The sequence below is a fragment of the Podarcis muralis genome, chromosome 5 (genome assembly GCF_964188315.1).
Source record: "Podarcis muralis chromosome 5, rPodMur119.hap1.1, whole genome shotgun sequence".
Classification (NCBI taxonomy): Eukaryota; Metazoa; Chordata; class Lepidosauria; order Squamata; family Lacertidae; genus Podarcis; species Podarcis muralis.
The window spans coordinates 3,297,824-4,403,311 of record NC_135659.1 but is presented as its reverse complement, the minus strand read 5'-3'; the positions used below and the strand labels follow the sequence as shown (position 1 = coordinate 4,403,311).

Here is a 1,105,488-nt window from a genome sequence, read left to right as displayed (position 1 = left end):
CCGAATATGCCCCCTCCCCCCTGAACTTCCGGAAAACATCCCCCTCAGAACTTGTCCCACCCCTCTGCTCCCTCTCCCTTCAGCCCACCCCCGAATATGCCCCTTCCCCTGAACTTCCCGAAAACATCCCCCCGTCCCCGTCAGAACTTGTCCCACTCCTCTGCTCCCTCTCCCATCAGCTCACCTCCGAATATCCCCCCTCCCCCCTAAACTTCTGGAAAACATCCCCCTCAGAACTTGTCCCACTCCGCTGCTCCCTCTCCCTTCAGCTCACCCCCGAATATGTCCCCCTCCCCCTGAACTTCCGGAAAACATCCCCCTCAGAACTTGTCCCACTCCTCTGCTCCCTCTCCCTTCAGCCCACCCCCGAATATACCCCCTCTCCCCTGAACATCCGGAAAACATCCCCCTCAGAACTTGTCCCACTCCTCTGCTCCCTCTCCCTTCAGCCCACCCCCGAATATGTCCCCTCCCCTGAACTTCCCGAAAACATCCCCCAGTCCCCGTCAGAACTTGTCCCACTCCTCTGCTCCCTCTCCCTTCAGCCCACCCCCGAATATGCCCCCTTCCCCCTGAACTTCCGGAAAACATCCCCCTCAGAACTTGTCCCACTCCTCTGCTCCCTCTCCCTTCAGCTCACCCCGAATATGTCCCCCTCCCCTGAACTTCCCAAAAACATCCCCCGGTCCCCATCAGAACTTGTCCCACTCCGCTGCTCCCTCTCCCTTCAGCCCACCCCTGAATATGCCCCCTCCCCTGAACTTCCCGAAAACATCCCCCGGTCCCCATCAGAACTTGTCCCACTCCGCTGCTCCCTCTCCCTTCAGCCCACTCCCGAATATGCCCCCTCCCCTGAACTTCCCAAAAACATCCCCCCGTCCCCGTCAGAACTTGTCCCACTCCTCTGCTCCCTCTCCCTGACCCCCCCAAATATGCCCACCTGCCCCCTGAACTTCCTGAAAACATCCCCCCGTCCCCGTCAGAACTTGTCCCACTCCTCTGCTCCCTCTCCCTTCAGCTCACCCCCGAATATGCCCCCTCCCCCCTGAACTTCCGGAAAACATCCCCCTCAGAACTTGTCCCACTCCTCTGCTCCCTCTCCTTTCAGCCCACCCCCGAATATGCCCCCTCCCCTGAACTGCCCGAAAACATCCACCCGTCCCCGTCAGAACTTGTCCCACTCCTCTGCTCCCTCTCCCTTCAGCTCACCCCCGAATATGTCCCCCTCCCCCTGAACTTCCGGAAAACATCCCCCTCAGAACTTGTCCCACTCCTCTGCTCCCTCTCCCTTCAGCCCACCCCCGAATATGCCCACCTGCCCCCTGAACTTCCTGACAACAACCCCCTCCCCGAGTCCCCTTCAGAACTTGTCCCACTCCTCTGCTCCCTCTCCCTTCAGCCCACCCCCGAATATACCCCCTCCCCCCTGAACTTCCAGAAAACATCCCCCTCAGAACTTGTCCCACTCCTCTTCTCCCTCTCCCTTCAGCTCACCCCCGAATATGCCCCCTCCCCCCTGAACTTCCGGAAAACATCCCCCTCAGAACTTGTCCCACTCCGCTGCTCCCTCTCCCTTCAGCTCACCCCCGAATATGCCGCCTCCCCCCTGAACTTCCCGAAAACATCCCCCCGTCCCCGTCAGAACTTGTCCCATTCCTCTGCTCCCTCTCCCTTCAGCCCACCCCCGAATATGCCCCCTTCCCCTGAACTTCCTGACAACAACCCCCTCCCCCAAGTCCCCGTCAGAACTTGTCCCACTCCTCTGCTCCCTCTCCCTTCAGCCCACCCCCGAATATGCCCCCTCCCCCCTGAACTTCCAGAAAACATCCCCCTCAGAACTTGTCCCACTCCTCTGCTCCCTCTCCCTTCAGCCCACCCCCGAATATACCCCCTCCCCCCTGAACCTCCGGAAAACATCCCCCTCAGAACTTGTCCCACTCCTCTGCTCCCTCTCCCTTCAGCTCACCCCCGAATATGTCCCGCTCCCCCCTGAACTTCCGGAAAACATCCCCCTCAGAACTTGTCCCACTCCTCTGCTCCCTCTCCCTTCAGCCCACCCCCAAATATGCCCACCTGCCCCCTGAACTTCCTGACAACAACCCCCTCCCCCAAGTCCCCGTCAGAACTTGTCCCACTCCTCTGCTCCCTCTCCCTTCAGCCCACCCCCGAATATGCCCCCTCCCCCCTGAACTTCCAGAAAACATCCCCCTCAGAACTTGTCCCACTCCTCTGCTCCCTCTCCCTTCAGCCCACCCCCGAATATACCCCCTCCCCCCTGAACTTCCGGAAAACATCCCCCTCAGAACTTGTCCCACTCCTCTGCTCCCTCTCCCTTCAGCCCACCCCCGAATATGCCCCCTCCCCAGAACTTCCCAGAAACATCCCCCCATCCCCGTCAGAACTTGTCCCACTCCGCTGCTCCCTCTCCCTTCAGCTCACCCCCGAATATGTCCCCCTCCCCCTGAACTTCCGGAAAAAATCCCCCTCAGAACTTGTCCCACTCCTCTGCTCCCTCTCCCTTCAGCCCACCCCCGAATATGCCCCCTTCCCCCTGAACTTCCGGAAAACATCCCCCTCAGAACTTGTCCCACTCCTCTGCTCCCTCTCCCTTCAGCTCACCCCCGAATATGTCCCCATCCCCCTGAACTTCTCGAAAACATCCCCCGGTCCCCGTCAGAACTTGTCCCACTCCGCTGCTCCCTCTCCCTTCAGCTCACCCCCGAATATGTCCCCCTCCCCCTGAACTTCCGGAAAAAATCCCCCTCAGAACTTGTCCCACTCCTCTGCTCCCTCTCCCTTCAGCCCACCCCCGAATATGCCCCCTCCCCTGAACTTCCCGAAAACATCCCCCTCAGAACTTGTCCCACTCCTCTGCTCCCTCTCCCTTCAGCCCACCCCCGAATATGCCCCCTCCCCCCTGAACCTCCGGAAAACATCCCCCTCAGAACTTGTCCCACTCCTCTGCTCCCTCTCCCTTCAGCCCACCCCCGAATATGCGCACCTGCCCCCTGAACTTCCTGACAACAACCCCCTCCCCCGAGTCCCCTTCAGAACTTGTCCCACTCCTCTGCTCCCTCTCCCTTCAGCCCACCCCCGAATATGCCCCCTCCCCCCTGAACTTCCGGAAAACATCCCCCCGTCCCCGTCAGAAGTTGTCCCACTCCTCTGCTCCCTCTCCCTTCAGCCCACCCCCGAATATGCCCCCTCCCCCCTGAACTTCCGGAAAATATCCCCCTCAGAACTTGTCCCACTCCTCTGCTCCCTCTCCCTTCAGCTCACCCCCGAATATGCCCCCTTCCCCCCTGAACCTCCGGAAAACATCCCCCTCAGAACTTGTCCCACTCCTCTGCTCCCTCTCCCTTCAGCCCACCCCCGAATATGCCCCCTCTCCCCTGAACTTCCGGAAAACATCCCCCCGTCCCCGTCAGAACTTGTCCCACTCCTCTGCTCCCTCTCCCTTCAGCCCACCCCCGAATATGCCCCCTCCCCCCTGAACTTCCGGAAACCATCCCCCTCAGAACTTGTCCCACTCCTCTGCTCCCTCTCCCTTCAGCCCACCCCCGAATATGCCCCCTCCCCTGAACTTCCGGAAAACATCCCCCTCAGAACTTGTCCCACTCCTCTGCTCCCTCTCCCTTCAGCCCACCCCCGAATATGCCCCCTCCCCTGAACTTCCGGAAAACATCCCCCTCAGAACTTGTCCCACTCCTCTGCTCCCTCTCCCTTCAGCCCACCCCCAAATATGCCCCCTCCCCTGAACTTCGGGAAAACATCCAGCTCAGAACTTGTCCCACTCCTCTGCTCCCTCTCCCTTCAGCTCACTACCAAATATGTCCCCCTCCCCCTGAACTTCCGGAAAACATCCCCCTCAGAACCTGTCCCACTCCTCTGCTCCCTCTCCCTTCAGCCCACCCCCGAATATGCCCCTTCCGCTGAACTTCCCGAAAACATCCCCCCGTCCCCGTCAGAACTTGTCCCACTCCTCTGCTCCCTCTCCCTTCAGCCCACCCCCGAATATGCCCACCTGCCCCCTGAACTTCAGGAAAACATCCCCCTCAGAACTTGTCCCACTCCTCTGCTCCCTCTCCCTTCAGCTCACCCCCGAATATGCCCCCTCCCCCCTAAACTTCCGGAAAACATCCCCCTCAGAACTTGTCCCACTCCGCTGCTCCCTCCCCCTTCAGCTCACCCCCGAATATGTCCCCCTCCCCCTGAACTTCCGGAAAACATCCCCCTCGGAACTTGTCCCACTCCTCTGCTCCCTCTCCCTTCAGCCCACCCCCGAATATGCCCCCTCCCCTGAACTTCCTGAAAACATCCCCCCGTCCCCGTCAGAACTTGTCCCACTCCTCTGCTCCCTCTCCCTTCAGCCCACCCCCGAATATGCCCCCTCCACCCTGAACTTCCGGAAAATATCCCCCTCAGAACTTGTCCTACTCCTCTGCTCCCTCTCCCTTCAACTCACCCCCGAATATGCCCCCCCCCTGACCTTCCGGAAAACATCCCCCTCAGAACTTGTCCCACTCCTCTGCTCCCTCTCCCTTCAGCCCACCCCCGAATATGCCCCCTCCCCCCTGAACCTCTGGAAAATATCCCCCTCAGAACTTGTCCCACTCCTCTGCTCCCTCTCCCTTCAGCCCACCCCCGAATATGCCCCCTCCCCCCTGAACCTCTGGAAAATATCCCCCTCAGAACTTGTCCCACTCCTCTGCTCCCTCTCCCTTCAGCCCACCCCCAAATATACCCCCTCCCCCCTGAACTTCCAGAAAACATCCCCCTCAGAACTTGTCCCACTCCTCTGCTCACTCTCCCTTCAGCCAACCCCCGAATATGCCCCTTCCCCTGAACTTCCCGAAAACATCCCCCCGTCCCCGTCAGAACTTGTCCCACTCCTCTGCTCCCTCTCCCTTCAGCCCACCCCCGAATATGCCCACCTGTCCCCTGAACTTCCGGAAAACATCCCCCTCAGAACTTGTCCCACTCCTCTGCTCCCTCTCCCTTCAGCCCACCCCCAAATATGCCCCCTCCCCTGAACTTCCGGAAAACATCCCCCTCAGAACTTGTCACACTCCTCTGCTCCCTCTCCCTTCAGCTCACCCCCAAATATGTCCCCCTCCCCCTGAACTTCCGGAAAACATCCCCCTCAGAACTTGTCCCACTCCTCTGCTCCCTCTCCCTTCAGCCCACCCCCGAATATGCCCCTTCCCCTGAACTTCCCGAAAACATCCCCCCATCCCCGTCAGAACTTGTCCCACTCCGCTGCTCCCTCTCCCTTCAGCCCACCCCCGAATATGCCCCTTCCCCTGAACTTCCCGAAAACATCCCCCCGTCCCCGTCAGAACTTGTCCCACTCCGCTGCTCCCTCTCCCTTCAGCTCACCCCCGAATATGTACCCCTCCCCCTGAACTTCCGGAAAACGTCCCCCTCAGAACTTGTCCCACTCCTCTGCTCCCTCTCCCTTCAGCTCACCCCCGAATATGTCCCGCTCCCCCCTGAACTTCCGGAAAACATCCCCCTCAGAACTTGTCCCACTCCTCTGCTCCCTCTCCCTTCAGCCCACCCCCGAATATGCCCACCTGCCCCCTGAACTTCCTGACAACAACCCCCTCCCCCAAGTCCCCTTCAGAACTTGTCCCACTCCTCTGCTCCCTCTCCCTTCAGCCCACCCCTGAATATGCCCCCTCCCCCCTGAACTTCCGGAAAACATCCCCCCGTCCCCGTCACAACTTGTCCCACTCCTCTGTTCCCTCTCCCTTCAGCCCACCCCCGAATATGCCCCCTCCCCCCTGAACTTCCGGAAAATATCCCCCTCAGAACTTGTCCCACTCCTCTGCTCCCTTTCCCTTCAGCTCACCCCCGAATATGCCCCCTCCCCCCTGAACTTCCGGAAAACATCCCCCTCAGAACTTGTCCCACTCCTCTGCTCCCTCTCCCTTCAGCCCACCCCCGAATATGCCCCCTCCCCCCTGAACCTCCGGAAAACATCCCCCTCAGAACTTGTCCCACTCCTCTGCTCCCTCTCCCTTCAGCTCACCCCCGAATATGTCCCGCTCCCCCCTGAACTTCCGGAAAACATCCCCCTCAGAACTTGTCCCACTCCTCTGCTCCCTCTCCCTTCAGCCCACCCCCAAATATGCCCACCTGCCCCCTGAACTTCCTGACAACAACCCCCTCCCCCAAGTCCCCGTCAGAACTTGTCCCACTCCTCTGCTCCCTCTCCCTTCAGCCCACCCCCGAATATGCCCCCTCCCCCCTGAACTTCCAGAAAACATCCCCCTCAGAACTTGTCCCACTCCTCTGCTCCCTCTCCCTTCAGCCCACCCCCGAATATGCCCACCTGCCCCCTGAACTTCCGGAAAACATCCCCCTCAGAACTTGTCCCACTCCTCTTCTCCCTCTCCCTTCAGCTCACCCCCGAATATGCCCCCTCCCCCCTGAACTTCCTGAAAACATCCCCCTCAGAACTTGTCCCACTCCTCCGCTCCCTCTCCCTTCAGCCCACCCCCGAATATACCCCGTCCCCCCTGAACTTCCGGAAAACATCCCCCCGTCCCCGTCAGAACTTGTCCCACTCCTCTGCTCCCTCTCCCTTCAGCCCACCCCCGAATATGCCCCCTCCCCCCTGAACTTCCGGAAAACATTCCCCTCAGAACTTGTCCCACTCCTCTGCTCCCTCTCCCTTCAGCCCACCCCCGAATATACCCCCTCCCCCCTGAACTTCCGGAAAACATCCCCCTCAGAACTTGTCCCACTCCTCTGCTCCCTCTCCCTTCAGCCCACCCCCGAATATGCCCCCTCCCCAGAACTTCCCAGAAACATCCCCCCATCCCCGTCAGAACTTGTCCCACTCCTCTGCTCCCTCTCCCTTCAGACCACCCCCGAATATGCCCCCTCACCCCTGAACTTCCGGAAAACATCCCCCTCAGAACTTGTCCCACTCCTCTGCTCCCTCTCCCTTCAGCCCACCCCCGAATATGCCCCCTCCCCTGAACTTCCCGAAAACATCCCCCCGTCTCCGTTAGAACTTGTCACACTCCTCTGCTCCCTCTCCCTTCAGCCCACCCCCGAATATGCCCCCTCCCCCCTGAACTTCCGGAAAACATCCCCCTCAGAACTTGTCCCACTCCTCTGCTCCCTCTCCCTTCAGCCCACCCCCGAATATGCCCCCTCCCCTGAACTTCCGGAAAACATCCCCCTCAGAACTTGTCCCACTCCTCTGCTCCCTCTCCCTTCAGCTCACCCCCGAATATGTCCCCCTCCCCCTGAACTTCCGGAAAACATCCCCCTCGGAACTTGTCCCACTCCTCTGCTCCCTCTCCCTTCAGCCCACCCCCGAATATGCCCACCTGCCCCCTGAACTTCCGGAAAACATCCCCCTCAGAACTTGTCCCACTCCTCTGCTCCCTCTCCCTTCAGCCCACCCCCGAATATGCCCACCTGCCCCCTGAACTTCCGGAAAACATCCCCCTCAGAACTTGTCCCACTCCTCTGCTCCCTCTCCCTTCAGCCCACCCCCGAATATGCCCCCTCCACCCTGAACTTCCGGAAAATATCCCCCTCAGAACTTGTCCTACTCCTCTGCTCCCTCTCCCTTCAACTCACCCCCGAATATGCCCCCCCCTGACCTTCCGGAAAACATCCCCCTCAGAACTTGTCCCACTCCTCTGCTCCCTCTCCCTTCAGCCCACCCCCGAATATGCCCCCTCCCCCCTGAACCTCTGGAAAATATCCCCCTCAGAACTTGTCCCACTCCTCTGCTCCCTCTCCCTTCAGCCCACCCCCAAATATACCCCCTCCCCCCTGAACTTCCAGAAAACATCCCCCTCAGAACTTGTCCCACTCCTCTGCTCACTCTCCCTTCAGCCAACCCCCGAATATGCCCCTTCCCCTGAACTTCCCGAAAACATCCCCCCGTCCCCGTCAGAACTTGTCCCACTCCTCTGCTCCCTCTCCCTTCAGCCCACCCCCGAATATGCCCACCTGTCCCCTGAACTTCCGGAAAACATCCCCCTCAGAACTTGTCCCACTCCTCTGCTCCCTCTCCCTTCAGCCCACCCCCAAATATGCCCCCTCCCCTGAACTTCCGGAAAACATCCCCCTCAGAACTTGTCACACTCCTCTGCTCCCTCTCCCTTCAGCTCACCCCCAAATATGTCCCCCTCCCCCTGAACTTCCGGAAAACATCCCCCTCAGAACTTGTCCCACTCCTCTGCTCCCTCTCCCTTCAGCCCACCCCCGAATATGCCCCTTCCCCTGAACTTCACGAAAACATCCCCCCATCCCCGTCAGAACTTGTCCCACTCCGCTGCTCCCTCTCCCTTCAGCCCACCCCCGAATATGCCCCTTCCCCTGAACTTCCCGAAAACATCCCCCCGTCCCCGTCAGAACTTGTCCCACTCCGCTGCTCCCTCTCCCTTCAGCTCACCCCCGAATATGTACCCCTCCCCCTGAACTTCCGGAAAACGTCCCCCTCAGAACTTGTCCCACTCCTCTGCTCCCTCTCCCTTCAGCTCACCCCCGAATATGTCCCGCTCCCCCCTGAACTTCCGGAAAACATCCCCCTCAGAACTTGTCCCACTCCTCTGCTCCCTCTCCCTTCAGCCCACCCCCGAATATGCCCACCTGCCCCCTGAACTTCCTGACAACAACCCCCTCCCCCAAGTCCCCTTCAGAACTTGTCCCACTCCTCTGCTCCCTCTCCCTTCAGCCCACCCCCGAATATGCCCCCTCCCCCCTGAACTTCCGGAAAACATCCCCCCGTCCCCGTCACAACTTGTCCCACTCCTCTGTTCCCTCTCCCTTCAGCCCACCCCCGAATATGCCCCCTCCCCCCTGAACTTCCGGAAAATATCCCCCTCAGAACTTGTCCCACTCCTCTGCTCCCTTTCCCTTCAGCTCACCCCCGAATATGCCCCCTCCCCCCTGAACTTCCGGAAAACATCCCCCTCAGAACTTGTCCCACTCCTCTGCTCCCTCTCCCTTCAGCCCACCCCCGAATATGCCCCCTCCCCCCTGAACCTCCGGAAAACATCCCCCTCAGAACTTGTCCCACTCCTCTGCTCCCTCTCCCTTCAGCCCACCCCCGAATATGCCCCCTCCCCTGAACTTCCGGAAAACATCCCCCTCAGAACTTGTCCCACTCCTCTGCTCCCTCTCCCTTCAGCTCACCCCCGAATATGTCCCCCTCCCCCTGAACTTCCGGAAAACATCCCCCTCAGAACTTGTCCCACTCCTCTGCTCCCTCTCCCTTCAGCCCACCCCCGAATATGCCCACCTGCCCCCTGAACTTCCGGAAAACATCCCCCTCAGAACTTGTCCCACTCCTCTGCTCCCTCTCCCTTCAGCCCACCCCCGAATATGCCCCCTCCACCCTGAACTTCCGGAAAATATCCCCCTCAGAACTTGTCCTACTCCTCTGCTCCCTCTCCCTTCAACTCACCCCCGAATATGCCCCCCCCCTGACCTTCCGGAAAACATCCCCCTCAGAACTTGTCCCACTCCTCTGCTCCCTCTCCCTTCAGCCCACCCCCGAATATGCCCCCTCCCCCCTGAACCTCTGGAAAATATCCCCCTCAGAACTTGTCCCACTCCTCTGCTCCCTCTCCCTTCAGCCCACCCCCGAATATGCCCCCTCCCCCCTGAACCTCTGGAAAATATCCCCCTCAGAACTTGTCCCACTCCTCTGCTCCCTCTCCCTTCAGCCCACCCCCAAATATACCCCCTCCCCCCTGAACTTCCAGAAAACATCCCCCTCAGAACTTGTCCCACTCCTCTGCTCACTCTCCCTTCAGCCAACCCCCGAATATGCCCCTTCCCCTGAACTTCCCGAAAACATCCCCCCGTCCCCGTCAGAACTTGTCCCACTCCTCTGCTCCCTCTCCCTTCAGCCCACCCCCGAATATGCCCACCTGTCCCCTGAACTTCCGGAAAACATCCCCCTCAGAACTTGTCCCACTCCTCTGCTCCCTCTCCCTTCAGCCCACCCCCAAATATGCCCCCTCCCCTGAACTTCCAGAAAACATCCCCCTCAGAACTTGTCCCACTCCTCTGCTCACTCTCCCTTCAGCCAACCCCCGAATATGCCCCTTCCCCTGAACTTCCCGAAAACATCCCCCCATCCCCGTCAGAACTTGTCCCACTCCGCTGCTCCCTCTCCCTTCAGCCCACCCCCGAATATGCCCCTTCCCCTGAACTTCCCGAAAACATCCCCCCGTCCCCGTCAGAACTTGTCCCACTCCGCTGCTCCCTCTCCCTTCAGCTCACCCCCGAATATGTACCCCTCCCCCTGAACTTCCCGAAAACGTCCCCCTCAGAACTTGTCCCACTCCTCTGCTCCCTCTCCCTTCAGCTCACCCCCGAATATGTCCCGCTCCCCCCTGAACTTCCGGAAAACATCCCCCTCAGAACTTGTCCCACTCCTCTGCTCCCTCTCCCTTCAGCCCACCCCCGAATATGCCCACCTGCCCCCTGAACTTCCTGACAACAACCCCCTCCCCCAAGTCCCCTTCAGAACTTGTCCCACTCCTCTGCTCCCTCTCCCTTCAGCCCACCCCCGAATATGCCCCCTCCCCCCTGAACTTCCGGAAAACATCCCCCCGTCCCCGTCACAACTTCTCCCACTCCTCTGTTCCCTCTCCCTTCAGCCCACCCCCGAATATGCCCCCTCCCCCCTGAACTTCCGGAAAATATCCCCCTCAGAACTTGTCCCACTCCTCTGCTCCCTTTCCCTTCAGCTCACCCCCGAATATGCCCCCTCCCCCCTGAACTTCCCGAAAACATCCCCCTCAGAACTTGTCCCACTCCTCTGCTCCCTCTCCCTTCAGCCCACCCCCGAATATGCCCCCTCCCCCCTAAACCTCCGGAAAACATCCCCCTCAGAACTTGTCCCACTCCTCTGCTCCCTCTCCCTTCAGCTCACCCCCGAATATGTCCCGCTCCCCCCTGAACTTCCGGAAAACATCCCCCTCAGAACTTGTCCCACTCCTCTGCTCCCTCTCCCTTCAGCCCACCCCCAAATATGCCCACCTGCCCCCTGAACTTCCTGACAACAACCCCCTCCCCCAAGTCCCCGTCAGAACTTGTCCCACTCCTCTGCTCCCTCTCCCTTCAGCCCACCCCCGAATATGCCCCCTCCCCCCTGAACTTCCAGAAAACATCCCCCTCAGAACTTGTCCCACTCCTCTGCTCCCTCTCCCTTCAGCCCACCCCCGAATATGCCCACCTGCCCCCTGAACTTCCGGAAAACATCCCCCTCAGAACTTGTCCCACTCCTCTTCTCCCTCTCCCTTCAGCTCACCCCCGAATATGCCCCCTCCCCCCTGAACTTCTGGAAAACATCCCCCTCAGAACTTGTCCCACTCCGCTGCTCCCTCTCCTTTCAGCTCACCCCCGAATATGCCCCCTCCCCCCTGAACTTCCGGAAAACATCCCCCTCAGAACTTGTCCCACTCCGCTGCTCCCTCTCCCTTCAGCTCACCCCCGAATATGCCCCCTCCCCCCTGAACTTCCTGAAAACATCCCCCTCAGAACTTGTCCTACTCCTCCGCTCCCTCTCCCTTCAGCCCACCCCCGAATATACCCCCTCCCCCGTGAACTTCCGGAAAACATCCCCCTCAGAACTTGTCCCACTCCTCTGCTCCCTCTCCCTTCAGCCCACCCCCGAATATGCCCCCTCCCCAGAACTTCCCAGAAACATCCCCCCATCCCCGTCAGAACTTGTCCCACTCCTCTGCTCCCTCTCCCTTCAGCCCACCCCCGAATATGCCCCCTCACCCCTGAACTTCCGGAAAACATCCCCCTCAGAACTTGTCCCACTCCTCTGCTCCCTCTCCCTTCAGCCCACCCCCGAATATGCCCCCTCCCCTGAACTTCCCGAAAACATCCCCCCGTCTCCGTTAGAACTTGTCACACTCCTCTGCTCCCTCTCCCTTCAGCCCACCCCCGAATATGCCCCCTCCCCCCTGAACTTCCGGAAAACATCCCCCTCAGAACTTGTCCCACTCCTCTGCTCCCTCTCCCTTCAGCCCACCCCCGAATATGCCCCCTCCCCTGAACTTCCGGAAAACATCCCCCTCAGAACTTGTCCCACTCCTCTGCTCCCTCTCCCTTCAGCTCACTCCCAAATATGTCCCCCTCCCCCTGAACTTCCGGAAAACATCCCCCTCAGAACCTGTCCCACTCCTCTGCTCCCTCTCCCTTCAGCCCACCCCCGAATATGCCCACCTGCCCCCTGAACTTCCTGACAACAACCCCCTCCCCCAAGTCCCCGTCAGAACTTGTCCCACTCCTCTGCTCCCTCTCCCTTCAGCCCACCCCCGAATATGCCCCCTCCCCCCTGAACTTCCGGAAAATATCCCCCTCAGAACTTGTCCCACTCCTCTGCTCCCTCTCCCTTCAGCTCACCCCCGAATATGCCCCCTCACCCCTGAACTTCCGGAAAACATCCCCCTCAGAACTTGTCCCACTCCTCTGCTCCCTCTCCCTTCAGCCCACCCCCGAATATGCCCCTTCCCCTGAACTTCCCGAAAACATCCCCCCGTCCCCGTCAGAACATGTCCCACTCCTCTGCTCCCTCTCCCTTCAGCCCACCCCCGAATATGCCCACCTGCCCCCTGAACTTCAGGAAAACATCCCCCTCAGAACTTGTCCCACTCCTCTGCTCCCTCTCCCTTCAGCTCACCCCCGAATGTGCCCCCTCCCCCCTGAACTTCAGGAAAACATCCCCCTCAGAACTTGTCCCACTCCGCTGCTCCCTCTCCCTTCAGCTCACCCCCGAATATGTCCCCCTCCCCCTGAACGTCCGGAAAACATCCCCCTCGGAACTTGTCCCACTCCTCTGCTCCCTCTCCCTTCAGCCCACCCCCGAATATGCCCCCTCCCCTGAACTTCCGGAAAACATCCCCCTCAGAACTTGTCCCACTCCTCTGCTCCCTCTCCCTTCAGCTCACTCCCAAATATGTCCCCCTCCCCCTGAACTTCCGGAAAACATCCCCCTCAGAACCTGTCCCACTCCTCTGCTCCCTCTCCCTTCAGCCCACCCCCGAATATGCCCCTTCCCCTGAACTTCCCGAAAACATCCCCCCGTCCCCGTCAGAACATGTCCCACTCCTCTGCTCCCTCTCCCTTCAGCCCACCCCCGAATATGCCCCCTCCCCCCTGAACTTCCGGAAAACATCCCCTCAGAACTTGTCCCACTCCGCTGCTCCCTCTCCCTTCAGCCCACCCCCGAATATGCCCACCTGCCCCCTGAACTTCCTGACAACAACCCCCTCCCCCGAGTCCCCTTCAGAACTTGTCCCACTCCTCTGCTCCCTCTCCCTTCAGCCCACCCCCGAATATGCCCCCTCCCCCCTGAACTTCCGGAAAATATCCCCCCGTCAGAACTTGTCCCACTCCTCTGCTCCCTCTCCCTTCAGCCCACCCCCGAATATACCCCCTCCCCCCTGAACTTCCGGAAAACATCCCCCTCAGAACTTGTCGACTCCTCTGCTCCCTCTCCCTTCAGCCCACCCCCGAATATGCCCCCTCCCCTGAACTTCCCAAAAACATCCCCCCGTCCCCGTCAGAACTTGTCCCACTCCTCTGCTCCCTCTCCCTTCAGCCCACCCCCGAATATGCCCCCTCCCCCCTGAACTTCTGGAAAACATCCCCCTCAGAACTTGTCCCACTCCTCTGCTCCCTCTCCCTTCAGCCCACCCCCGAATATGCCCCCTCCCCTGAACTTCCCGAAAACATCAACCCGTCCCCGTCAGAACTTGTCCCACTCCTCTGCTCCCTCTCCCTTCAGCCCACCACCGAATATGCCCCCTCCCCCCTGAACTTCCGGAAAACATCCCCCTCAGAACTTGTCACACTCCTCTGCTCCCTCTCCCTTCAGCTCACCCCCAAATATGTCCCCCTCCCCCTGAACTTCCGGAAAACATCCCCCTCAGAACTTGTCCCACTCCTCTGTTCCCTCTCCCTTCACCCCACCCCCGAATATGCCCCTTCCCCTGAACTTCCCGAAAACATCCCCCTGTCCCCGTCAGAACTTGTCCCACTCCGCTGCTCCCTCTCCCTTCAGCCCACCCCCGAATATGCCCACCTGCCCCCTGAACTTCCGGAAAACAACCCCCTCCCCCAAGTCCCCTTCAGAACTTGTCCCACTCCTCTGCTCCCTCTCCCTTCAGCTCACCCCCGAATATGTCCCGCTCCCCCCTGAACTTCCGGAAAACATCCCCCTCAGAACTTGTCCCACTCCTCTGCTCCCTCTCCCTTCAGCCCACCCCCGAATATGCCCACCTGCCCCCTGAACTTCCTGACAACAACCCCCTCCCCCAAGTCCCCGTCAGAACTTGTCCCACTCCTCTGCTCCCTCTCCCTTCAGCCCACCCCCGAATATGCCCCCTCCCCCCTGAACTTCCTGAAAACATCCCCCTCAGAACTTGTCCCACTCCTCCGCTCCCTCTCCCTTCAGCCCACCCCCGAATATGCCCCCTCCCCCCTGAACTTCCGGAAAACATTCCCCTCAGAACTTGTCCCACTCCTCTGCTCCCTCTCCCTTCAGCCCACCCCCGAATATACCCCCTCCCCCTGAACTTCAGGAAAACATCCCCCTCAGAACTTGTCCCACTCCTCTGCTCCCTCTCCCTTCAGCCCACCCCCGAATATGCCCCCTCACCCCTGAACTTCCGGAAAACATCCCCCTCAGAACTTGTCCCACTCCTCTGCTCCCTCTCCCTTCAGCCCACCCCCGAATATGCCCCCTCCCCTGAACTTCCCGAAAACATCCCCCCGTCTCCGTTAGAACTTGTCACACTCCTCTGCTCCCTCTCCCTTCAGCCCACCCCCGAATATGCCCCCTCCCCCCTGAACTTCCGGAAAACATCCCCCTCAGAACTTGTCCCACTCCTCTGCTCCCTCTCCCTTCAGCCCACCCCCGAATATGCCCCCTCCCCTGAACTTCCGGAAAACATCCCCCTCAGAACTTGTCCCACTCCTCTGCTCCCTCTCCCTTCAGCTCACTCCCAAATATGTCCCCCTCCCCCTGAACTTCCGGAAAACATCCCCCTCAGAACCTGTCCCACTCCTCTGCTCCCTCTCCCTTCAGCCCACCCCCGAATATGCCCCTTCCCCTGAACTTCCCGAAAACATCCCCCCGTCCCCGTCAGAACATGTCCCACTCCTCTGCTCCCTCTCCCTTCAGCCCACCCCCGAATATGCCCACCTGCCCCCTGAACTTCAGGAAAACATCCCCCTCAGAACTTTTCCCACTCCTCTGCTCCCTCTCCCTTCAGCTCACCCCCGAATGTGCCCCCTCCCCCCTGAACTTCAGGAAAACATCCCCCTCAGAACTTGTCCCACTCCGCTGCTCCCTCTCCCTTCAGCTCACCCCCGAATATGTCCCCCTCCCCCTGAACGTCCGGAAAACATCCCCCTCGGAACTTGTCCCACTCCTCTGCTCCCTCTCCCTTCAGCTCACCCCCGAATATGCCCCCTCCCCCCTGAACTTCCGGAAAACATCCCCCTCAGAACTTGTCCCACTCCGCTGCTCCCTCTCCCTTCAGCCCACCCCCGAATATGCCCACCTGCCCCCTGAACTTCCTGACAACAACCCCCTCCCCCGAGTCCCCTTCAGAACTTGTCCCACTCCTCTGCTCCCTCTCCCTTCAGCCCACCCCCGAATATGCCCCCTCCCCCCTGAACTTCCGGAAAATATCCCCCCGTCAGAACTTGTCCCACTCCTCCGCTCCCTCTCCCTTCAGCCCACCCCCGAATATGCCCCCTCCCCCCTGAACTTCCGGAAAACATTCCCCTCAGAACTTGTCCCACTCCTCTGCTCCCTCTCCCTTCAGCCCACCCCCGAATATACCCCCTCCCCCTGAACTTCAGGAAAACATCCCCCTCAGAACTTGTCCCACTCCTCTGCTCCCTCTCCCTTCAGCCCACCCCCGAATATGCCCCCTCACCCCTGAACTTCCGGAAAACATCCCCCTCAGAACTTGTCCCACTCCTCTGCTCCCTCTCCCTTCAGCCCACCCCCGAATATGCCCCCTCCCCTGAACTTCCCGAAAACATCCCCCCGTCTCCGTTAGAACTTGTCACACTCCTCTGCTCCCTCTCCCTTCAGCCCACCCCCGAATATGCCCCCTCCCCCCTGAACTTCCGGAAAACATCCCCCTCAGAACTTGTCCCACTCCTCTGCTCCCTCTCCCTTCAGCCCACCCCCGAATATGCCCCCTCCCCTGAACTTCCGGAAAACATCCCCCTCAGAACTTGTCCCACTCCTCTGCTCCCTCTCCCTTCAGCTCACTCCCAAATATGTCCCCCTCCCCCTGAACTTCCGGAAAACATCCCCCTCAGAACCTGTCCCACTCCTCTGCTCCCTCTCCCTTCAGCCCACCCCCGAATATGCCCCTTCCCCTGAACTTCCCGAAAACATCCCCCCGTCCCCGTCAGAACATGTCCCACTCCTCTGCTCCCTCTCCCTTCAGCCCACCCCCGAATATGCCCACCTGCCCCCTGAACTTCAGGAAAACATCCCCCTCAGAACTTTTCCCACTCCTCTGCTCCCTCTCCCTTCAGCTCACCCCCGAATGTGCCCCCTCCCCCCTGAACTTCAGGAAAACATCCCCCTCAGAACTTGTCCCACTCCGCTGCTCCCTCTCCCTTCAGCTCACCCCCGAATATGTCCCCCTCCCCCTGAACGTCCGGAAAACATCCCCCTCGGAACTTGTCCCACTCCTCTGCTCCCTCTCCCTTCAGCTCACCCCCGAATATGCCCCCTCCCCCCTGAACTTCCGGAAAACATCCCCCTCAGAACTTGTCCCACTCCGCTGCTCCCTCTCCCTTCAGCCCACCCCCGAATATGCCCACCTGCCCCCTGAACTTCCTGACAACAACCCCCTCCCCCGAGTCCCCTTCAGAACTTGTCCCACTCCTCTGCTCCCTCTCCCTTCAGCCCACCCCCGAATATGCCCCCTCCCCCCTGAACTTCCGGAAAATATCCCCCCGTCAGAACTTGTCCCACTCCTCTGCTCCCTCTCCCTTCAGCCCACCCCCGAATATACCCCCTCCCCCCTGAACTTCCGGAAAACATCCCCCTCAGAACTTGTCGACTCCTCTGCTCCCTCTCCCTTCAGCCCACCCCCGAATATGCCCCCTCCCCTGAACTTCCCGAAAACATCCCCCCGTCCCCGTCAGAACTTGTCCCACTCCTCTGCTCCCTCTCCCTTCAGCCCACCCCCGAATATGCCCCCTCCCCCCTGAACTTCTGGAAAACATCCCCCTCAGAACTTGTCCCACTCCTCTGCTCCCTCTCCCTTCAGCCCACCACCGAATATGCCCCCTCCCCCCTGAACTTCCGGAAAACATCCCCCTCAGAACTTGTCACACTCCTCTGCTCCCTCTCCCTTCAGCTCACCCCCAAATATGTCCCCCTCCCCCTGAACTTCCGGAAAACATCCCCCTCAGAACTTGTCCCACTCCTCTGTTCCCTCTCCCTTCACCCCACCCCCGAATATGCCCCTTCCCCTGAACTTCCCGAAAACATCCCCCTGTCCCCGTCAGAACTTGTCCCACTCCGCTGCTCCCTCTCCCTTCAGCCCACCCCCGAATATGCCCACCTGCCCCCTGAACTTCCGGAAAACAACCCCCTCCCCCAAGTCCCCTTCAGAACTTGTCCCACTCCTCTGCTCCCTCTCCCTTCAGCTCACCCCCGAATATGTCCCGCTCCCCCCTGAACTTCCGGAAAACATCCCCCTCAGAACTTGTCCCACTCCTCTGCTCCCTCTCCCTTCAGCCCACCCCCGAATATGCCCACCTGCCCCCTGAACTTCCTGACAACAACCCCCTCCCCCAAGTCCCCGTCAGAACTTGTCCCACTCCTCTGCTCCCTCTCCCTTCAGCCCACCCCCGAATATGCCCCCTCCCCCCTGAACTTCCGGAAAATATCCCCCTCAGAACTTGTCCCACTCCTCTGCTCCCTCTCCCTTCAGCTCACCCCCGAATATGCCCCCTCCCCCCTAAACTTCCGGAAAACATCCCCCTCAGAACTTGTCCCACTCCTCTGCTCCCTCTCCCTTCAGCCCACCCCCGAATATGCCCCTTCCCCCCTGAACTTCCGGAAAACATCCCCCTCAGAACTTGTCCCACTCCTCTGCTCCCTCTCCCTTCAGCTCACCCCCGAATATGTCCCGCTCCCCCCTGAACTTCCGGAAAACATCCCCCTCAGAACTTGTCCCACTCCTCTGCTCCCTCTCCCTTCAGCCCACCCCCGAATATGCCCACCTGCCCCCTGAACTTCCTGACAACAACCCCCTCCCCCAAGTCCCCGTCAGAACTTGTCCCACTCCTCTGCTCCCTCTCCCTTCAGCCCACCCCCGAATATGCCCCCTCCCCCCTGAACTTCCGGAAAATATCCCCCTCAGAACTTGTCCCACTCCTCTGCTCCCTCTCCCTTCAGCTCACCCCCGAATATGCCCCCTCCCCCCTAAACTTCCGGAAAACATCCCCCTCAGAACTTGTCCCACTCCTCTGCTCCCTCTCCCTTCAGCCCACCCCCGAATATGCCCCTTCCCCCCTGAACTTCCGGAAAACATCCCCCTCAGAACTTGTCCCACTCCTCTGCTCCCTCTCCCTTCAGTTCAGCCCCGAATATGTCCCGCTCCCCCCTGAACATCCGGAAAACATCCCCCTCAGAACTTGTCCCACTCCTCTGCTCCCTCTCCCTTCAGCCCACCCCCGAATATGCCCACCTGCCCCCTGAACTTCCTGACAACAACCCCCTCCCCCAAGTCCCCGTCAGAACTTGTCCCACTCCTCTGCTCCCTCTCCCTTCAGCCCACCCCCGAATATGCCCACCTGCCCCCTGAACTTCCGGAAAACATCCCCCTCAGAACTTGTCCCACTCCTCTTCTCCCTCTCCCTTCAGCTCACCCCTGAATATGCCCCCTCCCCCCTGAACTTCTGGAAAACATCCCCCTCAGAACTTGTCCCACTCCGCTGCTCCCTCTCCCTTCAGCTCACCCCCGAATATGCCCCCTCCCCCCTGAACTTCCGGAAAACATCCCCCTCAGAACTTGTCCCACTCCGCTGCTCCCTCTCCCTTCAGCTCACCCCCGAATATGCCCCCTCCCCCCTGAACTTCCGGAAAACATCCCCCTCAGAACTTGTCCCACTCCTCTGCTCCCTCTCCCTTCAGCTCACCCCCGAATATGCCCCCTCTCCCCTGAACTTCCGGAAAACATCCCCCTCAGAACTTGTCCCACTCCTCTGTTCCCTCTCCCTTCAGCCCACCCCCGAATATGCCCCCTCCCCCCTGAACTTCCGGAAAACATCCCCCCGTCCCCGTCAGAACTTGTCCCACTCCTCTGTTCCCTCTCCCTTCAGCCCACCCCCGAATATGCCCCCTCCCCCCTGAACTTCCGGAAAACATCCCCCTCAGAACTTGTCCCACTCCTCTGCTCCCTCTCCCTTCAGCTCACCCCCGAATATGTCCCCCTCCCCGTGAACTTCCCGAAAACATCCCCCGGTCCCCGTCAGAACTTGTCCCACTCCTCTGCTCCCTCTCCCTTCAGCCCACCCCCGAATATGCCCCCTCCCCCCTGAACTTCCCGAAAACATCCCCCTCAGAACTTGTCCCACTCCTCTGCTCCCTCTCCCTTCAGCCCACCCCCGAATATGCCCACCTGCCCCCTGAACTTCCTGACAACAACCCCCTCCCCCGAGTCCCCCTCAGAACTTGTCCCACTCCTCTGCTCCCTCTCCCTTCAGCCCACCCCCGAATATGCCCCTTCCCCTGAACTTCCCGAAAACATCCCCCCGTCCCCGTCAGAACTTGTCCCACTCCTCTGCTCCCTCTCCCTTCAGCCCACCCCCGAATATGCCCCCTCCCCCCTGAACTTCCGGAAAACATCCCCCTCAGAACTTGTCCCACTCCTCTGCTCCCTCTCCCTTCAGCCCACCCCCGAATATGCCCCCTCCCCCCTGAACTTCCGGAAAACATCCCCCTCAGAACTTGTCCCACTCCTCTGCTCCCTCTCCCTACAGCCCACCCCCGAATATGCCCCCTCCCCCCTGAACTTCCGGAAAATATCCCCCTCAGAACTTGTCCCACTCCTCTGCTCCCTCTCCCCTCAGCCCACCCCCGAATATGCCCCCTCCCCCCTGAACATCCGGAAAACATCCCCCTCAGAACTTGTCCCACTCCTCTGCTCCCTCTCCCTTCAGCCCACCTCCGAATATGCCCCCTCCCCCCTGAACTTCCGGAAAACATCCCCCGGTCCCCATCAGAACTTGTCCCACTCCTCTGCTCCCTCTCCCTTCAGCCCACCCCTGAATATGCCCCCTCCCCTGAACTTCCCGAAAACATCCCCCGGTCCCCATCAGAACTTGTCCCACTCCTCTGCTCCCTCTCCCTTCAGCCCACCCCCGAATATCAGCAGTATAGTGTACCATGTTTTCCGGAAGAGACTTCACAGCTGGCGTGGCCAGGATTAGTGGTGCACTGAAGCAACCGAACTGGCCTGTTACAAGACATAAGAAATACACTAGCAATTTCATTTGTATTTATTGGCTGTTTTTGTCAAAGACAGTGTTGAAGAGCGCAGGTGCCATTTAATAAAATAATTACTTAAATAATCTCCGATATCCCTCTCTTTCTGTCTTCACAACATGAGGGCTATTTCCATTGTTTCATATAACAGAATAAACGAGGGGTTGGCAAACTATGGCCCCCGGTCGTCTCACGGACTATTGACCCGTCCACCACTAATCCGCTGCCACCAACCAGGTCTTCCCCAGTAAAATCACTTCAGCTTCAGTCAGGTTGTCAATTAATAAAGAAGAGTGTTTCAGACATAAACTAACTTTTCTGGCATTCCAAACGTTACTCTTTACTTTCTTAGTCTTATTTTCCCCTCTCTATCTCTTCTACCTCCCCTCACTCAAGAACCCACTGCCCTAACTGTCTCTCCAACTGCCTACCAACTGCTTCTCCAACTGCCTTTCCCAACCAGCCAACCCACTAAAACCAACCAACTGCCCACCAAGAACTCTAACAAACGTCGGGCCAAGCCCTTTTATACACATGTAGGCTCCGCCTCCAGCTTTCCTATTGGTCTATATTTTTAACCCTATCTCTCCCCCCTGTTCAAACATCTTCTAAATGAACAGGCAAACAGCACGGCCTGCTTCTTGGGAGAAAAGCAATGACAAACCTGGACAGCATCTTAAAAAGCAGAGACATCACCTTGCCAACAAAGGTCCGTATAGTTAAAGCTATGGTTTTCCCAGTAGTGATGTATGGAAGTGAGAGCTGGACCATAAAGAAGGCTGATCGCCAAAGAATGGATGCTTTTGAATTCTGGTGCTGGAGGAGACTCTTGAGAGTCCCATGGACTGCATGAAGATCCAACCTCTCCATTCTGAAGGAAATCAGCCCTGAGTGCTCCCTGGAAGGACAGATCGTGAAGCTGAGGCTCCAAGACTTTGGCCACCTCATGAGAAGAGAAGACTCCCTGGAAAAGACCCTGATGTTGGGAAAGATGGAGGGCACAAGGAGAAGGGGACAACAGAGGACGAGATGGTGGGACAGTGTTCTCGAAGCTAACATGAGTTTGACCAATCTGCGGGAGGCAGTGGAAGACAGGAGTGCCTGGTGTGCTCTGGTCCATGGGGTCAAGAAGAGGTGGACATGACTAAACAACAACAAAAGGTGCTGGAAGTTTGAGCTCTGTGAGGTTAATGCTGTGAACAAACAATAGTTCCCAGGACTCTTTGGGAGAGACGCTGGTGATATGGATCAGATAATAACAACAACAACAACACGCTGAATTAATACGCCCCATCGTTCTGCCCAGACACTGAGGTCGAGCTCTGAGGGCTTTCTGGTGGTTCCCTTGCTGTGAGAAGTGAAGTTACAGGGGACCAGGCAGAGGGCCTTCTCGGTGGTAGCATCCGCCCTGTGGAACGCCCTCCCATCAGATGTCAAGGAAATAAGCAGCTATCCTACTTTTAAAAGAAGGCAGCCCTGTTTAGGGAAGCTTTTAATGCTTAATCCTGTATTGTGTTTTTAATATTTGATTGGGAGCTGCCCAGAGTGGCTGGGGAAACCCAGCCAGATGGGCAGGGTATGAATAATAAATTATTACTATTCATCATCATCATCATCATTATTATTATTTATTTTTATTATTATCTGATCTGTAAGTTCAGTTCTGTGTTGCATGGATGAAGGGTGGCATATATTCATAAAATTTTACACCACTTAGTGGTAAAATACCCCCCTCAAAATGGTTTATGAAAAGATAAAGCGAGGGAAAAAAATCACAACCATTCTTTAAAACATATTTAAGTTAAAACACTAAAACAGATTAAAATTACCTCAAAATATGAAGTCCCTCGGCTGAAATGCTGAGCTGGCCAGCTTTGATATTTTTAGGGTCAGCTCTAATCTGCTTCAGGGGCTGGAAATGTGTTTTGCCCAACCAGAGGTGCTCAGGTTGTAGGGAATTGTTGGCACCACCTAAAGGGAAGAGCTTTTTGCATATGGCGCACATGCACTCGGGCCGCTTGGGGCACATCACAAAGAGCAATGTGACATTGAAGTGTTGAGTGTGTCTTATCTCTTAAAAATCATAAAGATGTTTCTTTGGAGTTTGAATGTTTTCTGCCACATTTTGATTAAAAGCCGTCTGCCAGTTGCTAGATAAAATTACTTTGTGGCCACTTGGCTGTCTCTGCAATATGAGCTGAGTTTTGCCCTTCTACCTATTAGCAGGTGTGACTTAAGAACATATTCCGGTGAATTGAGATGGCTACATCCAAGAACAGCAGCACCCAACCCTGGTTTGGGTTTTCCTCAGCACCCAACTTCCCTCCACTTTATGACTCCAGCCGCCTCCTAGGAAGGTGGGAAACTCTCCTGTGGAGGTTCATTAAGCAGATATGGAGGCTTGAGTTGAGCTTCCTGCATGGCGGGGGGTTGGACTAGATGACCCTCGAGTCCCTCCCAGCTCTACGATTCTCTGATTCTCTACTAGTCAGTAACTCAGGCTGCGCGAGAGGAGCGGAGGAATTACGGCCGGGAGCTGCGAAACCAAAAAGCAAAACGAATCCGTCAAGGATCGTCTCTGAGGTTGGCGCGCCGGGGCCGGCCGGCCAAAGCGGAGCGGGCGGGCGGCGCCCGGAGCCATGGCGACCTACGTGAGCGAGCTGGAGGCGGCCAAGAAGAACCTGAGCGAGGCTTTGGGCGAGAACGTCAAGCAGTGAGTGAGGAGCGGGGCCCTTTCCCCTTCTGTCTTTCGGCTCCTCCGGCCGCTTAGCCGCCGCGCCCTGCGCGAGGGGCCTAGTAGGCCGTGCCCGAGCGCCGGCCTCGATTTGTCCCTCGCACCCGCAGGGCGGGCGTTGCCGGGGCGGCTCACAAATGGGTGGGGGGCTGGGTGGACGGGCGACCCCACTTCGCTTCGGGGCGCGCCTCCCCGCATTCTCATTTCTTTGCTCCGGCTCGCCGAAATCTCGCTCCAGAAACGCCCTTCGTTGCTGCCGGCATCAAAGTGGCGTCGAGCGGAAAGAGCGGCCGTCCTTCGTTTTATGTTCTCGTTTTATTTATTTCATAACATTTATATACCGCTCCACCGTACAAAAAGCAAACAAGCCGAGCCTCCCGGAAAGGAGAATGAAATCGAGGGAAATTCACAACCCGACTTACTTAAAAGTGAAAATACCAGCAGAATGGATCAAAATTCACTTCGTTTGGGTCTAAGCTTGCCCAAACAGGTGTGTGTTGAGCAGGTGCAGAAGAGCGCAGGTCTCCCGAGGCAGGGAGTTCCAAAGGGTCGCCATCGGGGTCCCACACCTGCGGAATGGGCCTTATGGGCACCTGCAGTCGTGCCCATTCCACCAGCTGAAGTGGGCAAGCAGGTGCACGCGGAGGGACCTCTCAAGGGGGTTTAACAAAACAATAAAACAATAAAACAATTTTTATTGAAAACAATAAAAATCAGCACTTACTTTTTGTTACAACCCTAATTAAAAACACACCCAGAGAGAGAGAGAGAGAGGCAGAGAACCAAAATGGAATAGACTGTGAAACTCACACAAACTTTCTAAACATCTGGGTAAAGGTAAAGGGGCCCCTGATCATTAGGTCCAGTCGTGGGCGACTCTGGAGTTGCAGCGCTCATCTCACTATTGGCCGAGGGAGCCGGTGTACAGCTTCCGGGTCATGTGGCAAGCATGACTAAGCCGCTTCTGGCGAACCAGAGCAGCGCACGGAAACGCCATTTACCTTCCCGCTGGAGTGGTACCTATTTATCTACTTGCACTTTGACGTGCTTTCGAACTGCTAGGTTGGCAGGAGCAGGGGCTGAGCAACGGGAGCTCACCCCGTCCAGGGGATTCGAACCGCCGACCTTCAGATTGGCAAGCCGTAGACTCATTGGTTTAACCCACAGCGCCACCTGCATCCCTAAACATCTGGGTAGGCTTGTCTAATAGAATAGGAATATCTAAATAAGAGCACAGTGCCCTGTTCTGGAGAGAATATAAACCTTGCAGGGCCGACCCACCCATGAGGCAAGGTGAGGTGACCACCTTGGGTGGCAGGATCCGCAAGGGTAGCAGATGTGGCCTCCAAGGAATGCATTGCCCACTGCCACAGTGGCAGAGATGGCTGCATCTACAGAGGAGCATTTTGTAGTTCACCTCAGGTGCACCTCAGGTGCTCAAGGACCACTCTTCTCTTCTTTTTAAAATAGAATGGGGAAATTAATGAACTATTTGAAGACACACTGTAAACAAATTAAACCATTAGTGGGACTGATATAGAAACGTGCAGTAAGAGACAATTAAGGGGAAGATAAGGGAAAATTTGTAAATATATTTTAATTGGATATGCAGTAATAAAAATATACGAAATAAATAACCTCAGAAAGGAGGGAAGGGAAGTCGAGGGGGAAGTAAATTAAATTTGTAAAGATTCGGTTTTTCTTGTCAAAATATTTGTAAAAGCTGAAAATAAAATTATAAATAATTTTATTGGACTGGCCCGGAAGCCCTGGGATAAGCTTGTTTGAGTTGCCTCAATATTTCAAAGAACACATGGTATATAGGGGAAAGGGGTAGGTGGGAAAGGTGAAGCTAGTTTCTACTTTCAGTAATAGGTAATTCTGTGATGCCCAATGTAACATTTGTAAGCTTCTTTATGTAATATTTTGTGTTTCAGCTAATATTGTTTAATGCCAATTTAAACTGGTTGTTGCCTTGATATTCCTGCTGGCATTCGTCCGTAGACAGATTTTCTTGTTGCAGCTTAATATATATTTAAAACAAAACAGACAAGAATTACTAGGGCAGAGATCTACCAGCCCTTCACTGAATTGAAATGCCCAGAATTATTATTTTTTAGGGGGGCAGTACATGACGGTGGGGTGGGGGAGAAGCAGTTGTGACAAAGTCGGCTATGGCTTGTAATGTAGACCAGTTGTTGAAAGACCACCTACCTGTTTTATTTTTCTCCCATGGCGGTGGGGCGAGCAGGCGAAGAAGAGACATCCTCCCCCTGAAAAATGGCCAACAAGTTCCAGTACCTCTTTTTCTTAAAAAAGAAAGAAAGCCCTTAATATAACCATGGTTTAATTGCAAAGAACACAATTTTAAATTACCCCAGGGGAAGCATTGAAAAAAGCCAGCATAAACTGAATCACTTCCATGGCAATTTCCAGCTGCTTTCTTTGAATTGTGTAATTAGTACACGTAGGATTATGCTGGAGCCAGGCACTTGAGGTGTAAAATTCGACTTTATTATTTTCAGATTGAGTATTGCAGTTACATAATTTTCCATAGTGCTATGTTCTGTTTCCAGGCTCTGATATTCAACAGAGAGTCCTGATGGTCAAATTGTTCCTTAAATTTATTAACTCTGATTGAAGTTCTGCTCGTCTTTGGACTAGATAACCCCTGAGGTTCCTCTAATGCAGTGGTGGCCAAACTTGGCCCTCCAGCTGTTTTTGGACTACAACTCCCATCATCCCTAGCTAACAAGACCAGTGGTCAGGGATGAAGGGAATTGTAGTCCCCAAACAGCTGGAGGGCCAAGTTTGGCCATCACTGCTCTCATGTATGAAACTGCATGATAGCCTCTCCTAAAGGGTTGAAGAGGGAAAGAGTAGATTGTTTAGAAGCGAAGGCTAGGATTGAGGGTACATAATTTATATATTTCACAGATACTGGGCTAATTTGAAGCTGTGGTTTAAGCAAAAGATCAGCAAAGAAGAGTTTGACCTAGAAGCGCGGAGGCTCCTCACACAAGACAATGGTAAGAAAACTATATGTGAGTTGCTCTATGTGGCTTCCATGAACCTCATGCTGAACTTGGGGGTTAGCTGCAATACTGTACAGTAATGACATGATTCAGCTATGAGCAGGCCATGGGGTGGCTTGAACTATAGGGCACTGAAATGGCACCATGATCAATGAAGACAATGTTTAGCCACCCCTTTGGTTTCTGAGATTGCATCAGGCATTGCTCAAGCACCTCTAGTTCTGTATCAGTTCTGTACTTGCTGTGTAGACTCAAGGGGCATCTTCCATGCCACTATATGATGCTGAAGCAAGTGCAATGTTTTCTTGTAAGATGGCTTGCTGACATCTTTATGTGGACTTCTTTTCTTTTGGCAGTCCATTCTCACAATGACTTCCTGTTGGCTATTCTCACACGATGCCAGATCTTGGTTTCTGCACCTGGTAAGTCGACTGTAAAAACGGTCATGTACCTGGACTTTAGGAGAAAGAGCTGTAGTGTGTTTACTTCAGCAGCAATTCTAATATTCATTTTAGTATGGTTAGATGCATGCTGAGTCTGTTTTACCATATTGGCCAGAATATAAGCCTCACTTGTTTCCAAAATTCTTACCGTGAAAAGTTAAAGTGCGGCTTATATTTGCAACCTTGTGGTATGCAGCCAGGAACGCAGGGCAAACAGCGCCAGGAGCATGGCAAAGTGGTGCCCGCCCCACATGCAGTCCCCCATCCTCTCCCCCAAGGTCGGGAAGGGAGAGAGCGAGGAAGGGGAAACCAGGAGCAGCAATGAATGGAGCGGCTTATATTTGGGTATATTTTCTTTTTTTCTTTCCCTCCCTCCAATTTTAAAGGTGCGGTTTATATTCAGGTGCTGCTTGTATTCGAGCCAATACAGTACTTCTCAGAAACAAATAGAGCTGCTTCCTTCCCAAAATAGCTTTCTTTGAAACCTGGAAATATATATAAGGTAAAGGTAAAGGTAAAGGTACCCCTGCCCGTACGGGCCAGTCTTGACAGACTCTGGGGTTGTGCGCCCATCTCACTCTATAGGCCGGGGGCCAGCGCTGTCCGGAGACACTTCCGGGTCACGTGGCCAGCGTGACAAGCTGCATCTGGCGAGCCAGTGCAGCACACGGAAACGCAGTTTACCTTCCCGCCAGTAAGCGGTCCCTATTTATCTACTTGCACCTGGAGGTGCTTTCGAACTGCTAGGTTGGCAGGCGCTGGGACTGAAGGACGGGAGCGCACCCCGCCGCGGGGATTCGAACCGCCGACCTTTCGATCCACAAGCCCTAGGCGCTGAGGCTTTTACCCACAGCGCCACCCGCGTCCCTGGAAATATATATATCTTTCATTATTGTAAATGACATTGGCAGGGATCTTAAGGATGCTATTGATAAGTAACTTCAGTTGCAGATGTGTACTGCAGAATGAATAGACCCAGGAAAGTGGGGCACATATGAATAGAGGAGGGACCCTGAAGTTTTCATATTAAGCCTTGGCACGGGAGTTGGAATGAAGCACACAGAAGCAGCATTCATTTTCTCTCTGTGGTTTTTTAAATAGGACGTTGTTGTTGTTTAGTCGTTTAGTCGTTTCCGACTCTTCATGACCCCCTGGACCAGAGCACGCCAGGCACTCCTGCCTTCCACTGCCTCCCGCAGTTTGGTCAGACTCATGTTTGTAGCTTCGAGAACACTGTCCCACCATCTCGTCCTCTGTCGTCCCCTTCTCCTTGTGCCCTCCATCTTTCCCAACATCAGGGTCTTTTCCAGGGAGTCTTCTCTTTTAAATAGGACAGTTGTAGCTATTCCTAGAATGCTTCCTTAGGCTGCCTCACCATAAAGGTAAAGGTACCCCTGCCCGTACGGGCCAGTCTTGACAGACTCTAGGGTTGTGCGCCCATCTCACTCAAGAGGCCGGGGGCCAGCGCTGTCCGGAGACACTTCCGGGTCACGTGGCCAGCGTGACAAAGCTACATCTGGCGAGCCAGAGCCACACACGGAAACGCTGTTTACCTTCCCGCCAGTAAGCGGTCCCAATTTATCTACTTGCACCCGGGGGTGCTTTCGAACTGCTAGGTTGGCAGGCGCTGGGACCGAACAACGGGAGCGCACCCCGTCGCAGGGATTCGAACCACCAACCTTTCAATCGGCAAGCCCTAGGCGCTGAGGCTTTTACCCACAGCGCCACCCGCGTCCCTTGCCTCACCATAAATATCTGCAAATAGGCAAAGGTGATATCAAATTTGATTGACTGGTTGGAAGGCCAACAGTTCCCCCTCTACCCACGATTGCAGCTGTGATCATTGCACTGTGATCATACCCTCAGATCTTTGGGTACCTGTACTTTTTCCTGCCTTTCTCTCAGGCCTCCTCACCTGGGGATGCAGGTAGATTGCTCACCAAATCTCTTTATCCTCCTCCTCCTCCCTTTCTATGACTCAGGCTTAAAAGCCCGCAGAAGAAACTGGAGACTTTCATCCTCTCATCAGCCCCACACATGACAAGTGCAAACCATCTGGGTTGATTTCTCTTTGAGCTAATTGTGAGCAGTCTGCCAGCTTCATCTTAACCCTGTACAGTGGTACTAATAGGTCTGAGCAGCATACCTAGTTTGTAGGAACAGGTTGAAATGCCCATATTTTGCTTGTTTTAAGATTAAATAAACCTTATATTGAGCATAACTTACACAGTAAAGTTAGGATAGTGGAAGCAACGCACTCATAAGCACATTTGCTTGAAATGAAAGTAACTGTGCTTGAGACTGCAGTGTTAAATGTTTTTCAGAATTCTGTTTCAGAAGTACAAGTCTGATCCCGAATGTGTTGGGAAATAAGACTTGCCTTGATTCTGTCTAATTGGGTAGATTTGTGAGCTGCCACACACAGAACATTCTCCAGAAGTCCTTCAGGGAGTAAGGTAGAAGACCTATTGCGAAAGTGATTAAAATACAGTTTGGAGCTTGCAAGAGAAGATGACAATTTGCTCTTCTTTGACTCACGACAGATTATCCTAAGTCAAGGGGGTCTATTTTTATCTCTCTTCAAAAATGCTTTTGTTATGCCCTGAAGCAGCACACTCTTATTTATCAACTGAGATTCATGTTCTTTCTCTGTGTAATCATTGCTCTTCCATGTCCATGGAGTTTTTGCCACAATATGGTGCTTAAGGGAGCCCTGGTGGTCTTGTGCTCCCCCTGCTTCTCCTCATTCCAGCTTTCTAGCAGTTGCACTCTCATCAGGGTAACCCTGCTGTGTTCCTCATTTTGCCAAACTTTGTGATGGACTTCAAACTTTATGCTGCAAAGTGTTGTTTTAAAGTATGCATCACAACCAGTTAAGTGCCCCACTGATGTAAGTAATGTATAAACACATAATAAAAAGGAGTCCTTTTGCTCCAGAGAGTACACTATAAAATATATTGACTGTGGTTCAGAGACGTGAGTGTGATGCTGGGTGTGAGTAGCAGAAAATAGCTCAGCCCAGAAAAGTGGGAACTGTGGTTTGGGAAGATGAGGTTGCTGGAGTAGAGCATAAGCAACCTCTGGCACTTGTGATAGACCAGGATATTTAAATTGGACAGGGTGCAATGGAGGTTTAGATCCTTGCCAGATCTAAGACTTACTGTTTTCTTTTTTTCCATTTCCAGAGGGTGCTGGCTCTCTGCCATGGACAGGAGGTTCTGCAACAAAACCAGGGAAGCCCAAGGGGAAGAAAAAGTTTTCCTCCGTTCGGCAGAAGTTTGATGTAAGTTTGTCCATTCTTACATGCATTAGAAAGAGGAAAACGAAGCCTAGATGTTGGAAACCAACATGATAAGAAATACAGAGCTGCTATCATAAATAGCAGCCCCAGCTCAAGTTCCCGACACGCTCTCCAAAACCTTTAGTACAGTTCACCAGGCGCATCCCTACGCTGTGCATTTCCACACCTCCACCAGTGGCAGCCACTGAGGTGGTTTAGCAGTGTGGAAATGTTTCAGATAATGATGTTGGGAGAGCAGAAGGGAAGAACTCGACCTGGGACTGGAATTTTGGCCAACAGTTACTTGGCAGACTTCTTAGAATTTTTTTTAGAAAATATGAATACCCCACTTTTTGCCATTCCCAAAGGAGTTGCTCAAAGTGGCATACAAATGAAATGCAAACACAAAAGCAACAATGACCCAACTATTTGAATACAAATTATGAAGCCAGAAACAGCAGCTGAAAGCAAACACCAAAAGAGCAGCACCAGCAACTGATACAGTTGAGTAGCAATAAAATCAAAAGTGGAACAGGCCCTGGCATAGGTGCCACTTAATAACCATTCTGCATTTGTAAGAACTCAGTCTTTTAGTGTGGCAGCACCTGCTCTCTGGAACTCCCTGCCTATTGATATCAGGCAGGTGCTTTCACTGCACTCTTTTGGGTACTTGTTAAAACATTTTTTTTAGACAATCCTATCCAGATGCTTAGAAAATTGATGTGAGTTTTAATCTGTTTTTAGTATATTGTTATTTTAAAAGCTTAGGAAAGTCTTAAATAATTGTTGTTAACTTTTCTTATTGATTTATCTTTTTTGTAAACCATTTTGAGATTATTTTACAATCAAGTGGTGTATAAATTGTATGAAATAAAATAAATAAAAGCTCGTTTTAAAAGGAAAGTTTTCAGTTGCTGGCAGAACACAAATAAAGGGGAAGATAACCTCTTGGGGCAGGGAGTTCTACATATGAGGTGCCACAGCAGCAGAAGCCCTCAGAAGGCCGTCCGTGGCACACACAAGAGAAATGCAACAGCCAACCTTAAAGGACAGGCAGATTTGCATAACGTAAATTCAAAGGCTTTTGCATGAGCTTGGATGGAGGAGGAAAAGGGAAGGAGAAGAGCAGAATAGCTTAGGGAGCCAGTAGATGTCATTATTAGCAGCAGTTCTAAAGATGTATGGGTATTAAGGACGCACCTTCCAACATGCCAAGTCATGCTTTGCCCCTTCTGGTTTTTGAGGTGTCTTCTGATACAGTTTTAATATTATCAATCTCTTCTCCACAAGCATGAAGATAGGGACTCTCAAAAGTGCAAGTGAGATTAATGAGAAACAATATTCTCTGCTTTTGGTGCAAAGAATGTGCTCTCAACTATGGCGGCTATGTGAAGGGAATTATGTTCAATTCCAAAGTAGAAACATTACAATATTTTTTGTTTTATTAATTCCTTTTTTAAAAACAAACACTAAAAGTACCCTACAAATTGCTTACAAAATCAGCATAACCATCCATATGGTTAAAATTGGTAGAGTTCTATCTTATAAAATAAATGGAAAAAAATGCTCAAGAGGCCTCCTCCTGTCTTTCACAACTTGCAACTAAGAAGTTTATTTAATGTGCAAATATATAAAAGAGGCTTAGACAGAAGATTGTTTTGAGAATTAGTTACACAATAGACTGAATAGCTGAATAGACTAAACTCATGTACAGTGGTACCTCTGGTTGCGAATGGGATCTGTTCCGGAGGCCTGTTTGCAACATGAAAAGAGCGCAACCCGCAGTGGCGCGTCTGTGCATGCGCAGGTTGCGATTCGTCGCTTATGCGCATGACGTCATTCTGTGCGTCTGCGCATACGCGAGCGCAAAACCCAGAAGAAACCCTTTCCGGTAATTCCGGGTCGCCGTGGGACATAACCTGAAAGAACGTAACATGAAGCAGACGTAACATGAGGTATGACTGTATAAACGTACATGCTACTGATAAAATTGCAAAAACATGATAAGAATGCATACATAAATAAACTGGGTAGGAATAATTGTGAAATGCCCAGTAAGAAGTTGGATACCACACCGTTTTTGTGTATTTCTGTGGAGCTGCAGATGTGATCTATATTCTTAAGAGTTCAATCCTATATGCACTTATCCCAGAGTGTGTACTGTTGAACTCTGTAGGGCTTTCTTCATGTATAGGATTGCAGTTTGGGGGCTGCTATGATGAAATAATGTGTTTAATTTCTCTTATCTCTCTGAAGTCTTAAGAAAGTGGCAGGTTATGTGTCCAAATGGAGCATTATTTAATCTCGCTCAGTGTTCTAGCTTCGACAGCTGAAATGTATTGTTCTACTTAACAGCACCGATTCCAGCCTCAGAACCCATTATCTGGAGCTCAGCAGTTTGTGGTGAAGGACCCCCAAGAAGATGATGATCTGAAGCTCTGTTCACATACAATGATGCTTCCCACTTGGGGCCAGCTGGAGGGAAGGATGATTGTCACTGCTTATGAGCACGGACTGGATAATGTCACTGAAGAGGCAGTGACAGTTGTTGTCTATGCTGTGGAGGTGAGATAACACAGAAGGACAAATGCGGTCTTGGTTTTGCTGCAGGCAGAAGACATCTTATTTTGGGTATGGTATGGAATTAAAACCAGCTATCACTATAGAAATAAGCAAAACAGATACCCACAAAACCAAACCAGCCTTTGCAAGCATATATGATAGCACTTTTGGTGTTATTTCTCAGAGTATGAGTAAGGCAGGCTGAGCTTTTTCTGTAACTCTGCTGGCATACAAACTTGGACTTTATAAAGCATTTAATACTGGCTTAAGTGCTGAATGAAAGAAAACAAAGCCATATCTGGTTCTGATGAAAATCTGACTCCCTGCCTTGGATTTCTAAGCATCTCAACCTTTTTGCTTTCTCTCTCTCTCTCTCTTTTAGCTGTTAGTTGTACATATGTGCATTGGCCATGATCCAAAGATCAACCAGGCTCTACCACACTCACAAGTACAGGGACTGGCTTGCCTTCTGCTTTTCTGTGATGATTCAGTATGAATACAGAGAAGAGGCAGCACGTATGTGAGCATTAGGCCTGTGATTTGCAAAAAGTGTCTGCAGAATTCAGGACCTTATGCTTGTTTCTCACATGCCTACCCCATTCAGATATAAAACAGAATGAAGGGGCTTGCCTCCTGCATCAGACTGTGGGTGAGGGTAATTGAACCCTTCTCCACCTGAGGTTCCCATTCTCTTTGCTTCAGGCACCTCTGGAAGCAGGCTGGGCTGGAGGATAAAGGAGTGTGGGTAACAGATTGTGAGGGAGTGAAGTTGGGGAAGTAAAGATGGGGATACATCTCCCCTAGTCTATTATCTGCTTTTGATGTTAACCTTGGGGCCACTATTTCTTCTGCTCCTCCCTGCCTTTATAGTGGAACATGGCAAACATGAATTAGCAAAAGTTCCTAAGAGCCCTTAATCTAAAGGGCTTATGTCAGTTTCCAGCAACTCTAGTTCCAGTGCCGCCAGTCCAATAACTCTGGCCATCCCTCCTCATTTCAGTTATGAGTCAGAGTCCCTGTTGCTGCTTAGAGTGGGGTCCTGACACTAAGTCTGCCAGGGTCATCTTCTTGGGAGATAAGTTGTGTAGATTTGGATCAGGCTGATGTGTGGCTATGCTAATGAGATGCACTGATTTCCTGGGTTGCTTCTGGGTAACAATTCAGTCTGCAATTTCTTTGGTAGACTTGACAGTGCAGGGCATAAAGCTCTGCAGCCTGACCAGTGGGTGTTCTGGTTTCAGGCCTGGGTGTCTTACGAAGTATTTACAATGTAATAATCACAGGACGGGAACTGGAAGTTGTTCTTGGTACTCATCATGAGCAGTAAATATGAGTTCTGTCTCTGCAGAAGCATCTTAAGGATATCCTTGCATCTATAATATCAAGGAGAAAGGCCTACCGTCTCAGAGATGGTCACTTCAAGTATGCCTTTGGAAGCAATGTGAACCCACAGCCTTATCTGAAGAATAGTGTTATTGCTTACAACAACTTAACTGAGTGGTAAGAAAGTACCTGTTTTAATGTGGTGCAGGACAGAACTTTAGAATACGAAACTAGTGTTTTTCATTCATTCCTTTTTCCCTCCCTATTTCTCTTTTTCTAGCCCTCCCACATGCTTAGCTCCCCCTCCTGGTCAAAACCTTGCTTCCCACCCACCTCCTGATGATGCTGAGCAGCAAGCAGCTCTACTCCTAGCATGTTCTGGGGACACCTCTCCAGCCACTCTGCCACCAGTCAACATGTATGACCTCTTCGAAGCTCTGCAGGTAACTTCCTTATTCTGCTAGTTGACTTGGCTTGGAGAGAGTGTTTGCTGGCAAAACCCCAACATAAGTAACCTTGGGACTGTAGGAAGGAAATGCTCTTTTCTGTATAAGTGCATATGCACTACATAAACTTCCAGGTTGTATCTGGCTGTTAACCCAGCAACTGTTTTAGATTTTCCAGTGAACTAAATTTAATTTCCTACTGAAGCTCCCAAAATTTAGGCAAACAGGCCCAGTCCCCACTCTATGTACTTCTGATCTTACATACACTTATCAAGCCATCTTTCTATGAATCACAAACATTATCGGACAGGGCAACAACTCACTTTTTAGCTATGCATGTTGTCTAACACGTGGCCATATTCACCTTACCGTTCTTGGTACAGTAATTCCCAAACTGTATGCTAGGAACATAGGAAGCCGCCCTATTCTGAGTCAGACTAACATTCCATCTAACTCAGTGCTGTCTACAGTGACTGACAGCAGAAGTCCAGGATTTCTGACAGGGGCCCCTCGCAGCCCTAACTGTAGGTGCTGGGGACTGAACACGAGACCTTCTGTGTGCAGAGCACACATTCTGCCCTTCCCTAAAAGAAGGATGTATATCTTGAAAAATTAATTAGCACATGCATCAAACACTTTGTCCCTTGAACTGGGGATCTTGAAAGACCTACATTGGCTCCCAGTACGTTTCTGAGCACAATTCAAAGTGTTGGTGTTGACCTTTAAAGCCCTAAACGGCCTCAAAGCCCCAGTAGACCTGAAGGAGCGTCTCCACCCCCATTGTTCTGCCCGGACGCTGAGGTCCAGCACCGAGGGCCTTCTGGCGGTTACCTCATTGCGAGAAGCAAAGCTACAGGGAACCAGGCAGAGGGCCTTCTTGGTAGTGGCACCCGCCCTGTGGAACACCCTCCCACCAGATGTCAAAGCGATAAACAACTACCTGACATTCAGAAGACATCTTAAGGCTCAGGGAAGTTTTTAATGTGTGACATTTTAGTGTATTTTGGGTCTCTGAGGAAGCCACCCAGAGTGGCTGGGGAGACCCAGCCAGATGGGCGGGGTACAAATAAATGATGATGATGATGTAGTGTATGAAGCACTAAGAATAAGAAACACACAATTAGTTCCAGTTGGACATTTTAGGCCTTTTAAGCTGAGAATATGTTGCTAACAAAATTTCCTCATATGTAACCTGTAGGTCCACCGAGAAGTGGTTCCTGCACACACAGTCTATGCCCTCAATATTGAAAGGATCATCTTGAAGCTCTGGCACCCAAACCACGAGGAGCTGCAGCAGGACAAGATCCATCGGCAGCGGCTGGCTGCAAAGGAAGGACTCCTGACATGCTGAGGCAGAAGCAGTGGCCAGTGCTAACGATCGGCTGGGCTGGTATCTCCTGGACCTGCCAGTTGGGCATTTTGACTTTGGGATCACAGGACTTGCATTATTGTGCCAGCTTTCCCAAGTGGAAATGTGGACTTCTTTCCTATGGAAATATTACTTGAGAAACCAGAGTGCTTTGTGCTTGCTTCTAGAAAGGATAAAAGAGCAGTGCCTCAGCAATGCGTATGCTTTGCCTAGGCACCCTCTTTTAATCACAGTGCACGGCAGTCATTCCAAAAATAGTTTTGTGTCACTGTGGAAAAGGAAAGTGACATGGTTTGCTGTGGAGAACCTGTTCCTGTTATTATTCCCTTCATGGAATGAAGGATTGTGGCCAGAGATTGACAGAGGCTGGTTCTTAGAGTTGCCAAGTTTTAGGGCTGCAGTTTGAGCCGCTGCCCTGGGCTGCTTTTGCAACTATAGCAAAGAGCTTTGTACATAGCAAAGAGCTTTTGTGTTGGGTTTATATAATGTATGACAAAAGGGAAAAATATTGATCCACATTAATAAAATCGGCTGTAAGACAATTCTCATAAAAGAGAATCTTTTTATCTCATTTTTTTTGTTTCAAATTTGAGTTTTGTTCACATAAAACATCAACAGCCAGTCTCCCAGCTACTGTCAGAGTGGCAAATCACCAATGCATTCCCTTGAACATGAATTTTTCATTACAGTGTTGCTGAAAAGTAATTTAAGCATAGAGAGTTCATAAAACCAAATGTACTAGACTGCCCCAAATTAGCCATGTTGCCTTTCAGCACTATTGTTAGATTTATTTGCAAGCAAGTCTCACTGATTCCAATGGAACATGCTTCCATCAGCCTTTCAGCCCAAACCTTGTGTATGTTAGCTCAGCAGTAAGTGCCACTAAGTTCAGTGTGGCTTAATTCTCAGTACACATGCATAGAATCAAAAGTTTTGCTCTTGATCCCCATTAAACAGGTGGGAATTTGAAGCTTGGTAATAGTGACTTGTTGAAATCCATTTGCACTGGTGTCATGTAGTAGCTAATAGACTTAACCTGGGATAGCTCAGTCAGTAGAGCATGAGACTCTTAATCTCAGGGTCATGGGTTTGAGTCCCACATTGGGCAAAAGATTCCTGCACTGCAGAGGGTTGGACTAGATGACCCTCAGGGTCCCTTCCAACTCTACAATTCTGTGATTCTGTGACTGAGTTACAAATGAAAATGTTCCTGGTACAAATCCCACCTCAGCAATGAATACTCCGGGTGGCCTGAGGCAAGCTACACACTGAACCCTCTATTTGCAATATGGGGATGTTAACCAACTTGCCTTTCAGGCTGTTGGAAGGATTACCCGCTAACATGCATGAAGCTCTTTGAACAAGCCCCCTACACAGGCTTTGTTTGATAGCATGGCTAAACTGGAGTTTGAACCGAGACCTGAGCCATGCTAGATCTCCAGTGCTACTTTGAAGTCTATGTCCAGTAAGACTAGTATAAATTTTATTTCTTCTGATGTGAAAAGGAGGACACAAAAACGATGTATCCTAGACTCAGGGTCTGCTAGGAGGCTGCACCCCTCTCTCCTGGGAAAAACACACTACTGTATGGGAACCCAAGTGTTTTTTCTCTCGTGACTGAGCACTCTTCTGCTGTTGTGGGTGGTGGGTCTGTTCTGTGGTCATCTTCTGAAATGGTGAGTGTGTCTCAAGCACTTGACAGAGTTGCTCCTAAATGCTCCCACTTGGCAGTGCCTCGGTTTGCTGAGGGGATAGATGGGGCAACAGCTGGCATGAAGTATTCCTCACTTCTTGAGACAGTGCATGATCAGAGGGCAGGATCATGCCAAACTAGCTCCCTGTCACACTCTCATCCTGTGACATCAAGTACTGATTATTTATTCTATTTATTTATTTATTCGCCACTCTCCCGCACTCAAAGCAACTTACAAAAAATAAATGGCATTTCCGTGCGCCCTGGTTTCTGTCACGGTGTCCCGTTGTGCCGGAAGCGGTTTAGTCATGCTGACCACATGATCTGGAAAGCTGTCTGCAGACAAATGCCAGGTCCCTCGGCCTGAAGCGAGATGAGCACCACCACATAGTCGCCTTTGACAACTCAGATCTCTATCTATCATCTAGCTAGCTAGCTAGCTATCATCTATCTATCTATATCTATATCATCTATCATCATCATCTCAGATCCACTTCTGTCCCACCCCACTAAAAGATAAGGTCTGGATGAATAAGAATGTTTTTAACTAGCACCTAAAGACTATAGTGATGGCACCATGTGTGTCTCCCTGGAGAGAGCACTCTAGAAACAGGGAGTCACCACAGAGAAGGTCCATTCTTGTGTTGTCACCCTTTGTACCTCCCTTGGAGGGGGCACACAAATAAGGGCCTCAAATGATGGGTGGCATGCCAGGGCGGAGAAGGGAACTGCTTGGTGTGCATTGGCTCTCGGATATTGCCGGAGTGGTGTTCTGCTTTACCACATCTGGCACCAGCTAAGGCTGCACACCTTTCGTGCTGAAGGGGCCAGCGGTCATGCAGTTGTGCCTGCACTACCATCCCTGGGTTTGATTCTATGCCCCCTAGCAGCAGAACACAAGAGAACAACAGGAATGCAAAATGGTTGTCATTACTAGTGGTAGCTGTCAATGTTTGCATGTCTAGGTTTATTAAGAACATTCAAATGGATGTAAAAACACGAGTGGTTTCACTGGAATGCCCTCAGTTTTGTAACTTTAAAGATGTGTAGAAGAAAGAAGAAAGCTAAGCAGGGGTGCCAGGTAAGCCCCACGCCACATAACTGATCACAAGACACAACACATCCTCCCCCCCCCCATTTGAATAGCAATGCCCATCAACTTGGGGGGGGGGGCGAAGGGACCTCAGCCCCCTAGGAGTTTGGCAATGGCAGTCACCCCTTCTCCTCTGCCCCTAGGCAGCCCCTGGGACAGAGAACCACCTTACTTCAGCCCTTCTCTGGGGCCTGCCATAGTGAGAAAGAAGGGAGCTCTCTATGCCACTGCTTCCCCCGACCCCTTCCCTCCCTTGCTAGAGAAGGGAACGGCAGGGGTCTGGCCTTGCAAGCTGAGCTGAAAGAGGCCTGCACCTTAGAAATGGGCCGTGGGGTACATGGGCTTGTCAGGGTGCCAGCTGCTCATGGCGTGGATTGTTTCACAAACTATTTCAGGGTTTTTTCCATCGTAAGCCAGTTCACATGATGCAGATTTTAAAGAAATACTTCATAAAACACCACACGCCTAAAAGAAAAGCAAATACAGATGCTCTACAACAATCAATGGTTCTGGGGCACTAATTGCTCTACTTGGAAGGCATAAATTACAGCAACAGTGAAATTTAGAACAAAGGTCCCAGATCATGCACGTTTTATCAATCCGATTTATAAAACCTTGTTTATATTGCCTTTATCTGCCTCCCTGTCCAGTTCTCTTCCCCTTTCCTGTTCCCCTTTTATTTGATTATTAGCATATTTATGCTAGTAAGTACTGTGAACACTGCTATAGAACTTTAAAATGCTATATGTGTGTGTGTGTGTGTGTGTGTGTGACTAATGGAAAGCTATTATTATATTGAAACTGTAAATAAATCCTTCAGGATTTTACTGACTTTGCCCCACAGATTTGGAGAAGGACTGGGTTGTCCATAATTTGCCAGGCTAAATGCTGTCCATGCTTGCTTAAGCAGTCTTGAGTCAACAGCAGCTAACTTGGGAAATGCAAAAAGGAAGGTCTCCTCTTTGCCTCCTCTTTGAGGTCTGTGCCTGTCCGGCTAATGCTCCTTCGCTCAGAATCACCACATGGGCCGTGATTGGCCAAAGGGGCTGGCTGGGAGTCAAGGCAGCCGCTATATATTTCTGAAAGGAAGCCGGCTGCTGCGTTCCAGACGGAGTCTCAGCCTCCTCACACACAATCTTCTTGGCATCAAGGACACAATAACCACACGGCAAGATGTGCAAAGGACTAGCTGCCTTGCCCCACACATGTCTGGAGAGGTGAGAGAACCAGTTTGTCTCTTTAAGCAGGAAAATTAATGGGTTGATGGGCTGAAAAGGAACACAGCAGCCTTTTCTCAGAAGGAGAGTTAGTGTACATTGAAGACAGAAAATATATCCCTAGCATGTTAGGATGTTCTCCTGCTCTCATTCATTTTAGTGCAGATTGTGCAGGAGAAGTGCCAGGTGGTGTCAGGATGGTATAAAATGAGTTTCATCAACACAGTAAAGAAATAATGTGGCTTAACAGAACAGAAAAGTATAATTAACAGAGTTAATTTGTTTTCTATTATGCATGTATGGAACCAGAAAGCTAATTAAATTTTGGGTTTATAGAGGTGAACTCTTATTTTGAAGAATGCCATAGAAGGTTCTGTTAAGGCAAAGCAAGAATGTGAAGAGTGAGCTGAGTTCTCCGCCGTCTCTGCTTCCCCACCCAAACTACCTTTTAAAAACTTGTTTTTATCCCAGTAGGATTTATTTCCATTTTTAAACCCATACTGGGAGGAAAAAAATGTCTTAATAGGAGTTTTCTTGAGAGGGACTGTGGGTTGGGGAAAAGCTTAGCTCTTACTCTGTTCATCTTTAATGCATTTTAATTCTCCTTTGCACACACAAACACATTCTACTTTATATGGATTTGATACAGGTCCCATTCTGCACATGGCCTGCTTTTAGTTTAGCCCTAAGGCATGAGCTGAATGATAATGGCCTTTGGAAATATACTGTGCTCCTTTAAGCCTCAGTTGGCCATCTGAAATATCAGGATAACAATACTGAAATAAATATATTAGGATTTCCATTAAACCAAATAACAGATGAGATAACAGTATAAACATTTATTTTATAAGCAGCAGATAATAACCGTAGAGATCCCAACTGAAAACAAAAGCAAAGAAGCGTCTTTGTCTCTTGATGAAACACATCGGAGGCCTGAATGTTTCCAGATTTGCTGCTTGCTTACAAGGTTTCATTTTCCAAGAGTTTACCCCTCTGGGTGAATCCAAACCATCGAGCCCAGCAAAACGGATAATTTCTGAACAGGAATTGTACCTGCAGTCATCCTGATATTGCTTGCACAGGTCATCACAAAGATTAGTGAAATTATGAATGAAGTTCTTTCAGTATTCTAAGTGCTAAGGATTCTATATGTTCATAGCTAAAGCTGCAGTCAACCTCACTTACCTGGGAGTGAGCCCCATCAAATTAATGGGACTTAGTTCTGAGTAGACATGGTAGAATTGCAGCACAAGTATAGCCTTATGTAGCCAAAATGGCACCATCCCTACACAAGGGAGAAGTTATCTGAGGGCTGGGGTTTTTTGTTTTTTTGCAGAAGCAGGACACCTAATGAAGCAAAACAACAAAACCAAACCCTAAACAACCCTGCTAGGTGTCTGTTGGTGGGAGTGGAAAGAGAAATCTCTCTCTCCTCCTTCTGAGAGCGCGTGGAATGGAGTATTTTGAAAAAAGGATGGAAAGCTGACATGCTGACTGCCTGGAGGGCTGAGCAGAGAGTGCACACCACACTGCAACATTTTGTTGCAGGTCTTTTTATTTAGTAGTGAATCTCTTGTTTCTAGCTTGTCACCACAAGCAAGGCTACTGGTCATTCTTTAAACCCAGGATTTCCGTGTTTTTTATTACTCAGGAGTGGGGTCAAGCTATATTTGGATTGTAGGGGGAGAGCAATCACTAAGCATGCCGTGTGCAGCCCCTTCTTGGGTTTGTCATGTACTGCTGGTGCTAGCTTGGATTTCTTGCTAAAAGTGCATACCTTTCAGGATTTGGTGGGTGTCAATGGGTTTTTAAAAAGAAGGTACTACAATGGAAAGCAGCTCTACATAATACGGAAGACAGTAAACTAATTCTGTAGCTTTTTCTTAAGACTTTGGACGCCTTAGCAATCATTCCTAGCAAAACACAGCTTTTGACTTTTCAACAGCACTTATTTACACACATCCCCTATGACAAATTCTTCATGGCAATGCTGGCCCTTTCTTGTATTGCACTGGGCCTGGGGTGCATCAGACAGGAGGGGACGCCCAGCCAGAGAAACAAAGGAGAGAAAGTGGTGAGAAACAAAGATGGCGGAAAAAACACGGACGACAACATGGGGGGGGGAGTGAAAGGAGGAGGCAGAAGCTGCATTCCCATGCACCCCCTTTTCTCCAGTTTGCCATTCTTTCACTTTTTATAGAGAATTCAGATTACATTACAATCTTGCATTTCAGCATTTTCTGTGTTATCTTTCTACCTCTATTTCATATGTGATTGTTGAGCAGACGATGGAGGTTGTCTGAAAACAATTGCAGCACTAACTTCTGAAGTGTGGCCAGGCAAAGGGGCATTGAGAGTTTCCAGGGCTCCTGGGTCTTTAATTAAAAGCATCCTGTTAGCTAGTTCAGCCTGTTTTCTGTAGAACATGACTGGGGGTGGGTGGGCTACTGATTATATTTGCCTTTTTTTTTTTTTTTACTGTTTGAACAACTTTTCAGTAACGGCCACAGAGTGATCATTTATTTTCCTTGGTAGTGGAGAATTATTTATCTTCCGTTTATTTTTAAATTTTTATTTTTTATATAGCATTAGTGTTAATTCACTGTGAGAAAATGAAAAGATTAAAGAGGAGGAAATCAGCAATGAAAAGTCCTCCACCACCCCAGCTGCTTCTACAATTCACAGGAGCTCAGAAGTGACAATATGGCAATTTAGAAATGGTCTTCAATCAGCAATAAAAAACTTTTAATCAGTCATCCCTGAGCCTTGCTCAATAGGAAGAAATGAAATGAACTGGATCAGCAAACAGCATGTTTTTAATTAACATTAACATCAATCTTGGCTAAACGGGACTGACTTCTCCTCGTAGTAATAGTTATTAAATTTGTTTGTCACTTTATCTTGCCCAAGGCAACTCAAAACAATTTGTAACCAACCAACTAAAACAAACAAGCAAGCAAAACCCATTTAGATGCATTAAAACTAAGCGGGGCAGGAAAAATCCCAGTACCTAAGAAACATCCCACCCACTTCTGAAAGGCCGTAGATACGGTAGTTAAAGGTCAAAGGCCTGGTTGAAGAGGAACGTTTTTGCCTGGCACCTAAAGATGTAGAATGAAGGTGCCAGGCGAGCCTCTCTGGGAGAGCGTAAGTGGGGAGCCACCACAAAGAAGGCCCATTCTCATGTTGCCGCCCTTTGGACCTCTCATGGAGGAGGCACACGAAGAAGGGCCTCAGGTGATGGTCTCAGTTCATATGGGAAGAGACAGTATTGCGGTCCTGAGTCGCTGAAGGCTTCATAAGGCATGTTATGTGCTGTGTTTAACTACTGTTTTGATATTGCTAAAGGGCTGGCAGAGACATGGACTTCAGAAAGAAGAGTATAAATGTGTGAGTGAGATAAGCTGGAAGATTGGGGCAGCAGCGGACGGGGGACGGGACAGGTTGCATGAGGAGAACAATTCCTTCCGGCGGGTAGCAGCAAACCCAGCATTTCTCTGATGAATTGTGATAAACATAATGTGCTCATGCACATGTAACTTATTCTTCCTTTGAAAAAGAAAAGAAAAGCAGAGGAACAGGCGATGATTGCTGCTAGTTGATCAGCTGCCAGAGGAGAAAGATTCTGGCTTGGGCTCTGGGAGAATGCAGTACTAAAATGTGGCAACCCTAACCGGCAGTGTGAAGTCACAGAGCCCAAAACCCAGTTTGCCATGTCAGTGAGCTGCCCTTATGGCCAAATGTTCCCGTTGCTTGAGCCAAATCCTGGCTTCTCTCCTGTGCCCGTCCCACACCTGCTCTGCGTCAACACCTGCTGCTTTGCTGTGTCCGCCATCCTCCAATTCCAGCTTTGCTTGACAGCATCTCTGGGCGCAATGCTTTGGTGTGCCTGGTGATGTGATGAAAGAAAACAAATGGGTGCTGTCCATGAGTTTTATTAGCCAAAGGCCGTGACAACAGAGGCATCGTGATCAAAGAATAAAACAACAAGGGCAGGGGCTCAAATCTGTGTGGAAAGACACAAGACAAGAACTATCCATCAAAGAAAAAGCCTGGTTTTCATCTGATGAAACAGAATAGCAAGCCAAAGATAATATGAGAACATGAAGACTTAACCAATGAAAAACCACAGAGGTCCCAACTTAAAAGGGGGGAAAAAACCTCTTGATTTTTTATTTTATTTTTTGTGGGGACAGTCTAAATGACTTGGGATTTGCTGCTTGTACATATATGTCTCCTTTCTACAGTTTTAAAGTGGCTCCTCGGGTTAAGAACTTAATTCATTCCGGAGGTCCGTGCTTAACCTGAAACTGTTCTTAACCTGAAGCACCACTTTAGCTAATGGGGCCTCCCGCTGCTGCCGTGCGATTTCTGTTCTCATCCTGAAGTAAAGTTCTTAACCCGAGGTAATATTTCTGGGTTAGTGGAGTCTGTAACCTGAAGCGTCTGTAACCCGAGGTACCACTGTACTAGTCACTCAAATCCCTGTCAGGAGAAAGATAATTTCACAAAGCCTACAAGTATTAGTAGTTGTGGCATGTGCTATTTTTCTAGAAAAAGACCTACCTGAACTCACCATGAACACCTCCCTTGTTCTCTTAGAATGGCAATGGTGCCCACCTGAGAGGAGTCGGAACTGAGTTCCGGTGAGTTCTGGCTGAAAAAAGCCCTGGCCATAGGCAATTTCAACACCAGTGGAAAGGGAATGGCACCAGCGCTTCCTATAATATGTCCCAGGAAACCAGCTGGTGCAAATGCAACCTCAAAATGGCGAATAAGCCAACAATTCCCTTTATTGTGAATGCCATTTTATTTTGCAGAGCCAAACAAACACACCTCCTTTTGGATCTCTTCCTGATCATGGGATGGGATTAATTGATTTCTTTTTATGTTTTAATGGATTTTTTCCATAGTTGCTTTTGGAAAAACTGGACCCTTGGTAATACAATAGATGTGATTTGTTTTGACAACCACATTTTCTTATCTTCTTTGACCGTTTGGTTTTTGTCTGGACACTTAATAGTTATTTCATCTTGTGTGCAGCAGCACCAATTTAGCAGTGCTGATTTACAATAAACTGTTAATCTTATTTCTGTGACTGAGCTGGATGGTGTGAGAAAGGGGGCATGCAAGACTCAGGCTCTCACGGGTTGCCAGCTTCGGCCATTGTTACTTGTTCCACAGGCTGTGTACCAAAATAAGGTCCGAGTTCCTCCCCTGGGGTAAATGCATTGTGACATGCCACCCCAGGCACACTGACACAGGGTTCATGTTTCCTTTTGGGAATGGGCACAATGGAGACAGTGGTGTCTTTATCACATATGGTTGATTTACACATATATACAACCTGAACCTACGATGGAGGGGTTCTCCCATAGCTTCTCCCATAGCTGCAGCCTTGGATCCAGGCAGACCTCCACCACGGCTCTCAAACATTGCTCTGCCTCTCCGATTCGCTGCTTTGTTTCTTGGTCACAAAACTCTTATCCAGCGGCGTAGCGTGGGTTGTCAGCACCCGGGGCAAGGCAAGTAATTTGCGACCCCTAACCCGGGGCAAGGCAAGTAATTTGCGCCTCCTAACCCGTGGATTTGCGCCCCCTAACCCTACAAATCTATGCCTATGAATGATGGTCTCCCTCTCTCTCTCTCTTTCTCATATTCCAATTGATTCCCATTTCCGCCGATCGATCCCCGAAGCTCTCACCCAGCGAAATTCGTGCGTAATTACGCTTCACCATCCCTAATCCTGCCGCTTCCACCGGGAAATCATGACGGTGCGTTTCTCCTCTCCAAACTTTCCCCGGCCCTTTGCCGGCCGGCGCAGGCCTTTTGGCTACGAGCTCCCCTCCTTCTCTGCCCGCTTCCGACCCCACTTCCCCGTCCAGCCTCCCTACCTCCTGAAAAAAGGCGCCGGCGCCGAGCAGGACACCCCCGCGGCCATCGGAGAGAGGCGGGGCCGAGGGAGGCAAGCCAATGGGCGAGGCGGGGGTAGGTGGCCACAGGGGCGGGCGCTGCCGCAGTCCTCGGGTGGGCAAGGTAGGAGCAGGCGGAGGCTGGCCGTCCGCTCTGACAATAGGGGCAAGCCGAGGGCACAACAGGGCTGGGCCCTCTGGACTCGCGCCCCCCCCAGATGTTGCGCCCGGTGCGGCCAGCACCCCTGGCACCCCCCACGCTACGCCACTGCTCCTATCTCTAGCTCACATAGCTCCCCACTCTCCAAACCCTGGCTTTATCTGTGGAGGGAGGGGCCCCACCTATTTGCTGTCCCACGCAAAGTCTCTTTGTGCTTTGTCTTAATGGCTTGTCAACCTGCAGGCTAGCCTGGCTTAATTAACACTTTTAACACTTGCTAAATTGAGGGATTAATGCAGTATCACCCAGTTTGACACCCAAGGGTTTGATTAGGTTTTAACACTTTGCTGAATCCGGGGCTTATAGTGGTCTAGCAATTTCCTGGAATTAGAAGCCTTTGATTACATTCTAACACTTACTGGTTCCAGGAATTTAGAAGTGTCTAGCACACACAGAATTAATTGCAGGGCCACAGTGCCAAATAATGACAAGACACTGAGAGATGCTTGTTTTTAAGTTAAATGCAGCTGGGAAAGAAGGATCATAAGCTACTCAGATAACTTTTGTTATTGGGCGCAGCATAAATATTGAACATAGATGAAAACATGGCTTACAGCTTGGGAGGGGACATGATCCATTACTGCCTCCTGCTGATAAGGCTAATAGTTGCTTCATCAGGACTGTGGCGGCTGAAACGGCCGAACCCTCCTCCACATCCACCAGAATCCTAATCCTGCTTCTACCAGGTCACAGCAGTCACTTAAACTTTGTGTGTATGTTTACTGCATTCTTGCAATTAACCTCATGTTTAGTTTGGCCTTCTCCTGGGAATTGGGCCTAGTCCCATTGCATTGAGGCAGCCACATCTCTACCTGCCCCACACCTGATGTAGGGTTGGGGCAGGAGGGCATGCTTTGGGTAAAAGACTTCGTGGGCCAAATTTGAACCCCTGGCAGGCCAGGTTTGGCCCACAGGCTGGAGTTTCCCCACCCCTGTCCTCATGAGAAGACATTGCTGGACTGAGCATCTGCTCACAGTCCTTCTGTACAGGGGTTACTGTGTCTAGAAACTGCTTGCTTGCTTGCTTGAACTAATAATGCTCCTTGCCTCTCGCTCCCATCCTGTCTCGCTTGCTCCCACATGACTTTTGGGCTTTGGTCCTGTTGCCACCTGAGATGCTGATTGCCAGTGAGTTCTGATTTAAGCAGAAATTCAGCAGGTGCAGCCTTTCCTGGCATAGAGATAAGAAATACTTATTTATAAAATAGTTATTTATAAAACTGACTGAGCAACTGCTGTGCAGATAGAACAGGGCGCAAACTGGGTGCAATCTCCTTGGCTAACTTTCTGGGGATGGGCCAGCAGGAAATGTACCCCTCTGAGTCCATGCTTCATTGTACACTCAGTTGTGTGCGGTATCAGTAGATGTCAGAAGCACAGGAAGGCAACATCCCTAAGCTCTGTCGTTTCAAAGAAGTTTTCAGAGCTTCTCCTGCTTATGGTTTTTAATCAGCATTAATTGCAGAGGAGTTCTGCTTATCCAAGATTGCTTTGATATAGGAGATTCATTTGATAACCTGAGGATAAGCAAATAATATTGCTTAAGAAACTTTGGTGAAAGGGAAAACCACTTCTGGTGAAATTTGTCCAGAACTGAAACAGGCTTTAGTTACCCATTGGAAGATTCAAAGTACTTTCCCCTTTGAGAGGATGAGCCTGCAAGAACCTCCCTTAGTCTGGCACAACCATAAAATACGGTGTATCCAAATAAAGGCAGAAGAAACTGCTATTCTTGCATGCTAAAACCTTGCATACCAAAAAGTATATTTTCTTCGAAATTTCTAAAGCAACTAGTGTGCTTGGGTTTATTTCTAGGCTCAGGGACTCCCAGAATACAGAGTATTTTTTCTCATATTGGGGGTGGGGTGTTCCGCTTGCATCCACTCTCAGTCTGCATTTCTAATGAGAGTATCCTTACTCAAGAGACACCTCGGTCAAAAGAGAGCATGGGGACTTGGCCACCCTTTGGCCTGTGAAAAAGGCTTTTCCCAGGTCAAGTGAATACATTTCTTGGAACTACTGATTATGGAAATAGCCTTAGCATCTGTTGACGTCCTCCAAAGAGACGGATGAGTAAGATTTTGACTCCAGGGTCCAAAAAGCCAAGAACATCACGGTCAGTCTTCAGAACTCTTGAGATTTCCTGCCTGTGGAGAAAGGAAAAGAAAGAGAAAAACGGGAAGAAAGGAAAAGGAAAGGAAAGAACACTGTGCAGGGACAGCCTTTTAATAAGGCAATAGAAAGCAGACCACTTTGGGCTTTGTGGATTGTGAACAACATAGCCATTGCCACTGGAGCAGTGAGGAGAAGTGATGTGGTGGCTTTCAGTGAGATATCGCAAGAGCCCTGCAAAATCTCCTGGACTGCTCACGAGGTCTCACCCAAAGCCACAGCCATGTGAAACAAGGCGTGGAGGTGGGGGCCGGGCACACATGGTGGCACTTTCATATTTTGCATCAGGTGGCAAATCAGGCCAGGCAGCCCCTGACACTGTGTCATTTGATATACTTTTAAATTAATGAAGCTTTCAAATTACTTGAGCCACCAATACAGGATATAGCTGCTTATACCCCCTTCCTCATTCTCCCACTGGTTCCCTTGCCCACCCTCATCCATTGCCTGAGCTCTATAGATCGCAGAATCACTGTGGTGCCGTGTCTAGTGTGCTTTTCACAAACCAGGGAGATATGGGTTTCATTCCTGCTTTCTATGGAGCTCACTGGGGAAGTTTAGCTCAGTCATAGCGTCTCTCCACTTGCTGCATAGGGCTGTTGTGAGGATAAATAGGGTAGCCTCCATGGGCATCCTGCACTCCTTGTAGGAATAAAAGAAGAGCCCAGCCCAGTGGTACCAAAAGCCCATCTCACTGAAAGCAGCCCTGTTTATGGAAGCTTTTAATGTTTAACAGACCACTGTATTTTAACATTTTGTTGGAAGCCGCCCAGAGTGGCTGGGGAAACCAAGCCAGATGGGTGGGTATAAATAATAATAATAATAACAATAATAATTGTTAATATAGTATCTTGTATCCTGCAGTGACCAACCAGATGCCTTTGGGAAGCCTGCAAGCATGACATGGGGTGCTCAGGCTCCCCAGGAACTGGCATTCAGAGATAGCCACCATGATTACAGTAGTTGCTATAACTATCAATAGCCTTTGTTGTTGTTGCTGCTGCTGCTCCTCCAGGAATCTATCTAATCCCCTTTTAAAGCTGTTGACATTGGCGGCCATCATTACATCTTGCTGTAGCGAGTGGCATTGTTTACTTACAGTATGTGCTGTGAGAAGAAATTTCTTTCTTTTGTTGTCCTGAATCGCCCAACATTCAGCTTTAATGGTGATATATATATATATATATATGATTGCAAAAAATACATTGTGGAAAATAACTTCCTACTGCCACAAGTAGTAATTGTTGGCACCTGTCCATCTCGAGAGACAATGATGGAGGGCACCTCCAGGAGTGAGGTCAAACCGCTGCATTAGCAGCAGTGGCGTAGCGTGGGTTGTCAGCACCCGGGGCAAGGCAAGTAATTTGCGTCCCCTAACCCGTGGATTTGCGCCCCCTAACCCGTGGATTTGCGCCCCCTAACCTGTGGATTTGCCCTAACCCCAGATGTTGCGCCCGGTGCGGCCGGCCCCCCCTGCACCCCCCACGCTACGCCACTGATTAGCAGCACCCAAGTGGCCTCTGCAGGGCACAAGCCTGAGCAGTGTGTATGGGGGTCCTAGGCTGCCCAGACAATAAGAGCCCCCTCTCAGGCTTGCCGATGTGGCTGAAAGGAAAGCAGAGCAATATATTTGGCACCAGCTTAGCTGCAGGAGTTGCTGGAAGGAGGCGTACAAGGTGTCATCCACCGGCCTTAGGGACTCCACTATGAATTTGTGTAGGGTTTACTCCTTAGCCTTTTTTTTCTCATGTAGATACTCCGCAAGGCAGTGGAGGTTTAGGATCAGAGTATTCCTTCTCCTAGATGGGCTGCCTTCCCAAGTGGACCCACCTGCCCCTCACTTCCCTCTACAGCATGTGCAGAAACCGCCTTCTACTTCTAGGTCGTGGTAGGAGGGAAATGTGCTGAGAGTAGTTAGGAGACCCCTCTCACCATGCTACAATTTCCAGCACCCTTACAAAACTACACTTCCCAGGTCTCTTTGAGAGCCAGCGTGGTGTAGTGGTTAAGAGCGGTAGTCTCGTAATCTGGTGAACCGGGTTTGCGTCTCCGCTCCTCCACCTGCAGCTGCTGGGTGACCTTGGGCCAGCCACACTTCTTTGCAGTCTCTCAGCCCCACTCACCTCACAGAGTGTTTGTTGGGGGGGAGGAAGGGAAAGGAGATTGTGAGCCGCTTTGAGACTCCTTAGGGTAGTGATAAAGCAGGATATCAAATCCAAACTCTTCTTCTTCCAAAACTTTTCTTTGGGAGAAGATACAACTCTTAAAATGGAATAAGAGTCTTTTAAGGGCATGGTGTGAATGTGGCCAGTAGACTGGATGATACCCAGGATAAAAGGGGAGATGTCTATGCAATCAGAATAAGGTGAGGAGGAATGGTTTGAAGTCACTTCAACCGAGGGCTCGTCCACACTTCCCCTTGCCCCATGCCTAGACAGCACGGATCCAAGAGATTTCCTGCTTGTCCTGTGCTTTCTAGGCACAAGTCAGAGTGGTTTTCCATTTGCCCTGTCACTTTCCCTGGGGAAATCTGCTCTTTGCCACTGAATCGAACAAATGTAGAAGCAACTTGAAGAACTACCTCTCATAAGTTACGACAAATGTATTCAACTGTCTCAGACTAGCATTTATTGAATACAATGTCAGCTGCACTTTCATATATATTTTTTTCTTATATCTCTCCCTCCAGAGCCAAGGAGATCAAGACGAAGTTGGGCACACTGCTCCAGAAGCCTGACTCGGCTATTGACTTGATTATCCCTTACCCAGAGAAGCCGGAAAAGCCAGCAAAGGTCCAGAAGTAAGGATATAATAATTGTTCCACTCTGTGACCCTGTTTTCTGCTGTTTTCGTTTTTCCATTTTGCTGAAGGCCATTTTCTAGCAATGTTACATTTGAAAGTGTGGTTGGGTGAACTTCTGCAATACATTTGAAGCTTATTACTCATTATAATACCCTTGTCAGCCTCTTTGAACTCTCAGGTAGGTGGGGCCAAAGTCATGAGGTAGTGGGAAAGTCAGAGGGTAGTGCCTAGGAAGTCAGAGGAAAGTGTATAGCCCTTCTTTGTATCATGTTTAGTCTGCTTGCAGAGCATTCCCCTCTTTCTACCCTTCTTCCAAAGAACAGACCACACAGTGTTAAGTAAATTTTAAAAGTTTTACTTACAGAATGTTCCAAAGGTCAGATTCATGCATTTATCCAAGCAGCAGCAAGGAGAACACAGGCAGAATACTCTCGGAAAATATAGAATGATAGCTTCAAACACATGCTCTAAGCTTGGAGCAAAGCTTAGACATGTCTTCCTTGGTTAGTTACATATGGCAGAAAGGGAACAGAAACAGAAGGCTTCACTTCCTCCCTCTTCAGCAAAGAGGATGTATGATCTAGCTGAGTCTAGGAATCTAACTCTGTGGTGTTAACCCCTTCATGTACTAACTAGAACTCATGTATAGCTATGTTTGACTGCAATTTCCCAAAACGTGCCTAATTTCATGAGGATGAGTGCAGCCTGAAGGGATAGGTGGAGGCCAGGAGAGGGAAAAACGGGGGGTAGCCCAAATTGACAAAGTGATGGAACAGGTAGCAAGCCTGGGGAGAAGCTCTCTAGAAGCTTCTGGCACCAGTGAATTGGTCTTTGCCAGCATGCTGATGAACAAGGAGGGAAAGAGAGAGAAAGAAAAGTGGGTGGCAGAAAGACGAGGGAGAAACGGAGAAAGAGAAAAGGCTACTTTGGTCTCTTTGCTACCCAGCACTGGCTTCCTACCCTTTCTATAGAGCCAGGCCCTGGGCATTAGATCCAAGCCAGTGGGACAAATCCAGTTGAAGCTCAGGACCAGCAAGGATTTGAATCTGGAGTTTTCTGGTCTAAATCCACCATTTCAGCCATAATGCTACACTGACTCTTACCTCCATCTCACTACCAGATATAGTGGGAAAGGCAGTTCAGGAAGTAACAACACACGTTTTCACTTCACTTACGACAGTGGGTTTGTCTGTCTCTTTAAAGCAGTTATAGGCCACCTTTCCAAAGTTCTCTCAAGGTCGAGTTCAGCTGAAACAATATAATGTTAAACTTTTAAAATGACAAAATCCAAAGGTAAGCAACATTTTAAAATAAAACGAGTCAACATCAAATAGCACAAACCACAACAGCCAGTTAGCAGTGCATCCAGTGAAATCACATGACTTAAAAGTCACTTGGAGCAAATAGATCTTCAAAGCATTTTGCAACAACAAGACTGAAGGTGTCAAGCCAACTATATACCCCTTGAGAGGGAATTCCAGAGTCGAGCTACCACTGAAAAGTCCCTGTCCTTCAATCTTAGGCAGGCCAACAGTCTGGGTCTCCCGTGCCGAACTGAAGGCACAGGCAGGTTTGTACAGGTGTAAAGCTGTAAACGTGGTCTTTCAGAACACAACTCCATCCAGGATCAACTGAAGACTTAGTACCTCTTTCTTCATCTTAGTTGCCCTTCCATCCCAAAACGTCCTCGTCTAGACACCTGTCCGGGAGTTCCACAGCCTTCCTGGGATTTATAGCTGGAAAACAGAGGTAGAGCTGTCTGTCACCAGAATCCTGATGACACTGCACATTAATACAGGCATTAACAGGGCTTAGAAATAAGTGTTTAAACAGGAAATTAAATGCCCCTGTGATATATGAGGGAATTAAACTTCATTTTACAAAAGGGGAAATAAAATCAGCTTGAAAGTTGATCCCATGGCTTTCACAGCTTGTCAAAGGACTGTGAGTCGATATATTGATCCCCTGTCAGTTACTAAAACTTCAGATGTATATTAGCAGGTTTAGAAGAATAAGAGTTTTATAGGAAGTGTGCAAACAATAGTTAATGGTATCAACTGCTGGGAGGCATCTTGGTGGTGGAGGGCTCCATTTATGCTGGCCTTGGAGCCCTGGTGGCACTGCTGCCTGCTGCATTAATCACTGTCAGTTTTATCTGAAGGAAAACAGTCTCCCATCTGTACTGAAGATAAATCAGTTCCAGGAATTGGAACAAAATGAACCCCAGTAGCATCTGCTTTTGTTAAGGAGAAGGGTGGCCTCAGTGGGAGAAGGGAAACTACTGTATATTGGCTTTTTGGCCCTGAATCTGTTTCCAATTACTTCTAACGAAGGTTCTGCAGATAGACTGATCTGAAGATTGCATTGTGATCTGCCTGGCTGTTATTGGCCTAGTTTGAACAATCATTAGAGACAGAAATTAGATAGATTGTGCACTTTTCCTTTTCAAAGTCATTAAGAACAAATTAGGCGATGTGCTTCATCTTGTTCTGATAATGGAAACAGCAGTCTCATCTTGTCAGCCAGCGGCTCCTCTGAGTTTCTGGAAGGAGCAAAGCGTTCTGTTTTCTATTATTCCTACTGGAATAAAAGTTTGCTTATTTTTGCTATTTTTAATTTCTGATTTTGTGAATCACCCTCATTAATTACTGACAGAGTAGATGCATGCTTAAATACACAGACACAGGCAGGCAGCTGCAGATCTTGTTTTTCTTTAGCTGTCCGGGGAGCCCGATTCTCACTGTGAAGGCAGCAGCGCATGGGAAGCAGAAGCTTCTCTCTTCAGATCAGAAGGGAGCCTTAGGGTGCTTCCAGATGGAGGTCTGTTGTGGAATCAGTACTGCCCCTATGCAGCATTCAGGCAACATCAAAATGTCAACTTATACTTTTTTTTACATTTTATTTGGATTTCTTCTTACTGTGAAAAACCAGTTAGGTAAAAATCACCCATCATTTCTCTGCTAATGTGTGGAAGCTGCATTTTGGGGGGTTGGCAATTTGGGGTGTGTGTGTGAGAGAGAGAGAGAGAGGGGGGGGGGGAGATTTATCAGTGGATGGTCCCTGCATCTGGCAGCTGGTGCCCATGGACCCTGGCAGGGGTGCTAGGAAGTCTTGCCCAGTTGTTCTGGTTTTCTTCCCAGCCTCCTTGCTTGCAAAGACGTGGTGAATACTTCAGCACTGCAGTTGTCCTAAGACTAGGGCTCAGCCACACTTACCTTTCGCTCTTCTCTTTCCAGGCAGAGCTCCGCTCTTTAGAGCTCCGTGTCTGAGCATGGGGGTTTTTTGTTTGTTTTTGTTTGCCCCGGAGCTTTCCTCTTTAAAACCAGCTCTTTCGCACTGAATTGGAGCAAATGTTAATCAAGTTTTCTGCAGATTGATGTTGATTCTGATTTATCATCAAAGAGTGGGTTTTCCAGGGAAAAGCAGCAGGGGCATAAAGTGTGGGTGAACCCACAGTTGCTTTTCTGCTGGGAAAATAGTTGTGTACATCTGTCTTTCCTCATACTCTCCCTATGCAATTTTTTTTTGAAGTTTTATTAATATGTAACACCTAACCCTAAGTTCCGTGGCTCAGAATTGCTGTCATAATTTCTAGTGTGGGTTCATGCCAAAGAACCCACATTACTCAGAAGTAAGACCCACTGAATTCTACTGGGATTGCCCTCAGACAAGTATTATATAGGATTGCAGTCTGAATTGGTAAGTCTTAACCAGCAGTCCCACAGGGCTGTTTCCAAGGGCCCTCATGACTTCACACTGCAGTCAAATAAACAGTTAAGACCAGGATTTCACCATCTCAAGCCTTGGGGGAAGCATGTGCTTTCTGAAGGAAAAATCAAAAGGCACATTCACCTGAATCATCTTTGGGGTTGGGTGGATGGAGTGCTTCACTTCATACAATCTCCATGTCACCCACACACAGGGTCCTTCAACCAGCTCTTGTCTCCACCAGTTGGCATGCAATGCCCAACTGCCTTCTCAAGCTGAATGTGAAGGGTGTTCTGCATAAAAGCTACCTGCCGTTTTCTTTGGATGCTGCCTTAACTCCTGAATGTGTCCTTCAGTGTGAGTGGGGGCTGCAGTGGTCTCCACAGGCCCAACAAATGCTTCCCTCTTTTCCCAATTTTCCCAGTGGGATGTTGACAACCCCAGTGGGCTGCCCTGCTTGAAGTCTGGGTGAGTTCTGTGGATGGATATGAGTGAAATTTGCAAACTCTCTTGCTCTGGAGAGACATCTGTACAAACAGGAGTTGTGTTCCCTCTCCCTCCCATTTCTTCCACTCCTGAAATTAGGCTACTTTCGCTCCAAATAGCCATGATTTCCTCTGCCCTCCTCCACACACCGGACAATGCTCTTTATCTTTTTTTAAGAAATATTTTTTCAAGCATCTTACAAGTTTATGTATCTTGGTGTTTCTTTCCTACCTTTATATAGAAAAAATACACACTTCATTTTTTTAAAAAACCTGAAAAGTGAATGTGAGGAGGTGTCTTTATGAGCTCAGTCCTACAAGGAAATTTGTGTATCTGACACAACCAGGGAGAATGCAGCTTGATTACATCTGTGTACACCCTGGTGGGAGGCCTAACAGTATTTACCTTTATACAATTAAGAGTGCTTTACAAGTATACTACTATGCTGACTATAAGGTGCTTGCCAACATTTTAATTTTACATATGGGGAACTGAAGCTGAGAGAAACAGGAAGAAGCGGGGAGGAGAGAGAATGTAACTGACTGACTTATTTGCCCAGGCTACACATTTAATCCATGGCAGAAGTGGCAACCCAGAACTCATATTTATTTGGTCTGGGATTCCCAGATCCATGTCCAGCCTCCAGCTCTCCATTCATGGACCAACCACACTGGTGGCTGTTTGCCTTGAAATAGATATGCACCACCTCTCAGAACCAGGCAGGTTTATGCCACAGTGGCCTCGCTTCTCTTCTTCTCCCTCCCTCTTGAGTGATCTTGCCAGCTTGCATCCACCCACCCCCCACCCCATACATGGCCGATGTGGCTTTTGTCTTAAACTAATCACTGAGGGCTTGTCCACACTTCCGCTTGTCCGGTGCCCAGAAAGCACAGATTTGATCGGTTTTCCCTTTGCCGGGGAAAACCTGCTCTTTAGCTTTAAATCAGAATAAACACAATATTTGCTCCAATTGAGTGCTAAAGTGTGGTTTCCTCCAGGGGAAAGCAGTGAGACAATAATAAGTGACAATAAACTCTTGATTTCAAGCCCTGAAGGGTAAAATCAGATCATTATTATCCATGAAGAGTAAAATCAGATCATTATTATCCATTTCATTGCTGTGAGAACCCTCTGGCATGTCTTGCCTGAGACAAAGGGGGTCATTGACTACATCCCTTAGGAGGGCGTGGGAACTGATGTTGGATCTCTGGGAGGGACAGAAGCAGACCCCAAAGCCACAGCCAGAGCAGGGGAAAGAGTTCAGCCTTCAGAGAACTTTTGAGAATGAATGAATGAATACTCAAGGGATACGGATGGAGATGGATCATTCCCCACTCTGCTCCAGACTGTTTCTGCCTAGTTCCACACAAAATAAACTGGGGATGTTAAAAATGGAACATTGGAAGCAATGTAGGAGCCCCTACATGGTACTTCAGGGAAGAACTGTGTGTTATACTCAAGACAGGACTATGGCCCAATACTGCTACCCCATGTAGAATTCCTTCTCCCTCGCTCATAGAATGTGGGATCATAAAGTGCCTTTCCCCAAGCCTCACTCCAGCACACTGTCTGCCACAAGAGGGAAAATGTAGGGTGTGATTGTCATGGTTTTCTCCATAACGATCCAGAGCAAGTCACAACAAATAGTTAGCAGAGTAAGAATGTTTAAACTCGATGTCGGGTTCCAAAAAAGATTCAGACACAATCAGCTTCATCCAGTATTATTTGCTGAAGGCAAATGAGCATAACATTCACAGATCAAGTTGCAGCAAAACCTTAACTTACAATAAGCATAGCTGTCAACGTTTCCCATTTTTTAAGGGAAATTCCCTTATTCCTAATAGGATTCCTCACAAGAGAAGGGAAAAGTTGACAGCTATGACAATAACACTAAAACCTTAGCACTTAAATATACTATATACAGATTACCACCAAGGAACGAAGTAGAGAGAACCAAGAAGGAAAAAGAGAAAGTGAAACCAGGCTCATTTGTTCTTATAGGCAGAATGACCTTGGGAGAGAAAGATAACAGGACCAGTTTAAAGCAGCTTAATTTATGGTTGCCATATTTCAAACTGTGAAAATCTGGGCGGAAAGTTAAGCTTTGTTTTTGGTTGTTGAGCTTTTCGGGCAAATTCACAAAAAAAGAAGTTTCTGAGCTATTTTTAAGGAAGATCGCCAAAAACACTGCTGACATGCCATACGTCCGGATTTTCCTGGACCTTTTAGCGATTTCTGCCTGGAATACTGGAATACTGCTTCTGACTGCAGTATTCCAGATATGTCCAGGAAAGTCAGGATGTATAGCTGCCAGTGGTGGGGAATCTGTAGGACTCCATTGTCCCTGTTGGCCATGCTGGCTGAGATGGATGGGAGTTGGTACCTCAAGTTTGCAGCATCACTCAAACCTGGAGCCTGAGGAAGTATGGAGTCTGTGCACCCATAGGTTTTACCTAATTCCAAATCTGGTTCCCTAGGTCTGTTTTTTACATACGTAAACAAACAAACAAGAGAACGGAGATGTTAGCCTAGATCTCCATTGCCTCATCTAGTTGAGCCATGAGCTAAAAACAAATAAGTCCTTAGTTTGACTCTCCCTTCTGGCATAAACTCAGTTGCTGAACTTACGTGAGTCACTACTTGTCTGCGCATCAGTCTGCTCATATGTCGTATAGGGAGGATAACATCAATCTTCCTTCCAGGGCTGTAGTTAAAAATTATGTGTGTGAAGTGCTTTGAACAAGAATAAAGTCAAAATGCTAAGTGATTATTCTCAATCCTTCTCCACTGTGATGCCTTCAAACACCAACAATTCTTTCTGCTATATTTTACCAGTGACTGTTTTCACTGACTTTAATGGGTGTGCCCAAATATCTCCCCCTCTCATCTTTTCAGACCATCACCAGAGGAGGCTTGGCTGTGGCGCAACTCTCTGGAGAAACTCCTGCAAAATCCATGTGAGTTTGCTGTGGGATCTCCCACTACTGGGAACAACGTTAGAGTCCTTGCAGGTTGTGGTGTGAGCAGGTTAAATCATTCCTTGGGAATGACAAGGTAGAAGTGCAATCATAAGTATTTAATAATAATGACACTACACAAGGGCTTTGGATGAAAACTGAATGGTACTGTGCCACAAACTAGAGACATGGAGGAATCCAGATATACAGGTGTTGGTAGTAAGGCAATATGACAGAGGGGAAAACCCAGTATTCATAGGCATGTGACATGTGCAGAAGTTGAATTGCAGCCACAAGTTAGTTAGAGCAATTAGACTCTTAAGGACATAGTGATTTAAATGCCATTGTCTCCATTCATAAGGAGCACAACAAATTCCTCCCTCTCCCATATAGCTAGCCTTCATGTGAACTGGGGCTTCTGTGACTAATAGTCCCTTAGTATGGCTTGCTAGAATCCTGCTACATTATCCTCCGCCAAAGACTACTTACTATTATGTGATAGATTCAAACAAGAGAAAATGGAACTGGAATAAGAAGTTGGGGTAGAAATACATCGTTCTGATATAATTTGTATGTACGATGGAAGAAAAGCGATACAGATGTTGAATAGAGGAATCTGCATTTTCCATCTCGGAAGCCAATGTTCTCTCTTATTTGAAAGGATTATGATGAATCCATTATTTTAAATGATGACCTTCCCCCAATTTTTCTCTGTGCAGACGGGCTTGCTAGCTTCAGGACCTTCCTCCAATCCGAGTTCAGCGAGGAGAACATTGAGTTCTGGATTGCTTGTGAAGACTATAAGAAAATCAAGGTGCCTGCTAAAATGGCTGAAAAGGCCAAGAAGATCTATGAGGAATTTATCCAAAGTGAGGCTCCCAAAGAGGTCAGTTATTTGCACTGAAAGGAGTTCATAAATTTGCTGTATGCTAAGAGTTGTCTCTGGTGGAATGATCTCACGATATCACCCCCCAAATCACGAGACAATTCTCTAAACTATCCCCTGACTGTATATCATAATGATTTGCTGTTGCAGTGACAGTTACAGCATTGCTTCCCGGTCATCATGCAATATACTTGGGAACTCTACTTTTACACCTTTAATTTTTTAAAAAATTGAATATCTACCGTAAATTAAAGTTGTAGTAGAACTTTGCTCTAATTCAAAGCCTGCTAATTTCAACAGGCTCTGCCAACATTTTCAAATTAAAATTTGTATCCTTTGAAATTTTACATCTGCCACATACAGCCCACAACCAAGACTCATGTACTTATTCTAGGGAAGAGCCAAGAGCTCAATGCTCAGGTTCAATTCCTGGCATCCCCTGCTAAAAGGATCTCATGTGGCAGGGTTCAGAAAATGCTCCACCTGAAAGTCCAAAAGACTGACTCAGAATGAGGTAGCTTCATAACTGGTATTTGTAGCAAAAATTCACAATCTACAATGCAAATAAATTCAAATATTTAATTATTTTTGCATTTGTGTTCTAGATGTTCACTGCATTACAGCCCAGATTAATTTCTGATATTCCTGGTTTCATGTTTGCCATTGTTACAAACTATTATTGTTATTATTTGTTTGTTTGTTTGTTTGTTTATATTTAATTTGCACCCCACCCATCTGACTAGTTTGCATGGGAGAGGCATGTTGGCAATTCTGCCATAAATCCAAGTGCAAAACATATTTTTAGTAGCTCCCTTGCTTTAAATAACACTGTGAAGGAACAGGCTTGGTTCGATTTCCACAGATAATCACTTCCCCCCTCCTTCTTACCTAGGTGAACATTGACCATTTCACCAAATCTGTGACCATGAAGAACCTGGTGGAGCCATCTGTGAGCACTTTTGACCTGGCCCAGAAGAGAATCTTCATGCTGATGGAGAAGGATTCTCTGCCCAGATTTGTGCGTTCCAATATATATCAGGAATTAGTAAAGTAGCAACGTGGCAGAGCTGTGCGGGGAACTGCTACTCCCACCCCAAGCAGCGCTGTAACTTCCTTACTCCAGTTATCAGTAGCCAGCGTTTGCTAGTCATCTGCGTAGTTGTTTTGCTTTATATATACAGTATATATATATATATTTCAAGCTTCTAGAGTTCAAAGGCTGTGTTGTTAAAAGTCTTGCCCACACTGTTTTGGTCTCTCTGCTGTTCCAGATGATTTCATATTACAATTTCTGAAATTTCTGTTCTTCTCCATGAATATCACTGTTACAAAAAAAAGAAAGTAAAAGTAATTAGACGGGCACACCTACCTAAAATACAACAGATGTCAACTGTTGAAACCTATGCTACTTGTATTTATTATCCCATCACCTATCCATCGCATGTCTGTGTCTAATCAAAGATAAGGAGGTTGTGGGGTCTTGAACTGGTGCATTGGGACCCACTGGTGACTTGCGGCTGGACCTATTGGTTGGTAGCAGCAGCAATACCACCATTCAAATATATGGTGTGACAATAAAAAGTGGGTCTCCAGTTGCCTGCTTGGGCTAAGGGTGGGTCCCTGGTCTGAAAAGGTTGAGGACTATTACTATAGAAAACAGGTTTTGACCTGCATAGGTCATCCTGTCATTTGTAGTAGCCATGAGGATACAGCATGGCTCAGCTATATAAGGAAGATAAGAAAGGAAAAGGCCCACGAAAATAACATTCGCTCTCTTGTGCCTTTTTACTTAATTCTTTCACTGAGATCATATTCACATACTCCCACGTCAAAAGTTTGTTATCCACTAGGTCATTTTATTACTGCAATTTCATCCAGGGAATGTTATTCAGATATATTCTTACCGGGTGAGAGCAGGCACTTAGCATGCCTCAGTAAACCAAACAAGGAATGTGACAGAAAATCACAGCTCTTTGCCAATTAAGGGAGCATTCAAACACACATTTGCCACATGAAACTGATGGTATGAAAACTCAGCTTGCAATAATGATCTCTATGTTGACATGGGGATGTGGGAATTAGGCAGGAAAGCCAAGAGGTTTGTCAAGCTTCTTGTGGGTTACATGCAGCTTGGTGGATCATAAGTTACACCAAAGCCTGCTCTGTTGTGAAGAAGGCTGAAGAGAAAGTGATAGTTTTTTGGTCAGCAACTGGTGTCACTCCAGCATGTTCTGCTGGAGTTGAGGGAAGGGATGTGCAATTATATAATTTTCAAAATACCCACCCCAAGTAGCAGTTACTAAAACACACTAAAACTCTTGGAAATGGAGACAAAGAGGTAAATAAATCTCACCATTCCAGCCTAAACAGTGTGGCTTGTTTTTAGCAACCCAGGCCTCTTATTTACTTCCATTTCTAAGTTAGCTTTAGTGAGGTTATAATAACTGTAATGGACCTACATAATTCCCAGTGCCAGTGCGCAGCCCCTGCGCAGGAGCATATGTAATGTTCCAGAAGTATTCTTTTCTGAATTGTGATGAAAATACCTGTAGCAAAGTCTTGTCTTTTCATTCTCTCGGGGGCAGGCTTGCCAAAGCGGTATTTCAGCCTAAACATTTAGCCTCAAAATTAGTGTTACTTGTATTCTAATTATAAGCTATCTAGATTTTTGCTTTCTGTGAACTGCATGGAAATAGAAATGCATCTGAACCCAAATGAAGAGAAAAGGTAGCAGTGCTAAGCACCATCTTGCAATCCCAGCCTGTGGATGCATAGCTGGGGACATACCCTGAATGAGTCAGCTATACAGCATGCGAGAACTACCCTACTGTTAATCCAGACTCACCTTTTCCCACAGAAAACCCATTTAAAAAAAAATAAAAATAAAACCCCTTCTGCCATTGACCAGTTCATGATATCTAAATAACTCATTTGCCCCTTATTTTTGAAAAGTCTGCGATCTGGGCAATTATCAAGATGGGGGAATTAATCCTAAATGCGAAAAAGAAAAAAGAAGGCACAATAAAAAGCAGGCTGCCAAACCCTTTTAAGTTCAAGATGAAAAGAAAATATAAAATTTAGACAGCTCTAGCAGGAGGATAGATTGCTTTTCTGTGTAAAGATTTGGTTCATTACATTATTGTTGGTCAGACTCCACAGGACAGACCTAATTGGGTCACTAATATTCTATTTCAAGGTAAGGTTAGAACCATTTCCCACTGAATGTACATGGCCACTCCACTACTTAAACCAGCCTTGGCCAAAGAAAATATCTCATTACAGCTTGCCTGTCATGAAGAAAGTCTTTGGTCTCACTCCAGTTTCAAGATGTGCTGACATCCTGTGAACAGATGCTCATTTCTAGCCAGCCCTAACTCCGTCTTTTTCCTGGTAGCAGTAAGTCATTAGTTGTGTCCCTTTACAGACAGGGTAGAACGTCCTGTGGGATTAGGCACCAATCCAATCCTATTATTTCTATATGGATACAGAAGGGGGAAGCAAAGTAATGACTGCAATGTATGAAGTGTGTATAAGCAACCTTAATAAACAGAGTTATCCTTTCTAAGGGCCATATGCATCAGGCTCCAGGCACAGCCAGTCTCCACCTGCTGCCTCACCAAGAGCAGTCATTTAACTTCATCTGGCACCACTAGGCTTTGTGGCCACCATGTTCTTTTCCTCTGACCTGCCAACTACTACTTATGTCTGGAGTGTAACTGTCTGAGTGTCGGGGCTGCCTGACCATCAAGCCCAGCAAGGATGGCTAACGGCCAGAGGTGGTAGAGGTTGTAGTTCAGCAACTTCTGGAGGGCCAAAGGTTTCCACACACCAGCTTCACAAGGTACTTCATTATAATGCAGTTAAATAGCTTTACATATACTACGAATAAGTGCTGGACTAGAACCATCATTCCCAGTTTTCTTAAATTTCTCAATAAACAAATTATTTTCTTCCAAATAATAAATACATACAGTGCAGTCTTTAAAGAAAAAAAGTCATCATGAAAGGAAATTCCAGGCAATAACTAATCTAAGTTGGTTAAATAATCTTATTTTCCTGGGAAATGATATGACAATGAGTGATTGATCAACCTGGGTTTTAGCCCATGCTTTGATGCGATCCATCAGTGGCGATCCCTGATGTTACATGCACTTGTTTGTGGGGAACTATGTGGGAAAGGCTGACTAATCCCCAGGGACCATTTTTGGGAACACACATTTCCTTGAGATGCTGATAACAGAACAAGCTGTCAAGATTCCTCTCCCCCTAGAGGCAGATTTTCCAGCCCATGATGTATGAGGCAGCCTGCATGGTTACAGCTTAGGCTGAACCTGTTCTGTTTCTCTCCCTCTGAAATTATAAAGAGCTTGTCAACATGTTTAAACTAGCAGCCTCCTCTCTTGGGTCCTGGAAAGAGAGCTTAACAAGACAGCATGTGACATACCATGAAATAAACAAAGGCTTGACAAACCTGTTTTCAGAAGAGTAAGAAAAATAACTTCTAAAAATTGTTTCCATGCTGAAAATATAAAAATATAGCACATGGCTGAAGGGTCAGGCTTCCCAGGAGAAAGAAAACAAATCAATTTGTTTTTATTGTTTAGCCTCAGGCAAACATCTAAAGAACCATTACAGCGTGAGAATGGGGATCTTATGCCCCCCCCCCCCCCCGATTTCTCAGTATAGACCTGGTTCACACATCAATTTAAGCCATAGTTAAAAACAAATTATGGTCTGTGAACAAGCAGCATGCTTGCACACACTACTGAAAACTTCTTATTGTACTCCTCTGCTTCTCTCTCCTTGCTGGGAAAGAAGCAAGAGACTAAGTTGTCATGTTTCTCTTGCAACAAACCATGTACATTAGCCAAGGTTTGCTCTTGGCTTACTGCCCATGGTTTGTTTGGATGAAACAAACCATAAGCATTCTGGTTAGGGAGCAATTTTATCAGGATTGCAGTGCATTCTGGGTGACTTGGAGAATACCTGAATCAGTTGTGGTATGGCGGATTCTGTGCAGAAACGCTTAGAATTTGGACAGTGTGACAGTACTGTCACACTGTCCAAATTCTAAGCATTTCTTACCAATATTTTAAAGCAGGTTTCAACTGGGGTTTTTTTGCTGCCTATTGTTGAAGAAAGAGAGTAAGAGAGAAACAGGGGCTATGACAATGACAATGACAACAACAACAACAACAACAACAACAACAACAAAACAACAACAACAACACAAGTTCCCACACCCCTGTCACTTTCCCGTCCCAAGCAGAAAACAGTGATTTCAGGATTGAATCAGGGATGGTTGAGCCCAGTAGCTTCATCAAAGGAAGAATTTAGTCAGTCTGTGATAGAGAAGCAATAAGAGCCCAATGGTTGCTCAAGGCAAGTGCTTCTCAACACCATCAAAACGTGTCTTGGAAGATGCCTCTAAATCAGTGTTTCCCAACCTTGGGCCTCCAGCTGTTTTTGGACTACAACTCCCATCATCCCCAGCTAGCAAGACCAGTGGTCAGGGATGATGGGAATTGTAGTTCAAAAACAGCTGGAGGCCCAAGGTTGGGAAACACTGCTCTAAATGATCCAATATTTTAAAAAATTATTATGACATCTTCATCCTGTCCCTCTTTGAGTCCATATTACCCTCCCAAATAAGTGTTGTCTCCCAAATATTTGTGGGGCAGATTAGGCTGAAAAAGAGTTTCTGGTCCAAGGCTGCCAGGTGAGTTCACTGGTTGACTGGTTTCCAGAATCCACAGCCCAATAAGGAATGTGACAAGAAAATGCCTTGGAAAGCATGAGAGAACAATTGCTTGACAAAACATTGTATAACCTTCGCACGAGCAAATCAAAATGAATGTTCAGAAAACAGATTGTGTCATCTAACCTCCCTACAAACTTTATTCAAACAAATCAGGTTGAATGCTCAGGTAGTCTGGAAAGCGACCTCAGATTCAAGGCCTCAGACCTGAACCGATAATCCTGTGAAACCAATGAAGTCCCTCAAGATCCTTTGTTTGTGAAATGGCAGGCCATCTGTTTCTCTAAACATCTATAGGTGTTAAATGTAAAGAAAAACATTTGCCTTATGATCAGTTATGTAGAATGTCACCAGGTGGTCCATTCTCTTTCTAGCACCTGGGTTTCCCATATTCAATACCAACCATGCTTTAGTTTTAGCTTTTAAAAACAAACCAACAAAATCACCAACTTTTGGGGAGCCTACTACAGAGATGTTTGGGTTGTGATAGCTTTATTTTCAGTTAAGTTAGATTTTTATCCTACTTTTGTCATTTAATAATGCACATGTTATTGGTGATATCATTATATTTCTCCATTATTATCTACAGGCTTATACAATATATAAAAATTATGGGCAAATTCCACTTAGAACTTCTCCTCATTGGAATGAATGTGATTTACAGTCTCCTGAGACTTGTTTTCATTTCACTGGGAGATGTTCCCATTGGGTTTTTCATATTCATATATTCACATATATATTTCTAGAATGCTGTAATTTGTGTTTTGGGTTGTGTTTTGGATTGCACATAGACTGAACGACTGCAAATATAAAGATGACTAGTTAAAACTATTTACTCAGCTTTTTATCCAGTATGAAATAAAGTGTCCCTGAGTGTTCTCTGTGACCTTCCTTCTTTTGCGCAGTTCTGTTAGGCAAATGCCTTTTGGGATGTTAGCACCTGCACCACCCACAGAACACTTCTCTGGTATATGGTGACTCTTTGCAAGATCACGGGACTCAAGACTTCGCTTTCTCCCGAGCCTCCAAGTTTCAGATTTGTGGCAAGGGTCACAATGTATAAATCACTCACCTCTATAAACAGGGTTTTTTTGTGACTTTCCCATTTCTCTTCTTGTGGCTATGATTGTGCTAGATTATCACACAGGATCATGCTCAGTTTAGTGAAGGGCTGTGGCACTCCAGATACAGGTAAGGCTACAACTCCCATCATTTTTACCATTACCCATGCTAATTGGGACTGATGGGAGTTGTAGTCCAACACATCTGGAAGGTCACGGGTTTCTCATCCTTGGCTTAGTGCAAGATTTCAGACTCACAAATTTATTTTTTTATGCTGCTTACACTACTTATCATAAATATAGTCCCTGGTCTTTGGGTTTAGTCTCTTTGTTACAATTCTGCTATCTTGAAGGGGTGGGAATATGTACACAGACAGATGGTGGCAAATAAAGAAACTGTAATCAGAAATTTTAACAATTGCTGCCTTTGGTGTCCCTGAGTACATCCCACTGTTTTGGTTGGCCAGATAAAATGGTCCAGAAACAGAGAATAGTGTTATATTTCCTCCCAGAGAGCAGGAGGCACTTCGAAAATGATCACTCTTCTGGTGGGTACACTCACCCCACTCTGCCATCTCTACCTTATTTCCAGAAGTGTAAGTGGGACAAAATAAATATGTATGTGTACACCTTGGGAAGGAATGCCTTTCTCCTTCTGCTCTCACCATTCTTAAAAACTATTGTCTTTATCCAGCTACGAATGGCGGCTATTTCTGGGGGCAGAGTATTAAGTTAGGCTACACTGAGGGAGCGTGTTGAGATGAGAGCAAACCCTGCCCTTGAAACAAGGTTGCTCAGCATCCGATGAGGAGGACCCCATGGAATTTCAGTCTGTCTGTGTCGGTGGCCATCACAATGACAGGCATGTTCCTTGTTTCTAATACTGGGCAAACAGCAAACAGTGGTATTCAATGGTAATCCTGCTGAGAGTAGACCCATTAAAATTAATGCACATAACTCAAAACAAAAAAAAATTCCTTCCAGTAGCACCTTAAAGACCAACTAAGTTAGTTCAAGAACTAACTTAGTTGGTCTTTAAGGTGCTACTGGAAGGAATTTTTTTTGTTTTGACTATGGCAGACCAACACGGCTACCTATCTGTAACTGCACATAACTCAGTTAGGTTCGTTAATTTTAATATATCTCCTCTGAGTAAGGCATCATTGAATATCACCATTGAGTATGGGGGGAGGGGCTATACTGTGGTGTGAAACTGCCTAGATGTAACTCTATCCACCCATTCATTGGTCAGGTATGCCTAAAGGTCAAACCTATGGTTTTTTTTAAAAAAAACATTAAAAATGCTAAAAAGAGACCACAGCCTCCAGAGGAAGGGAATTAAACCCTTTATCTGTGTCATGTTATTGATTAAAATTGCTGCTCAAAGGCGCTCTTTGACAAAATAGGAGGAAACTTAATAGATGTCACATAGACACCTAATCTAATTCCACAATGCAAAGAGCAGCTTTGCAGGGTGATTTTAATCAGGAAAGCAGTGCAAGAGAAAAGGTTAAAACAACCATCACCACCAAGTGCTGAGACATACACCACGGAGGGGTGTGGATGTGTGTATGTTTGTGTATTGCAGGGAATCCTGCTCATGTTTCCTGCCTCATCAGATCTAACGGGACCTTAGCCTGCTGTCTCCTTCAGCCATTGAAAAAATAAGGATGTCCCTCCCAAAGGCCTCTCAACAGCACTTCTCCCTGGAGAGCCACATCAGTTTATTGGACTTCGTGGGAAAATGAATGTACAAAGAAGTCTTTTTTTAAAAAAGATGTTTATTGCTACTATTCACATTAACAAACCATACAGAAAAAGAAAATAAACTTCCATTACCACCAATGGAAAGAAAGAATTAATACCTCAACTAATATCCTTCAAGACATAAAACAAAAGTGGTCTTTTTCTATCTACCTGACTTCCCGTCTATTCCTTATTACAGATTCTGTATTAATTGTTCGCTGCCATTGCATAACGAGTTTTGTTCAATTTCAATATCCCTTAATCCATTCATTGGTTTTATCACATTTTTAACATTACTACTGAAATTATTCGAACGCTGCGTATGACCTTAGACTACTAATATTATTTTTCACATATATTTTAAACACTTCCCATTTTGAGATAAATACCTGCTTTGGTTTATTTTTTATCTTTTCTGACATGCTATCTAATTCTGTGTATTCTGCCAATTTTTGAATCCATTCTCGACGGGGCTTTATCACTTTTCCAATTTGCTGCAATGAGAACTCTTGCTGCGACCGTAGCATATAAGAAGATCTCTTTAGCCTTTTTAGGAATATCCGAGTCTGTGGTTCCCAAAAGGAAAGCTTCCAGTTTCCTATTAAAATATATTTTTAACATTTTTTCCAATTCTGTGTGGATATCCTCCCAAAACACCTTGATTTCTGAACGACCAAAGAAGTCTTAAAGGGATTTAAGGCAAGAGACCCTTGAGTCTGCCTGTTCTGCACCAGCAACATAACCTCAGGCTTGAACGTTTGCCAGCTGTCATAGGAAGTCTGGCTGAGGAAATTGTCTGTATTACAAACCACAGCTGTTCTCTGCAGTGAAGAGCTGGGATGCTCAAACAATTCGACAGCAACGCTCTTCCAGATATACACAGGGATACTTATTGTTATGGTGGCTATTTTTGCATTCCCCTCCCCAGAAAGATGAAACATTTCACACCAAACTAGAAGACATAAATGAGGTTTATATTTGCATATGGTAATTTATATGTATAGATGCAAATTTAGAAATGACTGCTATAGTTTACCTAGAAAAGCAATACATGTGAGCCTGCTCAGTTTGCTGTCCAGGTGTGAATTGTTGGTGGTAGACTTCAAGGCCCTCTCCCCGCACTCCTGGACAGCCTTTCAGATACTGTAAACAGCACCTTCAAATACAGTGATACCTCAGGTTACATACGCTTCAGGTTACACACGCTTTAGGTTACAGACTCTGCTAACCCAGAAATATTACCTCGGGTTAAGAACTTTGCTTCAGAATGAGAACAGAAATTGTGTTCTGGCGGTGCAGCAGCAGCAGGAGGCCCCATTAGCTAAAGTGGTGCTTCAGGTTAAGAACAGTTTCAAGTTAAGAATGGACCTCCGGAACGAATTAAGTTCTTAACCTGAGGTACCACTGTAGAGAACTCTGACAGCCCTTCAAATTAGAGGACTGAATGTCCTCTGTAAAGTAGGACACACAGACACCTTACTCAGTCATAATACAAAGCAAATAATTTGGGGGCAATAAGCACTTTAAAATCTAGCTGGTTTATTGTGCGCTCATTTTGGGGGGTTGGAGGGGTACAACTAGAGGCCTTTTTGCCAGACCCATGAAGTACTACTCTCAAGTGGGGAAGAAGGGCAAGAATTGTCAATGGTGGGATGAAAGGGCCGTTGGGTCTCTGATGTTTCTCTGCAGAGCCCAAACCTCAGCAAATCTGTTCATCTTTGAAATGCCAAAATACATTGTTGATTATCTACCGTGGACAGAAGTCTAAGCCACATGTAATGTGGGAGCTCTCCCTTGGGGTTTTTAAAACAATAATATAAACTTTTGATTGTAACCCTTGCAACATGCTGGCCAAACATGGGGATGGTAGGACCGTAGCGGTCAGGCACGCCAGTGTGGTGGGACAAGGCTAGCCGGCTGGGCTCCACGATGCCCTTCAGGGGGGACGTTTTTCAACACATAGCAGGGGCCCTTTTCTTTTCCCCCATCCCCCCTTCATGATAGAGTCTAATAACACCAGGGGCTCCTTCATCTGCTCATCTTCTGGCCTGCTATCCTCTGACAACAATGCTCTTCGGTTGGCTAATAATTGGGTTTTTTGTTTTGTTTTATGGCATTTATATCCCATCTTCCCCTGCCCCAGGAGCTCAAGGTGGCGTACGTGGTGTTTCTCCTCTTCATTTAATCTGCACAACAACCCTGTGAAGGTGGTTCGGCTGAGAGGCAGTGACTGCCCCAAGGTCACCCAGTGAGCTTCATGGTTGAGTGGGGTTCAAAGCCTGGTCTCACAGAATCGCAGAACTGCAGAGTTGGAAGGGGCCATGAGGGTCATTTAGTCCAACCCCTTGCAATGCAAGAACCTTTTGCCCAGTGTGGGGCTCAAACTTACGACCCTGAGATTAAGAGTCTCATGCTCTACTGACTGAGCTATTCTCGGGGACTCCAGGTCCTTAGTCCAACACTTTAACCACTGCTCCACATTGGCTCTCAATAAATCACAATTAGTGCCTTTAGTGTGTTTGATGTGATGCATGTAATATTGTACTGTCGTAATCTTTACGGCAACTGTGGTATAAGGCATCATTATTATCTCCCTATTGCAAGTGTGTGTGAGAGAGATAGAAAGTAGATGATGACTCGGGTGTTTTGGTTACTGACATTTCAAGGCAGCATCTATCTTTAAACTACTAAGCTAAGCTAATATCCTATTTTTCCTATATAAAAACATGTAGGTGAAAGAGTGTAAAGAGTACAGAAGGATAACAAATGTTGCCCATGGCTGGTGGCATTTATAATTTATAAAAGGATGTTGTTGCATTGCCTTAGCTGCATCATTCAACTTAGTATTAGAAACTGCTTTTGTTGCAGTTTCATATTATGGTTTCGTATTATGGCTCTGTTAATACAGGATGTTCCATATAAGTTACAATGGTTATTTACAAAGCCAAAGTGGATATGCTACACAAACATGCTGGCAGATACAGCAATAAAGGAAAAACACACAGTGATTGTCCAACCCTTTCTGTAAATGTGTGGCTTGACCTGGCTATGTGGCTATTATACAAGTCTACACAGACATTAGTCTCTCTTGAGTTCCATATTTGTCTCAGGTAAGTGGATATAGGATTGCACCCTAAGCTTACTTCCTTGAGACATCTGTTCTGGAGCCACTTATTTGCACATTAGATAAACGGACAACAGCTCTCGTACTGAGCTGCACTGCTTACTCTGGACAGGCACCAGATCTTCTGATCTGAAGAGATGGGAAAATCCAGTGAAAATATGAAAATAGAGGCTTTGATCTCCCCCCACCCTCACCCCACTCCCCTAGAATGTTTAAAACAAGCTTTTAATCCCTATAGAACTTTTCATCAGGTTTTAGCACTCCAGTAAAAATAAAATAAAACCAGCAACTCATGGCTTGGCTGATGTTTACCCAGACATGCCTGTTGCCTATCAGAACAAAGAAGCAGGAGGTTAATCAGCCCCCATTGCTAATTAGATTACAAATCATTAGGCCTTGCTGTTTGGATTCAAGTTCTGCAAGTCCCTTCAGGGGGAAAGTGGCTAATATAATAAAACTAAAGAGGCAAGTTATATTTGCATTCACCAGCCTACCATTACGAACCCTTGAAGTCAAAGCGCAAGTACACTCACTGGATTTCTTTTTCCATCTAGTGGTGGTCAAGAACTGCATTTCCAGTCCATCTCTTCAAAGATTTGCTGCATTCACCTGCAAAGTGATGCTACTCCCGCATCTAGACAAGGCTTTAAAGGTTAGTGGCCATGTGGACGGGTCCATTTGGGTGAGCTCAGTGTGCTTTGCCATCCACACCAGGGGGTGCAGCTTGACAGAATGGGCTCTGCTTTTCAATCCTTTCCCCTGCCCTCCACCAACCTATTTCATTCTGGGCATGTGCACAGGTGTTCATCTTCCTGCATTTCTATACCTCTTCACTATTCCTGGACCTGTGTCTGCAAGAGCAAACATTACCAGTCTTATCCTTTCACGTGGGCCAAATGGAAGCATCCGCTTTTTTGCTTTGGGGGGACATAACCATTTTCTCTTGTTTTTTTCTGTTAAGTAAACATAGAGGAGTAGCACAAGAGCAATCAATAAATCTTGCTCAAGAACTCTGTATAATGCTTATTTGTTTATTTTAAAGCTTGATGTATGTTCTGCGATGACAACCTTCTGGGGAATCCCTCACATCTACCATTCAGAGGTGTTTGAAATAATATCTCATCCAAACCAAGTGTGTGGCAATAAGTGAAAATAGGTCTTTCTTTGGTATTTCTGGGAAGTGGGCACTGGAAACAAAATGGGTAGCTTGTGCTCTGGCAAGTAGTGAACAGAAGTGGGGGCCTGGCAATAGAGACCACCCACCAAAACATCATCAAACAAATGGCAAACTGCCCCCAAATGCTAACAAGCTCCCACACCATTTGTGACTGCATTTTCACCTGTTGAATCATAGAATTGAATAGTTGGAAGGGGCCCTGAGAGGCATCTAGTCCAACCCACTGAAATGCAAGAATCTCAACTATATCACACATATAGAATCACAGAATATTGGATAAGGGGAAATCTGGGTTAAGAAAGTATTGGCTGGCATTTTGATGACGACAATGTCTTGTGGATGCCAGAGAACAATTGTGGACATGAGCAAGCAGTGCCAATTCCACAAATTACTCCTGTCCATAGGCGCCGACTCCATGGGGCTTGAGGGGGCCCGAGCCCCCTCAAAAATTCGTTTGGGGGGGCTCCGCCCCCCCAATAATCTCCGGCGCCCCTCCCCCAGCCCAAAATGCACAGGGAGGGGCGGGCTGCATGCCTCCTGCCCTCCCTCCCGAGCAAAAGCTCCACCCAATTTCCTTTGGAGCTGATTAATAGGCGCAGCACGCTCTCCCCTATTCGCTCACGAGGAGGCGGCGCCACTTTATTTGCATATTCATGAGCTTATTTATTATTCATGAGCTTTCCCGGGCCCCCCCAATGTTTTTTATAGCTGCTACTTCTTTCATGGAGGCAGGGGAGGGGTGGGGTGGGGTGGGGGCCTGCCTCAGTTCACCTCATGGGTGAACCGGCCCTAGTGAGAACTAAGCCTTCATTATTTAAATGTCCTGACCTGTACTATGCATGCTCCTGGACTTCATTCACGATCAGAGGTATATCATTAACAGATACTTTGGAGAAAAGAATTACAGAGTGTGTGCAGAATAAATCCCACAGTTTGACTGGCAGTGAACAAATGGACAGGGAGGAGAGGAAGTCATGCTTCTTAGGAATTCTCCCCTCCAGCACATCTCCCACTGGGACAACTGACTGCTCTCAGCTAGAAATTAAGAAAAATGGCCCCATTGTACTGAATGGTGGGAGCTTCCCTTGCCTGCCTGACCTGCGGCTCAAGGGCCCGGGGCCAAAGGGGCCAGGAGCAGCTCTCCAGGGGCCCTGCTGTCTCAACTGCTATCCAACGTATGCTCTGATATTCTCTGAGAACGATGGAAACAGCACATTTCTGGCACCAAGTCTACAAGGAAAACAAGAACAGTGCTTTGCTGCCAAGCTACTGCCGGTCGGCACTTTGAACAGAGACATGGCGCAGGCACAAAGGACCTGTAAATGCAATGGGGTCAGATCCATATTCATTCCTGGTGCCACAGGGGAGACCGGAGGCACCTGGGGGAAAGTCTAGTCAAATTTCTTGAAACAAATTACATTGACACAAATTACATTGGCACCTGAGACTTGTGTGATGAATTGTTTATTGCCTCAAAAAATATTGTCATAACCTAAAAAAAAGTATGGGAAAGAATTGGGTTAGAGTATAGTTTTAGTACTAGAGGTACTTAAGTACTTAGGGATATTTTTTTTAAAGCTTGGTTAGACAAGCTCTGGCTTTGCATGGCCTTTCCCCTCCATGTTTTGGGAGCATCAATAATTTTGTCTGCTGTTTTCTAGAAATAAAAATCCCTTTGGTTTTGGTGTCCAGAGCTTGGACAAAAAAATATGATTCTTAAATGTGCCTTTACAATTGTTTATACAAAAGGGATTCTTTTTCCTCTTTGTTTAAAGTTTGGCCTGTGTGATTCTTTGCAGGGGTAGTCAGCTAAACAAGCAACCTAAATTTCACTTTCAGAAATGACTAGTTTCCCACATCACTGATGCCCACATGACCACTGACTCATCCCCAGCCCCATCTACCCAGCTATCTAGATGATGCACAACATCTGCAGTCTTTGTACCAGGCAGCCAAGTCACCAGGCAGTCTGCGTGCCAATGCCCCCTAGCAATGCAATCCTGCACTACCAGGATCCCTCCATATCCTTGGCATGAGACGGTAACTGCTTGTCCCCCAAGAAAGGTGTCCCTTCTAAGACATCATATTTCCCATTCATTTCCCATTCATTTCCCACAGACTGATGCCCTCTTTCCCCGAGTCTCTCCTTCTCCACAAAAGCAGAGCAGCTGCCACCTTGGGGCTCCAGACACAGCTATCACATCCCTGAAGGCTCTGTCCATCTGCTTCTCTCTGCTTCTCCAGGTCATCCACCATAGTCTCAAGGGAACGAACTCATTCCCTGAGGGTAAAGAACTAATTGCATCAAGTAAACACCCACAACTTCTGTACAGGAGGCAGATGAAACATGAAACATTACGTGCAATTCACTGGCTAGCCCCACTCCAGCTGGCTGAATGATGCTGCCATTGTTTATTGGGTCGATTTACTTAGGAGATTTGAGATTTGTTAGGTCACCAAGAGCAGCCTGGCCTGGTGTCTTCCTTCTGCTGCCAAACCTACTTGCCGCCTTAATGTTTTTTCACTCGGGCTGAGACTTTTCATCAGCTGGGGCTCCCCTCTTGCTCGTGAAAACAACCTTGCAATAGCCTAAGTTGTTATAGAAGCGGGGAGCACAAGATATGGGAAAGTGGAGAGCAAAGCTGAATCCTTCACCATGTTTGTTTTGTGCACTCCCTTCCTCCTTCCTCTCAGCTCCCTGTATCAATATACTGTAAATGTAGACAGGTGATGCAGATCTGATAACTAGCGGGTAGCACACACATGGAGGCAGCCTAGCTCCTTTCGGAGGACAGGGCCAATGGCTTGGGATGTTGATCAGGTACATCAGTCCATGCTCAGTACATTCTAGGCATTTTTTTTTTGGTGAAGAGGGTCCTAAAGGGAAGGCTGAACATCAGTGCAGAACCTAAGCCTTGCAACTTGGAATAAGCCAGAAGAAGATGCCCCAACCCGGGCTCTCCTGAGGTTTTGCACTACAACTCCCATCAGTACCACAATATTTAGGGGTGATGGGAATTAGGGGTTTCCAGTTTCACTGCTTGAGGCGGAATGGGAAATGCTCTGCCGACACTCCCGCTGCCACTCCATACCTGTTCGCTGCCACCGCACACCCTGCTGCATTGGCCGTGGCTGGAGGAGTCAATTTCAGGCAAGATGGTGCCCATTTGGGGTGAGGTCTTACCTCAAATGGACGTGATCTCACTCAAAATCTGTGCCAATGTTGGTGCCATTTCTTCACCACTGGTAGAGGCTGTGGGGCAGGCAAGGCACCCGTGGGGGGCTGCCTTGGGGGCTTCTGCCACCTGAGGCAGTGGCCTCACCTTTTCTAATGGCAGAGTAGGCCCTAGTGGGAGTTGAGGTCAAAAGAGTGCAGGTTAGGGAAGATTACGAATCTCTTACTCGTGGGAGATCAGGCACACCAAGCTTCCAAGAAGGGCGCATTCCATCCACTCAGCTAACAACACAGGGACATAAACATGCTCCCTCTGTCAAGAACCAAGTGGGAAAAGAAACAGCGGTGTCCCATACAAGCAAAACACCCATCCATTCTCCGATGTCTGAAACGAAATAATCCCACCACCACTGCAAAGCGTCACACAGCTCTTTGGCTCACCTCACATAAACAACCATATTGTTGCTTCAATTTTCTAAGAGGAAATAAGTCATATGAGAGTGGTCATAAAAAGTGACATTTTTATTCAAGGCTGCAGCGAGAGGTGGGGTGAAGAAGTGGCTTCTAGAACCAGTTAGGGATTTGGGGGCTCGTGTGTATCCAATGGCCGGGTTAATAGACCTGGCTCAAGATCTGGCCTGGTCTGGAGTTAAAGGAACTGGTGGGAATCAAGTGGAGATCAAGTCAGCAACCAACCAAGACACACCTCTATTGTGGTGGTTTTCAAACAGGGCTCCAGAGCAGTGTCCAAATGTGCCTGCTATGGTGACTCTTCAATTTGTTGTCACATGAATTTTGGCTCTTAGGTCTTTGGTGGCCGTTGGTTTCATGCATTTTAACTATTTATTTTATAAGCATTACTTGAGGCATCCAAGCAAAAATTTACTTAACACCCCAATTAATGTGGAACCTGTTGAAATATTTATAGAGTTGAGAGAAGTTTTTACAAGGGCAACCAAAATATTCAAGGGGATAAAGCAACCTTGATCAGCTGACCACCAGGAATTGCAAAGCACCAAACATGGAACTGCTGAAGTCCTGTTGATTCTTGGTGCTTGGAAAGCACTCTGCACAGGGCTTTGTTGGTGCCCCCCGTTGGCTACAACCCCCCTTTGGGCCAGCTTCATCTTTACCTGCCCCACACCTGAGGTCAGGTATTGTGTCAGGCATAGGGCATGTGAGCCATGGCTTGGCCAAGATGGCTCCACAAGCCAATGATCATAGGCCCATGGGAGGGAGGTTCCCCGTCCCTGCTGTAATCAATGGGAAAAATAATTCCTCATCAGTGACTGAGGTCCTGTGCATTAAACACATATTGTTATGCATTTCCTATCAGATTTCTGTGAACAGGACAATCACTGTGGATTGCCTGCTTCTAGACCACGTAAGAATCCTGGAGTTCTAGGGGGAAAACAAAGGAGAGATCCCACATGATCTGTCAATCCCTGTTTCAGAATATCCCTTTCTGTGAGTCACGCCTTTCCATGGAAATTTTGACCTCAGAAGCCTTCGCCATCCTTCTTAAGCCAAGAGATGCAAATCTGCAGCCTTGCTCCAACTGCCTGGGTTGAAAGAAATGAAGAAACCAAGGTGATAAGGTGGGGTGCCACTCCTGACAAAATTCCTGTATCTGTATTTATTTTCTCCTTACATGGTCTGGTGAAAGTAGAACAATGTGCCAGCCAAAATATGTGACCTTGTAAGGAAAGTGGCTTGCAACAATACGTAAAAAACATCAAAATCTAGCCACTGGGTTTCCTGCAGTTACTGTGTAATGGAAATTCTCCACTCCAACAATTAGTTATTCTCCTTTGTAAACAGTCCCACAACATTGAGAAATGGGAGATATTTGGCTGCAGAAAATAGCTTGGATACATAGAAGCGTCTTTGTATATGTAATTATAAGACCCAACTCAACCATGTTTCACTCAGAGTAGAAGCATTGAAATTTATGGACCTAACTTAGTCATGCTCATTAACTTCAATGGGTCTACTCTGAGTAAAAATGAATTGGATACAACCTGCTACTTTCTCAATCTTTCTTCCCAGACATCTCTGGTTCTTTTCCTGAAAATCGTGGGCACAGTTTTACTGGAAGTTCGCTTCCGTTGAAATGACTGGGAGCTTGAAAGGCTCTGCCAACATGGCTGGGGTTACAGTCCCCATGGAACTCAACACAGGTGGGGCGTGGCTTAATTCTCTTTGCTTTGACTACATTGCCACTGCAGGCTCCTTCAAATCTGATTGGAGCAGTGGGATGAAGAGTGGTTAACCCTTTCCCCACGGGCAAGAGCAGTACATCCCTTTTTGCTGCTTGAGGCAAAACGTGAAGTGCCACCTTGCCCTGTGCTGCTGCCACTGCCACTATATCTGCTGCCACCAGCGCAGGTTCTTCACCCACCATCCTGTGTCTGCCACTGGCAAAGAAGTGGTGCCAGCATCAGCCCGAATTCTGGGTGAGATCACGTGAGATCTTGCATAATTTCAGCTGGTGCTGGTGGCGCTTCTCCACCAGAGGCGACGGGATGCCCAAAGGGCTGCTGCCTTGAGGGCTTCTCCACCCCTGAGTCTGCCTAATGGCTGAGCCAGCACTGCCCACAGGCCATTTGTACTAGTAAATATTATCCTTCCTGACCTGCTTTCCTCAATGCATGGGGTAAGATTGGTGGGACCAATATCTTTTCTTCCAGATGTGTTGATTGAGGAAAGGGTTAAGCATCACAGATCCAATCAGTTCAGAATCTTCTACACCAGGAAAAACAAAGTTATGGAGATATTCCATGTGTCTTTTTTGGCCATCAGGCCTGTAACTTGCTGGGTGATCTTCAACAAATGGCTCACTCTCAGCTCAACCTGCCTTACAGTTCCATCTCTCTTTGTTTCTCTTAAACAGTCTGCAGTCTGAATCTCTCCATCTTCAAGCTGCCATATTGCTTCTTGGTGTAAGACATCTGGTGCCAGAGATCATGGCTCAAAACCTGCTGGTGATTTAATACACTCCCCTTTCATTTTTTTTTGCTGCTTTCAGTGGATGGTAGCTGCATTGAAACATAGAATCATAGAGTTGGAAGAGACCACAAGGGCCATCGAGTCCAACCCCCTGCCAAGCAGGAAACACCATCAGAGCACTCCTGACATATGGTTGTCAAGCCTCTGCTTAAAGACCTCCAAAGACGGAGACTCCACCACACTCCTTGGCAGCAAATTCCACTGTCGAACAGCTCTTACTGTCAGGAAGTTCTTCCTAATGTTTAGGTGGAATCTTCTTTCTTGTAGTTTGGTTCCATTGCTCCGTGTCCGCTTCTCTGGAGCAGCAGAAAACAACCTTTCTCCCTCCTCTATATGACATCCTTTTATATATTTGAACATGGCTATCATATCACCCCTTAACCTCCTCTTCTCCAGGCTAAACATGCCCAGCTCCCTTTACATTTCTCCCTGTTAAAGTTCATCGTGTTTGTTTTGGCCCAGTTCTCTAATCTGTCAAGGTCGTTTTGAAGTGTGATCCTGTCCTCTGGGGTGTTAGCCACCCCCCCACCCCCCAGTTTGGTGTCATCTGCAAATTTGATCAGGATGCCCTTGAGTCCATCATCCAAGTCGTTGATAAAGATGTTGAATAAGACCAGGCCCAAGACAGAACCCTGTGGCACCCCAATGGTAGCTGCATTGAAACATAGTGGTTTGTTTGTTTAATTAATTTACGAGTAACGTCTTACAAATAAAGAAGTATTGAAGAGATTTACAACCACTATAAAAAAACCAATACAACATATCAGTTAAAATACCAAACCTCAGGAGCTGCATCCGACTGGGACCTTCACTCCACTTTGGAAATATCTCCTTTGTGATATTAATCAACACTTCGAATCACAGAGTTTGAACGGACGCTGAGGGCCATCTGGTCCAACCCCCCCTGCAATGCAAGAATCCTGCCCACAGCTGTCCCTTGTGGCCTTGAACCGCCAGCATTCTGATTACTGTATTTTTTGCTCTATAGGACGCACCGGACAGTAGGACGCACCTTGTTTTAGAGGGGGGGAGAACAAGAAAAAAAAATTCTCCCCCTCTCTGCCCAGCGCCCCTTCAGCGAAGCAGCAGGAGGTGCTGCACAGAGAGGGGGAGAATTTCCCCCCTCTTGTTTCCCCCCTCTAAAACAAGGTGCCCTTCAGGCGGTTACCTTGGAAGCCTGGAGAGCGAGAGGGGTCAGTGCGCACCGACCCCTCTCGCTCTCCAGGCTGCAAGTTCCTTTTGACCTGCTCTTTGGGGCTGGCGGGGGGAAGCCCCCCACCAGCCCCAAAGAGCAGGTCGGGGAGCAGCGGAAAGGCGTGCAGCGGAGAGGCTGCTGCCATAGCCGCGTGTCACCTCTCCAGCCGGGAGAGGGTCGCGGGGCTATGGCTTCTTCGCTCCATAGGATGCACACACATTTCCCCTTCATTTTGGAAGGGGAAAAAGTGTGTCCTATAGAGCGAAAAATATGGTAACAGCTAGATGCACTGACCTTGTGCCACTGGAAACCCACTTCTTTCGATGTGGATGAGCATCCCATTCTGGGGCCACATAATGAAGCCTACATTGAAGTGTGACTGCCTTTTTTATTTTTATATTACATTATTTTTTTATACTATGGGATGAACTCAGAAGCAACTGGTGAATAAAAGATAGGTAGGTTAACTCCTTCCCTCTGCACACCCCCATACATTATCTGACTGCCTCTTTCTTCCCTTAATTATTAGCAATTGCTTTATATCCTCAAGATTTAAAAGGCTGGCTAAGAGGAAAATTATTTCCCCTGAAGCAGGGCTTTAATGTGTTTTTAACAAGCAGAAAATTGTTTATATGAGAAAGAGTGTACATGGGGGAGGGAGGGGGGCCATGCTGGCCCTCGCTTGGTACACGCCCTCCCACTGGGAAGAGCAAGCCCAGAAGGGCTCTGTGTTCATCTGTGGGGGGGGGGGAGATGTAAACCAACAAACAAACCCTCCCACCCCCCACCATGGTCCCAATCCAGCGTGGCTCCCTTCCTCACGCCAGCTATTTGCGTTAAAGCAAAAACAAAAAAACAGCTACCCAAGGCAAACCGCATAACAAAATCCATCATATCCTCACCCCATCCTGGAAAATATTTATAGGAGTTCTGGGAGGGAAGCAAGGAGCTGTGTCCAAATGCCAAGCTTCTCTTAGCCACTAGATGGCGACACTTAAACACCACAGCCCTTATTTCCCTTTCCCTTGCTGGAGGTTCATTTCACCTAAAAAGCTGGTGTGAACTGGGCTTTGTCCTGGCATTGTAACCTAAAAGATATAAATACATACCAGTGGATTGAATGCTGGTTCTGCCTTCAGTTTTGCCAGCCTCCCCGAGGGAGAGAAATTACAGATATTAGGGATCAGTCTGTGCCACTTAGACATGTTTGGATGGACAGTAGAGGAGGCAAGACATTTGCTGGAAATGACCAATAAATCTCCTGTGAAAACAAAGAAAAACTCACTGTAAAATACTAAATGTTTATGTGTGAGAGAGAGACACACACAGAGAGAGAGCATCCTGTCCTCTGCCTGGCATCTCCCTTGTGCTTCTTCCTCTCTGCTTTCCCAGTTTTTTCTTCCTGTAAATGTTTCCCTCCCATTGTGTGTGAATTCACCAGACCAGCTCAAGGACTGGAGGAGAAAAGGTGGAAGAAGACGAGGACCCCACACTAAACCCTGGATGTGGCGACCTTGGTGGATGATGAGAACCCAAGGCACAGTCCTGCTTGAATGGCTTATTCCGCCTGGGGCAGCCGCTGGGTTTTCTCCCTGGTTTGGGGGCATGGCAGGGAGCTGGGGGCCATGAGATCCACGCCTCCTTCCAGCCCAGGCTGCGCATGTCCTGAATATGCCCAGGCACACCAGCTTTTCAGTCCTACCCAACTTGGCATACAGATATCCATGAAATTCTAGGCTGTCCTGTTTCCACATGGGTCAGGGCCAGACTCCATCTCATCCTGTTTCTGTGAAGAAATCTGGAAAAATCCTTTTTAAAACATCCATATGAGGAAGCAAACTTCAGAAAGGAACTTTGAGGTTGCTTGAGGGCTGTGGCACCTGCTGGGCATGCCATGTAAAGAATGCAGCAGATTCTCCTGGGGTTGATGGCATTGAAGAATACATGGTCCCTTTGCACTGAAGAAACATGGCCGCCCACAGGGCTCCATCTGGGCTGTGGGTTCTGTAGGGAACTTGGGTTCCAATCTGTACATGGGTCTGGCCAGAGCAGGTCCAGCAAATCCACTTGGCAGAACCCATCTCCATTACCAACACCAGTAGGACAGGGGCCGCAGAAGTTTCCCTGGTGGCAGGGAGAAGGTATCTGACGCTGGACTCCCAGGCTGGATGGCTCTCTGCCCCACTGACTCCACATTAGTGTTGCAAAGAGGACTGGTCTCAGGAAGCCCATTGTTCCCTTGTTACACCAACATGAACCAAGGAAGGCAAATTTTTGAAATCCCATCCCTTGAAATGTGTGCAGTTCCCCACATGTTGCATGTGCTCAAATACTGCAGTTTCAATTCCTCAAAGTTCCAGGACAACTGCTACTTTGTTCCCAGGAGAACAATGTGATTCAGGAAGGTAAACTGGCTTCTCCCATGCCTTAGTGCTTAAGGTAAACCTTTGTCTTCCAGCTGAGTTCCCTTTGGGATTGGATGGGGACGTGGGGCAGCTGTGCTGATGGCAGGGGAAGGGGCTCCAAATTCAGGATAGGAAATGTGATTTGTGTGGTGCAGCAGGACAGGATGTAACAGAGTATTGCAAACCACACAGGAAGCCAGTCAGTGTAGCGATGATTCTGCAAACCTTGCAGTACAATGATAACAAACTTTGTTCCCATGACCTTGAAATCCAGATCCATTCTACTCTTTTCTATTATATACTAGTTTATTGCAAGGCCAGACCATGTCAGGGCTGAACATGTTTGCTTCCATATTGTAACCCAGTGCAAGCTGTAGACTCTTGAAAAAGGAGAAACATTCTAATTATCATAGTTGCAGCGACAAAATGCTTAACAGAGAAGGCAATATAAGGGCATTTTCAGAAGAGACACTTCATATTTCTCCATTGAAAATAGGGACACCCTAAGGAAAAGTGTGACCCCCTGGACCAGAGCACGCCAGGCACTCCTGTCTTCCACTGTCTCCCGCAGTTTGGTCAAACTCATGCTGGTAGCTTCGAGAACACTGTCCCACCATCTCGTCCTCTGTCATCCCCTTCTCCTTGTGCCCTCCTTCTTTCCCAACATCAGGGTCTTTTCCAGGGAGTCTTCTCGTGAGGTGGTCAAAGTAAACAACAACAACAAAGGAAAAGCGGGACATTCCAGGATCAAATCAGAAACCAGGACGGCTTCTCTAAATCAGGGACGTCTCTGGAAAATAGGGCTGAGGAGATCCAGAATTGGGCATGAAGCTTACTTAGTGACCCTGAGCCAGTCACTATCTCCTCTCAGGCTCAGTCACTTCACAGGGTTGCAGAGAGGACATAGGAGCCAATTCCTAGGGGCTGGGGTCCCTTCAGCCCCCCCAAAACTGTTTGAGGGGCCATGGGCCCTTACAAAATTGATGGCTATTGCCATTCAAATGGTGCATGTGTGCCACATCTTGTGATTATGTGGGGCAGGGCTTAGCTGGACTCCCCCCTGCCCCTGCAACCCTTATGTATGCGCACTGCTGATGGAATAGAGGAAAAGGGTGGGGCTGGCTTGAGCTGCCCCAGTGGAACTTACTTTTAAGCAAACACGCATGGTTCAAACTGTGGATGGTTCAGATTGTAAGCTCCACCAGTTTCAAATACAAGTGTGCTCAATCTGAATTCTTATACACATGCTGTCCCATTCAAGTCAGTGAGAGCACACAAAGGGATCACTGCAACCCTTTTAAACTGTTAAAAGTGGGAATTTAAATCCCATAGGCTTCCAAGACAGAGCTCAGTTTCATCCACATACTTATACTTGTCCTTTACAAGATGGCAGTGAATTATGTGCTTTGTTTGAGCACAGGAGCATGGTCAAGCATGGTGCCCCATGCCTGTAATATTGTGATGTGGTTTTTTTTTAGGGGGGGGGGGTGCTGTATGCCTGAGTCCCTTCTAATTTCTGGATCCAGCAAAGGTTAAAATCTAATGGAGAATTCAATTGTTGGACAAGCCATGCCAGCTTCATGGTGGGTTAATGACCCCTAAGTCTTGGTTCTTAAGGTAAGTGGCTTTGTGCCAGAGGGCAAGTGGGTGGGTGGGCTTCCTCCCTCACCTGGCTGGTAGTGAGAAGCACAATGAGCAGAGCTGTGTGTGTTTGAGCTGGGCCAGAAGCAAGCAGAAGCCAGAGTGAAGACCATGCTTTTGGAATCCAAGGATGTGGCTATGGGAGAAGCAAAGGTGTCCCTAGGCTCCCTAGCCAGTCTGGGAAGAAGCAAGTCCTTATGTAGGCTCAGGGTGTATATATGTGTAAATAAACCATATATCCTAAAGACACCACAGTCTCCACTTTCTCTGCTTCTGAGGAGACCAAACTGTCTTCTGGGTAAGTGCCTACAATGCTTGGAATCTTGCACCACTCAGATACTGGGGTGGGGGGTGTGGGTGGCATGTAGCAATACGAAGAAAAGAACAAGGAACTGGAAGTGTGCACCGTAAAATGAGCACTGGGCTATCAAAAGTAAAATGCAGCTTCCCCACAGTGTCCACTATGGTCCAGTGTTTGCTTTGGGTTCAACATGCTGCAAATCAGGAATAGGGAACCTTTTTCAGCCCAAAGGTCACATCCCATTATAGGTAGCCTTCTGGGGCTGCATGCCACTGGTGGGTGTTATTGGCATACGCCCACACCCTTGGCAGTGTCTTCTGTCCAAAGTGCTCAGCCATTTACAATTCACTGCCATCTTGTAGCGGATACTCTCCTGGAAATACAGTATTTTGTTTTATTTTTATTTTTTTACGTTTTGGCCACTGTTGCCATTATTATATTACAACAATAAACTATAATGGATGGAATTCACCTTCACAGTGGTTGGAGGATGGATGGAGGCAAATGGATTGAAGTTGTATCCTGACAAGACAGAAGTACTGTTTTGGGGGGACAGGAGGCAGGCAGGTGTGGAGGACTCCTTGGTCCTGAATGGAGTAACTGTGCCCTTGAAGGACCAGGTGCGCAGCCTGGGAGTCATTCTGGACTCACAGCTGTCCATGGAGGTGCAGGTTAATTCTCTGTCCAGGGCAGCTGTCTACCAGCTCCATCTGGTACGCAGGCTGAGACCCTATCTGCCTGTGGATTGCCTCGCCAGAGTGGTGCATGCTCTGGTTATCTCCCGCTTGGACTACTGCAATGCAATCTATGTGGGGCTACCTTTCAAAGTGACTCGGAAACTACAACTAATTCAGAATGCGGCTGCCAGAATGGTAACTGGGAGCGGCCACCAGGACCATGTAAGACCGATCCTAAATAATAATAATAATAATAATAATAATAATAATAATAATAATTTATTATTTATACCCTGCCAATCTGGCTGGGTTTCCCCAGCCACTCTGGGTGGCTTCCAATAAAACACTAAAATACAATAACCTATTAAACATTAAAAGCTTCCCTAAATAGGGCTGCCTTCAGATGTCTTCTAAAAGTTTGGTAGTTATTTTTCTCTTTGACATCTGGTGGGAGGGCGTTCCACAGGGCGGGCCACTAGAAGGCCCTCGGCACTGGACCTCAGTGTCCAGGCTGAATGATGGGGGTGGAGATGCTCCTTCAGGTACACTGGCTCCAGGTATGTTTCTGAGCACAATTCAAAGTGTTGGTGCTGATCTTTAACGCCCTAAATGGCTCCAGCCCTGTATCCCTGAAGGAGTGTCTCCACCTCCATCGTCCAACACCGACACTGAGATCCAGCTCCAAGGTCCTTCTGGTGGTTCCCTTATTGTGAGAGGTGAGGCTATAGGGAACCGAGCAGCAGGCCTTTTGGGGATTACCTTTTTGGTAATCCCAGCAGAATTCAACTGGACAGTTTGTGATTTTTAACAGACATCTGAAGGCAGCCCTGTTCAGGAAAGTTTTTAGTGTGTGATGTTGAATTGTGTTTTTACTATTTTTTTGTTGGGAGCCAGCCAGAGTGGGTAGGGCAACCCAGTCAGATGAGTGGCATAACAACAACAACAAACAACAACAACAATAAATGCCATGACTTCTGCTTGTGTCCCCCTCTCCTCCCCCCTGCACCCCCAAATGGATCTGGGGCAATCAGGAGAACCCCCAGAATGGATCTTGGGGCAAGACCAGGGGTATCACTCTATCTGGCGAGCTGGAAGGCTTGCACAGATATAAGAGTGCAATGTTGAATTTACCTCGTGTTTGTACTGTTTTATTGTTGTTAGCCGCCCTGAGCCCGGCTTCGGCTGGGGAGGGCGGGATATAAATAAAATTTATTATTATTATTATTACTAGTGTTTATTTAAAAAACTTACACCCCAAAGATATATGTTAAACCATAAGTTCCATGGTTCACAAAATTGTATTCTCCAGTAGGAGGGGGGCTGGTGACCATTTTGGAAAATGGTGTTGGCAAACTTACACCCCCCTATGCAGGATCCACTCTTTTATAAAATTATTAAATTATGTCACCAATATTGTTTTCAGCAATGACTTACCTATTAAAGTCTGTTACAGGGACTAGAGGACTACAGTTCCCAGACCTCCATCAGCCATTCTCCCCAAAAGTTTCCATTTGAAATTCCAGCAGCCATTAATAAATGAATAATCATATCCGTTTGGGGAATTTCAGCCTTCACATATCCAAATAAAGTAACAAGCAGGTCATAGGTTAAATTATATCCCGTCATTTCATTAATATTTTCCAAAACACTTTCCCAGAAAACGTGTGCTATATCTGTCTTCACATATCTGAACTTCCAAAATCTGTATTCTGCTCCTGGATAGAATTATATACAACGTAATCTTTTATGTGTCAAATACTACCTAATTTTTTTCTTAGTGGTAGTATTCACTTATTAGTGAGTTAATAGCATGCCTCATCTAAAAATAAAGTAATATATATTCATCCACTAATATACACTATTAAATGCTTTCAACATTGCTGGCTTCTTTCCATATCTAGTATAGTTTGAGTTACTTGAAAGTCTACTTGATCCCATACAAAACTGCCCAGGAATTAAGATGTGCCTCAGAGGCCTTGCTTTCTATCAACTTGTGAAATCAACCCAGCTGGTGAGCATGATAGATAGGGCCTTTTATGTGGCGGCTCCCAGATTGTGGAATTCTGTTTAGCTGTTTTATTAGGGAGAAATTCAGTGACAGATTGCTCTGTCAAGACAGGTATTTCTGCTTGTCTGATAGAATGATCTGCACTCCCCTCCCCTCGGCCTTGCTGTTCCAAGGGTTCACCCAGCCTCTTCCTTGAACCAGTTTGGAGGGCATGGGAGGAGTAGAGTTGGGAAAGGCTTGTATAATAGCATCAGTAGAGGATGGGTGATCCCAGAGTCACGAAGGAAAGCAAAAATAAAAAAAGTGTTGGACCCCATGGGAAGCAGATATTAAATGCACAATAGAAGCCAACAACTGGAAGAGAGTCTTTGGCAGAAGACAACCTTGGCAAAAGTAAAGAGCCACATTTAAATTAGTGCACCATTTGTACTATAAATCCCAGAGATTTCACAGGATGAACTAGCAATAGTCTTCCCAATGTTGGCATGACTAGAATCCTATTACTTTTGTGATCAGAATGCCCCAAAGTCCAGAGTTTCTGGACAGAGGATTTGGGGATAATTTCAGGCACTGTTTCTACTATTATTGCCCTGACCCAGTTCCAGCACTTTTGCCTAGTATGGAATGGGCAAGGCCATGGGGCCTTAAGAATGTCAGAGGCCATAAAGAGGCCCAAAGCTTCTTGTAGGTTGCAAACTGAGTCAGCAGAGCATGGGGAATTGTTTTATTGCAGAAGTAGACACACCACAATAGACTGGTTACCAAAAGTGAGTACAGTACTTATCTGAAAATGTGAGCATTATTTGTGTTTATCAGCAAATGAGCACTCACCCTCAGACCCCTGAAATAATGCAACCACAGGTTTTTATTGTTTAAATAAGGTTTGTAAAGAGAGAGAAAGAAAGAGAAGAGATTAAACGAAGAATCTGCTAAAATGGGGAGCCCTGAAATAGCCGGCCATCAGTTCAGGTGAAGAGGCACAACTTGTAGTACTGCTAAGGTAACTAGTTATATGGGAACATGTTTGTGCTGTTTTCTGGTTGGTTTTAATGCCGCTGCTGGTCCTTATTGGAGCTTACTTGGAAACATGCAGTAACCATTATATATTTTCTCTCTTAATTTGCTTGGATTCAATCTGGCACAAGGCCTACTTACATTTCTGGACTGCTGGATTGAAAAGGAGCTTCCTCCTTTTGTTTGCTGTTGGACCTATCTATGGCGGGACGAGTGTTTTGGAAACGAGAGCTGAAGTGTGTGTTTCTTTTGTTGTCATTGGAACGAGCGGCGTAAATTTGGGGGGAGTGGATTAAATCAAAGACACATATAGGAAAAGCCATCCAAGTAAAAAGAAAAGCCAGGAAGACTCATGTTTCATTCTCACTGCTGTTGTAAACCTGAGTGTAGATGACAGCAGAGCTCAGATGACCAAATACTTCTCCACAGAAAAAAGTTCCCTCCACCTTGAGAGCAAATGCATCAGAGAAATATATGACTCTCCAAATATGCAGTGGACTCCTCTGCCCCTCCCCAAAATTGTTTAGGGCATGCATCTCCACGTTAATAAATGTGCCATGCTAAATATCCATGCAACCCAGCTGCTGTGTATAAATGTGGTGTGTTTTGCTTTAGACTCGGTTTAATACAGCCACATATTTGGTGTCCAGGCTGGAGAGACTCCAGGAGGTGGGTTCCTTGGGCCTTCTTTTGTAGCATATGACATCATACCCTCCAAGTGTCATGACTCTCCAGGGAAAAGTCCTGGAATTAAAAAAGCCACCCTGGCTTCTGAATTGTTCCCAGAATGTCCCCATTTCCCCTGCAAGTGCTGCCACCACTGAGCTCAGGGAAGAGGGTGAGCTGGTGCTGGTCCCAAGTGGCAGCGGTGGTGGCAGCTGCTGCGAGGGAGCACCCCGTTGCCTCGCCACGCTCTCTCCACAGCTGCTGTTGCTGAGCAGCTCATAGTAGCCGCTGGAGGGCAGCAGGTGAGGAGGAGGCCCCAGGCAGAGGGCAGGAAGAAAAGGAGAGAGCAAGGAGGCTTGATTTCTTTCTTTTTTAATGCTTTATGCCTCCATGTCTAACATTTCCCCTTTCAAAAATTTATTTATTGGTGTGTTTTTTTCCTTTTTATAAGTCTACCAAAGAATAAAATAAAAATGGAATTAAGAGGTTTTCTCAGGACACTGGTGTAGTGCTGGTGGCACTCACCCTCCTGTGGGACCAGTATTAAGGTGGCAGAAAAGATACAGGTTGCAGCACAAAAGGGAGCAGACAAAATTGTCTGACGCAATGCAGGCACATGTATCTTTGCATGCTCCATTTAAAGCAGTGCTTTTTTTTTGAGGCGGTACGCACTAGTACGCTGCACCGCCATCTCCCCCCCCCCCATCTTGCCACCACTGTCTCAACCCTAGAGTCGTTTGCTACTGGACTTAATTATCAGGGGTCCCTTTACCTTTTTACCCACCAGAACAGAGGCACTTTGGCATGACCTATTTACAATTATCAGGCAGCTTCCTGGAAGGCGATATGGCGATTGTAAAAACGGTCACAACAAAGCACCTCTGGGAGGCCACGCCTATAGCCACAAGAAGCAGCAGCAATGATGGAGGAAGCAGCAAAAGTGTGAGTGGACGGGTGGGCAAGTGGCAGTGGGGTGGTGGTAGAGGCATGGTTGTGTAGCAGCACCTATTTTTCTTGGGGGCACCTATTTCAACACATATATTTCACCCCACATCTGATTTTGGATGGTGCCCACTCTGCTAGCAAGTACATTTGCTTTTTTGGGGGGGGGGGAGATTCCATCTTGCCACCTGAAATAGCTGATGCCCCTGATTACTTCCAGTTTCTTGCTGCTTCTGCTGCGGCGCTACTGTTTTTGTTGCCGTATCCCAGCATCCAAGAAGGGCACTGCTACATGCCCAAACCAACAGCTGACAAGGAGTTAACGCATGTGGTTGTGACAGGACAGCACAGTGAAAGCGGGCAATAGGAAAAGGATGCAATCAGCTTCAGTCTGCTTTAGAGGAAGTGTTTGCCTGGCACAAGAAGGCTGCGGGGAGGAAGGAGGTGTTTAATACTCATGCCTATCCACATATGAAGCAGCACAGAAAGGAGAAATCAGAAGGGTCAGCATTAAACGTGGTAGGTGCAGTTTCTTCATGGATATGGGGCAAATCCATAGAATTGAGGAATAAGGGACAGTTGAGTATGCTCTGAGCTTCCTCTGTAGATCACCTCTATCTTTGGTGTAGTAATGGAACACAAAAGTGTTGGGGAGAGTGGCTTCTCCACTGGTGACCATGACCTCAAGGCAAAAGGAAAAAGCAATATGCAATAATGGTCTGAGGTCAAATCCAAGGCAATCAAAAAAGCCAGCCCCCCCCCCCGAAGCGTGCCTACAACCAGTCTCTTATAGGCAGGGTGATTGGGTGCAGAAGTGAATGTGAAAAACTCGGAAACTGTGAATGGGGCTGGGGAGCTGTGAAGCCCCCAAGTCCAAACAAGGAAAATTGGGGGAAGGTTGGGGGTGGGGGGGTGGGGAATTGAATGAACAGTGAATGAACATTGTTCACAATAATAATGTTACTTCGGCATGCCAAAGCCCTCGGAGCAGAAATTGTGGGACTATGATTTAGAAGTCTAGTGCTGTACATACAATTCAGGGATCACGTCCACAAATGAAGAACCCGATGGGGAAGTTGCAAAAGTTGTAATTCAGTTTACTAAATCAAATGATTTGCTTGGCATAATTACGGCAAGGTAAACTCCTTATTATTTTATTTAGCATATACTGTATTCCTTTTTTGTTATTCCTTATACGTACTTTATTTCAATGGATTTAATCTGTTTTTTACTTTTTTGATGGCCTGTTGCCATGTATGCCAGTTTTCTCCTGTATTGAAAATTCCAGTAAAAATATAGTGTGGGTTTTTTTAATACAAAGGTTGTTCTTCAGAAAAACTGCATTCAAATAATACACTACTACAGTATAAAGGTCACAGCTAAATTGCTTTAAAAGGAGTTGGCCAGCTTATTTATGCCTAATTTGGGTGTCATGGATTTTAATAGGACAGCCTGATTTTTACTGGATTAAGTGCCTAGAGTATACAGTTTGTGGAAATGACATGCCAGAATCAATTCTGATTTAAGTTAAACAGGGAAAAACCTATTGAGATTTTATTAGCAACAATTAAAATTACATGCAAATGGCTAATTTTGTCTATGTTTTAGTATGCAGTTGCAGCTGAAGCCATCATCTAAAAATCTTTCATTATAATTTGTATGAATAAAAGAAATTATGTACGGTATATTACTTCATATAGTAAAGGTAATGGGACCCTTGACCATTAGGTCCAGTCATGGCCAACTCTGGGGTTGTGGTGCTCATCTCACTTTATTGGCCAAGGGAGCCGGCGTACAGCTTCCTGGTCATGTGGCCAGCATGACTAAGCCGCTTCTGGCGAACCAGAGCAGCGCATGGAAATGCCATTTACCTTCCCGCTGGAGTGGTACCTATTTATCTACTTGCACTTTGACGTGCTTTCGAACTGCTAGGTTGGCAGGAGCAGGGACCGAGCAACGGCGGCTCACCCCGCCGCAGGGATTTGACCCGTCGACCTTCTGATCGGCAAGCCCTAGGCTCTGTGGTTTAACCCACAGCGTCCCTATTCACTTCATATTCATATATATAATAAATATTTCTTGGGCATGAGCTGATGGGAAAGTCCCCTTCATAAGTCCCACTGAAACACATAGAAACCCTGCTCATACATTTCCCATTGAATTGGACAGTAACCAAGTTGTATATAGCAGCCCTGCTTCAGATAGTACATTAATTAATTAATTAATTAATTAATTAATTAATTAGTTAATTAGTCGCTTTGTCTTGCCCAGGGCAACCCAAAGTGACTTACAACCAAGCCAGCAGTTCCAAATCCACACACACAGGCAACCCGAAAGGCCAGGTGAGGTCACAGTCCAAAAAGGCAGGTTCCAGGAACAGTCTAAAGGCAACACAAGAGACAAGATGCAATAATGGTCTGAGGTCAAATCCAAGGCAATCAAAGCACCAACTAACCAACATAGCGGTTGGCTGGTACAAGAAAAGGAACTGAAGGCTTTTAGCCATGTGCCCCAGAGCCTCACCCTGACCACAGCTGGAGGCCATCTGGGCTGCCTAAGCTTGGTCTACTTGTGTGGAGTAGCACAAGGGACCTTGGTCTTCAAGCAGGCACTCTGGCATCTGACTGCTTCTGTGCCTTTACGAGTGAATGTTCTCTTAGGTTTGGGGGAAGCTCAATCCTGGCCTCGGTATCTGAGCCAGAGCCTGCTGTGTCTTGGGGAAGGGGCTGAAACACCCTGAAGGGTCTGGCATGTCTCCCTGTCCCCCTGCAATGTTGGCCTTGGGGTGCTCTGAAGGAGACTCCTCCAGCAGGGTCATGACTCGTGGCTTAGGAAGGTGGCGGCAGCAGCGGCAGACATATGCTTAGAATTAAGGAGCAGGGCAACTCAAAGTGCACCTTAGCACTGGAATCTTTTTTCAGTACAAGAACTGATATGTGGGGGGGGATCTGTTCCAGGTTTCCTCCAACCTTCCTTTATTTCAGCAGCCTGATTTTCGGGTGTGTATGTGAGCAAAAGCTGTTGTTGCTACTGTTAAGCAACTGGAAAGCATAAATCCCTGGAGGTGGTTTGCTGAATATTCCCTAGAGATCTACCAGTAGATGCTGAGCTACCTTCCACCCACCCCCAGTATAGACTGCAGCCCCATCTGCACTCTGCAGTTAAACCTGTGTCATACCACTTTAAACAGTCATGCTTTCCCTCAAGAAAACTTGGGAGCTATAGTTTGTTGAGGGTGCTGAGAGCAGCAGCTATCACTATTCCCCTCACAGAGCTACAGTCCTCAGAGTAGTTTAACAAAAAAATCCCTCTTCCCAAGTGTGGAGTCAGGACTGTTTAAAGTGGCATAAGACTGTTTAAAATGTGTTGGATGGAACTGCATCCATTAAAAAATATAGGCAGTCTTATTATTTATAAATGGCTAGTCTTAGAGTCTGCTGTAGATGTTTCAACCTCTTCCTAAATTTCTGGAGAGAAAATTTATGTTGCTGGGAAGAAAGATACAGCGTGAGGTATTCTGGGGGCCTGGTTGAGTGAAGTTTTAGAACGTCAGAACCTAAAAGGAGTCTCCAGGATCAGGCCAGGGCCCCATCCAGCCCAGCATTGCTGTTGTGCTGCAAGACATCCCTCCTGCCCTGAGGACTGCCTAAATTCCAAGAATAAAAGGAATGACAACTAGCGTTTGGGTAAAATCAGGTCACAGCTTTGTTGACTACAGATGTAAGAGGTTTGAGAGAAGGATTTGCATTTGGGGTCAACCAGAAGTGAAGGAGTAGCTCCCCCGATGGATTGTACCTGGAGAGAGCTGTGGCCCCTCGCCCCCGCCTGGGCGTCCAGACAGAGGCTGGATATAGACACCTCAAAGAAGCGTTTCGGCTTAAAGCGTTGTAAATTTAACCAGGGAAAACGGATAGAGAAAAACGGAACTCCACATCAACTTCTGGTGGCACAATGTTATATCACATATACAGCGCATATAAATTGCTTTTTCTGTACCAGTCTAGCTGAGTCCAGAAGCATCTTTCCTGGCCCTCCATTTTCAGAGGGGCAGGCAGGGGCTACAACCTCCCCTCTCTCCTCTGTCCAAGACTACGCCTACCCATTGCCTATACCACCAAAGTTGTGATGGTTGCTGTGAGGGTGGCAAAAACCAGAAGGGAGGAGCCATTTTGCCAGCTGGGAAAATTCCAGCCTGGCCCCAAATACAGCATCTGACAATGCTATAGGAAGGTCCAGCAGAACAACATGTAGCAACAATATAGGGAGCGAGGGAAACAAGTTTTTAAAATACCTGGTTCTATTGCTGTGAGGGATAACCGAAGATCACCTCTGTCCTTATGTTAAGGCGATTCCGCTTTAGGCTGAGTAAATAATCAACACGACTGAAACCTGATTGTACCAAATACAAAGTAGGAAATACCATGAAATACAATTTTACTTTATCCCAAAGCTGTGGAAATTTTTTAGATACAGTGGTACCTCAGGTTACATACGCTTCAGGTACATACCGTATGCTTCAGGTTACAGGCTCCGCTAACCCAGAAATAGTACCTCAGGTTAAGAACTTTGCTTCAGGATGAGAACAGAAATCGTGCTCTGGCGGCACGGCAGCAGCAGGAGGCCCCATTAGCTAAAGTGGTGCTTCAGGTTAAGAACAGTTTCAGGTTAAGAATGGACCTCCAGAACGAATTAAGTACTTAACCCGAAGTACCACTGTATTGTACTCTTTGTCCAAAAATGGCGTTTTTCTTGACAGAAAGTTACTTTGGCTGCTTTGTTGCTCTGTAGCAGCCAAATGATCGCTCCTTGCAAAGAAACATCAGCGCCAGCAGCATTCACAGGACTTGTTTCTGGTCATCAGGCACAGGGGCAACATTGAGAGAGAAACACATAAAAGCATAAATTTTTATGTTATTGTATGTTGTATAAATTATAAAAAATTTAAATAAAACATGTTCTATTTACATATGGAACATTTACGGTAAATAGCCTCTGTTGACGGGGGGGGGGGGGGGCAGGAAGGGGCCGGAGTTGGAAAAAGGTTGAGGAGAACTGCCTTAATCCTTTGCACCAGCAAAGCCCTCCTGAGCCACAGTAGCGCCTCACAGACTTTCAAAAGCATCTGCACAGCACAGTTGCTAATTGTGTGGATGTTGCTACATATAGTTTGACCCTTGAAAGGCAATTTTGGCTGGATTGTATAAGGAGGCTTATGAATTTGCATTTAAAATTGTATGCACGTTTTGAATTTGCATTTAAAATTGTATGCACGTTGTCACTTTAACAGCAAATCTGTATCCTCAAACAGGGTGTAACCAGCAGAAGATTGTGGTCTACAGGAACAGATGACCACATGCTGCTGTTTACTATCATTAGTTGTGGTAAGTATTTATGAAATTTACTGGAAAAAAATGTCATTTTTGCTATTACTTTGACCTTGCCAAGGAAGGATATGAAGCAACCCTGGGGATGGGAAGAGTTGTGCAAGCAGAAATATGTTTGAGGCTGCCTGGCTTCTGCTGTTCTCACCATTCCAAATGGAAACTAGAATGCTTCATTGGCAATCCCATTAAAACAAGTGCCCTGTAAGACCACGCCAAGAAGAATCTCCTGGTATAGTCACAATAGGAAAATATTGCAGGTGGCACAAAACCGTAAAAAGTTCCAATCTAGCCCTTCTTTTGAAGAAAATACTTATTGACTAATGTAATTTTGCTAAGTTCTTTGTCCAAAGCAGTCCTTAATGTGGTTTCCAGGAGAAAAGATTAACAATTCCCTCCACCAGTAGAAGGTCCTTGCTACACTCCAAATATGCCTCTCCTACTAGGCTAGCTGCTCCCTCCTTCAACTGCACCTCTTTAATTTCTGTTTGATTTTCAACTGTTAGGGTCAGTTCAAAAGTGCCACCTCTTCCTTTTGAGCATGGAGTCTGTTCTGCAGAATGCCTTGTCCTCTGTGGCTGCTAGTTTTAAGTTATCTAGTGCTTCTAATAAGAACAGGCCAGCTGTATTCATCACCATTTGTGTACTCAGGATGCTTGTCTGCAATTGCAGCCTTTCCCTAATTATCCTTCTTGCTCTGGCAGGGATATTTTCTTCTGTGGGGGCCTGGACTTACCACTATGGGCAGACGCCCCCGAGCAACTGGGACATGGCAAGGAGATTTTGCCAGCAGCACTATACTGACCTAGTAGCAATCCAAAACAAAGAAGAAATTGCCTATCTCAATGCTACCATTCCATACTACCGCACGTACTACTGGATTGGGATCCGGAAGATTAAGAATGTTTGGACCTGGGTTGGAACGGGCAAGATCCTGACAAAGGAAGCAGAAAACTGGGCGTCTCGGGAACCCAACAACAGGCGGTCTGGAGAGGACTGTGTTGAGATATACATTAAAAGGCCTGTGGAATCTGGAAAATGGAATGATGAACGTTGTACTAACAAGAAACGGCCACTGTGCTACCAAGGTAATGAAAGCACCCCGTATTGTGTCATAGCTGTGGAATACCAACAGCTAGGAATGGAAGGGAATGATCAGTTTTGGTTCTCTTAGGACTCAGCTAGATTGGTAAAGAAAAAGCGATTTATATGCACTGTGGAGTCCTGTTTTTCCCTTCCAGATTTCCCTGTTTAAATTTACAATGCGTTTAACTGAAACTCTTATATGATGTGTCTAGATCCAGCCTTAGTTTCTTATTTTTCCAATATAATATTCAGTTCTCCACATTTTGCAGCAATTTGTGAATTTTATTCTTGAAGACTCCTCATGAAAATTCACCAGCATTTCAGTGAGAATTTCTCATAATACTGTAAACACATTTTTATATGCAGTTTTAACATATGTACACATTTCTGCATATAACATATGTACACATTATATTTCCTGGTATAATGTGTTTCTGTATGTTTGTTTCACTCCTATCTTCACTTGTATGCACGCTTTCCCCTCTCAACATTGTTTCGTTGCAGAATGGCACTATAATGGCCAGGCCACCTTGCCGCCTCTTCTGCTTGAACTTTTTCTGTTCTGCACTGTAAACAGCAGCCTGAGATCTGGAAATTAAGCAAGCACAGCTTATTCTGAGTCCGCATATGGAGATATTCTTTCCTGTGCAGTATAAGGTGCAGGACCCTGATATATTTGCAGCACATCTTGGAACCATAGAAATGTAGGGCTGGAAGGGTCACCAAGGGCCATTTAGTCCAACCCCCTGCATTGTATGAACCACAGCTAAAGAATCCCTGATGGATGGCTAGCCAACCTCTCTTGGGAAACCTCCAATGATGGTTTCACCACCTTCCGAGAGAGTCTGCTCCACCATTGAACAGATTTTACCCCCTGAAAGTTATTCTTAATGTTTAGCTGGAATCTCCTTTAGGAACAAAGCTGAATTTGGATGTGAAAATATGTGACCCGATTTCTGGCATGACTTTTGGTACTGCTTTAGAGGTGTGGATCAATCTATCATTTTCTTTTTCCTTTTCAGATATTGCTAAGTGAAAATGGACAAACATGAACCCTGTATTGGCAAAAACAGGCATCTATAAGTGCGACCGTTTGTTCAAAAGCAAGCTAGTGTATTTGACGAGAGATTAGAGCAGATCCACACCATAAATTTAAAGTATATTCAATGCAGTTTTAAAGCATATGACTTCCCCTCAAGGAATCCTAGGAACGGTAGCTTGTTGAGGGTGCTGGGATTTGTAGCTTTGTGAGGGGGGAACTACAGTTCCCAGGGTTCTTTGGGGAAAGTTGCATGATTTAAAAGTGTGGTGTGGAACAGCCTGTAGACTTTGATTTTGTCCAGACTTGGAGCTCTTTAGTAGAACATGAAGCAGAATCAGCCCTGAGTACTGAACTCTGCAGAATGGGTCCACAGCTCCCTTCTGTTAAGAGTAGCTTGATGCCAAAGATGCTTGTATCTTTGAAGAGCTGGTTAGAGGAGGAAATTTTTAATATGCATAGCTTTGTTCACACTACAAGGCTGACCTGCTCTTGCCTGTTCTGTGCAGTTATTAAAGTCCTTCTTGGGCTTTAGCTAGTCTGCCATTAGTTTTTCATTTTTACTTGAATAAAATATGGGGGGAGGCAGTTAAGCCCCGCCCTACGTAACTGATCACAAGATGCAGAGTGCACACACCATTTGAATGGCAGTGGCTATCAAATATTTTATTGGGGGTCCAAAAGGGACCCCAACCCCTAGGAGTTGACTCCTATGTTTGCAGGGAATGGCTGCAACTGGACTAAACACAGGAGAAACTGGCCTCCATTTTCTCACATCGACACTACAGAATGAAATAGGCTGCTAACTCTCTTCTCCAAAGAGATCCTGGCAACTGCAGTTCTGTGTTCCCTTGGGAGTAGAGCTTAAGTTTCAAGAGATGGCGCAACTCTAACCCACTTCTCTCTTCTGTGCAGCTTCCTGCCAGCCTTCCTCCTGCAGTCAGCATGGGGAGTGTGTGGAGACCATTGGGAATTATACCTGCCAATGTTATCCTGGCTTCTATGGGCCAGAGTGTGAATATGGTGAGTCTTCTAACAACCCAAGGACCAGAACCATGGCTGGGGGGTGGATACTTGTTACGTGCTGACAAAACATATAAGAATAATTAGCGCTTGAGTTAAATGTTCTGACAGGCCCTCCAAGTGCCCCTATTTTCCAGGGATGTCCCTGATTTGGAGAAGCCGTCCCAGTTTCTGATTTGATCCTGGAATGTCCCACTTTTCCTTAGGATGTCCCTATTTTCAGTGGAGAAATGCTGGAGGGTATGTTGTTATCTGACCCCTGAACCATCTGAAGGCAATCCTGTATAGGAAAGTTTTTTTTAATGTTTTATGTTTTATTACGTTTTAATATATGTTGGAAGCTGCCCGGAGTGGCTGGGGCAACCCAGTAAGATGTGTGGGGTATAAATAGTAAAGTTATCATAATGGAATGGGATGTCCCTATTTTCATTGGAAAAATGTTGGAGGGTATGGTCCTGAGTGCTTCACGTACGCTTTCCTGTAAGGAAGGCCAGTGTGATCCCCATTTGAGAGCAAGGGGGGCTTCCTTCAGGGCCTTCTAGTGAATTAATGGCTAAGCTGAATTTTGAACCTGGGACTATCTGATTTTCCACTTAGTCTCTTGATCACCACAAAATACAAAATTTACATTTATTTCTCTTGTATATCTTTTAAGAGGTTTTCCCGTGAATAACTTTTTGCTGAGCAAGAGAAACTGCTCCTCTTCAAGGCTTCTTTCCAGTTCTTGGCTTTTCTTGAGGTTTGAACTGGTGCTACCTTCTTTACTTAAAGGACATTCAGAGGGCTTTGTCCATTCACAGTATGAAGCTTATGTGATGAAACCAGGAGCATCTTTTGCAAAGCCTCCTATTTTGTCAGCTTTCTTCCTGTGCAGATTATTGTTCTATGCTGCTAACTTATAGTGTGTGTGTGTGTGTGTGTTTTTAAAAGAAGCTAAAGTGTTTTGGCTTTCCCCCCAGTATCCTGAGAATTGTACTTTGAGGCTGCTGACATCTCCGCCCCCCCCCCGCCCCCCTTCATGAAACTAGAGTAGCCAGAATTCTCTGGAAAGAGGAAATCATTTTTAAAACTAGTTTACATTTGTAGTGTAGCTCTGCCCCCAAAGGAAGCACACCGGAATGTGATAACAAAGATTGCTCTGTGAGAAATGTTTAGCCCTGTTGTGTTGACTGACATGCATCACAAATAACATTACTGCCCAGCTCAATATAATTTTCCTTTGAAACATCTATGTTGGAAGCCATGCCAGGGCTTTTAAGTCTAGCAACAAAATGTACAATTTCTCCTCAGCCACTCTTGGCCCTGGTTTGGGGGAATCAAAAGGGTAAGTTTGGCCTGTTTCCATGAGGAGAAAACTCACCTCTGAATTGTACTTTATATTGTGAATGGAGGCTCACATGGATGGTGGCTCTTCCACACAAAATATATAGAACTAGATATTGGATTCTAGTTGAGTCTTTTCCCTGATGTGCCAGTTTTCTATAATAGCGAGGGTTTTTAAAAATATATATCAGCCATGCAAGTCTTAACCTGTAGTTTGAAGTGGTCTTGCTCAAAGATGCAGGTTTACTGTCTCAGTGAAAGGTGTGCCTCAGTTGTGTGAATAAGCCTGTGTACCCAACGTGCCTTTAAAGCACATCTGAAGCACACTCCCCACCCTCAACAAAATATAATTCTGGGCACCGTAGTTTGTTAAGAGTTGCTGGAATTGTAACTCTGTGTAACTGCACTGTCTAGAATTCTTCGAGCGAAAGGATGTACTTTGAATGTATTTTAAAGGTATTGTGTGTATGCAGCCTGAGAGCTAAACCAGAGGAATCAAGGTATCCAAATAGGAGCAGGGATAATCTCGAGTGGAGAAGCCTTAGGAAGGGGAGATGGTGCTTTAACTCTTCCCCCATCCACCCTTTCCTACCCACTGCTCTGGCAGACACACATATGAGAAATCCAGCTTTCTAGACCTCAGGATTTCCAGCTTACTACTGATTTTGCTCTACTGAGTTTAGCTGTAGCCTGATATGCTGAAAACAACAAAGCTTTTTTCCCAGAAAGCTGTTCTAGAGACACTGAATCTGGTGGGGGGAAGTAGCTTCCATCCTAAGTTTCTGCATGAAACTTTGAAGTGGATGTACTAATAAGTGATGGATATAGCAAAAGCATGTCTCCCCTCCTCATTTGCCCCAAGGTGGCTGCCTTGCACCTAGTAGAAATGGGCAGAGCCTAAATTATAACCTTCTTGCTTAGGCTCTATATAGACATTCCAGAAAGATAGCATGCTGTCAGCAACACTGAGATGCAAAGTGCATATTTGAAATTAAAAGGAGACTTAGAAATGGATGGGTGAAAATGCTGACCTAAATACTCAGGAGCCAACTCCACAGCTCACTGGAGCCATTCTTTTCCTTATCCACTTTCCCAGGGTAAGCGCCACTGAACTGAATGCAGGTTGCTTCTTGCAAATGTGTCTTGTAATATATCCAGTGAAATATATCTGTCTTTTAAATATACGGTAACTTTTATTTGAGTTTTAGGGGTGTGGTTTGAGGGGAAAGGGGTCAACCCCCCCCCATACACTGTTGTTCATGTCCCCAGAAAAACTTGTCTGGTCCTGCACCTAAGGCAGAATAGGGCCACCATGATAAATTCCTGATGGTTGAGTTAGTCACTCATCTTTACCACCACTAAGTGGTACTTTAACTCAAGTTGGCCAGACCATGCTTTGGGAGAGAATTAAATTCTGGTTGCTGTGTTGGCTTCAAAGAAACACAAGGTCTGAAAGGATTGGTCTTATAAGTGAGTGAGGAAGGGTTCGGGCAACAAATGTTTCAGCTCCACAATCTCTTTCAAAGGAGAGGTTAGAAACACATTTGCTGATGGTAGTGTTGGCATAACCTGGTATTTTCAATGTCTCCATTTAGTTGTGAAATGCAAGGACTTGGATGCTGCACTTAGACCACTGCGCATGAACTGCAGTCATCCTCTGGGGAACTTCAGTTATAACTCCAGCTGTGGCTTCAGTTGTGATGAAGGATTTGAAATGAATGGCCTGGCCACTTTGCAGTGCTTGCCGTCTGGGAGCTGGTCAGCAGAGATACCGCAGTGTGTAGGTATGTGCTGTTATGGTGGGTGCCAGGTGTTTTTTTTTTCCCCCATGTAGATATTTATTGATTTTACAAGAAAAAGAACACGTGAAGAATCAAGAAAAAAGAACATAACTGTATACAAAATACGGTAAAACGAAAAAAAAAAGAAAAAGACAACAAAAAAGAATAATAAAAAAAAAGAATATGCACAATAAAGGAAATTTTTCAGCTATAATTTTACATTATCATCTCTTTTTGTGGACTTCCTTCAGCTCGTCCGTAAATCTTCCATAATCAAAATCAACATTACGCATTCCCTGATCTGCATTGCCATTGTACATTTCTCTTCATCCCTTTTCATTAGACAATAACTCTTAGTCTTTCACAGTGCTTCTCTGAATCCCCTTAACGTTATTTGCCCTTTACTGATATATTCCAGGTAATCTACATACTTTCCCCAATCCTTGATGAACTTTTGGTCTCTTAGGTGTCTAATCTTTCCCGTCAGCCTATCCAAGTCCGCGTAGTCTAATAACTTTGACCTCCACTCCTCTATTGTTGGCATTTCCTGTTTTTTCCAATCTTTAGCTAAGGTTATCCTTGCTGCTGTGACTGCGTAGTATACAAATTTATGATCTTTCTTTTTTATTTCATTCCCTAATATCCCTAGCAGGAAGATTTCCGGTTTTTTTGTAAATGTATATTTTAGAACCTTCTTTAACTCCGTGTATATTTTTTCCCAGAATTCTCTCACTTTCCCACACTCCCACCACATGTGGTAAAAGGAGCCCTCTCTCTCTTGGCATTTCCAGCATTTGCTGTCTACTTTGTATATTTTCGATAGTTTCGCAGGTGTTATATACCACCTGTAGAACATCTTCATGACATTCTCTTTCACCGTTATACACGCCGTAAAGTCCAGACCCTCTTTCCATAAGTTCTCCCAGTCCTCAAATTGTATGTTGTGACCCACATCTTTAGCCTCCAGGTGTTAACGCAAGTGTGGCAGTTGCCAAGGTCCAGAAACTGGCAAGAGGCCCACTGAGCCAAGCACTGTTGTAATAATTCCACACACCCCACCAGCCCACGCACTTTGCCCAGAAAACAAACATCCATTTTTGCATGGATCAAAACTGAAAAGCAGTAAGCATAAACAGGATGGTAGAAAAACTCACCATTTATTATAAATTTATAATTTATTATAATAAGTAATGCAGCAATGTCGCTACAAATATATATGCTCCAGAGTCTCATTTTAGCATTCACAAATACAAGTGAAGTCCACTTTGGGTTACATTAATAAATATCATATGCCCACATTAAGACGTAAGACAGTGACTGTGCTTTCTGTATGCATTTGGCTGAAGTTGGGTGGGGGGAATGAGAGAAAGGTTAACATTAAAACAATAAATGTGAATGGGGGTTAATGGCTAACATAATCACCTCAACTGTGAATAAATGAGACAGAAGTTAATGTGAATGTACATTTCAGCAGACAGTTAAGATTAAATGTTGGTGATGGCAGCAGCTGACTAAACTGTACGGGAATAAATGTCATCATATTTTTAAAAAATCTGGTTTTTAATTGGAAAATGAATAAAAATTATTTACAAAAAAATAAATAAATTCTACCTGCCCCCTAAAATAAAAAAAAGCAGTACTGGAGGAATCTTCAGAAAGTCGCTGCAAGCAAGACCACTTCACAAAAGAGAGTGGACAAGCAGGTTACAGGCCAGTTCAGTGCTCAGGCCGCTTGTAGTGCATTTCACAACCATCCCTAGTTGCAGGAGATATTCCTAGTGGAATTGTTGTTGTTGTTGTTGTTCCCCTCCTTTTCCCCTGACAAAACTCAAGGCAGCTCACAGATAAACAGGTGCATGCAGTAGGGTGTGCCTGTTTCATGTGTGCAAGCTGTGTGGCGTGCACATGACACATCAACAACATGTGGCATGCTGACATCGCCCAGCCCCCTAAATTGTGGGGGCAAGGGGGCGCACTTGCAGATAAAACGAGCAATAAGTAAGTAGTCCATCTTCAGTCCATGTCCTTCATAACCAGAGTCCTGATCTTCTAGTTTTCAATGTTTGATATGTTATTGTGTTTTTAAAATTATGTTGGGAGTTGCCCAGAGTGGCTGGGGAAACCCAACCAAATGGGTGGCATTAATAATAATAATAATAATAATAATAATAATAATAGCCAATTCCCATCATGCATAGCGCACATGTGCCTGATTGAATCCTCCCTTCTCTGTTCCTTAGCTGTCCAGTGCTGGCCATTAAGAACCCCTGTTCATGGAGACCTCATCTGCTCTCACAGGAAATTTCAGTACCAGACTAGCTGCAACTTTAGCTGTGCAGAGGGCTTTCTGCTAAGTGGAGTGGAGACCACTAGATGTGAAGCATCTGGAGTATGGAGTTCCCTGGAGCCAATATGTCAAGGTTCAGTTTTCTTCTAAATCCCATTCTGATATTATTGTCTCAGAACTCTGTAGTACTTAGAGGGTGTACGATGAATATATTTGGAGATCCAGCTGTTGGCTATCAAATGCCAAGACCAGAAGTATATGTTGACCTGGAAAACCAATTTAGATGCATGGAATAAACATTTTGTACATCGCTTTCATAAACCTGGAGATACCAAATTACTGTTGGTGGTCATATTGCATTTAGGGTTGTTAACTCCTCCCCCCCCCCCTCTTTCTTTTTGCTAATCCTGCCCTGTGCCGTTTGCAGCAGCCTGACTTGAAAGCAGGAATGTTTCCTGGTTTAGAGATATGGAAAGTTTCAATTCCTTGTTTTCTGCATATCAGGCTGCTGTTTTAAGGCACAAAACAAGTAAAAAGTGAGAGCCTTAACTTATCTGATTCTAAAAATCAATCTATATACTGTATCTATATCTTCAAAAACAAAGGGATTATGTGGTAGGATTTGGCAGAGGCTGGCTGAGCTACCCTGAGCTGGAGCTTCCTGCCTGGTATGGGATCAGCTGTTGTGCCAACATTTGCTTACTTATTTGGGAGTATTTTTACCCTGCCTATTAACCCGAGATCACTGTCTTGAGCTGCACAAATCCTGCAAAGGTTCGGAGAACGCATGGCCTAGGCAAGGAAGGACAGAGGAAGCAGAAGCCTTGGAAAAGAGAAGGTGGGGCAGTAGGCCACAAAAACCTAGAGAGGGAAGGGGCAGGTGACTGATCTGATCTGTGGCTGGCCGTATCTTTGGCGCTGGGTCTCAATTCTGAAGCTGCTGCTCTCAAATGTAAAAATAAAAAAATGCACTTGAAAAACCAGAGTTGAATAACATTTTTTTTATAAAATTAATTTTTATTCAATTTCCAATATACATTCCATCCATATTTAACACCCATTTCTAACATATACGGTACATCTTTTAGACTTCCCTCAGCCTATCTGGCAATTTTCCATATTATCACAATTACTCACATTTCTTAAATTTATATTGCGCTTTAACAATCTTAATCTTATCATATCTATTAAGCAACTTTTCTACCAATCATTTTCACAGAGCTTCTTGAAAGCCAACAAGCATTAATGAGTTGAATAACATTTTAAGCAGAGGCTGGATGGCCACCTGCTTAAGATGAGATTCTTGCATTGCAGGGAGTTGGACTAGATGACCCTTGGGGGTCCCTTCCAACTCTACAATTCTGCGATTCTAAGAACATAAATGTATTTGTTTCTAATTGTTTTAGCTGATTTGTGGCTAATTCTAGACTATCTCTGCACCCGTGAAGGCTACAAATCCATGGGAGAATAGCAATCCGATTTAATGTTACTGTTGGAGATTGGCAGAGGGTCCCCCAGTCAAATGGGGAATGGGTCTGCTTAAGTCAGTCATCCATCTGTGTCTAGCAAGACTTACTAAAGCAGAGCTGGGAGGAGGGGTGCCTGTGGTGTTGGTGAGGAGATAGGCTGGCATCATGCAAAATGAAGTAGGTGAGGCTCATGGTTTATAAACTCCATATACTAAATAAATCTAGTGCAATCAGACCCCTTGCATCATGTTTTGGAGATTTCTATTTCATTCTAGTTTACCCCTTTTTCTTTCTTTAGTTAAGCAATGTCCAGAAATCGAGTTACCCACAAGAGGAACCATGGACTGTGTAAATCCAGTGGGCGACTTCGCTTACAACTCCACCTGTGATTTTGGTTGTGAAGTTGGCTTTCAGCTCAGTGGTCCCAAGACGTTGCACTGCAGTGCATCTGGCCAGTGGACATCCTCTGTACCTGTTTGTCACGGTATGGCATCCGTATGGACTTTTGTGGGCCTCTAGAGGAATTTAGTGTCTCAGTTTGCTGTTACTGGTCTGCTGCAGCTACCTTGTACAGTTGCAGCGTTGAATAGTCCACTTAACCCTGCTGTGTAGTGATTGGAGGACTGGGCAGGACCCAAGGCCAAGAACTTAGTCAGTGAGCCCAGAGAGATACTATGTTTTACAGAATGTTGCTGTCCAGAATTTGTCAATACACAATCATACACAATACACAACATGATAGCGTTCCAAGGGCTTGATAACTGAGGGCATCTACAGACTGTCGTGGGGGTTTTTTTGTGGGATTGATTCACATGTCAGCAATTTCAGATTGCACAATTATTAATTTTTTGTTTTTCTTAATTCTCATTTAAAAACCATTTAACATGGTTTCATTGAGCTACCTGTTTGTTTTCAATAGAGCATATGGCATGCAGCAATTCTTGACATTAAAAAATAAAATAATAATATACCATCAGATAATTTTTTGACTATATCAACAAAGTTGATATAGTCAAGTATATATGCCAAAATTATTAAAGATATGAAGTGATGTATAGTAATGTATGTTGCCTGATTAGAGACCACAAGTAAAAGGTATTTTGTATCAATAACTTCAGGTTACATACGCTTCAGGTTACATACGCTTCAAGTTACACACTCCGCTAACCCAGAAATAGTGCTTCAGGTTAAGAACTTTGCTTCAGGATGAGAACAGAAATCGTGCTCCGGCGGTGTGGCGGCAGCAGGAGGCCCCATTAGCTAAGTGGTGCTTCAGGTTAAGAACAGTTTCAGGTTAAGAACGGACCTCCGGAACGAATTAAGTACTTAACCTGAGGTACGACTGTATTAGAATTTATAAAATTAAAAGGAGAAAAGTAGAGAAGGAAAGGGGGAAAGAGGGAAAGAAAGAATTACAATATGTACGTCATGCATACCAGACTGTGCTGTAAATTGGGTAATATTGGGTAATATTCTACCTCGTTATTGGGTAATTTTCTATGCCTTGTAATTTGTATAATCAAGAAAGTCACTCAGGTTGCACAAAGGAAAATGCACTGGAAAGTGTGCAATAACACTTGCCTTGACACACTCGGCCCCTCCAGACATCTTTTTTCATGGTGCATTCATGACTATTTGTGCTCATGATGCTATCAATGCAGTCACACACATTCCATTATTCAATACGGTTTGCATCTGCAAAAGTTATGGGGCAGTTGCACTGCTTCATTTCCAATTAGTGCATATCCTGTAACTTCCTGCTGAAGCCCCATAACTTTTTTGTGCCACAAATGTTCTGGTTTTTGTTCCACTTTTATTGTCCCATAGCCCCTCCTGTCAACAATAATGTGACAGCATTGGGAAAGCATTACAGAACACATGGAAGCAGAATAAACCCACCACTAATGTGCTACTCGTGTCTCAAGAACATGTTGTAGAACACATCTGCAATATAAGACCAGGCTGGAGGGGCCCACCACCATCTAACCTCCTTGCAAACAAATCATGATGAATGCTCAATAAACAGGTCACCTGGCAGGTCATCATGTCCCGAGAATCAGGCTAGACCCGATGATGGTAGTCCCTAACTGGTTCCTGCCAAATGTACATAAAGTCCATGTGGGGTGCTTGACTGGAAGCAGTTGAACCCTTTCTTATTTTCACTTCCACACTTGCTATGGACTTGATGCCAGATCCACTTTTAATACAGAAGTGTTGCACTATTGCATGAATCTTAGAATCATAGAATTGTAGAATTGGAAGGGACTCTGATGGTGTTTGATGTTTTATCGTGTTTTTAATATTCTGTTGGGAGCTGCCCAGAGTGACTGGGGAAACCCAGCCAGATGGGTGGGGTAGAAATAATAAATTCCTGCAATGCAGGAATATGCAGCTGTCCCAGACAGGGATTGAACCTGCAACCTTGGCAGTATCAGCACTGTGCTCTAACCAACTGAGCTATGTAGTTTCACCCTGAGACTGAACGCGGACGCTGTATGCTTTCACCTCTGCTAAACTGCAGGCAGGACATGAGAAGCAATCGCACCCTTGAACCAGTTCCAGCTCTTAACTGTTGCCTCTCGCCTGATTTGCACATCTGCTTTCCGTAGCTGTTCAGTGCCAGCTCCTGCAGCCTCCTGCTTATGGTAACAGCACCTGCTTCGATTTTCATGGGAAATTTCAGTACCAGTCTCTCTGCACCTTCCACTGCGCTGAAGGGTTCCAGTTACTTGGAGAAAAGGTGACGGAGTGCACAGCATCTGGAGAATGGACAGCGGCAGTCCCAGCTTGCCAAGGTGAGGCTGCTGGAGGAACCACCATTCTTCTTTGGGTATGAGGTGGTGGAATAAGGATAAAATGACATCTTTCCTGACTTCCTCCAGAAGCCATAGTTCCTAGAGAAACGCATCACCTGAATATACTAACTTTTAATTCGCAGTTTTCTTAACAATTGATGCGTTCCACACCTTGGCCTCCTGGCCACCAACACATTTGCAGTATACAAGACATTTACACATACCTGGATAAACACCAATATGTGCAAGGGGTAGAGGTTGGGTCAAAGGAATAATACTCTGCAACAGCCTCCCCCCCCCTTCTCCCTCCTGGCTCCCCCCGCCCTTTGCCCACTTGTGTCTCTTCTTCTTCTGTATCCCATTGTTGTTGTTGTTTCCCTGTATCTTTGTTGGAAGCTGCCCAGACCGGCTGGGGCAACCCAGTCAGATGGGAAGGGTATAAGAAATTGTGATTATTACCATCATCACCCTTGTCATCTTCAGCCATGCAGTGCCACAGTCTGGAGACCCCCAAGCAAGGGAGGATGAGCTGCTTTCACCCAAATGGAGAGTTTGCATTCCAATCTACCTGTGAGTTTGCCTGCGAGACTGGATTTACCTTGGCTGGAAGAAATTCAACCCGCTGCTTAGCAACTGGGAACTGGACTGCTCCATTGCCAACATGTCAGGGTAACTAAGGTCTTTTCACTGCCTGTTTTTGTGATGAAACTCTGATCTGTCTGGTCAGGGTCTTTCAAGGCTGAGCACCTCCACCCTGGCTACCTTATAGTGACCTGGGTTACTTCCAGATGGCCCTTTCTTATAGCATTTCCCTCAGACTTCATATGGGAGCATGCATATCACAACAGCATCATTGTTTTGAAATTATCTTCCTTTCATCAATTTCTCCCCTTCTAATTTCTTAATGATAGGAAAGATATAGAACAGCAGTGCAAAGAGGTCTTCGGTGTGGGTGTGTTTGTGCTGCTTTGCACTTTTACCACTGGGACTTTGGGGACTGTGGTTTTTGACACAGGAAGTGTCATGTGCCACAAATTTGGCTTTTGCTGCCTGTATTGTAATACTGTTTTTCATGGGTTGGGGAAGGTTTTCACGAGAAGAAAATGAAAACCTTAACATAATGTTAAGTGCATGTGATGCCTTTTTTCTTGAGCATGAGAAAGCAGAATTTGAGGAAGTCTTGATGAGAAGAGACAAAACACAGGGCTGTTTTTCAAAATGGCAAAAGTATGGAAAACATATTTTTTAAATGTGCCTGTGGTTTTCAATTGCCACCTTGCAGTGGTAAGCGACAAGGGGGATTGATAGGTTAATCTCTACATTCGTCAAGGAGACTTTTGCATTTTTTTAATTTCACACTTGTGGCGGGATTGGTTTATTTTTTAAAAAACAAAATAAGGAACCCATGCAGATATATGAACCACCTGCATGCATGCACATGTTTCTGTGAGAGGAATGAGTTAAATACTCATTCCAGACACATCCTATCATGATCCATCCACTGGTGCAGATGAGAAATGGTGGGGTCAAGCCAAATAGTTAAATGTAAAAAGAATGGTGGGGTAGAGGTTTGTTGAGCAGCTCCTACCTTATATGCAAGGGAGAACTTATATCTGGAAGCACCCCTGAAATAACTGCCTTCATCCCCCCCCCCCCCCCGAAGAATAGGTCTCATTTCATGCCTGGACTTGCCTCTTCCTGTGGCTGGGAGAATCTGGGCTGAATAGTTCCTCCTTTCACCAGCACTGAGCCTTCTCTTTCATTCTAGTTATTGAGTGCCCCAAACTGGATGTCCCCAAGAATGGAGAATTTGACTGCTCTCATCCACATGGAGACTTTGCATACAGCTCCAGCTGCACTTTCTCCTGCAATACAGGGTTTGTGCAAGTTGGAGCAGAGCAACTTCAGTGCACAGCTCTGGGAATGTGGACGGAGAAACCACCCTTATGTGAAGGTCAGTGCTGAGTATACTCTTGGGAATCAGCTGGGAAATGGATGGTAGCTGAGTATATAAAATTGAGATGTTGCATTTGCTAAATTGAAAAACAAACTGGATCTTCTGGTGTCATACTTCCACTGATAGCAGTGGCAACAGCAATTTTTGATTTTTCTTCAGTTTCATGCAAGATCTTGCTCTGAAACTTGGGAATCTAAACAAAACTGACTGGGTGCCCTGGAAGATTATCCTTTGCTACTTGCAAAGGAACAGGACACAGACTGAATACCAAGAACTGGGTACTTAATCTGGAGTGATCACAGGGGCAACCTTCCTTAACGAGGTCACAGACTGATGTGGAAATAAGCGCACTAATCCATAGTGTCTAAAGGTGACTTACTGTAGCACACCCTCCTCCTGAAAAGTATGAAACCTGAACTTTGGGTATGTAGAACAACAGCACAGGCTTTGGGTGATGGTGACTGCACTGTCTCTGGGGTCCATTCACTGTAGCAACATTTTTAGTGCCATCTGCTTGGCAGTTCCTCCATATGTGTTCTACATACAGTATGTCCTATGTTCTGCCTCAGATGACACAACCTTGAGGGCAGAAAGTGAGGAGGAATTAAAGAACCTTTTATTGAGGGTGAAAGAGGAGAGCGAAAAATATGGTCTGAAGCTCAACATCAAAAAAACGAAGATCATGGCCACTGGGCCCATCACCTCCTGGCAAATAGAAGGGGAAGAAATGGAGGCAGTGAGAGATTTTACTTTCTTGGGCTCCATGATCACTGCAGATGGTGACAGCAGCCACAAAATTAAAGGACGCCTGCTCCTTGGGAGAAAGGCGATGGCAAATCTAGACAGCATCTTAAAAAGCAGAGACATCACCTTGCCAACAAAGGTCCGTATAGTTAAAGCCATGGTTTTCCTAGTAGTAATGTATGAAAGTGAAAGCTGGACCATAAAGAAAGCTGATCGCCGAAGAATTGATGCTTTTGAACTATGGTGCTGGAGGAGACTCCTGAGAGTCCCATGGACTGCAAGAAGATCAAACCTCTCCATTCTTAAGGAAATCAGCCCTGAGTGCTCACTGGAAGGACAGATCGTGAAGCTGAGGCTCCAAGACTTTGGCCACCTCATGAGAAGAGAAGACTCCCTGGAAAAGACCCTGATGTTGGGAAAGATGGAGGGCACAAGGAGAAGGGGACGGCAGAGGACGAGATGGTGGGACAGTGTTCTTGAAGCTACCAGCATGAGTTTGACCAAACTGCGGGAGGCAGTGGAAGACAGGAGTGCCTGGCGTGCTCTGGTCCAGGGCGTCACAAAGAGTCGGACACGACTAAACGACTAAACAACAACAAATGTTCTGCCTCCACTGTCAGAAGCAGTATGCTGGGAATCACAAGTGGGGAGAGCTTGGGCCCCATAGTCATCATGTCGGTCACCGTGAGAGCAAGATGTAGGACTAGATGGGCCGTTAGCTTGATCCAGCAGAGCTATATCATCTGTATCACTCTCCAAAATGCTGAGAAGAGGTGCAGAACACATTCACTCCAGACATGCAGACAGCACAGCCCCAGATGCACAGTCCATTTATTTTTAGCGCACCCAATGGAGATATAATTGCCTTTGACTAAATACAATTTAGGATATAAGTAAATTAAATTGACATAATTTTATTGGCCATTTAAGGCACATCTCTGTATGGATCTGTGTTTCTCTGGTGCTTTTTTATGCTTAGAGTAAGATGTAGAGCTGGTTGGCAATTTACTTGCCGTTGTGTGTATATCAAGAGGGCAGACTCTTGATGTGAGTAGGAGAGGCCATAGCTCAGCGGTTAAGATCACATGCTTTGCATTTTTCCATTTCTGGCATCTCCCGATTAAAAGGATCTCAAGCAGCAGCTGCAGAGAATAGGACTTGGCTTGAAATTAACTTTGGACTGCTGCCAGTTGGAGTACAGCATTAGAGAGCTCAGTCAATGGACATGCTGCAAGGCAGGTTCATACGGGAAAACTGGATCTCATAGATAATAGTTTATTATTTATATGCCTCCTGACTAGGTTTCCCCTGCCACTCTGGGCAGCTTCCAACAAATTAAAACACAGTGGGATATCAAACACTGGAAACTTCCCTATACAGGGCTGCCTTCAGACGTCTTCTAAAAGTCAGATAGTTGTTTATTTCCTTGTTAATTTCCAGATTTCTTTAGCACTGATGTCCTGGGTGTCAAAGCTTCAAAATGTGCTCAGTTGCTGTAGCAGCATTTCAGGAGGTGCCACTTCACCACACGAGCATGTGGTTCATCAGGGGGTGGGGTGGGGGGAGGTGGAATTAACCGCCATCTATCTGCAGGCTGGCTCCAATCCCAAAGTTTCATTTGATATCATACAACGCAAGCTGAATTTGAGGTGACATATTTATTTGGGGTGTATATTGATAAATCTGTATTTCCAATTCCAGCTGTCCAGTGCCCATCCCTGCAAACTCCAGACAATGGCAAGGGAAACTGCTCTCATCCATACGACCGCTTTGCCTATCACTCCAGCTGCATCTTCTCCTGCAACTCTGGCTTTGAGCTGGTTGGGTCAGAGGAGCTTGACTGCACGGATCAGGGAAACTGGAGCAGAGATGTGCCCATTTGTGAAGGTAGCCTTGGACCCTCGTCAACTGTTCCTTGTACCCTTTTAAAAACTATTTTAGTTGTTTTTATGAAACATTTGTAAATTGCCTTGACAAAAATGTGAAAGGCAAGACATAGATTAATAAAACAAAAGCAACAAATAGTAATAGATATTTCATCTGCATTAAGCTCTCCTGTGGCATAAATATTCCCTTCATGGAGGCAATGCCTTTGCAACACATTTTGCTATATAAATAATAAATGCTTTATTAGTAATAATAATATGCTCATCAATGGATTTCCTTCAGTTTACCATATCTATAACTTTGGCTTTGTTGCTTACTTGTCCTTTCTGCTTCAGCTGTTAAGTGCCCAGGTCTACCTAAGCCCGACAATGGCCATTTAAATTGCACCCACCCTCTTGGGCACTTTGCATATGGCTCCAGCTGCAACGTTTCCTGCAGTGCTGGGTTTCAGCTGCTTGGACAAGAGATCCTTGACTGCACAGCTCAAGGCCGCTGGACTGAACAACTGCCGCAGTGCCAAGGTCAGTGCCAGCAAAACAGGCACAGCCCTGTTAAGGGAAGTTTTTAATGTGTGACATTTTAATGTATTTTTAATCTTTGTTGGAAGCCGCCCAGAGTGGTTGGGGAAACCCAGCCAGATGAGCAGGGTACAAATAATATAGTAGTAGTAGTAGTAGTAGTAGTAGTAGTAGTAGTAGTAGTATGTGACGTAAACATTAGGAAGAACTTCCTGACAGTAAGAGCTGTTTGACAGTGGAATTTGCTGCCAAGGAGTGTGGTGGAGTCTCCTTCTTTGGAGGTCTTTAAGCAGAGGCTTGACAACCATATGTCAGGAGTGCTCTGATGGTGTTTCCTGCTTGGCAGGGGGTTGGACTCGATGGCCCTTGTGGTCTCTTCCAACTCTAGGATTCTATGATTCTATGATTCTATGATTCTATGACGCGATTATTGTGATTATGTGACGTGATTATTGTGACGCGGCAGCTAAAAAAGCCAATGCAATTCTGGGCTGCATCAATAGGAGTATAGCATCTAGATCAAGGGAAGTAATAGTGCCACTGTATTCTGCTCTGGTCAGACCTCACCTGGAGTACTCTGTCCAGTTCTGGGCACCACAGTTCAAGAAGGACACTGACAAACTGGAACGTGTCCAGAGGAGGGCAACCAAAATGGTCAAAGGCCTGGAAACGATGCCTTATGAGGAACGGCTAAGGGAGCTGGGCATGTTTAGCCTGGAGAAGAGGAGGTTAAGGGGTGATATGATAGCCATGTTCAAATATATAAAAGGATGTCATATAGAGGAGGGAGAAAGGTTGTTTTCTGCTGCTCCAGAGAAGCGGACACGGAGCAATGGATCCAAACTACAAGAAAGAAGATTCCACCTAAACATTAGGAAGAACTTCCTGACAGTCAGAGCTGTTCGACAGTGGAATTTGCTGCCAAGGAGTGTGGTGGAGTCTCCTTCTTTGGAGGTCTTTAAGCAGAGGCTTGACAACCATATGTCAGGAGTGCTCTGATGGTGTTTCCTGCTTGGCAGGGGGTTGGACTCGATGGCCCTTGTGGTCTATTCCAACTCTATGATTCTATGATTCTATGATTCTATTATGGTGCCCTCCAGAGGTGACTGAACTCCAACTCCCATCCCCCCAGCCAACATCTGGAGAGTGCCATGTTGACTGACACCTGCAGTAACTGCATTTCCCATAACTCCTCAGAGTTCAATGCGTATGACTGGAAATTAAAGTATACGACAAAAATGCCACAGGTCTCCTATTCCTTGTAAGGAAACTGACCCCATAAAATGCTCTTTCAGAAGCTTTCTGCATTGAAAGAAGACCAGAACATAAAATCATATAGTTGCATTTTGATATCTTGGATACTTGAAATATGGTCACCAGCCAGGGGAAAAGAAACACTTTATAATTTGAATATGCATCTGCTGCAGTGTATTGTGACTCATCCAATATTCCTGTACATTAAATAATCTGCCCATTCCTATTCCAGCTGTCCAGTGCCCATCCCTGCAAACTCCAGACAATGGCAAGGGAAACTGCTCTCATCCTTACGGCCGCTTTGCCTATCACTCCAGCTGCATCTTTTCCTGCAACTCTGGCTTTGAGCTGGTTGGGTCAGAGGAGCTTGACTGCACGGATCAGGAAAACTGGAGCAGAGATGTGCCCATTTGTGAAGGTAGGGCTTCCAGATAACCTTGGTTCCTTCTGGGACAGGCTTGGGCAAACAGTGGGTGCTGCTTGTCGTAATTTGCTCCCCAGAATTGGATTAGGGCTTCTTTCCAAGGGTGTGTTGTGTGTTGTGTATCATAGTGGCTTCAGAGGCCAAAATCTGTATCTTATTCAACACTGGAAGAGTGATACAAAACGCTGTAGGCCAGTGATGGCCAAACTTGGCCCCCCAGCTGTTTTTGGACTACAACTCCCATCATCCCTAGCTAACGGGACCAGTTGTCAGGGATGATGGGAAGGGCCAAGTTTGGCCATCACTTCTGTAGGCCTACCCCACTGACAAGCTCCTTGCATGTCTTACCACGCTTTCAGTTTGTGCCTTGGAGTTTGTATGGGAAATTGCAGTCAAATTTAGGGCTAGTTAGCAAGTATAGGGCTAGTTAATGCATTAAGGGATTAAGACCAAATAATAATAATAATAATAATAATAATAATAATAATAATTTATTTTTTATACCCCACCCATCCAGCTGGGGTATTGCTGGACTCAGGTCATGCTCTCTCATCTCCTGTGAAGGAGGAAGTGAAGCTTCTTTCTTCATTCTTTTCCACCATGTGAAGCTTTAAGCCCAGAGTGCGTGCTCAGAAATATTTTTCTGTGTTTTGTAAACCCAGTATTTCTACCTGTGTTCTTCTTGCTGCTGCATGGAATAATGCATGAATCTGACATTTGGAGTTTGTAAGTAAAGCATTTAAACTTACTAATAGTGTGGTCTGTTCATTGCAAGAGGGGTAGAGGAGGAAGCACTGAAAGCAGACTAGAATGTAATGTTTAAAAGGTCTAACAGCCTATTATTTCCATGCTTTACTGTGCAGCATGATTCTGTTATTTCAATACTCTCCTGGGGGCTCACTCTTGCTGGAGAGTGTGTTTAGCCCCAAACTTTGGAGTTAGAGATCTAGCCAAGTCTTTAATTATTACCCCACATGGGTGAACTTGAACTAGATTTTTTCTACCCCCCAGTTTCACTTCTTATTTCACTGCACAACATCAGGGTATTCCATTTGGTCTCCCCACTTAGCAGCCAAATATTATGTCCAGCCTAGTGTTTGACAGTAACATCCTTGGTTTTGTGTTATTTTTTTGATTGTTTTATATGATTATTAATAATAATAATAATAATAATAATAATAATAATAATAATAATAATAATTTCTATACCACTTTATATTTTTAAGAAAAAATTCTCAAAGTGGCTCACAAGCTACATTAAAACATCAAATTAAACAATCCAGAATAAAACATTGCTGAAGAAAGTATATAAAATATAAAGCATATATTCAAAGCAACATATTTAACAGTAAACTGAAATATTACATTACAAAGGAGGTCAACAACAGAATACACATTTAACACAGCATAATTAGCAAGAGAATAAAGTATTATTTCAAGCACAGAACATATCTGCCGCTGTTGCTGCCAATCCTGCCGATTGTGGTTGCTGGAGAGTGGCAGCTGTGGAAGCTCAGGCTCAGTTATCTGGGTCTGCACTAAGAGACAGCCAAGACATATCACATAAATACAGCTGCCTCTGTCATTTGTCAGCTTTTATTAAGCTGTTTGTCTAATTCTTACAATGCTATATTTAGAAATAGCATAACATTCCTTTAATCCAATGTGTAAAGCAAGTTTGTGGTTCATATTTTCTTCCCATCCCCCCAACAGCGATAAAGTGTCCCCACCTGAATGCTCTGGGGAAGATGAAGATGAATTGCTCTGGTCCCTGGGACTCCTTCAGATACGGGTCGACATGCCTCTTCCAGTGTGCTGAGGGCTACAACCTCAATGGAACAAGCAGCATCCAGTGCCAGGCCGATGGCCAGTGGTCTTCCGAGATGCCTGTTTGCCAAGGTACCTGTAGCCCCTTTTCAAGGGGGCTCCCAGATGGGTGGCTTCTAGCCCTATGTAATTCTTCTTCTTCCACTGTAAACTATAATTACCGATTGGCTTTCCACACAACTGTAAAGACTGTGATTTTCCTGTGAATAGTTTCTGCTAAAATGCTTAGCATAGAAGCACCCTTATTTTTTTAAAAAGAAAATAATTCCCCCAAAAGTTGCGGAACTGTCCTGGGGCTCAGGATGAAGGAAATATTCTGCTGGCACCATGGATGGTAGCCAGTTGGTTTGCTGTACATTTGCAGAACTATTGCAGTTGGTGGCACTGCAGACATGTGAAACATTCTTGTTGGAAGTAAGACCTGCACTGATAGTTGAGGAGCGTTCTTGGATGGAAGGGTTTTATAAAGTCTGGGGCAGGTGGCTTGTGGGGTCAACTGATGGTGTCCAGGCTGGTCTTGGCTGGTAAAGCTAAATCCACCTGGATAGCTGGGGGAGCAAAGTGCTGCTGGCACAGCAGAGGTACCATCTTCTGAGGAACATTGAGGGGGGTTCTGTGTTTGGCCTCAGCAATGGAGGCAGCCGCCCCCTTTATAAAAAAAAGATTGAGGGGGCCCACAGAACCTCGGCCCCCTTGGAGCCAATGCCCACATTGTACAGGAAGGAAGGGACTCTGAGAAGACAGAACATCATACAGGTGACTATATTGCCATGAAGTCTCTCTGTCTTGATCGCAGTCTGCAGCACTTGGATTTGTCATGCTGAAGGTGCCAGACCATAGAACTGGAAATGAAGAGCTTAGGTGACTCAGTCTCTAACTGTTAGGTTTGTTATTCATTCCAGAAAATGTTGCCCCTTATTACACAAAAGCTCTGCTTTATACTGGTGGAGCCACAGTGTTGGCTGTTGCCCTCGTGCTTTCTGGGAGTCTGATCGCTCTGGCTATCAGACGCTTCAGGAAAAAAGGTAAGAAAACCCAGGTGCCCCAACTTATTTACTTCCCCCAACCAGGTCATGTTTTCAAGTTTTTATTTTGATTAACATCTTCTTGAGGAGCTAGAAATGCAGAAAGTGCTGGTAAAGTTATGTTCCATAGCACTTCAGGCTGTGTGTGTGTGTGTGTGTGTTCTCCCAGGGTGACTCTCTTATGTAAAAACAATCCTTCTCTCGTGTTGTAAATTTGAGAGATGTTTTGTGGTAGGCTTATTTCTGACATGTTTGACATGCAGGCAGCTTTTTACATGGCGGGGCTGGGGATTTAAAAATGTCTCCCCGCTTACATTGGGAAGTGGCGCAGTGGTGCAGTGGCTTTCTGCTACCACAGTTCATTCTGTGCCACAAGCAACACCTGCAGCTTATGCACCTTGTGATATATGGGTGCTTTCAAATGGGGCCTAATATCAAATAAGTCATTTAGTTTCCCTACCATGGAAATTAGATTTTTCTCTGTGTCTGCATTAGTTTCCACACGTACCCTTTTTTCAGTCATGGATATTCATTGCTATTTCACTGTGTGAACAGAGCTTAGCAAAATGTCTCTGGGTTGTTGTTGGTTGTCTCCTGTCCCCCCCTCCTGTCCCCCCCCCTGTCCCCCCTCCCATCCCCTCCTCCTCCACTACCTCTATTTTTGTTGTTGTTCTGGACATGCATGCAGGTATTTCTATACTGATGCATCTGAACGCAAGAGTGCAAGGCCAAATGTCACCTGCCTTAGTTATCATGTTTCACAATGGGGAAAAATATAGTATTGTGGGGAGTTTTTTGGGGTGAGGCTGCAGTATCCATTTTCATTTAAGAAATGTTTTAATACTGAGGTCTGGGAATCATATAACCAGTTGACTTGTTGCAAGTTTGTTAGCCAAGGATCTTTTATAGTCAGGATGGCCAGAGCATTGTTTGCTGTCAGGGAACTGCCATCAGTGCCAGAGGGAGAGAGAGAGCTCCAGAGGGATCCCAGAGAGTGTCCCGGGATTGGGAGAGGCAGCCCATCTTCTGGGGAAGGGAATCAGCTCAGCTCCAGTGGAGAAGGGGGGCAGATGGGGGAATCTGAGAGGGAGTCACATGACTCCTTGCCGGGAACCAGCGGGGGGAGGAAGGGTCCTCCGCTGCCTACGCCTTCCTTGCGCAGAAGGCTTCCGCGCAGGGAGAGTAGGAGGAGACTGGGTGTGAAAGAATTTCTATGTTGGAAGAAGTTTAAGAAACGCCCACTGACGGATTCTGCCAGCGATTGAGACAGCCATGGGTGAGTGGCTGTCCGGACAGGAAAGGTTCACTCAGGCAACCCAGCCAGGTGTTGCCACCGGCTTACGCACGAGCAACCTCTAGAACCATTACATTTGCTGTACATATTTCTGTGTCTGGAACTAGGGCGAAACTCAATGGGGAATTTTGTGCCAGGAATTTTCTGTCTAACCAGTCTCTCAGGATTGTTGTATGAAGAAAAACCCATCTGACTCCCTCTGCTTTTGGGTGGAGTGTCGGAATGCAAATGGAATTATTTCATCTATCACTACTTTGTATTTGAGAACAAATCACTTCTATATTATCTGCTGCTTACATAAATAAATGACAGTAACTGAATTTCTCTCTCTCTTTTTCTCAAATTCTCTGCACCATCCAATGGCAACTTTGACTCTGTCAGGGGAAAAGAAAAGGCTCCTTGACCATACCAGGTACTATGAATTACTACATGAAATTAGACCAACTTCTTTTTTCTAGTATTCTAAAACAATGGCTAATAATTTAATGAGGCATAAGATTTAATGTACCAGAGTCCATTCTGACAGATTCGCAAGCTGTTTTGAAAAGAGAGGTAAAGATTAACACAGAGAGAGTAGATCTGTCATTCATATCTGGTCAAACAATTTTAATTAACAAGATGTGTAGCATGATCCTAAGCATATTTACTTGGGAGTAAGTCCCATTGAGACAAATGGGGCTTCCTTCCTTCCTTGTATGTGCATGGATTGCATCCTCAGTCATTCAGCATCTGAAAGCTCAGGTACTGCTGTTTCCTGGCACCCTCAAGCCTTGCTGGAAGAAAAATACTGTACTCTACTTCCCATGATATGGCCAACCAAGATTCTGACTCAAGCCAAAGTGAACGGTTGTCCAAATGACCTCTGTCATCAGTCTTGTTCCTCTATCCAACCCCAAGGCTTCTTTTGTTTCAGTACAATGACCGTTCTTCATAGCTGAAATTACAGTTAGGAAAGGCTGAACTTCTGGGGCTTTTCTCACCAACTCTTGTTACTCAGAAACATAACTTTAGGCAACAGCATTTGAAAAGATGAACACTTCTGAAAGTCAGTACCATGAGGGCCACATTGCTGCAAGGGCAGGCAAATTACAGGCTGGGCTGATCCAGATGGTCTTTTTAATGTGTTTTCATGATTATTATTTGCAGACAGTCACATGTCAGCAGCAGCAATCAGTGTATGGTCTATAGCTTCTTGCTGACTTTTGTTTTCATATTTTTATAAATTTTGGTCCTACTTCTTGTGCTATTTTGCTAGGCCTGGCACTATGCCAAATAGAATTTGCTTAGGTATACTTCTTGTTGATATTGGATACTGGCTTTCTTCTTCTTCTGGAAAACAAAAATGGGGTGGGGGAGAGAGAAACTTGAGCTAGGGCATCCTGGTAATTTGCTGAGTTAAAATTACTTCCTGCGGGAACAGAAATGGAGCAAAAGTGCCTTCCGAGCATTGGGCCCTTTGTTCTCCAGGCTACACCAGCTCTAGAAAAACAACCCTCTGTTTGTATTGCCTTTACAGTGATTTGGGAGCACCTGGTGTATTCTCCAACGCAGGCTTCAGCTCTGCTTTTTAAGGTAAGCCTGCCATTGTGTTGCTTTGATATGTTTCAGACCCACTAGCCCAGTTCTCCTTTCTGAAACTGAGCATCTTGTGCTACACTCCTTACAGAACACCTTTTAATTCACTGTATTGCATTAATGTGATGCTTAGGATGCCAGTACTTTTATGCCCTCTTGTGGCTGGTTTATGTGTGTCAACTAACTGAACTGGGTTGCTTCTGTCCCGGGGCTCTTTCATGCTGCTAAAGCATTGCTCTTCTTACACTGTTAGGTGGAAGTGCGATTATTACTGTGGTTCCACATTGCATGCTTAATCCTCTATGTGGTGTTGTGCTCAAAAATTACTCAGAAACTTCAACTGGGCCAAAATGCAGCAGCTAGATTGCTGACTGGGGTTCCACTTAGTTCTCATATAACTTCTGCTTTCAGATAGATGCATTGGTTGCTGGTTTGTTTTATGGCCCAGTTCAAGGTGCTCGTGTTAATGTTTAAAGCCCTAAATGGCTCAGGCCCCAAATACCTGAAACACCACCTCTTTCCTTACAGACTGTCTCAGAGACAACTTTACAGTGGCTTTTGACACTTGAGATGTACATTTTTAGAACCTACCTTATTTCTGTGATTGTAAGATGTATTCCTACATTTCATTTGTATCCACACAGAACTCATCTGGATCATGTCCATGGAAGAAAAGTGCTGATGCAATGGGACTTTCTTGCAACCTCATTAATCTGTGCCACCACTGTCAGTGAGAGCTTCTGCTGCCTGGTTGCTGGAGATGGAATAAATTCATGCTTCAGAATACCATGGGCTGGCAGGGAAGTGTTCTTGTCCTCAGGTCCTGCTTGCAGGCTTTCTGCAGGCATCTGCTCTGCCACTGTGAGAACAGGATTCTGGACTAGTTGGGTCACTGGCCTGATCCAGCAAGCCCTGCTTACATTCGTGCCTCCAGTCATCATCCGCACTGTGGTGTTTAATGGATTTCAAATTGTCTCAGCGTTTGCCTTCATCACCTGTCTATCTTAGATGACCTGCATTCTTCTTATGCTGTCAGACTCCTGCCAACTCTCAACATTAAGAACCATTATCATTAAAAGGTCTTGCAAAGATGCTGTTGATGAAAAACTTTGTCAAAAGCTGCTGTAAAATATTTCTGGACATACTGATTTCTCTTTCTTCACCCAGACTTGGTTTCAGATCCTGTTGTAAGGCTGCCTTTAAAAAAATAATAATACCCAAACATTAAAACAAACGTGGGGATCACTGCCAAGATATTACTAGATCATGTAATATGCACATACCGTGCTAGTAAAACCTACCTTTGCCTTGCTGTCCAGACTAGGAAAACATTGTTAATTTGTGGGCACAAACTATACTATGGAGAATGCCAACTGCCACTCAGAACAGGAACGTCTTTTTTTAAAAGCAAATGAAAGAGAACATGCTCAAAAGCTGAATTCTGCAGTCAGCACCACATTCTGCACTTGTAAATTTTAAATTGACTGCCTATGAGGCTTCAGTCAAATATTTCTAGTGTGCCATTGAATACATCGCAGCTTAAAAAAACTTTTCGTGTACATTGTTAGCACAGGCAAACCTAGCAGCTTAGCAAATTTTCCACTGGCTACCAGCTATATCCACAGGTAGAATAGAAACACAAGAAGCAAATGTCACTGCTTGGGTTCAAATCCTCATTCAGCTCTGAAGCTCATTAGGTGAAGTTGGCCTGTTACACTTAGCGTAACCTACCTCACAGGCTTGTTGCTGGGATAAAATGGGAACTAGGTACGGTTCCCCTAGCTTCTCGGTGGAATGGCAGAATAAAAATGTAGTAATGTCTGCGGACTGTCGCCAGCTCCCCCAGCCTGTAAAGCGAGATGAGCACCGCAACCCCAGAGTCATCTGCGACTGGACTTAACTGTCAGGGGTCCCTTTACCTTTACCTTGAATGTTTCTCCCCCTCAACATTCTTGGGATTTTTCCAATAGATACTGTGCTCTGATACTAGAGCACAATAGATTAATAGATCTTAAATATATCAGTAGGCATAGTAGCACATCTAATAAGAGACATGATTAAAACAAACAATTGTGCCAAAGCTATTTTAATATTTGGCATAGATACAGAAGAATATTGAGCTCAGAATTCTCAACACTGCCAGCTATATGTTATAATGAGAAGTCAAAAGACAAATGTATGCTAAGTGATGTGCAGTTACGGAGAGAAAGTGAATTGATTTAGTGGATAAAGTTATTTAAAGATAGAATTTTGAAGTCTTATGATTACTGAACTGAGACAACTCCCTCATTTCTTTCAGTATTTGCAAACAACATATTATTAACTGTCTAGTATTAAATAAATCTGACCCTCTCAGAGAGAGAACAGTTCAAAGAACTGATATCAGAAGACCATACACAGCACCTGGTTAAGTACATTTTGCAGTATAATAATACTGCAAATAGATGAATCCAAAAATACCCATCAACAGAGCTGGGAGAGGAAAGTGAGAGACATGATCCGTAGGTGTGTGGAGCTAGCAGGAGAGACAAAGGGCGGTGTCGCCCTGATTCTGAACCCTTACATTACTTGTTTATTGAGAAAGGGACCATGTGGGTTTTATGCATTGGTGCACCAAGGCACTGGAAAACAGCATCTTTCCCCCTCTTTTTTTGCATTTTCAAAAACAGGAACAGAGAGCATATTTAACCCCCTTCCCCTTCCTCGTCCCACTTACAACTTCGTACCAAATACAGCATATATACATAGACCATATGACTTCCCTTCCTCACTTTTCCTGGTTCCTTTGCTTTTTTACTACTCCGCATTTTAAATCATCCAATTTGTTATCTATTAAATAATCCATCTATTTCAACTCTGCTGGATTTACTTGAGACCTGCTAAGCTATGTATCTGTCTATACTGGTTCTTGAAATAGTCAATAAACATTCCTCTTTATATTTCTTATCTTCATTTTCTCTTATCCTGTTCGTCAGACCAGCCAGTTCAGCATATTCGAACATTTTACACTGTCATTCTTCCTTACTGGGGACTATGCTTGTTCTCCACCTTTGTGCCAATAAGGTTCTAAATGTGGCAGTGGCGTATAGTAATAAACTCTTTTTTTTGGGGGGGGGGGGGACGTCCATTGTTACCATCCCCAAGAGGAAAATCTCAGGTGTTTAGGGGAAAGTTTTTTAAGTATCTTTTCAAATTCATTATGTATAGTTTCCCAATATTCCTTAATTATTTTACAGGACCACCACATATTAATAAAAGATCCCACAATTTAATTACACTCCCCATATATACCTTTTTCTTTTTTAGACATTTTTGCCAATCTGATGGGTGTTAAATACCATTTGTGGGCCATTTTCATCATATTTTCTTTTGTCGCATAACATGCTGTAAAATTCATATTTCATAATCAATACAGTGACCCACATCTTTTGCCCGCTAAGTCATGCTCAGTTTCACAAATTCCCCTTTAGTTTGCCACTCCAACAGCAGTTTGTACATTTTTGATTATACTTTTATATTTGTATCTAATAAGTCTTTGGTAAACTGAGACTTTTGTTCTGCAAAGCCATTTTTCCTATCTATCTTAAACAGTTCATTAATCTGATGTACCTGTGGCCTGTAGCCAATTTGTAACCAGATTTCTTAATTCATCGAGATTTCTGAGTCTTGGTTCCTGTACTGTAAGATCTAAAATTTCACTGCGCTGCCCTGACGGGGAGCTCGTTTAAGGCCCTGCTGGGGATTCACCAAGCTTTGTGTGTCGAGGTCCCCAAGCCACCCCCCAAATAACTCACAACGCACACTTAATTTTTTTTAAAGGTTTTTGGCATAATTTTGGCCACAACTTTATTTAAATACAAAACTGTGAGTGGTTGTTTAGGCATTGGTTAAGACTATCTGTCCCCCCGCCTGGGGACAGAACTGACTTCCGGGCACCACCGAAAGATAGTGCGGGGGAAAGCAAGTCGGGGAGAAATGGAGCTGAGTCACAGACCCTCAATTCTCATCCGCATGCTCCCCGAAGGCTTGCCGGCCCTAGTCCCATTCCAGGGATTGGACGAAAAGATGGCAAGCCCCAGGATTCCTTTAACGGAATTCCCTTTCCGCAGCAACCATGGAGGGGCAGGCCCAGCCTATCCTAACCCCTCCTCCACCAATTTATAACCAATGCCTAACCGCAACCTTACAAGTTGTGACGATTTGCTACGCAGTAGGCAAAAACCAAGTGGCCCAGCCAATCAGCCAGATGGACAAAATTCCTACCAGGCCCCTGCCCCAAAGCAGACGACCCCATGACAGGCATAGCAAGGTCAATGCAACAACCCCTTACTCAAGTGCGGGTGGGCGGGTGATCCGTTGCACGCAGCAAAGAGAAAGCTCCAGGCTGCGTGCAGAGTATTTAAACATTTTACCCCTCCCACCAAAATTGCAACATAACTTTTATGCTAAAGAAAGAGGGGGGTTTGCCCTGCCAGACTTAAGGTTGTATTATGAAGCAGCAGCGTTTTGCTGGCTGAAAGACTGGCTACTTCTTGAAAACACTGATGTCCTAGATTTGGAAGGCTTTAACAATGCTTTTGGATGACATGCATATTTGTGGTGTGACAAGGTTAAAAGCCACAAGGTGTTTAAGAACCATATTGTTAGGAAAGCACTGTTTAATGTTTGGATAAAATATAAAGACCTACTAGAGAATAAGACCCCAAGGTGGCTGTCACCAATGGAAGCCAAGGCCCAGAAAAGACTCAATATGGAGGCCAAGTGGCCGAAATATTGGGAAATACTAGAAAAAGATGGAGATCGTTGGAAACTGCAGAGTGTGGAAAAATTAAAAGATAAAGTGAGAGATTGGCTGCATTACGCTCAGATTAAAGAGGTTTTTAATCTGGATAAAAAGATAGGATTCCAGGTGGAAAAGTCAAAGCTAGAAACAGAACTGTTAGAACCCAAAACTAAGGTTCTTTCAAAAATGTACAACTTGCTGCTAAAATGGAATACACAAGATGAAACGGTCAAATCAGCTATGATAAAATGGGCACAGGACATTGGGTATAACATTATGTTTGCTGACTGGGAAAGGTTATGGACCACCGGTGTGAAGTTCACGGCATGCAATGCCTTAAAAGAAAATATTATGAAAATGATATACAGGTGGTACATGACCCCAGTCAAGCTTGCAAAAATATACCACTTGCCTGATAACAAATGTTGGAAATGTAAAGAAACTGAAGGAACGTTCTTTCACCTCTGGTGGACTTGCCCTAAGGTCAAGGCTTTCTGGGAAATGATATACAATGAGTTGAAAAAGGTATTTAAGTATACCTTCCCTAAGAAACCAGAGGCCTTGCTTTTGGGCATTGTCGGCCAGAGGGTGTTAAAGAAGGATCGTACATTTTTTATGTATGCAACAACAGCAGCAAGGATACTGATAGCTAAACATTGGAAAACTCAAGACTTGCCCACGCTGGAAGAATGGCAGATGCAACTGATAGACTATATGGAATTAGCAGAAATGACTGGCAGAATCTGCGACCTGGGAGAAGAAGCAGTGGAAGAGGATTGGAAGAAATTTAAGGACTATCTACAAAAACATTGTAAACTGCATGAATGTTAAGACGATGCAAGAGTAAGAATAAATGTGGCATCAGTAAATTAGTTGATAGAGTTTGAGAATAGATGAATTTTGAGTAAAAGTTAATCTTTTGGTTAATATTATGCCTATCTAAGTATTTAAGATTTTGGAAAATAAACTTAAATTTGGAGACATAATATGGGAAAAATATAAATAAGAAATTGAAACAAGGCCATAATTTGCTGTCTAGAACTTTATGATTTTGGAAAACAGAAGCGAAAGATGTGAGGAAGTCCAAAAGCGAGGAAAGTAAGAATCTGACTTTGATGTTATATTTTGTTTTTTTCTCTTTTTTGTATGTTTTTTATTATTTTTTCTTTTTTGTCTGTTTATTGTATGCTTAAACTTTGAATAAAAATTTTTAAAAAACAAAAAAACAAAATTGCAACATAACTTTTACCCCAGCAACCCAGTGAACCAATCACTGCCCCAGGCCATCTTTAGAGACCCTGCCTGGTAACAGAGGGGTGGCTCAGCAGACCCCACCGCAACACGTGCTCTCCATGAAGGAGAACACGCTTTCCCGGCCTCACCCTGGGATTTTAGGAGGTCACTTCGCCAAGGCGGCTCTCCTCTGCTCAGATAGTTGGCATTGCGGTGTGCTCCTGCACATCTCTCCACCCTCTTCCCTACACGACAAAAAATGGAAGTGGAAAACAGCATCATTGAGAACACCGTAAATATCTAGGGAAGGAATCTGATTTGTTATTATATATGATCTTGCTTGTTGTATATGAATATAGGATGGATTATTTCTCTCTTCCTATTTTTTACCTTGCTTTCTTTATGGATTGCATGAAATTTCGATGTATTTCTACAAAGCCATCCTCTGTGGTGAGGAAGCTGGGATTCTGTTTCTCTAGTGATTGGTTGGGTTTTCCTGCAGGGGCAAAACTAGGCTTTATTTCACCAGGGTCAAAGACCCAGTTTGGCACCCACCCCCCGTGCATATTTGCACACACACACACAGGCTGGGCACCACAATGGTGCCCCTTTGGAGGCAACCCTCCCCCTCCCCCGGCTAGCCCCTCCATAGCTATGGCTCTGTTTACTGCATCTCTTTCAACATCTGTTTTCAGTTTAATCAAATTGACACAGATGCAAATGTTTCCACTTGGTTGAAAGGATAACCACCGGAGCATGCCGATTTGTGGGCTCATCACATTGCATTCAGTTGTATACCTTGAGATGTCACTAGGGTACCTGAGAGAGGAGAGGTATAGCGACAAGCACCGCTGAAAAAGACAGCCCCGATGAAGTAGCAGGGAATAGCAGAAAATAACAATTGATCCACCCACCCCAAACAAACCCCAAAGAAACCATCTGCAACCCTGAGACCAGTTTCTCATTTCTCAGATTATTTCTAAATCGGGTGAATCAAAATTTACAGAGAGAAAGAACCAAGATTGGTGTTACTTGAAAGTAACGTCATGTGGACTATACAAATTAAATGGGAATGCAAAGTGCTACAAATAGTAAACTCTGGTGTGGATAAATCTGTAGTCTCTCTCTACCACCCCCACAGCCCCACGCTGTACACTTCCCGCTTTCCCTTGGGGTTATAGTGAAACACTGGATGCGCTGTCCCTGCTTGTTCTGTTCCACCCATCAAGGCTGTGATCCTCAAGGTAAAAATGTCCATGCTTAGTGTGTTCATTATATAGATTATGAAATGTTTGACTTCAGGGGACAGAGAATTTTGAAGATATTTTCAGTAAACTCTCACTAAAGCTTCTGGAGCTCGTTCTGGTCTCGTGTACCATGATTTTGGGAAGAACAGTCCAGTCTCATTAGGAAACATTATATCTTTGGGAGCTGAAAAGGCTAAGGAGTAAACCCTACACAAATCTGGAGTGGAGTTCCTCAGGCGGTTGTGTGGCGCCGTTTACAACCCCTTCTGACAACTCCTGCAGCCCAACTGGTGCCTAACTCTGCTTTCCTTGGAGACACATCTGCAAGGCCAAGAGAGGGAGTCTTGTCATCTGGGAAGCCCAGGACCTCCAGACACACTGCCCAGTCTTGCTCCCTGGAGAGGTCCCTTTGGGACTGCTGACACTGTTGCTTGACTTTTGACCTCACCCCTGGAGGCGCACTCCATTGCTTCTCAAGACAGACAAATGCCAGCATTAAAAAACTATTTGAAAGAATTTTATTTCATTCACAAAAGACAATCTGATTATGATAAATGTTTTCAGACAATGTGTGACACGTTTATTGATCTAATTTTAACATTATTTGTCCACTTTAATGTATTATTATATATAGTATATATAGTTTATAGTAATCAATAAGGGGGTGAGGTGGGAATCAGCTTTGATTGTGGAACTAATGGGTGGGTGCCATGAATATGGATCAATTTACACAGGTTTCCGGAATCTTGTGCATGTGGCAATAAAGAATAGGGGTGATGGAGAATAATGCCGAGACTGACCTTGTTTTTCTGACAGAGGGCGATGATGGCCCTGCCTCTAACCCATCACAAAAGCCACCTACAAGACAAAAGGGTAACCTTTTGATGTCACACTGGGAAAAAGTTATCCTCTTCCACAGAGTGTTATGGGAACAAGGAAGCGGAAATGAGAAGAGCTCCGCACGGGGGCTGAAGGTCAGAACCACCTTGGCAGTTTGGCCAAAGGAAGGCTGGGACAGAGGCACAGAGATGTCTTGGAGTCCAGGGCTGCTTTGCTTTCAGGAACCAGCCCCTTGTGAGATGTAATGCTGCGCACCTCTCCATCCCAGAGCCAAGCTCTGTATGTGCGAAAAACCATACATCCCAAAGACACTGCCGTGTCTCTGGTGCCTCATTCCAAGGATGCACAAAGCCTAGTTAATTGCCAAGACTCCTAGAACTTTGCACCCCTCAACAGACATTGGCGTGATTTATCACAATATCGTTCCAGAATGTGCTTATAGGTTCACTTTAAAACCCACAAACTGGATGGAATTTCTCCCCTGCCCTCCCCGGTCTCTGTCTTGCCTTCACACATCCACACTTCCATCTAGGAGCAACAACAAGGGAAGGAGCCAAACTGTCGACTCCTGTAGCGAGACCCCGGATTCCCACCCAGGCCCACAACTCACAACTGTTGGACAAAAACACCCCCAAGCATAAAAGGATGGTCAAAGACTAGCATGTTTGTAATACAACCTTCATTAGAATAAAATAAAAATTATTTATCTATTTAATTATTTGTCTATTTGGGTTTGTGAGGAAAGGGGAACTGGGCCTGGGGGGGGGGGAGCTCTGCTGGAGCTGCTGGTCTCACTGCTGTGGCTGCCTGGAAGAGAAAAGAAGAGAAAAGATTCTTAATTTTTTCAATTTTTTATTACGTTGATATCTCATCTTTCCTGCAAGGATCTGAAGGTGGCCCACGTTATTCTCCCTTCCTCATCCCATCCCTGAACTCTTCTTGAATCAGGGAACTGCCTCCCCTGCCCTTCCGCCAAGGCAGATTCTCTCTGGCCTCCCTGTTCCTCATGAACAAAGAGTATCAGGTGGCGTCCATCCCCTGGTCGCTTGGTCAAACATAAATTGTTTTTGGCCTTCTCATCTTTCATAACGTTCACTTCATCATCCCATTTCTCTTCCAATTTCTCTTCCTCCTCCTCCTTGCAGACCAGGGGATGGATTTGGGGGGCATGTGTAAAAGGTGTGTCACCAACGTGTAAAGTTTGAAAAGCCCTGGGTTAGAGTGTTGGACTAAGACCTGGGAAACCAGGGTGCAAATCATCGGGTGGCCTTGTTTTCTTCTGCCCTGGACGCTTGGACCCAAATCCATGGAAACAAGTTACAAGAAAAGAGAATCCGGCTAAACATCAGGAAGAACTTTCTCATGGCAAGAGCCCGTCAACCGCGGAGCAGTCTCCCTTGGACTCTCCTTCCTTGGAGGTTTTTAAGCAGAGATTGGATGGCCATCTGCCATGGATACGTTAGCTGAGATTCCTGTGTTGCAGGGATCTGGACTACCAGATGATCCTTGGGGTCCCTTTCAGATCTACGATTTCAGGAATATAATGAGCCGTTACCAGACGTCCCTCATTGCCGGGGACAGTCCCAGGACAAAATCTGTCCCCGGATTCTAATTAATGTCCCCTGATTTGTTCCCAAAGAGTGGTGGCTGTTACGGCGTCGGCAGCTTTGACAATGTTTGTGCGCGCAAGGCGAGCCCCAGGCAGTGAGCAGCACACACCCAAACGCTGATCACTCCCTATCCCCTTGTCACTCATAGCCTCCTGGAGCAGCTGACAGGAGCTTGGGCTGAACCTCGGCAGGCCTGGCTGCGGCCTCTCCACTCATCCGCTCCTCTGACCTCGTGGTGGGCTGCGGGGCCTGTCAATCACGCCCCATGCTCCCTTAGAATCATAGAATCATAGAGTTGGAATAGACCACAAGGGCCATCGAGTCCAACCCCCTGCCAAGCAGGACTTCTCCCCGGACTCCAATGTTTGCCCCTGAACTTATGCAGCCAAGTGCAGCAGAGCCCGTTGGAGCGCCCCACCCTGCCCTCTCAGGTAGCCCGGAAGATGGCAGCGGCGAGAGGTGCTGTTGCCACTGCTGTTGCCGGTGCGGACGGCTGGGCTGCGTTAGGCGAGCAGGAACATTTTCCCCCACTCCCACCCTCCTCCTCCTGCTGCTTCCGCTTCTTTACTGCTGTTTCAGCGGGAACCGATGCCGGGACCGGCCTTGCCGTGAGGGCTGAGGGGAGACGCAGAGGGCACATGGTTTATGACGCTCCTTCTCAAATGTCTGAATTTGAGAGGGGTGCGGACACAAGGAAAGGATCGCTGATGGCGGCCATAAAGGCTGGGCGCATTTATTGCCCGACCAAAGGAGACGAACCCCCTCCCGCCTCCTCGCTTGTAAATAAAAAATAAAGAATACTCCGCCACATGGCTCCACCCCTCCCCCATGTTCTCCCTATTGCGTTTTTCTCTGCCTGAAGAGTCGGACAGAAAATAGGGGAGGTTCATATTAAAATACAGTGGGACCTCGGGTTAAAAACAATTCGTTCCGGAGGTCCATGCTTAACCTGAAACTGTTCTTAACCAGAAGCACCACTTTAGCTAATGGGGCCTCCTGCTGCTGTGCCGCCAGAGCACGATTTCTGTTCTCATCCTGAAGCAAAGTTCTTAACCTGAAGCACTATTTCTGGGTTAGTGGTGTGTGTAACCTGAAGTGTATGTAACCAGAAGTGTATGTAACCCGAGGTACCACTGTAGCTTTGGTTATCTATCCGTTTCTATTCCTCATGTGCCTTTTTCTGGGACAACATGACTCTCTGTCCTCTCCCTACCCCTCCTTTTTTCCTTCCTTCCTTCCTTCCTTCCTTCCTTCCTTCCTTCCTTCCTTCCTTTTCGGTGACGCTATCTGAATGGTTTCACAGTCATCTCATCTGTGCTGCGCCAGCATGGGATCTTGAGGTGCTGCCCTTGACTCCGCTGGCTGGGCCTGGGTGCGGGGTGCCCCTCGAGAGAATTCCCCTCCCACTTGGGAGGCTTCCGCTGGCAAGGTGGGTGTGCAGGTGAATGCTGACAGGAATCTCTCACTGCCCTGCCCTTCTCTTCTTTATGATTTTCAGTTTGATACATTCCAATAATTTTACCAACATTTTTACATTTCAAAACTCGACTTCCTTCCCCCTTTCTGCTGTTCCTTAATATTTTTTAAAATGTTTTCTGCATAGCCAAATGAATTAATTTGTTCATCTATTCAAGTACTTTAAATATATACAGTGGTACCTCGGGTTAAGAACTTAATTTGTTCTGGAGGTCTGTTCTTAACCTGAAACTGTTCTTAACCTGAAGCACCACTTTAGCTAATGGGGCCTCCTGCTGCCGTTGCGCCGCCGGAGCACGATTTCTGTTCTCACCCTGAAGCAAAGTTCTTAACCCGAGGTAATATTTCTGGGTTAGCGGAGTCTGTAACCTGAAGCGTATGTAACCTGAAGCGTATGTAACCCAAGGTACCACTGTATACTCTTATAAAACTGCAGGTTATTACAATGTTTTTATCTGTTTACAGTTTACAGTATTTGTAAATCTCCAATAAACCATTTCCATTCTTTTATAAACAGTTGGTTATCTTGCTTTCTTATTTTTCCGATAAGTTTCGCCATTTGGTCATATTCCATAACTTTTTGTATCCATTCTTCTTTTGCTGGGATGTATTCTTCTTCTTTCCATTTTTGGGCAAGTAACTTTCTTGCCCATCCTCACAACTGTTGGGAAAATGAACCCCGGGGGATAAAAACATGATCAAAGACAAGTACATTTGTATCTAAACTTTATTTAAATCCATACAAAAATTATTTATATATTTCTTTATTTATATATTTGGAATTGTGGGGAGGGGGGAACTGGGCGTGGGGGTAAGAGCTCCGCTCGAGCTGCTGGTCTCACTGCTGCCGTTGCCTGGAAGAGAAAAGAAGAGAAAGGATTCTTAATATTTTAATTGATTCTTATGCTGATAACCCATCTTTCTGCTCCCTCCGCCCCACTGCCAGATTTTCTCTGGCCTCCCTATTCCTGAGGAAGAAAGATCAACACTCACCATCCACGTTGTTATCGGTGGACTCCACCCCCTGGTCGCATGGTCTCACAAATATTGATCTGATCTTAACCTTCTCCTCCTTTCCGTCCTTCATGATGTTTACCTCCTCCTTCCACACATCTCCTTCCTCCTCCTGGCAGACCAGGGGATGTATCTTGGGCAACCGGCAGCAGGAGACCAGCAGCCCGCGGATCCTCCTCAGACTTCGGAACCTAGGGAAGAAGAGGAAACAGTGAGGAAATGGGTTCTAGAGATCTCTGTGCTGGATTTGGGGCACCTGGCAGCTAAACCTCCCCTACGTTTCAGAAAGGAGGAGAAATCCTACTTACACTTGACATGAAGAGAGTCTCTGAAATCTCTCCCACATCTTGCTTTGCTTTCCCTCACTTCCTATCCTCAAATGGTTGCTCTTACCAAAGTGCTCAGCCAAGTCACTCAAGCAGGGGGACGTGTCACAATGGAGGACATGACCCCGTTACTTTAGCTATCTTGCTTAATAAGGGGCATTGTTCCCCTTCACAGTCACTTTTCAAATCTATCTATCAGTGGCTTAAGCGGTTTTATTCCATTTATTTAGAAAAGATCTTGAGCTGGCTTCATCCAGCATGGTGCATTTCTGGACAGGACAGGAAACCCCTTGCAAACACCCCCCCCCCCCTTTTCAGCACGGCAGGGTCACCAAGGGAAAGCACTTTTGGCCTTGACTACGGCTGCTGTTTCTCACTTCATAGTTCAAACTAACCCCTCTCCACACCCTGTAGTAATCTATCCAGTATTATGTTTAAATGTACCCCAAGCTCTACATTTGATTCTTGGCTATTAAAAACTAGTTAAAACCATTTTATTTCATTCACAAAAGAAAACCTGACATGGGATTCTGATCAAGGTTTATAGACAATGGGTGAGACATTTATTGATCCTTTTTGTAAGTTATTATTAATAATCAAGAAGGGGTTGGGGTGGGGAGCAGATTTGAATAGGAAACTGGTGGGTGGCTGTCATGAGTTCCGATCCATTTCAGAGAATCATGGAAATTTAGAGTTGGAAGGGAGCCAAGGGTCATCTAGTCCAACCCCTGCAATGCAGGAATTTCAGCGACAGCATCCATGACAGATGGCCATCCAGCCTCTGGTTAGAAACCTCCAAGGAAGGAGAGTCCACCACCTTCCAAGGGAGTCTTGTTCGACTGCCAAACCGCTCTTAATGTCAGAAAGGTTTTCATTAATGTTTAGTCGGAATCTCCTTTCTTTGAACTTGAAGCCATCTGTTCGAGTCCTCCCGTCCAGAGCAGGATAAAACAAGCATCCTCCCTCTTCCATGTGACAGGCCTTAAGATAGCTGAAGATCTCCTCTCAGTCTCCTCTTTTTCAGGCTGAACATACCCAGCTCCTTCAAGCATTCATCGTAAGGCTTCGTTTCCTTTCAGCACAGCAGGGTCAGCAAGGGAAACCACTTCTGGCCTCGACTCCAGCTGCTGTTTCTCACTTTATAGTTCAAAATAACGCCTCTCCACACCCTGTAGTAATCTGTCAGGTATTATGATGGACAGGAGGACTTCACTCTTAGACCGCCCCATCCCAGTTTCAGTTTCTGCCCAGTGTGTTCTGCTAATAAACAGCTTAAACAATGTTGAAAAAGAAAGTAATTAAATAAATAGAAGACCTAAAGAATACCTTGGAAGAACATATTTGGTACAGCAGAAACTGCAGCATCCTATGCAATGGGTTGAGGGCTCGGGTGCACAGGAAGGTACAATGTGGAGGAGGGGTGTTGAGGGTCGCTTCCTCCAAGCCCAGGCAGGGATCTCAAGAGAAGCATCATCCCTGACGGGGGCCGCCCAAGCTCTGCTGGAAAACCTCCCAGGAAAGAGGTGGACACGAAGGGGGAGGAGGAGGAGGGTTTTATGCACAGGCCCTTCGAGGGGGGGGGGGGGGATCTGCTCTGCTTTTTATTCAACGTGTTGATGGCGGACCGGAAAGCCCGCCTGAGGCAGCGGCTGGAAGGCTTCGGCGGACTCCCTTCTGAGGCGGCCCTTCCTCCCTTCCTCCCTCCCTCCGCCTTCGGGCCTGGCCGTGGGAGGCGGGGCGCCTCGCTGACAGGAAGTACACGTGTGTGGCCGGAATCCCACGAGCTCTGCGTGCAATCCCGGAAGCGGCCGGCGAAGCGAGATGGCGGCGGCGGCGGCGGCCGTGGCCGGGTGGGAGCCGGGCGGCGAGTGGGGTAAGGCGCGCGCCCGGCTGGGCAGCTGAGGGGGCCGCGGGGACGGGGCCCGGCCTGTCTCTCTCCCCACCCCCAAGCTCCGTTTGCCGGTTAATGTTCTTTCTGTCTGTCCATCCTGACGTACAATGTCCCCCCCCCCCCCAATACTGTGAGGAGCAGTTTAGGCCCGGCCAGCCTACCCTCGGGGGGGGGGACCCTGGGGGGGGGCAGACCCAGCCCCCGTCCAGGGCCGCCTCCCCCCCCCCCCCCGGGCAGCCTCTTGGCAAATGTCCGTTTCCTCCTCGCTTGGCTCCTGCTGCGGACTTCCCCTCTGGCGGGGTGGGGGGGGGCACCCTTTTGTGGTTCGCCCCCGGTGCCAAAACGCCTTGGGCCCGTTAAGAGTGACTGGCTGGCATAACCCCGGTTCCCCTGAGCCCTCGCCTCACAGTCTTTTATTCTTACTTGCTTTCCTTATTCAATGCCTATGGCGCCCTTCGCCCAGGGATGGAGGCATCCCCTCTTCCAGAGCAGCACCTGACATTAGAGCTGTGCGGAAAGATTCAGGACGGAGGAGAGGAAGTGCCTAGTTAAACCTGTGGAACTCCATCCCACCGGAGGCAGACTTGGATGCCTTTGAAAAAGGATTGGGGGAGAGGGCTGGCAGTGGCTACTAACCAGGATGGCTATGCTCTGCCTCCACAATTCCTTCTGAATACCAGTTGCTGGGAACTCTGGGAATGGGGAGTGCTCTTGTGCATGGATCCTGCTCACTGGTTTCCCACAGGCCGATATCTGGTTGGCCATTGTGAGTATGGGATGCTGGACTAGATAGGCTGTTGGCTATTCTTATGTTCTTACATTAGTGCTTTCATGGACACGGGTGGCGCTGTGGGTTAAACCACAGAGCCTAGGACTTGCCAATCAGAAGGTCGGCGGTTCTAATCCCCTCTACGGTGCTGAGCTCCCGTTGCTCGGTCCCTGCTCCTGCCAACCTAGCAGTTTGAAAGCACCTCAAAGTGCAAGTAGATAAATAGGTACCACACTGGCGGGAAGGTAAACGGCATTTCCATGCGCTGCTCTGGTTCGCCAGAAGCGGCTTAGTCCTGCTGGCCACATGACCCGGAAGCTGTACACCGGCTCCCTCGGCCAGTAAAGCGAGATGAGTGACGCAACCCCAGAGTCGGTCACGACTGGACCTAATTGGTCAGGGGTCCCTTTACCTTTACCTATATGCTGTCATATGAATTGCCTCATAAACCCCCCCCCCCCAACAGACACACATACACACGTAAGCAGGTATTAGAAGGGGGTTCTGAGGGAGAATATGCTATTTAAGACCTGCAAGGCATTTTTCTTTGGTTTACATAGTCAATATACTGGCTTTTGGAGTGGGGATGGAATTAAGACTGCAATCCTGAACATCTTTACTTGCAATTAAATGTTTCTTAAAAATCAGTGGAATCTATTTGAAGTAAACTTTGTACATGAACATTCTCTTGTTGATTCTGACAATCTGTTTAAGCCTCCTCAGGTCTCTTTTAAAGCTCTTATTGGCACTGAAGTGTTCCTTCTTGTGTCTATATGTCTCCTATCATCCCATGGTAAATGAGAGCTTTGGGGTGAAATTAAATTGATAAATGGCATGTAGGAAAGAAAGGTGTTCATCCTTCTCTCTCCATGCTGATCACTAATCCAATTTTGTTGTCTCCAGTCAGTCATAGATCACTTTTTCTCTCTTAGCTTGACCCAAAGAGTACTGCTTGAAGAATAATCCTCTGTAAATTGCAACACAGTTATTCTGTCCTGTATATTTTGCCTGCTTAGTAAACAGTTCCTACCTGGACAAGTGTATATCTTTTAAAAAAATAATCCTGAATTTTGGAAGCAGTAAATTAATCATAGTAAACAACTTGAGTTATGTGTACCCGCTGCAGAACTTGCAGGATAGAGAACTAGTGGTTTCTCAATTCTGGGTAACAGGAAAACTGACTATCAGTACCTGCTCAGCTTTGACTTGCACGCCTTAATGTTCTCTCCCCTTCATGTTGATTTACATCCTACAGAGTCTCTTCTCTTCACTGAAATTGGTGATCTGATAGAAGATGAATTGCAGCTAAATGCAGAGAATGAAACTTATGTAAGTTGTTGTAGTATGGATAGTTGCATGACCCTACAGTGTATTTAATCAACAAGTAAAACTCCCTTAGTTTTAGTTAGTACAGTATTTGTTGCTTGCACACGTTACAACTTTACCTAGTGCAATATTATTTCTCTCCTGCACTAGCACAAATTTGGAAGCATTTTGTTATAGTTCTTTCTACATAATTCTTTCTACTTAATGCATGCTTGCAGCTTAATTTAGCAACCAGTAACACAACTATATTCTGACTTGCACTTTCAACAGTGTATTTATTACCATTGCACAAGAGAACGTAAGTGAAGCTTCATATTTTTAACATTTTCTGTGAATCCCTTTGGTATGAATTGACTATTCAACAAACTCCTTACTTATCTTCAGTTGCAATCTTGCTGGTGCTCATTTGTATTTAAAAGCTGAACTATGTTCATAGACAGTCCCTGTAATGTTGGGTGCTTTTATGCTAATACTGTAAACAAAAAATGTGGCTTTGAAACCTGGGACTTCGTGTTTTTCTGGAACTGGAGAAAAGTAAAATATTAACTTTTAAAACATATTTAAGCTGCTGTGTAGGCTTAAAATGATCTTGAGATGTGCTCAATTGATAGTTTTTATTGAAAAGCTCTTTCTCTTCAGTAGCACATGGATGCTTTAAAAAACATAAGTAGTTTTTTTTTTTTACTCTATATGTAAGAAAAGCATATTCATGTATGAATTCTGCCTCCAATTTGTTTCTATGTAACAAATTTTCTACATTTGCTGGCAGGTATGTATTGGATGTTTTAGGCAACCAGCTTTTAGCTTTATGGCCTTAGTATGTTGTTTTATCTGATTCTATGTAAACATAAACCGGGACGCGGGTGGCGCTGTGGGTTAAAGCCTCAGCGCCTAGGACTTGCCGATCGAAAGGTCGGCGGTTCAAATCCCCGCGGCGGGGTGCGCTCCCGTCGCTCGGTCCCAGCGCCTGCCAACCTAGCAGTTCGAAAGCACCCCCGGGTGCAAGTAGATAAATAGGGACCGCTTACTAGCGGGAAGGTAAACGGCGTTTCGTGTGCTGCGCTGGCTCGCCAGATGCAGCTTGTCACGCTGGCCACGTGACCCGGAAGTGTCTCCGGACAGCGCTGGCTCCCGGCCTCTAGAGTGAGATGAGCGCACAACCCTAGAGTCTGTCAAGACTGGCCCGTACGGGCAGGGGTACCTTTACCTTTTATGTAAACATTTATTTCAACATTTGATATCCAGAATGTGTGCAGCATATATTATCTTGGAATACCCATTTAAGCACACAATACTGTATTGTTAATGTTTGGACAGCCTGAAATTTTAAACTCAGAAGTCATGGGCTGCTAATGAACATAGTGGAAAATGTACAGAAAACCATTTTAGGTTCAAATAGTTCAAATACCTTGATTTCTTCAAACAGATTGTTCCCATGCAGGGCAGCAAACATTTCCAGAGAAGACTCCCTTTTTGTTCTCCAGTCAATACACCAAATAGATCCAATAGTTCAAAATACCAGTAATTCAAAATTAATCCTTTAGTTCCTTTGGTTAAATTTTGGGAAATTTTCCACTCCTGAGAGAGGAATGACAAGGCAGCTTGCTGCTGGAGTGCGTTAGAGCCCAGTGACCACGGCTCAACCACTGGCATGACCTGGCTCCTGGTGGAACCAAGCGGACCCATTGGGAGCTTGCTTTGGTCACTGCAGGACCCCTCAATGTCCTGGTCATCCCCAGGACCTTCCTTGGGGTGCTTGTTGCCTCTGAGCTACCCCAAAACTCCAAAAAAGCAGCAGCCGGGTCACTGTGATAGCAGCACCTGCTTCCTTCTCCCTTTGTGGCAAACCGGAAGTCTACCTAGTATTTCTTGAATATACCACTTATTCAGTTTGCTTCTCTCTCTATTTCTAATTTTGCTCACTTTAATTTGTAGGAAAACAATCTTTGTGATTTTGACTTTGACTTGGATCTGATACATTGGGACTTGGACTCCTGTGATGTTTCAAAGCAGATCCCAGCAGGTAATCTCCGGATGGGTTGCTCATCGCAAAATATTAGATGCTGCTTCTGAAATATACCCATGTTTCACACAGCTTAAGTGCTTGGCGTTGACACGGTAGTAATGAGACCTCTTGCATAAGATAACATTAGAGGAGCCCTGGTGGATCAGACCAAAGGCCATTTTGGTCCAGCATTCTGTTCTTGCAGTGGACAACCGAGTGTTGATAGCAAGCCCACAAGCAGGACCTGTGTGCAACAACACTCTGTTGTGCTGACTTTAAACCATAATGAATTCTCCCTAAATCAATGGAAAATCTCTTTGCTCATATCCTGATAGTCTGGATATGGGGAAAGTAGTCTGATCCAAGGGGAAATGATGTATAAGGTTCCTAACTTCATGCTGTGTTTTAATCTTTCTAAAGAATGGACACTGGGGAACCCAGACACTCAAACCAAAGAGGATATTAACTCATTAAATCTATTTCAGCTTCATACTTACAATCCAGATTTCTGCACATAGAGGCACCTATTTAGTCTTACATTCATTTACATCCTCATTTTGCAGATGTAGACTGTGAAGTGGAGCCCCCCTCGCCAGCCACTTCAGCTGATTCAGTTCCTTCTCCTCTATCTGTGGATTCTCCGGCACATGTACCTGTAAGCAGCTGAACATTTTGTGCTAGTCACATGCAGTGGGGTAGCATTTAATGGAGTTAGAATTCAGAGCTATAGGTAGTTTTTAAAGTTGCATAGAAGCGATTGCTTTTTGTCTCTGCTATGTAACTTCCATGTTCTTCTGCCGATGTTTTCTAGAAAATACCTGGGAGCAAACCAGAATTAAGGCTCTGCTGCAGTAGGAATGATGCAAGGAATAAATTATTGTACTCTCTCCTTGAGGTTAAGGGCAGGTGACTTGCCCAAGGCCATTGAGTGAGTCTTTGACTGATTTGATATTTGCCTACGAATTTTCCAAACCTAGAGACTGATATGGTTCATTGCAAGTCCTCATCTATTACAATTCATGGTTTTTATTAACTGAAATTCTATTTGGGGCTGCTGTACGTTCTCCCCCTCAACCTCCGCACCCTTTAATCCACCATTTCCAGCTACTGTGATAACTGCAGATATTCCAAGATACTGGGTATAAATGGCTTACATAGGACTTAATGAGCTGGGTTGGGATCTTGAAGATTTAGCATAGCATGCCATAGATAGTGTGTGAACAGAGTGCAGATTTGAAAATAGACTTTTTATTAGCATGTGTTTGTCTTCTACTTATTTATTGTAACTGGAATTGACTCATTTTGTTTCGTTTTTGTTTTTACTTTCTCAGGAGGGTGTAGAGCTGGGCTCCAGTTCCCACCCATCGCCTGTGTCTTTGTATGACAGGGGCTCTCAAAGTCTTTCCTCACCTGTAGGACGAAAGGAGAAGAAGCCTCCACCCAGAACAACAAACCGCTCAGGTATAACAGATACGTTTGCTCTGGCCATCTGCATTATAGGAGTCATAATCCTGGCCTCTCTTCCATTATAAGTGTGACTGAGAATTAGGGCTGTCACTCAGTTTAAAATAGCTGAGAAAATGAATTGTATGAGTTTTAATTGATCAGTATATATGCGTAAGTTTGCATATGTATAAACAGTAGTTCTGAAGAAAGAGTCATTCTTTGTTTTTAAGAGATGTATCAGAAAGCATCAGCACCGTAGATGAGGCATTAGCTCCTGTGTCAGTGATGATTCTTATTACCTGCAGCTTTTGTAAATAATTGTATTAAAAATCATTAGCAATATTTTAAAAATTTGACACACAATTATTTGGCATCTTTAAAAACCTTAAGACCATTCACTAAACCCTGTGTATTGGACACTTGAAATGTGCTATATAAATTACTATTGTTGATGTTAGTGATCTGTCCCCTTTTTCATCTAGCTTCCTTTTCTGGTTGTTGATTCTTAGAGGGGGCTTGCAGTGACCTCTTGATGTCACAAACATTTAGAATTAAAGGATGGTTGCTTACACAAGTTCAACATATATAAAGCTAGTTTGAAATGTACATGTTTTTAATAGTTTTAATCACAAGTAGCTTCCAGGTTTTGTTGATATTTAAAAGCAGATTTTGTGCTTAGGCTATCTTCATCTGATGCATTTTCTATTTGAGGAGGGATTCGTACCTCAGTAGCAGAGCATCCAGATAGGAGATCCCTTGTCTGCAACCCTAGAGCATCGCTGCTAGTTACTGTAGTCCCAAAAAGAAAAAGCTCAACAACTCTGACAATGGGTAGATCAATGCCAGTTTTTTTTATACTGTGAGTAGATCGCAGTCTCTTGGAAGCTGGACGTCTCTGGCGTAGACAATACTGAACTAGATCAACACAAGGGGCTGATTATATAAGGCAGCTTCCAATGTTCTTGCTTTCCTCCCCGCTCTCCTGCCCATGCTGTCACCTCTGTTGAGGTGCATGACTGCTTATCTTCATGCTAATGCATGCCCTGGATAAAAAGGAACCAGTAATTGTAATCTTTTTGGAAGAGCACTTCAATTTCAATCCAGTTTCATTCTGTTCTCCAGCAAATGGATCTTCTGTGACCTCCAGTCGATGTAGTCAGCCAGCCTCCAAACCTTTGGTTCAACCTAAACCTTTGTTGCCTGCCTTTCGGGAGCCTCAGACCGGCCTCAGTGTTCATGCAAAAGCTATTGTCATTCCAGCTCTTCAAACACTCTTGGCACTGCCAAAGCAGCAACCAGTTGTTGCTATCCAGCCAGCACCTCCAAAAGGTATGTGAGCAGTTGGTGGAGGGTGGAAAGCTTGGCTCTCATGTGTGAAAAGGAAACGGGATCAGCACCAGTTTTCTTAAGCAAAGTGGGTTGCCAATGTTTTTAAATTGCTTTAATATAGAACTATCTTTAATGTACGCAGTTAAGCAGCTTCAACCCTCAGGCTCATTATGCATGTTCTATTTTGGCACCCAGTGGTGAAATGGTCAAGTACTACTTTGTAGGTCCTTTCTTTAGTAAGACCAAGGATGCAAAGAGCTATCTAAGTGCCCAAGCACAGATGACTTTTAAAAGCATTGTGAGTTAATGGAAGATGCAAACTTTAAACATTTATTAGTTGTCTTTCAACATTTAAAAAAAAAAAGATCACATGATTTACAAAGAAGAACGTACCCATCAATTACCGTATACATTAGTACTCTTCAGCAGCCAAGGTGGAATGTCTGGCTGGTAAACATTCCTGGGAAACCACACCCTCCTCAGGAGTTCTTCCTGCTCAAGGAAGCATCTACATACAGTAGCTTAATAATGATGTCTAAGTGACACCTCTGTGTTCAGATGCAGTATTTCTCTGATTACCTGACACTGAGTCATAATCAATAAGAAATACACCTCCAGCTTTCTTCTGCTTCTAAGCTTCCTGACAGTATTTTATGGGCCACTGCTGAAAATCTAGGGCTGGACTAGAAGACCATTTGGTCTGACTTGGCAGAGACTGTTAAGCAGCTTCTTGGCCACCTTGTAACTTCTTTAAAAACTGAAGGTAGTATCCAAAGTGATATATGTTATGGCCCAGAGTGTACTGCTTAAAAGGAGGGAGGGGGTATCACCGGGCAACTGCAACTCATTGGGTGTTACTAAAGGAAATCTTTGCATCCCATCCTAGGAGACAGAATGCCTAGGATTTGAAATCTTTTTCTAGGCCTGGCATCAGTGTTAAGTTTCAACTTTGGGCAATAAATTAGTTCTCTTGATACAGCTGCCAAGGGACAAGACTTAACATGCATAGAAATCTGTTTCTTTCTGTGATAAATCAGTTCTGCAGTGCTGTTTCTCTCTATTTCAGGTCAGCCGGTAATGCTTTCTCAGCCTGCCGTGGTGCATTTTCAGGCACCCGGAATCCTTCCTGCCACCAATCCAGCCATTGCTGTCACTGGCGGAGTCACACAACTACCAGGCCATGCTGTAAATGTATTGCCGCAAACTGTAGGAAAGAGTTTGACCACCGGAAAACTTACTGAGGCTAAGCCTGTTCTTCATGCTGCTTCCCCAAATACTAGCATGGATGTAAGTTCTTTCTAACAAATGTTTGTAATTGGCCCTTGCACCTAGAGAGTTTTTGCTGCAAATCTTCTTTTAGGATTCCAAGAAAACTTGTAGAGCGCCATTAGCAACAATTCAGGGCTCTTCCAGGGATTATAGAGACAGAAGTTCAAAAAAATAATAATGGTTAAGTTTATGTATTTGACAACAGGAGCTAGGATTCTTTATGCACAGAAATTGAAAGATGAAGAAGTTCCTACCAAAGAAGAATGGATAGGCAAAATGATAGGCTATTCTGAATCAGCAAAGCTGACACGTAAAATAAGAGAACTTAATGATGATTGTTTTATGGTGGAATGGAAGCCTTTTTTGGACTATTTAAAGAGCTATAATATGATGAATTCATGAGCAGGATTTGAACTATGAGCTGTGGAAATAATTAAAGATTATTGTATTATGGTTATGTGAAATTTGTGGAAATATAACAAAATATATTTTTAAAAGTGATCCTACCCACACATTAGGATTATGAAGGAAACGCAGAACTGGATACACTGTTTCCACCATTATGCCTATTTCCTATTTCCAGTGTTGTGCCTGATCTGTTTTCCTGACTTATTCATTTCCTGATTCCCCCCCCCCCCCGGAGGTGGAGGTGGCTACAAGGATGCCCCAGTTTGAGCCATCCTCTTCCCTGCCCCAAGATTTTATCAATCCCCTTAAAAGATTGTATGTAGATGACATTGTTGAACTTCTTTTTCCCAGTTATGCTGAAGTTATTGTTGGAATATTGAGTGTGGTTGCAGGGCAGAGCAGCAAAGCTTTGTTGAGCTGTTTTTTCTGTACCAGGAGACACAGTCCCCACCCTCCCTGGAAGTTGCTGCTTCAGGGATTTTGCCAGCCATCTTAGGGCTAGCCACACATCTCCATTTTTTTTGTCCAATTTTCAGCCACTTAAAAAAGATGCAGCACTTGGAAATGCAGCTGAGAACTAAAACGTTCTCTACCAATTTCCCTCTCCCACCAGAAAACTGCAAATTGTCCCCAATCCCAGTAATGATGCTGTGAGACACAAGAGTTGGGTTCAATAGAGGGCCGCAACTGCATTGAATGAGTTTTCACTGGTCTGCAATATAGATAAAAACTGGTTAGATACCCTGTCTTCCCATACTTCCCCAGTAGGCGGTAATTATCACTGCGGTGGTAAAACTATGACTGGGCTGGACCACTTCAAACTGAAGGTCTACATGGGGATGGAATGCAGGGAATGCCCTGCATTTTAAAAAGTCAGGGACAATTTTAAACAATGTTAGAACTTTGCTTTTATCCTAGTTTTTGGTGTGGAAAGATTGGGGGGGCATAGAGGAGCATGTCGTCAGAAGTAGTGCAGTTCAATGAGAACTAAGCCTCTGTCACATGTTGTTAATTAGATTTATATACTGCCCTTCATCATAAGATCTTGGGGTGGTTCATAGAATGTCACCTGTTGACTTGCTTGTTTGGCTGACCCCTTCACTTCTCTCACACCTTAATGGTATGTCAGGTCGCTTCTGGTTCCATTCACCTGGTGCCTTGGGGTCATTGAGGCTGACAGGATCCAAGAGTGCTTTCAGTTCCAGGTTTCCCTCAAGCCAGGGAGACTTGAAAATTTAGCTTCATTGAGCCTCTCTCTTCATCAGCCTGCTGATTCAGAAAGCATAGCAGTGTGTCCTGCCCCCCCCCCAAAAAACTGGCTTTGTCAATTGTCGCCAGATTGTAAACATAACCAGGCAAAATGTCTCTGACTAAGCTAGATATGAAGGAACCCATAACACTCCCAGAGAAGAGTAAAAGCTCCATTTCCCTTAAAGAAACACAAGCCAAAATATTGGGTGCTTCCCAGCGGTGTTCTGTGGGAATAAATTGCAAGATTATTTGCAGAGCATTTAAATGCTAGATTAGCCAAGGCTGAAATACAAGCTATAAAACATTGTAAATAGCCAAGACTGAAATACAAGCCTTAAAACATTTCAGGAGAGTTTGGCTTGTGTATTACAAATAAATAGGATTATTAAATAAAGCTGTGTCTGACTGAAAAGAACACCGTGGTTTTAAATGCAGTGTTGCTTACATGGTGAATGCATCTTAATCAAATTTAGAGAAGGTTGAAGTTGAAATAAGAGTTCTGGATCAAAGCAACAAGAGCCATGGTAAGAATCTCCTGAATTTCATGTTTCTTTTTTCCAATAAACAATTTTGTTGGCTCCCTCCCCCCAATTTCCCCTCTCCTCGCCATATAAAAATGTGTAACTTCATTGCTTATGTAACAACGTGCCCCTTTCTTTGCAAGTATGATAGCATTCTAGCATTAACAAGTTCCCTGTCCCTCATTCATAGATGAATGTTCTGAGACGGCAGCAACGTATGATAAAGAACCGTGAATCAGCTTGTCAATCACGCAGGAAGAAAAAAGAATATATGCTGGGTTTGGAGGCTAGGCTGAAGTCAGCCTTGTTGGAGAATGATCACCTTAAGAGAGAAAACAGCACTCTGAAGAGGCAGCTGGATGAACTGGCAGTGGAGGTAGGTGTGGGGTTGTGAGAAATAAGCATGTTGAAGGAGATTGTTTACCTGGATTAATAAACATTTCTAGGCTGAGGAATATGCTGATCATGGTAACTTCTGCTTTATATGGATTCAGATGTGGTTGATCACTCTGCATCCTCTTCTTCACTTGCCCATGTACCACTTAAGAACCAAGGCTTTGGGACCTAGATCAGTTGAAGGAGGGCATTGGGAGCATTGCCCTCCATACGTATGCAGAATCTTGTACAACAATAGTTTATGCTATCTGAATTGGAGGGTAGACATGTTCAGCCTTGAGGATTCACATGTGCTCTTCAAGGCCCTCTCTGCCAAGAATATGGGGTCACTTAAGCAATCTGAAGAATGTTGAGAAAGATGCCATTGAAAGATCAAATAGTTCTGTTTTCCCTGTTGGTTGTTAATCAAGATCACAGCTGATGCTGTATTTGGGTGAATATGTGAGGAATGTCAACAATATTAAGTCACTATGATTGATGTTGCAACCCCCCTTTGGCACAAATAATAATGGCATTCTTAATGTTGGAAGGAGTGGCAAAATGCTGTCTGCATTCACTCTTACTTTTCTCTAATGCTTTTCTTCTTTTCCAGAACCAGAATCTCAAAGGCTCCCCTCCAAAGAGAAGAGCACTCTGTGTGATGGTGCTCCTAGCCTTCGTAATGCTGAATTATGACAGACTAAGGTGAGGCTCCTTTCCAACACCCTCATCAGGCAACAATATACCCAGAGGTGGTTTCAAAACAGAGATGCGCCCTTTGATTTTTATTCTCAAGATCTGGTGGCTTACTGAGGTCAATAGGTAAAATCTCCTAATTACTGATATCTCACTACAGCGTGAATCCACAGGACAGCATTTTTCAGTAAACCTGGCCAACACTTTGGGTGAATCAGTTGCTCATACTAGAATCTGCAAGAGCATCTATTGCAATGTATGGAGACTGCAAGGCAGAAGCACAAAGGTTCTTTGCCATTTCAAAGGAAAGGGTTCCCTGATGACAGAAAGTTTGAAAATAAAGTTAGACAATGAGACAGTGTCAGGAGCAAGCTTTTCTCTTATGTTTATACTTCTGGAAGATCCAGTGATAACTTTGAGCCATCACATTAAAAAGAGTGTGGCTGTTGTTTTCCCTCACATGGACTAATTCTGTATTTGTCAGTAGCTGGATGGATTATTCTTCTGAAATGCAGATCTCTCATTGGTGCCTTTGCCATCCATGTTGGTGCCCTTCCATGGAAAGTGAGGCAAGGTTGTATGGGAACTGCATCTTGAGAATGTTATAAATGAGAAGTAGCGCCAGCGAATGGAGCCACTCTGAATTTCCTCCCTCTAATAATGGAAAAAGCATGGCCAGACTCACTCAATGAACTGGGCCAGTTTATGTCGGACACAACCGCTGGGCTTTTGAGCAGTCAGTCAGAAAAGATAATATCACTTGTGGGATCTCTGCTTTTCAAGAAATCAAGGGGGAAATTTGGACAAAGAGCTATTTAATGTGGAGAGCCATTAGTTTAGCTGGCGAAAGTCAGAGAAACTCTTCACACTTGCCACTGTGTAGTGTGGCAGTCTACAGATGTGGATCTAAAAACTCTTTGCAGACTAAGACTGTAACCCTATATACACTATTGAACATGGTGAGGCTCACTTTGAGCGACTATAGAATCATAGAATGGTAGATTTGGAAGGGACCCTGAGGATTATCTAGCCCAGCTCTCTGCAGTGCAGGAGTATGCAGCTGCCCCATACAGGGATTGAATCTGCAGCCTTGGCATTATCGGCACCATGCTCTGGCCAAGTGTAAGTTGTCCTATACTGGGGCAATGAAGCAGTGACCACTCTCTTTCCGAAAACAGAAAGGCCAGTAGTCATTTGTATCTGTATTCAGCACTGATTGGAAGATGAAAGATTCCAATGTTTATTCTAAAGTGGCCCAGTAGATGGTGCCTTAACCAGGTTAATTTGCAAGAATGGGCTGGCTGGAGCAGGCGTTGTGGAAGTTCTGTCTGAAGGGGGAGCAGTCTCTGCTCCTGGCATTTGCCAGCCCTTGTCAGTTTTTCATTTATGCTGTTGGAAGCTTCCCAGCTCTAATTCAAGGATTATTCTGTCCTCAGAAAACTTTTATAACCAGGCATATGTTTCAGATGATATCACTGTTGGCTGGAGCAGAGCAGTTACTGTACTGCTTAGATTTTTTTTTTTTAAAAAAAAACCCTGACATTTTAATTGCACAAGGGTTTGTTTTTTGGCCAGATTTACAAATCAGACCCAGTTAAGTTTGCTGGCATAGATGGATTTCCAATCCATCAGTTTGACAGAGAAAGTGTCACTCAGCAAACGTGTGCTTTGCTAATCAAGGAAGATGGAGGGCAGGCTCTCTGCTACACCCATGCTCCTCTTACCCACCAGAGGTGGCTGATTATCCTTTGCTCTCTCCTTGAATTTCACCAATTCTGATCACAAGAGTAGGGAATAATTACATTTTTACCCTGCCTTTCTTCCAGGGGGCTCGGGATGCACATGGTATTAATTTTATATCTTGCCCCCCTACCCAAGTAGGCTGGGACAATTTTTACCAGCCTCATCTTCCTTTCCTGCTGCTCACCATAGCTTTGTATTCTTTGTGCATTGGCAGGAAGCATGTCTGCAGGATCCTCTGCATACTTGGTTTGCAAATATTTTTTCACACCGTGGTTTCTATCTCTACGAGGAAACAATAGTTTGTTTTTGAGACACTGTGGCTAATTTTAGGAGGAAGAAAATACCTTTGGAGAAGTGTGGAGTAATGTATTAATGAGTCTGGCTCCTGATGTTTAGAACATGGCTTGCAGGAGACTGGTGTTGTGTCTGCAATGTATCCTTGTCATGGACAGCAGTACAGCTATCTTCTGTTCCTTGCAGTTATCTGTGGAAATCTTAAACTCATGTTTTTGGTGGGAATTTGGCTCAAGAGTCCAATTTATTGTCCACAATTTATTGAAAGGCTATAGAAGGCTACTTGCTAATGAGGCCACAATTTGTGTTGTGAAACGCATCATGTGGTGAATGAAGTCATTGACCAGGCATCCAAATAGGCTCATTCATGGGTTTTGTGCTGTCTGGTGGAATTTTGCCTGGACAGGGACCAGTGATCCCTAAGCTTTGTTATTATTATTATTTTTAGTGGTTGTAGTAGTAATACTGTAGAACTTATTAATTATTTATTACCTAAAAGGTCTCCAAGTGACTTACAGTTAAAAAGATATATCAGTACATTGCACAGGTGGAAGAAAAGAAAAAAAAATACTTTAAAACATTAACATTTCATACAACATATAAAAACAGAAACACCCCTCTCCATAACAGCCCCTCCAGGGCTAAGCTGAACTAGCTGTATAAAACTGCATGTGAACCAGTTCAGAACAACTATGCCAATTTCTAATTTGATTGAGGCTAAGAATGCAAGCCACACCCAAATATGATCTTTCTGGATTTTGATTGTTGGTACTTCTGCTGTTCTGTAGCCCTGAACAGAGATAGTTAATGACCAGTAACCATGCCTTCTAGCAAGATGCCATCAGTATTTCAAAATGCTAAAAAAATCCAAATACTTAATGACAAAACTCAACACCACACTAAAATCAGACTCACAGAATACAGTTTTCAGCTAAATAAGGTTTTGTTTAGTAGTCTCTTAAAAGAAGACAATGCAGTAACCATATGGCTTTTCCTAGGCAAGGAATTCCATTGGTGAGGCTTTGCTATCTAGAATAGTAAGCATTTTATTGGGGTAGTGAAACAACTTCCATCATCCCTGGCCATTGACCTTCCTGGCTGGAGCTGATGGGAATTGGAGTACAACATCTGGAGGAGTGGAGGTTCCCTTCTCCTGATTTATATAGCAGTTTTCAATGCAGTTTGCATATTATATCTATAAACCTTATAATAACCATGTAGCCAGTGGGGAGAAGTGATAAGGCAAAGAGAATAGTGTCTTGCTTAAGTGGGTTGATATTTCAGGTGAGATGGGCAGGGATTTTTCAGTTGTAGCTACAGCAACTTTTTTAATTACTGTTCTCCATTTGGAACAACTTTCCTTGTTTTATTGTTACAATGGCTCCATCTGTTTTTATAATCATGTATGCTGTTAATGTAGGGACGTGGGTGGCGCTGTGGGTTAAACCACAGATCCTAGGACTTGCCGATCAGAAGGTCGGCGGTTTGAATCCCCGTGACGGGGTGAGCTCCCGTTGCTCGGTCCCTGCTCCTGCCAACCTAGCAGTTCGAAAGCACTTCAAGTGCAAGTAGATAAATAGGTACCACTCTGGCGGGAAGGTAAACGGTGTTTCCGTGCGCTGCTCTGGTTCGCCAGAAGCGGCTTAGTCATGCTGGCCACATGACCCAGAAGCTGTATGCCGGCTCCCTCGGCCAATAAAGCGAGATGAGCGCCGCAACCCCAGAGTCAGCCACGACTGGACCTAATGGTCAGGGGTACCTTTACCTTTACCTTTACCTTTATGCTGTTAATGTAACCCACCCTGGGACCTTATGGTGAAGGGCAGGTGAGAAATTGCACAAATGCTGTAAATCAATTTAAGATCTGCCTTGGCTAAGGAGTTGCCAAATCTGAATAGTGAACCAACTCAGATGTTCCAGGCCTAGGTTCAGCTAAGCTATATAGGTAAATGAATGGGGGAATCTGGCTGTGGTTCACTCCTGAAACTCACAGCTTTATCTTTTGCTTTCAGTGTGCTTGAATGGGGCCCCAGCTCTACTGAACTTCGTGGTAGTTCTGCCCACCAGAGCAGGCACCTTCTTGAATTCTCTGCAAGTGTACCTCAGGAAACAGATGGCAGGAATAATGATGGGTGAGTATTAAAGCATACATTATCTTGGCTTCCTGTTTCTAGCACCTTATACATACACAGGCAGTAAATGGGTAGTGGTATGGTGATTAACAATTCCACTTGGACCTAGGGTCCATGATTGTGTTCAATGATGGTGGGTGTATATTATATTTTGGGCTTGGAGATGCTTGGAAAATAGTGAGGCACTGTGCTTCCCAAGCACTTCTGCAGCTGACATCATGGCCTCATCCCACCCCCTTCTCATCTTTGAGCTGTGAAGGAGGTCAGGGCCTTGCCCCTTCGGTTTTTCTTAAGATAGTGTGACAAGGACCAGTACTGAACCCCACTTCATCCCAAGTCAGAACTGAGAAGTGTATAGCCCTTTGAGCACCTCTGGTGTTCAGTATGGCAAGACTCCTCTGCTATTCCTTGTTGAGAGGAGCACGGCCTGTGTTGGAAGCCTGCTTTTGGAGGGAGTTTGACACTGAACCTGCCATGGTAATGTTTGTCTTGGTCACATCCAGGTTGGACTTCTGTATTGCTCTCTTTGTGAGACTGCCTGTAAAAAAATATACTGTGGGTGCAAAATGCAGAAATTCTGACAGGCTCATTTATTAGGATAATATAACACAGATAACTACCAGATTATCTTTGTTCTGATTTGATCTCCATATCCAGTTCAATGTACATCTGAATCTGCCCAAGACTAGGCAGAATGATCAAAGCTGGAAACAAACTTCAGGTTGTAGATGGTGGTGGTCTGGGTGCCTGACACTGGAAGTGAGAGAGCAAAAGGCCAGCAGTGCGGGAGAAGAGCCAGGATAGGAATTGGGGTTGAAGGGTGCATGGAAGTAGAAGAACTTAGCAAAATATAGGCATGAATTGGATAAGCAAATGCCAGGGGAACAGGGGAAAGCAAGACCAGAATCCAGACTAAATTAATGGGGGTGTGGGGTTTAAGCCATGTTCATTTGATAGAGGACAGGGTTTGACCTGGCAAATGGGACACATGGCCAGTCAGTGCTCTTGGTTATTTTTGGCCAGTTGAATGTGTTTGAGTGTATGTGGGGTGAAGAGCTGCATTTCTGAACAAAATTGCTTTCCACTTTTCATGTTAAATCGGCACAAACCAGCTTTCTGTGTCTCTAACAGGGTTCAATGTCTGGCTGCATCCTGTGTGCTGACACCAAAAAATAATTTGAAATAGTATTGTTGATTGTAGCAGTAGCTTTTTGCTCCAGTTCTTTGGGGCTCAAGAGCTATCCTGTTTGCAGAAAGCATGCTGTGCATCTTTCCCCTTTCAGCTTCCGTGTAAGAGATGCTTCATTTCTTAGGAGGGTGTGTAGATGCCAGCAGAGGCCCCTCTCCTAGTTTTTAGCTCATATGTGCTTTTGTGAAGCACGTTCTATCCTGGTTTCTGTCTTTAGCCTACAGCCTTCCAGGGCATACACTGTTCCAGCTCATTTTCATGCAACTTGATGTTTTTCCATTATGAATCTCTCTAGTATTGCTGAAAAATGTCTTTGACCATCTGGGTCTGCTGTTCTGGGGTATTGGATCAACATACATTTTGTTCAGAGAAAAACCTCCAAAAAATAGCCCCAATTTCAAATAGCTCCTTCAGCTGTAGCCTCCATCTGGAAAATGTGTGCTCCAAACATTGCGGCAACCTCTAGGAGTAAAGTTGGAAAGGCATTTGTGGGCAGGTTAGTTTTCCTTCTGCACAGGGCAGATTGACACACTTTATAGCTCTGGCATGAAACAATAGGCATGAAAAAGAATTCAGTTCTCAAAATTGTAGTTTGAGAAGTCCTTGTCATGTCAAGGCAAGTCTGGGATTGTGAAGAACTGTCCCAAAATCTGGAATGGGGATCTCACACACACACACACACACACACACACACACACACACACACACCACCTTGATTTCCTGCTCTCTGCTACTGGAACTAGAGTTGAGGACTTGAACCTGAAGAGCAGTAGGTAGAAGCGACTTCTTTGATCAGGCAGTGGTAGAAGGCCAAACGCCTGGTATTTTATGCTAGGTTTGACCAATCCAGAGGCTTCATACTGCTTGCCAGTCTTTGTTAAACCATTTCCCCTCATCCTTCTGTGCCTGAGGAGGACCCTGAAGCTTGAGTGTACACAGCCCCAGGTGGCTGAGCAGGCCAGGTCCCAGCTGTGGGCCATGAGGGTCACCGTAGAGAGAGGTGGTATGCTTGGGTGTGTTGGGCTCCATCTTAACATCCAAGTCAATAAACAGCACCCACACAGATAAAATCCTTTGAAAATTATTAAGTTGGGGAATTGTAGATATCAGAGCCAGTGAAGTGTAGTGGTTACAGAGTGTTGGACTAAGACCTGGGAGACCAGGGTTCAAATCCCCACTCAGCCATGAAGTTCACTCTGGGACCTCAGGTCACTCCTTCACTCTCTCAGCCTTCCTCTCTCAGGGCTCTTATAAGGATATAATGTAGAGGCAGAGTGCTGTGTTCCACCTTGAGCTCCCCGGAGGAAAGGTGGGATAGAAATGAATAAATGCAATGTCTCTTTTAATTTGGCCAGTGGTTGCACCTTGATTTACACACATAGGTAACTTTCTCAAGTTCTCTTTCTCACAACTAATGCATAGTTATTTTGCCAGGCGAAAACACCTTTTACAGAGAAGTCTGCTTTTAGAGACTTTAACCCGCCTGATTTCTGTAATTGTAAGTTATTTTAAACTAGTTTTAATATTGTGCTGTAATGTTGTAACCCGCCCCAGGATCTTAGGGTGAAGAGTGGGTAATAAATTAAATAATAAAAATAAATACTGATTATAGTCAGATTATCTAGTTCTTTAGAAAATTCTGCTTTCAGCATTTCTCTTGCCCTGCCCCACTCCTAGCAGTTCAAGACAAGCTTCCTTCCTGTGTCTGACTGTCTGAGCATTTCAAGGATATGTTTGCATCTCTTCTTAGTCTGTTTCTGTGTGTGTGCATTTGGTCCTGATGCCCCAAGTGAGCCTGTGGCTTCTGCCTGCTCCATGTATAGCCTGAAAAGCATTTGCCTTCTTCTCTGCTAATGCTCTTGTTGGCTTGTTACAGAGGTTTACTTTAGGCAATAGATGAGATGTGCACTTAATCATCTCCAGATTGAAGCTTTGGCTTTTTCAGCTAATAGGTTGTTCCATCCTATTGGAGCCTTTCCTTTCCAGCGTTTTTTTTTAATAGCCAGCCACAGATGTGCCGAAAGCATGAATAGCTGAGAATGTTTTGGAAAGCAGGCAGCAAGACAAGAAGCTTTGTAATGTCTTTGCAAGAAAGATTCTATAGGCACAACCGCTTGAAGGAGTGCTAGCTGTGTGTCTGCTTCAGCTCTGCAGAATAAATACCATTTGGAGAGGAGCTTGGAGAAGTAAAGTTATGCCATGGATTCCTGACCTGTTTGGGTCCTGTATCTGCTGTCTCGCCTGCATCTTAGATCACAGAGACAGAGGGTCATGATGCCGATGGAGGTGGCATTTTGTTTGGCCTTCACTCCTGCCCAGCCCTTTCCTTCCTGGTGTTGTCGTTGCCTCATCTGTCTTGCCTCTCTGAACGTTGGTTGGCCTGGCCTGGTTTTATTTCATTTACACCTGCTGCCTCTCTTTTCTCCCCTGCCCTCCACCCTCTCCAGTTTGTCTTTTTCACATTCCATCCCACTGAGACTGCTTCCCAAGGTTCCAGGAACCGTTTTCTGGACACATTTAATGGCCTCTTCTCAGCTCTAAACTGCAGCCAGGCACCATACACTCCTCACCTCACTCTCCAAACTGAGCCTTTGTGAGACCTCCATCCTGCCAGTTCTCGTGCATCCTGACTGCCCACCTTGTGTCTCCTCCCTCCTCCCGTTGGCCATATTTAAGGCCTCCTATTTGGTATCTTGCAGTTCTTCCACCCTAACTTTCATTCCTTTTTTTTCAAGTGCCAGCTTTAGGATGATGACTTCCTAATCTACTTTTAAACAATTATGACTACTGTTTCTCTCCCTCACCACCCCCATTTCATGGGCCTAACTGTTCAAAACAAACAGCATTCAAAACGGTCAGCATCTGCTGCACTGGAAGGGAGTAGTCGGATAGCTGTTCCTTAGGGTTTTTCTTTGAAATGTACAGGGGTAGGTCATTTGGTTGAGCATGTGAGCACTGTCTCAAAGTAGCAATGTAACTTAGATGAAAATAATGGTGCCGGCCTTGATGGGGAAGGAGACAGGTGTATTCCCTACTGTGGGCAGTGACATCACCGTTGCAGTCCTGGAGTTACATGCCTAACAATTGGACAAGAATGAAAATAGCCTTTACTGAGCATTTTTATTTAATTAAGTACAGTGGTACCTCTGGTTGCGAACGGGATCTGTTCCGAAGGCCCGTTCACAACCTGAAGTGCCGTGTCTGCGCAGGTGCGTGTTGTGATTTGGCGCTTGTGCACATGTGCGAAGCGCGATTTAGCACTTGTGCACGAGCGGCAAAACCCGGAAGTAACCCTTTCTGGTACTTCTGGGTTGCTGTGGGACGCAACCTGAAAAGATGTAACCTGAAGCACTGCACAACCTAGCACACAAAAAATATTTAATCTGGAAAGTATACTGAAGCCACAGAATGGTCTAGCCAGAGAACCCAACCCCCATCTTTGTCCCTAAGTGTTATTTCCCACACTTTCTTTCCCATCCTGGAGAAAATGTCCTAGATTCTATGAGCAAAACAGAATAATTTTTGGCAATTGAAACTTGCCCATTGGTTCCTTTTAATTCCATTTATGAATTGCATCCCATAAAAATCTATTTAAGCAATTTCATAAAGCAGTTATGCAGTAGTTCCATATATAAAACAATTAAAAACTCTTCCATACGTAAAAACACTTAAAATCAGTTTCAGATTATGCATGTCTTTATTTTGGCCACTTGAGTTATTGAGACAAATTTGGGCTGACGTTATCTTTTTTGCAGTTTGCTTGTTTTTAAATGAGGATAGTGTCGTCCATCCCCTCATTGCAATGACAGCTTAGATGCACTTGTTTGCTTTTCTCCTGGGACATATTTGTGTCCTGAAGTATGGGGTGGTGGGGTGGTGAGATGAATTCCATCGAATGTCTGTTGTGTTTAACAACTCTTTGTCTTCCAAAATAAGTAAGCCACCTCACTCATGTGGGATCTAAAACTGAGGCAGCTCTTCTTTCCACAGATGGCTTCAGCAGCCTTGTATTATTATATGGCTTTGTATTTTTGATGTTTCATGTTTGAAATCAATTTATTATACAGGCATGCAGCCTATAAAAAAATATTCAAAGGAATACAAAATAAAACCATCCTATAAAGGATAAACTAAACAGCATATATATAGATACACAATCTTCACATTTCTTTTCTTCAAGGTATGTCTCCTTTGAACAAATATCTAAGGCTTTGTATTCCCCCCTTCTAGGTATAAGCATTCAGTTTCGAATAATAAAGCGTTGATGGTAGTTACGGAGGAACCAATAATATACATTTCTCCCCCACCTTGCCAGCCAATGATCAATCGCACAGAGTCACTCAGGTAAGCAACCTGCTCAGTCTGGATGGTGGTGTTTCGTGTCTGATAAGCCCAAGGACTTGTAACTAGTGGCTATGCAAAGTTTTTCCAGGTGCGCACTGCCAAAGCTTTTAGTTTAGATTCCTTTTCAAAGTTCCCTCTACAGAGATGGTTCTCTTAGGCTGTTCCATAATGTTATTAGAAAGTTGTGCTGACACTTGCGTATTTGCTTCTATTGCTGCTTGCACAACTCTCAGTGTCTCATTTAGATCAATTTCTGTCTTCTCTTCCTCTGTGTCTACCATAGCCACCAATGGTCTCCTGTTTTCTTTACTCCCACCATTTTGTGGAGCTAATTTGTACCCTTTATACAACGGTCCTTCCAGGTTAAGCTTTATTTCAGTTTACGGGGTGTCGTATCCAATGGAATGGGTGTTCACTCTGTCGTGAGACACTAGACCAGGAGCAAAGACTTGTGGGAAGTAGGCTGGACTCCCTCAGTTTTCCCTCTTGTCTAGATGCAGACAGTCCGCATGTTGTTGTTTTTCCCCACACGAAAAACACCCTTTCCGTTGCTCTTTACGTTTGGTTGTTCTGCTTATTTGCCACCCTTCTTTTATTCCTTACTTGTTTACTTACACTGATAAATTTTCCAGAACCGGTGCCCTTGCTGCATCGCCAATAGCCATTCCGGCATTCAGGCAAGGCAGCCCTCTATCGGCACCCTCTTTTTCTTTCCCTCAGTAACCTCAGCGGCTGCCACCATTTTTCTGGGATCACAACTGTATTTCTTTCATTTTGGTGTGTGTGCTACTTGTGTGACTGCTGGTATGGCATTTGCATTCTCCTGCCTTGATTTAAAAATAACTTGGCCACCTCCTCCCAGTTCGCTGTTTTTACACCAGCAACAGAGTGAGTGTTCCTATGAAGTCCCTGCCTGCCTTCTTCTATTTCCTTTGAAATTGAGCCCTGCCTGACTGCCTCCCGGTTCACTTTGGCAGCGGCGGGGTGCCAGCCCCTCGTCCTCGTCCTTGTCCTCCTCGTCAGTAGCTGTAACAAGGAGAGAGAGTGTAGCTTCTGTTCTTCCCCACTCCCAGTCCACGGTGTGGCAAATGGAGTTGAGTGTTGGAGTTTTCAGCCCTTTCTACACCTAAACATATTCGTATTTTCCACAAGGATAAATCACTCTGTCACTCTGAAGACAGACAGCTCTGTAACCCCAATAAAGATACAGATCAAGATCCAAACCTCAAATCAATATTGCTGTTACTCAATATTAGTTTTTGAATTTTCATAATTCCTTTTTCCGTTATTGTCTTATGGCTATTTCTCTGAGCTGCCCAGATCTGAAAACTGCAGATGTGGAAAAGCATGAAGCACCTGTGTTACTGAAAGTGTAACATTTTCCAATGGCTGAATTACTCATAAAACAACTGTGGTCAGTGAATTGGAATTGGAATTATTGGAATTAACCCAGGTCATTATTGAGACTCTCTGTATCAGTGTCAAAAACAGCTTTTTGTCTCACTTTTCAATATCTTTATCGGTTGTAGAGAGGTTTATAATGACCCTCCCTCCAGCATATGTTTGTTTCTCAATAAGAAGATAACTGTAGTATTGCATTTTACAGGTTGAGGCATGAGCTGCGAGGCTGGGTTCATAGACATGAAGAAGAAAGGACAAAATCAAGGATGTTAAATAGTCAGCAGCAAAAAGCTCAGCCCATCCAGGTATGTTTATGCTGCTGCTTGTTACCTTGTGCAAGAAAGTGGTTGAGATGGCCAAGAAGACGTAGGAATTATTGGGATCAGGAGCTGGACTGAGGAACAGAATGGAAGCTCCCCAGGAGTGGATTGGGCCCTGGTGCTTCCACTTGCCTTCCCAAACAAACATATTCAAACATTTTAGGCTTAATTTATGCTTTATTTAAATGATGTCACTCCTGTAATCAGATTCAATGATACAGCAATCATGATTAAATTTATTACCTGCCCTTCACCAGTAGGTCTCAGGAGAGATTACACTATTTAAAATACATAATTTAAAATATTTAAACCTATTACATTCACAGGAATTGGGTGGGTCCTGAAAGCACACATCTCAGGTGCCAAAGACCAGGGTAAAGAGGTGCGTCTTCATTCTCTGAAAGCTGCATAGTGAAGAAACCAGACACATCTCTATGGGGAGGGGGATTACTACAGAGAATGCCCTATCCTGGGCTGCCACTCTGAGGGAGAGGGAACTACCAAGAAGGCCTCCTCTGCTGGTCATAATACCTGGGAGGCTCTGTAGGGTAGGAGGTGGCCTTTCAGATATTTGGGGCTTAAGTTATTTAGGGGTTTAAACACTAACATGACCATCTTGAATTGGTCCTGGAAACGAACTGCCAGTCAATGCAGTTCTTTTAGAACAGTTGTAAAGGCAACCCCAGCCAGTAATCTGGCTGCTGCATTTTCAACTAGTTGAAGTTTCTGAGTCGTCTTCAAGGGCAGCGCCAGTGGACTGCATTGTGATAATCCAGTGTGGAAGTTACCAGAGCAAGGAGTGCGGTGGCCAAGTCAGGATGATGTCTGAAGTTCAGCGTCCTGTTGATTGCTTGGATTATATGCTATAGTTTCCCTGTAGCCCAAATGATTTGATACAAAAAAAAAAAGTTTTAAGCGTTAATTGTTTTAAAGGATTAGTTGTATAAAGCACCCCTATGAACATTTTTGTGCACAAAACATTCAATGTTCCTAAAAGTAAACTGTGGTGCTATCCATTAAAAACTGCTATTGGAGTGGGAGACCAAAGATGAGATGGTAAAGGTGACAATGACTAAATGGGCTACAGACATTGATTACAATATAAAAATGTCTGCTTGAGAGAAATTGGGGGGGGGGGGTCATGAATTTTTCTGCCTGCTGTCTTATTAAGGAAAACTTACAAAAGATGATGTACCTGTGGTACCTGAAACCCAGCAAATTGGTGAAAATGCACAGGAAATCATCCAATTTATGCTGGAAGTACCACGAGGTAGAAGGAACCCTGATGCACATGTGGCAGTCATGTAAATATGCTAGAGAGCATTGGGAAATGATCCATACAGAGTAGTATATGCGAAAAAATGGAAAGAAAAAGAGATACCCACTAAAGAAATCTGGCAGAATAAATTGATAGAATATACAAAATTAGTAATTGACTGCAAAATTGAGAAACAAGAAGAAGTTACAGATAAGAGAAGAGTGGAAAATAGTTTTGGAAAATATCTTAAGAGGGTACAATATTCAAACTAACCTACAAGTAGGAGTTGACATATGAGCAGCAGATAACATCATATAAAGGAAGAATTGAGATCCAAATGGGTAGAATATCAGGATATGCAGCCAGTCAAGGTTTGCTTAGAATGTCATGGAGAGATGGACTAGGAAGTGGCCCAGAGTGCCTTCCATCAGCTTCAGTTGGTGGCCCAGCCACACCCCTATCTGGACAGGAATAGCCTAACTACTGTTGTCTATGCTCTGGTAACCTCTAGGCTGGATTACTGCAATGCTTTATACATATGGCTGATTCTGAAGATGGCTTGGAAACTTCAGCTGGTGCAGAATTCAACGGCCAGGCTGCTCACCAGAGCAAGATGGTTTGAGAATATATCACTGATCCTGGTCCAACTGCCCTGGTTACCGATTAGTTTCCGGGCCCAATTCAAAGTGCTGGCTTTGACCTATAAAGCCTTAAATGGCTCGGGAGTACAATACCTCAAGGACTGCCTCTTTCCATATCAACCTACCCGACCATGAGATAATCTTCTGAGGCCTTTCATTGTGTGCCTCCTCCTCAAGAGGTCCGGAGGGTGGCAACACGAGAACGGGGCCTTCTCTGTAGTGGCTCCCCGTCTGTGGAATGCTCTCTCCAGGGAAGTTCGCCTGGCACCTTCATTATACACCTTTAGGTGCCAGATAAAAAGGTTCCTTTTTAACCAGGCCTTTGGTTGATTTAATTGACATCCTATGCTCCTTTAAAGTTGGGGGGGGGGGGCTGTTTGGTTCTTGTTTTTATTTTCATTATGTATTTTGTGGTTTTTATATTCTGATTTTGTTCTGTGAACTGCCCTTCGGGTATAGAATGGTGTATAAATTCAATAAATAAAATAGATAAAATAAGTGCTATGAAAAAGGATATATTATGGATACTGTAGGGTGTTTGTATAAAAGCTGTCTAAATGCATAAAAGAAAGAGCAAACTTTGGTGATACCCAGCTAAGTCATACACAGAGTAGGCCCATTGAAATCAGTGTACTTAAGTTTAGTGATTTCAATAGATGTACTCTGACTCAGTTGGATTATGACCCTGATAATTCTTACATCTATGTACCTGATTACTGAAGACGATTTTATAGTATGTAATGAGTCAGAAAATTAATTGGGATTCTGTGTTCATATATACAACCTCCACAGAAGTTTTTTTTAAAAATAGATTGCCCCATTGCATGCACACCTCAATAAGATCATGTTCAGTTGAGTGAAGAGTAATTTCTCTCTGTGTAATCACACTGTCTCTCCACCCCACCCCACCCCAGAATGCTTCAGGAGAAAAATCGAATTCTGAGCTGATGGCTCTTCCATACACAGACAACAGTGTTGGGTGAGTGAAGATGGGATCTTCCATCGTAATATTTTGATGGCATTACTCTTCCATTGGATGCAAGTTCCAACATTTTCCCTAGAGAAGAAAATTCCTTGGTCTCCCTTGCCCCAGTGCAGCAATAATAAAAAAATAATAAATCTAAACTAAATCCTACTTGTAAAGGACCACTGAAACTTGAAATCATAGTTGTTTTGCTGAAGGCGTCCTGGCTAGCAAGACTGACAGTTCCCCTCGAATTTAGCTTTCATCCATTGTCTTCTGAGAATCATTAAGAGAGGCTTCTTCTAATTGGGAGCTATCTGTTAGTTGATTTGTCCTCCACAATTTTTCCAACTCCTTTTTTCAGGAAATTAATATTGTGTCTGTCACCATGATTTTGCAGGAGTGAATTTTATAAAACTGAACATGTGTGTTTCAAATAGTATTTATTTATTTATGGCATTTATATACTTCTTAATCATTAGCATTTCTAAGTGATATGCATAAAAATAAAAAATACAGAGAATAAAAAAATTCAGTGGAACCTCGGTTTTTTAATGTCTCTGTTGACAAACATTTCAGAACCCGAACACCGTAAACCCAGAAGTAAATGCTTCTGTTTTTGAATGCACCTTGGAAGTCGAACTTCTGAGGTGGCTTCCATTTTGAATTTCCCTATTGTATGGAGGCTTCTGTATTGAGTTTTTGGTTTTGGAATGTTTCGGAAGTAGAACAGTCTTCCAGAACGGATTACATTCAAAAACCAAGATTCCACTGTAAAAATTATTCATGAAACCAAACAGAAACACTGCCTTCAAACACCTTCTGCAATAAGAAAGTCTTTGTCATGTGCTTGGAGTTCAGGAAGGAAGGTGCCTGTATAATCTCAATTGGGAGGGAATTCCACAGGCTCGAGCCTATGACCCTGAATACCTGGCTTCTAGTAGTTATGAGCCAAGCATCTGAGCCCAACGGAGACTCCCTCAAAGACCTCAGTGATCAGGCAGAGATACAAGTGACCAGGTGATCCTTAAGATATCCTGGACCCAAATTGTTAAGGACCTTGTAAATTAATACAAGAACCTTGAACCTGGCCCAGTAACAAGCCACTAAAATTTTTTAAGCACATTATTAAATAAGGTCCTGTGCTTCGTTACAGTGTCCTGTGCATGCAATTCTTCTTGGTTCTAGCATTTTCTTCTCATGTATTTCAGCAGGAACTCAGGGAATGAGCTACAAGTTTATTATGCTTCTCCACAAAACTACCAAGATTTGTTTGAAGCAATTCACAGAAGGGGAGATACATTCTATGTGGTATCATTCCGTAGGGTAAGTGTGTTTATGGTTCAATGCAGAACGTATAGAGCAGTGTTTCCCAACCTTTTTTGGGCAAAGGCACACTTGTTTCATGATAAAAATCTCGAGGCACACCACCATGCCAGATGGGGAAAGGTCACTTTTTACTTATTTAAAAAAAAATAAAAAAATAGTAACAGCATAGAAGGTAATGGTAGATGACTGTTAGGGTCTCCCCCCAAATGCAGAATTCTATTAATATCTTCCTTAGCGAGCCGCGTTAACCCCTGTAATGCTTTCTATAGAGTAAGCATAGGGGACACTGGGGGATGTGGAACCAAGGGGGCAGTGGGCCAAAAGAGTTCGGGATCTACTGCTTAGAACAGAAATAAGAGCCAGTGGGTTCTTCCTTTTTTAAAGTATCGTTTCAGCGGGGACAGCAGTCCGGATTTCCAAAAAGCGGCGCTTTTTTGCGTCTGAGCAAAGAAGAGAGAGAGGGGAAAAAAGAGAGAGAGATTGATTTGTGGCTGTGCGAAGGGGGGAGGAGCCCAGGAGTAAAAGTAGGAAGGACGAAGGGAGGGGAAAGGAAAGTTAATAGAAGGAAAGGCGGGTGGGAGAGAAAGAGAAAGAAAGAGGGAAGGAAGGGGGGAAGAGAAGTGGAAAGGAGGGAGACCGAGGCGGGGGAGAAGCGTCTGGAGAGTTGCTCCGAAGTTTGGGGGGTCGCGGGGGTGGGCGCGCGTCCCAGGAGGCGGAGGCCAGCCCGGGCTGGGAGCCGCGCCGCGGCCCGGGGGCGGTAGGCGGACCGCGGCTCCTAGGATGTGGAAAGGGGATGGCGGCGCAGGGGGAGGAGACCCGCACAGCTAGGGCAGCGCGCAGGGGGAGGGGAGCGGGCCGGAGGCGGGTGAGGGGGGCCGCGATCCCGCGCGCCGCGAACATGGCCTCCTTCCCCGCGGGCCCCGCCGAGCCCCCCGGCCAGGGAGGGCGGCGCGCCCCCACCGCCGGAGGAGAGCAGAGGCAGGAGGAGGAGGACGAAGGCGCTGCCGAGGAGGCGCGCCAACTTCTGCCAACTTCGGCGCCCGCCCCGTCGCCGCAGGCTCCTCCCGGCCGAGAGCCAGAGGACGGCGGCGGAGCAGGAGGAGGAGGATCGGGTTTGGCGACGGCTGCTGCGTCCTCTCCAAGCGCGGGGCTGGCCTCCGCCGCGCCTGATCCTCCGCGCTCGCCGCGCTTCTCGGCGGAGCAGGTCTCATGCGGGTGCGAGGCGCTGCTGCAGGCGGGCGACCCCGGCCGGCTGGGCCGCTTCCTGGGCTCGCTGCCGCCCGACGCCGAGGCGCTGTGCCTGGAGGCGCAGGCGGACGAGAGCCTGGCCAAGGCGCGCGCGCTGCTGGCCTTCCAGCGCGGCGACTTTGCCGAGCTCTACCGCCTGGTGCAGAGCCGGCGATGGGATGTGGGAGGGAGCTCGCTCGCCGCCCCGCGTGTGCCTATGTGGGGCACGTTACAGTCCCGTGACGTCAGCGCCACGCAGGCAGCCAGGCAGGCAGACGGCGAGAGCCCCGCGCTGGGCGGCCTCTCCTCGCCGTCGCCGCCCCGCCTCTCGCCGCCCGACTCGCCCGCCTCCCTCCCACGGCACACCAGGCAACGTCTCGCGGCACACTAGTGTGCCGCGGAACACCGGTTGGGAAACACTGGTATAGAGGAATCCATTGCAAATTTGGAGGGTATAATGCCCCCCTCCAATAAATGTTGATAATCATTTTAAGGGATGCCATCATTTCTAATCTCTTCTAAAAACTGCATCTCCTGTGGTTCTTTAGTGGGAAGAAGAGGCAGGGATCCATTTATATTATTTAGTCGTGATAGTGAAACTGTTTTATAGGCTTGTTTGGGAAGAATTAGGCTTTGGCTAAGCAGCAGAGGGTGAGATTTTCCCTCTTCTATGGACCTCTTCACAATTAACAATTTTTCCAGGGGAAAAGAGGAGAACTGTGCCTCGTGAGGACAAGGAGATGCGAGCACATAAATTACCACATCCAGGCCTTTATATCAGAACAATTAGGCATGCACCCAGTTTTCCATTGCACAGATGGATCCTTGCTGTCCTGTCCATCAAGAAATCTGTAAAAGCTTTTTTTCTAATGAATAGACAGTGCAGTCCCAGGAAGAATAAACACAGCAATATTAAACTCCATTTTGTGCTAGTTCCGGTGTTCTTGAAAATTCCTTTAGGCTTACTTCCATTCTAAGCAATGTTGACTAGTTGTCAGTGCTGGTGGCCTGGAGAGAGTGAGACAAGGCAGGAAGTCATCCTGTAAGCAGCTCCACGTGCACCTCATAAATGAGTTGTTTAGACTGAAGAGTTGGGCTCAGGTCAAGAGTTTTATGGGTTCAGATGCAGCCTCATTGACTGACCTATAAAGCTGCAGTATGAGTGTCTGGTCGCCCCTTCTGTCCCTCACTTCCCTCTGCAGCATGTGCAGAAACTGCCTTCTTGACTTTGGGACCCACTACTGGTCTCATCTGCACAATCTCCCAGAGCTTATCTTTGCATGCAGGGGAAATCCTTAACTTGCCAAGGGTTTGAGAGACCCATTGGCTACCCTCACCTGGCCAGTCAAATCCATTTCCCAGAGTGTTAGGGAAGGGGTTGTACCTCTGGTGGGTGACACATCATGCTCCTTCTGTGATATTTTGTCCACCTTTGGTCCCCACCCTGCATTCAGCTCTCAGTTGTGGCTCCTAGCAGCTGTCAGCATGCAACAGTGGCCATACTCTGGGAAAAGGGGTAAAAGTGCGTAAGAGTTAATTAAACCACATTAAAGTTGCATTGCGTGGTTATACCACTGCCTTCTAGCAGATGGCATAATTGCTTAACTGCTTTTAAGGCAATGCTTTTCAAATGCTCTACCCTTTTGACCTCATTTGGTCTGCAGATGAACCCTTGCATGTTTGCAGGAAACATTTCAGTGCAATGGCCAAGCCTATTGAACCTCACATGAATGATGGCCTCTCCATCCAGCTGTTGCCTATTGCAAAGAGAGTTCAGTAGTGATAAGAGATCTGTATTCTAGAGAATCTTATTCTCCATTACTGATCTCCTCATAACTGTATTCCAGTAAGTGTCGGTCCTGTAGTGTTTCCCTCTGTAAAAAGGTAAAGGTAAAGGTACCCCTGCCCGTACGGGCCAGTCTTGACAGACTCTAGGGTTGTGCGCCCATCTCACTCAAGAGGCCAGGAGCCAGCGCTGTCCGGAGACACTTCCGGGTCACGTGGCCAGCATGACAAGCTGCATCTGGCGAGCCAGAGCCGCACACGGAAACGCCGTTTACCTTCCCGCCAGTAAGCGGTCCCTATTTATCTACTTGCACCCGGGGGTGCTTTCGAACTGCTAGGTTGGCAGGCGCTGGGACCGAACAACGGGAGCGCACCCCGCCGCGGGGATTCGAACCGCCGACCTTTCGATCGGCAAGCCCTAGGCGCTGAGGCTTTTACCCACAGTGCCACCCGCGTCCCACCACTGTAGCCACCACTTAATACCACCCATTAATAAGGCGGCGGATCCACTCCCGCTAACTGCCCCCCATTAAATATAGTGCACCCACAATTTACCACAGATCATCTAGTGGGGGACTTGTGTGAGGGAAAACTTAATGATTGGAGTCTCAAGCAGAAAATAAACAAACAAGAAAAGTTTTATTAAACAAAAGGGGTTTATGAAACAAAGTGGGTCAGGAAATTCATTTTTTTCAGGTAGAAGTTAACTTGTTTACTTTAACTAACTCAGGCTTAAACACAACACTAGGCGCAGCTCTTCTTGAACTTCAGTTACTAAAAATCAGTTGTTGCGCTTCAGGTGGTAGGTGTTCAGGTTTCTAGAATAGAGAGTAAAATGCTCAACTCAGTTTCTGTCACTGAGATATTACCGTTGAATTCTTTCAACACAGCTTCTCCTCAGTTGCCCACTCTCTTAGCCGTCCCACCCCTCAGGTTTTCTAAATGAGGGTCCCCTCACCCCCTGGGACTGGGCTGGGAGTCTTCTGGACCTAGAAGAACTCTCCCCTCCTGGCTAGACGGACACCCAGGGAGGCTGTCATCCCCCCAGGATCTCCCTCTCCCGGCTCAGACTCAGCCCTCCCAGGACACTCCTGTCCGTATTCCTTTCCCAGACTGTCAACCTGGTCTCCCTATCCTCTTGCTATGGATAGTCTCCTCAGGGTGCATGTTTCACTTCACTCAGAACCGGTTTTCCTTATCTCGCTCCCTATCAAACCCTATTTCTTAACCAGAGCCTTTGCCCCTTCTCAAAACCAAACCCTATCTCTCATCTTAAATCCAGCCCTATCTAACTCTCTCCCTCAGAAACGGCCCCCTTTATTCCTCCCCCCAAGTGCTGTTCCACCCTCCTCTGTGGCTAGATGACTCTGTAGCCAGTCAGAGAGAAGCTCCAGCCCTCTGGTGGGAGTTCAGGGGGCCTGACTCACCAGATGCTGGCTCTGCTAGGCTGGCTCTGCTGTCCATCACACCCTCACTCTCTAATATGCTTGGCTTGTTTCAGTTTTTTTTTAAAAAAATGTTTGCCAAAACCATCTACACCTTTCTTTTTGCGGGGGGAGGGCGGCACAATTTGCATGCTTTCTTCTGACATTTATTTAAGAATTGGAATTAATATGACCTTGCTGCTGATGGAAGAATGTTGTATGTACAAACTTGGTGGAAACTTAATTGGATTCTTGAAATGTAATTTAGAGTTTGATTAGAGATTTGCTACTGCACAGCAACCCCCCAGAGTACCTACCCACTTCAATAACATGAAAGGACCCCCTCCCCTTTTCATGGCTTTTTAAGGGATGCTTTAACTGAAGAAACACCAGTTTTCTTGAGAGCATTGGAGCCTGCTTTGCTAGGCAGGAGTGTATGTGTGTGTGCTTAAGCAAACACAACTTGGGTGAGAGAGACATTAATCTGGTCTCACCTTAGTCAAACTTCACCTGTGTCTTCCAACATTATTAGCTCATATGGGTAGAACAGGAACATACATTTTTGCTAAAATGAGCATGGAATAGCATGAAGGGATTGAGGTAGCAGAATGCATATGGAGCAGACTGGAGACAATTTGATCTAAGGTGACAGTAGTGTGAAGTAATGGGTCCCATGGTTGATATTATTTACCTCCAGGAGCTTCAAAGACTTCCCTTCACTGAAATCCTCCTTAGAAAAACAGTCCAGGCAAAATGGGTGTAAAAATGAGCTAATAGTTTGCTATGCAGATTATGTTTCCTTCAGAACTAGACACTGATCAGGACTTTCCAATGTTGCCCAAAATGTTATACAAGCCCATCCAAAGTCAGGAGTTTGGGCCCCTTAGACATTCTCCCATTCATTAGATGCCTTGTAACTTAAGAGTCTTTTTTTTTTTTTAACATGAACTAATTTTGTTCAGTGCACAGAATGGATATTACTAAGAACAGCAGTTGCTGGTATTTTTGGAGGTTCTCTATGTTTTGGCCTAGCTCTTAAAGAGAGTATCAGTCCACAGCATATAAATGTTCCTTTCTATTAAAAATAAGAGAACAAGCACCCCCCCAAAAAAATCCATAAACAATCTTGCCAGCAAATGTGAACGCTAGGTGAGAATCTTCCCCTGATGACCAATATTCTATGTGGTGGGATTTTATTTCTTATGATAGAGCCTTCAGTCATGCAAGTCTCCGCTTTCAGTGCAAGTAGTAGTACAGCCCAGACAGTTTTATGCCCTCGGTGAGAACTAGGCTGTTGTTCCAATGGGTAGTTGCTCCATTTGATCTCTATATACCAGTATTTTTCGCTCTATAAGACGCACCAGACCATAAGACGCACCTAGTTTTATGGAGGAGAAAACAAGACAAAAAATATTCTGAATCCCAGAAGCCAGAACAGCAAGAGGGATCGCTGCGCAGCGAAAGCAGCGATCCCTCTTGCTGTTCTGGCTTCTGGGATAGCTGCGCAGCCTGCATTCACTCCACAAGATGCACACACATTTCCCCTTATTTTTTAGGAGGGAAAAAGTGAGTCTTATAGAGCAAAAAATATGGTAATTCAGAGCCAGCCACCTAATGGTATGAACTTCCTGGTTATGCATTGGCTTAGCTGTTATTTTAAAAATTGCAATAAAAGATGCTATGTTAAAGTATGAAATAGTTATCTTTATCTCTTAGAACTTATAAATATGTTTTTTCCTTAGGAATGAAAATGGGGCAAACCTTCTCCCACAATCTTGATTGAATTATTTGTTAGTGCTGTCAGGGCTCGAATCTGAGTCACCAATTGGCCATCTCTGCTATGGGTACTGGCAGTCAGTCAACACTGCCACCACCTCTGCAGTGAATTTTGGGCTTTTGATTCAATACACCTCTACTCTAGCCACTCACTTGTAAGGTATCTCAGGGCTTGGTCCTCTCCCCCATGCTCTTCAACATCTATATGAAGCCGCTGGGAGAAATAATCAGGGTTTGGGATGGGTGTTCATCAGTAGGCAGATGATAGTCACCCCTACCTCTCATTTCAGTCGGAACCACTTAAAACAATGAATGTTCCTGTGTGAGTGTCTGGAAGCGATTGAAGGATGGATGGCGGCTAACAGATTGAGGTTAGATCCCAACAATTCAGAAGTTTTGTCTCTAGGGAACAGAGAACAGGCAAGTGTGGGGGACTCCCTGGTCCTGAATGGAGCAACTGTGCCCCTGAAGGACCAGGTGCGTAGCCTGAGTGTCATTTTCGACTCACAACTGTCCATGGAGTCACAGGTCAATTCTGTGCCCAGGGCGGCTGTCTACCAGCTCCATCTGGTTCGCGGCTGAGACCCTACTTGCCTGCGCACTGTCTTGCCAGAGTGGGGCGTGCTCTGGTTATCTTCTGCTTGGACTACTGCAATGCGCTCTACATGGGGCTACATTTGAAGGTGACTCAGAAACTACAACTAATCCAGAATGCAGCAGCTAGACTGGTGACTGGGAACAGCTGCCGAGATCATATAGCACTGGCTCCCAGTACATTTCTGAGCACAATTCAAAGTGTTGGTGTTGACCTTTAAAGCCCTAAATGGTATACCTGAAGGAGTGTCTCCACCCCCATTGTTCAGCCTTGGCACTGAGGTCCAGTTCCGAGGGCCTTCTGGCAGTTCCCTCACTGTGAGAAGTGAAGTTACAGGGAACCAGGCAGAGGGCCTTCTTGGTGGTGGTGCCCACCCTGTGGAATGCCCTCCAATCAGATGTAATGGAGATGAGTAATAATATATCTTTAGGAAACATCTGAGGGCAGCCCTGTATAGGGAAGCTTTTTAAGGTTTGTTGTTGTTGTTTAGTCATTTAGTCGTGTCCAACTCTTCGTGACCCCATGGACCAGAGCACTGCCTTCCGCAATTTGGTCAAATTTTTAAGTTTAATGTTTCACTATGTTTTTATATAAGCTGGAAGCCACCCAGAGTGGCTAGGGCAACCCAGTCAGATGGGCGGGAAACAAACAAACAAACAAATAATTTGATATGAGCAAGCAGTGTGCTGATGTCTGCTGTTCGAATCTGGCTTGTCCTGTTGTCTGAACCTAGGCACATGCTTTATTTCCTCCAAATAAACCACAAGAAGTAACTGCAGTTTCTTTTTGCTTAAGGGAGAATGTTTTCCTTGATCCCAAATCAAATGATGCATTCAACGTTCAGAGTCCGGTCGGCCCAGTCCACCCACATGTTCCAGTACAGGGTGGTCCAATGTCTCATACCGTGGTCCGCAAGAGAACTTTGACACAGAACTGGCGGGCCACACACTGCCTTGTTGTGCGGTGGTGGGTGGAGGAGCAAGGACAAAATTTGACGCCTCCTGCCAAGCTAGATAAGTAAGGCACCAGGCTTTGGGAAGAAAGTGCAAGGCTCTGGCAGGGTCCTAGAGCCCTTTCATCTTTCCAAACCTGGAAAATGCTAAATAGGCTTTGGGAAGGAGGAAGGAGAACTCTAGGACCCTGTCAGAACCCTCACACCTCCCTCCCAAACCTTGTGTAGCCAACTTTGGGAAGGCAGTAGGAGGGCTGCAGTTGGGGGGAAATCAGATTTTTTGAGGGCTTGTCCTAGTAGTTCTGCCCCTCCCCGTGTCCTATACCATCTTGTTTTACAGCTCTCTATTTTCTGGAAGAAAGTCACCCTGTATGCAGTGACTCTGTTATTCTAAGCATACAATTGGGCTTAAAAAGTGTTAAAATTCAAAGTCTAAGAAGAAAAGAGGAATGGTAATATTGAGTTTGCAGGGCAGAAAATGTTTTTAAGAAACTTGGCATTTTTAGTCATTCAGAATTGCTTGAAAAAAAGCCATTGTATTTAATAAAACATTTCTGAGAACCCTCTGGAACTTCATAGTAAGGATTGCTCCTTTTAAAAAAAGTATTGTATATTGGCAAACTTGAATGATCTGGCAAGGTTGACTTATGGCATTCTCTCATTGGCAGATAATGGAGAAGAAATATTATATTTTATGTACAAAATTACAAAAAGCAGTTGGCATTCAGTGGAGCCAAACAAGTATGTTTCTTCCTGTCTAATTCATAGTCTCTCTCTTACTCCAGAAACAGTTGGGCCTCTGTTTTTTTCCCCTTTTGCAGATGAAAAGCAGGCAGCTCCAATGCTATGTGGCACATATTTTTGCTCTGCTGACATCAGAGCATGATCTGAGGAAATAATTTCATATTCATATGAATTTCCTCCCCTCCTAACCGATTGTCCTAGAATAGATGCAACACAAGCAGGGACACAGTCACTGTCAGATGCTGCTGCTGCAAGTCCTGCCTCCTTAGGAATATTCCTAAACAAGTCTTAGACCACCTTTTATGGAAATATAACCTATGTGCTTGTTCCTTGTATCCTGCCCAGTTCCTTAGCAAAAAGTAAAACTCCTGCCTTTTGTTCTGGCTGATGATTAGCACTAGGCACAAATTTTACATTCTTAAACTTATTGAATAAAATAACATTTTTAATTGTATAGACCTTTTCTGCCTTACAAGTGTGATAGCTGCCTCCATCCCAATGTAGCTTTAGATTCACCACCATAAAACATTAGCCAACCGGCCTGCTAGTTGCTGAAACATAATGCCTAGTTGCCTAGTTTTAAACAGGTAACGATAATGCTTGCCAACATCTGTGACTGGGTAAAAGTGTAGACTGGGGTGTGCATTTGGTTGGGACCTGGGGTAATTCCTGACTGATGTGCAGTTTTCCTTTTCACATTTAGGGGTGGGGAGTTTAATCAATCTTGTATGTTTACATCCTGCCATGTTCCATCCATGCTAGTGAGTGTGGAGCAGGCTTTGCTTTAGCAGCATGTTATAAAACAATTTTAAAGCATGTTATCAAACAGTTTTAAAAATCTGTGTTAAAATATATTTTTGTTCAAACCCTATTGTATGAATGTATGTTTGAAAAAATGGTTGGAAATTGTTTTAGATAAATTGAAATATTAACTAGATATAGTTATATCCAAATATCCAAATAAGTAGTTATAGATGCAATTGAATATTTAGATATGAAAACAAACAAAAAAGCGGTCTTCATGTTTGTGGATGCAGAGAAGGTGTTCGATAATGTATCATGGAAATTCCTGGGGAAAATTATAGACTAGATGGATATGGGGGAACAAATTACAAGAGGAATAAAGGCAATTTACAAAGGGCAAAAAGCAAACTTGATAATTAATAATGACATGACAGAATTCTTTTAATATAGAAAAAGGGACTAGGCAGGGATGCTCACTTTCTCATTTATTATTCATTCTAATTTTGGAAATACTTAATCATGACATTCAAAGTGATCAGGAAATAAAAGGGATAACTTTTGGTAACAAATCATACAAATTAAGGGCGGATGATTTAATTTTAATAATTGAGAACCCAGAAGAGAGTATCATTAAAATTCTTGAAAAAATCTTAGATTTCAGCAGAGTTTCAGGCTTTAAACTTAATAAAGAGAAAATGAAATTAATGGTTAAAAATATGGGCGATCAGGAGAAAAAGGAACTACAAGAAAAAACAGATCTACAAATTGTAAAAAAAGTTAAATATTTAGGAATTCAGGTGACAATGAAAAATATAAATCACTTTGAAGATAATTACAACAAAATTTGGAAGGAGATAAAAAGAGATATGGAAATTTGGGTAAGATTGAAACTGACACTATGGGGTAGAATTTCAGCAATAAAAATGAATTATTGTTCCTTTTTCAATGATCCCCATAATAGGGGAAATTGATTGTTTTAAGAAATGGAAAATGGACTTAACAAAATTTATCTGGCAGGGCAAAAAGCTGTATATTAAATATAAGTTATTAACAGATAAATTGGAACAGGGAGGTTTTGCTCTTCTGGGTTTAAGAATTTATTATGAAGCCACATGCTTTTGCTGGATTAAGGAGTGGATTATGCTAGACAACACAGGCATTTGAAATCTAGAGGGTTGGAATAATAGATACAACTGGCATGCATATTTAGTTTACAACAAAGTTGTGGTTCATAAAGAGTTCCTAAATCATACAATCAGGAATTCACTATATAAAGTTTGGACAAGGTACCAAAAGTTGTTAGAGCCCAAAACACCATGATGAGTATCACTCTTGGAAGTAATCTCAGTCAAAAAGAAAAATATGGGAAAAAATTGGGCAACATATAAGCCACTTTTAAAAGAAGAGCAGGGCCAACTCGAGCCCTATATATGGAAAAAATATTTCTTCATTGCAGGGGGTTGAACTAGATGATCCTCGGGGTCCCTTCCAGCTATACAGTTCTATGGGTCAGAGTCCTCAAATGAGGAAAGATTATGAGCATTTGTAAAATTAGCTGTAGTGTGTGGATTTTCATATTAATAATTTCATATTGTGCAAAGAAAGGGAATTTATAGGTGCAGTGCTTAAGAGGTCAAAGTGTAATACTTAAGCAGAAATTGGTTTGTTTTGTTGTTCTGTGCTTTTCAGTTGAAATATGTTCCAGGGGGAGATCAGATTATATAATTTAGATTTCTAGGGCCATTAACACTAAAGACATAAAGCAATTGTTCTCAAGTGCCTGGGAGTTTGTTCCAGAAATCAATTTTCCAAGGTGCAGAATATATCTGCGAGACATATTTAGATATTTTTAAAAGTACAAAATCAAAGATTAGTTTCATCAAGAAGGGAAATGATTTCTCAAAGATCTTCTATTCTGCTCAACATACTGGCCATCTTCCTCAATGCCTCATGAATTTTCAACCCTCAGATTCATAATTCCTTGTTGTTTTAGTTTTGTAGAAGTGGCAGGAAATAGAGTAGCTGAAAGAATCTCTGTAGCAGAGAACTTCAAGATGGAGTTGGGGCTGGATTAAGTTTGCAAGTACCTTGGTTTAAGAACAGTCCTGTTTAAGAACAATTCGGTTTACGAACTCCGCAAAACTGGAAATAGTGTCCCGGTTTGCAAACTTTACCTCGGTCTAAGAACGGAATCTGAATGGTGGAAGGGCACAGGTGGCGGGAAGCCTCATTAGGGAAAGCACGTCTCAGTTTAAGAACGGTTTTGGTTTAAGGGAAAGCACGTCTCGGTTTAAGAACGGTTTCGGTTTAAGAACGGGCTTCCGGAACAGATAAGTTCATAAACCGAGGTACCACTGTAGTGAGTACTGTCTTTAATGACTTCATATAATCATTTCGTGCTTTTTAACGTGTGTTAGTGTGGCTGCAGTCATTTTGTGTGGTTGCAGTCACACATTTTGATGAAAGCTGCAAAGACAGGAGGGGAGAGGTGTGAATCAGGGATGCCACCACGTTGTTTCTTGATTTGCAGCTGATGAGCTCACTCCGGTCAGATTTAGCAGAATCTTCTTTTAGGTTCTGGCACCCCAGAAGGCAGGAATGGAGGCCTTGAGCATATTTCAGCTTTTCACATGCATTCTGATATTTGTGCTGTCATCAGTTTTGAAAGCTTTTAGTTGTGCATAAAAGTGTGTTCAGTTTTCTAAGCTGTGGTTGCCAGCACGTCAGTACAGGTGGGGCTGCATTGCTGCCCTGCACTCAGCTACCTGCTGCCTTCACCACCCCCTCAGTAACTGGCAGTGGCGTGTAGCCCACCCACCCACGCTACCATGCCAGCCTCTGCTATTCCTAAGAACCTGCAATCCAGACATAATGGAGGATTGTGGGCTCAAGTGCCACCTTTCTACTGCTCTGTACCTATAAAATGAGAATAAGGGTGGCACAGGGGGGATTTTTACCCTGTTTCACCCACCTTCCCCCATCAAAAATACTGTTTGATAAATCCAATACAACCTTAATTCTGGCTCTGAGTATGGTTGACGATACTGAAATGTATGGGCAGGAATAAATTGAAAGGCTGTTCACTTCTTCATTTTCCAAGCAAGCTCCTTAGAGATGTCTAATAAAGTCATTTTTGATAAATGAAACTGGTACAATATGTACAGGAACTACTTTCTATAGACCTACAAAGAGAGAAAATGTTTATGAAGATTGTGCTGCTTCTCCAGCACTGTAAGATTTTCCTCCTTCGCCCCCACTACAGTCATTTGGTGGGAATGCACCAGTATCCTTACATGACTTTACGCGTTGACTGCATAAGTCGACAATTGTGTTTTTGACCATTTCCAGCTGCATTTTGTCTGGCTCCCTTGTGTACAATTTGAAGTATTGATCTCACTAAGAAGATCATTGTACGTTGGTTAAGCACACTTAGCACCAGGCAAGCTGTAGGTTTCTCTTGCATACAGCTGATTTTTCTTTTAAGAGCTAATTCCATACAGATGAAGCCATTCCCCTCCCATGCAATTTGGAACCATGTGTTTTGCCAAGTCTACAATTACACAACAGACACCATCTATAAAAATCCAGGTGCAGCAGTTAGGGGTGTGCCAATTTTCGTGTATCAGCAGATCACAGCACCTCCTGCTGGCTAAAAGAATAGAGCTCCTTAATTACTGTATTTTTCCGTGTATAAGACGCCCGCATGTATAAGACAACCCCTATTTTTTTGAACCCCAAATTAAAGAAATCTATATTTTAAACATCAAAGAGAACAACTTTGAGCTTTTGGGGGGAGGTCCCCCAAAGTTGTTGAGCTTTCTTGAGGGAAGTTGGCCAAAGTTAGGGTTGCCCAAACCCAAGGCCGGGCTGCCCACACCAGAGCCCGAGCTCACACCTCTGTGCATTCACCATCCATGTATAAGACAACCCCCCAAAATCACTGTCTTAGAGCTTTTCTCATGCATGCAATCTGCATTGAAATCAGTTCAGAAGCTCTTTGTTGTGCTTAAGTGTAGATGTCCAAAAGTATTTTCAGTTTTGTAGGATGCTATGTAATCCAGACAGGATAGAATATTGGGGACTTATATCTGGGGTTAGTGTCACTTTTTTCCTGTGGATAAAAGTTCTGTCCCTGAAAAATTAAAATATAGCATAAGGATAGCACAAGACTTGTGAAGCAAAACACATTTTTATAAAGAATGTCCCCTTGGTAGGTCTGCCTCTTAAGCTGATGTGTGGTAGATTGATCCAAGAAAAACAGAAGTGCTATTCTGTTTCAGATATAATTCTGTGTGATCTGAAAGCTTTCATATTAAGCCCAACAAAATATTGTATTAGTTTTTCATACTCCTTGACACCAACATCTCTCATACATGGAGCACAGAGCAGTTTCAATAAAACAGATGTTGCTTCTTCTCATGTGTGGTTCATTGATGTGGCTTCCAGCCACAGCCCCATAATCTCTCCTCCCCCCATTCCAATAAATATTATAGGCTGCACCATGGCAAGAGATTGAGGAACAGTTGACAATGACAAGATCAAAAACCACCTATAAAATAGTACCAAAATTTTAAACAATGCTCTGGAATCCGGCACTTGGAATTATGCCAGGAATGCCAACGAGGAAAATCCAAGAGGAAGATCTTATTTATCCCCATTATCAACTGCAGCTTCTGCAGTGAAAAAGAGCTTTGTGAAATGTGCATTCCTGTGTCTACCCTTAGATTGACCTCCATAAGGTCCACAGCAGTCAGCATCATGTGAATGGGTTCAATAGCTGAATTTGCCTTTTCCTCTCTAGTGGTTAAGTTCTGGAGCTCTTTGGGGTAAGGATACCAGACGTCCTTGTTTCCTGGGGACAGTCCCCGGATTTACAAATCAGTCCCCTGACAAAATCTATCTATTTAGTAGGAAGTTGAAAAGTGTCCCCGGATTCATTGAAAAAAATCTGGTAACCTTACTTTGGGGTGCTCTGTGGAACACCTGGGTGCTTTGGTGCTGTGGGTGCCTGAGATCACACTGCCTGTTCCCAGTTGGCAGCTGGTTGTGGCATAACCAATACCCCCCCAAAAAAAGTTTATGAAAGCAAGGCTGCTTCCTTTTGACTTAAGTGCGTGTGGCTGGGTAGGGATGAAAGGGAAGGGAGCAAGAGCATTTCTGCAGGTGCTGTGCTTTGTTTCTGGCACATTGAGATGGAACTGGGAGGCTGATCTACTGCTGGGATATAATTGGAGAACTTGGAGTCAAAACAACCACAGCATCTTGAACAGCTGCCTCTTCTTCAAATGAGAACAGGAAGGACTTCTGTTTTATTTCATGTATCTTTCTCTTGAAAATTGGACAACTGCATGAAAAAACAAAACCAATTTGTTCTTGCCTCCCTCTGCTTTGAATCTGGGATTTAGCAGATGAGAGAAGGCATTCCCAGCAGTTTTCATGGAAGTTGGCCAAGCATTTAGCTATGTGATGGAAGTGGTTGGTGTCAGCACCCAGGAACTGGATATTAATGGCTAGGGGCACCTTTTAAATCTCTCTCTGCTTCTGCTGCTGTGCCTGTCCCAACCTCTTGCTTGTTGTGGCTGCCACTTGTCCTCAGCCCTGTTCCAGGAATGACAGAAAGGGTGATGTGTGTGAGTTGTACTTCCTTGGTGCTCTCCTGGTGCTGGAGAGCAGGACTGTTGCCAGAGATGCAGGAGAAGGAAGAGTGCAGGGATCAGGAACTTCTTGCTGGTGTCTTGAAGTGCTTGTTGGGGGCGGGGGATGACATTGGCAGAGTGTACCTCACAATTCTTGCATACCCACATACAGCTTGTTTTAAGGCATACCTCTTTAATATTAAAAGGTTTAAAAGGGAAAAATGAAATGTGTAAAGAGAGAGCCCCTATTTGTCCAGTAAAACTTTCTCTTGTTTTTAAATTGTTTTAGCTCTTCTCTTCCTTCCACATCAGCATCAAGTTATTAGTCTATCTTCAAGGCCCTCCACCCCATTCCAGGGATACAAAAAGAGCACACGTTGCTTTCTCTTTTCAATTATTCAAGTTAAGTGAGACATGTTTGCTTGTGTATGTTGACATGATTCTGTGTAACCTGAAATTCATTGGTTTACAACTTTTTTATTCTGAGTGATAAAGTTTGTGGGTGGCTTGCATAGATAGATAGATAGATAGATAGATAGATAGACAGACAGACAGACAGACAGACAGACAATTGTAAAATAGACATTAAAATCTAAAACAGAATAATGCAGCAGCAGAATAAAACCAGTGATGGGGAATAAGAATTGTTCTTTAAAAAAAAAAGCATTAAACTTTTTTTGAGGAATAGAGATCTTCACCTGTCCTGGAAAAATCTTAAGGTAAGTGCCAGGTGAGGCTCTCTGGGAAGAACATTCCACAGTCAGGCTCCTTCCTCCAATTCTTACCCCCCCCCCCATCTCCTCTACTTGCTCCTTCTGTACCCTCAAACACTTTCTGTTGTTTTTAATCTCTCCTTTTTACGGGCCTTCTGCCATACTGTTCCTTTTTTGTCCTCTTGCCCTCTCCACCCCCCCACCCTGGAGATTGGAAAAGCTTCTGTATATCTGCCTTTCAAACCAACTGCTGCTGCTCCCCTCTCTCCCACACCACTTTTCTGGGGCACAGTAACCTTGTAGTCCATGTTGTGTACTACTATTTATGATCCATGCTTGTGACTCTTCCTTGTTTTTTCAAGGATAGAGGGTCTTAAAGATAGAGATTTGTGCCTGATGTGAAAGGTAAATCTGAATCCTGCACCACCATCCTTTGGAGCAGATTTTATGATCTGTTTCATGCTCAGTACAATCAGCTTCATGCTTGATTTGGTAGGCACACTTAACAGCACGTGTAATGAGGTGTTTGTGAGTAGAACACATTTTATGGCTTTAATGGTTTTCTCAGCATTTTATGTGAACCAGCTCTGTGTCCCTTCTGCGTTTGGCAAATGCAAAACAAGCAATCATATCATGCTAAGTTTGCTTTGACACTAAAAGTTTGTTTATGCAATCAACTATTTAATGAAAAAGGATTTGAGGCCAGTGGGATTTTGAGTGTGGGTTGTAGCCAGACCACTGCACAGACACTAGGTTTCCTAGGAATATTGCCCAAACTCCCTGCCAAGATATATAGGATGACCCATCCAACTTGGAGCTTAAGTCACTGTGGAGAGCTGGCTTGGTTGTGCTTGGCTGATTAGAAAAAGCAGCTATTGTCAGTCACCTTGTTTGCTTTCATTCCATTTTTGCCATCGGGATTGGTGGGAAAACAGTAAATTCCAGCTTCACTTGTCCAGCAGTTCTTGGAAAGAACTCTGTAAACATCCCAAGTGAGTAAGAGGCAACTAACTGCATCTCCCTTTCTGAGGGATGAGCCTCAACCTAAAATTGAATAGCTTTCTATTACTTAAAAAGTATAAGCTGCCTTTTCTGTACAAGGAAACCCACAATGTGGCATACAGTAATTATAAAATAAAAGCACATTTTTTAAAAAACTCAAGAATTCACATGTCATTGCCAGCTAATTTTTACTGCTGTTTCGAAGTCATCTCTTCATCTGAGCCCGAAACTCATGGATCTGAGACTTGTTTAACTGCATTCCGAATTGGTGGGATGAGGGAATCACATTTTTATAATGCTCTTTTGCATTAACCTGCCCCATCTCCCTGCAATTAGAATACCAGCACCATAAAGTGTGGGCTGGGCTAGAACCTTTCTTCCTGGCATAGTAGGGTTCCTTCCCACAAGGAACCATTAGAAAATTACATTCCCTACCTGCAGTCTGAAGTGGTGCGTTCCATTCTGCTGCATGTGTAGACCTGGTCTTACGGCAAATCTGGGGTGGTATCCAACTGACTTTTTGCACTAGTGCAAGGAGATTTCCCCCTCTGCTGCCCATGTGTGCCCTCTGCCACCCCCAAATTTGCTCTGGAGGGTTAGTGGAACCCCTATAACATATTTAGGAGGCACACATGGGTGGGAGAGGGGAAGCGTGTTCTACTACACAAGGAGAAACTCTTGTGCTGATGAAATGTACACCTTAGCTCTGCATTGAATACAACTCCTGCACATTACAAAGAATCTGGTTTTGGAATTTGGACTAGATTACTTTAAGGGTGCCACTGAAAGAAGTCTCATGATTTTGTTTGTTTGTTTTGCAGTAAATTGGGACTTGTAATTTGCCTGTATCTGCTTATCCCTAGGGCACTGTGGTTGTACAATTTCTAGTATGCGGCTCCAGGAAGAGTAATCAATCTTTGACATGAAATTTCTTTCTTTCTTTCTTTCTTTCTTTCTTTCTTTCTTTCTTTCTTTCTTTCTTTTGCATCTCCAAGGGAAAGAGTAAAATTTCAGGTGGGAGCTGCCTCCCCTTTGGCTTAAGAAGTGTTGTGATTTGCTCTTGTATCCTGAGTTATCCAGCACAGATAGGCTCTTCAGTCTCCCACCATTAGATACTTACTGTTAGGCTGTACATCTGTTGGTCATGACCCTTCAGCCTTCAGGCTTGGCCCCCTTAATCCTTAGTCTGAATCTCAGGAGACCTGGTAACCCTAATTTCAGGTTGAAGCTAGAGTGGTCAGTCTGAAACAATGCAGAGCATTTAGGGACTGATCCACATTCTAGTGGTTAGTCATGCCTTATAAAAGCCTGTCTGGGACTGTAAGAAAATAGTCATCTGAAACATTACACCATTTTATTAACTGTGGAATTCAAATGTTTCTGTTAGAGTGCTTAAAATAAAAAGCTCATCTTGCTGTTCTTTCGTTCTGTTAGAAGCAAAAGCTATAAAAACAGATTGGGTAGATTAGCTGAGGTATTGGACCATAATCAACACTATAGAGAGTGGCCTCTGAAAAATAAATTAGGCAAATTGATTACTTTTGCTCTCTTTCGGACCATCTTGAAACTTTTTATAGAAATGCTGTTTATATTCTAAATTTTCTGACTTGAACTACCTTATTTAAATAATAATAATAATAATAATAATAATAATAATAATAATAATAATAATTTATTTATACCCCACCCATCTGGCTGGGTTTCCCCAGCCACTCTGGGCAGCTTCCAACAGAATATTAAAATACAATAGTCTATTAAACATTAAAAGCTTCCCTAAACAGGTCTGCCCTCAGATGTCTTCTAAAATCTGGTAGTTGTTTTTCTCTTTGACATCTGGTGGGAGGGTGTTCCACAGGTCGGGTGCCACTACTGAGAAGGCCCTCTACCTGGTTCCCTATAACTTGGCTTCTTGCAGCAAGGGAACCGCCAGAAGACCCTCAGCACTGGACCCTGGTGTCCAGGCTGAACGATGGGGGTGGAGATGCTCCTTCAGGTATACTGGACTGAGGCCGTTTAGGGCTTTAAAGGTCAGCACCAACACTTCTCAATTGTGCTCGAAAACGTACTGGGAGCCAATGTAGGTCTTTCAAGACCGGTGTTATGTGGTCTCGGCAGCTGTTCCCAGTCACCAGTCTAGCTGCCGCATTCTGGATTAGTTGTAGTTTCTGAGTCACCTTCAAATGTAGCCCCATGTAGAGCGCATTGCAGTAGTCCAAGCATAAGATAACCAGAGCACGCCCCACTCTGGCAAGACAGGGCGCAGGCAAGTAGGGTCTCAGCTGGCATACGAGATGGAGCTGGTAGACAGCCACCCTGGGCACAGAATTAACCTGTGACTCCATGGACAGTTGTGAGTCCAAAATGACACTCAGGCTGCGCACCTGGTCCTTCAGGGGCACAGTTGCTCCATTCAGGACCAGGGAGTCCCCCACACCTGCCTGTTCTCTGTTCCCTAGAACAGTGTTTCCCAACCAGTGTTCCGCGGCACACTAGTGTGCCGCGAGATGTTGCCTGGTGTGCCGCGAGCGAGTCCAAAAAAGGTTGGGAAACACTGGTTTCTCTTTCAAAAAGGAAACGTGGGTTAAAGCGGCGACACCGCCTCCCACTCACTTTCCTGCTCTGGCTTCCCTAACAGTTTTCCGAGTTGCGTCACTGGATCCAGCCCCCTTTTCCACATGTGACACGGGGCTGGAGGGAGGGAAAGAGGGCTTTACGTCGCGCACAAAGGCAGCCTCCTAGAAGCGCTCTGGGCCGGCGCCGTTTCGCCGAAGGTGCCGGAGGACCCCCACCCTCAGCTCCTTCAGAAAGGAAGCCCCGCCCCTCGGCTCCCTACGCCGCCAGGCAGCTCAGCTGACTGACGAGGACGTTCTGCGGCGGCGGCCGCCGCACAACCACCGCAGTTGCTGGCAGCGTCCGCAGCGCAATAAGTAACAGCGCCTGGTGCTGCCAACTCTTTCTCTCTCTCTCCCGCCCCGCCCCCAAGCTCTCGCGCGCCCCGCGTCAACATCGCCGCGCGCAGCTTCCCGAGCTCGAGGCCAGCCGCTGCACGCACGCGCCGGCTCGTCATCGGCTCCGGTTGTTGCCTTTCTCCGCCGAGGTCGGTGGACCCCGAGCCTAGGCTTCCTTCCCGCACCCCGCTTTCCGAAGACCGCACACCAGTTGGGCCAGTACATATTCCCCTCCCGTGACTGGAGCGGAATAGCCCTTTCTCTTCTTCCCCAACCCTTGTCGTTGGAGGAGTCCCTCAGTCCCTCGCTTTGCTGCCTCCCCCCCCACCCCCAAAGCTTGGAGGTTCCCCGGCAAGGGGGAGGGAAAAAAATGGAAAGTTACACTTTCGTGCGTCCCTCCCGGCGTGACGCTGTGCGCTGACGTCACGGGGCTGTAATGGTGGTGTGCCTCGAGATTTTTTTCATCAAACAAGTGTGCCTTTGCCCAAAAAAGGTTGGGAAACACTGCCCTAGAAACAATATTTCTGAATTGTTGGGATCCAACCTCAATCTGTTAGCCGCCACCCATCCTCCAACCACCTCCCAACACTATTTAGAACTTAAAGAAACATATTTGGCGAAGAATGCTAAAGATTCAGATCACAAAAGAAAATATAACAGGTTGTTCCATAGTCATTGCTGTCTCACACTTTCCTTATAGGCTGCTCTCTTGGACTGGCAGCAGATCCTTGACTACAATGGATGCTCGGGTTGCGAATGTGATCCGTGTGGGAGGCACGTTCACAACCCACAGCGTTCGCAACCCACAGCGCCACGTCTGCACACATGGTGCTGCTGCGCATGCACAAAGCGTGATTTAGAGCTGCGCATGCGTGAGCACCGAAACCCGGAAGTAACCCGTTCCTTTACTTCTGGGTTTGGCGTGGTGCGCAACCTGAAAACACGCAACCCGAAGCATCTGTAACCCGAGGTATGACTGTACTTAGAAGTCTGTGGGTATAAGGTAGGCTTAAGAACACTTTATTTGGAGTGAGCTCTTCCTAAGAGCTGGAACTGTTTGGCCCAGCTTTTTATGTGACTGTGATACTCTGGTTTCTCTTCAGATCGTATAAATCTTTCGCCTTTTTTATGTGACTGTGAGTCTGTTTATAACCAAGCTATAGCTGAAATCTTGTGTTCTACTAATTGCTATAGCAAATAAGAATGAAACTTTGGGTGGTACAGGGCAGTAAATATATCCATTTCTATTTTTCTTCCTTTTTGTCACTGTATTTTCAAACATATATTGAAACCCATTAAAGCCAGTGACTTGCATTAAAACAACAGCAACCTAAGATCCTTTAGGCTTCTAAGAGCTAAGTGCCTTGAAGCCTGCTTTACATAATTTCAAGTGACCTGGTGGTTGTATTGCAGTGTGGATCAGATGAGTCTCCCAAGCAAAGATCTGGAGAAAATTCCCTGATCTGTGCTTGAGGGAATTGCCAGATTAACTGGCAGGAGGCCCAGAACAGATGGTTATAATAGTGTTTTCTGAGCAGCATCTATGGAACTGTATGTTTGTACAAATGGAACCAGCCCGCTTCTTGAAATAATTCCCCCCTCATATGGCTACCATCATCACACAAATATATCAATAGCAAAATTCCACAGCTATCTCCTGAACAAACTCAAAAAAAATCTACATGTTTTCTGCTGTTTGCTCTTAAGAACTGATGAGCTTAAAGCCAATCAGATCCACAGTGGCTTTATCTCGCCCTACATTAAGGCGCCTCCAGTGTCTCTTGAGGTTACTGATGCTGATTCATCAGACAAGGCATTTTGCCCACAAATGCTTGTAGACTCTTTGTTACCAGAGCAGCATCACTGGACCTTTGTACAAAAAGAAGTCAAGTCTCCCTCATCTTGCTGCAAGAGCTGCTTTGCTGCGTTCTGATTTATAGTGACCTCGGAGAGAGGTGGTCTGTCACTTTTCACCTGCAAGTAGTCTGTAACATGATTTAGTTTCATATTTAATTGAACAGCACCCAGAAGAAGTTTTCACATCTCTGAAGGTAGCTGGAATCATTAATCAGAAAACTTCAAAGTGTGTGACACTTATGACGATGAAAGGAAGCATAACACTTTAGTTGGCCACAGATCAGATGGTGCTTGTTTCCAGAAAACATTTGGTCTCTTCTATTGTTTCCAGTGAAACACATGATGGAGCCTTCCATTTCTAGCATCATCAGATCAATGTGCTTTCCCTTTGTATGTTGTTGCATTTTGGGTGGTCACCCAAGCATGTAAGGGGCATTCTGCAGCGATTATAAAAGATCAACCCATGGGATGACAGTAGAGGGTGATTTACCATTGCTGTGGCATCTAGATTCTGTATAGCGGTATTGCATGGAGAGAACAGGGAGCCAAAAAAATGTCCACAGTCAAGAAGAAAATTAAGATTTAATGAAAGGGCCAGAAAGCAAAGCTTAAGGAAGTGTTTTAATTTGGCATGCGTGACCCTTTGCAGTAGTTCATGTGTTCCTACCCAAAGTGAGCTGCAGGGAAAAGTTTATGTTTCTGAGAGGGCCTCACTTAGAAGGCCCTCAGCTCAGTCAAAGACATGAGGATGGGATAACTTGCAAGGGAGGAGACGAAATGCGCTTCACACATTCCACAGCACCATGCAAGATTGTCTCTGTGTTTCAGGTCACTTTCTCCTACTTCCCATGCCACACCATGTTTGCCTTCCATTTGTCATGTAATGTGCCGCCACCACCACCTCTTCTCTCTTCCAACCTTAAGATGTTCTCTTTCCCTTCCTCCTCCCATGCTTAAGCATGCACCGTTTATGGCAAGACTTTTATGTACCACAAGCACAGTACTAGATTGCTCCACTGTTCCATTTCAGCTTATATGTTTGATTTCTACCTATATCTAGGTAGATACTAAACAGTCCAAAACAGCTGGGTAGAAGAAAAGGAAGATTACAGGTAGAACATGTACTAATTTTATACTTGCTGCAAATTCTCCAAATTCAGCAGGGCTCAGTTACCATTCCAAAGCAACACTTTCCACTAAGCAATAAATTTGGATATGAAACAAATTACTTTGCCCCCCTGTAACCTGCTGCAGTTTTACTGAACTCCTTTTGCAAAGTCCATTCAGTAAGTGAAATTTGAGGGGGGGATTTGGAAGAAATTACTTTTTACCCTGCTATGTACATAATCTTAAAATGAAAAAAAATCTACTAAATGAGTATCCTTCCAGCACAAAAACAGCAGAAGATATTGTGGAACCTTTAAAGATTTTATTATGACATACACTTTTGTGAACTAGGGTCCATTTCATTAGATCAGTCTGTAATTAAACCCCTGTGCTCAGTTGCTGCCAAAACAAGGAAGAAAAAACCCCAAGCTATTCATTGGCAATTTTAACACTTGAGATATAAATAACCAAAATGTGTTATTAGTAATAGTAGCAGATGTAGGAAGAGATTGAAATATGAACCTTAAAAGCCCACCATCTGCTATTTTCATGTGATGTGTCAGCTATAGACTGAATAAATCACAACACTTTAGACACCAGAACAGACGACAGTATAGCTTGGAGCCAAAATTTACACTTTGATGAAATGACAATCTAAGGAGAAGTCTTAGGCCCGAGTGCTTGGCATGATGTCTGGAAAACTATCAGCTTGGAAAAATGAGATTGCCAAAGTTAGCCCCTGACTCCAGCAGTTTTATTTTTTTCAAGGCTATCTTCCTAATTCAGTGACCTCCTAAACCAGATGTTCTATATATATTCTAAACTCAACCCAATATGCTTCTTTAATCAAGCTGAGTATATAGAAAAAACTTCTTATACAGTAACTCTGGAAAACCAAAGAATGAACACTCTTTTCAGGGGTAGGGAATGTGGGCTTTTTGGATGTTGTTGGACTCCTAATTCTCATTGACCACTGCAATGTCGCCAGTGGTCAGAAATTATAGGAAGCCTCTGGAGGGCCATCTTCCACATCCTTGCTCTAGTTTCTTAACCACAGCTACAGCTAGGAAGGGCATTGGGTGGCTGGCTTGTGAAGAAGCACCACTAAGCAGGAAGCCCTATGGTGGTATTTACTTATTTTTTCCAGATTGGTACCCTCCGTTTTTATCAAATGAACTACGGGGCTTTCTGAGACTGAATGATCCTTGGTTTATAATGTGGCTTTATCTAGCCAGCATTTTTTTTTACTTATACCGTGTTCAGATGGCTCTTCTTGCCTCTAAATTTATTTTTCAGCTGCCCCAAGAAAGCCAGATAGCTCTTAAGTTTCAAGCTTCTCTGCCATTAGAGAAGCCAGTTTTGATCATTTTGCTCCTGTCTTCATTGAACAGCATCCAAAAACAGGGCCGTTGCCACTGCCAAAAGTTTTTGTAGTGGTGGGTAAGAATCTTAAGTTGTTTGCCATAGCTATTCTTTAAACTGTAAGATCTCTGAAGCAGACTCCAACATCTGCCATAACAAAAAAGGCATCTTAGGGGAGTCGTGACACTCTTAATACCAGGTTTGATTAAAAAACACTCAGTGTGCCCATCCCATCTTAATCCAAAGCAGTCCACTGCTTCTTGTTGGCGCAAGCAAACCACTGGGCATTCTGAGTAGAATTCCTAGGTTGGGTTGTCTTGTGATTTATTACTGATCCTAACTCTTGAAAATGCAGTTTTCTATCTCTGGACTGTATGGTGAATTAGTGGTGTTTCAGAAGCTCCTTGGCTATGAACATCCTTAGCCTTGCTTTAACTCAGATTTGATTTGTTATGAAGACTCTGAATGCACAGTCTTCACGTGCTCAGTTTTCCCAGTGCAACATAATACATACTTAGCAACTTAATGCATTTTTAAATATTTTTCAGGATCACCTGTTGTTGCCTGCTACCACCCATAATAAGACCAGACGACCAAAGATGTCAATAGTATTGCCAGCAATAAACATCAGTGGTGAGTGTTATGTTTAACCTGTTGGAGAAGTTATTTTACAAAAGTCCAGTTGACTATATTGCTTATGGAAATGTAAGTCATGATGAACAAAGCTTGGAAGTGTTTATTTATAATGATGGTGTCGTGATAACTTTTGTATTCTTGAATAAGGGCCAGCAGAATGAAATGCTTTTCCTGGACCAGGCATCCCCAACCTGCGGCCCTCCAGATGTTTTGGCCTACAACACCCACGATCCCTAGCTAATAGGACCAGTGGTCAGGGATGATGGGAATTGGTCCGAAACATCTGGAGGGCCAAAGGTTGGGGATGCCTGTCCTGGACTAGAGCACTTCAAGAGGCAAGGGTGAGGAACTGAGTGTTAGAATATTTTAGAAAAACACCCACACCTTTACTTCCAAATTTAGCATGTCAAGGTGGGGAGGGGGCAGCAGGGGGGAGGCTTCTGCTTAACTTTCTTCCTGGCACGCCATTGCATGCAACAGTACATAAAATATAAAGGCAAACCAGCATGCACATATTTGTTATCTCAGGAGTTTTTATTGGGTAGTGCTAGTCTGCTAGCCTGGATGCTACTGTTTGTTATTGTTGTTGTTTGTTCTTTTCTATTGTTTAATTGTCCTTGGACACCATTCTGGCTATTTTATTACAGAGACCCAGTGATTAAGTTTTTATATATATAAATAATGAATAGAGGCTAAATGTTTCTTTTAAGCTGATCATTTGGGGAGGTGGTTGTGTTACAAAGTAAACAGAAAAACAGGGAACGGTATATCTGTTGACTCCACTTTTAATTCAGTTTGTTTACGTTTAGTGAGAGACGTTTTTGTTATAGACATCTTGCAGTTGGGGGAAAGGAGGGGGGGTTGTGTCAGCATCACGTGGGTAGGTCCTTTGTTTGTGTAAGGTAAAGGGACCCCTGATCATTAGGTCCAGTCGCGGCCGACTCTGGGGTTGCAGCGCTCATCTCGCTTTACTGGCCGAGGGAGCCGGCGTACAGCTTCTGGGTCATGTGGCCAGCATGACTAAGCCGCTTCTGGCAAACCAGATCAGCACACGGAAACTCCGTTTACCTTCCCGCCGGAGTGGTACCTATTTATCTACTTGCACTTTGACTTGTTTTCAAACTGCTAAGTTGGCAGGAGCAGGGATCGAGCAACGGGAGCTCACCCCATCATGGGGATTCGAACCGCCGACCTTCAGATCGGCAAGCCCTCGGTTCAGTGGGTTAGACCACAGCGCCATCTGCGTCCCTTTTGTTTGTGTATTTATTTGTTTTTATTGGTATTGTGAAATGTTAGGGGTTCCCAAGCTTGGTGGGTTGTGTTTAGTTGATTGCAGTGTGTCTCATTTGTGTGAGGAAGGCAGGCTAGGTTGTTGGGTCAGGTTAGCCATATGGATTCGTATGCTGTTGGAGGGGATAGGTCGTTGTCCTGTTGCGCTGTGTATGTAATGATGGGGAACCACAATGGGACTAAAATTGTTTTCTGACCAGGAAGAATTTCTGCCAAAGGAATGAATCAGTCTGCATCCTAACAGTTATATTTTCCTAAACTTTATGGCAACGTAAGGGCAACAATCTAACCACACTGTAGAAAGGGAAACAGTTATAAAATGGATAATACTTTGGTTTTGATATTCATTTGCATGCAGAATGTTTCCAACACCTATGCAGTGGGAGCCATTTCTTAGTAAAGCTCTGAATTTTAACACCTGCAAGCATGTGGTTTATCGCTTGCAGGCTGAATTCTGATATGGAAATCTTACAGCTTCTTTTGAAAACTGCCTTTGATTGCAAAGGGGAGCAAAGAGTGTTTCTAAAGAACGTGAAAAGAATTGTTGTAGCATGTAAGAAACAAAGATTTGGGAAGGAAGAGGGATCGTGCAGCTATGTTGTCTGATCTTTAAAGTCTTCAAGTGTATTTACTGGGACAAGAAAGGGTATTGGGTGCGGTGAGGGAGTCAAGCACTGAGAAAACAAAAGACATCAGTTCACAAGGGTGAATATTAGTCAATCTGTTTAATAAAGTAGCTAGGGATAATTGATTTCATCTCTCAGATGAATGAAAAAATTCTGCATGCATCTTTGCCTCATTCCAGTTATGGAATAAGAATACCTCTTGGTGTGAAGATGAAGTGGGAGCTTCTGCCACTTTTGTGCAAAGGGTTGTCTCCCTTTTTCTTTCCTCCCCCTGTAGGTCATTGTAGCCTGGACAGCAACTAGTGGTAGTTGTTGGTTGTTGTTGTTTTAAAGGAGAGTCACATTGAGGGTGTGAGAGGCTTGTAGATTAGCCACCACCTTCCCAATTGGTAGCAAATTTGCTGCCATAACAATAGCAACCCTTCCACACATCCCTTTAAATAACACTTTAAATAAAAGCCTTTGGGTTGGCAGTTGGGGGTGGAGAGGAAGATGATTTACCTGAGGCAGTAAGATTTGGACCTTGAGCTTCCAGAGGCTGATGTAGATACTTGGAACAGGTGTTTTGATCGCAGAAGTGGACAGTAGGGCCTGGCTAGATGTCCCATAGTTAGATAGTAAGGCTTAGTTAGATGTTCCTGGTTAGATATCCTTACCCACAGCCCAGGGACCCGTGTTCCTCTCTCCATGAAGCTCAATAACAATGCAACCTCCTCATAATTCTCTTGCCCATTACAGCCAGCTCTGGGAATTTTATATACATAGGAAGCCTTTTTTGTGCTAGGCTAGCTAAATCTTCTGAATCAAGCCTGCAGTAGTTCTTCACCATGATTGTGAGTAGACAGAGAAATCTTATTTATTTCCATCCTCCCCCTCCCTTGGCCAAAGCTGGGCATTTTTTTCCTTTGTACCAAGGAACGTGAAAAGCTATTTCAGTTCTGTTCAACAGCTGTTTGTGCAGTTGCAGATGTTACATTTCTATCAACGCTTTTATCCCAAATCATTTAGCTTTTTCCAGCTGCTGGTTCTAGGCTCCAGCAACTCACTGTAAAAAATGAGTTGGTTAGATTATGCTGTCAAATACCTTGGGTAGTGGTTTTATAAGGGAAGGAGCAGGGGCCATGTCTTTTAGAGGCTTTCTATACCATAGGAAGGATGTAGCTGCTTCTTGAAATACTTTCAAAGCCACAGTAAGTTTCCCCACTGATTTATTATCAGGCTTAGTGTAGCAGCATGTCGTGAAATAACTGCCAAACTGTGCACCATAAACTGAACCTAATTTAAATAAAACAGATTAGACTATGAACCTAAAATACCCACCCACAGAAAAGGCTGCCCAGCTGTGCATCATGAAAAGTAAATTAGCTTTCATTGAAAGATTTGGTTTAATCTAAATAAATTAGACTTTGAGCCCACAGAAGAGGCTGCCTGTCACATCTCCACATGTTTCTCCAGCCGAGCCTCTTTCTGTTAAGAGCAGGAAGACAACAGAATGAAGAATAAGCCTCTCCTCCCCATCCCCATTTATCACCAGCAGTTGTCTTTAAGAAGTGCAGTTCCATTTAGTTACCATTGGTAGACTTTCCTTCCATAAATTTGCAGAATCCCATTTTAAACCTCTCTCTACCTATGACCCTCACCACAACTTATAATCATAGAACTGTAGCGTTGGAAGAGACTCGAGGGTCATCTAGTCCAACCCCCTGTAATGCAGGAATCTCAGCAAAAGCATCCATGACAGATGGCCATCCAACCTCTGCTTGAAAACCTCCAAGGAAGGAGAGTCCACAACCTCCCAAGGGAGACAGTTCCTCTCTCGACCAGCTCTTACTGTCAGAAAGTTCTTCCTGATGCTTAGTTAGAATCTCCTTTCTTGTAACTTGAAGCCATTGGTTTGGGCCCTACCCTACAGAACAGGCGAAAACAAGTTTGTTCCATCTTCCATGTGACAGTCCTTCAGATATTTGAAGATGGCTATCATATTTCCTTTCAATGTCCTCTTTTCCAGTCTCATCCGCATCTCCCTCAACCATTCCTCATAAGGCTTGGTTTTCTGGACCCTTGATCATCTTGATTAGCCTCCTCTGCACACATTCCAGCTTGTCAGTATCCTTCTTAAACTGTGGTGCCCAGTATTCCAGGTGTGGTCTGATCAAGGGAGAATACAGTGGTGCTATTACTTCCCTTGATCTGAATACCATACTGCTGTTGATGCAGCCTAGAATAGCATTAGCTTTTTTGCTGCTGCATCACACCATTGACTCATGTTAAGCTTGTGCTCTACTAAGACTCTTGGCAGCAAGTTCCATAAATTATGGTTTTATATTTTGATTTTATTCTGTGAAGTGCCTGGAGACCTCCAGCTATAGGGCGGTATAATAATAGGATCTCTGCCCATTAACCTTTTTTTTTTTTTTGTATTTATATTAAAGATTTTCTTGATTTACAGAAGTATGTGTAATGTCTCTCTCTTGTATTTTTTCCATGTAACATTATTACAAATCAGTTTCATTTGTTGAGACATTAGGAAGAAAAGGGGGAGAGGGGTGGAAGATGGGTGGGGGTGGGGTGGGGTATTGACATCCTCTCAGACTTTTGGGGGCCCCCTTTCTGTATCTGAGGTTCTGTCAACTTTCCCTTAGAAGTCAGTTCGGGAAAGATTTTCTGCAGTCTTTCGTTGATAATAAGCAATAAAAGTCTTGTCCTGCTGGGATTCAAATGAAGTTGGAGCCTATATAGTCTCAGTGTGTCTCAAAATGTTCCCCAATGCCTTACAAATCTGAATGCTTCCTATGCACGAAGATCCCTCAACTCTGCCTTATCCCATCAGTCTTGTACGTGGGAAAAATAGTGTTTCCAAGAACGCTACCTTAGAAGCCCTGTCCAACTCAAAGTCAGCTGATTCTGCCACCTCCCCACCAGAATGGTCAGATTGTAAAGAAGGCTGTGCCCTGTTCACTGTTCCAGGATATGCTCTGAACATGGACTTGTTTTTATTTTTCCAGTTCAACTCATACTGATACTTGTGCATACAAAACCAAATGTGAATCAATTTTTCCATCTCTTGGTTATGAGATATACTTGCAAGGCCATGGCAGCCCAACAGCTAAGGCTGTTATAGCTAGACTGACATTTATTTATTTATTTATTTAGTTTGTTTGATTGATTGATTTATAAGGTGCCTTTTATGGTAAGTGGAGGCAGTGATCTGCCCTTACAAGATCAAGTGGCCGAGCTGACCTTCCACAAGGCAACCATAGTAAGCTCTGGTGGAAGTCTGTATTTCACCAAAGAAATCCAAATGTCTCTTCTAATTTTAAATATCAAGCCATAACACTTGGAAACAATATGAGTGTGCTTTCAGACTTTAAAATGCACTTTTGGAAGATATTTAAAGGCAGCATTCTGTTAGAATCCATAGAGTCCAAAAGCAGAGATGGGCCATCTTGTCCATAACACTTTTACTCTCGTGCATCATTAAAAGTAAATGGTGTGTAAGAAGAAGAAAAATGTAAAACATGCTTTGGGCAGAGGGAACACTGGTGGCCAGGCTCCTGGAATGAGTGGTAACAATTTAATAAGACATATTCAGAAGAATCAATATAAATGTGGGCCATACCCTACATTAAAAGGAAGGAAGGGCCTCCTCCAAATGTAGGAAGTTATATAATGGTAAACGTTTTGTGCTGGAGTGGGTCTTTGCAGATCAGTACAATGTTTAGCATATGGAATAATTTAGCGCAATAAGCTACTGAGTCACAGAACATCATTGGATGTAACAGTAGACTGAATGGTACATGTAAATAGGAAGCATGCAGAGTGACAAGGAGGCCAAAGGGATCCTTAGAAGTGAGCAGCACAAGAAATAGCTTCTCTGCATTTCTCCCCTTTATATGTGGAGGCGGGGTGTTTATAGGCTGCTTCCATATTTAAAGCAAATTCCGAAAGAGAGTAACCACAAGTGAAAACAACAATTCTACAAACGTGTAAAAAGTAGTTCGTAGTTTTAAAGCCCCGGCATCCCTGACTCCATCCAAACAGCACTTTCTTGTCCCTGTACTTTTTGCACTATGAGGGTGGGGTTCCTTCTCTGCCCTTTACCCAACTCTCCACATATCTGCTTATGCATGATTCCATCACTTGCAACTAAATGAAAAGCCACTCTTCATTGCAGTCATCCAGCCAGGGTCAGCTGCTAAAGATTATTGTACACAGCAAGAAACTGGAGCTTGCCATCCACTCAGAGGCCACTGGCAGGAGCATCTTTATGTTCTGCTGAGATTCCTTGAGCTTGAAGAAGAGCAGAACTCTTAGACCTTGCACTGAGCCCCAGAGAGCCTTGGAAAGCAGTGAGACATCTCACTGCTTTCCAAGCAGTTTCTAGACACAAAGAAAAACGGATGATCCCTCTCCTCTTAGCTCAGAGGAAGGCAAGGGGCCTCTCCCGCAGTCACACTGGGCCGTGGAAGCACCCTAACTTGCAGTGTGGCATCACAATAAAACCTCTGGGGCGAGAGGAGCAGCATTGGTGAGAAACAAGGAATTCGGCTGACTACCAAGGCCAGTCACAATTTGGTCATTTTGCAGCGTGTGTACTCTTGACAAGGAGCTACAGCAAGTGTCCTGAGTGCTTTGATACAACGCACCCATTTTAAAATAACTGTTTGCCACATTTGTTTATTCCTTTGAAGTATTTGTTATCTAACCCAAAAATGTAATGTGGTCTCTTCACACAGGAAGATGAAGAGAGAGGGCATGTCTTGATAGTTGAAATGATTTGGTCCTTAGTTGAAAGCTATTTAACATGCTTTGATGGAAGTCGATGTACCATGTTCCAGAATGTTGAGGAGTCTGGGATCTTGCCATTCACTGTCGGTTGTCAGTCACTCTGGGACTGCGGCGAAGGATAGACTTAAGAATGTCACTGAGGAAGGCCAGGCTTGGCCAGATGGGGGAGCGGAAGGGGCTAAGGGAAGGTCTGGGAAGGGTGTGTTTGACTGTTGGGAAATTGGGAAAGGGTGGGTTTGGCTGGGTGGTTCTCAGTTTATTAAAGCTCACTCTGGTTCTTATGGACCACTTTAAAAAATGTATACATTCCAAGGTATATGCATATGTGAGCAAAATATATTTTTACTTCTAAAACAAAGAGGGCCACCCTTGATTAGAAAAAATGGCCTGAGTCTTTTTATATATAAAGGTTATTGAAACTGCTTGAGAGTTCATATGTGTTTAGTCACTTGGACAGGAAACAGTTGAGAAATTAAATATAAAAGCAAATTCTTCAGGGATTTTACATCCTGCCTTGTTTTTCTAAGTTGCCGCCTTTTGTATTAAAGCAACAGAACCCCCCCCTTTTTTTAGAGAGAGAGAGAGAGAGAGAGAGAGAGAGAGAGAGAGAGAGAGAGAGAGATGATAGAAGCTGGCTAGAATGATTTGCCTCTTTAATGTTCTGGGGAATCTGGCTATAGTTCTCAATGTTGAATGGAACAGAATCTCCACCCAAAAGCATCTGAAATTGAAAATAAAATGTGCGAATTGGGTGAGCTTGCTGTAACCATAAGCAGATCTGCATAAATCTTATTGATTTGCATAGTTCTTTGAGCAATGATTGTGGTTTTCCTTGGCAGAGAATTAAGACTTTTCATGTTTAGCATTATCAGCTGTTTTACACATATGGGTTCTAATAGTCATATGGCTAAGTATATCCCATAGAATTTTTCTCTAACTAGTAAGAGTGTGGTTTGAAACAATGTGGTATATAATTATGTTGCTAAAGCAAAGGGTATCTATTCCTCTTCGCAGACTGGATGTGTGATGGCCTATGTTAGGCACTCAGTGAGGAAAAACAAATATTCTACACAAACATCTCATTCTGCCCCTGCAGTTGCAGGATTTTTATTTTCGAACCATTTTTATTTTGGTTTGTTTCAGTATCAGTAAGCAGAACATAAATTATGGTTTAGGATTAGTCTGTTTTAATCAAATACTTCAACTCTTCTACCTTTTGAATGGTTTTTGTTAATATTTAGGTCTGCTAACCCAGCGGCGTAGTGTGGGTTGCCCGCACCCGGGGTGGGCAAGCCGCCAATACCGCCAGAGCGCCTCCCCGGAGCCAAGCAGGGCTGTACTGCACTGCATCGCCTGCCTGCACAGGGGAGAGCCCTGTTGGCCAACGTGGCCCTTGGTGGGCGAATCCCCCCAACTCCTGCAGTGAGGACTACACTGCAGAGGCTGGACTACACTGGGGTCGTCCCTTGCCCACTTCCCTCTGTCCGCGCCCACTCACCGTGGGCCTGAGCTGCTCTGCTGCCTTTGCCAGGGTGGGGTAGGGATCCCTTTGGAAGCCAGCACCTGCATGGGAGTGCCTGATTGTACCCCCCCCCCATGCTACGCCACTGTGCTGACCTCTTTGGTGGTGGTGGCTCTTTTAATCTGCAGCAGGAGGTTTAAGGAAGTCCACTTCTCAACCGATCAAGCCCCCTTCCTCCAGGTCATGTGAGTCAGAGGCGGGGTGGGGGACTCAGGTGCCTGAGCCCAGGTGAAGGAAAAGGTGGCAGCAGCATCAAGCAGTCCTGCTCTGCAGGGTGCTGGGCTGAGGTTGTGTGATGCTGCCACCAGGTGCTGGAAGCGGAGGGAGTCCCTCTACTCCCAGCACTTGATGGCAGCAACAACGAGCCCTGGTTCAACCAAGGTTCAACATCGCGATGTGTCGCCAGATTGCAATTCACTGGTGATACAACGCAATGTTGGAAGGGTGACATCACCCAGCCCTAGTCTTCACAAAAAAAGAAATAAGCATAGCATTAAGATTATAATGCTTATAATCTTAGGGCAGTTGGACTTGTAGAACTTGTCATGTTCTGGTAGCTTCTGTGGATTTATTTGGATTGTAACGCAAGTATATGCCATTAGAGAAGAACAGTCAGGATCTTTTTGTAACCAGGAAAACCTATTTAATATCTCAATAAGGTCATCCAATGTCTTGAACTTCAAAAGGAGTATCTGCCAGGACTTATTTTTAAATTTTTAATGAAACAGTTCACAGATTTATGATAGGTGTCCATCCTGGCTGTAATAGACTGCATGCAAGAACTTTGCTGTAAACCATGCATTTCCTTGAGCTTTATATCATCTTTAACTTGTACTTATAAGAAGATGTAAGTATAAACATATTTCTTCAGCCAGTCCATCTACAGATGGTATCATCTTGTCGCATCCTGCCCTGTTCTCTTGCAGAGCAAGAGTTGACAGGCAATGTTTTTAGGATCATGGGAAGAGGGTAAATTTGGTGCCTCTTGTTCACAAGGGACAGATTGTGGTTAAAGCAGCCTTTTTACAAGAAAATACCAATCGTAGCATGTAAATAAATTACATCATTTTTATGTAGCCAAGTTAAAACAGGTGGAAAATTTGGGTAATCCTTGAGTTCAGCTCAATGCTGTAAAGGCATTTTGGCTGCACATGATCAGACAGCAGCTTTGATAGCAGTGAAGAAAAGGGGGTTGCCTGATGCTTTATTTTCTCTTACTACTTGTTGAGGTGTTTAGACTGAATAGATATCATGATTTTATGTCAGGAAAGGCGGGAGTGATCATGGATAGGTAATGTAGCTTCATCTCTGAACCTAATCATGTCTAGGCTTGGCTATCCTCTGTTTGGAAGATGAACACAGTTCTTAGCAACTTGGCAAGATTATTCAGCTAGTGGATCAGAATCTTCTGTTGGTTCCCTGCCTGACCTAAGGTGGGTCATAAAAGCAGCATTGCAATGCGCCCTACGCAGGACTCCCTTTGAAGGTGACTCAGAAACTACAATTAATCCAGAATGTGGTGGCTAGACTGGTGATGGAGAGTGGCCGCCGAGGCCACATAACACTGGTCCTGAAAGACCAACATTGGCTTCCAGTACATTTCCGAGCACAATTCAAAGTGTTGGTGCTGACCTTTAAAGCCCTAAACGGGCTCAGTCCAGTATACCTGAAGGAGTGTCTCCACCCCCATCATTCAGCCTGGACACTGAGGTCCAGTGCCGAGGGCCTTCTGGTGGTTCCCACACTGCGAGAAGTGAAGCTACAGGGAACCAGGCAGAGGGCCTTCTCAGTAGTGGCACCCACCCTGTGGAATGCCCTCCCATCAGATGTCAAGGAGATGAGTAATTATATAACATTTAGGAAACATCTGAAGGCAGCCCTGTATAGGGAAGCTTTTTAAGGTTAACGTTTTACTATGTTTTTATATATGCTGGAAGCCACCCAGAGTGGCTGGGGCAACCCACGTAGGGCGGGGTACAAATAAATTATTATGGTTATGATTATTATTACAAATCTGAAAAAGTTAAGTTCCACATATTGTTGGTACTTTTTCTCTCCCCCCGCCCTTTCTCTCTCTGCTTTGATTAGCATTTTACTTAATCTGAATGAATGATTAAGTCTCCCCCGCTGCCAGTTTTTATTGTTTTACAGCTTATGACTAGCAGTCTCTGGGATTCAGCTTTCTGCTTTTCCCCATCACATTTCCTTCTGCAAAAGCGTGGGAATAAAACAGGGTCCGAGAAATGAGTCAGGGCTGTTCTTGGGTTATGAAATCAGTCTGTCTAGGCTGAGCTCTCCATTCTCTGTCCATAATAAACCTTATCTTTCTTTCCATCTTTTCCCTTGCATATTGTTTTCGGATAGTGAGGAAAGGGAGATCATGGCTGATATAGCATCTGCCATGAAAGAGCTCCATGATATAGCTGTCTTGCTACATCCCAAGGGAAATTGCAGATTTGCTCTGGTCAAGGGACTGTTGGCTGCTTTCTGTCTCACACCTGCATTGTGAACACCCAACCCTAGTTGTTCTGTGCTTAAAAAAAAATCGAATCACATTCTGTCATACAAATTCTGTGGCAAGAAAAACTGAATTCTTTAGCTTTTGTAAATTATGCATATCAAGCAAATTTGCACAATTTTCTTTTATGATGTATAATTTTTTTCTACTAGCGTATTGTTTTACTTGACTTGAGTTGGGCAAGTATTGGAGCATCGAAGCTCAGCCCACAGACTGGAAACTTGGCCAACTTCTTGGCATCTGATATTTCAGGAGGTGTTACTTACACGCTTTCTAGCATATCTTCACACTCACAGGAGCTGGAAACTTGGATCTTTTCAAATGACAGTTGAGATTCTCAGAAAGTGACATTTTGTGGCCAATTCCACTTTCATTGCTACCATGGAATTGTGGGGTGCACTAGCCATATTTATAACCTGCTAAGCTGGGGGTGGGGGACCTGCAGCCCTTCACAATATTGTTGAACTACAAGTCCCATCATCACTGACCAGTTGACATGCTGATGGGAGCAGGCATCCAGCAGCACTTGCAGGACCACGGGTTCCTCATCTCTGGCAGGTTCCCCGTCACTTGCTTAGCCAATCACAACCCACCAGGTATGAGTTGTGACCTGCTAGTCCCATGCAAGCAGCAAAATAGGAGGCTTATTGGGCCCCTTTGTTCAGCTTAGATGTATCTGGACAGCTGTTTTCCTTCCACTTGTACTGACAGTACTGGAATAGCTCTTTCACAGCGAAGGTGGGACCAGGATGTGAGGAAAACAGATCAGTGAGATGCCCTTTGTTTCATGCCGTGTGGCACATTAAGGTCCCTTCCAATTCTACAATTTTAGGATTCTGTGTTTATACATAAGTAGCAATGGGATCCAAACAACTCTGAATCAGATTTTTTTTAATGTGTTGCAGAAGAAGCTGTCTCTTGTAATGGTGGTTGGAACTGGTTTTAAAATAGATTCTTGCATTGAAATGAAGTCCCTGGTTTCATAAGGCAAAAAGATACTTTTGTGTTAGGTCAACAAATGAAGCACTGAAGGGAGATCTGTCAAAATGTTCTGGTATGTGCTTGGAACATAGTGTATTTTTAGCCATTTTTTGCTGTTACAGCCCCATGGGTGTTTATAGTCTTATTTGGTAACACTTAGCAACTCTTCTGATGGAAACGTTGTCCAGACCACACTGGATGGTAGAGCTAGAGCAGCGCAGTTTAGTCTGAGTCACGGCATTTGCAGGAATTGAGCTGTGGGATGAGATACAGCTGCGCTGCTCAGATGCAAACAGTCCAGCCTCAGTCCTTGTTAGCGGCTGCACGCCTCCCCCCTCCCTGTCCAGTCCTGAGGGGCAAACTGAAGGCCGCATCTGCTCTGCCGTATTTCATTTTGCAGCAGATGAAACTGGTGTTCAAACAGAAGAGGTACATTGCAGAAATACATAGTGAATTTCGTTGTGAGATCTCTGGCTGAGATCCAGTGTTAAAATGTGTGCTTCGGGACTTCCTGTTGCCCTTGAAAATTGGGGGTGGGCTGAGCTGGTATTCTTCTTGAAACTATAGAATTTTGTCTGAATATGACTATCGAGATTTCTTCCAATATCCCTGTTTTCAAGGCAAATACTGCATCACAAACATACAAACAACTCTGGTGTAAATGTGCCTTTTGCAAACACCATGACTTGCAAAGTCAAGTGCCTTTGCATATATTTTACTGCTGGATAGTGTGGCCATGTCTTTGGGGCTCATTCCCTGAGCCACAGGCAGATTTTGCAGCTGTCTTGGTCAGTTTGTAAGACACATAGGTAAAACCACACAGCTAATTTACTGTAATTTCACTTGCGCTTGACTGTCCATAGGTTTCCTTGACTATAGGAGTGTGGTAGCCCATCTCTCCTGAAGAGAAAGACCCTCTTGGTTTCATTTTCTGGAAGCCCTGCCTTCCCTAGTGGTTAGAGGGTCGGATTAGAATTAGGGAGACTGTTTCAAATTGCAGTTCATAACCCAGAGCCCGAACTTATACTACATACAAAAGGCATTCTTTAAACAACAACAACAACAACAACTGAGATTTGCCACATGTTTCAGAGTGCAAAAGGCAACAGTTGATCTTTTTATACAGTGGTGCCCCGCAAGACAAATGCCTCGCAAGACGAAAAACCCGCTAGACGAAAGGGTTTTCCGTTTTTCGATGCGCTTCGCAAGACGATTTTCCCTATGGGCTTGCTTCACAAGATGGAAACATCTTGCGAGTCTTGCGATTTTTTCCGCTCCCCCCCCCTTTTTCTAAGCCGCTAAGCCGCTAATAGCCTTTTAGCCACTAAGCTGCTAAGCCTTTAATAGCCACTAAGCCGCTAATAGCCTTTTAGCCGCTAAGTCGCTAATAGCCTTTTAGCCGCTAAGCCTTTAATAGCCGCTAAACCGCTAATAGCGCTAATCCGTAAGCCGCTAATAGGGTTGCTTCGCAAGACGAAAAAACCGCTAGACGAAGAGACTCGCGGAACGGATTATTTTCGTCTTGCGAGGCACCACTGTATTATCCAGACATCTGGGCAGGGGGGTAATTCCCTTCCCTTCATTTATGTAATATGATACATTGTAGGTAACTCACAGTAGTTAAACATCAAAATGCACACACACAATTTGGCAAAACTATGTCCAAGTTGTAGCCGAACATTATGTAACTCAGCATCAGCCAACTTCACTGCATCCTGGCAATGCCATGCGCACCCCGTCTTCAAAACTGAAGTTTTAGGCCAAATGGTTTTGAAGTAACCTGAAAAGTGATAGGAGAGGAAAGTAAGATGTTAAACCAGTAGTGGATAGTTCTCATGACAGGAATACCTAAGGTGATAGGAGCAGTCACCCTGGTTCATATTCGAGTCCGTTCCGGCACTCTTCTCCCTCTCCTGACTCCACTACCGGAAGTGCACAGGGCCTGAGAGAGACAGACAGACAGAAGTGCCTAAAGCAGAGTGAGGCAACATCAGGCAAGAGGAATAAGCCAATGAAGTGGAAGACCAGGTAGCGTATATGAGCAGCCACAATGGTGCCCCTCCCTGATCTAGAAAGATTTCTGGAATGCATGGAGTCCACTGAGGCACCTGCTTCTGTAGGCAAGCAGAATGGAGTGTGCCTGTCCTCCTGATGAAGAAAATGAAAAATGTGGTATCATTGTGCTGCTTTCCTCTCACCTCCCGGTGATTGGAAAGGAAAGGAAAACTGTGGGTGAGATCTAGAGCAGAAGAGCTGGTATGCAAGGCTGGGCTTGCCAGGGTGCATAGGAAGGGGGCTTCGTTATGAATGGGACAAGAAATGGGCTGAAACCCAACAGAGGTAGTGAAGGTAGGTGAGGCTGTGGCTGTAAGTGGTGGATTTTGGACGCCAATCAGTTGCATGGCGTAACTGGAATATTCTGCAATAGGATTAGGACCCTGTGACCCTCTAGGCGTTGCTGTGCCATAGTGCCATCATCACAGACCTTTGACCACACTGGCTGGGGCTGAAGGGAGTTGAGAGTCCAACAACATTAGAGGCCACAGTTTCCTCACTCGTATTCTACAATATTTGATCACAATCAACATACCACTTGTTTGTTTGTTCTTAAATTTTGAAATCATCATTATTATCTTACATTTCTATTGTTGGGGTGTTATTTATAAATTACGTTTGATGCAGCATTCGAAACTAACAAGGTGCTATTTGCCTTTTGCGACTCAGAAGCGCCCCCTTGCAACCAAGTGGAGATTTCTGCCGCAAGGTTTGTGACTGAAATCTCCACCATGGGAGAGGACAGCAGCCTCCCTGACTGACCACAAAAGCTGAAAAGGTGTTATCAGCTATAGAACTGCTGGAATTCCCTTTCAACCCTACACCCCACCCTACACCAGCCTTCTGATGTGCTGAAGAGGGAATCTGACTCCCTTGTCGTACAGTTTGCACAAGTAGACAAGCTGCAAAGCTCTTTTCTGTGGTTAGATGCCTTGCTTCTCTCTTGGGTGGTTAGCAGGAGGGGAGATCTGAATTGCTAACTTTGCAGGTAGCAACTGAAGACAAAGCACAAGTTGTCCTCCTGCGACAGCAAAACCCACCCTCAAAACATGTTCCCAGTCTCCACCAGGGATTCAGAAGGCTGTTCCACCACCTCTGCCTCTCACCTCTCACCCTGTTAATGAAACCTGGTTTCCACTCTGCTTTCGGTTCCTTGTTCCTAGATAGGAGAGGGTGGATTGGTGTCCCTCAGTTTCTTTCTTCCCAATTTCTTTCTGGTCATCTCCCCCACCCCCTTATTTCAGAAGAGAAGGGGTGTGTATGGATGTGCCTTTAAGCAAAATGAGCTTTGCTTGGGGGGGGGGGGGAATCAAGGAAGAATGGGGGGGGTGCTTTGTTGTTATTTTGGCAAGAGGTTTACTTGGTTCCATTTGTGGGCATTCCTTTCTTCACATAATGAGGTGCTGGAAGGCTGTTTTGGACTCCTCTCTTTCCCCAACCCCCATTATTTACGAGGAACTCTCCTAGAATTATATTTCTGCTGCCCCCCTCCTCTTCTCATAGCCCCTTGCCAAATGATCTACTTTCCCATCTCTATTCCACAGTACTTGCACATTTGTTTCACTTTCTCTCTCTCTCTCAGATTTCTTTCTAGTTCAGCATCATAGTAATAATGAACTGCAGTATTTTTATTAATGACTTTAAAGGTAAAGGTAAAGGTACCCCTGCCCATACGGGCCAGTCTTGACAGACTCTAGGGTTGTGCGCTCATCTCACTCTATAGGCTGGGAGCCAGCGCTGTCCGCAGACACTTCCGGGTCACGTGGCCAGCGTGACAAGCTGCATCTGGCGAGCCAGCGCAGCACACGGAACACCGTTTACCTTCCCGCTGGTAAGCGGTCCCTATTTATCTACTTGCACCCGAAGTGCTTTCGAACTGCTAGGTTGGCAGGCGCTGGGACCGAATGACGGGAGTGCACCCCGCCGCGGGGATTCGAACCGCCGACCTTTCGATCGGCAAGTCCTAGGCGCTGAGGCTTTAACCCACAGCGCCACCTGCGTCCCTATTAATGACTTTATATGCTTCTTAATTGCCAAAGTTGGCCTCTAAGCAGCAAGTGTTCAGATGCTGTAGGTATATATTCTTTTAATCCATATGACATCCCTGTCAAATATGCCAAGAGACTTTGAAACTCCATTAACAAAACCATTAAACATAGTTAAATGTATTACCGCAACATGGTTTTGTTCTTATTTGATAAACAAGTTCCTACCCAGAGTTACAAGTTTTTAATGTCAGGGTTTCTGTACCTTTTGACAGCTTGATGACAGGCAGAATTGAGACGTCAACCAGCTGGGCCTCCCTATTTCATACAGTGATAAATAAGCATCACCTGTTGAATTTCTTTCTGATGTGCATATACTGCAGCCATAGGTGCTCACCAGGAGAAAGATGGCAATCCTATACACAGCTGATAAGCTAACTGAAAAAGTTAAATTTAGAATGGGCATTCTGAGAGATATTAATTGTCTAGTAAAAGTGGGTTTTTAAAAAACCCAATTTCGGTTCTACAGCTTTTTCTTTCTACTAAATGGCATGATCAACAGATTCCAGAGGAATAGGCATATATTACTATATTATATTATATCATTATATTATAATTATAGTTTGTATACCACCCTTTAAACCAAAGGAATATTATGACATTATAAAGACTTAACACATTTAAGCCCACTTTGTCAGATTGCTGAATGCGTCTTATGAAGTGGCTGTAGCCTACAAATGTTTGTTTTGTTGATGCCACAGCAGTGTAAGTCTGACATCTACTTGTTTTATTGTGATGAATCTTCAATACTGGAATACCATTAGCTGTATTTACATAATAAAACACTCTTGAGAAGACATGGCACCCATCAAGGAATAGAGGGAGGATTGTGCTTACATTAATCTTTTAATGTTAAGAGATTCTCAAATTATGGATATTAAAAGGAAGGTCTGCAAAATGCATTAACCCAGATATCCCCAACCTTCGGCCCTCCAGATGTTTTGGACTACAATTCCCATCATCCCTGACCACTGGTTCTGTTAGCTAGGAATCATGGGAGTTGTAGCCCAAAACATCTGGAGGGCCGCAGGTTAGGGATGCCTACATTAACATTTAGTTAGTTTGCATGGTAAATGTAGCATCCCAAGTAACCAGAACCTTTCATATAGCAGGATTTTGAAGGTTCAGCTGTACGGGCAGTCCTGCAAAAATAAAAATCTTGCGAATGGAGTGTTCATAAGCATGCTGCTGGAGAGGTAATGCACAAAAATAATGAATTAGGTCAGAGGTTTTCAACCTTTTTGAGTCCACGACTCCCTTGACCAACTACATTTTTTCTGCAGCATCCTTGTGGGGTTCAGGAGCGCAGTTATGCCACCCCTTGCCTTCAGAGCTGGCAGCCTCTCCCTTCTTGGGAGTCCCCTGGGCAGCTGCTGCTGTTCCTGAGCTGCCCCTGCCCCCCGCCTCAAAGAGAGGTGCCTCCTCACACTGCCCCAGAAGGGCCTGGGTCTTGTCTGTCTGGTGGCCTGGCTGGCTGGGCTCCCTTGCCTGCTTTCTTGTGTATTCCGAGGCCGCCTCAGCTCCTGGCAACCAGCACCCCCTGGCCGGCCCCAGAGACGCCATTCGCCTGCGGAGCTTCTAGCCAGGGCTGCTGCAACAAACAGTCACACAAGCCTTTGGGAGGCAGAGAAGCAAGAGGGCATCAGAGGAGAGAGCGGAGGGAAGAGGGACAGAGACCAGTGTTGCTTGCGGCATCCCTCAGCATCATTCAGGGCACCCCAGGGTGCCACGGCACACTGCTTGAAAACCACTGAATTAGGTTGCAATCCCAATCCCATTTGCCTAGGAGTAAGTCCCTTTTGCATTCAGTAGGATCTATATCTGTGTGGAAATGGTTAGGAATGCACTGTTAGACCCGTTCTGCCAAGAATTTTGGTATACTGTAATAGACGTACAGTCGAACCTTGGAAGTCAAACAGAATCTGTTCCGGAAGTCCATTCGATCTCCAAAACATTTGAAAACCAAAACGTGGCTTCCAGTTGACTGCAGGAGCTTCCTGCACTCAGTTTGAAGCCGCAGAAGCCCTGTGGGACATTCGGCTTCCAAAAATAGTTCACAAACCGGAATAGTCACTTCTGGGTTTGCGATGTTCGGAAGCCAAAACTTTCGGTAATTAAGCTATTCGACTTCCAAGGTACGGCTGTATTTAACTGTGACTGCAATACTTGCTGAAGTTGCAACATAACATATTGGGCAGAGAGAGAGAGAGAACACGCACACACACACACATCCAAGTACAGTGGTACCTTGGTTGTCAAACGCCTTAGTTGTCAAACAAATCGGCTCCCAAATGTCGCAAACCCGGAAGTGAGTGTTCCGGTTTGTGAATGTTTTTTGGAAGCCGAACGTCCAAAGCGGCTTCTGCAGCTTCCAATTGAGTTCAGGAAGCTCCTGCAGCCAATTGGAAGCCACCTTGGTTTTCAAACCATTCTGGAAGTCGAACGGATTAAATTTGAGAACGGATTAAATTTGGTTGGCTACTGTTGCTGAGCCTGAGTCCCATTTATGTTTGTGGTGTCCTATTAACAGTTACTATTAAAATGCATTACTGATGTGAATTGTGTATTAGTTCACATGTTTCCATTTTTTTTACTATAATAATAATAATAATAATTGTAATAATACTGTAATTGTTAAAATGTGCCACTGAATTGTAAAACGCTAAATGTTTACAATATACGTACACAACTAGACATTCAATTGTTGTGCCCTTAACCTAAATTTAAGGAGCCATTTGGTGAATAGCTTGCATATCTAACACTGGTTTAATGAAAAGAATTACTAAAAAAAACCAAAAATGAGCAGGCAGCATCCTATTTCTTCCATGGAGAAATATTGCCTTGCCATATGCTCCCTTCAGAGGGGTTGTACTCCTGCTGGCTTCGTTCCTATTGATGACAAGGGCTCTTCTTACGGGCCTTTGGCGCCTGAGACTGCTCTGCTTTTTGTTACTGCCTCAGATGTATACGTGGGCTCTGATGGTTTGTGCAGGTGACTTTGGCTATGGAATGGTGGCGCAGTCTGTAATTCTGAACTGTCCAACAGAGCCCAACTTTATCCAGTGAAGCAGCATACTGGGTTTAATGTATATCCCATATCTTGTGATTCATGTTTCCATTAGACGGCCTTCTGTTCTTTAGGCTTAGGAAACATATTGTACAGACACTGGCAAAAAGTAAGTCAGTAGTTGGCTGCCACTTAGAATCAAAGCTGGCTTTGTGTTTTTTTCTCTGGCAAAATGTCCATAAGGACACTGGCAGGCATATTGGATATCACTACTTTAGAGTAGGTAGGAAGCATTGAACCCCTTTGCATTCAACAGCCAGCTTCAGTATTGAGAACTTTTCTCTGCTAACACTAAGCATGAAACTGGTCCAGTTCCAGTGTAGGAGAGCTAAAAGGGAAGGAGGTTGCAGTGCACTGATAGCCTCTAGCCCTGACATTTAGTCCTAATGGCAGCACATGGGGTTGTTCACTAAGCTGTATAAGTGTCACGGATAACATCATATGCATATCTCCTTAGAGAACTTGGAGATATTAAATGCTTTTAAATAAATAAAATACTTCTTTTAACAGAGAGACGAGAAACAGAATTAATGAAATTACAGACTTGTTCCTATATTGATTTTATGATTCTCTGCTGAATGTATGAAGTGTCTATTCTTGAATGTTCACATATTCATTCTGCCACTACCCTGCTGTCCTTCAAAGAACTCAGAGTGGCTTGCTTATGGTTCTCAACTGGTCTCCTACCCAGGCAGCTTATGGCCCTAGACCTCTTTAGCCTCAGCAGAAGACTTGTGCCATCTGTCTTCAGACAATTCAGGAGCGATGTATGAATTATTAGCTTGAGGCTACACTTAACTACTAATGAAAAGCTCCTTCGTTTCTGGTTTGGGCCAGTCAGTTGTTCTAGATATTTTGCAGCTCTCCAGTCTTTAGGTTTTGCAAACAGCAACACAGTAGATTTTCACTGATTGCACCTATAGGGTAAAACAGGGTTCTAGTACTGTGTCTGTTTATTCCAGAGATAATTGCATAGAGTAAGATCCTAGATTGTAGGCTCTTTTAAAAGCCCCCCGCCGCTGCCCAAGGTTCAGTTTCTCAGAGACCCTATGCAGGAGGAATCATATGCTTCACACACGTCAAAAGGCATTCATGGGTGTGACCCATGCAAGTTGTTTTAGCACTATTAAATTAGGGGTATGATTACTGGGGGGGGGGGAGAAATTGGGTTTGGGGAAATAGTTCTGCTCCCACTCTCAAACAGTGCCCCATCCACGTAGCAGGGTCAGGGGAAGACTGTAGAGAGCCATTGCCTGTTCGAGTACAGCACTGGTTTAAAACAGACCAGTGGTTTGACTCAGTAAATGATGTTGGTGTGTTGATTCTCCACCATAGAGAAACTGGCTTTGGGAGACTGAAAGAAAAGAAATTGGATAGTTTCCTCTCTCCCAGTCAAATGAGGGAACTCCAGTCCACCTACAGTAGTTCAGTTATTAAGTACATGCTGTCATACCTCTGTGCCTCAGAGTGCAACGTGAATGATTCATTAATGGGCAGTCATAAAGAGTGAGACTTAGCATCCAGCATGGTCCCATCTGGGACTGCATACACTTTCCCCCACCCAAATGTTGAAGTTAGATGTGTTCCCCATTTTGTTTTGTCAAGAAAGAAAATGAAAAAGGTAGTCCTTGTGTTTGAACAGCCCTGATGAAGAGCATCGTTTAGCACACAAGAGCTCCCAGGCAACTGTTCCACAACAGGCATTTAGCCACCTGGCCTTTGCGGGGCAGAGAGCAGGAAGCAGCATCCAAAGAGCCCGTTCAATAGCCACACAGTGACTGACTGTGCAGAAACCCCTGGAGCAAGCTGCTCTCGGCTCTGCGCCCTTGATGAGTGATGAGAAGCTGACCCCCCACCAAGAGGTGCTGGGGTGGGGCAGGCTCCAGGGCAGTTTTGCATGAATGCAGAAAGAAAAGAAGCTGAAAGCTATTGTGGATGGTGGGGAGGTCAGAGAGAGACTGCTTATGATATTATAAAAGCTTGGGAGATGGCTCATAATATGTTCTAAACATTTTTGCAATGAGTAAGAGAACCCAGGCAGCGCTACAAAATCCGATTCCTTGTCTGCCTCTTAATTCCGTATCGGTATCAGTGTAAAATTTCTAAAAAGCATCCGATATTGAGGGAGCAAGCTAGAGTACAGTGGTGCCTCGCAAGACGAAATTAATTCGTTCCGCAAGTCTCTTCGTCTTGCGGTTTTTTCGTCTTGCGATGCACGGTTTCCCATAGGAATGCATTGAAAATCAATTAATGCGTTCCTAGGGAAACCGCCTTCAGACCAGGTCCGGGGACAGACTGTCCCCGGACCTCTTCTGAAGGCTGGGGGGGGGGGACAAGGGCTTTTCTTCCCACCCCCAGCATTTTAAAAAACCCTGGGACAGCGGAGGACTTCTCCGCTGTCCGGGCGATCTTAAAATGCTGGCGGGCGGCATTTTAAAATCGCCCCGGGGCGATTTAAAAGCCCCTGGGAAGGCAGGCAGGGGGGACAAAGACTTTCGCCCCCCGCCCGCCTTCAGAAGGTGTTCCCGCCCCCCCCCCCGCCCGGCTTCGCAGCACCGCTACGAAGCCCGGCGGCTGGGGCAGGTGTTCCCGGCCCCCCCACCCCGCTTCGGAGCAGCGTTCCGAAGCGGGGTGGCTGGGGCAGGTGTTCCCGCCCCCCGCCCGGCTTCGCAGCAGCGCTACGAAGCCCGGCGGCTGGGGCAGGTGTTCCCGCCCCCCCACCCCGCTTCGGAGCAGCGTTCCGAAGCGGGGTGGCTGGGGCAGGTGTTCCCGCCCCCTGCCCGGCTTCGCAGCAGCGCTACGAAGCCCGGCGGCTGGGGCAGGTGTTCCCGCCCCCCCACCCCGCTTCGGAGCAGCGTTCCGAAGCGGGGTGGCTGGGGCAGGTGTTCCCGCCCCCCGCCCGGCTTCGCAGCAGCGCTACGAAGCCCGGTGGCTGGGGCAGGTGTTCCTGCCCCCCGCCCGGCTTCGCAGCAGCGCTACGAAGCCCGGCGGCTGGGGCAGGTGTTCCCGCCCCCCCACCCCGCTTCGGAGCACCGGGAGAAGCGATCTCCCCGCAGCCCCTTGCTTCAAAAGAGGTCCGGGGGCAGACCTCTTTTGAAGCAAGGGGCGGTGGGGAGAAGCGATCTCCCCGCCGCCCCTTGCTTCAAAAGAGAAGACCCGCTGTCCCCGGGGCAAGCCTTTCGTTTTGCGAAGCAAGCCCATAGGGAAATTCGTCTTGCGAGGCAACTCGAAAACGAAAAAACCTTTCGTTTTGCGAGTTTTTCGTCTCGCGAGGCGTTCGTCTTGCGGGGTACCATTGTACAAGTTTCAGAATGAATAAATTTAGAATGGCTGCATTCACACAGAATGCTAAGCCCCAACTGTGTGGTTTGTTTCACAGTCCTGTTTCTCTTCTCACTTAGCGGAGTGGAGAAACAAGCCTATCATCATCTAAATTGTTATCATCTGAACCAGCACTCTGGTTTGTTTTCTCTCCATCTTGAATTACCATTATGTGTAAATACATCCAGAGTAAGTAAGTTAATCCCCACCCCCAGCCCAATCCCATGAGCTTCAAAGGTGTGTGGACAGCCTGCCAGGGCTGAACATAGGAAACTGCCCTTGTCAGGCCATTGATCTGTCTGGTCCAGATTTTCAGGATGAGAGAAGCCTTTTTCAGCTGTTACCTGAGGTAGCTTTATGTAGAGATGTCAGGGACTGGACATTGGACCATCTACCCTTGAAACATGTGTATTTTCTGAGTTATATATTGACAATTTCCTTGGGGGGGAAACTAATTTTTATTTGGGCACTGATTATTGGTTTATGCCAGAGTTTCTTGATAATTTCTGGGGAACTAGGAAAATATATATAAAATTTAAAAATACTCATCTCTGACATACTTTGGCAAATCAAAAATTCATGCACACAACGTGTGTGTGTGTGTGTGTGTGTGTGTGTGTGTGTGATCTATACATATATTGCTTTTGCCTTTTGAAATAGCAAGGATTGAGCCCTTGTTTGAGGAAGTGGCATATCTCTTTCACATCTGGTGAAATTTGCCTTTTTTATGCTTGGATATTGGCACAACCAAATACCATCCATTGTGGCAGGAACAGCTCTGAGATGCAGGTCCATTAAATGAAAAAGCGAATGGAAAGGCAGAGACCATGTGAGGAGTGATTTTGCAAAGTTCTACCTCAGGGCCAGTTCTTACCACACCACATTATATGGCTCCCAAAGATAAGTGGCAAAGCAAAATCCCAAAATTCTCTTGAAGGTGGTTTGTTGCCCCTTCTGCACAAACTCTCAACCATTGTGGCCGTGCCCTAAAGGAAAGGCTGGGGTGCAAGATACAGTCCTCTGCACTGCTCTTGGGTGGCTGTCCTCATTTCATGGGGCTTGTGCAAAAGAACAGCTGGCATGTTCCCAAAAAAGAAGAAAAGCAAATAAAACTGCTCACACTTCAGCTAAGCACAGCAGAGGGATCGGGTTAAAAATCATACCATACTTTTATACAGCTTTGCTTGGACACCAGTGGGATTCTTCACTCTTCCTTCTTGATAAATAGAAACCTACTGATCACTTTCCAAATGCTATCCATCCAGGACTAATTTTCATTGGCGGATGTTTAGTTCTACTTTTGAGTACATCTAGGACAGGGGTGGGGATCCTGTGGCTCTCCAGATACTGCTGAACTCCAACTCCCATCAGACTCAGCCATGTGTCTAATTGCTGAGGGTCCTGAGTTTTGTAATTCGGCAACTTCTGGAAGGCTGATAAACAGCCCTGGTCTAGGAGGATCATGGGTTTCGTAGTATCTTTAATCAACATGCTCTGGAACACACTTTCAGGACTGCCTCTCTTTGTATGTGCCCACATGCCAGTTGAAATCAGGCCAGCTGATACTGCCCATGATGCCAGGAACATGGCCTTTATTGTGGTCTGTCCTAAATTTTGAAACCTGGGTGTCTTTGGAAATTGACATATTTACTGGAGTGTAACAGGTGTAAAATATTTTCCCCACTGGTCATTTGAATAATTTACTGTGTATCACTCCCTTTTGAAGTTTGTTTTATTTTTAGTTGTTCTTGTTTATTCTAAGTGTGGTAGGGTTATTCCTGTTTTTTTTATAGACTTTTACCTGCTTTGAGTTTGTGGGAAAGCACTCCACAACAATTTGGTGGTGGTGGTGGTGGTGGTGGTGGTGGTGGTGGTGGTGGTTGTTGTTGTTGTTGTTGTTGTTGTTGTTGTTGTTGTTGTTGTTGTAATACACATTTATAGCCCACTTCATGGCATAAAGCCATCCAAGTAATGTACCCAGTAACAAATGGAATAGAACACTGCTTTCTTTTTAGTTCATACAAAGTGTTGTTCATTTCATATGAATTAGTTTGTAAGAAATGTAGGAGCAACTTTTCTGTACAGCAGCTGCATGTATATTGTTATGTTATGTTAGATTATGTTATAACATACATACAGTTACGGAAATGTTTTCCCCATTATGACTCTTTCCTTTTACTTTTGTAGAGAAAATAATCAATGGCCAAGACTACGAAGTTATGATGCAGATAGACTGTGAAGTGATGGACACCAGGATCTTACACATCAAAAGCTCCTCCATCCCTCTTTACCTTCGAGACCATCAGAGGAACCATACAACATCCTTCTACAGCTCTCCTCCAACTGTCCCAGAGGCAGCTCCTGCTGTGAGAGCAATCACAGAATCACCACAGTAGGCTCCCAATGTCAGGCTTAATACCCTGGAATGACCAATTGGCCTGGTTGCTTCTTAATGGGTTTGGCATGGCAGCTTTATGGGCAGTGTCCTCCCTCAGTCAAGAGTCTATCACAGTCAACATGAGGCTGTCAAATAAGCCTCTAAGACTACTAACCCAATCCGTCCCCACTGCTTTGTACCATTGCTACTGTTCCAGTAACATGCAGGTTGCTTTTAAAACATTACTTGGTTGTATAAAAATAGGTGAGGTGGGCTTTTGGTTGTTTTGATTTGATCGATGGCTAAAGTAGAGGGGGAGAGAAAACAAGGAGCTCCCAGCTGTGGTGATGTGGATTGCAGATGAAGGTCTCCCAAGGCAGCTTGCTTCTAGTGCTTCAGATGTTTAATTCAACCTCTAGACAACTGTTGTATCATAAACATGGATCTTTTGGTGATGCTACCGGTTATCCATCCCTCAAGTTAATAATGTATAGTTGATGGGCAAGCAATTATTTCCCTAGCTAGTGGGGTTACAAAGTTGTAGTGCTGTCTGGAATGTGGTTGGACATATCTTTATGAGCAGCTGTTGACTGGCGCTTGTGACCTAACTGTGCAGACCCAAGTTTTGACTCGTACTATCAGCCTGCACAGAGGGAACTGAAACTGACTTTGGAAGAGCCCCTTGTCAGTTACACACAGACTCACAGAGAAACACACACACTCAGTGGCCAATCTTCAGTTTGCTAAACTTTCCTTAGCGACTGTAGCTAAATGCACTTTTGGCCTTAATGGATATGAGGCTTCTTCTCCAGAATTTGCTTTAAGGCTGTGGTGTTTCAACTCTCCTGTGAGTGTCTCCTTCTCGTGTTCTCTCATATATCTGATTTTAGGTTTTTATTTTTAGCCTAAGAAAGCACTTTCCCTTCTTCTAAATCCATTACCTGGGGACATGGGACATGGCAGAGCTGTCCTGCAAACACTAATACGTAATACGAACAATATTTGAACAGATCGTCTGGATAAGGCCATAGAACAGTGTGTAATGACCTTGGGCTTTGCAGAAGGAAGCCAAAGCAAAGCTGTGTTGGGGAACAGTTGTAGCTGTGCAAATCCCTACTCTGTCAGGAAAAAGGGGATAGCTTCTAGGCAGCTGGGAATGGGTGTGCCTTTTAAAGAAGAGGCAAAGGCTACCAAAGCCAGAGTCAGTTAAATGTCCACAGTCAGTGAGAGCAGGTTCCCTGCCTCCCCTCCCCCCCACTCCTTAGGAGCACGTGGACATATTGAGTACCCATATTGGGCATCTAGAGCGCCCATATTGGGATGTGCTTTGAAATGGTCAGGAATAGGAAAGGAGAATGTGCTGCTCTTGTAGAAAATGGACAGATCATGCAAAGGGAAAAGAAGCTAGAGCCAGGAGGCTAAGGTTTATATTTATTTATTTTAAATATATATATTTGCTGTCTTTCCATATAGATATGCTCAGGGTAACTTAAATGATAAGGGTAAGTCAGGGAAGATGTGTTACGCATCTGTTAAATGCATGTTGAAACAAATAGGGCTTACAGCAAGAATGGCTGCCTTCTCCCAAGAGAAAACTAACCTCCTGCCAGAAGCACTCTCAGCAGAGAAGACCATGCCGATATGGCATGACCAGGGCAGGTGTTACAGGACCAGCAACCTCTTGCTTCCTTTGTTGCCTGTTTCTAAAATAGAAAAAAGGGAGTCAGTTCAGACATTGTACATACCACTACATTTGTGCAAATAACACTTGCACAAGTAGTCTACTCAAGGTCAGTGTAATGTCAGGTACACATACCTGGGAAGTAGCAGTAGAAGCTCCTATGAATGGGATGTGACAAGGGTAGGGAAATCCTGGCTTATAGATGCAGTTGCTGTAACTTCTGTACACCCTTTTATGACTGGCAGCAGGAGGGGTTAAATTGTCCCGCAGCGTTTGAGCTGATTTGAAAGTGGCATTGTCAAGTTAGGTGCAGTCATGAAGCTTATCTGAACTTACCCTGCTCACTGGAGTACACCACTCCTGTGCTCAATTATTTTGTGCAAATAAGCTGGTAGTTATAGTTAAAGCTCAGAGTGTGTAACTAAAGTGAATTGATTTTTAACTGAAATAACTTACTGGTTAACTTTCTGCCGAGGTATCAAAAGTGACATACATAAAATATAAGGAAAAGCCCAAACAATATGACAAAATGGCAATGAAAATTGAAAAGCATCAACCCTAAACATGCTTAAAATAACAAACCAAAGACCCAGGAGCTGGCTGGTGCATCAGCTAAGAGTTTATTACTGGGGCCTAGAAATCAGCAGGAAAGATGCTCCAAAGGAGAGAGGCCACCTCTGACAAGTCCCAGTTTAGCTTGTCTCCATCTTCTTCTCCTGCCTCTGTTGTCTCCCGTGTTTCATTTATAAGCTCTTCAGGCCAAGGACCCAACATTCATGCTTACCTGGTAAGGTGCTATGCGCATTGACAGCACCATATAAACAGCAACAACAATATATGCGCCAGCTCTTATTTGTCCATTATGCTGAGAAAATGCTTTGCTTTGCCAGAATTTTACCATGCAACAGGTGAATTTGCCTCTTACAAAATGTGCTTATGTGACTGGAACTCCACCTTATATTGTCTTTACCCCTCCACAGCATCTCAGGGTGTATGTGATAAAGAGCCTTTGAGCATGGAGGGATTCTGCTGCATTTTTCCGGCAGAGGAAACTTGCAGGCTCCTAGTGGGAGCTGAGTAATGGTTCAGAAACATCATTTTATTAAGGAAGGTGTTGTTCACTTGGATGCTGAGCCCCCATCGTGGCACAAAGAAATCTCAGCATCCTGAAAGCTGTTCCCTGTAGAAAGCCATATTTTGCACAATTTAATATTAATGGAAATATACACAGAAACATTTTTGGAAAGGTGTTTTTTTGCGGGGAAAGTGCAAGATGGCTTTAAAAAGAGGGGCACAATCCAGTAGGAAGGCTACAGTGTTGGATCTGTTGCATAGTTGGAGAGTGAACCATTTTGGGGTACTTTCTTCTGCTTTTCAGACTCATATGGTCCAATAACAGTTTGAAGCAAGCAGTTTTGGTATAGCCAAACGTTTTCTGTAATAAAGGGTATGGTTTCTGCGGAGTTTATGGCCCTGCCAAGCAATTACCAGCCAAATCAGGCAGCCTCCCCCCCCCCCCCCCGACACAAACCCCAAGCTTGGTTTTGTCAAGTTTTGATTTTTCATTGACCCAACATGCTGGCCTAAGTTGGGTAGATATGTCCTAGCTATACACAATACAGGGTTCCTTGGGGATGCCCAGTGCACCAGGCTCACATCCTCCTCCTAGTGCTAGTCTTGGCCCATTGGGGGTGGGGGAGTAATGCACGTTCAAGGAGCTACAGGATGAACTAGAGCTGTGCCCTGTTTGGTTTGCTAGGGCACTCCTCATTTGTTAGGGATGCTATGCTTTACTTTAAAAGCCTCCCCCTTCTTGAGGGCCTTTATTAATCTCTTGTCTAGCCCATGTGAAAGTCACGGCTTTCAGCTGTCCTCCTGCCAGCCTCAGCACTGCCTCTCTGCAACTGGCCAGCTGCCTTTGGCTTAGGACACAACTCTTGCAGAACACTTTATTAAAACTGAAAACCTCCCTTTCAGAAGAAGCTAAGCAGAGACCATTTTCTGAGTTGATCTCATTTTGATTGCCCCCCCAGCTTAGACCAGTTTTTTCTACAAGCCCAGGTGTGCTTGTTAACACCCCACAAACAAGTTAAAGGCGGCCTTGTGCACATTGTCTTTTTGTACTAAGTTATTTCCTTCTTCAGGATTGTGTTTATTTGTTTTCAGTGTCTGACCCAGAAAGTAACTTCTTCTGTTTGTATGAACTGTGTTTTTTTTTGGGGGGGGGGTTATATTTTTGATCTGTGGATCTGTGTGTGTTTTGTACCTGAGGTGATGCATCTGCTTTGGCTTGAAGGCATCCTACAGACAGGATGTCAAAATCAGGGACTACTTCTGTATCTGTTCTTTAGAAGATAAAAAATAAATTAAAAACCTTCTAAGTGTAGTTCCGTGATGTTTGGTTTTATTGTGTTCATTCAGTTCAAATTCTATCTTGCAGCACTGGCCCCAATATCTCTGTGTATGTGGGTGTTATATTATATAGATATATTTCCCACCCAACTAACGCCTATGCACTATTAATAGCAAACTTGGGTAATCAAGTTGCTGACCTGAAAATCTATGTCTCCGCTATGTGCGGATCCAGAATTGGCCTCCACAGTCACCTACAGACACTGTTAAGATCGTATTCATGGAAGACAATCTTACTCAACTACACGTGATAGCAAAAGAAATGAATAAGATAAAAAATAAAAGGTGTATTGAAAGATTTAATAATAGTAATAAAAAAATGAAAATGAAAGTAAAAAAATAAAAAGCTGGTAATAATTAAGAGATGTCAGTGAGAGTAGAAATAGGAGGGGATAAAAAGTTAAAAGAAGGGGATCCCCCACCCTAGAAAAAAGGAAGAAAAGGGGGGAATTGACTAAAAATACAAAGCAAAAGGGGGGATTGATTGATTGATTGATTGATTGATTGATTGATTTAAAAGGATGAGTATGGTTATTGCCACATCTGGAGGTCGGAGCCATTTCTGAGGGCAAAGGTCGCATCATCAAGGGGAATCCCTCATTGCCTCAGGCCTCCCCTGTGGGCACTGCCATATTTGGTCTCCTCTGCACTTGCCCACTAACAACAACAATAGGGACCAAACCTCCGTTGGGCTGGGGTGGGTCTGATCCATGGCAGCAGGTTCCCTGAGCTTAACTGTCTGTCTGCAGCAGCTACAGTCCTGGGGGGGAAACAGTGCCAGGAGCCGCCATGCTCCCTCTCCCACACCTTTGGCCCCAAATCACGACTGGCAAGCTGGTCTTGCTGCACCGAGATGGGCTGAGGGCACCCCATAAGCCTCTTTCTCACTACCCACCTCTCAGCAGCTGAAGGGGTGGTGCCAGGCAGAAGCACACGAGCTGCAGCACGCTGCCACAGGACAGCCTTGTGGTTCCAGCCCTGCATGCACACCAGATTTGCTCTAGAACTCCAGGCGGCCTCCGCTGCCTCAGGCTTCTTGGTCTCCAGAGAGGCCTGGTCCTCCTCCTTCTCTGCCCCACAGAGGTGCTCCCTCCTTCCCCCACAGTCAGTCAGGCGGCTTGTATGGGGACAAGGTGGGGAGCGGGTGCTGGCGGGTGGAAGGGAGCAAAGCACGGCCTGCGGGCTCCAGGAGTGTTGCTTTGGACCTGGCTGCCGTTCCTGAGATGTGCTCCCTTACCCTGCATGCTGCTGACTGTCATGTGTGCCGCCTAAGATGTCCTGGAGCCAAAGCCAGGCCAGGAGAGTAGAGCGTGCCAGACATGGAGGGAGCAGAAGCAGCGCAGCTGACCCAACCCCCTCCCCATCCCAGGTGCTCATCCTTGGCTCCTTGCTGAAGCTCACCTGCCAGCAGGGAAGGCAGCCCTGGCAGCCCTGGCTCCCGCCGGGTCCTGGTGAAAGGAAACACTGGCCAGCCTGCAATGCCAACACAAGCGTTGAGGGTAAGCTGATATATATAGCAAAGAAGATCTCACAATTTACAGACATGTCAGCCTAATTGGTAGAATGCCAGCATCATTAGAAACTGAGCAGGAAATGGTTTGCTGAAAAATCAACATGGCTTCTGAAAAGATAAGTCTTGCTTCAGCAATTTGTTTTATTTATTAGTTCTTAAAATGTCAACACACACATACATACAAAGAAGGGATCCAGAAGGCAGTATACATCTGGAGTTTCAAAAAGCTTTTGACAAAGTCCCGCCCTATAAGCTACCATGGGATAAGGGGATGGTTGTCTAACAGACCTAGCAGCTGAATAAAGCCTGTTTGGAAAGAGTTCAACCCAGTACAAGGAGCAAACAACGAAGGGATGGCCTGCACTCGTCTCCTTCCAAGTTTTCTCCGGCACAGGAGTCAAATTGTTTTCTTGCAAGTCTGCTGTGTACAGGTTAGCTCAGGGGGGTAGTTCTGCTATGTTCAATGGGGCTCATTTCCTAGCAAGTATGTTTAGGAATTCAGCCTGAATTGTCCCATAAAGAATCCTTTGGGTAAAGCAGGGGAAGAACCTGTGGCCCTCCATATCTTGTTGAACTCCCATCAGCCCCACCGCAGATGGCAAGTGGCCAGGGATGAGGGGAGTTAAGACTCTAGCAACATCTTTCCCAGCCCAGGGTTCAAAAGACAGTAACTGGGGCAGGAGTGACAAGAGTTACAGGGTCTATGGCCCAGAGTATACAATGCGACTAGACAAATAGAATGACAGAAGGAAATGTGAGCAGGACTCTGGTTTTACTGAGTTTTTAACATTGATGTTTTATTATAAAAAATGGGAGCGGGGCCCTGTTCTTATCCAAAGTGTGAGTCTTCTGTTAGAAAAGCATCCCTTTGCCTTATTATTCATTATTAGAGAGTCTGCACTTAGCGGGTGCTAATGAACAATATTTTCCATTGTTTCATAGGAGGCAGCACATTCAGTATAAAAACAAAAGCAGGGTTATGCCCAAAATAAAAGGGTTGGCTTAGAATGTGGACTGATCTACAATCCACTCTTTTTTTTAAAAAAAGTTTTTTTTTAAAAAAAAACAACAACCTTATTTACTCTGATTTTTACAATAAAAAAATATTTATTAAAAAAAAGGTGCTAGTGGCCTTTAAACATGATCTCACTGTGTCCTCAGTAAGCAAAGATGACTTTGTACGTGACCTGGTGGCCATTGTCCCAAGCATAGAGGAGCCGGTCCTTGGGGTTGTAGTCTATCTGAGTGGTGTAAGAGTACTCGTTCTCAAAGAGCAGGCGGGGGATGATCTGGGTGTTGGTGTGCGTGTCAAATGCATAAGAGATGTTAGCATTCTTCTTGTTGTAGCTGTCAATGGCGTAGAGGACGCCGCAGATGACAAAGGAGTTGCCATAGAAGTTTTTGCGCAGGCCAGTCCGCCAGGTGGTCTCCTTGCGAGTGCTCAGATCATTGGCGTTAAGTTTGCTGAGGACAATCACCTCCTGGCTAAAGCCTTCGTAATTAATGGCTGGGTAAATGATCCACAGGCCATTCTCATCCACTGCAAAATCCACATCAGAGTGGCCACGCCACCGCCAAGGTGTCTCCTCGTCATAGGCCACATCTTCCAACATGGCCCAGGCAGCCACATAACGCTGCTTCAGGTCGTACTTGATGAGGTTGCGAGTAAAGGCCCGGTTATAGTAGAGAGAGCCATTAAAGACCGCATGGCCTGTCCCCATCCAACTGTATGGCAGCTTGTATGAGTTACTCCATCGACCTAAAGGGCAGAGATCAGAGAAACAGAGAACTGTAGGGTTGGAAGGGAAAGGGTCATCTAGTTGAATCCCCCGCAATGCAGGAATCTCAACTGAAGCATCCCTGACAGATGGCCACCCAACCTCTGCTTAAAAACCTCCAAGGAAGGAGAGTCCACCACCTCCCAAGGGAGATCATCCCACTGCCTAACAGCTCTTACCAGCCTTGATTTTAATTTCATTGGTTCACCTGTTTCCTATGGAGGCTCAAAAAGGAGTCCAGGAAACTGCTTTATACCAAATCAGGCTATTGGTCCATGTAGTGCGGTACCGGCTGGTCAGTGTAAGACAGTGGTGGGGAACCTCAGGCCTGCAGTGGAAGTTCAACTGCTTCTCAATGTGGCTCTTGGGACTCCCCCAGGCAACACCTCCTCAACCACATCCCCTCAAGTCAAGCAAAGCTGGTGACCTGCCACTGGCACCTCCCTCTACTCTAACTAGGCCTGAAACTAATTTATTTCCCAAGATCCTCCTCTGTGAATATTAACGTTGAATATTCAGTAGTTTTTCTCTGCATATTATAATATTTGACATATTGAGATACCTCAGTCAGTGCCGTAGCGTGAATGGGCCGTGGCCCCAGGCACACTTTTTTGAAGGGGGTGCAACCAGGCACCCCACAACAGGCTCCTTCCTTGGAGCCTGGCTCCAGCGCACGAACGAGCTGCAGGGACAGGCAGCTTCCTCGCACCCAACCCCACCAGCTGCAACGCCATACCCAGGTCAAGCCTGACCGAGGGGTGGAGAGGGGGGAGTGGGCAGCAATGTGTGCACGCCCAGCCACAGCGCCATCCCTTGGTCAGGCTTGACCCGGGGCAAAGAGAGGCGCCTGGCTGCACCAGCTCTATCCCAGGGGATGGAGGGGCTGCGGTGCGTGTGCTCTGGGTGTGCCTTGCAAGGCCAGCTGCAGGAGGCTACCTCCATGCACTGCACCCCTTGGGGGTGCACCCCACATCCCCCCCCCCAATGCAGCCTGAGATTACGCAGCTGATCTAAGTTATTTGATTTCATTATTTGACAAATGGTGGTGTTTTAGCCGATATTAAGAATATCTTACAGATGTTATGTAATGGCATTTAATATTTGACAGTGGACAACAAGTTTGGAAGATTTCAAGTATTTGTTTCAGCTGTAGTGACTAGTGGTATTTTGTATCACACCAAACGGATGAAGGAGCGTTTTTTCTGGGCATAAGTGGGAACAACCTGTGCTGGATAGACTATTTTTGGGTCCCCTTAATTTTCTGATCTGCAGTTCACTAGCTTCGAAGACTTCATGCTTCTATGCCCATATTAGCCTCAAACTGCTGAATCAACACTACCCATCTCCATCCCACCAGACTCCTTAATGGCCCAACTGTGGGGCAATTCAACAGTGTTAGTGGATCCACCACTAACACTCAGCCTCCCTCTTTCTCTCTCAGGCACTCTTAGCACACAGCACGAGGCAGACCTTGCTTGAAGCTGTCCAGGTTCCGAAACTCGACCAGGGTGTTGCCATAGTAGTAGTTGGTGACATAGATTCGCTCGTCCTTGGCAAGGGGGTCCTTCATCCAAGCCCCTTCATTCCGCCCATACGTGTTCTGGGTCATGGGCCCAGAGACAGTAGACAAGGTGTCCTTGCACTGGCCTGTTAATAAAACAGAGCAGCAAATAACGACAATCACAACAATACCTTGCATTGTGTATGTAGCACATTTGAAGAGTTCATACTGTTTCAAATGCACCAATTATCTCAGCAACCTTTGCCTCAACCTTGCAAGTGGGCAGGTGAGGGTGAGCATAGCTGTTGAGCTGTTGGGAAGTGGAGCTGGATTTGCAGTGGAGAAGGAGAGGCAAGGACTTCTCTCTCCGCTTGCCACTCTCCCCCCCCCCCCCCCCCACAATTGCCTTCCCCTTTAACATGGCACACACAAGTATGGGAATTGGCCAGTGAATTAAAGTAATTACTAGCTGAAAGACAGAGCCAGCAGCAACAAAGCAAGCTATTCATCTACTTATTACATACCTTATTATCCAGTTATTAATACCTTATTGATCAGTGATTGGGGGGGGCACTGTGTTACAGTGGTTCTGGCCCTACTGATGGGACAAAAACTAGAGAGTAGCACCGGGAAGGGGCTTTTCAGCTCCCTGGTGGGCATGCTATGGGGTACTGCAGGGCAGCAGCTTATCTGCTATTTTATACAGGCAACTCCCATTTTGTGCGCATTCAAGGCATGTGTGGCCTCTGGTGCATGCGCCTTTTCTGGCCCCGGCACAGGGGTGGGCTTATGTGCGCCCCACTGATGTGTGTGATGATGTGGAGCGCAACCCCCCCATACAAATGGGGAGCTGCCTGTATCTCTTTGAAGCTGCAGGGAGCAGGCAGTAGGAGTTTGGGGGCCAGGTGCCCTCAGTACGCTGACACTCAGCTCTATTTCTCTATAACAGCTGAATTCAGGCTGAGCCTGAATCCTGGCAAGATGGAGGCACTGTGGGTGAGTAGTTCCTATGGCAGAGAAACTGGTCAATTGCCTACTGTGAAGGGGGTTACACGAGCAGGTTCACAATCTGGGGTTGCTTCTGGATCCAGGCTTGTCCCTGGAGGCCTAGGTAGCCTCTGCAGCTAGGAGTGCCTTTTACCAACTGCAACTGATATGACAGCTCTGATCATTCCTGGGCTGGGAGGGCCTGGCCACAGCAGCCCATGACCTGGTTACTTCAAGACAGGGTTACTCAGGCAGTATATAAATGTTGTGGAATACATGGATGAATAAATCAATAATATTAATCAACATGGCAGGGTTGGCACAGAGGATGTGCCATATACAAAAATCTTTCTGGACAGGCTCATAGCTTGCCAGTAACCAATGCAGCCCACAAAACTCAAGAACTTAACATTGTCTGTAAAGCAGAGAACAGACCCTGGTCCAGCAAGGCGAGGCACCAGGTAACTCTCCCCAGAGTGAGTCAAATTGTAAGAGTCCCCTGCAGATCAGTGGCAAAGGAAACAACAGGAAATACTTGCATGCATTCTATCATTTTGCAATTTCTGTTCCTTATTCTGCTTCTGGTCAATTCACAGAATTTAGTTTTCCTCATATAATGTAGTGTTTGGTGTGCTCTCTCTCACTCACATATGCACGCATGCACGTGTGCACACAGAAGGGGAGAGAATCCATGAATCTGCAGAAAAGCAATGCCACTTTAGCTTCAGATTTAAGTGATTTGCTTGCTTTCCTAACAGAATTTGCTATATTTCACTTCAGTTACACAAGCTCCTTTTGGAAAACAAAAAGGGAAATGGCCTGCCATTGCCCTACATCAGTTTGCTTTACCAGCTCCTGCCACCCATCTCTGTGTCTTTATAAGCGTAGCCTTTCTGCTGTCACAGGCATGCGAGAGCTGCTTCTCTGGTGCCTGATTCCATGTGGCTGAGCAGCGGGTGTGAGTGTTGTGCTTTTCTGTGCCTGAAGTCTGTAGTTCTAATAAGCATCAGACACGGGCAGTTTGGACGACTATTGCGAAACTTCAGAAGCTGCCTTACATCAGGTCAGACTATTTGTCCATCTAGACTAGCCTTGTCTACCTTGGCTGGCAGAAGGGCATCATCTTTCCCAGCATCCACAACCTGATCCGATGGGAGATTCTAGGGATATGCTCAGCCACTGAGCTACAGTGCCTTGCCTAATACTAGTTCTTTTATTTCCACTTAGAGTCCAATTGTTTTACTCAATGTTACTCCAGGCTAGGTAGACAAGCCTGGTGTTTCCATACACATCTTTCTGGTGCATCAGTATCTGTGGAAAGAGATACTTCTTTCCTTGAAAACATCTCCCTGAACCTAATCTCCACCTAAAGGGCACCGTCAGGGGCTTAATCAGATCAATCCCACCCCAGTTCTCTTCAACTGTCACCTTCAGTATTCCATAGCTTAACTGTTGTCAACGTTTGGTAGGTCCTGAAAACTCACAGGTCCTTTTTAGACCATTTTTGCTCTTCTTCTAAATTTACAAAAGAAAATGCTTTTGCATTCTTAGGGAATCCCCTAAATATGTGGAGCTTGCTTACCTAATGTTGAGGTGGCTCCATTTCTCTTCCAAACTTGACCAGCCAAGTTTTGTTTTGGAGGGAACAATGTTACAGTCTGTCAAATGCATCACGGGTGAGAAACAGAGCTCCACCAACACCCTGGTCACAAGTCTGGATTAAAGCAGTATCAATGTGAAGGAAGGAGGACACAAGCTTACCAATGCTGTTTCGGATATCTTCCTCGTCCAGGCCCTGTGTGGGTGTGACGGTGAGGCTGGCCCTGGCAGGGGCTGCAGGGGGCACCGCTTTGGTTGTGGCAGCTGAAGTCGGCTGAGCTGCTGCCTGTGTGTGGAAATTTGTGGTGGCTGCTTTGGCCATGGGGGACTTTGTGTCAAAAGCATTCTGGGTTGCCACAACCGTGGAAGCCTGTGTGGCAGTTTGAGCTGATGTTTTCATTGGCCATGTGGCGCCTTCATCCACCAAGTCAGTCACTGAGGAGACTCCGGTGGCTGCTGTGGGCTCCAGAGTCATTCCAAAATGGCTGCTGGCTGTAGGGAGATCCGATGAGGTAGACACTGGTGTTGGCTCAACAGAGGGAGGCACGATGGCAGAGGACAGGGGTAGCTTGGTTGTTGCAACACTGGTTGCAGATGCTTCTTTTCCAGCAGATGTGATGCTTGCAGCATGCTGCTTTATGAGCCTGATGCTTTGGTGAATGAGTGGCTTTTCCACCGACAGCTGCTTCCTCATGGGAATATTTGGCAGGTAGCTGTGTTGCAATAGCTGGTCTTCAATCAGCATATCAATTGGGCTCTCACCACTGAAATGCTCATCCTCTGCTGGAGACACAGAACAAGAAGTGGGGTTCACCCTTCCCTCCGGAACACGGTGTGGATGGAAATGGTTTAAAATGACTGCACTTTTCTGGCCCGTTTGCCTCCTCCCTGCAATACTACACACTACAGCCACTGGCTTAATGCAACCAGGATAGTTTGTTCCTGACTTACAGACTGTGGTTTGTAGAGAGAGAAACAAACCACAATCATTGATTTGGACATGCCAGTAAGTCAGGGGTCCTGGTTTGTTTGGGAATGGTTGCAGCTCAATAGTAGAGCAACTGCTTCGCATGCAGAAGGCCCCAGGTTGACTCTCTGGCACCTCCAGGTACGGCTGGAAAAGATTTCATCTCTGAAACCCTGGAGAGCCTCTGCCAGTCAGTGCAGAGTGGACAACACTAAACTCAATGAACTACTGGGCTGACTCAGTATAAAACAGGTCCACATGTTCCTCTGTGCGCTAGCAGGGAGGAGACAAACAGCTCAGAAAGGCACAGTCGTGATTAACTTCTAACTACGGTTTACCATGCTGAGGGGAACTGGCTCAGTACCAGGAACACACGGTGAACTCTGGCCTAACTGGGTACCCTTAGATGAACAACAGGAGGCAATTCCCTTGTTTCTCCCAGCAGGCCCACCGGGTGTACAAGCCAAAACATTCTCTTACAATTGCCTCATCTTTAAAACATCTCAAATGTTAACCTCAAAAGAAAGCAATGTGCAACTCAGTTCTTAGGAGCTTAAAAGCTGAGAATCAGGTTCCATGTTAATATTAAATGTCCAAATTGATTCTGCTGATTCTGACCCTAGTCCAATGGACTGCACACTGTAAAAGAAAATGGAATCCTCCTGATCAGCAGTTTGATGCGGGAAGGAAAGGAAGAGCAACCAAACCAGAATGCAGGTGCCGTTCCCCCTCCTGAACAGCTGATTGGCAGGATTCCACCTTTGTTTCCTGGGCCCATGAAGAGCTAGCTGGTGAAGCAGGACATACATAGAACTTTCTTACATGCACAACCTCCCATCCAGCTACTGACAGGCACGTAGGAGCCTACATCCCTGTTGCTGTTTTTTGAAATATTATCAAAATAATTCCAATATAAATTGGCTTTGGGAGGAATTTCAGAGGCCATCTAGTTCATCCATCTCTCCTGCTTGGAGACAGGAACATCTACTTATGGCAGAGGACAGGTGCCCTACAGAAAGTGATTTGCAGAGCAAAAGAGCCCCAGGTGCCTTCGACTGCAAGCGGATCCACACCCTGAAAGGGAGAGCCAACAAGCGCCCCCTCACCTGCTCAATGAGTAATGAGCTGCAGGAGATAAAATGCCTCGCTGATTCCTAAACCCTGTATCCTGTTTCTGATCAAATTTCACTCAATCATAAAAATAAAAGCTGTCCTGAAAACACGTACACACCACATATAACGTTCTCTGTGCCACAGCAATAGAAAGAAAATCCCATGTGCCATGTGGGGAGGGAGTCATCGTGAAATTCTCCTTCCTGACCTTAAAAGGCCACAGCTGAGCCCTTTCTACATACCTTCAGTTTGGAGTAACTGCTTCTGTTTCCAAGATTCAAGTTTTCCAACCATTTTGAATTTCCCATTGTTTCAGGCTCCCATCCCCATTCCTCTGCTCCCATTTCCCCATTAGTCCTTTTAAAATGCCATCCTACCAAGAGATTAAAATTTCACCTGCTATTCCCCCCTCAATGTATTATTCAAAGCATTGTAAACAGAATTAAAGTAAATGTCGCAAGCTGCCTGCCAGCATTTCCCTGAGATCCAGAATTCTGAAAGTGCCCTTCTACAACCTTCCCAGTCCTGAAAGGACAACTCACGTTCATCGAGGTCTTTTTCTGTCTCAGGATCCTTGGCCTTATAGTAAGTGACTCCTCGGATGATGGTGGGCTGGGCTGGAGTCCGGCTCCTCACATGGAGTTTTCTTGGCAAAGTTGACTTTGCCTTTGGAGCTGGGGGCGCATAGCGCAAAGACTCTGCAGAACTGATTTGCTGAGAAGCCATTTCATCATGCAGGAAAACCTCTTCGTATTTTTCCTTTTGAGAAACAAAACAAGATATTAAAGTGTGGCCAGAGGACAAAGAGGGAGTGTTTGTCAGTAATTATCCATCTGACCAAGCAGGTGGAGTTCTGTCTTAGATGGGCTGCATCCTCTGTTAAAGGAACAGGTTTGCAGGTCAGAGATGTTGTTAGTTTGGGACATAATTCTGGATGCTCAAATGGCATCAGTGGCACAAAGCACTTTGCACCAGCTTAGACTGATGTGCTAACCATGATCACCTCCTGGGCAAAGGTAGCCTGGACAGTGGTCATTCATGCCCTAGTAACACCCAGGGACAAGAACTGCAATGTGCTGTATATAAGACTGCTTTTGAATACTTCTCAGAAACTCTACTTGATACTTGAACTCTACTGCAATGAAGATCACAGCTGGCATGAGTTCTGGGGAAGAACATCTCCTCAGTTACGCTAAGTTTCCCACCTCAGTCAATCAATCCTGTCAACAGATTCAAAATAAAACATACCTATCCATTAATGCAAAAGATAAAAGTTTATCAAACATCTCCATCAGATAGGAAAATATGGCTACATTCATTTGGATAAGGTTTTTAAAATACTGAAATGTGAAAGAGATAGCGCCCGCATGTAGCAATATAAATGTTCCTGTGTATTTTTGGACACAGTTGAAAGCGCCAGTGTTTAACCAATAACCTTCACCATTTGAGATCAGGGATGTTGTTGGAGCACAACTCCCATCGTCCCTGACCACTGGCCATGCTGGTTGGAGATTATGAGTGTTGTCAATCCAACAACATCTGGAGGGTCACAGCTGCCCCACCCTAACCTATCAAAACCACCAAACAAGAAACACAGAGTAAATGAACTGCTACCCCTTTTGTGGGAGCAGGCAGTCTTTTAGTCAATATTTTAAAGACTACTTGAGTCACGAAAAGTGATTGTTGTCCCTGCTTGAAATCTGGTACCAGGCAGAATCTAACAGAAACCTGGTTTCACTGATTTTGGGGAGGGGTGGGGAATGGAAATGCAAAGTTCCTGGCCCTCAAGGAGGAGCTTGCAGAAATCTGAAATCACCTCAGTGAGAGTGTAGGCGGCGGCAGCATCCCTCTGCAGTGAACTCTGGATGTCAGCAAGGTTGTTAGAGATGCTGTCAGAAGAATTTGTCTTGCCTTTAAGATCCATCTCCTGCCAAATTTTGTCTGCATTTGGTCTCTTCTCTTTGTGTTCCTTGGTGAGATTGCTAGACAATTCCTAGAATGAGCACAGGGAAAGAAAGAACGTCATTAGCACAGAGAGCAGAGTTCTACACATTAGCCTACAGTTTGTGGGATTAAAAAGTGTTAGAGGACCAATGGCTGTTGCCAGGAGCTGCCTCCCCCCCCCACCCCGCCCCCCGCCCATTCCAGCTCTGCCTTCCTTGGCCAATTGCCCTGAACGGGCATTGAATATGTGTGAAAGCTTCTCAGAATCTTTGGGATGGAGCAGGACAGAAACCAACAGAAATAGTTAGTACCTTGTGCTCGAACAATAACTGCTGTAGATCAATAGCAAAATATACTTTGTAGGCTCCACGGCTCCCAGGCCAGGACTCCCATGAGAAGCAGCTGCAGAGCAGGTGGGGTGGCAGGAACTCACAGCTATTACAGGAACAAGGGAGTCTTTCTAGGTCAGTAAGAGGTAACCCAACTCCCAGAGAGACAGCTGAAGTGATGGGCCTCCCCACTCTTCTGCCACCCGCCCCCAGCCAGGCCCACATCAACAGCGGCTACCCCTTGTTTCCAAGAGGGCGCATGGAAAAGATTTTGAGGATCCTTTGCTTCACTGGTGTGTTTACACTTAACTTGAACTGTCCCCATGATGCAGTTGGTGCAAGTTGGTGCCACCACACACAACCTAGCACTTCCCAGATGAAAGCAGAAGCTCTCCTGCATGTTGTTAGCACCCACGTTATCCAACCAAGGATAACTGAGGCCTGAGCCTCAAAAGGTTGTTGAGCTTTCCTAGGGCAATTGCCTAATAGCTGCTCCGCTGCTGCCAAGCCTGGGCTGCCCGCGCCACAGCCAGAGCCTGAACCAGAGCTGCCCGTGCGTGGAAGAGGGGCCTCCGAACAACGCTCAGCCCTCTTAACAAACTGCAGTCCCCAAGATCCTCTAAAGAGTTAAAGTGGAATAATGGCACCTTCTCTGCAGACAGAGGGCATATATTTATGCGACTGGTTGTAGATAAGTAGGACTGCCACCATTTCTCCCGGCTCAAGCTCCTTTGCCTCTAAAGCAGGGCCGGCATAACCACAGGTGCTAGGGGTGCGGGGCACCCAGGTGCCCGGCTCTCAGGGGCGCCAGGCCGAGAGTCCGGGGCCAAGATTTGGAGTCCGGGGACTGAAGAGCCAGGCCAGCCGACAGCCACTGCCGAGCGGAGCAGAGCCTGTCGGAGCTTTTCTGCTGCAAGAGCTGAGGTGGCCAGCCAGCTCCGCCCTCCTGCGCACCTGGGATTGGCAGGCCGTCAAGAGGCCCACCCAGCACATGCATGCTGCTCCCACAAGGGGCGTAGCTTCCCTCACAAGCCTCTGCAGGGATTGCTCTCCTCCCTTCACCCGCAGCAGCATGGGAGAGAGTTGCAGGCCCCCCAAAAGCTCAACAACTCTGAGCTGCCCCCTAAAAAAGCTCAACAACTTTGGCCTCCCGTCGCCCAAAAATTGGGGGCGCTGGGCAGTTTTTTGCACCCCAGTGCTGCATATCCTAAAGACGGCCCTGCTCTAAAGCATTCCATAGACAAGTTAGACGGCCAAAATTTATACTGGCATGAAGTGATGGGCTTGTATTATTTCTGTCTGTCAAGCAAGAGGGCTAGAGGAAAGGGATGGAAATGCTGGGTGCCTACAAAATCTCATTTCGCAACAGACTGTTCCCAAAATTGCTGTGGGACTCAGTATTGTGGATCAAGCTGCCCACAGTAGAATATTGACCTGCAACTTAGCAGCTTCTTGGGGCTGTCATAATGTTGTCTAGGGCAGCCATCTTACCTCTTCCAGTTTCTCCACTCGGCCAACCAGCTTCGTTGTGACCGAGTGCAGCTTGAGCAAGTCTAGGCCATAGAAAGCGCCTTCTAGTAGATCGATGACAGCTGCCAGCTGAAAACACATAATCATGGAACAGTTATGTCACTGCCTCCCCTCATATTTGCTTGCCTGAAAGTAACACAACTTGTGTGCTCTTTGGATCAACCCTTTGAACAGCTCAGCCGTGAAGCTCAATAGGCAAGTTAACTATCTCTCAGCCAAACCTCCCCTATAGGCCTGTTATGAAGACTGTTTTGTACACTGACAGACACAAGAGAAAGAATATCACATTTATTTCATAGTCCTCAACAGCATTATTTGGCGGGTGTGTGTTATAGGGTCTCGGTTGGGAAAGGACCAAAGTTTATTGGTTCTGAAATGGAAATATTAATGGCCATACATACGTGGTATCCCGAGAATATATGCAAAAAGTTTTTTTCATAATCATCATGCCTATATATAGTGTCACCAGTGTACTTGGCATTTTTCAGACCTTCATAAGCAAAAAAGACAAGGTTCGGGTCATAAGAAGCTTACATTCTAAATTAAATGGAAAACAGCCACGGTCAGGAGCCCTTTTAGGAGCCTGGTAGCTTATTCTGAGAGCGGGAAAGACAGCAAGTTCACTACTTTAGCTTCACCCTCAAAACATGTTCAAACCCAGAACTTGGGTTTCTCTGTCACATGACTGGCTGTATCAAATGCTTAGCAAATCAAAAGGAAGTCACTGAGAAAGAAAATGTTCATTTGTGGTCTTTGAAACGCGCACCTAAGAGTCACTCTTCAAGGGCATTTGGCATCAACAACAGCAGAACAATAGTCTCCACTTATATCTTGCTGAAAGAAATACAAATTGTAAATACATAAACAATTCTGTAATTTTTAAAACTAAAAGATATATACCCTTGCTGCTTTGTTTCTGATCTACCCTTTTATGTGGCTGATGTTATTTGATTGTGTTTATCAAATCAGTTCATAGCTTTTTCAAACTGTCCAGAGGCCTGTGTTGAAATAATGCTTCCCAGGAATTTAAATTCTTATAATTGCTCAATCTGCCCTCGTTTAATATCATTCATTACACCAGGGTATTTTGTTTTTCATTCTTCCCCAATATCTTAGTTCGTTTCTAGGTCCAATTTATTTCCTTCTCATTAATTTTCTCTACTACTTCTCTACTACTTTACTAACTGTGTGATCTATAATTATGCTAAATCAGTAAAGCAGAAAGTGTGCGCTCTTGATGGAACCCTTTACACATTTTGATACCGAATTTTGTTCAGGAGAATTTACTCCATTTACAGCTGCCTGGCTTCTGTTTTCTCCTGTCCTCATAGTCTGTTCCTACCTTCTGCAATGTAGTAATATTTTATTCCAGACAAGGCCATGGGTAGTTTCGCCCCAAAATTAATGCTGCAGTCAAGTCTTCATTGAAATTTCTCACTTTCTCTCTATCGGTATCCAGATTGCAACCACCGGTACTTTAATTCCTCTTCCACATGTGTGCAACTATAATAAATTCACTGTTCTGATGGAAAATATTAAATTGGAACTGACCCTGTAATAGCAGTTGTTGTTTTTCAAAAAATGAAACTACGGTAAATGGTATCTTTTAATCTAATCCCAATCCAAAAGGAAGAAGTTGTTAAACAAATGTGAGATGATGAATTGCTTCAAATTATGCTTGGCACAAGAAGGTTCTGGATGCCCTAGTTCTGAGCATTCCCAGCTTGCGTTCTAGAGCCAAGCATGTTTGCATAACCCTCTTCAGGGAACTTTATGAATTAGCGTATGGAACATGACACTGTTCCTGGATGACAAGGAATCTGGCAGCAATTGCCTAGAAACTTCACAGAAGGGGGCCATGAGCGATGGAGGCAGGCTTGAGGATGATGCTCTCAGGCACAATACAACCACCCGTCTCACAGCTGCCAATAGGTTAACATGAATCTGAACATGAGAAGCTGCCTTATGGAGTCAAGCCACTGGTCCATCTGTCCCAGAATGCTCTACTCAGGCTGGTAGTAACAGTTCCAAAAACTCAGGGAAAGTTATTTTCCAAGACTGTGGCCAGAGATGGCTTTAACTGGATATTTCAAGGACTGAACTTGAGACCCTCTGCTCCCGAAACATATGATCTGACACTCAGCCAGCTAGAATTTGTTAGTTAACTTCTGAATTCCCTTCCAGAAGATTGCTTGCCCTTTTTAAAAGAAGGGCTGAACACACATTCATGGAGAGAATTCATGGCTATTTGGAATGAGAGCTGAATCGGGCCTTTGTGCTCAAAGGCAGCGCCATAAACCATGAAAACCAGGTGCTGAGGGCCAAGAAGAGGGGAAGGCCATCCCTGCTCTGCGTCCCGATTCTGAACCTCCAGAGGTGTCTGGGTGGCCACTGCTGCAAACCGAATGCTAGGTCTGATGGGCTTGGGTCTGCTCTAGCAAGACCCTATACAGCCTAGGACCCTCGTACCTACGGGACCGCCTCTCCTGGTATGCCCCACAGAGGAACTTACGGTCTTCAAATAAAAACATCTTGAAGGTCCCAGGCCACAGAGAGGTTAGGCTGGCCTCAACTAGAGCCAGAGCTTTTTCGGCTGCGGCTCCAACCTGGTGGAATGCCCTGTCGCAAGAGACAAGGGCCCTGCAGGACTTGACATCTTTTCGCAGGGCCTGTAAGACAGAGCTGTTCCACCAGGCCTTTGGTCAGGGCGCAGCCTGACTCCCTCCTTTGGCAATCTCTACAAAGCTTTAGTCTATGGTTGCCATCAATTTGTATTTTAATTAATTTTTAGAATGTATTTATAATGTTGTACTGTTTTAGTGTTGTTAGCCGCCCTGAGCCCGGCTTCGGTTGGGGAGGGCGGGATATAAATAAAATTTATTATTATTATTATTATTATTATTAATAGCAAGCAAACTTTCATGTGCCACCAAGATACAGAGGGTAAAAGCAAGATCATCCTCGAGTATTTCATGTCACAAAGACTTCCCACCAGCTGCCTGAATTGGGATGCCGCCAAGCAAAGCCTGGTCCAAACTGTGGCAGCTTTCAAGCCTTTGCAATATTCCTCATTAGGCTGAGGGCATCCATTCATGTGCAAGGCCAGCTACATGCCACCTTGCTGCTTGGAGAACAAAGGAGGTGTTGCTGGTCAGACAGTCAAGCGGATTACAGTTCATTTGAACTTGCCCAGGCAGGAGATAGCTGGAGGCTCAAGTTTCATGTCTTTCAGGGTTGTGAGAACAAACCTAAAACAACCGTCTCCAGTTACATTTTGGACTGCCAAAAAAAAGCCTTGTAAAGCAGAAAATAAGGAAAGACAACAATTACCAGAACAAGCGCATGAAGTTGGCGGCTTCCTGGTATGTGCCTTTTTCCACACAAGGACAACCCCAAATGAGTGTGGGAAGCCACTCGGAGGACAGCGCATGCTGGCCCCAAGGGAATGGAAGGCAGACTGCGGGAATGAAAGCAGGAAACCAAGTGGAACCCTTGTGGCCAGAGGCTGTCTCTATGTCTCCAAGCACCAGATGTGTACAGTAACACACACACACACACAATCCCCATGGGCTTGTCGCAGCCATCATGCTGCCCTTGCAAGTTTCCCAAAGACATCTGGTTGGCTCCCATTGCAAAGAGGACTGCAAGACCAGACCCATCTTTAGCAGGCAGCACTCTCAGAATTATAACTGTTGGGATATGCACACACAAAACGGAGACTAATTTGAAAGCAAGAGCTTTGGAATGCCACAAACTGGCAAAACTAAAGCCAGAATTGTGTTCTGGGTTTTTGCAAAATTAGGTTTTATTTCCAGCTGGGAAGGGCAGTGCACACTGAGAATGAGTCTGATTTTTCAGGAACATTCTTCTCTTCCTTCACCCCCTGCAGCTCATCACAGATCTGCCACAGCTACCACATACTGCCACGTACACAACGTCCCTCAGCAGGATCACTTCCCACAAAGAATAAGTGTAAAAGGAGTAGCATTCCCTATGCGTTGCTACAGGGAAAGCATGAATATCATTAGTTGTCTTTTGCTGAAACTTTTCCCAGCTGGCAAAGCAGAAATGTTCATAAAGCAAAATGGACATTCACAAAAAAACTAAGCAAGACAGTTATTCATTGGCACTACTCATAATTTATAAAGCGCTTTCTGAGTATTCAAAGTGTTCCACACTTTGAAATCTGTCACATTTATGTTACCCGTAACTGTTACCCAATTACAAGTGTGTAGATCATAGAATCATAAAGTTGGAAGGGACCCAAGGGTCATCTAGTCCAACCCCCTGCAATGCAGGAATTTCAGCGACAGCATCCATGACAGATGGCCATCCAGCCTCTGCTTAGTAACCTCCAAGGAAGGAGAGTCCACCACCTCTTGTGGGAATCTGTTCCACTGCCAAACAGCTCTTACTGTCAGAAATATTTTTCTGAATGTTTAGATGGAATCTCCTTTCTTGTAACTTGAAGTCACTGATTCGAGTCCTACCATCCAGAGCAGGAGAAAACAAGCTTGCTCCATCTTTAGATATTAATAGGTGGCTATCATATTTCCTCTCAGTCTCCTTTTCCAGGCTAAACACCCCCAGCTCCCTCAATTGTTCCTCATCAGGGCTTGGTTTCCAGACCCTTGATAATCTTGTTCTCCCTTCTCTGCACATATTCCAGCTTGTCAATATCCTTCTTAAACTGTGGTGCCCAAAACTGGACACAGTTCCTGAAAGGTGCAATAGAGCAGTGCAGCATTAAATATATATATTAGCTCCTAAGGAATTCAATGAGAGGAATCATAACTAGCTATCTATGGAAGAAAACTGTTCTTCAACCATGACCTGACCTCCTTAGTATTCCAAGTGTGGTCTGACCAAGGCAGAAGAGAGTGGGACTATTATTTCCCCTGATCTGGACACTAGACTTCTGTGGATGCAGCCTAGAATAGCATTCAGGTTTTTTGCTGCTGCATCACACTGGTGACTCCGGTTAAGCTTCTTCAGATACCAAGTGTGCATGCACACGAAAACCTATACTCAGGACATACTTAGTTGGTCTCTAAGGTGCTACTGGACTATTTTTTTATTTATTTCGACTGTGTCAGACCAACACAGCTACCTACCCGAATCTGGGAGCAAAGAGGCAAGTTGCTGGCCAGAAGTCTTCAGAGGAAGGAGCTGCTTTCAGGCAGGGCTGGGAAACCTGTGCTCCTTCCGATGTTGTTGGCCTGCAGCTCCCATCATCCCTGACCCCTGGGAAGTGGAGTCCAACAACATCCAGACCACCATTGGCTTCTCAGCCCTGTTTGTTAAGAACATGCCGAATGCTCTGAGGAGCTGCTGTTTTACACGCTAGCACTTTATGGTTGTCTGTCTGCTCCCCTGCCTGGTACACCTGTAGGCATCATGTTCGTTTTCAAGTCAGGAGTCTACAGATTTATCTCCGTAAAAACAATATCAATAGGCTGCCTATTGCTTTGGAATGAGAAATCACAGTTGCAGTGTGTGTGTGTGTGTGTGTGTGTGTGTGTGAGAGAGAGAGAGAGAGAGAGAGAGAGAGAGAGAGAGAGAGAGAGAGAGAGAGATACCTTGAAGTCCTTGCTGTCTGCTTCTTGCAGTTTCTTCAGCCTGAAGTCTCCCTCGCAGGGGTTCAGGGCGGATGGTGGGGCTACACACGAACATTTGCATTCCGGTCCGGAAGTGATCGTTTCCACCGTGTAAAAATCCTCTGGTTTGGCAGCTCCTTCGTTAATCCTCTGGCAAGCGCCTCTGCCCAAGGGCCTCACCAGACACTTGCACTGGCAGTCTCTGCCTTCCGACACAGCCTTCACCTTGTCATAGTCCCCTAACAACTAATAAAGGGAAAGGAGGAAAAAGAACAAGCTGGTCAGTTTGTTCTGAAAGTAGAATTTCCCTCCCCTCCCCTCCTCTCCCTCCACCCTCTTTGCTTTATGCTTGTTCCTGTGGAGTGTTTGGGAGAGGCTCAGACATTCTGAAACCTTGAAGAAATAGGTCGCTGGTTTAAAATATTGCTGACTCTCGTCATTTTCTGCTCCTTGATTATCTGGGAAAGTAATTTTCTTCCACCACCCAAAAACCCCCAAACCCCAAACTAGTCAACTTCCCCCGATGAACTTTGCGCTCTCTCGCTCTCTTGGGCTTTGGGAAATTAAAAGGCTGCAGTTCTCAAACCATGCATTCCAGGATGAGCTCATTTAAATTTAACAGGCACAGTCCCTCGAGACATTCTCTTCCTTGAGCCTTACTGAAGTGAGCAGGAGTTGTGCAAGAACTGTTCTCTTTGCACCTCTCATTTATTTCAGGTTGGCTTGTGCAGGAGAATGGTCCCAGTGGGAACTGGGTATGATCCAGAAGGAATGCAGCCAAAGGAAAGGAATCCCTCCTGGTCTGCTTGAAACAAAGTCAGAGTCAATCCCTCAGCAAGACCACCTTCTCTTGCAGGACGACTGTCCGGCAGGTGTGGATTGGCTTCTGAAGAGCAGCACCTCTCCCCTGAGTTCTGGAGCAGACCAGGTGCATCAGCCAAAGCAAATGTCCAACAACTGCAGATGCAAACCAGAGAATTTCCTTTAGGGATCAGACACAAAACTGACAAATAGAAATAGCCGGAGCACATGTTTTTTCTTGCAGCGCAAGTATGTGCTGAGACTTCCCAGGGGTGGAGAACTTCCTTCAGAAGAACCGTCTGGAGAGACGCATCTGAGGGCTACTCCACACACGACTCAGCAGCAAACCCAAGTCTGCCACTGAAGGTACATTTCTTAAAAAGAACAAGTAAGACAAAAGGGAGTGACAAAACAATAAATACAACCTGAAATGCAACCAATCACCAAAATTGGGTCTATCTGATTTGACAAAGATGGTAAAGCTTCTCCTGGTGAGGGATGAGGTGTGTGTTTGCCATATTCACACAAAAACAATGTTTGGAGAGATTCAGTGATGAGACACCCTGGCTGCTTTGCATTCAGATGGTACAGGCTCAGTTCAGACATCATGCTAAAGAATGATTTGGGCTTCCACACATATCAAAGGCCAACCACGGGTCAGACCTGCTTGTCTGCTTTTATTCTCCATCTCCTCGGCCCCGCAGTGGAGCGCCCTCCGAAGGAAGTAGCGGCTGTAACTATGGTTTGTCAGGTCAGACATGACACTGAACCAGGGAGGGGGATAGTCAATGTGGTTCCCTCCCCTGATGTTGATGGACTACAACTCCTGTCACCCCTGACCCCTGGGTGTCCTGGGTGAGGCTGATGGGAGCTGCAGTCCAGTACATTTGGAGATCACATGATGGTCACCCCTGCGCTCAGCCGTACTCAGGCTTCCTTAACAATGATTCGGCATGACATCTGAAGCCGAGCACCAGCCAGATTGCTAGTCAGCAGTGATGGATAAAAAAGGTTGTGCCACTTTCACTGAGCAAGAAAAATGCAATCTGTGCTGCTGATAGAAGTAGTACGACTCATGCAACACGTTGGCGACTAATATACACACAATAATTACCAAAATGATTATGCACTCTTTATCGATCTTCTGAGAAAAATACAAAACCTTATTCAAAGCCACAGAGACTTGCGAACTACCCAACCTAAGATTAATTTATAATATCTGATTTCAATGGATTTTTCAAGTGCTTAACTCAGTCTTTTGTTTTCTTTATCTTTTTAGGTAAGTTCATGAAGATACCAACAAAAGGTAAGCTTGATGTTGTTCACAATACTGACAGATGCTAGTGAAGCTGTAAAGATAAAGGGGACCCCTGACCATTAGGTCCAGTCGTGACAGACTCTGGGGTTGTGGCGCTCATCTCGCTTTACTGGCCAAGGGAGCCGGTGTACAATTTCCAGGTCATGTGGCCAGCATGACTATAAGCCACTTCTGGCGAACCAGAGCAGCGCACGGAAACGCCGTTTACCTTCCCGCCAGAGCGGTACCTATTTATCTACTTGCACTTTGACGTGTTTTCGAACTGCTAGGTTGGCAGGAGCAGGGACCGAGCAATGGGAGCTCACCCCGTCACGGGGATTCGAACCACAACCTTCTGATCAGCAAGTCCTAGGCTCTGTGGTTTAACCCACAGCGCCACCCACGTCCCGCAGTGAAGCTGTAGATGGATATTAATAAGGTTGTAGACAGGGTGCCAGCATTTTGCACCTGTTTTGCCCTGGCAGCCCAAGTAATCAAGAGGCCGCTGTTCACCCTTGATGGGGCCCTTTTACTGGGGCTTGCAGGTAGCACACTCCCAAGGTAGTTTTCCGGGCTTCTTCAGTGGTCTAATCTCAAAGCCTTGATACGTATATTGATATTCACTAATAATAATTCAAACCAAATCTTATTAGAAATAACTTAATGCACTTCTAAATAATCAATTAAATCAAAAATACATATCCGTTATATGTGAAATCAGTACCTTTCTGAGTTTGCCTCTATCTCACTAGCAGCAGGGCAGGAAGAGGACTCCTGCATGTGAAAGCTACGCTGTGCTGTAATACAAAGCAGGCTAAGATTCCCCATCTATCAACATGATTTGTGTGTTTCAAAATTAGTAATTAGGCCACCATCATTTCAAAACACTCCTTTTTAAAAACAACCCATAACTAAATTTAGCCTCTTTATTGTTGGTCAGTTTCTTCCTTTTTTTCATTCTGCTTGACATAGAATGTAAGCTTCTTTGCTCCTTTAACAATGGAAGCTGATCCAATCAAATAGGCCCAATTTGCTTGCTTTGTTATCCAGCTATACTATTCTGGCAATGTATTCATTTTGTATTAAATTTGGCTGGGCTTGCATTTGGCACATCTCTGATGCAAATAAAGCAATCTTTTTTTGTAAAAAGGAAACTATAGTAACACCCACGACCTAAGTTCATTCAACCACAGAGTAAATTAATTTAGAAGCAGACTTTCATCTAAGTAAAAATAATTGTTTCTGTTTCTAATAAAGAGCCGAAAGCACAGTCAGTCGAGCCATAAAGAGCTCCTGTTCATACCAATTTATGGCTCATTTTTACAACTGTTGGAACCTATGGCAGCAGCTGTCACTTCTGGCTGACTTTAGCCACAGGTGAAAACCAACACAAAGCTGACTGAAAGTGCCGCTGTTGCCACAGGCTCACACAGCCACAGGAATAAACATACAACTACTCTTGCAGCCCAATCCTGGAAATATCTGCTCAGGAGAAAGTCCTACTGGGAAAGGGCAACAATCCCAAACCTCCCTATCTTGCTAGGGGTCCTTCCAGATGCTAATGGTTCATTCTGACCCAGTTTTTCTGTGTCTTCAATTTTATTAGGTATTCCACTACTTCCCATCCACACCAGTGCACAGTCCTTGGTGGAATGTTTCTGTGCTATCTTTCTGGTGCCTCCCTCCTCAGTTCCTACCTTCCTGCCCTCTACTCCTTTTCCCCATTGGGGGCAGATATTTCCTTTCCTGTGCATGTGCACCTTAAAAAAATCGCAGGAACTGCACTACCTCCATACTTAATTCCTAGTTATCCTGCGCTTTGGGGAGGGGCAACATCCATTTCCACACAAGCCTTTTAACTCAAGATGCTAAAATCTTTACAGAAATCTTTACTGCAAGGCTCAACGCATTTATTTCTTCCTACATCACCATGGACCAAGCTGTATTCATACCCCAGAGACACATCTGTGACCCAATTTGCCGGCTACTCAATGTTATCCATCATAGCAAAAGCAAAAAGTTACCCCTATGATATTCTCACGACGAAGCTGGTAAAATGTGGGTTGAAAAAGGTAACTGTTAGGTGGATTTGTAGCTGGTTGACTGACTGAACCCAAAGAGTACTCATTAACGGTTCCTCATCATCCTGGAAAAAAGTGACAAGGTTCTGTCGTGGGCCCCTTGTTGTTCAACGTCTTTATAAATGACTTGGATGAAGGAATTGGGGGGATGATCATCAAATTTGTAAATGACACCAAACTGGGAGGGATAGCTAATGTTGCAGAAGACAGAATCAGAAATGAAAATGACCTTAACAGATTGGAGCACTGGGCGCAAGCGAACAAAATGTATTTCAACAGGGACAAATGTCAGGTTCTGCACTTAGGCAGGAAGAACCAGATGCACAAATATAGGATGGGGAACGCCTGGTTTACTAGCACTACATGTGAAAAGGATCTAGGGGTCTTGGTGGACCATAAGCTTAACACGAGTCAGCAGTGTGATGCAGCAGCAAAAAAGGCAAATACTATTCTAGGCTGCAACAACAGAAGTCTAGTCTCCAGATCAAGGGAAGTAATAGTACCACTCTATTCTGCCTTGGTCAGACCACACCTCCAATACTGTGTCCAATTCTGGGCACCACAATTTAAGGATGTTGACAAGCTGGAACTTGTGCAGAGAAGGGTGATGATCAAGGGTCTGGAAATTAAGCCTTACAAGGAACAGTTGAAGGAGCTGGGTATGTTTAGCCTGGAAAAGAGGAGAGTGAGAGGAAATATGATAGCCATCTGGAAACATCCTAAGGGCTGTCACATGGAAGAAGGAACAAGCTTGTTTTCTCCTGCTCTGGAGGGTAGGTCTCGAACCAATGGAGATTCCAACTAAACATTCGGGGGGAAATTTCTAACAGTAAGAGCTGTTTGGCAGTGGAACAGATTCCCACGAGAGGTGGTGGACTCTCCTTCCTTGGAGGTTTTTAACCAGAGGCTGGATGGCCATCTGTCATGGATGCTGTCGCTGAAATTCCTGCATTGCAGGGGGTTGGACTAGATGACCCTCGGGGTCCCATCCAATTCTATGATTCAATGAATCTAAATAACAAATAATGTATATAGGCATTCCTTCGCCTGACTATCATTCAAAATCAAAAGGTCTATCAGCTCTAAAGAAAGCAAACTTCACACCAGTATTCCTACAGTTATGACAATGTCTTGAAGACCCAAGTTTATCATGGTCAGGCTGCATCACTGCGGTAAAGATGGCTATCCTGCCGAAATTTTTGTTTCTCTTTGAAGTGCTGCCAATTATGATTACACCCAAACAATTTAAAAATTGGCAGTGCTCAATAAACAAATTTATTCACAAAAGGGGGGGGGGAGCATGACTAGGCTCCAGAAATATATATGGAAGTGTCAAAAATGGTGGTCTCAGAATCCCACATCTCCAAACTCATTACAAAGCCTTAAAGTAATTAAAGTATTTGGTGTCACTGATCCATGGGCAAAAAGGTAAACCACAGGTAGATATAGAAATTTCAGGTCCTGTATATAGAGCATATCCTTTTCTACCCTCGGCACTCACTAAAACACATGCTATTGTGAACGCTTTCCTCTGAACCACAGTAAATGTGTGGAAAGCAAAGTTTTAAAAACTGGCTCCCCAATATCTCCCCTTATCCCTTTTCGCTTTCATCCAGGGCAATGTTTAGATTGGAATGGTTTGGAACAGGTGGGTCTTTATAAATTAAAAGATTTCTATGCAAACAGTAACCCCCCATAAAAAGAACAATTCATAGCTGCCATACCAAACCTTAAATGGTCATGGTACCACTTCAACCAGCTGTTAAGATTCCTGTATAACCCAGACATTTCCACTCAAGCAAACAGGAAACTAACAGCAGTAGAGCATTAACCTCTCTCCACTCTCTAAGGGCACAGCTTCCTCAATTTATAAAGCTCTAATAATACTAGAATATGGCAATCTATTGTTCACAAAAATGCCATGGAAAATGGACATAGATGTGCAAATACCAAATGAAAAAGGGATGGCTTTGTGGTCTGGGGGACCACTGGAATCAATTTCTCCAAAATAAAGGAAGCCTCATTAAAACTTCTGCATAGGTGGCATTATACACCGCTGAGGCTATCCTGAATATGTAAGGAAGTTAATCCCAATAGCTGGAGGAGATGTATTTCCATATGTGGTGGTGATGATACAACATCATCAAACCCTTCCGGAATGCTGTCTTCAAAGAAAAAAGCTTGATACAGAACAAAACAACTGAAATGTCCCCTGCACTAGCGCTGCTTGGGCTTAGGATCCTGTCTGCTCATGAGTATCCTACAGATGACCTCTTAACCTTTCTATGGACTGCTGCCCATATGGAGATGGCCAGCTGTTGGAAAACCAGTGTTGGGCTGAACATTGATTCTTGGTATAACAGAGTATGGTCAATAGCACTGGCTGAGAAACTAACATGCCAGGTGAGAGCGGCAAAGGGCAAACACAATCCATATTCCTTTTATAACATATGGCAAATGTTTATTGAATACAAATCGCTCAGGCTGTGGCAGGAATCCACCCAGCACTCGTGGGAAAATGTGGCGTGATCTCTTAAAGTAATCAAATGAAACTCTAACACACAGCAAGTCTGTAATTTTATCAGGACAAGTTATTTGTTTTTTTACTGTTGTAACAATTATTTTCTCAAAAATTATCTTCTGTACCTTGAAAATAAATAAAAACAGTATTAAACAAATACACAATGTCATTAAAACAACCTGAATGAAAATGCACAATAAAACAATTTAAAAGCAAAGATGATGATTGTTATGTACTGAAGTTCTCACCCTGGACCAGCAGGGGGATACTGTAGATAAAGGTAAAGGGGACCCCTGACCATTAGGTCCAGTCGTGACCAACTCTGGGGTTGCGGCGCTCATCTCGCTTTATTGGCCGAGGGAGCCGGCATACAGCTCATGTGGCCAGCATGACTAAGCCGCTTCTGGTGAACCAGAGCAGCGCATGGAAACGCCGTTTACCTTCCCGCCGGAGCGGTACCTATTTATCTACTTGCACTTGACGTGCTTTTGAACTGCTAGGTGGGCAGGAGCAGGGACTGAAAAACGGGAGCTCAGCCTGTCCTGGGGATTCGAACCGCCGACCTTCTGATCGGCAAGTCCTAGGTTCTGTGATTTAACCCACAGCGCCACCCACGTCCCTATACTGTAGATAGATATGCAAATAAGGGATCGAAAGTGACGTTCAGTGATTGGATAGTTTTAGAAAATTGTTACAGTTATGTTGTACTGGAGCTCTATATAAGCAGGCTGGCTGAACCCTTCAGTTCTGTTCTGTTCTGTGAATAAAAAAGAGCTGTTTGAAGAATCTCTGTGTCGTATGATATGTTCACCCACAACTTAACAATGATGATGGCAATGTTAACAACCCACTTGCCAAAAAAGATAAAATAAAAATAACGAACTTTTATACCATCTGTGACTTCAGATGTATAGTAGGCTATTTTGAGCTTTACAGATTTTCCACAGTAAGAGAAAACTGCATCAAATGTAAGAAAGACAAGGCGGGGAAGTACTGGAATTTTGATGACAACAACATTGGGTGGGTGGGTGTGGAAGCAGCCTAGGAAGCAAGTTGAAGCAGATGAGATCCACATCAGACTGTGCTTCTGTTCCAAGAGGTTAGTACAGATGAAAATTAAGGAAGTTCACAGCCCATAGGGTGTAAGACTGCAGTGCTCAACATGGCGCACACATGTGCAGAGATCCCATCAAGGGATGAAGTGGAAAGATACCTTTGAAGAGAGTTTCTTTAACACAACCTGTTTATGTGAAGGCTATGAATCACTGCACCATCTTAAGCACATTCTCTTTGGAATAAGTCCCATAGAAGCAAATTCCACAGAGTTCAAAGTAAAGATGTTTTTGATTGAGCTGCAGACCCAAAAGCTTCAGCTCAACTGAGTCACAGTTCAGCCTTCAAAAATATGAAGCATATTTATTTCTCAAAGGGACAGGCACCCAAATGAAAAATCCACATACATCCTTCTTTGGAAAAATAATGGCTCTAATCTGAACTGGTTTGCAGTCTAAACTAACTTGCAGCAAGTCTGCAGGATGCTAAATAATGATTTCCATGCCCTTGGAACCAGCACCTGAATACCGCACACCTTTATTTCATTTTTAAATTTATCTTTATCCAATTCTCAATACAGCACAACACACCTTGATTTGGAAGCAAACCTCAGGCATTCGGTGGAACTTGCCTCCAAAGAGACCTGTTGTTCAGAGAAAACATAACCTTCCTGAAGTTCTAAGCAAATCCGCGCCTGGGAACTGGGAAGCCTCCCTCCCTCTCCCCCCGGGCCGTGCCTACTGCAGCTGGCACCCCGCTCGTGCCCGCGTCCTCCGGAGAGCCCCTCTCCCTGCCCCGGGATCCCTTCGGTGCGCACGGCAGGGGGATGAGAGGGCGAAGAGGGAAGGCGCTCGCCTCCTCCTTCCTGCACCTTCTTCCTGCCCAGCCAGATCCCGGCTCCGCCGAACGCACTTCAGGAGCGGGAAAGAGACGGCCTCCAGCAGACCCCGCAGCCGCATCCAGAGCCGGGCAGGGGGCGAGTGGCGGCGCATCGGCGTCTGCCCGGCCACGGCTGACTCGCCCCCGGGCTGCCCGGGCTCCGCGCAGGAGTGCGCCCAAGCCGAGCCGCCCCTTCTGCCCCGGAGCTGCCCCCGGCGACGGGCAGTGGGGTTGAGCCCCGCGGTTGCCTCCCTCCTCGTACCTGCGAGAGGATGTTCTCCTGGTTGTCCGCCTCGTCGTGCAGCGGGGCGCCGGCGGAGGGGCTGGCGGCGGAGGAGCCCCAGCAGGCAGCCAGCAGCGCCGCCGCCGAGCAGCAGCAGAGCAGCGCCACGGGCCGAGCCATGGAGGGCGCAGCGGCTAGCGGGCGGCGGGCATGGGCGAGGGGCCGGGCATGGGGGTCTTGCTGCGAGCCGAGCTGCACCGGCCGCGCCGGGGATGGCGGCTGCGGGGGAGAGCGCGCCTGACTCCGGCTCCGCTGCCCGTCTGGGGGCGAGGCGGGGCGGGCCGGAGGAGGAGCCTCCTCTTCGGCTATTGTGTCTTCCGACCCCCGGAGCCGGCCAGGAGGACGGCGCCCCAAACCCGCCCCAAGCCCGAAGGTCTGAGGCCGAAAGGCAGGGGCCGACCCCGGTCAGGCGGGTTTCGTGGGTGTCCAGCCAAGGTCGAGCCCCCCCCCCCCGAAGCGGGTCTGAAACGGGAGAGCCGCGCTTCTCGTCCGATGGGACTCCAAGGCGCGAAGCCGGACTAGCCTCGCCTGGAAACTCCTTGCAGGCCCACAAGCCCCAGGCGGGCGGGCGGGCAGGCAGGGGGTCTCCTCGGAGGGAGGAAGCAGGAGGCGGGGGCCGAAGGACTTGGCCGGGCCAGGACACCCGCTCCGGGGCGCCTTCCCCGCCACTTTCGGAGCCACGAAGCCTCCCGCCGGACGGGCGCCGCTTGGGGAGGCCACGCCAGCCAAGAAGCAAGCCGGGCCGAAACTCGGCTGCCCCCCCCCCCCGGCCAAAGACCCAGCTTGGCCCCCACCCCGATGTCCTGGGCGTACATACACGAACCAACAAACACCTCAAGCCATTTATTTGTAAAGGGCATAAAAAGTAGGCAATGTATTATTTGAATCCCAAGGAATCCCGAGCTCTCCTTCCACTAAAAGCAAATCGTTTGAGAATGGTAGAGCTTCCACGTAGAGCAAGTGCCTGAGGTCAGGTTTGGAATTGGATTTATTTGGCCACAGGATCCTTAAAAGGCTGCATTTCCATAAGATCAGCCAAGGCTTCCTTCTAAAATGTTTCCCCTCCTCTCTTTGGGGCTTTTGGCCACCCGCTTCTCTTCTTGGTTCCGTGCAAAGCCTTTCAAGGTGTAAATTTACTCCTAAGCTTTAACAAGATTCCTTTACTTTTGTTTGATTACTCATTTTAAGAAATGGTAATTTTGTCGTCCTTTTAGGTTCCCTGTAAGGTGAATAAAAATGCTTTTTGCGAGTAGAAAGTGCCCTTCCAGTACAGTCCTAAGGCTGACTAGCGCCTGCCAGGGATCTGCCTCTGGCAGGGAAAATGCCCCTTCCTTTCCTGTGTGTAAATCGTGTTGTAGAGTCTGCAAAATGACTCAACCTGAGCTATTGAAACTCATTCAGAGTTCTGCAGAGATCGCAGAGTTGTAGAGCTGGAAGGGAGCCCACGGATCATCTCCCAGTCCAACTGCTTCTCTTCCTCGGCTTCCTGCCCCTCCTGAATGTCTTTCTCACACAGCAGCAAACCCACGCGGGATCCTGTCTTCTGCTTCGCGGGGGGAGCCACGCAGCCTCTCTCTGCATCGCTCCAAACGAGCCCCTTCAGCTTCGGGGGAAGGACGGAGCTCTCGTCCACTTTCTCTCTGGCTTGGAGCCCCAATGCCCCCCCCCCCGGAGGCTTCACCTGGGGCAGAAACCCCGGCTAGACGCGTGTCTGCTTGACTCTGCTAGACGCGTGTCTGCTTTGAGGGGGTTTTTTACAATCAAATGGTCTATAAATTTTATGAAATAAATAGAATGACGCTGTGTTTTTGTCCGCTCATTAATAAATTACCTTTGCTTTTGTTTTATCTAAAAGGGCACCCACTTTTCTGAAAGATTGCCATATACTTTTCCAAGGACCTTGTGACCAGGATGGTGAGGGGAAATGGTGAGCCCTTCCTTCCTTCCTTCCTTCCTTCCTTCGGGCTGGGGTTTACTTTCGAGGTGCCCAGCTGCCCCTTGGAAGCTGGAAGGCAAATGGTAATAGGTTTAGAGAAATGATGGTCTTACTATTGTTTAGTCATGGGAGCTTAAAAACAGTGAAACTGATGATTTCCATATCACCTTGCAGATCATTTAAGGACTGGTCTATGCCTGCTAGGACAGAGCTGTTATGTCCTGAAGTTTTCACCCTGGGCCAGCAGGGGGATACTGTAGATAGTTATGCAAATGAAGGATCGAAAGTGACGTTCAGTGATTGGATAGTTTTAGAAAGTTGTTACAGTAACAAGGTACTGGAGCTCTATATAAGCAGGCTGGCTGAACCCTTCAGTTCAGTTCTGTTCTGGCATCTGAATAAAGAAGAGCTGTTTGAAGAATTGCTGTGTCGTCTGATATGTTCATCCACAACTTAACAAGAGCAATCCTAGTTTCCCAGACTGGAGGGGATTAAGTACAGGATCCATTGGGCTCTGCTGGACTCTATGGAGGAGTGATGACATGCCTCTGCTGCTGCAGAATCATAGAGTTGCAGAGCTGGAAGGGAACCTGATGCTCATCTAATTCAACCCCCTACATGCATTAAATGCATGAAAAGTGCAGGAAAGTGGTGAGGAACATCCACTGGTATCCCTTAGTCAACATCATTTTCAGGGGGGTGCTAAGGATAAACCATGGTGCAGGGCAGATCCCTGCTTGTGGTCTTCTCAGAAACATCTGGACACAGATTGTTGCATCAGATGGCCCTCAGTCTGATCCAGCCAAAGTCTGCAGATGTTCTTGAAAAGCTCAATAAATAATTTGCATTAGTCTTCACTGCAGAAATTTTGAGACTTCTCCACGCCCCCCCCCCCCGGAAGCACAATGGAGAAGCGATATGAAATCAAGGTGGCAAAAGATTAAATTTCAGAACTAGCTGGCAAGTCTCCAAGGCCAGGGGGCACTCACCTGAGAGTTCTTAAGAACTCAAATGGGAAATTGTTGATCTTCAAGGTAAAGTATGTAACTTATTGCTAGAATCAGCCTCCTCACCAGAGGACTGAAACGCAGCCAACATCAAGTTTTGAAAAAGAATCCACAAAGAATCCAGGAAATTAAAGACCTGTCAGTCTAACTTGTTTCTCAGGTAAGTTGGTGGAAAGCATTATTAACACGAAGACTGTGAATATTTAGAAGAACAAGCCTGTTGAACATCTTTATAAACTACTTGGATGAAGGAATTGAGGGGATGCTCATCAAATTTGCAAATGACACCTAACTGGGAGGAGTCGCTAATGTCGCAGAAAATGAAAATGACCTTAACGGACTGGAAAACTGGGTGCAATCTAACATACTGAATTTCAATAGGGACAAATGTAAGAATTCCCTTCTACATCACCTTGTTTGTTACCCGGGTGAGGAACATCCACCTTTTGAATAAACCACAGAAACTATTTTTCAAGTCCAGCATCAGGATTTAGGGACCCAGCGCTTATTATAGCTATTGCAATAGGACAGAGCTCACTCCACTCAACGGCCAGTTGAGAAGGGCTGCCCCAGGGCACCTCAGAAGAAAGGCTTATATCGTAGTTCAAACACAGCAAACAACGAGTCATAAAACATTTTCACATACATCAAGAAAGGTTACAAGTCATGGGATAGAAAACACGCATGGCGTCTCTCCCCCCCCCCCCCCGGGGTTGACCAGACGTGTGTAGGCCTTTTGCCCAATTTAGGCATCGGGTGTCCCATGTTGCCCTGGCCTCCTAGCCTATGATCAGTCTTGATTGACATTTCTCCCGTCTCTCTTTCAGGAAACTGCCAAGGATTTCTTCCCTGATGTTAACTCATAACTGACATAGGAAAACACCCTGCCTTTCAGGGTCAGATAAGGAGAGCTGGAAGGCAGCGTAGGAGGGGAGAGACTCACAGCTCCAACAGTAGGAGCTGTCTGACAGTGGAACGGTCTCCCTCAGGAGTGGTGGACTGCCCTTCCTTGGTTTTTAAGGAGAGGTTGGGTGGCCTGTAGGAGTGCAAATATCCAGAGTGTGGGGTCAGGTGGGATTACTATGAGGAATTATAAAATATGCATCAAGCCATTGTGTCCACAATGAATGCATTGTGTTGACTGGGTTTGATACATTGACGATAATTTCTGATTAAATCTCATAAGATTCTGCATTCATGCCTTTTTCCTCTACTGCCCATTTCATTCATTTACACCGAAGTATGCATGCCTAACTAGTGTTTATAGTTTAACTTTGTCCCCACTTGGGGTTTGTTTAAATGCTCAGAGGAAATCTGATTGGTTCTTACGAGCACTGTGTAAAGGATTATTTTGCTAATAAAGTGGCCTGGTGAGGGGTGTGGGGTACGCACTTCCTCCGAGAGCCTTGCCAGTCAAAGCCTCGTGTCTTATTTTAATCGGGGTCCAGTCCTTCCTTTGGCCTCAGAACGCAACAGTGGCCTCCTGTCATGGATTCTTTAGCTGAGATTCCTGAATTGCAGGGGTTGGACTAGATGATCCTTAGGGTCCCTTCCAACGCAAAGATTCTATGATTCTATGAAATGTAGAACACACAAAAATCAAGCCTAATACACTCTAAAAGGTTAAATGCAATTAAAGTGCAACTTTGAAACATTATTCAAATCAAAAATAAACACCCGGGGTCTCTAGTTCTTATATCAATCGGTTGGTGGAAGAGCAGGACAGCACCAGTTCAGGCTGCAGGTGAGGCTCACATAAAATAATGTTCTACACACACAAGCACATACCCCCCACATAAAAACTGGCGTGTCAGGATAAAATGCATTCTGACATACCAGTTTCAGATAAACTGGTGTGTGTTTTTTGGTTTTTTGAATGGAGAAGCCTTCATGCAGTTTGGTGTTTTTTAAAAAAATTTTCCACTTTAATACAATAAAAAATCAAAAAAGAAGAAACAAAAAAAAGTTAAAAACACAAAGTTTACAATCCTTATTTTTCTATAACATATTTCCCTGACTTCCCCACCCCTCCCCTTCTTGTATTCCAATTCAAATTATTAGTTCAACAAGTTCTTATCCCCAATTCTTAACCTTTTTCTATTTAGTTCATTTAAAAAAACCAATTTTACCTTATAAACATCAATATTTATACATCAATTCTCATTCTTAAAACTTTTTTCTAAAGTCGACCCAAATTCCCTTCCACGACTTCCCCAATTTTCATACAAATAGCAAAACAAAATAAAAGCAAAAACAGATTATAATCATGCACCCTTTGGATCCCCAAACTCCACCCCCCCCTTTCCCGGTTTCAATCCCCAACAAATGTCCATCAATCTTGATCTACTATCAGCCTGGAGATCTCACGTCCGAGGCTCTTAATTCTCTCTCAATTCCTCTCTGCCGGTTTTTTAGAGAGTCCTTGATATTAAACACCAGATCTCGGAGAAGCTCTAGCCAAATGGGATCCATGTTTCTTCCAGCCAGGCCTCCATACTTAAAAGTGGAGCCCGAATCTTGTTTCTTACTCCCTTCAAGTCCAAATGTCCCCAAAGCTCCAGCCTTCATGCAGTTTGGAGGGGTATTGTTATCATCATTATTTTATTTATTTATATCCACCTTTCCCCCAGTTTGGAACTTATGGCAGCTTACGCAGCTAAAATAGAACACGCTAAAAGCATAGAAAAGACACTCATTAAACACTAATAGAATTAAAATACTATAAAAAGATCCATTGAAAACATAGCACAGAACCAGCCCTTTCCTTAAAAGCAGTCAGTTCCCTGCTGGTGGAAAGACAACAAGGAGGGAGCCAGGACAGCTTCTCCAGAGAGGGAGTTCCAGAGTCTAGGAGCAGCCACCAAGAAGGCCCTTTCTTGTGTCCCCAACCAGGATGGTGGTGGGACCGAGAGACAGGCCTCCCCTGGAGGTCTCAGAGCCTGGGCAGGTTTGTGTGAGGGAAGATGGTCTTTCTGATAGCCTGGATCTGAGCCATGTAGAGCTTTATAGATTATAAGCAGCACTTTGAATTGTGCCCAGAAATAAACCGGGTACAGTCCTGACACAGGTTTACCATCTCACCCTCTGTTTGCAAGAACTAGGTCATTGCACCTCCCATTTCGCTAACATCTGCCTCTTGACCCTGTATCTTTTTCAATCATCGATTAATGCAGTTACTTTAAACGACAACTTGCACAAAATTCATAAAGTTGTCTAAATTGCTGGAACAAGCAAAGTAGGTAAATGTATGTAAATCTGTCCAGCTTGCATATTGGTTACACTTGTAGAATTCATCACAAAGTTTGAGGTTTTGTGAAGTACATGGAGGAAACATTCTGAGAGTGTTATTGTCCCCACTATAATAGCATGGTGATGTTAAAGACCTCTTTGTGTGTTTTCAAGTGACTCAGGATACAGCGAAAGCCTCTGTTGCTTCTGACCCTGAGGCTTCAGCTCTCAAACTCCTCCTAGACAGGCGTTTTTTCTCTCAGTATTGGAGTCCAGTGGAGACAAGAGGATGAAGGACAGGCTGCTGGGAGAGGTTTATCGCTCTTTAAAGATCAGAGCATTGCTATATGTGAGAACACTACAAAGGGGAAGGTCCTTCAGAAGACGCACTTGGGGTCACATAGGGAACTGTTTGAAATGTTTTCCTATTTTCTTTGTTGTAAGCCACTTTGAGCATGATTTTTTGGTGTGTGGGAAAGCGGCATACAAATAAAATGAATAAATTAATCCGGGGGCTCCCCTAATGTCAGCACATTTCTTGTCATGTGTATGTGTGTAACCTTTCCTGAATAAATGACCTAGAAGCCTTTCCTGTAACCAGAGGGAGCTAACCTACTTCATACATTAGTAAGGTAAAGGTAAAGGGACCCCTGACCATTAGGTCCAGTCGTGACCGACTCTGGGGTTGCGGTGCTCATCTCACTTTATTGGCCAAGGGAGCCGTCGTAAAGCTTCCGGGTCATGTGGCCAGCATGACGAAGCCGCTTCTGGTGAACCAGAGCAGCGCACGGAAATGCCGTTTACCTTCCCGCCGGAGTGGTACCTATTTATCTACTTGCACTTTGACGTGCTTTCGAACTGCTAGGTTGGCAGAATCAGGGACCGAACAATAGGAGCTCACCCCGTCGCGGGGATTCGAACCGCCGACCTTCTGATCGGCAAGTCCTAGGCTCTGTGGTTTAACCCACAGCGCCACCCACGTCCCACTTCATACATTACTTGCCAATATAGCTTCTTCCCTCCCTAACTGGATAGTGATCTCCAGTTCATTGCAACTCGGATGCATCTGCTTTCTGCAGACAGATTTCCAGTGCACAGCACCTCGTTTTCTCAGTGTTCCTTCCGTGGGTTGTCTAAACTCCTCTGGAAACTTCATTCATTTGCCCACATTGTCCAGACTTTCGTTTTCTTTTAAGTTCCATTTTTGGAAATGGCCATTACGCTTTGCGATCACTGGTGGATTTGAGGTAGGTGATTTGCTGAGATAGTGGAAACTGCATCAGATATTTTGCCCATGGCTAAATACAGCCTTTCGACTGGGTAGTAAATTGCAGGTTTTAGCTCCCATTAACAGTAAAACAGAAAATTCCTTCTCAGCAGTTTCTTATTTAGATATTATTAATCATTCCACTCCCTCACCATAGGCTGGTGTCTTAATTTAGCTTTCAAAAAAAGGTTCCCCCTGTAGTTTAGAAGGTAGACAATCTAAATTAATTTTTAGCTTGTCATGATAAGTCTGACTAAAGCCCCAGGGGTTTGTTCATTAGGCATTCACTATCTTTTGCAAACTATTCCAAAGAAAAGCACCTACAAGCCAGTAAAAATATCAGCAGGGAGAGGAATAAACAACCCAAAGGCTCTTCCTTTTGCAATGAAAAGCTCTTGCTTTTAAGCAAGGAAAGAATGAAGAAGTACAGAATGGGGGTTAAAAACCACAACTGCATTTTTCCCTTTTATTATATAAGACAAGGTAGTAAAAGACTAAGAACAAACTTTTATCCCTTTTTATGTTCACAATAACTCTGTTAGGTAGATTATGCTAATTGTGATTTGTCAAAGGCGTCATGAGAAGATTCTCGAAATATCTGGAGTAATGCACTCGTAAAGATATCAAATCCAAGCTCGTATTCCAACAGGCAAGTGTGTTTGAAGGTCTTCAACCTTTAAGTGAAAGGGGTTTTGAGCTTTTGTATTAAAATTCAGACAGAATTTGCATAAACTCTACATTTGCTGGACTTTGGGGTGTATAGATATGGATTGAAAACAATTAAGATGGATTAGAAAGATTCAGACAAAGAACTTGTCCACAATTCTTGTCAGGGCCGACAGCCATGTGAAGGCCTTAGAGCGCCACAGAAATGGGGAGGGGGTCTGACTGCAAGAGTTGTATTCAGCTCTTGTATTTATTTTTTAACATGTGAATATGAGTTACATATGCTCTTTGATTTATTAGAACAAAAATGAAGCGTATTAAGTGGTCTGCAAAGTAATATTAGTCAATGGAATAAAAGTTTGAAAACTGCTACTCCAGCACTCTTAGTACACACGCAATGCGGCAAAAAGGCTCCTCCAGCAGATCAGGGGGATGAACATGTGCTGATGTGATGTGCCACTTAACAGCTGGTGACATTAGCAGAGGACCAAGAACATCAGCCTGGCTGCATGAGGAAGCAGAGCAAGATAGTACTGTAATAAGAAGTGGCCTAAGATGTTGCTTAAGATCTAAATATAATCGTGGCCACAGGTCATGTTACTGAACTTTTGTGAGCTCACTGGTTAGGATCCAAACCTTATTCTACTGAACTTTCTACATCCAAAATGGTTTCTAGCATCACTACTTGGCTTCCCTTGGTATTAAGGGACAGCGCATGGAGTGGCTTGTATTTCTAAAAATTAGTTTCACTGAAAATAGTTTAAGAGGAAAAACTATAAGAGAGACACCACTAAGCTAGAACACTCTAACATGGTTGTCTCCCTAGCCAGTTGATTCGAGAACCACCTGACTGTCCATCAGGTTAAAAAACCAGAAGCATTTTTATTGGGGATAATAGGTGAGGAAATTCTAAAGAAAGACGAACGACTATTCAGGTATGCAACAGTGGCAGCAAGGACTTTATTAGCTCAAAAATGGAAGCCACAGGAGACACCAGCGATTCAAGAGTGGCAAGTGAAGAGGATTGAATAGTCACAGTTGGCAAAGTTGACCGGGAAAATCCGAAACCTGCGGGATCAAGTGTTCCAAAAAGACTGCAGTAAATTTATGCAATATTTGAAGGATAATTTAAGAAACTTAAGAAACTTGTAATGTTGTAATGTTGAGGTTATGTACTTTTTACATATTTATTTAAAATTTGATAATTGGATATAAACAGAAAAAAATAGAAATGCTGTGAAATAGAAACACAGTGGACACTCAGGTTGCAAACGTGATCTGTGCAGGAGGCACATTCGCAACCCGCAACGTCCGCAACCCACAGCGCTGCGCATGCACGGGTTGTCATTTGGTGTTCTTGCTCATGCGCGAGCGCCGAAACCCGGAAGTAACCCCTTCCGGTACTTCCAGGTTTTGGCGCGTCCGTAACCCAAAAACGTGCAACCTGAACTGTCTGTAACCCGAGGTATGACTGTAAGTAAGGTAACCATGAGATGGGAGGGAGGGAAGTCGATAGCTCTTTTGAACAAATAAGAAGGCGAAAAAATAATATATAATGGAAAATTCAATAATTACAATATAAAGAGGTTTACTGTGCTGGAACATCTATCATAGGTGGTCACCTTAATCAGATAAAAGCTTAGCAGCAAACTAGATTCATGAGCCAAGTGGTCACCTGTGGCTTTAGCAGACAGAGAACTGAACTAGGACTTCAACTTCACCAACACATCAGACCTCTTTTCAGCAACAGCTTGTTATTGTGGCTCAGAACTCTGTAGGAGACTCTGGCTGAGGGCCTCTGCTTACTTGCTGGTGCACAGCCAAGGAACGAGGTGTTTTAAGGTTACGGGCTTAGCACCTCTTAGACTCTTGTGCCCATGAAAACGTTGAGAGTCCTGTGTGATCTCCAGGTTGCTACTTAGCGGATGTTTGCCAGCATCACAAGGGATTGTTCTCACCCCCTGCAATTCATGTCCTTGTTTTGCTTGTATGGATTTCAGCAATTCTCTGATTGACTAGTATTATCCAAGACTAGGTGCCTTTCTCCAGCAGTTCCACATGGAACCTGGTCTCTTGCACAGAATCAGGTCAACCAGCAATTATGCCTCTAGAATCAGAGAAGTATGCAAAATTCTCCATCCCACCCAACCTATGCCATCTCATATTCCTTTGTTAAAAAGTTGGTGTTTTAGTTTTGCTTTAGTTTTAGGATTTTGTGGAAGAGCATGGGGGCAGGAGAATGAAACTGGGCCCCTCTGGACAGTCTGTGCCCATGAGGATTTGCAACACTATTGGGGCAGTCTTTTGAGCAGGGCTGTTTTTTTAGCCAAAACTCACCAGAACTCAGTTCCGGCACCTCTCAGGTTGGCGCTATTGCCATTTTAAGAGAACAAGGGAGGTGTTCATGGTAAGTTCCAGAACCTCTTTTTCTAGAAAAATAGCACTGTTTACGTGATCCCATTTTCAACAAGGTTGGTGCCTGCAAAAAAGTGGGGAAGTCACAGTACTTCATTTCCGATCAGTGCATATCCCATAACCTTTCATACCACAAAGGTTTAAGATGGGTGGGGTTGCCCTGCTTTTCTTGCAGTACAGCCCCTCAAGAAAGCAATAATGTGGTAACATTGGGAAAGCAATGCAGAACAACTAATAAATCAGAATAAATCTACCACTAATGCACCATTATTGTGTTAATTGCATGCTGCAGAACACACCCTCAATAAAAGACCAGTCTGGTGGGGCCCACTGTTCCTAATGCGGTGAAAACTATCATTTGACAGCATAATAGCTACCTTATGTTCACGCAGCAGTTGAGGATAAGGGGATGTTAAACCACTTATTATTTGTAGCTTCAGCAGGCTATGTTTGTATGAAGAAATAAATGAACAAGATATCAGGAGTTTGTGTAGTCCCATAGGAATTAACATAGGGAAATTAGAGACACTAGATACCATTCCTGTATACAGTTAGATCTCTTTGTCTTTAAAACAATTTAATTCTCCCTCCATTAAACTGGAGTTCTCACCAATTAAATCTGATTTTTCATACTATAATTTCACTGGGTTTTACCTCAGCACAGTACCAGATTAACAAAGTACCTTTTAGCAAAACCTTAACAAGAATTAAAACAAGTTCTTCCTCTCAAAGGGCATGACTTCACCCGAAGAATCCTGGCAACAGTAGTTTCCTCTGGGTGCTGGTAATGGCAGCTTTGTGGAGGGTTATTTGGGAGAAGTCATGCACTTTAAATGTAAGGTGTGTTGGCAGCCTGAATAAGATTTGGAGAAAGCTTGGGGTTTTAATGTGCTAAATGAAATAAGAATGCCTGTCTTTATTAGGAAGTCAGTGACTGTCTGCAAGCATCCCATTCAAGGAGCTGGTGCTGCCACCACAATATAAAGCCTGGCCCAGGTTTGCATTCAACTTCTGAGCCTCTGTGTAAGTACAGTGGTACCTCGGGTTACATACGCTTCAGGTTACAAACGCTTCAGGTTACAGACTCCGCTAACCCAGAAATAGTGCTTCAGGTTAAGAACTTTGCTTCACGATGAGAACAGAAATCGTGCTCAGGCAGCAGGAGGCCCCATTAGCTAAAGTGGTGCTTCAGGTTAAGAACAGTTTCAGGTTAAGAATAGACCTCCAGAACGAATTAAGTACTTAACCCGAGGTACCACTGCATATCTTTCAGTGGGTTAAGCGGTTTTATTCCATTTATTTAGAAAATATCTTGAGCTGTCTTCATCTAGCCCGGTGCATTTCTGGACAGGACAGGAACCCCCTTGCAAACACCCCCCCCCCCTATTCAACACGGTGGGGTCACCAAGGGAAAGCACTTTTGGCCTTGACTACGGCTGCTGTTTCTCACTTCATAGTTCAAAATAACCCCTCTCCACACCCTGTAGTAATCTGTCCAGTATTACGTTTAAATATACCCCAAGCTCTACATTTGATTCTTGGCTATTAAAAACTAGTTAAAACCATTTTATTTCATTCACAAAAGAAAACCTGACATGGGATTCTGATCAAGGTTTATAGACAATGGGTGAGACATTTATTGATCCTTTTTGTAAGTTGTTATTTGTCTACTTTAGTGTATTATTTATATATACAGTCATACCTCTGGTTAAATATGCTTCAGGTTGAGCGTTTTCAGGTTCCATTCCACGGCGACCCAGAAGTAACGGAACGGGTTACCTCCGGGTTTCGCCGCTCACACATGCGCAGATGCTCAAAATGACATCATGCGCATCTTCAGAAGCGGCGAATCGTGACCTGCAGATGCGCAGATGCGGGTTGTGTTCTGCTCAGGATGCGAACGGGGCTCCGGAACGGTAATCAAGAAGGGGTTCGGGTGGGAAGCAGTTTTGAGTATGAAACTGGTGGGTGGCTGTCATGAGTTCAGATCCATTTCATAGAATCATAGAATCTTAGAGTTGGAAGGGAGCCAAGGGTCATCTAGTCCAACCCCCTGCAATGCAGGAATTTCAGCGACAGCATCCATGACAGATGGCCATCCAGCCTCTGTCTAGAAACCTCCAAGGAAGGAGAGTCCACCACCTTCCAAGGGAGTCTGTTCGACTGCCAAACAGCTCTTACTGTCAGAAAGGTTTTCACGAATGTTTAGTCGGAATCTCCATTCTTTGAACTTGAAGCCATCTGTTCGAGTCCTCCCGTCCAGAGCAGGATAAAACAAGCATCAAAGAAACTGAAGGTACCTTTTATCACCTTTGGTGGACGTGCCCGAAGATTAAGGCTTTCTGGGAAATGATATATAATGAGATGAAAAAGGTACTTAAATGTACCTTCCCTAAGAAACCAGAGGCCTTTCTCTTGGGCATTGCCTGCCAATTGGTGTCAAAGAAAGATAGGACATTCTTTTTGTATGCCACAACAGCAGCAAGAATTCTTATTGCAAAGTATTGGAAGACACAAGATTTACCCACTTTGGAAGAATGGCAGATGAAGGTGATGGACTATATGTCATTGGCCGAAATGACTGGCAGAATCCGTGATCAGGGGAAAGAGACGGCGGAAGAAGAATGGAAGAAATTTAAAATCTATCTTAAGAAATATTACAAAATTGATGAATGTTAAAATGTTGAGGTTCTTTAGAAAGATAAGGAGATTACAGCGATAAAAGATTAAGTTAAAGAAAAGAATAATGAAGGAATATATTTGAGAAATCTAAAGTTAGGATTTGCTGAAATAATTTTTAAATTTTGGATGCAGAAAGGGGAGGTTTGGGGGAGTCCGAGAAGTAAGGTTTATGAAAAAAAAAGTTATGAAATTATACATGTTTGTTTGTCTTTTTATTTGTTTGTATTGTGTATAAAAAATTGTAAAATCAATAAAAAAATTTATAAAAAAAGAGGATAAAACAAGCATCCTCCCTCTTCCATGTGACAGCCCCTAAGATAGCTGAAGATCTCCTCTCAGTCTCCTCTTTTTCAGGCTGAACATACCCAGCTCCTTCAAGCATTCATCGTAAGGCTTCGTTTCCAGACCCTCGATCATCTTGGTCACCCTCCTCTGCACATGGTCCAGCTTGTCAGCATCCTTCTTAAACTGTGGTGCCCAGAACTGGACACAGTATTCCAAGTGTGGTCTGACCAAGGCAGAATCGAGTGGTACTATTACCTCCCTTGATCTGGACACTAGACGTCTGCTGAGGCAGCCTAGAATAGTGTTAGCTTTCTTTTGCTGCTGCATCACGCTGTTGACTCCTGTTAAGCTTTTGGTCCACCAAGACCCTTAGATCTTTTCCACCTATACTGCTAGAAAGCCAGGTGTCCCCCATCCCATCTTAGTGAATCTGGTTCTTGCTGCCTAAGTGCAGAACCTGACATGACTCCCTATTGAAATTCATTTTGTTCGCTTGCGCCCAGTGCTCCAATCTGTTCATGTCATTTTGAATTCAGATTCTGTCTTCTGCAACATGAGCTACCCCTCCCAGTTTGGTGTCATCTGCCAATTGCATCCCCTCAATTCCATCATCCAAGTCATTGATAAAGCCATTGAACAACAAGGGGCTCAGGACAGAACCTGGTGGCACCCCACTTGCCACTTTTCCCCAGGAGGACGAGGAACCATTCATGGCCGCTCATCATGTCCCGGCCGTGGGCAACATTTGCAGCCTGGTGCATTGCACCACCATCTCGGAGCCACACTGCTCCCGTGGCTGTTGCTCTGCCTCCCGGGGTCACCGCCTCTGAGTTCCCGCCGGAACCCAGCCGTTTGAATCAGCCAATCTGCAGCGGTCCGGGGGGCAGAGCTAGGAGGAGCAGACCTTACCGATGCAGGCTTCCCTCTGGTCCGTTCCTCAGATTTAAAGGAGGCCAGAGGCCTCTGTGCTAATCTACTTTGCATCAGCATATGGGGGGCTGGGCTAGATGACCCAGGGCCCCTTCTAAGCCTGTTTTCAGTAACACGAGGGAAGGATCCTGTTCATTAATTAGTCATGCGGTCATAGGCATGCGTGCACATGCGGGGTGACAATGCATGGCTAGTTCACACGTGATCTATGGTCCTCTTTCTGTGGGAGCATGCATTCAGATAGATAGATAAATTTATTGTCATTGTCCGTATATACACAGTATACACAACAACGAAAATCAAACACCCACCCAAAGACCGGGTTCACATACACATTTGCACGTATCTCCAACACTCTCATCCTATTCAGACATAATCTATAAAAACATAACATACTCCAGAATATAACATAACCTATTAAAGGCATAACCTAACCTAAAACCTATCTCATTCCTTCCTACTCCCTGCTTGCTATTTCTTGCAACTGGCCCTGAGATCATTATTTAGTGCAATCAGAGCTCTTGGATAGAAACTATTCAGAAGGCGTGTGGTTTGTGTTTTCATTGTCCTATATCTTCTGCCCGAAGGCAACAGTTCAAAGAAGTTGTGAGCAGGATGGGTGGGATCTCTCAGGATATTGTGTGACTTCTTCAAAGTGCGAGACGTGAAGATCTCATCCAGGGTTGGTAGTTGGAGCCCAATAACATTCTGGGCAATTTTAATTATTCTCTGTAAAGCTTTTTTATCCGTTTCAGAGCTGCTCCCATACCACGATAATATACTATAGGTTAAGACACTCTCGATGGTACTGTGATAATAGGACAGAAGTAGGTGCTGAGATAGATTCAGTCCCCTGAGCATTCTCAGGAAATACAACCTCCCCTGCACCTTCCTCACAACCATATTAATATTTGCAGTCCATGAGAGGTCCTCAGAGATATAAATGCCCAGGTATTTAAAACTACCAACCCTCTCCACCTCCTCGCCATTTATGTGCAATGGTAAAAATACACTTTTCTTTCTCCTAAAGTCAATTATGAGTTCTTTGGTTTTTTTGGTGTTAAGCATAAGATTGTTTTCTTTACACCATTGAATTAACCCCTGTACTTCTTTCCTATAAGCAGTCTCATCGTTCTCACTAATGAGCCCCACCACTGTTGTATCATCCGCAAATTTGATGATTGTGTTGGACTTATACAGTGGGGTGCAATCAAATGTGTACAGGGAATAGAGAAAGGGACTTAGCACACATCCCTGAGGGGCTCCTGTGCTTAATACTAGAGTAGAAGAATAGTAAGGTCCCATTCTCACTGTCTGCGGCCTATCAGTCAGGAAATTCCTTACCCACAGACAGATCTTCTGATGTATACCCAAATTGGTCATTTTAAGAAATAACCTGTCTGGCAGAATCCAGAAGCTGGATAGTTACTGTTGTGTTCTAGTGGAGCTCTATATAAGCAGGCTGGCTGAACCCTTCAGTTCTGCTCTGTTCTGGCCTCTGAATAAACAAGAGCTGTTTGAAGAATCGCTGTGTCGCCTGATATGTTCACCCACAACTTAACAGAATCCAAACAAAATTAATTATATATTTCTTTATTTATATATTTGGAATTGTGGGGAGGGGGGAACTGGGCGTGGGAGGGGGGGTAAGAGCTCCGCTTGAGCTGCTGGTCTCACTGCTGCCGTTGCCTGGAAGAGAAAAGAAGAGAAAGGATTCTTAATATTTTAAATGATTATTATGCTGATAACCCATCTTTCTGCTCCCTCCGCCCCACTGCCAGATTTTCTCTGGCCTCCCTGTTCCTGAGGAAGAAAGATTAACACTCACCATCCACGTTGGTATCGGTGGACTCCACCCCCTGGTCGCATGGTCTCACAAATATTGATCTGATCTTAACCTTCTCCTCCTTTCCGTCCTTCATGATGTTTACCTCCTCCTTCCACTCATCTCCTTCCTCCTCCTGGCAGACCAGGGGATGTATCTTGGGCAACCGGCAGCAGGAGACCAGCAGCCTGCGGATCCTCCTCAGACTTCGGAACCTAGGGAAGAAGAGGAAACAGTGAGGAAATGGGTTCTAGAGATCTCTGTGCTGGATTTGGAGCACCTGGCAGCTAAACCTCCCCTACGTTTCAGAAAGGAGGAGAAATCCTACTTACACTTGAGATGAAGAGAGTCTCTGAAATCTCTCCCACATCTTGCTTTGCTTTCCCTCACTTCCTATCCTCAAATGGTTGCTCTTACCAAAGTGCTCAGCCAAGTCACTCAAGCAGGGGGACGTGTCACAATGGAGGACATGACCCCGTTACTTTAGCTATCTTGCTTAATAACAGGCATTGTTCCCCTTCACAGTCACTTTTCAAATACAGTGGTACCTCAGGGTACATATGCTTCAGGTTACATACGCTTCAGGTTACAGACTCCGCTAACCCAGAAATAGTGCTTCAGGTTAAGAACTTTGCTTCAGGATGAGAACAGAAATTGAGCTCCGGTGGTGCGGCAGCAGCAGGAGGCCCCATTAGCCAAAGTGGTGCTTCAGGTTAAGAACAGTTTCAGGTTAAGAACTTTGCTTCAGAACGAATTAAGTACTTAACCCGAGGTACCACTGTATACTGATCAGCCTGAAAGGTCTAATTCCAGCCCAACCTCCCCAAACCTGTGCCTTCCAGATTTTGGGGGACTACCTCACCCATCAGCCCCCTTAGCCTGCCCTGACCAGTTGAGTGGGCAGGAAATATGGCAGTTGTAGCTCAGAAGACCTGGAGGAGACCAGGCTGGGAAAGGCTGGTGTTCCGTGAGCTTCACAAAATGAGCTTTTCCGTGTTGTCCTTTCCCCTTCTTACTCCTCCTTGTGATGGCATCTTGGAGCCGCAACATCTCCTGTCCCCACACTTGGAACAGTCCTGCCAAGTCGTGTGTCTAAGTCTCCTCTTCCTCCTTTATCTTCTTCCTGTGCCTTTAACAGCATGGCATAGATCTCCTGTTTTAGTTTACCTTATTAAAAATCTCTCTGGGTTTTTTTGGTCTCCTGTTTTGCTGATGCCCCAGTCATGTGCCTGGCCTGCCAGTTGGGTAGTCCAGCACCGGGAAGGAGAAATGCTTTGCTGGCAAAAGAAGAGAGATGAAGCATTACCTTTAATAAGAACAATACAAAGCTGACCTGAAAAGGACAGGGCAGTCGTGGGTTCGAGGCGCCTCCAGGCGGCCCTTCTGCAAACTGACATCCTTTGTGCATTAAAGATTAGGTGAGAACACAGTGACACCTTGTGGTAGATACATGGCACTGTTTTATTTATAAACTATATTTGCACCATAGGGACAGAACACGTTCGGAGCCATTGGTTGCCACTTCCAGTTTAAATTGGAATGGGTTGTTGCCTATACAGTGATGCTGCTCTGCGCCCAGAAAGAATTGTGCTCCACAGAAGCAGACACTTTTTATTACTTTGTCGCTTTAATATTTTTCCAGCAAGGCGTCTCCAAACCATAATTCCTAAGAGTTGTCGATTTCTTTCTGTTTAAAGGAAGGTTTCTAGCCCTCGTAGATGTGAAGAGTTATTTGAAAATATGCCAGGCAAAAGACCCCAGCATGGAGGCCCCAGCAGTATTGTTATTTACTAAATGTATATACTGCTTTTCCACCCAAATGAGTCCAGGGTGGCAAACAACACGAGATAAAACAGTAAGACCATTAAAGGTAAAGGGACCCCTGACCATTAGGTCCAGTCGTGACCAACTCTGGGGTTGCTGCGCTCATCTTGCTTTAGTGGCTGAGGGAGCCGGCGTTCAGCTTCCGGGTCATGTGGCCAGCATGAATAAGCCGCTTCTGGCGAACCAGAGCAGCGCATGGAAACGCTGTTTACCTTCCCGCCAGAGTGGTACCTATTTATCTACTTGCACTTTGACGTGCTTTCAAACTGCTAGGTGGGCAGGAGCAGGGACCAAGCAACGGGAGTTCACCCCGTTGCGGGGATTCAAACCGCTGACCTTCTGATCAGCAAGTCCTAGGCTCTGTGGTTTAACCCACAGCGCCACCTGCGTCCCTAGTAAGACCATTAGAAACAGTTTAAAAACATTTTAAAACCAGTTCCAGTACAGAGGCAAACTGGGAAAGTTCTCCACTTAAAAGGCTTGGGCTTCACTGGGCGCCACGAAGGCAACAGAGAGGGCACCTGACTAATATTCAAGGAGAGGGGATTCCAAAGGGCACCAGCCATGATGCTAGGGGCCTCATTCCTATACAGTGGTAACCTCGGGTTACAAACACTTTGGGTTAAAAACTCCGCTAACCCGGAAGTAGTACCTCGGTTAAGAACTTTGCTTCAGGATGAGAACAGAAATCGCGTGGCAGCGGGAGGTCCCATTAGTTAAAGTGGTACCTCAGGTTAAGAACGGTTTCAGGTTAAGAACGGACCTCCAGCTGGGCAAAAGAGTTCATAACCCGAAGTACCACTGTATTGTCCAGAATGGGACTACCTGAGAAGATGCTAAGGAGGGGTGAGACAATCATTCGGGTCGCCTGGTCCCAAGCTGCACATGGGGCTTTATACACCAAATCCAAACCCTTGAACTTAGCATGGTAGCTAATTGGCCTCCCATGCCCAATATGTTATGTTTATCAGAAGGGGAATAGTAGTTACCTCAACCAGAAGGGCATCCCCTGTGGGAAGAAACAGCCCAGCCCACCCAGCCTGTCTCAGCACTCCGGAGCCTGTGAGACCTCAAGGTTTGGCACTGGGACCTGGTTGACGAAGCTTCTGTGGGTGGTGGGTGCTCATCGTCCCCTCCAGACACAGAGGCAGTCAGAAATCAGAGAAAGAGCGATCTCACGGTCAGGGATAGCGGACTGCCCTCCAGGTGCTACCGAACCACAACTCCCATCAGCCCCAGCCAGCTTGGCCAATGATCAAGGATGCTGGGAGCTGTAGTCCAGCAACAGCAGGAGAGCACCACAAGGCTAGCCCTGATCTAGATCCACCATTTCCTGGTTCACTCTGGGAAACCATTTTTAAATGCCTCCTGGGGTGGAACTGAGAGCTATCCATAGAAAGCAGCGGCCTAGCCAAAGATTTCGGTGTAGCTGCGTGTCTGGACGCCCCACAAATAAATGGAAGCAGTAAGCAGAGGAAGTCCTGCTCTTTCTAAGTCAGCTCATATTTCACATAAAAGCATTGCTTTTCATCACATACAGACATGGGCATAGCCAGGGTTTTTGTTACGGAGGGCAGACTTTTGTTGGGGGGGGGGCAGAACCTAAGATTTATATTGATTTTTATTGATTTAAGGCTGCGCCCATGCAGGCAGGAGCCTTGTGCTTTGTTCAGTTGCATGCAGATGGGTTGCAGTTTTAAATGTGCAAGAAAGAACTCGTGAAAATATCCCTCTCCCAACAGCAAGACCACATTTAGAAAGTGTAGGGACCTTGTCTCTGCTGCTGTTTTTGTTTTGCTTTTTGCCAGCAGTGGTGGGGGGGACACATTTCCCAGTCGCACATGCAGTAAAGTCTTTGATTTCCCCATTAATTTCTATGGACAGGTCTCTCATGTTTGCTCAGTGAGATGGGGAAAGCCTACTGATATCAGAAACTTGTGAGGCTTGTCTTTCTGTAGCTCTGCATCTTCATGCATGGAACATAGTAGACGGCGCCACAGCAGCCCTTGCCTGCCTGCCTGCCCCTCCTCCCTCTATGCGCTCACAAAATCACCTGAAATACATTAGGTCTCTAAGACTGGATTTGGGTTCAGACCCTGGTCTGGCCCAACGGCATCATGGAGGGATGTACGCCCAGCACTCCCAGTGCTTCATCCGCTATTGCTAAGGAAGATAATGCCCCAGTAAATGTCTCTGTATGTTAGCAGTAATTTGCCAATTGGAACCTGCTACCATTTCCTCCCGTAATGTCAGAGACCTTCCAGTGCCAGCCCAAATGATGCCCCCCCCCACCTCAGACATCAATTCCTGTTTTCATTTGTTACACACGCACACTTTATTGTGCTGCATGAAGCCGTTCACTTCAGAGCTGGCTCTGGAAGCGTGTCCTTGCAGCACTCTGAGATTCGCCTTAATCTCTGGAGGGAACCAGGGAGAACAGGTCTGGGAGCCAACAAGTCTCTTGGTTTCTAGTTGCTAGGCTTTCCTAACACAATAGCTATCTTTGGGCTGACGTTCTTAATTACCTTTGGCTTGCTTGTGGGCTTAGACTGAAGATTTGCTTGTTAACTAGGATCCAAATGAATTCTACAGAATAAATCAAGTCCCTAAGGGTTCCTTGGAACCCCCCTCTTAGAGTCTCTGATGGTGGGGAAAGTTTTCAAGTCATGTGATTTTGGCAGGGGAGTGGGGTTAATCCTTTGAGTAAGATCACCTTGTGTGCATGATGTTTTCTTTGTATGTATGTATACTTGCATGTTTGCCTGCGTTTGCGCAGATTGCTGTGTCAATTTAGTTGCCAGTAGTCACTGTACTATTACATTTGCATGCAATAGATTGTGGGGTAGGAATTTTTGTAGGAGAAAAAGCCATAGAGCCGCTTGCAAAAGCCTCCAGGTATCAAGATTTCTGGCTTTTCCACAGCTTCAAAATAAAATGAGATAATAATTAGTGCTGGGGACTGGTGGCACACTTACCAAAGCATGCTATATTTAGTCTTTTACAAAGCTGAAAAATAGCAGGCAATGGCAGGGCTCCTCTCATTCTTGCAGATTTTGCTCAGTCTTGCAAACCTTTTTTCTTTTTAGTTTTTTGTTCTTGTCTGGAGCATCAAAACACACACCTGTAATGGGAAGAGAGCCCAGAAGGGAGTTCACCTGTGCATGCTGCTTTGTAAAGGAAGAGAGCTAGGCGAGAGCATTTCCAAGGGAGGAATATCTCTGAAAGGGTAATCAGTTATCTCCCTGCAACACAGTTCCCTCTCCCCCAAGGCCCCACAACAAGGAAAATCTCCCCTCCATTGCATGGGGAGAAGCTATTGTCAGAACAGCGCAGGCTGACATATCACTACTTTAGTGCTTTACTTTATGTATTATGTTTTCTTCTAAGAAAATAAATGTGTGCTGCTTTGTATCAACTGCAAAGACCCTTCCTGAGTGATGATTCCACATCACATGTCTGTTTCTTATTTGCAGAGCAGTTTCATGGGGGCTGCTCCCCTGAGTCAAGTAGCTGCCCTGTTCTTTGCCTCCGCCTACTAGGCAACAAGCCAAATCCATCTAGTAGAGCCGGCAGCAGCCGCAGCGGAGTTTTCACGCAGCACTGGGAGCTCTCACTTGCCCTGCAAGCAGCCTCAGTTGTGGGAAGATTTGGGTCTAGTGTTCAGGATTTCAGGAGCTTTCTGGATTCCCCACCGCCATGTGTTCCTTGGGGAAGGGCAAGCAAAAGACAGAAACAGAAAGTGATTGCTGGCTTTTAACATGATCAGCCTTTCTTTGCTCTGTGGATTGTGCCTGGAATTCCACAACTAGCCTCAGGGTCCCTGTGATCCTGAGCAAAAGAGAATCACAGGACGAATCCTTCAACTGTAAGTGCTGCTGCTGTTCTCCAGCATTTCTTCTCTTGTGTGTTGGCAGGGGCCCTTGCAGGGTGTGTGCCAAGGCCAGGTGCCAAGGAGGACAGGGCTTCATAGCTGTGTGGGCCATTTTGGCATTTGCAACTTGCCATTGCAGGGATTAGAAATTTTCCTCTTTGATCCGAGCGTTAAAGGAACAGGAAGAACCACTGTTCTCCTTCCACGTGGCCACCTGAGAGAAACCCAAGAAACCTAATGTTGCGCCATCTTTCTTTGGATGCAAAGAGGACTTTGGGTGGATTAGTTTTACACTGGCACACGTCAGCTGGCCTGATCCACCTGCTCCACTGCAGCCAGGCCACTCACCTCTTTCTTAACCAATCCCAGAGTTCTTCATCTCAACCCTCCCCCATTCCTATGTGACTCGCACAACAGACATTGCACATCTTCTGGGATGGAATAGTGGCATTTTTGAAATTCTGTACAGCAATGCCCCAGGGCAGCTGAAGGAACAACGTGGCCAAGAGTCAAGGCATAGTCTAGCATCTCTTTCTAGCATTCACAACCCATGAAAAGCTTCAGGACTCTGCTCCTTTACAGCAGAGCTGGAGGCACAGGAGTAAACAACTTAAGGAAGTTATAGGTGTAACAAGTTCAGCACTGTTTACTCACGCATTAAAAGGGGTATGTCAACAGCAAGATTTACTTTTTAGCCTTCCAGAACAGAGTTCAGTTAATGTGTTAACTATGGCTTAGGTAACAGCCCTTCTCATAGCAACACCATCTGCGTAACACAACAAACGCAGACCCCCTGTTAAGGGTTTGGCAATTCCAGGATTGTTCCTTTTCTCTTTCAGATCTTTGGGAGCGCCTGACCTCACGCGGCCCAGTTCACAGCCTGATTCTCTGCATGTTTTTTCAGAAGTAAGTCCCACTGAGGAAAACCCGGTTGCCGTCTGCCCAGATTCAGCAGTACAACGCAGATTTTCCCAGGGAGAGCTCCCGCTCCAAATAAACACACACTTGGACACAGAGCTTTAAAGCCCAGACCTCACCTTTCCATAGAAATACAGCCCAAAAGGAAGTCTGGATGAGCCCTGAGTGTGGACAGAATCACAGGAGATCCCTGAGACCACGCCGAATGTGAGCCTAGACCTGTTCAGATTAATGTTGCTTGTTCTGCTGTAATGAGGCAACTTCTGATGGGATCCAAATTTTTAAACAAGATTTGGGCACCCCAAAAATAGAGGCATCTTCCCACTTATGTCAGGGTTACATTCTGGGCCCCTGCACACATAAGTGAAATTGTGTAAAGTGGGGAGCACCCTCTAACAAGCCTTTAAATGCCTGTTTTCTTCTGCTCTCCAGCGCTCTCTCTCCACAACGCTCTCTTTAACTAGAGTTGAAGTTTTGGGGCTGGCTGCAGAAAAGTGGCGGCTGCTGCTGCGCTACCCTGCTCATCAGCTCCTAGGCGGGGAGGCTGAGGAGCCTAACAAAGCCCCACTGTGCCTCTGGTCTCTTTGGGACTTCCTCTGCCCTCACTGACGGAGACTCTCCAGCTTGAGGCATTCTCAAAGTAAAGGAAGGATTGAACTCTGATTAATAAGAATACACACAGAGGCTTGAACCAGCAAGACTCTGGGAAGGGTGCGTATAATAATCTCTCTCCCTCTAGCCCTCGGCCCAGGTCGTTTTATTCACAAAAGAACTTTTTACAGGGTGTTCGTAAGAACCAATCAGATTTCTTCTGAGCATTTCAACAAACCCCACGTGGGGAAAATTAAACTACCAAAACTAATTAAGCACGCCTATTTCTGGGGTAAACAAAACAGAACTACAAAAGGAGTGCCGTCTGGCAACCCCGGAGGTGATAAACAAGCAATATAGATGATAAGAATGATGGCCAGGAAGACAGCGGTCATTATCAAACAGTGAGATCTGTTCCCTGGCCCTAAGATTAACACCCTAAGATTAACATACCAGAAAAGCTACATCAAAGAAACTGGCCACTGTCTTTGATGACCCAGGATGCCCGCCTGGTGAAGCAACTGGCAGTGTACGTGACTGGTCAAGAAAGAGAAATGGAACAGGGATGCAGAGGTGTGGATTGATCCAGAATCATATCAAAATAGTTTAAACCCAGTCAACGCAATGCTTTCATTGCTGACACAGATGGCTTACTCTATATTTGTTATAATTCCTCATAGCAATCCCACCTGATCACTGCAACAGCTCTCTCCCACAAATTCCTGGTATGATTCAATTTATTTAATTATTTCCCGGCACCACAAATATATGCAGTCATGTTCAAGTAGAATGCACATAAGTGGGATATGCTTGTACATAAATAATGTCTCAGTAGTGGAGGATAAATTTGCATGACATGTTTAATCACAACATTCAGAAAGTCTATGCAAATGCTGGGCTGTTAATTGGACAGCTGGGAGATATGCAGCTATCTTGAGGGAAAGAGGATGTGGGGCTGACCTTGCTCAATCTTTTTCAGATTCTCCAGGGGTGCCCAGTAGCCTTTCTCTCTCTGGGACTAAAGACAGACATGGCAGGTGGGGAGACCTCCAGGCGCTGGGAGGCCGAGAGGCAGGATGGCAGGAGGGCAGAGGCCAGGCTCATCCGAGGACTGCAGCATTTAGAAGACGCCCGTCTCTCCTATTTGAATTCAATGATGAAGGAACAGCGGAGACTCCAGCAGGAGCTCATGAGAATGCAGAAGAGTGAGGAGCTGTTTCCTCCTTCTTTCACCCAATGCAATGGCAAATACTGTAAAGCCACATTTTGAAAGCAGGGATTCTGCAGTTGGAATTAATTTGGTGCAGAATTTGACCCCTGTCACCAAGATTACCCTTGGAAGGCCGCTGATATCCTGATCCAGGAAGGGAAGAAGCAGGCTTCCATGTGTGCCAGTGGGGTTGCATATTCTTCCACTGAATTGTCTGGGTGCATCTTTTGGATGTAGACTGGAGATGGCATCTCTGCCCATCTAAGACTGCCCATTCTATGCAAGTTGTTCCCCATGACTAGGGCTAGTTTAAGATTAGAACATCGGTCAATATGGTCTTAATGACCTAATCAGACCCTAGTCATAGGGCACACTGGTTGCAGTTCAGTGCCAAAAAATGACCCCCATCCTCCTTGGTAAACAGCCTTTCCCCACCCTTCTTTGACTCAGATGTAGCCCAGTTGATGAAAGAATCTTCCTTTCAGGGTGAAAAGCAATTTGGGGAAGCCATTTTGAGTGGACAAACAGCAAGACAGGATTAAGCCGTCCCATTCTGTCCCTTTGTTGAAATTGACAGCCTCCTTCCAGCTGTTCCTCAGTTAAAACAATCACAAATCATTCACACATCTCCTGTGTAGAGCAGCAGCAGCCAATGTGGGGCACCCCACATGTTTTGAGTTACAACCCCTATAACCCTATCCAGCAGCCCACAGAATCTGGATGGTACCATGTTGACAATGCTTGATCTAGATTGACTCCAAAGTCCCTGTTTGGGGACTTTTAATGCAGGTGGGATCCTGATAACCGCCCTGCTCCTTTTCTCCCAAGGTCGCTCCAAGCAGAAGCTTTCAGTGGGCCCTGGACGCAGAAGCATAAAACTGGCTCTTCCACTCCTGTCGCCACAGGCAGGACAGGATTACAGCAGATTCCAAGATCCAGCACAGCGGTAAGGGTGTCTGTCAGGAGAACTTCACATCTGGGCTCCTAAAATGTGTCTAAGGAATGGAAATCCAAGTTTTATTCTCATTTCATGAGCATTGCATCTGCTGCCCATTTTCCTCTTCTATTTCAGCAGCCTTGTTTTACCACAGAATTTCTCCCCATTTCACGGCACCATACTAGCCCTTCCTTTCCATACCTCTATCACATGACTGCCTCCTGACAGACAAGCTCCCTCCCAGCTTTGCTAGAGAGCAGCTTCAGCCTCCAGCCATTAAGCCATGGTGCAAAGGCGAGAGAGAGGTCAGCCAGCGGAATGGAAAGAGGCGGCTTGTTTTTGGAGGGGTGCATCAGTCAAAAACGCTTATGAAGGGTGCAAAGTAGGACTGGAGAAGGGGGTGGCTTGAGTCCCAACAGAGCGACCTGGAGGGCTGCATCTGGTCCCTGAGCCTGATATTTGCTATCCATGCACACTGAACAAACTACAATTCCCAGGATTCCCACGGGTTGCCATTTTCTGGTTTGCCTCAGGCAGGAAAATGTATTGGGCTGGCTCTGGATCTCCTCCTCTCCTCCCATGTGGATCTCCACCCCCTGAATCTGTTCTAAATCTCTGGAACAGATTTGGTAACAGTGCAGGATATGTGCAGAGGGGGGAAAGTCCCGTTGTGCCAGCAATAATCCTTGTGTGAGCACAGTCCGTTAACTGACTACCACCTGAACTGTCTCTGACGGTGGAGACAGAACAAAGCCTTCAAAACCTCAACTGGAAGTTTAAATGGAGGATGGAGGGAGAGTCACTGCGTAAACTTTGCCTCATGCAAAGTAGCAGCAGCCTACTCCCTACTCCACATACTCCCTACTTCATAACACTGAACAAGAAGCAGCAGCCAAATCTTGGCACTCTCGTGAGGGTACTTGCCTGATAACATGTTGGCAAACACATCCACTCTTTCCACTTCAAAAAAGATATGAGGAAACGCTCTAATTTAGGGTTAGACCCTGCCAATTAGAGGCTGCACTTTGCCCTCAGAAGCACATGGACTTCTAGGCCACTGAGGTGGTTGCCGTTTCTTTATACTCCGTGCAGTGAGGAACTGAAACCATCCTGCGTAGGCAAGGGCTGTGTGACTCTCCCTCTTTTCTTCCAGATCCAAGAGGAAAACACTGGCCAAGGCAGGAGGCTTTCCAGGGACAAGCCAGCCTTCCTTGTATCTACAGAAGCCTGATGGTGATGTCGCAAGAAATGAAGAGGCCAGAAAAGGGCACTTGCCCCCCTTGAATGTCAAAGACCAAGACACCACTGCTGACAGGGACATCGCCACCCTAAAGGACTCCATCGCCAAGCAGCTGTGCATCTCCCCAGAGGCTGGGGAGGGAGAGGAAGCAGATGGAACCGAGGGCCGAGGGGAAGGGCCTGCAGAGAAGGAGAGCAGAGCTGCTGCTGGAGCCAAGGGCACTAAGCTTGTGACTCTCCCAGGGCAGCGAAGGCCTTCCCTTGGGCCTGAGAGGCTGATCATGGATCCAGAGGCCTATGCGGCAGATGGACGCCTCAGGACCATCTATGCCAGGCCAGATTTCCTAAAGTCTTATGCGGAAGCTAGGAAAGCCCGCTACATTCGCCACAAGAACGCTCCTGCCTGGGAAAAGGAACTGAGTCTCCAGGAGATATTTGGACACAAAAAGACCATGCAGCATTCACCACAAGGGCAGGCTATGATGAAACCACAGCCCTGAGTGCACGGGGAAAGGATGCCATGACCCTCCAAAATCATGGCACTCAAGGTCACCATCAGCTCAAAGCAGGCTTGCACGCCCTGAAATAGCCCACCAAGCCAGTTGTTCCCAGGACTCTTCCATATGAAACCCTGGGCTTTGGGACTTGGGTAGGGTGTTCTCAGCATGCTGGTGGCACATAACTCTGTTTTTCTGCAACATATGAATCAGCTGCGCAAGTCCTTGGTCAGTTTGGTTGGGTGAAGGTGGAAAGTTTCTTGGAACTGCATTCTGATCTGTTTTGCAGGTTTGTGTGCTCGGGAGGCGCCCAGCACCTTCTTTATACACCTTTAGGCACAAGGCGAAAACATTCCTTTTCAACCAGGCCTTTGGCTTACAACATATATATCCTCTTAAATATGTTTCTGGGGGTGGGGAAGGGGTTGTTTTGTTTTGCTCTTTTTATTGTGTATTTTGTTTTTTTTTCTTGCATTTTTATGCTGCGAACCCCCTGAGAGCTACAGATGGAGGGCAGTTTTGTAGTCTGGGAGTGCTGGAGGCCCACATGCCTGCAGTGTCTCGTTCTTTCCAGGACTGGGACAACTTGGCCACAGAGGTGCAGGCCTTGGTAACTTCCAGGACTAGACTACTGCCATGGCACTCCAGGTTGGGCTGCCCTTAAGGCCAGTTCAGAAGCTGCAGCTAGTGCAAAGTGCAGCAGGTGATTGCTTTGCAGGGTGACCCATCGTCAACATGTCACTATTGTGGAAGGAACTGCACTGGGTGCCTATATGCTACTGGACCAGGCAGCTCAAGGTTTTACTTTCAGATTTTACTGAAGCTTTTTCATAATACAGTAAGATGAAAGAGTCCTGTATCAGGAAGTTTTTAATGTTTAATATTTTATTATGTTTTATATATGCTGTAAGCCACCCAGAGTGACTGGGGGAACCTAGGCAGATGGGCAGGGTATAAATAATAAAAATATTATTATTATTATTATTATTATTATTATTATTATTATTATTCTAAACAAAAGAGAGAAAGAAAACAGAGAAACAGAAAAGAAAATGCAGAGTGTCCCTCAAAGGTAGCTCTTAACCCTACAGCTTTCCTTTCTTCTCCCACCCTGGGAGATCTTCCCCTCCCTGCGTCCTTCACTCAGAGTCCTTCACCAACCGTCCATCACCTTCATGTGTGCGTCATCCTTGTAGCCCAATGACGACCCAGAGCAGAGGACACCCAAAGGAAAAAAAGGGGGGGGGGAATGGGAAATTAAAGGGGGAGAGAAATAAAAATAAAAAGGACTTCTGATTTTCCATTTGTCAGTTACAGGCAGCAACCATTTTGCATGTGGGTTCTGCCCTCTTCCAGGTCCAAAAGGACCCACAAAACAGCAGTTGTGTTTCAAGTGGAAACACACAAAATGATTGCTGCCTTTACATAAAAGAAATTACTCCAAACATTCACTCTAGGATGACATCCAACTATTCTACTTCCTGTTAAGCAATATTTTCACAATCATCAGACCCAAATGTCTCAAATTTGTTCATTTTCTTTTCACACTAAAAATTCAAAAGGGGTTCTCTGTTGTTATTAATGAATTTCAGCAATGATTTTTCTCTAATCAAAGATATCAATTTTACCTCAAATAACCTCAAAAATCATTCCTCTATATTGAATGCAAGTGGAGGAAAGATCCAAATGAATGCAACCGAACACTGACAAGGGCTCATTATGGAGCCTCCCTAGTGGCAGGGAAGACAGCAAAAAGGGCCTATTTTGCTGCCTCCATGGCATCCTCATTATGTCGTCCGGCAGAGCCTTTCCAGGTTGTACAGGGCCTTTTACAGGCTGGCCCAGAGGAGGTGGCGGAACTAACAGTAGCTCTCTGTGACTTGTCTGCAAAACATTTTGAGGATAACATCGCTTACATCCACCAAGACCTTGACTCTGCTGTTATAGCGGATGAATCTCGTGGGGTGTCCAGAGCACAGTCTCGTCCTGTTGTGTTTCTGCAAGGTGGCTGCATCAGGTGCACTCAGATCATGTCCTGGGATCACAAGGGCAGTTGCGCAGCTGCAACGGGGGTGGGGGGAATACTTCACCCATGGGAAATCAAACTGTTGAGTGAACCCCTTCATGCCAGGTGATGCTACTGATAGTACTGGTAGAAGGGAAATGCCCAACGTTCATCTAAAGCATTTCAAACAGCTTCCCGCTGATGTCTGAATGGCAGAGTAGTACTGTCTGCATAGGACAGTGTTTCTGTTTTCCTACTCCCATGCATCCATCTTTCACTCTGCTTAAAATACAAAGTATTTCAAGTTCTTGGAAAGAAGCTACGGTGGGAGGGGATGTTGACCAGTCTTAGGGCTCATCCAGACTTCCGCTTGTCCTGCCACTTTCCCCAGGGAAAGCCCACTCTTTAGCGCTGAGTCCTCGCAACGGTGAACTGGATTTTCCAGATTGGCATCCAAGGTGGGTCACAAGAGGAGCAAACACATGGAAAGGGGTCCCCAAATGCATGTTTGGGTCAAAAAGTGGAGCCAGGGCACAAACCAGCTCGACTTTGCTCTTTAGTAGGCAATGCCACACAACCTAATGGCAGGACTACCCCTCCCCCCCCCCCGAATGCCCACTTCTGAAACAAGGACACAGCGACCCTTCATTTCATTTATTATTTGAGAAACATCCTGCTCTGAGGAGCACAAAGGCTTCAGGAAACACATAACGGGGAAAAGACAAATGCTGCAGTGACGTAAAGACACGGCAACTAAATGGAGAGCAAAGGCATTATAAAAACCACGCTGGGGGGGGGGGCAGGGACTGAACTGTAAGACCTTTTGGTTTCTTTCAGCACTTCGGCTTCATGACAGCCAAAAGACACATCTCTAGAGAGGTTTGCATTGCAAAAGGCAAAAGCCAGTGTGGGGTGGGGGTGAGGAGCCGAGGTTCTCAACTGTCCCAAGTGGAAGAAACTCATTGCCATGAGGAATGGTGGCTAAAGACTGGTCTGGCTTTGCTATTTTTTATGCTGTGGGCTGTTGAACCTTGCAAGAAGTTGCTTCTCTAGTTCCAGGAGCTTCTCGTACAGCTTCTCTGCCGTATCTTCACTGAGATCCATCTGAAAGACACAGAACCCAGCTGTGATCAGGTTCCACAGAACCAGCAGGTTTTTCTTTCCTTTACCACAAGCCTGCCCCCTCCACACCCCCAGAGGAGACCCCAGAGCCATCCCTCCCTTCCACCAGCTAATGGAACCTAGGAGCTGTACACCACAGTTGCTGGCTCTGACCCAACTGCACAGGTGCGTAGTAGGCGGGTCCAGCTGCTTTCTTGGGGACATGAAGGTGGCAGGAGGCTGGCACTTCTCACTGCAAAGCCCCTGGGTTGCAAAGTGGCAGGAGCCATAAAACACTCTGCGCATCCATAGTCAGCCTTTGCAAGTCAGTCATTGCAAGTGGGGAGTGTTGATGCGATCCCAGCCTGCTTGTGGCCATGCAGTGGGAGACAACGCTGGCTTGGATGGGCCTTTGATCTAGTCCAGCAAGACACATCTTTCGCAGGTAAGTAACATTTAAAAATAAATGTAAGTTTTGGCCCTTCCTATCTCCAAAGCTCCAGGCGAGTAACATTCATTTCTATGAGGCTTTCTGCAGTGGAACTTTCTGCTGCCTCTTAATGGAATTCGGAATCCACCCTCCAAGACAGCTGCCTTGCCTTGCTTCATGACGTAGGTCCTCCATAATTTCCCACGGCGTAGCGTGCACCAAAAGCATGAAAGCAATACAGTGGTACCTTGGGTTAAGTACTTACAGTATTTTTCGCTCTATAGGACACACTTTTTCCCCTCCAAAAATGAAGGGGAAATGTGTGTGCGTCCTATGGAGCGAATACAGGCTTTCGCTGAAGCCTGGAGAACGAGAGGAGTCGGTGCGCACCGACCCCTCTCGCTCTCCAGGCTTCAGGAAGCTATCTGCAAGCCTTGGGAGCCCGGTGAGAGTTCCTGCCGGGCTCCCAAGGCTTGCGGATAGCAGCCTGCAGCCCGAAGCCAAAACAGCAAGACGGGGCGCTGCGCAGCTTCGGGATGGCAGCGCAAAGCCTCCGCAGGGCAGCGGGGTGCCTTCACCCCGCTGTCCTGCGGAGGCTACAAAGGATGTCCCCGAAGCCTCAAGCCTTTGGAGTGCAGCTGCGCTCCAAAGGCTTCAGGGATCTTTGAGGCTGGGGGTAGGAGAAAGCAGTGCTTCCCCCCACTGCCAGCCCCACAAGCTCGGGGGGCAGCGGCAAGGCTGTGCGCAGCCTTTGCGCTGTTCCCCGACCTGCTCTTGAACGCACCTTGAATGCACCTTGTTTTAGAGGGGGAGAACAAGAATTCCCCCCCCCCCCTGTTCTCCCCCTCCTATGGTCCGGTGCGTCCTATAGAGCGAAAAATACGGTAATTTGTTCCAGAGGTCTGTTCTTAACCTGAAACTGTTCTTAACCTGAAGCACCACTTTAGCTAATGGGGCCTTCTGCTGCCGCCACGCCCCCGGAGCACAATTTCGGTTCTCATCCTGAAGCTCTATTTCTGGCTTAGCGGAGTCTGTAACCTGAAGCGTATGTAACCTGAAGTGTATGTAACCTGAGGTACCACTTGTGCAGTACACGATTTATTGGTCTGGCGCGACCCCGCTAATTGATTTATTGGTCCACAATTAGCGATTTATGGCAGCCCGGCAGGTCCGGCACACTTCCTCCTGCGCACTTCTGCCCCTTCGCTCTTTCATCCAGTCACGCCAGTAGCAGAGTTGAAGCACAGCGATGTAAAACAGCCATACGTCCTTTGACAAACACACGCAGTCCGGTTTGTCTATTTACAGCTCTTTATTGAAACAGTTCAGCCATCGCTGCTGGCCGCCATTGCAAACATGTCTCTCTCTCAGACACACAGAGAGAAACTGAACAAACAGGGAATAGTCCCGCCCAGCTTCTAAAAGCTTCTGTCTCCGCCCAGCTGTAAGCTGACGTCAGCAGGTGACACACACCAGGGAATTTAACCAGATAAATTCTGAACTATAACACCCCCCCTTGTGTCCCTGCGTGATACCTGTGCAACATCTTCAGTACCTTGTGAGATCAATTCCTTCCCCAATGCCTTGCGCCTTCCCTTGGCAAACCTGTTTGGCATTTGTGGAACCACCTCACAACTTTCAGAATCGCACTGTGCGAAACTTATCCACGCACCTGTGGCCTGATACCTCTCTGGTGGGACACCCTTTGTTGGGCGACTGGACCTCCTAGGCACAAACTCAGGTGTTCCCTCTGACTCACTTTGATCAGCAGGTGTGTCCTCTGCATCATGGGATTCTCCTTCTGACTTAAAGCGTTTTCGAATCCTCTCCATTACACTCACAGGAGAACTAGGCTCGCTTTTGGGCTGTTTCTTAACAACTTGTGGAGATGCCACATCCTGCTCCTGACCCTGGTCAATGACCTGGTCGTCATCATCGGATTCTGAACTCTGATCCTGGACCTGGTCCTCATCACCAGCCTCAGCCCCTTCTTCCTCTGCCTCATCAGAACTGTCTTCTGGATCAGAGAGACAATCTGAGAGAATATCACGCCTAACAGGAGTCTTTGACTTCACCTCCTCCTCTAAGAACTCAGCGTGTTTACTGATCAGCACCTTACTCTGATCACCTGACGGGTAAGCAAATCGCCATGCACGGGCTTCTGGCTCATACCCACAGAAGATCATTTTCTGGACTTTGGCTCCATCTGGCCCTCGCAAAGCCTCAGGCACAGAGACAAGCGCAGGAGTCCCAAACGTCCGCAGAAAGTGAACCTGGGGTTTTCGGCCATTTAACAAAGAGAACGGTGTGTCACCTACCAATGAGTTGTAGACACGATTCCAGGTGAATGACACAGCCCTCGTAGCCTCCAGCCAAAACTCAGGAGGTAACCTGGCTTCTTTCAGCATCACCTGTGCAGCCCTAATCAGAGCTCCACTTCTCAGCTCTGCCACTCCACCTTGCTGGGGTGAAATAACTGTGTGTCGTATCCCTTTCTGTTGAAAGAACTTCTGCAAAGCAGAACCAGTGTACTTAGCATTTCTGTCACTGATGATAGCTTGAACCCTGGTGGAGAACCTCTGTTCCACCCCCTCAATCCAGCTCTTGATCAGCTGTGCTGCATCCTCCCTGGATTTGAGACCGTGAACCCAAGAATTCTGCGAAAAATCGTCCAAAAAAGTTAGCAGAAACCTGGCCCCCCCCAGACTTGGTGCCTTGACAGGACCGGACAAATCTATGTGAACCAGCTCAAAAGGTTTAGCGGCTACACGTTCCACCTTTGGGTAACTGCACCCTCTCACCTTTGCCTGCTTGCAAGTGTCACAATTAATGGCACTTTGACAATCTTTAATCTTACAACCTGTAACAACCTCAGGTAACACCTGCAAATCCTCTAAAGGATTGTGAATCGTTCTCTGATGCCATACGCATGCACATGTAACATTATGAGCGGGAATTGTAGCACGCTGGTTGGGAACTGTAGCACGCAACGCTTGTGCTTTCTCAACCTTCCCCTCACCTCCAAGAGACGTTTTAAGAATGAAAAGATCATTCTGTCCCTTCCGCACTTTGGCCAGTAACCTCCCCCCTTTGGAGATTGTGCAGACATCATTTTCAAAACAAACTTTGAACCCCTTACTTAACAAATAAGGCACAGATAACAAACAATGTTGAATCTCTGGAACAATACAAAAATCCACCGTTTCCTGTAAAACAGAAAGATAGGCATTAGTACACTTGGAAACTCTAGTTTTCTGTCCATTTGCAAACTTAATAGTCTGTCCCTTCGGAACTGCCGTGCAATTCCACCTCTCGACTGCAGGGGTCTCTGGAACCATGTTGCGGTTAGCTGCAGAGTCTATTACAAAGGCCATCTCGGTATTTTCCACTCGGCCCTCCTCAAACACTGCCATACTCGCTGAGACTTGATAAGACTCTTCTCCCTGCTGTTTACCACGGCCACCTGGCTCAGTTCCACGCCTGCCTGTCTTCCCAGGCCTGTTGCCATGGAAACCCGTCTGATTCCCATGAGAAACGTGCAAAGTGTCCTTGCCAACATCCTGCCGCGCCTGTGTGCTCCGGTGGGGGCAACTGCCACGCAGATGTTGCGCCGAATTGCACACGTAGCATCGACGAACTCCAGTGGAAAAACACTGCTCGGGGCTCCGCCCAGCTGGCCCTGCCTTCCTCCTTCTGGAACGGCGACTCCCACCAGCTCGGCCCCCCCTGAAGCTGCTCTCCGCTTCAGCACAAAGGGAAAGTTTTTCAAACTTGCCTTTGGAACTCTTCGCCCCCCCGATCTGCTCACTAGCGCTCCTAGAGGCCAATACATCGGGAACAGGGCCTGCCAGTCCAGCCTTTCCAGGACTCAGTCCATCACACAGACGTGTAGAAGCATTACAACAGCTCCCCAACACTGTCCCAGCCCCCATTGGGCTTTCTGGGCATCCTTCTGCCTCTCCAGGGCTTCCTCCAGGGCTCTGGCCTTTCGCTGACGCCTCACACAAGCCTTTCAGTAAATTCCAGGCAGCCCACGCTGATTTCACACCCTCTAGGTGGGGTCTCAGTGATGCATCAACACATGCCCTGAGCATCTCCAGCTCTTGTTGCAGCCTCTGGCTATCTTCAGCCAACACAGCCCCACAGCTTGCTTCACCTGCTCTAGCTGCTGGCCGGCTAAGGGGTGTTTCTTTTGGCTCCCACTGGTTTACTTCCCAGAGCCCTTCAACCAAGAACCATCCCCTTATTCTTCTGGACCACGTTGCCCAACTCTTTAGAGTTAAAGGCTCCACCGGCATATCCTGGCGTTCAGCCATCTTCTCCCGTTCTCCCAGGGGGCCCAAGCTTACTTACAGCTTATCCAGCACCCGTCCGGAGAAACGATTTCTCAGCTGCTCTTTTCTTTTAGCTCTGTGTCCCAGCAGCTCTCTTTCAGCAGCTCCTCATGCCTCTCAGAAGCAGGCAATTACTCATTTTGCTCTCCGGCATCCGGTCAGCTCCCGTTTCTCAGATCCCAGCTTCAAAGCCCTCCTGAAGCTGTTTTACGACTGTTTTACGAGGCATTGGCTGACCTCCCATAACCTGTGCAGTACACGATTTATTGGTCTGGCGCGACCCCGCTAATTGATTTATTGGTCCACAATTAGCGATTTATGGCAGCCCGGCAGGTCCGGCACACTTCCTCCTGCGCACTTCTGCCCCTTCGCTCTTTCATCCAGTCACGCCAGTAGCAGAGTTGAAGCACAGCGATGTAAAACAGCCATACGTCCTTTGACAAACACACGCAGTCCGGTTTGTCTATTTACAGCTCTTTATTGAAACAGTTCAGCCATCGCTGCTGGCCGCCATTGCAAACATGTCTCTCTCTCAGACACACAGAGAGAAACTGAACAAACAGGGAATAGTCCCGCCCAGCTTCTAAAAGCTTCTGTCTCCGCCCAGCTGTAAGCTGACGTCAGCAGGTGACACACACCAGGGAATTTAACCAGATAAATTCTGAACTATAACACCACTGTACTTGTGACAACACAATGCACACGAAGGGGTCTACTTACCTTGCGGATCTCAACGTAGTTCTTCCCAAAGAATGTGGTGCAGCTGTGAAATTTCACCAGTGGGTCCAGCAGCTCAGGCTTCTGCTTGAAGAGCCAAACCTAGAAAGGGGATGCAAACAAGTGAGCAGTTCTTTCCTTGAAAGTGCGTTTGACTCAAGACAACCGCTGCCAGTGCTGAAAACCTCTGTGGGCCTGTATTTGGATCTAAAAGGGCTCAAACGAGATAACCCCATAATGTAAGCTGCCAGGGAGCCAACAGGCACTCTCCCAATGCTCCTCTCTGGACTCGGTGCAGAAGGTAGAATTAGAACCACTGTAATACAGCGCCCCCAATTCCCAGTCCAGGTGGATACCATAGTCAATGGCATCAAATGTCAACAAGAGATCAAGAAGGTAACACAATGACGCACTCCCCCCCCCCCCCCCCCAGCAGCCAGCAGGTTTCCCAGAAGAGGAAAGAAGTGGCTGTGAACCTCTTGGCACACCGGCTAGCACAAGGCAAACGCTATGGATGAGGCAGGCACAACGTACAACAGGTCAGTGCCAAAGCATCTTACCAGTGCTTCTGCTCCATTGTACGGCGTCAGTGTGTACGTGTTGGTAAAAAGGCGGAACTGGAGTTGCGGGGAGAGAAAAGAAAAGAAGTCAGTTCTCTCTTCTTTCTACTCCATGGCACTGAAGCTGGGGAAGCAGCTCCAGGAGGGCAAGGAAAGCACCACCATCCTCTGCCCCAAAATAGCAGCCCTATCCCTCTCTCATCCCACTGGAACTTGTAGACACCCAGCAAAGGCGAGTGTTGCAAGTTTCAGGGCAGACCCAGCGCCAGATAAAGGAAGGAGGCTGCTCCCACCAGAGGCAGTGATGGCTACCAATTTGGATGGCTTTAAAAGGGGAGACCAGTTCCTGGAGGAGAAGCCACAATGGCCATGTTCTGCTTCCACTGTCAGAGGAAGGATGCTTCTGAAGGCTAGTTCCATCACAAGTGGGAGAGGGCTCTGGAGCTCAGGTCCCACTATGGGGCTCCCGTGGGCACTTGGTGGGCTACTCTGAGAACAGGGTGCTGGAGTAGAGGGGGCCCTGGCCTGACCTGCCAGGCTCTTCTTATGGTCCTTCCCCAAATAAGAAATAGTCAAAAGGGGCTTCCTCTATAGTGAAATACAGTGGTACCTCGGGTTAAGTACTTAATCCGTTCCGGAGGTCCGTTCTTAACCTGAAACTGTTCTTAACCTGAAGCCCCGCTCTAGCTAATGGGGCCTCCTGCTGCTGCCGCGCCGCCAGAGAACAATTTCTGTTCTCATCCTGAAGCAAAGTTCTTAACCCGAGGTACTATTTCTGGGTTAGCGGAGTCTGTAACCTGAAGCATCTGTAACCTGAAGCGTATGTAACCTGAGGTACCACTGTATGCTGTAAAGTCTGATTGTATTTGCTTGTATTTGTTCCACTGACCACTTCAGCTTTTCTCTCTGCTTACAAGGGAATCTGAATCAGCCTCTAATTCCTAGAACTTAAGGGTTTGCTGCAGTTTCTGAAGACCATCACACTCACCAGCCACAGAATGGGGAAAAATAACTTCCACACGAAAGAAGGCAAAATCTCAAATGTCATGTTGGTCATCACAACACCTGGACACACAACACTAGAATACAGGCCCTGTTGAGAGAACAATAGAGAGAGAAAGAGATGGCCCCATGGGGCCACACTGTGACACACACAACTGCTGGCAGACACCCACGCTCACACCACGTAGACAGGGCTTGTGCCAAGTTTGTAACAGAAAGAGGGGCAAGCTTTTAAAACATTCCCTCCTGGTTTTGTTAGCTTACTATTCTGCCCTTTCTACATGTAAATGGCATAAACAAGCACAATAATTACCGCATTTTTTGCTCTATAAGATTCACTTTTTCCCTCCTAAAAAGTAAGGGGAAATGTGTGTGCGTCTTATGGAGCGAATGCAGGCTGCACAGCTATCCCAGAAGCCAGAACAGCAAGAGGGATTGCTGCTTTCACTGTGCGGTGATCCCTCTTGCTGTTCTGGCTTCTGAGATTCAGAATATTTTTGTTTTGTTTTGTTTTCCTCCTCCAAAAACTAGGTGTGTCTTGTGGTCTGGTGCGTCTTATAGAGTGAAAAATACAGTACTTCTGAATGGGAGGCAGAAATCCTGCATTTGGCTGACTTCAGAGCTGTGAAACCTGAGAGGTTTCCCCTGCCCATTCATTAGAAACCACTTTCTCTGCTATTGTGGAAGGATGGAGTGGAAAGAACGGCATCCCCAAGTCACTGCTTTACATGTGATTGCCTGTCAGTGTGAAGGAAGCTGGTCTCCTGAAATCCCTCACCCCCAAAAAACATAAAGCCGCTCTGCAATTTCCAAAAGGACATAAACAGCAAAGGCACGACGAGGATTGCAGCAGGGTGGAGATGTGGACACAGTGCTTTTCTTTTTCTTCCTCCCCTCCAAAGCACCCAGTGAAACATCACCACACACATTTTGGAGGGGGGAGCCCAGTCGCATAATGCACTTCAGAGCACCCACACGCCAGTGGAAAGTGATTTTAAGTTGGATTTTTATTTCCTCTTAACAAATTATTCATAGATTGGGAGAATCTGAATAAAACAGCGATGGTGGGCCTTGTGGGCTGCCAGTTGGATGAGGCACTGTGTGGACATCACAAAACAGAAGCTTCTTGTCCATATTAAATTATGGTGTGGACTAGGCCTCTGACTCATGTGGGGAAGGAGGGCAGACAGAATGGAAAGGGATTGGTGGGGAGGAACAGATGTGAGAAGCAGTCTGACCCAGAGAAGGGAGATCAGGGTTCAACTCCTGCCTGGGTAGCCTTGGACAGCCTAAGCGACTTTCCAGGGTCATTGTGACTATTAAAATAGGACCCAGAGGAACAGCAATACACCTTGCCAAATTGCTTTCAGCTCTTAAAGGCATTTTAATAAAAGAACTGTTTTATCATGAAATTGCTGTTGGCCATGGTCAATTTTATTTCACCCCAATATGGAAAGAACATTTTACAGGGGGTGTTGCAAAGCTACACCTTGCATATTTTTAAAACACTCCATGGGTGACAGTGTATAATGCTGTCCAAAACAATGGCAAAATCTGAACCAAAGTAACCAAAGTTTGTATTTATTCATTTCCTTGTACTTATATCCTACCCTTCATCATAATAGGAGCAGAGAGCAACAATGACATTAGCAGCAACATCACATATACAAAGATATTGGTAAATAACAATGCTTTTACCTTGCATCTCAATGAGTCCAATGTGGGGGGACAACCAAATGTAATTTGGGAAGGAGTTCCATAATTGGGGGGCCACCACTGAGAATGCAGTCTCATTTTGTCACCCACACAGCACAAAACAGCTAAAATTCTATGTCCTGTATAAATTATGCAAATTAAACTACCGTAATTTGCTCAAGATCCCTTAGTCTGCATGATTTATTTTGCTTTCACTATTCACAAAAAGGAGAAATAGAAGAATAGTCAATCTGATAAAAGCCCCCCTTTCTCCACCCTCAAAATCCAGGCATATGACCAGGCATTGCCTGTTAACTTGAAAGCTTGTTTTTGCAGCCATGTGGATTACAAACCCACTTTTAAAAAAGGAGAAGACAGATTCTCAGGAGACTGAATTCTGTAGCCAGTATCAAATTCTGTGGCTTGTCTTGAGTTTGTGCTGAACTCTCAAAACATTTGAGTACAAATGCTCCAGGGATTACTGTATTTTTCACCCTATAGGGCGCACTGGCCCATAGGGCGCACCTAGTTTTTTTGGGGGGAAATATATATATATATAAATATTTTTTCCCCCCAGCCATGGGGCTGGGGTGGGGGAAGCCTGAGCTTCCCCCGACCCCAGCCCCCAGAACAGGCTGCTATTCGCAAACCTTGGGAGCCCGGCGGGAACTCCTGCCGGGCTCGCAAGGCTTGCGGACATCTGCCCGGAGCGCGCCCCGTGCTTTGGGCTGCAGGTTGCTGCCCGTAAGCCTTGCGAGCCCAGCGGGAACTCCCGCCAGGCTCACAAGGCTTGCGGATAGCTTCCTGAAGCCTGGAGAGCGAGAGGGGTCAGTGCGGTGGTTTTCCCAGGCTTCAGGGAAAACCTGCATTCGCCCCATAGGACGCACACACATTTCCCCTTCATTTTTGGAGGGAAAAAAGTGCGTCCTATAGGGCGAAAAATACGGTAAGCAGCGGTTCAGAAAAGTCGCAACACAATGGGAGGAACTGAGAGTCACACGACATCAAGTGTTCCAGCACCACAAGCGTTTCCGCTTGCCAGATGGAGCGGCCCCCTCACTCTTCTCACCACATTCTGGGGGTCCCCCCAAGCCACACACCTCAGAGCCAATTTGGGAGGCATGAGGTGTGTAGAGGGGGACCCCATTGCAGATGTGTAAGTCCTTGCACAGCCTTCCACTGATGGGACTCACACCCACTTATCTTGGCACACTTCGCCAACGTTCCTGAGAAGAATGCCACCTTCTTTTGCTTTGGGTCGGAAGGGCCAGTGGAGACAGAGGGGACAAGCAGCCTTTTGGAAGGACTAGGATAGGGTGCTCTCACCTGCTTGTTGAACCGGTTGTTCAGAGCCACACTTGTAAGGTCAGTAGCATATTTAGAAGAGCTGTAGGCCTCCTTGCCTTGCCTGTGCTGAAAGTCCTCAAGGCTGAAGTTAGATTTGCAGGCATTGACTGAAGAGGTCCAGACCAGCTTGCTGGGCTTTTCAGTGCAGCAGAGCAGAGGCTCCAGGTTCCGGATCTGCAAAAATGAAGAAACCAGACTTTAACAAGGCTCCAGGTTCCTGCCTCAAGAGGCATACAATCTAGAACAGAGGTTCCCAAACTGTGGTCCACAGACCACTGGTGGTCCACCAGGGTCTTTCAGGTGGTCCACAGTATGCCTGTGGATTTGTGTTTGAAGACAGGAGACAGCACATCCATCGCATTAAATATTTATATTGATTTTTAACTGTTTTAATTGCTTCTTTTATTTCTTATATTGTATTTAAATTTTGGATTTGAAGAAATTTAAATTGTAATACTGTACAATGTGAAATAAAAGCAGCAATAAAAATATGGTTAAAATAATTAAAAATATTTAATATATTTAATATCAGAATTCAAACTGTAATATAATATATAAAAAACAAAAGGAGCACTACAATTACTACAAAGGGCGAAAAATCATTGTCCACTAAGCCCCTCTGCAATTTTCAAGTGGCCAATGGAGGAAAATGTTTGGTAACCCCCGATACAGATCCTTCCTCACAAGTTCTACTTGCAAGAAGTATGTTCTGCATTTTCATCTATGAAAGAAAAAAAGATTATAAATCAGAATGAGTCTGGCATTTTAATTTTTTTTTAATCAATATTATTTTCAGAATACAGTGTTACCTCCGGTTATGAACTTAATTTGTTCCGGAGGTCCGGTCTTAAGCTGAAACTGTTCTTAACATGAGGCGCGCTTTTGCTAATGGGGCCTCCCGCTGCCACCATGCGACTTCCGCTTGCATCCCGGGGCAAAGTTCGCAACTAGTGTTAGCAGAGCTTGTTACCCGAAGCATCCGTACGGAGGACGGTACGTAACCCGAGGTTCCACTGTATACATTCTAAAACAAAGCTGACCCATACTCAACAGAACCAACAGGATTTCCCCAAAGATCCCTAAAATACTTTACAAATATATTTACTTTCCTGTCCATACAACATGACTTATAACAGTATACACTGGATAAACATATTCTTCTTAAGTGAGCCACAAGTCAGCATAAACCTTTGGAACGGGTCTTTGGTTTCCGATTTCACAGCACGGGCGTGAAATTGTAACACAGCACTTTGCATCTTCACTCATGCGTTATAGATGCCCGGCAGCGTCGCCACTGTCCTTGGACAAGAGGTTCTGCCCTTCTTGACAGTTAAGGTCCCACCTGCTTTGCAAGTAAAACCTACACCATCATGATTGTGTTGCCCCAACTCACCCCTGCCTCTCCTGCCACCAGGCACACATTACAATTATGCACTGCGATAGGAGCCCACAGACATAGAATCTGGCACAGGTAGGACCAGTCCGTGTGCTCACTACCCTGCTGACTGCAAGACGCCACAAACTTTGATTATCTATTCTGCAAAAGTAAAGAGGAGTCAAATACATTAGCTCCATGCAGTGGACACTAAAGGAAATGACAGGATACAATTATGGAGATAAAGCTACAATACTGGGGTTCTATTGTTAATATTAATATTAATATTTTTTTGCCCTGTGTGGCCAAATTACAGCTGACAAGATTGCCTTTAAACGTTGTTTGCTGGAAGTCCACTGAAAGGACCAGCAGTGAGTTCAGTCTTGAAGTCAATGAGGCAGAAATTTTGGTCAGCTTTTCTGTCAGCTACCAACCCGTTGTGAAATCGGCAGATCACATCCAGAAAGTCAAACCAGATGCTGCTGGTGCAGAATTAAGCCCTCGTGCTAAAAAAGCAACCACACCAAAACAAATCTACTGAGACTTCTTCAGTTTTTGAGAATTAGCACACTCAATTTAATATTCTGAGACCAGCAACAGCCACCAAAGATGAGAGCTAGAGATATTACACTACACTGACTGGCAAAGGACTGGCAAACTTACCTATGCAAATAGGCATCCTTGTTCTTATCTGTGGAAGGCTCACTGGATATACCAATGTATTAACTAAAGAGGCGAGAGCTTGTTCACAACCATCTTTAACTCTGGAATGTAGGGCAACGTTGCACAATACATAGATCACCTAGAATAATGTCTTGCAATACATGTACAAACACCCAGATAACATCTGCACAACACCAGGATGTGTGACAAAAACTAGGTAAAAGCTTCCTTACCAGTACAAAATGTCCGAAGAGATTTGTTTCAAAGACCTCCTGAAGGTTGTCTGCAGTGACCCTGTCCTCTTGGCTCATCAGCCCCTCTGCTGTAGTCAGCATCTGGTATGCCCTCCTGAAAACAGGGGAAGAGGTTAGAGTGTAGAAGAGAGGACTGCTGCCCTTAAGAGAAACCGCCAACCAATGTTATGGTCCTTGCAACTAAATGTGAGGGTGGGTGGAGATGGCTTATGCCGGCAAAAAGGAAGCAATCTTTGGGAAATGACAGAAACTGTAGCTGGTTTTTATTTGGAACGTTGTTAAACTGTGATCCAAGGACTACCACTAATCCCAGGTGGTCCCCATGATTACAATGAAAAAACAGAAGAACAAGTAAAATAAATAGAAGAGCCAGAATGTTATTGGATGTTTTAATTACATGCTGAAGAGGCGGTTGGTTTTTTAAATGCTAAACTGAAAAGTCTTTATGTTAGTTGCCCGGTTGGCCACTGGTGGAAACAGGATGTTGGATGAGATGAACTCTTGGCCGGATCCAGCTGTGCCCTTGTGTTCTTTTCAGCACTGCAAGCAGTTTCAGGAAATTTCTATGAACCCCCTAGCTGTGTGCACAGCTTTCCTCTGGATCACATCCACAAAGAGACAAATATAATAGTTGTGTTTCAATTTGAGAGATTCTTCAAGCAGCCTCTCAGGTCGTGGTTGTTAAGAAGCAAACCAAAATGGCAGCTCAGTTCAACCAAGAGCTGCTACTCTAGAACAAAGATTTCAGAAACAGTGGCCACATTCACATGGATTGTTGAACAAGCTATGAGGAGTCTCAGAGGAAAGAAATCACAGCTTGGCTTGCTCAATTTTGTGTATTTCTCCCTCCCAAAACCATCACATTGCTCCTGTAACTGGCATTGCTTCTCCATCACCAACTTCCTTACAATTGGACAGTTGCGCAATCAAAGAGAGAAATTTTCACAGATTTTCATTGCTCTCCACATGCCCCAAGCCAAACCAGCTGCCCAGCACAGACACACACCATGCTGCCTTAAGATCAGAAATTCAGAATCCATTAAGTGACCAGGGAGACTTTTGCCCTGCAGGTCTCCTGACAACATCCCCATTAGGTTGGTTTTTAAAGGTTTTTTTTTAAAGTACCAATTTGCTGGCTGAAGTGATATAATTTGTGGGTAGGTGTAATGATCAGGATAAAGGTAAAGGTAAAGGTACCCCTGCCCGTACGGGCCAGTCTTGACAGACTCTAGGGTTGTGCGCCCATCTCACTCAAGAGGCCGGGGGCCAGCGCTGTCCGGAGACACTTCCGGGTCACGTGGCCAGTGTGACATCGCTGCTCTGGCGAGCCAGAGCCGCACACGGAAACGCCGTTTACCTTCCCGCTAGTAAGCGGTCCCTATTTATCTACTTGCACTTTGACGTGCTTTCGAACTGCTAGGTTGGCAGGCGCTGGGACCGAACAACGGGAGCGCACCCCGCCGCGGGGATTCGAACCACCGACCTTTCGATCGGCAAGCCCTAGGCGCTGAGGCTTTTACCCACAGCGCCACCCGCGTCCCAATGATCAGGATAGCCAACTTTAAAAAGTTGTTGTGTTTTCAACACAACAGTCCTGTATAGACAGCAAAGTAGCAAAGCAGGTCAAACCTCTTTCAATTTTATTTCCATTGGCATCACAACCTGAGGCGAGAGACCTACTTCTGGAAAAGCAACACCAAGAGCTGCTTAGCCTGGGGAGTAGCTTTGTTTTCCCACAGGTCTTGCCTCACACTTCTGGAACTTCATGAGTATCTGTCTGTGACAGGACACCCAAACAAAGGTTACAAAACCAGGATGCTGGCTCAGGCGTCATGAAAAACCAAAAAAGCCAAGAATGAGCCATGGTTTCAAATCATGCTTTGCTGTCTGGAAATAAACCATGGTTAGTGTGGGGTGGAATCAGACACTTAAAAAACAACAACCCACATTTGGGCTAACTGAACCATGGCTTTGTGTTATGTGTGAACAAAGCCTATGAGGTGCCTGATACTTCGGGATTCTTGTGGTAGAAAGCCAGGTGTGTGTCTGGAAATAATTAGCAATGGGTCAGAGGAAAAGTGGAGCTGTCCACTTCTACAACAGGAACAAAGCTAGCAGAAAGCATATTGCAGTTGGCAGGAAACCTAAAACAGAAGGCAGATTTGATGTTATTTTTGATTGGCAGAATGCACAGCAGTGTGAGGTAGCAGGGATCCATCCTGTTGCCAGAGATAGCCAACAACTACAGCTACCTTAGAAAAGTAACAATACCTGGTTGTTGATTCCTCTGCAGTATAACCTACCTTGGAGGCTCATCATCAGAACACACAAGATGAAGATAGCAAACAACTTTATGCAAATAAGGACTGCTACATAAAACCAAGACAGGAATGTAGTTCCCGTGTCACAAAGGAAGTAGCACATACTGGGCAAAAGAGGACTTTGCTTCATTTTGTTCCACTTGAGGATGTTCCATCACTGAAGCTAGACAGGTTTGGGGCTGGTCAGTATTTGGATGGGAGACTGCATGGGAAACCCATGTGTCTTGCTTTGAACTCCTTAGAGGAAGAGCAGGATACAAGTGTAAATAGAACAGGCAGTTGTTAGGTTACAGGTTAGATATTTTAAGCCGTTTCAGGATTCTTCTCTGGGAACACTAGCTCAATGCGTTTCAGTGGTCTACCAAGGAGATCACACTCGGTTTGACAAAATGCAGATTACAGAAAATACACGTCAATGGTGTTCTCACAGTTCGAATTTGTGTGCGTCTTCCCCATTTCTAAAAAGGATGAACTCAAAAATTGGGAAAAAAGAAAAAGGAATGAGTGCAGGCACAGAAAGGAAAACAGGTAAATATTAAGACATTGCAGCTTGGATAACTGAGAAAGCACACAGGGTAACTTGCCGCCCAGAGCTCCTGAGCCTTAGACAATTGTGTATAAGGAGGAATTTTGGCAGATGCAGCTTATCGGGTGAACAAGGGGCTGCACTTGCTAAAATGCCTTCTTCTATTCAGTAATTAAAGAGAGACTGGAACCTTCCCTTCCCTTGCATCTGAGGGCACAATCTGTGGCTCACAAGAAATTAGGAAACAAACAAGAAACTCTCTAGTCTACCTGGTTCAGAGATGCATTTGAAAATGTGGGGGGTTTAAGTCAAGGCGTCAAGTACAAATGCCCAAATGAAAGTATTCCCAACTCATATGTTTAGGTTCATACATCAAAACATTTCTCAAGGTCCAGCCCGTGTTTCTGATGCAAACGTTTTAATTTTTATTCTCACAGTCCTTTTTGGGACTTACCCTTCTAGTAAGCTCACAGACTAAAAAGATGGAGGCTGGGAAAAGAAAACGATAGAAAAGAGCAGAAACACAATGAGGAAAAAGAACGAGGAGGTAAAGGTTGAAAGCAGGGAAGTCTCAGCCACTATTTCAATATATAATTCTATTTCAAAATAAAGTCAAATGAAAGTGCCATCCAAAGGACAGAACAAGGAACAGTGCGAGGCAACAGAGATGAAGAGACAGAAGCAGCACTCTTAGGTTTGGCAGACAGGATGAGGCCAACAGAATGGTGAGAATTTGGAAGGACAAAGGTCAAAGAACAAGAGACGAGAGATGAAGGCAAGATCTTGAAAGCAAGCAGCAAGAGTTTACGGCAAATGGGACACGGAAAAGGGAGACAGCGAAAAGGAGAGAGGAAATCGGATCCTCAACTTATTCCAGATACAGATATTGTAACAGGACTGCTAGACAGTCTTCCTGTGTTTCCAACTGCACCGACAAGGGCAAGTGAACTGCAAACGTCACACATGTTCCAGGGGAGGTTTGTTGCTGTCTTACTGGTCTAGCCACCTGTTCAACATAAAAGCACTGCTCCTGTCACACAGGGGTAGGTAAGTATGAGTGTGTGTAGCTGGATTCAGTCAATTTGTTTCATTTGGGGGGGGGGGGAAGACTAGCAAATATTAGCATTACTACTTAGTGCAGACCCATAGATATTAATGGGACATAAGTCAGTCAGGTAACTAAAGTTTCATTGAGTTCCATGGGATGAATTCTACTACGCAGGTGCACTATGGGAGACACACAATGAATCTCACTAGTCCTCTGCCAAAAAGAGGAGGTTCTTTTTTTGGGGGAGGGGCTGGAGAACCCGCAGGAAATGCTTACACTAACAGGACCACTGGAAGGGCACAATGCAGAATTCCTCCCTGTGAGTCAAAGTATGACTGGACACAGGATCCAACCCATATATTTTGCATTTAGGCAGATCCCAACTCGAGTCCCCGTCCCTCTGCAGGCTCCTCTGTGCATGTGAAGTGGGCTCAGGCAGACTGACACCAATTATGTCTTAATGGTGTAATTCCCCCTCCTTTTTTCACATTAGTTCTCTCTCTCTCTCTCTCTCTCTCTCTCTCTCTCTCTCTCTCCCTCCCTCTCTCCCTCTCTCCCTCTCTCCCTGAACAGAATATAAAACTTCACACATCTGACAAAGTGGATGCAAATCCTTGAAAGAGAGATTGTTAGACTTCACACGTCACAAGAGTCTGTTGTTTTTGCAGCAGCAGGCTGACAAGGCAACACTTCTGAACGCACACACACATATATAAGCGAACATAAATACCAGTGTGAACTCACTATGCAATTTTCTTATTAATTATTAATTTACACACCACTTATAGGCCAAAATGGCTTCTGATACACTTGGCTTCTAATATGTTTCACATTAGGATCATTGGAGGTGGAGGCCTTGAGGTGGAGGGTGGAGAGGCAGAATCAGATAGAATAGGGTTTTGTTTGGTTTTATTCCTTGTTTACTCCTTGTTTAGTGCTGTCACATAATCCAATGTACCTCTGCAACAGTAAAGGGTAACAAGCAACTAAACAAACAAATACACACACTCTGAGGAGGCTTCACTTTTTCTAACCTCTAATAAGAGCCTATTAATTTTCTTCCTGTATTATACGCAGGAAAGGAATTGCAATGCTAAGAGGGTAGCCTTGAGTCAGATTTTGCTCACTGACAAACTGCAGCATTCTGTCTCAGAAGAGAAATGTTCACATTCCATAACTTTAGGTTTGTAACATGTGGGGTGGAGGCCAGATAAAGAGTGAGGTCAAGGCTTTGTTTCCCTGGACAACCCTGCCTAAGTAACTCCGTGTCCTCCCCTCCTATCCACAAAGCCAGGCAGAAAATGAAGACGAGCGACGGAACAGTTAGATATTTAACATACCTGGAGAAGATGCCACGTATAAATGCCCATAAACTGATACGTGGATTTACCATTATCCCTGCATTCAAAAAGAGATAATCCAAACGATGAAATCTACACCAAAACAAAAAAAGGTGGTTATTGAAAGGATGGGAAAGCAGCATTAAATAGCAATTAAGCAGAACTGGAGTACCCCAGAATTTAAAATATATTTATTTTTTAATAGGATTCATACACCAATCATCCCAAACCTTTAAGTAGTTTATATAAAAGTTAGTGACCCCCCCCTAATGTCTGGTCCAACACCAAATCTTTCTGGGGAAGCACACTAGGGGTGAATTCTCATAATCAAGAGGTCAAGCTTGCCCTAAACTGTTTTAGGCTGCAGGCTGGAATGCTCTTCCATTTGGGGGAGGAGCAGAAACCTCCCTACATACAGAAAGCTAGTATGCCAGGGGATTGTGATGAAACATTTCCCCTGAGATACTTACTTTCTACCAGCATGGAGTTTTTTCATAGAGTACAGTAGAACATTTCAGCATATAATTTCATCCCATCTATAGCTTAATGAAGACTCGATTCTGCCAGTTGTGCAAACCACTTCTCTTGGCCATCACACATCACGCAATCACATCTCAGAACAGGTCCAGTTCAAGTAAGAACAGCAAGTCCTGGGAAGGTGATGAGTTAAGGAAGCAGCTCCCTGGAGAAGAGCCACAGCACAGGCAGCCTAACCAAACCGTTCCTGCTCCCCGCACATACCTTGCCTTGATCTCTTCCGCTGCGCGTAAGACAGAGGCCACTTTGCTAACATCTATTTGAACTATGCTGACATCTGCACTGGGGAAGCAGGACAACAGGTGGTTCCGGGTGGCGTTTGCCTTCTCCAGGTTCCTGCAGGCCAAACACACGTGGAGGCTGGCATCTTCCTGGAGGAGACGCTCACACAGCGCAGATCCAATTCCACTGCAACAGTAAGAGCACAGGATCAGGGCCAGCCATAGAGCGTCCAGCATCACAACTCCATACAACTGAAGGCTTCTCCCGGTCTCCTTTGACGACCAAAAGAGCAACAACTCCCAGATCAGCCTGCCATGTGGCCCAATATGATGCTACTTTCCGAGATCCAAACTGAAAACACTCCCTTCGAAACAAAACCAAGAGCTGTGCAGTTTCGAGGGCCTCTCCTCTTCCTTCTGGGTATTTTGCACAGCCCCACATGAAATAACGTGCCTTCACAATTAGTGAGCAGGTCATTTGAGAAGTCTCTGACGATTGCCCTTCTTGGCTTATTAAAACTAGCAGGGAGGAGAGGTCCATCTGAGTCTAGAAGGTTGCAAATCCCTCCCTGAAAGAGGGAGGAGTAGGACTGTGACAATGACACGTGTCTGAACCCACATTTGAGTTCACCATTCACAAGCACTCATACACACACTGCCAACAATTGTGACTGCATTTGCTATGGATACGTGTTAATCCTTAATTTGATGCCCACAAGCAGTTTTCACACAGAGGGAATAAAGTTTAGTTTATTACATGAAATGAACATGGCAGAATTATAAATTCTGCTTCAGACAGCAAAATTACAATTTAAGCAGGCAGCAAATCCTGCCCTACACAGAAACCATGATCTAAAGAGTGAAAGAATCCCTCACTAGTCTCAAAAAGCCTACAGAAAGTAAGTGTGACAATTTGCCACAGAAACCATGGAATGGCTATATAAACTCAGTTCATAAGTATTTAAAGCTATCTGGAGATCCGCTAGGAAGACACAAGTTTGCCCTGATGGAGCCCCAATAGGAAACACCTCAAGCAAGAACAAGGACTTGACTCCAAGACTGTGATTTCAAACCTGAGAGGAAGGCACAGAACATAGAACCAAGGACTGAAGGAGGAGGATGGTTCACTCAAGCAAGGGCAAAACTAGTCTTTTTTTTTGGGGGGGGGGGAATAACCTGGCCCAAAAATAAAAATCTAGCACTGCACTCAAGAAGATATTAACTAGGAATCAGTAATCTAGGGACATAAGGGAAACCTGGAAAGCTTTCAAATGGAGGTACACAACTACAAAAGCCATGCATTCAAAGGACACTTGGGAAGCTTTGCAGAGGCCAAAAGGGAGCCCTTGATCTTGATCATGCATCCCTCTGAGCAGGAACCCCAGGAACTCACAGTTTCACAATACACAGGTTCAGCGATCTGAAAGCAGCTGTACTGAACTTTCAGAAATGAACCATTTTTGGGGGGTAGTTTTCCAGGAGAAGGAAAATGTCCATAGGAATAGTATGCAAAATTTTCTCAGGGCAATATATTGGTTTAGCTGATACAAACCCAGAATTATAATAAAGTAACTGCTTGCTTCAATGTGAATAAAGGAACGGAGGCAGTGGCCGAACTGAAGAGCAGAAGGCAGCAGAGCAGACTGGCTTGGAGGGGTCTGCAAATCAAGGCTAGTGGCAAGTCAAGTGCTACACTTGGAGGAATACCTCTTACTCTAATCATTCACCACCCAGACAGCTAACTGTGGCTCATCTTGAATGAGCAGTATCCTGGTACATGCTGCTGAAGCGTATTCCCCCCCCCCCCTTCTTATCCCCAGCCAGGAAGAAATAAACCAGAGCTTTGGCTTGGCATTTTGTGTTAACCAGCAGCAAACTGAGAACACCTCAGTTTCCGCTCAAGCTTTCTTTGGAGCAGTGGTTTCCAGCATTTTTTGGCCATGCACCCACCTAAGCATCTCTAAAATCTGGACATCCCCCCCCTTATTCTAAACTAGAAACCCCAGAACACTTTTACATATGCTCATAATGCAGGCGCTTCAGCCCCTTCACTAGCAGATTCCCCACTGAATTCAATGGGGCTTAAACTCTCAGCGAAGTGAAGTTGGGACTCTAGTTTTAGGCTGCAATCCTGTGCACACTTACCTGAAAGTACATCCCACTGAACTCAATGAAGCTTATTCCTTTTGAGTGGCTATGTATAGGATTGCACCCTTGGATGTTGTTTTCCCATACCTTTGCTATCTCTACAATACCTTTTGAGGCGGGATAACCAGCAGTGCACATGGCATTCCAAGTATGGCCACACCATGGATTTACAAATATTGGCTGTTGTGTTTTCAATAATGTACAGAGGTTAGATTCAAGACTTCAAAACAAAAAAGTTCTCTAAGAAGCAAGATATAAAGCACATTACAATAGTGTTAAAATCCAGTGATAAACTCTGATTCCATACACTATTAGTGCCTCTCAATGTTTATCAAATCTGCAAAGCAACCAGTACTGTAAGATTAAATATATTTGCCTACATGTTGCAAGACAGATTTGACACTTTCCTAGAAAGCCAAGGTATGAAATCCACCCTCTTCACCAGTGGCGTAGCGTGGGGGGTGCAGGGGGTGCCGGCCGCACCGGGCGCAACATCTGGGGTTAGGGCAAATCCACGGGTTAGGGGGCGCAAATCCACGGGTTAGGGGGCGCAAATCCACGGGTTAGGGGGCGCAAATTACTTGCCTTGCCCCGGGTGCTGACAACCCACGCTACGCTGCTGCTCTTCACTGCTGTTGCCACAACTGTTCACACACAACATTTAAAGCACATTCCGAAGCACATCATTCTGGGCGCTGCTCTTTGCCCCTTGCAGAGCTAACAGTTCCCAGCGACAGAGCGAGCTTGGAGGGGGCTTCGAAATGGGCTGATGAGCTCAGTTAGGAGAGCACGAGACTCCTCACCCCAGAGCTGCAGGTTCGAGCCCCGCGGGGGGAAGGATTCCTGCCGGGCAGGACTAGATGACCCTCCTGCTCCCTTCCAACTGACAGCTCTGCAGTTCTGCGCCTCGTGTGGCTTTGACGCCCCGCGCCCGCCCCGTCCCAGCCCCGCGCTCCGCCGAGCTCCCTGCCAAGCGGGCGCTCCTCCGTTCTCCCCTTCCGAGCCCGGCTCCTCCGCGCCGCTGCCGGGAGGGTCCCCCGAGGAGAGCAGCCTGGCGAGAAGGAATACCTGGAGGGTCCCCGGGCCGCCCCTCCCTCCTTACCTGCTGGCGCCGGTGACAACGGCCACCTTCTGCATGGCGAGCGGCGGCGGCGGCGGCGGCGTCTGGAGGCTGGAGGCGAGCGTCGCGGGACGAGCCGCCAGAAGCCGGGCTTGGCCCCGCCCCCAAACCCCGCCCCCAAACCCCGCCCCTCCTTCGCCCCCCCCCGCCTCCCCGGCCCAATCAGAGGCCTCGCTCGGGGCCGAGCGGCCAAGTGGCGTGACGGTAGCCCGATGGCGGGGCAGGCCTGTCCATCACCGCCCCTCGGGCTCCTCATTGGTTGGCTGGGCCGGGAGGAAGTCGGGGGCTGGAGGCGGGTCAGGAAGGAGAGCCGCGTGAGGGGGAAGTCCCAGTCAGGGCCAAAGAGGCAGCCAGGCCGGTTAGGGCTCCTCTGGCTTCTTTATTCCCCCCCCCCGGAGCCCCAGGAGAGCCCGAGGGGCCGCGCTGACCAGAGGCTCCGGCTCCTTCCCTGCCGGTCCCGGGACTGAGAGAAGGGCCTCCTCGGAAAACACGGCTCCCGTAGTTCAAAAAGTGGAATTGGAACTTTTCTGAGGCATTTGGCTAGTTATGGCCTTTTAAGCGGTGTGTGACGGGGGGTTGTTTTTGTTCGTTACCACGGTATGTATTTTTGTGTTTTTATATTGTAAACTGCCCTATGATCCTCCAATGAAGGATGGTATATAAATATATATAAATCATAATAAATAAAACACCTGCCTGCTTCTCTGGCTGAGATGAAGCTAGTAGCCACAAGAAGCAGGGCATAGGCCAACTTGAAGCCTTCAGGAAACAAATCTTTGGCTTTTTGCTGTTTTTTATATGTATTTTGCAGAGAATGTTTTAAATACTAGTATTCTTTTAATGGCACATACCTTTGTTTTGTTTAAGCATATTTACTCAGAAGTCCCATTCATCTTACAGAGATCTCCTTAGTAAGCATGTTTAGGGTTACAGCCTTAGGTCCATACATTTGGTTGGAAAGGTAAGATACAAATAGATTTAATAATGAATGAATAAATAAATAAAATAAATAAATAAATAAATAAATAGGAAAGGTTGTCAGTGATGTTTTTAATAGGGTTACTTATTTAATTATTTTTGTTTATTGTGTGCTGTGAGCCCTGCACTGTGAGAAAGGTGGGATATAAACAAATAAATAAATAAATAACAATGAGTACACACTGAAGGTAATTTCCCCACTTCCTCTATAGTTTTACTTTACAACATTCTGCTCCATTCCACCTGGAACTACAGTAGGCTGTAATTGCAAACAGACTATAACCACTTATTTAAGAATATTTTAAAACATTGTTGGATAATCTCAGTTAATCTACACTTGTTGCACACTTTATGCACATTCAGCAACATTTTTGATCAGATAGGCCAGGGGTAGTTATCCTTTTTATACCTCCCGCCCACTAAATGCATCTTTCTTGATGGTAAAATTTCCTTACCAGTCTTTGGCTTTTTGCTGTTTTTTATATGTATTTTGAAGAGAATACAGTGCCAGTGCTCAATGGAAGGAGGATTCAGCTTGTGCTGCAGAACCCCCTCCCGCCCACCTAGAAGCCTGAAACGCCCACTAGTGGCCAGTAGGGACCAGGTGGACAACCCCTGAGATAGATGGTTTCGCGGAGATGAAAGTGAAGGAGTAAACCACCACAGCATGTTTTGGTTAAGTTGTATTCGCCCTCAAGCTGGATGCTCTGATAAGAGAACACATCATTACCACAAAAGCTGCAATGCACTTTAATAGAAATGATAAGTAGAAAAGTCCTATGAATAACTGACTTCTCTCCCCTTCCAATTAAATTTTCAAACACCATCTTCCTCCCCTTAAACAAAAGATTAGCAACTGAATGGATTGGTTGCTGGTGTGGGGCTGTGTCTCTTCTTCAACAGCTCAACAAGCGTAAGGTCCTGGGAGTCAGCCTGGCTCCTGCTATGGGATGGTCCCGTGTAGTGATCAGTTGGGATTGCTATGAGGAATTACCGTATTTTTCGCCCTATAGGATGCACTTTTCCCCCTCCAAAAATGAAGGGGAAATGTGTGTGCGTCCTATGGGGTGAATGCAGGCTTTCGATGAAGCCTGGAGAGCGAGAGGGGTCTCCAGGCTTCAGGAAGCTATCTGCAAGCCTTGGGAGCCCGGTGGGACTTCCCGCCGGGCTCCCAAGGCTTGCGGACAGCATCCTGCAGCCCGAAACCCGGGCAGCGCTCCGCAGCGCACCCCGGGCTTATGGCAGATGTCCGCAAGCCTTGGGAGCCCGGCGGGAGTTCCCGCGGGCTCCCTAGGCTTGCGGATAGCAGCCTGTTCTGGGGGCTGGGGTCGGGTGAAGCTCGGGCTTCCCCCGCCCCAGCCTTGCGCCTGGGGAGGAAATAAAAAGTTTTCTTTATCCCCCCCCCCAAAAAAAACTAGGTGCGCCCTATGGGCCAGTGCACACTATAGGACGAAATATACGGTATAACAAATATAGAGTAAGCCATCTGTGTCAGCAATGAAAGCATTGCATTGACTGGGTTTGAACTATTTTGATACGATTCTTGATCAATCCACACCTCTGCATCCTTGTTCCATTTCTCTTTCCTGACAAGTCACGTACTGCAGGCAGGCATCCTGAGTCATCAAAGAAAGTAGGCAGCTTCTTTTGATGTATCTTTTCTGTTAATCTTAGGATGTTAATCATAGGGCCAGGAAACAGATCTCACCTGAAGGTAATAATGATCGCTGTCTTCCTGGCCATCCTTCTTATCATATATATTGCTTGTTTATCACCTCCCGGGGTTGCCAAATGCACTCCTTTGTAGTTCTGTTTTATTTACCCCATGCTTAATTAGTTTTGGTAGTTTAACTTTTCCCCAGGTGGGGTTTGTTGAAATGCTCAGAAGAAATCTGATTGGTTCTTAGAACACTCTGTAAAAAAGTGTTTTGTTAATAAAACGACCTGGGCCAGGGGGTGGAGAGAGAGATTAGTATATGCACCCTTCCCAGAGTCTTGCTGGTTCAAGCCTCTGTGTGTATTCTTATTAATCAGAGTTCAATCCTTCCTTTACTTTGAGAACGCCTCAGTCCTGGCCAAGTGACATGTGGCCCTCTCTCACTTGCTTGTTAGTGATGGTGGCTGAGGAATCGAGTGGAATTCTGGGGCTGCTCTGTGCGTATGTGCTGGCCAACTGCCCAGCAGGGATGGAGGCGCAGCCGCCTGAACCCAGAAGGGGTAGCCCAGCCATGAGGCAAGGTGAGGCAACCACCTTGGGCAGCTGGATCCACAGGGGTAGCGAACAGGGGTAGTCCGAATGCAGATCTTTATTACCCCCTTGTTCCTGACATAGATGTGCACTCACCACTTCTTTCCTGCCAGGGAGGAGGGCACCATTTTGTGCCAAGTGGTCTTGGGCTGGCCCTGGAAACAAGAATTGCTCTGGTCCCATTTGAGACACTGGCTAGCATCACTTCATGAATGATGCTCTGACATGTATATGTTAGGGGCAGTGCCAGCCACTTCCTTCGCTGAACAGATTCAAAACTCGGCTCAACATAGCTGCCATCCAGCTGAGCCACATTAGTTGCAATGGCAACAAGGCAGCATTGGCGCTGGGCCCTCCTGCAATTCTGACATTTGCTCTACTAGGCTGTGGAGAAGTAGTGGTTTTTTGGGATGAGGTGCTTTTCCAGAGGTCATGGTGTCCATACAGTGTCATGACTGCTCCTTGCTCTGGCTCAGTTGTAGGGTGGCTATGTGTCTTACTTGATGAAGGACAGTTCTCCATGGGAAGGGTAGTGTTGTCAAAGACGAGAGAGCAGGGTTCTCAAGGTTGCCCATTCAGTGGTTATTACCAGGACAGCTGACTGGCACATATGTCATGGTCACACTCTTCTGCACTGTGGTGAGATGTACTGAATTTCTATTTAAATTGCAGTAATCAGGGCTTTTTTTTCAGCCAGAACTCACTGGAACTCAGTCCCGGCACCTCTCAGGTGGGCACCATTGCCATTATAAGAAAATAAAGGAGGCTTTAATGGTGAGTTCCAGCACCTCTTTTTCTAGAAAAATAGCACTGGCAGTAATTATTTCTAAATTTGCTTTTATTCATAGAAATTAGCATCTGTAAATCTGCTCTCCCTTTTTGACATTGCATTTCCTCTTTTTTGGCAGTGGCTGGTAGAACAGTGTCTTTGGCAAGCATTAGGCAGTGGATCGCAGACCACAACTACTGCCTCTACATTCCTTGAATGTCTCCATACATTGTGTTGGTGAGGCAGAAGGAAGTCGTTCTTCATTCCAGTCTTCATTCCAGCTGCTCAAATAACCTCCTTTATTAACATGAACTTTGCTGTTAGACTGTACTTCTCACCATTAATGTAGTGTAACCCCCCCCCCCCCATTATTACTGTGCTGGGGAGAAGCTAAACTGAGATCTGCAAGGCCATTAAACCATGAAGACCGATCAATGAACTCAGGACTGACCACCCTCCACTTTCACTTCAGAAGCACAAGGAATTGTTTTGTTTTAAAGAATCTTATTTACAAATGGATCATTTTACAGGAATACAGTTCAATGTGGCCTTACAGAGAATAAATAAAGAAAAAACTATACATTGGTCTTTAAGTCTCCATTTCAAAATACAGGGCTGTTTTTGAATGAGTACTATAGTCATAAACTAATATTAAGCAGCCTGACATTAATATTTACTAGAGATGAAGGGAACACAGCTACCAGTGTTCACTATAAAGCAGAGGGGCCAATTACTTGCAGTGATAGCTCAGAACATCTCAGAAAAATGTGCTCTGCATTGAAAGGAATGGAGTACAACCAAAAGACAAATACTGTACTATCGTTACAAGCAAGAAGCCTAACATACAACATATTATAAACAGACCAGGTTCCAAAGAACTGTACAACTAGTTTTGCACCCCGATCACCTTTGAATCTGAGGGAACTTTCATAAGCATAATACCACTCAGGCATACCCATTGTAACACTCTGGATCATCATTTTTGAGATTTACAAAATGACCAAAATCAATGTGTGTATGCACAACCACACATGGAAGTGCACTCTGAAGACCAGTTTTCTATTTGATACAATTGCTGTAAATGTGTGAAGACAGAGTTTAGTGTGGCTATGCTTGCTATTGACATTATTTTTGGAGGAAAATGCTAAAAAGGTTTAATATAATGTTTACCTCTAGTCTTACGCTAAGAAGCCAAGGAACATTTTCCCAAAGCCTTTTCCCATACAATTGTGGGAAAAGCTTCACAGTGGCTGCACTCAAATTTTGTGTTATGACATGCCCTCCATGATAGTCATTTTGTCACTGGCAATGCGGTATATGATGGGAGGTTTATAAAATTATACACTGTGTGAAGAAGGAGACAAAGAGAAGTTTTTCTTGCTAATAATAGCAGAACTTGCGCTTATCCAATGAAACTGGTTGGCAGGAGTTCCAGGACATTGCTTCTTTATATGGTACATAGTTAATGAACAAGGGACGCGGGTGGCGCTGTGGTCTAAACCACAGAGCCTAGGACTTGCAGTTCGAATCCCCGCAACAGGGTGAGCTCCCGTTGTTCGGTTCCTGCTCCTGCCAACCTAGCAGTTCGAAAGCACATCAAAGTGCAAGTATAAATAGGTATCGCTCCAGCGGGAAGGTAAACGGAGTTTCCGTGCGCTGCTCTGGTTCACCAGAAGCGGCTTATTCATGCTGGCCACATGACCCGGAAGCTGTCTGCAGACAAACACCAGCTCCCTCGGCCTATAGAGCGAGATGAGAGCGCAACCCCAGAGTCGTCCGCAATTGGACCTAACGGTCAGGGGTACCTTTACCTTTTAGTTAACAAACAATAATAGTTAATTAGCTGTCAGATGCTGTAGTGATGGCTGCTGGCTTTAGAAGGGTATTACACAAATGCAGGGAAAATCTGTGAGTGGTTATTAGCTATGGCAGCAATAGATGACCTCTATATTCAGCAGTGGTCATGACACTTAATAGCATTTGCCTGGTACTCAGGGAAAGGGCACACTTGCCTCTGTGCCGGGGGGGGGGGGTTGCTTCAGGCTCACAGCACCTACTGAGCAGACCCTAACAACAACAAATTTTGGATCTGACAGGAAGGCAGCCCCTTTATCAGCCCCTTTTCAGTGGCCACAGAAGCTGAGCATCTGTTGGGGGAAAGTTGTGTGTGTGTCAGAAAACTAGGAGGGGGTTAATGGAACGGAGTATCCTGAACAAAGGCGTAGGTGGTTGAGCTGGCCCACACTCCAAACAGGAGCCCTCCACCTGAAACATCTGTTGTTCCCTGCTAGGTCCACTTCCACTTGCAGGTGACGACTTGTAATGTGATGGATGCAATACACAACCTGCTCTAAAATAAATTGTTTCTTTTTATTTTCCCAAACTTTTTAGATCGTACTTACGGGACTGCCTCTCCTGGTATGTCCCACAGAGCACCCTAAGGTCCGTGAATAATGATAGCTTAAAGGTCTCGGCCCCTAAGGAAGCCAGACTATCCTCCACCAGGGCCAGGGCTTTTTCAGTGACCTCTCTGACCTGGTGGAATGCTCTGTCCCATGAGACCAGGGCCCTGCAGGACTTGATCTGTAAGGGCCTGTAAGACAGAGCTATTCTGCCTGGCCTTCAATTTGAATTAGCCTGATCCTCTATTCCCTTTTCCCTTTCCTTTTTTATGAAGAAACCCTTCTGGGACCCCACACTTAAACTCTTCCCTGGTCTCCTTGCTGGCCTTGTAGGACCAACTTGGCCAGTTAGCCCTGGTGATCATTTGATGTCTACTGACTGGGTTTTGTTCTTTTCCCCCCAAAAAATGACCCCTGAATTTTTGAATTTTATTGATATTGATGCTGCATTTTATGTTGTATTTTATGCTGTTTTAAAGTTGCATTCTAATCAATGTTTTATATTTGCTGTTAGCCGCCCTGAGCCCGGTTTTTAAACCAGGAAGGGTGGGGTGATTTAAAATTGGTGGATAAGAAAGTGCATTGATAAATAATAAATTATTATTTATTATTTATCAATGCACTTTCTTATCCACCAATTTTAAATCTGGTTTTTTGGTGCTGTGTATTTCATTATGTTTTTACTTGCTGCTGCTTGAATTGTTATGTATTTCTGTTTATTTTGTTCGTTTGAAAAAGACCAAAGTAGCTATTCAAGGCATCTCATTCTGAGTGCAGAAGCCTCTGGCTTCTTCCAAGGTGCTTTATGAAGAGTTGACCAAAGTGTGCCTATATACAATAGCATTATTTATAAACAGAAAGTGTTGTTGTTAAGACAGCATCTTCACTTGTGACATAGTACTGCAGTTCTGTGTTATTTGATGTCTCGGTAATTCATTTGTTATGTAGTGCAAATATGACCTATATTGTGAATAATTTCATAAAATGTCTGCTTAAATACACCTGATCCTTTTATAGGAGAGGAAGGCAGGGAGGGAGAGACTGGAAGGCGGGGGGGGGGGAACGGGGGGGGTTACAGAACCTTCCCAACCTGGTGATCTGGAGCCTGGATGGAATTTTTAGTTCCCATAAGCAATCAGGTAGCAAGCTATTTACAAACACGAGTTATTTCACCTCCATCTAAACCACCAATGGTGGGAAGCTGTAGCATATAATGTGGTGTTACTATGGTAAAAAAATCAACTTTACAGTTGGGAGAAAAAGTAGATTCTTCTCTTTACGTGAAAGGTGGGGTTTCTGGTGTTCGTTTTTCTTTGCGATTTCATACTTCAAAAATCTAGTTACCAGACTCCCTTGGCGACAAAATAAAACAAGCATGTGCTTAATTGCACGTACCAATGCTACCAACAAAAGTGCAATAATCCTCAAAAATCCTTAAAAAGTGAGGAGCACATTGGAAGGCAATGAGCTATGGACGCACATCTTACCTCCCCACATTTCATGGTCCAAAATTCCCTCACCCCTAGTTTAGTTTTGTGGTATGAGTAAATGAGCAGTCACTAAGATGCAAATTAGCTGAATGCTACTGAATCAGAAGCAGCAAACCCCATAGAAGGAAGCCAGGCTGTTTGTGCAGACATCGAAGTGAGATATTTAGATCTTAGTAAGTAATTGTAAAATGGCAATTGCAAGAATGTATCCTCTAGCAGGGAAAATAGCGTGGTGCCTTTCAGGATGCTGGACAGAGGGGTATGTGGAGAGTTTGACACCACAGGAAGAAGACTCCTCAGTTATCCTGATTATTTCACTCTGCCCAGGTCTGCCTCAGCTCACTTCTGCCAGTCGCTCCCAGCAGACTGTGACTTGCGTCAAGTCTGACAAAGTTATATTTAAATGAAGCAACCACTAAAAGTGCCGAAAGTCTTTTGTTGCTGTTATAGATATTATTATTTTTATATTGATTTTTAGATCTTATTATGATTAATGTGGAAATTGTTCAGATGTGTACATTTGGATGTGTTTAATCATTGTTTATAATTGCTTCAGTTGTGTTTGTAATTATGTAGATATTTTCATGCTGTAAGCTGCCTTGAGCATTACTTTAACTAAGGAAAGGCAGCATACAAAGAACATGATGCTGACGATGGTGATAATCCGAAAAGAAGAACTGGAATGCTTGAGCCTCCCAAGATAGAAAGACCGAAAGGAAGCCTGGCAAGAGCTCGTTCCCCCTGTCCTTGGCTAGCGAGCAAAGGGAAAGGAAGGAAGAGTGACAAAGCATGATTTAAGGTTCCTTGCATGATGGATCCCAAGAAAGTGAAGAGCAGTGCCAAATGAGAGAAAGAGCAAAACATACACATTTGGCAAACTATTAGTACATGTTGAAATTAGGCACCGAGCCACCCATGACTGACTGGGAGTGAAAGGATGCAATCCATCTCTCAGCCCAGTCAAAACATACCCCAAAGCTGGCCTTGCAGTTTCAAGGAACAATCTGTCTCTCTCTTTTCTGTTATCTGCACTGTCCAAGAAGCCTACCTCACACCTTGAGGACTATGCTTTTAGAGCTGTGGTTCACAGATGGCTTCCAGATCCATAGAGACAATTTTGACTTGCTTCAGAACCCACGTGTTGGTGCCAAGTCCTGCTGCAGAAGGAAGTTATCTATTCATCCCTTATTATGCTTCATCTGTTTGTTGATGGCTCCCACCCCACCCGTGTGAATTGCCACATTGGAGGCCATAGGACTGTGGTCGCAACTCCATGCTCCACACCCAGAAGAGCAAGAAGTCAAAGATTTTCAGATCTGAAATCACAAAGTCTCACAGGTTCACCTCACTAAGCCTTGCAAGAAGAAAGAAGCAGCATGCTTGCCGTTCACAAAAGGCTAGCCCAACACATTTTGGTGCTTGAAGCAGGATGCCCGCCCCCTCCTGTCGATGAATAAGGGACATAATCGACTGGAACATCCCATAAGGCACTGCAGGTCTTGAAGCACATTGCTTTTTGTGCCACTTTGCTGAAAAGACCTGCAATCTGCCTGTGGCTGAGGTGACACAAACAGCCAATAGATTACTGCCTGAGCCTATAAAACTTACTTATTTTGCCTGGCACTTTAGTCTGAGCAACTTGTGCAGGCCGAGGGCCAAAGCAGACATGATGGAAATAGCCGCATTTGTTCACCCATCTGCCCCTTCCATGTATAAAGTGTGGGGCGTGTGAGGGTGGGGTCTGGTTTTTTCCACAACAAAAGGTACATGCATCTGAGAGAAGCTGGCTCTCTCCTTCACTCCTCAGGTTCACCTCCCTTTACTCTGCTGCTTCAGGCACTTTTCTCCCAGCTTTGGTCCGATGCCAAAAGTGAACTTGGCTGGGGAGATGAAACATGGGAAGATAAGACGGGAGGAAAGACCAAGAATTCAGCTCTTTCATCAGACCTCCCCCAACCTCCCACTTTATATGGGAAGGAGGCAGAGGTATGTAAGTACAGATGCAGCTGCCTGCTTCATGCCTAGTTTGGTTCTCAGCCGCTTTCAGACTAGCTCCCTGGTTGGTACCCGACTGCCTCCAGTTTGCTAGCCCTTCACCATTCACCTCACTGAAATGAGTAGCAGCCTTACAAGAGCTCCTATCCCCTCATGGTAGGCCACCTCAAGAAGTTTCATACTATCTCTGGTTTTCAGCAAGCAAGCCACCTGCCACCCCTCTGCTGCCTCACTATCAGCCTGTGACCCGATCAAAATGGGACTTGTCTGCAGAGACCCTTGTATGGTGACAGCCTTCTTTATTTCAGAGCTCTCCTGTTCCCTAGATTCCAGATTCCAGAGCTCTCCTGTTCCCTAGATTACAGCCCAATTCCCAAAGGCAGATTTTGCAACTTTGTACTGCCCTGACTGTTGAAGGCTAAATCTAGCCGCTTACTCTGCTGTAGCTGAACATCCCAACTCTACGCATCTTCCATTGCTATTATGGGCCAGCCTACAAATTCTGAAGGTACAAAATGCAAAGATTTTGACAGGGAACTTTGGTGACAAGGTTTACTCAGTTTAGTTAATAATTCCTAAAATTTTATACCTGTTTCTTTGGTAGATACCATGCCCTACTACTAAACAATTCCAGGAATCTATTCTGCAGAAGGCAGCTATTACATAGAAGCAAAATAATAGGCCTTTCCCCTTCTCAAAACAGCTTGGAGAAAAAAGATGAAAGAATGGGATGCTACAGAGAGGGGAAGCCTGGGCAATAAGTGAAGTATCCTCATAAGTAGAAACTTGGAGCATCAGACCAAAGCCAGCCAGAGGCTTCTGGGAAACCCAGAAACAGGAACCTCACTGTTTGGCCCCAGTAACCGGAATTAGGAGATAAGCTGTCCCTGAAGCTGTCATGGCTAATGGCCACTTGTGGACTGCACCTTTGATGAATTTATCTAATCCCCTTTCGAAGTCATCTAAGCCAGTGGCCACCACCAAAGCATGTGGCACTGAATTCCATATGATAATTATCCATAGTAGGAAATAACGCTCTCTTTTGACTCTCTTGAACAGATGTGCCATAGATTTCATTGCATACTTGTGAGTCCTAGCCTTATGAGGGATAGTGAGAAAAAATTATTGTTCTCCACACTGTGAATAATTTTCTAAGCCTTTATCATGCCCTCCATTACTTGCCATTTTGTAATCTAAAGTGCCTCAAATGACCACTTTGGCCAGTTCATTTTAGTTGCCCTCTGCTGCACTTTTTCCAGCTCTATGTTAGCCCTTTTGAGATGGGAGAAACCAGGACTGTACACAGTATTATAAATCTTCATGCGCTCTAAAATAGATAAATCGAGAGATTCTCAGAAGCTCTAGATCTGGAGTGTATAGGAGGAGACATTTCTATACTTCATATAGCATACAAAAAACCCTAAATTGAGGCAGTCTGTACTGCACACTAAAAAAGAAGATTTAACCAGCACAAAGTGATCCAAATTCTGATTATTGTGTAAAATGTGCAAGCTGGGCAAATCTGCACAATTTTTCATATCTGGTTAATTATTTTTTTTGGGGGGTGCATTAGGACTGTCTCACAAACCACTGGAAACCTACCTCTTTTTCTACACTCAGGCAGAACTGCATCACACACACACACACACACACACACACAGCCCCGGGCATAAAGTGCTGGCGCTCTTCCCAGCTGTGTGTGTGTCTGCCTATTCCCACCTCAAGTCTGTGTAGTCAGACTACATCTCAAGTTCCTCCTTCAGAGGAAAATAAGAGTCGTGTTTTCCTCTTCCCATCACAGACAAAACCCATTCATAAACCGGAACCTATGACATTACAAGATAAATAGCACCCCTTCCCCCAGTCTTTGCCAATCCAAAGTATAGCACCTTGAATGAGGTTGTGTGGTAGACCTGGTCAGATCCCATCTTTTTCCTTTCCTTTCCTTTGGTGGCTGATAACGAAAGTCCCAACTCCGCTACTGAAAGAAATCGTGAGTCCAGGTGAAGTGGCTTCAGTTCTATGTGTAAGTTTTTGAGGGCAGATGGGCTGGGACGGTCCAGAGTATTTAGGGCATGAAGGAAAGGCATCGCTACAAAGTGGTTGCTTCTTGGAGAAGGCAATGGATTTCCTGGAAGGAGGGTCGGTTTTTGGTGTCTCGTCTCCAGCAGCTGAGCATTAGCTTATATACAGGATCAGGACAACAGGCAGGCTGTGGAAGGTAGGTCTTTAAATAGGAAAAAGAGAGAGAGAGAGAGAACAGATACTGAATAAAGGCAGATAAAAACCCCTCTCAAAAAGACACTAGAAGCCGTAGACTTCAGATTTCATTTGTGGCATGTAACAGCAGAGCTGGAATGTAGCTGAAAGTAATCTACTTCATTTACTAATGATTACTTATTAATCAGATCTGTAGCCCCATTTCCTCCAAAGAATCCAGGATGGCTTACAAGTTGAGGCTGAGAGAAAGATTAATCAGAGGCTGACATAATTGTATGGCTCTGGGGGAATTTGAACTCAGGGCCAATCACTCTACCCAGTAGACCACACAGTAGACCTCTCGTTTTCCTTGTTCTAAGAAGAAGATGGCATGGTCTGCAAGGCAAGGAAGGTCCTGCTAGTGGGGCAATCCAGACTCCTCAAGGCTTGGAGTGCTTCCAGACGGGGTGAAAAATTGTCAACATGCCGTAGTGCAAATGGGAATTCAGGTCACCCGCCCACCCTGCCCGCTTGCCCTCCCCACCACAGCTCGCCTGCCACCACCCCCCAACCACTGCTTGCCTGAGCGTCCGCCCCCCTGCTGCAGAGGTCCAATATTACTCTATTTGCAATCCTTGTTTTGCTGATTTCATTTAATATTCTAATTTTCTGAGATTGTTAATTTGGGGTTTTCATCACCTGTATGCCATGATCATCACAATAATAACAAATAAAGGCTTCACATATCTCGCTTTGCATGTCATGAGTCTATCTCGTATATTAGTTTCACCTTTTAAGTTGAATTACTGAATTAAATGAACTTTTCCACAATATTCTAATTTTCTTAGTTTCACCTGTAGTTTTGGGCACTGCATATTGATGCAGAGTTGCTGAGAATTGTAACTCTGTGTGGGTTAAACTACAGTGCCCTGAATTTTAAGAGGGGAGAAATGTGCTTCAGATGTGCATGGCTCCAATAGCCAGAGACAATGGGAGTTGAAGACAAACATCATTTGGAAGATCACAGCTTTCCTGATTTATACTGTAAGGTAAAGGGTCCCCTGACCATTAGGTCCAGTCGTGGACGACTCTGGGGTTACGCGCTCATCTTGCTCTATAGGCCGAGGGAGCTGGTGTTTGTCCGCAGACAGCTTCCGGGTCATGTGGCCAGCATGACTAAGCTGCTTCTGGCAAACCAGAGCAGTGCACGGAAACGCCGTTTACCTTCCCACCTATTTATCTACTTGCACTTTGACGTGCTTGCGAACTGCTAGGTTGGAAGGAGCAGGGACCAAGTAATGGGAGCTCACCCCATTGCAGGGATTCGAACCGCCGACCTTCTGATTGGCAAGTCCTAGGCTCTGTGGTTTAACCCACAGCGCCACCCGCATCCCTGATTTATACTGTACTTGGGCTCAAAAAGTATGTTTCATCTTCATTGTGTTCATCCTCATCATAACTAGGTAAGGAAGAGCATCTTTCCACTCCTCATTTACATATAAAGAATGGAAGCCACGTTCTTCATTCTAGCAGAAGTGTCACACTGATTTTCTTCCCATCCCACCCATTTTTCTGACTCTCCATTTTTTAAAGCTCCAGGAATAATATTCTGCTTCATTGCATCCATTCACTCAATCCCACATTCACCCATGTTTCTATTCAACAACACAGGTTTGTAAATCTTTCCAGAAACTAATCATGGCTTATTTATTATCCGGTTTCAAACTCTCCCATTTCCCCCCCAGAACACAGCACCATAGCTGCCTTGAGTCCTTGTCAAGGAAAAATCACACAACAACAAAAACAACACCACTGTATTTATGGGATGCCAGCTGGATGAGTGCAAGTGCAAGATTTAACAATCTATAATTATTTTAAAACAGCTCACAATTCTGGTAGGAAAGGAAGCCATGGGAATTACCTTTCATTTTATGTATTATTTATTTGTAATATTGCACTTGTAAATATTTTTGACCCTCAAATTTACTGATACATTTTGTAAACATTTTTTGCGGGGGGGGGGGGGGGGATGTTTGGTACTTTGATAAGCTGGTGTTTGTGGTGAGCTGCTTTGGATAAAATTCACTGTGGGAAAGCAGCTTATAAACCAACTACAGTGGTACCTCGGGTTAAGTACTTAATTCGTTCTGGAGGTCCGTACTTAACCTGAAACTGTTCTTAACCTGAAGCACCACTTTAGCTAATGGGGCCTCCTGCTGCTGCTGTGCTGCCGTAGCACGATTTCTGGTCTCATCCTGAAGCAAAGTTCTTAACCTGAAGCACTATTTCTGGGTTAGCGGAGTCTGTAACCTGAAGCGTATGTAATCCGAGGTACCACTGTAAAGTATTGTTGTGAACTGGGGGTTCAGCCTGCATGATGCCTGAGTCCCTTGTAATTATTGGGGGGGGGGTGAGCTAGGCTGGAAGCAGGGTCATGGAAGAAGCCACGCTTGACTTCTGTTGGAATCCAAGGATGTGACCTTCTGGGGTGTTGATGCTGTAAACTTCATCTTAGGCTCAGGTTGCATATATGTGTAAATAAACTATATATCATAAAGATGTCGTAGCAGGCACTGGCCCTAATTTCAAGGAAACAGAACCCTGGGTAAGCCCTGGGATCTTGCATGCAACACTCTTTAAAGTGCAGTGGCCCTGTCCTCTTTTTCACCTAAAGCTCATGCAAGCGTCCCATAATGGAGCAGATGACCTGGTACATTTTGTTTTTTCCTATTTCCTGTTGTTTCCATACCTGCCGTCCCTGATCCCTAAAGAATTCTCCTGTGTTCTCAATGACTTGTTCATCTGAGAGCTGAGAATATGGCTGCTCGCGGCAAAAGGTGAAAGTCTCCCAGAGTGTCACACCAAACGCCCACACGTCACTTGCTGTGGTGAACTTGCCCTGGGTGGATAAATGGGTGGGTGGGAGAGAGAGAGGGAGAGAGGGAGAAAGAAAGCACACCATTTAGGAACATGCACTTACAAGCATCCAGGGATGTACATCTCCCAAGAGCCCAAAGAGACTTTCGGAAGAAAAATATGTGGCAACAGCAGAAGACACTTTTTCAGGCTATGGGGCCGTCTAGTTTGGTAGTCTAGTTCTCAGTCCCTCATTGGTGGAGAAGCACAGCTGGAATCGCAGGGCATGTTGAAAGAAGCCGTCATTTTCAGGCCTTTGCCAAATTTAGCTCTCCTTTCTGTGGTCACCATCAGGGAGTTTGCTATCAGAAGGAACCCTTGAAAGGTCAATTGCCTGTGTTCAATCAGAGAAATAAAAGCATGATGGGGCAAAGGAATGTTTTAAAAATAGAGTGGTGATTCTAATTTGTATTCCTGCATGATGATAACAAAGCCAACCATGGTATTAAACTGGATTCCACAAACTTGATTAAAAGTATAATTTCAAAAAACCTTAAGAATGTGCTCTTCAATATTCACCTAGCCCACGACCCATTCTCCTCCTTTCCTTCCCATATATAGAAGTCTTTGGCTTTTCGGTACAGAAAGGATGAATCCAGGCTCCGTGCAGTCACCAGCTCTAAGAGGAAGTGCAAGACGAGGCTTACCAAAAGGATGCTCTCCCAGGACATCCAGCGAATGGGGAGCACGGCCCGGCCCTGGATCCGGTAGTAGTCTCCACTGTAGAGGTTCCGGCTCATGCCAAAGTCAGCGATCTTGATTGTGTAATTCTTTCCTACCAGGCAGTTGCGTGTAGCCAGGTCGCGGTGGACAAAATTCAGGGAGGACAGATACTTCATGCCAGAAGCAATCTGTGTGGCAATTAATTTCAGGTTGGCATAGCTGAAGGAAACAAGAAGCACCAGAGAAGGAATGGCTTGTGGCCAGCCTAGTGTCCAAACTGCAGAGAGCATGCTTCCTTCCTGTCTAGGCAGGGGAACAGCCACCCAGAGCTGTTTCCCAAAAGACAGAGCGTCAGACTGCGCTGAGGGAGTTTTTAAATGGCAGGCTTGAGAAGGGTTGCATTTCAATCTTTCAAAAAAGCAGCCGGGGGGGGGGGGGAGGTGATCCAGATGGGACTATGGGGCCATTTTTTAACCTTTTCACCCTTGCTACTTTCCTGTCAAACTGCTGCCACCCAAAATATGTTGTTTATTTGAGTGGAAAAACACGTAAACGTGATAGGCTGTATGATAACAATTGCAAAGTTATTTACTAGAAACTACTTCCTAAAAAATTAAATACAGTTTCTCATAGTGTCAAAATCAACATCATGACATAATATATTAAAATGTAGCTTATTCTGTTGACAACCAAGTCCAATATGTACAAAATACAAATCCTATTTTGTCAGTGCCATAATTTCTTCATCTTCTCTTGTATTTTTCCTGGATATTCCTGGATATTCCCCTGTTTCGCCCGAAGGGGCTTCATCAGCTGTGCGTAGTTCTAAATCATATAAACATAGACACTTTGTAATATAATAGGTACACAAATTAAAAATCCTTGTCTTGTCTGCCTGTGCCAGCATCTACCAGTGCCAATTTCTTTTGTCTACCAACTTTATCATCGTCATTAGACACTTAGATTATTTCATGTCCCTCTTCTAAGGAATACGTCAGACAGAAAAATACAAGAGAAGATGAAGAAATTGGAAATGAATGTATTACGGCACTGACAAAATAGGATTTGTGTTTTGTACATACTGGACTTGGTGGTCAACAGAATAAGCTACATTTTAATATATTATGTCATGATGTTGATTTTGACACTTATGAGAAGCTGTATTTAATTTTTTAGGAAGTAGTTTCTAGTAAATAACTTTGTGATTGATATCATACAGCCTATTAACTATTAACTAGCAAATCCTATGGCTCCATCCCAGGATGCCACACTCTGAACCTGCAGGGTGCAGCAACCTTCCCAAAGCGAAGCAGGTCTGGTTCTGACCAGTGCCTGGAGAGGACACTGACTAGAAGACTCAGATATGCTGCTCTGATTTCCATCATGGACAAAGGCCTGGACAGAAATGTGAAATGAGAGAAAGTACTTTTACCAAGCCCTTCCACTCTGCTGTTGATTTTGTTGTCTCCCCAGAGCAAAAAACGAGCTTGTAATATTATTTATACAGGAAGCATCTGGAGAGCAATCATAGTTCTGTGAACAGACAAGGCTGCAGGATGTGGTGGGATGAAATGGGTGGGAATCAAATACTTGCTGGGGGGCAGAAGAGGGATAACGAGGACCCCCTTTGCTCCAGTAAAGGCTCAGGGGGAAATGCCCAAGGACTGCACCTTGAGCCCTTTTGTGCAGCACAGTACAACATACACACACACAAGCTCAGCGGCTTGTGGAGTCAGAATGTGGAGCAGCTGCCACCTAAATGAGGCCTGCACACAGAGGAGGCAGTGCACAACCCAGCCCTCACACAGCCTTCATTAGCTACCTGACAGAAGGGGTGGAGCACTCTGATGAGCTCTGGGGCTCCTGGCGAGACAGGAATTGGTTGAGGTCGCCATTCTCCATGTACTCAGTGATCATGCAGAGGGGGTCGTCAGTGATGCACACGGCCAGCAGCCTGATGATGTTGGGGTCCTTCAACCGGGACATAATCTTTATCTCCTTGAGGAAGTCATTCCTTTCAGAAACAAAATTATTATAATTTTGTAAAATTGTGTGTTTTTGTTTTTCAGTTTCCATGGTTTTGTATGTATTGTGGTATTTTATGCATTGTCACTTGCTGTTATTTTAATTGATTATAGTAATTATTTATTATAATTGTAAAGAGTGAGTTTCTGATTATTATTTGCTGATAGTTTGAGAATTAATTTTATTTTGTACTGTTATATTCTAATGGATTATTGAATACAGCTTTATTTGATAAAAGTTGTTTGTTTTAAAGTTACTATGTTTTTATTATGAATTCTTTGTATCCTATCAGATTGTTATAAGGTGTGTAATAATAAGAATAAGAATAAGAATTTATACCTATACCCCGGCCATCTGGTTGGGCTTCCCCAGCCACTCTGGGCAGCTTCCAACAAGAGATTAAAAATACATTAAAACATCAGTCATCTTTGTTGTACATTTTGTTGTTTGTCAGCTTGTAAACTGCCTTGTGTATAGTAATATAGAAAGGCAGTATACATATTAAACGTGAAATTAAATCCAGCATGGGGAACAGATGTGGCCCAGGGCCTGAAAGCCTTGAGCTGAAAATCAGAAAGGCCCTGGTTCAAATCACGCCTTGAGTCTAGCATGAACCTTCTCGTTAGCCTTGGGCAAGTCACACTCTTGGGCCTCACTTCCTGCACTCTCTATAATATGCAGATACTAATACCAGCCTACCTCACAGCGTTATTTTAAGGATTACGGCAATAACATGTATCTGAAGTGTTTTGAACATACTTTGTATTTCACTGTAATTATAAATGGTTAAGAGCCTTTTGGTGCGTTTTACTCAAGATTCCTTTCTCAAGCAGGGCAGGAAACCTACTTGCACCCGGGCTTCCCATAGCCATCTAGTGGGGCACCACGAGGACAGAATGCTGGACCAGATGGGCCTTTGTTCTAGTCCAGCAGGGCTCTGTTTACGTTATTCTGTTTATTTTTGGTCTGGTTGTGGGTAAAGGAGCTGCTGTGACTGATCTTAGGACTGCTACAGCTGCCTTCCACCTCCCAAGCACCTGGCATTCTTGTTGGCATCAGCTCTCAGCATCTTCACAGCCAGGAGGGCAGGTTGGCTGGTGTTGCCGTCCGGAACAAAATCCTTCTCCACAAACTGCTCCATCCCTCCTTCCACTTCACACAGGTGGACCTAGAAGGAAGGCAGCAAAGCAGAAATGGTTGGGCAAATAGCTCTCACAGAGAGAAGGGCTGGACTTTAAAAAAAAAGCAAGATCATGAGAATGGCCTCCCCCTCCCCACTCAACTCTCCCCCCCCCCTTCCTCCTCTGCTTCTGGAGTAGAAATGAGTTCAAAGTGCTGTGCAGCCAATTTGAGAGTCAGTCTGCTTGTGAATTTCCTGTACAGACAGATGGTTGTTATCTTCTGGTTGTGTTATCACTCCACTGAAGTCCCCTTATCCATAATGGAAAGCTCCCCAGACACAACATAGTTGCTGCCAAGAATATCAGAGAGAGGCAACATGACCAGACTGGTATCAGCCCTAGGGCTGAGTGACCCATCAGATGAGCTTCTTCATATTTTGTATGAAATAAAACAATCTGGTGATGTGAATTTGGGTGCCTGGATGACCATAAATGGATCTATGACTAGTTTTGCCTAAATTTGCTGGGGATCAGGAATTTAACAGATGAATACTGATGTTTTGCTTTATAGTTCTCTAGTATTGGCATGTAATACCCATCAGGTTTTAGATAGCCTCCAATTAGTGTGAGGCGGTAGAGAGGTTTTTACTTTGAGTCGTTTTCCAGAACTGTAATCTTGTTGGTTTGTTGTAACTTCCCAAACCTTGTGGTACCTAAAAAACTAACATACCATATTTATTGAACAGTATTAATCATTTAGATGAATGATTTCTTACGTTTTCTGATATTTTGAATTAAAGGTAAAGGTACCCCTGCCCGTACGGGCCAGTCTTGACAGACTCTAGGGTTGTGCGCCCATCCCACTTAAGAGGCTGAGGGCCAGCGCTGTCCGGAGACACTTCTGGGTCACGTGGCCAGTGTGACAAGCTGCATCTGGCGAGCCAGAGCCACACACGGAAACGCTGTTTACCTTCCCGCTAGTAAGCGGTCCCTATTTATCTACTTGCACCCGGGGGTGCTTTCGAACTGCTAGGTTGGCAGGCGCTGGGACCGAGCAACGGGAGCGCACCCCGCCGCGGGGATTCGAACCACCGACCTTTCGATCGGCAAGCCCTAGGCGCTGAGGCTTTTACCCACAGCGCCACCCGCGTCCATTTTTTTTAAAATTACTATGACTTTATTGAATTGTACTAATCATTTTTATAAATTTGTTGTTTGCTTTATTTTATAATATTTATATTATTGTATCTGATAGTACAATGATTGCAATGCTTGTTGTTTTAATGCTATTGTGATTATTGTGAGCCACTTGGAGGTCAGCATTTGCTGTTGAAAAGCAGAATAGAAATACCGAATCGATATTATAGCATGAGCTTTTGGTGGACCACAATCAACCTCATCAGATGAATGAATTGCAATTCTGCATTGGGAAGCACATATAGACATGGAGGGGGAAACAGAAGAACGAGTTCAGGGGAAATGAAATGTAAGGGTTTATCCACACTTCCTTTTCCTCTGCTCTTAAAAGCTCCATCTCTGAGGAGCATTATTTTTGTTCTGGATCGTTCCCTGTGAAACGTGAACTTCAAAGCTCAATCAGAGCAAAAGGCAATCAGCAGAAAACCTAAATTGGCATTTGCCCTCACTGAGTTTTAAAGAGCGGGTTTCTGTGAGGTTTGGCGGGCAACCCCCCCCCCCCCCCATGCTCAGACACAGAGCTTTTAAGTATGGAGCTGTGTCTTGAAAGAACGAGGCAAAAGCTAAGTGTATGAGCCCTAAGAAGGCCAGTGGCAATTGCCTCAAACGGTGGTGGCCTAAAGACTACTTCTTGTCCTTTGTCGTTTGCGCAGGAACTTGCCATAAACATACGGTAAAACAAACTTTATTCTCAAGGCCTGGGAGTCGGACAGAGCAATAACGAATTCCTAGAGCCAGGCCACACCTCTGAGGGCTCATCCAGACCTCCTTTTGTGCTGCATGTCTAGTCATAGGTCCGTGCTTTAAAGCACCACGTTTAAGCACACTTTTCTTTTTTCACCCTGGCGCTCTCCCCGCAAAAACCCTCTCCTTACCGCTGAATCAGAGCAAACAGCAATCTGCAGAAAACCCCAATTGCTGTTTGTTCCGATTCAGCATTAAAGAGCGCATTTTCCTGACAAAAGTGTCAAGGCAGGGGGGGAAGCGCTCAGATACGGGGCTTTAAACTGCAGAGCTGCGCCTCGTAGGCGCAGGGCAAAAGGTAAGGGCAGATGAGGCCTGAGCTGGCTCTCCAGGACTGAGCTCCTGGGTCACCGCTGTTTCCCTTTAAGGTTCACAAGCCACGTTATCTCGTTGATAACGCACACATTAACTTTAACATATCCCTATGTTTCCAGTGGGGAGATAAGGACAGGGAACCACTTTTTATTGGACCAGTTTTTATAACCAATCAGTTAAGTTGGTTAATCAAGGAATGTAACAGCACTCCTAGAAACATGCAGCAGAAATACACACAGATTTTCAGAAATGCAAAGAGATTTCTGAACACATAGGTTGTGTCTCTCCCCTCACCCCCTACCCAAAAATATCTGCACAAGATCAAAGTTAATGACCAACAGAGCTTGTCCAGCATGCTGCATAGCTCCGTTGGTAGAGCATGAAACCCTTAATCCCAGGGCCATGGGTTCAAGCCCCACGTTGGGCAAAAGATTCCTGCACTGCAGAGGGTTGGACTAGATGGCCCTTGTGATCCCTTCCACCTCTACAATTCTATGATTTTGTAGCTGGCATGACAGATAGAGGTATAATTTTAAAACATTTCAAAAATCTGCAAAATTGTTTGACCTGAGATAAGACTGGAGCAAAATAAATGTTTGAACACAAAGGGCAGCAGTGGTTCTGTCATACCACTTATCTTTTAAGAGAACTGAAAGTGATATGATAGTGGCATTTTGGAACTTGATGAACACACATATTGCTTCTGTCCCACGGTCACCTCTGCTCAAATAGGCTTTGGAGACACAACCAAAATGCAAAACCAATTGTTTATCAGAAAGGATAGTGAGATGAGCCGGCACAGTATAATAAACAATGCCTTGCCACATGAACAGTGATAGAAAAAACCCTGGAGTAACTTCATTTGTTCAGGTCTTTTAAAGAGTTTTATCTAATTGCTTCTATATTGTTATTCCTATGCATTGTAATTTAAATTGGTTTATTATTATACACCCTGGTAATAAACTTTTCCTTGACAGGCAGGGTACATTTAAAAAAAATATCAGTAAATTAATAAAATCTGAACTTTCAGTAAAAATTGAAAGCCGTCATTGGTGGTGATACTGTCACCGTGTCCATGTATTGTCACTGCTGTGGTGAAAAGCAGAGTTTAATTTGCACTGGTTTTTATGTTCAGATCCATAAGATAAATATAAAGTGCATGTCTTCCCTCAGAGAATCCTGGGAATTGTTTGCTGGAAGCTGTGGCTATTAAAATAAAAGCTGTCATTATTATTATTATTATTATTATTATTATTATTATTATTATTATTATTGACAGCTTCCATGGCAGGCTACAATAAGTAAAATACAATATTAAAAGCAGTTTAAAAACTCCACAATCACAAAAATAAGGTGGGTCACATGAGCCTGTGATTTTGTATTCTATTTTATTGGGCACTTGATCATAGTGGACACCTGACAGAGCAGCATATGCAGTGAAGCAGTTATCAGTTTCTACTATTATGCATAAAGGTAAACGTAAAGGGACCCCTGACCATTAGATCCAGTCGCGGCCGACTCTGGGGTTGCGGCGCTCATCTCGCTTTATTGGCCGAGGGAGCTGGCGTACAGCTTCCGGGTCATGTGGCCGCATGAATAATCCGCTTCTGGCGAACCAGAGCAGCGCACGGAAACACTGTTTACCTTCCCGCCGCAGCGCTACCTATTTATCTACTTCCAGTTTGACGTGCTTTCAAACTGCTAGGTTGGCAGGAGCAGGGACCAAGCAACGGGAGCTCACCCCATCACGGGAATTCGAACCGCCGACCTTCTGATCAGCAAGTCCTAGGTCTGTGGTTTAACCCACAGCGCCACCCGCATCCCCTATTATGCATAATTCTCCTCCAAATTAACACCCTCCATTCATTTCCAGAAGGTCAGCAGTGACAGACGAGGAGAGCATTGCCAAAGTACAGTGGTACTTCAACAGACATTGACCTAGTAGCACAAGGGAAAGTCGCAGAAAAATATATCACCAAGGACAAGTTCTCCACAATCAGGAGTATAGACAAGCAGACAAATATAGGCATAGTCTTTTTGTTTACAATCACTTGTGTATTTGATAGAAGTAACATCAACTCATAAATCAGGAACCAGACACTGTTCCGGTAAATTCAGCATTTCTTCCCTTAATCACTGAGCTGTACAATGAAGTCTAAGCAGTAAACAAGCAATAGCTTAGAAAACTCGACAAATCTGTCCCTGTATTAATATTGCCCAATCCAGAGACCAGTTCATCCGGCTGAGAAGCAGGATTGGCTTGGCTTGAAGCAACAATCTCTTCTCTGTTTACATATTCTAAGTGTTATAGGAATTCTAAGGTATCATAAATAAAATGAATATTCATAAGTGCACAAGGTAAACACACATACATAAGTACATAAACCACATGTTTATGGAGTTATGATGTTAGTAGCTGTGCTAACGCCAGACACACGTGCGCATGGGGTGTCCGTGGCCTGGGGCACCCACAGTCCCAGGGCTAAGACGGTGGGTCTGGAGGGACTTTTCCTTTACTGATGAGCAACACTGGAAGTTTCATAGCCCCACCGCATGGACAAAACAAAACAAAAATTGCTGTTATTATGAGACACCCATTATTAGCCGATTCAATGTCCAGTAGGATGATGTCACCTGTCCCAATGAATTAAGATCCTTACCAGGCACGGCAAGTTGGGCCCAACATTGGGGGGGGGGCACCTGTTGTGCGGAAGGCACTCTGGCAATTGCCGTGCACGGTGGGCAGACACTCACCCATTGGGGGGGGGCACAGAGGGTGGAAAGTGCCCTCTTTAGCTCCCACCCCCAACCAGCACAGCGGTGCTCACCCAGGAGCAGTGGGGGGTGGCAGCCCCCTCCCCTCAATACTGGGGGGGCTCAGCCCCCTGTTTCAAAATATTGAGGGGGATGAAGCACTTTCTGTCCCCTATAGCTGGCACCCCCGATCAGAACATCTTGGCATTCCTATCCCAGCCCATAGTTTATCCAACTCCTTTTTCTTTTCTGCTCATGGCCTTCTTGCCTTAGTGCTCAGTCCAGCTGAGTCTTTCTCTTACCTCCGTGACCAGACCATGCCATGCTTTTATCACCCGTCTCCTGCTTCAGCAATCCTTGCTGGAAGGTACACATATTGTAAGGAGCAAGCCGTGAACTCACCTCTCCAAACTGGCCTTCTCCCAGCTTCTCCTTGAAAGTCAGCAGCTTCCGAGGAAACTCGGCCACAGCCACATCTTTGCCGGACAGCAAGTCCATGGTGATTGCAGGGACAGAGTAGGTGTTGCTGCCTGTCACCCCCTGCAGGTTCACAATGTCTGCCTCTGCATAGTGGGGAACCCCTTCAGCTGCACCGGGCTGGGCTGGCTTGGCAGACGCACTGCAACCTGGGAAGGGAAGAAAATAGAGGAGAGGGTCTCAGCCAAATATACTTTGGGGTCTTTGGCTGTGATCCTCAAGAGCCACCTCTGTGCATATGACCCGAACTCTGCTATCATCACCCGAGGCCCTTCTTCATGTGCCACGCTCCAGGAGAAGTCCAGAAGGTGGCAGCACAAGAATGGGGCCTTTTCTGTGGTGGTTCCCCATTTGTGAATGGCTCTCCCCAGAGAGACTCACCTGGCGCCTTCATTACATATCTTTAGGTGCCAGGAAAAAGGGTTCCTCTATAACCAGACCTTTGACTGACTAAACAATTTAATGGCCTTTTAAATGACTTTGTGGGAGGGGGTTATTGGTTTTTGTGGCTGTTAAGTATTTTGCATTTTCATTCTGTATTTTTGTGCTGTAAACCACCCTCGGATCTTCAGTTGAAGGGTGGTATATAAAGTGCTGAATCAATAAAATGAACTTTGGACAGCATTAGACTTTTTTATTATTATAGCAAGATACCAGTAATTTATGCAGTGTCTTTCTGGATATGTTTATTATGCCATAGCTCCTATGTTGGGGAAGTTTTTTTCTTTCTTTTTCTTCTTTCCTCCTTTTACTGTATACTTGCGTTTTGTATTCTGTTGCTTACTCTTTACATAAATAAAAATATTTATACATACTGTATATAAAAATGTTGAATGCTGCAACTTATGGATACTAAGAAATTTATTCTTTATTTTATGTAAGTTCTTCTGTTTCTGTTATTCGTACAGTAAGGAGATTTGTGCAGGCACCACAGGCTCCAGGTTGCCCCCAAAACTGAAGAGCACTGGCGCGCACATGTGATGTCACACATGCAATGTGTGACATCACATGCACCTCGCAACGCTGTGCAGGGCAGGGCAGCCTTCCTTTAGGCTGTGCTGGTCCCCACAGCATTGGGAGACGCTACACAGGCCAGCGCGACCTCACGCCAGAAGCGCCAACCGAGGGGGTGAGAGAGGAAGGCGGGAAGGCAGGCGGTCAGGGTGAGGGGACTGGTCCCTGCTGCAAGCCCCTGCAAGTTGTTGGCAGGGGTGACCCAAGACCAGGCCCTATTGTGTATTTGGAGTTTGCCAACAGGAAGACCACCTGCTGCCATTAAGTTATCTTTGGATGCCAAATTAAGGATGGGAAGATCTCAGTTTTTCTCAGTTTCTCATTTTGCCAGTCTTAAGTTCAGTTCTCCACAGTTGCACATCAGTTGTTGTTTTTTAAGTGCTCATGAAAATTCACCCGTGTGTGAATTTCTCCTAATAAACTTTTGTACGCAACTCTGCATAATTTACACATTTTTGCAGGGTAGGGCTTCCTAATATAATGTGGTTTTATATTTTTTTATGGAAATATGCGTTTTTAGACACAGTTTACCACAATACATGTGTTTTTGTATGGATTATGTGGCAGAAGACCCACATTGCAAAATTCAGAAAATTCATACAATTCATTTTAACTAAATAAGGCTGTTGATTTATAATTTAATAACTCTTTTATCTATATATTCTGTGAGATGGCTGCTATTTTATGTTTTAAAATAAATTTGTGCTTTCAGAAGCATAACAAAATTACCTTATGATGGCTTTTTTGAGACTGAAAGGCAGTACCTAAAGTAAAAGTACCTAAGTAAAGAATTCAATCTCATTCACCCCCTTAGCTTTGAAAAAAATAAAGAAACGTTGAAGCCCAGGGTAATAGAGCAAATATGGGAACAAGATCAACAGAGTGCCTGGTTGCTCTGACCTGTCTCTTGCTCCCCTGGGGTGAATTCAGGTAACTTGCGGATGAGTCGAGAAGGCTCCTGGTAGTCTGCAGCCAGTGGGAATATGCGGTCGTAAGTGGAGTTTGATTCTCGCTCACTGGATGATGTGGAGCGGTTATGGTTGAACATGCTGGACTCACTGGGCAGAGAGAGGCTGACAGTCATTTCATCGTCCAGCATCCGGCGAGAGGCCTGGAAGCAAGTCAAGGTTTCATCTTTACTGTACAACAGGCAGAACAGGGAGAGACTGGCTTTATGAACTGATATTAACATCCCTGTTCAATCATATTCATTGGTGCAAGCGCATGCAAGGTTTTAAGACGTACAGAGCTTTTCCTTGGGCCAGACTTACATGCTATTAAGTTAAGAAGTGTAGAACGAGGGAGGGAGAAAGAGATGGGGTCCTTGGATTTTATGTGAGTAGGAAACAGCTTAAGGGCACAAGTAGGTTTCCTCAACAGACACATATTCAGTTATGAAAGGATCTTGAATGGGTTGCTTCAAATCTTGATACTAAACTCACATTTCCTACACATTTCTATGCTTACTTGCATGTGCCATGCTTAATCCTGAGGAAGTAACTTACTCCCTTTGGCAATTAAGTTTCTAATGCAGACGTGCACTGTATCTGTCTGCAGGCTTACCTTTTCCAACATCTTCTGCCAAAACTGTCTCCAGAGTATGATTACAATGATGGCCACCAGGATGAAAATGATGGCCACTAGGCAGCCAATCAAGATGCGAGTATTACTGTCATCCACTTTGAGGGTTGGATCTGTCAGAATACAAGCATAAAATGTGAGCTTTAGGTGAATTCATATGGCATATTGCAAGCTGCCATCTTTTGTCCTAGGTTTCATACCTCCCCACTCCGTCAGAATTATTCTTGGTGTCTTTTCAAATACTGCCTCTATTCACACTGAGAACAGCAGCCTGAATAACTAAGAGTGCAGTTCCAGCCCCTTCCAGGATTGAGGGAGTGGGCTCGACGGCACATAGGTTCCCCTCTGCTGAAGAGGGCCACTGGTCTTCATTATGATGGGAGGTCCAGCTGCCATCAAGAGGGTGGAAAGCTACGGCTGTCCCTTCTGGTAGAAGGAAAAAGGCCTGAAATAAGGTATTTCAAGGAAGGCTGCCAGTGGCCTTGGATCTATCCAATCTTCCATTCTTGGACAAGGTGATTTAGCAGGTGGTCGCTGAACAATTCCAGGCATATCTGGAGGATGTGGGTCATTTGGTTTCCTTCCAGTCGGAATTCAGGCCCCTTCATAAGCTTGAAACTGCCTTGGTCTCATGGTCCCTAGCTCTGGCAGGCTAGGAACAGAGGTGAAAGCTGTTTCCTGGTTCTGCTGGATCTTGCAGCAACTTTTCATACCATTGACCATGGTATCCTCTTGGCTGGGAAGGAGGTTGAGAGCTGGGGGCACTGTTATTGTGGTGTTGGGAGATGAGTGTTCAGACCCCTGGGCTCTCACTTGTGGAGCACCTCAGGGCTCTGTCCTCTCCCCCATGTTTTTCAACATCTATATGAAGCTGCTGGGAGAGATCCTCAGGGGGGTTTGGGCTGGGTGTTAACCAGTATGCGGATGATACCCAGCTCTGCCTCTCCTTTAAATCGGAACTGGTAAAGACAATGAAGGTCCTGTGTGAGTGTCTGGAGGCAGTTGGAGGATGCATTGTGGCTAACTGATTGAGGTTGAATCCTAACAAGAAAGAAGTACTGTTTCTGGGGGACAGAGGACGGGCAGGTGGGGGGATTCCCTGGTCCTGAACTGAGTAACTGTGCTCCTAAAGGACCAGGTGTGCAGCCTGAGTGTCATTTTGGACTCACAGCTGTCCATGGAGTCACAGGTTAATTCTGTGACCAGGGCAGCTATCTACCAGCTCCAACTGATACACCAGCTGAGACCCTCCCTGCCCACAGACTGTCTCGCCAGAGTGGTACATGCCCTAGTTATCTCTCGCTGGGATTACTGCAACATGCTCTACGTGGGGCTACCTTTGAAGGTGACTTGGAATCTACACCTAATCCAGAATGTGGCAGCTGGACTGGTGACTGGGAGCAGCCACTGGGACCATATAACACTGGCCCTGAAAGACCTACATTGGCTCCTAGTATGTTCTGAGCACAATTAAAAGTGTTGATGCTGACATATAAAGTTCTAAACAGCCGTGGCCCTGTATACCTGAAGAAACATCTCCACCCCCATCATGCAGTTCAGACACTTGAGATCTAGGACTGAGGATCTTCTAAGAACCAGGCAGAGGGCCTTCTCGGTAGTGGCGCCCACCCTGTAGAACTCCCTCCCATCAGATGTCAAGGAGATAAGTAACTATATAAACTTTAGAAAACACTTGAAGGCAGCCCTGTATAGGGAAGCTTTTTAATGTTTAATGTTTAATGTTTTTATATATATTGGAAACTGCCCAGAGTAACTGGTGCCACCCAGTCAGATTGGCAGGGTACAAATAAATCATCGTTGTCATCATCTAATGGTGAAGGGTCTCCCAAGTGGTCCTATCTTTGGGTCCCTCAGCTATGACATCTTGGAGCAGGAGTAGCAAAATGAAAGTACTGGCCTTACCCCCACCCCTCCACCACAGTGCAAACCTGCTACTCTGCACCTCCCTGGTGCCAAGTTAGCATTGTTCCACAGCTAGCTCATCCACAACATTCCAGGTAGATCACTTTATGGTCCACATTCTAAACTAGCTTCTCACATACCATAGGTAGTAGGAGTCACCGAAGAATCAGGAAGGGCTCCAGAATTATTGTACATGGCTGCGTCTAATAAAGAAAAGGGGGGGGGGGGGGATCCAGACTTAAACAACAGCACCAGCAGACACAGTGGTTGTTTGAAACTTTCATTTTTAAATGTGGAAAATCAGATTATAGGTGCTTCTCAAGACACTGAGCTGGTTTCAATTATTGCACCTTGGCTTAATAAAGAAAGATGTGAAAGCCCCTGATGGCCGTGCACACAGCCTCTTTGCTCCTCTAGTCACATAAACAGTGATTAAAACATTAGGTTTGGTTATGGAAAAGGCGGTTTCCCTTGGCCAATCAACTACACTCCTGTCAGTGGCCCATCCACACTTTCGTCTGACCTGTGATTCCTACTGATCTAGTATCACGGGTCCAATAGGGTTTTTGTCCCACCACTTTCCCCAGGAAAACCCACTGGTTACTGTTGAACTGGAGCAAATGCCAGTCTGCAGGAAACCTGAATAAAAATTTGTCCCTCTTCTGAACCAGTCCTAACATAGCTCCTGAATCGGATTTCATGTGCTTCATGTGTTGGGGAGAATCTGCTCCCCCCCCCCTCTCCTTTCCCCACCTACCCCTGCAGGGTAATTTCCCCAGTTGTCTCTTCAGATTTGAGAAGCACTTCCGGTTTTCTCAGCATGTTTTATTTATTTATTATACTTTCCCCTGTTTACTGCTCATGTAAAACTTGTGATAAAATGATATTTATTGGAAGGGTCCCCACTTTTGTATGTCAAATGACTGTCTGGTTATCCAGATTTCTGAGCATCTGGTTCCCTGATTATCTGGTTTTCTGATTATCTGACTGCCATAGGTGGGCAGAGCTGAAGTTGGGGAGAACACAAGAAGCAGACTATTGAACAGGAAAACATGGGGTTTCAGGGATAAAATCTGAGGCAAGAATCACAAGTGGGAACACCCAGCCCTGGACCAAATTGAAAACAGGGTAAAAAGACATGGGAGGGAAAGTGTGAGAGGGACAAGAGGACAGGCCTCAGAGACTAATCAAAGTTTAGACCAGGCTCAGGGGTGCCAACTTGAATAAAATATGGGGGAGGGGGAAAGTAAGCCCTGCCCCATATAAATGATCACAATATGCGGCACATGCGCACCATTTGAATGGCAAAGCCCATCAACTTGGGGGGCAGTCCCCTCAAATGTGGGGGGTCTGAAGGGACCTCAGCCTCTAGGAGTTCGCTCTGTGACCTGGCTCCTATGGGAAGAAGGTAGATACCCTGAGGTCCCAGGCTGCTCAGGGCTTTTTAAAGGTCTAAACCACAGGGGGCCCTTTTCAGCCCAGCAGCCATATTCCCTCAGCTGCATACCGGGAGCAGCATACCAGAGGCAGGCACAGCCAAAGGCAACAACGGGAGCAGAGATGTGACTTTCCCTTGGCTGGAGAGGGGTGTGGGTGGGTGTAGAAACCTCCGAATTTTGTATGGCTTGAACCCAACTGACCACACAAAGGCAAGGAAGAGATTATCACAATTCAGGGATGGACACATTCTGGCCATGCAAAAACACACAGAGCAAGGCCAATAAAGGCTGTAGCCTAGGAAGATGCCCAAGGGACAGGCAGTGATACCTGGAGGCTCTAACACAGTTTGAACTGAGTCTAGAAACTAGCTGGCAACCCCTGGTACAATCAGCTGTGTCTGCCCAGCTCCTGATAACAACCTGGCAGCAGCAGTTTCTGGACTCCAAGGGCAATCCCATGTAAAGTGAATTAAAGTAGTCCAACCTGGCAGTAACAAGAACAGGAATAAGCATGTCCAAGTCTGACTTCTCCAGGAAAGGCCAATGTTTACAAATTAGTAAAAGGAACTCCTAACTGACTTTCTGGTCCATCAACTGCATCCTTCCCTGGGAAAAAGAGACCTGGCCTTAGTCACATCTATGTGCAATGAAGTGTATGCACCTATGCACACTTTAGACACTAGAGCGAATGCCTACATGGCTTATGAGGCAGGAGTGGCTAGGGCACAATCCTGTTCACTGAGCCAATTTTGCTGCATGCACAGAGCAGGTCTTCTGTGTTGTCCACATATCTTGTATATCATTATGACAAATACAGGTCATCAGCCTATGCTGTGTCCAGACATATGAGAAAATGAAACCTACTTTCCTAGCACATCAGGCCTTCTGGTGATGAACAAGGATTCCTGGCTCCCTCCCAAAATATCTCTCACTTACTAGGATACACATAAACACACACCGTTCCATCATCCATCCCCCTGTGTAATACCTGACTGGAAGGTGATCTCACTGAACATCATCCAGGTGTCAGCAAAGTAGAACTGGCATTTGATGGCACTGGCCATGTGGTGGAGAAGGGGCACTGTGACAAAGCGGGCACTGGGGTTCACATCATCTAACACCAGCACTGAGGAGATGGCGTTAGGCTCCCACTCATTTGCATCAGAGCGGAAGTGGCACTGCACCTCCTTGAAAATCTTCACTCCCTTGGCAAACATATTGTTGCAGTGAACCTGTGTAATGGAGACATGAGGTGGGTAAGCAGGAGGGGACGTGATCTCACCCAGAGACTATGAGATGCTCCAACTAAGGTTGCCAGATTTTTTGAAAGCCCTGCTACATTAAACAGTAGAGCGAAACACAGAAAATTAACAGGGGAAGCAATCAAGTGTTATATAAATGTCATGAAATAAATAAGTAATAATACTCTCCCACTGTAACTGCATGCAAGGCAGCCACATTAAGCTTTTGCTCCTATGCACATATATTTGGGAGTAAGCTTCACTGAGCTCAGTGCAGCTTCCCTTTGAGTAATCAAGCTATAAGATGCCTCCTTCAGCAATTAATTGGTTGCGCTATTACAGAATTTTGTTCTGGGCTCTTGTCCTGACACCTTTGGTTGCCAGATCCTAGTGTATGACAAAATTTCAGAATTTTAGCCTTCTTAGGTCTCTGGGGAAGCAGCAGCATTTCAGGACTGAGGTCCAGAATCACAGTGTGTGCGTGCGCACAAACTATTTTCTTCTTGACTGTTTTGCCACTTGTTCCACCTATTCTATCCATCAGGTTGGACCCTTGAGGTGCTAGGCAAAGCCAGGCTCTTCTCTCCTGATTTCTCCTGCACAGGCCCCTCTGGAATGAATGGGATGCAGCTTGAAACCATTGCTCTTAATCAACCCAAACTCTCATCAATTTCAGTAGAATAAGGTATCAGTGGATTGTGTCCCATATCAGTTAGTGGAAGGGAAAGATAAGATTTGAATTTCCTGCACAAGGCACAAAATATAACACCTGTTTATCCTTTGCCAGTGCCACTCTTATACACATCAACTGTCCCAGAAAAAAACAGGATATCCTGATTTTTCTCGTGAGAGGACAGCAGCCCAAATGGCCACTGTGAGCTCACACGATTTCAGTACACTTTCACCCCAAAAAAGTGTTTTTTTCAGGGCAGAAATATTGTGTGGTGCCCCAAAACACATGTTTTGAGGCACCATGCCCCCAAGAAGTGCTGGGGGTGGGGCTGAGAACTTGTAGGGGTAACATGACTTGCACAGGATTGCAGCCCCAGAAGGTGGTGTCTGAGTTTTGGATCCCTTTGTATCGCAGGGTCTGCACTCTTCCCTGCCAACCAGATATGCCAGATTTCAAAATGGCTGCCATCAACACTGGTCAAATGAATACACAGACCCCTTTTTTAAGGTAAGGGATTTGGACTTTGGCACACATATTTAGAACAAAGGCCCGTGTGCAATTGTTTATCATAATAGTAACTCAAGTGTGTAGGCCAAAAGTTTGTTTATTTATTTAAACCATTTATATATCACTTAACTACCATAGTCTCAGAAATACAATACAGAAAAGATAAAAATAGGTTAAAACTATAAAATCAGACTTCAGCTGGAAAAACAGTTTTGGAAGGTGTTGGAAGCTCAACACCTCTGACCTCAGCTGGAAGTGAGTCCCATGAAATTGGGTCCCTCAAGACCGCAGGGATTGGGGTGGGATATAAGGGTGATCTTTGAGGTATCTAGACCCAAGCAGGTAAGGGGCTTGTAATTTAATATCAGAATCTTGAACTTGGTCCTGCAGCAGATAGGAAGCCAGTGCCAGCTTTTGAGCATCCAAGTTGTCTGTTAGCACTGGTCTGCCCCAGTCAACAGTCAAGCTGAACCTTTTTGCACCAGCTGGAGCCTTCAGACCTGAGGTTTGAAACGTGGGGTTGGGTGGCAGGAAAAGGATCCCCACACACCTTCTATAAATTGCACTCTGCTGCCAGTCTAAACATGGGAGCCCGCATTGAATTTAGCAACTAACCTTCATGGTGGTGAAGTTTCTGATCCGGTCAAATTCGAAGACAATTTCCACATAGCCGTTGGTGGTGCTCTCATTGCGCCAGCCAACATAGTCATAACCAGGCCATACATGGTATTCGTGGGTTTGGCTAAAATCATCCAGGCCTGAAATCCCGTCTGTCAGCTGGCCTAGTCCTTCCGTCATGCTAGTGAGTGGCAGGTTAAAAGAGGGGGAGGGGGGGCAGAACACAGTTAATCCCAACCTTTTCCTTCTAAATATCAGCAAGATTGTCCTGGCTCAAACAGGGGGGCAAAGGAGACAGATGGTGGCCTCCTGTACCATTTAATGGATGGATAAATTGTGGAATTGGCAGCTTCCAACTCAGTTGGAAGTCCAATTTAGCCCAGGGATAGACAAATTCTCACGTTAGTTTTTGATACAGTAAATTCCTCTCATGTGATGCAATGTAAAGCGTTTTTGTACATGCCCTGATTATCCCCAAATCATCACAAGAGTTTTTGTGAGGCACGGGGGGCTTCCAGTGAGGAGAGCCAGTGTGGTGTAGTGGTTAAGAGCAGTAGACTCGTAATCTGGTGAACCGGGTTCGCGTCTCCGCTCCTCCACCTGCAGCTGCTGGGTGACCTTGGGCCAGTCACACTTCTCTGAAGTCTCTCAGCCCCACTCACCTCACAGAGTGCTTGTTGTGGGGGAGGAAGGGAAAGGAGAATGTGAGCCGCTTTGAGACTCCTGAAGGGGAGTGATAAAGCAGGATATCAAATCCAGACTCTTCTTCTACTCTTCTTCTTCCAGGAAGTTCCAAAAGTCCCAGGTTACACAAGGAAGGAACCTTGTAGTTCTCTAGAAATCTAGTTACAGTAGGGGTAGCTAACCTGGTGCTCTCCAGCTGTCATGGACTACTACAACTTCCACCATCCCTGGTCATGCTGGCCATCTGGGGGGCACCATGTTGGCTACCCCTGAGCTATGGTGTCTTTGCTGGGTCATTTCCATGTGATAACTTGCTTTGTGGAATAGTCCCCCATACAGGAAAAAGAAAAGGAAGTTACTGGAAAAGTTCCTTCAGTTCTAGAAAGTGCTTGTGGTCTTTAATGCAGTCACTTGTGAATTTGTCCACATGGGAATCCCAAACTCATTCAGGCAAGTCACATGAGACAAAGTGGACTGCATGCCATGAAGGCTTTGCTGTTTATCTGCTCAAATACCATAGTAAAAGCTAATGAAACAATTAATTTTGCAGAAAGCTCATTTGCTCCACAAAAATGTGATGGGTAGACATCGCACAAGAAATTTATCACATGGAAAATGAGCATGAATTCTGTCTCTGGTTGAACTTGGAGGATGAGGATAATTATAATTTTGTTTGTTTGTTTGTTTGTTTGTTTATACCTACCTATCTACATGCATACCTACCTACATACCCTGCCCATCTGACTGGGTTGTCATGTGACCATGAGAAAGTATAAAGGTACAGAAAGAGATCTGACAACCTTCTGAGGGCTATTTGAATGGTTGAGCACTGTGAGAAAGGGATGGTGGACTAAATGGGGCACTGGTCTAATGCAGCAGAGTTGTTCTCGTGTTCTTATGTTCAAATTCCCCAAATAGCAGGAAAATAGAGCAGATTCTTGAAAAATAATCACTTTTGACTTAGTTTGTGCCACTGGTTTAGGTTGGATACAAAACTTAGGGGCAGGGTGTTGCACTGGATGCACACATGCACTTTAAACTATACATGACAAGGAAGAAGCATTGATGGAGCATCGAAAATTATTTTTAAAAAGAGTTACACTCTGTGCTTTTTTGCCAGGGGTTGCTCAAGGGAATGCAGTACCGGAACCTCTTTTTTGTTGTTAAAAAATGTGACACTTACTGTAACAACTTTATGGTGAGTACCAGCACCTATTTTTCTAGAAAAAAGGCACTGGTTACTTTTCACAATTTATCTTTAAATTTGAAAGTAGGTTACTCTTCACAATTTATCTTTAAATTTGAAAGTATTGTTATGTTTCTTAAATCAATGGGACTGCCTGCTCCCTTCACTCTGAAATATTAACTTGGCTGAAGCCTTTCCTCTCTCCCTTCCACCCAACATGCACCTTTCCCAGTTGCGTGATACTCAGGAACCCACCTGTACCCGTCATAGATTGAATCGTTCAGGTAAATCACGGTGCCACCAGGTAGAGCCAACTGCTGCCCTGCAGGAGCACTGTATGAAACCAGCCCATCTGTAAAGAGATGGAACAGGGGTTACTCTTGCACGGCTGCTGCTGCTACTGAGAACATCGGTCTGGAAAGAAGTCCACAAACACAGAGCTTGGAGGCTGGGAACAGACTAAGCTAAATGGGAAGAAAGACTGGCTGAAGCCTAGGCTGCTTCCAAGTGGAATCATTCACACACCTGCAAATTTAGGTTGTGCAGGTAGTGGATTTGGCACGCTTGAGCAACAAAGTTGCTTTTTTTAAAAAAGCACTTACTCACCATGTGATATTTCAAAAATCTCTAAGTGGCATAGAGATATTTAAAAAATGAGTTTTTGTGGGAAGGAAAATGATAGGGAAATGCCCTTGAAAGTGTGGGATAACACTTTCCTGCAAACAAATGAGAATAAATGTGCAATAAACTCCAGCCCTCTGAACCACGCCTTCCTGCAGTTCAGGTACTCTTGTACTCAGGTACAAAGAGGACTCTGACCCCTTTGAAGCTAAAACAAGAGAATACTGCAGTGATTAATTAATTTAAAGAAAGTACTTCCTGTGATTCTAATTAATTGCTCCTCTGTGGTGCCTTTAAGCTGCAAGAAGGGCAGTGTTTCTAACAGTGTAAACTAGTCTGGGAAAGGGGTTGAAAAAAAGGACCTCATGGCACAAAACTTGGCACATATTTCTTTACCCCTGATAAAGTTCGTAGCTCCTTATTTGCACAAGTTTGAAACAGATCTCAATCAGTAAGCCTGATCAGGAACTACAGTTAATATACCCCTGCACCTCAAAATAAGTTATAAATATCTAGTTCATATAGTATAACTGCATGATTGAAGGAGTGTCCCCTTCAAAATTCACAATAAATCTCTGTTCCAAACCTTTGTGCAAATAAGGAACTGGGAGCTGGCAACTAAGGCCTCATCCAGACTTCCTTTTATGCTGTGCTTTCTAGGCACAGGTCCAGGCTTTAAAGCTCAATGTCTGAACAGAATTGTTTGTTTTTGTTTGTTTGTTGTTTTGCCCCAGCACTTTCCCTGGGAAACCCCGTGTTTTACCGCTGAATTGGAGCAAATGTCAGGGAGAGTCAGAGCAATGTTGGATCTCGGTTTGAATCCAAGGCTGCAGCTATGCAAGAAACAAGATCCTTTTGGTGTTTTAAAGCTGTGAGCCCCTCCATCTTAGGCTCAGGTTGTTTAAGTGTGTAAATAAACCATATATCCTGAAGACCCCATAGTCTCCACTGTTCCTCATTTCCAAAAGGAAACATGAACTCTGAGTAAATACCTGGAACCCCTGGAATCTCTCACTGCTCAGAGATTGGGGGGGGGCATGTTTCTGCGTACTATTAAGGGGTGATTGTGTATTCCCTCTCTGTAATTCCACCCCCCCCAAACATGTACAGGGAAAAATACTGACCTACCTTACAGAGTTGCTTTCAGATTGCAAAATAATGGATACCAAGCACTTGAAAGGCTCAAATGAGCTTTAGAAATGCTGTACTGTACTTATCATTTTAAAGACAATTCTATCTTTGCTTTCCTATTTTATAACTATAACATTATTAATGAGTAGTTCTAATCAAGCATTATGATACAATTAAAAAGTAGTAAATGAAATTAAGAACAAAAAATAAATACAAAAAGTTACCCATTCTAGCCCTTTAAATTAAACTGAATGCTTTTTTCCTTCAAGCATTAAATCTTCAATCAGTTTGGGAACAGCAGATTTTGCTTTCTGTCACTTAAATTGTCCTCTTCCTGTGACTTATTTCTGCACTTCACTGGACACTTTTCTAAACCACTGGATTTCTATGAATTTTTAAAGTTCCAGGAAACATTATACATTTGAAAGTGATACACATAAGTAAATTAGACGTATCACTGTGCAAAGGAATATGCTGCCAGTTGAGACATTTTTCCCTGACCAGTTCCACACTTGCCCCCACTTTCCCTCTCTAGTTTCCTCTTTGCTGCTCTCATTTCAGAGTAATGCGAACAAAAATGGCCACAATCTGTGACCAAGAACTGCCATAATCCAGCTAAGTACAGCCGTGTGAATGAGAGGTTTTCTGCAAGTTTGCATCTCAGCAGCTCAGTTTCAAAACTATTTTTTAATCTAAGAAACTGGTTGTGGAACTAAAGGGACTTTCCCCTCCATATCTGGTAGGAATACCCACAGGTTGCTTTATTCTGGGATGAAATTTATTAGGAGATATTAAAGATTATTAAAACACATATTCAAATTTATCCACAGTTATTCCTACTAAATGTGTAGACAGATACCATGAAGATGTTTTGCCAAAAGGAACTTTTGAGATGGGTGGTGGCAGCTGCCAGCATCTCTGTAGCACAGCAGTGACAATCATTTAAATATGTGTCTATATCCTTATGGCAAAAATAATCTCTGGAATTTAGTTATTGCATAAAAAACAAAAGCTAAGTCATGGGACTCTAATGGACAGGTAGATCCTGCTCAGTTCTATTCAGTTTCGTAGGATTTTATTTCATTCAGTTTTGTTTCAGATGTACAGGTATCTCTCCCCATGCCATCGAGTGAAGTATGGTTGTTATGATTTCAAACTGGGTGTTATTATTTAATGTTTTTAGATTTTGTATGCCTTGCATTGAGTTCAATATATTATTGATTTTTTTGTTATTGTTCACTTGCCTCTGTGGTTCCATAATAATTTGAAAACTTTTTTTTTTCTTTTTAAGAACCTGGCAAGCCATTTGTCCATGTTGTGGATGGGATACATCTGTTGCAAAGGAAAACCCCCAGAACAGTTGGGTGCAGACACTAATTATGGACACATTTGTCTAGATCACTGCCATTGTATGGAGGGTTAGCCAAATATGTTATTTTTATTTTAAAGCGCCATATTGATTTACCTGTTCATTAGTAGTTTTATTTTCAAAAATGGGGGTGGGGGATGGGGGAAGAATCCTTGGTGACATAACAGAGGCTAGCCAATCGACACTATGCACAGTTAGCTCAACTTTGGACAACAAAGGTACATTTGGATGGAACACAGTGATGAAGCTTCCAGAATAGCCTCACTGCTCTACAAAAATTATATTTGCCTGCAGTGTAAGTCACCCTGATAGGTCATAGTTCCAATGAATTGCTGCACTTACCTAGCCAGACACAACCATACAGCTCCACCCTCAGACATACATTTGTGGAATGGTCAGTCACAGGAATAAAGCGGATGAATCGACCAATGATGGGTGGCTCCAAGTCCTTGAGGACAATATCGTATGGATTGGTGTTTCCATCAAGCACCTGAGGGGGGAAAGGACATAAAATGACCAAGAACAAGGCTGCTGGGCGGCAGGTAGACAGGGAAGTGTTGCAGCCACAGTAATTGTACCACGGTTCTCCTTGAAATTTGTGTAGCTATTATTCTGATGGTGCCCTCTAGCAACTGAGTATATAAGATTTTTCTATTTAGGTCAACTCAATTCTGCTATAAGTTTAATCAGGTGTTTAAACTGGTTGCATATTTGCTCTTTAGTAGCATGGCCTCTCCAACTCCTAGAGAACATTGGCAATTTATGTACGTTCTGCATCTTCACCCAAAACATGGATTCATGGTAGCATAAAAATTCAGCTGAAATCTTGTCAAATTCAGGGAATTCTTTGGTCCTTGACTTAGTTCTGAGGACCAAAATGTGGCGGGAAGGTAAACAGCGTTTCTGTGCACTCTGATTTCTGTCATAGTGTTCCATTGCACCAGGAGCACTTGAGTCCTGCTGGCCACATGACCTGGAAAGCTGTCTGTGGACAAACACCAGCTCCCTCGACCTGAAATCAAGATGAGCGCCGCAACCCCATAGTCATCTTTGACTGGACTTAACTGTCCAGGGGTCCTTCACCTTTACCTTTTTTTATGTGTGGTGCACTTTGAGGCATGCATACACACGTCTGCCTGTATGTGAATAATTCAACAAAGTTGCCTGCATTTTTGGAACCTTTATGGGGTCGTCTTCATGAGCTCCTGGGCTTCAGAACTTACTACAGCATTACTGAGGGCATCTCCACACTTGCCTCTGCTCTTTCCAAGCATGGTCCACACTTCAAAAGTCCGTGTCCAAGCACTTTTTTTTTTTTGCTCCAGAGCTTTTCCTGCAAAAACCTGCTCTTTAAAGCTCAGTCAGAGCAAACAGCAATATGTGGAAAGTCTGAATTGCTATTTGCTCCAAACACAGAGCTTTGAAGCACAGACCTGGAAGAGTGGGGCAAAATATAAGTGTGGCTAAGCCCTGGCTGTGCTGTTGTTTTTTATTTGCCACAGACTCTCTATAGTCAACAACAACAACTATTATTATTATTATTATTATTATTATTATTATTATTATTATTTCACCCCCTCCCTACTGCTTTACCTGCTTTCCATGCCTGTTCCGCCAAGATATCCAGCGGGTGCCATCCCGGCTGTAATTAATTTTGTACATTGGTGCAAATTCATTGCCGTGACCCCCTGCATGGCGGCCCTGGGTCCCGACCAGGGTGATGAAGTGCAGGGCATGTAAATCAATTTCCAGGAACTCCTTGAGGTCATCTGGTTCCACAGGGATCTCAGGGCACCAGGCACCATCTCCTTCTTCTGAGCCTAGCCTAGAGAAAAGCAGAAAGTGGACCTGACTGGTGTCACCCACTCATTTGTGGTCAATGCCCATCTTGGCCTATCACTTCCCATGGTGGTTCTTTCATTCGTCCCCTTCCTGTGACTCCCTTATCTGGCTCTGGCCCTCTCAGCCACTAGTCCAGTTTCTCCATTCCCATTCAGCTTCCTACTTTCACCACCTCAGCACCCGTGCCTTCCCTACTTGCCACTGTAGATGTGCCACGCGGGTGGCAACAGGGCAGAGCCAGGAATGGGGAAGCTGGGTTGGGCTGACCTCAGGGATGGAATGGAGGACAAGAGCATGGCAGCCCTGACTGGGACAAAGGGATAGGCTGGAAGCTGGCTATGACAGATGGACAGAATTTGGATAGTGATAATGGTTTTCACCCTCTCACATGAAAGAACTTGGGGGAGGCAAAACAAGGAACTCTTCACATCACATTCAATGATCATATGGAGTTAGCTGCTGCAAGATGTGGCAAAGCTCAGATGGCTTAAAAGGGGCTTATGCGTATTCATGGTTGCGATGTATCAGTGGTGATAGACCATAGTAACTAAATGAGGCAAGTTGAGGCGAATGCCTCAGGTGGTAGGATCCACAAAGGCAGCAGATCTGGCCTCCAAGGAACATATCACATGTAGATCTTCACCTCTTCCTTTTCCCTGATGTAAAGCTTCACTCCCCACTTTATCCCTGGTGGGGCAGGTGCCATTTTGTGGTTTGCCTCAGGTGCCAAAATGTCTTGGGCCGGCCTGGCCAGCAGGGGTTGTTAGCATCATGGTCCCTGCTGGCACTGGGCTCTGCTAGTCATTCAGTAGCTGTGCACCCACACAGTGTTGAATTAAAAGCCCTCATGCATTCTCTACCACCTCACATGCCCCATTCAGATAAGCAAAGGACACCATGGACAATCCAGAAGGAACTTGTTCATTCTGCTCTATTACTGCTGGTAATGTTCAATGCCTGAACGTTAGCACTGGAATCAGGTTCTGGGGCTGAGCCCTGGTACAAGAAGGGTGCCAGTAGTAGACCATGGGCTCTTCTGAGGATGCATGCAGAGTCAGTTTCACCTTTTTGGGTGCCCTCAGACAGCTTAGCCTAGGAGGAGCCAATCACTTTTGGAGTAGGGGAGGATGCAAAAGCCCAGCCAGTGAGGGATGGGAACGACTGGGGGATGTGAATGAGGATCTCAGGCTCATATATCTTGGGTTTGCGAGAGACCCAGGCTCATCTCACTCTTACCTTCCATACTTAGCTGCTGTGGATTCAGACCATTGACTAGAAGCAGTAATGTCCTCATCAGGGATGTGTCCACCTGACATGCCCAATGGGTAGCGGCACACAGCTGCAGAGAGAGAGCAGTTTGGGATGTCGGTTTGGGATGTCAGTAAAGCAGCAGTGGCAGGTTTTTTTAATCCAACAAAATATTCACCAGAAAACAAACAAAAAAACCCCACAGAAGTATTGGAAGAATTTATTTAAAAAGAGTTGGTTAAAAAAACCTGGAAAAGATTTGGTAAAACAAACAATAAAGATCACAAAGACAATATTCCATGATAATAAACCAAGAAATAGAATGGAAAATAAAAAGGATGAAAAACATGTGCATATTTTGGATATGCTGTTGCATGGAATAATGCATGAGTCTGACCTTTGGAGTTTGTAAGTAAAGCATTTAAACTTACTAACAGTGTGGTTTGTTCTTTGCGAGAGGGATAGAGAGGAGTAGAGAGGGAAGCTCTGTAAGTGGACTAAACAGAATATTTAAAGAGTCTAACAACCTATACTCTTCATGCTTCACTGTGCTACATGATTTGTTAATTTTCTATATGATCTATGCTGTATTTGTTATATTCTATAATGTTCTGCCATGTCACTGTTATTTATTGTTTGTAAGTGGCATGGAAATATAATAAATCATATCAAATCAGATATGTAGAAGTTAAAGTGGAACCTGCATCTTGAGTCCATTTCTGCATATTTCTAGCCCATGAATTAAATCCTAAAGTTTTGTAGTGATGAGAAGGAATATGTTTCAAATGTGTGGACTGTTTTACTGTGAGAGTCTCAGATCCTGTAAGGGCTCACTTAATTAGGAGTTAATTACTCACTTTTGAAAAAGACATCTCTGCAAATACTGATACCATGTCCTAACTTCAATCTCAATCCTGATTTGAATCTCTTGTTTAGTTAAATTCTTGAATTTTTTAAAATCACATTCGTCATTTATACCATTTTTTAGTTTCTAAAGTGCTGTCAAATTCTTTCCACTAGTTCTCACTGGGTTTCCCAGTGGTAGACTTGAGTTGACAGAATATAGAGTACTCTAAACATCATTTGAAATGCATTCCCATAAGCACTTTTAGTCAATTATTCATTCCTGAACTGCCTGCCGGAAGCTCCCCTACCAATATGTTTGCAATCTAGAATTATAATATTTGGCATTTACACAGCACTTTGCAATATCCAAGTAACTTCTCATACATTATTTTCAATAGTTCTGTAATATACACCAGTATTCCCCCAAATTGTAGGTGGGAGAGGGAGATGATGAGATTGTGTTGCCTTCATGGCAGAGGCAAGATGTGGACTAGAGAACGTCCTGACTTGTAGACCCTACAGCAACTGAATAGTTAAACATTAAATACATTTTAATTGGTAAGATACAGAGACTGAGCTCAGTAAAGCCCTTCTGCAAGCTCACTTCCCCAACACCTTCTTCCCAGTTTGGAAATGGAAAACTACCAGTGCCTACAATGTGTGGCTGCTTTTGATTTGCAAGAGACTAGCCAAGAAGCTTCAAGCAGGCCTTGAGCTACCTGAGCATTATTTTTCATGCTTAGCTGCCAAGAGAGCTTCTCAAAGGGCTGCTTGTTCCACAATGTTTACTGTCTGACCGCTGGCCTCAGCCCAAAGCTCTGTCCATTACCTGCCAGCAAACTACTTCTTAGCAAACTCAACTACACGGGATGAGGAAGGTGCAGCATTTTTGAATCACTTATGCAGCCAAACACATTCCGACACATTCAGTACTACACATCTTCCAACAGTGGTTTAAAAATACTGGACCAGAAATGGGGAGCCTGTGGCCCTCCTGTTGTTGTTAGACTCAAGCTCTCATCAGCCCTGGCCAGCATGGCTAATGGGTAGGGATGATGGGAGTTGTATTCCAGCAACAAATGGAGATTTGCAGGTTCCCAGTCCCCTGCGCTAGAGACTTTTGGGTTACCCAGGAAACTGATTGGCAGTAGATTCAGGACACGGAAAAAGAAAATGCTGTTCTAGATTTAAAGGTAAAGGTAAAGGTACCCATGACCATTAGGTCCAGTCATGGACGACTCTGGGGTTGTGGCGCTCATCTCACTTTACTGGCCGAGGGAGCCGGCGTACAGCTTCTGGGTCATGTGGCCAGCATGACTAAGCCGCTTCTGACAAACCAGAGCAGTACATGGAAATGCCATTCAGCTTCCCGCCAGAGTGGTGCCTATTTATCTACTTGTACTTTGACGTGCTTTCGAACTGCTAGGTTGGCAGGAGCTCACCCCGTTGCAGGGATTCGAACCACCAACCTTCTGATCAGCAATTTTGATTCCTGTACAGTATTTGGGAAACAAAGGGAGAGAGACTGAGGGGAGACAGACTTTCTGCAGGTAATGGCTTTTCCATGCCCCACCCTCCAGCCCCGGGAGCCTTTCCCAGACCATGACTTTGAGAGCAGCAGAAGCATCTGGGAAGAGAGGAGTTCAGGGGTAGCTTTTAATAATAATTTTACAAGTTGTGTGTCCTTGTTTCTCAGTTTGACCATTTTACATGGTTTTGTGCGTTTTGTGGTATTTTATGCATTGTGATTTGCTGTTATTGATTATAGATTAGTAATTATTGTAATTGATAAGTGTAAACTGTTTAATTATTGTTTGCTGATGTTTAATTTTACTGTTTACTATTGGATTCTAATGGATTATTGAATATTGCTTTATGTGATATAAGTTGTTTATTTTAAAGTTATTGTGACTTTTTATATAGGAACTGATTGTTACTGTTAATGTTTGATGTTTTATTATTATTTTTATGTGTGTTGGAAGCCACCCAGAGTGGCTGGGGCAACCCAGCCAGGTGGGGAGGTTATAAATAATATTTATTTATTTATGTATTTATTTGGAAGAATCCAAGCTGCAGAGGAATTCCTGCGGCTGAGCTAAGGTCATCAAAGAACAACAGGAAGCAATTGAGGGACATTAACAATACAAGAGAACTCCTTCTCCCTTGCCTTGAGGTTTGAACAGGGACTGGGGATTTGGACGGTTGCCAGGGTAATTGCTCTGGGAGCGAGGGTGGCTGGGGAAAAGGAGGAGGAAGAAGAGCTGAAAGCCTGTCCCTGGGGGACAAGCCCCTCTTGAAAGGACTATGCTATAAGTTCTGGACTCCCTCCATGCAGACTGAAGGTGTAAATAGGTAAATAAACCATATTTCTTAAAGCCACGACAGTCTCTGCCATGTACTGTATTCTTCAAATGGACACAGAACTTATGTGGGACCCCCTGGGCTCTTGGCAGAGAGAGAGACAGGCACCTGCCTTTTGTAACAATACTTTTTCTCTCAGTGAATAATTAACAGGGTGGAATTAGCTGCCACAAGACATGGTGTTGGCCAGTGGCTTCATAGAATCATAGAGTTGGAAGAGACCACAAGGGCCATCGAGTCCAACCCCCTGCCAAGCAGGAAACACCATCAGAGCACTTCTGACATATGGTTGTCAAGCCTCTGCTTAAAGACCTCCAAAGAAGGAGACTCCACCACACTCCTTGGCAGCAAATTCCACTGTCGAACAGCTCTTACTGTCAGGAAGTTCTTCCTAATGTTTAGGTTCAATGGGTTTAAAGAGCAATTACACAAATGCATGGCGGACAGGTCCACCAGGTTGGCTATGACAGCTAAATGGAAGTTCTGTGCTCCAAGGAAGGAAGCTCACCTCCCAGTTTCCGATGCTGTTGTCCTCATGTCCTGCTTTTGGCCTTCCTAGTGTTATGAAAACCATCAATCCAGCCACTATTAGAAACAGGATGCTGGATTCAATGAGCTTTGTGCAGGGATTCAGCAGGGAATCTTCTTTTGATTCTTAGGGGACCCAAACTTGTTAACTTTTGTATGCCATGAGAGCTAACCTTTATGGAAGTCTGAGGGCAAGCAGCTTAATCAAGAACCATACATGGAACATGTTAGCTGTGATAAGCCCAATTTAGTGTTAAATAACATCAAAAGGTACAACTCATGACCACCAGGAACTATATTTACAAACTCAGAAGTATTATATGCAATGGGACTTACTTCCAGGTAGGCTACACCTCTTAGTTTGTGGACCTGATACTGAGAAGCAGCATTTTCATCCCTTACCTGGATTGACCTGAGTTTTCACAGCACTTGGAATAGCCAGCAGGATCAGCAGAGCTATCAGTGTCTGGGGAGGAGTAAGCATCTTCAGTTTCGTACCTATGGCAGCCAAAATAAGAAATCGGGAGACACACAGAAGGCATAATTAAGACTGCAGTCGTATGCGGACTTCCCTGGGAATAAAGCCCATTGAACAGTGCACAGTGAGGGCTCATCCACACTTTCACTTCTCCCGCCGCTTTTCCCCAGGGGAATCCGCTCTCTGCCACTGAATCTGAGCAAACGACAATTGCATTTTCCATGGATTTATGTTTGCTCCGATTCAGTGCTAAAGAACAGGTTTTCCTGGGGAAAGCGGCCAAATAAACCGAAAACCACTCGAATTCATGCCTAGAAAGCACGTGAGAAGCCGAAGTGTAGATAATCCCTGAGTTTTAGTTCAAAGTAAACATGCAGAGAGTTGCCCCTTAAGACTTTGATTGTGTTCAAGGCTAGCTTAGGTCGAAGAGTTAAAAGTCCAACCACACATGTATCTTACTGTATGCTGCACAGCAGAATAACACATTAAATTATACATGCTGTGTATACATTACCAGATTCAAACTCACCTAGGTCCTTTCCTTCCCCCCTCCACCAGTTCGGATTGAAGCTGGTTTTGGGGGAAACACATTAAAACGCAGTATGTTGTAAGATGCAACCCCATAGATATGGGTTGTGGCTAATGTGTGTATACCACTTCCCAAACCAGCAGTGGGAGCACACAGCATGCAGAGTAAATGGAGTGTGCTCACTGCTCAAATGTTTAACAAGATGCTATTTTCCTATCCATAGCCAGAGCAGAGCCAGAATGCCTTTTCAAATGCAAATGTCTTGAGCATTGCTTTTTCCAAGGGTTTTCTGACAGAGGACACTTAAGAAAGGGCGGACTTTCTGAAACTCCAGGTATAAAGGTATTTTTCAGACACAGAAAGTGGAATCAGCAGAAATGATATATAGGCTGTGAGGTGTCCTAGGCTTGCCATATGTCCTCTTTTTCCAGGACACATCCTCTTTTTCATGAGTAGAGAGTCATCATAGCAATCCATAGTTAAAAGCAGAAGTCATCAAATGTGTCCTTTTTTGCTCTTCAAAATATGGCAACTCTAGAAATTCTGTTCTGCACTTTACTGTACACCTTTGTAGACCATGAAGATGTTTGGCTAGACCTTTTCAGTCTCCACTCTAAGACGTACCTAAAGAAAGAAAGGAACTAACTGCAACTTTCCGGTGAAAGGCCTACTTCTTGAACCATCCATCAAGTATAGCTTAGGTAGGGTTGCCATACGTCTGGTTTCTCCCAGACAGGTCCTCTTTTTCAGGGGTGAAATTTCAGTCTGGGCAGATTTCTTGAATTTGCCAAAATGTCCGGGTTTTTGCAAACAGAGCCAGGAAGTGTGCACGTGAGGATCACTCTTAACATTTCTATGATGCACCTGCATGGTGGATGTTGGGATTGGGCTCACGGTCCAATGGCAGATCAAACGGCTGCTACCTGGACCTTTCTGAGCTGTTGGCCATGCTAGCGCCCAGTAAGCTGCCCGTGAGCAGGTGGGAAAGACTCCTGGGGGGGTCTCTCTCTGTCTCCCCTTCTCCCCCACGCCTGTATAAGGCAGCCCTGTATAAGGACGTTTTAAAATGTTTAATGTTTTATTATGCTTTTATATATGTTGGAGTGGGGCAGATGGGTGGGATATTATTATTATTATTATTATTATTATTATTATTATTATTATTATAGGATGTCCCTACTTTCGTCAGAGAAACGTTGGGGGGTATGGTGTGGCAAGGGGGCTCCGCATTCTCTTTTTTGCTCTTCAAAATATGGCAACCCTAGCTTAGGGGAATTTGGATTAGTTTATTTCTGTTTGATTTAGGGCTTAGCCACACTTACCTTTGGCCCCACTCTTTCAAGGCACAAGTCTGTGCTTTAATGCTCCATGCCCCAGAGCGTTTGCCACAAAAACTCAAACTTAGTAAACTTGTATTATTTTAAAGAAAGAATTAAGTTTGCATGATTGGATTTTTATTGATCTCTGTTATGGTAAAGGACCGCTGGACAGTTACGTCCAGTCAAATTTGACTAAGGAGTGCGGCATCTTCAAGCTGAGGGAGCTTGAAAGCAGACAGCTTTTCTGGGTCATGTGGCCAGCATGACTAAACCACTTTCTGGTGCACAGAGTGCATGGAAATGCTGCTTACCTTGCCGCCTCAGAGGTACCTATGTATCTACTCGTGCTGGTATGCTTTCGAACTGCTCGGTTGGCAGGGGCTGGGACAGAGCAACGGGAGCTCATCCCGTCGTGGGGATTCAAACTGTTGACCTTCCGATAAGCAAGCCCAAGAGGCTTAGTGGTTTAGACCACAGCACCACCTGCATCCCATATATCTGTTAGAATATAGCACCTACTTATTACACTGCTTTAATGTGAACTGAGATGAAAAATAAGCCGTTTCTATGTTGAAATTAGTTCAGGCCCAGGAAGAATGCAGGAAGCTGCCTTATACCAAGTCAGACCATGGATCCATCGAACTCAGTACTGCCTACACTGACTGGCAGTGGCCGTCAAGGGTTTCAGGCACACAGCATCCCCAGCCCTACATGGAACCTTGGATCTTTCATATGCAAAACTGGTGCTCTGTCACTGAGCTATGACCCTTCCCCAAAGTGGGAATTTCTGGCCCATAATCACATTTGAAAATTGTCCTAGAAATCCATGGACCCCTTAAAGGGAGGGCTGAATGTACAAGGGTTTTGGATCAGACATGCCTTCTTCCCACTTTTGCTCTTGAGGGAATTAGGAAAACCCTACTAACTAGGAAAGCAAGAGATAAAAATCCTACTAAGAATCCGACTTGAGATTTCAACCTGTCTGCAATTTCCCTGACCAGATGAAATGATTTAGAAGCGTATTGTATTTGGGACAGTAACTGAGGGGTCCTGGCAAAACCAGCAGGGATGCCTCTCCCTGTTACATTCTTGGCATAGGTCATTTTTCAGGGCCTGAAGATGGATGGAAATTGCTCATGCTCAACCTTCACCAACTTGGTGCCCTCCAGACATTTTGGACTACAATTCCTAGCAGCCCCAACCAACACAGCTTTATCATCCAGAAAAACTTGGGCCGTTGTTTTCTTATGCTGCAAGTCTTCTAGAACTACTTGAATAGACATGCATAAAGATGTGCTGCTTTTAATCACATGGGCTCTTGATTCTTTTGTGTGAATGTGTTTAGATTTTATTGTATTATTTTATTTTTAACGGCAATCATTGGTTGAAGGGCAGTAAACAATGTTTACAGTGAAGTAACTAATAAGAAATAAATGCACCCCCAATCAAAGCTGAACTAGAGCTTTATAGTATCATAGAATCATTGAACTGTAGAGTTGGAAGGGACCCCGAGGGTCATCTAGTCCAACCCTCTGCAATGCAGGAATCTCAACTGAAGTATCCATGACTGGTGGTCATCCAACCTCCAAAGAAGGAGAGTCCACCACCTCCCCAGGGAGTCCGTTCCACAGTTGAACTGCTCTTAACATCAAAAAGTTCTTCCTGATGTTTAGCCAGAATCTCCTTTCTTGTAACTTGAAGCCATTGGTTTGGGTCCTACCCTACAGAACAGGAGAAAACATACTTGCTCCATCTTCCATTTGACAACCGTTTATATATTTGAAGATGGCTGTCCTATCCTCTCAGTCGCCTCTTATCCAGCCTAACATACTCAACTCCCTCAACCTTTCCTCAAAAGGCTTGGTTTCCACACCCTTGTTCATCTTGGTCACACTCCTCTGCACACGTTCCAACTTGTCAGTATCTTTCTTAAATTGTGGTGCCCAGAACTGGACACGGTACTCCAGGTGTGGTCCAACCAAATAATAATAAGAGTGGTACTATGATTTCTATCAATCTGGACACTAGACTTTGATGCAGCCTAGAATATCATTCACAGTTTTTACTTCTGAATCACGCTGTTGACTCATGTTAAGCTTGCGGTCTACTAATACCCCTACATCCTTTTCACATGTACTACTGGCAATCCAGGTATCCCACATCTTAAATTTGTGCATCTGGTTCTTTCTGCCTAAATGCAGAACCTTACATTTGTACCTATTGAGATTCATTTTGTTAATTTGGGCCCATTCCTTATACATGCCCTTCTTAAATCTCAGCTCATCTGTAAGAGCTTTAGCAGCCACATCGGTTTCCTTAGATGCCCCCTACTGTTATTTCTTGTTAGAATTGTCTGCAACTGTGCTTTTTTCACTTTTAAGAAATTCCCATCCATCTTGGACTCCCTTCTCTTTGAGTATTTCTGACCATGGCATCTCACCCAGTAGTTCCTTAAGCTTTTTGAAATCCAGAGTGTATTTCTGACTACACTCAGCTTTCATGCAAGCCAAGAGGACATTATTACTTTCTCCCACGGTGGCCAGTACTTCCACTTTCTCAATCAATCAATTCCTCCCTGTTGGTGAGGACCAGATCCAAGAGAGATGGTCTTTTTCTTGCCACTTCTCATAAATGAAATTGTCAGCAAAACAATTGAGGAATTTGTTGGACCTTGGTAGAGTTTTAGTTCCAACAGATATTGGGGAAGTTGAAGTCTCCCATGACTACTATAGCTTTCATTTTTGAATGTTTGGTAATTTGCTGTAGGAAGGCATCATCCAAGTCTTCAGTCTGGCTATAGCAGACACCCACAGTAAGGTCACTGTTGTTTCCCTCTCCTACAATTTTTACTGAATATGCCTTCCATGCTCCAGGTCATGGGTCTCTTCCTTTGTAAAGAAATGCTTTACATATAATACTACTCTTTCTCCTTTCCCATTTGGTCTATTCCTCTTGAAAAGGTTATACCCCTCAATTTCTATGTTCCAGATGTGAGTCTCATCCCAAATTTCAGCTCAAATTTGTATTGCTTGTTTCCAATTCTCTGGGCATTAGTATAGAAACAACTGAAACTACTCTAGCTGCTTCCTTCTTATATTTTCCTGCCCTTTAGCAGGTTTCTGGAGCACCACCTCAGTTTCCTTTGCATCAATGAAACTATTCACCCCAGTACCTGGTATACCTGGTAATATTATCTCCAACTCCCTCAAGATTTAGTTTAAAGCTCTCATTCCCATCTCTTGCCAGAAGTCCTTCCTCATGGAAGCAGAGACCATGGTCCAAGAAGCTAAACCTAGCACTTTATGTCCAGCATTTCCCTCTCTCTTCTAGGGCTGTGCAATAAATCGCTATACCATCTGTTACGAGTATTGAAATGACATTGCAAGAAGTGTTTCAACCAGGCAATATACCAGTGAGGGAAATGTGAACAAAAGGGGACAGCTTCCCAGGCTTTCGTCTCAGCTCAGCTGAACCGATAACTCCCTTGATACTCTTCACCATCTCTCTCTGCTTTGTTTGCTTTCACTCCTCCCTCCCCTCACTCTGACAATAAGTCCTCCCTGCAAGCTCACAAAAACCAGCAAATGCTTTAAGCTTAACTCGTGGGTAGGCAAACTAAGGCCCGGGGGCTGGATCCGGACCAATCGCCTTCTAAATCCGGCCCGCGGACGGCCTGGGAATCGGCATGTTTTTACATCAGTAGAATGTGTGTTTTTATTTAGAATGCACCTCTGAGTTATTTGTGGGACATAGGAATTTATCCATCCCCCCCCCTCAAAATCTAGTCCGGCCCCCCACAAGGTCTGAGGGACAGTGGACCGGCCCCCTGCTGAAGACGTTTGCTGACCCCTGGCTTAACTTCTTGCTCTCACTGAACCAGTAACTTTTCTTGATACTTTCCTTGGCAAGAAGGCCGTCACCATCTTTCCCTAGCTGAGAAATAAGCAATAAGCCCTCGGCTGCGGCCAATTTCCCAATAACCCCTCTAACCCCTCGCAAGCACACAAACCACCCCTTTAAGCACAGCTCAGCTAATTATGCAAAACTTGCTACCAATCCAGGAGCAACCCCCCCCCCCCAGACAATTAAAGATCCAGAAGCAATGTAAACAAAGAACATAAACAAGGAAAGAGATGCAGAAAGGCAAAAATCTGGAAAGCAGAGCCCATGGCAGCCGATTTCCTAAACAGATTCTTTTTCTGCCTTTGCCTTCTATTTGCTTTGCCTTCTTCATTTTTCTTCCCTCACGTCCCCCCCCCCCTCAAAAAAAAAGGGGGGGGGTTCATTTTTATTTTCTGGTGGTGTTTACATTGTTGGTTTCCCCTAAATAGCATCCCCTCCATATTAAAAAGGAAGGTTTTTTAAAAAATAATAATTAAGGAGTCTGTCTCCTTGCTTGCTATCCCTTTTATCCCTTTGATGAAAATGGAGAGATTGAGGAGATGGGGGAAATGGAGGGGAAATTTAACTGACTGCCTCATGCAGAATTGGAGGTTGTGTACTGTGAGATTGATGGGGAGTGTGTTTGTCCATAAGCAGTGCAATCAAATGTGTGTCTACTCACAAACAAGCCCCACTCAATTCAATGGGGCTTACTCCCAAGAAAGTAGAAGTAAATTTAGTTGAACTCAGTGGGGCTTATGCATGCATAAAACTCCACTCAGACCTCTGAGTGGGGAAGCAGATACAACTTGACTAGGAAATCACTTAAACTACTCTTAAATTAATTGAAAATATATTCAGTATATCATATGGAAGTTTATTTAATGTTTTTACTAAATCTACTACTTCCTTAAATTTTAAATATGCCCACAAAACTGCATAGAACAGTAATATATTCCCCAGAAATCTTTAATGGTTTAGTATCAGGGGTCAGCAAACTTTTTCAGCAGGGGACCAGTCCACTGTCCCTCAGACCCTGTGGGGGGCCGGACTATATTTTGGGGGGGAAATAAAAATGAACAAATTCCCATGCCCCACAAATAACCCAGAGATGCATTTTAAATAAAAGCACACATTCTACTCATGTAAAAACACGCTGATTCCCAGACCATCCGCAGGCTGGAATGAGAAGGCAAGTGGGCCAGATCTGGCCCCTGGGCCTTAGTTTGCCTACCCATGGTTTAGTTGAAGCAGAGGTGCTGAGACATGGGGGGCAGATCGTCGCGTGCGCATGATTTCACACGTGTCTGGAGGCTGCAAGGCCAGGGAGAGTTGGCATGTATGAGCTGAAGCATGTTATGAGACATCGTGATATCTCAAAATATTGTGCTATTTAGGTGGTGATACATCACAGTGTTGAAAACTATCGCCCAGCCCTACTCTCTTCCTTTGCACATGTTGTTGTTGTTGAGTCGTTTAGTCGTGTCCGACTCTTCGTGACCCCCTGGACCAGAGCACGCCAGGCACTCCTGTCTTCCACTGCCTCCCGCAGTTTGATCAAACTCATGCTGGTAGCTTCGAGAACACTGTCCCACCATCTCGTCCTCTGCCGTCCCCTTCTCCTTGTGCCCTCCATCTTTCCCAACATCAGGGTCTTTTCCAGGGAGTCTTCTCTTCTCATGAGGTGGCCAAAGTCTTGGAGCCTCAGCTTCAGGATCTGTCCTTCCAGTGATCACTTAGGGCTGATTTCCTTCAGAATGGATACGTTTGATCTTCTTGCAGTCCATGGGACTCTCAAGAGTCTCCTCCAGCAGATGAGACATATTCAAATATTCAAATACTGATCTCCCATTTGTATCCTGCTCAACTAGCCTGTTGTACAATACACAAAATTCAGAGGTGCCACCTCTTCTACTTCTTTTGATAGCGTAAGAAATAGAAGTGGAAGCACAACTCAGTTTTGAACCGCTCATCTCCAAAATACCCTGAAGGACTAGTTGGGTTGGAAACACATGGGATCGATAAATATTTTTCGGCCTACTCCATTGTTTATTGCTTCTGCTTCCAGTTACTGTTAAAAGCACAGGTGTAACGCCTAAAAAAGAAGCCGGCAGCCTCATATGGCTGAAATCTATTTCTGGCATATTTGATAGAGCCCCAAGAATTATTTTAAAATTCATTAGAATGTTTACAATGTGAATACTGAAAGGCAAGAATAGAAGGAATGAAATAAAATTAGCTCCTCAACCTAGAACAATGGAACATTCCACTTGTTTACCCAAAGACACACACTTAAATCATATGACTCAGCTTAGGGTGTTGATTTTTGGGCAAATTTTTTTTTAGCTCAACAACTTTGCCCCCCCCCCCCCGCCGTGCTATTTTTCTAGAAAAAGAGGTGCCAGAATGCCCCCTCTTTTTCTTAGAATAGCACTGGTGCCTACCTGAGAGGTGCCAGAACTGATTCTCTCTGGAAAAAAAAGCCCTGTCAACAACTTTTGTGTCCAAATTCTCACTTTTTGAAATATGGCAGCCATAACTCAGTTGGGCTCACTCCCAGTGCCCTAGGCCAGTGTTCCCCAACCTTGGGCCTCCAGCTGTTTTTGAACTACAATTCCCATCATCCCTGACCACTGGTCTTGCTAGCTAGGGATGATGGGAGTTGTAGTCCAAAAACAGCTGGAGGCCCAAGGTTGGGAAACACTGCCCTAGGCTATTGACCCCACTCCCTTCAGCTAACTAGAATGGCTCATTGAAGGAAAGGCCCTTTGTTTATGCTCAGCACATCTGCCTATGCAGAAAGAAAGTGTCCCTGGTTACCAGGGCCCAGCAGGCTCCGAGTTGCAGCAATAGGATAAATAGCATTTTGAGCCAGGGGTGCCTTTGGTCACCTCCCCCCACCATGGGCAGCATTGCAGGTCTGCCCAGAGGGTGTATGGGACAGGGCACACCTAGGGGTTGGCCAAGTTCATCCCCGCCAAGTTCCCATGTCCAGGAGGGTACAAAAATTGTGCCTCTCCACTCTGGCTTGGAGTGGATCAGAGCCCATCCACACACTCCCTGGACCGCTCCTCCACTGCTCTGGTTGGCTCAGGCTCCTCTGGCAAGGGTGCAAAGGAGGGGGGTGCCAGTAAAACTCCTTGCCCAGGGGAGCCGAGGTTCACCTCTGGATACAGGTGTGCTGTTATGGGCCCTCATGCTGTTCCCCGCAAGGACCCATTCGTGTGTGTACAAAGCTGAGGGCCACAGGCAATTCCATATATTTTTAATCAAAACGTTATTGGAATTTTTGGCATAAGAAGATTAAAGCCAGCAAAGTATGAAAAAGAAAATGCAACAAACCATACCGCTGTAGTTGCACTGAGTAATACAGAACATGTTAAGTACCTAGGGACAATACTAAAAGGAGGATTCAGGAAGAACCATGAATTAAGCTGCATCAAAAGAACCGCATGCGAGAACCACCACATACACAGACCGCACATTAGTGCCTACCACTCCTCCTAGCCTTGGGATTAAGCAAAACAACAGAAGCGCTGCATTCCTTTTTACGTGGGGAAACGGGAAGAGGGATTGGGCTGTCCTTCTCTTGAGGACCTATTCCAGGTATCAACCCCTCTTAGTGGAGCTTCTTTCTGCTTCCCCCGCGGGACTCAGTCTCACGGGTCTTCTGGTTGTGGCCTTCCCCACTCCTCCCTCAAAGCCTGGCCTCATATTGCATTCCTATGACTTTTCCTCTGGAATTTGCCAGAGCCCTTGCTTTGTGTGGGCCTGCGGGAAATTGCCCCCATGGCTTCCCACCCCACAACCCCTGGGCAGCGCTGCAGCTTTTTGCAGTGTTACCAAGTTGCGTGGCTTGTGCAGGATTGCCAAACCTAGCAGTGCAGCAGACCTGCTACTCCCAGGGATGCCTGTGAAAAGCGCCCAGGCCCAGCTGCCGCCTCTTTGCTGCTCCATTTGCTGGGATCCCAGTGAAGTCTCTGCCATGTGGTGCAGGTGGCTCCCATCACCTTGTAGGCTTATAGTCTCGGGGTGGTGCTGATAATGCCAAGGTCGCAGGTTGGATCCCAGTATGAGACAGTGCATATTTCTGCATTGCACTAGATCAGTGATGGCGAACCTTTAGAGATCGAGTGCCCAAACTGCAACCCAAAACCCACTTATTTATCACAAAGTGCCAACACTTTAAATGTGCAAACAAAGTTCTGGTATGTGCTTGAAAATCCCCTAGCCCCCCAAATATACTGACAGTCTAGACTCTATAGAGGTCCAGGCGACCTTGGAACGGACAGCTCACGGAAGAACCCCGACCAGACCTAAGAGGAGGCGTGTAGTGGTGATAGGGGATTCCCTACTGAGGGGAACAGAAGCAGTGATCTGTGGGCCTGACAAGATGTCTCGGGAAGTGTGCTGTCTCCCCGGGGCTAAGATCCAAGATGTAACTGAACGACTGCAAGGAATCATAAAACCCACTGACAAATACCCCTTCCTCTTGGTTCATGTGGGAACCAATGACACTGCAAGCAATAGCCTCCAGAAGATCAAAAGAGATTACGAGGCTCTGGGCAGGAAATTGAAGCAATTAAATGCACAAATTGTCATCTCATCTGTCCTCCCAGTTGAACGACGTGGCCCAGGGAGAGAGGGAAAAATAGTGGAAGTGAACAACTGGCTTCGCAAATGGTGTAAACAGGAACGGTTTGGATTCTTAGATCACGGAATGCAGTTTCTTGAAGATGGACTTCTGGCAAGCGATGGGCTGCACCTCACAACGGTTGGGAGGAATGTTTTTGCAAAAAATCTCAGAAACCTCATCAGGAGGGCTTTAAACTGACTAATGTGGGGGAGGGAGACAGTGCTCCTGAAGGTAGGAGTCTATCAATTGATGAAGATGATCATCCAAATGTCATAGACCGAATGGAGCAAACAGCATGCAGACCTAGTGGTGGGAGGAAAAAATCCTTAAATAAGAGACACGGGGGAATGATTAATGGACTTCAATGTCTGTACACTAATGCACAAAGCATGGGAAATAAACAAGATGAGCTTGAGCTCTTGGTACAGCAAACTAAATATGACATAATAGGCATCACTGAAACCTGGTGGGATAAGTCCCACGATTGGAATGTAATAATGGAGGGATACAATCTATTTCAGAGAAACAGACCAGACAAGAAAGGAGGAGGAGTGGCATTATATGTCAGGGATGTGTATACCTGTGAAGAGATCCAAGATTTAGAACCTCAAAGCCAAAGTGAGAGCATTTGGGTCAAAATTAAGGGAGAGAAGAATAACAGTGACCTCATTGTGGGAGTTTACTATAGATCCCCAAGCCAAACGGAGGACATAGATGATGCCTTCCTGGAACAGATGGCCAAGCATGCAAAAGGAAGGGAGATAGTAGTAATGGGGGACTTCAATTACCCGGATATTTGTTGGATGTCAAACTCAGCCAAGAGCATAAGGTCAAACAGATTCCTCACTGGACTTGCAGACAACTTCATTGTCCAGAAAGTGGGAGAAGAAATAGAGGAACAGCCATTTTAGATCTGGTCCTAACCAATGTTGATGACCTGGTTAGTGGGGTAGAAGTGGAAGGATCATTAGGCGCGAGTGATCATGCTCTTCTGAAGTTTACTATACAGCGGAAAGGAGCAGCCAAGCATACTAGGACTCAATTTCTCGACTTTAAGAAAGCCGACTTCATAAAACTTAGGGAAGTGCTGGGTGAGATCCCATGGACAGTAATACTAAAAGGAAAGGGAGTTCATGATGGCTGGGAGTTTGTTAAGAGGGAGATAGTAAAAGCACAACTTCAGGCAATACCAATGAGACGGAAACATGGAAGGTGCCTAAAGAAGCCAGGGTGGCTATCTAAAGAACTTTTAACTGAGTTAAGATTAAAAAAGGATGTGTACAAAAAATGGAAAAGGGGGGAAACCACCAAAGAGGAATTCAAACAAATAGCCAGCACGTGTAGACACAAAGTCAGAAAAGCTAAAGCACAGAATGAACTCAGGCTTGCTAGAGAGGTTAAAAGCAACAAAAAAGGCTTTTATGGGTATGTTCGTAGCAAAAGGAAGAACAAAGAAACAGTGGGGTCACTCAGAGGAGAAGATGGTGAAATGCAAACAGGGGATACAGAAAGGGCTGAACTCCTCAATGCCTTCTTTGCCTCAGTCTTCTCCGATAAAGAAAACAATGCCCGACCTGAAGAATTTGGAGCAAATGATTCAGCAGAGGGAACACAGCCCAGAATAACTAAGGAGATAGTACAAGAATACTTGGCTAGTCTAGATGTATTCAAGTCTCCAGGGCCAGATGAACTGCATCCAAGAGTATTAAAAGAACTGGCAGATGTGATTTCAGAACCACTGGCAGTCATCTTTGAGAATTCCTGGAGAACAGGCGAAGTCCCGGCAGACTGGAGGAGGGCAAATGTTGTCCCTATTTTCAAAAAGGGCGAAAGAGAGGACCCAAATAATTACCGCCCAGTCAGCCTGACATCAATACCAGGGAAGATTCTGGAGCAGATCATTAAGCAAACAGTCTGTGAGCACCTAGAAAGGAATGCTGTGATCACTAATAGTCAGCATGGATTTCTGAAAAATAAGTCATGTCAGACTAACCTGATCTCGTTTTTTGACAGAATTACAAGCCTGGTAGATGAAGGGAACGCAGTGGATGTAGCCTACCTTGATTTCAGCAAGGCATTTGACAAGGTGCCCCATGATATTCTTGTAAAGATGCTGGTAAAATGCGGTCTTGACTATGCTACCACTCAGTGGATTTGTAACTGGCTGACTGACCGAACCCAAAGGGTGCTCATCAATGGTTCCTCTTCATCCTGGAGAAGAGTGACTAGTGGGGTGCCACAGGGTTCTGTCTTGGGCCTGGTCTTATTCAACATCTTTATCAACGACTTGGATGATGGACTCAAGGGCATCCTGATCAAATTTGCAGATGACACCAAACTGGGAGGGGTGGCTAACACCCCAGAGGACAGGATCACACTTCAAAACGACCTTGACAGATTAGAGAACTGGGCCAAAACAAACAAGATGAACTTTAACAGGGAGAAATGTAAAGTATTGCACTTGGGCAAAAAAAATGAGAGGCACAAATACAAGATGGGTGACACCTGGCTTGAGAGCAGTACATGTGAAAAGGATCTAGGAGTCTTGGTTGACCACAAACTTGACATGAGCCAACAGTGTGACGCGGCAGCTAAAAAAGCCAATGCAATTCTGGGCCTCATCAATAGAAGTATAGCATCTAGATCAAGGGAAGTAATAGTGCCACTGTATTCTGCTCTGGTTAGACCTCACCTGGAGTACTGTGTCCAGTTCTGGGCACCACAGTTCAAGAAGGACACTAACAAAATGGAACGTGTCCAGAGGAGGGCAACCAAAATGGTCAAAGGCCTGGAAATGATGCCTTATGAGGAACGGCTAAGGGAGCTGGGCATGTTTAGCCTGGAGAAGAGGAGGTTAAGGGGTGATATGATAGCCATGTTCAAATATATAAAAGGATGTCACATAGAGGAGGGAGAAAGGTTGTTTTCTGCTGCTCCAGAGAAGCGGACACGGAGCAATGGATCCAAACTACAAGAAAGAAAATTCCACCTAAACATTAGGAAGAACTTCCTGACAGTAAGAGCTGTTCGACAGTGGAATTTGCTGCCAAGGAGTGTGGTGGAGTCTCCTTCTTTGGAGGTCTTTAAGCAGAGGCTTGACAACCATATGTCAGGAGTGCTCTGATGGTGTTTCCTGCTTGGCAGGGGGTTGGACTCGATGGCCCTTGTGGTCTCTTCCAACTCTATGATTCTATGATTCTATGATTCTACTTTGGGTTTGTACAATTAAATATTTTATTAAATTTCAAGGTGGGGGGAAGCATAAACATAAACATTTTCAAAACAATTGGTTTCCCCCCCTGCCCCGGTTTGCAAAATTAAGTGGGATTAAAGTGCTCTGTTGCCCTGACACAAGAAATCCACTTTTATTTTTTAAGAACTGGGCCTTTTTCAGTTTAGAAAGTGACAGGGAAATGCACTGAAAAGTACAGTTGTACCTTGTTTATTGAACAGCTTAGTTGCCAAACAAATCGGCTCCCGAACGCTGCAAATCCAGAAGTAGGTGTTCCGGTTTGTGAATGTTTTTTGGAAGCCTAACTTCTGACACGGCTTCCACTTGAGTTCAGGAAGCTCCTGCAGCCAATTGGAAGCCACATCTTGGTTTTCGAACAGTTTCGGGAGTCGAACGGACTCCCAGAACAGATTAAGTTCGATAACCAAGGTACGACTGTATTGGATGAACAAATGATTAATGAGAAGACATTTAAATACCCCACAAACAAATAAGAACAAATGCTCAGTAAATGATTGCATATGATCTAGCCTCTGCATAAACTTTGTGCAAGCAAATCAGAATAAATACTCAATTAAAAAATAATACTCTAAATGAAATGTTTAGAAGGGACAGAACCCTGCTGAGGTCTAAAGCAGCAGTCAAACTCCATTAAAAAGTATTCCACATATTCTAAAACATCACTGAGAATAGAATAACATTTTACTAAAGACTGCATTGCTATACATTCAGTCACTCTGTAATTCCTGAACAATTTCTCCCTTTCCCTATTACATACTAAAAGTACAGAACCTAAGAAATTTCCAGAAGAAATCATCTGGCTATTGAGTTTTGAGTGTTTGGCAGCAATATGTAAACTCAGAAAACAGACCCCCCCCCTTTTTTTAAAAAGATTCAATCCTTTGTAGCACACACACACACAAATTACTTATCCCATATTTTAGGGCCCACATCAGCTGGGGCATCGTCCTTTTAGAGGCACATACATTAAGTAAAAGTAAGGTAAAGGACCCTGGATGCTGAAGTCCCCTTGAATTTGGCTATGGGGTTGTGGCGCTCATCTCCCTTTCAGGCCAAGGGAGCCGGCATTTGTCTGCAGACAGCTTTCCGGGTCATGTGGCCAGCAGAACTCAACCGCTTTGGACCCCGTGGCGGAAGCCAGAGCGCACCTACATTGCATACATTAGCAGTTAACTGAAAATGGGGATTTGGCCGAAAAGCCACGAGAGGCTCTTTGCTCCTGGACAGAATGCCCCTTAGAGGCTTGGTGGGGAAAGCATGCTGGGAATTGTAGTCTCCCTTGGTTGCACTCCCATACTAAGGATTAGGCACTTGGCAGCAAACTGCTCCATTCTAAACAAATCTAACAGGAAGGATTTGAGTTGCTCTGAGCTCAGTTTGCAGCTTGACAAAACCGGGGGTCTCTCCAAGTCAAAACTGCAGAAAAGTGACTGCAGTATTGTGAAAACTATTTTAGAATACCTATGCTAAGGAAAACGTCCTTTGGCAGCATTGTTAGTGCTTCTCCTCAAGAGGAAGGGAGAGGCTGCATTTGTTGATTTGCAAAGGTGAGAGTATTATTATTGCTATCATCATTATTATTTTTATTCATGGTATTTTTATCCACCTCCATCATTCTGCCCGGACACTGAGGTCCAGCGCTGAGGGCCTTCTGGCGGTTCCCTCACTGTGAGAAGCAAAGCTACAGGGAACCAGGCAGAGGGCCTTCTCGGTGGTGGCACCCGCCCTGTGGAACGTCCTCCCACCAGATGTCAAAGAGAAAAACAACTACCAAACTTTTAGAAGACATCTAAAGGCAGCCCTCTTTAGGGAAGCTTTTAATGTTTAATAGGTTATTGTATTTTAGTGTTTTGTTGGAAGCCGCCCAGAGTGGCTGGGGGAACCCAGCCAGATGGGCAGGGTATAAATAATAAATAAATAAATAAATAAATAAATAAATAAATAAATAAATAAATAAATAATAAATAAATTATTATTATTATTATTAATCAAAACACGACAATCTGCCTAATTACCAAAATTGCATTTTCTCATAATATTAATGTTTTCTAAAGCATTTCTTAAGGGTGGACCATCTGGGCAGCGCGGAGCCTACAGGCACCCAAGCCACCGTCTCACTCCCAGGAGAGACGGGTGGCTCAGGCGCGCTGCAATGAGTGCCGCCCGGCATTTTGTCACCCCCCTCAGTGGTGCCGCCCGGGGCAGACCACACCTCCCGCACCCCCCTTCCTTCGCCCCTGTCTACACCAATGGCCATGATAACTAGAGCCATTTCTTATGGCTTTATCATGTGTTCTTCTTTGGCCTGTTCTGAAACTACTGACCATCAGTTTTACTGGGGGACAAGTTTTAGGGTCAAGTCTCAAGAGGAAGAAAGCATTCTCTATCCACTTTCTCTACACCAAGTATAAGATATTATTGTAATGTATGCTACTTTATGTTACTTTTTATGTTCCCCGGGACTTTTTCACTCACTACACAACAGCAAATGTGAATATACACTTAACAAGGAACTGGAGTCAATCCCTGATGAGAATGTAAACAAAGATGGCTTATATTTATGTGTGTAATTGGAGGCATGTTCTTAAATCATTTGAGAGCTACACCTAAAACAAGTCACGTGTGTAGTGGCCTTTGTCATTTGGAGATGCATGTGCCAGTGCAAATGTGAAACGAAAAATCACATTCAGATTCTGTAACTAGCAGAATTAAAGGTCGCCCTCCGCTCTCCCAACCAGGCCTTCCTGAATGACGGCTCCCGAAGAAGGGAAATAGCAAGGGTTCTGTTGCAAGACCTCTGGGCCTTGGGGCTTTTCAGAGGTTGGACCAGCTGCCTCTGCTTGCATGAACTGTCGGCGCCACCAACAAAAGGAGGAGCAGTAATGAAAAACAGGGTTGTCACGAGGCACACACACACGCGTCCGATTATAAAAAAAAGGGCTGCGTATGTTATAGCCTCTCAACGGAAGCACTTTTACACAAGTTGCAATCCTCAACTCTTGAATAACTTCTAATTTATAAGCCGCGGAAGCTAAAAGGGCCTGCCATCTCCATTTTCCTCTAGCTCCAAAGCCTCCTCTTTGAAAATGCCTCCCATTTTTCATAACCGTCACGGGAATCTGTAATCAAGCACTTTGGCCTGGCATGCAAACAATCTTTAAATATATATATATATACTTAATTCTTCGTATGAAAGGTCTGCCTGGAAAACGTACACTTCTATCCCCTCGCTTCGTACTCTTATTTCCCCGCTTTACGCCATTCCAAACTGGACTAGTCTTTGTTTGAGGGAAGGAGGCCTTTCTGCTTCTTGGCTCAGATGGACGAGAAGGGGGAGACCCTTCTGTTTTTCAAAAACATCATAAAGTCCATACCTGGATGCTAAGATGAACTTTTAGGGGAAGAAGACGGGAGGTTTTCAGAAGTTTAATCCACTGGGTTAAGGGGAACAGGCAGATTCCTCTTTCTCGCCCTAGATGGAGAGGCCGGGCTGGAAAGAAACTTCTTCAGGCTGATGCAAGATGCCTTTGCGAGCGATTTAGCATTCTGAGGATTCCTGGGCCCTGGCCAGAAATCCCACAATCCAACATATTTCACATTTGGTTTCAATTAGGGAACGAGAAGGGGGAAGAAAGTCACCAATTGGAGCTGGCTCTTTGCAGGCTTTTTTCTTTCACTCAAGGAAACTTGAGCTAAACTATAATTTATGGCAAAACTCATTCATTGCAAGCAGAGAGACGCTGTAGCAAACAGGCTCCAGGGATCTATGCAGTCCGCTTTTTTATATTAAAAGTATGCTTCGTGTTTTATTTTTTATTTGACCCAAATGACAGGATTTGGCACGTTTTACTGGCTTGCAAAGCGTCAATGAATAAGCTGAGAGAAAAATATCAATATGGGTTATGATATATGGCTTATTTACATATATATATATACAACCTGATACCTAACATGGAGAAGGCTCCCAGTATTAAGACCCCAAGCAGTCTTGCTTCCCTCATAGTCACAGTCTTGAATTCCCGCAGAAATCAAGCATGGCTCTCACTCGGACTTCTGCCTGCTTCTCTCCTAGCCTACTGGTGTCGGACCACCAGTCAGGTGAGGCCACTTGCCCTCTGGCACAGGGCAACATCTTTGGTTATACCAATGACTGGCCTTAGAACCATTCACTCACAAAGAAACACACCCAACTAATTCAACAGTTGAGTCCTCCATCAGATTTCAACCCTTGCTGGATCCAGAACCCCAGGGATTAGAAGGGACTTGGGCATCATACAGACTGACCCCCCCCCAAATTCATAACAATATCTAGGACAATGGTTCCCAACCTTTAGGAATAAACAGACTACATTAACTCGAGAAAATAATGACGACAAAAAACTGTAGTGAACTCAGTAATGCTGTTAAATGAAGTCTCAAATGTACTGAAATCAAAATCCATTCCCCACCCCATTGGGCCCACTAATTAACAACCCAAGCTATTAATCCTGAAAGAATACATTTATTCAAAAATATAAATACATTTATTTATCTCCCCAATATACCCACTGATCAACTCAATTAATCAATTCAAAAAGATATGAAAGATAAATTTATCTATAATTATGAATTCATTTAATTCCCTGTATGTAAACAAAATTATTTATTTCCAGTGAACTCAGCTGAAGTAATCCCCAAAAGAATTAAAATTAAAACTTTAATTGCCACTCATTTTTCCTTTGTGTAGACTCAGGAATATCAATCGTATACTTCAGTGAAATCATGGGAGGGGTTTTTCTAGCTGCCCCCCTCCTTGGCTCTTGGAAGCCTTTTAAGACGTTGCTGCAGGAGAAGGGCTGTTTCTGAGTCTAAGGGGAAACTGTGAGGTCCCCTTGCTATTTCTGCTTTTGAATGCTGCATGTTGTTTAAGTAATCTTGTTATATTAATAGTGTTAAATTTTGGGAGTTTTTTTTTTATTATTTTTTGTATGTTATAGTGTTGTTGCACACCATCCCAGTCTCCTAGAGGTGCAAAATCCCAGGGGCTCCAGACATTTACACAATTTTTGTGTTTCCTTTGGAATGAGGGACAGTAGAGACTGTGGTGTCTTCAGGATATCTGGTGTATTTACACATATCTACAACCTGGGCCTATGATGGAGGGGTTCACAACATTAACACCCTAAGAGGGTCTTGCTTTTCCCATAGCCACAGCCTTGGATTCCAGAAGAAATTAGGCATGGCTCTGTCTCTCAGCCTGCCAGCTTCCAGCTTCCAGCTCCCCAAACAACTCTCAACTTTGCCTTTGTCTTTCTAGTTACAGATGGGTAGCCGTGTTGGTCTGCCATAGTCAAAACAAAAAAAAATTCCTTCCAGTAGCACCTTAAAGACCAACTAAGTTAGTTCTTGGTATGAGCTTTCGTGTGCATGCACACGAAAGCTCATACCAAGAACTAACTTAGTTGGTCTTTAAGGTGCTACTGGAAGGAATTTTTTTTTGTTTTGTCTTTCTAGTTACCACTCATTTTCTGTCTGGCACAGAGTCACTTCCTTTGTTTCCGTAATGACCCACGCTTAGAGGGCCACTACCTCATCAGGAAGCTATCCTGGCTATTCCAGGAATTTGAATCCTTGCTTAGACAAATCCTTTGCTAGGTGCAGGAATTAGAAGTGTCTCTGCATACAGTGTACCCCCCTCTTCTGAACCACAGGCCCAAAGAAGGGCTTGTGAGAGTGGTTGGGTGCAGGGATACCAAAGAAGGTTGCCAAAGACACCAGTTCTAGTGCTTTATTAACTAAAGGTGTAGATCAGCCTGCCAGGTCTTCCAGGCTTTGCAGACACGGGACGGGCACTGCAGCCAGGAGATGGCTTCTCCGCACCCAAGCAAACGTGCATTGCATCCTTTGTGCACAAAGCAGCAGACATCACTTTGGCCAGGACGTCCCCTCACTATCCACCTGACCGGATGAGGGCGTAGCGGCAAATACCCAAGTCTTACAGATAGCTCCCCTTTCTGGGCTCAGAGCCCAGCACCCCAAACCCACAGACAAGGATAGCCAGCCAATCGGTGTATATCAAAGCAAGTGACTACAAACATATATGAGCTCATTGCTACAACCACCACCAATTAATTGTGAGGTTATATTGACTTTCAAAATGGTGAAGCTTCTGGAACACTTCATATTTGGTTCAACACACCCCTCCAGCTCATAACAATATTTTTGTTTTGCTATGTTATTATGGAATCATTTTTGTAGTGTTTGTATGAAATGCACCCAGTCACTTTGAGTATGATGTCTTTTGTAAAAAAAAGCAGCATAAAATTAAAATGAATGAAATCCCTCATCCCTGTAAGCAAAACTATTTATGTATATAATTAATCTATTTATTATTTGTATTTGTGGTTTTTCTTTAATAAGCCAATGGGCATAAGTAGCAAATGCTACTCAGAACAACAGACAGCCCCAAATGGTCTGCCCCCAAAGCCAGAAGCCCCAAGGAATCAGGCAACCTCCATTCACATAATTTATCCCAACAAAGCACCAGAAGTAAACCCCAATAATGCCAAAAACTAAGGATCCTGAAGGTAACCATTAATTAGGAGGCAGAAAACCCACCAACGACCCACAGGGCAGAGCCCTTGGAAATAAAAATAGGTGCAGTGTAAAAGACCGCAGGCCTCCTCATGCAAAGCTGCAACGCCAAAACCCACTGCAGTCCCAAGCCTTGTTGTCAAGCTCTTCTAAGTACACCTCACACCAAACACCAATGGAGGGTAGTGGGGAAAGCACACATGAAAGCTACCGGACTGTGTTCCTGTGCTTTCCAGTAGTCACAAGCTTCAGAGATCGTACGGCGCTCCTGGGGGTTCTGCTGTGAAGAAGGAGAGGGAAGGCAGGCGAAATCCATCAAGCTCTGGCTCACAGATAACTTAGGGGTCCACAGCCCCACAGGCTGAGAACCACTGACCTAGGGGGAACGTTCTCATGCTGAAATATCAGCTGGATCCTGGGAACACATCATGCTGCTAAGAGAGCTCAGCTAGATCTTTGCAAATGTTCAAAATGCTCCAAGATGTGAAGCTTTGCAGAATTCTGAACTTAAAATTATGTTGCCTAAGGATTCATAACCTCAGTGTTTTTAGACTTGCTGGCATCTCTTGATGGTGTGGAATCTGCAGGCATTAAGTAACAAATTTCATCCACCATCCCTTGTCAGATACCGAAGATGCGAACAGTCAAATCCGACATTTTCTCGTGTGCAGTTCCCAAGTGTCAGGGCTGGGCTTTGGACAGCTGCCAAGCAAGGACCCAGGTGAAACAGTTGTTGCCCTGGGAATCTTTTTAGTCCTCCGAGAAGGAAGGACGCAAAGGGGTGTCTGGGAAGCCCTGCAGACCAGGATCCCTCCCTCTGGCCTCTCAGCCACATGCAGATCTGTGGTCAAATACTGCATTTACTAAACCATACAAAGACCTTTTTCTTTCCCCAAGGTTTTAAACATTACTAATGTCCAAAGTGTCTAATTATTTTAAGCTGTCGTTGATTGGAGATTTTCTTTTCTTTTCTGGTGCTCTTATATTGTTTTATTTGGTTGGCAGTATCTATGAAAATAAATTAACAATATGTTTTAGTAATAGGATAGTAAAGAGCATGCTTTCTGACACAGTGCAATACTATACATGACTCTTCATCATCATCATCATAAAATTTTATTTGTACCCTGCCCTCCGCGGCCAGAGCCAACCTCACTGCAGCTGACATCATAAAACTAAGACAGTATACAGAAGTAAATCTCCTTGCCTTAAATGGGGCTTTCTCCCAGAGCTCTGCATTGCCATAACGCTTGGAGTCAGGATATGTAGGTTGCAGGCTTTTGCTACTCTATCATGAGGGAAATGCTCTCCACATGTGCTCAGAGTGCTTCTGTGTTGTTATAATTTTTACTTATTTATTACATGGATAGTGAAAACCTCTATCGCTGCCGCTCTTGTTGAGCAAAGCAGCCCAGCCAATTCCAGTCAGAGAACCTTCGGCCTGCCCCCACCTATCTATAAAAAGGAGGAAAGTCTGGTAATTACCAGAGGCTTTGTTATTGTTGTTATTAATATTATTATTATTATTATTGATTAAATTTATATTCTGCCCTTCTTCCCCAAAGAGCCGGGGCATCAAGCTTTTCTCTTATATTTTCTCCAGTATAACTCATATTATTAAAAAATAGTATTTTAATAAACATTCTCTATTGAAAAATTCAGCATAATAAATCAACTACAGTGGTACCTCGGGTTAAGTACTTAATTTGTTCTGGAGTTCCGTTCTTAACCTGAAACTGTTCTTAACCTGAAGCACCACTTAAGCTAATGGGGCCTCCTGCTGCTGCCGTGCCGCCGGAGCACAATTTCTGTTCTCATCTTGAAGCAAAGTTCTTAACCTGAAGCACTATTTCTGGGTTAGCGGAGTCTGTAACCTGAAGCGTATGTAACCTGAGGTACCACTGTATACAAACAAAGGTTTTAGGATCTAAGTGTCTTTATTTCAGTACAGGATTATATTTCAATTCAGATTACAGAAAGATTGGGGATACAGGGGACACACCACTGAAGGGAATCATACAAAAATGAGCATTGAAAATAATTATTTTATTTTATTGATTTCCCCCAAACATGTACATATTATGAATGAATAAATAACATATTTCTGCCCAGTGATGAAAGCCTGGTATTTTTCAGACTGATGTATATTTTCCAAAAAAATGAATTTATTTTTTTTAGAAAGTGGCAAAAATTGTGGTAGCATAACTCTGAAAGATTTTTAGTTGCAGGGACTCCCATATACTGGATACTGTCAATTCTTAACATCAAATTAGGTGCACTTTCCTGATGTCTTTATTAAGAATAAGACAAATTTACAAGAGGCAGCCAGGTTTCACATAACTGATTTCTATATTCACTACCTTATGGAAGCCAGTGAGCCATTCCAAGCTCAGTCTCTAGCTGGGGATCCTATGCACAAAGCTTCTTTAATATCTTACCGTATGGGATTTTCTTTTACATTTCGCCACATACAGTGTCTCGTACTGAACATTAGCAAACTGTGAAAAAGACTCTGAATTGAAAGTGAAGACGCTGTATGCACTTTCCCTTGTTTCTTTATTTTGTAACACAATAAAATCTTCAATAGAAACTAATTAAAAAAACCAAACATTTTTCCACCCTTGCTATTCTCCGCTGGTTTAAGGGGTAACAATACACTTAAATTTGGGAAGCAGAATAGATATCTATAGAGGGGGGAGGGAAGTAGCAAAAGTTACTGAATAAAATTCCTAGCTATAGAAGCAGCATCCTTAACGCATGTCAGCTTTGCTGATCAACTCACACAGCACAGTCCAGTGCAGGAAGAATAAACTATTTTACCACATCAAAGTACCAAGAACTTAGACGTGTTCTGCCACCTTAAGCCTGAATTGTGGAAATGCTTTTTTATCCCACTTAAAGGTGTTGATTAACCTAGCAATATAGTTAAATGTTGTTGTGTAGTCACTGTGCTTATTTTGCATATACAGTGATACCTCAGGTTACATACTCTTCCGGTTACAGACTCCGCTAACCCAGAAATAGTGCTTCAGGTTAAGAACTTTGCTTCAGGATGAGAACAGAAATCGTGCTCTGGTGGCGCGGCGGCAGCAGGAGGCCCCATTAGCTAAAGTGGTGCTTAGGTTAAGAACAGTTTCAGGTTAAGAACAGACCTCTGGAACGAATTAAGTACTTAACCCGAGGTACCACTGTATATGCTTAACTGCAAGTGCTGCATTTTGTATCTTTTTGCATTTCACTTTCAAGTCACCTCTCCCCTGCCATGTGCTTATACCTGTCAACTGAGGGTAACTCGAGGCATCGAAAGAAGACTCTTCTTTGCAAACATATCTAGAGTGCCACAAACCCCTGCAACAGATGGCTACCTCTCTGAATTTTTTTCCATGTAGCTATCATTTTTATAAATAAATTTGTGACTGATGTCAGTCTAACCCTTTTAAAAAGTCACCCAGGCTAGATCCCATCACTCCAACTTGCAGGAATGGGACTTTATATATTTTTAAATGTTGTGTGCCTTGAATATAGGTTGTTTTAGGTTATGTCAAGCAAAGGAGCATATTGCTAAAAAGTAGCAGTGTTCTCTCCTTGCTCCTCCAGGAAATCTTTGCTGGTTCCTTTTTCTACTCCCAAATGGTAATTTGTTAGTTCCCACTTATTATGCATACCCCCAACTCAACTCAAACCAAAAGAGCAACAGTTTCCCCCATGTTCATATGTGTCAGATTCTACAGTGGGCTTTTTCTCAAACAAGGGATGCCTATACCCATTCAAGAGTGTAGGAAGTGAGTACATCAGGCCCAACTCCTACTCACATCCAGGGGCAGAGGAAGGGGGGTGCGGTGGAGGTGGTCTGAGCTGGGTGTCACCACTGAGGGGGGTGACAAAATGCTGGACGGCACTCACCGCAGGGCCTGTAGCGCGCCTGAGCCACACACGTCTCCTGGGAGCGACAGGGTGGCTTGGGCGCCCGCAGGCTCCGCGCTGCCCAGACAGTCCTCCCGTTGCCTCCCCCCCAGCTGTAGGGCGGCTGAGTGGGAGGAGGCAGCCAGACTCCGGAGGCCCTGCGGAGCGTCCTGCTCTGACTCACCCCACCCCTGGGCACAGGGCACGTGCACCACCCCAGGTCCCCAACTGGCTTGCTCCGCCGGTGCTCCCATCAGCTCCAGCCAGTGTCGCCTGTGGTCAGGGATGAAGGGAGCTGTCATACAACATCTGGAGAGCCAAAGGGCTATCAGGAGCCAGCTTTCCCACTACACTGACAATTTACTCCCAATGAAGTTGGAACAGCTGTTGTTGTTGTTGTCATTTTTTACACCAAAGTGTCTCAGAGCAACTTACAAAATAGATAAAAGAAACAAGGAACATTAAACCCAAGTCAAAAACAGCAAGATGAAACCTAAGAATGAGCACAAAAGAGGTCACAAACAGCACAAAGAGAAGCCACAAACACAACCCTTAAGGGGTTTTTTTATTTGCCAAGGGTAAATAAAAAATGTTTTTGCCTGATGCCTAAATAGACAATGATGGCACCAGGCGTGCTGCCCCAGGGAAAGTATTGCTAAGTGGGGAGCCAGCAGTGAAAAGGCCAGTTCTCTTGTCACCCCCCTTGGAGGAGGCACACGGAGAACGGCCTCAGGTGGTTCATGCAGTGTCAGAGTTGGTTCATCTGAGGCCTGGTGGTCCTTCAGATATCAGCCATCAGTGTTCGAAATTCGCCAGGCGCATTGTGCAACTGATGTGGGTCCAATTGCAACCATGTGGATGCCAGGTCTTTACCTGGCTGGGCCCTCCAGCTTTTTTAAACAGGTAAGCAGACGAGCTTATTTACTGCATTTATATTTCATATTTTTCTGAAATATTTTCCTTGAAGATTTAAATTGTTTTATTCTAAATTGTTTTAGTTGATGTTTTAATGTGTTTGTAAACCACTTTGATATTTTTCCCCTTTAAAATATAAAGCAGTATAGAAATGAAATAAATAATAATAATAAATTCCTTTTTTTAAAAAGGCCCCAAACATTGAGCTGTGGTGCCTGTAACCTAGGTTTTAGGTGCCGTTTGGTTTCTAACACTGATCAGTGTCCTAAAATGCAAAAGGCTTTATATGCAAAAACCAGCACTTTGAATTTACCCCAGAAATGGGATTAGAAAATCTGTTGCATCTAAGAGAGCCTGGCTCTGGCTTGCAACCATGCGCTTGAGCACCATGCCCAAGAAAGGGACATGAGCAACTGGCACATGATTGCTCTGATAGTCTGGTTTCAGGGAGGGTTTATTAGGCCCAGAGACATGAACCACCTCATTCATCTATTTCCTCTTTGCTAGATTTCACCGGCCATGAAGGCAAGGATGCAGAGCAGAAATGGACACCTGAAATTATCCAAGCACCTCGTCCACATCTTCAAACTGTACTGAACTTAATGCAACATAACAGGACTCGAAAATGCTCAGAATGCCTCATGAGAATCACCTGCCGTAACAGTGGAGCCACAGCAAACAAGTCACAGGGCCTTAGAGATTAGTTTACAGACCACACCTGCTGTGCTCCAATGAATTTCCCCCCAGGACTGAGAATGTATATTCAAATAACTTACACAACACTCAGAATCTCTGCACCTCCTAAACTGAATGCACCTGAGAGTTCCACCTTATTCAGTCCCATTATCAAAAGCAGGGCCTGTTTTATAGTCCATCACTTTGAAATTCCCTACCAAAAGGGAACACCAAGCCCATCCGGCTGTTAGAACACTGGAGAGCTCTTTGGTTATGGATTTATGGCATAGCAAATAACTCAAAATTAAGATATACTAAAGGAGAATCTTCTAAAAGATTAATCTTCAACTACATAACAAAATTTATTTTATATATAAATGATGTTCAAATGCTTCCTGTGAAATATGCTATTTGGAATTCTTAGTAATTTTTCAACTTCAAGTGAGAATATAATAGGACCTTGAGGACAACATATTGATGTTTATAAACAATGCATTTTTCCTTCTTCTATTTTCAACCCACCCACAATATCAATAATGATTATTTCCCCCAGGGATTGTTAATGCAACAACCAAAAATTATATCCTTTGGCGTGTGCAATCTTAGTTTCCATGCAATTATATTGTTCGCTCTTTATTTTGTTTTGTTAATAAAGTATAGTCTTTGATTAAATAAATAAAAAGAAATATTATTAAAGCTCAATTTGTTTTAATGGATTTGGGGTAGGGTGGTAGAAAAAGTCATTCCAGTTATGAATATTTGCTTCGGTATTTTTATCTTGCATTTGTCAGACAGCATTTTCTGTTTTGTTCTGTGATTACTACTGTGTTTTTATAATGTTTATTTGGATAATTGAAAATGGCTTGTTTTTAATGCAGGCTTGCTATTTATCATGAGGACCAGAGGGAGCTATGTCTGATTATTGCATTTTAAAAAAACATCAACAACACTGAAGAGCTTCAGAAAATTAAAAGATTTGTTAAAGTAGGAGGAGCAAGCTTGGAAAAAATGCTAACTCTGATAGATCCCCAGAGAGTCACATCCTGAACTCAAGAATCATTCAGATTCATCTGCTCTTGTCTCAAAGAATGAGCTTCTCTTCCAGTTCCATGACAGAGGTGTCAAACAGGCCAGCCATGATTTTACTACGGCTCCACCTGCTTAAGAGCAAATTCTTGCTTTCTCTAAGACAGGATGAAGCCACACCACAGGTAGCTGGCTAAGCCTATAGGTAATGATAATCAGACAGCAAAGACTGCAAAACATGGGGAGAGTTGTGTCTGCCATATAGGCAAATACAACCAATTTTGTTCCAAAGTCAGAAGTTTCCCTTTCATCAAAAGGAGGAATGGTGGGAGGCCCCCCCCCCCCACTCTTGAGGACCTGCTCCACAACTCCAATTTATAAAGATTATAATCCAAGTTAACGAGATCTTCTTGCAATTAGAGGTCAAGAGATATGTAAAAGTCAGTGCTTTATATGATTCAGCCACATGGTGGAGCAATACACAAAGATTAAAGAAGCCATGATAGCCAGCTCTGAAAAGCTGGGATGGTTTGTGTCTTCAAAGGCATGGCAGCGTGGCTTGAAGTTAATGACTTGTAACACCTCACAGTCATCGTCATAATATAATAATAATAATTTATTATTTATACCCAGCCACTCTGGGCAGCTTCCAACAAAATATTAAAATAAAAAAGTCTGTCAAACATTCAAAGCTTCCCAGAACAGGGCTGCCTTCAGATGTCTTCTAAATGTCAGGTAGCTGTTTATCTCTTTGACATCTGGTGGGAGGGGGTTCCACAGGGCAGGCATCACTACCCTGTAACTTGGCTTCTCGTAGGGAGGGAACCGCCAAAAGGCCCTCAGCGCTGGACCTCAGTGTCCAGGCAGAATGATGGGGTGGAGGCGCTCCTTCAGGTATACTGCGCCTTTGAGGCCGTTTAGGGCTTTAAAGGTCAGCACCAACACTTTGAATTGTGCCCGGAAACATACTGAGAGCCAATGTAGGTCTTGGGGGCCACTCCCAGTCACCAGTCTAGCTGCCGCATTCTAGATTAGTTGTAGTTTCTGGATCACCTTCAAAGGTAGCCCCACCAAGAGCGCATTGCAGTAGCCCAAGCAAGAGATAACTAGAGCATGCACCACTCCGGTGAGACAGTCTGTGGGCAGGTAGGGTCTCTGCCTGCGTACTAGATGAAGCTGGTCAACAGCTGCCCTGGACACAGAATTGACCTGCGCCTCCATGGACACCATGAACTGAAAGGTCCCGGGGGCGTTACCCTGAGCCTCAGCCACAAGGAATGTGCAGCAGCAGAAAATGGTAACGCTGTTCTAGATTGCATCTATGGAAGTCCAGGGTCCTGGTGAAAGGAAGTCCAAGTCCTACTCTCTCCTACCTTGGTCAGGCCACACCTGGAGTCCTGTGTCCAGTTCTGGGCACCATCATTTAAGAAGGATGTTGACAAGCTGGAATGTGTGCAGAGGAGGGCAACCAAGACAACCAAGGGTCTGGAAACTAAGATTGAAGAGAAACACTGGAAGGAGCTGGGGAGGTTTGGCCTGGAAAAGAGGAAACTGAGAGGAGATCTGCCAGCCATCTTCCAATATCTTAAGGGCTGTCACATGGAAGAGGGAACAAGCTTGTTTTCTCCTGCTCTAGATGGTAGGACTCGAACCCATGGATTCAAGTTATAAGAAAGGAGATTCCAACTAAACATTCATAAAAACCTTCTGACAGTAAGGGCTGTTTGGCATTGGAACAGATTCCCATGAGAGGTGGTGGACTCTCCTTCCTTGGAGGTTACTAAGCAGAGGTTGGGTGGCCGTCTGCCATGGATGCTTTTGCTGAGATTCCTGCATCCCGGGGGGTTGGACTAGATGACCCTTGGTGTCCCTTCCAGCTACAAGTTTCTATGATTCTATGAAATTCATCTGGATTAATGACAGCCATCCACCAGTTTCATATGCAAAACTGCTTCCCACCCCACCCCCTTACTGATTAATATATATTAAAAATACATTAAAGTAGACAAATAATAACTTACATAAAGGATCAATAAACGTGTCACCTTTATTATATAAACTGTTATCATAATCACATGTCCAAATTTCTTTTGTGAATGAAATAAAATGGTTTCAAACAGTTTTTAATAACCAACAATCAAATGTAGTGCTTGGGGTACAGCTTAGATCAATTCCCCAGATGTTCAGTGTCCAGGGGTTCAGTGCCTGGCACCCAGAAACTCATGGCAAAGGGGAGTCTGGCACCAAGTAACTCATAACATTTCACTTCCTTGCAAGCTAAGGAAAGCTTTTGATTGGCAGAAGACACTGGGCAGAAACAGAACAGGCGCTCTATAGGCTGAGGGAGCCGGCGTACAGCATCCGGGTCATGTGGCCAGGATGACGAAGCCGCTTCTGGCAAAAGCAGAGCAGTGCACGGAAAGGCTGTTTACCTTCCCGACAGAACGGCACCTACCGTATTTTTGGCTCTATAGGACGCACCAGACCATAAGACGCACCGGATTATAGGAGGGGGAGAACAGGGGGGGGGGATTCTCTCCCTCTCTGCTCAGTGTCCCTTCAGCGAAGCGGCAGGAGAAATGGAGCCCCTTCCATTTCTCCTCCCGCTTCGCTGAAGGGGCGCTGCGCAGAGAGGGAAAACTCTACACCGACCCCTCTCGCTCTCCAGGCTTCAGACGGCTATCCGCAAGCCTTCTGAGTGCAGCGGGAACTCCTGCTGCGCTTGGAAGGCTTGCGGATAGCTGCCTGAAGCCCCCAGAGTGCAGCCTTTGAAGCCTCCGCAGAGCAGCGGGGTGAAGGCACCCCGCTGCCCTGCGGAGGCTTTGTGCAGCCATCCCCAAGCTAGAACAGTGAGCCGGAGCACCGCGCAGCGCTCCTTCTGCCTGCTCTGGCTTTGGGCTTAGCTGCGCAGCCTGCATTCACTCCATAGGGCGCACACAAATTTTCCCTTAATTTTTGTTTTTTTTATAATATATTTTTTATTAGCAAACCAATCAAATCACAATAGTTCCAAATTACAAAACCGAATTTTATATTTTGGTTGGGGGTACCCATGCTTCGAGCTCAGAAAGGGATCCAATCATCTCTAATTTCTGCTGCTTTGATCATTTTCCCTTAATTTTTGGAGGGGGAAAAGTGTGTCCTATAGAGTGAAAAATACGGTATTTATCTACTTCCACTTTCGAACTGCTAGGTGACTTCAGGTGGCTATCCGCAAGCCTTCGAAGTACAGCGGGAACTCCTGCTGCGCTCCGAAAGCTTGCGGATAGCTGCCTGAAGCCAACGGAGTGCAGCCTTTGAAGCCTCTGCAGAGCAGCGGGGTGAAGGCACCCCGCTGTCCTGCGGAGGCTTTGCGCAGCCATCCCCAAGCTAGAACAGTGAGACGGAGTGCTGTGCAGCGCTCCGCCTCACTGTTCTGGCTTCGGGGACGGCCTTTGAAGCCTTCGCAGGGCAGCAGGGGGCCTTCACCCTGCTGCCCTGCGGAGGCTTTGCACAGCTAACCCCAAGCTAGAACAGCGAGACGGAGCGCTGTGCAGCGCTCCTTCTGCCTGCTCTGGCTTTGGGCTTAGCTGCACAGCCTGCATTCACTCCATAGGGCGCACACAAATTTTCCCTTAATTTTTGTTTTTTTTATAATATATTTTTTATTAGCAAACCAATCAAATCACATTAGTTCCAAATTACAAAACCGAATTTTAAATTTTTGTTGGGGGTACCCATGCTTTGAGCTCTTAAAGGGATCCAATCATCTCTTATTTCTGCTGCTTTGATCATTTCCCCTTAATTTTTGGAGGGGGGAAATTGCGTCCTATAGAGCGAAAAATACGGTATTTATCTACTTCGACTTTGTGCTTTCGAACTGCTAGGTTGGCAGGTGCTGGGACCGAGCAGCGGGAGCTCACCCCGTCGCGGGGATTCGAACTGCCGACCTTCTGATCAGCAAGCCCTAGGCTCTGTGGCCACCCGTGTCCCTACGGAAAAAGCCTATCGCAGACCAAATCCCCCTTCCAAACCTGGTATGTAAGGGCTTCCGGTTTTTCCGCCCTCCGTTGTGGATGTGCTTCGCGGGTTCTCCGCGCCTAGCAGCTGTTAGAGGGAACTTTGGGGGGCAACGCGGAGGCTACACGACCCCCAAAAAGGCTCTGGGCGTGGCCCAGGGCTGACATTGTCCGGCAGTGTCAAAAAAGGAACCCTTCGAAGCCCACGTCCTAACCAGGAGGTGAGTCGACAGAGAGTACCTAGACGCAAGGACACGAGCAATCCTCAGCAGCAAGCCTCAAAGTCCCAAAGGGTAAGAACGGCAGCTAACAAGGAGAGCTTGAGGAGAAGAGGGTCTGTGAGACTTATTAATACAAACTGAACTGCTCAGAAACAGACCCAAAAGACTAGCACATAAAGAGTAAAGAACGGGAGATTTTATCTTAAACATATTGGAAATCTTTCTCATTATACGTAAGCATAAGCAAAGATTTCTCTAACAAGTACCAGTAAGAAAAGGAAGACAGATTCAAATTTCACTCTGCAGCAGGAGTACTAGCCCATTAAAAGAAGCGGAATTCAAGGACTTAACTTGTTTTTTACTTTGAAGTGGCGTGAGCCCAGCGAAAGAGACTGAGTTAAAAGACTTGGATTGTCAGCGCTGTTTGTGGTAAAAGTGTGGAAGTTACTGGAAAACAAAGGTAAAAGAGAAGGCAACACTTTTAATATTGAACTTATATTAAACACTAACCTATAAAGATGGCAAAGATGGCATAGCGTGGTCTAGGAGAAACGGCTGGACTAATTGGAGAATCGGGAAGAGAAGAAAAGTGGCGAAAGGAGGGGCAGAACTGCACAAAAGAGGAAAGGGACTATAAAATTAAAGATGAGCATCTTTAGCTTGAGGAGGTAGTTTGTGAGAAAGGAAATACGTTTTCTGGTGTAATGAAGAGACTTTCTTCATCTAAAGTATAAGTAGGATTCCTAATTCCTTCTGCATTCTGTTTCTTTTACTATCCCTCAAGATTCAGAAACATAGGGAACCAAGTCATGGTTAGATTAGTTTATAAAGATTGGCTGCGTGAGCTGCTGGTCTCCTGCTGTCACGTGCCAAAGATCCATCCCCTGATCTGTGAGGAGGAGGAGGAAGAGATATTGGAAGAGAAATGGGAGGATGAAGTGATGGTTATGAAGATCAGAAGGAATCTTTAGTGAAGGTGAAAACAATTTATGTAAGACCAAGCGACCAGGGGATGGATGCCACCGATATATAGATGGGGAGTGTTGATCTTTGTTCTTGAGGAACAGGGAGGCCAGAGAGAATCTGGATCACTGGGATGGGGGGAGGCAGCTCCCTGATTCAAGAAGAGTTCAGGGATGGGATGAGGAAGGGAGGAAGGGAGAATAACGCAAGCCACCTGGAGATCCTTGCAGGAAAGATGGGCCATCAATGTAGTAATCAATGAAAAAATTAAGAATTCTTTCTCTTCATTTCTCTTCATTTCTCTTCATTTCTCTTCATTTCTCTTCATTTCTCTTCATTTCTCTTCCAGGCAGCGATAGCAGTGAGACCAGCAGCTCCAGTACAGCTCTACTCCTCTCCAAGACCCAGTTCTCCCTTCGCTCCAAACCCAAGTATCTAAATAAATAAATAATAGGGATGCGGGTGGCGCTGTGGGTTAAACCACAGAGCCTAGGACTTGCCTATCAGAAGGCTGGCGGTTCGAATCCCCACGACGGAGTGAACTCCCGTTGTTCGGTCCCTGCTCCTGCCAACCTAGCAGTTCAAAAGCACGTCAAAGTGCAAGTAGATAAATAGGTACCACTACGGCGGGAAGGTAAAGGGCGTTTCCGTGCGCTGCTCTGGTTCAGAAGCAGCTTAGTCATGCTGGCCACATGACCCGGAAGCTGTTCATGACCGGTCCGCCAATAAAGCAAGATGAGCGCTGCAACCCCAGAGTCGGCCACGACTGGACCTAATGGTCAGGAGTCCCTTTACCTTGATATATTTCAAAAACACTGAGTCTCCAGTGTGGTCTCTCGTCACAAGGAAACAGACTTTATAAAGAGGCAACCTTTCAAACTTCTTATAAATGGAAACTGGGGAAAGCCCCCTCCAAAAGAATAGACTGTGCCCAGTGACTAGCTGATCTACATGCCTGTTCAGTTGACGCTCTAGATGCCTACTCAGTTGTTCTCCAAGGCTGTTGAAAGAGAGAATGGCCAGTGTGGCAGGCTGTGTGAGCTGCTGGCCTCCTGCTGTCGTGCCCCTAAAATCCACCCCCTGGTCTGCGAGGAGGAGGAGGAAGAGATATTGGAAGAGAAATGGAATGAGGAAGTAAATATAATTAAAGAAAGGGAGAATAGCGTAAGCCATCTGGAGATCCTTGAAGGAAAGATGGGTTGTCAACAGAATAAGAAATGGAAAGATTAAAAATATTTTCTCTTCTTCTCTCTTCCGGGCAGCGACAGCAATGAGGCCAGCAACTCCAGCACAGATCTCCCTCCCCACCAAGACCCAGTTCCCCCCTTCCCCACAAACCCAAATAGAAAAATAAAATAAAAATCATCATCATCATTATTATTCTAATCAAGTTCCTTTACAAACATGCTATTCTCTGATCATCCTTTTATCCTAGGCGGTGCTTTTTCCTACGTTTGTGAGCATGAGTGGAAATCCTGAGTCTCGCTGCAGGAGTTGACAGTTTGGCTCCTTCCCTTGTTGTTGCTCCTAGATGGAACTGCGCATGTGCGAAGACAAGACAGAGCCTTCCAAACTGGATCAATAAACGTGTCACCCGTTGTCTGAAAACCACTGTCCTAATCACATGCCAGATTGTCTTTTTTGAATGAAATAAAATTCTTTCAAATAGTTTTTCAATGTTGTCATTTGTCTGTCTTGAGAAGCAATGGAGTGCGCCTCTGGGGGTGAGGTCAAAAGTCAAGCAACGGTGTCAGCAGTCCCAAAGTGACCTCTCCAGGGAGCAAGACTGGGCAGTGTGTCTGCAGGTCCTGGGCTTCCCAGATGACAAGACTCCCTCTCTTGGCTTTGCAGATGTGTCTCGAAGGAAAGCAGAGTTAGGCACCAGTTGGGCTGCAGGAGTTGTCAGAAGGGGTTGTAAACGGCGCCATCCAACCGCCTGAGGGACTCCACTCCAGATTTGTGTAGGCTTTACTCCTTAGCCTTTTCAGCTCCCAAAGATATCCCACAAGGCAAATTAGGATCAGAGTTTTCCTTCTCTTCGATGGGCTATCTTTATAGGTGGATGAGCCCCATCTGCCCCTCACTTCCCTCCACAGCATTTCAGAAACCACCTTCTTGACCACTGGGCCCACGCTTGGTCTTGTCCGCTCAATCTTCTGGAGCCTGTCTTTGCACACAGGGGAAGTTCCTGTGCATTTGAGACTCTTTGGCTGCTCTCACCTGGTTTAGGTGGCCAGTCAAACCGTTCCCAGGATGTGGCCTCTGTCACATGCTGACCGTTTCTAGGAGCAAGAGAACAAACTTTTTATTAAAGAATGGAAATGGTTGAATGAATAGTTACAAACTGTAAACAGATAAGAACATTGGCAGGATTATTGGAATAACCTGCAGTTTAATAAGATTATCTATTTAAAGCAGATGCATAAATGAAGAAATTGAGGTAATTTGGATATGCATAAGATATGGAGAATCAATTTAAAGAACTGCAGAAAGAGGGGGAAGGAAGTCAAGTTTTGAAATGCTAAAATGACTGCAAAATTATTGAAATGTATAAACTTGAAAATCATAATTCAGCTTTCCAGTTATAGCTTTTGCGGTGATGAGGCATGTGAGCCTCAACTGTCCTGCATCTACTCCAGCTGAGGAATCACACACCTCCTCCCCAAGCTAGCGAGCCCCACCTGGGCTGTGGGTCCTTGCCTTCCGTCCCTCCCAACTGACAGTTGTTAGTTCTGGAATCCTGAGCTTGAGGGGGGGTACATCCCATTTCGCCCCGTGGGACACTCACCACCCCTTAGCCACCTGCCTTTGGCGCTGCAGCAGTGATGGCTTTGGTCCCTGAAAGAGCATGCAAGATCTCTCCCAAATCTCAATACATATTTTGCTCTCCTGGACATCTTGCAAGACTTCAATGAGATCTCACAAGATCTTGCAGAAAATCTCCAATCTGTTTACCTGCAAGCACACACCTTTAATTTTTTTTTCTTATTTAGTACAAATTTCTCAATCTAACAGATTTGCACATAGGATTCTGTATCACATGAAACGGCACATTTGTTTTGTTCTATTGTTACATTATTTGTGGCCTTCTAACACTTTGGGAGAAGCCTTCTCTCCCTTTTCCCTTAAAAAAGGAGGATCTATGCTTTACACTCAGCAGGAAGGCCCATTTAAAAGGAAACATGTAGTTGTTTTGCTGCTGCTTTTTTGTGTTCTCAGGTGTCCAAGTTAGCCTCCTGGCCCTGCTCCTCCACTATACCACAGCAACATCCCCCACTAGGAATCCCTACTTGGCCTTTCATTGGCCATCAGCAATATCCGGTGGAGCCAGGTGGAGAGAAATGCCCCATCTTGCCCATCTTTGGGGTTTCAAGAGGTATAGCCTCTGTGCATGTACAGAATTCATGATTCAGCAAATCTATTAGACCACTGAAAGAGTTTATTTCCTCTGATTAAATTACCAAAGGAAGAAAGCAGGATTGGCTTTTCTCCCCAGGGACACAAGGAAGGGGAAGGTGTGTGTTTAAGAAATCAAATTCCCCAAGGGCTGAAACTCTGTTCAGCCAGTTAAAAAACCCAAATTCTCTCCGTAGAGTGCTTCACATCTGGCGGGCAGGGCTTGTGTGCTTTGCTCATGATCCCTTGGATGTCCTGAGGCTGATAGAGCAGCAGCCGTAAGTCTTGGGGCTCTGCTGGGAGTGAGACAGTGTCCTCAGAAGGCAAAGAGTAACTGAGGTTCCCTTTTCTCTCCCTTGGAGGCCCTGAACAAGGAGCTGGCCAGTTCAGGGCCTCCATGGGAGAGAAAAGGGGGGCCAGCACTTGTGCTCAAAGGAGCTTTCATACGCGGTCATCCTGCCCCACACTCACATTCCAAAATATCTGCATGCTCACCTATCCAAGAGGTGGTTGGTCTTGGGCTGGGGGGTCCCAGAAGGCAGAATAAGTTGAGAAGCAAAGCCCAAGAAGTTGGAGGCATCCTCTTCGCATCCACCCAAACCCAATCTAAACAGCTTTGCTCCAGAACCAGCCCCTCCCTTCAGTTCTGTTCAGTTCAGAATGTCAGTTAAGAGGGACCACCTGTATTTTCTTGATTCTTGCCTGAGGTCATAATGGGCATGCACACTGGTATCTGTTTACCTGTAAGCACACACCTTTAGTTTATCTTTTTAAAAATAAAAATAAAATACAAGTTTCTCAATCTACCAGCTTTGCACAAAACAGCAGCCGTTTTGTGATCCATGGCAGTGAAAACCCCACGTTTTATGGCGCCCCCCCCAAAAAAAATGAGGCGTCAGTGCCCTAACCCACAGGGTCACGATTTCTCCAAAGGTCCAATGTCATCTGATTCACTCCAAAGCAGCACCAAACACCCAGAGAATGCCCCCTGCAACATTGGGGGGGGGGGGCTTTGAAAACACTACATTTCCCATTGTTAGAGTGGCATACGAAGGATGAACAAGTTAAATCAGTGGTGATAGATTGGGCAAGACATGTAGGACATAACATAATGTTTGAGGATTGGGAAAGATTGTGGAAGAAAGGGGTCAAGTTCACTGCATGTACTGTACTAAAGGAAAACATAATGAAAATGATGTATAGATGGTATCTGACCCCTGTTAAATTATCAAAGATTTATCATAACTGTGATAACCATTGCTGGAAAGGTAAAGAAAAAGAACGTACCTTCTATCATATGTGGTGGACCTGCCCCAAGGTGAAAGACTTCTGGGAAAAGATTTATAATGAATTGAAAAAAATGTTGAAATATACATTTATAAAGAAACCAGAGGCCTTTCTTCTTGGAATAACAGGTTTGGAATTGCCCCCAAAAGATGTTAAATTATACACTGGGCAACAATTTTTTACCTTTTGAATGTTGTCTAGATTTCTACAATTGATTTAGGGTATTTTTGCACTGCTGAATCAGGAAATGGCATCCGTATCTCTCCATCAGGTCAGGTTGTTGTGCTATGTTGATTTGTAAAAAATCAGATCTTGTGACAAAACCGATTACATTTTGTGGCATTATCAGCTGATTTTTGTCAACACATATCATCCTAAATATGTTTTTAAGAGAAAATAATGTTTTTTCAACAACATATATTGATTACCTGATAGAAACATCGATTACTGTAAACTGAATGGTGGGCATTGATAAAGGTAAGAACACATAAATTGCACGTTGCTTCACCATTTTTCAAACTTCAGGGCTTGAACTTCCGTTTCTTGGAACTCCTGGAATGCTCAGCGGCAGGGAGGTCTCTCTTCAGAGTCCAGCAATAGTCAGCCATCATGACTGCGTCCCAGCGACCCTGATACCTGGTCTCCATCTCTTTCATGTCCTGATGGAATCTCTCCCCCTGCTCGTTACTCATTGAACCCAGGTTCTCAGGAAACCGGTCCATATGTGAAAATAGGTAGTGCATCTTGACGCTCATGTTGCAGCCCAGGTTTCTGAAAGCAGTCAGCATGTTGTTGACAAGTTCTGCATAGTTTCTGACCTTATTGTTGCTTAGAAAGTTCTTCACTACCAGAACAAATGCCTTTCACGCTTCCAGTTCCATTTCGTTCATTGAGTTTCTGAACTCTGGATCTCTGATGAGCTGACGGATCTGAGGACCGTCAAAGATGCCAGCTTTCAACTTCTCCGTGGTCAATCCTGCCACAAGTGAAGCAGTCACCATCCTTGTCCAGAGCCTTTGGTGAACTGCTTGATTAAGCCGAGCTTGATGTGCAGCGGTGGGAAGAGTATTCTGTCTCTGTCCACCAGAGGGTCGTTGATGACGTTCCTTTCTTTGCAAGGCACCAATTCCTCCCGCACAGGCCAGTCCTTCTTCGTGTAATGCTGAGCACGGTCCCTACTATCCCACATGCACAGAAAACATGGGTACTTGTTGAAGCCAGACTGTTGTCCCAACAAAAAGTTCACCATCTTCAGGTCAACACAAATAAACCACTTATGCTGACCATAACCAATTTTCTCCAGCACATACTTCACTGCTTCATAGTTCTCCTTCAGTGTAGTCGAGTGAGCCAGGGGTATAGAGGCAAACTGGTTGCCGTTGTGTAGCAGAACACATTTCAGTGATCGCTTGCTGCTGTCAATGAACAGTCTCCAATCTTTGGGTTCATACTGTGGCACTCCAAGCTTGAGCAGAAGCTGCGCAATATCTGCACAGTACACCAAGTCCTTGTCTTCTGAGAAAAAACGGAGGTACTCTCGATGCCTGTTGCGGAAGAAGCTGATGTCAGAGAGGAGTTTTTCCCCCTTCAATCTGGATGCCAACAGTTCGGCAGAGTCCTTTGACAAGCTGAGGTCGCGAACTAGATCATTCAACTCCTTTTGGGAAAATGGATGTGGAGCATCATCTTCAAGAACCACTTCTTCTTCGTGTCCTTCAGCACTAGAGGCATCTTTGTCACTAATGTCTGGAAGTTCTCCGAAGACAGGCACTGGAATTTCATCACAATGGGGCAGGACTCTTGAGGAGGAGGAGAAAGGGGAGGGAACTGGAAGGGGAATATATGCTCTGCGCAAATGGCTGTGAACTCATGCTTGTTTTGTGAATCTATCACACTTGCTCCTTCTGCCACCCCGGATGGCAGAATAAAGCTTTTCTCTGAAACTATTCCTTGAGTGTCTGTTGACTCCCATTTCCCCGTCCTGGGCGCAAAGCTCTTCTCACCCGAGGCTAAAAAGGCTACAAGCAGAGTCTGTAACCTGAAGTGTATGTTAACCCGAGGTACCACTGTATCACTGAATTTGTCCATGGCAAGTCTGCGTTTATCTGCAGGTTGTTCATATGTGGTGAGTTTATACCGACCCATCTCGTTATTAAATGTGGATTATAAAATTTTTGCTGACATTTTAGCAAAGAGATTGAAAAGAGTTTTGATGGAAGAGATTCATGGAGATCAAGCGGGCTTTCTCCCGAAAAGACACTTGTCGGGCAATGTAAGGAATATAATTGACATTTTGGAAAAGTTGGAAGTGGACATTAACACTAAGGCAGTTTTGATATTTGTGGATGCCGAGAAAGCCTTTGACAACATTTCTTGGAGTTTTATGATGAAGAATCTCCGGGGGATGGGGGTAGGCCAAGGGTTTGAAAATGGTATAGGTGCAATATACTCTGAACAGAAAGCAAAATTAATTGTAAATAATGTGCTTACAGAAGAGTTCAAGATAGAAAAAGGAACACGTCAGGGGTGCCCAATCTCTCCATTACTTTTTATATCAGTCCTGGAGGTTTTGCTTAACATGATTAGAAGGGACCAGTTGGTAAAAGGGATTCAGGTCGGAGCTAAACAATACAAATTGAGAGCGTTTGCAGATGACCTGGTACTTACATTACAAGAACCGGACGCTAGTACGAAAAGGGTATTGGAATTAATACAAGAATTTGGCCATGTCGCAGGATTTAAATTGAACAAATTAAAAACTAAGGTATTGGAGAAAAATTTAACACCTTTTGAAAAAGAAAGGTTTCAGAATGAGACAGGGTTAAATGTGGTTAAGAAAGTGAAGTATTTGGGCATAAACATGACAGCTAAGAATGTGAATTTATTTAAAGATAACTATGAGAAAGTTTGGACAGAAGTGAAAAAAGATCTAGAAATCTGGTCGAACTTGAAGCTTTCCTTCTTGGGTCGAATTGCGGTTATAAAGATGAATGTATTGCCAAGAATGTTGTGTTTTTTTTCAAACATTGCAGATTATTGACAAGATGGACTGTTTCAAGAAGTGGCAGAAAGATATATCTAGGTTTGTCTGGCAGGGCAAGAAGCCCAGAATTAAGTTTAAGATTTTAACTGATGCTAAGGAAAGGGGGGGTTTTGCCCTGCCAGACTTCAAACTTTACTATGAAGCGGCAGCATTCTGCTGGCTGAAGGACTGGCTACTTCTTGAGAATACAGACATTTTGGATTTGGAAGGTTTTAATAACATTTTTGGGTGGCGTGCATATCTGTGGTATGACAAGGTTAAAGCTCATAAAGGTTTTAAAAATCATATTGTCAGGAAAGCACTATTTAATGTTTGGACTAGATACAAAGATTTGTTGGAAAATAGAACCCCAAGATGGTTGTCACCAATGGAAGCTAAGGCTGTTAAGAAGCTTAATATGGAATCTAGATGGCCGAGATACTGTGAAATTTTAGAACACGAAGGGGACAGATCAAAATTGCAGAGTTTTGAGAAACTAAAAGGGAAAGTGAGAGATTGGCTTCACTATTACCAAATAATAGAGGTCTTTAAGATGGACAGGAAAATTGGCTTTCAGGTGAAAAAATCAAAATTGGAGTTTGAGTTGTTAGAATCCAGTACTAAAAATTTATCAAAAATGTATAACTTGCTGCTGAAATGGAATACTCAGGATGAAACGGTTAAATCGGCAATGATTAAGTGGGCTCAGGACATTGGTCATAACATTATGTTTGCTGACTGGGAAAAGTTGTGGACCACCGGGATGAAATTTACGGCATGTAATGCCTTAAGAGAAAATGTTATGAAAATGATTTATAGGTGGTACATGACCCCAGTCAAGCTTGCAAAAATCTACCATTTGCCTGATAACAAGTGTTGGAAATGTAAAGAAAATGAAGGTGCATTCTTTCACCTTTGGTGGACATGCCCTAAGATTAAGGCTTTCTGTGAAATGATATATAATGAGTTGAAAAAGGTGTTTAAATATACCTTCCCGAAGAAACCAGAGGCCTTTCTCTTGGGTATTGTCAGCCAGGGGGTGTTAAAGAAGGATATGACTTTCTTTATGTATGCTACAACAGCAGCAAGAATACTCATCGCAAAGTACTGGAAGACACAAGATTTACCCACCCTGGAAGAATGGCAGATGAAGGTGATCGACTACATGGGTCTGGCAGAGATGACGAGCAGAATCCGAAACCAGGGAAGAGAAACGGCGGAAGAAGATTGGAAGAAATTTAAGGACTATTTAAAGAGATTTTGTAAAATTAATGAATGTTAAAATGACGTTGGATTTGAAAATAAGTGGTTATCAGCGGTATTGGATAAGTTAAAGAGAGTAAAATCAAAATTTAAGTCAAAATAAGGGAAGGACTTGCTGAATAGCTGATTAGAAATTGGAATACAGAAAGGGGAGGTATGAGGAAGTCGGGGAAGTAAGGTATAAGAAAATAAGATTTTGAAATTGTACTTGTTATATGTTTGTTGTGTTTATGGTATTGTTTTGTTTTGTCTTTGTTGTTATAAAAATTCCTAATAAAAAAAATCTATTCATATGTGGTGAGTTTGTAGAAGTCTTCAATCCAATCATAGAAGGGAGACGCATTTTTATTTTTCCAGCTCACCAGTATCAGTCTTTTTACTGTGGTAAGGGCACAGAGAGTCCACTTGTATTGCCCCTTTGTCAGGTTCCATGTGCTGGGTGTATAATTCGAACGGATATTTTGCTCGGTAAAGGTACATTTGGCCTCAGCGATGGGAGTCCAGCAAGGAATCATTTAGCCAGTGCAATGGAGGAGGAAGAGGTTGAAAATGCGAGACTTACTGGCACCTGTAGCAGCAGCAGCAGCAGCAGCAACTGGAGCATGGCCTGCAGTGCCACCTGATGGCCCACCTCGGAACTTCCATGCCCATCCCAGATTTAAAGCTTTAGGCATGTGTTTTACACACACACACACACACACACACACAAACACACACACACACACAAATAATAATTCACAAGCAGGAAATATCCCAAACAGCTCTTCCCCTGAAATATACTCGGAGTCGAGAGTGGATTTCATGCTCTATATTCAGCTCATAGTAGCGAGGAATGAAAGTTCCCCCACAATATCTGCTTTATATACATTATTTACACAATGGGCTGCACGTGATTGGCTAATTCTGGGATTCTCCTGTAGGCCAATCAGGTTGTGGATTCACTTCCACCTGGAGCTGGATTGGGTGGCTCCTGCGGACCAGACTGCTGCATTGTTCTAGGACCAATCAGACTGCTGCATGTTGGATCCTATTGCTGCATGTTGGCTCCAAATGAGCCTTTGGCGCCCTAACTCACGGGATCCCAATTTCTCCCAAAGTCAGACGTTGTCCGATTCACTCCAAAGTGGCGCCAAACACCCAGAGAATGCCCCCTGCAAGGTTTGGGGGTGAAAACACTACGTTTCACATCGCCCCACAAAATGAGCCCTCGACGCCGTAACCCACATGGTTGTCAGGGGCTGGACTGAGGAGGAATGGTGGGAGCCCCCCCCCCCCCCCTCGAGGACCTGCTCCACAACTCCAATTTATAAAGATTATAATCCAAGTTAACGAGATCTTCTTGCAATTAGAGGTCAAGAGATATGTAAAAGTCAGTGCTTTATATGATTCAGCCACATGGTGGAGCAATACACAAAGATTAAAGAAGCCATGATAGCCAGCTCTGAAAAGCTGGGATGGTTTGTGTCTTCAAAGGCATGGCAGTGTGGCTTGAAGTTAATGACTTGTAACACCTCACAGTCATCATCATAATATAATAATAATAATTTATTATTTATACCCAGCCACTCTGGGCAGCTTCCAACAAAATATTAAAATAAAAAAGTCTGTCAAACATTCAAAGCTTCCCAGAACAGGGCTGCCTTCAGATGTCTTCTAAATGTCAGGTAGCTGTTTATCTCTTTGACATCTGGTGGGAGGGGGTTCCACAGGGCAGGCATCACTACCCTGTAACTTGGCTTCTCGTAGGGAGGGAACCGCCAAAAGGCCCTCAGCGCTGGACCTCAGTGTCCAGGCAGAATGATGGGGGTGGAGGCGCTCCTTCAGGTATACTGGGCCTTTGAGGCCGTTTAGGGCTTTAAAGGTCAGCACCAACACTTTGAATTGTGCCCGGAAACATACTGAGAGCCAATGTAGGTCTTGGGGGCCACTCCCAGTCACCAGTCTAGCTGCCGCATTCTGGATTAGTTGTAGTTTCCGGGTCACCTTCAAAGGTAGCCCCACGTAGAGCGCATTGCAGTAATCCAAGCGGGAGATAACCAGAGCATGCACCACTCTGGCGAGGCAATCCGCAGGCAGATAGGGTCTCAGCCTGCGTACTAGATGAAGCTGGTCAACAGCTGCCCTGGACACAGAATTGACCTGCGCCTCCATGGACACCATGAACTGAAAGGTCCCGGGGGCGTTACCCTGAGCCTCAGCCACAAGGAATGTGCAGCAGCAGAAAATGGTAACGCTGTTCTAGATTGCATCTATGGAAGTCCAGGGTCCTGATGAAACAAAGTCCAAGTCCTACTCTCTCCTACCTTGGTCAGGCCACACCTGGAGTCCTGTGTCCAGTTCTGGGCATCATCATTCAAGAAGGATGTTGACAAGCTGGAATGTGTGCAGAGGAGGGCAACCAAGACAACCAAGGGTCTGGAGACTAAGATTGAAGAGAAACACTTGAAGGAGCTGGGTAGGTTTGGCCTGGAAAAGAGGAAACTGAGAGGAGATCTGACAGCCATCTTCCAATATCTTAAGGGCTGTCACATGGAAGAGGGAACAAGCTTGTTTTCTCCTGCTCTAGATGGTAGGACTCGAACCCATGGATTCAAGTTATAAGAAAGTAGACTAAACATTCATAAAAACTTTCTGACAGTAAGGGCTGTTTGGCATTGGAACAGATTCCCATGAGAGGTGGTGGAAACTCCTTCCTTGGAGGTTACTAAGCAGAGGTTGGGTGGCCGTCTGCCATGGATGCTTTTGCTGAGATTCCTGCATCCCAGGGGGTTGGACTAGATGACCCTTGGTGTCCCTTCCAGCTATAAGTTTCTATGATTCTATGAAATTGATCTGGATTAATGACAGCCATCCACCAGTTCCATATGCAAAACTGCTTCCCACCCCACCCCCTTACTGATTAATATATATAAAAATACATTAAAGTAGACAAATAATAACTTACAAAAAGGATCAATAAATGTGTCACCTTTATTATATAAACTGTTATCATAATCACATGTCAAAATTTCTTTTGTGAATGAAATAAAATGGTTTCAATCAGTTTTTAATAACCAACAATCAAATGTAGTGCTTGGGGTACAGCTTAGATCAATTCCCCAGATGTTCAGTGTCCAGGGGTTCAGTGCCTGGCACCCAGAAACTCATGGCAAAGGGGAGTCTGGCACCAAGTAACTCATAACATTTCACTTCCTTGCAAGCTAAGGAAAGCTGTTGATTGGCAGAAGACACTGGGCAGAAACAGAAAGAAACAGGGGGATGAGGGGGTCTAAGGGTGAAGTCCTGCTCCTCTCCATCCTAATACTGGACAGATGATTACAGGATGTTGAGAAGGGTCATTTTTTACTATTAATTGAGAAACAGCAGCCATAGTCTAGGCCAGGAGTGTTTTTCCTTGGTGACACCGCCATGTTGAAAAGTGTGTGTTTGCAAGGTGTTTCCTGTCCTGTCCAGAAATGCACCGTGCTGGATGAAGCCAGCTCTAGATCCTTCCTAAATAAATAAAATAAAAACCCACTGGAAGATATATTTGAAAAATTAATGTTAAGGGGAACAATTCACATTGTTAAGCAAGGTAGCTAAAGCAACAGGGTCAGGGCCTCCATTGTGACACGTCCCCCTGCTGAGTGACTTGGCTGAGGACTTTGGGAAGAGCAACTACTTGAGGATAGTTCAGGAGAAAGGAGGTGGTTTGTGAGAAGTAATGATGTTTTCCGGCAAAATAAAGATTTCTTCTTCTTGAGTGTAAGTAGAATATCTAATTCTTTCTGCATTCTTCTTTTGCTCTCCCTCAGGATTTAGAAACATAGGGCAGTAAGGCAATCTGGAAAAAGCCTAAGTAAAGGTACAGGGACCCCTGACCGTTAGGTCCAGTCGCGGACGACTCTAGGGTTGCGCGCTCATCTCGCTCTATAGGCTGAGGGAGCCGGCGTACAGCTTCCGGGTCATGTGGCCAGGATGACGAAGCCGCTTCTGGCAAAAGCAGAGCAGTGCACGGAAAGGCTGTTTACCTTCCCGACAGAACGGCACCTACCGTATTTTTGGCTCTATAGGACGCACCGGACCATAAGACGCACCGGATTATAGGAGGGGGAGAACAGGGGGGGGGGGATTCTCTCCCTCTCTGCTCAGTGTCCCTTCAGCGAAGCGGCAGGAGAAATGGAGCCCCTTCCATTTCTCCTCCCGCTTCGCTGAAGGGGCGCTGCGCAGAGAGGGAAAAATGTGCACCGACCCCTCTCGCTCTCCAGGCTTCAGGCGGCTATCCGCAAGCCTTCTGAGTGCAGCGGGAACTCCTGCTGCGCTTGGAAGGCTTGCGGATAGCTGCCTGAAGCCCCCAGAGTGCAGCCTTTGAAGCCTCCGCAGAGCAGAGGCTTTGTGCAGCCATCCCCAAGCTAGAACAGTGAGACGGAGCACCGCGCAGCGCTCCTTCTGCCTGCTCTGGCTTTGGGCTTAGCTGCGCAGCCTGCATTCACTCCATAGGGCGCACACAAATTTTCCCTTAATTTTTGTTTTTTTTATAATATATTTTTTATTAGCAAACCAATCAAATCACAATAGTTCCAAATTACAAAACCGAATTTTAAATTTTGGTTGGGGGTACCCATGCTTCGAGCTCAGAAAGGGATCCAATCATCTCTAATTTCTGCTGCTTTGATCATTTTCCCTTAATTTTTGGAGGGGGAAAAGTGTGTCCTATAGAGTGAAAAATACGGTATTTATCTACTTCCACTTTCGAACTGCTAGGTGACTTCAGGTGGCTATCCGCAAGACTTCGAAGTACAGCGGGAACTCCTGCTGCGCTCCGAAAGCTTGCGGATAGCTGCCTGAAGCCAACGGAGTGCAGCCTTTGAAGCCTCTGCAGAGCCTCTGCAGTGCCTTCACCCCGCTGTCCTGCGGAGGCTTTGCGCAGCCATCCCCAAGCTAGAACAGTGAGACGTAGCGCTGCGCAGCGCACCGCCTCACTGTTCTGGCTTTGGGGACGGCCTTTGAAGCCTTCGCAGGGCAGCAGGGGGGCTTCACCCTGCTTCCCTGCGGAGGCTTTGCGCAGCTAACCCCAAGCTAGAACAGCGAGACGGAGCGCTGCGCAGCGCTCCTTCTGCCTGCTCTGGCTTTGGGCTTAGCTGCGCAGCCTGCATTCACTCCATAGGGCGCACACAAATTTTCCCTTAATTTTTGTTTTTTTTATAATATATTTTTTATTAGCAAACCAATCAAATCACATTAGTTCCAAATTACAAAACCGAATTTTAAATTTTTGTTGGGGGTACCCATGCTTTGAGCTCTTAAAGGAATCCAATCATCTCTTATTTCTGCTGCTTTGATCATTTCCCCTTAATTTTTGGAGGGGGGAAATAGCGTCCTATAGAGCGAAAAATACGGTATTTATCTACTTCGACTTTGTGCTTTCGAACTGCTAGGTTGGCAGATGCTAGGACCGAGCAGCGGGAGCTCACCCCGTCGCTGGGATTCGAACTGCCGACCTTCTGATCAGCAAGCCCTAGGCTCTGTGGCCACCCGTGTCCCTACGGAAAAAGCCTATCGCAGACCAAATCCCCCTCCCAAACCTGGTATGTAAGGGCTTCCGGTTTTTCCGCCCTCCGTTGTGGATGTGCTTCGTGGGTTCTCTGCGCCTAGCAGCTGTTAGAGGGAACTTTGGGGGGCAACGCGGAGGCTACACGACCCCCAAAAAGGCTCTGGGCGTGGCCCAGGGCTGACATTGTCCGGCAGCGTCAAAAAAGGAACCCTTCGAAGCCCACGTCCTAACCAGGAGGTGAGCCGACAGAGAGTACCTAGACGCAAGGACACGAGCAATCCTCAGCAGCAAGCCTCAAAGTCCCAAACGGTAAGAATGGCAGCTAACAAGGAGAGCTTGAGGAGAAGAGGGTCTGTGAGACTTATTTATACAAACTGAACTGCTCAGAAACAGACCCAAAAGGCTAGCACATAAAGAGTAAAGAATGGTAGATTTTATCTTAAACATATTGGAAATCTTTCTCATTATACGTAAGCATAAGCAAAGATTTCTCTAACAAGTACCAGTAAGAAAAGGAAGACAGATTCAAATTTCACTCTGCAGCAGGAGTACTAGCCCATTAAAAGAAGCGGAATTCAAGGACTTAACTTGTTTTTTACTTTGAAGTGGCGTGAGCCCAGCGAAAGAGACTGAGTTAAAAGACTTGGATTGTCAGCGCTGTTTGTGGTAAAAGTGTGGAAGTTACTGGAAAACAAAGGTAAAAGAGAAGGCAACACTTTTAATATTGAACTTATATTAAACACTAACCTATAAAGATGGCAAAGATGGCATAGCGTGGTCTAGGAGAAACGGCTGGACTAATTGGAGAATCGGGAAGAGAAGAAAAGTGGCGAAAGGAGGGGCAGAACTGCACAAAAGAGGAAAGGGACTATAAAATTAAAGATGAGCATCTTTAGCTTGAGGAGGTAGTTTGTGAGAAAGGAAATACGTTTTCTGGTGTAATGAAGAGACTTTCTTCATCTAAAGTATAAGTAGGATTCCTAATTCCTTCTGCATTCTGTTTCTTTTACTATCCCTCAAGATTCAGAAACATAGGGAACCAAGTCATGGTTAGATTAGTTTATAAAGATTGGCTGCGTGAGCTGCTGGTCTCCTGCTGTCACGTGCCAAAGATCCATCCCCTGGTCTGTGAGGAGGAGGAGGAAGAGATATTGGAAGAGAAATGGGAGGATGAAGTGATGGTTATGAAGATCAGAAGGAATCTTTAGTGAAGGTGAAAACAATTTATGTAAGACCAAGCGACCAGGGGATGGATGCCACCGATATATAGATGGGGAGTGTTGATCTTTGTTCTTGAGGAACAGGGAGGCCAGAGAGAATCTGGATCACTGGGATGGGGGGAGGCAGCTCCCTGATTCAAGAAGAGTTCAGGGATGGGATGAGGAAGGGAGGAAGGGAGAATAACGCAAGCCACCTGGAGATCCTTGCAGGAAAGATGGGCCATCAATGTAGTAATCAATGAAAAAATTAAGAATTCTTTCTCTTCATTTCTCTTCATTTCTCTTCATTTCTCTTCATTTCTCTTCCAGGCAGCGATAGCAGTGAGGCCAGCAGCTCCAGTACAGCTCTACCCCACTCCAAGACCCAGTTCTCCCTTCGCCCAAAACCCAAGTATCTAAATAAATAAATAATAGGGATGCGGGTGGCGCTGTGGGTTAAACCACAGAGCCTAGGACTTGCCTATCAGAAGGCTGGCGGTTCGAATCCCCACGACGGAGTGAACTCCCGTTGCTCCGTCCCTGCTCTTGCCAACCTAGCAGTTCAAAAGCACGTCAAAGGGCAAGTAGATAAATAGGTAATGCTCCGGCGGGAAGGTAAAGGGCGTTTCCGTGCGCTGCTCTGGTTCAGAAGCAGCTTAGTCATGCTGGCCACATGACCCGGAAGCTGTTCATGACCGGTCCGCCAATAAAGCAAGATGAGCGCTTCAACCCCAGAGTCGGCCACGACTGGACCTAATGGTCAGGAGTCCCTTTACCTTGATATATTTCAAAAACACTGAGTCTCCAGTGTGGTCTCTCGTCACAAGGAAACAGACTTTATAAAGAGGCAACCTTTCAAACTTCTTATAAATGGAAACTGGGGAAAGCCCCCTCCAAAAGAATAGACTGTGCCCAGTGACTAGCTGATCCACATGCCTGTTCAGTTGACACTCTAGATGCCTACTCAGTTGTTCTCCAAGGCTGTTGAAAGAGAGAATGGCCAGTGTGGCAGGCTGTGCGAGCTGCTGGCCTCCTGCTGTTGTGCCCCTAAAATCCACCCCCTGGTCTGCGAGGAGGAGGAGGAAGAGATATTGGAAGAGAAATGGAATGAGGAAGTAAATATAATTAAAGAAAGGGAGAATAGCGTAAGCCACCTGGAGATCCTTGAAGGAAAGATGGGTTCTCAACAGAATAAGAAATGGAAAGATTAAAAATATTTTCTCTTCTTCTCTCTTCCGGGCAGCGACAGCAATGAGGCCAGCAACTCCAGCACAGATCTCCCTCCCCACCAAGACCCAGTCCCCCCCTTCCCCACAAACCCAAATAGAAAAATAAAATAAAAATCATCATCATTATTATTCTAATCAAGTTCCTTTACAAACATGCTATTCTCTGATCATCCTTTTATCCTAGGCGGTGCTTTTTCCTACGTTTGTGAGCATGAGTGGAAATCCTGAGTCTCGCTGCAGGAGTTGACAGTTTGGCTCCTTCCCTTGTTGTTGCTCCTAGATGGAACTGCGCATGTGCGAAGACAAGACAGAGACTTCCAAACTGGATCAATAAACGTGTCACCCGTTGTCTGAAAACCACTGTCCTAATCACATGCCAGATTGTCTTTTTTGAATGAAATAAAATTCTTTCAAATAGTTTTTTAATGTTGGCATTTGTCTGTCTTGAGAAGCAATGGAGTGCGCCTCCGGGGGTGAGGTCAAAAGTCAAGCAACGGTGTCAGCAGTCCCAAAGTGACCTCTCCAGGGAGCAAGACTGGGCAGTGTGTCTGCAGGTCCTGGGCTTCCCAGATGACAAGACTCCCTCTCTTGGCCTTGCAGATGGGTCTCCAAGGACAGCAGAGTTAGGCACCAGTTGGGCTGCAGGAGATGTCAGAAGGGGTTGTAAACGGAGCCATCCAACCGCCTGAGGGACTCCACTCCAGATTTGTGTAGGCTTTACTCCTTAGCCTTTTCAGCTCCCAAAGATATCCCACAAGGCAAATTAGGATCAGAGTTTTCCTTCTCTTCGATGGGCTATCTTTATAGGTGGATGAGCCCCATCTGCCCCTCACTTCCCTCCACAGCATTGCAGAAACCACCTTCTTGACCACTGGGCCCACGCTTGGTCTTGTCCGCTCAATCTGCTGGAGCCCATCTTGGCACACAGGGGAAGTTCCTGAGCATTTGAGACTCCTTGGCTGCTCTCACCTGGTTTAGGTGGCCAGTCAAACCGTTCCCAGGATGTGGCCTCTGTCACATGCTGACCGTTTCTAGGAGCAAGAGAACAAACTTTTTATTAAAGAATGGAAATGGTTGAATGAATAGTTACAAACTGTAAACAGATAAGAACATTGGCAGGATTATTGGAATAACCTGCAGTTTAATAAGATTATCTATTTATAGCAGATGCATAAATGAAGAAATTGAGGTAATTTGGATATGCATAAGATATGGAGAATCAATTTAAAGAACTGCAGAAAGAGGGGGAAGGAAGTCAAGTTTTGAAATGCTAAAATGACTGCAAAATTATTGAAATGTATAAACTTGAAAATCATAATTCAGCTTTCCAGTTATAGCTTTTGCGGTGATGAGGCATGTGAGCCTCAACTGTCCTGCATCTACTCCAGCTGAGGAATCACACACCTCCTCCCCAAGCTAGCGAGCCCCACCTGGGCTGTGGGTCCTTGCCTTCCGTCCCTCCCAACTGACAGTTGTTAGTTCTGGAATCCTGAGCTTGAGGGGGGGTACATCCCATTTCGCCCCGTGGGACACTCACCACCCCTTAGCCACCTGCCTTTGGCGCTGCAGCAGTGATGGCTTTGGTCCCTGAAAGAGCATGCAAGATCTCTCCCAAATCTCAATACATATTTTGCTCTCCTGGACATCTTGCAAGACTTCAATGAGATCTCACAAGATCTTGCAGAAAATCTCCAATCTGTTTACCTGCAAGCACACACCTTTAATTTTTTTTTCTTATTTAGTACAAATTTCTCAATCTAACAGATTTGCACATAGGATTCTGTATCACATGAAACGGCACATTTGTTTTGTTCTATTGTTACATTATTTGTGGCCTTCTAACACTTTGGGAGAAGCCTTCTCTCCCTTTTCCCTTAAAAAAGGAGGATCTATGCTTTACACTCAGCAGGAAGGCCCATTTAAAAGGAAACATGTAGTTGTTTTGCTGCTGCTTTTTTGTGTTCTCAGGTGTCCAAGTTAGCCTCCTGGCCCTGCTCCTCCACTATACCACAGCAACATCCCCCACTAGGAATCCCTACTTGGGCTTTCATTGGCCATCAGCAATATCCGGTGAAGCCAGGTGGAGAGAAATGCCCCATCTTGCCCATCTTTGGGGTTTCAAGAGGTATAGCCTCTGTGCATGTACAGAATTCATGATTCAGCAAATCTATTAGACCACTGAAAGAGTTTATTTCCTCTGATTAAATTACCAAAGGAAGAAAGCAGGATTGGCTTTTCTCCCCAGGGACACAAGGAAGGGGAAGGTGTGTGTTTAAGAAATCAAATTCCCCAAGGGCTGAAACTCTGTTCAGCCAGTTAAAAAACCCAAATTCTCTCCGTAGAGTGCTTCACATCTGGCGGGCAGGGCTTGTGTGCTTTGCTCATGATCCCTTGGATGTCCTGAGACTGTTAGAGCAGCAGCCATAAGTCTTGGGGCTCTGGGAGTGAGACAGTGTCCTCAGAAGGCAAAGAGTAACTGAGGTTCCCTTTTCTCTCCCTTGGAGGCCCTGAACAAGGAGCTGGCCAGTTCAGGGCCTCCATGGGAGAGAAAAGGGGGGCCAGCACTTGTGCTCAAAGGAGCTTTCATACGCGGTCATCCTGCCCCACACTCACATTCCAAAATATCTGCATGCTCACCTATCCAAGAGGTGGTTGGTCTTGGGCTGGGGGGTCCCAGAAGGCAGAATAAGTTGAGAAGCAAAGCCCAAGAAGTTGGAGGCATCCTCTTCGCATCCACCCAAACCCAATCTAAACAGCTTTGCTCCAGAACCAGCCCCTCCCTTCAGTTCTGTTCAGTTCAGAATGTCAGTTAAGAGGGACCACCTGTATTTTCTTGATTCTTGCCTGAGGTCATAATGGGCATGCACACTGGTATCTGTTTACCTGTAAGCACACACCTTTAGTTTATCTTTTTAAAAATAAAAATAAAATACAAGTTTCTCAATCTACCAGCTTTGCACAAAACAGCAGCCGTTTTGTGATCCATGGCAGTGAAAACCCCACGTTTTATGGCGCCCCCCTCCCCAAAAATGAGGCTTCAGTGCCCTAACCCACAGGGTCACGATTTCTCCAAAGGTCCAATGTCATCTGATTCACTCCAAAGCAGCACCAAACACCCAGAGAATGCCCCCTGCAACATTGGGGGGGGGGCTTTGAAAACACTACATTTCCCATTGTTAGAGTGGCATACGAAGGATGAACAAGTTAAATCAGTGGTGATAGATTGGGCAAGACATGTAGGACATAACATAATGTTTGAGGATTGGGAAAGATTGTGGAAGAAAGGGGTCAAGTTCACTGCATGTACTGTACTAAAGGAAAACATAATGAAAATGATGTATAGATGGTATCTGACCCCTGTTAAATTATCAAAGATTTATCATAACTGTGATAACCATTGCTGGAAAGGTAAAGAAAAAGAAGGTACCTTCTATCATATGTGGTGGACCTGCCCCAAGGTGAAAGACTTCTGGGAAAAGATTTATAATGAATTGAAAAAAATGTTGAAATATACATTTATAAAGAAACCAGAGGCCTTTCTTCTTGGAATAACAGGTTTGGAATTGCCCCCAAAAGATGTTAAATTATACACTGGGCAACAATTTTTTACCTTTTGAATGTTGTCTAGATTTCTACAATTGATTTAGGGTATTTTTGCACTGCTGAATCAGGAAATGGCATCTGTATCTCTCCATCAGGTCAGGTTGTTGTGCTATGTTGATTTGTAAAAAATCAGATCTTGTGACAAAACCGATTACATTTTGTGGCATTATCAGCTGATTTTTGTCAACACATATCATCCTAAATATGTTTTTAAGAGAAAATAATGTTTTTCCAACAACATCTATTGATTACCTGATAGAAACATCGATTACTGTAAACTGAATGGTGGGCATTGATAAAGGTAAGAACACATAAATTGCACGTTGCTTCACCATTTTTCAAACTTCAGGGCTTGAACTTCCGTTTCTTGGAACTCCTGGAATGCTCAGCGGCAGGGAGGTCTCTCTTCAGAGTCCAGCAGTAGTCAGCCATCATGACTGCGTCCCAGCGACCCTGATACCTGGTCTCCATCTCTTTCATGTCCTGATGGAATCTCTCCCCCTGCTCGTCACTCATTGAACCCAGGTTCTCAGGAAACCGGTCCATATGTGAAAATAGGTAGTGCATCTTGACGCTCATGTTGCAGCCCAGGTTTCTGAAAGCAGTCAGCATGTTGTTGACAAGTTCTGCATAGTTTCTGACCTTATTGTTGCTTAGAAAGTTCTTCACTACCAGAACAAATGCCTTCCACGCTTCCAGTTCCATTTCGTTCATTGAGTTTCTGAACTCTGGATCTCTGATGAGCTGACGGATCTGAGGACCGTCAAAGATGCCAGCTTTCAACTTCTCCATGGTCAATCCTGCCACAAGTGAAGCAGTCACCATCCTTGTCCAGAGCCTTTGGTGAACTGCTTGATTAAGCCGAGCTTGATGTGCAGCGGTGGGAAGAGTATTCTGTCTCTGTCCACCAGAGGGTCGTTGATGACGTTCCTTTCTTTGCAAGGCACCAATTCCTCCCGCACAGGCCAGTCCTTCTTCGTGTAATGCTGAGCACGGTCCCTACTATCCCACATGCACAGAAAACATGGGTACTTGTTGAAGCCAGACTGTTGTCCCAACAAAAAGTTCACCATCTTCAGGTCAACACAAATAAACCACTTATGCTGACCATAACCAATTTTCTCCAGCACATACTTCACTGCTTCATAGTTCTCCTTCAGTGTAGTCGAGTGAGCCAGGGGTATAGAGGCAAACTGGTTGCCGTTGTGTAGCAGAACACATTTCAGTGATCGCTTGCTGCTGTCAATGAACAGTCTCCAATCTTTGGGTTCATACTGTGGCACTCCAAGCTTGAGCAGAAGCTGCGCAATATCTGCACAGTACACCAAGTCCTTGTCTTCTGAGAAAAAACGGAGGTACTCTTGATGCCTGTTGCGGAAGAAGCTGATGTCAGAGAGGAGTTTTTTCCCCCTTCAATCTGGATGCCAACAGTTCGGCAGAGTCCTTTGACAAGCTGAGGTCGCGAACTAGATCATTCAACTCCTTTTGGGAAAATGGATGTGGAGCATCATGTTCAAGAACCACTTCTTCTTCGTGTCCTTCAGCACTGGAGGCATCTTTGTCACTAATGTCTGGAAGTTCTCCGAAGACAGGCACTGGAATTTCATCACAATGGGGCAGGACTCTTGAGGAGGAGGAGAAAGGGGAGGGAACTGGAAGGGGAATACCGTATTTTTCGCTCTATAACACGCAGATTTTTTCTCCTGAAAAGGAAGTGGAAATGTCTGTGCGTGTTATGGAGCGAATGTGTGGTCCCTGGAGCCGAAAAATCAGACAAAAATCAAATCAGGCTTCACGATTGCTGAAACGGAACAAAGAGCAGGGAAAGCCCCTCCCCTCCAGGCAAGCAGAGGGGAAAAGAGGAAGTGGCTGCTTTCCTGCATTCTGCCTCAGAGTCTTACTGCCCACCCGCTCTGTTTCGTTGCTGTGTTTGCTGAAACGGAACAAAGAGCAGGGAAAGCCCCTCCCCTCCAGGCAAGCAGAGTGTCTGCTTTCCTCTCTGTGCTCCGGAGGGAACAATGTTTGTGAAGGGAAGAGAGATTACAGGTTCAGCTTAAAATTCTGATTTGACTTCCTGCTTTTTGTTTTTGGGGACACACAGCATTCAAATATGCTTTCTTCAATTTAAAAGGATGAAATCCTTAAACAGTGTTTTGCCTGCAAATTCATGCGATCTGGAAGATTACAGTGTCTGTACCTCTTAAGGGATGGCAAAGCTTAGGTTTCGCTGCTAAATAGTTCTTAATGCAGTTAAAATGCTTTCTTCTGTCAAGGCAATTAAAAAAAATAAATATCAGGCAGCCGGAAAACATGCAGATGGGAGGGAGAGAGAGAGAGAGAGAGAGAGAGAGAGAGAGAGAGAGAGAGAGCGCTAGCTGGCTTGTGTGGGTGGGTGGGTGGGAACTTTTGACTTCCTTTCCTCACGTTATAGCCCTCTCCTGCATTCTTAGCCTTCTGTGTTTTTCCTTCCCTCCCCACTTAAAATGTGGTTACAAAGCATGGATCCACATGGATCCTCAGGATCTTTGCATTGGGTCAGCCAAAATTCACCATCAGAGCACATAGCATGTCCATGGCTACAGCCTGCCCCCCAAAAATCACGCACCCACTGTTGCCTGGGGCTGCAATGGTGCAAAAACGTGGTTACAAAGCATGGATCCACATGGATCCTCAGGATCTTTGCATTGGGTCAGCCAAAATTCACCATCAGAGCACATAGCATGTCCATGGCTACAGCCTGCCCCCCAAAAATCACGCACCCACTGTTGCCTGGGGCTGCAATGGTGCAAAAACGTGGTTACAAAGCATGGATCCACATGGATCCTCAGGATCTTTGCATTGGGTCAGCCAAAATTCACCATCAGAGCACATAGCATGTCCATGGCTACAGCCTGCCCCCCAAAAATCACGCACCCACTGTTGCCTGGGGCTGCAATGGTGCAAAAACGTGGTTACAAAGCATGGATCCACATGGATCCTCAGGATCTTTGCATTGGGTCAGCCAAAATTCACCATCAGAGCACATAGCATGTCCATGGCTACAGCCTGCCCCCCAAAAATCACGCACCCACTGTTGCCTGGGGCTGCAATGGTGCAAAACATGGTTACAAAGCATGGATCCACAGGGATTCTCAGGATTTTTGCATTGGGTCACCCCAAATTCACCATCAGATCACATGTCTGTGGCCACAGCATGAAGCACAAAAATGATACGTCCACTGTTTCATTCAGAATATTTTTTCCCTTGTTTTCCTCCTCTAAAAACGATGTGCGTGTTATGGTCAGGTGCGTGTTATAGAGCGAAAAATACGGTATATGCTCTGCGCAAATGGCTGTGAACTCATGCTTGTTTTGTGAATCTATAACACTTGCTCCTTCTGCCACCCCGGATGGCAGAATAAAGCTTTTCTCTGAAACTATTCCTTGAGTGTCTGTTGACTCCCATTTCCCCGTCCTGGGCGCAAAGCTCTTCTCACCCGAGGCTAAAAAGGCTACAAGCAGAGTCTGTAACCTGAAGTGTATGTTAACCCGAGGTACCACTGTATCACTGAATTTGTCCATGGCAAGTCTGCGTTTATCTGCAGGTTGTTCATATGTGGTGAGTTTATACCGACCCATCTCGTTATTAAATGTGGATTATAAAATTTTTGCTGACATTTTAGCAAAGAGATTGAAAAGAGTTTTGATGGAGGAGATTCATGGAGATCAAGCGGGCTTTCTCCCAAAAAGACACTTGTCGGGCAATGTAAGGAATATAATTGACATTTTGGAAAAGTTGGAAGTGGACATTAACACTAAGGCAGTTTTGATATTTGTGGATGCCGAGAAAGCCTTTGACAACATTTCTTGGAGTTTTATGATGAAGAATCTCCGGGGGATGGGGGTAGGCCAAGGGTTTGAAAATGGTATAGGTGCAATATACTCTGAACAGAAAGCAAAATTAATTGTAAATAATGTGCTTACAGAAGAGTTCAAGATAGAAAAAGGAACACGTCAGGGGTGCCCAATCTCTCCATTACTTTTTATATCAGTCCTGGAGGTTTTGCTTAACATGATTAGAAGGGACCAGTTGGTAAAAGGGATTCAGGTCGGAGCTAAACAATACAAATTGAGAGCGTTTGCAGATGACCTGGTACTTACATTACAAGAACCGGACGCTAGTACGAAAAGGGTATTGGAATTAATACAAGAATTTGGCCATGTCGCAGGATTTAAATTGAACAAATTAAAAACTAAGGTATTGGAGAAAAATTTAACACCTTTTGAAAAAGAAAGGTTTCAGAATGAGACAGGGTTAAATGTGGTTAAGAAAGTGAAGTATTTGGGCATAAACATGACAGCTAAGAATGTGAATTTATTTAAAGATAACTATGAGAAAGTTTGGACAGAAGTGAAAAAAGATCTAGAAATCTGGTCGAACTTGAAGCTTTCCTTCTTGGGTCGAATTGCGGTTATAAAGATGAATGTATTGCCAAGAATGTTTTTTTTTTTTTTTTCAAACATTGCAGATTATTGACAAGATGGACTGTTTCAAGAAGTGGCAGAAAGATATATCTAGGTTTGTCTGGCAGGGCAAGAAGCCCAGAATTAAGTTTAAGATTTTAACTGATGCTAAGGAAAGGGGGGGTTTTGCCCTGCCAGACTTCAAACTTTACTATGAAGCGGCAGCATTCTGCTGGCTGAAGGACTGGCTACTTCTTGAGAATACAGACATTTTGGATTTGGAAGGTTTTAATAACATTTTTGGGTGGCGTGCATATCTGTGGTATGACAAGGTTAAAGCTCATAAAGGTTTTAAAAATCATATTGTCAGGAAAGCACTATTTAATGTTTGGACTAGATACAAAGATTTGTTGGAAAATAGAACCCCAAGATGGTTGTCACCAATGGAAGCTAAGGCTGTTAAGAAGCTTAATATGGAATCTAGATGGCCGAGATACTGTGAAATTTTAGAACACGAAGGGGACAGATCAAAATTGCAGAGTTTTGAGAAACTAAAAGGGAAAGTGAGAGATTGGCTTCACTATTACCAAATAATAGAGGTCTTTAAGATGGACAGGAAAATTGGCTTTCAGGTGAAAAAATCAAAATTGGAGTTTGAGTTGTTAGAATCCAGTACTAAAAATTTATCAAAAATGTATAACTTGCTGCTGAAATGGAATACTCAGGATGAAACGGTTAAATCGGCAATGATTAAGTGGGCTCAGGACATTGGTCATAACATTATGTTTGCTGACTGGGAAAAGTTGTGGACCACCGGGATGAAATTTACGGCATGTAATGCCTTAAGAGAAAATGTTATGAAAATGATTTATAGGTGGTACATGACCCCAGTCAAGCTTGCAAAAATCTACCATTTGCCTGATAACAAGTGTTGGAAATGTAAAGAAAATGAAGGTGCATTCTTTCACCTTTGGTGGACATGCCCTAAGATTAAGGCTTTCTGTGAAATGATATATAATGAGTTGAAAAAGGTGTTTAAATATACCTTCCCGAAGAAACCAGAGGCCTTTCTCTTGGGTATTGTCAGCCAGGGGGTGTTAAAGAAGGATATGACTTTCTTTATGTATGCTACAACAGCAGCAAGAATACTCATCGCAAAGTACTGGAAGACACAAGATTTACCCACCCTGGAAGAATGGCAGATGAAGGTGATCGACTACATGGGTCTGGCAGAGATGACGAGCAGAATCCGAAACCAGGGAAGAGAAACGGCGGAAGAAGATTGGAAGAAATTTAAGGACTATTTAAAGAGATTTTGTAAAATTAATGAATGTTAAAATGACGTTGGATTTGAAAATAAGTGGTTATCAGCGGTATTGGATAAGTTAAAGAGAGTAAAATCAAAATTTAAGTCAAAATAAGGGAAGGACTTGCTGAATAGCTGATTAGAAATTGGAATACAGAAAGGGGAGGTATGAGGAAGTCGGGGAAGTAAGGTATAAGAAAATAAGATTTTGAAATTGTACTTGTTATATGTTTGTTGTGTTTATGGTATTGTTTTGTTTTGTCTTTGTTGTTATAAAAATTCCTAATAAAAAAAAATCTATTCATATGTGGTGAGTTTGTAGAAGTCTTCAATCCAATCATAGAAGGGAGACGCATTTTTATTTTTCCAGCTCACCAGTATCAGTCTTTTTACTGTGGTAAGGGCACAGAGAGTCCACTTGTATTGCCCCTTTGTCAGGTTCCATGTGCTGGGTGTATAATTCGAACGGATATTTTGCTCGGTAAAGGTACATTTGGCCTCAGCGATGGGAGTCCAGCAAGGAATCATTTAGCCAGTGCAATGGAGGAGGAAGAGGTTGAAAATGCGAGACTTACTGGCACCTGTAGCAGCAGCAGCAGCAGCAACTGGAGCATGGCCTGCAGTGCCACCTGATGGCCCACCTCGGAACTTCCATGCCCATCCCAGATTTAAAGCTTTAGGCATGTGTTTTACACACATACACACACACACACACACACACACACACAAATAATAATTCACAAGCAGGAAATATCCCAAACAGCTCTTCCCCTGAAATATACTCGGAGTCGAGAGTGGATTTCATGCTCTATATTCAGCTCATAGTAGCGAGGAATGAAAGTTCCCCCACAATATCTGCTTTATATACATTATTTACACAATGGGCTGCACGTGATTGGCTAATTCTGGGATTCTCCTGTAGGCCAATCAGGTTGTGGATTCACTTCCACCTGGAGCTGGATTGGGTGGCTCCTGCGGACCAGACTGCTGCATTGTTCTAGGACCAATCAGACTGCTGCATGTTGGATCCTATTGTTCTAGGACCAATCAGACTGTAGCATTTTGGATCCTATTCAACTCAGTACATAACATCCCCACAAACCACCCCCAAATCCCCCAGCACAGGAATAGTGTGAGTGGAGGCTGGGTGCACCACATTGGAGACCCCAGGCGGAGTAGTAGGGGAATCTCATCCTTTACTTCCACACAAGGGTGACAGGCCAAATCATCTGTCAGGATAGATATGGTGGCCACGATTTCGCTGAAAACCCGATGTCTTAGGATTCACAACAAAGCAACGGCAAACACCTGCTAAAGACCCCCTGAAATGTTTGGCAGTGAAAACCCCACATTTCATGGCACCCCCAAAAATGAGCCTTTGGCGCCCTAACTCACGGGATCCCAATTTCTCCCCAAGTCAGACGTTGTCCAATTCACTCCAAAGTGGCGCCAAACACCCAGAGAATGCCCCCTGCAAGGTTTGGGGGTGAAAACACTACGTTTCACATCGCCCCACAAAATGAGCCCTCGACGCCGTAACCCACATGGTTGTCAGGGGCTGGACTGAGGAGGAATGGTGGGAGCCCCCCCCCCTCGAGGACCTGCTCCACAACTCCAATTTATAAAGATTATAATCCAAGTTAACGAGATCTTCTTGCAATTAGAGGTCAAGAGATATGTAAAAGTCAGTGCTTTATATGATTCAGCCACATGGTGGAGCAATACACAAAGATTAAAGAAGCCATGATAGCCAGCTCTGAAAAGCTGGGATGGTTTGTGTCTTCAAAGGCATGGCAGTGTGGCTTGAAGTTAATGACTTGTAACACCTCACAGTCATCATCATAATATAATAATAATAATTTATTATTTATACCCAGCCACTCTGGGCAGCTTCCAACAAAATATTAAAATAAAAAAGTCTGTCAAACATTCAAAGCTTCCCAGAACAGGGCTGCCTTCAGATGTCTTCTAAATGTCAGGTAGCTGTTTATCTCTTTGACATCTGGTGGGAGGGGGTTCCACAGGGCAGGCATCACTACCCTGTAACTTGGCTTCTCGTAGGGAGGGAACCGCCAAAAGGCCCTCAGCGCTGGACCTCAGTGTCCAGGCAGAATGATGGGGGTGGAGGCGCTCCTTCAGGTATACTGGGCCTTTGAGGCCGTTTAGGGCTTTAAAGGTCAGCACCAACACTTTGAATTGTGCCCGGAAACATACTGAGAGCCAATGTAGGTCTTGGGGGCCACTCCCAGTCACCAGTCTAGCTGCCGCATTCTGGATTAGTTGTAGTTTCCGGGTCACCTTCAAAGGTAGCCCCACGTAGAGCGCATTGCAGTAATCCAAGCGGGAGATAACCAGAGCATGCACCACTCTGGCGAGGCAATCCGCAGGCAGATAGGGTCTCAGCCTGCGTACTAGATGAAGCTGGTCAACAGCTGCCCTGGACACAGAATTGACCTGCGCCTCCATGGACACCATGAACTGAAAGGTCCCGGGGGCATTACCCTGAGCCTCAGCCACAAGGAATGTGCAGCAGCAGAAAATGGTAACGCTGTTCTAGATTGCATCTATGGAAGTCCAGGGTCCTGGTGAAAGGAAGTCCAAGTCCTACTCTCTCCTACCTTGGTCAGGCCACACCTGGAGTCCTGTGTCCAGTTCTGGGCATCATCATTTAAGAAGGATGTTGACATAGGCGCCGACCCCATGGGGCCTGAGGGGGCCCGAGCCCCCTCAAAAATTTTATTGGGGGGGCTCCGCCCCCCCAATAATTAAAAAAATTATCGCGCGCCTTGGCTCCCGCGGCCGGCGAGGGGAGCCCGGGCCGCGCGCGGCTGCTGCTGCCGCCTCTCCTGGGGGCGCCGCCTCCCCGGGCGGGAACGCTGCGGTTGCGCGAGGGAGGAGGGCGGCCCCCGGGGGCTGGGAGAGCCGGGCTGCCGTGGCCGAGAGGGCTGCTCTGCCGGGCGCCGCTGACATAATTTAAGCAAATTATCGCGCGCCTTGGCTCCCGCGGCCGGCGAGGGGAGCCCGGGCCGCGCGCGGCTGCTGCTGCTGCCGCCGCCGTTTGTGGTCATGGCGGAGCTGCTGCCTAGGGAGGAGGGGAGAGGGGGCTGGCGGGGGGGGCAGGCGGTGAAGGGGGCTTGGCTGCGCTCTCTCTCTCTCTCTCTCTCTCTCTCTCGGGCTCTCTCTCTCTCTCTCTCTCTCTTGCTCTCTCATAGGCGCCGACTCCATGGGGCTAGGCGCAGCACGCTCTCCCCTATTCGCTCACGAGGAGGCGGCGCCACTTTATTTGCATATTCATGAGCTTATTTATTATTCATGAGCTTTCCCGGGCCCCCCCAATATTTTTTATAAGTCCGCGTCCCTGGATGTTGACAAGCTGGAATGTGTGCAGAGGAGGGCAACCAAGACAACCAAGGGTCTGGAAACTAAGATTGAAGAGAAACACTTGAAGGAGCTGGGTAGGTTTGGCCTGGAAAAGAGGAAACTGAGAGGAGATCTGCCAGCCATCTTCCAATATCTTAAGGGCTGTCACATGGAAGAGGGAACAAGCTTGTTTTCTCCTGCTCTAGATGGTAGGACTCGAACCCATGGATTCAAGTTATAAGAAAGTAGACTAAACATTCATAAAAACTTTCTGACAGTAAGGGCTGTTTGGCATTGGAACAGATTCCCATGAGAGGTGGTGGAAACTCCTTCCTTGGAGGTTACTAAGCAGAGGTTGGGTGGCCGTCTGCCATGGATGCTTTTGCTGAGATTCCTGCATCCCAGGGGGTTGGACTAGATGACCCTTGGTGTCCCTTCCAGCTATAAGTTTCTATGATTCTATGAAATTGATCTGGATTAATGACAGCCATCCACCAGTTCCATATGCAAAACTGCTTCCCACCCCACCCCCTTACTGATTAATATATATAAAAATACATTAAAGTAGACAAATAATAACTTACAAAAAGGATCAATAAACGTGTCACCTTTATTATATAAACTGTTATCATAATCACATGTCAAAATTTCTTTTGTGAATGAAATAAAATGGTTTCAATCAGTTTTTAATAACCAACAATCAAATGTAGTGCTTGGGGTACAGCTTAGATCAATTCCCCAGATGTTCAGTGTCCAGGGGTTCAGTGCCTGGCACCCAGAAACTCATGGCAAAGGGGAGTCTGGCACCAAGTAACTCATAACATTTCACTTCCTTGCAAGCTAAGGAAAGCTTTTGATTGGCAGAAGACACTGGGCAGAAACAGAAAGAAACAGGGGGATGAGGGGGTCTAAGGGTGAAGTCCTGCTCCTGTCCATCCTAATACTGGACAGATGATTACAGGATGTTGAGAAGGGTCATTTTTTACTATGAATTGAGAAACAGCAGCCATAGTCTAGGCCAGGAGTGTTTTTCCTTGGTGACACCGCCATGTTGAAAAGTGTGTGTTTGCTAGGTGTTTCCTGTCCTGTCCAGAAATGCACCGTGCTGGATGAAGCCAGCTCTAGATCCTTCCTAAATAAATAAAATAAAAACCCACTGGAAGATATATTTGAAAAATTAATGTTAAGGGGAACAATTCACATTGTTAAGCAAGGTAGCTAAAGCAACAGGGTCAGGGCCTCCATTGTGACACGTCCCCCTGCTGAGTGACTTGGCTGAGGACTTTGGGAAGAGCAACTACTTGAGGATAGTTCAGGAGAAAGGAGGTGGTTTGTGAGAAGTAATGATGTTTTCCGGCAAAATAAAGATTTCTTCTTCTTGAGTGTAAGTAGAATGTCTAATTCTTTCTGCATTCTGCTTCTTTTGCTCTCCCTCAGGATTTAGAAACATAGGGCAGTAAGGCAATCTGGAAAAAGCCTAAGTAAAGGTACAGGGACCCCTGACCGTTAGGTCCAGTTGCGGACGACTCTAGGGTTGCGCGCTCATCTCGCTCTATAGGCTGAGGGAGCCGGCGTACAGCTTCCGGGTCATGTGGCCAGGATGACGAAGCCGCTTCTGGCAAAAGCAGAGCAGTGCACGGAAAGGCTGTTTACCTTCCCGACAGAACGGCACCTACCGTATTTTTGGCTCTATAGGACGCACCGGACCATAAGACGCACCGGATTATAGGAGGGGGAGAACAGGGGGGGGGGATTCTCTCCCTCTCTGCTCAGTGTCCCTTCAGCGAAGCGGCAGGAGAAATGGAGCCCCTTCCATTTCTCCTCCCGCTTCGCTGAAGGGGCGCTGCGCAGAGAGGGAAAAATGTGCACCGACCCCTCTCGCTCTCCAGGCTTCAGGCGGCTATCCGCAAGCCTTCTGAGTGCAGCGGGAACTCCTGCTGCACTTGGAAGGCTTGCGGATAGCTGCCTGAAGCCCCCAGAGTGCAGCCTTTGAAGCCTCCGCAGAGCAGCGGGGTGAAGGCACCCCGCTGCCCTGCGGAGGCTTTGTGCAGCCATCCCCAAGCTAGAACAGTGAGACGGAGCACCGCGCAGCGCTCCTTCTGCCTGCTCTGGCTTTGGGCTTAGCTGCGCAGCCTGCATTCACTCCATAGGGCGCACACAAATTTTCCCTTAATTTTTGTTTTTTTTATAATATATTTTTTATTAGCAAACCAATCAAATCACAATAGTTCCAAATTACAAAACCGAATTTTAAATTTTGGTTGGGGGTACCCATGTTTCGAGCTCAGAAAGGGATCCAATCATCTCTAATTTCTGCTGCTTTGATCATTTTCCCTTAATTTTTGGAGGGGGAAAAGTGTGTCCTATAGAGTGAAAAATACGGTATTTATCTACTTCCACTTTCGAACTGCTAGGTGACTTCAGGTGGCTATCCGCAAGCCTTCGAAGTACAGCGGGAACTCCTGCTGCGCTCCGAAAGCTTGCGGATAGCTGCCTGAAGCCAACGGAGTGCAGCCTTTGAAGCCTCTGCAGAGCAGCGGGGTGAAGGCACCCCGCTGTCCTGCGGAGGCTTTGCGCAGCCATCCCCAAGCTAGAACAGTGAGACGGAGCGCTGCGCAGCGCTCCGCCTCACTGTTCTGGCTTTGGGGACGGCCTTTGAAGCCTTCGCAGGGCAGCAGGGGGGCTTCACCCTGCTTCCCTGCGGAGGCTTTGCGCAGCTAACCCCAAGCTAGAACAGCGAGACGGAGCGCTGCGCAGCGCTCCTTCTCCCTGCTCTGGCTTTGGGCTTAGCTGCGCAGCCTGCATTCACTCCATAGGGCGCACACAAATTTTCCCTTAATTTTTGTTTTTTTTATAATATATTTTTTATTAGCAAACCAATCAAATCACATTAGTTCCAAATTACAAAACCGAATTTTAAATTTTTGTTGGGGGTACCCATGCTTTGAGCTCTTAAAGGAATCCAATCATCTCTTATTTCTGCTGCTTTGATCATTTCCCCTTAATTTTTGGAGGGGGGAAATAGCGTCCTATAGAGCGAAAAATACGGTATTTATCTACTTCGACTTTGTGCTTTCGAACTGCTAGGTTGGCAGGTGCTGGGACCGAGCAGCGGGAGCTCACCCCGTCGCGGGGATTCGAACTGCCGACCTTCTGATCAGCAAGCCCTAGGCTCTGTGGCCACCCGTGTCCCTACGGAAAAAGCCTATCGCAGACCAAATCCCCCTCCCAAACCTGGTATGTAAGGGCTTCCGGTTTTTCCGCCCTCCGTTGTGGATGTGCTTCGTGGGTTCTCTGCGCCTAGCAGCTGTTAGAGGGAACTTTGGGGGGCAACGCGGAGGCTACACGACCCCCAAAAAGGCTCTGGGCGTGGCCCAGGGCTGACATTGTCCGGCAGCGTCAAAAAAGGAACCCTTCGAAGCCCACGTCCTAACCAGGAGGTGAGTCGACAGAGAGTACCTAGACGCAAGGACACGAGCAATCCTCAGCAGCAAGCCTCAAAGTCCCAAAGGGTAAGAACGGCAGCTAACAAGGAGAGCTTGAGGAGAAGAGGGTCTGTGAGACTTATTAATACAAACTGAACTGCTCAGAAACAGACCCAAAAGACTAGCACATAAAGAGTAAAGAATGGTAGATTTTATCTTAAACATATTGGAAATCTTTCTCATTATACGTAAGCATAAGCAAAGATTTCTCTAACAAGTACCAGTAAGAAAAGGAAGACAGATTCAAATTTCACTCTGCAGCAGGAGTACTAGCCCATTAAAAGAAGCGGAATTCAAGGACTTAACTTGTTTTTTACTTTGAAGTGGCGTGAGCCCAGCGAAAGAGACTGAGTTAAAAGACTTGGATTGTCAGCGCTGTTTGTGGTAAAAGAGTGGAAGTTACTGGAAAACAAAGGTAAAAGAGAAGGCAACACTTTTAATATTGAACTTATATTAAACACTAACCTATAAAGATGGCAAAGATGGCATAGCGTGGTCTAGGAGAAACGGCTGGACTAATTGGAGAATCGGGAAGAGAAGAAAAGTGGCGAAAGGAGGGGCAGAACTGCACAAAAGAGGAAAGGGACTATAAAATTAAAGATGAGCATCTTTAGCTTGAGGAGGTAGTTTGTGAGAAAGGAAATACGTTTTCTGGTGTAATGAAGAGACTTTCTTCATCTAAAGTATAAGTAGGATTCCTAATTCCTTCTGCATTCTGTTTCTTTTACTATCCCTCAAGATTCAGAAACATAGGGAACCATGTCATGGTTAGATTAGTTTATAAAGATTGGCTGCGTGAGCTGCTGGTCTCCTGCTGTCACGTGCCAAAGATCCATCCCCTGGTCTGTGAGGAGGAGGAGGAAGAGATATTGGAAGAGAAATGGGAGGATGAAGTGATGGTTATGAAGATCAGAAGGAATCTTTAGTGAAGGTGAAAACAATTTATGTAAGACCAAGCGACCAGGGGATGGATGCCACCGATCTATAGATGGGGAGTGTTGATCTTTGTTCTTGAGGAACAGGGAGGCCAGAGAGAATCTGGATCACTGGGATGGGGGGAGGCAGCTCCCTGATTCAAGAAGAGTTCAGGGATGGGATGAGGAAGGGAGGAAGGGAGAATAACGCAAGCCACCTGGAGATCCTTGCAGGAAAGATGGGCCATCAATGTAGTAATCAATGAAAAAATTAAGAATTCTTTCTCTTCATTTCTCTTCATTTCTCTTCCAGGCAGCGATAGCAGTGAGGCCAGCAGCTCCAGTACAGCTCTACCCCACTCCAAGACCCAGTTCTCCCTTCGCCCAAAACCCAAGTATCTAAATAAATAAATAATAGGGATGCGGGTGGCACTGTGGGTTAAACCACAGAGCCTAGGACTTGCCTATCAGAAGGCTGGCGGTTCGAATCCCCACGACGGAGTGAACTCCCGTTGCTCGGTCCCTGCTCCTGCCAACCTAGCAGTTCAAAAGCACGTCAAAGGGCAAGTAGATAAATAGGTAATGCTCCGGCGGGAAGGTAAAGGGCGTTTCCGTGCGCTGCTCTGGTTCAGAAGCAGCTTAGTCATGCTGGCCACATGACCCGGAAGCTGTTCATGACCGGTCCGCCAATAAAGCAAGATGAGCGCTGCAACCCCAGAGTCGGCCACGACTGGACCTAATGGTCAGGAGTCCCTTTACCTTGATATATTTCAAAAACACTGAGTCTCCAGTGTGGTCTCTCGTCACAAGGAAACAGACTTTATAAAGAGGCAACCTTTCAAACTTCTTATAAATGGAAACTGGGGAAAGCCCCCTCCAAAAGAATAGACTGTGCCCAGTGACTAGCTGATCCACATGCCTGTTCAGTTGACGCTCTAGATGCCTACTCAGTTGTTCTCCAAGGCTGTTGAAAGAGAGAATGGCCAGTGTGGCAGGCTGTGCGAGCTGCTGGCCTCCTGCTGTCGTGCCCCTAAAATCCACCCCCTGGTCTCCGAGGAGGAGGAGGAAGAGATATTGGAAGAGAAACGGAATGAGGAAGTAAATATAATTAAAGAAAGGGAGAATGGCGTAAGCCATCTGGAGATCCTTGAAGGAAAGATGGGTTGTCAAGATAATAAGAAATGGAAAGATTAAAAATATTTTCTCTTCTTCTCTCTTCCGGGCAGCGACAGCAGTGAGGCCAGCAACTCCAGCACAGATCTCCCTCCCCACCAAGACCCAGTCCCCCCCTTCCCCACAAACCCAAATAGAAAAATAAAATAAAAATCATCATCATCATTATTATTCTAATCAAGTTCCTTTACAAACATGCTATTCTCTGATCATCCTTTTATCCTAGGCGGTGCTTTTTCCTACGTTTGTGAGCATGAGTGGAAATCCTGAGTCTCGCTGCAGGAGTTGACAGTTTGGCTCCTTCCCTTGTTGTTGCTCCTAGAAGGAACTGCGCATGTGCGAAGACAAGACAGAGACTTCCAAACTGGATCAATAAACGTGTCACCCGTTGTCTGAAAACCACTGTCCTAATCACATGCCAGATTGTCTTTTTTGAATGAAATAAAATTCTTTCAAATAGTTTTTTAATGTTGGCATTTGTCTGTCTTGAGAAGCAATGGAGTGCGCCTACGGGGGTGAGGTCAAAAGTCAAGCAACGGTGTCAGCAGTCCCAAAGTGACCTCTCCAGGAAGCAAGACTGGGCAGTGTGTCTGGAGGTCCTGGGCTTCCCAGATGACAAGACTCCCTCTCTTGGCCGTGCAGATGTGTCTCCAAGGAAAGCAGAGTTAGGCACCAGTTGGGCTGCAGGAGATGTCAGAAGGGGTTGTAAACGGCGCCATCCAACCGCCTGAGGGACTCCACTCCAGATTTGTGTAGGCTTTACTCCTTAGCCTTTTCAGCTCCCAAAGATATCCCACAAGGCAAATTAGGATCAGAGTTTTCCTTCTCTTCGATGGGCTATCTTTATAGGTGGATGAGCCCCATCTGCCCCTCACTTCCCTCCACAGCATTGCAGAAACCACCTTCTTGACCACTGGGCCCACGCTTGGTCTTGTCCGCTCAATCTGCTGGAGCCCGTCTTGGCACACAGGGGAAGTTCCTGAGCATTTGAGATTCCTTGGCTGCTCTCACCTGGTTTAGGTGGCCAGTCAAACCGTTCCCAGGATGTGGCCTCTGTCACATGCTGACCGTTTCTAGGAGCAAGAGAACAAACTTTTTATTAAAGAATGGAAATGGTTGAATGAATAGTTACAAACTGTAAACAGATAAGAACATTGGCAGGATTATTGGAATAACCTGCAGTTTAATAAGATTATCTATTTAAAGCAGATGCATAAATGAAGAAATTGAGGTAATTTGGATATGCATAAGATATGGAGAATCAATTTAAAGAACTGCAGAAAGAGGGGGAAGGAAGTCAAGTTTTGAAATGCTAAAATGACTGCAAAATTATTGAAATGTATAAACTTGAAAATCATAATTCAGCTTTCCAGTTATAGCTTTTGCGGTGATGAGGCATGTGAGCCTCAACTGTCCTGCATCTACTCCAGCTGAGGAATCACACACCTCCTCCCCAAGCTAGCGAGCCCCACCTGGGCTGTGGGTCCTTGCCTTCCGTCCCTCCCAACTGACAGTTGTTAGTTCTGGAATCCTGAGCTTGAGGGGGGGTACATCCCATTTCGCCCCGTGGGACACTCACCACCCCTTAGCCACCTGCCTTTGGCGCTGCAGCAGTGATGGCTTTGGTCCCTGAAAGAGCATGCAAGATCTCTCCCAAATCTCAATACATATTTTGCTCTCCTGGACATCTTGCAAGACTTCAATGAGATCTCACAAGATCTTGCAGAAAATCTCCAATCTGTTTACCTGCAAGCACACACCTTTAATTTTTTTTTCTTATTTAGTACAAATTTCTCAATCTAACAGATTTGCACATAGGATTCTGTATCCCATGAAACGGCACATCTGTTTTGTTCTATTGTTACATTATTTGTGGCCTTCTAACACTTTGGGAGAAGCCTTCTCTCCCTTTTCCCTTAAAAAAGGAGGATCTATGCTTTACACTCAGCAGGGAGGCCCATTTAAAAGGAAACATGTAGTTGTTTTGCTGCTGCTTTTTTGTGTTCTCAGGTGTCCAAGTTAGCCTCCTGGCCCTGCTCCTCCACTATACCACAGCAACATCCCCCACTAGGAATCCCTACTTGGCCTTTCATTGGCCATCAGCAATATCCGGTGGAGCCAGGTGGAGAGAAATGCCCCATCTTGCCCATCTTTGGGGTTTCAAGAGGTATAGCCTCTGTGCATGTACAGAATTCATGATTCAGCAAATCTATTAGACCACTGAAAGAGTTTATTTCCTCTGATTACATTACCAAAGGAAGAAAGCAGGATTGGCTTTTCTCCCCAGGGACACAAGGAAGGGGAAGGTGTATGTTTAAGAAATCAAATTCCCCAAGGGCTGAAACTCTGTTCAGCCAGTTAAAAAACCCAAATTCTCTCCGTAGAGTGCTTCACATCTGGCGGGCAGGGCTTGTGTGCTTTGCTCATGATCCCTTGGATGTCCTGAGGCTGTTAGAGCAGCAGCCGTAAGTCTTGGGGCTCTGCTGGGAGTGAGACAGTGTCCTCAGAAGGCAAAGAGTAACTGAGGTTCCCTTTTCTCTCCCTTGGAGGCCCTGAACAAGGAGCTGGCCAGTTCAGGGCCTCCATGGGAGAGAAAAGGGGGGCCAGCACTTGTGCTCAAAGGAGCTTTCATACGCGGTCATCCTGCCCCACACTCACATTCCAAAATATCTGCATGCTCACCTATCCAAGAGGTGGTTGGTCTTGGGCTGGGGGGTCCCAGAAGGCAGAATAAGTTGAGAAGCAAAGCCCAAGAAGTTGGAGGCATCCTCTTCGCATCCACCCAAACCCAATCTAAACAGCTTGGCTCCAGAACCAGCCCCTCCCTTCAGTTCTGTTCAGTTCAGAATGTCAGTTCAGAGGGACCACCTGTATTTTCTTGATTCTTGCCTGAGGTCATAATGGGCATGCACACTGGTATCTGTTTACCTGTAAGCACACACCTTTAGTTTATCTTTTTAAAAATAAAAATAAAATACAAGTTTCTCAATCTACCAGCTTTGCACAAAACAGCAGCCGTTTTGTGATCCATGGCAGTGAAAACCCCACGTTTTATGGCGCCCCCCCCCAAAAAATGAGGCTTCAGTGCCCTAACCCACAGGGTCACGATTTCTCCAAAGGTCCAATGTCATCTGATTCACTCCAAAGCAGCACCAAACACCCAGAGAATGCCCCCTGCAACATTGGGGGGGGGGGCTTTGAAAACACTACATTTCCCATTGTTAGAGTGGCATACGAAGGATGAACAAGTTAAATCAGTGGTGATAGATTGGGCAAGACATGTAGGACATAACATAATGTTTGAGGATTGGGAAAGATTGTGGAAGAAAGGGGTCAAGTTCACTGCATGTACTGTACTAAAGGAAAACATAATGAAAATGATGTATAGATGGTATCTGACCCCTGTTAAATTATCAAAGATTTATCATAACTGTGATAACCATTGCTGGAAAGGTAAAGAAAAAGAAGGTACCTTCTATCATATGTGGTGGACCTGCCCCAAGGTGAAAGACTTCTGGGAAAAGATTTATAATGAATTGAAAAAAATGTTGAAATATACATTTATAAAGAAACCAGAGGCCTTTCTTCTTGGAATAACAGGTTTGGAATTGCCCCCAAAAGATGTTAAATTATACACTGGGCAACAATTTTTTACCTTTTGAATGTTGTCTAGATTTCTACAATTGATTAAGGGTATTTTTGCACTGCTGAATCAGGAAATGGCATCCGTTTCTCTCCATCAGGTCAGGTTGTTGTGCTATGTTGATTTGTAAAAAATCAGATCTTGTGACAAAACCGATTACATTTTGTGGCATTATCAGCTGATTTTTGTCAACACATATCATCCTAAATATGTTTTTAAGAGAAAATAATGTTTTTCCAACAACATCTATTGATTACCTGATAGAAACATCGATTACTGTAAACTGAATGGTGGGCATTGATAAAGGTAAGAACACATAAATTGCACGTTGCTTCACCATTTTTCAAACTTCAGGGCTTGAACTTCCGTTTCTTGGAACTCCTGGAATGCTCAGCGGCAGGGAGGTCTCTCTTCAGAGTCCAACAGTAGTCAGCCATCATGACTGCGTCCCAGCGACCCTGATACCTGGTCTCCATCTCTTTCATGTCCTGATGGAATCTCTCCCCCTGCTCGTCACTCATTGAACCCAGGTTCTCAGGAAACCGGTCCATATGTGAAAATAGGTAGTGCATCTTGACGCTCATGTTGCAGCCCAGGTTTCTGAAAGCAGTCAGCATGTTGTTGACAAGTTCTGCATAGTTTCTGACCTTATTGTTGCTTAGAAAGTTCTTCACTACCAGAACAAATGCCTTCCACGCTTCCAGTTCCATTTCATTCATTGAGTTTCTGAACTCTGGATCTCTGATGAGCTGACGGATCTGAGGACCGTCAAAGATGCCAGCTTTCAACTTCTCCGTGGTCAATCCTGCCACAAGTGAAGCAGTCACCATCCTTGTCCAGAGCCTTTGGTGAACTGCTTGATTAAGCCGAGCTTGATGTGCAGCGGTGGGAAGAGTATTCTGTCTCTGTCCACCAGAGGGTCGTTGATGACGTTCCTTTCTTTGCAAGGCACCAATTCCTCCCGCACAGGCCAGTCCTTCTTCGTGTAATGCTGAGCACGGTCCCTACTATCCCACATGCACAGAAAACATGGGTACTTGTTGAAGCCAGACTGTTGTCCCAACAAAAAGTTCACCATCTTCAGGTCAACACAAATAAACCACTTATGCTGACCATAACCAATTTTCTCCAGCACATACTTCACTGCTTCATAGTTCTCCTTCAGTGTAGTCGAGTGAGCCAGGGGTATAGAGGCAAACTGGTTGCCGTTGTGTAGCAGAACACATTTCAGTGATCGCTTGCTGCTGTCAATGAACAGTCTCCAATCTTTGGGTTCATACTGTGGCACTCCAAGCTTGAGCAGAAGCTGCGCAATATCTGCACAGTACACCAAGTCCTTGTCTTCTGAGAAAAAACGGAGGTACTCTTGATGCCTGTTGCGGAAGAAGCTGATGTCAGAGAGGAGTTTTTCCCCCCTTCAATCTGGATGCCAACAGTTCGGCAGAGTCCTTTGACAAGCTGAGGTCGTGAACTAGATCATTCAACTCCTTTTGGGAAAATGGATGTGGAGCATCATCTTCAAGAACCACTTCTTCTTCGTGTCCTTCAGCACTGGAGGCATCTTTGTCACTAATGTCTGGAAGTTCTCCGAAGACAGGCACTGGAATTTCATCACAATGGGGCAGGACTCTTGAGGAGGAGGAGAAAGGGGAGGGAACTGGAAGGGGAATATATGCTCTGCGCAAATGGCTGTGAACTCATGCTTGTTTTGTGAATCTATCACACTTGCTCCTTCTGCCACCCCGGATGGCAGAATAAAGCTTTTCTCTGAAACTATTCCTTGAGTGTCTGTTGACTCCCATTTCCCCGTCCTGGGCGCAAAGCTCTTCTCACCCGAGGCTAAAAAGGCTACCAGCAGAGTCTGTAACCTGAAGTGTATGTTAACCCGAGGTACCACTGTATCACTGAATTTGTCCATGGCAAGTCTGCGTTTATCTGCAGGTTGTTCATATGTGGTGAGTTTATACTGACCCATCTCGTTATTAAATGTGGATTATAAAATTTTTGCTGACACTTTAGCAAAGAGATTGAAAAGAGTTTTGATGGAGGAGATTCATGGAGATCAAGCGGGCTTTCTCCCGAAAAGACACTTGTCGGGCAATGTAAGGAATATAATTGACATTTTGGAAAAGTTGGAAGTGGACATTAACACTAAGGCAGTTTTGATATTTGTGGATGCCGAGAAAGCCTTTGACAACATTTCTTGGAGTTTTATGATGAAGAATCTCCGGGGGATGGGGGTAGGCCAAGGGTTTGAAAATGGTATAGGTGCAATATACTCTGAACAGAAAGCAAAATTAATTGTAAATAATGTGCTTACAGAAGAGTTCAAGATAGAAAAAGGAACACGTCAGGGGTGCCCAATCTCTCCATTACTTTTTATATCAGTCCTGGAGGTTTTGCTTAACATGATTAGAAGGGACCAGTTGGTAAAAGGGATTCAGGTCGGAGCTAAACAATACAAATTGAGAGCGTTTGCAGATGACCTGGTACTTACATTACAAGAACCGGACGCTAGTACGAAAAGGGTATTGGAATTAATACAAGAATTTGGCCATGTCGCAGGATTTAAATTGAACAAATTAAAAACTAAGGTATTGGAGAAAAATTTAACACCTTTTGAAAAAGAAAGGTTTCAGAATGAGACAGGGTTAAATGTGGTTAAGAAAGTGAAGTATTTGGGCATAAACATGACAGCTAAGAATGTGAATTTATTTAAAGATAACTATGAGAAAGTTTGGACAGAAGTGAAAAAAGATCTAGAAATCTGGTCGAACTTGAAGCTTTCCTTCTTGGGTCGAATTGCGGTTATAAAGATGAATGTATTGCCAAGAATGTTTTTTTTTTTTTTCAAACATTGCAGATTATTGACAAGATGGACTGTTTCAAGAAGTGGCAGAAAGATATATCTAGGTTTGTCTGGCAGGGCAAGAAGCCCAGAATTAAGTTTAAGATTTTAACTGATGCTAAGGAAAGGGGGGGTTTTGCCCTGCCAGACTTCAAACTTTACTATGAAGCGGCAGCATTCTGCTGGCTGAAGGACTGGCTACTTCTTGAGAATACAGACATTTTGGATTTGGAAGGTTTTAATAACATTTTTGGGTGGCGTGCATATCTGTGGTATGACAAGGTTAAAGCTCATAAAGGTTTTAAAAATCATATTGTCAGGAAAGCACTATTTAATGTTTGGACTAGATACAAAGATTTGTTGGAAAATAGAACCCCAAGATGGTTGTCACCAATGGAAGCTAAGGCTGTTAAGAAGCTTAATATGGAATCTAGATGGCCGAGATACTGTGAAATTTTAGAACACGAAGGGGACAGATCAAAATTGCAGAGTTTTGAGAAACTAAAAGGGAAAGTGAGAGATTGGCTTCACTATTACCAAATAATAGAGGTCTTTAAGATGGACAGGAAAATTGGCTTTCAGGTGAAAAAATCAAAATTGGAGTTTGAGTTGTTAGAATCCAGTACTAAAAATTTATCAAAAATGTATAACTTGCTGCTGAAATGGAATACTCAGGATGAAACGGTTAAATCGGCAATGATTAAGTGGGCTCAGGACATTGGTCATAACATTATGTTTGCTGACTGGGAAAAGTTGTGGACCACCGGGATGAAATTTACGGCATGTAATGCCTTAAGAGAAAATGTTATGAAAATGATTTATAGGTGGTACATGACCCCAGTCAAGCTTGCAAAAATCTACCATTTGCCTGATAACAAGTGTTGGAAATGTAAAGAAAATGAAGGTGCATTCTTTCACCTTTGGTGGACATGCCCTAAGATTAAGGCTTTCTGTGAAATGATATATAATGAGTTGAAAAAGGTGTTTAAATATACCTTCCCGAAGAAACCAGAGGCCTTTCTCTTGGGTATTGTCAGCCAGGGGGTGTTAAAGAAGGATATGACTTTCTTTATGTATGCTACAACAGCAGCAAGAATACTCATTGCAAAGTACTGGAAGACACAAGATTTACCCACCCTGGAAGAATGGCAGATGAAGGTGATCGACTACATGGGTCTGGCAGAGATGACGAGCAGAATCCGAAACCAGGGAAGAGAAACGGCGGAAGAAGATTGGAAGAAATTTAAGGACTATTTAAAGAGATTTTGTAAAATTAATGAATGTTAAAATGACGTTGGATTTGAAAATAAGTGGTTATCAGCGGTATTGGATAAGTTAAAGAGAGTAAAATCAAAATTTAAGTCAAAATAAGGGAAGGACTTGCTGAATAGCTGATTAGAAATTGGAATACAGAAAGGGGAGGTATGAGGAAGTCGGGGAAGTAAGGTATAAGAAAATAAGATTTTGAAATTGTACTTGTTATATGTTTGTTGTGTTTATGGTATTGTTTTGTTTTGTCTTTGTTGTTATAAAAATTCCTAATAAAAAAAATCTATTCATATGTGGTGAGTTTGTAGAAGTCTTCAATCCAATCATAGAAGGGAGACGCATTTTTATTTTTCCAGCTCACCAGTATCAGTCTTTTTACTGTGGTAAGGGCACAGAGAGTCCACTTGTATTGCCCCTTTGTCAGGTTCCATGTGCTGGGTGTATAATTCGAACGGATATTTTGCTCGGTAAAGGTACATTTGGCCTCAGCGATGGGAGTCCAGCAAGGAATCATTTAGCCAGTGCAATGGAGGAGGAAGAGGTTGAAAATGCGAGACTTACTGGCACCTGTAGCAGCAGCAGCAGCAGCAACTGGAGCATGGCCTGCAGTGCCACCTGATGGCCCACCTCGGAACTTCCATGCCCATCCCAGATTTAAAGCTTTAGGCATGTGTTTTACACACATATACACACACACACACACACACACACACACACACACACACACACACACAAATAATAATTCACAAGCAGGAAATATCCCAAACAGCTCTTCCCCTGAAATATACTCGGAGTCGAGAGTGGATTTCATGCTCTATATTCAGCTCATAGTAGCGAGGAATGAAAGTTCCCCCACAATATCTGCTTTATATACATTATTTACACAATGGGCTGCACGTGATTGGCTAATTCTGGGATTCTCCTGTAGGCCAATCAGGTTGTGGATTCACTTCCACCTGGAGCTGGATTGGGTGGCTCCTGCGGACCAGACTGCTGCATTGTTCTAGGACCAATCAGACTGCTGCATGTTGGATCCTATTGTTCTAGGACCAATCAGACTGTAGCATTTTGGATCCTATTCAACTCAGTACATAACATCCCCACAAACCACCCCCAAATCCCCCAGCACAGGAATAGTGTGAGTGGAGGATGGGTGCACCACATTGGAGACCCCAGGCGGAGTAGTAGGGGAATCTCATCCTTTACTTCCACACAAGGGTGACAGGCCAAATCATCTGTCAGGATAGATATGGTGGCCACGATTTCGCTGAAAACCCGATGTCTTAGGATTCACAACAAAGCAACGGCAAACACCTGCTAAAGACCCCCTGAAATGTTTGGCAGTGAAAACCCCACATTTCATGGCACCCCCAAAAATGAGCCTTTGGCGCCCTAACTCACGGGATCCCAATTTCTCCCCAAGTCAGACGTTGTCCAATTCACTCCAAAGTGGCGCCAAACACCCAGAGAATGCCCCCTGCAAGGTTTGGGGGTGAAAACACTACGTTTCACATCGCCCCACAAAATGAGCCCTCGACGCCGTAACCCACATGGTTGTCAGGGGCTGGACTGAGGAGGAATGGTGGGAGCCCCCCCCCCTCGAGGACCTGCTCCACAACTCCAATTTATAAAGATTATAATCCAAGTTAACGAGATCTTCTTGCAATTAGAGGTCAAGAGATATGTAAAAGTCAGTGCTTTATATGATTCAGCCACATGGTGGAGCAATACACAAAGATTAAAGAAGCCATGATAGCCAGCTCTGAAAAGCTGGGATGGTTTGTGTCTTCAAAGGCATGGCAGTGTGGCTTGAAGTTAATGACTTGTAACACCTCACAGTCATCATCATAATATAATAATAATAATTTATTATTTATACCCAGCCACTCTGGGCAGCTTCCAACAAAATATTAAAATAAAAAAGTCTGTCAAACATTCAAAGCTTCCCAGAACAGGGCTGCCTTCAGATGTCTTCTAAATGTCAGGTAGCTGTTTATCTCTTTGACATCTGGTGGGAGGGGGTTCCACAGGGCAGGCATCACTACCCTGTAACTTGGCTTCTCGTAGGGAGGGAACCGCCAAAAGGCCCTCAGCGCTGGACCTCAGTGTCCAGGCAGAATGATGGGGGTGGAGGCGCTCCTTCAGGTATACTGGGCCTTTGAGGCCGTTTAGGGCTTTAAAGGTCAGCACCAACACTTTGAATTGTGCCCGGAAACATACTGAGAGCCAATGTAGGTCTTGGGGGCCACTCCCAGTCACCAGTCTAGCTGCCGCATTCTGGATTAGTTGTAGTTTCCGGGTCACCTTCAAAGGTAGCCCCACGTAGAGCGCATTGCAGTAATCCAAGCGGGAGATAACCAGAGCATGCACCACTCTGGCGAGGCAATCCGCAGGCAGATAGGGTCTCAGCCTGCGTACTAGATGAAGCTGGTCAACAGCTGCCCTGGACACAGAATTGACCTGCGCCTCCATGGACACCATGAACTGAAAGGTCCCGGGGGCGTTACCCTGAGCCTCAGCCACAAGGAATGTGCAGCAGCAGAAAATGGTAACGCTGTTCTAGATTGCATCTATGGAAGTCCAGGGTCCTGGTGAAAGGAAGTCCAAGTCCTACTCTCTCCTACCTTGGTCAGGCCACACCTGGAGTCCTGTGTCCAGTTCTGGGCATCATCATTTAAGAAGGATGTTGACAAGCTGGAATGTGTGCAGAGGAGGGCAACCAAGACAACCAAGGGTCTGGAAACTAAGATTGAAGAGAAACACTTGAAGGAGCTGGGTAGGTTTGGCCTGGAAAAGAGGAAACTGAGAGGAGATCTGACAGCCATCTTCCAATATCTTAAGGGCTGTCACATGGAAGAGGGAACAAGCTTGTTTTCTCCTGCTCTAGATGGTAGGACTCGAACCCATGGATTCAAGTTATAAGAAAGTAGACTAAACATTCATAAAAACTTTCTGACAGTAAGGGCTGTTTGGCATTGGAACAGATTCCCATGAGAGGTGGTGGACTCTCCTTCCTTGGAGGTTACTAAGCAGAGGTTGGGTGGCCGTCTGCCATGGATGCTTTTGCTGAGATTCCTGCATCCCAGGGGGTTGGACTAGATGACCCTTGGTGTCCCTTCCAGCTATAAGTTTCTATGATTCTATGAAATTGATCTGGATTAATGACAGCCATCCACCAGTTCCATATGCAAAACTGCTTCCCACCCCACCCCCTTACTGATTAATATATATAAAAATACATTAAAGTAGACAAATAATAACTTACAAAAAGGATCAATAAATGTGTCACCTTTATTATATAAACTGTTATCATAATCACATGTCAAAATTTCTTTTGTGAATGAAATAAAATGGTTTCAATCAGTTTTTAATAACCAACAATCAAATGTAGTGCTTGGGGTACAGCTTAGATCAATTCCCCAGATGTTCAGTGTCCAGGGGTTCAGTGCCTGGCACCCAGAAACTCATGGCAAAGGGGAGTCTGGCACCAAGTAACTCATAACATTTCACTTCCTTGCAAGCTAAGGAAAGCTGTTGATTGGCAGAAGACACTGGGCAGAAACAGAAAGAAACAGGGGGATGAGGGGGTCTAAGGGTGAAGTCCTGCTCCTGTCCATCCTAATACTGGACAGATGATTACAGGATGTTGAGAAGGGTCATTTTTTACTATTAATTGAGAAACAGCAGCCATAGTCTAGGCCAGGAGTGTTTTTCCTTGGTGACACCGCCATGTTGAAAAGTGTGTGTTTGCTAGGTGTTTCCTGTCCTGTCCAGAAATGCACCGTGCTGGATGAAGCCAGCTCTAGATCCTTCCTAAATAAATAAAATAAAAACCCACTGGAAGATATATTTGAAAAATTAATGTTAAGGGGAACAATTCACATTGTTAAGCAAGGTAGCTAAAGCAACAGGGTCAGGGCCTCCATTGTGACACGTCCCCCTGCTGAGTGACTTGGCTGAGGACTTTGGGAAGAGCAACTACTTGAGGATAGTTCAGGAGAAAGGAGGTGGTTTGTGAGAAGTAATGATGTTTTCCGGCAAAATAAAGATTTCTTCTTCTTGAGTGTAAGTAGAATGTCTAATTCTTTCTGCATTCTGCTTCTTTTGCTCTCCCTCAGGATTTAGAAACATAGGGCAGTAAGGCAATCTGGAAAAAGCCTAAGTAAAGGTACAGGGACCCCTGACCGTTAGGTCCAGTCGCGGACGACTCTAGGGTTGCGCGCTCATCTCGCTCTATAGGCTGAGGGAGCCGGCGTACAGCTTCCGGGTCATGTGGCCAGGATGACGAAGCCGCTTCTGGCAAAAGCAGAGCAGTGCACGGAAAGGCTGTTTACCTTCCCGACAGAACGGCACCTACCGTATTTTTCGCTCTATAGGACGCACCGGACCATAAGACGCACCGGATTATAGGAGGGGGAGAACGGGGGGGGGATTCTCTCCCTCTCTGCTCAGTGTCCCTTCAGCGAAGCGGCAGGAGAAATGGAGCCCCTTCCATTTCTCCTCCCGCTTCGCTGAAGGGGCGCTGCGCAGAGAGGGAAAAATGTGCACCGACCCCTCTTGCTCTCCAGGCTTCAGGCGGCTATCCGCAAGCCTTCTGAGTGCAGCGGGAACTCCTGCTGCGCTTGGAAGGCTTGCGGATAGCTGCCTGAAGCCCCCAGAGTGCAGCCTTTGAAGCCTCCACAGAGCAGCGGGGTGAAGGCACCCCGCTGCCCTGCGGAGGCTTTGTGCAGCCATCCCCAAGCTAGAACAGTGAGACGGAGCACCGCGCAGCGCTCCTTCTGCCTGCTCTGGCTTTGGGCTTAGCTGCGCAGCCTGCATTCACTCCATAGGGCGCACACAAATTTTCCCTTAATTTTTGTTTTTTTTATAATATATTTTTTATTAGCAAACCAATCAAATCACAATAGTTCCAAATTACAAAACCGAATTTTAAATTTTGGTTGGGGGTACCCATGTTTCGAGCTCAGAAAGGGATCCAATCATCTCTAATTTCTGCTGCTTTGATCATTTTCCCTTAATTTTTGGAGGGGGGAAAGTGTGTCCTATAGAGTGAAAAATACGGTATTTATCTACTTCCACTTTCGAACTGCTAGGTGACTTCAGGTGGCTATCCGCAAGCCTTCGAAGTACAGCGGGAACTCCTGCTGCGCTCCGAAAGCTTGCGGATAGCTGCCTGAAGCCAACGGAGTGCAGCCTTTGAAGCCTCTGCAGAGCAGCAGGGTGAAGGCACCCCGCTGTCCTGCGGAGGCTTTGCGCAGCCATCCCCAAGCTAGAACAGTGAGACGGAGCGCTGCGCAGCGCTCCGCCTCACTGTTCTGGCTTTGGGGACGGCCTTTGAAGCCTTCGCAGGGCAGCAGGGGGGCTTCACCCTGCTTCCCTGCGGAGGCTTTGCGCAGCTAACCCCAAGCTAGAACAGCGAGACGGAGCGCTGCGCAGCGCTCCTTCTCCCTGCTCTGGCTTTGGGCTTAGCTGCGCAGCCTGCATTCACTCCATAGGGCGCACACAAATTTTCCCTTAATTTTTGTTTTTTTTATAATATATTTTTTATTAGCAAACCAATCAAATCACATTAGTTCCAAATTACAAAACCGAATTTTAAATTTTTGTTGGGGGTACCCATGCTTTGAGCTCTTAAAGGAATCCAATCATCTCTAATTTCTGCTGCTTTGATCATTTCCCCTTAATTTTTGGAGGGGGGAAATAGCGTCCTATAGAGCGAAAAATACGGTATTTATCTACTTCGACTTTGTGCTTTCGAACTGCTAGGTTGGCAGGTGCTGGGACCGAGCAGCGGGAGCTCACCCCGTCGCGGGGATTCGAACTGCCGACCTTCTGATCAGCAAGCCCTAGGCTCTGTGGCCACCCGTGTCCCTACGGAAAAAGCCTATCGCAGACCAAATCCCCCTCCCAAACCTGGTATGTAAGGGCTTCCGGTTTTTCCGCCCTCCGTTGTGGATGTGCTTCGTGGGTTCTCTGCGCCTAGCAGCTGTTAGAGGGAACTTTGGGGGGCAACGCGGAGGCTACACGACCCCCAAAAAGGCTCTGGGCGTGGCCCAGGGCTGACATTGTCCGGCAGCGTCAAAAAAGGAACCCTTCAAAGCCCACGTCCTAACCAGGAGGTGAGTCGACAGAGAGTACCTAGACGCAAGGACACGAGCAATCCTCAGCAGCAAGCCTCAAAGTCCCAAAGGGTAAGAACGGCAGCTAACAAGGAGAGCTTGAGGAGAAGAGGGTCTGTGAGACTTATTAATACAAACTGAACTGCTCAGAAACAGACCCAAAAGACTAGCACATAAAGAGTAAAGAATGGTAGATTTTATCTTAAACATATTGGAAATCTTTCTCATTATACGTAAGCATAAGCAAAGATTTCTCTAACAAGTACCAGTAAGAAAAGGAAGACAGATTCAAATTTCACTCTGCAGCAGGAGTACTAGCCCATTAAAAGAAGCGGAATTCAAGGACTTAACTTGTTTTTTACTTTGAAGTGGCGTGAGCCCAGCGAAAGAGACTGAGTTAAAAGACTTGGATTGTCAGCGCTGTTTGTGGTAAAAGAGTGGAAGTTACTGGAAAACAAAGGTAAAAGAGAAGGCAACACTTTTAATATTGAACTTATATTAAACACTAACCTATAAAGATGGCAAAGATGGCATAGCGTGGTCTAGGAGAAACGGCTGGACTAATTGGAGAATCGGGAAGAGAAGAAAAGTGGCGAAAGGAGGGGCAGAACTGCACAAAAGAGGAAAGGGACTATAAAATTAAAGATGAGCATCTTTAGCTTGAGGAGGTAGTTTGTGAGAAAGGAAATACGTTTTCTGGTGTAATGAAGAGACTTTCTTCATCTAAAGTATAAGTAGGATTCCTAATTCCTTCTGCATTCTGTTTCTTTTACTATCCCTCAAGATTCAGAAACATAGGGAACCATGTCATGGTTAGATTAGTTTATAAAGATTGGCTGCGTGAGCTGCTGGTCTCCTGCTGTCACGTGCCAAAGATCCATCCCCTGGTCTGTGAGGAGAAGGAGGAAGAGATATTGGAAGAGAAATGGGAGGATGAAGTGATGGTTATGAAGATCAGAAGGAATCTTTAGTGAAGGTGAAAACAATTTATGTAAGACCAAGCGACCAGGGGATGGATGCCACCGATCTATAGATGGGGAGTGTTGATCTTTGTTCTTGAGGAACAGGGAGGCCAGAGAGAATCTGGATCACTGGGATGGGGGGAGGCAGCTCCCTGATTCAAGAAGAGTTCAGGGATGGGATGAGGAAGGGAGGAAGGGAGAATAACGCAAGCCACCTGGAGATCCTTGCAGGAAAGATGGGCCATCAATGTAGTAATCAATGAAAAAATTAAGAATTCTTTCTCTTCATTTCTCTTCATTTCTCTTCCAGGCAGCGATAGCAGTGAGGCCAGCAGCTCCAGTACAGCTCTACCCCACTCCAAGACCCAGTTCTCCCTTCGCCCAAAACCCAAGTATCTAAATAAATAAATAATAGGGATGCGGGTGGCACTGTGGGTTAAACCACAGAGCCTAGGACTTGCCTATCAGAAGGCTGGCGGTTCGAATCCCCACGACGGAGTGAACTCCCGTTGCTCGGTCCCTGCTCCTGCCAACCTAGCAGTTCAAAAGCACGTCAAAGGGCAAGTAGATAAATAGGTAATGCTCCGGCGGGAAGGTAAAGGGCGTTTCCGTGCGCTGCTCTGGTTCAGAAGCAGCTTAGTCATGCTGGCCACATGACCCGGAAGCTGTTCATGACCGGTCCGCCAATAAAGCAAGATGAGCGCTGCAACCCCAGAGTCGGCCACGACTGGACCTAATGGTCAGGAGTCCCTCTACCTTGATATATTTCAAAAACACTGAGTCTCCAGTGTGGTCTCTCGTCACAAGGAAACAGACTTTATAAAGAGGCATCCTTTCAAACTTCTTATAAATGGAAACTGGGGAAAGCCCCCTCCAAAAGAATAGACTGTGCCCAGTGACTAGCTGATCCACATGCCTGTTCAGTTGACGCTCTAGATGCCTACTCAGTTGTTCTCCAAGGCTGTTGAAAGAGAGAATGGCCAGTGTGGCAGGCTGTGCGAGCTGCTGGCCTCCTGCTGTCGTGCCCCTAAAATCCACCCCCTGGTCTGCGAGGAGGAGGAGGAAGAGATATTGGAAGAGAAACGGAATGAGGAAGTAAATATAATTAAAGAAAGGGAGAATGGCGTAAGCCATCTGGAGATCCTTGAAGGAAAGATGGGTTGTCAACATAATAAGAAATGGAAAGATTAAAAATATTTTCTCTTCTTCTCTCTTCCGGGCAGCGACAGCAGTGAGGCCAGCAACTCCAGCACAGATCTCCCTCCCCACCAAGACCCAGTCCCCCCCTTCCCCACAAACCCAAATAGAAAAATAAAATAAAAATCATCATCATCATTATTATTCTAATCAAGTTCCTTTACAAACATGCTATTCTCTGATCATCCTTTTATCCTAGGCGGTGCTTTTTCCTACGTTTGTGAGCATGAGTGGAAATCCTGAGTCTCGCTGCAGGAGTTGACAGTTTGGCTCCTTCCCTTGTTGTTGCTCCTAGATGGAACTGCGCATGTGCGAAGACAAGACAGAGCCTTCCAAACTGGATCAATAAACGTGTCACCCGTTGTCTGAAAACCACTGTCCTAATCACATGCCAGATTGTCTTTTTTGAATGAAATAAAATTCTTTCAAATAGTTTTTTAATGTTGGCATTTGTCTGTCTTGAGAAGCAATGGAGTGCGCCTCCGGGGGTGAGGTCAAAAGTCAAGCAACGGTGTCAGCAGTCCCAAAGTGACCTCTCCAGGGAGCAAGACTGGGCAGTGTGTCTGGAGGTCCTGGGCTTCCCAGATGACAAGACTCCCTCTCTTGGCCTTGCAGATGTGTCTCCAAGGAAAGCAGAGTTAGGCACCAGTTGGGCTGCAGGAGATGTCAGAAGGGGTTGTAAACGGCGCCATCCAACCGCCTGAGGGACTCCACTCCAGATTTGTGTAGGCTTTACTCCTTAGCCTTTTCAGCTCCCAAAGATATCCCACAAGGCAAATTAGGATCAGAGTTTTCCTTCTCTTCGATGGGCTATCTTTATAGGTGGATGAGCCCCATCTGCCCCTCACTTCCCTCCACAGCATTGCAGAAACCACCTTCTTGACCACTGGGCCCACGCTTGGTCTTGTCCGCTCAATCTGCTGGAGCCCGTCTTGGCACACAGGGGAAGTTCCTGAGCATTTGAGATTCCTTGGCTGCTCTCACCTGGTTTAGGTGGCCAGTCAAACCGTTCCCAGGATGTGGCCTCTGTCACATGCTGACCGTTTCTAGGAGCAAGAGAACAAACTTTTTATTAAAGAATGGAAATGGTTGAATGAATAGTTACAAACTGTAAACAGATAAGAACATTGGCAGGATTATTGGAATAACCTGCAGTTTAATAAGATTATCTATTTAAAGCAGATGCATAAATGAAGAAATTGAGGTAATTTGGATATGCATAAGATATGGAGAATCAATTTAAAGAACTGCAGAAAGAGGGGGAAGGAAGTCAAGTTTTGAAATGCTAAAATGACTGCAAAATTATTGAAATGTATAAACTTGAAAATCATAATTCAGCTTTCCAGTTATAGCTTTTGCGGTGATGAGGCATGTGAGCCTCAACTGTCCTGCATCTACTCCAGCTGAGGAATCACACACCTCCTCCCCAAGCTAGCGAGCCCCACCTGGGCTGTGGGTCCTTGCCTTCCGTCCCTCCCAACTGACAGTTGTTAGTTCTGGAATCCTGAGCTTGAGGGGGGGTACATCCCATTTCGCCCCGTGGGACACTCACCACCCCTTAGCCACCTGCCTTTGGCGCTGCAGCAGTGATGGCTTTGGTCCCTGAAAGAGCATGCAAGATCTCTCCCAAATCTCAATACATATTTTGCTCTCCTGGACATCTTGCAAGACTTCAATGAGATCTCACAAGATCTTGCAGAAAATCTCCAATCTGTTTACCTGCAAGCACACACCTTTAATTTTTTTTTCTTATTTAGTACAAATTTCTCAATCTAACAGATTTGCACATAGGATTCTGTATCACATGAAACGGCACATTTGTTTTGTTCTATTGTTACATTATTTGTGGCCTTCTAACACTTTGGGAGAAGCCTTCTCTCCCTTTTCCCTTAAAAAATGAGGATCTATGCTTTACACTCAGCAGGAAGGCCCATTTAAAAGGAAACATGTAGTTGTTTTGCTGCTGCTTTTTTGTGTTCTCAGGTGTCCAAGTTAGCCTCCTAGCCCTGCTCCTCCACTATACCACAGCAACATCCCCCACTAGGAATCCCTACTTGGCCTTTCATTGGCCATCAGCAATATCCGGTGGAGCCAGGTGGAGAGAAATGCCCCATCTTGCCCATCTTTGGGGTTTCAAGAGGTATAGCCTCTGTGCATGTACAGAATTCATGATTCAGCAAATCTATTAGACCACTGAAAGAGTTTATTTCCTCTGATTAAATTACCAAAGGAAGAAAGCAGGATTGGCTTTTCTCCCCAGGGACACAAGGAAGGGAAAGGTGTATGTTTAAGAAATCAAATTCCCCAAGGGCTGAAACTCTGTTCAGCCAGTTAAAAAACCCAAATTCTCTCCGTAGAGTGCTTCACATCTGGCGGGCAGGGCTTGTGTGCTTTGCTCATGATCCCTTGGATGTCCTGAGGCTGTTAGAGCAGCAGCCGTAAGTCTTGGGGCTCTGCTGGGAGTGAGACAGTGTCCTCAGAAGGCAAAGAGTAACTGAGGTTCCCTTTTCTCTCCCTTGGAGGCCCTGAACCAGGAGGTGGCCAGTTCAGGGCCTCCATGGGAGAGAAAAGGGGGGCCAGCACTTGTGCTCAAAGGAGCTTTCATACGCGGTCATCCTGCCCCACACTCACATTCCAAAATATCTGCATGCTCACCTATCCAAGAGGTGGTTGGTCTTGGGCTGGGGGGTCCCAGAAGGCAGAATAAGTTGAGAAGCAAAGCCCAAGAAGTTGGAGGCATCCTCTTCGCATCCACCCAAACCCAATCTAAACAGCTTGGCTCCAGAACCAGCCCCTCCCTTCAGTTCTGTTCAGTTCAGAATGTCAGTTAAGAGGGACCACCTGTATTTTCTTGATTCTTGCCTGAGGTCATAATGGGCATGCACACTGGTATCTGTTTACCTGTAAGCACACACCTTTAGTTTATCTTTTTAAAAATAAAAATAAAATACAAGTTTCTCAATCTACCAGCTTTGCACAAAACAGCAGCCGTTTTGTGATCCATGGCAGTGAAAACCCCACGTTTTATGGCGCCCCCCCCCCCCAAAATGAGGCTTCAGTGCCCTAACCCACAGGGTCACGATTTCTCCAAAGGTCCAATGTCATCTGATTCACTCCAAAGCAGCACCAAACACCCAGAGAATGCCCCCTGCAACATTGGGGGGGGGGCTTTGAAAACACTACATTTCCCATTGTTAGAGTGGCATACGAAGGATGAACAAGTTAAATCAGTGGTGATAGATTGGGCAAGACATGTAGGACATAACATAATGTTTGAGGATTGGGAAAGATTGTGGAAGAAAGGGGTCAAGTTCACTGCATGTACTGTACTAAAGGAAAACATAATGAAAATGATGTATAGATGGTATCTGACCCCTGTTAAATTATCAAAGATTTATCATAACTGTGATAACCATTGCTGGAAAGGTAAAGAAAAAGAAGGTACCTTCTATCATATGTGGTGGACCTGCCCCAAGGTGAAAGACTTCTGGGAAAAGATTTATAATGAATTGAAAAAAATGTTGAAATATACATTTATAAAGAAACCAGAGGCCTTTCTTCTTGGAATAACAGGTTTGGAATTGCCCCCAAAAGATGTTAAATTATACACTGGGCAACAATTTTTTACCTTTTGAATGTTGTCTAGATTTCTACAATTGATTTAGGGTATTTTTGCACTGCTGAATCAGGAAATGGCATCCGTTTCTCTCCATCAGGTCAGGTTGTTTTGCTATGTTGATTTGTAAAAAATCAGATCTTGTGACAAAACCGATTACATTTTGTGGCATTATCAGCTGATTTTTGTCAACACATATCATCCTAAATATGTTTTTAAGAGAAAATAATGTTTTTCCAACAACATATATTGATTACCTGATAGAAACATCGATTACTGTAAACTGAATGGTGGGCATTGATAAAGGTAAGAACACATAAATTGCACGTTGCTTCACCATTTTTCAAACTTCAGGGCTTGAACTTCCGTTTCTTGGAACTCCTGGAATGCTCAGCGGCAGGGAGGTCTCTCTTCAGAGTCCAACAGTAGTCAGCCATCATGACTGCGTCCCAGCGACCCTGATACCTGGTCTCCATCTCTTTCATGTCCTGATGGAATCTCTCCCCCTGCTCGTCACTCATTGAACCCAGGTTCTCAGGAAACCGGTCCATATGTGAAAATAGGTAGTGCATCTTGACGCTCATGTTGCAGCCCAGGTTTCTGAAAGCAGTCAGCATGTTGTTGACAAGTTCTGCATAGTTTCTGACCTTATTGTTGCTTAGAAAGTTCTTCACTACCAGAACAAATGCCTTCCACGCTTCCAGTTCCATTTCGTTCATTGAGTTTCTGAACTCTGGATCTCTGATGAGCTGACGGATCTGAGGACCGTCAAAGATGCCAGCTTTCAACTTCTCCATGGTCAATCCTGCCACAAGTGAAGCAGTCACCATCCTTGTCCAGAGCCTTTGGTGAACTGCTTGATTAAGCCGTGCTTGATGTGCAGCGGTGGGAAGAGTATTCTGTCTCTGTCCACCAGAGGGTCGTCGATGACGTTCCTTTCTTTGCAAGGCACCAATTCCTCCCGCACAGGCCAGTCCTTCTTCGTGTAATGCTGAGCACGGTCCCTACTATCCCACATGCACAGAAAACATGGGTACTTGTTGAAGCCAGACTGTTGTCCCAACAAAAAGTTCACCATCTTCAGGTCAACACAAATAAACCACTTATGCTGACCATAACCAATTTTCTCCAGCACATACTTCACTGCTTCATAGTTCTCCTTCAGTGTAGTCGAGTGAGCCAGGGGTATAGAGGCAAACTGGTTGCCGTTGTGTAGCAGAACACATTTCAGTGATCGCTTGCTGCTGTCAATGAACAGTCTCCAATCTTTGGGTTCATACTGTGGCACTCCAAGCTTGAGCAGAAGCTGCGCAATATCTGCACAGTACACCAAGTCCTTGTCTTCTGAGAAAAAACGGAGGTACTCTTGATGCCTGTTGCGGAAGAAGCTGATGTCAGAGAGGAGTTTTTCCCCCCTTCAATCTGGATGCCAACAGTTCGGCAGAGTCCTTTGACAAGCTGAGGTCGTGAACTAGATCATTCAACTCCTTTTGGGAAAATGGATGTGGAGCATCATCTTCAAGAACCACTTCTTCTTCGTGTCCTTCAGCACTGGAGGCATCTTTGTCACTAATGTCTGGAAGTTCTCCGAAGACAGGCACTGGAATTTCATCACAATGGGGCAGGACTCTTGAGGAGGAGGAGAAAGGGGAGGGAACTGGAAGGGGAATATATGCTCTGCGCAAATGGCTGTGAACTCATGCTTGTTTTGTGAATCTATCACACTTGCTCCTTCTGCCACCCCGGATGGCAGAATAAAGCTTTTCTCTGAAACTATTCCTTGAGTGTCTGTTGACTCCCATTTCCCCGTCCTGGGCGCAAAGCTCTTCTCACCCGAGGCTAAAAAGGCTACAAGCAGAGTCTGTAACCTGAAGTGTATGTTAACCCAAGGTACCACTGTATCACTGAATTTGTCCATGGCAAGTCTGCGTTTATCTGCAGGTTGTTCATATGTGGTGAGTTTATACTGACCCATCTCGTTATTAAATGTGGATTATAAAATTTTTGCTGACACTTTAGCAAAGAGATTGAAAAGAGTTTTGATGGAGGAGATTCATGGAGATCAAGCGGGCTTTCTCCCGAAAAGACACTTGTCGGGCAATGTAAGGAATATAATTGACATTTTGGAAAAGTTGGAAGTGGACATTAACACTAAGGCAGTTTTGATATTTGTGGATGCCGAGAAAGCCTTTGACAACATTTCTTGGAGTTTTATGATGAAGAATCTCCTGGGGATGGGGGTAGGCCAAGGGTCTGAAAATGGTATAGGTGCAATATACTCTGAACAGAAAGCAAAATTAATTGTAAATAATGTGCTTACAGAAGAGTTCAAGATAGAAAAAGGAACACGTCAGGGGTGCCCAATCTCTCCATTACTTTTTATATCAGTCCTGGAGGTTTTGCTTAACATGATTAGAAGGGACCAGTTGGTAAAAGGGATTCAGGTCGGAGCTAAACAATACAAATTGAGAGCGTTTGCAGATGACCTGGTACTTACATTACAAGAACCGGACGCTAGTACGAAAAGGGTATTGGAATTAATACAAGAATTTGGCCATGTCGCAGGATTTAAATTGAACAAATTAAAAACTAAGGTATTGGAGAAAAATTTAACACCTTTTGAAAAAGAAAGGTTTCAGAATGAGACAGGGTTAAATGTGGTTAAGAAAGTGAAGTATTTGGGCATAAACATGACAGCTAAGAATGTGAATTTATTTAAAGATAACTATGAGAAAGTTTGGACAGAAGTGAAAAAAGATCTAGAAATCTGGTCGAACTTGAAGCTTTCCTTCTTGGGTCGAATTGCGGTTATAAAGATGAATGTATTGCCAAGAATGTTTTTTTTTTTTTTCAAACATTGCAGATTATTGACAAGATGGACTGTTTCAAGAAGTGGCAGAAAGATATATCTAGGTTTGTCTGGCAGGGCAAGAAGCCCAGAATTAAGTTTAAGATTTTAACTGATGCTAAGGAAAGGGGGGGTTTTGCCCTGCCAGACTTCAAACTTTACTATGAAGCGGCAGCATTCTGCTGGCTGAAGGACTGGCTACTTCTTGAGAATACAGACATTTTGGATTTGGAAGGTTTTAATAACATTTTTGGGTGGCGTGCATATCTGTGGTATGACAAGGTTAAAGCTCATAAAGGTTTTAAAAATCATATTGTCAGGAAAGCACTATTTAATGTTTGGACTAGATACAAAGATTTGTTGGAAAATAGAACCCCAAGATGGTTGTCACCAATGGAAGCTAAGGCTGTTAAGAAGCTTAATGTGGAATCTAGATGGCCGAGATACTGTGAAATTTTAGAACACGAAGGGGACAGATCAAAATTGCAGAGTTTTGAGAAACTAAAAGGGAATGTGAGAGATTGGCTTCACTATTACCAAATAATAGAGGTCTTTAAGATGGACAGGAAAATTGGCTTTCAGGTGAAAAAATCAAGAGTTTGAGTTGTTAGAATCCAGTACTAAAAATTTATCAAAAATGTATAACTTGCTGCTGAAATGGAATACTCAGGATGAAACGGTTAAATCGGCAATGATTAAGTGGGCTCAGGACATTGGTCATAACATTATGTTTGCTGACTGGGAAAAGTTGTGGACCACCGGGATGAAATTTACGGCATGTAATGCCTTAAGAGAAAATGTTATGAAAATGATTTATAGGTGGTACATGACCCCAGTCAAGCTTGCAAAAATCTACCATTTGCCTGATAACAAGTGTTGGAAATGTAAAGAAAATGAAGGTGCATTCTTTCACCTTTGGTGGACATGCCCTAAGATTAAGGCTTTCTGTGAAATGATATATAATGAGTTGAAAAAGGTGTTTAAATATACCTTCCCGAAGAAACCAGAGGCCTTTCTCTTGGGTATTGTCAGCCAGGGGGTGTTAAAGAAGGATATGACTTTCTTTATGTATGCTACAACAGCAGCAAGAATACTCATTGCAAAGTACTGGAAGACACAAGATTTACCCACCCTGGAAGAATGGCAGATGAAGGTGATCGACTACATGGGTCTGGCAGAGATGACGAGCAGAATCCGAAACCAGGGAAGAGAAACGGCGGAAGAAGATTGGAAGAAATTTAAGGACTATTTAAAGAGATTTTGTAAAATTAATGAATGTTAAAATGACGTTGGATTTGAAAATAAGTGGTTATCAGCGGTATTGGATAAGTTAAAGAGAGTAAAATCAAAATTTAAGTCAAAATAAGGGAAGGACTTGCTGAATAGCTGATTAGAAATTGGAATACAGAAAGGGGAGGTATGAGGAAGTCGGGGAAGTAAGGTATAAGAAAATAAGATTTTGAAATTGTACTTGTTATATGTTTGTTGTGTTTATGGTATTGTTTTGTTTTGTCTTTGTTGTTATAAAAATTCCTAATAAAAAAAATCTATTCATATGTGGTGAGTTTGTAGAAGTCTTCAATCCAATCATAGAAGGGAGACGCATTTTTATTTTTCCAGCTCACCAGTATCAGTCTTTTTACTGTGGTAAGGGCACAGAGAGTCCACTTGTATTGCCCCTTTGTCAGGTTCCATGTGCTGGGTGTATAATTCGAACGGATATTTTGCTCGGTAAAGGTACATTTGGCCTCAGCGATGGGAGTCCAGCAAGGAATCATTTAGCCAGTGCAATGGAGGAGGAAGAGGTTGAAAATGCGAGACTTACTGGCACCTGTAGCAGCAGCAGCAGCAGCAACTGGAGCATGGCCTGCAGTGCCACCTGATGGCCCACCTCGGAACTTCCATGCCCATCCCAGATTTAAAGCTTTAGGCATGTGTTTTACACACATATACACACACACACACACACACACACACACACACACACACACAAATAATAATTCACAAGCAGGAAATATCCCAAACAGCTCTTCCCCTGAAATATACTCGGAGTCGAGAGTGGATTTCATGCTCTATATTCAGCTCATAGTAGCGAGGAATGAAAGTTCCCCCACAATATCTGCTTTATATACATTATTTACACAATGGGCTGCACGTGATTGGCTAATTCTGGGATTCTCCTGTAGGCCAATCAGGTTGTGGATTCACTTCCACCTGGAGCTGGATTGGGTGGCTCCTGCGGACCAGACTGCTGCATTGTTCTAGGACCAATCAGACTGCTGCATGTTGGATCCTATTGTTCTAGGACCAATCAGACTGTAGCATTTTGGATCCTATTCAACTCAGTACATAACATCCCCACAAACCACCCCCAAATCCCCCAGCATAGGAATAGTGTGAGTGGAGGCTGGGTGCACCACATTGGAGACCCCAGGCGGAGTAGTAGGGGAATCTCATCCTTTACTTCCACACAAGGGTGACAGGCCAAATCATCTGTCAGGATAGATATGGTGGCCACGATTTCGCTGAAAACCCGATGTCTTAGGATTCACAACAAAGCAACGGCAAACACCTGCTAAAGACCCCCTGAAATGTTTGGCAGTGAAAACCCCACATTTCATGGCACCCCCAAAAATGAGCCTTTGGCGCCCTAACTCACGGGATCCCAATTTCTCCCCAAGTCAGACGTTGTCCGATTCACTCCAAAGTGGCGCCAAACACCCAGAGAATGCCCCCTGCAAGGTTTGGGGGTGAAAACACTACGTTTCACATCGCCCCACAAAATGAGCCCTCGACGCCGTAACCCACATGGTTGTCAGGGGCTGGACTGAGGAGGAATGGTGGGAGCCCCCCCCCCTCGAGGACCTGCTCCACAACTCCAATTTATAAAGATTATAATCCAAGTTAACGAGATCTTCTTGCAATTAGAGGTCAAGAGATATGTAAAAGTCAGTGCTTTATATGATTCAGCCACATGGTGGAGCAATACACAAAGATTAAAGAAGCCATGATAGCCAGCTCTGAAAAGCTGGGATGGTTTGTGTCTTCAAAGGCATGGCAGTGTGGCTTGAAGTTAATGACTTGTAACACCTCACAGTCATCATCATAATATAATAATAATAATTTATTATTTATACCCAGCCACTCTGGGCAGCTTCCAACAAAATATTAAAATAAAAAAGTCTGTCAAACATTCAAAGCTTCCCAGAACAGGGCTGCCTTCAGATGTCTTCTAAATGTCAGGTAGCTGTTTATCTCTTTGACATCTGGTGGGAGGGGGTTCCACAGGGCAGGCATCACTACCCTGTAACTTGGCTTCTCGTAGGGAGGGAACCGCCAAAAGGCCCTCAGCGCTGGACCTCAGTGTCCAGGCAGAATGATGGGGGTGGAGGCGCTCCTTCAGGTATACTGGGCCTTTGAGGCCGTTTAGGGCTTTAAAGGTCAGCACCAACACTTTGAATTGTGCCCGGAAACATACTGAGAGCCAATGTAGGTCTTGGGGGCCACTCCCAGTCACCAGTCTAGCTGCCGCATTCTGGATTAGTTGTAGTTTCCGGGTCACCTTCAAAGGTAGCCCCACGTAGAGCGCATTGCAGTAATCCAAGCGGGAGATAACCAGAGCATGCACCACTCTGGCGAGGCAATCCGCAGGCAGATAGGGTCTCAGCCTGCGTACTAGATGAAGCTGGTCAACAGCTGCCCTGGACACAGAATTGACCTGCGCCTCCATGGACACCATGAACTGAAAGGTCCCGGGGGCGTTACCCTGAGCCTCAGCCACAAGGAATGTGCAGCAGCAGAAAATGGTAACGCTGTTCTAGATTGCATCTATGGAAGTCCAGGGTCCTGGTGAAAGGAAGTCCAAGTCCTACTCTCTCCTACCTTGGTCAGGCCACACCTGGAGTCCTGTGTCCAGTTCTGGGCATCATCATTTAAGAAGGATGTTGACAAGCTGGAATGTGTGCAGAGGAGGGCAACCAAGACAACCAAGGGTCTGGAAACTAAGATTGAAGAGAAACACTTGAAGGAGCTGGGTAGGTTTGGCCTGGAAAAGAGGAAACTGAGAGGAGATCTGACAGCCATCTTCCAATATCTTAAGGGCTGTCACATGGAAGAGGGAACAAGCTTGTTTTCTCCTGCTCTAGATGGTAGGACTCGAACCCATGGATTCAAGTTATAAGAAAGTAGACTAAACATTCATAAAAACTTTCTGACAGTAAGGGCTGTTTGGCATTGGAACAGATTCCCATGAGAGGTGGTGGACTCTCCTTCCTTGGAGGTTACTAAGCAGAGGTTGGGTGGCCGTCTGCCATGGATGCTTTTGCTGAGATTCCTGCATCCCAGGGGGTTGGACTAGATGACCCTTGGTGTCCCTTCCAGCTATAAGTTTCTATGATTCTATGAAATTGATCTGGATTAATGACAGCCATCCACCAGTTCCATATGCAAAACTGCTTCCCACCCCACCCCCTTACTGATTAATATATATAAAAATACATTAAAGTAGACAAATAATAACTTACAAAAAGGATCAATAAATGTGTCACCTTTATTATATAAACTGTTATCATAATCACATGTCAAAATTTCTTTTGTGAATGAAATAAAATGGTTTCAATCAGTTTTTAATAACCAACAATCAAATGTAGTGCTTGGGGTACAGCTTAGATCAATTCCCCAGATGTTCAGTGTCCAGGGGTTCAGTGCCTGGCACCCAGAAACTCATGGCAAAGGGGAGTCTGGCACCAAGTAACTCATAACATTTCACTTCCTTGCAAGCTAAGGAAAGCTGTTGATTGGCAGAAGACACTGGGCAGAAACAGAAAGAAACAGGGGGATGAGGGGGTCTAAGGGTGAAGTCCTGCTCCTGTCCATCCTAATACTGGACAGATGATTACAGGATGTTGAGAAGGGTCATTTTTTACTATTAATTGAGAAACAGCAGCCATAGTCTAGGCCAGGAGTGTTTTTCCTTGGTGACACCGCCATGTTGAAAAGTGTGTGTTTGCTAGGTGTTTCCTGTCCTGTCCAGAAATGCACCGTGCTGGATGAAGCCAGCTCTAGATCCTTCCTAAATAAATAAAATAAAAACCCACTGGAAGATATATTTGAAAAATTAATGTTAAGGGGAACAATTCACATTGTTAAGCAAGGTAGCTAAAGCAACAGGGTCAGGGCCTCCATTGTGACACGTCCCCCTGCTGAGTGACTTGGCTGAGGACTTTGGGAAGAGCAACTACTTGAGGATAGTTCAGGAGAAAGGAGGTGGTTTGTGAGAAGTAATGATGTTTTCCGGCAAAATAAAGATTTCTTCTTCTTGAGTGTAAGTAGAATGTCTAATTCTTTCTGCATTCTGCTTCTTTTGCTCTCCCTCAGGATTTAGAAACATAGGGCAGTAAGGCAATCTGGAAAAAGCCTAAGTAAAGGTACAGGGACCCCTGACCGTTAGGTCCAGTCGCGGACGACTCTAGGGTTGCGCGCTCATCTCGCTCTATAGGCTGAGGGAGCCGGCGTACAGCTTCCGGGTCATGTGGCCAGGATGACGAAGCCGCTTCTGGCAAAAGCAGAGCAGTGCACGGAAAGGCTGTTTACCTTCCCGACAGAACGGCACCTACCGTATTTTTCGCTCTATAGGACGCACCGGACCATAAGACGCACCGGATTATAGGAGGGGGAGAACGGGGGGGGGATTCTCTCCCTCTCTGCTCAGTGTCCCTTCAGCGAAGCGGCAGGAGAAATGGAGCCCCTTCCATTTCTCCTCCCGCTTCGCTGAAGGGGCGCTGCGCAGAGAGGGAAAAATGTGCACCGACCCCTCTTGCTCTCCAGGCTTCAGGCGGCTATCCGCAAGCCTTCTGAGTGCAGCGGGAACTCCTGCTGCGCTTGGAAGGCTTGCGGATAGCTGCCTGAAGCCCCCAGAGTGCAGCCTTTGAAGCCTCCACAGAGCAGCGGGGTGAAGGCACCCCGCTGCCCTGCGGAGGCTTTGTGCAGCCATCCCCAAGCTAGAACAGTGAGACGGAGCACCGCGCAGCGCTCCTTCTGCCTGCTCTGGCTTTGGGCTTAGCTGCGCAGCCTGCATTCACTCCATAGGGCGCACACAAATTTTCCCTTAATTTTTGTTTTTTTTATAATATATTTTTTATTAGCAAACCAATCAAATCACAATAGTTCCAAATTACAAAACCGAATTTTAAATTTTGGTTGGGGGTACCCATGTTTCGAGCTCAGAAAGGGATCCAATCATCTCTAATTTCTGCTGCTTTGATCATTTTCCCTTAATTTTTGGAGGGGGGAAAGTGTGTCCTATAGAGTGAAAAATACGGTATTTATCTACTTCCACTTTCGAACTGCTAGGTGACTTCAGGTGGCTATCCGCAAGCCTTCGAAGTACAGCGGGAACTCCTGCTGCGCTCCGAAAGCTTGCGGATAGCTGCCTGAAGCCAACGGAGTGCAGCCTTTGAAGCCTCTGCAGAGCAGCAGGGTGAAGGCACCCCGCTGTCCTGCGGAGGCTTTGCGCAGCCATCCCCAAGCTAGAACAGTGAGACGGAGCGCTGCGCAGCGCTCCGCCTCACTGTTCTGGCTTTGGGGACGGCCTTTGAAGCCTTCGCAGGGCAGCAGGGGGGCTTCACCCTGCTTCCCTGCGGAGGCTTTGCGCAGCTAACCCCAAGCTAGAACAGCGAGACGGAGCGCTGCGCAGCGCTCCTTCTCCCTGCTCTGGCTTTGGGCTTAGCTGCGCAGCCTGCATTCACTCCATAGGGCGCACACAAATTTTCCCTTAATTTTTGTTTTTTTTATAATATATTTTTTATTAGCAAACCAATCAAATCACATTAGTTCCAAATTACAAAACCGAATTTTAAATTTTTGTTGGGGGTACCCATGCTTTGAGCTCTTAAAGGAATCCAATCATCTCTTATTTCTGCTGCTTTGATCATTTCCCCTTAATTTTTGGAGGGGGGAAATAGCGTCCTATAGAGCGAAAAATACGGTATTTATCTACTTCGACTTTGTGCTTTCGAACTGCTAGGTTGGCAGGTGCTGGGACCGAGCAGCGGGAGCTCACCCCGTCGCGGGGATTCGAACTGCCGACCTTCTGATCAGCAAGCCCTAGGCTCTGTGGCCACCCGTGTCCCTACGGAAAAAGCCTATCGCAGACCAAATCCCCCTCCCAAACCTGGTATGTAAGGGCTTCCGGTTTTTCCGCCCTCCGTTGTGGATGTGCTTCGTGGGTTCTCTGCGCCTAGCAGCTGTTAGAGGGAACTTTGGGGGGCAACGCGGAGGCTACACGACCCCCAAAAAGGCTCTGGGCGTGGCCCAGGGCTGACATTGTCCGGCAGCGTCAAAAAAGGAACCCTTCGAAGCCCACGTCCTAACCAGGAGGTGAGCCGACAGAGAGTACCTAGACGCAAGGACACGAGCAATCCTCAGCAGCAAGCCTCAAAGTCCCAAACGGTAAGAATGGCAGCTAACAAGGAGAGCTTGAGGAGAAGAGGGTCTGTGAGACTTATTTATACAAACTGAACTGCTCAGAAACAGACCCGAAAGGCTAGCACATAAAGAGTAAAGAATGGTAGATTTTATCTTAAACATATTGGAAATCTTTCTCATTATACGTAAGCATAAGCAAAGATTTCTCTAACAAGTACCAGTAAGAAAAGGAAGACAGATTCAAATTTCACTCTGCAGCAGGAGTACTAGCCCATTAAAAGAAGCGGAATTCAAGGACTTAACTTGTTTTTTACTTTGAAGTGGCGTGAGCCCAGCGAAAGAGACTGAGTTAAAAGACTTGGATTGTCAGCGCTGTTTGTGGTAAAAGTGTGGAAGTTACTGGAAAACAAAGGTAAAAGAGAAGGCAACACTTTTAATATTGAACTTATATTAAACACTAACCTATAAAGATGGCAAAGATGGCATAGCGTGGTCTAGGAGAAACGGCTGGACTAATTGGAGAATCGGGAAGAGAAGAAAAGTGGCGAAAGGAGGGGCAGAACTGCACAAAAGAGGAAAGGGACTATAAAATTAAAGATGAGCATCTTTAGCTTGAGGAGGTAGTTTGTGAGAAAGGAAATACGTTTTCTGGTGTAATGAAGAGACTTTCTTCATCTAAAGTATAAGTAGGATTCCTAATTCCTTCTGCATTCTGTTTCTTTTACTATCCCTCAAGATTCAGAAACATAGGGAACCATGTCATGGTTAGATTAGTTTATAAAGATTGGCTGCGTGAGCTGCTGGTCTCCTGCTGTCACGTGCCAAAGATCCATCCCCTGGTCTGTGAGGAGAAGGAGGAAGAGATATTGGAAGAGAAATGGGAGGATGAAGTGATGGTTATGAAGATCAGAAGGAATCTTTAGTGAAGGTGAAAACAATTTATGTAAGACCAAGCGACCAGGGGATGGATGCCACCGATCTATAGATGGGGAGTGTTGATCTTTGTTCTTGAGGAACAGGGAGGCCAGAGAGAATCTGGATCACTGGGATGGGGGGAGGCAGCTCCCTGATTCAAGAAGAGTTCAGGGATGGGATGAGGAAGGGAGGAAGGGAGAATAACGCAAGCCACCTGGAGATCCTTGCAGGAAAGATGGGCCATCAATGTAGTAATCAATGAAAAAATTAAGAATTCTTTCTCTTCATTTCTCTTCATTTCTCTTCCAGGCAGCGATAGCAGTGAGGCCAGCAGCTCCAGTACAGCTCTACCCCACTCCAAGACCCAGTTCTCCCTTCGCCCAAAACCCAAGTATCTAAATAAATAAATAATAGGGATGCGGGTGGCACTGTGGGTTAAACCACAGAGCCTAGGACTTGCCTATCAGAAGGCTGGCGGTTCGAATCCCCACGACGGAGTGAACTCCCGTTGCTCGGTCCCTGCTCCTGCCAACCTAGCAGTTCAAAAGCACGTCAAAGGGCAAGTAGATAAATAGGTAATGCTCCGGCGGGAAGGTAAAGGGCGTTTCCGTGCGCTGCTCTGGTTCAGAAGCAGCTTAGTCATGCTGGCCACATGACCCGGAAGCTGTTCATGACCGGTCCGCCAATAAAGCAAGATGAGCGCTGCAACCCCAGAGTCGGCCACGACTGGACCTAATGGTCAGGAGTCCCTTTACCTTGATATATTTCAAAAACACTGAGTCTCCAGTGTGGTCTCTCGTCACAAGGAAGCAGACTTTATAAAGAGGCAACCTTTCAAACTTCTTATAAATGGAAACTGGGGAAAGCCCCCTCCAAAAGAATAGACTGTGCCCAGTGACTAGCTGATCCACATGCCTGTTCAGTTGACACTCTAGATGCCTACTCAGTTGTTCTCCAAGGCTGTTGAAAGAGAGAATGGCCAGTGTGGCAGGCTGTGCGAGCTGCTGGCCTCCTGCTGTCATGCCCCTAAAATCCACCCCCTGGTCTCCGAGGAGGAGGAGGAAGAGATATTGGAAGAGAAACGGAATGAGGAAGTAAATATAATTAAAGAAAGGGAGAATGGCGTAAGCCATCTGGAGATCCTTGAAGGAAAGATGGGTTGTCAACATAATAAGAAATGGAAAGATTAAAAATATTTTCTCTTCTTCTCTCTTCCGGGCAGCGACAGCAGTGAGGCCAGCAACTCCAGCACAGATCTCCCTCCCCACCAAGACCCAGTCCCCCCCTTCCCCACAAACCCAAATAGAAAAATAAAATAAAAATCATCATCATCATTATTATTCTAATCAAGTTCCTTTACAAACATGCTATTCTCTGATCATCCTTTTATCCTAGGCGGTGCTTTTTCCTACGTTTGTGAGCATGAGTGGAAATCCTGAGTCTCGCTGCAGGAGTTGACAGTTTGGCTCCTTCCCTTGTTGTTGCTCCTAGATGGAACTGCGCATGTGCGAAGACAAGACAGAGCCTTCCAAACTGGATCAATAAACGTGTCACCCGTTGTCTGAAAACCACTGTCCTAATCACATGCCAGATTGTCTTTTTTGAATGAAATAAAATTCTTTCAAATAGTTTTTTAATGTTGGCATTTGTCTGTCTTGAGAAGCAATGGAGTGCGCCTCCGGGGGTGAGGTCAAAAGTCAAGCAACGGTGTCAGCAGTCCCAAAGTGACCTCTCCAGGGAGCAAGACTGGGCAGTGTGTCTGGAGGTCCTGGGCTTCCCAGATGACAAGACTCCCTCTCTTGGCCTTGCAGATGTGTCTCCAAGGAAAGCAGAGTTAGGCACCAGTTGGGCTGCAGGAGATGTCAGAAGGGGTTGTAAACGGCGCCATCCAACCGCCTGAGGGACTCCACTCCAGATTTGTGTAGGCTTTACTCCTTAGCCTTTTCAGCTCCCAAAGATATCCCACAAGGCAAATTAGGATCAGAGTTTTCCTTCTCTTCGATGGGCTATCTTTATAGGTGGATGAGCCCCATCTGCCCCTCACTTCCCTCCACAGCATTGCAGAAACCACCTTCTTGACCACTGGGCCCACGCTTGGTCTTGTCCGCTCAATCTGCTGGAGCCCGTCTTGGCACACAGGGGAAGTTCCTGAGCATTTGAGATTCCTTGGCTGCTCTCACCTGGTTTAGGTGGCCAGTCAAACCGTTCCCAGGATGTGGCCTCTGTCACATGCTGACCGTTTCTAGGAGCAAGAGAACAAACTTTTTATTAAAGAATGGAAATGGTTGAATGAATAGTTACAAACTGTAAACAGATAAGAACATTGGCAGGATTATTGGAATAACCTGCAGTTTAATAAGATTATCTATTTAAAGCAGATGCATAAATGAAGAAATTGAGGTAATTTGGATATGCATAAGATATGGAGAATCAATTTAAAGAACTGCAGAAAGAGGGGGAAGGAAGTCAAGTTTTGAAATGCTAAAATGACTGCAAAATTATTGAAATGTATAAACTTGAAAATCATAATTCAGCTTTCCAGTTATAGCTTTTGCGGTGATGAGGCATGTGAGCCTCAACTGTCCTGCATCTACTCCAGCTGAGGAATCACACACCTCCTCCCCAAGCTAGCGAGCCCCACCTGGGCTGTGGGTCCTTGCCTTCCGTCCCTCCCAACTGACAGTTGTTAGTTCTGGAATCCTGAGCTTGAGGGGGGGTACATCCCATTTCGCCCCGTGGGACACTCACCACCCCTTAGCCACCTGCCTTTGGCGCTGCAGCAGTGATGGCTTTGGTCCCTGAAAGAGCATGCAAGATCTCTCCCAAATCTCAATACATATTTTGCTCTCCTGGACATCTTGCAAGACTTCAATGAGATCTCACAAGATCTTGCAGAAAATCTCCAATCTGTTTACCTGCAAGCACACACCTTTAATTTTTTTTTCTTATTTAGTACAAATTTCTCAATCTAACAGATTTGCACATAGGATTCTGTATCACATGAAACGGCACATTTGTTTTGTTCTATTGTTACATTATTTGTGGCCTTCTAACACTTTGGGAGAAGCCTTCTCTCCCTTTTCCCTTAAAAAATGAGGATCTATGCTTTACACTCAGCAGGAAGGCCCATTTAAAAGGAAACATGTAGTTGTTTTGCTGCTGCTTTTTTGTGTTCTCAGGTGTCCAAGTTAGCCTCCTAGCCCTGCTCCTCCACTATACCACAGCAACATCCCCCACTAGGAATCCCTACTTGGCCTTTCATTGGCCATCAGCAATATCCGGTGGAGCCAGGTGGAGAGAAATGCCCCATCTTGCCCATCTTTGGGGTTTCAAGAGGTATAGCCTCTGTGCATGTACAGAATTCATGATTCAGCAAATCTATTAGACCACTGAAAGAGTTTATTTCCTCTGATTAAATTACCAAAGGAAGAACGCAGGATTGGCTTTTCTCCCCAGGGACACAAGGAAGGGAAAGGTGTATGTTTAAGAAATCAAATTCCCCAAGGGCTGAAACTCTGTTCAGCCAGTTAAAAAACCCAAATTCTCTCCGTAGAGTGCTTCACATCTGGCGGGCAGGGCTTGTGTGCTTTGCTCATGATCCCTTGGATGTCCTGAGGCTGTTAGAGCAGCAGCCGTAAGTCTTGGGGCTCTGCTGGGAGTGAGACAGTGTCCTCAGAAGGCAAAGAGTAACTGAGGTTCCCTTTTCTCTCCCTTGGAGGCCCTGAACCAGGAGGTGGCCAGTTCAGGGCCTCCATGGGAGAGAAAAGGGGGGCCAGCACTTGTGCTCAAAGGAGCTTTCATACGCGGTCATCCTGCCCCACACTCACATTCCAAAATATCTGCATGCTCACCTATCCAAGAGGTGGTTGGTCTTGGGCTGGGGGGTCCCAGAAGGCAGAATAAGTTGAGAAGCAAAGCCCAAGAAGTTGGAGGCATCCTCTTCGCATCCACCCAAACCCAATCTAAACAGCTTGGCTCCAGAACCAGCCCCTCCCTTCAGTTCTGTTCAGTTAAGAATGTCAGTTAAGAGGGACCACCTGTATTTTCTTGATTCTTGCCTGAGGTCATAATGGGCATGCACACTGGTATCTGTTTACCTGTAAGCACACACCTTTAGTTTATCTTTTTAAAAATAAAAATAAAATACAAGTTTCTCAATCTACCAGCTTTGCACAAAACAGCAGCCGTTTTGTGATCCATGGCAGTGAAAACCCCACGTTTTATGGCGCCCCCCCCCCCAAAAATGAGGCTTCAGTGCCCTAACCCACAGGGTCACGATTTCTCCAAAGGTCCAATGTCATCTGATTCACTCCAAAGCAGCACCAAACACCCAGAGAATGCCCCCTGCAACATTGGGGGGGGGCTTTGAAAACACTACATTTCCCATTGTTAGAGTGGCATACGAAGGATGAACAAGTTAAATCAGTGGTGATAGATTGGGCAAGACATGTAGGACATAACATAATGTTTGAGGATTGGGAAAGATTGTGGAAGAAAGGGGTCAAGTTCACTGCATGTACTGTACTAAAGGAAAACATAATGAAAATGATGTATAGATGGTATCTGACCCCTGTTAAATTATCAAAGATTTATCATAACTGTGATAACCATTGCTGGAAAGGTAAAGAAAAAGAAGGTACCTTCTATCATATGTGGTGGACCTGCCCCAAGGTGAAAGACTTCTGGGAAAAGATTTATAATGAATTGAAAAAAATGTTGAAATATACATTTATAAAGAAACCAGAGGCCTTTCTTCTTGGAATAACAGGTTTGGAATTGCCCCCAAAAGATGTTAAATTATACACTGGGCAACAATTTTTTACCTTTTGAATGTTGTCTAGATTTCTACAATTGATTTAGGGTATTTTTGCACTGCTGAATCAGGAAATGGCATCCGTTTCTCTCCATCAGGTCAGGTTGTTTTGCTATGTTGATTTGTAAAAAATCAGATCTTGTGACAAAACCGATTACATTTTGTGGCATTATCAGCTGATTTTTGTCAACACATATCATCCTAAATATGTTTTTAAGAGAAAATAATGTTTTTCCAACAACATATATTGATTACCTGATAGAAACATCGATTACTGTAAACTGAATGGTGGGCATTGATAAAGGTAAGAACACATAAATTGCACGTTGCTTCACCATTTTTCAAACTTCAGGGCTTGAACTTCCGTTTCTTGGAACTCCTGGAATGCTCAGCGGCAGGGAGGTCTCTCTTCAGAGTCCAACAGTAGTCAGCCATCATGACTGCGTCCCAGCGACCCTGATACCTGGTCTCCATCTCTTTCATGTCCTGATGGAATCTCTCCCCCTGCTCGTCACTCATTGAACCCAGGTTCTCAGGAAACCGGTCCATATGTGAAAATAGGTAGTGCATCTTGACGCTCATGTTGCAGCCCAGGTTTCTGAAAGCAGTCAGCATGTTGTTGACAAGTTCTGCATAGTTTCTGACCTTATTGTTGCTTAGAAAGTTCTTCACTACCAGAACAAATGCCTTCCACGCTTCCAGTTCCATTTCGTTCATTGAGTTTCTGAACTCTGGATCTCTGATGAGCTGACGGATCTGAGGACCGTCAAAGATGCCAGCTTTCAACTTCTCCATGGTCAATCCTGCCACAAGTGAAGCAGTCACCATCCTTGTCCAGAGCCTTTGGTGAACTGCTTGATTAAGCCGTGCTTGATGTGCAGCGGTGGGAAGAGTATTCTGTCTCTGTCCACCAGAGGGTCGTCGATGACGTTCCTTTCTTTGCAAGGCACCAATTCCTCCCGCACAGGCCAGTCCTTCTTCGTGTAATGCTGAGCACGGTCCCTACTATCCCACATGCACAGAAAACATGGGTACTTGTTGAAGCCAGACTGTTGTCCCAACAAAAAGTTCACCATCTTCAGGTCAACACAAATAAACCACTTATGCTGACCATAACCAATTTTCTCCAGCACATACTTCACTGCTTCATAGTTCTCCTTCAGTGTAGTCGAGTGAGCCAGGGGTATAGAGGCAAACTGGTTGCCGTTGTGTAGCAGAACACATTTCAGTGATCGCTTGCTGCTGTCAATGAACAGTCTCCAATCTTTGGGTTCATACTGTGGCACTCCAAGCTTGAGCAGAAGCTGCGCAATATCTGCACAGTACACCAAGTCCTTGTCTTCTGAGAAAAAACGGAGGTACTCTTGATGCCTGTTGCGGAAGAAGCTGATGTCAGAGAGGAGTTTTTCCCCCCTTCAATCTGGATGCCAACAGTTCGGCAGAGTCCTTTGACAAGCTGAGGTCGTGAACTAGATCATTCAACTCCTTTTGGGAAAATGGATGTGGAGCATCATCTTCAAGAACCACTTCTTCTTCGTGTCCTTCAGCACTGGAGGCATCTTTGTCACTAATGTCTGGAAGTTCTCCGAAGACAGGCACTGGAATTTCATCACAATGGGGCAGGACTCTTGAGGAGGAGGAGAAAGGGGAGGGAACTGGAAGGGGAATATATGCTCTGCGCAAATGGCTGTGAACTCATGCTTGTTTTGTGAATCTATCACACTTGCTCCTTCTGCCACCCCGGATGGCAGAATAAAGCTTTTCTCTGAAACTATTCCTTGAGTGTCTGTTGACTCCCATTTCCCCGTCCTGGGCGCAAAGCTCTTCTCACCCGAGGCTAAAAAGGCTACAAGCAGAGTCTGTAACCTGAAGTGTATGTTAACCCAAGGTACCACTGTATCACTGAATTTGTCCATGGCAAGTCTGCGTTTATCTGCAGGTTGTTCATATGTGGTGAGTTTATACTGACCCATCTCGTTATTAAATGTGGATTATAAAATTTTTGCTGACACTTTAGCAAAGAGATTGAAAAGAGTTTTGATGGAGGAGATTCATGGAGATCAAGCGGGCTTTCTCCCGAAAAGACACTTGTCGGGCAATGTAAGGAATATAATTGACATTTTGGAAAAGTTGGAAGTGGACATTAACACTAAGGCAGTTTTGATATTTGTGGATGCCGAGAAAGCCTTTGACAACATTTCTTGGAGTTTTATGATGAAGAATCTCCTGGGGATGGGGGTAGGCCAAGGGTCTGAAAATGGTATAGGTGCAATATACTCTGAACAGAAAGCAAAATTAATTGTAAATAATGTGCTTACAGAAGAGTTCAAGATAGAAAAAGGAACACGTCAGGGGTGCCCAATCTCTCCATTACTTTTTATATCAGTCCTGGAGGTTTTGCTTAACATGATTAGAAGGGACCAGTTGGTAAAAGGGATTCAGGTCGGAGCTAAACAATACAAATTGAGAGCGTTTGCAGATGACCTGGTACTTACATTACAAGAACCGGACGCTAGTACGAAAAGGGTATTGGAATTAATACAAGAATTTGGCCATGTCGCAGGATTTAAATTGAACAAATTAAAAACTAAGGTATTGGAGAAAAATTTAACACCTTTTGAAAAAGAAAGGTTTCAGAATGAGACAGGGTTAAATGTGGTTAAGAAAGTGAAGTATTTGGGCATAAACATGACAGCTAAGAATGTGAATTTATTTAAAGATAACTATGAGAAAGTTTGGACAGAAGTGAAAAAAGATCTAGAAATCTGGTCGAACTTGAAGCTTTCCTTCTTGGGTCGAATTGCGGTTATAAAGATGAATGTATTGCCAAGAATGTTTTTTTTTTTTTTCAAACATTGCAGATTATTGACAAGATGGACTGTTTCAAGAAGTGGCAGAAAGATATATCTAGGTTTGTCTGGCAGGGCAAGAAGCCCAGAATTAAGTTTAAGATTTTAACTGATGCTAAGGAAAGGGGGGGTTTTGCCCTGCCAGACTTCAAACTTTACTATGAAGCGGCAGCATTCTGCTGGCTGAAGGACTGGCTACTTCTTGAGAATACAGACATTTTGGATTTGGAAGGTTTTAATAACATTTTTGGGTGGCGTGCATATCTGTGGTATGACAAGGTTAAAGCTCATAAAGGTTTTAAAAATCATATTGTCAGGAAAGCACTATTTAATGTTTGGACTAGATACAAAGATTTGTTGGAAAATAGAACCCCAAGATGGTTGTCACCAATGGAAGCTAAGGCTGTTAAGAAGCTTAATGTGGAATCTAGATGGCCGAGATACTGTGAAATTTTAGAACACGAAGGGGACAGATCAAAATTGCAGAGTTTTGAGAAACTAAAAGGGAATGTGAGAGATTGGCTTCACTATTACCAAATAATAGAGGTCTTTAAGATGGACAGGAAAATTGGCTTTCAGGTGAAAAAATCAAAATTGGAGTTTGAGTTGTTAGAATCCAGTACTAAAAATTTATCAAAAATGTATAACTTGCTGCTGAAATGGAATACTCAGGATGAAACGGTTAAATCGGCAATGATTAAGTGGGCTCAGGACATTGGTCATAACATTATGTTTGCTGACTGGGAAAAGTTGTGGACCACCGGGATGAAATTTACGGCATGTAATGCCTTAAGAGAAAATGTTATGAAAATGATTTATAGGTGGTACATGACCCCAGTCAAGCTTGCAAAAATCTACCATTTGCCTGATAACAAGTGTTGGAAATGTAAAGAAAATGAAGGTGCATTCTTTCACCTTTGGTGGACATGCCCTAAGATTAAGGCTTTCTGTGAAATGATATATAATGAGTTGAAAAAGGTGTTTAAATATACCTTCCCGAAGAAACCAGAGGCCTTTCTCTTGGGTATTGTCAGCCAGGGGGTGTTAAAGAAGGATATGACTTTCTTTATGTATGCTACAACAGCAGCAAGAATACTCATCGCAAAGTACTGGAAGACACAAGATTTACCCACCCTGGAAGAATGGCAGATGAAGGTGATCGACTACATGGGTCTGGCAGAGATGACGAGCAGAATCCGAAACCAGGGAAGAGAAACGGCGGAAGAAGATTGGAAGAAATTTAAGGACTATTTAAAGAGATTTTGTAAAATTAATGAATGTTAAAATGACGTTGGATTTGAAAATAAGTGGTTATCAGCGGTATTGGATAAGTTAAAGAGAGTAAAATCAAAATTTAAGTCAAAATAAGGGAAGGACTTGCTGAATAGCTGATTAGAAATTGGAATACAGAAAGGGGAGGTATGAGGAAGTCGGGGAAGTAAGGTATAAGAAAATAAGATTTTGAAATTGTACTTGTTATATGTTTGTTGTGTTTATGGTATTGTTTTGTTTTGTCTTTGTTGTTATAAAAATTCCTAATAAAAAAAATCTATTCATATGTGGTGAGTTTGTAGAAGTCTTCAATCCAATCATAGAAGGGAGACGCATTTTTATTTTTCCAGCTCACCAGTATCAGTCTTTTTACTGTGGTAAGGGCACAGAGAGTCCACTTGTATTGCCCCTTTGTCAGGTTCCATGTGCTGGGTGTATAATTCGAACGGATATTTTGCTCGGTAAAGGTACATTTGGCCTCAGCGATGGGAGTCCAGCAAGGAATCATTTAGCCAGTGCAATGGAGGAGGAAGAGGTTGAAAATGCGAGACTTACTGGCACCTGTAGCAGCAGCAGCAGCAGCAACTGGAGCATGGCCTGCAGTGCCACCTGATGGCCCACCTCGGAACTTCCATGCCCATCCCAGATTTAAAGCTTTAGGCATGTGTTTTACACACATACACACACACACACACACACACACACACAAATAATAATTCACAAGCAGGAAATATCCCAAACAGCTCTTCCCCTGAAATATACTCGAAGTCGAGAGTGGATTTCATGCTCTATATTCAGCTCATAGTAGCGAGGAATGAAAGTTCCCCCACAATATCTGCTTTATATACATTATTTACACAATGGGCTGCACGTGATTGGCTAATTCTGGGATTCTCCTGTAGGCCAATCAGGTTGTGGATTCACTTCCACCTGGAGCTGGATTGGGTGGCTCCTGCGGACCAGACTGCTGCATTGTTCTAGGACCAATCAGACTGCTGCATGTTGGATCCTATTGTTCTAGGACCAATCAGACTGTAGCATTTTGGATCCTATTCAACTCAGTACATAACATCCCCACAAACCACCCCCAAATCCCCCAGCATAGGAATAGTGTGAGTGGAGGCTGGGTGCACCACATTGGAGACCCCAGGCGGAGTAGTAGGGGAATCTCATCCTTTACTTCCACACAAGGGTGACAGGCCAAATCATCTGTCAGGATAGATATGGTGGCCACGATTTCGCTGAAAACCCGATGTCTTAGGATTCACAACAAAGCAACGGCAAACACCTGCTAAAGACCCCCTGAAATGTTTGGCAGTGAAAACCCCACATTTCATGGCACCCCCAAAAATGAGCCTTTGGCGCCCTAACTCACGGGATCCCAATTTCTCCCCAAGTCAGACGTTGTCCAATTCACTCCAAAGTGGCGCCAAACACCCAGAGAATGCCCCCTGCAAGGTTTGGGGGTGAAAACACTACGTTTCACATCGCCCCACAAAATGAGCCCTCGACGCCGTAACCCACATGGTTGTCAGGGGCTGGACTGAGGAGGAATGGTGGGAGCCCCCCCCCCCTCGAGGACCTGCTCCACAACTCCAATTTATAAAGATTATAATCCAAGTTAACGAGATCTTCTTGCAATTAGAGGTCAAGAGATATGTAAAAGTCAGTGCTTTATATGATTCAGCCACATGGTGGAGCAATACACAAAGATTAAAGAAGCCATGATAGCCAGCTCTGAAAAGCTGGGATGGTTTGTGTCTTCAAAGGCATGGCAGTGTGGCTTGAAGTTAATGACTTGTAACACCTCACAGTCATCATCATAATATAATAATAATAATTTATTATTTATACCCAGCCACTCTGGGCAGCTTCCAACAAAATATTAAAATAAAAAAGTCTGTCAAACATTCAAAGCTTCCCAGAACAGGGCTGCCTTCAGATGTCTTCTAAATGTCAGGTAGCTGTTTATCTCTTTGACATCTGGTGGGAGGGGGTTCCACAGGGCAGGCATCACTACCCTGTAACTTGGCTTCTCGTAGGGAGGGAACCGCCAAAAGGCCCTCAGCGCTGGACCTCAGTGTCCAGGCAGAATGATGGGGGTGGAGGCGCTCCTTCAGGTATACTGGGCCTTTGAGGCCGTTTAGGGCTTTAAAGGTCAGCACCAACACTTTGAATTGTGCCCGGAAACATACTGAGAGCCAATGTAGGTCTTGGGGGCCACTCCCAGTCACCAGTCTAGCTGCCGCATTCTGGATTAGTTGTAGTTTCCGGGTCACCTTCAAAGGTAGCCCCACGTAGAGCGCATTGCAGTAATCCAAGCGGGAGATAACCAGAGCATGCACCACTCTGGCGAGGCAATCCGCAGGCAGATAGGGTCTCAGCCTGCGTACTAGATGAAGCTGGTCAACAGCTGCCCTGGACACAGAATTGACCTGCGCCTCCATGGACACCATGAACTGAAAGGTCCCGGGGGCTTTAGGGCAGCAGCTGAAGAAGGAACAAAAAGGGTTTTCTTGTGTGAGTTTCTTGTGGCTGATTAGCTGCTCTCTCTGGGCAAAGGTCAGAGGGGGCAGGGCTTCTGTTGAGGTAGGTGATTAGCTGTGGGAGGAGCTTATCAGAGCTTTAGGGCAGCGGCGCGCGCAGTTTGATCCATATTTTAGATTTAGGGGAGCTAGTCTCAAACATTTGTTGGGGGAGACCTAGGTTTTTGGGAGGGATTTATTTGTCCTGTCTCCACACTTTTTATGATAGAGGACCACTGTAGTCACCCCCAACGACACATTCCCAAGATGGAGGGTGAGGGAACAGCTGCAGTCGCCTGTGGTTCCTGCGCAATGTTTGCCATCTTGCCAAAGGTTGCAGGCAGCTTTACCTGCAGCAATTGCATGTTGATTGCCCTCTTAAAAGACAAAGTCCAGCAACTGGAGGAACGTGTAGCTACGCTCCAAAGAATTAGAGAGCTGGAACTCTTCTTGGAAGCAACAGAGCACACCGTCTCCACCAAGGAAGAGACAGGGGACTCCCCTGAGAAGGTGGTTAGTTCACCAACACAGGAGCCAGATATATGGAGAAACGTGACTCAAAGAAGTAGGAGGCCCAGGGTTCGCTCTGATTGTTTAGAAATACGCAATCGCTTTGAGGTCCTTTCCCCTAGCATGGAAGACGAAGAGCAGACTCCATTTGAGGATCTCTCCCTCATTACAGTCGATCAGGTATATGAAGACGAGGAGCAAAGGCAGTCCTCTGGGAATGTCCAGGCGACCTTGGAACCGACAGCTCACAGAAGAACCCCGACCAGACCTAAGAGGAGGCGTGTAGTGGTGATAGGGGATTCCCTACTGAGGGGAACAGAAGCAGTGATCTGTGGGCCTGACAAGATGTCTCGGGAAGTGTGCTCTCTCCCCGGGGCTAAGATCCAAGATGTAACTGAACGACTGCAAGGAATCATAAAACCCACTGACAAATACCCCTTCCTCTTGGTTCACGTGGGAACCAATGACACTGCAAGCAATAGCCTCCAGAAGATCAAAAGAGATTACAAGGCTCTGGGCAGGAAATTGAAGCAATTAAATGCACAAATTGTCATCTCATCTGTCCTCCCAGTTGAACGACGTGGCCCAGGGAGAGAGGGAAAAATAGTGGAAGTGAACAACTGGCTTCGCAAATGGTGCAAACAGGAACGGTTTGGATTCTTAGATCACGGAATGCAGTTTCTTGAAGATGGACTTCTGGCAAGCGATGGGCTGCACCTCACAACGGTTGGGAGGAATGTTTTTGCAAAAAATCTCAGAAACCTCATCAGGAGGGCTTTAAACTGACTAATGTGGGGGAGGGAGACAGTACTCCTGAAGGTAGGAGTCTATCAATTGATGAAGATGATCATCCAAATGTCATAGACCGAATGGAGCAAAGAGCATGCAGACCTAGTGGTGGGAGGAGAAAATCCTTAAATAAGAGACACGGGGGAATGATTAATGGACTTCAATGTCTGTACACTAATGCGCAAAGCATGGGAAATAAACAAGATGAGCTTGAGCTCCTGGTACAGCAAACTAAATATGACATAATAGGAATCACTGAAACCTGGTGGGATAAATCCCACGATTGGAATGTAATAATGGAGGGATACAATCTATTTCAAAGAAACAGACCAGACAAGAAAGGAGGAGGAGTGGCGTTATATGTCAGGGATGTGTATACCTGTGAAGAGATCCAAGATTTAGAACCTCAAAGCCAAAGTGAGAGCATTTGGGTCAAAATTAAGGGAGAGAAGAATAACAGTGACCTCATTGTGGGAGTTTACTATAGATCCCCAAGCCAAACGGAGGACATAGATGATGCCTTCCTGGAACAGATGGCCAAGCATGCAAAAGGAAGGGAGATAGTAGTAATGGGGGACTTCAATTACCCGGATATTTGTTGGATGTCAAACTCAGCCAAGAGCATAAGGTCAAACAGATTCCTCACTGCCCTTGCAGACAACTTCATTGTCCAGAAAGTGGGAGAAGCAACAAGAGGAACAGCCATTTTAGATCTGGTCCTAACCAATGTTGATGACCTGGTTAGTGGGGTAGAAGTGGAAGGATCATTAGGCGCGAGTGATCATGCTCTTCTGAAGTTTACTATACAGCGGAAAGGAGCAGCCAAGCATACTAGGACTCAATTTCTCGACTTTAAGAAAGCCGACTTCATAAAGCTTAGGGAAGTGCTGGGTGAGATCCCATGGACAGTAATACTAAAAGGAAAGGGAGTTCAAGATGGCTGGGAGTTTGTTAAGAGGGAGATAGTAAAAGCACAACTTCAGGCAATACCAATGAGACGGAAACATGGAAGGTGCCTAAAGAAGCCAGGGTGGCTATCTAAAGAACTTTTAACTGAGTTAAGATTAAAAAAGGATGTGTACAAAAAATGGAAAAGGGGGGAAACCACCAAAGAGGAATTCAAACAAATAGCCAGCACGTGTAGACACAAAGTCAGAAAAGCTAAAGCACAAAATGAACTCAGGCTTGCTAGAGAGGTTAAAAGCAACAAAAAAGGCTTTTATGGGTATGTTCGTAGCAAAAGGAAGAACAAAGAAACCGTGGGGTCACTCAGAGGAGAAGATGGTGAAATGCAAACAGGGGACACAGAAAGGGCTGAACTCCTCAATGCCTTCTTTGCCTCAGTCTTCTCCGATAAAGAAAACAATGCCCGACCTGAAGAATTTGGAGCAAATGATTCAGCAGAGGAAACACAGCCCAGAATAACTAAGGAGATAGTACAAGAATACTTGGCTAGTCTAGATGTATTCAAGTCTCCAGGGCCAGATGAACTGCATCCAAGAGTATTAAAAGAACTGGCAGATGTGATCTCAGAACCACTGGCAGTCATCTTTGAGAATTCCTGGAGAACAGGCGAAGTCCCGGCAGACTGGAGGAGGGCAAATGTTGTCCCTATTTTCAAAAAGGGGAAAAGAGAGGACCCAAATAATTACCGCCCAGTCAGTCTGACATCAATACCAGGGAAAATTCTGGAGCAGATCATTAAGCAAACAGTCTGTGAGCACCTAGAAAGGAATGCTGTGATCACCAATAGTCAGCATGGATTTCTGAAAAATAAGTCATGTCAGACTAACCTGATCTCGTTTTTTGACAGAATTACAAGCCTGGTAGATGAAGGGAACGCAGTGGATGTAGTCTACCTTGATTTCAGCAAGGCATTTGACAAGGTGCCCCATGATATTCTTGTAAAGAAGCTGGTAAAATGCGGTCTTGACTATGCTACCACTCAGTGGATTTGTAACTGGCTGACTGACCGAACCCAAAGGGTGCTCATCAATGGTTCCTCTTCATCCTGGAGAAGAGTGACTAGTGGGGTGCCACAGGGTTCTGTCCTGGGCCCGGTCTTATTCAACATCTTTATCAACGACTTGGATGATGGACTCAAGGGCATCCTGATCAAATTTGCAGATGACACCAAACTGGGAGGGGTGGCTAACACCCCAGAGGACAGGATCACACTTCAAAACGACCTTGACAGATTAGAGAACTGGGCCAAAACAAACAAGATGAATTTTAACAGGGAGAAATGTAAAGTATTGCACTTGGGCAAAAAAAATGAGAGGCACAAATACAAGATGGGTGACACCTGGCTTGAGAGCAGTACATGTGAAAAGGATCTAGGAGTCTTGGTTGACCACAAACTTGACATGAGCCAACAGTGTGACGCGGCAGCTAAAAAAGCCAATGCAATTCTGGGCCTCATCAATAGGAGTATAGCATCTAGATCAAGGGAAGTAATAGTGCCACTGTATTCTGCTCTGGTCAGACCTCACCTGGAGTACTGTGTCCAGTTCTGGGCACCACAGTTCAAGAAGGACACTGACAAACTGGAACGTGTCCAGAGGAGGGCAACCAAAATGGTCAAAGGCCTGGAAATGATGCCTTATGAGGAACGGCTAAGGGAGCTGGGCATGTTTAGCCTGGAGAAGAGGAGGTTAAGGGGTGATATGATAGCCATGTTCAAATATATAAAAGGATGTCACATAGAGGAGGGAGAAAGGCTGTTTTCTGCTGCTCCAGAGAAGCGGACACGGAGCAATGGATCCAAACTACGAGAAAGAAGATTCCACCTAAACATTAGGAAGAACTTCCTGACAGTAAGAGCTGTTCGACAGTGGAATTTGCTGCCAAGGAGTGTGGTGGAGTCTCCTTCTTTGGAGGTCTTTAAGCAGAGGCTTGACAACCATATGTCAGGAGTGCTCTGATGGTGTTTCCTGCTTGGCAGGGGGTTGGACTCGATGGCCCTTGTGGTCTCTTCCAACTCTATGATTCTATGATTCTATGATTCTATGATTCTATGATTCTATGATTCTATGGGGGCGTTACCCTGAGCCTCAGCCACAAGGAATGTGCAGCAGCAGAAAATGGTAACGCTGTTCTAGATTGCATCTATGGAAGTCCAGGGTCCTGGTGAAAGGAAGTCCAAGTCCTACTCTCTCCTACCTTGGTCAGGCCACACCTGGAGTCCTGTGTCCAGTTCTGGGCATCATCATTTAAGAAGGATGTTGACAAGCTGGAATGTGTGCAGAGGAGGGCAACCAAGACAACCAAGGGTCTGGAAACTAAGATTGAAGAGAAACACTTGAAGGAGCTGGGTAGGTTTGGCCTGGAAAAGAGGAAACTGAGAGGAGATCTGACAGCCATCTTCCAATATCTTAAGGGCTGTCACATGGAAGAGGGAACAAGCTTGTTTTCTCCTGCTCTAGATGGTAGGACTCGAACCCATGGATTCAAGTTATAAGAAAGTAGACTAAACATTCATAAAAACTTTCTGACAGTAAGGGCTGTTTGGCATTGGAACAGATTCCCATGAGAGGTGGTGGAAACTCCTTCCTTGGAGGTTACTAAGCAGAGGTTGGGTGGCCGTCTGCCATGGATGCTTTTGCTGAGATTCCTGCATCCCAGGGGGTTGGACTAGATGACCCTTGGTGTCCCTTCCAGCTATAAGTTTCTATGATTCTATGAAATTGATCTGGATTAATGACAGCCATCCACCAGTTCCATATGCAAAACTGCTTCCCACCCCACCCCCTTACTGATTAATATATATAAAAATACATTAAAGTAGACAAATAATAACTTACAAAAAGGATCAATAAATGTGTCACCTTTATTATATAAACTGTTATCATAATCACATGTCAAAATTTCTTTTGTGAATGAAATAAAATGGTTTCAATCAGTTTTTAATAACCAACAATCAAATGTAGTGCTTGGGGTACAGCTTAGATCAATTCCCCAGATGTTCAGTGTCCAGGGGTTCAGTGCCTGGCACCCAGAAACTCATGGCAAAGGGGAGTCTGGCACCAAGTAACTCATAACATTTCACTTCCTTGCAAGCTAAGGAAAGCTGTTGATTGGCAGAAGACACTGGGCAGAAACAGAAAGAAACAGGGGGATGAGGGGGTCTAAGGGTGAAGTCCTGCTCCTGTCCATCCTAATACTGGACAGATGATTACAGGATGTTGAGAAGGGTCATTTTTTACTATTAATTGAGAAACAGCAGCCATAGTCTAGGCCAGGAGTGTTTTTCCTTGGTGACACCGCCATGTTGAAAAGTGTGTGTTTGCTAGGTGTTTCCTGTCCTGTCCAGAAATGCACCGTGCTGGATGAAGCCAGCTCTAGATCCTTCCTAAATAAATAAAATAAAAACCCACTGGAAGATATATTTGAAAAATTAATGTTAAGGGGAACAATTCACATTGTTAAGCAAGGTAGCTAAAGCAACAGGGTCAGGGCCTCCATTGTGACACGTCCCCCTGCTGAGTGACTTGGCTGAGGACTTTGGGAAGAGCAACTACTTGAGGATAGTTCAGGAGAAAGGAGGTGGTTTGTGAGAAGTAATGATGTTTTCCGGCAAAATAAAGATTTCTTCTTCTTGAGTGTAAGTAGAATGTCTAATTCTTTCTGCATTCTGCTTCTTTTGCTCTCCCTCAGGATTTAGAAACATAGGGCAGTAAGGCAATCTGGAAAAAGCCTAAGTAAAGGTACAGGGACCCCTGACCGTTAGGTCCAGTCGCGGACGACTCTAGGGTTGCGCGCTCATCTCGCTCTATAGGCTGAGGGAGCCGGCGTACAGCTTCCGGGTCATGTGGCCAGGATGACGAAGCCGCTTCTGGCAAAAGCAGAGCAGTGCACGGAAAGGCTGTTTACCTTCCCGACAGAACGGCACCTACCGTATTTTTGGCTCTATAGGACGCACCGGACCATAAGACGCACCGGATTATAGGAGGGGGAGAACAGGGGGGGGGGATTCTCTCCCTCTCTGCTCAGTGTCCCTTCAGCGAAGCGGCAGGAGAAATGGAGCCCCTTCCATTTCTCCTCCCGCTTCGCTGAAGGGGCGCTGCGCAGAGAGGGAAAAATGTGCACCGACCCCTCTCGCTCTCCAGGCTTCAGGCGGCTATCCGCAAGCCTTCTGAGTGCAGCGGGAACTCCTGCTGCGCTTGGAAGGCTTGCGGATAGCTGCCTGAAGCCCCCAGAGTGCAGCCTTTGAAGCCTCCGCAGAGCAGCGGGGTGAAGGCACCCCGCTGCCCTGCGGAGGCTTTGTGCAGCCATCCCCAAGCTAGAACAGTGAGACGGAGCACCGCGCAGCGCTCCTTCTGCCTGCTCTGGCTTTGGGCTTAGCTGCGCAGCCTGCATTCACTCCATAGGGCGCACACAAATTTTCCCTTAATTTTTGTTTTTTTTATAATATATTTTTTATTAGCAAACCAATCAAATCACAATAGTTCCAAATTACAAAACCGAATTTTAAATTTTGGTTGGGGGTACCCATGCTTCGAGCTCAGAAAGGAATCCAATCATCTCTAATTTCTGCTGCTTTGATCATTTTCCCTTAATTTTTGGAGGGGGAAAAGTGTGTCCTATAGAGTGAAAAATACGGTATTTATCTACTTCCACTTTCGAACTGCTAGGTGACTTCAGGTGGCTATCCGCAAGCCTTCGAAGTACAGCGGGAACTCCTGCTGCGCTCCGAAAGCTTGCGGATAGCTGCCTGAAGCCAACGGAGTGCAGCCTTTGAAGCCTCTGCAGAGCAGCAGGGTGAAGGCACCCCGCTGTCCTGCGGAGGCTTTGCGCAGCCATCCCCAAGCTAGAACAGTGAGACGGAGCGCTGCGCAGCGCTCCGCCTCACTGTTCTGGCTTTGGGGACGGCCTTTGAAGCCTTCGCAGGGCAGCAGGGGGGCTTCACCCTGCTTCCCTGCGGAGGCTTTGCGCAGCTAACCCCAAGCTAGAACAGCGAGACGGAGCGCTGCGCAGCGCTCCTTCTCCCTGCTCTGGCTTTGGGCTTAGCTGCGCAGCCTGCATTCACTCCATAGGGCGCACACAAATTTTCCCTTAATTTTTGTTTTTTTTATAATATATTTTTTATTAGCAAACCAATCAAATCACATTAGTTCCAAATTACAAAACCGAATTTTAAATTTTTGTTGGGGGTACCCATGCTTTGAGCTCTTAAAGGAATCCAATCATCTCTTATTTCTGCTGCTTTGATCATTTCCCCTTAATTTTTGGAGGGGGGAAATAGCGTCCTATAGAGCGAAAAATACGGTATTTATCTACTTCGACTTTGTGCTTTCGAACTGCTAGGTTGGCAGGTGCTGGGACCGAGCAGCGGGAGCTCACCCCGTCGCGGGGATTCGAACTGCCGACCTTCTGATCAGCAAGCCCTAGGCTCTGTGGCCACCCGTGTCCCTACGGAAAAAGCCTATCGCAGACCAAATCCCCCTCCCAAACCTGGTATGTAAGGGCTTCCGGTTTTTCCGCCCTCCGTTGTGGATGTGCTTCGTGGGTTCTCTGCGCCTAGCAGCTGTTAGAGGGAACTTTGGGGGGCAACGCGGAGGCTACACGACCCCCAAAAAGGCTCTGGGCGTGGCCCAGGGCTGACATTGTCCGGCAGCGTCAAAAAAGGAACCCTTCGAAGCCCACGTCCTAACCAGGAGGTGAGTCGACAGAGAGTACCTAGACGCAAGGACACGAGCAATCCTCAGCAGCAAGCCTCAAAGTCCCAAAGGGTAAGAACGGCAGCTAACAAGGAGAGCTTGAGGAGAAGAGGGTCTGTGAGACTTATTAATACAAACTGAACTGCTCAGAAACAGACCCAAAAGACTAGCACATAAAGAGTAAAGAATGGTAGATTTTATCTTAAACATATTGGAAATCTTTCTCATTATACGTAAGCATAAGCAAAGATTTCTCTAACAAGTACCAGTAAGAAAAGGAAGACAGATTCAAATTTCACTCTGCAGCAGGAGTACTAGCCCATTAAAAGAAGCGGAATTCAAGGACTTAACTTGTTTTTTACTTTGAAGTGGCGTGAGCCCAGCGAAAGAGACTGAGTTAAAAGACTTGGATTGTCAGCGCTGTTTGTGGTAAAAGAGTGGAAGTTACTGGAAAACAAAGGTAAAAGAGAAGGCAACACTTTTAATATTGAACTTATATTAAACACTAACCTATAAAGATGGCAAAGATGGCATAGCGTGGTCTAGGAGAAACGGCTGGACTAATTGGAGAATCGGGAAGAGAAGAAAAGTGGCGAAAGGAGGGGCAGAACTGCACAAAAGAGGAAAGGGACTATAAAATTAAAGATGAGCATCTTTAGCTTGAGGAGGTAGTTTGTGAGAAAGGAAATACGTTTTCTGGTGTAATGAAGAGACTTTCTTCATCTAAAGTATAAGTAGGATTCCTAATTCCTTCTGCATTCTGTTTCTTTTACTATCCCTCAAGATTCAGAAACATAGGGAACCATGTCATGGTTAGATTAGTTTATAAAGATTGGCTGCGTGAGCTGCTGGTCTCCTGCTGTCACGTGCCAAAGATCCATCCCCTGGTCTGTGAGGAGGAGGAGGAAGAGATATTGGAAGAGAAATGGGAGGATGAAGTGATGGTTATGAAGATCAGAAGGAATCTTTAGTGAAGGTGAAAACAATTTATGTAAGACCAAGCGACCAGGGGATGGATGCCACCGATCTATAGATGGGGAGTGTTGATCTTTGTTCTTGAGGAACAGGGAGGCCAGAGAGAATCTGGATCACTGGGATGGGGGGAGGCAGCTCCCTGATTCAAGAAGAGTTCAGGGATGGGATGAGGAAGGGAGGAAGGGAGAATAACGCAAGCCACCTGGAGATCCTTGCAGGAAAGATGGGCCATCAATGTAGTAATCAATGAAAAAATTAAGAATTCTTTCTCTTCATTTCTCTTCATTTCTCTTCCAGGCAGCGATAGCAGTGAGGCCAGCAGCTCCAGTACAGCTCTACCCAACTCCAAGACCCAGTTCTCCCTTCACCCCAAACCCAAGTATCTAAATAAATAAATAATAGGGATGCGGGTGGCGCTGTGGGTTAAACCACAGAGCCTAGGACTTGCCTATCAGAAGGCTGGCGGTTCGAATCCCCACGACGGAGTGAACTCCCGTTGCTCGGTCCCTGCTCCTGCCAACCTAGCAGTTCAAAAGCACGTCAAAGGGCAAGTAGATAAATAGGTAATGCTCCGGCGGGAAGGTAAAGGGCGTTTCCGTGCGCTGCTCTGGTTCAGAAGCAGCTTAGTCATGCTGGCCACATGACCCGGAAGCTGTTCATGACCGGTCCGCCAATAAAGCAAGATGAGCGCTGCAACCCCAGAGTCGGCCACGACTGGACCTAATGGTCAGGAGTCCCTCTACCTTGATATATTTCAAAAACACTGAGTCTCCAGTGTGGTCTCTCGTCACAAGGAAACAGACTTTATAAAGAGGCAACCTTTCAAACTTCTTATAAATGGAAACTGGGGAAAGCCCCCTCCAAAAGAATAGACTGTGCCCAGTGACTAGCTGATCCACATGCCTGTTCAGTTGACGCTCTAGATGCCTACTCAGTTGTTCTCCAAGGCTGTTGAAAGAGAGAATGGCCAGTGTGGCAGGCTGTGCGAGCTGCTGGCCTCCTGCTGTTGTGCCCCTAAAATCCACCCCCTGGTCTCCGAGGAGGAGGAGGAAGAGATATTGGAAGAGAAACGGAATGAGGAAGTAAATATAATTAAAGAAAGGGAGAATAGCGTAAGCCATCTGGAGATCCTTGAAGGAAAGATGGGTTGTCAACATAATAAGAAATGGAAAGATTAAAAATATTTTCTCTTCTTCTCTCTTCCGGGCAGCGACAGCAGTGAGGCCAGCAACTCCAGCACAGATCTCCCTCCCCACCAAGACCCAGTCCCCCCCTTCCCCACAAACCCAAATAGAAAAATAAAATAAAAATCATCATCATCATTATTATTCTAATCAAGTTCCTTTACAAACATGCTATTCTCTGATCATCCTTTTATCCTAGGCGGTGCTTTTTCCTACGTTTGTGAGCATGAGTGGAAATCCTGAGTCTCGCTGCAGGAGTTGACAGTTTGGCTCCTTCCCTTGTTGTTGCACCTAGATGGAACTGCGCATGTGCGAAGACAAGACAGAGCCTTCCAAACTGGATCAATAAACGTGTCACCCATTGTCTGAAAACCACTGTCCTAATCACATGCCAGATTGTCTTTTTTGAATGAAATAAAATTCTTTCAAATAGTTTTTTAATGTTGGCATTTGTCTGTCTTGAGAAGCAATGGAGTGCGCCTCCGGGGGTGAGGTCAAAAGTCAAGCAACGGTGTCAGCAGTCCCAAAGTGACCTCTCCAGGGAGCAAGACTGGGCAGTGTGTCTGGAGGTCCTGGGCTTCCCAGATGACAAGACTCCCTCTCTTGGCCTTGCAGATGTGTCTCCAAGGAAAGCAGAGTTAGGCACCAGTTGGGCTGCAGGAGATGTCAGAAGGGGTTTTAAACGGCGCCATCCAACCGCCTGAGGGACTCCACTCCAGATTTGTGTAGGCTTTACTCCTTAGCCTTTTCAGCTCCCAAAGATATCCCACAAGGCAAATTAGGATCAGAGTTTTCCTTCTCTTCGATGGGCTATCTTTATAGGTGGATGAGCCCCATCTGCCCCTCACTTCCCTCCACAGCATTGCAGAAACCACCTTCTTGACCACTGGGCCCACGCTTGGTCTTGTCCGCTCAATCTGCTGGAGCCCGTCTTGGCACACAGGGGAAGTTCCTGAGCATTTGAGATTCCTTGGCTGCTCTCACCTGGTTTAGGTGGCCAGTCAAACCGTTCCCAGGATGTGGCCTCTGTCACATGCTGACCGTTTCTAGGAGCAAGAGAACAAACTTTTTATTAAAGAATGGAAATGGTTGAATGAATAGTTACAAACTGTAAACAGATAAGAACATTGGCAGGATTATTGGAATAACCTGCAGTTTAATAAGATTATCTATTTAAAGCAGATGCATAAATGAAGAAATTGAGGTAATTTGGATATGCATAAGATATGGAGAATCAATTTAAAGAACTGCAGAAAGAGGGGGAAGGAAGTCAAGTTTTGAAATGCTAAAATGACTGCAAAATTATTGAAATGTATAAACTTGAAAATCATAATTCAGCTTTCCAGTTATAGCTTTTGCGGTGATGAGGCATGTGAGCCTCAACTGTCCTGCATCTACTCCAGCTGAGGAATCACACACCTCCTCCCCAAGCTAGCGAGCCCCACCTGGGCTGTGGGTCCTTGCCTTCCGTCCCTCCCAACTGACAGTTGTTAGTTCTGGAATCCTGAGCTTGAGGGGGGGTACATCCCATTTCGCCCCGTGGGACACTCACCACCCCTTAGCCACCTGCCTTTGGCGCTGCAGCAGTGATGGCTTTGGTCCCTGAAAGAGCATGCAAGATCTCTCCCAAATCTCAATACATATTTTGCTCTCCTGGACATCTTGCAAGACTTCAATGAGATCTCACAAGATCTTGCAGAAAATCTCCAATCTGTTTACCTGCAAGCACACACCTTTAATTTTTTTTTCTTATTTAGTACAAATTTCTCAATCTAACAGATTTGCACATAGGATTCTGTATCACATGAAACGGCACATTTGTTTTCTTCTATTGTTACATTATTTGTGGCCTTCTAACACTTTGGGAGAAGCCTTCTCTCCCTTTTCCCTTAAAAAATGAGGATCTATGCTTTACACTCAGCAGGAAGGCCCATTTAAAAGGAAACATGTAGTTGTTTTGCTGCTGCTTTTTTGTGTTCTCAGGTGTCCAAGTTAGCCTCCTGGCCCTGCTCCTCCACTATACCACAGCAACATCCCCCACTAGGAATCCCTACTTGGGCTTTCATTGGCCATCAGCAATATCCGGTGGAGCCAGGTGGAGAGAAATGCCCCATCTTGCCCATCTTTGGGGTTTCAAGAGGTATAGCCTCTGTGCATGTACAGAATTCATGATTCAGCAAATCTATTAGACCACTGAAAGAGTTTATTTCCTCTGATTAAATTACCAAAGGAAGAAAGCAGGATTGGCTTTTCTCCCCAGGGACACAAGGAAGGGGAAGGTGTATGTTTAAGAAATCAAATTCCCCAAGGGCTGAAACTCTGTTCAGCCAGTTATAAAACCCAAATTCTCTCAGGAGAGTGCTTCACATCTGGCGGGCAGGGCTTGTGTGCTTTGCTCATGATCCCTTGGATGTCCTGAGGCTGTTAGAGCAGCAGCCGTAAGTCTTGGGGCTCTGCTGGGAGTGAGACAGTGTCCTCAGAAGGCAAAGAGTAACTGAGGTTCCCTTTTCTCTCCCTTGGAGGCCCTGAACAAGGAGCTGGCCAGTTCAGGGCCTCCATGGGAGAGAAAAGGGGGGCCAGCACTTGTGCTCAAAGGAGCTTTCATACGCGGTCATCCTGCCCCACACTCACATTCCAAAATATCTGCATGCTCACCTATCCAAAAGGTGGTTGGTCTTGGGCTGGGGGGTCCCAGAAGGCAGAATAAGTTGAGAAGCAAAGCCCAAGAAGTTGGAGGCATCCTCTCCGCATCCACCCAAACCCAATCTAAACAGCTTGGCTCCAGAACCAGCCCCTCCCTTCAGTTCTGTTCAGTTCAGAATGTCAGTTCAGAGGGACCACCTGTATTTTCTTGATTCTTGCCTGAGGTCATAATGGGCATGCACACTGGTATCTGTTTACCTGTAAGCACACACCTTTAGTTTATCTTTTTAAAAATAAAAATAAAATACAAGTTTCTCAATCTACCAGCTTTGCACAAAACAGCAGCCGTTTTGTGATCCATGGCAGTGAAAACCCCACGTTTTATGGCGCCCCCCCAAAAAAATGAGGCTTCAGTGCCCTAACCCACAGGGTCACGATTTCTCCAAAGGTCCAATGTCATCTGATTCACTCCAAAGCAGCACCAAACACCCAGAGAATGCCCCCTGCAACATTGGGGGGGGGGGGCTTTGAAAACACTACATTTCCCATTGTTAGAGTGGCATACGAAGGATGAACAAGTTAAATCAGTGGTGATAGATTGGGCAAGACATGTAGGACATAACATAATGTTTGAGGATTGGGAAAGATTGTGGAAGAAAGGGGTCAAGTTCACTGCATGTACTGTACTAAAGGAAAACATAATGAAAATGATGTATAGATGGTATCTGACCCCTGTTAAATTATCAAAGATTTATCATAACTGTGATAACCATTGCTGGAAAGGTAAAGAAAAAGAAGGTACCTTCTATCATATGTGGTGGACCTGCCCCAAGGTGAAAGACTTCTGGGAAAAGATTTATAATGAATTGAAAAAAATGTTGAAATATACATTTATAAAGAAACCAGAGGCCTTTCTTCTTGGAATAACAGGTTTGGAATTGCCCCCAAAAGATGTTAAATTATACACTGGGCAACAATTTTTTACCTTTTGAATGTTGTCTAGATTTCTACAATTGATTTAGGGTATTTTTGCACTGCTGAATCAGGAAATGGCATCCGTTTCTCTCCATCAGGTCAGGTTGTTGTGCTATGTTGATTTGTAAAAAATCAGATCTTGTGACAAAACCGATTACATTTTGTGGCATTATCAGCTGATTTTTGTCAACACATATCATCCTAAATATGTTTTTAAGAGAAAATAATGTTTTTCCAACAACATATATTGATTACCTGATAGAAACATCGATTACTGTAAACTGAATGGTGGGCATTGATAAAGGTCAGAACACATAAATTGCATGTTGCTTCACCATTTTTCAAACTTCAGGGCTTGAACTTCCGTTTCTTGGAACTCCTGGAATGCTCAGCGGCAGGGAGGTCTCTCTTCAGAGTCCAACAGTAGTCAGCCATCATGACTGCGTCCCAGCGACCCTGATACCTGGTCTCCATCTCTTTCATGTCCTGATGGAATCTCTCCCCCTGCTCGTCACTCATTGAACCCAGGTTCTCAGGAAACGGGTCCATATGTGAAAATAGGCAGTGCATCTTGACGCTCATGTTGCAGCCCAGGTTTCTGAAAGCAGTCAGCATGTTGTTGACAAGTTCTGCATAGTTTCTGACCTTATTGTTGCTTAGAAAGTTCTTCACTACCAGAACAAATGCCTTCCACGCTTCCAGTTCCATTTCGTTCATTGAGTTTCTGAACTCTGGATCTCTGATGAGCTGACGGATCTGAGGACCGTCAAAGATGCCAGCTTTCAACTTCTCCATGGTCAATCCTGCCACAAGTGAAGCAGTCACCATCCTTGTCCAGAGCCTTTGGTGAACTGCTTGATTAAGCCGAGCTTGATGTGCAGCGGTGGGAAGAGTATTCTGTCTCTGTCCACCAGAGGGTCGTTGATGACGTTCCTTTCTTTGCAAGGCACCAATTCCTCCCGCACAGGCCAGTCCTTCTTCGTGTAATGCTGAGCACGGTCCCTACTATCCCACATGCACAGAAAACATGGGTACTTGTTGAAGCCAGACTGTTGTCCCAACAAAAAGTTCACCATCTTCAGGTCAACACAAATAAACCACTTATGCTGACCATAACCAATTTTCTCCAGCACATACTTCACTGCTTCATAGTTCTCCTTCAGTGTAGTCGAGTGAGCCAGGGGTATAGAGGCAAACTGGTTGCCGTTGTGTAGCAGAACACATTTCAGTGATCGCTTGCTGCTGTCAATGAACAGTCTCCAATCTTTGGGTTCATACTGTGGCACTCCAAGCTTGAGCAGAAGCTGCGCAATATCTGCACAGTACACCAAGTCCTTGTCTTCTGAGAAAAAACGGAGGTACTCTTGATGCCTGTTGCGGAAGAAGCTGATGTCAGAGAGGAGTTTTTCCCCCCTTCAATCTGGATGCCAACAGTTCGGCAGAGTCCTTTGACAAGCTGAGGTCGTGAACTAGATCATTCAACTCCTTTTGGGAAAATGGATGTGGAGCATCATCTTCAAGAACCACTTCTTCTTCGTGTCCTTCAGCACTGGAGGCATCTTTGTCACTAATGTCTGGAAGTTCTCCGAAGACAGGCACTGGAATTTCATCACAATGGGGCAGGACTCTTGAGGAGGAGGAGAAAGGGGAGGGAACTGGAAGGGGAATATATGCTCTGCGCAAATGGCTGTGAACTCATGCTTGTTTTGTGAATCTATCACACTTGCTCCTTCTGCCACCCCGGATGGCAGAATAAAGCTTTTCTCTGAAACTATTCCTTGAGTGTCTGTTGACTCCCATTTCCCCGTCCTGGGCGCAAAGCTCTTCTCACCCGAGGCTAAAAAGGCTACAAGCAGAGTCTGTAACCTGAAGTGTATGTTAACCCGAGGTACCACTGTATCACTGAATTTGTCCATGGCAAGTCTGCGTTTATCTGCAGGTTGTTCATATGTGGTGAGTTTATACTGACCCATCTCGTTATTAAATGTGGATTATAAAATTTTTGCTGACACTTTAGCAAAGAGATTGAAAAGAGTTTTGATGGAGGAGATTCATGGAGATCAAGCGGGCTTTCTCCCGAAAAGACACTTGTCGGGCAATGTAAGGAATATAATTGACATTTTGGAAAAGTTGGAAGTGGACATTAACACTAAGGCAGTTTTGATATTTGTGGATGCCGAGAAAGCCTTTGACAACATTTCTTGGAGTTTTATGATGAAGAATCTCCGGGGGGTGGGGGTAGGCCAAGGGTTTGAAAATGGTATAGGTGCAATATACTCTGAACAGAAAGCAAAATTAATTGTAAATAATGTGCTTACAGAAGAGTTCAAGATAGAAAAAGGAACACGTCAGGGGTGCCCAATCTCTCCATTACTTTTTATATCAGTCCTGGAGGTTTTGCTTAACATGATTAGAAGGGACCAGTTGGTAAAAGGGATTCAGGTCGGAGCTAAACAATACAAATTGAGAGCGTTTGCAGATGACCTGGTACTTACATTACAAGAACCGGACGCTAGTACGAAAAGGGTATTGGAATAAATACAAGAATTTGGCCATGTCGCAGGATTTAAATTGAACAAATTAAAAACTAAGGTATTGGAGAAAAATTTAACACCTTTTGAAAAAGAAAGGTTTCAGAATGAGACAGGGTTAAATGTGGTTAAGAAAGTGAAGTATTTGGGCATAAACATGACAGCTAAGAATGTGAATTTATTTAAAGATAACTATGAGAAAGTTTGGACAGAAGTGAAAAAAGATCTAGAAATCTGGTCGAACTTGAAGCTTTCCTTCTTGGGTCGAATTGCGGTTATAAAGATGAATGTATTGCCAAGAATGTTTTTTTTTTTTCCCAAACATTGCAGATTATTGACAAGATGGACTGTTTCAAGAAGTGGCAGAAAGATATATCTAGGTTTGTCTGGCAGGGCAAGAAGCCCAGAATTAAGTTTAAGATTTTAACTGATGCTAAGGAAAGGGGGGGTTTTGCCCTGCCAGACTTCAAACTTTACTATGAAGCGGCAGCATTCTGCTGGCTGAAGGACTGGCTACTTCTTGAGAATACAGACATTTTGGATTTGGAAGGTTTTAATAACATTTTTGGGTGGCGTGCATATCTGTGGTATGACAAGGTTAAAGCTCATAAAGGTTTTAAAAATCATATTGTCAGGAAAGCACTATTTAATGTTTGGACTAGATACAAAGATTTGTTGGAAAATAGAACCCCAAGATGGTTGTCACCAATGGAAGCTAAGGCTGTTAAGAAGCTTAATATGGAATCTAGATGGCCGAGATACTGTGAAATTTTAGAACACGAAGGGGACAGATCAAAATTGCAGAGTTTTGAGAAACTAAAAGGGAAAGTGAGAGATTGGCTTCACTATTACCAAATAATAGAGGTCTTTAAGATGGACAGGAAATTTGGCTTTCAGGTGAAAAAATCAAAATTGGAGTTTGAGTTGTTAGAATCCAGTACTAAAAATTTATCAAAAATGTATAACTTGCTGCTGAAATGGAATACTCAGGATGAAACGGTTAAATCGGCAATGATTAAGTGGGCTCAGGACATTGGTCATAACATTATGTTTGCTGACTGGGAAAAGTTGTGGACCACCGGGATGAAATTTACGGCATGTAATGCCTTAAGAGAAAATGTTATGAAAATGATTTATAGGTGGTACATGACCCCAGTCAAGCTTGCAAAAATCTACCATTTGCCTGATAACAAGTGTTGGAAATGTAAAGAAAATGAAGGTGCATTCTTTCACCTTTGGTGGACATGCCCTAAGATTAAGGCTTTCTGTGAAATGATATATAATGAGTTGAAAAAGGTGTTTAAATATACCTTCCCGAAGAAACCAGAGTCCTTTCTCTTGGGTATTGTCAGCCAGGGGGTGTTAAAGAAGGATATGACTTTCTTTATGTATGCTACAACAGCAGCAAGAATACTCATCGCAAAGTACTGGAAGACACAAGATTTACCCACCCTGGAAGAATGGCAGATGAAGGTGATCGACTACATGGGTCTGGCAGAGATGACGAGCAGAATCCGAAACCAGGGAAGAGAAACGGCGGAAGAAGATTGGAAGAAATTTAAGGACTATTTAAAGAGATTTTGTAAAATTAATGAATGTTAAAATGACGTTGGATTTGAAAATAAGTGGTTATCAGCGGTATTGGATAAGTTAAAGAGAGTAAAATCAAAATTTAAGTCAAAATAAGGGAAGGACTTGCTGAATAGCTGATTAGAAATTGGAATACAGAAAGGGGAGGTATGAGGAAGTCGGGGAAGTAAGGTATAAGAAAATAAGATTTTGAAATTGTACTTGTTATATGTTTGTTGTGTTTATGGTATTGTTTTGTTTTGTCTTTGTTGTTATAAAAATTCCTAATAAAAAAAATCTATTCATATGTGGTGAGTTTGTAGAAGTCTTCAATCCAATCATAGAAGGGAGACGCATTTTTATTTTTCCAGCTCACCAGTATCAGTCTTTTTACTGTGGTAAAGGCACAGAGAGTCCACTTGTATTGCCCCTTTGTCAGGTTCCATGTGCTGGGTGTATAATTCGAACGGATATTTTGCTCGGTAAAGGTACATTTGGCCTCAGCGATGGGAGTCCAGCAAGGAATCATTTAGCCAGTGCAATGGAGGAGGAAGAGGTTGAAAATGCGAGACTTACTGGCACCTGTAGCAGCAGCAGCAACAGCAACTGGAGCATGGCCTGCAGTGCCACCTGATGGCCCACCTCGGAACTTCCATGCCCATCCCAGATTTAAAGCTTTAGGCATGTGTTTTACACACATATACACACACACACACAAACACACACACACACACACAAATAATAATTCACAAGCAGGAAATATCCCAAACAGCTCTTCCCCTGAAATATACTCAGAGTCGAGAGTGGATTTCATGCTCTATATTCAGCTCATAGTAGCGAGGAATGAAAGTTCCCCCACAATATCTGCTTTATATACATTATTTACACAATGGGCTGCACGTGATTGGCTAATTCTGGGATTCTCCTGTAGGCCAATCAGGTTGTGGATTCACTTCCACCTGGAGCTGGATTGAGTGGCTCCTGCGGACCAATCAGACTGCTGCATGTTGGATCCTATTGTTCTAGGACCAATCAGACTGTAGCATTTTGGATCCTATTCAACTCAGTACATAACATCCCCACAAACCACCCCCAAATCCCCCAGCATAGGAATAGTGTGAGTGGAGGCTGGGTGCACCACATTGGAGACCCCAGGCGGAGTAGTAGGGGAATCTCATCCTTTACTTCCACACAAGGGTGACAGGCCAAATCATCTGTCAGGATAGATATGGTGGCCACGATTTCGCTGAAAACCCGATGTCTTAGGATTCACAACAAAGCAACGGCAAACACCTGCTAAAGACCCCCTGAAATGTTTGGCAGTGAAAACCCCACATTTCATGGCACCCCCAAAAATGAGCCTTTGGCGCCCTAACTCACGGGATCCCAATTTCTCCCCAAGTCAGACGTTGTCCAATTCACTCCAAAGTGGCGCCAAACACCCAGAGAATGCCCCCTGCAAGGTTTGGGGGTGAAAACACTACGTTTCACATCGCCCCACAAAATGAGCCCTCGACGCCGTAACCCACATGGTTGTCAGGGGCTGGACTGAGGAGGAATGGTGGGAGCCCCCCCCCCCCCTCGAGGACCTGCTCCACAACTCCAATTTATAAAGATTATAATCCAAGTTAACGAGATCTTCTTGCAATTAGAGGTCAAGAGATATGTAAAAGTCAGTGCTTTATATGATTCAGCCACATGGTGGAGCAATACACAAAGATTAAAGAAGCCATGATAGCCAGCTCTGAAAAGCTGGGATGGTTTGTGTCTTCAAAGGCATGGCAGCGTGGCTTGAAGTTAATGACTTGTAACACCTCACAGTCATCATCATAATATAATAATAATAATTTATTATTTATACCCAGCCACTCTGGGCAGCTTCCAACAAAATATTAAAATAAAAAAGTCTGTCAAACATTCAAAGCTTCCCAGAACAGGGCTGCCTTCAGATGTCTTCTAAATGTCAGGTAGCTGTTTATCTCTTTGACATCTGGTGGGAGGGGGTTCCACAGGGCAGGCATCACTACCCTGTAACTTGGCTTCTCGTAGGGAGGGAACCGCCAAAAGGCCCTCAGCGCTGGACCTCAGTGTCCAGGCAGAATGATGGGGGTGGAGGCGCTCCTTCAGGTATACTGGGCCTTTGAGGCCGTTTAGGGCTTTAAAGGTCAGCACCAACACTTTGAATTGTGCCCGGAAACATACTGAGAGCCAATGTAGGTCTTGGGGGCCACTCCCAGTCACCAGTCTAGCTGCCGCATTCTGGATTAGTTGTAGTTTCCGGGTCACCTTCAAAGGTAGCCCCACGTAGAGCGCATTGCAGTAATCCAAGCGGGAGATAACCAGAGCATGCACCACTCTGGCGAGGCAATCCGCAGGCAGATAGGGTCTCAGCCTGCGTACTAGATGAAGCTGGTCAACAGCTGCCCTGGACACAGAATTGACCTGCGCCTCCATGGACACCATGAACTGAAAGGTCCCGGGGGCGTTACCCTGAGCCTCAGCCACAAGGAATGTGCAGCAGCAGAAAATGGTAACGCTGTTCTAGATTGCATCTATGGAAGTCCAGGGTCCTGGTGAAAGGAAGTCCAAGTCCTACTCTCTCCTACCTTGGTCAGGCCACACCTGGAGTCCTGTGTCCAGTTCTGGGCATCATCATTTAAGAAGGATGTTGACAAGCTGGAATGTGTGCAGAGGAGGGCAACCAAGACAACCAAGGGTCTGGAAACTAAGATTGAAGAGAAACACTTGAAGGAGCTGGGTAGGTTTGGCCTGGAAAAGAGGAAACTGAGAGGAGATCTGACAGCCATCTTCCAATATCTTAAGGGCTGTCACATGGAAGAGGGAACAAGCTTGTTTTCTCCTGCTCTAGATGGTAGGACTCGAACCCATGGATTCAAGTTATAAGAAAGTAGACTAAACATTCATAAAAATTTTCTGACAGTAAGGGCTGTTTGGCATTGGAACAGATTCCCATGAGAGGTGGTGGAAACTCCTTCCTTGGAGGTTACTAAGCAGAGGTTGGGTAGCCGTCTGCCATGGATGCTTTTGCTGAGATTCCTGCATCCCAGAGGGTTGGACTAGATGACCCTTGGTGTCCCTTCCAGCTATAAGTTTCTATGATTCTATGAAATTGATCTGGATTAATGACAGCCATCCACCAGTTCCATATGCAAAACTGCTTCCCACCCCACCCCCTTACTGATTAATATATATAAAAATACATTAAAGTAGACAAATAATAACTTACAAAAAGGATCAATAAACGTGTCACCTTTATTATATAAACTGTTATCATAATCACATGTCAAAATTTCTTTTGTGAATGAAATAAAATGGTTTCAATCAGTTTTTAATAACCAACAATCAAATGTAGTGCTTGGGGTACAGCTTAGATCAATTCCCCAGATGTTCAGTGTCCAGGGGTTCAGTGCCTGGCACCCAGAAACTCATGGCAAAGGGGAGTCTGGCACCAAGTAACTCATAACATTTCACTTCCTTGCAAGCTAAGGAAAGCTGTTGATTGGCAGAAGACACTGGGCAGAAACAGAAAGAAACAGGGGGATGAGGGGGTCTAAGGGTGAAGTCCTGCTCCTGTCCATCCTAATACTGGACAGATGATTACAGGATGTTGAGAAGGGTCATTTTTTACTATTAATTGAGAAACAGCAGCCATAGTCTAGGCCAGGAGTGTTTTTCCTTGGTGACACCGCCATGTTGAAAAGTGTGTGTTTGCTAGGTGTTTCCTGTCCTGTCCAGAAATGCACCGTGCTGGATGAAGCCAGCTCTAGATCCTTCCTAAATAAATAAAATAAAAACCCACTGGAAGATATATTTGAAAAATTAATGTTAAAGGGAACAATTCACATTGTTAAGCAAGGTAGCTAAAGCAACAGGGTCAGGGCCTCCATTGTGACACGTCCCCCTGCTGAGTGACTTGGCTGAGGACTTTGGGAAGAGCAACTACTTGAGGATAGTTCAGGAGAAAGGAGGTGGTTTGTGAGAAGTAATGATGTTTTCCGGCAAAATAAAGATTTCTTCTTCTTGAGTGTAAGTAGAATGTCTAATTCTTTCTGCATTCTGCTTCTTTTGCTCTCCCTCAGGATTTAGAAACATAGGGCAGTAAGGCAATCTGGAAAAAGCCTAAGTAAAGGTACAGGGACCCCTGACCGTTAGGTCCAGTCGCGGACGACTCTAGGGTTGCGCGCTCATCTCGCTCTATAGGCTGAGGGAGCCGGCGTACAGCTTCCGGGTCATGTGGCCAGGATGACGAAGCCGCTTCTGGCAAAAGCAGAGCAGTGCACGGAAAGGCTGTTTACCTTCCCGACAGAACGGCACCTACCGTATTTTTGGCTCTATAGGACGCACCGGACCATAAGACGCACCGGATTATAGGAGGGGGAGAACGGGGGGGGGATTCTCTCCCTCTCTGCTCAGTGTCCCTTCAGCGAAGCGGCAGGAGAAATGGAACCCCTTCCATTTCTCCTCCCGCTTCGCTGAAGGGGCGCTGCGCAGAGAGGGAAAAATGTGCACCGACCCCTCTTGCTCTCCAGGCTTCAGGCGGCTATCCGCAAGCCTTCTGAGTGCAGCGGGAACTCCTGCTGCGCTTGGAAGGCTTGCGGATAGCTGCCTGAAGCCCCCAGAGTGCAGCCTTTGAAGCCTCCACAGAGCAGCGGGGTGAAGGCACCCCGCTGCCCTGCGGAGGCTTTGTGCAGCCATCCCCAAGCTAGAACAGTGAGACGGAGCACCGTGCAGCGCTCCTTCTGCCTGCTCTGGCTTTGGGCTTAGCTGCGCAGCCTGCATTCACTCCATAGGGCGCACACAAATTTTCCCTTAATTTTTGTTTTTTTTATAATATATTTTTTATTAGCAAACCAATCAAATCACAATAGTTCCAAATTACAAAACCGAATTTTAAATTTTGGTTGGGGGTACCCATGCTTCGAGCTCAGAAAGGAATCCAATCATCTCTAATTTCTGCTGCTTTGATCATTTTCCCTTAATTTTTGGAGGGGGAAAAGTGTGTCCTATAGAGTGAAAAATACAGTATTTATCTACTTCCACTTTCGAACTGCTAGGTGACTTCAGGTGGCTATCCGCAAGCCTTCGAAGTACAGCGGGAACTCCTGCTGCGCTCCGAAAGCTTGCGGATAGCTGCCTGAAGCCAACGGAGTGCAGCCTTTGAAGCCTCTGCAGAGCAGCAGGGTGAAGGCACCCCGCTGTCCTGCGGAGGCTTTGCGCAGCCATCCCCAAGCTAGAACAGTGAGACGGAGCGCTGCGCAGCGCTCCGCCTCACTGTTCTGGCTTTGGGGACGGCCTTTGAAGCCTTCGCAGGGCAGCAGGGGGGCTTCACCCTGCTTCCCTGCGGAGGCTTTGCGCAGCTAACCCCAAGCTAGAACAGCGAGACGGAGCGCTGCGCAGCGCTCCTTCTCCCTGCTCTGGCTTTGGGCTTAGCTGCGCAGCCTGCATTCACTCCATAGGGCGCACACAAATTTTCCCTTAATTTTTGTTTTTTTTATAATATATTTTTTATTAGCAAACCAATCAAATCACATTAGTTCCAAATTACAAAACCGAATTTTAAATTTTGGTTGGGGGTACCCATGCTTTGAGCTCTTAAAGGAATCCAATCATCTCTTATTTCTGCTGCTTTGATCATTTCCCCTTAATTTTTGGAGGGGGGAAATAGCGTCCTATAGAGCGAAAAATACGGTATTTATCTACTTCGACTTTGTGCTTTCGAACTGCTAGGTTGGCAGGTGCTGGGACCGAGCAGCGGGAGCTCACCCCGTCGCGGGGATTCGAACTGCCGACCTTCTGATCAGCAAGCCCTAGGCTCTGTGGCCACCCGTGTCCCTACGGAAAAAGCCTATCGCAGACCAAATCCCCCTCCCAAACCTGGTATGTAAGGGCTTCCGGTTTTTCCGCCCTCCGTTGTGGATGTGCTTCGTGGGTTCTCTGCGCCTAGCAGCTGTTAGAGGGAACTTTGGGGGGCAACGCGGAGGCTACACGACCCCCAAAAAGGCTCTGGGCGTGGCCCAGGGCTGACATTGTCCGGCAGCGTCAAAAAAGGAACCCTTCGAAGCCCACGTCCTAACCAGGAGGTGAGTCGACAGAGAGTACCTAGACGCAAGGACACGAGCAATCCTCAGCAGCAAGCCTCAAAGTCCCAAAGGGTAAGAACGGCAGCTAACAAGGAGAGCTTGAGGAGAAGAGGGTCTGTGAGACTTATTAATACAAACTGAACTGCTCAGAAACAGACCCAAAAGACTAGCACATAAAGAGTAAAGAATGGTAGATTTTATCTTAAACATATTGGAAATCTTTCTCATTATACGTAAGCATAAGCAAAGATTTCTCTAACAAGTACCAGTAAGAAAAGGAAGACAGATTCAAATTTCACTCTGCAGCAGGAGTACTAGCCCATTAAAAGAAGCGGAATTCAAGGACTTAACTTGTTTTTTACTTTGAAGTGGCGTGAGCCCAGCGAAAGAGACTGAGTTAAAAGACTTGGATTGTCAGCGCTGTTTGTGGTAAAAGAGTGGAAGTTACTGGAAAACAAAGGTAAAAGAGAAGGCAACACTTTTAATATTGAACTTATATTAAACACTAACCTATAAAGATGGCAAAGATGGCATAGCGTGGTCTAGGAGAAACGGCTGGACTAATTGGAGAATCGGGAAGAGAAGAAAAGTGGCGAAAGGAGGGGCAGAACTGCACAAAAGAGGAAAGGGACTATAAAATTAAAGATGAGCATCTTTAGCTTGAGGAGGTAGTTTGTGAGAAAGGAAATACGTTTTCTGGTGTAATGAAGAGACTTTCTTCATCTAAAGTATAAGTAGGATTCCTAATTCCTTCTGCATTCTGTTTCTTTTACTATCCCTCAAGATTCAGAAACATAGGGAACCATGTCATGGTTAGATTAGTTTATAAAGATTGGCTGCGTGAGCTGCTGGTCTCCTGCTGTCACGTGCCAAAGATCCATCCCCTGGTCTGTGAGGAGGAGGAGGAAGAGATATTGGAAGAGAAATGGGAGGATGAAGTGATGGTTATGAAGATCAGAAGGAATCTTTAGTGAAGGTGAAAACAATTTATGTAAGACCAAGCGACCAGGGGATGGATGCCACCGATCTATAGATGGGGAGTGTTGATCTTTGTTCTTGAGGAACAGGGAGGCCAGAGAGAATCTGGATCACTGGGATGGGGGGAGGCAGCTCCCTGATTCAAGAAGAGTTCAGGGATGGGATGAGGAAGGGAGGAAGGGAGAATAACGCAAGCCACCTGGAGATCCTTGCAGGAAAGATGGGCCATCAATGTAGTAATCAATGAAAAAATTAAGAATTCTTTCTCTTCATTTCTCTTCATTTCTCTTCCAGGCAGCGATAGCAGTGAGGCCAGCAGCTCCAGTACAGCTCTACCCCACTCCAAGACCCAGTTCTCCCTTCGCCCAAAACCCAAGTATCTAAATAAATAAATAATAGGGATGCGGGTGGCACTGTGGGTTAAACCACAGAGCCTAGGACTTGCCTATCAGAAGGCTGGCGGTTCGAATCCCCACGACGGAGTGAACTCCCGTTGCTCGGTCCCTGCTCCTGCCAACCAAAAGCACGTCAAAGGGCAAGTAGATAAATAGGTAATGCTCCGGCGGGAAGGTAAAGGGCGTTTCCGTGCGCTGCTCTGGTTCAGAAGCAGCTTAGTCATGCTGGCCACATGACCCGGAAGCTGTTCATGACCGGTCCGCCAATAAAGCAAGATGAGCGCTGCAACCCCAGAGTCGGCCACGACTGGACCTAATGGTCAGGAGTCCCTTTACCTTGATATATTTCAAAAACACGGAGTCTCCAGTGTGGTCTCTCGTCACAAGGAAACAGACTTTATAAAGAGGCAACCTTTCAAACTTCTTATAAATGAAAACTGGGGAAAGCCCCCTCCAAAAGAATAGACTGTGCCCAGTGACTAGCTGATCCACATGCCTGTTCAGTTGACGCTCTAGATGCCTACTCAGTTGTTCTCCAAGGCTGTTGAAAGAGAGAATGGCCAGTGTGGCAGGCTGTGCGAGCTGCTGGCCTCCTGCTGTCGTGCCCCTAAAATCCACCCCCTGGTCTCCGAGGAGGAGGAGGAAGAGATATTGGAAGAGAAACGGAATGAGGAAGTAAATATAATTAAAGAAAGGGAGAATGGCGTAAGCCATCTGGAGATCCTTGAAGGAAAGATGGGTTGTCAACATAATAAGAAATGGAAAGATTAAAAATATTTTCTCTTCTTCTCTCTTCCGGGCAGCGACAGCAGTGAGGCCAGCAACTCCAGCACAGATCTCCCTCCCCACCAAGACCCAGTCCCCCCCTTCCCCACAAACCCAAATAGAAAAATAAAATAAAAATCATCATCATCATTATTATTCTAATCAAGTTCCTTTACAAACATGCTATTCTCTGATCATCCTTTTATCCTAGGCGGTGCTTTTTCCTACGTTTGTGAGCATGAGTGGAAATCCTGAGTCTCGCTGCAGGAGTTGACAGTTTGGCTCCTTCCCTTGTTGTTGCTCCTAGATGGAACTGCGCATGTGCGAAGACAAGACAGAGCCTTCCAAACTGGATCAATAAACGTGTCACCCGTTGTCTGAAAACCACTGTCCTAATCACATGCCAGATTGTCTTTTTTGAATGAAATAAAATTCTTTCAAATAGTTTTTTAATGTTGGCATTTGTCTGTCTTGAGAAGCAATGGAGTGCGCCTCCGGGGGTGAGGTCAAAAGTCAAGCAACGGTGTCAGCAGTCCCAAAGTGACCTCTCCAGGGAGCAAGACTGGGCAGTGTGTCTGCAGGTCCTGGGCTTCCCAGATGACAAGACTCCCTCTCTTGGCCTTGCAGATGGGTCTCCAAGGAAAGCAGAGTTAGGCACCAGTTGGGCTGCAGAAGTTGTCAGAAGGGGTTGTAAACGGCGCCATCCAACCGCCTGAGGGACTCCACTCCAGATTTGTGTAGGCTTTACTCCTTAGCCTTTTCAGCTCCCAAAGATATCCCACAAGGCAAATTAGGATCAGAGTTTTCCTTCTCTTCGATGGGCTATCTTTATAGGTGGATGAGCCCCATCTGCCCCTCACTTCCCTCCACAGCATTGCAGAAACCACCTTCTTGACCACTGGGCCCACGCTTGGTCTTGTCCGCTCAATCTGCTGGAGCCCGTCTTGGCACACAGGGGAAGTTCCTGAGCATTTGAGATTCCTTGGCTGCTCTCACCTGGTTTAGGTGGCCAGTCAAACCGTTCCCAGGATGTGGCCTCTGTCACATGCTGACCGTTTCTAGGAGCAAGAGAACAAACTTTTTATTAAAGAATGGAAATGGTTGAATGAATAGTTACAAACTGTAAACAGATAAGAACATTGGCAGGATTATTGGAATAACCTGCAGTTTAATAAGATTATCTATTTAAAGCAGATGCATAAATGAAGAAATTGAGGTAATTTGGATATGCATAAGATATGGAGAATCAATTTAAAGAACTGCAGAAAGAGGGGGAAGGAAGTCAAGTTTTGAAATGCTAAAATGACTGCAAAATTATTGAAATGTATAAACTTGAAAATCATAATTCAGCTTTCCAGTTATAGCTTTTGCGGTGATGAGGCATGTGAGCCTCAACTGTCCTGCATCTACTCCAGCTGAGGAATCACACACCTCCTCCCCAAGCTAGCGAGCCCCACCTGGGCTGTGGGTCCTTGCCTTCCGTCCCTCCCAACTGACAGTTGTTAGTTCTGGAATCCTGAGCTTGAGGGGGGGTACATCCCATTTCGCCCCGTGGGACACTCACCACCCCTTAGCCACCTGCCTTTGGCGCTGCAGCAGTGATGGCTTTGGTCCCTGAAAGAGCATGCAAGATCTCTCCCAAATCTCAATACATATTTTGCTCTCCTGGACATCTTGCAAGACTTCAATGAGATCTCACAAGATCTTGCAGAAAATCTCCAATCTGTTTACCTGCAAGCACACACCTTTAATTTTTTTTTCTTATTTAGTACAAATTTCTCAATCTAACAGATTTGCACATAGGATTCTGTATCACATGAAACGGCACATTTGTTATGTTCTATTGTTACATTATTTGTGGCCTTCTAACACTTTGGGAGAAGCCTTCTCTCCCTTTCCCCTTAAAAAATGAGGATCTATGCTTTACACTCAGCAGGAAGGTCCATTTAAAAGGAAACATGTAGTTGTTTTGCTGCTGCTTTTTTGTGTTCTCAGGTGTCCAAGTTAGCCTCCTGGCCCTGCTCCTCCACTATACCACAGCAACATCCCCCACTAGGAATCCCTACTTGGCCTTTCATTGGCCATCAGCAATATCCGGTGGAGCCAGGTGGAGAGAAATGCCCCATCTTGCCCATCTTTGGGGTTTCAAGAGGTATAGCCTCTGTGCATGTACAGAATTCATGATTCAGCAAATCTATTAGACCACTGAAAGAGTTTATTTCCTCTGATTAAATTACCAAAGGAAGAAAGCAGGATTGGCTTTTCTCCCCAGGGACACAAGGAAGGGGAAGGTGTATGTTTAAGAAATCAAATTCCCCAAGGGCTGAAACTCTGTTCAGCCAGTTATAAAACCCAAATTCTCTCCGTAGAGTGCTTCACATCTGGCGGGCAGGGCTTGTGTGCTTTGCTCATGATCCCTTGGATGTCCTGAGGCTGTTAGAGCAGCAGCCGTAAGTCTTGGGGCTCTGCTGGGAGTGAGACAGTGTCCTCAGAAGGCAAAGAGTAACTGAGGTTCCCTTTTCTCTCCCTTGGAGGCCCTGAACAAGGAGCTGGCCAGTTCAGGGCCTCCATGGGAGAGAAAAGGGGGGCCAGCACTTGTGCTCAAAGGAGCTTTCATACGCGGTCATCCTGCCCCACACTCACATTCCAAAATATCTGCATGCTCACCTATCCAAGAGGTGGTTGGTCTTGGGCTGGGGGGTCCCAGAAGGCAGAATAAGTTGAGAAGCAAAGCCCAAGAAGTTGGAGGCATCCTCTCCGCATCCACCCAAACCCAATCTAAACAGCTTGGCTCCAGAACCAGCCCCTCCCTTCAGTTCTGTTCAGTTCAGAATGTCAGTTCAGAGGGACCACCTGTATTTTCTTGATTCTTGCCTGAGGTCATAATGGGCATGCACACTGGTATCTGTTTACCTGTAAGCACACACCTTTAGTTTATCTTTTTAAAAATAAAAATAAAATACTAGTTTCTCAGTCTACCAGCTTTGCACAAAACAGCAGCCGTTTTGTGATCCATGGCAGTGAAAACCCCATGTTTTATGGCGCCCCCCCCCCAAAATGAGGCTTCAGTGCCCTAACCCACAGGGTCACGATTTCTCCAAAGGTCCAATGTCATCTGATTCACTCCAAAGCAGCACCAAACACCCAGAGAATGCCCCCTGCAACATTGGGGGGGGGGGCTTTGAAAACACTACATTTCCCATTATTAGAGTGGCATACGAAGGATGAACAAGTTAAATCAGTGGTGATAGATTGGGCAAGACATGTAGGACATAACATAATGTTTGAGGATTGGGAAAGATTGTGGAAGAAAGGGGTCAAGTTCACTGCATGTACTGTACTAAAGGAAAACATAATGAAAATGATGTATAGATGGTATCTGACCCCTGTTAAATTATCAAAGATTTATCATAACTGTGATAACCATTGCTGGAAAGGTAAAGAAAAAGAAGGTACCTTCTATCATATGTGGTGGACCTGCCCCAAGGTGAAAGACTTCTGGGAAAAGATTTATAATGAATTGAAAAAAATGTTGAAATATACATTTATAAAGAAACCAGAGGCCTTTCTTCTTGGAATAACAGGTTTGGAATTGCCCCCAAAAGATGTTAAATTATACACTGGGCAACAATTTTTTACCTTTTGAATGTTGTCTAGATTTCTACAATTGATTTAGGGTATTTTTGCACTGCTGAATCAGGAAATGGCATCCGTTTCTCTCCATCAGGTCAGGTTGTTGTGCTATGTTGATTTGTAAAAAATCAGATCTTGTGACAAAACCGATTACATTTTGTGGCATTATCAGCTGATTTTTGTCAACACATATCATCCTAAATATGTTTTTAAGAGAAAATAATGTTTTTCCAACAACATATATTGATTACCTGATAGAAACATCGATTACTGTAAACTGAATGGTGGGCATTGATAAAGGTAAGAACACATAAATTGCACGTTGCTTCACCATTTTTCAAACTTCAGGGCTTGAACTTCCGTTTCTTGGAACTCGTGGAATGCTCAGCGGCAGGGAGGTCTCTCTTCAGAGTCCAACAGTAGTCAGCCATCATGACTGCGTCCCAGCGACCCTGATACCTGGTCTCCATCTCTTTCATGTCCTGATGGAATCTCTCCCCCTGCTCGTCACTCATTGAACCCAGGTTCTCAGGAAACCGGTCCATATGTGAAAATAGGTAGTGCATCTTGACGCTCATGTTGCAGCCCAGGTTTCTGAAAGCAGTCAGCATGTTGTTGACAAGTTCTGCATAGTTTCTGACCTTATTGTTGCTTAGAAAGTTCTTCACTACCAGAACAAATGCCTTCCACGCTTCCAGTTCCATTTCGTTCATTGAGTTTCTGAACTCTGGATCTCTGATGAGCTGACGGATCTGAGGACCGTCAAAGATGCCAGCTTTCAACTTCTCCGTGGTCAATCCTGCCACAAGTGAAGCAGTCACCATCCTTGTCCAGAGCCTTTGGTGAACTGCTTGATTAAGCCGAGCTTGATGTGCAGCGGTGGGAAGAGTATTCTGTCTCTGTCCACCAGAGGGTCGTTGATGACGTTCCTTTCTTTGCAAGGCACCAATTCCTCCCGCACAGGCCAGTCCTTCTTCGTGTAATGCTGAGCACGGTCCCTACTATCCCACATGCACAGAAAACATGGGTACTTGTTGAAGCCAGACTGTTGTCCCAACAAAAAGTTCACCATCTTCAGGTCAACACAAATAAACCACTTATGCTGACCATAACCAATTTTCTCCAGCACATACTTCACTGCTTCATAGTTCTCCTTCAGTGTAGTCGAGTGAGCCAGGGGTATAGAGGCAAACTGGTTGCCGTTGTGTAGCAGAACACATTTCAGTGATCGCTTGCTGCTGTCAATGAACAGTCTCCAATCTTTGGGTTCATACTGTGGCACTCCAAGCTTGAGCAGAAGCTGCGCAATATCTGCACAGTACACCAAGTCCTTGTCTTCTGAGAAAAAACGGAGGTACTCTTGATGCCTGTTGCGGAAGAAGCTGATGTCAGAGAGGAGTTTTTCCCCCCTTCAATCTGGATGCCAACAGTTCGGCAGAGTCCTTTGACAAGCTGAGGTCGTGAACTAGATCATTCAACTCCTTTTGGGAAAATGGATGTGGAGCATCATCTTCAAGAACCACTTCTTCTTCGTGTCCTTCAGCACTGGAGGCATCTTTGTCACTAATGTCTGGAAGTTCTCCGAAGACAGGCACTGGAATTTCATCACAATGGGGCAGGACTCTTGAGGAGGAGGAGAAAGGGGAGGGAACTGGAAGGGGAATATATGCTCTGCGCAAATGGCTGTGAACTCATGCTTGTTTTGTGAATCTATCACACTTGCTCCTTCTGCCACCCCGGATGGCAGAATAAAGCTTTTCTCTGAAACTATTCCTTGAGTGTCTGTTGACTCCCATTTCCCCGTCCTGGGCGCAAAGCTCTTCTCACCCGAGGCTAAAAAGGCTACAAGCAGAGTCTGTAACCTGAAGTGTATGTTAACCCGAGGTACCACTGTATCACTGAATTTGTCCATGGCAAGTCTGCGTTTATCTGCAGGTTGTTCATATGTGGTGAGTTTATACTGACCCATCTCGTTATTAAATGTGGATTATAAAATTTTTGCTGACACTTTAGCAAAGAGATTGAAAAGAGTTTTGATGGAGGAGATTCATGGAGATCAAGCGGGCTTTCTCCCGAAAAGACACTTGTCGGGCAATGTAAGGAATATAATTGACATTTTGGAAAAGTTGGAAGTGGACATTAACACTAAGGCAGTTTTGATATTTGTGGATGCCGAGAAAGCCTTTGACAACATTTCTTGGAGTTTTATGATGAAGAATCTCCGGGGGATGGGGGTAGGCCAAGGGTCTGAAAATGGTATAGGTGCAATATACTCTGAACAGAAAGCAAAATTAATTGTAAATAATGTGCTTACAGAAGAGTTCAAGATAGAAAAAGGAACACGTCAGGGGTGCCCAATCTCTCCATTACTTTTTATATCAGTCCTGGAGGTTTTGCTTAACATGATTAGAAGGGACCAGTTGGTAAAAGGGATTCAGGTCGGAGCTAAACAATACAAATTGAGAGCGTTTGCAGATGACCTGGTACTTACATTACAAGAACCGGACGCTAGTACGAAAAGGGTATTGGAATTAATACAAGAATTTGGCCATGTCGCAGGATTTAAATTGAACAAATTAAAAACTAAGGTATTGGAGAAAAATTTAACACCTTTTGAAAAAGAAAGGTTTCAGAATGAGACAGGGTTAAATGTGGTTAAGAAAGTGAAGTATTTGGGCATAAACATGACAGCTAAGAATGTGAATTTATTTAAAGATAACTATGAGAAAGTTTGGACAGAAGTGAAAAAAGATCTAGAAATCTGGTCGAACTTGAAGCTTTCCTTCTTGGGTCGAATTGCGGTTATAAAGATGAATGTATTGCCAAGAATGTTTTTTTTTTTTTTCAAACATTGCAGATTATTGACAAGATGGACTGTTTCAAGAAGTGGCAGAAAGATATATCTAGGTTTGTCTGGCAGGGCAAGAAGCCCAGAATTAAGTTTAAGATTTTAACTGATGCTAAGGAAAGGGGGGTTTTTGCCCTGCCAGACTTCAAACTTTACTATGAAGCGGCAGCATTCTGCTGGCTGAAGGACTGGCTACTTCTTGAGAATACAGACATTTTGGATTTGGAAGGTTTTAATAACATTTTTGGGTGGCGTGCATATCTGTGGTATGACAAGGTTAAAGCTCATAAAGGTTTTAAAAATCATATTGTCAGGAAAGCACTATTTAATGTTTGGACTAGATACAAAGATTTGTTGGAAAATAGAACCCCAAGATGGTTGTCACCAATGGAAGCTAAGGCTGTTAAGAAGCTTAATATGGAATCTAGATGGCCGAGATACTGTGAAATTTTAGAACACGAAGGGGACAGATCAAAATTGCAGAGTTTTGAGAAACTAAAAGGGAAAGTGAGAGATTGGCTTCACTATTACCAAATAATAGAGGTCTTTAAGATGGACAGGAAATTTGGCTTTCAGGTGAAAAAATCAAAATTGGAGTTTGAGTTGTTAGAATCCAGTACTAAAAATTTATCAAAAATGTATAACTTGCTGCTGAAATGGAATACTCAGGATGAAACGGTTAAATCGGCAATGATTAAGTGGGCTCAGGACATTAGTCATAACATTATGTTTGCTGACTGGGAAAAGTTGTGGACCACCGGGATGAAATTTACGGCATGTAATGCCTTAAGAGAAAATGTTATGAAAATGATTTATAGGTGGTACATGACCCCAGTCAAGCTTGCAAAAATCTACCATTTGCCTGATAACAAGTGTTGGAAATGTAAAGAAAATGAAGGTGCATTCTTTCACCTTTGGTGGACATGCCCTAAGATTAAGGCTTTCTGTGAAATGATATATAATGAGTTGAAAAAGGTGTTTAAATATACCTTCCCGAAGAAACCAGAGGCCTTTCTCTTGGGTATTGTCAGCCAGGGGGTGTTAAAGAAGGATATGACTTTCTTTATGTATGCTACAACAGCAGCAAGAATACTCATCGCAAAGTACTGGAAGACACAAGATTTACCCACCCTGGAAGAATGGCAGATGAAGGTGATCGACTACATGGGTCTGGCAGAGATGACGAGCAGAATCCGAAACCAGGGAAGAGAAACGGCGGAAGAAGATTGGAAGAAATTTAAGGACTATTTAAAGAGATTTTGTAAAATTAATGAATGTTAAAATGACGTTGGATTTGAAAATAAGTGGTTATCAGCGGTATTGGATAAGTTAAAGAGAGTAAAATCAAAATTTAAGTCAAAATAAGGGAAGGACTTGCTGAATAGCTGATTAGAAATTGGAATACAGAAAGGGGAGGTATGAGGAAGTCGGGGAAGTAAGGTATAAGAAAATAAGATTTTGAAATTGTACTTGTTATATGTTTGTTGTGTTTATGGTATTGTTTTGTTTTGTCTTTGTTGTTATAAAAATTCCTAATAAAAAAAATCTATTCATATGTGGTGAGTTTGTAGAAGTCTTCAATCCAATCATAGAAGGGAGACGCATTTTTATTTTTCCAGCTCACCAGTATCAGTCTTTTTACTGTGGTAAGGGCACAGAGAGTCCACTTGTATTGCCCCTTTGTCAGGTTCCATGTGCTGGGTGTATAATTCGAACGGATATTTTGCTCGGTAAAGGTACATTTGGCCTCAGCGATGGGAGTCCAGCAAGGAATCATTTAGCCAGTGCAATGGAGGAGGAAGAGGTTGAAAATGCGAGACTTACTGGCACCTGTAGCAGCAGCAGCAGCAGCAACTGGAGCATGGCCTGCAGTGCCACCTGATGGCCCACCTCGGAACTTCCATGCCCACCCCAGATTTAAAGCTTTAGGCATGTGTTTTACACAAATATACACACACACACACACAAACACACACACACACACACAAATAATAATTCACAAGCAGGAAATATCCCAAACAGCTCTTCCCCTGAAATATACTCGGAGTCGAGAGTGGATTTCATGCTCTATATTCAGCTCATAGTAGCGAGGAATGAAAGTTCCCCCACAATATCTGCTTTATATACATTATTTACACAATGGGCTGCACGTGATTGGCTAATTCTGGGATTCTCCTGTAGGCCAATCAGGTTGTGGATTCACTTCCACCTGGAGCTGGATTGAGTGGCTCCTGCGGACCAATCAGACTGCTGCATGTTGGATCCTATTGTTCTAGGACCAATCAGACTGTAGCATTTTGGATCCTATTCAACTCAGTACATAACATCCCCACAAACCACCCCCAAATCCCCCAGCATAGGAATAGTGTGAGTGGAGGCTGGGTGCACCACATTGGAGACCCCAGGCGGAGTAGTAGGGGAATCTCATCCTTTACTTCCACACAAGGGTGACAGGCCAAATCATCTGTCAGGATAGATATGGTGGCCACGATTTCGCTGAAAACCCGATGTCTTAGGATTCACAACAAAGCAACGGCAAACACCTGCTAAAGACCCCCTGAAATGTTTGGCAGTGAAAACCCCACATTTCATGGCACCCCCAAAAATGAGCCTTTGGCGCCCTAACTCACGGGATCCCAATTTCTCCCCAAGTCAGACGTTGTCCAATTCACTCCAAAGTGGCGCCAAACACCCAGAGAATGCCCCCTGCAAGGTTTGGGGGTGAAAACACTACGTTTCACATCGCCCCACAAAATGAGCCCTCGACGCCGTAACCCACATGGTTGTCAGGGGCTGGACTGAGGAGGAATGGTGGGAGCCCCCCCCCCCCTCTCGAGGACCTGCTCCACAACTCCAATTTATAAAGATTATAATCCAAGTTAACGAGATCTTCTTGCAATTAGAGGTCAAGAGATATGTAAAAGTCAGTGCTTTATATGATTCAGCCACATGGTGGAGCAATACACAAAGATTAAAGAAGCCATGATAGCCAGCTCTGAAAAGCTGGGATGGTTTGTGTCAGGGGTTCAGGAGCAGAGGGACAGGAGAGGGAGGAAGTAGAGACCGAGGGAGAGGAATCTGAGGGAGAAGTCAGCGAGGGTAGCCATCCGAGGTCTCTAAGTCTCTCCAGTGAATCAGAGGATTCACAGAAAGGGGCCCCAGTGGTCAGAGCCAGGGGGTTGCCAGAGGGAACACCCCAGGAAGGAGGGGCCAGAGGGGACTCAGAGAGCAGCAGCTGGAAATCGGGACCAACTTTCCCACCGGAGAGCAGTAAGGGGGAGGAGTCCCAAACATCGGCAGCAGGCAGCCTTCCGTCAGCGGAAGGACATGAGTCAGGGTTAGCCACGCCTGCATCAGAGAGCGAGGGAACGGTCAAAAGGAAGGTCAGGGGCAGCGCGCGCGCGCCAAGTTCAAACGTACAGGAGGGGGGCGCAATGGGCAGTCCGGAGAGAGAGCCGGGTCCCAAAGCCCGCCGGAGAGAAGGGGAGGAGTCCGAAGGGTCCGCTTCCGAGGCATCCCGGAAAGAAGGCACCCAGGGGGGTAGTAGGACCCAGAGGAGGAAGGAGAAACGTAGAAGGTGGAGTAAGGCTAGAGTCTTAAGCTGGTGTACAGGGGGCGGAGACTCAGACGAGGCTTCGCTGGTCTAGGGTTTAGACGTAGAGACGCACGCTAGTGTTTGGAAATGGAAACTAAATGCAATAAAGACTTCTGTACAGTTCTAATGGCTAGCGTTGGTCTTCTGTGAGCTGAGACCGGGAGGCAGTCTCTGACAGTAAGCCTCGTCTCAAGTTACCATCGGTTTTCTTCGCCTCAAGCATCGCTAAGGAAGCGAGGCAGGGAGGGTGGAAGACTGGTGCCTTGCGAGCTCACAAGAGTCAGGCAAGATGACTACAGAACAGAAAATAGCTTCCCTGCAAGAAGCGGTGACGCTACTCAACGCTGAAATAATCGCATCCAGGAAGAGAGAGGAAGAAGCGGCAGCTGCATGCAGAGATCTTCAAGCCAGGTTGGAAGGGCTTGTAAAGCAGGGGATCCCAGCACCCAGGTCCGAGGGGATCGGTTTGGGGAAGAGAGGAGGCAGCATTGTATCTCATTTTGATGGGAATTTGCAGCAGTACCCCAATTTCCGAGCAGATGTGCTGTTTGCGCTGCAGCTGCTGGAAAGAGACTTTAGAGACGAACGGGAGAAAGTGGGGTTTATTTTGTCTCATTTGCATGGGGACGCGAAATCATGGCTGCGCAACCTGTGGAGAGATAAGGATGCAGCGCTTCAAAGCGCAGATGCGTTCATTAAGGCGATGGACTCCTGTTTCCTATCCAAAATAGACCTGGACATTGCCCGGAGGGACATATTTGGGCTAAGACAAGGGAAAGCCAGCGTAAGGCAGTATCATTCCCGGTTTTTTGCATTGGTCAACGCGCTGAATTGGGATAAGGATTCTCCGCCGGTTAGAGACCTTTTTTGGGAGGGTCTGAATGCACAGATCAAGGATGAGATGGCAAGGGGTGAGAGACCCACCACCACTCAGCAAGTGGTTGAAAGAGCGTTGTCTATTGGGGTGAGGCAGGAAGAACGTCCGTGGAGCAAAGAAGAAGGGCGTTGGGGACGTTCACCAGCGAGAGTGCCCTCCCTCTTGCCCAGAGAGGCAGCGCGTGCGCAGTCCACGCCTCCACAGGGAGGGGGCGAGGAGCAGATGGAGATTGGCGGTGCTAGGGCTCACTCAGCTACCAGAGCCTTAACGCCGGGAGCAGTAAAATCGAAGCTGCCTAGAAGGAACAGGAAGTGTTATATATGTGAGAGTGCAGAGCACATGGCGAAAGAGTGTCCCCAGAGGAGTTTCAAGCACACTGCAGCTTCAGTGACAGTATTGGAAACAACTCAGCAGAGAGCACCACAGCAGGGAAACGACCAGGTCTGGCTGGAAGAGGAGGCACTGGGGCCCAGCCAGACGAGTCAGTGAGGAAGTCCCCAGAGATTTTGCAGCCCACAGACCCCCTCCCGCCCAAGCCAGTGGTGCAGCTAACCGCATCGCTTCAGCTGCCCAATGGACTCACATTAGAAGTGCCTATTACAATTGACTCTGGCAGTAACGCAGACTTTATAGGATTGGAGTTCATTCAACAACACAACGTAGCATTACTGCCAGCCACACTGCCCCTGAAGGTTGTCACGGTGGATGGCAGGGAACTGCTAGGGGGGCAGGTGGTGCAGCAGACGCCGCCTATGGTGATGCAAATTGGGAATCACCGGGAAGTCATCAGTTTCAATGTCACCCAGCTGTCCGACACGCCTATAGTATTAGGCATGAGTTGGCTGCACAGGCACAGCCCAGCATTGGCGTGGTACCAGCGCCACCTGACTTTTGGCTCCTCCTACTGTGCAGAACACTGCATTATACCCAGCCCGGAAGGGGAAGAGGAGGACCCGCAGTTGCAGTTGGGCACGCTGCAAGCAGTACCCCACAAGTATGCGGAGTTTTTGGAGGTATTCTGCGAGAAGGAGGCGGACAAGCTACCCCCTCACAGACCCTATGATTGCAAGATTGACCTCCTGCCGGGGGCGACGCTGCCCACTGGAAAACTGTACTCCATGTCTGAGGATGAACTGCAAGAACTCAGGGAGTTCATAGATCACAATTTGAAGCGTGGGTTCACCCGGGAGTCGAAAGCGGTGGGAGGCAGTCCCGTATTCTTTGTGAAGAAGCGGGATACGCCCCAAAAAAGATTGGTGGTGGACTTCAGAATCTTGAATTCGAAAACCAAGCCCTCAGCCTTCCCCATGCCCAAGATAGACGACTTGCTCGCGACGGTGCGGAAAGGACGCGTTTTTACCAAGCTGGATCTACGTGGCGCGTACAACCTGATTCGCATGCGCGAAGGAGACGAGTGGAAGACGGCCATGTTCACGCCACTGGGCACCTACGAATACAGAGTTATGCCCTTCGGATTACAAAATGGCTCTCACACTTTCCAAGCCTTTATGCATCACGTGCTGGCGGGGCTCCTTTACAAGAAGTGCGTATGCTTCCTGGACGACATCCTGATTTTTTCAGAATCGCGAGAGGCGCACGAGAGGGATGTCAGGGAAGTTCTGCAGAGACTGAAGGAGCACAGGCTGTACGCCAAACTGGAGAAGTGCCAGTTCGACGTGACGGAGGTGGATTTCCTGGGCTACAAGTTGTCGGACAAGGGGCTCGCCATGGACAGCGCCAAGGTTCGCGCAGTTTTGGACTGGAAGAGCCCACGCAATCGGAAGGAAGTCCAGCGGTTTGTCGGCTTTGCCAACTTTTACCGCAAGTTCATCAAGGGATTTGCCATGCAGACAGCAGCCATCACCGACACGCTCAGCTCCAAGAAGAAGAAATTCATCTGGACGGAGCAAGCGGAGCAGTCCTTTCAGAAACTCAAGCGTCTCTTCGCGTCCGAAGAGCAGCTGCTGCATGTGAATCCCAGCAGACCCATGAGGGTGGAGACGGACGCCTCAGACAGAGCCGTGGGAGCTGTCCTGTTGCAACAAGACCAGCAGGGGGACTGGAGGCCGTGCGCCTTCTACTCGAGGAAGCTCAGCAAGTCGGAGCAGAATTACACTATCTGGGACAGGGAGTTGCTAGCCATACATGCAGCATTCAAGGCATGGAGGCACTTCCTCATCGGAGCCAGACATACAGTGCAGGTCCACACGGACCACAAGAATCTGGAGTACTGGCGCACGGCTAGGTTCCTCAACCAGAGACACATTAGATGGGCAGAGTTCTTCGCGGACTTCGACTTCAAGATAGAGTACATCCCAGGCGACAACAACGTGATGGCGGATGCATTGTCCAGAAAGCCGCAATACCTGGAGGAGGCGGCACCGTCGGCGGCCAAGCACATTTTCGCACCGGAAGCGTGGGCATGCGCGTCAGCAACCGTGGACCTGGACGCCGTACGTCGCGCGCTGCGGGAAGACCCCTTCGCACGGGCCAAGATGGAGGAGGTGCACAGGGGCACAGCGAGGGCCGACGAGTTCCAGATCCGCGATGGGTTGCTCCTCCACAAGGGAGCACTCTACGTGCCGGGAGACGACCTCCGCGCAAGGGTCCTGCAGCAGCTACACGACGCTCCCACCGCAGGGCACTTTGGCAAAGAAAAGACTGTCGAACTCGTAGCCAGAGACTTTTGGTGGCCCAAGATGCGGGGGGAAGTAGCGGATTACGTCTCGAGATGTGACACCTGCCAAAGGGCCAAGTCAGTTCACAGACCGCCGGCGGGTTTGCTGGAACCGCTGCAGACACCGTCTGAACCGTGGGAGAGGGTGGCCCTGGACTTCGTCACGGATCTGCCCAGCTCGAGGGGAAAGACAGCAGTGCTAGTGGTGGTGGACATGTTTACTAAGATGGCACACTTCATTCCGTGTGCGAAGGTAGCCACGGCAGAGCAGACCGCCAAACTGTTCATAGACCACGTGTTCAAGGTCCACGGTCTGCCACGGTCTATTCTTTCCGACCGGGGGCGACAGTTCATCTCGAACTTCTGGCAGAAGCTGATGGGCATTCTGAACGTCAAAGTCAATTTGGCGTCGGCGAGACACCCGCAGACCAACGGACAAGCGGAGAGGGTCAACGCCGTCATGCAGCAGTACCTAAGATGCTACGCCAACCAGCAGCCCACGACATGGGTGGACTACCTGCCGCTCGCCGAGTTCGCTTACAACAACACGAAGCACGTGTCGACGGGGGTGACGCCGTTCTTCGCCAACAACGGGAGGCATCCCAGAACCTTCCCGGGTTTAGAGAGAGTGGGGGAGGGGGAGCCACAGGCAGCGGAAGCCTTAGCGTCAGAGTTGCAGGAAGTCCACGAACAGCTCAGGAGGCAGCTAGAACTAGCAAAGCACGCATACAAGGTGCAGGCCGACAGACACAGAAGAGTTGGGGAAGACATACAGGTGGGTGACTGGGTCTGGCTAGCAGCGCAAGCAGTGCCGACCAGATCATTAGCTAAGAAGAAGCTAGGACATAAGCAGCTAGGACCTTACCAAGTCCAGGCGCAGGTCAATCCAGTGGCCTTCCGGTTGGCTCTTCCGGAGGGTTCCAGAATGCATCCGGTGTTCCATAGATCGGTGCTCACGCCCTACAAAGCACCTCATAGGTTTCAGGAGCCAGACACAGCACCAGACCAGAGCAGTGAAGGGCACAGAGTGAGGGGGCCGCCTAGGAAGGGACACATCAATGAGGTCACAGAGATTTTGGACTCCAGATGGGGGGAAGAGGGAGTAGAATATTTCCTAGCCAGAGAGGGTACCCCGGCCAGTGCCAACAGCTGGGTACCGGACTATGCCTTGGAGGAACCGCTGCTCAAAGAGGAGTTTCATGCCCTCTTCCCGCACAGGCCCATGCCAGCAGAGTATTTCGATGACTGGCTTTTCACACCCACGCTCTCAGCCAGCACATTCCTGGGGTTCGACTCGGACGAGGAACAGGCGCCAGTCCCCAGCTCTCAGGTGGGTTCGCCACCGGGGTCTGCCTCAGACCACTCGTATTGGTGGGACGATCAACCAGAGGAGCAGTGGCGCAGGAAGTGGCTGAGGGGTCCTTGGATGGGACCACCCGAAGAGGGGGAGAGGGGCGAGACGGACATGGACGTGTTGGGGGACAACGTGGGGTTCGAGCATGAAGACAGAGAGATGGAAGCAGAGGAGAGCGACGTTGACGAGTACATGGGGGATGAACTGTATCCGGCAAGCACCCCCGCGACGACGGAGCACCCAGTACCCGCACCGGAAGGAGGGGAGGGGGGAAGGGGGGGCTTCGAGGGGGGGATGGATGTCAGGGGTTCAGGAGCAGAGGGACAGGAGAGGGAGGAAGTAGAGACCGAGGGAGAGGAATCTGAGGGAGAAGTCAGCGAGGGTAGCCATCCGAGGTCTCTAAGTCTCTCCAGTGAATCAGAGGATTCACAGAAAGGGGCCCCAGTGGTCAGAGCCAGGGGGTTGCCAGAGGGAACACCCCAGGAAGGAGGGGCCAGAGGGGACTCAGAGAGCAGCAGCTGGAAATCGGGACCAACTTTCCCACCGGAGAGCAGTAAGGGGGAGGAGTCCCAAACATCGGCAGCAGGCAGCCTTCCGTCAGCGGAAGGACATGAGTCAGGGTTAGCCACGCCTGCATCAGAGAGCGAGGGAACGGTCAAAAGGAAGGTCAGGGGCAGCGCGCGCGCGCCAAGTTCAAACGTACAGGAGGGGGGCGCAATGGGCAGTCCGGAGAGAGAGCCGGGTCCCAAAGCCCGCCGGAGAGAAGGGGAGGAGTCCGAAGGGTCCGCTTCCGAGGCATCCCGGAAAGAAGGCACCCAGGGGGGTAGTAGGACCCAGAGGAGGAAGGAGAAACGTAGAAGGTGGAGTAAGGCTAGAGTCTTAAGCTGGTGTACAGGGGGCGGAGACTCAGACGAGGCTTCGCTGGTCTAGGGTTTAGACGTAGAGACGCACGCTAGTGTTTGGAAATGGAAACTAAATGCAATAAAGACTTCTGTACAGTTCTAATGGCTAGCGTTGGTCTTCTGTGAGCTGAGACCGGGAGGCAGTCTCTGACAGTTTGTGTCTTCAAAGGCATGGCAGTGTGGCTTGAAGTTAATGACTTGTAACACCTCACAGTCATCATCATAATATAATAATAATAATTTATTATTTATACCCAGCCACTCTGGGCAGCTTCCAACAAAATATTAAAATAAAAATGTCTGTCAAACATTCAAAGCTTCCCAGAACAGGGCTGCCTTCAGATGTCTTCTAAATGTCAGGTAGCTGTTTATCTCTTTGACATCTGGTGGGAGGGGGTTCCACAGGGCAGGCATCACTACCCTGTAACTTGGCTTCTCGTAGGGAGGGAACCGCCAAAAGGCCCTCAGCGCTGGACCTCAGTGTCCAGGCAGAATGATGGGGGTGGAGGCGCTCCTTCAGGTATACTGGGCCTTTGAGGCCGTTTAGGGCTTTAAAGGTCAGCACCAACACTTTGAATTGTGCCCGGAAACATACTGAGAGCCAATGTAGGTCTTGGGGGCCACTCCCAGTCACCAGTCTAGCTGCCACATTCTGGATTAGTTGTAGTTTCCGGGTCACCTTCAAAGGTAGCCCCACGTAGAGCGCATTGCAGTAATCCAAGCGGGAGATAACCAGAGCATGCACCACTCTGGCGAGGCAATCCGCAGGCAGATAGGGTCTCAGCCTGCGTACTAGATGAAGCTGGTCAACAGCTGCCCTGGACACAGAATTGACCTGCGCCTCCATGGACACCATGAACTGAAAGGTCCCGGGGGCGTTACCCTGAGCCTCAGCCACAAGGAATGTGCAGCAGCAGAAAATGGTAACGCTGTTCTAGATTGCATCTATGGAAGTCCAGGGTCCTGGTGAAAGGAAGTCCAAGTCCTACTCTCTCCTACCTTGGTCAGGCCACACCTGGAGTCCTGTGTCCAGTTCTGGGCAGCATCATTGAAGAAGGATGTTGACAAGCTGGAATGTGTGCAGAGGAGGGCAACCAAGACAACCAAGGGTCTGGAAACTAAGATTGAAGAGAAACACTTGAAGGAGCTGGGTAGGTTTGGCCTGGAAAAGAGGAAACTGAGAGGAGATCTGACAGCCATCTTCCAATATCTTAAGGGCTGTCACATGGAAGAGGGAACAAGCTTGTTTTCTCCTGCTCTAGATGGTAGGACTCGAACCCATGGATTCAAGTTATAAGAAAGTAGACTAAACATTCATAAAAACTTTCTGACAGTAAGGGCTGTTTGGCATTGGAACAGATTCCCATGAGAGGTGGTGGAAACTCCTTCCTTGGAGGTTACTAAGCAGAGGTTGGATGGCCGTCTGCCATGGATGCTTTTGCTGAGATTCCTGCATCCCAGAGGGTTGGACTAGATGACCCTTGGTGTCCCTTCCAGCTATAAGTTTCTATGATTCTATGAAATTGATCTGGATTAATGACAGCCATCCACCAGTTCCATATGCAAAACTGCTTCCCACCCCACCCCCTTACTGATTAATATATATAAAAATACATTAAAGTAGACAAATAATAACTTACAAAAAGGATCAATAAACGTGTCACCTTTATTATATAAACTGTTATCATAATCACATGTCAAAATTTCTTTTGTGAATGAAATAAAATGGTTTCAATCAGTTTTTAATAACCAACAATCAAATGTAGTGCTTGGGGTACAGCTTAGATCAATTCCCCAGATGTTCAGTGTCCAGGGGTTCAGTGCCTGGCACCCAGAAACTCATGGCAAAGGGGAGTCTGGCACCAAGTAACTCATAACATTTCACTTCCTTGCAAGCTAAGGAAAGCTGTTGATTGGCAGAAGACACTGGGCAGAAACAGAAAGAAACAGGGGGATGAGGGGGTCTAAGGGTGAAGTCCTGCTCCTGTCCATCCTAATACTGGACAGATGATTACAGGATGTTGAGAAGGGTCATTTTTTACTATTAATTGAGAAACAGCAGCCATAGTCTAGGCCAGGAGTGTTTTTCCTTGGTGACACCGCCATGTTGAAAAGTGTGTGTTTGCTAGGTGTTTCCTGTCCTGTCCAGAAATGCACCGTGCTGGATGAAGCCAGCTCTAGATCCTTCCTAAATAAATAAAATAAAAACCCACTGGAAGATATATTTGAAAAATTAATGTTAAGGGGAACAATTCACATTGTTAAGCAAGGTAGCTAAAGCAACAGGGTCAGGGCCTCCATTGTGACACGTCCCCCTGCTGAGTGACTTGGCTGAGGACTTTGGGAAGAGCAACTACTTGAGGATAGTTCAGGAGAAAGGAGGTGGTTTGTGAGAAGTAATGATGTTTTCCGGCAAAATAAAGATTTCTTCTTCTTGAGTGTAAGTAGAATGTCTAATTCTTTCTGCATTCTGCTTCTTTTGCTCTCCCTCAGGATTTAGAAACATAGGGCAGTAAGGCAATCTGGAAAAAGCCTAAGTAAAGGTACAGGGACCCCTGACCGTTAGGTCCAGTCGCGGACGACTCTAGGGTTGCGCGCTCATCTCGCTCTATAGGCTGAGGGAGCCGGCGTACAGCTTCCGGGTCATGTGGCCAGGATGACGAAGCCGCTTCTGGCAAAAGCAGAGCAGTGCACGGAAAGGCTGTTTACCTTCCCGACAGAACGGCACCTACCGTATTTTTGGCTCTATAGGACGCACCGGACCATAAGACGCACCGGATTATAGGAGGGGGAGAACAGGGGGGGGGATTCTCTCCCTCTCTGCTCAGTGTCCCTTCAGCGAAGCGGCAGGAGAAATGGAGCCCCTTCCATTTCTCCTCCCGCTTCGCTGAAGGGGCGCTGCGCAGAGAGGGAAAAATGTGCACCGACCCCTCTTGCTCTCCAGGCTTCAGGCGGCTATCCGCAAGCCTTCTGAGTGCAGCGGGAACTCCTGCTGCGCTTGGAAGGCTTGCGGATAGCTGCCTGAAGCCCCCAGAGTGCAGCCTTTGAAGCCTCCACAGAGCAGCGGGGTGAAGGCACCCCGCTGCCCTGCGGAGGCTTTGTGCAGCCATCCCCAAGCTAGAACAGTGAGACGGAGCACCGCGCAGCGCTCCTTCTGCCTGCTCTGGCTTTGGGCTTAGCTGCGCAGCCTGCATTCACTCCATAGGGCGCACACAAATTTTCCCTTAATTTTTGGTTTTTTTATAATATATTTTTTATTAGCAAACCAATCAAATCACAATAGTTCCAAATTACAAAACCGAATTTTAAATTTTGGTTGGGGGTACCCATGTTTCGAGCTCAGAAAGGGATCCAATCATCTCTAATTTCTGCTGCTTTGATCATTTTCCCTTAATTTTTGGAGGGGGGAAAGTGTGTCCTATAGAGTGAAAAATACGGTATTTATCTACTTCCACTTTCGAACTGCTAGGTGACTTCAGGTGGCTATCCGCAAGCCTTCGAAGTACAGCGGGAACTCCTGCTGCGCTCCGAAAGCTTGCGGATAGCTGCCTGAAGCCAACGGAGTGCAGCCTTTGAAGCCTCTGCAGAGCAGCGGGGTGAAGGCACCCCGCTGTCCTGCGGAGGCTTTGCGCAGCCATCCCCAAGCTAGAACAGTGAGACGGAGCGCTGCGCAGCGCTCCGCCTCACTGTTCTGGCTTTGGGGACGGCCTTTGAAGCCTTCGCAGGGCAGCAGGGGGGCTTCACCCTGCTTCCCTGCGGAGGCTTTGCGCAGCTAACCCCAAGCTAGAACAGCGAGACGGAGCGCTGCGCAGCGCTCCTTCTCCCTGCTCTGGCTTTGGGCTTAGCTGCGCAGCCTGCATTCACTCCATAGGGCGCACACAAATTTTCCCTTAATTTTTGTTTTTTTTATAATATATTTTTATTAGCAAACCAATCAAATCACATTAGTTCCAAATTACAAAACCGAATTTTAAATTTTGGTTGGGGGTACCCATGCTTTGAGCTCTTAAAGGAATCCAATCATCTCTTATTTCTGCTGCTTTGATCATTTCCCCTTAATTTTTGGAGGGGGGAAATAGCGTCCTATAGAGCGAAAAATACAGTATTTATCTACTTCGACTTTGTGCTTTCGAACTGCTAGGTTGGCAGGTGCTGGGACCGAGCAGCGGGAGCTCACCCCGTCGCGGGGATTCGAACTGCCGACCTTCTGATCAGCAAGCCCTAGGCTCTGTGGCCACCCGTGTCCCTACGGAAAAAGCCTATCGCAGACCAAATCCCCCTCCCAAACCTGGTATGTAAGGGCTTCCGGTTTTTCCGCCCTCCGTTGTGGATGTGCTTCGTGGGTTCTCTGCGCCTAGCAGCTGTTAGAGGGAACTTTGGGGGGCAACGCGGAGGCTACACGACCCCCAAAAAGGCTCTGGGCGTGGCCCAGGGCTGACATTGTCCGGCAGCGTCAAAAAAGGAACCCTTCGAAGCCCACGTCCTAACCAGGAGGTGAGTCGACAGAGAGTACCTAGACGCAAGGACACGAGCAATCCTCAGCAGCAAGCCTCAAAGTCCCAAAGGGTAAGAACGGCAGCTAACAAGGAGAGCTTGAGGAGAAGAGGGTCTGTGAGACTTATTAATACAAACTGAACTGCTCAGAAACAGACCCAAAAGACTAGCACATAAAGAGTAAAGAATGGTAGATTTTATCTTAAACATATTGGAAATCTTTCTCATTATACGTAAGCATAAGCAAAGATTTCTCTAACAAGTACCAGTAAGAAAAGGAAGACAGATTCAAATTTCACTCTGCAGCAGGAGTACTAGCCCATTAAAAGAAGCGGAATTCAAGGACTTAACTTGTTTTTTACTTTGAAGTGGCGTGAGCCCAGCGAAAGAGACTGAGTTAAAAGACTTGGATTGTCAGCGCTGTTTGTGGTAAAAGAGTGGAAGTTACTGGAAAACAAAGGTAAAAGAGAAGGCAACACTTTTAATATTGAACTTATATTAAACACTAACCTATAAAGATGGCAAAGATGGCATAGCGTGGTCTAGGAGAAACGGCTGGACTAATTGGAGAATCGGGAAGAGAAGAAAAGTGGCGAAAGGAGGGGCAGAACTGCACAAAAGAGGAAAGGGACTATAAAATTAAAGATGAGCATCTTTAGCTTGAGGAGGTAGTTTGTGAGAAAGGAAATACGTTTTCTGGTGTAATGAAGAGACTTTCTTCATCTAAAGTATAAGTAGGATTCCTAATTCCTTCTGCATTCTGTTTCTTTTACTATCCCTCAAGATTCAGAAACATAGGGAACCATGTCATGGTTAGATTAGTTTATAAAGATTGGCTGCGTGAGCTGCTGGTCTCCTGCTGTCACGTGCCAAAGATCCATCCCCTGGTCTGTGAGGAGGAGGAGGAAGAGATATTGGAAGAGAAATGGGAGGATGAAGTGATGGTTATGAAGATCAGAAGGAATCTTTAGTGAAGGTGAAAACAATTTATGTAAGACCAAGCGACCAGGGGATGGATGCCACCGATCTATAGATGGGGAGTGTTGATCTTTGTTCTTGAGGAACAGGGAGGCCAGAGAGAATCTGGATCACTGGGATGGGGGGAGGCAGCTCCCTGATTCAAGAAGAGTTCAGGGATGGGATGAGGAAGGGAGGAAGGGAGAATAACGCAAGCCACCTGGAGATCCTTGCAGGAAAGATGGGCCATCAATGTAGTAATCAATGAAAAAATTAAGAATTCTTTCTCTTCATTTCTCTTCATTTCTCTTCCAGGCAGCGATAGCAGTGAGGCCAGCAGCTCCAGTACAGCTCTACCCCACTCCAAGACCCAGTTCTCCCTTCGCCCAAAACCCAAGTATCTAAATAAATAAATAAATAATAGGGATGCGGGTGGCGCTGTGGGTTAAACCACAGAGCCTAGGACTTGCCTATCAGAAGGCTGGCGGTTCGAATCCCCACGACGGAGTGAACTCCCGTTGCTCGGTCCCTGCTCCTGCCAACCTAGCAGTTCAAAAGCACGTCAAAGGGCAAGTAGATAAATAGGTAATGCTCCGGCGGGAAGGTAAAGGGCGTTTCCGTGCGCTGCTCTGGTTCAGAAGCAGCTTAGTCATGCTGGCCACATGACCCGGAAGCTGTTCATGACCGGTCCGCCAATAAAGCAAGATGAGCGCTGCAACCCCAGAGTCGGCCACGACTGGACCTAATGGTCAGGAGTCCCTCTACCTTGATATATTTCAAAAACACTGAGTCTCCAGTGTGGTCTCTCGTCACAAGGAAACAGACTTTATAAAGAGGCAACCTTTCAAACTTCTTATAAATGGAAACTGGGGAAAGCCCCCTCCAAAAGAATAGACTGTGCCCAGTGACTAGCTGATCCACATGCCTGTTCAGTTGACGCTCTAGATGCCTACTCAGTTGTTCTCCAAGGCTGTTGAAAGAGAGAATGGCCAGTGTGGCAGGCTGTGCGAGCTGCTGGCCTCCTGCTGTCGTGCCCCTAAAATCCACCCCCTGGTCTGCGAGGAGGAGGAGGAAGAGATATTGGAAGAGAAATGGAATGAGGAAGTAAATATAATTAAAGAAAGGGAGAATAGCGTAAGCCATCTGGAGATCCTTGAAGGAAAGATGGGTTGTCAACATAATAAGAAATGGAAAGATTAAAAATATTTTCTCTTCTTCTCTCTTCCGGGCAGCGACAGCAGTGAGGCCAGCAACTCCAGCACAGATCTCCCTCCCCACCAAGACCCAGTCCCCCCCTTCCCCACAAACCCAAATAGAAAAATAAAATAAAAATCATCATCATCATTATTATTCTAATCAAGTTCCTTTACAAACATGCTATTCTCTGATCATCCTTTTATCCTAGGCAGTGCTTTTTCCTACGTTTGTGAGCATGAGTGGAAATCCTGAGTCTCGCTGCAGGAGTTGACAGTTTGGCTCCTTCCCTTGTTGTTGCACCTAGATGGAACTGCGCATGTGCGAAGACAAGACAGAGCCTTCCAAACTGGATCAATAAACGTGTCACCCATTGTCTGAAAACCACTGTCCTAATCACATGCCAGATTGTCTTTTTTGAATGAAATAAAATTCTTTCAAATAGTTTTTTAATGTTGGCATTTGTCTGTCTTGAGAAGCAATGGAGTGCGCCTCCGGGGGTGAGGTCAAAAGTCAAGCAACGGTGTCAGCAGTCCCAAAGTGACCTCTCCAGGGAGCAAGACTGGGCAGTGTGTCTGGAGGTCCTGGGCTTCCCAGATGACAAGACTCCCTGTCTTGGCCTTGCAGATGTGTCTCCAAGGAAAGCAGAGTTAGGCACCAGTTGGGCTGCAGGAGATGTCAGAAGGGGTTGTAAACGGCGCCATCCAACCGCCTGAGGGACTCCACTCCAGATTTGTGTAGGCTTTACTCCTTAGCCTTTTCAGCTCCCAAAGATATCCCACAAGGCAAATTAGGATCAGAGTTTTCCTTCTCTTCGATGGGCTATCTTTATAGGTGGATGAGCCCCATCTGCCCCTCACTTCCCTCCACAGCATTGCAGAAACCACCTTCTTGACCACTGGGCCCACGCTTGGTCTTGTCCGCTCAATCTGCTGGAGCCCGTCTTGGCACACAGGGGAAGTTCCTGAGCATTTGAGATTCCTTGGCTCCTCTCACCTGGTTTAGGTGGCCAGTCAAACCGTTCCCAGGATGTGGCCTCTGTCACATGCTGACCGTTTCTAGGAGCAAGAGAACAAACTTTTTATTAAAGAATGGAAATGGTTGAATGAATAGTTACAAACTGTAAACAGATAAGAACATTGGCAGGATTATTGGAATAACCTGCAGTTTAATAAGATTATCTATTTAAAGCAGATGCATAAATGAAGAAATTGAGGTAATTTGGATATGCATAAGATATGGAGAATCAATTTAAAGAACTGCAGAAAGAGGGGGAAGGAAGTCAAGTTTTGAAATGCTAAAATGACTGCAAAATTATTGAAATGTATAAACTTGAAAATCATAATTCAGCTTTCCAGTTATAGCTTTTGCGGTGATGAGGCATGTGAGCCTCAACTGTCCTGCATCTACTCCAGCTGAGGAATCACACACCTCCTCCCCAAGCTAGCGAGCCCCACCTGGGCTGTGGGTCCTTGCCTTCCGTCCCTCCCAACTGACAGTTGTTAGTTCTGGAATCCTGAGCTTGAGGGGGGGTACATCCCATTTCGCCCCGTGGGACACTCACCACCCCTTAGCCACCTGCCTTTGGCGCTGCAGCAGTGATGGCTTTGGTCCCTGAAAGAGCATGCAAGATCTCTCCCAAATCTCAATACATATTTTGCTCTCCTGGACATCTTGCAAGACTTCAATGAGATCTCACAAGATCTTGCAGAAAATCTCCAATCTGTTTACCTGCAAGCACACACCTTTAATTTTTTTTTTCTTATTTAGTACAAATTTCTGAATCTAACAGATTTGCACATAGGATTCTGTATCACATGAAACGGCACATTTGTTTTCTTCTATTGTTACATTATTTGTGGCCTTCTAACACTTTGGGAGAAGCCTTCTCTCCCTTTTCCCTTAAAAAATGAGGATCTATGCTTTACACTCAGCAGGAAGGCCCATTTAAAAGGAAACATGTAGTTGTTTTGCTGCTGCTTTTTTGTGTTCTCAGGTGTCCAAGTTAGCCTCCTGGCCCTGCTCCTCCACTATACCACAGCAACATCCCCCACTAGGAATCCCTACTTGACCTTTCATTGGCCATCAGCAATATCCGGTGGAGCCAGGTGGAGAGAAATGCCCCATCTTGCCCATCTTTGGGGTTTCAAGAGGTATAGCCTCTGTGCATGTACAGAATTCATGATTCAGCAAATCTATTAGACCACTGAAAGAGTTTATTTCCTCTGATTAAATTACCAAAGGAAGAAAGCAGGATTGGCTTTTCTCCCCAGGGACACAAGGAAGGGGAAGGTGTATGTTTAAGAAATCAAATTCCCCAAGGGCTGAAACTCTGTTCAGCCAGTTAAAAAACCCAAATTCTCTCCGTAGAGTGCTTCACATCTGGCGGGCAGGGCTTGTGTGCTTTGCTCATGATCCCTTGGATGTCCTGAGGCTGTTAGAGCAGCAGCCGTAAGTCTTGGGGCTCTGCTGGGAGTGAGACAGTGTCCTCAGAAGGCAAAGAGTAACTGAGGTTCCCTTTTCTCTCCCTTGGAGGCCCTGAACCAGGAGGTGGCCAGTTCAGGGCCTCCATGGGAGAGAAAAGGGGGGCCAGCACTTGTGCTCAAAGGAGCTTTCATACGCGGTCATCCTGCCGCACACTCACATTCCAAAATATCTGCATGCTCACCTATCCAAGAGGTGGTTGGTCTTGGGCTGGGGGGTCCCAGAAGGCAGAATAAGTTGAGAAGCAAAGCCCAAGAAGTTGGAGGCATCCTCTTCGCATCCACCCAAACCCAATCTAAACAGCTTGGCTCCAGAACCAGCCCCTCCCTTCAGTTCTGTTCAGTTCAGAATGTCAGTTAAGAGGGACCACCTGTATTTTCTTGATTCTTGCCTGAGGTCATAATGGGCATGCACACTGGTATCTGTTTACCTGTAAGCACACACCTTTAGTTTATCTTTTTAAAAATAAAAATAAAATACAAGTTTCTCAATCTACCAGCTTTGCACAAAACAGCAGCCGTTTTGTGATCCATGGCAGTGAAAACCCCACGTTTTATGGCGCCCCCCCAAAAAAAATGAGGCTTCAGTGCCGTAACCCACGGGGTCACGATTTCTCCAAAGGTCCAATGTCATCTGATTCACTCCAAAGCAGCACCAAACACCCAGAGAATGCCCCCTGCAACATTGGGGGGGGGGGGGCCTTTGAAAACACTACATTTCCCATTGTTAGAGTGGCATACGAAGGATGAACAAGTTAAATCAGTGGTGATAGATTGGGCAAGACATGTAGGACATAACATAATGTTTGAGGATTGGGAAAGATTGTGGAAGAAAGGGGTCAAGTTCACTGCATGTACTGTACTAAAGGAAAACATAATGAAAATGATGTATAGATGGTATCTGACCCCTGTTAAATTATCAAAGATTTATCATAACTGTGATAACCATTGCTGGAAAGGTAAAGAAAAAGAAGGTACCTTCTATCATATGTGGTGGACCTGCCCCAAGGTGAAAGACTTCTGGGAAAAGATTTATAATGAATTGAAAAAAATGTTGAAATATACATTTATAAAGAAACCAGAGGCCTTTCTTCTTGGAATAACAGGTTTGGAATTGCCCCCAAAAGATGTTAAATTATACACTGGGCAACAATTTTTTACCTTTTGAATGTTGTCTAGATTTCTACAATTGATTTAGGGTCTTTTTGCACTGCTGAATCAGGAAATGGCATCCGTTTCTCTCCATCAGGTCAGGTTGTTGTGCTATGTTGATTTGTAAAAAATCAGACCTTGTGACAAAACCGATTACATTTTGTGGCATTATCAGCTGATTTTTGTCAACACATATCATCCTAAATATGTTTTTAAGAGAAAATAATGTTTTTCCAACAACATATATTGATTACCTGATAGAAACATCGATTACTGTAAACTGAATGGTGGGCATTGATAAAGGTAAGAACACATAAATTGCACGTTGCTTCACCATTTTTCAAACTTCAGGGCTTGAACTTCCGTTTCTTGGAACTCGTGGAATGCTCAGCGGCAGGGAGGTCTCTCTTCAGAGTCCAACAGTAGTCAGCCATCATGACTGCGTCCCAGCGACCCTGATACCTGGTCTCCATCTCTTTCATGTCCTGATGGAATCTCTCCCCCTGCTCGTCACTCATTGAACCCAGGTTCTCAGGAAACGGGTCCATATGTGAAAATAGGTAGTGCATCTTTACGCTCATGTTGCAGCCCAGGTTTCTGAAAGCAGTCAGCATGTTGTTGACAAGTTCTGCATAGTTTCTGACCTTATTGTTGCTTAGAAAGTTCTTCACTACCAGAACAAATGCCTTCCACGCTTCCAGTTCCATTTCGTTCATTGAGTTTCTGAACTCTGGATCTCTGATGAGCTGACGGATCTGAGGACCGTCAAAGATGCCAGCTTTCAACTTCTCCGTGGTCAATCCTGCCACAAGTGAAGCAGTCACCATCCTTGTCCAGAGCCTTTGGTGAACTGCTTGATTAAGCCGAGCTTGATGTGCAGCGGTGGGAAGAGTATTCTGTCTCTGTCCACCAGAGGGTCGTTGATGACGTTCCTTTCTTTGCAAGGCACCAATTCCTCCCGCACAGGCCAGTCCTTCTTCGTGTAATGCTGAGCACGGTCCCTACTATCCCACATGCACAGAAAACATGGGTACTTGTTGAAGCCAGACTGTTGTCCCAACAAAAAGTTCACCATCTTCAGGTCAACACAAATAAACCACTTATGCTGACCATAACCAATTTTCTCCAGCACATACTTCACTGCTTCATAGTTCTCCTTCAGTGTAGTCGAGTGAGCCAGGGGTATAGAGGCAAACTGGTTGCCGTTGTGTAGCAGAACACATTTCAGTGATCGCTTGCTGCTGTCAATGAACAGTCTCCAATCTTTGGGTTCATACTGTGGCACTCCAAGCTTGAGCAGAAGCTGCGCAATATCTGCACAGTACACCAAGTCCTTGTCTTCTGAGAAAAAACGGAGGTACTCTTGATGCCTGTTGCGGAAGAAGCTGATGTCAGAGAGGAGTTTTTTCCCCCTTCAATCTGGATGCCAACAGTTCGGCAGAGCCGTTTGACAAGCTGAGGTCGTGAACTAGATCATTCAACTCCTTTTGGGAAAATGGATGTGGAGCATCATCTTCAAGAACCACTTCTTCTTCGTGTCCTTCAGCACTGGAGGCATCTTTGTCACTAATGTCTGGAAGTTCTCCGAAGACAGGCACTGGAATTTCATCACAATGGGGCAGGACTCTTGAGGAGGAGGAGAAAGGGGAGGGAACTGGAAGGGGAATATATGCTCTGCGCAAATGGCTGTGAACTCATGCTTGTTTTGTGAATCTATCACACTTGCTCCTTCTGCCACCCCGGATGGCAGAATAAAGCTTTTCTCTGAAACTATTCCTTGAGTGTCTGTTGACTCCCATTTCCCCGTCCTGGGCGCAAAGCTCTTCTCACCCGAGGCTAAAAAGGCTACAAGCAGAGTCTGTAACCTGAAGTGTATGTTAACCCGAGGTACCACTGTATCACTGAATTTGTCCATGGCAAGTCTGCGTTTATCTGCAGGTTGTTCATATGTGGTGAGTTTATACTGACCCATCTCGTTATTAAATGTGGATTATAAAATTTTTGCTGACACTTTAGCAAAGAGATTGAAAAGAGTTTTGATGGAGGAGATTCATGGAGATCAAGCGGGCTTTCTCCCGAAAAGACACTTGTCGGGCAATGTAAGGAATATAATTGACATTTTGGAAAAGTTGGAAGTGGACATTAACACTAAGGCAGTTTTGATATTTGTGGATGCCGAGAAAGCCTTTGACAACATTTCTTGGAGTTTTATGATGAAGAATCTCCGGGGGATGGGGGTAGGCCAAGGGTCTGAAAATGGTATAGGTGCAATATACTCTGAACAGAAAGCAAAATTAATTGTAAATAATGTGCTTACAGAAGAGTTCAAGATAGAAAAAGGAACACGTCAGGGGTGCCCAATCTCTCCATTACTTTTTATATCAGTCCTGGAGGTTTTGCTTAACATGATTAGAAGGGACCAGTTGGTAAAAGGGATTCAGGTCGGAGCTAAACAATACAAATTGAGAGCGTTTGCAGATGACCTGGTACTTACATTACAAGAACCGGACGCTAGTACGAAAAGGGTATTGGAATTAATACAAGAATTTGGCCATGTCGCAGGATTTAAATTGAACAAATTAAAAACTAAGGTATTGGAGAAAAATTTAACACCTTTTGAAAAAGAAAGGTTTCAGAATGAGACAGGGTTAAATGTGGTTAAGAAAGTGAAGTATTTGGGCATAAACATGACAGCTAAGAATGTGAATTTATTTAAAGATAACTATGAGAAAGTTTGGACAGAAGTGAAAAAAGATCTAGAAATCTGGTCGAACTTGAAGCTTTCCTTCTTGGGTCGAATTGCGGTTATAAAGATGAATGTATTGCCAAGAATGTTTTTTTTTTTTTCAAACATTGCAGATTATTGACAAGATGGACTGTTTCAAGAAGTGGCAGAAAGATATATCTAGGTTTGTCTGGCAGGGCAAGAAGCCCAGAATTAAGTTTAAGATTTTAACTGATGCTAAGGAAAGGGGGGGTTTTGCCCTGCCAGACTTCAAACTTTACTATGAAGCGGCAGCATTCTGCTGGCTGAAGGACTGGCTACTTCTTGAGAATACAGACATTTTGGATTTGGAAGGTTTTAATAACATTTTTGGGTGGCGTGCATATCTGTGGTATGACAAGGTTAAAGCTCATAAAGGTTTTAAAAATCATATTGTCAGGAAAGCACTATTTAATGTTTGGACTAGATACAAAGATTTGTTGGAAAATAGAACCCCAAGATGGTTGTCACCAATGGAAGCTAAGGCTGTTAAGAAGCTTAATGTGGAATCTAGATGGCCGAGATACTGTGAAATTTTAGAACACGAAGGGGACAGATCAAAATTGCAGAGTTTTGAGAAACTAAAAGGGAAAGTGAGAGATTGGCTTCACTATTACCAAATAATAGAGGTCTTTAAGATGGACAGGAAAATTGGCTTTCAGGTGAAAAAATCAAAATTGGAGTTTGAGTTGTTAGAATCCAGTACTAAAAATTTATCAAAAATGTATAACTTGCTGCTGAAATGGAATACTCAGGATGAAACGGTTAAATCGGCAATGATTAAGTGGGCTCAGGACATTGGTCATAACATTATGTTTGCTGACTGGGAAAAGTTGTGGACCACCGGGATGAAATTTACGGCATGTAATGCCTTAAGAGAAAATGTTATGAAAATGATTTATAGGTGGTACATGACCCCAGTCAAGCTTGCAAAAATCTACCATTTGCCTGATAACAAGTGTTGGAAATGTAAAGAAAATGAAGGTGCATTCTTTCACCTTTGGTGGACATGCCCTAAGATTAAGGCTTTCTGTGAAATGATATATAATGAGTTGAAAAAGGTGTTTAAATATACCTTCCCGAAGAAACCAGAGGCCTTTCTCTTGGGTATTGTCAGCCAGGGGGTGTTAAAGAAGGATATGACTTTCTTTATGTATGCTACAACAGCAGCAAGAATACTCATCGCAAAGTACTGGAAGACACAAGATTTACCCACCCTGGAAGAATGGCAGATGAAGGTGATCGACTACATGGGTCTGGCAGAGATGACGAGCAGAATCCGAAACCAGGGAAGAGAAACGGCGGAAGAAGATTGGAAGAAATTTAAGGACTATTTAAAGAGATTTTGTAAAATTAATGAATGTTAAAATGACGTTGGATTTGAAAATAAGTGGTTATCAGCGGTATTGGATAAGTTAAAGAGAGTAAAATCAAAATTTAAGTCAAAATAAGGGAAGGACTTGCTGAATAGCTGATTAGAAATTGGAATACAGAAAGGGGAGGTATGAGGAAGTCGGGGAAGTAAGGTATAAGAAAATAAGATTTTGAAATTGTACTTGTTATATGTTTGTTGTGTTTATGGTATTGTTTTGTTTTGTCTTTGTTGTTATAAAAATTCCTAATAAAAAAAATCTATTCATATGTGGTGAGTTTGTAGAAGTCTTCAATCCAATCATAGAAGGGAGACGCATTTTTATTTTTCCAGCTCACCAGTATCAGTCTTTTTACTGTGGTAAGGGCACAGAGAGTCCACTTGTATTGCCCCTTTGTCAGGTTCCATGTGCTGGGTGTATAATTCGAACGGATATTTTGCTCGGTAAAGGTACATTTGGCCTCAGCGATGGGAGTCCAGCAAGGAATCATTTAGCCAGTGCAATGGAGGAGGAAGAGGTTGAAAATGCGAGACTTACTGGCACCTGTAGCAGCAGCAGCAGCAGCAACTGGAGCATGGCCTGCAGTGCCACCTGATGGCCCACCTCGGAACTTCCATGCCCATCCCAGATTTAAAGCTTTAGGCATGTGTTTTACACACATACACACACACACACACACACACACACACAAATAATAATTCACAAGCAGGAAATATCCCAAACAGCTCTTCCCCTGAAATATACTCGAAGTCGAGAGTGGATTTCATGCTCTATATTCAGCTCATAGTAGCGAGGAATGAAAGTTCCCCCACAATATCTGCTTTATATACATTATTTACACAATGGGCTGCACGTGATTGGCTAATTCTGGGATTCTCCTGTAGGCCAATCAGGTTGTGGATTCACTTCCACCTGGAGCTGGATTGGGTGGCTCCTGCGGACCAGACTGCTGCATTGTTCTAGGACCAATCAGACTGCTGCATGTTGGATCCTATTGTTCTAGGACCAATCAGACTGTAGCATTTTGGATCCTATTCAACTCAGTACATAACATCCCCACAAACCACCCCCAAATCCCCCAGCATAGGAATAGTGTGAGTGGAGGCTGGGTGCACCACATTGGAGACCCCAGGCGGAGTAGTAGGGGAATCTCATCCTTTACTTCCACACAAGGGTGACAGGCCAAATCATCTGTCAGGATAGATATGGTGGCCACGATTTCGCTGAAAACCCGATGTCTTAGGATTCACAACAAAGCAACGGCAAACACCTGCTAAAGACCCCCTGAAATGTTTGGCAGTGAAAACCCCACATTTCATGGCACCCCCAAAAATGAGCCTTTGGCGCCCTAACTCACGGGATCCCAATTTCTCCCCAAGTCAGACGTTGTCCAATTCACTCCAAAGTGGCGCCAAACACCCAGAGAATGCCCCCTGCAAGGTTTGGGGGTGAAAACACTACGTTTCACATCGCCCCACAAAATGAGCCCTCGACGCCGTAACCCACATGGTTGTCAGGGGCTGGACTGAGGAGGAATGGTGGGAGCCCCCCCCCCCTCGAGGACCTGCTCCACAACTCCAATTTATAAAGATTATAATCCAAGTTAACGAGATCTTCTTGCAATTAGAGGTCAAGAGATATGTAAAAGTCAGTGCTTTATATGATTCAGCCACATGGTGGAGCAATACACAAAGATTAAAGAAGCCATGATAGCCAGCTCTGAAAAGCTGGGATGGTTTGTGTCTTCAAAGGCATGGCAGTGTGGCTTGAAGTTAATGACTTGTAACACCTCACAGTCATCATCATAATATAATAATAATAATTTATTATTTATACCCAGCCACTCTGGGCAGCTTCCAACAAAATATTAAAATAAAAAAGTCTGTCAAACATTCAAAGCTTCCCAGAACAGGGCTGCCTTCAGATGTCTTCTAAATGTCAGGTAGCTGTTTATCTCTTTGACATCTGGTGGGAGGGGGTTCCACAGGGCAGGCATCACTACCCTGTAACTTGGCTTCTCGTAGGGAGGGAACCGCCAAAAGGCCCTCAGCGCTGGACCTCAGTGTCCAGGCAGAATGATGGGGGTGGAGGCGCTCCTTCAGGTATACTGGGCCTTTGAGGCCGTTTAGGGCTTTAAAGGTCAGCACCAACACTTTGAATTGTGCCCGGAAACATACTGAGAGCCAATGTAGGTCTTGGGGGCCACTCCCAGTCACCAGTCTAGCTGCCGCATTCTGGATTAGTTGTAGTTTCCGGGTCACCTTCAAAGGTAGCCCCACGTAGAGCGCATTGCAGTAATCCAAGCGGGAGATAACCAGAGCATGCACCACTCTGGCGAGGCAATCCGCAGGCAGATAGGGTCTCAGCCTGCGTACTAGATGAAGCTGGTCAACAGCTGCCCTGGACACAGAATTGACCTGCGCCTCCATGGACACCATGAACTGAAAGGTCCCGGGGGCGTTACCCTGAGCCTCAGCCACAAGGAATGTGCAGCAGCAGAAAATGGTAACGCTGTTCTAGATTGCATCTATGGAAGTCCAGGGTCCTGGTGAAAGGAAGTCCAAGTCCTACTCTCTCCTACCTTGGTCAGGCCACACCTGGAGTCCTGTGTCCAGTTCTGGGCATCATCATTTAAGAAGGATGTTGACAAGCTGGAATGTGTGCAGAGGAGGGCAACCAAGACAACCAAGGGTCTGGAAACTAAGATTGAAGAGAAACACTTGAAGGAGCTGGGTAGGTTTGGCCTGGAAAAGAGGAAACTGAGAGGAGATCTGACAGCCATCTTCCAATATCTTAAGGGCTGTCACATGGAAGAGGGAACAAGCTTGTTTTCTCCTGCTCTAGATGGTAGGACTCGAACCCATGGATTCAAGTTATAAGAAAGTAGACTAAACATTCATAAAAACTTTCTGACAGTAAGGGCTGTTTGGCATTGGAACAGATTCCCATGAGAGGTGGTGGAAACTCCTTCCTTGGAGGTTACTAAGCAGAGGTTGGGTGGCCGTCTGCCATGGATGCTTTTGCTGAGATTCCTGCATCCCGGGGGGTTGGACTAGATGACCCTTGGTGTCCCTTCCAGCTATAAGTTTCTATGATTCTATGAAATTGATCTGGATTAATGACAGCCATCCACCAGTTCCATATGCAAAACTGCTTCCCACCCCACCCCCTTACTGATTAATATATATAAAAATACATTAAAGTAGACAAATAATAACTTACAAAAAGGATCAATAAACGTGTCACCTTTATTATATAAACTGTTATCATAATCACATGTCAAAATTTCTTTTGTGAATGAAATAAAATGGTTTCAATCAGTTTTTAATAACCAACAATCAAATGTAGTGCTTGGGGTACAGCTTAGATCAATTCCCCAGATGTTCAGTGTCCAGGGGTTCAGTGCCTGGCACCCAGAAACTCATGGCAAAGGGGAGTCTGGCACCAAGTAACTCATAACATTTCACTTCCTTGCAAGCTAAGGAAAGCTGTTGATTGGCAGAAGACACTGGGCAGAAACAGAAAGAAACAGGGGGATGAGGGGGTCTAAGGGTGAAGTCCTGCTCCTGTCCATCCTAATACTGGACAGATGATTACAGGATGTTGAGAAGGGTCATTTTTTACTATTAATTGAGAAACAGCAGCCATAGTCTAGGCCAGGAGTGTTTTTCCTTGGTGACACCGCCATGTTGAAAAGTGTGTGTTTGCTAGGTGTTTCCTGTCCTGTCCAGAAATGCACCGTGCTGGATGAAGCCAGCTCTAGATCCTTCCTAAATAAATAAAATAAAAACCCACTGGAAGATATATTTGAAAAATTAATGTTAAGGGGAACAATTCACATTGTTAAGCAAGGTAGCTAAAGCAACAGGGTCAGGGCCTCCATTGTGACACGTCCCCCTGCTGAGTGACTTGGCTGAGGACTTTGGGAAGAGCAACTACTTGAGGATAGTTCAGGAGAAAGGAGGTGGTTTGTGAGAAGTAATGATGTTTTCCGGCAAAATAAAGATTTCTTCTTCTTGAGTGTAAGTAGAATGTCTAATTCTTTCTGCATTCTGCTTCTTTTGCTCTCCCTCAGGATTTAGAAACATAGGGCAGTAAGGCAATCTGGGAAAAGCCTAAGTAAAGGTACAGGGACCCCTGACCGTTAGGTCCAGTCGCGGACGACTCTAGGGTTGCGCGCTCATCTCGCTCTATAGGCTGAGGGAGCCGGCGTACAGCTTCCGGGTCATGTGGCCAGGATGACGAAGCCGCTTCTGGCAAAAGCAGAGCAGTGCACGGAAAGGCTGTTTACCTTCCCGACAGAACGGCACCTACCGTATTTTTGGCTCTATAGGACGCACCGGACCATAAGACGCACCGGATTATAGGAGGGGGAGAACAGGGGGGGGGGATTCTCTCCCTCTCTGCTCAGTGTCCCTTCAGCGAAGCGGCAGGAGAAATGGAGCCCCTTCCATTTCTCCTCCCGCTTCGCTGAAGGGGCGCTGCGCAGAGAGGGAAAAATGTGCACCGACCCCTCTCGCTCTCCAGGCTTCAGGCGGCTATCCGCAAGCCTTCTGAGTGCAGCGGGAACTCCTGCTGCGCTTGGAAGGCTTGCGGATAGCTGCCTGAAGCCCCCAGAGTGCAGCCTTTGAAGCCTCCGCAGAGCAGCGGGGTGAAGGCACCCCGCTGCCCTGCGGAGGCTTTGTGCAGCCATCCCCAAGCTAGAACAGTGAGACGGAGCACCGCGCAGCGCTCCTTCTGCCTGCTCTGGCTTTGGGCTTAGCTGCGCAGCCTGCATTCACTCCATAGGGCGCACACAAATTTTCCCTTAATTTTTGTTTTTTTTATAATATATTTTTTATTAGCAAACCAATCAAATCACAATAGTTCCAAATTACAAAACCGAATTTTAAATTTTGGTTGGGGGTACCCATGTTTCGAGCTCAGAAAGGGATCCAATCATCTCTAATTTCTGCTGCTTTGATCATTTCCCCTTAATTTTTGGAGGGGGGAAAGTGTGTCCTATAGAGTGAAAAATACGGTATTTATCTACTTCCACTTTCGAACTGCTAGGTGACTTCAGGTGGCTATCCGCAAGCCTTCGAAGTACAGCGGGAACTCCTGCTGCGCTCCGAAAGCTTGCGGATAGCTGCCTGAAGCCAACGGAGTGCAGCCTTTGAAGCCTCTGCAGAGCAGCGGGGTGAAGGCACCCCGCTGTCCTGCGGAGGCTTTGCGCAGCCATCCCCAAGCTAGAACAGTGAGACGGAGCGCTGCGCAGCGCTCCGCCTCACTGTTCTGGCTTTGGGGACGGCCTTTGAAGCCTTCGCAGGGCAGCAGGGGGGCTTCACCCTGCTTCCCTGCGGAGGCTTTGCGCAGCTAACCCCAAGCTAGAACAGCGAGACGGAGCGCTGCGCAGCGCTCCTTCTCCCTGCTCTGGCTTTGGGCTTAGCTGCGCAGCCTGCATTCACTCCATAGGGCGCACACAAATTTTCCCTTAATTTTTGTTTTTTTTATAATATATTTTTATTAGCAAACCAATCAAATCACATTAGTTCCAAATTACAAAACCGAATTTTAAATTTTTCTTGGGGGTACCCATGCTTTGAGCTCTTAAAGGAATCCACTCATCTCTTATTTCTGCTGCTTTGATCATTTCCCCTTAATTTTTGGAGGGGGGAAATAGCGTCCTATAGAGCGAAAAATACAGTATTTATCTACTTCGACTTTGTGCTTTCGAACTGCTAGGTTGGCAGGTGCTGGGACCGAGCAGCGGGAGCTCACCCCGTCGCGGGGATTCGAACTGCCGACCTTCTGATCAGCAAGCCCTAGGCTCTGTGGCCACCCGTGTCCCTACGGAAAAAGCCTATCGCAGACCAAATCCCCCTCCCAAACCTGGTATGTAAGGGCTTCCGGTTTTTCCGCCCTCCGTTGTGGATGTGCTTCGTGGGTTCTCTGCGCCTAGCAGCTGTTAGAGGGAACTTTGGGGGGCAACGCGGAGGCTACACGACCCCCAAAAAGGCTCTGGGCGTGGCCCAGGGCTGACATTGTCCGGCAGCGTCAAAAAAGGAACCCTTCGAAGCCCACGTCCTAACCAGGAGGTGAGTCGACAGAGAGTACCTAGACGCAAGGACACGAGCAATCCTCAGCAGCAAGCCTCAAAGTCCCAAAGGGTAAGAACGGCAGCTAACAAGGAGAGCTTGAGGAGAAGAGGGTCTGTGAGACTTATTAATACAAACTGAACTGCTCAGAAACAGACCCAAAAGACTAGCACATAAAGAGTAAAGAATGGTAGATTTTATCTTAAACATATTGGAAATCTTTCTCATTATACGTAAGCATAAGCAAAGATTTCTCTAACAAGTACCAGTAAGAAAAGGAAGACAGATTCAAATTTCACTCTGCAGCAGGAGTACTAGCCCATTAAAAGAAGCGGAATTCAAGGACTTAACTTGTTTTTTACTTTGAAGTGGCGTGAGCCCAGCGAAAGAGACTGAGTTAAAAGACTTGGATTGTCAGCGCTGTTTGTGGTAAAAGAGTGGAAGTTACTGGAAAACAAAGGTAAAAGAGAAGGCAACACTTTTAATATTGAACTTATATTAAACACTAACCTATAAAGATGGCAAAGATGGCATAGCGTGGTCTAGGAGAAACGGCTGGACTAATTGGAGAATCGGGAAGAGAAGAAAAGTGGCGAAAGGAGGGGCAGAACTGCACAAAAGAGGAAAGGGACTATAAAATTAAAGATGAGCATCTTTAGCTTGAGGAGGTAGTTTGTGAGAAAGGAAATACGTTTTCTGGTGTAATGAAGAGACTTTCTTCATCTAAAGTATAAGTAGGATTCCTAATTCCTTCTGCATTCTGTTTCTTTTACTATCCCTCAAGATTCAGAAACATAGGGAACCATGTCATGGTTAGATTAGTTTATAAAGATTGGCTGCGTGAGCTGCTGGTCTCCTGCTGTCACGTGCCAAAGATCCATCCCCTGGTCTGTGAGGAGGAGGAGGAAGAGATATTGGAAGAGAAATGGGAGGATGAAGTGATGGTTATGAAGATCAGAAGGAATCTTTAGTGAAGGTGAAAACAATTTATGTAAGACCAAGCGACCAGGGGATGGATGCCACCGATCTATAGATGGGGAGTGTTGATCTTTGTTCTTGAGGAACAGGGAGGCCAGAGAGAATCTGGATCACTGGGATGGGGGGAGGCAGCTCCCTGATTCAAGAAGAGTTCAGGGATGGGATGAGGAAGGGAGGAAGGGAGAATAACGCAAGCCACCTGGAGATCCTTGCAGGAAAGATGGGCCATCAATGTAGTAATCAATGAAAAAATTAAGAATTCTTTCTCTTCATTTCTCTTCATTTCTCTTCCAGGCAGCGATAGCAGTGAGGCCAGCAGCTCCAGTACAGCTCTACCCCACTCCAAGACCCAGTTCTCCCTTCGCCCAAAACCCAAGTATCTAAATAAATAAATAAATAATAGGGATGCGGGTGGCGCTGTGGGTTAAACCACAGAGCCTAGGACTTGCCTATCAGAAGGCTGGCGGTTCGAATCCCCACGACGGAGTGAACTCCCGTTGCTCGGTCCCTGCTCCTGCCAACCTAGCAGTTCAAAAGCACGTCAAAGGGCAAGTAGATAAATAGGTAATGCTCCGGCGGGAAGGTAAAGGGCGTTTCCGTGCGCTGCTCTGGTTCAGAAGCAGCTTAGTCATGCTGGCCACATGACCCGGAAGCTGTTCATGACCGGTCCGCCAATAAAGCAAGATGAGCGCTGCAACCCCAGAGTCGGCCACGACTGGACCTAATGGTCAGGAGTCCCTCTACCTTGATATATTTCAAAAACACTGAGTCTCCAGTGTGGTCTCTCGTCACAAGGAAACAGACTTTATAAAGAGGCAACCTTTCAAACTTCTTATAAATGGAAACTGGGGAAAGCCCCCTCCAAAAGAATAGACTGTGCCCAGTGACTAGCTGATCCACATGCCTGTTCAGTTGACGCTCTAGATGCCTACTCAGTTGTTCTCCAAGGCTGTTGAAAGAGAGAATGGCCAGTGTGGCAGGCTGTGCGAGCTGCTGGCCTCCTGCTGTCGTGCCCCTAAAATCCACCCCCTGGTCTGCGAGGAGGAGGAGGAAGAGATATTGGAAGAGAAATGGAATGAGGAAGTAAATATAATTAAAGAAAGGGAGAATAGCGTAAGCCATCTGGAGATCCTTGAAGGAAAGATGGGTTGTCAACATAATAAGAAATGGAAAGATTAAAAATATTTTCTCTTCTTCTCTCTTCCGGGCAGCGACAGCAGTGAGGCCAGCAACTCCAGCACAGATCTCCCTCCCCACCAAGACCCAGTCCCCCCCTTCCCCACAAACCCAAATAGAAAAATAAAATAAAAATCATCATCATCATTATTATTCTAATCAAGTTCCTTTACAAACATGCTATTCTCTGATCATCCTTTTATCCTAGGCGGTGCTTTTTCCTACGTTTGTGAGCATGAGTGGAAATCCTGAGTCTCGCTGCAGGAGTTGACAGTTTGGCTCCTTCCCTTGTTGTTGCACCTAGATGGAACTGCGCATGTGCGAAGACAAGACAGAGCCTTCCAAACTGGATCAATAAACGTGTCACCCATTGTCTGAAAACCACTGTCCTAATCACATGCCAGATTGTCTTTTTTGAATGAAATAAAATTCTTTCAAATAGTTTTTTAATGTTGGCATTTGTCTGTCTTGAGAAGCAATGGAGTGCGCCTCCGGGGGTGAGGTCAAAAGTCAAGCAACGGTGTCAGCAGTCCCAAAGTGACCTCTCCAGGGAGCAAGACTGGGCAGTGTGTCTGGAGGTCCTGGGCTTCCCAGATGACAAGACTCCCTGTCTTGGCCTTGCAGATGTGTCTCCAAGGAAAGCAGAGTTAGGCACCAGTTGGGCTGCAGGAGATGTCAGAAGGGGTTGTAAACGGCGCCATCCAACCGCCTGAGGGACTCCACTCCAGATTTGTGTAGGCTTTACTCCTTAGCCTTTTCAGCTCCCAAAGATATCCCACAAGGCAAATTAGGATCAGAGTTTTCCTTCTCTTCGATGGGCTATCTTTATAGGTGGATGAGCCCCATCTGCCCCTCACTTCCCTCCACAGCATTGCAGAAACCACCTTCTTGACCACTGGGCCCACGCTTGGTCTTGTCCGCTCAATCTGCTGGAGCCCGTCTTGGCACACAGGGGAAGTTCCTGAGCATTTGAGATTCCTTGGCTGCTCTCACCTGGTTTAGGTGGCCAGTCAAACCGTTCCCAGGATGTGGCCTCTGTCACATGCTGACCGTTTCTAGGAGCAAGAGAACAAACTTTTTATTAAAGAATGGAAATGGTTGAATGAATAGTTACAAACTGTAAACAGATAAGAACATTGGCAGGATTATTGGAATAACCTGCAGTTTAATAAGATTATCTATTTAAAGCAGATGCATAAATGAAGAAATTGAGGTAATTTGGATATGCATAAGATATGGAGAATCAATTTAAAGAACTGCAGAAAGAGGGGGAAGGAAGTCAAGTTTTGAAATGCTAAAATGACTGCAAAATTATTGAAATGTATAAACTTGAAAATCATAATTCAGCTTTCCAGTTATAGCTTTTGCGGTGATGAGGCATGTGAGCCTCAACTGTCCTGCATCTACTCCAGCTGAGGAATCACACACCTCCTCCCCAAGCTAGCGAGCCCCACCTGGGCTGTGGGTCCTTGCCTTCCGTCCCTCCCAACTGACAGTTGTTAGTTCTGGAATCCTGAGCTTGAGGGGGGGTACATCCCATTTCGCCCCGTGGGACACTCACCACCCCTTAGCCACCTGCCTTTGGCGCTGCAGCAGTGATGGCTTTGGTCCCTGAAAGAGCATGCAAGATCTCTCCCAAATCTCAATACATATTTTGCTCTCCTGGACATCTTGCAAGACTTCAATGAGATCTCACAAGATCTTGCAGAAAATCTCCAATCTGTTTACCTGCAAGCACACACCTTTAATTTTTTTTTTCTTATTTAGTACAAATTTCTCAATCTAACAGATTTGCACATAGGATTCTGTATCACATGAAACGGCACATTTGTTTTCTTCTATTGTTACATTATTTGTGGCCTTCTAACACTTTGGGAGAAGCCTTCTCTCCCTTTTCCCTTAAAAAATGAGGATCTATGCTTTACACTCAGCAGGAAGGCCCATTTAAAAGGAAACATGTAGTTGTTTTGCTGCTGCTTTTTTGTGTTCTCAGGTGTCCAAGTTAGCCTCCTGGCCCTGCTCCTCCACTATACCACAGCAACATCCCCCACTAGGAATCCCTACTTGACCTTTCATTGGCCATCAGCAATATCCGGTGGAGCCAGGTGGAGAGAAATGCCCCATCTTGCCCATCTTTGGGGTTTCAAGAGGTATAGCCTCTGTGCATGTACAGAATTCATGATTCAGCAAATCTATTAGACCACTGAAAGAGTTTATTTCCTCTGATTAAATTACCAAAGGAAGAAAGCAGGATTGGCTTTTCTCCCCAGGGACACAAGGAAGGGGAAGGTGTATGTTTAAGAAATCAAATTCCCCAAGGGCTGAAACTCTGTTCAGCCAGTTAAAAAACCCAAATTCTCTCCGTAGAGTGCTTCACATCTGGCGGGCAGGGCTTGTGTGCTTTGCTCATGATCCCTTGGATGTCCTGAGGCTGTTAGAGCAGCAGCCGTAAGTCTTGGGGCTCTGCTGGGAGTGAGACAGTGTCCTCAGAAGGCAAAGAGTAACTGAGGTTCCCTTTTCTCTCCCTTGGAGGCCCTGAACCAGGAGGTGGCCAGTTCAGGGCCTCCATGGGAGAGAAAAGGGGGGCCAGCACTTGTGCTCAAAGGAGCTTTCATACGCGGTCATCCTGCCGCACACTCACATTCCAAAATATCTGCATGCTCACCTATCCAAGAGGTGGTTGGTCTTGGGCTGGGGGGTCCCAGAAGGCAGAATAAGTTGAGAAGCAAAGCCCAAGAAGTTGGAGGCATCCTCTTCGCATCCACCCAAACCCAATCTAAACAGCTTGGCTCCAGAACCAGCCCCTCCCTTCAGTTCTGTTCAGTTCAGAATGTCAGTTAAGAGGGACCACCTGTATTTTCTTGATTCTTGCCTGAGGTCATAATGGGCATGCACACTGGTATCTGTTTACCTGTAAGCACACACCTTTAGTTTATCTTTTTAAAAATAAAAATAAAATACAAGTTTCTCAATCTACCAGCTTTGCACAAAACAGCAGCCGTTTTGTGATCCATGGCAGTGAAAACCCCACGTTTTATGGCGCCCCCCCCAAAAAAATGAGGCTTCAGTGCCGTAACCCACGGGGTCACGATTTCTCCAAAGGTCCAATGTCATCTGATTCACTCCAAAGCAGCACCAAACACCCAGAGAATGCCCCCTGCAACATTGGGGGGGGGGGGCCTTTGAAAACACTACATTTCCCATTGTTAGAGTGGCATACGAAGGATGAACAAGTTAAATCAGTGGTGATAGATTGGGCAAGACATGTAGGACATAACATAATGTTTGAGGATTGGGAAAGATTGTGGAAGAAAGGGGTCAAGTTCACTGCATGTACTGTACTAAAGGAAAACATAATGAAAATGATGTATAGATGGTATCTGACCCCTGTTAAATTATCAAAGATTTATCATAACTGTGATAACCATTGCTGGAAAGGTAAAGAAAAAGAAGGTACCTTCTATCATATGTGGTGGACCTGCCCCAAGGTGAAAGACTTCTGGGAAAAGATTTATAATGAATTGAAAAAAATGTTGAAATATACATTTATAAAGAAACCAGAGGCCTTTCTTCTTGGAATAACAGGTTTGGAATTGCCCCCAAAAGATGTTAAATTATACACTGGGCAACAATTTTTTACCTTTTGAATGTTGTCTAGATTTCTACAATTGATTTAGGGTCTTTTTGCACTGCTGAATCAGGAAATGGCATCCGTTTCTCTCCATCAGGTCAGGTTGTTGTGCTATGTTGATTTGTAAAAAATCAGACCTTGTGACAAAACCGATTACATTTTGTGGCATTATCAGCTGATTTTTGTCAACACATATCATCCTAAATATGTTTTTAAGAGAAAATAATGTTTTTCCAACAACATATATTGATTACCTGATAGAAACATCGATTACTGTAAACTGAATGGTGGGCATTGATAAAGGTAAGAACACATAAATTGCACGTTGCTTCACCATTTTTCAAACTTCAGGGCTTGAACTTCCGTTTCTTGGAACTCGTGGAATGCTCAGCGGCAGGGAGGTCTCTCTTCAGAGTCCAACAGTAGTCAGCCATCATGACTGCGTCCCAGCGACCCTGATACCTGGTCTCCATCTCTTTCATGTCCTGATGGAATCTCTCCCCCTGCTCGTCACTCATTGAACCCAGGTTCTCAGGAAACGGGTCCATATGTGAAAATAGGTAGTGCATCTTTACGCTCATGTTGCAGCCCAGGTTTCTGAAAGCAGTCAGCATGTTGTTGACAAGTTCTGCATAGTTTCTGACCTTATTGTTGCTTAGAAAGTTCTTCACTACCAGAACAAATGCCTTCCACGCTTCCAGTTCCATTTCGTTCATTGAGTTTCTGAACTCTGGATCTCTGATGAGCTGACGGATCTGAGGACCGTCAAAGATGCCAGCTTTCAACTTCTCCGTGGTCAATCCTGCCACAAGTGAAGCAGTCACCATCCTTGTCCAGAGCCTTTGGTGAACTGCTTGATTAAGCCGAGCTTGATGTGCAGCGGTGGGAAGAGTATTCTGTCTCTGTCCACCAGAGGGTCGTTGATGACGTTCCTTTCTTTGCAAGGCACCAATTCCTCCCGCACAGGCCAGTCCTTCTTCGTGTAATGCTGAGCACGGTCCCTACTATCCCACATGCACAGAAAACATGGGTACTTGTTGAAGCCAGACTGTTGTCCCAACAAAAAGTTCACCATCTTCAGGTCAACACAAATAAACCACTTATGCTGACCATAACCAATTTTCTCCAGCACATACTTCACTGCTTCATAGTTCTCCTTCAGTGTAGTCGAGTGAGCCAGGGGTATAGAGGCAAACTGGTTGCCGTTGTGTAGCAGAACACATTTCAGTGATCGCTTGCTGCTGTCAATGAACAGTCTCCAATCTTTGGGTTCATACTGTGGCACTCCAAGCTTGAGCAGAAGCTGCGCAATATCTGCACAGTACACCAAGTCCTTGTCTTCTGAGAAAAAACGGAGGTACTCTTGATGCCTGTTGCGGAAGAAGCTGATGTCAGAGAGGAGTTTTTTCCCCCTTCAATCTGGATGCCAACAGTTCGGCAGAGCCGTTTGACAAGCTGAGGTCGTGAACTAGATCATTCAACTCCTTTTGGGAAAATGGATGTGGAGCATCATCTTCAAGAACCACTTCTTCTTCGTGTCCTTCAGCACTGGAGGCATCTTTGTCACTAATGTCTGGAAGTTCTCCGAAGACAGGCACTGGAATTTCATCACAATGGGGCAGGACTCTTGAGGAGGAGGAGAAAGGGGAGGGAACTGGAAGGGGAATATATGCTCTGCGCAAATGGCTGTGAACTCATGCTTGTTTTGTGAATCTATCACACTTGCTCCTTCTGCCACCCCGGATGGCAGAATAAAGCTTTTCTCTGAAACTATTCCTTGAGTGTCTGTTGACTCCCATTTCCCCGTCCTGGGCGCAAAGCTCTTCTCACCCGAGGCTAAAAAGGCTACAAGCAGAGTCTGTAACCTGAAGTGTATGTTAACCCGAGGTACCACTGTATCACTGAATTTGTCCATGGCAAGTCTGCGTTTATCTGCAGGTTGTTCATATGTGGTGAGTTTATACTGACCCATCTCGTTATTAAATGTGGATTATAAAATTTTTGCTGACACTTTAGCAAAGAGATTGAAAAGAGTTTTGATGGAGGAGATTCATGGAGATCAAGCGGGCTTTCTCCCGAAAAGACACTTGTCGGGCAATGTAAGGAATATAATTGACATTTTGGAAAAGTTGGAAGTGGACATTAACACTAAGGCAGTTTTGATATTTGTGGATGCCGAGAAAGCCTTTGACAACATTTCTTGGAGTTTTATGATGAAGAATCTCCGGGGGATGGGGGTAGGCCAAGGGTCTGAAAATGGTATAGGTGCAATATACTCTGAACAGAAAGCAAAATTAATTGTAAATAATGTGCTTACAGAAGAGTTCAAGATAGAAAAAGGAACACGTCAGGGGTGCCCAATCTCTCCATTACTTTTTATATCAGTCCTGGAGGTTTTGCTTAACATGATTAGAAGGGACCAGTTGGTAAAAGGGATTCAGGTCGGAGCTAAACAATACAAATTGAGAGCGTTTGCAGATGACCTGGTACTTACATTACAAGAACCGGACGCTAGTACGAAAAGGGTATTGGAATTAATACAAGAATTTGGCCATGTCGCAGGATTTAAATTGAACAAATTAAAAACTAAGGTATTGGAGAAAAATTTAACACCTTTTGAAAAAGAAAGGTTTCAGAATGAGACAGGGTTAAATGTGGTTAAGAAAGTGAAGTATTTGGGCATAAACATGACAGCTAAGAATGTGAATTTATTTAAAGATAACTATGAGAAAGTTTGGACAGAAGTGAAAAAAGATCTAGAAATCTGGTCGAACTTGAAGCTTTCCTTCTTGGGTCGAATTGCGGTTATAAAGATGAATGTATTGCCAAGAATGTTTTTTTTTTTTTTCAAACATTGCAGATTATTGACAAGATGGACTGTTTCAAGAAGTGGCAGAAAGATATATCTAGGTTTGTCTGGCAGGGCAAGAAGCCCAGAATTAAGTTTAAGATTTTAACTGATGCTAAGGAAAGGGGGGGTTTTGCCCTGCCAGACTTCAAACTTTACTATGAAGCGGCAGCATTCTGCTGGCTGAAGGACTGGCTACTTCTTGAGAATACAGACATTTTGGATTTGGAAGGTTTTAATAACATTTTTGGGTGGCGTGCATATCTGTGGTATGACAAGGTTAAAGCTCATAAAGGTTTTAAAAATCATATTGTCAGGAAAGCACTATTTAATGTTTGGACTAGATACAAAGATTTGTTGGAAAATAGAACCCCAAGATGGTTGTCACCAATGGAAGCTAAGGCTGTTAAGAAGCTTAATGTGGAATCTAGATGGCCGAGATACTGTGAAATTTTAGAACACGAAGGGGACAGATCAAAATTGCAGAGTTTTGAGAAACTAAAAGGGAAAGTGAGAGATTGGCTTCACTATTACCAAATAATAGAGGTCTTTAAGATGGACAGGAAAATTGGCTTTCAGGTGAAAAAATCAAAATTGGAGTTTGAGTTGTTAGAATCCAGTACTAAAAATTTATCAAAAATGTATAACTTGCTGCTGAAATGGAATACTCAGGATGAAACGGTTAAATCGGCAATGATTAAGTGGGCTCAGGACATTGGTCATAACATTATGTTTGCTGACTGGGAAAAGTTGTGGACCACCGGGATGAAATTTACGGCATGTAATGCCTTAAGAGAAAATGTTATGAAAATGATTTATAGGTGGTACATGACCCCAGTCAAGCTTGCAAAAATCTACCATTTGCCTGATAACAAGTGTTGGAAATGTAAAGAAAATGAAGGTGCATTCTTTCACCTTTGGTGGACATGCCCTAAGATTAAGGCTTTCTGTGAAATGATATATAATGAGTTGAAAAAGGTGTTTAAATATACCTTCCCGAAGAAACCAGAGGCCTTTCTCTTGGGTATTGTCAGCCAGGGGGTGTTAAAGAAGGATATGACTTTCTTTATGTATGCTACAACAGCAGCAAGAATACTCATCGCAAAGTACTGGAAGACACAAGATTTACCCACCCTGGAAGAATGGCAGATGAAGGTGATCGACTACATGGGTCTGGCAGAGATGACGAGCAGAATCCGAAACCAGGGAAGAGAAACGGCGGAAGAAGATTGGAAGAAATTTAAGGACTATTTAAAGAGATTTTGTAAAATTAATGAATGTTAAAATGACGTTGGATTTGAAAATAAGTGGTTATCAGCGGTATTGGATAAGTTAAAGAGAGTAAAATCAAAATTTAAGTCAAAATAAGGGAAGGACTTGCTGAATAGCTGATTAGAAATTGGAATACAGAAAGGGGAGGTATGAGGAAGTCGGGGAAGTAAGGTATAAGAAAATAAGATTTTGAAATTGTACTTGTTATATGTTTGTTGTGTTTATGGTATTGTTTTGTTTTGTCTTTGTTGTTATAAAAATTCCTAATAAAAAAAATCTATTCATATGTGGTGAGTTTGTAGAAGTCTTCAATCCAATCATAGAAGGGAGACGCATTTTTATTTTTCCAGCTCACCAGTATCAGTCTTTTTACTGTGGTAAGGGCACAGAGAGTCCACTTGTATTGCCCCTTTGTCAGGTTCCATGTGCTGGGTGTATAATTCGAACGGATATTTTGCTCGGTAAAGGTACATTTGGCCTCAGCGATGGGAGTCCAGCAAGGAATCATTTAGCCAGTGCAATGGAGGAGGAAGAGGTTGAAAATGCGAGACTTACTGGCACCTGTAGCAGCAGCAGCAGCAGCAACTGGAGCATGGCCTGCAGTGCCACCTGATGGCCCACCTCGGAACTTCCATGCCCATCCCAGATTTAAAGCTTTAGGCATGTGTTTTACACACATACACACACACACACACACACACACACACAAATAATAATTCACAAGCAGGAAATATCCCAAACAGCTCTTCCCCTGAAATATACTCGAAGTCGAGAGTGGATTTCATGCTCTATATTCAGCTCATAGTAGCGAGGAATGAAAGTTCCCCCACAATATCTGCTTTATATACATTATTTACACAATGGGCTGCACGTGATTGGCTAATTCTGGGATTCTCCTGTAGGCCAATCAGGTTGTGGATTCACTTCCACCTGGAGCTGGATTGGGTGGCTCCTGCGGACCAGACTGCTGCATTGTTCTAGGACCAATCAGACTGCTGCATGTTGGATCCTATTGTTCTAGGACCAATCAGACTGTAGCATTTTGGATCCTATTCAACTCAGTACATAACATCCCCACAAACCACCCCCAAATCCCCCAGCATAGGAATAGTGTGAGTGGAGGCTGGGTGCACCACATTGGAGACCCCAGGCGGAGTAGTAGGGGAATCTCATCCTTTACTTCCACACAAGGGTGACAGGCCAAATCATCTGTCAGGATAGATATGGTGGCCACGATTTCGCTGAAAACCCGATGTCTTAGGATTCACAACAAAGCAACGGCAAACACCTGCTAAAGACCCCCTGAAATGTTTGGCAGTGAAAACCCCACATTTCATGGCACCCCCAAAAATGAGCCTTTGGCGCCCTAACTCACGGGATCCCAATTTCTCCCCAAGTCAGACGTTGTCCAATTCACTCCAAAGTGGCGCCAAACACCCAGAGAATGCCCCCTGCAAGGTTTGGGGGTGAAAACACTACGTTTCACATCGCCCCACAAAATGAGCCCTCGACGCCGTAACCCACATGGTTGTCAGGGGCTGGACTGAGGAGGAATGGTGGGAGCCCCCCCCCCCCTCGAGGACCTGCTCCACAACTCCAATTTATAAAGATTATAATCCAAGTTAACGAGATCTTCTTGCAATTAGAGGTCAAGAGATATGTAAAAGTCAGTGCTTTATATGATTCAGCCACATGGTGGAGCAATACACAAAGATTAAAGAAGCCATGATAGCCAGCTCTGAAAAGCTGGGATGGTTTGTGTCTTCAAAGGCATGGCAGTGTGGCTTGAAGTTAATGACTTGTAACACCTCACAGTCATCATCATAATATAATAATAATAATTTATTATTTATACCCAGCCACTCTGGGCAGCTTCCAACAAAATATTAAAATAAAAAAGTCTGTCAAACATTCAAAGCTTCCCAGAACAGGGCTGCCTTCAGATGTCTTCTAAATGTCAGGTAGCTGTTTATCTCTTTGACATCTGGTGGGAGGGGGTTCCACAGGGCAGGCATCACTACCCTGTAACTTGGCTTCTCGTAGGGAGGGAACCGCCAAAAGGCCCTCAGCGCTGGACCTCAGTGTCCAGGCAGAATGATGGGGGTGGAGGCGCTCCTTCAGGTATACTGGGCCTTTGAGGCCGTTTAGGGCTTTAAAGGTCAGCACCAACACTTTGAATTGTGCCCGGAAACATACTGAGAGCCAATGTAGGTCTTGGGGGCCACTCCCAGTCACCAGTCTAGCTGCCGCATTCTGGATTAGTTGTAGTTTCCGGGTCACCTTCAAAGGTAGCCCCACGTAGAGCGCATTGCAGTAATCCAAGCGGGAGATAACCAGAGCATGCACCACTCTGGCGAGGCAATCCGCAGGCAGATAGGGTCTCAGCCTGCGTACTAGATGAAGCTGGTCAACAGCTGCCCTGGACACAGAATTGACCTGCGCCTCCATGGACACCATGAACTGAAAGGTCCCGGGGGCGTTACCCTGAGCCTCAGCCACAAGGAATGTGCAGCAGCAGAAAATGGTAACGCTGTTCTAGATTGCATCTATGGAAGTCCAGGGTCCTGGTGAAAGGAAGTCCAAGTCCTACTCTCTCCTACCTTGGTCAGGCCACACCTGGAGTCCTGTGTCCAGTTCTGGGCATCATCATTTAAGAAGGATGTTGACAAGCTGGAATGTGTGCAGAGGAGGGCAACCAAGACAACCAAGGGTCTGGAAACTAAGATTGAAGAGAAACACTTGAAGGAGCTGGGTAGGTTTGGCCTGGAAAAGAGGAAACTGAGAGGAGATCTGACAGCCATCTTCCAATATCTTAAGGGCTGTCACATGGAAGAGGGAACAAGCTTGTTTTCTCCTGCTCTAGATGGTAGGACTCGAACCCATGGATTCAAGTTATAAGAAAGTAGACTAAACATTCATAAAAACTTTCTGACAGTAAGGGCTGTTTGGCATTGGAACAGATTCCCATGAGAGGTGGTGGAAACTCCTTCCTTGGAGGTTACTAAGCAGAGGTTGGGTGGCCGTCTGCCATGGATGCTTTTGCTGAGATTCCTGCATCCCGGGGGGTTGGACTAGATGACCCTTGGTGTCCCTTCCAGCTATAAGTTTCTATGATTCTATGAAATTGATCTGGATTAATGACAGCCATCCACCAGTTCCATATGCAAAACTGCTTCCCACCCCACCCCCTTACTGATTAATATATATAAAAATACATTAAAGTAGACAAATAATAACTTACAAAAAGGATCAATAAACGTGTCACCTTTATTATATAAACTGTTATCATAATCACATGTCAAAATTTCTTTTGTGAATGAAATAAAATGGTTTCAATCAGTTTTTAATAACCAACAATCAAATGTAGTGCTTGGGGTACAGCTTAGATCAATTCCCCAGATGTTCAGTGTCCAGGGGTTCAGTGCCTGGCACCCAGAAACTCATGGCAAAGGGGAGTCTGGCACCAAGTAACTCATAACATTTCACTTCCTTGCAAGCTAAGGAAAGCTGTTGATTGGCAGAAGACACTGGGCAGAAACAGAAAGAAACAGGGGGATGAGGGGGTCTAAGGGTGAAGTCCTGCTCCTGTCCATCCTAATACTGGACAGATGATTACAGGATGTTGAGAAGGGTCATTTTTTACTATTAATTGAGAAACAGCAGCCATAGTCTAGGCCAGGAGTGTTTTTCCTTGGTGACACCGCCATGTTGAAAAGTGTGTGTTTGCTAGGTGTTTCCTGTCCTGTCCAGAAATGCACCGTGCTGGATGAAGCCAGCTCTAGATCCTTCCTAAATAAATAAAATAAAAACCCACTGGAAGATATATTTGAAAAATTAATGTTAAGGGGAACAATTCACATTGTTAAGCAAGGTAGCTAAAGCAACAGGGTCAGGGCCTCCATTGTGACACGTCCCCCTGCTGAGTGACTTGGCTGAGGACTTTGGGAAGAGCAACTACTTGAGGATAGTTCAGGAGAAAGGAGGTGGTTTGTGAGAAGTAATGATGTTTTCCGGCAAAATAAAGATTTCTTCTTCTTGAGTGTAAGTAGAATGTCTAATTCTTTCTGCATTCTGCTTCTTTTGCTCTCCCTCAGGATTTAGAAACATAGGGCAGTAAGGCAATCTGGAAAAAGCCTAAGTAAAGGTACAGGGACCCCTGACCGTTAGGTCCAGTCGCGGACGACTCTAGGGTTGCGCGCTCATCTCGCTCTATAGGCTGAGGGAGCCGGCGTACAGCTTCCGGGTCATGTGGCCAGGATGACGAAGCCGCTTCTGGCAAAAGCAGAGCAGTGCACGGAAAGGCTGTTTACCTTCCCGACAGAACGGCACCTACCGTATTTTTGGCTCTATAGGACGCACCGGACCATAAGACGCACCGGATTATAGGAGGGGGAGAACAGGGGGGGGGGATTCTCTCCCTCTCTGCTCAGTGTCCCTTCAGCGAAGCGGCAGGAGAAATGGAGCCCCTTCCATTTCTCCTCCCGCTTCGCTGAAGGGGCGCTGCGCAGAGAGGGAAAAATGTGCACCGACCCCTCTCGCTCTCCAGGCTTCAGGCGGCTATCCGCAAGCCTTCTGAGTGCAGCGGGAACTCCTGCTGCGCTTGGAAGGCTTGCGGATAGCTGCCTGAAGCCCCCAGAGTGCAGCCTTTGAAGCCTCCACAGAGCAGCGGGGTGAAGGCACCCCGCTGCCCTGCGGAGGCTTTGTGCAGCCATCCCCAAGCTAGAACAGTGAGACGGAGCACCGCGCAGCGCTCCTTCTGCCTGCTCTGGCTTTGGGCTTAGCTGCGCAGCCTGCATTCACTCCATAGGGCGCACACAAATTTTCCCTTAATTTTTGTTTTTTTTATAATATATTTTTTATTAGCAAACCAATCAAATCACAATAGTTCCAAATTACAAAACCGAATTTTAAATTTTGGTTGGGGGTACCCATGTTTCGAGCTCAGAAAGGAATCCAATCATCTCTAATTTCTGCTGCTTTGATCATTTCCCCTTAATTTTTGGAGGGGGGAAAGTGTGTCCTATAGAGTGAAAAATACGGTATTTATCTACTTCCACTTTCGAACTGCTAGGTGACTTCAGGTGGCTATCCGCAAGCCTTCGAAGTACAGCGGGAACTCCTGCTGCGCTCCGAAAGCTTGCGGATAGCTGCCTGAAGCCAACGGAGTGCAGCCTTTGAAGCCTCTGCAGAGCAGCGGGGTGAAGGCACCCCGCTGTCCTGCGGAGGCTTTGCGCAGCCATCCCCAAGCTAGAACAGTGAGACGGAGCGCTGCGCAGCGCTCCGCCTCACTGTTCTGGCTTTGGGGACGGCCTTTGAAGCCTTCGCAGGGCAGCAGGGGGGCTTCACCCTGCTTCCCTGCGGAGGCTTTGCGCAGCTAACCCCAAGCTAGAACAGCGAGACGGAGCGCTGCGCAGCGCTCCTTCTCCCTGCTCTGGCTTTGGGCTTAGCTGCGCAGCCTGCATTCACTCCATAGGGCGCACACAAATTTTCCCTTAATTTTTGTTTTTTTTATAATATATTTTTATTAGCAAACCAATCAAATCACATTAGTTCCAAATTACAAAACCGAATTTTAAATTTTTCTTGGGGGTACCCATGCTTTGAGCTCTTAAAGGAATCCACTCATCTCTTATTTCTGCTGCTTTGATCATTTCCCCTTAATTTTTGGAGGGGGGAAATAGCGTCCTATAGAGCGAAAAATACAGTATTTATCTACTTCGACTTTGTGCTTTCGAACTGCTAGGTTGGCAGGTGCTGGGACCGAGCAGCGGGAGCTCACCCCGTCGCGGGGATTCGAACTGCCGACCTTCTGATCAGCAAGCCCTAGGCTCTGTGGCCACCCGTGTCCCTACGGAAAAAGCCTATCGCAGACCAAATCCCCCTCCCAAACCTGGTATGTAAGGGCTTCCGGTTTTTCCGCCCTCCGTTGTGGATGTGCTTCGTGGGTTCTCTGCGCCTAGCAGCTGTTAGAGGGAACTTTGGGGGGCAACGCGGAGGCTACACGACCCCCAAAAAGGCTCTGGGCGTGGCCCAGGGCTGACATTGTCCGGCAGCGTCAAAAAAGGAACCCTTCGAAGCCCACGTCCTAACCAGGAGGTGAGTCGACAGAGAGTACCTAGACGCAAGGACACGAGCAATCCTCAGCAGCAAGCCTCAAAGTCCCAAAGGGTAAGAACGGCAGCTAACAAGGAGAGCTTGAGGAGAAGAGGGTCTGTGAGACTTATTAATACAAACTGAACTGCTCAGAAACAGACCCAAAAGACTAGCACATAAAGAGTAAAGAATGGTAGATTTTATCTTAAACATATTGGAAATCTTTCTCATTATACGTAAGCATAAGCAAAGATTTCTCTAACAAGTACCAGTAAGAAAAGGAAGACAGATTCAAATTTCACTCTGCAGCAGGAGTACTAGCCCATTAAAAGAAGCGGAATTCAAGGACTTAACTTGTTTTTTACTTTGAAGTGGCGTGAGCCCAGCGAAAGAGACTGAGTTAAAAGACTTGGATTGTCAGCGCTGTTTGTGGTAAAAGAGTGGAAGTTACTGGAAAACAAAGGTAAAAGAGAAGGCAACACTTTTAATATTGAACTTATATTAAACACTAACCTATAAAGATGGCAAAGATGGCATAGCGTGGTCTAGGAGAAACGGCTGGACTAATTGGAGAATCGGGAAGAGAAGAAAAGTGGCGAAAGGAGGGGCAGAACTGCACAAAAGAGGAAAGGGACTATAAAATTAAAGATGAGCATCTTTAGCTTGAGGAGGTAGTTTGTGAGAAAGGAAATACGTTTTCTGGTGTAATGAAGAGACTTTCTTCATCTAAAGTATAAGTAGGATTCCTAATTCCTTCTGCATTCTGTTTCTTTTACTATCCCTCAAGATTCAGAAACATAGGGAACCATGTCATGGTTAGATTAGTTTATAAAGATTGGCTGCGTGAGCTGCTGGTCTCCTGCTGTCACGTGCCAAAGATCCATCCCCTGGTCTGTGAGGAGGAGGAGGAAGCGATATTGGAAGAGAAATGGGAGGATGAAGTGATGGTTATGAAGATCAGAAGGAATCTTTAGTGAAGGTGAAAACAATTTATGTAAGACCAAGCGACCAGGGGATGGATGCCACCGATCTATAGATGGGGAGTGTTGATCTTTGTTCTTGAGGAACAGGGAGGCCAGAGAGAATCTGGATCACTGGGATGGGGGGAGGCAGCTCCCTGATTCAAGAAGAGTTCAGGGATGGGATGAGGAAGGGAGGAAGGGAGAATAACGCAAGCCACCTGGAGATCCTTGCAGAAAAGATGGGCCATCAATGTAGTAATCAATGAAAAAATTAAGAATTCTTTCTCTTCATTTCTCTTCATTTCTCTTCATTTCTCTTCATTTCTCTTCATTTCTCTTCATTTCTCTTCCAGGCAGCGATAGCAGTGAGGCCAGCAGCTCCAGTACAGCTCTACCCCACTCCAAGACCCAGTTCTCCCTTCGCCCAAAACCCAAGTATCTAAATAAATAAATAATAGGGATGCGGGTGGCGCTGTGGGTTAAACCACAGAGCCTAGGACTTGCCTATCAGAAGGCTGGCGGTTCGAATCCCCACGACGGAGTGAACTCCCGTTGCTCCGTCCCTGCTCTTGCCAACCTAGCAGTTCAAAAGCACGTCAAAGGGCAAGTAGATAAATAGGTAATGCTCCGGCGGGAAGGTAAAGGGCGTTTCCGTGCGCTGCTCTGGTTCAGAAGCAGCTTAGTCATGCTGGCCACATGACCCGGAAGCTGTTCATGACCGGTCCGCCAATAAAGCAAGATGAGCGCTGCAACCCCAGAGTCGGCCACGACTGGACCTAATGGTCAGGAGTCCCTTTACCTTGATATATTTCAAAAACACTGAGTCTCCAGTGTGGTCTCTCGTCACAAAGAAACAGACTTTATAAAGAGGCAACCTTTCAAACTTCTTATAAATGGAAACTGGGGAAAGCCCCCTCCAAAAGAATAGACTGTGCCCAGTGACTAGCTGATCCACATGCCTGTTCAGTTGACACTCTAGATGCCTACTCAGTTGTTCTCCAAGGCTGTTGAAAGAGAGAATGGCCAGTGTGGCAGGCTGTGCGAGCTGCTGGCCTCCTGCTGTCGTGCCCCTAAAATCCACCCCCTGGTCTGCGAGGAGGAGGAGGAAGAGATATTGGAAGAGAAATGGAATGAGGAAGTAAATATAATTAAAGAAAGGGAGAATAGCGTAAGCCACCTGGAGATCCTTGAAGGAAAGATGGGTTGTCAACATAATAAGAAATGGAAAGATTAAAAATATTTTCTCTTCTTCTCTCTTCCGGGCAGCGACAGCAGTGAGGCCAGCAACTCCAGCACAGATCTCCCTCCCCACCAAGACCCAGTCCCCCCCTTCCCCACAAACCCAAATAGAAAAATAAAATAAAAATCATCATCATCATTATTATTCTAATCAAGTTCCTTTACAAACATGCTATTCTCTGATCATCCTTTTATCCTAGGCGGTGCTTTTTCCTACGTTTGTGAGCATGAGTGGAAATCCTGAGTCTCGCTGCAGGAGTTGACAGTTTGGCTCCTTCCCTTGTTGTTGCTCCTAGATGGAACTGCGCATGTGCGAAGACAAGACAGAGACTTCCAAACTGGATCAATAAACGTGTCACCCGTTGTCTGAAAACCACTGTCCTAATCACATGCCAGATTGTCTTTTTTGAATGAAATAAAATTCTTTCAAATAGTTTTTTAATGTTGGCATTTGTCTGTCTTGAGAAGCAATGGAGTGTGCCTACGGGGGTGAGGTCAAAAGTCAAGCAACGGTGTCAGCAGTCCCAAAGTGACCTCTCCAGGGAGCAAGACTGGGCAGTGTGTCTGGAGGTCCTGGGCTTCCCAGATGACAAGACTCCCTCTCTTGGCCTTGCAGATGGGTCTCCAAGGACAGCAGAGTTAGGCACCAGTTGGGCTGCAGGAGATGTCAGAAGGGGTTGTAAACGGCGCCATCCAACCGCCTGAGGGACTCCACTCCAGATTTGTGTAGGCTTTACTCCTTAGCCTTTTCAGCTCCCAAAGATATCCCACAAGGCAAATTAGGATCAGAGTTTTCCTTCTCTTCGATGGGCTATCTTTATAGGTGGATGAGCCCCATCTGCCCCTCACTTCCCTCCACAGCATTGCAGAAACCACCTTCTTGACCACTGGGCCCACGCTTGGTCTTGTCCGCTCAATCTGCTGGAGCCCGTCTTGGCACACAGGGGAAGTTCCTGAGCATTTGAGATTCCTTGGCTCCTCTCACCTGGTTTAGGTGGCCAGTCAAACCGTTCCCAGGATGTGGCCTCTGTCACATGCTGACCGTTTCTAGGAGCAAGAGAACAAACTTTTTATTAAAGAATGGAAATGGTTGAATGAATAGTTACAAACTGTAAACAGATAAGAACATTGGCAGGATTATTGGAATAACCTGCAGTTTAATAAGATTATCTATTTAAAGCAGATGCATAAATGAAGAAATTGAGGTAATTTGGATATGCATAAGATATGGAGAATCAATTTAAAGAACTGCAGAAAGAGGGGGAAGGAAGTCAAGTTTTGAAATGCTAAAATGACTGCAAAATTATTGAAATGTATAAACTTGAAAATCATAATTCAGCTTTCCAGTTATAGCTTTTGCGGTGATGAGGCATGTGAGCCTCAACTGTCCTGCATCTACTCCAGCTGAGGAATCACACACCTCCTCCCCAAGCTAGCGAGCCCCACCTGGGCTGTGGGTCCTTGCCTTCCGTCCCTCCCAACTGACAGTTGTTAGTTCTGGAATCCTGAGCTTGAGGGGGGGTACATCCCATTTCGCCCCGTGGGACACTCACCACCCCTTAGCCACCTGCCTTTGGCGCTGCAGCAGTGATGGCTTTGGTCCCTGAAAGAGCATGCAAGATCTCTCCCAAATCTCAATACATATTTTGCTCTCCTGGACATCTTGCAAGACTTCAATGAGATCTCACAAGATCTTGCAGAAAATCTCCAATCTGTTTACCTGCAAGCACACACCTTTAATTTTTTTTTCTTATTTAGTACAAATTTCTCAATCTAACAGATTTGCACATAGGATTCTGTATCACATGAAACGGCACATTTGTTTTGTTCTTTTGTTACATTATTTGTGGCCTTCTAACACTTTGGGAGAAGCCTTCTCTCCCTTTTCCCTTAAAAAATGAGGATCTATGCTTTACACTCAGCAGGAAGGCCCATTTAAAAGGAAACATGTAGTTGTTTTGCTGCTGCTTTTTTGTGTTCTCAGGTGTCCAAGTTAGCCTCCTGGCCCTGCTCCTCCACTATACCACAGCAACATCCCCCACTAGGAATCCCTACTTGGCCTTTCATTGGCCATCAGCAATATCCAGTGGAGCCAGGTGGAGAGAAATGCCCCATCTTGCCCATCTTTGGGGTTTCAAGAGGTATAGCCTCTGTGCATGTACAGAATTCATGATTCAGCAAATCTATTAGACCACTGAAAGAGTTTATTTCCTCTGATTACATTACCAAAGGAAGAAAGCAGGATTGGCTTTTCTCCCCAGGGACACAAGGAAGGGGAAGGTGTGTGTTTAAGAAATCAAATTCCCCAAGGGCTGAAACTCTGTTCAGCCAGTTAAAAAACCCAAATTCTCTCCGTAGAGTGCTTCACATCTGGCGGGCAGGGCTTGTGTGCTTTGCTCATGATCCCTTGGATATCCTGAGACTGTTAGAGCAGCAGCCGTAAGTCTTGGGGCTCTGGGAGTGAGACAGTGTCCTCAGAAGGCAAAGAGTAACTGAGGTTCCCTTTTCTCTCCCTTGGAGGCCCTGAACAAGGAGCTGGCCAGTTCAGGGCCTCCATGGGAGAGAAAAGGGGGGCAGCACTTGTGCTCAAAGGAGCTTTCATACGCGGTCATCCTGCCCCACACTCACATTCCAAAATATCTGCATGCTCACCTATCCAAGAGGTGGTTGGTCTTGGGCTGGGGGGTCCCAGAAGGCAGAATAAGTTGAGAAGCAAAGCCCAAGAAGTTGGAGGCATCCTCTCCGCATCCACCCAAACCCAATCTAAACAGCTTGGCTCCAGAACCAGCCCCTCCCTTCAGTTCTGTTCAGTTAAGAATGTCAGTTAAAAGGGACCACCTGTATTTTCTTGATTCTTGCCTGAGGTCATAATGGGCATGCACACTGGTATCTGTTTACCTGTAAGCACACACCTTTAGTTTATCTTTTTAAAAATAAAAATAAAATACAAGTTTCTCAATCTACCAGCTTTGCACAAAACAGCAGCCGTTTTGTGATCCATGGCAGTGAAAACCCCATGTTTTATGGTGCCCCCCCAAAAAAAATGAGGCTTCAGTGCCCTAACCCACAGGGTCACGATTTCTCCAAAGGTCCAATGTCATCTGATTCACTCCAAAGCAGCACCAAACACCCAGAGAATGCCCCCTTCAACATTGGGGGGGGGGGCCTTTGAAAACACTACATTTCCCATTGTTAGAGTGGCATACGAAGGATGAACAAGTTAAATCAGTGGTGATAGATTGGGCAAGACATGTAGGACATAACATAATGTTTGAGGATTGGGAAAGATTGTGGAAGAAAGGGGTCAAGTTCACTGCATGTACTGTACTAAAGGAAAACATAATGAAAATGATGTATAGATGGTATCTGACCCCTGTTAAATTATCAAAGATTTATCATAACTGTGATAACCATTGCTGGAAAGGTAAAGAAAAAGAAGGTACCTTCTATCATATGTGGTGGACCTGCCCCAAGGTGAAAGACTTCTGGGAAAAGATTTATAATGAATTGAAAAAAATGTTGAAATATACATTTATAAAGAAACCAGAGGCCTTTCTTCTTGGAATAACAGGTTTGGAATTGCCCCCAAAAGATGTTAAATTATACACTGGGCAACAATTTTTTACCTTTTGAATGTTGTCTAGATTTCTACAATTGATTTAGGGTCTTTTTGCACTGCTGAATCAGGAAATGGCATCCGTTTCTCTCCATCAGGTCAGGTTGTTGTGCTATGTTGATTTGTAAAAAATCAGACCTTGTGACAAAACCGATTACATTTTGTGGCATTATCAGCTGATTTTTGTCAACACATATCATCCTAAATATGTTTTTAAGAGAAAATAATGTTTTTCCAACAACATATATTGATTACCTGATAGAAACATCGATTACTGTAAACTGAATGGTGGGCATTGATAAAGGTAAGAACACATAAATTGCACGTTGCTTCACCATTTTTCAAACTTCAGGGCTTGAACTTCCGTTTCTTGGAACTCCTGGAATGCTCAGCGGCAGGGAGGTCTCTCTTCAGAGTCCAACAGTAGTCAGCCATCATGACTGCGTCCCAGCGACCCTGATACCTGGTCTCCATCTCTTTCATGTCCTGATGGAATCTCTCCCCCTGCTCGTTACTCATTGAACCCAGGTTCTCAGGAAACCGGTCCATATGTGAAAATAGGTAGTGCATCTTGACGCTCATGTTGCAGCCCAGGTTTCTGAAAGCAGTCAGCATGTTGTTGACAAGTTCTGCATAGTTTCTGACCTTATTGTTGCTTAGAAAGTTCTTCACTACCAGAACAAATGCCTTCCACGCTTCCAGTTCCATTTCGTTCATTGAGTTTCTGAACTCTGGATCTCTGATGAGCTGACGGATCTGAGGACCGTCAAAGATGCCAGCTTTCAACTTCTCCGTGGTCAATCCTGCCACAAGTGAAGCAGTCACCATCCTTGTCCAGAGCCTTTGGTGAACTGCTTGATTAAGCCGAGCTTGATGTGCAGCGGTGGGAAGAGTATTCTGTCTCTGTCCACCAGAGGGTCGTCGATGACGTTCCTTTCTTTGCAAGGCACCAATTCCTCCCGCACAGGCCAGTCCTTCTTCGTGTAATGCTGAGCACGGTCCCTACTATCCCACATGCACAGAAAACATGGGTACTTGTTGAAGCCAGACTGTTGTCCCAACAAAAAGTTCACCATCTTCAGGTCAACACAAATAAACCACTTATGCTGACCATAACCAATTTTCTCCAGCACATACTTCACTGCTTCATAGTTCTCCTTCAGTGTAGTCGAGTGAGCCAGGGGTATAGAGGCAAACTGGTTGCCGTTGTGTAGCAGAACACATTTCAGTGATCGCTTGCTGCTGTCAATGAACAGTCTCCAATCTTTGGGTTCATACTGTGGCACTCCAAGCTTGAGCAGAAGCTGCGCAATATCTGCACAGTACACCAAGTCCTTGTCTTCTGAGAAAAAACGGAGGTACTCTTGATGCCTGTTGCGGAAGAAGCTGATGTCAGAGAGGAGTTTTTTCCCCCTTCAATCTGGATGCCAACAGTTCGGCAGAGTCCTTTGACAAGCTGAGGTCGCGAACTAGATCATTCAACTCCTTTTGGGAAAATGGATGTGGAGCATCATCTTCAAGAACCACTTCTTCTTCGTGTCCTTCAGCACTGGAGGCATCTTTGTCACTAATGTCTGGAAGTTCTCCGAAGACAGGCACTGGAATTTCATCACAATGGGGCAGGACTCTTGAGGAGGAGGAGAAAGGGGAGGGAACTGGAAGGGGAATATATGCTCTGCGCAAATGGCTGTGAACTCATGCTTGTTTTGTGAATCTATCACACTTGCTCCTTCTGCCACCCCGGATGGCAGAATAAAGCTTTTCTCTGAAACTATTCCTTGAGTGTCTGTTGACTCCCATTTCCCCGTCCTGGGCGCAAAGCTCTTCTCACCCGAGGCTAAAAAGGCTACAAGCAGAGTCTGTAACCTGAAGTGTATGTTAACCCGAGGTACCACTGTATCACTGAATTTGTCCATGGCAAGTCTGCGTTTATCTGCAGATTGTTCATATGTGGTGAGTTTATACCGACCCATCTCGTTATTAAATGTGGATTATAAAATTTTTGCTGACATTTTAGCAAAGAGATTGAAAAGAGTTTTGATGGAGGAGATTCATGGAGATCAAGCGGGCTTTCTCCCGAAAAGACACTTGTCGGGCAATGTAAGGAATATAATTGACATTTTGGAAAAGTTGGAAGTGGACATTAACACTAAGGCAGTTTTGATATTTGTGGGTGCCGAGAAAGCCTTTGACAACATTTCTTGGAGTTTTATGATGAAGAATCTCCGGGGGATGGGGGTAGGCCAAGGGTTTGAAAATGGTATAGGTGCAATATACTCTGAACAGAAAGCAAAATTAATTGTAAATAATGTGCTTACAGAAGAGTTCAAGATAGAAAAAGGAACACGTCAGGGATGCCCAATCTCTCCATTACTTTTTATATCAGTCCTGGAGGTTTTGCTTAACATGATTAGAAGGGACCAGTTGGTAAAAGGGATTCAGGTCGGAGCTAAACAATACAAATTGAGAGCGTTTGCAGATGACCTGGTACTTACATTACAAGAACCGGACGCTAGTACGAAAAGGGTATTGGAATAAATACAAGAATTTGGCCATGTCGCAGGATTTAAATTGAACAAATTAAAAACTAAGGTATTGGAGAAAAATTTAACACCTTTTGAAAAAGAAAGGTTTCAGAATGAGACAGGGTTAAATGTGGTTAAGAAAGTGAAGTATTTGGGCATAAACATGACAGCTAAGAATGTGAATTTATTTAAAGATAACTATGAGAAAGTTTGGACAGAAGTGAAAAAAGATCTAGAAATCTGGTCGAACTTGAAGCTTTCCTTCTTGGGTCGAATTGCGGTTATAAAGATGAATGTATTGCCAAGAATGTTTTTTTTTTTTTTTCAAACATTGCAGATTATTGACAAGATGGACTGTTTCAAGAAGTGGCAGAAAGATATATCTAGGTTTGTCTGGCAGGGCAAGAAGCCCAGAATTAAGTTTAAGATTTTAACTGATGCTAAGGAAAGGGGGGGTTTTGCCCTGCCAGACTTCAAACTTTACTATGAAGCGGCAGCATTCTGCTGGCTGAAGGACTGGCTACTTCTTGAGAATACAGACATTTTGGATTTGGAAGGTTTTAATAACATTTTTGGGTGGCGTGCATATCTGTGGTATGACAAGGTTAAAGCTCATAAAGGTTTTAAAAATCATATTGTCAGGAAAGCACTATTTAATGTTTGGACTAGATACAAAGATTTGTTGGAAAATAGAACCCCAAGATGGTTGTCACCAATGGAAGCTAAGGCTGTTAAGAAGCTTAATATGGAATCTAGATGGCCGAGATACTGTGAAATTTTAGAACACGAAGGGGACAGATCAAAATTGCAGAGTTTTGAGAAACTAAAAGGGAAAGTGAGAGATTGGCTTCACTATTACCAAATAATAGAGGTCTTTAAGATGGACAGGAAAATTGGCTTTCAGGTGAAAAAATCAAAATTGGAGTTTGAGTTGTTAGAATCCAGTACTAAAAATTTATCAAAAATGTATAACTTGCTGCTGAAATGGAATACTCAGGATGAAACGGTTAAATCGGCAATGATTAAGTGGGCTCAGGACATTGGTCATAACATTATGTTTGCTGACTGGGAAAAGTTGTGGACCACCGGGATGAAATTTACGGCATGTAATGCCTTAAGAGAAAATGTTATGAAAATGATTTATAGGTGGTACATGACCCCAGTCAAGCTTGCAAAAATCTACCATTTGCCTGATAACAAGTGTTGGAAATGTAAAGAAAATGAAGGTGCATTCTTTCACCTTTGGTGGACATGCCCTAAGATTAAGGCTTTCTGTGAAATGATATATAATGAGTTGAAAAAGGTGTTTAAATATACCTTCCCGAAGAAACCAGAGGCCTTTCTCTTGGGTATTGTCAGCCAGGGGGTGTTAAAGAAGGATATGACTTTCTTTATGTATGCTACAACAGCAGCAAGAATACTCATCGCAAAGTACTGGAAGACACAAGATTTACCCACCCTGGAAGAATGGCAGATGAAGGTGATCGACTACATGGGTCTGGCAGAGATGACGAGCAGAATCCGAAACCAGGGAAGAGAAACGGCGGAAGAAGATTGGAAGAAATTTAAGGACTATTTAAAGAGATTTTGTAAAATTAATGAATGTTAAAATGACGTTGGATTTGAAAATAAGTGGTTATCAGCGGTATTGGATAAGTTAAAGAGAGTAAAATCAAAATTTAAGTCAAAATAAGGGAAGGACTTGCTGAATAGCTGATTAGAAATTGGAATACAGAAAGGGGAGGTATGAGGAAGTCGGGGAAGTAAGGTATAAGAAAATAAGATTTTGAAATTGTACTTGTTATATGTTTGTTGTGTTTATGGTATTGTTTTGTTTTGTCTTTGTTGTTATAAAAATTCCTAATAAAAAAAATCTATTCATATGTGGTGAGTTTGTAGAAGTCTTCAATCCAATCATAGAAGGGAGACGCATTTTTATTTTTCCAGCTCACCAGTATCAGTCTTTTTACTGTGGTAAAGGCACAGAGAGTCCACTTGTATTGCCCCTTTGTCAGGTTCCATGTGCTGGGTGTATAATTCGAACGGATATTTTGCTCGGTAAAGGTACATTTGGCCTCAGCGATGGGAGTCCAGCAAGGAATCATTTAGCCAGTGCAATGGAGGAGGAAGAGGTTGAAAATGCGAGACTTACTGGCACCTGTAGCAGCAGCAGCAGCAACAACAACTGGAGCATGGCCTGCAGTGCCACCTGATGGCCCACCTCGGAACGTCCATGCCCATCCCAGATTTAAAGCTTTAGGCATGTGTTTTACACACATATACACACACACACACAAACACACACACACACACACAAATAATAATTCACAAGCAGGAAATATCCCAAACAGCTCTTCCCCTGAAATATACTCAGAGTCGAGAGTGGATTTCATGCTCTATATTCAGCTCATAGTAGCGAGGAATGAAAGTTCCCCCACAATATCTGCTTTATATACATTATTTACACAATGGGCTGCACGTGATTGGCTAATTCTGGGATTCTCCTGTAGGCCAATCAGGTTGTGGATTCACTTCCACCTGGAGCTGGATTGAGTGGCTCCTGCGGACCAATCAGACTGCTGCATGTTGGATCCTATTGTTCTAGGACCAATCAGACTGTAGCATTTTGGATCCTATTCAACTCAGTACATAACATCCCCACAAACCACCCCCAAATCCCCCAGCATAGGAATAGTGTGAGTGGAGGCTGGGTGCACCACATTGGAGACCCCAGGCGGAGTAGTAGGGGAATCTCATCCTTTACTTCCACACAAGGGTGACAGGCCAAATCATCTGTCAGGATAGATATATTGGCCACGATTTCGCTGAAAACCCGATGTCTTAGGATTCACAACAAAGCAACGGCAAACACCTGCTAAAGACCCCCTGAAATGTTTGGCAGTGAAAACCCCACATTTCATGGCACCCCCAAAAATGAGCCTTTGGCGCCCTAACTCACGGGATCCCAATTTCTCCCCAAGTCAGACGTTGTCCAATTCACTCCAAAGTGGCGCCAAACACCCAGAGAATGCCCCCTGCAAGGTTTGGGGGTGAAAACACTACGTTTCACATCGCCCCACAAAATGAGCCCTCGACGCCGTAACCCACATGGTTGTCAGGGGCTGGACTGAGGAGGAATGGTGGGAGCCCCCCCCCTCTCGAGGACCTGCTCCACAACTCCAATTTATAAAGATTATAATCCAAGTTAACGAGATCTTCTTGCAATTAGAGGTCAAGAGATATGTAAAAGTCAGTGCTTTATATGATTCAGCCACATGGTGGAGCAATACACAAAGATTAAAGAAGCCATGATAGCCAGCTCTGAAAAGCTGGGATGGTTTGTGTCTTCAAAGGCATGGCAGCGTGGCTTGAAGTTAATGACTTGTAATACCTCACAGTCATCATCATAATATAATAATAATAATTTATTATTTATACCCAGCCACTCTGGGCAGCTTCCAACAAAATATTAAAATAAAAAAGTCTGTCAAACATTCAAAGCTTCCCAGAACAGGGCTGCCTTCAGATGTCTTCTAAATGTCAGGTAGCTGTTTATCTCTTTGACATCTGGTGGGAGGGGGTTCCACAGGGCAGGCATCACTACCCTGTAACTTGGCTTCTCGTAGGGAGGGAACCGCCAAAAGGCCCTCAGCGCTGGACCTCAGTGTCCAGGCAGAACGATGGGGGTGGAGGCGCTCCTTCAGGTATACTGGGCCTTTGAGGCCGTTTAGGGCTTTAAAGGTCAGCACCAACACTTTGAATTGTGCCCGGAAACATACTGAGAGCCAATGTAGGTCTTGGGGGCCACTCCCAGTCACCAGTCTAGCTGCCGCATTCTGGATTAGTTGTAGTTTCCGGGTCACCTTCAAAGGTAGCCCCACGTAGAGCGCATTGCAGTAATCCAAGCGGGAGATAACCAGAGCATGCACCACTCTGGCGAGGCAATCCGCAGGCAGATAGGGTCTCAGCCTGCGTACTAGATGAAGCTGGTCAACAGCTGCCCTAGACACAGAATTGACCTGCGCCTCCATGGACACCATGAACTGAAAGGTCCCGGGGGCGTTACCCTGAGCCTCAGCCACAAGGAATGTGCAGCAGCAGAAAATGGTAACGCTGTTCTAGATTGCATCTATGGAAGTCCAGGGTCCTGATGAAACAAAGTCCAAGTCCTACTCTCTCCTACCTTGGTCAGGCCACACCTGGAGTCCTGTGTCCAGTTCTGGGCACCATCATTGAAGAAGGATGTTGACAAGCTGGAATGTGTGCAGAGGAGGGCAACCAAGACAACCAAGGGTCTGGAAACTAAGATTGAAGAGAAACACTTGAAGGAGCTGGGGAGGTTTGGCCTGGAAAAGAGGAAACTGAGAGGAGATCTGACAGCCATCTTCCAATATCTTAAGGGCTGTCACATGGAAGAGGGAACAAGCTTCTTTTCTCCTGCTCTAGACGGTAGGACTCGAACCCATGGATTCAAGTTATAAGAAAGGAGATTCCAACTAAACATTCATAAAAACTTTCTGACAGTAAGGGCTGTTTGGCATTGGAACAGATTCCCATGAGAGGTGGTGGAAACTCCTTCCTTGGAGGTTACTAAGCAGAGGTTGGGTGGCCGTCTGCCATGGATGCTTTTGCTGAGATTCCTGCATCCCAGAGGGTTGGACTAGATGACCCTTGGTGTCCCTTCCAGCTATAAGTTTCTATGATTCTATGAAATTGATCTGGATTAATGACAGCCATCCACCAGTTCCATATGCAAAACTGCTTCCCACCCCACCCCCTTACTGATTAATATATATAAAAATACATTAAAGTAGACAAATAATAACTTACAAAAAGGATCAATAAACGTGTCACCTTTATTATATAAACTGTTATCATAATCACATGTCAAAATTTCTTTTGTGAATGAAATAAAATGGTTTCAATCAGTTTTTAATAACCAACAATCAAATGTAGTGCTTGGGGTACAGCTTAGATCAATTCCCCAGATGTTCAGTGTCCAGGGGTTCAGTGCCTGGCACCCAGAAACTCATGGCAAAGGGGAGTCTGGCACCAAGTAACTCATAACATTTCACTTCCTTGCAAGCTAAGGAAAGCTGTTGATTGGCAGAAGACACTGGGCAGAAACAGAAAGAAACAGGGGGATGAGGGGGTCTAAGGGTGAAGTCCTGCTCCTGTCCATCCTAATACTGGACAGATTATTACAGGATGTTGAGAAGGGTCATTTTTTACTATGAATTGAGAAACAGCAGCCATAGTCTAGGCCAGGAGTGTTTTTCCTTGGTGACACCCCCATGTTGAAAAGTGTGTGTTTGCAAGGTGTTTCCTGTCCTGTCCAGAAATGCACCGTGCTGGATGAAGCCAGCTCTAGATCCTTCCTAAATAAATAAAATAAAAACCCACGGGAAGATATATTTGAAAAATTAATGTTAAGGGGAACAATTCACATTGTTAAGCAAGGTAGCTAGATAGATAGATAATATTTATTACGGCCATAGGCCCATACAGGTAAAAACAACACATAAGTGGCAGCTTGTGCCGTGGGGAAAAGAAAAAAAAACAGTCGCTAAAACACCACTATAACAATAAAATACTATAAGATGGGATGGCATACTACGCCTTAATTAGCTTGTAGCGCTCCTTGGCGTCGCTTTTGGGAGAGGACAGCGACCAGGAACCTAGCCACTTTCAGGGTCGTGTGGGAATCCTTATCCTGCAAGATTTGGGCAAGGTGGAATTTTGGTGGGGTACCCTCTAGTTTCTGTATGATTGATCCCAACAAATTTGCCCGTGGCACATTGAACAGGGGGCAAGTGAACATAATGTGCTGGAGCGACTCCGGCGTCACCTTATCACATTCGCACGTGGCGGGGACTTGGCCCTTTGAGAATCTATGTCTCAGGACATTGGAGGGGAAAACGTTGAACCTCGCTTTGGTGAAGGCCAGTCTATGGGCAACAGTCGAAAGGGAGGAGAGGTATGATGGAACGCAATAAGTTAAAGTGATACCAATGTTCTGGGGCGAACAAACACCTCCCCCCAGCGTGTAATTTTGCTGCAAGTCGATGTCATCCAGTCTTTGACGGATCAGTCTTTGAGCAGTGATTTGGTCTAGTTTTAGGGAATCTGAGGGAGAGATTCCATAGCTCAGGAGTTTGGCATGAATTTTACTAGTCCAAAGGCTGGAGAATTCATCTCGCCATAAGCATTGGGCAAGGTAATGGTTTGGTAATCTATGCCACAATGATAACCAGTAATTGAAGACTTGCTTCCACAGGCAAGTTTCTAAGGATGCGATCTTCAATTCTAGTCGCATGGCTGCGTTGCTTACGCATAGGGGGAGCATTAGGAGCCGACGTAGGAATTGGCTTTGCAGAGTCTCAAGGGGAGCAAGATCTGTCATCACGGCCCAGAGCGGGGCAGCATAAGCAAGCACTGCAACCACTTTTGCCTTGAACACCTTTAGGGCCGAAGGGACATGCAAAGCACCGTCCGAAAAGAAAAATCGGAGGAGCGCATATAACAGGGTTTTGGCCTTGTTAAGTAGGTGTTGAATTTGAGCTTTCCATCCCAAGTTGTATTGAAAAATAACTCCTAGATATTGAAATTTTAGGACTTGCTCTATTTTTGCTCCACCAAGCTTCCATTCGTATAATCTCCGGCTTCTGGAGAAAATCAGAATCTTGGACTTAGCATGGTTGATGGTTAATTGGTTGAGTTGGCAATACGTGGCAAAGATCTTCAGAGCTCTGGTTAGTCCAACACGTGTATAAGATAGAATTACCGCGTCGTCCGCATATAAAAGGAGTGGGCAGCGGTAATCCGCTAGTCTAGGCGCGTGTGTACTTGGAGATGAGTTAACTAGGGATGCTCGCATGTCGCTGATGAAAAGGTTGAATAGGCAGGGAGCCAATATACATCCTTGGCGCACTCCCTTGTTTATTGGTATCGAATTTGTGAGGTCGCCCGCAGGAGTAAGTCTCACTCTGGCAAGGGTACCTTCGTGGAGCTGACTTATGAGCCATAAGAGTCTTCTATCAATACCCTGTTTCGCAAGTTTCTCCCAAAGAATATTTCTAGGAACGCTGTCAAAGGCTGCCTTTAGATCTAAGAAGGCAGCACAGAGGTTGCCCCGGGGAGGGGAGGAGTACTTCCGTGCCAGATGATAAAGAATTATTGCATGATCTGTTGTAGAACGTTTAGTTCTGAACCCTGCTTGTTCGTGGCCAATCTGGTTAGTCTCATCTACCCATCGCAATAATTTAGTCAGCAAAAAGCTGGCATAGATTTTCCCTATGATCGAAAGGAGGCTGATGTTGCGATAGTTTTCCGGCTCCGTTGGAGAACCTTTTTTATGAATTGGTACTATAATGGCCTCCTTCCATATTTTGGGGATGAGACCGGAAGCGTTGATTGCATCGAAGGTTTTGGCCAAGATGCTAGCCCACCATTTTGGGTGTAGTTTGATGGCTTCAGCAGGGATCAGGTCGGGCCCAGGGGCTTTGCCCGGTTTCAGCTGAGCTATTAGCTTGGCTATTTCGTCAGGATCGGTGGGAGGCCAAATAGGTAGGTGGGTGAACAGATGCATCAGATGGTCGGAGGGAGCATCTGCCTGTGAGAAGCATTTCTTCAGGAACACTTCCCATGTCGGTGCAGAGATGACTGCCCTTGGGTATTTCCTCACCCTTCTGTTAATCAAAGACCAGAATTCCCTGGATCTGTGTGGTTTTGAAGCAGTAATCAAAGCCTGCCAACGATTATGTTGCCACTCACGCTTGGCAGTTTTCTGCGTGCGTTTGTAGACTTGCTTGGCTTGGGCATAACTAGCTGGCAGAGTAGATGCATCGGAGGTCTTATATACATTATATATAGCACGGAGGCGCTGTCTTGCTTGTTTGCACTGAGAATTATACCAGGGGGCACCGTGAGTATACTCGATTCGATTTAAATTTTTGGGTGGTAACCTAAAGAAGGATGTAAGATCAGTCGTATGATGGTGGAAGCGCTTCAACACTATGCTATGCTCGTCTGAGGCAGAGCCTATGTTGGAATGGGGCCCGAGGATTTCTTTTTGAAAGAATTCCTGGTACCTTTGAGCCTGGGTCTCCGACCATTTGATTCCTCTTACTTGGAGAGATTCGTTGGATACCATCTGGGTCGCATGTCTATGAGCCTCCGGCTGCCAGTTCAGGGAGAGCTTAGCTACAAGGGGAAGATGATCACTAAATTGTACATTTTCGATCTTAAAAGTGGAAATACACTTAAGTAGATCCCTAGAGACCAACAGGTAATCGAGGACGCTGTTTGATTTAACGCTCAGGTGAGTGAAATCCCCTGGAATATCAGGGAGGCATGTGCCATTTAAGGGCACCAAATTCAAACGGATGGCCATTTGGTAGAGGAGTACCCCAGCCTCATTTGCTCTGTGGTCTTTAGAGGTTCTCCTCATGATATGTTCCAGGTCGTAATTATCAAGGTTTGGGGTAACCCACCATTTGGCTTTGGTCAGCGAGTCCCAGTTTGCTGCTGTGCGGGCATTAAAATCGCCACCTATAATGGCCGGGGTGTTAGGGAACTTAACATAGCATGAGAGCAAATGCTCTTCTAGCGAGCCCCATTTAGAGCCCAGTTCGAGGGAAGAACCCCCAGGTGGCAAGTAAACATTTGTAACTAGGAGCGAGATCTTATCCCCCGCAATCAGCCCGGTAAGGGCATAGGGAGGCAAGGCCTGTACTAGAGTAAATTTAGCATGTAGGTTGAGGGAGATGCCTATTATTAGGCCCCCTTTAGGGCGGCCTCCTTTCAGGGAGGGGCAGGCAGGGAGTTCTAGCAGCTCAAAGCCATTTAGGACAATTTTCTCTACTTCCCACGATTCTTGGAACAAGATGATATGAAACAGGTTAATAAACTCCAAGAATTCTGGCTCATGTTTTTTTCCCCTCCAGCCCGCGATGTTCCAGCTGAGGACTGATAGGGGGGAGTTCCTGTTGTGTTCAATTCGCTGTCAATTCGGGGAGAGAAGTGAGTCCTTTGGAGGCAGGGCAGACCCCACAAAAAAGTCAGTTATTTTACTTTGCATGGCAGGCACCTGCTGGAGGTGCCTAATCTTGAAGTTGGTAGTGAGGTGTTCAGACTGGGGCGACAGAATGGGTCTCCCGCTGGCTGGCCCAAGGGCGGACACTTCAGTGGGAGACTCCACAGGATTTGCTGAGACTGCCCCACCGCGAGGTCTAAAGGTCGTCGATGAAACCATTTGATTTATATGTCCGGCCGGGTCTTCAGTCCAATCCGGGTCATTTTTTGATGTAAGTGGAACACTCCCCTGACCTGATGCTAGCGAAGGAACTGGGGGTGCTTGACGTACAGGTACTGTTTGTATGTCGGGTCTATGCCGCTCAGGGGAATATGAGGATTCCAGTTCCGGCATTGATGGATTGGATGGTAAGGAATTGTTTTGGTGGAAAGGAATCTGAGTTACACTCTGAGTTACACTCTTCGGCGGGGGACTCTTGGGGGGCGAGTCAAAATTTATCAAGAGTTGGGATGAGAGGCCAACTTGTGAGGCAGAACCTGGGTCTGCCCAGCGTCGGTGGGATTTGCCCACAAGTGGGGGAGACATGGGTTTAGGAGCTGGACTGAGGTATGGAAGACTTCCTACTTCCTTAAAACACGACTCCGAAAAGCTGGCACGGTTATCCTGAGAAGTGGGCAGGACTTTTCCGTTCTTCTGGACATGTATGAGCTGATGATTAAGTACTTCTAGTCTATCAATTATTTCTTGTTGTTCCCTCGGTGGAAGGTCGCCAAAGGTGGCTAAAAGCTCTCTTTCCTCCGGTGGGGTCAGAGAATTACTTGCGCCAGTGGGTTCCTTTGGAGCTCGTGGGGACGTGGGGTAAGTCCAGTTTTGGTACGGATGGATATCCTCCGGAAAAGGAGGCTCAATGTCCCGAGGTGCTCCCGACCTCTCCGACAGGGTCCGCTCCGTGTCGTAACCGGCAAGTAGAAGGGGATGGATCATGCTATCCATAAAAACTCTTGTTGGGATGATATCATACCTAGCCAAGAGTGATTTCTGCCTGATGATAGCTGAAGGGATCCTTGGAGAGTAAAACGCAAGCATCACTTTCTGTTGCCTGAGGTGCTGGTTCAAAGGTAATACTGCAATGAGATCACATTGTGTGATTTCTATGTTTAGGAGATTGCTTAGATGCTTTTTGACCCCATCCAGAGTGAGCCACCTTGCTGACCCTACCCCGATATTTAGGCAGATTTTCTTAGGTTGCAAAGACAATGCTTGCTGTTTCAGTGCAGGATTTGGTTTATATTTAGGGATCACACTTCCTTTTTTGGTTGAGGGTAAGGTTCTCTGGCACTTCATTTCCCCCGTAGCTACAGTTGGTTTAGACTTTGACCAGAGGTTATCAATTTTCTGTTCAAGGTTACATAGCTGGGAGGATAGCACATCAATCTTCTTGAATATGCAATTAAGGGTTCTGACCACAAGGTGGAGATGTTCATGTTGTTCTTGTCTTGCGCAGTCCTCGGCTACAGCGTCCTGCACCACCCCCAGTGGGACACTCCCTCTTCCTCCGAGCTTGCCGTCCACAGTTTTAATCTGGGGTAAAAGTAATTCCTCTGGTGTTGACGTTGTTTCTGGTGACATTAGAGGGTGAAAACGGTTCTGAGTTTTCACCCTATAGCAGTGATCAGTGGGGACACTCCATTTGCCAGACACGGGGGGGTCGGTTTTTGATTGTTTGGCTCTTGGGGAGGGCAAAGCCTCGTCACAGTCCCTTAGGCGTTTGCCTTGGCCCATAGTTGTGAGTCTTTTAAAATAGCAGTGCTTAAAAGGTAATAAAAGGTAGTAAAAATAGAAATACAAGCTGATGTGAGCTGGCGGAAAACCAGTGAGTCGAAGGCTGCCGGAGGATACAGTTATCTGCTCGTTAAAGCTGATTTACGATGCAGGCTTTACAGATTATCAGCAATTTGAACTCCTGGCATGGGCTCCAACACCCTGGTGCAGTCTTCAGCAAGAACTTGAAAGGCTGGGAGCCACAACACAGATTTTGGGGAGGATTCGAAATGACTCCGGCAGATGCGTCTTACCTCGTCGCCATTTCTACCGCCGCATCCCAGATCAATCCAAAACAATCCTCCTTCGTCAAACTTAATTAAAATCTGGCATCACACCAGTGGAGAGTCCAGCAATTACTTGTCTAGCAAAATGCAAAACTTAAGTAAGTAACTTACTCCATTGGTTGTAAAATCCAAATCGGGAGAAGAGGTCGGAGAGAGCTGGAAGAAGGAACCTTACACGGCGGCCATCTTAAAGCAACAGGGTCAGGGCCTCCATTGTGACACGTCCCCCTGCTGAGTGACTTGGCTGAGGACTTTGGGAAGAGCAACTATTTGAGGATAGTTCAGGAGAAAGGAGGTGGTTTGTGAGAAGTAATGATGTTTTCCGGCAAAATAAAGATTTCTTCTTCTTGAGTGTAAGTAGGATGTCTAATTCTTTCTGCATTCTGCTTCTTTTGCTCTCCCTCAAGATTTAGAAACATAGGGCAGTAAGGCAGATCTGGAAAAAGCCTAGGTAAAGGTACAGGGACCCCTGACCGTTAGGTCCAGTCGCGGACGACTCTAGGGTTGCGCGCTCATCTCGCTCTATAGGCTGAGGGAGCCGGCGTACAGCTTCCGGGTCATGTGGCCAGGATGACGAAGCCGCTTCTGGCAAAAGCAGAGCAGTGCACGGAAAGGCTGTTTACCTTCCCGACAGAACGGCACCTACCGTATTTTTCGCTCTATAGGACGCACCGGACCATAAGACACACCGGATTATAGGAGGGGGAGAACAGGGGGGGGAATTCTCTCCCTCTCTGCTCAGTGTCCCTTCAGCGAAGCGGCAGGAGAAACGGAGCCCCTTCCATTTCTCCTCCCGCTTCGCTGAAGGGGCGCTGCGCAGAGAGGGAAAACTGTGCACCGACCCCTCTCGCTCTCCAGGCTTCAGGCGGCTATCCGCAAGCCTTCTGAGTGCAGCGGGAACTCCTGCTGCGCTTGGAAGGCTTGCGGATAGCTGCCTGAAGCCCCCAGAGTGCAGCCTTTGAAGCCTCCGCAGAGCAGCGGGGTGAAGGCACCCCGCTGCCCTGCGGAGGCTTTGTGCAGCCATCCCCAAGCTAGAACAGTGAGACGGAGCACCGCGCAGCGCTTCTTCTGCCTGCTCTGGCTTTGGACTTAGCTGCGCAGCCTGCATTCACTCCATAGGGCGCACACAAATTTTCCCTTAATTTTTGTTTTTTTATATAATATATTTTTTATTAGCAAACCAATCAAATCACATTAGTTCCAAATTACAAAACCGAATTTTAAATTTTGGTTGCGGGTACCCATGCTTCGAGCTCAGAAAGGGATCCAATCATCTCTTATTTCTGCTGCTTTGATCATTTCCCCTTAATTTTTGGAGGGGGGAAAGTGCGTCCTATAGAGTGAAAAATACGGTATTTATCTACTTCCACTTTCGAACTGCTAGGTGACTTCAGGTGGCTATCCGCAAGCCTTCGAAGTACAGCGGGAACTCCTGCTGCGCTCCGAAAGCTTGCGGATAGCTGCCTGAAGCCAACGGGTGCAGCCTTTGAAGCCTCTGCTGAGCAGCGGGGTGAAGGCACCCGGCTGTCCTGCGGAGGCTTTGCGCAGCCATCCCCAAGCTAGAACAGTGAGACGGAGCGCTGCGCAGCGCTCCGCCTCACTGTTCTGGCTTCGGGGACGGCCTTTGAAGCCTTTGCAGGGCAGCAGGGGGCCTTCACCCTGCTGCCCTGCGGAGGCTTTGCGCAGCTAACCCCAAGCTACAACAGCGAGACGGAGCGCTGCGCAGCGCTCCTTCTGCCTGCTCTGGCTTTGGGCTTAGCTGTGCAGCCTGCATTCACTCCATAGGGCGCACACAAATTTTCCCTTAATTTTTGTTTTTTTTATAATATATTTTTTATTAGCAAACCAATCAAATCAGATTAGTTCCAAATTACAAAACCGAATTTTAAATTTTTGTTGGGGGTACCCATGCTTTGAGCTCTTAAAGGGATCCAATCATCTCTTATTTCTGCTGCTTTGATCATTTCCCCTTAATATTTGGAGGGGGGAAATTGCGTCCTATAGAGCGAAAAATACGGTATTTATCTACTTCCACTTTGTGCTTTCGAACTTCTAGGTTGGCAGGTGCTGGGACCGAGCAGCAGGAGCTCACCCCGTCGTGGGGATTCGAACTGCCGACCTTCTGATCAGCAAGCCCTAGGCTCTGTGGCCACCCGTGTCCCTACGGAAAAAGCCGATCGCAGACCAAATCCCCCTTCCAAACCTGGTATGTAAGGGCTTCCGGTTTTTCCGCCCTCCGTTGTGGATGTGCTTCGCGGGTTCTCCGCGCCTAGCAGCTGTTAGAGGGAACTTTGGGGGGCAACGCGGAGGCTACACAACCCCCAAAAAGGCTCTGGGCGTGGCCCAGGGCTGACATTGTCCGGCAGTGTCAAAAAAGGAACCCTTCGAAGCCCACGTCCTAACCAGGAGGTGAGTCGACAGAGAGTACCTAGACGCAAGGACACGAGCAATCCTCAGCAGCAAGCCTCAAAGTCCCAAACGGTAAGAACGGCAGCTAACAAGGAGAGCTTGAGGAGAAGAGGGTCTGTGAGACTTATTTATACAAACTGAACTGCTCAGAAACAGACCCAAAAGACTAGCACATAAAGAGTAAGGAACGGGAGATTTTATCTTAAACATATTGGAAATCTTTCTCATTATACGTAACCATAAGCAAATATTTCTCTAACAAGTACCAGTAAGAAAAGGAAGACAGATACAAATTTCACTCTGCAGCTGCATTAAAAGAAGCGGAATTCAAGGACTTAACTTGTTTTTTACTTTGAAGTGGCGTGAGCCCAGCGAAAGAGACTGAGTTAAAAGACTTGGATTGTCAGCGCTGTTTGTGGTAAAAGAGTGGAAGTTACTGGAAAACAAAGGTAAAAGAGAAGGCAACACTTTTAATATTGAACTTATATTAAACACTAACCTATAAAGAACTGGCAGATGTGATTTCAGAACCACTGGCAGTCATCTTTGAGAATTCCTGGAGAACATGCGAAGTCCCGGCAGACTGGAGGAGGGCAAATGTTGTCCCTATTTTCAAAAAGGGGAAAAGAGAGGACCCAAATAATTACCGCCCAGTCAGTCTGACATCAATACCAGGGAAAATTCTGGAGCAGATCATTAAGCAAACAGTCTGTGAGCACCTAGAAAGGAATGCTGTGATCACCAATAGTCAGCATGGATTTCTGAAAAATAAGTCATGTCAGACTAACCTGATCTCGTTTTTTGACAGAATTACAAGCCTGGTAGATGAAGGGAACGCAGTGGATGTAGTCTACCTTGATTTCAGCAAGGCATTTGACAAGGTGCCCCATGATATTCTTGTAAAGAAGCTGGTAAAATGCGGTCTTGACTATGCTACCACTCAGTGGATTTGTAACTGGCTGACTGACCGAACCCAAAGGGTGCTCATCAATGGTTCCTCTTCATCCTGGAGAAGAGTGACTAGTGGGGTGCCACAGGGTTCTGTCTTGGGCCCGGTCTTATTCAACATCTTTATCAACGACTTGGATGATGGACTCAAGGGCATCCTGATCAAATTTGCAGATGACACCAAACTGGGAGGGGTGGCTAACACACCAGAGGACAGGATCACACTTCAAAACGACCTTGACAGATTAGAGAACTGGGCCAAAACAAACAAGATGAATTTTAACAGGGAGAAATGTAAAGCATTGCACTTGGGCAAAAAAAATGAGAGGCACAAATACAAGATGGGGGACACCTGGCTTGAGAGCAGTACATGTGAAAAGGATCTAGGAGTCTTGGTTGACCACAAACTTGACATGAGCCAACAGTGTGACGCGGCAGCTAAAAAAGCCAATGCAATTCTGGGCTGCATCAATAGGAGTATAGCATCTAGATCAAGGGAAGTAATAGTGCCACTGTATTCTGCTCTGGTCAGACCTCACCTGGAGTACTGTGTCCAGTTCTGGGCACCACAGTTCAAGAAGGACACTGACAAACTGGAACGTGTCCAGAGGAGGGCAACCAAAATGGTCAAAGGCCTGGAAACGATGCCTTATGAGGAACGGCTAAGGGAGCTGGGCATGTTTAGCCTGGAGAAGAGGAGGTTAAGGGGTGATATGATAGCCATGTTCAAATATATAAAAGGATGTCACATAGAGGAGGGAGAAAGGCTGTTTTCTGCTGCTCCAGAGAAGCGGACACGGAGCAATGGATCCAAACTACAAGAAAGAAGATTCCACCTAAACATTAGGAAGAACTTCCTGACAGTAAGAGCTGTTCGACAGTGGAATTTGCTGCCAAGGAGTGTGGTGGAGTCTCCTTCTTTGGAGGTCTTTAAGCAGAGGCTTGACAACCATATGTCAGGAGTGCTCTGATGGTGTTTCCTGCTTGGCAGGGGGTTGGACTCGATGGCCCTTGTGGTCTCTTCCAACTCTATGATTCTATGATTCTATGATTCTATGATTCTATGATTCTATGATTCTATAAAGATGGCAAAGATGGCGTAGCGTGGTCTAGGAGAAGGAGGAGGTGGTTTGTGAGAAAGGAAATACGTTTTCTGGTGTAATGAAGAGACTTTCTTCATCTAAAGTATAAGTAGGATTCCTAATTCCTTCTGCATTCTGTTTCTTTTACTATCCCTCAAGATTCAGAAACATAGGGAACCATGTCATGGTTCGATTATTTTATAAAGATTGGCTGCGTGAGCTGCTTGTCTCCTGCTCTCACGTGCCAAAGATCCATCCCCTGGTCTGTGAGGAGGAGGAGGAAGAGATATTGGAAGAGAAATGGGAGGATGAAGTGATGGTTATGAAGATCAGAAGGAATCTTTAGTGAAGGTGAAAACAATTTATGTAAGACCAAGCGACCAGGGGATGGATACCACTGATACCGATATATAGATGGTGAGTGTTGATCTTTGTTCATCAGGAACAGGGAGGCCAGAGAAAATCCCGCTCGCTGGGGAGCGGGGAGGCAGCTCCCTCATTCAAGAAGAATTCAGGGATGGGATGAGGACTTTGGGATGAGAAACTATTTGAGGATAGTTCAGACGAGAGGAGGAAGATTTTGAGGAAGCAAACATGTTTTTTAGCGCAACGAATTGACTTTCTTCATCTAAAGCGTAAGTAGAATGCCCAAATCACTGTGCTACATGAAAAGGAAGAGGTATCGAACTTTTTAAAATAAACAAAGCAAAACTGCTTAACCCACTAAAATATATATTTTTAAAAATGAACATTAAAGGGAGCCATGTCCCTTGTAAAGCCAGGTAGCTAAAGTGACGGTGTCATGTCCTCCATTGTGACACGTTCTCCGGCTGACTGACTTGGCTGACAACTTTGGGAAGAGCAACTATTTGAGGATAGTTCAAATAAAATAGGTTGTTGGTGTGAATTGTGTTTTCTGAAAAATGAAATTTTATTCATCTCGTGTATACGTAGGATCTCTTATTCTTCCTGCATTTTGCTTCATTTGCTATCCCTCAAGAATTAGATATATAAGGAACCATATCATGGTTAGATTAATTTTTAAAGATTGACCTCAGGACCCTCTTAGATCCTTTGAGGGAAATGGCTTGCCTTCTCCCTTGCGGGCATCACCACAAGAAAGGGATCTCCCAGTTCTGGAGGGTCTCTTGACAAGATGCCCTCCTCTCTGGTTTCAGCTGCTTGCTGCAATCGCCATGAGAGGTTTCTGAAAGTAGGTTTATCTGCCAGATAAAGAGTATCAAGGAAGCATCTAGAACCCATTTCCTGACTATTTTCCCTCTTCTTCCCTGGATTCTGCAGTCTGAGAAGGCTGGGTGAGCTGCTGGTCTCCTGCTGTCGTGCCACAAAAATCCATCCCCTGGTCTGTGAGGAGGAGGACACAGTGAGTGTAATGAAGGATGGAAAGGAAAGAAGGGTAAAGGTGAGAACGATCTACGTAAGGCCAAGGGACCAGAGGGTGGATACCACAGATGCTACTACCAATGGTGAGTGTTGATCTTTGTTCAGGAGGAACAGGGAGGCCAGAGAGAATCTGGATCACTGAGGGTGGGGGGAGGCATCTCCCTCATTCAAGAAGAGTTCAGGGATGGGATGAGGAAGGGAGGAAGGGAGAATGACGCAAGCCACCTGGAGATCCTTGCAGGAAAGATGGGTCATCAATGTAATAATTAATGAAAAAATTAAGAATCTTTTCTCTTCATTTCTCTTCAGGCAGTGATAGCAGTGAGGCCAGCAGCTCCAGTACAGCTCTACCCCGCTCCAAGACCCAGTTCTCCCTTCGCCCAAAATCCAAGTATCTAAATAAATAAATAATAGGGGTGCGGGTGGCGCTGTGGGTTAAACCACAGAGCCTAGGACTTGCCTATCAGAAGGTCGGCGGTTCGAATCCCCACGACGGAGTGAACTCCCGTTGCTCGGTCCCTGCTCCTGCCAACCTAGCAGTTCGAAAGCATGTCAAAGGGCAAGTACATAAAAAGGTAATGCTCCGGCGGGAAGGTAAAGGGCGTTTCCGTGCGCTGCTCTGGTTCAGAAGCAGCTTAGTCATGCTGGCCACATGACCCGGAAGCTGTTCATGACCGGTCCGCCAATAAAGCGCTGCAACCCCAGAGTCGGCCACGACTGGACCTAATGGTCAGGGGTCCCTTTACCTTTATATATTTCAGTGTGGTCTCTCGTCACAAGGAGACCACACTTTATAAAGAGGCAACCTTTCAAACTTCTTATAAATGGAAACTGGGGAAAGCCCCCTCCAAAAGAATAGACTGTGCCCAGTGACTAGCTGATCCACATGCCTGTTCAGTTGACGCTCTAGATGCCTACTCAGTTGTTCTCCAAGGCTGTTGAAAGAGAGAATGGCCAGTGTGGCAGGCTGTACAAGCTGCTGGCCTCCTGCTGTCGTGCCCCTAAAATCCACCCCCTGGTCTGCGAGGAGGAGGAGGAAGAGATATTGGAAGAGAAATGGAATGAGGAAGTAAATGTAATTAAAGAAAGGGAGAATAGCGTAAGCCACCTGGAGATCCTTGAAGGAAAGATGGGTTGTCAACATAATAATAAATGGAAAGATTAAAAGTATTTTCTCTTCTTCTCTCTTCCGGGCAGCGACAGCAGTGAGGCCAGCAACTCCAGCACAGATCTCCCTCCCCACCAAGACCCAGTCCCCCCCTTCCCCACAAACCCAAATAGAAAAATAAAATAAAAATCATCATCATCATTATTATTCTAATCAAGTTCCTTTACAAACATGCTATTCTGTGATCATCCTTTTATCCTAGGTGGTGCTTTTTCCTACGTTTGTGAGCATGAGTGGAAATCCTGAGTCTCGCTGCAGGAGTCGACAGTTTGGCTCCTTCCCTTGTTGTTGCTCCTAGATGGAACTGCGCATGTGCGAAGACAAGACAGAGACTTCCAAACTGGATCAATAAACGTGTCACCCGTTGTCTGAAAACCACTGTCCTAATCACATGCCAGATTGTCTTTTGTGAATGAAATAAAATTCTTTCAAATAGTTTTTTAATGTTGGCATTTGTCTGTCTTGAGAAGCAATGGAGTGCACCTCCGGGGGTGAGGTCAAAAGTCAAGCAACAGTGTCAGCAGTCCCAAAGTGACCTCTCCAGGGAGCAAGACTGGGCAGTGTGTCTGGAGGTCCTGGGCTTGCAGATGTGTCTCCAAGGAAAGCAGAGTTAGGCACCAGTTGGGCTGTAGGAGATGTCAGAAGGGGTTGTAAACGGCGCCATCCAACCGCCTGAGGGACTCCACTCCAGATTTGTGTAGGCTTTACTCCTTAGCCTTTTCAGCTCCCAAAGATATCCCACAAGGCAAATTAGGATCAGAGTTTTCCTTCTCCTCGATGGGCTATCTTTATAGGTGGATGAGCCCCATCTGCCCCTCACTTCCCTCCACAGCATTGCAGAAACCACCTTCTTGACCACTGGGCCCACGCTTGGTCTTGTCCGCTCAATCTGCTGGAGCCTGTCTTTGCACACAGGGGAAGTTCCTGAGCATTTGAGACTCCTTGGCTGCTCTCACCTGGTTTAGGTGGCCAGTCAAACCGTTCCCAGGATGTGGCCTCTGTCACATGCTGACCGTTTCTAGGAGCAAGAGAACAAACTTTTTATTAAAGAACGGAAATGGTTGAATGAATAGTTACAAACTGTAAACAGATAAGAACATTGGCAGGATTACTGGAATAACCTGCAGTTGAATAAGATTATCTATTTAAAGCAGATGCATAAATGAAGAAATTGAGGTAATTTGGATATGCATAAGATATGGAGAATCAATTTAAAGAATTGCAGAAAGAGGGGGAAGGAAGTCAAGTTTTGAAATGTTAAAATGACTGCAAAATTATTGAAATGTATAAACTTGAAAATCATAATTTTTTTTAAAAAAAATATTTCGCCAAAAATCAGACGTCATCCGTCTCACTCCCAACTGGAGCCAAAGGACACAGGCCTGGCCAGGACAGCTTTCCAGTTATAGCTTTTGCGGTGATGAGGCATGTGAGCCTCAACTGTCCTGCATCTACTCCAGCTGAGGAATCACACACCTCCTCCCCAAGCTAGCGAGCCCCACCTGGGCTGTGGGTCCTTGCCTTCCGTCCCTCCCAACTGACAGTTGTTAGTTCTGGAATCCTGAGCTTGAGGGGGGGTACATCCCATTTCGCCCCGTGGGACACTCACCACCCCTTAGCCACCTGCCTTTGGCGCTGCAGCAGTGATGGCTTTGGTCCCTGAAAGAGCATGCAAGATCTCTCCCAAATCTCAATACATATTTTGCTCCCCTAGACATCTTGCAAGACTTCAATGAGATCTCACAAGATCTTGCAGAAAATCTCCAATCTGTTTACCTGCAAGCACACACCTTTAATTTTTTTTTTCTTATTTAGTACAAATTTCTCAATCTAACAGATTTGCACATAGGATTCTGTATCACATGAAACGGCACATTTGTTTTGTTCTATTGTTACATTATTTGTGGCCTTCTAACACTTTGGGAGAAGCCTTCTCTCCCTTTTCCCTTAAAAAATGAGGATCTATGCTTTGCACTCAGCAGGAAGGCCCATTTAAAAGGAAACATGTAGTTGTTTTGCTGCTGCTTTTTTGTGTTCTCAGGTGTCCAAGTTAGCCTCCTGGCCCTGCTCCTCCAATATACCACAGCAACATCCCCCACTAGGAATCCCTACTTGGGCTTTCATTGGCCATCAGCAATATCCGGTGGAGCCAGGTGGAGAGAAATGCCCCATCTTGCCCATCTTTGGGGTTTCAAGAGGTATAGCCTCTGTGCATGTACAGAATTCATGATTCAGCAAATCTATTAGACCATTGAAAGAGTTATTTCCTCTGATTAAATTACCAAAGGAAGAAAGCAGGATTGGCTTTTCTCCCCAGGGACACAAGGAAGGTGAAGGTGTGTGTTTAAGAAATCAAATTCCCCAAGGGCTGAAACTCTGTTCAGCCAGTTAAAAAACCCAAATTCTCTCCGTAGAGTGCTTCACATCTGGCAGGCAGGGCTTGTGTGCTTTGCTCATGATCCCTTGGATGTCCTGAGACTGTTAGAGCAGCAGCCGTAAGTCTTGGGGCTCTGCTGGGAGTGAGACATTGTCCTCAGAAGGCAAAGAGTAACTGAGGTTCCCTTTTCTCTCCCTTGGAGGCCCTGAACCAGGAGCTGGCCAGTTCAGGGCCTCCATGGGAGAGAAAAGGGGGGCCAGCACTTGTGCTCAAATGAGCTTTCATACGCGGTCATCCTGCCCCACACTCACATTCCAAAATATCTGCATGCTCACCTATCCAAGAGGTGGTTGGTCTTGGGCTGGGGGGTCCCAGAAGGCAGAATAAGTTGAGAAGCAAAGCCCAAGAAGTTGGAGGCATCCTCTTCGCATCCACCCAAACCCAATCTAAACAGCTTGGCTCCAGAACCAGCCCCTCCCTTCAGTTCTGTTCAGTTCAGAATGTCAGTTAAGAGGGACCACCTGTATTTTCTTGATTCTTGCCTGAGGTCATAATGGGCATGCACACTGGTATCTGTTTACCTGTAAGCACACACCTTTAGTTTATCTTTTAAAAAATAAAAATAAAATACAAGTTTCTCAATCTACCAGCTTTGCACAAAACAGCAGCCGTTTTGTGATCCATGGCAGTGAAAACCCCACGTTTTATGGTGCCCCCCCAAAAAAAATGAGGCGTCAGTGCCCTAACCCACAGGGTCACGATTTCTCCAAAGGTCCAATGTCATCTGATTCACTCCAAAGCAGCACCAAACACCCAGAGAATGCCCCCTGCAACATTGGGGGGGGGGCTTTGAAAACACTACATTTCCCATTGTTAGAGTGGCATACGAAGGATGAACAAGTTAAATCAGTGATGATAGATTGGGCAAGACATGTAGGACATAACATAATGTTTGAGGATTGGGAAAGATTGTGGAAGAAAGGGGTCAAGTTCACTGCATGTACTGTACTAAAGGAAAACACAATGAAAATGATGTATAGATGGTATCCGACCCCAGCTAAATTAGCAAAGATTTATCATAACTGTGATAACCATTGCTGGAAATGTAAAGAAAACGAAGGTACTTTCTATCATATGCGGTGGACCTGCCCCAAGGTGAAAGACATCTGGGAAAAGATTTATAATGAATTGAAAAAAATGTTGAAATATACATTTATAAAGAAACCAGAGGCCTTTCTTCTTGGAATAACAGGTTTGGAATTGCCCCCAAAAGATGTTAAATTATACACTGGCAACAATTTTTTACCTTTTGAATGTTGTCTAGATTTCTACAATTGATTTAGGGTCTTTTTGCACTGCTGAATCAGGAAATGGCATCCGTTTCTCTCCATCAGGTCAGGTTGTTGTGCTTTGTTGATTTGTAAAAAATCAGATCTTGTGACAAAATCGATTACATTTTGTGGCATTATCAGCTGATTTTTGTCAACACATATCATCCTAAATATGTTTTTAAGAGAAAATAATGTTTTTCCAACAACATCTATTGATTACCTGATAGAAACATCGATTACTGTAAACTGAATGCTGGGCATTGATAAAGGTAAGTACACATAAATTGCATGTTGCTTCACCATTTTTCAAACTTCAGGGCTTGAACTTCCGTTTCTTGGAACTCCTGGAATGCTCAGCGGCAGGGAGGTCTCTCTTCAGAGTCCAACAGTAGTCAGCCATCATGACTGCGTCCCAGCGACCCTGATACCTGGTCTCCATCTCTTTCATGTCCTGATGGAATCTCTCCCCCTGCTCGTCACTCATTGAACCCAGGTTCTCAGGAAACCGGTCCATATGTGAAAATAGGTAGTGCATCTCGACGCTCATGTTGCAGCCCAGGTTTCTGAAAGCAGTCAGCATGTTGTTGACAAGTTCTGCATAGTTTCTGACCTTATTGTTGCTTAGAAAGTTCTTCACTACCAGAACAAATGCCTTCCACGCTTCCAGTTCCATTTCGTTCATTGAGTTTCTGAACTCTGGATCTCTGATGAGCTGACGGATCTGAGGACCGTCAAAGATGCCAGCTTTCAACTTCTCCATGGTCAATCCTGCCACAAGTGAAGCAGTCACCATCCTTGTCCAGAGCCTTTGGTGAACTGCTTGATTAAGCCGAGCTTGATGTGCAGCGGTGGGAAGAGTATTCTGTCTCTGTCCACCAGAGGGTCGTTGATGACGTTCCTTTCTTTGCAAGGCACCAATTCCTCCCGCACAGGCCAGTCCTTCTTCGTGTAATGCTGAGCACAGTCCCTACTATCCCACATGCACAGAAAACATGGGTACTTGTTGAAGCCAGACTGTTGTCCCAACAAATGTTCACCATCTTCAGGTCAACACAAATAAACCACTTATGCTGACCATAACCAATTTTCTCCAGCACATACTTCACTGCTTTACAGTTCTCCTTCAGTGTAGTCGAGTGAGCCAGGGGTATAGAGGCAAACTGGTTGCCGTTGTGTAGCAGAACACATTTCAGTGATCGCTTGCTGCTGTCAATGAACAGTCTCCAATCTTTGGGTTCTTAGTTGGAACATCAACGGTGGTAACTCCCCGGAAAAAAGGAGAAGAATATTTCACATATTAAGGAAAGAGCAATTGGACATTATCTGCTTGCAGGAAACGCATGTGACTAGGCTCCACAGGAAAGTGTTAGTCAACAAGAGATTAGGCCAAGAGTTTATATCATCGGACAGAGTCAAGAAAAGAGGAGTGGTGATTTACGCAAAGGAGAGCCTAGCACCAAAATTTTTATTTAAAGATGAGCAAGGAAGAATCTTGGCAATTGAGATACAAGCACAAGGCGAAATGGTTTTGATATTGGGAATTTATGCTCCAAATGAGGGGAAGTCAGAATTTTATAAGAAGCTGCATGAGACATTGCTGGATTTTTTGGATTACAATAACATCATCATGATGGGAGATATGAATGGGGTGGTATCTACCAACATGGACAAATCACAAAACCAAAACTTGACAAAAGACAGCAGACTACCTAAAACTTTTTTTGAGCTAACTGACAATCTGGACTTGATTGACATTTGGAGGACAAAGAACCCCCTAGGAAGAGAAGGCACATTCTTCTCTGAAGCTCATCTGTCATGGACAAGAATCGACCAAATATGGATAACTAGAGGACTGGCACCGAAGACTAGAAAAGTGGAAATCTGCCCAAAAACTTGCTCCGACCATAACGCTATGAAAATGGAAATGAGACTAACTCCAACCGGCTCCTTCAGATGGAGAATGAATGACACCTTGTTTAGAGATCAGGAAGTTATTAAGAAGGCCCAAAAGACATTAAGAGACTATTTTGAAATAAATCTGAACACTACAGTGGAAAAAAGAGTAATCTGGGACGCAAGCAAAGCTGTTATGAGGGGGGTTTTGATACAACAGAACTCCATTAAGAAAAAAGCACAGAATGAGAGAAAAGATAAGATTTTGGAGAAAATAAGAGAAGGAGAAAAAAAGTTGAGACTGAAACCAAAGTCGCAGGAGATTTTGAGAGAAATTAAATTTCATCAAGCTCAATATACCAAATTGGTAAATCAAGAAGTGGAGTGGAAAATCAAATTAATGAAACAAAAGACATTTGAGTCAGCAAATAAATGTGGGAAGCTGCTAGCATGGCAGCTGAAGAAGAGACAAAAACTGAACACGGTGACAAATTTAGAAAATGAAGGGAGAAATATACAAAACCCCGAAGAGATTAGAAAGTGTTTCCAGAGATACTTTAAACAACTCTATACGCAAGGGCCACAAAAAGAAACAGAGATTGATCAATTTCTAAAGAAGAATGGACTACCAAAATTAACTCAGGAAAAGAGGTCAATCCTAAATTGCAAAACAACACAACAAGAAATTGAAGGTGCCATTCAGAATATGCAACTTGGCAAGTCTCCAGGGCCAGATGGACTTACCTCAAAATATTATAAGACATTGAAAGACTATCTGACACAACCACTTTTGGAGGTTTGTAATGAGATCTTGGAGGGGAAGAAGGCACCGGAATCGTGGAAAGAAGCTTTCATCACATTGATACCTAAATCGGAAACTGAAAAGACCCAACTTAAGAACGACCGTCCCATTTCGCTCCTGAATGTGGATTACAAAATTTTTGCTGACATTTTGGCAAGTAGATTTTAAAAAGTGCTAAACGAAGTAATTCATAAAGATCAGGCAGGCTTTCTCCCAGGTAGACATTTGTTTGATAACACGAGGAACATTATTGACATTTTGGAACTTTTACAGACGAATATCAATACTAAAGCAGTGTTAATTTTTATAGATGCGGAGAAAGCATTTGATAATATTTCATGGAAGTTTATGAAGAAAAATTTGGAAGGGATGGGAGTGGGACGGGGGTTCGAAAATGGAATAGAGGCAATTTATTCAGAGCAAAAAGCTAAACTGATAGTTAACAATGTGGTGACAGAAGAGTTTATGATTGAAAAAGGAACACGACAAGGTTGCCCTATCTCCCCTCTGTTATTTATCTCGGTTCTGGAGGTTCTTTTGAACATGATTAGAGGGGACCGGTTGGTGGAAGGGATACAGGTCGGAGCCAAACAGTACAAATTAAAGGCGTTTGCAGATGACTTGGTTTTAACATTACAGGAGCCAGAATCTAGTACGAAAAGAGCTTTAGAATTGATTCATGAATTTGGTCGGTTGGCGGGATTTAAATTAAACAAGCAGAAAACTAAGGTGTTGGAAAAAATTTTGACATCCATGGAAACAGAGAGGTTTCAGAAGGAGACTGATTTAAATGTGGTTAAAAAAGTGAAATACCTAGGGGTCAACTTGTCTGCGAAAAATTTGAATTTGTTTAAAGATAACTATGAAAAATGTTGGTCAGAAATTAAAAAAGACTTAGAAATTTGGACAAGATTGAAACTTTCCTTGTTGGGCCGAATAGCCGCTATAAAGATGAATGTGTTGCCAAAAATGTTGTTCTTGTTTCAGGCCCTACAGATCGTGGACAGAGTGGAATGTTTTGGAAAGTGGCAGAAAGATATTTCTAAGTTTATCTGGCAGGGCAAAAAGCCCAGAATAAAATTTAAAATTTTGACCGATGCAAAGGAAAGAGGGGGGTTTGCCCTGCCGGATTTAAGGTTGTATTATGAAGCTGCAGCTTTCTGCTGGATGAAAGATTGGTTACTCCTTGAGAACACTGATGTCCTGGATCTGGAGGGGGTTAATAATGCTTTTGGTTGGCATGCTTATTTGTGGTACGACAAGGTAAAGATTCATAAAACTTTCAAGAACCATATTGTCAGGAAAGCAATATTTAATGCCTGGTCAAAATACAAGGATTTGTTAGAAAACAAGACTCCAAGGTGGTTGTCACCTATGGAGGCTAAGGCTCGGAAAAGACTCAATATGGAGGCTGAACGGCCGAAATATTGGGAAATAATTGAAAAGGTCGGAGAAACCTGGAGGTTGCGGAGCTTGGAGAAACTGGAGGGTAAAGTGCGAGATTGGTTACATTATGCCCAGGTTAAGGAGGTTTTCAATATGGATAAAAAGATAGGATTCCAGGTGGAAAAATCGAAATTAGAAACAGAATTGTTAGAACCTAAGACCAAGGTAATTTCAAGAATGTATAATCTGCTGTTGAAATGGAACACACAAGATGAAACAGTTAAATCAGCTATGATAAAATGGGCACAGGATATTGGATATAACATCATGTTTGCTGACTGGGAAAGGTTATGGACCACCGGTGTGAAGTTTACGGCATGTAATGCTTTGACAGAAAATATTATGAAAATGATATACAGGTGGTACATGACCCCAGTCAAGCTTGCAAAAATATATCACCTGCATGATAACAAATGTTGGAAATGTAAGGAGACTGAAGGAACGTTTTTTCACCTGTGGTGGACCTGCCCGAAAGTGAAGGCCTTCTGGGAAGTGATTTACAATGAGTTAAAAAAGGTATTTAAGTATACCTTCCCTAAGAAGCCAGAGGCCTTCCTTTTGGGTATTGTCGACCAGAAGGTGTTAAAAAAAGACAGAGTTTTTTTATGTATGCAACAACAGCAGCAAGAATACTCATTGCAAAATACTGGAAGTTACAAGATTTACCCACACTGGAAGAATGGCAAACGCAACTGATAGACTACATGGAGCTGGCTGAGATGACTGGCAGAATTCGAGACCTGGGAAAAGAGGAGGTGGAAGAGGACTGGAAGAAGTTTAAAGACTATTTACAAAAATTATATAAATTGCATGAATGTTAAGAAGGTGCATGAAAGGAAAGACTATGGCATCAGAAGTTTAAATGAGATATGGATGAGAATAAGTTGAAATACAAAGATGAGATTTGAAGTAAAGTTATGCCAAAACTAAGCACTTAAATATTTGATGGAAATACTTACTAGAGGCATAATACATTAGAATTAGAACATAAAATTGGAAAGAAGGTAATAATTTGCTAAACATAACTTTTCTATGGAGAACGCAGGAAAGGGAAATGTGAGGAAGTCCAGTTGGTTATGGAAAATATGTATGGAAAACTGTGAGTTTTTTCTTTTCTTCTTTATATATGGTTGATAGCTATGTGTTTTGTGTCTGATATATGTTTTGCTATCTTCTTCTCTTAAAAATTCAATAAAAATATTTTTAAAAAAACAACAATCTGGATGCCAACAGTTTGGCAGAGTCCTTTGACAAGCTGAGGTCGCGAACTAGATCATTCAACTCCTTTTGGGAAAATGGATGTGGAGCATCATCTTCAAGAACCACTTCTTCTTCGTGTCCTTCAGCACTGGAGGCATCTTCGTCACTAATGTCAGGAAGTTCTCCGAAGACAGGCACTGGAATTTCATCACAATGGGGCAGGACTCTTGAGGAGGAGGAGAAAGGGGAGGGAACTGGAAGGGGAATATATGCTCTGCGCAAATGGCTGTGAACTCATGCTTGTTTTGTGAATCTATCACACTTGCTCCTTCTGCCACCCCGGATGGCAGAATAAAGCTTTTCTCTGAAACTATTCCTTGAGTGTCTGTTGACTCCCATTTCCCCGTCCCGGGCGCAAAGCTCTTCTCACCCGAGGCTAAAAAGGCTACCAGCAGAGTCTGTAACCTGAAGTGTATGTTAACCCGAGGTACCACTGTATCACTGAATTTGTCCATGGCAAGTCTGCGTTTATCTGCAGGTTGTTCATATGTGGTGAGTTTGTAGAAGTCTTCAATCCAATCATAGAAGGGAGACGCATTTTTATTTTTCCAGCTCACCAGTATCAGTCTTTTTGCTGTGGTAAGGGCACAGAGAGTCCACTTGTATTGCCCCTTTGTCAGGTTCCATGTGCTGGGTGTATAATTCGAAAGGATATTTTGCTCGGTAAAGGTACATTTGGCCTCAGCGATGGGAGTCCAGCAAGGAATCATTTAGCTAGTGCAATGGAGGAGGAAGAGGTTGAAAATGCGAGACTTACTGACACCTGTAGCAGCAGCAGCAGCAGCAGCTGGAGCATGGCCTGCAGTGCCACCTGGTGGCCCACCTCGGAACTTCCATGCCCATCCCAGATTTAAAGCTTTAGGCATGTGTTTTACACACATACACACACACACACACACACACACACACACACACACACACAAACACACAAATAATAATTCACAAGCAGGAAATATCCCAAACAGCTCTTCCCCTGAAATATACTCGGAGTCGAGAGTGGATTTCATGCTCTATATTCAGCTCATAGTAGCGAGGAATGAAAGTTCCCCCACAATATCTGCTTTATATACATTATTTACACAATGGGCTGCACGTGATTGGCTAATTCTGGGATTCTCCTGTAGGCCAATCAGGTTGTGGATTCACTTCCACCTGGAGCTGGATTGAGTGGCTCCTGCGGACCAATCAGACTGCTGCATGTTGGATCCTATTGTTCTAGGACCAATCAGACTGTAGCATTTTGGATCCTATTCAACTCAGTACATAACATCCCCACAAACCACCCCCAAATACCCCAGCATAGGAATAGTGTGAGTGGAGGCTGGGTGCACCACATTGGAGACCCCAGGCGGAGTAGTAGGGGAATCTCATCCTTTACTTCCACACAAGGGTGACAGGCCAAATCATCTGTCAGGATAGATATATTGGCCACGATTTCGCTGAAAACCCGATGTCTTAGGATTCACAACAAAGGAACGGCAAACACCTGCTAAAGACCCCCTGAAATGTTTGGCAGTGAAAACACCACATTTCATGGCACCCCCAAAAATGAGCCTTTGGCGCCCTAACTCATGGGATCCCAATTTCTCCAAAAGTCAGACGTTGTCCGATTCACTCCAAAGTGGCGCCAAACACCCAGAGAATGCCCCCTGCAAGGTTTGGGGGTGAAAACACTACGTTTCACATCGCCCCACAAAATGAGCCCTCGACGCCGTAACCCACATGGTTGTCAGAGGCTGGACTGAGGAGGAATGGTGCGAGCCCCCCCCCCCAAGGACCTGCTCCACAACTCCAATTTATAAAGATTTATAATCCTGAGAGCCAATGTAGGTCTGTCAAACATTCAAAGTCTGTCAAACATTCAAAGCTTCCCAGAACAGGGCTGCCTTCAGATGTCTTCTAAACGTCAGGTAGCTGTTTATCTCTTTGACATCTGGTGGGAGGGGGTTCCACAGGGCAGGCATCACTACCCTGTAACTTGGCTTCTCGTAGGGAGGGAACCGCCAAAAGGCCCTCAGCGCTGGACCTCAGTGTCCAGGCAGAATGATGGGGGTGGAGGCGCTCCTTCAGGTATACTGGGCCTTTGAGGCCGTTTAGGGCTTTAAAGGTCAGCACCAACACTTTGAATTGTGCCCGGAAACATACTGAGAGCCAATGTAGGTCTTGGGGGCCACTCCCAGTCACCAGTCTAGCTGCCGCATTCTGGATTAGTTGTAGTTTCCGGGTCACCTTCAAAGGTAGCCCCACGTAGAGCGCATTGCAGTAATCCAAGCGGGAGATAACCAGAGCATGCACCACTCTGGCGAGGCAATCCGCAGGCAGATAGGGTCTCAGCCTGCGTACTAGATGAAGCTGGTCAACAGCTGCCCTGGACACAGAATTGACCTGCGCCTCCATGGACACCATGAACTGAAAGGTCCCGGGGGCGTTACCCTGAGCCTCAGCCACAAGGAATGTGCAGCAGCAGAAAATGGTAATGCTGTTCTAGATTGCATCTATGGAAGTCCAGGGTCCTGATGAAAGGAAGTCCAAGTCCTACTCTCTCCTACCTTGGTCAGGCCACACCTGGAGTCCTGTGTCCAGTTCTGGGCACCATCATTGAAGAAGGATGTTGACAAGCTGGAATGTGTGCAGAGGAGGGCAACCAAGACAACCAAGGGTCTGGAAACTAAGATTGAAGAGAAACACTTGAAGGAGCTGGGGAGGTTTGGCCTGGAAAAGAGGAAACTGAGAGGAGATCTGACAGCCATCTTCCAATATCTTAAGGGCTGTCACATGGAAGAGGGAACAAGCTTCTTTTCTCCTGCTCTAGATGGTAGGACTCGAACCCATGGATTCAAGTTATAAGAAAGGAGATTCCAACTAAACATTCATAAAAACTTTCTGACAGTAAGGGCTGTTTGGCATTGGAACAGATTCCCATGAGAGGTGGTGGACTCTCCTTCCTTGGAGGTTACTAAGCAGAGGTTGGGTGGCCGTCTGCCATGGATGCTTTTGCTGAGATTCCTGCATCCCAGGGGGTTGGACTAGATGACCCTTGGTGTCCCTTCCAGCTATAAGTTTCTATGATTCTATGAAATTGATCTGGATTAATGACAGCCATCCACCAGTTTCATATGCAAAACTGCTTCCCACCCCACCCCCTTACTGATTAATATATATATAAAAAATACATTAAAGTAGACAAATAATAACTTACAAAAAGGATCAATAAACGTGTCACCTTTATTATATAAACTGTTATCATAATCACATGTCAAAATTTCTTTTGTGAATGAAATAAAATGGTTTCAATCAGTTTTTAATAACCAACAATCAAATGTAGTGCTTGGGGTACAGCTTAGATCAATTCCCCAGATGTTCAGTGTCCAGGGGTTCAGTGCCTGGCACCCAGAAACTCATGGCAAAGGGGAGTCTGGCACCAAGTAACTCATAACATTTCACTTCCTTGCAAGCTAAGGAAAGCTGTTGATTGGCAGAAGACACTGGGCAGAAACAGAAAGAAACAGGGGGATGAGGGGGTCTAAGGGTGAAGTCCTGCTCCTGTCCATCCTAATACTGGACAGATGATTACAGGATGTTGAGAAGGGTCATTTTTTACTATTAATTGAGAAACAGCAGCCATAGTCTAGGCCAGGAGTGTTTTTCCTTGGTGACACCGCCATGTTGAAAAGTGTGTGTTTGCAAGGTGTTTCCTGTCCTGTCCAGAAATGCACCGTGCTGGATGAAGCCAGCTCTAGATCCTTCCTAAATAAATAAAATAAAAACCCACGGGAAGATATATTTGAAAAATTAATGTTAAGGGGAACAATTCACATTGTTAAGCAAGGTAGCTAAAGCAACAGGGTCAGGGCCTCCATTGTGACATGTCCCCCTGCTGAGTGACTTGGCTGAGGACTTTGGGAAGAGCAACTACTTGAGGATAGTTCAGGAGAAAGGAGGTGGTTTGTGAGAAGTAATGATGTTTTCCGGCAAAATAAAGATTTCTTCTTCTTGAGTGTAAGTAGGATGTCTAATTCTTTCTGCATTCTGCTTCTTTTGCTCTCCCTCAAGATTTAGAAACATAGGGCAGTAAGGCAGATCTGGAAAAAGCCTAGGTAAAGGTACAGGGACCCCTGACCGTTAGGTCCAGTCGCGGACGACTATAGGGTTGCGCGCTCATCTCGCTCTATAGGCTGAGGGAGCCGGCGTACAGCTTCCGGGTCATGTGGCCAGGATGACGAAGCCGCTTCTGGCAAAAGCAGAGCAGTGCACGGAAAGGCTGTTTACCTTCCCGACAGAACGGCACCTACCGTATTTTTCGCTCTATAGGACGCACTGGACCATAAGACACACCGGATTATAGGAGGGGGAGAACAGGGGGGGGGGAATTCTCTCCCTCTCTGCTCAGTGTCCCTTCAGCGAAGCGGCAGGAGAAATGGAGCCCCTTCCATTTCTCCTCCCGCTTCGCTGAAGGGGCGCTGCGCAGAGAGGGAAAACTGTGCACCGACCCCTCTCGCTCTCCAGGCTTCAGGCGGCTATCCGCAAGCCTTCTGAGTGCAGCGGGAACTCCTGCTGCGCTTGGAAGGCTTGCGGATAGCTGCCTGAAGCCCCCAGAGTGCAGCCTTTGAAGCCTCCGCAGAGCAGAGGGGTGAAGGCACCCCGCTGCCCTGCGGAGGCTTTGTGCAGCCATCCCCAAGCTAGAACAGTGAGACGGAGCACCGCGCAGCGCTCCTTCTGCCTGCTCTGGCTTTGGACTTAGCTGCGCAGCCTGCATTCACTCCATAGGGTGCACAGAAATTTTCCCTTAATTTTTGTTTTTTTTATAATATATTTTTTATTAGCAAACCAATCAAATCACATTAGTTCCAAATTACAAAACCGAATTTTAAATTTTGGTTGGGGGTACCCATGCTTCGAGCTCAGAAAGGGATCCAATCATCTCTTATTTCTGCTGCTTTGATCATTTTCCCTTAATTTTTGGAGGGGGAAAAGTGCGTCCTATAGAGTGAAAAATACGGTATTTATCTACTTCCACTTTCGAACTGCTAGGTGACTTCAGGTGGCTATCCGCAAGCCTTCGAAGTACAGCGGGAACTCCTGCTGCGCTCCGAAAGCTTGCGGATAGCTGCCTGAAGCCAACGGGTGCAGCCTTTGAAGCCTCTGCAGAGCAGCGGGGTGAAGGCACCCTGCTGCCCTGCGGAGGCTTTGCGCAGCCATCCCCAAGCTAGAACAGTGAGACGGAGCGCTGCGCAGTGCTCTGCCTCACTGTTCTGGCTTCGGGGACGGCCTTTGAAGCCTTTGCAGGGCAGCAAGGGGCCTTCACCCTGCTGCCCTGCGGAGGCTTTGCGCAGCTAAACCCAAGCTAGAACATCGAGACGGAGCGCTACGCAGCACTCCTTCTGCCTGCTCTGGCTTTGGGCTTAGCTGCGCAGCCTGCATTCACTCCATAGGGCGCACACAAATTTTCCCTTAATTTTTGTTTTTTTTATAATATATTTTTTATTAGCAAACCAATCAAATCACATTAGTTCCAAATTACAAAACCGAATTTTAAATTTTTGTTGGGGGTACCCATGCTTCGAGCTCAGAAAGGGATCCAATCATCTCTTATTTCTGCTGCTTTGATCATTTCCCCTTAATTTTTGGAGGGGGGAAATTGCGTCCTATAGAGCGAAAAATACGGTATTTATCTACTTCCACTTTGTGCTTTCGAACTGCTAGGTTGGCAGGTGCTGGGACCGAGCAGCGGGAGCTCACCCCGTCGCGGGGATTTGAACTGCTGACCTTCTGATCAGCAAGCCCTAGGCTCTGTGGCCACCCGTGTCCCTACGGAAAAAGCCTATCGCAGACCAAATCCCCCTCCCAAACCTGGTATGTAAGGGCTTCCGGGTTTTCCGCCCTCCGTTGTGGATGTGCTTCGCGGGTTCTCCGCGCCTAGCAGCTGTTAGAGGGAACTTTGGGGGGCAACGCGAAGGGTACCCGACCCCCAAAAAGGCTCTGGGCGTGGCCCAGGGCTGACATTGTCCGGCAGCGTCAAAAAAGGAACCCTTCGAAGCCCACGTCCTAACCAAGAGGTGAGTCGACAGAGAGTACCTAGACGCAAGGACACGAGCAATCCTCAGCAGCAAGCCTCAAAGTCCCAAACGGTAAGAACGGCAGCTAACAAGGAGAGCTTGAGGAGAAGAGGGTCTGTGAGACTTATTTATACAAACTGAACTGCTCAGAAACAGACCCAAAAGACTAGCACATAAAGAGTAAAGAACGGGAGATTTTATCTTAAACATATTGGAAAACTTTCTCATTATACGTAAGCATAAGCAAAGATTTCTCTAACAAGTACCAGTAAGAAAAGGAAGACAGATTCAAATTTCACTCTGCAGCAGCAGTACTAGCCCATTAAAAGAAGCGGAATTCAAGGACTTAACTTGTTTTTTACTTTGAAGTGGCGTGAGCCCAGCGAAAGAGACTGAGTTAAAAGACTTGGATTGTCAGCGCTGTTTGTGGTAAAAGAGTGGAAGTTACTGGAAAACAAAGGTAAAAGAGAAGGCAACACTTTTAATATTGAACTTATATTAAACACTAACCTATAAAGATGGCAAAGATGGCATAGCGTGGTCTAGGAGAAACGGCTGGACTAATTGGAGAATCGGGAAGAGAAGAAAAGTGGCGAAAGGAGGGGCAGAACTGCACAAAAGAGGAAAGGGACTATAAAATTAAAGATGAGCATCTTTAGCTTGAGGAGGTAGTTTGTGAGAAAGGAAATACGTTTTCTGGTGTAATGAAGAGACTTTCTTCATCTAAAGTATAAGTAGGATTCCTAATTCCTTCTGCATTCTGTTTCTTTTACTATCCCTCAAGATTCAGAAACATAGGGAACCATGTCATGGTTAGATTAGTTTATAAAGATTGGCTGCGTGAGCTGCTGGTCTCCTGCTGTCACGTGCCAAAGATCCATCCCCTGGTCTGTGAGGAGGAGGAGGAAGAGATATTGGAAGAGAAATGGGAGGATGAAGTGATGGTTATGAAGATCAGAAGGAATCTTTAGTGAAGGTGAAAACAATTTATGTAAGACCAAGCGACCAGGGGATGGATGCCACCGATATATAGATGGGGAGTGTTGATCTTTGTTCATCAGCAACAGGGAGGCCAGAGAGAATCTGGATCACTGGGATGGGGGGAGGCAGCTCCCTGATTCAAGAAGAGTTCAGGGATGGGATGAGGAAGGGGGGAAGGGAGAATAACGCAAGCCACGTGGAGATCCTTGCAGGAAAGATGGGCCATCAGTGTAGTAATCAATGAAAAAATTAAGAATTCTTTCTCTTCATTTCTCTTCCAGGCAGCGATAGCAGTGAGGCCAGCAGCTCCAGTACAGCTCTACCCCACTCCAAGACCCAGTTCTCCCTTCGCCCAAAACCCAAGTATCTAAATAGGGATGCGGGTGGCGCTGTGGGTTAAACCACAGAGCCTAGGACTTGCCTATCAGAAGGCTGGCGGTTCGAATCCCCACGACGGAGTGAACTCCCGTTGCTCGGTCCCTGCTCCTGCCAACCTAGCAGTTCGAAAGCACGTCAAAGTGCAAGTAGATCAATAGGTACCGCTACGGCGGGAAGGTAAAGGGCGTTTCCGTGCGCTGCTCTGGTTCAGAAGCAGCTTAGTCATGCTGGCCACATGACCCAGAAGCTGTTCATGACCGGTCCGCCAATAAAGCGAGATGAGCGCTGCAACCCCAGAGTCGGCCATGACTGGACCTAATGGTCAGGAGTCCCTTTACCTTGATATATTTCAAAAACACTGAGTCTCCAGTGTGGTCTCTCGTCACAAGGAAACAGACTTTATAAAGAGGCAACCTTTCAAACTTCTTATAAATGGAAACTGGGGAAAGCCCCCTCCAAAAGATTAGACTGTGCCCAGTGACTAGCTGATCCACATGCCTGTTCAGTTGACGCTCTAGATGCCTACTCAGTTGTTCTCCAAGGCTGTTGAAAGAGAGAATGGCCAGTGTGGCAGGCTGTGCGAGCTGCTGGCCTCCTGCTGTCGTGCCCCTAAAATCCACCCCCTGGTCTGCGAGGAGGAGGAGGAAGAGATATTGGAAGAGAAATGGAATGAGGAAGTAAATATAATTAAAGAAAGGGAGAATAGCGTAAGCCACCTGGAGATCCTTGAAGGAAAGATGGGTTGTCAACATAATAATAAATGGAAAGATTAAAAGTATTTTCTCTTCTTCTCTCTTCCGGGCAGCGACAGCAGTGAGGCCAGCAACTCCAGCACAGATCTCCCTCCCCACCAAGACCCAGTCCCCCCCTTCCCCACAAACCCAAATAGAAAAATAAAATAAAAATCATCATCATCATTATTATTCTAATCAAGTTCCTTTACAAACATGCTATTCTGTGATCATCCTTTTATCCTAGGCGGTGCTTTTTCCTACGTTTGTGAGCATGAGTGGAAATCCTGAGTCTCGCTGCAGGAGTCGACAGTTCGGCTCCTTCCCTTGTTGTTGCTCCTAGATGGAACTGCGCATGTGCGAAGACAAGACAGAGACTTCCAAACTGGATCAATAAACGTGTCACCCGTTGTCTGAAAACCACTGTCCTAATCACATGCCAGATTGTCTATAAATGAAATAAAATTCTTTCAAATAGTTTTTTAACGTTGTCATTTGTCTGTCTTAAGAAGCAATGGAGTGCGCCTCTGGGGGTGAGGTCAAAAGTCAAGCAACGGTGTCAGCAGTCCCAAAGTGACCTCTCCAGGGAGGAAGACTGGGCAGTGTGTCTGGAGTTCCTGGGCTTCCCAGATGACAAGACTCTTGGCCTTGCAGATGTGTCTCCAAGGAAAGCAGAGTTAGGCACCAGTTGGGCTGCAGGAGTTGTCAGAAGGGGTTGTAAACGGCGCCATCCAACCGCCTGAGGGACTCCACTCCAGATTTGTGTAGGCTTTACTCCTTAGCCTTTTCAGCTCCCAAAGATATCCCACAAGGCAAATTAGGATCAGAGTTTTCCTTCTCTTCGATGGGCTATCTTTATAGGTGGATGAGCCCCATCTGCCCCTCACTTCTCTCCACAGCATTGCAGAAACCACCTTCTTGACCACTGGGCCCACGCTTGGTCTTGTCCGCTCAATCTGCTGGAGCCCGTCTTGGCACACAGGGGAAGTTCCTGAGCATTTGAGATTCCTTGGCTGCTCTCACCTGGTTTAGGTGGCCAGTCAAACCGTTCCCAGGATGTGGCCTCTGTCACATGCTGACCGTTTCTAGGAGCAAGAGAACAAACTTTTTATTAAAGAATGGAAATGGTTGAATGAATAGTTACAAACTGTAAACAGATAAGAACATTGGCAGGATTATTGGAATAACCTGCAGTTGAATAAGATTATCTATTTAAAGCAGATGCATAAATGAAGAAATTGAGGTAATTTGGATATGCATAAGATATGGAGAATCAATTTAAAGAACTGCAGAAAGAGGGGGAAGGAAGTCAAGTTTTGAAATGCTAAAATGACTGCAAAATTACTGAAATGTATAAACTTGAAAATCATAATTCAGCTTTCCAGTTATAGCTTTTGCGGTGATGAGGCATGTGAGCCTCAACTGTCCTGCATCTACTCCAGCTGAGGAATCACACACCTCCTCCCCAAGCTAGCGAGCCCCACCTGGGCTGTGGGTCCTTGCCTTCCGTCCCTCCCAACTGACAGTTGTTAGTTCTGGAATCCTGAGCTTGAGGGGGGGTACATCCCATTTCGCCCCGTGGGACACTCACCACCCCTTAGCCACCTGCCTTTGGCGCTGCAGCAGTGATGGCTTTGGTCCCTGAAAGAGCATGCAAGATCTCTCCCAAATCTCAATACATATTTTGCTCTCCTAGACATCTTGCAAGACTTCAATGAGATCTCACAAGATCTTGCAGAAAATCTCCAATCTGTTTACCTGCAAGCACACACCTTTAATTTTTTTTTCTTATTTAGTACAAATTTCTCAATCTAACAGATTTGCACATAGGATTCTGTATCACATGAAACGGCACATTTGTTTTGTTCTATTGTTACATTATTTGTGGCCTTCTAACACTTTGGGAGAAGCCTTCTCTCCCTTTTCCCTTAAAAAATGAGGATCTATGCTTTACACTCAGCAGGAAGGCCCATTTAAAAGGAAACTTGTAGTTGTTTTGCTGCTGCTTTTTTGTGTTCTCAGGTGTCCAAGTTAGCCTCCTGGCCCTGCTCCTCCACTATACCACAGCAACATCCCCCACTAGGAATCCCTACTTTTGGCTTTTCTCCCCAGGGACACAAGGAAGGGGAAGGTGTATGTTTAAGAAATCAAATTCCCCAAGGGCTGAAACTCTGTTCAGCCAGTTAAAAAACCCAAATTCTCTCCGTAGAGTGCTTCACATCTGGCGGGCAGGGCTTGTATGCTTTGCTCATGATCAGGGGCGCCGACTTATAAAAAATATTGGGGGGGCCCATGCTGGTCAAGGAAGGCTCCCCTCCTCCAAAGCAGACCCGATCCAGGCGGCTCCATAAAGCTCCTGGAGAGAAGCGGGGGGGGGGGGGCGGAGAGACAATGCCAAAACTCAGGGGGCTCCTTGAGCCAATTGCCAGAGATGAGCCCTGCAGGGGGAGGCAGTGTCCTCTATAGCCCACCCCAGCTGCCCTTCTTGTATCTACAGCCAGTTTGGCAGGGGGCGGTGGAAGGGTCTGGAAGGAGCGGGGACCACCGCGGAGCACACATACCGGGAGCTGGAGAGGCGAGGCCCAGCCGAGAAGGGGCCAGCCCGGAAGGCGCAGCTTCACAGCCGAAGCTGTCCTCGGCTTGGGGAGCCGGAGAAGCTGTCGGGTCAGAGCCCTGGCGCAGGCCTAGCTGCTCCCGCGACGCCTCTTTGCTCCCGGGATCGGGGCCACCAGCTCAGCGCTGGAGCCGAGGGAGCCCCCAGGCAGGCCTGCGAGCAAAGGCAGAGCCGCCGGGCGGTGGCCGCTTCTGCAAGGCGGCCGGAGAAGCGGGGACCCCCTCCCCTCCCCGCGTCCCCCCCACTCGCTCCCCCCTCTGAAACTTTGTTAACACTTCCACGCTGAGCCTCTGACAATAGGGGCGGGCCGAGGGCACGACGCGGCTGGGCCCTCTGGACTCGCGCCCCCCCAAATAATTTTCTTAAATTATTGGGGGGGCAGAGCCCCCCCAAACGAATTTTTGAGGGGGCTTGGGCCCCCTCAGGCCCCATGGAGTCGGCGCCTATGCTCATGATCCCTTGGATGTCCTGAGGCTGATAGAGCAGCAGCCGTAAGTCTTGGGGCTCTGCTGGGAGTGAGACAGTGTCCTCAGAAGGCAAAGAGTAACTGAGGTTCCCTTTTCTCTCCCTTGGAGGCCCTGAACCAGGAGCTGGCCAGTTCAGGGCCTCCATGGGAGAGAAAAGGGGGGCCAGCACTTGTGCTCAAAGGAGCTTTCATACGCGGTCATCCTGCCCCACACTCACATTCCAAAATATCTGCATGCTCACCTATCCAAGAGGTGGTTGGTCTTGGGCTGGGGGGTCCCAGAAGGCAGAATAAGTTGAGAAGCAAAGCCCAAGAAGTTTGAGGCATCCTCTTCGCATCCACCCAAACCCAATCTAAACAGCTTTGCTCCAGAACCAGCCCCTCCCTTCAGTTCTGTTCAGTTCAGAATGTCAGTTAAGAGGGACCACCTGTATTTTCTTGATTCTTGCCTGAGGTCATAATGGGCATGCACACTGGTATCTGTTTACCTGTAAGCACACACCTTTAGTTTATCTTTTTAAAAATAAAAATAAAATACTAGTTTCTCAGTCTACCAGCTTTGCACAAAATAGCAGCCGTTTTGTAATCCATGGCAGTGAAAACCCCACGTTTTATGGCGCCCCCCCCTAAAAAAAATGAGGCGTCAGTGCCCTAACCCACAGGGTCACGATTTCTCCAAAGGTCCAATGTCATCTGATTCACTCCAAAGCAGCACCAAACACCCAGAGAATGCCCCCTGCAACATTGGGGGGGGGGCTTTGAAAACACTACATTTCCCATTGTTAGAGTGGCATACGAAGGATGAACAAGTTAAATCAGTGATGATAGATTGGGCAAGACATGTAGGACATAACATAATGTTTGAAGATTGGGAAAGATTGTGGAAGAAAGGGGTCAAGTTCACTGCATGTACTGTACTAAAGGAAAACATAATGAAAATGATGTATAGATGGTATCCGACCCCAGTTAAATTAGCAAAGATTTATCATAACTGTGATAACCATTGCTGGAAATGTAAAGAAAACGAAGGTACTTTCTATCATATGTGGTGGACCTGCCCCAAGGTGAAAGACTTCTGGGAAAAGATTTATAATGAATTGAAAAAAATGTTGAAATATACATTTATAAAGAAACCAGAGGCCTTTCTTCTTGGAATAACAGGTTTGGAATTGCCCCCAAAAGATGTTAAATTATACACTGGGCAACAATTTTTTACCTTTTGAATGTTGTCTAGATTTCTACAATTGATTTAGGGTCTTTTTGCACTGCTGAATCAGGAAATGGCATCCGTTTCTCTCCATCAGGTCAGGTTGTTGTGCTATGTTGATTTGTAAAAAATCAGATCTTGTGACAAAATCAATTTTGTGGCATTATCAGCTGATTTTTGTCAACACATATCATCCTAAATATGTTTTTAAGAGAAAATAATGTTTTTCCAACAACATATATTGATTACCTGATATAAACATTGATTACTGTAAACTGAATGGTGGGCATTGATAAAGGTAAGTACACATAAATTGCACGTTGCTTCACCATTTTTCAAACTTCAGGGCTTGAACTTCCGTTTCTTGGAACTCCTGGAGTGCTCAGCGGCAGGGAGGTCTCTCTTCAGAGTCCAACAGTAGTCAGCCATCATGACTGCGTCCCAGCGACCCTGATACCTGGTCTCCATCTCTTTCATGTCCTGATGGAATCTCTCCCCCTGCTCGTCACTCAATGAACCCAGGTTCTCAGGAAACCGGTCCATATGTGAAAATAGGTAGTGCATCTTGACGCTCATGTTGCAGCCCAGGTTTCTGAAAGCAGTCAGCATGTTGTTGACAAGTTCTGCATAGTTTCTGACCTTATTGTTGCTTAGAAAGTTCTTCACTACCAGAACAAATGCCTTCCACGCTTCCAGTTCCATTTCGTTCATTGAGTTTCTGAACTCTGGATCTCTGATGAGCTGACGGATCTGAGGACCGTCAAAGATGCCAGCTTTCAACTTCTCCATGGTCAATCCTGGCACAAGTGAAGCAGTCACCATCCTTGTCCAGAGCCTTTGGTGAACTGCTTGATTAAGCCGAGCTTGATGTGCAGCGGTGGGAAGAGTATTCTGTCTCTGTCCACCAGAGGGTCGTTGATGATGTTCCTTTCTTTGCAAGGCACCAATGCCTCCCGCACAGGCCAGTCCTTCTTCGTGTAATGCTGAGCACGGTCCCTACTATCCCACATGCACAGAAAACATGGGTACTTGTTGAAGCCAGACTGTTGTCCCAACAAAAAGTTCACCATCTTCAGGTCAACACAAATAAACCACTTATGCTGACCATAACCAATTTTCTCCAGCACATACTTCACTGCTTCATAGTTCTCCTTCACTGTAGTCGAGTGAGCCAGGGGTATAGAGGCAAACTGGTTGCCGTTGTGTAGCAGAACACATTTCAGTGATCGCTTGCTCCTGTCAATGAACAGTCTCCAATCTTTGGGTTCGTACTGTGGCACTCCAAGCTTGAGCAGAAGCTGCGCAATATCTGCACAGTACACCAAGTCCTTCTCTTCTGAGAAAAAACAGAGGTACTCTTGATGCCTGTTGCGGAAGAAGCTGATGTCAGAGAGGAGTTTTTTCCCTTCAATCTGGATGCCAACAGTTCGGCAGAGTCCTTTGACAAGCTGAGGTCGCAAACTAGATCATTCAACTCCTTTTGGGAAAATGGATGTGGAGCATCATCTTCAAGAACCACTTCTTCTTCGTGTCCTTCAGCACTAGAGGCATCTTCGTCACTAATGTCAGGAAGTTCTCTGCAGACAGGCACTGGAATTTCATCACAATGGGGCAGGACTCTTGAGGAGGAGGAGAAAGGGGAGGGAACTGGAAGGGGAATATATGCTCTGCGCAAATGGCTGTGAACGCATGCTTGTTTTGTGAATCTATCACACTTGCTCCTTCTGCCACCCCGGATGGCAGAATAAAGCTTTTCTCTGAAACTATTCCTTGAGTGTCTGTTGACTCCCATTTCCCCGTCCCGGGCGCAAAGCTCTTCTCACCCGAGGCTAAAAAGGCTACCAGCAGAGTCTGTAACCTGAAGTGTATGTTAACCCGAGGTACCACTGTATCATTGAATTTGTCCATGGCAAGTCTGCGTTTATCTGCAGGTTGTTCATATGTGGTGAGTTTGTAGAAGTCTTCAATCCAATCATAGAAGGGAGACGCATTTTTATTTTTCCAGCTCACCAGTATCAGTCTTTTTACTGTGGTAAGGGCACAGAGAGTCCACTTGTATTGCCCCTTTGTCAGGTTCCATGTGCTGGGTGTATAATTCGAACGGATATTTTGCTCGGTAAAGGTACATTTGGCCTCAGCGATGGGAGTCCAGCAAGGAATCATTTAGCTAGTGCAATGGAGGAGGAAGAGGTTGAAAATGCGAGACTTACTGACACCTGTAGCAGCAGCAGCAGCAGCTGGAGCATGGCCTGCAGTGCCACCTGGTGGCCCACCTCGGAACGTCCATGCCCATCCCAGATTTAAAGCTTTAGGCATGTGTTTTACACACACACACACACACACACACACACACAAATAATAATTCACAAGCAGGAAATATCCCAAACAGCTCTTCCCCTGAAATATACTCGGAGTCGAGAGTGGATTTCATGCTCTATATTCAGCTCATAGTAGCGAGGAATGAAAGTTCCCCCACAATATCTGCTTTATATACATTATTTACACAATGGGCTGCACGTGATTGGCTAATTCTCCTGTAGGCCAATCAGGTTGTGGATTCACTTCCACCTGGAGCTGGATTGAGTGGCTCCTGCGGACCAATCAGACTGCTGCATTGTTCTAGGACCAATCAGACTGCTGCATGTTGGATCCTATTGTTCTACGACCAATCAGACTGTAGCATTTTGGATCCTATTCAACTCAGTACATAACATCCCCACAAACCACCCCCAAATTCTCCAGCATAGGAATAGTGTGAGTGGAGGCTGGGTGCACCACATTGGAGACCCCAGGCGGAGTAGTAGGGGAATCTCATCCTTTACTTCCACACAAGGGTGACAGGCCAAATCATCTGTCAGGATAGATATGGTGGCCACGATTTCGCTGAAAACCCGATGTCTTAGGATTCACAACAAAGCAACGGCAAACACCTGCTAAAGACCCCCTGAAATGTTTGGCAGTGAAAACCCCACATTTCATGACACCCCAAAAAATGAGCCTTTGGCGCCCTAACTCACGGGATCCCAATTTCTCCAAAAGTCAGATGTTGTCCGATTCACTCCAAAGCGGCGCCAAACACCCAGAGAATGCCCCCTGCAAGGTTTGGGGGTGAAAGCACTACGTTTCACATCACCCCACAACATGAGCCCTCGACGCTCATTTTCTTTTCCATGTGCCAAGAGACTCCAATCTCCCTCCTGACATAAAATGCACTGCGCTTATAACTGCATCTGCTCCTGCTCATTCCTTGCTCTGCCTTTCAAGTGTATCACAATTTAGATCTTGAATTTCTTAACATGAAAACATGCATATTTTGTGATGTCAAAGTAATACGGCCATGTATATTGATAAATTTAGGTTAAATGAGGTAGATATTTTGGCTCCTTGTGAATTCTTGTTTTGCATTAAAATGGGAATTCTGACTCTCATGGCTCCAAGGAAACTTAATGCCAAAGCAAAACTTTACCAATACTGTACTCGGAACATATCCTTTTTTGGTAGATCAAAATGTATATCCAAATAAAGAATTTCTAACACTGTATTGCAACATCTCAGGCAAAATTCTGCTTTCAGTTACTAAATGTCAGGAGAGCCAGAATGTAAGTCAATATTTTAATTGTGGGTATCAGAATTCAGACAGTCGTTCGACATATTATGAAGATTAAGAAAACCATCCTGTTATTTCTTTCCAGCTGAAAACAATTTCTCTTGGAGGCAGCTCACAAGCAAGACAGAGGGATTGACCAGAGTTGAGGCAGCTTGATCTGCACAACCTCCTGTCCACCCTCCGCGACCAAAAATCCTTGGCACGTGACTTCAGCCCTTGCCAAATGAATTCGCTTATGTAAAACTTCAGTGTTGCAACTGACACAAATTAAATACTTTCATGACAAATTTGCACAAATCTTTTAGGAGCACAAGACTTTTTTCTCATACAGATGACAAGTTTCCTTGGCATACAGTTCGGATTTATTTGATGCCACATACTGCTGCCCCTAAAGATTAAACTCCAACAAACAACAACACTGGCGATGCTTCCAGTGTTGAGACATAAAAAATGAGAGACATTCAGGTTTCCAGCTACATCACAAATTCAGTGGTGGCTGCTCCTCGCTGCCCTCTGGAGGCAGCGAAGGGAAGGAGGTTCAGGCAGGGAAAAGCCAGGATTTATGAGGCGAAAATCCTGGCAGTGTTCCCCAGTGGGTTCTGAGGAGCTCACTGCGTCCCACTGTGCCACGCAAGCCCGTGTCTGCCAACTTGAAATGCCCAGCGGGTACGACCTGGGAGTGTGTCCCTGCCATGGAGGAGCCTCCATCTCTGGCATAATTTGTGGTTGGTTCCTCCATAATTCAGACAATTGGCATTAATCAAGAGGCACTCCTGGACCGACATATGCTAATGCTAATGGGCTGCAACCAGTCAGCTGCCCAAAGGACTGGGCTTGGTTCTTGGAAGGTATCTGAATGTTTTCTTTGAAGCTTGAGAACAGGAAGGGGGAGGACGAGGTGCTTTGTGCTTTCTTATGGTTTTCAAATGGTCTCCTTTCTTCTTGTCCTCCCCTGCAAAATGAAAGAGACATGTGTAGCCGCTGCTGTGCTATTGTGTTTGTTACTTCAGAAAAGAGGGGGGGAGGTTTTGGATTTATGCTCATCAAAGAATTTAACAAGGTTTTACCCAAACCCCCCCCCCAAACCAAGGCTGAATGGACTTTAAAATTATTCCTGGACTGGACTAGGAGTGCTGATGGAGCAATGCAGTTGGGAATGAACTGCTGCCGAACAGATGTGGTAAAGAGGCTGAGAGAATTTGAGAGAAGATCTTGCTTTCAACTGTGTGCTGAGGAAGGACTCCAGAGTGGAATTTTAATGGCGCAGTTTGGATACACACTCTGTGAGTTATTTATGGTGACAGCTGGTATGCAAGTCGGTAAACGGTGAAAGGAATGGAATGTGACCATATACACACTCCGAAGACTGAACGAAGGAAGATAGTAATTAACTCTCCCAGCACACCAGGTCTGGAACAACACGTGAAATAGAATATTTATTTATAAGATGTAACGGAGGTTCTGTTTGTAAGGTGGAAAAGGTGGCCAGCTGGAAGAATGGTTTAACAGCAAGTGAATGGGGTTAATTGGACTAAATACAAAATGATGTGGCAGTGTGAGGAAATGATGATCATACGTTTGGAACAGGAGCAGGAAACCTGATTTTAAGAAACTGTATTAATAAAAATAATTCGGGGGGGAAGGGAATGAGACATTCATTTTGGTTGTCAAACTGGGACAGCAGGCACCTGGAGAGGCACACAAAGTCTTTGTTTGGCTCCTTCCCCAAAGCTATGGGTGGACCGAATGCTCCTTGACAGTGTCCTCATAATCCCCTATTACGCCCACATTACGCCATCAAGGAATCCTGTTCTATCCCTCATCTAACTGATGGTATTTGGCATTAATACCCCAGTACACATATCTTCACAAGAAGCAGTGTGCTCTATGCACAAAACTGCATGCAAGGGTCATTTATACAATCTCATGTCAGCCCCCGCCCCACACAAAGAGTGGAAATTCAGAAGAAGGTTCAAGAAGTTTGAGGAAACACTGCATTGGGGGGGGGGGGGGAGAGACAATTTAATCCAGTTTCACTCCTTCAGCATTCTTTCAACTGTGCAACCTTTGCAAGATACAACTGTTAATAAAAGCACAATATGGGCAGTCATAAAATCCCATCACTTTTTTAAAAGTCACATATATTTGAGAAAAATAAAATTTCTCTAACTCAAACCCCGTACCATAAAGCCTTTTTGAAGGTATACCATTGGATTTGATACAAAATGCCTTGAAGTACTGTAGAATGAAATGTAGCATCCTTGCTATTTTGAGTGTTACTACCCTTAAATTAAAAGTTATATAAATAGCTATCCTCAAGATAAAAAGCGTGAAAAGGACTACATCCATTCTTACTGCAGCCAAGTCCTGGATTTTGAGGGAATTCAATTTAAGTGAAAAACCCACAGGGAGATACTGAAACTTTAATTTGAATATTCACAGTCTGACAACCGAGGATCACAACAAGTTCTAGACCAGAAAGATGAACAGGGGATCTCACAATCCATTCTTCACCAACTCATGGATAATCAAAGGGGCATGGAATTCTTTGTCCTTCACGTATTCCTCCAGGCCCTAGGAGAATAAAAGCAGCAACAGATATTCAGAAACTGGGCACAGCAGATTTAGTAGTACTAAAGGCTAGGGAGTCAAAACTTAAGTGCAAACCAAAGTGCAGCTCTGAACTTGGGAACACCAGGTTCAAATTTCTGTTCGGCCAAGAACCATTCAACTTTATTTCCCATCTGTAAACGTAACTATTTATGATCTCCGCATAGGAGTTATGGCAATAAATGAGATAACAAGATGCCAGAAACACTTGGCATATAACACTTTATACATACAAATTGGCAGCCATGTCAGAGTTTCAAGCTCCGGATTAATCATTTACACCTTCCATGTCCAACACAGAGCAAGTGGCTAGAAAAGCCAAATCAAGTTCTGACATTCCTCTTGCACAGTTGAAGCAGATGTATTTCTTTTCTTTTTCTTTTTTAAAAGTACTAATACTACAAATAAAAATGTGCCCCCTGCCCCTGAGACCATTAGTTATCATAATTATCCAACTTTCCAAAAATCTGTTTTATGTGTGTAGATCAGTACACACTGACCAACGCACAGTCTTCTCAGTAAGGCTCTATTCCGATGGCATGAGTATCACAACGACCGGTAGATTCTTATCTGCTGCAGCCTTCATTCGCCTTCACAGTCGTTGTAACATACCGCTTTTTATCTTCCGCCTGTTCTGCCGTTGAGGACTTCTAGGATCATTCTATGTCTAGCTCAGTGCTTCCCAACCTTTTTTTGGGCCATGCCCCACCTAAGCATCTCTAAAATCCTAATGCCCCTCCCCCTGGTCACATATAATTCTTACTATTCAAAAAGTGAACTCCTATTCACATGGAGGAAACCTAAAAGGCCATTAACTTGCTCTAATTCATTCTCAATTTGCCCCCCTTAAAAACCAAATTACCCCCCCCCCCTGTGGGGCGTGTGGTGAGCCCCACGTTGGGAACCACAGGTCTAGTTCCTCCCCTTTGACCTTACCGCCTTGGGTGACCCTGCTGGGAGTACAAGACTCGTGACAGACCTTGTGGGGGGCCGGACTATATTTTTTTTGGGGGGGTGGTGGTGCAAGAGCACCACAAGCCCTGGTGGCTGCTTACCTGTGTCTTGCGAGTGGCAGGGGCTGGCAGCGGAGGGGTGATGAGCGGTGCACAAAAGGACTCCGAAGAGGGGCTGCTTAAAATGGCACCCGCTCGAGCACTGGTGCTGCTGGCACCAACAAAGCCCAGCCCCCTTCCTCCTCTAGGCAGGGCAAGGAGAAGCCAGGAGGGAGGAGGCGTCGAGTGGGAGGGAAAGAACACGCGCACTGGTGAGCCACGCAGAGATTCCCAGACCATTTGCGGGCCGGATCCAGAAGGCAATTGGGCCTGCGGACCTTAGTTTGCCTACCCATGACTCACACCACTGTTTGAATGGCCGGATAAACTCACGCCTGCATCTACAAGATAGGATGACTTCCTCGTGCCAGCTCTCTAGGCTCCTCTTACCCCTTCTTCGCTACAGTGCCAAGGACGGGCAGCCACCAGCTCATTTGTATAAGGCATGCATAGCATACTTTCCTGTGGTTTACTTCAAGCCTTGCTATCTGCCCTGAGCATTAAGACAGGGGAATTACAAATTGAAACTGGATGGGGGTGGGGAGAGAAAGAGAGAACACCACATCAACTTACTTCACCCCCGTAGGAAACAAGAGGAGAAATCTCACACTGAATTGGGAAATCACTGGCATCCTTCAGACTAAAGAAAAAAAGTGAGGGAGAAAAACATAAACAAATCAGACAAGATAGACGTGTTTCAATTAAGGAAGGTAGTCACTCTGGTCACTTTGTTAAGGATGAGCCTTTTCCTCAGCTCCTGCCAAGGAAAGAGTTCAGCAGCAACAAGGAAACTAAGATGGCGCCCATGCAGCAGCTCCAGCACCTGAATTCACAGGGGTTAGTTAAGCTTGTGCCCTGAGACACACACACACACACACACACACAACGCACCAGTGGCAATTGAGAAGTGGGAGTAAAAAAATTAAAACGTCACTGCTCCTTTCACATACATATCTTCTTATTAATGAGCATCAATATTAAACTGAGAAGACCATTTGCTTAAAAAACCCACTCTAATACAGTGGTACCTCTGGTTACAAACTTAATTCATTCCGGAGGTCTGTTCTTAACCTGAATCCGTTCTTAACCTGAGGTACCACTTTAGCTAATAGGGCCTCCCACTGCTGCAGCAATTTCTGTTCTCATCCTGAGGTAAAGTTCTTAACCCAGGTACTACTTCTGGGTTAGCGGAGTCTGTAACCTGAAGTGTTTGTAACCTGAGGTGTTTGTAACCCGAGGTACCACTGTACATCATTTCAAGCATTGTGCCTTCCATCTTCAGACAATTTATGAGGGTTCTGGATTTAAAAATTGTAGCTCAACCAACTATAAAGCTTTAGTTGTGGAATCCAAGAGACACAAATTTTAAATCAGCAAGGCTCAGAGTTTAAGACAATGTCATTACGTTCTCGGGTGTTATTTTGGTTCTGGTGTTAGTATAATATGGAGTGCATTTTTTAAAAAAATGTGGTCTTTCCTTATTACTATGACTGGTAGCTGTTTGTGAAAATGTTGGTACTGCAAATGATTTCAATTTAACTGAATAAAAGGGGCAGTTGTTTGACAGCCCTTTGGGTTTCAGAACAAAAACAAGGCATGAAAGTCTGCTTGCACAATTGCAAACTCCTGTGCACATGTGCTTTCCATGTTGGAAATTAGACAAAAGCTATTTTAAGTGGCCCATAAAGGTTTCGGCTCACAATCAAGGAATTCATAAGTACTTTGTTCCAGGTCAAAAGTCACAAGAAATTCCAGCAAGTGATCCATTTTGCTAGATTTTGTGGTCCTAACAGTAAAATTAGTAGAGTAGAATGTATGATGATACCCAAAAGGAAACCTAACTATTGGTCCATCTAGCTAGCTCAGCGCTGCTTACTCCACCAAGCCATGGGGCTCTAGAATCTAAGGGAGACAGCAAAGTGTACACGCCTTGGGCTGGCTTAGCAGCCTTGTTTGCAATAATGTTCTTGCCCACCTCCTTTGGCAGAGAAGGGTTTCTCTCTCACTTGTTAATACAGTGCAGCTGCACGCGAGCATTGCAATTCTCAGAGGTGCTGTGCATATGTTTTTTAAATTCACATGAACTATAGAGCTGAATCTGTCAGAAGAGCTGTTCGTAACTATGCAGAAACACTAGATTCTCAGTTGACTCTCCTCTTGCCAGTTTGTTTTAAAATGGCTTTCACAAGTTTTGTGTGGAAATTTCTTCCTGTGAACAGTCTTCTCCATTTTAAAATACTGAGCCCTTAGGCACAGAACAATAATAGCAATAATAATAGAATCTCATTGGGATCTGGAAATGAAGTCTACGTGAGAAAACAGGATGACCGATGGGCACAGTAGCTCACAGTAATTACAGAACTATAGCAGAGATCAAACATGGTAAAAGCAATAACTACACTGTGTCACTCTGCCTTCCAAAACATAAGCAAGCCTTCTGGCAAACTTAAAAACAGACTCTAAGCCTGGCAAAAACGCAGTGCATACTACACTGCATGCAAAACTGAGAGCCTTACCAGCTCATTTTCATGAAACCTCTTGTCTTGGTACACCATAAAAGCAGTCACAGGGTCATATGCCATCAGCTCCCAGTTAAGCCTTTCAGATTCACAGATTTCTCAAAGGAATGTGGCCAGGTTACTCTTCAGTTTCACTCGTCATCACCTCTTGAACTCTACACAGTCAAGACATGCACCTTTCCCCAGCATTCACCTCAGCTGCAGGACCCTTCCCAAGAGACGTGTTTATCACAGCAACAAACAACAACCCACTCCCTTAGAAAATGAAAGAAAACAGGCTGAGCACCGAGACCCTGCATGCTGCAGAAAGGATTGTTAGTCAGTGCCAAGCGCAGCGCCATCACCATGCAGCTCCACCCGTCCAGGATAGTATATTTACTTGTGACTGACATCCGCCTGGATCGCATCAGACCTTCCATTAGTGCAACTGTCACATGGGAAGAAAAAGGATTAATGAGAAGGGAAATGAAGCTAGGGAATATGCCAAATCAAAACAGCAGACTTTCCTGAGTCTCTTGGTACCTTGGCTGTCGAACGGCTTGGCTCCCAAGCAAATCGGCTCCCGAATGCCGCAAACCCGGAAGTGAGTGTTCCGGTTTGCGAATGTTTTTCGGAAACCGAACATCCGAAACGGCTTCCGATTGAGTGCAGGAAGCTCCTGATTAAGTTCAACAACCAAGGTACCACTGTGCAATGGTCGGTGGGGCTCATTCCATTGAGATGACTCCTAAGGGACCTTGGAGGCCACTGCGGGCTGAACTGAACGACAGTGGCACCTTATTTAGGATTCTACTTCTAACTAAACAAATTGTTTTGCATGTGCCATGAGTGTGGTAGACCACTTCACTCTCTTCAGAACAACATAGATGTTTCTATGCAAGAGACGCAGTCTCCCACAAACTTAATCTTGATCATGTAAGTTCTCCCCCAGCCAGAAAACTTTTAATTCCACCAGCTCCAAGCATGGACGCAGTTGAGGAGATGATCACTCTATTCCTATGAGCAAATGTCTTGAGGCACTCAAGTATGTACAAGCAAGGCTCATCTGCCAAGCAGCTTCTATTCAACCATTATAAAGCTGTTATCCCAGCTGTTTCCTAAACCATACATTAGAGCAGCCTCTCTCAACCTTGGGTCCCCAATGTTCTTGAACAACAACTCCCACCATTCCTGATCATGGCCTCACTGGCTAGGGAGTTGCAGCCCAACAACCTCTAGGGACCCAAGACTGACAAAGACTGCATTAGATACTAGGCCTTGGTAAATTCATCAGCTCTGCTGAGAAACCAGCTAATACGGTGGTGCCTCGCAAGACGAAAGTCTTTGCTCCCCCCCCCCCCCGCCTTCAAAAGCTGTCCTGGACAGGCTTTGCGGACCTCTCCGCAAGCAGCGGGAGCACCTCCCGCTGCTTGCGGAGAGTTGCCAGCATGCCGAAGCCTGCGCGCGCTGAGATCAGCGCGCCCAGGCTTCGCGGCCCCACCGCCCAGCTTCGGAGCATCGTTCCGAAGCCGGGCGGCGGGAGGAGGTGTTCCCTCCCCGCCGCCCGGCTTCGGAGGAGGTCCGAGGACAGTGGGGAAGACGCGCTGCGCTTCCCCGCTGTCCCGGAGATTTCCCTATGGGCTGTCGTCTTGCGAAGCAAGCCCATAGGGAAATTCGTTTTGCGAAGCGCCTCCAAAACGGAAAACTCTTTCGTCTAGCGGGTTTTCCGTCTTGCGAGGCGTTCGTCTTGCGGGGCACCACTGTATTATCTTTTGAAGTCTTTCCATTCCAGATGGTCATTATAAGAACACAGTAACCTACTGGGACACGGGTGGCGCTGTGGTCTAAACCACAGAGCCTAGGGCTTGCCGATCAGAAGGTCGACGGTTCTAAACCCCCCAATGGGATGAGCTCCTGTTGTTCGGTCCCAGCTCCTGCCCACCTAGCAGTTTGAAAGCACATCCAAGTACAAGTAGATAAATAGGTACAGCTCTGGCGGGAAGGTAAATGGCATTTCCGTGCGCTACTCTAGTTTCACCAGAAGTAGCTTAGTTATGCTGGCCACATGACCCAGAATCTGTCTGCGTTCAAACGCCGGCCCCCTTGGACTACAGAGCAAGATGAGAGCACAACCCCAGAGTCGTCTGCAACTGGACCTAACCGTCAGGGCTACCTTTACCTTTTTAACCTACTGGTGCTTGTGTTCACCTTCTCCCTTCCTCTCCATCTTTTGTTTCTGGTGTGTTGTGCCTTTTAGATTTTAAGTCTGGGATTTTTCTATTAATTTTTTAGCCACTGTGTGAGCCTTTTCAGTTAAGGAGTGGGGTAAAAATACTTTATAAACACACTTCAAGGTATAGACAAATTGTTGTCTTCTGCTTGCTGCTATTATTCTAAAAGGGCGAAGGCACTGGTACCTTCCCACATCTGAAGAAGAGGGAGCCTAAAGCAGCTATTCTCTAAAAAGGCTTGGGTATCCTGGCTCCAGTTTGAATTATGGAAGGCTGGAGTAGTTTCCTAAATGCTGGGGTTCCATTCACTTGTCCCCAATGACACAGATGCAACTGTGATGATCAAGTACATCAATCAAGATTGTTGCCTCACACTGTGTGGTTATCTCAGCCATGCTAATTACAAAGGGAGATATTATGGACATGGGAGCCTGTTGCAGAATATTACTAGAAACCCGATCCACTGGAACCTCCAGCATCCTTGCACTCTCTCCCAGATGTACAGCCACTACACACACTTCCATAGGCTATACTCAGGGACGGAAGGCAAAAGCTAAAGCAATGCCTAAATATTCTTACCGGGGAATTGCAGAAAGGCGCCTTCCATTTTCATCCACAAAGTGCCCTCCAGCATTGAGAACCCAACAGTGATGCAGTGACATCAGGGAGTGGCGTGCAGTGGTGGGGCTGTCTTTCCCATTCTGGCTGTCCGCGTTCTTCAGAGGAGAGAACTCGTCTTCTCTCAGCACTTCGTAAACCACAAATTTTCTAGAAGAGCAAGAAAGCAGAGACAGCTCTGGTAAGGTGTTTTGTTTTTTTTTAAATCCATCAAATTAGAAGGAAACCAGCCAAAGTTCAAGAAGGTTCCCAAATACCTTAAATTTTACTGTGACAGGCCAGCCACTCAAACACGCAAGCATGGACATCAGTTTCCAAGGCGAAGGCCAAGGACTTGTAAGAAGCAAAGAGAATCTTTCCCCAGTCTTCAGAAATGGACTGCAGATTTTCAGTTTCCCTCTTTCTAGGCTGCGAGGGCAGTCCCAATCTTACACACAAAGGGACAACTGAAGGCACTGTGGCAAAGAGGGACCTTCCTGGGAGTTCACCTTGGCACCATAGCAGAGGTTTAGTATACAGGCCACATTCTCCTCTCCAAGAAGGCCCCCTGCCCTCTTGCTGGTTTCCTACTATGACTGCCTCTATGCTATCAGTTGCCACAATAGTCTCAGGATGCAAGAATGCTCCTCACCCATAAGTAAAAATCTATTCTCAACTCCTCATGCAACGTACTTCTTTCTGCTCTCCAAACTGCAAGATTAATTTAGTTCCTCTCTTTGCTAATCTCAGCTAGTTTCTCAGCAGCTCAGCTTCCCAGCCTCATATAGTTTGTACCTTCTACAACTGTGAAGATCCAAAATTAGTTTTCTTGTTTTGAAAGTAAAGCTAACATACCAAAATGAAGTTGCAACAGGTAACACAAAACACTCTCAGCACTAGGCAGAGGAGCAGCACAAAAGGACATACTTGGCAAACTGGAAGATGTCAAATACGAATTTCTCCATCTTAATCCCATTTGGTTTGTCTGGCTTCAGAGGCTTTCCAGTGGCTACATCTATACACGGGATCTTCTTTTGGGCTACGTGGTGCTGTAGCTGAGGCTCGTAAAGGCTGAAACATCAAGGGAAGAGTCAGCAGAGTCTGAAGCACACAGGGAATCAAGGGTCATTAGCTAAATGAAGCCTCCAGGTACCAGATGTTGGGGACAGAGAATGGGGAAAGACATCACCTTCATGCCAGGCTTGTGAACCATTTGCACGGCAGCTGAAAACCAATACTGAATGAGATGGACCTTGATATAACAAGGCAGTTCTTAGGTTTTCATTGAATATTAATGTATTTCCAGCAGAAGACGCTTGATATCTAGTTATTCTGGCACAAAAGAAGCCACCTATCCCAAGTGTAGGATATTTGATCCACACCTTTGCTTTACCTTTTGGCTGCAAAGGTAGAAGGTGCCATTTTCTACAGATGATCTGCAGTTAGGACTCACTACCACTTTTTACACACCCCACCAGCAGCAACTAGTACAAATCTCAGTGCAATCAGACTGCATCAGCATGCCAAAATCTCCACTACTAACTTCATGGTTTTAATGCACAATTCAGGTCCTCTGCTATTGACATGGAGCTCTAAACACCTCTGTTCCTACATATTAGGGACCATTTTCTTTCATCAATTCTCTTTAAGGCTTGGACACAATCAGCATATGATGCAAAGCCAGAGTATTATTATTCTTTTCTACGTTTATTGTTCTGATTGAGACAAAATAACATTGAAACTGGAAGTTAGAGCTTTGTGGTGGGCCTAGCAGAATGCTTCCATTAAAAAGCCTTCCCATTTCCATAAGCAAGTGCCACTGAACTTCCCAAAAAACTCAGAATGTTTAACCAGTGCCCCAGTTCTCGTTCATTTCCACCTTTAAACTGAAACAGGGGAACATACTCTGCACAGGGACATAAACATAGCAGAATCAAGTGGTAAAGCTTTTTCTAGCTAGAATGATGGCCAGATTCAGGGGTTTGTGGGGGGGGGGGAATCTCTGTGGACCCAAAACAATAGTGCTGGGATGCAACCTGTGGCGCTTTAGCTGTTACTGGATCACAACTTCTATCACCCCTGATCACTGGCCATGCTGACTGGGGTTTATGTGAGTTTCAGTCTAAGAACAGGGCCACAAGTTCCTAATTCCTGCAGAATCATAGAAGGAGGCAGATCTAGCTGAATTCTGATGTTAAAAAGCGAGAATTCTCTGTTCCCCCTCCCCCCCAGGGGTGCATTCAAACATGCAGCTCCCTGCCTCCAACTACCTGAAGTGCCATATTTTTCTGTGTATAAGACGGCCTCATGTTTAAGATGCCCCCCCATTTGGGGGGACTCCAAAATAAGAAAACACCCCTTAGCAATACCCGTGTATAAGACGAGCCCCAATTTTAAACCTTTTTTTTAAAAAAAACAACAACCCTAGTCTTACACACGGAAAAATACGATAGTATAGTTCAGGAAAAGATTTACCCCTTGATTCCGCTACATGTATAAACTGGCATTGTTTGCTAAAAATTTGTGACACAAAAGGAAGTTAGCAATGGCAGATATATGAGAAGGAAATAATATATAAGAGCTATTCCACTCCTGTAGGAGTGCATCTCAGGACTAAAGGATGCCCGTACTTGACAATGTCTTTCAGAAACTCCAGGGTGAAGTAGTGGTTGGCTATGTTCCCAGCATTAAATAGCAGCCGGCCATCAGGACCCCTTTTCTGCGCTGTGGCCAGAGAGATCTCACTGTACTCCACCACTTGGTAAACGCCACCCACTCGGCACACCACACCAACGGGCTCCGTGGGATTGGTCTTTTCAACAACCTAATATAGAAGAACAACAACAGTTTTGTTGTACTTAGAAGGCTAACAAACTGATTACAGCATGCACCTTGGTGGGCTTCATCATATGCATGAACATACATGGATGCTATTCTTAGGTACCACAGTATAATATGAACATAAGAAGAGCCAGCTGGATCCGGCCCACGGAGTCCAGCATCCTGTTCTCACAGTGGCCAAGCAGGCGCCGGCAGGAAACCAGCAGGCAGGACCTGAGTGCAAGAGCCACTCCCCCCCTGTGGCTTTCAGCTACTGGTATCCATGCATGAGTAGAGAGGAGGGAAACAGTGGAATCAAAAGGCAGTAAAAACTAAAGTCTGACAGTTCAATGAAGCAGCCATTCACAAGATAAAAGAGTGCAGTTACACCTAGTTGCACCTAACACTACCCCACCCCCACAAGGTCTTACAGAGTCACCTCCCCAAACCTAACAACTCCCAAACCTAACAACAGGAGGTGGGGGGGCCACTCCCTCTCTACAGCCTGCATCAATATTGGTTACCTTTGCTCCACAGTCTGCTCCCTTCTGTACACAGAAGCCAATGAAGTGAGGGTCAGCCACTTTGACTAAAATATTGTCAACACAATAGACATGGATGCTGCCAATGCCTCGCTTTTCCATGTCCTCCACAATATGATGGGCTCCCAGAGCTCGGTAGAGGCCACCATTACCATCTTTAGGAAGGGAGAAGAAAAGGAAGCAGTTCAGTAGGTCAGAAAAGTTATTTTTTCACATCGGGTTTTGTGCACCTTTTTTTGACATGACCCACCACAAAGACAAGTTATCATACTTAAGGTTTGTCAGTAAAAATCCTAAAAATTCAGCATTACTGGTAACACAGAAAATATCAGCAGCATCACTGAAAACCTTAGTCTATTCCAAATGCCTTTCGATTTTTTTAAAAAGTCCTGCCCACACACAAAAGTCAGAGAAAACCATCCCCCCTCTCGTTGGCTTTGAGAAAATGACCTAGATGGCACTGTGTAAGGGCAAAGTGATGTTGGGGCCTGGTTATATGGTTCAAGAATTTTCACATATTGCCTTACATAATGACCTGAAAGCTTTTTTATTGAGCTAATAAAAAATAACCAGATGAATAAGCATGAGCAACTTCTATGTGTTAAACTTCTGAATTTGGAAGATACTGAAGCGTCTTATTTGGAACCATCATAAAAATAAAAAAAGAATGGTTGCTCAAAGTTTGGAAAAGAACAGTACTTGTTAACTTAGTCACTACTGAAACAATCAAATTTGGAGCCCTGTTACGCAATGCCACAAAAATACAAGTTAGATGGCTAATTTTTAGTGTCTCACTTATTATAGTTACTGATGTTATTCAAGCTTAGCTGCTGGTTGTCATGATTCTCTATGAAGTTTGGGAGTCTACGTCTTGTTGGTTTTTGTATGATATTCCTATCATAATCACAATCTGTTCTATTTTTTTAATGATAAAAAGGGAGGAGTTGCTTTTGGAAGACATAATGGGGGGGGTGAAGAAGAATGAGGAAAATATGACATTTTTAATTGAGGCCATGTCAAACTGTGGATTTGCATAGATTGCTCAGGGACACGACTAGGAAACCAAACATGATAGTAGGAAAGAGGCTTGCTGCTAGCCTCAACTATTAAGCAGAAGCCCCAGCTGCCCTTTTTCTCATTAAGTCACAGGAAGCAAATCACAGACATAGCAGAAGCTGATGAATGCGAGAGCAAAGAGGGGCAATTGCCAATATGGGTTTGGAAAAGGTTCCTATAGATGTTGCACCTGGTGCCATAGAAACTTTGCCTTTCTCTTCCAAGAGAATTTTCCCATCAAAGTCCATCGCAGGCAGCATCCCTTGCTGGAAGAAGATCACATTCTCTTTCTTTAAGCCAAAGTATTTGTGCTTCAGGAAAAATTCTTTAGTCAATTCCATTGTCCTACCACTTGTCATGATGTACCTGAATGGCACAAAGAATCATAGATAATTAAGACAGGGAGTATATCATATCATCAACATCATCAACATCATCATCATCATAATCTATTATATATTTATATCCTGCATTCCCCACATCAGAACTCAAAGTGGCTTACAAATAAAACAAGAACTGCTACAAACATAGAAAAATCTATCGTTGAAAAACAATAGAATTAAAACTAAATAAATCTATAAAATCTGTTTAATGCATACACATAATTATAATAAAATCAGCATGGCACCAGCCTTTTAACTAAAAGCAGTCACTTTCCCAAAGCCTGATGGAAAATGAAAGTGTTCACCTATTATGGGATACAAAGCTCGTGGCATTTCCTTGCTACTAGACATACGTAGGAACCTTCCTCCCCAAAGGGCCAAAAGAAGCCATACATTCACAAGTGTTATTTCACAGCTTTCTTATGGCCTCTGAAACCATACGTGCCAGAAAACTTCAGAGGAAATAATTCAAAACTGGGGCAAGAGATCTTATGCCAACTTATAGCTATTTTACCCTTGCACTGCAACTTTATAAGATACACCCCTCACTGTTGAAGGGCCCCAAAGTACTCTTGGGGGGTGGAGTGTGTGTAGAGGTTGATGATGGAGAGGAAGGGAAAAGAATGTCTTCTGCAGGCAAGCTGTCTTCTGCTCACACCACTGCTGGATACAACCCTGAGTAGCTATACAGCCCTGAAAGCAAGGCAGCAAAAGCTTCTGAACCAACAAAACAAAGACCACTAGCAGGGATCATCTGCTTCCACTTGCTCCTGAAGAACACTGATAAAATGCCTGAAGTGTCCAAGTTGCTTACCATGGTATAACACATTTCAGGCCATGTTGTCTTTCAGCCAGCTGCTGCAGTTTCAGGATGCGCTCTGCTTGGATCTGGAAGAGAGTTTTGTGGGATGGCAGGCCTACATCATACATCCCCTTGGGGTATGAGACACCCAGCCTTGTTCCTTGCCCACCAGCTAGAAGAAGAACAGCAACTTTGTTTTGGGAAATCTGTCGGAGACCTAAAAAAAGCAAGAAAAATAAATGTTACTCCAGTGATAGACAGCGCGCATTTGATTTGCACACAACTCTTTTTCAGGAATGCAAGGCATCACTCAAAGAATCTAACTGATCCAGACGTGCTTCACATAACGGAGGTAGAATCTCTGTATTCTGCTCAAAGTGCCCTTGGAGACTCCAGTCCTCTCTACTACTAATCTAAGGCTGTTTTATGCTCTACTTGGAACCAAGAGTAATGAGAAATTCCCTAACATCCTTCTACACCACTAGAATTTACATCTTGAACCAAAAGCTTCACTTAAGAACAAGAAAAGTGATTACAGTTCTGGAGATATATATGCATTGTTTAAAGTATATTTTTGTTGCTGCTTTTAAGGGGAAAAGGGGGTAGAGCATCTGTACTCTGTATGACTGCCTTTCCCATCTTACAATACTACTCTCAGGTTTGATTGCTTCTCAACATCAAAAAATCAAAAATGTGTGAACAAGCACATTAAAAGTTACATCATTCATTTTTCAGAATAGACCTTGGAAGATGGGGAATCAGTGGTTATGCCAACCTGTGTTCAATGCTGGACTGAATCTCAGGCTCACTTGCTAATTCCTTGTCTAATTTCCAATTTTGAAGAAAAGCAGAGACTGCTGGTTTGGATGAAGTGGCATACTGATGGTTTGCCTCAAACCAGGCAAGTTGGCTAGACATGAGGTTGGGGGAATGGCAAGAAAGAATGTTGCATGCAAATCTGGGGTTCTCATCAATAATTTCATTATCACAGGAGTTCAAATATGGGTGTTTCTAAAGATACATTATGTGTTAAATGTTTATTTGGCCTCCCCATGATAAAATGCTTCCTGGATTACTTCCTGCTTGGAAACATGCCTGAAACTATTTACACATTTGTTTTATTAAAAAAGGGCACACAGTATAGGTGAATGAGGAACACAGGCAAAGAGCAACCTAAGCAGCAAGGCAGAACAAAGCTAACTTCAAAAGATATTCAGTAGTACCTAGATGCAATACCAAGTTTTCTTGGCCTGGAGAAGAATGCTGTATTACTCAAAAGCCTGCTTTATGACATTTTAAACAGTTATTGAGATAGTAAAAGCAAAATCTTGCTTATTCTCTTCTTAACAGCAACACTGCTGCTGCTGCTTTTGCAAGTTTTAATATTTTTCTAGTCTAGAGCAATCAGACTTGAGCCTGGATATTACTTTTTCTTTAATTCTTTAATTCTTTAATTCTTTCTTCTCTCTCTCTCTGTCACTGCTTCAATCCAGACCATACTCCAAGCCCACAGATCTTACGACTATGGTATGATAGAGTCGGTCTCCAGCTGACTCTGAGGGGAAAGCACTGGGAAAGGTCATAGCTCTTTGGGATAACAAGAAGAGCCCTTATGCACTTCAGCGGTCCAGAGAACTGACACAAACAGCTTGCTCAAGGGTCCACTGTTTCTGCTTTTTCCTGCAGTTTCTAGTGGAAGAGATCATATTAAGAAATGGCACTCAGGCCTAAATCCCTTTGGCTACATAGTAAAAGGAATAGCAGGTTCCCCCGTAGGCCACCAAAGCTCCATACAGTCAAGACAGCCAAGCGGAGGAACACAACAAGACAGGGAAAATCAATCTAAAGAGTGCTATTCAGCATTGTTACTAATAGAATGAAAACCAAGGAACTGGTATGTTCTCCCCACTTTAAAATTATTCATAATTTGGCATTCAACAAGCACCTTCCATGAGAGCCTAGAGACATACACAACCATTTTTTTAAATGTTAAAAACCATTTTTTAAAATGTCTCAAAATACATAAGATTTGCCATTGTACTATTATAGTTACACAATGGTCTGTAAGAAAACTTTATGAAGTTGTGAGACTTCCCACTTCCCTCAAAGCACATGCTAAAACCTTGCTACAAGGGGTCCCAACTGAGCTTGCTGTAACATCAGCCTACACCTTCTAACAGAGAGTGCTTTCATATTTCACAAACTGTGGATATTATATAAGAAGTGTAGAGAAGCAAGCCTATGATCTGTGTTGTTCTTTACATAGTCTGTATCACTTCAGGGACCAGGTCTGCTTCCTAGAACTGACTATGTGGCAAGTGGGGTTCCTCTTGTTACCTTCCTGCTCCCAGGCGGACAGCTGGGCTTGGTCCCGAGTTGCGCTCCCTAGCACTTCACGCGGCACAGGTTCCATTTTGGCATCCACGTTCTCCTGCCCTGGCAAATGGCTGCTTTCCTTCATGGCTTTCTGGAAAGCTTGGCCCAGCTCTCCCAGATTCATGTCCTTCAAGTCTCTATACAGCTCTTGCTGCTCTGACACATCCAGTTCTTCCCAGAACCGAAGCAGATGGCTCTGTCCCGCCTCAGCCAAGCAGCGCTGGAGCTCATGGATCTCATTGTCCCCGTCCATGGCCTATGGAGGAGAAGAGAACAGTAAGACTCACTGAGAAACTCTTAGCCCAAAAACACTTTGCACTTCCCCCAGCTACAGCAGCCTTGAATTTAATAATTCACTAGGTAGCCATAGCCAAGCAGGTAGTCACATAGGTGAGATTCAAGAAAGTAATTGAGTAGACTGGGAGATGGGTGAGTCACTCCTCCCCACATTTACCAAACTACTTGGGTCCCATGTTAGTGAAAAGAAGGAAACCCTCTTCCTTGTTTATTTATTAAATTTTGATACTGTTCTTTATCCATAGATCTCAGGGCAGTTCAGAACATAAAAATACAAGATAAAAAACACAAAATACATAATAAAAAGAAGAAGAAAAGGCATAGTTAGAAGGCGCTTTCCCTTTTCCTTACTAGCTTGCATTTTCATACTGGCTGCAGTGGAGGTGACTAATCTTCGTCTATGGCTAGCATGGAATTACAGGCCACTTGCCTCTTGATAACCTCATCAAAATATTTGAAGCCCACTATTTTTTGTGGAATGATTTACAAAACTGGAATATAGAGCATAAGACATGTTGAAAAGGATGTGCAGGATGCTGGCCTGAATCTTGATCCATGAAGGCCACCATTAAGAAGGGGAAAGCACCAATTCCAGTGATATCTAAGTGAACAGTTCTGCAGGGGGAAAGACTCCTGGCACAAGGAGGCAAAGATAGCCTAATTCACATCTGGAAAGGCAAATACTGAAACAGGGTTGTTCTTTTTTAAATTGTGTTTATTTTAGTGCTTCCATCCCATCTTATTTTCCAAAAAAGGAATTCAAGGTGGCATGAAATCACGCAACAGTTAAAAGCAGTATCTCATACACACACACACACACACACACACACCCTTTACAAACAGTAACAAGTGCATACCCCAATATTACTATAAACACCAATAACAACACCCATTTCTTTTTTTTATCCCCGTGTCCTCTACAGAACATATATATTCTCTGCATATATATGCGCCCTTTTGAAGCACCCCAGAGTTACTGCAACAAACAGACCAGCTTGCTAGACTCGTAGACATGCACACAAACGCCTCACTCGTCTCATCGAGCCACATCATACTTCTGCCACCGACTATGGTAACTTCCTTATAACATGGGGATGCCAGATGGGACACAGAAAACATCATTGTGCTGTGTCTATAAAAATAACATTATCTCTCTCTCTATATATATAGATACCGTATATACACACACATGTACAGTATGCGCTCCTTTTATGCCACCTGCCTTTTCTGCTACTCTGCAAAGCACCGTAAAACTCCATTCACCGCGACAGAAGCCAAATAAAGCCCACTCTGAAATGCCCTGCTGGGGCTGCTCAAATTTAGCACAATCGTCATTTTCTTTATAAAAAACGAAAACGCGACTCATTGCTCTGGCTCAGCTTGAACAACAAGAAGCTAGATGATATGCGATTTAACTCTCCCCCCCCCCCCCGCCGCCCGCCCGCCCGCTGCCGCCCGCGCCCCCTCCAGCAGGGGCTCACCTCCCGCGGCGACTCGCAGCGCCGTCTCCGCTCCTTCCTTCCCACCAGCCAGAGCCCTCTTCTCAAGCCCCGCCCCTCCTCACCCACCTCGACCAATGGCAAGCTCCGCGGGGCGGGGCGGCGCCTCTGCCACGTCATGCCAGGTCCCGGAGGAGCCGCGCGACGGCATTGGCTGGGCGCCGGGGCGCGCGGGGCGGGGCGGGGCTCGCCAGGGGAAGGGCGCCTGGCGCGGGGCGGCCTCTCGTTGCTATGGCAACGGGCCCCTTTGGCGTGCTGGTCCCGAAGTGAGCGAGGCCTGGTTCCTCTCTTCTTCCATGAGTCATAGGGTTGCAACACGCATATTTGCAAATAAAATGTGTGACACCCAAACAAGTATCGTAAGATAATCTAGGGAGTGGTCCCTAAGGCCAGGACTTCCTTCCTAAGCTGGTCTGCTGAGTCCTCACTTCTCTTAAAATCCTCTATTATTATTAGTCACTTCATTTCGAAACTGCTTTACGTTTTTAAGATTTAAATCTCAAAACGGTTTACAACCCACATTAAAACATCAGATAAAACAGTCCAGGATAAAACATTACCGAAGAAAGTCAGAAAGTACCATATACATTCAAAGCAGCGTAATTAAGAGAGAGCGGAAATACTATTTTAAAGATTTCAAAACAAAAGTTTACAAAGGTGGTCAGCTGCACAAGGCTCATTCAACAGCAAAGCTAACAGGAGGGAAGGGGGACTTTTCAAAAGATAACGTAACTAAAGGATGTCAAATATAAAATGCACAAGTAAGACAGCATAATTGTCGTTTAGTCGTTTAGTCGTGTCCGCCTCTTCGTGACCCCCTGGACCAGAGCACGCCAGGCCCTCCTGTCTTCCACTGCCCCCCACAGTTTGGTCAAACTCATGCTGGTAGCTTCGAGAACACTGTCCCACCATCTCGTCCTCTGTCGTCCCCTTCTCCTTGTGCCCTCCATCTTTCCCAACATCAGGGTCTTTTCCAGGGAGTCTTGTCTTCTCATGAGGTGGCCAAAGTATTGGAGCCTCAGCTTCACGATCTGTCCTTCCAGTGAGCACTCAGGGCTGATCTCCTTAAGAATGGAGAGGTTTGATCTTCTTGCAGTCCATGGGACTCTCAAGAGTCTTCTCCAGCACCATAATTCAAAAGCATCAATTCTTTGGCAATCAGCCTTCTTTATGGTCCAGCTCTCACTTCCATACATCACTACTGGGAAAACCATGGCTTTAACTATGCGGACCTTTGTTGGCAAGGTGATGTCTCTGCTTTTTAATATGTTGTCTAGGTTTGCTATCGCCTTTCTCCCAAGGAGCAGGCGTCTTTTAATTTCGTGACTGCTGTCACCTTCTGCAGTGATCATGGAGCCCAAGAAAGTAAAATCTCTCACTGCCTCCATTTCTTCCCCTTCTATTTGCCAGGAGGTGATGGGCCCAGTGGCCATGATCTTCGTTTTTTTGATGTTGAGCTTCAGACCATATTTTGCGCTCTCCTCTTTCACCCTCATTAAAAGGTTCTTTAATTCCTCCTCACTTTCTGCCATCAAGGTTGTGTCATCTGCATATCTGAGGTTGTTGATATTTCTTCCGGCGATCTTAATTCCAGCTTGGGATTCATCCAGCCCAGCCTTTCGCATGATGAATTATGCATATAAGTTAAATAAGCAGGGAGACAATATACAGCCTTGCCGTACTCCTTTCCCAATTTTGAACCAAAAGACAGCATAATTAGCAAGAGAATAATAAAAAATAAAAAATAGAGAACATATTACCATAAGCACAGACCATATTTGTTGCTGTTGCCGCCAATCCTGCTGGTGCAGAATGCTGCAGCATGATTGCTGACTGGAGTGAGGACTTGGGGATCATTCTATTGCTCTTTGGGGCAGTTGTAAAGATGAATGAGATCATAGGATCATATAATTGTGAAGGGAGAATTGTAGAGTTGGAAGAGACCTTGAGGGTCATCTCATCTAACCATCTCCAATGCAGGAATCGCAACTGAAGCATCTGGGACAGATGGCCATCCAACCTCTGCTTAAACCTCCAAGGAAGGAGAGTCCACCACCTCTTGTGGGAGTCTGAACTCCTCTTACTGTCAGCAAGCTTTTCTGAATGTTTAGTCGGAATCTCCTTTCTTGCAACTTGAAGCCATTGCCTTGAGTCCTGCCCTCAAGAGCAGGAGAAAACAAGAATGCTTCCTCTTCTGTTTGACAGTCCTTCAGCTATTTGAAGATGGCTATTATATCTCCCTCAGTCTCCTCTTTTCCAGGCTAAATATCCCTAACTCCTTCAACCATTCCTCATAAGGCTTGGTTTCCAGACCCTCGATTAGCTTGGTCACCCTCCTCTGCACATGTTCCAGCTTGTCAGCATCCTTCTTACCGTAAATTGTGGTGCCCAGAACTGGTTACTGGTGTGGTCTGACTAAGGCAGAATCAAGTGGTACTATTACTTCCCTTGATCTGGACACTAGACTGCTGTTGTTGCAGACTAAAACAGCATTCACTTTTTTGCTGAATTTCTACAGCCAGGTTTGGGGTAGGAGAACCTTCCTTTGTATTTCTATTAGATTTATGCAGTTAATCGTGTCTAAGAACCAGCATATGCACCTCATAATCTCTGGGTAGAGAGTCATTTCTTGGTGACTGCGTCTTCTGCTTTCCCACACTTGGATGGGGGGGGGGGACTGGGTTATTTTTGTCTGTCCCCCTTTCCACCTTCAACTGTTGTAGGGAATATATTCAAGTGGGGAGAGGTGTGGCATCTCCTCAGAGTATTGCGGATGAATGATGTCAATCAACATTTGATGATCTCCTTCTACCGGTCAACAATAGAAAGTGTCCTTTCATACTGCATCACGGTGTGGTACGCTGGTTTGACATCAACTGATAGGAAGTGCCCACAGAGGGTGGACTGTCCTGTGAATCCACTGGATGAAATACGGAAGAACTTTGCCTCAGGAGAGTGAGGAAAATTCTCAGGGATGATTCACACCCTGGCCGGCACTTTCTTGATCTTCTGCCCTCGGGCAGAAGATATAGAAGCATGATTAGTCACACCAACAGGGTAAAGAACGGCTTCTATCCGTGGGCTGTTGGGCTGCTGAATGAAAAGATAACAACAGGGCAACGGACTTTCGGGTTTGGTGGGTGTGCGTCAGTAAACAAGGGGAATTAAGACTAAGAGAGCTGAGTAGGGGGTGCTCGTGTAATCTCACTGTATACAAATTGTACAAGTGACAATAAAGTATTTCAATTCAATTTCAGTTCAGTGTGCCTTTCTTGTATACACCATTGTGTTTGTGACAGCAATCCCCCTGTACAGGTGTACTTGCAATCTTCTATCCTCGAGGAGCCACCCCTCTCATTTCCCAGCAGAGCTGCTAGCTGCTAACAAGAACATAAATCATTCTTTACAGTTCTTTGGCACGGCTCTTACAGTTTAGGTATAAACTGACCCACTGTTTTGCTGACCAAGCTACCTATAATAGAGGAACACCAACTGACTGCAGCAGGCAGAGGAATCATTTTGTATAGAATTATTGCATTTGGCTGTGCTCTTTTATCTCTGGTCGGGGACAGAGGGTGGCACTAGGGAGGGAAATGTCGTCGCGCCACTCCTTGGTGTGTGGAGTGCCGCAGGGCGCAATCCTCTCCCCAATGCTTTTTAACATCTTTATGCGCCCTCTTGGCCACATTATCCGGAGCTTTGGGCTGGGCTGTCACCAATATGCTGATGACACTCAGTTCTATCTGCTGATGGATGGCCACACCGACTCAGCCCCGGACACACTGACCAGATGCTTGGAAGCTGTGGCTGGATGGTTTTGTGGGAGCCGATTGAAACTAAATCCTTCGAAGACAGAGGTCCTATGGCTGGGTCGGGATGGCATGGGGATGAGGGACCAACTCCCTTCTCTTGCGGGGGCCCAATTAGTGCCATTGCCTTCCGTTAAGAGTTTGGGTGTAATCCTTGACGCCTCCCTTTCCATGGAGGCGCAAGTTACAGCAACAGCCAAGGCGACATTTTTCCACCTTCACCGCATCAAGCAGTTGGTCCCTTACCTTTCCCGCCCCGACCTGGCCACAGTGATCCATGCGACGGTTCATCTCCAGGCTTGACTACTGTAATTCGCTCTACGCAGGGCTGCCCTTGAAGCTGTCCCAGAAACTCCAGCGGGTGCAGAATGCTGCAGCGAGGCTCCTCACGGGGTCTTTGCCATGGGAGCATATTCACCCAGTGCTTTTCCAGCTGCACTGGCTCCCAGTGGAGTACAGGGTCAGATTTAAGGTGCTGGTTTTGACCTTTAAAGCCCTTCATGGCCTAGGACCCTCGTACCTACGGGACCGCCTCTCCTGGTATGCCCCACGGAGAGCCTCAAGGTCCATAAATAGCAACACCCTAGTGGTCCCGGGCCCTAAGGAAGTTAGATTAGCCTCAACCAGAGCCAGGGCCTTTTCAACACTGGCCCCGGCTGGTGGAACGCTCTGCCTCATGAGACCAGGGCCCTGCAGGATCTGATTTCTTTCCGCAGGGCCTGTAAGGCAGAGTTGTTCCACCTGGCCTTTGGCTTGGAGCCAATTTGATTCCCTCCCTCCCTCTCTTTCTTTTTTCCTTTCCTTCTCCTTCTGCAATGAGGCTACATTTTAATATTTTAATGTTTCAATATTTTAATGTTGTATTTTTAATTTTGTTTTTAAGTTGTAATCATTTAACTTGTTTTTATTATTGCTTGTAAGCCGCTCTGAGCCTGGCCTTGGCTGGGGAGGGCGGGGTATAAATAATAAAAAATTATTATTATTACTATTATTATTATTATTATTTCATAATGCCTTGAAATTGCTTTGTGTAACAATGATTTTTTTAATTTAAAAAATGATACGTCTAAGTCAACAAGTGGGCCCTTGCAAAAATGAAACATGTGAACTCTCCCTACCCCAATACAGTGGTACCTCGGGTTAAGTACTTAATTCATTCCAGAGGTCTGTTCTTAACCTGAAACTGTTCTAAACCTGAAGCACCACTTTAGCTAATGGGGCCTCCTGCTGCCGCCCCGCCAGAACAATTTCTGTTCTCATCCTGAAGCAAAGTTCTTAACCTGAGGTACTATTTCTGGGTTAGCGGAGTCTGTAACCTGAAGCGTATGTAACCTGAAGTGTATGTAACCTGAGGTACCACTGTATATTTGTGGGCCACTGGTTCATAAATTTATCAGGAAGAATCTGCAGCATAAAGTTATGATCAATGATTCATTTTTAAGGGAGAAATCAAAATATAATGAATTCAGCTGTTATTTGTCAAGTAACAGGCCTTTTATTTTTTGTTGTGGTTACCAAAGCACAATGTACAATTTACTGCTAAGCTAAAGCACACACTCCTTCGCGGCTTGGATTGAATATCTGTTACACAGAGGGATTGCGCCATATGATTTTGGAAACTTTCCTGGTTGACTTGATATTTTTCCACAAAATTGTGGATGTTAAGATTCAGCCTTGTGGCCATATGGAAGCCTCTTTTGACTTATGGGAAGTACAATTTTACTTGGAAGAATGTTTGAACTTACTTGGCCCTTTGTCTTCTCATGCCCATTCAATCCTCCCCACCCCTTTTCTTTGCTTCTTCCACTAGTATCAGTTGCTGGCACTCCAGGACGTGCTCTTATGGGAAGCTGACTTACAGCACCAGGCTCATTGGTAGTCCAACTCTGTGTTACAAAGATGCCTTGCCACCGTGACATGAAAGCTGGCAGCATCAACAACCCTGCCATGTGGGAATCCCTAGACAACCACAACGCCTGGAGACAAGCAATCAAGTTGTGTATCCATAGCAGGGTCACAAAGAGTCAGACATGACTAAACAACAACAGCAGTGACCAGAGGAGAAAAACCCACTGGGATGAGTGCGGAGCAGAAACGTCATGGTGCACCAGCAGCAGCACAACTGGAGGCCTTCATCTGCCCCAGTTGCAACAAAACATGTCCTTCCTGCATGGGTCTCCACTGCCACAGCAGGCGCTACTATGGTCCAACAGTTTGACTTCACAAACGGCGAAGTCCTGAGACAGACAGATGCCACACCTTCAAACTCTTATAGTAGTTTTGCTTCGTGATTGCTTTCTGTTTTGTATGGTTTTTCTCAGGGTGCACTTTTTAGTCCTGATGCCCTTTTATACGTACTGCACACATTATACAAATATTTTTTTCCTTAAAAAAATTCAGCCCTGGAATACGTTAAACAATTATCATAGTAACAGAGCATGAACTGAATATGAGCACACTACCTCCTTCTTAGCGGGACGCGGGTGGCGCTGTGGTCTAAACCACTGAGCCTCTTGGGCCTGCTGATTGGAAGGTCAGCGGTTCGAATCCCCACGACGGTGTGAGCTCCCGTTGTTCAGTCTCAGCTCCTGCCCACCTAGCAGTTCGAAAGCATGTAAAAGTGCAAGTAGATAACTAGTTACCGCTCTGGTGGGAAGGTAAACGGCGTTTCCGTGCGCTGCTCTAGTTTCGCCAGTAAAGCGAGATGAGTGCCGCAACCCGAGTCGTTTGTGACTGGACTTAACTATCAGGGGTCCTTTACCTTTACCTCCTTCTTAATAACTACCAGTCTCCAAAATGCTTTGGAGGAGGCAGTGCTTAAACAGTGTGTGAAATATCCAGGCAGGCTTGTTTCTAGTGTATTTTATTTGGACCATTCAAGCAAACAAAAATTCAGAGGGCTGCAGTTCTTAAGATCTCCATGGCCTATTCACCACTGACATGCACTGTGTTCCACACTACAGATGCCCAATTCAGTTTCTGCAATATCAAACTTCCCCCCACAGCCACTTCTGGTATTAATCCAGCCACTATATTCTTATTGCACATGCCTCTCAGCTCACATTGTAGCTTTGTCTTGCCTCAAACCCCCACACCTATTTATTCCCAATTTCTCCTTGAACCTTTGTGCTTGGCATTCTTCGGTCTGGAATGTACCTTCACTGCTGTACACATCAATGGACCCCCCCAAAATGTAGATTTATAATGAGATACCAGAAGGCATTTCAGATCTAAAGAACATCTTTGCATCAGGCAGCAATCTTTAAACTTCAGTGCCTGTCTGAACTTTATGCTCCCACCCATCACTAACACTGCAACACTGAAAACAACACAGCACGCCTCACTTAATGTCCCGTCACATGTGTGGGTGAAGCACAGTGACAGTTGTCTCAGAATGACCTAAATGAGTGATCATTACAGCCTTGGTGGGGCAGCACAACGCCCATTCCCTGGAGAAAGAACTTGGGAGTTTACCAATAATGAAATAGGAAGGATGCTGGCCAAGTGAGTTTTCAGCACAGAAATGTCTAATTTCTTTGTGTCAGTATTTGTATTTCCAGAATTTGTCCAGTTATGAAATATTTTGTTGTATTCAGTTACATTTCAAATATATACCAATATCAAATATGCCAAAAGGATTAGGAATAGAGAACATACATAAATAAGCCCTTTTGAGTATTTATATTTCTGCTAATTCTCATTCCTTTTTTTCATCTTCTTTCGTCCGTGTTTTTGAAGAGGAGCTACTGCACAGTGGCCTTCTTTCGAGGCCAAGCTATATACATTATGCAAAATGCATTGTTTACACCTCTTTTTATTTATTCTTGAATCAATCAGATTACTTTGAAAATGGCAATTATTATTTTTAACTAAGTTTAATGCTGCCTCCTCTATCTTGACTATAGCCTTGTTGGCCCTCCTGTTGGAGAATGAAAAATCTCTGATTTGACATAAACCTTTGTAGACATGCTGTCCAAATAAATGAACTGTGAACTGTTAGTCCCTTGCTATGTTTCTGGAAGGCTAGAACATCAATTTGGTTGCCTTTAGTGCTTTCATTGACTGTTTGAAGATCATGCCTGAAGATGGGTTCCTTAGCTTAAAAGGTTGGCATAAGGTCTCTTTTGGCTTTTTTACTGATATTTCTTTGCCAAGGATAGTTGGCAACAGACACCAATGTAGTGATATCTAGATATTTCCCCATGACCTCACTCCCAACCCCCAATCCTCTGGGATGGTAGCTAATTGATCTATGCTGGTGAACAAGGCAGCAAGCACTGGGGCCCGCAAATGAACATTGGCCTTAAGAAGCTCGGGTGAAATATTGTCTGCACCAGGAGCTTTGCCAGGTTTAAGAGATTGAATGAGCCTTGCGAGCTTCTTCAGTTGACACCGGGGGCCACTCAGCACCAATATCACTTAGAGGTAGGGACAGATGTTGCTTAGTTGTGTATAAGGATTGGAAGTATGACTCCCAAATCCCAACAGAGATGGTATATTCCACTTTGGAGGGGGAATCTTGCCATCCTTTTGCAACTATTTTCCAAAAGGTGGCTGAGTCCCTCCTTCGAGAGGTCTCTATTAAACATTGCCACTCTCCCCTTTGGGCCTGAAACTTTTTCTTTTTGATCAAAGCTTTATAATTTTGTTTAGCTTCAAACCACTCTGCAGGGAGTGAGGGTAGATTGGCAGACCTATAGTTCCTGTATTTTCCCAACAAAGACCGCTTCACAGCGAGGCATTCCTGATCAAACCAGGGTTAAGATTTGTTGGAGTATAATGGTCATCGCATTGCCTTTTTGGGGGTCAAATAGGGTTGAAGAAGTGAAATCAAATCCTGAAACAAGTTTATTCTAGTTTCAGAGCATGAGGAGTTTAAGAAGTTGTCTCTCCTAATGAGGAATATATCTGAGCACTCTGCAGGCATGTTTGCTCTGCAGTAAAAGCCGGAAGGCAGAAAGAGCATCTGAAAACAGACATATACAATCCAGACCAATCAAGACTTGTTACAAAACCGTAACGCCTAATGGTTCTCAGGGCACCATAAGCACCATCTCTGCACAATGTTTTGCTTAGAGTCCTAATCTTGGATGTTGTCATTCATACAGTTCTGTCAGTTCAGTATCTCAAATGTCTGCAGGGGAGACGTGGGCTCTTAACCAGGTTCAAAATGAAGTAGTGATATCAAGGCTAGCAAGATGTATCCGAATCCCCTTCCCTTTCAGTATACAAAACCTAAAGGATATTTTGTCTTAGTAAAGCAAGTTGCATATTTAAGGTGAATGTGTGTCATCAAACCTAGGGTTCAAAGATATGGCAACGAGTTACTGAAAGATCTTTTTATGCCAGAGAGATTCAGATTTCTTCTGCTACTGTCCCGCCAGGATCGCTGTACCTCAGTCACAAGATTTACGTCTTGTATGTCACCATTTTGGGGGGTCCCTCTTCATTGACCACTGAGTGCCACTGGGACATGTTGTGTCCAGCAGGTATCAGATCAATGTTTAGAGAACCTCATCCTTAGAAATGTAACAAGACTGTCCATAGATCAATGCAGCAAATGGAGCTGGTGTTCTGTAACCACCAATCTTACGTTGCCTGAATTTACTTTGGTACAGGATGTTGGAAGTTCTTGTTTTGAAGTCAGAGATTAGACTGCATATTTGGATGTTTTCTCTATGAAGGGTGAAAGGTTTGCTAAATATTGCAGTTGGATACCATTCTGTGGCTGCTGAGGAGAAATAGGAGGAAGGCCTAAATACCCTCTCAGAAAGGTTATTTCCTGTTCAGGACAGGGAAGGAAAAGCCAGTCATTCTGTCTGTGACTCGCTCATTCCTTGCAAGGCAATGGGGTGGGGGAGAGGAGGAAGCCACCTTGCCTCTTGGCTTTTTGGGGGAAGCTACATGAACCCCAACATCATAGCACTCTGACCATACCTGTGGCCAAGAGGAAGAACTATTCCTGAATAAACTCCTGCCTCACCTGACACCCAGGAAGAACACTAGCTTTATAATTCAAATGGTACACATTTAAAAAACAACTTGCTAAGTTCTTTCAGTCTTGTTTTTTCTCTCCATTGTGAAGACCACTGGCAGCCTGCCCCATATTGAGCTTTCTGTTGTATTTTTTGGCAATCCTGGGGAGTTTCTTTTCCTCCTCTTGGGTATTTCGCAACTAGCTTTAGACATTACAAAAAGGTCATGCCACAGTAGACCGGGAAGCTTCTGTCTAATTGGTGGTGACTCACACTGAGGTAGAACTGAAATATGCAGACTTGAATTTTTTCCACTTTCACAGAAGGGCTAAGAGAGTGACAGTAATGTGCTCACAATGTTGCTAAAGACGCTGTTTGCCTCCCTGTAGTCACAAAACCCTTTACACAGTGTTGAAGGGACTCCCTCTTGCATCACACTTTTCTGTAAGGAAGGCTACTGTTTCTGTCCCACCCAGCAATGATTCCATTTTTTAAGTACATACCATGGTCCACCTTGCCTATTTTTAAATGTTGGGAGAAATCATTAATTATTGCTTCACACTACAGCAGCTACTGCACAATAGAAAGATATTTTATTTTAAGCAAAGGGGACTGATTTATCTGCACAGATTTTTTAAAACTATACAGAATGAGAAAGGCAATTTTCATTACCCCAATTTTCAGGAACGTCCAGGATAAGCAGTTACTCCTGAGAAGTGCTCCTGGCACCATTTATAGGACGTATCCTAAACATCTCCGTTTCCATGAAGAAGGGCTACCTGTGCAGCCTTCAAGGGCAGTCTAGGAACATCTTATCCCTACAATGCTTTGAATAGATGGACAGTCGTTCCACAGTACAAGTGTGGGAGTGCAACAGATGGGCAGCATTATTCTCAAACCACAGTAGGCTGCTGCTTCTCTCCAGAAAGTACTATATGGGACTGAATTATCCTTCTTCACACCAGTTTTACTGCTTCCAGTACATCTGCCAGGACGTAAGTAGTGTCCCATGCTTGACCAGGTTGTCGCAGGGCCTTCTCCAGAATCTGAGCTGTGTCTCGGAGCTCTGCAGGAGGTAGCTTGTGCTTAGCCTGCTGCTGGCAGAATAGGATTTCATTTACCTCCCCCTCAATCCTCCGGACATAGAGCAAAGGGAAAGTCTCTCTTAGGGTAGCCAGAACAGCATCTCGAAGCTGGGTGTCTCGACACACCAAATTTAGAATGAAGAGGCCTGCAGAGAGGAATAAGACACTTTGATTATTACAAAGCAGATGTCAGAGGTCACAGAGCACCCATTTAGATTTGTTTGTAGGAGGGGGTTTACTGATTTGTGGGGGTAGGTTGAGTAGTTGATCCATAGCCTAGGGTGGTGTTTGAATGTTGGCAGACAAGGAGGATTGTTTTAAAAGTTTTTATCTTCTGGGTGTGAGAAAAGGGGCCAAGACAGGTGTAGCAAGGTGGGATTGTGTGTGTGTGTGTGTGTGTGTGTGTGTGTGTGTGTGTGTAAGGTACAATGTTGAAAATTCCCATTGTTCTCGGCGCATTTTGTGTGAGTAGATACCTTAGGAACTATTTCTGGCACACTTCCAGGTCTTTCAGGTTATTATTTCAGGTTATCATCCCCCAAATCTTGATACCATATTGCATTTGAGCTACCAAGATAAACAGGCACCACTACAGGGACAGAATCCTGAAGTGAAAATATGTTTGCTGTTATCTGACTGTGATCTGCTTGTCACATACAAAACAACCCTATTTGCTAAAGCTGCTAAAAGTATTTGTGCTAGCTATATAAAAGACAATGCTGTAGACTGTGCACGCAATTCATTAATTTGACTTATTGTAAAAGGATGTATATCTCTGGATTTCTTTTGACAGGTTTTAATGGACTTGCTGGATCTGTGAATGAATCTGTAATGGCTTTTAGTCAGAAACAATGAAAATGCAGGTATCTGCTCCAGGGCACTTAAGGCCCATTGACCCTCACCTTCCTTCTTCAGAAGGGTCCTCACTTTCTGAAGGAAGGACTTCTCCACAAAGGCTGGGGGTGGGCAGCTCATACCCAAGGAAGAGTCCTTGCTGTCCACATCAAACATGATGGCATCATAAGAGGATGAAGCTGAAGGAAAACAGGAGTGTGTTTTTGTGAGATCAACAGAAATAGGGTGAAGCAGAACAAGTGTTTGGACATGTAAGTGCCCTGGTGTCAAACTAAAATAGCCAACAGTGTGACCACACCAACCTGTCTTTTACCAACAGGACTCTCTGTAAAGAGCAGTTATCTAGCAACAAGGTATTTGGAAACAATTTCCATCCATCTCAAGGGTGTCTAGTACAGCCTTCCAAAACCTAGTGTCCTCCAGATATTTTGAACACAGTGAACACAACTATTGGCAAAGGATGGTCTAGGAAGCCCATTTGTTTCCATAGGAATGCACTTACTGCAGTAGTACCTCTGGTAACGAGCGGAATCCGTTCCAGAGGTCCGTTCATAACCGGAAACTGCTTGTAACCTGAGGTGCCATTAGCGAAAGTGTGTCTCCCTCTGGCTTGCGATTTCCGCTCACATCCCGGGGCAAAGTTTGCAACCGGGAGCGGCTACTTCCAGGTTACCAGAGCTCGTAACCCGCAGCATGCGCAACCAGAGGCGTTCACAACCAGAGGTACCACTGTACTGACATGCATTAATGCCATAGAAACTGTGCAGTGAAGTGCAATGCCCTAAACCAGCCTTTTTCAACCCAGGGTCTCAGCTTTTGCTGGACAACAACTCCCATCATCCCTTGTGAGAAGTGCAATCAGTCAGGAATGAGGGACGTTGTAGTACAACATCATCTGAAAATGGCTGCCCTAGACATTGGGGTACCCTCAAAAGAAACTACTCTACCTTAGGAATTTCTTTGCATTTACTTCTCTTTGACCCCTCACTACCATAACCACTGCCAAGCGGAACAAGGGGACTGGGAGTTGGAGGCAGCTGAAAGTAGAATCATAGCTATTCTTATTTCCTTTCTCTCCTCTGAGTGTGTGTGAGACATCTTTTCCCAATGGTTGTATTCAGGTCCAGGACAATCCAAAATACAGTGTTGAGTCACAATGACTACAAATAATCTGAGAAAATATTGAATAACAACAAAAAAATCTAAATTTGATGCACATTTCCCCATATTTTGTGACACAGAAGGGCCCCCAAAAGCCCCCATCCCACCAATCTCTCAAGCAGAAGGGGAGACGGAAGTAAAGAAAAAGAGTTATATACCAGGGCAGACCCCTCTCCCCAACCCCTCTCCCCAACTCTGACATGTAGGCAACACAAAAAAGCAGGAGTACAACAGAGATTATTTGGAGAATCATGAAACGCTTGGCCTCTGGAAGGCAAACAGATTACACAGGCTTATATGGGAAATGGTTACCTTCTGCTGCAAGGCTGTCAACATAAACTAAGCCATCTGCAATGTGAACTTTGAGCCTGTCTTCAGGTGAAAAGCCAAACCAGCGTGTAGCCACTTCCAACATAGCTGGGTCAATTTCCACTACATCAATAGAGCACTGCAAGAAGTAGTCATGGATGAAGAGAGGCAGGCTGCCGCCACCCAGGCCAATAACCAGCACACGGATCAGGGCCTCTGCAATCAGCACACAAAGCAGGCATGAATCAACAGGCATAACTGATAGGACGCATCTGCCAGTTACGAGGTGTGAGATATCCATACCACCATATCACCCAACTCAGTGCTAACCAAACCCCAATACATATGTAAACCCACTATGGTTCTATTACAACTGCGAACTTAATGGAAGCTGTGCTCCTACTGGCATATTTTGAAGGGCATATTATGGACTTTAACAGATTTGAACTGTGGCCTTGAAGACGATTTAGACACTGGCAGTAACAATCTTATCTCATGGGAAACTAAAGCATAAAGCCAGCATCTGCATGGAGTCATTTTGAACAGTCTCTCAGAAGTGGTGGTATTCATTTGTACTAACAAACAAGGCTACCTCTTGTGTACCCAGAGAAATGTGACACCATTACCTAGTGCATTTTATTGCCTTTTGGCGCCATCAATTTAATTCCACCTGCTAACAGTCCCCACTCTCCTTTTCATTCCAGTCTAACAAAGTGGGCTCTAGCCAATGAAAATTTATGGAAGATTTCAGGAATGGTTAGGGTGCCAGACTCTTGTTTTCTTATTCACAATCTACATTGATGCTGGATCAGTGAAATTACTGCTAGCAATCTGAAAATGCTGGCTGTAGAGAAGCAGCAGGATTCCCTCAAGCTTTTTGTGCAGGCTACATTTTAGCTGTGCAACAGCTAACAAATTTCTCTAACAAACACAACTTCTCACACAAATGACAAGTGAAAATGGAAATTAGTTGATCTTACTAATTACCTGGGAGGTGCTCAGGATTTTTCAGCAGGCACAATCCTGCAATCATTGCTCTATGGTGAGCACAACACAGATAGGTTTTGTCGATGGACTGACCGGCTGGCACAGCAGCAGGCTCAGCAGAGTTAATGGAGGCTGTTTTTTTCTTTTTTTTGTGCTTCTTATTCCCTGGAAGCAAAACAACAACAACTTAAATGGGCAAACCTATTCCTGCCATGCAGAAATAGTAGGGAAGGAGGCGTGATCACTGAAAACATTTGGGGCAGGAGACAGCAACTCCAAATAGCTCCTGGCATGTCCCTGTCCCCCCACTAGATTCAAGCTGAGCACGAAGCAAGAATCAATGCTCTGCTAGACCTAAGCCCTCTCAATAATTTTTTTCCTTTCATATAGTAGCCTCCTCTTCTCTTTTAGTACAGCCTCTTCTGATGGCTTTGTTAATTCTCCAATTCTCTTCTCTACCTTCAAAGAATGTGGAAAGCATTTTTTCCTTGAACAAGCAAGAGAGCTCCTTTTGGCCTAATACGTAAGAATCTTTTAGAGTTGAGTAACTTGGTTTCTAAAGGTAGATTGCAGACAGGAAACACACCCTTGCAGTCTAGCTCCTGTTCTGTAAATAAGAGTTGTGCTTATTTAGAATCATTAACCCAGAAGATTTATTCTCCCCACTGTTATTTATGCCCTCAGTACATACATAAAGGAGGCTCCCTTAATACTGCTAAGGGGTCAGATAAAAGGACTTCATGCACCAAAACTGAATTCATGCAATCTTGACACACAATGGGGCACAGGACAGCAGCAGCAGGGATCCGTATTTATTCACAGAGGTTTATAATATTTAATTCTTACTGCAAATTCCTCAAGCCATTTAACAAGAACAGATGGGCAGTCTGGAGGGAAAAGCAGTCCTCACATGCCCAAAGCTCAGATATGGGAAAACTCCTCAGAATCCCTTTCAAGCGGCACTCATAACTAGTGAACAGGTGAGTGGAACTGTGGATGCCTGCACATACTCAATGCAGAGAGGAAGTGCTACATGACCAACTCTTATTTTACAAGCTTTCATTGTTGTTGTTGTTGTTGTTGTTGTTTAGTCGTTTAGTCGTGTCCGACTCTTCGTGACCCCATGGACCAGAGCACGCCAGGCACCTCTGTCCTTTTAACATCACAGTAATCCAAGTTTATGCACCAACTACTGGTGCTGAAGAATCTGAAATTGACCCATTCTATGAAGACTTACAACACCTTATAGAAGTGACACCAAAGAAGGATGTTCTTCTCATTATAGGGGACTGGAATGCTAAAGTAGGGAATCAAGAGATAAAAGGAACAACTGGCAAGTTTGGCCTTGGAGATCAAAACGAAGCAGGGCAAAGGCTAATAGAGTTCTGTCAAGAGAACAAGCTGGTCATCACAAACACGCTTTTCCAACAACACAAGATCGACTCTACACATGGACATCACCAGATGGGCAGCATCGAAATCAGATTGATTATATTCTCTGCAGCCAAAGATGGAGAAGCTCTATACAGTCAGCAAAAACAAGACCTGGAGCTGACTGTGGCTCAGATCATCAGCTTCTTATAGCAAAATTCAAGCTTAAACTGAAGAAAGTAGGAAAAACCACTGGGCCGGTAAGATACAATCTAAGTCAAATCCCTTATGAATACACAGTGGAAGTGACGAACAGGTTTAAGGATTTAGATTTGGTGGACAGAGTGCCTGAAGAACTATGGATGGAGGCTCGTAACATTGTACAGGAGGCAGCAACGAAAACCATCCCAATGAAAAGGAAATGCAAGAAAGCAAAGTGGCTGTCCAACGAGGCCTTACAAATAGCAGAGGAGAGAAGGCAAGCAAAATGCGAGGGAGATTGTGAAAGATACAGGAAATTGAATGCAGATTTCCAAAGAACAGCAAGGAGAGACAAGAAGGCCTTCTTAAACGAGCAATGCAAACAAATAGAGGAAAACAACAGAATGGGAAGAACCAGAGATCTGTTCAAGAAAATTGGAGATATGAAAGGAACATTTCGTACAAAGATTACCATAATAAAAGACAAAAGTGGAAAGGACCTAACAGAAGCAGAAGACATCAAGAAGAGGTGGCAAGAATACACAGAGGAACTATACCAGAAAGAAATGGATGCCTCGTACACCCTAGGTAGTGTGGTTGCTGACCTTGAGCCAGACATCCTGGAAAGTGAAGTCAAATGGGCCTTAGAAAGCACTGCAAATAACAAGGCCAGTGGAAGTGATGGTATTCCAGCTGAACTATTTAAAATTTTAAAAGATGATGCTGTTAAGGTGCTACACTCAATATGCCAGCAAATTTGGAAAACTCAGCAGTGGCCAGAAGATTGGAGAAGATCAGTCTACATCCCAATCCCAAAGAAGGGCAGTGCCAAAGAATGCTCCAACTACCGCACAATTGCACTCATTTCACACGCTAGCAAGGTTATGCTTAAAATTCTACAAGGAAGGCTCAAGCAGTATGTGGATCGAGAACTCCCAGAAGTGCAAGCTGGATTTAGAAGAGGCAGAGGAACCAGAGACCAAATTGCAAACATGCGCTGGATTATGGAGAAAGCTAGAGAGTTCCAGAAAGACATCTACTTCTGCTTCATTGACTATGCAAAAGCCTTTGACTGTCGACCACAGCAAACTATGGCAAGTTCTTAAAGAAATTGGAGTGCCTGATCACCTCATCTGTCTCCTGAGAAATCTCTATGTGGGACAAGAAGCTACAGTTAGAACTGGATATGGAACAACTGATTGGTTCAAAATTGGGAAAGGAGTACGACAAGGCTGTATTTTGTCTCCCTGCTTATTTAATTTATATGCAGAATACATCATGCGAAAGGCTGGGCTGGATGAATCCCAAACTGGAATTAAGATTGCCGGAAGAAATATCAACAACCTCAGATATGCAGATGACACAACCTTGATGGCAGAAAGTGAGGAGGAATTAAAGAACATTTTAATGAGGGTGAAAGAGGAGAGCGCAAAATATGGTCTGAAGCTCAACATCAAAAAAACGAAGATCATGGCCACTGGTCCCATCACCTCCTGGCAAATAGAAGGGGAAGAAATGGAGGCAGTGAGAGATTTTACTTTCTTGGGCGCCATGATCACTGCAGATGGTGACAGCAGCCACGAAATTAAAAGACGCCTGCTTCTTGGGAGAAGGGCAATGACAGGCCTAGACAGCATCTTGAGAAGTAGAGATGTCACCTTGCCAACAAAGGTCCGTATAGTTAAAGCCATGGTCTTCCCAGTAGTGATGTATGGAAGTGAGAGCTGGACCATAAAGAAGGCTGATCACCGAAGAATTGATGCTTTTGAATTCTGGTGCTGGAGGAGACTCTTGAGAGTCCCATGGACTGCAAGAAGATCAAACCTCTCCATTCTGAAGGAAATCAGCCCTGAGTGCTCACTGGAAGGACAGATCCTGAAGCTGAGGCTCCAGTACTTTGGCCACCTCATGAGAAGAGAAGACTCCCTGGAGAAGACACTGATGCTGGGAAAGATGGAGGGCACAAGGAGAAGGGGGCGACAGAGTACGAGATGGTTGGATAGCGTTTTTGAGGTTACCAGCATGAGTTTGACAAGCTTTCATGCACACACACAACTCATAGTTTAGTTCTCTCCAAAAATCAGAGGAATGGAAGCCTCCTCTGTTGCAACTGAAACATACTCACTCCAGATTGTGCATGTTTTTGCCACAACTTGCTATTTCCACACTTGCCCAGTCCCTATGATTCTGCTTCCCACACCTCCCAGCAACCTCATTTTACAGATCAATAGTTGGCAGTTACTTGGCAAAGCCTCATTTCCTTGTAGTAAGGTCATCCCCATTTCATCTTCACCACACTTCATTTCACCTTTGTGGGAACCTCTGAATGAAAGTCTCGCCTCTGACTGCACCACATTCCTGTTGCTGAGGAAGATAAGGCGGCGGAAGTAGTGGGCACCATCACCTTTCACATCCTCAATAACATATTCCCCACTAAGGGGGCTCGTTCCACGATGCTGGATGGTGCGGATCCCAATGTCACCTCCCACTGACAGAAAAGGCACCTGCAGGAGAAGATGGTCAGAGGTTGCCACCACCTTACAGAAGGCATTATCAAAAAGCATGGAAACAGACCAATAAACAGATCATGTGTGAAATTACCGTATTTTTCGCCCCATAGGGCGCACCGGCCCATAAGACGCACCTAGTTTTTTGGGGGGGAAATAAAGAAAAAAAAATTTATTTCCCCCCCAAGGCGCGAGGCTGGGGCGGCGGAAGCCCGAGCTTCCCCCGACCCCAGATCAGGCTGCTCTCCGCAAGCCCTCCTGCAGCTTGTGCAGAGTTACCCGAAGCCCCAGCGCGACTGCTCAGCGCGCCGGGGCTTCGGGATAAGAGGCAGCGCTGCGCAAGCCGGGGGAGGGCTCCCGCGGCTTGTGCAGAGCTACCCGAAGCCCCGGCGCGACTGCTCAGCGTGCTGGGGCTTTGGGATAAGAGGCAGCGCTGCGCAAGCCGGGGGAGGGCTCCCGCGGGTTGCGCAGAGCTACCCGAAGCCCCGGTGTGACTGCTCAGTGCGCCGGGGCTTTGGGATAAGAGGCAGCTCTGCGCAAGCCTGAGGAGCCCCGCGGGAACTCCCGCGGGCTCCCAAGGCTTGTGGATAGCTTCCTGAAGCCTGGAGAGCGAGAGGGGTCGGTGCGCACTGACCCCTCTCGCTCTCCAGGCTTCAGCGAAAGCCTGCATTCGCCCCATAGGACGCACACACATTTCCCCTTCATTTTTGGAGGGGGAAAAGTGCGTCCTATAGGGCGAAAAATACGGTACCTTAAAGTGGGTTGGGCCGCTGTCCTGTCTGCCTCAGTTTTGTCTGTGATCTGCTCTCTTGGATTTTAGGCAAAATGTTAATTTTATTCTAAGAATTCTAGATCCACCTGATCTTGCAAAACATATTTAGTTTATCTTGCTTGAATAGGCCCATACATACAAGTCAAAATTATGGTTGATATGTTTCTAATGCTCCTACATCTGGCAGCAGTAGCTAGGAAAGCTCCACACACTCTTTTTGAAAGGATGGCTGAAGTGTGCCGTCTTTGACTGCTGCTGTTCAGAGGCATCTAGCACCTCCCTAAGGAGTGGTCAGTGGAGTTCCTCTACCATCATCTCCTGCATCAAGAGAACATTAAGCAAAAGCCTTGTGCCATCAGCAAATGTAACATAGTTTCATTCTCTGCAGCCCTTGAAAAAATCATTTCTAATTCTAGAAGCTCCTCAGCATTTACCTGCTGCCCAGCTGGGAGACCAGGTGGGGCCAGCTCCATCACCTTTTCCGACAGTTCTGCCTGGATTGCTTCCATACCTTCATAGTGCTGATCTCTGTGCAAAGCCACAGTTACTAGACGCCAGAATCCCGCACATGTAGCCAACTGCTTCCGTCCCTCATCCGTCCCAAAGAGCCACTCAGTTTCTCTGCCCTGTGGTACTGGGGAGAGGCAAAATGGAAAATATAGACAATAAAGAAACAATTGTCCAAGTACGTGAACAAAGTCAGAGCGTTCCAACATCTTATGTGGGCTTTGCTGAAGCAAGTCAAAGACTGCTACTCCATCTCCAATATGGAATGTTAATAGTACAGACATCATGACTATATCCTCAAGACAACTCTTTTACAGGCTCGGTTTGTACTCCTATGAATTGGCAGCAGATGCTGTTTACTTCACTTTAACAGGAAAAGCAGACATGTCTAGAATCAGTTGTAAAAGCCACCCCCTCTTTTTTTAATCTATTCAGGCTTGCTGCTGTTTTCCTTTGGAAGTAAGAAGATGAGAAACTACACTATGGGGACAAAAAAAAATACATGGGATTTTAAACCAATGTTTGTAAATTCACTAAGAGCAAAAATAATGCTGTAAACAGACCATTTGCTGTTCTTAAAACATTGCTTTTCAGTATATTTGGTGCTGCTGCTTTAATAATAAAACATATCCACTTCTTAAACATTACTGGCAGTGTGGGAGGAGACTCAGTTGAGACTCTTGGATTGTTTAGATTTAACTTGAACTTTCCAACCTTGGCCAATCAAGGAGATAAAAACTTACCAATGAAGATAGCAAATTTATTGTCAAAAGACGCTTTCACATTCAGGCTGTGCACCACATGCAAAGTGTAACGGGCTCGGCCAGTGTCCTTGCTGCAAAGGTCCAGTGGGACTGTGCCTGAACTGGGGTTCTTATTGATCTGGCTCCGTAGCAGAGAGTAGTGTTGCCTCTCTTTCACTGCCTCAATCAGATGCTCAGTGCTCTTGAACCGGATAGGCTTGTCCTGTGCTTCAGCACACAGCTCCAGGATGCATAAAGCTGAGCCTGGGACACGCCTAATCTTTGTCATTACATAGACAAAGATGGGCAGGGCAAATTCTCCCTCTGAAGTTCCTGCTTTATCGCCAGAGACTTGGTGTATTCGCACCATCCAGCCTTCCCGGGAGAAATATTCTATGGCCATCTTCGATACATGTGCTTGGGCCAAGGTTACGCAGAGGTAGCGGCCCCCAAACTGCAGAACACGGCTAATTTCAGCAAACATCCTTTCTGCCCTACTCAACGTGGTCTCTTCCCCATCAGTCAGGAGGGCATCAAGTGTGCCTTTGTCCAGTACCACTTGGAAGCGCTCATCAGGAAAATCCATTTGCAACACATCCATGACCATGTAAGTCATCTTCGGCCTCAGGTGAGCACTGCGCTCCTCCATCTGCTTGATAACCACTTCACTGATGTCCACATTGGTGATATCTTGATACCCTTCATCGTAGAGCTGCTCACTCAGTTCTGAGTTCCCACAGCCAGCCACAAGAATCTAGTGGGAAAACACATAAAGAATGTCACATGCCTTGTGGGCAAACCAAAATGGTTTCTTAAAACAGACATTCCCAGAATGAATTCAGAGACAAGAACATGTGAAGGATTATCAACCAGAAATACAGTTGCTATGTACCACAAAATACCCCCAAATAAAACAACTGGTTGTGTAGAAGTCAGAAGAAAAGAAAAGAAATAATCACCAACAAGTTCCACTACATAATGGCCACTGAAATGAAAAAGACAGGAGGCAGAGGACTGAGTTTTCCTGCCAATTTGCTCATTTTCTTCTGGCAATGAGTTTTAAATACCCTTTGAAAGCATTAAAACATGACAACTATTCTCATTCAGCAGCATATACAGGATGTTCCTTACACACAATAACTGGAGGAAATGGGGTGGGGAGAGAGCTGCAAGTGTTGCTTTCATGCTATAAACACTGCAACACGCCACATCATTGTGTTGGCCCTTCTCTGAACGTTTCACAACCCTATAATATCCTCTAAAAAAGCACTTATTTTAACCGTCCCTCCACGCCTTTATTTACTTATTTAATAAAATCAATACACTACTTGATTACAACAATAAAACTTCAAATTGATTTACAGAAAGGTAAAAACCATAAAATCAGGGGGAGGGGAATTGCAATTCATTAAAACCACCCTGAGATCTTCGGGTGAAGATGCAATACATAATAGTATTGATGTTTTCAGCAGGGGACGCAAAGAGCGCGGCGAAGGCGCCTGCGTATCACGAGGCAGGGAGTTCCTCCGGCCCCGCTCCTCGCCTCACCGAGTCCCGCGGCCGCAGGTACCGTCCCAGGGAGGCCCGGAGGTCCTGCCACTCGCCGTACCACTCGAAGGCGCGCCCGCCTCGCTCCCGAAAGAAGCGCTCCCAGTAGCCGGACGAGGCGAAATCCCGCGCGCGCCCGGGAAGCAGCCGCAGCGCCGCCATGGCGAGAAGGGGACGGCAAACTGCGCCTGCGCGGCGGGACCAGACGCCGGAAGCGCCTTTCTGGCACGGTTCCTCCCCCTCCGTTCTCTAAGCTCATTGGATGCTGGCGGAGTTGCCTGTCACTGCGCCCCACCAACCAACCGAGAAACCGGCCGTTAGTCACCGGCCGTATAACCGTCTCTCTCATTGGCCCCATTCGAGCGGGCGGAGGAGGCGGTTGAGCCCCAACTGTGGGATTGGGCGGGCGAGCCGAGGAGGCGCCGCGATGGCGACGAGGAGCGTGGTCTTCGTCACCGGCAATGCCAAGAAGCTGGAGGAGGTGGGAGAAGCGGCGGGAGGCGGTTCTGGAAGCGCTTCCAGGCGCAGGTGGTTTAGGCGCCGCCGCCATTGCTCTCCGGCCTGAGAGAGAGAGAGAGCGCCGTCAGCCCGGCGGAGCCCTGAGGGCTCTCGAGTCCGGGGGGGGGGGCTCCAGCCAGTGTGTCGAGGCGCCCTGGGGTGCCCTGAATGTTGGTCGGGGTGCCGCGGGCAACCCTGGCCTCTGTCCCTCCTCGGGTGCCCCCTCACGTCTCTGCCTCGGCGGGCGAAGGGGCCTCTGGGGCTGGCCGGGGGGGGGGGCGCGCTGGGTGCCAGGCGCTGAGGCAGCCCTCAGGAAGGCAGCTTGGCAAGTGTGGGCGATGTTCTCCATTTCTAAAGAAGAGCTCCGCCCCAGACACCCGAGGGGGTCGCTCCCCCACTGCCAGGGGCCTCCTCTTTCCAGCCCCAATAAAATTGTAAAAAAAGCTCAGTGTCTTTGGTCGACCCTTACGCATGTTCACTTCGTCAAATCTGGCCGCCTTTGAAAGTAGGTGCTTTCACTGTACTCTTTTCAGTGTTTGCTGAAAACATTCCTGTTTAGAGAAGCCTGTCAAGATGCTTAGAAAGCTGAGGTGATTTTAATCAGTTTTAGTAATTTAACTTTTGTATGTTTTAAAGTACAGTTGCATTCCCCCCCCTTGATTTTACTGTTTTAAACCACTTTGAGGGTGGTTTTTTTTTACATATTATGAAACAAATCCCCAAAGAGGAGGTACAGACCATAGAAAATAAAAGAATGGACCTCAGCTGTTTATGAATGCTATTACTGGCCAGACTAGCAGTGTGATAGGTTGCCTCTATCTGGGGAAATAGCACAACTATTCCATTGAGTTAAAAAAAAAAGTTGTGGGTTTTTATTTTTTAAAAATGTTTATCAATTTATTTTTTAGAATACAGTTTCAAAAAAATCAACAAGATGCCACAAATCAATTGAAGGAAAACAAAAAATCATAACTGTATCCGTGACACTGAGTGAATTGGGTTTTTGAATTGGGGGGGAGCTGAACGAGGGGGGGGAATGAGAGGGGGTGTATTGTTTATGGAGTTGAGCAGCTGCCATGTAAAAAGTGAGTAAACAAAGCATAGCTGTTTAACAGCAAATGTCCATTGTGGAAGCAGCCTTACATCAGTATTGTATTGGAGTCTGATTACTGTGCTCTTCATCTTTGCAGGTGATTCAGATCCTAGGTGACTCCTTTCCATACAAGCTGGTTGCAAAGAAAATAGACTGTAAGTTCATACCTCACTACATCTTTGTGCACTTTTTGAGTGTTCCTGCAATATGCTAATTGCAACCTTTTCATTTTGCAGTGCCTGAGTACCAAGGGGAACCTGATGACATTTCTATCCAGAAGTGCCAGGAAGCAGCTAAGCAGGTCCTTTTTCCCCCTTCTAGATCTCTACTTCTGAAAGCTTTTTGGGCAATATTGCACAAATCTAAGGCCAGAAAAAACTTAAAATTATTACAAGCTTCCTGCCTTTCAGAGAGTATTCTGTTCCCATTAACATTAACTGATATATTCAGAGAACTTTCTCTTGTTGCCCCAGTATGTCCTTCCTTTCTTGACAGTATGCATACATAGCAAGATTTATGGAACATGTCATTTGAACCTTATTAAATTTGGGCAAGTTTCAGTAAGTCATTTTGGAGAGATTCTCTTGGAGTTCTTCATACTGGATAGAGGCAGCAGAAGAGAATGCAAAGATCATATTCACACACAAAAAATACTGTAGGCAAGTCCCAGGATGAACAAAATTACTTCTTAGTAATCTGAGTTGAAAGGGACCCCAAGGGGTCCCCCGCAATGTAGAAATGATTAATTATGAAAGTCAACTTGTTCTTCGATCACATATGTATTGAAGCCTTTTCCCAAGGATTTCTCAATTGTATAAATGTCCTACTCTGCAAGGAGACAAGGAAAGCAAATGTCAGCAACAAACCGATACCGAGCTCTATATCATAGCAGCAACTACATCTTGGCTATTAGTCCCAACTGCTCTGGAAGGGTAATCTTCAATTAATGGGGTCCAGCACATTACAGGAGCCTCTTACGGCAACAGAGCAGGGGAGCCTGTGGTCTCATAGGAGCTTCTGCAATGGAGCCCTCAGAGTCCAAGGATGGCAGTGCCACATTACCAGGTCAGGAAGGCACTGCCCCCCTCCCCCCCTGGCTTGCTCATATGCCCTTTCTTTCTACTTCAGAGTCCTCAACCTTATCCCCTGAAGAAGGTGAATCTCTCAGAGTCCCTAACACAGTGGGGATGTTGCTTATTTCCATGTAGCAGCTGCATAGCTGTGTCTTTTGCAATAAATTTGCATATTATTATTATTATTTATTAGATATTCATAAGTTCTATGGGAAGATGATTTATGTTTACTTTTGGATACAAAGCCCCTTTACAATATTGGGGGAGAACTCTGCTGTCTAATTAAATTGTCACTGTATTCTCACCAACAGATCCAGGGACCGGTTATTGTCGAAGATACTTGTTTGTGTTTCAAAGCCCTTGGAGGACTCCCAGGGCCGTATATGTAAGTAAGAGTTAAGGGTTTTATTCAGAGTATAGTTGATAAATGGAAAATGTCAAAAAGTGTTTAACAATATTCTTTGAATCCATTGACACATGGATTAGATTGGTCACCCAAATAACTCCTATCAGCCCCAGGAAGCATGGGCAACGGTCAGGGGTGATGGGAGTTGTAATCAAACAACATCTGGAAAGCACCATGTTGGCTACTCCTGTTGTAACAGTCTTCATTGATTTGATCTGGCATAGCAAATACAGGGGTAACTCTACGAATGCGATCCGTTTCGGGGTGCCATTCGCACCCCGAAAAGTCCGTAAGTAGAGTGCTGCTATTGTGCATCCGCACATCCTTGCACAGTGGGGACATAGGTTTCTGGGCAAGAGTTGATAATGATGAGGGTTTGCCAAACATGCCTTCCTCTTAGCTCGTTTCTCCCTTTCGCCCTGAGTTTGTGCTGCTTCAAAGTCCATGAATCCGGAGCGTCCCTTATATTTCAGTAAGAACTTGGATGGCAAATTTATAGCCTGATTGGTTTTCTTTTTCTTCCTGGTTGGTGGGGCCAAAAAGCACCCCAAACAAGAACAAACTGATAATAGGAGGGGTAAGCAGTGCCTTTAACCTCTTTGGCTCTATTAGTGTTTACTTATACAGTAGATCACAAGTCCATTTAGCACAATTCACAAAGAATTGACATGAATAGAAGCAATGGAAATTACAGTAATCTATGCCCTGGTAGCCTCTTTAATGGGCTGCTGCAATGTGTTGTGTATGGGACTGGTGTTGAAGACTTATAGAAACTTCAGTTGTTACAAAATAAATTATTTTAAATTGTATTTCACTCTGGGAATCTTGTACTGAGCCTATACAGTGATCAAATCAGAGTTGGCTAACCTGTGGGACAACATAAACCACTTACCCTTTTCCTCAGAGGCCACCTTCTGCCTTTTTTGTCTTTGCTTCTCAGTATCACATTGGGGTGAGAAATTTGTGGCATCCAGGTGTCATTGGACTTCAACTCCCATCAGCCCCAGACAGCAAAGTAGTTGAGGACAATGAGACTTTTAGTCTGGAAGGCCAACAGTTAGTCACTTTGGTTTAAATAAATAATTTAAATGTTTATTGAAAATAAAGCATTTAGGTTTCCATGCTTATCAAATACTATTTCACTGTTTCTTTTATTTATTTGAAATAATGAAGATTATTTGAACCTGAATTTTCATTTCAGAAAATGGTTCCTAGAGAAGCTGAAACCAGAAGGTAATTTGATATTTCATCCTACTTCCTTCTGTGATGAGGCACCTCTCCTGATTTTTTCTGATTTTTTCTGCATTGTATAGTGATGCTCTGTAGTGACCAGACTTATTGTTAGCAACCTAGCTCACTTCCCATAGCAGTCTGGCCCTGCCATCAGTCCCATACCTGGCTTTCCATTCTTAAGCAGTCATGCTTTTCTTTTCCTGTAGAATTTACCTTGGCATACAGTTCCAGAATGTTTCTAGCCTTCCCTCCATTGCCAGTCAATCTTCCTTAACAGATAGTGCCTGAGCTGCTTCTCTTTCCCTCTATTTCTGCCTTGAATGATACTTTTGGGTATGAATCTACTTCACTGCCGAGGTATTAGTCTGGCAGAAATGGCCCTGATTTTCTGCTTGAATATGTATTTTAGTCCTGATTTAGCCATTCCTGACTAACAATACATCGGCCACAATTGAATGTCACAGTAAGCAAGAAACAAAGGCTAACCATGCATGAGCAAATCTTGCTCACTTTGCTCCTCCCAAGCCATGATCCTTGGTGCTTAGCACTGCATTTGTGGTTTGCATTGTGGTTTGTTTCGCTCCTGGCTAGCCATGAGCTGAAGCCAAGGTTTGTAATGCTAAGTCAGTTCATAGTTTGTTTCCTTGGAAGTTGCACCAAGCCAGGGATTGTAATGTGTTTCTTCCTGGAACAAGTGGGTAGGAGACAAATAATTCAGCTAAGCGTGTTAATGGTAAACAATTGACCATGGTTAACAGGACCTTAAATGCTGATGAAGGTACCCCCTTTCTAAAAAACAGGAAAAGCTGCTTAAAGAGGGGGCAGCAAGGATCAGAGAAGTGGCAACAGGGTGTTTAACCCTTTCCTTGTCTGCTCTTTCTGGCTGCATACACACTGTACATTTAAAGCACAGGGCTCCCCCCCCCCCCCCCGCCAAAGAAAAGAATCCTGGGAACTGTTGTTTAGTCCTTACAGGGCTACAGCTTCCAGCAACCTTAGCGTTGGTATAGTAGTGTGTAAAAGACCATGTCAGTCTTACAGAATAATAACACTGAAAACAATACCTTTGGCCATCAAGGCAGCAATATGTGCTGAGATGGGTGCAGAACTGATTGCATCCCAAAGAGCAGCCTGCCTTCCAACAGTAGGAAAGTGCACAGTTCTCATAGTAATGATAGGATTCATGGGATGTGCGTGGGACACTTGTTCATGCTCCAAATGTGTATGTTTTCTTGGTTTCTGTGTAAGTATCTGCTTGTTGGGCAACACTTTCCCCAAAAGAAATTATCTGACATTCCTTTTTCTTTGGCCTAGGGCTGTACAAACTGTTAGCAGGATTTGAAGATAAATCTGCTTATGCTCTCTGCACCTTTGCCTATAGCACTGGAAATCCAGATGACCCAGTGAAGCTGTTCAAAGGCCAGACTCAGGTGTGTATAAGAGGTTTTGCTACAGTGATGATTTTGGATTAATGATGGAGCAGGGTGGACCCAAGCTCTGAGCAACCTAGGTTTTGCCAGTATAACAGTAGTAATACTTTCCATGGCCTGTTCAAGTGCATCACATATAATTATTTCAGAGATCTGGTAAAATACCATATTTGCTCAAATCTAATATGCACCTTTTTGGTCAAATTAGGCACCCTAATTCAAAGGAGCATTACATTTGAGTAAACAGGCTCGGCGCACATGAACCCTCTCCTCCAAGCCCCATCCCTGGGTGGCAGTACCGCTCAGTATGGGCCTCCCCAGCTCTAGCCCCGTCCCCTATCAGAGGGCTGGGGGGGGGGGGAGGCATCCAAGTTCTGTCCCAGCGAGGACTGGAAGGCAGTAAACAGCATCCTCCAAGCCCTCAAGGGCTGGGTTGAGAAGGGGGGAAGGAGGGTGGTGACCGCTCAGCGCACGCCTGCCAAGCAAGATTATCCAAGCACAGTCTCCCATCAGCAACGAGGGCTGAGGGAGGAGGGCGTCCAAGCTCTGTTCTAGCGAGGGCTGGAAGACTGTTGAGTTAGGCTTGCCATATGTCTGGATTTCCAGGGGTATAATCTGTGTGTGTGTGATTTTTAGGATTTGCATAAATGTTTGGGGGCCAGCTCACACCCTCCTCGGTGCCCTCAAACCACCTACAAAGCTGCCCAAGGAAGCAAGGAGGGGAACGCGCACACAGGGTGGGGGTGGGAGAGTGGGGCTGTGAAATGCCCTTTTCCATAGCCACTCCTGCCTCCCCCTCTTCTTTCTCCTCACAATTACCCATTATGTGTTGGGGAAGAAGTGAGCGGGGAGGCTGAAGGCCAAGGCACCTCTCTCCCTCTCACACTCTTTTTGTTCCTCCTTTCACTCTCACACACTTCGAATTTTTCCACTCCTTGGCTACTTTCTCATCCTTGGGTCCCATCCCCTGGGTAAGAGGCTGTTGTGGATCTCTTCCCTCTGTGCCCCCCCCCCCCCACCTTTCTATAGAAAATTCTCTTCTCCCCCCCCCCCCCCCAAGGCAGAGAAGGTGCACTTGCTTCCCTTTATCTCCCTCTCTCTAAACTTGCATCCTCATCCAAGGGAGGCAGTGGAAAGGCATCCCTCGACATTGTGTTGTGCATTGCAGTTAATAGGTTAGGAATTAGATCAGAACCAGCTGCTTCCTCCCGCCCCCCAAAAGAGGTAGCGGTGGTGACCTGGATTACAACGCCGCCTCCTCCTGGTTTGCAACTGGCAGTGCCAGGCTGACAAATCAGGGCCCAAGACAGCTCTGGCACTTCCATTTTGGAATGTTGATACAGAGGGTGGACCAACAGGGAGCGGAGAAAAATGTGTGTGTGCTTCTGTGGTGTGTTTTTTAAAAAACCAGCTCCCTCTGCTTGCACAAGCTCCGAGAGGGGCGAGGGGAGGAGGAGGAGCAGGAGAAGCCAAAGACAGCGCAGGCAGCAGGCGGTCGGGAAGGAGAGGGGTGTGTAGTCCGGGTGGAGCCTCTCTCTCCCTTGCTTGGCTGGCTGAAACTCAGTGCACTTTTTGCCCATTAACATTCGCCAGCAAATACTTTTTTTGGTTTCAAGGTTCTGAAAATTGAAGTGCGCATTCGATTTGATGGTGCATTAGACCTGAGTAAATATGGTAGGCTAGTAGAAGGACAGGTCTTGCTGAAGTAGAATCAAAATGGCTTCTGCTTTAGAATTTTTTGAGAGTATTGACAAGCATGTGGATGGGATGATTTGATAAAACATTATTTACTTGGACTTTCAAAGAACCTTTAACAAATTCCTTCACCCAAATGGTCCTGAGCAAACTTTGCATTGATGGAATATGGGCTGGCAGTGATGGAGTAGGAAAGGGATCTTGGGATCATAGTAGATAACTAGACGAAAACATTGACCCAGTGTGTGGAACCTGTGAAAAAGACAAATTTCATGTTGGGGGTTATTCAGAAAGGGATCAAAAAGAAAGCTGCCAGTTGTAAAATGTTTGTATAAATCCATGAACAGGGGAAACTAGCTACTAAAAGAAAGGGGGGGAGTACCTTTCCTTTGATGCCTTCCACCTCTTCCTCCATGTTTCTGAAGCACCTTCAGGATTCTCAACAGTTGGAGCCTGGCTTATACATCACTAATTTTTATGCCAGGCACTGAATGGGAATCGAGTTCTTTAAAAACCCTCTTACTTACAGGGACATATAGTTGACCCAAGGGGACCTAGAGACTTCGGATGGGATCCATGCTTCCAGCCAGAAGGTTATGATAAGACGTAAGTTGCTACTTGTCTCTTTGTTATGTAAAATATCCAAAAAGCGTTCATAGAACTCTATAGCTTTTTAAATGTATATGTGGGAAGGGAATTATTTGTTTGTTTTTCTTTTATTATGTAATTTGTATTCTCATTTTGTACTTTTCTGTTGTAAACTGTCCTGCGATCTTTAGATGAAGGGAGGTATACACATTTTAATAATACAGTGGTACCTTGGGTTAAGTACTTAATTCGTTTTGGACGTCTGTTCTTAACCTGAAACTGTTCTTAACCTGAAGCACCACTTTAGCTAATGGAGCCTCCTGCTGCCGCTGGAGCACGATTTCTGTTCTCATTGTGAAGCAAAGTTCTTAACCCGAGGTAATATTTCTGGGTTAGCAGAGTCTGTAACCTGAAGCGTATGTAACCTGAGGTACCACTGTACTCTGGTTAGTTTGTACATTGTAGTTCTACAGATGATGATAATAATAATAATAATAATAATAATAATAATAATAATAATAATAATATTTTATTTATACCCCGCCTTCCCCAGCCAAGGCCGGGCTCAGTTTATTTCCCAAGGAAATCATAATTCTGCCCTGAAATCTTTGTGGACACAGTAAGCCTGTTAACTTATGTGGTGAGGATTGTGTCTAAAATGAAAATCATGTATAGTCAAAACACATTGGGTGCAATGACGGGTGGGATTGCCCAAGTCTTTTTCCCCAGATGCCCACCCTTTATTTATTTATTTTGCCAAACAAATAAATCTGAATGTGCCCAAGTTAAATGTGTGTAAGTTATAGGCTTACTGTGTAGTTACTGTCGGGGAGTCTAGTGGAAATTACAGTAGTTTGACAGCAGTGAAATTCCAAGATCTCCAATGAGAGCCAACATGGTGTCCTCCAGATGGCATGAACTGCAGTTCCCATAATCTCTTAACCATTGGCTATTCTGGTTAGTGCTCATGTGATCAGGCTGCCTTGGATAAGGGAAGTGCTGCATGCCTAATATAATTCTTCCCAATTCAGGAGTGTGTGTTTTAGGCTGGGAGGTGTACAAATTTAAAGTAATAATAAAAAACTGCTACAGAATTGGTGGACTATTGCAGTTTATCTTGATAATGTTGCATTTTCTGTCCTTAGCTATGCAGAATTACCCAAGTCAGTGAAGAACTCAATCTCTCATCGTTACAAAGCCCTGAAAGAACTGTCTACCTATTTCTCTCAAGAGCACAACTTGACAGAGGCCACAACTTGTCCCAGTTAGCCTTCCTGGGTCTATGAGATCCCGTGGCTTTTGTACAGAAAATTGTATTTGAAGTTGGAGATCGACGTTTACTTGCCTGCACAGATCATGTCCAATAATTTTACTTTTCTTTGAAGACCTGTGTTTCCAGCTTTCTTGCTTGTGAAATAATTATTTCCAAAAGGCAGCATGTCAAATATGTGTTGAAGGATTTAGATTTTCACTAGAAGCACCAGAAGAATTAAAGATACACTAGCATACAGGAATGAAGATGCAATAATAAGCATTAACTGTTCAAGTACCAGGAAAATAAACACTGGATTGATGTGCTTTGTTATCAAGACAGGCCCTTGAATTTCCAAGGCAAACCAACAATGGATCAGGAGCAGATTTTGAAAAGAGACAAGAAATGTCTTAAAGCACCTTCTTCCAAGCAAAAGCTAAAGTGACTAGAGCCAGTGGTGCAGGTCAAGTGGGGCCCCAAAACCCAGGACCCCCCAAAATGACCACACAGATAGCAGGAAATGACTGGGGCTTGCCTAACCTCCAATCAGTGGTGTCACTGTGACTTCTCGGGGTAGGGGGAGACAGCAGAGAGTTTAGCATGGTGAAAATGCACTAGATGGTGCTAGATGGGCTCTGCCAGTGTATATGCACCATGCTGACCTCATTGCTTCTCCCTGCTGGTAAGTTGCAGTGATGGTTACTGTTGTGTCAGGGTCTGGTCTGGATCGGAAGATTGGAGAATGCAAACACAGGGAGATCAGCTCTTAACAGAAGAGGAGGGGAAATACCCCACCCCCATTCCCAGCATTTCCAGAAGCAGAGACAGAAGCTGCACAGTTCAGAGAGGAGCTACCCAGCTTTGAGAGAGGAGCTAGGCAACCAGAAGGGAGGGAGCAGCTGGGTGATACATCAGTCGAGAGTGGGGGAACCCCTCCCTCCCCCTGAACTCGGAGGTGCGAGCGTGTCAGAGAAAAAAGGAGACGCAGAGGAGGAGGGACATTTGCTGCAGAAATGAGGAGGGATTAGAGTGAGCATCTGCTATCCTTGCAGAGAGTTGCCTGTCTGCTCACAACATGATACTGTGATAAAAAGACTATAAATCTACCAAATGCTTGTTAATTCTTATTGGTGAGCTCCCAGAAGGGAGAAGGGAACTCCTGTACTTGACATGTTGGTAGGAAAGTTCTGCCCTCCTCCTGGTGACTGCTACTGATCAAATAGCCCCACATGTACACCTGGGCTGACATGGACATGGTGGAGCCCACTATGGTGACAGCTGGTTGCTGGAGTATTATTTTTCCTTTTCCTTTTAAATTTTATCGTCAGGGGTTGTTGGCCAGGCGTATGCATTAGTAAGCGGGGAAGAAATTTGATGCTTTTAAGCCACAGTTTCCTACAGAGTGCAAGAACACAGTCATCCGTAAGTAATCAACATTCTCTTAATTTTGCAATGCAGTTCTGCAGTCATATAATATGTTCAGACGTATATTACCAGGTTAAGTGTGCATAAGAAATGCATCTATTAATGAGAATGAGATATTCCCATTATATGATGAGAGAGCGCTGTGCATACTGGACAATGTTGCATACAAAGATATGTGCATTAGGACAAATTCACACTAAAATGCTGACACATTTTTATGGGGATCTTTTTTTTAAATGCAAACTGATGTGAAATTGTTGAGAACAGAATGTAAGATTGAAAAACAAGAAACTGAAACCAACAAATTTGCCAATCCACAGTGGCAAGTGGCGCTCATTTCCATTTCATATTTATTTTTATGGTGTTTATTCCTAAGTAAAGGTGCTGAAGAGTAGAGCAGCAGAAACAAAATGCATTTGAGTCCTCTAGCCTGGATGCCACAATGATTTAAGTGAATTGAAAATGCAAAGTGCTCAATAGTATTTATTTCTTTTTAAAATCAGAGTTGGAAAACTATGATGGGATTTGTTATTAACCAGGGCCTGCCCCTTTGGGCTTGCTAGGAAGTTTTGCAGAAATTGTATTTTCTTATTTTTGTTAAATATTTTTTATTAATTTTCAATTACAAAAATCCAATCTGCATCTTATTATATTAATACTAAACAGCAATACCAATTCAAGTACAAATCAATTACATAGCCAATTATAAATCTGATCTGGCTTCCCACGTGCTGTACTTCAGGGTCAGAGTCCCTTTAATTCTACCTCCAGATTATTGCTCAAAGCTAATACAATCGATTCTTGATAAAAATCCTTATACCACAGCTACATTAATTAACTTCAGTTCGCATTAACACATATAATAATTTGTAAATTTGCAAGTGAACTTCTCCTTTCTTCTTTCTGTGTGAGGTTTTAATTTCCATCAATTGTTCCTTTAATTCTTTATCAAATATGTCTTTATTAATTATTCCTGATCTCCTTTGTGCCTTACGACTGTGTTGACTCGAAGTTACTCTGGAGAGGTCTCTCTCTTTGTTCTCAACTCTTCTGATGCAGCTGGAAATTCCACTTTCGATTTCAAGTAGGGAGTCACCCAATGTCCTGCCAAAGCCCTGGTGGGCCTCCAGGTTCTCCCCTCCACGTCCAGTTGAAGCAATTAATTATCATTCATAGAAGAGTGATCTGGTGCCCTGCCAGAGCTCCGGCAAGTCTTCAAAGTCCAGTCTCTTCTCCCCTCAATGAGGGGGCAAGTAAAAACAATTAACTCTGCAGAGGCTCCAAGCCCATTTTATAATTATTCCAAATATTAATATTTTCCTCACACAGTCCCGTTTTTCATCATAATCCATATCTGTACTCCCATCTCCTTTCTTCTTAACTTGCTTTATTTTCTTCGGCATTCTCCGGGGGGGGGGGTTGCCGAGTCATTTATGTAACAAAGGAATTATAATGAAGTGATTGGCTCCCCCCTCCCAAACATACCATCTTGTTGCTCGAATGAAGTCATCTTCCAATTTAAATCTGTACAACCTTGTAGCTGTTTCGATTCAACAGTCCTTAATCTTGTCCGATCATTACCGGCACACATCTGTGTATTAATCCTAATTAGTCTCTTAATGAACAGAAGAACTGCTGCTCTTAATGGCAGCATTGGAGGGTTACCAAGAAGTGAAGTGCTTCTGCACTCAGCGTCTCCCTACCTCTCACCTCCATGTCGGAACGAAAGGCAGGTATCGAAACGATCTCCCCCAGGGCCCTGGGGGGAGCTTTCAAGGATAATTACCCTCAAATCATCCTTGTTTGTCTTTGCTAAAGGTCTCTGCTATCGTGGGAGCTGTGCCATTAAGGCAACTGGAAACCGGAAGCCAAACGCACACACTTTTCAGCATGGTGGGGGCACCAAGGGAAAACACTTCTGCCAAGGCTATGACTCCTGTTTCTCTCTTAATAGTTAAATTAACCCCTCTCAACACCCTGTAGTAATCTGTCCAGTATTATGATGAACAAGACTTTATTCTTAGACAGGCATCCCCAACCTGCAGCCCTCCAGATGTTTTGGCCTACAACTCCCATGATCCCTAGCTAGCAGAAAATGGTGAAAATAAATCTGTGCAACTGCCTCTCAGAAATTGCCTAAATGCTCTCTTATTCTGTTTTAACCACCACCACCCCTCACACACACAGGAGCACCACCATCATAGTCTTGTGAGAAAAATAACCTCCCTTAAGAGAGTTCCCAGATTTCTCCTTTTTCAACATACTTCATCATATTGTTCTACACGCTATTTCACCGCATCCACCTGTAACCGTAGCAACATGTTCTAATCTATAGGGAAATGTAAAGCTGCAAAGTCCTGCTTACATTTGCACAACTCCCTGATTCAGATGCTTGCAGCGCACAGCTAGCCCAATGCTACCTTCAGAAAGACAGCCTTCTAGCTGAAGTGGTTCTCTATTTTAAGGACTGTCCAGCTCAAGCCCAACTGAAAGATAAAGAACCATTAAAGGTAAAGGTACCCCTGCCCGTACGGGCCAGTCTTGACAGACTCTAGGGTTGTGCGCCCATCTCACTCTAGAGGCCGGGGGCCAGCGCTGTCCGGAGACACTTCCGGGTCACGTGGCCAGCGTGACATCGCTGCTCTGGCGAGCCAGAGCCGCACACGGAAACGCCGTTTACCTTCCCACTAGTAAGCGGTCCCTATTTATCTACTTGCACCCGGGGGTGCTTTCGAACTGCTAGGTTGGCAGGCGCTGGGACCGAGCAGCGGGAGCACACCCCACCGCGGGGATTCGAACCGCCGACCTTTCGATCGGCAAGCCCTAGGCGCTGAGGCTTTTACCCACAGCGCCACCTGCGTCCCAAAGAACCATTAGCAGAGGCACAAAACTTGAGGATCAACAATGAGCACAGTGGTTCTCAAGCCTATTTCAAACCCCTCAAATGCCCTGCTTTAATCGGGACATCACAAATCAGCCTCTGTTCCCAGAACTGACTGCCCCAATTTTGCTCCCCTGTGCTGGTTGTGCTAGAGTGAGGCACCCCAAAACAGGCATCGGGAGACTTGGCACTGGCAGAAGCGGCCTTCTGGAAGACCACACCAGGGGAGGAAGGGGGTGGCAGGGAGGGGCGAGTTTAATGAGTCTAGCCTCATCTACTTCAAAGGGGATTAAATGAGGAGAACCATGTATGCCACCCTGAACTCCTTGGAGAGAAAGGTGGGCCAAAAAAATGTAATAAAATGAAGAGAAGAGCTTGATAGAAGAGGTGCCTTAGCTGCTACTTACATGGCAGCATGATAGGGTGGTTACATGGTGCTGATAGGGCCACAGTGGCAGGTTTGATCCTGATGGTGGGGTAGTGGGAACTTTCTGCCTTGCAGGGGTTGGACTGGATGATCCAGGGGGTCCCTTCCAACTCTACAGTTCGCCCTGAACAATTCATATCTGAATGGTTTCACAGTCGTCACATCTGTGCTGTGCCAGCATGGAATTTTGAGGTGCTGCCCTTGACTTCACTTGCTGGGCCTGGGTACGGGGTGCCCCTTGAGAGAATTCCCCTCCCACTTGGGAGGCTTCCGCTGGCAAGGTGGGTTTGCAGGTGAATGCTGACAGGAATCTCTCACTGCCCTGCCCTTCTCTTCTTTATAGTTTATGATTTTCAGTTTGATACATTCCAATAATTTTACCAACATTTTTACATTTCAAAACTCGATATCCTTCCCCCTTTCTGCTGGTTCCTTAAATTTATTTATTTTTATGTTTTCTGCATATCCAAATGAATGAATTTGCTCATCTATTCATCTACATTAAATATATATACTCTTATAAATGGGGGGACTCTTATAAATGAGGGACGCAGGTGGCGCTGTGGGTTAAACCACAGAGCCTAGGACTTGCCGGTCAGAAGGTCAACAGTTTGAATCCCCATGATGGGGTGAGCTCCCATTGCTTGGTCCCTGCTCCTGCCAACCTAGCAGTTCGAAAGCACTCAAAGTGCAAGTAGATAAACAGGTACCGCTCCGGCGGGAAGGTAAACTGCGTTTCTGTGTGCTGCTCTGGTTCGCCAGAAGCGGCTTAGTCATGCTGGCCACATGACCCAGAAGCTATAGGCCGGCTCCCTCGGCCAATAAAGCGAGATGAGCGCTGCAACCCCAGAGTCGGTCACGACTGGACCTAGTGGTCAGGGGTCCCTTTACCTTTACCTTTACTCTTATAAAACTGCAGGTTATTACAATATTCTTATCCATTAACAGTTTATTTGTAAATCTCCAATAAACCATTTCCATTCTTTTATAAACAGTTGGTTATCTTGCTTTCTTATTTTCCAGGTAAGTTTCGCCATTTGGGCATATTCCATAACTTTTTGTATCCATTCTTCTTTCGCTGGGACGTATTCTTTCCATTTTTGGGCAAGTAACTTTCCTGCCCATCCTCACAACTGTTGGGAAAAAGAACCCCCAGGGATAAAAACATGACCAAAGACTAGCATATTTGTATTTCAAACTTTATTTGAATCCATACAAAAATTATTTATATATTTCTTTATTTATATATTTGGAATTGTGGGGAGGGGGGAACTGGGCGTGGGGGTAAGAGCTCCGCTCGAGCTGCTGGTCTCACTGCTGCCGTTGCCTGGAAGAGAAAAGAAGAGAAAGGATTCTTAATATTTTAATTGATTCTTATGCTGATAACCCATCTTTCTGCTCCCTCCACCCCACTGCCAGATTTTCTCTGGCCTCCCTGTTCCTGAGGAAGAAAGATCAACACTCACCATCCACGTTGTTATCGGTGGACTCCACCCCCTGGTCGCATGGTCTCACAAAAATTGATCTGATCTTCACCTTCTCCTCCTTTCCTCCTTTCATGATGTTTACCTCCTCCTTCCACTCATCTCCTTCCTCTTCCTGGCAGACCAGGGGGTGTATCTTGGGCAACCGGCAGCAGGAGACCAGCAGCCCGCAGAGCCTCCTCAGACTTCGGAACCTAGGGAAGAAGAGGAAACAGTGAGGAAATGGGTTCTAGAGATCTCTGTGCTGGATTTGGGGCACCTGGCAGCTAAACCTCCCCTATGTTTCAGAAAGAAGGAGAAATCCTACTTACACTTGACATGAAGAGAGTCTCTGAATTCTCTCTCGCAGCATCTTTCTCCTCTCTCCTTCACTAGCTATCCTCAAATGGTTGCTCTTCCCAAAGTGCTCAGCCAAGTCACTCAGCAGGGGGACGTGTCACAATGGAGGACATGACCCCCTTACTTTAGCTATCTTGCTTCATAACGGGCATTGTTCCCCTTCACAGTCACTTTTCAAATCTATCTTTCAGTGGCTTAAGCGGTTTTATTCCATTTATTTAGAAAAGATCAAGGAGCTGGCTTCATCCAGCACGGTGCATTTCTGGACAACCCTTGCAACCCCCCCCCCCCATTTCAGCACGGCGGGGTCACCAAGGGAAAGCACTTCTGGCCTCGACTCTGGCTGCTGTTTCTCACTTCATAGTTCAGAATAACCCCTCTCCATACCCTGTAGTAATCTGTCCAGTATTACGTTTAAATGTACCCCAAGCTCTACATTTGATTCTTGGCTATTAAAAACTGGTTAAAACCATTTTATTTCATTCACAAAAGAAAATCTGGCATGGGATTCTGATCAAGGTTTATAGACAATGGGTGAGACATTTATTGATCCTTTTTGCAAGTTGTTGTTTGTCTACTTTAATGTCTTATTTATATATAGTAATCAAGAAGGGGTTGGGGTGGGAAGCAGATTTGAATATGAAAATGGTGGGTGGCTGTCATGAGTTCCGATCTATTTCATAGAATCTTAGAGTTGAAAGGGAGCCAAGGGTCCTCTAGTCCAACCCCCTGCAATGCAGGAATTTCAGCCACAGCATCCATGACAGATGGCCATCCAGCCTCTGGTTAGAAACCTCCAAGGAAGGAGAGTCCTCCACCTTCCAAGGGAGTCTTGTTCGACTGCCATACCGCTCTTAGTGTCAGAAAGGTTTTCATTAATGTTTAGTCGGAATCTCCTTTCTTTGAACTTGAAGCCATCTGTTCGAGTCCTCCTGTCCAGAGCAGGATAAAACAAGCATCCTCCCTCTTCCATGTGACAGGCCTTAAGATAGCTGAAGATCTCCTCTCAGTCTCCTCTTTTTCAGGCTGAACATACCCAGCTCCTTCAAGCATTCATCGTAAGGCTTCGTTTCCAGACCCTTGATCATCTTGGTCACCCTCCTCTGCACATGGTCCAGCTTGTCAGCATCCTTCTTAAACTGTGGTGCCCAGAACTGGACACAGTATTCCAAGTGTGGTCTGACCAAGGCAGAATCGAGTGGTACTATTACCTCCCTTGATCTGGACACTAGACTTCTGCTGAGGCAGCCTAGAATAGTGTTAGCTTTCTTTTGCTGCTGCATCACGCTGTTGACTCCTGTTAAACTTTTGGTCCACCAAGACCCTTAGATCTTTTCCACCTATACTTCTAGAAAGCCAGGTGTCCCCCATCCCATCTTAGTGAATCTGGTTCTTGCAGAACCTGACATGACTCCCTATTGAAATTCATTTTGTTTGCTTGTCACTTGTCACCCCACTAGTCACTTTTCCCCAGGAGGACGAGGAACCATTCATGGCTGCTCATCATGTCCCGGCCGTGGGCAACATTTGCAGCCTGGTGCATTGCACCACCATCTCGGAGCCACACTGCTCCTGTGGCTGTTGCTCTGCCTCCCGGGGTCGCCGCCTCTGAGTTCCCGCCGGAACCCAGCCGTTTGAATCAGCCAATCTGCAGCGGTCTCAGGGGGGTGGCAAAGCTAGGAGGAGCAGACCTTACTGATGCAGGCTTCCCTCTGGTCCACTCCTCTCATCGGGGAAGAAGTGTGCCCCCACACCATGTGTTTCTGCTGGAGGCAAGAAGGCAACATCGGTTGGTTCTTCCACCGCACCTGGGAGCCTTGCGACCACCATCAAGCGGTCAGCTTTCTCCTCCAGCTGTCGGGTTCTTTCCTGATGTCCTTTGGGTTGTTTATCCATTTTCCTTTATCTTTGATTTTAGATATAATATTTTGAGTTTCCTTTTTCTTCAGTTGCTACACCAGCAACTTTCCTGATTTTTTTGCATGTTTGAAGTACTTCTGTTTTATTCTTTTTCTTTATTATTGATCATTGAATTTGTAATAACTTAATAGTTTGCTTTATAGTTTCTTTGTTGGGTTTCTGTATTAATTCTTTTTCTTTTTTTGTCAAGGCCTCTAAAATTTCCTTTTTCTTCTGTTCTCTCAATTTTTTTTTAATATGCATTTTGTTGTGTAAACAGACCTCTCCTGACCGCCTTACTGGCATCCCAAACCACCTGTAATTTTGTTTCTCTATTTAAATTTAATTCAAAATAAACTAATATTTTCTCTGCTTTTTCTAAAAGTTTCTGATCATCCAACAACTCCTTACTCAATCTCCATCTATGAGTGGAGTCATTTCCCTCTCGTAGTTGCAGTATTACTGGATTATGATCTGAAATTGTTCTTGGTAATATTTCTATTTTTTTTAATTCTGAATTTGTATTCTTGTTATAAAAAAGCACACCTAGACATTCAGCTTCTGCATTCATAACCTAGGTTTAAGGTGCCATTTAGCTCCTAGTGTTCATATCTCAGTTTCTAACCCTGCACCTGTATGTACACATAAAGGTAAAGGGACCCCTGACCATTAGGTCCAGTTGTGACTGACTCTGGGGTTGCGACACTCATCTCACTTTATTGGCCGAGGGAGCCGGCGTACAGCTTCTGGGTCATGTGGCCAGCAGGACTAAGCCGCTTCTGGCAAAACAGAGCAGTGCACGGAAACGCCGTTTACCTTCCCGCCAGAGCGGCACCTATTTATCTACTTGCACTTTGACATGCTTTCGAACTGCCAGGTTGGCAGGAGCAGGGACCGAGGAATGGGAGGTCACCCTGTCGCGGGGATTTGAACCGCCAACCTTCTGATCGGCAAGTCCTAGGCTCTGTGGTTTAACCCACAGCGCCACCCATGTCCCTGCATGTACACATACATACACACAAATGAAGGAATGGAGAGAGAAAAAGAAGATGGAGAAAAGAGAAGAAAAGGGGGGGGTGCGTGTGTGCAGAGAAGAATTAGATGTGGAAAGTAATAATGTAAAAATAGGGGTGTAAATAAACCATTTTTAACTTACCAAATGTGGTCTTTTCCTATGCTGGGGTAAGAGAGGACTCATTTTGGAACTCATTTAGAAATTCATTTTTTAAAAGTCTAACAGCCTATATTGTCATGTTTTGCTGCATATTTTAAAGCTCTGCTGGGCTTCTCTCACCAAAGAGTACTTGCCCCAAACCTAGATCTAGGCATCCAGGGAATTTTCCTTTTATACCTATATTTTTCCTTGCCTACCAACAGGATGCTACTGTGAGGCAGTCGGGTGGGGGGGGGGTGGATGGGAGGCAGACGCATGGCCCAGTGACTGGTCAGAGATAGATGGGAAGTTCTACTTCAACATCCAGAAGGTCACAGGTTTCCCCATCACTGAACCAGAAGTTACTGTTGTCATTTTGGAAAACCGTTAAAATGATATATAATGAAATTCAACTAAGGGGATTTGAGGAAGTCACTTAATAACGTTACCAAGATTTAAACAGGATGTATGTTTGTTTTTCTGACTGTTTTAAATTTTGGAAAATCAATAAAAAAAATTGAAAAATGAAGAAGTTACTGTTGTCAGTGCTGGTCTGTTGAAGCCCTTGCTCTGTACCTGAGCACTTCTGATTTAAAGTACATATTAATCCACTTACTTTTCTCTCTCTTTTTGCTCTGCTGAAGCAACACAGCTACCAATAAAAAAATTCCTTCCAGTAGCACCTTAGAGACCAACTAAGTTTGTTACTGGTATGAGCTTTCGTGTGCATGCACACTTCTTCAGATACCAGAAGAAGAAGTGTGCATGCACACGACTTAGTTAACAAACTTAGTTGGTCTCTAAGGTGCTACTGGAAGGATTTTTAAAAATTTTGTTTCGACTACGGCAGACCAACATGGCTACCTACCTGTAAACAGCTACCAATAGTTTAAGCATGATTACATTTGCTCTCATAACCACTCTGTGAGGAGGGGCACTAAATTATTCCCACGAAGAGCAAGAAAAGCAAAAATGACCTGTAGTAACTTGTCCACAGACTCACAGTAAATCTGCTACAAAAGGGGGTTGGGAACCTCTGAGTCTACAGTCTTCAAAGCAGGACTCCCTAGATCCAACATGAGATTTCCCCAGACACTCTACAAAACTCTTCCTAACTTCATGAAGCACAGACTATGGTGTTTACTTGTAGAGAAAAACTAGAAGAGGGGAAATTCAATATATTTTCATACATCCTTGTAGAAAGCTGCTAGTGACCCAAGTCAAAACAATGTTGCAACCTCATGCCATAAATGTCAGCTAATGGGTAATAATGGGTAATAATGAACTCCTGCTGCTCCAGGTTGTTTTGTTGGGAACAGAGAACACACTGAATCCTACCCAGGCTGCAAATCTCCACTTGGATTTTTGCATAGCTCACTTAAGAGGTCCACAGAATTCCTAATCCTACATTAATCCTTCCCTCCATAGCTATGTTTTCTTTCCAAGAAGAGAATTATTTTGTCAATGTTATAAGAAAACAAAATTAGAAGATTATGAAGCAGGCAATTCTGTTGAGAACCCAATTACCAACCATATGTTAAAAGCAATAACTTAATCAGTTTATATCATTTTCTATAATGCCATTACAAAAACATACACAGCAATTTCCCCCCAATTTAGAAAATTCTAGAGGTAGCCCCTCTATAGAATATTGTTTTCGTGAAATGAAAGTGAGAGGTTCACAGAGGTTTTCTAATATCTGCTTCATCACAATTAGGTAAACAGAGAAACTTTCATATGCTTCAATTGCCCCGGCTTCTGTACTTATCTTCTGGCTCCTGTCCATGTTTTGCCGAAGAGGAAGACCTTCTACCCTGCCGCCCTCAGGGGAGAGGTTTAAAATGCACTAGACACACGTGCACTAGAATTCCTTATGCTTCAGCCTTCTGCCCAGATCTCCAGAAGATAAATACCACAGCTTGTTCTATCTTGTGTGTAAATGCACACACAAAGAGACAATATGACCCTGCACTCGCCACCTCTGGTAACCACCTAGCAATGAATGAATAGCCTGCAACTACTCTAAAATGAAGAAAAGTAGACTCAGCTTCCTTAAGTTGTTAATAATAATAAATCTGCTGTGGTAAAGTAATAATAATTAACTAATGCAAAAATATAATTAATGCAAAGAAAATTAATAACACAGTATACAGCAAGTAGGTAGGTACCTCCAGAGTGCTTAGTGGGGACAGGGAATCACAATGACCTTTGGTCTGACAGTAGAAGTAATCTTACTCAAGAGTATCCCTTTTTCTATGTAACTGGCCTGCAAGCAGGGAAAGTTGAACTGTAAAGAGCAGTGCACACCTCTCGGAACCCTACGCGGTTGCTTCTAGTTTAGGTAGCCCCTGCTTAATGCCCAGCTTACTCCCAATTCTGTCACCCTCCTCCCTACAGTCAAACTGCCAATAGCTTTCTTTTCTACAACACGGGCACACACAACACACTAGTTCTGTTCACAAAGTCACCAACGTGTAGGCTAAACACCCAAGCTGACGCCTATCCTGAGATCAAGCACTTTGCACCTAATACCTGCATGCTCAGTGCAACATATTAAAGGAGTTTTCAGATACTGGGTTAAATTCAAGTAGATTTTACTCAGAGTAGACCCATTGCAATTAATGGTCTTGACAAACTTTGGTTGATTATTTCAATGGGTCAGAGTTGTTGGTTTCTGCTTTCCTTCACTGTGCAGCGAAAGGGCTTGTCACGAGACAGGTGTTTACATTCCACAGTCTGTACTGTTGGAGTTTCTCACGGGAAAGGGAGACTGGATGTGACGTACACTGGTTTCCTGTTTTTCACTGTGTGATTCTCTCCAAGCTGTTGAGGAGAGAGGATGCTTTCTCTGCTCCTGCAGAGGCAAGATGTCTTTCTGTAATATATCTGCTTTGAACTGTAAATAAAGCAATATAGAGTATGTAGTACGTACTCCTCATCCTTCCGCTGGGCACAGGACTCTGCTTTTCACCAACACGTGGTTATGGGCTCCAGAAGTCGAGTCGGAGTGCCGGCAAAGGATCGGAATGCAGAGGGACAGATCGGATCGGAATCTGCTCTGCGCGTAAAAATGATTGATGAGGTATGTACTACTGCTCCGGGCAGCCTGCCAGCTTCTAGTTAATGGCTTTATGGCTGGACTTTGAACTTTTAAAGCCGTTTTGCCGGGAATAGGCAAAAGGCTCCCAGGCACAAGTTACTATGCTGGGGAAATCGAAAGTAACTTTTAAAAGCGCTTTTGGAATAAAGCAGCTGCAGCAGTGACGCAGCAAGATTTAAAGCAGCATATATGACGCTGAAGGCTAATGCCAGAGTCATGATGGCCCTTCAGGATGCTTGTGGGATTCCTAAGCTCAACAAGAAAAATTATGCGGACTGGGTTTTGTATGCAGAGGCAATTCTGCGGAAAGAGGGTTTGTTTGAGGTGATTACAGAAACCCCCCCAGCTCCAGTTACAGATGCATGGAAAACTAAGGATTCCAAAGCACGGGGAACACTTACATTGATAGTATCCCCAGAAGAGCTCTGTCTATTGCGTGATAAGACCTCAGCCAGAGAAATTTGGGAATCTTTGAGAGAGGCTCACTTAAGGACAGAAGCTGGATCTACTATGTTTTACTTTAACAAGCTGCATAATATGGCTCTTGCTGAAGGTGGAGATGTGCGTTTACATCTGATGGAGATGCAAAATCTGAGACATGAGCTGCAACAGAGAGGACTCAACTTTCCAGAGGCTGTGTATTCTTTCATGATACTACAATCTTTGGGTTCAGGTTGGGAGTCTGTTGCAACCCAGATTGCTGTGCAGCCAACAGCTCAGCTGACAGTGGACTTTGTTACTGCCGTGATTCAGAATGAAGCAGATCGCCGGGGTGCTAGCTGCATGGGCAAGGGGGAGTCTTCACAGACGTCATCCCATAGTGCAGTGGAACCACCAGATGGCGCCAAAGCTTTGAAGGCAGTGAAATGCTACTCATGTGGACGTCTAGGCCATATGAAGAGGGAATGCAGATATCCCAAGGCCAAGACAGAGCAGCGCAGCGAAAGCTCATCGCGCAGAAAAGGCCGAGGCAAAGGCAAAGGTCCGGTGTCTAGGACAACGCAGCACAAGGCTATGGTTTCACGCTTCACTCCAAAGGTTGCAGAGGTCCGGAAGACGTCTAGATCTTTCTTCGTTGTTGATTCGGCGGCGACCCACCATATGTGCAATGATAAGAGACTGTTTGTGTCTTTTACACCGCAGGAAGGTGCGATTCACCAGGCGGATGACCACACTATTCCCAGTAAAGGCTACGGAACTGTTGTTCTTCACAGTTTGGACTTATCGATACAGAATGTCCTTTACGTGCCAGATTCCAAACATAATTTGCTCAGCGTTGGACAGCTGAATGAGCGGAACATTGACGTGTCCTTCAAGAACAAGAAGTGCATCATCACAAAGAAAAATGACTATGAATTGCATGCTGAATATGTTGATCGTTTGTTTGTTTTGTATTATGATGATGTTGTGCAGGATGACACTTGTTGCATTGCAGGTTCTAACAAAAGTTTGCATGCAGAATGTATTCATGATTTTCATCGAAAATTTGGACATTTGCATTTTGAGGCAGTATCTAAAATGCCTGCCTTGGTTGAAGGTATGACTATTAAACCCTGCAGGTACCACATGAAGTGCAAAGCATGCGCAGCAAACAAGGTGAAAATGGCTGCGAAAGGTAAGGTGTCTAGTAGGCAAGCTACGGAACCATACCAGATTGTTCATGCTGATTTGGTTGGACCACTATCGCCCTCTTTGGGTGGAAATAGGTACTTCATGGTTCTCATTGATGCATTTTCTAGGTATATTTTTGTGTACAATCTCAAGCAGAAATCAGAGGCTTTTCCTAGGTTCAAGGAATTCTGTGCTTGGTTGGAAAATGTGCATGGTAAGAAGATAAAGACTCTTTTCAGTGATCGCGGGGGAGAATTCACTTCTCAGCAGTTTGAAGCTTTTCTGACTGAGAAAGGAATTCAACACGATTTGTCTAGTCCTCGCTCGCCATGGCAGAATGGACTTGCGGAACGGGCAAATCAGACATTGCTTCAAGGGTTAAAAACCTTGCTGCATGATGCCAATCTTCCAGAGAGTTATTGGGCCGAATCTCTCTCGTGTTTTGTTTACAGTTACAATCGCAGGTTATCTTCAGCGATTGGTTGTACCCCCTATGAGAAGATGTTTGGCAAGAAGCCATACATCAAACACATGAAAATTTTTGGTTCTGACATGTGGGTTCACTCACCACAGAACTCCAAGTTAGACAAGCGTGGATTGCATGGTATCTTTCTAGGTTATCAGAAAGGTTCTTACAGAATAATGATGACTGACTCTAAGACAATTAAGCTCACAAGAAGTGTTGAGTACAATGCAAAGTGGGGGGAGAATGTGGGAATTTTCCAATGTTATCCTGATGACGGTGATGAGACTGAGGATAGTCAAAAGCAACCACAACAACCCACACCCACTGATGAAGGTTCTGAGTCTGAATCTGAAACTGAATCAGGTGATTCAGAGGATTTCAAGAGTGCGAAAGCCTCTATGCGACCCTCTGAAAGCTCTGATCAAGAATTGGAAGAACCATTGTTCACAATAGGTCGCTTTTCTCCTAAGAAGGAAGAGGAGAGTGTTGAAGACTTAAGGCTAATTCGTAGGTCACAAAGAGCCACAAAAGGCAAACCTCCAAAGAGATTTGCTGATGAGTTTGCTACGATAGCAGTAACAGCTGTTAAAAGCTCCAAGAAGGTATTTGAACCTTCAAGTTTCCAAGAAATCCAGGGTTTGGATTCAAAGGAAGCTGAGCCATGGTTAAATGCCATGAAGGCTGAGCTTGATTCCTTGGAAAGGAACAAAACATGGGAGCTAGTTCCAGTAGTTCCAGGAATGAAACTGCTTGGAAGCAAATGGGTCTTCAAAGCGAAGACAGATCAAAATGGCAAGATAGTCAGACACAAAGCCAGATTGGTAGCCAGAGGTTTTGCACAGGTACCAGGTGAAGACTATCACGAGACCTACTCACCCACAGTGAGGTATGAAAGCATTAGGCTTATGCTCAAGCTAGCTGCAGAGGAAAATCTACACATTAGTCACCATGATATTAATACAGCTTTTCTGTACGGATCTCTAGATGAATCACTTTATATGCTTCCACCTGATGGCGTACAGGTAAAACAGGGATTTGTTTGTGCTCTGAAGAAATCCCTTTATGGTCTCAAACAAAGTGCACGGTGTTGGCACACAAAACTCACTGAAGTATTGTTTTCTCTAGGTTTTCAACAAGGGAAAGCTGATCCATGTGTATTTGTCAAAGAGGAGGGGCAAAAGAAACTGTACTGTTTGTTTTATGTTGATGATTTATTATTCTTTTGGAAAGATGTCACAATGTACAATAACGCCCTAGCTCAACTGAAAGAGCACTTTGACATGAAAGATCTTGGTGAGGTAAACAACTACCTATCTCTGGAAATAGAGAGAGAACAAGATGGTAACATTCTAGTACACCAGTCACGGAAAATTGCTGATGTGTTAAGCAAACTAAACCTGATGGATGCTAACCCTGTAGACACACCGATGACAACAGGTTATCAGGTAGATGACACTGAAGAAGCATTTTCTGACACTACACTGTACAGAAGTGTGCTAGGCAAGCTAAACTTCATTGCCAGATGTTCAAGACCAGACATTGCTGTTAGCTGTAATTTGCTAAGCAGACAAGTCAACAATCCTAGTGTCAAGGATTGGAAAGCTCTGAAACGCATAGCGCGGTATTTGAAAGGCACTATGCATTACAGACTGAGATTTAACAATCAGAAGTCTGGTGGTCTTGAGATATTTGCAGATGCAAGTTTTGGAAGTGACACTGCAGACAGGAAAAGTACGTCTGGAGTTTGCTACATGTACAATCAGGGTCTGTTTGATTGGTCATGCAAGAAGCAAACAACAGTTAGCTTAAGTACTTGTGAAGCTGAACTGAATGCACTGTCTTATTCACTTAAGGATTGTGAATGGTTGATACAATTGTGCAAAGACATGAAAATTCCTGTCAAATGTCCAATCCAGGTTTACCAGGACAACAAAGCATGTTTGGCTTTGCTGAAGTCTGAAGGTTGTAAGCAAAGCACGAAGCACTTGCAATTAAAGTTGCAGCATGCTAGGGAATGTATTCAGAAGGGACTCGTAACGGTGTCCTATATGCCAGGTAATGAAATTCCTGCTGATGTATTGTCCAAGATTGTATCAAGGGATCAACACTGTACCTATGTGCAGAAGTTGGGTTTGTACTGATGCTGTACGAACACGCTGCCCAGTGATGTTCACAGAAAGGGGGAGGATGTTGGTTTCTGCTTTCCTTCACTGTGCAGCGAAAGGGCTTGTCACGAGACAGGTGTTTACATTCCACAGTCTGTACTGTTGGAGTTTCTCACGGGAAAGGGAGACTGGATGTGACGTACACTGGTTTCCTGTTTTTCACTGTGTGATTCTCTCCAAGCTGTTGAGGAGAGAGGATGCTTTCTCTGCTCCTGCAGAGGCAAGATGTCTTTCTGTAATATATCTGCTTTGAACTGTAAATAAAGCAATATAGAGTATGTAGTACGTACTCCTCATCCTTCCGCTGGGCACAGGACTCTGCTTTTCACCAACAAGAGTAAACACTGAATCCCACCTACTGTTTTAAGTATGAAAGCATTCAGGGAATAATCACCTCCCCGCTATTATCAAGTAAACAAAAGAAGACTTAACAACTTGTATACAACTATTCCATGTGTCTGTTACTCAGTCTGCCAACTCTTCCAGAATTATTTCACCAGCCCAGGCAGACGCAGCACTGTCACAAAACTGAGAAGCAATAGCGTGTAATGCCCATGTTTGGGGCATGTGCAACCTTTTACTTGGTAAAAGGAAAAACAATTATGGCATGATAAAAGGAGAATTCTGGAATTTCCTGTGCGGCAATGTGGTGACCGCCATGAAGGTGGCAAGTTCCTGCGGAGCAGCATCCTAGTGAAGCCCAGCTGACTAGGAGCGCACCATGGGAGGGCTGCCCCGGCACCAGCATGCAACTGGGTGAGTGGGCAGGGTGAGTTTGGGCATCTGAGCCCTGTGTGGCTGTGTCCTGAACAAGCCTATTTTTTTTTTAACTTGGGAAGGGAGGCGGAGAGGCCTTCCCTCCTCACCCTGCTCTTCCAAAATAGTCTCCATCTCAAAGAAGAATCATACCACCCAATCTCATTGATAAGCCAAGACTACAAGATATTCACATCAATATACAAAATACTATTCCAAAACCCCATAAAACCCCTCGGCGCAATCAAAAAACAATGGGAGGAAGACATCGGCTATGAGATTAGCTTCCCCCCATGGACTAGAATGTGGTCTAAACCTCCCTTTGAATCCACCTCAGCCCAAAGAAAAGAACTGGCTCTGAAACTCACAGATGGTGCCAAGCCAGGCACCATTCCTCCCAAGGGAAGGCAGAGACGTTTGCAGGTGTTTGGCCAGCATCTCCAATGGTTAGAGGGATGCCTGGCTTTTCCAGAAGGGAGCTGGGAACCAGAAGCCAACCTTGGTCTTCGGGAGAGGATGGTTTCAGAGCGAGGAGCCAGAAAGGGGAGAAAGAGAAGGCCGGGAGGCAATTTGCGCCCCTTAGGCGTGAGAGCAAAACAGTAAAATGACGGGGAAGCCCAGCGTTTGCTTATCTACTTATCTGTTTTATTTAGCTAAGCGAGGAAACAATGGAAGAGGACTGGAAAAAGTTTAAAGACTATTTACAAAAACAGTTTAAGTTGTATGAATCTTAAGAAATTGCGCGATTTAGAAAAATATGGTTCCAGTAAATTTATGGTAAACCCAAGTTATAATTAATTGATAATAACTGTTTTAGGCTAAGAAACTTAACATCTGAGAAGTACAAAATAAGGTATGATACAAGGTAACAATTTGCTGATAATTTTTATTGTAGAGAACGCAGGGTAAGGGAGATGCGAGGAAGTCCAATATGTTATATTAAAAAAAAAAAAAAGTTATGAAAGGTTTGTTTCTGTTTTTTCTTCTTTTTTCTTTTCTTTTATATTTTTTCTTTTATGTATAATGTTGATGTATCTGTGTGTTTAATGTGTGTTTTATACTTGAAAATTTAATAAAATATTTTTTTAAAAAAAATATTTAGCTAAGCGAGGATGGCTTCACTGGAGCATCACAGGGCGGTTCGCAGCATAAAGATACAAAAGGAAAACAAGAGCAAGAAGAAGACAAACTAGTAGCCCACAACACATTTCTCACGACACAGAATGATGACAATAGAAAAATGGGACTAATACCTGAAGCCTTTTGCAAGGCCCCGCCCCCTGGGCCACTGGCCCCGCCCCGCCCCGCCCCGCCCTGGGAACCCGAGAAGCAGGGGGCGGGGATTGGCGGGGACGGCAGCCGGCAGGGTCCAAACGTCCCGCTGCGGCAGTTGTTTTCCAACGACGTGCTCGGCGCTCGGCTCCCCGCCCCTGTCAGGAGCGCCGAGTTGCTCGATGGGACAGCAGCTGACGGCGCTTCTTCCTCCTCCTCCTCCTCCTCCTCCTCGCGGTCATTTCCGCGCCGGCCCTGGAAAGGAAGCAGGTGAGAAGCGGGAAGGGGCGTCGTGGGGCTGGGGAGGCCTGCGGGGCCTCTGAGGGAGGAGGTCCTGCGAGCAGGCCGAGTGCAGGGAGGGAAGGATGGGAAGGGGCGCTGAGGTAAAGCCTCCGAAGAGGAGGCGGCGGCGGCGGCGAGGCCGAGGGCCGTTGGCGGAGCAGGGCGGGATGAGGGGCCTGCCGGAGGACGGGAGAGGAGGGGGGCTCCTTCGCCCCCGCCATCCCTAGCGAGGGGAGGGGGAAATGCTGCTTTATTATTTATTGCATTTGTACACCGTCCGCCACCCGACAGTCGCAACTGAAAAGGACAATAACAAAAAAACCCCACGTCTTCTTTATTTGTCTGTTTTGCGAAATATACACACCACTTGACTGGAAAGGAAGGAAAGGGGGAAAAGCCTCAGCGCTTCACAAAAAAAAAAAAAAATGGTTTACAGTAAAATCCGCAGCCCGACTTTAAAAGCATACAAGAGTTTAAAATGCTGAAACAGATTAGAATTACTTCGACTTTCTAAGCATCTGGGTAGTTCTTGTATAAACAGGAATGTTTTTTCAATTGGCAGGGAGTTCCAGAGTGCAGGCAGTGCCACACTGAATGAGATCAAGTTCTTACAAATGGGGAAGGGGCACCTGTAGTAGCGCCAGTTCTGCTGCAGCTGCCCTTTTTGAAGTCTTACAACAGGGACCTTTAAAAAAAATATATCAAAGATTAGGGAAATGGGAAAAGAGTTAAAAGCAAGGCTGTAGGTGACTTGGGAATGGGAGGTGGGTTTGGTGCAGTGGTTAGTGTTGTACTAGGACCTGGGAGAGACCTGGCTTCAAATCTCCCCTCTTGGCCCCCCATGAAGCTCACTGGGCAACCTTGGGCCATTCACTGCCTCTTAGCCTAACCTACCTCTCAGGGCTGTTGCGAGGATAGAGCCTCCTTGAGCTCCTTGAAGGACAGGTGGAATAGAAATGCAGTAAATAAGCAAGCTGTTGAAAGAAGGGGTGCTGTGAGACCTTTGAATCAGGCAAAGGAGGGAAGTCCTCCTATTTAAATAGGGAAATGGGAGTCTTTGAGATTGCATAAAAGGGAGATGAAGTGGGTGATATAGGACAAGAAAGGTGTGTGTAGAAGAGGAATGGTTTAGAAGTCCTCTGAAGAGTGTAGGTTGAGGAAGGTTGTGGTATGTAGTCCACCTACTTAAACTACTAAGAGTCACATCCATTGTTCCACCCCTTTTTTTCCTCTGGCCATGCCCATAAGTGGCATGCAGCTCCCAGAAGGTTATCCAGAAGGCGAAGCAAATGTTCTCCACCCCTAACATATGTGGTTAATGTGTTGGAATACATTTAAGAATGTAAGAATAGCCTGCTGAATCAGGCTGAAGGCCCATTCCGTTCAGCATCCTGTTCTTACAGTGACCAACCAGATGCCAGGAGGACCTGGGAGTTTCATTACAGTGAAACCTCGGTTTTCGAACGTAATCCGTTCCAGAAGTCTGTTCAATTTCCAAAATGTTTGAAAACCAAGGATCAAAGGGCTGGCAGCAAAATCCTCTGAAAAAATGAAGAAATGCGCCTTGGAAGCCATTCAACTTCTGAGGCGCCTTCGAAAACAGAAGCATTCACTTCCGGGGTTTTTGCGTTCAACTTATGAAACATTCGGCAGCCGAGATGTTCGAAAACCAAGGTTTGACTGTACTAGGTTCAAATGAATAATCTTCTGAATATTTATTGCTGAGGGCACATCAGTAATTGGGCAGGAGGGTTGTGACTTTCATGCCTTGCTTGGGGTCTTCCTGGAAGTATGCTGGAAATGGAGTGCTGGGGCAGAGGAATCCATGGTCAAAAAGCACTGCTCTTTTTCTTGGAAGCTTCAAATATTTGTGGGTACAGAAGTAACAGTGGGTTCTGTCCAACACTGTTGCCCAGCTGATAGGAAGTAATCTATCAATTCTTCTTCCCACCCGCAGCCCCATGCTCTTCCCATCCTCAGACATGCTCTGGAGGGTTGGGGGACCCATTAGTTTAGTTACACCATTGGATACAACCCCAAGGGTTCTACTCAAATAGATCTTGCTGTTTTAGGTTTTTGAAATTGTGGGATTGTGGCCATTCTTTTTAGCCACCTTTCTAGAAATGTCAATGATTAAAAAGGAATTGCTGCTCATTACCTTCTTTATGGGATAATACAGTGGACGCTCGGGTTGCGAACGTGATCCGTGCGGGATGCATGCTCGCAACCCGCAGCGGCGCATTTGTGCACACACGGGTTGCGATTCGGCGCTTCTCTGTATGTGCAAAGTGCAATTTACCGCTTCTGTGCATGTGCAACCGCCAAAACCCGGAAGTAATCCCTTCCGGTACTTCTGGGTTTTGGCGCATTTGTAACCTGAAAAAACACAACCTGAAGCGTCTGTAACCCGAGGTATGACTGTAGTTATAGTATTTAAATACCTTTACCTGTTCCTTTTCCGGCCTATGACCAATTCCGATAATAGTAAAAATCCTAAATCCTCTTTGCCACCTTAAAAAACCTTGGCTTTTAAGGTTGGCTTTAAGGAACTGGGAGAATTTAAAAAGCCCAAGCACACCCCTTTTGATAATGTGGTTGAAAGAAGGATACATTTTAAAAGCCTGTCTTGAGCATTTTTGTGCAATGGGCTCAAATACAAAATAATGCATGCAGAGTAGAGATTATAACATAGTGTTATAAAAGGCATCGGACAATTCTAATGATTTGTATTATTTTCCATACAGGCATCACTGTGGCCAGTCTTTGTGACTGAGAATGGAACCCCAACGAAATTGATTTTTTTTCACCCCATCTCTCTTCCTAGGAAGTGGGGCTCCCCTCATCTCCTTGTATTGGGCAAGTAAAAGCAACACGTTTATGAAAATATGCCTCCAAAATTCAAGCGCCACCTCAATGATGATGATGTTACCGGGTCAGTGAAAAGTGAGAGGGTAAGTGCTTGAGGGCAATGGCTTTCTTTGCATGTTTTAAATGTGCGGGTTAGAATGGCCCCACAAGTCAAATCCATATGTAGAATAATTGCTTTTAAGTCACTGCGGGTGAAGTTATATGGTGCTATTATGTCATGGTCTAGCTCTTGTTAGTAGATGGATGGGAAGCTGCATGATAGTCCTATGTAAATTACTCTTAGTTTTCCCAGAGAAGAACAGGCTATAGTATAAAAAGATAAGATGGTAAACATGCCTGATGGACTTGACAACTTTTTCTTGCAAGTCACCAAGATTATGGTGATGGTTTCATTGTGCAACTGCCTATGGAGTTTGGACTGGTCTAATAAACATTCCAGAATATATCATTGATTAATGTACATTTAAGGATATATACTTAGACGATTATTTGCCAATATCTTTACAATATGGAGTTTTCTCTCCATATTATAGAACAGGTTTTCTTCAGCTAACTTTTACTTGGAGTAGACAAAGGCTCCTTACTGCTAATACTTCTCTGGCCTGTTTGGTCTGACCTGACTTTTCTTTTGGTGTGATGTGTCTTCCAAGGAGCAGGGGGTGTAACCTACCAGTGGCTCCTGTTCCTGTAAATGATGTATGAGACCAATGCATGCTTACTGAACTGAATGTTTTTTTCCTTAATGCTGATAAGTTGCTTACATTTTGCATTTCCCGGGTTTTAAATTGTTTTATATTTTACGTTTGCTGTAAGCAACCAACTTAAAAGAAACTTATAACTACTTTAAATAATAAGTTCTCTTACCTCTCGGGGTAGTAATCTTGAAGAGAAAGAAAGCTTGTGGGTATAGCTGGAGTTTGAGGAGGGAATGGACTGTTTGCACACAGTTTCATTAGCATAACAATTAGCAGCTGTGTTCATCAGGGAGTAGGCCTGTTCTTCAACCATCATCAGCTTCATGAACTATTTCTACTGCAGTCGATGTGAAGGTGTTCAGCTGCCAATACTTAACTGGTCATTTCGCCAGTATGCCAGTGCTCAGTACTATCAGACTTTGTCCAGGAATAGTTTTCTGTGACATCTTTTACTGCAGGTAGCAGGAAAATACAAATGGAGAGCAGGGAAAATCCCCTGTGGAAAGAGCTTTTCGAGTGCTCTGCTCTGCTAGCTGGCCCCAGGGCCCTTATGCAACCTTCCCAGAGACCAGTAAGAAGCTATTTATTAGTATTATTAAATTTGTATTCTGCCCTATACCTGCGGGTCTGAGGGCAGTTCACAGGATATAGGATATAAAAGCACAGAATACATATTCAGAAAATAAGAACAACCCAATAACGCCCCACCCCCCCCCCCCATTTCAAAAGGGCACTGAATGTCAGTCAACCAAAGGCCTGGTTAAAGAAGAATGTTTTTGCCTAGCACCTAGAGGTGTATAATGAAGGCGCCAGGCAAACCTCCTTGTGGAGAGCATTCCACAAATGGGGAGCTACTGCAGAAAAAGCCCATGCTCATGTTGCCACCTTCCGACCTCCCATGGAGGATGCACACAAAGAAGGGTCTCAGAAGGTGATCTCAGGGTCTGGGTAGGATCATATGGTGGTCCTTGAGGTATTGTGGTCCTGAGCCACCTAAGGCTTTATAGGTCAGAACCAGCACTTTGAATTGGGTCCAGAAACTAATTGGTAGCCAGTACAGTTGGACCAGGATTGGTGTAATATGCTCAAACCGTCTTGCCCTGGTAAGCAACCTGGCCACTGAATTCTGCACTAACTGAAGTTTACAATCTTCAGAGACATCCCCACATAATCTAACCTAAAGGTTACCAGAGCATAGGCAGCAGTATCCAGATAAGGGCGTAGCTGGATGACCAGCCAAAGCTGTTGGAAGGCACTCCAGGCCACTGAGGCCACCTCAGCCTTGAGCGACAGCAAAGGATCCAGGTGTACCCCCAAGCTACGAACCTGCTCCTTCAGAGGAAGTGTAACCCCATCAAGAGCAGGCAGCCTTCCAGCCCATCCAGTCTAGGGAACCACCCACTAACAGACCTCAATCTGATCTGGATTGAGTTTGTTGGCTCTCATCCAGTCCATTATCAAGTCCAGCATTTCTACTACCTCACCTGTAAAGGAGAAGTAGGACTGAGTGTCATCAGCATTCTGCTGACAACGCACTCCAAATCTCCGAATAGCCCCACCCAGTGGTTTCCTGTAGATGTTGAACAGCATAGGGGATAGGATTGAGCCCTGAGGAACTCCACATTGAAGATTCTACAGGACTGACCGTCAGGGAACGACCACTCAAGTAGGCCCAGAACCACTGCAAAGCGGTCCCACCCATCTCTAACTCAGACAGCTGTTCCAGAAGGATACCATGGTCGTTGATATCAAAAGCCGCTGAGAGGTTGAAGAGAATTAACAGGGACACATTTCCCCTGTCTCTGTCTCGACAGAGGTCATCATACAGGGTGACCAAAGCAGTTTCTGTGCCAAAACCAGGCCTAAACCCCAATTGAAATAGATCTAGAAAATCAGTTTCTTCCAAAAGCGCCTGGATCTGGTCTCTGACCACCCACCCTAGAGTCTTGCCTAGGGAAGGAAGATTAGCCTCAACAGAAAGTGATTTGACCGTGACAAGGGACTAATGTCACTGTCCCCCACTTTCAAAGTTGAGAAAGGAAGGTCCAGAATATAGCCTGCCATGTGTGTTGGGTGTCAGGCTGCCAGAAAAGCCCCTCCATCTGTTGTCCAACATGTAAACAGAATCCGGCACAGTGCTTGCAAACTTCATTGCTCAGTAATCAGGACGTCAGTACCTGGCACATCAGTTGCAGAAGCTAAAGTTCTGTCCCCTCCCCCTTATTTATACCTCCCTCCGTGCATTTTATTTGCTGTGATTCAGTGTTTCTTAATTGTTCTAGCCTTTTCTCAACCCTTCTTTCCTGCACTGAGAGTGGGGGAGAGGAAGGAGTGGAATCAGGGCTGCATTGCAGAGCAGGAGACACAGCCCCTGCTCCTTCTCTCTCAGCGTCTGTGGCTACCTCAAGCCTCTCCCCTTCATCCTCACCCTCTGCGGATGATTCCTCCCTGTCCCATCAGTCTGAACTTGATTCAAAGTCCCCTTCCCCCTCAGGTGCCTCCTTGACTACTGGCTGCCACCATTCTTCCTCGTCCAGCTAGTCCCTGACATCAGTAACATGTTGGGACAGCCCCATGGGTGTCACGGTGGCCATGATGTCCTGAGCTGCCCCAGAGCCAGTTGCCTCGGCATGGATGCTAAAGTCCCCCAGCAGCTCTGTCAGCTCAGACAGGGACACTGCTGGGCAGTGAGGCAGGCGGTAAACTAGGAGCACACACTCTTGATTCCCCTCTGACTGGACAGAGCCTGGAGATAGAGATACAGTGAGGCGGGAAAGTATTTGATCCCCTGCTAAATTTGCCCGTTTGCCCTCTGACAAAGAAATGACCAGTCCATAATTTTAATGGTAGGTTTATTGTGGATGTGAGAGACAGAACAACAACAAGAAAACCCCCAGAAACCCAGAAGACAAAAGTCAGCGATTGATATGCGTTATAATGAGTGAAATAAGTACTTGATCCCTCTGCAAAAGATGACTTACTACTTGGTGGCAAAACCCTTGTTGGCAATGAAAAAGGTCAGATGTTTCTTTTGGTGGCCACCAGGTTTGCATACATATCAGGAGGTATTTTCTCCTCCTCCTCTTTGCAGATCCTCTCCAAGTCAGTCAGATTTCGAGGCTGATGTGTAGCTACTTGAAACTTCAGCTCCCTCCACAAATTTTTGATGGGATTAAGGTCTGGAGACTGGCTAGGCCACTCCAGGACCTTAATGTGCTTCTTCTTGAGCCACTCCTTTGTTGCTTGGCCTGTGCCATGTGCCCCTTACCTGGCCTGCCCCGTCTCCTATGCCATACCTCCTGCTACCCTGAACCACTGTTATTGGGCTCCCCCTTGTGCTCCCCCACTCTTCTCCCCCTAGGCACATCCCCCAAGCACCCTTACAAAACCAATTAAAAACAAAAACAATTGAAAATTATTAAAACAATTAAGAGCAGCTTTAAAGCAGTGTTCTCTGCTGGGCAGTCCTTTTGTAGCCTGTCTTGCCATGCCCTGGTCCCGACGGAGTGAGGCAGGAGCAGGACGCTCAGATTCTCCATGGCAGCTTTTCCTGGCTCTTTGTTTGTTTGTTTATTGCCACCTGTCATGTAAAGTTGCAATTGCATAAGTATAATATATAAGTATAATACAATATTATTAGTATAATAAGCGTAAGATGTAAGTTACCTGTAGTAGCTTTGTTAAAAATATGAAGTAGCCACACTGGTGGGCATGTTAGGTTTTTGCAGAGTGAGGCGTGAGGGCCAGAGTCTCACTTCTCTGTGGTTTCAAGCCTATGGAAAGTTGTTTGTGTGATAGGACTTTTTGTGGCAGTGCCCTTTTTAGATATACTCTCTTGGTTTTCCAGATCAAATTGATTCTCTCTTGTCTTCATGATTCCCAGGGTAGGTTTCTGCTGCCAACCTCTGGAAAGTTTAAGGCAAGCATTTTACACGTGGCTCTATATTTAGAATGATACAGAGAAGTGGATAAGCAAATACTTGAACTAGCCCTGTGAAGGGTCTCTGTGCCTGTTTGTGTCCTCCTTTCCCATGTTTTTGAGTCAAGATCATATTAAGATGAAACTGATGTTCCCAAGCCTATAAATATTCTTATACATAATTAAGTAATGGATGTTCCAGGACTATATTCCCAAGTGTGAGATAGAACACTGCAAAGAGGGCTCAGTTTTAGGAGGTTGACTTGGTTGCTATCTTGAGCACAATTTTGTCTTTTTGGGGGGTGAGGACATAAGAATGCTGATCCCCCCTTGCACTGAATAGGAGAACGTGGGTGTCTGTGAGGTACTTCATTGAGATGTGTGAATGATGAGCAATCTTCCATTTTTCAGAAGTGCTCGTTTCCTTTATGAATCATGGATTTGTTGTTAAATTTTCTTTTAATTTGGACTCCAGAGAACTTAAAGCAGAACTGATGTGCTGATTGCAGCTAATAAGATGCATCTCAAGAAAGACCTAGCCACCTTCTAGCTTTGAAAGTGGACAAGAAAGACTTGTATTTCTTGTTGAGCTTATCTATCTTTTATGTTTCCAGAGGAATCTCCTAGAGGAAGATTCAGATGAAGAAGAGGACTTTTTCTTGTAAGTATCGCTAAGACTGAAGCAGGGATACCTGAACAACCTTTGGGGAGGATTTCTTAATGCTTGCTCTTCCCTTCTCCGGTATGGGGCCCCAGCTCTGTTGTGTATAGCACTGCCCTTGCCAGTGTAACGTGATACAGCATCAGGTGTTCATCTTCAAAGCAAGGTGAAAGATTGAAAGATTCACTGGAACCCTTTCCAACAGCACCTGCTGTGAACTTTGCAGTGTAAGATTGAGGACTCGCCTGGCCAGCCCCTTCCTTCAGCCTTGGGGGGCTGTACTAGTCTTCTTGAAGTACTTTTGCCATCAGTGTATTGTGTAACAGGCATAGGCAAACTTGGCCCTCTAGATGTTTTGGGACTACAACTCCTATCATCCCCAACCACTGGTCCTGTTAACTAGGGATGATGGGAGCTGTAGTCCCAAAACATCTGGAGGGCCAAGTTTGCCTATGCCTGGTGTAATACTTTCAGCCTCCAAATATCTCCATGTTAATCAGCCATGTGATGCCGCTCATTCACTCAAGTAGATGAATAGCAACTGTGTCCTCAGGTTGGATCTGTTAATAAGCTTGTGCTATGTCTTTCTAGGAGAGGGCCATCAGGTCCAAGGTTTGGACCCAAGAATGACAAGATCAGGCAGTAAGTATTTGAAAGTATTTGTGGCATTTGAAAATGGGTCTTTTCTTGGCTTGTGTTTCTTTTTCATATAAAATTGCCACAGTCTTAGTTAAGGTTTTTGCAGCATTTGTGTTGAATCTAGTACTATAGTAGTTTCCAAGGCACTAAGACCTTTGGCCATAGACCAGTAAACATCATTGCTATGTTTTGATTTTTCTGTACTGTGGGCTAAATGATCCATCTTCCACCATGTTGGCAGCCTAGAGATTTGTAAGACCTCCTGGAGAGTAGAAATAGGTTCAAAGCCACTGAGCAAATTGGAAGCAATTAAAACTTGGCTAGTAATCACCAACTGTACCAAAACAATAGGAAAGAATACAAAACTTGGACACCTTCCAGGAGCAATTTGTGCTAAGAGGCTTAAGCTCTAGCTTTGACATCCTTACCCAATGGTTCCCTGGAGGAGGAGGAGGAGGAGGAGGCAACCCCCTTCTTCACTCAGATACCAGTTCAGTTCAATTTACTTGCTTAAAACCCATGGTGATCCTGCATATACCCCACATTCCAGTACAGAAGCATTAATCCTAAAGAAATGGATCACCTCAGTTTACTAGTGTTGGCTTTCAGGACAAGAACTTTGGAGGCAGCTCATCATAGCAATTGACTGTGGGTTGGAAACTTGTATCCTATGATTTTATTAGGATGGGCAAACCTGTGCACTTGTCTGTTTTGTGTCCATCTCTCTGAAATTTTTCTGCACCATGTGCAATTCTTTCTTTTCTTTCATCATTCATTACATATATCACCAAAAGAAAAGCAATGTGTGTGTCTTGATGTATCTGAATATGTTCTGAAGCTCTAAAGTTCATCTTCTGTTGTTCAAAAGCATTCTGCTTGGAGGTTCAATTCAAAGAGTGTGTCTACCCCAGAAGCGTTTGTGGAATAGTGTTCCATTCAAAGGCATATCACATGCAAACTGGGTAGGACTGTAGGTAGGAATCCTTGCTGCAGTTGAAATAAGGGAGCAGCTGTCCTTCTCTGTTCTCTCTGTTAAAAGTTGTGTGCTGTTATATGCAAGAGGTGAGGCACCTGCTCAGTCTGCAAAGGGGGACTGGGGTAGAGCAGAAGCACACCAGAAAAAACCCCAACAGCTATACTCTCCCAGAACTACTGCAGGCACCTGTGCAAATAGTAATAGTAAGGTTTAGAAAGAATGTCATTTTCCCAGCAATGGTTGCAGTTTGAATACTGGGACTATGTGATTTCCTATCAGTTGAAACATTCATTTGGAGAGGAACAAATAATAGGTGCTCATGTCTTGGACTACAAAAAGCCTTTAAAAGAACTCAAAATTAGTGCTCATTTATGGGGAGGGATAGAGATTATTATTGTAGTCTCTAGAACTGATTAATAGAGGCTGACTATTTACTGGGGGAAGCTGTGTATGAGTTTATTCATTGCAGACACAGTAAAGTGATCCACCCTGGATTGAAATACCAATATAAAATGGCAGATGATAGAAAGTTGGAAAGAAACTGTAGAACAGTTTTTGAAAGTCTGTAATTGGAATGTTTGGAGAGCTTAAAGTTGAGGACAGCATTTCTTTCCAGCTTGACTTTTGGTATGCCTTTAAATTCTTTCTTGGAATTGTCTGCTAAGTCAGGGCAGCCAGTGAGGAAATTGCTCACTTCCTGAGGCTCTGTTAGCTCTGTATTTAGGTCTGGGGTCTTGCGACTACCTGATAGTCATCATGCTCCTCTTCTCTGGGGCACAGAGGCAAGCAGCTTTTACATCTGCAAATTCTAGGCTTGAAATCTGTTGGGATGTGAAGTTCATGGCCATCCACCTTCTTACGCAGGAAACAGCTATGATATGTTGAAAGTTTGCCACAACTGAGACCCTGACTACTGTTCCTTGAGAAGTGTAGGTCTTACGTTCTTCAAACTGAGGGTATTTTGTTGACCATTCTGTTTCTAACAGCCATCTAAGTGCTTACGGAAACTCGCAAAGAAAAAGCCGTCCCTATTTTTAGGTCCCAACATTTGGTACAGAAATATATAGCCTCTGGACAGAGTTGCTAACTAGTTATTGTGGCGAATACCAGTTGATAAATTATTCTCCATGAATTTGCCTAATCACTTTCTAAGCACATCTGTGCTAGTGGCCTTCAACACACATTGTGATAGCGAATTTAGTTAGTTATGAACTATAGAACATTTTTCAGGGGTTTTTTCTGCGGTGCTAACTTGTTGTTCATTCTCTGGGCACCTTTGTTTTTTCTTTAAGTGCAATGGATGTCCAGGCTTTGGCTCTTGAGCAGTTCATGTCAGACACAGTGTTAGAAACTGATATATGAAAGCTAGGAGCTAAAAAGGGCACCTTAAACCTAGGTTATGGATGCAACAACGGAATGTCTAGACGTGCTTTTTTATAACAAGAGTACAAAGCTGAAAATGAATGAACTGCAGCTAAATTTTATGTTCCATTTTTAACATGGTCTAGTCCTTCTCCTGTCCATCCCCCAATATTCTTAAGAGGGTCTTTTCTACAGAGAGTAGCTGAAAAAGGTCCTCCTTTCCTTCCACTTTGCAGTTTTAATCTGAAATCTTAGGCACAGTACTGCACCCAGAGCTCAAACTGCTCATGCTAATCAAACTCCCTGTCGCAAAATGCACCTAGAACAATGGGGAGTTTTGAACACTGGCCAGACATTTGTACTCATAGCAAGTGGTAGAGAGAGACCTTTTCACACACTTCTCTCTGCCATATGCTGATGTCAATGCGTTATGGGAGAGCAAGGATGCAGCAGTGCAATCCAGAGTTGAGTATCCAGGGTAGACTGTTGGAATGAGATGGATTAAGTGATTTTGCCATATGAAGTGATAACCTCTCCTACACACTTATGCTGTAGCAAGTGGGGTGCAGGTTGCATGGATCTGGGTGGCTTGCTTAAGGTAGCTGTCCTTTACATTGGAAACACTGTAGTCAACCTGGTAGGAATATTTTTCCTGCGTGTTCCTGTGAAGGGCAGCACCTCAAGTACACAAATCATTATTAATTTGATTAAGGGGCCAGTGACCTTGCTTGTTGGTATTGCTTGTCTGAGACTTGTTTTTACTAAAACCAACACTTTGGAGACAAGGCTGTCAGGGGGAGGTGGTCAGGGGGAGGTGAACAGTCATAAGATCCTCTTGTTATGTTTTACTTGCATTCCTGTGTGAAATTAACTTAGAAAACTGGCAGACAACAGAGCCATGAGTAAAATGGAACAGAAACCAGTTATGACTACCCCTAAACACACTTCTGTTAGGAGACCAAAGTAATTTTAATGATTTTTTAAAATGTGATCTAAAGCTGTGTTTAGACAGTACTGACAAAAGTGTGTGTGCAAATATAGTTGTGGAGACCATCCAGGAACCAAACACTATCCCATCTGTGTCCTTTAGAGTAGGCACAGGCAAACTCGGCCCTCCAGATGTTTTAGGACTGCAACTCCCATCATCCCTAGCTAACAGGACCAGTGGTCAGGGATGATGGAACTGTAGTCCCAAAACATCTGGATGGCTGAGTTTGCCTGTGCCTGCTTTAGAGCAATGTTCCCCAACCAGGGGCCACATGGCCCCCTGGCCCCCACCCCGGATATTCCAAAATGCGTAAATGGGAGGGAAGTGAGAAGTGAAGGGGGGGAAATCATTTTAAAAAATCCTGATTGGCTGGCTGTCCGCTTGGCCAATCACTCCTTTTTGCCACGGGCATTTGCTTGGAGCAGTCCTGGTTTGTTTCCGATGGGAGAGGGTTTGTTGAGGCTCCCGCTTTGACCAGTAGAGCCTGCTATCCGGAACCCCCAGGTGGGGTGGCAATGGGTAGGGCTGGGCGAGCCGGAGCTGCTTGTTGCTGCCACCACTGCTGGGCCGGGCAGAGCCATCTGGTGCTGCTGACTTGCATCTAGTAAATAACTGTCCACTCAGAAGAAAGCTGGACTGAGTTCAGTGGGCCTTACTCCCAGGTAAGGGTGAGTGGGACTATAGTGTTTTATTTAGGGCCACTTGCTTTCTTTGAGCGGTTTGGTTACCTTGGTTTACGAACTGAGTCCATTCTGGAAGTCCGTTCTTAAACCGAAACCATTCTTAACCATTCTTAAACCGAGGCACTAACGAGGCTTCCTGCCGCTGGTGCCCTTCCGCCGTTCAGATTCCGTTCTTAGACTGATATAAGGTTCTCAAACTGGGACACTATTTCCGGTTTTGCGGAGTTCGTAAACTGAATCGTTCTTAAACAGGACTGTTCTTAAACCGAGGTACCACTGTAGAGACTATCTTGGAGGAGGTCCAGGTTTTAGGAATGGGGCCCCTTTTATGATGTTCTTGAATAGGCGTCATCAGGGATTCCTTGAATTTCTTATAGAATTCTGCTGTAAAGCTCTCTGGGCTTTTAGTGGTTTCAGGTTTTTGAGGACCGTATCTATTTCCTCCAGGGTGATAGGACTGTCTAGGAATTCCTGCTCCTCACCAGTTAAGGTTGGAAAGGTCAGTCCAGCTAGGAATTTTCTGATTTCCTGTTCAGGTGGGTTGCAGGAGGTGTATAGGTCAGTGTAAAATTCAACAAATTCTGAGGTTATTTCTTTGGAGAAGATTATGTTGCCGTCTTTTTTGGTGATGCAGTTTATTCTTGTTTTGAGTGATTTCCCCCTGTACTTGTAGAAGCATTGTTTTGAGTATAGAATGTTGATCAGTGTTTTGTTGATTTCTAGTGATTCTAGTTCCTTCCTTTTTTGTTCTATAAGTTTAAGGAGTTTTTCAGCTTCTGTTTGTTTGTAGTGTGATGAGAGTGCTGTGATGTCTTGTTCTATTTTGCTAACTTTTGAGGAGGTTTATTTTTTAAGGGATGCTTTCTCTTTTATGCAAGCTCCTCTGGTGACCGCTTTCATTGTGTCCCAAAGGAGGGTTGTTTTTTTTGTTTTTGTTTTGTTTTTGTTTTGTTTTGTTTTTTTGTTTTTTTTTTTGTTTTTTTGTACAGGTGGTACCTTGTTTTACAAACAGCCTGGTTTGCATACGTTTTGGATTACAAACATGTCAAACCTGGAAGTGTATGTCCCGGTTTGCAAACTTTTTTTGGATTACAACCCCCTTTTTTTGGGGGGGGGGAGATTATGAACAATTTTTTTTTGGAGGCCCCATTGGCAAAAGCGCGCCTTGGGTTACAACTTGTTTTAGTTTACAAACGGGCCTCCAGAATGGATTATGGTTGTAAACCAAGGTACCACTGTATTGTCTACATCATTTTCTTTGCAGTGTTTTGGAGAGTCTTTGTGAGACTCTCTAATTCGTTTATTTGTGCTTAGGATGGGACTGAAGGACCATGAGGGGGTAGTTCACATTTCTTCTTCGATTTTAATCCTACTTATGTTCATTGATTCAACCAAGGGTATCAGACCTTGTGTGAACAGAATGCTATCTAGTCTGGACACTGTGCCATAGCTCCCGGACTGGAATGTGTGGCTGGTGTCTCCCAGGTTTTTGTTGCTCCATATGTCATAGGGACCTCTGTTTTTAAGCATTTTTAGCAACTTGTAAGAGTTCTTAATTATTTGGGGTTTCCTTCCATGGACGGTTGCCCATGGGGTTGTAGGGTGGATGTCTTTCAGGTATATGCCTCTCATATTTAGGTTGAAGTCACTTCCCAGAATTGCTTCCCCTTCAGAGAAGGAGAGGAACTAGTTTAGTGTTTTCTGGATGAACTCTAGTTGTTTCGAGTTTGGGGCATATGTGGAGCCAATAGTCTGTTTAGTTTTGCCACTCAGTGTCCCTTTAGTGAAAATTAATCTGCCTCTTTAGCACTGTCATGGCTTTGAAGTTCAGGTCTCTACTAAGTATTATGGCTGCTCCATGGGCCTTTCCTGAGCCAGGTACAACCCATTGTTGACTGAAGTGGGGTTTGCTCAGGAGTTTGCTTCCTTTGGGTGGATTGTGTATCTCTTGTAGGAAGGCAATGTGTGGTTTCATGGTGTTTACATACGAGGTGATGCATTTTCTTTTGATAGGGTTTCCCAATCCATCCTTCTGCTTATCTGCTTTATAGGATCATTCCCTGCCAACCCATCTGGGTTGTCCTGAGTCTGTCACCTTATGTTGTCTATCAAACTTATTGAGTTGCGCTGACATAACGTGTGATGGGTGGGGGAAGAGGGGGTTTAGAATTAGATTTGGGTTAAAGAGTGGGGAGTGCATTACAGAAAGTAGCCTATATGTAGTTATATAGGTGTTTATTTGGGGTATCCAGGATAATCTGGCCTTCAGCTGGTTGGTCCTGAGTCTCAGCTGGCATGGAGGACCTTGTTTGGGAACAGTCCGTCCTCCCAGTCATTTCGGATAGGGAGTGGTCAATGAGATGGTGTTAGGCACATTTGTGACGCCTGTGTTGGGTATAAGGTTTATAAGTAGTGTTGTCAGTGTTACTAACAACATTATTGGTTTGTTGGAGTAGGGATATGGGCATTGGCACACTCTGGCGCCATCATTGTGCTGGTTGTGTGTCAGATTTTATCCTGTTTGTTGATTGTTTTATTGAGGTTGGGGGTATTGTTTTAGTTGGTATGGGTTTCTTTCTTCGTTTTCCTTTTCTTTTACCTGCTTATTTTATTTGTGTGAATCTTCTGGACGACAAGTCCAATGATATCACAGTGGTCTTGGCAAAGTTTCAGTAGTCATATGAATCAAAGATCAACATACCCATGACTAAACAAATAACGCATCAGTCTCCCTCTCCTGGGGGGTTTGTCTGTATGAATCTGCATTTTATTCTGAATCCATGTTATGGGTCGTTGGACCACTATATATGTTGCCTTTATGTGGTGAAGGAGGAGATGGAGAGTTGGGGGGGTGGGTTATTTTTGTGTGTGTGATTCTTTTTGTGTTATGGGTAGAGTCCTTGGAGCGGGGAGCTGAGAGTGTGGGTTGTTGGGATGGGTGGGGAGTGTGATTTGGTGTCATCTGGGTTGGTATTTGGGTGGGGATGGGAGTGGGGGATCTCTATGGAGGGGTGAGGCGGGAGGATAGTGGTGGTGCTGGCAATATTAATGGCATGGGAGCAGGGGGGAAAGGGAGTGGGGTCACCTGTCTGTTGGTTCAAGGTGATTTATAGATGCTTCATTCAGCTGTGGTTGTTGTTGCTGGATTGTCAATCTATGGCAGGGGTCTGCAACCTTTAAGACAAAAAGAGCCACTTGGACCCGTTTCCGAAGAAAAAACAACATGGGAGCCGCAAAACCATTGCAACATTTAAAGCATGCATGCTGCTGCCCTCCGATCTGACAGCGGGCGGGAAGGTGACGTCGGGACGGTGCGTGACTAACACATGCACCGCCCCCATGCTACGTCACAGCCAGTACAGTGCCCGCCACAGTGGGGAGTGTCAGGGTGCACAATGCGCCTCCTCCCCTCGCTATTATCCGTCCCAGAGCCGCGGCAAAGGTGTAAAAGAGCCACATGTGGCTCTGGAGCCGCGGGTTGCAGACCCCTGATCTATGGTATGTGATTTTTGGTTGAGGTTGGTTTGCTGTCTTGTGATGTTATGTTTGGCAGGATGGTTCTGTGAGTGGTCTTTGACTGTATTGGTTTGCGTTGTGTCATTTCTGTGATTTTTCTTCCTCTTGACTGTCATACAGTTGCTTGCTGTTGTTTTGTCATGGCTGTTTTTCCTACATTGCAGGGGATTGCGCTAGAAAGAGGACCTTGGGGGTCCCTTCCAGCTCTGATTCTCTTTTTCAGCTTTAACAACATTCCATTATATTCCTATCATTTTATGTAATTTCATTTTGTATGAATTATAAAAAATATAAATAAAACATGTTCTATTTATAAAACAAGCATTTAAATAGCTGCCTTTCTACTGTTACGATGGGGGGGATGGGCACAGCCAGGATTTTTGTTAGGGGGCAGGCTTTTTTTGGGGGGCAGAGCCTCAGATTTGCATTGGTTTTCACTTATCTGGGGGGGGGGGTAGCTGCCCTCTGCACTGTCCATCCCCCTTTGCTTTATCCATGGGGTGGGCACGTGAAGGAAACAAGGTCAGAAAAAGGTTCGGAAACGCGACTTTAGAGGAAGAGTGGCTACAAGTGTAACAAGAGCAGGAAGTGAGGATTGTCCATCATATCAAGACTTCAAAACCACAATAACCTCTTTGCTTCCATCTTAGCCCCATGCCCACAGTAGTCCTCAGACAAGGCAAAGGAGATGACTTCTTGACATGTGCTCCATGTACATAGCTGTTGAAGGACAAGGATCAAAGTGGATGACTGCCCCAGACCTGTATTTCTCCTCCCACTGCCCTGCAACCTCTCCGGCTCTTTCCCCAACCTTCCAGCTTAAGGCTTGACAGCCTGTCATAACAACTTTAGTGTAATTGGGGCACTGGAGATTAATTGTAATCCTAATTAACAGGGTGTACATCCATTTCCTTTGTTTGGTCTAATCACTGCTGGGGGTGAGAGAATAAATGGCTTTGCAATTTGGCTTCCATTGAAATGAAGTCACTTGGAATGCTGCAACCCTAAACAGTGGCACATTTTGGCCTAGTTGCCACAAGAGTGATAAACTATACCAAACCACTTCCTTAAACATTTTTTTCCAAAACCTCTGCTCATAGTAAACTTAACATAAGGCATGCCCAGGTTGTTGGGGTTTTTTTTGTAAAGGAGGAACATTCTATCATGTGACCTTCCACCTGCAGTCTGAAGTGAATCTGGATGATCTATAGGTTGACCATCTCCATGAGGAAAACTAGGTCATCATTTAATAGGACATATAAGACTACAACTAGCATTTCTGTATTGCAGGAATTGGGAACCTGTGGTCCTCCAGGTGCTGCAGGGCCCCTTGTCCCTGACCTCTAGCCACACTGGCTGGGGCTGATGGGAATTTGAGTCCAACAACATCTGGAAGGGCCACAAGTTCCGCATCCCTGATGCTGCCTTCTGCCTAAGCACCGTGGAAGCCGTAGACTTCATAATAATGAGTGGGTTACAATTTGAGACATGGTACAAAAGGAAAAAAGGAGTGGGGAGGGAAGAAGTAAGAAAGAGCAAGGGGAGTGGACCTTCCTAACTCCCTAAGATGCAAGTAGGTTCAAAGCATATAATCTTTCCAACACCCCTGTAAAGTAGGTCGCTATTATCATTCCCTTTATGTCTTCTACTTACTCATGATGGCTAAATGTTTGACAGAACACCTTTTGAGAGCAATATGCAAGTCAAGGCTGTCATTGCCTCATTACTGTTACTTCATGTTATTTAGACTGCACAGCCAGTCCCTGGCTTAGGGCAGATAACAAAAACAACACCCACTCCAAAAAAAATCATAGAAATTTGCCTTCCCTTCCCTTTTCTAGCTAAACCTTTGGTATGTAATTAGCTGAAAAATTGAGCTTGCTTTGGCTTCTCTTTAAAAGCCTACTCTTATTCAAGAGCTGTTTGTATTGGAGAAAAATCTGGTAGTGTGTGGGGTTTCCAGGATTAGAACAAGCCATGAACTGAAGTTTAGATTCGAAGTCAGGGCCCCAAGCTTTCTGAGAGAGTGGGAAACAAAAGAAAGACCCCCCCCCCTTATCTCAAACGAAGAAAGAAATTAGGAAGTGCAAGATACACATTCTGCCCTTCTCTCCCTGGTCACTTTCCTCCCTTTACCTGTTTCTTTCCTTCAAAAGACTTTTCCTCCTGGTTACTCTCTCCTTGACTTGTTTTGGACACCTGCTAAAAATGTTTTTGTTCCAGCAAAGCCTACCCAGGCATGTAATTTTAGCAAGCAAAGCATTTTTAACATTATTGCTTTCATTTTAAATTTTAAATGTTTTAATAACTTGTTTGCTAGTTTCCTTTTTTTATTGGTATTTTTAAAAATGTTTTACACACACACACACACACACACACACACACACACACACAGTGTGTGTGTGACTGGTAGGAATACAACCATTTCCCTCAATTCTGTGTCTCATTTTGTTTGAAGGCTGCCTGTTCTTCATGTACTAGGTGGGTATGAATGCAGGGGGGGTGTGGAGAGTGTGTGTGTTCTCAGTGACTTTGATGCCACAACTTTCTCAAGTTTTCATTTAAAATTGTGTTGCAATTTTTCTGGAATTCTTCAGTGTGGTAGAGCTTCCATTAACTCTTAAATTCAAAATGCAGTATGACCCAAAGCCATGTTATAAAGTCTGTGAGGATATAAATGTGGCATAAAAATGACAGCCAATGTAGTGTACTTTTGGTTTTGAGACCAATATTTTGATGTATGGTCTAATCATGTTTACTTAGAAGTTTCACAGTCAATTAAATGAGATGTATCCTAAAGTTTGCATGCGTAAGACTGCTACTGTCAATTCAAGTCTTGCCTTAGCCATTATTTCCTGGGTAGCCTTGGGCAACCCAGTTCTTGAAAAAAATATTTGGAAAACCATACATGAACACTTCATTCTTATGAAAATCATAATTTTTAAAGCCCATTCAAAATCTTTACATATGCTTCTTTGCATTTGAATCCAATAATCAACTGCATTTGCTACCACTTGTGACAAATCATTGGGTAATATGATTCTTCCTCCACACCCTGCTCTGTTTTCCAGTGTCCAAAACCAGGTTGATGAAGTTATTGATGTCATGCAAGAAAACATCACCAAGGTGATAGAAAGGGGAGAACGACTAGATGACTTGCAGGATAAGTCAGGTAGGAATAGTTGGGCCTCTTTTTTCCCCTTGCAGCCTCAGAAGAGAGTCAGTCCTCAAGAGTACTAAATCCAGTGTGTTGTGAGCTCTGTGCATAGTCTGAGAATATCCCAAACATGATCACCTATGAGTGTTTGCTTTCCCCCCTATGCCAGGAGTTGCCTAACATTTTGGATTTTTGAGGGAGTGCTGTGGGTGCCAATCCCTCTTGAGAGAAGAGAGAAAGAGTATGCATACATGCTGCACTTTTTCCAGGGATCTGAGAAAACGTTGGATCCAGTAGAATTAATCTGACCCTTGAAAAGAAGTGGGAGAGACCTGCTATCTGCTCTTCAAGGGAGAAGGTAGCAGCCACTTCATGACTGTTTGTGTGTGACTCAGGTGCTTTGTTGGTGCCAGGGAAGGATATCAAGGGTGTCATTGTGCCTGTGGGCACCATGTTGGCATCCCCTGCCTAGAACACAAACCTGAAACAGACTCCTAAAATGTTCTGGCAACTAGAGATTTAAAAGGTTCTTGCTGTCCTGCATACAGAATCCATCCTTACCAAAAATATTTCTAAACCATTCAATCTTAGAATAATTAATTGTACAAAATAAGTACATCCCTTTTCCTTAGTCTTTATAATTGTATTCCTAATATTGAATTTAGTCTCTTTTGTATGTACACACAGTCCCAATATATATATTTACTTACTAATGCAATAGTCCTTTTTAGATGTAACATAAATAAGTTTCAATCTTGTTCATTGCCAGAGCACTGTTCTCTGGCACAGCCATGAGATGGAAATCAAAAGCCTCTGCTTTTATAATAACCAGAGTTCCTTGTTACTACCAAACTCAGGGAAGCTGTAGCGGGTTAAACTATGGTTAGTCCAAACAAGCCAGGATTGAACTATAGTTTATTATCCTGGCTTGTTCACTGACTATAATTTTAATCTAACCAGTTTCCCCAAGTTTAGATAAAACACAGAACCCTGGTTAGTTTTAAAAGGTTTTGGCTCTCCTCATGGCTCCACTGGGGGGGGGGGCAGGGAGTGGAGTACATGAGCCCAAAGCACATTCACATGACATTAAGTGATGGGCGAGGAAACTTTTCCAGCTGGCAAACTAAATCCCAGCCTTTCTCACCCACCCATGGGCCATTTTGCCATTGGGTGATAGGTTCAAAGGGGCCTGCTGTCAGTGCTTATCAAATGGCTTTTCACGGAATGCTAGTGCCTTTGAAGGTGCACTTTTAACACCAAACAGTTGATTGGTGCTGATAGTGCACCTTTAACGGTTCTTCCTGCTGGTGAGCCCTGCTTGCAAATGAACAATTGCTCTCTCATTTTGACCTCCTCTGCAGCCATGTCCTAACTTGTCCCACACCTGATATTTCATATTACATTAGATAGGAGGCATGTGGAAGTGGTTTCGGAAAAATACCGTATTTTTCGCCCTATAGGACGCACTTTTCCTCCTCCAAAAATGAAGGGGAAATCTGGGTGCGTCCTATGGGGCAAATGCAGGCTTTCGCTGAAGCTTGGAGATCGAGAGCTCTCGCTCTCCAGGCTTCAGGAACACATCCGCAGCCTAAGCAGTCCTGCGGGAGGTCCCGCAGGGCTGTCTAGGCTGTGGATAGCAGCCTGCTTCCTGGAGCGCCGGGCGCACTGAAAGCAGAGCGCCCGGCGCTTCGGGAACTCATCCGCAACCTACGCAGTCCTGCGGGAGGTCCCGCAGGGCTGTCTATGCTGCGGATAGCAGCCTGCTTCCCGGAGCGTTGGGCGCCCTGAAAGCAGAGCGCCTGGCGCTTCGGGAACACATCCACAGCCTACGCAGCCCTGCGGGAGTTCCCGCAGGGCTGTCTAGGCTGCGGATAGCGGCCTGCTTCCTGGAGCGTCGGGCGCCCTGAAAGCAGAGCGCCCGGCGCTTCGGGAACACACCCGCAGCCTAGGCAGCCCTGCGGAAGGTCCCGCAGGGCTCCCTACGCTGCGGATAGCAGCCTGCCGCCCGGCACGAAGGACACCCTGAAGCAGAGTGCCCTGCCCTCCGGACAGACATCCGCAGCATGTTGGAGCCCTGCGGGAGTTCCCCGCAGGTCTCCGCACGCTGCGGATAGCAGCCTGCCGCCCGACGTGAGGGCGCCCTGAAGCAGAGCGCCCCGCCCACCGGACAGACATCGGCCAGCCGCACAAGCTCGGGGGACAGCAAGGAGGCGCAGCGCCACCATCCCACTGTTCCTCAACCTGGTTCGGTTTCCCCGACCTGGTTTTGGGGGGGAAATAAAGGAAAAAAAATTTTCCTTTAGTTCCCCCCCCCCCAAAAAAAAACTAGGTGCGTCCTATGAGACGGAGCGTCCTATGGGACGAAAAATACGGTAGCCTTGTAAGCCAAACTTGTTTACCGCTGCATCTTAACTCACCCAGTGTGTGGTTTAAATCTTAATAGCAAACTACTTGACTGCCCTTTACAAATGTTTTGAAAGTTCCCAAGCGCTGCTGTCATTTTTACCTCAAAATGTTACTGTCTTAATGATGTGGTAGATGCGGTCTGTAGGCAGCCCTCCCCCCCGCCCATGAGGATGTACATTATGTCACTTGAGTGATGTTCCCAGCCTTTTTTCATCCCATTGCTTGTTAACTGTGGGTCTTTCCCATTGCATGCATGCAGAAGATAAAGAGGCAGGTCCTGTACACAGGTCCTCTTGTGTGATCAGAATCTGCCTAATTATGCAGAGATATAGGCTTGCATATCCTGGCTTGGATTTACATCAGAGGACCATTTCCTTTCCCTTCGTAGCAGAGTGCTGTAGGCTAGATAACTTGTATCATTTGTACTTCTGCCGCTTTTATGTTTGCTTCTTCCTGCACAGCATGGGCTCATTTGTTAATGAACTATAGTGTATTACAATTTCCAAACATCGTTAGAAAACTTAAGTAATTATGTGGGTGGAAGGGGATTCTTAAATCAATTTGTATGAACCACAAGGTTGGCTGCATTCCTAACGTTCTTCTTTTAGAAACAAATCATGTGGAATTCACTGTACCTGATCTTTACCTCTTTGCATATGTTTGCATGTATAAATGCAGACATGCATGCTAGGATGGAAAGCTTTCTTACTTGTATTGCAGCAGGTTCAGTTCATGAGGGAGCCAGTGTCGCGTTGTGGTTAGAGTTTTGGACTAGGATCTGGGAGACGGAAGGGATCAAATCTCCACTTGGCCGTTAAGTTCACTGGGTAACCTTGGGCCAGTCACTGCCTCTCAGCCTAACCTGCCTCACAGGGTTGTCAAAGGGATTAGGTGAGGAGGGGGACATCACTGAGATTCTTGGAGGAAAAGGTGGGATATAAATGTGATGAATAATAAAAAATAAATGTTCTCTTTCTGGCACAGAGAGCTTATCTGACAATGCAACAGCTTTTAGCAGCCGATCCAAACAGCTCCGACGGCAAATGTGGTGGCGAGGCTGCAAGGTGAGGTCCCAGAGAGGAATTAATTTGTTGACTTTTTTAAAAAGCAGACCTATTAAGGTCACAAGGGCAGAGTTAACGTGTGTGAACATGAAGTGTATACACAATATTGGGAATTGAGTGCTAACACTTTTCCCCACACTGCAGTTAAGAATGGGCTGTGTTTGCCACAGGAGGCCAGATTCTTTCTTCCATCCTTTTTCCTAAGTAATCAGATGGATCAGATTAGATCAGACATGTTCAACTGGTCAACCGGTCGATCGCCAGAGTGATCCTGGTCGATCACAGGATTAAATAAAGCAGGCAAGGAATGTTGCCGCAGGGAAGGCTGGGCTGGGCGGCAAGCACAAGGAATGTCGTCTGGCCCAGCCTTCACTGCTGCAACGGCGGCCCCGCTTCTGGATCCCTCCGCAGCCGCTGGGAAGGGAGGGTTGGGTTGACAGTTCTTGTACTTGCTGCCTGGCCCGGCCTTCACTGCTACACTGGAGGCCCCACCGCTGGGAAGGCCAGGCAGCAAACACAAGGAATGTCACTGCCCCCGCCACCGCTGCCACCGGGAAGGTCGGAACAGGCAGCAAACACAAAAGATTTTCACCCGCCGGGTCTTTGTGGTGGCAGGGGGGGAAGGAGGGAGGGCAGGCATGATTGGGATCTGCGTGGCTCCCTTTGCTGGGGGGTAGAAGAGAAAGGGCTGGCTTGGGGTGGGGAGAGAGCTGCTTTGGGGGGGGGAGATAGCCGCCACCTTCCACACACCACACCACACAAGATCCTCGTCCCTCCAATGACAATGGGTAGATCATTTTTTTATACTGGGAGTAGATCACAGTTTCTTGGGAGTTGGACGTGCCTGGATCAGATCAATGTAGGTCGGTACCTATGGGGACATGTGTGGGTGCACACTCTGAAGACTGGTGTTTTTACTCCAGTAAAAAAGTTTGATGAGCTTCGTGGCTGAATGTGGAGACCTCCAAATTCATTACCCACTCTGCTACAGTGTCCACATTATGCCCTTATTTTGAAAATGTGGATGGAAGACATGACTGGAGGCATTTTTAGTTGTTCAGCTGATTCTGCAAGCTTTCACCATTATTGTGAAGAAAGGAGTCATACTAGCTTGGTTTAAATAAGTCTCTGTAGGCAATAAGGAAGTAATGTCTTGGCTTGGCTTGTGTTTCCTTCTGCAGATGAAGGTAATTGTGGCTTTGGTTGCTGTTGGTGTCCTGCTAGTGATTATTGGTAAGTGCTTTCTGAAGTTCTTTATTGTAAAAATTCTGTGAAGTGGCAAGATGTAGAACAAATAGACATCCTTGAATTGCAGCCTTAAGAGAAATCATACGGTCAGGCTTCGGGGACTCGGCTTCCTCCTCCCCTTCAGCCTAGGATAAGCAGCACAAAGCAAAAAGAGTCGCTTACCATTTGAAGCATGGGTATGCAAACTAAGGCCGGGGGGCAGATCCAGCCCAATCACCTTCTAAATCAGGCCCGCAGACGGTCCGGGAATCAGCATGTTTTTACATGAGTAGAAGGTGTCCTTTTATTTAAAATGCATCTCTGGGTTATATGTGGGGCATAGGAATTCGTTCACCCCCCCCCCAAAAAAAAATATAGTCCAGCCCCCAACAAGGTCTGAGGGACAGTGGACCAGCCCCCTACTGAAAAAGTTTGCTGACCCCTGATTTAAAGAGGCTTTAATCACCACAGCAAAAGAACAGAGCAGCTATTCTCGGAATGAAGGTGTTCCCAATTAACGTTTCCACCCACTTCCCCCCTAGTCATTTCCACACCACTGTGCTTTTTGTGTAGCCAACTTTTCTGCTCTACGTGACCTTGGACTGATAGGCTGGACGGTTTCCAGTGAGAGAGAGTCTGTTAGCTCTCTCTCTTCCAGTTCTTCATCACCCCCCAGTTCACCCCAACTTTTGTCTTCAGAACTATGCCCCTCTGCAAACCACTGTTCCAAATCTATACTGCTCCACTGCTTCTGGGCAGCTTCAGGATCCTGATCAGGAACAGGGGGAGGGAGAGGCTCTCACCATTCCTCATCAGAGCAGTACTCCTCAGCCTGGTCTCTGACACATACACTACTTCAGGTCCTCTTGCTTGGGCTAATGGATGATGTACTATTAGGAAGAACTTCCTGACAGTAAGAGCTGTTCAGCAGTGGAATTTGCTGCCAAGGAGTGTGGTGGAGTCTCCTTCTTTGGAGGTCTTTAAGCAGAGGCTTGACAACCATATGTCAGGAGTGCTCTGATGGTGATTCCTGCTTGGCAGGGGGTTGGACTCGATGGCCCTTGTGGTCTCTTCCAATTCCATGATTCTGTGATTCTATTCTATGATTCTATTGAGTTGTTAGCTTAGGAGTTGCCCAGAATATTGCCATTAACTTTTGAGTGCCCCTAGTACGAGAGGCCTGTGGGATTGAAATAGCTTTAATGTTTGTGGGTCCCTTTTAAGAAGAAATCAATATAATCTAACCAAAATTGAGCATTTCTAAGATTGATTTTAATTGGAGAGATTTAAACAGAAACTCAGTAACTCTTTATAGTTTAGAACATGTTGGCAATTCCTTTGTCATAAGAGTGTTGTACTTTATGCACACCTATAGGAAAACTTGAAAGTGTTGTTGATGTGATGGAGATTGGGAGCTAGCTCCCTGTCTGTGGGAGGATAAAGGAATGGATAGACTAGGTGGAATGGCTTTCTGTTGTTTATGAATCCAAAACCTGGAAGACTCGAAACATAATTCGACATGGACTCTATGCATTTTCCAATTAGGGATGAGTTGATTTTATCATCTCAAGAATGGGAGCCAAGTTCAAGTCCTGAAGATAGGACATTATTTTCCATCTCAACACAATGTGAAAAAAGCAATCACCATGCTTCTGGAAGTTGGCGGTGCTTTTGGATACCAGAAAACCTCCATAAGAAAATGGAAGCCTTTCCCAAATGATAGCAAAAAGAAACACAAACTTTGCAAAGAAAATGCAACCTAACAAGAAGCAATGCAAAAAACTAATTTGAGGAGCATATTGCAGGAAGTATATTCATATTGTGAAGAACTGAGACAAATTATGCTGATTAGCAAATTATCAGCAAATTAAAAATTAACACTGGCTGGTATCAAACTCAGAAATTGCTCAATCTTCTAAAAATATGCATGTGTCTTTGTATCCAAGGACTGGAAGATGGCCAGTGTAACCACTTTGAAGGTGAGATCAAGGGAAAGGATGAAGGGAATTGCAGCTTAACTCTGCAGCCTGACTTTGAGCCAGGTTTGCTACTGAGGTGCATGACGAGAGTAGGGCCAGGAGTTGTCCCATTCATGACATTCCAGAAGCCAGATGCATTTGGTGTCTGTGCACGCAGTAAACATAGCTTTCCCAAAAGACCAGCCACACACTCTCAAGGGAGTTTCTTGCTTCCTGCTCACATGTGCTTGAAGGGTGTGAGTTGGAAGACGTGCCTGCTCTTCTTAAAAGTGGGATAACTGAGAGATGATATTTGTGGAAAATCCCATCTGCTTTGACTTGAGGATTGGAAAGAGATGGAAACAGGATGTTCAGTAAAGCAATTTTGACGGGAAATAAACTTTCCCCCTTCCAGACTCCAGCTGAGATGGTAAGTATTTTTCCTTTCAAGGGAATAGATAATGTTCTTAAAAACCGAGCCTATTATGAAAACTTTATATTACTGCAAAAATAGTTGTCCTGTCCACTTAGTTGTCCTGTCCCAGTTGGATCACTATTTGGGAAATGCATATGTTGTGCCAAAACTTAGGGGCGTGGGCTTTGAATGCTGAGGAATACCAGGGATTGTGTTAACCTAGCTAGCTATTTTATTTATTTATTTATTTATTCAGTCAGTCAGTTACTTTATTTTTATCTTTATTTATTACATGTCTGTACTACCCTTCAGCTGAGGATCACAGGGGGATTTACAATATAAAAAAACATAAAAATACATAACATATTAAGAAACAAGAAACAATTAAAAAATCAAAGGCTGGGATAAGAGGAATGTTTTTTCCTGGTGCCTAGAGATATGTAACAAAGGCACCACATAAGCAACCTTGGGGAGAGCATTTCACAAATGGGGAGCCACTGCAGAAAAGGCCCTCTCATGGAGGCTCTTGAAGAAGGGCAGGGTCTAGGGCAGAATCAGCCATATGTACAAAGCATTGCAGTAATCCAGCCTAGAGGCTACCAGAGCATAGACAACAGAAGTTAGGCTATTCCTGTCCAGATAGGGGTGCAGCTGGACCACCAGCTGAAGCTGATGCAAGGCACTCTGTGCCTCTGAGGCCAAAGGAGCCTCAAGTGAGCTCAAGGAATCCAGACGTTTCCCCAAGCTACATCCTGCTCCTTCAGAGGGAGTGAACCCCTCTCAAGAGGAGGCATCCTCCCATACACCCGGTCTTGGGAACCGTCCACTAAGAGTGCTTCAGTCTTACTTGGATTGAGCTTCAGTTCATTGGCCCTCATCCAGTCCATTACTGAGGTAAGACCACAGTCTAGCACATCCATTGCTACATCTGCAGGTGTAAAGGAGTAGAGCTGAGTGTCATAAACATATTGTTGACAGTGTACTCCAAAACTCTGGATGACCCCACTCAGCAGTTTCATGTAGATGTCAGACAGCATGGGGGATAAAACTAAGCCCTGAGGAACAACACACTGAAGGCCCCACAGGGCCCAAGCATCACCCTCTGGACATGTCCCTACAAGTAGGACCGGGAACACTGTAAAGTGGTGCCACCCATCCCTAACTTGGACATCCGCTCCGTGTTCAATGGTACTGAAGGTCACTGAGAGGTCAGGGAGAATTAGCAAGGACACAACTCCCCATCCCCACCCTCAAGTCCGCCCTGATGCTGTACTGAGTGCCCCCTGCTGGGTGAGACCAAAGCCCCTTTCTCACCCACCCAGGCGCCAGTGACACATTTGTTGCGCAAATGGCATTCTGAGAAGGGTGTTGTGGATTGAGATTGGTGCTGGGTCACTGCTGAGACAAGAGTCTTAAATATGTAGAGCCCAAGCTGGTTGGGTTGACAATTCATTTGTGTCTGTTTTTAAAGATGCCTCTTTTCTGTCTTTTACAGTTCCCCTCATCCTCAAATACCACACTTGACTTGCTAGTGGATATTATGGTGGCTTCAGGATGACAGCATAGGAGGCAGCTGTGTGACTTCTGTGGAGCATAATATGTATATAGCTTTGAAGTGTGTCCCCCCTTCTCCCTTGGAGGCGCCAGACTAGCTCCAGAAAGAGCATTCAGAGGATCCAGCAAATCATCTTTTTCAGCCAAGAACTCATTCTAGTGTCAATATCTAACCCAAACCCTCATTGTTGCTCCCTGGAAGGAAGCTCAGTTTGGAGTCAGATACTTATTGCTAACTGGTAATGATGTTATTTATAATTTACAGAATTTCTTATTACTTCTGACAGAGGACAATGGAGGAAGAATAAGGGAGGGATGCATTGTATAAACTCTATATCATTGTTTAGAGACCGCAACGTATTTAGATGAATAACTGTGAAGATGCCACTTTCTCATATTTAAAACACCACGATTTTGCAAGAAGACTTTCTGTACTTGTTAAGGGACCCAGAAGCTCCATGTTCTCGCTGTTGCTTATGGATGTGACATAAAAGCATTCCAGTAAAAAAAACTATTTTTAACTGTAACTATGTAGCTCCTAGTAAATTATTGAAGTAAAGGAAACACTGTTTATTTGAATGAAGACACACAGAAGAAAAGGAGACACTTTTTGGTCTGTGCAAGTGCATCCCAAACCATGCATGTGTTTTGCTGCCAAATAATTAAGAGTAAGCAAGTTTACATGCCTCCTTTTAAAAAAGGGGGTCAGACTGTTTACGTTTCAACCATTTTTAGGGGGGGGGAAATAGTCTCCTACCTATAACTTAGAATACTTGGTTAGTCAGATGCAAGCAAGTGCAGGTTAAGAATATGTGAGGAGGTTCACATTTAATCTTCATTCACCCTGCATCTGGTCTGACTTTTTACCAAAACGTGAGGAGCAGCTTTGAGACTTCCAGTGATTTCTTTTCGTTTTAGGCACAGGACAACTGCACCAAAATGACTACATAAAGACAGGTTATAAATTATGTTACTATAACATAATAAGTGTCTGTTCACATCTACTCCTCTGGGTATTTATTTATTTATTTATTTATTTATTTATTTATTTGAATAGATATAGATACAGATATAGAGATATAGATGCACATACACACGCACACTACTTAATTATAAAATGCACCCACACCCATCCCACCTGGTAGTATTGGGACCTCCCTGCCAATGATGCAGGTGCGAGGCAATGGGGAGCAGCAGCAAGATGTGGCGATGGAGCTGTGTGTGTCACACCACAGACTAGCCTGCTGCCCTCAGGTGCAGTAGACCTGGTATATTCAATGTTTCCAGACCCAGAATCCACTTTTAACCCGAACATGCATTTGAGGACCCATTTCTTAATCTCTTGCCATGTATTTGCATGGTGATGGTGCTCCTGTTGTGGCCCCCCCTTGGGTCAGGCTTCAGGGCAGCAGATGATGATACATAGCCAATGTTAGTCAGAGTCAGCTGTTAGTGCAGGAGCATTGCCTAGGACAGTGCAGCTTAGGTTTAACTAAGGTCAGACTAAGCAGGGCTCCTGGATTTAAGACAGGTGAGGGATGGAGATTGAGCTTTTTATTCAGTCTGCAGCCTTTTTGCAACAATGCACTTACAACATTTTAAATTACTAGCTTGAAATCCAGGGGACTGAATACCCGTAATAAATAGAAATAAAGCAGGGTGAAGAAAAGAACCATGCCTTCTCTTTTGAGGAACTACTTGAGACTGGTTCTTTATGTGGTGACACTTCTTTTCAATATTATTTGCATTTCTAGGCAAAAGCTACAGATTGCATTTTAGCTGGCTGAAGAAGAGCCTTTGTTAAACAAATGTTTGCTACAAGTTGAGTCTGTGCGTGCCTATGCAGCCTAAGCACAGAACTAAGCACAACTAAGTTCAGTAACGCCTTTTCCCAAGTAAGTGTGCATGGAACTTCAGTTTTAAAAACAATTGGTGTTAAAATATTTTTATATTTTTTACAGTTTTTCGCCAAAAGAAATTAGGCTAATGAATCATGTTACCTTTTGATTTTTTGTATCTTGCGGGCTGCTCTGCAAAAATGAGCTGTCACAGGGGCTTCTACACTACCTAGAGATTTGCAGTTTTGTGAGAATTCTCTGGGAGAGCTATTGTTATATTTATTAGTTGCTTTTCCACAAAGGTGAACTTCAAGCAACTTTAGAAACAAGCATTAGGAACAAGTGTAGAAAGAAGAATGAAAGCAATGATAATATTTACAAAAGAGCAGATCCAGCTCAGCCCACTCCACAAAAAATTAGCAGAAAAATAATGCCCCAAAGACTGGCTTTTGCCTGGCATTAAAAACAGTGATGTTGCCAGGCATGTTTCCCTGGAGAGAGCATTCTCGAAATGGGGAGTCACCACTGAAAAGGCCTGTTCCCATGTGACCACCTTCTTGCCTTTCCTGGAAGAGGGGTTAGTGGGGAAGGAGTACAAATCTCAGGACCTGGGTGGCAGCCCATTTTTTGCTTGGCTTAAGAGCATTAGCCGTCTGGTCTGCCCTCTGATGCCCTTCACCAGGCCCCACACAAAGGCACCTGCACGTGGGGCTGAGCTTCAGGAAAGCTGCCAACTCAGGCTGGGACAGTTGTACAAAAGGTGGAGCATTGTTTCCACTGGCCTTTGAAACACTTGTTGTTGAGTGGTAATTTGTACTTGCAGTCTTAAAAGAAGAAGAAGAAATAAAGCCACCCAATTTGGCATAAGTATCTAATAGTACAGTCTCCAGGTAGCACAGCATGACCCAGTTCTAGCTTTCTACTGAGAAAAAAATTCTGGTTTAAGTGGAATTAACTTCCAAGCACAACTGTAACTTGAGGACTTTGTCACCTTTCTGCTTTTTAAAATTGAAATTCTGAAGCCAAATGTGCAAATAATTTCACTATGAAGAGGAAGCAGTAATTAGTAGTGGAGTGTTTCAAATCCTTCCTATTGTGCATATGAATATTGTGTATATTATTGTGCATATTTTGCATAGGGAATCAGGCAACAGTCTGTTTTCCCAAGTACAGTACAGATGAACCAGAAGTTACAAAAAGAAGAGAAGTCACATCAATCCTCTTTGTGGGTTTCTATAGCTGAAATTTGCTCTCTATACTAAATCCTAGAAAAGAAATATTGCCCCTGTATTTTGCAGGCAATAAGTATAGAGAGATTAACACGCCTGCAAATAACAATAATGCAAAACGTTTATGTAATTGTTTATTTTTGGAGCTGATTTTACATCCTGAATTTGTCTTCTGTCAATGAGCTATACTTTCAGTTATACTAAGAACTGATGTAACAAAATTGCTTTAAAAAGGTGAAGCTGTTCACACTCTCCACACCGCATGATAATATAATTTTATCAGCTGGTGTGGGGTGACTTCAGCCCTGCTTTCTGCAGGGATTGGCTGTGTGGTCAAGTTGTTCTCCATGGGGAAGTTGGTTGCACAGCCCATTCAGCCGCTTCTCCACTGTCCCTACACTTGATGCCACCTTTTATGTCAGGTGTAGGGCAGGCGGGTATAGTTTAGGGAAAACAGCCTTGTGGGCCAAGATAGGCTGGGCCTGGCTAAATGTGGCCCAGGACTGAAAGTTCCCCAATGCTTCTCTAAATCCCTCATAGTTTGTTCCCTCTAAATGTAAAAGCCCTTGGTTCTTTACTTTTCCCTCTTTGGGAAAGAGTGGCATAATAGTATTGCAGTCCAGTCCGTGGCCTGTTGACACTCCCTCCATGGGAGCATATCAGTCTGAATAGTGTCCTGTATTGTTCACTCTGGCTGGCAGAAGCCCTCCAAGGTCTCCAGACACGGGTCTTTCCCAGCCTTCCTTCCTGGGCCACCAGGGAATGAGCCTGGAACTTCCTACCTGCTCCATGCATGAGCTTGGCCACTGAGCCACGGCCATTGTGTTGCCTTGGACAAGTGCTGTCTGGCAGATGATATCCCCAGTAAAGGACTGGTGTGAAAACAGCCAAGTCCTGTCCATTTCTGAAAGGGAAAGAGAGAAATAATAAATGATTATTCTCTGCACTGCTGTAATTTGTATACCGTATTTTTCGCTCTATAACACGCACCAGAGCATAACACGCACGTAGTTTTTAGAGGAGGAAAACAAGAAAAAAAATATTCTAAATGAAATAGTGGATATATGATTTTTGTGGTTCATGCTGTGGCCACAGACATGTGATCTGACAGTGAGTTTGGAGTAGCCCAATGCAAAAATCCTGAGGATCCATGCTTTGTAACCACGGAGGAGGGAAGGAAGGGGAACCATGGATCCTCTGCTCACGACTGCAGCAAATTCCCCCCGCCACCCGTAGGCATTCGCTCCATAACACGCACAGACATTTCCCCTTACTTTCTAGGAGGAAAAAAGTGAGTGTTATGGTGCAAAAAATACGGTAATTTGGTATTCTTGTGATCAGAATACTGAGTAGCAAAAAGATAACAGTGAAATGCTGCTAAAGATACAGTCATATATATATATATATATATATATATATATATATATATATATGGCAGATTATGTTTGTGAGTGAGTGTGTATGAGTGAGTGAGAGAAAGAGAATGAGAAGCTTTTCATTTATTGGAGTCATTCCTTATTGGAGTCATTCCTGGAAGTGTCTTGATTTCTGCTACTGATTTTAGCAAATGGGGACTTGCTGGTTTGGCTATAAATTAACAATAAACTTTCTGTGATACCATTTACTGATGCGACGTGCGTGTGGCAAGAACTTTAATTTTTTGTGGATAATCTTGAAAACATTGGTGCATCACGTATGGAGTGTGTTGTGTAGGTGATTATTTACATGGTGTGTAGCAAGCAGTGTCTGGTTAGGGAGCTGTGTGGAGGTTATAGGAGAAGGCAAAAGCAGCATCTTAGGTTAGTGTGGTAGACTAGCAGACTGCAGCCTTTGGGATGGATGGGATTTCTAGGGAAATATCTGGAATTCCAAGTGGCTTAGAATAAAGCATGTCAGGCCTTGCATTCAACATCCCTGAATAGCTTCCATTCAGTTGAGGATGCAACTCAGGCCCCAGAGCTTTGAGGCTTGGCAGGTACAGTAGTTACACTGGGCCCCCGACTGCATGGCCCGCAGAGTCCAGGGCCCTTTTGTTAGCAGGAACTAGATTTTGAATTGGGAACTAATAATAATAGTTGAATTTACATACAGTGGTACCTCGGGTTAAGAACTTAATTCATTCTGGAGGTCTGTTCTTAACCTGAAACTGTTCTTAACCTGAAGCACCTCCTGCTGCCGCCACGCCGCTGCTGCACAATTTCTGTTCTCATCCTGAAGCAAAGTTCTTAACCCGAGGTAATATTTCTGGGTTAGCGGAGCCTGTAACCTGAAGCGTATGTAACCCGAGGTACCACTGTATTGCCCTATACCTGGAGGTCTCAGGGCAGTTCACAGAACAAAATCAAAATATAAAACCACAAAAGCTGTAATCAAAATAAAAACAATCCAGTACCCCCTCCCAGGAGATATTTTAAAAGGGCATAGGATGTCAGTCAAATCTACCAAAGGCCAGGTTAAAAAGGAACGTTTTTGTCTGGTGCCTAAAGGTGTATAATGAAAGTGCCAGGCAAACTTCCCTGGGGAGAGCATTCCACAGAAGGGGAGCCACTACAGAGAAGGCCTGTTCTTGTGCTGTCACCCTCCGGACCTCTCAAGGAGGAGGCACACAAAGAAGGGCCTCAGAAGATGATCTCAGGGTCTGGGTAGGTTGATATGGAAAGAGGCAGTCCTTGAGGTATTGTGGTCTTGAGCTGTTTAAGGCTTTATAGGTCAAAGCCAGCACTTTGAATTGGGCCTGGAAACTAATTGGTAGTCAGTGCAGTCGGACCAGGATCAGTGATATATTCTCAAACCATCTTGCTCCAATGAGCAACCTGGCCACTGAATTCTGCACTAGCAGAAGTTTTTGAACAATATTCAGAGGCAGCCCTACGTAGAACGCATTGCAGTAATCTAACCTTGAGGTTACCAGAGCATGGACAACAGTAGTTAGGCTATCCCTGTCCAGATAAGGACGTAGCTGGGCCACTAGCCAAAGATGATGGAAGGCACTCCAGGCCACTGAGACCTCAGCCTCAAGCGACAGCAAAGGATCCAGGCGTACCCCCAAGCTATGAACCTGCCCCTTCAGAGGAAGTGTAACCCCATCAAGAGCAGGCAGCCTTCCAGCCCATCCAGTCTAGGGAACCACCCACTAACCGTGCCTCAGCCTGATCTGGATTGAGTTTAAGTTTGTTAGCTCTCATCCAGTCCATTATCAAGGCATTTCCACTGCCTCACCTGCAGATGTAAAGGAGAAATAGAGCTGAGTGTCATCAGCATACTGCCGACAATGTACTCCAAAGCTCTGAATAACCCCACCCAGCAGTTTCATGTAGATGTTGAACAGCATAGGGGATAAGATTGAGCCCTGAGGAACTTCACGTTGAAGGTTCCACAGGACTGACCCTCAGGGAATGACCACCCAAGTAGACCCAGAACCACTGCAAAGCAGTGCTACCCACCTCTAACTCAGACAGCTGCTCCAGTAGGATACCATGGTCAGCGATATCAAAAGCCACTGAGAGGTTGAGGAGAATTAACAGGGACACATTTCCCCTGTCTCTTTCTCAACAGAGGTCATCATACAGGGTGACCAAAGCAGTTTCTGTGCCAAAACCAGGCCTAAACCCTGATTGAAATGGATCCAGAAAATCGGTTTCTTCCAAAAGCGCCTGGATCTGGTCTGTGACTACTCACTCCAGAACCCTGCCCAGGAAAGGGAGAGTAGCAACTAGCCAGTAGTTAGTTGGATTTTCTGAGTCCAGGGAAGGTTTCTTAAGGAGTGGTTTTAGCACTGCCTCCTTCAAACAGGCAGGGAGCACCCCTCTTGTAAAGAGGCATTGATCACCTCCCTGACCCAGCCAGCTGTTCCCTCCCTGCTGGTTTTTATCAGCCAAGAGCAGCAGGGGTCTAGACAGCAAGTGGTCGCCCTGACTGATCCAAGCACCTTGTCCATATCGTTGAGGCTTACCTACTGAAACTCATCCAACACAACAGGACTAGACTGTGCTCTGGACACCCCATGGGATTCATCTGCTATAACAGCAGAGTCAAGGTCTTGGTGGATGTAAGCGATGTTATCCTCAAAATGCTTTGCAGACAAGTCACAGAGAGCTACCGTTGGTTCTACCATCTCCCTTGGGCCAGCCTGGAAAAGGCCCTGTACAACCTGGAAAGGCTCTACCGGACGACATAATGAGGATGCAATGGAGGCAGTAAAGGAGGCCTTTTTTGCTGTCTTCACTGCCACTAGGGAGGCTCAATAATGAGCTCTTACCAGTGTTCGGTTGCATTCATTTGGATCTTTCCTCCACTTGCATTCAAGCCGTCTCCCTGCTTGTTTCCTCACCCTAAGCTCTGGAGTAGACCAGGGGGCCAGTCGGGCTCCACAAAGTGGGAGAGGGCACTCAGTGGCATTCGGGTGTTCCAGAGGTCCTAGAGCCATTTGGAATCCCACTGGATCCATCAGCCTCCAAGGGAGGACCTTCCTAATAGGTTCCCCGTCTTTGCGGAGGGGAAAAGGAGCCAACAGCCTAAATCTCAATGGGCTTTAGGAACAGAATTTAGGAACATTCTTCCTTTCACTGAATAGCAATATTTAGAGTGCCTTCAGACTCACTGTTTTGCAGGAGGGATTCAAGTGCATGTTGGAACTTTAGACTTGAGCATTTCAAGTGAGTTAAGTGTCCTGTCACCCTAGTGCAATAAATCCATGGGATGACCAGGGATGGAGAGCCACAATTTTTTTTTGCAGTTTGCAAAGTGGCAGGGAAGTTCATTGAAAATGTGGGATGAACAATTATGGGAAGATGTGTAAACACCCTGGAAAACAATGAAATTTGGGTATGCAAACAGCAGCTTGAAATACAGCAAAGCCTTTGCCCCCCCCCCACCTGCCCCCTGCACTTTGCAGTGCTGTCCTCATCAGAGAGGGGTGTGAGGGCTTCTTCAGCTGACACATAAGACCTTTTGGGTTTCCCTTCCCCTGCAACCCACCCCTAGTCAGGAAGCTGTCATCTGCTCTGACTGTCTCAAACCTGGTTCAGGTACAAAGTGAATGCAGCTTATATTTTTTAGTTGGATTGTAGCTGGGTTGAGGAAAAAATGCATCTAAAGCCAGATTTTCCTCAAGAAACTACAGGATGGATATGGATTGTGGCTAACATCATATGTATGCAGTTTCAAAAACTAGAAGAGGGAGCACACTGGATGTGGAGTAGGCAATCATGTGTGTATACCCTTAGGCTCTGTAAGGAGTGAGTGAACAAAACATGCCTCACATTCCAGACTAAATCATGAGTGGGCATAACCCTTAACATCATATTTTGTAGTACTTATTTCCATAATAACACATTTCTAAATGGTTTAATGGTTGCATATTTATGGTGTAGAATCCCAACTACCTTTGGCAGGCAAACTTTTAAGACTTCACTGCTCCAGAGCAGTTGCTTCCCTGACCCTGAACTTGCTCCACTGCCGGATGCACAGACTCTGGAAGCCATGCCCTCCGCAGACACACGCGGGCGGGCGGCAGATCTGCCTCCACCCATTTTGTTGAGGATAAGGATCCCAAGAATGGGCACTGGGTTCATATTCCCATGAAATCATAAATGAAACACGATCCCTTTAAGAGAGTTGATTCCCATTAAGTCTGTGCTGCTGCCGCCGCTGTAGCTTCTGGCAAAGCGACCCTCTCCTGCACCTCCCTGGTTCTCAGCTGTATAAAATTGAGGTCACTAGGAGCTCAGTTTCAGAACAAGTGAGTGAGAGTTGGTGAATGCTACTTGCACACTGCTTCTCAGGAAGGCTGTGGGGGCTTAAAAGAGGCAGCAGTGAAGCCATGAAGGAGCTGGTGACTTGGTTGCTCTCAGCTTGGATGGTATGGGAAGCAGTTGGGAGCACTGCACGCCTCCACAAAGCAAACAACCAGGATGGCCGATGCATCTATTCTTTCACAGTCCCCAGTGCAAATGAAGCCAGCTGCACTGACCCTGGGGAAGTGATGGCCATTATCAGGGATCTCCAGAGGGAAAGCAACAGCCAGCACCTGGAACTGGAGTCCTCCAAAGCAAGGCTCAGTCTCCTGGAGACCCTGGTCAGCCAGCTGCATGGAAACCAAGCAGCAAGGAGTTCCTCCTCCTCTGTGGTGAGTTTGCTTCAAAAAGAGGTAGAGAGTCTGAAGAGAGAACAAGCCCAGAGGGACACACAGGTCAGCAGGTTGGAGTACACCATCAGCAACCTGCTCCAAGACAAGTCTGACTTGCAAGAGGATAAGAAGTGGCTGGAGGAAGAGAGGAATGAGCTGGGAAGGAGGTTGGAGAACACCATGCGGGAGGTGGAGCGGCTGAGAGCCAGCCATTGTCCCCAGGCTGGAGAGGCACCCAGCAGGGACTCCCTTCAAGGTACTGTAGAAATTAAAGCCCCCCCCCCCCGCTCAGTCACCCTTTTTTCCTAAATCAAAATGCATGTCTTTTAGCCTTTCCTCATAGGAAGGAAGCTTCAAACCCTTTGTAATTTTAATTGACCTTTCCCAACTGCAGTGGGATGCCATTTTGTGAGCCGGAGGGGAGCCTAGCCTCAATAGCATTTCAGCTGAGGTTTTTATGGCATCTTGTTTTGTGTTCAATCTGTTTCTCAACTCTTCCTGAGCCTCTGCAGTCAGACCTCCTGGTCTAGTCCTGGATGGAGTATGTTTACTGCAATGACAAACATCTATACAAAATGTGAGTGATGGTTACTTAGAGATGAGAAATCGTGGGGCCTAGGTGCTTCTTGCCTGACCCTGGCACAGAGCCAGGCCCTTCCCACTTGTCGCCACTTCTTTCAACAGACGAAATGCCAGGCAGCATCAGTGAACATTCCCATCTCACGAATGGAATAGCAGCAGCCCCAGACATGAAAGGCTTCCTGCAAGCAGCGTGTCACCCTGTTGGTGCTGCTAAATGCCCTGTGATTTGCAGAAAGGCCCGTCCCATTGAGACATGTTCCCCCAGTGGTGGAGTAATCCACGGGTGACCTCAAGAAGGTATCTGAATGAGGCTAAATGCTTCTCACGGGCCTCTTTCCAGGTTTGCTTAGCACAGAGCTGCTTAGCACAAGGCTGGGCTTTTTACAAGCCTTGCATCATTGCCCCTATCACAGGGTGGCAGAAATAGGGGTGGGGGGGTGGGGGTGGAATGAATATAGAAGCTGGGATCTGGTGTCTGTCAGGGAGTATTTTTAGAGTGGGATGCCTCCAGAGCAAAAGTAGAGCATCATTAGCATTTCAGGACATATCGGTCAGCAAGCTGGAAAATAATTATGCTACTCATGAGGAGCAGTTTCCATCAAGGTAGTGCCAAAAAGCTTATGTCTCCTTAGAGGAAGGGTACCTGAGATTAGGAGACCTGCCAATGACTACAGAAAGAAAAGAGATGCTCAGCTAGCCTTTTTGTTTGGTTCTGGGGGTAGTTTCCAGAAAAGCAGGTAGCTCAGTAAGACACTTAATTTCAGGGTTGTGGGTTTGAGCCCGCATTGCAGGGGGGTTAGACTAGAGGACCCTTGTGATCCCTTCCAATGCTACACTTCTATTTTTGTTTATTTATTTGGGGTCAGGGGGATAACTGAAATGACAATGAAACCACTGGAACTTCAACCGATGCTGGTTTTGTTTAATTGAAGTCAAAAATGAATGAAATCTCTAATAAGGGATTTATTAATAGCAGAAAAAAATTGCAAGGGGGCACAAAGACACAAGAGGGAGGGCGGGAGGGAGAGAGAGAGAGAGAGAGGGAGGGAGATGAAGTACATCTGAGCGCATTTGGAGAGTGGCTGGTATCCAATGCCCTCACTATATGAGCGCAAGGATTTATGCACTAACAAAAAAATTAATGCTATGTTGGACACAAGCTTAAAATTTCATCAACACCAAGTGGCCTTTCTGAGCTTCCACATTTTGGGAAGCAGCAAGGCTTCACCTCTCATTTTTCTTACCTTGGCAGTAAGAAATAAATTGGTTGCTTGAACCCACTGCCAGTCCCTTAAAAGAGGAGAAAGACGGCTTTAAATGAAAGTGGCCAAGGAAAGTGGTAGGACACCACCTGTTTGATTCAATGCCTCACAAATCAGAAGCAATGTTCAGTAAATAGCTGACATAATTTAATCTCCCCTTGAATAACTTCAGTGACCCCCAAGGACTTTTGACTGCTCAGAGAACTTCTCTTCCCTTCTCTCTCCTCTCCTCCCCCAGCCCGGTAGGCCTATAGCTGGAGGGGGGCTTAGGGGGGCTGCTCCCCTAAATTTTCTCTTCGTTTCCTATATTCTGTGCACGCAATGTTATCATCAGGAAAGCCTTTGTTTGAAAGCTCCTTCATGACAGACGACTCCTTTCTGTCCCCTTGGCCTTCAGGGTGTTCATTTTTCTTCTTGCCCTCTCCTTCCCTGCTTTCCTCTGCAGAGTCCAAGGGGAACACAGACACTCTGGACTACCAAGAGCTCAAATCGGAGCTGGTGGAGGTTCCTGCATCCCGCCTCTTTCAGGGAAGCCCCTTGCCTGGCCTCCTCAGCGCAGAAGGGGGAGAATCAGGTACAGAACTCTCTGGGGCAGGGGCTGCTTTCCCTGGCTTTGCTCAATGCTGCTCCTGCCCTTCTTTGTAGCACACAAGTGAAAGAATCTCGCCCAAAAGACCTTGTTTGGGACAGCCTCCCTTTCAGCCAGCTTTCCACCAGTCCAAAGTGAAACTCTCCCTTGTCAGTTTGCCCCTTCAGAAGTGCCAGCTAGTCCTGAAAAATCACCTCTGACTGCCAGACTCCCATATATTACCTGTTTCCTTCCTTTATAAACAAACCTGGCCTGTTTTTTCTCCCTTCCACTCCCCACCACCCATATCACGAAATGGTTTACTCCAAAGCAACTGTATAAAGCACGTGTGGAACACTAAATGGAAACCCAAAATCAGAGTGAGCATCTACTTTGAGTCTCCTTAGAAAGTTGGAGAACACATAGCCAGAAAATTATTATGGCTATTCTTCATCAGAACGAAATGTTGAAATGTTACACCCATTTAAGAACAAGAAAGCTGATATACAAAGTCCCAAACCATTTTTTGTGGGGGAAGTGGAAACAAAATTAAAGGATATTCACTAAATTAGAGGCAGCCACTTCCAACTGACACCACTACAAATTTATTCAGAACTTTTAAAATGAAAAGGTTTTGATTTTGAGACACAGCTTTCTCATGCAGTTTCAAAACCTAGGGGAACTTATCTCTTATTCTTCATTCTCTATCCCATTGCTAAGTAGAATAATCAGTGGCAAGAGGCAGAAATTCCCAGATTCAGCCTTTCCCATCTCTCTGATTATTATTTTTTGTATTTTTTGGGAATTTATATCCAGGCTTTTGCATACATTTTTAAGTAGCAGGAATGAGAAAGAGGCCTTGGAAAGCTGCTGGCCGTGAAAGTAGATTTTTAAAAAACAAACAAACCAGTATTTGTTTTAATGATGTTTAAGCATGGAGATTATTGAAATATTAAGCCATTTAATAGATAACCCACCCAGGTTGGTCTAAGGCAGGGGTCTGCAACCTGCGGCTCCAGAGCCGCATGTGGCTCTTTTACACCTTTGCCGCGGCTCCGGGGCGATTACTAGCGAGGGGAGGAGGTGCATTGTGCGCCCCGACACTCCCCACTGTGGCAGGCACTGTACTGGCTGTGATGTCGCATGCGGGTGGTGCGTGCGTTAGTCACGCATCGTCCCGACGTCACCTTCCCGGTTTTGCGGCTCCCAGTTTTTTTTCCCTTCGGAAATGGGTCCAAGTGGCTCTTTTTGTCTTAAAGGTTGCAGACCCCTGGTCTAAGGCAACTATAGACATCCATTCATGCTCTCCACTGGTAAAAAGATGACTGCCTTCCAAGTTAGAGTGATCACCTGTGGATGCCGTCTGGTACAGAGGCACAGCCAGAGGTTGGCAAAATGCTCTCTCTGTGGGTCTGGCCCTCACATTTGACCCGGAAGCTTCAGTTGGGGCAGAATTCTTCAGCCCAATTACCAAGAGGAGTGAGGCCTTGTCAGCATAACACCAACTGGCTCAGAGCTCTGCACTGGTTGCCGATTTGCTGCTGGGCCAAGTTCAAGGTATTATTAGCATATAAAGCCCTTGAATGCTAAGGGAGCAGTTTACCCACGAGATTAACTTCCCCCACATGCTCCCACTTGACGGCTTCGATCAGTGGAATTGACACGTAGCACCTCTTCCCCATTGGTAAGAATGTGATTGTTGAGTGTGGCAGCGCCTCCACTTTGGAACCCCCTTCCTACAACATTCCTGTTAGCGAAGCCTGCTCAGATGTTTAGAAAGTTGAGGTAATTTTAATCTGTTTTAGTGTTTTAACTTTTGTATGATTTAAAGTAGGGTTGTAAGCTTCCTTGGTTTTTTATTTACAATCAAGTGGTGTATAGATTTTATGAAGCAAGCAAACAAATGTATAAAATGCCTTTGGATTGGGGCACACTGTAAAATAGCATATTTGAAGAGTAGTCCCCCCCCCCCCATCTCAAGTTCAAATTCTGCTGTGGGGTGAAGTAACTGGCTTACTTATTTCCTGGAACAGGCTGTGGAGTGCTCATATCGGTTGGTGAACCAGTGACCTTCCGCAGGGCAGAGACCATTGCTGGCAAGTATGGCGTGTGGATGAGGGACGCAGAACCCATCTCTCCCTACAGCCGAGAGACAACTTGGAGAGTTGATACCGTTGGTTCGGATGTCCGCCAAGTCTTTGAGTACAACAATGTGGATCAGTTCACCAAAGGCCACCCTTCCAAAGTACATGTGCTGCCCCGATCCATGGAGAGCACTGGAGCTGTTGTTTATCGGGGTTCCCTCTACTTTCAGATGCGCAAGTCTAGAATAATGGCAAAATATGACCTGAAGACAGAAGTTATTATGGTCCAAAAGGAGCTACCCAATGCTGGCTACCACGGACAGTTTCCCTACTCATGGGGTGGATATACAGACATTGACTTTGCAGTTGATGAGATGGGGCTGTGGGTAATTTACAGCACTGAAAACGTAAAGGGGGCCATTGTGCTTTCTAAACTGGACCCAGAGACCATAGAGATTGAACAAACATGGGAAACCAACATCCGCAAGCAGTCAGTGGCAAACGCCTTCATGATTTGTGGCTCCTTGTACACCATCAGCAGCTACTCATCCCCTGAGGCCACTGTGAATTTCATCTACTCCACTAAGACAGGAACGAGTGCACCACTGAACATCCGCTTTGAGAACCGCTACAGATACAGCAGCATGGTAGATTACAATCCCACAGAAAGAAAACTCTTGGCTTGGGACAACTTCAATATGGTTGCCTATGATATCAAGCTTTCCAAGATGTGATCTACTTGGGGAGAGTGGGAAGATGCCACCTGCCAGCGAGGCTTATTTCCAAGGGAAGCTTGGAGCAGGAAGTCCACATAGCCACCGTTACTTTGACTAGTTGCAATATGGGGCACACAAATCATGCCAAAGTTCTCCTGACCAAGCTCTACTGAGGGAGCAGGAGCTGTGTGCAAGCTCACCCCTGTGCTTAGTGGCTGTGCTCTTGTGCAGCTGCTCTGCATTTCAGTGGAGTTTAGGAAGGAGAACTTCCCATGGATTGTACCCCAGTCCACTGCCCTTAATGGGCAGCCACTGCCATTTGCTCCAAATGTCTCTGCACAGTGTAGTCTTTCCTAATTAGACCTGGAACACAAATGCATGCAGCCTTCAAAATGACACAGACCCTTCTCTTTTTTATAAGTCATTGCTTCTGGAGCTCTTTTCTTAGTCTGGCCATAGGATTCAGCACTGTTGGTTGACAAGTAGGACTGGAGTAATCTCTTTCGCTCTCTTCTGTGGACCTGACAATGGTGCATTCATTACATAAGTGTAAAGTTGCCGTTATTATATTTGGCTTCATTGTAAAGCCCAGCTTGCCCATAACAGCCTGGTGGCTGCCTCTTCATTGCAGAGAACTTAGCACCACTTTGTGGTGGGGAAGGGGCTGCTTAACCCTTTCTCGCCCACTTCTTTTTGCCTGAAGCTTGTCTTAAACTGCTTCCTCCTGGCAGGTCAAAGTTCCAGGTTGAAGTTTTCTGTGTGTGTTAGAAACAAACGGGGGTCCAGTGTACTGGTGTAGTAAAAGCAATTGAGAGACATTTCAGAGGAGTAGAATTTGTCAGAATTATAAATCTAAGAAATGCAGTAAGTGAATAAAAATTCAGAACAGTCCCTGCCTGCAGGCTTGCCGTCTAAATTCCATTTAGGCTTTGCAAGGTCTGTTGAGGCTGGGGAACCTGTGACCCTCTAGATGTTTTTGGACATGCAGCTCCTATCATCCCTGATGGTCAGGGCTGGGGACAGGAAGAGGTCAGCAACAAAACAATAAATCATCCAAGGCCAGTGAAGGAAACAAAGCACAGCTCTTGCCCAGTGGTCTCGGCAACTCTTTCTAGGAGGTCAGTTGCGAGGACTGAAGGTCCCTGCCTTCCCAGTGCCCACCAGGACTTCTCATCTCCAGGGTCTTTCCCACACAATGTCAGGCTGCATCTGCGCACCACGACACCTCTCCTCTGCCTCTTTCATTTCTCTGTGTGTGAGAACAGGGGTGAAGGGAGCTGGTTGCAGCAGCAGCAGGAGGAGGAGACTCCTGTATGGAAGTCAATAAACAATTAACCCTCCAACCAGTCTTCTCGGTGCAGTCATTTCTTTTCTGCAATGTTTCTTGAGGCATTCTATTTTGCTATACAGCCCTTTCCCCAAAAAACTAACGGGGTGTGCCTGGCACTGCCTGGGACTTTTTAGAAACAACAAAAAAGGTTCTTTTTAAATGGATAGTACAATTTGTGGTTTGAGACCCATAACAACAAAAATTGGGTGAAGTCACACCAAACTCACATTTCAGCCTGCAATATTAATTCAGAATGGCTCTTGGCATCCAGACATCAACATAGACACCTCCACCCCAACCTCAGGAACCCTCATGCTGAGTTTGGCAATGATAACTAGAGTGCCAGTTGAACCTATGTCAAAAAATGTGCCAAGTCATGCCAAAGTGATGTTTTGGTTTGCCATCTTCATTCAAAGTCATGCCTAGCATCCAAATAATGACATAGTCTGACATCCCACCTTGGGAACTATTGCGTCAAATTTGGTGATGATATCCTAAGAGGCGTCTGAACGTATAGGGACCAAGCAGAAGGACAGACAAATCACTGAACTCTGTGGTGTATGGATGCTGTGAGTTGTACTTGCTTTGCATTTGAAGCCTGCCGGGGATCTGGTGGAAGCCTGTACTTGATGTATATAGTGAAACTGCCTTAATGCTTTGGACCTGTCAGTAAAGGACGGAACTGAGTGAAAAGTTGGAGTCTGACTGTATTTCTTCCAGCACAAGATGCACTGCCATGAACCTACACGCTTGGAGGACTGCACACGTTTGGCACATGCCATATGTCAACAGTGTGCACTCTAAAGCCTGCTCTTGCCACTCTCTTGATACTCTGGCAGTTACTGTGCTGCTGTCCTGCATTTGACTTAACTAAGTGTTCGACAGTGGAATTTGCTGCCAAGGAGTGTGGTGGAGTCTCCTTCTTTGGAGGTCTTTAAGCAGAGGCTTGACAACCATATGTCAGGAGTGCTCTGATGGTGTTTCCTGCTTGGCAGGGGGTTGGACTCGATGGCCCTTGTGGTCTATTCCAACTCTATGATTCTATGATTCTATAAGTGTCCCTATGAAGACAGGAATGTTGTCTTCTTTGTGCCACATCACAGGTTTTGAAAGAAGCAGCTCCTTTCTACTAGGGGTGATGAGAGTTTTTGCCATTTGTCCTTCTACTCATCTGCCCACACCATGTATTTACCACTCGCCTCCAATCCCTGATCTGCCTGGCAGCACCTATTTGCTCCTAGGCTCTTCTGAATCTCAGCATTCTCACTGCCCTAGGATATCTGACGCTCCTTTAATACCTATAGCAAGAGAGCATCAATATGCTTTTGTTCTGATGGAATTAACCTGGCAACGCCTTCATAAAAACTAAGAGGGCTTATTACACAAGCGTGACATCATCAAGGACTCCTACTTATCCAATCAGATTGAAACACTGATGACAAATCCACACATAATGGATGAGGATGGACACCAGGCCTGCTCTGAAGCATCTCTGCTGAGGTTAATAGAATTTAACATCTGAACTACAGTGACGTGACGTGATGGTGGATTTAAAGGGCACCCAACAACAGTCCACCTGTGACAGAATTTTGACACGGCAGTGAGTTGGGGGTCAATTTGCAAGTGCATTTGTTTTAGGGGTGCCATATTTCAAAAAGTGAAAATCCAAACACTAAAGTTGTTGGCCTTTTTTTGGGTGTGTGTGTTGCAAAGCTGTTGAGCTTTGACTACAGTAAAGTGGTTCAGTCACGCAGCCTTCTGTTTAGTTTCTCTCTGTGTGTGCAATGTGTTTGACCAAAGGCCCCATGGAAACAAGTTTTGAAGAGAGATTTGAAGGAAGAGAACAAGGGGACTTCTAGGCACAAGGGACAAAAGATCCTTGCAGATGTCTCAGGATGGAGCTGGATAAATTGTTTTGGATGAGAGGCTATGGAGAAAGGGGCAAGGGACAAATCCAGGGAGGGTTCTGAATACAAGGATGTGTCTGTACTGTGCCTGGTTTGAGAGATATCCTCAGCAGAAAGGCAATTGGACGTGAGAACTGTATCCTACTCTGATTTGCTGTCTTTGGAGCAGGTGTTTTCTACTTACAGCAGTTAAGCATGTCTTTATTTACAGTAATCATAATCATCCATTTTAGGTTCTAAACTTAATTTAACAGGCAGATATGCCTATACTGTGAGAGAAGGCTGCAGATTTGGGATGCCCTGAAATGGTCGAAATCACCCTGAGAGTCAGAGCCATGGCCATGGCCTGCCAGAAGGAATCCTGTGCAGGTCTCCAGAAGCAGGGGCCACGCAGTGCAGGTTTACTTAGGTAGACTTAGGAGAGGCAGTCTGGCACAGCAGAGGACAGGCTCTGCACTGATGAAACAGGGGTTCAAATTCTGGGCTAGCTTGGCCAAATTTTAGTTAGTACCCAATCTGTAAAGTGAATTGACTAGAGTATTTGTGAGTGCAAATTCCAATAAGATAATTACTATATACACACAAAATCTATAGAAATTGCTATAAAAACTAGCATGTGACTGTTCAGTACGCCAAACTGGGCAGGGTGCCTTGGCACTGGCCTAACTCAAGTAACACTTGTGTTTTGGCAAAGCAGCTAAGCTCAAGTTCCAGCCGCTTGAATGACTCGTTTCCCACTCCACAGGTCAGGCATCAATGGACTATCACCCAGCAGCACAGAGGGATGGATGTGAGATGTTTTTGCATGGCTCCATTAAGTCCCTGCTTTTCAGATGCCTCTCCTGCTTCCCCCAGAAATGTCCACAACTCATCCCCTCCTGAGCCAGGGGAACAACCCTGCAGATGCCAATGCCACTCTGCAACATTTCGCCAAGGTCTTCCATGCTGTCTCAGACAGGGCTGCATGCAGCAGCTCTCAGACAACTGGGTATTTTCCACCAATGACCAGAGCCTCATTAACCCAAGCTCTCCAGCCTGTGCACGAAGAAGTCAAAACATCACCTGTCCTGAAAGATGTATCTGTTCTCCCCCATTGTGGCTTACATGCCGGATAGATGGGAGTGGCACACCATCTCTTGCAGGCAGCTGGGCTGCGCACTCCAAAGACCCTGTGTGCAAAGCAACTGATCTAGCAGAGCATCAGCCGACACCTGGAAGCTGCGCTGTCTACTCCCTTGATACAAGAAGTACCACATGCCAACATGGATGCTGTGCTCCTTCTCTTCCAATGCATTATGTCATTTACTCATCACCTGTTTCCTCGAGCCATTTGCAAAATGAAGGTGGCCACCGATTCTCTAATAATGTGCCACCAGTTCTTGTTGCTGTGTATCCAAGGGAACAAGGTTCCCCACCTCATGTGGAACAGCTAGCCCAAATTGACCGGACTCCCACACCTGCTATTCCAGACAGCTACCTTGCCTTTTCTGGGCAATAGGAATGTGTGCCAAGTTTGAACAGGGCTGGCCTTTCCAGGGCATCATAAATTAATGGTCATTGCATTAGACCTCTTTCTTGGTCTTTTCATATTTCCTTCCTCTCTCTTCATGTGACCTTGGCTTTTGTCATGCCTCTCTTTTGCTTTGTATGTCTGAGCAACATCGCTGCAGAGATGGATTCTGGAGCTGCAGAATGCACCTCCTCTTACAATATAGGTGGGTGAGCTGACTTGCAATAGTGATTTCTTACAGCATTTATCATGGATAAATTTGCTGATCTAGCTATTCTGCAGTACTCTCGAGTAACTGCAAATTAGTGCAAGTTGTTGGGAGTTAAGAACCACTATTTTTAATCAATATGTTGAGGACTGGTATTCTGGCTTTTTTATGGACCACATTTCATAACTTTACATCAAACAGGAAAGAACCTGAAAGGCTTCTAAATTAAAACTGAAATGCTATTTGTTCCTGGTGGCCAAAAGCCAAACGAACGTTGTACAGCCTGAGGTTTCTTTGTGCAGCAACCACAAGCTGCTTTTCCAACTTAAAAGAGCCCAAGAACACATCTAACAACTCTAGCTGAAGAGTTCGATCTTGAAAGAGATGAGTAACTTCCATCTTCAGCAGTTTCCCCTTATTGTTTTCATCTCAGCCTGAAATTGTACTAAACTGCTCGGTTTGTATCTAACTAGCACATTATAACTCTGATACATTAAAGAAGGTTCCAGGTGCTGCTTTCAACCCAAACTCCTATTCTAGGTAGCCAAGCAACACTTCCAACTTTAGCACCTGCAATGCAGACTTAACACTCAGAAGCAACCAGAGAATGCCAGCTGCCCTGGGTCCTAGTTAGTTTCCAAGCCTCAATTCAGGGTGCAGTTTTTAATCTTTAAAGCGTTTTTTGGCTTGAGGTTAGGGGACCTGAAGGGGTACTTGTCTCCATATGAACCTGATGGTGTTCTAAGTTCTTCAATAGAGCCCATTCTTTAAGTGTCAACATTAAAGGTGAGGTGGGTGGCAAAGCATGACATTCCCAGACACTTTATGTAGAGAATATTTTTTATTAGTTTCTGTAATCAAACCCATGTAAATAAGACCTTACATATTTAATACAGTGTTACCCCTGTACAAATGAAAAAAAAGTTTAAACATTTCTAGACCAATATGGCTGTTAATTTCTGTACAATGCCAACTCACAGTACAAGTGGATATCTTTCCCCCAAAGCTGACATCACAGCTAAGTTTCCAAAAATTCAAATTATAATATTTATATAAAAAGATAACCAATAGCATTTCACTAGGCATCAATAGCAGCAACAGACTTTTCCAGCTTCTGCTGTCATCTGAACAAAATTATACACATTAGACTTTTAGCTCACTCTTCGTTCCAAAAAAATGTTGGGAAGGGGAAGAAGAAATTCTCAGAGAAAACAGTCAATTCTGCAATTGCTATGGTACGTGGTGCTCTCTTATTAACTTCCAATCATTGCCTGAAAAAGTCTTCAGTAACGTCATTAAAACAGCTCTACTATAGCACAGTCACAACTACATATAAGCAGGTATGGAGTATTTTACATTCACAGAAGTTATCATACAGTACTCTCCTACAGCTATACTACTAGAAGGATACAATTAAGAAGGCATTATTTGACTTGATTCTATTTCCCAGCACACAGTGAGCAGGAAGGAGTAGCTTTGATATAAGAATGCATTGTTTCAGAGGATGCTGTCTTGCAGCAGGTTACGTGCTTGTTGCTCTATACAGACATAAGCTGAAAACAGTTTGAAGGCCAAAGGATTGCTTCCCCCAAGTACTACTGAGCCAGAGCTCAATGTGACTGGCAATACAACTCCTAAATGGGAGTATTCTAAACTCTGCACTTTTGGTATGAACATGGGAGTCAATTCGCATCTTCCCCAGTTAATTCAGCACCATATCAAACCATAGCAGCAGCTATAGCCTGCCTTTTAGGGATATCTGATGTAGAGCATCACAGAATGAAGTGTGTGTTGGTGGGGAAAGTGAGGAAGGCTGAGGGTAAGTTGCTCTGTGTGACTTCTCAATTGCCTTAAATTCTCTTGTTTCATTATTAAATAACAGCATCCTCTTAGGACCCTGAGCAACATAAAACCGATTTCATTTCTGTCCAGCATAGCCTTCTTCAATCTGCCTTTCTTTTCAAAATGAAACAGCAAACAGAAGAGCATTTACCACTGGTTAATAACATGCTTCAGCAGCATTATTTTTCATTTTGCATCCTCAGAAAAACAGGTGCCCCTATACAGACAGATTACGCTCAATTCATGTGGTGGCCTGGAAGCTACAAGCCCCAAGATCTCCAGACCTTTAAAGCATGTTACCATTCATGTCTGCCAAGGCTAATTAGCAACTGTGTCTATTTATGCCATTCACAGCCTTGAAGGGACATGCTTTGCCCTTTGAATAAAGGTTTTGCCAGTGGCATTTCACTCCCCAATTGAAAGAAATGGGCACAACACTTAGGATTTTGTTTCCTCTGTCTTGATAGCCTGAGGTTTGATTGGTCCAGTTCTAACAGGCTTGGGGGCTGTTGTGGGTGCAGGGCTTGGTTTCTCCGCCACTTTGTCCTGACATACTCCTGGGGAGGAGTCTGCCATTGCCTCAGCCGCTTTACTCCCACCGTCACTCACTTTCTGCATTTTGCTTCCAGGTGGCTTGGCCTGCTGCTGTTCAGAGAAGAATCTCTGTGTTGACTGAAGGACTTCTGCTCTCTGCTTTGCCTTAATAAGAAAGAAAGTGGGTTAAATAAGAGCACAGGCCTGAAAGAAACTACTTATTCTGTATGTTCAGGATCTGAGGGATTCAAAGTTCTCCTGGTAGTGCCTACAATAGTAACTCACACACCTTGAAATTTCTTCCACAACGTAGTTTGAATGCCAAGACAAAATCACTTCTTTTCATGCTTGGCATTTTGAATTTCTCTGGAGATCCAGTGAACCTGCAGTTCTCCAGATGTTGCTAGTTGTTGTCACTCAGCTCCCTAACCTGGAGCCTACTAGTAGTACTACAGGAATTAAACAGAGCCGGAGTGACATTTAGGTCAGTCCCCTTGCGCAAGCCATGACCATGCTTCTTCCTCTCAAACACATTCCAGTTTGTGGTAAGCAGAAAGGCTACAAACACCACCAAGGTCAAGGCCAAAAACGCAATAAAGCATACACTGTATCCCCACCTTTTTATAAAGTCAACCTAAAGGCTACAGTGCCAAAAACATGTCATCAAAATTTATACAAGCATGTGGTAAGAATGGAATGTGACCTGTACAAAGATTAAAAGCAAGGAGACAGAAGTATAAAAGTATAGCTTTGCATACAAGTCAAAAACTTCAGATGCTGACTTCATAAACTATAAATAATAGTAGCATGTCAGCATGTGTAAAAACTCAGTGCAAGCAAGAAAATAATCAATATTCTTCAGTGAAGTTCTATAGACCCTTCAAATGCCAAACATGTTTTGGCTTGGTCAGATTTCCTCAGTGGCAGATGTTCTTGTACAGAAGTTCTACCGTATTTCTGAGTCTAACGTGCTATTGAATTGAATGCGCACCTCAATTTTCAAAACCTTGAAACCAAAAAAAGGTATTTGCTCACGAATTTAATGTGCATCAGCAAAACGTGCGCTCTTTACAACAATTTGGACTCTTTATAACAAGAAGACAAAGCTGAAAATGAATGAACCAACAGCAGCTAAAATCTTATGTTCATTTTTCATATGGTCTCGTCCACATCAGAAGACCGAAAAAGCAAAGCCATGCTTCCCCTGCCTGCCCTCCTCATACTCTTATGTGGGCCCCTTCTCCAGTCTTCAGGGAATGGCTGGAAGTGGGGGGGGGGGGCAGAAAAAGGTCCTCCTTTCCTTCCACTCTGCAGACAAGCTCTGGATTCTCCCTGCACCCCCTTTCCTTCATAATACATCTAATTTCCTAGCACAACTAACACAACACAGGCCTACACAACTGATGGCAGAGACACTCACCTTGAGTGTACAGTTCACACAAACCTAAGACTTCAGTGTCCCTCAAGGTTTCCCCTCTACAAATGTTCTCTGATGGCAAGGAACAGCTTGCCTCCAGTGACATGCAGAGAGAGAAAGACTGTGTGTGCTAGTGAGGAAGCCAAAAGCGGGGACATTTAACTACTTAAAGGCATTTCCAAAACCATGCATAGAAGGTGTCTTTCTCCCAGCCCTCACGGCCAATAGGGACAGGCCTAGGAGTAGCAGGGCGGGGCTTGGAGGATGCTGTTTACCGCCTCCCCCCAGTCCTCACTGCCAATAAAACTGACAAAAAATGGGGTGTCCCTAAGAAGAGGCACTTCTTTATTTCGTTTTTCATTTCCAGTAAAAATTTTTTGCAAGTAACCTTATAGAAGTTCAAAGACTATTTCCCACAAAGTTCTGTTTCTCCAAAGCATGGTTTGTAAGGATGAATGACTAGCAACTCTCTCCTGGTCTTAGGCTTCTGGGAGTTGGCTTATTGAGATAAAAGACGCTTTCTTTAGTGAGCAGGCAGTGTTGCATTTTGCAGCTGCTGCCCACTACTGATGACCGTTCCACCTCCTTTTAACTAAGGAGGTTGGAGGAAGAGAACACAGACTGAGTAGTTCATTTCCTTCTTTCTTTTTTTAAAAAGATGCTTCTTTTTGCAATGTGCTGTGGGTGATGAGGCAAAGCAGCCAGGATTTGTGTGCTGCTTTCTTTGCCTTGAAGGGAAAGGATGAGCGCCCAGCGGCAGCTGCTCTACGACTGGGGAAGAAGGCTGGCTTGGCTTAGGGGCATGAGGGGACCGATCTTCTTCTTCTTCTTCTCTCTCTCTCTCTCTCTCTCACACACACTCACACTTTTTTTTTTTTTGTTTGAGGCTGGGAGTGCAAGGAGGGAAGTCTGCGTGTGAGAGAAGGCTACTGTTGGCCACAGCCGATTGCAGCTCATGACGCTCTGAGCAAGCAGGAGGCTGCCGAAAGAGGAAGCAGCAAATCTGGTGGCGGGCCAGTTTCGTCTGACAAGAGGGAGGGAGGGAGGGAGGGAGGAAGGTGGCCGCGGTGGCAGCAGCAGGGGGTGAGAGGGTCTTGGGGCACCTTGGCAGCAACCACAATGTCTGAGGATCAGGCGCCTACCATTGGCACCCCACTGCTGCCTCTTCCGTGCGAGCAGCCCTCTACTGCTAGGGCTCAAGAGTCACTGGCTCGCAAGAAAAACACAGGAGAAAGTGGCTTGGTGCCAGTGGACTTTGGGTAGCAGGGGGAACACAAGCCTCCTGGAGGAAGTCAAGCTGCAGAAGGCTGATGGCCTGCAAAACTACCCTATTTACTTGGATGTAATGCGCCACAGAAACTAATGCACACCCTAATTTTTGCAACGCAATTTGGCCAAAAAAGGTGGGTATTAGATTTGAGTAAATATGGTATATGCATGAGCTCAATGTATCACACTTGTTGCTATCTTCCATCTGCAAAAATTTGCAACATCTTTTTCACAGGAGTAACATTTGATTATTGGGCTGCACATTGTAATATTCGTGATTTTGCAAGGGTCAAAATCCATTTTTCTCACATGCTTGTATAAATATTGCAAACACTTTCTTGGAACTGTAGCCACTAGGCTGACTTTACTAAAAGGTAGAAAATTTAAATATACCGTTTGAGTTTAAAGAGAAGTCAGAATTACAAGCAAACCGCCTGAGAAGAATTATTATAATAATACCATCAGGGCTTGCCAAGAGGAAAGTCTCTTCTCATACCCTTCCACCCAAAGGTTGTGTGATTAAGCTGCAGTTAGTCACAAGCACCATAAAAAATTCTGCACAATCAGACCCTGCAAACAATTTTACTCAAGAGAAAAGGATTCTGCTTCCATGAAACAGGCATCCAGTTCATTGTATAGACCCGGAAATTAAGGAGAAGAAGGGGTGGTATGGGGGACAACAACTGAAAGTGCCATTTCCTCTTCACAATTCAACTGTGTATTTCCACAATTTTTCAAAATGGGATACGGGATTCCTGAGCACTATCATCGGAAATGGTAACTGGAATTGAAAAAGCATGCACGCCTATAACAATTCAAAGTATCTTTTTGTAGCACAAACTTTCCACATGGTATAAAAATGTCTTCTTTTAAACAAAATGATAGATGGTAACATGGCAACGGGCAAGGCTTTATTCTAGGTATCATTACACCTGGTTATTGTTGGCCCTGCATAGGCAAATTCAGCCCTCCAGATGTTTGGGGACTACAATTCCCACCATCCCTGACCATGGTCTTGTTAGCTAGGGACGATGGGAGTTGTAGTCCCAAAACATCTGGAGGGCCGAGTTTGCCTATGCCTGTTGTTAGCCTTCCTCAAGTCAAATATATATATTTTAAACACTTTCTCCAAATGTAATAATGAAAACTTTGGCTGAGAAAGCTGCTACTTGCCTTGGGACAGAAAAAGGACAGCAATGAGAGCAAAATAATTCAGGTGGATGTTCACTACCCTCTGCAGTATATTTGCCCTACATGATCTGGGACACAGGTTATCTAAAGAACCACCTTCTCTCACTTGAGTCTTTCTCAGAGGTCCTCCTCCAAGATAGGCGACTTTTTGACTGTGTTGTCAAAAATGTGGAACTCCAAATCCAATGTCAGGCAAATATATTTTTATTTGCCCAAGCCTTCCAATATGTGATTGAAGATGTTTTTAACTGGAAATTTATACTGATTCTAGTTTAATTAGTCTGTTATGTTTTTATTGGTCCTACTGATTTAGTAATTTAGTTCTATTGGGATTTGATACTGTTTTTTCTTGTAAGTTGCCTGGTAAGTTTTAATTTTAATATTAAAACTTAACAACATATTCACTCCTCCCATCCACCCTCAAGCCAGCCAGCCATAATTTGGACAAATAGCAGAACTCATTTATCAGAGGCATTGCCTATTATACTGACCAAACCATTTGAAAATCACAAAAAACCTGTAGATTGTCTCAGGGAACCACTCTTTTGTCCTTGTACACAACTGAAAATAATAAGGAAATTCTGTCCTTTTTAACAATTGATTGGGTGCATTGATTTCTGAGTTCATTTAATCTTATGGTATCCCCACACAGCTCACATCGAAAGGAAAGTGTCTTGTTTCATTCAGAAGGGTCTCCAAGTGCTCTTCAAATAATGTCATGCAGTGAAATGCAGCTATTGATGGGAGATTCTAGCTATTTAATAATGGTTTTGTACATTTAAAATAAGAGAAAGGGAATGGGTGCAATCCACCCGGCAGCGGACTGCAATAAAAGCAGGCAAACCCTTAAGCGTTGAAATCATATTCCCTGGGATTGTGCTTTTACTAACATGTGCTACCTGAAATCAATATTTGGGTTTATATTCTCTGTGGCCACTGCAGAAAGGGGTATCTGAAGGATCGAGAGGCATTTTAATAGTAGTATTTTGCCTTGCAAGCTGTTAAGACTGAACTGTGGTTAACACAGCATGGCCATCCAAAAATACTAACCTTCATGTCTTGTTCAGCCTTCATCGCAGTCTGGGCCTGATTGCCTCTGACTCCAGAGAGTGATCCACAAGGACCCCTGGCCATATGTGGCAAACGAGGGTGGCTCATAAGGCCTGTGGTCATCTGAGGTGGCATCTGACTAGCCAGTGCCACTGGTGGCCTCTGAACAGGCGCTGGGAAGGTGTTAGTATGTGGGGCTCTTACCAATGGAGGGACCAGGTTAGGCTGAGAGAGGATCTAAGTGGGGGAAAAACAACAACAAAAAGAGAGACATTTAGCTGTTAGCATAATGCCAACCTGATCACATGGTGGCTTCTCTGCAGAGAGCACGCCTCCGCCACCAATCAGTGCCTTGTAGTGGGTGCATTTTTTCTATTAAGATTGGCCATGTTTGGAGAATTCTAAGGGGGGGGGGGCGGACTTAAGGTAGGAAGTGTGCTTAAAAATTGTCTTAGCACATTTGAAAACCAAAAGGGGGAAGGGGTTCCTCAAAATATATGTCAAGATGCAGGGATTGACAACAGATAGGTTTATGTTTTCAAACAGAATCTGGCAATCTCAAATTTGAAGTGCAACATACAAGACATTTTTAGAATCAAAAGTACACACCACATGTCTCCATATCATATACTTTATAGCAACAGCACTCTGAAAGTACTCCCCCTTTTAAAGGATGCTCAATTTTTTATTTGTAGCTGACTGTTTGGAAGACTGCCTTACAGCTGCATTTCAGGTAAGTGGCGAACAGCACACAATTCACCAGGAATTTCTGCACAAGCACCAATAAAATGAGTAGAGGTGGAGGCATATGCAATTCTCAGCAGAGCCAGCACAGGAGACATTCCTGTTGTATTGTGCACTTGATGATGTCTGCTTTAAGCCGCACACTGGGACCCTTCTCTCAGACACTATTTTCCCCTCCCTTTAAATGTTTAACACTCAAATGTAGCAAGAGCTGTGCGGAGAAGCCTGTGGTCACCTGCCTGCATTAGAGCTGTCCAGTCTCTCAACTTTAGGAGCACAGATGTTACTGAAAGCAAGATACAGAATGTTTATATATATTTGATTTATAAATTATTTAAGGAAATATTTGATAGATATTCCTGCATATAGGGGTTCTTCCATTTGAAATAAGCTGAAGATAGAAAATCTCAGACCACTGGCAGTATAGCAGCTGCTGCCCACCTGGGGTGCAAACTGAGGAGGAAATGGTTGCGTCATTCTCACAGCTGCCGACTGAAACTGCTTCTGGTAGACGATGGTATTCATTTTATTGGCCTGACTGTTCGGACTTGTGGAAGCAACCCTTAGAGAGAAAACATTTTAAGTAAGTTAATATATTGGGTATCATAGGCACCAGAGAAACCTTTTGTTATACATTTCATGTGCTACCTTGAATCCAGAAGAAAACTGGCCATTATTTAGTAAATGCTGTTTGTAGCGAACACAAGGAAACAGGAGTTTATTGTACAGCAATATGAAATAGAGAGATGCTAAAATTAAAGCTTAATTTACGACCACCACCACCCCACACACAAAGGGAGAAATTAAGATTAACTATAAATTGTGGTGTTCTGAATTCAATAGTGCCTCTAGAAACCCTGTAATACAGCAGGAGGATTTAACACTGTTCTGTTCTTTCAAACAGAACCATGAGACCTTTGCTTTCTTCTGGCACCCAGCAAACATTCCTATGTGATACTGGTAGTTTAATCTCCTGAGCTGCTGCCACACCTGACCGGGGTAATCACTATGGCTAAATGCTTCTATTAAAAACATGTCTTCAGAATTTGGGAAACTCCCAAATAACTCTCAGCTGGGGGCTTTATTTTACGGGAAGCACAAAACTTAGCTTTCCAAACCATCTTGTTTAGACTTCCACTGATTTTGTGCTCAGTACCGCTTTCAAAATCAATCTCCAGCTCTGATCAGGATCCAATGTACTATGAAGCAAGTTGTGTTAGCCCTCAAAACTGAGAGGGGAAAACCTGAATGGGAACCTGCTTTTAAAGCTGAGAATTTCAGTGGTTTGGTATGGTGGTCAGCATTTCAAAGGGGAAAAAACATTCTAACGGATGAGTGCAAGCTTATTGTGTAAGCCGAAGCATGTATTTGGTCCCCAGCCTTCTATGTTTTGATCTCTCCTCTCAATTTGTGTTCTTCAAGTAAGCATTCAAAATAATACTAAAAAGAGTCTTACAAGTCACCTTACTTTTCAATTTGAGTAATATGAGTGACTTTTGAGTAATTTGAAACCCTAAGTGCTGGCTGTAGCTCAAATCTGCCAGTTCTTCCCTCTCCAACTGAAGACCAAATACTACATGGCACTAATAAGTATTTCTTCTTGCTCTGTTATTGCTGAATCCCTAATATTGCATAGATAATACTGGGGTTATGTAGAAAAATGTACAAGGAAATGAAAATAAATTCTAAGGAGCACTCTTCATAAAATTCAGAACATTTAATCAAACAGCAGTATTCACTGACATGAGTACAGTATCCAAATCATAGTCATATTGATTGTTGTCATATATATATGAAACACAATCCTATGGAAACACACCTGTGCAAGCTCTGCTGAAATAAATGGGAATTGGGCAAGTATGCAGTCATTCTGTCTTCATATTTCCTGCAAAATAAATTGCCCTGTTTCCAAATATGTTTCCTTTTTCATCTCAGTCCTGAGCAGCTCAGTTACTTGAGCCCTCCAGCCACACAATTACTGACACTGTCTCCTTACTACAAAGTAGAGGAAATACCAAAAAGCAATCTGAAATGACTGACTGCAAAAAGAGGCCAGAATGCCTGTTAATGGCTTAATTAAAACATAAATATTCCACGCCAGCCAACCCATTCCCACATAACCCCATTTATTACATTCACTTAAAAAAAAAACAAAAAAAAAAAAAAAACCCAAAACAATATTATAGCCGTTTTAAGATGGGAGGCGTGGTCCATATTCTGTGTTGTTAGAAGCATGTCCATATAAAATATCATGGCCCAAGTCAATGTTCTGCACAAATCTTTCTCCAAACTGCATTAGCCCTTATTTATTTATTAAACATTTCTATGCCACTTCACAGCTGGCTACCAGAGTGGCACCCTTACACTAATGCTTAATAAGTACTATTTCTTTAAGTGGGCTTCATCACAAATCTATGCTGCTAACTTGTTTGTAAAGACTTGCTTACCGGAAGGGACTAGACGTTGGAGTGGTGCTTCGTCCGGTGACTGGAGGTGTGCCTGGTTTAACATCAATGCCACTTCCAAAAGCTTTCAGGTCCATTTCTGACATCTGAAGCAAAGAAACCCAACCAACTTACAAAGGACACAAAATTACACAATAATACTTGCATGGGACACGGGTGGCACTGTGGGTTAAACCACAGAGCCTAGGACTTGCTGATCAGAAGGTCGGCGGTTCGAATCCCCGTGACGGGGTGAGCTCCCGTTGCTCGGTCCCTGCTCCTGCCAACCTAGCAGTTCGAAAGCACGTCAAAAGTGCAAGTAGATCAACAGGTACCGCTCCGGCGGGAAGGTAAACGGCGTTTCTGTGCGCTGCTCTGGTTCACCAGAAGCGTCTTAGTCATATTGGCCACATGACCTGGAAGCTGTACGCCGGCTCCCTTGGCCAATAAAGCGAGATGAGCGCCGCAACCCCAGAGTTGGCCACGACTGGACCTAATGGTCAGGGGTCCCTTTACCTTTACTTTCATGAAGGGCCCTGCCATACTCATTTACTCATCTTTACAATGGCAATAGGAGCTAGGAAACAAGTTCCACACCTACTCCAAAATCTCTTTGGGTGGTGGGGAGCTGTTGACATATTACGGTTCATACTCTCATATTCCACGTGACATAAATAATTAAAATCCTCAGCTAGGCAAACTGAAAGCTCTTAAGCACTCTCTACCAATACTCAGTGAATCTCACCAAAAGACTTATGCGTAACAGATAAAGGAGTCACTGAGCATTTGCTTGGTCTCTATGGGACTCAGAAGTACTTACTGGATAGTGTCAAATGGTCTAAGTAAATGTATTGCTATGGTGTTCCAGTATTTGGTTGAGTCCTCCAGAAAGCTATGTGCACAACACGAGCCCCTGAGCACAAACTCTGTCTGCTCAGCCTACCTCAGTCAGCTGTGCAGAGCGTGGGTGGCAAACCCGAGATTTGCATATTGCACACCAAGGTTTTTGGTGGTCTACAGGGAGCCCCAACAATTCAGTGGAAAATCAGTGGCTTTTTAAAAATAAAAAATAGTGACCCCACCAAACACTTTCCTCCACTATTTTCCAAAGTGGGCTTCCTCTCACACTCCCAGGTAATTTTCAGTAGTATAAAAAGAACTGGAGTTTCTAACACGCCATCCCCACCCCTTTGGAAACACGACCTTTCTTCCCTTTTTTGCTTATGGGTCCACTATTTTTAGTGCTACTCAGTGATGCCATTGGCTCACAGCTGGAGAAACAACACAACTGTGGTTCAGAGTATAAGGATGCTTGGGGGAGGTACACTCACCAAGTAGCCAAAAGTCAAGCATTTGACTGTGAATGTGAACCACCACAGGATACAAAACCTCCAGCCCGTGGGCCAACCTACTCACTGTCCACCAGCTGACAACACTGGGTGATGTCAGCTGATGGGGAGAGAGAGAGTTCAATGCTTCTGGCTGCTGTTTTGCCAGGGTGTTTCCCTGCAGGGTATGTGCTAGGGAACTTTGGTTGAATTAGTTTAATTCTAAACCAATTCCATCCATGTTCTATCTCTTCCATTTGCTATTTCCTCATAAACTGGTTATGGTGCTATAAGGACTAAGACGTTATCCCTTTGGAATGATTGCTATACAATAACCATGGCATGCCTGGATATGATGTGCATTTGTTCATGCTTTCCTGCTGCCATTCAGCAAGATTTAAGACACAGTCACCTTTACCTTCCCAGTTATAATGCTGTGTTGAGCTCCAGCGGGAATTAGTCCTCTGAAAGGCTGGCCTACTTGTGCTGGCCGACTCAGATTCTGAGTCTGAGGCTGTGGTGGCGTGTGCTGTAAAGGAGGCTGGAGGGACTGTGGAAGAGCAATTAATGGCTGGCCTGCTGATCCAAAGTTGGGCAAAGAAAGTTGTGATCCTGGTATAGGTACTGTCACCTGGAGGAAAACGCAAGAATGACTTAGACACACAGATGCTTCAATAGCTAAAGTGCATCATGGTTAAATTGCCACTTCTGAATACTGTCGAGAAATATACACGTGTTGCTCTCTATGTACAGCTAATATAATTTGTACCTTTAGTGCATCTGAACAGAAAGAATATACACATTTTTATCCTTTGGAGTTATAAACCTGAAAACATATGGGCAGCACCTGATGATTCAGAAAGCAAGCCAGAGTAGGACATGGTTCTTAGTAAACAGAATTCCCTCCCTGTCCTTCTCCTATAACTTATGTTTTCCATATCTCCCTCATTATTCCCTGTAAAACTGAGGTTTCAGAAGCAGGAATTGGGTTTCGTGGTGCAGAAAGCGGTAACTGAAAGCATTTATTTCTTGGCCCTGATGGAGAAGACATGCACCATACAGGCTCAAAAGGACAACGCTGTGAGGACACAATAGTGGAAGAGATGTAGTTTCTTCATAGCCATCTTACTTGTGTGGGGTAGATTTGCTAAAATTCCACACACACCCCACCTGGTATTTTAATCATGGCCCAGCCATTTCTCTGCCCCTAATCCTCAAGTAAGCCACGGAGGTATATGGACTCTACCTAGGGAGAGTACACTTAGGGAGTGTGTCAAACAGGTTCCACCAAGTGGCCAGAGCACCAATAGGAACACCAGTCATATCGACTGGAAATGTTCCAAGAACTCTCAAGAATACATATGAATCCATCAGCTTCTGTGGTGGGAGACCATCTTAATGTGTCCCCTACTCTGTGCAGAGAAACAGGAACGCGAGATATGTAAATCTCACCAGGAAATGAGTTTAAGACAAGTGTGCTATTTAAAAAAATCTCCTCATCCAAAGCACCAAACCTATACCCTGTTCAGATTCAGAGTGTTACCTGCCTCAGGGTGGGATCATAACATATTGTGACAGCTCTATTGTTGTCATAGTAGCCGTGAAGTCCTGAGACACCAAAGATGAGCTCACTATGGATGCTAAAAATCCACTATTAAATTGGCATGGCATCTAGGGTCCACGCATTCAAAGGGAAGGATTGAGAAGAGGCTTAGCAGTGCATTTCTAACCCCTCATCTGTTCTGTCCAGCCCCCATTGCAACCTCTCTGGTGTGTTTGTAATGACTTCAGTGATGGTGTCCTCACTGGGTAACTAGACAATTAGATGCAAAATACCAAAATTTAAAGTGCTATGTGCATAAAATATTAAACGAGATGCAATATAGTAAGAAGACAAGCTACACCCTACAGCAAACAATATACCAAAATATCACATAACATGAAGGGGAAATTGCTCCTGGCTACAACAGGGCACAAGTGTAGTTCTTAATTTATCCACTCCAGTTGCAGACCTTATCTAAATACCTTATTCTGATATTACCTTTCTTACTCAGAAGCAACCATTCTCTGCTCTCATGTAGAGACTTCTGTCTTTAGAGCAGGGAAATTCTGGTAAACATACATACTATGCCCAATTCCCCTTGCAACTCTGCAATAAAATAGAGCCTCCATTCTTGATCCAAGAGGGATGATCTCTTTTTTATTATTGTCCCACCAGCCTAATTTAAAGATTTACATCTTGCCTAGCAACAGTGCTGGCCTCCAATGCCACCACTGACTGCTGAGCCATGGTTTCGGGTAATACTGCAGTATGATCTAATGTAATATACCAAGTAGCCATTATTCAAAAGAGGCAAGCTTATGAAATACTTTTAGGATGTTCGCCTCTATAGAAGATCAGCACATCACTGAACAAACTGAACTGAATGGGAATTGTATGCAGACATTCATCTAGTGCTCCTTTCCATTTCTATGTACTCTATGTAGAAGAAATGCCTATGTAGTTTACAGATCTGCACCATCTTGCTAATGTTTAGATGCCATGAACAACACGCACAGGATTTTTCTAACAAATCCCCAGCAGAAGCACTATGGTCTTGAGTATTTATCACCTGATCTTGAGGAAAACTATTCTCTGAAACCACATTATGGTTTTGCATAATGGAAGATCAACTTCCTAGCTGTTGACTCTAGGATCATAAGAAGTTTAACTGGAGAAGGGTAAGGACCACAGTAAACATCACAGTGATCTCTAGACAAAAGGGGGCTTGATTTTTTTAGAGCAACACCTCTGAAGAAAAAAAGAAAGAAAAAGAACACTGTATATATATATATTATTCTGTGTTAGAACTGTTTTGGACTGCTATATTCAAAGAGACAGCAACTTCTCTATAAAAGAACACAAACTATGTTCTCAAAAGAGCATTCTCCTGTCAGGAGACAATGGTACTACATGCACCACAAGCACACAAACAAACAAACACATATTAAATATAATTGAAAGCAATTTACCGTGCCATAGTTTACCTGCTGGAGAGCACTGGGAGACGGCGCAGTGTTATAGAAGCTAGTCTGACCTGGTTGCTGAACCTGTCCAGAATACAAATTTGAGGCCTGGGTAAGAGTAGCTCTGGCCTGAGAAGAGAGAGGTTAACATTTTCTAGGTGACTAGCTAAGCAAGGTTAATTTAATTTGAAGAACAGAACAGTTGTATGACCATTTCATTTTAGATTTACTCTTCTCTGTACGCTGCAGCAGGAATGTTGCTGAACTTTAATTCCCATCAGCCCCAGCCAGCATGCCCAATGGTGAGAGCTGAAGTCCAAGGACACCTGGAGGGCCACAGGTTCTCCACTCCACATTTGGAAAAGCAGCAAGCGTGGATAAAATATGTCCCAGATTTAATTGGACACATAACTGCTGCTATGTATAATCTATATTCAAAACAGCTGAAATACATCACTGCCAAATATGGGAACAAGGTTCTATAAAAAGTGTAAGTTTTAATGGGTGAATCAGGACTGCATCAGGGTGTGCAGGACTCTTCCATACATCGGCCTGAAATTACCTGAAACATGCTATCTCTCTGTTCCAGTTTTCCTTCCTCCCTGCTACAGTTTGGAAAGAAGGGGGTGGGGAGAAGAGGTGCATTTGGGGAATCATATCCAGGGTTTGATGGGGTCCCTCCAAGTGTGGGTAACATTGTGATCTGTCCCAGGTGTCTATGAGTCACCTACCATTAATTACTCACAACGTCCTGGAGTGTCACTGTGTGTAAATGAAACCAAGGCTGCAGACCCAGCTGCCTGGTGTGGAGGGCCACAGCAGCTGCATGGGAATGCTGGCTGTTGACACCAGTCCAGTACAGTAAGTGTTCAACAGTATGGTGCCTCAAACAACTGAAGCACTACGCATAATAATACACATGAGTTGGGCTGCAGCTCAACCATTCCATTTTGTTGTATTAAAGCTCTTGTTGTATTAAAGAGGTGATTCCAACTCCTCAGTTACTTTTCTGGGGAGGTCTGACTCTGACCTGGAGAAGATGCGTATCAATAAGCTGGGAGCCTCCTAGTCCTGAAGCTTGACTCAGTTGATGCTCATACAAGATAGGAATAGGTTGAGTATTAGATGTCTGCTGAAATGCAAGGCTTGACTGTGCCTTGGCAAGTTCCTGATGCTGCACTGCTGGGAAGTTGTGTAAGGCTGTGCCAGAAAGAACCACTGGTGACGGCTGAGACAGGCCACTTTGCATAAATGCCTGCTGGGATCTATAAAACAATAGTGCCCTGAATTAGTTAAGTTAATAAAACTACAAAAACTGGTTTCATGATTAAAGTTTTAATGTGCACTAGGCATAAAACAAGGAGAAACACACAAACATATCATACACCCCCTTATTACAAGAAAAAGATTACTAAGGGGGGAATCCATGCAAATACTCAAAATTGACATTAATTTTAGACTTTTTTTGGTCTTGTTTACAGAACTGTAAGAATGGTTCTTTCTAGAAACTGTAACACATGACTTAAAGCCACTTCGCCAGCAGTTGAATAAAAGCGTCATAGCCAGGGAAACAGATTATTTCAAAATCTAGCACAAAAATGCACCACACAAGTTGTAAGAGCATCAAATTTACAATATTTCAAGCGATTCTGCTCAGAATTGCAGAGGAAACCTAAACTGAACAAACACAAAGGACTGGCAAGATTCTGAAGAGGCAGAGAAATGATACTTCACATACCACATCTATCCTACTCCCACCTCAGAAATTCTAAGCCTCCTTTTATTCTAACATTTTCAACACTTATCCCTAAAGCACACAAAAATCTAAAATGAATGAACTTACTTTGCATGAATATTTAAATTTTAATGTGGACTGTTTAATTTCAGAACTTGCATTTTCTGGTCATAAAACAGTACAGTTTTCACAATTCTTACACCAATGAATACAAATGAAATAAATGTGTGAGATAGTTAAGAGACTAGAACTAGAAACAAAATGTTAACCAAGAGGAGTTGCTTTTCTACTTACCTATAAGGCTGCAATGATGAGTTAAACAATTCCTGGGCTTGGGAAACAGCAGGTGCTGCTCCTAAACCCAACTGAGCTTGATGCTGCCCTTGCAGAGGTGCATATATAGGGATTGGTATCTGCTGAACTGATGTAGGCTGTAAGGAATATAATTAATTAGACATCCAAGCAAGCAAACAAACATCAGAAACTGCCTTGGGCTCAGTCCGTCTAGCAATTCTATTCTCTTGAGGTGGCTCTCAAAGTTCTCAGTTAAAAGGATGTCTTTTCAACCTGCTTCTTGAAATCCTTTAACTATAGATGCTGTGGATTGAAACTGGGAGTTTTACTCACAAAGAAAGTTCTCTGACACTGACCTATGATACCCGAACTAATAATGGTGTGTGCATCTCACTAGTTGCTAAAAATATCAAAGGAGTGGGAAGTACCTGCAGATTCTGCGCAAGACATTTGGCTTGCAGGAACTGCAGACTACAGAAGGTACCCCAGTTCTTGCAGCTGATGAGCATAATATTTCACAGTAGGATGCCTCTCCTCTTTGAATACACAGTTAAAAATGTTCCAGTATGAGCCACCAGCTGTGACCACAACTCAATGGTTTAGCTGGACAAGGACGTTCAAAATGGAGAATGGCTGAACTCTGATTTGGAATACAAGAGTCAACATTTGTATTGTTATTAAAAAGCAAATATGCCACCGTCAATCCCCATAGTACCTGTGAGAGCCCTGGCTGAAATCCCTGCTGCTGGGCCAGTGATGGAGGAGCCAGTCGTGCATGCTGGGTACCAAAGAGATGGCTTGTATCCATGTAGAAAGCTGGAATTTGAGCTACATAGTCATAAGAGAAAAAAATCAGTAGCACGGCGCATGAGTTAACTAAAAAGTAAAGGTAATTGATATGCCTAGCTGCTAAACAAATACTTGGGGGGGGGGCACATTTCAAAGGCAAGAAAAAAAGACTGATGTAAACTTTCAAAAAGAGCATTTGTGTTTTGTTTACAAATACTACAACATTCAATAAAATTTGTTGGGAGAAATGAATAGACTACAAAGTTGCAATCATGAAAGTAACCAGAAGATTTAAGAAACACTGAGCTTAAATTTAGTCACCCCTACCTTTAAATAGAAAGAGGAACCATTTACACCCAGATACAATGCAAAGAGACTACCTCGTATATTACCTGCTGCCGACTGAGACACATAGACCTGTGGACTCTGCTGCTGCTGAGCAATTAGCGATGGCATACAGCTTAGTTGGGAAAAGTGACCAGCAGATGCCAAATTACTTGTCTGTAACTGCTGTGGCTTCACTTTACAAATGTTGGGTGGATCAGAGGTTGTGGTTGTTTTTGTACTCAGTGAAGAGGTAGTGTATGTTCCAGCTCCTAAAATTACAACCAGCAAAGCACTGCTTTAATAGTTACTAAAATCTAACATGCTTCAGTAAGCTAGTCATAAATTTGGTGTACCCTAAGTAAAAATGCAAGTTACTAACTACTGCAGTACTTTATTCAAACATTCTACTTCTGTATTAAATATTTAATTAATTAATTAATTAATTTCTGTCACAACCTTCTTTCCAAAGAAGACCAGGAAAGCTAACAACAAAGCAGCAAAATATCATCAAAAATTTTAAATGAATACTTAAAAACATTAAGAACACCTAGAAACATTCAAACACAGTTAACGTATTCTTACAGGTAATACTTTCAAGGTTGCCACGAACAGTATATTTCAGTCATCAAATGCTTGGGAGGTCTTGTCATGGATCATCGCCAACCAGGCAACACCCAGACATAACAACACTAACTGGACCTTCCATGCCAATTGAAGGGTGCCTACAGGAGGATTAGCCTAAAGTAGCTTCACAGATTACTTCTTCCTATATGTGATGGCCCTAGTTGGCCCCCAAGTCTGTATAACAGAGGGATGTGTGGTAATAATGGTGGCCGTGCATTCTTACAGGGTCACATTTCCTGGAGACTTGTCAAAGGACTAGCATCTTTTGAAGTCTCACAAGGTCCCTTTACTCAGCTGGCATTCTATGCCAGCATTAGGGTCAGTATAATATTCACACATAGTGTCCCACCCAGGAACATGAGGGTGAAAGGTTGTAAACAAATTAAAAATGATGATGATGATAAACCACCATAGGACATATACAAGAGAATGATACATATAGCCAGAGTTTCCTTTGCAGTTTTCAGGACTGCTTCTTCTATAAATGAGGGAGCAAATTGTTTCTCTCCCTGCTCCCTGAATGAAGAAGCAGTCTCAGCAGTTGTGGGAGTTGCAATACATGCATAATTCCCTGACATGAGTTTTAAACCACTCCTTTAGACTGCAGTTAACTTTTTTCAGTAACATCAACTGCTTTAGAGCAATGATTCTTTAAATGTTTCCTGGGAGACACTATTGTACTATGAGAGGGGGTGAAGTATGTCATGGAAATGTAAGTCCTCTCATCTTCCACACCATTATGCCACTTCAAGGAGGCTTTATTCTGTCAATGAACAGGCATAAACAGCATCCAGAGTGAGTCATTTAGACTCTGATGTACAGGCTACGACCATTTTGTGCCATCATTTTAGCCCTGCCCCATTCCATCCCTGTTCTGGATTAAGTAGCATGTTCACAGCTGTTTCCTTCTGAATATACTAATGTTCTTATGTGCTTAAAATTACACATCACGTGTTAAACTTTCTTAAAAATTGACCAATAACCTACTGGACAAATACTACTTCAAGTGCCAAAGAGCTACCTGAACCCCTCTGCTAGATTTGTAGACACGCTTGAACCTAAATACTGGTTTTCTTCCCCAACATTCAGTTGTATTAAAACTTGATCAGACTTTATTGTCCATAATTAATGGGCTTTCCAGTGAAATTCATGTACTGTAGTAAAACCTTATCTGAGCGTCTTAGGTGGAGGAGGAAATCTTGGAAACTTTCAGTTACAGGCAACTCTCTGTTTGCATTCCAGGCATTCACACGGGTCAGTGGAGCGCCTGTCAGCCCACCCTACTATCCCCCACCCTCTTCCAGGTTCAAAATAACATGCTCATCGGCGATTACGTGTCATGTGAACACGTGCGAAATGGTCGCCACCTGTATTATGGTTTAATTACGATATCTCTATAGTCAAGGTAAACTAACCAGAGCAGGCAAGCTAAGAACAAGCTAGCTATGTGTGTTGCTTTTAGAATAGAGTTGAATAATGCAGAGAGTTAAACAGAACTGGAACCTGAGTTTGCTTTTACCTTCTTCCCTCCCCATCTCTTTTGTGTCATGTCTTTTAGACTGTGGCCAGGGGCTGTCTTACCTTGTTTCAAGGGACTGTATGCAAGCTGCTCTGACAGGCTTTTAGACTGAAGGACTATGAAACTTTCAAGGAGATGAGTAACTATATAACCTTTAGAAGACATCTGAAAGCAGCCCTGTATCGAGAAGCTTTTTAATGTTTAATTATGCTTTTATATACAGTGGTGCCCCGCAAGACGAATGCCTCGCAAGATGAAAAACCCGCAAGACGAAAGGGTTTTCCGTCGCGGAGGCACTTCGCAAGACGAAGTTCCCTATGGGCTTGCTTCGCAAGACGAAAACGTCTTGCGAGTCTCGCCATTTCCCCCCCGCTTCCCCCCCCCTTTTCAAAGCCGCTAAGCTGTTAATAGCCTTTTAACAGCTTAGCCGCTAAGAGCGCTAAATCGCTAATAGCGCTAATCCGCTTAGCCACCAATGGGGTTGCTTCCCAAGACGAAAAAACCGCTAGAAGAAAAGAATCACGGAACGGATTCTTTTCGTCTTGCGAGGCACCACTGTATGTTGGAAGCCACCTAGAGTGGCTGGTGCAACCCAGTCAGACAGTCTGCGTAACAACAACAACAACAAGGCTGTAGTCCAAATGTTTATACCTGACAATGAAGTTGTAGGTGTAACTGAAGCCACAGGAATGGGAGGCATTGATGCACTTGAGAAAGAGCTGTATGTACCGCTGGTTGGTCCACTGCTGCTGCTGCTGCTTCCGCTGCCACTGCTGCTACCACTACTACCACCTACTGGAGATGCTGATGATGTAGCTGGTGAATTCTTCTCCCCGACATTTGGTGAATTTTCCCATGCTTTGCGAGCAGACTCCATCTAGTCAGAAAAAGGAAATGGTTCCACTTTGAAATACGAATTTAGCCCATTTAATTTTCACAGTGTCTTATTTTCACTTTCTCTCTCTAGACAGCATCCATACTCCTCTAGTTAGCTGCCAGGGAAACTGAATTGTTTTAGAATATTAGAGGTATAAATTGTTTAACGTTTTCAGAAAACATGGGGCAAGCATACAGCAAAGGTTAGAGCCAAGTGTGAATCATTACTAGCTTTGATACATTAAAAAAAATATTTTCTCAAGAAAACCTTTTAGAATTATTCCTCAGCTATTTAATCCACATATTAAAATTACATTAATGGCACCATTAATCTAACACATTTTACACTCTAGATCTGAATCCCAGGGACCCACAAGTATGAAATATGAACTAAGCCAAATGTAGCACAATCCTGCACATTGACCATAATACAGTTTTTGAAAACCCCAGCGAAACGTTTGCTTTTTATACCACAGTTTAGAACTTGCCAGTAACCAAAACCAGGATTAAATAGGTTTAAGTAAGCTGGGCTATAGTGGAAAAAGTCAAAGAAGAGATTTGCAACTACATTTTCATTAACTGCTATCACTGGGCTTGCTTTCAAGTATAAAAATGTGCCCAAGACACGTGTCAACTCTTCATGGTTCTATATTGAATCTACCACCTCAGCATCTCTGAGCAGTCCTGAAAAATGCATAAACTTTGCATAAGCCACCATATTAATAGTACTCATACCTAATGAGGCATCATAAAATTGAACAGATTGTTACTTCTCTGGAAGTTGTATTTTTGCAGTGATTGAATACAGAAACAGGTGGTGAAGATATACAGTTGCAATCAAAATTATTCAACCCCCGTTGCAAATCAGGTTTATTATCAAAATTTACAGACTTTCAGCTGTTTGCAATGAGCAAATCAAACAAAAGCAATTGAAATAGCTCAACACAATGGATGCTTCAAGTGGTTTCTCCAAACTCACTATTATTCAACCCCTTCATGGCAAGCATCTTAGTAGAGCAGCCTTTTGCTGCTATGACCTGCTGCAAATGAGATGCATAGCCAGACAGCAGCTTCTGGCAGTGTTCCTGAGGAATCTTAGCCCATTCCTATGAGCAATGGTCTCCACCTCAGTATTCTTCTTGGGTTTGTGTGCTGCAATCACCTTCCCACCAGAGATTTTCTATGGGGTTCAAGTCAGGTAACTGTGATGGCCACTGTAGAACCTTCCAGGACTACTTCTGCAACCAAGCCTTGGTGGAATTTGAGGTATGCTTGGGATCATTATCCTCTGGGAAGCTCCAGTGACGCCCAAGCTTCAGCTTCCTCACGGACAGCATGTTTTCTTCTAAGATTTCCTGATACTTCAATGAATCCATCCTGCCTTCCACATGCTGCAAGTGTCAGAGGATGCAAAGCAGCCCCAGAGCAGAGTGTTCTTTTCATTCTTCTTCCTCCAGACATAGTGCTGATCCATGGGGCCAAAAAGTTCCAATTCTGTTTCATCACTCCACAGAACCGTATCTCAAAACTTCTGTGGCTTGTTTATATGATTTTGAGGATACTGGAGCTGAGTTTTCTTGTGCTTTTGGTTCAGTAGTGGTGAACGTCTTGGAGTTCTGGCATGGAAACCTTCTGCACTTAGTAAGGCACCTTACTGTGCTCACTGAAACATCAGTGCCTGCTGTCATCAAGTCTTGCTGCAGCTCTTTTGCAGTCACTTGAAGGTTTTTCCCAGCCTGCCTTCTCAGTATTGTGGTTGCTGCCTCAGATAGCTTCCATTTTCTGCCCTGTCCAAGTAGTGTAACCACTATTCCTTTTAACCTTTAACTTGCAAATTATGCTTTCAACAGTGTTTCTGGGAACATGCAGTGCTTTTGCTATCTTCTTGAATCTTGCTCCTTGTTTGTGAAGGGCGATGATATCTTCTCTTATCTTCTTGGACCATTCTCCAAGAAATTCATATTTCTAACATGCAGCCAAATTTAACACTCAGCAAACACCTAGCCAGCTCAGGTATTTCATGTTGCTTTTGATTTCAATTGCTTTTGTTTGATTTGCTTACTGCTCAAGCACACCTGTTGCAACTAATGAAGCCCTTGTTCAGCTACATAAGGTGTGCTTGAGACAACACCTGTTGTATTTGGCTGTTGTGAGGGATTCTATTCAGGGGGGTTGAATAATAGTGAGACGGGAGAAGCCAGTATAAGTTGCAATTTGAGCTGAATTTGGAGAAACCACTTGAAGCATCCACTGTGTTGAGCTATTGCTTTTGTTTGATTTGCTTATTGCAAACAGCTGAAAGTCTGTAAATTTTGATAATAAACCTGATTTGCAATGGGGGTTGAAGCATTTCAATTGCAACTGTATACTGTGGTTCTTAAATTATGGAAGAAATATAGCTTAGATCTTCATTACCGTTGCCTTCTTTGAATCACTTCCAAGATGCTATGGCACTTAAAGGCAACCCATGCCCTGTATGTTGCCCTCACCCTTCTCCCATGTGATCAGTTGGTTGCTTCCCGCAGCTGCCAAAATTACCCTGCTGCCTATCAATTTCAGCTGAAAAGTTCAGCCTAAAAAACCCTGGTATTTACTTCCTTCCTTCCTGGTGTTTAATCATCTGCTTTGCGCTCCTGTGCCACACAGTGAGTACTGAATGACTGCCACCACTGCTCTTCCTTTTAGTGAGAGAGGATGGTTGAGTTTGGTGCAGAAAACGGCAGCTCACCCACAGCTGTGGCCTCTTGCCTGCCTTTGAGCTAGAGCCTGGCCTGGCCTGATAACCCTTGCCATTGCCTCAACAATCCTTCTAACACCAGGAGGAAATGCAGACAGAGTGCAATTTCAAAATACAGCTTGCTCTTCAAACCTGCATAGGGCAATTAGGAGAATACTGAAGACAACCCATTGTGTGTGTGACCACGCCCTGCAACCTGGCAATTGCAACAATCCAGCCAAGATTATTGTGTGTCATGGGAGGCTTGCTGCTTTTGCCCCCCACAAACTGTAGGAAACATTTTTGCCCACTAGTGTGTGGTCCTCAGGGGGAAATGTTGCTTATCCCTGCTATGGCTTTCAGAAAAGTAACAGTAAGTCAGTCTTCAGATGCCACAGGACTTGTAGTTGTCTATGCTAGACAATTTTTATGGATAACCACTTTCGATCATGAGATTATGTATTATATGTATCCATTTAAAATCAACCCTATTTTCTAATGCAACTGTTTTCAGCTACAATGCATGCTGCAAATTAGCATCTTACTGGAAATTAATCCAGACAAAACTATGTATTGGTTATTAAGAGTATTTTATGGCTTTAAAGCCTCCCCCCCTCTATTGAGTTTAATATACAATTATATCCCTAGGTGTAAAATATTCCAGATACTGCACAGAAATATCAAATATTCATTGCAGAACACAAAAGGTTCAAATGTAAAACCTATTTTAACGAAGACAATAGCATGATAAGAATCCATAACAAGACATTAGATACTGTTCATAATACAACTGCTGTATTAGAAAATGGCATGTGCCTTCATCTACCTTCCTATCGTCCTGCCTGTCCACATTCACAACAACAAATTACATGTAAACTTTATACCAAATACCCAAATAGTTCCTCAGACTAAACAGAACAAAAAGGTACATTACTTTATCACAGAAATGCTTTCACCTGAATACATCCACAGAGGCACAATAGTGAAGCTTAAATGATACGTCAACAAGAAGCAGATCAGAGACGGAAAAGGCAGCACTGCCATGTCAATCTAGCAACAACTGTAATAATTGTTGAGTGTAAGCTCTGCTGAAGTTGTGCACATTTACTTTACAAGTTGCTTTCAGCCCAGTGCTATGTCTGTTGGACAATTTTCATAAGTATTTTGAAATGTGGGCCAGGTCTTCAAAAATTCAGTCTAGTCTCAGCTGATTAAGAGAGTTACTAGTATATACATATGATGTATGTCAATAAGACAAGAACCCCACCCTCTAAAATCTGTAATCATAGGAGGCACGTTCCTATTTGGAACCTCTCTCACAAAAGCTCTATTTAACTGAGTTGTGCAAATACATGTTCTACCACTTTGCAGAACTGAGAAGAATTGGTATCAATCTGTAAATATTGCTACTGAGACTCACTTTGCAGCATGAGATGCACAATATAGTCCAAATGAACACTGTCAGCTATGAACACTACCTGGCTGCCTTCACACACCTACCTCACACAGTCACTAAAAGGTCACACCAGTTACCACTTAATAGAAAATATCAAGCTATCAGCAAATTCTAACACTGCCAGTCTCCTGCACAAAGTGTGCTGCATCAGCCAGCCAATACACATTACATATTGCTAACCTCAACAATAATTGCTCAAAACAATACAAGCTATTTCACAGAAAGGCATCTGGAACCACCTATCTATACATAGCTCATTTCCCATATACTCTCTATAGGAGGGGAAAATCACAATCACCCTAATAAGTCCTATCTAATATTCTGATGTGTATCCTAGGATTTGGGTGGCAAGAGTCAGCCAATTGCTGTTAGTTACAAAGTGGGGTCAAAGAAATGCAATGAACCCCCTTAGAAACTCCTGTTCTAGTGGTCTAAAAAGCAAAAACTGCCCTTTTGGTCTCTCCACTGAAGTTTGCCAGCAAGATCTTGATGAAGTCTTTCCCCTGCATGCAAGAAAATGACCCTTAGAGGGATGTGGTACATACCTTGAGGGTGAGGTCCACGGTTGCGGGAGAAACTGGAGTTAGGCTGGAGCTCTGTTGTAGAGCCTCCCTCCTAGGGAGGGGAAGGGTGTGGGGCAGGGGCACCTGAAAGGCAGGCAACACACATCACATTCTAGCTAGGTCTATAACGGAAGCCCCAACAAAAGCAAGAGCTCAAGCAATGCCGCTGAACTAAATTGTCTTTCAGGTGCAAGCATTTAGCAGGGAAGCTTTAACATAAAAAGGACAAAAAAAGATCTGACAGGTGGGGGGAAAAGACTTTCTGGTTCATAGTCATGGCTTGTTGACCATTTCCTTTTGGATTTAATTCCAAAAATTAAATTCAGGTTATTGTAGTTCCCCTACACTGATTCTCACAGGACTCGTTAAAGAAGTAGAATGATGGTCCTCAAACGTTGAGAAATATCCTCCTTTCATAGTGTCACAGGTGCACAAAAACTAAACTACTGCAGGAATAGTACAATTTTACTTGAACTTAACTAAGTGCAATCAATAGATTTTCCTGAAGACTCAAATATAGACAAAACAAAGACATTGATGCTCTCTTACTCTTGGCCATTATCTGTGCTCTTATAATCATTCTTACAAGATACTGCCACAGAATGGAATTAAGCTAGTTTAAAGAATGAAGGTAGATGAAATTTTCAAACCACACATCTAGGAGTAAATCGAACTCCAAAAATACTGTACACAAAAGTCATCAGCACCCAAGAATTACACAGTACTCCATCATGGACATAATAATCAACCTCAAACATTTCAAAACTTTATGAACAAAAGGGATGACAAAGAAAGCCACAAACACCGCCATAAAGTATACTTAATAGGAAACAAGTCACTAACTGGAAACTCTCTTGGAGAGTTGTTCAAATCCTGCTCTCCTTCAAACACAAGCAACATGGTTACGCCAGAGATGGAGTCGCAAAGCAACAAAATAATAAGCACCAGGATTCCATAAGGGGACACTTTCTGTTGCCAGACAGCATTTGCCAAGGTTTACCATCAATCAAAGAACGCAAAACCAAAGCCTTTGCAGACTTAACAAATAAAAATAAAGGTACATTGGATAAAAGCATTTAAATTCAATAACCACTGCCATTATTCTGCTCTTAAAGTTCTAGGTTGCTCTGATCTTATTTGGCATCCACAATTGGTTTCCAGAGTTATTCACAGAATATTTAGGTGTCCACATATTGCAGTAGGAAATAAGATACTAGTCTGAAGAACCATTTGTAGAGGACCTGTACCACTTTGCCGAGAAACACGAGACTAACACACAAACAGAATGGTTACAATTCACATTGTATGCCACGTTATTTAGAGGTCACCACCCACACACTTCTCAATTTTGTGTGTGTTGCTTTTGCTTTTTCAAGCCCTTATAAGATGAACAGAAACTTTCCTTCTCTCTTGTAGCTGTGGCTAAAGAGAGATATCTCACAGAGCCGTGATTTGGCAGTGAGAAGCAACTTCATGGTCTCATGCTTTCACCCCTCAAACTTGTGCATGCCTTCTCCATCCTTTTCAGAGTTTGAGAGAAAAATAATTTCCCACAATGTTTAAATTGGGCAGGCCATCAATCCAAACCAGGGACTTAGACCCACTTCAAAGCATGGCTCCAATCTCCACTTTGCAGACAAACTATGGTTACTGCTAACCTGAATTATCCAATTTAGCTGTCAGCTGTTACAGTAATCTCAAACAGAGAAAGAGAAGGTGAAGGAGCAGACTAATCATGGGGGTGGGGGAGTAGAGAAGAGGAAGAAGAAGTGTGTGATCATAAATGGATGCTCCAACTGGCTCCATGGCATATGAATTTACTCTGCAAGTGATATTCTTGCACAAAAAGTCTGTTTTGTCACTTACACGCTTGTCCAGAGTAATGCCTACTAGCATAACACAAAAAGCCAATGTCAAGGCTATGGTGGGAAGGGTGTGTGTGAAAGACAACAAAGTAATTACTTGAGTAAACCCTATTACTATATTACGATTGCAAATATGACCTTCAGGATTGCTCAATATAGATGTAGTTACCTTAACAAAATTCTTCCTGCATGTGTGATGAGTCATTTTTTTCAACATGTTCACTGCATGTTATATAGCAGACTGGCAATTTTGATATAGAAATAAATTCTAGTAAAACTGAAGTATGTGCAGGTGCTGCTATTGGAATGCTCATTATACAAAATCTCAGTTATCTGAACACAAAGAATTATGCCCAAACCTTGGTACATGGATGGCTAATTCAGATACCCAAACAGTCAAAGTTTGCCCATTTCCTTACTTGGTTGTGTTTTGCTGGTCAGCAGCAGCCATTTCAGGCACAAAGCATGGAAAGAGATCAGACAAATCAGGGAGCAGGAGAGATCAAAGAATTTTTTTTTCCTTTGTTTGGCTTTTGCTGATTGGCTGCAGCAGTTTCAGGCAGAAACCATTAAGTGATGGAGGGAGGGAGATCAGACAAATCAGGGAGCAGGAGAGATCAAAGAAATAATTTTTCCTTTGTTTGGCTTTTGCTGACTGGCTGCAACAGTTTCAGGCAGAAAGCATGGAGGAAGCATGGATAAATCACGGATTAGAAATGTTCCCATAGGAAATAATGGAAATCATCAGCTCATTATGCGAACGCTCACATCACAAACCGTTTCCAGGGAATGCATTGTGTTTGGAGAACGGAACCTGCATGTAAATGATGCAGTGGAAAGGACTATGTAAGTAAATCCCTCCTGGCGTATTGGAGATGTCATGACTGAATGCTCTCCCATCTACAGCTGGGAAGGTAGCACTTTGGAAAGAAGAGCTAGGCCAGCTTTCTTCTCAACACACAGCTTTCTACAGGAAGGGAGGGGTGTGTTTATTTTTAGTGTGGAGGGTGATTTTATGCAAACCTCACCTGTATTGTATATTCTGAAATCAGACAAGCCCAAGAGAGATGACACCAAGTAATCCTTCTGAATGTGTAGTGAGAGCCTTAATGAACCTAGAATTAACTATTTTGTGAAAATCTCAATTGCCATAACAATATGCATTTCCTTACCACATGGTACTGCACACACAATATGCTAATACAGTGGTACCTTGGGTTAAGTACTTAATTTGTTCCAGAGGTCCGTTCTTAACCTGAAACTGTTCTTAACCTGAAGCACCACTTTAGCTAATGGGGCCTCCTGCTGCTGCCGTGCCGCCAGAGCACAATAACTGTTCTCATTCTGAAGCAAAGTTCTTAACCCGAGGTACTATTTCTGGGTTGGTGGAGTCTGCAACCTGAAGCGTATGTAACCCGGGGTACCACTGTAACCCTATAGCCTAGCTAGCACTGATTGCTCAAACCACTATTTTTTCCACAATTCTTGAAAGCTTCTCAAAATTCCATTAAGATGAAACACCCATCTTCCACTAGCCTTTATCTACAAGGTTTCTAACATTATTTTTGCATTGTTACTGCACAATAAAAATTACAGAAGATCTGTATAGCAATTTTAGTTTTAAATGCCATGAAAAATAAAAGTTATGTTTAAAGCTATGCTTAAAGTAACTAATAAGCTTACATTTGTCACTAAAGCCTCTTCCATCTTTGCACTGCTTGTAGCCACTGTACTGGAGTGAGAAGAAGGTGCTGTATAGTCTGTTACAGACTCCTGTAAAGAAAAGAGTTGAAGAAGCTGACCTATACAATAACAATACCCTGTAAAAAAGAGAGCTTTAAAGAGATGAAAAAGCTAAAATAATCTCTCCATTCACAACTTCATTAACTAAGCTGTCATATCACAATAAAGCATCATAAATAACTTTACATAACTTCATAATCCACAAAAAAGGTACATGAATACACTTATTTTTACTTAAGATAAGTTATAGGCCACCTTAAACAACACACTCTCTCAAGGTAATTTCCACAACAATAGAACAATGCAATACTTTCAGAATACCAAACATTAATGAAACCAGCAGTAATAAGCACATATCCAGCCCCCCTAATATAGCTATAACTTAAAGCATCAGCAGCAAGACAGCACAGCAAACGGATTAAAACAACATTCAAGTGAAGGCCATCAAAACCAGGCAAGCTCTTAATGCCTTTCTAAGGACCTAAGGAGATCTGGCTGGACAAAGCCCTACTGGTACTGAAATCCAGAACCATAAAGGTACTACAGAAAATACCTGCCAATTTAACTGTTCTTGAAGGTTGGCAGTTAAGATGGCCTCCCTTGCCAACACTGGAAGTATGGGCAGACTGGTATGGGGGCAGGCCTTTAAAAAACACACCAAAAACCTCAAATCCAACCATTGGCCCTCCAGCTGTTGCTGAACTATAACTCTCATCAGCCCCTGCATGGATGGCAAAAGGCCAGCAATGATGCAAATTGTGGACCAGCAACATCTGGAGGGTCAATGGTTCTTTTAAATGTCACCACCAGCACTTTAAATTAGGCTCAGAAACACACTAGCCACCAAGTGCAGTTTCAAAGCTTCACATGGTCTGACCACCTAGCTCCCATCAAGACACTGACAGCTGCATGCTAAACCAGTTGAAATTTTAAAACTGTCTTTAAAGGCAACCCCACGAGGAGTCCAGCCTGGATGTGACTAGAGCATTAATAACTGTGGCCACATTTGACCTCTCTAATAGGTACACCAGCTGAAGTTGATAAAATGAGCTCCTGGCCACCATCACCTGTGCTTTGCCTGTTAGTGTATAGTACACAAGAACTCAGAAAGTGTGTACTTGGTTCTTTAGTGGGAGGGCAACTCCATCTAAGATCAGTTGTAAGGAGCATGTGATCTCCCTGCCTACAGATTTCAATCTTATCTGAATTTAATTTCAGCTTGTTTACCCCCATCAGTCCAAAGACAGCATCTAGATACCAGTTTAGGAACTCTACAGCCCCCCTGAAATCAGAGGACAAAAAGGAGGGGTAGATTTGAGTGTCATCTGCAAGCTAGTCATTGCTGCCAAAACATCCAGCTGATGTCCCCCAGCAGTTTTATGCAGATGGTAAAAAGCATGGGGGACAAGACAGACCCTTGAGGCACCCCACAAGGCACCATGGGGAGAACTGGAAGTCCTCCTCAACCACCTTCTGAGAATGCTCCTCAAGGAGGAACTGGAAATGTTTAATTACAAATTACGAATTACTGAGGGCCCCCTATTTTTCAAAAGCCAAGTCACAAACCCCCTACTTTTGAAAATTTTGATAACTCTATGGTAGTTACCTCTGCAAAGCAATGTTCTGAACAAAATGTGGGGTAGTCCTTAATAAGCAAAGGATTTTAGGGATACTAAAAAACAGACTAGGGCTGAGTGATACCTGGTTTTTAACATCGTGATATATCAGCAGCTAAACATCACGATATTCTGATATATCACAATGTCTGAAATTGGAGATCAGGCATGGGGATGAGGGAAGGAGCAGCCATGGAGATCACGCAGGTAGGGTGAGATCATCATGTGATATTGGCGGTCCCTTGAAATTGGCTGCCCTGTTCTCCCTCGTGTGAAGAGCAATACATTGCTGTGTATTGCCAGGTCAAAATTGTGATTGCGGTGCGATTTCAAAAGAGATTTTGGCCAAAATATTGAAAAATCGCTGAGCACTAAAACAGACCATAAAATTTGAGAGATCCAGAACATTGTTTGGCATAAGCTATTCACTAGGCCAATCAAGGTTGTTTCTGTCCCAAATCCAGGCTGAAGCTAAACTGGGATCTTCACATGAATAGTGGTATACAAATTTAATAAACAAATAATAGTAACTGGGATGGATCCAAATAATCAGCATCTTCCTAAGCTATCTGTAGTTGATATACCACATCCCACTCCAACACCACGACCCAAAATAGCCAATGTGAAAGTGGACAATAATTGTCTGAAGCCCTGATGGACTACATGGAACTGGCAGAAATGACTGGCAGAATCCGAGACCAGGGAGAAGAGTCGGTGGAAGAAGATTGGAAAAAATTTAAAGTATATTTACAAAAAATATAGCAAAATTAATGAATGTTAGAAGGATGCTGGAATGAATTTACATGGTTTTAGCAGAAAGGTTATAAAGAATTAAGTAAAAATGGATTGTTAATGGGTCAAAGTGTAAAATTTATGGTCAAACTGCGTTAAGATAAACTATAGAACAAAATTTGAGAAAGAGGGAAAGGACTTGCTGAAACAGTTAATTGAATTAGAATACAAAAAAGGGAGGTGTGAGGAAGTCGAGGAAATAAGTATATGAAATATAAAGATATGAAAATATCGGATGTGTTTTTTTTTAATTATTATTATATAAATATTTTTGTATTTAAATGTTTTTGTTGTGTTTTTTTTATTGCTCTGCTGTACTGTTTTTTTATTGTATTCTCTTTTATTTTTGAAGTATTGTAACTTTTTTATTGTTTGTTTTTTCTTTTCTTTTTTGTAATTGTTAAACTTTAATAAATATCAATAAAAAAATAATAATAATTGTCTGAAGCCATAGGATCTAAAATGGCCCCCTTTAATACTTTTGTTTAAACATACAAATGTGTATTGACTTTCCAAGGGTGGATAGAGGTGACTGTTAAAAGCCAATTTTTCTTCTTCTTCTTCTGAAGTCTGAATAAGACTATTTGGGAAAATACTAAAATATTTAAAACAACATGACATGGAACATGCTTTGAAGTTCCAGGCTGTTTGCCTTGATCAGTTGAATAGGTTTAGGAAACGTTAACTACATGACTAACTGATGCTCAAATACTTGATTATTGTAAGGCAAGACATTGCCTGAAAGAATATTTCCACATGCATCAACTGAGAAGAAAGTAAGAGGACTTCTCCCATATGGAGCAGAGGTGGGGAAACTTTGGCCCTGTCATTAGGTTTGGATGCAATGCTAGGTGAAAGAATGGCTTAGCTTTGGGGAGCATGGCAGCAACATGACTATGGGAGGAGCAAAGCAGCCACATTTTTTTTCTCCAAGTACCCACATGTTCAATCATTCATGCTTAGCCATGGTTTGGCTTCATTTTTGTGTGTACCAGAATCCATGAGCCTATGAAACCATACATTTTGGACAGTTCTTGAAAAGTCTTCAAATAAAAAACAAAGGAAACTGAGCAAAAGCAATGCAGAAAACACAACCCTGTTCTTTGTCTTATGCTGATGTTTCCACCCTATTACTTCATTCTGGAACTAGGAGAAGTATGAGGAAACAAAGCTTTAAGCTGTTTCAGCTTATGTCAGAGACTTGTAGCTATTGTTACTTTTCTACTAAAGCAAATGTCCATAAAAGCTGCATGGAGCAATACCTGAGCAAGAACCTAATGCTTGGATGCCTTCACTTACTCATAGCCATTTAAAAAAAATGGGTACTGCAAACTTCTAGGACGAAGGCCATAGAAAAAGCTCTACTGAAGCCAGCTTCTCCATATTTATGAATATTCACTATATATGAATATTTATTGTATTTATAAATATTCCACTCAGGTATATCTAAATTCCACCCATTCAGCACTGATTAGTTAAGTAGCCATTCCATTTGATTCTTACCTTTTGGGTTGCTCCAAACTCTGAAGCAGTCACGGATATCATTGTTCCTATTTCAGTACCAAGTTCAGCAGCTGCTTTGCCTTCTTTAGAAGGAACAGGGTCTGGACTTCTGACGGTAGCAGGGCTTGGTTTCTCTTGCCCCTCAGGGTCCCCTTGCTGAGCCTCCTTTACTTTCTTGTTCTTTAATGACCGTTCTTTCCCAATGGGACCAGGCTTGTACTCTTTGTTTTCTACTGGACTCAAATCTGAAAGCTATGCAATGTATTAAAAGATTATTGCCTCTTCGTTTATTATGTTATTATATAACCTATATTCCATCCTTCCTCCCTAGGCTTTTTTTCAGCCAGAGCTTGCCAGAACACAGTTCTAGCACATCTCAGGTGGGCACCATTACCGTTAAGAGAGAACAAGGGAAGTGTTCATGGTGAGCTCCGGCACCTCTTTTTCTAGAAAAACAGCATTGCTTCCTCCCAAGGCAGCAATGGGCGGCAAACACAACCATGAGAAAATACAGTTAAAACTAAAGTATAAACTTTAGTTACAACTACAACTGGGCCTGAAACCAGACACAAGTAGATCTATATAACTGCTTCCTCTAGTCAAACTGCAGCTGGCTGGTCAGCATGGCAAGGTGACTCTCTTAAGTCACCTTGCCATGAATGGAATATTAAGAGACTGGGTGGTAGTTTCTAAAACCTCTGGATCCAGGAAGGTTTAAAAAGGGATGCACCACTGCCTCTTTCAAGATGCTTCACATAATTCCCTTTGTAGGAAGGCTCTAACCACTCCCCCAGTCTAGTCAATCCCTGCTACTAGATTTTACCAGTCACGGGCAGAGATCAAGAGGGCACACAGTCAACCTCACTACTGTGTCCTGTCCATGTCCTCAGGCTACAACAACAGAAACTTATCCCACAGGCTGTAACATGATGGTGCCCTTGCATAAAGTCTGACATAGAGCCGAATGATTTCGCCCATAAAGGGATTCACAAATCATTCACTGTAAGCTATTGAATGGTTAATGAAACAATACCAGTCTGGACCAGTCAATTTACTATGCTATAAAGCTCTGCTGGGCATTCAGTGATGATATGCTCTTTGCCACCGCCACTGCCACATGGTAGGTGGAGCTATGTATCTGTACCTGTGTTAGGTCAGATTTGCACTGGGATCTACAGGAATCCACATATCCTACGTTTTTTGCTAGTTTTGGAATTGTTATAATTCATTTTTCCCAGGAGTGAAGTACTGGATTGCAATTCATTATTCCAATAAACAATGTAAGAAAGTATGTTTCAATTTTTATTATCCTGGAAATGCAGCAATTTCTGGTGCCTTATAAATTTTTAATTATTGTCTATTTTTCTTCTTCTATTATTTCCTTATTTAGGTATTCTTGATGCTCCAGTGTCTTAAGTTGTATTTTTGATTTTCCTAGATAAATGTATAGACTTTGGAGTGAGTTAATTTGTTTCAGTTATATCAACAAGCAATCACAGCAGTTTTTAACATGTGGCAGTTGATTTTGTGAGCACCCCACATAAATATTCAATCCCCCCCCCAAATAATCAGAAATATGTTAACCAGGATACATAAGCATAGAAGTTTGATTAGACTTCCTCTTGCTGGAACACATGGGCAGAAAAATGCAGCTTCTAAAATGCTTCTGTGGTTCATGAAAGTGGGAGAGTTTCACTTACCTTCTGTGCTTTTATGGGTCCTGCCCGGGGCTGCTTCTGCCTTTGCTCCTTGGGTTCAAGAAGCTTCTCTGAGGTCTTCTCTGAAAGTGGGCCAACTTCACTGTCACTCCCACTAGATGCTGGAGCACCAAACTGAATAGTTTCTATTCCCAAATCAATTCCACTTTCTTGCCCAACTGTTGTTCCCTAGTAAGGACCCCAGAAAGTTTAGTTTAACACAGGCACACTTTTGTTCCATACTGCAACATCCAATTAAGTAATTCACCATAGCTCTAATGTTATCAGCAAATTTATATTATAACCATTAAAGATTATATTTCATATCAATCAGGTTTTATTTAAGCTATCAGATATTGGTTTGAAGATGTAACACCTGTAAGCTAACTAACGAGTAATGGCTGTTTTACCTGTGAAAACTAGTTACCCATTTGACAAAATGGATAATGTATTTTGCCTTTTCACTTCTAGCCACTGACATATTAGAACACAGCTAACAATAGATGAGAACATGTCTGTTCATTACCTCTGGAGATGGAGCTGATCCAAATGATGTCAAAGGCTTGTTCCAGGCACTGACTGAAGGAGGCTGGGGAGGACTAATGGGTCCCACTAAAAGTCCAGAGAACAAGGTGGAATTAGATCAAAATTTGATAGTATAAGTGCTAATTGCAAACTAACTATGATCCCCCCCCTTACATAAAATTAGTGCAAGGCAGCATGCTGCTTGCTAAGAATTCAAAATATTTTAACAAGTTGCATGAAATGGTAAGAGAACATTCAGGACAAAGTATCCCAGTTATCTGCTCACAAAGAGCACATTAATAAAGTGTATGCTAGGAGTTCAGCAATTCTATTGCTTCTAGATTGATTTCTATATTTTCTACATCCTCCTCTCAAGTAGCAGAGGCCAATGAAAATAAATCAGGTGGATGGCATTTGTGGGAAGATCAAATAAGTTTTTCATTTTTGGTTAAAGCTGAAATGCCTAAAAATACCTACTGGCATCAGCCTAGGTAAAAAAAAAAAGCTCAAAGAACTGTAGAGTTGCAAAGGACTCTGAGGGTAATCCAACCCCCTGCAATGCAAATGAACAAAGATATGTCAAAGCAGTAAATAATTCTCAACTATTCCCTTTTAAAAAGTGTCCACATAAAAGGCAAATGGCAGGCAGTAAATGTTTTCGCAAACATTGGGTAGTCCTACCCATACATAAGAACGGTGAGGTCAGAGAAAGGAGGGCTGAGAATGGGTATATGTGGACAAGCCTTGGAGCTCTCCATCATTATAAATCACTTCACAGGACAGCTTATCTACGTGGAGGATCCAAAGCATCAACCCAAGAGTAACTGAGGCGCCCAGGAAAGGTTGTCTGTTACCCAAGATTTCAAGCACACATTTTTTTCTTGCATGTCTTACCAGGAGGGGGAAAATGTCTTACTTACATTTTTTTGAGATGTCATTGAGGACTGTTGTAGGTGGCACTTTATTATCCCATAATTCGGTTCCTACAGCATTATGAGATGGTGTGTTCTGAAGAGTTTTGCTTGTTGCTGTATACTCGGTGCTGCTGTTTGCTGCACAGGTTGCCTGTGGTTGCAGCTGAACTGAAGTCTGTGGACTTGGAATCTGAGAGACACACTGCAGTGGGAGTTGCGGTTGAGCCTGAACCTGAACCTGTTGAGTGGCAGCTGCGGCTGCTGCTGTCGCCTGCTGTTGCTTTTTGGCAAACCTGGGTGGTAGTTTGGAATTTGGACACCTTCCTTTTTCATTTGAACTCTTTTTGGTCCAGACCTAAAAATATGTAAGAGTGTTAAGAGAGCCTGCAGTTTACCTGCCCAGAACAACTGAAATGGAAACTCTGCTCCAAAGAACTGTGAGATATTTTGTTTTCCCATATACATCAGTTGGGCTTTTTTAAGCTACAATAGGGATAATGAAGGTTTTATGAAAGGTTTATTAAATCACAAGACATATGGAGAAAGTAAGTAGGAACACTGATTTACACTCAATATAAAATGGCCATCCACTAAAATTGACAAGAAGCACATTCAAGGTGAAGTACTTTTTGCAAACAATATACAGTTTAACCTATGGAACTTATTGCCACTGATATGGTATCTACTAGGGACGCGGGTGGCGCTGTGGGTAAAACCTCAGAGCCTAGGACTTGCCAATCGCATGGTCAGCGGTTCGAATCCCCGCGGCAGTATCTACTAGCATTAAAGGTAAAGGTACCCCTGCCCGTACGGGCCAGTCTTGACAGACTCTAGGGTTGTGCGCCCATCTCACTTAAGAGGCTGGGGGCCAGCGCTGTCCGCAGACACTTCCGGGTCACGTGGCCAGCGTGACAAAGCTACATCTGGCAAGCCAGCGCAGCACACGGAAACGCCATTTACCTTCCTGCCAGTAAGCGGTCCCTACTTGCACCCGGGGGTGCTTTCGAACTGCTAGGTTGGCAGGCGCTGGGACCGAGCAACGGGAGCGCACCCCGCCGCGGGGATTCGAACCGCCGACCTTTCGATCGGCAAGCCCTAGGCGCTGAGGCTTTTACCCACAGCGCCACCCGCGTCCCCATCTACTAGCATGGGCACTCTAAATTAAAGATTGGATGAACTCATGGATGACATTACATCAATTAGCTACTACTAGTTGCAAAACTGATTCCCTATTTTCAGTGCCAATATAACAATGGGCTCAATTCTCATAATATCCTGATTGTGAACTCCTGAGGCACTCTGGTGGTCAGTCAGGGTTCGTCCACACTTCTACTCGTCCCTTGCTTAGAAAGCACAGGTCTGAGTGGTTTTCCCCTTGTCCTGTTCCTTTCCTTTATATATATATTATTTCTGATTTTCAGACATTTCAATAATTTTACAGCCATTTTAACATATCAAAACTTGACTTCCTTCTTCCTCTTTCTGCAGTTCTTTAAATTTATTTTTTATATTTTCTGCATATCTAAATTAACTTAATTTGTTCATTTATTCATCTACCTTAAATATATACTCTTATAAAACTGCAGGTTATTACAATAATTCTGCCAATGTTCTTATCTGTTTACAGTTTGTTTGTAAATATTCAACAAACTATTTCCATTTTCATGTTTTTCTGGTAAGTTTTTGTATCCGTTCTTCTTTTGCTGGGACTTCTTTCCATTTTTGGGCAAGTAACATTCTTGCCACTGTAGTCGCATACATGAATAAATTTCAATATAGTTTGGGTAGTTCTGTCCCTATAATTCCCAAAAAGAAAGCTTCTGTTTTTTTTTACAAACATTATTTAAAACAGGGGTCGGCAAGGCTTACCAGCGCAGTGCGATGCCGGAAATTCCTTCTGTGCATGCCCAGATGCCAAAAATCACGCCTGTGCAGAAGCGATTTCCAGCGCTGTGGACATGCGCAGACGTGATTTCCAGTGTCTGGGCATGCGCAGAAGTGAATTCCGGAGCCACAGAAGAGAGTCCCCATGCTGTGCTGTGCCAGTTTAGCGCAATGCGTGGGGACTCGCTGAGCGGGCGGCGCGGCTCAGTTCAGTTTGGGGGCAGCTCATGGGCCAGTTAAACAGCCTCCGTGGGCCGCTTCCGGCCCATGGGCCTTAGGTTGCCGACCCCCGATTTAAAACATCTTTTCCAATTCATTATATATCATTTCCTAGTAAGCTTTAACCTTACTACAAAACCACCACATATGATAACAATAACCTTTTTTCGCTTTACATTTTCAGCACTTATTTGATTGAGATTTATACATTTTTGCCAGTTTACTCGGTATTAGGTACCATCAATATGATTTTCAATTTTCTCTTAGACATAAGGTAAAGGTACCCCTGCCCGTACGGGCCAGTCTTGACAGACTCTAGGGTTGTGCGCTCATCTCACTCTATAGGCCGGGAGCCAGCGCTGTCCGCAGACACTTCCGGGTCACGTGGCCAGCGTGACAAGCTGCATCTGGCGAGCCAGCGCAGCACACGGAACGCCGTTTACCTTCCCGCTGGTAAGCAGTCCCTATTTATCTACTTGCACCCGGGGGTGCTTTCGAACTGCTAGGTTGACAGGCGCTGGGACCGAACGACGGGAGCGCGCCCCGCCGCGGGGATTCAAACCGCCGACCATGCGATCGGCAAGTCCTAGGCACTGAGGTTTTACCCACAGCGCCACCCGCGTCCCTCTCTTAGACATAACATGCTGTAAATTTTATATCCATATTCCACAATTGTTCCCTTGCTCCATATCTATATTGTGACCAATATCTATTGCCCAATTTATCATTAAGGATTTTACTTGCTCATCCTTTGTCTCCCATTCCAATAATATCTTATACATTTTAGACAGCACTTTTACATTACATTCCATCAGGTCACTCTCCACTTGTAATATTTGTTCCCCAAACCCTCGTATCCTATCTTTCTTAAAAACATCATTCAAATGATGATATTGTATCCATGCTGTTAATTTTCCTGATAATTTCTTAAATTCTTTTAATTGATACTCTCCTCCCTCATTTTAATAAATTTCTGTAAGTTGTCCACCCTTCTATCATATTTTTTCTTTACCGCTATAGCTTCCACCACTTCCACCAAAGTGGTGCTTTAACCTCTAATAGATTTTTGCATTTATCCCATACTCTACATATTTTTCCTAATTATATGATTTGTAAATCCTTTACGTACTTTCACTTTTCATATCATAAATAAGCGTGCCAACCAAAAATACTATCATGACCTTCTAAGTCTAGAATACATGAATTCTCTAATGTCATCCATTCCTTCAACCAACAAAGGTAAGATGCTTCACAGTATACTCTCATATCTGGCAGGGAACAACCTCCTCTCTCTTTTGCATCTATCAATATTTTATATTTTATGTTTAGTTTTTCCCCTTGCCAAATATATTTAGAAATATCTTTTTGCCCTGTTCCTTTCCCAGGGAAAACCCAGTTTTTAGTGCTAAATCGGAGAAAGCCCAAATTGTCGTTTGCTCCAATTTAGTGCCAAAGGACTGTTTGAGGTTTTCTGCATGGGAAAGCAGCAGGATAAGAGGAAGTGTGGAGAAGCCCTCAGTCCAGAGAACACTCAGCTGCTCAAGCAAAGGATTTGATCTTAGAGCTGTATTGAGAAATCTGCCATGAACTGCAAGCAGCACGTGTTGCTCAGAGCTGGAACGCCAGACCTTCAATGACTATCAGGAAGCACTGTTAGAGCTAACTGGAATTTAAGCGACTTCCCAAGTAAGACCAATGAATACGGGTAAGCAAGAATAAAGACTGAAATGTGTTGCCATGAAGGGTTAGGTTTACAAATTCCACCACAGGTTTTGACATTTTGGAAGAAAGTTTATTTATTTATTCTGTTTCAGTCTCCACCAAAGGGCCAGCAAGCCAGCAAGCAAGCAAGCAAGCAAGCAAGCAAATAAATAAATAAGGGTTCCTGTCAAATAAATAAGAAATTCACTACACTTTTAAAAAAATAAACACCGTAACTGCATCATACAAAACTGAGCAACTCAGCATCCTTCTGTGAGAACTGGAGCTTGTGGGTAGCCTGACAGGCTGACACGATGGAATAAGACTATTTCAGAAAGTAACCAGCTGAAGTGAACAATGCTTTTAGAGAAATCTTGCTACTGAGTTATTCATGCAAGTGTGAGCTCACAATGGAGGGCAGGAATGCACTGCATATGCACATATCAAATAACGTGTACAAAAAAGATGCCTGGGACAGAGAGAGATGATACATATGATACTAAACCTGCACTGTTTGCTCTTCCTTCTTCCTGCGTTCCTCGTCTTGCAGGCGTTTTTGTTGCTTTTTTGATACCACTTCAGTAAAACCATCATTGTTCAAATTGGACTGGGAATCTTCAACTACTGTCACTTCAGGGTGGTCATCAATAATCACAACACCTGTAATGAAGGTCCGAAATTTAGTTATAATTAACCCCTATTCAAATAAATGAAGCCATCATCTGTGGGGTTGGTTCAAATGGCAGAAAAAACCAAAACAACATAACCCCCACGTAAATGTGTGTGTGCCTGTAATACATTTAAGATTCTGAAGAGGAGCTTCCAGTACATACTTGCATAGTTGTTAAGGTCAAATTGAGAAATTGCATCCACTTTCTCTTTCGGTTTCTTTGGACCAGCTTTGGGCTCTTCTCGCTTCTTGATGTTGGGATCTTTGGAACCTTTCAGCGCAGCAGCACTGTTCCCACTTTCCTCTGGATGTAAACTGCTCCCAACTGTTTCAGCACTAATCACAACTGCAGCTTGCTCTTCAAATGGTCTGTATCATAAACACAAAATGAGATAGCATTGTACAGCAAAAGGTGGAGGAGAAGGGAGAGACAGAGCTACACAGAACTTTAATAAGACTTTAGTTGAAGCTAACACGCTCCATTCTGTGCATCACAATGAATTCAGAAAAGATACTGAGAAATGACAAAGGAAATAGAAAGATGGCAAAGAGCCTATAACCAAGTTGTAGAAGAAAAACTAATGGGAGTTGCATTTGGTCTAGTTCAAAACTTAAGTGGGTGAAATTGTTCAACAATAATTTAGAGGTAGAACTTAACTACAGGAGTGCTATTGATATTTCCCTGAAAATACCAAAAGTGGGGATTTTACCGGAGGAGGGGGGGCACAAACCTGGTGGTAGAATACATGACTTGCATGCCCTGACATGTCCTAGTAGATACAGCTGTGAAAGAGTCCTGCCTAAAAGCCTTGGAGCAGCTGTCTGTCTGTTTAGGTTAGATGGACCAACTGTCTGACTCTACGTAAGACAGGTATCTTTGTCCCTGCAGACTTATACATTTGTTTTGAGTATAGCCTATTTTAATGGCAAGAAAGGGATCTCTAGATGTTTTGATTCAGATACAGAATAGGAAAATGTATCTGATGAAACACTTCTCCCAACAACTTCTAAAGGCAAATTTGTAGATGCTAGAAACACCTACTGGAGGAGTTGCTGTTTCAGAGTTGTAGGCAATGCTAGTGCTACTCTGAATAATTTGACTATGAATAGTTTAGAACTATTAATTTAAGTGGGTCTAATATGAGTATAGGGACGCGGGTGGCGCTGTGGGTAAAAGCCTCAGCGCCTAGGGCTTGCCGATCGAAAGGTCGGCGGTTCGAATCCCCGCGGCGGGGTGCGCTCCCGTTGCTCGGTCCCAGCGCCTGCCAACCTAGCAGTTCGAAAGCACATGGAAGGCGTTTCCGTGTGTGGCTCTGGCTCGCCAGAGCAGCGATGTCACGCTGGCCACGTGACCCGGAAGTGTCTGCGGACAGCGCTGGCCCCCGGCCTCTTGAGTGAGATGGGCGCACAACCCTAGAGTCTGTCAAGACTGGCCCGTACGGACAGGGGTACCTTTACCTTTTTTTAATCCGAGTATAATTTAATTGGATATGACCCTCAAATTTGTTTTTCCTCTGCCTACACTGAGCTACAAGGACTGATCAAGGTGCTCAGGCTCAGAAGCCTATTTGGTTAGCTAAAGAGATTCTGTTTTAGTAAGGTGTTTGGGAAAACTCCTGGAACTGGTGCAGAAAATTATACTTCCTCACCAGACTTTAACACAAAAGAGTGACTCAATTCCACAACTTGTATATGAGGAAATAAACTTTAAAAAGGTAGAAAGCAGTTGGGGTTACAGGTGCCGGAGACAAGAATAATTTGGGGCACGCATCATTGCTGGATGGTGGTTTGTTCTTCACAGCTGTCTGTCTCTATCCATAATTATCACCTCAATTTTCCATTTATTTTGCAATCATTAGATACCACTTATCAAAGCTACAGATCATCAGCTTCTTATAGCAAAATTCAAGCTTAAACTGAAGAAAGTAGGAAAAACCACGGGGCCGGTAAGATACAATCTAAGTCAAATCCCTTATGAATATACAGTGGAAGTGAGGAACAGGTTTAAGGATTTAGATTTGGTGGACAGAGTGCCTGAAGAACTATGGATGGAGGCTCGTAACATTGTACAGGAGGCAGCAACTAAAACCATCCCAATGAAAAGGAAATGCAAGAAAGCAAAGTGGCTGTCCAACGAGGCCTTACAAATAGTGGGGGAGAGAAGGTAAGCAAAATGCGAGGGAGATAATGAAAGATACAGGAAATTGAATGCAGATTTCCAAAAAATAGCAAGGAGAGACAAGAAGGCCTTCTTAAACGAGCAATGCAAAGAAATAGAGGAAAACAATAGAATGGGAAAAACCAGAGATCTGTTCAAGAAAATTGGAGATATGAAAGGAACATTTCGTACAAAGATTTCCATAATAAAAGACAAAAGTGGAAAGGACCTAACAGAAGCAGAAGACATCAAGAAGAGATGGCAAGAATACACAGAGGAATTATACCAGAAAGAAATGGATGTCTCGTACACCCCAGGTAGTGTGGTTGCTGACCTTGAGCCAGACATTCTGGAGAGTGGGCCTTAGAAAGCATTGCTAATAACAAGGCCAGTGGAAGTGATGATATTCCAGCTGAACTATTTAAAATTTTAAAAGATGATGCTGTTAAGGTGCTACACTCAATATGCCAGCAAATTTGGAAAACTCAGCAGTGGCCAGAGGATTGGAGAAGATCAGTCTACATCCCAATCCCAAAGAAGGGAAGTGCCAAAGAATGCTTCAAATACCGCACAATTGCACTCATTTCACACGCTAGCAAGGTTATGCTTAAAATTCTACAAGGCAGGCTTAAGCAGTATGTGGACCGAGAACTCCCAGAAGTGCAAGCTGGATTTAGAAGAGGCAGAGGAACCAGAGACCAAATTGCAAACATGCGCTGGATTACGGAGAAAGCTAGAGAGTTCCAGAAAGACATCTACTTCTGCTTCATTGACTATGCAAAAGCCTTTGACTGTGTCAACCACAGCAAACTATGGCAAGTTCTTAAAGAAATGGGAGTGCCTGATCACCTCATCTGTCTCCTGAGAAATCTCTACGTGGGACAAGAAGCTACAGTTAGAACTGGATATGGAACAACTGATTGGTTCAAAATTGGGACAGGAGTATGGCAAGGCTGTATATTGTCCCCCTGCTTATTTAACTTATATGCAGAAGTCATCATGCGAAAGGCTGGGCTGGAAGAATACCAAGCCAGAATTAAGATTGCCAGAAGAAATAACAACAACCTCAGATATGCAGATGACACAACCTTGATGGCAGAAAGTGAGGAGGAATTAAAGAACCTTTCAATGAGGGTGAAAGAGGAGAGCGCAAAATATGATCTGAAGCTCAACATCAAAAAACCAAAGATCATGGCCACTGGTCCCATCACCTCCTGGCAAATAGAAGGGGAAGAAATGGAGGCAGTGAAGGATTTTACTTTCTTGGGCTCCATGATCACTGCAGATGGTGACAGCAGTCACGAAATTAAAAGACGCCTGCTCCTTGGGAGAAAGGCAATGGCAAACCTAGACAGCATCTTAAAAAGCAGAGACATCACCTTACCAACAAAGGTCCATATAGTTAAAGCCATGGTTTTCCCAGTAGTGATGTATGGAAGTGAGAGCTGGACCATCAAGAAGGCTGATGGCCGAAGAATTGATGCTTTTGAACTATGGTGCTGGAGGAGACTCTTGAGAGTCCCATGGACTGCAAGAAGATCAAACGTATCCATTCTTAAGGAAATCAGCCCTAAGTGATCACTGGAAGGACAGATCCTGAAGCTGAGGCTCCAATACTTTGGCCACCTCATGAGAAGAGAAGACTCCCTGGAAAAGACCCTGATGCTGGGAAAGATGGAGGGCACAAGAAGAAGGGGACGACAGAGGACAAGATGGTTGGACAGTGTTCTCGAAGCTACAAACATTAGTCTGACCGGGCTGCGGGAGGCAGTGGAGGACAGGAGTGCCTGGCGTGGTCTGGTCCATGGGGTCACAAAGAGTCAGACACGACTAAACGACAACAACAATCAAAGCTACTTAACTCAAACCACTACCCATTGAATGGTCATAGCTCTTTAAACCAATTTGGTGAAGTGAATCTATTTTTAAGTTTCTAGTGAACTCAGTAACTGAATGAAATTTCTGTATCAATCTTCCAGTGGCAAACATACTTACCCCCTTTTCCCAGTTCTTGTTGGAGGGCCACTTCTCCTTTCATTTCTTGGCCCTGAGAAGTTCCGTCCAGATTTGGGTGGTCCACAATTTCCACGACGATTTTGCCGATCAATCCCAGGCCGCTGACTGGAAAAACTTCTCTTGGCTATTTCCCTTTTTGGGGCTAGTGTGCTTTCCCCAGGCTTAACAGCTACCTGTGCTGTAACATCTGCTATTTTTTTTTCATCCCTCTCACGCCTCTCATTGAAATCACTACTTTCTGAAGCAGTTTCCCACTCTTCATTTGCTTGGTCTGAGGAGTTCTGATTGGACAAGTCTGGTGTCTTACTTCCTGACACCTCCAAAGTAGTGCTTGGCTGTTCATTAACTGCGCTACTCATTGCAGCACTTGATGATGAGCTGGTTGTGGCTTCACTTATTTTTGATGCTGCCTCTCTCTCTTTTAGACGCCTAAAGCGTGGTGGCTTATCTTGCCTGGGAGGTCGTGCAGGTCTTTGCCTACGAGGCCTTTCCCGAGTAGGATCAAATTTTCTCTCAAACTTTGCAGGTGGCCTTTTATCCAGTGATATAGAACCATAATGGTCATGCCTTTGTGGGGGCTCCCCATCTTCAAGTTTGGGGGGTTCCATCTGCCTCGGGTTCCACTGATTCTCTCTGTATCCTGGTTTCCTAAGAGTAGACGGCCGAGGTGGACGGCCAACTGGATCTCTACCCCCACGTCTGAACATGCCCCCCCTGCCACGTCTAGAAGGTTCTCCTTTAGGAAGAAATCCTGGTTTGGGTTTATTCTCATCTTCCCTCCCGTACGTTTTGTCTAAAACCCTATTGTCCCCTCGGATATTATGTTCAGGTTTATAAGACAATACGGCTTTTGCAGGCTTTTTGACATCTGTCTTTTCTTCTCTCTTTGGGTGTCTGCCTTTGCTTAAGCTGTCCTTGTCTGAAAGAAGGGTGTCACTTGCACTTTCATGCACTTCACTGTCAGAGTCAGTTTCCGAGCCTCTCTGTCTTCGCCGTTTTGGAACTACTTCAAAATCGGAGCTCTCACTACGGGTTTCACTCTCTTCTCTCTGCCTAAGAGGACCAGAAGGCACATGCTCCACTCGAGGCTTAGTGTCTCTGTAATGTGGATAGTCTCTATTGTGGCCTCTCCCACCTCGACCCCTGCCTCCATAAGAACCTCTGTAGCTTCGTCCTCTAGAATAATATTCTCCACGTCCTCTGCCTCTGTATCCTTGGTCTGGAAACCAGTCCCTATCCCTAGCTTCTTTCCAGTATGTTCTGGGAGGCAAACCAGGTTCTCTTTTCACAGGTCTAGTTTCCATACGAGGTCTCTCTACAGTTCGTTCTTTGTTGATTACTTTCTCTGGCTGCTTTTCTTCCTTTGTTGTGCTGACAGGCTGCTGAACTGGTAGCTGCTGGATAGTAAGGGATGGAAGCTCAACAGTAATTTGTGGACTAGGCAGCTGTGGAGCTATGGGTGGAGATGTCTGTACTGCAGGTGGCTGCTGAGACACTGGTGGTACAATTGCAGGCTGCTGGACAATGAGAGGCTGCTGCACAGCAGGTGTAACTGTGGGCTGCACAGGAGCATCTGCGCAGTCTGAAGCTTGTGGTGTGCTTTGCAATGCCTTTTTACCACCAGTGGTGGTCTTCTCTGGTTCTAGCCTGGGAGGTGGAACCTGAGACTGTTCCTTTTTCTCAATCTTGCTAGCTCTCTCATTTGTCAGTTTTTCTCCCTCTCTTTCCTTCTTTTGTTCACGCTCTTCTCTTTGTTCACGCTCTTCTTTCATATCTCGAAGGATAGGCTTTTTAATAGGACCAGACCTTCTCACTGGCCTATCACTACCTTCCTCTCTTCTCCCATAACCTGGTCTTGGACCCCACCTAGTTTCAGATTTAGGCTTAAAGGGTTTTTCAGGCTTTGGTCCTTCAGACAGCCTATTAGTTACAAACACATCTTTTTTCAGTTTACTATCTATTCTTTCAAGAATTGGTTCTTTTGGCTCAATGTGTCTGCTGCTGACTTTGGAAACATTTGATTGTGTATCATTTGCTTGGTCTTCAGATTTCAGAGAATGGCTTGACCCATGAGAAATGCTCTTCAGGGAAGTATTGCTCTCTTCTACAAGCATTTCTTCTTCCTTGGAGATTTGGGAGACATTTTCTGCATTTACATCAAAACTCAACGCAGGAGGAGGTGTGTCAGTTTGGTGAAGCTGAGCATCTTCTAAAGACCTGGCTGAGGTCTTCTGTACACTCATTTCACTGGGTTCTTTGAAGAAGTCCACCTTTGTCTGAGAGTCCAAATGAATCTGTTCTGCTGCGTAAACCTCTTGAACAGCTATGTGTTCTTGATCCAGAAGTGCCTCAGGCCTAAAAGAAGGAAGCCACAATTTAAGTTGAAGTCCTATCAAAGTCTCTATATATTAAACATGATAAAAAGAATGCAGGACAACTGCTGTAGGATTAGCCCATACAATGTTCACAAGAGACAGAAAATCATTTCTGAAGAGCATTTTAGCTAATGAACTTGTGGTGGGGGACGAGGATAAAACAGGGGTGGCTAGCCTTTGGCCTCCAGATGTTGCTGGATTACAACCCGCATCACCCCTGCCCTGACAACTGGCCATGCCAATAGTGTCCGTGCCCACCCCCCACCCCCAAATTGCACTAACAAACCCCCGAAGCAGCCAATTAGGAAGAATCATTCTGCCGGTCACTTCAGATTCAAAAAAATATATGAGGTACACGGAACGTTCTAGCTGTATTACTGAAGGTCTACCATGCAAAAAACTCAGCTCGCTGTATACCTTCATATTTGAAAGTGTACAAAGCCAGAGCAGTTACCAAGATCATGGTCAGAGTCCAACCTTGCATACTGTGGATTAATGAATCCCTAGAGAGAGAACACAAACTACCCATTTGAGAAATATCTTTTGTGCCCCCAAATGTGTCCCTAATATAGTCTTACAACTTGAAGCAAGGCATTTGTTATTTGCAAACAACAGCGTTGCCCCTTGCAATTGGTTATTGGATTTTATGCTCAACACGCTTGGACTATCAGAAGCTTTGTCTGCAGGCCAGATCCCAACCTCCCCCAAAGGCCACTTTGACAGCTGACATCAGGTAACAACTTCAAAAGGCCCCACTGAAAGTGAGTCCCTTTGCACTGTGAACACCAAACAGCTGAAAGCACACATTCAAAGGTCTTGCTTTCAGCTTCAGACCCCTCAGGTGCACCCATCAAGAACTCCCTAGTGCAACACATCCCAGTGAGATTCCTTAACAGTGAGCTATCCTTGTAAAAGAACAAGTGGGAGCCCATTTTAAGCTCATAATTGTTCCTTTGCAGCTGCCTCCTTACCTATATATCAACTGGCATCACATATGTCTGGTATTAGGCAACAGGAAGTGGTTTGGGGAAACAATTTTGTGGGCCAAATTAGAACCCTAGATGGATCTAATTTGGCCCATGAGCCAGATATTCCCTAGGCCTGTTTTATGGTATGTGAAATGCACAAGATGCAATAGGATAATGCAGAAAAAGATAAACAGAATACAGTAAGAGAATCCCAAACCTTACCTTAGATCTTCAGTGTCTTCTAGGATTTTGGGGGGATTGCTAGTCTGCTGAGGCTCTGCATGAGGATATGGTTCTGACCCCCACACCATGCGCGGTTCTGACAGAGGAATAGCATGCTCCCTTGCTGATCGAGTAACATGATCCAAAGAGTCCGCAGCAGTTCCTGCCCCCTCCATCTGGTCCCTTCTTAGAAGTGGCTTAGGAGGTATCATTCCTATAATGGAGATATTGAAATTAAGAAGTCAAACCATACAGCTCAAAAAAGTAACTGAAAGGTCAGCGGTTCAAATCTATGTGACGAGGTGAGCTCCCTTTGCTCTGTCCCAGCTTCTGCCAACCTAGCAGTTTGAAAGCATACCGCTGCTATGGGAAGGTAAATGGCGTTTCCGTGCACTCTGGCACTCGTCACAGTGTTCCGTTGTGTCAGAACCCTACACATCAAGGTGACCTTACAAATGGAATTTTTAAATTTAGAAGCTGTCTATAAAAAAATTCCTCTCACAAGAAATTTTGTTGCGGAGTGACTTTTCTAAGGCTTCTAAAGTTTTCTTCATGAAGTACTGTGACAGACTCACTAGCATACAACATCACAGTACTTAGAATCTGTGCCTAGCACAAAACTCTACAAAGGCTAGAACCTTCCTGTTGCCCATTAAAAAATAGAGCAGCACATTTTGAAAGCATCTTAAGATCCCTCCCCTCTTCACCATGGCAAATCCTGGCTTTTGAATATGTTCTGTGGAAAGAAAAGGCCTAAAGGTAACAGAGTACAACTGGCAGCATTTAATGTAATGTTTAGTAATGTTACTAATTACTGAATACCAGCATCAGTAATTTGTTTTCTTTTAAGCTCTGTTACAAATAGGAAATTGCTGATTTCCTATTTGTAAGAGCTTAAAAGAAAACAAAAACAAAAAAAGCACCTGAAGCTTTCTGCTGTCTGTCAAAGAGATATCTTAGCCAGACTCCTCTGAAATGAGCAACAACTATGCCATCACAAGTAAAACTTACATAGCAATTTTCTTGATAGACTGTGCCCAAGGACAATGCAATTTCTAGAGAGCTTTCCTAAGCTGGACAGAACCCCAATAAAGTGCCTTAAGCCCACAGAGAGGGGTTGGGAACAGGAAGAAGCCTCTGAAATTACAGTGGTACCTTGTTTCTTGAATTTAATCTGTTCCAGAAGTCCATTCGACTCCCGGAACAGTTAAAAAACCAAGGTGCGGCTTCCAGTTGGCTGCAGGAGCTTCCCACGCTCAATCGGAAGCCGCATCAGATGTTCGACTTCCAAAAAACATTTGCAAACCAGAACACTCACTTCTGGGTTTGCAACGTTTGGGAGCCGATTTTCCCCCGACAACTAAGGTGTTCGACTCCCAAGGTACCACTGTATCTTAATCATCCCAAGAACAGGTCAGGTGGTAGGATTCCACTGTGCATCACCGAAAAAACATTTCAAAGGAATGTAAAACAGGACTTTGCCCATACTTAATCCTATATGCCCACACTTAATCCTATATGCCCCTGGGTTCAGCTGACTTGGAGGAGAAATAAACATGCAGAAACCCCAAGAGGGGGAAAAGATCAGATGAAAAAAGGTGGCAGGGACTGGGACCCACACCCTGCATTGAAGAGCTCAATGAGCCTGAACAAAGGTTGTAAAGGCAAGCCTAAATGCACCTAATCACCCCTCCTGCCTCTGTTGAATTATTTGCAAAGGGGAAGGGGAATGAAACGCAGCTGTGAGGCTTGCTCACAGTCCTAAGAACTGTGGGCCAGGAATAAGCTCAGCCTGGAAAGAACAGTGTTCACTACGGCTGTCTTCTTTCTCTCCCTTGCCTACAAAAGAGGAACCTTGCACAAATCAGATAAAAATCAGCAGAACAGTGCAGACTTGGAACTCATTCACTATAAAGGCAGGAGAAAAGACTTTAGGGAGGTAGGAGGTATCCCTAGAGATCAGCCATCATGTAATCATAGAAGAAAAATATGTTTGGACCACTGGGATAACAGCAAACAGACATAAACCACCCCTTTTGAAAACAACAGCAATACAGCAACTCTCTAATTTAGCAGTCAGTAAACATCTATGAAATAAACTGGGCAGCCAGATGTAGTGAAACACACCACATACGACAATAAATTACATCGCCAAAATTAGAGTACCATAATTCCACACAAGAACAGGTTTTGCTAGGATATAACAAAGGTGTAAGATGCACCTCTTTTAAGAAGGAGTTCCACTAGCAGGATGCAAATACAGAAGCAACTTTTTCAGTAGCCATCAGTCTAAAATGAGCCAACCAAAGGAGGATCTCAATTGCCATACCAATTCACATTAGAGTAGGCAAACCATTAGGGACCTTTGTCCCAAACCATTTAGGGCTTTAGAACTCTAAAGAAGCACTCTGAATTGTGTCGAGCAACAAATTGAGAGCCAACTAAACACCTTTAGTATAGGTGAGATTTGTACCTGGATGAATAGGTGGCATATCCATAGCAGGCCTTCCTGACATCATTCGTGGATCCACGTAAGATTGCATCATGAGCCACCGTGGATCAAAGCCCATAGAAGCCAAATGTGGGGGATGTGGCTGCATGGGCTGATAGAGTGGTCTATGCGGTGGTGGGGGAACAGGGCCAGCAGAAGGCTGAGAAGGTGTAGACTGTGGTAGGACCCCTTGCTGCTGCTGCTGCCACTGTTGCTGTTTCATCTGCTCCTATAAAGCAAGAGAAAATATGAAATTTTTGATAAGCTATAGCAAATTGCTTTTAAACAAGTTTTTCCCCTAAAAATGTTTTAGGCACCTGATTTCAGAGCTTTTTTGGCTATGCTCCAATTCCAATTGAACCCAATAATTCATTGGTACACACATAATGCCCTTAAGCTTCAAGCTCTGATTATGAGGTTAATGTTTGCTAGATATGGCCAAGACAATAGACATAAACTTTAGCCATGGTTAATAATAAGGACAGGAGGAATTAGGATTTGGAAGTGTTATGACTGTACTAGGTCACTGAGGACAAAAAGAAGGAAACGAGGAGGACCATTACTGGAAAAACTTGGATGGGGAAGACAAGCCTATCTTAGCACTGAGAAACATAGTGGACAGACAAATGAATCATCTGGCACAGTAATTTGAATGATTAGTTCCAGCATAGTAACATTTGCAAATCTTAAATATGATAGATGGCAAGCTATGGCTGACAGATCATTGAATAACAGCAAAGGTTACAAAACACTTATGAATACGGGAAGTTATTACTTGCCAACTACTGCATGTTACCCTAAAGTTTAGTTACTTGTCTGGTGTCTCCCCTTAACCACAAATCACGATTCCCCCCCCCAAAAAAAGTTTTATGATTATTCACCCTGAGAATGCAAATTTATACTATTAATTAATTTTTTATACCATCCTTCATTTGAAGATTTCACAGCAGTTCACAGTGCAGAAATGCAAAATAAATAAATACATAATAAAAGCAAGGGGAAAACACCAAACCAACCCATAACTTCATCTCCCACAATTTAATACCTATATGTATTAATCTCAAAGTGCTATCCTTTTACCTGTTGTCTCTGAAACCTTGGTGGCAATGATTTCTGAAACTGTTTTGAATAGCCAGAAGAAATAGCAGGACGAGGCTGAGCACCAGAATCAGTCTCGATTTCGTGAGAACTCTCTCTTTCACTATGATTGCTTTCTTGAGTGGTGGAAACAGCTTGACACACTGTCCAGGGGTGGGGAATGCAAGAGAAAAATAACATTGGCACCATGGATGATAAATATGGATGATTACAAGTTCAAACTCAAAAACCACTCCAATTATCTTAAATATTAATGTAGGTGGGTTTTTTAAAAGACTTATTGGACATCATGACAAAGCAATGCTGAAACTGGGGAATAGGAGAGGCAGAAACTACACAAATGTGGCACAGGTAAGAAAATGTTATCTTGAAACCACACCCCATGGAAATAGGTATGCAAGCTCTCCGTAGAAAGTGCACAGACCACAGTTCAGGACACCTTGTAATAAACAGAGGCGTTACCTATTATGCTCCTGATCTACAAACGGCTTAGAAATCTCACCTTAAACAAGAATTCCATCTCCATAAATCTGGAATAGATGTACAGATTAAAACCATGTGTTTTTAGAGGCTTTTTGGAAGCTGTCACTGAAGCAGCTCACATTGCAAATTAAGCACTCTGTTAATAAACATAAGTGACAGCTTGCTTTTTTAGCCATGTGTACATTGGTCGCAATATTGGTGACAGTCAGGCAACTAAAACCCCATTAACTTTAATGCATGCAGGATTGAAACAATGCTTTTAATATACATATTTATCTGGACTGTGGCACATACTATTCAAATGTGATTAGACAAAACTTGCAAATGCATCCTGCTCCTGACCTTTCGAGCATTTATCAGGATGGTTTGTCAGAAGACTTATTATTTTAGATATTACAAATGCTACTTTATAATCTAGGCCAGAGGTTTTCAACCTTTTTGAGTTCACGGCTTCCTTGACCAAATACATTATTTCTGCGGCACCCTGTGGGGTTCAGGAGCCCAGTTATGTCACCCCTTGTCTGCAGAGCTGGCAGCCTCTCGCCCTTTTTCGAACACCCTCTCTCGTGGGGTGTTCCCGCAGCCTCCTTTCTTCTCTCCTCTCCTTGAGAGTCATCTAGGCAGTTGCTGCTGCTGGTCCTGGTCTCCGAGCTGCACCACCCTGCCCCAAAGAGAGGTGCCTCCTCACACTGCCCCACAGGGGCCTGGGAAAAGGATGCCCCCAGCCTTAGTGGCCCAAGGGGAAGCAGCAGTGGGTGCTGCAGGGCCTGCATGGTGGAAAGGCTCCCTATCAGCACTAGGCACTCAGCTTCCAGGCAGGCCTTGCACACAGCAAGCACCAGAAAGGTGAGCGCAGTGCCTGCCTGCCCAGACTCCCGCTGGTTTGTCCATTCTCAACAGCAAGGGCTGGGGTGGACTGGCTGGCAGGGTTGCTATTTATCTCATTAATGAATTGCTTCCCATGAGGCATTCTGAAACAATTTACGATATTTCCTTCAATATATCCAAAACTAAAAGTAGTACAGTGGTACCTCTGGTTACGAACTTAATTCGTTCCGGAGGGCCGTTCTTAACCCGAGGTACTACTTCCAGGTTAGCTGAGTCTGTAACCCAAAGTGTTTGTAACCCGAGGTACCACTGTACAGTTCTTAGGCAGTGCTATAGTTAGGATTCTAGTTAAAGACAGCAGGTTGCTTACTTTAAACAAACAAAATAATTGGTACAAACCTCTCTCCTCTTTACTGCTGCTTTCACTTTCTTGTGGCTTCTCAACTGTAACAGATGGAGTGATTGGCTCTTGAGGTTCAAGCACTTCAGCTTTTGGTTTCTCTTCTGCTTCTTCCCTCTCCACTTTTTCCCTTTCCTTCTCGGCTTCCTTTTCCCTCTCTTGGTTTTCTTTTTCTTCCCTTTCCTTTTCTATCACTGTGTCTTTTTCCTTTTCACTTACTTTTTCCCTCTCCTTATCAGTGTCCTTCTCCTTCTCCTTCTCCTTCTCCTTCTCTTTTTCTTTTTCTTTCAGTGGGTCTTCTCGGGGTGGTTTTGTTACACAGCCAAATTTCTCATTTAACCGTTTTAGCTTTTCAGCACATGCTGCTTTTCTTTGCTCTTCCATTCTTCGCTCCTCTTCCTCGCGCCTTTTACGGGCTCGTTCTACAGCTGCAGATACTTCTGCTTGCTGTCTTCGCCTCTGTTTCCAAATCTCATCCTCATCTGGTGTTGGCCTAGGAGGAAAAGGACCTTGCTTTCCCGGCCCTGCCAAGCGATCTGGAAGTGGATGCTATGTTTTTTGAAATAAAAAAGTGCAAAAGTCTCAAACAAAGGCAGTTTTAGACCCACTACAGAAGTGTATATACAAAGTGATTCTATGGTTCTTTTAGCAAGTCTGAAACAGGGGTCTTCAATCTATGAACTGTCAGAAGGTCTCACACTAAAGTTAGGCCTAACAAGTGAAGTGCTGATCGCAAGCAATGCAAACTAGAAATGTGAAATTTTATTTATTTCCCCCTAGTTGGGCAGCTGTGCAGAAGAATGGGCCTCAATTAAAAGTTGTAAGGAGGAAGAAAACTTTATCTTAACAGAGAATAATGCTAGGGCTAAGGGCACTGCAAACACCTACTACTCTAAAAGCATCTTTTCAATTCGTTGTAAACGGACAAGCAAAGAATAAAGAAAGAGCTGCAATAAATATTTGCCAGCAGTGGTTTCCAAACTCCTCCCACCCATGGACCACTTGGGAAATTGCAAAGGGTCTTGGCAGAACACTTAATTATTTTTCTGCCTGTTGTAGCAATTGCAATGCACTGTGCAGGGTGCTGCAGGATTTTTAAACATATTATTGCTTCTTTTATTTCGTATATGCAGTGTTAGAAATTTCCAGTTGCAACCATGTGGAGATCTCTGTATGCCAGGTTGGCAAATGACATCCCCATCTGGTTGGGTCCTTAAGAAGCTAAGCAGAAGAACTTATTTATTGCGTTTATATTCCAGCTTTTTCTCCAAGGAGTACATGGATCACCCTCCTCCTCAGTTAATCCCTACAATGACCCTGTGACATAGGTTAAGAGGCTGTGACTGGCCCAAGGTCACCCAGTGAGCTTCATGACTGAGTAGGGATTTGACCCTGTCCTCCAAGGTCCAAGTCCAATACTCTAACCACTATACCACACTACTGGCTCCCTACAGTACTTCTGCTATGGGGCAAGCTATATAAATTAAGTGGGTAAATAAATAAGGGGGAAGCAAAATGTCAATTGGAGAAGAATCTGAAATATTTTCCTTGAAGCTCGAATTTGTTTTATTCTGTATTTAATTTGATGTTTTACTGCTGTAGAAGCTTTGAGATTTTTTCATTAAAATATAAAGCAGTATAGAAATGAAATGACAACTACCACTACTAAATTTCATTGGGAAAAAGGGCTCCTAGACATTCCGTTGTGGCATCCATAACCTAGGTTTAAGTTGCGATCTGGCAATTAGTTTATATATTTGAGTTTCTAACACTGCTTATAGGTATTTTATTGCACATGTTACTTGCAACTTGTGCACATTTAACTTTTGTGCATTCAGCTTTATGTACCTGGCAAAACTTCTTTTAAGATTTTAAAAGGGATGGAAAGGTGGTGAGCGTTTGGGGGGAAAGACTTTGGCAATCGCACCCGCCCACTCAATCTAATGTGTTTCGACCATACGTCATTTTGGTTTTAGGTGTTATCCCCGAAATGTAACTCAAGTGTAAGCTGAGTCACCTGTACCACAATTTGAATTCCACAGAATTAAAATTGTTACATGTTCTTCAAAGACATGCTGTGGGCCACCTGAATGAAGTTTGCAGACCACAGTTCAATTTCCTGTGCTGTATTTTATGGAATTACTACATTTTAAAAATGTGGATTGTAAGGAGTGGAGAAGATAGCCTGTTTTAATCTCTCAACTGAAAGTAATTTACTGCAAAGTATTGCAGCCGGGATCCAGAAGATTGTGCATAGGTATTAAACATAGGCACCAGGGATTTATTGCCTCCCATACAGAGCATATACCTCCTCTGCCTTACTCTGGCACTGCTAAGGATCAGGCCCTTGGAGCAGCATTTGATGTGATGTGTGGGACTGTAGCTTGAAGGGGGAAATCACTCCCTGGACACGCATTGCTACACATCCAAAGGCCTCTTTGAATTCTACAAAGTCATTTAAAGGAAAAAACGACGGAATGAAAAAATCAGCTGATCTTCCATGTATTACAATGTGCACTGCATGACTACTATGCAAAGCATAACCTTACATTTTACTAAAAAATTAAAGAGAGAAAGTTAAGGACTGACAGTTGGGCCCAGAGGTGAATTTTGCTCATACCTGAACAGATTTTGGCTGAAGCCCAGAACTGCCCCTCTCAAGCACTAAAGACTGGGCTGGTGTCAGACTGCGTTCCTATTGGATTAAAAAGAACAACTGTAAATATTCTTGTGAAACAAACCGAATGCTGTTGATTTAATCCTTTACTAGTTCCCTTTCAGTTGGATGTACTCAGTATAATGTACACAACATGTAATTATTTACTTAGGAATCATTCTTAACACACACATCTTCATGCGCCTGAAGGGAAAAAGACAGAGGTGTCCTTTTCTCCAGTGCTGCTGGCTATTGAAGGCAATGTGGTCACTGAAGGTGTGGCACTGTTTGGGAGTTAACACCAGCCATGTTCCCACTGGCAGTGGCTAGCATAACACCCCCAAAAGGGTTGTTTTGTGTGGGTGGAATAGTGTCAGCCAGGGAGCTGCTGGATCCTAAACTGGCCCAGTGACAGGCCAGGGGCTTGATCCAGGCCTTTCTGTTGCAGCAACATGGTGCAACATAACAATACGCAAACCAGAACAAAAAATGTGACCTTCCTGTCCTGGCCAACAGAAGCTGGCAAGGATTTGGCTCCAGCACTGGCTTCATTCACTTCCACCATCCCAAAGGCCAGGGTCCTGGTTAGGATTCATCGTTCTATGCCAACACTAAAATCCTCAAAATATCCAGCGACAGAATCAAACATTCTTAAATCAGCCAAACCACAAATCTGTTCAGTGTCTCTGATAATTGGAGTTCAAATGTGCTAAAGGCTTCAGACTACAATGGTCTCAAAACCTCTCAGTGCCAACGTAAGGGGCATGCAGTCTGCAGTCAGTTTCCATGTCAGCACAGAGACTAGGTACCTGTCTTTTGCAGGAGCACTTAGCTGCACAGAAAGTTAAATAATGCCAATTCTCTATTTAGAAAGAATCTTTCAATCTGTATGAGCATTCAATTACATGAACACATAAACACAGGCTTGCTATCTCAGAAGGAAAGTCATTTTTCAGTTCATCCAAAAAACCCTTTGTTTTGTCAACAATCATATGGCAGATCAGATATATGCAGAATGTTCCCAATGGAAATGGACAGACTAGGTCTTTTGACTACAGTGTTACCTCGGGTTAAGAACTTAATTCGTTCTGGAGGTCCGTTCTTAACCTGAAGCTGTTCTTAACCTGAGGTAGCACTTTAGCTAATGGGGCCTCCCGCTGCTGCTGCGCCGCCGCCACGTGATTTCTGTTCCCATCCTGAAGCAAAGTTCTTAACCCGAGGTACTATTTCTGGGTTAGTGAAGTCTGTAACCTGAAGCGTCTGTAACCCAAGGTACCACTGTACTGTTGGATTCCATCACCTTTAACCCCACTTAATCAATGATAGGTTTAAAAGGTACTAACCAATTCAATACACCAAGTGGTTACCTCAAAAAGAGAGGCTATAACTTGTTGGGATGCAAAATGCAGCTCAGTCAGAAGTGAAGCTATGATATGAGTAATGGGGGGGGGGGACCTAAAAAACCCAACACAACACCCTTATTTTATGTAAAGTCCCCTCCAAAGCATGTTTCATTATTTCATTTACACTTTCATTAACACTGGTTGGAGAGGCATACCAGCACTTAACTAGCTCTATCACAATAGTATCTGGATAATGCACACCTAAATTGTAACTTATACACCAGGAGAGAAAAGTGATTAGATAAAAATACCTGCTCAAAGTAGTTGCTTTTATTATATGGCACTTTGGAACCAACTGACTGCAAAGGAGCAGATGATTTATGTTCTTCTGAATCTTTCTTCTCCACATCTTTTGCAGGTTCATTACTGCATGAAGGGGATCATAAAAGGTCATATTTTGCATACCACTCTTTTTACATGAAACATGCTTTTTATGTTAATTATGAATATTATGTTAATCTTCTCAAGTTGCAATTTATATGCAATTTATAGCTGTGTTTCCCACATCCAAAACTCTAGCTACTACATAACTCAGTCTCTTGAGGGTATTTTACAAATGTAGTACAAATACGAGCTGATTATTTCAAATTTCTAAACATGAATATTTTGTGTGTGTGTGTTTTATAAATCACCTGCTATGCTGTTCTTTCTGGTTACTTCCTTGGTCATCATCATCACTGAAGTTCAACTGTTCAGTATAATCTACCTCACTCTGGGCTCCTAGAATAATAAAGAATGGTAGGTCAGCACTGCAAAACACTTTTCTACATGCAACCAGTTAAATGTTCACTGATATTAATGTTCTTACCAGCCCAGCCTTCATCAGCTTCAGCATCCAAATTATCAAACTTGTCAAGTTCTTTGAGCTCATTAGCACTTAGGATGGCTGGGCGTTCTACAGTTTCTGAGCTCCATGAAGAGGGCCCTCTACCCCTTGGTCCTCTAGAAAAAGAAAGCAATCTATCATGTAGGGTTTATATATCAGTATTTCATAGTTAAGTTACTGAAGAGACTGAAGATTAGTTTAAGCTCAATACTGAAAAAAGTAGATACTTGTTTACAAACAGCAAGTTTAATTAACAAAGGGAACTATTTTCAATTACTAGATGTCAGAATGAAATGTTAAAGAATCAGAAAGGAAAAAAGTTCTAAGTGCAGACATATTAAGTGCTTGGGTGTCTGAGGTTTCCCCAGTGCTGCTGAAAGAATACAGAGACAATTTAATATATACCAAAGACACACAACAATATACATCAACAACGGACAACAATTTTAAAAGCTATACAAAAATATCAACAGTACAGGGTCCAATGTTATGAATAAGGGAAAACTGTGCAAAAACATGCACCTGTAGGTTGACTACTGATGTTTTGCTAACATTGGACTATGCACCACTGCTGCTTTAGTAATTTTATGCTTTGTATTGTTGCATCCTCTTTAAAAGAATCATGGTCTTAAAATTATGTTAAATAAGACTATATATGCATTATGCAAATATAGTTGTGATATCAAAAAGTTTTAAGAGCAGTAATCAAATCATGCATGTAATTGGTATTTTTACCTGGTAGCCTCAGATGGAGCAGGGAACCTGCTGGGACCTGGCATTTGAGGATATGCCAATTTAGGGTACTGGTTAAACATCTAAGGAAAAAACAAAACACCAGCTATGTAAACATTGTATTTTAATTAAATACCAAAATCATAAATTGGAAAGTGAGCATTTATATAATATACCAGAAATAAAAACTGAAGTCTACCTAAAATTAACAAACTCTTAAATTGACTTTATACAGTTAAGTTATTTAGGTGTGTGCCTTTTTGCATGTCCCTTGGTGCTCTATGATTTCTCAATCACATCACTTGCTAGAAGAAAATGACTCTCAGTTAGCAATTAACAGCAACAGGAATATAAACAGCATAGCTGCAAAGAGCTTAGCAATTCCACTTCAAAGGAAAGTTTCCCTCCCTTCAGATCCCTCAAGAGAAAGAAGTCTACAAGATATTGATGGACATGACTTACATAGGGTGGTATCATTGCTCTGTACTGAGATATGATCCCAGGCTGTTGCTGACCATTAAGCTTGGGAGCAGGTGGCAGTGCTATCCTTATATCCCTCTTCTCTGGTACCTTGGGGCCATCACTCTGTTCTACTGGTCCAGGCACATTACCGTCTTCTTGAGCGACAGGTTTTGCTTCTTGATCAGTTGGAGAATTTGGAGAGTTCAGATTCCTGCCTCCACCTTCTCGCCAGCTAGCAACATCTGAAATGGGATAGGGGAGGTTATATTTCAAACAGATTTCTGAACACCATTTATTTTGTGTTGTGCAAAAAGTGCTTGGTATATTTCTCACCAGCTTCATCCACCCCCCACCCCCCAAAAAGGACATTCAGTGACAAAACTGTCATCTCAGCCTACTTGAGCTGTGACACCACCAAGAATTAGTCCACTTTAGCACAGAAATGGTTTAACTTGATCAATTCAAGCTCTCTATAACCGAGAACATTCAGCAGTTGCTGTTTTAAATAGGGCTATCACTGGCTCAATTAAGGCACTATACTAACAGTGGTTAAAGAAGCTGAATTATAGTTTAATGTAGTGTTTGAATTGGTTAACCACAATATGCAACAGTCTGGCAAAACCCAATCAGAAGCCACATTTTGAAGTGGGTTTGCAAACTGTAGTTTGTGCTAATTATGGTTGGCATTATGTATTATCTGACATTCCAGTTACACCACTTGTTCCATTTCTAAAGGCCAATGAACCTACAGCCTGGATAACAGATCAGGTGGAAAATGACTGTAGACAAGCAGCAGTCATGATTTGATTGTAGGTTTGAATGAGGAACTAGAGACCTTGCAGGTGCTGTTGGACTCAAACTCGCATCAGCCCTGGCCAACATGCCCAAGGATGGAAGTTGTTGTCTAACAACATCCAGAGAGCCACAAGTTTCCCGTCCCTGTTCTCAACTACCATGAATGCAAACCATGTCAGAATTTTTGTAAGTTATTTTTAGAAAAAGGGCAAACTACTGGGCTCGGTTTGGATATAAAACCGGATAAATGCTTTTTTCCAATTACATCTGATGCAGAGGAGGAAGCTAGGGCATCTGAGTCTGTGCTTGTTGTCAGCTTCATTGACTAATATTTAATTTAAGTCAAGAGATCAAGCAAATGTCTACGTGAACAAGTGTTTCTTCAAGAGCTGGTAGAATTCATTTGCATATTACTTGAAGAATGGTAACATGGGCTAAAAACTAATTAAAACTGTATTCAAAACTATTATTACATTTTATGTACACTTACTTTGTGGTCGTAAACTGGGCCCAGGACCATAAGGCTCTTCAGCTGCATCCTTCTCTTTAGTCTTCTCTTGATCACCAGCTGCCTGCAGACTAGGAAACTCTTGCTGGAAATAGCTATTTATTTGAACTCCAGGACCTGAGATAGTTGTAAAAAATGCAAGTCAGTAATTAACAGTTCAGAAAATCCAAAACTGCAATGTGGAACGAAATAAGCTTTTATTTTAGTCTCCAATTTCAAATAAGAAATACTTCTTCCATAAGAGATTCTGGTACTTCAATTACCACTACTGGATCAATTGCCTTCCTTATGGTAAGAAGCTATACCAAGGAGCAAAGAGTAGCCTGCTCTGTTTAAATATATAGTACATGAATATCTTACTTACAGAAAGGTTTTCCAGAACTATAATGGCAGCGACTTGTGATCACTAGCTTTAACATAACCAGAGGCTCATTTGAACATAGCCTAGAAACCTGCTTTAAGAACACACTACATAAATGAGGCCAGAAGATAGTTTTTGGTTCTTCTGTGATAATAGTAACAATTGTACAATAGAGCAATCTAAACCCTCAACCTGCCGTGCTGGAGAGGCTTCGAATGAAGCAGAAGTGTCCTGCCCAGTCCAGCTCTGCTGGTGAGGAACAACCCAAAGTGCCTGCCTAGATGGTGAGTGGGCAGAAGATACCACTGGTGCTAGTGAAGGGACCACTTGCATGGAGCATTAAGGGATTGGGTGGCCACAGGATCCACTGGATCTTGTGCTGGCCCTGCTGCTGTTCTCCATGCCCCCAATTTCTGTCCTGGTCAGCACAGGCAACAGTGCTGTGGATGTGGTGGCGGCAGTCACACTACTCCATCAAGCTCCACTGCTGATGGCCAGGGATTTAGACTGTGTTCTTAGTGATACTAAGTGAAAAATCTCTGCTTTCCATAGATATGAAGCAACTAGTCGTCTGCCAAATGCAAAGAAATAATTTGCCTTCTTTCTTCTAAGGTATTTTCAGTACTGGAACCATAGAAGCTATATTACACAGCTAGACCGCCAATACATTTAGCATAGTATCATTTTCCCGGCTGGAAGTAGTTCCTCAAGAGTTTCAGAGTCTTCTCCAGCTCTACCGAAAGATGACAGTAATTGAACCATGGATCTTTTGCACTTCCTCAGGAGTTTTTTTTCCACTGGAACCTGTCAGAACTCAGTTCTGGCACCTCTCAGGTGGTCACAATTGCTACTCTAATGAGAATGAAGGAGGTGTTCATGGTGAATTCCGGCAACTCTTTTTCTAGAAAAATAGCACCAGGCAAAACTAACAAGGTTCCTTTACTAACAAATAAATGTTACTTTATTTGTTAGAGTAACATTTCAAGATAAAGAAACTGCAAAAGCCTCTTTGCTTTATTAAAATGTCCAATACAAAATAGCCACACAGACTTTCAATCTAAATTAGAGCAGTACTTGTTTTTAACTACTTTTGCAAATTTAGGGAAACTGTCTTAAAATAATATACAGCGGTACCTTGGTTGTCGAACTTAATCCGTTCCAGGAGTCTGTTCAACTCCCGGAACCGTTTGAAAACCAAGGTGCTTCCTGCAGTCAAGCGGAAGCCACGTCGGAAGTTCGGCTTTCAAAAAAAGTCCACAAACTGGAATACTTACTTCCGAGTTTGCAGCGTTCAGGAACCAAGCCATTCAAGAACCAAGCTACCACTGTATTCATAGAATTATGATACTTACTTTATCAAAATATCAATGTAAAAAGTTCTAGAAATGTGAGGAAGCAGGATTGTGTGCATTCCAAGAGCACACGCTAAAAAAATTAAGAGTAGACAATCCACTTGTCATTCTGTAGATTATACTGAATGTCCATTAAAAATCTCCAACTTTACATATAAATACAAAGCGAAATTAGTCCTTAATGTTTTCCCTGTGTACCACTTTTTAACTAGCCTACTTACAAGCATACTTTAGCAATCTTTAACTATGCTGGAAGCTAGAAAGATTGAATGCTGTCTTATACCAAGTCCACACCACTGATCCATCTAGCTCAGTACTGTCAGCTATCCAGGGTTCCAGACAGGGGTCTTTCCCAACCCTACCTGGAGACACCAGGGGTTGAGCTATGATTGTCAATGAGAAACATGCCCAACTGAGTTCAATGGGGCTCAATTCCAGGTAAGGGGGTAGAGACTGCATTCTTACCTAGCAGTAAATCCCATCAAAAACAACAGGACCTATATTTCTGAGTACATATGAACAGTACTGGAGCCTTAGTAAGCTCCTTGGAGTGGGGGTGGCCTGGTACTCCTTATGCTTTTCTACACAGCAATATGACCATGTACTCCAACTCCTTTCAGCTCAAAGCAGCATGGCCAGCGGTCAGGGATAATGGGAGCTGTAGTCTAGAAGCATCAGGAGGGTCAGGTGTTAGGGAGAGAAATATTCTAGATCAATTTTCTTATACATGCACTTTTGGATACCCTTTTGATCGTAAACTTTTCACACAATTAAAACTGCTGTCTAGCATGTGTACATTAAAAGCCAGGATGGGTTTCATAATGTAATTTGGAAGCATCCAAAACACTTAATACATAAAATCCCCTTATGTTAAACTGCTTTCTTTTTATGATTTTTGGATTTGTATCCAAAATGATATCTAAGAGAATGTTATGTAAAAAGGGCAAAATAAATAAGGGGTGGGTTAAGATGCCTTGCCAGAGAAATGCCATCAGGAGTGTTGAAAGGATGTACAAAATAAGCCATGCAAAAATATCTACTTCATTTTTCCCAGTAAGTGGGAAAGAGTTGCAGGCACACTTTAAACAGGAAACCCCAAGCATAAGCAGCTGGGTAATCCAAGCAACAGATCAAGGATGGGCTGAGTATAGAAACACTGTACACAAGCAGGTCACCAGCTAATGTTCATGTAGGGCCATGTAGTGTCTGCTGATTACTGATGGGCCTTGTTCTTATTCCGCAAGATCCTTCTTATGTTCCTAAACAAAAGGGCAAACTGAAGATCGCATAAGCTACATTTGCTATACCTTAACTCAGGGTGGTCCAACTTTTCACATTAAGAGGGCCACAAGAGTGCTTCACCATGGAACGTATGGGCCACACACTGCCTTGTCACACAAGGATGGGGAGCAAAGCCAAAATTTGGTGCCCTCGTTCCAGCCCTGTCTTCCCAAAGCCAGGTAAGCAAGGGGCCAGGCTTTGAGAAAGAGGCTGCAGGCTCAGGCAGGATCCTAGGGCCCTTCCTACACCTTCCCAAAGCTGGAAAAATGCTAACTAAGCTTTGAGAAGGAGGTGGAAGAACTATAGGACCCTGTCAGAGCCCTTATGCCTTCCCAACTTTGGGAAGGCAGTGCAAAGACTGGGGTGGGGAGTCAAATGTTGCTGAGGGCTGCCAAAAAAGGCTATGAGGGGCACGCATGGTGCTTGGGCCACGCGTTGGACCACCTTGCCTTAACTGCAAAAAAAGAAAAAGAAAAAAAAATAGAGTTTGCGGGTGAAGCATTGATGTTCTGGTAAAATAACAGACCATGCAAGGCTGAAGTCAGCTCACTACTGCAACAGAAGCTTTCCCAAACAACATGTTTAAATAACTGTGTGTTCCACTATGCCAGTGCCCACTTAGTCCAAGTTTATTATATGCATCTATGGACCAGGTTCCACGAAAGTCATGGAAGCTGACAGCTGTCATCAGGTATACTCTAAATGCATCTTGAAATAATTAGTTGGAGATTTTATTTATATATATATTCCTTCAACTCTCAGTAGACCAAGCGGTAAACAAATTCAATTAATTATAATAAACTTGTCAGAAGAAAACATTTTTAGTTCTAACGCTGGAACTGAAATTCTTCTCTTTAAGAATTGAGGGGAAAATCAGAGTAACAACAAAATCATCCATTGCCACCCCAACACTATTTGTCCCACGAAAGCATCAAGACCTAGCTTCTATGAAGCTTGTCTTGCACCCCTACCACCAGCAGCAGAAGATCAAATGCAAAGCAGGTAAAACTTATGCTATCATCTTCCTGCTTTGCCTGCTACAACTCCCCCGAAAGGAGGAGTGATGCCAGACCATCCCTGGAGGACAATGGACCCACACACCATGGACTTGTGACAGCTGACTTGAAAGCAGACTTTTGGGTAGGGTGGTTAAAAAAGAGAGTGGGAGAATAGTTATCTAATTAGTGGTGGGAATCTTCTTTGTTTATTATTAGTGTATAGTTATAGTTAATGCCTTTCATGTATTGTTTTTGTTTTTACATGTTATGTTAGGTGATATATTGATGAATTTGTATGACAGCCCCCCCTCCCCGTCTTTCCTTATGGTATTAAGCATGTGTGCATAAATGTATTGCTGTAAGTTGCTTGGAGACCTCTGGATGACAAACAACTATTAAGTTTAATTAATATGAACCAGATGACATTATGATATAAGTTATTAAATCCAAATTCTATTAGAGTTACTGAAATTAATTGGAGATGTCTAAGAAAAACACTGCAACGAAGAACGCTGAAATCAACTGATCTGTAGTGACATTTTAGAACCTCTCAGCCCTGTAATACTGTAATTCACAAAGTGTGTGTTGCGAGGCAGGTTGAAATGAATCTCAAAATATGCTGCTGCTAAGTGGTATGCATATGGCCAGAGCAAGATGCCCTGTGCAACGCCGATTCTCTCCCCACTCCAAGTATTAAGAACAGCACTATCATTTTGAAGTTGCACCATGAGAAGCTCAAAGTACAGCTCAAAGTTATGAGGGAATACTGCTGTAACTTGAGTTTGGGCACTGACCAGTATGGAATTTATGTAAGAGGCCCAACAAAATGTCTAGCCAATCTGACCAGAAATAGTTGGCAGATGTGTAGTTAAAAGTAACTGTACAGTTAGTCCCTTACATGTATGATAGCTGTGACACATAATGGATAAGAAATCTCCCACATATAAAACACCCACTACTGACCCAACCTTATGTAAAGCTATCATTTTCAACTGCATTTACTCGGGTGTTGGTGTCTCTTGTGGTGGGGGAAGGAACCCTGGGCAACAGGGATGGAGCAGGCCAGGCGGGTTGTGCCTGCTACTACTGTGGGCCACAGTGGCGGTGTTGTTAGTGGCTCTGGGCCTTGTTGCTGCTGATGAAGAAGGAATTCAAGAGGAGCCTTTTGAATCAAAGACAGCCTTGCCTTCTGAGGAACAGGTGAAAGAGCATTCAACTGGAACCCATGTGGCAGCAGGTCAGATCTTCATTGACTCTGATGAACCAGTCTCACACTGAAGATGGAGAGTGTTTCAGAAGCCAAGAGGAAAAGGAAAGAACTTTGGAGGAGTTAAATTCCCTAGAACTGTCATCTCTATCAAGTAAGGATTTGGAAGAGGTAAAAGCACAAAAAGCAGTTTTCACAGCCATTGGAGGAACTGCAGATGGTGAGCGATGCTACTTCCCCTTTATTTTTCTGGAGAAGGAATACTCAGAATGTACTGCAGATGGGAGGGAAGATGGTAGACTCTGATGTGCAAAAACCTACAATGACAAGGCTTATCAAAAGTGGGACTTCCGTGAAACTGAAGAAGAGTCTAATAGGAGAAGACAAATGCAAGAGGCAGAGGATGTTTACCAGACTGGAATGAAAATCCTTAATGAAAGCAGTAGAAAGGTCCCAAAGAAGCCTATCGGTATCTTATGAGAGAGCTGACATGAATCATACCACTCAACCTTCAAAGCTATTAATTTAAACTACACACACACACACACACACACAGAGAGAGAGAGAGAGAGAGAGAGAGAGAGAGAGAGAAAGAAAGAAAGAAAGAAAGAAAGAAAGAAAGAAAGAAAGAAAGAAATGGATGACAGAAGATTTAAACTTTTGGGCTTTTGTTTTCTCTAAAATGTTTTACGATATAAAATCATTACTCACTTTTCTATCAAGTGATCTATGCTAAATTTCTCATCAGAATAAAACTGCAAAAGACATGAGGTTTCCTTGAATGAAAGTGCAGTACAGCCAAGAACAATGCTTCTACAATGCTATCAATTTTGGCTGCCTCAAAAAATTAAGACCAACTGTCCTAAGATGGCAATGCAAAGGGGAACTGCTAGCCCCACGAGGCCGGCCCACCTCCACTTACCATCACCCTGCCCACCTTGCTTGGTATTGGCCCATGATTTGGCAACTGGAGGTGCTTCTTGAGGAGCAGGAACTGCAGGCTTTGGCTGGGTCTGTGGCACTTCTGGCGGTCTGAAACCATAAGAAATGTGAAGAAGCAATCCTGTTAGCACAAATGTTTTAGTAGGGGTTGAAAGAGGATGTTACTTATAGAAGACAGAGAATTCAGACTCTTGAATCATTAAATAAAGTGTTTGCCATGGATCTTCCAAAGTACTCTTGTGGCATATACCAAAACTTTATACCACTATTCTTAATGAGAATTTACAGTATGACCTTTAACTTACTTTTCTTCCTCATGTTGCTCTTGTTTAGAAGCCCATCCTGTGCCATCCTTAGGCACAATGTTTATATTAGGATCATTGCCTTTGTTTTCTGCTTTAAGACTGGGGAGATTAGCAGGAGGGGGCATCCTTCGTGAAATGGCAACTTTTCCAAGACTCTGTAATCCATGGCGTGTTGTGACTGCATCAAGAAAAGACATTTTAAACTGCTGACTCTGTCAGAGAAATATACAGATTTATCAAAGAAATATGATTCTAAGTAGAACTTGGAAGATCTGCGAATCCATTGCTCCTAGGTCCCAAGTTAGGATTGCTTTGGTATTTATTCTACGTATACCCTGTCCTTCTATTGAGAAAAATATTACTTCCATTATTTCCATAAAATGGGTGCCTCTCATATCTCAACCAGGATGCCGTTCCACAGGAGGATGCATCAATAGAAAAAACAAGGGTTCAGGCCAAAATATAAAAACACAGTATGTAGCAAACAAAGTATAATGAATGTATTCATCACAATGTACCTGTTATTACAAGGCATACAATGCATACAAGCGGTACTCCAACACAAGCGGTACTCCAAAAACATCGAAGTGAATACAGAGTTACAATTAATGTTGTATTTTCTTATCTCCAATGCAAAGAAATTATTGAAAGTGATGGAGCAGCTGTAGTAATCAGGACTGCAGCCTGGTGATCCCAGTTTCGAAGCGAACTGGCTCTAGCCGGAATACAGCAGAAGCCTCAACCTGGTGTGGGACTTTGTTAACTTACAGGCTGAAGGAGTTTTTCTCCGCTTGTATTGGAGTACCACTTTGTATGTATCGTATGCCTTGTAATAGCGAGTGCATTGTGACGAATATATTCATTGTACTTTGTTACATATTGTGTTTTTATATTTTGGCCTGAATCCGTTTTTTCTATTGGTGCATGCTTTCACACAGTGGGTTCCTTCATTTTGTTCCACAGGAGAGGGGCAGCCACACTGAAGACCCTGCTCTGAATTACTGTGGAGTGGGGCTTCTGATATTTTAGATGTGATTCCTGCCTTTTAGCTATAATTCCTGAACTTCAGGTGGTTGGACGAGATAACCCTTCGGGTTGCTCCCATTTTTACAATTCTATGGTTCTATTTAAAAAGGTTCAAGCACACTAACAGCCTAATAAAAAAATAAAATTCAAAATGCACAAAACAATCATAGATGGCAGACAACAAGTTAAGGATAAAATGCTAAGGAAGTTTGAAACAAGTACATTACTTAGTAGGCAAAATGCCTGCCAAAAGAGAAATATCTCAGCTCACAGAAGGCCTAAAGAAAGAATGCAAGATAGGCCTCCCTCAATAGTGTGTTCAACAGTAGTAGACTAAACACATTATTTAGATTTATTTATTTATTTGTTAAATTCATATCCTGCCTTCCTCCTCAAAGGGCACCCAGGACCCTCCAGAGCAGATCTGGAGAGCATGGGAGGGACTGGAGGGGGAGAGAATCAGCAGTCCTCTTGCGCAAGTGGGTGGACATCATTGATATAACTCAAAATGGTAGCCAACTATAAACAGCTTATTAAATTTAGATGAGATACTTTAATAATGCAAACAAAGCTATCAGCAATGAGTATTTCTCAAACAGTAGCAGCTCATATTACTTTACATACCTGTAGCTTTCTGTGTTTCCAGAGTCTTTCCTTTATAAGTATTAAACAGACTAAGTGTTGCATACTTGGTTTTTCCATCCTTTGCTTTTGTGTTCTGTCCTGACTTTTCAGACATTTCAGTTCATTGAGCTAGAGCCTCCTTGCTCACCCCCTCAAAATGAAAGGAAAACTCATTAGACAGTAAATAAATAGACATGTTAACCAGTGAAAGTGACATAGCTTATTTGGGAAAAGAGGCATTCAGAAAGAAAGGTGCTGCTGCAAATGTCCCATGATGACATAGTTGTAGCTCTGCCTATTGTGTATTACAATGGATAATGTAACAGGATGGGCTCTCCTACCAGAGTATAGGAATACTTGGCTCAAGATACTGCCAGAGCACAGGCAGTGGTCAGATGAAGAAGAAGAAGAAGAAGAGGAGTTTGGATTTGATATCCCGCTTTATCACTACCCGAAGGAGTCTCAAAGCAGCTCACAATCTCCTTTCCCTTCCTCCCCCACAACAAACACTCTGTGAGGTGAGTGGGGCTGAGAGACTTCAGAGAAGTGTGACTGGCCCAAGGTCACCCAGCAGCTGCATGTGGAGGAGCGGAGACGCGAACCCAGTTCCCCAGATTACGAGACTACTGCTCTTAACCACTACACCACACTGGCGTTACAGATGAACTGCAACACTGCATTGAAACAATGCTGCTGAAAGAACATGCATTCATCATTAAAACAATTTCACAATCCATGATATTGATTTTCCAGAAAACTTTTTTTGTTCTGATTTCCCCCGAAAATTAGTTAGGATGTTAACATATTTAGTAAATTAAACTAAATCCAAAAAGTATGTCAGGTTAATTTTCCATGTTGTGTTTCCCCAACAGTTAAAGGCGTTTGATCTGAAGTATCTGAAAAGAAAAACAATTCAGTAAAACACTTCCTGTGATTTAAATGTTATATTTAAATTGGGGTGGGAAGCTGGATCTGGCTCTCCACTGCCATGGACCAAATGTGAGAGATGAATTGGGACAGCCACCTATCACTTGACATCACAATGACATCAGTTGACCCCTTTTTGCCTGCATGTACAGGCAAATGAATGCACAGCCTGCAAAACTTTCAGCTGACTGTTGGGTCTCATGGAGCCCAAAGCAAAGTATTCCACATGACCAGAAAATCAGCTGATAAGTTAGATCCTGTGGAACCCCTTTGCACAGGGTTTTGCAGGTGCTGCCAATAAGCTTGAAAAACTCCTTACAGTTGAGCCATGTCTATATCTGCCCCAAATCTGACTTGTGGGCCAAATGGGAAGGCCTGGTAGGCATGTTAAAGAAACTGATAATCAGTGGGCAAATTAAGGGAACTGATCATTCCTCAGGTATATTATACATGCCCTGTAGTCAAACGAATATGCAAGTTCCATGGACATGTGTTGCTGAGGAAATATGGCATGTTTCCTGTTGCAGTTTATCTTCCACCAAAAACTACCACTACACAAATCTAATCTGCACAAGATCATATGGCTTGCTGCTCAGATGTACTAATGCTAACAACAGAGTCATCCCAAACTGCATTCTTAGCTAAGATCATGTCATGTTACATTTTCCACTGAATCGCTCTAGTTCTATAATTTTTTGAAGAGTAATATTAGATAAAGGAAATATCAAACATTATGGCTAGAAAGGCAAATATAAAATCAAAGCTGTAATTGGTGATCCCTAGGAAGTCAATATATTTATGCAAACAACTCTACAGGTATGCAAAACTTATAATGAAAGAGAAATGTATTCTATGAATTATGATACCTTAAAATATTTACAGGCATTTTAAAATAATTTAACTCTTTGAGTAACATCACATACTTTGCTGATGTAGTAAAAAATTGTGTTCTGTTATTTTTGACTACTGAGAAAATCTTCTATTCTGTATAAATATTTGAAAAGTTAACACCTCGTAACAATACTTTTACAAGTTTTGTTTACTAAATATAAATTAAACATACTAAATCAGAACTCTGTTAACTTAAGGGAGTCAAAAATTTACTAGAAAAAATCCAATTCAAAGTTTCTAAAAAAAACCCCTAAAAAAACCCTTAACATCACTTGCTGAAATATTGCTTCCGTATTCTTTTGTTTTCTACAACATTTTTCTCAGTAAACCATCACATACATCTATAGACTGTGCAGCCTAGATGTAGTCAATCAAACAGGATTTTCACTTTTTGTAATACAATTATGCTCCAAGTACCGTATAATCACATCTTACGTTGGGGTTTGCTGGCAGTAGTATTCGCTCACAAGCAAGCTAGCTACCACATTCTATACTAGCTGCATACGACATCTGTGATGTTGTGAAGGTCCCCCCCCAAAAGCCCCCCCTTTCTGATTCCAATAATGCAAAAAAGGCCACAGCTGTATATGGTATGCAGAGTCAACTGTTACATGGTTTCAAGTGGTATGTAATCACAAACTAAAGAGGAGATGTAACAGTTCTGATTACAAATGGCATATGTCAGCATCTGCTGAATCATTCATACTCTCATCAAAGCATAGGAAAATGAAAGAAATAGGTTTCCACATCTGCCAGTATGCCTGGCTTGAGGTCAAGAAGTTTACGGGATCATTGTTACTAGGTAAAAATGTATTTTTTAAACCAGCCAGGGGAATCCAGTTACTGACAGCTCAACACATTAACATTTCCAGTTTTAAAAAATGTTCTATCAATATACAGTCGTACCTTGGTTCTTGAACACAATGCATTCTGGGAGTCCGTTAGACTCTTGGAACCATTCGAAAACCAAGGCGTGGCTTCCGATTGGCTGCAGGAGTGTCCTGCAGCCAACTGGAAGCTGCGCTGGATATTCAGCTTCCGAAAATTATTCAAAAACCAGAACACTCACTTCTGGGTTTCGATTGCTCTGGACCGATTTGTTTGGGAGCCAAGATGTTTGAGATCCAAGGCATGACTGTATACCACATTGCAATGAATTACAGTTAGTTCTCTTGTCTTTCGGGCAGTTCAGAAAACAAAGTAGAAAGACAACACAGCCAGTAAACCTTGGTGCATTTGCCAGAGCGATGACGGATGTGGAATTCTGTTCTCTATCCTAAAGGAAGGGAAGAGCTAGCAACCTCATGGCATTCCCTGGCTAAGGAATAGTGAGGCTAGCAGTGCCTACTTGTTCATCTCTTCCACTAGCGGAAGGTGGGGAACTGAGATTGGAAATTTCCTTTTTAGATAAACTACGGTTTGTTGGGTTCGGACAACATGACATGGTAAATAGAAATTTCTCTTAAATAATAACTAGATGAATATTAAATCATTTGGATATAAATTATGTAGCTGATTGACTCCAGCTATAAAAGTGGAGGCTGCTGAACAGGCTCTTGGACTGGGGGTATTGTTTGGAGGGGTGTTTGGCTGTTATTGATATTATTTTCTATCTTTATACAGTCAAACCCTGGCTTTCGAACGTCACAGCTGCTGAACGTTTCAGAAGCCGAACACTGAAAACCCTGAAGTGAATGCTTCCATTTTCGAACACGCCTTGGAAGTCAAACAGCTTCCACAGTGCATTTTTCCATTTTCACCATTCACTTTGCTGTCAGCCCTTTGATTTTCTGTTTTCAAACGTTTCGCAAGTCGAACAGATTTCCAGAACTGATTACATTCGAAAACCAAGGTTCCACTATATTTAGAAATATGTGGAAAGTGTTCAATTTTGTTGTGTACTTTTTGTTGTGTTTTATTTGTATACGGCTTTATTGTAATTATGCAAACCTTTTCATGTAAATAAAATACTGATAAAATAAAACGCTGATAAAATACAGCAATCAGATCTTATTCCTATTGGTCATTGGAATTTCATTTTTGTTTGCCACTTTCTTTTGTGATGGTGGCTACACCATGGCAGAGTGAAGCAATATTGGAAATTTGTCAAAACTGTGCTGTGTGCAGGTTCCTATAATCCCATGCTTGGCCTCAGAAACTGTGAGAGCTGCTGGCCAGACTAACCCTATATGAGGATATTTTAAAGACATTCTCTCCAGAGTTTGAAAATAGCCAGGTACATTTTGCAGGCCACTTGCAACCAAGTGAAGATGTCTGGGAGCCAAGGTGGTGCCTGACATCTCCATCTGGAGGTGCATGCATGGGGATCACTGTATCCCTGGATAAAGTGACTTTTCTTCTTTAAGTTCTCAGAATTCTTAGCATAGCTCAATGTTATCATCTGAACTACCCAAATGTTTAACTGATAATCTATCACAATCAGTCCATCATTTGAAAAATAAGACTTGCCCAAAAAAGGGAACTAGACATTCCGTTTGGGAGACTGTAACTTTGGTTTCAGGAGCCATTTGACCCCTAGCTTGTATATCTGAGTTTCTAACACTGATTCCCTCTATAGGTAAAAAAAGAAAATATGCAAAATGTGACATCGTAATAATATGTGACAAAGATGTAGGCTTTTGATGTAAGAATGTAATAACAGTATTAATAATGATACTCTTATGTAGTTATGAATTAACATGGCTTCTGGTCAGATGCGCAACATTGTTTTGTAAAAATATGAATAATATAAATGAATAAGTCCATTTAAAGCTATCATTTGAGTTGGTTTCCTTTCCTAATGATTTAAATCAGGCACCTCCAACTCCCAAGAGACTGTGATCTACTCCCAGTATAAAAAAACTGGCAGTGATCTACCCATTGTCATTGGAGGGAGGTGGAGTGTGGGTGGAAGGGAAGGATTGCCCAAAGTTGGGGGATTGCTATGGGGAGGATTGCCCAGAGGACTTGGGAGCTAGGGGCACTGTTATGCAGTGGTCCCACTCCTTCCCCCTGGGCCGTGTCCAGAGTGTGGTGTTGGAGGAGTGTTCAGACCTATGGGCTCTCACTTGTGGGGTGCTTCAGGGCTCTATCCTCTCCCTCATGCTTTTCAACATCTTTATGAAGCCATTGTGATAGATCACCAAGAGGTTTGGGCTGGGTGTTCACCAGTATGCGGATGATACCCAGCACTACCTCTCCTTTAAATTGGAACCAGTGAAGGCAGTGAAGGTCCTGTGTGAGTGTCTGGTGGTGGTTGGAGGATGGATGGCTGCTAATAGATTGAGGTTGAATCCTGACAAGACAGAAGTACAGTGGTACCTCTGGTTAAGAACTTAATTCGTTCTGGAGGTCTGTTCTTAACCTGAGGTACCACTTTAGCTAATGGGGCCTCCCGCTGCTGCAGCACAATTTCTGTTCTCATCCTGAAGCAAAGTTCTTAACCTGAGGTACTATTTCTGGGTTAGTGGAGTCTTGAATGGGTAACTGTGCCCCTGAAGGACAAGGTGTGCAGCTTGCGAGTAATTTTGGACTCGTCCATGGAGGCACATGTCAATTCTGTGTCCAGGGCAGCTACCAGCTTCATCTGATACGCCAGCTGAGACCCTACCTGCCCGTGCACTGTCATGCCAGAGTGGTGCATGCTCTGGTTATTTCCCGCTAGGACTACTAAAATGCGCTCTATGTGGGGCTACCTTTGAAGGTGACTTGGAAACTACAATTAATCCAGAATGTGGCAGGAAGACTGGTGACTGGGAGCAGCCGCTGGGACCATATAACACTGCTCTTAAGGGCTCCCAGTTGGTGCTGACTTTTAAAGCCCTAAACCATGGGTAGGCAAACTAAAGGCCGAGGCCCGGATCCAGCCCAATCACCTTCTAAATCCGGCCCATGGACGGTCTGGGAATCAGCGTGTTTCTACATGAGTAGAATGTGTGATTTAAAATGCATCTGTGGGTTATTTGTGAGGCATAGGAATTCGTTCACCCCCCAAAAAAAATATAGTCCGGCCCCCCACAAGGTCTGAGGGACAGTGGACCGGCCCCCTGCTGAAAAAGTTTGCTGACCCCTGCCCTAAACGGCTTTGGCCCTGTATATCAAAAGGAGCATCTCCACCACCATTGTTCTGCCCATTGTTCTCCACCACCATTGTTCTGCCCGGGCACTGAGAGCCTTCTGGTCATTCCCTCACTGCGAGAAGTGAGGTTACAGGGAACCAGGCAGAGGGACTTCTCAATAGTCGCACCCACCCTGTGGAACCACCTCCCATCATATGTCAAGGAAATAAACAACTATTTGACTTTTAGAAGACACCTGAAGGCAGTCCTGTTTAGGGAAGTTTTAAATGTTTGATGTTTTATCTGCTGGGCAACCCAGTTAGATGAGATGGGTGGCATACAAATAATAAAATTGATGTTGTTGCTGTTGTTGTTAATGCTAAGACAGAGGTGTCCTTGCAATTGTCTGAAACCTGTACTGCTGATAAGAAGCTGGGTGAGATGAAAGCATTTGGCAAAGACACCAAGGAAATAAGAATCCTCATACAGTAGTGACTCCACTCTAGGGTAAACTTCTTCTACCAAGCTGACAGTAATCAGCAGAACTCAAAATGATAGATTCAGAATGGAAATACAGCAGTAAGAAGTAAACAAAAATTCTCGTCAAGCACTAAGCATTAGGCAGTTGAAGCCAGAAAAGTTAAAAATACCAAAGTATATTCATACATCCCACAGTAGAAATTTACAGTGGTACCTTGGCTTAAAAACTTAATTCGTTTCGGAGGTCCATTCTTAACCTGAAACTGTTCTTAACCTGAAGTACCACTTTAGCTAATGGGGCCTCCCGCTACCGCCGGAGCACGATTTCTGTTCTCATCCGGAAGCAAAGTTCTTAACCCGAGGTACTATTTCTGAGTTAGCAGAGTCTGTAACCTGAAGCGTATGTAACCCGAGGTACCACTGTATAGGTAAAGAAATAAAAAATGGCTGTGATCTTACTTTAAAAATTTCAGAATTTGACTTAAAAGTAGGACCAGAATTCCACATTTTGCTTTTCATGCATGCCATGACACTGCCCTCTGGTATGCATGGTAACCCGCAGCAGGCAACTTTGGAACTGCACATCGTGTAGAATTCTATCAGTTATATTTTTTAACCAAAAAGTTGTATTGAAAAATATGTCTAGCCCATTTTGCAGTGTTAAAAACTCAGATATATAAGCTAGGCACCCAATGGCTCCTTAAGTCAGGTTAGTCACCAAAGCAGAATGCCTAGTTGCCATTTTTGGGCCAGACAGCTCAAAAGTCGTATTTTTCAATATGACTTTTTGGCTCCTGAAATTCATCCTGAGTGTGCAGATAAAATACAATGGATAGTGTGTGAAAACAGGCAAGGATCCTCAGGCATGCACTTTTTAGATGGTGGAAACGTCAGGCACCATCCTGGTGCCCGGCCATCTTCACATGGTCACAAGTGGCCAATAGTCAGGTGCAAAATGCACTTGGCAGATTTTGAATGCTGGAGTTCCCTCCTATAGAAGCTTGCTTGCTTTCTATGGTGAGTGTAAATGAGGAATCTGGCACTTGGTTGCTTCTCCACCAGTCCACTCACCTTCTCCGGAGCAGGAAAGGTGGCAGAGGCCTTATTGGAAACTGCATAGATGAGACCCCCTAGACTGATGAAGGGAATCATTTCTAGCTCCAAACTAGGAAGTGGAGAGAGGATCCACGGATTGTCCTGAACACAGAGGTGCAGCTTGAGGTCAGTGACAAGGGGAGTGACAGGGTCCCAATGACCACAATATCCAGCTTGGCCACCAAAGCAAGTAAAAATATGTTGCAGGAACACCATTAGGACATATTTTAAGCTAATACAAGATGGTTTAAAGAGGCTAGGATGGTGGTTGTTTATATCAAGCAATGGCCTGTATGGGACTTATTCACTTTATCTCCCCCTCCCAGGTTTTTCCTCTTCCTCACCAATTTCATACTGACAGCCTTCCTCTCCTTAAACAACACCAAATGTGTGGTAGCCAAACAATGGCAATACAACCATAGTCTCTCCTAGGGAAGATGCCCCAACTTTAATATATGACAATGATTACCAATCTGCAAACGTCAATAACTAATTTGTACCAGTTCTTGTGTCTTCAAGATGCTAGAAATATTGCAAACATGTGAACCAATGAGTAAGTTTATATTTTCTCAGCACAATGACTCCAGTGAAGAACTCCATGTTTAGGAAGGCTGGTAGGAGTGTAGGTAACTGTGAATTGGAGCCCACTGAGGTCTATCCTCAGATGGCAAATAAATCACTTTTTCTTCCCCAATCAACCCCCCCCCCCACATACACTGGCATCAATCATCTCATGGTCCTGGGACCAAAGTACTTGAAGGTGCACCTTTCTCCTTTACAGTGCAGTTGAGGGTGAAAGTGGGAGAGAGGCCTTTCTCCCACCTCTGATGGAACTCCCTTGAGTGGGAGGTCAGGCTCGCCCTTCCTTAGCCACGTTCCGGCAAATTCTGAAGGCATTCGTATTTGTCTAGGCCTCTGGAAGCGGAAGGTACTTTTAGGCATTACCGGTTTTATTGCTGACATTTTAATTGCCAGATGGGGTTCTCATCAGGTTTTATAGACTGCTAGCCGCCCTGAAGAACCCTTCAGGCCGGGGGTGGGCTGGGATGGACATTTTTTAAAAAAACCAACCACCACCAGCCAGCTAAATGTATCCCCGAGGGGGCTGCTGCAAAACCTCACCCTGCCTGGCGAAACGAATTAAATCGGGCGGTGGTGGTGCATCCCCAAGTAATAAAGGATCCGCAGCAGCCTAGGCCTGGATTAGTCAGGAGAAAGTTACTCATTTTTCCTCTCCCAGGGAAGGAATTTGGGGAAGAGGAGGAGGGCGGCGAGGGGAAAGGGACGCGCCGGAAGCTTACCCGTGAAAAGGGAAGCGGGGACGAAAGAATGGCGCCGGAAAGCCTTCAAAGTGGGAAAGGGCAGGATGCGAAAGAGGGGGGGGGAATAAAATAAGGCCGCGGTCCCAATTCCCCCCCCCGCGCCCCCTCTCTCCGTTCCTCCTCCGCCACCAAGCGCAGCAGCATCCCTGCCCCATTCAGAAGCGGGAGGAGGAGGAGGAGGAGGCCGGAGCCGCTCCTCTTTCTCTCCCTCCGGCCCGCCGCCCTCGCCTCAGGCCCCGCGACTGCCCCCTCATGCGGCGGCCTCCCCGCGCCGGGTGCGGGAAAGCGAAGCCTCCCACGGCCGCCGGCGTCGGCTTGACGCGCCCCGCTCCTCCGCGGCGTCGCCCTCCCTCCCCGCCTCCCGTTAGCCCCGCGCGAAGCCGCCTCAGGCGCGCACTCACCGAGGCCGCAGCAGTCGCCTGGCGTCGCCTCCACACACAGCGGGGCCAAGATGGCGGGCGGGTAGCCAAGCCGGCGGCGCCTCGCGAGCGTCTGACCTCACCGCGCACGCACGCACGCACGCGGCGGCCAGCCCCACGTGACCCTGGGGCTTCGGCGCTCTGGCCGCCGCCTGCCTTCCGTCGCCGACGCCAGAGCTGGGAGTGCGGCGGCGCCACCTACCGGGCGCCTCGGGAACGGCACACCTCTAAACAGGAGGGCTGAGTTTAGTTCTCAGGGTTGGTAGAAGGCGGATCCAAGAGGTTTCCATCACTTTGTGGACCTCTCAGCTGCACCTGAGGCAGCTTTAAAAGTAAGGGCAAGGAGGTGGTGCTGGATATGGGTCACGAGGAATGAGGGAGAAAGAATACAGAAGAAGATCTATGGGAAAACAGAAGAAATTAGTTACTTCCTGCCTTCCCCTGTGCGCTGCTCCCTGGCTGTTGAGGAGAAGAGTGTCAGAGCAGTATGTGTGGTGTTCACATATGGCAAAGGGCATGCTGTCCGGGCACATGAGAGCTGGTTGTGTTATAAGAATGCCAAGGTGTCATAAATGAAATGAATGTTCATAAGTGCACATACATAACTACATCCTGAAGCCATCATGACTCTCCATAGACCTCAAATGAATAGAGGAGATCTGGGTCAATGGATTCAAGAACTAAGGTGTTTACTATTTCAAAAGAATGACCCAGACAGACCAGGATAAGGTGATCAGTGAAATATACTCAGAGTCGCAAAGTGATTTCATGCTCTTTATTCAGCTCATAGTGGTGAGGAGGAATGAATGGCTGTCCCCTCAAAGTATCTGCTTTATATACATTATTTACACAATGGGCTGCACATGATTGGCTAATTCCGGAATTCTACTGTAAGCCAATCAGGTTGTGGATTCACTTCTATCTGGAGCATGATTGGGTAGTTCCTGCCAACCAATCATACTGCTGCGTTGTTCTAGGACCAATCAGACTGCTGCATTCTGAATCCTATTGTTCTAGGACCAATCAGACTGCTGCCTTTTGGATCCTATTGTTCTAGGACCAATCAGACTGCTGCAGTTTGGATCCTATTCAACTCAGTACATAACACCCCTCCCCTCTAAGTTCCAGTCCTGCCCGGGAGGTCGCATTCATAGTCCTTGAGGTACGCCGGCGGCCTACGTGTGCGTTGCGGCCTGGGGTGTTCCCTGGTCCGAGGTTCAGGTTCTGGCTCGTCTTCCAAGGATGCTGGCTGTGATGGGGCTGTTTGGTCTGGCGCAACCGGCTCGCTCAGTCGTGGTTCTGGTTCCGGTGTCCTTTCGGCCTCGCAGGTCCTCTCTGTATTTGCTGATTCTGCCTCTCCTGCTGGCCCCTCGTGCTCTATGGGCCTCACTGCCCCTCTGTTCCCTTGGGGCTCCTCTGCCCTTTCCTCCTCCTGGTTTTCTCCCGGGAATCGTCGCCGTATCTGGTCGCAGTGGCGGCGCCAGCATTGCCCCCCATCCGTTAGCACCTCATATGACACGGGGCCAGTGACCCTGGTGACTGTGGCGGGTACCCATGCTGGGCCTGCCCCAAAATTCTTTGCGTACACTGGGTCCTGAGCCTCGAAGGTCCGGGGGTTCTTGCCTTCCCCCACCACTACCTCATCTTGAGCTCTATCGGGGTGAAGGCGGTCCAATCTGATTGCAAGGCGCCGACCCATTAGTAGTTCAGCGGGGCTCCGGCCAGTCGTTGAGCTGGGGGTGCTGTGCTGTGCTAGAAGGAATGTGGCAAGGCGGTACTCCCAATCCCCTTGCGTCATGCGGCGAAGGGTGTCCTTGGTGGTCCGCACCATGCGTTCTGCTTGGCCATTGGTGGCAGGGTGGAATGGCGCCGAACGGATGTGGCGGATGGCGTTCTGCGCTGTGAAGGTTTGGAATTCTCCTGACGTGAATGCAGTCCCGTTGTCTGAGACGAGAGTGTCAGGGAGCCCGTGGGTTGCAAACAGCCTGCGTAGTACCCGGATGGCTGCGGACGTAGAAGTGGACGGTACCAGTGCAACTTCCAGCCATTTGGTGTAGGAGTCCACCACTATGAAGAATGTTTTCCCCTGAAAGGGGCCAGCGAAGTCCACATGCAGGCGTGACCATGGTGCTCGGGCGGACTCCCAGGACTGGACTGGGGCCCTTGGGGGATCTGGGCGGGATTCTTGGCAGGCCTGGCAGTGTTTGACCCAGGCCTCTATCTCTCCGTCGATCCCCGGCCACCACACATAACTCCTGGCAAGGGCCTTCATTCTTACTACCCCTGGGTGTGTCTCATGTAGGGCTGTGAGGACCCTTTTGCGGAGGGGCTGGGGAACAATGACCCTGCTTCCCCATAACAGGCACCCCTTGTGGGCCGACAGTTCATGTTTGCGGGTTGTGTAGCCGGCGAATTCTGGCCCGGGGCTGCTGCTGGGCCATCCCCTCCACACCCAGTCCAGGACCCGGGAGATGACCCTATCTTTCTTGGAATGGTGTGCAACTTCTTGTGCCTGAATGGGGCGGTCGGGAAGCAGCTCCAGGCTCATAACCTCTTGTGCAGGTGCTGGGTCGGGGCCTGTTTCCGGTAGTGGTAGCCTGCTGAGGGCGTCTGCATGGCCCATCGCCTTCCCCGGACGGTGAATCAGTGCATACTGGTAGCTGGCAAGGAAAATTGACCACCTGAGGACGCGAGGAGACAGCACTTGGGGGGTCTGCTTTTCAGGGGCAAACAAGCCAAGCAACGGCTTGTGGTCAGTCACCACGGTGAAGGGCCGCCCGTACAAGAAATCATGGAATTTTTTTACTCCCTTCACGATTGCCAGACCCTCCTTGTCGATTTGCGAGTAGTTCCGCTCAGTTGCGTTGAGTGTCTGGGAAAAGTATGCCACTGGTACCTCTCTTCCATCCGGGAGTTGGTGTCCCAGGACAGCGCCAATTCCATAGGGCGAGGCGTCGCATGCTAGCACCACCGGCAGCCTCTCGTCGAAGTGTGCCAAGACCGAGTTTGAGACAAGCAAGTCCTTGACTGCCTGGAATGCGGCCTCCTGGCGCTGGCCCCACACCCAAGGGGCCCGCTTGTCCAGGAGTCTGTGTAGGGGCTCCGCTACCGCCGCCTTGTGGGGAAGGAAGGAATGGTAAAAGTTCAATAGTCCCAAGAAGGCCTGAAGTTCAGTCTTGTTCTTGGGCGCTGGGGCATCACAAATGGCCCGTACCTTGTCCCCAGTCGGGTGGACCCCTTCTGCGTCCACCATAAATCCCAGAAAGTCCACCTGAGGCACTCCTAGTAGACATTTTTCCCGCTTCACCTTGAGACCCGCCGTCTGGAAACGGTGCAGAACGGTGCGGAGGCGGTCCTCAAACTCCTCTGGTGTGGGCCCGGCAATCAACACATCATCAAAGAAGGGGGTGACGCCAGGGATCCTTTTAAGTAGAGAGTCCATTAGATTCTGGAATATGCCTGGTGCCACGCTGACACCGAATTGTAGCCGCTTTACCCTGAATGCTCCTCTGTGCGTCACAATCGTCTGTGCCTCTGCTGTGGCCTCATCTACTGGCAGCTGTTGATATGCTTGGGCCAAGTCCAGCTTGCCAAAATTTTTCGACCCAGCCAGGGTGGCAAGAACATGGCTGACCACTGGCACTGGGTATGCATGGGCCGTGAGGGCCTTGTTTATGGTACATTTGTAGTCTGCGCAGATGCGGACCGAACCATTAGGCTTGACGGGTGTGACGATTGGGGTTTCCCAGGGGGCATTAGGCACCGGCTCCAGCACTCCTTGCTCCACGAGCCGGTCCAATTCCTCGTCAATACGGGGTTTCAGGGCGAACGGGACCCGGCGGGCCTTGAGCCTGACTGGTCGTACTGCGGGGTCAAGCTGTAGAGCAATGGGGGGGCCGGTATACTGTCCCAATTTCCCATCGAAAACCCCCGGAAATTCCTTGCATATGGCGTCCACGTCCACTTGTAAGCTAGTGTGGTTCACCCCAGTGACGGCTAGTCCCAGTGGTCCAAACCATGACAATCCCAGTAAGCTAATGTAGGGGCCCTTGACCACCAGCAAGTCCAGTTGCCGCATCCGCCCCCGGTATTGCACCCTGAAGGTCCCCACCCCCATTGTGGGGACCTTACGTTTCTGGAAGTCCCGGAGGGTGAATGGGGCCGGCCTGAGTTTGGGACCCCCAGTAGGACACAGTTTCCTTAAGGTCCTTGCCGAGATTATGGATAGAGTTGAACCCGTGTCAAGCTCCATGCGGCATGGGGTCCCCTCTATCTGTACCTCTACATAAATTTTCTCTACGTTGGGGTGGGGCAACTGGTATACCTGGAAGTCCGTGAGCTCTGTCGAGTTGCCTTGGTGCGTTGGGCCCCGGGACCTGGGGCTCTTGGATTGGTCATCTGATGCCTGGCGTCGGGTGGGCCGAGCCCGACACACCCGGGCGATGTGTCCCAATTTTCTGCATTGCCTGCACTCTGCGTTGCGGAAACGGCAGGTCCTCCTCTCGTGACTTTCTCCACAGCTTGCGCAGTTCCCTCCTTCTCGTCGAGGCAGCTGTGGTGTGTGGGCTGCTTGAGTGCGCTGCTGTACTCGGTGCACCTCCTCCCTGTTGGATCCTGAGTCGTCGGTGAGGTCTTCATGGTGGACCCTCGGTTGGGACGGCTGGCTCGGCCGTGCCTCTTGCGTCGACCTCTCGGCAGCTTCCGTTGCCAGGGCCTCCTCCAGAGCGACCTGGAACGTTAGGTCCTTCTTAGCGTAGAGGCGTCGTTGAAGCCTCTCATCCTTCAGGCCACCGACGAGGCGGTCACGAAGCATGTTCTCCAGCTCTGAGAAGTTGCAGAACCGGGCGGCTTGGCGGAGGGAGGTCACAAACCCAGTTATGGTTTCCCCAGGGGCTTGCCGCTTTGCGTAGAAGGCATTTCGACGAGCCACCACTGAGGGCTGTGGCGAAAAGTGCCCCTTCAGCTGTTCCATTATTGTTTTGTATGGAACAGTAGCGACGTCTTCAGGCGCAAGGAGAGCCCGGGCGATTTCAAACGTCTCCTCTCCGCAGACGCTGAAGAATATCGCCCTCTTCTTGGCGTCTTCTTCGTCGGTGACCCCTTTGGCTTCTAGGAGGAAGGTGAAACGGGAGGCGTACGCTTCCCAGTCTCCAGATGCTGGGTTGAATGGCGAGAAGCTGTTGTCGGTTGCCATTCTGAGTTCCTTGTGTCCCGGAGCTGAAGCCTGGATACACGGTGCGAGGCAGCGGTGCGGCAGGTGGCGGTGCTGCGGTGCTGTGTGTGGCAGTCAGCTCAGCGGGATCCCACCTTCGTCGCCAGTGAAATATACTCAGAGTCGCAAAGTGATTTCATGCTCTTTATTCAGCTCATAGTGGTGAGGAGGAATGAATGGCTGTCCCCTCAAAGTATCTGCTTTATATACATTATTTACACAATGGGCTGCACATGATTGGCTAATTCCGGAATTCTACTGTAAGCCAATCAGGTTGTGGATTCACTTCTATCTGGAGCATGATTGGGTAGTTCCTGCCAACCAATCATACTGCTGCGTTGTTCTAGGACCAATCAGACTGCTGCATTCTGAATCCTATTGTTCTAGGACCAATCAGACTGCTGCCTTTTGGATCCTATTGTTCTAGGACCAATCAGACTGCTGCAGTTTGGATCCTATTCAACTCAGTACATAACAATCAGCAAGCATTATCAGGTATCTTGACAGGCAGGAGGGAAGCCACTCTTTCACATTTCTGTTGTAGACCTCCTCTTTCTGTGATGCTGGTATGATGCTTGTAAGGTGGCCTTTGGTGGGGGGCAATTTCTTGCATACTTTTTCTGGGTCCTCACCTCCATGCAAGACGGGAAGGGGGAAGGACTCTGTTGCAACAGAAAAATAAAGACTTGACTTGCTTTGACTGGTTCCTGCCTCCATGAATTCTTCTCTGACCAGTAATGGACTTAAGGGACACAGAGTCCCTTGATGGGGAGTTGGGCTGTAAAAGCCAAAGCCAAAATTTCATTATCAGTTTCTGCAGTTACATATAACAAGATGTGTACCCTCACTCTTGCTTACTTGAGTGGTGTGGAGTGATCTGGGATGTGGTTTGGTGTTGAGTGTTTGATATGGTGAGGGTTCTACATGGAGACGTGTTAGCAACATGCTCAAGCTCCTAGGAGTGCTATGATGCTATGTCCTAGTGCCCCCTTTATGTCCTGTGCCCTTTCTTCATAACTTCCCATCACAAGTTTCCACTTGTGATCTCTAGATGTGCATGAGAGATATGAACCCAGACAACACACCCTCTTTTCAGTGTTAAGTTCTTCCTGTTCTTTATAGACTGTGGGTGCGAGTGTGCTTTGTTAAGGTTTTGAGTTACAACATATCCTATTCTCTGTCACAGTGGCATGAGAGGGATGAATGTCAGGGTAGGGACACCTGTTATATATTTATATATTTATTGAAGTCTGCAGAAAGCATAAAATGGTCCAGAGGAATTCTCCAAATTATGGACCCAAATACAAAATTCAAGACACTTTTATAACATTCTCTTTACATGATTACCTTGTGGACGATCTTTTCCAAGGCCAGCGGCAGAGCAACCCCCACTGGCGTCTGGGGAGGACCAGCATTTTGGGGAACACCCAGTGGCTTTGCCCATGTGCAGCCCCCAAGAAGCCCAACAACCGCTGTGCAGCCTGCCCTTGCCTGGCTGCATGGACAGCTGGTCAATACCTCGTGCTTACTTTTCACTGGTCTACAAAAATGTGCTTCTACCTATTATACACTATTATAACACGCAATTTTAAAATGAAGTTATAAATCCATCCATTCTTCTGTCTCCTGCAAAGTGTTGCATTTTGGGTAGTCTGTTACATGAAGCGGTCAGTCTGAGTGATTGTTCTTTGGAACATTAGTCTCTTCAAGGCCACTTTGTCTTTCTGCTATGCAAAGCTGATAAGAGAGGCAAAATACAAAAATGCATCTTCTATTCATAGTTGGGGGTGCAAGGAGAAGAGAAAAATAGTTTAAACTTCCAAATCTATGTTTCTGACTCTACAGTGTAAGAACACAAACGGGAACACAATCCTTCCCTTACTCAATTGACAGAGATTATCTGATTAATACTGGACATTTCTGGCTTTGGGACTTAATGATCATTACGTTAAGTGTGTAAAACAATTGCATTAAAAAGCTCTGGTTAGCTAGGTATCTACTTTTATACAGGACAATGTGGTTGTTACTGTAAGAACATGTTTATGCAGACTCAGCACTTAGCAGGCTGTGTATCAGAAACATGTCTTTAACAGAGGGTGAGAACATAGGGGTGCGTTCTACGGGTTCTGACATACTTCCTGGGCCAGGTCATGACACCCAGGTATCACACGTGCAAACACACAAGGGTGCCACATACACAGACAACAGCAGGGCCTGAAATTTAGGCAGTAAGGATAGCAGCACCTAAGCACGTGCAGAGTCTATTCCTCTGCTCACCAACAGCTGCAACCTGTGCCCACATGCTTAGGCTTAAACAGCACAGATTCCAAAGCAGATGGCCTCACTTTTTTTAGAGAGAGGAAAAAAGAAAAGAAACCACTAACTTCAAGCATGGATTATCAGTTACCTCTTTTAGGCCTGAGCTGAAGTTCCCTTAGATTCAGATTGCCCCTCTCCCTGCAGCCAGGATTAAAGCAGCAAGTGAGAGCAGCTTTAGTCCACTCACAATTACTCTCTCCCCACAATTCATAGATAGCCCTGTTCTGCTCCCATCTCCCTTGCCTGCCCACCCACAACCCGGAAGGCTCCCACCTGCAACATGAGGAGAGATTATCGAAACCTCAGGCACACAAATCAGACCACACGCTGTCCATGACCTCTCCTTACCCTTTGGGGGGGGCAGGGAGCTAGAGAATGAATTTGCGGTGACATTCCCACCTGTGTCAAAGTCACCTAAAATCCACAGCAGATAGATCATTGTTGGGAGAATAGCACATAATTTAATAGACCTCTACCATGTCCCCACTTCCTTTTTGTTTTACTAAACTTAAAAAGCCACAAATGTTGTAACCTTAGAGCCAACTAAAGAGCTGTAGACTGATGAGCAGGAGACGGAGTAAGTAAACAGTGATGTTATAATCCTGCTCTCAGCTGCATGCAGGACGTTTCCAAACTTTCCACTGTTGCGAGTACATTTTCTTGGAAACAGTAATAACTACAGCAAAAAGTGTTACGTACTGAAGTTCTCACCCTGGGCCAGCAGGGGGGGATACTGTAGATAGTTTTCACTCAGGTCCGCATATGCTAATAAGGAATTGAAAGTGACCTTCAGGGATTGGATAGTTACAGAAAGTTGTTACATTTACATTGTATTGGAGCTCTATATAAGCAGACTGGCTGAACCCTTCAGCCCTGTTCTGTTCTGGCCTGTGAATAAAAAAGAGCTGTTTGAAGAATCGCTGTGTTGTCTGATATGTTCACCCACAACTTAACAAAAAGCCTCTTTTTTTGTCTTCCCCTTTGGTAGGCATAGAAGAGCCAGGCATAGAAAAGCATACTTTGGGACATGAATGTTATTTGCTTGTGCTTATTTTAACTACTTGATATATTTTGCTGAATATTGGTTATGCTTCTGTCTCATAATTTATGGAAGTGTGTTGCTCGGTCACAGTGAGTAGTGTGAACATTCTGGGGGGGGGAGGGAAGAGTCAGAATGCTTGGTAGCAATGGGAAAGACACAGCACTCAAACACACCAAAGTGAACACTGCTGCTTTGCTAACTTCACTACCAGGATTGACAAATACAAACATCTGGGAACAGTTACTGGGATTGGGAAATACCAGCTTATGCAACATTCCTGTGATTTACAGGAAGCATGACCTTTGCACTTTCCTTGTATAGCTAACTTCCTCCTGTAGAAGTAAGTGTGCCGAGAAGTTTCTTTCCAGACACCAGACTGAGTCATGGTGCGAAGAGTGGCAATTGTTGGAGCAGGTGTGAGTGGACTGGCCTCCATCAAATGCTGCCTGGATGAAGGGCTGGAGCCAACCTGCTTTGAGAAGAGCGATGCCATCGGGGGACTGTGGGAATTCACAGTAAGTGGCATAAACTCAATTCAGAGCTTTAAAGAAAGTGATGGCATTCTGCTGCTGGAATGTATGCCCAAAACCAGGCAAGAGACAGTGGCCTTGCTTCAAAGTGGGTACAGGTGTGCATCACTAGTGTGGTAAACCTGCTGTGGAAGCATGTTTCCACATTTTGTTTTGACATTAGGCTTTTCATACTCTCCACCTGTGTAGACTGACCATGTGGGGAAACTGGACTGCACGCACAGTTCCTACCTTTCATTTACATGCATTCATCTGAAGGTCAGAACAGAGAGTGCTGGTAAGTTACTTTCCACGCAGCTGGGAACTCTGTAAAAGAATAGTTGTACTTGCGTAGGTTCTATTGACACCCTGAATGTATAAATCAGGGGCAAGAGCCGTCTGAATAACCCTGCTTCCTCCCCCACCCAAGCTTCATTCAGCTACACATTTTGAATGCATGAAAATGCATGTACAATCTTTTGTTCTCCACCAGAATCAGAGGAATTCTGTTTTGTGCTTCCTTTCAGCAGACACTGGCTTTGCAAAGTCCTAACAAGTTGGAATAGAGCTTATATTTTCTGAGAATCCTCTGGGAAAACAATCTCTCAAAGGACCTGTTGATGGCATTTTACCATTGCACTGTGGAGAGCGTATTAACTTATGGTCTGTGTGTGTGGTTTGGGAGTTGCAGGGTCAGGGAAAAAACAATGCTATCCAGGGTTGAAAAGACTGCAGAGAGAATAATTGGGTGCACTCTTCCCACCTTAGATCAAATCTATGCTGCCAGGTGCCATAAGAAAGTGGCAGAGATAGCACAGGATAGTACGCACCCCGGAAATGATCTCTTTCAGCTTCTGCCTTCTGGAAGAAGGTATAGGGTTACAAAGGCCAGGACTAGCCGCCTGAGAAACAGTTTCTACGCAAATGCAATTCTGGTTCTAAATGCAGCATAAGGGGTCTCTATAGTATAAAGGTAAAGGGTAAAGGGACCCCTGACCATTAGGTCCAGTCATGACCGACGCTGGGGTTGCGGCGCTCATCTCGCTTTATTGGCCAAGGGAGCCGGCATACAGCTTCTGGGTCATGTGGCCAGCAGGACTAAGCCGCTTCTGGCGAACCAGAGCAGCGCATGGAAACGCCGTTTACCTTCCCGCCGGAGCAGTACCTATTTATCTACTTGCACTTTTGACGTGCTTTCGAACTGCTAGGTGGGCAGGAGCAGGGACCGAGCAACGGGAGTTCACCCCGTCGCGGGGATTCGAACTGCCGACCTTCCGATCGGCGAGTCCTAGGCTCTGTGGTTTAACCCACAGCGCCACCTGCGTCCCTCTCTATAGTATAGTGTATTTTAAAATGGGGTTTCAGAGTTTTTAGGGGTTTTTGAATGTTTTATGTAGTTTTGTGGTAGTTTTATGTAGTTATGTAGTAGTTTTATGTAGTTTTTATGCAGTTTTTATGTAGTTTTACAATTTCATTGTTCTGCATGGGACAATTACAATAAAGATATTGTATCCTATCGTATTGTATCGTAATCTGGTGGCATCACTGACCCACCTTATAGCCAAGGATTGCTAACAGAAAGTTATCAACACCCTGTCAAAACTATCACCCACAGAAGGTGGTGTGTTTTTTTGGTTGATACTAATGGCCTAGGAAGCTGCTTTATACAAAGTGAGAACCTTGGTCCATCTATCTTAGTATTTTCTACAGTGATTGGCAGCAGTTCTCAGATGTCAGGCCTTCTGTAGGCAAAGCAGACGGCCACTATTCTCTGACCCTTCCCCTTGTGTTGAAACCAGTGTAATTTCGCAGTGTAAATGATTTACTCTGGCATCTTACTTACTGAGTAACTGCTACTGCCACACAGGAAACGCCTCAAAAGGGAAGAATTGGTGTTTATAGATCGGTTATGACCAACACCTCCAAGGAAATGACCTGCTTCAGTGATTTTCCGTTCCCCGAAGACTGCCCCAACTACCTGCGCCACTCTGCGCTCCTGGAGTACCTCAGGGCCTATGCCAAGCATTTCTGCCTTCTTGACCACATTCGCTTCCAGGTGAGGGGGAAACTAACAGGCAGATACTTTGCAAGGCACAGGAGGGCCAGAGAGTGCTCCATCTGTTCTAAGGCTCTCCTCCTGCGTTGGAGGGGGTTGGACTAGATGACCCGCAGGGTCCCTCCCTTTTCTTTTTTTAATTTAAATTGCTTCATTCATTTTACAAAGAAAAAAAAAACCCATAACCAAAACAAATATAAATAATGGAAAATAAAAATATAAGCGCCACAAAAAATGACAAAGAAGGAAAGGGAAAAAAGAGAAAAGAGAGAAAAAGAAAAGAAATAAAGAAAAAACACAAACAACAAATATTTTTCCATTACACAAAATCATTCCTGGACTACAAACCATATTTTATATAATCTATACAGAAAGTTCCTGGAAAGAATTTGCCTTCATATTTCTACCCTTCACATTTTTTACTGTTCCTCTATTGTTTCCCTTATTTGCTTTCTTTTGACTTCCCTCTAGCTCTTTGCGGTTTTTATACTGCACTTACTTTTAAGTAATCTGTATAACTTTTATCTGTGAATTTAATCAAGGGACAACCAAGTGTTGTTGGAACCATGTTTTGTTAGATCATTTTTAAAACAGTCCCATTCTTTTTTGACCTTATCTCCCAAGAGGTTTCTTATTAAGTCTGTCATCTTGGCCAATTCAAGGTATTCACACAGCTTAATTTGCCCTTCGTTTTTAGTTGATATTGACTCATTTTTCCAATATTTAGCTATTAATATTCTGGCTGCTGTTGTTGCATAAAGAGTGTTGTTGCATTCTTTTATTTTCTTTTGGAATGTTTACTGTTAAAATGCCTAATAAAAATGGTTCTGGTTTCTTTAGAAACGTGTGTTTTAGCATATATTTTTTTAGTTCTTAATATATAATGTCCCAAAATTGTTTAATTTGAGGACAAGTTCACCACATGTGGAAGAAGGTTCCTATATTTTGTTTAAACCTCCAACACTTGTTATTATTTTTATTGATTTTAGCTAATTTGGATGGGGTCAGTTACCATCTGTAGGTCATTTACATAAAGTTCTCTTTAATCAGATAGAACGCTGTAAATTTTAAATCTTTTTGCCATAATTCTGCCCATTTTTCTATTTCAGTTGGGTAGCCAAAATATTGAGCCCATTTCACCATCACTTCCTTTACTTCTTCATCTTTCAGATTCCAATCTAATAACAGTCTATGTTTTTGATAGTGTCTTTCTATTATTTAATATTAATTCTTTTTCTAGATCTGTTATCTTTGTATCCAATCCGTTTATTTTTTAATCAGATTTAATTATTTCATTTAGGTGGTAAAAGTTTTAATTGGTTATTTTCTTCTTCTATTATTTCTTTATAGGTAGGCCAATTAGTTTCCATATTTTTCTTTTTCACTGCGATTGCCTCTAACAGAGACAACCTCCAAGGAGTTTTTGGTTCTAATAGTTTTTTATTTCTTTCCCATACTGCAAAAAGCGATCTCCTTATTACCGTATTTTTTGCCCTATAGGACACACTTTCCCCCCTCCAAAAATGAAGGGGAAATGTGTGTGCGTCCTATGGGGCGAATGCAGGCTTTCGCTGGTGGGGGGGGGGGGGGAGAAGCAAGCCCCACAAGCTCGGGGGATAGCGGGGAGGCGGAGCGCCACCACCCTGCTATTCCTGGACCTGGTCTGGAGGCTGGCAAGCTTGCTTCTCCCCATCGCCAGCCCCACAAGCTCGGGGGACAACGGGGCAAGCCGCTGCCCCACGGAGGCTAGAGAGGCTGTCCCTGAAGGCAGAAGAGGGAAACGGAGCACTCCGTCTCCCTCTTCTAGCTTGGGGATGGCTGCGCAAACCTGGGGTGGAAATAAATTTCCCCCCCTTGATTCCCCCCCCCAAAAACTAGGTGCATCCTATGCGCCGGTGCGTCCTATAGGGCGAAAAATACGGTATATGGTTAAGGAATCCTCTATGCATTTTGACTTTATCGTATCCTAAATAACCATGCTAGCCGAACCTATTGTCCCAGTTTTCAATGTCTAGTATATTGGCAGTTTTTAATATTATCCATTCTTTGAGCCATACTAGACATGTAGCCACGTAATATAATTTAAGGTCTGGCAGAGTGAACCCTCCTCTATCTTTTACTTCCGTTAACAATTTAAACTTAATCCTCAGCTTTTTACCCTGCCAGATAAATCTTGCCAGATCTTTCTGCCAATCTTTCAAACAATTTAACCCATTTATTATAGATATTGTTTGAAAGAGGTACAACATTTTTGGCCTCATGGTCATCTTAATTGTGGCTATTCTTCCCCATAAGGACAAATTTAGCCTCCCCCAAATTTCTAATTCTTTTTTTATTTCCTTCCATGTTTTGGTATAATTATTGTTGTATAAGTTTATATTCTTTGCTGTAATCCAGATTCCTAGATATTTTGCTTTGTTTGTTATTTTTCACCCTGTCATCTTTTCTAACTCTAGTCTTTCTTGTTCTGCCATGTTTTTCACTAACAATTTGATTTTATCTTTGTTTAATTTAAAACCTGAGACCTGACCAAATTCGTTTAATTTTACCAATGTTTCTATTATACTTTCTGTTGGGTTTTCTGTCATTATGATTAAATCATCAGCAAAAGCTTTTAATTGGTAAGATCTGCTTTTTAAAAAAAAAAGATATTTATTGAGATTTTCCAAGAAAAAAGAAAAGAAAAAAAGATATATATATATATATAAATTAAAAATAGAAAAAAACCACTCATTTACAAACCTTATTTTCAATAACTTATTTCCATGACTTCCCCACGCCTCCCCTTCTTGTATTCCAATTTCAATTTTTAGTTCAACAAGTTCTTATCCCCAATTTTTTAACCTTATTATATTTAGTTCATTATTATATTTAGCTCATTTTATATAACCAATTTTAACTTATAATCATCAATCTTGAAATCTTTTTCTAAGGTCGACCTCAATTCCCTTCCACGAATTCCCCAATTTTTATACTAATAACAAACCCACACAAGAAAAACTAAAAACAAGATATAATTGTATACCCTTTGGATTCCCAATCCTCCCCCCCCCCCTTTCCCGGTTTCGATCCCCAACAAATGTTCATCAGTTTAACTGCTATCAGCCTGGAGATCTCACGTCCGAGGCCCTTAATTCTCTCTCAGTTCCTCTCTGCCGGTTTTTTTGATAGTCCTTTATATTAAACACCAAGTCTCGGAGAAGCTCTATCCCAGTAATGTCCATTTTTCTTCCAGCCAGACCTCCATATTTAAGAGTGGAGCCCAAATCTTGTTTCTTGCTTCTTTTAAATCCAAATGTCCCAAAAGCTCCAGCTTCCACCTTGGTCAAATTTGTAATCCATAGGTCTCCAGATCTCCACATAAGGAGATCTCTCAATTCTTCATTCTTCAATTCAAACCAGATTTTCATCCTCCAGATCTTATTTTCCTTTATATCCATCTTGACAGGCCTCTGGCTCTCCTTAATCATCCGCAGCATTATAGCTCCTCCTTCCTTTCCCTCCAGATCATCATACATCTCTTTTTCCACTTTCTCAGATTTCTCAGATTTCTTTTCTTGTTCAGCTGCAAAGACCTTTTGTTCAGCTACAAGGACTTTTTGTTCAGTTGCAAAGACTTGAGACAAGTCCCTTCCAGATTCAGTAAGTTTGTTTACTGTTTCATTCAGTGAAGTAACCCTTGTAGCCAAAACATCACTTTGTTCTTGTAGCTTTCCCAGGAGAAAGAAAGTCCTATTCAATTCAATCAGTATTTTTCCACTTGCAGCCATTCTTGTAATGTTCCAGAACCCCCTCTAGAGGGATTATAGTTACTTAGTATTCCTTCCAGTTCCAACCCAAAAGTCAAAATAACTTGTTCTTCTTTGTTTTCAACAATTTATGTCCAGATTGTAACAAATCTAACCAGCAAAGGCACCAGAAACAAAGTTCTCTTTTTATTCCCCAACTTTGAAAGCTAATTTGACAGCTGTCAAAATCTTCTGTATCTCTTCAACAGGCTCTCTCACGGATCACTCCCGGGTCCTGGGGGGGGGGTGACTCTTCCACTCTCAAAATTAACTTTTATCCTCCAGCAAGATCACTTTTTACTGCCAAAACGTGAAATTAATTGCTTTAATCCACTAAAAAAGAAATATTCTCTCAACCTTAGTTATCTAGTCCTTGTTTTAAGTTGTTTACAAGGCGGGGAGACGGACTTCCTCTTTGCGCCTTCCCCGTTCGTGCCAAATCCAAAGAAAAATTTTACCTTTTATAAGTCCAATTTCCGTATCACTCACGGGTTGTTACTTTTAATCCAAATGTTCAAAGGAAGAAGTCAGCGCTCTCTGTCCATGGCATGCGGCTTCACTCCGTAGGGGAAGCAGTCGACTCTCAGCACCACGCCGCTCCCCGTCCCCCGTTCCGTAGCCTTTAAAAAGGCTCCTTTGCGGGTCGGGGGGGCACAAATGGTGCCCGCCGAGTCACCAGGTCCACAGGCTTCCGCGCCTGTGGTTTCTAAGGGTCCCCGCATCGCCGCCGCGGCAGGACCCGACCCCTACTGAGTCGATTCCCTCCGGAGCTCGGAGGGAATCCGCCATTAGACGATGGCGCTAACCTGGAAGTCTCTAATTGGTAAGATCTGCTGCCCAACCTAATGCCTTTTATTTCTGACTCCTCTCTAATTGCTTTTAATAATATTTCCAGTATTGTAATAAATAGAAGTGGTGATAGTGGACATCCTTGCCTGGTGCCTTTAGAAATAATAAACATTTCGGATAACTCATTATTTATTATGATTTTACCTTTTGGTTTCTATATATCGCATTTATCCCTTCCAACTCTACAGTTCTGTTCTTGATTCTGTGCTTACATAAAACAGGGTTTTTTTTGCACCCTGTTTTCTTTTTAAATTTTCTCATTTTACAAGAATTATCACATAGATAGAATTGCACAACAAATATAGAACTTCAAATCATTGACTGCTCCCTCCCTCCTTCCTTCATATGTAATTATCTGTTAGGGATTTAATGCCATGCAAGCTCTCACAACACCACAGTTCAAGAGGAAAACCACTTGGACCCGTGTTTTCTAGGCACAGAACAGGCAAAAGTGTGGACAAGCCTAGCGAGCATCATTTGAGTTGCTTTATTCTGTTGTGTGTTGTTGTTTTTTTGCTTTTACAAGACCACCGTATGCAGCATCAGAAAACACCCCCATTTCACAGCCACTGGACAATGGGTGGTTGATACTGAGACTAATGGGGAGCAGACATCAGAAATCTTTGATGGCGTAATGGTTTGCAGTGGCCACTATGCAGAGATCAATCTTCCACTGGATTCTTTCCCAGGTGTGTTTTGAATGCATTACCTGAAACAGCACATAAGCTAGCATGATTGTGTTCCCTCTCTCCTCAGGCAAAAGAGATGTGTACTAAAATCTCAGAATATCTGGTACCTTCAGTCAAAGGAATTACCGTAACTGTGTCATGAAATCACTGATAGACAAGAGTTGCCATGTCTGATTGGTACCAGTGGTTGGCCTGTCATCAGGCAGTGGAATTTGAAGGCCATGAAGGGTGGCAGAACAGAAGGCACACCTGACCCACAGGGCACCATCCACAGGGAAGTTCTCCCATACAAGCCCTAATGAAATAATCACAAACAGCTGGTCATTACAGTTGCAAGGAGAAAGTTGCCGTTTGAATTAAGACTCCCCTTTACATCTGAGAAGATTTGACGTTTCTGCTGGTAAATTTGAAAATGCTTCTATTGTTTCCAACAGTCTCTGAAAAACTCACAAACAGGGCATGAGCTTAAGGGCCTTCCTAACCCCTTTTTTATCCCCAGCATGCAGTAGTCCGAGATATACTGCATCTGAACATGAAGGTTCCATTTAGCTTTTATGGACGACAGCTATTGACAGACCATGGATTATTATTTTTTAAATCCTCTATGAGAACTTGAGAGTCTCCTTGTTCCATCAGCCCAAGAATCTGGATAGTTGAATTCAGATGGTACTCAGAGGTATCTTGCCTTGGAGTTTCCCCTTAGCCTTTGATACATGGATATAATAAGATGGCAGTAGACATCCGGCACTGTGCTGAGCAGCAGCTAAGGAGAAGGGGGGGGGACCTATTATCCAGTGGGAAATCTCTTGCGAAATAAGGGTATAAAAGCATTTCCTTCTTTTCCCCCCTCAGGGATTGAAAACTTCAAAGGTCGCTACTTCCATAGCTGGGAATACAGAGATCAAAAAGGGTTTGAAGGGCAGAAAGTCCTTGTAGTTGGTGCTGGCAACACTGGAGGGGACCTTGCGGCGGAGATCAGCCGCACAGCTGCAAAGGTACCACCATCCTTTATGGACAAATAAGTGCTGAGCTTATTTCAGTCTTGAGTGGGAGATAAATCACATCATCACCCTGGAGCAATAACAAGAATAACATTTATAGAGCGCTTTCAAGTTTAGCCCTTACAACAGCCCTTTTAAGGTGGTTTTTAATTATTTTTACCACTAATTTTGTTGTTTTTGTGTTTGTGTAAACTGCTTTGAGGGTGGTGGTGGTGGTAGCTGTTTTTACAATCAAATGCTGTAGAAATTTTATGGGGGGGGGGGACTAACTAACAGCCTTGTAAGGTAGATCATTATTATTATTCCCATGTTACAAATGGGATAGAAAAGGGGAGGCATGGGGAAGTCCGGGAAGTAAGGTTTATGAAAAGAAGGTTATGAAAATTATACATGTTAAATGCTTGTTTGTTTATGTATTGTGTATTGTTTGTGTTTATTTTGTGTTTGAAAATTAATAAAAATTTTATTAAAAAAAATACAAATGGGATTAGGTGTGTTGAGGTTGAAAGAAGCAGCTTGCTTAAGTCTACTTAGTGGGTTCGTGGTAAAGGCAAGATTTTAACAAGGGACTCCTTGATTCATGACGGTTCCCATCTCTTAGCCACTGTGCTTCACAGCCAACCATTGCATTGTCCGGAATGTGCATATACTTCAAATTTTAGTCATCACTACAACTCGGGGCCAAGGCTTATCATGATTATGGCAAATTCAGCCCTTTCCCATTGAGAAATATTTGTGCCATCCTGTCCCCACCCAGAAACTGCATTGGGAAGGAAGCCTGCATTGGTGCCAATGGAAGCTTCTCAGCTGATAAGATGCAGGTGGCGCTGTAGTCTAAATCTCCAAGCCTCTTCAGCTTGCCAGTTCAGATCTGTGTGATGGGATGACAGCACTTAATCTTTAACTTTTCTACCTCTCAGCTGATGTAGATAGAAGCTGGGGAGGGTAATTTTCATTTGGAACATAGCATGGGGGAGGGGAAGATTAATCTCTCCCTCCCCATTCCTTGTGGTCCATCTCAAACGTCCAACCCAACCCTAGAGCTATTTACATCCTTTTTAAAAGTACTTGTTAATAGTGTTCACATAAGGAAATGGAGTTTCGCTTGGCCCTTACACTCTGTGTTTTGATCTTGATCAGCCTCCCCCAGCTTAGTGCCTTCCAGGTATTATGGACTACACGTCCCTTCAGCCCAGCCACTATGACCAGTGGCCATGTCCACACCACAGCTTGTTTCGTAAGGGTGCTGGGAATCATAGCTCTGTGAGGAGTAAGCTACAGTTCCCAGGATCCTTTGTGGGGAGCCATGTGCCTTTATTGTATGGTGCAAATGTTGGCTGGAGGTCACCAGGTTGGGGGTGGCTGATCTAAATGATCTTCAAGGCAGCTTGTTGTTGTTGTTAGAAATTATATACTGCCCTATACCCAAAGGTATCAGGGCAGTTCACATAAAAATATCACAGTATATAAAATAAAAACAATAACCCAATAATACCTCTCCCAAAAGATCCACGTTTTAAAAGGGTATGGGATGTTGATCAGCTTACAGCAGAGTATGCAATTCATACACAACTCTGGAAGGGTCTTGGTGGTAGGACATGATCTTCTGCACTCTGGTACTGCTTCCACCACTGTCCTTAAGTATCATGTCAGGAAGCACCAGATGTGATGCTTCTCCTCACAGAGGCCAGATGGAATGTGCTCTTGGCTCGATTTTTGTTGGTGGGGTAGCTAAGAGGAGAAAGGTGGTCTTTGAGCCTCTCCCCAGCACTCTGGCGCTTCTGCCACTTTAAGGGGTCTGTAGAGAGCCCATTTGTTGCATTCCCTAGTCTGCACACCCTTCCACTTTTAGTCTCAATGTTGCTGCATTATTGCTCTCTAGAGGGGCATTTGCATTTCAACATTTGTGGTATAAAAAGTTGAAGGATTTCAGCAGGAAATTACGGGACATGCACTGATTGGAAATGTGGTTTTCCACCCTGAAACTTCTTCAGGAACAAACAGTATTGAAAGCAGGATGACATATAACTGCCCCATACTCTCAGGAGCACAAACACTCATGAATGCACAATGAAAAGGACATATGGAATGGCTCTTGGTATGATTTTGGTCTCCTGCTTCATCATCTCATGGCTATTTCCTGATGAGTTACTTTTGCTATTAAGATAATGATATTGTGTGAGCAATATCAAAAGGAGCTGGCCAGCCTTTGGGCCTTGGTCTCTTTGTCACTCCATCAGACCAGTTCTCACATGCTCTCAAATCATCTGCCAGGCAGTCGGCAGCACCCTAAGGATATGCTTCTTCACTTTGAATCCTCTTCAGGTCTTCCTCAGCACCAGAAGCGGAACATGGGTGGTAAGTCGCATTTCAGAAGCTGGCTGGCCCATTGACATGGCCTGGACAACTCGCTTTTATGAGTTAATTGAAAAGCTGCTTCCAGAAGGCACCATATACAAGCTAATGGCAAAGAAGATGAATCGATGGTTTAACCATGAGAACTATGGCTTGATCCCTGTTAAAAGGTAATCTTCTGAATTAAGAATGTGCAAACAAGAATGGCCTGCTTACAGAAACTGACGTTTCTGAGATTAGCATTCTTAAGTAGTAATTAACCTCAATGGGTGGACAATATCTATTGGGAGGGGGGATTCATTTCCCAATGCATTTTGAGCAAATTTCTCTTCTTCAGCATCACTAGCCACAGTTGTCAAGGCACATATTGTCAAGGAGCTCACTTCTCGTTTCTATGAGTTACTTCTACAAAGAAGATCATTTTGCTGAAAGCTCACTGTAACTGCAACAGTGCACAGTAACTATCTATACGCTAGAGTGTGATTCTTGTCATACGAAGCTTTGCTGGATTTTCGTGTCTAAGGCATTGAAGTACCCTTCAGTGCCTTGGACACGAAAATCCAGCAAAGCTTCATATGACAAGAATGAGTGTTAGAGCCAGCGCGAAAGGAGCACTGGCTTCTTGTAAGCCGTGACAAAGGCATGCAGAGGACCCAGCCTCAGGCACAGGCACAGCCTTTCCTCCAACCCCTTAGAATGAGTCTTTCCCCTCCATGTTCTCATGAAGGTACCACAGAGTGCTTACCAGTCCTTTCTTTCCAGCAAGTATCACTCCAAGGAAAGTCCAACAGTGAGTCGAAGAATGTAAAGTGCTTCACAAAGCAGGTCCAAGCAGCAGCATTTAACAAAAAGTGTCAAGCAATTTTATTATCAAAATATTTATGGTAACTGGGGAAGGTGGCGGTCTGGCAGCACCTGCCTCTACTGAACCATCAAATCCCAAATAGGGATACCTGCTGTGGTGGATGACCCTTGCTCCGAAAAGCGGGGCTAAAATTAAAGGGTCCAGGAACTCAGGCCAGAACAAATTTCATAAAATCATACACACACTTTACAAAAACAAAACTATACAAGAGAGAAAAACTTCAAATAATTACACAGATAAAAATGGCTCAGAAGGTAAGAAAACAAGAAACACCATCTTATGCCTTATGAGGAACGGCTAAGGGAGCTGGGCATGTTTAGCCTGGAGAAGAGGAGGTTAAGGGGTGATATGATAGCCATGTTCAAATATATAAAAGGATGTCATATAGAGGAGGGAGAAAGGTTGTTTTCTGCTGCTCCAGAGAAGCGGACACGGAGCAATGGATCCAAACTACAAGAAAGAAGATTCCACCTAAACATTAGGAAGAACTTCCTGACAGTAAGAGCTGTTCGACAGTGGAATTTGCTGCCAAGGAGTGTGGTGGAGTCTCCTTCTTTGGAGGTCTTTAAGCAGAGGCTTGACAACCATATGTCAGGAGTGCTCTGGTGGTGTTTCCTGCTTGGCAGGGGGTTGGACTCGATGGCCCTTGTGGTCTCTTCCAACTCTATGATTCTATGATTCTATCTTATACAGCTAATTAACACAAACACTTACACTTAAATCTCAGTAGGCTGAGCAATGGAACAAGATGCTGTCAGAAGCCCAAATAGATGCTGACCTCAGCTTGGCTGGCTACTGAGAGCTCCCACCAATTCAGGTTTTATGGGAACTTATCGACTGCGGGCATTCACCTCTTCCACCCAGTTGCCTGGCGGCTTCATCATCTATCTTGAGGCGGCAGGTGAAAACATTAATCTATAATAATAACAACAACAGTTTACAGTTAGGCCCAAATTAAAATAACTGCCAACCCCAACTAAACATTTAACCAACCCCAACCCAAACAGAGGACCCAAAATTAAAACTGTTTAAAACATTTAAAAACATTTTAGCCAAATTGCTCCAACCCAAGTTGTTCCAGCAATGTCCCTCTGGCTTCCCAGAAGCCTCTTTGAGCTGTTCAGGATCGGTGTGGGCCCCACCCTCCAGGCCAGGGGGAAATGGACCTTGCAGCAGGGAGCAGGTCTTTCCACCATACACACGGCAGCAGCAATGTCCCTCTGGCTCCCCATAACCAGGCCTTGAGCTGGTTAGACAATCTATGGTCTTTAAATGGGGGGGGGGCTATTGGTTTATTTTGTTTTATTACATATTTTGTATTCTCATTTTGTATTTTTATGCTGTGAGCCGCCCTGAGATCTTCAGATAAAGGGTGATATGCAATTCTAACAAAGAAATAAATAAATTCCATGTATCTGCTCCTTCCTCCTCAGAGATCAGACCCTCCAAGTGTCCATATTTCCCGGAGACATCTCTGATTTAGAGAAGCCGTCCTGGTTTCTGATTGGGTCCCAGAATGTCACACTTTCCCTTAGGATGTCCCTATTTTTTTGGATAAATGTTGGCGGGTATGAGAGATTCAACTTGTAGAGGTCAGGGGTAGAGAGGAAGCCAGAAGAATGCTTGTACACACCAACAACATATTTAACAGGCATGCCTATCATATCTCAGTGGCATAGTAGGAATTGTCCTTGGTAAAGAGGGATAGCTGGTGGTCACATATGGACTAATGGTGTTTCTTTCCACTTTCCGCTATTTAGCAATTCTTGGACATCTTTAATTTTGAATGATGAGCTGCCTAGCTGTATCCTTTGTGGAACTGTGACAGTAAAGCCAAATGTGAAGAGGTTTACGGACACCTCTGCCATCTTTGAAGATGAAACAGTAGAAGAGAATATAGACACGGTCATCTTTACAACTGGCTACTCTGCCACATTTCCCTTCCTGGAAGAGTCTCTGCATGATGCTTGCAGGAGCAGCACATCTCTGTATAAGCACATCTTTCCTCCTCACCTAGAAAAGCCCACGTTGGCTTTCGTTGGCTTTATAGCAGTAGGGGGATCCATTCTGCCAGCAGTGGAACTTCAGGCACGTTGGATCACAAGGGTATTTAATGGTATGAATGAATAATTTTATTGTCATTTTCCAGTTTACACCAAGGGGAAGCACAACAACGTTTAACAATGAAACAGCAATTGTAAGAAGGTATGAAGGAGAGGAAATGGTTGGCACTCCTCCTACGCTGTGAGCTGCTGATGCGAACACTCCTGCTTTGCATAAGGATGGGGTAGACATAGGATTAATTTGAGTGATTTGGCCTTTAAATAGTTTCATGTGTGCCAGATTAAAAACTAAAACTCCAATAAGAGCCCTGCTGGGTTGAACCAAGGACTCATCTGGTCCAACATCCTGTTCCCACAGTGGCCAACCAGACGCCCACGGGAAGCTCACAGGGAGGACCTGGGTGCAACAGCAACTGGTACAGGGGTAGAGCATAGAGCAGTCCTTTTCATCTCCATGCACAAGACTGTCATCAAAAGTTACAGTATATAAGGCTTCAGCAGTTTTTCAAAAGTTAGGTTACATTCCTCCTATAGAACAGAATTTTTTCAAAGTCTTTTTCCCCCCCAAATAAATTTTTATTATTAGCTTATTTCAAATAAAGAATAGAAAAGAAGATCGAGAAAAAAAAACAACAGACAAGAATAACACACAAACAAATAACCATAATAAATAAGAATATCACATCCAAATTTTGACAATATCATCTCTTTCATGACTTCCTTCAGCTTGTCCGTAAATCCTTCGTAGTAATAGTTTAAGTTACGCATTTCCTAGTTTATATTGACTTTTTTATAACTCTTTCTTACTATTCCCTTTAGACAATAATTCTTAGTCTTTCACAGTGCTTCTTTAAACCCCGTTAGCGTTATTTGTCCTTCACTTATATATTCCAGATAATCCACAAATTTTCCCCATTCTTTAATATACTTTTGATCTCTTATATATCTAATCTTTCCTGTCAATTTATCCATCTCCGCATAATCTAACACCTTCGTCCTCCACTCGTCCACAGTCGGTATCTCCTGTTGTTTCCATTTCTGGGCTAATATTACCCTTGCTGCTGTTACGGCATAATATACAAATTTGCGGTCCTTCTTTTTTATTTCATTCCCAAGTATTCCTAACAGAAAAATTTCTGGTTTCTTTCTAAACGTATATTTTAAAATTTTCTTTAGTTCAGTATATATTTTTTCCCAGAAATCTTTCACTTTACTGCACTCCCACCACATATGGTGGAAAGTGCCCTCTTTATCTTTACACTTCCAGCATTTGTTGCAGACCTTATACATTTTCGACAATTTCACAGGTGTTATATACCACCTGTAAAACATCTTCATGATATTTTCTTTTACCGCCATAGATGCTGTAAAGTTTAGCCCTTCCTGCCAGAGTTTCTCCCAATCCTCAAATTGTATATTATGACCTAAGTCCATAGCCCAACGAATCATTACCGATTTGACCTCCTCATCTTTTAAATTCCAATCTAGCAATATCTTATACATTTCAGAAATTATTTTCACATCATTCTCTATAATCTCCCTCTGGAATGTAGATTCTTTATCCGCATAGCCAAGTTCCTTGCTGTCCTTCCTAAACATTTCTTTGATCTGAAGATACTGTAGCCAATCATATACATATTCTTTAACCTGTTCATATGGCTTCATTTTCCATTTCCCTCCTTCCTTAACTAATAATTGGCTGTATGTTATCCATTTGTTTTTCATATTAATTTTCTTCACACTCAGCGCTTCTAAGGGTGATAACCAATGTGGCACTTTAAATTCCAATAGATTTTTATATCTTTCCCATACTTCAATTAGTGAACCTCTGAAGATGTGGTTTTCGAATCCCTTATGTACTTTCCTTTTCTCATGCCAGAGGTACGCATGCCAACCGAACCGGTTGTCGAAACCCTCTAGATCAAGTAATTCATTATTTTCTAACTTAACCCAGTCTTTTAGCCAGCAGAGGCATGCTGCCTCATAGTATAGTTTCAAGTCTGGCAGGGCAAAGCCTCCCTTTTCTCTTAGATCTGTTAACAGCTTAAATTGAATTCTTGGCTTTTTGCCCTGCCAGATGTATTTTGAAATCACTCTTTGCCACTCCTTGAAGACTTTACTCCCCCTAATTATGGGGATAGACTGAAATAGGAACAGCAGCCTTGGTAGCACGTTCATCTTGATTGTATTAATCCTTCCCCAAAGTGACAGTTTTAATCTCCCCCACACCTCTAGGTCTTTCCTTATTTGGTTCCAAACTAAATCATAGTTATTCTTATACAAATCTATATTTTTAGAGGTCACCCAGATTCCTAGATATTTAACTTTCTTAGCTACTTCTATCTGTGATTGTTGTTGTATTATTTCTATTGCCCTTTGGTCCATATTTTTGACAATCATTTTAGTTTTCCTCTTATTCAATTTGAAACCTGCCACCTCACCAAACTGTTCCATTTCCTTTAGCACTTCCTCTACCGTTGTTGTTGGGTCTTCCATCGTTATTACCAGATCATCTGCGAAAGCTTTGATCTTGTACTCAATTTGGCCGATTGACACTCCTTTTATTTTCTTATTTTGTCTAATTGAATTCAACAGGACTTCTAACACTGTTATAAACAGTAGCGGGGAGAGTGGGCACCCCTGTCTTGTTCCTTTCTGTATCTTTATTTCTTCTGTTGCCACATTGTTTATAATTAGTTTGGCTTTCTGCTCTGTATATATTGCTTTTATCCTGTTCAAAAATTCTTTGCCCACTTCCATATGCTCCAGATTTTTCAACATAAAGTCCCATATCACATTGTCGAATGCTTTCTCCGCATCCACAAACATCATTATGGCTTGTTTATCTATCCTGGCAGACAGGTATTCCAACGTATTAATTATATTTCTTATATTATCTTTCATCTGCCTGCCTGGGAGAAAGCCCGCTTGGTCTTTATGAATAATTCCTAATAACATACTTTTCATCCTCTTTGCTAGAATTCCTGCAAAAATTTTGTAGTCTGTATTCAGCAGTGAAATCGGTCTATAATTTTTAACCTGGGTTAAATCTGAATCCTGTTTTGGAATAAAGGTAACATACGCCTCCTTCCACGTTTCCGGTATTTCTCCTTCTTTTAGAATCTTATTCATAACTTCCTTCAGTGGGTTCACCAAAATAGATTTTAACTCTTTATAATAACCCACGGTGAACCCATCTGGGCCTGGAGCTTTTCCTCTTTTTAGGTCTTTTATTACTTCCTCTATTTCCTCTACCTCGATTGGTATATTCAATTGTTGTTTTTTATCTATTGGAATTTTTTGCACCTTTTTATCTTTCAGAAACCTCTCTATTTTCCTCAAATTGTTCTTTTCGTTATTTTTGTATAATTTTCTATAATAGTCCAGAAAAACCTTTCCTGATTTCTTTTGGGTCAGTTATTTCTTCTCCTTCTAATGTGATTTTGTTTATTGTACTTTGTTCTTTTCTTTTTTTAATTTGCCATGCAAGCCATTTGCCTGACTTATTTGAAAATTCAAAATTCCTTTGTCTTAATTTTTTGATGTTCCATTCCACCTCTCTGTCTATTATTGTGGCAAATTGGGCTTGCAGAATTTTTATATTTTCTTTTATTTTCGGGTTGTTTGGTTTCTTAATTAATTTTTGTTCGTTATCCATTATTTGCTGTAATATCTCTACTTTTTTCTCTATTCTTATTTTTAATCGCATTCTGCTGTATAAAGTATCCTCTCATTACTGCCTTACTCGCATCCCACACCACTTTAGTCTTTGTACCTTTCTCACAGTTATCCACAAAATATTCTGTTAATTTCTTTTGTGCATTTTCTACAATTTTCTGATCATCTAATAGGTAATCTTTCAACCTCCATCTAAAAGTTCTTTTCTCATAGCTTTCCAGTTCAAATTCTATCGGATTGTGATCAGAAATTACTTTAGGTCTAATTTCAATTTGTCGGATTCTTGGGCATAGCTCATTTGAGATCCAAACCTGATCTAACCTTGACATTGACTTATTCGGTTCGGAATAAAAAGTGAATTGTTTATCCACGGGTGTCTAAGGCGCCATATATCTGTCAGATTGCAATTTTTAACCAATGAGAAAAAAGACTTTGGTAATTTTCCTTCCTTACTTATTCCTTCTCTAAGCCTATCCAATTCTAATGAAACCACCCCGTTCATATCACCCATTACCATAATTTTCTGGTCCATATAATCCAGTAATTTTTCTTCTAGGTTTTTGAAGAATTCAGTTTTATTACCATTTGGCGCGTAGATTCCAACTACAATTAAATTTTCTCCTTGCCATTTGAGTCTAACCGCGATCATCCATCCCTCCTCATCTTTAAATATTTGTTGCGCTTCAATCTTATTTTTGATATACAGTACCACCCCCCTTTTCTTATCTTTATCTGAGGATTCAAATTCGTTTCTTAATCTTTTATTGATTAACACTTTTCTATGCCTTCTAGCGACATGCGTTTCTTGTAAACAGATAATATCTAAGTTTTTCTTTTTTAGAAATTGTTCAATTTTATTCCTCTTTTTTTCTCATTCATCCCGTTAATATTCCAGTTCCAAATTTTTAATGCCATAATACCCTAGATAAATATAAGTTTTGTTTGTCTTTATAAGTTAGCTGAGTCTATTTCTTCTTCCTCCTCTTCCTCTTCTTCCGTTTGTCTCCCACTCCCTTCCTCCCCTTCCTCTGTTTTTGACTCTCCTGGTGACCTTTCCTCTGCACCTTTCATTCCATCTACATCTACTCTTAGTTCTTTATACTTTCTCAAAAATTTCCCAGTTTCTTCTGGGTTTGTTAATCTATGTCTCTTACTTCTATACGTGAATGTGATTCCTTCAGGAAACTCCCATCTGAATTCAATATTATTTTTCTTAAGTATCTGCACCAAAGATTTATAGGAGTCTCTCCGTTTAAGTAACCTAATTGGGATGTCCTTGAAGATAATTATATAGTTTCCATCTATATTCAATCTCCGCTCCCTATTCTTTTGTAGAATCATATTTCTGATTTCTCTATCCTTAAGTGTAAGTAGACAGTCACCTGTAAATTTCTTTGCTTTTGTTGTTTTTACCCGCATTCTAAATGCATTTTGTACATTTTTAGACATTTCTTCCACTGGCAGGTCCATCCATTTTGCTAATTCCACTATCAATTTCTCTTTGATGTTTTCACCTTGTGTCTCCGGCACCGCTCTAAATCTCAGGTTAACCTCCCTCTGTCGCAATTCGTTCATTGCTATAACATCCTTCATTTCCTCCTGTGCCTTATTTAATTCAGTCATTTCTACTTTAATCTTTTCTTCTCGTTTAACCTCCTTTAACTCCAATCTTGTCTTCTTTAACCCCTCCTCTACCGATTGCATCCTCCTGAACGCTTCTTTTATCTGTCCTTTCAATTCACTAACTGTTTCGTCCATTTTTTAATCCATTTTTCCAATCTTATTATCCACCTGCTCCAGTTTAGACTCCAAGTTTTTTTCGCTTTGCCTAATTTCTGCAAACATTCTTAAAATATCCGCCTTAAACTCTGTCTCTTGTTTTGACCCTTTCCTTTCAGTTGGTGTCCCCCCATTCGGTCCTTTCTTTGCTGTATGCGACATTTTACACTCTTATACCCCCGTACCAATCCCCTTAGGGTTTATACTTAACACTTTTAAATTATTCAGTTTCAATTTTACATCTTTGGTAAGCATTCAAACATTTTCTTCTTGATATTATTATTAATAATTCCTCCCTTATATATGTTACACCAGAGGTCAATGTGGGGTCCAATATAGAGTTCTTGTTATTAAATCTTCGTGCCTCCACTCAGACTATTCCACTGAGAGGGGAGGGGGGGAGGGATCTTAAATCTTCATGCCTCCACTCATGCTATTCCACTGAGAGGGAAGGAGGGGGGGAGGGATCTTATGCCCCTCCTGAAGTTTTATTTATGGTAGATGTCCCAACCTTGACGAGGGGAGAATGATGGAAATAGATAAATTGATGTACAGTCCCGCAGGTAGCAATAGGTAACAAAACTACAAGTCCTCAGATCCCTTATTATAGGTCCCAATAGTCAGTATATATAAATGAACTCCCGGTAGAAGGTCCAGAAACGGAGGACTTCCCAGTAGAAGGGCCCGAAGCAAAGGATAGGTTCCAGACTAGTGGGAGGAGGCAATTAATAAAAGAGAGGGTAGGGAAATTTAAACCAGTTATGCAGTCTTATTTCAGCCACTAAGGTCTTTTAACCTCTTTGGTATAACGTTGTCTCCCAAGGTATAAAGATATCTTATATCTCCAGAGGATTTAGCTTTGCATAAGACAGAGTTATTTTGTGATGGAAAAAGAAGAGAAGAACAACAAAGGACCAACTGCAGTTAAGCCCTCCCAGGAGTCCGGTGTAATATCGGTTAGCTGCCACTAATGTGGAAATAGTCGTTCTTTTGAAGTCTTTTTAACTTTTGTCTTTTCACCACACTCCGGAGCTCTTAATAATGGCGGAGCGTTCTCTTCCGCTTTTCGCTGCCTTTTGCACTTCAACCACAGGCATGGGGAGGTGCCTCGTATCAAATCTCGTTACCAACAAAAACTCATATTTGCAACAGTTAATCTCTGGTCCCCCTTCTTTTTTTCACAGTTCTCTTAGATTGTAGTATCCTGTATTTACCTAGAAAGTTACTGTTATAAAAAGTATCTTAAGGGAGAAAGCACAGTATCCGCTAAAACGGCTCACTTTCACTTTTCCCAACACTGCCAGTCACGCAGCGCCTAGGCTGATTTCGGCTTTCAGCTGAACTCCACTTACTTCTCTTATTGCTCCGTGACTTCCTAGTTGTTAAATCCTTTAAATTCAAATAAGTTGAAGTCAGCGTTCTTTAGTTTGAGAGCGCAGCACTTTTCTCCGCAAGCTTGGGGCTTCGCTACTTTGGAGGTGGATAATGGCTTCCCCTCGACCCGCTGATCTGCTCCGCCGTTCTCTTCGCTTCTTTCGAAGCTACCTGACGGCTGAGCTGGTCGCTTCTGGTCTTCGCTGGGAACCTGACCTTCTGGACACCCTCCAGAAGTGTTTTGGGGGGCCTTCGCGCCCTATAGCCCCTCTAAACCTCCAAACTAGCCCAGGATTTCCCTCACGGTAAAATCCCCGCTTGCAACGAGATCGCACCGAACTGGCTACTCTGCCACATTTCCCTTCCTGGAAGAGTCTCTGCATGATGCTTGCAGGAGCAGCACATCTCTGTATAAGCACATCTTTCCTCCTCACCTAGAAAAGCCCACGTTGGCTTTCGTTGGCTTTATAACAGTAGGGGGATCCATTCTGCCAGCAGTGGAACTTCAGGCACGTTGGATCACAAGGGTATTTAATGGTATGAATGAATAATTTTATTGTCATTTTCCAGTTTACACCAAGGGGAAGCACAACAACGTTTAACAATGAAACAGCAATTGTAAGAAGGTATGAAGGAGAGGAAATGGTTGGCACTCCTCCTACGCTGTGAGCTGCTGATGCGAACACTCCTGCTTTGCATAAGGATGGGGTAGACATAGGATTAATTTGAGTGATTTGGCCTTTAAATAGTTTCATGTGTGCCAGATTAAAAACTAAAACTCCAATAAGAGCCCTGCTGGGTTGAACCAAGGACTCATCTGGTCCAACATCCTGTTCCCACAGTGGCCAACCAGACGCCCACGGGAAGCTCACAGGGAGGACCTGGGTGCAACAGCAACTGGTACAGGGGTAGAGCATAGAGCAGTCCTTTTCATCTCCATGCACAAGACTGTCATCAAAAGTTACAGTATATAAGGCTTCAGCAGTTTTTCAAAAGTTAGGTTACATTCCTCCTATAGAACAGAATTTTTTCAAAGTCTTGTGAAGAGCTCCTAAAATTTGCTGGACTGGGGTTGGGACTTGTGGTGGCCAGAAAGGCATTTTGAATCCTACCCCCCCCCCCCGGTCTAATTTGTTTGTGCTTCTGCAAACCTTGGGTTCCCCTCAGAGCTGCAGACAATTTTTTTTGCATGTGTGTGTATGATGTCATATATGGAATTTCTGCTACCACAACATCTAATTAGGATTCATCTCAGAGTTACACAACCATCCCAGTGTGGACTTTAGATTCCTCAAGCCTGACAGGCCATCTCTCACTAAAGGCAACTTGAATCAAAGCAGCAAGTGTATTTTCCTTTTATTGGCAGAAATACAGAAGTTCATATTTGTCATTTTCTTTCTCATACTCAGGGTCAAGTGAGCTCCCTCCAATGAGCAGACTGATCAGTGAAGTTGCTAAAAGGAAGAACGCACTCCTTAAAAAGTATGAAGTGCTATATATTATTGTGCATGTTGTATGACTGTAATCATTCAGGGCTTATCCACACTTACCTTTTGCTGTGCTTTTTCCACACAAAGGTCCATGATTTAATGCTCTGTGTGCAAGCGTTTTCCTCCCCCCCCCCCAAAATCTGCTCTTTAAAGCTGAATCAGGGCAAAACGTCAATCTGGGTTTTCCATGGATTGCTGTTTGCGCCAATTGAGCTTTAAAGAGCAGGTTTTTGCAGGCCTGGAAAGAGTGGAGGAAAGGCAATTGGACCACAAAAGTGGTCATCCCCTTGGTCTTTTAAAACTGTAGAGCCTCCAAACTAACATTGCTTTATTCCATTGGCCTCTACATCTATAACTTTTGATTTTTGTTGTATCCAATTACTAGTTTTTCTACCTTTTAATGATATTCCTGCCATTGCACAAAACCATGGCCTGCTGTGTTGTTCTTAAGCTGTTCATGTTTCTCTATGTCATAGTCCATTTTTTGGATCCATAACCCATCAGAGGCAATATGCACATAATGAACACTTTAACTTGCAAATCTAACAAAATCTAAGAATGGCAGACCTTAAAGCAATGGCTTGATTTTGGGAGTGGAGAAAGACTTGTTTGTTTCCCAATCAACTTTAATTGCACCACCTGAATTTGCTGATATGTGTCTGAATAAAAATACAGCAGCACTCTAGAAGAGCCCTGAGTGGGGGAAAATATACAGAACTGAGAATTTAATGGCAGAAAAGAAGAAGATGCCATAAGCCTGTGGAGTGCTTTGCTCATGCTTTTGGGAGGTTGAGAGATGACTTCAAAGAGTAGTGAAGGATATCAGGCACCTCCCTCCCCAGATATTTGCTGCTACCCCATTTACCCATTTTCAGAAACAACATGCTAAGGTCCCATACAACATGGATTAAATTTTTAGAAACCTTCAGGTGGTTAAAGAGGCCTCCTTCACTTTTTGCTACTCCTGCTCTGATTGGCTGCTCTCTAGAAGTTTTTCATCCATGAAAATAGTGCCATCGTGTGGTTAAAGAAGAGTTTCCATCACACTTGAATTCCCAGTCTTTGTCCGACCACTGAGCAGAAAATACATGGTCATCATTATCATCCTTGTGCCGGATTTCGCCATAAGAAGCAGTAATTTTTTTGTCAGGAGCAAGATGAGAAAAAAGAGCAGATTGTACAAATGGTCTTCCTCTCCTCTCCTCTCCTCTCTTCTCTTCTCTTCTCTTCTCTTCTCCTCTCCTCTCCTCTCCTCTCCTTTTTTGATTCCTTTATGCTAAAATGTTGTGGGTGAGAAATGGGGGAATGGCAGCATTATCAATAATTCCATTATTCCATTCCAAGAAACAGATGGCCAGACTTCTCACCTGAATCCAGATGCTGAACCTAATGCAGTGAACTACATTTGGCATCAAACAGGAAGAAGTTCATTTGCTGTTCAGACATATATCAGAAAGGCATTCAAGCTGCACCCTCACAAACTGGGCCACTGGGACAGCCTGGGCAGCTCTGTTAAACCTGCCCCAGCTCTTCGCAGTATACTTCTGAGCAATATTCTAAGTACTTGCTTATGTGACCTGGGACTCACCTACATTAGTAAAGATACAGCGATTTGAATGTGCTATCAACATACAACACCAGATGGCACCAGAGAGCAGAAAAATTTTAAGACAAGGTTTTCCATAGAGATTTCTTTCTTTTGTTATGATGATCTAATTTCTGACTTACTTAAAGCGTCATGGCCCCCCCCCCCCCGATTTTCTTATCATGGAGCGTTACTACACCACCACCACCACCACTACTAATAATAATAATTTCATTTCTATACCGCTTTATATTTTAAAGAAAAAATCTCAAAGTTTATGCACACTTAATACATTAAAGCATCAAATAAAACAATCCAGAATAAAACAAATTCAAGCTTCAAGGAAAATCTTTCAGATCCTTCTCCAAGGGACATTTTGCTTTCCCTGTATTTATTTACCTACTTAATTTATATAGCTGCCTCATGTAGGGAGCCAGTGTGCTGTAGTGGTTAGAGTGTTGGACTAGGACCTGAGAGGCCAGGAAGCTCCCTGGGTGAGCAGCTGGAATACTGCAGAACCAAAAGAGGGAGGTAAAAAAAAAAGCTTCATCAAAAGCAAGCCAGGGGCTTCAGCATTGCCTCTACGCTAATGGGCTTTACTTACCCCATTGAATTAGAAAAGAATTCAATAAACTGGTGGACCTCTGGGTTCCATTTGATGCCAGTGTTTTCATCCTTTTTTGATTCTATGATATCAGCAGCATGTCTGATTAGCTCCATGGCATCCTAACATGATTACATTTAGCAGTGGTCTCTGATTGACTAGGATAACTAGAGAAGGAATGATAAAGAGAGATAGCAGTCACTGAAGCAACAGCATAGGCTGAAAAAACAGCCTTCTAAAATTGCTATTTTTGAGACAAAGATCAAATTGGAAAATACTTGGCATAATGCTAGGCTGTTGAAATTTGTTGGTGAGCCCCTGGGTTCAAATCAGCCATCAAGGCAATGGGCAAGTTGCTCCTCTCAGCCTAAGTACTAGAAAAAAGGACAAGTAAGGTTCTCCAGCATGTTGCCCCCACCTCCAGCCCCCCATGACACTGGGCCCTGCCTCTTCTGCCCCCAACATTCCTGTGTTTGGCTCAAAAGTCTAAAAGGGGCTTCTAACCACATTTGGCTAAATAGTTAGAAGCCTTTGTGTTACATTACCCAAGTTCCCAGTTTTGAGTAGGCTTCAAACTGCCTCCAGCCTCCACACTAAAGCAAGGAAGCATCAGAGGAGAGGAGAGGGCCACCTAGTGCGCAGGACACAAGGGGGCGGAGCTGGTCCATGCGCACACCCCGCCCCCTAGGTATCTTGAAGGCTCCTGTGATCAGACTGTGTAGTACTACAGTCACCTCCGTGGGGAGGGGAGGGGGGGCTACAAGATAGGTGAATTGTGCTTACTGGGCCTTAGAAGCTTGACACTCTTCCCATTTCTTTTCCACTTTAGGGGTATTACTGATATTTCCAGCAAGAAAGACAAAACCAGGCTAAAGTTCGTCTCCTACATGGATGAAATTGCTGCTTGCCTAGGTGTGAAGCCCAATGTGCCTTTGCTTTTCCTATCAGACCCCAAACTAGCCTGGATGGTTTTCTTTGGCCCCTGCACTTCTTATCAGTACCGCCTGACTGGACCTGGAAAGTGGAGGGAAGCCAGAGGTGCAATCCTGACCCAGTGGGACCGAGTTCTAAAGCCCCTGAAGACACGGGTCGTAGAAGACTCCCCCCAACCTGCTACACTTCCCCACTGGCTTAAAGCCCTTGCCCTGCCCATATTTCTGGGGGCCGCCTGGATCATTCTTAAATACCTACCTCCTGCATGGCTACCAAGAACAAATGGATGGAGTGTATTAAATTTGTTTCATGTTTAGTGGGTTAGGCATTGTTCACAATGCCTGGTCACACCAGTCTTGAAAAATTACTCATGACCCAGAGAAGCCATGTGCAGAGAGTCAGGCACACACACGGGAGCTGTTCTTGTATTTTGTGGGTCCTGTAGGCTTGGGGAAATGATATTATAAACTTAGCATGTAGTTTGACTGGATAAATGTGAAGTCTTTATTTTCCAATTATTGTTTAATTGTGAGGGTGATCTCTGTGTTGTAACAGTGTAGTCAGAGAATAGTTTACTGCCATGGTTCCACGCAGGGCCGTAGCTAGGGGGGGTGAGGGGGGGGCCCCGCCAGGGGCGCAGGCGATGGGTGTGTGTGCAAAATAGGCTCAAAATATGTCCATAAATATTGATTATTGCCTCATAAGAAATGGTTTTACATAGAGGGTGAATTGAATGGGGGGCTTTGAAGGAGAGGCGGAAAGAAGAGCTAATTTGTCTGTGGCTAGGGGGCACAATCTGGACGGTTCTGCCAGGGGTGCAAGATCACCTACCTACAGCTCTGGGCACACGCCCCACAGGGGGGCAATTTGATTTTTATGGGGGGCAATTTGAGAGTGAGTTATTAACAGTGAGAGGACGCGGGTGGCGCTGTGGGTTAAACCACTGAGCCTAGGGCTTGCCGATCAGAAGGTCGGCGGTTTGAATCCCCGTGACGTAGTGAGCTCCCGTTGCTCGGTCCCTGCTCCTGCCAACCTAGCAGTTTGAAAGCACGTCAAAGTGCAAGTAGATAAATAGGTACTGCTCCGGCGGGAAGGTAAACAGCATTTCCGTGCGCTGCTCTGGTTTCGGTGTTCCATTGCGCCAGAAGCGGCTTAGTCATGTCTGCCACATGACCCGGAAAAACTGCCTGTGGACAAACACCGGCTCCCTCGGCCAGTAAAGTGAGATGAGTGCCGCAACCCCAGAGTCATTTGTGACTGGACTTAACTGTTAGGGGTCCTTTACCTTTTTTTTTTTTTTAAATTAACAGTGAATGGCCTTTTAGGCTGCCTCCATGTGAATAGGAGTTCACTTTTTGAATAATAAGAATTATATGTCACAGTGGGGGGGGGGCAGGCATCAGGATTTAGAGATGCTTAGGTGGGGCATGGCCCAAAAAAAGGTTGGGAACCACTGGTTTACTGGGATATGAGTTTCACTGTATTCAGTGAGTAAGTGGGGCTTTTGAATTGCAGCAGGAACGTTTGTTTCCTATAAGCCATGTGGCACAGTAATATTGTTGACCTATGAGGAAACAAATTTGGAGACAGCAGCAGTTCATCTGACACTCCATATAGCTTTGATCTTCTGCAACCTTCTCCTCAGGTCAGATAGATCACGGGATGTTAGTGTGCAATCTTTTCTTCCTTGGCCTTCAATTCTTTCAAAAGGCAGCAGATTTTAGCTATAACAAATGCATATGTCACTTCATAGTTTAGAATGCTCCAATCTAGCTTCATTTGAGAATAAATATCTGCAGGCACTAACTGTAGTAAAGTCAGCCCTTTCTATTCCTTTACAAGTACAGGCAGCTCCCCGTTTACACATGTTCAATATGTGTGTGACTGTGTATACGCGCATCATGCAGAACCCGGAAGTAACCTGGAAACATCATAAAGCCAGCACTGAAGGAACATCACTAAAAGGGGTGGGGGGTGGGGCAGGGCAGGAGCGGAACGGGGGGTGGGGGGGTGGGGGGTTGCAGGCTTTTTCAATGGGTTTCGATTACGTATATGTGATTTCACCGACGTGGTGCCTCAGAACGTAACCCCCACCTAAATGGGGGGCTGCTTGTAAACTACAAATGAGATCACATTTTCATATTCCATGGCAGAATCACAGGCATTTGTTTTCTGTTTTTTATAATAATTTTTATTGGTTTTCAATTACAATCCAATAATAGCCTCATTATAACAATACCAATTTATAATACAATTATTAATACCAATCATTCAAATACCACACTATACAATTTAGATAAGGTGGCCTCCCATGTGCTAGAATTGATGGCTTGATTACTTGCTTTATTTTTGCATTCCAAAATCATCTTAATTTCCATTGCATTCCAGTCATAATATTAATCCCTTGTACAACAACTGCAATATTAATAACTTCTATTCGTGTTGACACATTAAATGTTTTATAAAGCTACAAGTGAGGCACTTAGGCTATATCCTTGTTCTTCCAGTGTGTGGCAATTATTCTGTCCGTTGTGTTCCTCCTGTCCTTGTTAAATGTTATGTCTGTCTTTCCCCCGGTTGTTGCTGTTCCTCATCATGCCTTAGGCAGAGCTGATATCTCCTTGTTGTTCCAGAAATTTATCCATCGGTCTGTCCCGTGCTTCATTGTTTTGCAACTTTAACAACAGTTGCAAAAGTCACTCTGTCCCCATAAATAATCTGTTTTCACCATTTCCCCTCTCAGCCTGGGAAGAAGAGTGGTCTGTCGAACTGCAGATGACTCAGTAACGAACCTTATCAGTTCCTTGGCAAGTTCACAGACTCCTTTCATCCTTCCGCCCAACTGAAGATAAATGAGCAATTATACTTCCAATTAAATTAAATTCCAAGTCTTCTTAGCGCTATTCAGTTAACTCAGTAAATAATAAAGGATGGAGAAGAGTCTAAGTTTCCATCATAAACGTTTTGCATAATAGAGCTTTCCTCCTCCCCCCCTTTTTTTTACACACACAGTTCTGTTTAACGTTATATTCCATATCTACAATCCAATTTCTTTCATCCTCGCTTGTACAAATATAATTTGAAGTAGCATTCAGAGGAGGGTTGCCGAATCATAAATGTAGAGAAGAAAGCTTTAAATAAAGAAACCCCCTTCTCCCACACCATCTTTTATACCACACGAAGTCTTCTCTCAAGTTCAAACCATAAATTATGCTCTACGTAACAGGAGAACCTCTGCTTCTTAATGGCGGCGTTGGAGGGTTTTCGGCCGGCGAAGTGCTTTTGCACTCAGTGCCTCCCTGCCTCCCGCATTCCAGGCTGGAGCAAGAGCCAGGTACCGAGACTGACTGTGAGCGAAGGTCATTCCCCCCTGTCCTTGGGGGGAATTTGCAAAGATAACTACCCTCAATCATCTTTGTTTTTCCTTCACTGACAATCTCCTGCTGTCGGGGGAGCTGCCTCCATTAATGCAGAGCGGAACCAGACGGATTAAACAATGGCATGGACAAACCCTGTGATTCATCACTGAGCAATCTGCCTGCACACAACCTGCAAGTATTCCTGTTCCTAACCCAGAAAAATGTGAGTACAGAATCCAGCAGGTAGGCAGTTGCAGAGCAGTCTTCTCCAGTAACAGATGCTGCACTAACCCTGAACACCTGGCTCAACTGGTAATCACACGGAGGCAACAGAATAGACCTGTGGACTACCAATTGCCACTCCCTCTCCTCCCCACAAAAGGAGGTCAGCCCATTAGCAGCAGCACTTAAATTATCCTAAAATAAAGTCTGGAAACAAATCCACCTAGCTCTTAAATGGGACCAATGGAATCAGATACACGATCTATTACCTCCGAAAAGTACTCCAGTCATCCAGAGTTGTGGAGTACCTTGTCAACAATGTGCTGAAGATACGCAGCCCCACCTCTTTGCATCTGAAGGGGTGGCAGCGGATGTGCTGGACCAATGTCTTGCCTCCGCAGTGGACTAGATGAAACAAAGCAGACCCTGCAACCATCCCCTGAGGGTGGCAACATGAGAAGGGGCCTTTTCTGTGGTGACTTCCTGCTTGTGAAATGAGCCCCCCAGGGAGGCTTGCCTCGCATTTTCACGGCGTACGGTATATTTTGGTGCCAGGTGAAAATGCTCCTCTTCTCCCGCCCTTTGGCTAATTAAACAATCTATGGCTGGGGGGTAGTGTTTCGTTATTATACTATGTATTTTTGTGTTTTTATACAGTGAAACGACCTGGGATCCTTGGATGAAGGGTGGTATATAAATTTAAAAAATAAATAAAAAGCCTTCCCATAGTTCAGGGCACCAAATTTTGGGTTCACACAGGGCACCGCTGAAATTTAAAAGACCAAAGTCCGGCTCTGCAGGGTTCTGGGGTTCTCCACAAGCTGCCCATGGGCGGGCTAAGCAAAATGCAGTATGTGAAACAAAATGCACTATAAAATATAGGAAACGTATAGTCACGTTAAATCGCTAAACTTAGAGCTATGTTAACAAATCAGAAGCAGAGGGCTACCATAGACAACATACATTTGGAAACTCTGGATTTTTCAGGTATGGTATGGATGAGCCCCAAGGTGACTCCTGCAAGCAGCCACTAGAAGACACTCAAGGACAATAATGATAATTAAAAAGTAGCAAACCATTCTTTAATTGGGGGGGGGGGTTGAAAAAAGAGAGCTTTGTGAAGGAAGGTTGCGGCATTTGGGACTTTTTAGTTTAGAGAACATTGGATAGTTTGGAAAAAGTGGAAAGAAAAGTGTTTTTCTCCCTGTCTCCTAACACTAGAACTCCTGGACATCCAGCGAAGGATTCAGGACGGATAAAGCAAAGTCCTTCTTCATACAGCATTCAGAAACCAAAACACTCACTTCCGGTTTTTGATCGTTCGGGAGCCAGAACATTCGACTCCCAAGGCGTTCGGGAGCCGAGGTACGACTGTAATGATAATTTCATTCTGCCCCATATGTCTATGTCTTTATTGATTTCTTTCCATGTTCTCACATAGTTATCTTTATAGATGTTATGATTATTTACTGAGAGCCACACTCCTAAGTACTTCACATTCTTCTATATTTTCCAGCCAGTAATTTCCCTTAATTTGTTTTTTGCTTGATTATCCATATTCTTAACTGACATTTTGGTTTTATCTTTATATATTTTTCTGTGTTTTCATTGTCCATCATTTCCCCACTTCTCATTTAAATATGTGCATAGGGAGTCAGGGGGTCGTTGTGTCTTTGAATTCTATGTAGTGCCCACTTCGATCAGCAGAATTAGCACCACTAATTAGTGCCACATCAGACCTGTTTGCCATTTGTAAGGACTCCGTCATTGAGTGTGGCAACACTTTGGAGCCCCTGCCTACTGAGAGCAAACAGGCACCTTCACTGTCCTTTTTTCGGCGCCTGCTAAAAGCGTTCCTGATTAGAGAAGCCCACCCAGGTGCACAGAAAGTTGAGGTAATTTTAATTATTTTGGTATGTTAACTTTTGTATATTTTCATGTATATGTGTGGATTTTTATTGACTTTACTCTTTTATCTCTTGTGAACCGCTTTGAGGGTGTGGTTTTTTTTTATAATCAAGTGGTGTATAAATTTTATAAAATAAATAGGGTGAAGCCAGGGCTGCAGGTGCATCAGCTGATAACTGATTTGGGAGAAAGGCAAGGGAAGGTGCTAATGGCTCCTGGCCTTTATTGACCTTCGGCAGCTGCTGCAACACTAAACAAATTACGGTACATTACGATGCAGTCATAAGAGGGTCTGCTGTGCAATAGATGATATTTTTTCTATACTTGGCTCTTTAAGTACTCCCACTGGGCCTGCTTAATGGACCCCTTTATCTCCTAGAACTGATCTGGAAAAGGTAAAGAAAGGCAAATAGCAACATATGCCTGGTCTGGAGCAAAAGAAGCAGGCAGGTCCCTGGGGAAAAGGAAGAGGCCCTGGAGCCGGAGACGGGCTTGTGATCCACTCAGCTAGAAGCAAAGCTGGCATACAATTATGAATTAGCTTTTCTGGTCTTAAAGCATTTAAGCCTCCGCTACCTTTTCACTGGGTCTTAGATTCTATTACTTTATTCCAAGATATTGTCTACATTCACAGTCTCCATCAGTTCTTGATCCTGAGTCATCATCAATAAATATAAAGTAACTGCTTGTGCGGATTTCTGAGCCTTGCATTGCTAACCTACACAAGTTTTTAAGGAATGAGATCCCACTGAGATGAATAGGCCTATATGTGTATTTATATGTGCGTGTGTGATTATACCACTTTATTCTAGGGAAGCCTATGCATTTTACTTTTCTGAAGAGGGCCTTGGGGATCTCCAGTGGGAATTTGCAGCACCCCATCAAAATGCAGCTGGAACTATCATTGTTTTGGGCACAAGGCTCAGGGATTTTAGCTACTCAGACCTTTGGTAGTTAAATTAACCTCTACTGTGGTGTTCCTACTTAAATGGGGTGGGGTAGGATTTGTCTTTCTCATTGTGGCATTGGATGAACATTTTAGGAATCTTGTACATTGCTTTAGATGGGTTTGATTGATTTTATCTGTTTGTATTCTATCTTTTTTGTACAAAGCAATTAACAAATGTAAACAATAACAATGCAGGGAGCAGCCATTATGGTGCCCCTGGACTGATGTTTTTGAGTCAGGGATTATGAGAGTTGTGAGCCAACAACTTCTGGAGGGTAACACATTGACTATCCTTGATGTAATGGCTCCATACAATTCAGTGAAAATAATTTAAATCACCTTTGAATTATTTTGCCCTGCTTGCAGTGTGGAACATACATTCTGGTGTCTTCATTTAACCTGTTATGAATGCTGGATTTCTCTCTTTTTTCATAGGGAGGCAGCTGGAGACAACAGGCAAAGGCTTTCAGGCTTACACGACGGAGATGCAAGTGAATTCAGAGCCTGCAAATGATGCCTGCAACTTCAGAGAAGATAATTTCAGCGATTCCAGGTGTATTTCTGACTGGATGGATGGTAATAAATCCAGCCCCCTGCTAGAAAGAAGCAGAGTGAGACTATTTGCCTCCCTCAGGTCTGGTGCACTTTCAGAGAGGGCAGTTCTCCCTCTGCCACCACACTGTGAACAAGTGGAAAGTTCTTTGGCAGCACCTTTAGAAGTGTTAGTCACTCCTGGTGTCTACATTCCTGCTGGTTCTAGCTACAATCTGCATTATGAAGGTAAGAATCTTGTGCTCCAGATTTCTGAACTTCAAAGAATCTTCAGGGTCCAAGTGAGGAAGAGGAGACTTTCACCATCCTTGTTGGCTCATGTCTTGATGAGAACCTGCTACCCCAGCAAGGCAAAGCCTTGTCTTTCCAGTCCAAGAAGTGTGGCAAATCTTTCCAAAATCTCACTAGGATTCGGGACCCCAAGGAGCTATGGGCAATTTGGAATTCACACTCGTGTCCCCTTTGTGGCAAAAAGTTTTTCTGTGTGGCTAACTTGCAAGGTCAGAAGGTCGACAGGTCAAATCCCCGTGACGGGGTGAGCTCCCGTTGCTCGGTCCCAGCTCCTGCCAACCTAGCAGTTTGAAAGCACATCAAAGTGCAAGTAGATAAATAGGTACCACTCTGGCGGGAAGGTAAACGGTGTTTCCATGCGCTGCTCTGGTTCGCCAGAAGCGGCTTAGTCATGCTGGCCACATGACCTGGAAGCTGTATGCCGGCTCCCTCGGCCAATAAAGCAAGATGAGCGCCGTAACCCCAGAGTCGTCCGTGACTGGACCTAACGGTCAGGGGTCCCTTTACCTTTAAACTTGCGAGTGCATAGATTGACACATTCCACAGAGAGGCCACACAAGTGCCCAGTATGCAATAAAGGCTTCTTCTGCACTGCTGATGTTTGGCAGCACAAGATCAAGCGCTCCAGTGTTGTTTTGGGAAGTGCTGATACACTGGTCTGTGGTGCAACAGAATTTGGATAGTAGCTGGCATCCTGAGCAGCCAGGCTATGCTGCCAAAGGCCCTGGATACTGGGGAGAAACCCTGTTCTTGCCCCTACTGCAGCCGGTCCTTTGCAGAATCGGGAACTTTAAAGAGGCATGAATGGACTCATCAAGTTGTCCAAACAGAGCATTCATCATGCTGAGTTTATCGCTGTTTTAACTGCCTACAGCATGGGTAGGCAAACTAAGGCCCGGGGGCCGGATCCGGCCCAATCGCCTTCGAAATCCAGCTCACAGACGGTCCAGGAATCAGCGTGTTTTTACATGAGTAGAATGTGTCCTTTTATTTAAGATGCATCTCTGGGTTATTTGTGGGGCATAGGAATTCGTTCACCCCCCCCCCAATATATAGTCCGGCCCCCACAAGTTCTGAGGGACCGTGGACCGGCCCCCTGCTGAAAAAGTTTGCTGACCCGTGGCCTACAGATCTGGAGCTCTAATCTGGAAGAAGATGAAATGTTATTGGTATTGTCAGTCAAGTATAATTCCAAGTTTGCTAGGCTTGTTATTACGGTTGTCTTGTTGTCTTGAAAATGCTGGTTTTACTGGTTTTTTCATTGCTCCCCTCTCCAACTGTGGCACCTACCCCCACCCAATATGTTTTTATATTGTTGTAAGCTGCTGTGATAAGTTTTTACAATACAGTGCTCTCTTTCTCTCTTTCTATTTCTCTCTCTCTCTCTTTCTCTCTCTCTCTCTCTCCCCCCCCCCCCCTCTCTCTCTCGATGCCACGGCATATAGAAAGAGTCTGGTGTTTCTGTTCCTTGTGTAAATTTCAAATCATGGTAGTTTTCTCCACTACAGCTACAGTCTGTAAGGATTTGTGCCATCTAGCCAATGTATGATCTTGGGATGTTTTCCAGTGAGTTAATGATAACCAGGCAAGCTTTATAGTCATAGTAAAAACTAGTTCTGTTTATAATATGTTAATTTTTTGTCATCAAAAAAATTCAGCAACATTAGTTTTGGGCAACAGCTAATAATTTCTTTATAAATGTTAATCATTTCTTCCCCCACCCTCAACTTTTTATTCCCATTTTACAGCTGTGTTACATAACCAACAGCAACAACAGCAAAAACAAAACAAAACAAAAAAAACCCCTACAATTCCCCACTCTGGAGATATCCTCATTTGTGATAATAGCAATTCCCACACAAGAAAGACAGTCATTTCTATAAATTGTTTTCATGAAATCCATATGTTAGTGTAAACCCCAGGGCAGCTTTTTTCAACCTCGGGTCCCTAGATGTTGTTGGACTATAATTCCCATCATCGTCAGCCAGCCTGGCCAGTGATCGGGGTGATGGGAGTTGTAGTTGAATTACATTTGCGGACCCAGGGGTGAGAGAGGCTGGCCCAGGGACTGGTCCTCGACTTTCTGGTGCATTTGTAAAAGACATGTCCATCATTTATGCCAAGATTAAACTCCAGAAATTATTAAATGAATGTACAATCCTACCGTTAATGATAGTACGTGCCAGTTTCCCCACAAACTCTCCAGCAGGTGGGCGAAAACATTTTTGATACCTGGAATGGGGTTCGATGTTATCACAGAGCTACAAATTTCCAGAGTTGCCTGAGAAGAGGGATTGATTGTTAAACCATTATGGGAATTGTAGCTCTGTGGGGGGAGTAGGGTCAGCCTAACAACTTCCAGGACCCTTAACTTACAAAGAACTCACATTTTTGCAGTGAATAATGTAACTGTTTTTAACCTAAAATAAAAACACTAATAGATGCTAATTCTTCACCATCTCTATCAGTTTCAGAAAAGTAACAGCAGATGGCAGTGTTGTAACACCAAATGACCAGAAATCCCAATGGATAAAAATAAAGTAGGAATCCATGTGAGATGGGCGCATTGCAGGCACATCCATGCAAACCAGCTTAGTAGTGCATTCTTCTTGGTGCCTAATGTGGCAACATCTGCACAGGCTGGCCAGAGAAAGGAGGTCCTGGTTTATATGGAGATCAAGTTCTTACATCTAAAGCAATGCACCTTCATAATTTAAAGGTTTGTCATCCCATAAACATCAGTCTAGTCCAGAATTCTCAACCACGCCTGTTGCCAGGATCAACAGCCAGAAGTCTTTATCTCACCTACCCAAGGTGATTTTACCTGAAGAAGTCAGGCTAGAATCTTCACTGTTAGGCACAGATCAATATTTTGGAGCAAAGCAGCCATTGAATGCCTATGTGGGAGGCATAGGGAGAGAAGGGGGTGTGCTATTATTATCTGTGTCTGTTGCAAGCTAAATATTCCTTAAATAGCCTATATAACCACCATGTTACCTGGCTCTTTGACTAAAGAGCACCACTATGTGTGTTCTGTACGTTAAAAACAATTTCCCTTGTTTTGCATATTTTTTTTTACTCCTGTGTAATTTGGAGTGTGCTTCTTGTCACAGGGAGAGGCACCCTCAACGACTGAGTATCTGGCACCTAAGATTTCAGAAAGCATTTTCTGCACACTTTCAAGCAAGTAGCACTCTGTAAGGGCTAGAAACTTGCTTTTAAATTTTTTTAAAGGCAAACCTTGAGATCTCCCAGGAAATGTTAATCCTGTGCCCTTCAACACATTTCATAGTTTTTTTGTGCTCTGGGTATGGTATAGACCAGTGTTTCCCAACCTTGGGCCTCCAGCTGTTTTTGAACTACAATTCCCATCATCCCTGACCACTGGTCTTGCTAGCTAGGGATGATGGGAGTTGTAGTCCAAAAACAGCTGGAGGCCCAAGGTTGGGAAACACTGGTATAGACACAGCCTTGAGGACTGGGGGAGGGGCAGGGAGAAGATGCTGGTACAGCCACACACATGCAGTGCTAGGGGAGCAACCCCAGCACTTGCAGCATAACCCTGTATGTGTATCTCTGTGCAAAGAAGTAAACTGCACGGTGTTCACTGGGCCTTCCTCCCAGAAAAGTGTGCACAGGGTTGCAGCCTGTCTCTGCCGGTTTGCGGATATCACTCTTGTGGCTGGCTGGTGACCTGAGTGGGAGAGCTGGCCACTTTAAATGCAGGTGTATGAAGATCTGACTTGGAAAATTGCTGCCACTGTTGTCCAGAAGGACTTTGTGTGCTTGGATCCCTTTATCTGATCCCTTACTCCACCTGCCCACACCTTTTATGTAATGGTTCTGTTGTGTCTTTTATCAGGCTATGTTGCTGAGCTGATGGAATTAAGAAAGAGAAGACTTGAGGAAGACACAGCTGTTCTTCAGTGGCATTCTTCAGCTGAGAGTCAGGGAGGAAGGGGTATGCGCGTGTTAAAGATTTCCCTGCAAATACTGTGACCAAATAGGTTTATTATAGCTCTTCTTATCTCCTTACTCTTTCCTTCGCCCAGATAAACACACCTCCATCCAGCTGGGCCAGTAATGTGCTTTGTCAGCAATGGCAATTCATTTCATCACTGGGAAAACTAACAGCCACAAATCTCTGCGTACTTCACAGGCTTCTCTCTTAGGATCAAAGCCCCATCTATGCTGTTTAAAATAGTACCAGGCTTACTTAAACAGCCATGGCTTCCAGCAAGGAATTCTGAAAGCTGTGGCTTGTTAAGAGTGCTGAGAGATCTGAGGAGACCCCTATTCTCAGAGAGCTACGGTTCCCAGAGCGGTTTAGCAATCATTCTAATTCCTCTTCACAGGGAGCTCTGAGAATTTTAGCTCTGTGGGAGGAATCGGGGGGCCTCATAGTCCAACCCCCTGCAATGTAGGAATCTCAGCTAAAGCATCTGGGACAGAGGGCCACCCAACCTCTGCTTGAAAACCTCCAAGGAAGGAGAGTCTACAACCTCCCAAGGGAGACTGTTCCACCTCTTAGCACCCTTAACAAACTCCAGTTCCCAGAATTATTTGGGGGAAGCCATGACTATTTAAAGTGGTGTCGTAGTGCTTTAAATGTATGGTGTGAACACGGCACTGTTCTAGGATTCTAGGGGAGACATTCTGCAATTCAAGGATAATGAATGAGCAAATAAATCACGTACATCTTTGCAGGTCTAACAGTTGTTTAAGGTACAATGAGTGTTTTTTACAGAAATGCTGGCCATGTGATGTACACACAGCCTGAGTTATGGGCCTGTTGCAATAGATCCATTGGTACCTGTTAAGTTGTGGGTGAACATATCAGACGACACTTGATTCTTCAAACAGCTCTTGTTTATTCATAGGCCAGGACAGAACTGAACTGAAGGGTTCAGCCAGCTTGCTTATATAGAGCTCCACTAGAAAGCAACAGTAACCATTTCCTGTAACTATCCAATCACTGAATGTCACTTTCGATCCCTTATTTGCATATGAGGCCCTGAACTGTCTATAGTATCCCCCTGCTGGCCCAGGGTGAGAACTTCAGTACATAACAGTACCCACTGTCTGTGGGCTTGGCTGCTGTCGTTTGGGGTGCTTTAGTGGTGAGAGGTTATGGCAACCCCCTCTTGCTGTTCAGGAGTCTTTAGGAGTAGAGGTGTTGGGAGATGGTAAGCCAAACTGTTTCCTGGTTGGTCCAGGCTTCAAGGCCCTGTCCTGACCTCTGCTTGCCTTTTCAACTGGAGAAAATGCACTAGATTATTTTTCCAGCTGTCTTATTCCAATCATTGATAGTGGGTGATAGAAACTGGTCCACTGCCCTTTGGAGTGGGGGAGAAGCTTTTCTTTCTATCTTGGAGACAAGCCAGTTTATAGTTTTCTTGCAAACTGGATTTCCCTGGTCTGCTCTTTGTGATGTCAGCACTTCAGAGTAGCAGCGAGTCAGCTCTGATCTCTTGCTCATTTGGAAACAGTCCAAGATGATGGCACCATTCTGTATACTCCCAGCAGCAGCCAGTTTGAGTTGGAAGGAGAGGAGGAGGGGGATAGGATCAGATGGATGAGTGTGTGTGTGTGTGTGTGTGTGTGTGTGTGTGTGTGTATCCTTGGAATTTTACTAAGCATGCCTTCCTGTTAACTTTGGCCACCCAAACTTGAAAACGGTTTTCAAGCTGATCATGATTTTTGCTGTACTAGTGACCTGCTGCTTTCCATCACACTGTACCTTACACTGTAGCCTTTACATTTGCTTTAAAAAATTCTAGAATTTTTTTTTGCAGACTACCAAATGATACAAGGATAAACTGCTATGGGCTTCATTCTAGTACATGCAGTTAGCCCTCAACTTAAGTGGGGGTTACATTCCGGGGATCGCGCCTAAAACCAAAATCACATACCGTCAAAACATATTGGGTGAAATGGAGGGTGGGATCATAGAATCATAGGGTTGGAATAGACCACAAGGGCCATCGAGTCCAACCCCCTGCCAAGCAGGAAACACCATCAGAGCACTCCTGACATATGGTTGTCAAGCCTCTGCTTAAAGACCTCCAAAGAAGGAGACTCCACCACACTCCTTGGCAGCAAATTCCACTGTCGAACAGCTCTTACTGTCAGGAAGTTCTTCCTAATGTTTAGGTGGAATCTTAAGTTCTTCCTAATGTTTAGGTGGAATCTTAGGTGGCCAAAGTCTTTTCCCCATGCCTGACCCCTTTTCTGCCCCACCCTTTAATTATTCAAAAATCTTTTTGCCAAGTACGTAAAGCTGAATGCATCTACGTTGCAGGCTTACTGTATCCAGCTCCGGCCTTACATGCACTCTATGCTATAATAAGGAAACCTCTGCAAGCTTATTATTCATTTTAATTTATCCTGGCCATGCTAATCATGGGGAAGGGGGTGCAAGGAACCTTGCAAGAAACTGAAGGGCCCCCACTGCCCCCCACTCTCAGCCCCTGACATCTTATTGAGCCACTGGTCTTGCCTTGCAATATTTCATCAGGGGTCCTCAGGCATGCGTTCTCAGCCACAAGGGCTAGCTAGACACTGCTTTTTTTAAAAAAATGAAGGGAAGTTGAGCTTCTGCAGCTGAGGTTTTCTGTCATGTGCTGGTTCAGTTTTGTCATGGTTTCCTTGTAATGCCTTGCCTGTTTTTATGCTATGTCTCCAGCTCTTTATTTTTTTTTGTAAGTCAGAGATCCCCCCCCCTTTTTGTATTGACTAACAAATTAGTTAAATAAATGAATCTCAAGGGGCTGAATTCTGCACCAAAATACCAGATTCCTTTTCCTTTGCTATCGTGAAATTGCTTAGCACATAGACAAACTGATCATTGATCCTATTAGTCATGTTTTATGGTCTCTTTCACTCTAAACTTTTGGAAGAAAAAATAAGCTGTTCCAGAACTAAAGTGCTTCATCTCTTTCTTTGTAAGAGCCTAATCTCTCTCCATCCGGAAAGATATAGAAGATGGGTAGCAATTATTTTGTAAGAATTTCAGCAGCATATTCATGAGACGCAGCTGCTTGCTCATGAGAATCAAGCTCTGTGATTAATATTCTGAAGAGGTAGAAGGCTAATTAATTTCAGTATAATTTTGCATTTGTGGCACTGAGCCTTTCCAGCATTGTACAAAACCATTTCTTTACCACACAGCAAGAGGTTATTTCCCTTAAAACATTCAAAGCATATGCTCTGAATGTGGAAAGGTAAAGGACTCCCAGACGGTTAAGTCCAGTCAAAGGCGACTATGGGGTGCAGTGCTCATCTCGCTTTCAGGCTGAGGGAACCGGCGTTTGTCCACAGGCAGCTTTCCGGGTCATGTGGCCAGCATGACTAAACCGCTTCTGGCGCAACGGGACACCATGACGGAAGCCAGAGCGCACGGAAACACTGTTTACCTTCCCACTGCAGCGGTACCTATTTATCTACGCACACTGGTAGGCTTTTGAACTGCTAGGCTGGCAGGAGCTGGGACAGCAATGGGAGCTCACTGCGTCGTGTGGATTCAAACTGCCAACCTTCCAGGCAGCAAGCCCAAGGGGCTCAGTGGTTTAGACCACAGTGCCACCCACTCCCATCATTGCAGATAAACGATATGGTAGATTTTCTTTTGAAGAGGATGTGTGCTACACAGCTAGGTACAACCATTTGTCATTCTCCTATAGTTTAATCTCCATTTGTTTAAGACATGTGTATGTGCACTGTGGTTTTGACAATTTGGCCTGTGTTAGAAGGTCTATAGCTCAGTGACAGGGCCTAGGGGGACACCCCAGGAGGAAGGGACCAGCGGGGGTTCAGAGGGCAGCAGTTGGAAATCGGGGCCAGCGTCCCCACCAGAGCGCAGTGGAGAGGAAGGACGTCAGGGATCCAGCCCTGGCAGCTCGCAGCAGGGAGGAGGGCATGAGTCAGGAGTGACCACACCCCCATCGGGGAGCGAAGAAACGGTCAAGCGGAAAGTGGAAGGCTGGGCGCGCGCGCCAAGTTCAAATGCACGGGAAGGCGGCGCAGTAAGCAGCCCGGAAAGGGAGCCAGGTCCTAAAGCCCGACGCAAGGAGACAGGAGGGTCCGGGGGGTCAGCGTCAGAGGAGTCCCGGAGGGAGGAGACCACGGGGGGCAGAGGGACCCAGAGAAGGACGGTCAGGCGGAAAAGGTGGAGTAAGGCGAGGATATTAAGTTGGTGTACGAGGGGCGGAGATTCAGACGGAGCTTCGCCGGTCTAGCCATAAGACGTAGAGTTGCACGCAGCAGCTTGGAAATGGAAACTGTAACTCAATAAAGACTTTTATAAAGCGAACGCTGGCTAGCGTGATCCTCTGTGAGCTGGGATCGGGGAGCAGCTCTGACACATGCTTTTCAGTTTTAGCTACTGCTGTTTCTCTTCCTGCCTGTCTCTCTTTTTCATCATTGTTGTGAAAAACACGACTTACTTTGATTCCTCTTTTACCTCTTCTGTGCATTGCCATCATTCACTACTTCCACAGGAACAAACAGACCTCTCTTTGAAAGGCTCTGCTGCTTCACAACTCATTTCTCCCATGAAGGAGTAAGCAGTTTCCCAAACCACACAGATGATTGGCAGGGCTAAGATACAGTCCACACCCACACTTTAAAGCACTATCATTACAAGGTAAAGGGACTCCTGACCATTAGGTCCAGTCGTGGCCGACTCTGGGGTTGCAGCGCTCATCTCGCTTTATTGGCGGACCGGTCATGAACAGCTTCCGGGTCATGTGGCCAGCATGACTAAGCCGCTTCTGCCGAACCAGAGCAGCGCACGGAAACGCCGTTTACCTTCCCGCCGGAGCGGTACCTATTTATCTACTTGCACTTTGATGTGCTTTTGAACTGCTAGGTTGGCAGGAACAGGGACCGAGCAACGGGAGCTCACCCCGTCATGGGGATTCGAACCGCCGACCTTCTGATCAGCAAGCCCTAGGCTCTGTGGTTTAGACCACAGTGCCACCCTGGTCCCTTTAAAGCACTATCATTAGACCACGCTAAAGAGACATGGTTTCCCGCAAAGAGTCCTGGGAACTGTAGTTTGTTAAGGGTGATGAGAGGTCTAAGGAGGAACCCTGTTCCCCTCAGAGCTACAGAGTGGTTTAACAATTCTTTTCCCCAGGGAACTCTGGGAATTGTAGTTCAACATGTTGGTTGAACACACAAAAAGACATTTTGTGCTTAAATGCTAATTATGACAATCAGGGCTTTTTTCCAGGCAGAACTCTACAGAACTCAGCTTTGGTACCTCTCAGGTGGGTGTCTTTGCCATTATAAGACAATGAGGGAGGCGGTCATTGTGAGTTCCAGCACCTCTTTTTCTAGAACAATAATACTGATGACGATCACAGACTTACTTCTGGTGTTGGTTTGAAGGAGGCGTAACCATTCTGGCCTGCTCTGAAAGCATTAGACTACCTTGAACATGAAATCCATGTTCCATAACAAGTGCAAGATGACCAATGCACTCCAACAGCTAAGTACAAGCTGCCTGGTCCTCTGGTGCGACGCACAATGAAGAGCTTCATCTTCCCTGTCGTTCTTCCTCTGATTTTCCCCTGGGCTTTTCCCTCCATCTCTCTCAGCCACTCTCCTGTTGCAGTTACATAAGCAGCCATTACTACCAAAAACAGACAATGACTGTCCCAACAAGGGTCCACCACCACGAAAGAGCTGCTCACTTTGAGACGCGGCTCTGTTCAGAACTTGGCTCCTGGCTCAGGGGAGCCTGTGCTAGACAAAGGAGGGAAAGTTTATACTTTCCCATGTTCAGTGAAATTGGGATGGGGTGGAGGGGAGGCAGCGATAGCCATGGTCATTGCTTGCTCTGTTAGATAGCAACTTTGTTTGCCAAGAAGGAGAGAATAACCCTTCTGCATCAGGGGATGTCAAAACTGGCCTTGTTCAGGAGTTGGAAAGGTGAGAGGCAGAACATTCCCATTTGCTTTACAGCTCGCCCGCCCTCTTTGTCCAAAGGATGCTCCCTTTTACTGTTTCTGCCTCACTTACACCACAAGGTCTTGGCAAAAAAAGCTGTTTTTCCCATCAAAGCCAGCAGAGGTTGTCTCTTAGCTGTTGTCTGGCTGGTTGAAATGTATTTCCATCAACACTGCTGTGAAGTAGGAGGTTTGCTGCTATCACATATAATAGATGTACAGGTAAAGTAAGGGCACACGCTCTCAGACACACAGACACTATTGTGAGGGTATTTTAATGACACACAAAAAGTGAGCTGAAGCAGGGTATAATAATCTCTGATTTCTGCGTTTGTTCAGCCACTTTCATGCCCCTGGAGAATAGAAGGGGAGGAGGAAGACGACAGCAACGCAGGATTCCTGCACTCATGAACTCCTCTTATTGTTGATGTTTTTAGCGGGAGGGAAGGAACAGAAAACAAGCCTTGTTTCAAACATGAAGTCTCATGCTGAAGAATCTCCAGGCTATTGGATTATTTCTTTTAAGTCAGTGATGTAGCTAGGGCTGGATTTTGGGGTCCAAAGTCCAGAAAGCCTCCAAATGAGCAGCCATGGAGCCAGATGATGGAGACCCCCTCAGTACCTGTCTGGCACCTAGACTTGGCACATCAGGGCCCACCAGGGTCAGTGCTAATCACTGCTCTGTCATTTCTTACTTTTGAAAATGTTTTCTTGTCAGAAGGCAGCAGGCTAGGCATGTACACAGTTGCAGATGCTGCCATTATTATTATTATTATTATTATTATTATTATTATTATTATTAAACAATGCATTGCCCTTTTCTACAACAAAGGACAGCAGAAGCAAACCCTGCATTATTCCCAGAGTTGTGATGGCGCTAGGATTTTAAGTGAGATTTTAAGTGCAAAATGGCAGATCCTTAGAGTATGACTGGAAAACTGTTGTTGGCTGGTGGGGAGGTGGGGTGAATATGCTGTAAAATATCAGGACTATGGAAGCAGTTATAAAACATGGAGTGAGGGAAGAGAAGAAAAATCTTAGCTTGTTGTAGCTGGCATCCATCTGTCTCAGGAGACAATGGAGGAGTGTGCCTTTGGGGATGAAGTCGAACTGCTGGACGTGCCTGCTGTGGCTGCAGAGACTGATACAGGAGAGACATGTTTTGTTGCAGACGGGGCAGATGAAGGCACTCGGTTGTGCTGATGCAGATGCACTGCAGCGTTTCTTCTCTTGGCGCTTCTCCCAGCGGTCATTCATCCTCTGGCCACTTCTGTGGCTACACAACCTGTCTTTCTCCAGTTACTACACTCTGCAACTGAAGGGTCTAAACTTACATAGCTGCACCGCTGCAAAAAAATACAGCATTTTAAAATAGAGTCCAAAACAGTCCCCTTTCTGCTGCTCTCTTCTGAGGTAAATAAAAAGGAAGGGGAAGCCATAGGTAATGATTTTGCTACTGCAGTCAAAATCCCACTCTGCCCCAGTTTACAGCTGGAGCTTCCACTGGCTGTGCTGATTTCGCATTTCTGACGTCTCAGCAGAGCAAGCGAGGAGGCAGAAATGCTGTTTATCCCCTTGGAAAGAAATAGGTAGTCATCTGTTTTCTGTGCTGTATTCTGGACAGAATTTCCCCCTTCTATTCACAAGCCAGAGAAAGGCTTTTGGAATGGTTTATATGCCTTATGAATGACTTGTGACTAGAGACATTTATAGATCCAGTTTGTGTCCTGCCCATTCTCTAAAGCATCCAAGATGGTTATCTTACCTCACAAGAGCTCTTTGAAGAAAACCAAGCTAACAGTGACTGACCTTCTGAACATCATGGCTAAGAAAGGATTTAATTGTTTAGAAAAAAAATCTATATCACTTTTTGGCTCTAAAAAAACCCCCTCAGTTTAAGGCCCACACCACCACACCACAGTGTGTGTGTTTCTGTGTGTGTGTGGAGAGAGAGAGAGAGAGAGAGAGAGAGAGAGAGCTTTATTTATTTTGCATGCTTCTATTGCCCACTTTGAATGTCTCCATTGGGAGAGGAAAATGTGGGTTACATGTTTTGTTATTCATGCATATAAATTATTTCTACTGCATGAATATAATCTGAATGTAGTTTACTTTGCTAATGAGCTTTAAAAAAAGGATTTTATTATTTTTTATGTTTGTCAGGAGTTACACCAGAATATATGGCAGGAATAAATATTCAAAAAAATCCTTGAAGGCGATCTGGAACCGGCCAACGCCTACCACGGGAATGTCGTTTCCCTGGTAGTCTCTCAGGTGTACGCGGTGAGAGTCAAGTTGCCTTTTGGACACTCTGGGTACCAGTCTTTTGATGGTGCTCCAAGACACGATGGACAGGGCAGACCCGGTGTCAATCTCCATGTCACATGGAGCTCCTTCAATGAGCACCGTGATGTTCAGCTTGCGTCGTGTAGGTGAGTCAGTTTGGCCAATCGTGGTTCCAGACGGGCAGCGGCAGTTGGTGAAAGCGAAACAGCTTTCCTTGGCGGACTGGAGTGAAGACTTGGACTTGCGAGTCGGTGAAGGGGGGGTGTCAGACGGAGCCGATCGGCAGACCTTAGCGATGTGGCCTCTTCTGGAACACTTCCAACAGATGACATCTCTGAATCGACTCTTGGCATGGGAATGGTTGGCCCTTGGACTTCTGTTGGAACTTCCTGCGCTCCCGCTTTGTCTGGTGCACGTCATCGTCTTCACTGGATGATGCCTCATCACTGCTGGCCTCAAGCCGCTTCTGGCGAACCAGAGCAGTGCATGGAAATGCCGTTTACCTTCCCACCGGAGCAGTACCTATTTATCTACTTGCACTTTGACGTGCTTTCAAACTGCCAGGTTGGCAGGAGCTGGGACCGAGCAATGGGAGCTCACCCCGTCACGGGGATTCGAACTGCCGACCTTCTGATCGGCAAGTCCTAAGCTCTGTGGTTTAACCCACAGTTATATACTGGCAAAAGAAAGTTGCTTAATTAAAGAGCTTTTGGTGCACTTGTGTGGTGAGAAAAGTGAAGGGAAATTGCACTGGAAAGTGCAATTTTTCCAGGGAAGTCCCTGATTTAGAGAAGCCATCCCAATTTCTGATTTGATCCCGGAATGCCCCACTTTTACTTAGGATGTCCCTATTTTCATTGGAGAAATGTTGGAGGGTATGGAATAATAGTGGCATTAGAGGTCGCATGGCTACAGAAACAAATTAGAATTAATACTCAATAAACAGCCATGTAATATAACCTCTGCACAAATTTTGTGCAGGCAAACCAGGATGAACGTTCAATAAACAGGTCATCTGGCAGACTTATTTGTGTGAGCTGGGTGTGTGGAATGTAAGTCTGCACACAGAGCCAGCTTGCTATACTGCACATTTCAAGGCTGCCAAGCCTGAGTTTTGTTCCAGGAAGTGAATATGGACACGCTGGTCTATTTCAGAGGAGGAAAATACATTCTGAATGTGGTTAGGAAAGTTTAGATATGAGATATAAAATGATATTTAGGATTTTGTTTAAAAAAATATTTGTGCTTCTAAGAAGCCAAAACAAGGCTGTAATAATTTCTCCTGTTGCAGATTAACTCTTGTGCTGAGCACAAACTTCCTTACTTTTGGGTGAAAAAGAGAAACAAGTTCAGCCAAGGCACATTCCAAGATCTGTTCTAGACCAAACATGGAGCTGAGTCTAAGGAGAAGCCTTGGTGCTTGAAACAACGATTTTTAATACGCTTGATAATGTTCAGTCATGTAGTCAGGCCTAGTCCACTCATAAAATGTGAGAGGAAAAATATAAAAAGAGCACCAAGGGGCTGAATGGCTATGAAGCACCAATAACCAATGGATCAAATGGTTATCAAATGGAGCACTCATTTCTACATGTCCTAATGGGTGTCTGGCCCATTAAAGGCCAAATGCCATCTTAATATTTGTATTACTTTCTGATTTGATTACTTTTTGCGCCATATAGTGCAACATAGTTCTTAATCTTAACTCTTTTTCTGAGCATTGTTAAGGATGAGGTAAAACTAAGCTTTTTGTGCCAGGCCTAGGCTTCGGAGAGCCCGGATAATTTCACTGCCTCCCTCTAGAACAGCAGGAGTTTGGGAGCAAGGATAGAATCTGCTTGCTGACGTCAGGGACCCTGAGCTTCAAGGTTTCTTTCAAGGAATGGCCCCCCCTCGTGAGGAGCCCAGCCTTCTGCAGCAGATCCAAAGGACAGGAAATACTGAGCAGCAGGTTGCTACAGAAGGGACAACCAGAGTCGCCCCAGCCTGAGCAAGTCTCTCATGGTCCCCCTGAGGTCGCTGCCTCACCCCCCACCCTAAGTAGTAAAGGCTAGCATACCACATGCACTTTGTTGTTGTTGTTTTTAAAATATTTCTTTATTAATTTAAAATAAATACATTTATGAAAAACAGATGTACACACAATTAAACAAACATACAATCAAACAGAATAACAGAAAAATAAAACAAACCACCACACTATAAGATATAAAAAGATTAATAGAATTATCCTCATATATACTCCTGGTATTGAACACAATTATAAAATTTATAGAAAAGAAATTTAAAACTGACTTCCCATTAATCTCAAAGTACTTTGTCTATTACTTTATACCGCACAGTTACATATTTCTTATTTAATTTCTTTTTACCTCCCTACAAACTTTCATTTATACAATACAGGGATCGGTCTAATATATAAATGATAATATATATGAAGAACTTAAAAAATTATTTAAATTAACATTCAAAAAGAGGCCAGAAATATTTTTATTAAGCATTTTGCCAAAAGAAATAGGGAAACAGAAAAGAACATAGTTTATGTACAGAATAACAGCGGCCAGAATTTTAGTAGCAAGAAATTGGAAAAACACAAGAACACCCAACACGGAAGATTGGCAAATCCTAATGGTAGAATATCTGCAGCTAGCGAAAGCGAAGGGAAGAGTAAGAGGCCAACCAAAACAAAAAGTCTATAAGGATTGGGGAATCTTTAAAAAATATTTAGAAAACTATGGAATAAAAGGAAACATCCTGGCAGAATTGGACTGATCCCTGTATTGTACAAATATAAGTTTGTAGGGAGGTAAAATGGATCCCACATGCATTTTGTTATGGCTAACACCTTATGTCTAAGTTCCCCTATGGGGTGAGGGTGAGGGAGGATGCTGGGAGAAGCCTTTAGATGCACCAAATATGGAGGCCAAAACCATTCCTTCCCTCCCCACACCTGACCCTCTGAACGTGGCGACTGTAGATTTTGAATCTAGTTCACATGGCAAGTGGAAGCTGCAAATGGGCAGAGAAAGCGATGTGTCTAATGTTTGCTATCACAACTGTTCTTATTAGTCTTAATGCGGATCTTCTTGTCCCTGCGATGAAAGAATGCTCTTGTGGTCAGTGTGAATGTCCCTTGATCCTCACTTTGGGGGAAGTCCGCGAACCAAACACACAATGGTTTATTTGAGTGGCTGCCTGTTCGCTGTGCAATTAATGCAAAATGTCCTCTTTGGCTTCAATAGAAGTTTAATTAATCCCATTTGGTGCTGGCCAGATGAAGGAATAAACCGGACAAGATGCTGGACCAGGAGGGAGGAAAGGGAAAATAAAAGGGCATTATTCTCACATGAGGTCTAGGGGAACTGACTGCAGAAATTCTCCTGAGATGATCCCATTTGTATACTAGCACAAAGTTGTTAGAGGACAATGGCATTCTTTAATGGCATTGGCCAAAATCAGGCCAAAGTCAGGCACCTTTAGGTTTCACATTGGTTTCAATGGGAGACAGTTAAGCATTTGAGTTAAATAATCTTCCCTTTTGAAATAAATGGGGTCCAAACATTATTTACTCTTAATTGGAGCGTGCCCAGTCAGACAGAATAATAGAATTTTAGAGTTGGAAAGACCCCAAGGGTCATCTAGTCCAACCCCCTACAGTGCAGGAATCTCAGCTGAAGCATTCACGAAACAGTTCAGTCTGTTCTGCTGTGATCAAGCCAAAGGTTACAAACGGATGGTGAGGGTTTCTTGTACTTCTGCCAATCAAATATTTGAGAGAGGTCCATGAGTTGTTAATATCCTAATGAAGAGTCATGAGTGATAAAGACATGGCCAGGCTATCTCCCCCAGTGCTTTAATGCCTCTTTAACGGGGCTGTACAGAACCAGCCACCTTCCAGGATAGGACGATGTGCTGTGCAAGCAGAGGAGCAGTACAAAATGTGGCGCTGCTTGCAAAATTAATGTGCAAGTTTCTTGCTGTAACAGTTGCAAAGGTCTGTGGGCAGGGAGTGGTGAAATCTCAGAAGGCAGAGATTAAATCTGAATAAACCTGCAACTCTGCACACTTAACTTAGGTTGTTGGACAGACAGACAGACAGACAGACAGACAGACAGACAGAAGATAGATAGATAGATGATAGAGATAGATACATAGATATAGATGATAGATAGATAGATAGATAGATGATAGATAGATAGATAGATAGATAGATAGATAGATAGATAGATGATAGATAGATGATAGATAGATAGATAGATGATAGATAGATAGATGATATAGATAGATGATAGATAGATGATAGATGATAGATAGATAGATAGATAGATAGATAGATAGATAGATAGATAGATGATAGAGTATTGCAGAATTCAGTGGATATGAAAATTGCTCATGTCCCATCTTCTCATAGGCCCAGTGCTTTTTTGCTGGGGGTGTGTGTGCAGGGATACGCATACCCATAAACATTTTGTGAATCTAAGTTTGGCCTCATTGAGGGGTAGTATTTCAATATGAGTAGGAAAATGAGAGTGCCCCTAAATATTTTTTTAGAAAAAAAGCACTGCATAAGCCTAAATGAGAAAAAACATTTCTGAAGCTGGAGAAAAGAATGATTCTATCCTGTGCACTATCCTAATGATGCAGTGCTAACTTCAGGGGCAGATAACCGTCACTTGCACACATGGGACATGTGTTATATTTATCTTGCCATATGATGCATTGACGCTGCTATTAGTAGTGCCCTTTTTTGCTGGTTTTGAAGGGGGAAAGCCTTAACTTAGGGTGCAATCCTATGCACACTTACCTGGATGTAAGCCCAATTGGCCAAAGTGGGGCTTACTTTTGACCAGTGATGCACAGGATTACACTGCTAATTGCAAAATTCAGCAACATTTATGACTATTTAAATCCTTTCAAAGAGGTACACTATCTCTAATCCAATTGTCCCTCTTCAGAATGTTTTAAAAGTGTTATCTATATGTTTATGAATGTTGTCCATGTTAATGCCTTAAGTTATCAAAGATAGGCTTTAAAAATTATTAGCTTCAAACACCACTTTTTTATACAATTGGAAGATCATTTGAAAGGGGGGGGGGGGGAAGGCTTCTCACTACCAGATTGTATTTGAAACAGGATTCACCTTGATCGTCTTAGCAGGTTAGGTACAGTTATTGGGGAGGTGCTCCCCCATTTATGGCTTTGTGGGAAAGTATGGCAGGAAGGTAAACGGTGTTTCCATGCGCTGCTCTGGTTCGCCAGAAGCGGCTTAGTCCTGCTGGCCACATGACCCGGAAGCTGTATGCCGGCTCCCTCGGCCAATAAAGCGAGATGAGCGCCGCAACCCCAGAGTCGGCCATGACTGGACCTAGTGGTCAGGGGTCCCTTTACCTTTACCTTATATTGAGGCTGGAAAATACATGCACTGCACACTCCAATGCACATCTGCTTAAATGCAAGCCCCATTGAACTCAGGAAGAACTTGGGTCTTACTCCACAGAGTCTTAGAGATGGCAGTCTCAGAGAAGTACTGGGGTACATTTTCCTTTTTGTCCTTTTGAGGTTTCTTTTTTTGTACTTCAGGGATATTGACTCCAGTTCAAAAAGAGATACCAGCAGCAGTGGTGCAGGTCTCATGCTTGCCCACAAGGTGGCGAGGGCAGACTCCTGCCTCTTGCGCTTTCTGTGCCACTGACAGGCAGTGGTTTTGGGGTTTGTTTGTTGTTTTGAAGTGTGGGTCCCCCTCTGTGCCACATAGATTTTGTGGAGCACCTATTTTTTGTGGAGCCTCCTCACTTTAGCTACTCTTTTTCTGTTACAGCCAGCCAGGCCTCCTTCCTGCACCCAAAGCATGGAACTGCCGCCACCACCACATCCTTTAGCAGCTCAAAGTCCACCATTCCTGTCCCAGGACAATGGAGGATGCAAGCTCTCAACATAGCCACACATAGCAAGCCTCTCTCTGTGCAGGCTCACCCCCCCCCCCCGCAGAGCTTCCTCCTCTCCTCCTGACACCCCACCCCTTCACCAGCTTCTTCCAAATATGCCCAGTAACAGCAAAAAAGAAAAAGAAAGCTGAAACGCCTCTCTCTTCTTCTCCAGTAGCCAATCAGCAAACAGCCATCACTCCGAGCATTTGGTGTCCCAAGCTATATATGGCTGGGCTGTTCTTACTGAGAAGCGATCAAGTTTCAGGGAACAACTTGTTTATCTCCATTTGCCTGGTGGTGGTTTCTTGCCCCCCCCTTCCTCAGCCAATCAGCTGCTTTCCCATGTGAGGCAAATGAGTCCTCAGGTCTCTCACACAACTCTTTCTTTCTTTCTTTCTTTCTTTCTTTCTTTCTTTCTTTCTTTCTTTCTTTCTTTCTTTCTTTCTTTCTTTCCCTCCCAATGCCTGTTTAAAATTCATCAGGGACCTGAACCGCGTTAGCTGGAGGAATTGCTTCTTCTAGTTTGTGGTTCTTCTCGAGTCAGCAAAAATGCCGGATCATCGTGAGAGGGAGGAAGGGGGAAAGTGACTTCTGGCCAGATCTCCCCCAGAGTCTCTTTCCTCCTGCCTGCCCTGGTGTTCTTTATTCCCCTGCCTTTGCTGAGCTCTTGGTCTTCCTTATCCAGTCTGGTGCCAGGGCTGTGTGAGCCCAGGCAATGTTTTCAGATCATCAAAGTTAGTGGCATGCACTTAACATCTGTTTGTAGATGCAGCCAGCAAACCTTGAGCAGTGTTGTTTGTTATTTGTGAAGTGGAGCAGTGGGGAGCCTCCAACAAGCCACAAGCCAGATTAGGATCTGCAGGTCTCTTAATTTAGCCTGTGAAGCCTCCCCTCCCTCTAAAACCACAGCCAGATTTCCCACAGCTGGCATCACATAGGAGGACAGGTATGGGAAGGTAAAGATGCGAGGTTTGCTCCTAATGGTGCATTGGCAACACCGCTGCTCAGAAGCCTCACTAGTATTGGCTGCACTCATTGAATACTCCCTAGCTGTCAGGGTTGATCAGCTGATTGGCACTGAAATTGAGCTCCTCCGAAAGCATGATGTCACCCCGTGCAAATCAGTTGACCGGCAGCAACAAGAAGCCTTGTTCAAGTTTTTATAGTCTACAGAGGAAAATGTTTGAATACAAACTGAGCTTCAGATCAGATCAGAAGAATCTTTATTTTCATCAGCCACTAGCCATAGCAATAAAACAAAACAAAATGTACTGAAGATACTATATTTTGTATAGTAAAAACTTAACTATACAAAATATATTTTAGAGGTATAAGCAAATAATAGATCTTATTCTAATTGCCCCCCGCTAAAAACCTTACAGTTTTTGCTGTCACCTGATCATCTTGATCTGCTAGAAGAAAGGGCACACTAGCAATGGTTGAGCGACCTGGTATGGGTAGTAGTAGAGGGGCAATAGCCTCACCCTTCAAATCTTTATAAAGAGTGCAAGCCAGAAGCACATGCGCCGCTGACTCAGTACGGCCATTTCCATATAGACATAACCATTTTTCCAGCAGAATTTTTTGAAACCGTCCCTCAAGTACAGCCAATGGTAGTATATTCAATCTTGCAAAAGTGAAAGTGCGTCTGTATTTTGGAATTGTTACATTTTGCAAATACGGTGCCAAAGTGTCAAAATGACTAGGTGGGAAATAATCAAGAATCATACCATGGACAAAATTTCCTTATTGTGACAAAATTATTCTGTCACTCAATATCATATAGGCGCTGTCTAATTAAATAATTTGCTTTACTGAAGCCCAGTGTTAATAAGTGTTGTGGTGATTAACCAGAAAAGTAAAGCTTTTGGTTGACAATTTTAGTCCAAGCGCTCTCATGACAATCTTGTGATACTACATGGGGTTTAAATTCAGTCACATCAGAGGCTGTAGTATTTTAAGATACATGCTTTATTTTATACCTATATACCCCTGGGTCTTGGCTGAGGAAGAGAGTTTCCAGCATTGCATCTTGAGAGGGGCTTGTTTCCCGCAGCATCGGAGTCCAAGGCGTCCTGCACACCGCTCTGCCCCAGCCTGCCAAGATGCTCTTGAGCCGACAATACCAACCAGAAAGAAAAGTGGGAGGCATCTAAGGAAACCGGTGTGGCTGCATAGGGCGCTAACAGATGAGCGGGGAGTTAAGAAGGGCATGTATAAGAAATGGGAAATCACAAAGGAGGAGTAGACACAAGTAGCCCACAGGTGCAGGGAGAAAGTCAGGCTGGCTAAAGCTCAGAATGACCTCAGGTTTGCAAGAGAGGTTAAAAATAATAAAAAAGGTTTCTTTGGCTATGTCTGAAGAGGAAGAACAAGTAAGTGGAAGGTCCTCTGCGTGGGGAAGACGAAGAAATGATATTGGGTGACAGAGAAAAGGCGGAACTCCTCAACACCTCCTTTGCCTCTGTCTTCACCCAAAGGGAAAGCGATGCCCAACCTGGTGATAAGAGAATAAATGGCGTAAGGAGGGAGCTGCAGCCCAAGATAGGAAAAGAGGCAGTAGAGGAACACCTAGCTACTTTAAATAAATCAAATCTCCAGAGCCGGGTGAGCTGCATCCAAGGGTACTTAAGGAGCTTGTGGATGTAATTTCAGAGCCCTGAGAATTCTTGAAGAACAGGTCAGGTCCCTACAGATTGGAGGCAGGCAAATGTTGTCCCCATCTTCAGAAAGGGGGGAAAGGAAGACCCAGGTGAGCTTGACATCGATATCAGAGAAGGTCCTAGAATCGATAATTCAACAGTCAGTCTGTGAGCATTTAGAGAAGGATGCTGTGATTACTAAGACCCAGCAGGGGTTTCTCAGAAGTAAGTCATGCCAGACCAATCTGATTTCTTTTTTTGATGGAATTACAAACTTGGTGGATCACGGAAATGTTGTGGACATAGTGTATATTGATTTCAGTAATGCTTTTTTTTTAAAAAAAAAATATTTTTATTAAAGATTCCTTAGTTTACAAAAATATGTGCATTGTCTCCTTTTCAAGTTGCGTTTTCTACAGATCAGTTTCATTTGTTGTGAGACATTAGTGTTGCATGCAGTATTAGGTTAGGGGGGGAAAAGGTTAGGAAGAAAAGTTGCTGCTGATTTTGCTACTGGGTTGTTTAAAAAGGCATGTAGTTAATTGGTGGTGTGTTAGCCAGGGCATTTGGGTGTCCCCTAGTTTGTCTTGTATGTCTTGTGTCGATGTGGGTTTGTTATTTTGTAGAGGTCTGCTAGGCAGTATAAGCCTTTGGCTTGCCAGGTTTTTATCTGGAGGTTTTGTGCTGCGTGGTGGAATAGTGGGTGGTGTGCCAGGGGATTAGTGGGGATGGGGTTGGGAACAGTTTACCTGCTTCTTCCTTCCATGCTTTAAGCATGGTCTGTGGGAACCTGTTTGTGAGGATCCTTTGGAGGATCCTCCGTTCGCAGCTGCAGCCGCGAGCAGAGGACGCCGGCAGCAAACCACTATGTACAGCACATGTGTGGCGTGGCACGCTTGTGCTGTACATAGCGATGCCGCACATGCAATGTATAGCAGTTTGCTGCTGGTGCCGCTCCAGCGCCGTACAGACAGTGCCGGGATCCTCTGCTCACGGCTGTAATGGCGACGGAGGACCCTCCGTTCGTGGCTGTAGTGGCGACGGAGGGGTCCCGGCACCATCCGTACGGCACTGGAGCAAACCGCTATACAGCACATGTGCGGTGTCACACCCATGCGCTGTACATAGCAACGCCGCACATGCGCCCTACGTCGTGACTCCCGCCCCGGGTGTCACGATGCCTTCCTTTGCCCCCGGGTGGCTTACCGGTTTCCAGGTGGCTTACCAGCCAATTCATTTTTCACACATGTGTTTTCCTTTCGAAACTGCTCTATTAGTCTTTTCTGCATTTGGTTCTTATTTTCTAGAGTGGAGATGGCGCTAGTGAGGGTTTCCACTTTGGAGGTCAGGTAGCTGATTATTGTCTTCTGGGAAGTCACTGTGTTCTTCAGTAGCTCTGCTAACCTCAGTTCCATTTCCCTCAGGTCTCATTTTGTTGTTGGATTGTTGCCATCCTGGGGTGGATGTTGTGGTCTCAGTGCTGTTCGCCATCTCCCTGGTTGGTGCCATCTCAGTCTCCCTGGTGGCCTTGGTTTGAGATGTCCTTTTGGAGCAGGGTGTCTTGTAGTTTGGAGTTTTGGTGGTGGTGGTTCCTGGGTGTTGTTGAGTTGCTGGGTTGAACAGGTTTTGTTGACTGGTGGCTTTTACAGAGTGTCAGGATTAGGTGGCCATTTTTGTCATGTCTAGGCTGTGTTTTAAGGCCTCGAGGGTCACTGTAGTTGCTTTAGCAGCGTTGGCGAAGCAAGCAGACCGACAAACAGTTGACAGAAAGGGATGAACAAGAAGAGATGCAAGAGACTGATGGGGTGGGGCCAGAGGGAAGGTGTGTGTTGGGGGGTTATTTGTGGATACACACGTACACCCACACCTACACACTCATACACACAAATGGGGGAGTAGGGTCCAGTTAAGCGTGGGAAGTGGGGTTAGGACTTTGTAGTAAAGAGTTAAAAAATAAAGGCTGGCAAGGTTGTATTCAAAACACAAAAACAAAAAGGGAAGAAAAAGGGGTAGGAGGTGGAGAAAGGAGGAAAGTCGAGTAAAAGGAAAAATAAAGTACCATATTGGCCTGAATATAAGCCACACTTTCCCCCCAATTCCGACTGTGAAAAGTGCTTATATTCTGAGCCGAGCACCAGCACCAGCTGCCCCCCCCCCCTGTTCAGGGCGGTAGTGCCAGGAGGTGGGCTGCACCTGCAAATAAGCCTTGAATTTTAAAGGTGTGGCTTATTTGCAGGTGCGGTTTATAGTCAGGCCAATACAGTAGTAATAGTAATGATAAAAAAATTGCAGTGGTGATTCAAGTTATAGTATGAGGTAAAAGACCACAAAAAAGGGGAGGGTTACTATTGAAAGTGGATGGGGAGATATATGTATGTAGGTATGTGATTTATTATTATTATTGTTATTATTATTATTAGTTTGGAGGGAAGGAGAGAGAAGAAAAGAGAGAAGGAGGAGGAGGGATGGAAGGAGTAGGGATTTTAAGAGTTAAGAAAAAAGGAAAGAAATAAGAAAAAGAAAAAAAACCTGAAGATGTTGAGGTGGTGAAAATATTATTTACATAATTACATATTATTTACATTATTTTATTTTCTCTTTAAAGAGAAAGAGGGGGGGAAGAGGGTGGTGATAATAATGGGAGGTCAGGGGGAGAAAAAACTATCCCCCTATTTAATTTAAAATATGAGAAATAAAAAATAAAAAAGAAGAGGAAGTCAGGACTGAAGTGGTGGTCCCAGGAAGTGGTCTGTGGTGTTGGTTCAGGGCTCCTTTAGGGGTGCCACCATTTTAATTCTTGAGAATGAAAAATAATAATAAAACATAATAATAATAAATGTACAGTATTAAAATGTTTTTTAAAATTAAGAAAAGTTTTTTTTGGATCCTGTGTCCATTTCCAGCCACCAGCGGCACCCCTCTGCCCACCTTCTCCTGGGCGATACCTTTTGTGGGGCTCCCAGATGGGCCCATGCCCGCTTCTCTTGCGCCGGTCACCAGAGAGGGCAGGTGGGGTCTGGGTCTGGACTGGGCTGCACGCTTCTTCGCGGCCGCCCTGGCACTCCTGGTCCCCTCCTCCCTCCCTCCCTCTCACGCTTCCCACTCTAAGACTCTGCCCCATTGGGGCTGCTGCCTGGACTGCTACACCTCCACTTTCCTCTTCCCAAGAACATTTGCTAAGCAGCTCCCCCACCTTCTCCAAACCCCTATGTTTTAAAAGGGACAATTTTTTCCTGTGTGACCCCCCCCACCCCCTTCTCCTTGGCAACCTCCCAAATCTCCTGTCTCTATCAGTTCTTCATAGGGGTGGGGGGTTGGGATGGCATTGCCATTTTTGCATTGCCAGTTGTCCTAAATGGCCCGGCACTTGGTTCCCCATTGTTTCTCAATGGCTCTGCACTCAGCCAGCCTGGACAGGATAGTTTGCATAAACTAATCCAGGAATTTCCTGCCTGGCACAGTTCTGCAGCTCATATTTTTGCTTCAAATATTATCTAAATACTAAATGTTTGTTAATTTCTGCACCCCAGATCTGTGACATTATGTTTGTATGTGCCTCACTGCTTGGGCGTCATTTGCACGTGTGCACAACATTCCCTTGTTTCACCAGGAGAACTATAATATTTTTTTTGCTTTGCTTTCCCTTTCATCCCTTTTCCACAGTGACTAATATGAGGCAAGTTCAGCCTTGTGCCAATATGCCGTGTGTGTGCGCGCACACACACTCTGACCCTGGGTTGGGTGCCATCTGTTACTCAAACCTCAGCCAGGCCACAATGCAAGTCAGCCCCTGCCCCTCCCTCCTTGGCCTCTGGTGGGGCCAAGCAAGTTACGGTTATGTAAGCTGTTTGTTTCACACCAGGAAATGAGATGGCCCAGGGGGATGAATTGGTTCAGTAAGTTTTGTGTCAGCATTCTCGGTTTTCCCGTTTGTGCAAAGTCCTCCACCACAGACTTCACCCCAGGCGGTTCTTCTGCCAAACAGAGTGCAGGAGCTCCTGCAAAAGGTCATAGATGAGAGGTCCACCTTATATCCCCTTCTCAGTTGCAATGCAATTAACTTTTGGGGCAATGGGCCAATGTCAGTGAGACATCTAGTTTCACTTGGGTTCATACCTGGCTCAGCAAATTTCTGAATGCTGTGATCAATGTCTGCCCCATGATTTGAATGGGCTTGCTCCCTAGTGTCTGTCCAGTCCTGTAGGGTTGCCATAAGTCCAGATTTCCCCAGGTGTCCTGGTTTATACTTTTTGAAGTCTGGCAGCCCTAAGTCCTGGTATTTTTTACTCTTGTTTTCAGTCTCACATGTGTTGCCAGTGTCGACTGACTCTGAGCTTGCACAGTCTTCCTTTTGCCTTTCTTTTGGGAAGCAGCCCCTCTGAAATTTCTGACTGACCTCTGTTGGAGACAGAATGCTGGGCTTGGTGGACCTTTCGACTGCTCCAACAAAACTCTCTTTCAGACTTTCTTTAAATAAAAAAAAACCCATGTAAGAACATGGTGCTTTTCAGCATGTACAGAATCTGTCACTCTGAAAGAATGCTATCTTTATTTAAATAGAATCATAGAGTTGGAGGGGACCACAAGGGTCATCTAGTCCAACCCCCTGCAGTGCCGGAATCCTTTGCCCTGTGTGGGACTTGAACCCATAACCCTGAGATTAAGAGTCTCATGCTCTACTGAAATGCACATGCAAACCTTATAGAAAATAGAGGAAAGGCATATTTTGTGTGCCTTCTGTTGTTACATTTGGAGTATTACATTCGTTGCAGGCACAGCATGGAAACATGGATTTTTACCCTTTCCCTTTTGCTGTCCTGTGTGTGTTTGCGCTTTGCTGTTTTAGGAACCTGCCATGCTTGCATCTTTGGGTGCATCTGTTTAACCAGAGGATTTCTTTCAGTGGGGAGGTGCAATAGGGTGTGCCAGAGCTGGTCTGTGGAAAATCAAACCTGGCCACCCAATGTCAGATATGTCTTACTATTAGGGTTGCCATATTGCGGGGATCATAACCATTGGGGCACCCCCTCCCGCATTTCCCTCGCTCGCCCCCCTCCCTGCCGCTAACCCTTGCCTCGCTGGCTGCTCCCCCTTTCTTCCCTCCTCCCTCTTCCCTGTGCTGTCTTCAGCCTGCTCACGATGGGAAGCTCTCGCAAGGCCAGGCGGCCACCGGGAGCAACACCAGTCCTAGCGCATCCCCTAGCAGGCTGCTCCAGGCCACCTGAGAAACACTTCCTGTTCTGAGCCCACCCCCCAAAAAACAACAACCCCCAAACCAGACATTTAATACAAAATGCAAAAATCTGCCCGGATGAGGGTGCTGGGCCCCCAAAAGAGACCATGTCTGGGAAATCCCGGATGCATGGCAACCCTACTTACTATATTTCTTTCCAACATTGTGCCCCACTTCCCTCAAGGTAGTGCTGTTGTCGTGAGGGCCAGAGAGGCCAATTTTTTGGGGGGCAGCCCAAGGCTTCAGTAGCAAGACTCTTGCCTGCTACTTCGTTCTGCCAGCATCACAGCAGCAGAAGCCCTAGTCCAATGGAAACTTTGCTACAGAAAAACAACAGTGGTCAAATTTGGATGTGACCTGAAAGGGTGACTATTCAACAACAACAACGTTGATGGGTTAACAACACAGTCTTAAACGGAGGAAGCTTCACAGTTTCATTCACAGGAAAAGACTGAATCATCCAGTATATAAATGAGCGGAAAGGATTTGATTCTCAGCTGATGGGAAGCTTGGAATGGGCTGGCATCCTTTGGTTCAGGGCAGCCCTTGGGATGGACCCCCACCCCTGAGATCCTGCCCATTTCCAGTGCCAGCAACCCTGGAGAGAATTAGGTTTTGGCAAACAGGCCGTTTCTTTTCATGTGAGCAGGAAGCATTGCCATGGCAGCACCCCCCTCATTTCAGACCCCCACCTTAGCTGCCTGCATTGTGTTTGGAATTCCAGATGAGCACCACCAGCATCTCCTGTCGGCCAGCCTGCGATTTCCAGTAGCTGCATTTCAGAAGGGAAAAGCTCCCTGCACAGCAACACAGAGGCAACACGGCTGCCATTTCCTGCTCTCATGGGTTGCCACCATTTTTTATTTTTTATTTTCCTGGACAGCAAGGCCTTTTAATCCCTGCCTAATGTGAAGCTGGGAAAAAGATGCACCTGGTAAATGTCAGCACGATGGCCCACTGTCCTTGTTCACATGTGGGGGCTGCCAGAGAGGCCATCATGTCCACTAACTCGTCCTCCAGTCATTCTGCTGCTGTGATGCTCTTCTGAATGAAGCTGTGGTTTGGCTCAGTGTGCCATCTGAACCCAGGTTCATGGCTTAGTTCTCTCCACACACGTCATGAGCTGCAACCGTGGTTTATCCCAAAACCTGGCTTTGGATGACAGGCTAACCCCAGCCATGGCTTTGCTCACTTGCATGATGTAGCAGCAGAGCGACGGCAGGAGGAGCAAAGCAGGTGAGATCTCTGGCAGCTCCATCCTCTCCTCTTCCTTCGAATGCCTCTGGGTCCCATGTGGGGAAAGGAAAGTGAGGGAAGTGGGTAAGGCTGCTGAAGCCCTCGGTTGCCAGCAGCAGATAAATTTAAAAGGAGGGGCAAGAGGTTTAAATGCATGCAAAAGGAACCACGGGCACCACATTGATACCTGTCTTCTATGATACCTGTTGAAATTCACTCACCTGCACAACTGCTAAAGGCGCAGGAGGTCTGTCCTCTTTTGCAATTAAACTCAACTGGTGTCTTCAGTCACACTCTTGAGCTTTTTCTTTCACCCTGTTACTTCCTGGCCTTTTACCTTAAACTCATTCTGATAGCCTCTAGAAATCAGAGCCCGGTTCTGCGTGGACCCATATTTCCTAATAAAACCTAATAAAAGCTTCACTACGGGTTCAAAATTATGTTGGGCCTTGAGCAATTTGGCTAAGTAATGTTTCCCCAATGCATCAGTGTTCTGGGTTTCTTATACAAATCTTCATTGTCCTTCAGGACTCACTTCCAGATTAGCAGCCACACTGCCTTGACTCGATTGCTGCACATTTTGATGCCATCATGTATTCTCAGACTACAGTATTAAAATATTTGTAGATAATTTGATACCTGTATATGACACATCTGATTATATCTTATTTCATTGTTTGTTATTTTGTTATAGATGGCATATTAGTATTTGACTGCTTATAAAATCTAATAACTGGCACATGCCCAAATCAAGTTATCAAGCATTCAAATCACAAAGTTTTGGAGCAAAATTTCACACAGACATGCCACACTTTGCCTTCAACACTGGAATGCTTACACTTGAAAATTCAAAAGATTTCAACTTGTTTGTGAATAATTCTCTTCTGCTGTAGGAGAGGCCACCTGTGAGCTGCTATAATATGGCAAGGCAGGGGAGAAAGTGACTTGATCTTTGCAACACTTGCAATAGCCAGAATGCCTTAGCTGTCATAAAGGAATCTTGCCAAGAAGATAAGGTATCTCTGGGTCAACATTCACATTTGCAATCGCTTCTCAGGAAAGATAAATGCAGGTGCTTGTCCTTGGGTTTGTGCACATCCAGGGTTGCCGGTCTCAGAGTTTGACGGGAAGCTTCCTGGATGCAGCCTGCTTGGGTCTGCAGAAGTAAAATCCCTGGAGCAAGTGATGGGTTCTTGGGGGGCAGGCTGTTTTCTGCTTGACCTGAGAGGTTTTGCTATTCACTATCCCCTCATGTCAATTGTGGGACACACTAAGGCTGCAGGTTAGTACCCACCAGGCACTACCCCTGGCCTCTACCAGGTACCATTCAGCTCCAACATACCCTCTGTCAGCGGCTGCCTCAGGTCCCAGCTCACAAAGGACCAATGCCAGTTGCTCTTTATAAACAAAAGTCTTTATTGTGGTTCATTGTTGGTTTGACATCCGTGGCGCGCAGCGCTACGTCTGGGTCCTTAGACCGGCGAAGTCCCGTCTGAATCCGCCCCTCCTTTACACCAGTTCAATACCCGAGCTTTGCTCCACCTCTTCCTTTCCTCCCTCTGCTCCTTTCGTCTCCGGTTCCTCCTGCCCTCTGGGGTCCCAACTCTCCTGGACTCTTCGGAGGCGGATTCTTCTGACTCCTCCCCCTGTCTCCGGCAGGCTTTGGGACCTGGCTCCCAATCCGGATTTTCTGCTGTCCCTCGCGCCTCTACATTTGAACTTGGCGCGCGCGCCCAGCCGCCCACTTTCCTCCTAACGGCTACACTGCTCCCTTCACTGCTTTCTCCTTCCGGGAGGCTGGACGGCCCTGCTCTCTCCTCCGCCCCTCCACTCTCTGACGGAGGCGTGGTCAGTCCTGCCTCACTCTCTCCTCCTGCAGGAGGAAGCTTTTGTTCCAATCTGTGGGATTCTCCCCCCCCCCCCCCCGCTGCGCTCTGGTGGGGAAGCTAGCCCTGACTTCCAGCTGCCGCTTGGCGACTCCCCACTGGCCCCCCTTGCCCTGACCCTGGGGGCCTCCTTCTGGGAATCTTCTGATTCGCTGGAGAGACTCAGGGAATCTCCCTGGTCACTGTCACACCCTCCTGCGCTCCCCTCCGATTGTTCCCCTTCGCTCTCCATCTCCTCCTCCTCCTGTGGCTCAGTCCCTGAGCCCCTGACACCCTCCAACATTGATCCAATGAAATGGGGTGGCCCATTCCATAATGATAATTTTACTATTTATACCCCACACAACTTCCTGGGTTGCCCAGCCACTAAGGGCAGCTACCAACATATATTAAAACATAAGAAAACAGTAAACATATTTTTAAAATTTCCCTATAGAGGATTGCCTTCAGATGGCTCAAGGGTTGGATAACTCCATACCCTCCAACATTTCTCCAGTGAAAATAAGGACATCCTAAGGAAAAGCAGGACATTCCGGGATCAAATCAGAAACTGGGATGGATTCTCTAAATTAGGGACGTCCCTAGAAAATAGGGACACTTGGAGGGTGTGCCCACCCTCATTCCACTAAGGCTCCTCTCAACTCCTGTCAGGCCTCATCTCTGTCTCCTCAGCTCTTCTCCCTGCCCCCCCCGCCCCCTGCATCTCAGGGCTGGAGGTTCTGGAGACCAGGCAATCCTCTGCTCACCATTCATGGAAACAGAGGATGGAGTCAGAGATGACAGACTTGTTTTCTATAGTTTACAGCTCAAGCCTGGGCTAAACCTGACATTTGATGCAGATAAATATAACTTTCTCCAGACTGTTACAGCACTGGGAGTGCAATGGTGGCTGTCAAGGGTTAAAGTAGATGTTAAATGCTTATCTGTATAAGTTTCTCCCAATTGTTTTATTGTGTTGTTCATTTTTTACTGAAAAGCAGCCTTGGGAGGAGGTGGTTTCTTTTGCGTACACATACACATCACCCCCCCCCCACCCCTGTTCCTGGAATCAGCTTCCTTCCAAGGCTGCCTCTGACCCTGAGTCAGCAACCTCTGGCTTGTCTCTTAATCATCAGCTTCGCTCCCAGCTCTGAATCACAGGACGTCTTTCTCCAACTCAGCAGGACAGATTTCCCACAGGTGATCCACCAGGACTGTTAGGCAGTCCTTCTTACTGGTCCTTACTATAAGAGCCTTTCCTGCCCTTTTGCTAAGGAACCTGGCATAAAACAAGCCATGTATTAGACCTGCTTGCAGAAAAATATGCTTACTGAAATGTCAATATTGAAAGGAAAAACCCCACAAGGATGTAAAATAATCAGTGTGAGGCTTTTCTTATGTGTTCTATAGGGTGTGTGAAGGTGGTAACTGTACCTCGTGGGGTTGTTATGAGGTTCAAATGTGGCACAGCTTTATTTTAAGGCAAAGAGTGTGTAGGGATGAGAGAAACTCTGCGCTATGAAAACAGCATTTTTCAAGATCCAGTTAAAATTGTTGCCTGGTGTTCTGCCTTCCTCTTGCTCCTGTTTTTCATGGATTAGGTATAGGCCAGCACTTGCCAGACAATTATTAGGTGGGTCCCAGATTATGCCACACCTCCTATATTCTCCTACCTCCCCCGGCATAGACAATGCTGGGGAATCCCAGTCCTCCCTCCCTCCCTTGGGATGATGTCACTGCCTATATATAGAAGGGCAGGTGAGGCAATTAGTGATGCACCACATCTTCCCACTCTAAGTGGCATCAAATGATGGATGTACAGCAAATCATTTCAATGGAAATTTCAAAACATACCCAGCCTGTTAGTGTGTCCAGCACCCAGAATGGAGCAGGAGCTATCCAAACAGAGGTTGGCTCTTCCAAGGGGTAAATAAGATTGCAGTTGGGGACATGTGATTTGCAGGGGGTGGGAAGCGATAATATACCTTTTGACATTCATTACATTACACTGTTGGTCATAAAAGTTATAATACAGTGGTACCTCGGGTTAAGAACTTAATTCGTTCTGGAGGTCCGTTCTTAACCTGAAGCACCACTTTAGCTAATGGGGCCTCCTGCTGCTGCTGCGCCACCAGAGCATGATTTCTGTTCTCATCCTGAAGCAAAGTTCTTAACCCGAGGTACTATTTCTGGGTTAGCGGAGTCTGTAATCTGAAGTGTCTGTAACCCGAGGTACCACTCTATGCGGATGGGGTGTATGGGGTGGGATAGTACCTCTTGTGGGGGACACATTGTGCTCCTTTTGGGGTAGTTTGTCCACCTTTGGTCCCCACTCCACACTCAATTCTCACCTGTGACTCCTACCGCTAGAAGATGTCAGTGTGTGACAGCGGCCACACCATGGGAAACGGCTTCGACTGGCTGGCTAAACCGGGTGAGGGTAGCTGATGTGTCTCGAAGTCTTAGTAAGTTCGGGGCTCCCCCTTCATGAAAAGACAGGCTCCAGCAGATTGAACAGATGAGACCAAGGGTGGGTCCAATGGTCAAGAAGGCAGTTTCTGCATGTGCTGCAGAGAGAAGTATGGGGCAGATGGGGCTCGTCAACCTGGGAAAATAGCCCATCTAGGAAAACTCTGATCCTAAACCTCTGTTGCCTTGTGGGATATCTCTGGGAGAAGAAAAGGCTCAGGAGTAAACCCTACACAAATCTAGAGTGGAGTCCCTAAGGTAGTTGGATGAGGCTTTGTATGTCTTCTTCCGGCAACTCCTGTAGATAAGCTGGGGCCAAGCGTATTGCTCTGCTTTCCTTTGGACCACATCGGCGAGATGAAGAAGCGAGTCTTGTCATCTGGCCAACCCAGGACCTCCATACACACTGCATCCCAGGGATTTCATTGCTGCTAATGCAGCACTTTGATTCACCCCTGGAGGTGCACTCCATTGTCTCTTGACAGACGGATGCCAACAACAAGATATACAGATTCATGTGGTCTTAGAGGGAAACTCTGCTGTGCCTCTGGAACTGCAAGCAATGGGTTGGTTTGGCTCTTCCTGCGTCTAAGCGCACTCATTTTGCATCTTCATTCCCTTTCATTCCGCTCCCCACACCGCAGTCCTCAGCCGTGAAGTCAATTTGAAATTCATCCCAAGCCTCTGGATCATTCCATCTTTGTTTGTGTGCCAGCAAAGAAGTTATGTAGTATCTGCTTGGGTCTCATCCTTCTTTTCAGAGCCAGTTCTATGTATGTGTCGGTCAAGTATCTTGGAGTTACGTCAAGCTAAAGAATTTAAGCAAAGGGAGCCAGTTCATCCGTCAGACCCAGCCAGCGAGAGGATGCGAGTGTAGGGGGTGACAAGCTAAAAGGCAGGAGATGAATCTACCAAAGCTTTGAAGGGACTTACTTCTCCATCAGTCGCAACCTCTACAGCTAATTATCGTCTAGATCCAAGATTTCAGAATAACTCTGCTCTGAAATGTCTGGAATATATTAGGATGAATAACAAACAGTCCATGAAATAACTCTTTTTGCGCTGAACAAAAAACAGAAAAAATAACAGAAAAGCTATCCTTGGAAGAAGAGAAAGTTGTGATACTTCTACATCTGGTTCAATAAAAGAGCTACTGGGAATTTTGCATCAAAAGGAATGGAAAGGAGATGCCTGTCAGCTACAAGAACTCCATCCTGTGAAAGAGAAAATGTTATGATGACTCAGCACTGCAGTCCTCCAGCTGTGATGAGACGGAAGTAGACTCAGTAGGTGCCACACACAAAAAATCTGGTACACACTAATTCCATGACTTCTGTTCTCTTCTTTTCAAGGCTACCCTGAGATCCAAACCAAACAGCTCTGGAGAGGGACTCAAATGCTTCGTTTGCCATTCTGGTGATGACACTTCTGACACCATCTATTTTGAGGACAACCAAGGAAACCATAATTGAATAAGTGGTTTGGACTCTTTTTTCCTGGAACACCTGAGATCACACCTGCAGTCAACCTGAATGTGTAAGAGTTTGTTCAACTTTTTATTAAAAAAACCCCTTAAAACAAGCCTTTCAACATCCTACCAGCTTGAAGGGGGGGAGGCTTTTAGGCTCAAAAATGTGCTATGCAGGAATTAGTCCAATTTATATTATGTTTTTTAAAATTCCAAATCGTCACTACTTTTTCTCCCCCTCCCTCTCAAATTAAAAATGGTTCTGAAATCAGTTTTTCAAAACTAGTTTCCCCTTGAAATTACCTAACCTCTTTCCCTCTCCAGCGGATTCTTGAGTCATGGAGTTTCCATGGCAAGGAAACATACTCTGCTGAAATTCCAGGCAAAATAAAATTGTATGAATTCATTAATGAAAATAAATGTGCAGCTTGCCACTTGCAGCTTGTTTCTCATAAATGCCAAATCCATTGCTTGCCAGTTAATCTGACCTATTTGCCAATGGTAATATGTTAACCAAACTGGTACTATTTTGATATTACCCCTGCCTAAGTATGTAGACTTTAAAATAGTATTTTAGCACTCAAAATCTGGTTCAACACATTCCGCTTCAGCCTGGTAGAGTGAAAAAGCCAATACTGCTTGAAATGTGATCTGGGCTGCCCTTAAGCATTGCAAGTTGAATAAAATTCTCAGTTGTGGATGAAAGTCATTGAAAACACAAACTAGGGAATTTGCAACTGCTCACTTTCCTGAATGCACCCAATGTGGTGGGGTCTGGAATGCACACCTTTTCTTCCCCTGGCGTTAGGAAGAGCCCAGCGTGGATCTCTTTTGAGCTGGCCATAGGTGTTGCTGCACAATGCTGCCCTTAAGTATGTTTCCTCCCCTTTCATTTTTATATAGTGTACTAGAAGCATCTTGTGAGGTATTTGATTTGTAAACAGACTTCTTGGCGGTACATGAAGTACACCTCATGCATCCAAGTCTTGCTGGCTTTTGTCAGCTCTGCTGCAACATGTTTCAGCAAATAGGTTGTTTATGAAAAGCCAGCGGCTTTTCAGGCTGCCTGTTCTGTGCCCATGAATGCAAAGCAGGGGCTGGGAGGTGGGTCAGCTGTATTTGGAGGGCCTGGCATCTAATATGAACGGGCAGAGAAGCCTCTTTCCATTCCATGTCAGTTTTGTCATATAGATCAATCGCACAGGTCCATTTCATCCTAGGTATCCCCAGATATTTTTTTAATGCACTAAATATTTGCATTTAAACTGTATGCATTTTGTGTGCATTCTTCCTTTTTTAAAAAAATATTTTTTATTAAATTTTCCAACATACATATATAATATCCAATCTAAATTTGTCACATATTTTCCCTTTTTGACTTCCTTCAACCTCTCTGACAATCATCCATTATTCAAATTTTTAAAAACGCATTTCCTAATTTTATATTGCATTTTGTAAACCTTCACCTCTTAGTTTTCATCAATACAATAGTCCTCTAACATTCACAGAGCTTCTTGAAATCCCACTAGCGTTATTTGCTCATCACATACACATTTCAGATAATCTGTAAATTTCCCCCAGTCTTTGATGAACTTTTGATCTCGTATATATCTGATCTTTCCTGTTAGTTTCTCCAGTTCTGCATAATCCATCAATTTCATTCTCCATTCTTCGAGCATCGGCAATTGTTCCTGTTTCCATTTTGGGGCCAGTAGTATTCTCGCTGCTGTTACTGCATATTGAAAAAGTTTACAATCCTTTCTATTTATTTCATTTCCTAGTATACCTAAAAGAAAAGCCTCTGGTTTCTTAACAAACGTCTTTTTCAACATCTTTTTCATCTCATTGTATATCATTTCCCAGAAGCCCTTCACCTTCTTACAATCCCACCACATATGATAAAATGTTCCTTCTTTTTCTTTACATTTCCAACACTTATTACATGTTTTATACATTTTTGCCAATTTTACGTGTGCAATTTTGTGTGCATTCTTCCTATGAAATATACATTTCTGTTTGCTTTCCAATGCATTCCCCCCCCCCCAAAGCATTCTCTGTAAATTACGCATTCTGTGCACATTTTTAAAGTCCCAGCTACATCACAATGTTTGGAAAACTGCATAATCTGAATCATCCAAATATAAATCCAGGGCCTGTGGCATAGGTTGGTTTGCTTTAAAATGTGGACCAATCTAATTTCTGCTCCACCCTTCAACTCTAATAGCACAATCCCTTAAGGGTGCCCCTGGATAAATTTTTGTTTGATTGTTTTTTTAAGGGGGAAATCAGATGTACTCATTCATTGTGTCTCTTCCTTGCACTCCACACCCTCCCTGATAATTAACTTATGGAATTCACTGCCTCAAGAGTTGGGTGATGGCCAATGTCCTTTTAAAAGACTTAGACAAATTCATAGAGGTTATATTCATTGACAGCTATCAGCCGTGACAGCTAAACAGAACCTCCATGTACAGAGGCAGTAGGCCTCTGAAAGCTAGGTGCTTGAGGATAAACAATGGCAGATGGCTTTCACTATTGTCATGCCCAGTTTGTGAGCTCCCAGAGTCATTTGTCTGTTGCCGCAATCAGAACGCTGGACAGGATGAACTGTGGTCTGGTCAAGTTAGGTAGTTCTTAAGTTATTGTTTTCCCAGGGGAGTCTTTAGCATATTTGCCACCGGGATGCAAAGATCCGCCCAGCGCCCCCCAAGTCTGACAAACGCCGCCTTGTAAATGACAAGTCTTTGGTAAATGAGCACACAAAGTCGAAAGTCCTTTAGTGAAACCATAGGTATATGTTTTGGTAATACCTAGGTATATGTGTATTTTGTTTTTCTAGCGTGATCAAAATTATTTATTATTTCATAACAGGTAGATAGTTAAGAGCTTAGGCGGCTTCAGTGGTGGGTGCCGGGCACCCCCCCAGAATTCAGCACCCGGATGCCCTCCCCCCCCCCCCCCCGGTAAAGACGCCCCTGTGTATTCCTGTGCAGCGTTGTAGGAGAGGAGAAACACAGCCTTCAGGTACTTTAAATAGCAACAAGATGAAACATTCACAAAATAGCTAAACAGTGGGGATTCCTTGGTGCCAGGTTGTGTTGCTGTTGTTTTTCATGCAGCGTGAGCATTCCAGCACTGAGGCTGCAGAGGGGGAGAGACATCAAATAATCTTTTGCCACCTTAAAGTAGGACGTTTATAAAATGATGTCGGCACCAGGAGAGGGGAGCTGTGGTTTGCTCAAAGAAAAGACCTTGCTATCCACCCAGATAAAAACATATGTTCTTTAGTGTTAGTCCACACCATTCATTTGAGCTTTGAAAAACAACACACTCTCTCTCTCTCCCTCTCTCTCTCTCTCTCTCTGTGCACCCCAGTGCACTTTGGCTCTTAAGACTGTTCCCCCCACAAAGGTGACTAAAAGAATCCAGAAACAGTATCTGAAGAAGTGTGCATGCACACGAAAGCTCATACCAAGAACTAACTTAGTTGGTCTTTAAGGTGCTACTGGAAGGAATTTTTTTTTTGTTTAGAATCCAGAAAGTTCTTGTAAATATTGTTACAAGCCACCCCAATCTCCAAGCAGTCTAAGATTCCGGGGGTCCCAGGCACTTACCCAGGGTTCATGTTTCCTTTGGAAATGAGGCATAGCAGAGATGGGGTGTCTTCAGAATATATGATTTATTTACAAAGATTCTCTTCCATTTTATTTGGGATAGAAGCTTATTTCGCAACACCTCATTTCTGATTGGTGGGTTTAAACTCCCTAGGAGCTGCTTTCCTACGTACCTACGGGACCGCCTCTCCTGCTATTCCCCACGGAGAGCCTCAAGGTCCATAAATAGCAACACCATAGAGGTCCCGGGCCCTAAGGAAGTTAGATTAGCCTCAACCAGAGCCAGGGCCTTTTCAACTCTGGCTCCGGCCTGGTGGAACGCTCTGCCTCATGAGACCAGGGCCCTGCAGGATCTGATTTCTTTCCGCAGGGCCTGGAAGACAGAGTTGTTCCACCTGGCCTTTGGCTTGGAGCCAATTTGATTCCCTCCCTCCCTCTCTTTCTTTTTTCTTCTCCTCCTGCAATGAGGCTACATTTTAATATTTTAATGTTCCATTATTTTAATGTTGTATTTTATTTTTGTTTTTAAGTTGTAATCATTCATCTTGTTTTTATTATTGCTTGTAAGCCGCTCTGAGCCCGGCCTTGGCTGGGGAGGGCGGAGTGTAAATAAAAATTTATTATTATTATTATTATTATTATTATTATTATTATTTCCGGAGCCCTTCGAGAATCAGGCGTGAGATTCACCTAACCAGCCTTGCCAGCAGGAGGCTTGTGCAAGGACTTCCACCTGTGCAATGTGGCTCTCTACCTTCTTCCCTTGCACACCTCCCATAACAGCTCTGGGATCAGCAGGTGATGGGGAGAGCGGGGTTGTTCCATCTGAAATGCTGGTTCATGTGGAACAATTGCGAGAGTGTGATGTTGAATTTGACTCCACAAGTCCAGGGTTTGGCTCCTGCATGCTTCCCACATTGAAGTCAGGCAAAAGTGCAAGATGTCCCAGAAGCCACCACCTTCATTTCTCTGTAATGGACCAAATTACAGTGGTACCTCGGGTTACATATGCTTCAGGTTACATAGGCTTCAGGTTACAGACTCCGCTAACCCAGAAATAGTGCTTCAGGTTAAGAACTTTGCTTCAGGATGAGAACAGAAATCGTGCTCCTGTGGCGCAGCAGCAGCGGGAGGCCCCATTAGCTAAAGTGGTGCTTCAGGTTAAGAACTTTGCTTCAGGATGAGAACAGAAATCGTGCTCCTGTGGCGCAGCAGCAGCGGGAGGCCCCATTAGCTAAAGTGGTGCTTCAGGTTAAGAACAGACCTCCAGAACGAATTAAGTACTTAACCCGTGGTAACCTGAGAGAGCCAGTGTGGTGTAGTGGTTAAGAGTGGTATCTCGTAATCTGGTGAACCGGGTTCGCTTCCCTGCTCCTCCACCTGCAGCTGCTGGGTGACCTTGGGCCAGCCACACTTCTCTGAAGTCGCTCAGCCCCACTCACCTCACAGAGTGTTTGTTGTGGGGGAGGAAGGGAAAGGAACGTGTTAGCCACTTTGTTTCACATTGCTCCCCACTGCCCAGACAATTTCAGTTCTCTTTCTTCCAAAGGAAACTGATTTTTGCAAAGGTCAGTTTGATGTCGTGCTGCTTTGGACACAGGGAGGGGCAATCCTTTTGAACTCCATCGCAATGGGAAGCAAGAAAGAGAAGTGAGGCCTTTGTGTGATCTGTCCAATTTATTTACTTACCATCACCACGCCTAGGCTGTCCTTTTTCTTTTTCTTTTTACTTACCAGCATACCAATAAAGAAATATTATGTTGTTTCCTCTGGCAGGAACCTTCAGCTGTGAGAAGAGTGGGAATTTTCCACTGTTTCCTCATCTTTGGAAAAGACCCGCCTTGTTTCCAAATTCCTCTGCAGGAATTTGGAAACAAGACAGAAAGCCCAGAGAATCTGCAGTCAGTTGCTTGATGCTGCTACCTGAGAGGTCTACATTCAAGTCACAGAGCCATAGAGTTGGAAGGGGCCATATGGTCCACCCCCTGGCTTGATACAGAAAACCCAGGCCTAGAACTTCCTAACAGATGGTTCTCAGTGGCGGAGAGCAGGCGGGGGTGGGGCTGGCGTGCGCCCTGGGGGCGTGGCGTGTCATCTGCGGGGCATGGTGCCCAGCGTGGGGGGGAAGCTGCAATGGCACCCCACCGGGATCGTGATGCCGGGGGAGGTGCGCTCCCTTGCCTCCCTCTGCCAGTGATGGTTCTCCCCAGCTTCTGCAACCCCCAGCCCACACCTGCACAAGGTGTTGGGGTGAAAACATATATGAACTTTTTTTTTAAAAAAAATAATTTTTATTAACTGGCCAATCAAATCAAATTAAATCACATCACATAAATTCCGAATTACAAAGCCGAATTTAAAATTTTTTGGGGGGGACCCATATTTCAAGATCCGAAGGGGGATTCTGATCATCTTCTTGCTACTGCATTAATGTCCAAATCAGACCAAATCAGTCCAAACAGAGTTAATAATTCTATCCAGTCTTATCGTGCTGTTTCCACATCACATCTTGTTCATATATTTTCTCTTTTTTCTTTATGATCTCTTCTGATAGTCTCCTTAAGCCGATAAACACCAATATTAATCCTGTGTGAATTTTTCCGTTCTTCCAATCCTCAAATCGAGATGGTTTCCATATATCATCACCTTCATAGATAACATCGCTCTTTCCATCATTAATCTCACAGAACTGTCGCTCTTAAGTCCTTCTGAGGAGTTTCACCCACAATATAAAAGCAGCTCTATTTCTCTATTTCTCCTCCCAGATTCAAGACCTCCGACAGAACTCCCCAATATGGCGACGGCATTTTTAACTGCGTCATTCCAGAGCTCTTATACATTCCACGCTCTTCTTAAAACATGCTTTGGTTCAAAAGTTTATCTCCACACAGTCTTAAATCCACAGCTTAAGTCCTTAAAACAACATTTCTGACTCGTGAGGGGAGGGGATTCTTGTTTAATCACATAAGGAAAGAAAGGAAAGTTTCCCCCCCTCCGCCATCAGTCATTTGCCATACCGTATCTTAGCGTATCTTCTCATGATTTATTCTTGTCTTGTTTTATCAGAGATCTCTTCTGTTAGCAGTCTTTACTCCCCCTCCTTCCTTGAAATATGTGCAATTAGCTTCATCCAAATTGTTTCTTTTGAAGTTCTTGCAGCTAGTGGCGCGGATCAGGGATGGCGTCCAGGAGTGCCGGAATCCCACAGGAGGGCTTTGTGCCTAGTGCCCCCACCCCCACAAATTCGGGGGTGGTGTAGGGCACAGCAGGCAAGGGCAGTCCCCCCCACCTTCCTGGGGGGGGGGGTAGGGAGACTAATTACTCCCATCATAGCCTCCAAAGTACCTCGTGTGGGTCGGAGAGATGTTATTGTCAGCCATCTTCCAATGCGCCCCCTAGTGGCCCCCCGAAGACATATATGAACTTATTCACGAGAGGACCTCCACCTACAGGGTCAGCCAAATTTTGCATCTTATTTCATGCACATTCATATGTTGTTGGCATCCATCTGTCTGGGGAGACAATGGAGGATTGTGCCTTTGGGGATGAAGTTGGACTGTTGGAAGCTCCTGCTGTGGCTGCAGAGACTGATAAGGGAAAGACATGTTTTGTTGCAGCCGGGGCAGATGAAGGTGTTCGATTGTGCTGCTGCAGATGCACCGTGGTGTTTTTTCTCTCTCTGCGCTCCTCCCAGTGGTCATTCCTCCTCTGGTCACTGCTATGGATGCACAACCTGATTGTCTGTCTTCACACACTGTGGTTGTCTGCAGGGGATTCCGAGGGCCTTCTGGCGGTTCCCTCATTGCGAGAAGCAAAGCTACAGGGAACCAGGCAGAGGGCCTTCTCGGTAGTGGCGCCCGCCCTGTGGAACACCCTCCCACCAGATGTCAAAGCGATAAATAACTACCTGACATTCAGAAGACATCTTAAGGCAGCCCTGTTCAAGGAAGTTTTTAATCTGTGATATTTTACTGTATCTTTGGTTTCTATGGAAGCCGCCCAGAGTGGCTGGGGAAACCCAGCCAGATGGGCGGGGTACAAATAATAAATTATTATTATTATTATTATTATTATTATTATTATTATTATTATTATTATTAGGCAGGGGTTGATATTATGAAATAAATGAATGAATGAATGTGCAAATCAAATGCTGGATCAGCTCTTGAGTCTTGCTGCTCCGTTCGAGCTTCATGTGGCCTGGCTGCCCTTTCTAGATGCTTCTATTAGAGCTGCATCTGCATTTGAAGCTCTTTGGACACTAAAAGAAAACATTTAAATTCAAATGATTTAATTGTTATATACGAGCTGCACCACTGTAGAGTTCCACAGAAACTTCCCCAATATTCTTGAAACTCCTAAGAGGGGAGGCTCATTTTCATAGAGGCTCTATAAGGTGCCACAGATGCCAGTTCTAACTCCAGCGAGAGTCCCTCTTTGGAACTGTCATTTACCCACCAGAGAGCTATAATTCTCAGAGTGTTCTTACCAACTGCAGTTCCCAGGATTCTTTGGGGGGAGCTTTAAATGCATGGTGTTCCTGCGATCTTCTTCCCTCTTGCAGACCAAGAAGACTGATGTGCTGATGTCTTGCAAGTTGGTTTCTTGTTCTTCATCTGGCTGGTCACTGTGGGAAAGAATCCTGGACTAGACAGGGCAAGGATGGGGAACCTCTGCGACCCCACTGCTCTGGCCTTCACAACTCTTAAGGTGCAGGAGGCATTAGCTCTTTTCCTACTTGGTCACCCTGCTGCCAGATTCTGAGAAACCTGCAAAGGGCTGTAACCCTGCTGCCTGCAATACACAAACACATGGCTTTCCCCATAATGTTCCCCCAAGTTAACATGTTTGGGAACTATTTCAGTAAAGTATACTCTTTTGCCTTTATTATACATGACATAAGACACCGTGTTCCAAGCTGTCGGGCATTTCACAAGAGCATATATGGAGCAAAACAGGTGCACTCTCGGTTGCACTGCAGAAGCTGTCCCCTTTTCTTTGAGGTCCCTGCTCTGTTGCACAGCTTGTGAAGCAGATCTTTTTGTGGTGCTCATCCCCCATGGATCAGTTGCTGAGACTGAAAGGCCCTACATTCTCACCAGGGCTTTTCCAAGCAATCGGAAACTGCAGCTGCAGGCATCTAACCTCCGTCCTTTTCATGCCTCTTCTAGTTCTGGGAGACCAGAGTGGAGGGGTGCTTGTCACAGCAGGAGCAGGAGCCACCCGTGACTCTTCACCAGGCTGACTCACCTCTGCCTCTTGCCTCCCTCATCCCGCTCTCCTGCTTCAGCTTCTGCTTCTGAGGCTGCATCTAGACATGTCAAAGAAGCGATTCAGTTAAGGATGTTGTAAACTCATATAGGGAAATCCCATAGGGAAAGACTGGACTCCACAGCACCATCTGGTGTCACAGTGTTATATATGCAACACATATAAAGTGCTTTTTCTTTGCCAGTCTAGCTGAGTCCTGATTCTGGATGTCTCTCTGCCGTAGACTCTCCTAGCTCTAAGCCCTGTTACCCTTTCAGCTTCCAATACCTCCTCTTCCCAGTCTTCTCTCTCTGCTCCCTGTGACCACTCATCGTTGTCCTACCACCACTCCCCTGGCTCTGAGCCTTCTTCCCCTGTTGGTTGCCCAGCTGGTTCCTCCCACCATTCCTCTGTGTCTAACTGGTCCATGATAATACCCATGCAGAGTGCGCCCAAAGGATCTGCATTGTGCTGTGGCTCAGGCTGAATCGAAGCAAAGCATTTTAGAAGAATGCGGCTGAGGCTCTGGGCTCTGCATGCCTATCGGTACACTCTTGCATATGTCAACATTCCTTCTTCACAAGGTACTTCATAATCCTGGTCCCCCCCCCATGTTGTTTGGGGGCAGGGGGCTGTAGCCCAGGGCTCTGTGCTGTTCCTGCTTTTTTCATGCTTCCCTGCCTTGCTTGCACATCAGTATTCTGTTGAGCTTTCGTCTTGTTAGATAAAATTTCACCTGCTCCTGGACTCTGGCCCAGAGCTGTTTGCAAGAAAAATGGCAAAGGTGAAGGAGAATAATGCAGAGTCAGGACTGATAGATGGGGGGAAAGGTAATCTGAGGGCAGCTGGTGTCCATGAAAGCAGCAGTGCCTCGGAAAAGAAAAAAGAAACAGTTCAATTGTCTTTTACGGCCACTGGGTGGTGACCCCACTGGGCGCAGCAATCCAGTCAGATTTGTCCAGTCTGAGAGTGAAAGAGCAGATCTTAGAGCTTTATAGCAGGCAGAAGCATGGATTTCTTCTCTGAGACCATCTGATTCCCAGGACCAGAGGATCCTGGTCTGCGACATTAGTTGCTAGAACTAATTACATTCTCCTCCTCTCTCCAGGAGTTCCAGTAGCCCAGAAAGTAGGAAATCTGTACTAGCTCCAAAGGGCAACTAGTACTAGTTCACATCCTGCAATGTACAAGTGACGGATATGGCATACGCCCAGGTTGGCTCTATAGTTAACCCAGCAGTCAATCATTCAGCAATAAAGCCAGGATGCTACCCGTCAAAAGCGTGGGCTGTCAAGCTTCCCCGCACCCCACTCTTGCTATTGCAGAAAAGTCTTGTGCGGCTCTAGAAATCTGTGACAACTTGCATCTAGTATTCTTCCATAGCAGGGAACAGCTGGGGTGTGATTGCCTCTGTTCCGCGGGTTGCTCAAAGTTGGATTATTCAATATGATGTTCTACAAACTTATGCCATAATAATTTTGTCTGATTTTTGATTCCACAGGACTCGTTGCTGCTTTTGGGGCAACAGAGTAACATGGTTGAACTGAAGTTGTGCATCATGTGGCTTTTGTGGGTATGTCCCATATCAGCAACGCAAACCTCAATTGGGGCTGAAGATGCAGAGAATACCCAAGAGAACCAAGAAAAACAAAAGATTGTTCCAGACGGCAAGGTCCTATTTCTCGTTTAGATCTCCCTCCCCAATCCTTGCAGTCTGTTTGTTACGTGAAGCTATATAATTAGTAGGAGCAGCAGCTGACACCCTGTTGACCTCCAGGGCCCATCGGTCTGATTATATAAGAGCTAAGATTAGCGATTTGGGAAGGGAGACGAGGGCATTCAATTCTAGAGTTTGTCTCCAGAAAGATTGTATTTTAGCCTCTCAACTTCCTGCCTGCAGAAGCCAGGACAAATTTACCCACAAAAATTCTCTTCTGCAAAATTTGATGATGATTACTTGAAGTCTATCCTCAGTGTGAATATTATGCAAATGTTTTGTAATCAAAGCCAGCACCTGACATTCAGAGATTTTGCATAGCAGAAAATATGTGGTAGCAGGCATGCAGTAGCAGTCAATAGTTGATAGTACTTAAGACATAGCAGTCCACATTTATTCAGTTTGGTCTCCACTGTTGGGGGTCTCTGAATACCAGTAGCTGGGAATTAACCACAACTCGCCCATAGCTGCTGAGGTCCTCTCACAAATTCTTCAAGAACAAATTAGAGATGAGCTTGCAGTATCTCCAAATCTGAGTTGTGTACAGCTATTAACCAAATGAGAAACAACAAAGCCAGTGGACCTGATGGGATACCTGCAGAAATCTTCAAAGTGGGCGGAATTGAACTTACACAACAACTTCACAAACTCATCAAAAAAATATGGGAAAGAGAAGAAATCCCAGCAGACTTTAGAGATGCCAAAATTATCAATTTCTTTTAAAAAGGTGACAGAACTGATTGTGGAAACTATTGAGGCATCTCTCTATTAGCTGTGGCCGGCAAAATTCTTGCAAGGATCTTAGCAAAACGTCTCTTAACAATATCTGAGGTGACCCTTCCTGAATCCCAAAATGGTTTTCGGCCTTCTAGGGGGACAGCGGACATGATTTTCACTGCTCAACAGCTTCAAGAAAAATGCAGGGAGCAAAACCAACCCCTGTATATGGTGTTTATTGACCTGACTAAGGCTTTTGACACTGTAGATCGTAATGCCCTGTAGACTGTCCTTCTGAAAATTGGCCGCCCAGATAACGTTGTAAACATCATTCGGCTCCTCCATGATAATATGACATCAACAATCGCAGATAACAATGGCTCTCAAAGTGAACCATTGACAGTGGGATCAGGTGTTAAACAGGGTTGTGTTATTGCCCCAACTCTATTCATTATTTTCATTGTCATGATCCTACACTTTGTCGAAGGCAAACTCCCCACCAGAGTAGAAATCATATATCGAACAGATGGAAAGCTCTTCCATCTGAGCAGGCTGAAAGCAAAGAGTAAGGTTACTGTAACTTTCACCATAGAGCTTCAGTATGCTGATGACAACATAGTGTGTGCACCCTTAGAAGATGACCTCTGAACTGTCCTAAATATATTCGCAGAAGCTTACGAAAAGCTTGGCCCATCGCTCAATATCCAAAAAAACCAACGTGCTGCACCAACAAGTACAAAACAACCCCTCTGCAGTTCCACAAATCCAACTCAATGGTGTAACGTTGGAAAATGTCGATCACTTCTCCTACCTGGGCAGTTGTCTTTCCAAGGGCCAACACTGATGCCGAAATCCAGCATCGCCTGAGCTCTGCGAGTGTGGCTTTCTCCTGGTTGAAGTGCAGAGTGTTTGAGGACTGGGACATTTGCAGGGAAACCAAAATGCTTGTTTACAAAGCTATTGTACTACCAACCTTACTATATGCTTGTGAAACATGGACCACTTATAAACGCCATCTCCAACTCCTCAAAAGATTCCATCAACGGTGTCTCCGAAAAATTTTACACATCACTTGAGAAGACAGGTGAACTAATATCAGTGTACAGTGGTACCTCGGGTTACATACACTTCAGGTTACAGACTCCACTAACCCAGAAATATTACCTCGGGTTAAGAACTTTGCTTCAGGATAAGAACAGAAATCGTGCAACGGCAGTGGGAGGCCCCATTAGCTAAAGTGGTGTTTCAGGTTAAGAACAGTTTCAGGTTAAGAACGGACCTCCAGAACGAATTAAGTACTTAACCCGAGGTACCACTGTACTGGAAGAAGCAAAGATCACCAGTGTTGAAGCAATGATTCTTCAACATCAACTTCGTTGGACTGGTCATGTTGTGCGGTTGCCTGATGATCATTTTCCAAAGCAACTACTCTATTCCGAACTTAAAAATCGAAAGTGCAATGCTGGTTGTCAGTAAAAGAGGTTTAAAGACTGTCTCAAGGCAAATCTAAAAAAATGTAGTATAAACGCTGGGAAACACTGGCCTTTGAGTACTCCAGTTGGAGAACAGCCTTGACCAAAGCTGTCCTGGGCTTTGAAGACACTCGAACTCAGGACGCAAGGGAGAAATATGCTAAGAGAAAGGCACGCTTGGCAAATCCACACCGTGATCAACTCCCGCCCGGAAACCAATGTCCCCACTGTGGAAGGACGTGTGGATCCAGAATTGGCCTCCGCAGCCACTTACGGACTCACTGTTAAAACCGTGTTCATGGAAGACACTCTTACTTGGCTACGAGGGATTGCCAAAAATAAAGAAGAAGAAGGTAGGCAAATCCCCCCCCCCCCCGCTGAGTTCTACAAGGGCAATAGTAGGAGGAAGCAAACAGGCAAAGCCACCTCTGGACTGAGTTTGGTTTGCCAAAATGGACCAGTCTTCACTGCACAAATCACTACACTAAATTGCGCCTGTGGGAACTGTTTTCTGGCCATGGGGTCATCAGCAACTACAGGCAGAAAGCGTGATGGTTTTTTGCTGCTGCAATCCTGTGCCCACCTGGGAGTCAGCTCCTTTGAATACAGTGGGACTAAAGCCTGTGCAAACATTCACAGGGTCGGCTCTGTCTGTTAGTGCTTTTAAATCAACGGTTGGGGGGGGGGGGACTGACCAAAACTCGGGGTACAAATGGCCAATGTAGCTTTTGGTCTTGCCTCTTTGCTGTGGGTAGATCTGGGTCTGTGCCTCAACTGCCACCGAGTGCAGCTCCTCAGAGGCAGCATTTTCTCTTGTTTTGGCAGGACTTCATCTTTTCATTAACACGCTGACAGTTGCAATGACAGGTATCCAGTTACCCAAACGTAGCCTTAAGGTTCAGCTTTAATTGAGAAGAAGTTGTGTCAGTGGCAGAATAATGTGATGGAGAGTTAGCAGTTAGCTAGGAGGCTCAGCTCTGGATCAGGACGTCCTGAGTTCAAATCACATCCCTGCCATGAACTCCCTACATGGTATCAAGGAAGCGACTCTTTCTCACTGCCTGTGCCTCTTGTAATATGACCTACTTTGCAGGGTTGTTGTACGGATTACTGAGATAATGTTATGTTTTAAACATTTTCCCAAACTAGTGTGCAGATGGCAAGTATTATTAAAAAGGGGAGGAATTGGTGTTATTTAGAGGGAGGAATGAATGCTGGGAAGAGCAGAGAGAGAAGAAACATCCTGGTGCACCTACAGCAGCAAAAAGATGCCTCCATCTGCCCTGACTCTCCCACGTCGGTCTCAACAGCCGCAGCAGCAGGTGCTGTAACTCTCCAGCAGTTTGACTCCAAAGGCACACTCAAGAGGCAGCTCTTATACTTGAAGAATTTTTGCAGGTAACCCCCCAACCCCCCCTGAAAGCCACCAACAAGCCCCACATGCCCCATTAAAAATATGGGAGGGGCAGGGGACCTTGGTGGGCACCAAGAGAAGGCAGCAGAGGATGCCAGGGTACCATACAGGAATGCCTGGAGTTGTATGGGAAGCTCTTCCAAACATGGATATTGTTGCGTTCTGAAGCCAAAGGAAGGACTGGACCCTGATTAAAATAAGACACGAGGCTTTGACCGGCAAGGCTCTCGGAGGAAGTGCGTACACCACACCCCTCACCAGGCCACTTTAGTAGCAAAAGAATCCTTTACACAGTGCTCGTAAGAACCAATCAGATTTCCTCTGAGCATTTAAACAAACCCCAAGTGGGGACAAAGTTAATCTATAAACACTAGTTAGGCATGCATACTTTGGAGTAAATGAATGAAAACAACAAAGGGGTGCATGCAGCAACCCTGGGGGTCATAAACAATCAGTGCACATGATAAGAAGGATGGCCAGGAGGACAGTGACCATTATCACCTTAATGTGAAACCTGTTTCCTGGCCCTAAGATTAACATCCTAAGATTAATATATAAGAAAAGCAACATCAACGAAACTGCCCATTATCTTTGAGGACCCAGGACGCCTGCCTGTCTAAGTGTGTACATGACTTGTGAAGACAGTGGAATGGAACAGGGATGCAGAGGTGTAGATTGATCAAGAATCATATCAAAATAGTTTAAACCCAGTCAACGCAATGCTTTCATTGCTGACACAGATGGCTTACTCTATATTTGTTATAATTCCTCATAGCAATCCCACCTGATCACTACAGATATCAGTGGTGGAAAATGCCTCCACTGCTTTTGTGTGGAGAGAAGGGGGGCTGTTCAGATGGCCTCACTCATTTGTCGTGGTGAGTGGGCTTGCACGTTCCTATGACCCTTGTGAGTAAAGCCATCACGAGTCTTGTACTCCCAGCAGGGTCACCCAAGGCGGTAAGGTCAAAGGGGAGGAGCTAGACAAAGAATGATCCTAGAAGTCCTCAACGGCAGAACAGGTGGGTGATAACAAGCGGTATGTTGTTGTAACGACTGTGAAGGCGGATGAAGGCTGCAGCAGACAGGAGTCTACCAGTTGTTGCGATACTCATGCTATCAGAATAGTCTTACTGCGAAGACTATGCGTTGGTCAGCGTGCACTGATCTACAAACATAAAACAAATTCACACACAGGCTTCTTCCCAAAACTGTGTTTATGGAAGACAATCTTACTCAGCTACAAGTGATTGTCAAAGTTAAGATGGCCAGGAGGAGAAAAAGTTGACATACTGAATTTGACTTGGGACAGTTGTTGTTGTTTAGTCGTTTAGTCATGTCCGACTCTTCGTGACCCCATGGACCAGAGGACGCCAGGCACTTCTGTCCTCCACTGCCTCCCGCAGTTTGATCAAACTCATGCTGGTAGCTTCAAGAACACCATCCAACCATCTCATCCACTGTCGTCCCCTTCTCCTTGTGCCCTCCATCTTTCCCAACATCAGGGTCTTTTCCAGGGAGTCTTCTCTTCTCATGGTGGCCAAAGTATTGGAGCCTCAGCTTCACGATCTGTCCTTCCAGTGAGCACTCAGGGCTGATTTCCTTAAGAATGGATAGGTTTGATCTTCTTGCAGTCCATGGGCCTCTCAAGAGTCTCCTCCAGCACCATAATTCAAAAGCATCAATTCTTCGGTGATCAGCCTTCTTTATGGTCCAACTCTCACTTCCATACAGTAGGACAAGGCAATTCCTGCATGAACCAAAATTTGGCTATCCCAGGCTTATGGGTCTTGGTGTTTCAACTGTATGTTATGCCAATGAAAAGGTTTTCCATGAAAAAGTACCCACTTGCCTTCATGTAGAATATTTATTTTTGTGCTTTAAAATTCTCAATACTGTTAATCTTCCTGACTCTTGGCTGCATTTTCTTCCCTCCTGCTTCTCAAAGGCTGGACGGCACATTCTTCCCAAGCTCAGCAGGCAGTCTGTTGAGCAGGAACTGAGCGTCCTGTGCTCATGCCGCCTGCACAGACATGCCCCTCCGGCTCCGTTTCCCTGCTCCAACCTCCCCTTTCAGCAAACTAGGAAACAAACACCAAGAACAAACAAAGCTTTTCCCAAGCTTTGCCCTCACTGGAAAATGGGTAGCTGGCTGTGACCGTTGAGTTTAGCGTAGAAAGGACTCCCTTGTGGTCTAGTTATCTGTGAGGGGCTGGAAGACCCAGGCCTCAGACACTTTGGGTAATGAGTCTAAGCAACGTTATTTTTCTAGAAAAAGAGGTACCAGAACTCACTATGAGCGCCTCCCTCATCTCTTAGAATGGCAATGGCGCCCACCTGAGGGGGCCGGAACTGAGTTCCAGGGAGTTCCCCCTGGGAAAAAGGCCTGAATCTAAGGCACAGAAAGTCCATGGAGATGTGGGTGAGGAGGAAGCCTACATTTCCTCCCAAGGGACAGCAGTCTGTTGTCTGAGCCTCAGAAAGAGTCTCACAGCTGACTGCCCCTTGAGGCCAGGAGGCCTCATGCCCAGAAGAGCTAGAGCAAAGTAAAGTGTTCCTTGTCTTTGTCCCACATCAGAACATCACAACACTGTGTAGAACCTCTTCGATTTCTGTTCCCAAATAAGTACAGAAAAGCAGTATCACTAAAGGAGTGGACTTTGGTAATATGGCACCCTGGGTGGGGACGGAATTTGGTGCAGGTGCACCACCCTAAATAGGGCCCTGGAGTTTGTGGGTGGATGTGAGTTGCAACCAGTCCCTTCTTAACACTTTGACAGTAGCTGGGCTATCTGAGAATTATTCTTCCTTCCCTGCCCCCTCTTCTTCACTTCCCAACTGCTCTGGATTAAAAAGTCCTGCTTCCAATTTGCGAACTCTTCTGTAATCTGCCTTCAGTGGATTTATCTTATTAAACTCATCTTTGCCCTGTCCATCAGATCACTCCATGATGTCATTGCCGAGACTGGAGCACGAAGAGGGGAAGAGAAGAAGTATAATACTTCTCCCTGTCTGTCAAGAGTCTAATACTCTTGCAGATCTGCCAGAGCAATGCCTAAATTAAAAAAAAAACTTCTCAAAAATGCATTTTATTCACCCAAGAACAATCATTTGAATATGAAGTCAGGATAACGTTCAGCTCCTTAGGGGTTTGCGTCAGCATGTGTAATAAGTAAACCATCTTTGAAGGGACAGAAATAACATTTGGCCTGAGCAGACGGTTTCAGCCAAGGATCCCAAATCATACCTACGCCCCCCCCCACCCTCTAATCCACCTGGCAGGCTTCCAAATGTTCAGTACTATTTTTTTTATTTAAAAAAATCAGACACTGCATGTTACGAAGGTTCTAAAGACAGACTCTGAATTACAAATCTGTCTTCAACATCTGTAATAAACAAAAATATATGGCTTTCACTAAATATTACTGGTATCCATACTTATTCAGTAGCCCAAATTAAGGCTGTGGTAATGACTCCACCTCACTCACAATTCACTAAAATTTCCAAAAGTATACCAGCCTCTGTGTCTACAATGTCTATTTTCTCTGGTTGTACAGACATGGTAAGCATAGTCTGGAGCATAGTCTACCAAACACACCTTTTCTAGGCATAATACAGTTGGACTTAATAAGGAACAAGGTCTCTCCTAACTTGGCTCACCTACATGAATTTTACAATTCAGAAATATCCACTTTGAAGAGCAGTGTATTAATTGTGAAAATGCACCATCTATATTTGATGTATACATTGAGATTCCTATTTACATCTACCAAGGAGACAGGCAAGGTATTGTTATGAGTTTTCTGGGGGGCGGGTAGGTTGAATGCCCGGGTCCTCTTCTAATTCTTGGAACAGACAGCCTAACATACTGGTGAGGTGATAGTCTGGGTGGTGGGCAATTAAGGAAACAAAGGAAGGGGCTCTGTGTGAGATGACAAAGGGGTGGGTAGTTAGAAGGACAAAGGCAGAGTGGAGAGCAGAGAGTTGTGAGCTAGAAGGTAATAGAAAAGCGGCAGCCTGGGAAACAGCAACACATAAGTTGGTGAATATTAACCCTGAAATTCAGGGTTACCACAGCTGTCCATGGAGGCGCAGGTTAACTCTGTGTCCAGGGCAACTGTCTACCAACTCCACCTGGTACGCAGGCTGAGACCCTACCTGCCCGTGGACTGTCTCGCCAGAGTGGTGCATGCTCTAGTTATCTCCCGCTTGGACTACTGCAATGCGCTCTACGTGGGGCTACCTTTGAAGGTGACTCGGAAACTACAGCTAATCCAGAATGCGGCAGCTAGACTGGTGACTGGGGGCGGCCGCCGAGACCACATAACACCGGTCTTGAAAGACCTACATTGGCTCCCAGTATGTTTCCGAGCACAATTCAAAGTGCTGGTGTTGACCTTTAAAGCCCTAAACGGCCTCGGCCCAGTATACCTGAAGGAGCGTCTCCACCCCCATCGTTCTGCCCGGACGCTGAGGTCCAGCGCCGAGGGCCTTCTGGCGGTTCCCTCATTGCGAGAAGCAAAGCTACAGGGAACCAGGCAGAGGTCCTTTTCGGTAGTGGCGCCCGCCCTGTGGAATGCCCTCCCATCAGATGTCAAAACGATAACTACCTGACATTCAGAAGACATCTTAAGGCAGCCCTGTTCAGGGAAGTTTTTAATGTATGATATTTTAGTGTTTTTTGGTTTCTATGGAAGCCGCCCAGAGTGGCTGGGAAAACCCAGCCAGATGGGCGGGGTACAAATAATAAATTATTATTATTATTATTATTATTATTATTATTATTAGCAACGGCACAAGGATGCAGCTAATTTCAAAACACAGAAATAAATTCTAGGTGCATAGACAACCCAAACATGTCCCAATAATATGCCACATGCAAGTAAATGTGCAGCAGTGCTCTTAATATTACTGCGGCAATAGCTAGGTGGCAGCAAGACCCATGAAGGGCAGTAAACAAACAAACAAATATTGCACATGCGCAGGCCCCACTGAATCTCCATCGCTTTCCACCCACCCTAGTCTCTCACTCTGGGTCAGCAAACTTTGCCTTCTAAGCTCAGTCTCCTACCTAGGGCACATTCCTTCAGCCAGGCTTTTGACCTGGTCTAGACTGGTCAAGGTGCTTGGGAAATCCTATTCACGCACAGTCTTTTAAGTGTGTTCTGTTGAATATGTGTAGAATCAATGCACAAAGATCTGGGAGCAGCCCCACACGCTGGGACACTTGGAGGAGGGCATGTTCCTCTGCCCACTTTTAACCCTTGGTGCGCAGGGTTGTACCTCTCTGTCCTCCTTGCTGTGAATTGTACCACAATTAACTATTCAACATTATGCAAGAAAAGCCTGCAGGAACTGAGGCTTTCTATGCGTGAGAGAGGATGGCGCAGTCAGTCCTCCCTCCCAGGTTACAGGCTGGGTAGAGCCAATGAGTCTGGTTGGCTCCTGAGGTTACGAGCGGAAGTGTTGCAGCTATACTGACCTTTATGGAAAGCATTTGGGGCTACTACCTACTAACTGAGCTTGCAGAGTCTCAGGAGGTGGTGGGGAGTAGGGTTGCCACCCATCCCTTATAATAAAGGACTGTCCCTTAATCAAGGGGAAATGCTGCATCCCATAAGGGGCACAGTTTGTCTCTTATTGGTCCCTACTCCTCTGTGTTCCACTAAATCCCGTGAGTGATGCAGCCGCAGACAAATGGATGGCAAATAGTTGTTTTTATTGATTTAAATAAAGTGAAGGAAAATATTGTATAAATGAGAGGTCCAAAAATGAAGTACACACGTAACCCGAGTGGTTAGATTAAATTGTCTGACTATGACGCATGTGTGTGGCATTAGCAGTTACGAAGGAAGGGATATTGGAGGCAAAGGTCTGTGAGGAATTTGTTGCTATCTTCACCCCTCTTTCTTTCTTTTTTGGCTGGATTTCTACATTTACCATTCTTCTGACAGGCAGAAATTCAGCAGGTGGGGAGGATGCAAGTCATTGAAATTAATGTACATTGCTAACTTAGACCTGTAAAATTCATTGGATCTACACTATGACTATGATCAGTATTGGGAACAACCCATTGTAAAGGATTGAAGTCATTTTTGCACCAGGAAAAGTAATTTTTACCCCCCCCCCCTTCCGACTTGTCCCATATTTTGCCAGACCAAAGGTGGCAATCCCGGGGTGTGTGTGTGCAAAGCTCGGTTTGTGGGTGTGTCAGGGCCTGCTGGGGTGCCAGGGGAAATGAACGGCCTTGAGCATGGGTAGGCAAACTGTTAAGTTGTGGGTGAACATATCAGACTCTTGTTTATTCACAGGCCAGAACAGAACTGAACTGAAGGGTTCAGCCAGCCGGCTTATATAGAGCTCCACTAGAACGCAACTGTAACCACTTTCTGTAACTATCCAATCACTGAATGTCACTTTCAATCCCCTATTGGCATATGTGGACCTGAGTGAAAACTATCTACAGTATCCCCCTGCTGGCCCAGGGTGAGAACTTCAGTACATAACACAAACTAAGGCCCGGGGGTCGAATCCGGCCCAATCACCTTCTAAGTCTGGCCTGCAGATGGTCCGGGAATCAGCGTGTTTTTACATGAGTAGAATGTGTCCTTTTATTTAAAATGCACCTCTGGGTTATTTGTGGGGCATAGGACATTTTCAAAATATAGTGCGGCCCCCCACAAGGTCTGAGGGACAGTGGACAGGCCCCCGCTGAAAAGGTTTGCTGACCCCTGGCCTTGAGTGACCCTTTCAAATGGCACAATTTCACTGACGCCAATAGCAATGCACTGGTCTGTAACAGGACACTTTTTAAAAGTGGCAGAATAGGACGAGGCAGGGGCGCCAGTTATAGGGGGAGCGAGGGGCTTCAGCGTCCTCAACATTTTGAGGCAGAGGTCCCAGGCCCCCCAATACAGAGGGGCCAGCCTCCTCTGCTGCCGCCGCAGGGCTCCCTCCGCGCCCCCCAGCCTCTGCCCAGGAGCGTGAAGGTCGGCAGGCCTCAGCGAGAAGGAGGCCGAGCGCAGAGCGCAGTATTGGGGGCAGGATGTGTCACGTGACATTACAGGACCCATCCCACGGTGCGCCCCCAACATGGGGGGGGGGCAAGTCAGCACCCTCGGGACGCGGCAAGGGACTTTGTTGGCTTTGTATGCTTCTCTTAGAGCATGGTAGAGCTGGTGTGGAGTTAGAACAAAATTTGTGCTGTATTTGATCGAGCTACGTCAGCTGTCACAAGGATTTGGTTTGTCAGCTAGTGCTGAAGAAACCGACAGCTTGTTTCCCTGTCTCTAGAGGATAATTAATAGAAACAAGACGTCATTTTGTTGTAATCCAGTGGCCAGGCTCCAGGAACAGATGTTTTCATTGTTATCACAAAACTTAAAAACCACACACTACACTTTTTATTCGTAGGGAAGTTATCCTTAGTTCCTCTCCCCCAAAGGCTCCTTAACCAATGAGGTACAAGTAAAGAGACCCTAGGAAGATATGGACATGAATGTATTTGTGCATCCAAGTGCATTTTATTGCATGCTCAGTGAAAAACAGTCAGTATCTGTGAGTTGTGCAAAAGGCTGAGATTCTTTGCATGGATGGTGTTTCAAAAATCTTCAGTGGTTTGGATAGGCACATTTGGTGGGACCCTGGCAATATTTTTGTTTATTCTTTATAGGCAGTCTTTTGGCACCAAACAAATAATAAAGCTTCTACGTGCATGTGTGCATGTATATAACACACACACACAATAAACATTGTAATGTACATAGTACATTAAAGCTGCTATATCAATTATTGCCATGTGATTATACATGCGGTATTCTCTCTCTCTCTCTCTGTCTACTTTATGCGAAACATTGTTTGGTCCAGGTGAGCTGTTGTCCCGTGATGGACCTCCCCATTAGAGGCTTCTGCGGTGAAGAAAAAAAATGTGTCCGGAAATTGACCAACATATAAAATGCTCCTAAAGAAGAAGAGAATCAATTAAAGCTCAAGAGTTTTGAAGATCTTAGAGAGATGATTACAGATTTGTTTCAGTATTATCAAGTGTTTGAGAAATTTAAATTAGATAAAAAAGGGGCTTTTCCAGCGAAATCTCCAGATTGGAATCCGAGGTATTAAATTCAAAATGCAAAACCCTTTCCAAGGCATCCTGACTCCTTGACTGGGAAGTCGAGGAGGAGGAGGAGGTCACTGCATCAATGATAAAGTGGTCACAAGATTTTGGACACGTCATAACAATGTCCCAATGGGAAAACCTCTGGAAGAACAATTGGAAATATACTACCTGTTATGCCATCGGGGAGAATTTTCTTAAGATGCAACACTGATGGTACCTAAGTCCTCAGAAACTAGCCAAAATGTTTGTTGTTGTTTGTTGTTTAGTCGTTTAGTCGTGTCCGACTCTTCGTGACCCCATGGACCAGAGCACACCAGGCACTCCTGTCTTCCACTGCCTCCCGCAATTTGGTCAGACTCATGTTTGTAGCTTCGAGAACACTGTCCAACCATCTCGTCCTCTGTCGTCCCCTTCTCCTTGTGCCCTCCATCTTTCCCAACATCAGGGTCTTTTCCAGGGAGTCTTCTCTTCTCATGAGGTGGCCAAAGTATTGGAGCCTCAGCTTCACGATCTGTCCTTCCAGTGAGCACTCAGGGCTGATTTCCTTCAGAACGGAGAGGTTTGATCTTCTTGCAGTCCATGGGACTCTCAAGAGTCTCCTCCAGCACCATAATTCAAAAGCATCAATTCTTCGGCGATCAGCCTTCTTTATGGTCCAGCGTTCACTTCCATACATCACTACTGGGAAAACCATAGCTTTAACTATACGGACCTTTGTTGGCAAGGTGATGTACAAAGGAGTAAAAAGTAGTTGTTGGAGATGGAGTACAACCATTATCCATTTATCATGTATGGTGGCAATGCAATAAAATTAAAATGTTCTGGGAGGATATCCATTTAGAACTCGAAAAGATATTAAGAATCTCCTTTAACTTCAAACCACAGGCATACTTCTGGGTATTATTGATGCGGACTTCTTAATAAATTTAAGGATATTTTTCTCTATGCAATGGTGGCAGCGAGGGTTCTTATAGCCACAATGTGGAAAAGTGGGCCCAAAAAATGATTGACTATGCTGAATTAGACAGCCTATCTGAAAAATTAAAGAACAAACCAAAGAAAGAATTTGTTTCAAAATGGGAAGCATTTAAAATATATTTGAAAATTAATAATACTGACTTAAAATCCGTTGCGGCATTTGAATAATACCAGCAATATCGTTCATTAGGTATATGATATAATACATTTTGAACTGATTTGAGATGATAGCAATAACATGTATTGGTAGCAAAGAATGGGAATTAGATTTATGGAGTAGATGAGAAGCCGGATTGAAAAGGAAGAGACCATTACAATTTATGGATTATAGAATTTGTATTAATTCTTTATGTGATGCGTGACTGATGATATTCTTATTATGGTGTAATACAGTGGATGCTCGGGTTGCGAATATGATCCGTGTGGGAGGCACGTTCGCAACCCGCAGCGGCGTGTCTGCGCACACGTCGGTTGCGCTTCGGCGCATGCGCAAAGCGCGATTTAGCACTTCTGCGCATGCGCGACTGCCGAAACCTGGAAGTAACCCGTTCTGGTACTTCTGGGTTTCGGCGGGTCCGTAACCCAAAAAACGCAACCTGAAGCGTCTGTAATCCGAGGTATGACTGTATGTCTTTTCCTTGTTGTTGTTGTTGTTATTATGTGTTGAGCAAATAAAAAAAATTAAAACTAAAGAAAACAAAGTGAGCTGAACGTCCTGTAACTGGTCCAGGTCCAAGAGAGGAAATGCAGAGTGGCAGAAGCAAAAGAAATGGAGGAGGGAGAAGTAGCAAGAGGGTTCAGCGAACACCCTTGTGGTCACAATTGCACCATTGGCCATTGCTGTCCCCTCTTCAGTGCAAACAAGACAGCCTTGTTTTCCTGGAGTCTGCAGCTGCCGTCTCTTTCCCTCTACCAGCCAGCCCCTCCCCACAGCCACACGCCCAAAGCTCCTGCTCATTTCATTTCTTGGCTCCACCGCAATGGCTCATGACATAATGGGCGGGTGGAGTGGTGGTGTTTTGAACTGGGTGATAGTAACAACCAAGGCTGAGAGTACAGACTGCTCTCCCACATGGTGCGGACGTCACTCTCTTCCTGGGACATGTGTGCCTCATCTCAGCTGTCGATTCCAATCTCTGCCAGGGGAAGACTTGGACAGAGAAAGGCACTCTAAGGGTGTGTTATCAACCTCCCCACCCACTGGGATCAGCTATAAATAAGCCAGCAAACCCAGTACCCCAGGAGGAAGTGACAGAAATTCTGCATGGAGTCAGGTTTGCTGCTTGTGTTTACCTCCTTTTGTATGCATCAGCACTTGTGTATGACCTACACAAGTATTTTTCCACCCCAAAAAACTTTTCTATAATTTCCCCATCAATGTGAATGTGGAGGACTATACAACCTTTAGAAGACATTGGAAGGCAGCCCTGTAAAGGGAAGTTTAATTTTTGTTAAAAATAATTCATTATGTTTTTATATATGTTGGAAGCTGCCCAGAATGACTGAGGCAACCCAGTCAGATGGACAGGGTATAAATAATAAAATGATGATTATTATTATGGAATAGGATGTCCCTATTTTCATTGGAGGAATGTTGGAGGGCATGAGTCTGTACACATTTTCCCAAACCAGCAGTGGACACAGAGTGAATGGGAGTGTGTGTACACAGTCCAAGTTAGGAGCAAGCCAGCAAAATTGCTCGGATGAACGAAATGCGACTGCGCAGCAAAGGATGCAATGATGTCAGTTTGCATTAGCCTGGCCATGGAAGGGAGGAGGAACATGTTTGTTCCTCAGCCAGGCAGCTATTTCTGACCAGAGGTAATAAAGTATATAGATGCTGGGAATGTGTTACCAAGACAATATTAGTGGTGGGAGTTACCTAGGAACATGGAGGAGGGCTGAGGAGATTCTCCATGTGAGTCATCAGCAAACCAGACTTAGATCTTCCTGCAGAAGAGCAGATTTTTTTTTAAAAAAACATAATTTTATTAATCTAGATTTTCAAGATAGTCTACAAAAGAGAATCATAAAACAGAAAAGATAATTTTGGCAGAATTGACATTTTTATAGCTGCAATATGACCTAGCCAGCTAAGGCTTGTGTGCTTCCAATTTGACAGTTGTCTATTTACTGTTTTGAGAAAGGCTTATAATTTCTTTGATTTAATTGATTGAGATCAGCTGTTAAAATTATCCCAAGGTATTTAAACCTTCCATGGGCTGTCATTATTTTTGACATTTCTGTCAGCTGCTTTTGAACTATCGCTGTCAAATTAATTGGTAGTATTTTTTTATTTTGCATAATTAATTTTCAGCCCTGCAATTCGATGGAAACTTTCTAAATGTTCTTTTAAAGAATGAAGTGCAACAATTGCACCATTACCAATGTATCATTTGCAAACTTATTAATTTTATGTTCAACATTTCCTATTTTCACTTCCTTCACAGAGGCATCCGCATGTTGTTGTATAGCTTAGATCTCTATTACCTTTGCAAAAAGCAGTGGTGACAGGGGAATCTTTGGTCGGTTCTCCTGTTGAGGTTTATCATATCCATTTACCGTAATTATAGCTGAAGATTTTGAGAAAATATGTTGAATCACGTGCAGAAATTTTTCTCTAAATTGTAATTTAGAAAGTAAGAGTTTCAAATACAACCATTCAACTTTGTCAAATGCTTTAGAGGCATTGAGTGAAATTAAGTCCCTGGAGTACAGTCATACCTCGGGTTACAGATGCTTCAGGTTGCGCATTTTCGGGTTGCACACCGTGCCGAAGCCGGAAGTATTGGAACGGGTTACTTCTGGGTTTTGGTGCTCGTGCATGCGCAGAAGCACTAGACCGCGCTTTGCGCATGCACAGAAGCGCCGAATTGTGAGCTGCGCGTGTGCAGATGCGGTGCTGCAGGTTGCAAACGCTGCAGGTTGCAAATGTGCCTCCCGCATGGATCATGTTTGCAACCTGAGCGTCCACTGTATTTTGTAGCTGCAGGTCATAGATTATATTGTGAACTCTCCTTATAGGGTCTGCTATATTTCTCGAGGGTATGAATCCTGTTTGATCTGTGGTGATGTATTGACCTATGAAGACATTTAAACTCTTAACCATCACAATTGTGAATAGTTTTGCATGCACATTTATTAAAGCAATCAGCCTATATGAATCAGGTCTGGTGGAGTCTTTATCGGGCTTCAATATCAAAGTTATTTTTGACATGTGCCTTGTTTGAGGGATATGTCCCCCCTCTAGCACTGAGTTAAAGAGCTTAGTTAGTCATGGTGACAAATCTACTTTAAAGGCTTTATAATATTCTCGTGGGAGTCCATCAGGCCCTGGAGACTTTCCTGATATTAATTTTTTAATTGCTTCTTGAACCTCCTCTGAGGATATTGATTGATTTAGGTATTTTCTGTGGTCCTCTGACAATGGTTTAAATGCTACTTTTGAAAGGTAGTCTTCTACTGATACTTGTGATGGATTGTCAGAAGAGAACAGAGAACCATAATATTCATGGAAGATTTCACTAATTGGTATCATTCCTTACATTTCCTTGTGCATCATAGACACCGGTAATTTTACTCCTAAGATTATGTTTTTTAACTGCATGGGCTAAGAGGTGGGAAGCTTTATTTCCAAATTCATGAACAACATATTTATTCTGGCCATTGCCTTGCAGATGCATTCAGTTTCTAAAAGCTGCAACTCAAAACGTGCTTTTTAAAATGCCCAATAGAGCTGTTTGGATTTTTTCTTATGTGATTTCTTTTCCATTTTTTTATTTCTGCCAATGTTGTTTTTACATCCTCCTCATACATTTTTTTCTCTCTGTGAAGCTTCCCTAATACACTGCCCTCTAATAACTATGCTATAATAACTACTTTCATCAAATCCCACAATAGGGGGCTGCTTATGCCTGGGGTATCATTTTCCTTGAAATAATATTCCAGTGTTTTTTGCTAGGATTCTTTAGACACCGTATCTACTAGGAAGCTGGTATCAAATTGCCATCCTGGAGACCTTGGGGGGAAACTATCAGAGCGTAGGGAAATTGAGATTGGGGCATGATCTGATAAGGTAATTGTGCCTACAGTTGCATTACATACATTAGATATAATATCTTTGGTTACCACTATTAGGTCAATCTTGGACCAGCTTTTAAATCTGTAAAATGAAAATTCTTGTGCAGTACTTTAGTGCTATTTCATTGAGATGAACTGCAGTCAATGGAGTCATCAGGACAGCAGGTGAAGTCTGACCTAATCGTTGCCAAGACAACAACCTCTCCCCACAAAGTTTTTGCATAGGCCCAAGAAGCTGGAAGTGCCATGCAGAAATGTGCACACATGACCACAATTCTGCTGCTGTGGGCTCCTTGTCACGTGCATGGGAAAATGCTTGCAATTTTTTTTTTAAAAAAAACCATAATCTTATTAATCTAGATTTTCAAGATACCCTACAAAAGAGAACCATAAAAATATATAAAGCAGATTTAAAACATCAGAAGCAAAAGCAATTATTGTAGCAACAGTAAAAATACAACAACAAAAAAAGTAGATATAAAATCAGTTAAAATCCTGGGCAATCTTTTTTTTAAAAATGTCTAAAATGTGGGTCTTTGGGCAACCCAGTCAGGTGGCAGCTTATAAATAATAGTAATTTTTATTTACAAAGCCTACAGAGTGGCAGGGATATTTAGAAAAGAACCTGTTAAGTGCCACACTTAACAAACAGGAAGGTTCCTTTTTTAAAAAAGAAAAGAAAGCTAACATTTTCAATGACACCACAGACGCCTCTGTGATGATGAGGATGATGATGACGTTAAAATATCCTGTTCTTCTTCATTAAAAGAGAAAAAGGGAGACCAGATTGTATCAAAGGTATCTTTTTAGGAGATGCCCTCATGTGAGGCATTCTGATAGAGCAATACTCCAGATATTATTACCCCAAGCCCTCAGTTGGCATATTAGAGGTTTCCTTTCATCGTTGGGCAATAACTAGTCTAGCTGCTGTGAACAGGTAGGAAAGTAATTCTTTAGATTTAAGGGTGGAATTCGGGGGTCAAATCTAGTAATAATAAAGCAAGTGCCAAATTAGGAGGGATATATTGTTTGCAATTTTGAAGGTCAGATGAAAAGCTTTTTGCCAAAAGGTGTGGACCACAGTACACTCCCACCAAACATGAAAGGAGGAACCTCCTTCTAATGGTGAGCTTGAAGGATTTATCTTGGCAAGGTGTGTGGGAGTCCAATGCCACCAAAATATAATTTTAAGGGAGATTTCCTGGAGGTGAGCTGAAGTTGTTTTTAGAGATGGATTAGGCCATATAGATTCCCATGCTTTTTCACTTATTGAGGTTCCTATGTGAGTTTCCCATCTCATTTGAGTATCTTCTGTGTTGCCCACAAAGCTGTCTAATATCATACCATATATCACCAAAACTGCCCCTTTTGTGTCATGGCTCGGTCTGTTACATAGCGATTCACAAGGTGTCCGGGGTCTCAAGCCTTCAGCCCTGCGTTTCAGAGACTTTGCAAAAGTGCATAGTGGATCCAGTTGTAACCAGGACCATCATCTTATGCCTTTCGTCTTTGCCATCAGGTCCTCTTTTGAGATTGCCTTATCTCTTACAAATATTAGATATTTTTACTGAGGGGCAAAAAAATCATTCCTTGAGAGAGCCAAAAGTGTAGAGTTAAACTAACCCAAAGAAAATCCTGGCTGCTGCTAAAATCATATTCACAGACTACTGGAATCCTGAAAGAGGCAAGCTGCTGTCATCTTTCACCACTGGAGTAGCTTGTTATATAAATTAACATCTGAACTTCTAAAATTTCTATTTTAGAGCAGCAAAAAATTTTAATATGGGAGGCTGAGCCCATCTGAGCCCATGAAAGGTGCCTCCCTACTTGAAGTTGCTGTAAGATCAAGGGCTCCTTGGCATATGTGGGGTTTGTGTTGGTTTCTGTTGAAAATGCATCACAGAGGAAACAGGGAAGTCAGAATACACAACTTCCCCTGTGTTAGGTTGTGGGTGAACATATCAGACAACACAGCGATTCTTCAAACAGCTCTTGTTTATTCACAGACCAGGACAGAACTGAACTGAAGGGTTCAGTCAGCCTGCTTATATAGAGCTCCACTACAACGTTACTGTAACAACTTTCTAAATCTATCCAGTCACTGAACGTCACTTTCGATCCCTTATTTGCATAACTATCTACAGTATCCCCCTGCTGGCCCAGGGTGAGAACTTCAGTACATAACACCCTGCCCTTGGGTTTACAAACTTCTGTGCTGGCAAGAGCAGCAATATTTTTTCTTTATGTATTTATTGAAGAAATTTATGGCCCATTGTTCCCTGGTCCTTCCTCCTTTCCACAGGGCCTGCCCAAGCTGTTTTTCCACCTGAGACAAAACAGCAAATGCACTCCATTCCAAGAGAGAGAAAGCCAGTGGTCAGTTCAGCCATGGGTGCCGCCCGTGACAGGCCAGCTCAGACTGAAGCCAACCGAGAAAGGGCAGCCTGGTAACCACAGCGCAGCTGGCAGGCTGTTTTGTTTGTTCCACAGGGAGTGGGTGGCAGGTGGTGGCAATGAAACATAGAACCGGCTGGCAGCAATAAAGGAAGTTAGAGGCCAGCCAGCAGGCAGGTCTGCAGCAGTTGTGGGGTAAAACACACAGACCAGCAGAACAAGCCTGTGGCAGGCAGACCTCTGGTCTGAGGTCAGCATCTTTGGCATTATTTTATTTAGTTTATACAGCTGGGTTTGTGTTATACAGCTCAAGCTAATGGATCCTTGAAGAAGGAATTTGGGAATTTTGGGGCCCGGTTTGGGTGACTGCACAGTCAGGTTTGGGTAACCTGTTCCTTCAGATCGACTTCTGTGCCCATAACCTGCTATGAAGTTTGGGCACCACCCCCAATCACTCCAGGCACTCGCCCAGGGTTGTGTTTTTCCGTTGGGAAATCTAGGCACAGTGGAGACTGGTGCATACCCTCCAACATTCCTCAGATGAAAATAGAAACCTTCCTCACTCCCCCCCAAAAAAACTGACTCTCCTCAACCCCTCCCCCTATTTTGTGTCCCCCTCCCCTCCCCACAGAGCATCTCCTATCAGGAGGAGGGCAAGGGCCACCACTTCTACACCAATGGGACACAGCACACACACCTCCCACCGTCCTGAGAAAACTCCTCAGTTCCAATTGTATTTTATTCTTTAATTCTCCCCACCCAGGATGCCTCTGCCCTATGCCTGCCCCCCAGAGCCGGTGCATCATGTGGGGCTGGGCTTTGGTGGCCCCATATCAGGGCAGCCTTGGAGTCCAAGGCATCCTGCATGCCAGCCTGCCCCACCTGGAGTTCTGGCTCCAGCCTTCTCCTTCCCAAAGACTCTTGCCAGGAAAACTCAAGTCTCTCCCTTAAATGATACTCGCCCCCCCAGCCTCCCACCTCCCCTGTTTTCCAAGTCATGGAAGCTGAAATCCTAAAGCCTTCTCTGCCCACGGTAACCATGGCAACTCCCACCTCTGCCCTGATGATGGTTTTAATTGATATGGTAATGACTTGCTTCTAGCACATCCTGTCATTTCTACCCCTTCTATCCCAGATGAGGCCCTGGCCTGGCATCTGCCCTACAATATTCCAAATTCTTCCTATTTTATTTTATTCATTTATTTTTATTTTATTGAGTGCCCTTGCACCCCCAAACTCTGCACCCCTGATCTGTAACAATACACATGTATGTGTGAACTCATATCTTACACATAAGTAATGATTTGGAGATCTTTGTTGTAGACATTGGTGCATCGTCAGAGTGTGTCTTGCTTGGGGGGGGGGGGGAGCCTTAGCTATGATTATAGTATTTATTTACGTACACAAAATGTCCAATGGAAAAAATAAAATGGTTAGTTGTTAGTTCTTCAGCCCACCCATTCTGTATTGCACAGGCCATCTACTTGAGCAATTCTAACAGAAATCCAGATACACTTAGATATGTGCATTTTATGGAGCTTTGAGGTGGGTAGTTAAATCCAGCAGAATTAAAAGGAAATAAATAAATATTTATGGGAGATCTGAATGGGGTAACATCAACTGAAATGGACAGGACCACCAGAGATATTATTTCAAATGAAGGTAAATTACCACTCACCTTTTTTTCAAATGATGGAAAATTTTAATTTGCATGATCAAACACCCAAATGAAAAGGATATTACCCATTTCTCTGAAGCGAAAAAATCAGGAGGTAGAATTGATGGAATATTAACACTAATATTAATACTAATATTAATTAATTAATAAATACTAAAATTTAAAAAGCAGAAATTCTAAGCAGATTTATATGAGCTCACGATCCAGTGACAATACATATTACAGTTAAAAAACAAACAAGGGGAAGGTTGAGACTGAATGATGAGATATGGAATGATGAACATATAGTCAAAAAAAAAAAAGCCAAAGAGATGCTAATAGAATTCTTCGATATAAATTCAAAACAAGGAACCGACATAAATACAATATGGGATGCAAGCAAAGCTTACATGAGGGGCTTTAGGATTCAACAGTTTGCAAGAAAAAACAAAAGAAGGGAAAATAACATTCAACAAATAACAAACCAGATAAGAGAGAATGAAAAAGAACTGATTAAAATAAACCCCAAAAATGAAAAAGCCAGATAGAACATTTAGATTTTACAAACACATATTTCAAATCTAATAAATAAAGAAGTAGAAAATAATATCCAATGGATGAGACAAAGAAGTTTTGAATCGGCCAATAAGCCTGGCAGGATGTTAGCTTGGTTAATAAAGAAAAGACAAATGGACAAAATTATAGGTAAAACAATAGACCATGGGGAAGAAATAGTAGATCCAGAAAAAATTAAACTGAGTTTTGTAAACTATTATAAAAAAGTACAAAGCAGAATACAAAGATGAGAACAAAATAAGTGATTATATACAACAAAATAGATTACCAGAAATATCAGAAGAATACGAATATTTAAATTCAAATATTGAAAAAGAAGAAATAGGACAAGTAATTAAAAAAATGAAAGCAGGGAAATCACTGGGCCTGGATGGAATATGAATTAGTTATTACAAAACATTAGAAGATTATGTATAATATACTAGAGAATGGGAAAACTCCAGAGTCATGGAAAGAAGCTTTAATAACTTTGATACAAAACAGGGAGCAGATTTGACAAATACTAAAAATTATAGACCAATTTCATTATTAAATTCGGATTACAAAATCTTTACAGGCATATTAGCAAATAGATTAACAAAATATTGAATAGAATAATTAATGATGACTAGGCTGGTTTCCTGCCGGGAAGACAACTATACAGTGGTACCTCGGGTTACATACGCTTCAGGTTACAGACTCCGCTAACCCAGAAATAGTACCTCGGGTTAAGAACTTTGCTTCAGGATAAGAACAGAAATCATGCTCCGGCGGCGCAGCAGCAGCAGGAGGCCCCATTTGCTAAAGTGGTGCTTCAGATTAAGAACAGTTTCAGGTTAAGAACGGACCTCCGGAACAAATTAAGTTCTTAACCCAAGGTACCACTGAATTTATTATGAATTTATTAATACGGTCACAGACCAGCGTCAACACACACAATATCACAGATCATAAAAAATATCAGAAATACAAGGGACAATATGAATATAGCAAGGATTTAAATATAAAAATTAAAATTAATTGTTAACATGCCCCCTGTAATTAGCAAATAGGGGTTTATGCATTATGGGATACCACTTGCTTCCTGCGATTGATTGCAGACGCACAGAATTTAGCTACATTTAGTGTAGTCTTGGGATTCTTGTCCTCTAGCAGTAATTTTAAACTATGGTATTCCGATTCTTTCCTGGACTTTTGCAAAACAGGTGTAATAAAAGTCAAACGTATATCATCATAAAGACAACAACGTAATAGAACATGTGAAGCAGTTTCAACTTCCAACGAGCCACAAGGACAGACCTGTGCTGTGTATGGTTTACCCTCAAATCTGCCCTGAAGTAAGGCAGAGGGGAGAATGTTAAATCTGGCGAGGGTAAAAGACCGTCTGTATTTGGGTACCTGAAGACCTGACAGGTAGTTGGCTGGAGAGAAACCTCTCCCCTGGTCCCTTATTGCTGGATGTTTGACCATTTCGCTCATGTGGCATTGTAATTCTACGTCCCAGATACGCTGGCGAGTACCACTGTATAATAATACAAGAACAGTAATTGACTTATTAGGATATTTGGAGATGAAACCAAATAAAAGACCTGGCCAAATTTATCTGGCAAAGTAAAAAACCGAGAATAAAATTTGAGCTATTAACGGAGATTAGAGACAGAGAAGGATTTGCAGTCCCAGATCTCAAATTATACTAGAAAGCAACAAGCTTTGTCTGGCTCAAAGAATGGATAACTATAAAAAAAAACCAAAATACTGGACACAGAGGGGTGGGATAACATCTTTGGATGGCATGGTTAACTTGGGACATAACTGTTATGTACTGAAGTTCTCACTCTGGGCCAGCAGGGGGATACTGTTGATAGTTATGCAAATAAGGGATCGAAAGTGACATTCAGTGATTGGATAGTTTTAGAAAGTTGCTACAGTTACGTTGTACTGGAGCTCTATATAAGCAGGCTGGCTGAACCCTTCAGTTCAGTTCTGTTCTGGCCTGTGAATAAACAAGAGCTGTTTGAAGAATCGCTGTGTCGTCTTGATATGTTCACCCACAACTTAACAATAACAAAGTGAAGAACCACAGAGGGTTCCTTAACCATATAGTAAGGAAAGTCTTATAGACAGCATGGGAACGATATAAAACACTATTGGAACCCAAAACTCCATGGTGGCTTTCACCAGTCGAGGCAATTGCCGCCCACAAGGAAATATGGGAAACAATTGTTTGACATTGCCCAGGGAGGGGTCAGACAGGCTTCATAAGGGCTGTTGCTGCCCAGCAGAAGTTGGGGAAGTTATTTATGTATGCTACTACAGCAGCTTGGATTTTGTTAGCCCCAAGAGGAATGGCAGCTTAAAATGATAGAATATACAGAGTTAGCAGGCCTAACCAGCAGGATAAGAGAGCAAGAAGACCAAGTACGGTATATAAAAAGGAGTGGATTTTTGTGTGGAATATATAGAAAACAACTGCAAGCAAGTGAAAACACTAGCAGGATTAAGATAAATTCAACAATACAGTATATCTACAAGTAGAGCAATTTGGAAGCACCAGACTCTTACAAGAGGCACTGGAAAAGTACAGGTTCAGCGCCAAATTCCCAAGGAGAGCAATTGTTTAGACCCCCACAGTGTCACCTCTTCCCCACAAAAGCTTCACATCCAGTCAAACCCACAGCCATATCAAATTCAAGCTACAGACTTTTTGCACGTCGAGGTCCCCAAGACACCCTCCAAAGAAAAACACAATTGACACTTAATTTTTGTTTAAGGTTTTTGCCATAATTTTGGCCACAACTTTATTCAAATTACAGCAATGTGAGTGGTTGCTTAGGCATTGGTAGCACTAACTGACCCTGCATGGGGACAGCTCTGACATTCGCACCCCCCGTGAAGTCAGGAAGGGTAAGTCACCTGGGGAGAGAGACGGGACTGGGAACCATGCCTCACCTCTCCCCAGAATGCTCCCAGGGGCTTGCGTGGCCCTAGCCCTTGCCAGGGGGTTTCGGACAAAAGCATGGGGAGCCCCTGGGTTCCTTTAACGGAAAACCCTTGAAGCAGCAGCAGCATTTTGGAGGGGCAGGCACAGCCGAATCCATACCCCTCCACCAACCAATTCCCAGACCAATGCCTAACCGCAACCGTACAAGTTGTGATGATTTGCTACGCAGTAGGCAAAACCCAAATGGCACCCACTAATCAGCCAAATGGACAAAATTCCTACCAGGTCCCTGCCCCAAAGCAGACGACCCCATGACAGGCATAGCAAGGTCAAGCAAACAGCCTAAAATTAGGGAAGGGAGGGCGGGTGATCCAAAGTAAGCAGCGAAAAGAGGAAGTTTGTCGCTGCGTGCATTGTATTTAACAAATAGAGCTGTCAATCAATAAATGGCAACATATAAATCTCCCCAGTAACAGCCCGCCCCTGCTTAAAGATGGCCAAACTCTTTTGCCCAGCAACAGTGAGGTGTCTTGTCATCCCCAACCGCAACCCGGGCTCTCCATGAGGGAGAACACGCTTTCTCTCTACTTCTCCCCACCCCTGTATGCAAATTGCTCATTCAGGAGAAATATCTCCAACCTTTAACTTCCACTAAGGAAAGCAGATCTCTGAGCAAGCAGTCCCTTTCACAAAAATAGTCATGCAGCAGTCCTAACACCACCATTGTTTGGATCAAAGAAATCAAGGGATTGCAATAGTAGCCACGTCCTTTCCAGATTTTGTACAGGATGTTCACCGTGAGCTAAAGCAAGAAATCATTAACTTGCCCCTCTTGCACACCAGATTCTCCTGCTTGCTTCACCACATGGTATCTGGTCTCTTTTCGTTTTCCCTTTTCTTGCAACACCAGCACAGCTTGAGCTAATATTTAATTGGTTGCCAGGTCAGCGGTGGGTTACTACAAGGTCTATTTGCCAAGTAAAAGACTCAAAGGACCTCGCCCAGGAGTCAGCCTTGGCAAATAAGGCTGATGTGTGGCATTCTTTAGACTAGAGAGCACAGGAGTGCCAACTTGGCCCTGTGACCGGCCATGGGTGCCATGCAGCGTACATGGCCCTGGCACCCAAATTTGTGGGTGTCTGGCCCCTTCATGGGGAATTTTGTGGGTGCTCGGGCACCCAGGCCCCAGGGAGTTGGCAACTATGAGAGAGTACAAGGATAAGGAGAGTAGAATTTAGGTACTGTTAGGCTCCCAATAGGGATGCGGGTGGGGCTGTGGGTTAAACCACAGAGCCTAGGACTTGCTGATCAGAAGGTCGGCGGTTCAAATCACCGCAACAGGGTGAGCTCCCATTGCTCGGTCCCTGCTCCAGCCAACCTAACAGTTCAAAAGCACGTCAAAGTACAAGTAGATAAATAGGTACCGCTCTGGCGGGAAGGTAAACGGCATTTCCGTGCGCTGCTCTGGTTCACTAGAAGCGGCTTACTCATGCTGGCCACATGACCGGAAGCTGTACGTCGGCTCCCTTGGCCAATAAAGCCAGATGAGCGCCGCAACCCCAGAGTCGGTCACGACTGAACCTAATGGTCAGGGGTCCCTTTACCTTCAGGCTCCCAATGGTTACAACATAGACCTCTGGCACAACTGATTCCTAAGCCAACTTTTTCTTTCTTTTTTTTTTTTTTTAAATTTTTTATTGGTTTTACAAAATTTTTAAAAGAAACAAACAAACACTAAAAGTGACAAACATACACGTATAGTTTCAAACATATTTTCATAAACCTCTTTTCTTGGACTTCCCCATACCCCCCCTCTCTGCATCCCAATGTCCATAATTCAACTAGCAACTCCCCATTGTTACTTTCCATTCTCTATCATCTTAATCCTCTTTTATAATTCTAACCTTATATCCTGTACCCCTTTGTTTCTGGGAACCACAACATTTTAACATTCATTAAGTTTATAGTAGTCCTTAAGATAACTTTTAAATTTTGTCCATTCTTCTTCCACCGTCTCTTTTCGTTGGTCACGGATTCTGCCTGTCATCTCGGCCAATGTCATATACTCCATCACTTTCATCTGCCATTCTTCCAGAGTGGGTAGATCTTGTGTCTTCCAATACTTTGCGATGAGTATTCTTGCTGCTGTTGACGCGTACATGAAGAAAGTTCTATCCCTCTTTGCCACCAATTGGCCGACAATGCCCAAGAGGAAGGCCTCTGGTTTTTTAGAAAAGGTACATTTAAGTACTTTTTTGATTTCATTATAGATCATTTCCCAGAAGGCCTTAATCTTCGGGCATGTCCACCAAAGGTGGTAGAAGGTACCTTCAGTCTCTTTACACTTCCAACATTTGTTATCGGGCAGATGATAAATTTTTGCCAGCTTGACTGGGGTCATGTACCACCTGTAAATCATTTTCATTATGTTTTCTCTTAAGGCATTACATGCCGTAAACTTAACACCGGTGGTCCATAACTGTTCCCAGTCAGCGAGCATAATGTCATGACCAATATCTTGTGCCCATTTAATCATAGCTGATTTCACCATTTCATCCTGTGTATTCCATTTCAGCAACAAGTTATACATTCTTGATAAATTCTTAGTGTTGGGTTCTAGCAGTTCAATCTCTAGTTTTGATTTTTCCACCTGAAAGCCAATTTTCCTGTCCTGTTTGAAAAGCTCCATTATTTGATAATATTGAAGCCAGTTTTGTACTTTATGTTTCAATTTGTCATAGCTTTGTAATTTCCACTTATCTCCATCCTGTTCCAAAATTTCCCAATACTTCGGCCATCCGACCTCCATATTGAGTTTCTTTACTGCTTTAGCCTCGACTGGTGACACCCATCTAGGGGTTTTGTTTTCCAACAGATCTTTATATCTCATCCATACATTAAACAATGCTTTTCTAACAATGTGATTTTTAAAGGCACTATGCTGCTTAACTTTGTCATACCATAAATATGCATGCCAACCAAAAACATTGTTGAAACCTTCCAGATCCAAAATGTCTGTGTTCTCGAGGAGCATCCATTCCTTCAGCCAGCAAAAAGCTGCTGCCTCATAGTACAATTTTAAGTCCGGCAGGGCAAACCCCCCTCTTTCTTTAGCATCTGTCAATATCTTAAATTTAATTCTGGGCTTTTTGCCCTGCCAGACAAATTTCGAAATATCTTTCTGCCACCTCTTGAAACATTCCATCTTGTCAAGAATCTGCAAGGTCTGAAACAAAAACAACATTCTAGGCAATACATTCATTTTGATCACTGCAATTCGGCCTAACATTGACAATTTCAAATTTGACCATATTTCTAGATCTTTTTTAATTTCTGACCAACATTTTTCATAGTTGTCCTTGTACAAATTCAGATTTTTAGATGTTAAGTAAACCCCTAGGTATTTCACCTTCTTGACTACTGTCAAACCTGTCTCCTCTTGAAATTTCTCCTTTTCCATGTCTGTTAGGTTTTTCCCTAAAACTTTAGTTTTTTGCTTATTCAGCTTAAATCCAGCTACCTGGCCAAACTGTTGTATTATTTCTAAAACCTTTTTCGTACTAGTGTTTGGCTCTTGCAAAGTCAATACTAAGTCATCTGCAAACGCTCTTAACTTATAATGTTTAGCTCCGACCTGCACTCCTTTGACCTGCTGGTCATTTCTTATCATATTCAGCAACACCTCCAGAACTGAGATAAAAAGTAATGGGGAGATCGGGCACCCCTGTCGTGTTCCTTTTTCTATCTTAAGTTCCTCAGTCACAACATTATTTACAATCAGTTTAGCTTTTTGTTCGGAATATATTGCAGCCATACCATTTTCAAAACCCTGGCCTACCCCCATCCCATGAAGATTCTTCCTCATAAAACTCCAAGAAATATTGTCAAAGGCTTTCTCCGCATCCACAAAGATCAATACTGCTTTAGTGTTTATATTCACCTCTAGCTTTTCCAAAATGTCTATTACATTCCTTACATTATCTGCCAGGTGTCTTTTAGGGAGAAAGCCTGCTTGGTCCTTATGAATCTTCTCCATCAACACTCTTTTAAATCTTTTTGCTAAAATGTCTGCAAAAATTTTGTAATCCACATTGAGCAATGATATTGGGCGGTAGTTCTTAAGTTGGGTCTTTTCAGTCTCTGACTTTGGTATGAGTGAAATATATGCTTCTTTCCACGATTCAGGTGCCCTTTTTCCCTCAAGGATCTCGTTACAGACTTCTCTTAATGGTTGAGTCAGCCATTCCTTCAGAGATTTGTAGTATCCGGAAGTCAGTCCATCTGGTCCTGGAGATTTGCCCAATTGCATATTCTGAATGGCAGCCTCTATCTCTTGTTCTGAAATTCTCTGGTTCAAATCCATCTTACTTTGGTGAGAGATATTTTGTAATCCATATTTTCCAAGGAATTTGTCTATATCTTCTTCATTTTGCGGGCCTTGAGTGTAGAGTTTTTTGAAGTAGCTTAAAAAGCAGTTTCTAATTTCATTGGGTTTAGAGATATTTTTCCCATCCACCTCTAGGCTTGTAACTGTGTTTAATTTCTGCCTTTTCTTCAGTTGCCATGCCAAAAGTTTGCCACATTTATTTGCTGATTCAAAAGTCTTTTGCTTCATTTGCTTTATCTTCCATTCAATCTCTTGGTTCATCAATTCCATATATTGTGTTTGATACAACTTAATCTCTCTTAAGATGTCCTGAGACTTTGGTTTTGTTCTTAATTTTTTCTCTCCTTCCTTTATCATTTCCAAAATCTTTTCTTTTTTCTCATTTTGTTTTTTCCTCTTTATTGAATTTTGTTGAATCAAAAATCCTCTCATCACCGCCTTACTTGCATCCCAGACCACTCTTTTCTCCACGTCGGTCCTCAGATTTATTTCAAAGTAGTCTTTTAGGGTCTTTTGGGCCTTCGTGAGAATCTCCTTATCTCGAAAGAGGGTGTCATTCATTCTCCATCTAAATTGACCAGTCATTGTGAGTTTCATCTCCATCTTCACGGCGTTATGGTCGGAGCAAGTTTTTGGGCAGATTTCCACTTTCTTAATCTTTGGGGCCATTCCACTAGTAATCCAGATTTGATCGATTCTGGTCCAGGTCATCATTGCTTGGGAGAAGAAAGTTCCCTCTCTCTCCAGAGGGTTCCTTGTTCTCCATATGTCTATCAAGCCCATATTTTCTGTCATTTCAAAAAAAGTCTTAGGGAGTCTCCCTTCCTTGCTAACTGTTAGTCTTTGTGCCTTGTCCATATTAGTGGAGACCACGCCATTCATGTCTCCCATGATTATCATATTGTAATCCAAATAGTCAGTCAGGGTTTCATGAAGTCTCTTAAAGAAGTCAGATTTGCCTTCATTCGGTGCATAAATTCCAACCACTAAAAATTTTTCTCCTTGTATTTGTATCTCCACTGCCAGGTATCTCCCTTGTTCGTCCTTGAATATCATTTTTGGGGCCCATTTCTCTTTCACATATATTACCACTCCTCTTTTCTTAACTTTGTCTGATGAAATAAATTCTTGTCCTAGCCTTTTATTTGTGAGTAGTCTCCTGTGAGCTCTGGTTATGTGAGTTTCTTGTAGACATATCAGGTCCAATTGTTCTCTGTTCAATATATGAAATACTTGTCTTCTCTTCAAGGGCCCATTGAGCCCATTACAATTCCAGCTAAGGAATTGCAGAGCCATCTTATTGTTTTTCTAGACTCCTCCAACAGCTCCAAGTTGTTGCTCTTCTTCTGATGGTAGTGGTTTTTGTCCGATCGAAAGATTCAAAATCTCCAATGCTCCCCTCTGTTCTGCAAGTGCGTCCACAGTCCCCTTCTGCAGGTCCTCCTGATTTCTTGCCAGAAATTTGTCCTTGTCTTGGATTGTCTTTATTTTCACCTTCTTTGCCTTGTAGTCAAATGACAGTCCTTGTGGGAACTCCCACCTAAAGCGAATGGAATTTTTCTTTAGCAGAAGAGCCAAATCCTTGTAGAAGTTTCTTAAATCCAAAATGTATTTTGGGATGTCTTTAAAGATCTGTACAGCTGAATTTCCGATTTGCAAGGCCTTTTCAAAGTGTAGTCCTAATATTTTGTCTCTTTCCTCCTTGGATCTGAGTGTGATTAAGCAATCTCTCGGGGTCTTTCTGTCTTGTTTTTTACCCAATCTGAAAGCTGTCGTGATTTTAAATTCGTCTTCCTCAAGGTCCCAACAATCCACAAACTCCCGTGTCAGGTATTCCACAAGATTGTCTCTTTCATTCTCCGGAATCAGTCTTAATTTCAAGTTTCTCTCTTTTCTCTGTAACTCCCACAAGGCCAAAGTCGCATCATGCTCATAAACCTTCTTAGCAATCGGCTCTAATTTCTCCTGTGTCTCTCCAGCAGTAGCTTTAGCATCTTCAGCTATTTGGCGCGTGGTAGCGTTTTCCTCCACCAATTTATTTATGGATTCTGTATTCTGGTTTAATCTTACTGATATTTCTGTTAATTTTTGTGTATTCTCTGAAGTCTGTTTTGTCAAAGACTCCAGAGTTTGATTTATCTTGAGAAGAGCATCTGTCAGAGCTTCCATAGAGGCGGCTGTTCCTTTATCTTGTCCTGTTGTTCCTGCTGATCCGGCTGTTACGCCTGAAATTGAGCCTCTTTTCTTTGTCTGTTGCTGCTGCAGCTGTTGTTGTTGTTGTTGCTTGGTCTTAGCTCTTGTAACAATCTCTTCTTGTGAGCCACTCATGTCAAGGTCAGTTCCCACGGGATTTGTCCTCCGTTGGAAAATTCCACTGTCCTAGGCCGTGCCGGACTTTACTTTATCCTCTAGAGGGAGCAAATCAAAATGGCCACAGAACAAAGTAACGAACACGAAGACAAAGGAGAATGTCCAAAGATGTAAAAAAGGAGATTAACACAGTCAAAGTCAATGTTACTAAAAACTTATAACTTCAGATTGCCACAGTTGCCCAATTTATATTGCTTCTTCTTGTAATATATTGTAGCCAGGCACTGTGAAAACTTTGTATCAAAGTATCACTTTGCAGGGAAAAGTCAGTTCAGTGTCCTAAGAAGGCAGACCGTTTCATGCTTTCAATAGGTGAGACAGCAGAGGTTTTTTACTTCCAAAGAATCGTGCAGTTATTAATCTCATTCACCTCCCCTCTGCCCTGCTAGCTAGAGGGGAGATCAAAGGTCTAAATGTCCGGTTTAGCTGATCAAAGAGCGGGTTTCAACGGATGCAAGTCTAGAGTTCCGTTGCTTTCACTTTCATGCAGTCGGGGGGAGGCAGACTTCCTTGATTTAAATCTCCCCGTTTTTAGCCCAATTTGCTAAATTTAAAAGGTCCCGATTATTCTCCAGCTCCTACTCACAGGAATTCAGTCCAAATTTTCTTTTCAGGAAGAAGTCGGCGCTCTCCGCTTATGGCGACGCGGCTTCACTTCGCAGGCTGGGTAGCGACTCTCAGCACCGCGCTCACTCCCGATGTCGATCCGTAGCCTTTAAAAAGGCTCTTTCACGGTACCGGGGGGCGCAAAGGTGCCCACCGAGTCTCCTTGTTCTCAGGCTTCAGCGCCTGGGATTTTAGGGGTCCCCCGCTCGCCGTAGCGGGTAAGACCCGAACTTGCGAAGCAGTCCTTCTCCGGAGCTCGGAGGTAGGACCGCCATTAAGCGCTGGCACCGACCGGAAGTCGCCTAAGCCAACTTTTTCAAAGGGTTCAAATGAATTTAAGGTAAAACATTAGCACAGAAATCAATCTCAAATTAGCTTGTAAACCAGGAAGAACCTTTTTTTTTTAGCACCCAAGGGCCACATCCCTTCCGGAGAATTCTGAGGGCCAGACAGAGAGAGGCCTGGAGGTCATAATACAGCCTCTTGGCCTGAGGTTTCCTACGCCTGCTGTAAAGATTAAATACTATATTCAAATTTTAATTTCTCTTGCCCAATACTTCATTAGGGTTGCTATCATTAGGAATTGGGGTCATCTCCTCAAACAATAAGATAAATATCTTTTTTATATATAAAGGAGGTGGAATTATTATGGCTTTGAGAGCCTACAGGTCTCACTAAAATTATTTCTTAGGGATGCAGAGTGCAGGTCTTAAGTCATGCCATTTTTCACATATGATGTATAATTCACTTGTTTTGTAATGTGCCATATCTTTTGCATTAACAACAATAAATACTGTAAGAAGAAGGTGTGAGGGACATCACAGAGGCTTTGCTGCCAGCGGAAAGGAGGGCAAAGAAACTGTGAAAGTCTTCTCCTGTTTATGGGTAAAATAAGAGCTTACTTTGCTGAGAAGACTTTGCTGGAGAGAAGCGCCACTTCTCTTTGGTGGTGGGCTATTCGGAGAGATCAACCAGCTGGGACCTGGCAGTTACGGGAGGTGCCTGGAAGAGGCCTGGCTTCATGCTGCACAAGGCCCAGTTCACAGTTCTTTTAAAGGGAGCCAAACTAAACACATCAGTTGCTGAAAACGGCAGGAAAGGAGGAGAGGCTGCTCTTGCGCTTGGTTCTGCTTGCAGGTTTCCACAGGCATCTGGCTGGCCTCTGTGAGAAGAGGAGGAGAGAAGCCATTGGCCTGATCCAGCCGGCTCACTCTTCTCTTCTTTTCCTCCCAAGCCTGAGACAGAACAGAAGAACTCCCCCCCCCCAAACAAAACCCCAATGCAAGCAACTGGTTTAAAATAAGGGTGGCTTGATTGATGAATGAGCATGAGCAAGCAAAAATAATCTGAGTGGTGGTGGCAGGATTTGGGTTTGACTCAGCTCCTGTATTTTAAAGGGCTGGGAAGCAGCAGACGAAGGGAGCCCTCCATGGTTATGGAAGTGTACAAATTTGAACTTGAGAGCACACAAAAGCTTATTTTTATCCAATCCATTGAGGCAGTGACTGTTTTGAGCCAGAGTTTGGGCATGGTGTCAAGCTAGATGACAACCAATACCTGAGGATTCAGCCCAGACAAGACTGTGAAGTGGTGTTCAATCTGTTTGAGTTGAGGCTGCATTTCCCCCTAAAGTTCAGGTGGTGAATCTTTCTGGTCTCACGGGCCAGATGTTTATCTCACCATACCTGTGGGTCAACTTTGGCAGGTGAGTGGCACAACCCGCTGGTCAGCCATGTGTTTGATGTTGGGTGGCTGACACCTGTCTACAGCGATTGTTGAATGTATTGCACTGTACTTTTTGATGTTTGTAAACCACCTGGGAGCTTTGGGCGATGGGCGCCTGTACAAATGGTACAAATAAGCAAGATCCAAATGTTCTATTTTCATTTCATATATTTTTCAAAATATTTATGGCTTATATTATTTGTTTTGAGGCAACATGAGGCATTCGTTAACCAAATTCCCAAAGTGGTATTTGCGTTAGCCTCTTGCACTAAAAACAACAGTCTTGTGGCCCCCTCAAGATTGTTAAATGCATGATGGAATGAGCTTTTGTGGACTACAGTCTACTTTATCAAGACTGTTGTTTTCATTAAATAAAATGAAAGATTGTCTTCAGGGACGGACTGTTCTATGTTCTTTTTTAAAATGAAGAAATGGATGGGAAAGAGTTCATCGGTGCCTTTTCAGAGAGTGCCATTTGGGTATCTTCTCCTTGCAGAGATTTAGCTATGGTATTCCACTTTATGGAGGCAATGAGAGTGTTTCCATAGCAACTCACTCATTCAGCTGCAGCTCTCCATAACCTCTGAAGCTCCTGAGGTAGGAAGAGTTAATTCTGGTTCTCAGCCGCTTCCATGGAGGACTGTCAACAGAAAAAAGGATCGCTAAAGATCTCTGGTCTTAATTAATATTAATATTAAGGCCCCAAGGCCGTAGTGATGACACCCCCCCCCTAATATAAACATGCACAGGGAAGAGCCCTGGTGTGTTTTGACACAATGAGGTTTATACTTTTAGTAGAAGAGAATAGCATATTATTGGCAAGGAATTAGAGACTCCTTCTTTGAGTGGTTCAGTCTTTCTTTCCCCTCCCCTCTCACTACTCTAAAATTGTTCTGTTTCCTCATTTCCCACTCAGTTTATGGGAATGAAAAAGCATGTGGAGAATATGTGCTTCGTTTTGTGTAGGTAGGTGCAGGAAGTTGAGCTGGGCAGAGAGAGAGAGAGAGAGAGAGAGAGAGAGAGAGCCCTAAAAAATAATCCACCCATCCATTGCCAATCAGCTGCTCAGACAAAGCCTTCGGGGAAGGAGGGCAGGTAGCTTCAAAGAGTATTTTCCAGAAGAAAATTCCTCTGTCTGTCTGTCCCTGACATGTTTCTGGCTAAGTGGCGGCTGCTTCCTGGCTTCCTCTGGGGCTGCTGCAGCGGGTCCTTTATTGGAGACAGCCGCCCTCTTGCTTAGCAAATTACTGATGTCACGCTCCCCGTGGCTTCACATCTGGAAGGGAAGTGTTTGGGAACAAGCATACTGGACATTTCCCCTGAAGTTGTTTCTTTATTGGAAAGGGAGTTTTATATGGTACCCATGCTCCCCCCCCCCACCTCCCTGCTTCATACGCACACCCTGAAGCTGCCTCTGAATCTTTGGAAGACATGCACAAAACGACAACAGCAAACAAACAAAATACCATTATGCCTGGCAAAGAGAGGACTGGCTGGAGCCAGAGGACTTTTTAAAATGTGAACGTATCTTTCGTCCATTTTAAAGACATGACATAAAGCTTTTTCAATTAGTCACGCACTGCAGGGTCTACCAATGTTACAGAACAGGGATAGCAGACACAGTGGCCTCCAGATAATGTTTTGGCTTACAGTTCCCATCAGGCCCACCTAGCAAGGCCAATAACCAGGGGGTGATGGGAGCTGTAGTCCAAAATATCTGACAGGCACCAGGTTGGCTATCCCTGGTAGAGAGAATAGGGTTCAGTCCAGAGAGACACAGCCATGCCGAGCTGTGGCAAGATCCCTGGGGGTTCCAGGCGCTCTGTGCTCCTTTGAGAATCAAGATGTGGCGAAGGCTGCTCATATTTCTTAGATTTATTCACATATTTGTACCTGAATTTAGATGGAGTGAGTCCAGATCTTCCAGCATGGTCATCTCAAGAGGGGCTTGAACCCACAGGAGCCCAAGACATCTCTCCCAGCCAGCCTGCCCAAGATGGATCTCTCTGTCTTTGTTCTCCCTTCTTCTTCCCAGCACACCTTGCTAAAGACACTCTTTTCCTGCCACCTCACATGCACATCCTGTCACCTTGGCAACCTTTGTCTGCCCAGGTCCACAATTCCTCTTAGATAACAACAACAACAACAACAACAACAACAACAAGGCCATCAACATCTTTTGTCATGTTGACGGCTTGGCTGATTCCTGGCACTTTCCTAGTTAGTTGCGCATGTTGGGTTCAGTTGAAGAGACAACCGTGCATGTCCCACTGGCTTCCCTAGGATCAAGTGCTGATCTGTACTGTTTATTCTAGGGATCTCCTTGCTTTCAAGCCTCCCCTCCCCAGAGCAGTTTTTGATCTTAAAAGAAATGTGTTGCCTTATTTTAACACGTTCCACTGAATGCATGGACATTTACAGGGCTTTAAAAATGTTTAAAAGGTGGGCAAGCACACTTGAAGCCAGGGAGTTGGTGCAAGACAGACCATAAAATCAGTGGTCAATAAGTCTGTCCAATGCTTTGCAAACTGCAGAGAGCAAGCCAAGCTGGCTTTGCTTGAAGTGGGGGAAACAGCCCTGGGGTTTGTGTCGTGCCTTATTTCCTCTATAATACACTCCCTCTTGCTTTCATATAATTTAGATTGTTCCAGAAAAGCAGATAAACCCATTATGCCATATTAAAATAATCTTGTTGAAAAGGAATTTGGATTCCAGGCTCTTAATGGAGGATTTTCAAAGGGACTACAGTATTCTTAGCTGTTTTTAAACCTCACTCACACCACTGTATTTGCACTTTGCATCAAGCCTCACATGATCTGGGTAATTAGATAGCCATGTATCCCAGGTTTACTTCTGACTGGCCAGGTTTGTCAGAGTCAATATTTATGCAGCATACATCCCTAATGCATCCTACTCACACAGGAAGGAAGAACAATGATCTAGCTGCATACTGCATGTGTTATCATATGATCCCTTTAAAGGAGACTCCACTATGTATATGTCAACATTTGTAAACTCGAGAGCAGGATTTAACTGGAGAAAGAGCTCAACCCTGGAATCTGTTTTCACTGCTGGGGAGCTCAGGCTGCATATACCTCCTACATTTAAAGCACATTATTTCCCCCAAAGAATCCTGGGAACTGTAGTGTGTTGTGGGTGCTGGGAATTGTAGCCCTGTAAAGGGTAAACTACAGTTCTTGGGATTCCCTGGGGGATATCACATGCTTTGAATCTCTGAACGCAGAAAGCAGGGAGGGTGCATATTTGGGTTGATATATTTTGTCAAGGATATCCTAAATGTGTCTGCTTCCATTCAGCTGCAGCATTTAGCCTGCAGCAGGAATAGTCAATGCACTGTCCGCCCACCAAGCCCCAGTCAGCATGGCCAATGGTCAGAAATGATGAAGAGAGGGAGTTCAACAGTATCTGGAGGCAGTTACAGATAGGTAGCCGTGTTGGTCTGCCATAGTCAAGTAAAAAAAAATTCCTTCCAGTAGCACCTTAAAGACCAACTAAGTTAGTTCTTGGTATGAGCTTTCGTGTGCATGCACACTTCTTCAAATACACTGAAACAGAAGTTGCCAGATCCTTCTATATAGTGAGAAGGTGGGGAGGGGTATTACTCAGAAGGGTGGTGGGAATGGGTGATTGGCAGATAGCTGTGATGAGCCTGTTGACGACTCTTCCAGTTACAGATAGGTAGCCGTGTTGGTCTGCCATAGTCAAAACAAAAAAAATTCCTTCCAGTAGCACCTCAAAGACCAACTAAGTTAGTTCTTGGTATAAGCTTTCGTGTGCATGCACACTTCTTCAGTATCTGTAGGGTTCTCTACCTGTGATGCCCAGAGAGGTTCCCAACTCCAGGAAATGCTACATGCCTTCCAGTTACAGGCCTGTGTGGCCATTCAGCAAAGGATTTTGGGTGGTGCAGGCAGGTCTCCCGCACAGGGCGCTAAGCCAAAGGGTCACAAAATAAGATAAATTTAAAAAGCAACTGCACCTAATATAAGAAAAAACTGCTCCTTTTCCCTTATGGGGTACTCAAGAGCCCATATAGAGTCCTTTTGTAGGTTCTCAATCGGTAGGAGAAAATAAGAGAGACCAACCAGAGAATATTGAGAAGCAAAGCAGCTAGCAAGCCTGATCTTTATTAAGTGTTGCAACAGGGTGCTCACAGCCACACGCAGGAGAGAGAAGGAGGACCCCGAGCCATGCGTGCAAACCCTTATATAGACATTTTAAATTGCCCACCCTGGAGTCCAAGACCACCCCCAGAAACATCATACAGACATCACAGAAAAGGCAGTCTACAACAGAAATCTGAGTGCGTTGTTTATGTCATGTGTGGCAAGTTACCTGATTGCATTATCTGGGTTTTGGCCACTCTTTTGCTATTATAACTACTTAATTCCTGAATCTAGGACACAGGTCACAGGCTCACACCCTGTTCATATCTTAAATGTGCCCTTAAGACAGGATTTGTGAGGAAAGAGACAAGGGGGAGGTTTCCCACCTTGACCTTGCAGAGAAATATTTGAGGTCAATTTCAGGACCTTTTCTATGGGGTTTCAGACATGTGGTTTATATTTACATTTATGAACATTTATTTTATATATATATGACTTTAAAATTCTTATAACACACCAAAAATAATGATTGTGAATATAAGAAATTTGGGGGTGGGGTGCCAAATATGTTGTTCAGGGCAACATACGACCAAAGGCTAGTCCTTCCACATTCACAGGTAAACAGCCTGGAAGGAAGGTTTCTGAAGGACCATCTTCTCCCTCATGATCCGGCTTGTCTTTTGAGGTCCTTCTCCAGTTGGCAGCCGAGGAGAAAGGTCTTCTCTTTGATGGTGGGGTCAGCATCCGAGAGACAAACAAAGGGAGAGGAGCCAGCAGCACATCCCTCACATGACCCCATGGGAGAATTGACTGTCTGAATAGGACTACAAGAAGAACAAGTTTCAAGTTTGATTAAAGCCTGATCCAAATCTCTTTTCAAAACCAACATCACATACCCTGCAATATTTATCCGACGGAAATAGGGGTGTCCTATTCCATTATTATTCCATAATAATAGTAATTTTATTATGTATACCCCACCCATCTGACTGGGTTGTCCTAGCCACTCTGGGTGGCTTCCAACATATTTAAAAACATAATAAAACATTAAACATTAAGAAACTTATATAGATACTCATCTCCTTGACTCGGGGGTTGCATAGCTCCATATCCTCCAACATTTCTCTGATGAAAATAGGGACGTCCTAAGGAAAAGCAGGACATTCTGGGATCAAATCAGAAACTGAGACGGCTTCTGTAAATCCAGGACTGGAGGGTCTGGCTTGAGGCTATTGAATCTGAATCTCTTGGGGTCGATTCCTGCATTCCAAAGACCAAACTCAGGTTCTACACAGAATGTAGATTTGTCAGGGAATTGTAGTCAGTCCTGGTTCTCTGACTAATGGGCCTGTATGATGTGTGTCTACTGCAGTCATAAGCCACTAAAAATGTTTGGGTGTGCACTTAAAAATGCAATATGTGAAGCATCCTCTTACCATTTAAGAGATGGGTTGGTTTGTTCTTCGGCCGAGAGAACTTCACGTCTCCAAGGATGTATGGCGAGTTCACTCTCTGCTACCAAGCTCCCATCTAGAATATTTCACCAGGAGGTAGGATTTGAAACCCCCCTTCTTCTATAAACCGTTTATAAACTTTTCTCTTCATCACTCTGGGAATATGATCGTGTTGAATATGTAGGACAGAAATGCCTTGGAGAAATAGTATCATTTACTAGCATTGTTGTTGTTGTTGTTACTGTGCACAACCCGCTACTACGCTTTTAAAGAAACAATAAAACCAAACTCTACATCAATAACATTCCACATACATAACACAAATACAGTTAATAATTACACTAAGCAGCAGAAAATCACAATTGAGAAATACAGTGTGACAGAAGTAACCCCAAGGCCCAGCGTTTAATCTCAGGAAACTGAAACTCTGCACCCCAATTATCCAAGCATTGCTTCAGCATACGTTTTGCCCCTTGCTTTAGGCAGATGTTAATTCTAGTTGTTGTTAACATTCACAAGAATAGGGCAGGTCCTTAAAACCCAGGTCTCGTAAAGAGCATCCCTCAAAGTTGTGTAGTGAAGATGCCAGGCACACCTCTGTGTATGCTTAACTGCTCCACGTGGACATTCACGTATGTATGCATCCATCCATTGCTTTGTTCTTCTTCTTCTTGTTTTAATTAAGCTTTTATTTTTAAGTGCAAAGCTGTTTCGGGACTGGGCTGGGAGGTGGTCTTAATGACATCACAGGAGGGCAGCCAGTCACCAGTGTCGCTCCGGACTTGCAGTACAGTATATCCCCCCAGCCACTCCCCAAGAACTCAACCCTGGAGATGACAGGTACATTTGTCTGGACTTGACACAGCAAGACTACTTCCAGGGAGACCCTTCTATAAGTCACACTGGGTCAGTGCACTTGGCTGTGAACCAGAAGGTTGGTGGTTCAAGCCCACCCAGGGACAGCTGTGCGCAGGATTCCTGCATTGCGGGGGGGGGGGGTAGACTAGATAGTCCCTTCCAACTATATGATTCTAAGGCTTTTAAAAAGTTGCTCCTGTCCGTCTTTTCTGTTATTAATATTTTGAATGTTTCCCCTCCCTCCTTTTCATTGGAGGAAAATGTTTGCCCAAGGGTATTTTATGAAGATGATTCAGGCTAACAAGCAATGATTTGACGTAAGAAAACAAAAAGGACCAGGCAAAGTGCAAGAAATCCCACTATTACTAAACATGAAGTGAGTCAGGGAAGGATATATATGTTTGAGCTGATCAGCCAAGTGTCTGTGGATGCCTCACAGCCAGGAATCAGGGAGCTTTTTGCGCTGAAAGAGGATTCATTCCACCAAGCCCCACCACAAACATTAATCATTCACTGCTTCCTAAGAAGATGGGGAAACACATTCTGCCCTTTAGTTGCCAAGTTACTAAGCGCTTCCTTTTTCTTCTTCGCCTTCCCTTGAGGTCACTTCAGGCCATCTTCATGTGAGTGTGGGGTGTAGAGAAGGAGTCCCACTTTCAGGAGGCAGAGGCAGCTGCTTCAAAATAAGCCTTGTGGTGATGCACAAAGGGAATGAAGCATGGAGATGAACATCAATGGGCCCACAGGGAAGCTCCTGTTTTAATTAAGACAATGGTGGCCAAGCTCTTTGGCAAGCATGCCGTAAGCTAGTGGTTCTCAGTGGGTGTGGAGCACCAAAACTGGTGTGCCTGGAGAGGATGGCAAGTGTGATGGGAAGATTCAGGGAGTATCAAAGAAACATTTCAACATTTCAGTGTAGTATATTACAGGCCTAGGGTTGCCACCTGTCCTGTATAATACAGGCTTGTCCTGTATTTCAGTGTAAAATGTTACGTCCTGTATTGATACAGTTTTGTCCTGTATTTCAGGTCTCCCCCCCCCCCAACCTCTCTCTCTGCCAAGTTAGGGATCCTCTCCAAATGCATGTGTTTCATAGCTGTCAACTTTTCCCTTTTCTTGCGAGGAATCCTATTCGGAATAAGGGAATTTCCCTTAAAAAAGGGAAACGTTGACAGCTATGATGTGTTTGAAAGGGTGTGTGAAAGGACATGTGTTTAAGCTCTGGGTGGCCATGCACAGGTACATTTATGAATTCATGCGTATGTTTGTGTGAGAGTGCATGAGTGCGCATGTGTGAGAAATTCCAGAGGGGACATCCTGTTAGGTTGCAACAGATTGTAACGGGTTGCTTTGAAGTCACTTCAACACCAGATGGGGAAAAAATTGCCCCCAACTGCCCTGTCCTGTATTTTGCCAGAACAAAGATGGCAACCCTTCAGGCAACAGCCATTTTGCGCATGTCCGATTGACATGCAGCCACCAAGGCACACACTGTTTTCAGCCCCGGAAGGGGGGGGGGGAATGGGGCAGGGCAGGCTTACGCACAACCACTGATGAGCGCAATGACCTGGAATGCAGGCCCCATGCAAACAGGGAGTTGCCAATATAGTATACTATAGTTGTATTACTGTTATAAACAGAATATGGATAGAAAGGCTTCTCTGTGTTGATAAAGAGGTGAGAGGGATTTTTTGGTCTCCAGTTAGACCGAACATAAATGAGATTACCCAGCAATAGCAAACACATATCTCTCATTGAGTTTGTATACATACTTAAGGTACATATTGTAAGAGGCTCGTTTATAATTATATTTTGGGAATGATTTGTGTTCTGTATTATTTTATACTTCCTAGATGGCCCATGATCATATTATAAAGTAGTTGTGTTATAAATCAAGAACGCCAAGGAATTGTTTCTTTTTGTTTTCCAATGTATTTCTTATCAATAAAAAATTCGGTGTGGCATAAGAAATTTTTTATTCTGAAAGTGTGGCCCAGAGAAAAAGTTTTGAGAACCGCTGGCATAAGCCAAGAACCAAAGGTGGGACTGTGCCACTTTGCTGTGCACTGCAGTACAAATACCTGAGGGTCTTTAGTGGTTTTGCAATTTCTGTGCCGTAACTCATGGGCCCTTGTTGAATAGTGGGTAGACATAGCAGACGCGGGTGGCGCTGTGGGTAAAAGCCTCAGCGCCTAGGGCTTGCCGATCGAAAGGTCGGCGGTTCGAATCCCCGCGGCGGGGTGTACTCCCGCTGCTCGGTCCCAGCGCCTGCCAACCTAGCAGTTCGAAAGCACCCCTGGGTGCAAGTAGATAAATAGGGACCGCTTACTGGCGGGAAGGTAAACGGCGTTCCGTGTGCTGCACTGGCTCGCCAGATGCAGCTTGTCACACTGGCCACGTGGCCCGGAAGTGTCTCCGGACAGCGCTGGCCCCCGGCCTATAGAGTGAGATGGGCGCACAACCCTAGAGTCTGTCAAGACTGGCCCGTACGGGCAGGGGTACCTTTACCTTTACCTTATAGCAGACGCCGCAGCGATTTCTCCAAAGCAGCTCTTTATTTGTAAGCTGGAACAGAACTGAACAGCAAGCAGCTCAGCCGGCCTGCTTTTATAGGCAGCCGGCTGTCAACATTGTAGCAACAACAACCCAGGGTTTCCTGCCTAAGGTAACTGACGTGGACCTGAGTGAAAACTATACACACACGATACTCCTGGTGGCCAGGGTGAGAACTTCAATACACCTGTTCAAACATGCCAGAAATCCCTGCTGGCTGTGCCACTTTCCAATACACCATCAGGGTGTCTCATAAAAGCATCTGGTGGTAACAACACAGGTGCCCTTTATAGCATGGTAGCTGCTTGGGAGCTCCTGTGTGGCTGGGGTAAAATCCAAGTGATTCAGCCATCTGGATGCATGCCAACCATGAAACAAGCACCCTTTCAGGAAGAAGGAGTACGGGTTCCACAGGAAAGACCTATTCAGTTTGCATCTATTCATGTTGCTGGGTCATTCAGCCATTAACCTAGCCAAGAACTTTATTGACAAAGGGACTCCCATGCAGTGGACCCCCCTCAAGCATGAAGAAGGGAGCCACCACCAATGTGACGCTGGGAATGGTGGAGGGCGTGGTATGCAAGAGAAGCTCCCTCCACATGCGGCATCACTATAGTCTACGGATGGATTTCTTGTGATCATAAAGCCCTGAAAGAACCAACCATAAGCCCAATGGAGAGGCCTTGGGGAACACGAACACTTGCACAAGTGTGGAATACTACCCTGGTGGTCCATGCACATTTTAAACTGCAGGGCTAACTAGCACTGAAGCCTACTCTGTGCAAACTGGTTCCTCCGGTTTCCTACCCGCCTTCATATCTCATTTGCAGACATCTTTGTAACGCAGAGTTGGTCTGCCAACAGGCCTGGTGCCTGAATCCAACTCTCCTTAGAGCCCACCCTTGGGGATTCAGCCATATTGCTTTTCTTTTTAATATATATTTTTTATTGGTTTTTCACAATTGTATACATTTTAACTTTAACCATTTCAAACATTAAAACCTTTGGACCTCCCTCCCTCCCTCCCTCCCTCCCTGGGTTCTATATTTTAAATTAAATTTTCTGCATCTTTTACCATTATCCATCTATTGTATATCCATAGTTACCATAATGATCCTGCCATGTTTCATTCTGCGTGCGGCATGTGACCAAGCCAGTGTAGACATTGCTGAGACAGGAGTGCAAACATGCCGGAAATGTGAGCTACAACATTTTGTTGCAGAACCTACTCGTGATTTCTTTTTAAGTAGAGACTGTATAATTCTGGATCTAATCCAGATACTTTCGCAGCTTCCCAGTTGTATAAATCTGGTGTGCTGAAACTTCCCAAGCCTGGAAACAGGAAAACCTACTGATATTTGCGCTTTCTGACTCATGCTTATGAAGATTTGTTCAAATAGCCTGTATCTTATCATCGTTTGCAAAGCTTCATTTCTGAAACAGGGTTGAGAGATCCTGGTCACCTTTTGTTTGTTCTGCAGCCTCCTCATTGCTGAACAACCATTTTGGTGTCTAGCAGCAAGAAAGGAAAATGCAATTTAACTTAACTGGTTTACTGTGGTTTGAAACATCACCAGTAAAGGTCTGTTTCATTAAATACATAAACTGTGCTAATGCTTAGTTCACACAAGCAGCGTGGATCAGGTGACAAAACTGTTTCTGGACTATACCAAGACTGCAGGCAGAGGTGCTTCTCTGAATAACAAAACAAGGACACAAAAACCCCTCTACACATACAAAATCAGCATACAGTGGATGCTAACTGCTGGAGTCTTGATGTAGAAAGTGAACAAAGGTTGCTTGCATTCCCGAGTTCACTAACAGTTTTAAAAAGGCACAGCCCCACCCCAAATCCCTGTAGACATCAACAGGAGCATGGTGACTTCCCAGTGACAGAAATCAGAGACTTCCCCTGGTTAGGGGCAGTTGAAGAGCATGTGAGATGGGTGGTCATTTGGCAACCTGAGCAGAGTGGCCAAATGAAAAAGAGCCGGGTCGTGGGAGACCTGCTGAGATTCCCTCTTTCCTACAACTGCTAAAGGTGCAGAAACCTTGTCTTCTTTCCCTGCCCTAAGCCCTGCTCTAATGAAGAGGTTGCTATTGTTCTTGTTTGCTTGCTGTCCAAATGCAGAGGTGAAAAAGAACTAATATGCTTAGATAATCAGTATTACCTTTTCACCTGACTGTGAAGCCTGCTGCTAGGCAAGCCATGAAGGAAGACAAACAAAGCGCCTTGAACTATTTACTTATGAGAGAAAGAAAAAAAAAAAGGGGGGGGGGGACCCCACAGCAATAGCCAGTTCTTTGTTTAGTTCAGCTTGCAGGTATCAAAGTGGATAGATCAGTTTAGTTTGCTGTTTGAGAGAGCTTGGCATCGTCAGTTCAGATGCAATATTTAATTGCTTTCACAGGCTACCAGCATGTCAGAGAGTTAAAGTCTTCCCTGATTCAAAGCACTGAGAGGCTGCCATCTCCCTAAGGCTTGTTTCCAACAACCAGGTTTTTATAGGAGTCATCCGTTGCTGGAACTCCTGCTTGTGTGCAGAAAAGCAATTTCTCTTACCTCTCCATCTTGGCACAGGAGAAATGCAAGCAATAATCACAGTGGTGGGTGGGGGGCATAACTGGGCAGTTTTCTTTTCTAGGTTTCTGTGAGCATAGATCTGGTGCAAAATATAGAATCCTGTACATTTTTAAAAACATAAAAATAAGATTCTAGTCATGTAGAAGGTGTCCTCACTCAGGAAGCAATATTTTGAAGACTACTTTCTCCCCGGGTAACCTCAACTTGTGTCGTCTGTCCCAAAATACACTAGGTGAAACCTTCCACAAAGTCCCTCAAATAATGCACAATGCAATTTGCATTCAACACAAGCAAGTTAAAGCCAAAGAAGCAAATATGCACACATCTTACCAGTCTATTTAAATCACTGTTTTGAGCTTTGATTATTTTGCTAAATACAGTGGTACCTCGGGTTAAGAACTTAATTTGTTCCAGAGGTCCGTTCTTAACCTGAAACTGTTCTTAACCTGAAGCACCACTTTAGCTAATGGGGCCTCCCGTTGCTGCCGCGCCGCCGGAGCACAATTTCTGTTCTCACCCTGAAGCAAAGTTCTTAACCCAAGGTAATATTTCTGGGTTAGTGGAGTCTGTAACCTGAAGCGTCTGTAACCTGAAGCGTCTGTAACCTGAGGAACCACTGTATGATGAACAGGTGCAGAGTACAACTGGCCATTAGTTTAAACCAAGAAATGCTCCCAGGCTGGTGTTTCAATGTGCAGTGCTTCCTTCATGCAATTTTTTGTGGAGGTCCTGATGTAATTGCAGATCAATAGTAATCCTCTCCCAATTTCTCATTGCTCCGCCCATCTTTTTCTTACTGCAGAAAGTCCATTAAGGAGAAAAAGAAAGAGTAGCTGCAGAATCGTGTTGCAGGCATGAGTAGAAAAATAAATGATTCAGGCACAGTGAAAGGAACTGTCCCTCTGGAGAAGGCGGTGGCCATATTGACGTATTGCTTGCCACACCCTTCTGGGTTCAGAGACATTTTGTGTCTTGCATCACAAGCTCTTTCTCCTTATCTATCAGCTCTCAGCCTTCATTAATGGATTTGCTGCAATGAGATTTCCTTAAGCTACAGATTTCAATTAGCTATATTATTAGTAGATTACACTGAAATCAGCAGTTATTATTTCCAGATACATACGTTTAAATTCTGGGTATAGCCCTGTCAGGTTGCACTCCTCTACCCCTGGGCTCCTTACTTCTGAAAACATTCCTGTAGTTCAGAGCTGTAATCCCTGCAAGTCTTCTAAACCCTGTGCTGCAGCCAACCGCTATTTTTCTTCTTCTTCAAATGCAGTGTTCTACAGTAGTGTAGTGCAATCAACAAGTAGCAAAACCAAACAGGCAGTTTTCCAGCTGGATTGTGCAATTGACTAGATTGGGTAGCTTGATTGGATTACCAGTTGTGAAACTGACTGGCATAGATATCTAGCAATCCCTGATTTAAGCCACTTGACTTGTAACCACCTTTACTGAAAAGTTAGCTTGGGCTGGAGGTTATCAGGAGAGCCTTATTTCTTTCACAGAGCTACAATTCTCAAGTGGTTTCACAGTGAATTTATTCATTTCCAGGGAAATCTGAAAATTGCACCCTTAACATACAACACTTCCCAGAATTCTTTGGGAGAAGTGATGACTGTTTAGAGTTGTATGATGCTACAGAAGGAGCCTTAGCTGCAAGGCTCTTGCCCTGTGCTTTCTTGTTAAAAAATTAATTGCACTGCTTCAAAAACAAGAAAAACGCACACAGACACCCCCTCACAGACTCCAAACAGGGTGCTAGAATGGCACCAAAAAGCACCCACTTCAGAAAATCAGGAGAAGAATGTGGGTTGGGGGAAGAGCCATGTGGGTAAATGTTGTCACCTCCCATGTCACGCTCATCCTGCAGGTGGTACTTAGCAAAAAGAAAAGTGCTAGACCCCCCAGGAGTGTGAGTGGTCAATTGCAATTCCACTTCCTGGTTACAGCCGGAGAGCAGTGATGGGTAGCACTAGGAATTTTCAATCTGAAATTATCAGAAGTTCAGTTTAAAGATAACAAAAGATGATAAAAGGGAGCTGGGAACTTGACACATACTGGATCTGTGACAGAACCGCCTTTGTAAAGTAGGACACATGGCCACCCTACTCAGCCCCTGGCAACAAGAAGGTTGAAGCCTCTTCATGGGCTGGCTGTGAATTGCTGGGGAACCACCTGTCTCCTAGCATGGTCAAGGACTGCATGTGAACAACGCACCACAGCTGCAGGCACACACTGGACCTTTAAAGCACATTTCCCCCCTCCGGGAATTCTGGACACTGTAGTTTCTTCAGGATTGCTGAGAATTGTAACTCTGGGAGGGGCAGACTAGAGTGCCCAAAGTTCTTTGAGGGAAAGAGTTTGAATGTGCTTTTAAATTCTATTGTGCACGCAGCTCGTGGAGGGCCTTTCCAGCCAATTGGTGACCTTCACAACAGGGTGTGGGTTTATTTTTTACTTTTGGGGAAGGCCTGCACAATTGGCTCCACCTATTGGGTTGTGCCATTCACACCTGTTCCTTGCCGCATTGTGGGCTGGGTGCAGGTGTCCCCCACCACCTGGGCTGCAGGAGAAGCTGAGAGAGAACAGGCTATACCTGTGACAAAACACGAGAGAAAAAGATCTTGGCGTACAGACACCTAATTGTTCCAGTTGCTTGCATGAGCAGATTTTGACAAGAGGCAGAGATTAAGCCCAACCAAGAAAAGAATGTTGTTCATTTTCCTGCTCTCCCCTCCCCCCCCCATTCTGAACTGCAAGTTGGCACCATCCGTGCTCAAGATGGAGGTTATATAATGGGGCTTATGAAAGCAGAATTACCCGCCTGTGCCAGGCTGGTTAGGCCAATGCTGGTTGAGAGAACATGCTAAGACTTCATCTTTTTGAACTCTGTCCTAATTGGAGTTGATTGTTCAGAAGCATTGAGATTTTTGGAGGGTGGGTGGGTCACAGAACAACGGCACATGGCCTTTGCAGGGTGCGCACGGGGGGATCCCATTGTTCCCAGAACCCGGGACTCATATTAGTAGTGCAGAAAGCAGAGTGCCGCAAGCGATGAAGGAAAGGGGGCAGTTGGCGAAGGGTAATATTCAGGAACTGGATTTGTAGCATCCCCTGATCTGAGGATTCTCTCCACCATTTCTCCACAGCAATGGGAAGGTGCTCTTTTCGTGTTAAAGGGGGAGACACCTTAACTCAGTAAGTCCTGGCAAAGGAGCTGCTTTGGGTTGAGTGGTCGCACTCACCTGCATCCTGACGACTGGAAAATTGCTTGTGGCATCAGCTTTTGTGGGATGAAGCAGGCTGACTTCATGCATCTGACAAATGGGGTCCAGTATCCCATAGAACAGAGTTTCCCAAACTTGGGTCGCCAGCTGGTTTTTTTGGACTACAATTCCCACTATCCCTGGCCACTGGTTCTGTTAGCTAGGGATCATGGGAGATGTAGTCCAAAAACCGCTGGAGACCCAAGTTTGAGAAACACTGCCTTAGAAGTTTATAGCACAACATATTCAAAAGAGTGTCCTTTCAGATGCCCAGGCTTAATTTTAAACTATTAATTCAAAGAGGGAAACTCCCCCCCCCCCTGTCAGGGGTCATCTGTAAGGGCTCCATGCTGGCAGTGGGTGGAGCTACAACCAGCAGTGGGTGGGGCTAGAACCAAAGCTGGGTGCCTCCACTCTCCTGCCCTCGCCCAGTGGACTGCCGGCAAAGAGACTATTAGAACCAACTGCATGGAGAGAGCTTTCACCCTCCTGCTTCCATTTTGGCTTTCCCCTCCCTCTTTCCTCCCTCTCACCTTCTTTCTGTCCCTCTGGATTCCTCCCCCTTCCTTACATGAATAGCACTATGCCAACTACTGCAAGTCTCCCCCTCCCAATATTATTGCAACAGCATTCTAGATGGGTTTTGTACCAAAGATAAGGGATATCATACGCCGCACTTTATGCAAAGGGCCATTTAAAGTTTCGTAACACAATGAACCACGTTAACCAAATGTTTAAACTTCCCCTAAAGGCCAGGACATTCTTTTCTTGCAAAAGCAGATGTCAGTGCAATCAAACTGGCAGCATTTTCCAGCCTACTTAGCACAAACATAGAAGATTAGAAAATGCACAGAGCAAGACCATAACCTGAAATCCTGGAACGTGTGTGTGAAAGAGAGAGAGAGAGAGAGAGAGAGAGAGAGAGGACGCTGCATTGTCTGTCGCAAGCAGGCACGTGGACGTCAACACAAGCTTTGGGCAAAAGGGAGAATAAAAGCTCGTATTTCTAAGTTCTAGACAGTAGCTGTATTACCATGGCCTCTGTTTTAACTTCAGAGAAGAAATATGGATGGCTGTAATTGGATCATGGAATATATGGCAGAGAGCGAGAGAGCGTGCAATTGGTAACCTCTCTCACAAAACTGCCAGTTCATAGCACTGTGAAGCCACCTGTAGAGCAGACCAAGCAGAGCCAAGTTTGTTCAGGGATCCTGTAACTCTGAAGAGGTAAACTACAGTGCCCAAAATCATTTGAGGGAAAGAACGTGCTTGAATATGCTTTAAAGTCGTGGTTCCCAGCTGGTGGCCCCTGGATTCCAGAGAGTCTGTGTCACCCACCCGGGGTGTCCATGGCACCATTCACAGAACAATATCAACATTTTCAAAAGTAGGGGGTCCGTGGATTGGCTTGTGCAAAACAGAGGGTCTGCTAATTGGGAATGTCTGATTTAAAGGTACAGTGTGTACACAGCCTCAGATCAGTTCAACAATATCCTCACTCAGTCCTTATCTTCTGGAAAAAAGGTGTTGGTGAGCACCCCAGGGAAAACAACAACACTTCCCTCACTCTGTGTGTGTGGGTATAAACAAGAATAATATCATACAAACAAGTATACCAAGTTTTCTCATGTCATTTGTATATCACAAAAATAGCATGATGTGGAAAAATATCTGCAGCATATGTTTCATTATTAGTGGTCAATGTGTAAGTTCTTGGTTTATAAATTGGTTTAAACAATTAAGAAGAAGAAGAAGAAAGAAAAAGAAAAAAAGGGGAGGGGGTTCCCTCACTGTATATGATGTTTTACTGTAAAATATAAAAAGACAGGTCTCTGCCCCAAGCTATTTATGATCTAAATTTCCCTACTGAGGGAGGGGATGAAGAGGCGAGGATAACAAGGGACAAAAGTAAGAAAAATAAGTTCACACACACTTCAGATTTATTTCAATTGGGGATGAAAACTTAGGAATTAAAGAATGGGCATCATGTAAAAAGTTGCTTTGTGGAAGCAATATTTATTTATTTAGTGCATGGATAGGCAAACTAAGGCCCGGGGGACAGATCTGGCCCAATCACTTTCTAAATCCAGCCCCCGGGCAGTCTGGGAATCAGCATGTTTTTACATGAGTAGAATGTGTCCTTTTATTTAAAATGCATCTCTGGGTTATTTGTGGGGCATAGAAATTCATCCATTCCCAACCCCCCAAAAATATAGTCCAGCTACCCACAAGGTCTGAGGGACAGTGGACCGGCCCCCTGCTGAAAAAGTTTGCTGACCCCTGATTTAGTGTATACCTTTGCCTCATTGAAAACCTTTTCAGGATGCTGTATAACGGCATAAAAATAGGAACAAAAGTGCTTCGTTTATAGCTGCAAAGTGTGTAGGTATTTGTAAGAAACACAGAGCAGTGGCCATGTATTGTTAGGCAAGAGCTACACAGTGTGTTAAGTGCTTTGCTTCTTGATTTCAATCTCTTGTGTGGGCATAATTTACATAATTTGCTGCACCTAAGTGGGTTACATAATGAGCAGCAAAACTGCAATGTTTGGCGGGAACCTAATCCCTCAGTGGTTGTATATGTATTACTTGTGTGGTGCTTATAGTGCAAAATCCTTGTGTTACCCAAACTGTTTGGAATCCTTGTGTTACCCAAATCCTTGTGTTACCCAAACTGTTTGGAAAATGTCAGTTTTGGTAGGATTAAGAAGATCAAGATCACATCAAGGACTAATGTAGGCCTTTGTTTTGTCACAACAGAGGACAAGTGTTTAATGCTCAAATGTTGAAAATATTTAACTGTCTTGCCTCTGGTTATATAGAAGTGCCTAGGTAGAAAAGGTAAAGGACCCCTGGATGGTTAAGTCCAGTCAAAGTCCAGTCAAAGTGGTGCGGCGCTCATCTCACTTCAGGCCGAGGGAGCCGGCATTTGTCCACAGACAGCTTTCTGGGCCATGTGACTAAACACAGAGGACCGTGACAAGTGCCAGAGCACATGGAAACTCTGTTTACCTTCCTGCCGCCGCAGTACCTATTTATCTACTTGCACTGGTAGGCTTTTTAACTGCTAGGTTGGCAGAAGCTAGGACAGAGCAACGGGAATTCACCCCATCACGCAGATTTGAACTGCCAACCTTCCAATCGGCAAGCCCCTTAAGAGACTCGGTGGTTTAGATCACAGCGCCACCCGTGCATTGGGATGTGTAAGTGCCTAGTGATAATCTTCATGGCTGGTTCACACACATGTTCATCACTCGAGAATTCAGGGCCAGATGAACTGCATCCAAGAGTATTAAAAGAACTGGCAGATGTGATCTCAGAACCACTGGCAGTCATCTTTGAGAATTCCTGGAGAACAGGCGAAGTCCCGGCAGACTGGAGGAGGGCAAATGTTGTCCCTATTTTCAAAAAGGGGAAAAGAGAGGACCCAAATAATTATCGCCCAGTCAGTCTGACATCAATACCAGGGAAGATTCTGGAGCAGATCATTAAGCAAACAGTCTGTGAGCACCTAGAAAGGAATGCTGTGATCACCAATAGTCAGCATGGATTTCTGAAAAATAAGTCGTGTCAGACTAACCTGATCTCGTTTTTTGACAGAATTACAAGCCTGGTAGATGAAGGGAACGCAGTGGATGTAGCCTACCTTGATTTCAGCAAGGCATTTGACAAGGTGCCCCATGATATTCTTGTAAAGAAGCTGGTAAAATGCGGACTTGACTATGCTACCACTCAGTGGATTTGTAACTGGCTGACTGACCGAACCCAAAGGGTGCTCATCAATGGTTCCTCTTCATCCTGGAGAAGAGTGACTAGTGGGGTGCCACAGGGTTCTGTCTTGGGCCCGGTCTTATTCAACATCTTTATCAACGACTTGGATGATGGACTCAAGGGCATCCTGATCAAATTTGCAGATGACACCAAACTGGGAGGGGTGGCTAACACCCCAGAGGACAGGATCACACTTCAAAACGACCTTGACAGATTAGAGAACTGGGCCAAAACAAACAAGATGAACTTTAACAGGGAGAAATGTAAAGTATTGCACTTGGGCAAAAAAAAATGAGAGGCACAAATACAAGATGGGGGACACCTGGCTTGAGAGCAGTACATGTGAAAAGGATCTAGGAGTCTTGGTTGACCACAAACTTGACATGAGCCAACAGTGTGACGCGGCAGCTAAAAAAGCCAATGCAATTCTGGGCTGCATCAATAGGAGTATAGCATCTAGATCAAGGGAAGTAATAGTGCCACTGTATTCTGCTCTGGTCAGACCTCACCTGGAGTACTGTGTCCAGTTCTGGGCACCACAGTTCAAGGAGGACACTGACAAACTGGAACGTGTCCAGAGGAGGGCAACCAAAATGGTCAAAGGCCTGGAAACGATGCCTTATGAGGAACGGCTAAGGGAGCTGGGCATGTTTAGCCTGGAGAAGAGGAGGTTAAGGGGTGATATGATAGCCATGTTCAAATATATAAAAGGATGTCACATAGAGGAGGGAGAAAGGCTGTTTTCTGCTGCTCCAGAGAAGCGGACACGGAGCAATGGATCCAAACTACAAGAAAGAAGATTCCACCTAAACATTAGGAAGAACTTCCTGACAGTAAGAGCTGTTTGACAGTGGAATTTGCTGCCAAGGAGTGTGGTGGAGTCTCCTTCTTTGGAGGTCTTTAAGCAGAGGCTTGACAACTATATGTCAGGAGTGCTCTGATGGTGTTTCCTGCTTGGCAGGGGGTTGGACTCGATGGCCCTTGTGGTCTCTTCCAACTCTATGATTCTATGAATTACAGTGCCAGATGATTATTTGCAGGTGTGAATGTGCCATCACAGGTCAACCACCACATACAGAGTTTTCCTGTTGCCTAAAACACAAAGATGATCGATCTTCAGATGATCATGCTTCTCAGCTTAACAAAACACACATGCAGCCCCTTCATCAGTTGAGTAAACAAACCTGGAAACCTCTAATCAACCAATGTTTCCTTCTTCATCAGACCCAAAAAAACTGTGCTTAGCTGCTTTGGAAAAAGCCGGGGTATTAAGCCATCCTTTGATGCTGGCTAGATATCCTGGCTTGTTCCAAAGGTGGTGACCATAGTTTCCCAGGTCAGATTAAACAGGAAACTATGGATAATTAGAGCAGGGATGGGGAATGTTTGGCCCTCCAGATGTTGCTGAACTTCCATTCCCACAAGCCCCATCAAGAAAAAAAGAAGGAAAAATATGGAAAAAGCAACACCTTAGATGCAACAGAAGAAAATACGGAAGATTATACTAAGGTGAAGATGATCAGGAGCTGTTAAGTGGAATGTGCAACAAAATGTTGCAGTGTGGAATGCTCTTGTTTGCTGTTCCAATTTTGCAGAACGTTTCTGGTTTTGTGGCTTTAATCTTGCAGTATCCAAATTTGTTTTAAAATAACCTAGCTTCTGGAAATACATTTTTTTTAAAAAGTTGCAATTCTTGACCAATAGATTAATCCATTAAAGTTTCAGCTGGTTAGTTGATTGATGGCGCTGTTGTGTGATGTTTTGGTCCTACTGCTTTGCTGAAAGATAGCCTTTTGCTTATTATTGCTTATTAGTTGCCTTTCGGTTCTTTCAGTATCTCAGAAAGGCATCCATAGAGATTTAGGTGATAGATTAAATTAGAAGCTGCATACTATCCGTTAACCAGCTGGTCTAAAGGCAACTTATCAGCTAAGAATTATTTAACTGGTTCACAACGTTCCTGAGATAAGAATGTCCGCATTTGAAATATCTGGTTATGTTGTGCGTGGTGCAAACCCCCAAATGCACTTGTGGAACTCTGCGAGAAACATTGTGTCAAAGTCCATCCAATTTATGAATTGTCCATCTCCAACTGTAAGAGCTTCCAAAACACTTCTAAGCATACAATTTCATTTTCAGTCAGATAGATATATTTTACTTCCACTGCTCACTCCCTATCCTTTCTGACTTCATGCAAGTTATTTTATTGTTGTTACTGGAATGGAATGTAGCAGTGGTTTTCCAACTGTTTTCAAGGTAACTCTGGGGTTCCTTGGAAGTTACTGACTGTAGTGGTTCTCAGACTATGTGGGAGGAAGGCTAGTTCCAGGAGAGCAGATGGTTCATGTGGGGCCATCCCTAAAAGTTGCAGTCGGGGAATATGTGGGAGCTTTTGCCTGCAGCAATTCCTGCCCTCTACTGCTCCCTCCCCCGCCTGGCTGGTTTTAGGAGGGAAGATAAAGTGCCCCATTCCAGCCTTGCAATGCCCCCACTTTAACCTTTGGGGATGCCTTTTATGAATTTCATCCCATGGTACTGAAGCGCTTTTTAGATTTTTATTCTGGAGTTGCTGCCTGTAATCTTTGGGAATTCTTGGAGAAAGTGCAAAGTGCTACCACACTAGACAGTCTTGCTCTCTTGAAACCAGAAACCAACCTGCCTGATGTCAACACTGGGTAAAATTCTAGAACAGGTGATTAAACTGTAAGTCTGTGAACATTGATCACTAGGAAACATCATTGATTTATCTAGCATAAAGTATGCCAGACCAACCTTGTCTCCCTTAAAAAAAAAAGTTACCAGTCATGGAAATGCTGTGGCCATCTTGATTTCAACAAAACGTTTGACAGTCTCCCAAGGGATAATTGTTGAAAAGATGGTAAAATGTGGGTTGTATGAGACTATTGATAAGTGGATTCACACAACCATACCCAGCAAGTGCTCATTAAGGGCTCTGTGTCAACATGGGGGAGATGCATTGAGTCAGGCATCCCCAACCTTCGGCCCTCCAGATGTTTTGGACTACAATTCCCATCATCCCTGAACACTGGTCCTGTTAGCTAGGGATCATGGGAGTTGTAGGCCAAACATCTGGAGGGCCGCAGGCTGGGGACGCCTGCATTGAGTGGAGTGCTACAGGTTGCCATCCCAGGCTCTGTGATGTTCAACCTTTTTATAAATGACAAGAGGGCAATGCTGATTCAAAGAGGCAGGTGACACAAGGGCATAGCTAACACCATGGAAGAGAGAACCAAAAGTAAAAATGATTTTGGCAAGTGGGAACACTGGGCTGAAACCAAGATGATGAAATTCAACAGCGATAAATGTAAAGATCTGAAGTTAGGTACCATTGGGGGTTTTCTTTGTGTGTGTTTTTAAACCAAGGGCAGAAGTATAGGATGGTGGAGACCTGGTTTAGCAGCAGCACATACAAAGAGGATCTTGGCATCTTAGTTGATCACAAACTGTGCATCAATGAACCAGCAATGAAATGTGCATGCTTTTAACAGCTATCACGGCCTTGGGCTGTATTAACAGAAGCATAGAGCCCAGATCACAAGAAGTAATAGATCCACTCCATTATGTACTTGTCAGGTCACAACTGAAGTACTGTGTCCAGTTCTGAGCACCACATTTTAAGAACGTTAGCCTGATCTGGGCATTCTTAGGCCATCAAATCACATGAGAAAGTGAGGACAAGCACACTTTGGCCTATATTAATCTGTATTATTAAACTATTATTATCACCATTATTATTATTATTATTATTATTACCCACCCTTCACTCTAAGGTCCCAGGTTGGATTACAATAATCTAGAATGCAGCAACATTAAAAACAGTTTAAAATAAATTTAAATCCTAAAAGACTAAAGAGGTGCATCTTCGGAATTGGTAAAAATTGCATGGGGCCAGACACACCTCTGTGGGGTCTCTCTGCTCTTCAAAGTCATGCTGACTAATCATAACCTGATGGATGAGTGTATGTTACTCAGTAGGGAGGAATTTTTTCCTGCATATTGCTCAGTGGATTCTCCTCGATGACAAAAATGTTGATTTTGTTTGGTTAAAGGAAAACTGTAGGCACAGACAAAAAAAGGATAATCCTTGGATGCCTGGATCCAGGTTTGGGGCAAGTACTCTGTCTGGTGAGAACTGCTGCTGTGTGCAGGGGAACCCCTGCTGTGCGCAGGGGCAGCAGCCACCAATGCCCCTGGCAGCTGAGGTTTCCCACCCCCAGTATGAACTAAGCCAAGTACACACAGGCAGACATGGAAAAGAGGGAGGCAGAAAATTGCAACTGGGTTTGATTTTTTAATTTTTATTACAAAAAACCCCACCCTATTTTCAAGTCCAAATGCAGCGGAAGATGATTGGCACCATCCAAGATACCAACGTACAAAATCCCGGAACGTTTGAACCCACTAGCATTATTACCTCTGAGCGCAACTATTGTTTTATTAGTGGAGTCCTGGCAGAAGCATTTCTGGATCTACCAGGATGTACCTAACAGGAGCAGCGGTGGCCTCTGCCAAACTGTACAACTTTAGAAACCCCTAAAAACATGTTATTTAAAAATCTCTAAAAACCTCGCTTCCCACCTGTTCTTCTTCATTGGTGCAGTCATCAAAAGCCAACATGCAAATCCTACTGGAGATTTTAACACACTCCTTGACCCTGCTCCAGGCACCCCCACCCCCCGCCAAATACTTGTCAAATAACATGGTTCAAGTTGACCAGCCAACTCCTTTTGTCTGAAGCACGGTTGCATCTTGTTGCCACAACTAGCTGCACGCGGCCTTGCTGAGACAACCCCGGTGGCTCCAGTTTAAATTAAAAAATTAATACCTATTTTCACTTATAAACTTGTAAACGGATACCCCTTGCTTATAACAAGCCATCAAAGCTGCTCTTGAAGGTGAAACATGCAGCTCTTTTTTCTTTTTCTCTCTCTCCCCTCCCCATCTTTTCTCCTTACCCCCTTCCTCGATCCTGTACGCAAGTCTTAACCAACAGACACCTGTAGCAAACTCAGCCTTTTTGCAAATGGCTGATTGAGTGGACCTTTTTCAAAAGAAAAGAAACACAAACTTTTTTTTTCCTTTTCAGGCTTTAAAATATAAAAAATACTACTTCACTCTGTGTTAGAAACAGAAAAGTCAAGACAGCTTCCGAAACAGATCAAACATGTTGCAACAGCTTTTGAATAAGACCTGGTCTTGCGGGGACGACAACTGACCACAGGTTGCAAGAATGCCCAACACTGCCCCACGGTTGGCATGCCATAATGCCCCTCCATCTCATTAAAGGGGCTATTAAAGCACCCTTCTGCCCATGAGAGAGATTGGGTGTGGACTCAGGCTATGTATGGGTTAAGCCACCTTCCTATTTTCCATGGTGGGCTGCTGAACGCCTCAATTTTCAAGCACCACTGAAGTGAACAAATGGTGCGCCAAAGGCTTCCCTCACTCTGCCTCTCTCCTGTTCCTTTCAGCAGGGCTCACAAAGGGCACATTTGGGCGAGGAGCACAACAAATGGGCCTCGCACATATTTTTCTTAAGCATCCCCCCCCCCCCACTGTGCTGTCTGTCCCTGGAAGTGCCCGAAATCCTGTCAAGACATACAGATGGATTAGACAAAAATAGTGGTTAAGTGGGGACTGTTTCCTCTAATGCCTACTCTTCCTTTTCCTGGCCTCTCAAACGACAGAATAAACACTGAAAGAGACTAAGACTTCCCTCTTCCACCCAGAAGAAACAAGAGGGTAAATTTGGGGGAGGCACAGACATGGTATTATCTCATGCCCTCAGAATTAACATCTAGAAAATGTAGAAGGGGGAAGGGAATGGGTGGGTTCCTGTGTGGGACGGAGTTCACTTAGTTCTTGTACTCAAAGGGCTCGTCCCCAGTTTCGTTGAGGAGACAAGTGCGGACGAGAGCTTCGGTCACGGCGTACGGGTCGCAGTTGGCAGAGGGTCGGCGGTCTTCAAAATAGCCCATCTTATCTTGGCCCACTTTCCTCGGGATGCGGATACTGGCCCCACGGTTGGCTACCCCAGCAGAGAACTCGTTGATGTTGGATGTCTCATGGAAGCCGGTCAGGCGCCTGGCGTTATCCAGCCCCCCTTTGGGGTCGTAGGCACGGATGTGGTACTGGTGACGCTTGCCCAGCTTCTCAATGGCTTCTTCAATGTGCCTGTGGAAAGGAGAAGAGGCAGGATGCTGAGATCGCCAGAGGGGCCTCCAAATCTCTTTACTTGCAGGACAGCATTAGCACGTCATCGGAAGAGTCAACTTTTGCTCAAGGCCACAGGTCACCATTATTGGAGTTAGGGTGTGTGCGTGTGTGTGTGTGTGTGTGCTGCAATTCCTTAGAAGCACAGAAAGCAAATCTAGTATTTGGTGGCTGAAGTCCACCTATTCTAAAAAATCATAAAAAATAAAATAAAACAGCATGGGTGCATTTAAAGGGGAAACTGGATGTTGTGCTCACTGCTGCATTTGGCACCTCTCCAGACCCAAAGAACTGCAGCATGCACACAGCCCCATTCTTGACACGTGCTCAGACACCAGTTAATTCTTTAATAGATTTTTTTTTTGAGCCTCCGAACCACAAGGATATTTCTCAACAATGGCAGCTCAAGAAAGCTGATAATATCAAAGCAGTAGGCTATTGCAAAACGATGCATTTCCCTCTATTGCCTAGTCATACTCTGTACCAGAAGAGGAAAAATACAGGCACATTAAATTGTACCAATCTCCTTTCTGTTTTGTACATTGTTGCGATATATCTGCATGCTTGGGTATTTTAAATTCCTGCAGAATTTGGAAGGCACTATGTTGCTTAAGGTGTACGGCCTGAAGCTGTCAAGATCTGTCTTTCTAATCCTCTCCTAAGAAAAAACTCCCCAGGTCTGAAGACACACTCACTTGAGGCCTCCCTCCTCTCGCATGAGCTTCGTGCTGAAGTTGGTGTGGCATCCAGCTCCGTTCCAGTTCCCAGGGATGGGCTTGGGGTCAAAAGACACAATGACTCCAAAGTCTTCACATATTCTATGAAGGATGAATCGAGCAATCCAGAGGTGGTCTCCCATATCAATTGCTTCACAAGGGCCCACCTGGAACTCCCACTACAGAAGAGAGAAGACAGTTTCAAATCAGGATTGGCATAGAGAAAGGGAGGCGCAAACTGGTCTGCACGATGCTGTTCACAGCCTTCACCTTGTACACTACCACGCCTGCAAAGAACCCCAATGCAGAGAGACCAACATTCGTTTCGGGATTTTGGCTCCAATATCTACCTGTGCTGGCATCACTTCTGCATTTGTGCCTCCAATATTCACACCGGCATATAGGCAGGCTCGATAATGGGCTTCCACAATGTCTCGGCCGTAGGCTTTGTCTGCTCCAACACCACAGTAGTATGGCCCTGCAGAATGCCAGAAGAAAGAGGAGTCCACGGGTGAGTCAGCATCTCTAACCAACATGTTCAGTACATGACTATACATTTTTGCAAAGGGTGCTCCTGTAATATCATTACAGGAATCATGACAGGCATTCATCTGGCGCATATATTTGGTGGAGCCAAAGCCGGTCACTGTTCTTTTCTTTTGTAAATGTTTCTAAATGCCATCTTTGAATCCTACATCAAATGTAGCCTCAGGCTCTTATTTGCATATTACCTGGAGGGATGTGGTGGATGCAACCTTAAGAATTGCGTCTCTACCACTCACATCCAGCCATGCACTAAGGCAAACTGTGCAATTACTATTTTATGCAAACTGATGGCCTTGCCTTGAAAGGTGGCACATAAACCATGGAATTAATACAGTGGTACCTTGTTTTAAGAACAGTTTAGTTTATGAACCACTTGGATTAAGAACGCTGCAAACCTGGAAGTAGGTGTTTTGGTTTGTGAACTTTGCCCTGGAATAAGAACATGTTCTGCTTCCTGTTGAGTGTAAATTGAGTCCCCTGCTGCTATGGGAAAGCACACCTTGGTTTAAGAATGGACTTCTGGAAGGGATTAAGTTCGTAAACCAAGGTACCACTGTAATTCTGCACTGCACTGAAAGTGCTCAGCCTAGAGGTGATGTGTCCCTAGCAATGCTGTACACATGCAAGTGGAAGAGGAAAATGCAACGTGGAGCAACTTCAAAGTCCCACTATTAGCATGTGAACAAAGGCCTTGCAATTTTATCATCCACACTTTGCAACAGGGAATATCCTTCTGTTCCACCCAGCTCAGCACCAACTGCCACTTAAAACCCCCATCATTCGTGCAGACAAAGCACAAGCTCTATTGCTAAGCTGCGGCAGGTTGCAATTTGCTCTTAGGAACTCAAGACCATCCGTGGTCTTCCTTTGTAGCATCTTTACCTTGTGGTCCGGGAAAGCCATTGGAAGGCCAGCCAAAGGGATGTCCATCTGTTCCCAGAAGAGTATACTCTTGCTCCATCCCAAACCAGGGGTTCTGGTTAGACACCATGTCCATAATCCTTTTACAAGTGGACCTTAAATTTGTTTCTGGGAGAAAAACGTGTGTAAGGCAAATTAGTATTACTTGTACCACACCACAAGCTCTGCCTGAAGGAACTTGCAGGTAGTTTTCTCATGCCTCTCCGCTGCATGGGGGAAATGCTAGCGGGTAAGAGTCTTTACAAAAGAGTTTAAGAATATATACCACCATATCATAGGTACAAGGTAGGTAAAGGACCCATGGACGGTTAAGTCCAGTCAAAGGCGACTATAGGGTTGTGGCGCTCATCTCGATTTCAGGCAGAGGGAGCCAGCGTTGTCCACAGACAGCTTTCCAGGTCATGTGGCCAGCAGGACTAAACCGCTTCTGGTGCAATGAGACACCGTGATGGAAACCAGAGCACACGGAAATGCTGTTTACCTTCCCACTACAGTGGTACCTATTTACCTCCCCGCACTGGCAAGCTTTCGAACTGCTAGGTTGGCAGAAGCTGGGACCGAGCAATGGGAGCTCACCCCATCATGGGGATTTGAACCTTCATGGTTCCTCTTCATCCTGGAGAAGAGTGACTAGTGGGGTGCCACAGGGTTCTGTCTTGGGCCCGGTCTTATTCAACATCTTTATCAACGACTTGGATGATGGACTCAAGGGCATCCTGATCAAATTTGCAGATGACACCAAACTGGGAGGGGTGGCTAACACCCCAGAGGACAGGATCACACTTCAAAACGACCTTGACAGATTAGAGAACTGGGCCAAAACAAACAAGATGAATTTTAACAGGGAGAAATGTAAAGTATTGCACTTGGGCAAAAAAAATGAGAGGCACAAATACAAGATGGGTGACACCTGGCTTGAGAGCAGTACATGTGAAAAGGATCTAGGAGTCTTGGTTGACCACAAACTTGACATGAGCCAACAGTGTGACGCGGCAGCTAAAAAAGCCAATGCAATTCTGGGCCTCATCAATAGGAGTATAGCATCTAGATCAAGGGAAGTAATAGTGCCACTGTATTCTGCTCTGGTCAGACCTCACCTGGAGTACTGTGTCCAGTTCTGGGCACCACAGTTCAAGAAGGACACTGACAAACTCGAACGTGTCCAGAGGAGGGCAACCAAAATGGTCAAAGGCCTGGAAACGATGCCTTATGAGGAACGGCTAAGGGAGATGGGCATGTTTAGCCTGGAGAAGAGGAGGTTAAGGGGTGATATGATAGCCATGTTCAAATATATAAAAGGATGTCACATAGAGGAGGGAGAAAGGCTGTTTTCTGCTGCTCCAGAGAAGCGGACACGGAGCAATGGATCCAAACTACAAGAAAGAAGATTCCACCTAAACATTAGGAAGAACTTCCTGACAGTAAGAGCTGTTCGACAGTGGAATTTGCTGCCAAGGAGTGTGGTGGAGTCTCCTTCTTTGGAGGTCTTTAAGCAGAGGCTTGACAACCATATGTCAGGAGTGCTCTGATGGTGTTTCCTGCTTGGCAGGGGGTTGGACTCGATGGCCCTTGTGGTCTCTTCCAACTCTATGATTCTATGATTCTATGATTCTATGAACCACCGACCTACTGATTGGCAAACCCAAGAGGCTCAGTGGGTTAGACCACAGCTCCACCCGCATCCCTTACCATATTGTAAGACATCAGGGCAACATAGATCAGCAAAACATAATAACACCGTTCAGAACTGTAGAAAGTGTTGCAATCTATCAGTAAAGGCCAGAGCGTCTTGTGGTTCTTTCCAATTAGACCACAGAGTCATCCTGGAAAGTGGATCACTAGGCTCATTTCCCATATCAAGAATGGAAGCTGGGAGACAGATTGCCCAATTCCATTCCAAAAGCTTCTAGCTAAACTGGGATCTAGACTTTGCAGCTAAACTATCTTGAACACTGGGATCAAACCCAAACAGTTATGTTTAACGGAGTGCTTGAAATGTCACCTTGGCAACGGTGTTATCACCATGGTAACTACAGTGTCATGGCTCCTAGCTGCAAATGGATTCTGCAGGAAGGCGAGGCAGTGGTTAAAAGAGAAGAATGATTGTGTTCAATATGTTGCGAGAAAGAAGCATGGGGGAGCGATGCATGCATCCAACAGATCAGCTGACGCAGCTGGAAGAATGAATGGATTGTGGATTGAAAGTGGCATCTGATGTTTACTGGCTTTTCTGCCAACATTACGCCAGCACTGTGAGCTTCCGGAGGCAAATGGCTGCGGTTACTGGACACAGAAGGTTGGTCTAGATCAGCCTTCCCCAACTTGGTGCCCTCTGGATGATGTTTTGGACTGCAACTCTCATCAGACCCACCCAGCACCATCCATAGTCCAAATCCTCATCTGGAGGGCACCAGCTTGGTGACTAGACAGACCCTGAAGGAAATGTTAAATTTCTCTCTTTCAAAAAGGTGTAAGACTACCTGTTGCATTTATATAGGGATGCTAGGGTTAAATATTATCATTATTATTTTATTTATACCCCACCCATCTGACTGGGTTGCCCCAGCCACTCTGGGGCAACCAGAGTGCTTACAGCATAAAACACTTGCAATCAAATCAAATCAAGTTCTCCTCTGACAGTGTATGTACTCTTGTACATAGAAAAGCATGAAAACAAAATAGGATCAAAATGCTTGCTTCAAGAAGAGGGGGACACTTACACACCACAACCAAATTGCTTATTTTGGACTTTCCGTGAGAAAAGGAAATGAATGACTATGGGACACTTGTAACTTAGAGGAAATATTGTTTATGAGAAAGTGGAGTAGACAGTTGCTTGAATTGACTGATTGTTTTAAATAATTCTATTTTCTTCTAGTATGTGACCAGCAGATGGAAAATCAAAGTCCCTCTTTTGTAATTTTTGCTAATGTTTCTCTGTTTCTGTTTTCTTTATTTTTTTCTTTCTCTCTTCTATTTCTCTATTTTCCCTTTCTCTTTTCCATTTGCTTCTTTTTCTCATTTTATCTCTCAGGTATCTTATTGTATTATGGGCAAATCTTAATAAAAATCTTATTGAAAACAAACAAATTGCTTATCCTTAATTTGTACGGTAAATCTTTTGTCACAACCTGAAAGTGCTGCTTAATGTCTCATGGGAAGTTCCTATGTTCCAGGAATCCTGTCTGTCCTCTGTTATGCTGCCCCCTAAGCACAGAGGTTTCCCTTATTCATCTTAGCTAGCAGCTGTCGACACCAGATACCAACCTCTGTGAATTTGTTTTGTCCTTTAAAAAAAGAACAAGCGCCGTATCTCCTCGCTCCCATTCTCAGGTTGACGGGGCCTGAACTTCCTAAGTATTATTACTACGACTCGTTCCTCATTTCTCCTTTGCTGCGCTCTTTCTTTTTCCTATCAAGGGCAGAGCGGAAGGGGAAAGGGGCAGCGCTGGACATACCTGCCGGCTTGCGGTTGTACTTCAGGACCTCACAGAGCACCAGCTTGTTGGGGTCTTTGCGGAAGGGGTCTCGGAACATGGCGGACGGCACCAGGTACATGTCGCTGTTGGAGCCCTCAGACTGGTAGGTACTAGAGCCATCAAAATTCCACTCTGGCAGATCTGGAAGCAGAAGCACAGGCTGCCTTAGCGATAAACTCCGGCTACTTCCCAGAAAAAGAATCTATGCCGCTGCCACTATTGCTGAAATAAGGCCTGCTTGTGAGGAATAGGAAAGTTGCATCCAGAATAAATGTGCATTTGGGATTTATCATGTTCTGGAGCAGCTGTTTAGGAAGATGCCTGCAATGTGTACAAAACTTGGCACACAAGGGGATTTTCTGTATCAATGCGGGAAACAGTTTCAGTTGGTTTTCCACCTAACAGGGGAAATACTGAAGATCTGTTACAGGCCCAAGGTGGCGGCAGCTTGGACCCGCTCCCCGCAAAACAGAAACTAGAAGTCCACCATGCCATACCTTGCCACTGGTGGGTAGTCCGTGTGTCTGTGACCATGTTCCTATGCTACCATTTCATGCCAACAGCTTGTTACAACAATTATCAGAGAATCCAAGCAGAGCACCTGCCATTCAGCACAGAGCTAGGATGCTCCAGAACCCATTATATTAAAACCGGAAGCCCCACATCCTCAGGTTTATAGAGAAACTTGATTCAAAACGTTGGGCAGCTGTGCTTGCAAATACTCCAGGGCTTCAGATCCTGCCCCAGGCTCCTCTGCTCCCCACACTCTCCCAGATCTTGACCCCACAGCGTTCCTTATGCCAGGAGTTTGGTTTTGCTCTGTTTCAAAGCGTTCACTCCAGGGCAGGATGTGTGCGTGAGAGTGGGCCCAGGTACCGGCACTCAGAGTTGGCGGGAGAAAGAATGAGCAAACAGTATAATCATATTTGAATTGGCATTAAAGTGGTTAATCCAGCCGGCCAGCCAGCTTGATCCCTTTCATATGCTTGAGGTGGCGAAATGATTTAAACCAAGCAGTGCCAGCCGCTCGCTCCTCAGAATAAAAACAAAGCACTCGACTAAATACTTCTAATTGGCCATACATGCTCTGCGGGTTTCATAACCATCTCTGGCCAGCTCCATGGCAACATGTGAAGAAATCCTAATGCTGTTTATTGTGCTGGGGAGGCCGCTTTGTTCGGAGGGGCAAACAAAAGGCCAACTCATTGTGCGCAGTGGAAATTTTTATGGCTCTCCCCCCCTTCCCCCTTCGCTTCCTGCCACCTTCACAAGATCAAGGGTGAATACTGGCACACCAAGGCGCTCAGCAAACAAGCAAGCGGCATGATCAGGAAGCCCCCACAACCCCCCCGAACCCCGGAATGGCAGTTTGCAGAGTTACATTTCCCAGCAACCGAAACCAACCACCACTCCCAGGATCCTCTAACTGTGTAACACGTTGGGCTTATTTCAGAATCACAGCACATCCTGCAAGAGGGCAGACCTCACCCAGGATGGGAAGCCCCCTCCAGATGCTGTGGAGAGTCACATCAGCGCCAACCAACTTGGTCCACAGTCAGGAATGGCGCTGCCATCCAAAAACACCTGGAGGGTCACAGGCTCCCTTGTCCTGGGGGCAGAAGGGGGACGGACAGCTCAGCTGTTTTGAGTCTGGGGAAAAAGCTTAGCAGAAAAGTTGCAAGTCTGAGGGGAATCGTGTCCTATGATGTCCTATTAGATTCAGTGGTGTGTCCTTCTGAGCAGAAATACATAGCATTACGCTGCACACTGGTGACCAACACACCCAAGCTTTGAGTAAACAGTGAATCACTGGATAATGGTTCTGATCAATGGGGTGTAAGGCCTAGGCTGAAGTTCAAGTTTATCAATTTTTTGAAGTCACTTTGGCTCTAAAAGGAAAAAGATATGACTTGGCCTTCTTTGTGAAATGTAGACAAACCTCTTCCCCACCTTTTCTCCTCCACCAACGGTCGGTTCATCTGGCACAAAAAGGAACTGAACTTTGGCAGACAATCCACTTATCCCACTAGACAACTTTGACATTTTCCTGGTGTGCACATGTTTACTCAAATGCAAGTCCCATTGTGTTCAACGGGCCTTACTCCCAGGTAAGTGCGCACAGAACTGTAGTAGACATTGTTGGCTGGGGTGGGGGAGCTGGAATGCACTATAAACTCATAAAAACACCACCACCATGCTCATTTACCCAATGGAAAAATGTTTCAGACCAGGGAAAGAACCAGCTTCTTCATCAATGCAGAAAATAAATAAATAAATAAATAAATAAATAATTTATACCCCGCCCATCTGGCTGGGTTTCCCTGGGTGGCTCAACAGAATATTAAAAACATGATAAAACATCACACATTAAAAACTTCCCTGAACAGGGCTGCCTAGTCACCAGGCAGTCACTAGCTAGGCGGGCAGCTCTTGCCCAGAAACAGGGTGGCATCGCAGAGCCAGAGAAAGAAGCTGGCATCACAAATAGACCGGGGGGGGGGAGAGTTGTTTTTATTTTGATTATATATATATTGTAGTTTTTATATTGATCTTCTCTGTGAACCGCCCTGAGACCTCCAGGTATAGGGCAGTATATAAATTCAATCAACAACAACAACATGGCTTGCAGTCCTTTTCCACAGGTAGGATAGAGGCACACGCCAACCCGCCCGCTTACCTTCAACGTTCTTGGGCTCTTGCTCCAGGGTCCGGGTTTTACAGCGCAGGAACTCGCCAGTCCCATCAATCCAGATGTACATTGCTTGCACCTTGTCACCCTGAGGCAGCTTCATGTACATCTGCTTTATGGCTTTGCTCAGGTGGGAACTCGCAGAGGTAGCCATGGCTACAGAAGCTGTTTCTGAAGGCCTGTAAAGCAAAGTGGGTTGGGGAGGAGTCCGTGAAAGAGTCCTGCCAACAAGCAAGGGGGGGCACTTTCCTAGTTGCAATCAGTGCTCTCTGGTAACCCAGGCAGAGTATGCCAGTTAAGTTCAGAGTCCAGCTGTGTGGCGCTGCCAGCTATTTACACTGGCTGAAAATCAGGCCATGGATGGGCAAATGGGATCGAAAGACAGCCATGCTTTGAAGTGGCAACTTGCACCACCTTCACGTGACCTGAAAGCTACACTTTTGCTGGTATATACACATATGACCACACTGCACAGTCAACACAGTTGGGTCAATCAAAATAAGTTACTGTATGTCAGGATGCAATATGCAGTTGTGGGTTGAGCAACGATGCTGTTAAAGAACGAGGAGCTGGCAGTATTGCCTGAATTCCAAAATCTAACTTGGGACACTGTTATACAAAAGAGGCACTCAGTCCCAAATAATTCAGCCCTTATTGGCCCTTCCAGTATTGCAATGCTAGGCGTTTAGGACTTACATCATATAAAAAACTGGGAGAGAGTGATGCCCCCTTTGGAATCCAGGGAGCAGAGGGTGTCATATCCAGTGGTGCTTTTCAATTTAATACTGGAATCTGTGTGTCACTACCATCTTTAATTTGTCTGCTTCTTGCACTTTCCATTTTTAAAATAAGGAATCTAAGTTGTTCTAGAGTCATATCAGTATCTTGCTGTTCTATCAGTTGTTTGCTAACAACTGAAAACAGCTGTTACTACAAACTCATGCCAGGAAACTGCACAAGCTGCAACCGCCCCCCCCAAACCCTTTAGACCAGGTGAGAAAAGGTACGCTTTAAGAAATGTGTCACTGTCTTTCCAAATGAACTGCCCGAAGTAATGCACAAAAAAGATCCTCTATAAAAACCAGTCCATGAAAACATTGTACAAGGCAAAATCTTCAGCAGCAAAATATTAAATCTCACATCCGCAAAGCATGCCTGAACAGGAAAGTTTTCATCTGTCTCCTAAAGAGAGAAACTAATTTAGTTTCCTAAGCTGGGATGAGTTAGAGGGTAGGAGTTATGAAGGCCTTGGAGGGTGTTCTCATGAACATAGCAGCATCTGACGGTACTTTGAGCCCAGGCTCTGGGTAACGTAAGCCTATTCTCACCATTCCACCCCATGACCAAGAAGCAAAGCCCAGGCTGGGGCAATGCTGCATTCTGAATAGCAGAGATAATCAGGGGCAGATCAGCCTGGATAGTTCTGTGAAGATTTAACATGCACCTGTCCCAATGAGAGACCATTTCTCCCATATAAGCAAAATGCTACTAATTAATTGGAGGGATAGTTAAGTGCTGTACTTGGGTAGAATACAACAATAAGGGTAAAATGTGCTCTCCGGTACTGACAGGGGATGGCCTTGATAGGGATTCTGCAAAGTATTCCACGCACACACATCCATTTAAGGGCCCTTGCAAGCTACAGGCCCTTCTTTTGCACACACCTCCCCAGCCATAATTATAAGCGTTTTATGAGTATGCAATAACCAGCACTTTGAATCATGCCTGGGAAACTACAACAAACCAGTGTAAGTAATATATTTTACTGGTGAAACTATATTAAAAGGCAGTCTCAACGATCTACTTAAGACTTTTCAAATCCATTAGAACCTTTACACAATCTCTCCTACCTTGAGTGAATGGAAACATGCGTGTAAGACATACGTATTGTGCACGATAGGAAAGCCAGTGGTGAACATGGCATTGCCTATGTTCCAGACACTTTTGTAATAGCATAATTCAGCATGTGGAGGTCCTTCCACAGGGGCAGCTTCAACAACAAAACTCCCAGATTCCATATGAGCTCGTGATTCCCAGATATACATTTCGAACAACTCAATTCCATAGCAAGCTAAAAAAAATGAACTCAACTGCACCATCCTGCTGTAAACTGGGTACTGCTATTTATACTATTTTTAGCATCTGAGAATCCCATCCAGCAATGTGTTGTTCCCATACTTGTAACATGATATACATGAAACCGATACCTATTGTATAAAGGAGATTTCAGGAAGGCCTGGACCAGCTCTGAAACTTTCTCAAGTTGGGAAGTGTGATTTAAATATGCATGGCATATTTTCCACTGTACTGAATTTACACTGGACAGCACAGATGGGTTCCCAGCACTCTGCAGCACTTGGCCACTCTGCCTCAAGATCAGAAGTAGTTCTTCCCAATGGGAGCTTGTATGCTGCTCTTTAATCAAACAGATCATGAACTTGCAATACTTATCCAGTAACTTGCTGTTTTCTTAAGAGAAACTGGGCTGCAATCTTCTTGTACAATGTACAGTACACACACTTCCCCTGTACAGTACACACACTTCCCCTGTATCACTGAAATAAATGAGGCTTACTTCTGAGTAGACACGGAGGCTCATACTGTAACTTCCAGCTACTTTTGCAGTGGATAAAGGTTCCCTTTTGTGAAGGCTGCAGGGACCTAGTTGATGTTAAACAGGAACTCCACTAATAATCTCTCGAGTTTGGGATGCACAAAAAGTACTTTTCTGGTAGCTACAAAAAATTGACATTGAAACACTGGAAACCTAATGTTCCTCCAAACACAGGAATTTGTATTGTCTATTTATGTGCATTAGCAGCCCAGTAAGGCTGCTAGCATGTGATAAAAAGCATGGCAAAATAACACAATTAAACAACATTCCAATGCTTCATTAGACAATTTCATTGAATTGTTATGCATTTCCCCTTTTATCTTCTGTATTCATCCAACTTTCCCTTAATGAGGGAACAAAGAGTCCTGTAGCACCTTGAAGATTAATACATCATGGCATAATCTTTTGGGCACTAGAGTTATTTTATGCTGAAAAGTGTTAGCTATATCTATAATGAACTTCCATTGAAAAATAACTTCCCACCTTACTTTTAGTGTTAAGGCTTTTATGCCTACTCCTCAAAAATGTAGAAGATGAAGTATAACAAGAATATATTACAGATATATTCATCAAGAGGCTGACTGACTGTATAGCTCCACTACTCAGGATACTATGCAAGCTTTTGAGTTCACACAGAACTCTTTGTTGTGTGGGAAATTCTATGTAGTGGTAGACATGTCTGTATGCTCTTCTACTGATTTCCCCCAAAAAAACCTATTATGAAGTAGCTCCACATGAAAAAACTGCTACAAAGGAATGCTTCCATTGAGGTCTGGATCATCTACCCACCCTGAGCCATACGCAGTACAAATATAAGTCGTGCGATATTGTACATACAAATGGCAAACTTGTCCAGAGACACCCAAAGTGCTTGTTGGGCTACAATTCCCATCAGGCCCAGCCAGGGATGATGGGAGGTACAGTTCAGCAACTGACCAAGTCCAACTGTCCCCTTCTAGGAAAGGCAGTGGTGACACCTTTGCAAAGCCTCCCCATTTCCACTCTCGACTGTTTCCAAGTTGTTTATCTTGAGGTGCCTAACTTCTCTCAGGAGGATTTATTTCCTGTGCTCTCCAACCGAAGGGCCATTTCCCATGTGCCACGGAGGCAAAGCCAAGTTTGCTGCACTCCAAATACTGATAAGGAGGGGGGAGTCCAAGCCCAGCTCCCCACTGAGCGTACAATACAGCCACACTGCAAAAACCTCTTGATAGGGAATGATGAAGCTTTTGTAGTTATGTGGCATTTTAGTTGGACCTTACAGACATATTATCCTATGATGGCACCTACGTTTACTTTAGGATTTGTTTTCCAAATGGATCTGTAAGGTGAAGTGGTGTGGGCACGTGCCTTTGACCCCCACCCACCCCCCACCCTCGGTCCTTCCGCTGTGTCCTCCTCTGCTCCAGGCATCGTCTTCAAAGACAAGCCCCCCAGAGACCCTCCAGGTGGGTCCCTTGGAGAGCTTCCAGTGCAGAGGCTTCTTTCCCTGCTAGCTGTGTCTCCTCTGAGACACCCAGAGGGAAGGGGGTGTTCGCTTCTTCTGCATGTCTGTAAGTGATGAAATGCGATGCCTGCGCAGGCCCCCCCTGGAGACCCCACCCCAAACACATTGGGCTGAGGAGCATTTCCACAGGCTCCCAGGAGCCACGTACACTCTTGTTTTTACAGATCCTGGAAATTCAAAAAGCAACCAGATTGGGGATTCCCATGCCTTTGAAAGGTGGAAAGTAAAAAGGGATTGCGGAAGAAATGCAGAATAAAAGAAGTTTCTTTCAAGCTCGCCCTTATTTAGCCATCCCTCTCCCTGCCCCCACTTTACTCCAACACAGGCATGAAAAATTCCTTTGGCTTCCCGATTCCCTGGAAGCCCCACAGACCAGGGTTGGAGAAACCTGCTTTTCGTGTCTCGGAGGAAAAAGAAGAAGAAAGAGAGCCTCCTGCCTCCCTCCCTGCCGGGCACACAGCGCCCATTGTCTCTCCCGAAACAGAGGCAGAAGCGGATGTCATCACTTGAGGAGAAAGGCAAGCGAAAGAAGACCTGCCTTGCTGGCCCATCTGGAGAGAAAAGGGAAGGGGCGGGAGAGGCAGATGCCAAAAGCCAAGTGGGCAAATGCTTCCAGACATCCTCCCCCCCCCAAGTCCCCCCCCTTTCTCCATGCGCGGGTAGGCAAAGGACCCCCTGAACCTCCCCTCCGCCAGCTCCGCCCTCGACCCGTGTGAACAGCATCGTGGCAGACCCCAAAGAAGCGCGGCTCCCTCTTCCCCGCCCCGAAGAGACGCCCCCCGCCAGCCCGGCAGCCGGAGAGGAGAGCGGGGCGCCAGCCCGGGGAAAGGGTCCCTCGCAGCCTTGCTTTACCTTGGCGGCGGCGGCGGCGGAGGATGCGCGGTGGGCGGCGGAGGAGGCGGAGGCTGCGCGGCTGGTCAGTGAGGTCGAGGCGCTGCCATGCTCGGCTCTGGAGGAGCAGCGCCGCCCGCCGCCCCCTTTAAGCGCTGCCCGGCGCCAGCCCCGCCTCCCGGCGCGGGCGGGGCGGGATCAGCTGACGCGGGAGGGGGGAGGGGGAGGAGGGGCCGCGAAGGAGCAGCCCCCCCCCCCAGCCTGCAAGACAAGCCCGCCTAACCAAGCCATTGCCCCGACTGGGACGCGGGGGGGGGGTCTCGACACCCCCTTTCCCCGCACGCGGCTGCCTTCACTTTTGGGGCAGCCCTGCAGGCAGCCGACTCGCGAGGAAGCGGGGGGGGGGGGGACCGTTGTTTCCTGCGGGAATGAGGGCGCTCATGTTGGAGCCCGGGGTGGCCAATGCGGGGGCGGGAGGGCGAGGCCGGACTCCCCCCCCCCCCAAGGAGCCGCCGCGCTGGAGTCCTCCAAGGCGAAGCAAAGAGCGTGCAAAAAAATAGGGGGGGGGGCGGTCTGGAAAAGAAGATTGGATGACAGGACTGAAAGCGGGAGCCAGTTGCTCCGGCTTCCCTCCCGCATCTTGCCGGAGTCTCACCACTTAGCCGTGTTCGCTTGGAAGTCAAGCCCAGCGAGTTCCGGGGGGCTGAATTTTTGGTAGCAAAGGTTTGAGAATTGCAGCCCAGTCTCCCTGTAGCAGCACTTCATGCATCTGTGTAGTCTCGCTGCAAGGGCCATGCAAACGAAAAATGCCCCGATTTTCAGGGTGGGGGTGTTCCTTCCAAGAAGCAGGTCCTGAACAGCGAGGACGGGCAGCTTTCTCCGAAATGTTGACCCCTCGGGAACTGCCTTTGCGCAACTTTCTCCGCGCTCGCTGAAACAACATAGGAACTTGCACGCCGGTACATGTAATCTTAGCGTCACAAACAGCTCCCAGAGGCAGGGGAAGGGAGTCGGGTTCCTTTGGGGTTTTTTTCGTGTTTGCATTTTGCTGGGGTGACTGGGGGCTTCGTTGTTTTGTTTGGGGGGGGGGTTGGTCTTTAATGAATTTTAAACAAGGCGTTTGTTTCAACCCACTTTTTGCAGCAGTTAAGGAAATGCAACCCATCAGGTAATAAAGAAAGAAAAAACCCCTTACAGATTCACAGTGGCAACAATCACAACTCCTAGAGCAAAAGCCAAATACGGTGTCGGACAAAAAGCTGAGTGGTGGGTAGGTGCAGTTTCTTCTTTCTTTCTAAAAAACCCCTGCTTTAAAAGTGCCAATGAGGGGGCCTAATACGCCTTCCCAGGGAGGGAATTCCAAAGATTTGGGGCCACCACTGAGGCGGCCCTGTCCTCCACCCCAGCTACTTTTTGCATTATTACTGCCGAGGTCCTAGCCCAAGATTGTCATGCCTTTAATCCCAACTCTTACATTTTATATATTATTTAATTGCATTTATTAATCACATTCAATAAAACATCTCAAAGCGATTTCACGTCTTACATCCCCCCCCCCCTTTGAAAGGCCTAATATTTTAAGTGTACACTCACTTTATACTTTGTGGAGATGGAGGGGCAGAGAGAGAGAGAGAGCACTTCTCTCATGAACCTCATATGATGGCTCTGGGCAAGTGGGAATGAGAGATTAAAGACTTTGCTTGACAGTAGAAGGAGCTGTGTAGGAACTAAGAGGCAAGTAGCCCAGAAAACAGTGTGAATGTGCAGAATTGAAGCTGAGCAGGTTCGATTCAGCAGTAAAACGGCATGAAAGGAAGTCTGCATGAGCTCTTAGTTAAGTGCCTTAATTCCACTAGCGTGCTTTGAGTAAAACTTGATTGTATACCACCCTGTGCTGCTTTTGCACATGATAATGCTAGTGGGGGGGGGATCAACTGGTATTGGGTTTGGGTCAGACAAAAGACAAGCACTTCTCTGTTCAGTCTCTCATTAGCTTACACAATTCACTACAAAATGTAGTGTTGGCCCCTGCCTTAGACGGCTTTGTAGAAAGGTTTGCACCAATTCATGGAGACTGTTAGCCATCAAGGCTAGCTCAGGGCGCCCTGCATGTGCCCTGGGACTCCCAACTGCCACCAACCCCATCCAGCACAGCCAGTGGTCAGGGATGATGGGAATTGGAGCCTCACAGCACCTGGGAGGCCCTGGGCTGGCCCTCAAATTGCAGCTGTGCCTTGCTGCTACCATTACTGCCTGTTCTTTGAGGAGCTGGATCGAGTTGATGGAGGGAGGCAGGTCCTAATGCAGACCCAGCTTCCATTCACCTTGAGTCACCTGGGCTCCCCCTGCCTCTTCTTCAACTCTCCAAGCCCTTCCGCCAGACAGTGCTTTGTCTGATGCCATGGTTTGGGATCCCATCAAGTGGTCGGTTATTTCACAGTGGAGACAAACCTCCAATTATTCAGACAAGTTCGTATCTGGTCACCTGAACCTAATTGCTCAGCTAGGGGAGAAACTGGGCTAGGGACAGAGAGAGGGGGGCACACAAATTAATTATTACGATTATCATCTTTAAAATGGCGTTGGAAATTAATTAGTCTGTGGTAGAGCATGTACTTTGCCCACAAAAGTTCTCAGATTCATCTTTGAAAAAGAGGGTGCGGATCCTGCACCTTTAATAAAGGGGATTTCTGCAAGCATAGCTAGCCAACTGAAATTCCCTCTTCTAGACAACTGAGAAGGAGGAGCCCTGCCCACCCCACCCCTGTTTTTATTAGGTCTCCTTTCCCCGTATGGGAAGGTTTCTTGCCTAAAGCCCAGGAGAGCTGCCTCCAGTCCGGTTGACCCATGCTCTGGTAGAAAGCAGCTCCCTGCGTTCGTCAACTGCCTGTTGCAGAACACGCTCCAGATAACTCGGCATGGAGACGGTAGACCAAGTTGATGGTGTCCCTAGTCCAACATCTGTTTCTTTGATATTCAGAGTTTCTTAGGTATGTCAGGTGTCTCCAGACAGGTGCTCCTCAGACTTGACTCAGTTGCAATATTAAGGCCCCGTTTAGGAGCACCCATGGAAGAGAGAATTTGGGCTGCTACGGTTTTCCTGACTCCTAGATGACAAGCTGCGCCTGCTAATAATCCATTTTCTCCATTGCTAATCCGGAATATCAAGTGTTCTCCCAGTATTAACCAGTTTTCCTTGGTACCAATCTTCCCTTTCTCTGTGTTGCAAAGAAAGGAAATTGCAGAAGGGGTCAGCTTTTGTCCCTTCCTCGCTCTCTTGCCTCACGCCCCCGCTCATTGCATGTCAGAACAAAGGTTCTTCGAAGGTGCTTAGGTGTCTTGGAAGCTGCCCTTGTTCAGAATTCATACTCCCCCCCCCCCCCCCGCAAGCTATTTTCAAAGGTTGTTTACCAACTAAAGCTACAGCAGGAGGCTGCGTGACTTGAAGCCAGTGTGAGATGAGCCCCCCCTAGCGAGGGATCTTGGAGAACTCCACTTCCCTTAGCTCCAAACATGTTTACTTACTAGCAGAGGTTTAAAGACTGTCTAAAGGCAAATCTAAAAAAATGTAGTATAAACACGGTCAACTGGGAAACACTTGCCTGCGAGTGCTCCAGTTGGAAAACAGTCTTTAGTAAAGGTGTCGTGGGCTTTGAAGACACTCGAACTCAGGACGAAAGGAAGACATGTGCTAAGAGGAAGGCACGCTTGGCAAACCCTCACAGTGATCAACTCCCGCCCGGAATCCAATGTCCCCACTGTGGAAGGACGTGGGGATCCAGAACTGGCCTCCACAGTCATTTACGGACTCACTGTTCAAACCGTGTTTATGGAAGACAATCTTGCTCAGCTACGAGGGATCGCCAAAGAGAAGAGAGACCTACTAGCATACTGTACTCTGTTCTTTGGCTTTGGCCACAGGTTGGCCAATCACACCTGAAGGGAACGGAGGCATCTTGTGCGTCACTCCTACCTGCACAAGCCACCTCTCCTTTTTTAATTGTCATAATTATACAGGGCTCAATTTTAGACACAGGGTTGTGTCTAAATATCTATCTCTGCACTGGAATTTAAGAGACTTGATTGTTCTGAGTCCGTTGAAAGGTCACTGGGGCTTAAATGTTGGCAGAGTAGCTAAATTGCTAAGAAGCCAACATCATGTGCAATACTGACTTTTATTGAAATTAAAACAGTGTCCAAACACTAGTTAAAATATTCAAAAGCTTTTGCTTGCAGAACACATAGCTAAAGAAGAATACAGTATATGTAAAGTATTTACATTCACATCCTTTAGTTCCTTGAGAAATATTGCCGTTTGATGCATTTTCCCTCAAACCAGCTTCCATTCAATTAGAGAACTTAAGGCACATTCGCTTCGCAGTTAAGCCAGATGTGTGCATTGGAGACAGCCCTGCCCATATGCAGGTGGCAGCTTCCCAAGTAGGAGCTCTGGCATGTGCAGGGGCAGCGAAAGTAAACACGAACAATTAATTAATTTGTATACAGGCCTCCATCTGCAGATCTCAGGAGGTGCACAGCATTATATATATATGTATATATATCACAGAAGAAAAGACAACCCAATAATCCCCCTCCCACAACACATTTGCAAGGGCATCAGATGTCAATCAGCCAGAGGCCTGGTTTTTGTCTGGCACCTAAAGATGTCTAATGAAGGCACCAGGGGAGCCTCCCTGGAGAGAGCATTCCACAAACAGGGAGCCACTGCAGAACAGCCCTGTTCTTGTGTTGCCACCCTCCAGACCTCTCGGGGAGGCACATCAAGAAGGGTGACATCTTTGCCCTCCCTCTGATGTTTCCAGTAAGGTGACTTGAAACACACCTTGCTGCCTTTTAAGCTGCTAGTGTTTGCATCGCCTCAGTGTTACAGAAGATGCATAGCTACCACCTTTCCCTGCCAATGTTCAGAGCCAGAGTTGGAGACTGTGAGGTCCTCTGGATGGCCATCATCCCTCCCCCTTGCCATGCTGCAAGTGGGTTGGTGGAACAGTGTGGCTAACAGTGTCTGGAGGTCCACAGGTTCTCCCACCGCTGCTCCAGAGATTGACAATGCATGGGATGCTCAGGCTGGGGGGGGGGCTACTTACAAAAGCAAAAAAAGAGAGGAAAGGCACCCCTAAAAAAAAGGCAAAAGAGGACCCAGATCTGCATATAATTTGCACGTGCTGATTTGTATGTAGAGATGCAAACTTAGAAACTGCAAGTATGATTTAAAGAGGAGTACAGCAGACCTCAGGGACGTGGGTGGCACTGTGGGTTAAACCACAGAGCCTAGGGCTTGCTGATCAGAAGGTTGGTGGTTCAAATCCCCGCGACGGGGTGAGCTCCTGTTGCTCGGTCCCAGCTCCTGCCAACCTAGCAGTTTGAAAGCACGTCAGAGTGCAAGTAGATAAATAGGTAACGCTCCGGCAGGAAGGTAAAGGGCGTTTCCATGCGCTGCTCTGGTTTGCCAGAAGTGGCTTAGTCATGCTGGCCACGTGACCCGGAAGCTGTACGCCGGCTCCCTCTGCCAGTAAAGCGAGATGAGCGCCGCAACCCCAGAGTCTTTCACGACTGGACCTAACGGTCAGGGGAACCTTTACCTTTACAGCAGACCTCACCCTATGGGGAAGTTGGTGACCAGGTGACCTCTGGAGTATGCCTGCTTAGTGGGCTCTCTGGGTGCCAAGCCCCGCTGCTCGTCCTTTATCTTTGGGTCCTTCAAAGAGAGAAGCATCATCTGTGAAGAAAGGCACATGACTGCCTGCAACCTTCGCCTGCAGCAGCAGCATCCACGGAGTGGATCAGAGCCAGAAACTCTGAGCATGAGGATGTCAGGTCCTGCGTCATCTGCCAGGAGGACCTTGGTCAACTGCTGGGGTAGGCAGCAGCTGTGGGTGGGTGCCATCCCCCTGCCAATCTAATTCAGCCCTGGAAGTCAGTTTATGCGGTCTGCGGGGTGGAAAGCTTTTTCTGAGCCCTGCTAAAAAAGCATCTCTCTGGATACAGCAAAAAAGCATGTTTGAGAAAAGTGTTGCCTTTCCCCTAGCATGCTGCTCTTCCACATGGAGGGATATTTCACTCGGACGGAGCATTCAGTTGTGCAGCTGCTGCTTGCAGAATATGGCCCAGAAAGAGCTTTTGCATTGGATTCTGCAGATAATATCCTGGTCTTTCCCTCCCTGTGTCTCAGGTTCCTGTTCCTGTTTTGAACTGGTGCAGAATGCATCTGCTGTGCTCGTCTACTAGCAGATTTACAGCCTATGGCTTCCAGGTAGCAGGACTGATGAAATTCTCACGCACAGAAGCCTACGTGCTCAATTTGCTTTTATAACGAATCAATATTGAAAGATTCACAAAAGGTCCCTGCTGCCTTTGATGAAGCTGCCAGGTCAGGGGTAGATGGTCGCTGGTTTCAAAATGTGTGTGTGTGTAGCAAAGGTCAGGGGGTTATCTAGGTAGCATTGGAAAGCTTTCTTCTTTTTTCTTCTGTTTCCCCCCCAGAAAAGGAGCTCCATCTGGCACTGATAGGCTTGACTATGACGTGTGTCTGCAATGCATCTGGGGCAATGCAGAGGCCGTGGCCTCAGAAGGCAGATGGGGAGGAGAGAGGACTGAGGCAGCAAGCGTCAGTCCTGCGCTCGCTCACCAAGGAGCAGGTAATTTTCACACTTACCTGAGTTGGTAAGGTTTCCCAGCCCTCCCTTGGGACTGAACCTGGGACCTTCTGCATGCAAAGCAAGATCCTGGGCCCCCAAGCTACAGCTCTCATTTATTGAAACTGGTTTATTGACATTTCATTGAGACTTACTTCCATGCAAGCATGCACACCTTTTGCAAGCTTCTATTTGGGGTGCAATTTCTCAGTGTGTTGGGACACACACACACACAGAGGGAAAATGAACTCTCAGCTCCAGCTCTACATGATTTGCTATCAAGGCCATGCCTTCTTCCAATCAACCCCCCCCCCCCCCGTGTGTGTGAGTGATTGTGCCCTGTGATGTATCTGGATCAGGTATGACTATTCTGTCACTCCAATGCAGAGGGACTGCAGAATGACTTAACCTTCAGAGGAGGTGGCCTGTTATATCTCTGCGTGCACCATTGCATAGGACTTGCCTACTTCTAATCAGAGGCCATGTTCTGATCAAGGACTCCTGCAGGATCAGGAGCCGTAGGGCAGTTAAGTCTCACTTTTATATGCTCTAATAAAAAGGTGTTCTGGCTGTGAGAATGATGAATGCCCCATTTTAATTCAGTAGACAGACGAGTGTGTGGCTCAGCTATCCTGAAGCTGGGGAGAATGTCAGTCTAAAGTGATCCAGGATGAAACACATTGATGTCTCATTGAAGGACAAAAAAAACCACAGGATGCCACAGAGTGACATTTTGGAGTTTTCTCCACCCCATTGAGTCCAGGTGCATTTGAGTCCAGGTGTGGTGTGACTACCATACTGGTGAAAACACAGCCTGCGTAGTATGATAGTGGGATATTGGCCAAGCATTACAAGGTTAATCTGCCCCCTGTGCTTCCCCACCCTCTGATTGGCCCAGAGGCCTGTGGGCAGAGGACAAGACCAGGCAAATCATAGGCAAGCGGAAGGCAGGGTCCTTACCGTGTTCTTTCTAGTATCAGTGCAGATTTAATTTTCTCCCCCATGCTCTCCCTAGGCCAGGGCTGCCTAATCTTTAGCCCTCCAGATGCTGTTTTGCCAATGGCAGGGGGGATGGGGACGCCAGGAAGTGTGTGTGTGTGTGTGTGTGTGTGTGTGTGTGTGTGTGTGTTTGTTAATGCTACTCCAGGGTTTGTAAGCCGATTTCTCGGAGTGAAAAGGGGCGTAGAAATATAAGAAAGGGAAAGGGAAAGGAATACTAGCCCTGCATTCCACAGGCTGGGGTTGGATGGTACATGCCTGCAAGGAGCAAGTGCTTATACTCTGTGAGAAATAATAGACTTGAAACGGATTCTTCAACTCACAGGCCATTGCAATTGCCAGCAGACTTGTGCTACACTGAACAGCAAGCTCAGATTTGGTACATGTGTTGCCCAAGACATCCTGGTTCACATGAAAGTCTAGAAAGGGGAACATTTTCTCTTGGTCACTTGAACTTCATGACATGAGGCTTCGCCTGGCGCCATTCGCACAGTAGCTGGAATGACTGCATATAGCAGAGAACACAATTCTGGAGCCCGCCTGGTGTTAAGCGTGTTGAATTAGGACCTGGGAGACCAGCGCGCAAATCCCCTCTCAGCCGTGAAGCTCTCTGGGCGATCTTGTGCCAGCCACTGGCCCTCGTCAGGGTGGTTGTGGAGACTGAGGAAGCAAGTCATTGTTTGGCAGCAGCTGCCAAGTGGCATCTTAGGGGGACCCTGCATAAAACGGCTCTTCCTTGCTCACAATATCAGGCCTTGACCGGGCCTTCAGATGACCTGGTCATCTAATGCTTAAAAGTCTCTGTGCAAAGCTGTGCAGGGCGGGGAGACGGGGGTCTCTGGAATCAGGATTGTCGGTTCTTGGAGTGCTAGCCCTGCACTTAATCCGCATACGTCAGAAACTGCGTGGCAGTAATTGGGAGTTATTGCAACATCTAAGTCAGAGATGATAAGCAGCCGTAATCCAGATTTGGGAAGAAAATCCATTGTATTAACAATTCTTAGCATGCCACTGGGATTTCCTGCTGCACTTTCCACAAACTCTGGGATTAGAATGCATGGTTTCTGATCTCATTCTGCCACCTGCTGTTAGAATGCACCTGCTACATAGGAACACGGAAACCTGCCTTGCGCCGTTGCTCTCCACCTGCTTCCGTATCATTGACAATGATGGCTCTCCACTGGTTTTAGACAGACTTTAAGGTGCCACAAGATTCTGTTACACTAGCAATGTGAATGATGCATTTATCATCTCAAGCTGCAAAGTCAGTTTTACTCTATTGGCTGCCATTATGTTTGTGTACATAACTAATAATTTTATCCTATCATGGACCGGGAATTAGTGGTTGTTCCTAATTATTTCCCCCAGGCTATTAAGGAAGAGAATAATAGAAAATTAGAATTATAGAGTTGGAAGGGACCCAAGGGTCATATAGTCCAACCCCTCACTGTGCAATGCAGGAATCTCAGTTAAAGCATCAGTGATAGATGGCCATCCAATCCCTGCTTAAAAACCTCCAAGGTAGGAGAGTCCACCACCTTTTCTGGGATTCTGTTCCACTGTCGAGCAGCTCTTACTGTCAAAAAGTTCTTCCTCATATTTAGTCGTATTGGACTGAGTCCTACCCTCTGGAGTAGGAGAAGACAAGCTTGCTCCATCTTCCATGTGACAGCTCTTCAGATATTTGAAGATGACTATCACTTCTCCTCTCAGTCTCCTCTTTTCAAGGCTAGACATACCCAGATCCCTCAACCGTTCCTCATAAGGCTTGGTTTCCAAACCCTTGATCATCTTGGTTGCTCCCCTGTGCAACCAAAGGGTGGCAACAGGGGAAGTGTGGTGCTATATACCTCCAGAGGTATGTGGTGGGCTTGCGGTGGGGCTGGTGTGAAACAATTTCCAATTAATGCCCAAATATCATAACTCCACAGTCACATGTACAACATGCATTCTAGGGAAATGTATGTTTTGGGATATGCAAAGGCCTCTTAATAATGAACTAAATGGCAGAACATTTCCTGGACTGTTCCACTTTAGGGTACAAGTGGGAATGAATGCTTGTATGTTTGAATTTCCCTGCACACAGTCACGCATACACCCACCCACAAAGAACAGGAGTTCTTCCTAGCCAACTTGCTGCTTTTTTTTCTATGTGCAGAGGGGTTATTTTGGGAAGGGAGGACAGAGCAAGTTCAAACATGCAGCAGCCCTACCAGGAACCTGAGGTGCTGCCGTTCAGGGGAAAACTTCACCCCTGGACTCTGCTGAGTCTATGAACAGCGCTAGGACATTCTAAGGAGATCTTTGATAGTTAGGAGGAAATTTGTAAAACAATATAATTTTTCATATTATGTGCAACCAATGGGGAGAAAAATCATGATCAGCTAAGAGCTGCCTTGGTGGAATGTGGAACCTGCTGGAGCAGCAACTGTTCTAACGCATCATAACAGAACAGAGCTCAGCAAAAACTGCCTTGAAATGCTGCAACAGTGAAAGCATCCTCAACCCAGACTCATCATGAATAGAATGAGTAAGAGTTGGTGTGTGTGTGCGCGCGCGCGCGTATCATTTGTTCACTGTATTTTTTATCATACCTTTCCATCAAGAAGCTGAGGGTGGTGGCATAACTGACGTTAGCCCAGCCATCCGCACAACAACCCTGGGATAGGTTGGGCTGATAGATGGCCCAAAGGCTCTCAGAGAAGCCCTCATGGATGTGAAACTGGGATTTTCACAGCCAAGCCCAGGACTCAAAACACTATGCTGTCAGTACTGGCTCTTCTACACCAATATCTCTTCATAATTTTTTCAGCGGATGAGACTCACTTCCTACCAATTCCAACACAATAATCAAGGACCATCTCTCTCCATATGAACCAATCCATACCCTGAGACTATCATCTGAGGCCCTTCTTCATTTGCCTCCTCCACAAGAGCTCTGGAAGGTGGCAACAGGAGAACAGGCCTTTTCTGTGGTGACTCCCTGCTTATGGAATGCTCTCCCCAGGGAGGCTCGCCTGGCACCTTCACTAAATAGAGTATATTTAGGTGCCAGCAATAATGTTCCTTGATCACCAGGCCTTTGGCCTTTAAAATGTACTTGTGGGAGGGAGTTACTGGTTGTTGTTGTTGTGATATACCGTATATGATGTTCAGTCACATACTGCAAAATTCATGTGTTGCAATTGGGAGGTGTTACCCAACAAACCTGCTTCCTCAAAAGTCAACTTTTTTGCAGTAAGGATGAGTGGATAACTTTACTGTTTCAAACCCAAACTTCCGTTTTCACCACAACCATGCTCTTCATCTTTGCAGAACTGATTGCCAAGAAGCACTTGACAGTTCTGATGCAAAATGAAATCTTTGCTGACTTCTTCAACACATTCCTGAATCTTCCTGTAAGTTCCCTCTAATGCTCAGTATATTTGGCTATGTACATGTTACATATTAGTGACTTCAAATTCAGTGAGGTGGTCCCCTGCCCCGCTACATTTCAAGATGTGTTTACACGTTGCTGCACGAACCAGAGAGCGGGCAGGGATGCCTTCACCTGTTGTGCATTACCTGCTTTGTTTTCCAGTGCTTGCAACACCCCTCCCCAAGCTCCTATTCAAGGAAGAAGCAAATCCTGGGTCAGCACCTGGAAGCCCTGGAGTCTCGCCTTGTTCAGGGATTGGGGTGGTGTGTAACAGTACTATCATTTTAAAAAGCAATGACTATATCCCAGTAGAAACTAGAGCTGGAGATGAAAGTAGAGACTTCATTAACCATCTTTTTCTGTATCTTTCTCTCCATCTCCCTCTCTTTCTCTCTCACTCCACAGGTGTTTGGTCAGACCCCTATTTTCATGCACAGCACTCGTCAATGGTATCTTTGGCCAGAATTACCATGCAACCTGGTAAATGTCGATATTTCCCAAAGCTGGCAGCCTTTTGCACATGGGGATGAGTGGCATTGATGGTATTGCTGATATTAGCTTGAAGTCCCAGGAATCTGGCACAGAATCAAATAGACTTCTTCAATGTGTGGTGTCCAAAATGCAACTATTGGTGTTTGGTCTGTGGTAGGGGTGATGACTGGAATCTCTCATGCTATTCCATTTTCCATCATCCTGCAATTTGCTGTTTGTGTGTCTGGACAACCTAATTTCCACCAAGGCATAATATGAGCGGAATTCAGATTCTCATGCATGCAAAAGCAGACACACAACTGCCTTGCTGTGTCCATGCGGAATGACAAAGACGACTTGCTGAAGTGCTTGCCTCTCTCTGAAGAGCGTGAGCACAACCAATTCATGAATAAGAGAGCTCTGTCTGGCAGTGGCGTAGCGTGGGTTGTCAGCACCCGGGGCAAGGCAAGTAATTTGCGCCCCCTAACCCGTGGATTGGCGCCCCCTAATCTGTGGATTTGCCCTAACCCCAGATGTTGCGCCCGGTGCGGCCGGCCCCCCCTGCACCCCCCACGCTACGCCACTGCTGTCTGGTACTGAGACATCAAAGAGGACCAGAAGGGACAAGACTTCTAGTGGATGGGCTATAAAGCTGATCACAATCCTATCCTTTTCACATAGCTATTATTCTCTGTCCCTCATCTCCCTTTTTAATCTATCTCACCCTCTAAATCAAGGATAGTCAACAAGGCACCCACCAGATGTTAGTGGACCACAACTCCCATCATTCTTGGCCATTGGCCAAACTGGTTGGGGCAGATGGGATTTGTCTTGTCTTGAGGGCAACTGTGTTGGTTACTTCTGCTTGAAACCGTTCATCTCTGTCTTTGCTGTTGAGTTTCCTTGACACTGAATTTGGGGTGGCTGTGGGGTGTGTGATACAGCCAGTAATCCTTTCTGCAAGGTAGTGCCAGTCAAGTGCTGTCTTTTACCTCCTTGTAAAGAAAAGGACAAACCACAAATTTCTTGGATGCCAGGATTTTGCAGATGTGACCCCCCCTCTTTTATTGCTCATTAATACATTTTTTTCTTTAGGGATGGGTGAATCTGTCAGTTTTTGTTTCTCCCTCTTTTTCTTTTTCCAGTCTTCAGTTCTCCACATTTCCACATCCATTCCCTTAAAAAAAAACCCTCATAAAATGCCTAAAGGTAAAGGTAAAGGTACCCCTGCCCGTACGGGCCAGTCTTGACAGACTCTGGAGTTGTGCGCCATTCTCACTCTAGAGGCTGGGGGCCAGCGCTGTCCGGAGACACTTCCGGGTCACGTGGCCAGCGTGACAAAGCTGCATCTGGCGAGCCAGAGCTGCACACGGAACGCCGTTTGCCTTCCCGCTGGTAAGCGGTCCCTATTTATCTACTTGCACCCTGGGGTGCTTTCGAACTGCTAGGTTGGCAGGCGCTGGGACTGAACAACGGGAGCGCACCCCGCCGCGGGGATTCGAACCGCCAACCTTTCGATTGGCAAGCCCTAGGCGCTGAGGCTTTTACCCACAGCGCCACCCGCGTCCCGCTCATAAAATGCCTAAACGTAATATAATGCATTTTTGTATATTACTTTCACTAATATATGCATTTTTATATACATTCAGCCCAGTATATGCATTCTTGTGCATGTTACTAGGCCGGAAAGCTGCACTGCAAAATTTGGAGCACTGAGAATTCTGAAGGGTGGTTGTGTTTTGGTTCTTGCATTGTTTCAGAAAGTGCAAATTAGGGAGGTTCACCTTTAAATGTGAACTGGTGACTTTCTCCCATATATCTGGTCTCAATTAAGCACATCGTTTTGGGCCAATACAGGTATCAAAGCACAAAGGCTTGATGAACTGGATGGAAAAACACCGACTGCCTTACTTCTGCAAAACCAACTTGTGCCTGCACTACCTTCTCTGTGAAGAGCTCCTGAGCTTCATCCGGTCTCCAGAGGCAGGTAAGAGTTGACATGAAATGCTAAAAGAAACATTCCAAACAGTATCTGTCAGAAGAAACAACAACCAGGGAAACTGAGTGATTGTCCAAACTAATGTAGAACCCACAAAAAATCCCAAGTATCCAACCATGAGCAGATTCCCCGTCCACCTGGGAAGGGAGCCCATCTAGGAGAAGGAAAACTCTGAGACTAAGCCTCTGCTGCCTTGCAGGATATCTTTGGGAGAATAAAAGGCTGCACAAATTGGATGGTGTCTTGTGCGCCTCCTTCTGGCAACTCTTGCAGCCACGCTGGTGCCACCAATACACTTTTGGGTGCCCTGCCAACACACCTTTTCAGTGTGTTGCTTTGCTTTTGCTCTACAGCGGAGATGCTGCGGTGGATCAAGGCTGACCAGTGGCTCCTTGAGAAGTGCATTGGGGGCAGCCGGGGGATGTGGCGCTTCCGCGCCTTCATGCAAGGGATGGCAGGTAAGAAAAGGGGAAGCGCAGCACACAGAAATTACACAGCGGGAAACAAATGGCAACCCCAGACTCTGCACCTCCTCTCTCTGATCCGTGGGGCTGAACATCCGTCCAGCTCCTTCTGTGGATGTATCTGATAAAAATCTGCCTCTGCACACTCTATCATTCTCTAAGGGTAAAGATATCACAATTTTAAAAGGCTTAACAGCAAACTCTTTAGCCGTGGTGGGAGCTTCGATTCCATTCACTTCTGCAACTTGCATGATACAAATATATGTTTGCAATAGCAAATCAGCTTCTGGCTCAGTTGTTTGTCTTGCTGTCTTCCCTCATGCTGCAGGTGGGTAGCCTGCCCTATTATTTTAAAGTGCTAATGAATTGATAGCCTCCATCCTGATATTTTAAGGAGAATGCAAGTTGAATGGTTAATGTGCATAACAAGCAGCCATTGTGTACATTCATCAGACCTCCTGGAGAATGTGCACATTTCCTGGTCAAGATGAATAATCTCCAAGAGACCTTGGGTAATTTGCATGAATCAAATGAATTTTGTACATTATCTGGCCATTATGTATAATACCCAACAGGCTTTGGGAAATGTGCAGATTTCACGTGAATCTTGTACATTCTCCAGCCAACATGTGCATATTCTCCAGTCAGTATGTATAGTCTCAGAAAATATGCCCCCTTTTCTATCTTCCTCAGAAGTGTGCAGTCTGTACTTGTCTGCTTGTCGCCTTAACTTATGTGGTTAAGGTGGCACTGTGGTCTAAACCACTGAGCCTCTTGAGGTTGCCTATCGGAAGGTTGGCAGTTCAAATTCCTGTGACGGAGTGAGCTCTCATTGCTCTGTCCCAGCTCCTACCATCCTAGCAGTTCGAAAGCATGGCAGTGCAAGTAGATAAATAGGTACCACTGAGGCAGGAAGGTAAATGGCGTTTCCATGTGCTCTGGCTTCCGTCACAGTGTCCTGATGTGCCAGAAGCTGTTTAGTCATTCTGGCCACATGACCTGGAAAGCTGTCTGTGGACAAACGCCGGCTCCCTTGGCCTGAAAGTGAGATGAGTGCTGCACCTCATAGTCAAATTTGACTGGACTTAACTGTCCAGGGGGTCCTTACCTTATTAATCTTATGTGTCCCACAACACACCTTCCCACTGGTCAGCTGAACAACAGAAAGGACTAGGCCTCCAGATAAAGAATAATTCCCCTACCCCTGTAGTCCGGCCTCCTTTTCACTGCTCTCAGCTGGTCCCCAGTCCGGTGAGCAGCACAAGGGAGGAATGTTTTTAACCTTCCATACCCCTCCTAAGCAAACCATCCCTGTATACTTTTAACCTCTCTGTGAGTTTTTGCCCCCTCAGTGGAGGAGAGCCTTTAAAGCAGAAAGCAACCATTTTGCAATCCAAGTTTCACAACCAAACCCCCCTCAAGAATTAGCTGAAAATCCTATTCCTTCCCAGCAGGACATTACAGATATTGCCTGGAATGCGTAGTCCTAACTTTATGTCTAATCTACAGGGGAAGAGCTGACCAAGTTCTGGCTCGCTACGGAAAGGATACTTGGGATTGACGAGACTGATGAATCCCAGCAAGATCTGTACGAGTCCCTGATCCAGGTGTTGATGGCTACTCACTTGCAGGAGGGCTCCACCGTTGTCATCCTCTGCAACACAACCATTGGTAAGAGACACACTCTCATAGTGTCGTGATGCTGCAAGAGAACTAATTATATAATTAAAGGTTCCTGGGAGCCCCAAGTGCCCCTTTCTAAATCAGCGACTCCCCACTGCATCTTTCCATGATTCCCCACAGAGTCACCTGCCTGTGGAGGAAACCTGTGGAGTCACCTGTTGTGTCTCTGCATGTGATACTGCTTGGCTAGTTTCCTTCAAAAAAGTCCATTGAGCCTAGCACACTGCTTCCTAAAAAGGCCCGTCACGTGCTCCCAGGAAGCCCGCAAAGAGAGCTTGCAGGCAACATCTCTTCTTTTTCCTGCTTCTGAACCCAGAAGTTCCATTTAGCCACAATGGCTGGTAGCTGTTGACAGGGCTATCCTTCATGACTATCAGAAGGCATGGCCCCAACAGTGACTCCACTCACCCTGGAACACACAGCATAGACTTCTCAGAGGACAGATAACTTTTACCCATACATGCTTTTAAAAAAAATCTATTCATGCATATGATTGACGTGTAAGTCAGAGAAAAACGGTGCCTCAGCCATTGGAAGTGTGACAACTTGTGAGACCATTGATGGCATGCACAGATTCTTTAGCTGAGGTTCCTGCATTGCAAGGGGTTGGACTAAATGACCCTTGGGGTCCCTTCCAACACTACAGTTCTATGATTCTGCCACTGGCTATTCAGACTCCCTCTTTGATACAAGATGCCAAATGAAAACATTCATATTTTTGGGTGGACTGGTGCCTTTTCCCCTTAATGCATCCCATTATGTGGGGGTGGGGAGTGTCTGAGCACCCTCCAGGCAACGGATAGCTAATATGGTGCCCTCCGTCACACTTGCCATCTGACTGCAGCCTAAAACAGCAGTCATCCCAGAAGCGGACACAGAATTAAAAAGAAGCCCAGCCAGTCAGCAGAAAGACCATTTTCTTCTTTCACAACTCTACGAACCATTAACTCCTCTTTTCCCCAATGCTTTGTTTGTAACATTTGCAGAATCCCTTCTGAAAATGACTCCCTACCACCCCCAACACGTTCGCTCTCGGAGGGAAATCCTGTCCGAGATGCAAAAAGTGGCCCTGTTCAAGATCGAAAGCTACTGGCTCCCAAACTTCTACATCCACTGCAAGTTGAAGATGGAGAAGGAGCCAGCGTGCCACCATCTCCTTGAGCAGTATGAGGAAAGGCGGCACAGGGCAGGTTTGCCAAAGCAGGCGGTGTCTCCTCGGCCGCCCATAAGCATCAGGCAAAGCAGCAGCGAAACGCAGTCCTATTGCAGCTTGGAAAGCAAGAGGAAGGTCTGGGACCATGTAACAGGCCAAGGCTCCTCCGAAGGAGGGAAGCACAAAGAAAGCCACAGGAAGAAGAAGTCACGCAGAAGCAGTCCGGCGCACAAGAAGCACCGTCATTCTGCAAGACATTCTGCAAGACATTCTGCCAGTTCCAGTCCTTCTCCAGCAGATCAGATCCGGGATTCAGCAATGGGCGTTTCCGATGAATCGCCAAGCTTCAAAAGCAGTCCAAGCGAATTCATGTCCTCTCCTCTGGCAAATGAGCTTGCTAACGCAATCACCTATAATAAGCTGCGCTCTTCCACTCCTGTGGTCCAGTTCCCTTCGCTGCTTGCCTTAAAAACCCTGGTCAAGTCTCCCATGTGCTTAGATTTCCTTCCTTGGGCACTCACTGCCGACAAATGTGCAGGGCGCCCCTTCCGGGAATTTTTGCTGCGCAGGGATTATGGCCTGGAGGTGCATCTCCTAGACCTGTGGCATGACCTGGAGGACTTTTTGCGCATGATGCTCTGCTCCCTTGGCGAAGGGAACATCCTTCTGCGCCATGTCATGGGCGAAAGGATTTGTGAGCTGTACCTGACCCAGAACAGCAACTGGCACCTCCCCTTGAAACTGACAACTCTCAGGAACTTACAAAATCTCCTTCCTTCTGGACATGTTATACCCTGGGTACTAAAGGCACAGAAAGAAATCTGTAAGGTGGGAAAGCTTGTTTTCTCTCCATGAAAATTAATAGCAGGAAGCATACTTGAGATTTCACCCAGTAAAGTAGTTGTATTGTAATCAGGGTCTAGCATAGACAACATGCCCTGATGCCAATTGCACCCCTCTCCCCAAAACAAGGAGGAATTCCAAATATCCATTATTTGTGGCCCTGGCTTCCCCACTTCTTTGGGGGAAACATAGATGCCCCTCGTAAGCCCATAACTCATCCTTTCCTGTATTCAGAGATGTGTGGCAGAGTTGCCGCTGGTTTTTCTAGCCTGCTGTAGGCAGCCAGGCACACCATGTCAGGAATGCATGCAGCACATAGTTAACTCTTTATTGTCAAAATGGACACTTGCAGTCATTTCTATGGCTCTGAATGCCCACGCACACCAACCTAGCATCTAGGCAGCTATTGCCAGACCTAGACTCTATGGAGCAGTTGCAGCAACAGGGGACCACTCCCCCTTTACCAGTTTTAGGTATATAATAATAATAATAATAATTTATTATTTGTACCCCGCCCATCTGGCTGGGTTTCCCCAGCCACTCTGGGCGGCTTCCAACAAAGATAAAAAATACACTAAAATGTCACATATTAAAAACTTCCCTGAACAGGGCTGCCTTCAGATGTCTTCTGAATGTCAGGTAGTTGTTTATCGCTTTGACATCTGATGGGAGGGCGTTCCACAGGACGGGCGCCACTACCGAGAAGGCCCTCTGCCTGGTTCCCTGTAACTTGACCTCTCGTAGTGAGGGAACCGCCAGAAGGCCCTCGGAGCTGGACCTCAGTGTCCGGGCAGAACGATGGGGGTGGAGACGCTCCTTCAGATATACTGGACCAAGGCCGTTTAGGGCTTTAAAGGTCAGCACCAACACTTTGAATTGTGCTCGGAAACTTACTGGGAGCCAATGTAGGTCTTTCAAGACCGGTGTTATATGGTCTCGGCGGCCGCACCCAGTCACCAGTCTAGCTGCCGCATTCTGGATTAGTTGTAGTTTCCGGGTCACCTTCAAAGGTAGCCCCACGTAGAGCGCATTGCAGTAGTCCAAGCGGGAGATAACCAGAGCATGTACCACTCTGGCGAGACAGTCCGCAGGCAGATAGGGTCTCAGCCTACGTACCAGATGGAGCTGGTAAACAGCTGCCCTGGATACAGATTTGACCTGTGCCTCCATGGACAGCTGTGAGTCCAAAATGACTCCCAGGCTGCGTACCTGGTCCTTCAGGGGCACAGTTACCCCATTCAGGACCAGGGAATCCTCCACACCTGCCCGCCTCCTGTCCCCCAAAAACAGTACTTCTGTCTTGTCGGGATTCAACCTCAATCTGTTAGCCGCCATCCATCCTCCAACCGCCTCCAGGCACTCACACAGGACCTTCACCGCCTTCACTGGTTCTGATTTAAAAGAGAGGTAGAGCTGGGTATCATCCGCATACTGATGAACACCCAGCCCAAACCTCCTGATGATCTCTCCCAGTGGCTGCATGTAAATGTTGAAAAGCATGGGGGAGAGGACAGAGCCCTGAGGCACCCCACAAGTGAGAGCCCAGGGGTCTGAACACTCATCCCCCACCACCACTTTCTGAACACGGCCCAGGAGGAAGGAGCGGAACCACTGTATGACAGTGCCCCCAGCTCCCAGCCCCTCAAGACGGTTCAGAAGGATGTTATGGTCGATGGTATCAAACGCCGCTGAGAGATCCAGCAGAACTAGGAAACAGCTCTCACCTTTGTCCCTAGCCCGCCGGAGATCATCAACCAGTGCGACCAAGGCAGTTTCAGTCCCATGATGAGGCCTGAATCCCGACTGGAAGGGATCCAAATGGTCCGCTTCTTCCAGGCGTGCCTGGAGTTGTTCAGCAACCACTCGCTCAATCACCTTGCCCAAGAATGGAAGATTTGAGACTGGGCGATAATTGGCCATCGTGGCCGCATCTAAAGATGGTTTTTTAAGAAGCGGTTTAATAACCGCCTCTTTCAGCGGGTCTGGGAAGGCTCCCTCACGGAGGGAAGCATTCACCACCCCACGAAGCCCATCGCCCAGTCCTTCCCGGCTAGCTTTTATAAGCCAGGATGGGCAAGGATCCAGGAGGCAGGTGGTTGGCTTCACTTGTCCAAGCAGCCTGTCCACATCCTCGGAGGTAACAGGTACTTTCCCCTGATGGGCTGTGCAGTTGCAACTGGAGATGATGCCCGCATGGAAGCTTCCTCTGCTCACCCCTCTTCAGTCCCCTCATGGTTCTGGGAGACAGAGGTGTGGGAGAGGGGGGAGAAGCACCTGGCCCTTCACTTGCCTGACTTGCCTCCTCCTCTTCTTCTTCCAAACCATCCTGCGCTCCACCTTCCAGCTCTGGCGCTCTCCCTGCCTCTGATTCTTGCTTCCTGCCTGGTACAGGTTCCCACAAATCACAGCCCCCCCCCCCAAGTCAAACTCCAGCCCCCCTTCCCCTGGCGCACCCTGCTGGTTCCTAACACATCACGTGGCTTAGTTGTATCTGAGAATCCTGAACTGGCGCAAACTGTTGAGGGTGTAAAAGCCTTGTGAGCTGTTGCCAGTGAACTCTGTGAGAAGGAACAGGACAGTGGAAGAAGGAGAGGGAGGGGGGAGGGAGGGAGGGAGGGAGGGAGGGAGAAAGAAAGAAAGAAAGAAAGAAAGAAAGAAAGAAAGAAGGGATTGAGAGGAGGAAGTGCAGAGAGGCCTTAGGATAGGGAAACAGGAGATAACATGGAATGGAAGCACAGAAAGAAGACGCTGAGGACAACTGAGAGATGGGGCTTTGTGGATGTTGGAATAGAAAAGCAGCCGGCTTACAAAGACAGGTGCAGTCCTGTGATGGTGCAGAGGAAGAGACAGAGCTCACACTCTGCAGTGCCAAGAGAAAAGGCTAATTTAATAAGAGGCTGCGTAAGCCTCTTTAAAACGCATTCCAAAGCACATTCATTCTCTCAAAGGATTCTGGGCACTGTAGTTTAACTCTCACGGAGTTACAGGTTCCCAGCAGCAAACTTCAGCACCCAGGATTCTTTGAGGGAAAGAATGCGCTTTAGAGGCGAAGTGCACACACAGCTGGGGGGGAGGGGGTGTGGAGGTGTGGCCCTCCAGATGTTGCTGGACTATAGCTCCCATCATCCCTGCCCACCGGCCAGGCTTGCTGGGGAAGCTGGGAGTTGGAGTCCAGCAACGCCTGGTTCCTCAGACCTGCTGCAGTAGAGTGAAGTCAGCCATGCTGCCCAACCTTTTCAGTAGCAAAGCAGCACCGCTTTTTGCCTAGATGTCTTTCCAAGGCTTGTGTGGCATAGGATTTGTCGAAGAAGATAAAGTTCTCTCTCTCACTGCAGAGTGGTTTAATTGATTTAAAGAGCTTGCTTGCAGGAAGCTCGAAAACTGTTGCCTTTTGCCTGAAATGGAAAGAGTACCTGCATAAGACTCCGTTCTCGCTTTCCGTTTAGATACTCAGCTTCCTTTATGAGGATTTCCTTCAGCACGACGATAAAATGTTCCTGTATTATGTGGTAAGCTGGAACCACCAGGGCAGTGAGGGGCTCATGAGGTGTCAGGGTGTGATCAAAGGGTCATGTTTCCCCCACATTTTAGAATATGCTGGGTGTTCACCTATAAGAGAGATATGGAACCTGTGGCCCTCCAAATGTTGGTGGATTCCTAGCACCCATTAGCCCCCCAGCGTGGCCTGTGGTCAAGGATGATGTGAGCTGCTGTCCAACAACTTCTGGAGGGCCACAAGTTTGTGAGGGAATAAAATATGAATCTCTGGGACCCATGTGTGTGGGTGAGGTGAACAACAAAAGAAAATGCCTGGATGCCTGGATTCAGAACAGTGGGTTTTGCACACTCTCCTGCAGGTAGAGAGCCCCTGTAGCAGAGATTAAACTCACAAAAGTTAACCAGCACTATAGTGTTAGGAATATAGGTTGTTAAGCCTTTTTATCCCATTCTGAGGTACTCACAGCACTTCTCTCCCTACCCCCTTCGGCTGTGAGCAGATCACACACTGTTAAGTAAGTTTAAAATGCTTTACTTACAGTTTCAAGGCCTCAGTCATGCATTATTCCATGCAGAAGCATGGATAATACAGGCAAAAAAGTCTTGGGTAGAAAATAGAGGAAAGAGAGTTTTGTACATGTGTTCTAAGCTCAGAGCTAACTTAAGCACGTCTGTCTTTACATGATGCAGAGAATGAGAGAGGAACAGTAAGACAAGGGTTCACATCCTCCTTTTCTGGAGGAAAGTCTAGGAACTACACGCTGTGGCACTAACTAGCCCTATGCTTGCTAGCTGTATTTGACTGCAATCTCCAACAAAGTTTCCAATTTCTAATCTATAACATGGCAGCTGGTCGAATGACCCTGGATCTCCTGACAGACACTGCCCAGTCTTGCACCCTAATGCAGTGGCTTGACTTCACCCCCATAGCTACACTCCATTGTCTCTTGAGACAGATGGATGTCAACAACACCCCTTTAAGCGTCATGGCTTCCCCTAAAGAATCCTGGGGACTGTTGTTTATTAAGAGGTGCTGAGGAGCCCCCTCACTGAGCTACAGTTCCCAGCACTCTTAACAAATTGCCGTTCCCAGAGGTCTTTGGGGTGAGGTGGGGAGCCATGGCTGTTAAAGTGGTTATAAGAGTGTTTCAAATGTATGATGTGGATGTGACCTTTGCCTGCAGTTCAGCAACTTTCCCAAAGCACAAACAAAGTTAAAGGAGGAAATGTGGAGGTCGGAAAGGCATAGTCCCACCACTATGGATCTGTAATTGAACGCTCGTTGGCCCTTAATCCTGCTCTCCATACTTTCATTCTTCAGCTGCGTGATGCACCTTGTCCATCTGTCTGTCACTGCAGAGCGGCAAGGAAAAGAAACTCAGTGCTGAAGAGCCTTACGAGAAGGATGAGAATCGCCGCTTGGCCAGGCGAATCACGGAGGCCTTGCACCTGTGCCAGACCTTGGCTGGCATGAGAGACTTTGAGCTGCTCATGGGGGAACACTGGCAGATGATGGGCACTCAGGACCTGGGCCTGGGGGGCTCGATCTTCATGGAGGCAGAGCCTATAGTGCGCAAGATGGGTGAGAAGAAGACCTGCCCTGCAGGACTCACTCAAGAGCAATGTTCTTTATTTCCTCTGGCTGAAGGCAAGGTTTAAGTTGCCACAGGGGCCGGCCCCTTGCAGCAGATCTGCGCTGCATTCTCACGGGGATTTAGGGCTGAGCAGAAATGGTCTCCCTGCCCAAATCCCCCCTGCTCTTTTACAGGGCAGTGCAAATCAGGAAGGCATTTTGCTAAATATTTGGGGGGGGGGGGATGGAGGTGAAATTCCCACAGCCAGTTTTCTTCAAGTAATTCTCTCCTGAAACGTTTTTACTTCACAGAGGATAAAATTCTGTTGGCAGCTCATTCTGGCAGATGAAGGAAGCAATTGACTCAAAAGAAGGCATAGTGTTGCATCCTCCCCCACTCTCTGAGCAAGTGCGAGATTCCAGGCGGTTACCCAGAGTTTGTGTTTCCTTTTAGAAATGAAGCACAGAGGAGACTATGGGGGTCATTATGATATTTGGTTTATTCACACATGCATACAACCTGAGCGTAGGATGGAGAGGTTCACAGCATTACCCCACCCCAAAGGAACCTTGTTTTCCCCATAGCTGCAGCCTTGCATTCCAGCAGACATCAAACATTGCTCTCTCCTTCTCTCTCCAGCTCGCTGCTTTACTTCTGGGTCACATCACTGCAGCTCTCTGCCTTCAATTCCATTTAACCCCCCATCACCTCACCAGGAAGCTAGCTTGGCTATTCCCGGAATTAGAGGACTTGATTAGCTTTTAACAACTGCTGGATCCAGGGATTAGAGGGGGTTGGCATACATCTTTGTGTGCAAGATGCAGAGAAGAGCCTTTGGCCATGTGCAAGGCCAGAGTGCAGAGGGGCTTGCAGGGGGGGCTCAGTTCCTATGGAAAATGATAAGGCTGCTATGACTAACTTTTCACTTAGGCTGCAGTGCTAACGCCATTGACCTGGGTGCATGCCCCGTGAATTCAGTGGAACTTATTTCTGAGTAGCAGTGGTTAGGATTGCACTGTTAGTCTCCTAGTCCAGGCGGCAGGAAGTCTAAAGAGATCAAAGTGCTTCTATTTCACAGGTGGCATGTAGGGAGCGTTTGCATTTAACTGAAATGACATGAAACCTTGGACCTGTCTCAGCTGTTTTTAACAAAACCTTTGGCAATGTGCCGCCACACAGAATTGCACATCATGTGCTCCATGGTGGCGCTGCCAGTACATAGACCCTCTCCTTGCATGGTCCCTTGTCCTGGCTGTAGGGGACCAAAGAGTGCTTCTGATCTTCTTCTCCTCCCTGGAGACAGATTACAGCAGCATGACATTTGAGGAGCTGGCCCGGCTGAACCCCAAGATGGCCGTGGAACTTCTAAGCAACAACTTCAAGGCGTTCTGCAAAAGTTCCCCATCAAGTGGTGAGTCCCTGGGGTACCAGGCTAGGATTTGTCCAGCTTGAGGAGCAGAGGAGAGACCAGTGGGGGCTGGCGGGGGTGGCAGGAAGTGGAGCCGGAGCCAATGACAGGCAGAGAGCCAGTTGAAGGAAGCAAAGAGGCAAACCAAGAGCCAGGAGGGACAGTTGAGGGAGTTGGAGATGTGAGAGCCATCTTCAGATATCTCAAGGGCTGTCTCATGGAAGATGGAGCAGGATTGTTTTCTCCTACTCTGGAGGGAAGGACCTGAACCAATGACTTCAAGTTACAAGGAAGGAGATTCCAACTAAACGTCAGGAAAAACTTTCTGACAGTAGGAGCTGTTTGACAGTGGAACAGACTCCCCAAAAGGTGGTGGACTCTCCTTTCTTGGAGGCTTTTAAGCAGTGGCCACCTGTCATGGATGCTTTTGCTGAGATTCCTGCATTGCAGGGGGTTGGACTAGAGGACCCTCGGGGTCCCTTCCAACTCTACGGTTCTATGATTCTAGTTCGTTCTACAAATCTGGACTGGTTGTTTAAGTAAGAAGGCTGGCAGGTGGGGCTTGGCTGAGGGCAGGCTGAGGTTCCTGGGGCAGTGCCCTACTCACCTCCATCAGAAGAGAACAGAGCAAAGCTAAGGGGGAGCTTGGAGTGAAGAAGATTGTGGAGCAGTGGCAGTTCTGAGTCTGGCTGTCATGTCTGGTTGTGCTCTGAGAAGGAATAAGGGTGAAGAAAGAATGTTTTCATGCAGGAGAATTTCATTGTGCTGAGATCTTGCAAGGTGCTGTTGTGGTGGTCTTCATGAGGTCACTGTGGTGGTGGTCTTGAGTGGAGCACCGCTGGCTCGCAGAAGACCACCTCCTGTGGCTAATTGTAAGGAGGCAGCGCTTCTTTTCCCCTGCAGGCGTGTTCAGTCGTCCGTTATCTATGAGAAGGAATCTCCACTGGACCCGATCAAGCTTGTCCTTCATGAGGAAGGGGCCTGCCTCAAGAAAGCCCCCTCTGAGGCCCAGGTAGGACATCATCGTGCCTTAGAGATACAACCTGCCACTTAGCTCCAACACTCAGGGCCAAGTCAGACAGGAGGTTCATTATGGGGACGCTGTTATTGCCTGCAAATTCATGCTGTCAGTGTCATGTCTGGTTTGGCCCCACTAACTGCCCATTCTGGGCTACCAAGACCATCTTCCAGTTTGTTCATAAACTGAGAACAGACAAGAGATTTTTCAGAGAGTTGATGCAGAGTGCAGTATAGGCCAATGGTCTGCACATTTTCCATAACATCCTCTCTTGTCAAATAGATTTGAGAGGTTTAAGGCTGTGGTTCTTTAGACACTTATCCAGGATGGAATAATGTCATCTTGAGCACAACAGCACTCATTTCTGTGAAAACATGCAAAGGGCTACATTGCAAAGATTGCAACACTTCAGAAACCTGCAAGGCTGTTTAAACCAGGAGTGAGTGGTATACAAGAAATGATAAGAGAACTATATCACACTGTCTTTCATGAGACTTAGGAGCATTATTTTAAATTGAAGTGGAGATTTTCTTAAACAGAATTTTGCAGGTCCCTTTGGGGTTGGGGTTCTTCATGCAATGCTGACAGTTCTTAGGATTCAGTGTCTCGGAGGACAGGGAAGGGTCTCTCTGTCCCTATTTCCCATCATCATTCACAACCTGGGACCTGTGTACAAAAATATGTGATTTAGGTAAAAGAGCTGATGGCCTCAGCAGCGCCTAATGTCTCCTTCCCATTATAGGGCGCTCTCAGAAGTGCTGCAGAACCCCATCCACTTGGATTACTTCAGGCAGTTTCTCAAGATGCACAACGCTGAAGCCCCACTCCTTTTCTGGATAGCCGTGGAGGAACTCAAAAACGAGGGGAATCCCAGGATCCAGCGCCTTCAGGTCAATGACTGCGTCAGGACTTTCTTCTTCCACAGTATCCCACCCGGTATGCAAGCCAGGCTCCAACTGCACCTCACTCTCGCCCACAAGACCCAACACATCAACTCGCAGGCTATAGATACTCCCTTGAATTGCAAGGTGTGTGAGCTTCCCCTGACCTGTCAATGACAGGAGCTTCCACCTGCCTTGTGCACCAGCCCTACCCACCTTGGAGACTCCTGGTCTGTGCACCAGGACCCTTGAGGCTGCAGGTGGAGGAAGCAAGGGCAGCATTCCTGTCCCAGGTCCCCGCATGGCTCTGCCACCCACCCCTATCCCAGGTAGTTCCTTGGTGCCTTTGGATCTCATCTGCTTAATACTTTCAGGTCAGGCCAGCCCAGGGTCTACCTAAGGAGCAGCTAGGCTCTGCCCTTGTTTGTGGAACTCCCTAAAGGTAAAGGTACCCCTGCCCGTACGGGCCAGTCTTGACAGACTCTGGGCTTGTGTGCCCATCTCACTCAAGAGGCCGAGGGCCAGCGCTGTCCACAGACACTTCCGGGTCACGTGCCCAGCGTGACATTGCTGCTCTGGCGAGCCAGAGCCGCACACGGAAACGGCGTTTACCTTCCCGCCAGTAAGCGGTCCCTATTTATCTACTTGCACCCGGGGGTGCTTTCGAACTGCTAGGTTGGCAGGCGCTGGGACCGAGCAACGGGAGCGCACCCCGCCGTGGGGATTCGAACCGCCGACCTTTCGATCGGCAAGCCCTAGGCACTGAGGCTTTTACCCACAGCGCCACCCGCGTCCCATACTGTGGAACTCCCTAGCCTTGATCAAAGAGATGTCCAGGTTGATGCTCCCTGATTGCTGCACTATATGTGGCAGCAAAGGGAAGTGGATTTGAAGCAGGAGCATCAGCTCAGATGCGCCCTTGAATGCGCATCGGAATGAGCGTTGGCATGCAGCTCCAGGTGCAGCTGTGTTGCTCAAATGCTTGATCCATTGTGCATTCCGATGTCACTTGTCAAGATAAACCTCCCTGTGACATCATCGTGCTTCTGATGTGGTCCCTGCTTGGCTGGGATCACATAATGAAAAAGCAAGCAACTCTAATAAATTGGGCCCGGGCCGCTAGCAGCTCCAAAAATGACCAACGAATCAGAAGGACCCTCCCTCCCCAACTCGGATTATTTTTGTCTCCTCAAATTAAGCCACTCTGAAGGTCTTCATGAGTGAAAATTCAGTTTGGGCATTAGATTCCCTGCTTAGAAAGCAAGCTAAAAGGTAAAGGTACCCCTGCCCGTACGGGCCAGTCTTGACAGACTCTAGGGTTGTGCGCCCATCTCACTCAAGAGGCTGGGGGCCAGCGCTGTCCGGAGACACTTCCGGGTCACGTGACCAGCGTGACATCGCTGCTCTGGCGAGCCAGAGCCGCACACGGAACGCCGTTTACCTTCCTGCCAGTAAGTGGTCCCTATTTATCTACTTGCACTTTTTGGTGTGCTTTCGAACTGCTAGGTTGGCAGGCGCTGGGACCGAACAATGGGAGCGCACCCCGCTGCGGGGATTCGAACCGCCGACCTTTCGATCGGCAAGCCCTAGGCGCTGAGGCTTTTACCCACAGCGCCACCCGCCTCCCTGCTTAGAAAGCAAACAAGCATTCAAAAAAAGCATTTTGTGTGTGGTGAAGCTCTCCTGGTAATTTTGGCTGGAAAACACAGACAGGTGGCCATCCTCTTTGTATCAATTACCACTTCTTAATGATCTCAATGTATTGGCCCAAGTTTACTCAGTATTGCTCAAAGGCAAAAATAAATAGAAGACTCTTTTGGAAAGTATGTCTTCCTGTCCCCCCCCCTTTTTTTTACCCACCCAGAAAAGCTGTTGGATTGTGATGCAGATATTATCAGAGAGATTCCAAGGGCAGCTAATGTGACTGTTCCCATGTTGGTCACAGCACAATTTTTTGTCATGAAGGCCTTGGAAGAGAAATGGTGAGTAAACAGGAGGCGCAAATATGACCAGCACAGTGGAATGGGCAATGATACAAGTGACAAGGCGGCAGCTGGCAATGAAATGTTCTGTTCTAATATTATCAAAACAGAACGATTCCATCACATTTATGGCCTGGAGTGTGGTAGTGATTACTGTGGAATAACCAGCCTCATATAACCAATATATTTAAGTTCAGTTGACACATTAAGGGGTTAATACCATAGAGTAAACTGTCCTGCCAGGCTTAGCTATGTCCACTTCCCCTCACCTTGGGAAGAACTAGGTAATCAAGCCTTTGTTCTCCCCCAGTCTACTTGAGAAGCTCAGCGTGTGAAGAGGTTTGAGCTGGTTGCTCCAGCTCAGCTGCAAGGCTCTCATGTGGCTCTCTTGAGTTCCTATACAAATAATTAACTTGGAAACTAAGCTAAGTTTTTCTGCATTTGTAACTATTCTGAAGCACATGAATCTGACCTTTGGAGAACTGTAAGTAAATCATTTTTTAAGTTACCAAATGTATGGTCTTTTCCTATGCTGTGGGAAAAGGGAAACTTTGGAAAGAGACTTTTTAAGGGGACATTTTGGAACTCACTTTAAAGGGCATATTTTAAATGTCTAGCAGCCTATATTTTGTGACTTTAGATACCTGCTGGAGTTCTCCCACCAAAGAGTACTTGTCCCAAACTTGGATCTTGGGACCCAGGAATTCTCCTGCTTATATAGATATTTTGCACCAACAATTATAACAGGGCTAAAGCTGAAGCTTCTTTGGCCAGGGACCATCCCTTCGCCATATCCAACTCTGTGAATCACCATGTACATTGGTTTATCAAATTCATTATTTATTTCTTGTTTACATCTATATTGCCTTTCCAAACAATGGTGTCCAGTTTATATAATCTATTGTTGTTGTTTAGTCGTTTAGTCGTGACCCCATGGACCAGAGCACGCCAGGCACTCCTGTCTTCCACTGCCTCCCGCAGTTTAGTCAAATATAATCTATATGCAAGACGAATGCCTCGCAAGACGAAAAACTCACTAGACAAAAGGGTTTTCCATTTTTTGAGTCGTTCCGCAAGACGAATTTCCCTATGGGTTTGCTTCGCAAGACGGAACGTCTTGCGAGTTTGTTTCCTTTTTCTTAAAGCCGCTAAGCCGTTAATAGCCACTAAGCCGCTAATAGCCGCTAAGCTGCTAATAGCTGTGCTTCGCAAGACGAAAAAACTGCAAGACAAGGAGACTTGCGGAACGGATTAATTTCGTCTTGCGAGGCACCACTGTAATATACCGTAGATTATATTTGATATATAATATAATCTATATAAATTACCACATTAAAAAAATAAAGATGGATTTAAGTTAGATGTTCAGCAGAGTGCCATTCCTTCCCATAAGGGAAGATGAGATAGGGTAGTTTTAGTCTTTTAGTTTAAGTAATCCATGATGCTTCAAGGCAAACTGGATTTTCCTGGCATTTCCCCCTTTCTTTCCTCCCCCTTAAAATAACAACAACACAGTCCTGTAGAAGGTAAAAATAAGATTTACTCGCTCTGAATACTTGTTGAAGAGTAACAGATACAGCAGCTTTGTTCAGGCAGGCTTAAAATGGTAATCCAGTTACAAAGACATGTTGTAGTCTAGTTTAAAATGGAGTCTGAGCAATGGAGCTCAGACAGGCAGATGTTCTCACATTGCTGGCAGAGCAGAAAGAGATGGAAAGAGTGTGTCCAGGCAGGTAGGAGAAAATAATAGCTCTGCCCTCCCCCTCTCAGGGCACAGTGGGTCTGTCTGTCACAGAGTTACAGGAAAACTCTATGAAATTCGGCTTCCGTCATGTGCCTATCTAGCAAAACATGAATTGTTGGCTTGGCTGCACTTTAAATATCCCATGGATATAAACAGATGAGCGGAATACGGAGGACTATGCTCATAAGGAGAGCAAAGCAACTGCCTCACCTATCTCTCTCTCTCTCTCTCTCCTTTTTGTTGCATCCTGGCAGGTTCCAAATGTATCAAGGCTTATATCCTGAAAGTGACCTTTCCATTTCCGCAGGTGGGAGGGGAAGGAGGGGCTCCCTGATGAAAGAAAAGATGGTGAGTGGTGAATGTGGAGCAGGATTTGGATGTGTCTCCTCCTGCCATAGATTCAGACCATCTTTGATGTGAAACACTTGTGAGCTCCTGAGCTGGCAGTCTAGGCTTGTGTCCTTTTGCCCAGCTCACAATAGGCTGGGAATTCTGTTAACTAATCAAAGCTGATTGTTTGTGATAGTGAAACATTGACTACATGTTGGAGAAGACACAATTTGCTAAAAGGAATTTCCTGATCTCATCCATCCCCATGTTCACCCCACTCATTGCTGGGCCGGGAATTACTGGCTACGAAACTGAGACATATTTGGAGGTGAACCATTGAATCTGGAGGCTGCTTTTGATTCGATCTGTCAACAGAATCAAATGCATGTGTCTAAAACTGGATGTGCTCCAATCATGGAGAAAATGGGGCTGGGGGGAGCTCCAGATCTTAGGTGCGAAGGGACTTGTGGTTGCATGTGGTACGGAGGGTGTTCACTCCTTCCCCAAACAGCAGTCCCTGGAGAGCACACAAGCACCTTTTGCCCTGTGCAAATCTAACATTTGGCTAGTCCACAGAAGAGCAAAATGTGGATTTGCACCTGCCTTCCGCCCCCCCCCCATTAATGTAAGGACATGATGCACCCCCCAGTGTTTTATTGGACACTTCCCCCCTTTAACTGCAGAGTGTGTGCATGTTGATCCTAGGAAACTCCAAAATGGCCAGGATTTTTTTTGGGGGGGGATGTGCATTTAAAGTGGGGAAAGGTCTGTGAAAACACTGGGATGGGGAAGACGTCATGTGAACAACCCCACGCTAATGGGGAGACTGGGAGCTGCACATCCACACGGACTGCTGCACTGTGGACATGTCCATTGCCAGTTTCAGAACTCTGCACTCCACAGCTCCTTTCCCTCCCTCTCCTCGCCCACATGTGTCCCCTTCAGTCCCTTTTCAGAGCTTTCCATGGCACTGCATTCTATCTGTCCTGATATTAACATTACCCTTGGCTAATGCTTTGTGCACCTGATGAAACAGACTGCAATCGATCTGTTGGTCTTTAAGGTTCTTTTTCTTCTTGTTGTTGTTGTTGTTATGAGAGACTACTGTGACTACCATGGGCTGTACGTAACGTTATTCTCTTCTACAGAGAAGGTACTGGAATATTCTTGGTACTTTCATCAGGACCGTCTGCAAGTTCCGAAAGGCAATGAGTTACGTAGGGCAGCGCAAACGCTTTGAAGATTTCCTCCACCGGGAACTGAAAAATGAGAAGGAAAGTGCGTGCTTTTAAAGTCTCTTGTTCCCACGTGACTGGCCTTTGGGCAGGTGACAGGAGTCACCTCCTTGGTTTTATTTCCTGTGCTTGCTCCGTGTCATGAGAGTAGGAGGAAAAACATTTCCCGATGGAGTTTCCCCACACCTTTCAGAATTGTATACACCCCTCTCATGTCTCCTCTTGCTCATCTTTCCTCCAAACTAAAAAGGCCCAAGTCTTGTCACTTTGCTCACAGAGTCCTGTGCAAAGATGTGCAGTGTTTGCATGGCTCCACCCAGCCCAGCCCTGTTCTCGTGCCTTGCTTCTAACTCTAGTATCAGGAATATGCTGCTCCAAAAACCAGGAACTCCACTTCCCAGAGAACTAAGATCAGGTATATAAAGTCAAGGCTGAGTGATATTTTTCTGCAAGCCCAGTGAAACTCTGCCCAACTCCCAAATATCAAAGCAGATTAACTTATGTGGAACATACGAGTTGCGTTTTTTTAATATACCTGGTGGCCTGCAGGTGGTTGTGGGAGGTGCTGTGACTGGGGCCTCCCTTTTCTTTCATAGCTATTCAATCCTCGCCTCAGACCCGTGGGAGCTTCAGTGGAGTGAGTGGGCGTTACGGCGCCACGTCAGAAGACGCTGAAGTGCCGCAAGTGAGGCGCAAGATCTTTGGACGCCTCATCTCAGTCAACTTCCTGGTCAACGATCTCTATTTTTACCTGGAGATGGAGAAGTGAGTGAGCAAGCCTCTGTTATATCTCCTGCCATGCCTTGCACACCTCTTGGACTCCATGCGTGAACAGAGAAGACATTTAACGGGGCAAATCTCTGAACAGAAGCATTTGTCATAATCACATCTAAATTGGCCCTCACATAGCAAGGTGGTACCTTGTGCTGTAAGTATCAGCGGGTTATCTCCCGCTTGGACTACTGCAATGCACTCTATGTGGGGCTACCTTTGAAGGTGACCCGGAAACTACAACTAATCCAGAATGCGGCAGCTAGACTGGTGACTGGGAGCGGCCGCCGAGACCATATAACACCAGTCTTGAAAGACCTACATTGGCTCCCAGTACGTTTCCGAGCACAATTCAAAGTGTTGGTGCTGACCTTTAAAGCCCTAAATGGCCTCAAAGGCCCAGTATATCTGAAGGAGCGTCTCCTCCCCCATCGTTCTGCCTGGACACTGAGGTCCAGCTCTGAGGGCCTTCTGGTGGTTCCCTCACTGCGAGAGGCCAAGTTACAGGGAACCAGGCAGAGGGCCTTCTCGGTAGTGGCGCCCACCCTGTGGAACGCCCTCCCATCAGATGTCAAAGCGATAAACAACTACCTGACATTCAGAAGACATTCAGGGAAGTTTTTAATATGTGACATTTTTGTGTATTTTTCATCTTTGTTGGAAGCCGCCCAGAGTGGCTGGGGAAACCCAGCCAGATGGGCGGGGTACAAATAATAATAATAATAATAATAATAATAATAATAATAATAATAATAATAATTATTATTATTATTATTATTATTATTATTATTATTATTATTATTATCATCATCATCACCATATGGGGTCATCTGATAAAAATGCCAGTTTGGATTATATTAAGAATATAAAAACCAGTCCTGTTGGATCAGGTAAAGGCCCATCTGGTTCGGCAGCCTATATTTGACATGGCCAGCTAGTTACCTATGGAAAGCCCACCAGCTGGGACCTGAGCCCAAGAGCCCTCTCTCCACCAGTGACTCACAGCATTCACAGGCCCAGGGCCTCGGACAGGGGAGGGAGAACATAGCCAATCATTGCTAGTAGCCATGATAGCCCATCCTCCACTTTTAATCTTTTTAAAAAATTAAATCATTCAATTTGGTGGCCATCGCTATATTTTGCAAATTAACCTATGTGGTATGTGAAGAAGTCCTTTCTTTTGTCTGTCCTGAATATTCCAAGGCTCCACTTGGATGAATTCTGGTATTATGAGAGGGAGAAAAACTTTCCTATACCCCCAATTCTTCATACCACAAATAATCTTATGCAGATATCTCATGCCTCCCCTTACTTGCCTTTTCTCTTAACTAAAAAGTCCCAAATGTTTTGGTTGCTCTTTTCTAACTCTATACAGTGGTACCCTGGGTTACATACACTTCAGGTTTCAGACGCTTCAGGTTACAGATTCTGCTAACCCAGAAATAGTACCTCGGGTTAAGAACTTTGCTTCAGGATGATAACAGAAATCGTGCTCCGGCGGTGCAGCAGCAGCGGGAGGCCCCTTTAGCTAAAGTGGTGCTTCAGGTTAAGAACAGTTTCAGGTTAAGAACAGACCTCCAGAACGAATTAAGTACTTAACCCGAGGTACCACTGTAATCTCGAAGCTACAAACATGAGCCTGACCAAACTGCGGGAGGCGGTGGAGGACAGGAGTGCCTGGCGTGCTCTGGTCCAGGGGGTCACGAAGAGTCGGACATGACTAAATGACTAAACAACAACAACAACGCTGTAATAGCTTTTTGAGGGAAGGCAACTGAAATGGTATTCTACAGTACTCCAGGTGTGGTCACACCATAGATTTGTATTACGATATCAGCAGTTTAATTTTCAATCCCTTTCCTAACAATACCTAGTGTGGTATTTGCTGTTTTAACAGCTGCCACACACAAGGTCAACATTTTCCCTATGACCACAAGGTTTCCTTCCAAGTCCCAATGTGCATCGCTTTACACTTGCTTGCATTAAATTGCATTTGCCATTTGACTGCCTATTCATGCAGTTTGAAGAGATCCGCTTGGAGCCCATCACAATCCTTTTTAGATATAAGCACACTGAGCAATTTCATATCGTCAGCAAACTTGGCAACCTCGCCAAGTTAAAAGGACAGGTCCCAACACCAATCCTTGTGGGACTCCACTTTCTGCATCCTTCCATTGGGATAACCGTCCATTTATTCTTACTCTCTGCTTCCTGCTATTCAGCGAGCTCCTGATCAAGAAATATTGCTTATGTTGTTGGGTTTGTTAGTTTGTTTACTGAATGCTTCCTACCAGCCATGTACCATCAGGTGCTTAATGGTGACAATGGAAGAGCTCCAATTGCACTGGTTTCTCATTGGTCTACATGACGAGCAGGGACCATCTTGGAATTAGTCCTGAGTTTATATGCCTGCTTTCCTCTTATCAGCATGAGAATGACCCTGATAAAGATCCTTCTCAGTGACCCCAGATATTGCCTGTACTGCCCAATGTCCAGATTCCAGCCACCAGTTGTGATGATGAGATCCTGCCTCAGGTTTTGTGTTGTGTCCAACATACCACCATTCCCACTGCCCACCCATCTCTCCATCATCTGCTCTGTGTCTGTCTTCCATTGCCGCAGGTTTTTTTACCTCTCTGACTCCGTGGTCGTCCTGTCCTCCCTTGGGTTATACACCGAGAAAGATATTGCCTTTCTGAAGAGCAAAGTGTCCACCATCAACAAGCTCTTTTTGAATTCAGATATCCCACCTAAACTGAGGGTAAGAGGCTGGAGCCAAGTTTTCTAAGACAGCTGGGCACAAAATGAAGCCATTGGGACTTCTGCTAAATGCCATAGTGAATGGTAGCATTTGGAGTAAAATGCTGGCAGAAGCTGAATGGAGACAGACTCCCCTGGATACAATCATTCTGAGACTCCGGATTTTTGAGGGGAAAGAAAGGTAGTATTTGTTATTGGAAATACATGTTGATAGGAAAGATCCCTAGTTCTCTCTGGCTAAGATGGAGATGCAGTAAGCCATTCTTGCTCTTGTATCTCAGGAGTAGACATCAAATCATGCCTATTGTCATGAGGAACACACATAAGAAGAAGAAAGGGAATGGACACAGGAAGTGAAGTCAGCAGTGCTAAGAGTACAGTGTATACCGGTAGTCTAACCCTGAAGGAAGATCAGAAGGACAGACCGGAAAGTCTGGAGGCTCCTCTCCCCATCTCCCCTTTCTCATGGAGATACATCAGCCTTCAGTGCAAGCTGAGCTGCAGCCCAGCACTTCCAACAGTATATGCACTCAGCTAGATATATGTTTGTTTTAGCTATTGCTATGCATACTGCTTAATCACCAAGTTTGATAGCAACAGAGGTGATCTCTGATAGTGTTGGCAATGTTCTGTGGCAGTGGCACCATTTTGAGTGGGCAGGGCTAGCTTCCTCAAGTGAGGCATCTTCCTGGGAGATGATCTCAAGAGGGTTGCCAGTGTCCACTGAGTTTCCTAGAATCTCATGAGAGCTAGGCTTGAAAATGGGGCCCTCTTCTAAAGAGGCTTCATTGGACTCCAGGCTGGTCTTGACAGAGGCATGACACAGAGCAAGACTGAGGGATGAGGCACTTCTTAAATTGCTGGTATGTAGATGTGGGAGGGAAGCTGTGAAACCAGATTCACACTGACGATAAAATGTCAACTATGACCTCCCTAGTATTGTGCGTCTGTTTCCCCCAAAGAAAGCCTCACATGCAGGTTCTTGCATTCAGCCCTCAGTTGAAAGGTAGGATCCCAAAGGATCCAGTGACATCAGCTGTGCTATGAAATGTTTTTAATTGAAGGTTGATGTAGTTGTCATCTGCTTCCTGATATGGCCTCTTCTTCTGTGTCCAGGTCAACCTCACAGATGCACAGGTCCTTCAGATCCGAAATTTTATTGCTGAAGGTGTGCTGAACAGGATTCTTTATCATTCTGCTTTTATGAGTATCTTTCCAGTTTTACTATTCTACTGGAAGAAGTAAGTAGATTAGAAAGGCAAAGTGTGTGCATTATTGTTATAATGGTAATGGATGAAGCCACTGCGTGTAGATTATAAACAGATTCATTGAATCTGACCCAAAGTTGCCTTTGCAACTTAACAACAAAATTTAAAAAATCAAATTCAAGAGGAGGCAAATTAGGGAGCAGATATCGGAGGATGAGGATTTAATTGGGTTAAAACAATAGGTGTGGTTATAATTTGCTAAGCTTATCATGGCCATTTTGCAAGTGCATGTTTTATGTGATAAATTAATCTGTGATGGCGTGGCCATGCAAACAACAAACAGCTATTATTCAGCCATTGCAAGCTGCAGCGACACCAGGGCTGGAAGAATGGCTCTGGGGCCAAATCAGCAGGGGCTCAATAAAGCTATAGCTGGTTTGGCAACTATTTTTGTCGTGCAGTCCCATCTTTAGTGACTGTCCCAGCCAGTAACAATGCCTTTGGTTGTCTCAGTTAAATACAGTGTGCCAATGTCAACACTATCCTTGCAGATATTGCAATTGGAAGGCAATGAGGGGCTTCAAAAAACCCAAGTCAGAGAAAACAGAACCTTCTCCTCCAGTGGTTACAACAAAACTATCTAGGAGGCCCAGCTGTTACACTGGTGGTAAGCAAGAGTGTGCAGGTTCTCTGTTGCATCTGTTACACCTTATGACATATGTATCTGACCAGAAAGTGTGTGTGAGTGTTTTTGCATGTTTGTCTTCATGTGCCCATATATTCCAATAACGCAGAATAAATACCATCTCTTGACATTTTAGATCATGTCATATTTAATTATATTGTTGCATGCCTCCCCACTTTGAGCAGTGTGAGGCTCGTCTCACAAGACAATGGAAGAGTGAACCTTTGGAGGTGAAGTTGGAGAGTTACAGTGTCTGCTGTGGTTGTAGAGACCGATATGGGAGAGAAATGTTTTGTTGCAGCTGGGGCAGATGAAGGCATCCAGCTGTGCTGCTGCAGATGCACCATGGCGTTTATTCTTTCTGCGCTCGTCCCAAAAACTACTGGTCGATTGAGGGAGGAGGGCCCACCCATTTGCCCTCTGGCACAGAACAACTTCCTTTGTTACCTTCACAACCCATACTTAGGGGGCCATTACCAATCCTGGGAGGATCCAGGAATCCGAAGGGACCCAGGCACACAACCAAAACTCACAACACTATTATGAAGTATTTCAAAGTATCTGAAATACTCTCTTGTTGAATTTGCTTAGCTCCATAGTTTCAATATACAGTCTCTTCCAATACGCAGTTGCCCAGTTATGACTAAGTCAGAATCCATGGTTAAAAATTCTAAGTTCTTTGAAAATTGGATGACAACCTTGTGGGAGAGTGGCTGAGGCAGCAGACAAGGCAGTGGAAGGACCCACAACCCCTGTCAGCAGAGAGGGAGGTCTGCTGGCAAAGGTTTCTTCCTCCCCCCTATGGGAGTGGAAAGCTCCATCACTGTTGGTGACCCACGGCTGATGTTCCTTGGATGGTGTGGGCTGAATTGGGACATGTCAGGGTCATGGTTCTTGATCCCTAAGCCCCTCCCTGCCCTGACAGGCCACTAAACAGGTCCTGGAGCTGATGTGGTCAGCGTGAGGGGCAGAGTCAGTAGGGAGAGTAAAGGGAAGGGAAGGAAGGGAAAGGAAAGGAAAAAAGAAGGAAAGCCACCTTCTGAGCCTCCCATCCTGGCCACAGCAAGCTAATAGGTGCTATGATAGTCCACCGAATCTTATCTCACCTTTCTAGCCCCCTTTGCCCATTGCTCTGTAAGTTGCTTTGGGTTGCCTTGAGCAAGATAAAGTGACTAACAAATGTAGCTTGTATTATTATTATTATTATTATTTATTATTTTACTGAAATCAAAATCATTTTTTCTCCAGGAGTCTTCAAGCTGGCAATCTTCTGCAATTAGTTTGTTGAGCAGTTTCAGGCTTGCTGAGAAGTTACATATAGCTCAAGTCTTGATGCTTAAGATGCATGATGATGCCACATAAGCATTAATTGACAGAAAAACTATTCAGAAGTTAGCCAGCCAAAAATGCATTGAGCACATGTCAAGTAATTACTAAGTGTCTATTCCATCAAGGGGATGGAATTGTGGCTTCTGAACAGTTTTCTTTAAAGTATTCTCAGATTGGAACAGACATGCTTTTAACAACCACAGAGATTTGCCACAGAGATCCTATCTGGGGTAACCGGACCTTCAGAAAGGTGATTGGTGAGATTGGGAATCCTCTGGTGTAATATTATGTTTTGTCTTTCTTATTATTGCAATTTCAAAAAGATTATCCAGTCATCAGGTATACTATACTCAGAGGCATTGAGCTACTCCTGCCGCAGCCGAAGGAAGAAGCAGAAGAATTGCCTGCCGAGAAGTGTAAGTTACCGCAGGAGTGCGGTGTGGGAGCTGGTCTGATCTCCCACAGGGGCCCAAGAACCAGGGTGCTGTGTCCTGTTTTGCTGCTTGAGGCAAAATGGGAAGTGCCACCTTGCCCTGCCCTCCTGCTACTGGCACCACTTCTCTGCCTGCCTGCCCACTTCCGCCACTGGTAGAGAAGCACTCTTGCAGAAAAACTCTTGTGATTTCAGGTGTGATTTGGGCTGATACTCGTGCCACTTCTGTGGCAATGGTGGCGGGGCAGGGGAGTTCTCGCAGAGCTGCCACCTTGGGGACTCTCCTGCTAAGAACCCTCATGGCCAGATCAATTGCCCAAGATACATGCATTGCAATCTTTGTGTATAATTTATCCTTATGAGCAATCCTGCAGCCATGCTGCAAGTGTTGGGGGATAAAACAAAAGTTGTTGAATTATCTCAGCACTTCAGGATATACATTATCTACCGCTTCCAGTTTGACCCAGAATTGGCTGGGTTACATGTTAGAGATAGTTCGGTGCCAGGGACATGCTGGCATGACTCAGCCTCAATGACAGAATTAGCCTCAGGAACTGAACCCAAGACAAGTCGACCCAGACATTGGAATTCCCAACAGAAACCCAGCCATCTTTGTAACCTGCATTTCCAAGAACTTTGGACACTCAAGCTAAGATTGGTACTCAAAGTCTAACTCTTCTCCAAGGTGAAGTAAGGCTGGTGGACAGAGTGGCAGGGATGGGGTCCCTTACTAAATTCTCTCAGCTTCCAGACTGCAGCTGGTCAGGAAACAGAATATGAGCTGAGACACTAGGGCCCCTCCGAACATTATTATTATTTTATTGTGCAACAATGATGATTTGTGCTCATGACAGCATTGGCTTGCCCTCTAACACCCCACAAAATCAGATGCTCATTTTGCTCCCAAGCTCTTGCAGGAGCCAGAGGACTTCTGCAAGAGCGCGAGAGCAAAGAACGAGCATCTTTTGGTCCAGCTCACTGGTGCAAGCCAGCTGCTTCGTGCAACAGCACCGGACCAAAAAATGGGACATTCCAAGATGCATTCAGAACCCAGGATAGCCTCTGTAATTCTGGGATGTCCCACGCAAATGTATTGGGAGGATCACATGTGCATCCACTTTCAAGGCTATCTGGGACTGCAGATGTTTGGGGGCCGTCATTCGGCTTCAGAGCCAATCAGCGCATATTCCATGCTTGCTTTCTTTTTTGCCTGAAACTTTTTATACCACAAATGCTCCAGTTTATTTTTGTCCTCCTTTTGTTGTGCTATAGCCTCTCGGAATAGCAATAATGTGGTAGCATTATGCAAGCGGAACAACCCAAAGCAAAAGAAATCTGCCAATAGAGCACTGTTACTGTGTCAAGCAGATGTCGCAGAATTTGTTGTTGTTTTTTTAGTTGTTTAGTCGTAATAAACCACCAGTCTGGAGGGGCAAAGATCCAGCCAAAGGACCTGACCCTGACCCTATCCAGTCACAGCTTAATTCCACCCATTGAGTCACCACTACCACCCAATAAAATAGCTCAACAAAGAATTGCAGAGTTATAAACAGACAAAATGCCTGATGGTTGTCTAGATAGCTCCTTCCTTGGTTGGGGTGGAAGGATGAAAAAACAGTCTTAGAACAGTTCAGCTGCCTCGTACGACTGCGTCAGATACAATACGCTGTCTCTTTTTCTACCCTCAGCTTCAGTGGGGAGTTTAGAAGCATTAAGAAAGTCTTCAACAACCATAAGTGTGCCCCAGAGACGGTAGGTACCCAGGGAAACTAAAATCTTAGGGCACTAGCAAATCAAAATTAGACATGTTTAAGTCACATTTGGAATACCAAGTTTAATCCTCCTGCTGAAATGAATGGGACCCAAGTGCTTAACTTGTGCAGAATTATACCCACTCAAGAGCAAAACGAAAAAATGAGAAGCATGAACTGATTTTATGTTGATTGCAATATTAAATTGTTTGTGTCAAGAACAGTCACATATGCTTGACATAACCGCCATGATTAGAGAGGATTGTGGCACACAAGCTAAAGTAAATTATTGGCAACGAACTGGCTATTTCAGGTTACATCCACTATATCCACTATTTATCCACTATTTAAAGCGCTCTTATGCCACTTTAACAGTTATGGCTTCCTCCAAAGATTCCTGGGAATTGTAGTTTGGGTGCTGAGAGTTGTTAGGAGACCCCTCACAGAGCTAATATTAAACTACACTTCCCAGGACTCTTTGTGGGAAGTCATGACAGTTACAGCGATATACGAGAGTGCTCTTAAGCTGTGTTTACAACATACCTTTAAAGGAAACTCTTTCAAAGAATTCTGGGTGCTTGAAACTGTGATAATGTGTTTCAAATGTGCTTTATAGTGTTGAATATTGTTTGGTTTGGTTTGTTACTGTCTTATATGTTTTTATACTTTAAACTGCCCTATGATCCTTAGATGAAGAGTGGGATATAAATTAAATAAATATCTAAATAAAACTGAGTGTATGACCTCAGTTACACGTTTAATACTGCTGTACAGCCAGGAGGTCATGTTTGCATGTAATTGCAATTAATTGATTGACTGCATATATGCCAAAAAGACTTCTAAGCTGTTGTTTCAGATTGCAGTTTATGAAGACTCTTCTTATTTATATATTCTTCTGCACAGGACCTCATCTGTAGGTGCTGGAAATAAACTGATATAACTTGATCTCACACTGTTCCTTGTCTGGGCATCATGGAAAAGATTATTGCAGGCATTTCTTGCTGGATGACAAAACTTCACTGCAGGTCAGGACTGAAGTCCTTTAACGAAACTGCATTCACTAGGTCACGGGGTTCTCTTGGGTGAGATGGGAGAGGTTCTCCATATTTGTCGATGAAGGGCTCAGCAATCTTCTTATGTCCCTAAAGCAGAGATGAGGACCTCTGGCCTGATGGACTTCCAAATCTAGCCCAGCCATTTCCCTATTGCTGCTAGAATTTCCTATCAGCAGAGCAGTGTGTGGGGTTGGTGTGGGATGGTATCAACCATTAGAGGTTTACACAAGCACTTTTAAATTTCTTTGCCTGTTCTAGTAAAATATGCAATTTGTAATGGTGAAGTTTTTCTCCTTCCATTTAAGTAAAAGAAACCTTACATTTTAGATCCCCTTAGATCAAGTGGAGAGGTTTCAGAGTTTACATGTATGAATTAGAACAAGCATTGAAGACCCAATCTTCATGGATTTAAGCTTGAATTGCAAGAAAAGAAAAGAAAAGAGAAGTGTTATTTTAAGGGCATTTTTGAATATCTGTAATAGCAATGTTGTCAATACAGATTTTTTTTAATCCCTTAAGTTGTTTATCCCTTAAGTGTGTAGATCCCAGTAAATTGGTTCAAAACAGGTGCTCCCAGGGAATAAACCATCCACACTGTCCAATAGTACCCCCCCCTTTGTGCACCAGGGGAGTCCTAATTTTGCCACACTCACTTAATGGGAGTTTTGCCTTCTCAGCCTGGGTGCCTTCCCTCTCAGAATTTATTCCTTCACCCTGTCACAAGGTCACCACCCCACTGCCAATGACCGTCATTCCATCGCTCACCTTACTCTTTTGAAGTACCTCAGAACTAATCTTGAGTGACATAAACTGATTGTCCTTGCCCAGTGTTCCAAAGCTGTCAGATAGGCAACAATTCAAAGTGTTGGCCCTGACCTTTAAAACCTTAAATGGCCTCAGCCCAGTATACCTGGACACTGAGGTCCAGCTCCAAGGGCCTTCTGATGGTTCCCTCACTGTGAGAAGTGAGGTTACAGGGAACCAGGCAGAGGGCCTTCTCGCTAGTGGCTCCCGCTCTGTGAAACACCCTCCCATCAGATGTCAAGGAAATAAACAACTATCTGACTTTTAGAAGACATCTGAAGGCAGCCCTGTTTTAGGGAAGTTTTTAATGTTTGCTGTTTTATTGTGTTTTTAATATTCTGTTGGGAGCCACCCAGAGTGCCTGGGGAATCCCAGCCAGATTGGCGGGATATAAATAAATAAAAAATTATTCTTAGAGGGACCAACACACAGTAGAGAGCAGATGGGACAGGCAGATGCCACCAGAGCAGATGCCAGGACCCAGCATTCTTGGGCAACTGTTAGGGTCCCAGAACCCTAACAGATGCCTCCTAACTTACAATGTGTGGTATGAACCTCCCTTTAAATTTCTAGCTGCCATTTTGATTCCCAACCCCACAGCTGTGCTACATTGTGGGAAATTAAAAGGGCCACCCAGGCACACATCTATCTGGTCCTTCTCTGAGCACGGATGCAGCCCACTGTTGCCACCAGGAAAGCCCATTAGAGCCCTCAGAGGGAGGAGGGAGGGTGCCCACCCATCATCTCAAGGGCCTTGTAATTACACAGAGATCAGACACTTATCAAGCTAACCTAGTATTATTCTGAAGGGCAGCAAATTGGAGTCCTCTGAAGATGCCAAGACATCTAACCAATACCCCAACCCCCCCCCCCCCTCATTTCCTGGAACAGGCTTTAGGCCAGCCACCAGAAGTGGATTTAGGGGAGCATGACTGGTTTGCCTGCACAGGGCACCGAGCCAAGAGGGGTGCAGGGGTGTTGCAGCAATGATAAACAATGGAAGATGAGAGGCAGGGAGGGGCAAATTTTGGTGTTGCTCAGGGTGCCATTGAAATTTTAAACTCCAAAGTCCACCATGACAGCCATGGTCCTTTCTGTAGTTCAACATGAATGTAGAATGTAGTTTTCTTTGGCAGGGATCTGTGTCAGACCCAAGGGGGGGCTTTTGCATCCACCTTGTTTTTGTGCAATGGCAATGGAAGCCCCATTAGTTGCAGCTATATTGCCAAGAATCTAAGCCCACCATAAGTTGCATTTGACAAGGTTGATACCAAACTTGAAGTTGTAGACTGCCTTATTGCAGCTCTGCAGTATGGAAATGCATGGAGATCTGAAGTAGCAACATTTCTGGGCAAGCACACTAAAGAGAACTGCTGTAGTTTGACTGCAGTTCCATTTGCATTTGTTGAGCAATCCAAGATCAAACAACTGCAGAATGTAATAGAAAGTATTTATTTTCTCTTTCCACTGCAGAGCATAAAATTCAGGAAATTATACAACATCTGGATTGATGTTTTGCTGGTAGGTGAGAGAAAGCCTCAATTTCAAGCAAACAAGCTTCGCAAATGCATAGACAACTAAAGCTCCCTTCTGCCAGCCACAACCTTCCTTTCTGTCTCTTTATATTACACGTGCTGCAGCTTTCTTATTTTACTTTCTTATTTGACTTTATCTGGTATCTTAGCTGAATGGGGCAAACTGAAGAAAGGCAGAAGAGTCACGTGCAAGAATCAACTGCTGCCGATTCTCATCGCAAATGAGAAGGGTTCTGAGCACTTGGAGAATATATATCATCCTGTGTTGCACAAATTCTGGCAAGATGAAAATGATTAATTCTGGAAAGAGGCTCAGAAAAAGAGGGACATGTTGCTTGCCTCTTAATTATTCTTACACCTTGAAACAGAAGAGAACTCTCATGAAGAATCTCTGTCTATTGGTCCCCATTATAGCTGAGAAGAATTCTGTGCATTCGGAAAATGTTTATCATATTGTATATTATGCAAAGTCCGGTAGACATAAGTTGTTAAATTTGGAAAAAGGTTCAGAAAATAGTCTTCTGGCTCCTTGATTATTTCCTTCACCCTGAAATAGAGGAAAATGTGAATCCTTTTAATTCCAGTATGTAAGAAAGCAGTAGTTTATATTTGTATTTTTTTAAAATAGAATGTGAATGCTGGTCTTTGAATTGGAGCAAATGCCAATCCACGGAAAACCCTTTTGCTGTATGCTCTGATCCAACATCAAGCATGGGTTTTCCTGGGCATAGTGCTGGGATTAAAAAAAATGCACTCAAACACGGCGCTTTAAAGCCCGGACCTGTGCCTAAAAATGCAGCACAAAAGGAAGCAGTTTAGCCCTTTGGCTTGAAGCTGGCAGCTGAGGTGCAAAACTCCACTTGACCACTGGGTGGCCTTTTCAAAGATGTGATTATCTAAGTCCGGTTTGACACAATATTGGTTTATAGAAGAGGAAGTACACTGCGTAGAAATGGCCACTCAGTGTCTCCTCTGCAGAAGGCTAGGGACAGCTGCAAATCTAGAAAAAACAACTCTCACTTACTTCTCATCCTTCTCACTGAAGTGCTCCCCCATATTCCTGATCAGCTTCAGTAAATCCGTCACACAGTTTTCATAATCTTTATTGTTTTTCTTATTCTTTTTCTTGTCATTAAAGGGACCAACCATACAGTCCAATACATCCTTATCAATCTGAAAAAAACACATGTCCCCTGTCATTAATCTGGGTCCACGAAACCCACTCCTCACAATACAGTTTCCATGTAGACCTGCAAGCTGGCAGATTCCAAGTCACAAAGATATACAGGATATGCATTTGACAGAATGGCATGAAGTATGACTTATATTGGTTATTAGAATACTATATTGGTTAATTTATTGAAACAGTTTCCATTTATATTGCTTGGAAGATTTTGCAGTACAGTACAGTCATACCTTGGCTCCCGAACGCCTTGGGAGTTGAATGTTCCAGCTCCCAAATGATTGAAAACCAAAAGTGAGCGTTCCAGTTTCTGAACCTTCTTTTGGAAGCCAAATGTCCAACAGGATAACAGGACTGGTCATTGTGCTCTTCAGATCACCACACAAACGCTTCTTGTTCTTTTATAAAACTTTTTATTGTGTATTAACAAAACAATCTTATAAATGGTTCTTAACTCTTCTTCCTCAGAGTCCCTTCTTTCAGCTACCTTCTGAGCTCTGCTTCTCCGTGACCAGCCACCCTCAAAATGGCGAAGGCGCCATTGTTCCCTTCGCTTTCCCGCTCTTTTCCTACCCTCCTGGCCAGAGCTGGCTTGTTTCTCCCCTCCTCCCAATCTGAGCTAGAACTGAAGCCTTTCCTTTCCTGGGAACAGCCGGTCCCTCCCTCTTGTTCCTGTTAGATTCACTGCTCTCCTTCCCCCCTTGGGGAATGCTTTCTCCCTCTGGGAAACTGGAAACTTCTAACTCTAACTCTTCCCTGACACAGGGCTTCCACAGCTTCCGATTGGCTTCAGGAGCTTCCTGCAGCCAATCAGAAGCCACACTTTGGAAGTTGAATGGACTTCCGGAACACAATCTGTTTGACTTCCGAGGTACAACTGTGTTTAAAATCTGATCTAACGGCAAATCATTTCACACACATAAGAATGGTCTTGCAGGACCAGACAGATACTTGCCCAGGACCAGGTATACATATCGTAAAGTCGTGAATCAGACCTAAGCTGTTTGCTATGCACTTACGTTGCCCTCATGCCTTTGAGAAGTGATGAAGCACTGGCACTGACAATGCAGAAGGAAAAGAGGTCAAATGTGGCGGTTCAAATCAACACAGCTGAAGCTTTCATACGGAGGCTGCAAGAGATCACTTACCTTTTCAGTCCAGTCCTTGAAAGGATCTTCCTCACTATTCAGAGCCTTCAGAATTTCACTAGTGCTGTTATGGTGCCGAGTGTTGCGTGTCTTTATATCGCTCTCATTCCCAACGTCTCTTAAGACCCTGTATCTCCTGGCAAACAAAAGGCAATTACCAAGAACCCAAAGAGCCAAGGTGACCATATGGTAAGGCTGGTCTCAGAGACTGGGAAAGGACAGAGCACATGCTTGGTCCCAGCTTCAACACCTGCCATCGCCAGTTAAAAGGACCCAGTAGCAGGCAATGAGACCCTGGAACCAGGCAGACAACACCAAGACATAGACAAATAGTCGGACCTAGAATGAAGCAGCTTCCTCTCTTCTCCTGGGGCAGGTATGCTGCACCCATTAACTCCCGTCATATGCAAGGAAGGGGCATCCTTGCTCTGCAAGCTGCCTTTTATAACAAAACTCTGATTTTGCCTTTCCTCTCCCTGACACATTACCATCTAATGCAGTGTGGCTAATCTGTGGCTCTCCAGATGTGGCATTATTATTGTGGCTGTGCAAAACCAATTTGAAATGTGTGTTTCTGCCTCTTAAAGTCTCTTGAGATTTTTTTGTTAGGCATGAAGGTGGATTTTCAGAGCCCTAAATAGTAGCGTAGAATCAGACATTGATCCCTTAAATCTTAGTGCATGGATTTCAGTGCCAATTGCACATCACATAGTTCATATTCAACATTTGGTATTTGATGGCTAGCAATGACAAATAATATCAATACTGCATCAATGTGCTGTCATATCTGCAGCAAACTCACTATCCAAAGTTCACTGCAGTTATTTACTGAAATATATATACAGTCAAACCTCGGTTCTCGAATGGCTCCATATTCAAATGTTTCAGCTCCCTAATGCCAAAAACCCAGAAGTAAATGCTCCAGTTTTCGAATGTTCCTTGGAACCTGAACGTCCAACGTGGCTTCTGCTTGAGTGCAAAAAGCTCCTGCAACCAAACGGAAGCTGCAACTTGGCTGTCAAACATTTCGGAAGTCGAACAGTCTTCCAGAACGGATGCACACGAAAGCTCATACCAATAACAAACTTAGTTGGTCTCTAAGGTGCTACTGGAAGGTATTTTTTTATTTTGTTTCGACTACGGCAGACCAACACGGCTACCGACCTGTAACCAGAATGGATTACATTTGACAAGCAAGGTTTGACTGCATTATTTTTATTTTACATTAATGATTAGCCATGTGGTTTTCACATGAGGGACAACAACCCAACCTGAAGATTCATTATATTTTAAACAACATGACAAAGCACATGACAGTCTATAAGCAACAAAGACATATAAAGCAGCGTAATCTAATTCTGAGCTTCAATTCTGAAGGCAAAACTTAAGATTTAAAAAAACAGAAATGAATGGATTAAAACATTTCCCCAAAATGTCATTCTAATCCTACTTGCAAAGTTTCTTCTTCCATGCTGTTGTAGTAACAGGGCAAATCAAACTGAGGAAGGTAGAATGATAAGAATGGATAGTTGCTAAGTTTCCTGTATTTATTTAGTACTTACACCTTCTTGCTCCAGAAATAAGGATGGTAGATCAACTGTCCCAGTTGCTCAGTGACTGGGATGTTTTCATCAGGAGATTCCAGTCTTGCTCTGAGGTCTTCTATTTCAAAGTGATCATTGACATCCTTTGGACACTGTGCAGGCAAGGTTTCAAAGGGGATTCTCCCCCTCATAGCAACATACAGGGCTAGACTTCCGAGAGCCTACATGTGAGAACAAATGGCAATACGACTTCACAACACAGAATGTCATTCTTGGGCAAGTAGACAGGAATCACGCTTTTATCCTTTGTGCCTGGGCTTAGTTCTTGCCGAGATGCTAAAAATCTGTGTCTCGGCTGTCAGTTTAAATTGCAAGTAACACAATCACATGACATAATGTTTCTACACACAAACACACCCCTTGCATGTAGAAACCTACGTAAAATGTTAGAATAGGATTATACTACAGCTTGTTCAGTACCTCTGCCCTAGAGACTAAATAGCAGATGGGGGTAATTTCAATCTGGGGAAAAAATGTTGGAGGAATGTTTAGATACCATCCCCCGGCACACACTCGTTCTCCACCACTATGGTCCTGATCAGATTCCCACCACCATGACTGGAATCAAACTTGGCCCTTAGAAACACAGGGCTGCACTGACAGGTTATTAAATTCTCTAATCTACAGTCGTACTTTGGATCTTGAACGCCTTGGTACTTGGACATTTTGGCTCCCAAATGCCGCAAACCTGGAAGTGAGTCTTCCGGTTTGCGAACATTCTTTGGAACCCAAACGTCCGATGGGGCTTCCGCAGCTTCTGATTGGCTGTAGGAGCTTCCTGCAGCTAATCAGAAGCTGTGCTTTGGTTTCCGAACATTTTGGAAGTTGAATAGCCTTCCGGAATGGATTCCATTCGACTTCCAGGTTACGACTATACTGGGGTTATACAGGAAATTAAAAATTTCACAAAAACAATGACACTGTTACCAGAAAGAACTCCTGGGACCAGAACTAGCAATTAACATTCTTACTGATGTCAATTTATTATTGAATAAATTTGAACCATACACCTGATATACTCATTTTCAGGATCTACCATATTCACATGACTTTAATTTGTTTTAAAATGTTTCCAATAATACAGTATTGTATTTAAAACTGTTGTACTCCACCCTGGCACCTTTTGGTGAAGGGCTGGTAAGAAATCAAATAAATAAATACAAATTGAACCGGGCAAAGTTTGGGTAAACTCATTGGAATTATTGATCTTAGGTTAGCCAGATTTCAATGGGGCTACTCTGAGTAGGACGAACATTCAACCCAACTCTATGTTATGGTTAAACATAAAAGTATATTGTGCACAAACACACATTACATTGCCTTAATGGTTGGGGATGATCATTCTGCAAATATAGAAGGCTGGGGAGGCAACTGCAGAGGAGGCTCACTTACCTGCAGATCTTCTGTGATGGTAAGATCTTTTTCATCATCTATTTTTCTGGACTTATCAAAATCTGCTAGAAAAACCTTGCCTGTGACATCTAGCAAAATAAATAAATAAATACATAAGTGGAAGCAATCAAGCGGAATGGTTTTCACATCTTTGTGTATTGAATGCTTTGTGGGGAAAGAGTACATATTGGAAACTTTCAAGATTCAACAAGAGCAGCCAATTCACCTGCTCACATGCAAACCTACGTGAAACTTCATGTCAGCGCTTGAGGCTCTTCTCTGCATGTCCCTGCCTAATGAGAGCCAGCTGGTGGTTGCTAGGGAGAAGGCCTTCTCAGCTGTTATACCCAGTTATAGAATGGCCTCCCCAGAGAGTCCACCTGATGCCTACTTTGTATTGCTGTTTATGGTCAAATGAAGACATTTTCATTTCCCAAGGCTTCTTAGGGGCTTTTGATTTCTGTGGATTTTTGAGATTTTGACACTTTATTATTTTAAAACATCAAAGGTGTGTCTGTGCCATGAACATTTTTATGGTATTGTTGACTAGTTTCGCTTTATCTCTGCTGCTTTTAGCTTTTATGTTTTATTTGAAATGTATTGTTTTTATATTTCTGATGTTGAGGCAGCACAGAAGTATGATAAATAAATATTCACCTCAAGCACTACTATCACTTCAGGGACTCCCCACCCACCCCCACCCCCATGCTCAGTTACTGGAAGTCACAACATGGCAATGTGACCTTTGATCCTAAAAAGATTTGCCACCCTAATGTAGATGCCAACAGAACTTAATTTTTTATCTGAATATGTAGGTCAGGCACCCCCAAACTTGGCCCTCCAGATGTTTGGGGACTACAACTCCCATCATCCCTAGCTAACAGGACCAGTGGTCAGGGATGGTGGGAGTTTTGGTCCCAAAACATTTGGAGGGCCGAGTTTGGGGGGTGCCTGGTGTAGGTTGTTCTCCAGGTAGAAACCAGAATGACTTCTGTCTGAAACCATCCATCCATCTGCTTAGTCCTACATTCCAGATTTGTTGAGGGGATATAATGCAGAGGAGAAATCCTAATATTCGAAGTATTAGTGCATAATAAATAAGTAAACAGTGGAGATCTATTGGAGGGGCGGGCCACATTTCTGAAGCAGTAAAAAGGTGTAGTGAAATTATTCTCAAGATTTGGGATGGTGGCGTCAGCTTCCAGACGGCTTGATCTGGGAGCTGGGTGAGTAGAGTGCAGACTAGGATCACAGGAAGCTACCTTATCTAGTCAGATCATTGGTCCCTCTGCACTCAACATTGTTTACACTCTGATTGGCAGTGGCTCTCTGCAGGGCGACACAGGAGTCTCTCCCAACCCTGCCTGGAGATGCTGGGGGTTGAACATAATTAACTTTTTGCCTGAAAAGCAGATATTCTATTCCTGAGCTGGAATCTCTCCTTCCTTAATAATAATAATAATAATAATAATAATAATAATAATTTTATTTATATCCTGCCCTCCCCAGCCGAAGCCGGGCTCAGAGTGGCTAACAACAATAAAAGTAACACAGTTTACATAAAATCACAATCAATTAATTCTAAAATCAATTCAGGATCAAATTAATGGCAACCATTGGGCTAGTGTTCTATGAGGATTACCAAAGGAGGGGGTCAGACTGTGCCTTGCACCAGTGAGGCTGCTGGTTAGAAGAGGAAAATGCAGGGCGCTATGACCACTACAGCTTAGAATATCCAATGGTTTGGTATGTCACCAGAGAGTCAATCCCATTTCACTCCCTGTAATAAATCTCCAATATCTGCTGCTGTTTTCTTTCAGCTTGTGTGTGTAACTATTCTTCTATGCTGCTCACATGCTTGCTGTTGGATCTGAATTTCTGACCCCTTGCAGATGATTGGCTAGCCAATTCCCACCCCCCACCCCAGGTGTAGGGAACCTGTGGTGCTCCAGTTAGTGCTGGACTCCAAATCCCATCAGCTCCATGTTCCGAGATTATGGGATTTGCTAGCCGACAGTATCTTAAAGGACACAGGTTCCCCATCCTTGGTTTACACCATAAAATTGAAAACCTGCTACTCCATATTTCTTTCATAAAATTCTTTCAACTACACTTGGGTAATGGCTTGGGTTCCACTCAACAGACAGCCATATAAGAAAAAACACAAACCTATCAAAACGTTACTTGGGTGCAGATCTTGATGCCCAAATCCAAATGAGTGCAGTTCCTTCACTGCCTGAAATATTGTTTCAATAATAACATTACTTCTCATAGTTCCATTCTCAGTCTCTGCTGTCCTGAAGTATTCCTCAAGGTTTTTCTCACATAGGGAAAGACACAAGTAGAGAGAGGAGTTCTGCTCTTCCCACCCACAGAACTTCACCAGATGTTTGCTGGTACGGCACTTCTCAAGGCAGGTTTTCTCTCGTTTAGCATTTTCTGCAGTGGTGGGGAATATCTTCACAGCCACCTCTTCCCCATTGTAGAATCCTAGGTAGACGCCTCCGTGGGAACTTGTCTGAATTCGGAAATCTGGAAACATGAAGATCTTGAGTTTTCCAATCATAGGACGATACTTTCCATAAAGATCTCGGAGCTTGGATTGCCAGTGTCTGCTAGCAGAGGTCCATTGTATTTCTGGCTGCCTTAGACAAGACAATGCTCCATACTGGCGAAGAAGCCTTATCATTCTGTTGTTGTAATTCAGGCTGGCCATATCTATCAAGTTCCCAATGTCTGTTCTTGCTCCCTTTTCACACAATGTCTTCGCTATTTCATAATTTTCCATTTCCACTGCTGCCATAAGGGCTGTTTTGTTGTTTCTGTCAGCATCGTTCACGTCCACTTCTTCTTTTTCCAATATAGCCTTCACCAGGTCTAGGCTTTCCCTTTCAGCTGCCAGGATCAAAGTAGTTTTCCCATCTTCATCTCTCTTATTCACGTCAGCCCCATGTTTTAAGAGGAAAAGGGCAGCTGCCTCTTTGCCTTGGGCCTGATCCTTCTTAGTCACTGAGAGAGCATGGACCAATGCATTTCTCTCCCAGTTGTCGCAGATGTTCACATCAGCACCCAATTCTTCAACTAGGACTTTGACAACAGAGCAGTGGCCATACCTGGCAGCATCCATCAGGGCTGTTTCTCCACCTTTATTCAGGGCCCTTTTATCCTCATCAGCCACATTTCTGGGCAAGTTAACATCTGCCCCACACTCATACAAAAACCTCAGGGCCTCTTCTCGCCCATACCCAGCAGCCTCTATGAATGCCGTGAAACCATTCAAATCACACTCATTGATGGCCGACCCCTTCTGAAGGAAGAGCTTTAAAAGTTCAACATTGCCTGTTATCCCTGCTAGAATAAAGGGGGTAGCTCCGTTGTCCTTCCTAGCAAGTGGATCGGCTCCTCTGTCCAGCAGAAGGTGGGCAATCGCCTCTTCGTTCATTTGTACAGCACTGTGAAGGGCTGTCCATCCATCATTCACCTTTGAATTGATATCATTACCTTCTTCTATCAACTGCCGGACAGTCTTGATCGATCCTCTTCTTACTGCATTATTTAGCTGAAGGGCTTTATCAGCTGCCATTTCTTTTCTGTAGGGTTCTGACGCCTCTCCCAGTAGTCGTGATTACATTCGCTTTCTGCGAATATATTTCTACTGCAACACAAAAGCAGCAGCTATGACATTATCAACTTAATAATGGAAGAGCTATTCACACAAAGAGTTATGGTGCCACAGGGCTGGATGCAAGACATAGCGTCTCTTGATTCAGTGGTTTTGGATAGTGAAGGCTCAAATAACAGAGGTGCTACATAGCGAAAAGTTAGTCACACTGCTTTTGTCACATGGATGTATGCATTTTAAAGGACTTATAGTTTTCCTTCTTCATAAACACTCCACCTGTTTATCAAATAGAAAATGCCATGTTCAGTTAATATGTAAGGATAATACATCTATCAATAGCTAGATGTTCAGAAGCAATAAATGGGGCATAATCAGGAGCTTGTCTTCTATGTTGCGGCTGACCCTAAGCACTAGATCCTGGGTGGTGGTGGCTGGTGCCCATCATGTTGATTCCCCCCACAGTATCTTCTGTGCCTCAGTGTAGGGTTACTCCACAGCAATGTTACGCTGGGGCAGAGAGGTATTGTGGAAAGATTAAAAGGGCAGGAACCAGCAACGGCATTTCTTAGCTATACCAGCTTGTGTTTTTCCTTTTTGCTGCTGCTGTGCCCACCTGTCACCACCAGGATAAAGTGAAGATGCTGGTAAGCACATGATTTTAATATTTTATTTAACTTCCTACTGAAGATTTTGACAGATTTTTCTGTTAGCCAGGTGCTGTTGTGGGACAGTGGCACCTCCTCCTCTGGACTATACAGTAGTACAATCTTAATTGCATTTTCTTCCATGGGCATAGCCAGGATTTTTGTTAGGGCAGCAAAACTGACATGATTAGTTAGTTAGTCAAGTATTTTTATTGTTTTACTTGATCTGGGTGAACAGCTGCCCCCCCCCCATTGGCTATAGCCATGTTTCCTTCATCGTATTTAGTGGAAAGTGGGTTCAGCGAGGTCACAAATCTCTTAACTAAAAAAGGAAACAGGTGTTAATCAGGTGATTTAACGATGTTGCTGCTGCCGCCAAAAATGGAGCCAAACCTTAATAAATCGATAGCAGCGCACCAGGTTCATCCTTCTCATTAGGATTATTTGTAATTTTTATTTTAACGTAATCCTTTGTTATCTTAATTTTCTGTGTGCAATGCGGATGTTACTGTGGTTGATTTTAATGAGTCATTTTATAATTTCAAGCTTCCAGGTGTCCTATTTACAACATCTTTCTTTACGATGTTGTAGGACGTAGGTAGAAAAAGAGAGACACAAAAGAATGAATGTTTGTCACTGCCTCTTTCTTTCTGCTCGCTTAAAGACAGATAGATTTCCAGGGGGGCGCCGAGTAATCCCCCCCCCCAGAAATGGGGGCAGGTGGGCCTCCTGCCCCCCCCAATAAATCCTGGCCACGCCCAGGAGGCCTTCCTTTCCCGGCCGCTTTTTCCTCCCTCGCCCGCGACCCCCCTCAGGCCAGCCCCCGCCCGGCCCGCCGGCACTTACCGCCCGGCGGAGGATCTCTCGCCTCCTTGGCTCGGAGCAGGGCGGAGAAGTTTTTGTGAGGGAAGGAGGAACTTTCCACCCGCACAGGGCATTTCCCCCTCTGGAATCCGGCGGGGCGAAGGCCGCCTGAGGAGGCGGAGACGGAAGCGAGTTTCGGGGGAGGGAGAAGCCGAGTCGGGGCGAGGCTCTCTTTTCGCCTCAGAAGGGGAGGCTTTGCGTTGCGGGGTTATTTTGTTTTCAACGCCGAATAAAGTTTGCTAAGGAAAAGAAAATGAGAAGTTTGTTCTTCGTGGCGGGAAAGGAAACATTTGCGCGCCTTTTTTGCCTCACAATCAACGCGCGGCGGGCACGGAGGCTGAGGAGAGGCCTCTCTCGCTTTGAGGATTCCCGCCACTCCATTCGCCCTCCAGGCCCAAATGTCTTTCCTTGAACAAGGACCCGGGAAACTCGCGTTCAGGGCTCCACTTTTTTAGACACGCGACCTCGGTCCGGCCGTGATGTCCTTCGCCCAGTCTCCCGGGCCGGGTTGTTGCGAGGGATGGACTCACAGCTGTCCATGGAGGCACAGGTCAAATCCGTGTCCAGGGCAGCTGTTTACCAGCTCCATCTGGTACGTAGGCTGAGACCCTATCTGCCTGCGGACTGTCTCGCCAGAGTGGTACATGCTCTGGTTATCTCCCGCTTGGACTACTGCAATGCGCTCTACGTGGGGCTACCTTTGAAGGTGACTCGGAAACTACAACTAATCCAGAATGCGGCAGCTAGACTGGTGACTGGGAGCGGCCGCCGAGACCATATAACACCGGTCTTGAAAGACTTGCATTGGCTCCCAGTACGTTTCCGAGCACAATTCAAAGTGTTGGTGCTGACCTTTAAAGCCCTAAACGGCCTCGGTCCAGTATACCTGAAGGAGCGTCTCCACCCCCATCATTCTGCCCGGACGCTGAGGTCCAGCGCCGAGGGCCTTCTGGCGGTTCCCTCATTGCGAGAAGCAAAGCTACAGGGAACCAGGCAGAGGGCCTTCTCGGTAGTGGCGCCCACCCTGTGGAACGCCCTTCCAGCAGATGTCAAAGTGATAAATAACTACCTGACATTCAAGAGACATCTTAAGGCAGCCCTGTTCAGGGAAGTTTTTAACATGTGATATTTTATTGTATTTTTGGTTTTTATGGAAGCCGCCCAGAGTGGCTGGGGAGGCCCAGCCAGATGGGCGGGGTATAAATAATAAATTATTATTATTATTATTATGAGGCGGGAAGAAGAAATGGTGCGCAGCGCCCTCAGGAAGGCCAGGGGGACGCGAAGCGGCGAAGGAGACACCCGCAGGGAAGGTCTGGGTTCATCTTTGCAGGGGTCCCACTCTGCGCTGAAAATGTGGTTTGTCCAAAGCGTGGCGCTTGTGTAAGAGAGGCTGGTGAAGAGCCTGCAGGATCGGGCCCCCGGCCCAGCCAGACGCACAGCAGACCTCTGGTTTATTACATTTCTGTGCCACTTCTCATTCACGTGAATCACAAAGCGGCTTACAAACAATAAATTGCAGCATAATAGGACGTCTCAGAAACATTGATAAAGAATATAAATCTCCAGTAAAACAATTGTACTCTAAAACCTCCTGCCAACCTAGCAGTTCAAAAGCACACAAAAAAGTGCAAGTAGATAAATAGGTACCACTCCAGCGGGAAGGTAAACGGCGTTTCCATGCACTGCTCCGGTTCGCCAGAAGCGGCTTAGTCCTGCTGGCCACATGACCCAGAAGCTGTACGCCGGCTCCCTCGGCCAATAAAGTGAGATGAGCGCCGCAACCCCAGAGTCGGTCACGACTGGACCTAATGCTCAGGGGTCCCTTTACCTTTACTTTTTTACCTTGGTATAGGGATGCAGGTGGCGCTGTGGGTTAAACCACTGAGCCTCTTGGGCTTGTCGATCAGAAGGTCAGCGGTTCAAATCCCCGCGATGGGGTGAGCTCCCGTTGCTCAGTCCCTGCTCCTGCCAACCTAGCAGTTCAAAAGCACATCAAAGTGCAAGTAGATCAATAGGTACCGCTCCGGCGGGAAGGTAAACGGCGTTTCCTTGCACTGCTCTGGTTTGCCAGAAGCGGCTTAGTCATGCTGGACATATGACCCGGAAGCTGTACGCCGGCTCCCTCGGTCAGTAAAGTGAGATGAGCGCCACAACCCCAGAGTCAGTAACGACTGGACCTAACGGTCAGGGGTCCCTTAACCTTTTAATCTATAAAACACTATTAACACCACAGCTAAAAAAATAAGCTAAACAGCTTATTACGAGTTACAGATAGGTAGCCGTGTTGGTCTGCCATAGTCAAAACAAAAAGCTTATTACGAGAAAGTCATATTATACGACAAAGTCATATTATAGGATTCATAAAGTACTACAGCATTCATAATCTATAAAACAGCATTAACATTAAGAAAACGCCAACCAAAAAATAAGCCTAGCGCTGTTGAATTCATACACACCCTCTCCCCACCCCATGACTCATAATACTGCATGGCCTTCTGCTGCGCAGCAACCGAAGCAGGCTCAAAATACTTCCCTGGGCCTGGGGAGGAAGTGAGCAAACGCAAGGATGAGTAAAGGAAGTTTAAAATTTGTTGTGGTTCTCCAAGGATGACCAGCTGGTTTCTTCCCCTGCTTTGAGGATTTTTGGGGTATAATTTTTATGCAAATAAATATGCACTGTAATGGAAAAGGGGAAAAGGAAAGAGAAGTGGTTCTCTTTCTTCTTCATAAGAGATGTCCCTGAAGTCTTCATGAATCAGAGGCCAGCCTCATTCCTCGTGAAGCCAGGTTCGCTCTGGCCTCACAGTTCCTCATGAGCACAGCTTATCTCTCACCTTATAAATCAGGATTGGTGGCATCCACCACCTGGTTGCTGGAGTGCACATAGATGAACCTTACTTTTAATGGTGTTGCCTTTCCATCTTTTCTTACCCTAACCTCTTCAGCCTCCCGCTCCTTCATGTAGACCAGGGGGTGGATGGGAGGGGGGCAACAGGAGGCCAGCAACCAGTGCAGCCTTTGAAACCCAAGGAAGAACAGGGTCATCAATAAATAATCAATGAAAAAACTGCCCCCTTGTCAGGTTCCATGTGCTGGGTGTATAATTCGAAAGGATATTTTGCTCGGTAAAGGTACATTTGGCCTCAGCGATGGGAGTCCAGCAAGAAATCATTTAGCCAGTGCAATGGAGGAGGAAGAGGTTGAAAATGCGAGATGGTATCTGACCCCTGTTAAATTAGCAAAGATTTATCATAACTGTGATAACCATTGCTGGAAATGTAAAGAAAACGAAGGTACTTTCTATCATATGTGGTGGACCTGCCCCAAGGTGAAAGACTTCTGGGAAAAGATTTATAATGAATTGAAAAAAATGTTGAAATATACATTTATAAAGAAACCAGAGGCCTTTCTTCTTGGAATAACAGGTTTGGAATTGCCCCCAAAAGATGTTAAATTATACACTGGGCAACAATTTTTTACCTTTTGAATGTTGTCTAGATTTCTACAATTGATTTAGGGTATTTTTGCACTGCTGAATCAGGAAATGGCATCCGTTTCTCTCCATCAGGTCAGGTTGTTGCGCTATGTTGATTTGTAAAAAATCAGATCTTGTGACAAAATTGATTACATTTTGTGGCATTATCAGCTGATTTTTGTCAACACATATCATCCTAAATATGTTTTTAAGAGAAAATAATGTTTTTCCAACAACATATATTGATTACCTGATAGAAACATCGATTACTGTAAACTGAATGCTGGGCATTGATAAAGGTAAGTACACATAAATTGCATGTTGCTTCACCATTTTTCAAACTTCAGGGCTTGAACTTCCGTTTCTTGGAACTCCTGGAATGCTCAGCGGCAGGGAGGTCTCTCTTCAGAGTCCAACAGTAGTCAGCCATCATGACTGCGTCCCAGCGACCCTGATACCTGGTCTCCATCTCTTTCATGTCCTGATGGAATCTCTCCCCCTGCTCGTCACTCATTGAACCCAGGCTCTCAGGAATAGAATAGAATAGAATAGATTCTTTATTGTCATTACACAAGTGCAACATTGCACAAGTGCAACGAAATTGGATGCCATCCCTTAAAAACAACAAAAGCAAAACAACAACAACAACCAAACAAACCACATTCCAGCCACACCCACACCAACACCCATCAAACTCCCAGGTCACACTATCGAGTTACAGCATTCAAAAAGGCCACAGCTCTTGGATAGAAACTGTTTTTCAGTCTATTTGTCCTTGACTTGATGTTTCTATATCTCCTGCCAGAAGGCAGTAGTGCAAACAGACTGTGTCCCGGGTGAGATGAATCCTGCAGGATGTTGTTTGCTTTCCTAAGACAACGGGAACCGTACAGTTCTTCCAAAGATGGGAGAGGATGACCAATAATCCTTTGGGCTGTGGTTATGACCTTCTGGAGCACCTTCCTCTCCCTAGCTGTACAACTGGAGAACCAAGCACAAATACAGTATGTAAGAATGCTCTCTATGGAGCCTCGGTAGAAGGACACCAGCAGTCTCTCACTCAGATTGTTGTTCTTCAAAAGTCTGAGGAAATAAATTCTCTGCTGGGCCTTCTTCACCAGAGCAGTGGTATTTGCGCTCCAAGTCATGCCCTGATCGATAGTTACTCCCAAAAACCTGAATTCCGCCACCCTCTCCACCCGTTCCCCGTTGATATACAAGGGCTGAATGTCCGCCTTTTTTTTCCTGTAATCCACCACCAATTCCTTGGTCTTAGCCGTATTAAGAGCCAGATTGTTCTCTCCACACCAAACACAGAGCCGCTCCACCTCGTCCCGATAGGCGGACTCATCCCCTCCTGAAATGAGCCCTACCACCGTAGTGTCATCAGCAAACTTGATGATTTTGTTGCTGGAATAGATGGCTGTACAGTCATACGTATAGAGAGCATAGAGCAGGGGACTCAACACACAACCCTGTGGTGAGCCGGTGTTAAGGCTAAGGGCTGTGGACATATGTGACCCTACTCTAACCCTCTGAGAACGTTCTGACAAAAAATCCAAAACCCAGAGACAGGTGGAGTTGGAGAGTCCAATCGCCTCTAGCTTGGACACCAGTCTATGGGGGAGGATAGTGTTAAAAGCAGAGCTAAAATCCACAAACAGCAGCCTCACATAACTCCCCGGCTGCTCCAGATGGGACAGAGCAGCATGGAGAGTGGTGGTGATAGCGTCTTCTGTGGATCTATTTGCCCTGTATGCAAACTGGTAGTTGTCAAAAGTTGATGGAAGACAGGAAATAATGTGACGGCGCACCAGTTTCTCAAAACACTTCATGATGATTGGAGTCAGTGCAACTGGTCTGTAGTCATTCAAACTACTGATTGTGGATTTTTTAGGCAGAGGGACAATAGTTGACGACTTCAGGCAGGGTGGGACAATAGACTGGTTTAAGGACTTATTGAAGATCTTAGTAAAGACCCTCGCCAGCTGATCCGCACAGCCCTTCAACACCTTTCCAGTGATGCCATCAGGTCCAGCCGCCTTCCTCGGATTCGCCATCCTCAATACCTGTCTCACCTCATGCTCCTCTACCGTGAATGAGGGGCCCCTATGGGCTGGTGGCTGTAATACCGGCGTCTCAGGTGGCTCCCTCTCGAAGCGAGCAAAGAAGAGGTTAAGCTCCTCCGCCAGCAAAGGGTCACCGTCGACAGCACCAAGGTTAGGTTTGTAGTTGGTAATATGCTGAATCCCCTGCCACATCTGTCTTGTGTTGTTGCTCCTTAAATTATCCTCAATCCTCAGCCTATAATCCAATTTTGCCCGCCGAATACCCCTCTTCAAGTTTGCTCTTGCCACACTGTAAAGCTGCACCTCGCCTGACCTGAAAGCCCTGTTCCTTTCCCGCAACAGGCACTGGACCTCTCTATTCATCCAGGGTTTCTGATTGGGGTAAAACCGGATGGATTTATTTACTGTGACAGTGTCTGTGCAGTGATTGATATAGCACAGAACTGCCGCCGTGTGTTCCTCCAGGTCTGTACGATCGAAAATATCCCAATTGGTTCTCTCAAAACAGTCCTGCAGCTGGTGAATAGCACCTTCAGGCCAGATTTTAACAGATTTTAATATTGTGGGAGCCCGTTTCCTGAGTGGGATATATGCTGGTACCAGGAACAGAGACATATGGTCGGACTGGCCCAAGTGTGGCAGCTGTAAAGCCCTATAGCCGTGATTTACATTCGAATAAACTTTATCCAGTGTCTTGTCCCCTCTTGTGGGACATTTCACATGCTGATAGAGCGTTGGGAGCACTGTTTTAAGTTCAACATGGTTGAAGTCTCCCGCAATGATGTGCACAGCTTCAGGATACTTGTCTTGCTGGCTGCAGATAAGGCTCTGCAGGCATCCCAAAGCCAGGTTGGCATTGGCATCTGGTGGCACGTACACACCAGTTAACATAACAGCTGTGAACTCCCTAGGGAGATAGGCTGGTCTACATTTAACAGCCACATATTCCAAATCCGGTGAACAGTGACTGCCCACAGTCTTCGAATTATTGGACCAGCATTTGTTCACATATACACACAGCCCCCCTCCTTTGGTTTTTCCGAAGTCCATGCCTCGGTCATGACGATGTACCGCACAGCCTTCCAACTGAATAGCTGTGTCTGGTATGGACGGTTGAAGCCATGTCTCAATGACAAATAAAACGCAGCAATCTTTTACAAGGCTGTTCTTTGCTGCCTGCAGCCTCAATTCATCCATCTTGTTGGCAAGAGATCTCACATTAGCAAGAAATATGCTAGGGAGCGGTGGTTTAGATGGACTCCTCTGCAATCTTACCAGGACGCCAGCCCGAAACCGGTCCATATGTGAAAATAGGTAGTGCATCTTGACGCTCATGTTGCAGCCCAGGTTTCTGAAAGCAGTCAGCATGTTGTTGACAAGTTCTGCATAGTTTCTGACCTTATTGTTGCTTAGAAAGTTCTTCACTACCAGAACAAATGCCTTCCACGCTTCCAGTTCCATTTCCTTCATTGAGTTTCCGAACTCTGGATCTCTGATGAGCTGACGGATCTGAGGACCGTCAAAGATGCCAGCTTTCAACTTCTCCATGGTCAATCCTGGCACAAGTGAAGCAGTCACCATCCTTGTCCAGAGCCTTTGATGAACTGCTTGATTAAGCCGAGCTTGATGTGCAGCGGTGGGAAGAGTATTCTGTCTCTGCCCACCAGAGGGTCGTTGATGACGTTCCTTTCTTTGCAAGGCACCAATTCCTCCCGCACAGGCCAGTCCTTCTTCGTGTAATGCTGAGCACGGTCCCTACTATCCCACATGCACAGAAAACATGGGTACTTGTTGAAGCCAGACTGTTGTCCCAACAAAAAGTTCACCATCTTCAGGCCAACACAAATAAACCACTTATGCCGAGCATAACCAATTTTCTCCAGCACATACTTCACTGCTTCATAGTTCTCCTTCAGTGTAGTCGAGTGAGCCAGGGGTATAGAGGCAAACTGGTTGCCGTTGTGTAGCAGAACACATTTCAGTGATCGCTTGCTGCTGTCAATGAACAGTCTCCAATCTTTGGGTTCGTACTGTGGCACTCCAAGCTTGAGCAGAAGCTGCGCAATATCTGCACAGTACACCAAGTCCTTCTCTTCTGAGAAAAAACGGAGGTACTCTTGATGCCTGTTGCGGAAGAAGCTGATGTCAGAGAGGAGTTTTCCCCCCTTCAATCTGGATGCCAACAGTTCGGCAGAGTCCTTTGACAAGCTGAGGTCGCGAACTAGATCATTCAACTCCTTTTGGGAAAATGGATGTGGAGCATCATCTTCAAGAACCACTTCTTCTTCGTGTCCTTCAGCACTGGAGGCATCTTCGTCACTAATGTCAGGAAGTTCTCCGAAGACAGGCACTGGAATTTCATCACAATGGGGCAGGACTCTTGAGGAGGAGGAGAAAGGGGAGGGAACTGGGAGGGGAATATATGCTCTGCGCAAATGGCTGTGAACTCATGCTTGTTTTGTGAATCTATCACACTTGCTCCTTCTGCCACCCCGGATGGCAGAATAAAGCTTTTCTCTGAACCTATTCCTTGAGTGTCTGTTGACTCCCATTTCCCCGTCCCGGGCGCAAAGCTCTTCTCACCCGAGGCTAAAAAGGCTACAAGCAGAGTCTGTAACCTGAAGTGTATGTTAACCCGAGGTACCACTGTATCATTGAATTTGTCCATGGCAAGTCTGCGTTTATCTGCAGGTTGTTCAGATGTGGTGAGTTTGTAGAAGTCTTCAATCCAATCATAGAAGGGAGACGCATTTTTATTTTTCCAACTCACCAGTATCAGTCTTTTTGCTATGGTAAGGGCACAGAGAGTCCACTCGTATTGCCCCTTTGTCAGGTTCCATGTGCTGGGTGTATAATTCGAAAGGATATTTTGCTCTGTAAAGGTACATTTATCCAGTGCAATGGAGAAGGAAGAGGTTGAAAATGAGAGACTTACTGGCACCTGGAGCAGCAGCAGCAGCTGGAGCATGGCCTGCAGTGCCACCTGGTGGCCCACCTCGGAACTTCCATGCCCATCCCAGATTTAAAGCTTTAGGCATGTGTTTTACACACACACACACACACACACAAACACACACACACACACACACACAAATAATAATTCACAAGCAGGAAATATCCCAAACAGCTCTTCCCCTGAAATATACTCGGAGTCGAGAGTGGATTTCATGCTCTATATTCAGCTCATAGTAGCGAGGAATGAAAGTTCCCCCACAATATCTGCTTTTTATACATTATTTACACAATGGGCTGCACGTGATTGGCTAATTCTGGGATTCTCCTGTAGCCCAATCAGGTTGTGGATTCACTTCCACCTGGAGCTGGATTGGGTGGCTCCTGTGGACCAATCAGATTGCTGCATTGTTCTAGGACCAATCAGACTGTTGCATGTTGGATCCTATTGTTCTAGGACCAATCAGACTCTAGCATTTTGGATCCTATTCAACTCAGTACATAACATCCCCACAAACCACCCCCAAATTCCCCAGCATAGAAATAGTGTGAGTGGAGGCTGGGTGCACCACATTGGAGACCCCAGGCGGAGTAGTAGGGGAATCTCATCCTTTACTTCCACACAAGGATGACAGGCCAAATCATCTGTCAGGATAGATATGGTGGCCACGATTTTGCTGAAAACCCGATGTCTTAGGATTCACAACAAAGCAACGGCAAACACCTGCTAAAGACCCCCTGAAATGTTTGGCAGTGAAAACCCCACAATTCATGGCACCCCCAAAAATGAGCCTTTGGTGCCCTAACTCACGGGATCCCAATTTCTCCAAAAGTCAGACGTTGTCCAATTCACTCCAAAGTGGCGCCAAACACCCAGAGAATGCCCCCTGCAAGGTTTGGGGGTGAAAACACTACGTTTCACATCGCCCCACAAAATGAGCCCTCGACGCCGTAACCCACATGGTTGTCAGGGGCTGGACTGAGGAGGAATGGTGGGAGCCCCCCCCCCTCTCGAGGACCTGCTCCACAACTCCAATTTATGAAGATTATAATCCAAGTTAAGGAGATCTTCTTGCAATTAGAGGTCAAGAGATATGTAAAAGTCAGTGCTTTATATGATTGAGCCACATGGTGGAGCAATACACAAAGATTAAAGAAGCCATGATAGCCAGCTCTGAAAAGCTGGGATGGTTTGTGTCTCCAAAGGCATGGCAGTGTGGCTTGAAGTTAATGACTTGTAACACCTCACAGTCATCATCATAATTAATAATAATAATAATAATAATAATAATAATTATTATTATTATTATTATTATTATTATTATTATTATTAATACCCAGCCACTCTGGGCGGCTTCCAACAAAATATTAAAATAAAATAGTCTGTCAAACATTCAAAGCTTCCCAGAACAGGGCTGCCTTCAGATGTCTTCTAAATGTCAGGTAGCTGTTGATCTCTTTGACATCTGGTGGGAGGGGGTTCCACAGGGCAGGCACCACTACCCTGTAACTTGGCTTCTCGTAGGGAGGGAACCGCCAAAAGGCCCTCAGCGCTGGACCTCAGTGTCCAGGCAGAATGATGGGGGTGGAGGCGCTCCTTCAGGTATACTGGGCCGAGGCCGTTTAGGGCTTTAAAGGTCAGCACCAACACTTTGAATTGTGCCCGGAAACATACTGAGAGCCAATGTAGGTCTTGGGGGCCACTCCCAGTCACCAGTCTAGCTGCTGCATTCTGGATTAGTTGTAGTTTCTGGGTCACCTTCAAAGGTAGCCCCACCTAGAGCGCATTGCAGTAGTCCAAGCGGGAGATAACCAGAGCATGCACCACTCTGGCGAGGCAATCCGCAGGTAGAGAGGGTCTCAGCCTGCGTACTAGATGAAGCTGGTCAACTGTTGCCCTGGACACAGAATTGACCTGCGCCTCCATGGACACCATGAACTGAAAGGTCCCGGGGGCGTTACCCTGAGCCTCAGCCACAAGGAATGTGCAGCAGCAGAAAATGGTAATACTGTTCTAGATTGCATCTATGGAAGTCCAGGGTCCTGATGAAACGAAGTCCAAGTCCAGGGTCCTGATGAAACGAAGTCCAAGTCCTACTCTCTCCTACCTTGGTCAGGCCACACCTGGAGTCCTGTGTCCAGTTCTGGGCACCATCATTGAAGAAGGATGTTGACAAGCTGGAATGTGTGCAGAGGAGGGCAACCAAGACAACCAAGGGTCTGGAAACTAAGGAGAAAATTTTTTGATTGTGGGAATCTATGCACCAAATGAGGGGAAAGTGGAATTCTATAAGAAACTTCATGAAGCTTTGATGGACTTTATGGACATAAATTTAATTTTGATGGGAGACATGAATGGAGTTGTATCTACCAATATGGACAAATCCCAAAGACAGACAATTACCAAAGAGGGAAGACTACCAAAAATCTTTTTTGAAATGACTGACAATATGGATTTAGTGGATATTTGGAGGATAAAGCACCCACTTGAAAGAGAGGGAACCTTCTTTTCTGAAGCTAAAATGACATGGACTCGAATTGACCAAATTTGGATAACTAGAGGAATGGCACCAAAGATAAAAAAAGTGGAAATCTGCCCAAAAACCTGCTCCGACCATAATGCAATAAGGATGGAAATGAATTTAACAACAACTGGTACCTTCAGATGGAGGATGAATGACACCTTGTTTAGGGATGAGGAATTCTGCAAGAAGGCTATGAAAACCTTGAAAGACTATTTCGAAATTAATATGAGGACCAATGTAGAGAAAAGAATAATCTGGGACGCAAGCAAGGCAGTTATGAGAGGATTTTTGATACAACAGAATGTAATCAAAAAGAAAAGCCAGAATGAGAAGAAAGAAAGAATTTTGGAAAAAATAAGAGAAGGAGAGAAGAAATTAAGATTAAAACCAAAATCACAGGATATATTGAAAGAAATTAAACTATATCAGACACAATATATGGAGCTGACAAATCAAGAAATAGAATGGAAAATTAAGCAAATGAGACAAAAGACTTTTGAATCAGCCGATAAATGTGGGAAATTGCTGGCTTGGCAAATAAAGAAGAGACAAAAATTAAATACGGTTACACATTTAGAAGTGGAAGGAAGGAATATTTATAAACCAACAGAAATTAGAGACTGCTTCCAGAGATACTTCAGTCACCTGTATAAACAAGGTCCTCAGAGTGATGTAGAAATAGAATCGTTTTTGGAAAAAAATGGATTGAGAAAGATTTCACAGGAAAATAAAGAAATTTTGAATCAGAGAATAACAGAACAAGAAATAGAAGGTGCCATTCAAAATATGACATTGGGTAAATCTCCAGGACCGGACGGACTTACTTCCAGATATTATAAGACTTTGAAGGAGGGGTTACTACAGCCCTTGCTGGAAGTATGCAATGAGATTTTGGAGGGAAAAAAGGCACCCGACACGTGGAAAGAGGCATACATCACACTTATACCGAAGACAGAGACGGAAAAGACTCAACTTAAAAACTACCGCCCTATCTCCTTACTAAATGTGGATTACAAAATTTTTGCTGACATTTTAGCAAAAAGGTTGAAAATAGTTTTGATGGAGGAGATTCATAGAGATCAGGCAGGCTTTCTACCGAAAAGACATCTATCAGACAATGTAAGGAATATAATAGATATTTTGGAAATGCTAGAAGTGAACATTAACACTAAAGCAGTCCTGATATTTGTGGATGCCGAGAAAGCCTTCGACAATATATCTTGGGTTTTTATGATGAAGAACCTCCGGGGGATGGGGGTAGGCAAAGGGTTTGAAAATGGTATAGGTGCGATATATTCTGAACAAAAAGCAAAACTTATTGTAAATAACGTGGTTACAGATGAACTAAAGATAGAAAAAGGGACACGTCAGGGGTGCCCAATCTCTCCATTGCTTTTTATATCGGTCCTGGAGGTGCTGTTGAACATGATTAGGAAGGACCAGTTGGTTAAAGGTGTACAGGTCGGAGCGAAACATTATAAACTGAAAGCATTTGCAGATGACCTGGTACTTACTTTGCAAGAGCCTGAATCTAGTACAAAAAAAGTTTTAGAATTAATTCAAGATTTTGGTCAGGTAGCAGGATTTAAGCTGAATAAACTAAAAACCAAAGTATTGGGAAAAAACCTAACATCAGTGGAAAAAGAAAGGTTTCAGAATGAGACAGGGTTAACTGTGGTTAAGAAAGTGAAATATTTGGGTGTTAGTATGACTTCAAAAAATTTGAACTTATTTAAAGATAATTATGAGAAATGTTGGAGTGAAGTCAAAAAAGACTTAGAAATTTGGTCAAACATGAAGCTTTCCTTGTTGGGTCGAATAGCAGTTATTAAGATGAATGTGTTGCCTAGAATGTTGTTTTTGTTTCAAACTTTGCAAATATTGGACAAGATGGATTGTTTCAAGAAGTGGCAGAAAGACATATCTAAATTTGTCTGGCAGGGCAAAAAGCCCAGAATAAAATTTAAGATACTAACTGACGCGAAAGACAGAGGGGGGTTTGCCCTGCCGGACTTAAAACTTTACTATGAATCAGCAGCTTTCTGCTGGTTGAAAGAATGGCTGCTTCTTGAGAACACTGACATTTTGGATTTGGAAGGGTATAACAATATGTTTGGGTGGCATGCATATCTTTGGTACGACAAGGTTAAAGCTCATAAAGGGTTCAAAAACCACATTGTCAGGAAAGCATTATATAATGTCTGGACTAGATACAAAGATCTGTTGGAAAGTAAAACTCCAAGGTGGTTGTCACCAATGGAGGCAAAGGCCATTAAAAAATCTAATATGGAGGCCAAATGGCCAAGATATGGAGAAATTCTGGAACAAGAAGGGGACAGATGGAAACTGCAAAGTTTCGAAAAACTAGAAGGGAAAGTGAGAGATTGGCTTCATTATCACCAAATAATGGAAGTGTTTAAAACAGATAGAAAAATTGGCTTCCAGGTGGAAAAATCAAAATTAGAAACTGAATTGTTAGAACACAGTACTAAGAATCTGTCAAGAATGTATAGTTTGCTGTTGGAATGGAACACACAAGATGAAGTGGTTAAGTCTGCAATGATTAAGTGGGCACAGGACATTGGTCATAACATTTTGTTTGCTGACTGGGAAAGGTTGTGGACCACAGGTATGAAATTTACGGCGTGTAATGCCTTAAGAGAGAATATTATGAAAATGATATACAGATGGTACATGACCCCAGTCAAGCTTGCAAAAATTTATCATTTGCCCGATAATAAATGTTGGAAATGTAAAGAAATTGAAGGAACATTCTTTCACCTTTGGTGGACGTGCCCAAAGATTAAGGCCTTCTGGGAAATGATCTATAATGAAATGAAAAAAGTACTTAGGTACACTTTTCCTAAGAAACCAGAGGCCTTCCTCCTGGGCATTGTCGGCCAATTGGTGTTAAAGAAAGAACATTTTTTATGTATGCTACAACAGCAGCAAGAATACTCATCGCAAAGTACTGGAAGACGCAAGAACTACCCACCGTGGAAGAATGGCAACTGAAGGTGATAGATTATATGGGACTGGCGGAAATGACGAGCAGAATCCGTGACCAGGGAAAAGATACGGCGCAGGAAGATTGGAAGAAGTTTAAAGAGTATCTAAAAAAATATTGTAAAATTAATGAAGTTTAGAAAAATGTTGGATTGGCTAAAAGGGGTTAAAAGCAGTAAGGGATAATTGGAAGAAAATAACTGTTATTAAAATTACTTTAAGAGTAGGGAAAGGATTTGCTGAAAATTGAATATGAAATTAGAATACAGAAAGGGAAGGCATGAGGAAGTCGTGAAAGTAAGCTTAAAAAAAGTAAAAATTGAGGTTATATGTGTTTTATTTTTTGTATTTGTATGTTATGCTTTTTTTTCTTTTTTCTTTTTCTTTTTCCTTTTTTCTGTTTTTTGTTATGGTGTTTGTTAAAACTTCAATAAAAAATTTAATTTAAAAAAAAAATGGAAACTAAGATTGAAGAGAAACACTTGAAGGAGCTGGGTAGGTTTGGCCTGGAAAAGAGGAAACTGAGAGGAGATCTGACAGCCATCTTCCAATATCTTAAGGGCTGTCACATGGAAGAGGGAACAAGCTTGTTTTCTCCTGCTCTAGATGGTAGGACTCGAACCCATGGATTCAAGTTATAAGAAAGTAGACTAAACATTCATAAAAACTTTCTGACAGTAAGGGCTGTTTGGCATTGGAACAGATTCCCATGAGAGGTGGTGGAAACTCCTTCCTTGGAGGTTACTAAGCAGAGGTTGGGTGGCCGTCTGCCATGGATGCTTTTGCTGAGATTCCTGCATCCCAGGGGGTTGGACTAGATGACCCTTGGTGTCCCTTCCAGCTATAAGTTTCTATGATTCTATGAAATTGATCTGGATTAATGACAGCCATCCACCAGTTCCATATGCAAAACTGCTTCCCACCCCACCCCCTTACTGATTAATATATATAAAAATACATTAAAGTAGACAAATAATAACTTACAAAAAGGATCAATAAACGTGTCACCTTTATTATATAAACTGTTATCATAATCACATGTCAAAATTTCTTTTGTGAATGAAATAAAATGGTTTCAATCAGTTTTTAATAACCAACAATCAAATGTAGTGCTTGGGGTACAGCTTAGATCAATTCCCCAGATGTTCAGTGTCCAGGGGTTCAGTGCCTGGCACCCAGAAACTCATGGCAAAGGGGAGTCTGGCACCAAGTAACTCATAACATTTCACTTCCTTGCAAGCTAAGGAAAGCTGTTGATTGGCAGAAGACACTGGGCAGAAACAGAAAGAAACAGGGGGATGAGGGGGTCTAAGGGTGAAGTCCTGCTCCTGTCCATCCTAATACTGGACAGATGATTACAGGATGTTGAGAAGGGTCATTTTTTACTATTAATTGAGAAACAGCAGCCATAGTCTAGGCCAGGAGTGTTTTTCCTTGGTGACACCGCCATGTTGAAAAGTGTGTGTTTGCTAGGTGTTTCCTGTCCTGTCCAGAAATGCACCGTGCTGGATGAAGCCAGCTCTAGATCCTTCCTAAATAAATAAAATAAAAACCCACGGGAAGATATATTTGAAAAATTAATGTTAAGGGGAACAATTCACATTGTTAAGCAAGGTAGCTAAAGCAACAGGGTCAGGGCCTCCATTGTGACACGTCCCCCTGCTGAGTGACTTGGCTGAGGACTTTGGGAAGAGCAACTACTTGAGGATAGTTCAGGAGAAAGGAGGTGGTTTGTGAGAAGTAATGATGTTTTCCGGCAAAATAAAGATTTCTTCTTCTTGAGTGTAAATAGAATGTCTAATTCTTTCTGCATTCTGCTTCTTTTGCTCTCCCTCAGGATTTAGAAACATAGGGCAGTAAGGCAATCTGGAAAAAGCCTAAGTAAAGGTACAGGGACCCCTGACCGTTAGGTCCAGTCGCGGACGACTCTAGGGTTGCGCGCTCATCTCGCTCTATAGGCTGAGGGAGCCGGCGTACAGCTTCCGGGTCATGTGGCCAGGATGACGAAGCCGCTTCTGGCAAAAGCAGAGCAGTGCACGGAAAGGCTGTTTACCTTCCCGACAGAACGGCACCTACCGTATTTTTGGCTCTATAGGACGCACCGGACCATAAGACGCACCGGATTATAGGAGGGGGAGAACGGGGGGGGGGGATTCTCTCCCTCTCTGCTCAGTGTCCCTTCAGCGAAGCGGCAGGAGAAATGGAGCCCCTTCCATTTCTCCTCCCGCTTCGCTGAAGGGGCGCTGCGCAGAGAGGGAAAAATGTGCACCGACCCCTCTCGCTCTCCAGGCTTCAGGCGGCTATCCGCAAGCCTTCTGAGTGCAGCGGGAACTCCTGCTGCACTTGGAAGGCTTGCGGATAGCTGCCTGAAGCCCCCAGAGTGCAGCCTTTGAAGCCTCCGCAGAGCAGCGGGGTGAAGGCACCCCGCTGCCCTGCGGAGGCTTTGTGCAGCCATCCCCAAGCTAGAACAGTGAGACGGAGCACCGCGCAGCGCTCCTTCTGCCTGCTCTGGCTTTGGGCTTAGCTGCGCAGCCTGCATTCACTCCATAGGGCGCACACAAATTTTCCCTTAATTTTTGTTTTTTTTATAATATATTTTTTATTAGCAAACCAATCAAATCACAATAGTTCCAAATTACAAAACCGAATTTTAAATTTTGGTTGGGGGTACCCATGTTTCGAGCTCAGAAAGGGATCCAATCATCTCTAATTTCTGCTGCTTTGATCATTTTCCCTTAATTTTTGGAGGGGGAAAAGTGTGTCCTATAGAGTGAAAAATACGGTATTTATCTACTTCCACTTTCGAACTGCTAGGTGACTTCAGGTGGCTATCCGCAAGCCTTCGAAGTACAGCGGGAACTCCTGCTGCGCTCCGAAAGCTTGCGGATAGCTGCCTGAAGCCAACGGAGTGCAGCCTTTGAAGCCTCTGCAGAGCAGCGGGGTGAAGGCACCCCGCTGTCCTGCGGAGGCTTTGCGCAGCCATCCCCAAGCTAGAACAGTGAGACGGAGCGCTGCGCAGCGCTCCGCCTCACTGTTCTGGCTTTGGGGACGGCCTTTGAAGCCTTCGCAGGGCAGCAGGGGGGCTTCACCCTGCTTCCCTGCGGAGGCTTTGCGCAGCTAACCCCAAGCTAGAACAGCGAGACGGAGCGCTGCGCAGCGCTCCTTCTCCCTGCTCTGGCTTTGGGCTTAGCTGCGCAGCCTGCATTCACTCCATAGGGCGCACACAAATTTTCCCTTAATTTTTGTTTTTTTATAATATATTTTTTATTAGCAAACCAATCAAATCACATTAGTTCCAAATTACAAAACCGAATTTTAAATTTTTGTTGGGGGTACCCATGCTTTGAGCTCTTAAAGGAATCCAATCATCTCTTATTTCTGCTGCTTTGATCATTTCCCCTTAATTTTTGGAGGGAGGAAATAGCGTCCTATAGAGCGAAAAATACGGTATTTATCTACTTCGACTTTGTGCTTTCGAACTGCTAGGTTGGCAGGTGCTGGGACCGAGCAGCGGGAGCTCACCCCGTCGCGGGGATTCGAACTGCCGACCTTCTGATCAGCAAGCCCTAGGCTCTGTGGCCACCCGTGTCCCTACGGAAAAAGCCTATCGCAGACCAAATCCCCCTCCCAAACCTGGTATGTAAGGGCTTCCGGTTTTTCCGCCCTCCGTTGCGGATGTGCTTCGTGGGTTCTCTGCGCCTAGCAGCTGTTAGAGGGAACTTTGGGGGGCAACGCGGAGGCTACACGACCCCCAAAAAGGCTCTGGGCGTGGCCCAGGGCTGACATTGTCCGGCAGCGTCAAAAAAGGAACCCTTCAAAGCCCACGTCCTAACCAGGAGGTGAGTCGACAGAGAGTACCTAGACGCAAGGACACGAGCAATCCTCAGCAGCAAGCCTCAAAGTCCCAAAGGGTAAGAACGGCAGCTAACAAGGAGAGCTTGAGGAGAAGAGGGTCTGTGAGACTTATTAATACAAACTGAACTGCTCAGAAACAGACCCAAAAGACTAGCACATAAAGAGTAAAGAATGGTAGATTTTATCTTAAACATATTGGAAATCTTTCTCATTATACGTAAGCATAAGCAAAGATTTCTCTAACAAGTACCAGTAAGAAAAGGAAGACAGATTCAAATTTCACTCTGCAGCAGGAATACTAGCCCATTAAAAGAAGCGGAATTCAAGGACTTAACTTGTTTTTTACTTTGAAGTGGCGTGAGCCCAGCGAAAGAGACTGAGTTAAAAGACTTGGATTGTCAGCGCTGTTTGTGGTAAAAGTGTGGAAGTTACTGGAAAACAAAGGTAAAAGAGAAGGCAACACTTTTAATATTGAACTTATATTAAACACTAACCTATAAAGATGGCAAAGATGGCATAGCGTGGTCTAGGAGAAACGGCTGGACTAATTGGAGAATCGGGAAGAGAAGAAAAGTGGCGAAAGGAGGGGCAGAACTGCACAAAAGAGGAAAGGGACTATAAAATTAAAGATGAGCATCTTTAGCTTGAGGAGGTAGTTTGTGAGAAAGGAAATACGTTTTCTGGTGTAATGAAGAGACTTTCTTCATCTAAAGTATAAGTAGGATTCCTAATTCCTTCTGCATTCTGTTTCTTTTACTATCCCTCAAGATTCAGAAACATAGGGAACCATGTCATGGTTAGATTAGTTTATAAAGATTGGCTGCGTGAGCTGCTGGTCTCCTGCTGTCACGTGCCAAAGATCCATCCCCTGGTCTGTGAGGAGGAGGAGGAAGAGATATTGGAAGAGAAATGGGAGGATGAAGTGATGGTTATGAAGATCAGAAGGAATCTTTAGTGAAGGTGAAAACAATTTATGTAAGACCAAGCGACCAGGGGATGGATGCCACCGATCTATAGATGGGGAGTGTTGATCTTTGTTCTTGAGGAACAGGGAGGCCAGAGAGAATCTGGATCACTGGGATGGGGGGAGGCAGCTCCCTGATTCAAGAAGAGTTCAGGGATGGGATGAGGAAGGGAGGAAGGGAGAATAACGCAAGCCACCTGGAGATCCTTGCAGGAAAGATGGGCCATCAATGTAGTAATCAATGAAAAAATTAAGAATTCTTTCTCTTCATTTCTCTTCATTTCTCTTCATTTCTCTTCCAGGAAGCGATAGCAGTGAGGCCAGCAGCTCCAGTACAGCTCTACCCCACTCCAAGACCCAGTTCTCCCTTCGCCCAAAACCCAAGTATCTAAATAAATAAATAATAGGGATGCGGGTGGCGCTGTGGGTTAAACCACAGAGCCTAGGACTTGCCTATCAGAAGGCTGGCGGTTCGAATCCCCACGACGGAGTGAACTCCCGTTGCTCGGTCCCTGCTCCTGCCAACCTAGCAGTTCAAAAGCACGTCAAAGGGCAAGTAGATAAATAGGTAATGCTCCGGCGGGAAGGTAAAGGGCGTTTCCGTGCGCTGCTCTGGTTCAGAAGCAGCTTAGTCATGCTGGCCACATGACCCGGAAGCTGTTCATGACCGGTCCGCCAATAAAGCAAGATGAGCGCTGCAACCCCAGAGTCGGCCACGACTGGACCTAATGGTCAGGAGTCCCTTTACCTTGATATATTTCAAAAACACTGAGTCTCCAGTGTGGTCTCTCGTCACAAGGAAACAGACTTTATAAAGAGGCAACCTTTCAAACTTCTTATAAATGGAAACTGGGGAAAGCCCCCTCCAAAAGAATAGACTGTGCCCAGTGACTAGCTGATCCACATGCCTGTTCAGTTGACACTCTAGATGCCTACTCAGTTGTTCTCCAAGGCTGTTGAAAGAGAGAATGGCCAGTGTGGCAGGCTGTGCGAGCTGCTGGCCTCCTGCTGTCGTGCCCCTAAAATCCACCCCCTGGTCTGCGAGGAGGAGGAGGAAGAGATATTGGAAGAGAAATGGAATGAGGAAGTAAATATAATTAAAGAAAGGGAGAATAGCGTAAGCCACCTGGAGATCCTTGAAGGAAAGATGGGTTGTCAACATAATAAGAAATGGAAAGATTAAAAATATTTTCTCTTCTTCTCTCTTCCGGGCAGCGACAGCAGTGAGGCCAGCAACTCCAGCACAGATCTCCCTCCCCACCAAGACCCAGTCCCCCCCTTCCCCACAAACCCAAATAGAAAAATAAAATAAAAATCATCATCATCATTATTATTCTAATCAAGTTCCTTTACAAACATGCTATTCTCTGATCATCCTTTTATCCTAGGCGGTGCTTTTTCCTACGTTTGTGAGCATGAGTGGAAATCCTGAGTCTCGCTGCAGGAGTTGACAGTTTGGCTCCTTCCCTTGTTGTTGCTCCTAGAAGGAACTGCGCATGTGCGAAGACAAGACAGAGACTTCCAAACTGGATCAATAAACGTGTCACCCGTTGTCTGAAAACCACTGTCCTAATCACATGCCAGATTGTCTTTTTTGAATGAAATAAAATTCTTTCAAATAGTTTTTTAATGTTGGCATTTGTCTGTCTTGAGAAGCAATGGAGTGCGCCTACGGGGGTGAGGTCAAAAGTCAAGCAACGGTGTCAGCAGTCCCAAAGTGACCTCTCCAGGAAGCAAGACTGGGCAGTGTGTCTGGAGGTCCTCGGCTTCCCAGATGACAAGACTCCCTCTCTTGGCCTTGCAGATGTGTCTCCAAGGAAAGCAGAGTTAGGCACCAGTTGGGCTGTAGGAGATGTCAGAAGGGGTTGTAAACGGCGCCATCCAACCGCCTGAGGGACTCCACTCCAGATTTGTGTAGGCTTTACTCCTTAGCCTTTTCAGCTCCCAAAGATATCCCACAAGGCAAATTAGGATCAGAGTTTTCCTTCTCTTCGATGGGCTATCTTTATAGGTGGATGAGCCCCATCTGCCCCTCACTTCCCTCCACAGCATTGCAGAAACCACCTTCTTGACCACTGGGCCCACGCTTGGTCTTGTCCGCTCAATCTGCTGGAGCCCGTCTTGGCACACATGGGAAGTTCCTGAGCATTTGAGATTCCTTGGCTGCTCTCACCTGGTTTAGGTGGCCAGTCAAACCGTTCCCAGGATGTGGCCTCTGTCACATGCTGACCGTTTCTAGGAGCAAGAGAACAAACTTTTTATTAAAGAATGGAAATGGTTGAATGAATAGTTACAAACTGTAAACAGATAAGAACATTGGCAGGATTATTGGAATAACCTGCAGTTTAATAAGATTATCTATTTATAGCAGATGCATAAATGAAGAAATTGAGGTAATTTGGATATGCATAAGATATGGAGAATCAATTTAAAGAACTGCAGAAAGAGGGGGAAGGAAGTCAAGTTTTGAAATGCTAAAATGACTGCAAAATTATTGAAATGTATAAACTTGAAAATCATAATTCAGCTTTCCAGTTATAGCTTTTGCGGTGATGAGGCATGTGAGCCTCAACTGTCCTGCATCTACTCCAGCTGAGGAATCACACACCTCCTCCCCAAGCTAGCGAGCCCCACCTGGGCTGTGGGTCCTTGCCTTCCGTCCCTCCCAACTGACAGTTGTTAGTTCTGGAATCCTGAGCTTGAGGGGGGGTACATCCCATTTCGCCCCGTGGGACACTCACCACCCCTTAGCCACCTGCCTTTGGCGCTGCAGCAGTGATGGCTTTGGTCCCTGAAAGAGCATGCAAGATCTCTCCCAAATCTCAATACATATTTTGCTCTCCTGGACATCTTGCAAGACTTCAATGAGATCTCACAAGATCTTGCAGAAAATCTCCAATCTGTTTACCTGCAAGCACACACCTTTAATTTTTTTTTCTTATTTAGTACAAATTTCTCAATCTAACAGATTTGCACATAGGATTCTGTATCACATGAAACGGCACATTTGTTTTGTTCTATTGTTACATTATTTGTGGCCTTCTAACACTTTGGGAGAAGCCTTCTCTCCCTTTTCCCTTAAAAAATGAGGATCTATGCTTTACACTCAGCAGGAAGGCCCATTTAAAAGGAAACATGTAGTTGTTTTGCTGCTGCTTTTTTGTGTTCTCAGGTGTCCAAGTTAGCCTCCTGGCCCTGCTCCTCCACTATACCACAGCAACATCCCCCACTTGGCCTTTCATTGGCCATCAGCAATATCCGGTGGAGCCAGGTGGAGAGAAATGCCCCATCTTGCCCATCTTTGGGGTTTCAAGAGGTATAGCCTCTGTGCATGTACAGAATTCATGATTCAGCAAATCTATTAGACCACTGAAAGAGTTTATTTCCTCTGATTAAATTACCAAAGGAAGAAAGCAGGATTGGCTTTTCTCCCCAGGGACACAAGGAAGGGGAAGGTGTATGTTTAAGAAATCAAATTCCCCAAGGGCTGAAACTCTGTTCAGCCAGTTAAAAAACCCAAATTCTCTCCGTAGAGTGCTTCACATCTGGCGGGCAGGGCTTGTGTGCTTTGCTCATGATCCCTTGGATGTCCTGAGGCTGATAGAGCAGCAGCCGTAAGTCTTGGGGCTCTGCTGGGAGTGAGACAGTGTCCTCAGAAGGCAAAGAGTAACTGAGGTTCCCTTTTCTCTCCCTTGGAGGCCCTGAACCAAGAGCTGGCCAGTTCAGGGCCTCCATGGGAGAGAAAAGGGGGGCCAGCACTTGTGCTCAAAGGAGCTTTCATACGCGGTCATCCTGCCCCACACTCACATTCCAAAATATCTGCATGCTCACCTATCCAAGAGGTGGTTGGTCTTGGGCTGGGGGGTCCCAGAAGGCAGAATAAGTTGAGAAGCAAAGCCCAAGAAGTTGGAGGCATCCTCTTCGCATCCACCCAAACCCAATCTAAACAGCTTGGCTCCAGAACCAGCCCCTCCCTTCAGTTCTGTTCAGTTCAGAATGTCAGTTAAGAGGGACCACCTGTATTTTCTTGATTCTTGCCTGAGGTCATAATGGGCATGCACACTGGTATCTGTTTACCTGTAAGCACACACCTTTAGTTTATCTTTTTAAAAATAAAAATAAAATACAAGTTTCTCAATCTACCAGCTTTGCACAAAACAGCAGCCGTTTTGTGATCCATGGCAGTGAAAACCCCACGTTTTATGGCGCCCCCCCAAAAAAATGAGGCTTCAGTGCCCTAACCCACAGGGTCACGATTTCTCCAAAGGTCCAATGTCATCTGATTCACTCCAAAGCAGCACCAAACACCCAGAGAATGCCCCCTGCAACATTGGGGGGGGGGCTTTGAAAACACTACATTTCCCATTGTTAGAGTGGCATACGAAGGATGAACAAGTTAAATCAGTGGTGATAGATTGGGCAAGACATGTAGGACATAACATAATGTTTGAGGATTGGGAAAGATTGTGGAAGAAAGGGGTCAAGTTCACTGCATGTACTGTACTAAAGGAAAACATAATGAAAATGATGTATAGATGGTATCTGACCCCTGTTAAATTATCAAAGATTTATCATAACTGTGATAACCATTGCTGGAAAGGTAAAGAAAAAGAAGGTACCTTCTATCATATGTGGTGGACCTGCCCCAAGGTGAAAGACTTCTGGGAAAAGATTTATAATGAATTGAAAAAAATGTTGAAATATACATTTATAAAGAAACCAGAGGCCTTTCTTCTTGGAATAACAGGTTTGGAATTGCCCCCAAAAGATGTTAAATTATACACTGGGCAACAATTTTTTACCTTTTGAATGTTGTCTAGATTTCTACAATTGATTTAGGGTATTTTTGCACTGCTGAATCAGGAAATGGCATCCGTATCTCTCCATCAGGTCAGGTTGTTGTGCTATGTTGATTTGTAAAAAATCAGATCTTGTGACAAAACCGATTACATTTTGTGGCATTATCAGCTGATTTTTGTCAACACATATCATCCTAAATATGTTTTTAAGAGAAAATAATGTTTTTCCAACAACATATATTGATTACCTGATAGAAACATCGATTACTGTAAACTGAATGCTGGGCATTGATAAAGGTAAGAACACATAAATTGCACGTTGCTTCACCATTTTTCAAACTTCAGGGCTTGAACTTCCGTTTCTTGGAACTCCTGGAATGCTCAGCGGCAGGGAGGTCTCTCTTCAGAGTCCAACAGTAGTCAGCCATCATGACTGCGTCCCAGCGACCCTGATACCTGGTCTCCATCTCTTTCATGTCCTGATGGAATCTCTCCCCCTGCTCGTCACTCATTGAACCCAGGTTCTCAGGAAACCGGTCCATATGTGAAAATAGGCAGTGCATCTTGACGCTCATGTTGCAGCCCAGGTTTCTGAAAGCAGTCAGCATGTTGTTGACAAGTTCTGCATAGTTTCTGACCTTATTGTTGCTTAGAAAGTTCTTCACTACCAGAACAAATGCCTTCCACGCTTCCAGTTCCATTTCGTTCATTGAGTTTCTGAACTCTGGATCTCTGATGAGCTGACGGATCTGAGGACCGTCAAAGATGCCAGCTTTCAACTTCTCCATGGTCAATCCTGCCACAAGTGAAGCAGTCACCATCCTTGTCCAGAGCCTTTGGTGAACTGCTTGATTAAGCCGAGCTTGATGTGCAGCGGTGGGAAGAGTATTCTGTCTCTGTCCACCAGAGGGTCGTTGATGACGTTCCTTTCTTTGCAAGGCACCAATGCCTCCCGCACAGGCCAGTCCTTCTTCGTGTAATGCTGAGCACGGTCCCTACTATCCCACATGCACAGAAAACATGGGTACTTGTTGAAGCCAGACTGTTGTCCCAACAAAAAGTTCACCATCTTCAGGTCAACACAAATAAACCACTTATGCTGACCATAACCAATTTTCTCCAGCACATACTTCACTGCTTCATAGTTCTCCTTCAGTGTAGTCGAGTGAGCCAGGGGTATAGAGGCAAACTGGTTGCCGTTGTGTAGCAGAACACATTTCAGTGATCGCTTGCTGCTGTCAATGAACAGTCTCCAATCTTTGGGTTCATACTGTGGCACTCCAAGCTTGAGCAGAAGCTGCGCAATATCTGCACAGTACACCAAGTCCTTGTCTTCTGAGAAAAAACGGAGGTACTCTTGATGCCTGTTGCGGAAGAAGCTGATGTCAGAGAGGAGTTTTTCCCCCCTTCAATCTGGATGCCAACAGTTCGGCAGAGTCCTTTGACAAGCTGAGGTCGCGAACTAGATCATTCAACTCCTTTTGGGAAAATGGATGTGGAGCATCATCTTCAAGAACCACTTCTTCTTCGTGTCCTTCAGCACTGGAGGCATCTTTGTCACTAATGTCTGGAAGTTCTCCGAAGACAGGCACTGGAATTTCATCACAATGGGGCAGGACTCTTGAGGAGGAGGAGAAAGGGGAGGGAACTGGAAGGGGAATATATGCTCTGCGCAAATGGCTGTGAACTCATGCTTGTTTTGTGAATCTATCACACTTGCTCCTTCTGCCACCCCGGATGGCAGAATAAAGCTTTTCTCTGAAACTATTCCTTGAGTGTCTGTTGACTCCCATTTCCCCGTCCTGGGCGCAAAGCTCTTCTCACCCGAGGCTAAAAAGGCTACAAGCAGAGTCTGTAACCTGAAGTGTATGTTAACCCGAGGTACCACTGTATCACTGAATTTGTCCATGGCAAGTCTGCGTTTATCTGCAGGTTGTTCATATGTGGTGAGTTTATACCGACCCATCTCGTTATTAAATGTGGATTATAAAATTTTTGCTGACATTTTAGCAAAGAGATTGAAAAGAGTTTTGATGGAGGAGATTCATGGAGATCAAGCGGGCTTTCTCCCGAAAAGACACTTGTCGGGCAATGTAAGGAATATAATTGACATTTTGGAAAAGTTGGAAGTGGACATTAACACTAAGGCAGTTTTGATATTTGTGGATGCCGAGAAAGCCTTTGACAACATTTCTTGGAGTTTTATGATGAAGAATCTCCTGGGGATGGGGGTAGGCCAAGGGTTTGAAAATGGTATAGGTGCAATATACTCTGAACAGAAAGCAAAATTAATTGTAAATAATGTGCTTACAGAAGAGTTCAAGATAGAAAAAGGAACACGTCAGGGGTGCCCAATCTCTCCATTACTTTTTATATCAGTCCTGGAGGTTTTGCTTAACATGATTAGAAGGGACCAGTTGGTAAAAGGGATTCAGGTCGGAGCTAAACAATACAAATTGAGAGCGTTTGCAGATGACCTGGTACTTACATTACAAGAACCGGACGCTAGTATGAAAAGGGTATTGGAATTAATACAAGAATTTGGCCATGTCGCAGGATTTAAATTGAACAAATTAAAAACTAAGGTATTGGAGAAAAATTTAACACCTTTTGAAAAAGAAAGGTTTCAGAATGAGACAGGGTTAAATGTGGTTAAGAAAGTGAAGTATTTGGGCATAAACATGACAGCTAAGAATGTGAATTTATTTAAAGATAACTATGAGAAAGTTTGGACAGAAGTGAAAAAAGATCTAGAAATCTGGTCGAACTTGAAGCTTTCCTTCTTGGGTCGAATTGCGGTTATAAAGATGAATGTATTGCCAAGAATGTTTTTTTTTTTTTTCAAACATTGCAGATTATTGACAAGATGGACTGTTTCAAGAAGTGGCAGAAAGATATATCTAGGTTTGTCTGGCAGGGCAAGAAGCCCAGAATTAAGTTTAAGATTTTAACTGATGCTAAGGAAAGGGGGGGTTTTGCCCTGCCAGACTTCAAACTTTACTATGAAGCGGCAGCATTCTGCTGGCTGAAGGACTGGCTACTTCTTGAGAATACAGACATTTTGGATTTGGAAGGTTTTAATAACATTTTTGGGTGGCGTGCATATCTGTGGTATGACAAGGTTAAAGCTCATAAAGGTTTTAAAAATCATATTGTCAGGAAAGCACTATTTAATGTTTGGACTAGATACAAAGATTTGTTGGAAAATAGAACCCCAAGATGGTTGTCACCAATGGAAGCTAAGGCTGTTAAGAAGCTTAATATGGAATCTAGATGGCCGAGATACTGTGAAATTTTAGAACACGAAGGGGACAGATCAAAATTGCAGAGTTTTGAGAAACTAAAAGGGAAAGTGAGAGATTGGCTTCACTATTACCAAATAATAGAGGTCTTTAAGATGGACAGGAAAATTGGCTTTCAGGTGAAAAAATCAAAATTGGAGTTTGAGTTGTTAGAATCCAGTACTAAAAATTTATCAAAAATGTATAACTTGCTGCTGAAATGGAATACTCAGGATGAAACGGTTAAATCGGCAATGATTAAGTGGGCTCAGGACATTGGTCATAACATTATGTTTGCTGACTGGGAAAAGTTGTGGACCACCGGGATGAAATTTACGGCATGTAATGCCTTAAGAGAAAATGTTATGAAAATGATTTATAGGTGGTACATGACCCCAGTCAAGCTTGCAAAAATCTACCATTTGCCTGATAACAAGTGTTGGAAATGTAAAGAAAATGAAGGTGCATTCTTTCACCTTTGGTGGACATGCCCTAAGATTAAGGCTTTCTGTGAAATGATATATAATGAGTTGAAAAAGGTGTTTAAATATACCTTCCCGAAGAAACCAGAGGCCTTTCTCTTGGGTATTGTCAGCCAGGGGGTGTTAAAGAAGGATATGACTTTCTTTATGTATGCTACAACAGCAGCAAGAATACTCATCGCAAAGTACTGGAAGACACAAGATTTACCCACCCTGGAAGAATGGCAGATGAAGGTGATCGACTACATGGGTCTGGCAGAGATGACGAGCAGAATCCGAAACCAGGGAAGAGAAACGGCGGAAGAAGATTGGAAGAAATTTAAGGACTATTTAAAGAGATTTTGTAAAATTAATGAATGTTAAAATGACGTTGGATTTGAAAATAAGTGGTTATCAGCGGTATTGGATAAGTTAAAGAGAGTAAAATCAAAATTTAAGTCAAAATAAGGGAAGGACTTGCTGAATAGCTGATTAGAAATTGGAATACAGAAAGGGGAGGTATGAGGAAGTCGGGGAAGTAAGGTATAAGAAAATAAGATTTTGAAATTGTACTTGTTATATGTTTGTTGTGTTTATGGTATTGTTTTGTTTTGTCTTTGTTGTTATAAAAATTCCTAATAAAAAAAATCTATTCATATGTGGTGAGTTTGTAGAAGTCTTCAATCCAATCATAGAAGGGAGACGCATTTTTATTTTTCCAGCTCACCAGTATCAGTCTTTTTACTGTGGTAAGGGCACAGAGAGTCCACTTGTATTGCCCCTTTGTTAGGTTCCATGTGCTGGGTGTATAATTCGAACAGATATTTTGCTCGGTAAAGGTACATTTGGCCTCAGCGATGGGAGTCCAGCAAGGAATCATTTAGCCAGTGCAATGGAGGAGGAAGAGGTTGAAAATGCGAGACTTACTGGCACCTGTAGCAGCAGCAGCAGCAGCAACTGGAGCATGGCCTGCAGTGCCACCTGATGGCCCACCTCGGAACTTCCATGCCCATCCCAGATTTAAAGCTTTAGGCATGTGTTTTACACACATATACACACACACACACAAACACACACACACACACACACACAAATAATAATTCACAAGCAGGAAATATCCCAAACAGCTCTTCCCCTGAAATATACTCGGAGTCGAGAGTGGATTTCATGCTCTATATTCAGCTCATAGTAGCGAGGAATGAAAGTTCCCCCACAATATCTGCTTTATATACATTATTTACACAATGGGCTGCACGTGATTGGCTAATTCTGGGATTCTCCTGTAGCCCAATCAGGTTGTGGATTCACTTCCACCTGGAGCTGGATTGGGTGGCTCCTGCGGACCAGACTGCTGCATTGTTCTAGGACCAATCAGACTGCTGCATGTTGGATCCTATTGTTCTAGGACCAATCAGACTGTAGCATTTTGGATCCTATTCAACTCAGTACATAACATCCCCACAAACCACCCCCAAATCCCCCAGCATAGGAATAGTGTGAGTGGAGGCTGGGTGCACCACATTGGAGACCCCAGGCGGAGTAGTAGGGGAATCTCATCCTTTACTTCCACACAAGGGTGACAGGCCAAATCATCTGTCAGGATAGATATGGTGGCCACGATTTCGCTGAAAACCCGATGTCTTAGGATTCACAACAAAGCAACGGCAAACACCTGCTAAAGACCCCCTGAAATGTTTGGCAGTGAAAACCCCACATTTCATGGCACCCCCAAAAATGAGCCTTTGGCGCCCTAACTCACGGGATCCCAATTTCTCCCCAAGTCAGACGTTGTCCAATTCACTCCAAAGTGGCGCCAAACACCCAGACAATGCCCCCTGCAAGGTTTGGGGGTGAAAACACTACGTTTCACATCGCCCCACAAAATGAGCCCTCGACGCCGTAACCCACATGGTTGTCAGGGGCTGGACTGAGGAGGAATGGTGGGAGCCCCCCCCCTCTCGAGGACCTGCTCCACAACTCCAATTTATAAAGATTATAATCCAAGTTAACGAGATCTTCTTGCAATTAGAGGTCAAGAGATATGTAAAAGTCAGTGCTTTATATGATTCAGCCACATGGTGGAGCAATACACAAAGATTAAAGAAGCCATGATAGCCAGCTCTGAAAAGCTGGGATGGTTTGTGTCTTCAAAGGCATGGCAGTGTGGCTTGAAGTTAATGACTTGTAACACCTCACAGTCATCATCATAATATAATAATAATAATTTATTATTTATACCCAGCCACTCTGGGCGGCTTCCAACAAAATATTAAAATAAAAAAGTCTGTCAAACATTCAAAGCTTCCCAGAACAGGGCTGCCTTCAGATGTCTTCTAAATGTCAGGTAGCTGTTTATCTCTTTGACATCTGGTGGGAGGGGGTTCCACAGGGCAGGCATCACTACCCTGTAACTTGGCTTCTCGTAGGGAGGGAACCGCCAAAAGGCCCTCAGCGCTGGACCTCAGTGTCCAGGCAGAATGATGGGGGTGGAGGCGCTCCTTCAGGTATACTGGGCCTTTGAGGCCGTTTAGGGCTTTAAAGGTCAGCACCAACACTTTGAATTGTGCCCGGAAACATACTGAGAGCCAATGTAGGTCTTGGGGGCCACTCCCAGTCACCAGTCTAGCTGCTGCATTCTGGATTAGTTGTAGTTTCCGGGTCACCTTCAAAGGTAGCCCCACGTAGAGCGCATTGCAGTAATCCAAGCGGGAGATAACCAGAGCATGCACCACTCTGGCGAGGCAATCCGCAGGCAGATAGGGTCTCAGCCTGCGTACTAGATGAAGCTGGTCAACAGCTGCCCTGGACACAGAATTGACCTGCGCCTCCATGGACACCATGAACTGAAAGGTCCCGGGGGCGTTACCCTGAGCCTCAGCCACAAGGAATGTGCAGCAGCAGAAAATGGTAACGCTGTTCTAGATTGCATCTATGGAAGTCCAGGGTCCTGGTGAAAGGAAGTCCAAGTCCTACTCTCTCCTACCTTGGTCAGGCCACACCTGGAGTCCTGTGTCCATTTCTGGGCATCATCATTTAAGAAGGATGTTGACAAGCTGGAATGTGTGCAGAGGAGGGCAACCAAGACAACCAAGGGTCTGGAAACTAAGATTGAAGAGAAACACTTGAAGGAGCTGGGTAGGTTTGGCCTGGAAAAGAGGAAACTGAGAGGAGATCTGACAGCCATCTTCCAATATCTTAAGGGCTGTCACATGGAAGAGGGAACAAGCTTGTTTTCTCCTGCTCTAGATGGTAGGACTCGAACCCATGGATTCAAGTTATAAGAAAGTAGACTAAACATTCATAAAAACTTTCTGACAGTAAGGGCTGTTTGGCATTGGAACAGATTCCCATGAGAGGTGGTGGAAACTCCTTCCTTGGAGGTTACTAAGCAGAGGTTGGGTGGCCGTCTGCCATGGATGCTTTTGCTGAGATTCCTGCATCCCAGGGGGTTGGACTAGATGACCCTTGGTGTCCCTTCCAGCTATAAGTTTCTATGATTCTATGAAATTGATCTGGATTAATGACAGCCATCCACCAGTTCCATATGCAAAACTGCTTCCCACCCCACCCCCTTACTGATTAATATATATAAAAATACATTAAAGTAGACAAATAATAACTTACAAAAAGGATCAATAAACGTGTCACCTTTATTATATAAACTGTTATCATAATCACATGTCAAAATTTCTTTTGTGAATGAAATAAAATGGTTTCAATCAGTTTTTAATAACCAACAATCAAATGTAGTGCTTGGGGTACAGCTTAGATCAATTCCCCAGATGTTCAGTGTCCAGGGGTTCAGTGCCTGGCACCCAGAAACTCATGGCAAAGGGGAGTCTGGCACCAAGTAACTCATAACATTTCACTTCCTTGCAAGCTAAGGAAAGCTGTTGATTGGCAGAAGACACTGGGCAGAAACAGAAAGAAACAGGGGGATGAGGGGGTCTAAGGGTGAAGTCCTGCTCCTGTCCATCCTAATACTGGACAGATGATTACAGGATGTTGAGAAGGGTCATTTTTTACTATTAATTGAGAAACAGCAGCCATAGTCTAGGCCAGGAGTGTTTTTCCTTGGTGACACCGCCATGTTGAAAAGTGTGTGTTTGCTAGGTGTTTCCTGTCCTGTCCAGAAATGCACCGTGCTGGATGAAGCCAGCTCTAGATCCTTCCTAAATAAATAAAATAAAAACCCACTGGAAGATATATTTGAAAAATTAATGTTAAGGGGAACAATTCACATTGTTAAGCAAGGTAGCTAAAGCAACAGGGTCAGGGCCTCCATTGTGACACGTCCCCCTGCTGAGTGACTTGGCTGAGGACTTTGGGAAGAGCAACTACTTGAGGATAGTTCAGGAGAAAGGAGGTGGTTTGTGAGAAGTAATGATGTTTTCCGGCAAAATAAAGATTTCTTCTTCTTGAGTGTAAATAGAATGTCTAATTCTTTCTGCATTCTGCTTCTTTTGCTCTCCCTCAGGATTTAGAAACATAGGGCAGTAAGGCAATCTGGAAAAAGCCTAAGTAAAGGTACAGGGACCCCTGACCGTTAGGTCCAGTCGCGGACGACTCTAGGGTTGCGCGCTCATCTCGCTCTATAGGCTGAGGGAGCCGGCGTACAGCTTCCGGGTCATGTGGCCAGGATGACGAAGCCGCTTCTGGCAAAAGCAGAGCAGTGCACGGAAAGGCTGTTTACCTTCCCGACAGAACGGCACCTACCGTATTTTTGGCTCTATAGGACGCACCGGACCATAAGACGCACCGGATTATAGGAGGGGGAGAACAGGGGGGGAGGATTCTCTCCCTCTCTGCTCAGTGTCCCTTCAGCGAAGCGGCAGGAGAAATGGAGCCCCTTCCATTTCTCCTCCCGCTTCGCTGAAGGGGCGCTGCGCAGAGAGGGAAAAATGTGCACCGACCCCTCTCGCTCTCCAGGCTTCAGGCGGCTATCCGCAAGCCTTCTGAGTGCAGCGGGAACTCCTGCTGCGCTTGGAAGGCTTGCGGATAGCTGCCTGAAGCCCCCAGAGTGCAGCCTTTGAAGCCTCCGCAGAGCAGCGGGGTGAAGGCACCCCGCTGCCCTGCGGAGGCTTTGTGCAGCCATCCCCAAGCTAGAACAGTGAGACGGAGCACCGCGCAGCGCTCCTTCTGCCTGCTCTGGCTTTGGGCTTAACTGCGCAGCCTGCATTCACTCCATAGGGCGCACACAAATTTTCCCTTAATTTTTGTTTTTTTTATAATATATTTTTTATTAGCAAACCAATCAAATCACAATAGTTCCAAATTACAAAACCGAATTTTAAATTTTGGTTGGGGGTACCCATGTTTCGAGCTCAGAAAGGGATCCAATCATCTCTAATTTCTGCTGCTTTGATCATTTTCCCTTAATTTTTGGAGGGGGAAAAGTGTGTCCTATAGAGTGAAAAATACGGTATTTATCTACTTCCACTTTCGAACTGCTAGGTGACTTCAGGTGGCTATCCGCAAGCCTTCGAAGTACAGCGGGAACTCCTGCTGCGCTCCGAAAGCTTGCGGATAGCTGCCTGAAGCCAACGGAGTGCAGCCTTTGAAGCCTCTGCAGAGCAGCGGGGTGAAGGCACCCCGCTGTCCTGCGGAGGCTTTGCGCAGCCATCCCCAAGCTAGAACAGTGAGACGGAGCGCTGCGCAGCGCTCCGCCTCACTGTTCTGGCTTTGGGGACGGCCTTTGAAGCCTTCGCAGGGCAGCAGGGGGGCTTCACCCTGCTTCCCTGCGGAGGCTTTGCGCAGCTAACCCCAAGCTAGAACAGCGAGACGGAGCGCTGCGCAGCGCTCCTTCTCCCTGCTCTGGCTTTGGGCTTAGCTGCGCAGCCTGCATTCACTCCATAGGGCGCACACAAATTTTCCCTTAATTTTTGTTTTTTTATAATATATTTTTTATTAGCAAACCAATCAAATCACATTAGTTCCAAATTACAAAACCGAATTTTAAATTTTTGTTGGGGGTACCCATGCTTTGAGCTCTTAAAGGAATCCAATCATCTCTTATTTCTGCTGCTTTGATCATTTCCCCTTAATTTTTGGAGGGAGGAAATAGCGTCCTATAGAGCGAAAAATACGGTATTTATCTACTTCGACTTTGTGCTTTCGAACTGCTAGGTTGGCAGGTGCTGGGACCGAGCAGCGGGAGCTCACCCCGTCGCGGGGATTCGAACTGCCGACCTTCGGATCAGCAAGCCCTAGGCTCTGTGGCCACCCGTGTCCCTATGGAAAAAGCCTATCGCAGACCAAATCCCCCTCCCAAACCTGGTATGTAAGGGCTTCCGGTTTTTCCGCCCTCCGTTGCGGATGTGCTTCGTGGGTTCTCTGCGCCTAGCAGCTGTTAGAGGGAACTTTGGGGGGCAACGCGGAGGCTACACGACCCCCAAAAAGGCTCTGGGCGTGGCCCAGGGCTGACATTGTCCGGCAGCGTCAAAAAAGGAACCCTTCGAAGCCCACGTCCTAACCAGGAGGTGAGTCGACAGAGAGTACCTAGATGCAAGGACACGAGCAATCCTCAGCAGCAAGCCTCAAAGTCCCAAAGGGTAAGAACGGCAGCTAACAAGGAGAGCTTGAGGAGAAGAGGGTCTGTGAGACTTATTAATACAAACTGAACTGCTCAGAAACAGACCCAAAAGACTAGCACATAAAGAGTAAAGAATGGTAGATTTTATCTTAAACATATTGGAAATCTTTCTCATTATGCGTAAGCATAAGCAAAGATTTCTCTAACAAGTACCAGTAAGAAAAGGAAGACAGATTCAAATTTCACTCTGCAGCAGGAGTACTAGCCCATTAAAAGAAGCGGAATTCAAGGACTTAACTTGTTTTTTACTTTGAAGTGGCGTGAGCCCAGCGAAAGAGACTGAGTTAAAAGACTTGGATTGTCAGCGCTGTTTGTGGTAAAAGAGTGGAAGTTACTGGAAAACAAAGGTAAAAGAGAAGGCAACACTTTTAATATTGAACTTATATTAAACACTAACCTATAAAGATGGCAAAGATGGCATAGCGTGGTCTAGGAGAAACGGCTGGACTAATTGGAGAATCGGGAAGAGAAGAAAAGTGGCGAAAGGAGGGGCAGAACTGCACAAAAGAGGAAAGGGACTATAAAATTAAAGATGAGCATCTTTAGCTTGGGGAGGTAGTTTGTGAGAAAGGAAATACGTTTTCTGGTGTAATGAAGAGACTTTCTTCATCTAAAGTATAAGTAGGATTCCTAATTCCTTCTGCATTCTGTTTCTTTTACTATCCCTCAAGATTCAGAAACATAGGGAACCATGTCATGGTTAGATTAGTTTATAAAGATTGGCTGCGTGAGCTGCTGGTCTCCTGCTGTCACGTGCCAAAGATCCATCCCCTGGTCTGTGAGGAGGAGGAGGAAGAGATATTGGAAGAGAAATGGGAGGATGAAGTGATGGTTATGAAGATCAGAAGGAATCTTTAGTGAAGGTGAAAACAATTTATGTAAGACCAAGCGACCAGGGGATGGATGCCACCGATGTATAGATGGGGAGTGTTGATCTTTGTTCTTGAGGAACAGGGAGGCCAGAGAGAATCTGGATCACTGGGATGGGGGGAGGCAGCTCCCTGATTCAAGAAGAGTTCAGGGATGGGATGAGGAAGGGAGGAAGGGAGAATAACGCAAGCCACCTGGAGATCCTTGCAGGAAAGATGGGCCATCAATGTAGTAATCAATGAAAAAATTAAGAATTCTTTCTCTTCATTTCTCTTCATTTCTCTTCATTTCTCTTCCAGGCAGCGATAGCAGTGAGGCCAGCAGCTCCAGTACAGCTCTACCCCACTCCAAGACCCAGTTCTCCCTTCGCCCAAAACCCAAGTATCTAAATAAATAAATAATAGGGATGCGGGTGGCGCTGTGGGTTAAACCACAGAGCCTAGGACTTGCCTATCAGAAGGCTGGCGGTTCGAATCCCCACGACGGAGTGAACTCCCGTTGCTCGGTCCCTGCTCCTGCCAACCTAGCAGTTCAAAAGCACGTCAAAGGGCAAGTAGATAAATAGGTAATGCTCCGGCGGGAAGGTAAAGGGCGTTTCCGTGCGCTGCTCTGGTTCAGAAGCAGCTTAGTCATGCTGGCCACATGACCCGGAAGCTGTTCATGACCGGTCCGCCAATAAAGCAAGATGAGCGCTGCAACCCCAGAGTCGGCCACGACTGGACCTAATGGTCAGGAGTCCCTTTACCTTGATATATTTCAAAAACACTGAGTCTCCAGTGTGGTCTCTCGTCACAAGGAAACAGACTTTATAAAGAGGCAACCTTTCAAACTTCTTATAAATGGAAACTGGGGAAAGCCCCCTCCAAAAGAATAGACTGTGCCCAGTGACTAGCTGATCCACATGCCTGTTCAGTTGACACTCTAGATGCCTACTCAGTTGTTCTCCAAGGCTGTTGAAAGAGAGAATGGCCAGTGTGGCAGGCTGTGCGAGCTGCTGGCCTCCTGCTGTCGTGCCCCTAAAATCCACCCCCTGGTCTGCGAGGAGGAGGAGGAAGAGATATTGGAAGAGAAATGGAATGAGGAAGTAAATATAATTAAAGAAAGGGAGAATAGCGTAAGCCACCTGGAGATCCTTGAAGGAAAGATGGGTTGTCAACAGAATAAGAAATGGAAAGATTAAAAATATTTTCTCTTCTTCTCTCTTCCGGGCAGCGACAGCAGTGAGGCCAGCAACTCCAGCACAGATCTCCCTCCCCACCAAGACCCAGTCCCCCCCTTCCCCACAAACCCAAATAGAAAAATAAAATAAAAATCATCATCATCATTATTATTCTAATCAAGTTCCTTTACAAACATGCTATTCTCTGATCATCCTTTTATCCTAGGCGGTGCTTTTTCCTACGTTTGTGAGCATGAGTGGAAATCCTGAGTCTCGCTGCAGGAGTTGACAGTTTGGCTCCTTCCCTTGTTGTTGCTCCTAGAAGGAACTGCGCATGTGCGAAGACAAGACAGAGACTTCCAAACTGGATCAATAAACGTGTCACCCGTTGTCTGAAAACCACTGTCCTAATCACATGCCAGATTGTCTTTTTTGAATGAAATAAAATTCTTTCAAATAGTTTTTTAATGTTGGCATTTGTCTGTCTTGAGAAGCAATGGAGTGCGCCTACGGGGGTGAGGTCAAAAGTCAAGCAACGGTGTCAGCAGTCCCAAAGTGACCTCTCCAGGAAGCAAGACTGGGCAGTGTGTCTGGAGGTCCTCAGCTTCCCAGATGACAAGACTCCCTCTCTTGGCCTTGCAGATGTGTCTCCAAGGAAAGCAGAGTTAGGCACCAGTTGGGCTGTAGGAGATGTCAGAAGGGGTTGTAAACGGCGCCATCCAACCGCCTGAGGGACTCCACTCCAGATTTGTGTAGGCTTTACTCCTTAGCCTTTTCAGCTCCCAAAGATATCCCACAAGGCAAATTAGGATCAGAGTTTTCCTTCTCTTCGATGGGCTATCTTTATAGGTGGATGAGCCCCATCTGCCCCTCACTTCCCTCCACAGCATTGCAGAAACCACCTTCTTGACCACTGGGCCCACGCTTGGTCTTGTCCGCTCAATCTGCTGGAGCCCGTCTTGGCACACGGGGGAAGTTCCTGAGCATTTGAGATTCCTTGGCTGCTCTCACCTGGTTTAGGTGGCCAGTCAAACCGTTCCCAGGATGTGGCCTCTGTCACATGCTGACCGTTTCTAGGAGCAAGAGAACAAACTTTTTATTAAAGAATGGAAATGGTTGAATGAATAGTTACAAACTGTAAACAGATAAGAACATTGGCAGGATTATTGGAATAACCTGCAGTTTAATAAGATTATCTATTTATAGCAGATGCATAAATGAAGAAATTGAGGTAATTTGGATATGCATAAGATATGGAGAATCAATTTAAAGAACTGCAGAAAGAGGGGGAAGGAAGTCAAGTTTTGAAATGCTAAAATGACTGCAAAATTATTGAAATGTATAAACTTGAAAATCATAATTCAGCTTTCCAGTTATAGCTTTTGCGGTGATGAGGCATGTGAGCCTCAACTGTCCTGCATCTACTCCAGCTGAGGAATCACACACCTCCTCCCCAAGCTAGCGAGCCCCACCTGGGCTGTGGGTCCTTGCCTTCCGTCCCTCCCAACTGACAGTTGTTAGTTCTGGAATCCTGAGCTTGAGGGGGGGTACATCCCATTTCGCCCCGTGGGACACTCACCACCCCTTAGCCACCTGCCTTTGGCGCTGCAGCAGTGATGGCTTTGGTCCCTGAAAGAGCATGCAAGATCTCTCCCAAATCTCAATACATATTTTGCTCTCCTGGACATCTTGCAAGACTTCAATGAGATCTCACAAGATCTTGCAGAAAATCTCCAATCTGTTTACCTGCAAGCACACACCTTTAATTTTTTTTTCTTATTTAGTACAAATTTCTCAATCTAACAGATTTGCACATAGGATTCTGTATCACATGAAACGGCACATTTGTTTTGTTCTATTGTTACATTATTTGTGGCCTTCTAACACTTTGGGAGAAGCCTTCTCTCCCTTTTCCCTTAAAAAATGAGGATCTATGCTTTACACTCAGCAGGAAGGCCCATTTAAAAGGAAACATGTAGTTGTTTTGCTGCTGCTTTTTTGTGTTCTCAGGTGTCCAAGTTAGCCTCCTGGCCCTGCTCCTCCACTATACCACAGCAACATCCCCCACTAGGAATCCCTACTTGGGCTTTCATTGGCCATCAGCAATATCCGGTGGAGCCAGGTGGAGAGAAATGCCCCATCTTGCCCATCTTTGGGGTTTCAAGAGGTATAGCCTCTGTGCATGTACAGAATTCATGATTCAGCAAATCTATTAGACCACTGAAAGAGTTTATTTCCTCTGATTAAATTACCAAAGGAAGAAAGCAGGATTGGCTTTTCTCCCCAGGGACACAAGGAAGGGGAAGGTGTATGTTTAAGAAATCAAATTCCCCAAGGGCTGAAACTCTGTTCAGCCAGTTAAAAAACCCAAATTCTCTCCGTAGAGTGCTTCACATCTGGCGGGCAGGGCTTGTGTGCTTTGCTCATGATCCCTTGGATGTCCTGAGGCTGATAGAGCAGCAGCCGTAAGTCTTGGGGCTCTGCTGGGAGTGAGACAGTGTCCTCAGAAGGCAAAGAGTAACTGAGGTTCCCTTTTCTCTCCCTTGGAGGCCCTGAACCAAGAGCTGGCCAGTTCAGGGCCTCCATGGGAGAGAAAAGGGGGGCCAGCACTTGTGCTCAAAGGAGCTTTCATACGCGGTCATCCTGCCCCACACTCACATTCCAAAATATCTGCATGCTCACCTATCCAAGAGGTGGTTGGTCTTGGGCTGGGGGGTCCCAGAAGGCAGAATAAGTTGAGAAGCAAAGCCCAAGAAGTTGGAGGCATCCTCTTCGCATCCACCCAAACCCAATCTAAACAGCTTGGCTCCAGAACCAGCCCCTCCCTTCAGTTCTGTTCAGTTCAGAATGTCAGTTAAGAGGGACCACCTGTATTTTCTTGATTCTTGCCTGAGGTCATAATGGGCATGCACACTGGTATCTGTTTACCTGTAAGCACACACCTTTAGTTTATCTTTTTAAAAATAAAAATAAAATACAAGTTTCTCAATCTACCAGCTTTGCACAAAACAGCAGCCGTTTTGTGATCCATGGCAGTGAAAACCCCACGTTTTATGGCGCCCCCCCCCAAAAAAATGAGGCTTCAGTGCCCTAACCCACAGGGTCACGATTTCTCCAAAGGTCCAATGTCATCTGATTCACTCCAAAGCAGCACCAAACACCCAGAGAATGCCCCCTGCAACATTGGGGGGGGGGGGCTTTGAAAACACTACATTTCCCATTGTTAGAGTGGCATACGAAGGATGAACAAGTTAAATCAGTGGTGATAGATTGGGCAAGACATGTAGGACATAACATAATGTTTGAGGATTGGGAAAGATTGTGGAAGAAAGGGGTCAAGTTCACTGCATGTACTGTACTAAAGGAAAACATAATGAAAATGATGTATAGATGGTATCTGACCCCTGTTAAATTATCAAAGATTTATCATAACTGTGATAACCATTGCTGGAAAGGTAAAGAAAAAGAAGGTACCTTCTATCATATGTGGTGGACCTGCCCCAAGGTGAAAGACTTCTGGGAAAAGATTTATAATGAATTGAAAAAAATGTTGAAATATACATTTATAAAGAAACCAGAGGCCTTTCTTCTTGGAATAACAGGTTTGGAATTGCCCCCAAAAGATGTTAAATTATACACTGGGCAACAATTTTTTACCTTTTGAATGTTGTCTAGATTTCTACAATTGATTTAGGGTATTTTTGCACTGCTGAATCAGGAAATGGCATCCGTATCTCTCCATCAGGTCAGGTTGTTGTGCTATGTTGATTTGTAAAAAATCAGATCTTGTGACAAAACCGATTACATTTTGTGGCATTATCAGCTGATTTTTGTCAACACATATCATCCTAAATATGTTTTTAAGAGAAAATAATGTTTTTCCAACAACATATATTGATTACCTGATAGAAACATCGATTACTGTAAACTGAATGGTGGGCATTGATAAAGGTAAGAACACATAAATTGCACGTTGCTTCACCATTTTTCAAACTTCAGGGCTTGAACTTCCGTTTCTTGGAACTCCTGGAATGCTCAGCGGCAGGGAGGTCTCTCTTCAGAGTCCAACAGTAGTCAGCCATCATGACTGCGTCCCAGCGACCCTGATACCTGGTCTCCATCTCTTTCATGTCCTGATGGAATCTCTCCCCCTGCTCGTCACTCATTGAACCCAGGTTCTCAGGAAACCGGTCCATATGTGAAAATAGGCAGTGCATCTTGACGCTCATGTTGCAGCCCAGGTTTCTGAAAGCAGTCAGCATGTTGTTGACAAGTTCTGCATAGTTTCTGACCTTATTGTTGCTTAGAAAGTTCTTCACTACCAGAACAAATGCCTTCCACGCTTCCAGTTCCATTTCGTTCATTGAGTTTCTGAACTCTGGATCTCTGATGAGCTGTCGGATCTGAGGACCGTCAAAGATGCCAGCTTTCAACTTCTCCATGGTCAATCCTGCCACAAGTGAAGCAGTCACCATCCTTGTCCAGAGCCTTTGGTGAACTGCTTGATTAAGCCGAGCTTGATGTGCAGCGGTGGGAAGAGTATTCTGTCTCTGTCCACCAGAGGGTCGTTGATGACGTTCCTTTCTTTGCAAGGCACCAATTCCTCCCGCACAGGCCAGTCCTTCTTCGTGTAATGCTGAGCACGGTCCCTACTATCCCACATGCACAGAAAACATGGGTACTTGTTGAAGCCAGACTGTTGTCCCAACAAAAAGTTCACCATCTTCAGGTCAACACAAATAAACCACTTATGCTGACCATAACCAATTTTCTCCAGCACATACTTCACTGCTTCATAGTTCTCCTTCAGTGTAGTCGAGTGAGCCAGGGGTATAGAGGCAAACTGGTTGCCGTTGTGTAGCAGAACACATTTCAGTGATCGCTTGCTGCTGTCAATGAACAGTCTCCAATCTTTGGGTTCATACTGTGGCACTCCAAGCTTGAGCAGAAGCTGCGCAATATCTGCACAGTACACCAAGTCCTTGTCTTCTGAGAAAAAACGGAGGTACTCTTGATGCCTGTTGCGGAAGAAGCTGATGTCAGAGAGGAGTTTTTTCCCCCTTCAATCTGGATGCCAACAGTTCGGCAGAGTCCTTTGACAAGCTGAGGTCGCGAACTAGATCATTCAACTCCTTTTGGGAAAATGGATGTGGAGCATCATCTTCAAGAACCACTTCTTCTTCGTGTCCTTCAGCACTGGAGGCATCTTTGTCACTAATGTCTGGAAGTTCTCCGAAGACAGGCACTGGAATTTCATCACAATGGGGCAGGACTCTTGAGGAGGAGGAGAAAGGGGAGGGAACTGGAAGGGGAATATATGCTCTGCGCAAATGGCTGTGAACTCATGCTTGTTTTGTGAATCTATCACACTTGCTCCTTCTGCCACCCCGGATGGCAGAATAAAGCTTTTCTCTGAAACTATTCCTTGAGTGTCTGTTGACTCCCATTTCCCCGTCCTGGGCGCAAAGCTCTTCTCACCCGAGGCTAAAAAGGCTACAAGCAGAGTCTGTAACCTGAAGTGTATGTTAACCCGAGGTACCACTGTATCACTGAATTTGTCCATGGCAAGTCTGCGTTTATCTGCAGGTTGTTCATATGTGGTGAGTTTATACCGACCCATCTCGTTATTAAATGTGGATTATAAAATTTTTGCTGACATTTTAGCAAAGAGATTGAAAAGAGTTTTGATGGAGGAGATTCATGGAGATCAAGCGGGCTTTCTCCCGAAAAGACACTTGTCGGGCAATGTAAGGAATATAATTGACATTTTGGAAAAGTTGGAAGTGGACATTAACACTAAGGCAGTTTTGATATTTGTGGATGCCGAGAAAGCCTTTGACAACATTTCTTGGAGTTTTATGATGAAGAATCTCCTGGGGATGGGGGTAGGCCAAGGGTTTGAAAATGGTATAGGTGCAATATACTCTGAACAGAAAGCAAAATTAATTGTAAATAATGTGCTTACAGAAGAGTTCAAGATAGAAAAAGGAACACGTCAGGGGTGCCCAATCTCTCCATTACTTTTTATATCAGTCCTGGAGGTTTTGCTTAACATGATTAGAAGGGACCAGTTGGTAAAAGGGATTCAGGTCGGAGCTAAACAATACAAATTGAGAGCGTTTGCAGATGACCTGGTACTTACATTACAAGAACCGGACGCTAGTACGAAAAGGGTATTGGAATTAATACAAGAATTTGGCCATGTCGCAGGATTTAAATTGAACAAATTAAAAACTAAGGTATTGGAGAAAAATTTAACACCTTTTGAAAAAGAAAGGTTTCAGAATGAGACAGGGTTAAATGTGGTTAAGAAAGTGAAGTATTTGGGCATAAACATGACAGCTAAGAATGTGAATTTATTTAAAGATAACTATGAGAAAGTTTGGACAGAAGTGAAAAAAGATCTAGAAATCTGGTCGAACTTGAAGCTTTCCTTCTTGGGTCGAATTGCGGTTATAAAGATGAATGTATTGCCAAGAATGTTGTTTTTTTTCCCCCAAACATTGCAGATTATTGACAAGATGGACTGTTTCAAGAAGTGGCAGAAAGATATATCTAGGTTTGTCTGGCAGGGCAAGAAGCCCAGAATTAAGTTTAAGATTTTAACTGATGCTAAGGAAAGGGGGGGTTTTGCCCTGCCAGACTTCAAACTTTACTATGAAGCGGCAGCATTCTGCTGGCTGAAGGACTGGCTACTTCTTGAGAATACAGACATTTTGGATTTGGAAGGTTTTAATAACATTTTTGGGTGGCGTGCATATCTGTGGTATGACAAGGTTAAAGCTCATAAAGGTTTTAAAAATCATATTGTCAGGAAAGCCCTATTTAATGTTTGGACTAGATACAAAGATTTGTTGGAAAATAGAACCCCAAGATGGTTGTCACCAATGGAAGCTAAGGCTGTTAAGAAGCTTAATATGGAATCTAGATGGCCGAGATACTGTGAAATTTTAGAACACGAAGGGGACAGATCAAAATTGCAGAGTTTTGAGAAACTAAAAGGGAAAGTGAGAGATTGGCTTCACTATTACCAAATAATAGAGGTCTTTAAGATGGACAGGAAATTTGGCTTTCAGGTGAAAAAATCAAAATTGGAGTTTGAGTTGTTAGAATCCAGTACTAAAAATTTATCAAAAATGTATAACTTGCTGCTGAAATGGAATACTCAGGATGAAACGGTTAAATCGGCAATGATTAAGTGGGCTCAGGACATTGGTCATAACATTATGTTTGCTGACTGGGAAAAGTTGTGGACCACCGGGATGAAATTTACGGCATGTAATGCCTTAAGAGAAAATGTTATGAAAATGATTTATAGGTGGTACATGACCCCAGTCAAGCTTGGAAAAATCTACCATTTGCCTGATAACAAGTGTTGGAAATGTAAAGAAAATGAAGGTGCATTCTTTCACCTTTGGTGGACATGCCCTAAGATTAAGGCTTTCTGTGAAATGATATATAATGAGTTGAAAAAGGTGTTTAAATATACCTTCCCGAAGAAACCAGAGGCCTTTCTCTTGGGTATTGTCAGCCGGGGGTGTTAAAGAAGGATATGACTTTCTTTATGTATGCTACAACAGCAGCAAGAATACTCATCGCAAAGTACTGGAAGACACAAGATTTACCCACCCTGGAAGAATGGCAGATGAAGGTGATCGACTACATGGGTCTGGCAGAGATGACGAGCAGAATCCAAAACCAGGGAAGAGAAACGGCGGAAGAAGATTGGAAGAAATTTAAGGACTATTTAAAGAGATTTTGTAAAATTAATGAATGTTAAAATGACGTTGGATTTGAAAATAAGTGGTTATCAGCGGTATTGGATAAGTTAAAGAGAGTAAAATCAAAATTTAAGTCAAAATAAGGGAAGGACTTGCTGAATAGCTGATTAGAAATTGGAATACAGAAAGGGGAGGTATGAGGAAGTCGGGGAAGTAAGGTATAAGAAAATAAGATTTTGAAATTGTACTTGTTATATGTTTGTTGTGTTTATGGTATTGTTTTGTTTTGTCTTTGTTGTTATAAAAATTCCTAATAAAAAAAATCTATTCATATGTGGTGAGTTTGTAGAAGTCTTCAATCCAATCATAGAAGGGAGACGCATTTTTATTTTTCCAGCTCACCAGTATCAGTCTTTTTACTGTGGTAAGGGCACAGAGAGTCCACTTGTATTGCCCCTTTGTCAGGTTCCATGTGCTGGGTGTATAATTCGAACGGATATTTTGCTCGGTAAAGGTACATTTGGCCTCAGCGATGGGAGTCCAGCAAGGAATCATTTAGCCAGTGCAATGGAGGAGGAAGAGGTTGAAAATGCGAGACTTACTGGCACCTGTAGCAGCAGCAGCAGCAGCAACTGGAGCATGGCCTGCAGTGCCACCTGATGGCCCACCTCGGAACTTCCATGCCCATCCCAGATTTAAAGCTTTAGGCATGTGTTTTACACACACACACACACACACACACACACACACACACACACACACAGACAAATAATAATTCACAAGCAGGAAATATCCCAAACAGCTCTTCCCCTGAAATATACTCGGAGTCGAGAGTGGATTTCATGCTCTATATTCAGCTCATAGTAGCGAGGAATGAAAGTTCCCCCACAATATCTGCTTTATATACATTATTTACACAATGGGCTGCACGTGATTGGCTAATTCTGGGATTCTCCTGTAGGCCAATCAGGTTGTGGATTCACTTCCACCTGGAGCTGGATTGGGTGGCTCCTGCGGACCAGACTGCTGCATTGTTCTAGGACCAATCAGACTGCTGCATGTTGGATCCTATTGTTCTAGGACCAATCAGACTGTAGCATTTTGGATCCTATTCAACTCAGTACATAACATCCCCACAAACCACCCCCAAATCCCCCAGCATAGGAATAGTGTGAGTGGAGGCTGGGTGCACCACATTGGAGACCCCAGGCGGAGTAGTAGGGGAATCTCATCCTTTACTTCCACACAAGGGTGACAGGCCAAATCATCTGTCAGGATAGATATGGTGGCCACGATTTCGCTGAAAACCCGATGTCTTAGGATTCACAACAAAGCAACGGCAAACACCTGCTAAAGACCCCCTGAAATGTTTGGCAGTGAAAACCCCACATTTCATGGCACCCCCAAAAACGAGCCTTTGGCGCCCTAACTCACGGGATCCCAATTTCTCCCAAAGTCAGACGTTGTCCAATTCACTCCAAAGTGGCGCCAAACACCCAGAGAATGCCCCCTGCAAGGTTTGGGGGTGAAAACACTACGTTTCACATCGCCCCACAAAATGAGCCCTCGACGCCGTAACCCAAATGGTTGTCAGGGGCTGGACTGAGGAGGAATGGTGGGAGCCCCCCCCCCCCCACTCTCGAGGACCTGCTCCACAACTCCAATTTATAAAGATTATAATCCAAGTTAACGAGATCTTCTTGCAATTAGAGGTCAAGAGATATGTAAAAGTCAGTGCTTTATATGATTCAGCCACATGGTGGAGCAATACACAAAGATTAAAGAAGCCATGATAGCCAGCTCTGAAAAGCTGGGATGGTTTGTGTCTTCAAAGGCATGGCAGTGTGGCTTGAAGTTAATGACTTGTAACACCTCACAGTCATCATCATAATATAATAATAATAATTTATTATTTATACCCAGCCGCTCTGGGCAGCTTCCAACAAAATATTAAAATAAAAAAGTCTGTCAAACATTCAAAGCTTCCCAGAACAGGGCTGCCTTCAGATGTCTTCTAAATGTCAGGTAGCTGTTTATCTCTTTGACATCTGGTGGGAGGGGGTTCCACAGGGCAGGCATCACTACCCTGTAACTTGGCTTCTCGTAGGGAGGGAACCGCCAAAAGGCCCTCAGCGCTGGACCTCAGTGTCCAGGCAGAATGATGGGGGTGGAGGCGCTCCTTCAGGTATACTGGGCCTTTGAGGCCGTTTAGGGCTTTAAAGGTCAGCACCAACACTTTGAATTGTGCCCGGAAACATACTGAGAGCCAATTTAGGTCTTGGGGGCCACTCCCAGTCACCAGTCTAGCTGCTGCATTCTGGATTAGTTGTAGTTTCCGGGTCACCTTCAAAGGTAGCCCCACGTAGAGCGCATTGCAGTAATCCAAGCGGGAGATAACCAGAGCATGCACCACTCTGGCGAGGCAATCCGCAGGCAGATAGGGTCTCAGCCTGCGTACTAGATGAAGCTGGTCAACAGCTGCCCTGGACACAGAATTGACCTGCGCCTCCATGGACACCATGAACTGAAAGGTCCCGGGGGTGTTACCCTGAGCCTCAGCCACAAGGAATGTGCAGCAGCAGAAAATGGTAACGCTGTTCTAGATTGCATCTATGGAAGTCCAGGGTCCTGATGAAACAAAGTCCAAGTCCTACTCTCTCCTACCTTGGTCAGGCCACACCTGGAGTCCTGTGTCCAGTTCTGGGCAGCATCATTCAAGAAGGATGTTGACAAGCTGGAATGTGTGCAGAGGAGGGCAACCAAGACAACCAAGGGTCTGGAAACTAAGATTGAAGAGAAACACTTGTAGGAGCTGGGTAGGTTTGGCCTGGAAAAGAGGAAACTGAGAGGACATCTGACAGCCATCTTCCAATATCTTAAGGGCTGTCACATGGAAGAGGGAACAAGCTTGTTTTCTCCTGCTCTAGATGGTAGGACTCGAACCCATGGATTCAAGTTATAAGAAAGTAGACTAAACATTCATAAAAACTTTCTGACAGTAAGGGCTGTTTGGCATTGGAACAGATTCCCATGAGAGGTGGTGGAAACTCCTTCCTTGGAGGTTACTAAGCAGAGGTTGGGTGGCCGTCTGCCATGGATGCTTTTGCTGAGATTCCTGCATCCCAGGGGGTTGGACTAGATGACCCTTGGTGTCCCTTCCAGCTATAAGTTTCTATGATTCTATGAAATTGATCTGGATTAATGACAGCCATCCACCAGTTCCATATGCAAAACTGCTTCCCACCCCACCCCCTTACTGATTAATATATATAAAAATACATTAAAGTAGACAAATAATAACTTACAAAAAGGATCAATAAACGTGTCACCTTTATTATATAAACTGTTATCATAATCACATGTCAAAATTTCTTTTGTGAATGAAATAAAATGGTTTCAATCAGTTTTTAATAACCAACAATCAAATGTAGTGCTTGGGGTACAGCTTAGATCAATTCCCCAGATGTTCAGTGTCCAGGGGTTCAGTGCCTGGCACCCAGAAACTCATGGCAAAGGGGAGTCTGGCACCAAGTAACTCATAACATTTCACTTCCTTGCAAGCTAAGGAAAGCTGTTGATTGGCAGAAGACACTGGGCAGAAACAGAAAGAAACAGGGGGATGAGGGGGTCTAAGGGTGAAGTCCTGCTCCTGTCCATCCTAATACTGGACAGATGATTACAGGATGTTGAGAAGGGTCATTTTTTACTATTAATTGAGAAACAGCAGCCATAGTCTAGGCCAGGAGTGTTTTTCCTTGGTGACACCGCCATGTTGAAAAGTGTGTGTTTGCTAGGTGTTTCCTGTCCTGTCCAGAAATGCACCGTGCTGGATGAAGCCAGCTCTAGATCCTTCCTAAATAAATAAAATAAAAACCCACTGGAAGATATATTTGAAAAATTAATGTTAAGGGGAACAATTCACATTGTTAAGCAAGGTAGCTAAAGCAACAGGGTCAGGGCCTCCATTGTGACACGTCCCCCTGCTGAGTGACTTGGCTGAGGACTTTGGGAAGAGCAACTACTTGAGGATAGTTCAGGAGAAAGGAGGTGGTTTGTGAGAAGTAATGATGTTTTCCGGCAAAATAAAGATTTCTTCTTCTTGAGTGTAAGTAGAATGTCTAATTCTTTCTGCATTCTGCTTCTTTTGCTCTCCCTCAGGATTTAGAAACATAGGGCAGTAAGGCAATCTGGAAAAAGCCTAAGTAAAGGTACAGGGACCCCTGACCGTTAGGTCCAGTCGCGGACGACTCTAGGGTTGCGCGCTCATCTCGCTCTATAGGCTGAGGGAGCCGGCGTACAGCTTCCGGGTCATGTGGCCAGGATGACGAAGCCGCTTCTGGCAAAAGCAGAGCAGTGCACGGAAAGGCTGTTTACCTTCCCGACAGAACGGCACCTACCGTATTTTTGGCTCTATAGGACGCACCGGACCATAAGACGCACCGGATTATAGGAGGGGGAGAACGGGGGGGGGGATTCTCTCCCTCTCTGCTCAGTGTCCCTTCAGCGAAGCGGCAGGAGAAATGGAGCCCCTTCCATTTCTCCTCCCGCTTCGCTGAAGGGGCGCTGCGCAGAGACGGAAAAATGTGCACCGACCCCTCTCGCTCTCCAGGCTTCAGGCGGCTATCCGCAAGCCTTCTGAGTGCAGCGGGAACTCCTGCTGCGCTTGGAAGGCTTGCGGATAGCTGCCTGAAGCCCCCAGAGTGCAGCCTTTGAAGCCTCCGCAGAGCAGCGGGGTGAAGGCACCCCGCTGCCCTGCGGAGGCTTTGTGCAGCCATCCCCAAGCTAGAACAGTGAGACGGAGCACCGCGCAGCGCTCCTTCTGCCTGCTCTGGCTTTGGGCTTAGCTGCGCAGCCTGCATTCACTCCATAGGGCGCACACAAATTTTCCCTTAATTTTTGTTTTTTTTTATAATATATTTTTTATTAGCAAACCAATCAAATCACAATAGTTCCAAATTACAAAACCGAATTTTAAATTTTGGCTGGGGGTACCCATGCTTCGAGCTCAGAAAGGGATCCAATCATCTCTTATTTCTGCTGCTTTGATCATTTCCCCTTAATTTTTGGAGGGGGAAAAGTGTGTCCTATAGAGTGAAAAATACGGTATTTATCTACTTCCACTTTCGAACTGCTAGGTGACTTCAGGTGGCTATCCGCAAGCCTTCGAAGTACAGCGGGAACTCCTGCTGCGCTCCGAAAGCTTGCGGATAGCTGCCTGAAGCCAACGGAGTGCAGCCTTTGAAGCCTCTGCAGAGCAGCGGGGTGAAGGCACCCCGCTGTCCTGCGGAGGCTTTGCACAGCCATCCCCAAGCTAGAACAGTGAGACGGAGCGCTGCGCAGCGCTCCGCCTCACTGTTCTGGCTTTGGGGACGGCCTTTGAAGCCTTCGCAGGGCAGCAGGGGGGCTTCACCCTGCTTCCCTGCGGAGGCTTTGCGCAGCTAACCCCAAGCTAGAACAGCGAGACGGAGCGCTGCGCAGCGCTCCTTCTCCCTGCTCTGGCTTTGGGCTTAGCTGCGCAGCCTGCATTCACTCCATAGGGCGCACACAAATTTTCCCTTAATTTTTGTTTTTTTTAATAATATATTTTTTATTAGCAAACCAATCAAATCACATTAGTTCCAAATTACAAAACCGAATTTTAAATTTTTGTTGGGGGTACCCATGCTTTGAGCTCTTAAAGGAATCCAATCATCTCTTATTTCTGCTGCTTTGATCATTTCCCCTTAATTTTTGGAGGGAGGAAATAGTGTCCTATAGAGCGAAAAATACGGTATTTATCTACTTCGACTTTGTGCTTTCGAACTGCTAGGTTGGCAGGTGCTGGGACCGAGCAGCGGGAGCTCACCCCGTCGCGGGGATTCGAACTGCCGACCTTCTGATCAGCAAGCCCTAGGCTCTGTGGCCACCCGTGTCCCTACGGAAAAAGCCTATCGCAGACCAAATCCCCCTCCCAAACCTGGTATGTAAGGGCTTCCGGTTTTTCCGCCCTCCGTTGTGGATGTGCTTCGTGGGTTCTCTGCGCCTAGCAGCTGTTAGAGGGAACTTTGGGGGGCAACGCGGAGGCTACACGACCCCCAAAAAGGCTCTGGGCGTGGCCCAGGGCTGACATTGTCCGGCAGCGTCAAAAAAGGAACCCTTCGAAGCCCACGTCCTAACCAGGAGGTGAGTCGACAGAGAGTACCTAGATGCAAGGACACGAGCAATCCTCAGCAGCAAGCCTCAAAGTCCCAAAGGGTAAGAACGGCAGCTAACAAGGAGAGCTTGAGGAGAAGAGGGTCTGTGAGACTTATTAATACAAACTGAACTGCTCAGAAACAGACCCAAAAGACTAGCACATAAAGAGTAAAGAATGGTAGATTTTATCTTAAACATATTGGAAATCTTTCTCATTATACGTAAGCATAAGCAAAGATTTCTCTAACAAGTACCAGTAAGAAAAGGAAGACAGATTCAAATTTCACTCTGCAGCAGGAGTACTAGCCCATTAAAAGAAGCGGAATTCAAGGACTTAACTTGTTTTTTACTTTGAAGTGGCGTGAGCCCAGCAAAAGAGACTGAGTTAAAAGACTTGGATTGTCAGCGCTGTTTGTGGTAAAAGAGTGGAAGTTACTGGAAAACAAAGGTAAAAGAGAAGGCAACACTTTTAATATTGAACTTATATTAAACACTAACCTATAAAGATGGCAAAGATGGCATAGCGTGGTCTAGGAGAAACGGCTGGACTAATTGGAGAATCGGGAAGAGAAGAAAAGTGGCGAAAGGAGGGGCAGAACTGCACAAAAGAGGAAAGGGACTATAAAATTAAAGATGAGCATCTTTAGCTTGGGGAGGTAGTTTGTGAGAAAGGAAATACGTTTTCTGGTGTAATGAAGAGACTTTCTTCATCTAAAGTATAAGTAGGATTCCTAATTCCTTCTGCATTCTGTTTCTTTTACTATCCCTCAAGATTCAGAAACATAGGGAACCATGTCATGGTTAGATTAGTTTATAAAGATTGGCTGCGTGAGCTGCTGGTCTCCTGCTGTCACGTGCCAAAGATCCATCCCCTGGTCTGTGAGGAGGAGGAGGAAGAGATATTGGAAGAGAAATGGGAGGATGAAGTGATGGTTATGAAGATCAGAAGGAATCTTTAGTGAAGGTGAAAACAATTTATGTAAGACCAAGCGACCAGGGGATGGATGCCACCGATCTATAGATGGGGAGTGTTGATCTTTGTTCTTGAGGAACAGGGAGGCCAGAGAGAATCTGGATCACTGGGATGGGGGGAGGCAGCTCCCTGATTCAAGAAGAGTTCAGGGATGGGATGAGGAAGGGAGGAAGGGAGAATAACGCAAGCCACCTGGAGATCCTTGCAGGAAAGATGGGCCATCAATGTAGTAATCAATGAAAAAATTAAGAATTCTTTCTCTTCATTTCTCTTCCAGGCAGCGATAGCAGTGAGGCCAGCAGCTCCAGTACAGCTCTACCCCACTCCAAGACCCAGTTCTCCCTTCGCCCAAAACCCAAGTATCTAAATAAATAAATAATAGGGATGCGGGTGGCACTGTGGGTTAAACCACAGAGCCTAGGACTTGCCTATCAGAAGGCTGGCGGTTCGAATCCCCACGACGGAGTGAACTCCCGTTGCTCGGTCCCTGCTCCTGCCAACCTAGCAGTTCAAAAGCACGTCAAAGGGCAAGTAGATAAATAGGTAATGCTCCGGCGGGAAGGTAAAGGGCGTTTCCGTGCGCTGCTCTGGTTCAGAAGCAGCTTAGTCATGCTGGCCACATGACCCGGAAGCTGTTCATGACCGGTCCGCCAATAAAGCAAGATGAGCGCTGCAACCCCAGAGTCGGCCACGACTGGACCTAATGGTCAGGAGTTCCTCTACCTTGATATATTTCAAAAACACTGAGTCTCCAGTGTGGTCTCTCGTCACAAGGAAACAGACTTTATAAAGAGGCAACCTTTCAAACTTCTTATAAATGGAAACTGGGGAAAGCCCCCTCCAAAAGAATAGACTGTGCCCAGTGACTAGCTGATCCACATGCCTGTTCAGTTGACGCTCTAGATGCCTACTCAGTTGTTCTCCAAGGCTGTTGAAAGAGAGAATGGCCAGTGTGGCAGGCTGTGCGAGCTGCTGGCCTCCTGCTGTCGTGCCCCTAAAATCCACCCCCTGGTCTCCGAGGAGGAGGAGGAAGAGATATTGGAAGAGAAACGGAATGAGGAAGTAAATATAATTAAAGAAAGGGAGAATAGCGTAAGCCATCTGGAGATCCTTGAAGGAAAGATGGGTTGTCAACATAATAAGAAATGGAAAGATTAAAAATATTTTCTCTTCTTCTCTCTTCCGGGCAGCGACAGCAGTGAGGCCAGCAACTCCAGCACAGATCTCCCTCCCCACCAAGACCCAGTCCCCCCCTTCCCCACAAACCCAAATAGAAAAATAAAATAAAAATCATCATCATCATTATTATTATTCTAATCAAGTTCCTTTACAAACATGCTATTCTCTGATCATCCTTTTATCCTAGGCGGTGCTTTTTCCTACGTTTGTGAGCATGAGTGGAAATCCTGAGTCTCGCTGCAGGAGTTGACAGTTTGGCTCCTTCCCTTGTTGTTGCTCCTAGATGGAACTGCGCATGTGCGAAGACAAGACAGAGCCTTCCAAACTGGATCAATAAACGTGTCACCCGTTGTCTGAAAACCACTGTCCTAATCACATGCCAGATTGTCTTTTTTGAATGAAATAAAATTCTTTCAAATAGTTTTTTAATGTTGGCATTTGTCTGTCTTGAGAAGCAATGGAGTGCGCCTCCGGGGGTGAGGTCAAAAGTCAAGCAACGGTGTCAGCAGTCCCAAAGTGACCTCTCCAGGGAGCAAGACTGGGCAGTGTGTCTGGAGGTCCTGGGCTTCCCAGATGACAAGACTCCCTGTCTTGGCCTTTCAGATGTGTCTCCAAGGAAAGCAGAGTTAGGCACCAGTTGGGCTGCAGGAGATGTCAGAAGGGGTTGTAAATGGCGCCATCCAACCGCCTGAGGGACTCCACTCCAGATTTGTGTAGGCTTTACTCCTTAGCCTTTTCAGCTCCCAAAGATATCCCACAAGGCAAATTAGGATCAGAGTTTTCCTTCTCTTCGATGGGCTATCTTTATAGGTGGATGAGCCCCATCTGCCCCTCACTTCCCTCCACAGCATTGCAGAAACCACCTTCTTGACCACTGGGCCCACGCTTGGTCTTGTCCGCTCAATCTGCTGGAGCCCGTCTTGGCACACAGGGGAAGTTGCTGAGCATTTGAGATTTCTTGGCTGCTCTCACCTGGTTTAGGTGGCCAGTCAAACCGTTCCCAGGATGTGGCCTCTGTCACATGCTGACCGTTTCTAGGAGCAAGAGAACAAACTTTTTATTAAAGAATGGAAATGGTTGAATGAATAGTTACAAACTGTAAACAGATAAGAACATTGGCAGGATTATTGGAATAACCTGCAGTTGAATAAGATTATCTATTTAAAGCAGATGCATAAATGAAGAAATTGAGGTAATTTGGATATGCATAAGATATGGAGAATCAATTTAAAGAACTGCAGAAAGAGGGGGAAGGAAGTCAAGTTTTGAAATGCTAAAATGACTGCAAAATTATTGAAATGTATAAACTTGAAAATCATAATTCAGCTTTCCAGTTATAGCTTTTGCGGTGATGAGGCATGTGAGCCTCAACTGTCCTGCATCTACTCCAGCTGAGGAATCACACACCTCCTCCCCAAGCTAGCGAGCCCCACCTGGGCTGTGGGTCCTTGCCTTCCGTCCCTCCCAACTGACAGTTGTTAGTTCTGGAATCCTGAGCTTGAGGGGGGGTACATCCCATTTCGCCCCGTGGGACACTCACCACCCCTTAGCCATCTGCCTTTGGCGCTGCAGCAGTGATGGCTTTGGTCCCTGAAAGAGCATGCAAGATCTCTCCCAAATCTCAATACATATTTTGCTCTCCTGGACATCTTGCAAGACTTCAATGAGATCTCACAAGATCTTGCAGAAAATCTCCAATCTGTTTACCTGCAAGCACACACCTTTAATTTTTTTTTCTTATTTAGTATAAATTTCTCAATCTAACAGATTTGCACATAGGATTCTGTATCACATGAAACGGCACATTTGTTTTGTTCTATTGTTACATTATTTGTGGCCTTCTAACACTTTGGGAGAAGCCTTCTCTCCCTTTTCCCTTAAAAAATGAGGATCTATGCTTTACACTCAGCAGGAAGGCCCATTTAAAAGGAAACATGTAGTTGTTTTGCTGCTGCTTTTTTGTGTTCTCAGGTGTCCAAGTTAGCCTCCTGGCCCTGCTCCTCCACTATACCACAGCAACATCCCCCACTAGGAATCCCTACTTGGCCTTTCATTGGCCATCAGCAATATCCGGTGGAGCCAGGTGGAGAGAAATGCCCCATCTTGCCCATCTTTGGGGTTTCAAGAGGTATAGCCTCTGTGCATGTACAGAATTCATGATTCAGCAAATCTATTAGACCACTGAAAGAGTTTATTTCCTCTGATTAAATTACCAAAGGAAGAAAGCAGGATTAGCTTTTCTCCCCAGGGACACAAGGAAGGGGAAGGTGTGTGTTTAAGAAATCAAATTCCCCAAGGGCTGAAACTCTGTTCAGCCAGTTAAAAAACCCAGATTCTCTCCGTAGAGTGCTTCACATCTGGCGGGCAGGGCTTGTGTGCTTTGCTCATGATCCCTTGGATGTCCTGAGGCTGATAGAGCAGCAGCCGTAAGTCTTGGGGCTCTGCTGGGAGTGAGACAGTGTCCTCAGAAGGCAAAGAGTAACTGAGGTTCCCTTTTCTCTCCCTTGGAGGCCCTGAACAAGGAGCTGGCCAGTTCAGGGCCTCCATGGGAGAGAAAAGGGGGGCCAGCACTTGTGCTCAAAGGAGCTTTCATACGCGGTCATCCTGCCCCACACTCACATTCCAAAATATCTGCATGCTCACCTATCCAAGAGGTGGTTGGTCTTGGGCTGGGGGGTCCCAGAAGGCAGAATAAGTTGAGAAGCAAAGCCCAAGAAGTTGGAGGCATCCTCTTCGCATCCACCCAAACCCAATCTAAACAGCTTGGCTCCAGAACCAGCCCCTCCCTTCAGTTCTGTTCAGTTCAGAATGTCAGTTAAGAGGGACCACCTGTATTTTCTTGATTCTTGCCTGAGGTCATAATGGGCATGCACACTGGTATCTGTTTACCTGTAAGCACACACCTTTAGTTTATCTTTTTAAAAATAAAAATAAAATACAAGTTTCTCAATCTACCAGCTTTGCACAAAACAGCAGCCGTTTTGTGATCCATGGCAGTGAAAACCCCACGTTTTATGGCGCCCCCCCCCCAAAAAAAATGAGGCTTCAGTGCCCTAACCCACAGGGTCACGATTTCTCCAAAGGTCCAATGTCATCTGATTCACTCCAAAGCAGCACCAAACACCCAGAGAATTCCCCCTGCAACCTTGGGGGGGGGGGGGCTTTGAAAACACTACATTTCCCATTGTTAGAGTGGCATACGAAGGATGAACAAGTTAAATCAGTGGTGATAGATTGGGCAAGACATGTAGGACATAACATAATGTTTGAGGATTGGGAAAGATTGTGGAAGAAAGGGGTCAAGTTCACTGCATGTACTGTACTAAAGGAAAACATAATGAAAATGATGTATAGATGGTATCTGACCCCTGTTAAATTATCAAAGATTTATCATAACTGTGATAACCATTGCTGGAAAGGTAAAGAAAAAGAAGGTACCTTCTATCATATGTGGTGGACCTGCCCCAAGGTGAAAGACTTCTGGGAAAAGATTTATAATGAATTGAAAAAAATGTTGAAATATACATTTATAAAGAAACCAGAGGCCTTTCTTCTTGGAATAACAGGTTTGGAATTGCCCCCAAAAGATGTTAAATTATACACCGGGCAACAATTTTTTACCTTTTGAATGTTGTCTAGATTTCTACAATTGATTTAGGGTCTTTTTGCACTGCTGAATCAGGAAATGGCATCCGTTTCTCTCCATCAGGTCAGGTTGTTGTGCTATGTTGATTTGTAAAAAATCAGATCTTGTGACAAAACCGATTACATTTTGTGGCATTATCAGCTGATTTTTGTCAACACATATCATCCTAAATATGTTTTTAAGAGAAAATAATGTTTTTCCAACAACATATATTGATTACCTGATAGAAACATCGATTACTGTAAACTGAATGGTGGGCATTGATAAAGGTAAGAACACATAAATTGCACGTTGCTTCACCATTTTTCAAACTTCAGGGCTTGAACTTCCGTTTCTTGGAACTCCTGGAATGCTCAGCGGCAGGGAGGTCTCTCTTCAGAGTCCAACAGTAGTCAGCCATCATGACTGCGTCCCAGCGACCCTGATACCTGGTCTCCATCTCTTTCATGTCCTGATGGAATCTCTCCCCCTGCTCGTCACTCGTTGAACCCAGGTTCTCAGGAAACCGGTCCATATGTGAAAATAGGCAGTGCATCTTGACGCTCATGTTGCAGCCCAGGTTTCTGAAAGCAGTCAGCATGTTGTTCACAAGTTCTGCATAGTTTCTGACCTTATTGTTGCTTAGAAAGTTCTTCACTACCAGAACAAATGCCTTCCACGCTTCCAGTTCCATTTCGTTCATTGAGTTTCGGAACTCTGGATCTCTGATGAGCTGACGGATCTGAGGACCGTCAAAGATGCCAGCTTTCAACTTCTCCATGGTCAATCCTGCCACAAGTGAAGCAGTCACCATCCTTGTCCAGAGCCTTTGGTGAACTGCTTGATTAAGCCGAGCTTGATGTGCAGCGGTGGGAAGAGTATTCTGTCTCTGTCCACCAGAGGGTCGTTGATGACGTTCCTTTCTTTGCAAGGCACCAATTCCTCCCGCACAGGCCAGTCCTTCTTCGTGTAATGCTGAGCACGGTCCCTACTATCCCACATGCACAGAAAACATGGGTACTTGTTGAAGCCAGACTGTTGTCCCAACAAAAAGTTCACCATCTTCAGGTCAACACAAATAAACCACTTATGCTGACCATAACCAATTTTCTCCAGCACATACTTCACTGCTTCATAGTTCTCCTTCAGTGTAGTCGAGTGAGCCAGGGGTATAGAGGCAAACTGGTTGCCGTTGTGTAGCAGAACACATTTCAGTGATCGCTTGCTGCTGTCAATGAACAGTCTCCAATCTTTGGGTTCATACTGTGGCACTCCAAGCTTGAGCAGAAGCTGCGCAATATCTGCACAGTACACCAAGTCCTTGTCTTCTGAGAAAAAACGGAGGTACTCTTGATGCCTGTTGCGGAAGAAGCTGATGTCAGAGAGGAGTTTTTTTCCCCTTCAATCTGGATGCCAACAGTTCGGCAGAGTCCTTTGACAAGCTGAGGTCGCAAACTAGATCATTCAACTCCTTTTGGGAAAATGGATGTGGAGCATCATCTTCAAGAACCACTTCTTCTTCGTGTCCTTCAGCACTGGAGGCATCTTTGTCACTAATGTCTGGAAGTTCTCCGAAGACAGGCACTGGAATTTCATCACAATGGGGCAGGACTCTTGAGGAGGAGGAGAAAGGGGAGGGAACTGGAAGGGGAATATATGCTCTGCGCAAATGGCTGTGAACTCATGCTTGTTTTGTGAATCTATCACACTTGCTCCTTCTGCCACCCCGGATGGCAGAATAAAGCTTTTCTCTGAAACTATTCCTTGAGTGTCTGTTGACTCCCATTTCCCCGTCCTGGGCGCAAAGCTCTTCTCACCCGAGGCTAAAAAGGCTACAAGCAGAGTCTGTAACCTGAAGTGTATGTTAACCCGAGGTACCACTGTATCACTGAATTTGTCCATGGCAAGTCTGCGTTTATCTGCAGGTTGTTCATATGTGGTGAGTTTATACCGACCCATCTCGTTATTAAATGTGGATTATAAAATTTTTGCTGACACTTTAGCAAAGAGATTGAAAAGAGTTTTGATGGAGGAGATTCATGGAGATCAAGCGGGCTTTCTCCCGAAAAGACACTTGTCGGGCAATGTAAGGAATATAATTGACATTTTGGAAAAGTTGGAAGTGGACATTAACACTAAGGCAGTTTTGATATTTGTGGATGCCGAGAAAGCCTTTGACAACATTTCTTGGAGTTTTATGATGAAGAATCTCCGGGGGATGGGGGTAGGCCAAGGGTTTGAAAATGGTATAGGTGCAATATACTCTGAACAGAAAGCAAAATTAATTGTAAATAATGTGCTTACAGAAGAGTTCAAGATAGAAAAAGGAACACGTCAGGGGTGCCCAATCTCTCCATTACTTTTTATATCAGTCCTGGAGGTTTTGCTTAACATGATTAGAAGGGACCAGTTGGTAAAAGGGATTCAGGTCGGAGCTAAACAATACAAATTGAGAGCGTTTGCAGATGACCTGGTACTTACATTACAAGAACCGGACGCTAGTACGAAAAGGGTATTGGAATTAATACAAGAATTTGGCCATGTCGCAGGATTTAAATTGAACAAATTAAAAACTAAGGTATTGGAGAAAAATTTAACACCTTTTGAAAAAGAAAGGTTTCAGAATGAGACAGGGTTAAATGTGGTTAAGAAAGTGAAGTATTTGGGCATAAACATGACAGCTAAGAATGTGAATTTATTTAAAGATAACTATGAGAAAGTTTGGACAGAAGTGAAAAAAGATCTAGAAATCTGGTCGAACTTGAAGCTTTCCTTCTTGGGTCGAAATGCGGTTATAAAGATGAATGTATTGCCAAGAATGTTTTTTTTTTTTTTCAAACATTGCAGATTATTGACAAGATGTTTTTTTTTTTCAAACATTGCAGATTATTGACAAGATGGACTGTTTCAAGAAGTGGCAGAAAGATATATCTAGGTTTGTCTGGCAGGGCAAGAAGCCCAGAATTAAGTTTAAGATTTTAACTGATGCTAAGGAAAGGGGGGGTTTTGCCCTGCCAGACTTCAAACTTTACTATGAAGCGGCAGCATTCTGCTGGCTGAAGGACTGGCTACTTCTTGAGAATACAGACATTTTGGATTTGGAAGGTTTTAATAACATTTTTGGGTGGCGTGCATATCTGTGGTATGACAAGGTTAAAGCTCATAAAGGTTTTAAAAATCATATTGTCAGGAAAGCACTATTTAATGTTTGGACTAGATACAAAGATTTGTTGGAAAATAGAACCCCAAGATGGTTGTCACCAATGGAAGCTAAGGCTGTTAAGAAGCTTAATATGGAATCTAGATGGCCGAGATACTGTGAAATTTTAGAACACGAAGGGGACAGATCAAAATTGCAGAGTTTTGAGAAACTAAAAGGGAAAGTGAGAGATTGGCTTCACTATTACCAAATAATAGAGGTCTTTAAGATGGACAGGAAATTTGGCTTTCAGGTGAAAAAATCAAAATTGGAGTTTGAGTTGTTAGAATCCAGTACTAAAAATTTATCAAAAATGTATAACTTGCTGCTGAAATGGAATACTCAGGATGAAACGGTTAAATCGGCAATGATTAAGTGGGCTCAGGACATTGGTCATAACATTATGTTTGCTGACTGGGAAAAGTTGTGGACCACCGGGATGAAATTTACGGCATGTAATGCCTTAAGAGAAAATGTTATGAAAATGATTTATAGGTGGTACATGACCCCAGTCAAGCTTGCAAAAATCTACCATTTGCCTGATAACAAGTGTTGGAAATGTAAAGAAAATGAAGGTGCATTCTTTCACCTTTGGTGGACATGCCCTAAGATTAAGGCTTTCTGTGAAATGATATATAATGAGTTGAAAAAGGTGTTTAAATATACCTTCCCGAAGAAACCAGAGGCCTTTCTCTTGGGTATTGTCAGCCAGGGGGTGTTAAAGAAGGATATGACTTTCTTTATGTATGCTACAACAGCAGCAAGAATACTCATCGCAAAGTACTGGAAGACACAAGATTTACCCACCCTGGAAGAATGGCAGATGAAGGTGATCGACTACATGGGTCTGGCAGAGATGACGAGCAGAATCCGAAACCAGGGAAGAGAAATGGCGGAAGAAGATTGGAAGAAATTTAAGGACTATTTAAAGAGATTTTGTAAAATTAATGAATGTTAAAATGACGTTGGATTTGAAAATAAGTGGTTATCAGCGGTATTGGATAAGTTAAAGAGAGTAAAATCAAAATTTAAGTCAAAATAAGGGAAGGACTTGCTGAATAGCTGATTAGAAATTGGAATACAGAAAGGGGAGGTATGAGGAAGTCGGGGAAGTAAGGTATAAGAAAATAAGATTTTGAAATTGTACTTGTTATATGTTTGTTGTGTTTATGGTATTGTTTTGTTTTGTCTTTGTTGTTATAAAAATTCCTAATAAAAAAAATCTATTCATATGTGGTGAGTTTGTAGAAGTCTTCAATCCAATCATAGAAGGGAGACGCATTTTTATTTTTCCAGCTCACCAGTATCAGTCTTTTTACTGTGGTAAGGGCACAGAGAGTCCACTTGTATTGCCCCTTTGTCAGGTTCCATGTGCTGGGTGTATAATTCGAACGGATATTTTGCTCGGTAAAGATACATTTGGCCTCAGCGATGGGAGTCCAGCAAGGAATCATTTAGCCAGTGCAATGGAGGAGGAAGAGGTTGAAAATGCGAGACTTACTGGCACCTGTAGCAGCAGCAGCAGCAGCAACTGGAGCATGGCCTGCAGTGCCACCTGATGGCCCACCTCGGAACTTCCATGCCCATCCCAGATTTAAAGCTTTAGGCATGTGTTTTACACACACACACACACACACACACACACACACACACACACAGACACACACACACACAAATAATAATTCACAAGCAGGAAATATCCCAAACAGCTCTTCCCCTGAAATATACTCAGAGTCGAGAGTGGATTTCATGCTCTATATTCAGCTCATAGTAGCGAGGAATGAAAGTTCCCCCACAATATCTGCTTTATATACATTATTTACACAATGGGCTGCACGTGATTGGCTAATTCTGGGATTCTCCTGTAGGCCAATCAGGTTGTGGATTCACTTCCACCTGGAGCTGGATTGGGTGGCTCCTGCGGACCAGACTGCTGCATTGTTCTAGGACCAATCAGACTGCTGCATGTTGGATCCTATTGTTCTAGGACCAATCAGACTGTAGCATTTTGGATCCTATTCAACTCAGTACATAACATCCCCACAAACCACCCCCAAATCCCCCAGCATAGGAATAGTGTGAGTGGAGGCTGGGTGCACCACATTGGAGACCCCAGGCGGAGTAGTAGGGGAATCTCATCCTTTACTTCCACACAAGGGTGACAGGCCAAATCATCTGTCAGGATAGATATGGTGGCCACGATTTCGCTGAAAACCCGATGTCTTAGGATTCACAACAAAGCAACGGCAAACACCTGCTAAAGACCCCCTGAAATGTTTGGCAGTGAAAACCCCACATTTCATGGCACCCCCAAAAATGAGCCTTTGGCGCCCTAACTCACGGGATCCCAATTTCTCCCCAAGTCAGACGTTGTCCAATTCACTCCAAAGTGGCGCCAAACACCCAGAGAATGCCCCCTGCAAGGTTTGGGGGTGAAAACACTACGTTTCACATCGCCCCACAAAATGAGCCCTCGACGCCGTAACCCACATGGTTGTCAGGGGCTGGACTGAGGAGGAATGGTGGGAGCCCCCCCCCTCTCGAGGACCTGCTCCACAACTCCAATTTATAAAGATTATAATCCAAGTTAACGAGATCTTCTTGCAATTAGAGGTCAAGAGATATGTAAAAGTCAGTGCTTTATATGATTCAGCCACATGGTGGAGCAATACACAAAGATTAAAGAAGCCATGATAGCCAGCTCTGAAAAGCTGGGATGGTTTGTGTCTTCAAAGGCATGGCAGTGTGGCTTGAAGTTAATGACTTGTAACACCTCACAGTCATCATCATAATATAATAATAATAATTTATTATTTATACCCAGCCACTCTGGGCAGCTTCCAACAAAATATTAAAATAAAAAAGTCTGTCAAACATTCAAAGCTTCCCAGAACAGGGCTGCCTTCAGATGTCTTCTAAATGTCAGGTAGCTGTTTATCTCTTTGACATCTGGTGGGAGGGGGTTCCACAGGGCAGGCACCACTACCCTGTAACTTGGCTTCTCGTAGGGAGGGAACCGCCAAAAGGCCCTCAGCGCTGGACCTCAGTGTCCAGGCAGAATGATGGGGGTGGAGGCGCTCCTTCAGGTATACTGGGCCTTTGAGGCCGTTTAGGGCTTTAAAGGTCAGCACCAACACTTTGAATTGTGCCCGGAAACATACTGAGAGCCAATGTAGGTCTTGGGGGCCACTCCCAGTCACCAGTCTAGCTGCCGCATTCTGGATTAGTTGTAGTTTCCGGGTCACCTTCAAAGGTAGCCCCACGTAGAGCGCATTGCAGTAATCCAAGCGGGAGATAACCAGAGCATGCACCACTCTGGCGAGGCAATCCGCAGGCAGATAGGGTCTCAGCCTGCGTACTAGATGAAGCTGGTCAACAGCTGCCCTGGACACAGAATTGACCTGCGCCTCCATGGACACCATGAACTGAAAGGTCCCGGGGGCGTTACCCTGAGCCTCAGCCACAAGGAATGTGCAGCAGCAGAAAATGGTAACGCTGTTCTAGATTGCATCTATGGAAGTCCAGGGTCCTGGTGAAAGGAAGTCCAAGTCCTACTCTCTCCTACCTTGGTCAGGCCACACCTGGAGTCCTGTGTCCAGTTCTGGGCATCATCATTTAAGAAGGATGTTGACAAGCTGGAATGTGTGCAGAGGAGGGCAACCAAGACAACCAAGGGTCTGGAAACTAAGATTGAAGAGAAACACTTGAAGGAGCTGGGTAGGTTTGGCCTGGAAAAGAGGAAACTGAGAGGAGATCTGACAGCCATCTTCCAATATCTTAAGGGCTGTCACATGGAAGAGGGAACAAGCTTGTTTTCTCCTGCTCTAGATGGTAGGACTCGAACCCATGGATTCAAGTTATAAGAAAGTAGACTAAACATTCATAAAAACTTTCTGACAGTAAGGGCTGTTTGGCATTGGAACAGATTCCCATGAGAGGTGGTGGAAACTCCTTCCTTGGAGGTTACTAAGCAGAGGTTGGGTGGCCGTCTGCCATGGATGCTTTTGCTGAGATTCCTGCATCCCAGGGGGTTGGACTAGATGACCCTTGGTGTCCCTTCCAGCTATAAGTTTCTATGATTCTATGAAATTGATCTGGATTAATGACAGCCATCCACCAGTTCCATATGCAAAACTGCTTCCCACCCCACCCCCTTACTGATTAATATATATAAAAATACATTAAAGTAGACAAATAATAACTTACAAAAAGGATCAATAAACGTGTCACCTTTATTATATAAACTGTTATCATAATCACATGTCAAAATTTCTTTTGTGAATGAAATAAAATGGTTTCAATCAGTTTTTAATAACCAACAATCAAATGTAGTGCTTGGGGTACAGCTTAGATCAATTCCCCAGATGTTCAGTGTCCAGGGGTTCAGTGCCTGGCACCCAGAAACTCATGGCAAAGGGGAGTCTGGCACCAAGTAACTCATAACATTTCACTTCCTTGCAAGCTAAGGAAAGCTGTTGATTGGCAGAAGACACTGGGCAGAAACAGAAAGAAACAGGGGGATGAGGGGGTCTAAGGGTGAAGTCCTGCTCCTGTCCATCCTAATACTGGACAGATGATTACAGGATGTTGAGAAGGGTCATTTTTTACTATTAATTGAGAAACAGCAGCCATAGTCTAGGCCAGGAGTGTTTTTCCTTGGTGACACCGCCATGTTGAAAAGTGTGTGTTTGCTAGGTGTTTCCTGTCCTGTCCAGAAATGCACCGTGCTGGATGAAGCCAGCTCTAGATCCTTCCTAAATAAATAAAATAAAAACCCACTGGAAGATATATTTGAAAAATTAATGTTAAGGGGAACAATTCACATTGTTAAGCAAGGTAGCTAAAGCAACAGGGTCAGGGCCTCCATTGTGACACGTCCCCCTGCTGAGTGACTTGGCTGAGGACTTTGGGAAGAGCAACTACTTGAGGATAGTTCAGGAGAAAGGAGGTGGTTTGTGAGAAGTAATGATGTTTTCCGGCAAAATAAAGATTTCTTCTTCTTGAGTGTAAGTAGAATGTCTAATTCTTTCTGCATTCTGCTTCTTTTGCTCTCCCTCAGGATTTAGAAACATAGGGCAGTAAGGCAATCTGGAAAAAGCCTAAGTAAAGGTACAGGGACCCCTGACCGTTAGGTCCAGTCGCGGACGACTCTAGGGTTGCGCGCTCATCTCGCTCTATAGGCTGAGGGAGCCGGCGTACAGCTTCCGGGTCATGTGGCCAGGATGACGAAGCCGCTTCTGGCAAAAGCAGAGCAGTGCACGGAAAGGCTGTTTACCTTCCCGACAGAACGGCACCTACCGTATTTTTGGCTCTATAGGACGCACCGGACCATAAGACGCACCGGATTATAGGAGGGGGAGAACAGGGGGGGGGGGGATTCTCTCCCTCTCTGCTCAGTGTCCCTTCAGCGAAGCGGCAGGAGAAATGGAGCCCCTTCCATTTCTCCTCCCGCTTCGCTGAAGGGGCGCTGCGCAGAGAGGGAAAAATGTGCACCGACCCCTCTCACTCTCCAGGCTTCAGGCGGCTATCCGCAAGCCTTCTGAGTGCAGCGGGAACTCCTGCTGCGCTTGGAAGGCTTGCGGATAGCTGCCTGAAGCCCCCAGAGTGCAGCCTTTGAAGCCTCCGCAGAGCAGCGGGGTGAAGGCACCCCGCTGCCCTGCGGAGGCTTTGTGCAGCCATCCCCAAGCTAGAACAGTGAGACGGAGCACCGCGCAGCGCTCCTTCTGCCTGCTCTGGCTTTGGGCTTAGCTGCGCAGCCTGCATTCACTCCATAGGGCGCACACAAATTTTCCCTTAATTTTTGTTTTTTTTATAATATATTTTTTATTAGCAAACCAATCAAATCACAATAGTTCCAAATTACAAAACCGAATTTTAAATTTTGGTTGGGGGTACCCATGCTTCGAGCTCAGAAAGGGATCCAATCATCTCTAATTTCTGCTGCTTTGATCATTTCCCCTTAATTTTTGGAGGGGGAAAAGTGTGTCCTATAGAGTGAAAAATACGGTATTTATCTACTTCCACTTTTGAACTGCTAGGTGACTTCAGGTGGCTATCCGCAAGCCTTCGAAGTACAGCGGGAACTCCTGCTGCGCTCCGAAAGCTTGCGGATAGCTGCCTGAAGCCAACGGAGTGCAGCCTTTGAAGCCTCTGCAGAGCAGCGGGGTGAAGGCACCCCGCTGTCCTGCGGAGGCTTTGCGCAGCCATCCCCAAGCTAGAACAGTGAGACGGAGCGCTGCGCAGCGCTCCGCCTCACTGTTCTGGCTTTGGGGACGGCCTTTGAAGCCTTCGCAGGGCAGCAGGGGGGCTTCACCCTGCTTCCCTGCGGAGGCTTTGCGCAGCTAACCCCAAGCTAGAACAGTGAGACGGAGCGCTGCGCAGCGCTCCTTCTCCCTGCTCTGGCTTTGGGCTTAGCTGCGCAGCCTGCATTCACTCCATAGGGCGCACACAAATTTTCCCTTAATTTTTGTTTTTTTTATAATATATTTTTATTAGCAAACCAATCAAATCACATTAGTTCCAAATTACAAAACCGAATTTTAAATTTTTGTTGGGGGTACCCATGCTTTGAGCTCTTAAAGGAATCCAATCATCTCTTATTTCTGCTGCTTTGATCATTTCCCCTTAATTTTTGGAGGGGGGAAATAGCGTCCTATAGAGCGAAAAATACGGTATTTATCTACTTCGACTTTGTGCTTTCGAACTGCTAGGTTGGCAGGTGCTGGGACCGAGCAGCGGGAGCTCACCCCGTCGCGGGGATTCGAACTGCCGACCTTCTGATCAGCAAGCCCTAGGCTCTGTGGCCACCCGTGTCCCTACGGAAAAAGCCTATCGCAGACCAAATCCCCCTCCCAAACCTGGTATGTAAGGGCTTCCGGTTTTTCCGCCCTCCGTTGTGGATGTGCTTCGTGGGTTCTCTGCGCCTAGCAGCTGTTAGAGGGAACTTTGGGGGGCAACGCGGAGGCTACACGACCCCCAAAAAGGCTCTGGGCGTGGCCCAGGGCTGACATTGTCCGGCAGCGTCAAAAAAGGAACCCTTCAAAGCCCACGTCCTAACCAGGAGGTGAGTCGACAGAGAGTACCTAGACGCAAGGACACGAGCAATCCTCAGCAGCAAGCCTCAAAGTCCCAAAGGGTAAGAACGGCAGCTAACAAGGAGAGCTTGAGGAGAAGAGGGTCTGTGAGACTTATTTATACAAACTGAACTGCTCAGAAACAGACCCAAAAGACTAGCACATAAAGAGTAAAGAATGGTAGATTTTATCTTAAACATATTGGAAATCTTTCTCATTATACGTAAGCATAAGCAAAGATTTCTCTAACAAGTACCAGTAAGAAAAGGAAGACAGATTCAAATTTCACTCTGCAGCAGGAGTACTAGCCCATTAAAAGAAGCGGAATTCAAGGACTTAACTTGTTTTTTACTTTGAAGTGGCGTGAGCCCAGCGAAAGAGACTGAGTTAAAAGACTTGGATTGTCAGCGCTGTTTGTGGTAAAAGAGTGGAAGTTACTGGAAAACAAAGGTAAAAGAGAAGGCAACACTTTTAATATTGAACTTATATTAAACACTAACCTATAAAGATGGCAAAGATGGCATAGCGTGGTCTAGGAGAAACGGCTGGACTAATTGGAGAATCGGGAAGAGAAGAAAAGTGGCGAAAGGAGGGGCAGAACTGCACAAAAGAGGAAAGGGACTATAAAATTAAAGATGAGCATCTTTAGCTTGAGGAGGTAGTTTGTGAGAAAGGAAATACGTTTTCTGGTGTAATGAAGAGACTTTCTTCATCTAAAGTATAAGTAGGATTCCTAATTCCTTCTGCATTCTGTTTCTTTTACTATCCCTCAAGATTCAGAAACATAGGGAACCATGTCATGGTTAGATTAGTTTATAAAGATTGGCTGCGTGAGCTGCTGGTCTCCTGCTGTCACGTGCCAAAGATCCATCCCCTGGTCTGTGAGGAGGAGGAGGAAGAGATATTGGAAGAGAAATGGGAGGATGAAGTGATGGTTATGAAGATCAGAAGGAATCTTTAGTGAAGGTGAAAACAATTTATGTAAGACCAAGCCACCAGGGGATGGATGCCACCGATATATAGATGGGGAGTGTTGATCTTTGTTCTTGAGGAACAGGGAGGCCAGAGAGAATCTGGATCACTGGAATGGGGGGAGGCAGCTCCCTGATTCAAGAAGAGTTCAGGGATGGGATGAGGAAGGGAGGAAGGGAGAATAACGCAAGCCACCTGGAGATCCTTGCAGGAAAGATGGGCCATCAATGTAGTAATCAATGAAAAAATTAAGAATTCTTTCTCTTCATTTCTCTTCATTTCTCTTCATTTCTCTTCATTTCTCTTCATTTCTCTTCATTTCTCTTCATTTCTCTTCCAGGCAGCGATAGCAGTGAGGCCAGCAGCTCCAGTACAGCTCTACCCCACTCCAAGACCCAGTTCTCCCTTCGCCCAAAACCCAAGTATCTAAATAAATAAATAATAGGGATGCGGGTGGCACTGTGGGTTAAACCACAGAGCCTAGGACTTGCCTATCAGAAGGCTGGCGGTTCGAATCCCCACGACGGAGTGAACTCCCGTTGCTCGGTCCCTGCTCCTGCCAACCTAGCAGTTCGAAAGCACGTCAAAGGGCAAGTAGATAAATAGGTAATGCTCCGGCGGGAAGGTAAAGGGCGTTTCCGTGCGCTGCTCTGGTTCAGAAGCAGCTTAGTCATGCTGGCCACATGACCCGGAAGCTGTTCATGACCGGTCCGCCAATAAAGCAAGATGAGCGCTGCAACCCCAGAGTCGGCCACGACTGGACCTAATGGTCAGGAGTCCCTCTACCTTGATATATTTCAAAAACACTGAGTCTCCAGTGTGGTCTCTCATCACAAGGAAACAGACTTTATAAAGAGGCAACCTTTCAAACTTCTTATAAATGGAAACTGGGGAAAGCCCCCTCCAAAAGAATAGACTGTGCCCAGTGACTAGCTGATCCACATGCCTGTTCAGTTGACGCTCTAGATGCCTACTCAGTTGTTCTCCAAGGCTGTTGAAAGAGAGAATGGCCAGTGTGGCAGGCTGTGCGAGCTGCTGGCCTCCTGCTGTCGTGCCCCTAAAATCCACCCCCTGGTCTGCGAGGAGGAGGAGGAAGAGATATTGGAAGAGAAACGGAATGAGGAAGTAAATATAATTAAAGAAAGGGAGAATAGCGTAAGCCATCTGGAGATCCTTGAAGGAAAGATGGGTTGTCAACATAATAAGAAATGGAAAGATTAAAAATATTTTCTCTTCTTCTCTCTTCCGGGCAGCGACAGCAGTGAGGCCAGCAACTCCAGCACAGATCTCCCTCCCCACCAAGACCCAGTCCCCCCCTTCCCCACAAACCCAAATAGAAAAATAAAATAAAAATCATCATCATTATTATTCTAATCAAGTTCCTTTACAAACATGCTATTCTCTGATCATCCTTTTATCCTAGGCGGTGCTTTTTCCTACGTTTGTGAGCATGAGTGGAAATCCTGAGTCTCGCTGCAGGAGTTGACAGTTTGGCTCCTTCCCTTGTTGTTGCTCCTAGATGGAACTGCGCATGTGCGAAGACAAGACAGAGCCTTCCAAACTGGATCAATAAACGTGTCACCCGTTGTCTGAAAACCACTGTCCTAATCACATGCCAGATTGTCTTTTTTGAATGAAATAAAATTCTTTCAAATAGTTTTTTAATGTTGGCATTTGTCTGTCTTGAGAAGCAATGGAGTGCGCCTCCGGGGGTGAGGTCAAAAGTCAAGCAACGGTGTCAGCAGTCCCAAAGTGACCTCTCCAGGGAGCAAGACTGGGCAGTGTGTCTGGAGGTCCTCGGCTTCCCAGATGACAAGACTCCCTGTCTTGGCCTTGCAGATGTGTCTCCAAGGAAAGCAGAGTTAGGCACCAGTTGGGCTGCAGGAGATGTCAGAAGGGGTTGTAAACGGCGCCATCCAACCGCCTGAGGGACTCCACTCCAGATTTGTGTAGGCTTTACTCCTTAGCCTTTTCAGCTCCCAAAGATATCCCACAAGGCAAATTAGGATCAGAGTTTTCCTTCTCTTCGATGGGCTATCTTTATAGGTGGATGAGCCCCATCTGCCCTCACTTCCCTCCACAGCATTGCAGAAACCACCTTCTTGACCATTGGGCCCATGCTTGGTCTTGTCCGCTCAATCTGCTGGAGCCCGTCTTGGCACACAGGGGAAGTTCCTGAGCATTTGAGATTCCTTGGCTGCTCTCACCTGGTTTAGGTGGCCAGTCAAACCGTTCCCAGGATGTGGCCTCTGTCACATGCTGACCGTTTCTAGGAGCAAGAGAACAAACTTTTTATTAAAGAATGTAAATGGTTTAATGAATAGTTACAAACTGTAAACAGATAAGAACATTGGCAGGATTATTGGAATAACCTGCAGTTGAATAAGATTATATATTTAAAGCAGATGCATAAATGAAGAAATTGAGGTAATTTGGATATGCATAAGATATGAAGAATCAATTTAAAGAACTGCAGAAAGAGGGGGAAGGAAGTCAAGTTTTGAAATGTTAAAATGACTGCAAAATTATTGAAATGTATAAAGTTCAGGGCCTCCATGGGAGAGAAAAGGGGGGCCAGCACTTGTGCTCAAATGAGCTTTCGTACGCGGTCATCCTGCCCCACACTCACATTCCAAAATATCTGCATGCTCACCTATCGAAGAGGTGGTTGGTCTTGGGCTGGGGGGTCCCAGAAGGCAGAATAAGTTGAGAAGCAAAGCCCAAGAGGTTTGAGGCATCCTCTTCTCATCCACCCAAACCCAATCTAAACAGCTTTGCTCCAGAACCAGCCCCTCCCTTCAGTTCTGTTCACTTCAGAATGTCAGTTAAGAGGGACCACCTGTATTTTCTTGATTCTTGCCTGAGGTCATAATGGGCATGCACACTGGTATCTGTTTACCTGTAAGCACACACCTTTAGTTTATCTTTTTAAAAATAAAAATAAAATACTAGTTTCTGAGTCTACCAGCTTCGCACAAAACAGCAGCCGTTTTGTGATCCATGGCAGTGAAAACCCCACGTTTTATGGCGCCCCCCCCCAAATGAGGCTTCAGTGCCCTAACCCACAGGGTCACGATTTCTCCAAAGGTCCAATGTCATCTGATTCACTCCAAAGCAGCACCAAACACCCAGAGAATGCCCCCTGCAACATTGGGGGGGGGGGGCTTTGAAAACACTACATTTCCCATTGTTAGAGTGGCATACGAAGGATGAACAAGTTAAATCTTTTTTTTTTTATTATAAATCATTTTTATTCAATTTTTCCAATACAAAATTATACAAATCATACATCTTTTTTTATAATATCCACTCCCTTTTTGGACTCCCCTCATCCTGCCTGATACACCTTCCACTTTAAGTTTCATACACATTTCTAAGGTCTTACTTCAATTATTCTTAAAACTAAAGCCTTGCTTTACTCCAATTCTAACATTTCTTTTTACAGAGCTTCATTTAAGCTTACAAGCGTTATTTGATTGTCACTTAATTTATGCATATATTCTTTAAATTTTTCCCAATCTTCTACAAATCTTTGGTCTTGCCGGTCTCGGATCCTTTCCGTCAATCTATCAAGTTCTGCATAGTCCATCATCTTCATTCTCCATTCGTGTAGTGTAGGCAGCTCCTCTTGCTTCCATTTCTGAGCCGGATGAACAAGTTAAATCAGTGATGATAGATTGGGCAAGACATGTAGGACATAACATCATGTTTGAGGATTGGGAAAGATTGTGGAAGAAAGGGGTCAAGTTCACTGCATGTACTGTACTAAAGGAAAACATAATGAAAATGGTGTATAGATGGTATCCGACCCCAGTTAAATTAGCAAAGATTTATCATAACTGTGATAACCATTGCTGGAAATGTAAAGAAAACGAAGGTACTTTCTATCATATGTGGTGGTCCTGCCCCAAGGTGAAAGACTTCTGGGAAAAGATTTATAATGAATTGAAAAAAATGTTGAAATATACATTTATAAAGAAACCAGCGGCCTTTCTTCTTGGAATAACAGGTTTGGAATTGCCCCCAAAAGATGGAAAAACTTGCTCCGACCACAATGCTGTAAAGATGGTGATGAAGCAAACAACAGCTGACACCTTCAGATGGAGGATGAATGACACCTTATTTGGAGATGAGGAAATTTGTAAAAAGGCCCAAAAAACCTTGAAAGACTACTTTGAAATTAATATGAAGACTGACGTAGAAAAAAGAGTAATCTGGGATGCAAGTAAAGCTGTTATGAGAGGATTCTTGATTCAACAAAATGCAATAAAGAAGAGAAGCCAAAATGAAAAGAAAGATAAAATTTTGGAGAAGATAAAAGATGGGGAAAGGAAACTAAGATCAAAACCAAAATCGCATGAGATTTTGAGAGAAATTAAGTTATATCAAACACAATATATGGAATTGATGAATCAAGAAATAGAATGGAAAATTAAACAAATGAGACAAAAGACTTTTGAATCAGCAGATAAATGTGGTAAATTGTTGGCTTGGCAAATAAAGAAAAGACAAAAGCTGAATACGGTAACAAATTTAGAAGTGGATGGAAAGAACATTTATAACCCTACGGAGATTAGGAACTGCTTCCAGAGATACTTTAGACAACTTTATTCACAAGGGCCGCAGAAAGATATGGACATAGAGCAATTTCTTGGAAAAAACGGACTGAAAAAGATTTCACAAGAAAGTAAAATAATATTGAACCAGGAAATATCAGAACAAGAAATAGAAGGTGCTATTCAAAATTTGGCATTGAGCAAATCCCCAGGACCTGATGGACTGACTTCCAGATATTATAAAGTTTTGAAGGAGTGGTTATTACAACCTTTGAAGGAAGTTTGTAATGAAATTTTGGAGGGGAAAAGGGCACCAGAAACGTGGAAAGAGGCTTATATTACACTTATCCCGAAGACAGAGACTGAAAAGACTCAACTTAAGAACTACCGCCCCATTTCACTATTAAATGTAGATTACAAAATTTTTGCTGACATTTTAGCAAAGAGATTGAAAATAGTTTTGATGGAGGAGATTCATAGAGATCAAGCGGGCTTTCTCCCGAGAAGACATTTGTCGGATAATGTAAGGAACATAATTGACATTTTGGAAAAGTTGGAAGTGAACATAAATACGAAAGCAGTTTTGATATTTGTGGACGCCGAGAAAGCCTTTGACAATATTTCTTGGAGTTTCATGATGAAGAACCTCCGGGGGATGGGGGTAGGCCAAGGGTTTGAAAATGGTATAGGTGCAATATATTCTGAACAAAAAGCAAAGTTGATTGTAAATAATGTGGTTACGGAAGAATTCAAGATAGAAAAAGGGACACGACAGGGATGCCCAATCTCTCCATTACTTTTTATATCAGTCCTGGAGGTTTTGCTGAATATGATTAGAAGGGACCAGTTGGTTAAAGGAGTGCAGGTCGGAGCTAAACAGTACAGATTGAGAGCATTTGCAGATGATTTGGTACTTACATTACAAGAGCCTGAGTCTAGTACGAAAAGAGTATTAGAATTAATTCAAGAATTTGGTCAAGTGGCAGGGTTTAAATTGAATAAGTCAAAAACTAAGGTATTGGAGAAAAATTTAACACTTTTGGAAAAAGAGAGGTTTCACAATGAGACAGGATTAACTGTGGTTAAGAAAGTGAAATATCTGGAGATAAATATGACAGCTAAAAATGTGAACTTATTTAAAGACAATTATGAGAAATCTTGGACAGAAGTGAAAAAAGATCTAGAAATTTGGTCAAACTTGAAGCTTTCCTTGTTGGGTCGAATTGCGGTTATAAAGATGAATGTATTGCCTAGAATGTTGTTTTTGTGTCAAACATTGCAAATAGTGGACAAGATGGATTGTTTCAAGAAGTGGCAGAAAGATATTTCAAAATTTGTCTGGCAGGGCAAGAAACCCAGAATTAAATTTAAGACTTTAACTGATGCAAAAGAAAGGGGGGGATTTGCCCTGCCAGATCTCAAACTGTATTATGAATCGGCAGCTTTCTGCTGGTTGAAAGATTGACTACTTCTTGAGAGCACAGATATCTTGGATCTAGAAGGTTTTAACAACAGCTTTGGGTGGCATGCATATTTGTGGTATTCTGCTGCTCCAGAGAAGCGGACACGGAGCAATGGATCCAAACTACAAGAAAGAAGATTCCACCTAAACATTAGGAAGAACTTCCTGACAGTAAGAGCTGTTCGACAGTGGAATTTGCTGCCAAGGGGTGTGGTGGAGTCTCCTTCTTTGGAGGTCTTTAAGCAGAGGCTTGACAACCATATGTCAGGAGTGCTCTGATGGTGTTTCCTGCTTGGCAGGGGGTTGGACTCGATGGCCCTTGTGGTCTCTTCCAACTCTATGATTCTATGATTCTATGATTCTATGACAAGGTTAAAGCTCATAAAGGTTTTAAAAATCATATTGCCAGGAAAGCACTATATAATGTCTGGACTAGATATAAAGATTTGTTGGAAAACAAAACTCCACGGTGGTTGTCCCCAATGGAGGCAAAAGCTGTTAAAAAGCTTAATATGGAGTCCAAATGGCCGAGATATTGGGAAATTTTGGAACAAGAAGGGGATAGATGGAAACTGCAGAGTTTTGTGAAATTAAAAGATAAAGTGAGAGATTGGCTCCATTACTATCAAATAATGGAGGTTTTTAAGATGAACAGGAAAATTGGCTTCCAGGTGGAAAAATCAAAACTAGAGACAGAATTGTTAGAATCCGGTACTAAAAATTTGTCAAAAATGTATAACTTGCTGTTGAAATGGAATACACAAGATGAAACGGTTAAATCAGCAATGATTAAGTGGGCACAGGATATTGGTCATAACATTATGTTTGCTGACTGGGAAAAGTTGTGGACCACCGGGATGAAATTTACGGCATGTAATGCCCTCAGAGAAAACATTATGAAAATGATTTATAGGTGGTACATGACCCCAGTCAAGCTTGCGAAAATTTATCATTTGCCTGATAACAAATGCTGGAAATGTGGAGAAAAGGAAGGTACATTTTTCCACCTCTGGTGGACGTGCCCAAAGATTAAGGCGTTCTGGGAAATGATTTATAATGAATTGAAAAAGGTATTTAAATATACTTTCCTGAAGAAACCAGAGGCCTTTCTCTTGGGTATTGTCGGCCAAGGGGTGTTAAAGAAGGACAGAACATTTTTTATGTATGCTACAACTGCGGCAAGAATACTTATCGCAAAGTACTGGAAGACACAAGATCTACCCACCTTGGAAGAATGGCAGATGAAGGTGATAGACTACATGGGACTGGCAGAGATGACGAGCAGAATCCGAAACCAGGGAAGGGAAACAGCGGAGGAAGATTGGAAAGATTTTAAGGACTATCTAAAGAAATATTGTAAAATCAATGAATGTTAGAATGACGCTGGATTAGAAAATATGTGGTTATTAGCGGCAATGGATAAGCTTAAAAGAAAAAGAAAGGTTAAAATTTAAGTGAAAAATAAGGGAAGGATTTGCTGAAGAATAATTTAGAAATTGGAATACAGGAAGGGGAGGTAAGAGGAAGTCGGGGAAGTAAGGTATAAGAAAAGAAGGGCTGAAATTTTTTATATGTTTTTTGTATGTTATTTTTACTGTATTGTTTTGTTTTGTTTTGTTATAAAATTTCGGAAACTTTAATAAAAATTTATATATATATATATAAAAACAAAAGATGTCAAATTATACACTGGGCAACAATTTTTTACCTTTTGAATGTTGTCTAGATTTCTACAACTGATTTAGCGTCTTTTTGCACTGCTGAATCAGGAAATGGCATCCGTTTCTCTCCATCAGGTCAGGTTGTTGTGCTATTTTGATTTGTAAAAAATCAGATCTTGTGACAAAATTGATTACATTTTGTGGCATTATCAGCTGATTTTTGTCAACACATATCATCCTAAATATGTTTTTTTTCCAACAACATATATTGATTACCTGATAGAAACATTGATTACTGTAAACTGAATGGTGGGCATTGATAAAGGTAAGTACACATAAATTGCATGTTGCTTCACCATTTTTCAAACTTCAGGGCTTGAACTCCTGGAATGCTCAGCGGCAGGGAGGTCTCTCTTCAGAGTCCAACAGTAGTCAGCCATCATGACTGCGTCCCAGCGACCCTGATACCTGGTCTCCATCTCTTTCATGTCCTGATGGAATCTCTCCCCCTGCTCGTCACTCATTGAACCCAGGTTCTCAGGAAACCGGTCCATATGTGAAAATAGGTAGTGCATCTTGACGCTCATGTTGCAGCCCAGGTTTCTGAAAGCAGTCAGCATGTTGTTGACAAGTTCTGCATAGTTTCTGACCTTATTGTTGCTTAGAAAGTTCTTCACCACCAGAACAAATGCCTTCCACGCTTCCAGTTCCATTTCCTTCATTGAGTTTCCGAACTCTGGATCTCTGATGAGCTGACGGATCTGAGGACCGTCAAAGATGCCAGCTTTCAACTTCTCCATGGTCAATCCTGGCACAAGTGAAGCAGTCACCATCCTTGTCCAGAGCCTTTGGTGAACTGCTTGATTAAGCCGAGCTTGATGTGCAGCGGTGGGAAGAGTATTCTGTCTCTGTCCACCAGAGGGTCGTTGATGACGTTCCTTTCTTTGCAAGGCACCAATTCCTCCCGCACAGGCCAGTCCTTCTTCGTGTAATGCTGAGCACGCTCCCTACTATCCCACATGCACAGAAAACATGGGTACTTGTTGAAGCCAGACTGTTGTCCCACCAAAAAGTTCACCATCTTCAGGTCTACACAAATAAACCACTTATGCTGACCATAACCAATTTTGTCCTTTGACAAGCTGAGGTCGCGAACTAGATCATTCAACTCCTTTTGGGAAAATGGATGTGGAGCATCATCTTCAAGAACCACTTCTTCTTCATGTCCTTCAGCACTGGAGGCATCTTCGTCACTAATGTCAGGAAGTTCTCCGAAGACAGGCACTGGAATTTCATCACAATGGGGCAGGACTCTTGAGGAGGAGGAGAAAGGGGAGGGAACTGGAAGGGGAATATATGCTCTGCGCAAATGGCTGTGAACTCATGCTTGTTTTGTGAATCTATCACACTTGCTCCTTCTGCCACCCCGGATGGCAGAATAAAGCTTGTCTCTGAACCTATTCCTTGAGTGTCTGTTGACTCCCATTTCCCCGTCCCGGGCGCAAAGCTCTTCTCACCCGAGGCTAAAAAGGCTACAAGCAGAGTCTGTAACCTGAAGTGTATGTTAACCCGAGGTACCACTGTATCATTGAATTTGTCCATGGCAAGTCTGCGTTTATCTGCAGGTTGTTCAGATGTGGTGAGTTTGTAGAAGTCTTCAATCCAATCATAGAAGGGAAACGCATTTTTATTTTTCCAACTCACCAGTATCAGTCTTTTTGCTGTGCTAACGGCACAGAGAGTCCGCTTGTATTGCCCCTTTGTCAGGTTCCATGTGCTGGGTGTATAATTCGAAAGGATATTTTGCTCTGTAAAGGTACATTTATCCAGTGCAATGGAGAAGGAAGAGGTTGAAAATGAGAGACTTACTGGCACCTGTAGCAGCAGCAGCAGCAGCAGCAGCTGGAGCATGGCCCTTTGTCAGGTTCCATGTGCTGGGTGTATAATTCGAAAGGATATTTTGCTCGGTAAAGGTGCATTTGGCCTTAGCGATGGGAGTCCAGCAAGGAATCATTTAGCTAGTGCAATGGAGGAGGAAGAGGTTGAAAATGCGAGACTTACTGGAACCAGTAGCAGCAGCAGCAGCAGCTGGAGCATGGCCTGCAGTGCCACCTGGTGGCCCACCTCGGAACGTCCATGCCCATCCCAGATTTAAAGCTTTAGGCATGTGTTTTACACACACACACAGACACACACAGACACACACACAAATTCACAAGCAGGAAATATCCCAAACAGCTCTTCCCCTGAAATATACTCGGAGTCAAGAGTGGATTTCATGCTCTATATTCAGCTCATAGTAGCGAGGAATGAAAGTTCCCCCACAATATCTGCTTTATATACATTATTTACACAATGGGCTGCACGTGATTGGCTAATTCTGGGATTCTCCTGTAGCCCAATCAGGTTGTGGATTCACTTCCACCTGGAGCTGGATTGGGTGGCTCCTGCGGACCAATCAGACTGCTGCATTGTTCTAGGACCAATCAGACTGCTGCATGTTGGATCCTATTGTTCTAGGACCAATCAGACTGTAGCATTTTGGATCCTATTCAACTCAGTACATAACATCCCCACAAACCACCCCCAAATTCCCCAGCATAGGAATAGTGTGAGTGGAGGCTGGGTGCACCACATTGGAGACCCCAGGCGGAGTAGTAGGGGAATCTCATCCTTTACTTCCACACAAGGGTGACAGGCCAAATCATCTGTCAGGATAGATATGGTGGCCATGATTTCGCTGAAAACCCGATGTCTTCGGATTCACAACAGAGCAACGGCAAACACCTGCTAAAGACCCCCTGAAATGTTTGGCAGTGAAAACCCCACATTTCATGGCACCCCCAAAAATGAGCCTTTGGCGCCCCAACTCACGGGATCCCAATTTCTCCAAAAGTCAGACGTTGTCCAATTCACTCCAAAGTGGCGCCAAACACCCAGACAATGCCCCCTGCAAGTTTTGGGGGTGGTGAAAACACTACGTTTCACATCGCCCCACAAAATGAGCCCTCGACGCCGTAACCCACAAGGTTGTCAGGGGCTGGACTGAGGAGGAATGGTGGGAGCCCCCCCCCACTCTCGAGGACCTGCTCCACAACTCCAATTTATAAAGATTATAATCCAAGTTAACGAGATCTTCTTGCGATTAGAGGTCAAGAGATATGTAAAAGTCAGTGCTTTATATGATTCAGCCACATGGTGGAGCAATACACAAAGATTAAAGAAGCCATGATAGCCAGCTCTGAAAAGCTGGGATGGTTTGTGTCTTCAAAGGCATGGCAGTGTGGCTTGAAGTTAATGACTTGTAACACCTCACAGTCATCATCATCATTAATAATAATAATAATAATAATAATAATAATAATAATAATAATTTATACCCAGCCACTCTGGGCGGCTTCCAACAAAATATTAAAATAAAATAGTCTGCCAAACATTCAAAGCTTCCCAGAACAGGGCTGCCTTCAGATGTCTTCTAAATGTCAGGTAGCTGTTTATCTCTTTGACATCTGGTGGGAGGGGGTTCCACAGGGCAGGCACCACTACCCTGTAACTTGGCTTCTCGTAGGGAGGGAACCGCCAAAAGGCCCTCAGCGCTGGACCTCAGTGTCCAGGCAGAATGATGGGGGTGGAGGCGCTCCTTCAGGTATACTGGGCCGAGGCCGTTTAGGGCTTTAAAGGTCAGCACCAACACTTTGAATTGTGCCCGGAAACATACTGAGAGCCAATGTAGGTCTTGGGGGCCACTCCCAGTCACCAGTCTAGCTGCCGCATTCTGGATTAGTTGTAGTTTCTGGGTCACCTTCAAAGGTAGCCCCACCTAGAGCGCATTGCAGTAGTCCAAGCGGGAGATAACCAGAGCATGCACCACTCTGGCGAGGCAATCCGCAGGTAGAGAGGGTCTCAGCCTGCGTACTAGATGAAGCTGGTCAACAGCTGCCCTGGACACAGAATTGACCTGTGCCTCCATGGACACCATGAACTGAAAGGTCCCGGGGGCGTTACCCTGAGCCTCAGCCACAAGGAATGTGCAGCAGCAGAAAATGGTAATACTGTTCTAGATTGCATCTATGGAAGTCCAGGGTCCTGATGAAACGAAGTCCAAGTCCAGGGTCCTGATGAAACGAAGTCCAAGTCCTACTCTCTCCTACCTTGGTCAGGCCACACCTGGAGTCCTGTGTCCAGTTCTGGGCACCATCATTGAAGAAGGATGTTGACAAGCTGGAATGTGTGCAGAGGAGGGCAACCAAGACAACCAAGGGTCTGGAAACTAAGGAGAAAAATTTTTGATTGTGGGAATCTATGCACCAAATGAGGGGAAAGTGGAATTCTATAAGAAACTTCATGAAGCTTTGATGGACTTTATGGACATAAATTTAATTTTGATGGGAGACATGAATGGAGTTGTATCTACCAATATGGACAAATCCCAAAGACAGACAATTACCAAAGAGGGAAGACTACCAAAAATCTTTTTTGAAATGACTGACAATATGGATTTAGTGGATATTTGGAGGATAAAGCACCCACTTGAAAGAGAGGGAACCTTCTTTTCTGAAGCTAAAATGACATGGACTCGAATTGACCAAATTTGGATAACTAGAGGAATGGCACCAAAGATAAAAAAAGTGGAAATCTGCCCAAAAACCTGCTCCGACCATAATGCAATAAGGATGGAAATGAATTTAACAACAACTGGTACCTTCAGATGGAGGATGAATGACACCTTGTTTAGGGATGAGGAATTCTGCAAGAAGGCTATGAAAACCTTGAAAGACTATTTCGAAATTAATATGAGGACCAATGTAGAGAAAAGAATAATCTGGGACGCAAGCAAGGCAGTTATGAGAGGATTTTTGATACAACAGAATGTAATCAAAAAGAAAAGCCAGAATGAGAAGAAAGAAAGAATTTTGGAAAAAATAAGAGAAGGAGAGAAGAAATTAAGATTAAAACCAAAATCACAGGATATATTGAAAGAAATTAAACTATATCAGACACAATATATGGAGCTGACAAATCAAGAAATAGAATGGAAAATTAAGCAAATGAGACAAAAGACTTTTGAATCAGCCGATAAATGTGGGAAATTGCTGGCTTGGCAAATAAAGAAGAGACAAAAATTAAATACGGTTACACATTTAGAAGTGGAAGGAAGGAATATTTATAAACCAACAGAAATTAGAGACTGCTTCCAGAGATACTTCAGTCACCTGTATAAACAAGGTCCTCAGAGTGATGTAGAAATAGAATCGTTTTTGGAAAAAAATGGATTGAGAAAGATTTCACAGGAAAATAAAGAAATTTTGAATCAGAGAATAACAGAACAAGAAATAGAAGGTGCCATTCAAAATATGACATTGGGTAAATCTCCAGGACCGGACGGACTTACTTCCAGATATTATAAGACTTTGAAGGAGGGGTTACTACAGCCCTTGCTGGAAGTATGCAATGAGATTTTGGAGGGAAAAAAGGCACCCGACACGTGGAAAGAGGCATACATCACACTTATACCGAAGACAGAGACGGAAAAGACTCAACTTAAAAACTACCGCCCTATCTCCTTACTAAATGTGGATTACAAAATTTTTGCTGACATTTTAGCAAAAAGGTTGAAAATAGTTTTGATGGAGGAGATTCATAGAGATCAGGCAGGCTTTCTACCGAAAAGACATCTATCAGACAATGTAAGGAATATAATAGATATTTTGGAAATGCTAGAAGTGAACATTAACACTAAAGCAGTCCTGATATTTGTGGGTGCCGAGAAAGCCTTCGACAATATATCTTGGGTTTTTATGATGAAGAACCTCCGGGGGATGGGGGTAGGCAAAGGGTTTGAAAATGGTATAGGTGCGATATATTCTGAACAAAAAGCAAAACATATTGTAAATAACGTGGTTACAGATGAACTAAAGATAGAAAAAGGGACACGTCAGGGGTGCCCAATCTCTCCATTGCTTTTTATATCGGTCCTGGAGGTGCTGTTGAACATGATTAGGAAGGACCAGTTGGTTAAAGGTGTACAGGTCGGAGCGAAACATTATAAACTGAAAGCATTTGCAGATGACCTGGTACTTACTTTGCAAGAGCCTGAATCTAGTACAAAAAAAGTTTTAGAATTAATTCACGATTTTGGTCAGGTAGCAGGATTTAAGCTGAATAAACTAAAAACCAAAGTATTGGGGAAAAACCTAACATCAGTGGAAAAAGAAAGGTTTCAGAATGAGACAGGGTTAACTGTGGTTAAGAAAGTGAAATATTTGGGTGTTAGTATGACTTCAAAAAATTTGAACTTATTTAAAGATAATTATGAGAAATGTTGGAGTGAAGTCAAAAAAGACTTAGAAATTTGGTCAAACATGAAGCTTTCCTTGTTGGGTCGAATAGCAGTTATTAAGATGAATGTGTTGCCTAGAATGTTGTTTTTGTTTCAAACTATTGGACAATATTGGACAAGATGGATTGTTTCAAGAAGTGGCAGAAAGACATATCTAAATTTGTCTGGCAGGGCAAAAAGCCCAGAATAAAATTTAAGATACTAACTGACGCGAAAGACAGAGGGGGGTTTGCCCTGCCGGACTTAAAACTTTACTATGAATCAGCAGCTTTCTGCTGGTTGAAAGAATGGCTGCTTCTTGAGAACACTGACATTTTGGATTTGGAAGGGTATAACAATATGTTTGGGTGGCATGCATATCTTTGGTACGACAAGGTTAAAGCTCATAAAGGGTTCAAAAACCACATTGTCAGGAAAGCATTATATAATGTCTGGACTAGATACAAAGATCTGTTGGAAAGTAAAACTCCAAGGTGGTTGTCACCAATGGAGGCAAAGGCCATTAAAAAATCTAATATGGAGGCCAAATGGCCAAGATATGGAGAAATTCTGGAACAAGAAGGGGACAGATGGAAACTGCAAAGTTTCGAAAAACTAGAAGGGAAAGTGAGAGATTGGCTTCATTATCACCAAATAATGGAAGTGTTTAAAACAGATAGAAAAATTGGCTTCCAGGTGGAAAAATCAAAATTAGAAACTGAATTGTTAGAACCCAGTACTAAGAATCTGTCAAGAATGTATAGTTTGCTGTTGGAATGGAACACACAAGATGAAGTGGTTAAGTCTGCAATGATTAAGTGGGCACAGGACATTGGTCATAACATTTTGTTTGCTGACTGGGAAAGGTTGTGGACCACAGGTATGAAATTTACGGCGTGTAATGCCTTAAGAGAGAATATTATGAAAATGATATACAGATGGTACATGACCCCAGTCAAGCTTGCAAAAATTTATCATTTGCCCGATAATAAATGTTGGAAATGTAAAGAAATTGAAGGAACATTCTTTCACCTTTGGTGGACGTGCCCAAAGATTAAGGCCTTCTGGGAAATGATCTATAATGAAATGAAAAAAGTACTTAGGTACACTTTTCCTAAGAAACCAGAGGCCTTCCTCCTGGGCATTGTCGGCCAATTGGTGTTAAAGAAAGACAGAACATTTTTTATGTATGCTACAACAGCAGCAAGAATACTCATCGCAAAGTACTGGAAGACGCAAGAACTACCCACCGTGGAAGAATGGCAACTGAAGGTGATAGATTATATGGGACTGGCGGAAATGACGAGCAGAATCCGTGACCAGGGAAAAGATACGGCGCAGGAAGATTGGAAGAAGTTTAAAGAGTATCTAAAAAAATATTGTAAAATTAATGAAGTTTAGAAAAATGTTGGATTGGCTAATAAGGGGTTAAAAGCAGTAAGGGATAATTGGAAGAAAATAACTGTTATTAAAATTACTTTAAGAGTAGGGAAAGGATTTGCTGAAAATTGAATATGAAATTAGAATACAGAAAGGGAAGGCATGAGGAAGTCGTGAAAGTAAGCTTAAAAAAAGTAAAAATTGAGGTTATATGTGTTTTATTTTTTGTATTTGTATGTTATGCTTTTTTTTCTTTTTTCTTTTTCTTTTTCCTTTTTTCTGTTTTTTGTTATGGTGTTTGTTAAAACTTCAATAAAAAATTTAATTTAAAAAAAAAATGGAAACTAAGATTGAAGAGAAACACTTGAAGGAGCTGGGTAGGTTTGGCCTGGAAAAGAGGAAACTGAGAGGAGATCTGACAGCCATCTTCCAATATCTTAAGGGCTGTCACATGGAAGAGGGAACAAGCTTCTTTTCTCCTGCTCTAGATGGTAGGACTCGAACCCATGGATTCAAGTTATAAGGAAGGAGATTCCAACTAAACATTCATAAAAACTTTCTGACAGTAAGGGCTGTTTGGCATTGGAACAGATTCCCATGAGAGGTGGTGGACTCTCCTTCCTTGGAGGTTACTAAGCAGAGGTTGGATGGCCGTCTGCCATGGATGCTTTTGCTGAGATTGCTGCATCCCAGGGGGTTGGACTAGATGACCCTTGGGGTCCCTTCCAGCTATAAGTTTCTATGATTCTATGAAATTGATCTGGATTAATGACAGCCATCCACCAGTTCCATATGCAAAACTGCTTCCCACCCCACCCCCTTACTGATTAATATATATAAAAAATACATTAAAGTAGACAAATAATAACTTACAAAAAGGATCAATAAACGTGTCACCTTTATTATATAAACTGTTATCATAATCACATGTCAAAATTTCTTTTGTGAATGAAATAAAATGGTTTCAATCAGTTTTTAATAACCAACAATCAAATGTAGTGCTTGGGGTACAGCTTAGATCAATTCCCCCGATGTTCAGTGTCCAGGGGTTCAGTGCCTGGCACCCAGAAACTCATGGCAAAGGGGAGTCTGGCACCAAGTAACTCATAACATTTCACTTCCTTGCAAGCTAAGGAAAGCTGTTGATTGGCAGAAGACACTGGGCAGAAACAGAAAGAAACAGGGGGATGAGGGGGTCTAAGGGTGAAGTCCTGCTCCTGTCCATCCTAATACTGGACAGATGATTACAGGATGTTGAGAAGGGTCATTTTTTACTATGAATTGAGAAACAGCAGCCATAGTCTAGGCCAGGAGTGTTTTTCCTTGGTGACACCGCCATGTTGAAAAGTGTGTGTTTGCTAGGTGTTTCCTGTCCTGTCCAGAAATGCACCGTGCTGGATGAAGCCAGCTCTAGATCCTTCCTAAATAAATAAAATAAAAACCCACGGGAAGATATATTTGAAAAATTAATGTTAAGGGGAACAATTCACATTGTTAAGCAAGTTAGCTAAAGCAATAGGGTCAGGGCCTCCATTGTGACACGTCCCCCTGCGGAGTGACTTGGCTGAGGACTTTGGGAAGAGCAACTATTTGAGGATAGTTCAGGAGAAAGGAGGTGGTTTGTGAGAAGTAATGATGTTTTCCGGCAAAATAAAGATTTCTTCTTCTTGAGTAGGATGTCTAATTCTTTCTGCATTCTGCTTCTTTTGCTCTCCCTCAGGATTTAGAAACATAGGGCAGTAAGGCAATCTGGAAAAAGCCTAAGTAAAGGTACAGGGACCCCTGACCGTTAGGTCCAGTCGCGGACGACTCTAGGGTTGCACGCTCATCTCGCTCTATAGGCTGAGGGAGCCGGCGTACAGCTTCCGGGTCATGTGGCCAGGATGACGAAGCCGCTTCTGGCAAAAGCAGAGCAGTGCACGGAAAGGCTGTTTACCTTCCCGACAGAACGGCACCTACCGTATTTTTCGCTCTATAGGACGCACCGGACCATAAGACGCACCGGATCATAGGAGGGGGAGAACGGGGGGGGGGAATTCTCTCCCTCTCTGCTCAGTGTCCCTTCAGCGAAGCGGCAGGAGAAACGGAGCCCCTTCCATTTCTCCTCCCGCTTCGCTGAAGGGGCGCTGCGCAGAGAGGGAAAACTGTGCAGTGCCTCTCCAGCGAAGCATAGCCTGGAGAGCAAGAGGGATTGGTGTGCACCGACCCCTCTCGCTCTCCAGGCTTCAGGCGGCTATCCGCAAGCCTTCTGAGTGCAGCGGGAACTCCTGCTGCGCTTGGAAGGCTTGTGGATAGCTGCCTGAAGCCCCCAGAGCGCAGCCTTTGAAGCCTCCACAGAGCAGCGGGGTGAAGGCACCCCGCTGCCCTGCGGAGGCTTTGTGCAGCCATCCCCAAGCTAGAACAGTGAGACGGAGCGCCGCACAGTGCTCCGCCTCACTGTTCTGGCTTCGGGGATGGCCTTTGAAGCCTCCGCAGGGCGGCAGGGTGCCTTCACCCCACTGCCCTGCGGAGGCTTTGCGCAGCTAACCCCAAGCTAGAACAGTGAGACGGAGCGCTGCGCAGCGCTCCTTCTCCCTGCTCTGGCTTTGGGCTTAGCTGCGCAGCCTGCATTCACTCCATAGGACGCACACACATTTCCCCTTAATTGATTTTTTTTAAAATAAAATAATTTTTATTAGCAAACCAATCAAATCACATTAGTTCCAAATTACAAAACCGAATATTAAATTTTGGTTGGGGGTACCCATGCTTCGAGCTCAGAAAGGGATCCAAACATCTCTTATTTCTGCTGCTTTGATCATTTCCCCTTAATTTTTGGAGGGGGAAAAGTGCGTCCTATAGAGTGAAAAATACGGTATTTATCTACTTCCACTTTCGAACTGCTAGGTGACTTCCGGCGGCTATCCGCAAGCCTTCGAAGTACAGCGGGAACTCCTGCTGCGCTCCGAAAGCTTGCGGATAGCTGCCTGAAGCCAATGGAGTGCAGCCTTTGAAGCCTCTGCAGAGAAGCGGGGTGAAGGCACCCCGCTGTCCTGCGGAGGCTTTGCGCAGCCACCCCCAAGCTAGAACAGTGAGACGGAGCGCTGTGCAGGGCTCCGCCTCACTGTTCTGGATTCGGGGACGGCCTTTGAAGCCTTCGCAGGGCAGCAGGGGGCCTTCACCCTGCTGCCCTGTGGAGGCTTTGTGCAGCTAACCCCAAGCTAGAACAGCGAGACGGAGCGCTACGCAGCGCTCCTTCTCCCTGTTCTGGCTTTGGGCTTAGCTGCGCAGCCTGCATTCACTCCATAGGGCGCACACAAATTTTCCTTAATTTTTGTTTGTTTTTTAAAATATTTTTTATTAGCAAACCAATCAAATCACATTAGTTCCAAATTACAAAACCGAATTTTAAATTTTGGTTGGGGGTACCCATGCTTTGAGCTCTTAAAGGGATCCAATCATCTCTTATTTCTGCTGCTTTGATCATTTCCCCTTAATTTTTGGAGGGGGGAAATTGTGTCCTATAGAGAGAAAAATACGGTATTTATCTACTTCCACTTTGTGCTTTCGAAGTTCTAGGTTGGCAGGTGCTGGGACCGAGCAGCGGGAGCTCACCCCGTCGCAGGGATTCGAACTGCCGACCTTCGGATCAGCAAGCCCTAGGCTCTGTGGCCACCCGTGTCCCTACGGAAAAAGCCTATCGCAGACCAAATCCCCCTCCCAAACCTGGTATGTAAGGGCTTCCGGTTTTTCCGCCCTCCGTTGTGGATGTGCTTTGCGGGTTCTCCGTGCCTAGCAGCTGTTAGAGGGAACTTGGGGGGGGGGCAACGCGGAGGCTACATGACCCTCAAAAAGGCTTCTTTTACTATCCCTCAAGATTCAGAAACCTAGGGAACCATGTCATGGTTAAATTAGTTTATAAAGATTGGCTGCGTGAGCTGCTGGTCTCCTGCTGTCACGTGCCAAAGATCCATCCCCTGGTCTGTGAGGAGGAGGAGGAAGAGATATTGGAAGAGAAATGGGAGGATGAAGTGATGGTTATGAAGATCAGAAGGAATCTTTAGTGAAGGTGAAAATAATTTCTGTAAGACCAAGCGACCAGGGGATGGATGCCACTGATACCAATTTAGATGGGGAGTGTTGATCTTTGTTCATCAGGAACAGGGAGGCCAGAGAAAATCCCGCTCGCTGGGGAGCGGGGAGGCAGCTCCCTCATTCAAGAAGAATTTAGGGATGGGATGAGGACTTTGGGATGAGAAACTATTTGAGGATAGTTCAGACGAGAGGAGGAAGATTTTGAGGAAGCAAACATGTTTTTTAGCGCAACGAATTGACTTTCTTCATCTAAAGCGTAAGTAGAATGCCTAAATCACTGTGCTACATGAAAAGGAAGAGGTATCGAACTTTTTAAAATAAACTAAACAAAACTGCTTAACCCACTAAAATATATATATTTAAAAATGAATATTAAAGGGAGCCATGTCCCTTGTAAAGACAGGTAGCTAAAGTGACGGTGTCATGTCCTCCATTGTGACACGTTCTCCGGCTGACTGACTTGGCTGACAACTTTGGGAAGAGCAACTATTTGAGGATAGTTCAAAGAAAATAGGTTGTTGGTGTGAATTGTGTTTTCTGAAAAATGAAAATTTATTCATCTCGTGTATACGTAGGATCTCTTATTCTTCCTGCATTTTGCTTCATTTGCTATCCCTCAAGATTCAGATATATAAGGAACCATATCATGGTTAGATTAATTTTTAAAGATTGACCTCAGGACCCTCTTAGATCCTTTGAGGGAAATGGCTTGCCTTCTCCCTTGCGGGCATCACCACAAGAAAGGGATCTCCCAGTTCTGGAGGGTCTCTTGACAAGATGCCCTCCTCTCTGGTTTCAGCTGCTTGCTGCAATCGCCATGAGAGGTTTCTGAAAGTAGGTTTATCTGCCAGATAAAGAGTATCAAGGAAGCATCTAGAACCCATTTCCTGACTATTTTCCCTCTTCTTCCCTAGATTCTGCAGTCTGAGAAGGCTGGGTGAGCTGCTGGTCTCCTGCTGTCGTGCCACAAAAATCCATCCCCTGGTCTGTGAGGAGGAGGACACAGTGAGTGTAATGAAGGATGGAAAGGAAAGAAGGGTAAAGGTGAGAACGATCTACGTAAGGCCAAGGGACCAGAGGATGGATACCACAGATGCTACTGCCAATGGTGAGTGTTGATCTTTGTTCAGGAGGAACAGGGAGGCCAGAGAGAATCTGGATCACTGAGGGTGGGGGGAGGCAGCTCCCTCATTCAATAAGAGTTCAGGGATGGGATGAGGAAGGGAGGAAGGGAGGAAGGGAGAATAACGCAAGCCACCTGGAGATCCTTGCAGGAAAGATGGGTCATCAATGTAATAATTAATGAAAAAATTAAGAATCTTTTCTCTTCATTTCTCTTCAGGCAGTGATAGCAGTGAGGCCAGCAGCTCCAGTACAGCTCTACCCCGCTCCAAGACCCAGTTCTCCCTTCGCCCAAAACCCAAGTATCTAAATAAATAAATAATAGGGATGCGGGTGGCGCTGTGGGTTAAACCACAGAGCCTAGGACTTGCCTATCAGAAGGTCGGCGGTTCGAATCCCCACGACGGAGTGAACTCCCGTTGCTCGGTCCCTGCTCCTGCCAACCTAGCAGTTCGAAAGCACGTCAAAGGGCAAGTAGATAAATAGGTACCGCTACGGCGGGAAGGTAAAGGGCGTTTCCGTGCGCTGCTCTGGTTCAGAAGCAGCTTAGTCATGCTGGCCACATGACCCGGAAGCTGTTCATGACCGGTCCGCCAATAAAGCGAGATGAGCGCTGCAACCCCAGAGTCGGCCACGAATGGACCTAATGGTCAGGAGTCCCTTTACCTTGATATATTTCAAAAAACACTGAGTCTCCAGTGTGGTCTCTCGTCACAAGGAAACAGACTTTATAAAGAGGCAACCTTTCAAACTTCTTATAAATGGAAACTGGGGAAAGCCCCCTCCAAAAGAATAGACTGTGCCCAGTGACTAGCTGATCCACATGCCTGTTCAGTTGACGCTCTAGATGCCTACTCAGTTGTTCTCCAAGGCTGTTGAAAGAGAGAATGGCCAGTGTGGCAGGCTGTGCGAGCTGCTGGCCTCCTGCTGTCGTGCCCCTAAAATCCACCCCCTGGTCTCCGAGGAGGAGGAGGAAGAGATATTGGAAGAGAAACGGAATGAGGAAGTAAATATAATTAAAGAAAGGGAGAATAGCGTAAGCCACCTGGAGATCCTTGAAGGAAAGATGGGTTGTCAACAGAATAATCAATGGAAAGATTAAAAATATTTTCTCTTCTTCTCTCTTCCGGGCAGCGACAGCAGTGAGGCCAGCAACTCCAGCACAGATCTCCCTCCCCACCAAGACCCAGTCCCCCCCTTCCCCACAAACCCAAATAGAAAAATAAAAAAAAATCATCATCATCATTATTATTCTAATCAAGTTCCTTTACAAACATGCTATTCTGTGATCATCCTTTTATCCTAGGCGGTGCTTTTTCCTACGTTTGTGAGCATGAGTGGAAATCCTGAGTCTCGCTGCAGGAGTCGACAGTTTGGCTCCTTCCCTTGTTGGTGCTCCTAGATGGAACTGCGCATGTGCGAAGACAAGACAGAGCCTTCCAAACTGGATCAATAAACGTGTCACCCGTTGTCTGAAAACCACTGTCCTAATCACATGCCAGTTTGTCTTTTGTGAATGAAATAAAATTCTTTCAAATAGTTTTTTAATGTTGGCATTTGTCTGTCTTGAGAAGCAATGGAGTGCACCTCCGGGGGTGAGGTCAAAAGTCAAGCAACGGTGTCAGCAGTCCCAAAGTGACCTCTCCAGGGAGCAAGACTGGGCAGTGTGTCTGGAGGTCCCGGGCTTCCCAGATGACAAGACTCCCTCTCTTGGCCTTGCAGATGGGTCTCCAAGGAAAGCAGAGTTAGGCACCAGTTGGGCTGCAGGAGTTGTCAGAAGGGGTTGTAAACGGCGCCATCCAACCGCCTGAGGGACTCCACTCCAGATTTGTGTAGGCTTTACTCCTTAGCCTTTTCAGCTCCCAAAGATATCCCACAAGGCAAATTAGGATCAGAGTTTTCCTTCTCCTCGATGGGCTATCTTTATAGGTGGATGAGCCCCATCTGCTCTGTTATGTAGTGTAGTTTCACCCTGGGCCAACAGGGGGATACTGTATATAGTTTTCACTCAGGTCTGTAGATAGTTTTCACTCAGGTCCGCGGCAGTTATTTTAGGCGGGAACTCTGGGCGGTTGTGGTTACAATGTGACAGCCGGCTGCCTATAAATACAGGCCGGCTGAGCTGTTCACTGTCAGTTCTATTCCAGCTTACCAGAATAAAGAGCTACTTGAAGAAATCGCTGTGCCGGCTGCTATGTCAACCCACGACTTAACACTGGCGACGAAGGTGGGATGGATGGACATCAGAGCACAGCCAGATGCGGCCAGCCTCTGAACTGAGCTGAATCACTGAGCTGAATCACAGAGCGAAATCACTGAGCGAAATCACTGGGCAGAACCAGTTCAGAGCTGACTGTTCTGGCTAGAGCACTGTGTTCCATCCATCGCCCTTCACGCCGGCATCGGAATCATGGCTTCACTTGTGCCTCTACCGCCGTTTGCGCCAGCCTCTGAATCATGGGACTCCTACCTCGCTCGGTTCGACTGCTACCTCCAAGCCAACGAACTGACAGCAGTATCACAGGATCGGAAGCGGGGCCTATTCCTCAGCCTCTGTGGGCCTGAGGTGTTTGAGACGGCCCGAGCGTTGGTTGCGCCTGAAGCAGTCCAGGCATCACCATGGGACACGATCCAAGAGAAGCTCCGCAACCACTACGCACCAAAGCCGTCCAAGATTGCTGCCCGCCATGCGTTCTACCACAGGAACCAGGCAGAGGGGGAGTCAATCAACAACTACACCACCGCCCTGCGACAGGCTGCAATGCACTGTGAGTTCCGAGACTTAGACGATGCCCTGATGGATCGAATCGTCTGCGGGGTCCGGGACATCCATCTGCAACGGCGTCTCCTAGCCAAGCCAGACCTCACGCTACAGAAAGCCATTGAGGAGGCTGTGGCCTCAGAAGCTGCTGAACGCTCCGCTCAGGAGATCCGCAAGTCCAGCAGCCTGCGTCTTGCTAGGGAGCCCGTTCCGGTGCATCATGAAGAGGCCAGCAGTGAGGAGGCATCCTCCAGTGAAGACGATGATGTGCACCAGACAAAGCGGGAGCGCAGGAAGTTCCAACAGAAGTCCAAGGGCCAACCGGAATGTGCTGGCTGCGGAGGCAACCATTCCCGTGCCAAGTGTCGATTCAGAGACGCCATCTGTAGGAGGTGTTCCAGAAGGGGCCACATCGCTAAGGTCTGCCGATCGGCTCCGTCTGACACCCCCCCTTCATCGACTCGCAAGTCCAAGTCTTCACTCCAGTCTGCCAAGGAAAGTTGTTTCGCTCTCACCAACTGCCGCTGCCCGTCTGGAACCACGATTGGCCAAACCGACTCGCCTACGAGACGCAAGCTGAACGTCACGGTGCTCATTGAAGGAGCTCCATGTGACATGGAGATCGACACCGGGTCTGCCCTGTCCATCGTGTCATGGAGCACCATCAAAAGACTGGTACCCAGAGTGTCCAAAAGGCAACTCGACTCTCACCGCGTACACCTGAGAGACTACCAGGGAAACGACGTTCCCGTGGTAGGCGTTGGCCGGTTCCGGATCGCCTTCAAGGATTTTTCGGGCCTGCTCCGGTTGGTGGTGGTCGAAGGTCAGCGGCCAAGCCTCCTAGGGCTAGACTGGTTTGATGCCCTCGGCCTGGAAGTCACCGGCATCAACTGCATCTCTAACGCAGAGACTGAGGGTCTGGTCAAAGACTTTGCCGAGGTTTTTGACGGCACCTTGGGCCAATATACAGGTACGCCCATCTCCTTTAGCCTGGATCCACAAGTCGCCCCCATCAAGCTAAAGCCACGCCGGGTTCCCTTTGCTCTCAAGGCTAAGGTGGACGAACAACTGGACAAACTGATCGCCCAAGGAGTTTTGGAGCCGGTTGACCACGCAAAGTGGGAAACCCCCATCGTCACGCCTGTCAAGCCAGATGGGTCGGTGAGAATCTGCGCTGACTACAAGTGCACGATCAACAAGGCACTTCAGCAGCACGCTTATCCGGTTCCTGTTGTCCAACACCTGCTGCATTCCCTGGGTGAGGGTAAGGTCTTCGCTAAGCTGGACCTTGCCCAAGCCTATCAACAACTGCCAGTCGATGATGCCACTGCTGAAGCCCAGACGATCGTCACCCACCGGGGGGCATTCCGTTGCCGCCGGTTGCAGTTCGGGGTGAGTGTGGCTCCTGGCATCTTCCAAGGCCTTATGGAGCGTCTCCTGCAAGGGCTTCCGGGCGTGGTACCATATTTTGATGACGTCTTGGTGTCTGCAGACTCACACCAGCAGCTGTTCGAGCGCCTCCGTGCCGTGCTGACCAGGTTCCAGGAGGCCGGGCTCAAGGTAAAAAGGGAGAAGTGCCAGATCGCCGTTCCACAGGTAGAGTTCCTGGGCTATCTTATCGATGCCTCCGGTCTTCATCCAACCACATCCAAGATCCGCGCTATCCAGCAGGCCCCCACTCCAAAGAACAAAACGGAGTTGCAGGCGTTCCTGGGGCTGCTGAACTTTTATAACATGTTCCTGCCCCACAAAGCCACAGTGGCTGAGCCTCTTCACCGACTCCTTAGCACTAAGACGCCTTGGGCCTGGGGTCATCGGGAGACGGCGGCCTTCAACGCGGTCAAGGCTCTCCTTTCTTCGGACAGTGTGCTGGTACAGTACAGTGAATCCAGGCCACTGGTCCTTGCCTGCGACGCCTCACCTTTTGGCATCGGGGCTGTCCTTAGTCACCGTTTTCCAGATGGAAGAGAAGCACCGCTCGCCTACTTTTCCAGGACACTATCTCCGACGGAACGGAATTACAGCCAGCTCGACAAGGAGGCATTGGCACTTGTGGCTGGAGTGAAGAGGTTTCATGAATACCTCTATGGCAGGACTTTTGACCTCATCACTGACCACAAGCCACTCCTGGGCCTCCTCGCCGGTGATCGTCCAACTCCACCGGTCCTCTCACCACGCATGCTGCGATGGACTGTTTTCCTGGCTGCCTACCACTACCGGCTCATCCACCGCCCGGGGAAATCGATGGGCCATGCCGACGCCCTCAGCCGTTGCCCTCTTCCAGCATTTGTGGAAGACCCGGCTCCAGCTTCATCGCTCCTTCTGATTGAGGATCTTCCGGCAGCGCCTGTGTCGGCTGCCACTGTGGCCTCCGCATCTGCCCAGGATCGCACCATCAGCCGGGTGCTCAACTGGGTGTGGAGGGGGTGGCCACAAGGGCCCTTTGCATCGGAGTTCCAGCCCTTCGCAACCAGACAACATGAACTCTCAGCTCATCGCGGCTGTCTGCTGTGGGGAGACCGCGTCGTGATTCCCCAGGGACTCCGTCAGCGCGTCCTGGAGGCTCTGCACGTTGGCCACCCGGGAATTGTCAAAATGAAGGCGTTGGCTCGGTGTTACGTCTGGTGGCCTAATATGGACGATGCCATCACTGCCTGGGTGTCCGCCTGTCAAGCGTGCCAGGAGTCGAGGCCTGCACCACCGGCAGCTAAGGGATACACGTGGGAGACGCCAAAGACACCCTGGTCGAGGGTGCACATCGATCTGGCTGGCCCCTTTCACGGCCGGACCTTTATGGTAGTGGTGGACGCCTATTCCAAATGGCTGGAGGTCGCCCTGATGCCCTCCACCACTACCGAAGCTGTCATCCGGGTGCTGCGAGGCCTGTTTGCAACGCATGGGTGTCCTGATGTCCTTGTCTCTGACAACGGACCACAGTTCACATCAGGCACGTTTGAGCGGTATCTTTTGGAACTGGGCATCCGCCATGCCCTAACGGCACCCTTTCATCCATCCAGCAACGGGCAAGCGGAAAGAATGGTGCGCTCGACAAAAGAGGCACTGGCGCGCCTGGACCGGGGAGACTGGCATGAGCGGGTCGCCGAATACTTGTTCGCGCAACACATCACCCCTCATGCGGCCACAGGGAGGAGTCCTGCGGAACTGCTTATGGGCCGCCGCCTCAGGTCACCGCTCGACCGGCTACACCCAGACTTTGCCGTGGCTGAACCCCCAGGCTGTGCCAACGCACCACGGTCTTTTGTCCCAGGAAACCAGGTCTTTGCCCGGAACTATGTGGGGGACATCCCTTGGGTGCCAGCCACAGTAGTGGGAGTCACTGGACCTCGCTCGTACCAGGTGGCACTCGAAGACGGGCGCTTGTGGCGACGGCACATAGACCAACTTAGGCGCAGGGTTGGGGACTTGGACACTACCGAGGTGCCCCCAACTGCGCTTGCGGCTCCAGAAGAGACACGTACAGATGGCGAGGCTCCACCTACACCTCCCTCGCAAACTGCCAGCGTGGAGCCGAACCAAGCCGTCTCAGAACAGACTCAGACCACTCCACTTGCGGAGGCTCCACTCACAGCAGCGGATCCAGGGGAGTTGGTTCCAACGCCACCTAGGGTCGCACCACAGCCTCAGCGAGAACTGTGTGGCCCTCCGGACTTGGCTACCAGTCCCCGGCGGTCTGGCAGAGTTTCCAAGCGCCCAACTCATTTAAAGGACTATGTTGTTGGACAGGTATCACTGTTGGTCTAAGTATGGGAAATGTAACCGATATGCTTTTGTGCCTAATTGAACCATTACGTGTAGTGCTGTATATAAGGAAACCATTACGATTGTAACTAACGCCTTATCTCGGTGGGGAGGGGTGTTATGTAGTGTAGTTTCACCCTGGGCCAACAGGGGGATACTGTATATAGTTTTCACTCAGGTCTGTAGATAGTTTTCACTCAGGTCCGCGGCAGTTATTTTAGGCGGGAACTCTGGGCGGTTGTGGTTACAATGTGACAGCCGGCTGCCTATAAATACAGGCCGGCTGAGCTGTTCACTGTCAGTTCTATTCCAGCTTACCAGAATAAAGAGCTACTTGAAGAAATCGCTGTGCCGGCTGCTATGTCAACCCACGACTTAACACGCTCCTCACTTCCCTCCACAGCATTGCAGAAACCACCTTCTTGACCACTGGGCCCACGCTTGGTCTTGTCCGCTCAATCTGCTGGAGCCCGTCTTGGCACACAGGGGAAGTTCCTGAGCATTTGAGACTCCTTGGCTGCTCTCACCTGGTTTAGGTGGCCAGTCAAACCGTTCCCAGGATGTGGCCTCTGTCACATGCTGACCGTTTCTAGGAGCAAGAGAACAAACTTTTTATTAAAGAATGGAAATGGTTGAATGAATAGTTACAAACTGTAAACAGATAAGAACATTGGCAGGATTATTGGAATAACCTGCAGTTTAATAAGATTATATATTTAAAGCAGATGCATAAATGAAGAAATTGAGGTAATTTGGATATGCATAAGATATGAAGAATCAATTTAAAGAACTGCAGAAAGAGGGGGAAGGAAGTCAAGTTTTGAAATGTTAAAATGACTGCAAAATTATTGAAATGTATAAACTTGAAAATCATAATTTTTTTTTAAAAAAAATATTTCGCCAAAAATCAGACGTCATCCGTCTCGCTCCCAACTGGAGCCAAAGGACACAGGCCTGGCCAGGACAGCTTTCCAGTGATAGCTTCTGCGGTGATGAGGCATGTGAGCCTCAACTGTCCTGCATCTACTCCAGCTGAGGAATCACACACCTCCTCCCCAAGCTAGCGAGCCCCACCTGGGCTGTGGGTCCTTGCCTTCCGTCCCTCCCAACTGACAGTTGTTAGTTCTGGAATCCTGAGCTTGAGGGGGGGTACATCCCATTTCGCCCCGTGGGACACTCACCACCCCTTAGCCACCTGCCTTTGGCGCTGCAGCAGTGATGGCTTTGGTCCCTGAAAGAGCATGCAAGATCTCTCCCAAATCTCAATACATATTTTGCTCTCCTAGACATCATGCAAGACTTCAATGAGATCTCACAAGATCTTGCAGAAAATCTCCAATCTGTTTACCTGCAAGCACACACCTTTAATTTTTTTTTTCTTATTTAGTACAAATTTCTCAATCTAACAGATTTGCACATAGGATTCTGTATCACATGAAACGGCACATTTGTTTTGTTCTATTGTTACATTATTTGTGGCCTTCTAACACTTTGGGAGAAGCCTTCTCTCCCTTTTCCCTTAAAAAATGAGGATCTATGCTTTACACTCAGCAGGAAGGCCCATTTAAAAGGAAACATGTAGTTGTTTTGCTGCTGCTTTTTTGTGTTCTCAGGTGTCCAAGTTAGCCTCCTGGCCCTGCTCCTCCACTATACCACAGCAACATCCCCCACTAGGAATCCCTACTTGGCCTTTCATTGGCCATCAGCAATATCCGGTGGAGCCAGGTGGAGAGAAATGCCCCATCTTGCCCATCTTTGGGGTTTCAAGAGGTATCGCCTCTGTGCATGTACAGAATTCATGATTCAGCAAATCTATTAGACCACTGAAAGAGTTACCGTATTTTTCTCTCTATTACACGCAGATTTTTTCTCCTAAAAAGGAAGGGGAAATGTCTGTGCGTGTTATGGAGCGAATGGGGGGGGGGGTCCCTGGAGCCGATTAGGGGAGCGCAGGAACAAAAATCAGCAAAAATCAAAGCGCGTTGTGTCGGAGAAGGAAAACCTGAAAAGAGGAAGTGGTTGCTTTCCTGCATTCTGCCTCAGGGTCTTACTGCCCACCCTCCTCTGTTTCGTTGCTGTGTTTGCTCAAACGGAAGAAAGAGCAGGCAAATCCCCTCCCCTCCAGGCAAGCAGAGGGGAAAGCAGAGGTCTTTCCTTTTAATTCCTCTCTGTGCTCCTCGCAGGCAGCCAGAAAACATGCAGGAGGAGAGAGAAAGCTGGCTTCGGTTTGTGGAAACTTTTGCCTTTTTTTCTACCTCCCGTTAAATCCCTCTCCTGCTTTCTTAGCCAGCTGCTTCTCTGCACACCGTTCTCTTGTCCCTTCTGTGTTTTTCCTTCACTCCCCACTTAAAATGTAGTTACAAAGCATGGATCCTCAGGATCTTTGCATTGGGCCACCCCAATTTCACCATCAGATCACATAGCAGCCTGCCCCCCAAAAATCACACACACACTGTTGCCTGGGGCTGCAATGGTGCAAAAACGTGGTTAAAAAGCATGGATCCACATGGATCCTCAGGATCTTTGCATTGGGCCACCCCAAATTCACCATCAGATCACATAGAAGCCTGCCCCCCAAAAATCACACACCCACTGTTGCCTGGGGCTGCAATGGTGCAAAAATGTGGTTAAAAAGCATGGATCCACATGGATCCTCAGGATCTTTGCATTGGGCCACCCCAAATTCACCATCAGATAACATAGCAGCCTGCCCCCCAAAAATCACACACCCACTGTTGCCTGGGGCTGCAATGGTGCAAAAACGTGGTTAAAAAGCATGGATCCACATGGATCCTCAGGATCTTTGCATTGGGCCACCCCAAATTCACCATCAGATCACATAGCAGCCTGCCCCCCAAAAATCACACACCCACTGTTGCCTGGGGCTGCAATGGTGCAAAAATGTGGTTAAAAAGCATGGATCCACATGGATCCTCAGGATCTTTGCATTGAGCTACCCCAAATTCACCATCAGATCACGTCTGTGGCCACAGCATGAAGCACAAAAATGATACATCCACTGTTTCATTCAGAATTTTTTCCCTTGTTTTCCTCCTCTAAAAACGATGTGCGTGTTATGGTCAGGTGCGTGTTATAGAGCGAAAAATACAGTATTTCCTCTGATTAAATTACCAAAGGAAGAAAGCAGGATTGGCTTTTCTCCCCAGGGACACAAGGAAGGGGAAGGTGTATGTTTAAGAAATAAAATTCCCCAAGGGCTGAAACTCTGTTCAGCCAGTTAAAAAACCCAAATTCTCTCCGTAGAGTGCTTCACATCTGGCGGGCAGGGCTTGTGTGCTTTGCTCATGATCCCTTGGATGTCCTGAGGCTGTTAGAGCAGCAGCCGTAAGTCTTGGGGCTCTGGGAGTGAGACATTGTCCTCAGAAGGCAAAAAGTAACTGAGGTTCCCTTTTCTCTCCCTTGGAGACCCTGAACCAGGAGCTGGCCAGTTCAGGGCCTCCATGGGAGAGAAAAGGGGGGGCCAGCACTTGTGCTCAAAGGAGCTTTCATACGCGGTCATCCTGCCCCACACTCACATTCCAAAATATCTGCATGCTCACCTATCCAAGAGGTGGTTGGTCTTGGGCTGGGGGGTCCCAGAAGGCAGAATAAGTTGAGAAGCAAAGCCCAAGAAGTTTGAGGCATCCTCTTCGCATCCACCCAAACCCAATCTAAACAGCTTTGCTCCAGAACCAGCCCCTCCCTTCAGTTCTGTTCAGTTCAGAATGTCAGTTAAGAGGGACCACCTGTATTTTCTTGATTCTTGCCTGAGGTCATAATGGGCATGCACACTGGTATCTGTTTACCTGTAAGCACACACCTTTAGTTTATCTTTTTAAAAATAAAAATAAAATACTAGTTTCTCAGTCTACCAGCTTTGCACAAAACAGCAGCCGTTTTGTGATCCATGGCAGTGAAAACCCCACGTTTTATGGCGCCCCCCCCCCCAAATGAGGCTTCAGTGCCCTAACCCACAGGGTCACGATTTCTCCAAAGGTCCAATGTCATCTGATTCACTCCAAAGCAGCACCAAACACCCAGAGAATGCCCCCTGCAACATTGGGGTGTGTGTGAAAACACTACATTTCCCATTGTTAGAGTGGCATACGAAGGATGAACAAGTTAAATCAGTGATGATAGATTGGGCAAGACATGTAGGACATAACATAATGTTTGAGGATTGGGAAAGATTGTGGAAGAAAGGGGTCAAGTTCACTGCATGTACTGTACTAAAGGAAAACATAATGAAAATGATGTATAGATGATATCTGACCCCTGTTAAATTAGCAAAGATTTATCATAACTGTGATAACCATTGCTGGAAATGTAAAGAAAATGAAGGTACTTTCTATCATATGTGGTGGTCCTGCCCCAAGGTGAAAGACTTCTGGGGAAAGATTTATAATGAATTGAAAAAAATGTTGAAATATACATTTATAAAGAAACCAGAGGCCTTTCTTCTTGGAATAACAGGTTTGGAATTGCCACCAAAAGATGTTAAATTATACACTGGGCAACAATTTTTTACCTTTTGAATGTTGTCTAGATTTCTACAATTGATTTAGGGTCTTTTTGCACTGCTGAATCAGGAAATGGCATCCGTTTCTCTCCATCAGGTCAGGTTGCTGTGCTATGTTGATTTGTAAAAAATCAGATCTTGTGACAAAACCGATTACATTTTGTGGCATTATCAGCTGATATTTGTCAACACATATCATCCTAAATATGTTTTTAAGAGAAAATAATGTTTTTCCAAGAACATATATTGATTACCTGATAGAAACATCGATTACTGTAAACTGAATGGTGGGCATTGATAAAGGTAAGAACACATAAATTGCACGTTGCTTCACCATTTTTCAAACTTCAGGGCTTGAACTTCCGTTTCTTGGAACTCCTGGAATGCTCAGCGGCAGGGAGGTCTCTCTTCAGAGTCCAACAGTAGTCAGCCATCATGACTGCGTCCCAGCGACCCTGATACCTGGTCTCCATCTCTTTCATGTCCTGATGGAATCTCTCCCCCTGCTCGTCACTCATTGAACCCAGGTTCTCAGGAAACCGGTCCATATGTGAAAATAGGTAGTGCATCTTGACGCTCATGTTGCAGCCCAGGTTTCTGAAAGCAGTCAGCATGTTGTTGACAAGTTCTGCATAGTTTCTGACCTTATTGTTGCTTAGAAAGTTCTTCACTACCAGAACAAATGCCTTTCACGCTTCCAGTTCCATTTCCTTCATTGAGTTTCTGAACTCTGGATCTCTGATGAGCTGACGGATCTGAGGACCGTCAAAGATGCCAGCTTTCAACTTCTCCATGGTCAATCCTGGCACAAGTGAAGCAGTCACCATCCTTGTCCAGAGCCTTTGGTGAACTGCTTGATTAAGCCGAGCTTGATGTGCAGCGGTGGGAAGAGTATTCTGTCTCTGTCCACCAGAGGGTCGTCGATGACGTTCCTTTCTTTGCAAGGCACCAATTCCTCCCGCACAGGCCAGTCCTTCTTCGTGTAATGCTGAGCACGGTCCCTACTATCCCACATGCACAGAAAACATGGGTACTTGTTGAATCCAGACTGTTGTCCCAACAAAAAGTTCACCATCTTCAGGTCAACACAAATAAACCACTTATGCCGAGCATAACCAATTTTCTCCAGCACATACTTCACTGCTTCATAGTTCTCCTTCAGTGTAGTCGAGTGAGCCAGGGGTATAGAGGCAAACTGGTTGCCGTTGTGTAGCAGAACACATTTCAGTGATCGCTTGCTGCTGTCAATGAACAGTCTCCAATCTTTGGGTTCATACTGTGGCACTCCAAGCTTGAGCAGAAGCTGCGCAATATCTGCACAGTACACCAAGTCCTTCTCTTCTGAGAAAAAACGGAGGTACTCTTGATGCCTGTTGCGGAAGAAACTGATGTCAGAGAGGAGTTTTTCCCCCTTCAATCTGGATGCCAACAGTTCGGCAGAGTCCTTTGACAAGCTGAGGTTGCGAACTAGATCATTCAACTCCTTTTGGGAAAATGGATGTGGAGCATCATCTTCAAGAACCACTTCTTCTTCATGTCCTTCAGCACTGGAGGCATCTTCGTCACTAATGTCTGGAAGTTCTCCGAAGACAGGCACTGGAATTTCATCACAATGGGGCAGGACTCTTGAGGAGGAGGAGAAAGGGGAGGGAACTAGAAGGGGAATATATGCTCTGCGCAAATGGCTGTGAACTCATGCTTGTTTTGTGAAGCTATCACACTTGCTCCTTCTGCCACCCCGGATGGCAGAATAAAGCTTTTCTCTGAAACTATTCCTTGAGTGTCGCTCTTCTCACCCGAGGCTAAAAAGGCTACAAGCAGAGTCTGTAACCTGAAGTGTATGTTAACCCGAGGTACCACTGTATCATTGAATTTGTCCATGGCAAGTCTGCGTTTATCTGCAGGTTGTTCATATGTGGTGAGTTTGTAGAAGTCTTCAATCCAATCATAGAAGGGAGACGCATTTTTATTTTTCCAGCTCACCAGTATCAGTCTTTTTACTGTGGTAAGGGCACAGAGAGTCCGCTTGTATTGCCCCTTTGTCAGGTTCCATGTGCTGGGTGTATAATTCGAAAGGATATTTTGCTCGGTAAAGGTACATTTGGCCTCAGCGATGGGAGTCCAGCAAGGAATCATTTAGCCAGTGCAATGGAGGAGGAAGAGGTTGAAAATGCGAGACTTACTGGCACCTGTAGCAGCAGCAGCAGCAGCTGGACCATGGCCTGCAGTGCCACCTGGTGGCCCAACTCGGAACTTCCATGCCCATCCCAGATTTAAAGCTTTAGGCATGTGTTTTACACACACACACACACACACACACACACACACACACACAAAAATAATAATTCACAAGCAGGAAATATCCCAAACAGCTCTTCCCCTGAAATATACTCGGAGTCGAGAGTGGATTTCATGCTCTATATTCAGCTCATAGTAGCGAGGAATGAAAGTTCCCCCACAATAGCTGCTTTATATACATTATTTACACAATGGGCTGCACGTGATTGGCTAATTCTGGGATTCTCCTGTAGGCCAATCAGGTTGTGGATTCACTTCCACCTGGAGCTAGATTGGGTGGCTCCTGCGGACCAATCAGACTGCTGCATGTTGGATCCTATTGTTCTAGGACCAATCAGACTGTAGCATTATTATTTTTTAAAAGATATTTATTAAAGTTTCACAAGTAAAACACACTTCACCATACAAAAAAAAAAAGAAAAAAAAGAAAGAAAAAACCCCATTCAGACTCAAAAGAAAAACACAGTGAAAAACACAGTGAAAAAAACCATCAATAACAACAAGAAAAAGTTACCTAAACAAGCAATAAAAAGAAAGAAGAAAGAACCAATTTCTCATATGTTGTTCTCATAACCCTCTTTCCTGACTCCCTCACATCTCCCTTTTCTGCGTTCCTTTTTACAAAATCTTATTCAGCAATACCTCACCTTCTTTTAGATCTTACTTCAAGATATACGTTTCCTATATTATGTCTCCAATTATTTCCCGTTATTTCCTTTTAAAAAAAAACAAAAAAACTTGACATAATATTGTTCTGGCTTCACATTTGTTCTATCAACCATTTTTACATACACCTTTCAACTATACCACTAATACCATGTTATCTTCCTCTCCCGCATCATTCTAACATTCATACAATTTACAATGCTTTTGCAAATATTCTTTAAATTTCTTCCAGTCTTCTTCCACCAGCTCTTCTCCCAGGTCTCGGATTCTGCCAGTCATTTCTGCCAATTCCATATAGTCTATCAGTTGCATTTGCCATTCTTCCAAGGTGGGTAAATCTTGAGTCTTCCAGTGCTTTGCGATAAGTATTCTTGCTGCTGTTGTTGCATACATAAAAAAAGTTCTATCCTTCTTTAACACCATTTGGCCAACAATGCCCAAAAGAAAGGCCTCTGGTTTCTTAGGGAAGGTATATTTAAATACCTTTTTCAGTTCATTATAGATCATTTCCCAGAAAGCCTTAACCCTGGGGCATGTCCACCAAAGGTGAAAAAAAGTTCCCTCAGTTTCTTTACATTTCCAACACTTATTATCTGGCAAATGGTATATTTTTGCAAGCTTGACTGGGGTCATGTACCACCTATATATCATTTTCATAATATTTTCTTTCAAGGCATTACATGCCGTGAACCTTACTCCAGTGGTCCATAACCTTTCCCAGTCAGCAAACATAATATTATAACCAATGTCTTGAGCCTACTTTATCATAGCTGATTTAACCGTTTCATCTTGAGTGTTCCATTTTAACAGCAAGTTATACATTCTTGACAATACCTTGACTTTCGGTTCTAACAATTCAGTTTCTAATTTCGATTTATCCACCTGGAACCCTATTTTTTTGTCCTCATTAAAGACCTCCCTAATGTGACGATAATGTAACCAATCTCGCACTTTGTCTTTTTGTAGCACCCTGCTTGTGGTTAACGCTTAGCTGGAATGAAATATTCAACGCAGCAATAGAGAAATTAAAATAATAATTTATTTGTCAGACAAATAAATGAGAGGCACAGTGGTATATGGTTACCAAGCTCTGGCCTGCCCTCCTGCCATTATGGCCAGCACTTATATTCCCTTAATCCAGCCCCCTTTGCTCCTCCTTGGGCTGCCTCTGTCCAATCAGCCTGGTTGGATTTCCTATTGGCTGTTTGCTAGAACCAATCACAATAGATACACCCATTTCCTTCTATCCTTATAAGGGAGACAAAGAGCTATATATAAATGACAAATAAGTAATAATATATCTTACATGGAATCTTAATTACCAGCTCACCTCTTGCCCTCCTTGCCCTATTGCCTTCTAAAACAAATGGTTAATCTTAAATTTTTATCTTAAACATATGTCAAGGATCTTGAGTTTCACATCAACATTGAAAGATCTCCTTCATTTGAAGGTTTCTAAACAAATGCCTGACAACTATATATCAGGACCGCCCAGATGGCGTCTTCCTGTCCGGCAGGGGGGCTAGGCTGGTGGCTGACTTAATTTCAGGATAAATACAACTCTTACAACTATATGAAATAAGAATCTAGCATTTCTTAAATCCTTTGCATAATTACATTTAAGCCAATATATTTAATACATAATATATATAGCTTTTTAAAAGGAAAAGAAATCTTTGCAGAGTAAAAGGATCTCAATTTAAAAAGAAACAAGGAACAGCTTTTAAAACGCTTCCCAAAATACCAGCCAGCCAGATGCTTAGCCGTTTTGACCTTTAGGCAAATGACTCTTTGTATATTGAGAGGCCGAATGGCAAAACCTTACTATTTACCTACCACTTTTACAACTTAGTTGTACTCTACAGCAAGCAGGTCAGTGACCTGCTTCTCAGCCTTTTTATGACCGCAATAAACCAGGGGGCCCTTTGCTTGCCAGCTGCTTGCTGGAGCCGCTTGCTGGTTTTCTACCTTGGAAGAAACATTATTTTTAGAATTTTAGGAACCTGATCAAAATATAAGCCAATATAAGCCTTGATTAAAAATGCAGTCTATATTCAGATGCCTCATTCCCCCCTTTCAAGCTCAAGGACCTTCATACCAAGTGTCCTTGATAGCTTGACCTTCATCATATTCCTGAGGTAAAGCTCTGTATAGGGCCATGATATGAGGTAGAGTTTCATTTGAAACCATCTTGCTAATTGTACTTCTAAAACATGAAATGATACATGGCATCATACATAAAACCATTACCACTACTGTCAAGAAAAACAAGCAAGACAATAGTATCCCTTTGAGTCCTGTGACATTAGGTAACCAATTGGTGAGCCATCCCATATCCCATCCTTCCCATGTTTGTACTGGGACATGTGCTATATTCTCCATCTTTGTAGCCAACACACGGATTGCCTCACCATTATCAGAAATGTTAAAGCAACAGGCATTCCCTGTCAAGTTCAAGACTCCACATAGGCCTCCCTGCCTGGCAAGTACATAATCCATTCCCATTTTCAGCTGCAAAATGGCGGCTCTACTTTCATCCAACTGTTGTGCAATAAGTCTCAAACTCTGGGCCGTTGCATTGGTTACAAGTTCCACTACTGCTTGCAATCGAATTATTCTGTTTAGATTATAAATAGGATCCCGTGCCCCTTGTATGAGCTCACCAGGATTCCAGGAGGCAGGATCATAATAGGCTATAATGCGCTCTGGCGGCCAATCATCAGTACCGCTCCAACTTTGGGTACTTCCTCCTGCTATACGAGAAATATCAGCATTCCTTCGTGTTCGCTTAGCTGAACTAGTGGGCATAATCCACATTGGTGGTAATACCCATCCCAGGAAACAAGTCCCACTCCATTTGGAAGGGAGTTTCTTGTATGCCCATTCTCCACATATCCACCACAACCATCGGGTCTGAGGTTTTTGGTACGTGGAGTACAGAAGGCGAAAATATCAAAAGAGGTAGAGAGTTCACAGTGCAGTATGTTAGATTGCCTTTTTCTGTCACAGTTATGTTCCATACCACTTTCCATGCATGAATAAAAGGAGGTGCACAGGGCAAGGTATTCCGAGTTCGATAAGTAGTACCGTGTGCCCAGGTATGACTATTCTTAATATAATCCCAAGTATAGTGACAATGAGAAGAGCCTATCATGGTAGAATCAGCTGCATCTGATGATTTATGTACACAGAATTCCCCTTGTACAGGTATAACTCGTAATGGTTTAGTTGAGTTCCATCCGGGGAAATTCTGTACTTCTGTTTGGTGTGGCATTTCGCTTACCATACCAATGGCATCTAATGGTATCGGTAATAAGGGCATACCTCCCTCTGAATCATCTGGCCCAAGAGAGCAAACAAGGCAATTGGTCCTATTTGCAACATTGGCTACCATTTCAGCTAAACCTACCCACATATTGTGGTCATGGCTGAATCCATATTTAGCAAATTTGGTCAGATTCAAGGACCCTTCCCCTTCCCAAGGGATCAGGATTAATAATAAAATCATGTTGATGTCTAGCATATGCATTCCTTCCACAAAAGATTACCTTATTGTGATAGCATAAAACTATTAGCCCCAATATAATTCCCCCAGTGACAGAAATGGGGAACCACCAAGACCAAAACATATATCCCAAGGATCCCCAATGTGTAATATCTCTGATAATTGTTCCACAAGGGGGCAGTCAATCAATTGTATAAGAGAATCTTCCCTTTCACAATCGCTGGTTCAGATGCTCCTCAAGCTTCAGGCGTGCGCAGGTCAGCCAGCTTCCAGGTTGTGGCTGCAGCAGGCCGGTCGTCTAATGTTGCCCGTGACCTAGCCCGTTCCCGGTAGGGCTAGATACAGGGGTTTTTGGAGAGAGTCAGTTTTAAAGGATTAGAGGGGTCACCTTTGCACGTCCAACTGCCTTCAGACTTCTTCAAACGAGAGTGATGAATCCAGGGGGTCACCTCAGCTACCTTCACCGCTGTTGGAGTAGAGAGCAAGACGGTGTAAGGTCCACGCCACTTAGGTGCAAGTGGATCACGTTTCCACTCTTTCACCCATATGCTATGCCAGCCTGGAGCTGATGAATCGGCACGGCAATGCTGCACGGCGTGTGCTTGAGGGCCCACCTGTTAAGATAAAAAACAAACAAACAAACACGGGAGAGAGACAAAAACACGGGAGAGAGATTGCACTTGTCCCTGTGTCACATGGTCTCTTATTTGTTTGAGGTCAGCTGGAATATCCTGAACAAAGGAGGGCGGCCTCCCATACAGGAGCTCAAAAGGTGACAACTTAAGTCTTTTTGTGGGTGCGCACCGAACACGAAACAGTGTTATGGGTAACACATCTACCCTCCTGAGACTTTAGACATATTAGTGGGCTTCTGGCATGCCCTGCAGATGCCTTGCACAAGCGTCTGGCGGTAGGTAGTAAGCCTGGCCAGGTGAATTGCATTGTTTGGATCCCAATTAGGATCTTCCAAGGGAAAGTTGTCCTGGAGATGACGGTCAATATTATAAATATTTCCCACTCTGGCCTGCTCACGCAAAGATATCTGTGCCTTTTCAATTATGTCTCTCCTTTCCTCAGTGGTGAAGAGAGTATTCAGGAGCTGGCGACAATCTGTCCAAGTAGGACTATGAGTATTTACTATTGAGGTCACCAAGTCCATCATAGCCTGAGGTTTTTCTGCAAAAGATGGGGTGTGTTTTCCAATTCATCAGATCTGTAGTCGTGAATGGAATATATTTCAGGGTCGAAGTTCGAGGTGGCCGTGGTCCAGGTTGCCCGTTAACCAGCACAGGCTCCTCAAGTGCATCAAATACTCTTCTGAGAGGGGCTACTACGTGACCTTTTTCTTCACTTTGCTCTAGGGGCCTCAAATCATAGGGGATGGTATCTGTCCCAAGGCGTTCTTTTAGCAGCTTAATACGCCTGGCTGTATTGCTTGCTGACCGATCAAGGTCTCCCTGTAACTTCTGTAATAATTCTCTAGGACTTGGATGTACAGGGGTTTGGGGTGGGCAATTAGTTGTTCCACTAAAGGAGACTGTAGATGGAGTTCTACTGGGACTCACAGGTGGAATAACCACTTCTGCTTGGGCTTCATTATAGGACTCCAATGCCTCCTGAAGATATTTATCATAATCTATCAAGGAGTCAAGTTCTGTGTCTCTACCCCCATTATTCGTTCCACTTTCTTGCCTTGGGGTTACAACTGGTGGAGTGTTTGGATTAGGCTCCCTTCGATGTGGAGCATAGGGTGGAGGTGGAAGCACCTCTTCCTCTGGTCCCTCAAAAATGGGTTTGAGTTTATTTGGCAAGATTCCTTTCCTAGCTTCGGCTTTTACAGCCAATAATTTGCATCGTTGGACTTTGCATTCCCTTATCCATGGAGGATTTTTATTTAATGTGCTCAGCCAGGAATCTATATATGAAAATTGTTCTGGGCACCCTCCAGTTTCTTTGGTGATGTTAGACCAAAGTTTGCTTACTAAATTTATATCAAAAGTTCCCTGAGATGGCCATCCAGTATTTTGTTTCGGCCACTCTAATTCACATAACGTTCTCAAGCGCTCTGGCGTCATTTTGACTCCATATGCCCCTGAGAAGGCTTTCTTAAAATTATTTAACATACATTCAAGAGGTGTATTTCCCCCCTTTGAACCCCCAACTCCCATTGTATGGCCCTGTGAAGTATCCACTCAGTCACTCACACACACGCTTCGTGGGGTTTCTTGCCCAGATGGAGTCGCCTCACTGGGAACCGAAGTACTACCCACTCCACACTCAGGTCAGCTACAGATTGCTCTGTACTTTCTCACACATACAATGCGCAAGATACTTCACCACACTCTACCTCCCATTCTTCCCTTTTCCCCCACCAGACCACCATCTGATATACCCAACCACCTAGCGTACTCAGTTCCCACTTACTGAGACGCAGAAGTTTGATCAAGACTTCTCTTCCTCCCAATTAATTGGAGGGCCAAAAATCCCTTTGTGCACTTACCCTTGGTTGGTTCCGTTTCCCCCCGGTCCGTCGCCGCCAGTGAGCAGGGTATCAGACAGACGAGACTTCTGCGTTCCCCCTGGAAAAATTTACCAGTGCGCGCTGGGAAGCAGTTTAGAGATCCTCTCTCTTGTACCCTGTCCAATAGGGCGAAGGGGCTGCGTTCCAGCAGACCACTTATCCGAGTCGCAGGCACCATAAAATGTAGCACCCTGCTTGTGGTTAACGCTTAGCTGGAATGAAATATTCAACGCAGCAATAGAGAAATTAAAATAATAATTTATTTGTCAGACAAATAAATGAGAGGCACAGTGGTATATGGTTACCAAGCTCTGGCCTGCCCTCCTGCCATTATGGCCAGCACTTATATTCCCTTAATCCAGCCCCCTTTGCTCCTCCTTGGGCTGCCTCTGTCCAATCAGCCTGGTTGGATTTCCTATTGGCTGTTTGCTAGAACCAATCACAATAGATACACCCATTTCCTTCTATCCTTATAAGGGAGACAAAGAGCTATATATAAATGACAAATAAGTAATAATATATCTTACATGGAATCTTAATTACCAGCTCACCTCTTGCCCTCCTTGCCCTATTGCCTTCTAAAACAAATGGTTAATCTTAAATTTTTATCTTAAACATATGTCAAGGATCTTGAGTTTCACATCAACATTGAAAGATCTCCTTCATTTGAAGGTTTCTAAACAAATGCCTGACAACTATATATCAGGACCGCCCAGATGGCGTCTTCCTGTCCGGCAGGGGGGCTAGGCTGGTGGCTGACTTAATTTCAGGATAAATACAACTCTTACAACTATATGAAATAAGAATCTAGCATTTCTTAAATCCTTTGCATAATTACATTTAAGCCAATATATTTAATACATAATATATATAGCTTTTTAAAAGGAAAAGAAATCTTTGCAGAGTAAAAGGATCTCAATTTAAAAAGAAACAAGGAACAGCTTTTAAAACGCTTCCCAAAATACCAGCCAGCCAGATGCTTAGCCTTTTTGACCTTTAGGCAAATGACTCTTTGTATATTGAGAGGCCGAATGGCAAAACCTTACTATTTACCTACCACTTTTACAACTTAGTTGTACTCTACAGCAAGCAGGTCAGTGACCTGCTTCTCAGCCTTTTTATGACCGCAATAAACCAGGGGGCCCTTTGCTTGCCAGCTGCTTGCTGGAGCCGCTTGCTGGTTTTCTACCTTGGAAGAAACATTATTTTTAGAATTTTAGGAACCTGATCAAAATATAAGCCAATATAAGCCTTGATTAAAAATGCAGTCTATATTCAGATGCCTCATTCCCCCCTTTCAAGCTCAAGGACCTTCATACCAAGTGTCCTTGATAGCTTGACCTTCATCATATTCCTGAGGTAAAGCTCTGTATAGGGCCATGATATGAGGTAGAGTTTCATTTGAAACCATCTTGCTAATTGTACTTCTAAAACATGAAATGATACATGGCATCATACATAAAACCATTACCACTACTGTCAAGAAAAACAAGCAAGACAATAGTATCCCTTTGAGTCCTGTGACATTAGGTAACCAATTGGTGAGCCATCCCATATCCCATCCTTCCCATGTTTGTACTGGGACATGTGCTATATTCTCCATCTTTGTAGCCAACACACGGATTGCCTCACCATTATCAGAAATGTTAAAGCAACAGGCATTCCCTGTCAAGTTCAAGACTCCACATAGGCCTCCCTGCCTGGCAAGTACATAATCCATTCCCATTTTCAGCTGCAAAATGGCGGCTCTACTTTCATCCAACTGTTGTGCAATAAGTCTCAAACTCTGGGCCGTTGCATTGGTTACAAGTTCCACTACTGCTTGCAATCGAATTATTCTGTTTAGATTATAAATAGGATCCCGTGCCCCTTGTATGAGCTCACCAGGATTCCAGGAGGCAGGATCATAATAGGCTATAATGCGCTCTGGCGGCCAATCATCAGTACCGCTCCAACTTTGGGTACTTCCTCCTGCTATACGAGAAATATCAGCATTCCTTCGTGTTCGCTTAGCTGAACTAGTGGGCATAATCCACATTGGTGGTAATACCCATCCCAGGAAACAAGTCCCACTCCATTTGGAAGGGAGTTTCTTGTATGCCCATTCTCCACATATCCACCACAACCATCGGGTCTGAGGTTTTTGGTACGTGGAGTACAGAAGGCGAAAATATCAAAAGAGGTAGAGAGTTCACAGTGCAGTATGTTAGATTGCCTTTTTCTGTCACAGTTATGTTCCATACCACTTTCCATGCATGAATAAAAGGAGGTGCACAGGGCAAGGTATTCCGAGTTCGATAAGTAGTACCGTGTGCCCAGGTATGACTATTCTTAATATAATCCCAAGTATAGTGACAATGAGAAGAGCCTATCATGGTAGAATCAGCTGCATCTGATGATTTATGTACACAGAATTCCCCTTGTACAGGTATAACTCGTAATGGTTTAGTTGAGTTCCATCCGGGGAAATTCTGTACTTCTGTTTGGTGTGGCATTTCGCTTACCATACCAATGGCATCTAATGGTATCGGTAATAAGGGCATACCTCCCTCTGAATCATCTGGCCCAAGAGAGCAAACAAGGCAATTGGTCCTATTTGCAACATTGGCTACCATTTCAGCTAAACCTACCCACATATTGTGGTCATGGCTGAATCCATATTTAGCAAATTTGGTCAGATTCAAGGACCCTTCCCCTTCCCAAGGGATCAGGATTAATAATAAAATCATGTTGATGTCTAGCATATGCATTCCTTCCACAAAAGATTACCTTATTGTGATAGCATAAAACTATTAGCCCCAATATAATTCCCCCAGTGACAGAAATGGGGAACCACCAAGACCAAAACATATATCCCAAGGATCCCCAATGTGTAATATCTCTGATAATTGTTCCACAAGGGGGCAGTCAATCAATTGTATAAGAGAATCTTCCCTTTCACAATCGCTGGTTCAGATGCTCCTCAAGCTTCAGGCGTGCGCAGGTCAGCCAGCTTCCAGGTTGTGGCTGCAGCAGGCCGGTCGTCTAATGTTGCCCGTGACCTAGCCCGTTCCCGGTAGGGCTAGATACAGGGGTTTTTGGAGAGAGTCAGTTTTAAAGGATTAGAGGGGTCACCTTTGCACGTCCAACTGCCTTCAGACTTCTTCAAACGAGAGTGATGAATCCAGGGGGTCACCTCAGCTACCTTCACCGCTGTTGGAGTAGAGAGCAAGACGGTGTAAGGTCCACGCCACTTAGGTGCAAGTGGATCACGTTTCCACTCTTTCACCCATATGCTATGCCAGCCTGGAGCTGATGAATCGGCACGGCAATGCTGCACGGCGTGTGCTTGAGGGCCCACCTGTTAAGATAAAAAACAAACAAACAAACACGGGAGAGAGACAAAAACACGGGAGAGAGATTGCACTTGTCCCTGTGTCACATGGTCTCTTATTTGTTTGAGGTCAGCTGGAATATCCTGAACAAAGGAGGGCGGCCTCCCATACAGGAGCTCAAAAGGTGACAACTTAAGTCTTTTTGTGGGTGCGCACCGAACACGAAACAGTGTTATGGGTAACACATCTACCCTCCTGAGACTTTAGACATATTAGTGGGCTTCTGGCATGCCCTGCAGATGCCTTGCACAAGCGTCTGGCGGTAGGTAGTAAGCCTGGCCAGGTGAATTGCATTGTTTGGATCCCAATTAGGATCTTCCAAGGGAAAGTTGTCCTGGAGATGACGGTCAATATTATAAATATTTCCCACTCTGGCCTGCTCACGCAAAGATATCTGTGCCTTTTCAATTATGTCTCTCCTTTCCTCAGTGGTGAAGAGAGTATTCAGGAGCTGGCGACAATCTGTCCAAGTAGGACTATGAGTATTTACTATTGAGGTCACCAAGTCCATCATAGCCTGAGGTTTTTCTGCAAAAGATGGGGTGTGTTTTCCAATTCATCAGATCTGTAGTCGTGAATGGAATATATTTCAGGGTCGAAGTTCGAGGTGGCCGTGGTCCAGGTTGCCCGTTAACCAGCACAGGCTCCTCAAGTGCATCAAATACTCTTCTGAGAGGGGCTACTACGTGACCTTTTTCTTCACTTTGCTCTAGGGGCCTCAAATCATAGGGGATGGTATCTGTCCCAAGGCGTTCTTTTAGCAGCTTAATACGCCTGGCTGTATTGCTTGCTGACCGATCAAGGTCTCCCTGTAACTTCTGTAATAATTCTCTAGGACTTGGATGTACAGGGGTTTGGGGTGGGCAATTAGTTGTTCCACTAAAGGAGACTGTAGATGGAGTTCTACTGGGACTCACAGGTGGAATAACCACTTCTGCTTGGGCTTCATTATAGGACTCCAATGCCTCCTGAAGATATTTATCATAATCTATCAAGGAGTCAAGTTCTGTGTCTCTACCCCCATTATTCGTTCCACTTTCTTGCCTTGGGGTTACAACTGGTGGAGTGTTTGGATTAGGCTCCCTTCGATGTGGAGCATAGGGTGGAGGTGGAAGCACCTCTTCCTCTGGTCCCTCAAAAATGGGTTTGAGTTTATTTGGCAAGATTCCTTTCCTAGCTTCGGCTTTTACAGCCAATAATTTGCATCGTTGGACTTTGCATTCCCTTATCCATGGAGGATTTTTATTTAATGTGCTCAGCCAGGAATCTATATATGAAAATTGTTCTGGGCACCCTCCAGTTTCTTTGGTGATGTTAGACCAAAGTTTGCTTACTAAATTTATATCAAAAGTTCCCTGAGATGGCCATCCAGTATTTTGTTTCGGCCACTCTAATTCACATAACGTTCTCAAGCGCTCTGGCGTCATTTTGACTCCATATGCCCCTGAGAAGGCTTTCTTAAAATTATTTAACATACATTCAAGAGGTGTATTTCCCCCCTTTGAACCCCCAACTCCCATTGTATGGCCCTGTGAAGTATCCACTCAGTCACTCACACACACGCTTCGTGGGGTTTCTTGCCCAGATGGAGTCGCCTCACTGGGAACCGAAGTACTACCCACTCCACACTCAGGTCAGCTACAGATTGCTCTGTACTTTCTCACACATACAATGCGCAAGATACTTCACCACACTCTACCTCCCATTCTTCCCTTTTCCCCCACCAGACCACCATCTGATATACCCAACCACCTAGCGTACTCAGTTCCCACTTACTGAGACGCAGAAGTTTGATCAAGACTTCTCTTCCTCCCAATTAATTGGAGGGCCAAAAATCCCTTTGTGCACTTACCCTTGGTTGGTTCCGTTTCCCCCCGGTCCGTCGCCGCCAGTGAGCAGGGTATCAGACAGACGAGACTTCTGCGTTCCCCCTGGAAAAATTTACCAGTGCGCGCTGGGAAGCAGTTTAGAGATCCTCTCTCTTGTACCCTGTCCAATAGGGCGAAGGGGCTGCGTTCCAGCAGACCACTTATCCGAGTCGCAGGCACCATAAAATGTAGCACCCTGCTTGTGGTTAACGCTTAGCTGGAATGAAATATTCAACGCAGCAATAGAGAAATTAAAATAATAATTTATTTGTCAGACAAATAAATGAGAGGCACAGTGGTATATGGTTACCAAGCTCTGGCCTGCCCTCCTGCCATTATGGCCAGCACTTATATTCCCTTAATCCAGCCCCCTTTGCTCCTCCTTGGGCTGCCTCTGTCCAATCAGCCTGGTTGGATTTCCTATTGGCTGTTTGCTAGAACCAATCACAATAGATACACCCATTTCCTTCTATCCTTATAAGGGAGACAAAGAGCTATATATAAATGACAAATAAGTAATAATATATCTTACATGGAATCTTAATTACCAGCTCACCTCTTGCCCTCCTTGCCCTATTGCCTTCTAAAACAAATGGTTAATCTTAAATTTTTATCTTAAACATATGTCAAGGATCTTGAGTTTCACATCAACATTGAAAGATCTCCTTCATTTGAAGGTTTCTAAACAAATGCCTGACAACTATATATCAGGACCGCCCAGATGGCGTCTTCCTGTCCGGCAGGGGGGCTAGGCTGGTGGCTGACTTAATTTCAGGATAAATACAACTCTTACAACTATATGAAATAAGAATCTAGCATTTCTTAAATCCTTTGCATAATTACATTTAAGCCAATATATTTAATACATAATATATATAGCTTTTTAAAAGGAAAAGAAATCTTTGCAGAGTAAAAGGATCTCAATTTAAAAAGAAACAAGGAACAGCTTTTAAAACGCTTCCCAAAATACCAGCCAGCCAGATGCTTAGCCTTTTTGACCTTTAGGCAAATGACTCTTTGTATATTGAGAGGCTGAATGGCAAAACCTTACTATTTACCTACCACTTTTACAACTTAGTTGTACTCTACAGCAAGCAGGTCAGTGACCTGCTTCTCAGCCTTTTTATGACCGCAATAAACCAGGGGGCCCTTTGCTTGCCAGCTGCTTGCTGGAGCCGCTTGCTGGTTTTCTACCTTGGAAGAAACATTATTTTTAGAATTTTAGGAACCTGATCAAAATATAAGCCAATATAAGCCTTGATTAAAAATGCAGTCTATATTCAGATGCCTCATTCCCCCCTTTCAAGCTCAAGGACCTTCATACCAAGTGTCCTTGATAGCTTGACCTTCATCATATTCCTGAGGTAAAGCTCTGTATAGGGCCATGATATGAGGTAGAGTTTCATTTGAAACCATCTTGCTAATTGTACTTCTAAAACATGAAATGATACATGGCATCATACATAAAACCATTACCACTACTGTCAAGAAAAACAAGCAAGACAATAGTATCCCTTTGAGTCCTGTGACATTAGGTAACCAATTGGTGAGCCATCCCATATCCCATCCTTCCCATGTTTGTACTGGGACATGTGCTATATTCTCCATCTTTGTAGCCAACACACGGATTGCCTCACCATTATCAGAAATGTTAAAGCAACAGGCATTCCCTGTCAAGTTCAAGACTCCACATAGGCCTCCCTGCCTGGCAAGTACATAATCCATTCCCATTTTCAGCTGCAAAATGGCGGCTCTACTTTCATCCAACTGTTGTGCAATAAGTCTCAAACTCTGGGCCGTTGCATTGGTTACCAATTCCACTACTGCTTGCAATCGAATTATTCTGTTTAGATTATAAATAGGATCCCGTGCCCCTTGTATGAGCTCACCAGGATTCCAGGAGGCAGGATCATAATAGGCTATAATGCGCTCTGGCGGCCAATCATCAGTACCGCTCCAACTTTGGGTACTTCCTCCTGCTATACGAGAAATATCAGCATTCCTTCGTGTTCGCTTAGCTGAACTAGTGGGCATAATCCACATTGGTGGTAATACCCATCCCAGGAAACAAGTCCCACTCCATTTGGAAGGGAGTTTCTTGTATGCCCATTCTCCACATATCCACCACAACCATCGGGTCTGAGGTTTTTGGTACGTGGAGTACAGAAGGCGAAAATATCAAAAGAGGTAGAGAGTTCACAGTGCAGTATGTTAGATTGCCTTTTTCTGTCACAGTTATGTTCCATACCACTTTCCATGCATGAATAAAAGGAGGTGCACAGGGCAAGGTATTCCGAGTTCGATAAGTAGTACCGTGTGCCCAGGTATGACTATTCTTAATATAATCCCAAGTATAGTGACAATGAGAAGAGCCTATCATGGTAGAATCAGCTGCATCTGATGATTTATGTACACAGAATTCCCCTTGTACAGGTATAACTCGTAATGGTTTAGTTGAGTTCCATCCGGGGAAATTCTGTACTTCTGTTTGGTGTGGCATTTCGCTTACCATACCAATGGCATCTAATGGTATCGGTAATAAGGGCATACCTCCCTCTGAATCATCTGGCCCAAGAGAGCAAACAAGGCAATTGGTCCTATTTGCAACATTGGCTACCATTTCAGCTAAACCTACCCACATATTGTGGTCATGGCTGAATCCATATTTAGCAAATTTGGTCAGATTCAAGGACCCTTCCCCTTCCCAAGGGATCAGGATTAATAATAAAATCATGTTGATGTCTAGCATATGCATTCCTTCCACAAAAGATTACCTTATTGTGATAGCATAAAACTATTAGCCCCAATATAATTCCCCCAGTGACAGAAATGGGGAACCACCAAGACCAAAACATATATCCCAAGGATCCCCAATGTGTAATATCTCTGATAATTGTTCCACAAGGGGGCAGTCAATCAATTGTATAAGAGAATCTTCCCTTTCACAATCGCTGGTTCAGATGCTCCTCAAGCTTCAGGCGTGCGCAGGTCAGCCAGCTTCCAGGTTGTGGCTGCAGCAGGCCGGTCGTCTAATGTTGCCCGTGACCTAGCCCGTTCCCGGTAGGGCTAGATACAGGGGTTTTTGGAGAGAGTCAGTTTTAAAGGATTAGAGGGGTCACCTTTGCACGTCCAACTGCCTTCAGACTTCTTCAAACGAGAGTGATGAATCCAGGGGGTCACCTCAGCTACCTTCACCGCTGTTGGAGTAGAGAGCAAGACGGTGTAAGGTCCACGCCACTTAGGTGCAAGTGGATCACGTTTCCACTCTTTCACCCATATGCTATGCCAGCCTGGAGCTGATGAATCGGCACGGCAATGCTGCACGGCGTGTGCTTGAGGGCCCACCTGTTAAGATAAAAAACAAACAAACAAACACGGGAGAGAGACAAAAACACGGGAGAGAGATTGCACTTGTCCCTGTGTCACATGGTCTCTTATTTGTTTGAGGTCAGCTGGAATATCCTGAACAAAGGAGGGCGGCCTCCCATACAGGAGCTCAAAAGGTGACAACTTAAGTCTTTTTGTGGGTGCGCACCGAACACGAAACAGTGTTATGGGTAACACATCTACCCTCCTGAGACTTTAGACATATTAGTGGGCTTCTGGCATGCCCTGCAGATGCCTTGCACAAGCGTCTGGCGGTAGGTAGTAAGCCTGGCCAGGTGAATTGCATTGTTTGGATCCCAATTAGGATCTTCCAAGGGAAAGTTGTCCTGGAGATGACGGTCAATATTATAAATATTTCCCACTCTGGCCTGCTCACGCAAAGATATCTGTGCCTTTTCAATTATGTCTCTCCTTTCCTCAGTGGTGAAGAGAGTATTCAGGAGCTGGCGACAATCTGTCCAAGTAGGACTATGAGTATTTACTATTGAGGTCACCAAGTCCATCATAGCCTGAGGTTTTTCTGCAAAAGATGGGGTGTGTTTTCCAATTCATCAGATCTGTAGTCGTGAATGGAATATATTTCAGGGTCGAAGTTCGAGGTGGCCGTGGTCCAGGTTGCCCGTTAACCAGCACAGGCTCCTCAAGTGCATCAAATACTCTTCTGAGAGGGGCTACTACGTGACCTTTTTCTTCACTTTGCTCTAGGGGCCTCAAATCATAGGGGATGGTATCTGTCCCAAGGCGTTCTTTTAGCAGCTTAATACGCCTGGCTGTATTGCTTGCTGACCGATCAAGGTCTCCCTGTAACTTCTGTAATAATTCTCTAGGACTTGGATGTACAGGGGTTTGGGGTGGGCAATTAGTTGTTCCACTAAAGGAGACTGTAGATGGAGTTCTACTGGGACTCACAGGTGGAATAACCACTTCTGCTTGGGCTTCATTATAGGACTCCAATGCCTCCTGAAGATATTTATCATAATCTATCAAGGAGTCAAGTTCTGTGTCTCTACCCCCATTATTCGTTCCACTTTCTTGCCTTGGGGTTACAACTGGTGGAGTGTTTGGATTAGGCTCCCTTCGATGTGGAGCATAGGGTGGAGGTGGAAGCACCTCTTCCTCTGGTCCCTCAAAAATGGGTTTGAGTTTATTTGGCAAGATTCCTTTCCTAGCTTCGGCTTTTACAGCCAATAATTTGCATCGTTGGACTTTGCATTCCCTTATCCATGGAGGATTTTTATTTAATGTGCTCAGCCAGGAATCTATATATGAAAATTGTTCTGGGCACCCTCCAGTTTCTTTGGTGATGTTAGACCAAAGTTTGCTTACTAAATTTATATCAAAAGTTCCCTGAGATGGCCATCCAGTATTTTGTTTCGGCCACTCTAATTCACATAACGTTCTCAAGCGCTCTGGCGTCATTTTGACTCCATATGCCCCTGAGAAGGCTTTCTTAAAATTATTTAACATACATTCAAGAGGTGTATTTCCCCCCTTTGAACCCCCAACTCCCATTGTATGGCCCTGTGAAGTATCCACTCAGTCACTCACACACACGCTTCGTGGGGTTTCTTGCCCAGATGGAGTCGCCTCACTGGGAACCGAAGTACTACCCACTCCACACTCAGGTCAGCTACAGATTGCTCTGTACTTTCTCACACATACAATGCGCAAGATACTTCACCACACTCTACCTCCCATTCTTCCCTTTTCCCCCACCAGACCACCATCTGATATACCCAACCACCTAGCGTACTCAGTTCCCACTTACTGAGACGCAGAAGTTTGATCAAGACTTCTCTTCCTCCCAATTAATTGGAGGGCCAAAAATCCCTTTGTGCACTTACCCTTGGTTGGTTCCGTTTCCCCCCGGTCCGTCGCCGCCAGTGAGCAGGGTATCAGACAGACGAGACTTCTGCGTTCCCCCTGGAAAAATTTACCAGTGCGCGCTGGGAAGCAGTTTAGAGATCCTCTCTCTTGTACCCTGTCCAATAGGGCGAAGGGGCTGCGTTCCAGCAGACCACTTATCCGAGTCGCAGGCACCATAAAATGTAGCACCCTGCTTGTGGTTAACGCTTAGCTGGAATGAAATATTCAACGCAGCAATAGAGAAATTAAAATAATAATTTATTTGTCAGACAAATAAATGAGAGGCACAGTGGTATATGGTTACCAAGCTCTGGCCTGCCCTCCTGCCATTATGGCCAGCACTTATATTCCCTTAATCCAGCCCCCTTTGCTCCTCCTTGGGCTGCCTCTGTCCAATCAGCCTGGTTGGATTTCCTATTGGCTGTTTGCTAGAACCAATCACAATAGATACACCCATTTCCTTCTATCCTTATAAGGGAGACAAAGAGCTATATATAAATGACAAATAAGTAATAATATATCTTACATGGAATCTTAATTACCAGCTCACCTCTTGCCCTCCTTGCCCTATTGCCTTCTAAAACAAATGGTTAATCTTAAATTTTTATCTTAAACATATGTCAAGGATCTTGAGTTTCACATCAACATTGAAAGATCTCCTTCATTTGAAGGTTTCTAAACAAATGCCTGACAACTATATATCAGGACCGCCCAGATGGCGTCTTCCTGTCCGGCAGGGGGGCTAGGCTGGTGGCTGACTTAATTTCAGGATAAATACAACTCTTACAACTATATGAAATAAGAATCTAGCATTTCTTAAATCCTTTGCATAATTACATTTAAGCCAATATATTTAATACATAATATATATAGCTTTTTAAAAGGAAAAGAAATCTTTGCAGAGTAAAAGGATCTCAATTTAAAAAGAAACAAGGAACAGCTTTTAAAACGCTTCCCAAAATACCAGCCAGCCAGATGCTTAGCCTTTTTGACCTTTAGGCAAATGACTCTTTGTATATTGAGAGGCCGAATGGCAAAACCTTACTATTTACCTACCACTTTTACAACTTAGTTGTACTCTACAGCAAGCAGGTCAGTGACCTGCTTCTCAGCCTTTTTATGACCGCAATAAACCAGGGGGCCCTTTGCTTGCCAGCTGCTTGCTGGAGCCGCTTGCTGGTTTTCTACCTTGGAAGAAACATTATTTTTAGAATTTTAGGAACCTGATCAAAATATAAGCCAATATAAGCCTTGATTAAAAATGCAGTCTATATTCAGATGCCTCATTCCCCCCTTTCAAGCTCAAGGACCTTCATACCAAGTGTCCTTGATAGCTTGACCTTCATCATATTCCTGAGGTAAAGCTCTGTATAGGGCCATGATATGAGGTAGAGTTTCATTTGAAACCATCTTGCTAATTGTACTTCTAAAACATGAAATGATACATGGCATCATACATAAAACCATTACCACTACTGTCAAGAAAAACAAGCAAGACAATAGTATCCCTTTGAGTCCTGTGACATTAGGTAACCAATTGGTGAGCCATCCCATATCCCATCCTTCCCATGTTTGTACTGGGACATGTGCTATATTCTCCATCTTTGTAGCCAACACACGGATTGCCTCACCATTATCAGAAATGTTAAAGCAACAGGCATTCCCTGTCAAGTTCAAGACTCCACATAGGCCTCCCTGCCTGGCAAGTACATAATCCATTCCCATTTTCAGCTGCAAAATGGCGGCTCTACTTTCATCCAACTGTTGTGCAATAAGTCTCAAACTCTGGGCCGTTGCATTGGTTACAAGTTCCACTACTGCTTGCAATCGAATTATTCTGTTTAGATTATAAATAGGATCCCGTGCCCCTTGTATGAGCTCACCAGGATTCCAGGAGGCAGGATCATAATAGGCTATAATGCGCTCTGGCGGCCAATCATCAGTACCGCTCCAACTTTGGGTACTTCCTCCTGCTATACGAGAAATATCAGCATTCCTTCGTGTTCGCTTAGCTGAACTAGTGGGCATAATCCACATTGGTGGTAATACCCATCCCAGGAAACAAGTCCCACTCCATTTGGAAGGGAGTTTCTTGTATGCCCATTCTCCACATATCCACCACAACCATCGGGTCTGAGGTTTTTGGTACGTGGAGTACAGAAGGCGAAAATATCAAAAGAGGTAGAGAGTTCACAGTGCAGTATGTTAGATTGCCTTTTTCTGTCACAGTTATGTTCCATACCACTTTCCATGCATGAATAAAAGGAGGTGCACAGGGCAAGGTATTCCGAGTTCGATAAGTAGTACCGTGTGCCCAGGTATGACTATTCTTAATATAATCCCAAGTATAGTGACAATGAGAAGAGCCTATCATGGTAGAATCAGCTGCATCTGATGATTTATGTACACAGAATTCCCCTTGTACAGGTATAACTCGTAATGGTTTAGTTGAGTTCCATCCGGGGAAATTCTGTACTTC

General features: G+C 45.1%; 19 protein-coding genes, 4 long non-coding RNA genes and 1 pseudogene across 73 annotated transcripts; 14 read left to right on the top strand and 10 right to left on the bottom strand.

Annotated features, from left to right (window-relative positions):
- The first annotated feature begins 23,021 nt into the window (after positions 1 to 23,021).
- TADA1 (transcriptional adaptor 1) lies at positions 23,022 to 36,296 on the top strand. The gene is made up of 8 exons (XM_077928198.1): positions 23,022 to 23,246; positions 26,205 to 26,296; positions 26,659 to 26,724; positions 29,931 to 30,028; positions 32,381 to 32,590; positions 33,936 to 34,087; positions 34,191 to 34,353; positions 35,555 to 36,296. The coding sequence occupies exons 1-8, from the start codon at positions 23,173 to 23,175 to the stop codon at positions 35,705 to 35,707; spliced, it is 1,008 nt and encodes a 335-aa protein (XP_077784324.1). The 5' UTR covers positions 23,022 to 23,172; the 3' UTR covers positions 35,708 to 36,296.
- Positions 36,297 to 39,573: 3,277 nt separating this feature from the next.
- Positions 39,574 to 65,508, top strand: LOC114598402 (regulator of G-protein signaling 5). Its single transcript, XM_028732064.2, has 5 exons — positions 39,574 to 39,728; positions 50,722 to 50,832; positions 57,925 to 57,986; positions 58,706 to 58,872; positions 59,765 to 65,508. Exons 1-5 carry the CDS (start codon positions 39,685 to 39,687, stop codon positions 59,924 to 59,926), a joined length of 546 nt encoding a protein of 181 aa, XP_028587897.2. The 5' UTR covers positions 39,574 to 39,684; the 3' UTR covers positions 59,927 to 65,508.
- Positions 65,509 to 86,832: 21,324 nt separating this feature from the next.
- On the top strand, positions 86,833 to 122,406 carry SELP (selectin P). Of its 4 annotated transcripts, XM_077928195.1 has the most exons (19): positions 86,833 to 86,916; positions 87,031 to 87,149; positions 94,080 to 94,152; positions 94,857 to 95,240; positions 97,193 to 97,300; positions 100,219 to 100,407; positions 102,645 to 102,824; positions 104,459 to 104,644; positions 106,770 to 106,955; positions 107,439 to 107,624; positions 108,724 to 108,909; positions 111,358 to 111,543; positions 111,879 to 112,064; positions 113,548 to 113,733; positions 115,453 to 115,638; positions 116,469 to 116,591; positions 118,267 to 118,297; positions 119,402 to 119,457; positions 120,105 to 122,406. In XM_077928195.1, the coding sequence occupies exons 3-18, from the start codon at positions 94,125 to 94,127 to the stop codon at positions 119,454 to 119,456; spliced, it is 2,586 nt and encodes an 861-aa protein (XP_077784321.1). In that variant the 5' UTR covers positions 86,833 to 86,916; positions 87,031 to 87,149; positions 94,080 to 94,124; the 3' UTR covers position 119,457; positions 120,105 to 122,406. The 4 variants fall into 4 exon arrangements, with proteins under 4 accessions (XP_077784321.1, XP_028588135.2, XP_077784322.1 ...); XM_028732302.2 differs by lacking the exons at positions 86,833 to 86,916; positions 87,031 to 87,149 and adding an exon at positions 89,139 to 89,290; XM_077928196.1 differs by lacking the exons at positions 86,833 to 86,916; positions 87,031 to 87,149; positions 108,724 to 108,909 and adding an exon at positions 89,139 to 89,290.
- An 8,952-nt stretch (positions 122,407 to 131,358) lies between these two features.
- Positions 131,359 to 134,411, bottom strand: LOC144327739 (uncharacterized). 3 transcript variants are annotated; one of them, XR_013392817.1, is made up of 3 exons: positions 134,304 to 134,411; positions 131,643 to 131,854; positions 131,359 to 131,503 (listed from the first exon to the last, which is right to left on the bottom strand). XR_013392817.1 is itself a non-coding variant. In XM_077928194.1 (3 exons), the coding sequence occupies exons 1-3, from the start codon at positions 133,039 to 133,041 to the stop codon at positions 131,418 to 131,420; spliced, it is 315 nt and encodes a 104-aa protein (XP_077784320.1). In that variant the 5' UTR covers positions 133,042 to 133,309; the 3' UTR covers positions 131,359 to 131,417. The 3 variants fall into 3 exon arrangements, 1 of the variants encoding a protein (XP_077784320.1); XR_013392816.1 differs by lacking the exon at positions 134,304 to 134,411 and adding an exon at positions 133,316 to 133,585; XM_077928194.1 differs by lacking the exon at positions 134,304 to 134,411 and adding an exon at positions 133,025 to 133,309.
- Positions 133,699 to 214,055, top strand: LOC114598529 (cyclic AMP-dependent transcription factor ATF-6 alpha). Of its 3 annotated transcripts, none has more exons than XM_077928191.1 (16): positions 133,699 to 133,862; positions 135,905 to 135,978; positions 137,911 to 137,998; positions 138,544 to 138,635; positions 139,312 to 139,441; positions 140,549 to 140,755; positions 141,822 to 142,042; positions 144,395 to 144,580; positions 145,193 to 145,284; positions 149,325 to 149,444; positions 154,864 to 154,977; positions 156,584 to 156,683; positions 159,512 to 159,576; positions 160,776 to 160,887; positions 185,311 to 185,395; positions 209,799 to 214,055. In XM_077928191.1, the coding sequence occupies exons 1-16, from the start codon at positions 133,811 to 133,813 to the stop codon at positions 210,005 to 210,007; spliced, it is 1,947 nt and encodes a 648-aa protein (XP_077784317.1). In that variant the 5' UTR covers positions 133,699 to 133,810; the 3' UTR covers positions 210,008 to 214,055. The 3 variants fall into 3 exon arrangements, with proteins under 3 accessions (XP_077784317.1, XP_077784316.1, XP_077784318.1); XM_077928190.1 differs by having other exon boundaries at positions 133,703 to 133,862; positions 160,773 to 160,887; XM_077928192.1 differs by lacking the exons at positions 133,699 to 133,862; positions 138,544 to 138,635 and having other exon boundaries at positions 160,773 to 160,887.
- Positions 214,056 to 215,715: 1,660 nt separating this feature from the next.
- On the bottom strand, positions 215,716 to 242,259 carry OLFML2B (olfactomedin like 2B). 2 transcript variants are annotated; one of them, XM_028732300.2, is made up of 8 exons: positions 241,834 to 242,259; positions 232,922 to 233,185; positions 227,304 to 227,411; positions 225,356 to 225,532; positions 224,082 to 224,298; positions 221,622 to 222,239; positions 218,843 to 219,019; positions 215,716 to 217,353 (listed from the first exon to the last, which is right to left on the bottom strand). In XM_028732300.2, exons 1-8 carry the CDS (start codon positions 241,972 to 241,974, stop codon positions 216,752 to 216,754), a joined length of 2,304 nt encoding a protein of 767 aa, XP_028588133.2. In that variant the 5' UTR covers positions 241,975 to 242,259; the 3' UTR covers positions 215,716 to 216,751. The 2 variants fall into 2 exon arrangements, with proteins under 2 accessions (XP_028588133.2, XP_028588132.2); XM_028732299.2 differs by having other exon boundaries at positions 221,622 to 222,242; positions 241,834 to 242,214.
- Positions 242,260 to 243,621: 1,362 nt separating this feature from the next.
- LOC144327679 (uncharacterized) lies at positions 243,622 to 244,211 on the top strand. Its single transcript, XR_013392758.1, has 2 exons — positions 243,622 to 243,781; positions 243,965 to 244,211. It is a non-coding gene; the product is annotated as an uncharacterized LOC144327679 (long non-coding RNA).
- Positions 244,212 to 264,591: 20,380 nt separating this feature from the next.
- CCDC190 (coiled-coil domain containing 190) lies at positions 264,592 to 270,166 on the top strand. 2 transcript variants are annotated; one of them, XM_077928185.1, is made up of 5 exons: positions 264,592 to 264,696; positions 265,141 to 265,419; positions 266,279 to 266,504; positions 267,338 to 267,455; positions 268,600 to 270,166. In XM_077928185.1, exons 3-5 carry the CDS (start codon positions 266,330 to 266,332, stop codon positions 269,183 to 269,185), a joined length of 879 nt encoding a protein of 292 aa, XP_077784311.1. In that variant the 5' UTR covers positions 264,592 to 264,696; positions 265,141 to 265,419; positions 266,279 to 266,329; the 3' UTR covers positions 269,186 to 270,166. The 2 variants fall into 2 exon arrangements, with proteins under 2 accessions (XP_077784311.1, XP_077784312.1); XM_077928186.1 differs by lacking the exon at positions 265,141 to 265,419 and having other exon boundaries at positions 264,636 to 264,696.
- Positions 270,167 to 271,826: 1,660 nt separating this feature from the next.
- HSD17B7 (hydroxysteroid 17-beta dehydrogenase 7) lies at positions 271,827 to 294,034 on the bottom strand. Of its 4 annotated transcripts, XM_028732293.2 has the most exons (10): positions 293,909 to 294,034; positions 290,642 to 290,845; positions 289,901 to 289,993; positions 287,092 to 287,223; positions 284,645 to 284,759; positions 282,353 to 282,547; positions 279,318 to 279,422; positions 278,330 to 278,386; positions 277,773 to 277,871; positions 271,827 to 272,291 (listed from the first exon to the last, which is right to left on the bottom strand). In XM_028732293.2, exons 1-10 carry the CDS (start codon positions 293,941 to 293,943, stop codon positions 272,190 to 272,192), a joined length of 1,137 nt encoding a protein of 378 aa, XP_028588126.2. In that variant the 5' UTR covers positions 293,944 to 294,034; the 3' UTR covers positions 271,827 to 272,189. The 4 variants fall into 4 exon arrangements, with proteins under 4 accessions (XP_028588126.2, XP_028588127.2, XP_028588128.2 ...); XM_028732294.2 differs by lacking the exon at positions 287,092 to 287,223; XM_028732295.2 differs by lacking the exon at positions 290,642 to 290,845 and having other exon boundaries at positions 293,909 to 294,031.
- Positions 294,035 to 294,230: 196 nt separating this feature from the next.
- LOC114598527 (uncharacterized) lies at positions 294,231 to 298,501 on the top strand. Its single transcript, XR_013392812.1, has 3 exons — positions 294,231 to 294,523; positions 297,846 to 297,926; positions 298,061 to 298,501. It is a non-coding gene; the product is annotated as an uncharacterized LOC114598527 (long non-coding RNA).
- Positions 298,502 to 301,557: 3,056 nt separating this feature from the next.
- DDR2 (discoidin domain receptor tyrosine kinase 2) lies at positions 301,558 to 356,697 on the bottom strand. The gene is made up of 17 exons (XM_028732280.2): positions 356,503 to 356,697; positions 339,434 to 339,529; positions 335,285 to 335,387; positions 333,800 to 334,031; positions 332,549 to 332,696; positions 329,341 to 329,437; positions 327,213 to 327,396; positions 325,165 to 325,408; positions 322,878 to 322,940; positions 320,797 to 320,927; positions 320,134 to 320,344; positions 318,145 to 318,368; positions 312,649 to 312,779; positions 311,409 to 311,600; positions 309,571 to 309,805; positions 308,757 to 308,906; positions 301,558 to 306,035 (listed from the first exon to the last, which is right to left on the bottom strand). Exons 2-17 carry the CDS (start codon positions 339,513 to 339,515, stop codon positions 305,901 to 305,903), a joined length of 2,562 nt encoding a protein of 853 aa, XP_028588113.2. The 5' UTR covers positions 339,516 to 339,529; positions 356,503 to 356,697; the 3' UTR covers positions 301,558 to 305,900.
- Positions 348,391 to 597,891, bottom strand: UAP1 (UDP-N-acetylglucosamine pyrophosphorylase 1). Of its 4 annotated transcripts, XM_077928183.1 has the most exons (12): positions 597,466 to 597,657; positions 595,941 to 596,235; positions 593,616 to 593,820; positions 592,609 to 592,784; positions 591,345 to 591,517; positions 590,631 to 590,824; positions 588,928 to 589,071; positions 587,983 to 588,171; positions 585,573 to 585,620; positions 583,248 to 583,314; positions 581,488 to 581,586; positions 348,391 to 348,403 (listed from the first exon to the last, which is right to left on the bottom strand). In XM_077928183.1, exons 1-11 carry the CDS (start codon positions 597,640 to 597,642, stop codon positions 581,509 to 581,511), a joined length of 1,746 nt encoding a protein of 581 aa, XP_077784309.1. In that variant the 5' UTR covers positions 597,643 to 597,657; the 3' UTR covers positions 348,391 to 348,403; positions 581,488 to 581,508. The 4 variants fall into 4 exon arrangements, with proteins under 4 accessions (XP_077784309.1, XP_028588124.2, XP_077784308.1 ...); XM_028732291.2 differs by lacking the exons at positions 348,391 to 348,403; positions 597,466 to 597,657 and adding an exon at positions 597,758 to 597,891 and having other exon boundaries at positions 581,019 to 581,586; XM_077928182.1 differs by lacking the exon at positions 348,391 to 348,403 and having other exon boundaries at positions 581,019 to 581,586.
- A 10,239-nt stretch (positions 597,892 to 608,130) lies between these two features.
- Positions 608,131 to 619,798, bottom strand: METTL13 (methyltransferase 13, eEF1A N-terminus and K55). Of its 7 annotated transcripts, none has more exons than XM_028732283.2 (8): positions 619,667 to 619,797; positions 618,058 to 618,811; positions 617,242 to 617,441; positions 615,771 to 616,032; positions 611,957 to 612,121; positions 610,973 to 611,185; positions 609,547 to 609,678; positions 608,131 to 608,790 (listed from the first exon to the last, which is right to left on the bottom strand). In XM_028732283.2, exons 2-8 carry the CDS (start codon positions 618,704 to 618,706, stop codon positions 608,516 to 608,518), a joined length of 1,896 nt encoding a protein of 631 aa, XP_028588116.2. In that variant the 5' UTR covers positions 618,707 to 618,811; positions 619,667 to 619,797; the 3' UTR covers positions 608,131 to 608,515. The 7 variants fall into 7 exon arrangements, with proteins under 7 accessions (XP_028588116.2, XP_077784313.1, XP_028588119.2 ...); XM_077928187.1 differs by having other exon boundaries at positions 619,606 to 619,796; XM_028732286.2 differs by having other exon boundaries at positions 615,837 to 616,032; positions 619,667 to 619,796.
- A 53-nt stretch (positions 619,799 to 619,851) lies between these two features.
- ITPA (inosine triphosphatase) lies at positions 619,852 to 629,005 on the top strand. Its single transcript, XM_028732063.2, has 8 exons — positions 619,852 to 620,086; positions 621,294 to 621,351; positions 621,433 to 621,497; positions 622,581 to 622,654; positions 623,877 to 623,908; positions 625,223 to 625,338; positions 627,563 to 627,639; positions 628,767 to 629,005. The coding sequence occupies exons 1-8, from the start codon at positions 619,868 to 619,870 to the stop codon at positions 628,888 to 628,890; spliced, it is 765 nt and encodes a 254-aa protein (XP_028587896.2). The 5' UTR covers positions 619,852 to 619,867; the 3' UTR covers positions 628,891 to 629,005.
- A 5,786-nt stretch (positions 629,006 to 634,791) lies between these two features.
- LOC144327740 (uncharacterized) lies at positions 634,792 to 638,095 on the bottom strand. The gene is made up of 2 exons (XR_013392818.1): positions 635,073 to 638,095; positions 634,792 to 634,933 (listed from the first exon to the last, which is right to left on the bottom strand). It is a non-coding gene; the product is annotated as an uncharacterized LOC144327740 (long non-coding RNA).
- A 9,852-nt stretch (positions 638,096 to 647,947) lies between these two features.
- VAMP4 (vesicle associated membrane protein 4) lies at positions 647,948 to 676,748 on the top strand. 3 transcript variants are annotated; one of them, XM_077928193.1, is made up of 8 exons: positions 647,956 to 648,121; positions 650,958 to 651,084; positions 656,230 to 656,276; positions 656,868 to 656,918; positions 667,512 to 667,612; positions 670,988 to 671,067; positions 672,249 to 672,300; positions 676,163 to 676,748. In XM_077928193.1, exons 2-8 carry the CDS (start codon positions 651,019 to 651,021, stop codon positions 676,189 to 676,191), a joined length of 426 nt encoding a protein of 141 aa, XP_077784319.1. In that variant the 5' UTR covers positions 647,956 to 648,121; positions 650,958 to 651,018; the 3' UTR covers positions 676,192 to 676,748. The 3 variants fall into 3 exon arrangements, with proteins under 3 accessions (XP_028588110.2, XP_077784319.1, XP_028588112.1); XM_028732279.2 differs by having other exon boundaries at positions 650,878 to 651,084; XM_028732277.2 differs by lacking the exon at positions 670,988 to 671,067 and having other exon boundaries at positions 647,948 to 648,121; positions 650,878 to 651,084.
- An 8,082-nt stretch (positions 676,749 to 684,830) lies between these two features.
- MYOC (myocilin) lies at positions 684,831 to 692,829 on the top strand. The gene is made up of 3 exons (XM_028732276.2): positions 684,831 to 685,671; positions 687,705 to 687,833; positions 689,861 to 692,829. The coding sequence occupies exons 1-3, from the start codon at positions 685,047 to 685,049 to the stop codon at positions 690,643 to 690,645; spliced, it is 1,539 nt and encodes a 512-aa protein (XP_028588109.2). The 5' UTR covers positions 684,831 to 685,046; the 3' UTR covers positions 690,646 to 692,829.
- A 3,575-nt stretch (positions 692,830 to 696,404) lies between these two features.
- Positions 696,405 to 774,248, bottom strand: PRRC2C (proline rich coiled-coil 2C). 20 transcript variants are annotated; one of them, XM_028732260.2, is made up of 36 exons: positions 774,127 to 774,248; positions 764,953 to 765,103; positions 763,303 to 763,480; positions 762,978 to 763,087; positions 756,839 to 756,973; positions 755,554 to 755,795; positions 755,095 to 755,174; positions 754,342 to 754,475; positions 754,166 to 754,253; positions 753,785 to 753,899; positions 752,095 to 752,169; positions 749,474 to 750,023; positions 747,746 to 747,906; positions 746,648 to 746,894; positions 744,175 to 744,388; positions 740,589 to 742,964; positions 736,599 to 736,804; positions 736,271 to 736,425; positions 731,968 to 732,316; positions 731,049 to 731,134; positions 730,526 to 730,711; positions 728,826 to 729,077; positions 724,855 to 724,944; positions 721,289 to 721,390; positions 716,347 to 716,572; positions 713,606 to 713,821; positions 713,152 to 713,264; positions 712,437 to 712,573; positions 711,438 to 711,672; positions 710,414 to 710,536; positions 707,820 to 708,032; positions 706,077 to 706,180; positions 705,449 to 705,514; positions 704,071 to 704,191; positions 702,886 to 703,122; positions 696,405 to 698,123 (listed from the first exon to the last, which is right to left on the bottom strand). In XM_028732260.2, the coding sequence occupies exons 2-36, from the start codon at positions 765,065 to 765,067 to the stop codon at positions 697,863 to 697,865; spliced, it is 8,298 nt and encodes a 2,765-aa protein (XP_028588093.2). In that variant the 5' UTR covers positions 765,068 to 765,103; positions 774,127 to 774,248; the 3' UTR covers positions 696,405 to 697,862. The 20 variants fall into 20 exon arrangements, with proteins under 20 accessions (XP_028588093.2, XP_028588095.2, XP_028588098.2 ...); XM_028732262.2 differs by having other exon boundaries at positions 710,429 to 710,536; XM_028732265.2 differs by having other exon boundaries at positions 710,414 to 710,491.
- LOC114599970 (protein sel-1 homolog 1 pseudogene) lies at positions 761,770 to 762,535 on the top strand (annotated as a pseudogene).
- Positions 774,249 to 783,038: 8,790 nt separating the features above from the next.
- LOC114598516 (dimethylaniline monooxygenase [N-oxide-forming] 4-like) lies at positions 783,039 to 808,829 on the top strand. The gene is made up of 8 exons (XM_077928176.1): positions 783,039 to 783,232; positions 785,094 to 785,282; positions 790,446 to 790,608; positions 791,461 to 791,603; positions 793,935 to 794,134; positions 796,590 to 796,945; positions 805,133 to 805,205; positions 808,232 to 808,829. The coding sequence occupies exons 1-8, from the start codon at positions 783,101 to 783,103 to the stop codon at positions 808,650 to 808,652; spliced, it is 1,677 nt and encodes a 558-aa protein (XP_077784302.1). The 5' UTR covers positions 783,039 to 783,100; the 3' UTR covers positions 808,653 to 808,829.
- Positions 808,830 to 845,512: 36,683 nt separating this feature from the next.
- On the top strand, positions 845,513 to 860,495 carry LOC144327736 (uncharacterized). Its single transcript, XR_013392811.1, has 3 exons — positions 845,513 to 845,958; positions 848,580 to 848,763; positions 859,061 to 860,495. It is a non-coding gene; the product is annotated as an uncharacterized LOC144327736 (long non-coding RNA).
- A 55,100-nt stretch (positions 860,496 to 915,595) lies between these two features.
- GLUL (glutamate-ammonia ligase) lies at positions 915,596 to 931,635 on the bottom strand. Of its 2 annotated transcripts, none has more exons than XM_028732255.2 (7): positions 931,496 to 931,635; positions 925,877 to 926,067; positions 923,179 to 923,340; positions 919,682 to 919,828; positions 918,604 to 918,731; positions 918,233 to 918,432; positions 915,596 to 917,498 (listed from the first exon to the last, which is right to left on the bottom strand). In XM_028732255.2, exons 1-7 carry the CDS (start codon positions 931,633 to 931,635, stop codon positions 917,180 to 917,182), a joined length of 1,287 nt encoding a protein of 428 aa, XP_028588088.2. In that variant the 3' UTR covers positions 915,596 to 917,179. The 2 variants fall into 2 exon arrangements, with proteins under 2 accessions (XP_028588088.2, XP_028588089.1); XM_028732256.2 differs by lacking the exon at positions 931,496 to 931,635 and adding an exon at positions 930,862 to 930,962.
- Positions 931,636 to 931,667: 32 nt separating this feature from the next.
- Positions 931,668 to 975,043, top strand: RGSL1 (regulator of G protein signaling like 1). 7 transcript variants are annotated; one of them, XM_077928169.1, is made up of 25 exons: positions 931,668 to 931,799; positions 931,984 to 932,110; positions 937,345 to 937,499; positions 941,811 to 941,893; positions 942,319 to 942,393; positions 944,242 to 944,371; positions 944,737 to 944,841; positions 946,357 to 946,518; positions 947,517 to 948,511; positions 951,973 to 952,035; positions 953,384 to 953,606; positions 954,902 to 955,009; positions 955,910 to 956,018; positions 956,767 to 956,960; positions 958,770 to 958,887; positions 960,886 to 960,979; positions 962,110 to 962,239; positions 962,793 to 962,961; positions 965,590 to 965,728; positions 966,844 to 966,968; positions 967,487 to 967,602; positions 969,273 to 969,365; positions 971,071 to 971,134; positions 972,037 to 972,158; positions 974,466 to 975,043. In XM_077928169.1, the coding sequence occupies exons 4-24, from the start codon at positions 941,843 to 941,845 to the stop codon at positions 972,071 to 972,073; spliced, it is 3,300 nt and encodes a 1,099-aa protein (XP_077784295.1). In that variant the 5' UTR covers positions 931,668 to 931,799; positions 931,984 to 932,110; positions 937,345 to 937,499; positions 941,811 to 941,842; the 3' UTR covers positions 972,074 to 972,158; positions 974,466 to 975,043. The 7 variants fall into 7 exon arrangements, with proteins under 7 accessions (XP_077784295.1, XP_077784296.1, XP_077784294.1 ...); XM_077928170.1 differs by having other exon boundaries at positions 931,690 to 931,799; positions 931,987 to 932,110; XM_077928168.1 differs by lacking the exon at positions 931,668 to 931,799 and having other exon boundaries at positions 931,828 to 932,110.
- Positions 974,429 to 985,497, bottom strand: RNASEL (ribonuclease L). Of its 2 annotated transcripts, none has more exons than XM_028732253.2 (7): positions 984,967 to 985,497; positions 982,024 to 983,752; positions 979,855 to 979,943; positions 978,421 to 978,623; positions 976,859 to 976,994; positions 975,552 to 975,700; positions 974,429 to 975,074 (listed from the first exon to the last, which is right to left on the bottom strand). In XM_028732253.2, exons 2-7 carry the CDS (start codon positions 983,435 to 983,437, stop codon positions 974,936 to 974,938), a joined length of 2,130 nt encoding a protein of 709 aa, XP_028588086.2. In that variant the 5' UTR covers positions 983,438 to 983,752; positions 984,967 to 985,497; the 3' UTR covers positions 974,429 to 974,935. The 2 variants fall into 2 exon arrangements, with proteins under 2 accessions (XP_028588086.2, XP_028588087.2); XM_028732254.2 differs by having other exon boundaries at positions 982,024 to 983,509.
- Between the last annotated feature and the right edge of the window lie 119,991 nt (positions 985,498 to 1,105,488).

Bases quoted from the DNA above. Each gene is read 5' to 3' on its own strand.
- TADA1 (XM_077928198.1), top strand. From the start codon at position 23,173: ATGGCGACCTACGTGAGCGAGCTGGAGGCGGCCAAGAAGAACCTGAGC. The intron at 23,247-26,204 runs GTGAGTGAGGAG...TATATTTCACAG, and splicing joins TTGGGCGAGAACGTCAAGCA to ATACTGGGCTAATTTGAAGC. The intron at 34,354-35,554 runs GTAACTTCCTTA...TGTAACCTGTAG, and splicing joins ACCTCTTCGAAGCTCTGCAG to GTCCACCGAGAAGTGGTTCC.
- LOC114598402 (XM_028732064.2), top strand. From the start codon at position 39,685: ATGTGCAAAGGACTAGCTGCCTTGCCCCACACATGTCTGGAGAG. The intron at 57,987-58,705 runs GTGAGTTTGCTG...TTCTCTGTGCAG, and splicing joins GAAACTCCTGCAAAATCCAT to ACGGGCTTGCTAGCTTCAGG. The intron at 58,873-59,764 runs GTCAGTTATTTG...CTTCTTACCTAG, and splicing joins AAAGTGAGGCTCCCAAAGAG to GTGAACATTGACCATTTCAC.
- SELP (XM_028732302.2), top strand. From the start codon at position 89,243: ATGAAGCAGCACAGAAAGGAGAAATCAGAAGGGTCAGCATTAAACGTG. The intron at 89,291-94,079 runs GTAGGTGCAGTT...ATCCTCAAACAG, and splicing joins AAGGGTCAGCATTAAACGTG to GGTGTAACCAGCAGAAGATT. The intron at 111,544-111,878 runs GTAGCCTTGGAC...TTTCTGCTTCAG, and splicing joins AGATGTGCCCATTTGTGAAG to CTGTTAAGTGCCCAGGTCTA.
- LOC144327739 (XM_077928194.1), bottom strand. The intron at 131,504-131,642 runs GTGAGTGTTGAT...TTTCTCTTCCAG, and splicing joins CACCGATAACAACGTGGATG to GCAACGGCAGCAGTGAGACC.
- LOC114598529 (XM_077928190.1), top strand. From the start codon at position 133,811: ATGGCGGCGGCGGCGGCGGCCGTGGCCGGGTGGGAGCCGGGCGGCGAG. The intron at 140,756-141,821 runs GTATGTGAGCAG...TCTCTATTTCAG, and splicing joins CCAGCCAGCACCTCCAAAAG to GTCAGCCGGTAATGCTTTCT. The intron at 154,978-156,583 runs GTAAGCAACCTG...TGCATTTTACAG, and splicing joins AATCGCACAGAGTCACTCAG to GTTGAGGCATGAGCTGCGAG.
- OLFML2B (XM_028732299.2), bottom strand. From the start codon at position 241,974: ATGGCTCGGCCCGTGGCGCTGCTCTGCTGCTGCTCGGCGGCGGCGCTG. The intron at 233,186-241,833 runs GTACGAGGAGGG...TCCCTTTATTAG, and splicing joins AGGAGAACATCCTCTCGCAG to TTGTTAGGGGACTATGACAA. The intron at 222,243-224,081 runs GTGAGTTGTCCT...CTGTGTCTCCAG, and splicing joins AGAAAAAGACCTCGATGAAC to CAGAGGATGAGCATTTCAGT.
- CCDC190 (XM_077928185.1), top strand. From the start codon at position 266,330: ATGGCAGGTGGGGAGACCTCCAGGCGCTGGGAGGCCGAGAGGCAGGAT. The intron at 266,505-267,337 runs GTGAGGAGCTGT...TTTTCTCCCAAG, and splicing joins GCTCATGAGAATGCAGAAGA to GTCGCTCCAAGCAGAAGCTT. The intron at 267,456-268,599 runs GTAAGGGTGTCT...CTTTTCTTCCAG, and splicing joins TTCCAAGATCCAGCACAGCG to ATCCAAGAGGAAAACACTGG.
- HSD17B7 (XM_028732293.2), bottom strand. From the start codon at position 293,943: ATGCAGAAGGTGGCCGTTGTCACCGGCGCCAGCAG. The intron at 284,760-287,091 runs GTATGTGCTACT...CCCTGTTTTCAG, and splicing joins GCAAAGTCCTCTTTTGCCCA to GAGGGCATACCAGATGCTGA. The intron at 278,387-279,317 runs GTGAGTGTGATG...CCGCAACTCCAG, and splicing joins TTTTCCCCATTCTGTGGCTG to TTCCGCCTTTTTACCAACAC.
- DDR2 (XM_028732280.2), bottom strand. From the start codon at position 339,515: ATGCTTACTCCTCCCCAGACACTGATAGCTCTGCTGATCCTGCTGGCT. The intron at 334,032-335,284 runs GTAAGAGTGAGA...GCTTTTCTCTAG, and splicing joins ACAGCAGCTAAGTATGGAAG to GCTAGGCTCAGAAGAAGGAG. The intron at 320,928-322,877 runs GTATGTGAGAAG...GTATTCTGACAG, and splicing joins GGTGACTCCTACTACCTATG to ATCCAACCCTCAAAGTGGAT.
- UAP1 (XM_077928183.1), bottom strand. From the start codon at position 597,642: ATGAGTCGCGTTTTCGTTTTTTATAAAGAAAATGACGATTGTGCTAAA. The intron at 583,315-585,572 runs GTAAATATACTA...TTTTTTCTTTAG, and splicing joins CAGGCGGATGTCAGTCACAA to TCTGAAGGATGCCAGTGATT. The intron at 581,587-583,247 runs GTAAGTTGATGT...TTATTCTCCTAG, and splicing joins TTGTTTCCTACGGGGGTGAA to GGCCTGGAGGAATACGTGAA.
- METTL13 (XM_077928187.1), bottom strand. From the start codon at position 619,767: ATGGCGGCGCTGCGGCTGCTTCCCGGGCGCGCGCGGGATTTCGCCTCG. The intron at 617,442-618,057 runs GTAAGTTTTTAT...GCCTCTCCCCAG, and splicing joins TAAATTTGCTATCTTCATTG to TACCACAGGGCAGAGAAACT. The intron at 612,122-615,770 runs GTAACTGCCAAC...TTTTGCTTCCAG, and splicing joins AGGAAATGAGGCTTTGCCAA to GGAATAAGAAGCACAAAAAA.
- ITPA (XM_028732063.2), top strand. From the start codon at position 619,868: ATGCTGGCGGAGTTGCCTGTCACTGCGCCCCACCAACCAACCGAGAAA. The intron at 621,352-621,432 runs GTAAGTTCATAC...TTCATTTTGCAG, and splicing joins GGTTGCAAAGAAAATAGACT to TGCCTGAGTACCAAGGGGAA. The intron at 622,655-623,876 runs GTAAGTAAGAGT...TTTTCATTTCAG, and splicing joins GGACTCCCAGGGCCGTATAT to AAAATGGTTCCTAGAGAAGC.
- VAMP4 (XM_077928193.1), top strand. From the start codon at position 651,019: ATGCCTCCAAAATTCAAGCGCCACCTCAATGATGATGATGTTACCGGG. The intron at 651,085-656,229 runs GTAAGTGCTTGA...TTATGTTTCCAG, and splicing joins GGTCAGTGAAAAGTGAGAGG to AGGAATCTCCTAGAGGAAGA. The intron at 656,277-656,867 runs GTAAGTATCGCT...ATGTCTTTCTAG, and splicing joins GAAGAAGAGGACTTTTTCTT to GAGAGGGCCATCAGGTCCAA.
- MYOC (XM_028732276.2), top strand. From the start codon at position 685,047: ATGCTACTTGCACACTGCTTCTCAGGAAGGCTGTGGGGGCTTAAAAGA. The intron at 685,672-687,704 runs GTACTGTAGAAA...TTTCCTCTGCAG, and splicing joins CAGCAGGGACTCCCTTCAAG to AGTCCAAGGGGAACACAGAC. The intron at 687,834-689,860 runs GTACAGAACTCT...TTCCTGGAACAG, and splicing joins CGCAGAAGGGGGAGAATCAG to GCTGTGGAGTGCTCATATCG.
- PRRC2C (XM_028732260.2), bottom strand. From the start codon at position 765,067: ATGTCTGAAAAGTCAGGACAGAACACAAAAGCAAAGGATGGAAAAACC. The intron at 756,974-762,977 runs GTAAGTGGAGGT...CAACTATCTCAG, and splicing joins GCAAGGTGGGCAGGGTGATG to GTCCTGGAGTTCAAATAAAT. The intron at 736,805-740,588 runs GTAAGTATGTTT...TTTATGATACAG, and splicing joins ACAAGAACTGGGAAAAGGGG to ACCATTTGAAGAGCAAGCTG.
- LOC114598516 (XM_077928176.1), top strand. From the start codon at position 783,101: ATGGTGCGAAGAGTGGCAATTGTTGGAGCAGGTGTGAGTGGACTGGCC. The intron at 785,283-790,445 runs GTGAGGGGGAAA...TGCTTTTACAAG, and splicing joins TTGACCACATTCGCTTCCAG to ACCACCGTATGCAGCATCAG. The intron at 794,135-796,589 runs GTAATCTTCTGA...TCCGCTATTTAG, and splicing joins GGCTTGATCCCTGTTAAAAG to CAATTCTTGGACATCTTTAA.
- GLUL (XM_028732255.2), bottom strand. From the start codon at position 931,635: ATGGCCCTTGCAGCGAGACTACACAGATGCATGAAGTGCTGCTACAGG. The intron at 923,341-925,876 runs GTAAGCGGGCGG...TTCTGCTTCCAG, and splicing joins AGAGCCCAAGAACGTTGAAG to ATCTGCCAGAGTGGAATTTT. The intron at 917,499-918,232 runs GTGAGTGTGTCT...TCCTTTCCACAG, and splicing joins CGAGAGGAGGGAGGCCTCAA to GCACATTGAAGAAGCCATTG.
- RGSL1 (XM_077928169.1), top strand. From the start codon at position 941,843: ATGCAAAATGAAATCTTTGCTGACTTCTTCAACACATTCCTGAATCTT. The intron at 942,394-944,241 runs GTAAATGTCGAT...GGGCCAATACAG, and splicing joins CAGAATTACCATGCAACCTG to GTATCAAAGCACAAAGGCTT. The intron at 965,729-966,843 runs GTAAGAGGCTGG...TTCTGTGTCCAG, and splicing joins ATATCCCACCTAAACTGAGG to GTCAACCTCACAGATGCACA.
- RNASEL (XM_028732253.2), bottom strand. From the start codon at position 983,437: ATGGCAGCTGATAAAGCCCTTCAGCTAAATAATGCAGTAAGAAGAGGA. The intron at 979,944-982,023 runs GTTTGTGTTTTT...TTATTTTGCTAG, and splicing joins CCCAAGTAACGTTTTGATAG to ATGTCACAGGCAAGGTTTTT. The intron at 978,624-979,854 runs GTAAGTGAGCCT...TCTCACATGTAG, and splicing joins CCATCACAGAAGATCTGCAG to GCTCTCGGAAGTCTAGCCCT.